This window comes from Spermophilus citellus, assembly GCF_964194105.1.
Source record: "Spermophilus citellus genome assembly, chromosome: 4".
NCBI lineage: Eukaryota > Metazoa > Chordata > Mammalia > Rodentia > Sciuridae > Spermophilus > Spermophilus citellus.
The window spans coordinates 183,434,380-184,427,862 of NC_138185.1; the positions used below are offsets into that span (position 1 = coordinate 183,434,380).

General features: G+C 36.6%; 2 protein-coding genes and 1 long non-coding RNA gene across 8 annotated transcripts; all 3 read right to left on the reverse strand.

Annotated features, from left to right (window-relative positions):
• Positions 1 to 66,001: 66,001 nt before the first annotated feature.
• On the reverse strand, positions 66,002 to 598,389 carry AKAP6 (A-kinase anchoring protein 6). Of its 3 annotated transcripts, none has more exons than XM_081290017.1 (15): positions 598,191 to 598,389; positions 585,344 to 585,555; positions 459,654 to 460,011; positions 353,561 to 353,812; positions 343,694 to 345,460; positions 305,944 to 306,066; positions 286,146 to 286,242; positions 284,867 to 285,033; positions 212,074 to 212,222; positions 195,212 to 195,332; positions 156,350 to 156,496; positions 153,024 to 153,248; positions 116,212 to 116,427; positions 74,215 to 77,632; positions 66,002 to 69,253 (listed from the first exon to the last, which is right to left on the reverse strand). In XM_081290017.1, the coding sequence occupies exons 3-14, from the start codon at positions 459,975 to 459,977 to the stop codon at positions 74,258 to 74,260; spliced, it is 6,963 nt and encodes a 2,320-aa protein (XP_081146143.1). In that variant the 5' UTR covers positions 459,978 to 460,011; positions 585,344 to 585,555; positions 598,191 to 598,389; the 3' UTR covers positions 66,002 to 69,253; positions 74,215 to 74,257. The 3 variants fall into 3 exon arrangements, with proteins under 3 accessions (XP_081146143.1, XP_081146144.1, XP_081146145.1); XM_081290018.1 differs by having other exon boundaries at positions 284,867 to 285,030; positions 598,191 to 598,387; XM_081290019.1 differs by lacking the exons at positions 459,654 to 460,011; positions 585,344 to 585,555; positions 598,191 to 598,389 and adding an exon at positions 361,861 to 361,941.
• A 132,602-nt stretch (positions 598,390 to 730,991) lies between these two features.
• On the reverse strand, positions 730,992 to 804,477 carry ARHGAP5 (Rho GTPase activating protein 5). 4 transcript variants are annotated; one of them, XM_081290022.1, is made up of 7 exons: positions 804,414 to 804,477; positions 785,969 to 789,851; positions 764,817 to 764,964; positions 742,641 to 742,718; positions 739,273 to 739,404; positions 737,516 to 737,621; positions 730,992 to 733,673 (listed from the first exon to the last, which is right to left on the reverse strand). In XM_081290022.1, exons 2-7 carry the CDS (start codon positions 789,686 to 789,688, stop codon positions 733,346 to 733,348), a joined length of 4,512 nt encoding a protein of 1,503 aa, XP_081146148.1. In that variant the 5' UTR covers positions 789,689 to 789,851; positions 804,414 to 804,477; the 3' UTR covers positions 730,992 to 733,345. The 4 variants fall into 4 exon arrangements, with proteins under 4 accessions (XP_081146148.1, XP_081146147.1, XP_081146149.1 ...); XM_081290021.1 differs by lacking the exon at positions 804,414 to 804,477 and adding an exon at positions 804,258 to 804,398; XM_081290023.1 differs by lacking the exon at positions 804,414 to 804,477 and adding an exon at positions 803,880 to 804,200 and having other exon boundaries at positions 764,817 to 764,961.
• Positions 804,478 to 830,849: 26,372 nt separating this feature from the next.
• LOC308648536 lies at positions 830,850 to 950,077 on the reverse strand. The gene is made up of 3 exons (XR_014021850.1): positions 949,946 to 950,077; positions 831,497 to 831,900; positions 830,850 to 831,011 (listed from the first exon to the last, which is right to left on the reverse strand). It is a non-coding gene; the product is annotated as an uncharacterized lncRNA (long non-coding RNA).
• Between the last annotated feature and the right edge of the window lie 43,406 nt (positions 950,078 to 993,483).

The following is a 993,483-nucleotide window of genomic DNA, read 5'->3' on the forward strand; positions in this document are numbered from 1 at the left end:
TGGTATGAATGCCAGGCTCACCATCAAATTGGAAGCTCCTCTGATGAAGACCTGTTGCAAGATATGAAGAGGGCAAAGAAAACAACAGTTTACTTTTTTTAACAAAGGTAAAAGGTAGAATTAGAAAGGGTTCCTGAAGGGTTGAGGCTGTAGCTCAGTGGTAGAGTGCTTGCCTAGCATGTGTGAGGCATTGGGTTCAAACCTCACTGTGACAAAAAATAAATAAAAATAAAATAAAGGCATTATGTCCCTCTACAACAAAAAATAAATAAATTTTTTAAAAAGGGCTCCTGAAGGTGGATTTTTGTCACCTAGCCTGTTCACCACAAAGCTATGGCTTGCACTATAATTTTGAGAAATGAGACTAAGTGAAAGTTTCTGGGGTTGCTGATGTACTTGAATGAGGTCCTCGTGAACAACTGCCATGAGCTAAGCTGGAGGAAAGTTCAAATAATTTTGAAGCAGGTGGGCAAGGTAAGCTTTCAGCCCCAAACCTTCATTTCATCAAGTTATTTAGTTGGTTATCATGACTGAAATTGAATGCTAAGGTGAAGATAATGCAAGAGGTTTTAGGGAGGAGGGAGAAGCTAGTAATGTCTACAACAGAGAAAAGAAAGGAAGCAAGTTTTGGTGAAGATAGCCTCTAAAACAGGATGTAGATCTGAGATTTATGGAAAGAAAGCAGGGAGGAAGCAGAACTGGACAGGGAGAGTTGCAAACTGTGGCACAGTTTAATTGTGCACTTAAGAATTCTGTATTGGGTAGAAGTGGCCAGCCTGGTTGTCCTACCATGCTCAGCCATTGCTTGAGGACCGTCAGGGAGGAGTGTGGCTTTAGTTCAAAAGTTGTAGCACACTTGGAAGGTACTGCCACTGGAGATGGTCAGGTTTCTGCATCCTTCACAGCTGAACAGGAAACCTATACAGCGTTCCTCCATGGTGGACACAGACCACACTGTGCCATGGAATCCACTTCTCCAGGATTCCAGGGACTGCCTGCCTGTACCTAAGAAGAATGACAGCTTTTCTTGCAGCTCAGCTGATATTCTGTATTTCCACTCTCCACTTTACTTGTTCCCATTTATCCTTTCTACTGGTCTTGGTGGCTTTTCCAAAAGTATAAAATTCTCTGCAGCAGATGGCTTAGTCTTATTTCAAAACCCTAGGGATCTATACTGAGATACTTCAATAGGGGTTTGCCATAAACTCCAGGGCCTCACATGTGCAAGGCAAGCGCTCTACCACTGAGCCACAACCCCAGCCCTGCCATTATATCTTTTACAACCAGTGACATCACAGAACAAAAATCATAGTTCTGCCTGGTCATTTGGTTGAAGCAGCAGCAGACCTGCTTACACATGCAGTCTGGTCCTTGCCCCTGGTGTTTGGATTGCAGCAGCATTCCTAGGGATAGACCAAAAGAAACTTGCCAGGAATCGTACAGGTGGTCCAAATCTCTTAGGACTATACTATGGCAGAGACAACAGAGCCCTCGGGCAAAAATGTGAATATAAATTGTTGCCCATACCATACAGATGTGGACTCTTTCTGTCTCCCTTGCTTGCTTAGAATAGAAAGTAACACATTTGCTAAATCAAAGGTACATATCATGTACCTGAATTCCTTGCCAAATAAGTCCTATATTCCAAGAGATTATCTCTAAGTCTGTCATCTGGTCCTGTGTTCTGGCCCTCTTTGTCAAATACTCTAAAATCCCAATCCTAGGGGTACTTTCCCAGCTTCTGCTAGTAGATTCTGGCCAACCATTGTAGCTTTCTTTAGCATCAGGCCCAGCACAGGTTGGTTAATGCCATCACCATGGAAGCCAGAAGTGGTAGAGTTAAATAAATCCTGAGGGGAAGAAGTCCCTGCAGTATTCTTCTGCATGGAGAGATTTCTAGCTTTCAACAGGGATGGGTGGGTTCCCTACATATTCTGTGAAAGTCCAGAGGAGCCCAAATCTTTAGGTATACCCACTCAGACTCTCAGAACAGTTTTCTTGATTTTTCCAATGAGTGTTCTAACCATCAGACCCATGTCCACTGGGCATTCCATTCATCATCCAAAGCTCTGTATTTCTAAGTCCTGAGAATGGTTTTTGGCTTTTTCTCCTTTCCCACTGCAGAAGATAAAGACTGTTTTTTAAGCTGCCAAAGAGGCCCCCGGGGCTTAGCACTTAGTTTTCAGTTTACTAACTCCCCTTAGCTTTTCATTATCCTTCTGCAGGATTCTAAATCAAGCTAATAACAGCAAGCCAAATTCACTGTCCTTGTGTGCATTGTTTACCACCCATCTCTGACTCAGCACTTTTCAAAGTCTTGAGTAACTGTAGCAACCAGGGTGATCTCCTCCATTACAGCATCAAATTAGGCCACCTCCTTTGAAAGTTTTAGCAATGGAGTCACCCCCTTGTGCCAGAATCTACATCTGTTCTGTTTACCACCCACAATGGGTTCCTCATTGCCAGATGAATGCTGAATGATCCAAGCCTTAAAGCCCGTCTTCTTGTCAGATTGGGTCCTGGTAGGCAGACACTCAGAGTTAGGAATGTGCACAATTAGAGGGGAGGGTTAGTACCTGTGAAAGATAAAGGGCAAGGCAGCAGGACTGAACAAGAAAGGCTTTCAGATTGAGATGTGGATCTGAGAGTCTGAATGGAAAGTGGGAGAAGGCAAATTAGGAAAGCACAACTACTCTGCAAACCCAGTAGAGTCCTGACCAACTCAGTGGGAATCTTCGAGTCCAAGATTGCCCATAGAGAAGTCCAGCACTGGGCAAAATGGACCAGGCCCTAGAATTCCACCATGTCAGTCACTGGGAGGTAGCTATGTGGAAAGCAGGTGCCTTGACTCAAGTGCTATGATCCTGAAATCACTATAGCTGGAACCTGGCTACTAGCCACTTGTAATATGAATATTGCACTTCCATAGCTGACCTTCACAGATTTTTCCCGTGAACATATAATTATTTCTTCTCATTTCAAAACCCAGTAATAGCTTTGCTAGGAGATACAGAGATGAGTAAATGTGGTTTGGAATTTTCAAGAAGCTGGAAGATAGGGGGGAAACCATTCATGTCACAAAGGAGTGACCCAAAGTACAAAGGTGCCAGAGCCATCCATTTGCCTTGTATTGGAAACAGAAATTCTGTTTTCTTTTGGGGAGCAGCCCCTTTGAGTTCACATGGAAACGCCTCCCTGTGTTCACTCATCCCATTCAGCTCCTAGAGAGGGGGTAACTCAGACCTGGCCACTCAAGGCTTGTGTTGGAAATACTGTGTGCTCTTTTACCTGCTGGTGTTGCTTGTGAGGATGAGGTAAGCCTGGAGTTACCAGAGAACACCACGTGCGTGGACAGAGCCTGCCTGAGACTGCAGCCAAGTCACAGGGAAGTAGAGCTGAGGGAAAGAACTTGAGAAACTGGATTTTGATGACACCTTTGGAGCCCTTGGAGCCCGCCAGACTTCAAAATCTAGGTCTACAACTTTCAGTTATGTGAGCAAATAAAGTGTCATTTTGACTTTAGGCTATTTAGGATCAGTTTACTGTCAACTCTTGATACAAAACTGGTAGAGGAAAGGCTGAGTCTAGAACAGTCATATGTTTTAAGGCACACTTCTCTACAACAGCACCCCAAAGAAGCACCATTGAATACTGGAATTTGCCTTCAGTCCAGCCTGTCCCTCTAAAAGAGTCCATGAAGGTTGACTCTTCTAAAGTCACAAGCCACTTGATAAAGCACATTTTGTTAAGTCTGTGGGTTTAGGCCACAGTTGTTTTCACTGTGATACTATGTGTCCCTCGAAAACAAGATGAAGATTACATGCTGTTTAAATTCACAGAACTCAGAGAAACTGAAAAAAAATTAATTTATAAACAATAGCAGTCAGCTAATGCTAATTTAGTATTTAATGCCAGTAATCCTGGATAATGTGGCTATTGAAGAATAGTTACTAACGTGGGCTTCTTACTATAATTTAGCATTACTTAAGAACAAAATCAAAATATGCACTTTTGAACAAAGTGTGGAAAAAGTCTAATCCTTATTAATTTTTCTTTTTGTGACTAGCCTGAAAATGTTCCTTCCTTTTGTTCAGCACCTTTTAATTCTTTATAACTTATTCTGGAATGTCGTGAGAGGAAAATAGTTTCAGAAAATTAAAATTAACTTTTTCTAATGCATTGTTATTTACTTCACCATTGCAAAGAACTTCAAAGCGACTTTTTGCCTTGAGACTTGTTTTTATGATGTATTCTTATGGCACCTTTTTTTTTTTAATTAGCCTTTTTAGATTTTAAAGGTTAGTTAAAACAAAACCAAATTCTTAAATGATGGCTGTGTCCACATAGAATACCTAAAGAAAGAGATGAAGATTTTTACATTTAAGAGTAATTAATTTTTTAAAAATATTTTTTGGATTTTTTAAGAAAAGGGCTTATGAACCATTTGGGGACTTTATATTTAAGGGAATATTTATTTGAGGGCTTTGATTTGTTTTACATAAACATTATATTCTTAAAATTAGTCCTAATTTTAAAATTGGATTTTTTTCCCATACCATGTTTTTGGGTATTTTCCAGAAATTTCTAAAAGCAACATTATGATCAATCCCATTCTCATCATCCCATAATTAGTTTAGTAGCTCAGTTTTACAGACCAAATTTGAAAAGAAGCAATGAAGAGAATTCATACCTTTGTCCACGTAACATTTGGCAGTTCTGGACTTTTACTTTTTTTTTTTTTTTTGGTAGTAGAAATTGAACCCAGGGGTGCTTAACCACTGAGCTTCATCCTCAGCCCTTTTTAAATATATATTTTATTTATAGATAGGGTCTCACTCAGTTGCTTAGGATCTCACTAAGTTGCCAAGACTGACTTTGAACTTATGATCCTCCTGCCTTAGCCTCCCAAGACACTGGGATTACAGATGTGCATGATTGTGCCCAGCTTGGGCCTCTACTTTCTAAGATAAATTGTTTATAATCTTCAGTTCAAAACTTGTTGTTTATTCTCAGGGTGTCACAGGCAAATCTTCACATTCTTGACATCACAATTACAAAAAAAATGGTGTTTAGTATGTATAAAAAAGAACAGTCATTGCAAACATCTAGTTAAAAGATTAATGGCAAGAAAAACAAAGAAACAAAATTTGAGCATATGAATAAGGCAGGAGAGTAGTATTTTGGTATTTCACTACCAAGGAAAACCTGTTTTTGCCTCCTCAGTGTCAATGAATTCTTCTACACATTTGAGAAATATTCACTGAGCATTTATGTTTAGCACAGAGGAAATGGAGATGAAGTGACCCTATTCCAGCCCAGAGGAGTGTGAAGAAGTAGGGAAGACAGACAGACACATAAACAAATGACTATGGGAGAAACAGTGCAGTAGAACTTTGTGATGATTTATGTGAAAACAGAGATGAAAAGATGATATTACTTGGGCAAATCAAAGGGAAGCCAAAAGAAGCCTTTGTGAAGGAGATCAGTAGGATTGTAACAGTTGTAGAAGAATAGGGCATTCAAGGCCAGCATTTCCCAGTAGGTGTGTGGGAGTAGGTGCATCTCCTGCAGAGAATGGAGTTTTGTCAGAGAGCAAACAGGGTTTGTGGTGGAGCATGGAGGTGAAGAAGCAAAGCATAAAGAGCCACCGGAACTTATACTCATGTTGGCAGGGGAGGCAGGTCAGAATTTTAAGACCTTGAATTCAAAGTCATGAAGTTTGGGTTTATCTAATTGTATACAGAGAGCCATCAAAGGTCTTTTCATTTTAGCAAGATTGTGGTACAATCATCTCATGACATAGAAAGATAAAGTCTACCAGATGTGGATAGATTGGTGAGAAAAGAGACTAGAGCTATGAACCTCTTTAGAAAACTGTTCCAGGAGAAGGAATGGCGATGTGTACCTGAATAGCAGGAACAGCAGTGGAGTGAAGGAGACAGGAATGCCACTTGGATCAAAGTGTGGAGGTTGGTGGTGTTGACTGGGGGAAAAGATGAGGAATAGCTCGTTGATGAGAGCTGGAAAGGGGACAGGAAGGAAATGTTAGGTTTGGAACATGTCAGGTTCAGGTGCCTGTGGTTATCTGGGAATAACTGTCCATAATATGGATCCAGAGCTGCTCGGGAGTGTCCATCTGCTGAACCTGGCTATAGAACACCTTTAGCAGACAGAAGAAGACTCAAGTCTATGTTAGCGATAAACCACAGAAAGTTGCATTTTCATCTTAATGGTCTCCTGGGGGGGGCTACAGATGAATGAGAAAATATTTTTGAGTTCATGTATCTCTTATTTCACTGTTGTAGAATAGGAGTTCAGAGAAAGCAAGTGACTTAACTCATCCCCACAGCTGGTTGGTTGTAATACCCATAAGAGAATCCATATCTCCAGGTATCAGCTGTTGTGTGGGACAACTCTCAATACCTACTGGCAGGATTATAAACGGGTACAACCATGTTGGAAAATTGGTATCATCCAATAAATCCAAACACGTGTATACATTCCAATAGTCCAGTCTTTCCTCTATAATTCTCCATACACAAGAGAAAGACATACATCTATTAACTGAGAGTCATGCATGAGAATATTCATAGTAACACTATTCATACGACATCCTGCCAAGAGGGAATTTCCCCCAAACCCATCCACGATAAATTAATTAATTAATTAAGGCATATTCACCATAAAATGAGAATGAGTTGGGCATAGTAGTGCATACCTATAATCCCAGAAGCTTGGCAGGCTGAGGCAGGAGGATCACAAGTTCAAGGCCAGCCTCAGCAACTTAGTACAGTCCTAAGCAACTCAGCAAGGCCCTGTCTCAAAATAAAATATAAAGATATAAAGGGTTGTAGCTCAGTGATAGAACACATGCCTAGTATGTGTGAGGCACTGGGTTCAGTTCTCAGCATTGCATATAAATAAATAAAATACAGGTCCATTGACAACTAAAAAAAAAATAATAAAACATAAAAATAGGCTGAGTGTGGTTCAGTGGTTAAGCATCCCCGGATTCAACCTCTGGTACCAAAAAAAAAAAAAAAGTTATTTAAAAAATTTCATAATGTCTAACACATGTTTAGCATTGTCTCTGAGTAAAATTTATTTCTGTATATACTTACACATTTGCCTACACATTCTAAGCATCCATCTATTCTCCATAGCAGCATACCTATCTGATTAGTCAGTCCTCTCTATAATATAGATGGTTTGTTGTAAGGTGGAAACATCTGGGTTTTTCCTTGCTGGCTGTGACTGGCAATGTTTCCTACTGGATACTCAGGGCCTTGCACATGGAACTTTCTTGCTAAACATCAGCTAAGGGACAATGAAATATTTGTCCCTGAACATAAAATAATAATAATAATAATCAAGTAGGTTCTTGAATGAGTTGGCAAGTAAATCATTTTTTTTTAGAGTGAGAGAGAGGAGAGAGAGAGAGAGAGAGAGAATTTTTTAATATTTATTTCTTAGTTCTCGGCGGACACAACATCTTTGTTGGTATGTGGTGCTGAGGATCGAACCCGGGCCACATGCATGCCAGGCGAGCGCGCTACCGCTTGAGCCACATCCCCAGCCCCAGTAAATCATTTTTAAAAAAAGAGTTGATTTGAAAGTTTTATATATACCCAAGCTCTGATTCTCTTATATATTGTTTCATTTCCATCATAATCTATTATAATATAGAAAAATAATGTTGATTCTATTATAAATGGTACTTCCTAATTATTATCACGTGATAGAAGTGTGTCCTATGGATAGAGGGCTACCATGCTAAAAGTAACAGGTAGTTTTATCAATTAAAACATTGATGTAGAAAACCAATACTTAAAATTGTATTGTTTTAAAATGTACCATTGTCACAGGTTTAAAGACATGAAAACTTTTGGGGGAAAGTTGCCAAATTTTTTCACATAATGAATATTTGTCATGATGTTTAAAAAAAGACTCAAGTTTTAAATTTTTCTGTGATATTGAACATTATTTCAACTTTAGTTTGTATAAAATTAAAGGACTAAGATTAGAAACTATTATTTGTTAAGCTTGAAAGAATACTTAACATTTGTTAAATGAATTGAATATAATAGTCCCCAAATCTTCTAATTCTCTAGTCCATTTTCTTTGTCCAATTGAAAATAAAAACAATTCTAGATCTAAAATCCCATGATTAACTTCCCATACGACTTTGTATTTACAAACCATCTCCTTTTTTCTTGAGACAGTATCTTGCTATGTTGCCCGGGGTTGTCCTTGAACCCCTGGACTCAAGGAATTCTGCTGCCTGAACCTCCTTGAATAGAGTTTATATTAACCTTTTTTTTTTTTTTTTTTGGCAGGCTTAGGGTATGGCATACCAGGAATTCAACTCTGGAGCACTCAACCACTGAGACACATCCCCAGCCCTTTTTTGTATTTTATTTAGAGACAGGATCTTACTGAGTTGCTGAGCACCTGACCATTGCTGAGGTTGGCTTTTGAACTCACAAAAAAATTCTTCTGCTTCAGCCTCCTGAACCACTGGGCTTACAGGTGTGCGCCACTGAGCCTGGCCTTTTTCTTCCCTTAAGTAGTGTTTTCTGTCACACAGTGGTAGGGGGCTGATAATGGGTGTAACTTATTTTGGGAATCCTACTTCAGTGATGCTATTGTGAAATAAAGGCTTGAAACAAAAACAAAACAAAATAACAAAATGTTCCTGAAGGTCTTGGACAGTGAGGTGAGTAAGAGAAGGGGAGAAGACAGGAGGAGGCAGGGACGACACTGCGATGTCCTTCATAATCAGGAGCCGGTGGCGGTCGGTCACTAGAAGCAGGCCAGGAGCTGGGACTGCAGGTGTACCACCTTGCGGGCTATAAACTATCTCTAGGTAAGGGGACCCTTCCCAAATACACCAGTTCAAGTTTCTTGCGGGACTTAAATGATTTAATTACAACATGTTCAAAAGAGAGCAGACAATGGTGACAGAGGTATTTGCATAACAGCCCACTGAAAGGAAAACTAATGGGAGAAAGTCATGATGTGTGAATTATTTGCTTGAAAAGAGTTTTAATATGGTCCCTTCTCATTAGCCAAGTGGTTTCCTCATGAATGGGTATCACAGAAGTATTGAAGGACATATTCTGTTACTTAATTTTCCTTGTGTTTAGTGGCCAATGGAATGGTCGGGGTGGGGGGGGGCACATTTTCAACAACCTGGATTTATAGGTAACTAGACATGGCTTTATATTTATCTCAAAGAACTCTTTTGATCACCTGCCTATAAGTGGGATCCAGCTCCTGGTTAGTGAGGAGATTGCAGGGTTATCCCTATCTCCTCTCATCCTCTCCCCTTCTCTTCACCCGGCTCACTGCCAAGGGCTTCAGAAGCATTTTGTGTATCTGTTTGTTTTGTTTTATTTTTGTCTGAAGCCTTTATTTCACAACAGTATCACTGAATTAGGATTCCCAAAATAAGTAACACCCCTGCCGTTGTGTGATAGAAAACACCACTTAAAAGGTTAATGTAAAAATTATAGCTTTTACAAAAACAAACCACTAATTTTCAGTTTTAAAGGAAATGTGGAAGAGAAATGAAAGTCTTAGTTAATAGAAGATTGCAGTGTTAAAGAACAAAGTGAATAGTAGTTGAAAGTTGAAAGTCAAATCACCATCGGCACTAGAAAGCCATGGCAAAATAAAGGTTAAAAAAGGTGACAGATGTGCTGAGTAAAAAAACGATCTTAGAAACAAGCTTCCCTTGAATGTGAAATGGAAGAATCCAGAGTTGGGATTGCCAACTGTTTACAAAGAAAAGATTATTCAGAAGAACTACGTGACTTAAACAATAACAGCTTTCAGATTCTTCTGGGAAGATTGGTAGATAATATGAAATTTAAACTAACATTTGGACTTTGTCCATTTTGTGCACAGTGAAGACATTTTTGGCATGCTATTTAAAATATTTTCATATCAGTTTATCATTCCAAAATATAGTGAAAACACACTCTACAGTTACATTCTGTGGCATGAAAAAAAGTAATGTCAGAGGCAGAGGCCACATTACCTTATATAGAAATAAATAATTCCCTGTATCCAATTTACACTAATTTGCACCTTCTTATGCATGTAAGGTACAATTCCAAGAAATTCTTTGTCAGAGAAAAATCATCATGTAAACTTGGGCAAATTACTTAATCTCTTTAGTATAATTCAGTTCCTAGTCTAAAAAACAGAGACAATAGTAGTAAACATTTCCTTTAGTTAATGTGAGGATTGAATGGACTGATACCTACAGACCACTTAGGGCAGTCAAAAATAAAGAGGAATACACACACACACACACACACACACACACACATACACGAGATAATCCTTACTGTTTATAAAATAATTGTCTATTAAAACATTTGAAACTGCTAGAAAAAAAATGAATATGTGACAAAGACCATATGAGGACTGCAAAGACTAAAATATTTACAATCTGGCCCTTTACAGAAGTATTCACCAAGGTCTGCTCTAAATGGTAATCTTGACTACAATAGAGATGTTTATTCAGTGTAAGTGAATAATATAAATGGAATGTCAGCAATATTTAGATTTTCTCTGGGGCTACATAGCATTTACTAAGATTAAAAATTGATTATATAACTAAATTACGATTTCTTGTATAAGTTCAAATGTTACCAAAATATTTATCAAAGGAGAGCTTTCTAAAGTATCTCTGACATCTGATGCCAGGGAATTGTTAGTTAGGGTTTTTGTGCTTTGTTTTGAAGCTGGGCCTATGAACACAACCACCAGGAGCTAGCAGAGATGCATGGATACTTCAAGGGTCTTATTGTGAAATTAACCTTATTAAAGACTACAGTGATGCACAACTCCAGGGGGCACCAGTTACACCACGTTACATGAGAAGGAATTATGCCTTCTCATATAACAATATGAATCCCTCTGAGTTGTGCAAAAACAACTGTACCGACTTTAGTTCCTTTCTTAATTGGCACTAAGTTGGCAAATAAGGAAATAATTCAGATGATATATTTTTGTTTTAATAGACTATTTGACAATCTCAGCCTTGATATCTTCTTGTCAAGAAAGAGAAATATAGCTTGGATATTCACACGATAATTTGAGTACATTGAATAATTTTTTTCCGAAGATTTAAAGATCATTGACTGATGGAGGCCAGATGGTTGGAGGAGGCTGCCAACTGGATGGAGGAGGAGTGGTCTACTGTGAAACAATTACTTTGGCTGGGAAATTCAACATAGTTTTAATCTATGATCTAAGAGAGGACATAGAAGCTATGCTTATCAAATTTACATATGACATAAATTGGGAAGTTAGAGGATAGTAAATATAGTTTCAAGAAAAAAATTTAACACTGAACCAAAACTAAAAAAAAAACCACACACTAGAAATTGATCTTTAGCAATCAAGGAACTCTCTAAACCATGGCTTTCTCAATATGTATAATTCGTTGTTGAACCTAAATGTATTTTGGCTTCATAAGACTCAGGGAGTCTTAAAAAAGACTGAATAAGTATGATTATCCAGTAATTATAGTTATCCTTAAATATTTGACTCTTTTCTTTACTATGTAAGTTTAATACATTGTTTCCCAAAGATAAAATTGTGAGATAGAATTTAACTTATGTTTAAAAACAGATATGGTCCATAGATGTCTTTTATTTGACTGCCCTCCTCCATTGTGTGTCAGTGAACATTTGAATTAATTGCTTACACTGAAAATCCCCAAGATTTCATGAACATATCTGGATCTTTGGCTTCTCTGGAGTAACAGGAAGATCCACTGCACTGGCCCCTTTCTTGCACAATAGCTCTCATTCTCCTAAGGCCAGATCTGCACCCTCATGCCATCACATTCCTCTCCATTCCCTATAGTGGTTCTACCTGGTCTGATTACTAATTTATCTACATGTCCTGAACCTAGGCATTTGACTTAGTGTGACTCCTATAAAGTAAAATGATGAAGACATTTTGAATATATGGAATCTTTCTCCAAATGTGTTGGGTTGTTTTAAGAGGTGCTCAACTTCCCTCCCATCATGGAAGGAAGCATCCTTGAAAGTATATGATATGGGTATAGGCCTGACCAATGTTTTTCAAATTTCTTTTTAAAAGAAAGAGACGAGCAGTTTGCTTGCTCAATGTTTACTCTGATTCTTATACAGTCATAAATATAAAACCTGTGAGTTAAATTCTTATGTTTTTGTTCTGATTTAAATGAATTCCAAGCAAATATTTAAATTCCAAAATTATTGCTGTCAAACAGCTCTTTAAAGACTTTAAAATGTCTTTTCATATATTGAGTGTTTACGATGTGTAGACACAGGCTATATTTATGATATTTCATCATCTTTGTAGTTTGGACGAACATTTTGGCACTGGGCATAGCTGGAACCATAAATTTAGGGATGATTCCCATGGTCCAAAATTCCTATGAAGCTAGGTCATGCACAACCAACATTCAGAGAAGAAAAAGAAGATGATCCTAGTTATACCAGTTTATTCCACTGGTAAATTCGAGAGTCCTGGTTATATTTGAGATGCAGATGCACACATGTAGATTCCTTTTTCAAATGAGACACTCTGACCCACTGAAATGAAGTCAAAGGATATGTGTAGTACGTACTGAATGAGGGCCACCACTGTTTGGACAAAAAAAAAAAAAAAAGAGGGGGAGGGTATGTAAGATTAAGTCCTTGCTCCTTAGGAATGCACTCACTTGTTAAAGATAAGTCACTAACACAAGAGATAATTAAAAAATAATAAAAGTAGTACCTAGTCAAATATACCACAGACTACACATACAGTAGGCATTTGGAGAAGGGACAGAGGAGCACAAAACTGTGGCAATTTGTAGAGGATGAATAGAATGTCATTCAAAGAATAATCCAAAGGAGGGGAAAAGATACACAGAGTAACAGTTACAGCATGTGCTAAGAAACATACTCCTCCTACATCAGGCAGAAAGTGAAGCATGTGTGAGCAGGCATGTGAGAAGCCTGATCATGGAGGTACTGAATGGTGTTTAAGACTGGATCCTTGAGCATTCCTTTAATTATTGGTGAAAGGATAAAATGAAGTAATGAACATGACAGCATGCTGAAGGCCACTAAGAAGGCTGGAGCTCTGACTAAAGTGGAGTAGGAGAAAGACTCTGCCAAGAGGAGACAGAAAGGAAAACACGATTTATTTCTAACGATGAATGCTCTCTAGGTAGCCATAGGTTGGTGTAGTAAGATGATGACAAATCAAAGAAGTGCTGTTTCCAGTATGAGGAGCTGTGAGCATGCTGGTGTGCTGATGGAGATAGCTGAATAATGAGCTCACAGTAGAGCCTGTTGCATTTTGTTTGATATCATGTCTTTAAAGAGTAGAACTAGCCCTCCGAGGAGAAGGGCTCATTTTTCTTAAAGATGGAAGCCATGAAAGAGCTTAGATAAAGCTACAAATAGGTAGGTGGATGTAAGAGAAGTTGAGAGGGGCTTGTTTCTTAATGTAATTTTTTTTTTTCAGTGAAGGAGGAGGCAAGGACATCTACTACTGAGAGTGAATATATAAGACCAGGGAGAGAAGGGTAGGGAATGTGGAAAAGGCAGGCAAAGAATGCACTCATTTAGGGATTCAAAAATCTATAAATAAAATAAGGTTACTATTTAAGCAGAGATGAAAGAACATGGATTTGTAGCTGAGTCCAGCATCATGGTTTTGAGAATCTTTCTCAGCAATCTTTGATAATAATCAAATAATAATTTTTTAAAAAGCAAGTAGGCAGCAGGTGAAAGAGGCATAAGATTTTAGGGTGATATCTCATGCATGATTGACCTGCTAGTTCTTATCAAGGAGTCCAGCCTAGTGAAGGAAGTGAAGCAAATCCACTTGCCAGGATAAGGGCCAGGAAGAAGGGGAGCATTGGCAGACACCGTGGAACAAGAAGAGCCAAGGGGATGAGGAAGGAGACAGGTTGTGTACCAAGAGAAGAATAATACTAAATTCCTGCATTCCGAATTTTCAAGTGTGGGAAGCGCTGGGTGATTGTGTCACCACAGATGTGGCTGTGCTAGGGACAACTGACACGGAGTGAGGAAGATGAGATGAGATGTGAGGCCAAGAAAATAGAGGCTGAGCACAGGCTGTTGAGGAAGATGGAGGCTTTAGCGCCACCATCAATGAGAAGGTTGGAACAGCATCTTGGTGGCTGGAAACTGAGATGAGGGTGAGAGCAGTTTAAGGAGTTGTCATAGATTCCAGAAGAGGATTATTGACTGGGAAAAGTTAGGACAACAGTGGACCAGATGCAGCAGCGATCTAGGAATTAGTTGCCCCAGTATACAACACTTTGTGTGCCTCTCTTCAAATCATCTTGGGTGCCTCCTTATTGCTCGAGTTGCTTTAGCAAGCAGCTTCACACAAATGGAATCTGATACCATCGCAGCTTGACCACACAGCTCTTATCTTCTGCCCCAGGCTTTCCTGACCACGCAATGTGGCACTCCAACATGCAATCTAAACCTGGAGGGAGTTAACCCTGATTGGGATAGCACTAGACTGACCAGCGCTGGGGAACCGATGTTCCCTTCTTCCCTCCCTTGGGTAAATAATTCTGAGGTGCTTTCTATGAGGCTCTTTGGAGCACTCCAGATGTGTTGCTCTTCAGTTGTGCACAGCAGTAATGAGAGTGGTAGCAGAGCTTGGTACTGGCTTTCCCTTCTTCCTGGCTTTACTTCTCCCAATTCCCTACCCTATTCCCTGTGGTTGCTTCTTAAAATACACTACCTGAATGCAGGTGCTTGTTGTAGACCTGCTCTCTGGGAGGAACCTAAGACTCTTATCTGTGAGTGGGAGCCCCTGAGTAATAAGGAAAGATTTCATGATCAAGTGAAAGCCAGGTTTTAATTTAGTTGAAGAAGAAGAATCCTTGAAAAAGAGGAGTTTCTGACAAAACACAAATTTCAAAAGAATCCTCCTGGATTGGTGGCAGGTCATAGCAAGAGCAGGGCTGATAGAGATGAAAGCATAGGAGGAAAATGAGGAAGGTTAAATATGAATCATGTACATTAAGCCAGCTCCCGTTCCAGAAAATAAATATACTAATAAGCATGAGCGGCACGTTTTAGACAGTTGGATTTATTGCTGGAGCTTTGCGTTTGCCTTTATCTTCATTTGTTTTGCCCTGGGCAGAACATCAGACAGTCTAGCCTTGCTGTGTATTTCCTTTTCTTGCCAACATGCTGATGTCACCCTGTATCCAGCCCTTAACGTCACTTCAATTCACATTCATGTCTTTTGTCTTTTTCCTTGGTGTCTAATTTACTATAGTTTCATTGAACTTCCTTTTCTTTGAGTAGGACACATGGTCAACTCATATAAAATGTCAAGAAACCATATATATGCATCATAACAACATGGAGTTATGTCCTTCAGAGGAAAAATTGAAATATACATTTACATGTGATTAAATAATTTAAATAAATACCTGTGTATTTTTAAAGAGCACACAATTCTGACAGTACTAGATAGATGTTTCACATTCAACTGAACTTTGAATTGTTATTGCTGAGAAAGAATTTATATACGAGACACATTCAGTTTGGAATCATAGAAAACAGAGATCAAAAGAGAACATTCTTTTTTTTTATAATTTCTTTTTTTTATTGGTTGTTCAAAACATTACATAGTTCTTGATATATCATATTTCACACTTTGATTCAAGTGGGTTATGAACTCCCATTTTTACCCCGTATACAGATTGCAGAGTCACATCAGTTACACTTCCACTGATTTACATATTGACATACTCATGTCTGTTGTATTCTGCTGCCTTTCCTATCCTCTACTATCCCCCCTCCCCTCCCCTCCCCTCTTCTCTCTCTACCCCCTCTACTGTAATTCATTTCTCCCCCTTGTATTATTTTTCCCTTTCCCCTCACTTCCTCTTGTATATAATTTTGTATAACCCTAAGGGTCTCCTTCCATTTCCAAGCAATTTCCCTTCTCTCTCCCTGTCCCTCCCACCTCTCATCCCTGTTTAATGTTAGTCATCTTCTCATGCTCTTCTTCCCTACTCTGTTCTTAGTTACTCTCCTTATATCAAAGAAGACATTTGGCATTTGTTTTTTAGGGATTGGCTAGCTTCACTTAGCATAATCTGCTCTAATGCCATCCATTTCCCTCCAAATTCTATAATTTTGTCATTTTTTAATGCAGAGTAATACTCCATTGTGTATAAATGCCACATTTTTTTATCCATTCGTCTATTGAAGGGCATTAGGTTGCTTCCACAGTCTTCCTATTGTGAATTGTACTGCTATGAACATTGATGTAGCAGTGTCCCTGTAAGTCATTACCACCCCACTTCCTGTCAGTCATCTACACTACTGTTGCTCTTACTCAGCCTAATCTTAAATTCCCTTCACATATGGCCTCTTCAGTAATTATTCCACATGTAATATTACTGATAAAACTATTGCTGGTCACTGTAGGTCTGTTGCCCATGGCAATACTAGGCCTGATATTTCTCATGCAAAGTTTTGATTACTTAATTTCATCGCCCTCTTTTCTTACCTGTCCACATTTATGCACATCAGAGTCATCTTACTCTCACAGTTATCTTAATTAGTACACACAGCTTTTAGAATTCATTTTCTGTATCCAGGCTTTCTTCAATTATTTCTGCTGTTTGTTTTTAAATTCCTTTTACTTTACCTTTCACATCTCATTGATAAAGTTTTAGAAGATATTTTTTCTTAAATATAATTCGTCATCCAATCATCCTAGCTAGTGGTGTCTGCTTATGGATTTAAAAGCACAATTCAACAAAATGCAATCCCTAAACTCCAATAGACTTTAATCCATAGAAACAGTTTGGTTAGGCATCCTCCCTCCTCTCTTGAACATCTAAACTCTCCAAAAGCTACTTCATTGTAGTAGTATTAGTAATAAAGACTAAAATGTGTTTATGAAACATGTATCAGCAGATGCTTACTAAGCCCCATGTAAAATAAGCTAGTTTAGTGGTCTGTCACTGGGAGGTTGAAATCTTAAGATATTCTATCTATCTATCTATCTATCTATCTATCTATCTATCTATCCCCCCCCACACACACACACCTAGTTAAAAGAAAATTGTATTTTACTGGTATTATTTATATGAAAAGTGTAAGATAGTAGACATGGGCTGTTTTCTATGACCAACATATTGATTTTTTTCTTCCGAGGATGGAATCATCCCCACCCCATAGTTTATGGGACTTAGTTAGAACTGACCTGACCATATGTCTCCCAAGCCACACGAACACATGCTGACATACACTCTCACATACTCATTCATTTGGTGTTTGGCTGGGGGTGGAGGATAGACCTGACTCTGGCCTGGTCATTCAGAGTACTGTACCCATGGCCATGGAAATTGGTTTGGGGATGGGAATATGATACTATTCAGTCCAATGAGACTCAGTAATGGAATTTTTATAAGAGAGCATATCAACAGATAACTATTGGTTGCCATCTTGCCAACTATTAGAATTCCTAAAGGAAATGACTTGCTGGAAAACACTCCTAAAAGATGGAGAGAGAAATCAGGCCCTGGCAACATCCCTTGAAAGCTGGCCAACAGTCCTACTTTGAAACCAGGTCTACCTCTGTACTTTTCAGTTCTGAGAGTTTGTTATATATTTTAGCTTTTCTTGAAACAAGTTTGATTTAGGTTCCTATCATGCAGCTAAAAGAGTCCTTACTAATGTATGTAGTTTGCCAAATAACAAATTTGACCAGTCCGTTAGAGCAATCTTTTGCATGCCAGTGCTTCTCAAAGTGAGAGTTGCATAGTGATCTTTTCAGAATCACCCGGCATGCTTGAGAAATGTAGATTTTTCTGTAGTACCCCCCAAACTTCATCAGAATCTATAAAGGTGAGGCTCTCATGTTTGACAAGCTACCTCTGGTGATTTTATGCACGGGAAATTTTGAAAAACACTCCTGAAGTCATGACTTTAGATTATATCACCTCAGATCAAGCTGTTTTTTAAATCAAATTGACCCTTAGGTTCAGTCAAACAGCAATTCTTTTCAAATAATTGATCATCAGATTTTAAAATGTCAGCATTGATGTAGCTAGAAAACAGAGTAAACACTTCAGGGCATATGTGAAGGAACTGTAATGGGAACTGTGGTGTTTAAATGACTGTGGAGTTCCTATCACCTCTTACTGTAGTCTAAGTGGCATTGGAAGACAGAGCCTTCCACCAGGGACAAGGCTGGGCAACATTTGCAGGTAAAGAAGAAGGGATAAAGTAAGTTTACCTTGAAAAGGTGCAGAGTCAAGGCAGACCACGCTGAAGACGTGTGGCTATTGTACCTTTGTTCTTTCAGCTGTGGAATGAACTTTACACCTCTCCAATATGGTATTAATTTCCCACACTTGAATAATTCCTCATTTCCCAAAGAGCACGAGTACAAGGAAAATCCTTCATTTTCGAGGACCCGCTGGACTCCTTTACTTCTTTGGACCTTTTTAAATCCATTTAACTACAGATGTATTTAATTAGGTAAATCTTTGGACAGGACACCTTGCAATTCAAGGAATTCACTTCCCAGTCAGTTTCAGAGGAGATGGAGTTTGTGGAGCAAAAACATGAATCTGTCAACTGTTCAGTAGATAAATACATTGTAGTGTAAACTCAGTTAAAAAAAAAAAAAGGAAATACATAGTAATACACTTAACCAGACTGATGAATCTATAAAACATTAGGCTAAGTGAAATAATTAAAACACAGTAGGGTACATACCATGTGACTTCTGCATGCAACTCTAAAACGGCAAACACACAAGGGACAGTAGATCAGCAGTTGCTTGGAGCTGTGAAGCAGGAGACGGCTTCTGCTACACAGGGGCACAGGAAGCTTTTCAGGATGATGGAATCATTCTATATCTTGATTGTGGGGAAGGTTATAGGACTTTATATAATCATCAAAGCTTATCAAATTGTATATCTCAAGTGGCTGAATTTTTTTGTATGTGAATCATACCTCAGTAAAACTATTATTGAACAGAGAAGTTTAGATGGAGTGGAAACAGATTTTACCAGAGCAGGAAAACTAAGACACACACACACAAAAACAGTTTGAGAGAGGGATGGGTTGAGGTCTAGGGACAGTGTGGGGCCTGAGGATGCAGGCAGGTCTCAGCAAAGGGAGTAAGTACCCTGTGGTCCAAACTGGAAACTCTGGTTTGGGCTGTGACCTTCCTCACTCTGTCCTGTCTGCTGTTGCCTGAACAAAGTGCACAGAGCTAAAACAGGGTCCAAGTTCTACCTGAAGAATGAGGCCTTTGGAGACTGAAACACGGAGAACTAGGCTGGAATAGAAGGAAATGACACAGAGTGACCACCCCCCCCCCCAGGGCGGGCAGCTGTGGCATGCAGCTAGGAGATGTCTTGGGAAGGAGAGGATACTCTCTAGTCTAATGGATATTTATCTAGAGGCCAATGACCTTGTGTGGTAGGTTAGTGCCCTTGGAATTATTCTAAAGATGTCAACAGGTTATTTGCTCTAGAAACTAAGTTCCAAGTCACTCCCAGGTAACAAAGTGCAGGATGCTAGTAAACATGCATTGAGTTAGAAAGTCATTCTCTGGGGGGAAAAAGCTTTGTAAAAGAGAAAAAATCGCTTCAGAAAAATAGAGAGCATTTAACAAGCAAGCTTGATTACAGCTGTTTTACCTTCCAGTGAGAATGGAAGGATTTTTTTTTTTTTTTTTTTTGAGAGTGCTTTCCCATAAATATCCTGTCCACATGCTGAGAGAACAAATGAGAATGGTAGAATTCGGTCCGTTTTGTGAACCCCTTAAAAATAAGAGGACGCCCCCATCAGCAGTGTTTTATGAGCAAGAGGATGCCTTTGTGCTGCCAAATGGGATAAGGTTTTATTTAAACCCTAATTTTCTCTTTCACTCGTTTGCTGTCATAAACCAAATGAAATTTGGCTTTTAAAAAAAGTGGTAACTCATGTGAAGAAACAATTAGAGGGATTATTAAAAATCCATAAATTATATTAAATTTATAAAAAGCTCTTAGTGCCAATAAATAAGTCATGTCCTTATCTAGACACATTCAAACTGGGCATCCATAAAAAAAAAAAAAAGCACAAGGAAATGAAAAGTTCAAATGGAAGAAGAATCACTAGATGAATTACTTCATCCTAAATGTTGCAATTGGCTTCTTTTACAGGAACAATTTTTTTTCCAGAGGTGATAAACGCAGAACCTCATCAATCTAGCTCTTTACCCTTGGCGGATACTTGTCTTTCTATATGCATTTTTTTTTTCTCTTTGGCTCCAGACACAAAACAGAGTATCATTGTGATCCAGGATTTGTTTGAAGAGATTTCATCTGGAAAGAAGTCAAGCAGGGCACTAGCAGGGGAGCTTTTACAGATTATGACCTGTAATCTGGTTAATACTCTGAAACACAAAGATCCGAATGTGGGGATAAGGTTACTTCATGTGGCCATGTGCCTCACCTCCCCCATCCCCTAGGAAGTCATCCCAGAGAGCTGAGAAGGACCCGGCTTGTGCATGCTGGCAGGCTAAAGGGGAAGATAATATAGCTATAATGCATATATTCCAAATCTAGCACAGGATAATTACCCAATAACAGTACTCACTTATTCTGCTATTATTGCCAAAGGAGTCAATTTAGGATTTATATCTATGATCCTTGGTAAAGAGAGGGTATAGGGGTTGAGTATAAGTGAGGCTTTATTTCTACTCCAATATTTAGGCTAATCCCTAAAATTTTACTTTTTTACTAAAAGGTTGTAAAAAACCAATGTTTAACTTTACATATTCATTTGCAGACCAGTAAATTTTAATTCATCCTCTTTTAGAAACCATCTGCTGAAAGTAAATCTTCATAGAATCTAAGTTAAATTGTGAATATACTTAAACACAAAGAAGTTTCTAGAAGATATGAAATGATATATTTTCTCTACCCAAAATAAAAGATTAAAGTTTATTTTCCTATTTGAATGTTTTTTTTTTAGGTTGTGTTTTTTTAATGGCCACTTAAAGTCCCGAGACATTATTTCTGTTTGAAAAATAATAACTGCTTTTGTGCAGATTAGTTTTCCAACACATCCATGTGCATACCCATGCCTGTGAGCAGAAGGCTTAGGCATCTCAGTGGTGAGTCCCCAAGTAATAAATACTATACTTAAGAACAATTTATATGCAGAACAAGTTATCAGAGGAAGCAAACCCCAAGCCCCTAGTTCCTATGGGCATCATCTCTTTGTTCCCAGTAATATATGGGGAGCAACTCATTTAAAGGAATACTTTAGCTTGCAAACATAATAACAGAGACACTGACCCTTGATACTATCTATCCACCTGCTCTTTGAAGGAGTCGTTGACTTTGAATCTGTTCCCTCTCATACTGATCCATCAAGGCAGAGAGAAGTGTGAGAAGTTTGTTGCTATTGTAATTGTATTACAGTTCTTGATTTACTATGAGTGAAGATTTTGCAGACTAATTGGGGTACTGAGTTGCATTTCTAACAATATTTCCCAAGAAAAAGTAAATTCCAACAAATTTCAGACATTTGATTAATATATTAACTCTTAGAAATAATCCACTCATAAATCAGGAGCTTCTGGGATGATTTTTGTGAGATTGACTATTTGCCATTTGGGTTGAGAAACTGAAGTTAGGCTAAGTGACTTCCACAAAAGTTTCAGAGAACAAAAAGGATGAGATGTACCCAGACACATATCCTATACAAATCTGTATTCATCTCATTCATCCTACAGACTTTTTTTTTTTTTGGTTGTTGTTCATATATAAAATTACTTGTCAAAAAATAAATGAGCCAATCTTTGTTTCAAGTGAAATTTTAAATATGAACATTAAAAAAAAATCCTTTTGGGTAGTGAAATCAGTAGATTTAACTCTTAATCCTTTCATGGCTCCACAGAAAGGGAGGGAAAGTTCTAATATTCCTTTTATATCTCATGGTGTTCAAATAAACCTCTTCTTAAAAACTGTTTTGCATGTTTTGTACTTAAAAATTAGAGAAGAAAAAGCAAATGGAAACAGGGCGTTTCAATCTGATGACAAATGGGTGACTCTGGCACTCAGGAAGTTTCTTTGCCCTATTTTCTTCTGTAGATCCTGCTCCTCAATGCATTTTCACATGGAAAATTTTTAAAATAGATTTATTTTAGTAGGGAAACAACAGAACAAAATTTAAGATACCATTAATATAGTTCGGGGACAGAGCAAAGTGTTAATGCAGAAGGAGCATACATTAGAGAACATGTGACCTTTCTCAGGATGAACTTCCCACATAAATCCTCTCCTTCCTCTGGAGGTGGCAAGACAAATACCTACACTGTCAAACTCAGAAGGCTTTTGATATGGGGCCTGGGACAAGTGGTACAGTTTTTAATACCATTTTCCTCATTTGTAAAATGAGGATAATGATATCTTCTTGCTCTTTAATACTATGAAAACTAAGAATTAAAAATTTAAAAGTAGCCCCAGTTTCACAGAGATACACTGAAAAAATCAGACTTTAAATTTGAAGATCACTAGGCCATTTGGTTGTGACTTTTAAATGCCTGAGGAGGGGAGAATTAATTCTTTTGAATATCCAAAGCTTTTATTCCCCACCCCTTTTAATCAACAAGCTTATTAAGTTGGACTATTTATAGCATACTCAGAAGCCCACCATATATTTCCACATACATTATTTCATCTGATGTCCACAGGAGGTCTTTGAAGTAGTAGTGATTTTCCTTCCTTCCTTCCTTCCTTCCTTCCTTCCTTCCTTCCTTCCTTCCTTCCTTCCTTCCTTTTTCTTTTTTTTTTCCCCCATGAGGAAACCAGAGGAGAAGCTAATGACTCACCTGAGCCTCATGACCTGGAAGCAACAGGGGTCCGCCTTGAACCTATGTCTGCTGGGTCAAACTGTCATGGAGCCTGTGCAGGCTCCAGGCAGGCACAGCCAGCTCCTCATCAGGGAGAAGGCTTTGCTTTTCTTTATCCCTTTCATTTTCAGAGCTGCACTAAAACCCACCAGAATAATGGGATGAATTCTCAGAAAGGGACACATATATGGGCCCATCTCAAGTAGAATGCAGATTCAATACAGACAGCTGCAGAGTTTCATATAGTTCAACGAAGAAATGCTAATCATTAGTCCTGTACTTTATTTGTTCCAATTTTGTTTCCTCTAACAATCAAATGGGGGATGGGATCAGGAGGGAGTGAACAAGAGAGAAATGCCAGTAATCATGGTGAGTAACAGTCTTAGGGGTAAAGTGACAGCTCAAGGCTTTATTGTTGTCATAAAAGTGGTGCAGTTTTAGGGCTTTAAGATGAGCAAATCTCTGGGGTCTATGCCCACTGTGGTTCTAATAGCATTAGAAAGGGTGAGTTGGTATAAACAATAACAAGATTTATGTTAGTGCAAACTGCTGACTATTGACTCTGATTTTGAAGAGAGGAGAAAAGAGAAAGTGAAACTAGACCAAATTCCTGTTATGTCCCTATTTATGGGAAAGTGAGAAACTTGACCAGTTCTAGTAGACATCAACAATGGGAAGGCAAGCAACTGATTCTGTGCCTTAAGATTAGTCAATAGAAATCAAATGGAATAGAGACAACAAAAAAAGCTGTGGTGTGGCTGTTTGGAACTGAAGATTCCTAATAGCAAAGAGGAGCTGACCAAGTGGTCAGACTGGGATAATTGTATACTCAGAAAAACAAAGATTTTGAAATCCTACTTTGTGAAACAGAACATCTAACCTGAAGTGTTCACCTGTAGAAAAGGAAACTCAAAACACCCTTTTATTCATAACTTGTCTCTCAGTTGGAAGCAAAAGACCTAAATTTAACTGGATGTGAATTTAAGTCATATTAATATATGAGGGAGGTCACCTACCACCTTTTCCCACTTAGTCAATAAAAAGGACCCTGAGCTGATTCTTCTCTTTTCCATTTATTATCAGTGAGAAGAGATACTTTTCTACTCTGAGGAAACTTCCCGTTGGCTTTGTGATTATTATTGAGCTACCGCAAACATCTTGGTTTCACCAGTTTATATTAACAATTTCATTAACTTAGCTATGTATTTTCAGCAACCAAGAAATCTTCCTAATTATACTCTTTTATATGGGAAGTCCAGCTTCTTAAAAACCACTACGCGATTACAAAAACAAACATATAGTAAAGGAGTCTTCAGCCACAGGAGGGAATTTAACCAAAGTACCATTGATCTTAATAAAAAGAAAATCAAGCTTAAAATAGAGAATTGAATACTTTGAGCACAAGATCTGCTCCCATAATCTAGGAATTTTATGACCTCCCTAAAGGAAAGAGTATGTGGTCTGTTAAATCTGATCATAAAATATCTCCTTGAGGCCTTAAAATGTAATGTGTTGGATGTTCAATCCATCCAGTATGGGCCAATTGTGAAGCTAAGATGTCAGCCACCTGTTCCCAAACAGTCTTCTGGTGTTATTGCCAGTCTATAGCCTTCAGGAAAAGGGTGGAAACTATAAAGCTGAGAAATAGTACAATTATTTGGATAGAAATATACTTTCATTATATAGTAATTAAGTATACTTGAATCTCATATCTATGTGCCTACTTTTCTATATGATACCTAAAAGAACAAAGATTGAACTCTTAGGTGGTTCCTGATGAAGCATATATTAGTTAAGAAGCAGCATTTTCTTTTTGTTTTGCATATTAGCACATTGCATGACTTTATATAAGAATTTATTAATGTAGCAAATAAAAATTAAGTCAACATGATCTTTTCTTAAAGAACACATGGGGTGAAAACTTTTTAAAAATTTGGTAATCTTAGACAAGTTCAGTGCAGTTAAACCCAGCAATTTGGGGGTGATCTTGTGGCTAAAGCAAAAAAAAAATCACAATATTAGAGTGCTATTTTTATATTTACTTGTACAGCTATGTAAATTAAGTAATTCATCTTAATTTTTTATTGCCTTTGAGATGCATTAGAATCAAGTAGTCAGCAATTATTTCTGTCTCAGAAGGAAAAAATCATTACCCTAGGTAAGCCACTGATTCATTACTGAGAGTTCATCCCCACCAAAGAACACTTTGGTAGGCCAATTCTAGGGATGCATTTTGTAAAAAGATAAACTCGATGGCTTTGGATTAGGAGCTCATGCTCGAGAAATAGAATAATAGCAAGTTGGTAGCTTTTGAGTAAGATAATGAGCCATCCTATGCCACTTGGAAAGCTGGGATGCTCTGGCAGAGAACTCTCTGACATATGCAGTGTCACACTGAACAAAGCAGTGTTTCAATACATGAGTCTTGTGAGAACAGAGACCAATAACCAGAGGGCACTTTGGCTTATTTCTTTGCAAATATATTTTTTTTAAAATACATAGTAGAAACCAGGAACCTAATCTTGAGGCCCTTATGATGGGGAGGGCATGATAGGGGTTGAAGGAGGTGAGTATACTTAGAATTTCATAAGTCAAGTCACTTATAAAGGTATATGAAGTAGAGAACAAGTTCACAAAAACCCAGAAACTGATGATTTGCAGAAAAGACACACTCTCTAAAGCAATTGAACAAGGAGAAAAAGGGCAAGAAAGAGATACTTCATAAAGCCAGGCCTAAACTAATGCTTTTTGCCCTACACCTTCACATTTACACTTAACCTAAAAAGATTAAAATATCATAATAATTCTGAGATTTCTGGCTCTCAAGATTTCCATTATGACACATCAATAAAGCAAGGCAAGGTGACTGAGGAAGAACGGCCGGCTTTCATTTCCTGCTCATTTGAAGGTCACTTTTGGAGATAAAGATTATATTTTTGCAGAACCAGAGGATACACGAACATTTCTAGAAACTTGTAACATCAGATGTTCTGAACGAGCAAAGGAAAATGAATGATCCTATTAAGATACTTCTGACCATAAATCAGAGGTGTTAAGCTCTGACTGGCTAACTTCAGCTTCCCATTTGACTCATTTGAAAATGGAACTGATGTGAATATAGATTGGGGAAAGATGCTCAGTACCATTAGAGGTGGCTCATAAGCTACTACTCACGAATCTCAGATTGAAATACAATGTGCCTAGCACCCAGGGACAAATATTTGCATCCTTTCATTGTTAAGTGACTCTGTACAAGCAGCAGAAAAATGGGTGTCATGCTTGTAATACAAAAGAACTGCTTGTGTTAAAACGCACAGGCTCTCAGGGAGGAGTGGTGAGCAATTTACTAATGACTGACACTTGGAAAGGGTGATTTTGTTTTCAAGCTCACCCCTCTCCTATTTGCAAAAGCATCTATTTCTTGACATGTGCTGGTGTTACAAACCCCTTTCTCTAACATTTTTAGTGATATTTTGCTTCAACCCTTTAATGGAGCAACCTTTTAACAAAGAGGATATGGATCCCTTTTCTGCTATTTTTCTGAGTTCTTAGTTTCTAGGAACTTTCCCCAGGCAAAATGATGAAGTTCTGCAACTCACCCGTGGGCAAGTGATTTAACCCTTCAGAGTCTCTGCTTTTTCATCGGCAAAATGAATCTAAAATAATTCTCATCCCACAGAGTAGCTCTGAGGCATCGAATTGGATTTGTTAAAGTATATAAAAAAAAATCTGGCCCCAAATAGTAGCTAACAAATGTTATCTACTAAAAGGGTGCTATAGGTAAAGATAAACCTCGACAACAAAAATCTCTAAAATTAAGTGATGCAAGTGAATCTTTTTCAGTACTTAAAACGTTGAATGCATTAACCTTCTATTTTCTAGTACTCCATACAGTGGCATATGATAGATAATTATGTTTGCCTTGTGACTATGGCTTTAAATGACTTCTATCATTGCAAATAGATCAATGGTCAATTGAAGGGGGAAAAACATCAAAATGGCTTAAGAAATATTGTCAGCAAGCATCTGAGATTGAGGCAAGTGTTAGGGAGCTTGGTGGATGCCTGAACTGCCTCTCTTCTGCACTGGGTGTGGTCACCATGCACCATGTGCCATTTATCAACATGACTCAGAGGAGAACATTACAAACAGCTGTTTAAGGATTGCATCAATATCACTTACTCTCAAATGTGAACTAGTGACACATATACTGTTTCTGCAAAGAAAAGAGACACCCAAGTCATGATCTTTAAAAGAAGCAAATTACTATCTTATATATTCTAGCATAACTCACGGCCATTACAATAGGGAAATCACTCCTCACTAGGACTCCTAAAGCTCAGGAAATAATGCCAAGAATTAACAAATGGGTTGACATCAAATTAAAAAGCTTCTGCACAGGAAAAGAAACAAGAATGTAAGAGGAAACCTATAGAATGGAGATTTTATTTACTAGTTATTCTTCTGACAGAGGATTAATATCCAGAATATATAAAGTACCCACCAAAAAACCTTGAAATAACCCAATTAATAAATGGGCAAATGAACTAAACAAACACTTCTCCAAAGAAGAAATAAGAAATGAGCAAGAAATATATGAAAAAGTGGGGCTGGTGCTGCAGCAGTGGTAGAGCACTTGCCTAGCATGTGTGAAGCACTGGGTTCGATCCTTAGCACCACATAAAAATAAATAAAATAAAGGCATTCTATCCATCTACATCTATAAAAAAGTATGTTTTTAAAAGAGATATATGAAAAAGTGTTCAATACCTTTAGAAATTATAGAAATGCAAATCAAAACAACACTGAGATTTTTTATCTCACTCCAGTTGGAACAGCAGCCATTAAGAATACAATCAATAAAAAGTTCTGGGGTCAATGTGAGGGAAAAGGAACACTTTCACACTGCTTCTGAGATTGTAAATTAGTACAAACACTATAGAATCAGTATGGAAATCCCTCAAAATACTAAGATGGAACTACCATATGACCCAGATATACCACTCCTTGATATTTATCCTAAATAATAAAGTCATCATGGCTAGGGTTGTAGCTCAATGGTAGAGTGCTTGCCTAGGATGGATGAGGCCCTGGGTTCCATCTTCAGCACCACATAAAAACAAATAAACAACAACAAACAAATAAATAAAATAAAAGTTAAATTCTTTTTAAAAAAGAATTAAGTCATCATACTATAGTTTGATGCATGCATAAACATGCATACCCATGTTTATAGCAACACAATTAATTTTCAATAGCCAAACCATGAGAGGTATCCATCAACAGATAAATGGACAAAGGAAATGTGATATATAAACACAATTGATTTTTATTCAGTCTTAAAGAATAAAATATGTCAGAAAATCAAGGGCTGTATGTTTCTTCTCATATATGGAAGCTAGAGAGGAAAAAGGAAAATAAGTGGTGGTGGGGGGAAATTTCATGAAAATAGAAGGGAGACCATCGAGGAAAGGAACCAAGGGAAGGGAGGAGAGGAAGGGAGGGGAAAATATTGGGGAACAACATTGACCAAATTATATTGTCATATCGGGGTCACGGGCATGTGTGAAAATGTAACAACAAATCCCACTATTACATATAATTATAATACACCAATAAAAATATTAAAAAAAAGAATTTTGGAAAATGAAAAAAAGCCAATTACAGAATTCATATATGAAGGGAATTTTATGGCTAATTATATTTTTTTTAAAATCCTGGGGCTGGGGTTATGGCTCAGCAGTAGAGTGCTCGCCTCACAGGTACAAGGCCCTGGGTTCGATCCTCAAAACCACATAAAAATAAATAAATAAATAAAGTTATTGTGTCCAATTACAGCTACAAAAAAATAAATAAATATTTTTTAAAAATCCTAAGAAAGCGCCTGCTTTCTGGTGCCATGTTCTGAGTAGCTTTCCTCTACTCTGCCCTTCCACCTTGATGTTCTGCCTCACCTTGGGCCAGAGCAACAGAGTTGGTCATCTATGGACTGAAACCTCTGAAATGTGAGCACAAAATGAACTTTTTCTTTTCTATAGTTGTTCTTGTCGAGTCTTTAGGTCATGATAGTGAAAAAGCTGACTAAAACAGAAATTGGCACAGACAAGTGGAGTCCTTGCTATGCTGTGGTTCAGAAGCTTTGGGAGCATTTTGGAATTTGGGGGAGGAATTTTAAAAGTTTAAACATACAATCTGGGAAAGCTTTAGAATGGAGTAGAGCTTAATGGTTGATTCTCCAGGGAGTTCAAAAGAGCAAAATCCCCTAGGACAGTAAATACTGGGCTCATAAGGTTTCAGAGGAAGAAGAGTTTTGCAAACTGGACTAGAGACCATTCATGCGACATTCTGGCAAAGAAGTTGTCTACATTTTCCCCATGTTCTGAGACTTTGAGAGGCTGAATTTAGAGGCCATGTACTAATTAATCTGGTGGAAGAAACTGAGGCAGCACAGCAGTCAGGTGGTACATGGGTATGCCTGGCAGCTTTTAGCCAATTTTATTGTGATAATCAGGAGCAGAAAGCAAAGTAGAAAGATTTGGAAAACTTGGAGTTTGGCCAGAAAAGTGCTAATGAAACTGTGGTTACACAAAGTATGGTTGTTAAAGATATCACAGCCATTAGATATTACTTTGAACAGAGACAATAGGAAAGATGACTCAAGTTCATCTCAAGAATTGGCAAAACCACACCCATTTAGGCTCAAAGGGTGTAAAAGTAAAAAATCTCTTTGAGAAGAGAATGGGAACACTCTGCTTGCACAGGAGGACCTAGAAAGTTGTTTTACTACGCTCAACTGCCCAGGTACTCAGAGGCTCCCTAGAGGCTTGGCTACTGCTTAAGATGGTGGCAGACTTTGGCATCAACCATAAGTTGCTGGTTCTGCAGGGATGCAGGATGCTGAAGTTGGGGTCATGGATGCTTCCACAAAGATTTCAAAAGAAGGCCTGGGAGGCCAGGCAAAGTGTAGCAGGATCAGAGTTCCTGTGGGTTGCCCCTGAGAGAGCTATATATGAAGTAGTGAGAAGGAAAGCTAGAGTGGAGACCCCTAAGGTTAAGAGATACCAGTATCATGGAACATCTGCCAAGGAAAGCTGCAGGAATTGAGCAGAAACAAGTCGAGAGAGAAGCCTCATGGGCTGTAACCAGCAAGGCCATGGCAGCAAAACTACACAAATCCCTTGAAGAGAACATTACATGTGCTCCAGGGAGCCACAGGACTTGTTGGCCCAGGTGGCTTTCAGTCTTGTTTGATCCCATCCCTTCTTTCTGTGCCACTATCTCTCCCTTGTAAAATGGAAATGCTTATTCTGTGCCTTTATATATTTTGATATATGTAACTTGCTTTTTGCTTTTTATATAAGGGGAAAATATCTAAGGATTTGTCTTGAGTCTCAGAGGAACTCTGGACTTGGACTTTTGGATAATGCTGGAATGCTTGAACCATTAAGACTATGGGGACCCTTGAAAATTGATACATGTATTTTGTATTGTGAGATGGGCATGAGGTTTTGTGGTCCAGGGACAGAATGTTAGGGTTTAGATATGAGGTGTCCCCCAAAAGCTCATATGTGAGAAAATGCATGAAAGTTCAGGAGTGAAATGATTTGTTTAATCTAATTGGTACATTAATCCATTGACAGAGATTAATTAGGTGGCAACTGAAGGCAGGTAGAGTTTGACTGGAAGAGGCAGTCACTAGGGGTATGCCTTTGGGGTTTATATTTTGTCTCTGGTGAATGGAACACACACATACAAACACACACATATTCATTCTCTCTCTCTCTCTCTCTCTCTCTCTCTCGTTGCCATGTCCTAAGCTGCTTTCCTCCTTCTCCTGTGATGTTCTGCATCATCTTGGGGCCAGAGTGATGGGGACAGCTGATTATAGATTGAGACCTCTGAAAAAGTGGGCACAAAACTTTTCCTCCAAAAAAAAAAAAAAAAAACCTCCCCAAGCCAGACACACACACACACACCCCTAAGAAAAAGGATCTAGGCAGTTTCTTAAACTGCAAGTAGTTGAGAAATAAAACTAAATGTTTTTCCATACTTAAATTTTGAATTATAAACTATAGTCTTTTAATGCTAACACATAAACAAAGAAGAAAAATTACTATAGTTTTTTAATAAAGGATTTTTGACAAGTCTATAAAATTCTAAAAGAAACACTTCAGATTAAGCAAGACCTCATTGAAAATCCACAGTGAGTATGCACTGAGTTTTTTTTTTTTAGTAAATAAATGATCAAAACATTATGTTATAGAATCCAGAATCTCTGTTTCTATCTCCCAAGAAATTCCTTGAGAGGATACTCTAATTATGTTTTGACATGGTTTTTGGTGCTTGTAGGGATGACTTTTGCACCTCAGTACAAATATTATAGTTTGTAAGACTTTGAGAGTTATTTGTCTCTTTGTTCAGGGGCATCCCAAGATTTTCTTTCTCTCTTTTCACAATACTAGGTTTCCTTCATTCAGGGTGGAAAATTAAACTAACAAAATTATCAAATATTTCTCATAAATTCTGAAACTGTACACAAATATAACTTGGTATAGGTATTAAAAATCACAAAATGTTTTAAAGCTAGCCTTCCTAACTTACCATGTATGCAAATATTTTCAGAGTTTTCCAAAGTTTATTTTAAAAAAAATGGAAGAAGAGAGTATTATTTCTTATCTTTATCATGTTCACATACTCCAAGTACAACGTTTACAGTTTCCCACATTCATCTATTCATTTAAGTGTTTATTCCACAATATTCTCTACCCTGTGGGCTTTAGCATCTAGTATGGGAAAGAGACATTAAGAAAAATGTCCTATAAGATGAATAATTATGAACCATGATAAGTTTACTTTTAAAAATGGATTGGGAGCTATAAAAACATAGAACAAGAAAACTGATCTAATGGTGGATCAGGGGAGACTTCCCTGAGGTGGAAATTGGACTGAGGTGTGATTACTGCTGGTCAAATGCTGCTTCATCCACTTAGTTCTCAAGATTGTGAAGAATTATTCTATTTGAAGTGAGTAGAAAGAAGTCTAGTGTAGCTGGAGACTTTGGAGCAATATTTCCCAATGCTGGTGGAATACGGGGAACTCTAAAAGAATCCAGGGGCCTGAGACTCCTCCCCAGAAAGTCAGATATGCTCATTATTCAAGAGTCTGGAATTTTTTGAATGTTCCCTTGTTAATTCTAATGTGTAGCAAAAATTGAAAATTAGTGCTGGGGAGTTAGGGTAATGTAGTGGAAGAGTGTATTGGAGGGAAGTGGCACATGTGATGATCAGAAAGCAGAGGGACACTAACCCCAGCTAACCAAATATATTCCCCAAAGGCACACCCCCCCCCCCCCCCCGTTGTCCCACCTCTTCCATCCACACCTGACCCACCTTCAGTTGTCACTCAGTTAATCCCTATCGGGAGATTAATTCACTGATTGGGTTAAGGCTTTTATAACCCAACCGTGTCACCTATGAATGTTCTTGCATCATTTCACACATGAGCTTTTAGGGGCACCTCACATACAAACTATATCAGGTACCTCAGGGGCCCATGTGCTCTTGGCCCCCAACCCGTGACACTATTGGAAGGTGGTGGTACTTTAAGAGGCAGAGACCACTGGAAGGTGTTTTTGTGATTGGGGCAGGTCCTTGAAGGGGATATTTGTATCTTCACCCCTTCCTCTTTCTCGCTTGTGTTCTGGCCACAAAGTAAGTGGTTTTGCACATGCTGCTGCCATGATGTGCTACTTTGCATGTGTCCTTTCAGTTCTATAATTTTTTTGTTGCTTCAAGTGTTTGAAGCTCACTAATGAGCTACTCGTATGTTTGTGTTATTAATATCTCCATTTATTACTGATAATATCCCTGTTCTGAAATCAATTTCTTTGATATCAATAAATATTCCAGATTTCTTGTTTTGTTTTTTCATATTATTTTTATCTCTTTTAATCTTTTCTTCAACATTTGAAGTGATTTTTTTTGTAGATGCCAATTAGTTTAGTCTTGTTTTATCATTCAGTGTGAAAAATTAATGCCTTTTAATTTCTTGTTCAGACCATTTATACTTAATGATTATTGATATTATGGTTTTAAATGTTTCATCTTGTACTTATTTTCTACTTGTCTGATCGCATCTCTTGGCATCTATCTTCTTATGGGCCTTAGGCCTCTGAAAGCCTGCAACAATAACTTTACTTTGTGATTTTTGTTTGTTTGTTTGTTTTTTCTGTTTTTGGTCCATAAAGATATTTATTTGCATATTGGAAGGTTGTATCACTCAATGGGTTTTTCTATATTTAAATGTTTTAAATCTTTTAATATTTTCTGTTTCATTGTTGTATATTTGCAGCTTATAATAAACTGCAAAATGCTAACTCAGAGTAGCATCTTGGTAGGAAGTACTCTGATTTGATTTCTGTGTGGAGAATGATTAGAAGGGAGAAAAGATAGCTCAAGAGAAAGCAGAAGAACAGAAAGAAGGCTATTGCGATAGTCAAACTAAGAGGCGATAGTGGCTTGGAGCAGGGAGGTGTTCTAGTTATTTATTATGACTTAACATCTTTCCTATATGTAGTGGGAAAAACAACAATTTTATTTTGTTCACAGATTCAAGTCAGAGCTTCGAAAAGGGCACATGGAGGGGAGTTTTGCTTCTGCTGCCCCATGTCTAGGATCTCATTCAGGAAAACTCAAATGACTGCGGTGGAGGAATGGTGGAGGAATGGCTGGGGGCAGAAGGAATTTGGAGCTTTCCCGTTCACATGTCCCCTGCCTGCCCTCAGGTGATTCAAAACCTGGCTCAGCTAGGGCTGTCCACTGGAACTACATATAACTATACACAGCTTGGTGTCCTCACAGCACAAAGGCCTCAGTAGTGTTGTGTTGTTCACATAGCCACGTGGGGCTCCGAGGACAAGTGTTCTGTGACCTAGGCAGAAGCTGCAGTATCTCTGACAACCCAGCCTCTAAGTCACATAGCATCACTTCTGAATTTTGTTTGTGAAGCAGTTATAAGCCCCTCAGATTCCAGGGAGGAGATAGATTTCCCTCCTCAGGATAATACCATTTACATTTGTGCATATACACCTACATGCCATATTTGTGCTCCCAGTGTCTGAGCTAAAATGTCTATTGTGTGCCAAAATATTTTAGGTTGATGAATTGCCCTATATTAAAAAGTAATATAATTTGAAATTTTGATGGGAAAGCAGATCCAGATATTCAAATTTGCAGGGAGGACAGTTTTTCATTGAAATATATAAAGAAGCTTTTATAAAATACCAAAATATGGTCTTTTCTCTTGAACAGAAGTGCCACAATAAAGGATATAAACACACTTGAAAAATATGTAACTTGTCTACTTATTTCTACATTAGAACATGTGCTATGTGCTTAATTATTAAATGTGTGCTATGTGCCCTGTCCTGAGTTGAGTTTTCACACTGAGGTTTATTGATATCAATTCCCACCCACAGGGATCTTGGAGTCTGGTAGGGAAGATCAACATGCAAAACATCAATATCCCAAAGGAGAGCTGTTGTAAGGAGACACATACTATGTGCTGTGCAGGTGTAAGACACTCATACACTCCAAAGGACTGTGCCATCATGCCTGACAGGATGAGCAGTGGTTTCCCCAGGAAACCAGCAGGTGCTACAGGCAAGGGAAGAGCTACAGGTGAAAAGGAAAGATTAGGAAGGTGTGTGAGAGGCACGTTCAGAGAAGTACAGGGGTTCTTTCTGTGTAAAGTCAGATTTAGACAGCTTTTCCAGTCTACAGAGGTAAGACCAAGTTGTTCCTGACAGATTATGGTATTATGATACCCTTCTGGTACTTTATTCTGAAGACACCAAGGAGGCTAGTCCCACCTCTTGTTCTGATAGTTAAGGATTGGAAGGAATCAGACCCTGCAGTTATTCAGAGAAGGGTTTTAAAACCAGTTTACAGGATTTTTTTTTTTTTTTTTACTAAATGTTGGACTTTAAAAACAAAACAAAACAAAACTTTCAAGTGAGAGTATCAGATCCAGGTTTACTCTTGTCAACCACATTTAACAAAAGTATTTCTAGAGACAATGCAGAAATTGTGCTTAGTATCAGTCAAACATTGCTATAGCTTCATCGAGTGACTAGAAGTTTTAATTGTAAATTTTGAAGAAGCACCTAATATCTTATAATTTGGCTTTCCTTAACATCTGCTAAATATGTTAGATTGCATATAAGTCAAATTTACATATGTTACTAATATATAAACAATGTTAGGAGAGCTTCAAGAAACATGTATTTGAGGTCTCTTTTAGAAATGATGAGAAAAGTAAATTGTGCTGGAGGTACACACTAAAGAACTTGGTGTGTTCAGGAAACACCATTTTTATTCATTAGAGGAGGAGCTATTGAAGACCTTATTCTTACAAATAATCCTAAATTCAAAAGGGAAATTTCAGTTTTACTCAGTGTCTTAAATCCATTTGGGTTTCTGTAACAAAATGCCAGAAACTGGGAAGTTTATAAACAATAAAAATATATTTCTCACAATTCTGGAGGCTGGGCAGTCTAAAATGGAGGCAGCAGCAGCTTCAGTGGCTGGCAGGAGCTCTCTGGTTCCCTGAAGGCGTCCTCCATCCTCCCAACTTCCGGCTGAAGGACTCCCACAGGCCTCTCTCATAGAGGCACTAATCCCACTGGGGAGGGCTTTGCCCTCAGGACCTAATCACCCTGCAAGGCCCCACCTGGTAACACTTTTGCGTGGGCAGCTAGGATTTTAACATAGGGATTTGTCGGGGAGTCAAAAACATAGACATAGCACTCACTCGGTGTTATTTTTGAAAAAGCAACAATGACAATTTGATCCAGATTTGATTAATACTTTTCTTCTCATCAGCAAAAAAAGAAAGATGATGATCTGAATTTTTCTGTAAGTCAGATTCCGTTTTCTGAAGTTGAGGCTGCACGGCTTTCTGAGAGAAACATCCTTTTCCACACGGAACATTCATCAGTGTCATGTTTCGCAGTCATCACTCTGAGTTTCTGTAAAGTTTCAGAAATCTCCCTTTTTTCCTATCCAAGCAGCATAAATAACATGGATGGTGTTTCCACTGTGAAATGACCTGGTGGTAATGGGGCTAATTTCCCCTTACAGGTCTAACTGATTCTCAGGCAATGCCACCCAAAGACTTTCATGTCCACATCCAGGAACAGAAAGACTGGAGGGAGGTTTCCAGGATGGCTTTGGTGGCCTTCCTGGCAGCCGAACACAGCAAAAGTGGTATTGAAAGGGTGGAGGTTCTGGGATTTTGTCAGTGTCTATGATAAACAATAGTTTCAAAGCATCCAAAATTGTCAAAAGTTCTTATTATCAGCTACAAGTTAGCATTTTGAGATGAGTGAGGCATACGTCCTTTGGAAGACTATGTTTTTTGAGCTTGTTTGTAGCAAGATCTATCCTAGATGGTAGTAGGTTCAGAGCTGACGCTACCTGGGTACCATGCCTACATTTGCTCTTTTAAATCCAGATTTGAGGGTGTTCCAGACATTAGGCCCAACAGTAGCTATATTGTTACGAGTCTAGCACCTGATCTTTGGGTAAATTTCCCTATTCAGATGTTAGTTTTCCTCTAGAAACTCCAGATTAGTTTTAATAAAAACTCTAGAAAGAAAATAGAAAGATGAGGCCCAATCTCTCCTTTATTGACTATTTTAAGTTCTTAATGAAGAACAAGCTATGAGGTTCCCAGATGAAAATCTAAGAAGTGTGATTTTAGGCAGATAGTAGGCAGGGACAGGTGGGGTTGCTGAGGGTAAAGTGAGCTCATTGGAGAGTGAGAATGAGAACTTAAAACAGAATGAAAACTTGAAACACTCAAAAAGTTTTTAGGAGATTTGTTTCAGGCAGCAAGGGGAAACCCCAAGAAAGATGGATATATAGGCTTTGAATCAGATTGATTTAGTCTGGTTTTATCATGTGGAGCTCATTTGTAAAGTCCATCAAGTGGTGCTAATTAATAGTCAATTGTGGGTTAGTTCAAGTTGAGCCTTGAAACCTTTGGAAGGCAGCCTCCAAGGTGGCCCCCTAGGATCCTGGCGTCCTAGGAATCATGTCTTCGCAGTCTCTTCCCACGTTGAATCATAGCTGGTCTATGACCAATAGAATATAGCAGAGGTGACTCTGTGTGACTTCCTAGACTAGGTCACAAAGGACAATGAGGTTTCTACCTTGATCTCTTAGATCATTCTTTCTAGAATAAGCTAGGAGGATGTCATGGACATACTGGAGCACCCCTGTGGAGAGACACAGGTGAAGAGAAACTGAGGCCTCCCACCAGTAGCCAGCACCCACTGTCAGCCATGTGCGTGAGCCCCCTTCAGAAGTGGATCCTCCAGTCTCAGCAAAGTCTTCAGAAGACAGCTATTCAATCAGTGTCTAAAAGAACCTCTTTGGAAACCCTGAAGCACAACTACCAGTGAAGCCAGAATTAGACAGGCAGATAGGCAAGGGCAGGATCCAGAGAAGGGAGGAATTGAAATGTTAGTTCCTTCAGAGCGCTTCCTCCACTCTTATCCAGGTAACTTGTCCAGGCTCCATCCTATCGCTAAAGTAATCTGTCCCAGGAATTGCCCCTCCCTACAGGGAGTTATAAAAGTTGTTAATTAATATGTCTTGCGCTGCTCCCTCTGGCCCTTCCCCCTCCATCTGCTTCTCACCTTTTGGCCACCCCACCTGACATCTCCTGGAAGCCAGCAGGAAAACAAAGGTAGCGCAGGACATACAAACACCCTCACTTCTTAGGATACCAGGACACCAGCTATGGCCTCCTTCTCCCTCCTGGGAGAAGTCTTTGTTACCCCTTTTTAAATGAAACCCTGCTTTATATGTTTGCTTCTCTAATGTTATACTTCAGCATGTGAGGGAGCAGAACTCATCACTGCTAATGGGCGGTATCACCACGACACCAAAGGGATCCTGAATTACTGATTCACCAAAACAATCAACAAATTTCATGGTTGTTCTAAGACATTCAGTTTTATAGTAATTTGTTATAGAACAATAGTTGCTGAGCTTCATTTTCCTACTTTCCATCTAATTTCTACAGGACACTCTAGATGCCTCAAAGGTACCTAAACTTGGAAGCTAAGCCCCCCTCAGGGATTGTCTCCCTGTGCACAGTGGGTTGCTCAGGAAGTCTCTTCCTTGACTCTCTTTTTTGCCTCCCCAGAGGGTAGGTTGGCCAATTGATTGCATTCTGGCCTGTGGAATGTGGAAGGTGGTGTGACTTCAAACCTACCCCATGAAACTTCTAATATGTGCCCTCCCACGCTCTTGTCCAATTCTGTCTGAATGTAACCTCTGAAGCTGTGTGTTAAAGATGGCATTTCCACTGGGCCCATGTCCCTGAAAGATGTGTGGAGCAATGTGAACTGTCATGTAAGCAAGAAATGACTGCACAGAAGCCACTAAGCTTTGGGATCCATTGGTCAAGTAAAGCCAGCTAATTCTAATCTACTCAGTGAATCCCATATTCCAGATTCTTTCTGGAATCTTTCCCTGGGTTCATCTCAGTGCTAAAACAAAACAACCCAAAAAATCTTTCCTATAAATATCTACTATTTCTTTGAAGATAAGTTCTTCCATAAATCTAAACAAATCTAATGTGCTCAACAGATGGGTCTGGATTAAGATTTGAGCCCTATATAATAGTATTTTGCAATTTAACAAGATCTGGTGGCAGATACACATTTAAAAAGCAATGCCAAAGAATTTCAGGCACTTCAGCAAGCTCCTGAGATAGATTTTAGGGGACAGAATGGTTTTGAGTGACTTCAATCATAGCACCAGGGAAACTTCCTGCCCTTGTAGGATGTTGAAACTGTGAGAAATAGAAAGTCCAGTGGTCCATTTTCAGAATATAGTATTTAGTCTTAAATGTAAAATTTAAATACAAGAAAGGCAGCTAGAGGGGAAAGCAGAATGGAAAGTTACAAGCAGTTAACACTGAGATGTAAAAATTCACAGCCCCTTGCCAAACAGGGGAGAGGGAAGGGAGAGGGAGGGCAGAAAGAGGGGAGGGGGAGGGGAGAGGGAGGGGCCTGACCAACTACATACTTGCCCAAAGGGGCCTTCCTGCCACAACAGAACAAAGGGGTGGGAACAACTAAAGGACTATTTCTTTAAATAATCACAGGAGAAAGTAAACCTAGGAGGATGTTGGGGAAGATTGTGTAACCCATGGTACTTGGCCAAGGAAGAACTACAGGAGGGACCTTGCATCTAGGAGACAAAATGCTGACTGTAAACATTCTGTGTGGCCTGCTCCCCAGACATCCAATCTTGTAAGATGGTCAGTAAAGCTTTGCTTTTTGCTATGCCTTGTGTCTCTGAATCCACACCTTGGGTTTGGACAGGTGAATGTGTTTTTAGCAGTCCTGAATTGTAATCTGACTGACCCCGGATAGAAGAGGTTTATCTGGAAGTTTGGTGTGACACCACACCCTAAAGGGTTTGCACTTCCAGAGCCTAGTCTTTGGCCTCGTTTCTCATATATAGTTATGAATGAGCATTAAAAAAAAATTTAGTTGTAGATGGACACAATGCTTTATTTTGTTTGTTTATTTTTATGTGGTGCTGGGGATCGAACCCAGGGCCTCCCACATGCTAGGCAAATGCTCCACCACTGAGCCACAACCCCAGCCCATGACTGAGCATTTTTATCCTCAAATGTTTTCCATGTCCCTTAGACACCATCAAGAGAAGAGGCCAAATATCGTGATCTGAGGCTTTGTCACACACTAAGATATTAAGGGAGGTTTCTGTAGTTCTTGAAGAAAGACATCTTAGGTTTTTTTTTGTGTGTGTATGTGTGTGTGTTTAGATTGCTGTTGCACATTAAATACACTACATTTACACATATACACATATATACGTGTGTGTTTGTATATATATATATATATATATATATATATATATACACAAACACACATATATACGTGTGTGTGTTTGTATATATATATATATATACAAACACACATATATATTAATGAATGGAAATGAAAGAGAAAGGAAGGAAGAAATAAAACTTCCACACAGTGTTGGCTATCCCTGAAAGGTCATGCCAGCTGAGAAAAATTATACCAGAATTTTACCTTGCTGCTTTCCCCTCATGGCATCTACATATTTCCCACGGCTTCTCTGACCATAGAGGAGTGACTGGAGAATATGTCACACTCTAGCTTATTAACTTTTGCAAGTGACAACAGAGCAGAGTAAGAATGTCTTTAGGTCAATTATAATATGAAAACATTTCTCCAACAGTGGTGTCTTAGCCTGTGTCCCCCAGAAAGTAGGGTCTGGGGCAAAAATCCTATGTACAATTCCTTTCTCAAGAAGCGCAATCCCGCTGGGCATGGTGGCACATGCCTGTAATCCCAGCCGCTCGGGAAGCTGAGGCAGGAGGATGGTGAGTTCAAAGCCAGCCTCAGCAAAAGTGAGGCGCTAAGCAAGTCAGTGAGACCCTGTCTCTAAATAAAATACAAAATAGGGCTGGGATGTGGCTCAGAGGTTGAGTGCCTCAGAGTTCAATACCCAGTACCAAAAATGAGCAAAAAACAAACCAAAACAAAGTTCAATCCCTGGGAAGCAGAGGCGAGGAACAAGCGGCGTGAAGCAGGGTAGATGGGAGAAGGCTTGATCCAGGGGTTTCATCACCCATTGGCCAAAGATTTTTCCCATAAGGTGTCAACTCCTTTAAATTCCCAGGTTGTAGTTGGGTGGGAACATAGGTGGGGACAGGGTACTATAGATTCATTTGTGTTTTCCATAATGTATTTAAATGGAATCAAAGTATAAGTGGGTTTTGGGGGGGGGGGGCGGTTGTACTGAGGATTGAACTCCAGGTGCCTTTTACCATTCAGCTGCATCCCCAGGCCTTTTAATTTTTAATTTTTTAAAATTTTGAGACAGGGTTCCTTTAAGTTGCTGAGGCTGGTCTCCAATTTGTGTTCCTCCTGCCTCAGCCTCCCAAGTCTCAGAGATTACAGGCAAGTGCCAAGGCTCCCTCCTGGCAGTCTATGCTTTCTTGTTTGCTTCTTCACCTGCCCCCCAACTCAGAATAATTATTTAAGTCCCCTGTATTGTTGCATGTATTAGTATTTGTCATGGAAACCCCTAAGGTAGCTTCCAATAGGTCCTGCCCTTTTCTAACCTCCAACGTGACTTGCTTCAAATCAACAGAATGTGGCAAAGGTGGTAGGATGCCAGGCTGCTACTTATTTCACTTTTTCCTTGCTGTTGGATTTAGATTGTTAATTCACCTAGAATTTATTTTGAATTATGATGTGAAATGAGGTTCTATAATTTAAAATAGCTCATAAGTAGTCCTAACAAATTTGATTTCATTTCCTTATCATTTTACGGTACCAGTTTTATCATATATTAGATTCTTAAATCTAGAACAGATTCTGGATGAGGTAGGACTAAAACTGAAAACCAATGAGTGAAAAAAATCACAAAGAATATATAATGAGGAAAAATCAAAAGATAAAAGATGGGGCTGGGGTTGTGGCTCAGTGGTAGAGCGCTTGCCTAGCCTGTGTGAGGCCCTGGGTGGGATCCCCAGCACTACATAAAAATACATACATAAATAAATTAAAGGTCCATTGACAACTAAAAAAAATTTAAAAAGATAAAAAGAAATTAATGGTGAAGTTTTGGCATCATGGAAATGGGGAAAGATTTGTTTACTGATTATAAACTTCTTATAGTAGTCCATGTAAAGAAATTTACAAAAACAAAGAGATTGAAGAAAACACAATAAATAGAAAGATACCTTGTGTTCACGGATTAGAAAAATTAAATTGTTAAAATGTCCAGATTATGCAAGGCAATCTGTAGATTCAATGCAATCTCTAAAAAAAATTCTAACAGTATTCTTCACAGAAATAACAAAAACAATCCTAACATTCATATGGAACCACAAAAGACTCCAAATAGCCAAAGAAATTGGGAGAAAAGAAAAAAGCTTGAGGCATCACACTAATTTCAAAAAATACCTTAATATACAAAGTTGTAGTAGTCAAAGCAGTATGTACTGCCATAAAGACAGACACACAGACCAATGGAACAGAGAGCCCAGAAATAAATCCACACGTTCCTGGTTGACTGATCTTCAACAAGTGCCAAGGCAAACAAGAGGGAAAGAACAGTGGCTTCAGTAAGTGCTGCTGGGAAGCTGGATTGGCACACCAAGAAAGAAACCGGACTCATCCCCACCACAGCTAATAATCAACTTAACATGGATTAACACTGAAACATAAGACTGGAAACTGTAAAACTACTAGAAGAAAAACATAGGGAGAAAGCTTCTTGCATTGGTCTGAGCAATTATTTTTTGGATATGATCCCCAAAACACAGGTGACTAAAGCAAAAATAGACATGGGATTGCAGCACACTAAGGAGCTTCTTGGAAGCAAAGAGAACAATCAACAGAGAGAAGAGACAACATACAGGAAGGAAGAAAATATTTTGAAGCCATCAATTTGATAAGGAGCTAAGATCCAAACTATGTTGATTTAAAAACAAAACCATGGGCTGGGGATGTGGCTCAAGCGGTAGCACACTCGCCTGGCATGCGTGCCGCCCGGGTTCGATCCTCAGCACCACATACCAACAAAGATGTTGTGTCCGCCGAGAACTAAAAAATAAATATTAAAAATTCTCTCTCTCTCTCTCTCTCTCTCTCTCTCACTCTCTCTTTAAAAAAATAAAAAAATAAAAAAATAAAAACAAAACCAAAACCAAAAAAAAAAAAAACCTTCAACTCAATAGCAATAAAATGAAATGACTAGATTTAAATGTAGGCAAAGGGTCTGTATAAATATTTATTGAAAGAAGACATACAAATGGCCAACATATACATGAAAAAATACTCAATGACAAATAGCAGGCTTTGTCTGAATGTGAAGTCCCAAACTAAAAATTTATTTTAAATATTTTTTTAGTTGTAGTTGGACACAATACATTTATTTTATTTATTTAATTTTATGTTGTGCTGAGAATCGAACCCAGCACCTCACATGTGCCAGGCAAGTGCTCTACCACTGAGCCACAACCCCAGCCCCCCAAACTAAAATTTAATATACCCTCACTATTGCCTCCAGCAACAAAATCCTTCCATCAGTATCCTAATCACACTGGCTTTGCCTTCTATTTCAAGTTTCCTGTGTTCTTTCTTTGGGATCCTTTCCCCCGAGGATAAGGACTTGTCTGTCTTGTTTAGTAAGCTGACCCCCAAACCCAGAAAAATACCTGGCACATCATGAGTGTCCAATTAATGCTAGCTGAGTAGATGGGTATGTGGATTGATGGATGAATGCTACTGTGGTAAGGGCAGGAAATGATGGTGGCTTGAACTTTTGCCAAAGAAAGGGGAGAAAGTAGGATTTATTTATTTTGCATATAGAATCACTAGGACTTAGTGAAAGGATTGAAAATGGGACGTGAAGGAACATTATTAACCACAGTTGACTCCCAGAATTCTGGCTGGAGGAACCTGTATATCTTCACAAGTGTTTAGTGTTTAGCATCCAGGCTAACACATAGTAGGTGTCCCCTAAATGGTTGTTAAGTTAGTGATTGATCTGACCTTAAACTTTAATACATTAAAAGTATTAAAAGCTATGAAACTGAGAAGTACCTGTATGTATTCTGGCTCCCCTTTTCCCAAATCTGCCCACCCTCATGACCCTTGATGCTCACATTCTGTTCTGGGTGGCTGAGCTATGGAGGCAGAGGCTGCCCAGTGGCCACATGCTGTACCTTGCTGGCCTGGGGAGAGACACAGGAGTGTGATTGCCATTGCTCATTGAACCTGTGTTTTCAACCAGTTGCTATAAAGGTAAGCAGTTTGCAGTTTCTCACCCTCTTCCCTGGAGAACAATGAAGAACACTGATTTGGAAAAAAAAATGTGGCAAATTTTCAGATTAATTATTGGAACAGTATCTGAACCATGAAAAATTCAGTTTCCGAATGAGGATTAAAAAAGAGCATACAGCACTAATTGTCATAGAGTCCTTGCTACATTTTATGTATTTTTCATTTTGTAAAAGCAGTGATTCATTTAAAAGAAAAATTTGAACGGCAATTTCAGCAAAAAGTTAAATTAATACAGACACTAGCTCAGACTCGACATGAGTGATGCTGGCAGGTTACGTGCAGCTCTTATTCCCAGGGACAGCACCCATAGCAAGGCCACCTCTGGATTTCCTTGCTCCTAAAGCCGTTTGTTAGAATGTGAACCCTGATGTGTCCTTGCCCCTGAAATTCATTACGTGGGCTTCAAAGGCCTGCTGACCCTCCAATTAACCAAGTTTCCTTGCCTGATTTCTTAAGAAAGGGACAAAGATATTTGAATGCAGCAGTATCTTGCACAATATGGAGTCTTGATCATTTTTCCTTTCTCAATGATTTTACAAATAATGATGTGGAGAGTGGAGAGAAGAAAACCACTACAGCATGTAGCCACCAATCATCTCTTATTGTTTTCAAAGAATGGGCATGTGTCATTCTACACTTTGGGTCAAAAGAAATTTTTAAAAACCCGCTAGAGTCAAATGCACTCATATGTAGAAAAGTTTCATTTTTAGAATTAACACAATCATGCTATCTTTTCCTAACTGGCCCTGTCACATCAAGTCTGCATTGCCTGCCATGATTTCGGAATGCCATGGGCCTGATATCCTTTCCCTGCTCCTCTATGGCCCCCGCACTCTTTGGTTCTATAAACTCCAGGTGGCTGGCAGGACAGGGAAGGTAAGTGAGGCATTGGAAGAGAGGGCCTTGACTTTAAACATTGGCTCAGCCTCGTCATCACTGTTGGACAGGAAAATGACCATCTTCATCTGCAGAATGGGCTTATGATTAACTAACTCACAAGGTGAGTGTCCGAGATGGTACCTGTGTTAGCGAAAGTATGTATGAAGCCCCTGCTGTGAATGAGTGATCCTAGTTGTCAGGAACCTAAATCCTCAAGCACCCTGATTTGCTGATTTTTCAGTGGAACTATTTTTCCTTGAGTTCTGCATTGTGAAATTCTCTCTTATGTTCCATTTATTACACACTTGTTTCTCATTTATAAGTTCATAAGTGTGAGACACAAGCTCACCTGCCCAAGCCCAAAGAATGGACTAAGAGATACAAGGTTCACCAAAAAAGTGAAGCTTTACTATAATGATGGTCTTGCAAGATCCAGTGCCTGGTGTTCAGGGACCCCCAGTTCCGGCACAACCAGTGTTTTATCCCCTAGAGTGCAAGATCCCTCTCCCAGTTCCTCACTGGCTGACTACTATGGGGTGCCCAATCTTCCAGAACCTCACCTAGGTTTTACTGTCTCCTATCAGCTTATTTACAACCTTTAGTTGTCCCCACCTTCCTTTGTTCTCTTGTGGCCAGACAGTCCCCTTGGATGGTACATATAGTTTATCTCTGTTGGTCAGGTCAGATCCCTTCCTTCTCACCTCCTGTTTATCGGGGGGCAGTGGATTTTTGCATTCTGGTGTTAACTGCTTGTAACTTTTCATTCTGCTCTCCCTTCCAGCTGCCTTTCCAACATCCCAAGTCATTTTATATTTCAAGCTAAATACTGTATTTTGAAAATGGACCATAGAACTTTGTATTTCTCAGAATAAGTATGAACTGTAGTCTATGATTTTCAGATCAAACAGCTCTGGAAATCTCCCTGCCTCTTAGAAGACTATGTCAAATTGCCTTTTGGTATAAAAAAAAATTCCAGGCATGCTTTATTTAAATATGTAAATGCATATTTTAGTATTAGCATAAATTTATTGAGTACTAATATGGTGTTAGCACTAGAAGACCAAGATAAAGACCACTAGGAATCTGTATCCTAATAGTTGATATAGCAGTGGGCAAAGTATTCCAAACAAATACTCTAATAAACTTGTTCATAATTTAGATGTGGAATATTCAGCTTATTATCTCTATTGTGGGAGGCCATAAAATATCTGAGGAGTCACAGAAAAAGAAAAGTGTATTTAGTAAAAACTCCACTTTATGTAAGTTTAGAACTTCCTGGACAGTATAATATATACCATTTTTATGTACAGCACCCAAAACAGTTGGATCCTCAGTTATTTCTAGAAATAAAAGTCCCATTTTTACCTGTGACTCAGTTTTCATGGTCTCTGAACTTTGAAGTCATAATTAATTTTTGTAATCACAAATATTCTGAGAAGACATTACAGCCTGTGCCTGGTTCTCTGTGGGAGTTCTGAGACAGAGCATTTGTCAACCAGGAACTTCAACTAGGATCTCCAGCCCCTTTTCCATCAAAAGTTCTAATGCTTTCGCCTAGTGAACTTTCAGCCAGAGCTACTGTCAACAGAAACAGAAAAAGAATGCCAGGACCCAAGGCCTTTCAACACAACCGCTGCAGCAGGGAGAATTTAGGAATGCAGAGATAGAAGGCTAGGCCACAGCCAGGAGCATGTAGGAAGCCTGTTCTTCAAGCAAGTTATACAGCTACAGAGGGGAGCCAGAATGTCTGCAAGGTCCACTCACAACCTTACAACAGGAAGAGTCCCAGCATGCTCTGTGAGTGTCATTAAAAGCCCACTGAGGCAAGTGACCTTAGAATACTATCCTGAAAATCCCCAGAAACAGTTATGCAATTAATAATAATTAAGGGCCTACTGTGTGCAAAAGCTCTAGACATAATCTCACATTTTGCATGACCTTGGTTCCACTTTTATTCTCCTCAAGAGATTCCACCAGAAAATCTTCTTGTTAGGCAGAGAAAAGTGCTCTGTTTGTCATTTCTGTACTGAAGAGCTTCCATCAACCTTGAATTATAGGAAAAGTCTCCTGTACTCAGCTATTGTTTGCATCATCATCATCATCATTATTCCAGGCTCCTGAAAGGGAGCCGAGCGTGCTTCTTTTAATGCCAACTGTGATTTGCATGTTCATAGAAGGTTTGAAGTTTCAGAAATTAAATGTCGGGGTGTAAAATTTTCTTGAAGGAAGAAAGTATGATTGCATCAAACTTTCAAAGTACAATCAAAGTCTAAAGGAAATATAATTATTATTGTCGGTTTATCACCTCAAACATGTTGTTGTAAATGTCATTATATCAGATGAGTTTGGTAACAGGTTTTCCATTTTGCACTTTATTTGACAAGGTGATTCATTGTTTAGTGCAGTTTAAGATGTCAGTCCTTCTGGAAGGAATTGAGCTGAGCTGATGTGCATAAGAACATTCTTCCATCAAAGTATATGATTAAAGAAGGGTTAGACTCCTGAAATATTGTTTCCAAACTTGCTTTGAATAAGAGTGGTTTCTTTGTGGAGATATAATTTATCACAGTTTGTTCCATCTGGGAAAGTGTGCAAAGACTCGACACGCTGTCTGGGGGTACTTTGTGCAGCTTTAAGCCTGGGTGAGAGAATCCTACTTTGGATAAATTCCTCTATCGTGGGAGCCTATCGAGTAATTGCAGTTGTGCTTTTTGTTTTGTTTCAAATAAAGTATCTCACAATGAACAAGGAGAGCAGAGAAAACTGCTTTCCCCACCTTTTGTTGCACACCATATGTTGGATTACTGTGTGTTGTGTGTGTTGGTCATCCAGTACTAAACACTTCCCAACAAAGCACCCGGCTTTTGGGTCCTGGAAGGAAGCCAGGGCCTTCTTTTTGCCATGTTGATGATGCCATGACCATTTCCTTTTTCTCTTTGTTAATTTTTTGTATTGAAATTTTAAATAAGAATATAGATCTTGGTAATGAAGACTCCTTTTATTTTAGTTGTCAATGGACCTTTATTTTATTTATTTATATGCAGTGCTGAGAACCGAACCCAGTGCCTCACACATGCCAGGCAAGTGTGCAACCACTGAGCCTCAGCCCTAGCCCTGTAGACTACTTTTTAAATATACGTACTTACAAAATGCCAGGAAATGGGATAACTCGTGGATTACCTCTCACATTCAAAGCAATCTTGTAAATTATTTGCATCTGCACTCTAAAATGAGGGAGCCGAGGCTCTGAAATGCTTACTGGTTTGCCTAAGACATGCTGACCACAATGGCAGAGCTGAAATTCCAAGTGAGGCTCTGTGACTCCAATACCAGAGCTCTTTTCTTTCCCGTGGTTGGTATGTGTCTCCACAACACATGAACTTACCCTCTTTTTTTATAAGCAGTTTGGCCTGTAGATTTTACTGCTGTCCTAGATGATACCTGTCGTATATACATAGTAACTTTTAAAATTCTATTTGATATCTGACTGTTGTTAATGTCTTATGTTAGGTGATATGGTGCACAACACATTCAAGCTATAAAATTCTTTTCTTCCTTTCACCCCAGTGGAATATATGCTGATTTCAACAAAGGTTAAAATGTCCCAGGCCTTTTACAGGGAAATTAGTTGTAAAGGAACTCCCTAATATCTTCCAAGTGGCATTTAAAAATTTTGGCCAAGTAGAGGTTGTCACATGAAAAAAAATTCTGTACTTAAATTGAACAGTCTTTTTTTTTTTTATGAGAGATGCAATGACCAGTATTTGAGAATATAAAATAATAGTGAAGTATTTATGCAGTTGCCATTAAAAAATGACAAGTTTGTCAGAGCTAAATAATGTCTTCTTGTGATGAAAGCAGACGTAGGCTTGATACTTATGTGGGATCAAGGCTAAGATCTTGTCAAGCCCCCTCAGTCCAGGGTAATTTGCAGGACTCTCCATCCTGTTGTGGCCCTCAGCTTGAAGTAGGAGTCCACACACTAGATTTGAATATACTTAAAATCTCAAGCATTCCAAACTAGGCGAAGAGTTTGTCATTTCTGTTACTGTACAAGAAATTTTGAAACTTGTGATTTGTATGTGTGTCTGAACATAGGGTTTAAGAATTATTATTGTTATTGGTTTTCAACAAATAAAACCATCTCTGACTAAGAGGGCTTGTTTTCATTTCTTTGAAATTTTTAAAATATAAATCTGTATGCACATAGTATCTACCTACACATACTTACCAACAAATGCACACCTTATGGTTTTAAATTTCTTAACAGAATTGAAATAGCCATAAAACAGTCCATAAATAACTTATTGCTCAGCCAATAATAGAGGATTGTATCATGGTTTAGATCTTGGTCTCTGGTGCCTAGCTTCAGATCCAGTTTTAACCCCATTATTTCTTACCCCTTAGGCAAGTTTTGAAATATCTGTTCCTCAGTTTCCCCATTTTCAAGTAGTACCTAATTCATAGGCTTATCTGAATTCATATGTATAAAGCACCTAGAAGAGTGTTTGGACACACAATAACCACTATCTATTAAACTGCTGGTTTAATAAATGAAGTTTTTTCTAGAAGCAATATGCTCACAATAAATTATGAAAAAATATGTTTAGGAGCATATTTTGAGAAGCATTAACTCTTTTTTGTAATTTTACTTGGTTCTTCTGAGGAGATGGTTGATAACATTTGAAGATAAAAAGTCCCTCTTAAAGTGAACTGGCATCTACACTAGGGTAACTACAGGAAAAACCAGAATTCTGTACACAGTGCAAGTCAGCGGGACCATTATTATTCTGTTCTCAGTAGGTGATAGTGATCAGAGACTCAATCTGCTTGAATCTAAGACTGGCCTTGGATAAGTTAGTAAATATCTCTGATGAGACTCAAATCAGATAACATTTGTTAAACACTATTAACCCAATAAGAGCGATGATCTATATTGATATTGATAATTTTGTTATTCAAGTCTTTGCTCATTTAATTTTCTCATCTCCTTATTAAGAATAAATGGAAGTGGTATCAATTGATTCCACTTATGTTGGAAAAATACATGAAAACAATGGTGACCTATGGTAAGAACTGAGGAAGCCCCTGCGTTCACATCGGTGGTAGCCAGGTTGTTGTAGCATGATTTGTCAGGTTTTGATTTGCTGTATTCTAAAAATATGTAGAGAAATCACCCTAAGTTTGTAGGGCTTGGGGCTGAGGACCCCCAGCGAATTTGTTTGCCCTCAGGTAGCAACTCCCCTGGTAGCTGGTGCCAGGGACCTCTGTTGTCAGCACTGGTGGGAGCGATAGCCGGGGGTTCTGCGCTGCTAGTCCCATGTCACTCCTGATTCCCTGGGTCTGGCTATCGTGCTCGGTTGGCTTTTACCTCTGTGAGTTCAGGTGGGCCGACTAGTTATTTCAGCGGGATCATTAGTGCTGAGTCACGAGAAGCAGGCGAACTGGAGCTAGAATGCAGCCAATCCGGGCTCGGTGTGTTCTGAGGGGCAGACTGTTCGCCCGGGATCCCCTTCATCTCAACAGTGCCTAGTGGTCCTGAGCGAGCAGTATTTTGACAGTTTACTTCTCCCTATGCCCACGCAGCTGAAGGGGTTAGAGACTTGATCTCTCCGCGTCCGCCGCCATGTTGGATCACTTAGATTTTAAATTGTCACTCATCTTATCAGCTGTTCCATTTTACTCAGCAGCTCACTCGCGTGGTGAAGAGTCTGCTCTAAGGTGCTCTGTGGGAAGCGGCGGCAGCAAAAACAATTCTAAGCAGGAAGTGTGAATCAGGTGGTATGGCAATACCAGATTTCAAACTATATTACAGAGCAATAGTAATAAAAACAGCATGGTACTGGTACCAAAACAGGCGGGTGGACCAATGGTACAGAATAGAGGACACAGAGACTAATCCACAAAGCTACAACTATCTTATATTTGATAAAGGGGCTAAAAACATGCAATGGAGGAAGGATAGCATCTTCAACAAATGGTGTTGGGAAAACTGGAAATCCATATGCAACAAAATGAAACTGAATCCCCTCCTCTCGCCATGCACAAAAGTCAACTCAAAGTGGATCAAGGAGCTAGATATCAAATCAGAGACTCTCCATCTGATAGAAGAAAAAGTCGGTTCCAATCTACATATTGTGGGGTCCGGCTCCAAATTCCTTAATAGGACGCCCATAGCACAAGAGTTAATAACAAGAATCAACAAATGGGACTTACTTAAACTGAAAAGTTTTTTCTCAGCAAGAGAAACAATAAGAGAGGTAAATAGGGAGCCTACATCCTGGGAACAAATTTTTACTCCTCACACTTCAGATAGAGCCCTAATATCCAGAGTATACAAAGAACTCAAAAAATTAAACAATAAGAAAACAAATAACCCAATCAACAAATGGGCCAAGGACATGAACAAACACTTCACAGAGGAGGACATACAATCAATCAACAAGTACATGAAAAAATGCTCACCATCTCTAGCAGTCAAGGAAATGCAAATCAAAACCACCCTAAGATACCACCTCACCCCAGTAAGATTGGCAGCCATGATGAAGTCAAACAACAATGTGTGCTGGCGAGGATGTGGGGAAAAGGGTACTCTTGTACACTGCTGGTGGGACTGCAAATTGGTGCAGCCAACTTGGAAAGCAGTATGGAGATTCCTGGGAAAGCTGGGAATGGAACCACCATTTGACCCAGCTTCCCTGAAGAACTTAAAAGAGCACACTACAGGGATACTGCCACATCGATGTTCATAGCAGCACAATTCACAATTGCTAGACTGTGGAATCAACCCAGATGCCCTTCAATAGATGAATGGATAAAAAAAAAATGTGGCATCTATACACCATGGAGTATTACGCAGCACTAAAAAATGACAAAATCATGGAATTTGCAGGGAAATGGATGGCACTAGAGCAGATTATGCTCAGTGAAGCTAGCCAATCCCTAAAAAACAAATACCAAATGTCTTCTTTGATATAATGAGAGCACTAAGAACAGAGCAGGGAGGAAGAGCAGGAAGAAAAGATTAAGATTAAACAGAGACATGAGGTAGGAGGGAAAGGGAGAAAAAAGGGAAATTGCATGGAAATGGAAGGAGACCCTCATTGTTATACAAAATTACATATAAGAGGTTGTGAGGGGAATGGGATAACAAACATGGAGGGAAATGAATTACAGTAGATGGGGTAGAGAGAGAAGATGGGAGGGATGGGGAGGGGGGATAGTAGAGGATAGGAAAGGTAGCAGAATACAACAGTCACTAATATGGCAGTATGTAAAAATGTGGATGTGTAACCGATGTGATTCTGCAATCTGTATTTGGGGTAAAAATGGGAGTTCATAACCCACTTGATTCTAATGTTTGAAATATGATATGTCAAGAGCTTTGTAATGTTGTGAACAACCAATAAAAAAAAGAGAGAAATCACAGTGAATTTAGAAACCCTAAAAATAAAATAAAATATTAAAAAATAGGAAAACAGTCCTGAGGAAAAGGATTTGTATTATTTACATGAGACCAACAAGTGATTAGCTCAAAGCTTCTTCAAAAGATAGTTTTCATGAGAATGTTGACTTTCATCTATGAGAAGATAAAGGAGCTGATTTTAGATAGTAGACAGCAAGTCAGATGACATAAGGACTTCTGTTTGTGAGTGAGTTCCCACAGCAGGACATTTCTCAACAGATAAGGTGCGATCACCACCTCTAGAAATATTTAAACAAAGGATAAGCAACGACTGTCCATGATGGTTAGTGTGATTAAATCTTATTTCTGGGCATAAAAATGACCTGATAATCACTTTCGACTCCAAGGTTCTATTTTTTACACCATTGACCAGAGCTTCCTCATTAAGTTCTACAGTATACCAGAGTACAGAGCTGAGGTTGGACCCTTAGATCCCACCATGGACTCCACAGTCAGCAAGAGCAACCTCCTCCTCCATTCTCTCCAGGGGGAGTGTGAACTGTGAAGTAAAAATCTAGGGAATTATTCACTTGGTTGTGTAATGTACTGAAAAAGAGATGGTATCTAAATTAAAAAAAAAAAAAAACATGTTATGGATCAATTCTGGAGGCCCAGAGCAACTCCTTGATACATATGTGGGAGCCAGACGGATTTGAGAAAATTAAGGAACTTACAGCTTTCATTATTCAGTCTAGTGAGGTATTCTTTGGATTTTACCCCCAAAAGAATACTACAGAAATTCAAAAGAAACATTGCAATGACTTGGTCATTGGTAACAAGGTCTTTTGCAATAGGATTCCAAATTTCCTTAGCGAGAAAGTCTAAACAACCTTTTAAATTAAAGGACATAGATCACATTCATCTTGTTCTTGAATTTTCATCTCTTTCTTCTGTGTCTCCAAACTATTTAGTTATGAATTTTATATTTGATCACAACCAAAGAAGGAACTATTAAACCATTTATTCAATCATCCCACATTCATTCTTTTAAATAGTAAATATTCAGAAAATGCATATACTGTTTAAAGCTTTGGTAGATCCAGTAAAACATAAAGCTAATTCAACCTATAAGATATATGCAAAAATCACTATAATGCCAAAGCATATATAAGAAGAGACATAAGGATAGGTTAAGAAAATAAATTTTGGAAAATTGGGAGATGAGAAATCAGCATGCAGCATATATTTCTAAATACAAAATGTAGCCTCTCAGGAGCATTTTAAGAGGTTTAATGGAAAAGTCTTATTGATTTATTATTGGTCATTAAATCCATAAAGAGGACTAAGTGTATGATTTCAACATAGATTTGAGGTTTATATTTCTTTCTTGAGCCATTACTGTTGGCCAACATGGCACAAATTAACATGGATAGGAAAGGCCGCCTTCTTGACAGATGAAATGCCTATTTTAAATGGCACAAAACAGGGCTGCATCCCAACTGCACTTCTTTTAATTTTATAACTGAACAAATTGGTTGTCATCTGGTGACCTGGCCTCCGTGGGACAAGCACCTCTCATGTGTCGAATTGCATTACTATCTGGTTGCAGAGTTGCTTTGACAAGAAAGCCAACCTGTTGGCCAACTTCTGTCAGGAAAAGCTGTAACTATTAGTTCTACTAAAACCGAAATGATCCGTTTTGGCCGGTATGCTTTGGTGTCCAGAGAGATATCAAACTAGTCTGCTTAGCTGGCCATATTTAGTTTCTAGTGGGTCACAGTTTATGACTTATGTGGTTAATCCTTGGGATGTAGTTGATCTCCAAATTAAACACTGTACAGGAATCCTGATAAGGATCTTCTGTGGTCAGCAAAGACCTTTATATTTATATTTCTTATTCTCAGATAAATTCTTTATCACAAGAAAACATCTTTGTCATCTATTCATAAGATTTTTTTAAAATCAGCAATGTAGACCATCTTTAAGTACAACTGGACAGTAATCTCAATTTTGAATCGTCTATTCTTTTTCTGTCAAAAGCCTAACCAAGACTGTATGGGAGCCACCAGTCACTCATCTTTAAGTTCTCCCAAATACAACTATATCATGTCCTCAGTTGTTATGTATGTTTATTATAAGAAATAATTCTATGTGGACTTCTTTTTTGTTTAAGATTTAAATAATATCTGTTATGCCCTTCAGTGGTCTGTAAATAAAGAACTATAAGGCAGACGTTACTTCCTTTATTAGAAAATATTCTCTTTGATCATGTTTTCTTTACCTAGATTGCTAAGCTTAGAGTGAATTTTTATATTTGCTTGGTTTCAGAATTTTTCCTTGGTCTGAATTTTCATATAGTTATTCCTTTTACCATTTTATTTCTTGCCTCATGTGTCTCTTATTATATCAATAACTTCCAAACTTTAATTGTGATTTTTTTGTTGTTGTAAGCTGTGTCACAGCATACATCACTTTTGGAAGAGGGGAGTCAATAAACACACATGAAAAATATAATCTCTTCAACATGGATCGAGTACCAGATCAGGTACTGCCTTGAGAAATGTCTCAGAAGGCCTGGCCAATGCAAAATAATAACCTCGGATATTTGTTCCACAGATTTGTACCTTCTACTCCAAATCTATTGAATCAAAATCAAGGCGGAGACAGGAGTCTTTATTTTCACTGGTTCCTCAAATGAGTCTTGTGCAAAATAGACCATGCACCATTGACCTAGCATAATTCTCTAGTTGATCCATATGTGTGACTATATCTCCCCAAGTTTGTAAGCTGCCCTGAGAAGGATGGGCCCTATGTTACACCAGCATTATCTGCAGCTCCATCAGAGCATAAATTTAGATATTCATAAAGGACTCCATTGGATATGGTATCAAAGAGTCTGAAAAATTATTGGCTGAGGCAAAGTAGTAAGCACTGGGAGTGACCCCAAAATGAATAGAGAGGAAATTATTGCTTTGGGCCATGTGTGAGTCTTGGGAGTCCTGGCATCAGATGTCAGTGGGAACAGAAGGTACTTATGCAGAATTTCAAATTGTGAGGAAGTGTTATAGTTTATATGGTGTCCTCCAAAAGCTCATGTGTGAAACAATGCAAGAAGTTTTGGAGAAATGATTGGGTCACAGCCTTAATCTAATCAGTGAATTAATCCCTGATGAAATTAACTGAGTGGTACCTGGAGGCAACGTAGGGTGTGGTTGGAGGAAATGGTTCATTGGGGGAGTAGCTATGGGGTATATATTTGCATCTGGTGAGTGGAGACCCTTCTCTTTCTGCTTCCTGATCACCATGTGAGCCACTTCCCTCTGCCATACTCTTTTGCCATGTTGTTCTGTCTCACCTCGAGCCCCTAGGAGTGCAGCTGACTGTGTATGGACTGAGGCTTCTGAAACCATGAGCCCTCAAATAAACTTTTCCTCCTATACAATTGTTCTGGTTAGATATTTTAGTTACATCAGCTATTTAGCTAAAACAGGAAGGGGCGACCAGTGCCTTTTCAATCACATTTGGAAGATGAGAGAAACAGAGGGAGATATCAGAGATACCCCAAATTTGAATCTTGAACAAATGGGGAAAAAACATTAATGCCATTATCTGAGATAGGATATGGTATAAAAGAGTGTGAAAAAATTATATATTTGGCTTCAGAGTATGAGGGCCTGAGGAAAGTGCCAGTTGGAAGGACGGTTGGATAAAAGGACTTATACCAAGACTCACCAACAAAAGTCAAGCTTTAGAGACAAAGTGTTGGAAAAATGACATACCTAGAAGTGAGTTGAAATTTTGGGAGTAAAGAAATAACTTGGGAACTGTAGAGTGAAAAGACAGGAAAGCTTTGAAGGCAACCTGAAAGAAGACGTGCAGTAGAGAGGGGAGGAGGAAGCCGGGTGTGTTAAAAGGTAGGAGTGAAAAGAGAATTTCAGATTTCAGAAATCAGAAGAAAAGTGACTTTTAAGAAGAGTGTCAACCACCCAAAGCTTTTTTTTGCTACCTGGTAGGATTCAAACATCCTAAAGAATTATAGTTGTGCAATTTCAATAGAGTAGAAGGGGCAGAGAAAAGATGACCGAGAAAGAATGAATGGGAGGGACACAGCTACTATAAAGCTTGTGAGAAGTCTGATAAGGAAGAATAGTGATGTGATGGGGAAGGAGAGTGAGGGCATTTGGTGCCACTTGAAAAAGGAGGAAAATGTGTCTCTTGCTGAGGGTGCACCTATTCCCACGTGAGTGCTGATGTGACTTGGCCAGTTGAAGACTGAGTGGATTTCACCCTAAATGACTAACCCAGCAGGGAGTTTTTGTGCATTGAGCAAAAGAGAAACTTTTAATTATTTATTTATTTGTTCATTAATTTTTCATTTTTTTTTCTGTACCAGGGACTGAACTTTAGGGGTGCTCTACCACCGAGCTACATACCCAGCCCTTTTTTCATTTTTTATTTTGATTCAGGGTCTTGGTAAATTGCCAAAACTGACCTTGAACTTGTGATCCTCCTGCCTCAGCCTTCAGAGTTGCTGGGATAACAGGCGTGCACCACTATCTCTGGTTGAGAGAAAGGTTTTTCATGACAATAAATACTTAAGCACATTTCTAGGCCTAGGAAATTTTTCTAGTTGTTGAAACAGGTGAGGTGGCAAGAAATGTATGTATTTAAGAGACAAGAGAATAAGGAAAATCAAACAGAAGCATGAAAAGCTGGATTCAAAACACAGTTGCCCTTAGACAATGAGCAGAGCAGAAATGGCCACTTATGCCAACACCTTACCTGAAATTTTTTTTCTCATGTCATTAATTCTTTTGTATAATACAGGCATGTAATGGAATCTAAATCTCCTTTTGTAGTTTTGAAAGAACCTCAAAAGTTATTTCAGTGAGTGTCATATAGTTAAAAAAAAGACTGGAGAAAATCTCTATGAACTAATTTGCAGTGATTTCTAGGGATATTAAATTTTAAAAATCAAAGGCAAAAGATACACAAAGTATGATAACTGTTGGGCTAGAAAGAAGAGAAGATAAGAAAATATCTATATATATGCTTCTTATTACAGAGAGAAACTGGGAGAATAAGCCAGAAGACAGTGGATTTGCATACTTCCAAGAGCTGAAAGGAAAAGGGATGAGAAGGAAGGAGAAGGAAGTGATCAGTTTCGGGGTATATTTTTTTGAATGGTTTCAACTTGGAAAGCAGGTTAATTATTCTACAGGTTAGAAAAATGAAATTAGGCCAATAAGAAAGGAAAGGAAGAAAAAATAGACTAAATTGAAAAGAACTGAAATAAATGAACTTATTTTTAACTATTTTGAATGAATGACATAACTGTATTGAAGGGAAGAAATATTGAAGGGAAGAGAGGAAGGGAGGGGGGAGGAAGTACAAAACAAATTCATGTAAGGAATCACGTTGAAACAGTTTAAGCACACACTTCAGTACTGAGCTGGGTGGGACATGTGGGAAAGGGAGGATGGGCTAGGGAAAAATTACAAATGCATCCTGAGCTCTTTTATGTTAGGTTGTTTATTGTAATGCTTCTAATACAATTCTAATACCATTTTAAATGTATTTTATTTAACAAATGAGTAAAGAGGTTGATATTGTCAGTGTCCAGGATTTTCATGGTGGAAGAAGAGAAATACAAATACAGAATTAAAAAAGAATCCTAAGAGAATGGTTTGAAATCAGATACTGATATAAAGTCTTGATTTCTAAAATAAGGTATGTGCAGGTATAGTCACATTTGTGTGTGTGTATGAATGTGCCTTTGTGAATATATACTTGTGTGTATGTACGTATACATGTATGGGTACAAACATTTCCTTGCTCTGTTGACTGAAAGGGTCCAAAAGCAAACACCTCAGTAGCAATAAGTATATCTAGCACTCAGATCTTGTTCTTTAATCCTCAAAGAATCAAGGCTTCTCAGAGAAGTGGCTGATCCAAGGGCTGGGATATGGAGCTTCGAGTATAGCTCAGCACTTGCCTTGCCTGAGAGGCCCTGTATTTGATCCCCAGCAACACACACACACACACACACACACACACACACACACATTTGCTCAAGGGCTGGAACCACATAAGTGTAAGAGAAGACTAGAATACTTTTTATATTAAAAAGTAAGGAGTTGCTTAAAAGATGTTAAAAGAATAGTAGAGCCAGATTGAAGAGGGCTCCCACTGGCTCCAATTGGGACAACTTGAGCAAATTAAATAAGAAGAGCCATGTATTATAAACAATTGGGGACAAAAGGAATTCATGAGTTCAGGTCTAAGGTAAACAGTTAGGGATGGAGGGGAGGATCTTATTTACTGTGAAATAACACCGATGACCAACCGATTATATGAAAAGAATGTTAAAGTTAGAAAATAATGCCAGGCATGGTGGCGCACGCCTGTAATCCCAGTGCCCTGGGAGGCTGAGACAGGAGGATCACAAGTGCAAAGCCAGCCTCAGCAAAAGTGAGGCACTAAGCAACTCAGTAAGACCCTGTCTCTAAATGAAATATAAAATAGGTCTGGGCATGTGATTCAGTAGTCGAATATCCCTGAATTAAAAAAAAAAAAAAATCCCCAGTACTCCCCCACCAAAAAAATTAGAAAATAATAATTTTACAACCATCTTGGTAAAGATTAATTAGATAAGAATTATCAAAGGATAGCCAAGCACTGCACATGCCTATAATCTCAGTGACTTGGGTGGCTGGCAAGTTCAAAGTCAGTCTCAGCAATTTAGTGAGGCCCCAAGCAACTTAGTGAGACTCTTTCTCAAAATAAAACAGGCTGGGGATGTGGGTCAGTGGTTAAACACCCCTAGGTTCAATTCCTGCTCCCCAAATATATATATCGATAAATGCTAAAGAGAAAATTTTGAAGAGAGGCAGAATATTTGCATAATTTTAAAGTGCTTTTTCCATAAAGTGACTAAAATTAACATCTGTAGTAGGAGACCTATGGACATTGTGTTTCTCCCGATAAGGTATATACCCTGAGAAAGAATATCAACTATGTGACTTTTCTATTGAGAATGCATAATTTCAATCTAATCACAAGGAACAAATTGGAAAAACACAAAATAAGGAACAATTTATTTAAAAAGGTGAGGCTTATTCTTCAAAATTATAAATGTCAAAAAAAGACAAATAAAAAGCTGGGAAAATAGTTCCAGATTTTTAAGGAAGCCCAACGAGATGTGATACCTAAATTCAATACCTAAATCATATACTGAAGGAAAAAAAATGCTACAAAATATAACAGGAAAAATGACAAAACTGGAAAGATAAATTAGAAAAAGACATTGTATCTTATAATATATGGACATTTATGAAGTTGATAACTGTAATTATGGTTATGTAAGAGAATATAGCTATTTCCCCATTAGGAAACATACAATGTAGTAATTTGGGATAAAAGACCATGATGTATGTGACTCGCTTTCAACTAATTCAGAGAAATAAAAACCAAATAGAGAGAGAGAAAGGGGGGGGGGGAGAGGGGAAGCATATGGGATGAAATAGTAATAATCAGTGAATCCAGCTTTATTTTTATATTATCCCACAAATCTGAAATTATTTTTAAATGTGAAAAAATGGTCACCAGTTGTTACTCTAAATGTCTATAGTTGCTGTGTGGCCAGTGGTAAAATCCAACAAACGTAGTCTAGGAAAACCTCTTGAAGATAATGAAAAATTTTGAGGTAAAATGTTTTGCAAACTGAGACCTCAGTATTTACTCTTAAATCTAGAATACCCTGGAGGAGAATAGGCCCATGTAAAGAAAAATCACATATAGGATCCTAGAAATCATAGCAAAACTCACGTTTTTATCTCATTAAATTGAAATTAATTGATATTTTATAGGATTGTCTCCCCTACTACCTTTTTCAGAAATGAAATAAAACACATGGATGGGAAGTCACATATTTTAAAGCATTCCTCAAGCAAAATGTAATGATAAAATGTATGTTCCCACTAGAACATTAATCTCGTCCTTCATAATTAACTATTGCATTTTTCTTTCATCAGGCTCTGACCTTTAAGGTGTTCCTGTTGTGTGTGTTTTTAATGCCTAACTTTTCTGGAAAATGTGCAGAGGTCATAATGAGGCATAATTATATACAGTATATAATTTTCTTTGGCCTTTTTCAAGTGCTAATTTAGCTATCATTTCTTCCTATAGAATTTTTATAAGAACTACTTTTTAAAATGAAAATTCTTTCCTTAGTTTTGGCATTAGTTATATATTCAATAAGTATTTAATACAGATAGGAAACTTAACAACATATATATGAATGTTAAGTGAATACTGTATGATAAATTCTTATTTATCTGGATGGAAAATAAACTTTAAAATTAGCCCTTTCCTTCTGCATACACTGGTTAATAAGAAGGGTCTGTTTTTAATCATTCTGAATCAATCAGAACTTGTATCTTTTTTTAAAAAAAAAATACCATTAAAGCTTGTTTCACTCTTATATAAAATACCTCAACTTGTAAATGAATAATAATTTTACTTTTAAAAGGTATTTAAAATATAGGGGCTGGAGTTGTGGCTCAGTGGTAGAGCCCTCACCTGGCATGTGTGAGATCCTGGAGTTGATCCTCAGCACCACATAAAAATAAATAAATAAAATAAAGGCATTGTGCCCAACTACAACTAAAAAATAAATATATTTTTTTAAAAAAAAGATATTTAAAAATATACTTTGCTTGGAAAGACATCATTTGGTATATTAGAAGAGAATATCTAGAAATTTATAATGCTGATAGAAGTATTTAGAAGAGGCAAATTGTGAACATGCAAAAATGGAATTGTTTTTTGAAAGTTAAGAAGTTTTTACTTTATGAAACCTTGCCATTAAGCATCATTAGTCATTTGACATCAGCAGGGATGAGAGCATAAATATGAAGACTGATTTGATATTTACACCATTCTAATAACAAGATAAATTTCGCCAACTTGGTTTTGTATTTTAAAAGACACTTTAAAATAAATGAAACATATTTGCAAGCAAGCAAACCACACAGAAGGAATTATTATTTGTTTTGAATTTCTGACTTAGTGTAAGTAACTTGATCAACTAATAGAACCAGACTAATTCTATAAACCTCTGAGTATATTTTATAAACCAGTGGATAGGGAATATTAGGATTTAAAGAGGATCTTAAGCATTTTTATGTTCCTAATGCCTTCAATCATTTTAAGTCCTTGAATAAATTTTGCTGAATAATACTTTCTTTCTGTAATGTTCCATTTGTTTATAGGGTTTGGATTTTTTTTTTTTTAGTGGTAAGTTAAGTGTACATAAAGACACAGTATATTTATTATGTCATGCATTTATAAATTTGTATTAAATTAACAAAGACCACTATTATATGTCCTCATGATAGGAGAAAATTCCAAATTTCACTCTGGAGATTCTGCCAAACTTTCCCACATAAAATGAAATAAAGAAGGGCAAAACAACAATGGCACAATCTATAAAGTTCATAAGCATGACAGCTTAAATGGTAGAAACACAAGGATTTTGTCTACACCTGGAAAATCTTGATGTTCTGACTCCATAGTTAACAAGGGCAAAGTTACCTAGGCCAGATCATTGGGACTGGCCATTTTTCCATTGTAAATGAGGAGAAACTCTATGGCATTTTACATTTGCATTTTGAATTCACTTTTTTTTTTTTTTTCTGAAGAACATACTCACCAGAAAACTTTGAGTGTTTTGTAGTTGAAGATCATCTGGGTCTGTCTATACAGGAGTTGTATGAAGTTGATCCTGTTGTTCTTTGGGAGCCTTTTCTCATATTTTGGGGTACCTCATTTCAAGCAAGAAAGTGTAAAATTCAGATTCAGTGGTTCTCAAACATGATGTTTAACATTTGTAACCAAAATAATAAAATGCTAAAGTGTTTTGGGTTTTTTTTTTTTTTTTTTTTTTTTTTGTACTAGGGATTGAACTCAGAAGCACTCGACCACTGAGCCACATCCCCAGCCCTATTTTGTATTTTATTTAAAGACAGGGTCTCACTGAGTTGCTTAGGGCCTTGCTTTTGCTGGGACTGACTTTGAACCCGTGATCCTCCTGCCTCAGCCTCCCAAACTGCTGGGATTACAGGCATGTGCCACCATGCCTGGCCAGAAGAATTCACTTTTTTGTTGTTGTTGTTTAAGTATGAATTAGATGGGCTTCAAAGTTACCCTTAGTGCAATGTCATTCCAATCCTCTACATTGATACCCTCCTTGAGCAGGAGAGAGGGAAGCTAAGATTGTTCATACAGGAAATTTCTTATTTATACTTGACAAAAGCCTGGAAATGTCTCTCCTATGTCTGTATCTCACAGAAATTCATATGTTGAAACCTAATCCCCACTGTGGGTGATGAAGTCATGAGGGGGGCTCTCATGAATGCTATTAGCACCCGTATAAGACACCTGCGGGGGCTTGTTCATCAATGCCCTTCAACCATGAGAGCACATAGCAAGTTGGCATCAACCAGAGAACTGCCCTCACCAGACACTAAATCTTCTGTTGATTTGATCTTGGACTTCTCAGCTTTCACACTTTAACATATACATTTGCTTTGTTTAAAAATTGCCTAAAGTTTTTTTGTTATAATAGCCCAAATGTATTTAACACAAGTCTCACACATGTGAACACCTCCCAAGTTTTGTGTACTGTGATGGAAAAGAACCTGATAAAGTTGCATTATGCAACTGATTTGCTTCAAAACACAAGGACAAATAAAATCTGCATAATTTCTGCTATGGTGAGAGTCCATTAATCAAGGGTCAGAATAGTCCCAAAGTATTGGTCAAAAATGCCTTTGGTAAAGAAACCTATTGTGGACCTGACCAGCACAAATCACTATTATTTTATTCTGGACACACAAATATGTGGCAAGTCTCAAATTAAAAGATTATTATCATATGGAAGGTATGTGGTTGTTTTTAAAGAGGGAGCTAAAGCCTTAATATGGCTAGGTATGCAGCAGTGAGGGGGGCAGTGCTGTCACAGGTAAACCAAGAGAAAAGCAAAAAAGGATCATTTCCATTGAAGATCTTTTATCCAACAAGAATTTCCACCTAGGGGCATAGCAAGGTCGGTGTTGAATACTTATTTCCTTGGTACATTTAGATTTGTATTTATGACCAGCAGTCAGGAAATGAAGGTATATCATATACAATCTTTCGATCATTTTACTTTTTAGGGAGTTGAAAAATAAAACTTAAAAAGTTGACTGTGAAATGGCCTGGTTTAATTCCTTGGCCTGCCTTAGGAGAGCATTCAGAGAAAAGATTCCAATTTTTGCTGTACTGACATGAACTTAGGTTGTATCAATTTTTCTGATGGTTTTGATTGAGCTAATTAGTATCTAATTGACTAACCCACCAAAACAATCAGTTACAGGAGCTGGGAGTGTGGCTCAGTGGTAGAGCACTTACCTAGCATATGTGAGGCACTGGGTTTGATCCTCAGATCCACATAAAAATAAATAAAATAAAGGTATTGTGTCCATCTATAATTTTAAAAAATGGTTATAGTTAAGGAACTAAATTTAAATCTTTAAACTATGCATGGGGAGAGATCTTTAGTTTATGAAACAAGGCATACTATTTTTCTAAAGTAATAGGAACTAAGAATGCAATAAAATCTAGAAAAGAAAAAAAATTATTCCAGTTCTTCTATGTTATATTGACTTTATAAATAGAAATCTATCTAACTTTAAGAAAATGGTGTCAGAAATTAGAACAATACGTACCAGGTCAGAAAACTTTCTACAGTGAGCCAGACAGTAAATATTTTAGGCTTTACAGACATATAGTTTTTTGTTGCAACTACATAATGCTGTAGTTACAGTGTAAAAGCAGCCCTATGTAAACTAATGGGTGACCTTGTTCCAATAAAACTTTAGACATCAAAATGTGTATTCCTTTTTATTTCTGCATGCCATGAAATATACTTTTGAGTTTTTAACCACTTAAAAATGTAAGAATCATTCTTAGTTCACATGTCAAAGAAAAATAGGCAGGGGACTAGGAGACTGGGTGTGGTGGCATACATGTATAATCCCAGTGACTGAGGCAGGAGGATTGAAAGTTTTGAATCAGTCTTGGTAATTTAGAGAGACCCTGTCTCAAATAAAAAATAAAAGGGCTGGGATGTAGCTCAGTGGCAGAGTGCCCCCGGGTTCAATACTCAGTACAAACAAAACAAAACAATACTAGTAAACTAGATTTGGCCTTTGGGCCTAAGTTTTCTGATCCTTGCCTGGGACTAACAGAGCATGAGTTGTAACAATAAACTGTGAACTTTGAGACACATCAAGAATGTCAGTGTTTATTCACTCCAATTACAGAGTTGAACACATCATCACCTAGGTACCATACTTGACATAAAAGTTCATCCTGAGGGGCTGGGGATATAGCTCAGTTGGTAGAGTGCTTACCTTGCATGCACACAGGCCCTGGGCTCAATCCTCAGCACCAAAAAAAAAAAAAAAAAAAAAAAAAAATCATCCTGAGTTTAATAAAGAGGTTCCATGCAAATTGTGCATCATTCCATAAAACTGGCGTGGACTCTTCAATAATGTCAATTTTATGAAAGATAAAAGAATAAAATTTGAGACTAAGTTGTTTAATATTAAGAAGACACAAAACCTTTAATATGTGATCTGTTTTGGAGCCTGGATTAAAACAACTGAAAATGAATATTATTTGGGCATTTGGAGAAATTTCAATATGGATTATCAGACAATATTATTGTATCAATATTATATTTCTTGAGTGTGAAGATAAAATTGTAGACTTGTAGAAAATTGCCCTTGTTCTCATATGATATATGTTGAAGTCTTCACAGATTTGTGTGTGTGTGTGTGCGCGCGCAGAGAAAGAGAAAGGAGGTAAATACTACTACCAAATAGTAACAATAAATGAACCTGAGTGATGAGTGTGCAAATGTCACTGTAATAGTCTTTCAACTTTTCTATAGGTTTGAAATTATTCAAGATTAAAAACTGGAAAAATTAAAATAGGAAAAAAGAGATAAAGCAGTAAATTTAGTTGGTTCAAATGATATCTGTAATAGAAAAATCATGATACTTGAAAAAATCACTTATTCTTTAAAATTCCAAGATAATTCCAATTTCATTTGGACATTAAAGCCATTTTACTTGTAAGAAATAGCTGGGTCATTTCATTCTGTATTGATATTTTCACCTACTTTGTTCCAAGAAATTATAGAACAGATAAGACCTAAACTGGATGAGACAAACATAACAAAGTCATCAAACTTAGGTTAGCTCTAAATTTAGACTGTTTTCTTGTTGTTGTCTAAAATGCATATTTACTCAGGATCCAGAAATCTGAAAAACACTTTCTTTTCTATAATTAAGACCACTGTACTTCTTCTAAAAGTCAGATCTAAATGGTTTTGTATACTACTTTGCTCATCAGATTTTTGAAAATGTAAAAAAAAAAAAAAAACCAAAAAAAAACTTGATGAGAAACAAAGTAAATGGGGTCATCATTTAATTTGGAGAAAAGTCATAATCATTTCACTCAAGGATATGAAAGTCTCTTTCAAAAGAAAGTCTGTAAACCCTTTGGAGATGGAGACCATGTGTTAGTTACCTTTGTGTACCTGCTGCCAAACACAGTGCCTCATAAAAGTAGCCATTTGAAGCGTGTGGGTTGAATGACTGAATGACTAAATGGATGAATAAGTGGAAGAGGACCCTGTTTTATATGGATACAGGGACCCTGTTTTATATGGATACAGGTTGTGTTTGTTCAATGTAAAGAAAAGATTCAAGATGACTCCAGCACTGGACTGGGCCACTGAAGGAAATAGTGGATTCTTATTTATTCACTTATTTGTTTATTTATTGAAATTTACAATAATAGAATAAACATATATCTTGAATATATTTTTAGAGAAAACTTAGCACTTAAATGTTCAGATAGTTTTCTACATGTATGATGATGAAGACAGTTCCTTGATTTCAAGGATTCTGTCTGTTAACATTCAGTCAGGTTGAAATAAATCTGAAAATCATGACATATGAAGGGCAGTTGGAGGAATAGTGGTTGGGAGAGAATGAGTAACTGGCCTCAATTATGTTCAGGGTTGCCATGAGAAATAGGGAGCAGATACTCTAAGCTGCCCCAGGACCAGTAAGCAAAATTAAAGACAGGGCAGGGGGGAATGTACACACTTTAGCAACCAAAGAAAGAACATTCTAACAAAGAGACATACCCATCCCTAAAACAGTTTGCCTTAACAGATAACAAACCACTGTCCCTGGAAGATATACAGGCAGAATTTGTGTGGCTGTTTTTAAGGGTAACTGGGGAGACAGCATCTATGCAGGATGTAAAATTGAGGCTCCTCCATCTCTTCCAACCAGAAAAGGCATTGTTCAATAAGCCTAAAAGTCAATCTAAAAATTTGGTGTTAATACTAAACAGATGATCAGTAAATACTTTGAACAACTCAAGGTCTTTTATGAGCATGTAAATAGAACACCATGGTCAATTCATTCTTTGAAGGTTTTATCAATAGATGCAGACTTGACATTAGTTACTACCCAGGAAAAATTTAGGTTTTCTCAGAATGTAAAATAATACCATATTCCAACAGAGGTCCAAAATACTCGTAGGTATTTCAAAGACTCTAGGATTTGTTCTTTCTCTCCATCCCAGGCCACTATCCCTGTGTACTCTATCATGTCTCAAATCTAGCTTATTTACTATAGCTGCCTCCTAACTAGACAATCATCTCTAATCTCTTTCCTCTGTAATCCTTTTGAATATAGCAACTAGATGTCTGCCTAACACCTCTTTGGAACAAATGACTACCTATTCAAAAGCCTACAATGATTCACTCAGAATTATGTATGGAAAAGATTAAAAGTGGACATAAAATACAAATATTTATTGAAGTGGGAGAATTACAAATAAGTAGTGTTCTTGGTGCAGTGCTAATAAAGTTCTGATTATAAATAAAATCAGGTGAAATCCAAAGGATCTACAAGGTTTCCTTACCTCCTAGGATATTTCACACAAAAGCTCCGATTTAACTTTTTAGAAGACCCTTCATTAAATCCTCCCAATAGGCCTTTTCTTCTATTATCCTTGCAATAAAGCTCCACTATTTTCTTGTCTTTCTGCTCTCTCTTTATCCTGTTTCTTCCTCTGTGTCCCTCATTGCTACATCTTCACTTGTGCCTCTTTCACTATTTGCTCTCTTCCTCACCTCCAGGACAACTACTGAATGTTGTCTGGATGTTCACTTTGTCTCTACCCTAGGTAAGCTTCCTCAGGGCAGGGCCTAGTCTGTTTGTTCATAGTTGCATTCCCTGAATCTAGAATAGTGCCTTGCAGATAAAAGGTATTAATGGATTATGTGTTAAATGAATGATTGTCATTTCTGTGACTACATGAACCCATAACATTTTTCCCTTCCTGAAATATGATATAAATTGATTATATATTGTGTGATTTTATATTGCATTATACCTTTTTCTAGTTGTGTACATGTTTTAATGTAGTTCTCTCAAAATGAAGCGATATGTCATCCATGTTTCCTAATTTGATATTCCAATTTAAGAAAATTTTATTGAATACCTACTGTGTGTCAGGCACTTTAGTAGGAATTATTAAATAAATTAAAAACTGCATTTAACAAGCATTAGTAAAGGCCAAATGGAATACTTCTCTGCTGATTTCTTTTACACAAAATAAATATACCTGAAATCTATAGTTTAAATAAAAATAATAGTCAAATTTTCTATACTTTTCTGCCATCTTTCTATCAAATCCACTTGAAAGAATTATTTAAAATAAATTAGACATACAAGATATCCTGAAATCCAACATTAAACCATTAATGATATGTGGAAATAAAATTAGTATACATTTTTATTGGTTTAGGGGAACTGGCCTTTCATCATTTTTTGTTTCAAGCTCTTTATAGTGGCCAGAAAGATTTTGAAAATTGTGTAGGTTTCATGTCTAGTCTGTAATTCAAGTAATTTTATGCCTTCTATGCAATCTGGATGTTTTGGAAGCTGCTACATGTTATATTTTTCAGAACCAGATGAAACAATTTGGTAAAGAACACAGGTAGAAGAGATCACTAATTTTCCTTTTCCCCCAATAAACTATTTTTATTATGCCAATTTTAATTACCATGCAATCTAATGGATTTAAGGCTTATATTTTCCACATCACTAGACATCACAAACATGAAAGCATTTTATACTGTCATTATACATCAATGTTTGTACTTGGTTATACATATATACAGAAATTATTCACACATCTTAACCTTGCTATTTCCTCCTTTCAAACTAACATAATTTTACCATGAAAGCAGCTTTTAAATAAATGGTATAAGAAATACAGCAAGGCACACTTTTTTAAAAAAAAACATTTTTTTCTCATTACCACCTCAAGAAGCATAAAAAACAAAAATGTTGTACATAATTGAATAGTAGAGTATCACCAGTTTGTAATATACAACACTGTTATAGCTGTGTCTTGAAGTGCTGCATAGATTATTATTAAAATGAAATAAATAGAATGGTGCTTTTAAAAATTACTTAATTTTGACCAATGTTTCTTCTCTATGCTACAATCAAATCAAATTTTGATGTTTTGGGTAAACCTGTTTCAATAAACATAGGCATCATATCATTAAAAAAAAATCCAGATTGAAACATGAAATTGGTCAAGTACTGGCAGGGATGTCATTCCAGACGGTGAATTTAATGGACCATCAATTTGGTGAACTGCAGAACTTCAAAGAGTGGATAGAGAGGGAAGGAGGCAAACAGAAAAGTCTCACTGGAGAGAGAGGGTTGGTAGAGGTAGCTTGGGACAGGAATCCATGGGAGAACAAGCAGCTTTGCTGAACTTCAAAGACGATCACCTAAAGAGAACCAGTGCACACATCCAGATCACAAGGCTCATGTGGACAAACTGCATTCAGAAGAAAGATTCATCTTGGGAAAGTCAATGTGACAAAAGGCAGTGACAACATGATGGAACCAGAGATCAGCCCAAGGCAGGAGGATGAGGCCAGCCCTGAGTTGCAGCCAGACTATCTACAAGAAAGAAGAAAGTGACAAGAGAAGGTTTCAGAAATGTTTTTCATTTGCAAAACAAAGCCCTTTGAGGAATCACTGAAGGTTGCCATTTGGGGACTACCCGATAATGCTCTGAAATAAAATAATGATTTTAACAGCCCAAGGTTCACATTACTTATAAAAAAACACTTTGATATAGATGTGAGAAATGCATTTGTTTTTAAAAAATGACATGATTAAGAAAACTCAAGTTTGACCTTTTTTCTGGATCATCCACTCTTTTGCAGGTGAACTCAGTTTTAAATACTCATGATTGCTTCAAATCTGTATGAAAATGTGAGGCAGCAGTTACTAAGTGATTCAGCAAAGTATTACCAATGATTTGGAGACTGAGAGCATGGGCTCTCGGGTTTAACCCTTCCTTCAGTGACTTTATGTGTGATATTGAACAATGTCAATATTATATAGAGGTGAAATATTTATAACATTGTGATAATCCTAAATGTTTTAGCCTCTTGTCTATAAAAGGCTAAAATTAGGATTTCTAACTCAAATATAACACATTTAATTTAAGATACTAACAGCATTGTAGAAATGAAACCGATTCAATTATTTTTGTACATCTGATGGCTGATGCAAATTTGTTCTAACAGATTGGAACAGATCAAATGTGAGGAACATCGAAATTCCAGGTTTAGGTGGTAACAGGATGCAGTTACTTTAGGTCTACTTTAGGTCCTTGGACCAGCTCTAAAATAAAGCAGGCTTTTGCTTGTCTGAGTTTAAACTAAGTTCTAAAGTCTGATATTAGTTGTTTACTGCCCCTCTAAAACTAACATGCTCATTCTCTGTCTTGTTCTTGCCTTCTATTTTCTACGATCTTGAAACTTTTATGAGAGCCAGAAAAACTTTTAACAAAAAAGTGGTTTGGCTGAAGCCACAGGAAGTTGGGGACAGATAAAAAGTTAACAGGAACAGGGAAGACAAACAGACAGGAACAGATGGGACAGGATTTGGTGCAGTAAAATAATCAGTAACTCAAGCAAGCACAGTACATTGTTCAAACGCTGAGGACATGACTCATCTGAAATTGGCTACTGAGTAGGGAATCCTTAGGTGAGGCAAATCTCGTCTTACTAAAAGCTGGCATTTAAATTCTTTCTGGATAATCAATTCTTTCAAGTTGGCCTACTTGGAAACAGACCAAACTGGCTAAGGCACAAATTTGGTGTGTGTGTGTGTGTGTGTGTGTGTGTGTGTGTGTGTGAGAGAGAGAGAGAGAGAGAGAGAGAGAGAGAGAGAGAAAGAGAGAGAGAAAGGCTATGTCAAATAAAATCTTTGTTATTTACCATGGCAGGGCTAGTTATTCAGAAGTTCTAGGTAATTGAAAATCATATCCAGCAGAACCTTGATTTATTAAAGCGATTTTAAAGGTAAATCTGATAAGATTATACTTATATTGTCTAGTGAAAAAGTAATACACAATCCCCAAAGACAGTTTCTTAAACTGTTTGACCAGCTTTGGGAAATATCAAACACTTAGCGTCAACCCAATTAAAAGAATGAGAATCTGTGCTGTGTACATTAGGAATGTTTGCTCTTACAGCTTTCTCAGTTTTTAAAAACTGAGCAACAGCATTTTTAACTGTATATATAAGCTGAGTATGCATAACTACAAATAATTTCCTAAAATCTAAAATCTATAAGCTACCAAGTATCACATTTACAGACCAATAAAGTAGAAAAGACAATAAAACTAAAAGTGCTAAAGGAATATACGTATTGTAAGTAAATACAGCTCCCTGCCCCATCTTCAAAACACATGCGTGCACAAAAACACACAGGCATACACAGATGTACACATACAAAATCCCTAAACCACCAGAACCAAAAAGAAAAAAAAGTACATACTGGCTGCATGAGATGAGTTAAATTTTTATACCACAGGGTTTATCCAGCCTGAAGTTTAGGGTTAAACCATTCATCAAAGATCAGAGGCTTATGATGAGGATTATGAAGAAATAACTGTCAGAATACAGCAAAAAGATTAGTGCAAAGTACATCTCTTAGGCAGGTCCTAGGAGGCACTCTAGACATACATTATGTGCTTTCCTCCAAATTAGGCAGAAAGAGCTGGATCTATCCAGTTACCTTGCCTTTGATGTGATTTGCTGTAACTGACCTCTCTATTTTTATAGAAACATGACACATAAATGAAAATAGTGAAAAGCACAGCAGTGTGCCTGGAAATCAGTGCAAATGTACACTGTTAGATCACGTTAAAGCTTCTCAAACAGTTTCAGTGGGTTTTTAATTAGAACACAGTAAATAAAAACCTTTTCAAAGATTTTTGGAAAAAAAAAATTGTGTTTCTGTTACAGACTGTATTCTAAGTTGTATCTCTTCTGGATGGAATTATAACCATTTATTTCTGATCATTTCATCAGAATTTATTTTTTTTTACTTTAAATCAAAATTTATACCTGGGGAGAAAAACCCAGCAAATTGAATTTAGTTAATTTTAGAGTCTAGAAAGAAAGAGTACCCAAAGTGGTGATTTTCAAATGGCTTTAAAAAACAGAGTTTTTTCTCTTGCTTTTTTGAATCTTATAGAAAGAACAATAACAACAAAAAAAGCTCCTATAGTCATGAAACCTCATATTTCTCAAATATCTTCATTATGTATTCCTCACATTAAATTCTGAAAGCTGGTCAGTATTTTCAGATTAAATAATGTGTCCTGGTTGACAGCACTTTAACAACATATGAATATTGACATCCAAGTACCTAATGCTAATGATGGGAAAAATTCGGGCCTCCAGATGTTTTGTCCACATGAACTAAAAACACCAACACCTGAATAGGACCAGTAAACTGAGCTATTCAAATTGCTCTAGACTGATAACAAGTCACTTGGGGGCGATGTAAGTTCTGCAGAAGTAAAATTTGGCTGCTTCTGCTTGTGCCCAAGATAGGGCCATTGTGGGGGCTCAACAAAATATTGCTGACTGGCAGGTAGGCAGACTGGCAGATATCTGTTCCTGCTTCGTATGTGTGAGGACTACACAGATCCATCAGCACATTCACTTTCCTCAAGCCTAGAGATGGAGCAGCTCATCATTTACATTTCATTTCAATTCTATGTCTATGTAAGGCAGAGAAGAAACTCCCAGAGGATTGAAAAGGGAGTGAGTGTCCCAGAGGCTTCTCCAGTGCCAGTTTCTCCTGCTCTGGATCTCAGCATGACTGGTGACTCAAGGGTCACAGTCACATGATGTCATGCTCAGAGTGGTGTTGCTTTCAAGCCTTTATCCCCATTTAGCAAACAAAAATCAGCCAGGCTCTACCAACCCTTCTGCAAGGTTGGCAGAACCCACAGTACAATCGGTTTTAATAGAACTTGTTTTGAAGCCACTTATAGAATTGCAGTTACTCTCCCTTAATGGTCAGTTTTACTGCATACGGATAGAGAATGTGATTATAGGGTGGACACGACTTGCAGAAAATACATTTCTCTCCCCTATCTTTGTTCTCGCTTGCAGCCAATTGTAAATAGAGTCTGAAATACAGAAAATTAGTTGAGCTATATTAGTAAGTAGGATGCTTTTCTTCAGTTTTGCATATTGAGTTTATTTTTAGGGTATATATATGGTATAGATTCCCCCCTCTCTCCCCATTTCTAGCAGCTCTACACAGAATCACACATTTTAATGAGCTTAGGGCACAGGTGTTGCAGGAAAAAAAAATAATGATGTTTGCCATTCATCTTTCAAATTAAATAATGTGTTTTTAAATAGTAACTTTTTTCATAATACATTATGGGAACAACATTTATCTGTCACATTTTAAAAGATGTATTTGTAATAAATGTAAATTACTTTTAGAAAATCAGTAATTAGGCTCATCAAAAAATAAACAATCTGCCACAAAAAAGATAATCTTTAGCATAGTTAAGTATAATAACTGTTATTTGAATAAGTTAACAAATTAGGGTAGATTGCTTCTGTAATTCATTTCCTATAGCACGAGTTTAGGTTACAGCATTAGGCTTCTGGAGTAGGGGGTGGAGATGGCATTAGGCACTCATACTTTGGTGAAATATGACTCTCACATTTGAAAATTTTCTTCTTTAAACTTGATTGAGAAAGCATATTCATCATTGGGGCTTCGAAATGGGAAATAACAGAATCTTTGTGTCACTTTTAGAGATACATCATCATCTCAGAATTATCAATCAATAGCTGTCTTATTAAATATGAAGAGTGGAATGACTTTCTTAAAAAAATTTGATGGAAATCAGCCTGTCACCTTCAGGCAAAATTCAAAAATTCTGTTTTTATCAAGACGCCATTAACTTGTCACGTATTCTCTCTGCATTTGCTTTCTGTGCCTATTCTCAATCTGTGTGTGGATAAATAAGAGCCTCTTCTTTAACATCAACGTCCTCTCCTGTTTGAATTCGCAGACACGGCCATGATTAGAAGCTGTGACAGCACAGCCTTCTACTAGGGAAGCAAATGTGATGATAGCTCCATTAGAGGGAAGCATAAGAGGGAGGCCCCAGGTAGGAGCTTCAGCCCTTAGCCTGCTCACTGCCTAAGTTCAGTCACTGGAGGGAAGCGGCAGCTGTGAACAGGGAGTCCAAGTTGGGGGGTGATACATTTTGATGATGGGGTATAACTGAAATTTGGATAACTTTTTTTGAGGTCCTAAACTGCTCAGCTACTTCCTCAAATTTTGTATTTTTCTTGCCAGAAAGATGGAATAAAGATAATGTCACTAAAAATGTCAAATCTTCACTATTCTCCCCCTTTTTCTTCAGTTACTTTCATTGTTGGAATTATTCCTTGTCCCTAACTGCCTCATTCAGATAAATATCTGCCATGACTGGTCATTCTGACTAGCCTTTTCTTCTATTACGATTTGTTGTTGCCCACTCATATTTTAAACATATAAATGGAACGAGGACTGATACATACCTTTCTATGAGATGATTTTCATGCTCGGGGAGGGCACTACATTCTATCTATGCATATTTGTATGTCGTTCTTCATGAAAGTTTAGAAGATTTTCTCTGCAGGTTAGGGCCTTGGGGCTGGGATGCAATGCAGTCTTGTCTTTGGGCTTATTCACCTTCAAGGACAGGTCTTGAACTTTAGATTTGGCTGAAGCAGCATCACGTTCTGGCATTCCGGACTCACCTGGTTTTCCTGAACTCTCCTTTTTACCACCTAGCCTTGAAGGACTAATCGCTGAGCTTTCTGCATAGCCAGTGGATGTTTGGGGAAAATCACATACTTCCTTTCCAGAGTCGGCTCCTTTCTGCTGGGGAAGACTTGAAAAAGCCACTGTGTCTGCATCAGCCACGAAGGGAGAAACATCACTGAACTCAGAACAGCTTGCTGTTGTTTGTACTGGCACCGCAGCTTCACTGGGAACTGCAGATTCATTCGGAGAAGGACTAGAGAAATAGGGCTCCTCTCCTTCAGGGTCATCCTCAACACAGGCCTCAAAGAAGCATTCGATGTCCTCTTTGTCATCTAAGCCAGAGTCGATAGCATCTAGTGGCAATGGAGTGTTGCTCTTCTCTTCTACGTAATTGGTGACCTCCCCACAATCACTGTCATGAGATGAAAGAGACAAGTAGGAATAAAAGTCCCCTTTTCTCAGCTGGATGGGCCGGTGAGAATGTTCTAACACCTTCTCCTTGATTTGAGTTAATGAAGTGGGAGCAGCCTCCTCGTTTTCAGGTTGAGATTTACTTTTTAGGGCAGTGGAAGCCATGTCAATGATTTCCTTAACAAAGTCATGTACTGAACAATCTTCAGCATCTTTCTGATGGAAAACATCTGGCTCACAGTGGCAACAGGAAGTGTTGTCGCTGATAGAGGCATTTTCCTTTGTTTCATTTTGTTCAAGTGCTAGGCAACAACTAGCAGATTTTCCAGCCTCACTTGGTGCATCATTAGATGAAGATTCCAGTACATCACAGTCTTGTCTGTCGTTAACTCTGGTTTCTGAAGCCAGTTCTGGGCAAGACTTCTCAAGGGGAATGCAATCAGCAGCTTGATTTTCAAAATGGTGGCGATTTGGACATTTCTTTGGAGGGTGTCTGCCATTTGGGGGAACAAATTCTTTTCTACCAATATCTGAATCCTCTGAACCATCCACAAATGCTTTACACTTACAGTGCTCACTTTCTGAAGACTTTTTCCCATCTGAACCAAGATTTTCTGGTTCCTTTGAAGTCCCATTCACTTCATCCTTTTGCCTTTCTGGAGTACTTTCAATATTGCCATTTTCCATGTCAGCCACATACGGATCTTTACTAACTTTGAAAATATTTTTCTTATTTTCACCCTTTGTCCCTAACTCATGTGTATGAGATGAATTCTTAGCATTTCCATTATTTTCAGGGAGACATTTTATGGAGCCATTTAGAAGGGCCTCAATGTTTAGGGTATCAGAGGGATTAGTTGTTTCACCTCTGCTTACATCTTTACTGCCCTTTATATCATCACTGAGATTGCACCGTTTCTTATCTTTTGTCAAGGAAAATTTTGGCCTAATCCAGGTCTGCAATTCATTCTTTATATAATCCAGCCCTGACATCAGGTTGCATTCTTCATAAATTTCATCATCTGTGGCAATACTGGAGTCATCATCTTCATCTTTGATGCACAGTTCTTCTTCAGTCAAGGTGAGTGTAGAGCTGGAGAGGAGATCACTGTCATCTTCATCGTCAGTGCAAGCAGAGGTACAAGAAACGTTAACGATCATGCTGACATTCACGTCGCTTTCATCAGCCACAGAATGATTCAGGCGCTTCCTGAAGGATGCATTTGATTCCGGGATCTTGTTCTTGTGTAACACAATATCCTCTGAGCAAAGAGAGACTTCATCACTGCTACTAAGTTCTGTAAGAGATGCCGCTGAGTCTTCATTGATAGAAGATGCTATGTCTAATGACATCTGGCCAGCAAAGGACATCTTTTGGGAACTGCTCTGGAGAGTGATATCAGAAACGCTTCGTTTTATCTTTTGCTCTGAGGGACTCTGAATATTCTCCAAACGATTCAGGAGATCTAATGTCCTTTTACTTAGTTCACCAACTGAGCCACTGCTCACACTTAGGTCCCCAGAGCTGTGACAGCTAAAAAGATCTTCATTGCTTTTATAGGATGTCAACCAACTTTCTAAAGAAGTGCTTCTCTGGAGGCTGTCACTACCATTTTTAAAGATGCCCAATCCAAATAAATCACCCCCTGGAGAAAGGGACTCAATAGATGAACTACGAGATAAAAGGGAGAGCTGTTTGGCATTCTGAATGCCAGTAAATGTCTTCTCTATATCGCCACTTTTATATGAATTACGACCCATTTCATGGGGTGCACTTGCCAAAATCCTTTCATGGGGAGGTGCATCTGGTTGCAACTCTGAAGCTTGATGTTTAGATTTGCAGGATTTTTTATCAAAATAAAAACCACGAAGAAGGGGATCCTCCACATGTGCCTTTTCACTTTGTGATTGTTTCATTATCATTGGTAATTTGAGTTTTGAGCCTTGGAGGTACGAGTAATCATAAAATGTAAACACATCATGTTTTCCTTGTAATTCTTCTCCCAAACAATCAGGGGTATGTTTGGTAACACTGTTTAAGTCTCCAACTTTTCCATTTACACAACTCACTGGTGAAACGGATGAGTGAGAGCTATTTGGGAGCTTATTGCATTCCTCCTCATCTTTAAATTTTTGCTTTAACATGTTAACTGCGTCTCCCACTTGTGTGTCCAGATGTTCGGTTTCAGGGTTACTTGGGGACCTATCTCCCACATTGAGCAAGTACATTTCAGAGTTGGTAGTCACTTCAGTGTCTCCTTCACTGACGATTCCACTCTCACTGCCAGAATTCTGGCTCATGTCTCCACTGTGGCATGGGCAGGGCTTCATCAAGTTGGAACTACCTAAAAGATCTGGCAAAGATTTGGTAGATGAAAATGAAGAGTCTTTACTGAGACTCTTAGTTAAAATACTAGGCTGAGTCATGCCAGTAAACTTTGGATTGTTTTTTAGAAATGGTATGTGGCTGTCATCATAGAGTTCAACATTGTGGAGGCTATATACTTGGTAAATGTGTGGGCTGGGGGGTGCAGTGATATTTGAGGCATACTGAGATCCCCCATGGTCTCCTGCCTCCTCCTCATAACCAGGGTCCTCACTACTTGTCTCTTCAAGCTTCGATGAAGGCATGACAGATTGGGGTTCTTGATCAAGGTCATTTGATTCTTCATTTAAACTAATTAACTTGTTGCTTATATCTGTTTCATCCCATTCCAAAGCATCTTCACTCATTCCGTTTAGGTCCATCAAGCCAGGATCAATCACATTCAAAGTCTCCTGTGTAGGAAGAGAGGGAGAAAAAAGAAGAATTAGGGAATATAAATAGGAAGATTTTACCCATTTGAAATCTCTTGGAAGAGTCAAAAAACTGCCTGAAGCATGGATTTGAAAGATAGCAAAACTATCACCTCTGCTTCTCTCTGGAATAACATCCCCAAATTACTGAAATAGGTTTTTCTATCAATAGTAATTTGTCACTGAAGGCAATAACATATATTAAAATGTTAAGATTATTAGAGTCAAATTGTAATTTATGGAATTAATCATTTCCTATTGATTCTTCTACATTTTAAATCTTGGATTAAGTGAAGATAAAACTGTCAGGTAGATGAAAGTAAAAAGAGCACAGTCTATGATATCTGCTCAGGTACATTCACCCTCATATTATTTTAGTTTCCAAGCCCAAAGTGGGATACCTGCAGTCACACATGGCAAATTCCCTTTACCTCTATTTCTGGGTTCTCTACTTGACGTGGTTTTTGCCTACAGAGCTAGTTATAGCCACCATAGAGGTCCATTTATGGACCTGAGGCTTTTGACTGTCCATCCCTTTCCCTTCCTTCCCTTTCAGGGCTATATGCCTCTTTAGAACTTGGCACTGCTCCCAATCAGACCCAAGGTGAACAACAATAACTGGTTTCCTCACACGTTTCCATGAACCCTAAGTGTTCTAGGGAAGCTCCTTGATCACAGTTTTCTCAGTCCCTCTTTCTTCAGTCTGTCTTTATGGCGGAGATTCCACTTCTGTCCTTGTTCTGATCTCACTATGGTCAGTCCTGACCTCTATTTCTTATAGGCAAGACTTTCCCCTTCCTGCCCATTTTCAGCCCCAGAATAATAACCTCTGAAGACTTTCTTGACTCCCAAGGATGCAGAAGCCCAGATCTCCTTACCCTGCTCTCTGTCACCCCATTTGGGATAAATTTTGATCTTCCCTTGAACTTCTTGGTTTTGCCCCTTCTTAGGTAGAACTTGATGCATTCTGGGATACAGTAGCTGGACAGGCTCCTGGATCTTGATCAGATTCCTTCACCATCTTTACTTGCTATCCAGCTCTCTGGATATGCTAGAGCCAAGAAGGATGATAGATGTGTACTACAGGCCCTGATAGGCTCACCCACAGAACAAAACACAAAATGAACTTAGCACTTTAGTCTCTGCTCATGCTGGGTAGCCAGGCAAATGAGCTTGGCTCTAGAACTAGCAGACTAGTTGAAGGGCTAATTTTGCTGCTTACCAGCAGTGTGATTTTGGGCAAGTTACTTAACCTTTATGAGCACGTCTCATTCCCTGTAAAATGGACATAGGATCATCTATCTTTTAAATGAGTGTTAAGTGAGCTAACGATTGTGGAGTCAGTCAACATTAGATAGCTAAAATTCTTAATAAATGGAGAATGCAGAATTGCTCTAGACTGGCCTTGAGTCAAGTCATAAAGTGTTCTCCCTGCCTCCTCATTCTCTGATTCTTACCATTCCTTCCAATTTGTTATTAAAACCACAAAGAATTCATGCATAATAGAGAGAGGTGTCATGCCTGTAACAGACCAGCATTTTTGCATTACCAGTCAGAATTATTTTAACTGTCTGATTAAAAAATAGGCCATGATGCTTTTATTCCTCAGTTAGTGGGAAGAAAGCTTCACCTGCAGCACATTAGCAGAATTTTCCTGAGCCCTTAACCCTTCCTGAAACTGTTGGAGGATACCACACAAACACATTAAGTATAAATACCTATTAGCACTTTATTATACTGGATATGTAGGAGATTGTCTGTATAGCACGCTTAAGTTTAAAGGAGTCCAGTTACAAAGTAAACATTATAAGGGATATTTAAAAAATTTCGAACAGAAATGTTTCCTGCTGCCAGTGTTACAGCAGTTAATCTAGTACACTGGCAGTCATCATAGTCACTTACATGTGGAGTACATTCACTGTGATAAATTTTTATTAGAATTCCTGTTTATTCTTTGCTTGATGATAAAGGGAAGTACTAATGACCAGTTTGCATGGCTAATGAATGTTAAAATCTTCAGTTGTAGGAACAATCAATCAGTCTAATCAAATAGTATATTAATTTCAAATACCTTAGCTGACACTGTACTCTGATAGAGCTAATAAATAATTGAACTAGTCTTTCAAAGGAGCTCTCTTTGTAACTCTCAGTTGACTTTAAAGTTTAGCAGCAAAGATTTTCATGAGGGTCCCAAATCTTAGGGCTCATGTAGATATACAGGGATCATGCCATCCGGATGTGTTGGGAGTAGAACCTAAGTGTTGCCTGCAACTCAGACTGGTGTTCCATGACACAGTCACGTTCAAATGCTGCCTTTATGGCTTTAGAAATTCAAGCCTAAGAAAGTACAAAACTGGGGCTGGGGATGTGGCTCAAGCGGTAGCGCGCTCGCCTGGCGTGCGTGCGGCCCGGGTTCGATCCTCAGCACCACATACCAACAAAGATGTTGTGTCCGCCGAGAACTAAAAAATAAATATTAAAAATTCTCTCTCTCTCTCTCTCTCTCTCTCTCTCTCTCTAAAAAAAACAAAAAGAGAGAAAGTACAAAACTTATAGCAGCACCTGAAGGAACAAATCTTTTGCTCAATAAAATAGCTGGAGTGAAAAATTTGCATATAATGTAATTTTTTCCCCTTAACTCTCTTGTCCTATAAACCTCTTAATTTCTTGTGATTTCTAACATTTTTTGGTAAGTCAATTCCAGGGAATATGTGACAGGATCCATTAGGAAATGAGTCATATTAGACTTTGAATTTTTTCCATATTAAAGAAGTGCTACTTACTCTGCTCTCTCTCACTCCCTTCTTGTTTTGTATTAAATTCTGTCAGCCTTTTTTAGTAAAATCTCCATTTCCTCAGGATTTAATTTAAACCATAAAACATAGCCCTGGGGTAAGAAAGTGGGAAAAATTTCCAAGAGGAAGGACACTGGGATATTTATATAGCTAAGAAATTTGCCTTTAGAAAAACAAATGCATATACAGAGATGTAACTGATGGGATGATGGGAAATTATTTGGTCAAATGCTGTCTTTGATGATAGCCCAATACACACAATAATGCTCAAACTAAGTAAGCATCTGCTTCATTGTTGTTTCCCTAGACAAAATGCTTAGAACTTTTTTTTTATTCTTCTTCTTCTTCTTCTTCTTTTTTTTTTTTTTTGCAGTACTAGGGATTTATCCCAGAGGCACTTATCACTGAGCTACAGTCCCCGCCCGTCTTATTTTATTTTTAATTTTAGACATGGTCTTGCTAAGTTGCTGAGGCTGGCCTCAAACTTGCAATCCTCCTGCCTCAGCTTCCCAAGAACCTGGTAAAGAGGTATGAGTCTGGTAGAAGGGGCATGAGTCCCCATGCCTAGCTCTTGCTTGGTACTTTTTAGAAAAGGTACTAATGATACTGTCTGTGATTAAGTGATGAGTCCAAATGGAGTTGGATTAAAAATCTGAATATCTGAATGAAGTCAAAAGAAGGTGATTAGTAAATGAAATTCCACTGGAATTAATTGTGCAACTCAAATTGAGCAATACATATACTACTTATGGTAACTTTGAAATGATAGTATAGAACTCTATTTTTAGAGTTCTATACTCTATTAAGAAAAATAATAGAGGAATTATTGGGAATAATAATCATTAATATTATTAATAATATCATGAATAATAAATTATAAACTCTAAATTAATTCATGCAAGGATCTGTCATTTATAAACTTGCTTTAGATACAGAATTTTGTTTAAAACCAGGGTATTATATAAATAATCACACACACACACACACACAATTCTGCAGATATGTTCAAGAAATAAATAAAATTAATTGGTGCTATTTATTATTTTTATTCTTGAAAGCAGGTTATTTCTAGAAATACAATGTATATCAAGAAAGGAACCAAAAGTGGCTAGAGAAATGATAACAATGATGATGATGATGAAAGAACCAAGATTCCAGTTGAAGTAAGTGATATACATCTGAATTGGCATCCTCTATAGCTTTATGGCTTTAATTGAGTTATATATTCAAGGATTTCGTTTTCAAGAATTTCTTAAAATTTTAGGTTTAAGGGTTGGTGTTTATAAGAAATAAGAAACATAACCTACAGAGTGGTAATGAAGAAACCTGACATTCTATAAAACAACAACCAACAGATCTGATACAGCAACCTCTGGATGTCTTCGATTTCCTTTAAAAAGTAGTGCCTCTTGAAAGACTTTTCCTAAAAAAAATCTCAAGAAGATTAGGCTGAACTGAATATTTTAGTAAAACTTCTGGTACTGGGAGTAGGCAAAATCTTTAGGAGGTCTTGTGATTTGTATCGTCCCATTTATTCCAGATTCAGGATATTTTGTTCAGCTTTTTCACTGCTGTGACCAAAAGACCTGACAAAAACAACAAAGATGAAGGAAAATTTATCTGGGTTTCACAGTGTCAGAGGTCCCAGTCCATAGATGGCTGACTCCTTGCTCTAGGCTAAAAGTGAGGCAGAACATCATGACCAAAGGGCGTGGCAGAGGGAAGCAGCAGAGGACATAATCATCAGAAAGCAAAGAACTCCACTCACCAGGGACAAATCATAACCCCCAAAGGCACACCCCCGGGACCCAAGACCTCCAGCCCTCCCCACTGTTGATGTGAATTCACACCATCCCATTAATTCACACCAATGGATCAACATACTGATTAGGTTAAAGCTGCCATAATCCAATCATTTTACCTCTAAACTTTCTTGCATTGTCTTATGCACAAACTTTTGGGGGACACCTCTTATCTAAGCCATAACACAGGATTTAATGAGCAGTACTACAAAATCTGGTAGGGGGTATTTATCTGTAGAAAAGAGGAATATGAAAAAAAAAGCAAAATTAACTATAACTAATAAAGATATACTTGCTTACTCTATGGTGAAAAGCAGAATACATGGAGATTTGATGCACAATGGAGAAAATCATATAAAGATCAGATTGAGGAAATCAATCTAAATGAGAAAAATTCCCAAATTCATGTATTTACTCTGCTTTTTTTTTTTTAATTCTGCAATATTCTTTTTAACCCCTACCCCAAACCAATACCTAAAGTGTCTGAGCATTGGATGCATAATTAGTTTCCTAAATTGGATTTTACCAAACAAAATCACAAACAACAATCATAAACAGCTAGTCCTCAGAAAGACAGCTTTTAAAAGAATCCTGAATGTGTCATATTCTGTCTCTTATTGAGCGGAGAATGGACTCAGAGTTAGCAAGAAAAATACTGAAGGGGAAAAAAAGCAAAATGTTCACTCTTTATCAGCCACTTTGGGGTTGGATGTAGAAACTAAAACAAATCTGGGTTTGAATTCTGAGTCCCCTTACCCCATGTTAACTGTGGACAAGTTAATGAACTGATATAAACCTAATTTCAGCACAGTGTGTCTATTTTACAGACTATTAGGAGCTTTAAATAAGGAAATATAAAATCCCATAGGGTGGGCCTGGCACACAGTAGGGGCATAATGACTCACAGCTATCCTGTGTTGAAACATCCTATATTTCCTGTGTTGAACTGAGAGGAAGATAGCATGGTTGAATGGTTAAAAATCATAACCGTTTTTGTATCAAGACATGTGGTTTGGTTGACTAATCTCTTTGGTACAACCACATGCATGGGATTCAATAAAATAAATATTAATTAGGTCCTTTACACACACTGTGCTATACTTGGGGGTGGGGTCTGCTTTTGTCTTGCATGCCCTAATTGGTTTATCCTACAGGAATAACCAAGCCAGAAAGGCACCAGCCCAACTCTCAGTAAGGCCCATAGCTCAAGGACTTTCTATTTCCTGAAAATAATCTTTTTTTAAAAAAGGCAGGTCTATTGTCTGTGAAATTCTATCACAACTGACACATTAGAGCAATCAAATACTGCTCACTATCTATCAGATTGACAATAATGTTAAAGTAACTTGTCTCAGCTCAGAAAATGCTTTGAAAGTCTATCTCACACTAATGATCAAAAACTGTTCTAGTGAATGCTCTTTTTCAATAACAAAGCTGATCAGAAACTCAAAACAGACAAGTAAAATCCAAAGTCATCTCACAAATCTTACTAAAATGAGTACTGACATAGACATATTTCCTAGTCTTGACTACATAGATAATTCTGAAATAGTTGAAAATGAAAAATCCATTAGATGTTGTTCTAATGGTAAAAATTGCCTTTCTTCTCAGTAGGGACTAGGGACAAAGAGAGTTCAATGATGGAAAGCAGGGGTTTTCTTTCCATAAATAAACTTCACAGGGGCAGGGGCTTTTGTCTTCTCTCCCTTATAACCCTAGTACCTAAAACAGTGCCTGAGATAAAGCAGGTTGTCAAAATTTTTTTTTACTAAGTGAACTGAAGGAAGACTTGCCCAGGGTCTCATGAATTGTTGAAGGGAGCTGAGGAAAGCTCCTGAAGTTAAACTGTGCTGTGCTGAGGGATATCTGACTTTTAAGCTGGTGCTCTCTCTCAGTTATAAAATTTAAAGAGCTCGGTTATAAATTCTAAGAGCCTTGAAAACTTGCTCAGTGAAAGACGCAACATCATACACAGTCATCCCTCAGTGTCCATGGAATATTTGTTCCAGGATATCCACATCCTCAAGATAACAAAACCAGTGGTTTCTTACATAAAATGGTACAATATTTTTATATAATTGATCGTATACTCCAGAAAACTTTTTAAATATTCTAATACTTTAAGTAATACCTTAATACATATCATTGTTACATTGTGTTATTTAGGAAATAATTACAAGGAAAAAATCTGCCCATGTTCAGTACAGATGTAATTTTTTTCAATTTTTTTTTTTTGTTTTTTTTTTTTGTTTTTGGCACTGGGGATTGAACCCAGGGGCACTCAACCACTGAGCCACATTTTTAGCCCTTTTTTGTATTTTATTTAGAAAAAATAAAATACATTTTAATTTTATTTAGAGACAGGGTCTCTCTGAGTTCCTAGGGCCTTGCTAAGTTGCTGAAGCTGGCTTTGAACTCAAGATCCTCATACCTCGGGCGCTAAGCCTCTGGGATTACAGGTTTATGCCACTGTGCCTGGCTCTTTCAAATATTTCTTATGGATGGTTGGTTGACTCTATAGATGGATATGAAGGGTTAACTGTATTGCCTGATTGCATTTATAACCAGATCTGGTAAATAATCTGAAATAGTTAATTTCAGAAAATAACCAGAAAAGATAAATCCATAGGGACAAAATGAAGATAGGTGGTTGCAAGGGGCTGTCAGGAGGAATGGGAAGTGACTACTTAATAGGTATGTGGTTTCCTTTTGGGATATTGACAATATTTTCCAGGTGGTAGTGAGATAGGAATTTGGAGAAACAGAAAAAGACAGACTGAGTCTTAAAAGAGAAGCACCCACGAACTGTTGGCATGCAAAACAAGCATTGCTGAGCAAAAAGACCTGCTTCCTTGACCCACGCCCTTGCCAGCAAAAAGTAACACATAGGCAATGTGTAAGTGCTGGAGAAACTGGAGTAACTCTGTGCTGACTCCTCTAGTCCAGCCCCTGGTTATTGTCCTTCTATAATCATTAACACTCCAGACTAAGGGGTTGCTGTCTCTCTATCTCGGGATGGTCTGCATTCTCCCTTAGATGTATATTTTTTACTTCACCCCAGAAGACATCTCTCCCTTGAGAAAGCCTGCATTCTCCCTTGAATGTGTGTCTGCTTTCCTCAATAAATCTGTGTGTCTGACTAGCTCATGCTGAAATCCTTTTCCATTCCTTATGCCAAGGATCCCACTTGTTCTGAGCTGAGGTCCCCCTCTCAGGAACTCCTCTGGCAGTGGGTACAATGTTGTGAATGTACCAAACCCACTGAATTACTTAAAGTTATTAATTTTGTGGGAATTAAAGAACTACTGAATTAAAAAAAAATCATTTGTAACCTTAGAGATGGCTGGTCCTAGATGTTGGCACCCGAGGAAATGAGTATAGAAGTATTAGAGAGCAGCCCGAAGGAGTTCAGGACCCATGGCAAAATTGCAATTAAGACTGGCAGCATGTGCCTACCAAGGTTGTTTACCACCTTTCTTGTCCTCTAGCACCAGTCTTGGAAGGAGAATGGAAATATAGAAACATGAAGGTCACAGATGTATTGGAAACTCTTCAATACATTCTGTCAATTATTCTAATACCTTTTCCTTCAACACCAGGCACAGTAGCCCATTCAAACTATATTTATTTAACAATCAACTCCTCACAAAAATGCTGTTTTATACTCTTGATTTGATTTTGTTTGTGAAAAACAGGTTGCTGAGAGCTTTAATGTTCTATAAGTAGAGGGATCCTCAGGCTATAGGAAGGAATTTCACAGAAGAAAGCAGAATACACAAAATATAAACACTTTTTCTTCCTTTCCTATAACTTCAGTTTCATTGAAGGGTCTGCCCTAGTGAAGCACTATTTTGATTAAGAAGCTATGGTATAATAAGAAATATATTTGGACTTTGGTCTTTACCCAAGTTTCCTACACAGAGCTCTTAAAACCCTTGGAATTTACTGATAGGAATGTCTTTTGTTATTCACAAAGAGCCACTTTTGATTACACCGGAGTTTATGCTAATGAGGTAATTTAGGTAGGGCCCCTAGGTAGCCTCACAGGCTGGGGCTGGCCACCAGAAAGACCAAGTGATTAGAGGGCTGGAACTTTCAGCTCCACTTACAGGGTCTCTAGAGAGAAGGATTGGGCTGGATATGAAAAACCTTCAAAAAATTCTTGAAGAATGAAATTTGATGAGCTTTCAGGTTGCTGAACTCCTAGAGGTGTTGGAAGGGTGGTACACCTGAGGAGGCAAAACTTTAATCCCCTCACCCTGAGCACCTTCTCCATCTGGTGATTCCTGTGTTGTATCTTTTCATAATAATTTGTAAATGTAAATAAAGCCTTGCCCTAAGCTTTGTGAGCCATTTTAGCAAATTATTGAGCCCAAGGAGGAATGGTAGGGATTAAAAGTCCTACCAGAAGCAGAGAATGGTAAGATTGGCATCTGAGGTGGGGGAAGTCTTGTAGGACTGAGCCCTTTACCTTGAGGGATCTGACACTGACTCCACCTAGATAATTTGAGAACTGGGTTACATGGTAGGACATCTGGCTGGTATGCAGGAAGTAGAGAGTTGCTCAGTATGGAGAAAACCTATACATTTGCTCTCAGAAATGTGTGTAGGGAAACAGTGTTTTTTGGTTTTTTGTTGTTGTTGTTGTTTTTGTTGTTGTTTTTTTTTTGTTGTTTTTGTTTTTTAAAGAGAGAGAGAGAGGAGAGAGAGAGAGAGAATTTTCCAACATTTATTTTCTAGTTCTCGGCGGACACAACATCTTTGTTTGTATGTGGTGCTGAGGATCGAACCCGGGCCGCACGCATGCCAGGCGAGCGCGCTACCGCTTGAGCCACATCCCCAGCCCTGTTGTTGTTGTTTTTTAAAGAAGCAATCTATTGAGTAATATAATAAGTGGACTGGGGTTGTGGCTCAGCTGTAGAGCACTCGCTTAGCATGTGTGAGGCCCTGGGTTTGATCCTCAGCACCACATATAAATAAATAAAATAAACATATAAAAATAATGAGTGTCAATAAGTTAATGACATTTAGATACTTCATAGTCGCTAAACAATTCTTAGAAACTTTGCTTTGGTGTTGGTGGTATTAAAGCTAGGTGACAGCAAATGACCAAGTTTTCTCTTAAGCTAATTGTTGTATAAATCATTTTCTCCCTTCCTCTCCCCCCACGGCCTGCCTCTATATGTGTGTCTGTATATATATATATATATATATATATTTTTTTTTTTCCTTTTTCTTTTTTCTTTGAGTTAGGGTCTCACTATGGTCCTCTTTTGCCCACATTAGGCTCAAGGGATCCCTTTGCCTTAATCTCCCAAGCAGCTGGGACTACAAGTACAGGCATGCAACATGTACCCAGTTCACATTATTCATATTCCTTAAACACATGCTGTAGGAAAAAGTTTTTTTCCATCTCTGAATGCTTTACTAGAAAAACAATTTACTTCCACTGGCAAATAATTATTTTATCTTGACTATTGTTTTATATGTAAACAACTAAAATTTTTATTATCTTCAGAACAGCCTAACTAGGAAAACTGTTGTTTCCTTTTTTCAGTCACTATTCTGTGGAATTTTCCTCCTGAATTTCAAGAAGTTCCTAAATTTTTAGTTATATAAAAATAATTTTTTATTAAAATTTAGGAAGAAGTTTTTACACAAAAGGAACTTCTCTTTCTGACCTCTACAGTACTATGCAGAACTGAAACATATAAAAAAAAAAAGTTCAAAAGAAAAAATAAACCTCAATGAGGTTGTAAAAAGCCCAACTGCAATAAAATGGTATTTTCTTCTCTCCACCACAGGGTAAATCTATCTGGGTGACAATGACAGACCTACATGCCAGTTGCATGATTTCCCCCTCTAATGGTAACATCTAGCTTCAGTTTTCTAGATTTGTTCTAGCTTTTTGGTGTTTGCTTTCTAACTGTCAGGAATTGAGATAACATTTGAGTTTTGTGCCACTGGATGTAGTTTTCATACCTCTGCCTTAGGGAGATGTATACTCTTCTTGTTCCTTTATGACAGTGATTTTACATTAATAAAAACGTACATTTCCCTCAATATAAGGAACTGAACCCAGGGCCTTGCAAATGCTAGGCAAGCACTACCACTGAGATACATTTAAAAATACTTTTAAAATACATTTTAAAATTGTATTTTGAGACATGGTCTCGTTAAGTTGCCCCATGCTGGCCTTGAATCCTCCTGCCTCAGTTCTTTATGGGTAATTGGGATTATAGGTATGTAACACCGTGCCTGGCAACACCTACAGGTTTTTTTTGTTTTTTGTTTTTTTTTAATTTTTAGTTGTAGATGGACACAATGACTTTGTTTTATTTACTTTTTATGTGGTGCCAAGAATCTAACCCAGTGCCTCACATGTGCTAGGCAAGTGCTCTACCACTGAGCCACAACCCCCGCCCCCATATCTTCAGTTTTTAAAACCTAAAAAACATTGGTAGTAAAGAGGAGATGAGGAATCATATAAACAAGTGAATTTTTCTAACACATGGGCTTTTCTTTGAGATAGAATTAAGGTCTCAACTTTCAATCTGTTTTGTAAGAACATAAAATTCACGTTATAATCCTCAGGTAGCCTCAGGTACAACAAGAGTATTGTCAACATGCCAAGGTCTGCTTGAAAAGCACACATCAAATAACAGAGCTCACCCATGTCCAGGATCCATGCCCTTTACAAAGTACCCACTGGAGTTCCCCTTAAACTGCAGTTTTGCTTTCTGTGGTTTCAGTTACTCAAGGTCAACTGTGGTCTGAAAGTATTAAATGGAAAATTCCAGAAAGATAATTCATAGGACTTGAATTGCATACCTTCATGAGTAGCAATGAAATCTTGCTTTGCTTTGCCCCATTCTGCCTTGGACATGATTCATCTATTTGTCTAGTGTATCTATTCTGCATATGCTTACTCTCCTAATTACTTAGAAGACATCCCCATTATCAGATCTACTGCTATGGTATGGCAGTGTTGTGTTCAAGTAATCCTTATTTTACTGAAGAACAGCCCACAGCATAAGAGCAGTGATGATGACAATTTGAATTTACCAAAGGAAAGCCAAAAAATACTTAAAGTGAAAAGCTGAAAGTTTTCAATGTAACATGGAAAGAAAAAAAATAGATGGTGATGTTGCTGAGATTTACAGTAAGAATGAATCTTCTGTGAAATTGTAAAGAAGTAAAAAGAAGTTTGTGCTACTTTTGCTTTCAAACCTCAAACTTCATTGAGTGACAAATTGCTTAGTAAAGATGGAAAAGATACTAGGGGTGGGCTGGGGGTCTTAGAATATATTCTCAGGAGATGACAGGAGAATTTTATATCTATTCATTCTCAAGGATTACATACATCAAGAACCAACATTGTATCATTATGGCTTTTAATTGTTAACTCCTCTCAGATAAACAAGGTGTGGTTTTTGCTGTTGTTTTTAAATTTTAAGTCTTATGATTACAACTCATCATTCAGACAAAACAAAAAGAATAAAGTGTTGACTAACTTGGATTAGGAAATTATGAGTGACCCTAAATGGCATGCACTGGATTGGTATTTTTGTTGTTGTTGTTGATCTTTCTCATGCCAATCACTATGCTTTTCTCACATTTATCATCTGATTCGCCCAAGTTTATCTGATTAATAGGCAGGTCAGCTATGATTCATTTTCTTGAGATGGTTTAACCCTTTATTTTATTTCATTTGATTTATATCACTGTTTGAATAGCCTCTCATAAAGATAACTGCTTTTAGACTCAGAGGGGAACTAAAGAGTCTCAGAATTGCTGGGATACCTCCCTTGAGCTGTCACTGCTCCCATCACAAAAATGACTAGAGAGTTTACAAGCTACAACTGATGCTTAGAAGGTTGCCTGAAATTTCAGGATGAATTTTGCTAGGAGGTAATAAATGTTTTTGAAGTAGGTTTCCACAAGATTTTTCCTATCCTAGAATCCTTAGACATATTGAAAATGTAGAATCCTGGGGGATTTTCTTTTTGAGATCTCATGGGAAAATACTAAGTATTCTAAAATGCCATTAAATTAAAACTTCATCTTGACTGGAATAGAAACTCTGATCCTGGGCTCTCATGGAGACTCTTGTTAGTTTTAAATGTCAGGACCTTAATTCAAATTGTAACCCAAATCATAGATTTCTAAATAAAAGAAATGTAAATCTCAACCTAAAGAAAAATGATATCAAAATGTAAGTTCATTTTGTAAATTAAAAAAAAGAAAACATTAGAAGTTCATGGTTACTTTAATCCTTTAAAACCCTTTGTAATGTAAAAATTAGCTCAAAATAATGATGAACTCTAAACTCTTTGGATATGGGTCCTTAAATTGGCAACTAAGAGAATATGCTCAATTTATAGGGCAGAGAGGCAAGACACTGAGCAGCCAGGGAAGCTAATTACCTGGGCCAAACCTGAATTTACTACCCTAGACACTTCACAATGGTAGCATTTGTGACTGATATCTCTGCTTTGTTTGCATTCAGTGCAGTGTAACATACTTTGTACTATGTAAGGTTTTTTTTTTTTCCCTTCTTCTTCTTCTTAATAAATAGAAAGTAATCAGGGAAATAGACTACTAGACGACCTCTACCTCTTACCAACCAACAATATTTTTTTAAAGGCCTCTCTGTAAGACATTCTCTGGTAAATAAATGTCTTTGCTGCTCTTAGGGAGCACAAGGATCCTCCGATAAATAGAGATCCCTTATGTTTACCTTCAGATAGTTTCCATATTAAGCTGACAAAGGCTTTATTTTTTTTCTTCAAATATTAAAGACCCCCCCACACCAAATTAATCATTTTCCTTCATTATTTAGTAAAGTATTTGATGAGCTGTGACTCCATAAACTTTAGGAACTCATTTATTATGTTGCCTGATCAGACCTTGCATTTATTTACACAGTGTACCCATAAAACCCAGCTTTCATTAGTGCTGGGGAGGAACAGTCCTGCTTCCTTTGCTGGGGAAGGTGAAGCTGGAGAAGATAATTAACCATGAAACAATAAGGAGGCTTGCTGGGTAAGCAGTAGTGTGAAAACAGTTACTCCTCACAAAAGAGGGGAAATTAGCTTGCTGGATAAAAAAGGAAGTGTCAGATTGAAGACTGAAAGGCCTGCCAACAGAAGTAGATAGCTCTATGCATCATTAATGAAATTTTTTAACACTTAAACGCCACAGCTGTCCACATTTAAATGCATGTAAATGCCATGTGTTTCCAGAGATTAATATGCATGTTAAAATATTTTTTTCTTCCTTAAACTTCTAGATGTTGTCTCTGTTTCATTTCACCTACTTTCTTTCTAAGAATAAAAATGTACCAGCTTTCTCAGCATTGTGTCCTCATTTCCAAAGCCCACGTACATGATACATCCTGGAGATGGGCAGCATGCTCATTATATTTTAACAAACACATTATTTTACATTCATAATACTGATATTTTAGTAAACAGAAAGTTTGTTTTGATTTTGCTGCTTCACAGAGTGAAGACTTATGATGTGCGTTTCCTTTCAAAACTTCCTCCTGGAGCATTAGTGTTCCCTGAAGCAGCCCCATTTTGGCAGAAATTCAGTTCTGTGCAGTGCCAAAAGAAATAGAATAAACAAACACTGCTCCATGCAGCTGGTGAGATAATTTACATATTACTGCACACCAAACATGAAGACCTGAATATGGATTAGAGCTACGGTGATGACACAAATGTCATATAGATAAAGAGAAACAAAATCCAACACATCATTGTTTATTTTACCACTGCTACTGTATGAATGCTGCCCAGAAAGGAAAAAAAAAAAAAAAAAAGAGAGAGAGAGAGAGAGAGAGAGAGAGAGAGAGGGAATTGCTTTTTGAAAATTGGAATCCTTTCCGTATTTGAAGTGGAGTTCTTTCAGACAGTAATACAAGAAAAGAAAGAAGCAAAAAGGCATAGGTTATTTTGGATCCCTGAATCTTCCCACTTTTGCCTTGTCAGTTAAAGCAATTTTAAAGTGCATAAATTTGGATGAGAAGGGCCAGGGATAACTGGCCATAGTTATCACACAGGGATAACTTTTAAAATACAAAGATACCTGAATTCCTATCTAGCCCCTTCTCCACCCTTGATAATTTCATTTGAACATTGAGCTCTTTGAGAATGAGGTTCTTGGTTAGGGGGTTGGAATAGACAGTGTAGGTCCATTAAAGTTCCTTGAGGAGATGCCATTCAGTGGGCAGGACCTACCTAGAGTTCTCAGCTAACATGTCTTCTCTCCTCATTCCTGCACATGCAGGTTACACAAAACAGTTGACCCTTCCTGACCTCAGCTAGATACAGATACAGGGAAGAAGGGACACCTCTCTGGGTACTTACTGGGGATGAAAAGAGCATATAAAGAGATAAGAAAGTTAACACGTAATGATGATGGTGATAGGGTGGAGAATAAAGAGAAAGTTCTCCACCAAATTATTTTAGCCCCCACCAAATTAAAAATTCTTTATCCCAGATAAGACAATTTGATGTTTTACATTCAGAACTACTTTTGAAGTTGGATTGTTTTAAAAGCCTTTAGCCCTTTAGTCTTTAGGAGTGATTGTCATGAGTACTCCTGATTAACTGTGAAAACAAAGAAAAATTAAGGCCATGTGGGTGAATCTAATTAACTGAATATCACTAAATTTTAATAATCAAGGAATTTTCTCTAAAATTTAGGGGAAAAAAACATTGGAGAAGAATTTAGAGAGTAGGTGCTATTTTACAGGTGAAGAAGAGACTACTTTTTTCTATAGTATTTGAAAAGTCACTCTGATTTGGACATTGAAAATGGTCTCTGTTTCTACAGCTCAACCTCAAAGAATGGAATTATATTGCAGCAAGAAAACATAGATGAGATACACAAGAAGGATTTGCTATTTAAAAGTCAATTAAACCTTCTCATTGATTATCATGAAACATTTTGAAACTCTATCTAGGGACTTAAAAAAAAAATAGAAGGAACAATAATGTGTTCAATATAATCCTACATATCACTTCCAAACCAGACTTCCTAAAATAAATTCGTTCATTATATTACTTCTCTTGTTAAACCAAACCAAACTTCACCCCACCCATCCACCCCGCCCATACATACACAAAACTTTCAGTGTATCTCTTATCTTAATTATCTGGGCTGGCTTTTAAGGCATTCCATAAATTGGTCAAATAAAATGACTGAAATTCAATTCATAGTGCTCCCCTGAAGCTCACCGACAGTATAGCAACTGCCTCATGAATGGTCCCTTTTCTTTTTGTCACTATGCCTTTGTTCATAGTAGGCATTCAATAAATATTTTTGAATGAATGAATGTGGTTTCTAATAGCCCTCACCCAAATTTCTTAAAAGTCAGTCATAGATTCCTCTTAAGATTTTTTGGTTACAGGGTCTTCAGAGGTCTTTGTCTCATTTGATTTGACAATGTGATAGAACTACATAATTTAGCACTTTCATTGGTTTATTTGTTCAGTAAATATTCACTGAATACTTAGTACATGCCCAAGCACTGAACATATACAAAGACGAATCAAGCACATCTCATCTCTAAAGGATATTGCAGTTTTGTTATTAGCTTTGAAATTTGTGCCATCGCTTTCATCCCAGACAGATTTTGGCACACTTACTGTCTCATCTATGTTAGTATTATCTTACTATCATAGCCTGTGAATTCCTTGAGAGTGAAGATAATGTCTAGTATTATGTCTTTGCAGGCAAATCCTAGAATGATACTGAGTAATTAGCAGGTACTCATGGGACATTTTTTGATTATTTGCCTATAGGTTTAGTTTCTTCTAATCCATAACTCAATGGAATCATACAAAAAGTGATCTATGAAAATAAAAGAATACAAAAACCAATACATACTTGCAGAATCAGCAATGATACATTGATGGTATTATGGTCATGGGAAGAATATTTAATCTATTTTAAAATAGTTTCAGTTTTTCAGATCCTGGACCTATGGACTTACCTGTACTATTTTAAATTGCTACTTTCTTCTATGTAAAAATTACCTTATCAATTTTGATATTTTAGTTTAAGCCCCCGAATGACTGAAACATAGTGTATTTCCTTTGATAGTCACTAAATGCTGTCGTTTATATAATAAGAAATGATAAACATAATTCAAAGGAAACAACTGACCTAAATATTAGACCTGAATAAAAAAAAAATCAGCAGTAAATTTGATCTTCCTACAACAGGGTAAGAAAATTATTTGACCCCATGGCATTTTCACTTAAATGTTTTCAATCAAAATTTAAATGTGACTATTGCTTCATGATCAGCAGGTTGATACTGAGGTTTAATACCTCTTATTTCTGGACCAGTGCTTCCCAACATTTTTCAAGTCATGACACATAGGAAATGCTAATAGACTTGCACACTGAGAAGAAAGGAAGAGAGTTCATTGCAGAAGGCCATGAGACTGGACTCCTTCTAGTTCCTCTGCCTCACCTAAGGGTGTCAATATCTTAGCCCATGTCTAACTAACTCAAGGGACATGACTGGGCAGTTCTGCACAAGATAACTATACTTAGAGGTTTCTTTGGTAAAAGTATGGATATATGAGAAGGTGTAGAGGTAGATCAACAAAGACTAAATGATATAAAAAGAAAAATTAAGAAAATAGAAGACCAAAGAAAGTTATTATGGGCTTTTCCAACAACCTCATTTATTCAATAAATATGTATTCAGAAAATTTATGTATTCAACACATTTACTGACTACTAGGTACCAAGTGAAAACAGATAAGGTTTACTCTTAGGATCTACTGAATCAGAGTATAATCTGACAGGATATTGAAGGTAGATCTGAGTTATTCTAGGATGTCAGGAAAAGTTTACCTGAGGCAATGCCTTTTGATTTGATTTCTGAAGGATAATAAGAATTTTCTGGGAGGGAACTCAGAATATGGATGAATGGTGAATGCAGAAGGAATGAGGCTCTAAGGCAGGAAGAGGCATGACATTTGAAGGCCTCACAGCAAACAGAGGGTCTGGCCTGCAGAAAAATGGGAAATGTGCCTGGAAATAAACCCCAAGGAATCAAGCAAGGTGAGATAATCAATTTGTGCCATCTCTTTCATCCCAGTATTTTTAAAAGATTGTAGAGTATTTTTAAAAGATTGTAGAGACCTCAGGGTAGAGAACACACTGGAGAAGGGCAAGAGTTGGTGTGAAGAAAGCAACTGCAGTGGTACAAGTAAGAATATGCATAATAACATTTATTGAATACTTTTTTGGGCTAGGAAATATCCTAAACACGTTTCACATATTAAATAATTTATAAGAGACTCAGCTTGGACTAAGGTGGTGATAATGTACTTTTGGAGAAAAACTGATTTAAGAGCTCTTCATAAAGTAAAATCAACCAGACCTAATGATGAGCTGGATGGAACGATACTGATTAAAGAGTCAAGGATGACCAATGTGCTTTGGTTTAACAAAACTGAAGAAATTTTAGTATATTTCCTTGAGATTCAGAATACTAGAAAAGGATCAGTTTGTCAAGGAAGATTAGTAGTTTCTTTTGAACACAATGAGCTTGAACTGTCTTGGGGAGTTCTCAGGAGAGCTGTACTGCTATATATATATATATATATATGCCTGGAGTTCTTGAAGCTATGGGTGGGGTGAGAGAGCCTAGAGAGAAAGAATGAGATGAAAAGAGCGTCCAGAGTGGAAGGCTAAGTAGAAGGTGATGAATAAAGAAAGACAACAGATCACTGTGAACAAGAGTAGTCAGAGAGACAGAGAACTGGGAGGAGGAGGTATCTGAGCTGAACTCTAAGGGTTAGGCAGGAGCTTCAGAGCTATTTTCCCATAGGAATTTTTTAAACCTAGAAGCATGTAAAGAAGATAATAAAAGGCATTCTTAATAACCCCTGGAAATATTTTATTTACTCCCTACAGGTTTACACATTTTATAAAATCATGACTAAAATTATGCATATATTATATGATCAGCATTGCATAAATGTCCTGTTTTTTTACTGTATGTTGAATCCAATTTTTTAATTCATAAAATATTTCTGACAGCCATGATAGTAATGATTTTAAATATTCTTCAAAATTTTCTTATAATGCATATTGTTAGAAATTCATATTTTTTCCCTAACTTTATAGGGGTTTAAAAATAAAATAAAGTAGGCATTTTCACATGAATAGCTCATATTATTTGCTGAGGACAAATTTAAGAAAGACAGATATTAGGCCAAAGATTGGGAATACTTTCCAGGATACTGATAAATAGCTATACCAGTTTTATACCAGTTTTCAATCCACTCACCTCTCTAACACTGGAATTTGTCATTAAGTTTCCTTCTTTTAGATGGATTAAAAAATAGCAACTCACAAACTATGTTACTTTTTATTTCTTCCATTACTAGTTATAGTACATATTTATTCATAGTTTAGTAACCATTTATATTTATTACTTTGTACATCACTGGGTCATATCTTTTGTCCATTTTTTTCTTCTATTTAGAATTAACTGGATAGATGAGCTATTGTTGGTGGAAAAGCTTTATACTTCAGAGTAAGATCAGTCTATGGAGGTTTGAGAGTTTATGAATTTGACTTACAAGCAAAACAGAACTATAACATATTCTTTGATGAGTGGGATAAAATAATTAAAATAGTGCTTCAGTCATTTGAGCCAGATAGTTGTGTGCAGAGTAGACCGGAAGAAGTACTTGGAGATAAACATACTAGCATTTAGCCTAGCCATCAGGTGATTCTGACAAAGGGAAAGAAAGTCTAACTGTTGTGAATATCCAGAATACTCATCATATGAAAGGGCCACTTTTTAGTGAAAAAGCCTTTATTACAGCCCTATCCCACCTGAGGAAAGACATTTCTTTGACTTCAATCCCTCTAGTCTTCCTGTCTTAACAAAACAGGTGGCAAACTAAGAGATACTTTTGAAGATGTCTTCCCCATTCCTTATCATCACACCAACAGTGCTTCAGTATAATAGTGTATAAGAGCTGAAAGAGATAAAAGATATTGAGCAAAAGTTCTTAGGAAACCCCAAAGACAATAAAAGAGACAAAAACAAAAAAAAAGGAAAAGAAATTTGAAGCTCAGCATAAAATAATCATATTTAGAGTGAACATGAAATACAGCTTGATTCATACGCAGATTAATATAAAACTCACTTGAGGCCTATTTATCTCATTTTCTTTTGCCTGGTTTCTATTACCTGATCATCATGCCTAGTTTTTAACAACAACAACAAAGTTTCTACACATGCTAAAAGGCAAGGAAAAAAAATCCAAAAAACCATAATCTAAAGAGATAAAGTAAGCATCAGAACCAGATTCAATATGACATAGATTTTGAAACTATCAGAAAGTTTTAAGTAGATGATTAATATATTAAGAACTCTAATAGTGAAAGTAGAGAACATTTTAAAATGGATGGGTAAAGTAAACAGAGATATGGAACCTTTAAGAATAAATAAAAAAGGAAATGCTAAAAATAAAAATCAAGGTTAAAGAAGCAAAGAATGTCTATAATGGGCTCATCAGTGAATCTGAAGAAAGGTCAATAAAAATTCCTAATAAATGCAAAAAGAAACAAAGTGATAAAAATAAGTAAAACATCTAATAAATGTGGGACAATTTCAAAAGGTATAACATGTGTAATTAGAATACCAGAAAGAGAAGAAACAGTGGGTCCAAAGAATTATTTGAAGTGAAATGGTCAAGAATATTCCAAAATTAATGTCAGACATCAAATCACACAGCCAGGAAGCAGGATAAATACCCAAAAATCTATACCTAGGCATATTATATACAAACTGCAGAAAATCAAAACAGAGAAAATTTTATGTCTTAGAGCAAAATTTAGAGGATAAAAATTACAAGGGACTTTTCATCAGAAAACATGCAAAGCAAGGAGAGATTAGGTGAAATATTTTATCAGAAGAAAAATCTACTAACTTATAATTCTATATTCAACATTATACTTCAGAAATGAGACAGAAATAAAAATTTCTTTTAGACAAACAAAAAGTAGGGGAATTCACTCCCAGCAGTACTGCCTGGCAAGAAATATTAAAAGTTATTTAGGGAGAAGGAAATGATACAGGTTAGAAACTTACATCCATATAAAGGTAAAGTGTTGAAAAAGAAACATATCAAAGTAAAATAAAATATTTTATTTTTCTTTTTTGGAGGGTACAGGGGATTGAACTCAGGGGCACTCAAATACTAATCCATATCTCCAGCCCTTTTTTGTATCTTATTTAGAGGCAAGGTTTCACTGAGTTGTTTAGTGACTTGCTTTTGTTGAAGCTGGCTTTGAACTTGTGATCCTCGTGCCTCAGCCTCCCAAGCCACTAGTATATCAGGCATGTGCCACTAAGCCTGGATCATTTTTCTTATTCTTAATTGACTTAAAGGGTAACTTTGTTTAAAGTAATAATAGTAACAATATATTAGGTAGTTATACTATATGAAATTTTTTTAATATACTAAATTAAATGAATGATAGCAATAACATAAAGTCTGGGAAAGAGGAATTGAGAATATTCTGTTTTAAATAGCTTTCTCTTTAAGTGTGAAGTAGTATAATAGCATTTCTAAGGTAGACTTGAATTAGTTTAAAACACATATTGCAAATTCAAAGGCAACTTGAGATTTTTTTAAAAAGATATATAATTGGTATGTTAAAAGAAGAAACAAAAATGAAGTCATACATGCTCAGTTAAAATCAAAGAAAGAAGAAAAAGGAGAAAAAGAAAGATCAAATACAATGAATAGAAAATAGTTACAAATATGACAGGTATTAGTCCAACTATATTAATAAAATGTAAACTTTAAATATAAATGGTTTAAATAATTCAATTAAAACATAAAGTTTCTTAAAGTAGATTCAAAAACAAGGCTCAACTATATGTTATCTACAGAAACTCACTTTAAAACAAAGATTCAGTCAAGAAATTAAAAAGATAGAGAAAGATATATAATGCTAACCCTAATCTAAAGAAAGCTGGGGTAGTTATATTAATTTCAGAAAAAGCAGATTCAAAGCAAGGAAAAATCAAGAAAAAAAAAATAGGGATTTACACAATATTAAAGAGGTCAGTTCTTATTGACATACACTTCTGACATGTATACACCTAACAACAAAACATCAAAACATGTGAGGCAAATATTGATAGAAAAACTGAAAGGAGAAATGGAAAATCCATTGTAGCTATCTATTTCAATGTCCCTCTTTCAGTAAATGATAGATCAAGCAGGCCCCAAATTTGTAAGAATATAGTTGACCTGAAGAGCACTATCAATCAACATGATCTAATTGACACTTACAGAATACTTCACCCAACAACAGCAGAATATACATTCCTTCTCAGGCTTGCAACAAACATTGAAAACACATCACAATTGTGGCCATAAACACACCTTAACAAGCTTAAAAGAATAGAAATTATGCAGTGTATGTTCTTGGACCATAATGGAATTAAAACTAGAAATGACAGAAAGATAGTTGGGATATCCCCAAATATCTAAATAACACATAACTTAAAGAAGAAGTCTCGAGAGAAATTTAAAGATGTTTTAAACTAAATAAAACTTAAAATACAATTTATTAAGGTTGGTGGGATTCAGTGAAAGTAGTGCTTAGAGAGAGAGGAAAGCATTAATTTATATAATTAAAAATAAATACTAGGAGATTAAAAAAATCGTTAATCTAACCTGCCATTTAGGAAATTAAGAAGAACAATTTAAGACTAAATCAAGCAGTAGAAAAAATAAAATAAAATAAAATAAAAATTAGAGCAGAAATCAATGAAATGGAAAACAAGAGAGTAACAGAGAAAAATCAACTAATTAACCAGTACCAAGAGAGAAGTGTCCAGGATTAATTCAACTGGTTTAGCTTAGGTCCATTCTTGCTGAAAAGGATAAAGATGAGGATGGATGGTCAGGTCAACCACTGAACCCATCACTTAAGATAGAAATTCATCATTTAGTCACTTCTCTATCATTTGTTCATGCATTTATTATTAAATATTAACTGCCTGCTAGACCCAGGTAATATATTATATCTAGATAATTACAAAGATAGGTAGGTCTTTGGTTGCTACAACATAAATAATAATAGCAGCTAACATTTATTGACTATCTGATAGCAGCTATTTAAAGAACTTTTTACACAGTAATTATTTAAACCTTATATAATCTACGTGATAGGTAGTATTGTTATCTCTATCTTCCATATGAAGAAATGAGGCTAGAAACATTAAATAATTTGCCATGGTCACACAGCTACTAAGTAGGAGAGTGTGACCAAGCTCTTAGTGACCATATTCTATTGCAGTCGTCATGGAAATTTCCTTGAAAAATCTTCTCTATTTACTGGAAATCCTCACATTAGGAATATCTTGTATTTGTCATCAAGCACTTCAACTGTAATTTAAACTCATTTCTTCCTTTTTTGGCTATGGTAAGTAGAAGGAGTAGGGAGGACTTGTAGATCTCATATAATTTACTGTAAGGTATTTGAAGAACAGCAATAAGGGATTTATAAAGGAAAAACAAAATTATTGAAAACTACTGTTAAAAGAGCTTTTTGGTATTGAAGCTTGGCTAGAAATCCTCTAAAGAAGAGAGCTGTTTTTGACATGTATAAAGATTTTTTTTTAACAACCATCTCTCTTGTAAGTAATTAAGTACAAGTAATTACATAATTACTTGATTATGTAGCAGCACTAAAATTTTACAGGAGGTTTTTCACTTAAACTCTCGCCTTATAAAAATAATTGCCACAGTCAAAATTATTTTCTAAATGCAGTAATTCTTTCTGCTTCTAATTTTTTGAGGGGGGTGATGGTGGAATCTAGGTCTATTTTTGTTTAGCAAACCGAGCCAGAGAAATGTGTAATTTAATAATGTGTCACTGTGTTCAGACAGTGACTTAAAAACTTAAAATGAATCCTCAAGTTATGATGGTAAGAAACTAGATGGGGAATGAAATTTATAAGCCAGGGTTGCATACTAGAGGATTTCTTCAGTCATAAATTTCTAAAATCAACAGTTAGATTAGGATGAGAATTCTATTACCTTAGCCAAAAAAATAACATTTAGAATATTTAGTTTTTCAAAATATCGGCACGTTATAAGATTGAGAGAGAGGAGAGGTATTAGATATAAAGGAAACTCACAAAACATCACTTTGAGTAATCTTTGCTTATAAGCAAGAGGCTTGGGTAACATAATGTGTGGGGTTCCCCCTCCTTTTATTTCATTCTTTCTTTCTTTCCTTTTTTAAAGTGAGCTGTCTCATCATTGCAAATTTTCTCAAGTTCTTAGAACTCTAATTAAAATGTGGTAATTGGTTATGTTACCTCAATTACCATGATGCATGGACATTGATGCAAAGTGACACCAATTGAATCCCTTGGGTGTTTTACCCTGGGGCCATCCCATTTATCCTGGCCTTATTATTTTCAATTATGTGGCTAGATGGGTTGCATACTTTCAAGGCCAATAAATGTGTAAGGTTTTTCTGGACACAAGGTTCTGTTTTCAATGCAGACCTCTGGAGTGTCAAGCAAAAAGGAAAAAAAAAATGGGAAGAAAAAAATCCTAAAACCCTAAATTCGCTAAGGTTCAAAGGCATGATTGCCAAAATAAAGGTATTCCAAATAAATCCAGACTATATCTGTTTAAAATAGTTGTTTAAAAAGCAAGAATGATTTATTCACTACTCCTCCTAACAAAATAGTGGTGGACCACTCAGAGTCCTCATGAAACTTAAAAGGGTGAGGATACAGATTCAAAAATTTTCTTCATCATCAGATAAAGGTTTAAGTCTCTAATAGAGCTAAGCAGAGAGGTGCAGCATACTTTTCAGATGTATATTATGAGAAATCTGTCCTCACGAAAGTAAGATGCTATGGTTTAGATATAAATTTTATAAATTGCATCTCAGTAAACTCATGTGATAGACAATGTAGGAATGTTCAGAAATAAAATGATTATATTAAGAGAGCTGTAATCTAATGGGTGGCCATTTGATGGATTAATAATTTGAATGTTTATTTGGTGGTAACTCTAGGCAGATGAGGCAAGGCTGGAGGAAGTAGGTCACTGGGAGTATAGCTTTGGGATTTAGATTTTGTCCTTTGCATTCATATTCATTCTCCACCCCCAACCCCCACCTCAGCTTCCTAGGTGCCATGAACTAAGCAGCTTTCCTCTGCAAAGCCCTTCTGCCATGATGTTCTGCCTCATTTCTGACTGAGTAATGGAGTCAGCTGACCATGGACTGAACCTCTGAAACTTTGAACCTCAAATAAACTCTTCCTCCTCAAAGTTGTTCCTGTCAGGTATTTGATCACAGCAATGGAAAGCTGGCTAACACATAAAAGTACTGTGAAATGATTATTCAGTATTCTGAATAAATTATTTTCTACTGGGGACACTAATGGAATTTGTGGGAAAATTTGTCTGTTTATAGGCTTGTTCCACTCATTTTTTTTTTTTAAAGAGAGAGTGAGAGAGGGGAGAGAGAGAGAGAGAGAGAGAGAGAGAGAGAGAGAGAGAGAGAGAATTTTTTTTTGTATTTCTTTTTATTTATTTATTTTTTAAAAATACACAACTATGGAATGCATCACAATTCTTATTACACATATAGAGCACAATTTTTCATATATTTGTGTATAAAGTATGTTCATGCCAATTCATGTCTTTATACATGTACTTTGGGGTTTTTTTGCATTATAATTCTTATTACACATATATACCATGATTTTTCATATCTCTGTTTGTATATAAAGTAGGTTGACACCCAATTCGAGTCTTCATACATGTACTTTGGATAATGATGTCCATCACATTCCACCATACTTGCTAATCCCCTGTTCCCTCCCTTAACCTCCCACCCCTCTGCCCTATCTAGAATTCATCTATTCTTTCCATGTTCTCCCTCCCCACCCGACTATGAGTCAGCCTCCTTATATCAGAGAAAACATTCAGCATTTGTTTTTTGGGGATTGGCTAACTTCACTTAGCATTATCTTCTCCAACACCATCCATTTACCTGCAAATGCCATTATTTTATTCTCTCTTTTTTTTAAAATTATTTTATTGTTGGTTGTTCAAAACATTACATAGTTCTTAATATACCATATTTCACAGATTGATTCAAGTGGGTTATGAACTCCCATTTTTACCCCGTATACAGATTGCTGTGTCACATCAGTTACATTTCCATTGATTTACAAATTGCCTTTCTAGTGACTGATGTATTCTGCTGTCTATCCCATTCTCCACTGTCCCCTCTCCCCTCCTCTCCCCTCCCCTCCCCTTCTCTCTCTCCATCCCCTCTACTATAAATCGTTTCTTCCACTTATATAATTTTTCTCCTACTCCTCCTTTCCTCTTATATGTAATTGTGTATAACCCTGAGGCTCACCTTCCAATTCCATGCAATTTCCCTTAACTCTCACTTTCCCTCCCGCCTATCATCCCTGTTTAATGTTATTCTTCTTCTCCAGCTCTTCGTCTCTACCCTGTCCTTGGTTACTCCCCTTATATCAAAGAAGACATTTGACATTTGTTTTTTAAGGATTGGCTAGCTTCACTTAGCATAATCTGCTCTAATGCCATCCATTTCCCTCCAAATTCTATGATTTTGTCATTTCTTATTGCAGAGTAATACTCCATTGTGTATAAATGCCACATTTTTTAATCCATTCATCTATTGAAGGGCTTCTAGGTTGGTTCCACAATCTTGCTATCGTGAATTGTGCTGCTATGAACATCGATATAGCAGTGTCCCTGTAGCATGCTCTTGTTAGGTCTTTAGGGAATAGACCTAGAAGGGGAATAGCTGAGTCAAATGGTGGTTCCATTCCCAGCTTTCCAAGAAAAGACCCAGAATAGCAAAAACAATGCTAAGCAGGAAGTGTGAATCAGGCGGTATAGCGATACCAGACTTCAAACTATACTACAGAGCAATAGTAACAAAAACAGCATGGTACTGGTACCAAAACAGGCGAGTGGACCAATGGTACAGAATAGAAGACACAGTAACCAATCCGCAAAACTACAACTATCTTATATTTGATAAAGGGGCTAAAAGCATGCAATGGAGGAAGGATAGCATCTTCAACAAATGGTGCTGGGAAAACTGAAAATCCATTTGCATCAAAATGAAACTGAATCCCTTTCTCTCGCCATGCACAAAAGTTAACTCAAAATGGATCAAGGAGCTCGATATTAAATCAGAGACATGGCGTCTGATAGAAGAAAAAGTCGGCTATGATCTACATACTGTGGGGTCAGGCCCCAAATTCCTCAATAGGACACCCATAGCGCAAGAGTTAACAACCAGAATCAACAAATGGGACTTACTCAAACTAAAAAGTTTTCTCTCAACAAAAGAAACAATAAGAGAGATAAACAGGGAGCCTACATCCTGGGAACAAATCTTTACCCCACACACTTCAGATAGAGCCCTAATATCCAGAGTATACAAAGAACTCAAAAAATTAGATAATAAGATAACAAATAACCCAATCAACAAATGGGCCAAGGACCTGAACAGACACTTCTCAGAGGAGGACATACAATCAATCAACAAGTACATGAAAAAATGCTCAACATCGCTAGCAGTCAGAGAAATGCAAATCAAAACCACCCTAAGATACCATCTCACTCCAGTAAGATTGGCAGCCATTAAGAAGTCCAACAAGAACAAGTGCTGGCGAGGATGCGGGGAAATGGGTACACTTGTTCATTGTTGGTGGGACTGCAAAATGGTGCAGCCAATTTGGAAAGCAGTATGGAGATTTCTCAGAATTTTTTAATATTTATTTATTTTTTTTTTTAGTTTTTGGCGGACACAACATCTTTCTTTGTATGTGGTACTGAGGATCGAACCCGGGCCGCACGCATGCCAGGTGAGCACGCTACCGCTTGAGCCACAACCCCAGCCCCTTGTTTCACTCATTTTTGTTATCTCCTCAGACCTACCCATTCAATGTCAGTGATATCCTCAGTGGTTATGAATACCCTTTGTACATTCTCCTCAAATATGTAGGAAAAAATTATGGCATTATCTGGGAACACCACCAATAAATATAATGTGAAACTTTCTCAAACCAGTTTAATTTTATGAGAATAATCCTGTGCCTTCACCAGCTTTTTTTTTTTTTTTAATTTTCAGATTGCAGAAAACTAAAAGAAAATTTGTCATTTGCCTATCTCCAAATAGGTAGAGCACTGAATTGGGAAAATTGTGAAAGAAAGAAGGTATACTTACAAAGATCTTCTAAACCTGGCAGAGCTGGAATTATTTATGGCAGAACCCCAGGCTATTCCCAGTCAATACCCAAAGAGCCTTATGTTCGCAACACTTTGAATGTACTTTTTCAACTGAGCCTCATCCATATTTTAACTGATAGATAATTTTTTCCTTCATTTTTGTCTTTGTATTCAAGACAGTTCTAAAAGCAAATTCAAGAGAGTTTTACCTAGAATTCATTCTATTATTTAAAAAATACTTTTGAAATAAAAAATATTGAATGATGATATATAAAGACCTTATTTAAAGCATTTCATCCATAAAAAACATTTTAAAATCTAAACTTTACTAATAACTTATTCAAACTTTTTATTTGAAGTTTAAGTTTTAATTTCAATTCTTTAAAAACAAAAACAAAAAACCAACACTTTCCTTCTAGCTTTACTTTTAACTCAATGATTTCTCTTTGTTTGGTTTGAAACTTTTCCAAACAATATCCAAACTTAATTCCATCCATGAATGTCTTCTGATGAATCCAACCATTTATATAAGAACTGATGGATGAATGTGGAGGGGAGTAGTGGCTGTATTTTCAAATGATGTTCCCTGAGTACTGTCTAGCCCTAGTCTTCAGACAACATGCATGAATTCTTAGAACTGATCAACTAATAGAAAATAACCTATTAACAGAAATTACTGTGCTATCATTTCATTACATAATTCTTCTTGAGTTCAATTAAAAAAGAAAACTCAGGTAGTTTCTAATAAAAAAGGAAAAATAATAGTAGAAGTCAGTATCACAGAATATAATAACCAACCAAAGAAGTCTTAGGTAGAAGAAGGTCAAGGAATGTTATCAATAAATCTTTAAGAAAAAAAAAATAAATAAATCTTTAAGAGAAAAAAGGGCTTGAAGTTCTAGAATAGATATACCTGGATCCAGGTATATTTATTATAGTATAACTAGTACTAGCAGTATGACCAGGGTAATTTATTTAATCTTTCATCAGCAGTTGTAAAGAAAATTAAGTAAGAAAAGTGGTCATAGTGACTAGGATATGTTATATGCCTAATAATATTCACAACACAACAGCCCTATTCCCTTGGTGATGACACTTGCAATATACTACCTGGCTTTTTACAGGGATCCTTGCTAAAATATTTTTAAAAAACCAAAATTAGTATAAAAATAGAAAAATACTGAGAAACATATTTTCTCACACTGTATGACACCCTCCTGTGTTAGCAATGTTGTGGGTTCCCCTGAGGGAATTAGTCTATACTAGACTGAACCTGTCCAGAGAGAGAGAGGTTTATTGAGATGACATTTGAAACAATAAATTTGATTTGTGGTATATACAAATCACTGCTGTAAAACTGGTCTTACTACAAATCCCACGAATGTCAGGAGTTTCTGTGAAGCATGTGTGTATTTAATAACTAAGAAGCCCCATGTAGTTAGAGGAAATGCTTAAATAAGTGTCAGTGAGTTATCAGTGATCATCCAGCACACATAACAGACCAAATCCTCTCTTATTTTCTCTAGCATTTTGAAAGAGAAAATGTAGTTCTCTTTCTTGATGTTCTTACAAGAACTTACTGATTTTCCTTGAACATTTAGATATAGGTTAATTTTGGGTAGCTAAAAATTCTTTATATATCAAATGGCAATAAAGGAATTTAATCCATAATTTCCTAAACTATATGGAAAAGTGGAATCATCTAATTTCCAAATCCAGTTGGCTTAATTTGTATTTATAAAAAGTTTTGTTCATTTATTTAGTTTAAAGGTAGTTGCTGGGTATCTTAATGGCAAAACACTTGCCTAGCGTGTGAAAACCCTGGGTTCTGTCCCTAGAAAGGCAAAACAAAACAAAATCAAACCTGAAGACTTCATCTTAGAGAGGAAGTTTAGTATATTCATTTAAAACTGGAATTCCTAGGTTCAAATCCCAAATCAATTACAAACTAACAGATAACTTTGGACAAGTTACTGACTTTTTTTTTTTTTTTTGCCTCAATTTTTTCTTGTGCAAAATTGAAAGGATAAAAATAGTATACATATTTTGTGGTATTTTAAGAATGTTAAGTGACTCAGCATATCAGTTACTTAAAACAGTGCCTGATACACATCAAATGCTATGTGAGAGCTATAGTTACTGTGTTTGGCTTTTCAGGAAAAGAATTCCCATTTTCATTGATTTACTCTAAGGCAAGGATACCCACTGCCAGGTTTCAAGGTAGTCAATCAATCCCTTTGTAATTGATATTCTGAATATGCTCATGTAAAATTCTGAATGTGTTCATGTGTTTTTAAAACAGCTTTATTAGGGTATAATCTGTATAAAATAAACTACATATATAAGATATACAATTTTGTTTTGATAATATGAACACAGTCATGAAAATTGTACCCTATGATTCATTTCTAATTTTTTAAAACATTTTACATGAAGGTCAAAGCTCACAACTTGAGAATATAGATACTCAGTTGTTCCAGGATCATTTATCATTTTCTCCATGAATTGCCTTTGCACCTTTGTAAAAAACCAATTGATCACTTGTGCTTATTTTCTGGAATATCCGTTCTGTTCCATTGATTTATTTGTTGACTTTGGCACCAAGGCCACACTCTTGAATATTGTAGTTAATTGTAAGTCTTGATATTAGGAGGTGTAAGTCCTCTAACTTTACTGATCTGTATCAAAAGTGTTTTGGCTATTCTAGGTTCACTGTATTTCCAGATGAATTTTATATTCAGCTTACAAATTTCTGCCCCCCAAAATCGTCAGAATTTCTATTGGGATTTCATTGACTATATAGATAAATTTGGTGAGAAGTGATCTCTTATTGATGTCTTCTGATTCATCAATACTTTTAGATTATCATTAATTGAATTATCATTTAATTTCTTCCAACAATATTTTGTTGCATTTTTCTACACATTTCTTTGGTTAGATGTATCTCTAAGCATTTCATAGTTTTGCTGCTATTGTAAATAGTATTGTTTTCAATTTCAGCTTCTGATTTTTCATCAAGTAGTACATAGAATAAAACTAATATTCATATATCAGTGTAAAGTTGATGGAAATGGTAAAAATATATGTCCTTGTTTTGTTCCTGAAAACACTCAGTCTTTTAATTCTTAGGTTTCTGAGAGACTATATGAGGAAGGATATAGATTTTTGTCAAGTGCTTTTGCAGCTCACATTAGGATAATTACATGATTTTCATTTCTAAGTCTCTAAATATAGCAAGTTACATTTTTTCACACTTATATATTGTTAATTTCATGTGATAAAATTTTAAGAATCTTTTTATTTATATTAATTAGGAATTTCAGTCAGTCTTTAGTATTCTTGTATTGTCTTTGTCTGGTTTATGGTATGTAGGTAATATTTGCCCAAAGAATGAGAATGGAAAATATTTCTTCTTTCCAGTTTTCTGGAAGACTTTGCATAACATTAGTATTTCTTCCCTTAAACATTTGGTATAATCCATCTAAAGGGCCATCTGTCCCTGGAGTTTTCTTTATGGAAGATTTTAAACTAATAGTTCAATTTATTTAGTAGTTACAAAGTTATTCATAATATTCCCTTTATATTCTTTAAATATTAGTAGAAACTGCAGTGATGCCTGTTTCTTATTCCCAATGTTGATAATTTGTTTCTTCTCTCTTTTTCCCCTTAATCAGTCTGACTGGAGGATTATCAATTATATTAATCTTGTTTTTAAAATACAACTTTTCATTTTGATTTTTTCCTTTATTGATTTTCTATTTTATATTTCAGTGATTTCTGTTCAGATCCTTTTTATTTCCTTTCTTCTACTTTGAGTTAAATTTGTTTTTCCTTTTGTAGTTTTGAAAGATTAAAGCTAAGATCAATGTTTTGATGGCATTCCACATCAAAATGTATGTGCCTGGGGCTGGGGATGTGGCTTAAGCAGTAATGTGCTCGCCTGACATGCGTGGGGCACTGGGTTCGATCCTCAGCACCACATAAAAATAAAAGATGTTGTGTCCACCGAAAACTAAAAAATAAATATTAAAAAATTCTCTCTCTCTCTTTAAAAAAAAATGTATGTGCTTTTTCTATTTCTATTCAGTTAAAAATACAGTTGGTACACCATAGCCATGGGTTTGGAATCAACTGCATATCAAACATACTGAAAAAAACTGCAACTGCAGACTTTTTTTATTGTCATCATTCCCTAAATGATACAGAATAAGAATATTTATATACATTTGCATTGTGTTAAGTATTACAAGTAATCTAGAGATGGTTTAAAATATTTAGGAGGATGTGCATGGGTTATATGCAAATACTATGCTATTTTAAATATTTTTAAATTTATTTTTAATTGACACATAATAATGTACTTCCATACTATTTCATATGAGGGTTTTGACCATCTTCAGAGTTATAGGATTGGGGGTCCTGGAAACAACTCTCTACCCTACCAATGAGGGTGACTTCATAATTTACCTTTCAAAATTTTGACCACTGTACTATATAAGTGTGTTATTTATTTCCCATATATTTGAGAACTTTTCATACATATTTTATTATTTATTTCTAAACTAATTCTATTATGGTTAAAGAACATACTTTGAGGTTATAAGTTCTTTTAAATTTAAGACTTGTTCCTTGACGCAGAAGAGTCAGTTTTGGTGCATGTTCTGTGTGCACTTAAAAAGAACGTTTATTTTGCTGTTGTGGGATGACGTGTCTTATTAATTAACTTTTTAATTTTTATTTTACATATTTAAGATGTGCAAAATGATATTTTGATATGCATATACATAATGAAGTGATTAATACAATCAAGCAAATTTATATATCCATCATTTTATATAGTTACCTTTCTTTGTGCACATAGGGAGGAGAGTACCTAAAATCTATCCTCTTAATAAACTTCTAGTATATAATAGAATATCATTAAGTACAGTCTTCATGTTATACACTGAATCTCTGGATTATTCATTCTACTATAACTCATACTTGGTATTTGACCCACAACTTCCATTTCCCTTCTTCCCCCATCCCAACCCCTGATAACCAACTTTCTATTCTGTTTCTACATTTTGTTTTAAGATCCCCTGTATAAGTGCAATCATATAGTAATATTCTTTCCATGTCCTCCAGGATTCTCCATGGTATTGTAAATGGCAGAATCCCCTTTTTTAAACGCTGAATATTACACTCACAATTTCTTTTTCCATTCATCCATCAATGGATACTGTCACTTTTTTCACTATCTTGGCTATGGTAAACAATGATGCAATGGACAGGGGAATACAGATGTCTTAATGAGGTAGTGACTTAATTTCTTTTGTATATAAATCAGAAGAGGTATTGCTAGATCACATAGTAACTGTATTTTCTTAATAAACTTCTAGTATATAATACAATATCATTAAATATAGTCTTCATGTTATACACTAAATCTCTAGATTATTCATTCTACCATAACTGAAACTTGGTATTTGACCCACAATTAGGAACTTCCCACAGTGGCTGCACCGATCTATTTTCCCACCAATGGTAAACAGGTTCCCTTTTTCCATATCATCACCAACACTTGTTAGCTACCTTTTGGATAAAAAGACTTAGTTGAAGTGTTTTAATTAGGTCAAGTTGGTTTATAACATTATCCAAATCTTTTATGTTTTTACTGATTTTCTGATCTATCAATTACTGGGAAATGGTATTGGAATCTCTGCCCTAATTTGTATCTTTTTCCTGTCTCTACTCAGGTGTATTAGCTTTTGCATGGTGCATTTGTAAGGTCTGTTTTAGATGTTTAATAATGTCATATTCTCTTGATTAACTGGAACTTTTCACATTAATAAATGTTATTTATACCTTATGATGTACTTTGCTCTGAAATCTGTTTATTATTAATATAGTCACTCTGACTCTATTTCAATTAGTATAAGCTTAGCATATTTTTTCATCCCTTTTTTAAAAATCTATTTTGTCTTTATGTTTAATATGGGCAACATATAGTTAAATCTTAAGTTTTTTTTTCTTGATCTAATAAATTACTTTCTTTGGGCTTTTAGTTCATTGTACATTTCTGTTTAATAGGACTATTGCTATAGCATTTAAATCTTTCATCTTGTGCAAATATACGTGTGTGTGTGTGTGTGTGTGTGTGTGTGTATTGCTTGTTACGTCATCATTGTTTTTTCTTTAACTCGGGATTGAACCTAAGGGCACTTAACCACTGAGCCCAGCCCTAGCCCCCCTTTTAAAAAATATTTTATTTACTGACAGGGTCTCACTGAGTTGGTAAACCCTCACTAAGTTGCTGAGGCTGGCTTTGAATTTACAATCCTCCTGCCTCAGCCTCCCGAGCTGCTGGGATTACAGGCATGAGCTGCAGCATCTGACATTACATCTGTTCTTTATTTTCTTTTTCCTCCTCTTTCCTGGATTGAGATTTTTTACAAAATGATTTACTTAATTTCCTTTGACTACTTTTTATAGTTTTTTATTATAGTTTTAAAGGGCTATAGTGTTCTTTTTATCTTATCACAGTCTACTTTTTAAGGATATTATACCACATCACATAGAATAAAAGCCATACAAAGCTCAGTACCATTTCTTGCTTCCTGACCTTTGTGATATTGTTGTCATATATTTTATTCCTAAATGCTATAAATCCTATAATTAACTGTTATTATCTTGATTTCAACAGCCTATTACTATTTAAAGAGATCTAAATAACATGATTTGATTTTTTTTCTCACTAATCCACATGCTTACCATTTCCATTGTTCTTTATTCCTTTGTGCATATCCAGGTTTCCATCAGATATCATTTTTTATTTTTATTTTTTGTTTGCTTAAGGACTTCCCTTAAAAAGTCTCATAATATGAATTTGGTGTGATGAGTACTTTAAGCTTTTAATATTTAAATACTCTTTTTTCCTTCTTTTTTGAATGATATTTTCTATGTGTGTTTAATCCTGGGTTAAGTTATTTCCTTCTAATATTTTAAAGATGATGCTCCTGCACTTACATAATTTCTGATAAGAAGTCTGCTATTCTGCTTCTTCTTATTCTGTAAGTAATGGATATTTTTTTTTCTTCTGGATGCTTTTAAGATATTCTCTTTATCTCTGGTTTTAATCAACTTGATTATAATGCCTTCTGATGTATTTTCTAAATGTTTATTGTGCTTAAAGTTTGTTGAGGTTCTTGGATTTGTGAATTTATAGTTTTCATCAAATTTGGAAATTCTGGCCACTTTTTCTTCAAAAATTATTTTTCTCTTCCTCCTTTGTCTTAGAGATGCTAACTGTACACATATTTGACTAAAGTTTTCTCACAGCTCACTAATGCTGTTTTTTTGTTTCTTTTTGGATAGTTTCTATTGCTATATTTTTAGGCTTATGAATTATTTCTTCTGGAATCCTGGGTATTTTGTTTGCTTGTTTATTTTGTACTGGGAATTGAACTCAGGAGCCCTCTACCACTGAGCTACATCCCAAGCCTTTTTACTTTTTATTTTGAGACAGGGTCTCATTACGTTGCTGAGGCTAGACTCAAACTTGCAATCCTCCTGACCTAGCCTTTTAAAAAAATTTTTTTTTGGTTGTAGATGGACAAAATACCTATATTTTATTTATTTATTTTTATGTGGTGATGAGGACCAAACCCAGTGCCTCACACGTGCTAGGCGAGTGTTCTACCACTGAGCCAAAAACCCAGCCCTTGCCTCAGTCTTTCAAGTAGTTATTATAGGTGTGTACCCCTCCATGGACTCCAGTGTATTTTTTAATTTAAGCAATTGTAGTTTTAATCCTTATTTTAGGTAGGTATCTTCAATGTTTTTAGCTATGATGCTTAATATTTATTTAGTATTTAGTATTTAGTCTAATTTTCTAGCATCTTAAATACATGGAACCAAAGTATGACTTTTAATGTTCTTATCTACTAGTTCTATCATTTCTGAATCCATTTATTTTGATGGATATTTTTCTCTTCATCAGCTGAATTTTCCTATTTTTGTTTGCATGCCTGGTAGCATTTGATCAGATGCCAGATATTAAATTTTATGTTGTTGGATACTGCATATTTGTACTGCTATAAATATTCTTGAGCTTTGTCCTGGGATATGATTAAGTTTTTTTAAAAAAATGTTTGATCCTTTCTAGTCTTGCTTTTGGGAAAGACCACAGCAGTATTTAGTCTAATTTTACTCAATTATTGAAGCAAAATCCTCCTTAATACTCTATCACATGCTCTGTGACTTTCTTATGACTGAAAGGAAAGAGAAGTATTCCTGGCTTTGTAGAAGCTTTGAAGAACAATCCATAGATTGTTCTTTCTAATCCTTTCTGGTGGCTACTTCTGCTAAAGACTCAAGAGGATCCATTCTGTAAATATTTATCAAACACCTAGTATGTGCAAGGAAATCACAGGCCCTGAATATAGGAAACAGAAGTTGGTATCAGTCCTCTCCATTCTTCTGTCCCTTTTTTTGAGTTACCTTCAACCACCATTTTTTTTTTTAAGCACAGAAGAACTTATGTACTATCTTCACTAACCAAATAATATACATATTCAGCAAGGGGGAGTCTTTTTCTGCAACTTGTATCTACCTCTACATAGTAGCCTGAGTCTCTAAGAAGTAGCTCCCATTTCTCAAAGCTAAAACTTGCCTATACTGTAGAAGTAGGATAAAAATACCTACATTTAACAACCAATAAAAAAAAAATACCTACATTTGGTCTGGAGAAATCTGGTCTGGCATCCCTTATTATATGATTTCAAAACAGTACTTAAAGGAAACCAGTTTGTGTCTTTAAACCAGTTTGAATGCTTCCTAATGTTAGAACTTTCCCTACTGCAGCTAGATTTTGCCCAAACTTCTTTCACCAATATCAAACTTACAGGCTTCAAAGTTCAGAAAAAAAAAATGGTAACCTCTTGCCCTTCCATATACTCTCAAATAGGAAAAAAAAAAATAAAGAAAAAGAAAAACATGTCAGTTAAATAGCTTCACAGCAAACAGGTCATTTCAAAAAAAGACATCCAATTATGTAGACTCTGATTACTGGTAATAATTTGGAAGTCTTAAGAAATTTAACAATTTCAGCTCAAAACAATTAAACAGAATTATTGAAGAGAAAATCACCCTTAGACTCAACATGGCTTCAGATGCAAAAGATCAAGAAGGTTTACTGATTCTGTGTCCTTCTGTTTAGAGTCCCTAATGCTAAACATCTGAAACTTAATATCAAAGCAAATACTGCTTTGTTAAAATTAGGATGCATAGGAAGAAGATATTTTTCAATGACAATATTTTTTTTTTAAGAGAGAGTGAGAGAGGGGAGAGAGAGAGAGAGAGAGAGAGAGAGAGAGAGAGAGAGAGAGAGAGAGAGAGAGAGAGAGAGAATTTTTAATATTTATTTTTTAGTTCTCGGCGGACACAACATCTTTGTTGGTATGTGGTGCTGAGGATCGAACCCGGGTCGCACGCATGCAAGGCGAGCGCGCTACCGCTTGAGCCACATCCCCAGCCCCGACAATATTTTTATATTTGATTTTTCAGTTTTGAATCCTGAACTTTCCAAAGACATAGAACTGAAAATATAAACATATAAGGAAAACTTTCCTATGTACATATATGTATATATTTTTGTTTATATAAGTCAAATATGAGAGTTGGCCCTTCAACTAATAGCCATTGATTTTGAGGGCATTTGGGGAATACAATCTTTTTATCAATAAATTCTTTCTCATAAGAATAAGGCTTTCTGGACAATACATTTTGTATTATAGTAAAGCAACTTCTAGTCTTCTCTATTTCCTTCATCTAGCAACAGCTTGAACCTGTACTCAATTTGGAAAATCCTTAAAAGGAATGACTATCCCCATCGTGATCATGACATTAAAACTTGCCAGTTCTCAGCAATTTAACTCTATCAGAACAAGCTCCAAGTAGAAACAGTGGGGGAAATTCATGTACAAGTAGATGGTATTAACTCATATGATATAAGGGAAAGGTAAACAATATACATTATTTCACTGCATTATCTGCCACGCATATAGGTTGCTCCATAGACTGAGAATGTTAAGCCACCTCCTAGCAAAATACTCATGGGCCGTGTTGGAGTGGTGGCTCAGCAGTAGAGCATGTGCAAGGACCTGGGTTTGATCCTCAGCACCACATAAAAAAAAAATAAATAAATAAAGGTATTGTGTTCAGCTACAACTAAAAAATAAATGTACTCATGGGGCATTTTACAATTAATGAATATCTTTGGTGAAGGAATGATTGAAAGAATTCAAGGCTTAGGTGGTAAGGTAAAGTGAAATCTCCATTTGATTTTTTAAAAAGAAAAAGACAATGAGGTGAGCAGTTTGACCATTTGGAGTGCCTGCACTCTGTGTCCTATTATAAACTAAAATAAAGGGGGAAAAGGGCAATGAGATACCCTAAAAGGCATCTCAGTAAGACAAGTAACTCTTGTGTTATGACAAATGGAGTTTCACTAGTGGGTAGCGACACCTTTAGTTAGCAAAATCACTTGTAAGACAAATACATTTTCCAAGCTCTGGGAAAATTATTTTTTGTCTGAAACAAAAACAAAACAAGGGACAATTACACACACAAAAAAAAAAAAAAAAAAGAAAAGAAAAATTCACTCACAGATTCCTTTCCCATCTTCTTTTGTAGTCGAGTTTGCCACTGGACGGCTTGCATAACAATGGCTTCCCATCTTCTTTCAAGATTTACAATGATTAGCTGCATGGGCTGGTGGTCTGCGTTCAGATTGCAGGTCTCACGGTCATCCAGTAGATGCTGGCATAATCGAAGAATGGAGGCCACCCCTCGACGTCTCTGCTTTATTTCACGACAGAGGGACTGCAACACAGAATTGTTACAATCTATGAACTGAACGGTTATAGGGCGGAGTTCCCTAAAACATGAAACATTCCCTTCCACCATTATTTTGAATTGTAATTATATGCTAGTTACAAACAACAGGACAAGAAGAAGGGCCCTGAGGTCTCTATAGATAGCTAACTAATGCTAGAGAAATTAGCTTCATTCCTTTTTCACTTATTTCTTCCCTTTTTCACTTATTTCTACCTTTAAAATGTAGGTTCCCACCTTGAAACCTAGGTAGTTAACAATTTCTAATCTAATGAAATAAATCATTTAGGGCATATGAATGCTAAACAGATTGACATGCTTTTTCAAGGTCAAAGAAACACAAAAAATTGAAATATACTCCAAAATAAAATGGAATTTTTCCAAATTTATTTCTAGATTCTTTGAAAAGAACAAGTTCAGTTTTTTACTGTCTGAGAATGAATTGAATAAGGTTGCAAAGAATTTTTATATATAAAAGCTATTATCTGAAAAAAAAGATAAGCAGTATTTCTCTTCCAAAGCTTGATTAACAAAGCAATAATGTTCTGAAAACAGAAATTAAGATACTGGATTATTACTGCACTATTTGTTAGTTGCTGTGTTTCTTTTAATAGACATCACACTATTTAAGAAGGATATGCATGCATCAAAATAGCATTTTGCCCCCAGAAGCATTTGTATTACTGCAGTGACCCTAAGCTGAACAATTCAAGCAAAATAGTGGGTACACATGTCTAAAAATATTATATCCTTTCTTTGCCTACGGATAGTGTGTAAGTGATATTCTAATTCAAAGCCTTCAGGAGAAATGATGATTATATCCACAAACATCACTGAATTACTAATCTCCCTCTACTGCCACAATTGGACTGTTCTAACAGTTAACAGATTGCTTATTAATCAACAAGGGTAAACAAGACAATGCAATTTCATTTAGTGTGAGAGTTTTAATGCCTGAAAGTATTTGTGCTTAAAATGTTAATCTAGATAAGGCTTCATTAGAAGAAGTCTTAAAATGATTAAGTGCAGTTCATTGAAATGTGCATGGAGTAGGGGTAGTAGATCAGCAGGTGGACATTTCATACAGATGTTCCACTTATTGATATAATGCATGCTATAGCCATTTAAATGACCGTAACTCAGTAATAGCTGGAATTCTATTATTTCTTTAATGAGAGAACCCTGTACCTTTAATATTTCTGAATTTTAAATAAGGTGAATGACAAATTCCCAAACCTCTATTTATGGCAAAATATGACTAGGAATTTTATTATTCAATTTATACCAGTGCAGCAGTTTCAGTTTTGTTTCCTGGGCTTACCCTTATTTATTTTCCTAGGGTTCATTACTATTTTCCTATATAGCTCCTGATACAACAACCAGGTCTGACAAATTTCTTTACTGATACTATTCATTAGTTCATTGCTGATTGAGGGGAACTCCTAGATATTCAAGGATAAAACTTGAGAGCCCTTTAAAGCAACAAGAATTGTTTCCATCTCCTCCTCCAATTCTGCCAGCTGTCCTTTCTTGATCCACATGCATATTCTCTCTCTCTCTCTCTTTGACACATACACAGACACACACACACCACACACACACACACACACACACACACACCCCTACACATCCTATACACTCTTACTCAACAACAACTGTTGAGCAGTCCAAACTACAAAGTCCACTGAATACTTGTCAATTTTTGGCCCAATACTGAATGGTTCAACATAATATTATCACCAATTGAAACTGGTTCAAATGCTTCCTAAGGAAATGCACACTAAGAATTCTGTTTTTTGGGGGGCTAGGATTGTGGCTCAGCGGTAGAGCGCTGGTCTAGCACGTGTGAGGCCCTGGGTTCAATTTTCAGCACCACATAAAATAAATAAATAAAATAAAGGTATTGTGTCAACTACTTCTAAAAAACAAATGTTTTTAAAAAAGGAATTTTGTTTTTTGTTTTGTGGTTAATTTATTAAAAGAAAGGGCTACAAAAACCAAAAGATGATTTGTGTCATAGTCCTAGATTTTTAAAACCACTGTTTGAAGTTACACTAGAATAGTAATTACATTTCTCAAGTAAACAAAAAGTCCCCAAGTTCTTAGTCTAAGGAAAATTTGCAATTAATGGCACTAAAGGTATGTATGGATGACTCCATAATAAGTAAGGCACAGTCCATACAAGATAGTATCTGCAAAATGCCCTTATGGGCTTCATTCACCCTCACAGGTATTTTCAAAGCTCTAAAACAGGACTCCTGAGGTTGGTATGGGAAATTTTTATAAATATCATTGGCCATATTTTTTGTAAGTGTCTATAATATATCTAATATCTAAATATCCAGAAAAGCTTCACCCCCTTATCTTAATGCACATGAATTAAGATGAAATGGTGGTTTAAAAATGTAAAAGCAGTTACTATTGATATTCACTACCTGATTTTTCAACCTTCACAATTCTACATTTTTCTTACTTTAAATATCTAAAGGGCTTAGTCTACATTCTGGATTAATAATTTATTCTATATGTACACTCTTCAAAAGGAGAGGAAAATTGAGAATTTTACATGGCAAACATTTCAGTACTTTTTTAAAATAGGAGATATATCTGGTAAAATAACATTCTTCTACATAAATGTGTTTCCATGACAACATTAAAATATACATATTTATTTATAATCACAAACACATACTAAATAAAATCAGTGGATCTGCTGGCAACATTTCTCAGAATCAGTAGTTTACATTATTTCCATGATAAACTATGCACAGAGAAATGATAAATATAACTACATAGGAATAAATGATTATTATGACTATTTTTGTCTTATATTTCAGAGAACTGTACTTTTAAATAGAAACCCAAGCCAGGCAATCTAAGTAAGGCACAGAAATATGACAAACTTATCCTTACCTCTCTCTTCTCTGCTACACTGACCTCCTCAAATATGTACTGTACCTTCAATGCTAGGTACTCATTCAGGAATGAAGGTTTCAAAAATGAACAAGCTACTGCTGCTCCTTTCCTCAAGGAGCTGAAAGTCTACTGGAAGTTAACTATACAGATAAGTATAACCATACAAATGAGTATAAAACAAAGAGGGAAGGAAGTCTGTGCAGGTTAATATTGGAGAAACTAATGAAATCTTCAAGGAAATGGTGGAAACCAGAAAATCCAAGATAAAAGATGGGTGATAGTAGTTACAGGGATAGAAGACCTAGAGACATGTGAATGTGGCAAACAAGTCTGAACTAGTACCTTTGGGTGTTTAATAGTTGGGGAAAATGAGAACGAAATGGATGAAAAGGGAGTTATAGCATAGAGAAGTTTGGAATGCCTTCCATTATTACTAATTTTTAAGCATTTTCCTTAATATCTAATGAGGTCATGGCTGGTTCCTGTGCATGGTCATATTGCCCTCCTGGAGAAGTATAAGACAAGAAGAGGTACAGGAAATTCAAAAGAAAGAGAAGCATAACTAATATCAATATGTCAAAGAAAAGTATTCCAAATGCTTTAATATTTAGTTGTCATTTGGTAATTTTTTGGCAATTTCTTCCTGCAAGGCTACCTTTGTTAGTATAGAGGATTGTCTCAGAAACCCAATTGTTAGAGTGCAGTTTGATGTGCCACTTTTAAATTTCTTTTCTTTTTTTAAAATATTTTTTTAGTTGTAGATGGACACTATATATATATATATATATATATATATATATATATATATATATATATATAATTTTTTTTTAATGTGGTGCTGAGGATCAAACCCAGTACCTATCACATGCCAGACGACTGCACCACCACTGAGCCACAACCCCAGCCCCCCACCACACTTTTAAATTTCTAATGACCAATTATATTTACTTCTGTTTCTACTAATTTTCATCATGTTTCCAAAAAGGCAGATTTGCTATAAAAATGAGAAGCATTAAAAAAAAAATAAAAATTCTTATGTTTGTTTTTCCTTTACAAAGAACAGATTTACAACACTCTAAACATTTTTCCCCCCTTGGGGAGGGATCATATTATGAAAGAGTTGCTAACAGGGAAAAGATTTTTGTTTTACATCTATAGGCTGTCAATTTGGTTTCTAATTCACCAATGGCAATTTACAAGGGTTTTGTTTTGGTTTACCTCCTGACATCCCTGGTCAACTTTCCAAATGTTGAAATCATTCATATACTGAACCAAATAGACAAAATCATTTCTGGCACTGGCTTCAGTATGATGTCATTGAAGGTAAGACTTTCAATGCTGCTACTTTATTCTTCACAATATCTCAAATGTATGGCAAATGCTAATGTTTTACATAGAAATATTACATTTACTTGTATGTACATGTACTTGATATTGAACAAATGCCATCTACTTCATATGATGATGTAAACAAACTTACAATAAAAATATTACTATAAGTAGATGAAGAACTGTTAAAATATTACACATACATAAATAAAATGTGAGAACCAAATAGAGGAAAGAGAGATTAAGAGAAAAACAATATTTCAAAAACACCAAAACTTGGGGGGGGGGGTTGTGGTTCAGTGGTACAACAATTACCTTGCACATGTGAGGTACTAAGTACAATCCTCAGTACCTCAGTACTAAGTATAGTACCTCAGTACACACAAAAATAAATAAATAAAAATACTGTGTCCATCTACAACTGAAAATATTTTTTAAAACACCAAAACTCAATATATGTTAAAAACAAATTCTAAGAAATTTGTCTCCAATATCATAATTTTATTCAACATTAATTTAATATTATTAGATAGGTCAATATAAACAAAGTAATAGAACTTCAGATAATCTGAAAATTGAAACAGAAACTATGAAGCAATTCCATTTATAAAGGCAAATATTACTTCTAGATTGATCACTTATTTACCAATACCTATTTTTTAAATTCATTCTTTCTAGATATACATGGCAATAGAGTGTGTTTTGACATATTACACATACATAGAATAAGTATGACTTGTTCCAATTAGGATGATTTTGGTTGTATATGATGTGGAATTACTTTGGTCATGTGTTAATATATAAGGATAGGAAAGATATGTCCAATTCATTCTACTGTCTTTTCTATTCCCATCCTCCCTCCCTTCCCTTCATTCCCCTTTTTTATGATATGAGCAGTTGCTTTCTCTTTGTCTGCTACCTGTAGCCAGATTTTCTAGAGGAGAGGTCCTCAGAGTCTTATTCCCAGGTCCCAGGGGTATTAGCATCACCCAGGAATTGTTAGAACTGCAAATTCTCTGGGGCCATACCATATCTTCTGAATCAGGAACTTTGGGATGAGGCCCAGTGAGGTACAGTTTAACAAGTACTACATGTGATTTCACTGCATGCCAAAATTTGAGAAGACAAGTCTACAGGGAATAGAGAAATTAGTTTTCAGATCTTGTCAAGTAGATTTTTTACAAGTATAAACAGAAGGTATAAATTCTGATTCTAAAATCAAACTGGTAGCCAAGAGTCGAAGGACAATGATAATTAGTGATCACTCTTTTTCTTATTGTCATCAAATGACCAAAATATAAATAAATGAATGAATCAGTGCAATAGTTTGGATCTTGAATGTTCCCCCAGATACTTCTGGGAGGTGGTGGAGCCTTTAGGAAGTGGGCCTAGTGGGAGGTCTTTAGGTCATTTGGGGAATGCCCCTGAAGGGAATTGTGGGACTTTTCCTAGTTGTCTCTTTGCTTCCTGTCTAGAAGGTTTGTGGTTTCGCTCCACCACTCACTAGCACCCTGGTGTGCTGCCTCCTTACAGGTCCAAAACAATGGGCCAACCTGTCATGGACTAGAAATTCCAAAACTGAGTCAAAACAAACCTCTCTTAAGTTGGTTATCTCATGTATATAACTTGTTGTGTCAAAAAGCTAACTAATATAATCAGTGAATAGATCTTTTCATCCAACCTTATCTTTATGTTATTAATATTTTCTTGATGATATCCAAAAATTTCAGTGAAATTATAATTGAACCTGTGTTAAATTGTTTGCAACCAATATTTGGAGCTTCTACTCCTATTTTTACCAAATGTCATTTACTAGTTAATGCCTCTAATAATACGACATTGTGCTAAATTAAATAGAAGCCCTGCTAACAGAACGTTTACACAATAAAACAGAATGATGAAGATTCCTAGGAAAGTAAAAGAGATCAGGTGCATATAATGTTGATACCTGCAGTCATGGTCCAATAAGAATATAGAACAAGTGGGGAAAATGAGAGGCTATACTGGTACCCTATGCAATTTCAGAAGATGCTTTTGACTGGTTGATTCCAGATCATTATTTGGGGGGGCAAGGTTAGCAATAGTCATATGCAGGATATTTCTTATAGCAATAAGCATTTTTTGAGTATAAATTATTTGCCATACACTGTACTTTTCATTACAGGATTAACGTTAGTGGATGAGAGGTATATAATAAGAAGTATTACCTGTTCTTAAGATCTTATAATCTGACTGGAAAGAGAACATGCTGATTCCTTAGCGTGAGATAAATAAATGCAAAGCAAAGGTTATTGATAAAACAACTCATCAGGTTGAAATAGGTTTAAAATAAGGTAAGGGAGGGGAAAATTATTTGTGAATAGTATGACCATGATCCAAGTTTAAGGTGCAACTGATATATATACTATATTATGGCAATTTACTTAGAGAATAAGAAAGTCCATTACTAGCTGCAGTATATAGATTAGGATTCACAGAATTAAAACTAGGCTTGGAAGATGCTGAAGATTGGAAAGGAGGAGGGAAGCAAATATAGGCATTACAGATTAGAGTATGCACAGAAGAAAAGGTCAAGAAATCTTAATTTTTGTAACATTTTAACATGGAAGTTCAAGTGGGTATGATGATAATCATTGTTAAATCATTCATTCATTCATCTAAATGTACTTATTGAGTGCCTCCTACATGCCAGGCACTGTTCTCAGTGATAGGAATATAGCAGTGTGCAAGGTACACAAGATTTCTTATTCATAAAACTTACATTTTCATGTATGCAGGTGAGAGAAGCTAGAAATAAAACATAAATAAATATTTTAAAATATCAGATAGTGTCAAGAGCTATAAAATAAATTGGGTGATACAATAGAAGTAGATGGGAAGTTACTTTAGACTGGGTCTTCAATAAAGCTTCTCTGAAGAGGTAACATACAATAACAAGTTCAGATGGAGAAACAAAATGTGACCTACTGTTCTGATGCTGTAATAGTTTAGATAAAATAATGTTTATAAAGTAAAAGCTAATATATTTCATTAAAGTCTTATTTTAAAATTAAATATAGAGTGCTATGATTAAAATTTAATGCTTATCAATAAAATAAATTAAGTTTAAATATTATTAGTGCAATTAAGTCAAGAAACAATAGTCTTTATTTAAAAATGGTTCTGGGACAACTGGATATCCACATGTAAAGGAATGAATTGGACCCCGACTTTGTACCACATGTAAAACTAATTCAAGATGAATCATAGACCAAAATATGAGAGCTAGAACTATAAAAATCTTAGAAGAAAACAGAGGAGTAGGTGTTCATTACCTTGAGTTAGTCAATGTTTTCCCAGAATGACAGGAAAAGTAGAAATGACTTTTGACTTCTTAGATAAAATACCAAAGTACAAGCAATTTTTGGACTTCTTAAAACTTCTACATTTCAAATGACTCCATCAAAAAAGTGAAAGGACAACTCACAAAATGGAAAGAGATTTTTCAACATTACATACCTGATTAAAGATTTATATCCAAAATATATTTAAAAATTCTTACAATAAAAGTAGTCTTTTAAATGACCAAAGTATTTCAGTAGACATTTCTTTAAAGACATAAAATGGCCAATAAACACATAAAAAGATACTCAACATCATTAGCCATCAGTAAAATGCAAATATAAAATAACTTGATAGCACTATGTTTCTACTAAGTTGTCTAAAATTAAAAAAAAAATAATAAGTGTTGATCATACTAGAGAATTTGGAACTCACATACATTGCAGATGGAATTGTAAAATGGTGTAGTTACTTTAGAAAACAGTATGACATTTTGTCCAAAATTTGAACACAGACTTACTCTATGATCCAGCAACTTTACTCCTAGGTAAGTATTCATGAGAACTGAAAACACTTGATCACATAAAAGTCTGTACAAAAATATTTATAATAGCATTATTCATAATAGCTCAAAAGTATAAACAATCCAAACATCCATCAATCAATGGGTGAATAAACAAAACATAGCATATTCATATAACAAAATATTATTTGACAATAAAAAGGCATGAAATATCAATACATACTACAACATGGATAGACCTTGCGAACATTATGGTAAGTGAAAAAAGCTACACACAAAAGGTCATATAATACCTGTCTTTATTTATATGAAATGTCCAAAACAGGATAATGGATAGAAACAAAGTAGAACAGTGGTTACCAAGGGCTTCAGTAAAGGTAAAATAGGGAGTAACTGTTAATGGGTAAAGAGTTTCTTGTAGAGGTGGTGAAAATGTTTTGAAATCAGATTCTGTAGTATGTGAATCATACTTCAACAAAATTGTTAATTTGAAAAAAGTTCTATTTCTTCATCAATCATGTAACTGATTTTATAATCAGAAAACTTATTATTCTCCTAGGGTATTATGTATGCTTGTGTTACTAGTGATACCAGTCATCATGGTTCTGACACCATGGGTTAGTGCAAGGATTAATAGACTTACAAATATAAACTTAGAGCTTTTCTCCCGCTTTTTCAACTTCTCTTCCAGACCCAGTCTTCTTTGTGAACTTTTGTATTTGTTTTATGTTATTTGTAGAAGTAGAACAGCTATATTAAGAATTGCACTTCATTATTATATAGTAGAATATCTACTTTTCATGTTATTCTAGGAAAATGCTGTCTAACTCAAAGTAATGAACACTTCTCTGTTTTCTTCTAAGATTTTTATAGTTCTAGCTCTCACATTTTGGTCTATGATTCATCTTGAGTTTGTTTTACAGGTGGCACAAAGTTAGGGTCCAATTCATTCCTTTATATCTGGATATCCAGTTGTCCCAGCATCATTTCTTGTAAAGACTATTCTTTCCTGACTTGATTATACCAAGTAATGATTATAAAATCCATTGGGATAGAATCATTAATACAAACCTACATATCTTAGTCAAATGGTCAGACATTCTCCTATATGACAATAATATATTGCATTTTTTAATATAGCTGTCCTACTTCTAGAATTATAATGAAACATACACAGAAAAAATACACAAAGAAGACTGGGTCTGGAAGAGTAGTTGAAACAAATGTGGAAAATGAAGAATGTTAATTAAATGAAATTATTTCAGTGAAGAATTTCATACATAATCATTTACATCTTATAAAACTGTACTCTATTGCATTATTGGTGTCAGTACAAAAATGGGAGACCTGACATATTGGATGTACTTCATGTACTTTACCAAAGATTACAAATTGATTACACCTATCTGAACCAATACAAGACAAAAACAATGCTATCTTCAACTATTTCATCAAGGCTTGCTTGAAAGCAAAAGCCAACAACCATTGAAATTTATCAATTTCTATAGTATTATTCTTAATAGAATTTTCCTAGTTATTTTCACTAAGCCCCGATATTAATGATTAACATATTTTTGTATATGTGTGCCATGAATTTTTAGGTACTTGTATGTATTTACTCATTTAATCTCCACAACAACACATGCACACACATATGCTCACGTGCACACACACATACACACACACACACACACACACACACACACATATATAGAAAGGGGAACAAAGGGATTATGATTTAGTTTACAAATGAGGAAATGACGATGAGGGGAAGTTAAATAACTGATCAGAAGTAAAGCAACTAATAAACAGCAAGGCAGGATTTTTAACACAGGAAGCCCAAATTCAAAGCTGATTCATAAAAACTGATACACAGTTTTCTTTTCATAAGAAATATGAAGAACTTGTAAGATGTCTACATTTTCAGACTAACTGGATCCTGACTTCAACTATATGTGGATACAGTCATAAAGTTATTGTTCCCAAGAAAGCCAACAACCTCTTCTTGTAAACCTTTCAGAAATCCAATCTTCTAAACGGTACTCTAGGTCTTCAAATACACAAGAATTAGTAATACGCACAATACTTAAATCCAGGGTGGCTACGAAAGCATGGATGGAAAAAAATATAAATCATTAATTAAATAAGCATGTATGGTATACCTATTATAATGGGTACAATTCAAAGTGCTTAAGATACATCAGTGTACAAAACAGGCAAAAATCTTCTTTCAAGGGCCTAATATTCTAATAGATAGAGGAAGTATTATCTCTTGAGAAAGGTATAAATTATAGGAATAATAAAGGAGAGATTAAACAAAGGTAGAAAGTGTTCATTAGGCAAATGATTAACATTTCTAGCAATGGGTCAGCAGCTCTTTTGGTCCTGAGAACACCATTCTCAAGTAAATTATGTGCTTAACTATATGTAGTGTATAAAGTGTTGAAATAAGAATTTCCACCCTAGAATTGTGAAGAAGTAATTATTCAAAACAGACAAAAAACTCATATTTCAAATTAAGTATGAATGATGACTTGTATATATTTTTTTTAAAAAATGGCAAATGACATCTGGGTATTTTAACTGATTCCAACCTTGAAAAACAATGTCAGCCAATACAGAGATACAGTTCAGTTGCAAACTCTGGGACTTAATCTATATTGAAGCTAAATATTCTATAAGCATGCAGTGAAGTGCAAAAAATAGCAATTGAAAAATGACATGATTAAATGGCACGACATGCAATCATTTGCTCTCAATTATATCAATGTATCTTCTTCATTTCTAGGAGTCAGGCAGAAATATTGTTTTTTAAATGCCTCTATTAAATTGTTCACCAATAATAAAATAGATGAGAGTCCTAATAAGCTCATTTACATAACATATATCATACAGTACAAAACTATTCTCTCCAAACAGTTTTGCTCATAGATTTGTCTCCTGGTTGTCATGAGTCTTTGCTACATTAGCAGATTTTAAAAGCATAATACTGCCTTCAGGACCATTTGTAGAAAAATGTTTATGAAACTTTTCTAGTTAACCCTTGGCAGGATCCTTATTGCTAATTATGGAAAAAGTATTGATATAATATCTTGGCTGTCACATTCTATTATGGTGATGGTAGAAGCAGAATCTAGGTCTGACATTTTGGAAATATCATCTAATTGCAAGTCAGAAACAGAGAATGACAGTTTTAAGTAGATTATAACTTCTTTCAAAATAGCAAACTGGTTTGCTTAATATAAAAGCTAGATTTTAAAAATAGTATTAAAGCTTCCTGAATTGGTTCACCAAGCACATCTCTATCAGTTCATTGGAAAAGAGCTGGGTTGTGTGTCAAAACAGTTTGAAACTGTACATGACAGTATAAGTCCAGATTCAAGCACTGAATTATTTCTTATAACCATTTAGAATCAAAATATTTCCAGTGAATATTTTTATTTTTAAGAAAAATCACTTACCCTCTGTTCATTCACCTTGTCAGCAGAAAAGAAAAGGTCAAATACAGTGCAGTCACCTTCCAGGACTCTGAAAAACCAGTCCTTTGACCTAGAAAAATATTCTACTTCTTCTTGCAATCTAGTATACTCACCAATCAATCTGAATCACTAAAGGTCACCAGGAATATTAATTAATACTGTAAATTCTTGGAGACCCTTCAATAAGTGATGTCATCCAGGGAAAGATAATTATTATTTTATAAATATTCATGTTTATGTTTAATAGCATGTATTTTCATCTGATAGAAAAATATGTAGTAAATTTTCATATGGTGTGACACTACATCATGTATAACCGTAGAAATGTAAAATTGTGTACAATGAATCAAAATGCATTCTGCTGTCATATATGCTTAATTAAAACTATGTATATAGTAATTTACTGTATACATACATGTATATAAGGGAGCATTTCTACAACTTTTAGCTTTTTTTTTTTGGTTTAGGATAATATAAATATACAAGAAGCATTCTAAAAATGCAGATCCCGTGTTATTTCTTGAAAACTGTTGTTTTATCCCTATGTGGCACTCTTTAATTTCTTTGTTATTTTCTCTATACTAGGTTAAGTACTTTTAAATATGTTTGTTTTTAAGAATCAAACTCAGTGGCTGTGTGCTTAGTTCATATTCACATGTAATTAGTAATATGTTATATACTTCCTTTTCTAAATTAAAAACACTATTAAAATTCCAGACATACAAAACAATATGAAGATTAAGTTACTCTAAAGAAAACTGTAATAGCTTACAGATTGCTTGTATCATTACTAAAATGCTGGTACCTATTATGGAGTCTCCCTGGAATAAAGAATGTACTTTTGGCAATAATCTTTTAAAAACATGTCCATTATGTTAAGATGCTAAACTAGTCTGCAATTTCAAAAAGGTAACTTTTAGCAACAAGGGGAAAAGGGTGCTGGATTTAAATGCAACTTAGCCATTATACTACAAAATACTTTTTTAAAAACTCCCACAATCACTCTTTTCATAAGCAAATAAGATATTAATTGTAATTTATTTTCATCTATTATATTTACAATACCCACTGAGGTTTCCTCTCATTGATTCCATGGGAATCATTTCAAAGTAATTCTTAGGAATGGATAAAGATGATTTCTTTCCTCTAGATTATCTGTTGGTCCCAGCTACCTGAAATCACCTTTGTTTTTAGTGGATCTTAAGTATTCACTGGCCAGAACAAAGGATATCCAGGACAGACTGGAGGAAAGGAAAGAAAGAATTCTGTATGACAACATACAGTGCACTACGGTACCCATTTTATAAAATTTATAAGAAAGGGCTTATCCTAATGACCATATCTGGAGAATGAAATAGCATAAGAAGGAAAACTAGAGAATATAGGAGCCAGGGTGAACCAAGAGGAATTTCCAAGGATAAGGTGAAACACACAGCCAACCTGACTCATGACGAAAAATAGACTAACTAATTTCATGAGTTGCTCCACCATACTGCATGGTGTTTTTTTCACTCTCATCTGCCTATAGTTGGCTATACTTCACCACACTCCTCTTATCAAGTCCTGTGTTTCTAGACTTGTCTCTGGCTTCTTTTTATTTCCTATGAATACACTCCTAAACTCATCACAAAGCTCAGTCTTACTTGAAGCAGAAGAGTTAAGAACTAATATTTTAGAGAAGTATTCCTATGATTCTAGAACCATACAGATGGAAAAATGGGCTTCAGAAACTCTAGGAATATATAAAGAATATGGGAAGAGAGTCAGACTTTGGGAATACAATTTCTAAAGAGGAGGAAAATGATGCCAGGGAGAAAAAGTCAACATTCAGAAAAAAAAATCCTTTCTTTAGTAGTCATTTAATACTCCTGATCTAGAAGGAGCAGAGGCTTAGACAGCTTTATAAACTTTATACTCTTCATTTTATTTTCATAGCATGTAAAATAAATAGGATGACTTCTTGTGAGTTTGGACCACTGGGGATTTGTTTCTTAGCCCTTTCCTTTGCATTTGCAGTGGAAGCCAGAGCATCTTGCCTTCTTTTCACAGTCTTTCAGTATTCCCCCGGATGTAGTAATACTAACCAGACTCTACTATGTTAGGTAGAAAAGAGATGGTGACTAAATATTAGTCAACTGGTAAATTGCTAGAATGATTATTTAGCTTAAAGCAACATTTGTGAAAAAGAAATGTAAGAACTTCATTCTTCATCTCATAGCTAAAACCAAGTGGAGGTCCAGGAACATTTTCTTAAATAAAGCCAATTCTCCTCCTCTTCTGGGAAGAGATACCACATCTCCTGCCTGTTGTTTCCCCATCCCCTCGAAAAAACTGAATACTTGGGGGATAGTTCTTTTGTTCAACCTATGTAACATTTTGTCAGCAAGACAGACGATGTAAGCTAATCACACAGGTGTTTCAGTTTATATTTGAGAAGCAACTTGGAATAAGAAACTACAATTTAGGATATTCTCTTAGTTTGGCAATAACTAGTTGTGTGATAGCAAGTAAATGATATAACTTCTTTGTTTCCTTAGAATCCTCTTTTTAAAATTCAATGATCCTTTGGCCTCTAACATCTTCTGGCATCAAATACTGCATAACCTTCTACTAGTTCAGGAAAAATATCATATTGTGGTCTGAGATGGACTTTTTTTTTCTTCTTGATACTGAGGATTGAACTTGGGGCACTCTACCACTGACCTACATCTTCGGCCCCTTTTATATGTTATTTTGAGACAGGGTAATCTACTACCTCAGTCTTCTAAGTAGTTGGGATTAAAGGTGTATGCCACCACTCCCATCCTGAAATGGACTTTAAAAAAATTATAAAATAAAATTCAAATACCTCTAGAATAAGTTACAAGGTGACTCTCATCTTTTCTTATGAACTTCTAGGGTGTGTCAGAATATTAATTTCATTTTTATGTCTTTGTCATTTTAATTTATTTTCCATTTTGCTGACTTTAACTGTGGTCACCTGCTTTAACTGGATAAGTATGAGTTGCAGTCATCTCAATGAAACAACCTTGCTTGGTTTCAGATTCTACTCATGTCATGGTTATGTTCTAACATCTTCAAAGTCTCACCAAATAACTTTATAGTGAGAATCATACAAGGAAGTGAAGCAAGCACACATGACTGAAAATTTAACTTCCATTGCTGTGTCAGTAAAATTTTGAAGTCTGTTGCACCTGAATTTTATTGAAGATGAAGACGTCATAACTGAATAGATACTCACTGCTGGTCTTGATGGTGGTCTTTACTGACAGATAAAGGAATGAATGAACTATCCCTCCAATTCCTAAAAGTCATTTCTCCTGGTCATTTTTAGAAAAGGAGGATGGCAGAAGGGGAAAGAGGAACTTGACTGGGCTTCTCAAAGGAGCTTTCAATATAAGACCTGTCAGTCTCATTTTACATTTATCCACAGGGCATTAAATTTAAAAAAGAAAGAAAAATCTCCTTGGGGAAGAGAATGTGGTATTCTAAATGTACAGTGTATAATTTAGGATTTAATCAACAGTTTAGAGCATCAGTGAAATTCAGAGAGATAAGTTAGGCTATTTTTTTTTCCAGATGGGAATAATGATTTATGCCTCCACCCTATCTTAGAGAGGTTTTGGGAGGATTAATGAGCTAATGTCTGTAAAGCTCTTTAAGCTCCTCATATGGAGGTGCAACATAAACACAAGGTGAAAAATGATAGCAAACTCTATACTCAATTGAGTTCCCAAGGGTAAAGCCCCTGGAAATGAGAAGCTGTTGCAGGTCAAAATGGTAAATACGTGAGTTCCAATGCCAGAGGAGCAGTGGTTTGTTGTCATATATATTTTTAAATCTGTTTAAAATAGTCCTTAGTAGTCATAATAAAGCATTTCAACATTTCCTTCTTATCACAGTATTCCTCATGATGATCATTTTTATTTCTATTTGTCAAATGAGACAAGATTATTATCTATATTTTACAGGGAAAATTGGAATTTGGAAATTGCAAAGACATCAGTGACAATCCTGCACAAGAAATCACTGGCTTGGTAACATTGGATTGTGGCTTTGATTGGGATTCCGAAGATGCAGGCTGCCATCTGGCTCTGCTTGTTTTGTCCTGGGTGAGTCATTTAATTTATCAGACACCTAGTTTCTTTCTCTTTCAAATAAGGAGGCTGAGCTAGTTAGATGATCTCAGGTTTCATTCAAGATGAAATTCTACAACCTGCTTTGTACTTTAGTATCTAGTAATGTCAAGGCATTGTCTAAATATTATGAAGGACAAGCAAAAATTTTTTTGATAGGATACATAATCTGTTGATAGGATACATAGATGCATATTTTTGCATGCCTGAATGAAATAAATAAGCATACAAACAATACAGGAATTTCTTTAATTACTTACCTCCAGCACTCCACACATACACATAGTGTTCCGTTCCTTGCCCCAATTTCACTTCAGATTTCAATTTAGAAGTCACTTACTCTAGGAATTTCCTCATCTCTCCCCATGAGAATATATATGATGTCCCTCCCCAAGAATGTTCTATATATATATTCACTCCTGTCAAATCACATGCTGCATCCTGTGTTCTACTTTAGATTGTGTGTTTCTTGGAAGTCATCTATGAATGGTTCACCACAGTATCCTTGGTACCCAGAATGATGCTTGAAAAATGTGTTTGCCTTAAAAAAAAAAAAAAGGTGTCAAATAAGTGAAAAATATCTCTACCCACATTCCCAGAATAATCGAACTGGTTCTTCCTTCTAAACACCAAAATCCCTTCATCCTTATACACCTTCTATTAGTTTTAATGCCTCTGTTGAATATTCTCCTTTCATTCACAGGGAAGTGGAGGTGAAATAGAGGCAATAGCTATCATTCCAGGGAGAGAGGGGTTCTTTGTTGAATGAGACCCAGGAGGGTCTCCTCCCTCTTCCACACTCATATCAGCAAAACAGTTACCAAGTCCTGCCATCTCTAACCCTGAGGCCTCTTTTACATCTAGCCCCCATGAAAGGATGGCAGCAAGATGGTAAAACAGGGAATTTCCAGTGCTTGTCTTCTTACAGACCTTCACAAGAGCTACAAAAAACAGGTGAGCGATTACGGCACCTGGGCATTGCAAAGAAATAAGACATTGAAGAGGGGAGTGAGGTTTCAATTTCACCTTTCCAGCATTACTCCTCCCCCAAATCTAGGCAGGACATCACAGAGAGATACTGTCTATTAAGGAGGAGAGTAAAACAAGCTGCTGACTATCTGAGACTCCAGTGTCAGGCCAGGTCCCAGTATCCCCACAGGTTCTGCCACACTAGCCTCTGTAGTCCCAGCATACAGATGTTACTAATGGATCCAAATAACAGACTGACACCTCTCACCCCAATCTCCAGGTCAGCACCTAAGGCCCCAGTTTTGTCTAGCCCTAGGCCAGTCCCTGTGACCCTAGGATTTAGGCCAACACACTTCAGAAGACCAAAGGTCCAAGTCCATGCCAGTAGACCATAACTCCGGAGCAACCCCCATGAACTCAGCCTCCAGGCCCATTCTAGCACTGGGATGACTGGTGTGGCCCTGGATTCTAGACCAGACTTAGAGAACCAGTCTCTAGGCTGGCCTCCCATGGATCAAGGTTCCAGGTCAGCACACATAGTCCTGGGCTAGAATCTGCTGACCCATACTCCAGACAAGCCCTCTGGATACAGACTCTAGGCTGATGCTAATGGCCTTAGGTTCCAGTGGACCCAGGTTCCAGATACTCCCTAGCAGAATCAGGGTCCAGGTCTGCCCCTGTATACTCCATCACTGCTCTGGCTGCTACATACTCTGGCTCCAGAACTACCTCTATGAACCCAAGTTATAGGCCAGCTCTAGGAACAAGTTCTCCCCATAGATTCAAGCACTGGGAAAGCCCCTACACGTAGTCTCAAGACCTGTGGAACACCAGGCTCACCTCAGTGGACCCAGTTTCAGGCCTGACTTTATCTCATATATCCATGCTCTAGGTCAGCCCGCCCATGGATCCTACCAGATGTCCAACTCAGGAATCTTAAGGCCAACTGACAGGTAAAGGACTTCTACTGATGAAGTCAGTCTGTAGAGATGAATAGGTGCCTATTTCTTCAAATGTATAGGCACCAATGCATGACCACAAGGATAATCAAGAAAACATGAATGACACTACCAAATGGACAAAATAAAACATGGGTAACTGATCCTAAATAGTGGAGAGTTGTGAGTAGCCTGGCAAAGAATTCAAAATAACCATCTTAAATAAATTTGGTGAATGTAAAAGGCCACAGAGAGACAACTAACAAATATAGAGAATATACAAATCAAACAAGAGTTCAAAAAAGAGATATAATAAAGAATCAAGCAGAACAAAACTCAATTCTAAGTAGAGCAAAGACTTAGACACTAGAACAGAGAACCTGTGCCTAATAGAAGCAAAAATAGTCCCAAATCTCCACCATGTTGGCTTAGAAACTGACTCCCTTAACAAGACACCTAAAGCACAAGAAGTAAAATCAAAAATCAGTAAATGGGATGGAATCAAACTAAAAATCTTCTTCAAAGCAAAGGAAACAATCAATTATGTGAAAACAGAGTCTAGAGAATGGGACAAAATTTTTACCACATGTACCTCAGATAGAGCATTAATCTGAGCATTAATACATCTACGATATATAAAGAAATCAAAAAAACTTAACACCAAAAAACCCCAAATAACCCAATCAATAAATGGGCAAAGGAACTGAACAGACACTTTATAGAAGAAATACAATTGATCAACAAATATATGAAAAAATGTTCAACATCTCTATCAGTTACAGAAATGCAAATAAAAACTACACTGAGATTCCATCTCACTTCAATCAGAATGGCAATTATCAAGAATTCAAGCAACAATAAATGTTGGCAAGCATGTGGGGAAAAGGTACACTCACACCTTGCTGGTGGCACTGAAAATTGGTGCAACTGTTCTGGAAAGCAGTATGGAGATTCCCCTCAGAAAACTAGGAATGGAACCACATTTTGGCCCAGTTATCCGACTCCTCAGTTTATACCCAAAGGACTTAAAATCAGCTTACAACAGTGATGCAGCCACATCAATGTTTATAGCAACTTAATTCACAATAGCTAAACTATGGAACCAACCTAGGTACTCTTCAACAGATGAATGGATAAAGAAAACGTGGTAAATATACACAACAGACTATTTATTACTCATCCTTAAAGAAGAATAAAATTATGGCATTTGCAGGCAAATGGATGGAGCTTGAGAATATCATACTAAGTGAAATAAGCAAATCCCAAAGACTCAAAGTCTGAATGTTTCCTCTGATATGTGGATGCTAATTCACAATAAGGGGGTGGAGCTAGGGAAAAATAGAGGTACTTTGATTAGACAGAGGGACTGAAGGGAGGGGAGAGGGTATGGAGGTAGAAAGATAGAAGAATGAATCAGACATCATTACCTTGTGTGCCTATATGATTACATGACCAGTGTAATTACACCATGTATAACCAGAAGAAAGAGAAGTTATACTCCATATGTATATAGTGTGTCAAAATGCATTATGATGTAATGGGTAACTAATTACAACAAATAAAAAGATAAAAGAATCAAGTAGATATTATGGAGCTAAAGAACACCAGAACTGTGCTGAAAATTTCTACAGAATGCTTCATTAGCAGATTTGATCAAACAGAAAAAAAAATCGATGAGATCAAAGATTGATTATTTGAGAATTACCTAATCAAAGACATAAAAAGAAAAGAGAAAGGAAAAAAATGAAGAAAATCTATAGAATTATGGTAATCATCAAGTGAACTAATATAAACATATAAATCTCAGAAGAAGCAGAGGAAGGGGAAGACATTTATCTAAAGAAATGATTACATAAAAATCCCCAAATCTAGCAGCTGGGGTTGTGACTCAGTGATAGAGCACTTCCCTAGTTTGTGTGAGGTACTGGGTTCAAGTCTCAGCACCACATAAAAAATAAATAAAATAAATGCACTGTGTCCACCTACAATTAAAAAAAAATCTCCAAATCTGGAAAGGGTCATAAACATCCAAATCCATGAATCCCAAAGAACCCCTAAGACACAGAAAGTATCAAAAGTCAGAGAATTTTTGAAAGCAGCAAGAAAAAAGCCACTTATCACATGAATCAAACTATCAGCAGAATTCTCTTGTAGAAAAAACTTTGCTGTCAGAAGAAAATGGAGAGATATATTGAATGTCTCAAAAGGAAAAAAGAAAAAAATTAGACAAAAAGGAGCTTTCAATCAAGAATACTATATATGGTAAGAATTTCCTTCAAAAATAAAGGAAAGATAAGAATTTTCCTAGAACAAAAGCTGTAGGAGTTCATCATCACTAGACCTACCTTACATGAAATGCTAAAAGGAATTCTTCAAGTAAAAATGAAAGGATGCTAACAAAGGGAAAACATATGAAAGTATAAACTTCTTTGTAAAGAATATAGTCCAATTCGGAATATCCTACTGCTATAGTGATGCATAAATCACTAAAGTGTTAATAATACTATAATAGTTTGATAATAGATGATATTTAAAAGATATAAGTTGTGACATTAATAACAAAATATGGGAGGAGAAGTTAAAATGTACTGTTTTTTATGCAACCAAAGTTGTTATCAGCTTAAAAATAGATTGTTATGTTTTATACAGCTTCATGGTAATCATGAAGGAAAAAAAGCCTACAGTAGACACATAAAAGAGAAAGAGAAAGTAATCAATGCATACCACTACAAAAAAGTAATCAAATCACAAAGGAAGACAGTAAGAGACAAAGGATCAAAGAAATTACAAACCAGTAAAAATTTAAAAAAAAATTGCTTAGTAAGCCCTTACCTATGAATCATTACTTTAAATGTAAATGGATCAAATTATCCAATCAAAAGATAAAGAATAACTGAATGGGTTCAGAAAAACAAATCCAACTATTTGTTGTCCAAAGAGAACTCACTTTGGCTTTAAAGACACACAAAAGCTGGAAATGAAGGGATGGAAAAATATAGTCCATGCAAATACTAACCAGAAGGGAGCAAGTGTGGCTATATTTATTTCAAACAAAATAGACTAAGTAAAAAAACTGCTACAAGAGACAAAGATTATTTATAACGATGGTAAATACATCAAGAGTACATAATAATTGTAAGTACCTAAATATATAAAGTAAATATTAACAGAAATGAAAGATAAAATAGCAATACAATAATAGTTGCAGGGGCTGGGGTTGTAACTCAGAGCACTCATCTACCATGCATGGGACACTGGGTTCAATCCTCAGCACCACATAAGAGCAAAATAAAGATATTGTGTCCACCTACAACTAGAAAATTTAAAAAAGAAATGATAGTTGCAGACTTTAATACTTCCACTTTTAACAATGGATTGATCATCCCAGACAGAAAATCAATCCATGGACTTAAACAACATTATAAGCCAAATGGATCTAATAGACATATCCAGGAAATTCTACTCAAGAGCAACAGCATACACATTTTTTTCAAGCACACAGAAAAATTCTCCAGGACAGATCATATGTTAGACCACAAAACAAATATCAACAAATTCCAGAAGATTGGACTTATATAAAATGTTTCTTTTTAACATAATTTTATGAAAAATAGAGATCAATAACAGGAAGAAAAGTGGAAAACTCATAAATATGTGGAAATTAACACACTCCTGAACGACTAGTGGGTCAAGGAAAAAAATCAAATGAGAAATTTAAAAAAAACATAAAAAATGAAAGTGGAAAGACAATATACCATAACTTGTGAGATGCAGCCAAAATAATTCTAATAGAGATGTTTATAAACACCTACAACACCTACATTAAGAAGAAAGATCTCAAGTAAGTCATCTAATTTTGTACTTTAAGTAATAAGGAAAAAAACTAACTAAATCTTAAGTCATCAAAAAAAGAAAGAAAGAGAGAGAAAGAAAGAAAGAAAGAAAGAAAGAAAGAAAGAAAGAAAGAAAGAAAGAAAGAAAGAAAGAAAGAAAGAAAAAAAACCAGGGCAGAAATAAATGAAATAGACACTAGAAAAACAATACAAAGGATCAATGACACTAAGTTGGTTTTTCAAAAAGATTTTAAAAATTGACAAATATTTAGCTGGAGTAAGAAAAAAACATCTGAATAAGATGAAAAAAGGGGATATCACAACTGTCATTGCAAAAATACAAAGGATTATAAGAAACTACTTGAACAATTATATGCCAAAAATTGGATAACCTGGAAAAAATGGATAAATTCCTGAGACATACAACATACCAATACTGAATCATAAAGAAGAAAAGAAAATCTGAACAGAATAATAGAGATAGAGTCAATATTCAAAATATGGAGATAGAGTCAATATTCAAAAACCTCCCCAAAAGAAAAGAAGAATCTTTTCATGCTTGCATTATACTAAACATTCAATGGATGAAATCCAATAATTCTGAAACTCTTCTAAAGAACTGGAGAGGAGAAAACACTTCCAAACTTACTTATGAGATCAGAATTATTCTCATACCAAAAAGCCAGACAGGGGCACTATAAGAAAACTATAAGCCAATATCCCTGATAAATGTAGATATAAAAATCCTCAACAAAATACTATAAAACTAAATTCAATAACACATTAAAGGGATCATACACTGTGATAAAAAGGAATTTATCCCTGGGATATAAGAATAGCTCAACATATGCAAATCAGTAAATGTTACAGAATCAAGGATAATGGTGATACCACATGGCCATCTCAGAAGAAGCAGAAAAAACATTTGACAAGATTCACCATCCTTTCATAATAAGAAATCTCAATAAATTATGTATATATGGACTGACTGGTTTTCAAAATAATAAAGGCCATATATGATAAGCCCACAGCTAACATCATATTCAACTTCCCCAAAAAGCATGAATAAGTTCAAGATGCCCTCTCGCCACTTCTCCTTGACAAAGAAATTAGCAGGAAAAAGATATAAAAAGGCATATTAACTAGAAAGGAAGAGATTAAAATATCTAAATTTGAGAATGACAAAAACCCTATATACAAAACCCCCAACTCTACTAAAGAAATGTTGGAAGTAATAAATGAATCCAGAAAAGTGCAAGATACAAAGACCACCAAGTAAAATCAATGAACTATTCAAAAGGGAAATCAATAAACAATTCCATTTATAACAACATTTAAAAAAAAACTTAAAGAATAAATTAAACAAAAATGAAAGATCTGTATATAGAAAACAATCAAACATTGATGAAAGAAACTGAAGACATACAAAAAATGGAAACGTACCCCATTTTTATGGATTAGAAGTAATATTATTAAGTGTCCATAGTACCCAAAAGAATCTACAATTTCAAAAAAATTCCTATAAATTTTCTAAAGGCATTTTTTTCACATAAGTAGAACAAAAATCCAAAAATTATATGAAACTTCAAAAGACTTCCATATTGCCAAAGCAATCTTGGGCAAAAAGAACAAAGCTGGAGGCATCACAACCTGATTAAAAAATAAACACTACATATCTAGGCTGGGTGTGGTGGCATATACCTATAATCCCAGAAAATTTCGAGGTTGAGGGTGGGGGATCACAAATTGAGCACAGCCTGGGGAACCAATCTAAAAATAAAAAATTAAAAGGCCTGGTGATATAGTTCAGTGATAGAGTGCCCCAGGTCCACAAGCAATCAATCAAACATAAGTTAATCGACAAATTTTTAAAAAAGAAAGAAAATAAACACTACAAAACTATGGTAATTACAACATCATGATACTGGCATAAATGCATGCATATAGTCCAATGGAACAGTAAAGAAAATCCAGAAATAAATCCAAATGTTCATGGTGAGTTGGTTTTTGACAAGTGTGGCAAGAACATACCATGGGGAAAAATAGTTCTGATTTAAGAAAAAATGGATAGCCATATGCAGAATGAAATGATCCCTTTTCTTATCCTATATGCAAAAATAACTCAAAGTAGATTATAGACTTAAACGTAAAACCTGAAACTGAAGAACCACTAGAGCAAAATAGGGGACAAGCTTCTTTACATAAGTCTGGACAATAATTTTTTGCCTATCATTTCCAAAAGCATAAGAAACAAAATAAACAAAGAAAAAAAAGACAAATGGGATCACATGACAAAAAACTGCACAGCGAAAGGAACAACTGAGAGAATACCTAAAGAATAGAAGGAAATACTTGTGTACCATACATCTGATAAGGGGTTAATATCCAAAGTATATAATGAATTCAACTCAATGACAAGAAAACAAATAACATAATTAAAAAATGGCAAGGAACGTGAATAGATTTTCCCAAAAGAAGACAAACACACGGCCAAAATATATATGAAAAAATGCTCAATATCACAAATCATCAGGAAAATACAAATCAAAGCCATGATGAGGTAACAAGTGTTGGCAAGGACATGGAGAAAAGGGAACATCTGTACATTATTGATGGGAATAGAAATCAGTATACCATTATGAAAAACAGTATGACAATTCCTCAAAAATTAAAAAGAATGACTATATGATCCAGCAGTCCTGCTTTGGGGTATACATTCTAATAAAATAAAATCAGCACATCAAACAGGTATCTATGTTCCCATGGTTAGTGCAACATTATTTACAATAATGATAGACAATCAATCTAATGGATAGATGGATGAATAGATAAAGAAAAAGTGGTAAATATATACATACAACAGAATACTATTTAGTCTTTAAAAATAAGGAAATCCTGCCATTTATAACAATACAAACAAATCTGTAAGACATCATACCAAGAGAAATAAGCTAGGCACAGAAACAAACAAACAAAAATTACTGTAGGAGCTCAGTTACACTAGAGTCTGAAAAAGACAAACTTAGAGAAGCAAAGAATAGAATTATGGTTGTTAGGGGCTGGGAAAAGGGATCAATCAATTTTTAAAAAAGAAAGAAAAGAAACACTACAAAGCTACAGTAATTACAATATCATGGTACTGGCATAAATGCATGCATATCATCCAGTGGAACAGTAAAGAAAAAACAGAAATAAATCCATATAGATTGGTTAAAGGCTATAGAGTTTCAGTTTTAAAGATGAAAAATGATAACTATGTGAGATGATGAATGTTGGTTTGACTTAGTCACATTATAATATATGCATATATTAAAATATCACATTGAACACAATAAATATATACAATTCTTATTTTTCAGTTAAACTTTAATAAAGATGGGTGGGGGAGTAATCCTGCCTCCTCCTCCCTACTATAATTGAACTATTTCAAGCCTCCACAATATAGTGTCACTTAAATTACAGAATAATAACTTCCTAATGGGTCTTTCCCTTTAAAGGATTGGCACAGGCTCTTTAAGCCTACTCTCTTGCTTAGGAATACTGAAGATATCCCTAATTAATGAGCAAACTGTAGGTTCCTTGTCCTGCATTCAGTCTCACCCAATTCTGCAGTTGGTTACAATATGCATCAGTATCAATATATAATATGTATAAGTATCAGTATACTCCATGAATATGGTCTATACTTTCTTATCCCTGAATTTCAAACTAAAGAAAATCTACATCTTCCGTTTCTTGTCTTAGACTGAGATATTTGTACAGGGGACAATTTGTATAATCTCAAAGAGGAATTATTTTTTAAAAAAATATTTATTTTTAAATTTTTAGGTGGGTACAATATTTTTATTTTATGTGGTTCTGAGGATCGAACCCAGTGCCCCACAGGTGCTAGGCGAGCATTCTACCACTTGTGCCACAACCCCAGCCCCAAGAGGACCTATTTTAATACTCAGTCCTGAATAACAAAAACTCTTAAGAATAAGTAAATGTGGGTACATATTCAAAGGAGATGGAATCTTTATACCAAAAGGATACTTTCCATTCCCATGTTTATTAAGCAGCAGTATTCACAATAGCTAAAATATGTAATCAATCTAATTGCCCTTCAGTGGATCAATGGATAAGGAAAATTTAGTATAGTCATACAATGGAACATTATTCAGTCATTAAAAAAGAATGAAATCCTGTCATTTGCAGCATCATGGATGGAACTGGAAGTCATTATGTTACCTGAAGGGATTCAGACACAGAAAGACAAAGACTACATGCATTTACTCATTTGTGGAAACTAGGAAGCCAATCTTGGAGAAGAATGGGATGGAACAGTAGTCACTAAAGACTAGAAAGGGGAGGGTGTTAGGGGAATGGAAGAAAGTTCAATAAGGGGCACCAAAACACAAAGTATAGTAATTGCTTCTGGATCTTTTTTAGCCCAGTAGGATAACTATTGGTTAAAAAAAAAATACATGGTATATTTTTAAATGACTAGAAAAGTATGAAATTCCCAACACATAAAAATAAATAATGGTTGAAGTGATTACCCTGATTTATTACTCTAATTTGATTATTACACATTGTATACATGTATTGAATTACCACAAAATACCCCTAAAAGATGTATAATTATGTCTCAATAAATACTATATGCTTTAAAGAAAAAAATAAGTAGAAAAAAATGAAACAAACATATCAACAAAAGTAGTTGAAAAGGGGGCCCAATTTGAAGACTCACAGCAATAGACCCATTTTTAAATGAATTGATGCAGAAAAAAAAAAACCTTCGAAAAAATTTTTAAAAAACCTTTTAGTTGTAGATGGACAAAATACCTTTATTTTACTTATTTATTTTTATGTGGTACTTCACATGTGCTAGCCAAGCACTCTACCACTGAGCTGTACCCCCAGCCCCAGAAAACCTTAGAAAACTTTACTTCATTTCTTGAAATTATGCGCAAGAATATCACATTCATGGCACTAAGGGCACTTTTGTAGATGAAACAATTAAGATCAGTAAAGACTATATAAAGACAAAAATAATTAAAAATTGAAATTGGGGGGCTGGAGTTGTAGCTCAGCAGTAGAGCACTTGCCTCATACATATGAGGCACTGGGTTCCATTCCTAGCACCACATATAAATAAGCAAATAAAATAAAGGTCCATCAACAACTAAAAAAAAAAAAAAAAAGAAAGAAAATTGAAATTAGGATGGGGGTATAGCTTAATGGTAGAACTTTGCCAAACATGTGTAAGGCCCTGGGTTCAATCCCCAATTCAGAGAAGAAAAGGAAAACAAAGAAAGGGAAACAAATAACAATTTCAATAAAAACTTCAATAAAAACTTTAAAATCATCAAGTTGCAAAAGCAAAAAAGAAACTTGAGGATTCTACAAGAACTCCCTAAAATAGTGAAAATAAAAATAGTTTTTTTTAAAGTGGAAGCAATATGTAGAGCATAGGACTTTCAAAAAGAGCAATCAAATATATGAAAAAGTTGTGATAATCAAAGAATGTATGATAATCTGAAGATGTATTTCAGTTTTCAAAACCCATTACGAGTTGCCATGTTACTAGCAACAACAACAACAAAAAAAACAGTTCTATACAAATGAAAAATAAAATGTACCTTGACTATAAATCTCAAAAAAAATCAATTATCAGGTTTTGTTTTGTTTTGTTTTTGGTAGGAGGGATTGAACCCATGTGTCTTAAACACTGAGCCACACCCTCAAACTTTTTTATGTTTTATTTACAGCAGAGTCTTGCTGAGTTGTGTAGGGCTTCTCTAAGTTGCTGAGGCTAGCTATTAACTTACAATCCTCCTGCCTTAGGCTCCCAAACTGCTGGGATTGTAGGCATGTGCCACTGTATTCGGCCCATTATCAGTTTTGAAGCCATAAAATTTTACTTCCTCTAGCAAAATTTTATATTTAATAAGCTATTATATGTACAGTAAAGTAAAATACATTTTCAGATATGAAAGGGTTTGGAAAATATAGTGGAAATGTACTAAGAATGCACACATACACACACACATATATATAATATATAATACATACACATATATAATATTACATATATATATGTATGTGTATATATATATATATAATTTTTTTTTTTTTAAGTACAGGGGATTGAGCCCAGGGGCCTCCAACTTGCAATCCTCTTGCCTTAGTCTCCTAAGTAGTTGGGATTACAGGTGTGAGCCACCATACCCAGCAGAATAAAAAATATTTTAATGGAAAATCATGGTATTAAAAAAACTGAAATTGAGCAATGAAAAATACTTTTATGAAGAATCAACTCTGAATTACTTTTATTTTATTTTATTTTTATTTATTTATTTTTTTAGTTTTTGGCGGACACAACATCTTTGTTGGTATGTGGTGCTGAGGATCGAACCGGGGCCGCAAGCATGCCAGGCGAGCCTGCTACCGCTTGAGCCACATCCCCAGCCCCATGAATTACTTTTAATATTCTTATAAAACATGTGAATGTTAAAAAATTCTTGAGCAAGAAAAGTACATAATTGTATTAGTAAAATAACAATACTAGCCAACAATTAAATCCAAAATTATTTCAGAAAATGGAGAAAGAGGGCAAAAGTTACAGAAAGAAAACCAAGTTCAATTTTTCATTTTAAAAGGGGATTCAGTAAGTGGCTGATTTATTCTTTTTTTAAAAAAAAAGAGAGAGAGAGAATTTTTTTTTTAAAGAGAGAGTGAGAGAGGAGAGAGAGAGAGAGAGGAGAGAGAGATTTTTTTTTAATATTTATTTTTTAGTTCTCGGCGGACACAACATCTTTGTTGGTATGTGGTGCTGAGGATCGAACCCGGGCCGCACGCATGCCAGGCGAGCGCGCTACCGCTTGAGCCACATCCCCAGCCCAGAGAGAAAATTTTTTAATATTTATTTTTTAGTTTTTGGTGGACACAACATCTTTATTTTATTTTTATGTGGTGCTGAGGATCGAACCCAGTGCCCCGCGCATGCCAGGCGAGTGCGTTACCATAACTTGAGCCACATCCCCAGCCCGCTGATTCATTCTTTATGTTATAAATAAGGCAAAAATTTTAAACAAGACTTCCAATTCCCTAGATTGAAAATGAACAAAACAAAACTCCTTATAGCAAAATATTTTTAAAAACCGCAGTGTAATCTCCCTGTGTTGCTAACATCCAAGCCTAGTGCCTTTTGCATGGTAGGTATCCAGTAAATATTTATTAAATGAATAAATGAGTGAATTCGAAGAGATAAGATCTTCTAATCTTAATGAATAAAAAAAGTATAAATGGGCTCAATCTTATTAAATGATACAAACTTTTAGATTTGATTATAATACAATTTACAAGAAAATCACCTAAAATAATGATGGCGAAAATCTATAACAAAAGGACAGGCAAGGATACTCTGATAAATTTTATGAAGGACTTCAAGTCACCTAAGAAAAAAGAAAGTAATAGTGGCCTAGGGTTTCTCCTTAGTTTTGTTAGATTTAAATCCTTTGACTCTTTAGCCTGTCATTGATTTTAAAAAAGAACTTTCTGTCTCCCATTTTTTACAGATTTGTACATTGCTTGTCATCATGGCAACTGGCTGTTTATTGGAGTATTTCGTTGTATTTAAAAAATGACTCAATCAAACAAGTTCTTACTGATTTATAAACCATTAAAATATATTCATGCTATCTGTGGTGCCATGCAGACTGGAATTCATAACTAGGAAGACTTTCTTTTTCCATTTTAGGCTAGCATCTGTATTCAAATATATTATAATGTTGGAAAGGAAATGGGTATAAAAAGAAAACTTGCTACCATGGTGCCCAAGGCAACAACATTGCAACTTTGGTTCAAAAGATACTTTTTCTCCTTTTGAAGCATCATTTTCAATGAAGTAAACATGGATGCTGGGATACAGAATTGGCTGGATCCAATAGAAATTTGTGCCAAACTAAAAGTATTGTTTAGAGGAATCAAATGGCATCTATAATCGAATAAATCTACCAATGGACAAAGATGGCTATTACCAAAACCAGAATGTGAGAATCAGAGGGAATCTAGAAACAAAACCAAAATTAACAAATAAAAATTTACAAATAAAGAAGACTAGGCAGAGGTAAATTATTTGCCAGAGATTACACAATTGAAAGTCCTAGACTATAATATTATCAACTAACAGAACCTGTTGAAAGTACTCAATAAGTACTATCAACTGATCAATTATAAATACATGATGCTGAAAAGTCACAGAAGCTGACTGATAATTCAATATGAGCATGAAAAATTAGTCTTGTTTGTCTCTTTAATTGAAGATTAAATGTGTGTGTGTGTGTGTGTGTGTGTGTGTGTGTGTGTGTGTGTAGAGCAATGATCTTGGAGACATATGAAGATGTAAAAATAGTTTACAAAAGGTTAGAGAGACAGAAGGTGGGGAAGAAAATGGGCTCCACTTTAAAATGGTTTGCCACCTTACTCAAAATCTGAAAAGTAGCCCCAAATGTGGAGAATTGCCCTTTATTTGAGATCTGGTTTTCTGTACCTAATAAAGAGCTGTCCCTTCCACAAGTCAAAGTGCAATCTTGAGAAGTGTACTAACTACCTCCTTTTTCCCTCTAGTCTTCAGAGAGAAAACAATTCTCTTGTGGTTTTACCTAGATAGCAATAGGTCAATGATCCAATTAATAGATAATTCAGTTCCTATAAATTATATAACTCACCTAACGTAATTGAAACTCCAAGGGATTTGCTGTATCTATTTACTACAACTCTTCCATATTAAACATAAATGCCTAAAAAACATGTATGAGTTCATGCTTTAGTAATTATAATGATGGCAGCTAAAATATATTGAGCTCTTACTAGGCAGGCCCTATTTAAAAAAGTTTTCATATATATTATCACATTTAACACTTACAACTACTCTTTAAGGTATTTTATTATGTTTATTGTTGAGATATAAAATCTGGGGCTTTAAGAAAGAAAAAAGGCAGAGCCAGCATAACCTAAGCATTCTGGGAACCCACATGCTTAAACCTCTACACTGTGGTGGATCAGATTCACTGCTCCAGTCCTATATTTGCTAAAGCAGAGAACACGGGAACAACTTTGCAATTCTGTTCTAATTTTGTCCTTATCTGAGTTTATTAAAAAGAAAATTACACTGAAGTCATGTTAAGAGATCACTTAAGAATAGAAACATTCATCACTCTGGTTTCTGAGCCATTGTCTGATTTTTAAGGCAATGAAGAAAGAATATGTGAGTTCTCCTTTTCTTATTTCTAGATTAGAATGGCAGTCTTTGACTTCCATAAATCTGGCTTATCCAATAACAACAATACAAATGATGCACATAAATTGAGCACACACTTGTATCTTTGTATTTTTGCATCTTCAAATTAGGGCAGAACTACCCACTTCAAAGGAATATCATTCAGCATCTTTTCCTCACAGAAGGTGTGATTAGAAAGGATTTGGCCTTTATTCCATTTTCTTTTACGTTAGAAAACTGCTCTGGAACTGCCTATAAAAATTTCCTTTGGGTCTTTCCACCACCCTCAGGCAGTAACATGAATAGGATTTATTTAAATATAACATTGAATTTCAACCTTAACCCAGCCAATTTTTTTAGAAGTCAGTTCTGGATTATATCCAATTATTTCCAAGGATATATTAGGTGACAATTTTTTTTTATGTGTGGGGGTGGAAATCTGATAAGAGTTTTTTTTAAATGAATATACATAGTTTTCTTTTGATTAGCATGTATGGTTAGTAAAATAGTTTCTTAAAATTTATCTAAGACCTATATAAAGGAAAATCATCTAATGTCTGTTAATTTTGAGTGTTTTACATGCTTTGGTTATAACCAGATTACATTACAGTAATTCTTTGTTTGCAGCTTTGCTAATAGCATCATTAAAAATTTTGTAATGTCTCCAGGATAGAGTAGCATAGGTAATTCAGGCACCTGTAAGAACCATGGCTACTTTTCTCATGTATCAAAATTTCCAAAGTATTCTCTCCTGTCTTTCAATCTAATCTACTTTAAAATGTAAATTTTGGTGCTACGTGAAGTGGAATTATTTATTATGCCAATGAGATAGGTTATAGTGGATATGGGAAATTTTCCCTAAATATCATAATTACCTTGGCCTTGTTTTTATTTTTACAAATTATGCATTGAGATTTTAGGAAATATTTCTTAAAGCATGGACTGTGGTTAGGGGTTTAATTTCTCTATTTTACAAAATTATGTTAGTGGTATTTCTTTGTAAAGTAATTACTTGGTAATACTGTACATTTCATAGTCAATGTGAATCCTTTTCAAGGCTCTACTCTGTAAATTTGATTTAAAAGATTTATAACATTGACTCAATGACTTCCTTTAGCCAGCTGTCAAGTATTCAGAAATGGGAAGGAACAATGGAGTATGTTACCAGCTAATGTATTTTTTTCTTTCCAGAAATAGAACTTTGACCAAGGGAATATCACGTTTACAAAAGTAGTGATCAATTGTGGAATGATTTATAGGTCTGGATATTAGTTCTATCATCTACTGACTGTATGAGGTTGAGCAACTTACTTCAATTTCCCTTCTTCAGTTTTTACTCTGTAAGTAGGAGATAATAATACCACCTGCCTCAGGATGGTGATGAGGATTAAACAAACAAATACAGGTAAAACATTTAGAAACTGTGCCTCATACCTTAAGAGCACTCAGTCAGTATTTGTTGTGGTTACAGTTACTAAAAGAATGCTTCATCTTCCTACTGCAATTCTAGTGTAGTCTCCATTTTTAAAAGGAGGTACAGATAGCAGCCATTTACCCATTTATAATAAATTTTGTAATCTAGAACAGGGTCAGGAAACTATGGCCTGTGGGTCAAACCTACCCACTGCCTGCTTTTAAAATAGTTTTATAAATTAACTTCATTGAATACGGCTATATCTACTCATGTGCATATTGTCTGTAGCTGCTTTTGCATTAAGATGGCAGAGTTGAGTAACTGCAATGGAGATCATATTATATGGTCTTTCATGGAAAATGTTTGTCAACTCCTGGTTTAGAATAAAACAAAGTTTTAGTGTTTCTTTGAAAGGTCATCAAATGACAGAGTGGGAGATTATTTGAATTTATACCAGAATGCCATTTTTTTCACTCTCTGTTTTTAGTTGTCATGTGGATTCAAACAAGTTCCATTTATTTTCCACAATTCAAGCTCTTCATTCATAAAAACATGTAAATACACATAAGAGAAGGAGATCATAATTTTTAACTTATATAATTATGGTACATGTTAAGTATAACAACATGGAAAAGAGTATATGGTCAAATTTAAATTTCGAAGCAAATCTGGGGCATTAATCACTGACAGGGTTACCAAATCTATCCCACTCATTCACCTTCTTCATGACAGGATCTTATGACAGGTCTAAACTTGCCTTTCTCAGGCTGGTTCTGGGTCCAGGCTAGCACTGTGGACTTTTGCAGTTATAGTGACAGATAATTTTGTCCCAATTTAGAGCCTTTAGAATAATGAGTTTGGTTTTGGGATGCAAGGACACATGATTAAGTAATTATATTCTTTTCTCTCCGAAGGGTCATCATTAAAAAGCAGTGATTTCTAGCCAATGGCATTGAAGCTGCTCACACACAGCTCTACAGTGCCCTTTGCCAGCTGGCCTCATTATATCCTGCTCTCCTGCATTTTGTTGTCATCGTGTTCACTTCTTGCCAATTTTGCATTTCTGTCCCAGGGCTTCACACCTTTATGTTTCTCCTCCGTTGCTGGGCTTCAACTCTTTTTTTTTTGGATAGAATTTTCTCGTGTCTAATTCCACATGTACCATACTTACTGCTTTAATGAAAAAGGAAACGATCCACAGTTGCTTTTCCTTTTCCAAAAACTTAAGATCCTGATCTTTAGTCCTATCCCAGATCAAGCTATGAATATGAAATGCAGTTCTGTCTACAATGTGAAGGGCTTTCCTTTTGGTCTGAAGCACTCTCTTTCCTGTTCTTCTGGATAGTGCACTGTGATTTGTCTATCATTGCTCTCAGAGTCATATAAAGGAATTCAGTTGTCTTAAAAGCCTGAGGTTTTTAGATGGAGAACCACAAAGTTAAAGCTTATGGATAATGTCTGCCCTCTTCTGTGTGACCAATGACGGAAAGAAATGTGGGAACCCACAGGAAGAGTCAGAGCACAGCAGTTTTCAAACATAAAGGTTCTATAACAACTCTCATATTTGAATTATTTTATCACTGAGAAAGGCAGAGGGTATCTGCTTTTTGGATTTATGGCAAATAAAAAGTTTTCATTCTGTATATGCTTGTTACCAATTATGATTTTGACAGGTTATAGACATATTACATTGTTATTATTTATTATACATATTTGGTTTCACTCTTTCAATGAATGTGGTAAGACAGAGAACACTTGATTAATCATATACAAAGAAAAGTAACTAGAAATATTTAAAATTCTCACTATAAAAGACATTTATAAACATGTATAAATTTTTCTTTAAAAACAAGAAAATGCTATGCTAGACCCCTTTAACTATCTGATCAAACTCCTCAACCTCAACTTTAGAAAGGAAATAGAGCTTTAAGGTTATAAAGAAAAATCATCAGTATTTTTAGGGCTTTATCACCTCAAAAAGTTTGAAAAGTTTCGATTTAAAAAATTACAGAAAAAAGAAGTTTGCACTGACATAGAATAAAAATTCAAGCCCAAACCACAACTATCTTCCCAACCCCCAAATATCTTCAGTAGCTAAAGCTAATTTGCTACTCTGGCCAAACTGCTAAAGGCAGTGACTGATAAATCTGCCATAAAGAAACAATGAAACCTAGTTCTGTTCCAGTTTTCTCTCTGAGTCATCTGATATAGAAGGATACTCAGTGAATATCAATAAATACTAATTTTGCATAGTGGTTCAGAAAATGGACTTTAGAGTCTTATTACTGGACTTAAAATGCCAATTCTATCATGCATTAAAGGTGACCCTGGGTACAGAAGACTTAGCCTTCCTGTGCCTTTGTTGCATATGAAAAATCAGGATCTAAATAGCAGTCCTATGTTGCTATTAGGATTAAATGAGATACATGTATCATACTCAACAACATGAATAAATATTGGCATTATTTAGTAAATGAAAAAATTCTGAAAGACAATTTATAGCAAGACTATCTTTTTAGAAATTGAAAAATAACTGAAATAAAAATACACTTTCCTATAAAAGGGAAGGAAGAGAATAATCAATATGGGGTTCAGAATTACGATAAACTTAGGGGAAGAAAGCAGTGGATGGAATGGGGATGAAGAACCATATGATTATGTATACATTATTTTTAAAGTCCTAACTTTTTAGAATAGGAGATTCTCTGTGATAATTGTATTATTTTAAAATAGCTAAATAAAGTGAGATATAAAAGCAGTTTAATGAATAATGACACTGAAAACAAGAATGCTCCACGGTAAAAATACATGTCTTTGAAGAAGAGAATAGAATGGCAAAACCATGTGATGGTCTCTACTGTAGTTTAGAAATAAAACATCTATGATTATTTTCAGTTACAAAAATGCACTTGGTAAATAATGAATTAGGTGTAGTGACTATTCCCCTAGTGGCTAGAGAGTGGTAGTGCAACTTTAGCAAAAGAGTAGAATGCCCCCCACCTCCACCTATCTCCTTCTCTCTTTGCTTCTGAAGTTCTTTCAAATTTTTACTGGGACCTCACTAAAAATAATGTTGTCACTATACAAAGTCAAAGTATAAAGCTAATGTCCTGTGGAAAAAAACGACAAAATTAATGTGGAGCCTTTCATGCTTCTACCTATAGTAATAGCAAGTAACAGCAAATGGTCTATATGTAAAACATAAAACATAAGTAGATAGGTTGATCAATAATGGTCGGAACAAACTTCTTGTTGTGTACAATTATTATATAACACTTTTGGGTGGGAAAAGTAAAAAGTGACAAATTGTGTGGGTACTAATAGGTTTTAGACTATAAAACCCACTTGTCTTGTGAAGATGTTTTCACTTTTCAGTTTGATCTTGTCAACTAAACAGCAGAAGAGGAGGTTTCCAACCAAGACAACATATAAATGTGTAATGTAGACAATTTATTGGGAAATATTGTGGCCTTACTTTGAGAGTGCCTCCTCTTGGGTTCCACCATGAAGCAAGATGAGCCTGCCTATATGGCAAAAGGAAGGTGAACCACAGGGGACTAAATTCTCTAACAGATTGCTGGGTGGGGTGAGATGAATAAAACCTGATCCTGGAAGGTTTTGAGAAGAAACGGTTGCTTGGTCCCAAGAAGTTCTTTGTTTCTTAGCTGTCCTGTTTCTCTTAATACCTTTCACACTAGAAAGTTTCTTGCCACAAAATTCAAATTCTACAACCCCAAAGCCTCAGGCTGATACCAGCCAGAACACAAATAATTACAACCTTTTCAGGAGGGTTCAAGCAGTATGAACAAGCTAGGACTATATGATTAAACATTCAAATGTTAAACTGCTTTTGAATAGATACTGTGTAAAGAATAGAAACAAACCAGGGGAAATGCTTCTCCATGGACATGAACATGAAAACAGCTGTGTTGCTAAGGAAAGTATTATCCTACAATAGAATATACTATAATGTAGGAACCTCTTTTACTTTATTTCTGCCCTCCATAGTTGACTCTTCCATATGTAAAAATTATGTTTCTTTTTGTCAGCATTAATGGCCTTAAATTAAATCAGGTGCTTTGATCAGACCAATTTATAAAACTATTTTTAGTCAAGTTATTTATAGAACGTTTAGGTCTACCTTTCAAAGTCCCTAAGTAATCTTTGGGTGTTTGCTGATCTGCTTTTAATTTACCAGAGTCTTCCCTCAATAGGAAATGCATAAAACACACAAGTAGCAGAGACTTTTCTACAATGTGTATTTGATATGCTTGATGTTCATCTTTATACGCATATAGACATTAGCATATAAGAAATGTGGAAGGCATCTATAAATTCAAGAAAACATTTAAGCAAACAGTGATCCATAGATACATGGGCATAATACTTTATGTAGTTGATAAATATTTCATCTCTACCATAAAGAAAGCTTTTTATCAACTTTGATTGTTTTTTTATTACCTTAAAGTATTGCAGTTGTTTCTCAGCATTCATTGTTCCTTCCTTTTCTTGTCTCAGGCAGGAATTGAAGATGAAAAGCTCTGTATCTCTTAGCCACCCTTTCAGTTCTTTGATCCTGACCTCCAGCTGCCTTACCAGGCTTCCGCTTTCAGGAGAAAGCAGGTCACGTGAACCCGACCCACTGTGCCCTGCCATTGTGTCCTGGATCTTCTCTCCTAGGGTTTTCTAATGTATCAGATTCAAAAACAAAAACAAAACAAAACAAAACAAACATCAACAACAAAAACAAAATCATGTATTAGCTCAGGTGCAAAAAAAAAAAAAAAAAAATCATTAACAAGAGCTACATTGAAGTGTCCAGTAGTACCTTCCACCTCACTACTGATAATTAGTTTAGGCCAGCTTGCTATCCTATTTGGGATTCAAATTCTCAGACAGTGTGCATTTTTCTGACTGCCAGTGGATGCTTAAGAAAACCTCATCCACTTATACCTTCCTTTTTAACAGAAAGGAGATTTAGTCCAAAACTTCACTATGGTCATAATATAAATTCATTTGAATATTCATGACAAGAATTTATAGTAAAAAGTTCTCTACATATCCTGTTCAAGAGATAGAAGTCAGAGTTTAATCAATATATGAAAGAGGCCAAGAGTAGATTGTGCAGAGAATTAAGTTCCTTCTTTTGTTTTGTGAAGTACAATTTCCCAAACAATATGACAGAGGACATTTAAAAAGAAGTAGACTCCTTGGTGCTGATGTTGATTTTTACTTGACTGGGAAATTGTTCAACCCCACAATTCTTCCCATTTAGCATTTTGCATGCTAGATGCTGTACTGTATGTGTTAAAATAATGCCCAACTCACTCTGCTAGAAGCCTACTTAGATTAACAACTATGACATGAAGGTGCCTTGGAACTGGTTCTCTTTTCTTTCTTTCTTTCTCCCTCCTTTGGTGGAAAGCACTCTCTTTGTAGAATTAATAGGATTTAATCAATAATGATAAATTAAACCTACAAAAGTAGCTTTAAAACACAAATAAAATTAAATCAACAAATATTCATCGGCTGTGTAGTGTTCTGTAAATAGTATTTTTAGGAGATTGTAACAGAAAAATAGTCTTTCTTGGCAACACCCTTATATTTTCATGGTGCAAATATTGATAATTTGAAGACCCTCAGTGGAATCCAGATTTAGCTATTGTTTTTATGCTGTAACAAAAGTAGCAGCAGGAGGTGAAATCAATGCCCTTGGAGGGTAGGGTCACAAAAAAGAATTTATTGCCACTTTTTTGTTCTGGAACAGTTTGCAATCATAAATTCTTCATAAACAGAATACTTCAGAGAATGGTCCGTCTTCATAAATATACGACAGAGGACATCAATTTCATTTAATTCACAATTTGTGTCAGCACAGCAGATGCCAATGCCTGCCTTGATAGGGTTGTTTAATATGCAATTGAGACAGAGTAATATGCAGCACAGGGGACAAAATTTCACAGATTAAACTGTACGCACCACTGACATTTCATTCTAATGTATTTCCATTCCACACTGTTCACCTTAGATGAAAGTAATATTAAAAACCATATCCCTCTATTTTACTATTGTTAGAAGTTAAAATCCTTGTCTTTAATTTTTTTCATGCCAATTAAAATGTAATCAAGCCAATTAAAAGAGTATGCCTGGGTAGTGTTAGTGTAGCACAGGTTTTGTATTATAAAATCTTTCCTTCATTCTACTCTTCCCCTCAAATCACTGCAAAATGGTGTATTGTATTTGAATGATATTTTTATCAAAAATCACAACCATTTTAAGGCATCTGATCCATAAAAGATAGTTGAACAATCTTTTTTTTTTCTCTTCAATATGATGCTGATTTAAAATTTTTGTGGTGGAAGCAATATAAACGACATACTCTGAACAGTTTTCTAAAAAATGTTAGTTATGTATCAAATTAGCAAAAGATATATTAAAATGCAATGTCAACAGACTATCAGTTTATTGATGAAGCAAATAAAGTTGCTGTTGTTATCTATTTAATAAACAACCTTTTAAAATGTCATATAGACTAACCGAATTTCTCATGTCTGAGATCAGTGAATCCTATAAAATTTAGTAGGTTCTGACTTACATCACCATAAGTGGAAGACATTAATTACTATTAAAAGGCAATGTAACAATAGATTAGAGTAAGAACTTTTAACATTTTAAGTTACTTCGCACAACTGCAGAGTGTAGAGAATTTAGATGAGAACCAAGGACTTAAAGTTGCAGTTTTTTAATCACCTAGATTAAGCCTGACATAAACTCAACACTGGCATTTCTCCAAGTCATCAAGGTACATGGAATGCTTCTAATTCAAAATATTTTTGGAGTATTATTTCTTCAAAAATAATTTTAAAGAGGCAGAAAAACGGAAGGCATGAAAAATTAGCCTCCATAACTGACACCACCCATACTTAGCTGTTCAAATTAATCATTTAGGTAATTGACAAATTTAGCTTACCCTTGATTTGAAGTGAAGGCAATTTAGGGGAGAAGCTGATGGAAAAAATACAGGTTTACTTCTCTCTCTGCTGTCTTCCAACAAAAGGACAGCACTGTCTCCTGCACAGTGCCACCCTGGTCTCTGGGTAACAGAATCTCGAGATTACCTTTTTGCCAGATTCTTGCATCTCAGTTTTTGGCTGAGACCCAGCCCATCATTGCGTGAAATGAATTACATGAAACTTTTTTCTTTTCTTTTCTTTTCTTTTTTTTTTTTTTTTTGCTTTTGTTAAAAGTGAGCTGGAAATTGAGGCACAAAACAGAGGCTGATTTAATTCTGCATTTCAGATTTGGGTCAAATTTGCATCTTTGTTTTGGTGCTTTAGTGGGACTTGAAAGCTGTAGTGACAACTCCACTTTTCATCTTAAGGGTACAGTAAATAGTTAAACAGTAGATGTCTCTAACATGTACCTTCAGAATAAATTCTATTAACATTCACTCAAGCATGACAGTCAGTGTATATCAGATATACTGTATTATAGTTGACTTGGTGCATACCCATAATACATGGCATATTTTACTTACTTTTTATGTATTAAAGAACCAAAATTATTAAAATCTGAGAGGAGACAAGCTCAGAATTTAAAAAAAAAAATCAACGGAAGAGGAAAAGCAGTGTTTTCCACATAATAGCATGAATAGCTTGTTTGAAATGTAGGTAGTGAATTGAAAGAGAGAGATATTTGTGCCTCAAATTAGAAATCAGACAGATAGAGTACTCCACTACACAAAAAATGTACACATAACCTACAAACAGTAATAAAAATGCAAATACCCCAAGCAGTTCCCATTTTTCATTAATTGAATCCACTTTTTCAAGGAGATCATTTGGTAGTAAAACGCCACCTTTCTTCAAAGCTTCAACCTTACTAAGCAGCTCCGTCTTTTTCAGGTGCCTGATGGACATTTCCACACTATATCGCTAAAATGAAAAGAAAGAAAGAGATATCATTAGGGAGAGAGGTGTTCTTAGAAAAATCTTTTGAGCAAAGTATGTAATACTTATGGGTGTGAAAGTTTTTATTTCCAATACAATTTGTAAGGATAATGAACTTAAACTAAGTACCTTGAGTGGTTGAGGAATATTGCTAGAAACAGTTAAAATATATATTATGCACATATACACAAATATCTAATTTATGTATTGAGTTGACAAAGATTTATGTCTTTTTAAATCAAGTTTATATATGCATTTGATCTTTAATTGAAAGCATACCAAACGGGAAAATATCCAGTCTTGTAGGATTTAACATTACAGTTAATTTTGATCAATATTTGGCTCCAGAGGGCTGCCTGTCTCATGTGTCCCCAAAATAAGTCTCAGTGGTTTAAATAAAATTATCAATGAAAATTATGTGACTTCTTTCTTATAAGTTGCCTGAGTTCTCAATTAACATTCTGTTTCCATTTTTCTTTTACTTAAAATCTCTATGTGGGCTTAGGGAAGAGGTTCAAATAGAGAGGAAAAAGATCAATGTTTGAGGAATAATTACAAACTATACCTCTTTATTGGTCATTGTAAAGTGTTTCCAAAAATTACAGTTGATTACAGAATCCTCTTCCTCAATATACTCCATATTCTACAAACTGTGAAGTGATCTCTCTTAAAAGATGTTTTGAGGGAAATAATGTAAGAGCTATTTAATGTGACAGTTACTATAGTGATTCTCTTGAAATAACTATACTTGTATAACTTCATAGTTAGAAAGTCTTATGGATAGCTATAAATAACTATGGCTATATTTTTAAAATATATATGTAAAAATACCTTGGAGTAGAAAAATTATATTCTCTTTAAAATATTAAACATACTTTACATTTTTAGAATATTTTAAAAATATAATGGCAATTCCAAAACTTCTTTCTTTGAAACACCAAAGTTATGTCACTGAGTTCCATGGTAGCACTACTCTTTTTCCCCAATTGAGCAAGTTTGCCCTAAGGTAAGCACCCTTATCAGATCTAATATGAAACATTTTTGTCTGGGCAAAGTAGCATTAATCAGTGAGTTCAAAACATACCCAAGCACTTGGGTAATTTTATTTACCTTGGAAACATGATATTATATAAAATCCTAAACTAAAATACAATTGGAAGCAGCTTAAAGGAAAAGAGGGTATGAAATTACTGTTTCAGTTAATAGATTTTCAGCATTTGCGTGCATATGTTTGCATACTTTTAGTTTCATATTTTAATCTTTCATTTATACTAAACATGCACATCATTTGTATTATGTAAACTTCTCCAAATGTTAGTCATTTGTGGATCACAGAACAAAATGTTTTAAATGAGGTGATTTAAAGCATTTCATATTATTAATGAATGTTGATCAGGATGTCAGAGTATCCAAAATTACATGAATATGCATAGTGAAGAAAATCAAGGGTTGCTTTAGAGCGCTTTCAGAATTTGGCCTGTGATACATGGGAAACCCTGATTGCATTTTGTAATGACAGGCAATTACCAGGACCACGTTACTTTAATACAGAAAACATACTGTCCACTCGAGTTTTGGGGACTCAATACTCAATAAGTATTCTAGAAACCCAGATAGCGATTTATTTGTCAGAATGATAACCGAAGAAGAGGCCAATATGCTTTATGTAATCAGATTCCCATGTAAAGATTTACATAACTAATTTGGTAAGACCTTGACATAATGTTGGGGGAACCAGTATTTCAGGGAGGCAGAAAAGTCCTGTTCAAATCTTTTACTTATGCCACAAGTATTAATTGACAGAGGGAGTCCTCTGGCTATGACACCTGGCAGTGGCCTCTACCATTTATCATTTTTACTTGTGACAACTCATTTCTCTTTAGCCCAACTCTGTATACCTCCTACACAGCAAATTTGTCAAGAAAGAAAACAGTTTAGATGTATCCCACAAAAATCATATTTTTATAGTAATAAAAATATAAAACGCAAGTAATTGCCAGATGCAGTGAAACATGCCTATAATCCCAGCTCCTTGGGAGGCTGAAGTGGGAGGATCACAAGTTTAAGGCCATTGTATTGTTAATTGGACATTGTATTACATTGGCCATGTATTGTTAATTGGACATAGATTACATTATCTTTAATATAAATCATAATACAAATATTAAAAATGAACTGCAAATTCCCTAATAGGGAAATTTAGAGAGGCCCTGTCTCCAAATAAAAAAGGGCCAGGGATGTATCTAAGTGGTAGAGTACCCTGGTTCAATCCCCAGTACCAGAAAAAAAAAGTAATTAATTTGAAATGGGTTATAAGTAGTTACATCAGTATCTTCTAAAATGATTATTATATTTAAAAAATATTATCTTTATGTATGCTCTTGTCCCTATGTAGCCTACTACATAAATAGCCCGATGAAAGAGATAATAGATGGACAATGTCTTCAAACTATAAAATCTAAAAGAATCTAGCTAATGGTTAGATATATTGGTATATGTATAAAAGAATTTCATGTAATTTAAGGTGAAAATATTTATATTTTTAATTTATGAAGCACTCTAAATATTGGATTTGATAAGATTTAGGGTCTTAAGCTGTATGTGTAATAATACCAGGAGGGTTATATTTTTGTTGACGATAGTATGTTTTTATTCTTCTCTACCATCTTTTCAGAAGCATTAGAGGGGGAGCAATGACAGCCAGCTCTATCTGTTCTCAGTCATGATATCAAGTAGGGCTACTTTATCCTGTGGTGGAAAGATAATTTAATCTTCATATTCATTCCACCCACAGCAGTAAGTGAGCAGAGGCTGCCCCATTGTGTCCTGTAGTCTGGGGATGTTATGATATAGACTACTCTTCAATAGCCAAAAATGAGATTAGCAAAGTTAAAGTCAGATGGCTTTTCTTGAGTGCTAAGGTAAATAAGCATCCAGTATTTAATTTCCCCATAGCACCTGCTGTGGGCCTCTCTGTCTAGTCAAAAATAAAATATACTCTATTGAAAGGGCATATTTACATTATTAAGTGTATTTGCTTGGCCAATTCAATTTTGACTAATGAATCCTCCTAATAGATTTGTGAATGATCTAAATTAAAGACACAGGACACTACTATCCTAAATGCTAATCCAGTATATATAACTATAAAAAAATTTTTTAAAGAGTTAAAAAATAACCAGAAATAGTATTTCACTGTCCTAGCTATGAATTAAAGAAGTTTTTAGGAAATTCTTACTGAAGAGTTTCCTTTTTACAGGCACAAATGATAAACTGAATTATAAAACAAAGCCAGCAAAAACAGGGATTTCTGAAATAAACATACTTAGAAATGCATGCAGACTTGATTGAGATAACTTTTTTGACAGTTATGCTAAAGGCTTTTTTTCCCCCCCTCTAAAACCTTTTTTTTTTTTTTTTTTTTTGTTAAAAATCACACCGAAAATTCTGCCCAAATGGAGACTGGAACAATGCCTTGAAACAGTGTTAATTGTCACCATGGAAACCAGAAGAATAAGCCATTTTGAAACTGGTATAGAAGGCACACATTGAGCAACTCAAGCATTTTTCTGCCTCCCTCAATGTTAAAGAACAAGATGCCTTGTCACTGTGAGGTCAGAGAAAGAAAGCATCATGAAAGGGTTGTAGATGCTCACTGTCTAGTAAATAAAAAAATAAAAAATAAACTATATACAGCTAATGTATAAGACTCTACCAGTGAATCTTTTTGAAATAGAAAGATCATCAAAAGATGGCCAGGATTGGGGGATGGCTCCCACCTAAGCAAAACTTCAGGGCTATATTATGTGAACCTTGCCCCCAAAGCTCCCTGGGAATTCTGCTGTTGTAATAAAACTTCAGAAGAGGAAAGAAAAAAGGCAGCATGATGGAATTCAAAATAATGCTCTAAAAGCACACAGAGAGATTAAGACATCCATTGTAAGACTTTTGTATGGTGCTTCTGTTGGTTATGCTGAAAAGAGACCAGACATTGCTGAGCAGAGAGTGAAGCTCTGGTTACAAGAAACACAAGAATTAAACCAAATCATTTTCTTGATTATTAGAATAGGACTGTCAAATTCTGTGTCATCAGGGTTCGAGTATTTATATCATGTAATATATTACTTTTAACTGGCTTCATGTGACTTTATATTAGAAGAGTTAAAACAAGAAAAATGATCTATAAAAATATCAAATTTGAATATCTTTCCTGGTGCAATTTAACACTTCAAATACCTGAATGTTTGGCATGATCACCTTTCCCATATACACATGATAGGCAGATAGATGGAGAAAATACACTGAGAAAATAAAATATCTTAGTCTACTGACAAGACAGCACATGCACAGAACATATGAAACACAAAACTACTGGCAAAATTATGGGTGAAATGTGCATTTTTTTGCACAAAAATGCAAGGATGTGTCTATGACTCTCACATTGTGTTCTCTGGCTAGTGTTTGCCCTTCTCATTGGAGGCTTCATGGTGGCCCCTCAGCAAGTCCATGCCTAATGCCATTCAGTGATGAACAAAGAGTCTTTTTATATGAAAGTCCAGGGTCCACAGCTCAGCTGTACTGCTAGAGGCCAGTGTTGCCTTTGCAGCAGCTCTTGTGCTGCCTCCTTTTTCTGAAGACCAATGTCCAGCATCTCACAAAGCATGTGATGCTTCACAACGAGTCAGGATCACCAACACTTGGGGAAGATGTTCAAAATTGAAGAAGAGGGTTCAGGCCAAGACAAATAATAGTTGTCATTTCTTACAAACGACTTGTATTTTACCATTAGCATTTATGGCAAATAATTGCACAGAGAAATTATAAAGACTCCTACAATTGTCCTTGTAAATTAATAATAGGCTTTCTTGATTGGGATAAATTTGCTGCTGAACCTTTGGAAAAATTAAAAAGTGCAATGTCATTTAAAATTGCCAGAACTCGCACAGCAAATTACATCTGAGGTTAAGAATTGAGTTTCCCCCCCTCTTCTAGCTTATTCCATTTGCATGATCTGGAAATCACATTACATTGGCCATGTATTGTTAATTGGACATAGATTGCATTATCTTTAATATAAATCAAACTACAAATATTAAAATGAATTGCAAATTCCCTAATAGAAGATCATAAAACAATCTTTTTAAAAGTATCTCCCATTAATAATTTAATTCTAATTATATCACTCAGGAAACTTAAGTAGGAGATCTGGCAACTTATTTCTCCAATCATTTCTTTTACATAACAAATATCTAAGCCTTTTAAAATAAATATAGCTGGAGGAAAATTTTTCATTATAAAATAAAAATAAAAGCACAAGCCTGAAAACTTTTAATGTCAATTTCATGTAAAGTACTACATAAGAACAGCAAGCCTGCCTATCTCTTCCCTTACCAGCACATGTCAAGGATGAGAAAAAACACATCCTATATAGGAAAGATTCATGAAGTTTAAGAAATATTGTGATTATACCCTCTAAAATTACAAAATTGATCATTATTATTCTATTTATTTTTTAAAAAGCTTCTTTAGCCCCTTAGATATTTCCAGAAATTTGATATCTTTCTGAAGCCTCTGCATGGCCTTTAATGAGTTTATATTAAATATTTAATACTGTTTAGGGCATATCCACTACTACCAAAAACAGTTATATTCCCAGCAGTCCCACTGTTTCAGGCAGAGGACTTGATTGATCCTCCTAGCCTGAATTGAGTAGAATGAAAAGAAGCAGTTGGAAAATAGCTGCAATCATTTAATGCAGATGACCTCTGACAGCCTCGCAGCTCTTCTATCTGAACAGAAATTTGCATGGGGTCTCTGTGCAGAGGAACAATGTAACCTAAATGGTAGACAATCTTTATTCTAATGAAGTGGGTGTCAAGGTCAATGTAAAACTGCAATGATAAATGGTCCACCACTAGGCAAGAGAAGTTGCATAGGCATTGTAGTGCTTTCACGTTAATTGAAGACTGAAATGCACTGCGTGAAAAGCACAAGCCTCTCTTTTCACCATAATGTGTTAACGTGCCAGTGCTGAAATGATTTCTTCAAGATGTTTGCCTGTTGACATGTATCTTATTGCAAAAATAACACAAATGTAGAATTATGGCCAAAATGGACATTTTTAGAATTTTGCATTTTCCTGGTACAGAATCACAAAAATTAATTAAAGTGTCCCCCAAACAACATCCTGACACCTAATGTAATTCCTTTGATCCCTTTTTCTTTTCTTTTTCTATTTAGACCTATCTTTAATTAGTTTCAACCAAGCAACCTTTTATAGAACCTTCATTGGGTACTTTCATGCTGAGCTAACTGTAAAAGAGGACAGAAGAGAATCATTTAAATATTATTTTTCTCCCTCAGTTTTCAGCTTAGTCTGCAGTTAAGATCTTCAGGTGTTGTTTGTTTTAAATGAAAATACAATGAAAAGCCCATGGTTTGTAAAAGAAAATAACTATTTTCTACCGAGGAAACTAGAAAACCATAATCTGGTCACTTGACATTGACAAAATGACTGTACAGCAATAATTACACCATTTCTTCAGTTGATCTAGCAATTTTGTGGCATTCAATATTTTTCAGCCCATAAAAATAAGGATAGTAAGCTGCTTTTAAAAAATCCTGATCTACTTAAGCCTGTAAAGGGGACACTGTTTGCTAATACACTCATTAGCAGCCAAGCACTTTAACTTCATCAATTAAACAGGAAATGGAGTTGCACCATTAGTTTCACAATTTGCTAAAATACTGATAAGAGCATATTACTAACCATTTGAGAAACATTTCCAGGCTCAACTCATAATAGGTTATAACTGAATGCATTTTTATGGTTGCCTTTTTTTTTTTCTGATTCCGGTAAACTCTGTGATATTCCAACAATTAGCTTCTTAACTCCAAATAGATTTTAATAATACAATTACAGTTTTACTAGTCAAGAATGTAGTCTGCAGTCTTGGCACCTAGAAGGTTATTAGTATACATTTGTGTAAAATAAATGATATTGCTAGTTTGTAACTCTGATGTAAAAACAAACTGTCTCAAATAGAAATCAACAATTACTGAAATGGTAATTCAGAGGGAAAAAAATCATACCATGAAGGAGGATAGTGAAAAAGAAAAAAAAAAGTTACTGATGAAACTGTTTAAAAAACTGTACAGCTTCATCTGTGTGTGATTTGTCAGGTCTGAAGCTTTGACGTGCCCAAGGGGCAGACCCCAGCGGGGAGTAGGCTGCCGAGCTAAATAGCTGTGAAAGAAGTCTTAATGTAGGATGGAATTCAAACTAACCTTGACATGACCTCGGGAAAAATATGCAAAAAGTAAAATGAATGCTCTCTGCAAGATACATCCTAATTTTGTGGTGGAGCTGGTTAGTTTTACAAACATATCTGAGACCTTAAAAAGAAAAACAGAAAGCTAGTAAAAGAAGAAAACTTTAGAATTCAGGCAAAAAAAAAAAAAAATGTAAGCAAGCATGATGTGTTACTGTGAAGGCATGTGAACCGTTTGGAAGGAATCCAAATAAAAACCCACACTGAACAATATTGTTGTCAGCCTGTCTATTCAGAAAAATTGTTTTTTTTTTTTAAAGGTTGAATATAAATGACACAAAGCCAAGATTACATCACTGCATTACAAAGTCTGTTGTGGCTTTTAGCTGAACAAGCCCAATGGATCTATTGGTTTAGGACAGTAATTCAGTAAGGAGGTTTTAATGTGTTTTTTTTTTCCCCAGAGTCAATAAAAATAGTGGAATTTGAGGAAGAAACATCCATGTGCTTTGTAGTCTATTTCTTGCTTTTGATCTGTATTCTATAAGCAAAACTCCAGTTTTCATTGATGCATTTAGTCCTGATTTGACTCTATTATAAATTTTGCCTGTTTTGAAGTGATCAGCTTAGTAGGAAGGCATTTGCTTTAGTTCCCTGGACAAGAACTGGCTAACTCACTGGATATATGGAAATTTTAATTGAGTGTCAACTTGTGTAGAAATTCAATCCTATTACCTTCTCAATGCAATTTTGTAGCAATACCAGTTATTTACTACACTACTAACCAGATTTTAAACATAATTAAGTTGCTAGCAACATAAACCCAAAATCTAATGACTTAAATCCCTATAGCAAGGATATGAATTCATGGATCAGGTGTATGTACTTCCATTAGATTTCATAAGCATAAAGTGAGCAGAGGGATGCAATACCTTAAAAGCTTAAAAGTGCAGGGATTTTTGCTGAAAACCTGTTGAACAACCATAAGTAAAGATCACTGTTTAATGATATGTTATGCTATAACAGGTCTCTTCTTTGGTCCAGTCTTATTCAGTATCTTAGATAAGGAAAACATGCATGCAGTATGTTGATCAAATTGACAGATTATACTAATCTCATTGATTAATAAAGAGTAATAAATAATTTAGATCATAAACTCAATTATCTATAGGTACTTATATGCTAATAAACTGGTTTTCTGGAAGAAGAAAAAAGAAAGACAATGTCCTAATCTGTAGTGTTTGCCAATTTCCCTGGTATAAATACTCCCACAATGGCAAGTTCCAAGAAAGCAGTGGTTGTTACTACTAGCAAAATCCAACACACTACTACCCAGCAGGTAATGTAAAAGAGATGAGTGGGGTAAGCCTAAGTCCTTTTCTGTTGAGAGCTGCCACATAGGAGCTGAGCGCCCCCTAGCTTCAAGTGATGGAAACGTGGAGACTGGCTTCCCTGCGTGCGGAAATACCTAGCTCCACATCTCTGCTGAGCAGAGGAGCAAAGCTTTGGGAGTGGACATTACCCAATGGAGTGGGCTGCCTTCTTGTTCCTTTGTAATACTACCCCTTACCTTTTGTGGATAGAAGGTTCCATCAAACATCCCCTTGTGTGCCCCCTATAAAAGTAAAGAATTCGAGTGGTTCACTCTCTTTTTCCAACGGAACCCCAAGGTCGAGAGTCGTCACTGGAACCCTAATAAAAAAGGTATTTTCTGTCTGTCCATGTAATTATTTTGTTGCAACCCAGATTCTCCTGGGATGACCCTGAATGATTTGGTTGTGTATCATGACACTCTTCCCTCATCATATTCTCACTATTGCTTAGTATCACGGAAAAGGAGAACTACTTTCTCTATTGAAGAAAAAACAGTGCATAAATGTGATTATTATTGATATTTGATGTAATGACAAGAGATATAAGTGGGGAGAGTGATCTGTGGTGGATAGGAGAACATACACTCCATCTAAAAGGACAAATGTTATTCAGTTATGCCAATTATTATCACATGAGATTATAGCTTCAATGTGGTTTCAGTATGACTAGGTGTGTTTTTTAAGTTAAGCCAAAATACAACTTTTTATGTGAAATCTGTTTATATTTTGCATTAAAACTTCTTAAAATTATACAAGCCAAACTATGCCTCTGACTTGGATGTGAATCCATAGGCAAATACTTCATATTGTCTATGTCAGATGATAATAGTAGACTCTAAAGGGAACAAAAGATGATGGCATAATAAATTAAATCTAAGAAGGAGAAATGGCAAATGTCAAGCCTTACAGAATTAATAACCACCCTCAACCCATCCTTCCCTCACCAAAAAGATAAACATGTAACAACTACATAAAGGACACAGGTAATTAGGCTTCAATTGCCTTTAGGTTCACTATGAATCAATAAACAATGGAAAGTATATGTAAAAAGGGGGGGGGCTAAATTGAGACAAATACAAGGTCAAGATGATGCATTAAATGTCCAAAGGAAGCCCCTTATGCAATGGGAAAGCTATTGAAGAAGCTAGATCTATTCAGACAGAAGACATGTTAGCTGGCTGAATATTTAGAGGACTTTCACATAAAAAATATTAATTTGTTCCATTTGGTCTTAAGAGATTGGACTAGGGATCAAAGGCCAAAGCATGAGTAAGAACACAGCATGGGAGAGACAGTGAGTTCCCATTCACCAGAGGTATGCAGGCAGAGACCAGAAGTATACTTGGCTGAGATATTTTATGGAATAATAAGGCACTGAATGAGAACTGGCTGGAAAATGGAGTCTAAAGTTCCTCTCTGTTTTAGAAAGTTGAGCTTCTTTGGGTTCATATCTACTAGATCAACCACAGCAATCATTTTATTTGATGTAGAAGAAATGTCAAGATCAAAACCCACCAAATAAAGATGTCACTTGTTTGAACAAGATGCAGATATAAGATTCTAATGCAGGAAACCTGGGAGAAAACAATGGTGCAATGGATAGAACCACATAAAATGTAAACTATACAATTTAAGCCCAAGATATAGAGAACCAAAATAAAGGGCAAGGTTAACTAAAAATTCTGAAACAATTTTCAATATATCATACTTTACTGGAGCATTTAATTGGATTTGAGGTATTTAATGAAAAATTTCAAGTTCTTTTATTTGATAAATATATAATAGGAGCCTTCTACTATAGAACTTAGGAAGTTAGATCCTTATTTCAGCAAGGTCCTTCCTGAGATTTTTTTCAAAGACATACTCTTCCAAATGCCATTCTCAAAAATTTCCTTCCACCAATATAGACCTTTCTCCAACAGATATCTAATAAATGCATTATAACCATTGATACCAGCAGCATGGGCATAATGGACTTTCTCTTCCAGGCTATGAAACTTTGTGGTTGTGCTACGCTACATTCCAAATCTATACTTCTTGATAAGTTTTCTGTGCATTCCAATGCACTTCAGTGATGATGTAGCTCATTGCCATAATACATCATGACTGCTCTAATTATGGTTTTATTATGATGCACCATATCAGAGCTGTTAGAATGTCTTGTCAGCACATAGTGAGAATAGTTATGCAATTACATAATATCTGTTAGAGTATGCAACTTAGGGTGGAAAAAAAGACATGGGGAGTAGAAATAAATGTAATAAAAATCAGTTTTCTCCTTTTAAAAAGGTTCCAATTTGGGGCTGGGATTATAGCTCAGTGGGAGAGCACTTGCCTGGCACATGTAAGGCACTGGGTTCAATACTCAGCACCACATAAAAAACAAACAAACAAACAAATAAATAAATAAAAATGTATTGTGTCCATCTACAACTGAAAAAACATATTTTTAAAAAGTTTCCAATTTAAAATAGCATCCTGTGTTTTCTATCCCCCTCTCTAAACAAATACCTCCAGACACATTTATTTTTGTTTCTTTGGGAACTATATAATTTAATGAGTCTCTGAAATCAAGCAAAATAAGAATTAAAATGGAAAATTCTAGACTTTAGCTATTCTCTATATGTAGTAAAAGAATTTAGCTAGTACATGCTATCAGAAATCCAGAAATTTAAGAGTAGTAAATTAAAGTTCAGCAAAGGTTTATCATTATCAAACTTCAACACTGCATTCTGTATTCACTGCATTGACCTCCTGTGTAGACATTACACTTCTTGCTTCATCCACTAAGACTTGACTGACTAGCCAAATTTTATTAAATAAACTATGAGGATAAAATGAGATAAAGTACTGATAACTTTATTTCCTTCCCTAAACTCTGACTATAAATATTCCCTTGACTTTAGTCTATCTGCCAAAAATCTACCCAAATATAAAAACAGAAATCTTGTTATTTGTCTTATAAATTTGAAGAATGAACTCTCAAAGCATGAAGGCCATGTCTTCTTTGGCTGACCATGAAGTATTCCGAATATTTGAGGGTTTCAGAAAACACTAATCCAATCAATGGTTTCTCAAACTAAGTAATACATGACTGCTATTTGTTTTAACATACAATCACAGGAGAATTTATATATCAAAGCTAACCCATATCTTTATAGCTGAATTATAGGCCTGTTCAATGCAAGTATTTATAATGGAAATGCTGATGAAGCCTAAACTATGGATGGGAACATTGTGCAGCAGCAGCCATTTCAAATATAGATATATTTTTAGCATTAGGAGGCACCAAGTTTGTTTAAATCTGGATTTTTTTTTTCTACAATTGCAAGTAATGTTAATAGCACACTGTAAATGTTAAGGCTAAGTGTGCAATGTCAAAATAGATTGGATCTCTCTGAAAATTGGAAATTCAGGCTTTTCAAACATAATCCAGATGTTTGGCTTTTATTCAGATTTCAAGAAAGAGGGAACTAATATGATATAAAATTCATACATGCATATTTCATTAGTGCCTTTTGTATCGCTGAATTAAACATTCTGAAACGTGCTTTTCCCAAATCATGCAGAGTTTTAAACCAAAGCAGTTGCCAAGATGTTGTGCACCTCAAAAAGAATGCCAAAAAGGCCAAATTAATTTCATAAGGAAAAGACTCTATATTTCTTATGCTGACTTTGTTGATAATGTTTCCTCAGAGAGAATATCTTGCTTTCTCTTTAAGAAAAGAGAGAAAAATCAGAACACTGCACCCATCGTAGTTCATCAAAAATATATTGCTGCAGAATATAGTGACTTTCAAAATCTATGTGAACCAGTGGCCTGAATGAAGGCTGGAAGTTCATATTTTCATCATCAAACACTATATTTTCAAGTTTATCACAAATGGGTATTCCCCAGGGACTAAGGACACCAGCAATGAGAAGCTGTACTGGGAATTCACCACATGATGGTAGGTGTTAAGACACTGCTGATTAAAGCTTTTCTAGGGTTCCTGCTCCCAAAATACAAAAGTCATCATACCCTTCACATTGTAACTTTGTGTGTGTGTGTGTGTGTGTGTGTGTGTGTGTGTGTTTTAGCTTTTCAAAGGTTTTCCCATCTATAATCCATTCCTCCCACCCATTTTTCCCCCCTGGTGCTAGAGATGGAATCCAGGGCCTCATGCATGCTAGACAAATGCTCTTGTCTACATCTCTAGCCCTTCTCATCTGTAATTCTAATAGATCCATTATGTCGTGGAGTTTTAGTGGTCATTGCCCAATCCCTGCATAAATATTTGATGTTTTAGGTAACTTTTTGAGGGTATCTTTGGTGCCTTCATTTTAGATGAGGACAAATATGGTTCAGAATTAGATTATAAAACACTGCAACAACAGGACTCTGTAAGGTCAAGAACCATGTATTATTCACCCCTTACCTACTCTAACTCTGAGCACTATGGCATAGATGTAGAAGACAGATGGAAAATATTTATTCATTTGAATTTCTCCCCAAAGAGTAGTCAGGTGGACTTATATCAGCTGTTGCAACATATATGCCAGGCATAGTGTCAGCACACAGAAATGAGGAGAGTATGATTGCCCTATCTTTGAACTTTATTGTCTACAAAAACTTATTTGATAAAACATCCAATACAGAAATATTCTCAATTTTCAGATACAAACTAAGAACAAACTTAATTGCTTCCCATAGCCAGGAATGGTTAACATGCACATGAAAAGCTTTTATAAAATGCATGGCAGAAAAGAGAAAGGTGACAGCAATTCACCTTAAATCTTTAAAAATTTAAGGGCACCTTTTATGAGGTAGTGTTTTCTTATAGAAAGAATATTTAATCAGGAATGCAAAAGTCTAGGTCTAATTTCCAGTTCAACGCCAGTTTGCTATAGACTTTCAAATCTTCTGATCTAGTTCCCTTTTTGTTTCTTCTGGGTGTCTGTTCATATTTGCCCTGAAGAGATTTTAAGAAAATAAATTTGAGAGACTTCAGGTTTTAAGCTTTACATGCTATTATTTCAGCCTCAGAAAGCTTGTTTGTCATTGCAATGGATTTTTTTTTCTCTTAAGGGAAGCTTATGATGAAAGTCAGTAATATAACTTCCATCTTATGATTAAAAATTGTACATAGAAGCTAGGTGACTCACCCAAAGTCAGTAAGATAGTGCTAAAACACAGAAATACAATTTCAGAGGGAATTTCATCTTAGTTTGCTAGGTCATATTATTGCTCTTGAAAAGGTATCTTTAGATCTCAGTCCAGAATCTAATAAAATTGGTAGACCCTAGGAATATAATGTACATATAGGGTCAAGAATGTCATTCAAAATTATTTTGGAGTGGCCAAACACAGTTAAGAACCCCAACATTGTGGCCTCCATGGCCAGATTCATTTTGGCATAGGTTCAGCCTCTAAAACTTCATACATTTTGAATAGCATGAGGCTGTTTCTAAAAGGGCAAACAGAAGAGTTCTCACTGATAGTCATGCCTGTCACTCAGAATAAAAATGGCTCACAGCTTAAAGAAGTTCTAGGGTATAGGTGGGAATTTCTTAGTATATATTAAGACCCAAAGCAGCAAATCTTGATTATGATAATCATGTTGAGCACATTTCCAGCTATGTAAGGGAATCTGCCATAACATTCAAGAAAATTTGTTAGAACAGTTCTACCAAAGACAAGAAGAATGTGTATATGTGTGCACATGTGTGTGTGTGTATGAGTGTGTGTCCAATCACAAGAGACAGAGTGATAAAAGTAAGGAGGAGGAAGAAGTGAAGATTTGGAGAACAAAATAAAGAAGATGCACAGACAATGAAGAGAAAGTAGCAAGTGAGGAAAGTTAGAAACGTTTAGTCAGAGGAACCATTACCGGTCTACAGAGAATAAGTCATAAAAATTACATAAAAATAAATAGCATTGTAAAAACAGAAAGAATCACAGCTAAAAAGAAGGTCTTCAGTGAATGACTTCCCTGAAATAAATGGATGAAAACATATAATATATTGTCTTAAAATATAAGGGCTAAAAAAATTCATCAAAAGGAGACTGGAGCTGGGCCTGGTGGTACGTGCCTATAGGAGGGTATAGCAGAAAAATCACCAGTTTGAGGCCAGAGTGGGCAATGTAGTAAGACTCTATCTCAAAAATAAAATAAAAAGGGATGTGAATGTGGATCAGTGGTAGAGTGTTTGCTAGCTTGTAAGAGGTACTGAGTTCAATCTCTAGCACTGAGAGGACCCCCCCCCCCCGCCCACACACACACACACACACACACACACACACACACACACACGGCGGGGGGGGGTTGATTGGAAATAAAAAAAAAACAGAAGCACAAAGATGTGGTCATTTAAAACAACCTACAGCCACAATAAAAGATAACTATTCAAGAAATAGGTACTAAAACTTGTGACATCAAGGATTTTCCTCAGTACCGTTGAGAGGAAACCCCTCCATCAAGTTCCATCAATCCTGTATTGTTTTTCCTGCCTTTGTTCCCTTGGTGGCTTGCCACATAATCCAAGGGAAGTCATATTATATTTCCATAGTAATTCCATCTGCAAAACAGGAACAAAACCATACTTGCCATTTATCAACCATAGATATTTTAAGAATCATTATGTTTGTAAAAAATTTCATGTCTACGTGAAGTGCACCACTAAGAAAAAGTCTTCAGTTTTAGTACACCTGACTTTTGTAATAAGATTTGTTGGGCTGTTACTCATTTGCAAGTAAAACCAATTTCTCATTGGTTTTCATTTTTCTATCTTACAATACTGTGTTCTAATTATTGTCTGGCCACATTAGAGAGTAAAATAAATCACATCCAAGTGGAGTCACTGGAAAGGTAGACATTATATAAATGTTCAATTCCCATCTTCTAGAAAATACAAAGTTTTACTCTCTCTCTTTTTATTTTTACCCTTAATGAAGAAAGGAGAGAACATATTGATATCACCTAGTAATAGTACTTCTTAAAAGCTACACAGAGATAACCACTCACTTCTAAAACTGCAGTGGCAGGAAAGGACCATGCCCATCATTTTAATTTGTCAGTCAACAAGACTGACAATAAATAAATAAATACCTAGATACATATTATACATGTTTAAATTTTGCTTGCCTTGCTTACCAGTTATGCCTTCACAATGCCTTAGTTGCTCACCTAGGGATAATATTAATACTTCATAAGGCTGCTATCCTTGATGAGCTAATATATGCAAAGATCTTAGAACAATGCCTGTTACATAATAAGCATCACATACAGGGCTGGGGTTGTAGCTGAGTGGTAGAGCGCTTGCCTAGCACGTGTGAAACACTGGGTTCGATCCTTAGCACCACATAAAAATAAATAAAATAAAGGTATTATGTCCATAAAAAAATAAGCATCACATACAAACATTGGTTCAAACTTGATCCAAATGTTGCATGCTAAGAAAATATGACTTTGGCATTATTTTTCTCATCTCTTTTATGGCACAAGTTTGTATAACTATCTTCACTGAATGAAACACTGAATTTGGGAACCAATAATCAATAGAATGAAAAAAGACATTGAACATTACAATTTGTCACTGGTTTTATTCTTTTCTCTTGTGTGTCTTACTGGTTTTGGTAAAGTCCCAGGACTATGTCAAACTAATTTCCAGATCTAAGGTTTTCTTCTGATATTGCATTCTTCTGCAAAATGCCTACCTCTATTTTACCTATGTATTTCACTTCTATCCAACAAGGTCCAATTCATGTCTCATTGCTTACATAGAGACTTTCTTAATAAGATTAGCACTTAATTTTTATACATGCAAATATGTGTCTTTACTATTAGTTCATGTTATTTTCTAAATGGATTATAATAAATCACTTAAAGAAGAGGATAATCTTTTTATTTGGTTTTCTTTCCATAGCATACTCCATACAATATCTAACAAATTTTTACTGCTGCATCATCATATGGTTACCAATGAGACAATGACATTTTCTACTCTTTAAATATGGAAATATTAAACTGAAATTCATAATATATGTATTAGTACACATGAACCTAGAGTAATTTTCAATATATAGATACAGATAGATCAAATAAAGGAATGAAGGTAAGAAATGTTTTTGTGCTTAGGCATACAAAAATTGATGCAAATTATACAAATTATTTTTTGGGTTTGATACCAATTAATGCAGTTTGTAAAGGAGAAAAACTTGCAATCAATTTTTTCCCAAGCAAATAAGACCCTTCAATCATACAGCTCTCCAGAGAAGTAGCTCCAGTAGGGAATTGGGGATTAGAGTGACTGCCTGTCACTAGTCTCCCAGGGTAGACTTTTAATTCAAATGTGAACCTATTTTTTTTACAGCTTTATTGAAATACAATTCAGATATCATAAAATTCCTCCACATTAAATGTACAACACAATGGTTTTTAGTTCACAGAGTTGTGCAACCATCACCACAATCAATTTTAGAACATTTTCATCATCCCCCAAAAGAAATCCCATAATCATTTCTAGTCTTTCCCAATTTATTTCCTCCTTCCACACTCATCCTCCCTCACCCAACCCCCTCAATTACTTACCTACTTTCTTTCTCTATATATTAGCCTATTCTGAACATTAAAAAATTCATCCTAACTACATATATATATATGTGTGTGTGTGTGTGTGTGTGTGTGTGTGTGTGTGTGTGTATTATATCCTTTGACCAACATTAAACCATAGCACCCTCCCCTCTAATAACTTAAGTCTCTAATAACCACCATTCTATTCTCTACTTCTATGAGATCAACTGTTTAAGATTCCACATATGAGTGAGATCATGTGGTATTTGTGTTTCTGTGTCTAGCTTATTTCACTTCATATCATATTCTTCAGGTTCATTTATTATCCTGTTGCAAATTATAAATTTTTGTTCTTTTATGGCTCAATAGTATTCCACTGCACTGGAATGCTACTGTATGCATTGAAAAAATATATATATTCTCTATCTTCTTTATCTATTCATCTGTTAATGGGCACTCAGAATAATTAGGTAAGAGGAAGAAATAAAAGCATCTAATTCGGAAAGGAGGAAGATAAAAATTGTCCCTATTTGCAGATAGCATGATCTTATATAGAGAAAATCCCTAAGATTCTACCAAAATTAAAATTATAGAATACAAAATCAACACATAAAAATCAGTAGCATTTCTATATATTAATGGCAACTAAAAAAAGAAATAAAGAAAACAACACCATTTACAATGGCTACAAAAAATAAGATACTTAGAAATACATTTAACCAAGGAGGTAAAAAATCTCTACACTGAAAATGTTAACATCAGTGAAAGAAACTGAAGAATGAACACATGAACACTCTCTCTCTCTCTCTCTCTCTCTCTCTCTCTCTCATGAAAGATACCCCACTTTCATGGATTGGAAAAGTAAATATTATTAAAATGTCTATAGTATCTCAAACAATATACAAATTCAATTCAATCCCTATCAAAATACCAATGACATTCTTCACAGAAAAAGAAAAAAACCCCATAAATTTATATGAAAACATAGAAGACCACGTACGGCAAAAACTATCTGAAACAAAAAGAACAAAGGGAGAGGTATCACACTACATGTTTTTAAAATATACTATAAAGCTATAGTAAGCCAAAACAGCACAGTATTAATATAAAAGAAGAGCCACAGACTAATGGAACAGAATAGACAGCCCAGAAATAAACTCACATGTTTACAGCCAAATGATTTTTTGATAAACCATGGGGAAAGGACAGTCTCTTCAGTAAATGGTTCTGAGAAACTGGATATCTATGTACATGATTAAGAACCTTATCTCTTACCATATTTAAAAATAACTCAAAATGGATTAAAGACTTAAGATCTAACACTATAAAACTACTAGAAAACATAGGAGATACTTTTTTTTCAGGGGGAGGAGCATTACTGGGGATTGAATCCAGGGCCTTGTGAATGCTAGGCAGTCATTCTACCACTGAGCTACATCCCTAGCCCTAAGACAAGCATTTTTGGCATTAGTCTGGGCAATGATTTTTAGGTATGACCTTACATGCAAAAACAATAAAAGCACAAATAGATAACTGGATTTTATCAAGCTACAAAAGCTTCTGCATAGCAAAGAAAAAAATCAACAGAGTGATGAGACAATCTACAGAATGAGAGAAAAATCTGCATGCTACACTTCTGACAAGAGGTTAATATAAAAAATATGTAAGAAACCCAAACAGCTCCATAGCAAAAATATAAAAATCTTGATTGTAAAACAGGCAAGAATCCTGAATAGACATTTCTTAAAAGAAGATATAAAAGTGAACAAAATGCATATGAAAAAAAAGTTTAATATCTCTAAGCATCAGAGAAATCCAAATCAAAAACACAATGAAATCACTTCACTCTAGTTAGAATGGCCATTATAAAAAAGACAAAAGATAAGTGTTGGCAAGAATGTGGAGAACAAGGAATCTTCACACACTGTTGGTGGAAATGTGAATAAATACAGATTGGAAAAAAAAGTATGGTGGCTCCTCGAAAAATTAAAAAGAATATTGCCAGATGAATGGATAAAAAAAGTGACATCTATACACAATGGAGTATTATGCAGCACTAAGAAATGACAAAATCATAGAATTTGCAGGGAAATGGATGGCATTAGAGCAGATTATGCTAAGTGAAGCTAGCCAAGCCCTAAAAAACAAATGCCAAATGTCTTCTTTGATATAAAGAGAGCAACTAAGAACAGAACAGGAAGGAAGAGCATGAGGAAAAGACTAACAGTAAACAAAGACGAATGGGGGGAGAGAAAGGGAGAGAGAAGGGAAAGCATTTGGAAATGGTAGGAGACCTTCAATGATACACAAAATTATAAGAGGTTATGAGGGGCAAGGGGGAGGGGGGAAAAGGGGAGAGAATTGAACAACAGCAGAGGAGGTAGAGAGGGAAGATGGGAGGGGAGGGGAGGGGGGATAGTAGGGGATAGGAAAGGTAGCAGAATACAACAGTCACTAATATGCCATTTGCTAGGAACCACAAGCAAATATACGATGTATGGCACCTTTGGTTGTAAAGTGACGCCAGCTAGCCACTGAGATGATTATGTTAAGATTTACATTCATATGGAAATTGGACTCCCGCTGTTCACCTTGGCCTGCTACCGGACTCATGTTACGGGACTCATGGAGAGTTCCCATTGGTTGGGGAAGGATAGTAGGAGGGAATTCCGGGGGAGGTCCGGGGGGACCCCCGGTTCCGGGGAACGCGCGGTTCCGGTGGAGGCCCGCGTGGGAGGACCGGGTTTTGCTTGCCAGCGCCTACAGAGTATTGGCGGCTTTTTCAAAATAAAGTTTTGTTCCTGCTTGAGTGGCTCGTGATTCTGTGCCCAGCCAAGACTGCGGCACCATTATGTAATAATGTGAGTATGTAACAGTTGTGATTCTGCAATCTGTATTTGGGGTAAAAATGGGAGTTCAAAACCCAATTGAGTCTAATGTATGAAAGATGATATATCATGAGCTCTGTAATGTTTTGAACAATCAATAAAAAAAAAAAGAAAAAGAAAATTGCCATGTGATCCATCAATCCCACTACTGGGTATATTCAAAGGAAATGAAATCAGTATGTTGAAGAGATTATTTGCACTTTCATGTTTAGTAAGCACTATTCACCATAGCTAAAAAAAGGGAAATACTTAAGTAAGCCTGTTCTTTACCAAAATGCTTTAAGAAGTACTTAGATCCTTTCCTCATAAATAGTTAAATTATTTTAGCTGTATTCACTATGACATTCAATGTAACAATTCAGATATAACCTAGTGATGTACGTACTGCAACAGAAGTAGAAGGTAAGAACACTTAGCTCCTCTAATATGTGTATCATCGGTAAAGAGAGACCCTAAACACCATATCACTGAATACCCCTTTTCTGTTCTCAAAAACCTAGCCAAGTTAAGGCAACAATGACAGCAAGCTTGGGCTAGAAAGTCCAGATCCATATTATGTTGAAAGACACTGGCTTTCTCTTATGCACACTGGGAACAAAGGTAGGGGTTATCTATGGATGGCTACTTTATTGCATGTACACCAGGACAGTTGCTCCTTAACATGCTGGTCATACAAGCAAACAAAGCAAGCTAATGCTGATGATGTCACTGATTCTGCAGCCTAGCCCCTTCTGAGTGGGGACAGGGGTGGAAAAGATACATGTGGAAAGGATACATGTCACTTGTTGGGCCAGCAGCCATGGTACAAAATACTGTGTGGGAGACAAGGCACTTACAAAGCACCATGAGTGACAGAGGTGCTATCTGCCCAACCTATAGTCATGGAACTCTTGGAGCAGTCACTGATTTCTTATAAGTTTCCCCTAATAAATCTTGTGTTTCCCATGCTGACTCTAGACACTTTCATTGGCTTTCCTGCAACCAACCCTCCTGCCCTGGCACAACAGGGCTGTGGATGTGACAATATGAAATGACCAGTTTTCAGTGGAAATATAGATAAATATATCTGTTCTATTCTGTGAGAAAAAAATGAGGAGTATTTGTTAAATTTGCCTATAGGAAAAAGGTAGAGAAATTAAAGAGTGTGGAAAATCAAACATTAAAGAAAAAGCTAAATTTCTATGACACATTTAGGAAAAGACACATTGTACAGGATCCAATTGAATAGTTATCTACCACTGAATAAAAGTAAAACATAAAGAAAAGTATCTAAGATGCTTCAGAAAAAAATATGTATGATACTACCTGAAATGAACAAAAAACAGTGTGGCATTTAAAAATTATACTTGTTATGGTAGTTTAAAAAATATTATATTTATCCCTAAGTTTGTAGTATTTGAAATTGTGCTCCTAAAATGCTGATTTTGCCAGATTGCTAATAGGTAAATTAAAGCAATTTTTGGTAGTTTTCAGGAAAGAGAGAATGCTGAAATTGAGAGGACCTTAAAGCCACTCATTCCATCCTCCCCATTTCACATATGAAGAAAATGAGACCTGATAAGATAGTCATTGTCCAAAGGAATCTTGCATTCTTCTCCAGCGCTTTATCACATGGCTTCTCTACACTGGTCTTTAGCAAAGCTTAAAAATAAACTTGAAGAAACTTCAAAAGGAGATCTATAGAATAAAATATAAACTGGGCACGGCACGGAGATGAGGTCCATCCATTCCCTTCAAGAGTGATAACCAAGATTCTTTTTTAAAAAAACTTCTTTGGTGTATGTGTATGTGTGAGTACACATTTAAATATATTTTTATTTTTACTGTTTTAATGGTTTCCAGCTCTGATAGATAATGTATTTTCTAAAAATTGTCAGTGTGAATTTATTTTTGTTTCAGGACCAAATATGAAATGTATGGTTCATAAATCGATTTCAGAACAGACGAGAGCCACCAATGAAGATCTATAATAACATAGTGACAGCGAAACTTGCAAGAAGTGTATCAGATCCACTTTCTATTTTCTTTGGGTCCCACAAGCACAACAGAGTATAGGAGGCCACCTGGTGGTGAAATGAAACAATTAACCATTTACTATTACATTGAAAATCAAGAAAACAAGGAGAGTTTTAGTTGTTACAAAAGGAAAATTAGAACCCTAGGCAAAAGAATGATAGTCAACAGGTATTGCTGAAATATGGCAGACAGAAAAATAATTGGAAAATCATTCAAGTCTGAAGAATCATGTATATTGCTAAAGTGTTGCCATAGTAGTTATTATTTATATGTAGGGATTAGTAAACTTTTTCTGTGAAGTTCCAGGTAATAAATAATTTAGGTATGTTGGCCACATGATTATTGTTCAAACTACAGTTCTGTCATCGTACTGTAAAAGCAGCCATAACTACATAAATGAATGTGTGTATTTAGAATGTGTGTTTCTAAATAAAACTTTATTTAAAAAATAGGCTGTGGGCTGGATTTGACCTGCAGGGTATGGTGTATCAATGACTGATTTTATATTAAGTACTGAGCACATGCAATTTACCAAACACCAGGTGAATCCCTTATATACATTACCTCACTGAATTTTTTTTTGGGGGGTAGGGGGGTGCCAGGATTCAACTCAGGGGCACTTGACCACTGAGCCATATCCCCAACCCTATTTTTATTTTATTTAGAGATAGGGTCTCACTGAGTTGATTAGAACCTCGCTTTTGTTGAGGTTGGTTTGGAACTCATGATCCTCCTGCCTCAGCCTCCCGAAGTGCTGGGATTGCAAGTGTGTGCCACCGAACCCGGCTACCTCACTGAGTCTTAACAACAACCTCTCAAGGTGAGTATCATCAAACTTTCTAGGTTTGAAAACTGAAGGCTAAAATGTTTTTTAAAAATTGGTGGAAAATGTACTCAGCTCTTTCTGCCTTAGAAATGCTTCACGTAGCTCCATGACCATTTTATTCTGAGATTGAACACACTTGTTCTGACCCTCCTTCTCATTTATTTTATAGAGAGGCTGTTTTCAGTGTCCCTCGATGGTGACTTTGCTCCTGTGTTTTCACCTCATGTTCCCTTGAAATGCTGTTTGTCTCTAACCAACTCTTTCTCTATCACTTCTTTTATGTTTAAAAACTTTATGTCAGTTTTCATAACAACAGATGTAAGCAAGCATGAGAAAGAGACAAAAGCAATGTATTAAAAATAGATAGCCACATATACAACAATAAGCCAAAGAAACTGTCATACAGTGTGTGCTCCAAATGGAAACGGAGCCAAAAACGTGAGATTCACTCTTACATAAATTATGTATTATGCATCTACTGGGAGAAGAAGCAGCTCTGTTCCTAAGTGAAAGAGGATTTGGGGGAGGTTCATTTTATGTCATTTTTGAAGTCTTTTAAAAAAATATATACATGATAAGTCAAAGCATCTCAAACCACATTCCTCTTCCAAACCATCCATGAACTCCATTATTAGCTGCTAATGTGAGAAAGCTGAAAAATCTGATAGAGGAATCTATAGAACTTGTTAAAGTTCCTCAAATATACGGATTAACCAGCAGTCTCTCAATGTTACCATATTTTCTCCTACAAAAGAAGATGGAAGCAGTTTCCCTTAGATGGAGTGTAGACAAAATTGAAATGACTTAAAGACTTTTTTTTAACTTGAAAAAAATAATATAAAATCATGAGAAATGTGACTACATCTAAAAAAGAGAGAAGAGGGTTAATTACAGAGCATGGATTCTGGCTGACTTGACAATTAAATCTAACAACAGAGGGGATATACACTAGATATAAGAAGACATTCAGGGCAAGGAGAGTTGTTAAACATTTTAATGGGAGGTTGTGGAATTCCCTCTGGAAAGATTTTTTAGTGGAGGACAAATTTTCTCCTATCTGGAATGGATAAAAAAAAAAGACCAATCCTTGAAAGGAAGGAAATGAAATGAAGGTGCTTTGGAGGTCACTTATAGTTCTGAAACTCCACTGAAATTCTTATTTTCCACAGAACTAAGTAACTGCACAAAACCTCTAAGAAATTTGGAATATTCAAGAGAAAAGAATCAGTAATCAGGTAATTCAATTCAGAAAGTATTTACTGAGTGCCAAATATTACCTGTTTCTGGGGGTGGGGGGATGTTCACCCTAGTAGGGCACAGGTCTGAACAGCAGTGTGGACAATGGACAGGGAACACAATTATTTCCCTCAGTTAAAACTCTAAAACAAACAAACAAAAACCTTTTGTGCTCCAATCAGGTTTCTGGAACTATTTCCTAAACTTGTGAGCTCAAAACTCCCACAAGTGCTGGCTGTCACATGAGATTTCTGGCATTACTCATGGTATCCCTGGATCTTTTTATAAACAGAAAAGGCTTCTGACAGTGTTTCCATACTTTATTTCTTTTTCTAACCCAAACTTGGACGGATGGAGCTTTGTGAAACTATCATCAAAACATGGATTACAAAACGCTAGCCAAATTTGAATTCTTCTGCTATATTTTAACGTTGTAGAAAAAAGATTTCAATTAGCTCAACTCGACAGATTCATTTATACTTCAACTTTTAGTGAATATGAGGATTTTTTTTGCTCATGGTCTATAAGACAATCAGTGTTTCACAAAATGGGTCTTTAGAACAACCAGGCAGATGACAGTAAAAAGAGAAAAACAAAATCCTACAGACAGGAATGTTTTTCATGTATGTTTTTAAATCTCAGGGTGTCCTAGCTGACGAAAGCTGAGGAGGAAGGACAAAGTTCAGTGGGAAGACAGTAAGCCCTAAATGATGTCAAGGTAGACACATACAGGGCCAAGGAATGAATTCATTATAAATCTTTGTGAAATTCTAATTTTACATGGTGTGTCTTTTAATCTAATCTTAATTGATTAAAATAATGAAAATTCAGAACTGTTAAGTAAAAAATATAAATATACATATATATGGATTCCTTTAAAAATTTTTGAATAGTACAAACGTTTAAAGTTTTTATTAGTTGTTGATGCATCTTTATTTGTTTAGTTATATATGGTGCTGAGAATTGAACCCAGTGCCTCACACATGCTAGGCACTAAGCACTCTCCCACTGAGTTATAGCCTAAGCCCAAGTATTAACATTTTTATAAAAGAAAATGTGAAAGTTTTAAAAGCATGTTTCAGCCCTCTCTTGGCATTATAGCAGTGAAGTTTAGTTTTTAAGTTTTCACATTCTGAATTAGCTAAGCTTTGGAAAGGTGAATTATTCTTTTAAACTCTACACCACACACACACCATGATGAACCTGGATTAAAGAGTTAGCCCAAGTCCAAGTTCCTTATTGTATTTCTTACTCTCTCTGTGACTACATTTTTAGAAACACACATTCACCTCAAGTCAAGTCTAATTTTCTGCAATGGATATGCCAATAAGCTGTCCTGTACAAGAAGAAATTGTGTTGGTATACCTACAGTTTCTAATGACTATTCATGTTCACCTATATTCATTGTTTGATTTTTAGGTCTCACATTTGCATGGGGCATGTTATCCTCATATCTATAAATAATCATACTGGTATGTGTCTAAATAATCAAGAATATATCAGAGGATGTTATCATTTGAGAGGTCAGAGATTATTCATAGAATGATCATAATCAGTTGGACATTCTTGTACCATTTGTCTCACATAAGGGGCATATTTGTCCTTCCCTTTGCCTCTGCTTCTTCCTATTGTTCTCTCTTTCTCCTCAATATCTGCCTGGCCAAATCTGAGTGCTCTGAGTATTAAGAACTGTCCTTACTGTACTTGTTTTTTTTCAAGAAGAAAGATTTTTGTTTTTATTTTATTATATATATTATGAAAGGCCATAAAGTTTTACACTCAATTACCATAGAAAGAAAGTAGGATTATTTTCCTGAAAAGCAATAAAATTATAGTAAAGTTCTAATTAATAGAGTTTAATTATAATAATTAAATTTTTAGTGAATGGGGTTTTATATAATATAATCCTCAAAATATACTGAGTTTTTATTGTGCCAGGCAGTGTGGTGGGAACTAGATCTATATCAATAAACTATAAAGACACAAGCCTTCCCACCTTGGAAAGTGGAATCTAACAAAAATTGTAAACATTCATTTTCAAACTTGGTCAACAAAGTCCAAATCTATCATCATTATTTAAAAAACTGATTTTAATTAATAACAAAGTACTCACAGCTTAATTATCCTCAAGGAGGGCTTTCTCACAGAGGCACTTCTGAGTATAGAAAGGGGTACTATTATTGTAATGAAGGTAGCAAAATCTAATATGCCAAAATTTATAGCATAGAAATGCTCCAGACTGAAACTTGGCATACATGAAATAATTTTGCATAGTTATTTATATATGCATGATTTAAATGTCTTGGGACTACCAGCATATCTGATGCAAGGAATCTGGCTTCATCCACATTCAATTCTGATGAAAGATTTTGTAAAATTAAACGCACACATTTACATGTATGTGTACACATGTAAATGCATGTGCAAAAACATATTCATGTGTGTACTTTCACAAATTTCTGTTTTTAGTGGCTAACATGACAAAGGGAATATCACAAATCATAAATTTTCTTATACGAATGTCTACAAGCATATGGAATCTAAGTTAGAAAAACAACTGAAATAGTAAATTCAGACGGGTTTCAGGAGTGTATAGATATCCTTCTGGAGAAAAAATCTCTCTGTACAAGAAAGTTTAGAGGAAAATTGAAATCAACTCCCAAACAATAAAGGTATTAGCCTAGCTGGCTCTTTCCTAACTTGGGAAAAAGAAATATGTATGTGTATATATGTGTTTTGTGTCTTATGTAAATGAATTAAGGTTCAGCAGGAATACTACTCCTTCCTTCTTAGCTTACCCCAGTGTGCCTCATTAGGGATAGAGTGTCACAGAAGTGCCTAGTTTAAGAATGTATGAGCTTGACAAATGCCCACATTATTAAAAATATGCTTGTTTCTGAGAACTAAAATTGCTTCCTTGACAGGAGTGAAAATGGTTTTTTCTGCAAATGATATTCCTATAGAGTATCTCTCCATGGGGACTCTTCTTCAGTAACTTCTTTGGCAATAACTGGATCCATGAGGTTGAATCCTCCTAGGGCAATGCTGCCTTTAATGCATCTCCAAAAGAGCATATATTTTCAGCCTTAGCTTTCCTGAATCTGACAGAATATAGGAGGCCCCTGTGAGGCTCAACATAGTAAGGCTCCCTAGGGTGTTGAGGTGCTTATGAAAGTTCGGTGGCTTTCACAAAACAGCCTGATGATTGGCTAAAGAGCCAACACAAGTCCATCATGTTTCTTTGCAGATGTACTCTCTAAAATTTAGGAGCCTCTTCTATCTATCCAAGCACAAAAAGCGCATGTAGAGGGAGGAAAAAAATGTTCTTGCAAAAATTCTACCTGTTAGAGAAGAGGATATGAGGCAACAATGAGTAGGTAAGCATCATGTGAGAGAAAGGAAATGGGCATTAGAGCTAACCAGATTGAGTTCCAATTTGGACTTATTTACTTAGTTCTTGTGGCAGTAATTGGTACAGTTCAATAAATATTTCTAGCTATCAGCCTTTCAGACACATGGCATTTATTTACCACTTTGAAGTTGGTTAGAGCCATGTGATTCATTCTGGTCAATGATGTTGGGTATGTTGCAGTTTGGATCTGGACCATCCCCCAAAGGCTTACATGTTTAAGACTTCCTCTCCAATGCAGCAACGTCCAGAAGTGGGACTTTGGGGAAGTCATTGAATCATGAGGGCTCGAATCAGTGGAATAATTCATTGCTAGGTTTATAATTGATGACATTATTGGGAGGAAGTGTGAACTAAAAGACATGGGGCCTACTTGATGGAAGTAGCACTGGGGCCATTCCCTAAAAGGTTACATGTAGTCCCCAGTCCCTCCCCAAATGCCCAGCTCTCTCTTTCCCAGCCACCATGAAGGTGAGTAGCTTTGCTCCCTCATGCTCTTCTACCACAGTACACTGCCTCACTATAGAATCCAAAATCATTATGAGCCCAGACACAATGGAGTCAGCTGACTATAGACTGAAAGCTCTAAAACAATTAACCAAAATAAATCTTTCCTTGAGTTATTTTTCTTAGGTATTTTTTCACAGAGATGAAAAGCTGATCAACTTAGGTGGAAGTGACTTGGGTCTCCTCCAGGTGGAAGGATTAATGGCCAGAATGAGACCCCCCCAGAAATCCTTTTACTCTTTGCCACAGTGAAGGAATATTTAAGAAGGTGGCTACTGTGTAAGTCTAAGTAGTGAAGTGAAGACAATGCCAAGATGAACCAAGAGTCAACTTATGATGGACACGTAGAGAAATAAATCTTTGTGGCTTTAAGCTTCTGAGATTTTTTTTTTTTAAAGCTCAGCATACCCTAGACCAATATGACTAAAAAACTAATTCTGTGTCTTTCAGGCTATCCACTTAACCTCTGTATTTTAGGATCAGAATCTATAAACTAGGGGAAATAATCTAGGATCATTGCAAGCATTAACTAAAATAACGAGAATACAGATTATAAGATTTGACCAATGTTAGTTTCTTTTTCTTTCCATCTTACTTCCACGCCAGAGAACACAAACACACTCGCTCACATACGTACACATGAACACATTTATATTTTTATCAAATGGTAGAAAAGATATCTGTTCTTAGTTCTTTTCCTGGATTTCTCTCAGTCTACTACCTTCCTTTCCCATGCTCTTCCATTTAAGTTAGATGTTAAGATTGGTATTTCATTCAATTATTGCTCTCCAACATTCCTCCATAAACTATCAGCATCTAGTAGAGAGTATTCTTTTCTACCTCAAACAAATGACTCTTAAAGACAGGATTAAAGGCAGTATGGACATTTAGAAATGGAGAGAGTTGGATTGAGGTATTTCTAACACTCCAAAAATGATGTCCCTTGGACACCAAAACCTATAAATCTACTTCCCTCTATAGACATGGTTGTAAGGTAAGGACAGAAGAGATAAGGTGAATGAGTTTATATGTGAAAGCATTGTGGTTGAGCTTATCTCCTCAGTGTTTACCCCCTATTCCAAACAGGTAGCAGAACTTCTGAAATAATGAAAACATTATCAAGGTGGCTTTTCTAGCCCTACCTTCTTTCCTTCTTTTTTCTTTCTCTTTTTCCTCTTTTTTTTTGAGAGAGAGAGAGAGAGAGAGAGAGAGAGAGAGAGAATCTGTTTTTTAATATTTATTTTTTTTTTAGCTCTCGGTGGAAAAAACATCCTCCATTCTATCTTTATGTGGTGCTGAGGACCGAACCTAGCGCCCCACGCATGCCAGGTGAGCGCGCCACCGCTTGAGCCACATCCCAGCCCCTAGTCCTACCTTCTTTTTACTTCAGGAAAATACATGCATGGAATTCTAATAACTTGTAAAACTAGAATAATAAAGACAAAAGACTTGGATTCAGTAGCATATATATCTAATATATTTCCTTGTGGTTATGGTTACAATAATCAATGTCTTCCTAATGTAATTACATGGAACATTAATCCTAGTGTTTATCCTTCTTATATAAAGACTCCTTTGTCAATGAGGATACTTGGTTTTCATCTTTAAACTTTTGTACCATTCTCTTTTTTAAAACAAAATAAATAAAACCCAATTCATATCATAGTAGTCTATGAAGTTTAATCACATGTCATATTTTTCCCAGCTTCAAACCAAATAAGCCTAAATATAAACATAATCACTAAAGATAAGTAATTCAAAAATAGGAAATACTAATAAGTAGGTGGGAGACATTTCTATTAAGTTATTAACCAGAAATATATACACAGCATTGAGTAGTTCAAGATCCAAACACAGCAGTGAACCAAGTGCTCTTTCTTATTGGGAATTTAAATGTTCCTCTAATCATCCTTTACAAATCAGAAAGAAATCTACAAATATCTGAGTCTAAAGCCAAAGCTCTCATCTTAATGAAGGAAGGAGCACTGTATTATGCCAATTTTATTAAGTAAAATTTTTTGAAAAGTTAAAGATGTAATTTTTTTGGTAATTTAATCCAAAATTTTATTAGTGAACTCTTAACGATTATTCCTGATTGCAATTAATAAAATTTCCATAGCAGGTCAACTCATTTAAGTGCAATCTGTAATCATTTGGACTTTAACATGATGGTTATTACTTATTACCCTGAAACCAAGCAGCACAATGAGATATTGATTACTTTTAACCTTTAGATCCAAGGATTCAAGAAAGGTCAGAGGAGGGGAACACTCTACTTCTCTCAGCTGGTAAATGGATAGCCTTCAGGAGAATTCAAATGATTCCCATTGGCCAGGTAGACCCAAGATTAGTTTATTTTCTGGGCTGACAGGAAATGATGAGACTTTTTAAATAGCAGCACATATTTAGTGAAATATTACATTTATATAACAAAGGGCCTCACATGTGCTTTACAATTCTGCAAGTCTCAGGCTGTGAGCCCTTTACCAAGTTTCGTTGGAGGCAGCATCTTTGTTGGAATGAGATATTAAACACAGTACCTTTTATTAGAATGAACTCATTTCATCAGACTTAAGCTCTCTTGGTAGGTTCCCAAAGGTTGAATACAATTATTGGTAACTGTTGGTCACTTGCATGTCTTTTGGTTTCCCTTTTCCATGATAGCATTTAGAGGTATTTTTCACTTTTGTGCTACTGAAAAGCAAGGAGTTCTAGGCAGGGTCCCGTAGAATCACAGGCAAGAGAAATATAACTGTTATGTGTTAGATTAATTTGCAGAACACTTGGCATTATTATTGCCAAGTCGTCAAATTGTTCCAAGTTGTTCCGGAAGGTTGTTATTAATAGTATGTTTTCTGAGGAAAGTTCTGTCTACTTTTGGAACTGCATTTCTGTTGCCAAGGAAACTCCTTTAAGCAGAGTTTTCTAGGAGCACACTGCTGCTTTTGTTTGCCAGTGTCCTATTCATATCATCTAAGTAAGCATTTTACATGCACTAGCCTTCAGTCCCAAATGTTGAAGTTTTAGGCCATTCAAGTTGCTTTTTCAAACACAGCTAAATGCCTGTTATGATTTCCCTCTCTCCCTTCCTCCTAGCTTCTCACTCTCCTCCCTTCATCCAAACACCCTTTCTGTCCCCACCTTCTGCCCACTCTCCCTCCAACATGACCAACTCTTACTATTCAAGGTTTATTTTTTTAAACAGTTGCATTAAAGCAGATAGTTTTCATAGTTTGATACATTAACTTTAATTTGAATAATAATTCCATAGGTTGTAGCATTAGTCCTTCAAGTGTTAATTATCTTTTCACTCTAAAATTAATGTAGTCATTTCCTACTGACTCCCCTTCCCCATTTATTGAAGTGCTGAGGAAAACATGTCATTGAGTCCTGAGCCAGCCCTGTTGTTGTGATTAAGCTGGTCACATGGCCCATCTCTGCCAAAAGGAGGGCCCTGAGAAAAGGTGACAAAGACAGTGATTTCCTGTCAGCAAAGAGTACGACAGGGCTGTCTAGAAGTGATGCAAATGAGGGAACTTTCCCCACGGCTTGTTTGATCCACTCCAGGCCAGAGCCGGGCCAGGCCAGGGAGAGAGGGAGCAGCACAATGCTGCAGAGGCCAGCTCAGAGAGCCAACGCACCTTCCGGACAGTAGCTCACCCACTAGAGACAAAAACTGCTGGCGGGGCTTCCCTTCCTTGCCCCTCCATACACAGAGCCAACTATTTCTTGGCATCCTATTCTCTTAGCATCTTTTTTTTTCTCCCTTCTTTTTCAAAAAGTGATTCAAATAGGAATTATAAGATCCAGCATGAACGGCATTTCATGTGACATTCAGAAACCACATTCATCTACCTTTTCTTTTCCTAAACAAACATTGCAGGATGTTTTACCCTCTCTCACACTAAAAAGAAAAGGAAAAGATAAATATATTCAAGTGTTCATACCATTGATTCATCAAAGCTCAAATTAGCATAACAGTTAATCTAAGGACTTTTGAACTTTAATAAAAATGGAACAACAAATTCATTTCTAGATAGTAGTAGAGAGAGCCTAAGTTTTTCCATTCTGATCACTTAAAATATGACTAGATAATGTTATTTGAAATATTATAATTATTATAAGCATATTCTTATCTTAATGGAGTTTTAATCTAACATACAATTAGGCTATACAATTAATTTACTGGGAAAGAGGTAAAAATTATCATTAAGTTCTTGCGCTTGATATATCTAGCACACTTTTACCTGGACTGCTTCAATAACTAATAATTTGTTTAATTTTGAAAAATCAAGGTAGAAATGTAAAACTTGGTGCTGAAATTCCAATATAAGACCTAATTAACAGAATTTAATTTGTGATGCATATTTCTATTCTATATACTAATATATGAAAAAAACCTAAAGTTAATAGATTTTTTTTTAAGGCTGGCTACTATGACCTGGACTATATAAAGCAGATACCATTGCATTTTTAGAAGTTAAAGTTCTGTCACAAAGGTATCAAGACACATCTGAAATTATTTAGATCAACTCAGACCAGAACAAAATGAAAGCAATCCATTCCAGAGGGTTGAAATTTGTGAATTTATAAAATATAGGCATAGCATGATTAATCTGATTTCTATAATCAGTTCATAGCTATGACAACATCATTTTGGCATCAATAGTGATAAAATAAGAAGTCAATGATATCCATTTATCTTCTTTTTTACTCTATATTTCTTATTCTTCAAAATATCTAATCGTATTCCATACACATTTCTTTTAAAAGTAATGATGTTTGCCTTTAACACATACCCAAATTCTCTAGAGTAATATATTCCTCTACTCCTTTAAAATTTATCCTTTCCTCTGATAACTATTTCTTTCTAAGCCAATTTTTCTTTCGCTGCTTAGTTTTTAAAATTTGTATTTTTTTTAGTATTTTCTTACCTATTTGTCTATCCACCTGCTATTTTAATTCATTTCTGTGCTCTTTTCTGTTTGATTAACTCTGAATTAACTGATTTTAACTGCCCCCCCAATGCTTATAGTTCCCTCTCACTTTTCTAATATTCTCTTCTTTTCCAACATACAATGTTGACATCCTGTCTTAAATAATTCCACCTGCTCAAACTATCATTGAAAGGAGCCAACTTTTGGTGTGAGTTGTACTCAAAGTCTCTGAATATTACCTGGCAATGGAGACAGAAAAATATTTAGTTCATGTGCTAGAAGTATTATGGTTACACATTTACCTGTAAGAACTATTCTGCTTAAAATTTGCCTGTTATATTATTCTAAGCTATATAAAAAGCCTACAAATATTTTCATATCTAAATTTCAAAATAAAGTTAATTTTCTCAAAGGAAGTTATTATGCTTTTTTTCTCACAGAAAAAGTAAACTGTGTAACTGAGCACATTTCCCCCTTTGCTTTCATCATGAGGAAACTCAAACTTTAAGATCATCTTTATGGGCCAAATAAGGCCTTACAGTCTATATGTAGACATATCAACTCTTCTCACAGAAATAGCCTTTCATCTCTATATTTTCCCTAGTTCTGATTTGTTTGTTTGTTTGTTTTAGAAGGGGTCTTACTATGTTACCCAGGCTGCTCCTGAACACTTGGGCTCAAGCGATCCTCCTGTCTCAGCTGAGACTATGGGCATGCACCACTAGCTATATTCTTGAAATATATTTATTATTTTCATGTGGATTCCTAATCTCAAATTCATAGCAAGGTAAAAATATATTTAATATGTTTAATAACCATTGTATTATGCAAAGTGAATGGTCCCTTTCCTTTTACACATAGGACATGTTTGTATACTACTTATATCTATGGAGGAACACACAGAAAACTTTCATTTTTCCCATAAAATGCAGAACCATATAAGTAACTAACCTTAAAATTAAATGTACAATTTTCAGTATAAGTTTCCTGCAATCATAAAGGTCTTAGTTGAAGTGGATACTTATTTCATACTATTTTTAAGCTTTAACTCCTTGGAAATCATATAATCTAATATTTTATTGTTTAAGGAACAGGTAAGGAATTCATTCAATAACCAAATATATAAATGTGTTGTTGTAATGAGCTTCATACCATCTGAAAACAATTATTGTTTGATTAGAACAATAATTACCAGGAATCAACTTCTTAATTTGGCCCCTGAAATTAACTTTTGGACTCTGGAATCCCCTACCAACCCAGGATCACTAGGAGCTCTGCAATTTATGCTCTGTAGGTAGCAGAGAACTGGCAGTACTACTCTGTGCATAGGTAAGGATCCCCTGAGAAGGCACGTTCTTAAAACACTACAAAGCCAGCTGTGATTGCCAGGGACCACATATATCACTGACAGCAGCCAGAAGCAGCCTGAGATACAATTCTCCGATCATTGATACTTCCAGGTCACTCAGTCTATAAAATTTATAGGATGGAGGAGGAGGTGATTGAGCTTCCCTGAGTCCAAGAATAATGCTACCTTTGATCTGTAGAAATGAAAAAATTGAGCTTTTCCTTTGCAAGTGGGTTTTAAATATTTCTCCATTAATAGTTAATGCACACACAGACTAGCAGAGTGACAGCTCCCTGTGATTATGAATTCTGGCTTCGTAACTCTAGTCCAAATAGGAGCTGAACTTTCAAAATCACAGTGGTTACTTTTGACAAATTAAATTGTCCTACTTAGGAAGGTAGAAAGAATGACGAGAAAGAAAGTGAGAGAGTGGGAGCAAATTCTCCTTGGATGTGATCCACAGACTGAGGAAGGAAGAAATGAGAAAGGACGATGTTTATATTTTCTAGGATGATGATACTGCCAAAGTTTATTAGAAAATTGGTACAGAAGGTTACTATTCAGATATAGAGTAAGACAGAGAGGGGGTAGGGAAGATGTTGGTAGTATAGTTCAACGTCTCCAAATTAGGAAGAAAATATATTTAAAAGAATGATTAATTTTTAATAAGAATTAGGTTGCTCTCAAAACCCTGTAGTTTAAAATTAATTAGGAAAAAGGTCTTAAACATCTAAAGATCTGAAAATAACAAGAAATGGTTTAAAGAGAATATGCTCTATACAGCTCAACGTAGTATTAAGATTTCTAAATATTATTTTTCTCTATGAGTTTCTGTGTATTTTGCAGGCTTTGGGCAGGCAACAAGTGCTTTACTTAGGAGGTCTGCTGAATGGATAGTCTGGGATATTTATCTGTAGTTCCATATCTAGGAGTTAAGGCCATTTGATTTTCTAGCAGAGACAAGAATATAAAAATAGATAGTCAAGAAAATAATACACAATGCCAAAAATAGCGAATAAGCTTTACTTTCTGTGACCAGTAGAAAAATTAGATTTTTTTTTTTAACATGACGTTTCTAAATGTATACCTTGGGGGATCAACTTGGGACTGTACACATACATAGACATGGGTCAAGACATAAGGATCAGTGCCAGAAAAGGAGTTGGATGATGAAATACAGTAACCCAGGAAGAGCACAAAGGTTCCAATGCAGTAAGAGCAGGAATGATGATTCAGTCCTAGCTCATAGTTTCCTGAAGATTTTTCCATCGTTTGCTCAGCTGAAAATCTCCCTTAAAAGTTTCACCATCATTCTTTCATTTATATCAGGTATCAGCAGCTTCATTTCTAATTATAAATTATTTTTTTCCTTTTCATGCTGGGGATTGAACACAGGGCCTTAACTCATGTCAGACAAGTGCTCTGCCATTTAGCTACATCTCTAATCCCTTAATTTTTTTTAATTCAACAACTATTAGCTCAGTATCAACTATATAGAGTTCATATGTATAGAATACAAGTGCAAGGCATTTGTGTTGGTGTTAAAAAGTATTTTATGAAGTGAAGATGATATAAATAGGTTAGGATGAACTGGGAAATGCTGTGAAATGGGTTTGGGTCCTGTTGAGTTGTGACAATGACTGGGAAACATGACTAGAAAATGTTCTGTAGTACAAGGGATGGTACCACAAACTGATAAAAAGTTGCCTTAAACATCAATGATGTTGGGGCTAGGGTTGTGGCTCAGTGGTAGAGTGCTCGCCTAGTGTGGGTGAGGCACTAAGTTCAAACCTCAGCACCACAAAAAATAAATAAATAAAAATAAAGGCATTATGTCCACCTACAACTGAAAAAAAAACTTAAAAAAAATCAATCATGCTCTTTCTTTTAAAATAACTTCTTTTTTGAAAAAAATAGTTGTAATGGACATAATAACTTCATTTTTATCTATCTATCTATCTAATGCTGAAGATAGAACCCAGTGCCTCAGATGTGTTAGGCAAGCGCTCTATCCCTTAGCCACAAACCCAGCTCCTCAATGATGCTCTTAATAATAAATGTTGATCAAACATTTATATATTTGGAGGCCAACAAATATGATGATTAAAGATAGTTAAGGCAGTCTCAAATGGTATTTAAAACCTAGGAAGGCCTGGAGACCAATTGAGAAGCTTTACTCTTCAGGGGTCTCTTTGATCAATAGGCTACAAATTCCCCTCCCCCAAGTCATCAGTTTAGCTGATTCCTGGAAAAGCAGATTTAAACAGAGGAATGGGATATTGAAAATGTTGACCTAACCTGGGAATCCCTGGAGATTCTTTGGGAAGAACTGAAATTAATTCTCTTCAATCAGTTTTTCTAATTCAGGAGGTGCCCTACGTTCTATATGAGTCCTTAGTCAATATCCTCAGGATTGCTTTGGAGGTTTCCAAACCTCTGGAATATTTTCTGGGCTCTCATAGAGAAAGATAGTACAGACTTGTAGTATCTGCCCTTGGTTTCTAACTCAATCTTTGATTTTGCTTATAACTCAAAGAAAAGTTAGTGCTGGTCTATGTTGAGCACCTCAAAGCAGAACGATGGTGACAGGACATGAGTCACAAATGAAAAAAACATAGTATAGAAACTCTCTGGAAACATACTATACCCCAGAAGCACTGAGTGGGTGGAATAATGACCTTCAACGTGGTAGAATAGGAATTCTCAGGCAAAGCACTTACAAGGAAACCACAAGAAAAAGAAGACTGCACTTTTTGTTCAGTGATTTCCTATTAATTGTGATGTAAATTATATGAATGTGATTTTGACAAAGAATAGCACTGTTTCTGAAAAAATAGTAGCATTGTGCAAAATACAAAATGCATCAAGAAGAAAAGAAATGTTATTTGGCATCATGAGTGCAATAATTTCTGAGACAATGGCTTAGGAATAAAATATTTTTCTATCACTAAATTAATATATATTTATAAGCATTTTATATGTAATTCCTGATCCTGACATGAAATGTGAAATTACCTAGCTTTACTCTACCAATATGTTATGCCAGAAGATGCATTGGATAGCTTTGTTATTAATGTGGACAGTTATCCATACAGGACACAGCTAACAGTCAACAAACTTAATCAATGTTGGACAGAATTCTTTAGAGAGTTAAGTGTCCCCATGTGCTGAGTCCTTGGGGAGCTTATATCTTCTCTTAACTAAGGTGATTCCCAAGGGACACTAATTAAAGTCAACCAGACTCTTGAGAAGTATAAATATCTCTATTTAGAAGAGGCACACATTAAAATATATTATTAAAGAAAGGTAACTTAGAATACTAAAACTGGAGAAGGAAGAAGACAACTTTTATTTGACCTTGAATGTACTTCTTATTCTATAAGAAAATTTGAAAAGCTAGAGGGTAGTTGTTTCTTGTCATTATACTGTTGCTGATTCTGTGGTTAGTTATTAATTTTATTTTTTATGATTCACAATCTGCTCTTTGAAATATGCCATATGCTCAAAGCAATTCAAGGATGACAACTGTCAGAATTACTCCAATAAAAATTGCCTAAATGAGGAAGATTTACTGCAGTCTGATATTTCAGTGGAAAGTCCCTCTTCTCTCTCTGACAGCTTTTTCAGGCACTGTGAATCTTGCAACCATTTTTTCAGTCAAAATCACTGTGGTTGTTTTGTACGAACTTCTAAGACTATTTAAATTGAACTGGTAAGACATATTAGGCTAAGGGTGAATTAGCAGACACAGAAACAATATAGATAGTTATCAGATGGATTGCCTGCAATCGATATGTGGGTTCTAAACCAGTTTTCTTAAATCACATGAAAATGTATTGACTTAATATGACCATGTCTTCTCTATGTATCACTAATGAACATTAAATTGGATGAGCTCCATACTATGTCAATAACAAGCCAAACTGAAGGCAGATTTCTTTTTTCTCAGGAAAGATCTGAGAGGTGGAAAGAATCCACCTGAGTGCTCCAATCAAAATACATTTTGTTAAATGTTACCAGTCCATTTATCCTTTGTTTTGTTTTAGTCTATTTATTAATGCAGTTTCATTTATTGCTATTCATCTTGAAGATAAATCTTTGTCCTTCCATAGAATTACACCAAATAGAATGTGATAAAGGGAACTTTCTTGCAATTATGATGTCGGTGCAGCCTGTCAGCACACAAGGGATGGAAATGAGTTTGGGGACAGGGACGGGAATTCTAATAGACACCATGATACATACAATGAACGCAAAGATATCCTGTGAGAGAGAGAGACTTGTCAGGCTAATCAGATCTTCCACAGCAAGGTAAAGGCAGGAAGGGTAGCTCTAACCTTGTAAAGATGCTGCTGCTGCTCCTCTGACATCATCAGGTCGTGGCTGTCCATCACGAGGGACTCCATGTCAATCAGCCAATCCCAGAGCTCCTGATATTCTGAATCAAAGTCCAGGAGCCTGAAGATAAGGCACAAAATGTATTATGCATAAATACAGTGTAGTTGTTAAAATCTCATATTAGAATAATATATTCTTGAAAAATCATGATGTTCCTAGGTGATACCTATAAAAAAGAGAAGGGAAAAATTCTGTGTGGTTACACAGTGGACAAAATAGGAACTCAAGGCTGTACCACTGACACCTCTAGATTCGAAAACGAAACATGTAATTCCAATGCTCATACCTGAGACATGTCATGGTTATTTCCATCTTTCTGAAGGTTTGTAGCACATGAACAAAATGACCATGACCATGTCCTTGAAAAAGAATATTGCCATTTAACAGACTGAGAAACAGAGGATCAGTGATTTGTTGACAGTTTCATGGTCCAGAAATTTGGGTAAGAACAGCACCTTCAAAATTTGAAACACTTTCCCATCTACTAGATTTTCCATAGATAATGCATCTCAATAAATTTATGATTAAGAATATTGACTTATATTTCTACAGTGATAATAAGATATTATCAGATCCCAAATGTTTATTTCACTGGAAAATGACTCAATCACTTATCTGTCCTTCTGCTGTCTATCTGCCTATCTCTGCAAATATATATCCTATACTTATTGTCATGGATGAGTAGCCAGCATTTCAACTTAACACTCAGAGATAGGCTTGAGTGACTCTAGTAAGCCAGTGAGAACCAGTGGCAGATCCAGTATTAGACAGGTGTTCCCCACAGACATGTAGGAAACAAAGGTAAGGACAGGAAGTCAAAACAATGAATCTTTGAATAGCCAGCAATCATTAAAATTCAAAGGAGGATCACTATGGTTTTCAACAAAATAAATCACTAGAATAAGGAGCTTAACAGGATTAATGTGATTCTCTATTGAAAGCCTGGTGAATAAGTAAAGCTCAGATTCTTCTAAAACACTGTGATCAGAAAATGAAAATTCAGGATGAAAAACTATGACTTTTTCTACCCCCACCCCAAATCATCCTCCTAAAAGAAGTACTACAGTTTTATCAAACAGTAACTGAGCAAAACGCTATTGGTACTAATGCAGCAGGAGCCTCAGGTAGGAATTTGGATTTATCAGTTGAATATTGAACAACTACCTTGTTCCTTTCTCTATATATATTAGACTACTTTATAAAAAATGACTCTCCACTTCTAATAACTTATAGTTTAGCCTTAATAGATCTGTCAAGAAATTAAGATGTGCCTGGTGATAGGGAAACTGGATCTGGAACTGTCTATTGTATTTTAATTACTTTACCATCAAATAAAGATCCTTAGCCAGGAACACAAGCACCCAAGGAAAGGGTAGCTAACATATCGAATTGATCCATAAGTGTTTATTAAATGCCAATGCTAGGTATAGATAATGTTGTCATAACCTTTATTAAGGCTATGGTAGCCTAGAGCAATGTTTTTCAGACTTAAATATGTACAACTGAGAATCTTACTGAAATGAAGGTACTGATTCTGTAGTTGGGGGTGGGGAAAGCTTGTGATTTTGTGTTTCTAACAAGTGTTGGCAATGTTGTTGGCCCAGAGAACAACCACACTTTGAGTAGCAAGGACTTCTAGTATCCAAGTGAAATCTGAACTAGTTCTCTGTTTCAAAATACTACAACAGCAGCAGCAGCAGCAGCAACAACAAAACCAATCACTATAATGTGGCAAATAAACCACCAGTCTTTCTTTATTAGTGCTGTGACTAATAAGGAGTGACTAATAAGCATTTGCTGACACAACAGGTTTAACCATTTAGAAATGCCTCCTGAATTATGGTCACCATTTCTCTTGCTTTTCACCTTCCCATATTTGAACCATAAAGACACGGGAAAAGTGAAATGGCACCCACAAAATTAGAAAAGTATGATCAGGAGGAATATTAAAAGTAAAGGGAAAAGCTCACTCTTTTTAATTCAGTGGACTTGGAGAATAAGAAGGCAATGAAGGCAGGAGGAACAGGTACTCTAATGTGTATCCTCTCCTCTTTGATGAAGATTTAGAGGGGAAAGCCAAAAGCACAAAAATGTCAGCTGCACTTCCTAGTAGGAACTCTAGGGTGAGATTACTCTATAGGATGTCCTTACAATAAAGTGGAGTAGAGATGTTATAGTTAGAGCATGGAAAGCATTTTGGTTAGGACTACCTTTGCCACTGAGAAACTAATGTGACTCCATTTTTTGAGAAATCAGTCTCTACCTCAGAGCAAAGCCTGTCCAAGGAAGGGGGCGTGACCCTGGTCCTTGGAAAAACCCACAGAGCACTCCTGGGCACATAGCCACCCTGCTGAGTTGTTTGTCTGTAAATAACAGGAGAGGTCTGTGGCACTAGGTGTCCCTGACTCAGTTAGGCTAGGTGAGGACCCATAGCAACTTCCAATCATCATGAGACAGGGAAAATACCTGGAATGCCAGATGATCCCCAAGTAGTTTATGGTGGTTGATAACATGTTGGGAAACCATGTAGTTTAGCAGGTACACCCCTCATGGCCTAAACCAATCAGTTCAAACGAATCCCCCTCTTGTACTAACCAATCACCCTACCCAACTTGTTCCCGCCAGTGAATGTGCTAATCAATGTTAAGAGTTGTTGTTTGACTTTCCTGTGGTATGGAATGATTTGCTGTGTGATGTTGTGACGCATAGAGTACCCCCCCAAAACCTATAAAATCTCACTGAACAAAGGACCGCTGTGTCAGGAACGGTTGTGAGTCCAGGCTTGAGTTTGCAATAAAGACTCTTGTGTGATTGCATTGGATTCGGCCCCTGGAGATCTATTGGGGTCCCACGAATCTGGCATAATACCACCATTCTCTGATTCCCCCAAGGAAAGACTCCAAGATTCCTAAAAGTTCACCTGGTAAAATTGTCAGAGGCATTGCCATGGCAGCAAAAGCACAAAAACCAAGGACAATCAGGTAGTCCTTTGTAGCTAGACCTCAAGAGAGCTGGGAGGGCCAGTGAGGGCTGAGATGTAGCTTGGTCAGGAAAAGATTCTACTGGGGCCTAACTGAGCAAGAGATAACAAAAACTGGTCCAGCCATAGCCCTCTACCTTATATGCCCGCATAAGACCCATTTCAACAAATCCATTAGCCTGTACCCAAGCACAGTGTTAAACTAGGGGATCTGAAAGTACCCCAGAATCACAAAGTCATATGAACACCTATTTGCTCAGATATCATCTTGAAGAAAAGAATGAAGAGGAACAGGAAATCTGAAAAATTGAGCATTATCTCAAGAAATTGTTCCTTAGAGAGATTATTCTCTACAGAGAATGATAATTAATTAGAGAAGTAATCATGTGTTTAAGAGCCTGAACTCTGAACTTTATATTATTGTTGTAGGGATTAAACCCAGGGATGCTTTACCACTTAACTATATTCCCAGCCCCTTTTATTATTACTCTTATTTGTTTTGAGACAGTGTCTTGCTAAGTTGCTCAGGGCCTCCCTAAATTACTGAAGCTGGCCTCAAACTTAAGATCCTCCTGCCTCAGCCATCCAAGATGTTAGGATTACAGGCATACACCACCATGCTTAGGCTCAACTCCAATCTTAAAGCAAGTTTTTGTTTTTTCTTGCTTTCCCAGGAATATAAGATGTATCACTAAAATTATCAATCAGCAAGAGAACATAAAGAAGCTCATTTTCTTTTTGTATGTTTATAGTAGAGAAGAAAACTTTGATCGTGACTAAGTAAGTCAAAGGCAAGGGACAAATTTATTATCTTTGCACCTGCAGTGTCCAGCATAGCACCTGGTGATTATGATGAATTAATGTAGATGATGAAATAAAAAACTTTCAGTAGGGCAAGGATGACTTAAAAGAGCAGTGAGTGATGGAGACAATATTATCTCATTCTCCAAATCTAGTGCCAAAGCAATCAGAGCAACATGCATAGACTTTCACTCATTCTGTAGGTGAGATTTTATGTTCAGTATATGGTAATGGCACATATGCTTACTTAAAATAATTATAAGTAGTGGATACTCAAATTAATTAGTTGCCTTTCATTCTACACGAAAGTTAAAGGAGATTTATGAATAAGATAATTATTAATGAATAAATTTCAAATAAATGAAAAGTATATGCAGGATAATAAAATACTCTGAACCATGGAAATTTTTTCCACAGGCTCTTTACCATGCCTTCATATATATTGAGCTGCTCCTTTCTATTTTTCTCCTTATTGAGGACCTGAGAACAAAAGACATTTCTTTCAGATGAATGCACCAAGAGTTCTCAGACAGCCTACACTTGATCCAGCAAGCAGTGAATGAGCCTAATACAGATACTCACCATTTTTCTAGTCTAGTCTGTTTTCATCCTAGCTAAAAATACTCAGGTTTGATATTTAATGTGCTAGATACAGTAAATACTTTGGTACCATATTTTGGTTTATCAGTGTAGAATCAACAGCAATATTCCAAATAACAAATTACAAAGTTCTGATATAAGAAGATAAAAACTCTTTTAAAAATAATTTGCTCCTGATAATCTTGGCTATGTGTTAATTTGAAAATTTGGAAAAGGCCTGATATTTTTTTGAAGATCAAGTATTTAACTTTGTGGCAAATTAGAAGTAAATTACTAAATTTCTTTGTTGATTTTTGTGAAAGCTTCTGAAATGGCCACAATTTTATATGCACATTATTTAAAAAAACTGCTCAAGTAAGGAAGCAGATAACTTTCCTATTTCTGCAAAGGTAATATGTTTTTCAAGTGATTTTATAAAATACAATGCCTTCTAGAAAAGTGCTAGCTACTTACTATACAAGTAAATAGAAAAGATCATAGATGAGTGAACTTTATTTTGTTTTTGTTTGTTTGTTTTGGTACAGGAGATTGAACCTAGGGGCACTTATCCACTGAACCTTAATATTTTATTTAGAGACAGGGTCTCACTAAGTTGTATAGGGCCTCGATAAGTTGCTGAGGCTGGCTTTGAACTCACAATCCTCTTGCCTCAGCCTCCTGAGCCACTGGGATTATAGGCATGCACCATTGTTTCCACCCAGATGAACGAATTTATCAAGGGTACTATATAACTAGTTAGAAGCTTGCTATCACATCAAAGAATACACCTATTCTATCAGCTGAATTCAGAACCAGATTCTGCTCTTGAATTTCTAGTGACAAATGCCCTAGGTCCCTCTTTTTAGAAGGAAGAGAGGCAACTGACATTGTGGCAAGTAGCTGGGAATCTTAGGGGATGTGAGGGTATAAATTACTCTTTTAGAATGACTGTCCTCATAAAACATACTTTGTAATTGTGTTTGGGTTTATTACATCAAGTCAAACACTATCATGTGATCTCTGACTTTCAAAGGTCTGAAAGCATACCTTTTAGGTATTCTTCAAATATGTTACATTCTTTACAAAAGTGGTAAATTCAAATATACTCTCATAGAGAGTATTCATAAAGTGGATATGAAAGCAAACACACCACCAAACTTGTATTCTTTTTGATACATTTCCTTAAAATTACCATATACCTGATCTTAACTAGGTTTACAGTAAAAGAGAAAGGTTTTGTTTGTTTGTTTGTTATGGTAATGGGAATTGAACCCAAGGCTTCATTCATGCTAGGAAAGTCCTTGGCCACTGAGCTACATCTGCAGCCCAAGATTTAGACATTCCATTGGAGGTATAATATCCTCATTTTAGAAAATTTAAAAGCTTAATCATGAGGAGAAAAACATATTCTAACTCAAAGTCAGTTTTTGTTAGAAAAATAAAGAATTTTCAATGTTTTAATGTTATAGTCAAGACTATGGAGCAATAGATGTGCAATATTTTCTTTAGTGTTTGTAAGTTTGGGCATAACTAGTATGGATGATTGCCAAGTATTTCCTAGCATATTGCCCACCATTCTACCATGCTACTTCAAGGTTAAAAAAGATTCTAGGGCTTCTCATCAAAGAAACAAAATAGTAAAAAGGTCATTTAGTATCATTTTCTAAGATTGGATGGCAATATATTATTTGTGAGGCTGGCACAATTAAGAATAACTCTTCTTCTAAACCCTGGTGGGAGTTATGTTTGACTAGCTAAGTATTTGAATACATAAATGCATTCAGCCTTTGGTATTTAAAGTGAGCATCATTAACTCAACATTTCAACTTAAACTTTGCTTAAACGATAAAGTTTCACCCAAGTGAAATCAATGGGAGGTGTGTGTGAATATATGAGGTTTCAGCTTGGCCCACTGAGGAATTTTGATTAAAACAGACAACCAAATTAAGAAATCATCAAAATAGAGCAATTATTGGTTGAAGAAAAGATAACACTAAAAAAGTCCTCACAATTTTCCTACCTCAGGCTGAGTATGTACACACACATACACACACACAAATTTAAATATCCATCTTTTATATGCTTAATGGTTCATTTCACACTAACACATCTAAAAACATCAGGCTGGTTCCTGAAATACCACCTTGCCTATACTGGGAGTTCTATTAAATGATTCAATTTTCCTAGCTTCTTTAGCATATTGATTCTTTCCCCAAATATTCACTAAGTATTCACTGTTCACATTATTTGAGCAGGGAAGTTTGCCTCTGGTTTTCAAAAAAGAAACCAAAGAGAGTGGTAAAAAAAATTCTTGCAAAAATATAGTTTAAGTGTTTTCCTGAAGTAAAATGCTAATAATAGATCAGAATTTCCCATCATCCTCTACTTCATGTGGGATGTAAGCAAGAAGAGAGATATATAACAGTGGCACCTAGCCCAATCATAATATCATTAAAGAATAAAATTTAGCTTTCCAGACATGGAATCTGATATGCGCAGTTGCATGCAGAATCTCTTTCCACTCTAAACATATTAAAGTGTGGACACTAATTTACTATTTTGAATGAAAATTCATGAGCAACTTCCTCATGAGAAAAGCAGCCTGCCTTTGCCATTAATAAATAAAAAGGAATATGGAGTTCTTTCCAGCAGTAATTTTCTCAATTTTCATATATACCCATGTACATGTGAAAATGTCGAAGAAAATCATGCCTACAAACTTGCTAATAACTGGCCCTACTTTTTCATGGACCGTCTGTCCACAAACACCTATAATTGAAATAAAATGCATAAAGTACCAAAATAATCCATAAAATTCTAACCAACAGGATTATTCATAAAATTAAAAATAGATTTCTGGGTATACTTTGAGGATTCTGTTAGGCTGTCAGGAAATCAAACCCTTTTCCAAATTTTCAGATAATACACTGGACTAAGTTCTAATCCAAAGAACTAAGAAACATTCTGAAAAACGTTAGAATCAATACTTGAGCAAAGAATTGAGGGACCTGCATTTCAGAAGACAAAACAAGAGTTAACTTTAAAAAGTGAGAGATAAGCTGTCTTACATCATCTTCTATCTGTGTGTTAAAGGGACACAAGATCCAGACCTTCTCCTGGCACACTGGTATGGGTTAGGCAACTCATCCTTTTGTAAAATAGGTCTTTCTGGGCTAAAGAAACAAATAAAATCTCATCAGTAGAAATGGGTCAAGTAGTACATTTAAACCCATTGGATTCATCTATCTGGGTCCAACTGATTTTCAAAGACTTCATAGGTGACAGAGAATGTTTACTCTTTGTGTTACAGAATAAACAAATAAACTGAAACTAACTGTTTGCCCAATCTCTAATAAAAGCCTGGTAGCAGAAGTCATATGAAGCATTCTCAACACAATGTTGTCTCCTTCACTGGGGCTGACCCCACCCAGAGAGTCCAATGCTGAGACTGAAAGGCTTAGTTACTTACAGAACTGCTTTTACTGAATTATGCTTAGTAGTCCTACATCAAAAAACTGCTTTGGGGATTTGGTTTCTCTTATAGAGATATAGTATCACAAATACCCATCCTCTCCTTAAAGAACAAGATAAATTCCTCTAGGTCTCAGTGGGATAAAATTTGTGCTTTACCTAATGTATATTATTTTTAATTTTAATACTCTTAAGAATTTGATGATGAATGAGATTTTATTATTTTCTTTTGGGTGTGAAAAGCTTAGCACCAAATCATGGCCTTCTTGAGGCCATGCATAGAATATATTTTACTTTGGGGCTGGGTATGTAGCTCAGTGGTGAAGTGCTTGCCCAGCATGTATAACACCCTGGGTTTGATCCCCAGCACCACACACACACAAATTTACTTTTGCCTAAATTACTTCAGTCAAACATTTATTCTGTTTTATTGTCAATATTTTTGTAAGTTGACTCAAATCCTTTGTGGAAGGAGATGGAGGAACAAATAGGGAAATAAATGTTAAAGAACGGAGTTAAACTCTGCACACTAAATCTTGGCAGATTAAGTTTATCCTAGGTGTCTTCTTATTGTCATTCTCTACCTCTTCAAAGGGTTCCATCAACTCTCAGAAATTTGTACAGAAACCCATCATTGTTATATACACTTATATAGTTTATATATATATACACATATATTTTATTTATACATTATTATTATTTGACATCACTATCAACTTTGAGGTCTCACTTCCCCAGAAAGCAGTCTTCTGCCTCTCTGGCTTGCCCTTTGTTGGCTCCTGGTATTAGATCACTAAAGTGGAAGACTATCTAGGTCTACAGTTATTTTAATAAATTTTTCCACTAAAACAGTATAAAATCGGGGCTGGAGTTATAGCTCAGTGATAGAGTGCTTGCTGGTATATATGAGGTACTGGGTTCGATACTCAACAAAACATAAAAATAAATAAATAATCAAATGTATGAAATATGATATGTCAAGAGCTTTGTAATGTTTTGAAACTAATAATAATAAATAAATAAATAAATAAGATAAATATGTTGTGTCCATCTATAACCTAAAAACAAAATTTAAAATAGAATATAATATCATAACCCCGAATTATTTCTACTGATCACATTTTGTTTGTTCCTTTGAGCCTGGAAAGACCTATTTTAATAATCACACAGTAATCAAAATATCAGTTATTTGGGAAGTAGCCCTGTACTTTTTGCTCCACTTTTGTTTTATTTCCTTCCTTCCTTCCTTCGTTTCTTTTCTGAGTCAGGGGTCTCATTATGTTGTCCAGTCTGGTCTTGAATTCTGGGGCTCAAGTGATTTTTGAGCTTGCCTCAGTTTCCTAGGTACATACCACCAAGTCTGCCTACCTTTTGCTCCTTTTGACTATATGCTGCATTGTGATCTTGCTATTTAACAATAGCAGAGGTATAGGAAAAAGGGCCTGAACTGAACACTGATCAACTAGATGTTCATTAGAATAAGATAGGGCAAGAGTTGGGAGAAGGAAGTAGAAATACAGGATGGAAATGTTTACTTAAGTTGTCTGGTGACTTAGGTATCTTATTGGCACATGTAGGAGACAGAACATCATTTATATGGCTGGTGTGTACCCCAAAGAAAACATTTTATATAACAATGTTCCAAAAATACCCATGGAGCAGATATTCAGAATGGTCAGTGTATGCATGTTAGAGAGAGAGTGAGCAAGAGAAAAAGAGACTATGAGTGAGCATGAATGTTCATCCAGTTATCCAGAGATGCTTATGGCCTGTTGCTCAAATGAAAATCAGAAAGATCACAGGGCAGCAGTGAAATCCAAGGTGATTACATCCCTTCTCAGGTGGTAAAAGTTACTTGATGTATCTTATTGCTCAATTAATTTAGAGAAACAAAGTTGGTCTTTAATCAAGCAATATTTTAAATTCTGATTTATTTACTTTCACTTGTCAATATCATTTCTCTTTGGGGATGTTTTATATACATTTGTGTATGTGTGTGCTTTTACACCAATCCAGAGGTACATCTTTTCCTAAAGAAAAATATATTCATCTAGTCTGCCAAACTTTTAGCCTTTTATCTATTTAAAGTTCCTTTCATTCAGACTATTACACTACGAAATAAGCAATATATTATATACTGTTTGGATATGGAAATTTATGCTAAAACCTTGCATGTTAAGGGGTGACTTACTCCCATATTTTTAGATATAAGATATAAACCTCATCTATATCTTCCCAAATTCCTATAGACATTGACTGACTTCCTCCACTGCCAGAGAAAGCCTTGCATGTGGCTGATGAGACTGAGGTATCTTATAGAATTTCTCCCCCTTGGGGGATCCCTCCTGATCTTAGGATGCAGAGTTAGGCATTATCTCCATACCTCTATGTCAACAACATCAAATTATTATCGCGATTCTTGACATACACGCGCTATGCATTTACTCTCATGACAGAAATCCTCACCCTCCTGCTCCCTCTTCTTTTTTTTTTTTTATTGTTGGTCGTTCAAAACATTACAAAGTTCTTAATATATCATATTTCACAATTTGATTCAAGTGGGTTATGAACTCCCATTTTTACCCCGTATACTGATTTGCTGTATCACATCAGTTACACTTCCATTGATTTACATATTGCCATTCTAGTGACTGATGTATTCTGCTGTTTATCCTATTCTCTACTATCCCCCTTCCCCTCCCCTCCCCTCCCCTTTTCTCTCTCTACCCCCTCTACTGTAAATCATTTCTTCACTTGTATTATTTTTCTCTTACCCCTCCTTTCCTCTTATATGTAATTGTGTATGACCCTGAGGCTCACCTTCCAATTCCATGCGATTTCCCTTCTCTCTCCCTTTCCCTCCCACCTATCATCCCTGTTTAATGTTAATCTTCTTCTCAAGCTCTTCGTCCCTACCCTGTCCTTGGTTACTCCCCTTATATCAAAGAAGTCATTTGGCATTTGTTTTTTAAGAATTGGCTAGCTTCGCTTAGCATAATCTGCTCTAATGCCATCCATTTCCCTCCAAATTTTTCAACTTGAAAAGAACATAGACAGCTCAGCAAGTCTGCTAAGAAACCATGAACAGAACATCCAAGAAATATGGGATAACATTAAAAGACCAAACCTCTCCCTCTTCTAATGGTTAAAATCTAGGCATCTTTTAAGACAGCTCCGTTGTTCCCTCCTCACTTGTCTCCATGACCCACTTGAGACAGGCTGGATTAAATAGTCCTCCCCTTCTCAGTACCCCTATAACACTCTATATATTGAATTTTGTACATTGTTATACAAGGCTGTGTGTTTGTGTGTGTGTGTGTGTGTGTGTGTGTGTGTGTGTGTGTGTGAGAGAGAGAGAGAGAGAGAGAGAGAGAGAGAGAGAGAGAGAGAGAGAAAGAAAGGTAGGGGTAGGTAGGGAGGGAGAGACACTACACTGAGGATATGAGGACTGTGGAGATTAAGTCTTATGTATCTTTTTCATTCCTAGCATCTCTATTAATCCCCAAACTAAAAATCTCAATGTTCCAAGCACTGTTTTTCAAATTTCAGCATCAGAATCACCTACTGTTAGTCTCTATGTCCAGATTTTGCAATTCAGTAGGTCTGGAGTGGAACCCAGAAATAGGATTTCTAATGAATTCCTAGTAGATGCTGATGCTTCTGGTATAGAGATCATGCTTTGAAAACTACCAGAGCGGGTTCTCAACCAGTGGTGAACATTACACATAATCACTATCATCCACTCCCACCTACTAAATTAGAATTTTCAGTAGGGTGGAAAGGCACACTTTTTCCTCCTCCCTTCCTCCCTTTATCTTTCTCCCTCTTTCTCTCTGTACTCTTTCCAGCCTGCCTTCCTTTCTCTCTCTCTCTCTCTCTCTCTCTCTCTCTCTCTCTCTCTCTCTCTCTCTCTCTCTCTCCTCCTTCTCTCCCCTCTCCTTCCTTTCTTCCTGGCTTAAAACCTTCACAGATGATCATCATTATGAATCATAAGCTCAAAATTTAACTCCAGGATCTGGACTTTATCTTCTTCCAAAGCCTTATTTTTCACACCTCCTCCAACTTTCTACCCTGCTTTCTAATCCTATGACACAGCAGGCAATTGAATGATTCCAGACCTTTGCTCCCTCTTTCTTGGCCCCATAGCAGTTTCAGTTATTAATTCATGCATACATTCATGAACCCATGCACATTCTGAGCACCTAGCATGTGTCAGGCACAGATGCAGGGAATAATGTAGCAGGGAATACAATGGATGCAGCTGTGCCTCACAGAGTCCATCTCATTTGTTCTAAGCCCCAGGAGCACCCCTGCGTCCCCTTCTTTCTTACTGCACAGGTAAATACTGACTTAATGTTACACTCTCTTGTAGACTGAAAATGCCATGAAGGCAGGAACTTTGTCTGTCTTTGTGGGTGATCAATAAGCCTATTTCAGATTAAATTGAAAAGCTCTTCCTCTAACATAGTTCTTCTAGATCATTTCCAGAGCCTTCTCTCCCTGCTGTCTGGTCTGACCTGCTCCCCCCCAACACAGTCTGAATTGAGCTCTGCCTCAAAGAGCCTGTGCCCTAACTCACACAGACTCAACACTTAAAATCTTTATTCTATTTTGTTTACAGATTTTTCTCCTCCTACCAAACTGAGCTTCTCAAAGTTTGGAGCCATTTCTTTTTGCCTTATTAATCTTTGCACTTTCATATAGAACCTAGCATATAAAGGGAACTTACGAATGTTTGCCAAACTCATGTATGCATTCATGTTGTTTCTTCTGGGGGGGTTATTTTGTTTGCTTTTTTCCTTTCCTTTTTATTGGTGCATTATAATTGCACATAATAGTGAGATTCATGGTTACATATTCATATATGCACATAATATAAAAATAGAGTTTGGCCAATTTCATTCTCCACTAAATTTGTTTGTTTGAGACAGGGTCTCACTATGTTGCACCAAATAGCCTTGAACTCCTGGGCTCAAGTCATCCTCCTGCTTCAGCCTCCTAAGTAGTTGGAACTGGATATGTGTGCCATTTTGTCTTGACTTATACCTGCTTTGCATTGTTTTGTACAAAATTCCTTGTAGTTTTCATAAAACATAAACATCTTCTTAAGATGTTTTCATCTCTCTATAGTTGGAAGATACCCTAACTCAAATTTCATAGGTTGGAATATACACAACACAGAATTTAGAGTAAAATGTTTGTCAAGGATATAATTGAAATCCTCAGAGAGAGGGCAAAGTGCAACTTTTTGGAATAGCTTTTGCATTCTTGACACAAAGTTGAATTGAGGACTTAGCTCCACTTTAAGCCTTCTATCCTGGATAAGTGAGGCACCCAGACTTTTTACTTTTTAGGCCTCTAACTTATTAAACTAATAAGATGCTACACATGATCTTAGCCAAAAGGCCGAGATGCAATAGGCCTCTAACTTTGACATGGAACAAAAGACATGGTTTTTTAATATAAACTAAGTCTTGACAACAAGTAAGAGGCTACTTAAACGAATTAAATAACACCTTTGAAATTCATTACAAAATGAAATCAGACAACTTCTTGATAGGACCAGGTGTCTGAAAAAGAGATGGTTATGCTCTACAAAATACAAAGAATATAACTGTTCTTAATAAATTATGTTCAAAGCATTCTGTTATGTGCAAGTAGGCCCTCAATGAATATTTATTGGATGAAAGACACAAAACAATTAAATCGAAAAGTACTGGCTTCTATTACTATTGAGAATCACCAGAGTCACACATTGCAGGTCCTCCAGGAGCCATGGTTCCACTCCCTGATTCTGGAGCCAGTGCTAAGTGTCTCCACAGGTAAACATAGCCTATTATTAGAAGTCATTCAGCTCTACATGTGTTCAGGGAGATCGTCCTGCCACACATATACATGACTGCTAATCATACAATTCATAACTGAATATAAGCTGATATGTCACCTTAATACACATCTTTTCATCAAGCTGGAGAAGTTATAAATTCATTTCTACATGATATTATGATTATAACATTTTTGCAGAAATTTAAGATCACTATTTTATGTAGCAACTGAGTCTTCCTTGAAGTAGTATTAGATATTTTTCAATTACACTATAGTACATGTAATTTAGCATGCATGTAGGCATATACGAATTTTACTACCAAATTCATTTTCTCTGCAGTATATTTGATATCTGTATATGTAATGGACATCCTGGAAAGCCACATTATTCCCACAAATACTTACTGGAAACAATGCTCATTCTATGTAACAAAAGGAAGGGTTAATGAAATTTATGTATCATTGGAGCAGATAATTTTACAAAGCTATATTCTTAAGGCTTCAGAATGAATGATTTGACTGTGGGAGCAGAGTCTTAGGGGCAGGATACCCCAGATAACCTCACCCACATGCATTTCTCAAACAATGCTTTTCTTAGTAAACAGAAAATAGAAAGGAGTATATGGTTTTTGTCCTTATTATTAAGTATCTGGCTTTTCTTCAGTGCACTCTTAAATTTCTGCACAATGCACAGTCTTCAGCACCCCAAGGAGCATAAACAAAGGATATCAGGCAAGTTCACCTACTCCCACTTCACAGAACAATGCTTGTTGTTAACTAAGCAATTCCCAGGGCAGATTTATGATTCATGGAGCCCAGAGTAAGTACTCAGGTTGGGTACTTGGAATCTGGGGTCAGAAGCATGTGGTGCTGCTCAGTCCCCGGGGCTTTTAAAAAACATGAAAATGTGACCTAAAGTTTATGCCTGCATGTACACCAGAGACTATTTAGGCATTTAGAGAAATTAAAGCACATAAAGATCTATTTTATTGTTTATTGTTCATGCTCCAAGATTTAACCTTTTCTTTCTTACTGCTGCTATGGTTTTTCTCTGGTGAATAAGTGTCTACTGAATAAATAAGAAGAATCAATTATATATATTACATGTCTTATAAAAAATAGACTGATAAAACAACAAATTACATAGGTAATTACATAGGTAATTAAATACATAGGTAATTAAATTACATAGGTAATTAAATATGAAAATTTAAAAAATTTGTCTGAATTTCATAAACAAATTTATGATTATGATTTAATAGGATCAAATTCTGTTTTTATAAGACAAAATTTGTAATCTGTATACTTAATTTAACCCAAATTTCGTATGAGTACTGTAGCTCCAGTCAGAAGTGAAGTGCATAAAAAGGCTTCTTTTTTCCCAGCCTGGTTAGAGTTACATTCTGTTATAGTTTGGATGTGATATGTCCCCCAAAACTTCATGTGTAAGACAATGCATGAGCATTCAGAGGTGAAATGATTGGATTATTATAGCCTTAACCCCATCAGTGAATTAATCTTCTGATGGGGATTAATTGAAGGTGGGTAGGGTGTGGCTGGAGGAAGTGGACATTGGGGCATGCCTTTGGTATATATTTTGTATCTGGCAAGTGGAGAGTGAGTCAGTCTCTCTCTCTCTCTCTCTCTCTCTCTCTCTCTCTCTCTCTCTGATCATAATGTGAGCTGCTTCCCTTTACCATACTCACTCATCTGCTATGATGTTCTGCCTCACTGAAACTGAAACTGTGAGCCCCAAAATAAACTTTTCCTCCTTAAAATTGTTCTGGTCAGGTCTTTTGATCACAGCAGTGAAAAAAACTGACTAAAACATATCCCACAGTTTTATGTCATGATACAAATATTTAAAGTAGTTCTTTTTTTTTGTACCAGGGTACCAAAAAACCACTGAGTCAAATCTCTAGCCAGTGGTTTGTTTTTGTTTCTGTTTTGAGACATGGTCTCCCTAAGTTGCTTGAGGCTTCACTAAGTTACTAAGTTGCTGAGGCTGGGTTTGAACTTAAGATCCTCCTGCCTCAGCCTCCCAAGCTGCTGGGACTAAAGTGGCTTAAGAGAATCTTTTCTACCCCTTGTTTCTGGCTCAGGTATAAAAGAGAAATTGGCTACTATTTCCATTTTTATGAATATGATTTTATCAAGCCATTAAAACTTTAAAATAATTAAATTTCATCACTACTCTTTCACTCTTTAATAATCACCCATTAAATATTAAAGTTGAGCCAGAAAAGATAATATAAGAATATACATATACACAGTATATAACAATGTTTTTATAACTTTAAAGAAACTTAGAGGGGCTGGGGATGTGGCTCAAGCGGTAGCGCGCTCGCCTGGCGTGCGTGCAGCCCGGGTTCGATCCTCAGCACCACATACAAACAAAGATGTTGTGTCTGCTGAGAACTAAGAAAAAATAAATATTAAAAAAATTTCTCTCTCTCTCTGTCCCCCTCTCTCTCACTCTCTCTAAAAAAAAAAAAGAAAGAAACTTAGAAATGTTTGAATACATGACTTAATTGTTGAATTGCATGGGTAGTTAGTACTATATAACACAGCCTTATGTCTCAGGCTGAATAAAATTCTTGATGGGTCAATGAAGGTGTTGGGTCCCTTCACATACCATAGACAATTCAAATGCTAGTCTACAATTCCAGTTAATTTTCTGTGAGGCTAAGTGGCTATTCCATAGTCATTAAATAATTATTAACTATGTTATTGAGGAAAATTATGTCCTACCAAGTTCCCAATAAAATTATGGTGTTTAAAGTTTCCATAAATAGACTTTAACATAAACCATGAAGCTTCAAAAGGGGGAAAATACAACAAGAAAAAAAAAACTATAAAGAAGAGAGATCAATACTATTCACACAATGTTTTTTCAAAATACTCATAAAATTGCTTTTTACAAAATAATGACAAAGTTAAGAAGTTCTGGGTTAAATGACAGAGTCTGATAAAATCCACAGCCTTCAATTCTGACATGAAGGGAAAAGAACATAAATGCCTGGTCTACTGAGCTTTCCCTTGTCTGTTAGCTAGGGAAGAAATGCCTGCCTAACACCTACTAGTGCAAGGTCAACGAAAAAGTAGATTAGTGAGAATAAAACAACAAAAAGAACAGTCCCCTACCCATTGCTTCCTACTGAATGAACTTTTGACATATCAGCAAACTCTTCTTTTCTCTTGCTGCTGCTGGTATACTGTTCGCTGTACAGCTTGAGGGACATCTGCTCAACAGCATCTCTTTGTGCTTCCAGGTAGCATAGCTGAACCTCAGCCTGGAGAGAGAAACAAAGAGGAATGGATGCTTTAATCCAGAAGGAATGCATTTCAAGTGAGGTGTAACAACTCAAAAAATGGGAATTGTTCACATCATTATATGCTCCTTTTGGGGTTGGATTTAATGGGATCAACTGGGCATATTACAGGATTATATATTAGAGCTGAATCTTGTAAGTTCTTCTTTAAATTTTGACCCAAATAAATGAACTCTTGGAAGACTCAGTAAATATCACAAAATATCCCTGAGATCATAATACTGTATGATAAAACTTTACATAAAATATCTGTAAAATTTTTTAATAATGATCTTGTTCACATTTTCATATATAATTTTTTTTTTTTTAAATTTCCCCCTCCAACCCAGACACTGGGAGATTACACACACACACACACACACACACACACACAATATATATATATATATATATATACATATATATATACATATATATATATATATATATATATATATATATATATATAAATTTTCTTCCATAGAAATAAAAAAGAGAAAGAGAATAATTTTTAAAAGTCCAGTATTAATTATAGTACCTCTCCAATGGTGAAAATAGGCTTCCTTTATTACTTTTTTTCCCTTTTGATTCTCTGTATTGTCTTAATAATTTTAACTCAAAGGAATAGTAATTTTGGTTACATGCAGGTTTGGATTATTAAATCTTTCATAGTTACTTGGGCTTCCTGTAAAGAAGAGGTAGTAAGTTCACTATGCTGTTTTCTATCAAACCAATGCATTCAAAAGAATGCTGAATAATATTTGGCATGTAAATGTATTAAATAGATGCTTTATTTATTGCAGCTGTTATAATCCCTGTGGCTTTAGGGTTCCCTAGAATGCCAGATGAGATGGAGAATGAAGCCTCCTCAGGGGCAAACTTGTCCATGGTAAAGAGGAAGGGACAATACTGAGTTCATGTACACCATGGACCAAAGCACTCTTATTTTTCTTTTAGTGTGATTTACTAAATCCAAGCACATCCACTGACATTTCTAATAAACCTTAAGACTTCTATTTTTATTAATAGTCTCCTAAGAAAAACAGTTGTGGGTCAGCTGTTGAATAGTCACCAGAATTCTACAAAATGTAAGAAAAGTCAAGGAAGACATGACCTCTTCTTAGTCTCCAGAGCCAACCAAAACCTTTTATCTGGTCTATAGTTTTACAGAATAGACTAAGGAGAAAAAATGTTATACAATGGTGGCTGCTTAAAAGGCTGAATAAGAATTCTGTGAAGAAAAATGGTTATCTTGTAAGAAGTAAGGTCTCAAACTGTTCTAGAATTTCTGTTTTTTTTCCCCAAACAGCTAATTATGAGTGCTCTCCATTGCTGAGGAAGAACTTAAAGAAACAATGTTAAATATTATAGTTACACAGTTAAAGTTTCATACAGTAGTTCAAAACTAATTTGTATATTGGTTCATGTGAACTTTTCTTGCTTAGACCAATTGGCTTGAATAAGAATAGAGACATCTGGATTAAGAATTATGTCTTAACACTATAAACAAAGTATAATGTTACATGGAGTATATCCAGTTGGGAATAGGAGGTGTGGCTAGTGAAAAGGACAAAGGAAATGCTAAATCCAGTGTTATTTTGCAACTTTATTAATGACGTGGAAGAGGAGTATGCAGAATGTTAATGGCATATATAGAAGAGTGCCAGCTAAGAGGTTCGCAAATACCACGGGACCTGGAAGAATTACACCTACTGATCTAGGAATATATTTTTAAAGATAAAACAACATAAAGAGTCAATAATTAGAAAAACAATATAGTTTTTTTTTAAAAAAAGCATACAAGTTTTTTATGTGACAAATAATAGAGATAACAAACAATTTAAAAACAGTACTCTTCCCAAGTGTTGTCCCCTCCCTTCCACTGCAAAGCTGTAGGCACAATAAGATCATCCTATACTAAGTATTCCACGGGAAACTCTATTACAATAATGCATCTGTGCCATTAGAGGCATGTTTGGTATGTAGATGTTTCTGATATTTTTTAATTATCCTAAGTAACATGCTAGACCATGGCTTGATCTCACGTATGTGTGCCACAGGTCACTAAAAGGATCAAAAATAGGGAAACAATGCAGACTCATTGTCACTATGGAAAATAATCAGTGGTCATCCCTTTGTGATCCTTGGTCATTTTTGTGTACAAAGTAAAACACCTTTCACATGACAGGCATATATGAAAAGGAGTTTAGAGAACAAAGCTGAGAACAACTCCAAAGATAGTTACTTAACAAAAACGACTGAAATGTCGTAATCTAAGACTTTTATTGCAGAATATTTCACAGGCATTTGGTATAGAAACTTCAGTGCACTAACAAGGAGATGAATTACATGGCCCAGGTCTTTCCTATCTATCTCTATTTCTATTCCTGCTCTCAGTGATTCATTCTTAAATGTGCTGATAAAAATAGAACCACAGTAGTTCCTTTTGCTAAGGTTGAATGGCTTTTCTAGCCTAAATCTCTCTGCAGACTGTTTTAAATTTTTCTCATACCATATCTTAGTCTAAAGATGTATTTTAAAAGAAATATTTCAAAAAATACAGTTCTCAAAATACAACAACAATTTCCCTATTAAAAGAATTTTATTATCATCTATGATAATAGTGGATACTTTAAAAAGTAATTATATTTTTACATATGGAAACAATCTGTTTAATATTAATGACATATAATCAATAATATTTGGCAACTTAATAATTAAAGAAATAAAAAATAGAACAAGACTCTGTGCATCTACCTCATTTCTAGGCTGCTGAGAGGCCTATGGTGCCTTGCACTGGAGTAAGAACAGGATGAGTAGATGAGCTAGATTTGTGTCTTTTATTTTGAAGCATTGAGTGGGACAATCAGAGAAAGATGTTCAGCAAGTATGCTTAAATATTAGAACCAAAATACAAACCTAGAGGCAGCAGATGAAATTAGATAAAGTGAGAATTTCATGGAGAGAGAGAGTATGATGAGACGAGAAAAAGGATCAGATCTCACATCACCCTATTCTAGGCCTGCATTACCCATTGCCTGACCCAATACAATAGATTCTCAATTGTTCTACATCTCTCCTTCTCCACCACCCCCAATTTCATTTTAGGTGTTGTTCATTGATTGATCTTTTTGTATCACAACTGATGTTACTGGTTGTGTCGGAGCTTGATTCTGGAACTCTTTCCTTTATATCCTCTTTTATTCCTTTTATTGCTATGGATACAGTAATGCCTTCTAATTTTGACCTCTGAACTCCACATTAAAATGTCCTACCAATTATGTGCCATCACTACTTGGATTACTTTAGAATTTACTGTTCAAAAAAGAACTCTTCATTCTCATCTTTACTACCCACCCCAGATCTTTTCATACTTTCCATTTAATTAAATGGTATCATCTATTGCTCAGATCAGAAACGTAACTTGACTCTTCCTCTTGCCTCTTCCTCTTCATTAACACAAGTTACTCCATGAGTTGTTGATTCGTCTTCTAAAATGTCTCTCCAGTCTGTCTTTCCAATCTGCACTGCTGCCAGCCTAGTACAAGCCTTTATTATCTCTCACCTGCAGTATAATTATCTTCTAACAAACACGTATCTCCTCTCTTGATCACTCCTACCCTTCTGCTCTCCTCCCAATTAATTTCCTAAAAGTTAGTGTGGTTAGTAAAGGCTTGATAGAAGTGGTATTTGTACCAGAACTGAGATAATGGGTATGACTTTGTCAGAAGAAGAATCAGTTAGTTTCTTTATCCCCACGCCTGGGGATTGAACCCAGGAGCACTCTACCACTGAGCTACATTCCCAGCCCTTTTTATTTTTTATTTTGAGACAGGGACTCACTAAATTGCCAAAGCTGCTCGTGAACTTATGATCCTCCTGTCTTAGTCTCCCAAGTTCCTGGGTTATAAGTGCAGACAGATACCTTTATAGGCAGACTAACTCCTTTTTATAAGGGCCTAAAGTCAAGAAGGGATATAACCTGCTTAGAGAATAGAGAACAGAGCTTTGGGGCATTTAAATGAAGAAAATAAAATAGAAAATGATAGACTGTGGAGAAAGTCAGGTTAGGGAATTTAGATACTGAGGAAATGCCACCAAAGTTGTCAATGTTTCTGTGATAGCCTTAATCTTCCCTCATCTCTCTTCTTCTGTCTTGACAAAATAGTCATCCAATGAATTAGAACAAATATGCTTACATAGCTCCTGTCACTTGTATTTTGAGAACAGCACAGTGAGAAGGGAATTATCTGTTCCCATGAGGCTGGAAATCCAGCCTTCCAAACATAGGGAATACCTGAAAGATTCCCATGACTAATACCTCCAGTAAACCTTTAACATATATACTGAATTATGTCCCTTTACCTCCAAATTCATACATTGAAGCCCTAAGCCCCAATGTGTCTATATTTCAATATAGGATCTTGAGGTAATTAAAGCTAAATGAGGTCTCTTGGGTAGGACCCTAATCCAATTGTACTGGTGTCCTCATAAGAAGAGGAGACACATATGAGGTCATGTGATACTTTGAGAAGATGGTCATCTACAAGCCAAGGAAAGAGGCCTTACCAGAAATAACACTTACAGACACCTTAATCTTGGACTTTCAACCTTCAGAACTGTGAGATACAAATTTCTTTTATTTAACCATCCTATCTATTGTATTTTGTTGTGGCAAACCAATAAAGTTAGACACGTGGCTTTTCATCGAAGGTTTAATACAATTGCTTTGCTACTTATCATTAGTAGCATGTTTTCCCCCTTTATTTTGTATGCACCTAGTGCCTAAGTCACAAGAGGTACCCCTCTTTGAATTTAGACTACAAATTAATAATTTAATCAGGATACAAGACACAGAGTTCTAAAATATTTTGTTTAAATTTGGCTTGGTATGTGGTGACTTAAATTCAATGATCTTCTTTGGGGCCTGAATAATGACTCAACTATAAACTTCCCTCTGATCTTGTGTGTCTGACTAATAAACAAAATAGCCCATAGTACATGGAGTCATTTTGGGGGTAGAAAAATTTTAGTCAATTTAATAATCTTCAAGGATTATACATACAATCACTATCATAAACATATTTAGTCATATGCCTTAAACTTGTTCTTAAAAAGTACTAATTTAGTTAAGAAACATCACTGATTTCCTTACACTCTATGTTCTACCATCCTTTTTGTGTTATTATATATCCTGGAAATATTAAAATTAATTTCACTCTTTCTTAATTCATATCATTGCAGAGCTTCCTGCTCTCTCTCATACTAAACTTTATAGGTTACCATCAAATTCACCCAGCTACCTGCATCCAGGTCCAGATCCTCTACTTTCCCTTCTGTTTCTGTGGAAGTTGTCCATTTTTCTACTAAAGTTAATCGCTCCATTTGCACCAGACTCCCTCAAAAATGATCATCAATGAAAATCATCTTTTTCTCCTGAATCAAATTTTATCCTCTATTGTATTATTCATATTAACACATTATCTTTCCCACTACCCCAAAACTGTAGCTTTTACTATAGTTTAAAAAAAGAAAAAATAATTCCTAAATATCAATTGACACTGATCTGTTCTCCCCATTTCTCTATTCTCCATTGTGGCAAAACCACTATGCATTGTCTGTACTTGCTGATTCCAGTTTCTCTCTTATCTTCCACATCCTCCAATCAGGTTTTTGCTCATATTCCCTATGTACTGATCTTTCCTCAGTCCTCTACCCATTATCACCTGCTCCAACAGGGCTTGTGGGCACACTCTTAAGGGCATTTGCTCTTGTTTGCCTAATAGCTCAGTGTCTCACCTTCTTTGGGTCTGCTGAAATGTCATCTTGTCATCAAGGTCTTCCCTGACCTACAACCTAAAACTGCAACTTACTCCCACCCCTAGCAATGCCTATCCTCCTTTCTATAATTTTACCACATGTAGCCAGATATATTATTTATTTTGTGTTGTTCATCCTGCTCCAGTGGATTGGAAGGTCCATGAGGGCAGACTCTTCTGTTTACATGTTTACTTCTGTATCCCTAACACCCTTCATGACCCATGTATTCTATACACATTGACTCAAATTTTAATGAGTTTGAATAACTTCAATGGATTAAAATGTATAAAGAAATAAAAGTTTGAAGGTTGTAGCCTCAGCTGATATTTTAAATTGTTGGCTCTGTTCTCCCTCAGGAGACAATTGTTTCTTTGGCAGAAAAGAAAATGATTGAGATATATAACTTGTTTACTATTCTCTAGAAAAAAAGAAAAAGGATAAAAGAAAACCTCTAAGTTATGAGTCATGTGGGCATTTGGAGGCAATATCAACAATGCCACAGTTTGTATGTGGAAGACTGTGTATCAGCTTAGGAAAAATCATGAGGATTCTTTAATAGGATGGGGATAAACTCTATTTTTCTAGCAATAGTTTTATTATTTGGGGGATATTTTCCTACTTCTACTACTCGGTCTTTTTAAACCCTCGGTGCAGTATAGCTAAGCATACACCTTTTCCTTTACTTCTTTAAAAAAATATTTACCATGCCTCCCTTCCTTCCCCTCAGTAGTATTCCTCCTACCCACTGGCCCAGATTGCTTCCTTTTTCTAAAAACACTATCAGGTCTCAAGACCTCCACAGGTCTTGCCAAGAACTTCCAGGGTTGATTAGAATCTGCACTTGGAAATATTTACTCTTTTCTTTGACAGAATTCCTCATACTCATTCTAGGCTTTAGATTTCTCACCTTTGCAGCATTTTTACCTAAGATCTGTTTAAGTTTTTTATATTTTTGCTTTTCTTTGTCATTGTTGGCAGTTCATAATTTCCTAAAATAACTCACCTTTGGGACGGAATTCAAAGTGCATTTCCTTTGTTCAGAAACAAGCTTTCTATGAAAATCAACTCACATATCCATGATTAACTATATTCTGGTTAAATATAAATAGCATTTGTCATCACAATGAATAAGAATCTCATGTCATGTCATTCTTCCAGCCTAAATGCACAACTGGGTAGAATGTCAAAACTTCTTTCTGCATAGTCAGAACAGGGAGTCATAGGTTTAAAGAAGTAACTTTTTTTTTTTTTTTTTTTTGGAGTAAGGTGGTTAAGGGCCTTCATTTATTCATTCAACAAATACATCTTGTGTATCTTATATGTAAGACACTGTACAAGATAGAAACATGGGTCAGGCACAGTATCTATCCTCAGGGATAATATAATCTAGAATCACAGAAAAATTAATGGTATGTAAAGGGAGTTCAAATATTCATTCAAGAATAAGGCTAATATTACCATTAAAAATGTTGCCAAAAAACAATTAGTAAATTTGTTAAATGTTCTTTTTATTATTGGGTAAGAGAATTATAAAAGTCTTAAAAATGTATTTCCCTTGTTAAAAATTAAATACACACACACATATATATTTAACAAGGACTTTCAAAACTATTTTAATATTGTTAGTCATTAAAGACTATTGCATATACTAATCTTTGTACATCAGTATAGAAATATATAACCATAGTGGTAACTTCAGAAAACCTAGCTTTAGATCATCAAGATTTATTATAACTCTCATGTCTATATGTAATAGATAACTCTTTTAAGTTGGAACATTATATTTGTACGTATAAAAGATCTTAATTTTTATTGACTTGTTTGCAAATCATTAAAAACATTCACTATAATGTTTAGGAAATTCAATTTTAAAACTACATCCTTAATGATATTTATTAAATGGTAAGCATTTAAACAAAGTGGAGAAATTAACAGCAATACTATTTTCATTATGCCTTATATATTTGTGTGTAAAGAAAAATGTTCTCTTCCTCTAGTTTAATGACAGATGTTTACTAAAAATACAACAACAAAAATACCTCCATCTGACAAACATGAAAAACAAGCATATCACACAATTGCATTTGTGAATTGTGAAGTGTTTCATCCATCACTCCCTCTATTTTGATAATGCAAGTAGTTAAACTCATTAAAAATTCAGCATTTTATGTCATGAGCCAGGGTGGGAAGGAAGTGTGATTACACTGTGTGGACTGGAGGGGATGATTAGAATTTTCAACGTCTCTCCATTACTGTTTCCTTTGCAAATCTCTGCACCACGAAGCAGGCATCAGGTCTGTATTTATATTCTATGGCACTATTCTTATTCTCATCTTCAAATTCCACTAAGGAAAAATCCTTATTTACTTTCTGGCAGAAACTAAAAATTAAAAATGTATATTGTGAAGATACAATCATAGTTTCTTTTGCCCTGCAGGACTGGCATTTCCTTCCCAAGAACAACTATGCTGGCAAATGCTACTATTAACTCTATAACTATGACATGCACTCCAGTTTCTTTGAAATTCTATAAAATAGTTACCCTTAGATGGTGATGGAAAAGGAGGAATGAAGCAGGAACAACAAGAATTATTTTACATACTAATAATAACAATTTAGTTATCAAAACAGAACTGAACAAGTGTGCCTTTATACTGTTCTTTTAAAAATTTAGCCTCCTAGGGTTCTAATAATCAGGGCCTATGGTTCAGGAATGCATGGTAGCACTCAGGCTCAGTGCCTATATCCTCATTTCAAAGAGAATCATTCAAACCGACATCTACCCTGTCAAGAATCTCGACTTTGAGCTGCTAATGTAGAATAAAAATCAATATAAATTTTGATCATTTGATGAATATTTACTTCTTTCTTTAGTGTTTGGGGATTTAGAATTGAAAAGTGCTGAATCAAGTCATTTTATTTTTTTGTGTTTGTGCCAACACCAATTTACTACCCTCCAGAAAGTTCCTGAACAAGATGTCTCAGGTGGCACGCATGTTGGTTTTTCCTGTCAATCATAACAGTATGTCACTAGGGAACCATAATCATTTCACTTTCATATTCTTAGTGTTCCAAAGAGGAATATTTTGATTACTTCCCTGGAAAAGGTAAACTTTCTCATTTAGACACACTATTGTAAGGCTAGATATCTGTTGTTTTTGGCATTCAGTTATGCCTAAATGGATGCTATTAAAAGTCAAACACTTCATTTTAGGCTCTAAGGGTCATGCACAATAAATAGAATTTACAAATGGGTTTCTCTATAAGCAAAATTCAGTATCACTCCCAAGACAAAGAGCTTTTGTAGAAGCTGCCATCTTTCTCTATGCATTTTCTAAAAGGTAACAAAATATCAACTGACTGCTCTAATCAGCAGAAAGGCTTCACAACAGAAGACTTTACATTTTTATTATACATGAAAAGAAAATACACTGCAAATGACATTAAGAAAGCTTCGCAATTAAAATGTGATTCCAGTGTGAGACTAGTTACATTAGTAGAACAGCATGCCACCATTTTTACTATGATACTTTGGGGTGTGTGTGTGTGTGTGTGTGTGTGTGTGTGTATGTAAAACAAAAGCTTAAAAGCTGACTACCATTCTTACAGAATGTTTCCATAGTGATTTTTAAAATAATGGTCTATCCCAATCTAACAAAGACTAAATTATTTGCAAGCACCAAAGAGGTAAACTACTCTCATTTTTTAAAAATCTCATATGATATAGTGGCAGAAGACTCAATACTAAGGAGGCATTTTTGTTGGTTTCCAATAAATTAAATAAAAATGGCAGCAGCTGCCTTTCCCAAGGATGATATAGCCCTGGACAATCACTAGATATTATGTAGACAGATGTTTTAAATAAAATAAAGTATTTAGATTGCTAGATACCTTGCTCGATATGAAGGCAATTATAGGATGTCTTTGTTAAATTACATTTTTCATTTTTGTGAGGAGAAAAAAGAACTGTCCTGGAAACAGTACCAACAGGAAATGATCCTATATCTAAAACAGCTGGAGACTGTAACTAATATAAATTTACTTGAAAATAAAAATGCTGTGTGCCTCTGGAGACATGAAGTAACATGCCATAAAAACAGATGAGACTATAGAAGTATTTAAAAGGGAGAAAATACATTTTATCTAGATATTAATCTGAGATGTGATCCACTGATAAATGAGAAATATTCGATGATGAAGAAAAGAGAAAATCAGAAGAGTCATTTTAAAAACTACAACAAAATTTTATTTAAAGCTATATTTGTATTTGAATTTGTATTTTATTTAAAGCTATATTTGATGTTACAAGAAATCTTTGTTTTTCATATATTGGTTATCAATCAATTTACTAAAGTCATAATAATAACGTAAAGGCTGATACTGTGCTTGGAAAATTCTAATGGAAGCAGAGAAGATTTACTATGAGTAAATTAAGGACCCTAAATTTTGGACAAAATATTATAGTAATTCTCAAAGCTATATATAATAGCTTTAAACACAAAGACTTCCCACTACTTTCGGCCATCTCCCAGATTCTGACTCTTGTTAGTTGTTGAATTAGAAAGACGTCTGATACACTAATTCATACTAAATAATCATAGACATTAATATTGTAACATGGATTACTTCTAATTGAACAAATTTTAATATTCTTTACTTAAAAATTGAGACGCATTAACCTACATGATAATTTTAAGAAAAGCTGTGGCTAGAAATCTACTTGCACAGGCGTGGTAGGGAGAACCTGGGTAAGCACACCCAAGTCTTAGGTGTCCACCTTTTTCATTTCTCATCTATGCCTAAGACTCATCTTGGTCCAGCCCTTGGGGTCTTGGTCCAGTGGGGTCTGGGCCTCCAAGAGGAGGACACTATGTGAAACTGGGATTTTTCAGGGGGCTTAAATTCCCATAGTCAGGGAAGATCCCAAAGCCTCAGAGGTTGCTATATATGTGTGTATATATATATATATATATATATATATATATATATATATATATATGTGTGTGTGTGTGTGTGTGTGTGTGTGTGTGTATGTGTGTGTGTGTGAGAGATAAACAGTTACCACAATACTGCCCTCAAAACCCAAAATGTAATGTTCTTAAACCAGAGCTTGATTTAAAGTTCTTTTGTAAGTTGATGTTGCTATAATAACCTCAAAAGTAAACCTCCAAAGCATAAACTAAAACTGGAAACAAATCCAATAATTCTTCCTACTTTCTATAAGTTCATCATTTTTTTTCTTTTATTGGTTATTTTTAGTTATATATGACAGCAGAATCCATTTTGACATAATTATAAAAGCATAGAATATATCTTATTCTAATCCTGACCCAGTACTTCTCTTTCCCCTTTGTTTTCTCCACCCCCTGTGTCCTACTCAGCTTTTTCACTGCTGTGACTTAAAAACCTGACCAGAATAACTGGGGGCTCATAGTTTCAGAGGTCTCAGACCATAGACAGTAGGCACCATTCCTCAGGGGTCAAGGTGAGGCTGACCATCATAGCAAAGAAGTGTGGTAGAGGAAAGCATCTCACATGATGATCACAAAATAGAGAGACACAGAGAGAGATCTCTACTTACCAGATACAAATATATACCCCAAAGTCATGCCTCGCAATACCCTACCTTCTCCAACTACACCCCACCTGCCTTCAGTTATCACTCAATTAATCCCATCAGTTGATTAATTCACTGATTTTGTTAAGGTTCTCATAACCCAATCATTTCCCCTCTGAACCCTCTCACATTGTCTCATACATGAGACAATGGGGGGGACACCTCACATCTAAGCCGTAACATCCTACTCCCTTCCCTTTTTTGATCTTTCTTCCATATACCCATAGGTTTTTTTTTTTTAAATTCTTTTCTGTGGATGTACACGATGGTGAGATTCACTGTAGTGCATTTATATATGTATATAAGAAAGTTATGTCAGATTCATTCCACTATCTTTCCTTTTCCTATCTCCATTCCTTTCCTTCATTTTCCTTTGTCTAATCCATTTTCCTTTGTCTAATTCTATTCTTCTCCCCCATTCCATAGGGGGGAGAAATGTGGTTTTGAGGATTGGCTTATTTCACTTAGCATGATAGTCTCCAGATCCATCCATTTACCAGCAAATGTCATAAAGTTTTCTTCTTATGGCTGAATAATACACCATTGTGTATATATACCACATTTGCTTTACCCATTTACCTGTTGAAGGGTACCTAGGCTGGCTCTACAGCTTAGCTATGGTGAATTGTGCTGCTATAAACATTGATGTGACTGTATCATTGTAATATGCTGATTTTAAATCCTCCCAATTATATACACCCAGGAGAAGAATAACTGGGTCAAATGATGGTTTCATTACCAAGTTTTCTGAGGAATCTCTATACTGCTTTCCAGAGTAATTGTACCAGTTTGCAGTCCCACCAACAATGTACAAGTGTACCCTTTCCCCACATCCTTACCAACACTTGTTTCTTGTATTCTTGATAATTGCCATTCTGAGATGAAATCTCAATGTAGTTTTAATTTGCATTTCTTTAATTGCTAGAGATGTTGAACATTTTTTCATATATTTGTTGACCATTTGTATTTCTTCTTTTAGAAGTATCTGTTTAGTTCCATAAATATAGTTATCTAATAATAGACAAAGATGCTAAAAACATACATTGGAGAAAAGATAGTCTCTTCAACAAATGGTCCTGAGAAAACTAGGAATCATATATAGTAAAATGACATTTAACCCCTATCTCTCACCCTGCACAAAACTCAACACAAAAGTAAATTAAAGACCTAGGAATTAGAGCAAAACCCCTGCACCTCCTAGAAGAAAATGTAGGCCCAACACTCCAACATGTTGGCTCAGGAACAAACTTCCTTAACAAGACACCTTATGTGCAAGAAGTAAAATCAAAAGTCAATAAATGGGAAGGAATCAAATTGAGAAGCTTTTTAACAGCAAAGGAAACAATATGTGAAGGGGAGCCTATGGAATGGGAGAAAATCTTTGCCACCTGCCCCTCAGATTGGGCATTCATTTTCAGGAGATACAAAGAACTCAAAAGACTTAACACCACAACTAAATATCTCAATCAATAAATAAGCAAGGGAACTGAACAGATACTTCTCAAAAGAAGAAATATGAATGGTTATCAAATATTAATAGGAACTACTGGGGTTATTTTCCAGTAATCCTGTAACAAAGCATGTACACACACACACACACACACACACACACACACACACCTACAACAGTGATTTCTATGCAGTGTATCATCTTTATAACTATACAGATTGATTATCACTGCTGTTTACTGTTTGTAAAGCATGATGTGTTGCTTATTTTTTCTTGAATTTTCTTACTAGCTCCATGTTATCCCATCTGGAGGAGACTAAGAAAAAAATACACATTTTTCCTCCCTTTTTGATGGCTTAGTTCCTATCTCTCAGGCATACTGATATAAGGAACATGTTAAAATTTTATATACTCCATTTTTGGGGTCTAGCTTTACTTTAGGGTCAAACTGAAAAGATAAATATTGCCATCTCCTAAGCCAAAAGATTAGTTGTGAAAAGGTTCCTAAATATTGCTCCATCCAAAGGAGTCAAATTTCAATGATTATTTTCTTTCTGCCATTATGTAGTAAGTAATATCTGATAGATATTGAATGTTATGCTTAAAATTTATTTTAAGTGAAAGATTGGACCTCAATCTTTTAACAAGTATGTTACCCACATATCATTCCTTGGCTTGGGTCTCCAGAAAACTGCCTTATGCATCACTCCACCCTCCTCCTGAGCTGCTCTTACTCTTGCCCACATACTCTAGCTATACTCAGCTTCTTTCAATTTCAGTTCCTTTATGAATCTAACTCCTTCCTACTGGTACGTGCCATTTCTTTCTCTCTTTTTTACATGGCTAACACCTTCATATTTTTAAGTCTCACTTTAAATGTTACTTCCATGATTATCTTACCTAAGGTAGGTCTTTTCTCTCTCTGATCTTTATTTCTTTTCTTCTTAATATTTATTACAACTTAAAATTATGTTTATTTGAATGAGTAACTTTTGTTTGCATGCTTGATTGTTTTAAATCCATATCTCACTGAAATGTAAATTCTACAAGAACAGGGACCACATCTTTTTTCTTCATAATTGTATCCCCAATGCCTAGAAAATTGTGTGTTGAATGAATCAATGAGTTGTTGAGTAAAAATCCATGAGCAATGTTGATAGTTCTCAGATTAGAAGAGTAATGACCTTGGTACAAGCAAAGATCCATGCTGGGCATGATAGCACATGCCTGTAATCCCAGTGGCTTGAGAGGCTGAGTAGGATGATGCCAAGTTCAAAGCCAGCTTCAGCAGCTTGGTGAGGCCCTAAGCAACTTAGAGAGACCCTGTGTCAAAATAAAAAATTTAAAAAGGGCTAGAGATGAGGTTCAGTGGCTTAAAACCTGGGTTAAAACCTGGTACCAAAAAACCTGGTACCAAGGAAGGAAGGAAGGAAGGAAGGAAGAGCAGGAAGAAAAGATTAACATTAAATAGAGACATGAGATGGGAGGGAAGGGGAGAGAAAAGGGAAATTGCATGGAAATGAAGGGAGACCCTCATTGCTATACAAAATTACATATAAGAGGTTGTGAGAGGAATGGGAAAATAAACAAGGAGAGAAATGAATTACAGTAGATGGGGTATAGAGAGAAGATGTGAGGGAAGGGGAGGGGGGATAATAGGGGATAGGAAAGGTAGCAGAATCTATTACTAATAGGGCATTATGTAAAATTGTGGATGTGTAACCGACGTGGTTCTGCAATCTGCATTTGGGGTAAAAATTGGGAGTTCATAACCCACTTCAGTCTAATGTATGAAATATGATATGTCAAGAGCTTTGTAATGTTGTGAACAACCAATAAAAAAATAAATAAAATAAAAATAAAAAATAAAAACCACTGCCCAAATGAAAAAAAATAAATAAAGACATAGTCTCTAAGAAAAAAAAAACAAAAGAAAGAAAGAAAGAAAGAAAGAAAGAAACAAAGAAACAAAGAAAGAAAGAAAGAAAAGCAGAGATCCTTGGCCAATACTGAAAACACCTTGGGTTGCTAATCTGAGAGACAAGTATGCATGACATAGAGCATCAAAAAGAAAGGGTTGCTTTGACCAAAGTCTCCTGAGATTCCTTCCCCTTAATAAATGGGTTGGGATTATCTAAAATTTGCAAAGGAAAATCCTGGAGGCTATTAGTCTTCTGTGTAACACATGTTAATTTAAAGTGATGATGTTTAATTTTAGTGGTCTCTATGAAACTTTAACTGTGGATATAAAAGAGCCAGCTGAACTAAGACATGGAGAAAATATATCAGATTCAGAGCATAGTAGGAAACAGAATTCACAACGTCATAGTAGAGAATAATGGTTGAACAACACATAAAATGGTTGAACAGGACAGAAAAGCTCAAATCACAAAGGAAACAAGAGAAAATGAAAATGCTTAATAAGTGGTCAGATTCCATAAGCTGATTCTCAGAGACTCCAAAACATACCTAATTCAGCTATCAATTATCAAAGGGGAGAGGATGCAGCAATTTACTTCTTGAAGTACCAATAATTTTTCTTTGAATCTCACTTTTTTCATTTGGAATGTGAGTCTGAGATATTTCATATCCCTAAACAGAATCTGTTCTATGCATGACTGTTAAAATATAAACATTGATTACAATGCAATCATACTTGCAAGTATTATGGGGGCTGGTTTTTGTTACTCAGAATGTTTTTAAACCCAAAATTATTTTGGAGTTCCAGTTTCTGATTTTAAAGCTTATGCTCTCCACTACCTTCATGACAGAATAGCTATTTCTTGCAATTCTTTATTTTTTGGTAGGGGAGAGGGTGCCAGGAATTGAATCCAGGGGTACTTCACCACTGACCTACACTCCCAGTCCTTTTTTTTTTTTTAATTTTGAGGCAGTTTAACTAAATTGCTGAAGCTGGCCTTAAACTTGTGATCCTCCTGACTTAGTCTCCTAAGTAGCTGGGATTCTAAGAGTGCATCATTATACCCAGCTATTTCTTGCATTTCTCCATATGACAGATTTTAGTAGCTTGTCTCACCTTACACATATGTTAAATTAAGTTTAGAAGCTAGATAACTAAAGTTCCAGTAAGTGTATCAAAAACAAGAGTAAGGAACCTTAGAATGAGCATGAGAACATGAGAAGTCTCTTTTCAGTATGACCTCCTAGGCCTTGATTTTCAGTAGCATTTTGGTTGTTTAGGTCATTTTGGTTTTCTGCTGTAGCTTATATAATTAAAATTGACCATGTAAGAAATCCATGGAGGTATAACTTTACCATAATTTTCAGAAGAACCAAGAAGAAAGGCATGTTATGCTTGATAGACAGATATCTGGTAAGAATGGAATTTTCCATAGTTATGGGAAGTTGAAACAACTCTTATAATGAAGCAACATTTAAACTTTTTGTGATTTTCTGTGAAACAAATCATAGGAGTGGCTAGTGCCTTGTCCATGAGCTTTTTCAGCATTCAACCCACTAGCTGTATGACCAAATTTCTCCTTATGATGGCTCACATGAGGAAAGGCCTTTATATGAGGCTTCCCATAGCACATTTTTAGTCAAAACATTGTTATGATTTTTAAAATGAAAAAATGACAATCAAGAACAAAAGTGGTTACCAATTAGTGGTTACCATTTTCTTCAGAATAAAATTGAATGTCATACCATAGTAATTAAATGGATTTCATGATTGGATCCTAGTTCACTCCCATGACTTCCTTTTCTGACAAATGGCAAAATCCACCTATACTCACGTTAGCCTAAACTGTGTCCTCCCGTGTACACAAGTTTTTCCATCTCTGCTTTTCAAACTTTTCTTTATTTCTGCAACTCCACATTCCACATACTCCTTTAGGCTTAAGACCCACCCCCACCCCCCGCCACACCTAAATTTCCTGGATACATGAAACATATCTAGCATAAAATATATCTCATTCTACTAGTAGATATTCAGCTCACCCAAGTGGGAGATGAGCCAGATTTATTTTGATGTTATCCACAGGTTTTTGACACTTAGTTTCTGACACTCAATAATTGGGAGCTAAATGGATAAATGACTGAGGCAAAGAGAGAGGCTGGTAGGTACAACCTATTTCTATTTAAGAAGAGCGGAAGATACCATTTTAAAAAGTCTTTTAAAAATTTGGGGCAGGAAAACATTTTGTAACTTCCAAAGAAATAATTGATTATAGCAAGAATCATCAATGGATTCGAAAATCCTAGGGAACTAAATATTCACATGATGTCCAAACAATGCCCCACAGGTTATCTGTTAATTACAAAGAAAATCTCATCTATATAAAGAAGGTATTGGACTGTCACCACTTTAGCATCACAAACAGTGGAAAGCCTGACATGAAGGGATGCCATTTGAAGTGTATTTGTCAAAAATATTTAATCTGAATCTGAGAAAACCTCCAGACCAAATTTCCAGTTTAGAGAAAATAGGGGATAGAGATAAAAACTATGAGATACCATGAGGAACAGACAAATCTAGAACACAAAACATCTGGTATGACGACGATTCACTTGGCTTCTTCAAATTACCCCCCCCCAAAAAAAATTAAAAATAAAAATAAAAATGTATGAAAAAAAGAAAATGAAGAATCAAATAAAACTGGTCCTTTTTACAAAAAAAAAAAAAAGACTGTTGGAACTTCAATTTGAATGAAGTTCTGAGACAGAAAAAAGTACCAGATTAAAAGGACAGCAGTGAGAAATCCTTTTGTACTCACGCTAAATGCACTGCTGTCTTCAATCTGCAACTTCACAGATTTAGAACCAGCCCTAAGAGAAAACTATATTCTCCAAAAAATAATAAATATCATACTACTGCTAGTCATTTTTCCACACTTATAATGAACGTCTCTGCCATTTCATAGAACATTTAAAGAGAACTATAAACTTTTATATTTTACATAATTAGATATTTATATTTTATAGTTCCATCTCAAATAATCTATTATTCTATGAAATAAGTATCAATTTGTGTTCTGAAACAATATGCAAATTAACAGATTAATTGGATGTAAGTTCACTATCTATCACCTAGAGCAGCTCACTACTGGGTATTTAGATACATGCTTAAATTTTGAGAGTAATGTTTTGCTTGATCAGGAATCACTTGCTAATAAAGTACTGATACTTTTGATAAGAAATTATATTTTATGGCTTATGATTTCATGTATATTATCTTATTTGATAATCATAGCAACCAGTAGATCAGGTATTACTATCCCCACTAAATAGAGGCGGAAGCCAAAGATCAAATAAATTAGTTTTTCCAAAGTCATATAGCTAATGAGAAGAACAGCCAGGAGTTTCTGGCTCCAAGTTCATGGCCAAGACTACTAACCATCCAGCAGTTCTGAAACAATGGCTTCCAATTTCCAGTCAGTCCCTGCAGTTGCCAGTACAAAGACAATTAAAACAGCTGACATCTGGAATCTACTATATCAAGTCTACTGTATAAGGTACACAATTCAGTTACTTTTTGCAAGGCTCAGTACACAGTATGATTTAAACATGTATCTAGATACCCAGTAGTGAGGGAATCATTCAAATCTCCTTGACCCTGATGGCTTCAGAAATGCACTGATTCTGCCCCTTTGGTGGCTGTGCACCACCACTGTGTGCTCCTTGTCCATACACCCTGATTACCTTTCCCTATTACGGATCACACCACTATCCCTCTTTCCTGTGGAAAGGAATGAAATCTTACTGAGAGGATCATTTTTCTGGTCATTTCTTAGTGCTGACTCCCAATTAGGCACATGATTTATTACCATTATCATGAGTTAGAGATTCATAGGGGGATTATAGTAACTTAGAAATTTAGGGCTGGGGTTGCAGCACATGCTAAGCTTTTTTTCATTCTGCTTTCCTGCTATTCATTTCTGGAGACACTATGCCCTTCCTCCTCTGACCTCCTTTCTGTTCATTTGCCAACATTTTTTTAGAATTGCCTTTCCAGGGCTTTCATGCATGTGCCATTCTGACTGAATAAGCTCCTGCTAACCCATTTCCTCTCCAATCTCTGGCTCCTTACTGTCTTGTTCCCCTCCCCTTCTTCTGTAGTTGGATTCCACCTGGCCCTCTGATCAAAGCAACCTGTTTTTCTAAACAGGACATCTGGACCCTCGTTGGTTGGAAACTGAGAAGGTGAGACTCTGCTTAATGGTAAACTCTTTTCTTTGTTTACCTTTTCTTTCTTTGAGCCTGGTCCCCCCCAAAAAAGGACAAATACTAAGACAAAAAAAAAAAAAAGAAGAAGTGGGGGTTGAAAGGATTTGTCTGGTAATCTGGGAAATAATCTTCCCTAGTCAAAAAATGGGCAGCAGTCTATTTTGTCTTTCCAAATTCCACATATCAGTTCCTTAGAAGTTCTGTCCTCATGGTTCCTTTATTCTGTAGAAAATTAAAAGCTCCCCAAATAAAATTTTATTCTATAGTAAGACTTCAAAGACGAGTAGTTATGAAAAATTAAGTGATCCTTGTGAGCAATGAGACACACATAGTCAAAGACAAATGGCTGTAGTAAGGAAGAGGAGGGGGACAAGGAGAAGGAGAAGCAGCAATACAGAGCCAGAGATAGCCAAAAAGCCTTTTTTATATTTCATCCAGGTTCCAGAAAAGCCATGGATAGTAAATTAAGATAGGGGAATGGTGAAGTGAGTTATTAAATAATCCACCTCCCTTACCCCAGTTTAATTAGTTTCCAATATTCTCTACAAATGCATAACTTTTCTATATGCCCTCAAAATCCCATATTTTATATATTATTCATAATTTGGTATTGAAATAAATATCTTCACAAGGTAGATTACAGGTCCATATATGCCTTACAGACTCCTTTAGAAAGTCTGCTCTTACTTAGAACTTGGGGAAAAGCAAATTAATGTTCTATAAGCTATTCACCAGACTCTAAAGTCACTTCTTTTCAGAATTCCCTCAAATCCCTGAACTAGAATTTATTGCTCTGGCCAACTCATTTCTCCCATCAACCAAAACATCAAAATTTCTTTCCAGGATTTCCAGTAATTGCCTTACAATTAGGCACAGCCCAGCATACCCATTAGGTTGTCACTTCCTACCAGATGTTTTCCAGCTGTTCTCAATGTCTTTCTGCTAATGCTCTGCCATCTGCCACCTTAATGGTGGCACAATGGGGAATGGATGCTTTGGTGACTTTGCTTTTTGAGTTGTAAAGACTTGGCCCATTGCCTCATCCTAGGGAAGACTGATATGCACATTTGTTACATTTCTCCAGCTAGTTATTATATTTATTTTCACCAACTTACTAACCAGTATCAAGCCAGTTATACATGAAATATGTGGGTGTTCACTATCATATCTAAATCTGCATTGCTCTTCATTAATGAACATTTTTATTTCATTTCTGTCTATCACATGTTCTTCCACAAGGATAACAATTAACAGCTTTTATTATACCTTTAAATATATATATTTAACTTGCCAGTTATATCTTACATATTAAGATTTTATGTTTATTTTATATTTTCTACAGCTTAAAGGAGATAAATCTTGGCCCTCTGAGATCAATGGTCAGTTATCAAAGTCTGCTAAGACATAACAGTTACTGATGTTTATTCCTAGGGAATCATAATTCAGTTTGTAATCTATTTGTATATACTTATTGGGAAGATTATTGCTCCCTTCAATTATTTAGAGTAATGGAAATTATTTTCCTGAAACCAAGATTACACTAGATGTCAGAAAGGTTAGCACCATTAGCTCATAATCCCTTCCACAGACCCAATGGGAATGGTTATTATTGGGACTTGAGCAAATGCAAGAGTAAATTCAGAAGAACTGATATGCATACTAATTGCAATGTACCTGTCTTCAGTCATCTGTTTAATTATATAAATATATACATTTTTGTGGTGCTGAGGATAAAATCCAGGTACTCATGCCTGCTGGGCAAGCACTCTATCAATAAATTATATTCCCAGCCCATTTAATTATTTTAAGATTCGAGTCCTCATCACATGATAACCCCATGTGTTATTTTCCAAAATAGCATAAGCTTCTATGGCTCTTAAGTGAATACCTTATTTAAAGTATTTGTGCTTATAGTTACAAGCCAGATTTCTAAATTTGCTTGTAGGTCAGATTATAAATATGGGGCTCAAATAGAATGTTAACATCATTCATACACTTGTTTTCTGGTCTCAAAACATTGACTTATCTTGAATAAATACCCTCCTCCCTTTCAGTTCATATTTAACTGAAATTAACAAAAATATCAATCATATTGACAATGTAATAAATTTCAAAAAGCAGCTTCATGCTTTACTTAAAGCAGCCATATATGTAGCATCAATGCAATAGTCATGTTCTAAACGTTTACTCTTTCCCACTTTAGTCAGTAAATATATTTAGTTGTATTACAAATATTTAAAGAGTGGTTTTAACTTATAAAACCTGTTAATATCATATCAAATATGCTGGTCCTTATAAGGAATGAAGACAACAAGGAACTTTCAGTTAGCAAAGAATATAAACTCTTAACAACTAACTATAATACAAAGCAGAATGGTATAAAAAAACTAAGAGTGATATAATGATATAATGAGGCATTAATAATTAGTTACTGAATATACCCTGGAAAAGATAATGTTTTAATTTGATTTTGATGTATTAACAGAATTTTGACCAGTAGACAAGAAAGAAATACAGTTAAGTTAAAAAAAATAAGTCTTTAAAAGTGAACCTACCAAACTCCACTGTACTTCATATAATCACTGCTATTTTGCACCCCTAAGAGTGTTATTTAAGTTTTCAATGCAGTTAATTGAAACCCTACTAGATGCAAATCAAAAGTTTCAGCCTTAATTGAGATATTTTGAAAATTGAACCCATTGCTTCAGGCAGGTGCTACATGAGATTCCATTAATATAGGTAATTAACATTAGCCTCTGCTTTAATTAACATGCACACTTTAATTAGCAAAGCATTAACCAACATTAAAAAATCTGATCTTCATGCATCACAAAAAACTGCAAAGTTATGACTACTATGTTATTTTTCTCCAAGGTTGTAAATCACAAAACAGCAATCACTTTTGAAGTACACTCCAAATTTAAAATATTAAACAGGAAGACATATACACTATGAGTAAAAACTCTATCAACACGAAAAAGAACCCTCTTTAGAAAATATAGAATCAATGACTTTCAAATTTTAAACATTAATTACATTATAATCTTTCAGTGATCATTTGGAAGGCAGAAGACTGATTTGAAATATCCCCAGAGTCTGTCACCATCCTTGTATATATATAATAAACAAATGACTATACCAGAGTACAATTACTGATGTGACCATCTACCTCCTAACCTCTTCTCATAGATTTGTAAGTTGATTCGTTGTTTTAAGCTGTTACATTGGAACAATTTGTTTCCAGGGACTTCAAAGAGGTTTGGGCTTCTCTCTTGGTCCTAAGGCTTGCCATTTCACCACAGCCACCAAAGGATCAGCATGAGTCAGCATCTTTACCCTTCACTATGCTCTCCTTGTAAGCTGACAAATTGGAAAATGAATGCTTCCTGGATTTTCAAAGCCATCCTCCAAGCTGTTACAGTGAATTTCTTGGCTCTTTTCCCCATGGCAAATCAGAGCCTGGGCTCCCAAGAGACCATGCAGAAGTTTGGTGTTCTTTCTGGATTGGCACTGAGGACTGTGCTCTGGAAACAGGTGCAAAGGCACCTCTCAATTTTGTTTAAATTAACTCAAGGAACCTTTATCAAATTCTCCCCCTATTCTGTAGATTATATTATGACAAAATATGTTGGATTGTCATAGATCCGTATTACCCATGTTCTGCTCATTATATTTACTTGGGCTTTCACTCAAGAAAGGTACAAACAGAAGAGACAGAGAGAAGCATTTCTAAGAAGCACAGAATCCTGATTTATGAATGTGCAACAAACCCTCACAAATACCCCTCTCAGTTTTACATTCTTGGGGCCTTCCTTAGAGAAGTTCATTCAACAGCATCAAACACTGAGTCACTTGCTTAACTGCTTATAAATATTTAAGACAATTACCAATGAGTGAGAATTCATTCTCCATTACATTGATATCTTTCCCCTCATTCTAGAGAAATATTCTTTCAGAAAGTAGTCCTTAGATCATAACTTCAGAATAGGCTGATTTGATGAAATGCATATTCTCAGGCCTGGTTAGGATTGAATGAATCTGTTTCTGAGAGTGGGTCCAGTTTACTCAGCACTTCCAGGTGATGATTACTTAGAATAAATCTGTAGAACAACTGGGAGAGTGAAGCTATAGTCTCCTATTTACCATGCCATTGGAAATGCTTATAAAAAAATGAGCAAATATTCTGTATCTAATCTTACAACTCCCTTATAGCTTAATATAGGAAAAGAAAATAGGTTTTGTTGGGAGAAAGCTTTTACTAACCTTTGGTAATGAACAAAATTTGTTAGATAATAAAAATCATGTAAAACAGAAATATTTACATTTACTTTTAATAAACTTTTATAGTCATCTCTCTTGTAAAGGTTGCTTCATAAATACATTTTAAGCAGTTTTCAAACGCATTTCTTAAAAAGTTCTGTTGGTAGAGTAATCTGCTTTTAACACTCTTACTTTGCCAACAGTATCATGTTTCATGTCAACTAACTCCTTATGATTTTCACAGAAATATCTGAAAGAGAGGTGTTTATCTTGAGAGGAAACAGATTTAGCTTAAGAGAGTGAGATTTAACATACATTTACATTCTTTAGATTTCTGATTATATTCCATGTGACATGATCACCATAAATCTGGCACAATACAGTGAAACTCACCTAGCTAAACAAAAAATGTTAGATTAGCCAAAATGACTTTCCCCAGTCTGACCCCAATTTCCTTTTAAATCTTATCTTTCATTACTTTTCACACAACCTCCTTTCCAAGTAATTTGTCTCTTCATTACTGGCTCCCAAATAATAGCACTTCCTACCCCGAATCCTTTTTCTAGAAAAGGTAATTAATTTATTTTTATTTGTACATCATAATTATATATAATAGTGGAATTCATTATGCCATGTTATACATGGACATAAATTTGTCCTGCATAAAATGCCACCTCTCTTTAGTGAAACCAAAATGTCCTATAAGGGCCAATGCAAACATCTCTTTCATCTCCCAAATTCTAACTCTTTTGTTTCTATTCATCCAATATGGACCATTGACCACCTTGCTTTAGTAGAGATCTGTTGGCTCAAGTAAGTTATAGCTTCTTAACTGAATCTTGAATTCTTAGAATTAAGGCATCTCCCACAGTGGTTAGGACCCTGACTCAAACATCAGAGTTACTTGAAAACTCAATGTTAACATTTTAAAATATTTACATAGACATTTAATAAATTGTTCAAATATACTATAGGGTTTAGGCCTTAGTATGTTTTACATTCTTCCCCTACAATATAGTGGAGAAATCAGATACAATTTCATGCAGTTCACAGTAGTCACCAAAGAAGAAGAATAATACAATGTTAATGACTAGGTATGTAGGGCCTTTGTATCTTAACTCAAAATCTAATCTTTTGTTGATATAAAAATTTCCACCACAGTCAACAGTTTCTTAATCTGCTGCATATTCAATCTTTCCCTGATGGTTAATATTTCTATTTCAATAATTTCACCTGTTCGTATTTTATTCCCATTTGATGATTTTTCTGAATTCAATTGCTCAATTGAGATTTCCTCATCAAAATAGTTTATCAACCCAAAATTATATGCTAAACAAGATTAAAGTTGCAAATATTACACAGATTATTTTGTAAATTTATATAAATCCTTAGAACATGAGTCTTTGTATCCTTTATATATTGCATATAAATAGTTCTTCATACTATTTCTAATTATGTATAAGGTATCTTTATAAAAGACTACTGGTATGGCATAGCTCATTCTAATTAATCCACAGAATTATGCATTTTGTTTATTTAATTGGTTTGTTTCATTTGTGATTGGGTTCTCAATACACTTCCTCACAGAGAAGAAAATTCTCATTTTAGTCAATGCCATTTTATTCTATGACAGAAGAACCCCTAGGGTATTCCTTAGGGTATGGGAAATAAGCTATAGGTCTGTGTCAGAAAAACAGACCTAGAATGTCAGTGGTACAGTCTTCAGAGCCCAACTCATGTGAAACTGGAGTTTGTAATGGCTTCACAAAACTCCCCCAGCCAGTTGTAAATGACATACCAATATTAAATTGGGCATGACATTTTTTGAAAGAGGAAATTATACAGCAGATATATAGCTGCTAAAAATTATGGGCATTTTATAGGGCAAAGTCTCATTTTTAATAAAGATCTGAAATAATGACTTTAAGTTTGAGCAATTAGTAAGAGTTTAAGGTACAATGGTTTCAAATTAGACTGTGCACATGGCAGAAGAACCCAAATGGCCCAAGACATGCGTCTTCTGATTTGCTACTGTGAGTCTGCATAGGTTTTTTTATAGGCAGAAACCTGGAAATTACTACTCATTCAACTTACATGAATGTGAAATGATAGAATTCAATTATTCTGTTTTTCCGTTTTACATATCAATTCATGAGCATAAATAAAAATGAGGCAATATTTTGTTTCCTTTAGTTTTGCTATCAAAAAAACCAGAGAAATCAAATGAACATATTCAAACCTGTTACTTAATAGCTATCAATTTTATTATGCTCTTCAAGGTAAGTATTACTATTCCCATTTTATAGATAAGGATATTGATCCATAAATTTTACTTATTGGTTAAAAGGGAAAAAAGGACAAAATGGCCAAATATGGTAACTAAACTTTCATTGGTAGAATACTTAAATTGAGGCCTAACGTGTCAATTAGCACAGCAATCTCCCCTGCTGTAAATATCATGACATGCAAAGTTGAGTGGGAGTAAATCAATGTTGGATTTAAAAGCTTTAGGGATATGCATTCAGAAAGAGGAAGTGGAGAAAAATATTAAGTGAGGAGAAAAAGGGAAGAGCTAAGAGAATAGCAGTACATTTATTGCTTGAACGGAGTATAAAGTCTTCTTGATTAGAAATAAAAAATAATTTGGTGTTGTAACTGGCAGAGTCTTTAAAGGAAATTCAAAGTACCTTTGATTTGATACAACATGTATGGTTATAATGTCTGGTATTTCCTTTTAAGAAATTGAGCTTTTATAAAGATCAGAAAGGCATACAAATGCTTCAAAATAATACAGTTCCCTGATTCTGGGTTTCTAAAAAGAAGGAAGGAAAATCAGGCAAGAGGCAGGTGGAGTAATATAGACATAAACAGATAAAGGCCTAGGTTCCTATACCACCTATGGAAATAGAAAAGCATGATTCCAAGAGACCTTGACAAGGAAGACTCAACTGGACTTGGAGGTTGATAGTTACCATTTTGGAAACAAGAGAGAGAAGAACAGTGAAAATCACTTTCAGTCTCTATTGCTGGCACACATTGGTAGGGTAATAGGAAAAGTAGAAAAGCAAAAAGAGATAAAGTTAGTTATTATGGAAAGGTATTATGCCAAGAGCATGTAAAACTGGGAATCTTGAGGCAGGCATGGTGGCATACACCTGAAATCCCACCTCCTTGGAAGCCTGAGGCAGGAGGATCACAAGTTTGAGGCATGGCTGGGCAACTTAGTGAGAACCTTTTTCAAAATAAAAAGAACTGGAAAGGAAGCTCAGTGGTAGGGTGCCTCTGGATTCAATCCCTAGTATAGGAAAAATTAACCAATCAACCAAATAGACAAACAAAAAGTTGGAAATCTCCTACAGGCAACTGAAGATGGAACCATACTGTGCAAAGTAAACAGAGATTAAACTGAAGATATAGATCTGGGCATCATTGCTGATGACGGTGGTTAAAATCACCCCAAAATAAGATTCCTAAGAGAGTAGGTATATGTGAAGAAGAACAGGTCATCCAGAATTCCTCATCAAAGGGTGGCAAGAAAATGAGCATTCAATAAAAAATGAATTTAAGATGTGAGTGGACCGAAAGAAAATTACAGTGATTTGTTAATAATCTCTGTAGGAAATAAATCTTTCACAATACACATTAGTAAAATTGACCCTTGCTATGGTTTTAATGATGGTGACTCTTCCTAAATTCATGTTGAAACTTAATCATTAATGCAACAGTATGAAGAGGAATGGCCTTGGGGACGTTATTACATCATTAGCTCAACATCCTTCTACCAGCCTGAGGTTGAAGGCAGTGCACTCTTGCTCTTCCATTCCTTCAGGTTAGGATGCCACATTCATCTCCTCTAGAGGATGCAACAACAAGTGCTTTCTTGAAAGAGGAGGTTGTACCCTCACTACACACAAAACCTGCTGGTGTCTTCTCAGTTTCTAGAATTGTGAGAAATAAATGTCTGTTCTATATAAATGACCAGTCTTGGGTACTTTGTTACAACCTTACCTAGTATAGTCTATCTGAAACAATTAGATACTTCACAGTTATCTATGATAACAAAGAGCCATTTAAATTTTTTTGGAAGAGAAGAAATCATTAAACATAGGATCCTTGGCTGCTGTGACACATATAATAAGTGTGGGCACCTTGTTTAAAAATTTGAAAGTAGCTAGGAATGTGGCGGAGTGAGCAAAGCAGACACTGCATGGTTTGTAAGTATGGGCTACTGGACACTCAAGGAACCATTAAAATATATATTTAAGGGCAAAGAGGGATTATTGAACAAATTCCTATGACTGGTCAGCATGAAGAGCACCAAATAAATTATAAAAGTACTGAGATCCTTTATGTCCAGGTAGGAGTATCCTCTAGTAGTTTTCCTATCCTAATCAAAAGTGGAATAGTTAGTTATCATGGATAATTTTCTTCCTTGTATGTCTCACCTTACGGCATGAAAAAAGAAACTTTTATAATCTTCTTAGGTTCAGTCACAGGATAATATTCATAAAAATATAAAATATAGGAAAGAGTTCTTAGAACTATTTACCCTAAACCAACCTTCCAAATAAATTTTCTTATTTTCTCAAAGTATTAGAAATTTATGCATAGTCTAGGTGAATGTAAAACACCAATATCATGGGGGAACTCTGGTCTATTGAAACATGTTTAAGCTGGAAATTGATTTACTTTTCTTTTTTAAGGTTATCTGGGCTTTTGCAAATTAATTGTTTAGCATTTAGAAGCTAAGATAAGTCATTGTTGTATCTTTAAAATATAAACTACTGTAAAGTATATTAAGCTTCTTGTACAGTACCCAGCTAAGGTCACTTAGGATAAAGTACCACAGAACAAACTAGATATACTTATTTGCATTACATACTACTTTAACATTTAGGAAGCTTAATTTTAAAAAGAAAGAACAAGACCCTTAAACAGGTTATCTTTTTTGCCTCTGAAATTTATAGCTATAAGACAAGCTTAATACTACAAAATTAAAATAAAATTCTAAACCCTAGATAATGAATTCAGCATTTATGTTGGAGAAAGAAAAAACAAAAGCCTTTCTCAGGCTCTATTTTTAAAAGTGCTCTATATAAAATATGTGCTGTGTGTGCTGCTTAGACAAACCCAGTGTTGCTATCAAAGATAAGGAACTTGATAACATATTCTTTGTAACTTCTCTTCATTTGTTAAACCAACTTAAAACAATTTACCAAGCCAATTTGCAAACCCAGTTTACTGACCAAGCAGCTATTATTTTTTATATGATTCTTATGAAATGAAGGTCACTTCAAACAGGGACTACATAAAATTACCCATAAACTACTAAAAGTGATTTGCTTACTATTGCATATTTCTTCCATTTTTGTACCCTAAAACTTATACTTTATTGATTTATATCTATAAAAATAAGTAACTATGACATCAATAGTAAGAAAAAAGCAAAAATCTTTAAATTTATGAGATAAACACAAAAATAAAAAATAAAATTACATTGAAATCTATTGTAACCTTTCATTTCATGCCTTAGAAACATAAAGAAATTTCTAGAAATTCAATGAAAACTTTGCAGCACTATTAAATGTAAAATAAGTTTTAACATGCATTTCTCCTGCCAATTGGCATACATAATAGAAAAATGGGAGAGAATAGGTTAAACAGTCTAAAAGGATTTTAACCTTAAATTTGACAGAAGTTAAATGGCTGTGACATTGGGTTCTTCTGCTTTATTCCAGCTAGTAATCCACCCTCAAAGTTCCTGTCAGGTAAATGACCTTGTATTTCATTAACTGATAATTAAATGGATTTATTCCACTAACGGTTTTAATTAAAATGCTAGAAATATTGATTACCCCTCTCATCCTTATTCCCCCAGATGAAAAAAAGGTTTTAGGAATGTTTATTTAGAGAAGACAGAGAATTAAATTAGATTGAATCTCTATGAGACCCGAAGACTGGTTCTTTCATTTCTGCTGCTCAAGCAGAAAAAGGTTTCAATTTTTTGATGTTTGATTAATTATTTTGAAATCCATTTATGCTTACCTTGGTGTTTAATTAAAAATGTCATTTTTAGCATAATTAAATTGGCTATCTGTGGAAGACTAACTTCAAACTTATATTTTAAAAATTCGATGCCTTTTTTTTGGTAAAAGAAACTTTTTAGTTATTTGCTTTTTCAGTAGAGGTGCTGCCTCATGAATGAAAAACTAAGGAGAGCAGGAGCTTAATTGGATTTCCTACATTTGAATATTAGACCACATATGCTTATGACTAGTCTAAGTTTATTTGGCTGTACTCTTTAATCCATTAGTAATTCATTCATTCTAACAAACACAGAGAATGCTCTTCCAAATGTGTTGGATTTCATAGTGTTTACACTGACAAAATGTACCTCATAAAAATTGTCTCCAGCATGCCTGGATGCCTTTCTACAGCACTGATTCAAAGAAGTTAAGATACAGTTTCTACTGTCAGTCCTGTCAAAGCACATCCAGGCAATTGGAAACCATTTTCACTAAACATCAGACCTGATAATGACATAGTGGGAAGAGTAATAAACAGAAAAAGAAGACCCAATCATTCTTGCTTAAGGTGCTCTACCAAAGGGATGCCACCATATAGGCTCACCAAAAAGGCAATTCTAAAAATGATCACCATTATTATTTACAAAACAGTGCTAAAATAGTAATTTCCACATAGGCAAAACGTCATTCATGATTAAAGCTACAACATGAGAGGTAATTAATGGAAATCAAATTTCATAAGAATACATATTTTGATGTAATTTTAAAAACAAAGCAGGTTCAAATCAACATATTTTTCTGAAATGCTTCTTTGAAAGATGATTCCTTCTAAATTCTCCTTTAGTTAAGTTTGGGTTTTAATGCATAGTTCTGACCTGCTAAATTCACAGAGATGAAACACACACAATTCTCATGCTTATGTCTACTGAGGCCCTAAGAACTAATAATGGTCATTTGCATTATTTTAAATGGAAAGATAATAAAGGGAGAAATACTGATCCAAAGACTCCAGATGAATTCTTACTTTGGTACAATTCCATATCTCATAACTTGTCTTCTTTATAGTTAATACTGTATCTTTTAAGGGTACACCTACATATTTTCTCTTGTGGTATAGAAAGGCAGTATAATCAATCTGATAATATAATATTTTGAATTCTTCAATGAATTTCAGAAACGGTTCTGAAAATGTTTGTGCTCTGAAGAGTGGAATTGTGGTAGCTCAGTGCTCCGTAAATATGAAGCCCTGAGCTTCAAGTGCTCAAGTTATATGGTGTCAAACATCTACTGGCTACATTTTAGCAGTCTAACATCAATATTGTAGCTTTTTTTTCAAAGACTGTTATAAATCATTGGTGCAATTTCATTCTATCTTACTATCTGAAGAAAATCTTGGTCAAGGCTTTTGCCAGAGAGTGCATTCAAAAACTAAGAAAACTATTCAATCTTTCTAATAAAAGATAAGGAGGAAGAGCTGAACCTTTCCATTTGTAAAAATAGGACTAAAAAAGTGAAAGAAAGTCGAATTCTAAGATTCCATCATTCTTACCAGTAAAAGGAAACCTATATGGTCATATACCTCAGTTTTCTTATCTACCAAATGGGAACAATAATAACTAAGGAGAGGATTGTTCTATTCTGAAAGCTCTGCCATCTGCAGAAGTGAAGACCAATGAACACCATTTGCAAAATAACTGCATCAGAGGTTTGAATTTAAAGACTCATAAATAAGGGATGTTGGCTTAAAACTTATTATACCTGAAAAATGTCACATTTCATTTTCATAACAATAGAAGCAGGGTTTATCATAATGCCTACCATTTCTGGTATTTAAACAACAACACTTGTCAAGATTACTGATAGTTCTATCACATACACTTACTTTCTTGACTATTGTTTTGAGAGATAGTGACATGGTATTTCCTTAGATATATATGGAAATATTTTCAAGACAATAGGGTTTTAGTGTCTTTCCTATGAACTTTAAGAAAGTAGCCAAGATGAAAAACTTCATTATTAACACTGATATATGACTTACTTTAACCTGTCTACATACAAAAGTAATGCTGTTAACAATTGCGACTTTCTTCAAGTATGCTATGAATCACTGTATTCCTTTTCCCCTTTTTCATGCACCATTGCCACTATCTTACCTTCAGCAGTTTTGCTAGATTTCAATGAAGATGGAACTAGAGGGCACACATTAGAATTTTATATCAGTTCAAGAAGGGGAGAAAAGAAAGACATATGAAGCCAGAATGACAGTCATTGAAGGTTCCCTAGGGAAGATAACACATGTTTTTGTCTCTCACCTGCTAGGCATGCTAAATCAGTGCAATGATAAGCTAATTTATGAAATATATTTCATCAAAATATGGACATCTTTACTGTTGCTAGTTCAGCCATTGAAATTTTCTAAAATAATAGCAACCTAATTTTTAAATGTATGAGACTTGAATTGTCTGATATAATGCTTGAATGCTTGTAGTAGATCATATATGTAACTTAATATTTCTAACTAAAATAATTGTTACCAGGTTGTTGCTTGGCCGAAACTCAGAATCTTTATGCATGCCTCTTTAAAACTTGTATTATCAATTTTAAATACCAGTATTTTCATTCCACTGTCAAAGTGATTGAGTTTTGGGAGATATATATACACATACACATACAAACATACATACACACATACATACATGTATATACATAAAAGATACGTATATCTTTTATGTGTTCTCAGATGCACAGTGGCCATTTAATTGTTTAAATGATCTTTTACAATGCTTTACTACTCAAATGTCCAAACTTTGCTTTTTACTTGTCTTTCTTACACCTAGCCTTTACCCAAATTTCTTACAAATGACTTTAATGAGGTTATCAGGCAATCACAACTAGAAGAGTGGCCCTACAGATGTTATAGATAACTCCAGAGGTATGTGCTTCCATGCTTCCAGGTGGACACCATTAAAATACAATGCCATCATGGTAGCCCTTGAAACCAGTCCTGTTTCATTAGCAATAGAGCAGATAGTTTTTTATATAATCAATGCCTTCTCCAAGGAATGGCAAATTAAATGTGGATCAAATTAAAAGCATCTAAGCATAAAATTAGACTCAAAACAAGAATTTTCCATTAAAAGTGCTATTCAGCCTTGTGTGATATTTTTCAATGACTTTTCCTTGCCATGCTCTGATCTTCCTGCCAGGTTTCCAAGAATTATGTATGAACAGTGTCTGACTCTTACCATCTACCTGCTCCTCTTGCCAGACTCACTTGAATTCAACATAGATAGCCCTGTTTGAGACTTGGAAACTCATCATCACAGGACTGAGTTCCCCTGTTATCCATACTAGATGGTGCCACAAAGAAACATACAAGATAGGAGGAGGCCAGTTATAAAAGAGAGACTGTCTGTTTACCCACAAATATATTGGCAATCAGCAATGATGAGAAAGGAAACGCTGCAAACATTACTGATCGCTTAATGGCATTTAAATAAAATATTCAAGTTAGAAAATTTCCTCAGTGCTACCTTGCTCTTTTAAGTGTTCTCCTTTTAGAATGAAATAGCTTTCCTTAAATATTATGTATACAAATAAATAATTTGTATAAATAGGTTATTTATTTAAAAACCTAATTTTCCTGTGCACAGAGTCAAATTTAAGTTGTCTAGCCTTTTTGACATTAGGTTACTGCCAAAAGTAAACACTCTTTTTATTTATTTAGCTGGATAATAGCATCATTCTAAGCTTTGTGCAGATGCAGATTTTATGGCAAAGATGATAAAAGATACAGGTTTGTTACAGAAATAAATTCATAACTGGAAGCTTACTGGTTTGTAACTTTTGTGCTTGATCAATTGATTAAAATAAACATACCTGTTAATCTGTGAATGACCAGAAGCACCATGGTAGTTTTTTTTTTGATGATGTTGTTTTTTTTTTTTTTTTTTAGAAAAGAGGAACCCTCTGTTTACAAAGACAGAAGGAAATTTGGGGAGGTAATCAAAAGGATAACTGCTGAGAATTTTGGGCATGAAACTGAGGCATTAAGTAAACAGGCAAAAAAATAAATTATATATGTAGGGAAACATGGATGCTCCTTTTTGTGAGGGTTGTTGATGAAGAAGAATAGAGAAAAGAGAATAGAGGCAGAGAGAAACAGAGAGGCTAACATTTTGATCCTCAAAATAGAATACAGAACTAAAGCAATCCAAGGCCTTATTATACAGAGTTTTATAGCAAACTCAAAAAGACTATTGAGTGCTCAAAAGCTTTTTTTTTTCTAAAAACAAACAAACAAACAAACTTCCTAGGCCAGTAGAACTCTTGGGTACATCCCAGAAACAAAACCCCTGGACAGTATTTACAGAGAGATCAAATAAATGTTCAAGAAACCAGAGATATGTTAAAGTTTCTTTGCTCTACGTTCACCAGATACAACTCAGCCAGGTTAGAAATTACTGACAGCTTTACTTTCTAATGTTAGGTCTGGAAACACTTGATGGGAGGAAGAAATAACCTTCATAGAAAGAGCCATTTCTCTGCACATTATTTCACAACCTTTGGAGTTGCAACTTCAAATCACCAGAGCAACCCCAACTCCATCTGGATTTAAGATCTCTGTGGTCATTGGACTTCTAATGCCTCTGCATCATTCTGTAGCAAATGAAAGATCACCAGATTAAATGGGACCATTTAAAGTCAAATGATCTGCTAGTAATGGTCTAAACCAGAAAACATCTCATCCTCAGGGGCGTACAAGTGAGTAGCTTTACCTAAGTCAAAATGATGTGCTCTGTATATACGTGTACAACCATGAATGTCTTAGGATTCATTAATATTTCAGTGCATCAGGTGAATATTTCTATGAGAAAAGAGAGAAAGAGGCAAATAACTGCAGTCGGCATTATGTTTAAGATATGGACTAAATACTAACTGAAGATGAAGAACTAAGTATTTTTAATTCCTATTTCAGATGGCTTTGCTCTGAGCAGAGAATCAACACTAAGAACCAAGTTTATTATAGTTCAAGTGTCCATTTAGATAAAGGACATGTCTTTTATCTTTGTGTTTCTCCATGATGACACAAAGTTAACAGAGAAAAATCTGTAATTCCTCTTCAATAGCTCAACTGTTTTAAAAAAAAGGAACTATTCATGAATCAGGAGAGAGAAATAAAAAGAAAGGGAAAGGAGAAGAAAGGAGAACAATAATACAGGAAGAAAATGAAGGAGGAAAGCAAAGAGAGAGAGAAAGGGGGGAAAAGGAGTGGGGGAGGAAGGGAATAGGAAATACTTTTCTCAGCATAATATCCATTCTGGTAGATGGGTTTCACCATTTTCTCCTACTTGACATTTTCAGGACTAAAAGATTTCAAACATGTATTGGGACAACACAATGGCAAGAAAGTCCCTTTTAAGAGACTCAGAGCATTAATCTTTCTTATTACATTTGTTTCCTAAGAGTTATATTGACATGTACAGATTTGGTCTAGTTGTCCTAGTAAGTCTCGATTTATCCTCTTATACTGTCATGAAAACTTTATCCTAATGAAAAAATTCTAATACTATGTGGAATTTAGTTTGTACTTGTATTGCCAATTTCCTCGTCATATGGTATTCCCATGACACAGTATTAACACTGATATACTTTAACTGTGCTTCCTGTATAACTTTATAAACACAAAGGCATATGCATTTTTAATGGGATTTACCTGAGTAATGCTAATGGGAAACCACACATGTAAATCCTCATGCATCAAAATGAAAATATATCTCTGCATGTTCTCAAATAAGGTTTCTTGGGGGTTCATTTAATGTTTATAAGAAATTCATTCATATTTGTAACCAATTCTAACCATTTGAAGGTCACAGCATTTGCTGTATTTCTAAAATACATCCTATGAGGTGAATAAATGGAATAGACTATGTTCAAATTTGCTGCTCTCCTCTGAGCCCATTTAAAAATTAGATGCCTAATTTTAAGGAGATTTACCCCCTATTTAAAAACAACTTTGTGAAAGAAAAGAAGTATATACCACTGCCAAGTATATGTAAGTTCAAAAGTTTTTCTATTGCCTGAAATAGAGACGCGAGAAATTACATTAAAGTTTTAAACAGAAACATAAGTTTTCAGCCGATGTAGATCAAAATCTATTAGAGATAAAATTGTTTTGACAAAAACTGTGTAAATACAATGCCACTGGCTGCAAGCCTATTATTGAATGCAAGTGGAAAATAAGAATAGCACTCCTGAAGGGGCATTGCTAAAGTGACACAAAATAAACACAACCATTTCGGTATAATTTTTCACATTAATTATGTTCTCTTATCGTAGATGTATAACTAGCCAAGTATAACAACAATAACAAGATAGCACTGAAGTTATTTTGCAAACAGGAAAAAGCAAATAAAATAATACTGATATGCTAGTTATTAGATTACTAGCCTTTTATCTTGTGAAATAGCTTCCTTGAACAAAAAGACTATATTAATCATTTCTGTTCTTCCAAGTAAATGATATTGCATTTCTGAAAAAAAAATGTTAACCATATTTTCCCTTAAAGATACCTTCATTTATTTGCTGATTTGCCATCCCCAAATCTTTTGCTACTAAGAACATTTTCAAAGACAATACCTGGCAAGTAGTGTTCTACTAAGAACATAGGCTGGCGCACGTTCTCTCCCTCTGTCTCTGTTTCTCTCCGTCCCCCACCCCAGGTTAAAATTCAATTCCCTAAAAACATGTTTGCCATTTTCCTTAAATGGGACCCTTATATTGGTAATTTATATATATTTTTTAAATCAAGGAACTACCCACAAAAATTCATCATTTTTTAGTCTTCTCAAGTAAGCTGCCCTTTTCTCACGTTTTAATTGCAGCTCTTAATTACTTCTCACTCAGTGGACTCCAGGGACCATACTGAATTCAACCAATCTCCACTGGTAGTCTTCAATATTTGTCCATTACTCTTAAAAACAAGTCCAAAGCTGAAAGCTAATAGATTTGGTAAACATAAGTCTTCCAGTTTTTACTTAGAAGACAATAAGACATTCTCTTTGTCTGGAAGGTCCTAGCTTTCTGATTTTCTTTTTTTTTTTTAATTGTACATTATTGAACATTCTGCTTCCATTTACATAATTTATCTTCTTCTCTTGCATTCAGATCTACCCTTCTGTACATGAAGCATGCTAGATTAAATCAAATACATACCTGATTACCCATTACTGTAACAGATAGGGTGGTATTTTTCTTAACTAGTCCCAAAACATTATTTTCAGAGAAAAAAAAAATCAAAAGAACTTTCCAGGGAGTAAAAGAGTAGTTATCTGTTTCTTTTACACTACCATTAAAAATATTATCTGCTGTGGACCTTGAAGAAATATAAGAATTCTCTGGGTACTATATCCAATACCAGTAGTTTATGGAAACATGCCACCAAAAAAGTCAAGACAGGGAAACGGCTCGGCATGGCGGCACACACCTGTAATTCCAGGGACTTGGGAGGCTAAGACAGGAGGATTGCAAGTCTGAGGTCAGCTTCAGCAACTTAACGAGGCCCTAAGCAACTTAGTGAGGTCCTAAGCAACTTAGTGAGACACTATCTCAAAATAAAATTTAAAAAGGACTAGGGATATAGCTCACTGATAAAGTGCTCCTGGGTTAATTCCCCAGTACCAACAAAACAAAACAAAACAAAAAAGGTGGGGTGGGGGTGGGGAATGGCAGCAGCTAATGATCCTTCCTAATTCACCATCTGTGTTTACATACTTTTGTTGTACATTTTTGGTTTGCATATTTCTGTAATAGAGTCCCACATCATTGCTACATAGATTCTAAAAAGTAGAATTTCTGTGTCATTTGTGAATCATATTCTTTGAAGCTTAGCATTCATAAGGTTTTACAATCGTGATCTCTTTGGGGAATAATAGTTATTAGAATATACTACCAAATATGAGGCTGTTAATTAATTGAGGGTTACCTGTGAGCACAAATAAGAGTGCCCTGATCTCCACAATGTGAGGCACATTGAATAAGAGACTTATTGTGAAGACTAGAACAGATGTTTATGTGTTTATATTTGATTTTTGTAGACATTTATGAATTGTTAGAAAAGAAATGGTTTCTTTTCATCACCTTAGATTAACTATGAGGAGAATAAAGAAGACATGTTGAGGAGAAAATTGGGAGGTCATGGATCCTAAAAAGAAATAAGAGAACTCAGTCCTCTCTAGGGCCTAAATCAAAGCTCTGGAGTGATTTTAAAATGTTTTAAAAATGTTTTTTAAAAGTGATTTAATATAGTGAGTTGAGATACATTACATTAGATATAATTAGACCTAGACAGGAAAGGTGGTTCTGAGAAGCTAATGAAATATCATTAAGGTTGAATATAAGATTGTTGATTAGGATAAAGCTAATCCTGATTAGGATAAACAAGATGGGAGCTAGAGATCTTATTTTTCCTCTTATTTATTTATTTATTTTATAAGTGAAGAAGAAGGGTGCTATCTTGCTTTAAGTGGAAAGAAAAAATAAAGAATATTATCACTTTTATATTCTGTTAAAATATTCTATCACAATAATGTTTTTTTCCACTTTATTTTTTGGAAAGGCATTTGCCTTGAGATGTATCTCTATTAAGGTAAAAGATATGAATAAAAATTGAATTTACCTGCCGTATATTTTGCCTTCACAGCAAAGAACTGCAAGGCCCCAAGCAGTCTGGCTGCTCCTTCTCCTCAGTCTTGCTCCACGCTATTGCACTCCTTGTATTCTGTATTTCAGCATCACTATCAATCTCTGGTCTTACAATCACCAATGCTACCTCATCCTGAAAAAGATTTTCAGCCACACCCCCCACCACTACCCAAGCTCCCACCCTACCTATTTAAAGATTACTCATTGTATAGATTTTGCTCCTTCTATTTTGCTCCTTTGATAAACTCTTTCCAACTTCTCTGACTACATCAAGCCAACTAAAAGTTTTAACACTCTGGAATTCCCCCTTATGGTATTTTTCACAGGCGCAATTTTATTTTTATTTTTGAAAATATTTAGTTTTGCTCAATATTCCTCAAGCCTCTTATGACGACAAGTCATGTCTAGTTTTGCTCACTACTGATTCCCCAAAAGTGTGGTGCAGTTCCTAGAACATGGGAGGTACTCAATAAACATTTGACAACTGAAGGAGTCAATGAACAAATAAACATATAAATGATTTTCAGTTTTTATTGGAATGATTCTGCTGCATAGACACAATTAATCATTAGTTCTAGTCTTGAGATAATGATGGATGCATTATCCTCTCTATAAAAATTTGATATATACTTGAAAACTTCTCCAATAGCAAGTGTCTCTATACTTTAAGTACATATCACAATGATTAAACAGAAATTATAAATTCATGTGCACTCATAAAAAATCAACCAAGATATTTCTTTATCAACTACAGTTCTTTAATAATCTTCATGGCTTATTCTTTAGTGTCAATGGATCATAATATTAATGTGAACCATTCAATAGCAATAGTATTTAAATATACTATGGATTGCATGTATGTCAGTTATCCCTTTTGATGGAAGAAAACCAAAGTAAATTCTATACATATCACGTAGATTTGAAATTTAGGGAGCATTGTTGGCATATCAGCACCAAAATTCCCACTAAGACACAAAAATTTGTAATACATTTCATATTAGCTAATTGCTCTTTCTTCCATAAGATTATTTATTCCCTGATTTTAGTTCATGATTTACAGTGGCATTATAATTATCTGTACTGTCAATTCTGTTTCCTTATCTGTAACAACCTTAGGAACAGGAATGAAGTTCTGTTCATTGTTTATCATCTCTGACACTTCACTCTACCAAGAACCAAGCACAATGCTTTGGTAGTTAAAACTTAATAAATAAATGTGTGTTAAATAAAGGGATCAGGGGAAATAAAGTATGAGAGGGAAGTAGAATAGAAAAAAGGAAACATATAAAATCTTCCGATTTATGACATTATGTTGATCAGACCTGGCCATTATATAGTATCAACATTTTGAAGCATTTCTTCCCAAAACCAACATTTTTTAAAGGTTTCATCACAATATGCAGTCATACACTGATTAGATCTTCATTTCTTTTCACTCTGTCTCTCAATTTTCTGGCTGAAATGCTAATGATACACAGTGAAATAGGCAAAATGTTGGATATGAGAGAGAAAAAGAAACAAAATGGAGTTGAACATGTCATGTGTCCATTAGGTCACAGGTAGCTGATACTTTCCAGTGCCTCTGCCTATGCCAGATTGGAAGTTTGGGACCATTAATTTTACCATGCCTCTCTTATCCTTGTCATTATTCACCACTGCTCAAAAGAAAGACCCCATTTTCTGTGTTTCTTATTCTCATCCCAATACTTTCCCAGAAAATCTTCCCCTTGACATTCCCACTTGCCCTTTCCTTAGAAGGAGAGGTTGCTCATTCTTCCCCTCTCCACGCACCATAATGTACACAAGAGAGTCAGTCTTTGTGTTCCTATAGCTTTTGCCAAACAATTGCTCCTTTATTCTATTTTTAAAATATGTTCCTTAAGATTCATCCTACGTCTCTCTGTGTGGCTCATCCTCATGTTACCCACACCCAACAAATTGGTGAAGGATTATGGCTCCTGGCTCAGGATCTTTGTCTCTCCCATTCCCATTCTGCTTTAAACAATTCCCATGTATGTGAGGATGACTCTTTCCATATTCCAGTTACTTGACTTCCTCAATCCCAATGGCCTACACAATTCTGCAACCCATTCCCATATTCATATTCTTGCCATGGATAGAACATCAACTCCCATGTTCCACATTTGGACCACAAATTCTGATTCTCCCATGTGTGAACACTCTATCGCTTTCTGATTTTCAATGCATTGACTCTTTACAGACACATCCTAAGCAATTCTAATTTCTGCCCATGTATAAGTTCTCTTCTGCTCTCCTTTTTTTTTCCAACTTAGATCTCAGGGTTCACTGTACCACTCTCTTGCCAGTACTTTGTAACTTCTGACACAACTGAATATAGGCTTATGTTACAAACAAATGTGCCCAAATGAAAACAAGAAGAAAGCCTGTATCAAATATCTCCCTTTAGTTATTATCTTGTTTTATTCCTTTCTTCACGGTCACATACCTTGTTAGTCTGTCTTTTCTACAATTCTTCACTCTGAATTTTATTTTTGAATCCACTACAGTCTTGTTTTTGCCTTTCAGAATCGATCCCTTCTCCACAATGATCTATCTCAAAATACACTGCTATTTGTCCATTATCTCTTCTGAAGCCTATAGTTGCCTATGTTCTTCTCTTCCCATGAGTTACCAAGTTCTGCTGATGTATTATGACATAGCATAAACCAACATTTACTGAACTTATTCTAAGTGTCAGGCCCCATCTTAAGTGCTTTACATTTAATCCTCACAACAACCCTATGGGGTATATAGTAAAGTACTACAATTGTTACATTTCACAGATAAGGAAATTATAACTAGAGGTGATAAGCTAAGTCAAGATCTTCATACATCCTTGACATCCCTGGATCTATCCTCTCTCTATTCCCACACTGAGCGTGCTGAGGTTCTATCCTCTTACTGCTTTCTATGACTCCATTTCATGTCTCCCATAATCTTCTCCATTTCTGACAAAGTTCCCTCTAAATTGCACAACTGCTCACATCACTTCCCTGCTAAATACCTTCACAGGTGCCCCTCAGCTAACAGACTAATTTCAGTGGTTACACTTATTACCTAAGTCCATTCATAATCTGCTCCTTGCTTGCCTCCTGGTCTCATCTTGGGCCATTGCTTTCTTTCCCTATACTCAGTGGAATTAATTATTATTCCCAGAGAATGTCACTCCAAGGCTAATGCCTGAAGTACACTTTTTTAATTATTTATTTTTTAAATTGTAGTTGGACACAATACCTTTATTTCATGTATTTATTTTTATGTGGGGCTGAGGATTGAACCCAGGGCCTCACACATGCAAGGCGAGTGCTCTATCACTGATCCACAACCCCAGCCCCTGAAGTACACTTTTAAGTGACTAATTTTTACTTATTCTTTAAAACTCAGGTGCAGTCCAGTCTGTCCAGAAAGCCATAGTGTTCCCTGGTGTAGACACCCTTCTCCACCATTGTGAGTTACTGCACTGCTCTCCCAGCACAGAGTTATGTGTCATTAACTCACACTCCACTACGAATTCCTATAGGGCTAGCAGGACTGTGGCTTTCTCAACTTTAATGGCCAGTGCCTGCCAATATACAGGAATTCAAATATTTACTTCTCAATCTTTTTCCTAATTCAGCCATCTTGATTTTAATTCATACATTAAGAGTATTTTTCAAAATTTATAATCCTTCTAAAGAAATTTAAAAAATCATTTTCAAGTATAACAAATGATGTTTTGATAAGCCAACATTCCTAATGAACTGAGTAAAACAGACACCATTTGTTTGTTTTGAATGGCAAGTCATTTGCTTGCCAGCAATTACATTGTATGTTTGTAGATATTTTTGCACATATACCATTTGCAGCATTTCAAAATCTGTTATTTTTCAAGTTACATAGGTTTTGTCTACTAGAGATTAGGACACTTTTATTTTAAATAATTTTGAAAGTAAGTGAAAAACATTTCTGGGCATAATACAAAGTCCTTACAAATACTAGTCTATAAAACAACTCAGAGAGGAGACCACTATTTGCATGTAAATCAGTAAGCTTAATGGTGGATTTCAGGTCTCTTGAGAACTATCTAACATAAAGCAACGAATAAATTGAATGGTGGTGCATTGCTTTCACAAAAGCTAATAAACACGGTTTTATAACACCCTATTCTTTGAAATAATCTCCTCTCCTACCATTATTTGGCTTAACATATATTTCTACACCTTTCACATATGAAAATCACATTTTAAAAATTAGGTATTATAATTAATCATTAAATTTCAACATTCTTTAGAATGTGCTAAGTAAAATACTTCCATTGAACACAATAATTTTCCCGTAAAATACTTCACATTCTTTTCCCCCACTATAATGATTAATACCTTGACATGTACACTGACTTTTTATCAGTGTTCTTCAATCAGTTTTTGTTATACCCCATTCATTTAATATAGCTACAACACCACTAGCTTCTAGTTCCAAGACAGCTTCCTAGTCACATCTAAATTAATAAGGTTCTCTGTTGAGGGTAGTACTTTCTGAAATTACTTTCAATTTAATAATTACAGATGAATTAGTGATGTGATTGAGTCATATGATCCTTTTTATTTTTTGTGAATGATACAAATTCAAATTAAAATGGACCATAAAATATCCATACAGAACCCCAGTTACTTATTTTGTACACATATATACATTTTCTTCTGAAGCAAGAATTCATATATACATTCATATATACATTTTCTTCTGAAGCAAGAATTCTTATTCTGACCATGACTTATACAGCAATTTCCATAATTCCTTGTTTTTCACAGTTGTATAGCATTGGCAAGCTGCTTTCCAAACCCCCATTTCCTCACAAAATAAATTGACTCCCAGAGATTCCTGGAAAGGATATAACTTTATTTTCTAATTTGAAAATAATTAGTAAAGTATTCAGCAGTGAGTCTCAAATAATGTAAGACAGCTTGACCTTGGCAGAACATACTTCATTTAGCTAGGAATAATCTTCTCTCTCAAAACTCTCCTGATTAAACTGTGGTAATACTGTGGTCACTCTTGAGCTTTACACTGAAAACTAAATTTAATGTCTGGATCTCTCTTCCTTTTGCTTTGAATATTTGACATGTTTTTATCTTAACACCAAACTTATTGTTATAGGATTCCTTCAATTTGGAGGTGCATTTGAAAAGAAAACTGAATGACATGGAGATCAACCATTTCCAGAGAGGTCTATAACTAATACTCTATTAAAACTGTGAACATTTCTATACTGATTATCCCTTCTCCTCTAGTCCCATCCAGGCAAAAAAGAAAAAGTAACTGCTCTCAAAATGAATAACCTCAACAAAGGAATTATTATCAATTAGATTGGACAGCTATCATGTCCTCAGAATAGAAGAGGACACAGAAAAGGTTTAACTCGTAGTTTAATTGTCTTCTAGAAGATTAGAACCAGAAATGAGAACCTAGTTTACTCAAATAATAATGAGCACTGAAAAAGATGTAGTCGAAGACTTCATAGAGAAAGTACGCTTTGAACTCAAACCTGAAGTTTGGTTAGAACTTCAAGTTTGAAAGCAACAGCATAAGGCCAGTTAATATTGAGCATTTACTCTGTGACAGGTACCATACTAAGCATTTTACATGCCTACTATTACTTATTATTGTGGCCTTACAAACTGAGTACTCTTATTATCCCCATTTTGCCTTGAGGAAGTTGCTGCTTCCGTAGTTTCAGAAACTTGTCCAAGGTTCTCCAGCTAGTCTGTAGTGAAACTAAAGTCCAATCCTAGACTGTCTGAATCCAGAAGCCACTCTCAACTATTATACTAGAATGTATATTATACAACTGTTATACTAAAATGTATTTGTACAGGTTGTGAAACAGTGAGGGAGCTAGCCCAACTAGTGATAGAAGTTTTGTTTGACATACGAATTAAAGAATTAGCTGTATTGGAAATAGAAAAATTTCAAATTTAAAATAAAGAGTCATGGAAAATTTGTGAACAAGAGAGCAATGCTGGAGGAAGATTGGGGAGACAAGCAGAACTGAAGAGTTCTTTGATGAGTTTGGAAAAATACTTGATCAAGCTTTTGGTAATTGCATTTGGTAAGCTCTGCTGCGGTAACAACACCCAAATGTCAGAGGCTTATGCAAACAAGTGTTTGCTTCCTATTGATGTTACAAGCCCATTGAGGATGGTTTGTGAGTGATTCATGGTTTTTCCCAATTTGTTATCTTCATTCTTGCATTGAAACTGAAGGAGAAGCTCCTATTTGGACATGCTATTCTTGTGGCAGAGGGAAAAGAACCAGATCACTGGAGAAGACATGCAATGATTCTTAAAGCATCTGCTGACTTACCATTATCCAAAGAAAATCACACAGCCAAACTCTATGTTGACAGTGCTAGGGTGCATCCTCCTCCATGGAGGCCTGCAGATCACACAGTAATAGGCAGGGTGTATAATCCTTTTACAGGAAAGAGAGTGAATCGTGGGAACAATAATGTACTCTACCAGAGAAAGCCTGTGCTCTTTGCAGATGCTGTCACGATTCATTAAAGCAACAGAGCGAAATGAGTAAACTTCATGGAGGAGGTGAAATCTCTTGTTCTCCCTAGATAGAGGGCTCTGTCCTAAGAAGAACAACTGTTGCTCTGTTTCCATGCTTTCTGATGTAAAAATCTAATGCTGCATGATTTTGTCATGCTGCACTTGAAATCTGTCAAAGATTGAAATGTAAATCAAAGACAGTTTATATGAATTGATGGAAAGGATATGAACCCTTTACACTGTTTCATTGCAATTACAATGAAATTAAATTAGAAAAAGTAAACACAGAAAGGACCCAGTTAACATATATTTATGCCTTCTTTTTTCTTATCCTAAGTGGCATTATGTTTAGGATGATTTTACCTGTTGCTTCTTTGTGACTGTTGACCTCATAAACAATTCCAGTCCCATATAAAATATATGCAATACAAATGAGTAATAGTTAAGAATTAACCAAGTATATTTTGGTGCTAACAAGTCTCTCCCAAATATACAAATGATTAAATCAAGTAAAAATCATATAAGGACATTCTTAGAATAAGTCATTTCTAAGCCTTTTGGGGAATTTTATTAAACATAAAACTAAAGTCTGAATTTATCTTCATGCTGTCTGTTTGGCTTTCTTGCTTAAGCATCTGGCCCCCACTGGTCATTTATAGCTTCCAACATCTTTCCAAAGGGTCACTCTTTCTCTGGTCCAAAGCGTGGCTTTCTCTTCCCCTTGTACCCCCCATCAAGTTCTCCTTTTTGAATTCTTAGACATACTATAGATGTAGCTCCTTGCAAATTTATCATTTTATCAGAGCATAACTTTTGCTGATACCAGTACATTCCCATTAAAGATCAATTTTACCTGATATTCAATTAGAAAATGATTTGTCTCAGACTGAAGTTTTAGCTCAGTGGTAGAACGATTACCTAGCACGTGTGAGGCACTGGGTTTAATCCTCAGAACCACATAAAAAGAAATAAAGGTATAAATAAAATAAAGGTATTGTGTCCTTCTACAATAAAAACTTTTAAAAAACTAAAATGGTTTGTCTCTTTCCTTTCTTGAAGTTATACCAAATCTTTACAGGGGAAGCCCAAGTTTTTCCAGAACCTAAATCTTCAAAGTCCAAAGAACACAATGTATGGAGATATGTGATAGATATCAAATATTTGTAGAATTAATAGACAAATATATAAATAAATTAACTACTCTAGAAGGTAAGTTTCTCCTGTATAGAAAAGCTCCTAAACTTTTATTTAAAGATACTTAAAGATAATTTCATATATATTTTTTATACAAGACATTTGATAAATATTATTTGTTTACCTGGGCAAGGAGGGAAAAGTTTGATGGTTCATAGCAAAACAGATTCCCTAATCACATTATTACTTCCTGTTATCCATCAGTTTTTTTTAAAGAAATGTTTATAACCCTGGGGAGAAATAAATATAAACTGAAAATCCTAAAATTAGGAAGAGAAAGTTGTCTCCTAAAATGCCTTTTTCTAAAAACTTAGAATCCTCTTAGAATGTCACCAAGATTTAAAAAGGTTTCCTTTTGTGTTGTAATGATCTACTAAACATATTATGCTTATAAAAGAACACTAACAACTCATAGCATAACCATATCCACAGTATATTGTATTTGCTTTCTAAAGACCTTTACCTAAATTGACAATCAAAACGTTGCTGTAAATTTTTAAATCATTTTAAACATCTTAATCATGTGACAACTTCAACAGCTTATTTTAAGGCTACTTTTGACAGAGGAACTCAAAGAGTCTTCTGACTTCCATCTTACTGGTAAAATGTGCAGTGCTGGGTTCAATCTCAGCAACAAATTTTGAAGCACTGGAAAAATATGAATAGAATCCCATTCCCTTATGCTGCAATCCCTATTCTCAGGAGATCAATAAATGTATTTTTCCTAGTTTCATATAACTACACAACTATAGTATATAGCAAGTCTGTTTTGGTACATTTGTAAGACCTATTTAAAATCTAACCAAGCACAACATTTTTAAAAAAAATCATAAACTTGGGGCTGGGGTTGTGGCTGAGCAGTAGGGTGCTCGCCTAGCATGGACAGGGACCTGGGTTCGATCCTTAGCACCATATAAAAATAAATAAATAAAGATATTGTGTTGTCCAACTACAACTAAAACATAAATGTTTAAAAAAATCATAAACTATTCAATCATGAAATTATAAACTATCCAAGGAGGCATTCTAAAAAGTGGAAAACTGGTAAATATAAGACCTGTCATTATAACATCATGAGTTTATTTGCATAAGCACAGAAGTGGTGCTAATCTTAATCTTATACACAAATAATTGTGCTCAAAAGATAAATTTCTAAAATTATAATGGTAAACAGTAGATGGAACATTCAGCTACAATGTAAGATCTTAGTAAAATAAATATAAGAACAGACCTTCCAAACAAAATGAAATTTTTTTTTTGGAAAATGAGATATAGAAAGCATATTTCTTAACAGAAAACAAAAAATGTAAAATATCTTGGTATATTTCAAATTTTTCTATATAATTTTTGAATTTTAAAAACTGTGCTTAAAGTATTAGCAGTAGAAAAAAAGAATAGAAGGAAATACACATCAGAATATTAGAGTCCTTGTCATTCAATGTTAAGACAGTTGTGACTTTTAAATTTATTTCTATACTTCCCAGGTTTTCTTCAGTAATCATCTATTATTATTAATATCAGCAAGAATAATAAATTAATTTATAATATTAAGAGAACTAACCAACTCCTTAGTATCAGGAAAGGGTTACACTGTTAAACTGACTTTAAACATGCTATGTAGAAGGGCCTACCTTTTACCTCAGATTTTAGCAAACACTAGAGACTCACATATCAGGTAATAATTTCATTTATATTAGAGTTATTGCTTATTTCTAAGTCCTAGCAAGTGATTGCTTTGATGGGAATATTTTCTCTCTGGTCCAAAAGTATCTTGCCTTTTATCCCTGAACTACTGCAAAAAAATTATTACAAAAATGTCTTGGAAAATAAAATCAATGCTGCTACCCAACTCCATTGCATTAACAGGTTTTTCATCAAATTCTACAAGTAATGCATTATATTGCTTTTTTCCACAATAGCAACATGAGGTAATTTCCATTATACTGCTTTTATAGTTGAAAAAATATCTTTCATTTTCTAAATATTGAACAATATGCTAAGCTCTTATACTCTCATCTAGGACCTAATTTCTAATTTAAATTTAAAGATCATTTGAAGTAAATTAAATGGGCCTATGAAACAAGATCTTCTCAAAGCCCAAGTTTAAATGAGATGAGATCTTTGATAGAAAATTTTTGCACATTAAACTGTGACAACTTTAGATAATGGGGACAGGAAGAGACAGTTGAGGACTGCAGCCTCAGTTTGCAACTGTTCGGCTTATTAGAATAATACATTTCCAGGAATTACACAGAAATGATCATATGAACTTAGCTATTGGGAAGCAGTTACATCAAGGTAATTTTAAACTAATACTTCGGTTATTAGTTAGTGAATTATTGGAGAGTATTATCATTCTTACAAAAGACACTATTTTAAGTCACACTCAAGTACTGAGTTATGCTCAAAAAACTGGGTTCTAGTTTTTCTGGTTCTCTGTCAGATGAATGCTTATATGCAACTGTCTGCCCTGAAACATGTTATGTATATATATATATATATATATATATATATATATATATATATATACATACATACACACACACACACCCCACACACGTGTGTTTATACACACACACACACACACACACACACACACACACACACACAGTCTTATTAGAAATAAAGCCTGGGATTGTCCTCTCACATTATAAAAGAGGTCCAATTTACAACTTGGCATCCAGAGATGTGGGACTAATTTAAGTGTATATTTCTACAGGTTCTTGAGTTTAAAAATACATATTTATTCTAAATAGTTGCCTTTTTTCTTTCCTTTTCTTTTTTTTTCCTCTTTTCTTTCTTTTTCTGAAACTAGCACTTTGGCAAATCACATTGTTGTACTGTGTTTTGATGCATGATGTTTTCATGGTAATGCCACATGTATAAATGAAAAAATGCTGGCTATCTCCCAAAAATGTAAAATAGTTAAAATACTTTTTCAAAGGAAAAGAGCCATTATCAATATTTTTAACAATTTTTTTTTTTTGCTATAAATGGCAGTCAACCAACTTAATACCAAATCTCCACAGAGTTTATGATTCCAAAGAAACAAAAGAGTCTTAGATATGGGCAATTTTGTTTATGAAATTTTTCACTACCCAAACTCCTTCTTGGCTCAAAAAACAAAATTATGAATCTTGAAATTTCTTCTATTTTTTAGAGAAGTAATGGTAGAAAATTCCCTCTACAAACCACATATTCTTCTCACTTCTCTTGAGATTTGAACTGCAGGTGGCTGGATGTTTTTATTTAGAAAACAGTCCATTTATAAATCATGGATGGCAAAGACCTGACATTAACTTTCATTTCTGATGGTTTAATTTAAATGTTTTTAATAAAGTGCTTTTGTTGTATTATGTCTTCTCACAGATACTGATAACCCTGATAGAAATGGTGTCACACAGATGTATTGAATTCTCAAGAGAGATAAGCTTCCTTAAAATTTAGTGAAAAATAAAACAAACTCCTTTTTTTTTTGTTTTTTAATTTTCTATTCCCATTTATTTGGAGAGGAAGGAAGAAACGACTGTGGGGGGAGAGGAGGGGGATGGGAGATGTATACCTTATCTAAAAGAGTGGCAAATGCTTTTAAACCTTGCCATATAAATGAGTCTCTTTAAATTTTTTTTAATTAAAGCAAAAAATCACCACCTTATTTTTGCTCCTTTCTTCTTCTTCTTCTCTTAATATTTTCTTCTTTTTCTTTTATATTTTAACGTGGTCCAAGTTAAAATATTTCTTGGAATCATTCACCCAGCCGTAATTCTAATAGAAGTCTTCAGAGTTTGTGTCTAATAACAGCTCTGTGGAGGCCCCTGAAATTCTAATAAAGACCCATCAACCTATCAGAAGAACATGTAATTTTATGTTCATTACTTCCTGGTGCCCGACTATAGAATTTGGATGGTTGCACCTCAATTAAAAGTTGAATTGAAGTTAATATCATTTAAATAAAAACTTCAATAAAAAGTTAAGGTTCTATTCTTAATAGCATTAATACCCTTTAATGACCGCTATGGTCATTACCACCAGATAACTGACCTCCTTGACCCTTTCCTCACTGAGAAACCTGGCAACACAGACAATTATTTAGCAATAATGAACACTCTATGGGAGATGATTGTGTAACCAAGTACCTTGACTTACCATTCTGTTGCCTCCATTATTCAAAAAATGTTGCATTTTTCCATTATAGGTTTTTCTATTTTAAAAAAGAAAGCTGCCCAGGCTTCAAACTCACACTCTCCCTTTGGCCTGCAAAAGTTCACCTTATAATTGGCAAAAACTTTAGATATAATTAAAATGGTGTAAATTAGGTGAGTCTACTATTCTTGAGCTGTGACTGATGCCTGTTAAAGAACTTAACCTTTACCATTAGAGACCACTCTAAAGAAGAAAAAAAGAAGGCATAAAAAAGAAGTTAAAGGTGGCTTTCCAGGTCCCTTTCTAACTAGGCTTTGTGATTGGTGTTAAACTTAGCAGTATGAGAGACTTAGCAGTATGAGAGACAAAAAGAAGAAAAGTCCAAACAGGTGATTTTTAACAGGAGAAACTTCACAAATCCTTTGAGACCTTAATTCCTGTTTTCCCTTCCTGGAGAACGTTATTATTGGAGGTAGTGCCAAAAAGAAATGGAAGGACATTAGCCCAATTTTTTGCTAAAATAATGACTTAGTAGACTCAGCTCCTGAGAACTCTGAGAAATCTTATTCCATAATATAAGCTAATAGAGGCACTGTTTAAGGAAAAACAATAAACTTCTTGCTATGCTCTATAATTTTATATCTTCATAAGCATATCAAGCTAATATAAATCATTCTAATTTTTGGGGCAACTCCAACTCACAATCTAGAAAAGTGAAATAATACCAAATATTGATTAATAACTAATTCTCTGACAATTCAAACTGGACTACAATTGAAGTTAAGCAATGCTTATATATTGAGATACCCCTAGCTCAGAGTTCATTTATTTTGTTTCTATGCTTTTCATATTGAGTTTTTACTTCAGTAGGAAATTATTCAAAGACTGAAGGCAAGATAATCTTTGATTCCTCTGAGGACAGATACAAGATGAACTGAGCATTTGATAGAACTTTCAGATGTAAGCAAAAGAATTTATTAAAAAGGATTTTGCACTAACATAATTTGTTGCTCTGAGGAGATTATATGATCTCTATTTCTATAAGTCTGTCAGATAAGTTCAGGTTTATATCCACATCCATAAAGCCTGAACAAAAGCAGAGAAACTGAGTTGATATCAGTCTAATAGTTCAATGTTTCCCAGTTACTTCAAACCTAAAAAAATAAATAACAAAAAAAATCATTCATTCTCCACCAATAAAACAGTACCTATTATATACTGTGCAAGGCATTGGTAAGAAAGCAAAAATGAAAGTGGTATGGTTCCTGCCCTTAAGGAGTTTATAATCCACAAGACCAAATGAAATATGTGAGAAATCACACAGAAGCAACATACTAAAGGAATACAACCAATGTGATTAGTTTTGTCTAAGGGTGAGTTAGGAAGAACTGAATGGACAATGCAATATTTGAGCTGGATTTTGAAAAAATATAAGATGAAAAGACTGAAAATGGAACAGAGCACCCACTGTGAGGGAAAAGTACAAGTGCTAGCTTGGACCTATAGGCAAATGTGAAGCAGGAGAAGCATTGAGGAATCCATGGACTGAGGTTTAGACAGGGCAATAGAACTAAGAGCCAATAAGCCTGGAGAGGTAACTTGATGATGAATCAAGAAATATTTTGAATACTTTGTTAAGGAGTATAGGTTTATTCATTGGCAAGGTTTTTGAACAAGAGTTTGATGTGATCCAACATGTACTTTAGGAATATGACAACAGAAATAGAGATCAGTATATAGAAGTTGAAGCTAAGAGTCAATTAGAAGTCAGTGATATTATTTGGCCCTGGAACTCTGTACAGGAAAGATTACTGGGGTCAGGTGAATTCTGCCAACATTAATTATCATATTATAGTGAACACACCAGGATACCATTAGAAGTTCACTTGTTAAATAAAAATTGTTTACATTATCTGTGGGAAATTACATTTCTAAGTAAGTCTTCAGTCCTTACCCAGAAACTGGAATGATGAGGCCTGGATCAAGTTTAGCAGTGGGTATTAAAAAGGCCATGAGACAAAAACATATGTGTGGCTCTACCAGATGCTACTGGTTCCACTGATTTGTAAATAAAATCATCCTTGAACCAAGCTAGGGAAGCAAACCAAGTTAAACACACAGTTTACTGCTGCAATGGGCTTCCCATTTAGTCCCTATTGGTCTCTGCATATATTAAACAAAAGCCAAGCCAAAGCTGAGTCATCAAAGTAGTACCAAGAATGACCCTGGAAGACTGAAATACCATTCCTTTGGTCAAAATGGTGCTTAACTAATATATTTCCAGCAGATGCCAAGAGCAGGAAGAGTCATGTTCTACATGTATCACCACATGAGACCTGGGGCATGACCACAGGTGAGATTTTCATAGACCAAAAAGAAAAACTGTCAAGCAAACATTTTTGCCATTCTTGAAAGAAAATGGAGCAAGAAGGATTTTTTTTTATTTGTATAAAATATATTGTTCTTCCAGGCTGCAGTGAAATAGTTTCTATTTAATTGCACAGAAATCCTAAGAAGGTTACAGCAGTGAAACATTAAAATTCTAAGGGCAACTAATAACATTAAAACTTTATAGCCCCAGATAGAATAATTTAGACAAAAACAACATGAACATATGTTTTGTGTAATAATAACAAACATTTATAGCTGTCAAGAGAGAAAAACACAGGTTTATGCACACCTTAATGGTGTGCATGGGTGAGCATGAGTATATTTAAAACATAATATATTACAAAAATGACAGCATGCATGGCTCTTCTGGGTACTATGTTAAATCAATGAATAAATTACCAAAAGTGAGCTGTGGCTGTTTGGATGTGTAATTGAGCTTAACGTATGTAGTGTTATTTCAAAAGAAACTGTTCAAGGAGTTTCGAGCCCAATCCACTCTGCATCTATCCTAGGCAGTTTACAAATAGCAATAAATGAAACTGTTTCACAGTAGGAAGGAAGTTTAGTTATACACATTACTTAAATTGAGGAAAAGTTAATTTTAATATGCTTTGCAGGAATTGAAAACAAACTTATAATAATTTGCTTATGTTCACCAAACTGGAAATTGAAATGTTAATATTTGAATTTAAATTTATTTTAATTATTCACTGTATGACTCAAGAAAATCACTAGAAATTATCTGTTTAACTTAAAACAAATACATACACAAACCCTTCATAAATATGTTTATTATTCTACTTGTTTTAATTACACAATCTGAATTCCACACTTTAAAAAAATATTAGGACTACAGAATAAGAAATAAATTTTAAGCATGTTTGTGCCAACAAGTTAATGGCAATTGGTAATAACTGTGCTGTAGACAAAGCCATTAATGTGATTTTTTAGGATAAAAAATAACTTCTAGTAATTTTCTTTCTAGTTATAAGGTTGTTTGTCTTACTTAGTATTCTACCAGTTTTATGAAACAAAGAAAGAGGTATATTTTCTTACTTTTCCCTGCCTAATTTTTCCTGGCCTTAATTGTCTTATGTTTTCTGCTTTATGTAGAATGCTATGATCATTTTACATAGGAAATTTGAAATAAAATCATAAAAATTAAGTCCTGAAGCTTTTGAATTACAGATCTTGCCAGGCAGCTAAAAGAGCTACTCAACAAGTGTAATCTCTTTTTAGGAGACTGCAACTTTAAGCAATTTAAAATGTTATGATGGGCTTAGGTAACAACCATGCTGACTCCTTATTTTTCATTTCTTTTCTGTTAATAGGGTCATTATATCATGGCAGATGCAGGAATGTCATATATTGTATGAAAAGGAGACTATTTTTCTTGAACAGCATATTTTTATCTGTTCTATTAGTCCTGTGCTTTGTCATCATTTATGACCATCTAATACAACAAGTATCTTCCAATGCTGTCTGCAATTGTATAAGGCCCTGAACTCATAAATCCAAAGGCTTGCTTTTCATTCTGCACTAGATGAATAGATTCTTACTAACATTGAAAGTAACAAAAATCAAGGGGGAGGGGGGGAAAAGGGGAGAGAACTGAACAACAGCAGAGGAGGTAGAGAGGGAAGATGGGAGGGGAGGGGAGGGGAGGGGAGGGGGGATAGTAGGGGATAGGAAAGGTAGCAGAATACAACAGTCACTAATATGCCATTATGTAATAATGTGAGTATGTAACAGTTGTGATTCTGCAATCTGTATTTGGGGTAAAAATGGGAGTTCAAAACCCAATTGAGTCTAATGTATGAAAGATGATATATCATCAGCTCCATAATGTTTTGAACAATCAATAAAAAAAAAAGAAAGTAACAAAAATAAGTTTGTACTTATCAAGATCTTTTTAATCCAAAATAACAATACAATTAGATAGAAGGTCATTTCTCAGCATTTTTAGCACTACTTTTACTCATGTTGTCACTGTTAATTCACTTTTCCACTCTACTCTCTTCTCCCCAAATTTTGCACAAACCAACCAATTTACTGACTCTGCCAAACAATAATCCTACAGGGGTTCCATGCTTTTATGAGCAGATGATGATTAACACAGTTGGAGCAGTCAGATGCAGACAGTGGAGCCCACTTACAGGCTCGGTGTTTCTTAGATCAAGATATGGAAATTCATAAGACAGGAAACACTGCTTTAAACACTGGGAGTTTTAAGGCCTAGCCATTATATGCTGAAATGGGTAAAGCTACTTGGAAAAGCTTTCTTCTTTCACCCTCTTTTTAGTCTACTCTGTCTGCAACATAAGTCACTGGTCTTTGTCTATAGCAGCTGACCCCACAGAGGCATCACTGGTTATTAAGCAACAAGCCTCAAATATTTTACAGAAAGAATTTACTGAAGCTTCTATGAACAAGGCCATAAGAACCAGAGACTGTCCCTGTCTACACTTATTTTAGGTGACCTATTTCCTTTCCTGATTTAAACTGAGTCCTACAGAATTAGCAGGCAAGGAGTAGGGGTTTGTGGGAAATGGAAAGAGACCAGCAGCTAAGTCAATATTAAATCAACTAGACAACTACCATGTTTCAGATGTTACCCTATGAATATCAGAGCTAACAAAAATAAATAATAAACTCATTGTCATATAAGAAGTTTACTGTAGATCTCAAAACTCATGCCAATAGTCTTAACATAAAAGACTCTTGACAAACTATCACCATAATAATATCGAATAATAATAATGAAAGCAAACATTCAAATTATACCCTATACCTCTTAAATCTCCAGGTGTAGCCACCTTAGGATATAATGCTGAAGCTTAAAAAACATGAAGATGTCACACACTGAATCTGTGGACCAGCACAGAAGAAGGAACTCTGGGAGTCACAGATTGGTGTGCATATGGTACAGCCTGTTCTAGGATTGATATTTTTGGCTTCCTAGCTACTCTCACTACTACTACCACCACTGGTACCACCGGAGGTCCTTCCTTGAGGTATTTGACTCTGAATATTGATGCCTCAGGGTGGTAGTCTCCAGGTTCTACTTCTGGTTTTCCTTTTTACATTCTTTCCCTCTGCCTCCTGTTGTGGATTGTTTTTGCTTCAGACTGTATTTTTGGTTCACAAACCCACTTTTTCCCTAGATGCTGTGATTCTCCTTCATTCCATGACCCACTCAAAGCCCTCACTGTAGCTCAGATCATTGTCCCAGCTTGCTACCCAACTCTGCATGAAAACAGGGAGGCAGACTCCCACCCTGACAGTAATTATAGGAGTTTTGGAATGTTCCAAACATCTCTGATCATCTTAGCAATCATGTATGAATTAGTCAACCAACTTTGATATTTTCTTATATATCATCTAATCTCTTCAACACTTCTGTGAGGGAGGGATATAGCATTATCATTCCTGGATGATGAGACAGGTAAATAGAAGGGATTCTCTGATTTATTTATCCCTTGGATCAGCACATTCCATTTCCTTATAGCTTATGGATATACAGACTTTATTTTAAACTTTCAATTTTCTGGTTCCAAAATTATGATTATTTGTCTCTATCATTAATTCTACTCTTCAAAATTCCTCCCTAGTGAAAACAACTGATAGTAGGAGTCTTAAAAAATATTAAATTAAAAAAAATATCTACAAAACATTCCAGTCACAACATTATTACTACTGTAATAATATATTTTTATTTCAGATTTGTAAAATATTAGCTTACCAAGTCAACATACCTTTTTCTTATCATCAGAATTATTTAAAGATACTAAAGACAGATATTAAAATTAGAACGTACTAGGTAACTAAAATGAAATAGTAGAAACTAAATAGTTGTACAGTGTGGTATGTTCTTTCCAGCACCAACTTTTGATACATTTATTAAAATTGATATAACTCTCACACACATTCTATTAAGGAATGCTAATTTTACAGGGATTATAGGAAACACAAACACAAAAGGAGATATGCTTTATTGAAATTTATTATTCTCACTGGGAACTCAATAACAATTATTTAAATGAAAAATTAAGTGTTTAAAAATTATAGTAGTAGTACAACTGCCACACTTATCATTGATTCATAACTGGTATGCCTAGGATGTCAGCAAGCTAATTAACTTATAAATAATTCCATTTAAAATGTTTTAAAAAGCCAGATTTCCAAGTCTGGACACATTAGGCTGCTTTGTTTTACTTTTTATTTTTAACTGTGAAATGTAAAGTTATAGAATATTTTGCACTAAAAACACTTCACTTTAGTTTTATAAAACTGGACTGTATTCTACCATATCAATTAAATTTAATCAATTATATCATTTTAATTCCACATAACCTCAGAGAGAATGGATCAGCTTATAAAACTCATACAAATACTAAAGAACTATAAAGGAAAGCCACATACCTTAAGGGTTTTGATTTCTGGTGTGAATTTTTTGTTCATCCAAAAAGTATTTTTTTAAGAACAGTCTCTGAGGGATATAGTATGCTGAGCATTGCAGTATACAGGAAAATGAACAAGAAATAGCTCCCTACCTTCAGAGAGCATGAAACCTGAAAAATATCTTTAATATAAAATTCAAAAAGAGAATGTTATATTTCTATAATTGAGGTATAAATGCTAAAAGAACATTGAAAAATCAAGTTATTTTTATATAGACAGGTGCTGGGTGGGAGACAGCTAGTATATTCCATGGTAATGGAGATTAAATAGGGATAGAAGGGCAAAGACATGGGGAGCTGAATGAGAAGAGCATAGAAAAAAAAAAGACAAACTTGGGAAACCAGGAGTGATTCCATGTGGCTACAGAAAGGGGGAAAAAGAGGTTTTAAAAACCAGTTTAGAAGAGTAGGAAATTTAAACTGAAAAGCTTTGTAGAGTTTGAGGACAGAGAAACAAAGAAGGTCTAGAGAATAGTAAGCAAGAGACATAGCTCTCAGGTTCTGACTCAACTGACAAATTCTACCGTGGTTTGTTTTATATGTAGGAACTATGAGTAAGATTTGGTTTGAAAAAAATGATTACTGAAAACCACCAACCATGATCAAATGTTTTATTTGCAGATTGGGAATCTAAGGCTGAGCAACCATTTGTTTTGATAACCAAGAAGTAAAAATTGATGAGAATTACTTCAGTTGAATGTGGCCAAAGGCACCATTAGCAATGAATTAGAAGAGGTTTAAAACAAAGTAATGGTTTAGCAGTGGCAAAAAAATACTAAAAAACTATTTTGAGATGGAATAAGAAGAGAAATATACAAATTGTATAATATTCAGTAGTCTATAATGTTTTTATTAAGACAGTGAATTTGTTGTTTATTACATCCCCCAAACTAACAGAAAGTTTACAAAAGAAGAAAATTTTTTAAAAAATGTTGAAGGAAGGGTACCTCCAGAGTTTGTTAATTCAGCTATTCAATAACAGAAAAAACCATCATTCCCTCTATCATCTTTGGCATATAAGCATGGATTCTCAAGCTAGCTTCATTCATAGAGACAAAATGGATAAGGCAGCTCAGCTTCCTGTCCCTTTAAAAGTATCCAGAGTTTGAAAGGGAATCCTTTCTTATTGTTTGTCTCTTTGTATAAGAAAGAAAATCTTTCCAAAGTCTCACAAAGATTTCTCTTCGTATCTCACTGGCCAGAAGTGCACTGACTATGCCTAAACCAATCATTAATGCGGCAAAGAAGCTCTTATAGTTGCCTATGGACTAGTCATGATTCACACACTCCCTGGCTGAGGAATAGGATCCATTGCACCTGAATAAGAGCATATGAAAAAAGGTGGCTATGTAGACAAAATAAATGGTTCTGTCAGAAAAAGGAAGAGAAAAATAGCTATTGGGTAGGCAGTCCACAATGCCTGCTATATTAAGTTTAATACACATTATTTGATGCCACTGTTGATGGTTATATCATTAGTGCAACATCAGCAACCCATTTCCCTCTTATGAGGAGAAGTGTGCCTATACTTCCTTATATCCAATCTTACCATTTATGGGAAGAAAGAACTATTGATTGCCTTGGAAAAGTACACAAAACAAGAGCTTCTATTTTGAGGCATTCATTGACAGAAGGCTGTGTGAGAGAACAACTGCTTAAAATTCACAATTTCTAAAGAGATTCTATCTTCAAGTTCTTTTACCTGATTTCCCTTTTGTGTATTATCCAATGGAGAATAGTTGTTAAGCTTTTTATGTACAACTGAGACTAAAAGAAGCTACAGATAACGACAGAAGATGCTATTTGTCAAAGGTCTAAAGGAGGAATACAACTAAAAACTACTACACAATTGGGTAAAATATAAAAGTAATTACAAAGGAAGAAAAACACTCAAATTTACCTTTACTCAGAGATATCTTTGTTCATATCTTGGTCTCCTTCTCCTGTATCACACAATTAATAATTCTTAACTTTTAACCCAAAAAAGGGGGCTATTTTCAATTACAGAATAACAGTAATACTTACAAAGTTTTCACCTATTAGGAAATGACATGATTTCATTTCCTTCTAAAATGCAACAAAAATTAATAGTAGCACTATTCAATGACAATTTGAAAAATACATTTTCTTCAGTAATATTAGTATAATTTACTTGACAGAAAAAAGCATTATGATATAACTTCATAATGAGAATGAGTAGTGGAACCCAGAAAGCTGTTTTTTTAAATATATATCTTTTAGAATAGTTTGTCCAGAGGAAGGAGAATGTGTTATAATAAAAGAAAAATCAGGGCTGGAGTTGCAGCTCAGTGGCAGAGTGCTTGCCTAGCATGTGTAAGGCACTGAGTTCGATTCTCAGCACCACATATAAATAAATAAAAAGCAGGTCCATTCATGATGTTTTATCTTATATAAATAACGATATAACTCCATCTTATTCTCTTTCTTTCTATGCTTCTCTCTTACTTCATTTGCCTCTTGATTTTTATTGTACACAAAATAATATTTAATTGAAAACCTCTAAAAGAGCCATTTAACCTAAATGGCAACTAGAAAAAAAAAAAGAAGAAGAAGAAGAATTAGAGTAAAGGCCCTTGATAAGTGTACATACAACAGGCCAGGTTCTAGAATGTCCAAAGTCTTCAGTAATGGGGAAAGTTCCACCACATGAAGCTGGCTGGCATTACATTATAACAGTCATTATTAGGGATACTACTGGGTCTGTTTAGCATCAGAGTCATGAGTTTATATCATGCTATTGTTAGTTTACTTTCAAATAGAAGAGAAATGAATACTTTGGGGATGAGGGGCTGGAAATATAAAAAGAGATGAGACAAAGAAGAGTTTTTAAAAATTCTTTATAATTAAAAAGGCATGGCCCTCAAGTTATGAGTGAACTTCAGAAGGTTCAGATAAAGGCTGCAAGTTTAAATATGCTGATGAAACTTAATTCCTTTCTGGGTCTCATAACTAGACCAAAATTTCCCATTAGAAATGAATGGTTTTATCAGTTTTAGCTAGATGGATCTACAAAGTGAAATTCAGTATTCCTCTCAGAAATATAATGATAGTCTGAGTATATACATGAGATATTAAAGCAAAGACAACAGAGAAATAAATTCAACCAAACTGGTTTGAAAAGAAAATGCAAGAGTGTTTGTTTTTGTGTATGTTTTATAGAGACCCTATTCCAGAGAAGCGATCCAGGTCATTTTACAGAGCAGAGCTCTCCAACTTTGTATTTCTTATAAAGGTCTAGGAGGATATAAACTATGCTATGTTAGCTAAACCTCATTCATCATTTACTAGAAGGATGTGTATGTACACAGATTACAGTGGACCAAATATAATATGTCAGAGATTAGACTTTGTTAGACATTTAAATAGTGGTATGATCTAGTTCTGCCCTTTGAATTTATGTCAATTTAGAGACCTTTACCTTCTCAGGTTCAATCTCACCTAATCTTGTTAGAGAGCTTTAAAGCAAAGACTACAAATCTCATCAACCAGTGAGCTGGCCAGCGACATATTAGATGCTTTTAGTTTTTTTTCAAAGTCACTCAGAAGTATATCTTCTCAGAAAGCCCCTTCAAACAAAGACTTAAACACCCCTGACAACCTGTTAAAACAATCAACCAACTAGATTTACCTTGAGGAAGTTTAATAATAATAATAATAATAATAATAATAATACCACCAATATCAATTTTATAGTATAAATTACTAGTTATTTGGGGGAAAATAGGTTAAATGGCTCTTTTAGAGGTTTTCAATTAAATATTATTTTGTGTACAATAAAAATCAAGAGGCAAAAGAAGTAAGAGAGAAGCATAAAAGAAAGAGAATAAGATGGAGTTATATCGTTATTTATATAAGATAAAACATCATGAAAGATGAGAAGATGATATGAGGTTCTATCTTTAGCTCTAAAATGAACACTGTATTAATCAAATCAAATAAAATATATTTCAAGATGAAATAATGTGTAAAGTAAGTAAAAATGAAGATGTTTAGAATATAGTTGCTATCAACAGCAATCTGTATACGGGGTAAAAATGGGAGTTCATAACCCACTTGAATCAATCTGTGAAATATGGTATATTAAGAACTATGTAATGTTTTGAACAACCAACAATAAAATTTAAAAAAAAAAGTAATTTGCAGTCATGAAGAGTGTAATCACCTTAAAAGTTAACTACAAAGATATGCATGGAATTTCAAGACAAAAACAGAAATGTTATCATGAGATTGTGTGTTATTAATCAGCAAATGCATGGTATTAACAATTAATAAATGCAGTTTAGAATAGGTAGATATTATAGGAAGTCTTTTTTTGAGAGGGCAGAATGAATCCTACTATTCTCTCCAGTCCCTTCTTACCCTCTACCTTCCTCTATTGGAATAATTTTTCCAGTGACTAATCACTTCATTTGAAGTCCCTTGACTTCCTTCCATCTTTACTGAGCTTATCACTAACATTCCTTCTTTCTTTAACTCAGAAGCTATATTCCCTTCTAGAAACTTACATTTCCACTTGATTCACTTCCTCTCTATCATCTAAATCATTGTACAGTGGCCTCCCTTATCCATGGTGGCTATATTCCAAACCTCCAGTCAGTAGATACCTAAAACCATAGATCGTACAAAACCCTACATATTCCTCTTTTTCCTATACACATATACTTATGATAAAGTTTAATTTATAAATTAAGTACAATAAGAGATTAACTAATAATAGGGGTTGGGGTACAGCTCAGTGGTAAAGCATTGTCATGTGTGAGGCCCTGGGTTTAATCCCTAGTACTGCAACAAATAAATAATAAAATAGGATAACTATAACAACATACTATAATAAATTTCTATGAATATTGTCTCTCAAAATATTTTATTGTACTTCAGTCAACTTTCTTCCTGTGATGACGTGAAATGATACCTAAACCACTTTACAGCTTCTCTTTGGCAGGTCTGAATTGCCAGTATCACTACTCTTGTGCTTTAAGGCTATTATTAAGTAAAATAAGGGTTGCTTGAACATAAGCACTGTAATACCATGACAGTCAATCTGATAGCAGAGATGGCTACTTCATAACTAATGGGCCAGTATAGTATACAGCATAGATATGCTGGACAAGAGGGTGATTCATGTTCTGGCTGGGACAGAGAAAGATAGTTAGAGATTTCACCACGCTACTTAGAATAGTGTACAATTAAAAACTTATGAATTGTTTGTTTCTAGATTTTTTTCATAGAACATTTTTCAACCACTGTTGACTATAGGTAACTGAAATCATGGAAAATGATATTAGGGCTAAAGGGTACTATTAGTGATCCTCTTTCTTGTTCTTCTTTAAACTGTCACCTTCAATTGACCTTATTTTACTATTTTGTTCTTCAGTTTGACCTACATTGCTACTGGCTGCCAGCATTCTGGACTGCAGGGGCTTAGAGTTTCACTGTTGAGCATGTTGATTCTTACTTAATCCCTAATTTCAGTATGTCATCCTTGTTCTCAGTTGCCCTAGGCATTCCTCAGGATTCTATTGTTTCCTCTGCTTTATTTTCATACAATAGTATCTTACTTGTCAATATCAACTTCCAAAGCTATAGACATTATTATTTCAATTTGGATTGCCAAACTTACATTCTTAGTGTTGATTACTCCAAACTTCAGACTTGCATTTTCAACAGTTATATATGACCACATAGATGATTTTTAGGGCTATCCTATTTCCAAATCATTGTTATCAAACTACTTGTACTTTGGAATAACCTGGGGGGTGGGTAACAGAAACATTTATGCTCAGGTTATATGCCTACATATTCTTATTAATTGGGCATCAAGGTGGCTGTACTAAATGAGTTAATTATCTTCCTCTTCAAAACTGTTCCTTATCAAAAATGTGTTCAACCTCAGTTAATGTTATTTTAACTTATCATGTTCAATTCCCTAAAGTCACTGTTAACTCCTCTCATCTCTCCATCCCCTAAATGCCAAATTCTATTAATTCTTCTTCCATAATATTGCTCTTATTTGTTTCTTTATATTATTATAGCAACTGCTATAAATCAGCTGCCTTTAGTCATTGTACTAGTTTCCTAATTCATTTTTATGACTTTTGATTCTTCCTATTTCATCCTACCTTTTCCATCTGTTTTCTGTGGCCAAACTGAATCATTAAAAACATGGTACACTAGTAAAAACAACTCTTCAACCTGGTGTTCAAAGCTGTATGGAATATTGCTCAAAGTTTTTCTGGCTTTATCCTCAGTGATGTCCTCTCCCTTCCCATAAGCACATGAACATTCTATGCTCCAAAAAGCCAAATTTTTCACTGCTCTCCATTTTATGATGCCCCTTGTGTTTTCTCTTTTCCATACTTTTGACCATGCTATATCTTCTGCCTGGAATGTTCTCCCTCTAATATCTTTCTAGTACCATTTAACTGAATATTGGAGACCTCTGCAAAATCCATCTTCTCATAGGGTAAAAGCCTTCTCAGAGCAAATCAGATTGAAATAATTAATGTTCCCTCCCCAAATTTCCATATCTCCTCTACTTCTTATTATAGTATCTGTCACATATTATATACATGTGTATAATTTAGGATTACATACATGCAATAAAAGTGAAGTTAGCCAACCCCCCAAAAACAAATGCTGAATGTTTTCTCTGATATAAGGAGGCTGACTCATAGTAGGGTAGGGAGGGGGAGCATGGGAGAAATAGATGAATTCTAGATAGGGAAGAGGGGTGGGAGGGAAAGGGAGGGAGCAAGGGATTAGCAAGGGTGATGGAATGTGATAGACATCATTATCCAAAGTACATGTATGAAGACACGAAAAAAAATATCTCTACTGTCAGGCAGTGTGAAAGGAGAGACATGTTGTCCTGTTCACAGTTATATCATTACAATGTAAAGACACATTCAATAATTATTAATTTTAAGGACAGATTAGAATAGTATAGACAGAATGAGAAAAGCAATTAGCAAAATTAAAGAGAAAAGGGAAAACACATTTGGAAGATGACAGATAAACTAGAAGAAATATAAAATGAAACACTGACGTGAATATTGACTAAGTTGGAATCACACAAGCTTAAGGGTTTTAGCCTTTAACCTGTCATAAATAGTTTCTTAGAAGACTGTCTCAATACACATGATTATGTAAGATGTTTGGAACCTAGGTTTTTTCATCAGAAAGGGGTGAATTTTAAGAGTTAGGACTGCTAGAATTCTTGGGACAAATGAATGAGACAAACCAGGTAAAACCTTAGCATGAAACTGTACCACAGTAAGTCTGCAGTAAATGCTAACCCCATTAATAAAATGTTACATAAACACACACACACACACACACACACACACACACACACACACAGCTTATATAATAATATCTAAGATGTCAAAGAAAAGCAAGTTTTTCTGGCTTTGATTTCCAGAGCTTGAGAAAGGAATGAATAAAAGGGAAGAGACCCATGAAAACACTAATGTCCATGAAATTCCTTGGGCAGCTTTTGGAATTAAGACCTCTAAATGACAAGTGAGGCAATGGTTTTTAGCCTCTACTACATTTCACTAGATACACATTTTCTTCTTTTATCTTTCTCCTCTGTTCTCCTTCTCACTTCTCTTTTTCATTGTTTAGCTTCTTCTTTAAGCCTCTTTTATCCTTCTCTCCTTTCTCACTCAGTGAAGTCCCTGACTTTGATTAGTCCTGAAGGGGAAATACTAAATGAGTATTGGTCTCTGCATCCTAGCTGAATATAAAGATGAGAAGCCATTGCCCCAACTCAATGTAAAATGGTCTAGAAGTCATAGTGAGGTGGGGTCTTGAGCTCTGTCCCAACAGGATTTCCCATCTATTTCCTGAGAAACATTAACCTTCAGTTAGCCACAATAAGGGATAAGACTGGGAATGTTATGGACCTGATGGAAAAGAGCACTCCAGTACATTGGAAAAATACCTGTCTTTGGTATGGTAGTATCATAAACACATAAATAGCCATCATCTTCCAAGTGAAATCTAAAGAGAAGGATAAAACAAAATGTGGACATCTCTATGCCTCTTGACTTCACTGGACAGAGGAGATATTCTGAGTGTGAGAATACTTAAACAATTGTTTGGAGTATTCAAGGTGCTGAGTTGAAGTACAGTTGCCATTTTAAAAGAAGTCCTAAGTGACTCAATAAACACAAGAGCCAGAGCAAAGTAATTCCTATAGCAGGCAAGGTTCTCCCTGGCTCAGCCTGGGGCCCCTGCCAGAAACAACACATTCCAATAAAAAGTGTAAATCACACAACAAGGTAATTGTTTCATGATTTCAAAGGATTAACTTATTAATTTTAAGGCATTTTTAGAAGATATTCTCATCTTGATATTTTTTGTGCTTAAATACTTATAGATTTTTTTTTAAGTTGACATCCACGGTAGATCAAAAATCCCTCTAATGTGCTGATTATGTTATCTTCAAAATAGAAAAGGTGGAATATAAAACATGAATTCTGTTAGTAAAAGATGGCTGCTTTGCAAAAATCTAAGTTTGTATCCAATACCATACATTTTTGTAATTCTATATTACAGAGTCAGAGATTAGACATCCTTAGACAAAATAAGAAAAAAATGAAACAACCTATATACCTCAATGACATTTCCCTTTGTTGATCAGAGTCACCAAAGAATTTCACTTCAGATTCTTGCTGAGCCAAATGATTCCAGTATCAAAGACACCAGCAATTGAAGTACAGTGTGGAAAAACAAGATAAGCTATGGTCTTATACACCATATAGACTATGATAAGGCTGACCACTAGCTATCCTTTGACCTACTATTTTTAATTTTTATGGGTATATCCACTCATACAGCTGATAACATACAAATTTAAGTACCTCAAAGATATTAGAGAAAATATTTTTTTACTTGATTCTATCACAAATTTAGTAACCATATTGATCTTCAAAGAAGTAATTCAGTTTTGTTTCTGTCTTTCAAAAAACACTTTTGAAGAATTCTGCCCTTCCTATAACAGCAACAAAAAAAGACTGTCAAAAATTCCACAGTGGAAGAAAGAGCTCTGCCTATGTACTGCAAATCAGGACTATGATTATATAGTTCAGTAGAAAAGGAACTGGATCAGATATGGGCTTTTAGGAAGAATTCTGAACAGAAGAGATGGAATTGGTAATGCATTTACTACTCATTTGCTTGCATCAAGAACTCCATTCCATTTCAATCTGCCAACATCCTAATTAAGATGATCTGAATCTTAGGTGATCTATTATTCTAGATCTAAGATAGCCCAAACTACGTTAGACAAGATGTTACACTGTGCGCTTACATTGAAATGATAAGGCCACTGAGCAGAAAAGCATGTCTTCTCTTGTGTCTGGCTCGGCACTGGACAAAGTCTCTGTCAGCACTCAATAAATAACAGGCAGGTCTTTGCCTATTGTCTTTCTCTCTACTAGTTTAGGCAAGATTTAATTTTATTAATTCATTTCAGATTATTTTTGACAACATATACCTGTACTTTTATTTATATGGGTGGGAGAGAAAAAAGTGTACCAAGTATATTTTTATGCACATGTGCATCAGTGTATGCAGAACTAACAACATATAAATGCAAATTCCCATTCAGTGTCTTAATACTGCTTGTGAAAAGCCTATATTAAAGACTATGCCCACTATATAAGCTCCTGAGCCAGCACAGAAAAGAACCTAGACTCTTCTTTAGGCTTCTTTTATCCTTCTCCCCCTTCTCAAAAAAATTATCAAAGCCTTGAAAACACTCAGGATCAAACTACTCTAGACAATAATGTCCACTTGAACTATTACTAGTGAGGCACCATCTAATATAGGGAAAGCATCTTGTAAATGTGCTCTCAAAATCAGCTCTTTTATAGCCCTTCATTTAAAAAAATGTACTCATAAAATATTAGCATAATGTATTAAGACAGTCACCCGGTAAACAAACATACAAAAATACGTGTTAATGCTAGACGTCCCTTCACTTGACATCTCAAAAAAGGTCAGGTTGTCAGTGATAAGCCCAAGTCAAAGGCCATGCAAATGCCCATTCTCCCCAATACCTAAAACTGTCATTTGTAGGTCTGAGCAAACATACTTAAAAAGTGTCTGTAAACTTACTCTCCTGCTATTGTTGAACAGATATCATTGATGACCTTCAGAGTCTGATATCCATTTCCAAAGGATGATGACTTCAATCTAAGAGCCTCAAAGAAGACAGATAAAATAAGCACAATCCTAGAGTTTAAAGCAGCTAACCCTCTGTCTCCTTTTACTAAGGAAATGAAGATGCTGGTTGGGACCCAGGATAGGTCACCCTTATAGTAGCTGTAAAGTTTTCTGAATTTATAATAAAATCTTCAAATATTCCTTGTTTTGGAAACTTATCTGTTTCCTTAAAACGGACAAAGGAACCATTGTTGCCTGCCTTCAGTGATGCAAAGTTTGATAAGTCATGTGGGGAAATCCTGGCCTGGATTCTAAGACATCTGTAAAGATGCATGCTTTACAGGAGAAAAGTAAAGACACAGGACAAGAACGTTTTTAAAGGAGGTTATGTGAAAAATCTGTAAATGCTTGCTTTTTTCAGGATTTTTGTTTCATGCCTTGAAAGGTCAAAAAATAATATAGCCTTTGCAGGACATTGGATATTCACTGTGTTTTGAAATCCCTCCAGCTATATACACCATTAAAAGATTTAACATACAGAAAGCCTAGTTTAAGGAGATAAACTTTTACCAATCTAGCTAAAATAAAATACATAATTATAAGCATATTTTCAATTTTAGGATGTGAGTACCGAAGCTCTATTTCTACAACTGTTAAATTCTGTTCTCTATTTCCATGTATAAAAGATCTCACAGTTCTGGGATAACACTTTTTTAAAAAATGAAATACAACAAATAAGGTATGCTGCCAAGTCCTGGGGGAGAAGTTTCCCAGAGTCTTTGAATTTCCTCCTATCCTCCTTCTTTACAAGATTTCTAAGACCAAGTCCTTTTCTGCAGTCTCTCAAACAAGGTAAAAAAGAAAAATACCCCCTAGATATATTCCTTAGATTTTCTATTATGCTTCTCAAGCTCCCAGTAGCTTCTGAAGTAAACCTAAGATGAATTCTGGAGTTATTTTTTATTATGTTTTAATTTCAGTTCCTCTTTTAGGTATAAGATGAAATAGATGATCATAACTGCTGTACTTAGAGATGCATTTCATGGCACAATTTGTACATGACCTGTGCAAGGTCACATCATGGAAAGGGGACTGATATTATGGATAAGAAGCCAAATCCTGATTTTAGTCTTAAAGAACTTCAATGTAAACTATTTAAATTTGCACTATTTGGTGTGATATGGGAAGAAAATTTTCTTTTTTAACAGTGTTTGTGTACATATACCTATATATTCAATATGGAAAGCTCACTCTGGCTTGGATTGTGTCAATTATTGTTTGAACCAACAATCATTAAGAATCTTTTTTTTTTTTTTTTTGGTCATGTTGTGAGGCTCAGTGCAGACTATGGCAAGCCAGCCTAATCATCTATGACACAGTCCTGGGTTCTGAACATAACATATATTTTTATACTTGCAGGTTTTATACAAGCTCTTCTTTTTGCCTACTATTTTCACCTTAGCAAAAACTCTTTCTACCCTTCAAAACATCAACTCCTCTGCAAATCTTTCCTCAATATCCTCAGAAAAGATTAATTATTTCTTTCTCTGTGTACTCACAGCCCTTTGTACCAGTTTTACCAGATATATTATAATTATTTGCTTACTTTCTCCATCACGAGAATATGAAGTCTTGCATAATACATTTCCCTTATTTAGGATTTACTATATGCCAGGTTCTGCTCTAAGTACATTAGGAATGTTACCTCTTTTCAATTTGAGTGATAATCCTTTGAGGTGAATATTATCATTACCTCTATTTTACAAATGAGGAACCTGAGACATAAAGAAGTAACTTCCCCAAGGACACCCAAATAGTAAATGCCAGTCATTGAACCCAGGCAGTTTGACTTCACAGTTTGAGCCTCTCTATCACTGACTGTGTTTGCCTCAGAGACTAAGAGAGGCAGTTCATAAACATTAAACAAAAGAATGATCATTCTGATTTTTCCATAGTTTCCTAAGCTTAAATTGAGAAATATATTTTTTTGTCTTAAATTGATTCTACATTCACCCTTGCATATGTATGTGTTTATTTAAACAGAGAAAATTTATCCCAGACTAGGAAAGAGAGAAGTAGTTGGGAGGTTTAAGGCCTAGAGTTCTGCTGGCTTTTGCATGTCAAAGTCTCAAAACTCTCAGTGCCTCCCTCAGGTTCCACATCCATAGATGCCTAGAAAAGCTTATTATCGAATCTGCTTTTAGCTACACTACATTGTGCAGATAATGTGACATTAAAATGCTTCAGAACAAAACTGCTATCAATAAGAAAAAATTATGTTATTCTTTGTAAACTGATATGACTCCAGGCATTTTCACTTTTGGAATGATTCAAATAAATTTCATATTATTGTGGTTGTTGTTTAAAGAAGTGGGGCGGGGCTGGGGATGTGGCTCAAGCGGTAGCAGGCTCGCCTGGCGTGCGTGCGGCCCGGGTTCGATCCTCAGCACCACATACAAACAAAGATGTTGTGTCCGCCGAGAACTAAGAAAAAATAAATATTAAAAATTCTCTCTCTCTCTCTCTCTCTCTCTCTCTCTGTCCCCCTCTCTCTCACTCTCTCTTTAAAAAAATAAATAAATAAAGAAGTGGGGCACCCAAATCATTAAAAACCAGATGTATTTATTTTCCCTCCTTATATTTGAGTTCATATCTTAATAAGTCTCCTGAGTTTAGTGTCACCTATTTACCCTTTAAAGCATATTAATATTTATATTTTACATGTATTCTTTTTTTCTGGTTTACAATAATTCTTGCCAAGTGTAGAGATTTGGAAAATTGAAAGATATTTAAAAATATATTTTAAAATATGTAACTGCATATTATAGGTCTCTTATGATCTATTTATTTATTTATTTATTTTTGTGTGCCAGGTATTGAACTCAGGGGCACTCAACCGCTGCCCTTTTTATTTTTTATTTTGAGACAAGGTCTCACTAAGTTGCTGAGACTGGCTTTGAACTTGTGATCCTCCTGCCTCAGCCTCCCAAGCTGTTGGTATTACAGGCATGTGTCACCACACCAGGTACTATCTTCCAATTTTTAAAAATTTCTTCTAAAACATTTTAATAACTATGTAAATCTTTCATTAGAATAATATATAGTATAAATTAAACATTCCCAGTTTTGAAAAAAGTTCAGCTGATACTAAACTGTTCATAATTATAAGTAACAATGCAACAAACCTTCTTTCTTTTTCATGTTGTGTGTAATTCTGCAGGAAAATGGCCTTCTTAAAGCCTATTTCAGTGGTTTTCTGGGAGCTTGTTGAAATGCAATTCATGGGCCCCTCTAGGAGGGTCTGATTTGGTCTGAGGAGGGGTGTGGCCAAGCAGTCACTCTTTTTGAGAAATGCTAACATCATCTCTATTGTGAAAATACTTTTCTCTAGGTTATATTCTTCATTCTCAATACCTCCCTATAAAATGAGTTGATTTAGAACTGTCTATTTCAAACTGACTCTGTTGATTGGGGTTCTCTATTGTCAAAAAGTGCTTTTATGAATTTAGGTGATTTTGCCATCTCAGGAGTTCCAGGTTGGCATATCCATCACCCTGCTCTCACTCGCCCCACTCCATTGGTCACTACATCCAGGAACAGGTTTTTATACACCTCAACTGGGTGTCATTTCCTTGATTTCTTCAAAACCCTCCTCTTACCTGATAACAAAACACCCAGCTTCCCCTAACTCCTCCTTCTGTAAACACACAGATGTCACTTCCTCAGAGAAGCCCTCTCTGATGCCCTGATCTAAATCACTTCTCCCACCCCAATCTCTTATCAAAGCATGTATTATGACATTAGAGTCTGTCTCTCCAACTTCACCGTAAGTTCCATGAGTTAGGCCCTGAGTCATCCCTAATGCCTGGCATCACAGTTGGCCTTAAGCAATACCAGTGAAAGGAAATGTGCTAGGTGCTAACAAACGTGGACTCTAGGACTAAAAGGTACAGATTCAAATCCTAGTCTTGCTATTTAGTAGCTATATGTCCTCTAGCAAATTGCTTAACCTCTTTGTACCTCCATTTTCTCCCCTGGGGATTATAGTAGAACTGTGTTATATAATTCTGTTGAGATGATGAAATAAGAGAATATAGAATATAAAATATTGTCTTGCACACAGAATGTACCTAATATAGGACAGCCCTTAAAGAATAAGTACTCAGTATCCTTTCTGTTAAATAAATAAAACACAACCAAGTTTTCAGCTGTATCCTTTTTCATCTTCCTTCTTCCCATTCCCATCCCCACAAAGCCAAAGCTTTGCACAATTTCTCCCTGTAGCCTGCTCCTTAAAATAACTCCAAGTTTGCTGAATACACTCTTCATTCCACGTTATTAGTTGCAGCTTTGATCCTATCATCACATCACTTCCTAAAGTATGTGCTCATGTGCCAAGCCACCTCTCTTCCTTCCTTCAAGTATTTCCTGAAATGTGACCTCCTCCATGGAGCCTTCTTAAAGTAAAACTGAGCTCATCATTCCATCCTCTGTTTCCAACAAATAAGCTAAAGGTTGTGGTTTGAGGTTCCAAAGCTGTAAATCGCCTGAGCTTTTCACTGGCTGCATGGGTCTCAGCATTGCAGGGCTGATTTTGGTTTTTCCTCTGTCTGCATTTAAGAATTTGAGTCTAATAGGGCAAAGTGCTTGTTTAACTTGGTCTGTATACATTTAGCACAATGCCAATCCACATGGATACTGAAGAACTGTGATTTGATAATCATTTACTTGCTTTGTCCATGCCAGGAAAAGAAACCAGGAACTCTTACATCTATTTCCCCCTTATTATGATATGTTTCAATATGAAGTCTCTTAGGAAACACAGATAACAAAAGTAAGGCAAAACTATAGAAAAATATCAAATGAATAAAATTATTTTCCACATTGTGAGTCCAAAGATATCATTAGAACAGTAGCACTCTGTACTGAAAGGTGTCTCATTTAAAGTTCAGTTGCATACGCTGCATGGGTTATTTTGTAAATATAAAATGGATAACCAAAACATGTCAATACTCATTTTTAAAATACTTGTTGTATTCGGTGCATGCACCATTATAGAGAACTTATACTCAGAGCAAAAAGATTTGTAGCAAAGCTTATGACCTTCTTCCCACTACAATGACCATCCCCTAATTAGGCAATGCATCTGATAGTCATTAACAGGAATGAGATAATGAATCACTTTCTCTCTTCTTTGTTAATTTGCTGTAACCAAGCGGCTAATGGATGTCAGAGCTGAGTGATTGCACTGATTATAGTGATTTATAGTTGCAACAAAACAATTTAAAACCATTCTGATTATTCATGTTAAAGATGCTTTATGTTTTGTTTACTAAATGTTTTATGTCCCCTTTTCTCCCACCCCTAAAGTACTGTCCCCCTCCTAACCTGCCACTTTTTACAAAAAGACCTCTTCCTGTAAAACTTGAAAGTTGTAGGCTTTTCCCCCTCCTTTTTTTCATTGTTTTAAACCAAGCCACTTCGTTTTGTTTATATATAGAGAGATAGATATATAAAGTTTACCCACTAGACACGAAAAGCCTTAGGGGTGGAAAGAAAACTTCAGTGGTGCATAGTTCAAAAGAAGACAGAAATGAGAGGAAATAAGGCAAACTTCAAGCCACTTACCTTGGGGCTTCCAGTCCCTTCCTCATCCTCCACAGACACATCAGTAGCCAGTATCTCTGCTTTGATGGTATCCAGAGCTCTGAGAATCCAGCTGTGTTGCCGTTTGATTTGCCTCTGCAACTCCTTCCATTGACTTGCAATCATCCGCAGCATGTCCTTCAGTCCTTCTCCAAAAAGAGAGGAAAGCACAAGTTGGGAATCTGATTAAATCTTTACCCATTATTTTTTTTTTGTAGTAAATTAGGTGGCTATTTCAAATGCTATACATGTTTTTAAATGACCTTGCCATCACCTGCCACATTAGCACTTGTCACTCAGAAAAGAGAGTGGCAATTTTTGAAACAATATATAAGGATAAAAAATAGAATAACCACATGCTTTGGAAACAGACTTAGATTCAGCTATTGACTGAAAAAAAAAGGCATGTGGAACAAAAATCACAATGCATAAAGATTATTAACACTATAGTTTCTCATTCAAATGAAAGGGCCTGTGTATCTGTGTAGGGGCATTATAATGATCAGAAAGATGTATTGAAATAGGTAAAGTTAATTCAATGAGAAATACAGTAAATGGGCCGGAAGTAACACAACAGTCTTTAACACATCCGATTAATGCTGTGCTTTTCCTATTTAGCTGTAGTAAGCTCAAAGAGCCAAACTGTAACTCATCCTGTCTTATGATCTTCTACTACCAGGATAAGTATAGCAAATGATGACAAAATGATTTTTTTATTTGTAATCTGTTCCTCTTAAACACATTAATACTGGGCTAAGAATTGGTTGAAGGCCCAAAATCCTGCTAATACAAAGACCAGCAAAGAACACAAAATGTTCATATGTGTGAATTGGCTGGGAAATAATCAGATACGTCTAGACTGCCTGCCTTATATCTGTAATGATATCTATAAGCACCCTAACGCATATGCATTGTAACTATATGTACAATTCTCATTCATTATCTTAATGTTATTTCCAGAGCACCTACATCAAAAAGCATGTCAATGTGAAGTTTTCAAGAATGTGATTTCAATTGAAGCTCAGGCGAACAGCAAGCCCAAAATAAAATGAACAGACCATTTGGAGGCAGTATTTCATCTTATAAGTATCACAGCATTGTATGCAGTATATGAAACATTTATAAATCTTGAAGGTCAATCTGATAATGTAAATATTAATAATACATAAGGAAGTGAATATATGCAGTAATTTACAGCAATGCTTCTTCATTCTTAATAGTCTGGAGACATAAAGACTTGCAATATTTCAGGAGGATTTACCTGCTTTGTGGGATGCAATAAGCTCAAGAAGTTGGTGTCCTTCCTCCTCCACAGCTTCCTTGAGAGCACAATGGCTGTCTACATTCAACTTGAAACTCTGCAAAGAAAAATATGAGCATCAAACACTGGAAAGACAGTTGCACATAAAACATCCATACAAAATTACTTGCTTATTTTTATCAAGAACCACACAGCCCAATTTACCCAATAGACAAACTAATTTGCAATACTAAAAGCTATTGATATTTGGGATCTGGGCTCAAAATGTTTCCATTAGATTAGCAGAGTGCATCTGTTTGGAAACAGCTGACAAATCTAGAAATTCATTAGGCTTTTATGAAAAGTCACATCCCGTAGGCTATATCAAGAAGTAGCAGTGTTCTATAAAATACACTGAATTTCTACTCACATATATGAGCTCTTTTCTTCATTTTTTTAAAGAAATGTTGGTGATAGACCTATTTATGAAACCATAAAAATTGGCAGCAGGAAATATATTAGACATGTGCGCATATATAAATTCATTAATACAGTAGGGTTTGATTCAGCTGTTCCTCAGATATTTCAAAACCACAGAACATGGAGGTGAATTTAGGTGCAAAACTGAGGAGTCAAATGCTTTTCAAATCTTTGCTTTTTAAAAAGTTTATTCTTTACAATATGACACTGCTTTATAAATAAATATATTAAGCACATCAGGGGCATTTTCCCTTCATTACAGTCATCTAAAAGACAGAAACTGCTCTCAAGAGTAATTTCTTGCAGGAAGGCTTCCTTAATGCCTCTGCAGAGTTAATTATTCCTTTTTTATCTGCTCCTGATACCTGCTTCTATTGTAGAATTTATCATACAATATATGGGTTTATTTCTATCTTTGTCTACCAAATTATAAGTAACATGAAAATTGCCACTTTCACATATATCTCCATTCCTGTCACATACAAGGTGTTTGATAGTTGTTTGCAAGCATAGTAAACATCTGTTGAACTTGATCAATAATACTCTCTAAAGAGGAAGGTTTATACTTAAATATTAAGGGCTGGGGATGTAGCTCAGTGGTACAGTGCTTGTCCAGCATGTTTGAAGCCCTGGGTTCGATCCCCAGCACTACAAAAAAAATAAATAAATAAAATATTTTAAGAAACAAAAATGGATTGCCAAATATTTCTCTACCTCTGGAATGGTCATAAAACATTTCAGCCACAGGAAGTTCAAGAGAGTATAATCACAGTAACCAATTTGTTGAATCAACGATTAGTCTTCAGGGTGAAAATTCATTCCTTGACTTGACTAATTGGATCAAGCACAGATTTGAAATAACTGTGTGCCATATTTTGGCTTCTTCATGAGAGGGCTCCAAAATATACAACTGTTTAGTTCTCACAAACATTCATTGAATAACAGTGTATATACTGCATTGTACTTGGTATAAAGAATATTTGACAGAAGTTCAAAATGATCCAGTCCAGGTTGGAATGTTTCAGATTAAAGAGGTAAACAACCATAAGTTGTGAAATTAGGTATTCATCCAGTCATCACTTAGAAACCACCACTGTGACTGCTATGGACACTAGGCCAGGCAATAGAGATTTGAGTAGTATAAAGCATGACCTCAGGCATCAAAGGGCCACAGCAGGTGTTGCTAGGAGAACAAAGTGCAGCCTGAGTCAACTTGGATGCTTAATGGTGAGTTTGGGCTCTCCCTTTCACCATGGTGAAAAGGGTATTTTTAAAAAGTGCAGAAGAGGGGCTAGGGTTGTGGCTCAGTGGTAGAGTGCGAGTGCTTGCCTTGCATGTATGAGGCCATGGGTTCGATCCTTAGCACCACATATAGATAGATAGATAGATAGATAGATAGATAGATAGATAGATAGATAAATACATTGTGTCCATCTACAGCTAAAAAATTATTTTTTTAAAAAAGTGCAGAAGACAGAAAGAATGATCAAAAGAACCTGGAAATGAAGGATAGAGACATGCAGATCAGGCCTTGAAGTATAAAAATAAGAATTTTGACTAAAAAAATTCAAAAATTAAGAATCAACTTTCATCTGACTTTCTGTTGTAAGATACAGTGATATATCAGCCAAATATGACAAAAAGTAACAATATTAACTTTACCAAAAGGGTATTCACCATTCCTTGTATTGGTCTTTCAGCTGCCAGCATTTGAATGAATAAAATAAAATAAGTCAATGTATAGGAAGCCTAGTGTTTCTGGTCAATGTAAATAATATTATATCTGTGAAAAATTAAATATTTATTATTATATAGTCAAAACATGGCTGTATTACTTCTTGACACTGCCATGAAAATCATCAATGCTATAGCAATGCCATGAAGAATAAATAATGTGTATGTTGCAGAAAGAAAGAACAGGGAAAATAGAAATACCTAAGATCAACTGAAAAGCACCAGAGTTTAGGGGGGGAACCTATTCTAGAAATTTCTTCATAACTTTAAAGTTGGCTTAATGCTCTCTATAATTCACTGTTTACTTACAACAGATTTGTGTTGAATGATTGGTGAGCATGAGCTTTTTGAAGGGGTATGTCAAGCCTATGTCATAGAGCAAAAGAGAACCTTAGGACCTCTAAGCAGACTGGATAATTCGATATAATTGAAGCCAAAAGTATAGAACAGACACAGCTAGATCTGGCTGTGTTTCAAGATGATGTGGAAGCATTTGATTAGGAAATTGGAAAAGATGAGATATTCATTATTAGGAAAAAGAGAGTCTGATAAGCTTGACGTGGTATAAAAAAACCATCTAACATAACTATTACCCAAATGGTACAATATTGCTTGATTTTTCAGGTGCACCATTAACTATTAATATAAACTAAGGAATTCACAATAGGCCTCTGAGAAAGCAGCCAAGTAGATACATTAACAAAATTGTCAATGAAATTTCTGGCTGCTAAAGGATTCTGTAATAAGCTCTCATATTTTGCCCCTACCTCTTCCTTAGAGAAGGAAGCGGAGATAAACATGCTTTCTTTTCCTAAATTTGATATTTGGACACATTTCCATTCTTGGGTTACTAACACATTTCCTCAGAAACGACATATGGTGTATATTCTTTCTGCAACATCTATACCACTCCCTGAAAATGTGGGGCATTCTCTGGAGACTTGATTTACGGTAAGAACATTGCCACAGGCAGGTACCATGGTCCTATGTCACTGATTATATGAAATTCCATAAATATGAGTAATCTGGGTCCTAGGGGACACCAAATCTTTTTCAGTGTCTTTAAAGCAGCATGTAACTGAATGACTAGAAGAGAAAAACTAGAAAACTAGAAAAATTCAATGACAGAAACAAATATTAGATTATCCAAAAGATGATACATTGGAGGTTAACCAATGGGCATTTACATCACTATAATTTCTGGCATGACCAGCTTATATAGATCTTGGATGTACTACTTCTTGGCAGGAGCCACATTCAGGTATGCCCACTGATTATACTTTGTAGGGTCTCCTACAAAGCAGATAAAATAACACATCTAATCCTATTACATGCATTTTTTTTCTTTTTTGTAACCAGGGATTAAACTCAGGAGTACTGAACCACTGAGCCACATCCCCAGCTCTATTTTTGTATTTTATTAGACACAGGGTCTTGCTGAGTTGTGTAGGGCCTCACTAATTTGCTGAGGCTGGTTTTGAACTCAGAATCCTCCTGCCTCAGCCTCCCAAACCGCTGAGATTACAGGCATGTTCCACAGCACAGAGCTTACGTTCATATTTCAGAATGGCACTGTTTGATGGGAATGTGATGGTCACACAGACATGAATTAAAACTAAGGGTATGTACACCTTAATGGAAATGAAACAATAACAAAACACAAAGAATAGTTACTTATGAAGAATCATAAGAATAGACATGGATTTTCTGGAAATGGTAGGAATAATCACAAAGGTTTAAACGTCCTATCTAAGTGGTCCCATCTTAGCAACATCACATCATAAACACAGACTTTCAATTCCCCTATGGAATACTGTTAATATCTGCCAGATCCAGAGTTCTACAGGTCTTGTAATGATTGTGAACAGAGAAGACAGGAAGACAGACTGAGTCTTTCCTGACCTAATTTTATATTTTTAAGGCAGATATTCACACAATAAATATTTATTGAGCAGCCTCTGTCAGGTCTACAGATATAAAAGTTAGCAATAATAAAGATAATAAAGTTGGTAATCCTGGTCTTCAAGCAGCTTACAGTCTAGTCTAGTGGGGAAGAGATTAGCACAAGTATCTTTTATACAACCCAGCACAGAATAAATGTGTAATTAGGATTTGGTGTATAATATAGACTGATGGAGTCTTAAGCAAACTGAACAATAATGTGCCTTGTTCGATGAGATTTGAGTGTGTGTGTTTGTTTTTAATTTAAGGATTATGCCAGTCAAGAAAAAACAAGACTGTGGGCTGCATTCCATATGAGAATGATAAGTGATAGGTATCATAGGGGTCCATGCTGGGGTCCAGATTTAGCAGAGCTTGGCAGGAGCTTGTAAAGAATAAACTGATTTGTACCTAGATCTGGGGACACCCTTTGGTATAGCATGAAGTAGGGAAGCAGGGAGGCAGGAGAGACAGCAGCTGTAGCTACAAAGGACTTGCCTTCTAGAACCATGGAAAAATATGGCAGTGACGTGAGAGAGTGACCAATGCAGATCTATGATCCAAAAAGATCTTTCTGGCTGTTGCATAGAGACTTGATTTTAAAAAGGCAAACTGAAGACAAGAAGGCCATTTAGGAGGCTGCTGTGATAATACAGGCCAGATGTATCTGCATGATCATTTTTATAATTAAAAAAAGATATGCCTTTTTTTTTAAATGAATGGAAGAATGAAAAAATGAAGAAAATCTTCTGTCTTTTTAAGTTTTACTCAGTGCGTGAGAACAGTGTGTGCCAGAATTTAGTTCTTTGGCTGTTCTGATGATAAATACCAGAGGTTATTAGTCAGGAGTCTCCAAATGTGAAAGACATATTGAACTGATGAACTTTTACTCCCACTGTCATTTTAAAGAGATGGTATATATGCTGATGAATAAGACACTTGATGACACTTTTTCTTCACACAAAAGATTTCCGCTACCCTAAGAAAATGAAAACATGTCTTTTTTTACAAGGGCAGGGGGAAGAATGTATGTCCAGTCAGAAAAGGCAAGGCTTGAAAAGCCACCTGCTACCTTCCTCAGGCCATCTCTGCCCTGCTCTACTTTGAGCTGTGCCCAGCACAACTCTACATTTTCAGATAGGCTCCTGGTAGGAAAGGAGCCACGATCATGATGCAGAGGCTGACAGTTTTTCTCCTCCACCCCATAATGCCATCCATGGAAAATGATCAACTGTCCTGGTCCTCAAAACATAAAATACACCTGCAAAATGCCATGTGTACCAATAACTGGACAATTTCTGTGAGTAAATACTTATTTAAGAACCTTCTGAAAACTTAACACAACATTATATAGCCATTAAAATGAAGAATGGCAAATGTGTAGAACATGCTACAAGCAAAAAATGAAAATTCAAGACTATATTAACAGCCGGATGCTATAGTGCATGTCTCTAATCCCAGCCATAGGAGGCCAAGGCAGGAGGACTGCAAGTTCCAGGTCAGCCTCAGCAACTCAGTAAGATCATGTCTCTAAATGAAATATAGATATAGTTTAGTGATAAAACATCCCCGCATTTAATCTCCCCAATATTAAAAAAAGTATCAACAATTCTAGCTATCTAAGTAATCTCAGTTCATGGAAAAAGATCCATAAACATATAGAATCTTGACATCCTTTGTTCAAGAGCAGACTTAGAGTTATCATGATCTGATCTTACAGAGCCAGATCTAAGTGCTTTACTTTTCTGAAATATGAAATGGAAACATTACTGACTTCTAGTTATTGTGAGAATTAGAGATAATGAATGTGAAGTATTGAAACCGTGCATGGCAATGAATAAGGCTTAAAAAACTCATTATAAAAATTAATTCATTTTCCCTGTTTTTCAAATGTTCTAGGTAGTAGTTGATACTTTATGTCCTGTATTTTTGAGGCCCTCTAAAGTGCCCAAGGACAAATACCAGGTCTCATTTGCTTTCTTTTCCATCCAACACAGGCCTGCTCACAGGAGATACCCCAAACATAAATGCCATTATCTGAGACATGAGGAAGCACATGCCCAGGCTGAGAAGCCAATGATCTGGGTCTTCCTTTCCCTCTAAAGTGTGTCCTTGGACAAGTCATTTAACCCCCTGGGCTACTTATCTATAATCCAGGCATTTGGACTCAATATTTTCTAGTACTTGGATGTTTTGATTTTTATCTTCTTAAATCTAGGTAGTTTAAGATAGGCAACTTGAGAGAATTTTTATTTATTTTAATCCAGAGAATTTTCAAAGAGGGAAGAATCACAAAGGCCATCTAACCACTCATCTACCCCAGGGCAGCTCCATCCCTTAACCATCCCAGGCAGATGTGTCCCCTTCTATTTTTAACCATCTCCAGGGAAGTATCTTCTAACTTTTCATTGTGGATCTACAGCACTTCTTCTCAGGATTTTAAAATCTCTGTGAAGTGCAGCATGAGTTTCCTTCTTCTTCAGATTCTATTGCCAAATCATCTCTCCAGTATAGGGACTGGAAATCAAAAGCACTGAGAGAATATGCCAACAAGATCTGCATGTCCAATCAATCACCAAGCCCAGCCAATTTGTTTCTCCATCCTAACCTCTCCATATTGACCAACAGTGCCTTAGACTCATCAACATTCCTTATCAGGGGGACTATGACAGCCCCAATGATGGTCCCCTCAAAACTACACTCATTCCTTATTTTTTGCATGCCTATGGAGATCCAGACACTGTAGAAAGCTTGAAGGCTATGACTGTGGACAAGATAAACGTGGTCCCTGCCCTCGCAGAGTTCACAGTCTAGTGAGTAAGTGGGGGAGGGGTCAAAGAAATGGAATTGTAGTCAGTTGTGTCAAGGGAGTTTTGAAATGAGTTGTGTGCAGGTGACAAGCAAGGACCCTGGAGTTAAGACAGGCTGGATTCAAATCCTGGCTCTTCCATCATCACCATGTAACTCTGGGCAACCTATATATAATTATATTTTTCTATCCATGAAGAGGAGAAATTGTTACCTCCTTCATGGAGTTGATGAAAATGCACTGATATGTGTAGAACAGAGCCTGACACATTGTAGAAGCACAATAACTGTTCTTATTCACAAAATGATCTGTCTGCCAAACAAATCTGATAAAGACTCTCCTCTTAAGACTCTCCAGTGATTTTCCAAGGCTATGGAACAAAGTCCAGGCCCCTAGCATCATCAAAGGGCCCTTGAGGTTCCTCACCAGGTCAGTTCTGCACACCCAACCTGCCTTGCAATGTTCCTAAACTGCTTGAAGTTTCCATCTCACATAAGCTGAGTTGTTCCTCCAAGATTCTTTTCATGCTACACTTCTGTCTGACAAACCCTTCCCTGTCCTTCATGTCTTTTAAAACTCATCTCAGATGTCACCCTTTAGGAAGTTGTCCCTGACAGTCTTTTACTCTACCAACTTCCCTTCCTGTGACATCCATAGTACCTATGTAGAGCTCAAACCTCCAAGTACTAGGTTGTATTCAAGTTATTGATAGATACATCTACTTCCCACATTTGAGTTTCTTGAAAATAGAACTTTGTTTTCACTCACTTTTGGTAGGTATCCTCAGTGCCGAGGACAGTGCCTGACACATAGCATACAGCTAACAAATGGGCAGGGGAGTTAATACATGTAGATTTGTACCAAAACGTTCCACATAATTTTCAAACAGCCTACAGCATTTTGGGAGATATTGGTGCAATCATTCTTCACTTAGAAGTGGTTGATAAATGTCCCCAAATTTTACTCATTGAACACCATGTAAATGAGCTGTCATGTTCCTTCGCTTACAAAATTACTTGCCAATTACACTTAGATGATCCCAGCGTTAATTGCCATGTAAACTATACCCTGGCTGAGATAGCCCAAATCATCAATTTAACTTTACCCACTCATCATATGGTACTTACCACATAATTAAATAAATGGTCAGCCACTGCCACAATTGTGTATTTCCCCAATGAAGTGAAGTGGCTACATTTGTCATTGATTTATCAGTTATGACAATCTGTAACACACCTCCAGGTACAATCTTAAAAGCTTAAAAAAATTCAAAGAACTCTGTATGTTTGAAAAAGAAGTTCCAAATTTTTGATTAAAAAGATACACATCATAAAATCTCTGTTTTTCTTTAAAACAAAGACACAAAGATATAAAAAACAAAACTTACTCATTATTTCTGGGAAATAATTCTTTCTTCCTGAAATCTCAGATAATAAAAATTATTCCAGGCATTTGAAGTGAATTTAGCTCTTTGAGCAACTTGTAATTTATTTCAAATAGTTGATTTTATGTGTGAAAAGTAGATGCATCTTACTGAGGCTGACATTCTTTTCTGATAGACTGGCTAATATCTTATGTAAGATTTAGATAGATGAGAGAGATACTGAATGCTGATGGTGGCTCTGAGTGACGGAATTTTCATCTGCTTCTCTGGATGCCGCCTCCACACCTGACACAGGTAATCACATTGACTTCTCAGCATGGCCACATTAGGCCAAATGAATTCGCAAACAGAGGTTCTGTCTAAAGGGACCATTTGACTTCCAGAACATACTGCTCAGAGGCCTTGATTGAAAAGGAGGTCAATGCTGGCCCAAATATCTCTCTACCCCCTGAGGTGGAATAATTGATGTGCAGCAGCCCCTACAGATGTGGAGTCACCAGGGTGATGGATGGATATAAGTATATTATTCACATGTACATCTGCTAATATACAGGTCCCAGTGCAAACACCAGGACTTAAGAATATTATGCGGATTTAGGACAATCCCTGAAGGACTCTAGTTCTATTAAAATTTTGTTTGGCAGCCTGGGGCAGATCTATTCCAACTCCCACAAGCTTCATGCATCTGAGAGGGAGAACCAAACCACTTTAAAAATAAATTTAATAACTTTTGTAATGTCAAGTCATTAACATCCTGTCTAGTCATATAGTCTTCATATTTTGAAACATTAACCTGTGGAATTGTATTAACCCTTGTAATATCTGTATTAATGTTGTGTGTGTGTATTGTTTTTTTATTAATTAAAGAGGATTAATTACATCGAAAAAAATTGAAGAAAAAATTCCCATTTTTTCTCTATAGGTGTTTTTCTTTTTTATTTATCAGTGCATTATAATTATATATAATAGTAGTATTCCTTATGCCATATTCATACATATACATAACATAATTTGATCAGACTTATTCCCCAGTACTTCCCCTTCCCTCCCCTCTTCCTTCCCCCATCCACCTGCTCTGCTCTACTGATCTCCCTCCTATTATTATTATTATTATTATTATTGAATTATATTTGTGATTCATTGTAGTATATTCATACATGGACCCAGCATAATATGGCAGGTTTCATTTCCCACTATTTTTCCATGCCCTCCTTTCTTCCCTCCCTCTTGATCCCCTTTTATAGGTATTTTTCTTGTCACAGCTACCAGACAGTATCCAGAAAGCCCAGTGATCAAATCACTTTGGTTTGTAAATGTTAGAGAAAATAACTTACAGATATACTTGGTTATCATTTTATGGTTTATAACATTAGTTAGAATTTGCTGCTGTTGTGGTTATAATGTTGCTTTTACAAGTGTTCATTCATTCATTTTAGCATTTTTTTTAGTATCTACTATGTATGAGCAAGTCTGGGTGTCAGAGGAGAACCAAAGACACATAAACTGTCCCTCAAGTCATGACAGCTACAAGAGAACAGTTGAGGGGTGAGTGGGGAGGTGGGGAGGATTTCAACTTCTCTAAGAATACCTGAGCTTCTCATATATTCTCAGGTATCCAAGGAAGAGTATACAACTTCCTAAAGTGAAAAAATAAAAGTAAAAAGCATCTTCACATTCAACATGTTCATTTGATCTTCACAACAACCCTAAGTAAATATGACAGGCATTTTTTCTGGCTAATGTAAAGATCTGAGATTTCTACTTATTTACCAGGTAAATTATTTTAAGATTTTAAAATTCCAGGTAACACAGTGGATAACCAGGATCTGAGCATGGGATACACAGGATGAAAGATAGAAGGTGACTGTACCTAGCTCATGTGACTTTCTTGTCCAGACACAACATTCTCTGGCCTGTGCACGAACACCTAGTATAAGGCTCATCTACAAACTTTTTCTTCAAGGCTTAATATACCATTGCCCTAATTAGGAAGTGTTTAATAAATATAGTATTTCCCTGGCATCTAGTTAAAAAGTCATCACTCCAGGAACTCAGGAGGCTGACGCAAGAGGATTTCAAATTTGAGGCCACCCTCAACAACTCAGTGAGAACCTCAACAGCTTAGTGAGATCCTGTCTCAAAATAAAAAATAAAAAGGTCTGAGGATGTAGCTCAGCAGTAAAGTGCCCCTGGGTTTAATCCCCAGTGCAAAACAAAGTCATTAATTCCTTTAAAAAAAAACATAAAGCTATATATCAGTAAACTGTTTGGGCACCAATAATTTTCAAACAATTAAAACTGCGGATGTTATGGCCCAACAGTCCTTAAACTCAGGTAGAAAATATATTTCTGAGGTGCTTTAAGCAGTACAGGGATCCTTTTTAAAAGAAATGGAAAAATAATACTATTTGTCTCCTAGATTACAGAATTGATTATATGAGCAAAGGTATGTGGTCCAGGACTTTCACATGTCCAAAAAGAGCCTCCTACCACACCTACTCCCCACTTCTCCCACCACATCAGTCTCAAAATGCATGCATGCTATAAATTCCTGACAGACCCTTCTATCGCTATCCACCAAAGCTAATAACTCAAGGCTGTGGGTTCAGCATTTCAAATTCCCTAAAGAAAAGTAATATTGCTGTTCCCTACAAAACTCTCACTCACCTTAAACTCATGGGAATCAAGGAGGACAGGCAAATGGAACTTCACTAACTTTTTTTTTGTGGTGCTAGGGATTGAACCCAGGGCCTTGTGCATGTGAGGCAAGCATTCTACCAACTGAACTATATCCCCAGCCTAGCAAATGGAACTTTAAAGGTCCTGTGATCTCACCAGCCTGCTCATGGAGGCTGAGGGAGGTGGAAGGCAGGTTGGCCATACAACTCTGACTTTTGAAGTCTGACTGCCTTACAGTAGCCGAGTAGCACCATGCATATGGCTACCGCTGTTCTTACGAAGCTCAACTTGCTTAGGCCATGCTTGTCTATCATCTCATCAGGGAAAGGGAGGTGGGAGAGGTGGGCACCAGGAAGTGGAAAAAAGAAAACTGTATCATCTCTTAACTTCAAGCAATGAAACATGAAGCAAAGGTGAAGACAGAAGGATACACAAAAGAAAACAGCCTCAAGTATTTTTGAAAGTTTTCTTATATGGCTAAAAACTCTGTGAGAAGTATTATTTTTTTTGTTAATGATACACATGAAAATTATTTAATCATAAATGTAATATAAATATTTATATTGGATGACAAATGTGTACAAATATTTTTACTGAGAATTTTGTTAGCCAAGCTTTTTTTTTTTTTAATAAATACTCAGGGTAATGACACAATAAGGAAAAATTGTCAAAAGCTTCATGGATACAAAAATAATGGATTTTTGTGCTACTTTGCCACCCTGTGGCAACCAACTCAAATTGCAGGTATTAATCCTAAAATGAACAGAGAGGTGTGCTTTTACAAGTCCAGCCCTGTAAACATGGACCAAAACACATACACATACAAATGTGGATCCTACTCACTTTTAAGGACATGGAGTAATAGTTGTCTACAAAGTGTGACAGACTCTCATTGCATGGAGTCCCTGAGTTGTTGCTATAGACAGACACTAACAGGATCAAGAGCAGACTCTCAAATGGTGTAAAAATAATATGGATGTTCACGGAGTATTACTTGCAAAGTCATAAATAAGTAGGAAGCTTAAATTCCCATCATTGTAGGAAAGAATAACACAATAAGTTAATTAACACAACGATTAATTAAGAATTAATAACAACACAATAAAATACTAAAGAACTTCTAAAACATACAGATCATCATATTCTTATGGAAGGATATTTGAGATATTCTTAGGTTCAGAAAGCAAACTGTTGAATAGTACATCTAAAATAAATTTTTAAATCCTTGAAATGTATGCTTTTACATAAAAAGTTTCAAAATTGTTTACATTCGCTACCCAGGGGAGGGTAAAGCTTTTTACTTCTAATTTTATGCTCTTTTATATGGTTTTATTTTTTGTGTGTTTTTAGTGAGTAAAATGTAATGTTTTTCTTTAACTAGAATCAAATAATTGCAGTAGTTTTATGAAAGAAAAAGTTTTCTCCACCTTAAACACATTCCCCTTTGTACTCACTGTACTCTAAGGATATCTGCCCCTTCTTTTCCATGAAAATACTATTGGTAATGTTCACACCACCTGGTTTCACACACTCACTCCCTAGAACTGCTCTTGAGCCTCAGTCCCACTCCACACCCACTGCAGCTCTCAGCGACGACTATATTCTTATCTACATACAAATCTTACCCAAACTAATGTCCAACGCAGGGCAGTGGGCCTTAGCAGCTTTGCAGGAGATAAGGGCAAATGGAATACATGTTGGTCATGATATTTCTCACCAGATAAGAGTGGCCTCAAAAAGAGAGCTGTTGACTTGTCTGATTTGTCCCCTTCTCTAATTTGTCCCTGTTTCCCTATTCTCACTTTCCTCACCTAACATTGGCTCACATGCTGTCCACATTTCCTACCGCTCAATCATTCTTTAATCTACTCATTCAAGTATAGCCACCCTGATCGTAAGCTTGTTTCTTCCACACGTAAGTAAGAAAACTCTCCTGCTCTTTCCAGGACTGGAATACAAGTGTGAGTGTGCTTTTGCCAAGGGTAGAAACCTGTTACATGTTTATCAGACTGGCTTTTTAGATCTATCTAACCCTGGATTCCTCAAACTGTTAAGCTACCTGTGTTCTTTTAGAACAGAACCACTATACTATGTCTTTTTAAAATATTTCTATTCACATTATAGACAGTTGATTAATTAGTATTAATATTTTAAAAGCTCCTGTAAATATGGAAACAAAAAACCAAAGACCAAACAGACAAATGGGCTCATAAAATGAGCAGATAGTCTTCAAAAAGGAAATGCATGTGACTCCTAAAAAATATGAAGAGATACTCACCTCTATTTAAAACATAAGAAATACACACTGTTTAAAATTCAATAAGATGCCATTTGTAACTATCATGGTACCTAAGTTCAACCAATACTTCGGATAGCAAGAATGTGCAGCAACAAACATTCTCATGCAATGCTGAGTACAAACTCCTGTAATCTCTATCACAGAGTTTAGCAAAACATGAAAAATTTAAATGTGCATAATATTTTTATTAATTTTTTATTTATATATGATAGAAGAATGCATTATAATTCATATTTTACATAGAGCACAAATTTTTCGTATCTCTGGTTGTATACAAGGTATATTCACACCAATTCCTATCTTCATACATGTACTTTGGATAATGATGTCCATCACATTCCACATAATTTCTAATCCCATGCCCCCTCCCCTCCCCTCCCACCCCTCTGCCCTATCTAGAGTTTGTCTATTCCTCCCATGCTCCCCTCCCTACCCCACTATGAATCAGCCTCCTTATATCAGAGAAAATATTCAGCATTTGGTTTTTTGGGATTGGTTAACTTCACTTAGCTTTTCTAACTCCATTTTCCTGCAAATGCCAGGGTTTTATTCTATTTTATTGCTGAGTAATATTCCATTATATATATATATATATATATATATATATATATATAATGTTTCTAAAATTTTTTTATTTCATCATCACTAGCAATTAGATAAATGCAAATCAAAACAACTCTAAGATTTCATCTCACTCTAGTCAGAATGGAAGCTATTATGAAGACAAACAACAATAAGTGTTGGCAAGGATGTGGGGGAAAAGGTACACTCACACACTGCTGGTAGGACTGCAAATTGGTGCAGCCAACCCGGAAAGCAGTATGGAGATTCCTTGGAAAATTGGGAATGGAACCACCATTTGACCCAGCTATCCCTCTCTTCAGTCTATAGCCAAAGGACTTAAAAACAGCACACTACAGGGACACAGCCACATCAATGTTTTTAGTAGCACAACTCACAATAGTTAAACTGTAGAACCAACCTAGATGCCCTTCAATAGATGAATGGATATGTGCATAATGTTTTATCCTGAAATTTCACATGTATAGTATTCTAAGGGTATATGTATACTATGTAAGATGATGAATTTCAAAGCATATGCACTAAAGCATCATTTGTAATAGGAAAAAAGATTACAAAAACAACCTAAATTTCCAGCATAAAAGATTGCTTAAATAAGTTATGACATATTCATAAAAGGGAATACTGTACAGCCATTCAAAAGGAGATAGTTCTATGTTTACGGAGTTTTCACTACTGCTAATGTTAACTGAGGGAACAAAGAACATATATGCATTTATTTTTAAATACTTGGAATAACTTTGAAATGATATAAAGAAATAAGGAGTAGTGGTTGCTTCAAGGGAGAATTGGTACCTGAGAGAACATGGTTAAGGGGGAGACTGACCTTCAACATCTTACTGCTTTGCTTTATTTACTTTTTGAATTCTATTGCCATATCTATACACAGTCAGTCAAAAAACATTTTTAAAACTGAAAACTGTCTACCTGTACTATTACATCAAATACTATACTCAAATCCATTTTCTATCATGTCCATAATTATTCTCTTTTAAGCCCTGTATTTCACCTAGTTAATTATGCCAAGCTGATTTTACTCCCATAGCATTTATGGTTGATTCATGTCACTCTCCTGTTTTACAATAAAACAGACCTTCAGTGAGTCCCTATTTCCTCCAGAGAAAAACTCAATCTGTGAAAAAGTCATTCAAACTCCTTTACCATCAGCCCCAACCTGCAAGATTCTAACCTAGCCTAGGTCACACCAGATGGCTCAACACACCTACCTTATCTAGCCTATAAAATTTCCTCCCATTTTCTCTCCTCCTGTCTCTACCTACCAAAATTATACATGTCCTTTGAGGTCTACATCAAATTACTCTTTGAATCTTCTCTATTCCCAGGAATAACAAATAAAAAATTTCCTCCATATTCCTAAGAGTGCTTCATTTATCCTACAAAAAGTCCTGAACAGAATATTATATTAGCAATTAAAGTGTCTATAAATGACTACATACGATCTATGATTTCCTGCCTTAGGTTAAAAATCCCTGAAAGAAAGAAACTAAGTTCATTTACCATGTATTCCTAACAACTAAATAACTTCCTGGCAATCACAGTTGCTTGAAATAGATAAACTGGAATTCATAGTCACCATTTCCTTCCACTTTTCTAATTCATCAAACTCCATTAATAATGTGGTTTCTCTAAGACTAATTCTATGTGGTTGATTAAGGTTTGCCTATTAAAACATATGCTGCCTATAAAAATTTATTCCCCAAGTTTAAGAGGGGCCCTGTGGTTGTTTTTTTTTTTTTTTTTCCTAAATCTTGGCACAACTGTCTGGTGTTGATTTGACTTCACTTTATCTCACCAGACACTCTGATTGGCTCTAGGTAAGTGAATTTTTGATTTGTTTTCCAGGGACTGATTGCATATGCTCTAGTGGTCATTGGGTGAGCAAGGCATGTGTGAAAACAATTTGGGAGATCAGAAGTATCAATTCAGGAGCAAATGGATATGAAATGGAAGCTCTAGAGAGGTGATTGCTGGCCTGATCTGCTGCTTTGCTCTTAAGCACTCTAATTCTGAAGATCCTCTTAAAAGATAAAAATTAATAAACTCTCTTAAGAGAAAAAAAATCTAAAGAGCTTGCCAAGAGCTATTTATGATGTGTATTTACTATGCTTTTATTTATTATAGTTCTGCTCAAATGTGATCAATCAAAAAGATTGTGGGGAAAACAGCTTAAACATCCATCAGCATGTGAATAGATGAACCATTGTACATCCATGTAATGGACTACTACTCAGCAATAAAAAGGAATGCAACTGACAAGGGAAACACAACATATCTCAAAATAAGTATGCTGAACGAAGGAAACCAGACCTCTTCCCCCAAAAAAGAATGCATATGTTTGTTTCACTCACATAAAATTCTAGAAAATACAAATCCAATAGTGATATAAAGCAGATCAGTGATTGCTGAGTAATGGAAAGGGAAGGAAAGAGGAATTACAAAGAGTCATGAAGAATCTTTTGTGGGTGTATTAGTGTGTTCATTACCTTGATTATAGTAATGATTTCATGGGCATATATGATTTGCAGGTTGTCAAAACATAATATCGTATACTTAAAAGTATACCATTTATGACAATTGTACCTCCATAAAGCTGTTTTTAAAAGTAGTAGAAAGACAGAGGTGAGGGAAGAAACAGAGAACTGAGTCTATTCAAGAATAGACCAATATAATGCTATTTTAGAAGTGATTTTCAAAGAAGGATTGTTCGATACCCCCCAAAATACACTTCCAAAATGACATTTTCTTGAAATGTCATTTTCTAAGAAGATAGGAATTACAGTTTTGAAAGGAGCAGCCAGGTTTCAAGCAGAAGATTAATTATCATGGAAAATCATTGATGTATAATTGCAATTTCACAGTATTTCTTACTGTTAAAATAAAGCTCCTTCATATCTTTCATAAAAGTATTATAAAGCTTTAATTGATTTGTGTTGGTGAAAACCCTTGGTTACCATCATGGAAAATAATTGAATCAAATATCAAAATATAAATGTACAACTTTTGTTATGATTTTTATATTTGTTTTTCTTTACAATTAATATTACAGGGTGCCAGCTATTATACTAGGGTAGATTCTCACTCTATGGGATTGTGTCTCTTTTCATTTAATGTTAAGTTATAGAATCTATAAAGTCATTTAAATAAACGTGTAGCTATCTCTACTATTGGATAACCTTGCAAATACTACTTACCCACTTGTTAGAAGCAAAAGTCATTTACATAGGATGTAAGGAATATAAATCTCTAGACTTACTTATATATTTGCTTTTAAGGGAAGGTAAACTTTCTTTGCCTTCTCTTTGAGAATAACAATATTAATTCAGCATGACAGCAAGAATATGCAATAAAAATATAAATGACAATAATGGTCAGAAGGACAATATAGACACACAGAGACAGAAAAACTTAGTCTGTTTGAAGGATTTTTGAGCCACAGGCTATGTCTAGAGTAATGAACAGCATGAACAGTAACTATTAATGATTCCTTTTTTTTTTTTTTTTGCAGTTCTGGGGATCAAACCCAGAGGCTGGTGTATGCTAGGCGGGTGCTCTACCACTGAGACACATCCTAGCCCATGACTGTCCTTAAGTGTCACTTAGTAGCAATCCATACACTCTAGGGCTTTAGCAACTGTCAGGCATTGTTATTCATAATTTCAAAAGTGAAATTTGTGATTGTGACTTAATATCCAGTGGTCATAGTCTCTTACTATTTGAAAAGCCAAGGTAGAGAAGATATTCCTAAATTGTCTCCATTCCCACCAACATAATCAGAAATGATCAAGGAGAAAACTCGTCAAAGAAAGTGTTCAATCATTAGGCAGAAACAAGGCTATTCTGAAGAGAACTATCTTAAGAAGGACCTTCTGCTATGTTTCTCCAGTATAGAGATCCATAGCAAAGTAAATAATGATTTTCACGTTTTGGATGAGAATGTCATTATGAGGCAGATACAGATGCCTATAACTCACCTTAAAACATGCTGCAATTTAAAAGGATAGATAGAATAACAGTAGTCACTAGGCATGTGGCAATTTAAATTCAAATGTAGTTAACTAAAATTAAAAATTCATTTCCTCAGGTGCACTAGTCACATTTCAAGCTCACAGCAGACACATGTAGCTAGAGGTACCTGTACAGGACAGTGCAATATAAAATAATCCCTCATCACAGACAATTCTAGTGGACAGCTTTGGGATAGACAGAGACAGAGTCTAACACAAGGATACCAAATAAGGATCTCTGGAGTACTGGAGTTGAGAATGGGAGCACACACTGGTTTAAAGGGGTGTATCACTCAACTCCTAAAGCAGAAGGAGATCTTGGCTCAGCCTCTCCTAGCCCGGCTTTCAATAAGTAACCTAGAGTTAAAGTGCTCTTTATGCCCCCATGCCCTCTGGGACCTCAAAAACTAAATGTGTGTTTTCCATAAAATATTAAATCAAGAAAATTAAGACAGCACACTTAATGTGAAATAAAGTTCATATACTCCTGTTTAAACACAGATTAGAATTTCTGTCAGAACAATGCCAGTGAAAAGTTGACATTCTAATTAATACAATTTACATTATAAAGCACTGAATATCTTTATCTTGCTATTATGAAATGCCCTCTTTTTTAAAAAAAAAAATTGGAACTGTACTCAACAGGGAATTGAATACTAAGGGCACTATTTAAAAATACATGTACAAGAGGGGCAGCTGGGGTCACTGGCATTTTTACACACCATCAACTCAGGTCTCCAAAAAGGGAAGCAATATGCTCGTCCTCTGCCACACATTTTGTCATTTTTATCATCCGTACAGCTATCTGCATGCAGCAAGAGGATTTTGAGGCTTTCTTGCAACAATATAAACATGCTGCAAAACACAAACACATAAACACTAAGACATTTTCTTTCTCTTGCTCTCCTCTCTTTTCTCCCTCTCACAGTCTCTCCCTTCTGTCTCCCACTTAACATCACAGACAGCAGTTCTGCAGCCCTGTGAACACACACATATGTAGGACTCCCACACGGTGTTCACCCGATCCAAATTCTGAGTTTGTAAGAGGGGCAGAAAATCAACCCCACAGTTGGGTACCCAAGGATTCGTGTTCATTGCCTTTGTCAATTTTATGCTATCAGTGAGGGGAATGAAGATGAGACCCTTAAAGCTTGGATTTTCATTTCCTGTGACAATGTGCTTTTTCTTCATGCTTTATCACTCTCTACTACTTGGTTTCCGCCCCTTCATAATTGATATCGGCCATTTGAAGCATTCAGTAAAAACCTCATGAGGTTCATCAAATGTCCCCCAGTCTATAATTCTTGCTTTTAACATACTCAGAAACATATTCATCCAAGTGTATTTCACTTCTCCTCCATGGTTTTCTCTGTGCACAGGGACGGGTATAATGGCAGTTGTATTAATTATCTGCTGAAAAATCCACATAGCAGCAAAAATGATGGAGATCATTGTTTTAAATATTTTATTAAAATAACCCAGTGTAGAACAGATAAAGTAGACCCTCTTGATAATGAGAGGCTCATTAATTTTACAAGAATTCTAGAAAGCTTAGAATGGTCATCAAAATTGTCTTTCATTAATCTATTTTTTTTTTAAAGAGGAAAACCTTTGTCACTTGAGAGAGCAAGGCACTAGTAAAATTTTCTAAGGTATTTTTAAATAGTTATTTACCCTTCTGGAAAAAAAAAATTTAAATTCTAAATTTCATAATATTACTTGAAACACCTATAAATCTTCAGCTTTTGTAGTTTACCCCATTAGAATTTGGTTTCACTAGCATGTAATGACTATTGGTAACTAAAACTGATGTTTTAAATAGACAAACAAGCGGCACATTAACGTCCTTCAATTACTGATAATAAGAGCAATACAATCTTGCCTACCAAGTGTGTCTCCAGGTACAGTTTGAGGCCATCCGTCTCTGCTTTAGGGGGAGTCCAATTCTCAGTGGTTTCCATGGCTTCATTTAACCAATGAATAAATTCATCCAGCTTGTTGACAAACCCCTTATGAGAGAAAATAAAAGGGCAAAAAGAAAAAGAAAGGCATATTAGTCAGTTATTTTTTAAGCCAAACTTAAAAATTCCAAACTTCACCGTGATGAAAGTGATACCACTTCACACACACACACACCCTAGCGCCATTTTTGCTGTGATGAGATTTCTACTATTCCTGGCCTTGAAATCTCTCCAAATAGGAAAACAAAAACGAATTTTTAAAACATGTTCTTTTCATTTCCCCCTCCCCCTTAGGAACACTTTCCTGAAGAATCTGGATTGGATTGTGGGGTATCACTGCATAGGTGACCTCAAAACATCAAAACATTTTTGGTATCTGTCAAGTATCACCTTGCCAAAAAGTCAGATCAGATGTTTTAGGAAAGCCCACTGACTTTAGGTGATAAAAGCATTCTTGTAAGGATGGTGTTCTTTACTCAGAGGCCTATGGAGTTGAGTTGCCTATGCTGAACTAGAAATATATTCTGAAATCACATAAGCACTTGGACAAGCTCTATCTGAGGTCCAAAGGTCTGGCTGAGCCTTGGTGCTAAGAAAAATGGAAGAGAAGAAGAGTAAGGCCGATGAACAAACACAACCACCTGACTCTGGGTATGTCTGGACATAAATATTCTTGTCTAGCAAGCACAAATCACAATAATCTTGCAATTTTTCAGATAGTGGCTATAAAATTTTATTGACCATTTAAAAGAACACATCTGTAGAAACGAAAAATATTTTGAAGAAATGAAAGACCAGCTACAAACCTAAGCAAAGGCATGGGGCTTAGCGTCTGCTTTCCATGTCTAGGTAAACAGCACCACCTGGAGGTCATAATGAGCAAGGGCAGGCTGCCACACTTTTAAGCTTGGGATGCTATTTCCCCATTAAACTAACTCCTTCAGGTTTGCCTTTTTATTAATTTTGACTAATATCTTTAATGCATAACTGGGCTATCCTGAAACCAAAGTGAGAAGAGCGAAAATTCATTTTCTTTTATCATGCCTCTGAGAAGCTATGTTTTGCTGTTTAGCATTCTACTAGATAATTCTTTAAGGTCCATAATCCTTTAATTTGGGCAATTGATTTGTCTCAAAAGAATTATTAGAAAAAGAAATATGGGATCAGGGAGGGTTATAAATATAAAGGCAGAAAAATAACACTTAGAAACATTCCTATCTATTAGAGGACAAAGCAGAGATGTGGACAGAGGCCCAAGGAATCAGATCATACCGTCTTGTCCACAGTTTCATACTGTCAACCTAAATGGAGCTCAGTATTTTACCACATGGGGTAGAATGTCATGTATTTTCCCCATATTCTATAAATGCTAGCAAAAGCTTTCTATATTGAAATGTCCCTACTGTGTCAAGACTCAGAGGACACAGGTGACACATTACTAAGATTTCACAAATGAAAGGGTTTTTAAAGTGTTTTAAAAATCTATCCTAATCAGGTAGTTTGGTAAAGCCAATAAGAAATATCATATTAGAAACAGTTTAATCAGAAACTGTGACCTAGACAATTGCAATTGGATGATTTTGCATGAGGTAGTTCAATGCATCAATCCTGGCCTCCAAACCGAAACTAATGATATTAATGAGGCTTCCTTTAAATATTATTCAGAAGAGTTTCTTTTAGATGAGGTAAAAGCGTACTACAGAGAACATTTCATGAATTTCACAACTACATTCCCTTACAAAATATATTTCTAATGACCCACAAAATCAACATTTTTCTAGTTTCTTCATATTACAAGTTTTTCTAAATGCTAGTAATCTATGCCAAATAATTCATTTTGTCCTTTCTCATATATTTTAGATACCAGTTTTTCAGCTTCTTCTCCTTTCCTGCATTTTCATAAATTTAAGAGTTGCTTTGTTTTTCATTTCCTCCCCAATACTTGACTCTTAATGTAGAAGTTACACATATCCACATTCAGTCTTCTCAAGAGAGCTTTCCACCTGTTCAGCATGATATTCCCCAAACTCCTTTTTCTGATAGACTACTTAGGACTTAGAATATTTCACAAATTCATATCTGACTTGATGATTACCATGAAGCCCTTCAGATGTTTACATTAAGTTTATGAAAAGTAGAGACAGAGACTATTAAAATTCAAGTCTTAACTCTTGATACTCTCATAATGGAATTTTCATAAAAAAATCGAGAACCTTTGTTGAACAGATGGGCTTACAGAAATATTACCATCTATAGAAGTTTATCAGCAAAGCAGATGGTTGATGATTGTGAGGTGAAAATAGTATTTTATAGTACTTACAGTATTGGCCACATTTTTACTATTGAATTTGGACTTGAGTTGCTATATCTGTGTAAACAATTGGTTTTAGCGAAAAATTAAGTCAGGAAGTCAATTATTTTGGAAAGGACTGATTAAATCCAAGAAGACAAATAGTAAGAGATAGTTTGTAAAATATAAGCAGTAATAGACTATTAATTACTTTATTTCTCTCTGAAAAACAAATTAATGAGAAAGTACCTAAATGGATATAGGTGCCTCATTATAAAAGGTTATTCTTAGCCAAGGATTATTAAACAATGTGTATCATATCTCCTAAAAGAACCATGATTACATAGGTAGCTGCAATTTTTGAGGTGCGTATTAGGCAAAATGCATGGGAACTGAGAGAACTTTTATGGATCATCTCTCTGTAGCCCAGCTTAACAGAAAAACTGTTTGTTTGTCTGGTGTCAAAGAAACAAGGCCCTTTAAAGGCTCCTCTCTGGATTTTTTTTTTAAATTATATTCTCATTTGTACCAATTTTTATTTGTTGCACTTTTCCTCTTTTCTTGTCCATACTCAGTTTTATCAGTCACAATAGAAACCTGAAAAATTCCAGTGTTCCTGCCTAATAATAATAATAATAATAATAATAATAATAATAATAATAATAAACTAAGTATATCTCCCTCTTGAGGAGATCTAAGTTTTCTACTTCCTCTCCTGCTTCTATGTGTAAGTTTCAAGAATATACAGAAACCATGAAAGCAAGTGAAACTGGAGTCCATTCAATTCTTGCTATCTTTGTCAATTCTTCTCCACCTCTCTCAGCCCCTACCACGTATTCTGTGTAGAGTGTCTGTGGGTTATCCCTATATCATGGGGCTCTCTTCCTTAGAAAGATCAAGGAAGTAACTCTTGATACATATACCAGGTGGGTATGCAAAAGTATTCACATTTAAACACATACAACACATGTTTGATGCTCATTTTCATAAGTTCTGCTTAAATCTTGGTGGTATGAATGTAGGAAAATGAGTCTGACTTAAATAGCAACATAGGAAAATAGAGAAAATATTTTAAAAATTATTTTTGAATACCATTTAAAATCTAGTACAATAAGTACTGATCATTTATTCATTCCACTAACAAATATTTATCAAGTGCCTAGTATGTGCAAAGCACACTCCTAGAGTGTAAAAATAAATACCATTGTGGGAAAATTTTCAGCAGACAATAAAGCATGTGTAAACACTGACCTACCAAATTCAAGTAATTTTAATCATTAATAAAAATAGATTTACAATAAATAAGAACAGGGACACACTCTTGGACCTTTTGAAACATATCCTATGTCATGGTTTGAACAGGAGTTTTCTCTCAAAGGTTCCTGTGGATGCAGAAATAGAGGGAAAATGACTGGATTGTGAGAGCTGTCATCTAGTCAGTCCATTCTAGTTTGAATGGACTGGGTGGTAACTGTGGACAGGTAGGACAGGACTGGAGGAGATGATTCAGTGGGTGTACCCTTGGAGGGTGCATCTTCCTTGCGGCTCCTTCTCTTCCTCTCTGCTTCCTGACCCTGCCATGAACTCAGCAGCTTTCCTCTACTAGGCCCTTCCCCTGTGGTATGCTGCCTCACCTCAGGCCCAAACCCAAAGAGTCAGAACTCTATGGACTGAGACCTCTGAAACCATGAACCCCAAATAAACTTTTCCTTCTCTAAGTTGCTCTTGTCAGGTATTTTTGGTCACAGCAATAAAAATGCTGACTAAAACAGTCTATATCAGAATCCTATCTGTATCTAAATTTGTTCCTGTGGTTAATATTGATCTATCTGGTGTTTCTCTAAGACTCAGAGTTCATACTTACTTACCTGGAGAATCAAAGATGACTATAAGAATCAGACTTTCGTCATGACAGTTCTGTGCTGCCAACTGCACTACATAAAAAGCACATTTTATGCATATTCAACTTATTGCCACAAGCTGAATCACAAACTTTTGAAAGTCCACATTTCAGTCTTCATTATTCAAACTTCTAGTCATGTAGTTGGTCACTCTCTTTCCCATCATTTTCTACCACCAAATTCCTACTTTCCCTCTCTGCCCCTTCTTCCATTGCCTTTCTCTGCCTTTCTCACAAGCTGTCCAGGGTCATATGGAAGGTGATACAATCCAGAGGCCCAAGTGCTCCCCACCCTCTCATGGTATAATTGCTTCCTTCTGGGTAGATCCCTTAGCACATTCATATCTGATACAGGCTCTGAGAGTCCATAACCTCATGACTGGGGCTAAACAAGGACTCCAACTCCAAAAGAAATCTCAGTCATTAAACTTGGAAGAAAATGGAACTACAGCAGGTTCTCACCAGTTGGCAGCACAGATCCTACTTTCAAATCATTTGTATTTTCGAAGTTCTATCATAAGATTTTTTTTCAACTTACTTTTAAACTTTCTAAAGCATCAATCTCTTTAAAGACTAAGAAGCAGTGAAAGTGCATGCAAACATATACTTATTGGTTTGTAAAAAAACATAATTTGCTAGTCCTTAGCTAACTGACACACATTTGAAGTGGAAAACAAGATATTTTCCCTTCATTGTGGAGTCAAAGCCTAGGGATTTTTTTTTTATATGACATGACTTTTAGGCCAAAATAAAATTGAAAATGCTCTAAAAAAAGAAAAAGGAAGTATACAGCAGGAAGTCGATACTGTGCAGTCAAAAAACTCCAGGAGGTGGTGCTGAGTATAGTCATTTACAGATGAGGAAACTAAGGGTCAAAGGTGAGTGACCTCTCCTCTGGCAGAAGCAGGATTTGAACCTGGATCTTAATCCAAAGTCTGTTCCTTCCTCAGTAACACACTGCCAGCTTAAAAACAGCTCTTCCAGAGACACAGTTTCAGAGCCAGGTGAAGAACCTGCATTTCTTCCCAACCCAACATCCTGGAACTGAAACAGAATCCTCCAGGTTCTATGCCCTTCTTCTTTCACATTCACTTTTTTTCCCCCTGAAAAGGATTTGTGATGAGGATAAATGCATAAAAAGATGCAAGTAAATATCACTGTAAAGTTGATTTCCTGACATAAAAAAAATTAAGTGAAAAATTTAAGGGAAGTATATTCTTGAATGAGCCCATTCCACTCATGCCTCAACTATGGCTGAGTGTGGCTCACAGAAGAGATGGTCCTTGGTTATCAAGGGGCAGTTTAGCCACCCCCATAAACTGCTAGTTTTCTTTTGTTGTTTGTTTGTATGTGTATGTGAACATGTGGCATTCCACCCTCAGAAGAATTTACATTTCTTTTTTTCTTCTTTTTAGTACTGGGGATTAAACTCAGGGGCACTAGACTACTGAGCCATGTCCCCAGCCCTGTTTTGTATTTTATTTAAAGACAGGGTTTCACTGAGATGTTTAGTGTCTCACTTTTGCTGAAGCTGGCTTTGAACTTGAGATCCTCCTACTTCAGCTTCCTGAGCCACCGGGATTACAGGCATGCGCCACCGGACCCATCAGGATTCATGTTTATTGATGGACAGAGAAATCAGGTGTGATGTCTGATCCAGTTTAAATCAAATTAGCTCCTCTCAGTGAGTGGCATGCTGATGAACATCAAAAAAAGTAAACTAGGGATCCAAGATGGCAGGCCAGAGGGAGGCAGTATTCTGTGTCGCTCAGTGACCTGGGACTCATGTAGTGAAAATACTGCTTCTCTGCTAGCAATATTCTTGCTCCAGGGCAGAAATCACGTCCCAGGTGGCCCAGGGCTCCAGTCCTCAACTTCAGAGTAGGTCTCCCAAGTACTCGCTCAGGCAGGACTACTGGGTACCCAAGTGAGACCATCAGTGGCAGCAGCACCCGCACAGAACTTTTAGCTACCCACACTAGAGAAATCACAGATGCTGCTCCCATGTAGGACACCCTGGAGCTTCCCATAAGTAGGAAATCTTGCCACCACTCCCCATCTACCAATGTAGGGCTCCCTTGGTGGCCGCCTTCATGGGACTCTGCAGCAGCGGAGATAGTCCCTTACATGCAGTAGCCTGCCTGCACCCGAGAACCTCACACAGGCTCTGAAGTCAACTGATAGCCACACACTGCAAGGCACAGAGCTCATCTCTGAACTCATCGTCCAATACCATCGCTCCTGGCTCCCCCTGCCCAACTTAATACCCCACCACTGAAAGCAGGTGCCTCCATCTTGGGTCACCTTCATCACCATCTTCAGTGGGGGCAACTCCAAGTTTGGAACTGTGGCTGGCCAGGTACCCAGTTTCTAACTACCACTTTCTCCAGCAGCCACTAACCCCACACAGTGATACCCTGGTTACTTTCACCAGCCTGAGGGTGGACATACCAACTAACAATAGATGACCCCACCTATTAGATGAGAAGGGAAGCAGGAAAGACACTGATCTCCTACCAACACAATACCTGTTTCTTCCTTCAAGATTTTTTTTCCTCTCCCTCTCTATTTTCCTGCCCTCACATCCCCAACATGTGAAACCAAGTACTATGCATGAATTAGGATTTTGAGGACTGACATGTCTGAATAGTATATTACAGTTGTGTTGAATATATTTTTTCTTTTTTCCCCACCAGTTTCTACAATTTTAACATTTTTTATTTTTCTTAATATATATGTGTCTTCGTTTTATGTACTCTACTGTCTTCCCACCTACTTGTCTACCCCAAATTATTTCCTCTCCCTTCTCCTGTTACTAATCTTCCTCTTTAGATTTCTCTTTCATACTTCCTAAGTTATAATAACTCTACATTGTCACCTTCTACCTCCTCATCATATCATCCTACTCCTCACTCCAGGTTCTTTGTCCACCATTAGAAATTGTAACCCTTTTACAAACCTACTGAGTATATTGTAGATAATAATTGAATTTATCATTTCTGTACATTGTGACCAAACTGTAAACATTTTAATAGCAAAAATTTGTTTTTTTAGGGTGGATATTGTTATATTGGGAGCTGCTAACATTGTCCTTCGCCTCAAAGGAGAGGTATTGGATCCCTACAGGGACACTATAAGGCTATAGGGTAAAAACAGTTACATAAGTCATATGGTTTCCCCAAATTGAATCAGGATGATATACACAATTTAAACAGATCAATTTCAAGTGATGAAATAGAAGATGCCATCAAAAGCCTACCACCAACCAAGAAAAACCCCAGGTGGATACACAGCCAAGTTCTACAAGACCTTTAAAGAAGAACTAAAACCAATATTCTTCAATTTATTTCAGGAAATAAAAAAAGAGGGAGCACTTCCAAATTCATTCTATGAAGCCAATGTCACCCTGATTCCAAAACCAGGCAAAGACACGTCAAAGAAAGAAAACTTCAGACCAATATCTCTAATGAACATAGATGCAAATGTTCTCAATAAAATTCTGGCAAATCGAATACAAAAACATATCAAAAAGATAGTGTACCATGATCAAGTGGGATTCATTCCAGGGATGCAAAGTTGGTTCAACATATGGAAATCAATAAATGTAATTCATCACATCAGTTGACTTAAAGATAAGAACCATATGACCATCTCAATAGATGCAGAAAAAGCATTCGACAAAATACAGCATCCCTTCATGTTCAAAACATTAGAAAACCTAGGGATAACAGGAACATATCTCAACATTGTAAAAGCTATCTATGCTAAGCCTCAGACCAACATCATTCTCAATGGATAAAAATTGAAGGCATTCTCATTAAAAACTTGAACAAGACAGAGATGCCCTCTTTCACCACTTCTATTTAACATAGTTCTTGAAACACTGGCCAGAGAAATTAGACAGACAAAAGAAATTAAAGGGATACACATAGGAAAAGAAGAATTCAAATTAGTACTATTTGCTGACAATATGATTCTATACTTAGAAGACCTAAAAAATTCCACCAGCAAATTTCTAGAACTAGTAAATTGATTCATCAAAGTAGCAGGATATAAAATCAACACCCATAAATCAAAGGCATTTCTGTATACAAGGAAAACTACCCCATTTATAATAGCCTCAAAAAAAATACTTGGGAATCAGCCTAACAAAAGAGGTGAAAGACCTCTACAACGAAAACTACAAAACACTAAAAAAAGAAATTAAAGAAGACCTTAGAATATGGAAAGATCTCCCTTGTTCTTGGATAGGCAGAATTAATATTGTGAAAATGACCATTCTACCAAAAGCATTATACATATTTAATGCAATTCAATCAAAATCCCAATGACATTCCTCATAGAAATAGAAAAAGCAATCATGAAATTCATCTGGAAAAATAAGAGACCCAGAATAGCTAAAGCTAGAGCAATCTTTAGCAAGAACAGTGAAGCAAGAAGCATCACTATACCAAACCTTAAACTATACTACAGAGTGACAGTATCAAAAACAGCATGGTATTGGCACCAAAATAGACCTGTAGACCAATGGTACAGAACACAGGACACAGAGACAAACCCACAGTCTCTTCAACAAATGGTGCTGGGAAAACTGGAAATTCATATACAATAAAATGAAATTAAACCCCTATCTCTCACAATGCACAAAACTCAACTCATAGTGGATCAAGGACCTAGGAATTAAACCAGAGACCCTACATCTAATAGAAGAAAAAGTAGGCCCAAATCTCCATCATATCAGATTAGGCACCTACTTCCTTAATAAGACTCTTATAGTGTAAGATTTAAGATCAAGAATTAATAAGTGGGATGGATTCAAACTAAAAAGTTTCTTCTCAGCAAAAGAAACAATCAATGAAGTGAATAGAGAGTCTACATCTTGGGAGCAAATTTTTACCGCTTGCACATCAGAGCACTAATCTCTAGGGTATATAAAAACTCAAAAAGTATATATATAAAAAAAAACCCAATCAATAAATGGGCCAAGAAACTGAACTGACATTTCTCAGTAGAGGATATATAATCAGTCAACAAATATATGAAAAAATGTTCAATCTTTCTAGCTAGAGAAATGCAAATCAAAACAACTCTAAGATTTCATCTCACTCCAGTCAGAATGGAAGCTATTAAAAATACAAACAACAATGAGTATTGGCAAGGATGTAGTGGAAAAAGGCACACTCATACATTGCTGGTGGGACTGCAAATTGGTGCAGCCAATATAGAAAGAAGTATGGAGATTCCTTGGAAAACTGGGAATGGAACCACCTTTTGACCCAGCTATCCCAATACTCGGTATATACCCAAAGGACTTAAAAACAGCATACTACAGAAACACAGCCACATCAATGTTTATAGTAGCACAATTCACAATAGCTAAACTGTGGAACCAACCTAGATACCCTTCAGTAGATGAATGGATAAAGAAAATGTTGTATATATACACGAAGAATACTACTCAGCAAAAATAGAGACAAATCATGGCATTTGCAGGTAAATGGATGGAGTCGGAGAATATAATGCTAAGTGAAGTTAGCCAATCCCAAAAAACCAAATGCTGAATGTGTTCTCTGATAAAAGGAAGCTGATTCATAGTGGGGTTGGGAGGAGGAGCAAGGGAGAATTTGACAAACTCTAGATAGGGCAAAGGGGTGGGAGGGGAAGGGGGAGGGTATGAGGGTAGGATAGATGGTGGAATGAGATGGACATCATTCCATAAGTACATGTATAAAGACAGGAATGGTCTGAATATACTTTGTATCAACCAGAGATATGAACAATTGTGCTCTATATGTATAATATTAACTGTAATTCATTCATTCTGCTCTCATATATAAGAAATTAGAATTAAAAAAGTAAACTATTTTCACTCTATGAAAAAAACTGATCATCCTCTGCTATTAAAATGTATTTACATCTTTCTTAGTATTCCAAGATTAAAATATTAGTGAATGTCCTTGTCCAGATAATTCTAGCTGAAACAATAAGTATTCACTATGTGCCAGGACCTGTTTAAGTATTTTATATACAATATATTATTGAAGTCTCACAATGACCATGTAAGATAGATACTGTTATCACTTCCATTTTGCAGATGAGAAAACTGAGGCAAGAACTGCCCACTGTCCTGTGGCTAGAAGGTGGTAGATTCAACCTCAATTCAGAGAGTGCCACTGGCACTACATGAAATCATGAAAAGCCAACTGATCTTTCAGCTTTTATATATCCTAGAAGAAATTAGAAGATACAAACTATTCAAATGAAGATTGTGAGTGGGCAGAAGGGGACGTCTTTAAAAGTAAAAGAAAAAAAATAAAATAACAATGCTCATCATGAACCAGTAAGGATAATGTTAAGAGGGCAGTTGTTAGAGTCAGACAAAATTGAATTTTATTTTAGGAGTAAACAAAATGAGTTATTTAATCTCCAGACCTCAGTTTCTTCATTTATAAGATACAATAATATTCACCTTGAGGTTACATGAGAAAAATATATTGAAGCCTGATGTAAAACAAGGGCTTGATAAATGATTTTTAAAAATCATTCCTAATAAGTTCTAGTTTGATATTCTATTGCACTCAAAAAAATGTTTGATTGTTTACTAAGTCCAGCACTGTGGTAGATGCTGAAGAAAAGATGGATGAGAGAAGTCCCTATGTGACTAGAACCTAAGGAGTACCAACAAGAACTCTAGGGATTCAGAAGTGTGTTAGTCTATCTGTTGCTGTGACAAAAATACCTGAGAAAAGGAACTTAAAAAGAAAAAGATTTATTTGGGTTCACAGTTTCAGAGGCTTCAGTCCATGGTCACATGGCCCCATCACTTAGGCCTGTAGCAAGGCAGAATATCATGGGTTGGATGTGGAGTATGGTGGAACAAAGCTATTCACTTCATGGTGGCCAGGAAGTAGAAAGAAAGAGAGGGGCCACAGACAAAATATACCCTTCAAGGACACAACCCAATGACCTAACTAGGCCTACCTCCTAAAACTTCTACCACTTCCCAATAACCCATTAAACTATGAATCTATAAATGGATTGATTATTCATGAGATCAGAATCCTCATAATCTGATCACCTTTCAAAGTTCCACCTCTGGACACTGCTATGTTGGGGACCAAGCCTTTGATACATGAGCTTTTGGGAGACATTTAAGATTTAAAGGATAACAGAGAAGGAGTAATAGTTTTTGCCTCACATCATCAATCAGAAAATAAGAAGAGGATAGCATCTGAACAGTAAGAATTTTATTGCCTCCCTACTCCCCCAGTGGGTCTGGAAGTGATCATAGTTCCTTATTAATAGCCACAAGTTTAAAAATAATCTGATAAGTTTCCTAAACAGGCCATATTCTTTGGAGCAAGTCTTTAGATTAGCAACAGGGTACCACTGAGTAATAGCTAAAGGATATCATACTCACTGCTTTATTTAAGCACTGAAAACTGGTCAATTAGAACTCCGTTTAGAAGCGACATTATGTCTTGAGATTTGTTACGTATACCTAACAACATATATATTTAATCTTGCATTTTGCACATAATTATTATATGCAGAATTCCAATAAGAAACGTCTAATTTAAATTTGCATACAACAGCACTCAAATGCATTTTGCCTTTTCCTAACCACCTATCTAAGTACTTAATATGCTCCCAAGACCCAGAGGCTCAAAATGAAGTGCTAAGGAGTTAAAAGTAGTGCTCTGGATCCTATCACCTTATTCATTTACCTATCTTCCTGCCTATAAAATCCCACCCCAATGTGGTGTGTCCTTTTAGAACAAAGACTGAAGAGAAGGGGAAGTGGTTTCAGGTAGTGTTAACTCTGATGTCACAAAAACTCAAATACTGAAATGCCTTATTAAATATTTAGCTTCTTTTCTAAAGGTTGAATGGGATGGCTTTAGAATATAAAAATATTCCTCATGTAATTCTTCCAGAATAAAGGTAAAAAGGCTATAAGCAGGAAATAGCAAGAAAGGCAGAGTTCAAGCTTTGGAACACCAGATCATATTCTCTCTCTAACCAGACTTACTTTCATGAGGTCCACAGAGAAAAAACAAAGGACAGTCACATCCTCTGCTGTCTAAGCTTCTGTGAGAACCCTAGCCCCTGTCACACAACTCAACCACTCCTGTCACAGCCCCGGTTTAGGTCATTCCTTCTGTACTTTGACCTCTCCCTTTTCTGTCCACCTTTCCTTTCTTTCTCAGCTTCTGTTTCTCTTTTGCCTTTTTCTTCTCCCCTTCTCCTAGCCCTCTCCCAACCAGGTTATTCAGTCCACTTTTTCCTTCTCCTCGGTTTCTCTCATCTCTCTCCCTGATCTTTTTTCTTACAGCTCAAAGTCTCCCCGCCCAACCCCACCTTTTGGGTCTAATCAATCATTTTCAATAAACAACATTTCCCAACATGTCTGTGAAGTTTTAATGAGAAGGGCTGGCTCCTCCACACTGAAGTTCACAGCTGAACATGCTGTTATAATCCTGGGTTTAGATTAGCTCTAACTACTTTCCTGATAGGTAAGACAAATCAAGTATCTAGAATAGGAATGTACATGGCTAGATGGGAGTGCATGTAGAATACTAAGGTTATTCAAAGGATTATATGTGATGTTGAGTTACTGTTTATCCAAATTTTCTCTAGGAAGCATACCATTCTTTAATAATGACAAAGTTGTTTTTTTTTTTAAGTTGAAATTCCATGTGCAAAGATTATTATACTGAATGAATAAGAAAATGCTACAGCCAACTTCCTCTCAGAGAAGGCCAGGGCAGCAAGTCAGTAAAGAGTACTAATTCTGCCAGTACAATATCAGGAGAGTAAAGACAGAAAATAGGAAAGGAGAAATGAGATGAATGTCCAATCTTCAAAAGATCCTTAGACTCTCTCTAGTTCAAAGCGTCCCGCCATCCCATTTTACAGGTGAGGAAAATGAGGCTCATAAAGGTTTTGTGCTTGGCTGATAACACATAACCCACAGGAAGCAGAGCCAGAAGAAGTTAGGTTTTGTGTTCTCAACTATCAAACTCTAATTTTGCATCTTAAAGCTTTCATAGTCATCTTTTAGACAAGATTGAAGTTTAAAAAAAATGGCGGGGGGTGGGGGGAGCAGAAGTAGGATTAACAAAATTCTAGAATACTGTTTAGTAAATTTATATACTATCAAGATTGAGTAGCTCTAGGCCAACTGAAGTAAGGATTAAATTGCCTTTTTTGTTCAAACTTCATATGTATGCACAAATATGCACACATGTGAATTAGTTCCTTTGTTTAAAAAAGTGTTTGAGACTTTACTATGAATAAGAAATTGTATTAGAGCCTATGCCTCACTTATTAATGACCCAGATTCTTAAAGAGTTTAGTGCAATGGTAGATATAAAATGTGATATGTATGACAATGTCGATCAATGCTTCTCAGACTTTCAGTCTCAAGACGCCTTTGAATTATTAAGAATTATTGAAGACTCAAAGAACTTTTGTTTTCTTTGAGTTATGTCTATCAATTTTCATTTTAGAAATTTTTAAAAATACATTAATTTTAAAATGATGATAATTTATTATGTGTTAAATAAGGTATTATTATGAAAAGTAACTATGCTTTTACAAAATAATGGAAAGAATGGCAGTTAGCTGTATGTAAATTCTGTGACCGTCTGGCTCAATAGAAGACAACTGATTTCCATTGTTAATTCTGCATTTAATCTATTACAACATCACATATCATGCAGCCTTTGGAAAATTCCACTGTAAACAGAATGAGAATAAAAAGGCAAAAAAACACTTTAGTATTAATATGAAAATAGCTTTAACCTTGTGGACCCTTTAAAAGGGTCTTTGAAGTCCCTGAGACGCCTGGACCACACTCAGAACCTCTGATCTAGATAATCCCAAGTGCTCAGGGGCCATTGGAAAGGCATTAAACTTAGCATTGAAGCATCCAGGGGAGCTTCGTGGAGGAAACTGCAACCAAGCTGATCCCTGGCAGATAAGTCTCAGTAATTCAGAAAAAGAACAAAGAGGACTGGGAGGAACAGAGAAGAACATTCCCAGCAAATAAAGCCCAAGAGAGAACAAACAGTTTGTTCTGAGAACTCTTAGCTTGAGCATGGCTAACACTCTGCAGGTGAACAGGAAAGCAATGAAAACTTAGGTTGGAGAAACTGGCCAAGAGCCAGGCCATATTTGACATGTTCTGGAGTTTGGACATCATGCTGAAGACAATGGGAAGCTGCTGAAATTTTGAAGCAGGGGAATGAGAGAATTTGATTGCCATCTTTGAATACTCACTCTGGCTGCAGTACAAAGAAGAAATTTCCAGTTGTAAGGCTGGGAGCAAAGAAGCCAATTAAAAGGCTGTTATAGCATTCTATGAAGAACTTCATGAGACTAGAGTAGTGCAGCATCAGTGGATGTGGAGAGAATATGCCAAGATACAGAGAGTGCTTGAGAGGAGAATGGACAAGACCAGTTGAATAGGATATATGAGAAAGATGTTAGAACCTGAGATGACTTTCAACATTCCCAGAAAGAAGGAATAAGAAGTTCAGAAGGAGGAATTATCTGAAGGAAAATCATGAACATGATATTAGATATCATGAATTTGGTTTTGTGATTCACTAAAAGCATCCAATGAGGTGGCTGATAATATGAGCCAGTAACTCACGAGCAGGACTTAGAGAAGGCAACAATAGCAGGGCACTGGAGACATGGATGCACTCATCTTCCTCTACCCCAGCCCCTCTCTCCATTGTCTGTCTCTGTTCTGGCTGTGTCTCAAAATCAGTTGTGAAATTTTTAAACATAAAGTTAATTCAGAGAAGAGAAATCTCTTCAAAGACTATCAGGGCTACAAAGATAAAGAGACAACACTAGGAATATTTTAGTGTTGATGTTGGAGGGTGGGGAGTTCTTGCAGCTCCTTTGCGACAAGCTTGCAATATCTGGTAAACCTGGAGATGGGATGTTGTAATAGGAAGTGTTCTGGACTGGAGAGACAGGTTTCAGTTGTAAAATGAAGGTATTGAGCTATTGTTTTTTCATGTCTTTCTGATTGTTAACATGTATGGTTCTTGCATATATAACCTCCTTCAAAGTCAGAGATGTTCAGATGATTTACCTTCTTCCTTCTAGTTAGACAAGTGACTGATCTTTTAGGTCTTCCTTATACCCTCTCAGTGTCTTCTAATCTGCTCACCCTATATATCCTTTATGATCCACTCAAATGCTCCCTCCAACAAACCATCTCAATTTCTGCTACTTTTGAAGTACATTTTCTTTTTTTTTTATTGTTGGTTGTTCAAAACATTACATAGTTCTTGACATATCATATTTCACATTTTGATTCAAATGGGTTATGAACTCCCATTTTTACCCCATATACAGATTGCAGAATCACATCAGTTACACTTCCATTGATTTACATATTGCCATACTAGAGTCCGTTGTATTCTGCTGCCTTTCCTATCCTCTACTATCCCCCCTCCCTTCCCCTCCCCTCCCCTCTTCTCTCTCTACCCCCTCTACTGTAATTCATTTCTCCCCCTTGTATTATTTTTCCCTTTCCCCTCACTTCCTCTTGTATGTAATTTTGTATAACCATGAGGGTCTCCTTCCATTTCCATGAAATTTCCCTTCCCTCTCGCTTTCCCTCCCACCTCTCATCCCTGTTTAATGTTAATCTTCTTCTCATGCTCTTCGTCCCTACTCTGTTCTTAGTTACTCTCCTTATATCAAAGAAGACATTTGGCATTTGTTTTTTAGGGATTGGCTGGCTTCACTTAGCATAATCTGCTCTAATGCCATCCATTTCCCTCCAAATTCTATGATTTTGTCATTTTTTAATGCAGAGTAATACTCCATTGTGTATAGATCCCACATTTTTTTTATCCATTCATCTATTGAATGGCATCTAGGTTGGTTCCACAGTCTTGCTATTGTGAATTGTGCTGCTATGAACATCGATGTAGCAGTGTCCCTGTAGCATGCTGTTTTTAGGTCTTTAGGGAATAGACCGAGAAGGAGAATAGCTGGGTCAAATGGTGGTTCCATTCCCAGCTTTCCAAGAAATCTCCATACTGCTTTCCAAATTGGCTGCACCAATTTGCAGTCCCACCAACAGTGAGCAAGTGTACCCTTTTCCCCACATCCTCGCCAGCACTTGTTGTTGTTTGACTTCCTAATGGCTGCCAATCTTACTGGAGTGAGATGGTATTTTAGGGTGGTTTTGATTTGCATTTCTCTGACTGCTAGCGATGCTGAGCATTTTTTCATGTACTTGTTGATTGATAGTATGTCCTCCTCTGAGAATTGTCTGTTCAGGTCCTTGGCCCATCTGTTGATTGGGTTATTTGTTATCTTATTGTCTAATTTTTTGAGTTCTTTGTATACTCTGGATATTAGGGCTCTATCTGAAGTGTGAGGAGTAAAGATTTGTTCCCAGGACGTAGGCTCCCTATTTACCTCTCTTATTGTTTCTTTTGCTGAGAAAAAACTTTTTAGTTTGAGTAAGTCCCATTTGTTGATTCTAGTTATTAACTCTTGTGCTATGGGTGTCCTATTGAGGAATTTGAGGCCCGAGCCCACAGTATGTAGATCGTAGCCAACTTTTTCTTCTATCAGACGCTGTGTCTCTGATTTGATATCAAGCTCCTTGATCCATTTTGTGCATGGCGAGAGAAAGGGATTCAGTTTCATTTTGATGCATATGGATTTCCAATTTTCCCAGCACCATTTGTTGAAGATGCTATCCTTCCTCCATTGCATGCTTTTAGCCCCTTTATCAAATATAAGATAGTTGTAGTTTTGTGGATTGGTTTCTGTGTTCTCTATTCTGTACCATTGGTCCACCCGCCTGTTTTGGTACCAGTACCATGCTGTTTTTGTTACTATTGCTCTGTAGTATAGTTTGAAGTCTGGTATTGCTATACCGCCTGATTCACACTTCCTGCTTAGCATTGTTTTTGCTATTCTGGGTCTTTTGTTTTTCCATATGAATTTCATGATTGCTCTATCTATTTCTACAAGAAATGCTGTTGGGATTTTGATTGGCATTGCATTGAACTTATAGAGAACTTTTGGTAATATCGCCATTTTGATGATGTTAGTTCTGCCTATCCATGAACAGGGTATATTCTTCCATCTTCTAAGATCTTCTTCTATTTCTCTCTTTAGGGTTCTGTAGTTTTCATTGTATAAGTCTTTCACCTCTTTTGTTAGGTTGATTCCCAAGTATTTTATTTTTTTTTTGAGGATATTGTGAATGGAGTGTTTGTCCTCTTTTCCATTGCAGAGGATTTGTCGCTGATATACAGGAATGCCTTTGATTTATGCGTGTTGATTTTATATCCTGCCACTTTGCTAAATTCATTTATTAGCTCTAATAGTTTCTTTGTAGACCCTTTTGGGTCTGCTGGGTATAGAATCATGTCATCTACAAATAGTCATAATTTAAGTTCTTCTTTTCCTATTTTTATGCCTTTAATTTCTTTCGTCTGTCTAATTGCTCTGGCCAGTGTTTCGAGAACTATGTTGAACAGAAGTGGTGAGAGAGGGCATCCCTGTCTTGTTCCAGATTTTAGAGGGAATGCCTTCAATTTTTCTCCATTCAGAATGATGCTAGCCTGAGGCTTAGCATAGATTGCTTTTACAATGTTGAGGTATGATCCTGTTATCCCTAGTTTTTCGAGAGTTTTGAACATAAAGGGATGCTGTACTTTGTCAAATGCTTTTTTTGCATCTATCGAGATGATCATATGGTTCTTAATTTTAAGTCTATTGATGTGGTGAATAACATTTATTGATTTCCGTATATTGAACCAGCCTTGCATCCCAGGGATGAATCCTACTTGATCATGATGCACAATTTTTTTGATATGTTTTGAATCCGATTCGCCAGAATTTTATTGAGGATTTTTGCATCTAGGTTCATTAGAGATATTGGTCTGTAGTTTTCTTTCTTTGAAGTGTCTTTGTCTGGTTTAGGAATCGGGTGATGTTGGCCTCGTAGAATGAATTTGGAAGTTCTCCCTCTTTTTCTATTTCCTGAAATAACTTGAAAAGTATTGGTATTAGTTCCTCTTTAAAGGTTTTGTAAAACTGCTGTATACCCATCCGGTCCTGGGCTTTTCTTAGTTGGTAGTCTTTTGATGGTTTCTTCTATTTCTTCAATTGATATTGGTCTGTTTAGGTTGTCTATATCCTCCTGACTCAATCTGGGCAGATCATATGACTTAAGAAATTTATCGATGCCTTCACTATCTTCTATTTTATTGGAGTATAAGGATTCAAAATAATTTCTGATTATCTTCTGTATTTCTGAAGTGTCTGTTGTGATGTTGCCTTTTTCATCCCGTATGCTAGTAATTTGAGTTCTCTCTCTTCTTCTCTTTGTTAGCATGGCTAAGGGTCTGTCGATTTTATTTATTTTTTCAAAGAACCAACTTTTAGTTTTATCAATTTTTTCAATTGTTTCTTTTGTTTTGATTTCATTAATTTCAGCTCTGATTTTAATTATTTCTTGCCTTCTATTTCTTTTGCTGTTGTTTTGCTCTTGTTTTTCTAGGATTTTGAGATGAAGTATGAGATCATTTATTTGTTGTTTTTTTCTTTTTTTAAGGAATGAACTCCAAGCAATGAATTTTCCTCTTAGAACTGCTTTCAATGTGTCCCATAGATTCCGATATGTTGTGTCTGTGTTTTCATTTATCTCTAAGAATTTTTTAATTTCCTCCTTGATGTCTTCTATAACCCATTGATCATTCAGTAACCTATTGTTCATTCTCCAAGTGATGCATGATTTTTCCTTCCTTCTTTTATCGTTCATTTTCAGTTTCATTCCATTATGATCAGATAAGATGCATGGTATTATCTCTACTCCTTTATATTGTCTAAGAGTTGCCCTGTGACATAATATATGATCTATTTTTGAGAAGGATCCATGTGCTGCTGAGAAAAAAGTGTAACTGCTTGATGTTGGGTGGTATATTCTATACATGTCAATTAAGTCTAGATTATTAATTGTGTTATTGAGTTCTATAGTTTCCTTATTCAACTTTTGTTTGGAAGATCTGTCCAGTGGTGAGAGAGGTATGTTGAAGTCTCCCATGATTATTGTATGGTGGTCTATTAGACTCTTGAACTTGAGAAGAGTTTGCTTGATGAACATAGCTGCACCATTGTTTGGGGCATATATATTTATGATTGTTATGTCTTGTTGGTGTATGGTTCCCTTGAGCAGTATGTAGTGTCCCTCTTTATCCCTTTTGATTAACTTTGGCTTGAAATCTATTTTATTTGATATGAGTATGGACACTCCTGCTTGTTTCCGAAGTCCATATGAGTGATATGATTTTTCCCAACCTTTCACCTTCAGTCTATGTATATCTTTTCCTATCAAATGCGTCTCCTGTAGGCAGCATATTGTTGGGTCTTGTTTTGTGATCCATTCTACTAGCCTGTGTCTCTTAATTGGTGAGTTTAAGCCATTAACATTTAGGGTTATTATTGAGATATGGTTTGTTCTTCCAGCCATATTTGTTTATTTATGTTACTAAACATGGTTTGTTTTCCTCTTTGATTATTTTCCCCCCTTTACTGTCCTACCTCCCACTGTTGGTTTTCATTGTTGTTTTCCATTTCCTCTTCCTGAAATGTTTTGCCAAGGATTTTTTGAAGAGATGGTTTTCTAGCTGTAAATTCTTTTAACTTTTGTTTATCGTGGAAGGTTTTAATTTCATCTTCCATCCTGAAGCTTAATTTCACTGGATACACAATTCTTGGTTGGAACCCATTTTCTTTCAGAGTTTGAAATATGTTATTCCAGGATCTTCTAGCTTTCAGAGTCTGTTTTGAAAGATCAGCTGTTATCCTGATTGGTTTACCCCTAAATGTAATCTGCTTCCTTTCTCTTGTAGCTTTTAAAATTCTCTCCTTATTCTGTATGCTGGGCATCTTCATTATAATGTGTCTAGGTGTGGATCTCTTATGATTTTGCACATTCGGCATCCTGTAGGCTTCTAGGATTTGGGATTCTGTCTCATTCTTCAAGTCTGGGAAGTTTTCTCGTATTATTTCATTGAATAGATTGCTCATTCCTTTGGTTTGGACCTCTATACCTTCCTGTATCCCAATGACTCTTAAGTTTGGTCTCTTTATGTTGTCCCATATTTCTTGAATGTTCTGCTCATGGTTCCTTAACAGTCTTGCTGAGCTGTATATGTTCTTTTCAAGTTGAAATACTTTGTCTTCATTGTCTGATGTTCTATCTTCTAAGTGTTCTACTCTGCTGGTAGTATTCTCAATTGAGTTTTTAAGTTGGTTTATTGCTTCCTGCATTTCTAGGATTTCTGTTTGTTTGTTTTTCATTACCTCTGTCTCCCTGTACAGTTGATCTTTTGCTTCTTGGATTTTTTTATGTAATTCATTGTTGAAGTGATCTTTCATTGACTGATTTTGCTGTCTAATGTCTTCCTTGAGACTCCAGATCATCTGAAGCGTGTATATCCTGAATTCTTTATCTGACATTCCATCTGCTGCAGCTATTACCTCTTCTAAAGTTGAGTTGACCTGCATTGGTTGTGGCCCTTTCTTTCCTTGTCATTTCATACTGCTCGCGTTTCTTTCTGCTTGGTGAAACTGTTGTTTTTTTGAAATTTTCCCCCTATATATTTATATTACTCTTGTATAGTTGAAAAGTCTCCCTTGCAGGGCGGGCAGCAGCTGTGCTCCTCCTCCAGTTGGTGTGACATGTCTACCACGCCTGCGGACCCCTGGGACTGTTCTGCCGGTCAGTCGCAGGTCTGCCTACCTTGCAGGCGCGGGCGGTGGCTCAGCTCTGCCCTTACACCAATTGGGGTGACGTGTCTACCACGCCGGGGGGTCGCTGGGCCTGTTCCGGGCGCGGGAGGCGGCTCTGCTCTGCCCCTATTCCAATTGGTATGACGTGTCTACCACTCCGGCGGGTCGCTGGGCCTGTTCCGGGCGTGGGTGGCGGCTCTGCTCTACCCCTACTCCAATTGGTGTGACATAACTACCACGCCGGCGGGCCACTGGGCCTGTTCAGGGTGCGGGCAGAGGCTCTGCTCTGCCCCTACTCCAATTGGGGTGGCATGACTACCACGCCGGCGGGCCTCTGGGCCTGTCCCGGGCGCGGGCGGCGGCTCTCCTCTGCCCCTCCTCCAATTGGTGTTACATGTCTACCATGCCTGCGGACCGCTGGGCGTGTTGTGCCGGTCGGTCGCAGGTCTGCCTACCTTGTGGGCGCGGGTGGCGGCTCTGCTCTGCCCCTTCTCCAATTGGGGTGACGTGACTACCACGCCCGCGGGTCGTTGGGTCTGTTCTGGATGCGGGCGGCGGCTCTGCTCTGCCCCTACTCCAATTGGTGTGACGTGTCTACCACACCGGCAGGCCACTGGGCCTGTCCCGCCGGTTGGTCGCAGGTCTGCCTACCTTGCGGGCTCGGGCGGTGGCTCTGCTCGGCCCCTACTGCAGTTGGGGTGAAGTGATACCACGCCGGCGGGTCGCTAGGCCTGTTCCGGGCACGGGCGGCGGCTCTGCTCTGCCCCTACTCCAATTGGTGTGACGTGTCTACCACGCCAGCTGGGCCTGTCCCGCTGGTCGGTCGCAGGTCTGCCTCCCTTGCAGGCTCGGGCGGCAGCTCTGCTCGGCCCCCACTGCAGTTGGGGTGAAGCGATACCACGCCGGTGGGTCACTAGGCCCACTCTGGGCGCGGGTGGCGACCCTGCTCTGCCCCTACTCCCATTGGTGTGACGTGTCTACCACGCTGGCAGGCCGCTGGGCCCATTCCGCTGATCAGCCAGTGGTCTGCCTACCTTGCGGGCTCGGGCGGCAGCTCTGCTCAGCCCCCACCGCAGTTGGGGTGAAGTGATACCACGCCGGCGGGTTGCTGGGGCTGTTCTGGATGCGGGCTGCAACTCTGCTCTGCCCCTCTGGCCCCCACAGCACTCAGCAGGATCCGGACCGAGAAGCAGTCTCCGCGGGTTCCTCAGCCCTGGGTCAGAGCAGCTCCGGGAGCCAGAACTCGGCCGCTCTGGGCTCCATGCATGCTCTGATAGGAGCAGGCTCCAAGAAGCAGCCTCCGCGGGCTCCTTAGCCCTGGGCCAGAGCAGTTCCAGGAACCAGAATTCGGCCACCCCGGGCTCCGTGTATGTTCTGATAGGAGCAGGCCCCAAGAAGCAGTTTCCACGGGTTCTTTAGCACTGCACCTGAGTAATTTGTCTGCAAGACGCAGGCGAATGGCAGCCTGAAATTACCTGTTCTATGGTTGAATGAGCTGCGATCAGTTGAAAACAGGGATGATGACGTCAACTCTCCAAGATGGTGGCCGCTGGCTTCCTCTGTGGTCTGACCGGTGGAGAACCGAACTGGACCGCTTCCTTCCCCCATCTCAAACCCAGAATTCAGCACTGTGTACAGTGGTTGCACAGCTGGCAGGAGCCCACAGAATCCGCAGCGCTGTATCTTTGTGTTGCTATCTCTTGCTTCCCAGCGCGTGCCGCAGATTCTAGCCACGGGGCGATTTGCTGAATAAGTGGTGTGACCCTCGGTGCGGACAAATCGCTCACGTTTGAGCCCCTGTAGCTGATCCTCGTGCGATGAAAATCCTTCCACTAGGTTTTGGAGCACCCCAGTTTTGCTAGAAATTCCTAACAAGATAGTTTTTAGCTGTTCTAACTCATCATTCTTCCGAACAGTGACGCGGTACACGGGAGTGATGCACTCCCTTCACCGCCATCTTCCCCCTCTCTCTGAAGTACATTTTCTTAATCTCTCCATACTTATCAGTCAGTAGTTTCAGGGACAGTTCTAAATCTATTAGAGGTCTTTCCCTTTTCCTCACATAATATACTATGACCCTCCCTCTGGTTAAAATTAGCTATGGGAATGATTATTTGTAAGCATGTAATTATAAATGAATATTTCAAATATGTGTAAATACAAATTATATATAAGTATGCATTATTTATAAGGTTATGTGTGACAATATTATAAATAAGAATATTGTTTGTATTTGGCTGAACTTACATTCATAGCATAAATTCCCCTACATAAACTTCCTAAGATGTCATAGCAGTGCACCAACTAAAATTATTAAGCCAATTAGAGAAGAATTATCTCTAGTATAATACAAGAATCATCGGTCAAGGCTGGAGGCTCAGAGTTTAACAAAGAAGAGGGCACAGGAACCTCCAGAGGAGGCCATTACGGGTCCCAAGAAGGGGAAAGGGTGACCTTGACCATTGTGGATAGGGTTATTTAGAAGTCTGAGGGAGTTGACTGAAGGTGAGAGGAAAAACAGGGTGGGGGCATTTTTATCTCAAAATACCCCAATCATCTATATACAGCAGCTGCTAAAACTGGACGCCTCCTTTCCCACAGCAGCAATCACCACCATAAGAGCTAACATTTATCAAATGGTTATTAAATGCCTGGTACTATTCTATGTTCTTTATACATTTTAATACATTTAGTCATCACAACTCTATGTGATAGATAAGGCTTTTTAAACACTGTTTTGCAGAAGATGAAACCAGAACACAGAGAGGTCAAGTCACTTTCTCAAAATAACACAGGTGATAAGCCCAACAGAGGTGGATGAGCTAGGCCTTGGTTTAGACAATATGGTTCCATAGCCCACATTCTTTGCCACCCTGCTTCCCAACCATCCAGCACCAAAGAAGCTTCCTCACCCATTAATATACATTGCTCTAGAATTCTCTTCCTAGGGAATTATTTTTTCTTTTCTGAATATTCCTTTTCTGAATATTCATCTTTTTGGTACCTTGAACAAGTGTCTTTCTTGGAGTCCTTTCCAGACATATTTCCCCAGTATAAAAGTGTGTCAGAGAAAAAAGTAGGTCCTGCATCCCATTAAGATCCTGCTTAATAATTGTCTCTTAAATACGATGGCATGCAGGCAACAGCATGAAACTTGAGATGTAGTGAGGATAAGATAAAATAGCTTTAGTGAAACTTTATTTTGGAATAGTAGTCTTCTCTAAACTATAGAAAATAAAAAACTAAACTATTGTTATTGAACTTGTCATCTTTGTTTTGGGGCTTAAGGAAAAAAAAAAAGAATACTAGATTGCCAATTGTGACATATACTTGCGCCTCTGCCTGCCTGCCCGATCCCCACCCCCACACACATACATTCATAGAATGTAGTTCTAAGTTCTCAGGGGGGAAAAAAAACCAAAAACCAGAATTTCAGAGTACCACCTATAAGTGATACCTTTGCTGTGTGATTTTCTTAAAGTTTTAAAAAGATAAAATACTAATAATTTCCTTTATTCCTAGATAAAGCATGAAGGCCAGTGGTAAAGCCGGTAGCTTCCTAAGAAGGAAAATACGAAGCCTTATCAACCTGAAGAATGTAAGGCATGGGGGCCTGAGTTCACAGGCAGCACTTTTCCTGGATAAAGTTGCTTATTCACCATTCACCATGCAAAAATCCGGACCAGTCATCTTTAGATAGTAAGATCAGCCTCAGACATGGTCTGACATCATGAATGCCCTTGACAGAGAACCCACATTCTTGGAATGTATTTCCCCATGTTGTCTGAATATAGGACAAGCAGCAGTGCTGATGGGTAATTTTATAACATCAAAACGCCAAATCCACCAAGATGAATGTTTCCAATCTGCTTCATTTAACTGAATTTAACTTGCCATAAATTCAGACTAATCCATGTCTAATTCTTACTGGGTTACTCACTTGTTTACTGTCACCATTGGTCCTGATCTTTTGGTATCTTATAAACCCTAACCAGGCCCCAAATTCCTCTAGCATGTCTGGTTCTTGTCATATTACAGTACTAAGAATGCAGCATGAATAGTTTCATACCTCTAGGCTCGTTAATGTCTCAACCTCACATTTGCTTACCATTAAGAATCTTCTAAGGGTAATTCATGCAGAATTCCACGGAACATAAAGCTATCCATGTTGTAGTGATATAGTCCAATGAATATTTTATAGAAAAATCACTGCTTTTGTTAATTATTCCTCATACTCAGTCTCACATAAAAGTTCAGAATTAAGAAGTATTTATTGATCAAGCAATGTGATTCCTTTATTGTTTATTACTTAAAACTGAGGCTTGAAAGACTGTTCCAAGGCTACAATGATACTTAGGGGCAGAATTAAGGTTCTTACTCTAGTTCTTTTCATTATAATTGATGCTAGTTCCCTAGATTCATAGAAAAAGTCATAATGACGATAAAACTAAAATTTATGTAAATTTTAAAGTCTACAATGAGCCTTTGCTCTTTGTAATTTCACATAATTGGTGTAATGACATAACAAACATAAATAAAATTTTAAAAACTATAAGGCTTATCTAGTAAACTTTAAGTGACTTATTCATTTTTTCATAATTAAGCCCCAAATTCCTATCTTCAAGTCCTATACCCTTAGATAAGTTAAAAACTTTGTTCCTCATTGGTAAAATGTAGACATAACATGTCTGCATCAAGGAGGGATTTTTTTGAAAAGTCAATGTGATAGAGTATTAAATAAATAAACTCCTTAGCATTTTGTCTAATGCATTGAAAGTAGAAAATAAGATTTTCTTTTGCCAAGATTTCCTTTTGGTTTTTCATTATATTTCCAATACATCCCACCAGGAATAACAAGTTATGGCCTTAAGCTTAAAGATAAATAATAATTCACCAATTTCCTAAGAATTATTTTATTTTAATTTAAAAACGTAGGACTGAGCTTATCCCTTTTTGAGATTTTCATCACCATAGAACTGTTTGTTATCAAATGCAATTAGGCACTGTTATCACCTTGAAACAATATGTTATTGAGTCATAGCCCTTCTACGCTAAGAACATCACAAAGAATTTGATATTTTCATTGTGATATTTAAAACTGCACACAAAGAAGCAGACTATCTTGCCCATAAATTTCAGGGCAAAAACCAGATGCAGTGATCAGATACAGCCTCACGGTGGAGCTAAATCATCACTGATAAAGCCTTCTAGACCCAGTGAAGGCTTTGTAGAAACAAAACTGACAATGGAATGAAAAGAAGGCTTTGCTGCGTCAACCAAGAAGGCATTGCTTTGGATCCCTGTGGTTCTTTTCAACCAACCTTGAGCAATGACTTGACATACTCAGAAAAATCTATTAGCAATGTTAATTCACAATATTTTTTCCTGGCATTGCAACAAACAAAAGATACACAAAACATTTTTTTAAATTATTCTTAAAAAGAATTTTATAGGCTTGTCTTTAAAAATGTTATGCTGACTTAGAATTCTCAACTTGGATTTGGGCCACAGAATTTGCATGTAAGATAACATTTACCTTTCCCCCAGTTACTGTGTATCTTCATTTCATGTGTCCCTTGGAACATTTCATCTCCCAGCCCCCAAATTTTAACTTGAAATCTCAATTCTTTAGACTTTCTTCCATTCTCTTATTTTAAAACAGGCACAAATTTTTATTAATTTATCTAACACCTCTTTATTCAGTCTGCTTCCAGAAGCACAGTTCAGACCCTTTTACCACACAGTCCGGACTATAGCAATAACCTTCAAAATTAGACTTAAAGGACTAGCTCCCAACCTTGACTGCACAATGCAATTGCCTGAAGAGCACATTTAATTGCCCTGGGGTGGAGCCAGAGGCTGAGACTTTTTTAAAAGCTCTCTGGTGATGATAATAAGCAGCCACAGTTGAGAACCACTGCTTAGAGGTGCATCCAGCCAGCATACCATGACCAGATTAACCTTCTTAAACTATCAACTCTTTAAACTAAAACTTTTATGTAGCTTCCTATTAAAGGTTGCAAATTAGTGACTTAAAGGTCAAATGTACTCTATAGGTGTGTTTTGTTAGGCCTGTTTAAAATTGTTCAGACTCAACATTTAAAAATTGGGAGATGTCACATAAAACCCAGATTTTCTAGTTCTTTTTAAAAAGCTGCAAGATCTTGCCAAATAGGCCCACAATCCTGTGCAACTTTCATCTGAAGCTGAGCAGTGGCTGCCCTTTAGGCATGTCAAACATCATCCAATTGATTCGGTCCATTGCTTCCCTTTTACCTCTGGTTATATAATTTTTATCATCTGCCTGGCCTTTTAGAGTCCTTTTAGTTTGTAATCCTGGTCTAGAAGATAAACTTCTAACTCAATGACACATTCACTCACTCATTCACTTATATACTCACTCAGGAATTCATGAGATAATTATTTTGTGGCTTTGCTATGCAAATACTTGGAATTCAAAGACCCTATTTTGGCCCAATTCTTTCTAGCTTTATATTCCCCTTCCTTTTAACAAACTTTATTCTAATCAGAAGTTAGTTTAAGAGACATTCTCCTCCCAATATTCATAACCTAGTGGTTCATTCTAAAACTCCTTTGCAGTTAGGTGATGACATATGACAATGCCTGGCCAATAGGATGTCAGTAAAAATGAAGTTGTATGAAACTTCCATGTTATAACTGCAGAGAAGAAGTTGGCTCCCCTCTATTCCTCCTTCTCATGAGCTGGAATGCAGAATGGTATAGTGAGCATCAGGGAAAAGAAACCTGGATCTCTAGTTGTCATCTGTCTTCTCTGGACTGTCTGTCTCTTGTTAAGTGAGAAAGAGACTTCTATCTTTACTGCACTTTGGGTTTTTGTGGTGTTTTTTTTTTTTTTAATTTTTAATAGAAGCTTAGTTTGCTCTCTAAAACACAGAATCTCTTTTACTACTTCCTGAACATACCTTGTTTATTTTTGCCCTCAACCTTAGTCTGTGTCAAAGCTTATATCACTCATATTCCTTCTCCTCATCTCTGCTATATAAATTCTACTCATTATTCAAGGCCCAGCTCAAGTACTCCCTCTTCAATGAGGCTTGCTCTAGCTACACTTGTTTTCCTTCCTCTGTTCTATCTCATATGACTTTCCCTTGGCATTTATCAAACATTATCTTATGTAAGAACATAGAAACTTGAATTATGTTGCCATATCTACAAGCTCCAAGCCCAGAATCTAAAACAAAATTTCTGGTTATGCACAGTTGAAATAAAAAGAGTATTTAGAGTCCTACAGTATTCTACTTTTGCTGAATGATCATCCACATTGTCAATTCACGTTCAATCTAGGATCCTTCAGGAATCTCGAATCTTCTGATTATAATTACAAAGTTGAGTCTGGTCAATATTTTATGAATGTAGCTTTTTACCTGATATTTAATCTGGATTCCAGTTTTCTATCTTTTATCTAATCAACTCCTTGACTTTCTGGATCCTTATTTCTAAGTTTGAATGGTGTTAGAGAGCCAACTCCTATTGTTCTCATATTGAGAATCTGAAAGTATCTAGGACAACATTAGAGGGATAAGGAAGAAGATATTCTCAGGGGAAATTTGTGAAAGAAATTGAAAGCTAAGTCCAGAAGAAGAATAAAGAAAAAAGAATGGGAGAGAAGATGTGAAGATTCAAAATGCTTCCAATCCAATAGGGTGCTCATAAGAGATCATTATCTACACCTAAGAGAACTGCCACTCCACTCACATAAGAAAAACTAGTATGTAGTTGGTATAAGGGAAATATCAAGCAAATGAGAATTGAATCTATTGCAAAACTTACCAGTAAATTTCTCTGTGAGTGAATAAAGATAAAATTGTGTTTCAAATAGGACTTATTCAAATCTCCAGGCAAGTAAATAATGTCCATACAGGACTTTTAAAAATGAGCAACCCTCAGTATTTTTTTTTAGGAGATAAAGTCCAGAAGATGACTTAGCTCTAACCTTGAAGCTGTGCCCTATCCCATAAGAAAGCCCAGGGTGAGTCCTCAAAAACAGAAGAAGTAACCATAACCACACTGAGATATAATAAAAGAGAACACAAAAGCTCCAGACTATAAAACTATTAGGAGAAAAATTTCATGCTGTTAGATTTAGCAGTGATTTCTTGGATATGGAAACAAAAGCAAAAATAAACAAATAAGACTACATTTAATCTAAAATATTTTATGTATCAAAGGACACAATCAATAGAGCAAAAGGAAACTTACAGAATGGAAGAAAATATCTGCAAATCATGCACATGTGTGCACATATATACATATTATGATTTTTATTAAAATTATAAAAATTTTATGATTTTATGTTCTCCTATTTCTTTATTATTCTTCTGGACTGAATTTTCAGTTTCTTTCACATACACACATATGTATGATTTGCACATCATATATATATGAACAAAGTGTTAACATTTAAACTCTATAATGAACTCCTATAACTCAATAACAAAAAAATCAAACAACTCTATTAAAAAATGGGCAAAAGACGAGAATAAAATGATATGCAAATTTCTCCAAAAGATGATATACAAATTGCCAACAAGTATATTAAAAGATGCTCAAATCAGAGAAATACAAATCAAAATCACAATTAAATATCATGTCATATCCATTAGAATGGCTAATATAAACAAAAATACCAAGCTGGGAGTGAAGGCACATGCCTATAGTGCTAGCTATTCAGGAGGCTGAGACAGGAAGTTTCCTTGAGTCCAAGAGTTTGAGGACAGCCTGGGCAACATAGGGAGACTCTGTCTCAAAAAACAAAATAAGACCAAACAAAAATTAAAAACATAAAGTAACAAATAGTTAAAGTATGTGAAGAAATCCTTGTGGGCCTTTTTTTTTTTTTTTTTTTTTTTTTTGGTACTGGGTATTGAACCCAGGGGCACTTAACCACTGAGCCAAATCCCCACCCCTTTTGTATTTTATTTAGATACAGGGTCTCACTAAGTTGCTTAGGACCCCACTAGGTTGCTGAGGCTGGCTTTGAACTTGCCATCCTCCTGCCCCAGCCTCCCAAGTCACTGTGATTATAAGCAGGCACCACCATGCTCAGTCCCTGTGTACTCTCTTAATGGAATTGTAAAATGGTGCAACCATGATGTAAAACAGATGTTTCTCAAAAAATTAACAGTAGATTATCATATGACCCAGCAATTCTATTTCTGGGTACATACTCCAAAGAAATGAAAGGAGGATCTCAAGGAGATACGTGCGTATAAATGTTTGTTGCAGCCTGTTTTCACAGTGATAGACAAGAGATAAAAGCACCCCAAATATCTATCAACATATAAATGGATAAAAATTAAAATGTGGTATACACATACAAAGAAATATTATTCAGCCTTAAAAAGAAGGAAACCCTGTTATATATCATACCCAATAGGGATGAAACTTGAGGACATCATGCTAAGTGAAACAAACCAGTCACAAAAAGACAAATACTGTCTTGATTCCACTTCAAGACACTTAGAGCAATCAAAATCATACAGACAAAAGTAGAATGATTAATACTAGGGACAAAATAGAAAGGGTTTTGTTTAAGGGAACAGAATTTCGGATTTGCAGCATGAAAAAGTTCTGAGGATCTATTTTATAACAATATGAATATACTTAACACTACAGAAATTTATGCTTAAAATTGTTACGATGGTAAATTTTATGCTATGTGGGCTTTATTTTTACCACAATAAAGAAGAAAAAAGGAAGGAAAGGAAAGAAAACAAAACTCAGGACAGCATATTTTTATTATGACTTCCACCTTCATTTTAATGTCATTATAAAATCAAAATGAAGATAGAAAGACAGCTTAGGTTCTGCCTGGACCCATTTTACGATAGGGAAAGAAATGTAAAAATCAGTGCCAAGTGAAATCTCATACAAAACCTCCTCTTCATTGATGTTACACTGGGTCCACCAGTTTCCAGCTTTATCTCTAGGCAGGAGCAATGGTGGCAACCTTGGTGCCACTACTACAAAATCAGAAAAAGACTTGATTACACAGTCCAGTTACAAAGAGTAAGCATTCAGCTGAGTACTGGCTGCACTGAATCCAAAATAATTTGTGTGCAATGACATCCCCAGCTGGCAGCAAAGATGTTTTCAGAATTGGGTTGTAGATGTTTCTAGGACAAAATGCAACAACAGCTGAGTCACTGGGCGATAGCTTGAGATGCCATAAGCTGGATGTGAAGATATTTACATCTCTGTGGAGAAATGAGTTCAGCTATGCCATGCACCTAGCAATGATACCAATGATTTCAATCTAATAGAGTCCTATTTCCAGGACAAGTTTTGAGAATTTAGTGTGAGCAGGAAGACCACGATGGAAGAAGTAGATCTTGCACTATATCCCAAAGGACAGACCTGAAATGCTTCACTGAGGTATACTTCCTGGCACTGCACTCTGCCAGCCCTCCTGGGAATCATATAGCTATTAACCTAGCATCAATAATTTCCTACTTTGTCCAAGTGGCTACTTATCAGGCAGTTGATTTCTATTCGTGTCATGAAGAAGAATCCACACTGTTCCTTTACTCAATCTAGAGGTGGTCTATGGGTTTTATAAATAAATTTTATCTGCATATATGATTATTGTCTAAATTCCCTGGCATTTGAATTTATCTGTAGGAGAAAACCAAGTCACTTTTGGCATCTCAGTTGGAATCCCAGCCCTCACACTTAGCAGCTGTGTGGCAAGTAATTTGCATTCAAACCTCAGATTCTTCATCTATGAAATAGGGTCAATAACAGATCTTCCATAGGGTTGTTGTCTAAATTAATTAAAATAATCTACTCAGAATCTGTACATAAAAGATGCTGACCAGAAATTATTTCCTCTTCTTCTGCTTTAATCAAGAGCAGGGGTCAGTGGTTATTCTTTAGTCTTTGCAGGCCACACAGTTCCTGTCACAACTACTCAAATCTGTCATCACAGGGCAAAAGCATGCATTGATGATGAGCACAACTGTGTTCCAATAAAACATTATTTTAGAAAGCAGGCAGTATGCTAGATCTGGCCCACAGTCTATAGTTTGCTAACCCCTATTACTGATAACATCTATGTCTAGATATCACACTAAGTTCATTTTTCACCGTTCTGTTAGATTTCATCTGTTCCAGATATGTCCTGCTCTCCTTTCTCCTCATTGCTTTTGTTCTATTCCTTAACTGTATCAGGACAGATGAGTCTAGTTCAATGGCTTGCCTCTTCTTTTTTCACTTTTATGTATTGAGAAACTCCCATTGGTACTAAAACCCAAGATGCTCAATTAACTTATCCACACCACAGGTTCTGAGTAAATCAGCCACCATTGAACAAAATCCCCTCAATCCTCACACAGAAATCAGAAAATGGACCTTTCCTTGGAAACTGACAGTTTACAGAGGAGCTTTCATTTGTGGGGAAGGAAAGGCTGCAACTTATTTCCTGGTTTTAAAATTTTTGATTCACAAATATGTTTACATTTGCTTGTATGTGTATAAACTTCTTAAAGGACATAAGAATAAAAACAGCAATTAATACCTATGGCGGGGTCAGAACTCAAGAAGGAGGATAGGGATGAGAAATAGATTTACTGGATATCTTTTAATGTCTATGTTTTTAAATTACGTGAATACATTATCGGTTCAAATTTTTAATTTCCTAATGAATAAAGAATACATACTTAAAATAAATATTTCAAATTAATGAAACCAACCGATGAAAGACACAAACATGAGAGATAGGAGGTGATAGGAAACTGTTAGGTACCTAAGACACTAGTCACCAACCCCAGCTATTATCCTAGGGAATTCTACCACAGTCCCCAAATGTCCCACTTTGTTAGTGGGATTTTATGTACCTTCTGCCTTTTGCTCTGATGACTCAGAGAAGACAGGGTGGAACATTTAGGGAGTGGCAAGAGGAAAATATGTACCACTCTCCTTTTGATAGAGTAGAACCAGAAGAAGGATATATTCAGTATTTTTTTTTATGTCGGGCTATAATCCTTCCCATGTGTTCCATACGCTCTCCTTTCTAGTCTCAGTGTGTACCCACCTATACACTCCAGCCATTTTGAACTTTTTTGCTACTTCTTAGTTTAACTTCTACCCTCACTCTCCATTAAGTTAATTTTTCTTTAAGGTCCTCATGGACACTTTCAAACAAATCTAAAGGCTATTGTATTTTTCTCCCTTAGTCCTTATTCTTTTTGATCTCCCTTTTGAAAGGAACAATGCTGATGTCCACCTTATTGAATATCTCTTTCTCCTATTTACTTAAACACTGGAGGATCTACTGTATCCTTTCCTGATCCTCACAAATGAGCTTCTTCCTTATCTTGCCTCATCAGTGGGCTACAACTTGAATCTCTGTCTTTTTCTTTTTCTCTATTTATCCTCATTCTTTTACATAATTCACCTATTCTCAAATATTTAACTAGTAGGGAGAATAAAGTAGATGGGGGCCCAAGGCATGGCTCTGTGCTTCGTTAGCTGTGCTACTTAAGAAAAGCAATTTCATTTATCTTAACTCAGTTTCCTCCACTCCAAGATGGATTTTTTTCATTCATTCAACAGTCTCCACTGACTGCTTACTATATGCCAGACACTACATGAAATTCACTAGCAAAATAAACTGTTAATATCCCTGCCATTATGGAGCTCCCATTCTAATAGGGGGACATGAAACAAATGCAATAAAAATACCACATAAGAAATGACATAAAAGAAAAAAAATGTGATAAGAGATTTAAAAAGCGGGGTTATATACCTTTTTTAAATAATAGGTGCTGGGAGTGTGGCTCTGTGGTAGAGTGTTAGTGTCACATGTGAGGCCCTGACTTCAATCCCCAGTCCCCAGAATCACAAAAGAAAGGCAGTCAGGCAGGTAGGAGGGGTGGGGAAGGGGAAGAGAAGTAGGGAGGGGAGAGGATGGGAGAAGGAAGTTGCGGTGGGGGAGGTCAGATGGTCAGGTTTCTCTGAGAAAGTAATTTCTGATCAAAGACTCAGAAGAGATGGAGGAATCAGAAATTAGGGCATCTAATGAAAGACTATAGTCAGGGGAAACTGATATCTCTACACTAGGTACCACCACAACTATACCATAAAGAAGCATGCCCAGAATTTTCTAGGAACAACAGAAGCCAGTGGAAATGGAGTGAAATGGGGAAAAGCAGTTGGAAATAAGGTCAAAGAGGAAATTAGGAGACCACTCCGTGTAGGACCTCTAAGTGCACTGGTAGAAGTTGCTGCATTTTAAGCGGAGAATGACATCATCCGATTTATATCCATGTTGGGATTAGACTGAAGGAGGAATAGAATAGAAGCAAAGAGACCAGCTAGGAGGTTTCCACAGTAATCTAGGCAAGAGGAGAGACTGACTACTAGGACCAGAGTAGGAAAACCAGAAGGAGAGAGAAGTGGTCAATTTAGGATTTTTTTAAAACCTTGGGGACTGAATTAAAGCAAGATATAATCCATGATTTTATAAATCATGTCCACCTTATTAAATATCTCTTTCTCCTATTTTATAGTTATGTCAAAATGTATTCTATTGTCAGTATAACTAAAAAGATCCAATAAAAATAAAATAAAATAAAAACCTACTTTTTCAGGATTATTAAAAGAATCCTACGATAGAATTATCATAGGCAATTCTATTATAGGACTGAGATGTTAAGTAATATTGTCTCTTAAATTCTGCAAGAAGAATAAGTTCTCGGGGCTGGGGATGTGGCTCAAGCGGTAGCGGCGCTCGCCTGGCATGCGTGCTGCCCGGGTTCGATCCTCAGCACCACATACAAACAAAGATGTTGTGTCCGCCGAAAACTAAAAAATAAATATTAAAAAAAGATTAAGTTCTCTAGGTCACTATTGGGAAGAGACCAAAGCTAGCGTGTGATATTCAAGTTCAGTTGGCTAGGGGTTGGCAGCTACCGTCACTACTTCAGCAATGAGTGAGCGAAGGGAGGTTGAGCTGAGGAAGGAACTTAATCTTATTGCCTTCCTTTACCTCATATCCCAACCAGTATAGTATTTATGATTACCTACAGACACTTCTTCTTAAAGGCTTTACCATATACTCACCTTATATACACAGTTTTTAAAAAGTATCTATCCCATCCCTTCCTTAAACTAGCTACCAATCTAAATATTTCCATTTATCAGTCCCCAGATGCTGAAAACTTAGCTTTCATTTTTGTAGAACTATAGATTCAGAGCATGCTACCATTGGAAGTTGATAGCACAGCCATCACTTGGTTAAAACATCTCTTTTTATAAAAGAAGAAACAAAGCTCAGAAAGAAGTATGACTATCTGGGGCCACCCCAGGCTTTAATGACTAGACAAGGCCTGGAACCAGTTTTCTAGATCCTGTTTACTTCCTTGACAATGCCTCCTTATTCAGTCTATATCACATCAGTCCCTGCGTTTTTCCACCTCAGGCTGATATCTCCACACCACAAGAGCTACCAGGCACCACCATTATTGCCAATTAAACCTTCCAGAAAAATCATTGGAGGTCATGGCCTACACTGCTTTAGTATGCTGGCTTTGGCTTCAAATACTAACTTTGCACCTAATAGTTGTGAGGACTTGAGCAAGTTTCCTAACATATGCTGCCTTAGTTTCTTCATATGAAAAATTCCTATATTCTACAACTTAAATAGAATGAGACATGTAAATATCCAGTACAAGCAAACACAAAATAAGGGATCAAAAAGCACTATTTGTTATGGCTTGTATTACCACTCTCATTCCCTTTCAGAGAAGTTGTTGATGCCTGGTAAACAAATTCTAACTGCCTTAGTGCAACCTTCAGGGTCTTGCTACAACCAGGTCTATTCCAGGTATGGAAACTTTTGTTGTTCTCTAATCACAGACCTTCCAATTGGGACAGCTGTCTTTGCACTCCCACATCCATTCTCATTCCCATTCTGATTTCTGCATTTTAGCTTATGCTGTTCCTCCCTGACATGCTTAATTTCCTTTTTCTTATCTGTCTAAATCTTGAATATCCTTCAAAGCCCCATACAAGGTGTAGCGCTGTATAAGAATACTCCAGGAAAATTCTAGCTCCACTGACATTACTTCTCTTCCATACTACATTGTTTACACTTAGTACATATTAACCACTTCTTTATGGAGAGGCATGACAGCATTTAGTCAATGGTGTGGGATCTACAGAAGACTTCCTCAGTCTCCTCATCCATAAAATGGGGTTAATATTAGAATTGTTGTGATGAGTAGATACATAAATATATGATTTGTATTAATTAGTATTATGTTATGATTATTGTATATTTATGTTAATTCTTCCCTCTTTTAAGAACCTGCTTTTACTCCCAGTTATTCTGTCCATACGTATGACTCTTTACCCAGGCTCTAGCATAACACTGGTCTCAGAATAGTGTTCAACAATGAATGAATGTGAAAAACTGGGAATAGCAGCCACAAATCAACCATTGGGTTTTACTAATCTTCTCTATCAAATATAGATGGCTCCTAAACACTGTTATCCTATAATTTTATAATTGACTGGTGAAGGAGAAACTCTAACCTCTTTCAGGGAGGCAACCTGATGCAATAGAAGAAAACTGGACGGAGACTCAGAAGACATGGTTTATGTCTCAGTTTCCAAGCAAAAGGTTCAGTGTGTCTGTCTGGCTATCTATCTGTCCAACTATTTCAGCTTAGGGAAAACAACTTGCGCTTACTATTTTCATCAATATAAAGGGAGAATACTCTGGCATTACCTGCCTGCTTCACATAACAGCTGAGAAGGTCAAGTAAAAAACTCTTCTGGAAGAGCTTTATACACAGTAAAATGCTATACAAATGATATAAGGCATACTTATTTATGTCACTGAACAAGAAACCATAAGAACGATCAAATTGAATGAATTTATTTCCAGTAAAATTCTGGAGAAAGGGCTATTGCCACAATAATCAGAGTGAATCTTTCTGGCTCAGCTGTCTCTTAAAAAAATCAACTCAAAACTTGAATCATGGAGCTCAGCCTTGAGAATTTTGATAAGCCTATCCTCAAAGATTTTATCACATCTAACAATTCATTCAAAAAGTACAGATTTACCCAAAATATCAGTTCCCCAGATGGCAGGGTCATAAAACCAAAGGTCTCACCAAGGATGGAGAATAAAGAAAAACAAAGATTCCTGATAAATTACAACTGTGTGGTCTATTTCAACAGAAAATTACTAGAGATGGGGAAGCTATTCTGGGGTCAGAACAAATTTATCAAAAAGCACTTAAGATAACTGGAATATTCTATTCATATATTCCTGAGATACTTATATATATATATATATATATATATATATATATATATATATATATATATAGCTATTGTTTTATTTTATTTTGTTATATCCAGGGAGTCTATCATTCATCAGGAACCCTGTTAAGTTTGAGCAATATCAATAGAGAATTCTATACCAGGCAGGGACTCATCAAGCCAACACATTGACAAGGGCAGTTCCAAGTGATATAAATGTCACAATGTAGTGATCATTGTGCCTTTTTCTTTCTTTCTTTCTTTGGGGAACTGGTTATCAAAAGCAGTAATACACTTGATAGTGAATTGGGGCGAAATTGACTTTTTCCCAGCATTACTTCTAAAAAGCGGGTAAGAAATCATTCAGATTAAGACCACCTTACCTCTATTTTTTCCCATATGGCTTCATAGTTGTCTTGGTGTTGAATATCTTGCATTAGTTTCTGAATTAAAGCTGATTTTGTGGTGGAATGGCTCTCATTTTTCTCAGAGGATGAAGCTGTCTCTGATTTCTCATCAATTAATTTTTTCATGCCAGAAAGAGGCATGCACAGCTCCTCATCAGAAAGAATGTCACTCAGTGGCCCAGATTCAATGCTTTCCCCGAGGGAAGAGGCTATGTCACTGGATGAGCTGGGAGACACTCTGCCTAGCCTTGTGTGTTTTTTCTTGACATGGTATGTTGGGTACATCTCAGAATCTGAATTCATTTCAGACAGTTCCCAGTCATCAATATTCTGAATGATTTCTCCTCTGGGTTTCTGAGGCAGAAGTTTTGTTAGCTTTTCCAGCTTCAAAGCTAACACTTCCGTCTGCTTAAGGTGAGAGGGTAGTGCTAGATATTCATCAGAGCCATACCAGGCCTCCACAACCTGACCATTCCTGGTAACATGACTTGGGGAGAAGGAGCAATCTTTTTTACTTTCATGTTTTTTAAGAAGGGATACTGGAGACAAAGTATTGTCTGAACCAACAGAAGATTCACTGCTCTGAGTAAAAGGTGGTGAACTGGATATTTCTGACGGCACTGACAATTTGGCATTTTGACTTCTCTGACTGCACGGCTCAACAGAGGATGTGGAAGCAGAATCTGTTTCTGGCCCTTCTATGGCCTTGGAAGTACAAGAAGGCATTCCATTCAGCACTACTGAGCTCCTCATAGTTTCAGTTTGCTTGCCTGAACCAGTGGCCTGTTTCGGTATTCCACTTGGAGGCACCTCTTCTGAGGTCTTGGGTGGTTTTTTAAGTCGAAGTTTCTCTTTGTGGCAGTCATTAAGCCTTCCCAGACTGGAAGAGATTTCTTTAATGTGACTTTTGACTATGTTTTCAAGATTCCCAACCCCCACCTTGTACAAGCACTCATAGGACTGGCTGGCAGCAGAAGGGCTGTTGGGGTAGGAAGACTGTAACACCAGGCAAAGCTTCGATCTGTCAGGAGGGTCCACCAACGAAGGGGTGCTTCTACTCATCTCAGGCTTCAGATCAACCATCTTCTTCTTGCCGTCACTGCCTTTTAGATCATTCTTTAAAATTTCTTCTTTAAGGAAAAGCCCTCTTTTTGGCAATGTGGGCTGTGTGGGAGAGTCCTCATTATAATTAAAGCAGTCTCTGATGGATCGCTTGGGGGTTGCATTCTCACAAGGAGGAGGCTGTTGGTTCTTTGTGCCAAGATGGGAGGAGGAACTGCATTCCTGCTTCCCAGTCTCAGAAGGTGACTGAACAGCATTTGTCAGAGCTTCCCCTGAAGATGGCATACCCGATGTTAAGCCTGGTTGCTCTTCGATTGCACAAGCGCTGTTTTCCTCCCGTCCACCTTTGTCCTCTGCTGAGAGAGATAACTGAGACATCTCCTCACTGACTGCTTCACTGCAGCTGGAAGGGACAGGGTCAGCAGCCACCGTGAGTAACCCAACACTTCGGATAAGCTCAGGGAATTCCTTTTCCATCTCACTATAGCTCCAAGAGTCAAAAGGTTTGGTTTTGACCTGGCTAGAGGTCATGTCACCCAGGCCACTGAGCAAATCCTCACTTGGACTGTAGTCAGATAGCTCAAATGCAGTAATACCACAATCCAGAGACAAGTAATTCTGAGAACATTTGATAGTTAACTGTCCTGAGTCATCCACTTCCGTTAGAGAATCAAGTCGGCCCTGAAACAGAGAATGGTAATGGTTTCAGTAAATTCAACATGAGTCATACTCCACTGCTGTTCAAATGAAATCTCAGCACAGGCTGCTATTAAGCTCAGAAATGTATCAGTCTTGACTGCTTCTGTTTTGACATACAAAAAGGCCTACTAATCAATTACCTCACTGAATTCATAGATCATATCCTGTTCTTAAATATTTGAAGACTTTTATTTCATCTAGAACATAGAGCCATAAGAGAAATGGTCAAGGTCAAGCCCAAAATATCCATTCTTATCTAATTTTCTATTTAAAACTAGTATATTAATCCTTTAATATGCATTCATAAGTAAAGCCTTAAGTAATAAAATTTCTGAGAACAAAATAATGTAAGAGTAAAATCCCTCTGAGTATGTGTTTTGTTTTTTGTTATTGCACCAATACCTACCACAATGGTTAGGTCATAGTAGATGCTCAGTAAGTATTTTAAAGTGAAGTAATTAATTATATTAAACCAATCATATTAAATATATATTCACAAATCATAAAAAGGTAAACTATTGACATTTCAAATACATAACATAAATAGTTCATGACCAGTTTCTGTTTGGTCCCATGTTTTCAAAGGTATACACAGTTACTCCTGGAGAAAATTAATGAATGTCAAAACGTTATCATCTTACCCCCATCTCCTCCCTCTGCATGCATTTCTCCCTCTCTCCCTAAATCCACCAGTGTATGTTAGATCCTAAATTCCCACTTCCCTTGTTTATAATTCCAGGTAGGCTCATCAATTTGAAACTCCTCCATGCTAGCCAGGCATGGTAATACATACCTGCATTCCCAGCAACTTGGGAGGCTGAGGCAAGAAGATTGCAAGTTCAAAGTCAGCCTCAGCAACTTAAGGCTCAAAAAAACTTAAAGAGAATCTTTCTCAAAATAAAAAATAAAAAAGGGCTAAGGATGCAACTCAATGGTTAAAGAGCCCCTGAATTCAATCTTCAGCACCAAAAATAAAGAAAAGAAACCTCTCCACGCTATAAAATACAAGTGTTTCAAGTATTTACTTCAACTGTGTGATTAAAGTTTTTGTCTCATTGCTAATATAGTTTTTTTTTCTTTCTTTTTTCTGTGGTTCTGGGGACTGAACTCAGGCCTTGTGCTTGTATGTAAGCGCTGTACCACTAAGCTACAACCCCAACCTCACTAATGCACTTTCTCAGATCACACAGCAAATAGGGAGATTTCTGATTGATGATTTGGGGCAAATGGACCCCTGAAATCCTAATTTGCTTATCATGCTAAGGGACTGTTTGGTCTAATCAAGCCCTTTAGGAAATAAAGGAAGGAAATAGAAAAGTGAAAGTTTATTTTATTCCTGGACCTCTGTTCTGCTGGAGGAATAACTGGGATGAGCCCACTGAAGCCTGATCCTACATGGTTTCTGGGCCCTCACTCCCTTTCAATCAGGTATCCCGAGACTTGGCCTTGTCAGGATCTTATGTGGGTTTTATTGTTCATTTGCTTGTTTGGGGTTGGGAATGCTCTCTCCCTTCAGACTTTCACTTGCCTTTATCTTCCACTCCTTTCACTCTTAATTCATATCTGGATAATTCAAATAATAATAACAGAAACTTTTAACTTTTTGAAGCCTCAGTTTCCTCATCCATAAATTGGGATGGTTGATTCCTATTATCACCTTTTCACTTAATCCTTAGAACTTTTCTCTGGGCTCTGTACTATTCTTCTGTTTACAAAAGACCCTGGGTCAAAAGAAGGTACAAAAGGAGCCCATGGAGGCTGTCTGACCTAAAGTCCAAGTTCTGAGCATTGGAAATTACTTTAAGCTGACATGTCCCCTCTTCTAATTTGTTTTCCACACTGCCACCAATTTTAATCTTTATGAATTGCAAAATTGCTACTGTTATTTCTCTGCTTAAAATTCTTTAGTAGCTTCCTCTTGCTGTTCAGTTAAAAATCCTAACCCTTCCAAGGTCAGGCATGAAGAAGCCTCTTTCATGCCACTTTCCCTTCCACAACTGTACCCAGTCACATTATCCTCCTTATAGTCGGAACATATCATGTTTCCTCCTGTATCAGGGCCTTTGCTTATGTTATTTCATATCTGGAAAGCTTCCCACCTACACCTCTTAACTCTGATTCTCATTCATCCCCAAGAGTTTAGCTCAGGTTTTTACTGAGCTAAGTAAAAACCATCACTTAAGTCAGAATCTTTTATTGTAAGCTCTCAAATCTATACCATTATCCCTTCAAGAATTTATCTCAATGTAAATAAATACTATTGTGATTACTTGACTCATTTGTTTCACACATAGTTTGTAAACACTGTGAGAGTGTAAATAACACAGAAAATAGTTGACTGACCAGTGTACCCACAGCATTTAGCAAGAGATCTGTAGAGAGTGAGCACTCAAAGACACCTCTGTTGAATGAGTGAATGATGACATTTTGGGGACATTTCTCTATTCATTCATGTAACTTATTCCTCTGATTATGTACTTCTAATTGACTCAAATGATTAAAAAACTCAAGCTTCAGGGTCAAATTCTTGCCCTAGCACTAATTAGCTATGCAACTGAAGGTCAGTAGTTTGATGTTGCTAAGCTTTGTTTCCTTCATCTGAAAAAGGAAATGGTAAGCCATATCACAGGGATGTTGAGAGTCTTAAAGGAGATATATGGGTAAGTGCTCAATGAGTGTTCACTGTTATTGCTCTTATTATTATTTTTAGTAATAAAATATGATGAGAAGGAAGCTTTCTTCAAGATGAGAGTTACCTCTAATGCCAAATTATACTGCACAAAGAAAGAAATCAGTTTCAGCTGTCAATCTCAACAATAATTATCTAAATGGAATTGTGTGACTTTTGAGGTTCATACCTGGACTAGGTTCTTTAAATAACAAAGTCAAAAGCAAAAAATACCAAGGAATGAGTTAGCTAACAAATGTCACATTTTTGTGCAATTTTAAAGAGAGTAACAGTGAGGTTCGCAATTTAAAACAGGTTGCACTTTTTTTTTTAATCTTTTATTTTGGTTGTTCATTACTCAGAAGTTACTCTTTTACAGAAATACTGTTGTAAGTAATGGTCAAGTCCAAAAATTATGCCATAAGACCTAGTCCAATTATCAATTAGTTACAAAATAATTGCAAAATTATTTTCTGTCATTTCTATCATAGTTATTGCACTGCAGTACTTATATGAAGTTAAAGAGGCACTAAAGAAAAGTGTTTATATGATGAGTAGAGAAAAGAAACTCAAAGTTTCTTTGAAAGTTCAGGTAACAATTAGACCACTGCAAGTATCAGCCACCAGCCTTTGGACAAACAGGGAACACCATGGCCTTAGGAGTATATTTAGTTCCCATTTTGGTGGTCACAGCACCTTAAGACCAGGGACACTGTCTTGAATGATAGGTGCTCAATAAATGATGTTAGATGAATATAGTGAATATATATGTTAGATGAATATATAACTTTATCTCAGAGAATACAGCATGACTGCCTTTCTTAAATCTTCAGGGATCTCTGGTTTAAAAAATAAAATACATGCAAAAGTACTCAATGTTCCAAAGGTGCCCTCTCTGATTCTGTTCCCAGCAAGGCCAACTATCTAAACTAGTTGAATCACTTTAGGATAATTATTTTTTTATTCATACTGTAATTTGTTAATGTGAAAAAAAATTTGGGGGGATTAGTAGGGGAGCAACCAAAAACAGCCCTGTCTTTCACCATACAATTTTAAGAAAAGAACGTTCTTTACAGTTCTTCACAGCAGATGAACACTGAGTTTCATTATTTAAAATATTTTTTAGTAGTACTAATACTTTTAGCCCTATTGCTTCCTCTTTACTACCTTCCCAGATAGTTTTCTAATGCATGTAATAGTCTCAAATAGGCATCGGCTCAGGGGATGAGTGCATGCTGTTTTACTGTCTTTTTAATTTCAGAAACATCATGTTTAATTATTAGTGCAGACACCTATGTCAGAACTGCCTTGCAATGACTCCACTCAAATATACCTCCATTTAATATGCTATGAAGCAGCTTTTCAGAAGGTTATATTTTATAAATGTGGTAATTTCTTCACTTTATTACAGGCCACAATCTTATCTTAGATATTAAGAAAGCTCCCCACCACCATTTTCTAATAATTTGAAGCAAGAAATTTTGCTTTGTTCCTTACACATAATTAAGTTAACTTAAGTCTTGTTCCAAATACTTTTAGAGCCTTCTTTTTTGAATGCTATACTGTATTTTTCCACTAAGTGAACATGAAATTTAATGTCCATAATTTAGAAGATCTCCCTATTAACATGCCCCAAGAGTACATCAGTCTCCATTGCTACTTAAGGTCATTTTTATGCCTAATCTAGTGTTCCTCCTGAGAAGAGAATAAGAAATGGAATTCTATTTTTTGAAGTATAGGTATAGTAAAAAAAAATTATATCTCTCTGTCCCCTAACTCCTTTAATCTAACTACATAGTGTTTGTTGTTTTAATTCCTAACACATAAATTCATGGACCTTTTATTAAAGTGCCACACACCCCCAGAGTCCTCAGACCCAATGGACTAAACTCAATCATATTCCTTTCTGTTCTACTGTTAGGAGTCCATGATTCTAAATGTATTCCAGAGAGCAGCAGTATAATAGGGAAATGTGAGGTAAAGTTCCATTTCTAATGGGCAAAGGAAAAAGTACACAAAGCATTTCAATATTTTTATTTATACTACACTAATGATTTTTAAGAATGTCCATTTTCTACAGGCTGAAATTATGTATCAAAGAATCTCTGTGATTAATTCATAGTTCACCAACCTAAAGTGATACCTCCCCGTTCCACACCTCAAGTGGTGATTATCTGTATTATTTCATTCAATTTATAAAACATTTATATACAGTGATACAAACTATATTCTGTGGAAGACAGATGAATATAATCCAGTATTAATCCTTATACAGTTCAAAATCTAACACAAACTTTGTCTTCTTATAAATTGGTTCATAATAAGTACTAGTGGAAGAATACACAAAATGCTATGCTGTGAGTACTCTGGAAGGACCAATGTATCCCCATGGAGAAGGAAGTATCATTTAGGCGAGGTACTTACTACATCATCTGTACATAGCCTTCATCAATGTTTGATATTGTGTTAATATTAATTATTGTTATAGTTTAGATATACAGTGTCCCCCCCCCAAAGTTCATGAGCTACCATGTTCACAAGTGAAATGATTAGATTATGAGCACTGTAACCTCATTGGTGGATTAATCCATCAAGTAGATTAAACATTGAGAGGACTACTGTACTGGGTGGTAAACTGCAAGGAGGTGAAGCGTGGCTGGAGGAAGTAGGTCACTGGGAGTATGTTCCTGAGGATTACATCTTGTCCACCTGGCTCCTTGCTCCCTCTCTGCTTCCTGACTGCCATGAGCTAAGCAGCTTTCTCTGCTGCACCCTTCAACCATGACATTCTGCCTCACCTCAGGGCAAGAGCAAAAGTGTTGGCCATTCACAGATGGAACCCCTGAAACCCTGAACCCAAAATAAACTTTGGTATTTTAGACACAACTTATCACTAGGTATGTAACGTTAGCTTTCTCAACTTGGTCCTCTCATACGTAAGATGGATGCAATAACACCCGTAAAAATGAGGATAATAACACCCACCCTGCCTACCTTCCAGAACAGTATGAGGAGCAAACAAAATTAGGAAGATGATTACTAATATGTTATTCATCTTTAATGCCTAATGTGTTATACATAGCAGAAATTCAATACAAATTTAGAAAAAGTAGAAAAGAAAGAAGGAAGAGAGGGAAGAAATAATTGCTATTGAAATAGAAATCAGTTAAAAACTGGTTTGGTTTTATTTAATTATTCCTAGATTCATTTCCTTAAACATTTGCTTCACCTCTCTTAAATTCAGTTTCTACATCTATAAAATGAAACAATTTTAATACCACTTACCTTCCTTACTAGATTAAAAAAATACTAGGTGATTATCACAGTGTCTAAAATATAAAAATTTCAGTGCCATACAGTTTTTATACAATTTTGAGTTTTACTTTAGTTTTCGTTCATTTGTTTGGTTTGCCAATTTGTTTACTATATATGGTTAATTCCATACTTATTTATTTATTTATTAATATTTATTTTTTAGTTGTATTTTGGACACAGAACCTTTATTTTATTTATTTATTTTATGTGGTGCTGAGGATTGAACCCAGGGCTTCGCACCTGCTAGGCGAGCGCTCTATCCCTGGGCCACAACCCCAGCCTAATTCCATATTTAAATAAAGAATAAAACATATTTTGCTTTTTCAAGAAACAAAAGAGTTAGAACTTGCCACTTTCTAGAATTTCAATTCTCTCTTCAATGTGGCTCTGAATTTCAGCTAACTTCTCAAAATAGAAAAGTGAATACTCCTTCACTGGAAAGATACCTACTATTCTAGTTTATCAGAGTTTTGTTATGTTTTGTTGTGTTTTGCCATTTCTCTCTTCAATCTACAAATCTTTCACAGATGAATTTATTCTGATAAAGCTGGGAATTTTATCCAAATCCCCTTCCTGTTTTCCACAATCCTAGTATGCTGGTAAAAACAAAACTAAGCAGTCATTTGATTCTCATAAAGTCACACACAAAACACGCAACACAAATAGAATAAAAATCCAGTTTCAGGAAGGATGATCATGGAAGTATAGCTTCAATTCATAGAAAATATTCACAAAGCAGATGACTGAAAATCCACTGTTTCTCTGCTCCTCACACAACATATTCTTACAACTCTGCAATAATAAAGACTGATCCCAAGTAAAAACTAAACTGCTTCAAATCCAATCCACAAGTAATTGTTGAGTTCATATTGTGAGAACCATTATGGATGTATCATGACACAGCTATGAAAACAGCATTCAGAACCATTAGCCTGAATGGCTTTTCATAGTGTGTGTGTGTGTGTGTGTGTGTTACTGAATTTTGAACCCAAGGCCTCACACATGCTAGGCAAGTGTTCTACCACTGAGCTATATCCCTAACCCTTTTTATTTTTATTTGAGACAGAGTCTCAATAAGTTGCCAAGGTTGGTCTTGAACATGCAATCTTCCTGCCTCAGCCTCCCAATTAATGGAAGTGTCAATTTTATTTGAGAATGGTAGAATTCACTTGGATTCAAATTTACAGTATCCCTGATGAAATAATTCATCAGTAATTTTAAAAAAACTGTTTAAAGTCCTATTAACATAAGCAAGAAAAATAAATTAGCTCTGTAACATTCTAATGTTCATTTGATTCACTACATCCAGAATAATTTTTCTAAAGCATGAATCTAATCATGGCAATTCCCTAAACAAACACTTCTTTTGTCCTCAAAATAAGGGTTAATTCACTTATTATGGTTCTAATAGCTGTTTATCTTCATGACTAACCTCTGCTTACTTACTGGGACAAATCCTGCATCCTTTTCCCTCTAGTTTTTTTGCTCCAGTCTTATCTGTCTATAAGCCTGTCACTCTCTCTTACCTCTAAGCCTCTGATCTCACCATTCCTTCTGTCTAGAACACATTCTACCCCATTCACCTATCTAATTTTGCCTCTCCTTCAAGTTTCAGGTTAGATCTACTTTTTCTGAAAAACTCCTTCCTCTCTGAATTAGGTGTTCCTTTCTCCATCCTCCAATTAAATCTTTTAAACTTACCACAGCTGGTCCTTAATATATGTTTACTTCTCTCCATTCTCCATTATAGTCAAAGTTCCTTAAAGGTAAAGACTATGTTTTGATCACTATTATATTCTTGACACCTAGCACCTTGAATAGTAAGTGCTCAATAAGTAAGCATTAAATATTTGAAGAGGAACAAGAAGTCAGGTTAGTACCAAAAATTATGGATAGGATTTGTGTAAACTACCAGATGTGAGTTAACTCTGACCTAAAGCCTCATTCACATTAGAAGTGTCCTAGCTTTTGTTCACTACACCTAGATTCAAAGTCCAACTTAGGAACTGCTTATTTATCTACAAAGAATTCCTACCTGAAAACATCCTCAAATGGTCACACTTGACAAGGCATTACTTCTCTTCAAGGAAAACACTCACCTCTTTTGTCTCTTCAGAGAAAGCCTGCAGGATGTCTGTCTGCCTGGTGTAGTTGCCATTGGCATCCTGCAGTCCTTGCAGAATGCGCTCTCTCAGAACCAGCACGGAGACCCGGAGCTGATGCCAAAGGAGCTGCACTGCGTGGATGTCCACAATCACATTGACAGAGTAAGACAGCAGCTTTAGGGAGAACTCTGTTTCAAGGAGGGCATGGATTTGCTCAACATGGTCAGAAATATCTTCACAAATGTCCTGTAGCAAAGAAAAGCAAAATATGTGAGAAGTTTCCCCCATCCTGGGGTGAAAGGGGTGTGGGGCTGGGGAGTTCACTCTTTTACCTGACACCAATTATCAGGGTCAATGGTAGCACATGAATAACTGGTCTTTGTTTTAGTTCAGATATATGGTCATAGGCCATACTCTTGTGTACTGGGTCTTCATACATACAGGTAAGTTGATCTTTCTCTAAACTGCAATATTGCTGTTCTTTAAGTTTAGACAAGGTGGGGGGGTTCACTTCACCAATCCACTCTCTGTTCTCTTTTATAAAGTTTGTTTGGGGTTCTGGAAGGGAACCAACAGCTGTTCTATTTTCTGTATAGAGCTCATAATATTTCAGGATAGAAACCTCATTCAGACATCCAGCAGGAATAAAGGTGTGGTAGAATGTGTGCTTCATAGGGACTCCGGCCCTTCTCAGTACCTGCTTATTTATCTACAAAGAATTCCTCCCCTACATCTCTATATTGACAACATTCTCCAAAGGTCACATTTGACAAGGCAAGTTCTCAGTGAACTTTGAGGTCTTCAGTGCAAGAGGCAATTGTCACTTTCCCCCAAGGACACTATTCACTATTTAAATTCACAATGAATATTTAAATTTCCAACCTATACTTTGCAAACAGAAATCCCTTTTAAGCAACAAAGCCAAACAAAATCCCAAAGATGAAAAAAAGACAAAATACATTTTTTTTCAGACCTAGACATTTTAAACAAAAACACTACTAAATCAAGGTTTCAATCTCCTTCACACATACTATTAGGTAGACAGATTTGATATCTGACATGTCACTTGCTCTTACAAGTTCCCAAATTTCCATTGTGCTGTCAGAGGCCAGAAGCATGAAATGAGTGGCATCAACAGAAACATTTACTTGGGCAATTTAAGAGACCATTAAGTATCAAAATGATGTTGGTGTCAGCTAAAAGTGCTCAGTTACACGTTTTTAGTTGTGCATCAGTGATTTTTTAAAATTAGGCTTTTAGTTATGATTTTTGTTAAGGCTAAAATTGTGTGATAGCAGTTAAGTTCTGAGACCTACCATCAGTGTCAAAACTGTCTTTCTATGCTAGAAACATGCCTTTCTGATCTTGCGTAATTCAGTAATTATTTTAGAGAAAAACTTTCAAAACTCCTCTGCATTCCACTGGAGAATGCATCTAGTTCACATTTTCCTCTCTCCATACTAAGCATACCATTATTTGAGGTAATTTCGATATTCACACTGATGAATCAATCAATGCCCTAGCACCGGATTGCCTTTACTTCACAACTTCCAGGACCTTCATGCCATAGGCTCTACTCTGGGCCTTGTCATCTACCATGTAACAACATCAGAAGGTCTCCTATGTCACCTATGTCTTTGTCCAACTTTTTTACTCCTGACTCTTCTAGCGCACCCAGGCTACCAGCCCCTCCACCCCTTTGCTCCATATGTGACCCCCTCCAAGTAGAGTATCTATGGGGATCACTTCAGTCACTCTCTTGGCAGTGTTTTCAACTTCCTCACCCTCTTGATTTCATAACTCAGATTTGTTAGCCTCTTTCTTTTGGGTCTCACTTTGATCCTACAAATGCAAAATACTTGACATACTTAGGAAAGAAAAAGGCTTGGGTGACCTTTATACCACCTGCTCAAAATAGCCAAACAGGCATTTCTCACCTCCCCACTCACATCCCCCAATACAAAAGGTTATATATAGCTTTGGCACCATGAAAATTTCATGCCAAAACACTTGCCATCTGTTCCTCTTGATTCAGCTTCTTCATAAAGGATATATTAATGCAGTGAGAGCCAGGTCATGGGTCAAGATTGCCAGGCAACAATTCAGGGGAAACAATCTATAAGACATTATTGTGCCAGTTAATTTAGGTTCCTGCACCTGACTCCTCATAAAAGAGAGGTAAATTGGCTCAATTCTCACAGAATCAGATGAAACCTTAGGGGAAAGAAATTCTCTCCCCCAAGAATCAACTTCCCTCCATTGAGTACTTTGGCAATATACTCATGCAGTCTCTGTTGAAGTTTTTGAAACTAAATAATACATAGTTTATTAATATATAATTTTTGTATTATTTAGTGCAACTTTCTGGAGTCTATTAACTTAATTATTTTTATGCCCTCTACTCTTCCACCAATTGTCTGGTTTGACAACAAGTACAAGAACACACAAACTGTAAAATAATAATTACAGGTGTGTGTGTGGGGGGGGGGACTTTGTTTTGAACTTTTAGTGGGAAATTTGTTTAAAGTAGGTAACTGAGCACTTCTGACCTGTATACTTTTTAAATAACAGAAAAATGTGTTTTTGCTTCCCCTCTATAAAATGTTGAATGACTGTTTATGGAAAAATTAGTCCAAACTATCTAATGTTTAGCCCTTTAACAATTACCAATTTGTTGTATATTCATATGAAAGAAACTGAAGATTATGGACTTTCTGTTTATTTTTATTCAGTCAGGTAACCAGGTATTAAAGACTTTCAAAAACAATATGCTGAATGGCTGCCTCTCAGCAGGAATGGTTTGCAAATTAAAGGCTCTAAGAGACTCAACCTGTTGGAGGCCTTGCAAGCTCTCCATTATTAAGGTGAAGTAGAAGCATGAGGGTGGGAGTAGAGGGGGGTTAGACTAGCCTAACTTATGCATGTGAGGAATGATGGTGTTCAGACTCAACTGCACATGTGCCTTGAGCAAAAGCAACCTGAAACTGGCTCTGTTCACATGGCTAAAGTTCTCAATGTATTACAGATTTGCATATACTGTAGTGCAACACAGTGGAAAGTAAATAGTAATTTCAGAACAGAGCTAGTTTTTTAGGAATATAGAAAAAAATAGTCCCTTCATAACTAGAAATTTATATATCTACCTACCTATGTATCTATCTATTCACTTTAAAGACCCATACACAAAATATTTTTCCCATCTACTTACTAAGAGAATTAACAGGAAATAAAACCTTACGTTCCACAATTAGAAATTTTAAAACTTAATAAGGCAATGACTGGTTAGGCTGACACAGTAAGTAAAATTCACAGTGAAGTGTAATCACCCAAGAAATGTGAATGTTTTATTTCGAATCCTTTTCTGTTTGGATAGAGAAAAGGGTGGTAGTAGGAGGTAGAAAACTGAATCTATATAAGTTCAAGAGAGGGATGAAGATGGTGAAGACTGTATGAGTTGTAGACACGGAACCATATCCAGCTTTGATAGAAGAGATGGTTAGGTCTACCAGGACATCTTCTATAAGTCAGGTTATTTTTGGAAACTCACCTTTCATAGTATGAAATTATCCCATATCTCTTGCTCACACATAATTTTTGCTCATGTTCCTATCAGTTTCAGCCTCTCTAGCCAATGTCATCTCTGCCAGACTGTTCTCTGATTTCTAGACTCCTCTTCTCAAGTTATATTTGGAAAGTATATCTCTCCTGGGACAATCATATCCTGGAAAAAAATCCACCAGTTCAAGCCTTCTCTCACTCTCAAGACCCCAGATTCAGACTTTTACCTTTAAGGTAGCTTCTACTCATTGTAAGCAAGGTCCATGAACAGAGAACTGAAGGACTTTGAGAATAAGAGGGTAGAAGAAAGGCAGAATCAGAAAGAGATGGCCAAAGATCTCAAGACAAACTGTGTTAACCTTTAGAAACTTGCTTGGAGATGGACGTTTTCTGGTATTGTTATCAGCAAATGAAAGTTACTATATCGAACTTCTTCAGAATATTATTAAATAATAGGATGCTTCCTCCCTATAATTTATAAAGATTTCATCATCAAAAGGAGGCAGCTTCATTCCCAGAGGATTTGTTTATTTCTGTATGTGAATCTTCTCTCTAACTAGAAGACTGTTTCCCTATGTTCTCTTTTATAATAATTAATGGCTGCCCATTAGTTGGTCACTCTTTTAGTCAGTTTTCCATCACCATGACAAAATACTTGAAATAAACAATGTATAAGTAAGAAAGATTTACTTTGGCTCATAGTTTCAGAGGTTTCATTCCATGGTCCCTTGGTCCCATTGCAACACGTATATCATGGCAGCAATTACACATGGTAGAGTAAGACTATTCACCTCATGGTATCTGAGAATCAAAGAGAGAAGAAGGGGCGGGGTCCCAACATCACCTTGTAGGGCACACCCCCAATGACCTAATTTCCTTCCACCAGGCTCCACCTCCTAAGGGTTCTACCACCTCCCAACAGTGTCACAGGCTGATAACCAAGACTTCAGCTTATAGGCCTGTGGGGGACATTTAAGATATAAATCATAACAGTCACTCAAGAATTGTGATGATATTGCTCTCCCTTTGACAGACTAACAATGAACAAAAAATTACTTTTGGTAGATAAAATTATTTAGATTTCTTGTCTTTTTTCCTTGCCTTGTGTTTGTTTTTATTGTTTTGTTTTGTTTTTATTTGTTTGTTTGTTTGTTTTGTTTTGTTTGTATTAGGGATTGAAAACCAGGGCCTTGGGCAAGATAGGTAGGTGCTCTCCCACCAAGCTACATCCTCAGTCCTAGGTTTATTTTTCCAAAACACGAATTAACCATTGCTTTAGCTACTTGAAATCTCCTTAATTCCTACATTGATTTCGTTCCCTCCTTATCCTTTCCTGAAGAAAATTAAAAAAAAAAAAGTTCTCCAGCAAGTTCACTTAAATGATTATATTAACAGATGTCTCTAAAAATAACAAATTTTGTTTTTAAATTGAAGATGGTTTTTAAATGTTTTTAAACAACTTTTTAAAATAGATACTCAAATTTTCCATAGCTCAACCCATACTTATTAAGAACAGAAGAAAATGTCATTAGAAATTAATTACCTCACTGAATATATTGAACATGCACTAATCAATATGCTAGGAATACAAGGTGAAATAATACCTAGGTCTGCCCTTCCAGAGTTCCCTGCCTGGTATGGGCATGTCAGCAGAAGTTACAGTCAAGAAGATAAATGTTCATTAAGAGTACACAGACAAGGACAAAATGCCCATGAGAGCATGGGAAAAAGACGCAAAAATACTTTTTAAAGAAAGTAAAGTTTAGATCTTGAAGAAGACAACTAGGAAAATACGGCGGAGAAGAGCATTCCAAGGAGCAGTAAGTGTCTCTGTTAACTATGAACCTGTGGTTTGGCAGTGATCTCTTGGACATGGAACTAAACACAGAATTCACAGAGGAAAAAAACTGAACTTTATAAAAATTTAAAACTTCTTTTCTATGAAAGAAATTTTTTAAAATGAGATAGGTTATAGCTGGGCATGGTGGCATACATATGTAAACCCATAGGTTCAGGAGGCTGAGGCAGGAGGATTGTGAATTCAAGCCTAGCCTCAGCAACTCTGAGGTGCTAAGCAACTCAGTGAGACCCTGTCTCTAAATAAAATACAAAATAGGGCTAGAGATGTGACTCAGTGGCCAAGTGCCCTGAATTTAATCCTGGGTACCAAAAAAAAAAATGGAGGGGGGGCTACAGATTGGGAAAAATATTTGCAAATCAAATATTCAACAAAGAACTTATATCCAGAATATAGAAAGAATTCTCAAAATTCAACAGTAAGAAAACAACTAATCCATTTTAAAAGAGGCACAAAATTTGAACAAGCATTTTACCAACATGGATACAGTATTAAGCATGTGACTAAAATGTTTAGCCTTGTTAGCCATTATGGAAATGCAAATTAAAGCTACAATGAGATGCCAGTATGCATCTTATTAGAAGGCCTAGAATGAAAATTTACTGACAGTACCAAATGCTAAAGAGTTCCAGAGCAACTAAACTCTCCTACACTGATGATATAGGAACACAAACTGGTATAATCACTCTGGAAAAGAGTTTAGCTATTTCTTAGAGTTAAACATACAATTACATATAAACCAGAAAGCCCACTCCTGAGTGTTTATTGTAGGTAAATAAAAATTTATATACACACAAAAATAAAAAAGCTCCATTAATAACTGCCAAAACATAAATATCCTTCAATGGATAAATGGATCAACAAACAATAGTAAATCTATGTATACAATATGCAGCAATAGAAAAAAAGAACAACTGACACATGCACCAATTTGGGTAAACCTCAAAGCATTATACTAACTGAAAGAAGCCAGTCTCAAAAGATTATACATTGTCAGGGCTGGGGTTGTGGCTCAGTGGCAGAGCATTTGCCTAGCACATGTGAGGCGCCTAGCATATGTAGGCACTGGGTTGGAAACTCTGCACCACATAAGAATAAATAAGTGAAACAAAGTTATTGTGTCCATCTACAATTACAAAAAAAATTAAAAACATGTTATACATTATATAATTCAATTTATATGGTATTCTCATCTCATCTAGGGATGAATAATAGATGAATGGCTGCCAAGGATTGGGTATGAGGAGGATATGACAATAAACTGATAGCACTGAGAGACTGGGGGATGTGGAGTGACAATACTCCTCTATATCCTGACTATGGAGGTAATGATAAAAATCTCCACATGGACTAAAATTTGCAGAATTGTACACCAAAAAAGAAAGTCAGTTCTGCTCTACAATAATGTTACAAATAAGAGTGTTCATGCTCTCAATAAAATGCATATAGAAATTCACTTAGGGGTATATATTCCCTTTAAATTCTTGGAAATTACAAAAAGCACAACTTTTAAGGTCATGGCACTGTGACCATCAGCATTAATTCTATATGATAATTCTCTACAGCTTCCACATTCATTTCTGGCAAGTATAGAAGAAAACAAGGCTAATCTGGAGCCCATCTAAAAGTGAATTAAAGGGACATAATTTTTAAATATATAACAATTACTTTAAAAGCCCTGTTTTCACCAAGTTGGGACAGAAATGAGGATACCCTTCTATGACTGTGCTAATTGCTTACTGTTAGTAATTATAATGTGACTCCTCAACTCCTGTTAACTATCCCTGGGAGGGCATCTTTTCTCTGTCTCATCATAAGCCCCCCACCCAGCCACTCATACCCATTCTCAACCATTCCAAAACATTTAGGTTTCCCTGTGAAGTTATAAGTGCACATAGATAAACATTCTGTCCAAGTGCCCCAAATTGCCAATCTCTAGGACTCCATATACAGAACCTGCCCTCGCAGCAACTTCCTCACCCAGATACTGAAGCAACAGTTGGCATCCATGTCCCCAAAACACAGCCCTTCCCATTTCTCTTTGTCTCTTGCTTCCCCACATGCAATACTGAGAAGCAGGAAACAAAGTGAAATTATGTCATTTGTAGGAAAATCATATGTGGAAGACAGAGAAGAAAATGGAAAAGAAAGGTGGAGGCAGATCTCACGAATATCAAAGGGGGATCCTTAGAGGAAAGGGACCAAGGAGTGAAAGATGGGAGAGGAAAAAGGAAAGTGCTGGGGAGTGATATTAGACAAATTATATTATTATATTGTGCACATGTTGAACAAATCACATCATTGTGTGTTGTGAGCCATCCATGGGCTGTGTATGGACTGTTGTGCATTGCAGCCTAATTGAATATGGAAATCTGGTATCTGGGAACTTCCAGTGGACATTTCCTCTGGTTGACTGCCCAGAGACATTGTGAGCCCTATTCAAGCTCTGCCCCAGGTCCCACACAACACTGACCATGGGTGACCTGTTATAGCTGCACAGCCCCTCTGAGATGGGTGTGACCTGCCAAGATGCTAATCACTCTATTGACTGCAAGAAGTCATGAAGCAAGACTCTGCCCTTGAAACCTTATCCCTGTCTTTGATGTACCCCTTTAAAGAAACCATGGGAGCCATTTTCTAATTGTCTAGCTCCAGCTCCCCTGTGGACTGGACCTATCAGGGGCTCCTTCTTTAAAATTATCCTTTCTGACTTTGTCTCTTGTTCTTTACTAATTATTCTAGACTTTAATTTCTCAGGAGGCTTATCCCTCCCAGCAGGCAAGAATTCCCTGGTGAGGTGCTGGCCACCACACGATAGTTATGTTCAATTATAATGCACTAATAAAAACTGTGGGGGAAAAGTGATTGTACCCTTTACCTCCAATTTGTTTCTCCACAGGAACAAGTGGCAGGCATTTCTCCATTCATTTACCATCCCGAATAAAGTTTCTCTATCTCTTCCCCTAAAAATAATTTCATTATTTCTTTCAAAACATTCTTGACTTACATTTGTGTAACTTTAGGAACTATTCAGACACTTTTCCTAAAACAAAAGTAAGCTGAAGCCTACTATGTATTTATTTATCTGGTACTGGGGATTGAACCCAAGGGAGCTTAACCACTGCCACACACCCTGTCTTTTTCTTTCTTTCTTTCTCCTTCCTTCCTTCCTTCCTTCCTTCCTTCCTTCCTTCCTTCCTTCCTTCTTTCTTTCTTTCTCTCTCTTTTCTCTCTTCTTCTTCTTCTTCTTCTTCTTCTTCTTCTTCTCCTCCTCCTCCTCCTCCTCCTCCTCCTCCTCCTCCTCTCTCTCTCTCTCACTCTCTCTCTCACTCTCTCTCTCTCTTTAATTTTGAGACAGGGCCTCACTAAGTCTCTGTGACTGGCTTTGAACTCATGATCATCCTGCCTTACCTTCCTGAGTCACTGGAATTACAGGCATGTGCCACCACACCCAGCTGAACCCTACTTTTAAAGAAAAATTCTCCTTACTCACACTTCTTTTTCTTGTCAGAGTTTCAAAAATCCTGGACCTTTATTTTATCCAGAACATTCCATTCCACTTAGAATTGAAAGTTTTCATGTTTTATAGTCAGTAAGCAAAAGAGAAGTAAATATATGTACATATTTTGGGTTTACTACAAAATGCCATGTCATCATTTCTGCTCATGTTATTATCAGTTGTAGAAATTAATGATAAAAGTATCTTTACCCATATGCATACCATATGTGTACACACTCTTAGAAAAATCTGGGAGCATATTTTTACCTAATATATGTACTTTATAGTTTAAAATTCAGATCACGAGAACAACATAGTTACATGTATAAAACTTTTTTTCCCATGTTTTAATTGGTACATTATAGTTGTACATGATGGTGGGATTTTTTTTATTACATATTTGTACATTCACACAATATAACAATATCATTTGGCCAATAAACTTTCAAGTAAGTCATTTCAGCTAAAACTTGAAACTTTATTAAAAAAATCTACTTCCTTTTGTAGAGTATAACATTATTTTCAATTGACTATAAAAACTGTGTTTTCTCCAAAAACAAACCAACAGATGTTCTATGACAAGGTATTTTTATTTTCTAAAAAGTAAACTTCCCCTTTTCCATATAGTAGCAGTAAAGGAGTTGATAAAAAATAACTATTAAAAAAATACCATGTAGCTAACATCAGAGTTAACAGTGAGAAACTAGAAGCTTTCCTACTAATATAAAAATTAAGGTAAGAATGCCCCTCTCATCAGTTTTTCTCAATATCATATCATACTGGAAGTCCTACGTGTTACCCCCCCCACCAAAAAAAAAAGGAGAAGAAGAGGAAATAAAAGGTTTGCAGATTGGAAAGAAAGAAATAAAACCATCTTGTTCACAGATAACATGATCACCTATGTAGAAAATCTGAAATAATTGACAAAAAAAAAACCCTCTTGGAACTAATAAGTAATTATAGCAAGGTTGTAGGATATACAAGTTAATATGTAAAAGTCAACTGATGTAAAGCTTAATTCAATCAATAATCCAACAAGTTATTTCTTGGACATTCAACAAACTTATTCTAAAGTTTATACAAAAAGACAAAAATCCAAATAACTAACATAATACTGTACTGAAGAGAAATTCCTCTCACTTTGGTAGTAAGACTGATACTATTCAACTTCAATTTTTCAATAAATGGTGCTGGAACAATTGGATATCCACAGGAAGGAAAAGAAAAAAGAAAAAGAATCTAGATGCAGATCTTTCTTCCTTCCCCAAAATGAATCATAGATCTAAGTACAAAACCTATGAAATCCTTGGAGACACCATAGAAGAAAATCTGGATCACCTTGAATTGGCAAACTATTTAGCTAAAATATCAAAAGCATAATATTTAAAATGAAAAAATGATAAAATAAATTTAATTAAAATTAAAATTCTCTATTCTGCTAAATATACCATCAAGAGAATGAAAAGACAAGCCACAGACTTGGAGAAAATACTTACAAAAGATTCATCTGATAAAAGATCATTTTCCAAAATATACAAGTACTCTTAAACCTCAACAATAAGAGAACAACCAATTTAAAAATGAGCCCACATTAACAAAAGCAATCTACAAATTCAATGCAACCTCCGTCGAAATATTAATGACTTTCTTCACAGAACTAGAAAAAAGTCCTAAAACTCATATGGAAGAATAAAAGACCAAGAATAACCAAAGCAACTCTGAGAAAAAAGCACAATGCTGGAGGCATCACAATACTCAATTTCAAATAATACTACAGAGCTATAGTAACAAAAACTGCATGGTACTGCCATAAAAGCAGACATGTTAAACCTAGTGAAATAGTGTGTGTGACCAAAATACCTAAAAAAGAAAAACTTAGAAAAAATGTTTATTCTGGGCTCAAGTTTTCAGAGATTTAGTCCATGGTTAGCCAACTCCATTGCCATGGGCCTGAGGTGAGGCAGAACATCATGCAAAAGGGCACGGCAGAGGAAAGTTGTTCATTTCATGGCAGTCAGAAAGCAGAGATCAAGAAAGCAGGGACAATATATAGTCCAAGGGAATTCCCCCGGTGACCTGCTTCCTCCAGCAACATCTCACCTTCCTACAGTTACCACCCAGTAATCCATTCAGTTGATGAGGTTATAACTCTCACAATATAATCTTTATGCCTCTGAACATTCATGCTTTCAAAACATGAGCTTTGTGGGGGACATTTCTAGATCCAAACCATAACAGATAGATTACAAAGAGACAAATCCATACAGATACAGTCATCTGACCTTTGACAAAGGTGCCAAAAACAGATTGGAGAAAAGAGACAGCCTTTTAAACAAACAGTTCTGGAAAAAGTGAATATCCATATGTAGAAGAATAAACCTAGATCCCTATATATCCCCCTACAGAAAATTCAATTCAAAATGGATCAAAGACCTAGGAATTAGACCCAAAACTTTGCATGTACTAGAAGAAAACAGGATGACAATCCAAAATGTAGCTACAGGCAACAGCTTCTTCAATGGGATTCCTAAAGTTCAGCAAATAATGCCAAAAAATAATAATTGGGATCATACCAAATTTAAAAGCTTCTGCCCAGAAAAAAAAAAAAAAGAATTTGGAGAGTGAAGAGAGAGTCTACAGAATGGGAAAAAATCTTTACAAGCTACTCTTCTGACAGAGGACTAATATCCAGAATATATAAAAAGCTCAAAAAAAATTGATAAATGGGCAAAAGAACTAAACAGACATTTCTCAAAAGAAGAAATACAAATGGCCAAAAATATATATAAAAAATGTTCAACATCTTTAGCAATCAGAGAAATGCAAATCAAAACTACACTGAGATTTCAACTCACTCCAATTACAATGGCAATAATTAAAAATACAAACAATAATATATGCTAGAAAGGATTCAGGAGAAAAGTAACAGTTATACATTGCTGGTGATATTGTTAATTACTACAACTACTGCAGAAATCAAAAGGAGGTTCCTCGAGGACTAGGAACAGAACCACCATATGACCCAGCTCTCCCACTCCTTGATACATATCCAAAAGAACTAAAGTCCACATAGTATGCAATACATGTATACCCATGTCTATAGCAGTGCAATTCATAATAGCAAAGTTATGGATCCAGCCTAGATGTCCATCAACAGATGAATGAATAAAGAAATATAGTATATGTACACAATGAAATTTTACTCTACCATTAAAAATGAAATTATATCATTTTCAGGAAAATAGATGGACATGGACAGCATCATGTTAAATGAAATAAACCAGACTTTGAAATTCAAGGGTCACATGTTTTCTCTCATGAGCTTTGTAGGGAACATTTTTAGATCCAAACCCTAACAGATTACAAGGGACAAATCCACACAGATACAGTCATCTGACCCTTGACAAAGGTGCCAAAAACAGACTGGAGAAAAGGGACAGCCTTTGAGGCTAGGAATGAAAAGGGAATCTCATCAAAGTAGAGGGAAGACCAGTAGAATAAAGGAAAGGGATCAGGGGAGGGAAGAGGAAAGGGCAAGAGAGGTACAATGGAATGAAATTGATATAATTATGTTATGTGCATGTAAAAATATGTCACAATTAATCCTACCATTATTTATAATATACCAATAGATTTTTTAAAAAGAAAATAAAAATTAAAACAATAGAAATGAACTTGTCAGGCTCAGTGGTGCAAATCTGTAATACAGTGCCTTGGGAGGCTGAGGCAGAAGGATTGCAAGTTCAAGGCTAGCCTTGACAACTTAGCAAGACATGGTCTCAAAATAAAGGATAAAAAGTGTTGGGGATGTAGCTGAGTGATTGAGTGCTTGCCTAGCAGTGCAAGGCCCTGAATTCAATCCCCAGTTTAAAAAAAAATGCCAAAAATTTTAACAGCTACCTCACTAAAGAAGGTATACAGATGACAAGTAAGCATATGAAAAGATGCTCAGATCATATGTCATTAGGGAAATGAAAATTAAAAGAATGATGCAATATCATTATATATACCTTTTGAATGGCCGAAATCCAGAACACTGAAACCATCAGATGCTGGTAAAGGAATAACAGGAAATCTCATTCATTGCTGATGGGAATGCAAAATGGTAGAGCCACTTTGGAAGACAGTTTGGTGGTTTTATTACAAAGCTATACATACATTCTTACCATACAACCCAGAAATTATGCTCCTTGGTTTTTACCCAAAGAATTCCAAAACTTATGTGTATGCGAAAACCAGAACATAGATGTTTATAGCAGCTTCACTCATAACTGCCAAAACTTGGAAGCCACCGATATGTTTTTAAATAGATGAATGAATAAATAAATCATGGTGCATCCAGATAAGGGATATTATTCAGTGCTAAAAAAAGTACTGTCAATCCATGAAATATGTAAATGCTTATTACTGAGTGAAAGAAGCCAATCTGAAAAGGGTATATACTATAGGATTCCACCTACATGACCTTATAGAAAAGGCAAAACTATTAGGGCAGTAAAAAGAGCAGTGTTTTCCAGAGGTTTGGGGTGAGGAAGGAAGGAAGGGTAGAATAGGTAAGCCAAAGAGGAGTTTATTTCAGTGAAACTATCTTGTAAACCATAAAGGTAGATATATTATAACATTATACTTTTGTCAAAATGCATAGAATGAGTGAACCTAATATTAACTATGAATTCTGGATAATAATGATATGTTGGTATAGGCTCATCAGTTGTAACAAATGAACTCTGGTGGCTTATGTTGATAATGGGGTATCCTATGTTGGGGCACGGAGTACTCAAAATATTTCTGTCTGGTTCTCATTTTGCTGTGAACCTAACACTACTCTATAATAATGATCAAGTCCTTCATACCTCAACATTGTAAAAGCAATCTATGATAAGCCACAGGCCAGCATCATTCTGAATGGAGAAAAATTGAAGTCATTCCCTCTAAAATCTGGAACAAGACAGGGTTGCCCTCTCTCACCATTCTGTTCAACATAGTCCTTGAAACACTGGCCAGAGCAATTAGACAGACGAAAGAAATTAAAGGCATAAAAATAGGAAAAGAAGAACTTAAATTATCACTATTTGCAGATGACATAATTCTATACCTAGCAGACCCAAAAGGGTCTACAAAGAAACTATTAGAGCTAATAAATGAATTCAGCAAAGTGGCAGGATATAAAATCAACACGCATAAATCAAATGCATTCCTGTATATCAGTGACAAATCCTCTGAAATGGAAATGAGGACAACTACTTCATTCACAATATCCCCCCAAAAAATAAAATACTTGGGAATCAACCTAACAAAAGAGGTGAAAGACTTATACAATGAAAACTACAGAACCCTAAAGAGAGATATAGAAGAAGATCTTAGAAGATGGAAAAATATACCCTGTTCATGGATAGGCAGAACTAACATCATCAAAATGGCGATATTACCAAAAGTTCTCTATAAGTTCAATGCAATGCCAATCAAAATCCCAACAGCATTTCTTGTAGAAATAGATAAAGCAATCATGAAATTCATATGGAAAAATAAAAGACCCAGAATAGCAAAAACAATGCTAAGCAGGAAGTGTGAATCAGGGGGTATAGCGATACCAGACTTCAAACTATACTACAGAGCAATAGTAACAAAAACAGCATGGTACTGGTACCAAAACAGGCGGGTGGACCAATGGCACAGAATAGAGGACACAGTAACCACTCCACAAAACTACAACTATCTTATATTTGATAAAGGGGCTAAAAGCATGCAATGGAGGAAGGATAGCATCTTCAACAAATGGTGCTGGGAAAACTGGAAATCCATTTGCATCAAAATGAAACTGAATCCCTTTCTCTCGCTATGCACAAAAGTTAACTCAAAATGGATCAAGGAGCTGGATATTACATCAGAGACACAGCGTCTAATAGAAGAAAAAGTTGGCTATGATCTACAAAGTGTGGGGTCGGGCTCCAAATTCCTCAATAGGACACCCATAGCGCAAGAGTTAACAACTAGAATCAACAAATGGGACTTACTCAAACTAAAAAGTTTTTTCTCAGCAAAAGAAACAATAAGAGAGGTAAACAGGGAGCCTACATCCTGGGAACAAATCTTTACTCCTCACACTTCAGATAGAGCCCTAATATCCAGAGTATACAAAGAACTCAAAAAATTAGACAATAAGATAACAAATAACCCAATCAACAGATGGGCCAAGGACCTGAACAGACACTTCTCAGAGGAGGACATACAATCAATCAACAAGTACATGAAAAAATGCTCAGCATCGCTAGCAGTCAGAGAAATGCAAATCAAAACCACCCTAAGATACCATCTCACTCCAGTAAGATTGGCAGCCATTATGAAGTCCAACAACAACAAGTGCTGGCGAGGATGTGGGGAAAAGGGTACACTTGTTCATTGTTGGTGGGACTGCAAATTGGTGCAGCCAATTTGGAAAGCAGTATGGAGATTTCTTGGAAATCTGGGAATGGAACCACCATTTGACCCAGCTATTCCCCTTCTTGGTCTATTCCCTAAAGACCTAATAAGAGCATGCTACAGGGACACTGCTACATCGATGTTCATAGCAGCACAATTCACGATAGCAAGATTGTGGAACCAACCTAGATGCCCTTCAATAGATGAATGGATAAAAAAATGTGGCATTTATACACAATGGAGTATTACTCTGCATTAAAAAATGACAAAATCATAGAATTTGGAGGGAAATGGATGGCATTAGAGCAGATTATGCTAAGTGAAGCTAGCCAATCCTTAAAAAACAAATGCCAAATGACTTCTTTGATATAAGGGGAGTAACCAAGGACAGGGTAGGGACGAAGAGCTTGAGAAGAAGATCAACATTAAACAGGGATGAGAGGTGGGAGGGAAAGGGAGAGAGAAGGGAAATTGCATGGAAATGGAAGGTGATCCTCAGGGTTATACAAAATTACATATAAGAGGAAAGGAGGGGTAAGAGAAGAATAATACAAGTGGAAGAAATGATTTACAGTAGAGGGGGTAGAGAGAGAAGAGGAGAGGGGAGGGGAGGGGAGGGGAGGGGGGATAGTAGAGAATAGGATAGACAGCAGAATACATCAGACACTAGAATAGCAATATGTAAATCAATGGAAGTATAACTGATGTGATAAAGCAATCTGTATACAGGGTAAAAATGGGAGTTCATAACCCACTTGAATCAAACTGTGAAATATGATATATTAAGAACTATGTAATGATTTGAACGACCAAGAATAAAAAAAATAATGATCAAGTCCTAAAAAACACAAATCAGATCACCCCTTTTTTTCTTTCCTCTAACAAATACACTTTTTTAATGGAACTACATTTTTTCTTCTACTTCATTCTTCTAGATGTAGTGGCTATAACAGACAATAGTAGGAAGAGTGGTGAGTTTTATGATCGTTAGTACTTCTCTTAAAAGTTTGAATAAATCTGTAACAGTAATTCTTTTTTACTGCTAAAATCATGTGAATGGGATAATTTATGCAGAAATGATTTTGTTGTTATAATTAATTACACTCATCCATCTCCCTGACTAGACTATGCATTCCTACTGGTAGGAAATGTGTCCTGTCTTTGCATCTATAATGCCACATAACTAGGATACTGCCACACATTGGGCAATGTTCAAAGGATGTTTGCAGAATTGAATTCAGTTGTACAAAATATATTTCACAAATCAAGAGGAAAGCAATAGTGGTTCTGATTCCTCTTTAAAATATATCCACACTTATCAGCACATGGTCAATAAATGTAATTGACATTGATTGAATCATCTCCTATTTTGATTATGAGAAGTGTATAAAAGCATGCAGATTTGGAAGAGTTGGAAAGAGGTAGAAAGAGGAGGATGAAGATACTGAATACATTAGCAGTCTTCATACTTCACCTTCATGCCGCAGAAAATCTTCTTTGCCTTCAACTAAGGAAGGACCATTTAGAAGCAATGGCAGACCAGGACTGGAGGTGTGGCTCGGTGGTACAGAGCTTACCTAGTATTTATAAGGCCCTCTGTCTGATCTCCAGCACCAATTAAAGGAAAGGAAAAAAAAAAGTAATGGTAGGTCAAACCTGATCTATCCAGATGTGAACTGTACTGCTTTCCATGATTTGAAAAGGTTTTGCTTAAAGTTGTTATTTAAAAGCTTTGTAAGATTAATTGGTTTAACTATGACTTTAAATCTCAAATCCCAAATTCTGACTTATTTGTGTGTGTGTGGCGGGGGTGGGGTGGGGTGGGGGGAGGACTAAGCAAAATGTTCAGAGGAAAACTGACCATCACTATGGAGAGATTGTTTTACAACTTCATCACTCATTTACATTCACTGTTCTATATGACTTTACTAAATATAGGTTCAAAACCCGAGTTTCAGCCAGGTGCAGTGATATATGCCTATAATCCCAGCTACTTGGTAGGCAGAAGCAGGAAGATTCCAAGTTTGAAGCTAGCCTAGACAATACAGCAAGACTCCAACTCAAAGAATAATAAAAAATCTGAGTTACTTCATGAATAAAAGTCATAGCTATGGCCTTGACTCTCAAAGGTTTATCTGGAAATTCTCAGAAGATTTGTACTTTTCCCAAGACATAGTTATAGAACTGATGCTTTGGTAGTGCCTCAGACAGAAATCAAGAGAGAAGTCAGTGGTGTTTTTTATATAGCAATGTGCTTGTTTATCATGCAAATTCCTAGGTGCCTCCTTTTGATGGTAGCTGGGACCAAACAAATAACCTACATTTTCTTAAGCATGTGGTGGTTTTCTATGCACAACACAATGAAAAATACAGAGACAGAAATGGGTCATCTATCTAGGCTGACTGGCACAGAAACAGGAACTAGAGCAAGCCTGCAGTTACTATTATAAGGCCCTAGGCAAGCTGAAAGGTAACACTACTAACATTACACAGGTGTATCAAAGGTATAATTTACATTTTTCATGTACCAGAAAATAATTTCCACAACTTTATTTATCCAATGCTGAGAGTGTTATGATAATCTCTAGAGCAGAGTCAGGGTTTTGGGTTTTTCTAACATGCCTCTTTTTTCTCTCACAGTTTTATTACAGAATGAAACCGATACAGAATACCACAAAAAAATATAGAAAGAGCCATACTCACTTAACAATGGAGATACGTTCTGAAAAATGTGTCACCAGACAATTTCATTATTGTGCAAACATCCCAAAGTGTACTTGCATAAACCTAGGTGCCAATCATTGGATGTGGCCTGATGCAATGAAGTCATGTGATAAACACAAGTTGTATGAGGCTGCTGCTAGTGTAACACAGCATACTGTTTCACAGTGAACTTTTTTTAATAAATAGGAATATACTTTAATGAGTAATAGTTTAGTAAATACAGAAACTAATAACAATCATTTATTATCAAGTATAGCGAATTATATATAATTGCCTAGTATTAATACTTATTAATTAATACATAATTGTCTAGTATCAAATATTTATTTGTATAAGTATTTATAATTGTCTGTGATATACTTTTTTAAAATATTTTTTAGTTGTCAATAGACCTTTATTTTATTTGTTTATATGTGGTGCTGAAAATCGATCCCAAGGCCTCACACATGCTAGGCAAGTGCTCTACCGCTGAGCCACAACCCCAGCCCCTGTCTGTGCTCTACTTTTTTTTACTGGCAGTGCAGAAGGTTTGTTCACACCAGCATTACCATAAAATGAAATGTGTTACACTATGATACTAGAACAGTTATAGCATCATGAGGTAATAGGAATTTTTCAGATCCATTATATTTAATCTTATGGATTAAATATTATGCAGCCAACTGTTAACTGAAATGTTTTTTTGTTGTACATAACTTTATTTATCTATCCCTATATATGTGACATAATAAATTGTATATGGCAAACACTCTTAGAACAAACCACCCAGCTCAAAATTTAGAACTTGGACAGCCATCTCAGAAGTACTTCCACGGGTCCTCTCCCCATCACAGACCCTGCATCCCATCAACAGTGACCACTGTCCTGACTTGCACAGCAATCACTCCCTTGCATCTCTTTCTGGTTTTAGCACTCAAGTATACACACCCGGATACAGTTTTTAACTTGATACATATTTTAAGTCTCTTGTAATCTGAAGGTTCCATTTGAATTCCTTTCTTTCATATAATTTATTGGTTAAAGAACCTGGAATGTTAGACCTGCAAGTTCCCCACGATTTGGATTTGTTGATTGAAGCCACATGAAGCAATCCATCATGTTGGTTCCTCTGTCCTCTTTATTTCCTACAAATTGACAGCCAAATACTGAGGACAAATTAGTGTAAGTTCAATTTTTTTGACAAAACTGTATGTACTATTGTGTTTTCTCATCAACGCACTTAATTTTGATTTTTTTTGTGCTCTTTTTTGAAAGTTGATGATATCAACTATTTTGGTAGTTGATGCTCAGTGTATAGACCTGTTAATGCATTAGGGTTTATAAGAGGTTGATATTCTCATGTTTTATTTATTAGTTGGAATAACTATCAGAAAATGATTCTCTTTATCAACTATTTTAATACATTGGTACAATTCATTAATGAGAATTGAAAATATAGCTACCAAAAACCTTTTTCATATCTCTGAAAATTCTTGTAAAATTACTGCTATTTCCTGCCATTAGTAGATTAAACACTAGACTGGGAATCAGAAGACCTAAATTTCCTGACTCGGAGACACTGAAAGGTATCACTCTGGCTCCTGCAGGTCACCCTGCTCTAGGCGCTGAATAACAGAGCAGATCCATATCACCAGATTGAGAAGGAAAGAATTATGGTTCATTCAGAATTAGGGCCGAGACCATCATATAACCAAAGATAACCAAAAAGACTGTTTAAGACATTAACCACCCCAGGGTTAATGTCTTAAACAGTCTTTTTGGTTATCTTTTCCTCAGTTACCCTGGTGTGTTCTCCACCCTCCAACTCTCCCCCAATCAGCAACACAAACACATATATTCCTTTCAGTCTTGTTTTCATCTGCCTATATACCACCCACTACTCTTTCCTCTTTATAATCATTTAAGAATTTACCTTCTAAAATATTTATCAATATCTAATACCAATTTTGATTTATCATATCTAAGCTAGAAAATTTCTAACTCTTTTGAAAGACTCTCTGAATCATTTCTAGGTTTAAAGAGCTCTATAGTTCATTTATAAATGCTTTCTCTTTTTCATAAATACTTTTTATATGAGGAGAAAGAAGTTAAAGAGATCCAGGTTCTATTTGAGATTTCACTGCTGATTCATGGTGTGACCTTGGTTAGGTCAACCTCTTTCTTAGATGTACTTTTCATATATTTAGATCACTAAGTCCATGGCACAGCATCTAAGGATGTGTTTCTATCATCCTCCCCCGTATAAACATCCGCAGCATCTAGCTGGGCTGTTGATTTGTATTTAAACACCTACAACATGCCCGTTGAGAGTTAATATTACAGACACAAGTTTTTAAGTCTCACATCTGAGAGTCTAGACCAGGGGACCAGGGAATGAAACCTATGGGAATAGAATCCTATGAAGAGCCAATTTTAGAGGACATGGTTAGGACCTTGTAAGTGAGATAACAACCAATTCAGATTCTGAAGCCAATGTCACCCTTTCATGTAGGAAAGATGGAAATGTAAGTCTCAACTGACCTTCTGGAAACTTCCCATTGCCTCAATAATTTCATTTGACTCAATAATTTCATTTCTGAGAATTTCTCCTTAGGCAATAATAGATTTAGTAACTGAAATGTTATCACAGAGTTGTTCATAATGGTGAAAATTATAACAACCACAAGATCTAACGAGGAGATGGGTTTAACATGATGTTTTATTCCATATGATGAGAAAATACAGAGGCTAGAAATGATGTGACAAAATATATTTAATGGCATCAGAAGATGTTCAAGATATATATATGCATATATATATACAGATATATATATATATTTTTTTAATTGTCAATGTATTTTATTTTGTTTATTTATATGCAGTGCTAAGAATTGAACCCAGTGCCTTACTCATGCTAGGCAAGCATTCTACCACTGAGCCACAATCCCAGCCCTCAAGATATATTTTTAACTGAGAAAAAGTTATAAGAGTTCTATAAAAAATAAAAACGAGTTCTATAAAAAAATGTAGCTATGTACACTCAGAAAGAATTTTAAAAGATGTCAAAGCTGTTCATAGTATTTTCTCTAGGTGGCAGCATTACAAATGATTTTCATCATACTATTTTATTATACTATTTTAAAACACAAATCTGTATGTTTTAAACTTTCACCACTGGAAATTTGTTTCTTTTGTGAGAAATAAAAAATAAATAAAAGTTAAACAACTAAGGAGTAAAGTTATTTCCAAGGCAGAACAACAGTCAAAGAATGCAGGTCAAACTATGCATAATAATAATATGAACTACAATATCAAGGTAGCCGAAGCATACCAATGCCAAATCAACAGAATACTTAGAGTCCCAGCATTCTCTTTGTATAAGGAGAAACCTGTTACTTCATTCATAGTTATCTTCTTTTCATTCTCTTAAGTTTCTATGTCAGGTGGCCAAGTGTTATTTATCAGTCAGGTATCAACAGATAAATAATACTTCACTAACGCTGATTATTAAGACTTCTGTTGACTTTTATTGCTTTCCCCCCCTTTAAATTTAGCAAGATTGAGATAGATAGAGATAAAAGAACAGAAGTGAGAGTGGGAATGTAAACATTACCCATCCCCTCTCCCTTTTAATTTGATCCATCGGTTTGTCCTACAGCACAGCAGAATAGGTCACCAAACCTCCTCTGTGTTTTCATACAAACCCACAAGGGAGGAGATGTTTTTGAAGGCAGGTTTCACCACTTGACAAAGCCAGACCTTGCACTTCAGGATTGACCCTGACACCCTGTGATTCAGAATCTCCTACTTTCTGCCTTTGGGTAATTACTGGGAGAGTGAAGACATCTGAAGACTTTGTGTTCTTTTGGAGGCATACTTTACATGACTAAAATTCCAATCTTTCACAATTTCTTATGAATTATTGGAATATATAACTTTTATAATTAATATATATAAATGTATGTTTATTTTCATTAGTCCAAATAATTTGTACTGGTAGATATTTGTTCCCCTCACCCAGGAGAATCAATATGAGCAAAATCTAGAACATTTTCTGAAAAAATTAATGCTGAGCATCAAAGCCCAAATTAAAATGCAGAATTCAGCTTATATCTTAGTTAAGAAAATCTATTTTGATATTTTGCCTGCTGCATGCTCAACTGACTCTCCATTTTAGAACTACTCTTAGGAAAGCCCTAGACACACAAAATAAGATAAAAGTTATTGAATTCCAATAATGTGGTTTTAAATCTACCCTCATTGCCCTTTTCCAGAGGTTCCTCTGGGAAATAAAAATGGATCAAAATAATATATCTGACCAAGAAATGCACCAACCATCCATTATTAATAGCTCAATGACATACCAAAATGGAGGAGGAAAGGTCCATTCAAATAATCCTATAGCACTGATTCAATCTCCTCAAGACAATGTACTTTACTTTTGAAATCAGCTATCAGTTAAGAAACAAATTCAATTCCAACAGACTCTTCAAACTTCCAGATTACTTGTATCTATAAAGTCTATTTTAACTCATTGCTTATTTAAATTGACCACAAACTTAGTGAGGAAGAATTTTCTTCTCTCCGATTACACACCCAGGGTTCTATTCCTATCAAACAATAAGCAGAGTTTCAGAAAGCATACAAAAGGAAAAGCAAGACCAATAAATGAGCTCTGAGCAAGAACAAACACCAACTAAACCTCAACTCATTCCTTTCGACATTTAATCCATGATTAACAAATTCTTCCTTATAGCACCCTAAATCTTATGTCTATCCCACACCTACTTAACTGCAGACAGAAACCATTCTGTGAAATGCCTAGCAAAAATCCAGATGTACACAGTATATTAATAAATAAAGTACATAATTAAAGAAAAAAAGGGACAATCAAGCTGGAGATACAGAAAACATAAGAAAAGACTACACGAGAGATTTACTAGGATGAGACAACTTATAGTATTTCTCTATGATTTAGGCTTTACCTAAATTCCAAAAAAAAAAAAAAGGCAGTTTGCAGGTGACTTACAAACAGTAGAATGTACTATTCATGTTTATAAAAAAATATACAGGCAGGAGAGAAAAATGAGCAAGACACGTGTTGTTCAGCTTTATGCTGTGACCAAATACCTGACAGGAACAACTTAAGAGGAGGGAAAGTTTATTTTGGCTCCCAGTTTCAGAGTCCATGGCCAGCTGACTCCATTGATCTGGGCCAAGGTAAGGCAGCACATCATGGTAGAAGGAGGATATGATGGAGTATGATGGGGGGAAGCTGTTCAGGATATGGCAGCTGGAAAGCAGAGAGAGGGAAGGGAGAAGAGACCACAGGGAAAATGCACCCTTCAAGGATACGCACCCCCGGGAATCCACCTCCTTCAGCCATGTCCTACCTGCTTACAGTTTCTACCCAGCCTATTCGAACTAGGATGAATTGATGAGGTTACAGCTCTCACAATTTAATCATTTTACCACCTAACAGTCCTGCACTGACACAGGAATTTTATGGGGACACCTCATAGCCACAACATAACAACATTTAAAATGAGATAGTTACTGCAAGTGAGCACTTAGTTTAGCTCTGTGAAAGAAGGAAAAAATGTGTGGCCAAAAGTAGATGGCTGAAGACAGTGAACTAGTATGGGAAATTAGAGACATAAAGGGATTACTAACAGTTAAGACAAGAGGGTAGCAGCAGATGATTTCTGCAACAGAATGAAATAAAGGAAGATCTGGAACACCTAAGCAGAGATCTTGCTTCTTTAGAATTTTCATGGCATCTTTCTAACAATTTAGACTCTGGGAGGCAAAGCCAAGGTTTGACAGAGAAAGCTAGGTGAATAGAGGTCTACTCTGGAAAGGGCTGATCTCAATAATCAGAAAGAAAACACTAACAACATGGAAATTTATCCCCCCCCAAAAAAAAATGTATCTCTGAAGCTAACAAAATGTGAACTCTGTAATTAAGTTTTGTCCTTGCTGCTTGTCCACCTGCTCACAGTCTATGGAAGATCTGTGCTCACACAATGTCAAGATAGTTCTCACACTCCAAACAGAGGTAAAAGGTATGTGTAGAATGATTTTGTCCAGAGGGACTTCTTTTCCTCTTTTCTCCCTTGAGTTAGTAAAAGGTCAAGATCTATCAGTGACCCCAGGAGAACCTCTGTGCTAACCTGCCCCTGGGGTTTCATTACGAAGCTCCAAAAAGTGAGAATTATGTTGGCTAGCTTGACTCCAGTGATTTCCCTCACTGGAGCTAGAACTGACTTGTAAAATAAATGAAGCTTTCTCGAAATAAACAAACATTCTGTTATTATATGGTAAGGGCCAAGAGGCCATTTGATGTTGAGGGGGGAAAAAAGTAATTAAGCATTTCATTATGATAGCATTTGTTCTCTACAGAGCAAATAGGCCTATCTACATGGAAAATACTGGTACAGATGAGTCTAAGATCTATAAATAGGCAATATAAGTGGTGGAACAAAAGCTGAGAAACATCATGTGAGTAAAAAGCAAAAAAAAAAAGTACACAAAGAAAATATACCAATATATCTCTGGGGAATAGGAACTGTAGGTGATTTTTTGCTTCATATGTATCTGTTTGTTTATATATTATAATTTATTATAAGAAATAAAATAATTTGGTGGGTTTTGTGGATTGTCTGCTTGTTTTTCAGCATATATACAAAGATCCAGCATTTTAAAAATACGAGGTGATGATGAATGCATTAAAGCAGAGACACTATTAGTAGTGTCTTCTCACAGGAAAAGAGCTAGGAAGGGGAAAATAAAACAAAGGTAAAAGCACTGGGATCCCCGTTAGTGAATTTGCCCACAAAACTACTATCACCAAGTCTTTTCCCATGAACTCACTCCCAAACTCCCTTTTAATGTAGCCAGAATACATTTTGTTTTTCAAACTGTGGGAGGTCAGCTGCTTGGAGGGGCAGCAGCCACGGCTTATGGAATGATAGAGATTTCCGGGAGAGGCAACTTCAACAGAAATAAAAAAGTGTCAAGTAACATACAGGGAATGTAAATAGACACCAGGGCTGGAACGACTGGCTCCTTAGAAGGACTATAAACAGCCAACAGAATCCCAGTCTCATCAGCAAGACTCTATTTGCTTTGGAGCCAGAACTAATTGAGTTCTGACCACTCTGGACACCAAAGGACAGGCAGTGCCCTGACCTACCCCAAGCAATAGAGTGGTGTCCTGGAGCCACCTCTTTAGTTGCATAAGACCTGGACAAAACACAGGACAGGACAGTGTCATTTTAATCGCATCCTCTACTCCACTTGTACAGTCAAGGATGACTGGGAACAAACTTACACATAGCATCAATGGCCAATGGGAGGATTTTTAAAAACATGAAAAAAATTGTATTTCCACAGAAATAACATGAGTTCATTGAAAAAAAAAACAGAAAAGACTAAATATTAATTATGGATCATATCTATCATTTTTTCTTTTTTACCACTTATCCTTAGACCCCCAAACAATGCCTGGCACCCAGTGGACACTCAATAAAACAATTACTGAATGAAGAGCACCTATATAAATCACCAATAACTGTATTCTCCATATAAAATGGTCCACAATTTTCTAGATTATGTTCTATATTGTGTTGTTTTTTACTTGATGGCATAATATGAATATTTTTCATGTCAATTAATGTTTCATTATTCTTTATGACTGCCAAATATTCCATTTTATGAACATACAACATTTATGTAGCCAGTTCTTTGTAGCTGGACATTGGACTATGCTTCTCTTAAAGGCACAAACACCCTATTCATCATTCGCCAAATTTCCTTTAATTAGAATACAAGTTCTCCAGAATAGAGGCCTCTCTGTTTTGCTTATCACTGGATCCCCAGGAATCTAGTGTAGTTTTTAATCAATAAATAATGAATAAACAATTATTCTAGTATCTGCCACTTCTTTTAATTTCTATTTTTAATTTCCTTGCTCCCATTTGAGTGACTAGCCTAGCTTCCAAGCTGGTTTTATTCCTCTGGTATGTTTCATTCCCTTTCCCAAGGCACTCATCCTTTTTGAGTTTAATACCAACAACTGCCTCTTTCATTATGTGATCTCCCTTCACCTTCATTATGTGATTCCCCTGTTCAGAACAAACTTAAAGGTTCCACAGTGTTAGGATGGATCCAAAAGTCCTTATTCTAACATATCAAAGACTACCATAAAAGAACCACAAGATACCTTTAAAGATTTTTTTTTTTTTTTCAGTCTGAAAGCATCATTTTGTATCTCAGGTAACTGAAGCTTAGAATGCTCAATGACTTGCAAGGACACAGGTTGGCTTGTAATGGAACCCAGGTCTCTGGGTTTGCAGGCCACAGCTTATACCTTCAGACCCCACTGGCTCCCTCCCAGTCTCCCCTGCTAACTTCACTTCCTACCCAGATCCTCTTTTCAGAGAAGATGGTTTTCATGCTATTCCTGAAATAAGCCTGACTCATTCTGGCTCTTGCATTTTGCTCATGGTATCACCATTGCTTGAACTGCCCTCCCATCCCACCTCTATGCCCAATCAAATCTTTTTTCAAGGCCTGATTCAAGCCCTGTTTCCCTAACTATGTCTGGCCTCAGCTACACTGAATTCTTTGTTCTTTACTCCTACAGCACATGCCCCAGTCATTCCAGCACTTAATTACACCTTGTTTCTCAATGGTGAATATATCACAGCTGAGTGAAATAGCCTGCTGTGGGTGTAAGGAGGAAAAGAAGGGCAGGAATGGGAAAAAAAAAAAAAACCTGCTATAATGTGCTTAGCCAGCCAGATACGTTCTAATGCTGGAATACACCACTTAACAAGCACAGGCACCCAGGTGTTGCACCTCGATGTTTCATCACCCTTGCTTATTTTAAATGTAAAACTTAATTTGAGTCTAATATTTCTAGTTTGCTTGTTATAAAGCTTTCCACTTAAGAGCAAGATTATTTTTTTCACTTTGAGGTAATGGATGGTAAAGTCTTTCAGAGGAAGAATTGTGCCTTAATTATCTTAGTATTTACAACAGTGCCTTATACAAATGTTAGACTACAAATTCTGGAACAAGCCTGATTACTTTTCTATAAATAATTCTACAAATGCTATGATTCCCTAACTGTTTCATTGAAAAATGATAAGCCATTATTGGACTGACAGATGATACCTACATAACTATGCCAAAAAAAGATGGTCAAGAATTTTACATCATAACTGTGCTAACACAAACCTCTAATATATTTAATTTACTTTATGCTAGTTACCACTGTCTCCCCCTATTATATAATTTGGGGATGTACTAGTTTTTAGGCATGCACCTAGACATTTTTTTTCCTTTTTCTTGAGATTTTTCTAAGAAGTGCCTGTGTGTGCATGGGTGTGTATTATTATATATACATACACCAAAAAAGAGATGGACATTTTCTTTAGGATAAAAGAATTAAAATAGGATATGCATATAAAATACAGTTAATAAGTCATAATGTCATAAAACACTATCTATTATTGATATATTGGTACACAGGTTTGGTTTTAAATATACTTTTGTGTATTTCTGAATCAGGGCTGGGTAACTAATCCATTCAGAGATTTACTGATGCATGAATAAACTATTTGTTCCAATTGGCAAATAAGTCTATTATATTTATATAACATAACAAAGACCAGATTTTAGAACCATAAAATGACTTAAATTCTGGGCTGAAGAGGCAGTAGACAGATTATGTGGATATGGTTGGGGCTAAGATATTTACCATAGTCTCCATGATTTCTTATTCCCAATGACAGAAAAAAATGGAACTATAACTTTTGTTTTATAATGTACAAAGCTGAGTCAGTGTTCTTAGAATAGTTCTACCAAGTATATGATCCAACCCTATCCACCAAGATCTTACAACATTCATTCAAATGACTGACATGACAGAGGAGCTACATTAATGTTATGCATCCAAAAATAGTTTTCCTTCAAAGTTGTCATACTGTGGAGTTATCTTTTTTTAAAAAAAAAATACAGTTAAAATAAAAATTCCTGGAATTATACTTTAGAAACTGCTTTCAAAGCAAGTTCACAAGTCACATAATAAAATGAATATTCTGTCTTCATATTTATTTCTTGGTTTTGACCAAAGATTAATACCCAGCTTCATAACTCTGTTTATGATGATAAGAGATGTGTAAAACAGAAACCCCCTTCAGTACCCAAAACTGAACCCTAAATAAGTTTTGCCTGTTTTAAAAAAAAATCAGATGACAAAAATTGAAAATTAGGCATCACAGAGAACTTTCAAAGTATTCAGAAATCACTATAGATATTAAAAAATGAATTCTCAAACTAATACTGAGTATGTTAACAACTAGGATTACAAACGGGCCTACATTTATTTGCTAAAAATTCCTCATGGACTGATTAACTAAATGGAATCATTTGTATTAATATATGCCTTTCAAAAAATACATAAATATATATTATGCACACAATATGTAACATAACACTCAGTAAAATACTTTTTAGGGCTGAGGTTGTGTCTCAGTAGAGCACTTTTCCCGCACATCTGAGGCCTTGGGTTCGATCCTAAGCACCACATAAAAAAATAAATAAATAAAGGTATTGTGTCCATCTACAACTAAAAATATTTTTAAAAAAATACTTTTAAAATAATTGCTCATAAAGAGAGGATCAGTACTACTGATTCTCCCATTTGCCTCAGGCTCTAAAATGTCTTGGCACAACATTGTTTATTGATCCTGCCTTTATTTAAAATTTTGATATTTTGTTCATAATGGATTTATCTACACTCATTTTTCAAAAAAAAAATGCAGGGGAACTACTGGGAAATGAAGTAGAGCAAATTATATTTCATGCTTGTATGATTATGTCAAAATGAATTCCAATATTATGTATAACTATAATACACTAATAAAAATTATAATATTATTTATCTTGATTACTAGGTTTGTTATTTTTTTAAAGAGAGAGAGAGAATATTTATTTTTTAGTTATCAGCGGATACAAAATCTTTGTTTGTATGTGGTGCTGAGGATCGAACCCAGGCTGCAAACATGCCAGGCGAGCATGCTATTGCTTGAGCCACATCCCCAGCCCAGATTACTAGATTTTTTTGTCTGTCACCTCTTACATCGGGTGCTTATGGTAAATACCTCACTTTTCTCACCCTAGTCCCAGCCTTGCCTTGGCCAACTCACTGGTTCAGGAAGGTAAGAGACATGTAAAACAGAAACCCTCTTGCCTAGTCCACCCTTCACTAGATACTACCAGCCAACCAGCAGACACGTGACCTAGATCAATGCTTATTGTAACATGCCACTAAATTGTGCTTTTTCTTTTTTTTTATTTGTTTTAATTAGTTACACATGACAGTACAATGACCTTGACATATCATACATAAATTGTGCTTTTTCATACTGTAAGAGTCAAGTGATAGAGTAAAATGACAATTATAGATAGGTACGAATTAAGTATTTTGAGTACATGAACTCTGAATTATGATTATATTATTCGAAGTTCATAGCTTATCTGGGAAAGTTAACTAAGGATAATAATAGATTTTATATTATTGATTTTTTCCACAGCCAGGATTCCTCTCTGTGAAAGTATTATACCTACTCCTCCTATTGATATCACAACTTAGCCACATGAGTTATTGTAGCCAAGGAAATGTGAGCTGAAATGAAGAAGATGGAATTTTAAAAGTCATCAAATGGCTCTGCCATGACTTCTTTCTTCTTGATTTCAGAAGACTAGCACATCCCTGATGGAGCCATTCCCTTAGTATAATCCCAGATGATAAGGACATGGAATAGAGCTGAGTATCACCCCGTGATGGACATGTTACATAAATGACAAATACACCTTGTTGTTAGTCATAAGGATAGGGAGTCATTTGTTGCCACAAAATAACTTAATGAAAACTTACAGAGCCAGAGTAGTAACAATTGGCAAAGAGAAGGTAAGTCTACCACTATTCAAAGATTATACAACTATATGATTGGGAAAACTCAAGAACTGACTTAAAAATTTCAACAATCAAAAAATGCAATCAGACAGTGAAGTAAGAAATAATATTTACAAACCAATAGCAATATATACAAATTACAAGCTCTTAGGAACAGGAACTAAATACTCCATTAACAATATAGTATCAATAAAGATAAAATGGCTTTAATAAATCTAAAATGCAAATATTCTACTTTAAAATACTACTGAGGAAGATAATTAAAATGAAATGGAAACACAGGTTCTTATATAGAAAAGCTCCATATCTTTAAAATAGCAGCCTTTCCTAAGTCATTTTATAAATGGAATGTGATTTCTAATTCAAATAACAATAGGCTTGCCTTTTTTGTGGGATTAGGGGTTGTAACATAGGAAAGGAGAATAATCTGATTTTAACATTAAAACAGACAATCAGGAATAGCTAGAGAAAATGGGAAAAGAAGGTCAGTGAGGGAAGACTAGTCTAGCCATTATTAAAATATAAAGCTTTAGTAATCAAAACTGTGTAACGCTAACAAATAAGGCAGACAAGACAATTGAAAAGAATAAGTCTAAAAGAAGATACAAATAGGGGCTGGGGCTAGGGCTCAGTGGTAGAGCACTTGCCTCATGCATATGAGGCACTGGGTTCGATCCTCACCACCACATAAAAATAAATAAATAAAGATATTGTGTTCATCTACAATTAAAAAAAATATTTTAAAAAAGAAGATGCATATATACTTGGTTATTTGAGTACATGATAAAGGAGACATCTCAAATAAGTAGGAGGAAATATAACAATGAGATAAATATGTGGAAAAAATTAAGGTGGATTTAATTATACACTTTGATAAATTCCAAACAGACCAAAGGTTCAAATAAAAAAAATGTAAATATTACTAGAAAAAATATGCAGAATCTTGAAGTGGGGGAAGTCCTTCTTGATTCAAATTCCAGTCATTAAAAAAAGATATTTGACCTATGATGGAAACTAATGGCAAAAGTACTGAAAATAAACACTTCTTAAGCATTCCTGGTTGGAGAGTAAGTTAGTACAACAACTGTGGAAAGCAATTTGGCCATTTTTATGAAATTATAAATGTATATGTACACTGAATAGTGATCTACTTCTGAAAATTGATGTCACCAATATATTTACACTTTTTGTGAAGTTACTTAAATTACAGACTATTTATGGCAATGCATGGATATTTTTGAAATATCCAAAGATTGGAAACAGACTAAATGTCCACTAATATGATACTAAATAAAATGATACATTTATTCTGTAGAATACTGATGATGATGAAAAGTCTCCTTATATTCTGACATAGAAAGATCTTCATGATATTGTTAAGTTTACAAAAGCAAGACATGAAACAGTGTGTATAGTATAAAATAGGAGAAAACTAAGAATACATATTAATATGTGCTTAGAAATGAATATTTCTAGAAGGATGTACAAGAATTCTTATTTAAGAATGAGCACCTACCTAAATGGAGTAGAGAAGGGAAAAACTAGTAGAAAAGCCAACACTCTGAACTGGAGGATAGAAGGGGAACCTTAAATTGTATATATTTTTGTATTTTAATGTTTTCATCCTATAAATATATTTCATGTTCAAAAATATTAGACGATAACACAAACTTCAAAACCAAATTTCTGTGGGTAATTTAAAGTTAAAGGGCACTTGTCTAATTACACTGTAGTAAAACTTCTCCCAGATGGTCACTTGTGCTATGATCAGTAGTCCACAGCCTTCCATCACTCTTTACCACTAGTCTGCTTTGAATAGCATCTCATTTCTCCATCTAAAATATCCCTTTCCATCTACAAAATAAAGCAGCTTATCCAAGCACTTCAATTCAACAATTTCACCATTAAGAACATTTTCATTACTATTTTTCTAAGCACTTTTAAAAAGCTAAAAACTTCAATTGAACAGACTGCTCATTATAACATAAAGTGCAATTTATACATTGATTGAAATGGCTTGATGAGGACCTTAATAATTCTTTGCTTTGAATGAGGAGTTTCAGTATGCAGAAGGAAAAGGCCCACTCAAAATGATAATGTGGTGCTCAGAATAGTACTATTAGTTGAACCATCTAGTAATAAAGCATATTGCTTCATTATGCTGGGTTGCTTGTCATTTTCTAAAACAGCAGTAAGTAATAAGGTACTGTCATTAAGTGAGAACTGATGAGATAAAAATATTGATGACATCAGGTTTACTGCAAGCACTACATCCTCATGGACAAAGTTAGAGGGGAGGCCAACAGAGAAATAAAGAAAAGATAAGGCAGGGCAGTCAGATGGAAGAAATATCACTCTAGGAAGTAAAGATCTGCATTCTACTTATATTTTCCCCTTAACTAGCCTATCACTTAATGTTCTTTGGCTCAGTTTTCTGATTTATAAAATGTGCTAATAATAATAATGTATCTGCTGTGGTACAGACACCACTGCAAGTGCTCAACAAATCTATTTCTTTTTCCTCCTGTGATGAAGCTAATCTACACTTTCCAGGTGTCTCAGGCAGGTAGGCAAGGTCATAACTGAGAACTGGCCAGTGAATGTGGGTGGAAGTAACAGGCTTTGGTGCCAGACCTAATCCCTAAGACACTTTTGGAGATCCTCCATGCACTCACTCTTTTCCTTGTCTGCTGGCTAGATTCACAGGATTCAGAGAATGTGAGGTCCTAGAAATATGAGCCTCTAAATCTGCACGCTCCAACATGGTAGCAACTGAAATGCAGTTAGTCCAAATTGAGATATACATAAGTATAAAAATACACACTATATTTCAGAGACTGTGTAAAAAAAGGAACTTAAAATGGCTTAATAATAATTTCTATACTGATTACATGTTGAATTGGGTTAAAAAATATTTTATTAAACTCACCTGTTTAACTTTTCTTAATGTGGCTACTAGAAAATTTAATCCTTATGTTATTCACATACATGGTTTGTCGTTTATTTTTTTTTTAATTTTTATTGGATAGCACTTCTAGGGGATGGCAGAAGCCTCAGTCTCTGAATGACCATATAGAGCAGAGTTCTCCCAAATACTGTGACACAGACCAAAATGTACTTGGAAGAGAAAAGCTCAGGGCTCAATCTTTGTTCCTTCAGGAGTCCATTTTAAAGTTCCCTATATGCGTACCTGCCCCAGATAAGATAAAGGAAAAAGGAATTTGTTCACCCTAAATCAGGATAAAGGGGATGGAGGAAGAGTATGTCATGACATGATGGCTACAATTATCATATGTTTAGACTATAGACGCATTACAAAACTGGCAAAGAAAAAGAAAAAAGGTTAGGTAGTATTAAGTACAGCTGTGAATACTGAGCCTTCCTGATGAAGACTCCCCCCCTCCCGTGCAGTAATTAATACTCAAGTACAGAACTATTCAGGGAAGATTCATGCATACTTAAGTCTTCACCATTCCAACTACTACCTGTGCTGGCAACACTATACCAATTCTGGGTATATAGCCTGCTTGGATGCATGGATGCAATTTTAACCATTCACTCCTGTGCATCCCATATGGTAAATGTGCCATTCATTCAACCAAGGACGCAGGTTAAGAATGTTCAGTGTCATAACAATACAAGAATAAGAAATGGTAACTGACTTCAATATAAATATATTTCCTACTACCCTTGTAATAAGAATCCTTCAGATGCATTGTAATATTTGTTTTCAAACAAATACTAATAATATTCTAGAGTAAATACTTCATAATGATCTGTCAAATGAAAAGGTCATGGGATGTGTGTGGGTACCTATTTCTCCATTAAATCATTCAAGTCTTTTGTTGGCAAGATCACTGGGAAGAATAATCTGTTTATATTTCCTGTTGAAAATTTCATGGATCAAGCTAATGAAGCATGTTAGCTAGTTTTCCTTCCCTTTTCTCATCTCCCTTTTCTTTAAAGTAAAAGATCTAGTATAAGCTAAGTTAAACATAAAGATACTGGCGGGGAAAAAGAAACAAAATCTAAGTCTCAAGTATTTCTGGATATATAAATTACAATTAAACTCATAGATGATAGCTAAATATAGATGCATTGTTTTAGTTCACACAAATACCAATTCTTATTTAAAAGCTCTAGTTTTAAATCAGGTACACATATGCTTTTAAAAATAAGTATTTGGAAGATTGAATACTAATCAACTGCAATTGTGACAATTTTAAAAGTTAAAAATCATATATCATGCTGGGTGTGGTGGTGCACAACTGTAATCCTAGCAGCTCAGGAGACTGAGGCAGGAGGATTATGAGTTCAAAGCTTCAGCAACTTCATGAGGTCCTCAGCAATTCAGCAAGACCCTAACTCTAAATATAATATAAAAAAGTAAGGTTAGGGACATGGCTTAGCGGTTAAGCACCTCTAGGTTCAATCCCCAGTACCAAAAAATAAAACATATCACGAATATTGTGTTTAATCTCTTTTTAAAGATTAATGCTTTAACAATTAAACATGCAATGTATACTACTTACAGTAATATTTACTTTTAAAATATAAAGTAACAAACTGTTTTAATGATAAACTTGATAAGTCATGTAATACCTCAATATCATATATTAATAATGATATTTATTTAACATTATTAATACTTTGTAAAAAATATTATTCAAGTTTTTTTCAGACCATTTGTATCAATGCTTTTTAAAAATATATATATTTTTAGTTGATGGACACAATACCTTTATTTTGTTTAGTTTTTTTATGTGGTGCTGGGAATTGAACCCAGTATCTCACGCATGCTAGGCAAGCACTCTACCACTTAAGCCACAACCCCAGCCTTGTATCAGTGCTTCTATTATTTACCACATTCACCTTCTGAACAGGTCAAATTATAATCTCAAAGAACTATATAAAACTTCAATCAAATCAAGTAAAATGCAAATTTAGTTATCCAAAAAATGAAGCAAAGGCTGGGGATATAGCTCAGTGGTACAGCATTTGCGCAGCTTGCACAAGGCCTTGGGTTCAATCTCCAGCACCCAAAACAAACAAACAAATTGAAGCATGAAACAACTTTCTTAATTTAAAAATGTTATCCCTAAATGAGTGAATAAAAATTAAAATTCCATCTCTTTCTCTTTTTTCATTGTTGCATTCATTTTTATTTTCTCATGTGTTTTCAACTTTTGTTCTATATAATATGGCTTGCATAGATAGAATTTTATAAATCATAAAAATTACATCACAATTATAAAGTGAACAAAATGTGTAACTCTCACTCTCCTAAAGAACTATTCACTGCTGATAGCCAACATCCTGGCATGTGCCTTTTTGCCTATAGAAGAAGACCAAGCCTATTACTTTATGGTACTCACTTCCTGGTTTCTTTCTTGTTTTTTTTTTTTCCTCTCTTCCCCAGTCCCTCTCAAAAATTTATAGCACTAAATGCCTATATTTTTAAAAATGAAGGTAGGTCTCAAATCAATGGCTCAAGTTTCATCATTGGACGTTAGAAAAAATAAAAGCACTGAGAAACCCTAAACTATGATGTAAATTTGGTCAGTACAAGCAATGAACCTTCTCAAATATACCCCAACTTCTGAATTTCAATCAGCCATTAAGGACATATGTGCATGGATACTAGATCTGATAAACACTGGAGGCAGCACTTGGCAGAAATTTTTTTTTTAAGGAGTTAAGAATCAAAAGAAGGATATAACACACACATAGGATCAACTTACAGGAAACAACTCTTGATTCTATTTTTACCTAGAGAGTTCTCATACTTTATGAGACTATCTGACCCTTGCCACTACTATTGTCAGGAGATTAAGGTTAACCTTAATATGAGTTAGTGTCCATTAAACGATTAGGTTGAGCTACTCAAGACTGCTACTTTTACAGGTCTCAAACTGTTAAGTATTGGCAACTTCATATCATTCAAGCTAATAATTCCAGAGACTTCAATAGTACAATACGTTTCAAGAATAATAGCACATCATTTCAAGTTTATTAAATTGACATAATAATACATAATTTCAACTTTCATTTTTTTAATTTCTTGAGTTCATTATCTTTGTCTCCAGAAAATCTTTCTCCACCAAAGGTATAATTTAATATTTAATATGTTTAATAGGCCACTTTTAAATCCCACCACACAGATGTCCTCCTAGGGATCCCTGAAGGGCTTTATGTGGTCACATGCATATGTGTGTATAGGTATATGTACATATCTAAATGCACATATACATATATATTACTTGATAATGAAAAGGCAATTTTTGTTCCTGAGAAGTTTATACAAAGTTATACAATATCAGTAAATCTCAATTTAAGAATCTGATAGACAAAAAGTGTCATTAAAGCACAAATTAATTTAACACAGACTCAGCTCCTCAATCACTCCAATTATATTTTATACATATTTTTTAGGAATATGTCTATCACTTTATATGAGGTATATTTTATAAATTTTAACAACTGTTGGATTAAATAACTCAGATGGAAGTTTCAAAGTATAATATGCAGCATTTATGTACTTATTTTACACTCCAGATACTTAGGAGCCAAACTAAATTTGACACTTTATAATGTAGGTCAATTTTGGAATAAGAAGAGCAACAAAACTTTTATGTTATTTACACTGATGTGGACACAATCAGGAGCTTAAAGGAGGCTACTTGGAAAAGATTAGTGCCGATTTTCATCTTAATCTAAAAACAAAATTTAGACCCTAAAATAGTTTAAAATATACAAAAACCATATGTTCTAAAATCTAAGAAGCTTTACATTTTCTTCTATTGTTCCTCACAAATATAAAAGCCTGTCTTTGGGAAATAGAATAAGGGAAGTAAAACAGAAAAGAGGAAGGTAAAATTTAAGGAGGCATTTTATCAAATGCTGGATAATCACACTTTGTGTGAACTCCCTCGGTTTCCCTTATGCCTTAGAATTTGACTGCCCTTGAGTAACAAAAATATGAAGACTTTCATTGCATATTGTCTAGTTAGTGAGTGAAACAGTGCCCAGCAATATAGGCATGCTCTGTGCAGACGAGACACTTGAGACTTGCATGCCCTGCTCTGGAATTGAACAGTTTAATGGCCTTTATCTGTCTTATAAATAATTCCACATAAACAACAGCCTACCTGAACTGCACAGCAAGAAGAGGTCCCAAATGCAGTGGGGTCTTAAATAGGCTGCTGCAATTTCATGTCTCTCAGGCAAGCCATCCGCTTCTGTCGGTTACTCCACCACCACCACCCAACAGGTTGAAAGCAGGGTAGAGAAAGCCCAGATCTTGTAACTTAAGTCGATTTGGTTTTTAACCAGTTGTTGCTGGTTAACCAGCTTTACAAAGAAAAAAGCTAAAACACAGCACATGACTTTTTTTCCATATCTGACCACTTAAGAACTTTGGGCCTATTTAGAGGCTTGTTATGAACTATAACTACAGTAAGGTTTCAAATGCTCTGTCACTCAGCTCCCAGACTGCTAACTGGAATTTCATTCCACATGTGCCCCTCACAATTAGCAGGGTTATTTTAGGCACTGACCTAAGTTCTCAGAGAATGTAAGCTGACGGCAAAGGGGTGTCTAATGTGTCAGTTGCTTAGTTACGATAGAAAGCTTATATGTGAAACTTAAAATCCAAGTAGTGATTCTTCTATGTCCTACTGCATGAGTTTTTACTTTAACTGAGGATAAATACTGAAGTTATACATCTATCTTTAAATACCCACAGAGCTTAGATCCATCATGGATAAACACAGAACAGTTACAACTGTTAGTGCACATATTATAAGTGCAAACAGAATTCAGGAGAGGCATGCAAGTGACTTGGACAGCTGTTTGATAAAACAATTTAAAATTCTGACTGGCAGTATCCAGTCACATAGTGCATTGTGCCACGGAAAGTCTTAGTAAAAGTAAACTAACTGTCCAGAATCTTATCAAGATTGTTCATTCCCTTCTAGGCTTTTATAAAGAAAGGTATAAATTAAAAAAACCTCTAAATATTTTTCATAATTAGGAAAGTTAGTTCCCTTCTACAGTTTGACACTTACCTAGTACGGCATGCTATTTATAATAAAGTACTCCACCTACTGGTTAAGATGACTGCCTTATAGATAAATATCTTAGAAAAGAAATGAACAAAAGTGAAACAATGGAAGGAAACCGCATTATGCCACCTTACCATCGAGTCCATCCATGCCAGCTCTGAGCAGTCTACTCCCACAGGCAACCTGGACACATTGACAAATCTTCCAACTTCCTCATTAACATCCTCCTCATAGTTTCCACAAAAGTCAGAACTCCAGGACAGAATGTGAATTCCCCCAAGGGGACAAACATAAATTAGACATAAGGCTGGATTTGTGAGAACTACTTGTAGAAAGAATCAGTCATCCTCTTCCCAAAGACATTTAAATCAAAATATGAATAAATCTGTTGGGAATTATTAGCCACGTTATCCCAAAAGAGAGAGTACAAAAACATTCAAAATCTGAAAGTAACTTCTCCTTCCTTGGCTGCTATTCTATCAAACTTCTTCATTCACCTACTCTAGAAGTATCATGACTCCTCCTGGTTGGCTTAATGCTTTTTCCTTGATGTTGCCAGGCTGCCTCTGCCTGACATCTTAATGATCTCTTTACCTTCTTCCTCACCTGGAAACAGGCCTCTTATCAACAGGCAATTGATAGGCCAGGTTAATTTTTGCAAGGCTTGTTTAAAACAGCACTATCCTTAGCAGATGTAAATGAGTGTTTGCTAAATGAATGGATTCTGCATGTCACAGAATCACTGGAGCATATGTGGCCTGCTTCTGAGTTCAACAAGCTACTCCCACCCAACTCCCTGTCAGTTCAGGGTGACCAGCAACTCTGAAATAGCACAATGGATGGTATGTAGATTTATTATAAAACAAAATTATGAAATTCAATAAATATCTTTTGAAGGAGCAAACAAATGAACCAACTTCATGTCAAAGTTTTAGTAAGAGTGTGACTTACAGCCCATTCCCCACTCCAATCTTACACCAGACCTGCTCTAGTCAGTCCTGATGATAAATAAGAATCTATCTTCCCTGAACCAAAAACTTTCATCATTTGCTCAAAATGCAGCTACTTTTCTTCTCTACCACCCAAGCTCGCTGAAATTCTCCAAATTGAAATTCTCCAAGCTGAAATTCTTCCATTTGTGATGATAAAATGGAAAGACAAGTCAAAGCCAACCCACAATGTATATTAATCACATATTGTAATGGCCTCAACCAAAGGGACTTTAACAAACTTCAAATTCTATGAATATCTTTCAAGAATTAAAACAACAATAACAACAACAACAACAAAACCCTTTATATTCCTGAGTAGAGGTAAAAGTATTTGAACCACTAGAATATCTCCTAGGAGCTATTATTAAATCATTTTTTTTCTTTATTTGATAACGTAACCAGGAGCAAATTTTCTTTACTCTTTTAAAATGGAGAGAAAGAGATGACCCCAGTCCTGTGGTCATGATCATTTATATCCCAGCAGAAAAAAAAAAAGGAACATGTAATTCACAAGGTCCTATTTTTAATTCTCATTTAAATAGCTGTCAGCTCTTGCCAGAACAAAACAAGAAAGATGACAAAACCAAGACAAGATTTTCTGACCACAACCAAGTATTAACATTAGTCTGGAGAGCTATGCATATTTAAAAAGTTACACATCCTTCAGAGAATTTAATAAACATCCAAACAAAATTTTCTCTAATTCTGCCACACAAAAAATGTGTATACACATTAAGTATCCTTTATCCAAAATTGCTTGGGGCCAGGAATGTTTTATATTTCAGATTCTTTTTAATTTTTGGAATATTTTCATATATACAATGTGATATCTAATCATGAAATTAATTTGTTTCCTGTACACCTTGTACATGTAGCCCAAAAGTAATTTTACATAATATTTTTGGTATATCTGTATTTTGACTACAATTAGTCACATGAGGTCAGATATAGAATTTTCTTTTTTTTTATTCTAATTCAGTACATATGACAGCAGAATGCAATTCAATTCATAGTACACAGATAGAGCACAATTTTTCATATCTCTTGGTTGTACACAAAGTGGAGTCACACCATTCGTGTCTTCATACATGTGCTTAGGGTAATGATGTCCATCTCATTCCACCATCTTTCCTATCCCCATACTCCCTACCTTCCCACACCTCTCCTTTGCCCTATCTAAAGTTAGTCTATTCCTCCCATACTCCCTACCCACTATCCCCACTGTGAATCAGCCTCCTTATATCAGAGAAAAAATTTGGCATTTGTTTTTTTTGGGGGGATTGACTTACTTCCCTTAACATTAAATTCTCCAACTGCATCCATTTACCTGCAAATGCCATGATTTTATTCTCTTTTAATGCTAAGTAATTTTTCATTGTGTATATATACCACATTTTCTTTACCCATTCATCTACTGAAGGGCATCTAGATTGGTTCCACAGTTTAGCTATTGTGAATTGTGCTGCTATAAACACTGATATGGCTGCATCCCTGTAGTATGCTGTTTTTAAGCCATGTGGGTATAAACTGAGGAGTGAAATAGCTGGGTCAAATGGTGGATCCATTCCCAGTTTTCCAAGATATTTCCATAATGCTTTCCATACTGGTTGCACCAATTTTCAGACCCATCAGCAATGTATGAGTGTGCTTTTTTCCCCCATATCCTTGCCAACACTTATTGTTGTTTGTATTCTTAATAGCTACCATTCTGACTGGAACGACTAGTTTTGATTTGCATTTCTCTAATTGATACAGATGTTGAGCAATTTTTCATATATTTGTTGATTGATTGTATATCATCTTTTGAGAAATCTCATCTGTTCAGTTCCTTGGCCCATTTATTGATTGGCTTATTTTTTTGGTGTTAAAGATTTTTGAGTTCTTTATATATCCTAGAGATATGTGCTCTGATGTGTGTGTGTGTGTGTGTGTGTGTGTGTGTGTGGTAAAAATTTGCTACCTTGTGACATCATATTGGCCTCAGAAAGTTTCAGATTTTGGAGCATTTTAAAATTTGAATTTCCAACTTAGTGGTGTGTGTGTGTGTGTGTGTGTGTGTGTGTGTCCCCAAATAGATATTTGACAGAGTTAGCTATAAGCAGAATACCTTCTGATTCCTATAAGGAAAATCTATTTCTTTAATGGCTTTCCTTGTGAAATATATTTATTCATTTAAGTACAAATAAGTTTGTTCAATACACATTATATATCAAGCCCTGTGCTCAGCTTTCAAAATTTTTTAAATGAAATGGACATTGTCCTAATCCTCAAGAAACTTAGACTCTAAAGGGACATAAACATAAATAAATAATTATTATGTAGTTTAAGAAGCACAGTGATATCTGCAGAGGGTATCATGAAAACAGAAAGAAGAAGAGGAACCCCAAACCCAGAATAAGACAGAGAAGCCAGTCAGAGGTGGGGTGGCAAAGAGGAATTCCAAAAACTAAGAGAGGTGAGCAAGTATTTAAGAAGTAAAAGTATCATACAAGAAGACCTGGCAGCAGCAGAGTAAGAGGCACTTTCATTGAGGGTGATGAAAATACCTCAGTATTAGGAGCTTCACAGGCAAGAATAGGAATGAGCAAGATATGGCACTGATGAATCAAATAATCCCTCACACTTCAGGATAGCTCAGAAGAAGGAATGTCTAGGATCACTGCCTACAGTGCATCTTAATCCTAAGGGATTTCTGCCAGCCGTTTAACTGTGGAATACTTCAATTAAGTCATGACTTAGCTTCCCATTAAAGTCATGAATCAACACAGATAAAAGAACTGATATTGAATATTACTTTCTCTATAATACTGATGTTAGTATAAACACAAACTTCATTTTTAAAAGCACACACAATACATTTTAAGGCAATGATTCAGAGTCATAAAGTCATTTGGTTTGGAAATCTGGATCTACTTCCTCTTATTGAAGAAGAGGAAACTAAGGTCTAGAAAGGTCATCATTTGCTCCAGTCATATGATAGAAAGGGACAGCCCCTGTACAAGGCAGAAGTCTTTGAGTATCCTACAGCACAAATTGCCTGCCTTCAGTATCTGCTGCATGGGCATATACATTTGTGTGTGTGTGTGTTTGTGTGTGTGTGTGTGTGTGTAATTTTATCCTATGGGTTAAAGAAGGGTGCAGTTGGATTTTAAGTACAGTACTGAAAGCTTGGGTAAGATTTCTATTTTAGAAGGATCTTTCCTTCTTTTGATAAAGGATTGTTTTAGGGTTCTTTTAAATAACTCAGACAAAAACCTAAGCAAAGACAGTAGGAGTAGAAAGGAGTGAAAAATTAGAAAAATATTAGGGAGACAATAATAAATATAATCAGGAGACTAACTGGACATAGTAGGAGAATAAGTAGAGAAATTGAGAGGGTAACTCCTCATTTTGTATCATGAGTAACAAGTAACTGAGATAGATGCATATAAAGCATTTAAGAAGATGTATATAAAGCACTTAGGGAGAAAGGAGACTCTTCCTAGCATTTGAGATGAGCATAAATAGCCTGAGATCAATGGAGTGATGGATGCCACAGTCAGATCACTTTCACATTCTTGGGATATTATATGGCTTTCTTGGTATTTGAGGTATCTTGTGATGCCTTTGTTCCTCCTAGAGACATAGACATAAAATTAAAATCAATGTTCCCTGACAATAATACGGCACTTTAACAATATCTTAATTTGTCATTTTATAACATTTCTTGGTTTTCATTTCTGGTTACAGCAGACTAGCTTATGTAGGCCACTAAGGATAATTAGATAAGCTGAACCAAAGAGAGAGAGAAAGAGAGAGAGAGAGAGAGAGAGAGAGAGAGAGAGAGAGAGAGAATGAATGAATCAGTTTATCCAGATATGGTGTTGCATACCATCTATAATACTAGCAACTCAGGAGCCTGAGGCATGAGGATTGCAGGTTTAAGGCCAGCCTCAAGTCCCTAAGCAACTTGGTGGGTAGCTCAGTGGTAAAGTGCCCCTGGATTCAATCCCTAGTGCAAAAAAAAAAAAAAATCAGTTTGAAGGCATCAGAGAGTTTCCAATGTAGCAGAAACTTGAGAGTTTAAGATCACATGAAGAACAGAAATACAGAGAGGTAAGCTATTTGATACTATTTTCCCTCTCAAGTGCTTTACAGATTTGTAAGCAAAGCTAGAGTTTTTTTTTTTTATTGTTGGTCGTTCAAAACATTACATAGTTCTTAATATATCATATTTCACAGTTTGATTCAAGTGGGTTATTTTAAAAGTTACACAGAACTTATAACAGGCTTCAGTACTGGAAAAATGAAAACTTGAGCTTAGAACTCACCAAGAAGGAGGAAACTGGGTAAGATTCCAGGCTTTCAGAGAGGACCTCTAAAGGTCTACACCAGGAGGACAGAAGTAAGCTAGAAATAGACCATTCTTCACAAAAGAAATCCAGCAATACATTAAAAAAAGATAATGCATCATGACTAAGTTGGATTGACTCATACTGGGAAACCAAGTTTGGTTTAATGTTTGAAAAATAATTTTTCAAAAAATCATATGAAAATCTCAATACATTCAGAAAAAAAACTGATAAAAAGGCAACATTCAGGGATAAATCTCATAAATATTTTAAGCAAAAAAAGCCAGATACAAAACAAATATACCTTGTATTATTGTATTTACTTGAAGCACCAAAACAGGTAGATCACACGATGTATTTAAAGATATGGGCAATAAATCTGTATATCAAAGAAATGATCATAAAGTCAGAAAGTTGGTTTCTTCTGAAGTGACAGAGGGGATGTGATCATACAGGAGTATACAAGGTGTTTATATGTTCCTAGAAAAGTTTGATTTTGTTTTTTATTTTAGGTAGGTGCTTATAGCTTCCCAAGATAATGAATACTTAAAATGGAATGAAAACTGAGACTGCATTTGGAAGAAGATTGGAAACCATAGGAGACAATTCTTCAAGGATTACTGCTATAAGGGAAACAAAGTAATTGGGTAGCTAGCAGGGGATGTACAAGTCAAGGAAGAGTTCCTTCTCTTTCGGGCTGGGAGATGTTACAGCTTGCTTATGTACTAAAGAATTTGCTCTTTTTATTTTCTTTGGAAGGATACATACAAAGTTGATAACATGACGGCCTCTGGAGAGGGGAACTGTGAGATAAGAAAACAAGGGAAGTGAGTTCTCAGTTTATCATTTACCATCTTTGGAATTTTGTATCTTTGAAGGTATTATCTAATCAATAAATAAAATCAAACAGAAAGGTAAATCTTTACATACTGATACAGAAAGAAATCCTAAAATATTACACAAGGTAAGAAAATAGGCTACATAATAATAATCAATATACTTTTAAAATTACATAAATATGAAAGTAGACATAGTGGCCCACACCTGTAGTCCCAGCTACATAGGAGGCTAAGGTGGGAGAATCATTTGAGACCAGGAGTTCAAGTCCAGCCTGGGAAAAATAGCAACACTCCCTGACTCAGAAAAATTATATAAATATGAATGTAAATATGGACTGAAATCCTAAAAGAGTATATACCAAGTAGTCAACAGTTTTTTTTCTACAAAGTAGAAAAAAATCACTTATCTATTATTTGATTTTTTACAACAATCATATATCAGGAAATATATATAAACATTTTAAAGTATCTTTACCATACACAAGTCTATAAATATGAACGAATTACCTATGGTTGAAGCAACTAGGAAAACAACTAGATACTTTTCTGTGCCAGTAGCAGCTGCAGGCTTGGGTAGGCAGTATTTGGGGTTGAGAGAGATAAGAAAAATCAGACCCAGGCTAATCAAATGTATTGAATTCCAACTCCTGAGGTTATGTCTTTAATCAGCTTTACCTATCAAATGTGCCTATCTCAGTGACATCTAAATTCAAACAATGATAAATGAAAACATATTTTTAAAAAATCTTTGGGATTTACAAGTCTTTTGGCTCCACTCTAGTTTATACTAAATCACAAAACTGTTTTCTTCCTTCAGATTAGCTATATGAGTCACTTTACATAAATGTCTACAAATCATGGAAAGAAATACAACATCAGAAAGCATGACTATGACTTTCCACACTGACTAAGGCACATATTTTTAAGAAAAAAAAAGCTCTTTGGATTCTGCATCTAGTACTACTGTTTCAAACATAAGGCTTCAAGGCTTAACATAGATCTTTCACTAATGCATGACTTCACTTAAGAGCATTTATTCTTCATATCAATTGTGATTTCTCTTTTCCTTTCAACTCTGATCCACAATTTCTCTACTTGGAGCTATGACTTTTTCACCCAACTCTGGAGCTCAACTGCTTCTTTTTCTAAATATCTAATATAGTACCCAATATTTCTCTCTTAGTCAAGAAGCTCCCTATCATTTGTTTGAATTAGGGAGCATTTAGTCAGACACCTCAAAGAAAAAGTATTAAGAGACACAAACCTCAACTCCAAGGTTCAATTCCCTTGCATTTACAGAAATATTTATGTTTTCTCCTCTCATAACCCAAGGCAATCTGTAAATCTAAAACAGTCCTCACAGGTCCTAAACCATCACTACACCAGTATGAGAAAGGTACAGAACTCTAAAACGTGTCAGTCCACTTGGGCTATTAAAACAAAATGACATAAATTGGGTAGCTTTGAAACAACAGAAATGAATTTCTTACAGCTCTGAAAACTGTTCAGATGGCTGGTTAAAATCCCCACTGCCTTGATGAATAATACATGGCCTCTGTTGAGATAGCCAATCCATACTAGTCTCCTTATCAGTTACTTGGCCACACTCTTATTCTCTCCCAAATGGGTTTTCTCAGTTTTCCAATATAGATACTCTGAGAATTTTTCAAAAAAGTTCTGCTTTCCTTATGATTAAAAATTCCATCTTTAAGTCATTCTCTTTCCCTGAATTTTTTTTTATAAAGCAATCAAAAGAAATCACTTAGGTATTCTTTACCAAGACTGGGTCTTTCTCAGCTCTCTTCCTCTCTTGAGACCTAACTAGAATTACTCTTTTTAGTCCATTTATGACATGTATATACCTCAAAATTATTTAAGCCTGTTCATTTATTTCAGCCTATTCATATATTTCAGCCTGTTCATTACCTGGTTCCAAGTCACTTTTACATTGTTAGCTGTTATAGCAGCATCCCTTCTTGGTTCCAATTTTGTGTAGTCCTTTGGGCAGCTGTTTTTTTATAAACTAGATAGTCTATGTTCTGGAGACTAGGAAATCTAAGATCAAGAGGCTAGGAGATATGGTATCTAGTGAGGGTCTTCTTACTCATAGATGGCACCTTCTTGCTGTGTGCTCACAAAGTAGAAGAGGCAAGGAGTCTTTCTTGGGCACTAATTCCATTCATAAGGGCCATGTCCTCATGACCTAATTACCTCCCGAAGACCCTACCTCCTAACACCATCATCTTAGTATTTAGGATGTCAACATATAAATTTGAAGGGCACACAATCATTCAGACCATAGCAAAATCCCTTTGTAATTAATTAGTTTATTAGAGATTTCCTAAGCATAAGAGTTGTAAGAAAGTAAATTTAGGGGCTCATCTACATAACACAAGAAAAAGTTAAGGATAGAATGTTAAGTTAAAGAAACAATGTATAAAATTGTGATGTATTCTGAGTTCAGTTTTTGTATACATTTAGATAAAAACTAGAAAGAATAAAAATATATATTGGCAACATTATCTCTAGGGGGCCATAGATAATTATTTTATAAGAATATATTATTCATATACTCAGAAGAAACACTAGAAAAGTTATTTAAAGGCAATTTACTCAAGATTAACAATCAACTGAGGTGAGAACTTGCTGTTTACTTGATATAAGCCACATGTTCCTAAGTCTAAACCCCAAAAATCAATGGAATCCTTCTCCCCATATGCCTAGGATTCTTTCACCATGTCAAATTTTCATGGAAATAGGAATGGGCAGATCCTCTTCCTCTCCTCCCAGTATATTTTACTCCCAGTATATGTTCTCTTTGACTTGAGACTAGCTCCTTTCTTCTGCATTCTTATTTTATTCTGAGTAAAGAATTAACTGTAGAAATTAGGAATTCATGACCATTACACCAAGGAATTTTTTCCATTTGCTGTCCAATCCAGTCATTCTCTTTGACTCTATGTGTAACAATCTTCTATCCATCCCTATATTTTTCTTAAAAGAGATATAGTTATCTTTCTCTATATCTAATTATCACAATGTAGTTTATGTGTTCTAGGCCCTTCCCATAAAATCTGCCTGGATTTTACTCATCTTCTTTCCTAATTGGCACCTTGAACAGACCTGAATTTCAGATTAAATCTAGTTATCCACATGCTGATCATCTGTTTCTTGTATCAAATTACTTTTTTTGTGTGTTTTCTGATAGCAGATATGTCCTTTGATGGCTTTTCCTCCTGAGGACTTTCAGTCCATTTTTTAATCTTTGTCACCTACAAGATGTTAGTTTAACTGTTGCTGCTTCACATCTTGACTCCAATTGGTGTTTGGAATTTTCCTTCTCACTCCTCATTTACTTTATCATTCAGTCATCTGTTTAACAGAAGGCTGGTTGTCTCCCTGATATCTATTCTATAGTTACACAGATTTGAGCATGATGTCTTCCTGACACATTTGATGGCAATCACAAAATGACTTGGCTCACAGGCTTACTCTTGTATGTGTGTGTGACATATATTGGCAATGACATTCACTGATATTGCTCTTAATCACTGAAAAAGAAAATTTAGGAAGCTGGGTGCAATGGTGCCCACCTATAGTCTCAACTACTCAGGAGGCTGAAGCAGAAGAATCACTTAAGTCCAGGGTTTGGGGACCAACCTGGGTAACATAGCAAGACCCTATCTCTTTAGAAAAAGAAGAGGAGAAAGGAAAAAAAAAGAAAATCCAAAACTTCACACATGGCAATGCTCAGCATATGACTTTGCTCTGAGTCTCAAAGAGTTTGCTTTTAGCCTTTAGGGTTGATACCCATGAGCTCTGTCAAGCTCTGTGGATGATTTACCATGGAGGGTAAACCCCTAGCCATGCCATGCCTATTTACAGAGAATCTAAGACTCTCTCACTAGACAACCTATATTTATATAGTGCTTTCTATGGCCAGGCATTGTTCTAAGCATTTAATAGATACTAGGTAATTTAATGCTCATTGCAGTCCTATGAAGTAGATGCTATTATTACAACCTTCATTTTACAGCAGAGAAAAATGAAGCACAGGCATTTGGACTCCAAGAATCAATTCACTTAACCACCACTCTAAACTGCCTCTCAGTTATAGCAAGATCTCTATAAATACAAGTGTTTTGTTATTGAAAAGATATGGCTAAATCTTATTTGGGGGACCAAAGTAATAAACATGACACAGGACATTTTTGAAAGTTTGTGATAAAACACTAATTTGGAATTGTGGCACTAATTTCATTTGCCAAGTCAGACACGAACACACATATGGAAGTCAAGTTGCTTTAGAACTGAGCTTCAACCCACCTGCCTGAGCCACTGCTTGGGAGAATTGCAAGCCCAACCCTCAGCTTCTCTCTTCAGCTGCTTCTACTTATGAATATTTCTTTTCTCTTTTTCTCTCAGTTATTTTTAAGTCTGTATTATAGAAAGATCCTCAACTTGGGGCCCAGTGTATAAGGGTTTTAATCTTTATCTGACACAAGTAAAATATAGTTAGATAAAATTTATAAATGAGAAAAAAAGGATAAAATCCAGTAGGAGACTTCATACATTTCTTTTCAAATTCTTTTAGTTGTAGATGAACACATTACCTTTATTCATTTTTTTTTGTTGTTGTGCTGAGGGTTGAACCCAGTGCTTCATACATGCTAGGCAAGTGCTCCACCACTGAGGTACAACCCCAGCCCTCCTACAATACATTTCTAAGAATAAATCACAACTTAAACCTCCTTCAGTCCCCATTTTGTTGTGTGCTCATCTGAGTAGGATGACTTCAGAGGCTCCTGAATTACAGTTTCTATGTATTTCTCCCCAGGTCTCTCAGTATTACCTAAGGAATTTATTCTATAGATCCATTTTTTGCCTTTGTCTTCTGTTTTTAACTCTTAAAAACTAATCACTATGAGAATGTTAAGCACTGAGGCGTGTCTGGGTATGGAGAGTTTAGAAATCAAAGACACTGCCTGGCTAAACTGTAAGGTGCACTGTACAATATCCTTGTCCAGGAAAGAAATCGCATCTCTCTGGCAGCATGCAGAGGACAGAGGAAGAAACCATTTTGCAGCCATGGTATTGGGACTGAAAACCAAGGGAGCCAATTTCTGGCAGGCCTGAGTCTGTCCCAAAAACCAAGCCTGCCAAACCCAAGCTGCACAAGAGGAAATGTGCCTATGTGAACAAAAGAAAATCAAGCATGGAGAGAGGTTTACACAGGGTAATATTGGTTGTAGAAACCCATCCAGCTTCCCCCTACTCCTCCAATCCAGCTGCTTATAGGACCAGCCAGGAGAGAACCACCTGACCAGGAATTCAAAAGAACAAGGCAGCAGATATTGAGTTTGGAGACTGAACCTGAGACCAGTAATCCCGGGGTCTGCAGGCAACATAGTAGGCTAAAAATTGATTCCTACACCACACAAGCGAAACCCAAAGGAGATCCCTAGGGACCAGTCTTCCAGCATGGACTGACAATTGCTGGGCCTAAGGAGGTACTCTGATTTAAAATCTCCAGACCAATTGGCATTAATCAAAGAGCTTTGAGCACACCAAAGGCTAAACCCAGCCTCCAGGATTAACCCTCTCACTTTAGCAACCCCATCCTGAGAGTAGAGCAAGCATCACACTCCACATCTAACACTGTGGAGAAGGGAAGCTAAAAGTCTTTTTTTTTTTTAGTTGTTGATGTACCTTCATTTTATTTGGTGCTAAGAATTGAACCCTGCCTCACACATGTGAGTCAAGCATTCTACCACTGAGCTACAAACCCAGCCTGCTGAAAATCTTTTGACCTCCAATGGAAACAATTCAACTTTTCATCGAGATCTTTTTTTTTCTTTTCTCTTTTCCACCATTCTTTTTCACATTTCCACCATTTTTTGAAACTGACTGTTTTTTCATCGATCAGTTTATTGAGGACAAGGATGTCTGATTAGTACATTTCAGTTTAGTTTTGGTTTGTATACTTTTATCTTTACTTTTTTCAATTAAAAAAATTTTACTTTATACATTTATTTTTCTCTCACTCATGTTTCCCTTGATTCTCTTTCTCTCTTTTCTCCTACTAACAGCCATCCTGTATTGTTCCTTCTTTCACTGTTCTTTTAATTTTTCACTTTTTTTTCCTATTTTCCCTACTTCTTCCTCATAATCATCATATCCTACATCACTTTTGTTTGTTCCTTGTCCACGATTTGAAATTGTAAACCCTTTTGCAAACTTAATGTTTTGATTGTAAGCAATAACTGAACATATCCTTTCTAATTATTGCAACAAAACTGTAGATGTTTTAGCAGGAGCTATTTGGTTTAATGCTGTATAATGTTTGCATTGGTTGCTGTTCTTATTTGTCTCCCCCTCACTAGCAAGGTACTGGAAACCTTCAGGGGAAACTATAAGTCTACAGTGTAGAAACTGTACTGCTTCAGACCCATACTACTGGATGGGTAGACACACAAACAACATGAAAAAAAAAAACACAGGAAAAAAAAGTCACCCCTAAGAAACCAAGATGTTCCAATAGTAGAATCCATTGACACCACAGTGAAAAAAATGTCAGAGAAGGAGTTTAGAATGTAGTTAAACTGATCCATGACGTAAAGGACAAAAGACAGAAGGTGAAAGATCAATTCAATAAAGAGATAGAGATTCTAGGAAAATATCAAGCGGAAATCCTTTAAATGAAGGAATCAATAACCAAATTAAAAATTCAATGAAAAGCATGACCAACAGAGTAGACCACTTGGAAGACAGAGTTCAAGACAATAAAGACAAAATATATAATCTTGAAAATAAAGTTGACCATGGAGAAAAGATGTTAAGAGAACTTAAAAGAAATATAGGATAACATGAAAAGACCACATTTAAGATTTATCAGGATAGATGAAGCCAAGGAGATACAAACCAAAGAAATCTTTTCAACGAAATTATATCAGAAAATTTCCAAAATCTAAAGAATAAAATGTAAAATCAAATACAGGAGGCTTACAGGACCCCAAATATACAAAATTACAACATACCCACACCAAGACATATTATTATGAAAATGCCTAAAATACAGAATAAGGATAGATTTTAAAGGCAGTCAAAGAAAAACATCAGAATGCATTTAGAGGGAAACCAATCCAGATCTCAGCAGATTTCTCAACCCAGCTGCTCAAAGCTAGGACGTCTTAGAATAATATATACCAAGCTCTGAAAGAAAATGAAAGCCATCCAAGAACACTATACCAAGCAAAATTAAGCTTCAGATTTAATGATGAAATAAAAACCATTCGTGATAAACAAAAGTTAAAAGAATTCACAACTAGAAAGCCTTCACTAAAGAACATTCTCAGCAAAATATTTCATGAAGATGAAATAAAAAATAAAAGTAAAAACCAGCAAAGGGAGGAACTACACTAAAGGAATAGTCAATCAAAGGAGAAACTATATTCACATTAAAACCCAGAAATAAACCAAAATGACTGGGAAAACAAATCATATCTCAATAATAACTTTGAATATAAATGGCCTAAACTTGTCAATAAAAAGACATATACTGGAGGAATGGATTAAAAAACAAGACCTAACAATATGCTGTCTCCAAGGGACTCACCTCATAGGCAAAGACATCCACAGACTAAGGGTGAGAGAATGGGAAAAAACATATCACTCACATGGATTTTACAAACAGCAGGGGTTTCTATCCTCATATCAGATAAAGTAGACTTCAAACCAAAGTTAGAAGGGACAAAGAAGGACATTACATATTGCTTAAAGGATTTCCACATCAACAAAATATAAAAATTGTAAATATTTATCTCCCAAACAACAGAGCATCTGCATACATCAAACACACCCTTCTCAATTTCAGGAATCAAATAGATCACAACACAATAATACTGGGTGACTTTAACACCTCTCTCAGCACTGGGTAGATCCTCCAAACAAAAACTAAACAAAAAAACTATTGAACTAAATAATACAATAAATAATTTACACTTAACAGACATAGAGTATTTCATCCATCAATGATTAAATACACTTTCATCTCTGTAGCACATGGATTCTTCTCTAAACTATACCATACATTAGGCCACAAAGCAACTCTTAGCAAACACAAAAAAACAGAGATAATTCCTTGCATTTGAACAGATCATAGTAGAATGAAATTAGAAATCAACAATAAAATATATATATATAAAAACAGAAGCGACTCTAACACCTGGAGACTAAATAAAATGCTATTGAATGACCAATGGATAGCAGAAGAAATCAAGGATAAAAAAATCTATTAACATTGTCCTTCCCCCGAAAGGAAAGGTTTTGGAATTCTACATGAGCACTACAAATCTATAGGGTAAACAATAACACCCTGGACCCACAAAGCAAACAAACAAACAAACAAACAAAAAACTTAGAGGTAAAGGAGAATAGCAACACAACATATTAAAATCTCTAGGACACTATGAAGGCAGTTTGAGTTCATTTATTAAAAGAATAGAAAATTGCCAAATAAATAACCTAACATTACATCTCAAAGCCCTAGAAAAAGAAGAACAAATCAACAACAAAAGCAGAAGACAGGAAATAATTTAAATCAGAGATGAAATCAATGAGATTAAAACAAAAGAAACAATTTTAAAAATTGGTTCTTTGAAGAAAATCAATAAAATAGATAAACCCTTAGCTATGCTAATGAAGAGAAGGAGAGAGAAATCTCAAAGTGTTAAAATTCGTGATGAAAACAGAAACATCACAACGGACACTACTGAAATACAGACAATAATTTAAAACTATTTTGAAAATTTATATTCTAATAAAAAAGAAAATCTTGAAGATATTAATAAATTTCTAGAGACATATGACCTATCCAAACTGAATCAGGAGTACATACACATTTTTTTCTTTTCCCCTCTCCCCAGCTGCAGTAGTCCACCACAGTAGCTGCCCAACTCAAAACAACTCTCAGTCAGGACTGATGTGCAGTGCGACCAGGGCACCGCCCATGGGAGCGCTGAGGAGAGCAGTCCCTCTATTGGGAACTGCTAAGGGAGAGGGAAATAGGACAAAAGTTTGGAGACTAACAGAGAGACCAGGAACTGGGAAATCTTCAGGTAAGATAGGGAGAGAGGACCGGGCGCTCAAGTCATATGAGTGGATCCAAAAAGAGACCCTTGAGATGCAGTCTCCCTGTGGGGACTGGCGGGTGCCACTCCTCAGTTCCAGGTGCCCTGTACCAGGATTAGCCTTCCCACCCTGGTTACCTTCGCCATCCTAAGGGCAGAGACACCAGCTAACAACAGACAACCCCATCTATTGGATGAGAAGGAAAGCAGAAAAGATACGGATCTCTAAAACTAGCAATAATCCTGGTTTCTTCCTTCAATAATTTTTTTTCTTTTTTCTTCTCCCCCTCTATCCTCCTTACCTCACATCCCCAACATATGTAAAACCAAGAACTTTGCATGAATTAGGATTTTGAGGACTGGGATACCTGAATAATATAATATAGAGGTGCTGTACATGCCCTTTTTTTCTTCTTTTATTTTTTCCCCTCCAATTTTTACTATTTTAACATCCTTTATTGTTCTAAATACATATGTGTGTTTGTTTTATGTACTCTACTGGAACTCCCTCATACCTGTCTGCCCAAAACTACTTCTTATATATTCTCTTGCTACTAACTCTCTCCATAAGATTTCTCTTTCACACTTACTAAGATATCTTAACTCTATATACTCATATCCTATCTCCTCAGCATATCATCCTAAGCCTCACCCCTAGGTCATTATCCACCATCAGAAATTGTAAATCCTTTGACAAACCTACTGATTACATTATAGATAATAATCAATTCCAACATTTCTATACATTGTGACCAAACTGTAAACATCTTAATAGCAACAAATTGTTCATAAATGGCATATTGTTAATATTGGGATCCATTAACATTATCCTTACCCCCAAAGGAAAGGTTTTGGAACTCTACAGGAACACTACAATCTATAGGGTAAAAACAATAACACCCAGGACCCACAGAGAAAGAAGGGAAGACACACAAGTAATATGAAAAGATAAGGGAAGAAAGTGCCCTGCAAAAATCAAGATACCACATTATTGGAATCCATGGCCAGCATAGCAGAAGAAATTACAGAGAAGGAGTTCAGGATGTACATGATTAAAATGCTCTGTGAACTGAAGGAAGATATAATACAGCAAATACAGGCAGCAAAAGATCATTTCAACAAGGAGCTACATAAACCAATACAGGAAGCAAAAGATTACCTCAACAGGGAGATAGAGTTTCTTTAAAACAAACAAACAAACAAACAGAAATCCTTGAAATTAAAGAAACAATAAACCAAATTAAAAGTTTAATTTAAAGCATCACCAACAGAGTACACCACTTGGAAGATAGGACATCAGACAATGAAGACAAAATATATAATCTTGAAAAGAACATAGACCACACAGTGATAATGGTAAGCAACTGTGAGCAGAACATTCAAGAAATATGGGATAGCATAACAAGATCAAATTTAAGACTTATTGGGATAGATGAAGACACAGAGTTCCAAACCAAAGGAATGAATGATCTATTCAATGAAATAATATCAAAAAACTTTCCAAACATGAAAAATGAATTGGAAAACCAAATTCAAGAAACATACTATAGGACGCCGAGTGTACAAAATCACAACTGATCCACGCCAAGGCACATTATAATGAAAATGCCCAACATACAGAATAAGGAGAGAATATTAAAAGCCATGAGAGAAAGGAATCTGATTACATATAGGGGAAAACCAATTAGGATAATAGCAGATTTTTCAACCCAGACCCTGAACGCTAGAAGATCCTGGAACAACATATATCAAGCTCTGAAAGAAAATGAGTGCCAACCAAGAATCTTATATCCAGCAAATTAAGCTTTAGATTTGATGATGAAACAAAAACTTTCCAAGATAAACAAAAAAAGTTAAAAGAATTTAGACCTACAAAACCGGTACTACAAATCATCCTTGGCAAAATATTCCATGAAGAGGAAATGAAAAAAAAATGAAAATCAGCCAAGGAAGATAGTACCCTAAAGGAAAAACTAATCAAAGAAGAAAAGCAAGTCAAGTTAAATAACAAAAATATGGCTGGGAATACAAACCATGTCTCAATAATAACCCTGAATGTTAATGGCCTAAACTCACCAATCAAAGGACTTAGGCTAGCAGATTGGATTAAACAAAAAGACCAGACCATATGCTGCCTCCAAGAGACTTATCTGATAGGAAAAGACATACACAAACTGAAGATGAAAGTTTGGAAAAAATCATACCACTCACATGGATTGTGGAAGCAAGCAGGGGTTTCTATACTTATATCAAATAAAGTAGACTTCAAGCCAAAGTTAATCAAAATGGAATCATACACCAACAAGACATACAATTATAAATATATATGCCCCCAAACAATGGAGGAGCTATGTTCATCAAACAAATTTTTCTCAAGTTCAAGAGTCAAATTGGCCACGACACAATCATCTTGGGTGACTTTAACACACCTCTCTCACCACTGGACAAGTTGAATAAAGAAACTATAGATCTCAATAATACAATCAATAAATTTGACTTAACTGACATATATAGAATATTTCATCCAATATCAAGTGAATACATTTTCTTCTCAGCAACACATGGATCCTTCTCTAAAATAGACCATATAATATGCCACAAAGCAACTCTTAGCAAATACAAAAAAGTAGAGATACTACCCTGCATTTTATTAGATCATAAAGGAATGAAATTAGAAATAAATGACAAAATAAAAATAAAAATATCTCTAATACCTGGAAACTAAACAATATGCTACTAAATGAACAATGGGTTGCAAAAGACATCAAGGAGGAGATTAAAAAATTCTTAGAGGTAAATTAGAACGTAGATACAACATACTGAAATCTCTGGGACACTGTGAAAGCAGTACTAAGAGGAAAGTTCATTGCATGGAGTTCATTCCTTAAAAGAAGAAAACGTCAACAAATAAATGACTTAACACTACATATCAAAGCCCTAGAAAAAGAAGAACAAATTAACACCAAAAGCAGTAGAAGGCAGGAAATAATTAAAATTAGAGATGAAATCAAAAGAAAAGAAACAATTGAAAAAATTGACAAAATAAAAAGTTGGTTCTTTTCAAAAATAAATAAAATTGACAGACTCTTAGCTACATTAATGAAGAGAAGGAGAGAGAAACTCAGATTACTAACATACATGATAAAAAAGGAAATATCACAACAGACACTACAGAAATACAGAGGATAATTAGAAATTACTTTGAAATCTTGTACTCCAATAAAATGAAGATATTGAAGGCATCGACAAATTTCTTAAGTCATATGATTTTCCCAAATTGAATCAGGATGATATACACAATTTAAATAGACCAATATCAAGCAATGAAATAGAAGACACCATCAGAAGCCTAACCAACCAAGAAAAGCCAGGACTGAATGGATACACAGCAGTGTTCTACAAGACCTTTAAAGAAGAACTAATACCAATACTCTTCAATTTATTTCAGGATATAGAAAAAGAGGGAGTGCTTCCAAACTCATTCTATGAGGCCAAAACCAAAATCACCCTGATTTCAAAACCAGGCAAAGACACATCAAAGAAAGAAAACTTCAGACCAATATCTCTAATGAATATAGATGCAAAAATTCTCAATAAAATTCTGCTAAATCGAATACAAAAACATATCAAAAAGATAGTGCATCACAATAGAGTGGGATTCATCTCAGAGATGCAAGGTTGGTTCAGTATACAGAAATCAATATATGTAATTCATCACAACAATAGACTCAAAGATTAGAATCATATGATCATCTCAATAGATGCAAAAAAAAGGCATCTGACAAAAGACAGCACCCTTTCTTCTTCAAAATACTAGAAAAATTAGGGATAACAGGAACATATCTCAACACCATAAAGGCTATCTATGCTAAGCCCCAGGCCAACATCATCCTAAATGGATAAAAATTGAAAGCATTCCCTCTAAAAATTGGAACAAGACAGGGATGCCCTCTTTCACCACTTCTATTTAACACAGTTCTTGAAACACTGGCCAGAGATATTAAACAGACAAAATAAATTAAAGGGATACAGATAGGAAAAGAACTCAAATTAGTACTATTTGCCAACAATATGATTCTATACCTAGAAGACCCAAAAAATTCCACCAGCAAACTTCTAGAACTAATAAATGAATTCATCAATGTAGCAGGATATAAAATTAACACCCATAAATCAAAGGCATTTCTGTATATCAGTGACAAATCCTCTGAAAGGGAAATGAGGAAAACCACCCAATTTTCAATAGTCTCAAAAAAAAAAATACTTGGGAATCAACTTAATAAAAGAGGTGAAGGATCTATGCAATGAAAACTACAGAACCCTAAAGGAAGAAATCAAAGACCTTAGAAGATGGAAAGATCTATCTTGCTCTTGGATAGGTAGAATTAATATTATCAAAATGACCATACTACTGAAAGCACTATACAGATTTAATGCAATTCCAATAAAAATCTCAATGGCATTCCTCACAGAAATAACAAAAGCAATCATGAAATTCATCTGGAAAAATAAGAGACCCAGAATAGCTAAAGCAATCTGTAGCAAGAAGAGTGAAGTAAGTGGCATCACTATACCAGACCTTAAACTATACTACAGAGTAATAGTAACAAAAACAGCATGGTATTGGCACCAATTAGACAGGTAGACCAATGGTACAGAATAGAGGACATAGAAAATATCCAAAAAAAATTACAATTATCTTATGTTAGACAAAGGTGCCAAAAACATATATTGGAGAAAGATAGCATCTTCAACAAATGGTGCTGGAAAAACTGGAAATCCATATGCAACAAAAAGAAATTAAACCCCTATCTCTCACCCTGAACAAAACTCAACTCAAAGTGGATCAAGGACCTAAGTATTAGACCAGAGACCCTATGCCTAATAGAATTAAAAGTAGGCCCAAATCTACATATGTCAGCTTAGGAACTGACTTTCTTAATAAGACTCCTAAAGCACGAGAAGTAAAATCAAGAATCAAAAAATGGAATGGAATCCAACTAAAAAGCTTCTTCACAGCAAAAAAACAATAAAAAAATGAAGATAGAGCCTACAGAATAGGAGAAAATCTTTGCCACCTGCACCTTAGATAGAGCATTAATCTCCAGGATATATAGAGAACCCCAAGAAAATAACAGCAAATAAATAAATAACCCAATCACAAATGGACAAAGAAACTGAGCAGACACTTCATTGAAGAAGAAATATGATCAATCAACAAATATATGAAAAAATATTCAATGTCTTTAGCAGTTGGAGAAATGCAAATCAAAATTGCACTGAGATTTCATCTCACTCTAATCAGAATGGCAATGTTCAAGACTACAATCAACAATAAATGTTGGTGAGCATGTGGGGGGAAAGGTTCATTCATACATTGCTGACAGGACTGCAAATTGGGGCAACTACTCTGCACTATGGAGTGCAGTATGGAGATTACTCAGAAAACTTGGAATAGAACCACCATTTGACCCAATTATCCCACTCCTCAGCATATAGCCAAAGAATTTAAAATCAGCACACTATAGTGATACAGCCACATCAATGTTATAACAACTCAATTCACAATAGCTAAACTATGGAACCAACCTAGTGCTCTTCAACAAATGAATGGATGAATAAAATGTGATATATATACCTGGTGGAATATTACTCAGTCATAAAAAAGAAGGATATTATGGCATTTGCTGGTAAATAATGAAACTGGAGAAGATAATGCTAAATGAAATAAATCAATCCCCCAAAACCAAAGGCCAAATGTTCTCTCTGATATGTGGACACTAACTCACAATAAGGTGGGGGTGGGTTAGGAAAGAATAGAAGTACTTTGGATTAGAGAAAGGGGAAATGTAGGAAAGGGAAGGGGAATGAGAATAGGGGAGATAGTAGAATTAATCAGACATTAATTTCCTATATGCATATGACCAATGTAATTCCACATCATGTACAATCAGAAGAATGGGAAGTTATACTCTAAATATGTGTAATATGTCAAAATACATTCTACTGTCATATATAGCTAATAAGAACAAATAAAAAATTATTTTCAAAAATATATAGAATATGGTAAGAACTCAGTATTTATTTAATTTATATTGTATAAGATCCTAAAAAATATACCATAGAAATGTAATTAAGAATAACACATTAAACATTTGTTTCTGCATAGAAGTAGGAAAGTTTAAAGGCACTAAATAAATAATGTGCAAGTACTGCTAGTTAAAAGAAGCTTAAAACAATCTTATGGATATTCAAAAGAGATGAAAATTATTTTTATCTGCAGATTCTGATTATCAAATTAAGATACTAGAGTGCAGGTGAACATATTGGTTATATACAAGCAGAAGGTAATTTGCTTGTTCCTCCCCATTCAGAAAATTCACAAGATTCTTCTTTCAAAATTTTGCTCTTCATATAGCTATCACTACACACCTTTTCAGTCCTTCAAAACACTGTGCCCAGGACTGGGGTTGTATCTCAGGGGCAGAGTGTTTGCTTAGGATGCCTGAGGCACTGGGTTGAATCCTCAGTACCACATAACAATGAAACAATAAAATAAAGGCATTCTGTCCATCTACAAAAAAAACTACAAAAAAAATAGAAAAAAAAACCACTGTGCCCAAATGGCACCTTCAAAATAAGAACTGACAACAAAAACAGTCACCAAAAACGATTGGAGGGATGCCTGAAACAGTTGCATTTGATATGAAGGCAGAATGGTATAGTAATCAAGAAAGCAGTCTTTACAGACAGTCTGAAAGTCAATCTTAGCATTACTATTAACAACCAGGGGTCCTTGGGACAAAAACTTCACCTCTATGCCTCAGTTCCCTCATTTTTTAAGGGATTTAGAATTAAAATTCATATGACAGAGGATGAAAATGTGATGGTGTATGCAAGCACCCATCATATAGTAAGTATTAAGTAAAGATTCACTGTGACTATTATATATTTATAAGCTACGGAGTGAAAATATGAGGAACTACACTGAGATGTCCATTCCTTTGTATAATCTCCATTAGGCTATAGCTCCATGTGTTCATTTACAGAGAGAAAAATTAAAGAAATATACTTCCTATGTCTCAAATGAAAATATAAAATTAAGAATGAATGTTTAGCAAGCACTGTTGTTATGGTTTGGATATGAAATGTTCCCCAAAAGCTCATGTGTAAGACAGTGCACAAATGTTCCGAGGCAAAATCATTCAATTATGAGAGATATAACCTATTATTCTATTTGATTAATAATTTAAATGCATTATGGATAGTAACCATAGGACAGTAGGGCATGGCTGGAGAAAGTAGGTCATTGGGGGCGTGCCCTTGGAGATTATATTACCCCTGGCTCCTTGCACTCAAGCTCTCTTTGCTTCCTGGCTGTCATGAACTAAGCAGCTTTCCTCTGCCTGCCCTTTCACCATGATATTCACCAGCCAGCCCCACCTGGAATTTAGTTTGGTTACAAATGAGTTGTCAGTTTGTTTGCCTTGATGCCCTTCTTCTCTCCTCAGAGAATTCTAAGTAAGGAGAGTCCTCATAATCATTCAACTTTTTTAAATTTTTAATCAGAGAACTTATTTGTATAGAAGTTGAACCATGTGCAATTACCTATACTCAACTTCTTCTGACCTATTAAAACAGCAATTTCACGTGGTTCAGCTTCATTTACTATTAATTGGACGAATGCAATCTTGAGGGAGTTGGGGAAGCAAGAAGTAGATGGGCGAGAAGAAATTTATTTCTTGTCAATGAATTTTTACTTCACTTTCTCAAAGTTGTTGTGTCATAAAATCAAACACTTTTTGAAGAACTAGAACTACTTTATGTGGAAGGAATTAAATTCTCTTAACAGTGACAAAAAAAGATAAGGACGATCATGCTGATAGCAGCAGATCCATGATCCATCTGCACAAGAAGGTATCAAAGAAGCATAACCTCTCACCCAGCATCAAAGCTACATATGTGGTGGATGAACAAGTTATTCTGAAAAACAAGACTAGGCAATTACCTACCATGTAAAAGCACTAGATTCTCAGTCCCCTCTCCTGTAATTTACACCCCTTCAAATGAATCTTGTTCAGGCAGGTTTACTAAACAGTTGCAAAATGCTTGGATTATGAACTTTCAAGAATGCAAAGAGTAAGCAGCTCACCCCATTAATTAGACAGTTTCAAGCTCCTCTTTCCCATCCATCTCTCTTCGTTTCTCCTTTTCTGCTTTGAATTTTCATTATAGTGTGACATTTGATTCATTCTGAGAGCACAAACTCTAATTTTCTGGCTTTCCTAACTAGATGGCCTCTTCACCAGCCCCATGGAAGAGGCAAAATAACTTGTTATCAATGATGTCACTTGGCTTCCACTTTTAATTTTCTAATTTCCACATGTGCCATTCCATTATTACTGGTTGTTCACACACCCTGGAAACATTGTGAGCAGCCCAAGAAGCACATTTTTGGCACATCACTGCCTCCAAGGATCATCTCTCATTTTGTTCTATCTTCACCCCTGGTCCCTGTCACCACTGCCCACAAAAAAAAAAAAAAAGTATAATTCTAAACTGTCATCCATGTTATTCCAGATGTTTCAAAACTCCAATTAAAAAATTGTAGATTAATCTCAGAGAAAATAAATGCAGAACATAAAAACTATTTTCCACATTGCTGTTCCAACATTCCACAGGGATTTATATTTAGGCAAATACATGTGTTTGAGGGAGCTTGTGGACTCAACTTTAATCATTCTGAGAAATAGTCTAACCAGTTTAAACTGGATTTTTGCTCTTTGTAACCCATATGGCATTCCAAACATTTCTAAACATTAGGATTACATCATTCTCTCCCTTTAATACAGACAGCTATTATATTCCATTTTCACGACCTTTAAATTCCCAGTATCAAATTGCCCAGCTGCTATTTCAATCTCTCTCAGTTGCTAAGAGATGGAGATGGTAGCAGACCAGACTAATTTTCTTGAACATCGAATTGCAAGTTGACATAAGAGAGAACTAAATTCAGCCAAAGCACAATGAGCCCAACAGTTGGCAGCCAAACTATGTGTCTTTTCACAGCTGCAGGAGACAGTTGGTTCAGAGAACCTTGTTGCCATCTCCCTGCCAACATCACAGCCATGTTTTAATACATTCTCCACAATACCTCTCAGCAAAGAGAGGCATTGCCATTTGCATTACAGGGATCAGTCTGCTATACTGCTATAACAATACCTCTTCTAGAATTAACTTCCATAGCTAAAGGCCACAGTATTTTTCTTTCTGGGCAAAGCCCTTCTTAATAACAACAACACTTCTAGTTATAATAATAACAACAACACTTATAGTTATTGTTGTAGGCAACACTTGTACTCTTCCTCCCACCTATTCAGCTTTCTGATCCAAGAACTTATTCTCCCAACTGCCAGGAGTGTTGCCTGCTTACTCAGCTAAGACCCTTCCTGGGAACTGCTCTCAGCTGTCTGATTCAAGGTCATACCCTTCCTTGGGAGCTTTATACATCTAACACCTGTTCAATGATGAACACATAAAAAAAAAGTGGTGAGAATATATAGCCTGGGAGAATGGGAGAGCCACCAGTTTCTGGTACAAGTGACTGGGGTCTGTACCAATGCTACACTACACTGCAAAGTTCTGCCTCTGTTTGATTTGACTTCCCCACTTGTCAGAGGTACTTTCCCCCATAGTTCACTCTAATAAACCTCTAGCATGCAGAGTTCAGAGCCTTGAAATGAGCTTCCTGGGGACCCAACTTATGGCAAAGAGTAAATTCTTAAACCTCTCATTTCTTTTATGGAAAAATCTACAAGGCTTTCACATAGTAAAGAAATCCCATAAGGACTATTTTTCTTGATTTACTCATAACTGTGCTAGCATAAGTCATAACCCAGAATTCTTACACACTGAAATATGTTTCCTACACAAGAGTCCAGTAACACAGGACTCACAGTATCATTCTTAGCCAAACTCCAGTCAGGGAGCAATGTCAACAGAGTTCCTATTAAATGAAGGGAAATGAGACAGACAATAAACTATAAAGGCAGTATGTATCCCAGATAAAGGTGAGGTTTCAATTAACACTAATTATGCAAAGAAGACATTAGCTGTGGCCCTAGAAGGGGGATTCACAAATCTATCTACCCAAACTGGGTGAGAAAATGTTAAGAGTTAACAATAATAATTGAATAAAGGTAGAATACACTCAGGAGACAAGGGATGAACTGGGTCATGAAACTAAGCCCCAGCTAACAGCCATGGATGTGGATCCCACTGAAAAGGAAGGCTTAAACTAAGGAAGGTTCATCATGGTAACCTATAGTTTAGGAAGTAAATCTGAGATCTTGTGTTCTGGTCCATTGCCTTTCTATACCTGTTCAGAAATGGATCAAAGTACTGGTCATTGATCAAATATGACTTTGGCTTTCTTTAGTTGTGTGTCTATTAAACACTAAAACAATGTAGAAATATAAAAATGACATAAGTCCAACCCATGCACTAAATTTAGTAGTAAATTTTATGATTATGGAGATAATCTTCATTTATTATTTAAAATTTGCAAAATGTTTTAAAGAATCAGAAATATCATATTGCCTTGAAGTTTTAATTTGAAATCTTTAATAGTTAATAGATATTAGCCATGAATTTAGCAAATAAGAATTTGATTAAGTGTATTATCTAAAACAACCTAGTTTATCGTGGCTATAAATTTGACTTATTATATTTTCAAACTTGCCTAAATTCATAGAAATATTTGTTTTAACTGTTTCTAAGTCCATCCTACTATGCATCTAAGATCCTTGAGATCATTAGGTGATTAAATAGCTTAAGAATTTAAATTTGGGATGATATTAATGTGTCAAGTTTATGAACTAACTTAACATGAATCAAAAAACAAATGTCTAGCGCTGGGGAAGTGGCTCAAGTAGTAGTGAGCAGCTCGCCTGGCATGCGCGGGGTGCTGGGTTCAATCCTCAGCACCACATAAAAAAAAATAAAGATGTTGTGTCTACCGAAAACTAAAAAATAAATACTAAAAAATTCTCTCTCTCTCTCTCTCTCTCTCTCTCTCTCTTTAAAAAAAATGTCTGGAACTTCTCTTATTCTCATAATGAACTTACTAAATTTGCAAACAGAAGAAAGAGAAGGTAAGATAAAATTAAGATCTAAGATGAATCAAACTTTAAAATTTCCAACTTTAATAAGTTCTTTCCTAAAATCTAAGTGTTTATTTCCACTTCAATTGTCAGGAACTATTAAGCTTTACCTCCTACTATCAGTTCAAACCATGATTCTTCCTCAGTAGACCTAAATAATTTTGCTAGTGTTTTCATGCCCTGAAATTTCACAGTTGGCAATTTCCCTCAGCTACCCTAAATGATTCCCTGACTGTATTTCCCCAGAGATGAAGCTGCTAGATCTGGTAGGAAAGGACTGCCTCCTTTGTTCTGTTGGTGATGTGTCTCAACAATAGTGATAAGATTTTTATGAAATAAGCCATGAGTCAGAAAGTAAAATTTTTCTAAGAGTGAAGTATTGTAAATCCAAAATTCATTAATGAAAGTCCTTAATCATGTTCTGATTAATGTTCAATTTTGTGGGGTTTAGGGAGGAGAAGTGTTTAAAAAAAATCTCTAAGACAGTGCTTCTCAACATTTAATGTGCGTCTGAGTCACCTGGGGATTTTGTTAAAATGCAGGTTGATTCACATTCCTAAGAGTTCTCAGATGTTGCCATGGATAATACCTTGGGTATAAAAGCTCTAAATGTCAGTACCCAAGTTGATGCTTTGTGGCTTCTTTTAGTTGTGAAATTCTTAAATTTGGAGGTGGAAGATAGGGAGTGATGTTATATAAGTGCCAACCCTGGACCTAATGACATTTTATATTACCAATTACATTAAGATTAATTGATTATTTGCCACTTAAAAATGTGTTTGTTGAAAAGCAACTGAAGTTAAAGCAAATTAGTAATTTCCAACATTCACAGGCTATTTTGTTAGGAAATAAAGAGACATTAGACCTGAAGAGTGATAAAATATGTCAGATATGGATGTCAATATATGTCAACTCTGATCATTAGGAATTTAAGATGTTATTCTTATTTTGGAACTAAATCTAATGTAATCTATATTTCATGACTTAGAAACATCTCTGAGCAGCACTTCTTTGGCTGCCAGGCCAAGGAGATAATATACTTAGATATCTGTTTTTCTCAGCCTGCAAAGCAAGGCAACCTAAGAAAGCTGTAGAATGCTAGTTTCTTTATGAACACTAGATGGTGCTACAATACAAATAAATAGCAGCCAATTCCTTCCCTTGCAGGATTCAATTAATGATTTAATCAAGTACCAAATCTTGACCCCCCCCCCTTTTTTTTAACAGATAAAGATCTAAACTGTCTTGAATTTATACAACAGATTAATGGACATGTTTTTAAAGTTTATTACTACAGAACACTGGTGATCTACTGATAGTTTAATATATCACATAACTTTGTTTTGTAAATGAACATTTGTATGCATGTGTATCTAATTCTTCTTAGATTACTTGGAAAACATAAGTGGTCACAAAGCTTGATATTCAATGACATATAAAGAAGTTTGTGAAAATTTCCTCCCTTGGAGATTAAGAGCAATACAAAACCCCTCCACTGCTTTCACAGGCCTACTTCAAAGCAAGTTGATGAACTTTACTAGACAAGCTTAGAAATTATTTCCTGGCACAAGATCTCATGGCAGGACACAAAGCACTTCCCCAAAGCTGCACTAGTTCTCACAATAAACCCCATGAGTCAGGGAGAAGTAACAAAACAAGAGGAGTCAGAAACATCTCATTAATACCTCTACCAGTAGCTTCGCCATAAAGTTCAAAACAATCTGATTTACACACTTGTACTAATCAGAGAATAATTTGGACTAAACCTGCCTATTGCTTGTGTCTTATTAAGAATGATACAGGAAAAATGCTCCAAGATCAGTAACCTAGAAATAATGATGTTGATAAAGGTGACAGAATTGTCAGAGCAAAGGGGGCAACTCCAGTTAGAACAAAGGACATTTGGGGACTGGCAAGTCTTTAGAGTTGTGTTGATGGAGGGACTTTCATCAGGAGAAAACGACAAAAGGATATAGAGGGTATAGAGTAGGAAGGCAACAAAAATAAACCAAAAATAAAAACCTGCTTTGCAGTTTTCCCTTAAGTCATGGTAGCATTGATGTATGACCCAGCAGAGAACCTCTATATACTGGATCTAAGTAAAAGAACCTACAAGTGTAACTTTCTACAACTATAGGGTGTATATGCACAGAGATCTAAACTTGAGTTAACAGGATTCCTGCCCTAAAGGAGCTCTTAATCTAATGTTTCTGTGCTTCACTGACAGATGGGCTAACATTCACTACATGAAGGGCAAGGCATTGTTTCGTAAGGCTTTGGTGTATTCATTTCCTAGATAGAAAGCAAGGCGTGTAGGGGGTGAAAACTACAAATCTCAAAAGGTATAAGGTAAGGTGACACTGTTGGGGGGGGGGGGAAAGAAACCCTAGCTTTTATTTTATTTCTTCACTGATGTCTTCAGTAAATACTAATAGAATACCTACTGTGATCAAGGTACCAGCATTTCAATAATTTTTAAATAGAAAAAGCATGTGTCTTCCTAGATTCTGAGTACTATTGTCTAGGTTACTATTCTAAGACCACCTTGTGAGAGCTTCGTTTTCTGAATTCAATTCTTTGAAAGGGGGTGATCATAGAGTGAGGATGAGGGAGAAGGAATAACATCTATAGCACAGCCAAGAAGAGCTGTAACCAGCAGTCGAAAAGTCACTCAATAAATTGGGCAAGACTAGGGAGAAAAGGGAACAGAGATAAAGGGAGGGAAAGGTTTTTTAAAAAATATATATATATAAAATAAAGGCAAATAAAACCTGGAAATTTTAATATGTGATGATAAAAGAATAGAGAGGTGAACCCTGAAGGTAAGCTAAAGAAGACTAGAGATCTCATTAAAAAGTAAAAAGTGTGATTGACATTGTAGGAATCTCAGAGTAACTACTTTGGATTCTGACATCGCCCACCCACACCAAAGATCAGAGCACTGGAAGAGTTATTCAAACAACCAGGCACAAGAAACCATTTATGACTTTAAGATAGCATGGCTTAGATAAGCAGATCCAAGATACAGTATTAGATGGTAGGGTAAGTAAGATTCCTGATTCTGACACTATAGTTACATGTCCTGGAGCAAATTATCACCTCAGAATATGTTTCCTGTCCATGAGAGTGATACAGGTTTTTGAAATATCTTATATAAATGTTATTCTATTTTTTAAGACATTTTAATGGAAAATTTCAAACATACAAAAGCAAAGACAACAGGATAATGAACTTTTTAAGTATGTATTACCCGGAATTAATAGTTATCAACCTGGCCAATCTTTTTTCATCTGTTCCCATCCACAGCACCTGATCTCAAATTATACTGAAACAAATTCTAAATATGCTGTCATTTCATCTAAATAATGTTTCATTATGTATTGCTAAAAGACAAGGACTCTTTAAACACAACCACAGTAATATTATTATACTTCTATAAAGTTAATTCCTTAACAATATCAAATATCCAATTGCTGCCCATATTTCCTCAATTGTCATATGTGTGTGTGTATATATATATACACACACACACACACACACACATATAAAAGGAAGAAAAGGGAACAGAGATAAAGGGAGGGATAAAGATATATATGTATATGTATGCATATATAGATCTTATTTTTCACCTTATATTTTGAATCATGATCCAAGCAAGAGCCACATATTGATTGGTTAATCTTATGGTCTCTTTTAATTTTGTCTCTTATTGTCTGTTTTAATCTATACAATTTCCTGAATTAATTCTCATTTCTGTTCTGAAATTTTTATTAAGAAATAGGGTTGTGGGGGCTGGGGATGTGGCTCAAGCGGTAGCCCGCTCGCCTGGCATGCGTGCGGCCCGGGTTCGATCCTCAGCACCACATACCAACAAAGATGTTGTGTCCGCCGAGAACTAAGAAATAAATATTAAAAAAAAATCTCTCTCTCTCTCTCTCTCCTCTCTCACTCTCTCTTTAAAAAAAAAAAGAAATAGGGTTGTTTTCCCTATAGTTTCACACAGTTTGGGTTTCTGCTGAATACAACACCATTATATTATTTAACAGAGTCCCTTCTCTTCTGTTTCCAGGAAACTGACAAATCCAAATACTTTTCAGGTGTTCTTTTCTTTATGTTGGCAATACTAATTCATGTATGTGGCATTATATGGTTTTGTCAAGAGTTGCATAGGGCTGTCTTTATTTTTGTGATTTTATTAACAGATGATAATCACTGCCAGCAGCACTTTTATGGATGTTTCTATAGTAATTCTGATCATTATCTATAGTAATTCTGATCATATACGATCCAGAAGATTCCTCAATAACCAATCATGGAAACAATATACCCTGATTTCTTGCAAGTTTGTCTGTGGTCTTTACACTTTACATTGTATTTAGTTGATTCTTTAGCTCCTATTTTCTTTTCCTGAGACTCTTACATATATTACTCCATTATCTTCTTGCCAAAAGAAAAAAAAAACAGCTAACAAAAAGTTATGGTGACAATACTATCATCTTTGCTTTATTTGTGACTAGGAGTTTAGGCTGGATGACCATAGACTTTTTTTGCTGTTGTTTTACTAATTTTTTTCCTTTATATAGTCCAGAGGTTTTTAGTTTTCCTCATAAGTGTAGTACTTTTCCAATGTGTAATTTTAAATCACTTGAAATTTATCTCAGGAAAGTTTTTGTGATGTATAAATGTTAATATTATTTCTAGAATACTGTTTTGCTTTCCTTTCTTGGGGAATCCTATTATGCACATGTTAAATATCTGCCTGTACTGATTTTCTCAAAAATTTTTTTCTCTTATTTTTTATGAGATACAGTTAACATACAATAGAATTCATCCTTTAAAGCATGCAGTTTGGCAAGGATTGGCAAATGTACACAGTATATGACAAGATAGAGACCATTTCTATCACTCCCAAATGTTCTCTCATGTCTCTTTGCAGTCAGTTGCCTCCCCTCAACCACACATGCATATTTCCAACTCTAACAACACTAATCTGTCCCTATATTTTGCCTTTTTAGCATGTCATTTAAATATAATCACACGGTATGTAGTTTGTCTTTGCTTTTGAGATTTATTCATGTTGTTGCATATGTAATTAGTTCATTATTTCTACTGATTAGTAGTATTAATTTATGGATAACTTTTTTATTATTATAAATATTAACATATTAATTGTACAAAGTAATTGTATTCACTCTGATATTTCCAAACATACACACAATCAGCTGAATTAATTGTTTCCATTCACCCTTCTTCTACGCTTGCCTCCTTCCCCAACCCTTCCCTTGGCACTGTTCCCATTCTCTAGGAATCTCCTTTTACTTTAGGGTTCTCATTTTTGTTGTTCTTGTTGTTTAGTTTCCACATATGAGAGAGAACATGTAATACTTGTCTTTTTATAGCTAGCTTATTTCTCTTAATATGATGTCCTCCTGACCCAACCATTTTGTGCAAATGACAGGCTTTCATTTTTCTTTAGTGTTGAATAACAGCGCATTGTGTGTGTGTGTGTGTGTGTATGTATATATATATATATATATATATATATATATATATACACCATATTTTCTTTATCCACCCATCTATTGACAGGCACCTATGTTGATTCCATATCTTGGCTAATGTGAATACTGCTGCAATAAATAGAGACATGCAGGTATCTTTTTGAATGATGGCGTCATTTCCTTTGGATAAAAACTCAGGAGTGGGATAGCTGCTGGATCGTATGGCAGTTCTAGTTTTAGGTTTTTGAGAAAACTCCTTACCATTCTCCATTATGGCTGTACTAACTTACATTCCCACCAACAGTGTATAAGTGTTCCTTTTTCTCCACATAATTACTAGTATTTTTGGAGAAGTCTTTTGATAATAGCCATTCTAACTGGGGTGAGATGGTATTTCATTATAGTTTTTTCATTTCCCAGAGGGCTAATGATATTGAACATTCTTTCATTATTTATTCCTATTTTTATTTCTTCTTTTGAGAATTGTCTTTTCAGATCATTTGCCCATTTTTAACCAGATTACCTTTTTGTTGTTAAGTTTTCTGAGTTCTTTATATATTCTGTCAGATGAACAGTTAGCAAATGTTTGCTCCTATACTGTTGTGAATAGGTAGTCCCTTTGTTCTTCAGAAGCCTTTTAATTTATTCATTTGTCAAGTTTAGCTTTTGTTTCCCATGCTTTGTGGAGTCCTACCTAGAAAATCATTGCTTGTACCAATACCTTGAAATACTTCTCTTATATTTTCCTGTAGTAGTTTCAGGTTTTATATTAAGGTTTTTGATCCACTTTGAGTTGACTTTTGAGAATGTGCATATCCAGTTTTCTCGGCACCATGTGTTAAAGAGGCTATCCCAGGCTGGGGTTGTGGCTCAGTGGTAGAGCACTTAACTGGCACTTGTGAGCCCCTGATTTGATCCTCAGCACTACATAAACATAAATAAAGTAAATATATTGTGTCAATCTACAACTAAAGAAAAAGATATTTTAAAAAAAAGAAGAGGAGGGGGCTGTCCTTTCCCCAGTGAATATTTTTGGCTCCTTTTCAAGAATCTCATAGCTGTAGATGCATGCATTTATTTCTGGAATCTCTGTTGGGTTCCACTGGTCTATATGCTAGTACCATGCTGTTTTGGTTACTATGGCTCTCTATAGTAAGTCTTTAAATCAGGTATCATGATACCTCCCTTTTCTGTTTTACTCAAGATTCTTTGATTATTTGGGGTCTTTTGGGCTTACATATAAATTTTAGGATTATTTTTTCCAGTTCTATAAAGAATATCATTGGTATTTTGACATTTTAACAATGTTAATTCTCTAATCCATGAACATAGGCGGTCTTTCCATCTTCTAGTGTTTTCTCCAATTTTTTTCTTCAGTGGTTTGTCATTTTCATTACACTTTCTTAGTTAAGTTTATTCCTAGGTATTAAATTTTATTTTGTGGCTACTGTGAATGGGATTTATTTCATGATTTCTTTATCAGCAAGTTCACCATGTATAGAAAAGCTACTGATTTTTGTATGTTGTATCTTGCTACTTTACTGAATTTGTTTATTATAGTTTCTAATAGTTTTTCAGTGGAGCTTTTAGTTTTTATATAGAGAGAATCATACCATCTGCAAACAGGGATAACTTGCTTTCTTCCTTTCCTATTTGTATACCTTTTATTTCTCTTATCTAAGTACTCAAAAATTTCTAGTACTATATTAAATACCAGCAATGAGAATGCATTCCCTTGTCTTGTTTCTGATATTAGAGGAAATGCTTTCAGTTTTTCCCCATTCAGTATGATGTTGGCCCTAAGTTTGTCATATGTAGCCTTTACTATGTTGAAGTATTATCCTTCTATACCTAATTTGCTCAGGGATTTTATCATGAAAAGATACTGAATTTTAGGAAATGCTTTTTCTGCATCAGTTTGAGATGATATGATTTTTATTCTTCATTCTATTTATGTGATATATTATGTTTACTGATTTGCATATGTTGAACCAATCTTGCATCATCCCTGAAATGAAATCAACTATCATGGTGTATAATCTTTTTGATATGCCATCTGAATTTGATTTGCTAGATTTTGTTGAGGATTTCTGCATCAATTTTCATTAGGGACACTGGTCTATAGTTTCCTTGTTATGTTGTGATTTTGTTAAGTTTTGGTAACTGGGTAATGCTATCCTCATAAAATGAGTCTGGAAGGGCTCTAGCCCTTTCAATTCTATAGGATAGTTTGAAAAGCATTTCTGTTAGTTCTTCTTTAAAAGTTTAGTAAAATTCAACACTAAAGTCATCTGATTCTGACCTTTTTCTTTATTGGGAAACTTCTTATTACCAATTCAATCTCATTACTTGCTATTGGTCCTGTTGGTTTTTTTTTTTTTTTTTCAGATCTTCTTGGTTCAATTTTGGCAAGTTTTACATGTCCAAAAGTTTTTTAATTTTCTCTAGATATTTCCAATCTGTTAGCATATTATTATTCAAAATAATCCCTAATGGTCCTTTAAATTTCTGTAGTATCCATTGTAATGTCTCCATTTTCATCTCTAATTTTATTGATGTGAGTCTTATCTTTCTTAGTCTCTAAAAATTGTCATTATTGTTTACCTTTTCAAAGAAACAAGTCTGTTATGATGATCCTTTGTATTGATCTTTTAGACTCTATTTCTCCTCTGATTTTTATTAAGGCTTTCCTTCTATTAATTTGGGATATCATATGTTCTTGCTTTACTGATACCTTAAGATGCATTATTAGATTTTTTTTTATTTTAATGTAGGCACTCATTACTGTAAACTTCCTTCTTAGTACTGCTTTGCTGTATCCTAGAGGTTTGGGTATGTTATGCTTCCATTTTCAATTGTTTCAAGGAATTTTTTAATTTCCTTTCTGATTTCCTCAATGACCCACTCTTCCTTCAAAAAGGTATTCTTCAGTCTCTGTGTGTTTGTATAATTTCTAAAGTTTCTCTTGCTGCTGACTTCTAGTTTCATACCACTGTGATCAGAAAAGATATGATATACATCCAGTGTACAGTGGAGTTGGCATTTTAAATTGGCTATTTAATTAGCAAAATTCTATATGATTAGTGACTTGAAAAATGTAAAATAAAAGATATGAAATATGATTTAACTTTTTAAAAAATTTGTTTAAACTTGTTTTGTGGCCAATATATGGTCTGTTCTAGAGAAACTTGCATGTATGGATGAAAAGAATTGTATATTCTGCAGTGTTTGATGGAATATTCTATAATTGTCTATCAAGTCCATACGACCTATAGTGCAGTTTAACTCCAATGTTTCTGTTTGTCGGGGTTGGGGGGAGGTCTGGTCAATCAATCCCTTAGTAAGAATAGGGTAGTAAAAGCCCCCCCCTATAATTGTATTAGAACCTATCTCTTCCTTTAGGTCTAATGATGTTTGTTTTTAAAATTGGGTGCTCCATTATTAGGTACTGTGCACACCTGGATGGGGTGAGGGCTTTTATACCCCTACTTTTTAAAGTTATAGTACCTTCCAGGGATCAAGCTCAAGTGGGTTGCTGCTGGAGCCAGGAAAATTTTTTTTCACCCCCTCATTTTTCTCATTTCTCAGGAGCAAGGGAAAGAGGATTGTGAAACTCTGCAGGTACCAGACAAAAATTTCTCTCCAGAATTTATTAGGCTGTATGCCTTGGGAGAGAGATGGATTCCCTACAGCACTGCTCAAAACTGACCCCACCATACTCCTGTGTGTGGGTAGTGGTAGTATCTTAGAGATCTTCTGCCTCTTGGAGACAGGTGCTAAGAGAGGAATAGTAGGAACTGCGGGGTCAACCAGGATTCCAAGCAAACAACATGCAGCTGGCTGTACCCCTAGTCCCAGAGGACAGATTTCCCAACCCACTGGTTATTTTCAGGGCTGTGGACAGCACCCTCTTTACCCCTCCACATCATCATGTCCATGGCCCACTGTGAACCATTCTCGGGGGGGGTTATGTCAGATTCTTTCCACAAACTAAATCTGGCTCTGGCTCAAGAAATAGTCAACCACTGAGCCAGTGCATTGGAATATCTGTAGGGGGTCCCAGAAATTGGAATATGCAGGGGTTTCTGACCCCTTGAGCAGTCCAAATTCAAACAATAGTCCCCTTCTCAAGATGGCTCCTGGCTCTAGCATTCTGGGGGTTCACTGCAAGATTAAGTGAATTCATTTTCCAAAGCCATACTACTATGTAGGTTTCAAGCCTTTACCTATTTTAGGCTATAAGCCTACAAGGCCTGTGAAACATAATAGTTATGACTGCCAGTATCTACACTGATAGTTTGCTAGGACTTTCTCTTCTACCTTTACACTTGGGGAAGGGAGACTCTCCCTCTCTCTGCTATGGAAACAGGGAGGCAGGTGATGGGCTATTTTCTCTTGCCATGCTTCTCATCCAGGTCTCTGGATTTTACAAAGTTTCCATATTTCTACTGTTGAATTCCAGAGTTTTCCCATGGTCACTCACCTCAATATGCAATTATTTACCTATTGCTTTGCTGCTCCTTTGTGGAGGATCAGGTGAGTGCTAGGTCCCTCCATTCATCCATCTTGCCTGCCAGAAATTTTGTCTTTTCACAAGCTGGTGGGTATTTGGACTGTTTTCAGCTTGGGACTGTTATGAATAAGTCTTTGGTACTATGGATATTCTATTTTGCTTAAAGTATTATCTGTTATGTTTATGTGTCCTTGTGTTCTTTCCTTCTAGCATAGTCTTCTTTCCTGAAATTATTTTTCCTTTTATTTCTAATTCTTTCTTGAGTTTTTCACCTCTTTTTAAAAATCTCCCTTTTCTTCAATGATCACTTTTGTGTTTTTCTAATTCTGAATCATGTTATTTCACAGCTTCTATTGTTTTCTTAATTACTTTTGACTGACTCAATTGGAAATATAACCTTTTCATGTGTTGGAGGGTATACCTTTCTGGCATGCTTTCATTATCTATAAAGATGTTATTCTGCTCTTTATTCTCTCTTTTTTAAAAACGATGACTTAGTGGGTTAATAAACTTTTTCTGTTACTCATTTTTTAAATTTTTTTTTAGTTATAGTTGGGCACAATACCTTTATTTCATTTGTTTATTTTTATGTGGTGTTGAGGATCGAACCCAGTGTCTCGCACATGCTAGGTGAGTTAGGTGAGTGCTCTACCGCTGAGCCACAACCCCAGCCCCTGTTACTCATTTTTTTCACCACTGTTGTGATTAATAATAGTTATTTTAAGGGCATCTGAAGTTACAGATGACAGCAATAAACTTCCTTAGAAAAGAAAATTCAAAATTAATAGTAGCATCCGCAACATACACAATTGTACATATTCTGACATCTGTAGAAAGTAGACAATATTATTACGTGAATATTATTACATGAATTTTATCAGTATTTATACTTACATTACTGGGGAAGAAATTAATACACAAAAATAAAAAATCTTCTTCCAAGTTTATGGTAAGACAACATTATAACTCCACGTTCCAAATTATCAGATTATATATTAAAAAGGATACATTGGAACATGCTGAGGGCCATTACCAAGTAGAAATGACGCATCGAAATTTCCTTGCCTGCGTACCCCATGTTAATTTCGCTGTTGACCTTGCATGTGTATTTGAGAAAGGTGACCCTGCTCAACGACCAGGGTGGATCCAGGATTAGGGTGTGTCCTGCAGTTTGAGGAAGTATCCCGGTCCTTGGGTTAAGGGCGTTCCCAGTTTAAGACCTTGGATTTTAGGGAAGTTCGATGTTGAGGATTATTGCTGCTGGAATTAGGGCATTCCTGCTGCCTGAGCTCCCATTGAGTTCTCGTTCTCGTGAGATTCAGAGAGCATTTTGGGAAAGAAAGCCTCGTGGAGGAGGTGAATTGGGTGGCAGCAGAACTGGGATTGCCCCAGAACGTGTGTGGAGGCCGGTGTGAGTTCGGGAATAAAGAATTGCTGTTTGAATCTACAAAGCTGTGTGGTGGCTCGTGATTCTGTGCCCAGCCAAGACTGCGGCAGGAACAGTCTTGAAGAACTGTCTTTCCCAAGTAGATTTTTCACTGCTTTAAAAAAAATAAAGAAAAAGAAAATTTGAATGTAATGACCACTGATACTATTTTAAAATGGTAAAAGAATTGCCATCCAGAGCAAGTTAATTTTCTTTTATATACTTACATGTGTTTTCTAAGGCTTTTCATTCAGACTAACTTGCTATGAAACAGGCAAATGGAAAAAGATGTGATTGTAATCATCAGAGAATATCTGTAGCAAAACTGATGGAATCCCTAAATGTTAAAAAAATCCCTAAGTGTATTGCTAAACCGATGACCAAGTCAGCCTTGCCAAGTTGAGGAAAAAAGGTCTAAGGCAATTGAACAGAAAAGTTTAAATTCTCTATTTTGGCATTATATGAGTCACAATTATTTAATTAATGCCTCTGAACAGAGATAAAAATGCCAGCAGGAACATTTCAGAAAGTTCATGTTTATGACGTACATGAAAAGCATGTGGTCCAGAGACCAGGCCCTGCCTGCACAGCTTCACCAGGCGCCTGAACTCTATCAGGATGTTCCAGCAGCACACAGGGAAGAATTTCCAGTGCGTTCATCACACAAGTATCTTTCTGTTTGGTTTCACCCTGTCATCTAGCACTGTGTTGAAGTCCTGAGGTTGATCCGAGATTAACAAGAAGCTTGAGATTTTTTTGAGTTTCGCCTACTCCAACACATTGCTGAGTATGGTGAGGAAGGGAACACTCTTGGCATATTTGCTGTATTGAGAACTCTCAGGCATCCAAGGCAAGTTCCTGATTCTGAGCTGCCTCTACTCCATCAGAGCCATCTGAGAGCCAAACAGTGAAGCAGATAAAATAGGAGTCAGAGCCACACACACGCAACCCCAGCTATACAAGAAGCTGAAGCAGAAGAATAACAAGTTCACAGCCAGCCTAGCAATTTAGGAAGCCCCATTTCATTATAAAATTTTTTAAAAGAGCTGGGGATGCAACTCAGTGGTAGAACACTTTCCTAGCATACACAAGACCCTGGGTTCAAGACCCTGGGTTCAATCCCCAACTACCATTCACACACACAAGAATAGGGGTCAGAATCATCATGACCTTACCTGATACTACTAAAAATGCCTATTATCAGAGGAACTTCATGCCCTTCCACTCCCAAAACTTAATCAAAACCTACCCCTTCTATATCAGATTTCCTCAGACTTTACTCAAGTATATGTTAAGGCCCCTATTAAGTAGATTAATTCAGTAGTTCTCAAACCTTGTCTTCAGTAAGAAATCTCTTTTGTTAGCTTCCCCGTTAGATCCAATTCTTTTCCACAATAAGCCCCATGCATGGAAAGATTGTGCCTGTTGGACAAACTGTATTTATTCAGAAATGATTAATTTATTTTTCCATTTAATCAATGACAGAAATAACTGCTGCTTTGAGCTCCCTGACGAGGATAAGAAGTGTTAGTTACCTCATGCACTTAATATAATTCCAGACAGAAGACAAGAAAAAAAATGTTAATCCATGAAGCCATACTGGATTGATTTAAAGTTCACATTAAGCAAAATTATTTGTTTCAATTTGAGGGTATAATTCATTTTAAAACACTTGCTATCAGTTACAGATTTTGTTACTTCATAATAAAACAAAAATATCTTGTAGATTTAATTTCTGAAGTTACTCCTTTAGTGATTTATTTAAATAGTACTATAACTTCTTCATGTTTTTTGTGAAAAAAAGGAGAAGAATTTTAGTTTATACTTTGTATTCTTTTTAAAGTTGAAATTGAGGGGCTGGGGATGTGGCTCAAGCGGTAGCGCGCTCGCCTGGCATGCGTGCGGCCCGGGTTCGATCCTCAGCACCACATACCAACAAAGATGTTGTGTCCGCCGAAAACTAAAAAATAAAAATATTAAAAAATTCTCTCTCTCTCTCTCCTCTCTCAATCTCTCTTTAAAAAAAAAAAAGTTGAAATTGAAACTACATTTTTCTGTGACATAAAGATAAAATGTAAAAACATTTTCATCATTTTGAAAAATTGGCCAAGTTAAATATGATGGCACTAATGTCATTCATAACTTTAATGATCAGCTTTAAAATTAAATCATGGTGAATGTTGCTTTTCATGTAAAGCACTATGATGATATAATATTTAGAAGATTTCCATGGATCATATTGGCATAAGCACTATTATTATTTTTACTTTATAACTAAATGTACTCCTGCATTTATCAAATATTAACCATATCTACTTTTCTAAAATACATATATATTTGCCCTTTTCTACATATGTACCTTCACCACTAAAAAAAGAGCAGAAACAAAAAACAAAACAAACATCTTCAACTCTTTAAAAAAATATTGCCAGGTAAAGGTTATAACATAATCCCTTCCTCAGGAGAACAAAGGGAAGAAGGAGGGAAGGAAAAAGGGGAAGTACTGGGGAATGAATTGGAGCAAATTATGTTATATGATTGCATGAGTCTGTCACAATGAACCCCAATATTGTGTATAATCTTAATGCTGTAATAAAAACATAAAAAAATCCTTTCCTCTTTCCATAGTCTAATGAAAGTAGCTACTCCAGAGTCAATCACCTTCCACCGCCAACCCATTTTTTATGTAGACAAATGGACAGCCAGTAAATTCAATCATCAGTTTAGGATTTATACTTCATATACTTGTAAAGTAGGTTTAAGGCAGGTTATAAGTGTTATGTAATTTTAAAATAGGGCAGAACTGATAAAAACAGATCAGAGTACATCTAAAAGAGATAAAGGGGACAAGGACTACAGGATTTACCATATTTTCCCCCTATCATGACCATCACAAAGTAAAAAATTTGTGATGTGAACCAATTTTGCTTTAAAAAGAAAAGGAGAGGGCTGGGGATGTGTTTCAGTGGTAGAGTGCTTGACTAGCATGCACTAGACCCTAGGTTTAATCCCCAGCACTGCCAAAAATAAAATTATTTTTCAAAGGGAAAGAGAGCAAGTACATTTAATTTTAAATTAATTTTTAAGGAAAATTTTCAGGATTTTGAGCAAGCCAAATGGGACATACACTAAGATAGTGTTCCAGTAATTCTCACATCTACATCATCACACTACCTAATAGTCGAATGTACCAGAAAAAAAAAAACTATAATTATGTGCCTTTTAACTATATAGCAAAAGAGAAATATGAAATAGAGTAACTTTTCAAATGCCTAAAATTTTATATTATCTGAATCTTTTTTACCTTATGTAAAAAAATCAAGCTTTCACTCTAATTTATCTTCCTCTTGGTCTGCTAAAGCAAACCCCATTAGTCCTTGCATTGTGTTACTTCCTTTTCTACTGTTTTATAGTTGAAAAATTCAACAAGTGCAAGACCAAGTGTTGCCACGCAAAGACGTCAGATACAGCCATATGAGAAGCTGTGATCTATCCAGAAACCTTGCAAGTCTGTGATTTCCTGTAGAAGGAACAAGCATTCTCCCTTGGTTGCATTGTGACTTCAGAAGGTCTGCTCTTTCTGAATTTAAGAGCTTTGCTGCGGGCTGGGGATGTGGCTCAAGCGGTAGCGCGCTTGCCTGGCATGCATGCAGCCCGGGTTCGATCCTCAGCACCACATACAAACAAAGATGTTGTGTCCACCGAAAACTAAAAAATAAATATTAAAATTCTTAAAAAAAAAGAGCTTTGCTGCTTCTTAGAAGATCTAAATACTAAGTAAATACATAAATGCAGCAATCTTAGTTTCCTAAGATATTCATTGCTAACAGCTACTAGGCTTTTTTTTTTTTTTTTTCTTGTCCAGGAAAGAGAGAGAGGGGGATCCTGAGGTGGGTAGAGACACTCAGGGTGTTGCATGCTCAGAGAGTATTAGGAAGACTTAGTCATCTAATTGAGTTCACAGGCTGATTGAAATCGCCTGCATAATTTGTGGCTGTCTACACTCACGATTTATCACATCAATTCATATTAAAATTCAGAGATTAACTGAAGACCAGAGACTCTCAAAGCATCACCAAAAATTTGTTTCCAAAGAATGCTGGCTAAAATCAATACCATTCATGAGAAACAGATTTAATTTGCAATTTGGCCTAAAGACTCAGTTTGAAAAATTGTATTATAATTCCAAGTGATTAATAAAAGTTTGGCAGCCTGACTTCAATAGCCCAGTTAGGCTTTACAAGCATTTATTTCAAGAATGAACTAGACAAATATTAGTTATCAAACCAGTTATGTCACTGGCTTAACTTTCATCTGAGAGGTAATAAAAGTCCTGCCACCTCCTGACTGCATCTTTCATAGATGTGGGATGGATGTAAAGGAAAAGACAGAGGACAAGGGTCAGAAGGCTAGAGTTTAACTGATTCTGCCACTTGTTAATAATGTCAGTTTTCTGGGCCTCTGTTTTCTTATTTATAGAAAGAACAGCAGAGTTTAATAATCTCTCATCCCATTCTCTCTCATTCTAACATTAAAATAAAAATTTTCTCACTTCTCTAAATGCCCTTGTATGGAAAACTCTACCTCCATATTAACCTTCATATACCTACAATAATAAATGATATTTCTGAGGTTAGGACTAGCAGGCTCTCTCCCATGAGGAAGTCTATGTGCTCACTTCCACCACAATCACCATTCCTCCTTTTGGATTAAACCAGGTCACAGAAGATTCAAGTTCCCTGATTGATCCTTACAACTACCAGACAGTTTAAAATCTGAATGCCATACATGACAGCATTTTCCTTTTATTTTTTAAAACACTCACATGTTACTTCATTTGTAGCTCACAAGGCACTGGTAAGGCAGGTGATAGGTATTGTTATTTGTATTTGAATAGAAAAATTCAATGAGACTTAACAAGGTCCAATGACTTGATACAGTAATATGAATATATTCTCACAATAAACCAAGAGAATGTTTATTGATACAGTCTCTGGGGGACAGCTTAGCAGTATGTATCAAAATATCCTAACATGTAAAATATACAATTCCAATTTTAAATATTTTAGACAAGTATACAAAGATGAATACTCAAAGATAATAATCACAACTGCTTTTATAATAGGAAAAAAATAGAAATAACCTATATGTCTGTCAATAAATAAAAGATTAGAAAAATTAATTAAGGAATACTCAAGCAGTAGAATGTTATGCATAATGAACAATGACAGGATAGAACTCTAATTAATAAAAATATGCTACAACTTGTCTTTAAGTTACAGAAAAGGGGTGGGGGAAAGAAAGTTAAAACATCATCAATTCTATCCAATAAAACTCTCTAAAATTTTAAAAATGATCTTCTGTGTTATTTAATACAGGTGCCATTAATTATATGTAAAATGTGATTAGTATGACCAAAAATGAATATTTTATTTTTATTTTTTTTAATTGATTTAAATTTAAATAGCCACAATTAGCCAATGGCTACCATATTGGAAGGTACGGTAGACATAGTTATTTTATGTGTTATAGTATAATCAGAAAAAAACATAAAATCGATGTAAACAACAACAAAGTTTACCAACCTGTGTCTAAGAGAACAGCCAGAAGATAAAAGAAGAAATTAGTCAACAACAATTTTACCTAAGGAACTGTTATGCCTTCAGTGTGAGGCCCCAGTACATATTTTATACATGTGGTTTCCATACGTGGGCATGACTGTGCTAATTTGGAAAGTTTCCTAAATACCAGTTCACACACTAGCAAATAAGTAGCTTTATGCCAAGAAAGCTGTATCCTTTGTGCTGTCTCTGCAGAAGAGACCAAAAATAAAGGGTGATAAATGGAATTAAGCAGAAAATAAAAGCTGAAGTACTGAAAGCAGGATCATATTTTTTGAAAGGCTAATGAATTATTGAACTCATTGAATGGATTTATAGTAATTAAGAAGCTCATGTTTCCTACTAGCAATTTTTTATTATATCAAAATGTAATGAAGCTGCCAGGCGCAGTGGCACACGCTTGTAGTCCCAGCAGCTTGGGAGTCTGAAGCAGGAGGATCATGAGTTCAAAGCCAGCCTCAGCAAAAGCAAGGTGCTAAATAAGCAACTCATGAGACCCTGTCTCTAAATTATAAAATAGGGCTGGGAATGTGACTCAGTGGTAGAGTGCCCCTGAGTTCAATCCCTGGTATCCCCCCACCCTCAAAAAAAATATAATGAAACAACAAAATATATTATTTTCTCATATACCAGACAATGTAAAGTTGATTCCTTGGAAATCATACAAACCAGCTAAAGAATGATTTGATTTTTAGACCTGTGCAAACCAGGAGGGATGTTTGTTCACGGGGGTTTCCAAATTCTAAACTGTCTGCAAATATAAAACAGTATTTCCCCAAGTCAATAATTTTTTTCACTATAAGATTATTAGATAAAATCACATTGATATTTACAAAAATAAATAAATTAATGAATTTTAAAAAAGATTATTAGATAGATGAAACATAATAATAAAACCACCTTCCCCATTTGTGTTTTTTCCTCAGAATTTGGTTATTAATAACAAGATAAATATTAGGGCGGAGATGTAGCTCAGTGGTAGAGTGCTTGCCTAGCATGTGTGAGGCATTGAGTTAAATTTCTACCACCAAAAACAAACAAAACAAAAAATAAGATATAGTATACATATCCATATGAAAGCCTTTTTTCTACATTTAAAATTTAAAGAGCCTTTCTTAAAGAATGAATTGGCCCAAACTGTATCATTCTTAACAATATGACTATAATTAACCAAAGTCCTGAATTAATTAGATCCCCTCATTCCACTTTTTTAGAAAAAACTTTCAGTGTAAATCAATCTCTCTCTCTCTTTCTCTCTCTCTCTCTCTCTCTGTATATATAGATAAAGATATATATATATATATAATTATTTTTTTGGTACCAGGGATTGAACTCAGGGGCATTCTACCACTGAGTCACATCCCCAGCCCTATGTTTTGTAATTTATTTAGAGACAGGGTCTCACTGAGTTGCTTAGTGCCTCACAGTTGCTAAGGCTGGCTTTGAAGTCACAATTCTCCTGTCTCAGCCTCCCAAACTGCTGGGATTACAGGTGTGTGCCACTGCACCCAGCTTCAGTGTAAATTTCTTAATACATCAAATCTATATTACTCTATTATGTGAAAATTATGTTCCAAGAGATAACTTTAAAAACAGCAGTATTGCTGGGCACAGCGGCACACACGTAACGCCAGTGGTTTGGGAGGATGATGCAGGAGGATTGCAAATTCAAAGCCAGCCTCAGCAAAGGCACTAAGCAACTCAGTGAGATCCTGTCTCTAAATAAAATACAAAATAGGGCTGGGGATGTGGCTTAGTGGTAAAATACAAAATAGGGTTGTGATGTGGCTTAGTGGCCAAGTACTGCTGAGTTCAATCCCCAGTACCTGCCATCCCCCCAAAACCAACAGTATTATTAATTCTGAAAAAGATTTAGATATATTCAGTACTATGCACATGAAATTTGGGGAAGAATAATAATAAAAGTGAAAATTTTAGCAAGTTTATTTTTCATTTTGTTTTGTTAACTACAATTTTCAAACAAAATATGTGCTGCTCTTTGTAAGTCTTATTAATTAAGACTATTTATATTGTGCTTTAATGGCTAAAAGCAAATTATAGAAGACTGTATTTTGATTGGAAGTACGTATAGTTACCACAAATCTAACACACACACACACACACACACACACACTCACACACACAAACACACACACACACACACACACACACCAGTTCATCTGAATATCATAATCACAAAGGCAACAAGCAGTATTTGGACTGTGAAATAATCATAATTACTAATATTCATGTAGCATCTGAGATTTACATAGCTCTTCTAAAGAATGATTTAGTTGATTTTTACAACAGCTTTTAGAGGTAGATATTTATAGCCAAGTAAATTGAAGCTCACAAAAAATTAGTGAATTGCTTAGTCTCTTAACTGTTAATACATAACAGAGACAGGATCACAACCACAACCACAATTTCTAAATCCCAGGGCCTTTCCACTTGGCCTCACTTTTGGCTCTGGTCAGCAGGAAGGGAGACTGCAGGATGATAACTGACACTGATTGAAGAACTCTGTTTTCAGTATTTTAAAATGGTTGATAGTAACGAGACAGCTATCTTTGCCCAAAATGTGATTATGAAATCTCTGAGGTAGCTTGAACTAAATGAGCCACCATCCAAAAAGCAGGCTAGGATATTTCACTATGCCATTATAAACTCTAGAAAACAGACACTGCCCAGTTTTAAGAATACCTTCAATTGTTATACAGCTACAATCTTATGCTTGGGATCTAGTTTAAATTAGTAGTCCTCACACCATATGACCCAAGGTAAAAACTGGCAGCTCATTGGTGAACTCTCTTTCAGAATCCTTTTCCTTTCACCTTACCTTTTGTGAGACTCTTTCTTCCATCAAAAGCATCTGGTATTCAGTCTTGATGTGACTGTAAGCTAATGTATTACTTATCCTAGTAACATTTATTTTTAATGCCATATCTCTAATTATAGAAAGATAGACTTTGTAGAGGTTAAGGGAAATTCAGACATTAAAGAGATTAGGAATTAAATATTTTAGGTTAAGAATCTGTCCTGCAATACCTTCTACCTACAAATGGAGGCTTCCCCATGGCTACTGATGTTCACGGAAGTAGCAAAACCTAATGCAAAGGATCCAGATAGCTATTTTCTACTAAATGTACAACTGTGAAATTAGGTATGCATTTGGGGGGATCGGGGTTTACTGGGAATTGAACTCAGGGACACTTGACCAATGAGCCACAACTCCAGCCCTATTTTGTATTTTATTTAGAGACAGGGTCTCACTGAGTTGCTTAACACTTCACCACTGCTGAGGCTGGCTTTGAATTCAAGATCCTCCTGTCTCAGCCTCCCGTGCCACTGGGTTTAAAGGCATACAATGCCAAGCCTGGTAGTATGCATTTTAAATCTCTCTTCCTCTACCCATTTTGAAATCAGTTAAAAGGCAGTATGATGCAGTATTCTAGGTGTTAACTTGGAGTCCCCCACCCCATGAACAGATTTAAAAGGGTCTCTTGAAATATTAATATAAATATAAATATATATAATTACCATGCCTGTGCATATGTCTTGAGAAGATCGTTTTATAGTTTTTGTCACGTTCTCAAAGAAATTACTAAACTGAAAAGGATTACCATAGACTAAGATAGACCTGGTTTTTATTCTTAGCTTTATCACTTTCTAGCTGTATGAGCTTAGCAAGTCAATTAACCTCTCTGTGCCTCAAGTCCTTTACCAGAAAACTAGATATTATTACAAAGATTAACTGAGATTCTGCGTGCAAAGCACTTTAAGGGAAAGCAAGGCACAAGTAATTGCTGGGTAGCTAATTAGTATTATCACTAAAAGGGTAAAGGACTTGAGAAACTTTAAGAAGAAAGGGTCCTCTTGCAATGCAGAAAGAGGAGATTGGGGGTCAAGGTCACAAAATTAGCAAAATCTACAGTTTGATTAGGGTGTGTCTAGTTATTTTCAAAAAACATTAGGTGTAGAAAGTGCCCTGTAACATCCTCATTTTGCTAATGAGGAAGCTGAGATTCAGACATGGATAGCACTGCCACATCATACTTTGGTAACAGAACTTAGATGGCAGATTTTTGTTCTAGTTCAGGCAGTTGAAAACAAAAAGAAGCTGCCACTAAGGTACTGCTACTATCCAACTACAAGCAAAAACCCCTCATTTTACCTGATTCATACACATTTTTTTCCTCCCTTGAAAGATGACCTTTGGTCCTGAGCATCATTAATCAAGATGTCAGTGGATTTCGCTTCCAGTTCTTCCTCCTTTGCTTTCCTTACAGAAAAAGCAGTGTACATGGGTAGATTTATAACAGATTTTAAAATGTCAGTGAATTTGTTTTAACCTTTGAAACCAGGACTCCCACTGTAGGCTGTTGAGAGAGCCATGAGTGAGTACATTTTCATACCATCTCTCAGGCAGAGAATGGATGTAAATTAATATTAAAGCTGCCAACTAATCCAGGATTGAGTTAGGTTCATAATTCTATTTTCTCTCAGATATGAATATGCAATACAGTGGAAATTATAAGAATTTAACTGACAGGACTTTCAGAGGCTCTAAGATATACTTTGGTTTCTACCTTTGGTTTATATTAACTGGAATCTAGGGCTAGAGATGTAGCTCAGTGGTAGAGTGTTGTCCTATCAAGTGTGAGGCCCTGTGTTGGATCCCCAGCATCACAAAAAAGATACAAAACAAAAACAAAGGAATACCTAGAGTGTGCTGTCTAAGATGAAATTTAATAAAGGTTAATCAACACTTATTTTTTTAAAATGTCAAATTTTGCTGAGTTAATACCAGCAAAATTCTGCTTGTTTCTGCCAATCCCTAACCCTAAAACTACTGTGAATTTTACAATGCTTATGTATACATTTTATTGTTTCTCTGAAAAACTATGGGAAGTTATGCTTCCCTGGCATACTAATCCCTCTTAGAGCAGAAAGGAAATTTTAAAATGATAATATGAGGACTCAGTCATTCAGTTGACCAAATAAGTATTTGTAGTTTTATAAAGATAAATAGAACTTGCCTTTAAAAAGCTTTTAGATTATTTGAGCATATCAGAAAATAATATATGAAAAAAAATAGAGTGCAACCTTATTGTTAACTTATGGAACAAATAAGTAGGTACTCTGAGTAGTGTGGATGGAGTAGGCTGGCAGGCTTTTCAGTAGAAAGAATAATTGTAAGCTAGACCTTAGATCACTGGTTTGAAGTCAGATGTGCAGGAGTATACTTGTGAGTCTACAATTCATGCTGTGATGGTTAGCTGGAGTCAGGATATAAGGAAAGAGAAATAATCATCTAAATTGTTTTCCATTTGAAATAAAAACTGGGGGCCTATCTTTAGCTACTACATCTACAGAATTATCAATGAAAGTCCACAAGCAAAAGAATTTAAGTTTGATGAGGAATAAAACATACCACACTGGCTTTTTTAAAATAAAAGCAAAACCGTAAAATTCTATTAAATAAATACATAATGTTTATGAAGCCTTGTGCTTTAATGTAAGCTTCAATAAATTTGTTCTGGAAACTTGCCACACATTTATGGACCTGCATTTTAAAAGATGTATTGAATTTTAGGATAACTACATTACATGGTTGTGAAATATTTATTCTTATTTATGATCTTGTGACAGACAAAACTAAAGTTGTGTGTAGATATGTAGCAAATGCTAAGCCTAATGGTTTTGAAAACCTAAAACAAACAACGATAACAAAACAGATGCCTGCCAGCTCTGAGAAAAATATTCGCCATTTTAAACATATTTTTATATATCTACAACTTAATTTATGAAAGTTTAAAAAAAGATTATTTTAAAAAATATAGACACCTCAAGTTTATAACTAAACAAGCAGCAGAAAGAAAGGAAAACATGTAATCATATATCATCCACACTGAATTTAGATTTATTTTTATTTATTTAGCTTATTACTTATTGACAAGGCCACAGTCCAACAGATTTGTATATCTAAGGGTGAACTTTCAGAATTAACACATTTACATGAACCAAGGAAATTACTAAGTCCATGTGGATGTTTAACAAATAGTTTTTGCCATGAAAATTAGGTATCCAGTTATAAAAATCCTACATTTATCAGTATGAAACATCGTACAGAAAAACTCAAATAAACTATAACACCTCATCATCTTTGAATGTCTTCTTATAGTATCCATTCTTCAATGACAGTATAATTTACCTCTAAATGTTCACCGAAGTAATATTGTTGAAATTGAATAACAGAACTTTTGAGGTGAGGACTCCCCCAGGCAAGTATACCCCTTAAGTGTCATGTATAGTGTCCATGATGTTCTGTCCTAGGATAAACAAAATGAAAATATGTCCAGTCATGGTGGTGCACACCTGCTAACCCCAGTGGCTCAGAAGACTGAGGCAGGAATATCACAAGTTCATGACCAACCTGGGCAACTTATTGAGGCCCTCAGCAACTTAGCAAAAACCTGTCTCCAAAAATAAAAAGGAATGGGGATGTGGCTCAGTAGTAAAGCACCTCTGAGTTCAATCCCCCATACCCCTCACCCCCTTGCAAAAAAAAAGAATAGATGTCCATTTTCAGATTTCCAGTACAAGTGTGGGAACAAATGCTCAGAATATCTATTAATTATTCACAAGTCTAAATATGCTGATTTGCTTTCAATCAACAAAATGATACAAGAAAATGTGTTTTATCATGATTTTTTTCTTCTATCCTTATTTCAAAGTCTTACCAAGTGTCACCAGAGATACACAGCTATAGAATAGAAAAAAATAGATTCCTTATAAGAGCTGGTGAATAAGTCTCTCAAATTGAATACTGTGTCCATGACTATGTCACAGTAAATACCATAGGAAAATATGGGGAAAGCTCACAGAAAACCTCAGCAGGTTAGCCTGCAAGATGGTTTCACCATCATTTTAGCTGACTTTCAGAAGGTTGTGTGAGAATTTTGCTAGGCAGAGAAGTTTGGGGTAAAAAGTGAGATGATTTCCTAGGAAGAGGAAACCATGTTCCAAGGCATAAATATCTGAAAAGGCCTGGATTGTTGAAGGTACAGGAAGAGAAATATCAAGAAAAGGAACAGTAGGTCAGCTGGGTCTAGAATTTGAAGGAACTCAGACCTTGCCCAAGCATTTGAACTTCATATGGGAGGGGAGCTAGAAGCTAAGATAGATAAACATTGTGGTTAAAATATTTTTAAAAACAACACTTCACTCCATTACTCTAGGATGAGGACATAGATACATACACAAAGGAAGTGGTCTCCTATATGATATTATTTGAACGACCCAAGAGTAGTCTTGGTGAGAGTTTCTCTCCCCATCATGTTACTCACTAATGCCTGACTCTCACCATTACAAAGATGGATTCCTTTAGTCAGTGTGATATTAAGTCCCTTTGCAGAGGTAAAAGTTTGAGCTACTGCCATTATTGACACTATTGTTTGACTCACTGTATAATCTTTTGATAGAAATTAGGTTTCTAGATAGGGGGAAGAAAGCAAAAAGCATTGTAGACCTACATAATTTGTCTAATGCCAGTTTCCCTTTTTGTAAACTAATTCTCCTATGGATCATATACTATTCCTCCTTTCTTTGAAGAAGAGAAAATTGCTTTTCCTATTGTATTTCATATATTACTTTCCCATTTAAGCATGTATTTGGCCAGTCTACCTTATTCAAATAATAAAGAAAATTTTGGTACATTAGAGTATTGCAGAATAACAGAAGTGGCTTACATCAAAAAGCTCACTAATAACAGAACACTGTTAAAATGTGAACAGAAGAGATATTTCTATTCTATTTCCTTTTATTTTATTCACATTTATTAAAAAAAATAACCCTTAAGCCCTAACACAAAGCAACAACAGATATATCAGTTCAGTTTGAGCTTGATGAGGGAAAATTAAACCTTAGAAAATTAGTCACCTCTGACAATTCTGAGCACTCTCTAGATTACCATCAGTATCTGGTCTGATGGACTTTTTCTTGCTTCCTACGTTTACCACCCAAGTCCAGCCACTCTGTATCTCTTGTTGAATAGTCTCATAGCATTCTCATATCTCTCTCCTTTCCATATTATCCTACACAGCCCTATAAACTCATCCTAAGATATAGGTCTTTAAATTTTTTTAAAATTTGTTCTAATTAGTTATACATGAAAGTAGAATGCATTTTGACATATTGTACACAAATGAAAACATAGGTTTTGATGGCATTTTATCTTAGTAGATAACTTTATGTGTCAAGCTCAGACTCCTCGGGGGCATTTTAAGTTTTTATGGTTCTTCCAAATATGTTTCCACCAAGCACAGCAGTATTTTCCTCCTATAATTGCTTAGCTATAGATAAGGAAAAGCCCCTTCTGTCTTTCATATTCAGAGCACTTTGTGCTCAGGCAATCTCGGCCGCCTATATAAAGTGAACACAAAAGGCTATGCAGGTGAAGACTGCGTGACTTCAAAGATACTATTCATATGTAACCTGTGCAATCCCAGGTAGGCAGCCCTGTGCCTGGACCTCTCATAAGACAATTTCTACTTCAATGAGTTCTTTGAGAATAATTAAAGGAGAAAGGAATATAGTTTAAAATCTTGCTTGGGTTGTTCTTTTGTCTTTAAAAATTTTAAGAGAATAACATAAGATAGTACATCTAAAACATACAGACTAGTATCTGGAATGCACTTATGCCCCTTTTTTTCCCCTTTTGTTTTACTGACTTTGTGAGGTCACTTGAAAAACTGAGGAAATTCAAATTAGTAATTTAGGATATTTTGCTTCTAAAAAGGCATCTTTGAAGCCCTGGCTATCTTACTGGAAGAGGAAAGGAAGAATGAATGGAACAAACAAGATGTTTCCTCTGCTCATAAACGTTCTTGAGATTCCTCAAAAAACTAGGAATAGAACCACTAAATGACCCAGCTATCCCACTCCTTGGTATTTATCCAAAAGAACTAAAATCAGCATACTACAGCAATACAGCCACATCGATATTTTATAAGCAGCACAATGATAAGAACCAAATTATGGAACCAGCCCAGATGCCCATCAATAAATGAGTAGATTTTTTAAAAATGTACTATATATACACAATGGAGTTTTACTTAACAATAAAAAAGAATGAAATTATGGCACTTATCTATAAATAGATGGAAATGGAGAACATTATGCTAAGTGAAATAAGCCAGACTCAGAAAATCAAGGGTCAAATGCTTCTCTCATGTGCAGAAGTTAGAGAAAAATTAAAAAAAAAATGGGACGGGGGTGATATCTTAAGATATGGGGAAGATCAGTGGAGGAGAAGAAGGGGATCTACATGGAAGGAATAGGGAAGAGAAAGGGGAGGAAATGTAGAATGAATTTAATAAAATCAAGCTATGTGAATATAAAGGTATACCACAGGGAATTCCACCTCTATGAACATGTAGAAATCACCAATCAAAAATAAAGAGGTAAATGAGCAAAAGGAAAATCAGTAGAGCAGAGGAAGTAGAATAGAGGAAGGGATGAGGTGAGGGAAAGTACGGGGAAATAGGGTCTGAAATGGAGTATACCAAATTCCATGCGTGTATGATTTTGTTAAAATAAATCCAAAACTATGTATAACCATAATGTTCTAATAAAAAAAATGACCAAAAAAAATCTCTAAGTGGGTGTCAGCTTTGGCTATGCATTAGAATCACCTAGGGTTGGAGTGGGGTCCTATAAAAACTGATACTCAGGTCCAACCCAGATTCTGATAGCTAGTCTAGAACATGGCCTGGCAATGTTGTTGTTGTTGTTGTTGTTTTTAAGCTTCCAAGGAGATTCTCCTATGGATAAGAATCATGGACTCTACACATGTCCTACCTGGAAACCAATTGATTTGTTAATATTTCTAGTTAAACATGCTCATTTCATGTTCTACCCATTTCCCTCTTAGTATACTAGTAATTCATACCTTAGAAGCATTTTAATTAGATCAGATTTTTCTGCCTTTTGAGGTGTCAAATTTTGAAGGAGGCAATATAGCAGCAAACAATGAAGAAAGGGAAATAAGCTATAACAGTAGTACTCAAAGGAACTCCAGAACTTCATTTATGTTCCTACTTCAAACTGCTCCCTTTCCTACTTGTGATGAATTAAAATACATAGAAATTGTATATTCTTCTTAATTTAAAAACAATAAGCCCCCTACCTTCATGCCCATTCATCTTAACTATTTAGTATAAGAAAACCAGAACTATTATCTTTTACTCCATAGGCACCTGAATTTCTCACACCTATGAGTGTGAGGAGTGGTACAAAAAATGTGATTTGACTTACTGACCTTCTGACACTCTGAAGTGATCACTTACTCACCTTCTGACACTCAATTTCCTCATCTCTTAACTGTAGATTGTTGTGTGATTAAATAAGAGATTTTAATCAACAGTCTTGATACATATTAGACATTTTACAAATGTTACTGAACCAAAATCTCCTTAGGTAAGAAAAAGGTTAACTCATATCCTATCTCTGGTGGTTGCCCCTACAAAAAATTCTCCCCTTGAGACCACAAAAGCAGATGGCTACTGTTGCTCAAAGTTAGTTCATGCTGATACTATTAAGGAAAGCATTATCTTTTTCTAAAATCTGTTTTATAGTTTATTTCAAATTATGCAATCTGTGATAATACTCATTTTCCAAGCTACTTTTGCTAATTAAAAATTACACAGCTATACAATCTGGTAGAAGTATTGAGCAATTGGCAATTAATGCTCCCATTCAGAACCCTACATTATGGATAAGGTTTATATATACCCAAAGATCTTCCATAATAATATGTGTCAGAAACCACCAAAGTTAATTTTTCCATGTTATGCTTTCCCGGTCTTAACAAAGAATATTTATATGCAGTACAAAAAAAAGGTGCTAAGTTTAAGATTTAGCTCATTTCCCCAAATCAGATGAAAATATATTAATCATTCAACAGTCAAAAAATATCCATTTAGTACTTAGCCTATTTTATAGCACTGGATGTACAAGGAGGGAGAGATAATTAATAATTAACTAGGACAGATTTTTTTCACATAATTATATCTTCTAAATATCTAAAATTAGCCTTTTAAACATCAAACATCTTTATATTTCAACCATTTTTATTGGTCAATGATACCAAATATTATTATACAATCCAGTCACTAATCATAGGGAAAACTTTTCCACTAATAAATATCTTAATGAAACCACATTCCCAAGATACTTAACAACTAGTATCAGCTTCTCTAAGAAGAGAGTCCCTAAGGAAAACCACTGTCAGTCTGTTAAGGCTGCTGTAACAATATACCTTAGACTGAATAATTTATTAATAGTAAACATTTATTTCTCATAGTTCTAGAAGCTGAGAAGTCTAGGATCCAGGCACCAGAAGAATTGGTTTTGCTCTCTGCTTGCAAGATGGTACCTTCTTGCTGTGTCCTCATATGGCAAAAAGGTAGAACAGCTTTCTCACACCCTTTTTATAAAGTCACTAACCTCATTCATGAGGGTGGAACTCTCATAATTAACCACCTCTTAAAGGCTCTATGTCTTCATATCATCACTTTATGAGTTAAGACTTCAACATATAAATTTGCAGCAGTGGGAGGGGATGCATTCAGACCAGAGTACACATCACCCAAAAACGAGTATAGCCACAAATCTGAGCTATAATTAAAATTTTTAATCTTCATATCTACCAACAATCAGCTTCATCTTTTAATTTCCTGAGGTTTGGGATATAACTTTAAGGTTGCCAATTTAAGGGCATTTCATATAAGTTTTGGTCCCATATAAGAGCAAAAACTAGTAAGGTTGCACTAAAAAGCACCAGATTACATTTACTTGCATAATATTTTCCAGCTTTGGAGTATATATCAAAGTTATGGAGGAAAGTTGAGAATGATCTAAAACAGTAACTATCAAACTGCTCTGACCTTGACTCAGGAAAAGATGTAAATTTACATCATGAACAAGCATATAATATATATATAATTAAGACCAAGGTCTACAAAATAGTTCTTGTCTTACTTCATGTGATTCTATTCTACTTCATTGTTTTAGCTCTTTAATTCACTAAACTTATTTTACAACCTGCTAATGGTGGAGACCTACTTCTTGAAAAGTAGTGGTCTAAGGAACAGAAAGGAAAATATCTGTTCTTCTCAGAAAACAAAGGTACTTCTTCCACTAATCTTATTTAAGACATAGTATTCAAAGATGGTATAACTGGAATGCTTCAGGTTTTAACATATGATCATGTTAATGTTAAGATCAGAATTCTACAAGCACCCAAATATTGATGTCAGAAGTTTAGTTCTACTCAGAATTCCCTTCATCAAGAATTTTTGAGAATTCCAGAGTGTTTTCAATGTGCCCAAGAGCCAACCCTGGCTTTTTCTCACTGTCACACCAGCAGATCCTGGACTCCATAGCTATCACCTCTGTGCCACCACTGCCATATCAGGCACAGCTCTCTTGTTATGCTCTAGCAATGAGGAGAGCGGGGGAGAATGCTCTTTACCACTGTTCCTGCCAAACAAAGAGCAAGAGCCTCAGCCACTGGGAAGTCATCCATGTCGTGCCCATAGCTGCTTCTTCTTCTTGTTAATTACCCACACTACCAAGGTGCCTGCTCAGGATGGATTATAGAGCTGGAAACACACTGTATCACAAATCACCACTACTCTTTCTCCCCCACACTGGAGCAGACTCTTTGTCCCATGGTGACAGTGAATCCTCTCATAGGAACTTCACCATCCCTAGATTTCTATCATCTTTAGTCCATCAGGCACATCTGTCCATCAGTCCATCAGGTACAAATCCCAGCAATGGAGAGGATTCAAGCCTTTCTCCCAGCAGGCCCTCCAAACCCTATGTGAGTCACTGGGTATCAGTGTGACAGGCACGTCTCAGTCTAGGTATAGCCCATTTAAAACACCTTGTAAACACAGGCTCTGAACTTTGAAAATCAGGCCAAAATCAGAGTTACAGACTTGAATCATATGTGGAGGTGGTTTAGAATTGAGTTTATCTTAAGTCAATTTTAGGTAAATGATTAGAGCTAAGTCACTTCCAGATTTCTGTTTGTTAGCCAACTACATCATTTAATTTATGCCAGCCACTCTAAGCTTTATCTCCTTATTGTTATCATGTTTCCAGGAATATAAATAACATTCTAAGAAGACTAAAAGTAGGCAGAGATTCATACTTGCCTGTTTAGACCCCAAACACATTCACACGGGTCAAAGGTCTTCATTAAAATCTGGTCTGGTTTTCATGTATAGCATAGCTTCTGAAGCCAGAGAGGAGGGTCAGAGTTTCTAAAAATCGTTCAGCTGCTTTCCCATACTTCTTACTAAAGAATATTTGGAAGCTATGAAGCAAAATATGTGTACTGCATTTTCAATTTTAAAAATAATGGAAAGAAAGTATTTAGTATACTTCATTGTTTCTATTTTTTAAAGCTAAGGATAGATGATTTTGTTAACTCTCAATAACAATCACTCCCCATGGGAACGTTATAATAGTGTATGTTTGCAGTTCAACCTAGAGATTATAGTAAAATGCCTCCTAAGAACTTGGAAATAAGGGAGGTAATAGTGTTCTCTGAGGAATAAATTTTAAGAGCAACCCAATGACCACAAGATAAATAGTTGCATTTAAAGAAAAAGAGTGGTTCTCAATCTAGAAGAACCGAAAGTACATTTATTGACCAAAACCATGACCAAAGAGTCAGAAATGAGCGATAAAGGGAGCCAGGCATAGCTACCTACAGAAAGAATAGACACTCCCAGGCAGATTTCCCAGGCAAGATCTCCAAGACTTCAGAACCATTCACAAACCCTCCCTGATGGAAAAGTAATGTACCAAACATACTTTGGCCTTGATTCATTTAATGCCTTTGTCCAGATTCACTCTTCACTGAGCAGCCTTCCTTCTGTGACTTGCAGTGCAAGCCTGCCTATGGGGGGAAAGGCACTGACCATAAAGACTTGGACTCACCTATCTACCATAGGTATGAATTAGACTAGCACCAAATGCCTAACCCTGTCCTACAGAAGAGAGATACAGTAGAGAATTAGATATTTGAGGAAGGGAACATAAACAAGTAAACAAATAAATGGGATGGTTCCATCTGTGAAAAGAAATATCAACAAAATAAATAAATAAAGCTAAGTAATAGACTAGACAAAGACTTGGAGCAGGGTTGGATGTTTTAAGAGTAGGAATAAGGAAAAGCTTGAGAAAGTGACATTTAATTTAGGACCATTGGCAGAGTTACTCCTGTGCATGTTCTAAAACCATTTTTTCCAACCAAGTTTTACTTTTAAAGTAATATACTGAATAATGGTAGAGAAGACTATGTTTAAAAAAGAGTGGCAGTGTGATATATAGAGATAAGGTGGACACTGTGTGTATATGTATGTGTGTGTGTGTGTGTGTGTGTGTGTGTGTGTGTGTGTGTGTTTCACCAAACATAGCACAGGCTCCACTTCTTATTCCAAACTCTTGCTCAATCCTCTCCCAGACTTGTGTCTACAGAGGTTAGAACTTGACTGTGCCTCTTACTGATAGTCTGATGAGGATCCAAAATCTGTCATGCAATAATGGGGGAAGAGTTTCTAGGAAGAAGGAAAATTTTGTGAGACAAGAACTAGCCTAACATTTCTTTAGAACTTCCAATGCCTCTGTAGTTTTATAAACAAGGTGGAAGGTAAGAAGAGCCATGGCTAGAGAAGAATGCAGTGCAGAGTCACAGGCAAAGATCTTAAGTCTTATTTTAAATCCAATAGGAAGCAAAGTGATCTGGTTTACATTTAAAAAAAAAATCCCATTGGTTTCTAAGTAGAGAATAAAATGGAAGGGGGTAAAGGTGAAAAGTGAGAGCAAGATTAGTTAGGAAGCTTTTGAGCAACCCAAGGAAACAGTGATATGGATTGACCAGGCAACAGTAGGCTGAGCAGAAGTAAATTACTTTAGGGCATGTTTGGGGGAGATATTCTCTTGTTGATAAACACACATGTAGGGCAGATACTTGTGCTTTGGTTTGGTACAAAGTGGTGCCTTTTGCTGAAAGAAGGAATATTAAGAGCTCTCTGATGGGCACATCCAGTTTGAGATGTCCACCAAGACACAGTGAAGATGTCAGTTAGACAGCTGGAGCTCCTAAAATTGGGAAAACATTGGAATGGATATACATTTAGAAATTATCTATACCTAGATGGCATTTAAAACCATAGGCATTTCCATCTCATGGTGGTTATCTTTCACTGTAAATGAATAGATTGAGTAACTGACTAAAGTAAAGTGAGCTTAGTGGGACACCACATAGCAGATGGTTGGCCTTGCCCAAGCTGCACCTCGACAGACATCTATCTCTATTGAGAGGTACTTCTACAAGAAATTCCACATATAAAACACTGTGCCAAGTTCCCCTGTAGTCTTATGAATCAACATGGAAATCTGAAAAAGTGACATATATTTTAAACATTTTTTGAAAAATTCATCAAAGTACTAAATTTGATTAAATAAAGACATATTACACAAATAAAGGGGAAATGAACTAAACATGTTCAGAGATAAAACCAAACTCTTTGTATAGACCATTTTAGAGGCCATACACACTGACCAGAACTTGCTGACTCTAGGTTCAATGTGAAGGGGCTCTATTAAATAAAATATTTGAGAACATTATAGAGAATGTTGAGTGTTTATGAAAAAAGCACCCAAAAAAGTAATGATAGAAATTATAGGAGCCCCCCTCCCATCAGCAGCCAAAACGAAACCTGTCTAGCCAGCGCTGGGGGAGGGGCAAGCAGAAAAAAACAAAATGATAGAGTGCTGGGGATCTCAATAGGCAATTGTGCAACCCCGGAGATCCGGGCTGACTGATCCCCGCAGCCTGCCCCGCGGCTACAGAAGGCGGGACGCCGCAGAGAAGCAATTAATTAGCAAGCAGGGAGGAAAGTGGCTGCCATTCGGTGGAACCCCGCCGGCCAAGCCCGCACTGACCCCCGGGCTGAGTACGGGATTTCAGACGGGGAAGGAAGCGATACAGTCCCGTCCCCCACAACAGAAACTCCACCAAGGCAATCAGCAGCCACCATCTTGGAGAGCTGAAGTATCCACCGCCACTCTCCGACAGACTGCAACAATAAAACAGGTCTGTGTCACTCAGCCCATCCCCCATACATCGGGGAATCCGCATAAAACCTCTCCGAGGCTTTCTGGGGGAGGGAGTATCAGAGTGAGCCCGCATAAAGACTAGGGGAAAACTAGAGACACCTGACCTTCAACTCCCCCTCCCATCAGCAGCCAAAACGAAACCTGTCTAGCCAGCGCTGGGGGAGGGGCAAGCAGAAAAAATCAAAACGATAGAGTGCCAGGGATCCCAATAGCCAATTGTGCGACCCCGGGGATCTGGGCTGACTGATTCGCCCGGCCTTCCCCGCGGCTACAGAAGGCGGGGCGCCGCAGAGAAGTGATTAATTAGCAAGCAGGGAGAAAAATGGCTGCAATTCTGTGGAATCCTGCCGGATGAGCCCGCACTGACCCCCGGGCTGAGTGCGGGATTTCAGAGGGGGAAGGAAGCGGTACAGTTCTATCCCCCACAACGGAAACAAAACAATAGAGTGCCGGGGTTCCCAATAGACACCCTCCACACCCAACAAACGGCAGGTCAAGAATACAGTTTGAACTGCCGAGAGCCATCACTCAGGGGAAATCTGGTCTAGCAGGAGAAACCAAGACTAGCAGGAGAAACTAGGAGACTAGAGGCCAGGCCCTTGCAACTGGGCGGCTGGAAACCACAGGCCCGTCAGCGACAGTTAGCCCACTGCCCGCGTAACTGGGCGGTAGGAGAACACCCGCCGGCCGACTACGGACCACTGGACTGGGTGCCTAGAGATCGCCCGCCCACCGGCGACAGCCGGCCCGCTGCCCGCGCGACTGGGCAGCCGGAGTCCACTCCCCCGCCGAGACTGATCACCCGCCCGCTGCCTGAGATACTGGGCAGCTGGAGATGGCCCGCCTGCCTCGACGGGGAGCTGAAACCAAACAGAGACAGTCCGGTCACACTGCCCCATTAGGACACCCCAGCAGGGAGCCTGGGGCCCACCATAGCAGAGTAGTGACGTCACTGGAGCTCAGCCGTCGGAATTCCTTCCCAGCAGAATCCACGTTAGCAGGCACAGTTTAACAACACAAAGAAGAAACAACAGAGTAATACAGAACCAAAACAAATCTATAGAAGAAAGCAGAAACACGGCAATCAAATAGAGCTAGAAAGTAACGTGGACAACATGAGAAAACAAGGGAAAAAAGGAGTACAAACAATGGAGGACAACTTAATTCTACAGGAGGACATAGAAACATCAGAAGCAGGGATAGGGAAAGAACTCAAGGCATACCTAACTCGAATGGAAAGGAATATTAGAGAAGACATGAGACAGCAAGTCCAAGCAATAAAAGTATATTTTGAAAATGAATTAAACCAACAAATTCAAGTGGCAAAGAACGAGCTCTACCAGGAGATAGAGATCTTAAAAAAATCAAACAATAATGCTAGAATTGCAGGAAAATATAAACCAAATTAAAAACTCAAACGAGAATATTACAAACAGACTTGATCAAGTAGAAGTCAGAACATCAGATAATGAAGACAAGGTTTATCAACTTGAAAAGAATATAGTCAACACAGAAAAGATGCTTAAATCCCACGAGCAATCTATTCAAGAGATATGGGATGTCATAAAAAAACCAAATTTGAGGGTCATCGGGATAGAAGAAGGCACAGAGACTCAAACCAAAGGAATGGACAGCATATTAAATGAAATAATTCTAGAAAAATTCCCAGAGATGAAAGATGAAATGGATTGCCAAATCCTGGAAGCCTACAGGACCCCAAACATTCAAAACCATAATAGACCAACTCCAAGACATATAATTATGAAGATAGCCAACGTACAGAACAAGGAGAGAATATTAAAAGCTACGAGAGAAAGGAGGCAGATTACATTCAGGGGTAAACCAATTAGGTTAACGACTAATTTCTCATCACAGACTTTGAAAGCGAGAAGATCCTGGAACAATGTATTTCACACGCTGAAAAATAATGGATTCCAACCAAGAATACTGTATCCAGCAAAATTAAGCTTCAGATTTGACAATGAAATTAAAATCTTTCACGATAAACAAAAGCTAAAAGAATTCGCAGCAAGAAAACCAGCACTGCAAAGCATTTTGAGCAAAATACTACAAGAAGAGGAATTGAAAATAGTGCCCAAAACTAACAGCAGGAGGTATCTCAGTAAAGGGGGAGGAAAATAACCAAAAAAGTAAAACCAGCCAAACTAAAATAAATAAATAAAGAAGCATGACTGGAAGTACAAATAATATCTCAATTGTAACTTTAAATGTTAATGGCCTAAACTCACCAATCAAGAGACATAGGCTAGTAACCTGGATTAAAAAAATAAATCCAACAATATGCTGCCTTCAAGAGACTCATATGATAGGAAAAGACATACACAGGCTGAAGGTAAAAGGTTGAGAAAAATCATACCACTCACATGGCCCTCAGAAGCAAGCAGGAGTGGCCATACTCATATCGAATAAAATCAACTTTAAACCTAAGTTAATCAAGAAGGATAAAGAAGGACACTATATACTGTTAAAAGGAACCATCCACCAACAAGACATAACAATTATCAATTTGTATGCACCAAACAATGGAGCTGCAACATTCATAAAACAAACTCTCCTCAAGTTCAAGAGTCAAATAGACCACAACACAATAATTATGGGTGACTTCAACACACTGCTCTCGCCATTAGACAGATCCTCTAGACAAAAACTGAATAAAGAAACTATAGAACTCAATAGCACAATCAATAACCTAGACTTAACCGACATATATAGAATATATCAACCATCATCAAGTGGATACACGTTCTTCTCAGCAGCATATGGATCCTACTCAAAGATAGACCATATATTATGCCACAAGGCAACTCTTAGTAAGTATAAAGGCGTGGAGATAATACCATGCACCATATCTGATCACAATGGAATGAAATTGGAAATCAATGATAAAAGAAGGAAGGAAAAATCCTACATCACATGGAAAATGAACAATATGTTACTGAATGATCAATGGGTTACAGAAGGCATAAAGGAGGAGATGAAAAAATTCTTAGAGACAAATGATAATACAGACACAACATACCGGAATCTATGGGACACAATGAAAGCAGTTTTAAGAGGGAAATTCATTTCTTGGAGTTCTTTCCTCAAAAAAAGAAAAAAAACGACAAATAAATGAACTCACACTACACCTCAAAAACCTAGAAAAGGAAGAGCAAAACAACAGCAAATGTAGTAGAAGACAAGAAATAATTAAAATTAGAGCAGAAATCAATGAAATTGAAACAAAAAAAACCATTGAAAAAATTGATAAAACTAAAAGGTGGTTCTTTGAAAAAATAAATAAGATAGACAGGCCCTTAGCCATGCTAACGAAGAGAAGAAGAGAGAGAACTCAAATTACCAACATACGGGATGAAAAAGGCAATATCACAACAGATACTACAGAAATACAGAAGATAATTAGAAAGTATTTCGAAACCCTATATTCCAATAAAATAGAAGATAGTAAAGATATCGATAAATTTCTTAAGGCATATGATCTGCCCAGATTGAGAAAGGAAGACACACACAATTTAAACAGACCAATAACAAAGGAAGAAATAGAAGAAGCTATCAAAAGATTACCAACCAAGAAAAGCCCTGGACCGGATGGGTATACAGTGGAGTTCTACAAAACCTTCAAAGAAGAATTAATACCAATACTTTTCAAGCTATTTCAAGAAATAGAAAAAGAAGGAGCTCTTCCAAATTCATTCTATGAGGCCAACATCATTCTGATCCCAAAACCAGACAAAGACATTTCAAAGAAAGAAAACTACAGACCAATATCTCTAATGAACTTGGATGCAAAAATTCTCAATAAAATTCTGGCGAATCGAATACAAAAACATATCAAAAAACTTGTGCACCATGATCAACTAGGATTCATCCCTGGGATGCAAGGATTGTTCAATATACGGAAATCAATAAATGCTATTCACCACATCAATAGACTTAAAGACAAGAACCATATGATCATCTCGATAGATGCAGAAAAAGCATTTGACAAAGTACAGCATCCCTTTATGTTCAAAACACTAGAAAAACTAGGGATAACAGGAACTTACCTCAACATTGTAAAAGCTATATATGCTAAACCTCAGGCTAGCATCATCCTAAACGGAGAAAAAATGAAGGCATTCCCTCTAAAATCTGGAACAAGACAGGGATGCCCTCTATCACCACTTCTATTCAATTTAGTTCTTGAAACACTAGCCAGAACAATTAGACAGACAAAAGAAATTAAAGGCATAAAAAGAGGAAAAGAAGAACTTAAATTATCACTATTTGCGGATGACATGATAATATATTTAACAGATCCCAAAGGGTCTAAAAAAAACTGCTAGAGTTAATAAATGAATTCAGCAAAGTGGCAGGATATAAAATCAACATGCATAAATCAAAGGCATTCCTGTATATCAGCAACAAAACTTCTGAAATGGTAATGAGGAAAACGACTCCATTCACAATATCCTCAAAGAAAATAAAATACTTGGGAATCAACCTAACAAAAGAGGTGAAAGACTTATACAATGAAAACTACAGAACCCTAAAGAGAGAGAGAGAGAAGAAGATCTCAGAAGATGGAAAAATGTACCCTGTTCATGGATAGGCAGAACTAACATCATCAAAATGGCGATATTACCCAAAGTTCTCTACAGGTTTAATGTGATGCCAATCAAAATCCCAATGGCATTTCTTGTAGAAATAGACAAAGCAATCATGAAATTCATATGGAAAAACAAAAGACCCAAAATAGCAAAAGCAATTCTAAGAAGGAAATGTGAATCTGGAGGTATAGCGATACCAGAGTTCAAACTGTACTACAAAGCAATAGTAACAAAAACAGCATGGTATTGGTACCAAAACAGGCAGGTGGACCAATGGTACAGAATAGAAGACACAGAGACTAATCCACAAAGTTACAACTATCTTATATTTGATAAAGGGGCTAAAAACATGCAATGGAGGAAGGATAGCATCTTCAACAAATGGTGCTGGGAAAATTGGAAATCTATATGCAACAAAATGAAATTGAATCCCTTTCTCTCGCCATCCACAAAAGTTAACTCAAAATGGATCAAGGAACTTGATATTAAATCAGAGACATGGCGTTTGATAGAAGAAAAAGTTGGCTCCGATCTACATATAGTGGGGTTGGGCTCCAAATTCCTTAATAGGACGCCCATAGCCCAAGAGTTAATAACAAGAATAAACAAATGGGACTTACTTAAACTAAAAAGTTTTTTCTCAGCAAGGGAAACAATAAAAGAGGTAAATAGAGAGCCTACATCCTGGGAACAAATTTTTACCCCTCACACCTCAGACAGAGCCCTAATATCCAGAATGTACAAAGAACTCAAAAAATTAAACAATAAGATAGCAAATAACCCAATCAACAAATGGGCCAAGGACCTGAACAGACAATTCTCAGAGGAGGACATACAATCAACCAACAAGTACATGAAAAAATGCTCACCATCTCTAGCAATCAGAGAAATGCAAATCAAAACCACCCTAAGATACCATCTCACTCCAGTAAGATTGGCAGCCATTATGAAGTCAAACAACAATAAGTGTTGGCGGGGATGTGGGGAAAAGGGTACACTTGTACACTGCTGGTGGGACTGCAAAATGGTGAGGCCAATTTGGAAAGCAGTATGGAGATTCCTGGGAAAGCTGGGAATGGATCCACCATTTGACCCAGCTATCGCCCTTCTCGGACTATTCCCTGAGGACCTTAAAAGAGCGCACTATAGGGATACGGCCACATCAATGATTATAGCGACACAATTCACAATAGCTAGACTGTGGAACCAACCTAGATGCCCTTCAATAGATGAATGGATAAAAAAATGTGGCATCTATACACAATGGAGTATTATGCAGCACTAAGAAATGACAAAATCATAGAATTTGCAGGGAAATGGATGGCATTAGAGCAGATTATGCTAAGTGAAGCTAGCCAAGCCCTAAAAAACAAATGCCAAATGTCTTCTTTGATATAAAGAGAGCAAATAAGAACAGAACAGGAAGGAAGAGCTTGAGGAAAAGACTAACAGTAAACAAAGACGAATGGGGGGAGAGAAAGGGAGAGAGAAGGGAAAGCATATGGAAATGGTAGGAGACTTTCAATGATACACAAAATTATAAGAGGTTATGAGGGGCAAGGGGGAGGGGGGAAAAAGGGGGAGAGAATTGAACAACAGCAGAGGAGATAGAGAGGGAAGATGGGAGGGGAGGGGAGGGGAGGGGGGATAGTAGGGGATAGAAATGGTAGCAGAATACAACAGTTACTAATATGCCATTATGTAATAATGTGAGTATGTAACAGTTGTGATTCTGCAATCTGTATTTGGGGTAAAAATGGGAGTTCAAAACCCAATTGAGTCTAATGTATGAAAGATGATATATCATGAGCTCTGTAATGTTTTGAACAATCAATAAAAAAAAGAAATTATAGGATGAAATGAAGGTAAGATATCTCAATTCATCACCTTAACAGCTACTGTTTAACTACATAGAATTATTATGTTGACTTCATATCCTGTAACTCCCTTCTTAGAAGGGGAGACAGACCATCCCAAGGAATAGAGCTTATAGGCACAGGTAAGAGATGATGACAAGTAGTTACAAAGAGAAAAAGAGAAATCACCCTATAGGTTCATTACTCAAACACCAAATATAACCACACATTAATTGTACAAAAACTTCACATTTTTATTTAGAATTAAAATCTAAATTTTTACTTTTACATTACTGGCTTAATTAAATAAAGTTAATTGACATGTCGATATGTTTAAAATTCCTTAACATTGTTTTTAGTTAGGTCTTCTAAAAATATTTCCATTTTGCCCCATTCTTTTTTATCATTTACTACCTTTTTTGTGTAAATCTGAAGGATTCTGAAGGTAATAACTGCTTTCATTACAATCCCAAACCTGAATCTATTTATGAGAGTCATACATTAGTGGACAGGGCAAAGCAAAGTCCCCTAATTTCTATTTTATTCAAACCCCAAGGAGTTGGAGTGTTGTTCCTCTGATTAAATTAATGTTTCTGGAACTGTATCACATCACTCCCTGTCTCCACAGCATGGAATTTGCATTCTCTTGAGGCTGGTTCCTAATCTTCTGTTACCCTGTTTTGCATTCTTCCCAAGAACCTATAGAAAGAAGGAAACCCTAGGCCTTCTCAACCTGGGAGAAGCCCAGCCATTTGTGACATTCTGGCTCCTCTGTTCTCTTTTTCCCCTTCCCCTTTCCTCCCCTAGAATTTGTTGACTTAGCCTGGGAGGCTGAACCAGATCTTCTCTAAGCACTGAGGTGTGTACTTTCTCTTTACTGCCTATCTTTCTTCTCTGATGGCTACATCCTGTAAGTTATGTAAGTGTTAAGATCCAAGAATCTGTTTAGCCTTCTCTTTCAGGTCATTTAGGACAAACCTGGGTAGGTAAAAGAATTTTCCTTGGGATTCCATATAACTGGCTAGAAATTAACATAGGAGTTTACAAACCTAATTGGATATAAACCTAACTTGTTTTGCTGGTCATTGACCTAAGCATGCATTTCCCTCAATGACCTGAGAGAAAGGAGAGGGTACATCAGGGCCAGAATTCACAGTACATGTTTTAGGGGCCCTAGGCCAAAAACTCTATCACTAGCCCTTTTTAATAGCACCTCCAATTCATTTCCGCCAAGAGTCAAGCTTTCATAAGGGCTCTAGAAGCCACAGACATTTTTTAAATGTCTGAGCTTTAGATGAGTTGTTACAAAAGAACCTTTGTTCTACATGATGCATTGTACCTGGAGGAAAGACTTTATTCTAAAAAGAGAACACTGCCCTTCCCCACCAGGCCAGAATCCATTGTTTGCCACAAAGACAGCATCAGCTTCAATAGCAAATAATAACCACATGCATATACTCACAATCAGATCAGCTTGATGCTCAACCTGTGAGTCTTTAATTTATCTTTTGTAATCATTTAAAAATAATTTTATTCTTTGTAACTGATTTCTATGGCATTATACTAACATCCCTTGTTTTCCCTACTTCTCTGTTGTAGTCCCAAAGGCCAGTTTTATTGGAGATAATTGGCATACAAAGTAAAATCAGAAAAGAACTAATTCTGTCCACACCTACCTTCAAGAATAATGGTTTCAACCCTGTTACTCTATTTTTCTTCCTGGACGTTTCCTCAGTGGGGAATACAGAACTCAAGATCCACATGTCATAGCCTTTGTCAGCCTTCTGTCCTGAGAGAATCTAAGCCAAAAATCAGCCTTACCTTTAGTTGAACTAGGTGCACATCCACATGCTTGCTGTCTGAGTCCTGCTGGACTGAATAGGTTAGGTCCCGGACCCTCTCTGAGGTCATCCGGAGCCAGGTCTCAATTTCAGGTAAATGGAGGACAATCTTCCAGTCAGCCCCTGTGTGGAGTGGAGGTGGCTTTTCATACTGCTGTTCAGAATCTAGGTCCTTTGTTGCCTCTTCTCCCTCACCCTGCTCCACAGTGGGTGTCATGTTGATGGCCATGGGTGAAGCATCAGTAGCCATAGGATCCAGGTCCTGTGACCTCAGGGGGGAAAGTGTCACGCTCATGGTTAACATGGAGAAGTCTAAACCTTACTTCTTTCCAAAACAGCTGAAAGGCAAGAGGAAAGAAGAAAGCAAGAGTCAGACGAGATTGCCAAATAAAGAAATGGTACTTCACAGAAGAAACAGGATTTCTAAATTAAGCCAGATTTCTAAATTAAGAAACCATTGCTCATAACAAAAACAGAAAGAAGTACTTTGATTTTCTACATAGTAGCCCCAAGACTCAGCATGTAATAAGAACACAACATCACAGTGACATTGTCTACCGGAATATCCATTCTCCCCTCATTCCTTAGTAACACTGATCTTTTAGCTGTGAATATTTCGGCCTACAATTTAAAACTGCATTCCCTATCTCCTTTGCAGGCAGGTGTGTCCATGTGGCTAAGTTCTGCCCAATGAGCAGTAAGTAGAATTACTATATAGGAATTCTGGAACAGCTGCTTAAAGGGAGCTGACTCAATTAGGAGGGTCCCCCTTTCTGCCCTTCTGCTTTGCCCTTTGATTCCAGCGGGTACTATGGACTTGATGGCTGGAGCTCCAGCTGCCAGCTCAGACCCAGAGACAATTTTGAGTATATCCAGTGGAAGATGATGGAGCACAGAAATAAGAACAAGGGTCCTATAGGAAAATAAGGAGCTACTAGGTACTATGACTTCAGTCTTTGACTTTTTTTATGTGAGAGAGAAAAGCAAACTTCTATCTTAAGTCATGATTATTTGGGGCTTTCCTACTATGAGCATCTAAACTATTCTGATTATAACCAACATATTTCAAGTACATGGATAACTAGAGAGGGAATATTTTCTCATTACCAAAAACATTATGGTGACTTCAAATACTGTTAGATATTTGTTAGATAAATAGATATCATGAGAAATTCTAAGCTTTTACTTTTCTAAATAAAAGTTATAAATGATGGATTATATTAATTAGCATTCAAAGTAGATTACATTAATATTTGGTTATATTGAATTTTTAGAGGTGCTGGAATTTCAAGAGTAATAAATTGCTCTAAAATGTATAACAGTAAAATATTAGTCAAATAGGTGAAAATAACAAATATAAGTGATAAAAAAGTAAGCTTTTTTTTAGGATATAGGTTTTTTTTTTTAGTCTAGGAGCAGCCTCTTCCTCTCAAGGAAACAGATTCCTCTTTTACAGGTTTTCTTCTGATCATACACATTGAAGCTACTTTATACCTTCATGCTTATAAAGATGAAAAGTGACTGACCAAAAGATCAGAGATTTAATGTGATTGTCAGAAAGTAGCTCGTATTTCTCTATATTCTTAATATTCACTTAGTAACAAAATAAAAATTATTTTTACCTACAAAAATGGTCAGGGGAGAGGGCAGAAATCAAGACAGCTCCTAATTTGACCAGGAACATGCAACTTTCCACACAGAAATGTGCACAGGGAATAAAAAAACATGTAGAACTGACAAAGGCCTTAAGAATAAGTTATTCATATGACATACTATTTCAGAATTCTTTCAGCACTACAGTGTAATCCCCATCCCTAATTTCTTGGGCATCTAACTTTTGAATTAAATGAGAAGGATATTTGCAGGTGAAGTTTTGAAAGCAAAATTATTTGCAAAAGCAAAATATAAGTCATAGAGTAGGTTTATCACGTTGGTGCCTGCTTTAGAGAAGGGCTTTAGGCTACTACTCAACAGCTTTCTCTCCCTGATTGCAAGAGGGAGAAATCCACACTCCAAATTTTTAACCATGTTTGTATTCAGTTTTTAAAATAATAATAATACTAGAGCTGGGGTTGTGGCTCAGTGACAGCTCACCTAGCATGTGTGAGGCCCTAGGTTCTATTCTCAGCACCTCATAAAAATAAATAAATAAAATAAAGGTATTGTGTCCAACTACAACTAAAAAATAAACTTTTAAGAAATAATAATAATAATACTAAACTTAGCTATTTAAAAACCCCAATTAGAAGGTAACAAAATTTCACCAGGAATGACAAAATTCCATGAAGAGTAAGCTACTTTACCATTTCTTAATAAACCATACTTCGGCTTCAGACAGGCTCTTATTCTGATTTACCAAAACACCTTTAAATTATTAATTGATTCACTGCCCTCTGTGGGGTCAGGTTAGAACCACATCCTAGAGAGGGAATCTGATACACAAAGGTTAATAAAGGTTTCTAGTTCAAGGACATAGAACTGATTACAAATGAAGAACACATTCATATCCCAATGGTTCCCTCTCCTAAAAATTTAGATCCATTCAAGGAGATAACTAAATGCCAGGGTGGTATTCAATAAATTGCTCCAGCTATGCCCACATTGACCATTTGCCCCAACTCCTGCCCAAGAGCCCTGCATAACTGTGTCCTTCTGTTTTCTCTAAAATTCCTAAGTCAAGGCAGGGCCTTTTCTGGGATGCACATCCTACTCTAAACTAAAGAACATACCAAAGAATTAGTTCACTGCAATTTATGACTCAACTTACAACGTCTTTATATCAGGCTATGTACCAAGTAAGCACGATGCAGTTTTTTGTAGTTTAGAAAAAAACCTCCGTATTTCTGGACCTCAGTTTCCTGGTCTGTAAAATGAAAAAAAAAATTAAACTGGATGAACAGTAAGATTTCTTCTGGCCTAAGAATACATGACTGCTTATAATTATTAATTCAGAGATTTCAAAGCTCTTGGAAGCTTCCTACCTTAACTGAGAGCTGTGTAGCTACTAAAGAATGACCCTCCATTTTACCAACACACACAAACAGCATCAACAGATTTGTTCTACTTAACAGAAAAAAAAAATTGTCATGATAAAATATTGTATAAATTACTATTTGTATATTAGGTGTTACTGATTCTTCCCAAAGCAACAAACATGGGAGATTCTCCCCCATAGGAACTTGCTACTCCTTAGACTAACAATATAGATGTGGTTAGAGAGAGAGAAGAAATAGGATAAAATTATTAAACAAAAACTTGACATAAAAAATGCACATAAATTACAATTGAGAAAGAGGCAAGGAAACCTGGAATTCAAATTGCCAAAGCAAAATTTTCCTCCATGTATAGTTTCAACCTGGATATGATATTTCCCCAAATAACTGCTCAGACTCTAAAGAAGGGAATTTTTATAATCCTGAGAAGTAAAGCAAATCAGTGTTTAACTCAAGTTTCATTTCAACTTTTGTCTATTACTTTCCTTCACATATACTTTCACAACTGAGAAAGAAATGCCTTAGGTGTAAAAATAGCCTAGCAAGCCTGAGAAAGCAACATAAAATGGATTAATTATCCATTTTCTTTAGAAGGCATTTACTATAAATATTTAATTTTCAATTCTAGCAGTTCACATTTAAATGTAGCACCCATGAATAACCATAGTCTACCTGATTTTCACAAAATCACATTTGATTTGAAATATAAATTTATAATTCAAGGAAAAATGCTTTAAATTTTGGAGATTATAGTAACAATCTTTGTGTATATTTTTTCTGCCCCTATCAGGAATATTCAAGCTTGCTTTCAAACCATCAAATTAATCATTCTATTTAAATACAAACAAATAGTAGGAAATTCAGCACAAGTCTATACTTTTAAATGCTGTTAAGTATTGTGCTCTTCTTCTACAAGTCATCTTATAAAGGAAAAGATTCCCTTCTAGTCATAGAGAAATTGAAAGAAAATAAGACCACTAGAGGGCTGGGGATGTGGCTCAAGAGGTAGCACGCTCGCCTGGCATGCGTGCCACCCAGGTTCGATCCTCAGCACCACATACAAACAAAGATGTTGTGTCCGCTGAGAACTAAAAAATAAATATTAAAAAAAAAAATTCTCTCTCTCTCTCTAAAAAAAAAAAAAAAAAAAAAAAGACCACTAGACAAAAACTTCTGATGATACAAAGGGAAGCATTAGGCCAAGTGCACAGAGGTACCTACCAAATTATAATTCTGACTCCAAGATGATGTCAGAGGAGTGACTGGCCAGCTTTTTGGAAACCAATGGCCTCCCATTCCCTCCTCCTTATCAAATGCTTATCTGTGGTCACCTTTCCAGCATTAAGAGATAATACCACCTTTAGCCCAGCTATTGTTAAAAATAACATCCATCAAATCCTTTCCTGCCACAAATCTAGTGAAGAAGCAATATTTAAAGTGGAAAACCTGAAAGCATAACAATTTTAAAGCTTTTTTACTTCTTAGTTTGTGGAGGATATTTCCCACCTTACTCTATTAATCATCCTACCGCAACAGAAGAAAATACACTATGAATTGCTTAATAACAAGAACTTTTTCTGCTATCTCTTTGACATTAGCCAAGTTGAAAGCCTGACATTAGTAGAGTTCATTTGACTTGATGTATTTAAATCAGGATAGTGTTCTTTAACCAAATCAGAAGGGAAAAAATTCTAGCTACATAGTCATCAAAACTACCCATCTCTTTCTCCTTTCCCCTGTTAATTTTCTCTCCAAATGAAGGGGGCAGAGAAGTCAATATCTGGAGTATATGCTACTCATTGTAAATGCTTTTGTCCCTAAGATCCCCTCAGGATTAAGCATCTGGCTACTCCTCTCCACCCTCTGGCTCTCTTCTTAAGCCCAAACAAGATAAGGTTAGCATCAGGGCTGCTCCATGCCAATAGGCACCATTTCATATGCTCTCAGTGACCTAAATCTTTTGCTCTGAGAGGGCTATTACACAGCTATTTGGAAGCTAATGTATAAGCTCCAGGACTGCAATTATAGGCAGGCCTTTTGCAAACAAGTGATGATAAGTGAGCTGAGACAAAGAAGATGATTGCCAAAACAAGAATAACTACAGAAAAGAGTGTTTTGGTGGACTGAGCACATCCAGTCAGCTCAGAAGAACCAAGACTGTAATCTAAAAAATAAATAAATAAAATTAAAAATAAAAAAAGAAAAATTTTAAAGCAGGATAAATAGTTAACATGACCAGCTGATAAAGCCAATCTGAACTAATTAGATTCAGGTTATTTATTTTCTCAAGAAGAAACCGAGGAAGATGGCGGCCAAGGGAGTGCAGCACACCAGTACGCTGCGCCACTGTGCGGGAGAAACATGAGGTGAAATGGCTGAAGGCTACCTTGGTGGGAATCCCCAGTGAAATTGAGGTGCTCCAGAATCTAGAGGTCAGAATTCCAGCGCGCGGGATTCGGCTGCAGGGGCTTGGTCGCAGGCGATTTCTCCGAACGGAGGGAAGCAGTACTTGGTCGGCGGACCGCCCCGTGGATGGAGTCTGGGACGCGCCCGAGTTAATTAGCCGCGAGTTACCAGAGAGGGATTACAGCGAAGCGGATTCTGCAGGCTCCTGCCAGTGGCACACTGGCCGCGCTGAGTGCTGAATTCCAGCTTTGAAATACAGGAGAGAATCGGTCCAGTTCGATTCCCGACACCGGTCGGAACACGGAGGAGGACTGCAGCCGCCATCATGGAGAGCTGATGCAATCATCCCTGTTTTCTACTGATCTCGGCTCATTCAACTACAGAACAGGTGATTCCAGGCTGGTAGTTGCCTGCGTCGCGCAGACAGATCGCTCAGGCTCGGGATTGGAAACTCTGAGGAGAATACTCTTCAGGCCTCACCCCTGGCAAGGCAAGGCGGGCGCCGGGCTTTGAGCGGCCAGATTCTAGTTCCCCGGGTTGCTTTGGCCCAGGGCGGGAGATCCTTCTTGGCCCGGGGCTAGGGAACCCGCGGCGACTGTGTCTTTGACCCTGCCCCTGTCTGAGCGTACACTGAGCTGGGAGAGGTTGGAGCTGCCAGGCTCGGGCTCCCGGGGCTGCCTGAGCCTGAGGCTGGGGTACCTCTGTGGAGCCTGCTCCGAGCAGAGTGTGGCAGGGATCGGAGAGGCTGGGTTCTGGCTGCTTGAGCCCAGGGCCACGGAGCCTGCAGAGACCGCGAGCTGAGGCCAGCCACAAGTGAAACTTGCGACGAGGGGCAGCGGGACTCTGTCTCCTGGAACAGTTTTGACCCGGAGCTGGGGAGCCCGCGGGAAGTGCGTCTTAGACTCTGCTCCCAAGGGAGCCTGCACCGAGCAGGGAGAGTTTGGTGCGGCCAGGTTTGGGCACCGAGCAGGGAGAGTCTGGTGCGGCCAGGCTTGGGCTCCCGGGGCGGGTTTGGCCTGGGATTGGGGAACCCGAGGCGGTAGCCCTGAGGAGCCTGCTCCTAGCAGAAAGTGGCGGGGATCGGAGAGACCGGCTCCTGGCTCCCGAAGCGGCTCTGGCTCAGGGTTGGGGATCCTACAGGGACTGCTTCTTGGTCCGGGCCCTGCTGGGTGCTGCGGGGGCCTGGAGGGCAGAGTGGAGCTGCCTCCTGTGCCCAGAGCAGGCTAAGGGTCCCACCGGTGTGGTATCGCGACACCCCAACTGCAGCTGGGGCCGAGGAGAGTAGCCACCCACGCCTGGAACAGGACCAGCGACCCGACGGCAGGGTAGCCAAGTCAACCCACTTGGAGTGGAGGCCGTGAAGAGCTGCCGTCTGACCCTGCAAGGTAGGCAGTCCTGCGTCCCACTGGCAGGTCAGGCTCGGCAGCCGGCCAGTGTGGTGGACAAGTAGCATCGAGGCAGTCACGTCACACTGGTTGGAGTGGGGGTTGAACAGAGCCGCCGCCAGCGTCCGGAAGGAGCCCAGAGACCCGTTGGAGAGGCAGTTAGGTACCCCCACTGGGAATGGGGGTTGAGCAGAACTGCCGCCCAGGCCCGCAGGGTGGGCAGATCTGAGACCCACCTGCGGAACAGGCTTGGAGGCCGACCAGCGTGGTAGACACGTCACATCAATTGGAGTAGGGGTGGAGAAGAGCTGCTGCCCACGTCCGGATCAGGACCAACGATCCGAGGACGTGGTAGGAACGTCACCGCAATTGGAGTGGGGGCAGAGTAGAGCAGCCACCCGTGCCCGCAGGGCGGGCAGACCTACGACCAACCAGCGTAGTGGATAGATCACCCTGATTAGAGGAGGATCACAGCCACTACCCGCCCTACAAGAGAGATATCCCAAATATACAAGAGCAACATAAATAAACAGGGGGAAAAATTCAAAAACACAACAGTTTCACGAAGCAGAAAGAAACGCAAGCAACATGAAAAGACAAGGAAAGAAAGGACCACAAGCAATGCAGGTCAACTCAACTCTAGAAGAGGTAATAGCTGCAACAGATGGAATGTCAGATAAAGAGTTCAGGATATACATGCTTCAGATGATCTGGAGTCTCAAGGAAGACATGAGACAGCAAAATCAGACAATGAAAGATCACTTTGACAAGGAACTACAGAAACAAATCCAGGAAGTAAAAGATCAATTTCACAGGGAGTTAGAAGTAATAAAAAACAAACAAATAGAAATCCTAGAAATGCAGGAAGCAATAAACCAACTTAAAACCTCAATTGACAATACTACCAGCAGAATAGATCACTTAGAAGATAGAACATCAGACAATGAAGACAAAGTATTTCAACTTGAGAAGAACATAGACAGTTCAGCAAGACTGCTAAGAAACCATGAGCAGAACATCCAAGAGATATGGGATAACATTAAAAGACCAAACTTAAGAGTCATTGGGATACAGGAGGGCACAGAGCTCCAAACCAGAGGAATGAACAATCTATTCAATGAAATAATACGAGAAAACTTCCCAGACTTGAAGAATGAAACAGAATCCCATATCCTAGAAGCCTACAGGACGCCAAAAGTGCAAAATCATAAGAGATCCACACCTAGACACATTATAATGAAGATGCCCAACATACAGAATAAGGAGAGAATTTTAAAAGCTACAAGAGAAAGAAAGCAGATTACATTTAGGGGCAAACCAATCAGGATAACAGCTGATCTCTCAACACAGACTCTGAAAGCTAGAAGATCCTGGAATAACATTTTTCAAACACTGAAAGAAAATGGGCTCCAACCAAGAATCGTGTATCCGGCGAAATTAAGCTTCAGGATGGAAGATGAAATTAAAACCTTTCACGATAAACAAAAGTTAAAAGAATTCGCAGCTAGAAAACCATCTCTTCAAAAAATCCTTGGCAAAACATTACAGGAAGAGGAAACTGAAAATAACATTGAAAACCATCAGTGGGAGGTAGGACAGTAAAGGGGGGAAAGTAACCAAAGAGGAAAACTAATCAGGTTTAGTAACATAAATAAACAAATATGACTGGAGGAACAAACCAAATCTCAATAATAACCCTAAATGTTAATGGCTTAAACTCACCAATTAAGAGACACAGGCTAGTCGAATGGATCACAAAACAAGATCCAACAATATGTTGCCTACAGGAGACGCATTTGATAGGAAAAGATATACATAGACTGAAGGTGAAAGGATGGGAAAAATCATTCCACTCATATGGACTGCGGAAACAAGCAGGAGTGTCCATACTCATATCAAACAAAATAGATTTCAAGCCAAAGTTAATCAAAAAGGATAAAGAGGGACACTGCACACTGCTCAAGGGAACCATACACCAACAAGACATAACAATCATAAATATATATGCCCCAAACAATGGTGCAGCTACGTTCATCAAGCAAACTCTTCTCAAGTACAAGAGTCTAATAGACCACCATACAATAATCATGGGAGACTTCAACACACCTCTCTCACCACTGGACAGATCTTCCAAACAAAAGTTAAATAAGGAAACTATAGAACTCAACAACACAATTAACAACCTAGACTTAATTGACATATATAGAATATACCACCCAACATCAAGTAGGTACACATTTTTCTCAGCAGCACATGGATCCTTCACAAAAATAGATCATATATTATGTCACAGGACAACTCTTAGACAATATAAAGGAGTAGAAATAATACCATGCATCCTATCTGATCATAATGGAATGAAACTGAAAATCAACGATAAAAGAAGGAAGGAAAAATCATGCATCACGTGGAGAATGAACAATAGGTTACTGAATGATCAATGGGTCATAGAAGACATCAAGGAGGAAATTAAAAAATTCTTAGAGATAAATGAAAACACTGACACAACATATCGGAATCTATGGGACACATTGAAAGCAGTTTTAAGAGGAAAATTCATTGCTTGGAGCGCATTCCTTAAAAAAAGAAAAAACCAACAAATAAACGATCTCATATATCATCTCAAAATCCTAGAAAAAGAAGAGCAAAATAACAGCAAAAGAAGTAGAAGGCAAGAAATAATTAAAATCAGAGCTGAAATTAATGAAATTGAAACAAAAGAAACAATTGAAAAAATTGACAAAACCAAAAGTTGGTTCTTTGAAAAAATAAATAAAATTGACAGACCCTTAGCCATGCTAACAAAGAGAAGAAGAGATTGAACCCAAATTACTAGCATACGGGATGAAAAAGGCAATATCACAACAGACACTTCAGAAATACAGAAGATAATCAGAAATTACTTTGAATCCTTATACTCCAATAAAATAGAAGATAGTGAAGGCATCGATAAATTTCTTAAGTCATATGATCTGCCCAGATTGAGTCAGGAAGATATAGACAACCTAAACAGACCAATAACAATAGAGGAAATAGAAGAAACCATCAAAAGACTACCAACTAAGAAAAGCCCAGGACCGGATGGGTATACAGCAGAATTTTACAAAACCTTTAAAGAGGAACTAACACCAATACTTTTCAAGTTATTTCAGGAAATAGAAAAAGAGGGAGAACTTCCAAATACATTCTACGAGGCCAACATCACCCTGATTCCTAAACCAGACAAAGACACTTCAAAGAAAGAAAACTACAGACCAATTTCTCTAATGAACCTAGATGCAAAAATCCTCAATAAAATTCTGGCGAATCGGATTCAAAAACATATCAAAAAAATTATACACCATGATCAAGTAGGATTCATCCCTGGGATGCAAGGCTGGTTCAATATACGGAAATCAATAAATGTTATTCACCACATCAATAGACTTAAAAATAAGAACCATATGATCATCTCGATAGATGCAGAAAAGGCATTCGACAAAGTACAGCATCCCTTTATGTTCAAAACTCTAGAAAAATTAGGGATAACAGGATCATACCTCAACATTGTTAAAGCAATCTATGATAAGCCACAGGCCAGCATCATTCTGAATGGAGAAAAATTGAAGGCATCCCCTCTAAGATCTGGTACAAGACAGGGATGCCCTCTCTCACCACTTCTGTTCAACATAGTCCTCGAAACACTGGCCAGAGCAATTAGACAGACGAAAGAAATTAAAGGCATAAAAATAGGAAAAGAAGAACTTAAACACTATTTGCAGACGATATGATTCTATACCTAACAGACCCAAAAGGGTCTACAAAGAAACTATTAGAGTTAATAAATGAATTCAGCAAAGTGGCAGGATATAAAATCAACACGCATAAATCAAATGCATTCCTGTATATCAGCGACAAATCCTCTGAAACGGAAATGAGGACAACTACTCCATTCACAATATCCCCCCAAAAAATAAAATACCTGGGAATCAACCTAACAAAAGAGGTGAAAGACCTATACAATGAAAACTACAGAACCCTAAAAAGAGACATAGAAGAAGACCTCAGAAGATGGAAAAATATACCCTGCTCATGGATAGGCAGAACTAACATCATCAAAATGGCGATATTACCAAAAGTTCTCTATAAGTTCAATGCTATCCCAATCAAAATCCCAACAGCATTTCTTGTAGAAATAGATAAAACAATCAGGAAATTCATATGGAATAATAAAAGACCCAGAATAGCAAAAACAATGCTAAGCAAGAAGTGTGAATCAGGCGGTATAGCGATACCAGACTTCAAACTATACTACAGAGCAATAGTAACAAAAACAGCATGGTACTGGTACCAAAACAGGCGAGTGGACCAATGGTACAGAATAGAAGACACAGTAACCAATCCGCAAAACTACAACTATCTTATATTTGATAAAGGGGCTAAAAGCATGCAATGGAGGAAGGATAGCATCTTCAACAAATGGTGCTGGGAAAACTGGAAATCCATTTGCATCAAAATGAAACTGAATCCCTTTGTCTCGCCATGCACAAAAGTTAACTCAAAATGGATCAAGGAGCTCGATATTAAATCAGAGACACGGCGTCTGATAGAAGAAAAAGTCGGCTATGATCTACATACTGTGGGGTCAGGCCCCAAATTCCTCAATAGGACACCCATAGCGCAAGAGTTAACAACCAGAATCAACAAATGGGACTTACTCAAACTAAAAAGTTTTCTCTCAACAAAAGAAACAATAAGAGAGATAAACAGGGAGCCTACATCCTGGGAACAAATCTTTACCCCACACACTTCAGATAGAGCCCTAATATCCAGAGTATACAAAGAACTCAAAAAATTAGATAATAAGATAACAAATAACCCAATCAACAAATGGGCCAAGGACCTGAACAAGACACTTCTCAGAGGAGGACATACAATCAATCAACAAGTACATGAAAAAATGCTCAACATCGCTAGCAGTCAGAGAAATGCAAATCAAAACCACCCTAAGATACCATCTCACTCCAGTAAGATTGGCAGCCATTAAGAAGTCCAACAACAACAAGTGCTGGCGAGGATGCGGGGAAATGGGTACACTTGTTCATTGTTGGTGGGACTGCAAAATGGTGCAGCCAATTTGGAAAGCAGTATGGAGATTTCTTGGAAAGCTGGGAATGGAACCACCATTTGACCCAGCTATTCCCCTTCTTGGTCTATTCCCTAAAGACCTAACAAGAGCATGCTACAGGGACACTGCTATATCGATGTTCATAGCAGCACAATTCACGATAGCAAGATTGTGGAACCAACCTAGAAGCCCTTCAATAGATGAATGGATTAAAAAATGTGGCATTTATACACAATGGAGTATTACTCTGCAATAAGAAATGACAAAATCATAGAATTTGGAGGGAAATGGATGGCATTAGAGCAGATTATGCTAAGTGAAGCTAGCCAATCCTTAAAAAACAAATGTCAAATGTCTGCTTTGATATAAGGGGAGTAACCAAGGACAGGGTAGAGACGAAGAGCTGGAGAAGAAGAATAACATTAAACAGGGATGATAGGCGGGAGGGAAAGTGAGAGTTAAGGGAAATTGCATGGCATTGGAAGGTGAGCCTCAGGGTTATACACAATTACATGTAAGAGGAAAGGAGGAGTAGGAGGAAAATTATAGAAGTGGAAGAAACGATTTATAGTAGAGGGGATGGAGAGAGAGAAGGGGAGGGGAGGGGAGGGGAGGGGTGAGGGGACAGTGGAGAATGGGATAGACAGCAGAATACATCAGTCACTAGAAAGGCAATTTGTAAATCAATGGAAATGTAACTGATGTGACACAGCAATCTGTATACGGGGTAAAAATGGGAGTTCATAACACACTCGAATCAATCTGTGAAATATGGTATATTAAGAACTATGTAATGTTTTGAACAACCAACAATAAAATAATTAAAAAAAAAAAAGAAAAAAAAAAAAAAGAAGAAACCGTTTCTTCCAAGCAAAAACATCATCATGTGCACAGTGTGAGAGGAAGTCTTGCCATAATGTAAATCAACCTTAAGCCCAAATACTTAATATTTCTAGGTCCTGCTTACTCCTTAAAACACAAACAAGGAACTAATGCATAATTTTGGCCAAATTAACAAATTGGCTTTGCTACTTAGCACATTACAGAACAGAGGTAGAGGAAATTATGTTAGACATCACTATGTATCCTTATCCTCTCACCCCCTTCATGTTTTTCTTTTGTATTCTCATAACCACTCTTCAGAGAATCAATTAATAAACATTTTAGAAAGAAAAAAAATTCCTCTGGATTGTTTCAATTTTTGTCTAATGTTAGTTCTCATGGTTTGATTGCACTGAGGAAATATAAATTAATTCAAGAGGTATATTCTATATTTGAGTCCACAATACCAGAATTGGACTTTGTAAAGAAAACACAAAAACAAGTTTAATAAATTGCTTAATTAAATGTCCCTGCCTACCCAGATGAATGAGGATCTAATTCATCACCTAGTCTTAAATCTTGCTGTCTGCCTATCTCCCTGACTCTTATAAAGAGTCAAGAAACTTTAGATGGCTTTAAGTTCTTAAATAGGAAAGTAGAATAGTTGTTGCCAAATATAAAGTTAAATTTGAATTTAGAAAAGAAAGAGAGAGTGGCTTTTGTAAAATGTTCCTAAGGAAATTTCCACAATAGCTGTCTGATACCTCTTCCTTTGCCTTCTCCCTGTCACAACCCCATGTCCTCCAGCACTCACCTAGAATAACAGTGAATTCACTACAGTAAGTCCTGATCAGTGTCACTTTCTAATCCTCCTGTAATAACAGGCCAGCCTGCAAGCAGATATCAGTAAGAAGGAGAACTTCAAGCACGTGCAAGGGTGCAAGAAAGCATGTTAACAGGGAAGCCTGAACAGATTTCTACAATTTCTTCTTGGTATTATTCTCTCTCTTTCTCTCTCTCTCCCTCCCCCACCCTTCGATATTTCCTTTGTGTACAGCTCCATCCCCAGGCAGATGGCTGATTACATTCTGCTAATCACTTAGAGACCATGCACCCTCTCCAGGTTCTCCCTCCAATCATCAGATAATTCCCTTTCCCAGAGCATGGAATCTTCTGTCAGCCATACCACACATCATAAATCATTTTCCTTCCTTGACTCCTCCTCCCACCCCTTTCCCTGATTATACAGATCATCTCTTGTGGCAAGGCTACCCAGATTGTCAAGGCTAGTCTTCACGCTCTCCATGTTTTCTTTCTTCCACTACTGAAATCAGTTCCAGTCACACAAAGATTCATTTGGCTACTTCAGGCAGTCAGCCACATGGATGCCCCTGGTCATCAACCATGTGGACATGAATGCAATGAACATTAATGAGTGTTTATCTCCCTCACATCTCACCTTTAAGCATTAGGCATCCGATTTTCTATTGTTCAAGAAAATGTCCTGAGAAGGACTGGATTTGTAAAGTACTAATATGTAATCTGTACCATTGTTACTTTTATCAATGCTATTAATTCAAAGAACATGAGATAATTACTTCAAATCAAATGTCTTTACTGAGAATGAACTAAACGCAAAGCATTATAATGAATCCTATAATCCCCTCCCCCCTCCGTCTGTGCATGCACACACACACACACACATTCACCAATATCTACTGCCAGGCAGGCTGTAGTCAATATATGGGAGGCAAGATCAAAACCAAGTGAGACCCCAGTAGAATGGTATTAATTGTGGGTGGAGGAAAGATAAGTGGAAACATCTAGAGAAGGGAAAATTTGAAATAGGTTTGTAAAAATGGGTCTGATTTCAATAGGCAGAGATAGAAGGAAGATGATAAAGGAATTCTAGGAGAGGAAATGCATGAACAAAGAAACCTCAACATCATGAAGTTGGAGAAATTAGCAAATCCTTGTGTTGAGAACACTGGGAACTTGATGCTGCCCAGAAATAGATAAAGCTGGAAGGTAAGTCACAGCCACATTATAAGAGAATTTTGAATGCTATGATATGGAGTTTGGAATGAATCCAAGGGAAGTAGGAATTCTAAAATGACTGTTTAGAGAAAGAAATCAGATTACCGTTGTATTCTAGAATGAAACAGAATAGTAGACACGTGCAGTCTTATTTATCAAGAAAATAAAATGAGAAATCAGAATTGAGAGGATCAACATTCCCTTTTCTAGACAAAGACTTCATTAACATGAAATGTTGCCTTAAAAATCTTTCTATCCCAGAGAGTGAGAGATTGAGAGACACAGACTGAGAGAGACAGAAAGAGAAGTTACAAGTCTGACTTTTAGATCAGAGTGATAAAGGAGTTCTCTGCTATGTCCTACCTACTCCATTAAATATAAATAAAATTCTCCATTTTTAGTTCTCATTAACCCTACTCACAATCCTAGCTTCAGAATTTGAAGTGGAAAATTTTTAAGGATTATTTTATACAATGCTTTTTTTGGTCTAAAATGACTTTTTTACATTAATTTTAAAGTAATATATATTAATTCCAACATTGTAAAAATAGATAACAGTGAAGATAGAAGATCCCTATCTCCATATTCTTAACCCTAGTCAACAAGTGATAAGAGGCTATTTTGTTTTTCTTTTGTGTTCTCCATATGTGACATTGAAAGGAAATAAGTTCTAAAAGAAGAGCCATTTTAAAGATTCTGAAGCCTAAATTAATTAGTTATCTCTATTAATGCAACAATATTGCAGTATTTGCTAACACAGAATTATTGCCCAGGTATTAATAAGTATAATACAAAAAGTTGCTACAGAAAATAAATTGAGAGAGTGATGGCAACTTCTGGGTAGAGATAGCCAACTGAATACACACATGTAGTTTTGCTTCCTCCAACTGAATACACACATGTAGTTTTGCTTCCTCCAAAAATCCCTCTAATACTACTTAAAAGGATTTTCTAGTAAGCATAAACACTCAAGAATAGGAGGCAAATAATATTTTAGAAGCCAGAAATTAGATGAACAAGTGATAAATGACTTAGTTAACTTGCGAAAAGTAAATCCTAAGCCAGCAATTAGGGGACAAAGAACCAATCTGATTTTTACTTCAAAATCCCTAAATTATTTTGAAATTCATGGAACCAGATATATCTGGAAGGAGGAGGCATGAAAGAATTAACTTTCCTAAAAGGAAATATGGACTTTGTCCTACCTCCTGGGCGGTAACCTCTTTAGAAGTTAGAAATTTCTGACTGATAGGAATATCTTTGCTGTTTGTGGTGGGCTCTCTAGATCACACCTCAAAATTTATGCTAATGAGCTGACTCAGGAATGAGGGCAAGCCAGTCAGAAAGCCCAACCATGTGATTAAAGTTTGGGGTCTTTGGGAAACTGTGTAAACAATGATCCAATCAATTGTGCCTATGTAATTAAGCCCCCACCCCCAAAAAACTATGGGCACTGAAAGCTCAATTGACAACACTCCACATGTTATATCACATGTTAATGACAGAAAATAATGCATCCCTGAAAGTTGGAAGCTTAGTACCCAATCCCAGATTCTGGGAAATGGGCTTTGGGATAGAGGTTAAAGACATACAAAACACCACAAATTAGAGTGTACTGAATCTCTCAACAGCAACACTGGAAGTCTGAAGACAATTGTTTTGGCTAAGAAGGAAAAGAATTCTAGTCTATATCTCTATAGATGCTTCTCCAAAGAAGATATACAAAAGGCCAAGTACATGAAAAATGTTCAATCTTACTCTTCACCAGGGAAATGCAAATCAAAATCACAATGAGATATCCACTCACCCCAATTGTAGTAGCTGTCATCATAAAGACAAAAAATAACAAATGCTGATGAGGATCTGGAGAAAGGGAACACTCATACACCGCTGGTGGGAATGTAAATTAGTATAGTCATTATGGAAAATAGTAGGGAGATTTCTCTAGAAACTAAAAATACAACTATCACATGATCCAGAAATTCAACTACTGGATATATACTCAAAGACAATGAAATCACTATACCAAAAAGATACCTTCACTCCCATGTTCATTGCAGTACTCTTCACAATAGCTAAAATATGGAATCAACCTAGATGCCATTCAATGAATGAATTTATCAATAAAATGTGTATATGCCATACACAATGGAATATTATTCAATCATAAAAAGAATGAGATCCTATCATTTGCAGACATGTGAATAATATAGGAGGTCATTATGCCAAGTGAAATAAGCCAGACACAGAAAGACAAATACCACATGTTTCTACTCATTTGTGGAAACTAATATATCAATCTCATGGAAGAATGAAATGGAATAGTGTCACTAGAGATTGAGAAGGGCAGAAATAAAATATGGTAACCATTGGTTGAAATAATCTATGATATACTTCATAACTAGAAGAGTATGAAATTCCTAACTCATAAAATTGATTAGTGTTTGAAAGATGGAAATGCTTACTGCCTTGATCTGATTACTATACACTGTAAACATATTGAATTATCGTAACATATTCCATAAAAATGGACAAATATTAAGTCTCAAAGCTATAAATCACACTTAATATTCTTAATAATATAAACACTAGATGTTGCTATATCCCAAATCACTACATAATTTTTACAAAGATAGGCAGGAAATCAAGAAAGGCAAACCAAGCATCAAAAAAAGAAAAAATCTAGACTAGAACAGCAAGAATAATGTAAATTAATAAATAATCAATGTGACGGTAGAATAAATTTGAGGGGTTTCAAGACTTGAGCCCTGGGGCACTTAATCCATCTCCACCTTCCACTCCCACCACCATCACCCTTTTTTAAAATTTTGAGATAAGGTCTTACTATGTTGTTTAGGGCCTTGCTAAATTGCTGAGGCTATCCTTGAACTTGCTATCCTCCTGTTTTAGCCTCCTGCATTTTGGGGATTAAAACAAGTATATGCCATCCTACCTGGCTAGAATATTTTTAAAACACATACACACACACACACACACATATACACAAACACACACACACACACACATCAACTTCTGCCTACTTTTAAGAGACATCGGAGGCTACATTCTGTGAAAATGAAGGAGTAAACCAAAAAAAAGAAAATCACAGGAATTCTAGCCCCCAAGCATGATGACGAAGGGAAATTCCAGGATGGCAGCTATGCACCAGGGAAGCCAGGCTTCCTGTCCCTACTAGACCAGGTCAGAAGGCTCATGGTAAGACTGCTTCAAGCAGATAACACTGAGAGAAAACCTGATGTAAACAAATGTCCTAGAAGAAATTTATGCAACTGGTAGAAAATCAGGGGTCAAATTGGAGATGAATTCACAGAAAAACCAAATAAATAATAATAAACTCTAGCGACAAAAGTTTGTACAAAAATAGAAAAATTGGTTCTTCTCAGTAGGCTCTACAAATCATCTGTTTATAATTTTTCAACTAATACATAACAATCATAATATTATGATACAGTTATTGCTCTGTGCGGTTTAGCTATAAATTACACTTACATATTCTTAATAATTAAACACTAAACGTTGCTATATCCCAAATCACTACATAATTTTACAAGAATAGTGAGAGACAGGAATTTTTTGTGTGTACTCAAGCAAGTGCATATGTGCCCCTACAGGAGAATAACAAAGCCAGGCGTGGGACATATCTGTAATCCCAGCTGCTCAGGAGGCTGAGGAAGGAGGATTGCAAGTTCAAGGCCAGCGTTGGCTGTGGAAAGCCATCCGTGAACTGTGCATGAACTAAAACAATGTTGGTACCATAAGTCAGGAAACGCTGGTAATGGGAACTCCCAGCAGCAACACCTGGTTAATGTGGCTTCCTACCTAGCTCCATCACTAGCTCAGCACAGCATGGGAGATGGGGTGACCCATTGGAGCCATACAGCCTTTTGAAGATGGGTGTGGCTTGCCAAAATGTCAATCAACTTGTTTAGCGCAAGACCCCAGCCACACTGAGAAGCAAGCACCCAGGACTCCTCCCACTGAAACCTTATCCCTGCCTTTGATGTACTTCTCCTTAAATAATTGGGGCCCCTTTTCAGTGTTCAACTCCCATCAGGACTGGAAAACCCATCAGACACTCCCTTTCTATCCAATTTCTGGCTCTGTCTTTAATTCTCACTAATTATTTCAGACTTTTTATTTCTCAGGCAGTTCATACCTTCTGGGCAGGAACCTACCCTGGCAGTATTCTGGTCACCCTGCAATACTTGGCAACTTACCAAGACCCTGTCTCAAAGTAAAAAGGGCTGGGAATGTAACTCAGTAGTAAAAGCACCCCTGGGTTCAATTCCCAGTACCAGGAAAGAGAGGGAGAGGGAGAAAGAGAGAAAGAGAAATAGGGTAGGGTAACAAGCTAAATAAATTCCCATTTTTCATAGGGAAAATTCAAAAGATAAAACTATGGAAAAAATACAGCATGCTTGGGAAATAGTCCTGCCATCCTATTGTTTCAAGATGGAGGTACTCACCAAAAATGTCAGCCAAAAGATGACACCAGATTGCCTCTGGAGCTGGGGAGAAAAGGGGCTGGAAATGGAAAAGAAAAGGGCTATTGTTTGTCTCAAGGAACTGAAGCACTACTCACCTCTTAACTATTTGTCTGCAAGCATAAAACTCAAAAATATCTAGATTAAACACTGAAAGCTTTTTTATTATAGAACACAGTTTTAACATTCTTGAGTGTCACTGAGTTGTTTCTATATGGGACATGGAATATAGGAAACATTATTTCTCAAACTTGTTTGACTCTGAAAATAATAATTATATATATTTGCCTTTTGCTTTCTGATAGAGAATGTCACAAGACTGGGTGGGGTACAACTTAAGTGATGCTAAATTTAACATGCTAAGTTCAAATTTGTGCCTATGTACTCCTAAAACATTTTTCTTTTTCTTTTTCTTTTTGGTATCAGGGATTGATCGTGGGGGCTCTAAACCAATGTCTCCAGCCCTTTTTATTTTTTATTTAGAGACAGGATCTAAGTTGCTTAGGGCCTTGCTAAGTTGTGGAAGCTGGCTTTGAACTTGTGATCCTCCTGCCTCAACCTTCCAAGTCACTGGGATTTCAGGTATATAACACTATGCCTGATTAAAACATCATATTTTAAAATGCAAAATGCTTACTGTGATTCACTTCAATAATAAAGTTTTGTTTGTTTCACTCAAATAATCCCTTTAAGAAAGAAATGTTTTCTACAAACTAAACCTGATCCCACATGACTAAGTGAGCAAGTCAAAGGTAAGCTTATTTTAGTATTTGTCCAAGTAGATACATTGTGGAATAAATAACTTATTTTTTAAGACAACTGGATCAGGCTGCGATATCAAATAATAAATTAAGTCATACCTTTCAACTAATACTAATTTGTTTTTTACTATTCATGCTATAATGTGAGAACATATTTAATAACTATCTATATTGTCATTTTTTCATAAATAGGAGATGTTATTTTAGAGTTGATAAACTCTCATAAAAACCAGGATTTTTAAAAGCATTATTCCTATTCACTATTATTTCCTACTCAATCTAACTTCCCAAACTTGCAAAACAATTTTCTTTAAAAGATTCTAATTTCAAATTAAAAAAAAATACTAATGGGAGATGGCAAGAGCTGTTAATATCCAAAGGTCTATGATTCTTCCTCATAGTTTTCTTTATTAGAGAAAGAAAAATGAAAGTCTACTACCATATCTACCTTTCAAGAAAATATTTCACTAAGATAAAACCTATTCATTTTAAAAATTTTGAAATGGTTTTGCTTAAAATGCATCAACTTTATAAAAAATTCAAGTATTTCAGCTCAATTAGCCATCTAAATTGAAAGTGAGTATCTGATTAAATATGACTTGCTCTAAAATTAACTGGTGTTTTGAGAAACTAATCCCTAGAACAAATAAGTTATATATCATAGACCTTCAAAAAAATCAAATACATATTTTCTAGTAAAAAAGTAGATAATACAAGGTAATAAATATTTTTGCTTATATATTCTAGTAGACAACAAAAAATAAGAAGCATGGACTAGCTTAGCAAAAATTCACCTTCATTGAATTTTTGTTTCTAAAAAATAAATTATTTATTCTCTTGCTTAATAAAATAAACAGCAATAATAGGAACTACTAAGTAAGAGCTAATGACTTAAATGTCTCCAAAAAGAAGAAGGAGGAGGAGGAGGAGGAGGAGGAGAAGGAGGAGGAGGAGGAAGAGGAGGAGGAGGAGGAGGAGGAGGAGGAGGATCTTTCAATAATCCTAGAAAATTAGTTGTAGATTGAATTTTACCAGATGCTTTGCCAGCTCTTAAATTCATAGAAAGTAGAAAAAAGATTTTAGCTTTTAAATTTAGGAATCTCTCTAAATCACAGGGGTACAGAGGGCAAAATGCTGAATGCCAGAACAGCCTAACTCATACTGTCTCTCTCTGCTTTAAGAGGGGTATGGCCTTAACTAAAAGCAAAAATCCTTCAGTCATTTGATTTGATCACTTACCACTAACCAAAGTCTAGCTGCAATGAAGAAGAAAAGGAGCAGCAGTCTCCAAGAGAGGTTATGATTTCTGGGTTTTTCACTTCTTTCCTTCCCTAGGTAGACTTCACTTTCCAAGCACATGAGCATTTGGCTGCCATCCAAGAGTGATTCAGATGCCTGAAAGTTGACTGTGCCCTAAATTTTTTCTTTTAATTTTTCTTATCTTTCTCTTTGTTAACAACAGTTTCTCATAATTGATATGACACTTAGAAACAACTTGTCCTTCCAATGGGCTCTAGATATCATCTATTTATAATTTTTCAATTAATGTACCACAGTCATAGCTATCATATGACACAGCTACTTGTGATCTTAGTCATTTGCAGCCAAATACAAAAGAACCGCAAATTCTGCTTGTCATAGCTTCTATTCGATGTGCTCTTTGCCCTGATACTATAATTGTCAATAATTCTGTATGATTCAGACATGAATTTGAATACCCAAAGTCCTTTGATTGGATTTCCTAGAGAAGAAATGGCATTTCATGTGCCTGAAAATGAATAACCTAGAATATTTCATTAGTATTCAGCGGACTGCAATTTTTTTATTAGTTTTCGGCAGACACAACATCTTTGTTTGTATGTGGTGCTGAGGATCGAACCCAGGCCACATGCATGCCAGGTGAGCGCACTACCGCTTGAGCCACATCCCCAGCCCAGCTGACTGCATTTTTAAAAATAAAAGTGTTTGAGATGACCTTTAATTAAGTTGAAATCTATAAGGTAAGAGTTTTGTTTTTGAACATTATTTAAAACAGAAACAGCTGGAAGACTAGTTTTACTTTGCTTCAATGTGAAAAATGACATGAAATTTTTAAACAAAACTAATCCAGGCAAATTTATACAAAGGCCGAGGAATATATCAGCAGGCGGTTGAATGCACACTATAATTTAAGGGGGAAAATGGTGTTTAGTGAGCAGCTCACTTTATTTGGCACCTATCCCTCATGCTCTGGCAAACAAGCAAGTCATCAATTGTTCATCCCTCACCCTCCAGGAAGAACTGGCAGCTTCCATGTGTATCATTTCTCAATTGATCTGTAAAGGGAAATAGGTTAGAGAAAAACTGATCTTGATCCTATAGAGTAAGTCTGTACTGTTAAACCAAGCTTTTCAATTTTTTAAAAAAGTTACCTGCCCTATCACTTAACTGGTTTCTAACAACAAGGTTTATATTTAACCTTGTTAAAATATGACAAGATTTTTGTATATTTAAATGTAACAAGCTTTATTTTATAACAGGATCTCAGTGTTCAGACAAGTTTACAACAAAATTTAGAATATTTTTATGAAGGTAGAACACTTTAAGTTCAGACTATGAAGCAGTCACTTGAATTAAATAACACTGCTTTTCATTCACAAAATAATCAGAAAAATAGACAAATTTGACTTCATGAAAATGTTAAAATTTTGTGCATCAAAGAACAATATCAACAGTAAAAAGGCAACCCACAAAATGGGAGAAAATATGTGCATATCATATATCTTAAGAGAGTATATTTAGAATATGGCAAGAAACACACGAAAAGAGGCTCAACGTCATTCATCATTAGGGAAATACTAATCAAAACTAGAACACATCACCTCATGCCCGATTAACATTACCATCATATACAATAAATAAAAACAAGTGTTGACAAGGATGTGAAAGTGTTAGAAGTTTTGTGTACTCTTAGTAAAAATATAAAATAGAATAGCCCAATGGAAAATAGCAGCTCCTCAAAAAATTAAAAATAGAATCACCAGTCAAAAAAACAAAAAGAAAATCCCAGAGGGAAAAAATCCACTTCTGGATATATAATCAAAAGGACTGAAGATAGTGTTGCAAAGAGAAATCTATATATCCATGTTTAAGAGCAGCATTATTACAATAGTTAAAACATGGAAGCAACCCAAGTATCCATCAATTGATAAATGGATAAGCAAAATACAATGGAATATTGTTCAACTTTCAAATGGAAGGAAATTCTGACATGCTACACTTGAGTGAACTAATTGAAATAAGCCAATCACAAAGAGAAAATACTATGTGACTATACTTAGATGAGTCACTTAGAATAGTCAAAACCATCAAGATAGACCACAGAATACAGATTTTCAGATTCACAGCAGAAGGTGAAATTAGGAGTCATTGCTTAATGAGTATAGAGGTTCAGTTTTACAAGATGAAATGAGTTATAGAGACAAATCATGGTGATACTTATATAATATTATGAATGTCTTGAATACCACTGAACTACACATTTAAAAATGGTTAAGATGTTAAATTTTGTGTTATATGTATTTCACCACAATGAAAAGAATTGGGGAAAAAAAGGACTGATAAGTTAAAAGAAAGAAAGAAACAATGTTGTAAGCAATGAAAGTATTATGGGTAGATCAAAATATTTGTAGGTCTAAAATTTATCAGCTAAATTAACATAAGTCTCAAATTGATAGATGAATTGATTTTTAAAGACAAGTCAATATACAACCTAAAAATAAAAGTAATCAAAAGTCTTAAGTAACAAAAGTAATTCCCAAATACTTATGGGTATCTGCTCACTTAAAGCACTAGTAAAGGCGGATACACCCCCATACAAACCTTAGAAAAGGTGTTTGCATTGTCTACAATAACATTGTAGGATGAGATCATCAACAGTTTATAGAGGGTCTTCTATATTTATGCAGTTATTATATCTCCCAAAGAATTTGTAACCAGGAAGATTTAGCTCTTCTTATTTTTTAATTCTTTTCCAGTATCACCAGTGACATCTGTGTCCATGAACTACTTAAGAAGAAAAATATCCAAGATCTCATTCTCATTCAATCTATTACCTCTATTTAAAACTGAACCTATAGAAGTTGTGAGTGTTGTTCAGAGGTTGAGTGCTTGTCTAGCATGCACAAAGCCATGGGATCAATCCCCAGCACCAAAAACAAAAAAACAAACAAACAAACCTGAATCTGGGAAATTAAAGTGTGTGTGTGTGTGTGTGTGTGTGTGTGTGTGTGTGTGTGTCTGTGTGTGTGTGTGATTACTTGCACTTCAAACTAAACATGAATCCAAATTCAGTTATATGAATAAAGACATGTTTAACTCAGTGAGTACATTAGCCTGATATGCTACTCAAGGTCATTCATTCCCTAGGATAAAACTAATTAGAAATCTGAACTGCCCAGTTGGATCATTTTCCCTTTTTAACTTGTCTATAAAGTGGGAGGGCTTCAAATTTTTCTCAATGCTTTGTGTTATCTTAATAAACACTGTCTAGATAATAAGGATAATATATAATAACATATATTCAAGATGAAAATATCTACTCTGGGATATTCAACTCAGCCTTTTCCCATCAAAATGCAAAGAGAGCAATTCATTCATCTGCAAAATTTAATAATTTGAACTCTGAAAACCAGCAAAACAAAATGTTCTGACCAAGAAGAGATAGCAATTAGAATGTGAATATAGGTGTATTCAGAGTATCATTTCCCAAAATATGGTCCACGTAATATTGGTTCTGTTAGGTAAGAGTTTAGGGATGTCAGGATGGCAGAGGCAGGTTAAAAGAAAAATGCTGCTGGAGGACAAGAAAGGGGGATTAGTTGCCATGTATGTCCCTGTTCATCCTAAGTCTCATTACCATAACAATTCCTGCCACTTAACACCTATAACAACCCCTGCCACAGATTTGGTATTCTAAAATAACCAATAGGACAGTATTCTAATTAGATATTCTAAAGTAGCCAGGGGTGGGGGGAAATTGGACAATAGTTTAATCAGGTATCATAAGATAACCAATGGGAGCAAGTGGGGTAAGGTCTTCAGTCAGGTCCATGCAGAGAGGAGAACATTTCACATCTCATCAGATCAATAAGAATTCCCAGACATTGGGGCCTTGAGCCTCTCTCTCTCTCTTGCTTGGTCCACTCTGCTTTAATTTATGGAGTGCTACTTTCACCTTAACCTCCAAAAAATTTGTGTTTCACCTGTTACTGCTATGTATCTTGCTCAATTCTTTGGGACAACTGGACATCCCCAAAATAACAGTCCGGTATTGGCTAAAACAGAAACTAGTACCAAGAAATGAGGTCATTGATATGACTAACATGACCATGTGGTGCAAAAGGTTTTGTAGCTTTTTGGAATATGTGGGAGAGATTTTTAAAAGCTTAGAGATACATGCTGGAAAAACTTTAGAATGTTATAAGGAGATGCTGGTGGGAGCTCAAAGACCAGAATGCTGATAGAACTGGTAGATAGTAAAGACTTGGCTCATGAAGTTTCAAAGGAGAAGGAGGTTGCTATTAGAAATTGGACTAGAGGCTATTCATATTATCCTTACTATCATTAATATCCTTATTAACATTCATGTTATCCTTATTATCTAGACTGTGTTTATCAAGATAACATAAATTCAGGCCATTTTAGCTAAGAAGTTGTCTACATCTTGCCCACATCCTGAGACTTTCCATGAGGTTAAATCTAAAGGTGATGAACTTCTTACAAGAAATTTCTGGTATAGCATTTGGGCAATGGCATGGCTATTTTTGGTGGGTCTTAGCCAAGTGTACTGTGATAATCAGGAGCAAAAAGATTTGAAAAACTTGCAATTAGGCTAGAAAACTGTGAGTAAAACTGGGGCTAAGGACTTAAAGAAATTACAGCCACTAAAGAGATGTTGCTAAAGTACTTTACCCAGAAACAACAGGAAGGATGACTTGAGGGTATCTCAAAATTGGCAAGACCACACCCATCTCAGACTCACGGGTGTAAAAGTAAAATTTCCTTTGAGATGAGACCATGGGGCACTCTATTTGCACAGGGGAGTCTAGGAAGTTATTTAACCATGTTCAGCCACCCGGCTTCAGAAGCCAAGGTCCAAGGAGGGTTGGCTCCTGCTCAGTATGGCAGCAGACCTTGGCATCAACCACATGGAACTAGTTCTGCATGACTGTAGGAAGTTGGACTTAGTTGGTCATGAAGGCTTCCACTGAGATTTCAAAGGAAGGCCTGGGAAGCCAGACAAAGTGGAGCAGGGTTAGAGTCCCTACAGGCTGTCCCTGAAAGCACAGTGAATGGAGAGGTACAAAGGAAGCCTAAGCTGCAATGAAGACCCTGAGGTTAAGAGATGCCAGCACCATGGGACATCTGATAAAGAAAGCTGCAGGAATTGGGCAGACACAAGCTGAGAGACAGGCCATGTGGGCTACAACCAGCAAGGCCATGGGGTGGAGCTACACAAGCCCTTTGGAGAGAATATCAGGATGCTATGTGCCCCAGACGCTGGATGTAGAGCAATAGAACTTAATAGCCCAGCTGGGTTTCAGTCCCATCCCTTCATTCCATGCCCTATTTCTCCCCTGTGGAGAGGAAATGTTTGCTCTGTGCAAGTAATACTGTGTATATGTAACTTCCTTTTGATTTCTACAGGGGCTCACACTGAGTTTGCCTTGAGTCTCAGAGACTTTGGACTTAGACATTTGGGCAATGCTGAAACTGGTAAGACTATAGGGACTCTTAAAAATGGACTAAGTGCATTTTGCATTATGAGATGAGAATAAACTTTGGGAGGCCAGAGACAGAATGTTAGGGTTTGGATATGAGGTATCCCCCCAAAACTCCTGTGTGAGACAATGCAAAAAAGTTCAGAGGTGAAATGATTGGGAAATGAGAGCCTTAACCTAATCAGTTCATTAAACCATTCAAATGGATTAACTGGATGGTTACCATAGGTAGACAGCATATGGCTGGAAGAAGTAGATCACTGGGAGTATGCCTCTAGGGTATACATTTTGTCCCTGATGAGCAGAGTTCACTCTTTTTCTGCTTCCTGATTGTCAGGTCCTGAGCTGACTTCTTCTTCCATCACACCCTTCCACCATGATGTTCTGCCTCACCCTGGGTCCACAGCAATGGAATCAATCATCCATGGGCTGAGACCTCTGAAACCAGGAGCCAAACAAACCTTTCCTCTTTTAAAATTGATCTTGTCAAGGTCTTTTGGTCACTGCAGTAAAAAAGCTAATGAAATCAACTAATAAGAAAATGTTTAGAACTTGTTACATCTAGGAAACAACTTACACACACACCCTACTGGAGATATGAAGCTCACATTAGTTCCCAGGAGTCTTCACAAAGAATCTTGTTAATTTGGCATAATTAAGTATTATACAGTATCTTTTGGTGATGAGGAGAATAGATATCAAAAAGAGACAATTTAAAACAGTATATCCATAGATAAGTACCTCTAGACAGCCTCCACAGTAGAAATCCAGAATACATTATATAAAATGGCACTTTATGAGACAGTTGTGTTTGCAAAAAACCTTCAAACTCTACGTTAAGTTAAAAGCAAAATGTTAACACCTACTCTGGCCCACCATACCATCTTTTTTCTTTAACCAAAGGTATTCGTATTTGTTAAGAATACGAATAACACCAGGTCAGAGCAAGTTGGTGATACCATCATCCACGTCATATGTCATTGAAGGTCTACTGTACATGTGGGCATGTTGATTCATTTAAAGGAGGTTGTTTCCTGGTGACTATTAGATGTTCCTTTAGAGCATTCAGCAATGAATTTTTAGTTTTACTTCCTAAATACTCAATAGAACCAAAGGAAGGTGAGTAGTAATTTTCTCTTGGCTATGATATCTGTTTAAGTGAGGTTCCTCCATTTTCATCTCCCAGACATAACCTTACCCCCCCCCCAAAAAAAATGCCTTTCATAGTTGATAATATGAAAGAAAATGGTATTGTGTCAGTATTACATACAAGATTAGGAAGTACGTCACATTATCTTGAAAACATCATCTAACTTAATTTATTTCCAAAAAATACAAAGATAATAAACTTCTTAAAAGCAAGGATTTGTCTGAGACACAGCATTTCACTCAGACTCTTCTGCACAGCAGGCATATTATAAACATGTACTGAATATATGAATGAGTCAGTGGGTCCTTGAGTGTATGAGTGATTCAATCAGTGAAGACATAAAAATTCAACAAATCCTATGTATAAGTAGTCCAAGAGTCAGTTGTATGCCACATATTAGATAAATGGGTATGAAATAGTTAAAGAGAAAAATAATCCAGAGAGGTTAAATGTAACTACTACTGGGAAATGATTTTGTTTTTAGGAACAGGGTAAAACTTTTGAGACAGCATTAAATCTAGACCCTACCTCACCCAAAAAAAGAAAAAAAAAACAAGATATTCAATAAATCCTTCTTACTTACATGTGGATGTGGGTGTGGGTGGGTGGGTGTATATTTAAAGCCATTTCCTATATGTATTAACAGAAAACATCTTAGAGAAGAAAAATTATTTTTATACTTCTGGTAAAGAAATAATGTCAAATGCTCTCATTAGCTTTTGTTTCCTCCCAAAACCCATTTAAAAATCACTAAAGGAATTACAAACAAAGACAGTAAGAAAGGCAATAACAGCAAGGAAATTTTAGAAACCAGAAAATAAGTTGGCAAGGAATAACTGATTAAAGCAAACTGTGTAGTCTAAATCCTAAACTGGCAATGGGAAAAATGAAAATCAACCTCATTTACAGGTAGAGCTCCCAAATGCCATTAACTGATAATATCTTGTTACCCTGGAAATGGGAGGAAAGTGGGTCTAAAAATAGAATAATCTCCTGGAAGCCAATTTAAAAAGCAGCTAAAACCCCAGATTCTCTCTATTAGGAATAAGTCTCTCCCTGGAAAGAGTAAAATAGAGAGTCTCTTGACTAGGACACCAAACACAATTGAAGGTGGGGGCACATTGCCCTAAACTGGAGAATTAGGTCAATATATGCTTATTAAATGTTTAGATCCCATATTCTTCTTCCTTTTAGCTCCCAGAATGCTGTCATCATGGCCTTGACCCTCCAGGCAGGAGGCTGAAATCTGATCAGATCTAAAGGAAAGATCTAAAGATATTGATGGAGAAAGATGTTCCATCAATAAACATCATATATCCCCCTGTAACAGAATTTCTCAACCTTGATACTATTGACATTTGGAGCCAGATAATTCTTTGTTATGGGGAGCTGTCTTGTGCATTACAGAATTTTTAGCAGTCTTTGTAGTCTCTTCGCTCTAGATACAAAAGCAGTACTCCCCACAGCTCTAGTTATGATAGAAGTATCTGTAGATATTGCCAAATGTTCCCTGGCAGGCAAAAATCCTCCCAGTTGAGAACTTCTTCTTTATATTGAGGCTCCTTCTTGACAAGCCCCTCCCACATATCCAGTTTCAACTCAGCTTCTTAGCTACTAATTGATACTAACTTTAGCTATGCCTGAGTAAATGTATTCTGGTAATTTATGCTTAAACTATTTAACCACTTAGGAAACATATGTAGTTTAGTTTTTTTCAACTAAATTTTATTCTTTATAGGACCTAAATATTTTTTAATTTTGTAAAAAAAAAAAAGAACATCATTCTGAAGTTAAACTATTGCAAAAAAAATTAAAAAGCAAAAACAGGAGTATGGATGTAGCTCAGAGATAGATCACTTGCTTAATTAGCACAGTGAGACCCTGAGTTCAAACCCTACTATAGGGAAAATAAAAAGATAGAAACAAACAAAAATAATTGTTAGCTTGGTCAATTTATGGGGAATTAATTGGAGATTACTGTAAAATTCTAAATAGTTTGCTCTTCCTCACTTAAGAAACATTTGTTTTATTAATAACAATCATGATCTTAAAATAGCTCATCAAAATTAGACACAGTGGTACATGACTGTAATCACAGCCATGTAAGGCTGAGATTGGTGGAAGAGGATCACAAGTTCAAGGTTAGGCTCAAACTTTTTCAGATTGTGTTGTGTGTGCATCAATATATCATAATAAACCCCACCATTATGTTTAATTATAATTTACTAATGTACCAATTAAGAAAAAGGGCTGGGAATATAGCTCAATGGTTATAGAAATCTGGGTTCAATACCCAGTACCACAAAAACAAACAACAAGTCATATATGAACATGAAAACTAAGCCCTGTGGCTCTCCTGGGATGCCTCTGAGATTCTGGTCTTTAAGAAATGAATATCTGACATCAGTTTGAAAATGTGGAATTTGTTTTACCTTTTATAATGTTTACTAGTTTTAATGTCAATTTCAAATTAGAGGAGAAAAACTTGGTCGTTAATCTGTATCAATATACAAAGTACATTTTGCATGTAAGAAAACATCTTTTCAGGAAAATTAGACAATTTCAGAGTAGAAAGGTACCTCAGAAGCCATCTTTCAACCTTCCACCCAAGGAAAGAATTTCTGATATGGTAAAGCTAATTTTTTGAAGAAGGTACTTCAGTTGTGATCACTTAGAAAGGTGCCTAGAACTATGTGTTATTTAAAAAAAAAAAAAACTTATCCATTGGTATAATGGAGGAGAAAGTGGTTTTCTCTCTAATCATTCAGTTTCAATTCAATAATTTGGGGCTTTGTTTTTACCTATGCAGTTAGTTTTACAGCCTCTAAGAAATTCTAACACCCAAACAACACCAAGAAATAAAGAACTAAATGAACTTTCTGAGACATCTGACACAGCATCCATGTCTCAAAAAAACTTCGTATCTGTACCAACCCCCTTTAAACATATCCTAGTCATCTAGGAAGGGCATCTTTATATAAGATTGAGTATAGGAAACTAATCTTGATTGGTTATAGCAAATAATCATCCCACATGCAGCCTTTGACCAGCATCTGCCTATTCATGGATATGAGCGAGTCTACCCTCACCAATATCCATTCACCAAACTGCAATCCTCATTCCCACTCTAAGGCCATAAGAGTAAAGGTATAAAGATCTCTTCCTCCCCTACATAGACATACTCAGAGATATTTTTAAACTACAGCAAAGTAATTAATAGCCTTGATTATAATAACAAACTAAAGTCAGGTCAGACTTGTATAGAGCAAAAAGCCTGCCTCCAAGCCTAAAACAGTCAGAAGGTACTCTTTCACCATTCTTGTGATTATGCCATAAATATTTCAAGCTTGTTCAGAGTCGCAGGCATGAGTCCATTATAAAAGGGACAGGAAAAGGGGAAAAGAGAACTCTCTCAAGGAAGAAAGTGGGTCCTCTTAGGAGAAGGATGGTGTGTATCCCTCTTACCCTCCAGTTTTATTGGGGGTCTCAGGGATATTTCCAGGGAGTTCTACTCAGGCCTGTCTCTTGACTTTTTGATCAATAGCAGGATTGCATCAAATTTTAAGTCCCTTACTGTGCATGTTAAAGGTGAAAGGCAACTCTAGATCACTTTGACCCATGCTGTCCGGTTCTAATTGGAACTTGTTCTTACAGATTTTATGGATAAGAGGAATTATCCTTATCTCCCAGAGTTTGGGGATCTGTTTTTTATGAGTATCAAGAAAGTCCTCCCACTCCTACCCCTCAGGATAAGTCAAGTTCTCCTTATCTGCAGGGAGGAGCCTTTCAGACATGCATTTCTCCTTCAGATAACAGGTTACTTTCTGGGGAATGTAATATATCCTCCTGACTTAAGCCTGGCAGGACTGCAGGTAAATTGCTTTTTAAAAGAAAGCATGTTGGGGTCAACACAGTAGGCCCAGTTTATAAGATTATCCCCTTACCCTCATGTTCCCACTGCTCACATCTGTTTGTTACCTATCAACACTCAAATTATTTCTATTTTTAGGAGAAACTCCACAGCAGATGACCTAGTTTTCATTCTTGAGTTTACAGAGACTCTTTATCCATCCAATGAAAACTAAATGAGCTTCTAATAGTTAAAACAATCAGCCAAAACTTTCCTGTCTTTCATTCTATAAACACTGAAAACATTTTAGTATAAATATTATTGCTAGTCTGAGGCCTATTCCTTTCTTTTTAATAATTTTTAAGTCTCTAGCCCAATCCAAGTCAATCATTTCAAAGTTTAATTTGAAAATGATACAATGATTACTTTTACAAGATAATGTAGCATTTGAAGGCTCATTAAAATTTTTATTGTATCACTCAAAAGACCTTGGTTATTCTCCCCTGCTTTCCTGTTCATTTTCACTTGCATAATCTGGCTCCTAGCCAGCCAGTCTTGGAGGAGATCCTGTTCAGTCACCCACTCGCCACCCCTAACCATGGGGTGCCAAACAATAATTTTTCTCATGCTATGACAGCTCCTGTCTTAGAAGTTTTTCCTGCTTCCTCTGTTTTACAATGTTAGGTAGTTACAAGGCCAATAATTTGTGCAGGTAAAAAGAGGATTCTGACATCCCCTAGAAAAGTGCCTAATCTTTTGTTACTTTTCTGCATATTATCCAACAGTAAATACTATCTGAAGTCCAGAAAGGAGGTCATTGTGGGTGTTTCTGATGCCTCAGTTCCTAATTGGCATTAAGACTAAATGTTGGGGGCCAGGATTATGGCTCAGTGGTAGAGCGCTTGCCTGACATATGTGAGGCACTGGGTTGATTCTTAGTACCACATATAAGTAAATGAATAAAATAAAGGTCTATCAACAACTAAAAAAAAAAACAAAACTAAATGTTGGGCTGGGGTTGTGGCTCAGTGGTAGAGTGCTTGCTAAGCACATGTGAGGCACTGGGTTCATCCTTAATACCACATAAAAATAAACAAAATAAAGATGTGCTGTCCATCTACAACTACAAATTTTTTTTTTCAAAAACTGAATATTTTATCCAGATCAGCATACTTATCCTTTTTTCCTCCAGGACATAGTATCTCCCGATGTAGAATCCTTGGGGATTTTTTTTTTTGTCTTGATTTTTGTTATGTTGTGTATATGTGTGTATAAAGATTCACAATCAGAGTTAAGCTCTACATGCCATTGCTCTGAGGTTACCTGGTACTGTTTTAAAAAACTATTAAATCTAAGACTGTGGATTTCCCTAAAACCCACTAGAAACTAGAATAAGAATAAGAGAAAGATCAGAAAAAATAATAAAGGAAAACGCATAGAAAAAGAGAATCTTAAACCACCACACCAGCATGCACTATCAGTTTTAGGAGTCCTACAAACATACCAGCATCTCTGCCCAGGTGCCTTTTGGGACCTAGGCAGGTAGACTCAGCCTCTGCCCTCATCTTCACTTTTTCTATAGAGAATTAGGCTCCTTTCTGTGCCCGTTGGGAATCTCCTCAGACACAGCTAAGTTTCAAAACTGATGCTTCCTGGGCCTTAGAACAGAGGGGGCTAAGTGGTTTGTCTAATTCTCTGAACATAAACTTGGCAAGAGATTCTTAAGTTACTAAGCAACTAGACATCTGACATGAAGCCTTTTAACAATCTTTCCATAGATTACCAAAAGTTCCCAGAACAAATTCATGTCTGGTCCAGTGAAGAAAAAAAAGGAAACAAAGGTAGCCAAAAAGGGAGCAAGGAGAAGGAAGCCAAGAGTGTGAAAAGAACCATAATGTCCTTGTGACATGTGGAAGGAAGAAAAAGAGGAAGGCACATAAATGGAGGCACTGGCGAGTGGTGGAAGCACCCAGCGAAAAGAGTATAAATAGAGGATGGTACAAATGACTCCAGAAAAGCATTTGCTACAAGATCTAGGAAGCAATCTTTCAGGAAAAAGAAAAAAAATTCTAAGGTTTTCATTCATTATATAGAAGTACTGGTCCTTCTTCTACTTTATTACACTCATTCCCAATCAAGCAGTGAACCTCAAGTACATGGCTTATCACAAATTCTTTAAGGATAAGAGGCTAACAGGATTCTCTCATGAAGACAGACAAGGAGTACCTGGGCAAGTTCTCCATTCATAACACAATACCCTGGGCAAGCCCCTCCAGATTCATACTCTACCCACTCAGTGGCCCTGGTGCTGACAATGAGATTAATTATTTGTGAAGAACTTTTAAACAATAGTAAATGAACCAAAAGTCAACCTGCTTTTCATTAATGCCATGGCTAAAAGTCTAAAACTGAGAATTATTTCAGTTTTACCAATATGTAGGCCTCAAGTTCTCTCTCTAAATTTACTTTCTTAAAAACATTGTATACAACATGAAAGTTATTTCAGACAACTTCTAGTTACAGTGGCTATCCTGACAAACAAAAGACTCAGGGACAGGGCATCCTTCCCAAGATAAGTTTCTAGCCCTCAGAATCATATTTTGCTTCAGGAGGACTTCCCTGAGAGTAGTACATATTTGTTTAAACAGTAGTTTAGAAACAGTGATTGTCATGAGAAAGAACCAAAATCAGAGTTCTGTACGTCATTCTGTGTGACTACTAGGAATTTTATTTTATTTTTTATTTTTTGGTACTAGAGGTTAAGTCCAGGGGTGCTTAACCACTGAGCCACATCTCCAGCCCTTTTTATTTTTAAATAGGATCTTGCTCAGATGCTTAGAGCCTTGCTTAGCTGCTGAGGCTGGCCTCGAACTTGCCTCAGCCTTCCAAGTTGTATTGTGTGATTAGAAGCATGCACCACTCTGCCTAGCCAGGAATTTTAAATTCTTGTTTAAAATTTAAAACAGTGAAACAGAGTGTAAGCCAAAAAAGTAATATTTTTTATTTAGAAAATGCAAATTTTAGATCATACATGAAATACTTCACTGAATTTAAATAATTTCAACATTGTAATTTAATCTTCTAAATTTGTTCATTGTATTTGTTGTAAACCTTAGAGATGAGTCCAGGAAACCATTATTATGACTGAAAATAATTTTATCCTATATGAGCATGAGGAGAAGGGTTAAAAAAACGGGTTAAAAAAGGTGGAAAAAAGGCTTAATACATATATTTATATTTATTAAGCCTAATTTTCATCACAACTCTTCATTATCATGGATCATGGAACTGAAACGGCTGCAATTAGTTGTTTCATTAAAATTTTACAGTTCAGGAAAGAGTGGGGAACTGTCACAAGATGTACACTTACTTGGTTAAGGAACCTGCTGCAGCACAACCTCTAAAAACCACCTCCCCTTCTCAAATACTTATCAGTCAGTTCATAAAAATAAAACTTGACAAATTGCCTTATTTAACACGACGCCTCCCCTGACAAAAATCACTCCTCTCAAGATTGGGAACTAAGAACATACCAGTCGTATCAGCTCTACAAATTAAATGTATACATTCAGGGATTAATCAAAACCATTGATCATTTTAAAAGGGATAATCTTAAAGCTAACTGAAGGCCTGACTTTAATCTATCAAAAATCTCAGTATTTTACTTTTTCCTTTTACATGTTAACCATGACTTCAATGATGACTAATAAATACACTTAAAAAACAATTAGAATAAATAATTTTTATTGCCAATTTTTTAATTAATTTTTTGTTTATATATGACAGCGGAATGCATTACAATTCTTATTACACATATAGAGCACAATTTTTCATATCTCTGGTTGTATACAAAGTATATTCACACCAATTCATGTCTTCATACATGTACTTTGGATAATAATGTCTATCACATTCCACCATCATTTCTAACCCCATGCCCCCTCTCTCCCCCCCCACCCCTCTGCCCTATCTAGAGTTTGTCTAATCCTCCCATTCTCCCCTTCCCTACCCCACTATGAATCAGCCTCCTTGTATCAGAGAAAACATTTGGCATTTGGCTTTTGGGGATTGGATAACTTCACCTAGCATTATCTTCTCTAATTCCATCCATTTACCTACAAATGCCATGATTTTATCCTCTTTTATTGCTGAGTAATAGTCCATTGTGTATATAGGCCACATTTTTTTATCCATTCATCTATTGAAGGGCATCTAGATTGGTTTAGCTATTGTGAATTGTGCTGCTATAAACATTGATATGGCTGTGTCCCTGTAGTATACTGTTTTTAAGTCCTTCGGGTATAGACCGAGGAAAGGAATATCTGGGTCAAATGGTGGTTCCATTCCCAATTTTCCAAGAAATCTCCATACTGCTTTCCATATTGGCTGTACCAATTTGCAGTCCCATCAGGAATGTATGAGTGTGCCTTTTTCCCCACATCCTTGCCAACACTCATTGTTGTTTGTCTTCATAATAGCTGCCATTCTGATTGGAGTAAGATGAAATCTTAGAGTAGTTTTGATTTCCATTTATCTAATTGCTAGCAATGATGAACATTTTTTCATATATTTGTTGATTGATTGCATATCATCTTCTGAGAAGTGTCTGTTCAGGTCCTTGGCCCATTGATTGATTGGGTTACTTGTTTTTATTTGGTGTTTAGCTTTTTGAGTTCTTTATATACCCTAGAGATTTGATGTGTGAGGGATAAAGATTTGCTCCTAAGATGAAGGCTCTCTATTCACCTCACAGATTGTTTCTTTTGCTGAGAAGAAACTTTTTTGTTTGAGTTCATCCCATTTACTGATTCTTGATTTTAATTCTTGTGCCAAAGGAGTCTTATTAAGGAAGTTGGGGCCTAATCCCACATGATGGAGATTAGGGCCTACTTTTTCTTCTATTAGATGCAGAGTCTCTGGTTTTATTCCTAGGTCCTTGATCCATTTTGAGTTGAGTTTTGTGCATGGTGAGAGATAGGGGTTTAATTTCCTTTTGTTGCAAATGAATTTCCAGTTTTCCCAGCACCATTTGTTGAAGAGGCTATCTTTTCTACAATGCATGTTTTTGGCGCCTTTGTCTAATATAAGATAATTGTAATTTTGTGGGTTAGTCTCTGTGTCCTCTATTCTATCCCATTGGCCTACCAGTCTGTTTTGGTGCCAATACCATGCTGGTTTTGTTACTATTGCTCTGAAGCATAGTTCAAGGTCTGGTATAGTGATGCCACCTCCTTCATTCTTCCTGGTAAGGATTGCTTTAACTCTCTGGGTCTCTTATTTTTCCAGATGAATTCCATGATTGCTTTTTCTATTTCTATGAGGAATGTTATTGGGATTTTGATCGGAATTGCATTATATATGTATATTGCTTTTGTTAGTATGGTCATTTTGATAATATTAATTCTGCCTATCCAATACACAAAATACATTTTGTGATGAAAAAGTAACATTCATTGAAATTCAAAGATTCTTTATTCTCTGAACTTATATTTAAAATGATTTAAATACTTTTTTAAATATTTTTTATTGGTTGTTCAAAACATTACAAAGCTCATGATATATCATCTTTCATACATTTGACTCAATTGGGTTATGAACTCCCATTTTTACCCCAAATACAAATTGCAGAATCACATCGGTTACACACTCACATTTTTACATAATGGCATATTAGTGACTGTTGTATTCTGCTACCTTTCCTATCCCCTACTATCCCCCTCCCCTCCCATCCCATCTTCCCTCTCTACCTGATCTGCTGTTGTTCAACTCTCTCCCTTGTTTCCCCCCGCCCTTTCCCCTCACATCCTCTTCTATGTAATTTTGTGTAACATTGAGGGTCTCCTACCATTTCCATATGCTTTCCCTTCTCTCTCCCTTTCTCTCCCCCCACTCGTCTTTGTTTAATGTTAATCTTTTCCTCATGCTCTTCCTCCCTGTTCTGTTCTTAGTTGCTCTCTTTATATCAAAGAAGACATTTGGCATTTGTTTTTTAAGGATTCGCTAGTTTAGCTTAGCATAATCTGCTCTAATGCCATCCATTTCCCTGCAAATTCTATGATTTTGTCATTTTTTATTGCTGCGTAGTACTCCATTGTGTATAGATGCCACATTTTTTTTATCCATTCATCTATTGAAGGGCATCCGGGTTGGTTCCACAGTCTAGCTATTGTGAATTGTGCCGCTATGATCATTGATGTGGCAGTATCCCTATAGTACGCTCTTTTAAGATCCTCAGGGAATAGTCTGAGGAGGGCGATAGCTGGGTCAAATGGTGGATCCATTCCCACCTTTTCCAGGTATCTCCATACTGCTTTCCAAATTGGCCTTACCAATTTGCAGTCCCACCAGCAGTGTACAAGAGTACCCTTTTCCCCACATCCTCGCCAACACTTGTTGTTGTTTGACTTCATAATGGCTGCCAATCTTACTGGAGTGAGATGGTATCTTAGGGTGGTTTTGATTTGCATTTCTCTGACTGCTAGAGATGGTGAACATTTTTTCTTGTACTTGTTGATTGATTGTACGTCCTCCTCTGTGAAGTATCTGTTCAGGTCCGTGGCCCATTTGTTGATTGGGTTATTTATTATCTTATTGTTCAATTTTTTGAGTTCTTTCTATATTCTGGATATTAGGGCTCTATCTGAAGTGTGAGGGGTAAAAATTTGTTCCCAGGATGTAGGCTCTCTAATCACCTTTTATTTATTCTTCTTATTAACTCTTGGGCTATGGGCATCCTATTAAGGAATTTGGAGCCCGACACCACAGTATGTAGATCATAGCCAACTTTTTCTTCTATCAGACGCAGTGTCTCTGATTTGATATCTAGCTCCTTGATCCATTTTGAATTAACTTTTTTTTTATTGGTTGTTCACAACATTACAAAGCTCTTGACATATCATATTTCATACATTAGAATCAAGTGGGTTATGAACTCCCATTTTTACCCCAAATACAGATTGCAGAATCACATCGGTTACACATCACATTTTTACATACTGCCATATTAGTGACTGTTGTATTCTGCTACCTTTCCTATCCTCTACTATCCCCCCTCCCCTCCCCTCCCATCTTCTCTCTCTACCCCATCTACTGTAATTCATTTCCCTCCATGTTTGTTATCCCATTCCCCTCATAACCTCTTATATGTAATTTTGTATAACAATGAGGGTCTCCCTCCATTTCCATGTGATTTCCCTTTTTTTCTCCCTTTCCCTCCCACCTCATGTCTCTGTTTAATGTTAATCTTTTCTTCCTGCCCTTCCTCCCTGTTCTGTTCTTAGTTGCTCTCATTATATCAAAGAAGACATTTGGTATTTGTTTTTTAGGGATTGGCTAGCTTCACTAAGCATAATCTGCTCTAGTGCCATCCATTTCCCTGCAAATTCCGTGATTTTGTCATTTTTTAGTGCTGTGTAATACTCCATGGTGTATAAATGCCACATTTTTTTATCCATTCATCTATTGAAGGGCATCTGGGTTGATTCCACAGTCTGGCAATTGTGAATTGTGCTGCTATGAACATCGATGTGGCAGTATCCCTGTAGTGTGCTCTTTTAAGATCTTCAGGAAATAGTCAGAGAAGGGCAATAGCTGGGTCAAACGGTGGTTCCATTCCCAGCTGTCCCAGGAATCTCCATACTGCTTTCCAAATTGGCCACACCCGTTTGCAGTCCCACCAGCAGTGTACAAGAGTACACTTTTCCCCACATCCTCGCCAGCACTCATTGTTGTTTGACTTCATCATGGCTGCCAATCTTACTGGGGTGAGGTGGTATCTTAGGGTGGTTTTGATTTGCATTTCCTTGACTGCTAGAGATGGTGAGCATTTTTTCATGTACTTGTTGATTGATTGTATATCCTCCTCTGTGAAGTGTTTGTACATGTCCTTGGCCCATTTGTTGATTGGGTTATTTGTTTTCTTATTGTCTAATTTTTTGAGTTCTTTGTATACTCTGGATATTAGGGCTCTATCTGAAGTGTGAGGAGTAAAAATTTGTTCCCAGGATGTAGGCTCCCTATTTACCTCTCTTATTGTTTCTCTTGCTGAGAAAAAACTTTTCAGTTTAAGAAAGTCCCATTTGTTGATTCTTGTTATTAACTCTTGTGCTATGGGTGTCCTATTAAGGAATTTTGAGCCCGACCCCACAATATGTAGATCGGAGCCAACTTTTTCTTCTATCAGACAGAGAGTCTCTGATTTGATATCTAGCTCCTTGATCCACTTTGAGTTGACTTTTGTGCATGGTGAGAGGAGGGGATTCAGTTTCATTTTGTTGCATATGGATTTCCAGTTTTCCCAACACCATTTGTTGAAGATGCTATCCTTCCTCCATTGCATGTTTTTAGCTCCTTTATCAAATATAAGATAGTTGTAGCTTTGTGGGTTAGTCTCTGTGTCCTCTATTCTGTACCATTGGTCCACCCGCCTGTTCTGGTACAAGTACCATGCTGTTTTTATTACTATTGCTCTGTAATATAGTTTGAAATCTGGTATCGCTATACCACCTGATTCACGCTTCCTGCTTAGAATTGTTTTTGCTATTCTGGGTCTTTTATTTTTCCATATGAATTTCATGATTGCTTTATCTATTTCTACAGGAAATGCCATTGGGATTTTGATTGGCATTGCATTAAACCTATAGAGAACTTTTGGTAATATCGCCATTTTGATGATGTTAGTTCTGCCTATCCATGAACAAGGTATATTTTTCCATCTTCTAAGATCCTCTTCTATTTCTCTCTTTAGGGTTCTGTAGTTTTCATTGTATAGGTCTTTCACCTCTTTTGTTAGGTTGATTCCCAAGTATTTTATTTTTTTTGAGGATATTGTGAATGGAGTGTTTTTCCTCATTTCCATTTCAGAAGTTTTGTCGCTGATATACAGAAATGCCTTTGATTTATGTGTGTTGATTTTATACCCTGCCACTTTGCTGAATTCATTTATTAGTTCTAGTAGTTTTTTTGTAGACCCTTTTGGGTCTTCTAGGTATAGAATCATGTCATCCGCAAATAGTGATAATTTAAGTTCTTCTTTTCCTATTTTTATGCCTTTAATTTCTTTCGTCTAATTGCTCTGGCCAGTGTTTCAAGAACTATATTGAATAGAAGTGGTGATAGGGGACCTCCCTGTCTTGTTCCAGATTTTAGAGGGAATGCCTTCAATTTTTCTCCATTCAGAATGATGCTAGCCTGAGGCATGGCATAGATAGCTTTTACAATGTCGAGGTAAGTTCCTGTTATCCCTATTTTTTCTAATGTTTTGAACATAAAGGGATGCTGTACTTTGTCAAATGCTTTTTCTGCGTCTATCGAGATGATCATATGGTTCTTATCTTTAAGCCTATTGATGTGGTGAATAACATTTATTGATTTCCGTATATTGAACCAGCCTTGCATCCCAGGAATGAATCCTACTTGATCATGGTGCACAAGTTTTCTGATATGTTTTTGTATTCGATTCGCCAGAATTTTATTGAGAATTTTTGCATCTAGGTTCATTAGAGATATTGGTCTGTAGTTTTCTTTCTTTGAGGTGTCTTTGTCTGGTTTCAGAATCAGGGTGATGTTGGCCTCATAGAATGAATTTGGAAGAGCTCCCTCTTTTCCTATTTCCTGAAATAACTTGAAAAGTATTGGTATTAATTCTTCTTTAAAGGTTTTGTAGAACTCCGCTGTATACCCATCCGGTCCTGGGCTTTTCTTGGTTGGAAGTTTTTTGATTGCTTCTTCTATTTCATCTATTGATATTGGTCTATTTAAGTTGTGAGTTTCCTCCTGACTCAGTCTGGGCAAATGATATGACTTAAGGAATTTATCGATGTCTTCACTTTCTTCTATTTTATTAGAATATAGGTTTTCAAAATAATTTCTAATTGTTTTCTGTATTTCTGAAGCATCTGTTGTAATATTGCCTTTTTCATCCCGTATGTTAGTGATTTGAGTTCTCTCTCTTCTTCTCTTCGTTAGTATGGCTAGGGGTCTGTCGATCTTATTTGTTTTTTCAAAGAACCAACTTTTTGTTTTGTTAATTTTTTCAATAGTTTCTTTTGTTTCAATTTCATTGATTTCTGCTCTGATTTTAATTAGCTCTTGCCTTCTGCTACATTTGCTATTGTTTTGCTCTTCCTTTTCTAGGGCTTTGAGATGAAGTGTGAGCTCATTTATTTGTTGGTTTTTCCTTTTTTTGAGGAATGACCTCCAGGCGATGAATTTCCCTCTTAAAACTGCTTTCATTGTGTCCCATAGATTCCGATATGTTGTGTCTGTATTTTCATTTATCTCTAAGAATTTTTTGATTTCCTCCTTTATGTCTTCTGTAACCCATTGATCATTCAGTAACGTATTGTTCATTGTCCATGTGTCTATTTCTACAAGAAATGCCGTTGGGATTTTAATTGGCATTGCATTAAACCTGTAGAGAACTTTGGGTAATATCGCCATTTTGATGATGTTAGTTCTGCCTATCCATGAACAGGGTACATTTTTCCATCTTCTGAGATCTTCTTCTATCTCTCCCTTTAGGGTTCTGTAGTTTTCATTGTATAAATATTTCACCTCTTTTGTTAGGTTGATTCCCAAGTATCTTATTTTCTTTGAGGATATTGTGAATGGAGTGGTTTTCCTTATTTCCATTTCAGAGGTTTTGTTGCTGATATACAGGAATGCCTTTGATTTATGCATGTTGATTTTATAACCTGCCACTTTGTTGAATTCATTTATTAACTCTAGCAGCTTCTTTGTAGACTCTTTTGGGTTTGTTAAGTATATTATCATGTTATCCGTAAATAGCGATAATTTAATTTCTTCTTTTCCTATTTTTATGCCTTTAATTTCTTTTGTCTGTCTAATTGCTCTGGCTAGTACTTCGAGAACTAAATTGAATAGAAGTGGTGATAGAGGAGATCCCTGTCTTGTTCCAGATTTTAGAGGGAATGCCTTCAGTTTTTCTCCGTTTAGGATGATGCTAGCCTGAGGTTTAGCATATATAGCTTTTACAATGTTGAGGTAAGTTCCTGTTATCCCTAGTTTTTCTAGTGTTTTGAACATAAAGGGATGCTGTACTTTGTCAAATGCTTTTTCTGCATCTATCGAGATGATCATATGGTTCTTGTCTTTAAGTCTATTGATGTGGTGAATAGTATTTATTGATTTCTGTATATTGAACCAGCCTTGCATGTGTCTGTATTGTCATTTGTCTCTATGAATTTTTTTATCTCCTCCTTTATGTCTTCTGTAACCCATTGATCATTCAGTAACATATTGTTCATTTTCCATGTGATGTAGGATTTTTCCTTCATTCTTTTATCATTGATTTCCAGTTAAATTCCATTATGATCAGATATGGTGCATGGTATTATCTCCACACCTTTATATTTACTAAGAGTTGCCCTATGGCATAATATATGGTCTATCTTTGAGTAGGATCCATGTGCTGCTGAGAAGAATGTGTATCCACTTGATGATGGTTGATATATTCTATATATGTGTTGGCTATCTTCATAATTATATGTCTTAGAGTTGGTCTATTATGGTTTTGAATGTTTGGGGTCCTGTAGGCTTCCAGGATTTGGCAATCCATTCCATCTTTCATCTCTGGGAAGTTTTCTAGAATTATTTCATTTAATAGGTTGTCCATTCCTTTGGTTTGATTCTCTATGCCTTCTTCTATCCCGATGACTCTCAAATTTGGTTTTTTTATGACCTCCCATATTTCTGGAATAGATTGCTCATGGGATTTAAGCATCTTTTCTGTATTGACTATATTCTTTTCAAGTTGATAAACTTTGTCTTCATTATCTGATGTTCTGACTTCTACTTGATCTAGTCTATTTGTAATATTCTCGTTTGAGTTCTTAATTTTGTTTATAGTTTCCTGCATTTCTAGGATTACTGTTTGATTTTTTTAAGATCTCTATCTCCTGGTAAAGCTCATTCTTTGCCATTTGAATTTGTTTGTTTAATTCATTTTCAAAATATACTTTTATTGCTTGGACTTGCTGTCTCATGTCTTCTCTAATATTCCTTTCCATCTGAGTTAGGTATGCCTTGAGTTCTTTCCGTATCCCTGTTTCTGATGCTTCTAGTTCCTCCTGTAGAATTAAGTTGTCCTGCATTGTTTGTACTCCTTTTTTCCCTTGTTTTTTCATGATGTTCACGCTACTTTCCAGCTCTATTTGATTGCTGTGTTTCTGCTCTCTTCTATAAATTTGTTTTGGTTTTTTATATCTCTGTTGTCTCTCCTTTTTGTTGGTAGACTTGCTAAAGTGGATTCTGCTGGGAAGGAATTCCGACGGCCGAGCTCCAGTGACGTCACCTCTCTGCTATGGCGGGCCCCAGACTCCTTACCGGGGTGTCCGAATGGAGGGGTGGGACTAGACTATCTCTGGTTGGTTTCAGCTTCCGGACGCCGGCGGCCGGGCGGTCTCCAGCCACCCAGTCACGCTGGCAGCCCGAGGTGTACTGGTCGCCAGCGGGCATGCGGTCTCCAGCTGCCCAGTCGCAGCGGCAACAGGCCAGCTGTCGCTGGTGGGCGGGCGATCTCTAGCTGCCCAATCGCAGGGGCAATGGGCCGGCTGTTGCTGGTGGGTGGGCAATCTGCAGCCACCCAGTCGCGCGGGTGGATTTTCGCCAGGAGGCGTGTGTTCTCCTGCCGCGAGGGCCTGGCCTCTAGTCCCCTGGTTTCTCTTGCTAGTCCTGGTTTATCCTGCTAGACCAGATTTCCCCTGAGTGATGCCTCTCGGCAGTTCAAACTGTACTCTGGGCCTGCCGTTTGTTGGGCGTGGACGGTGGCTATTGAGAACCCCCCCCCCCGCACTCTATTGTTTTGATTTTTTCTGCTTGCCCCTCCCCCCGCGCTGGCAATACAGGTTTTGTTTTCCCCATGATGGGAGGGGGAGTTGAAGGTCGGGTGTCTCTAGTTTTCCCCGAGTCTTTATGCAGGCTTGCTCTGATAATCCCTCCCCCGGAGAGCCTAGGAGAGATTTTATGCGAATTCCCCACTGTATGGGAGATGAGCTGAGTAACCCGCATCTGTTTTATTGTTGCAATCTGTCGAAGAGTGGCGGTGGTTACTTCAGCTCTCCAAGATGGTGGCCGCTGGTTTCCTTGGCGGAGTTTCTGTTGTGGGGGATAGAACTGTACCGTTTCCTTCCCCATCTGAAATCCAGAACTCAGCCCGGGGCTCCGTGAGTGCTCAGGCGGCAGGATTCCACAGAATCTGCAGCAATCTCCCTGCTTGCTGGTCGCTTCTCGGTGGCTCCCCACCATCTGTAGCCAAGGGGCGGGCCATGCGGATCAGTCAGTCCGGATCTCCGGTCGCACAGTTGACTCGTGTATGAGACTCAATTACCGGACCTCGGTGATGGAAATCCTTCCTCTAGGTTTCGGTGCACCCCCATTTTGCTGTAAGTTCCTAACAAGATAGTTTTTTGTCATTCTAACTTGTTATTCACCTGCGCAGTGGCGCGGTACACGGGGTGTGATGCACTCTATTCGCGGCCATCTTGGGGATCCCCTGATTTAAATACTTTTATAGTGTGACAACTTGATCTCAGAGTTCCACACAAATGCAAGTAAGAAAACAAGAATTATACCTAGCAAGAGTAAAATCACTTAATTTCTGCAAAACAAATTTATCAATCTACCTGACCTCAATATGATTATACAAAAGAGAACTCAATGATTAAAAGGGCTGCAGAAATATACTGACCATGGCTAATCTAATTGATAAAAATGAGAGCTAGTGTTGAACAACAAAAAAAAGCAATAGCAATAATAATAGCTGACACTTATATCATGGTTACTATATGTGCAAGGCACTAATTAAATGTTTTTCATGCATTGACTTATTTTATCCTCAGAACAATGCCAGAAGTTAGATCACTCTTACTATTCCCATTTTACAGATGAAGAAACTGATACTGGGAGAGTATACGTAATTTGCCCAATTCACACAGCTAGTAAGTTATGAAGCTGTGATATAAGCACAGGTCATCTGATCTGTGCCCATACATCTAATGCTATGATATATCATCTCTATGGGAACACAGTACTTTAAATAGTGTGCAATTAAAAACATATAATAGCAGCACATGAATTCCATTTAATTTTCTTTTCTCTTTCGGGAACAACTAAACATGAGAACCTGAGGTATCCCAAGAGAACTCTTACTGCCACAACATTTGTGAGGTCATGATAGCAGCACCAAGGCCTTGGGACCTCATACTGTCAGGAAGAAAAGACAAACTATTTCAGTAATTGTCATCAGTCGTGATGAAATCAAGAATCCATCTGTGATTCTGTTGACAGTTATGGTCTTTCTCACAAGAAAATGTCAAGAGAAATTGGTTAGATTGAAGAGAGGTAGGAAAAGACTGTTGATATTAGAAAATAATAGAATTCTTCATTTTGATACCTGAATCTGTGGAGTGAAAAAATTTAATTTTATAAAACAATGCTTCCAGCTATAATTATTAAGAATCTCACCTTCCTGCCAGATAGTGTGCTTGTTCACACACCAGTATTAACTTTCACCTCAGTACAGCCATCTGTAGGGAAGGTATCACATAACTGGAAGCCCTTGGTCATCCCTCTCAGAAGCCAACTAGAATGTATGTTGCACTGTTAACCATGATAAGGATACCCGTCAATAGAAATTTACTTGAGGCTCATAACTCATTTCCTCATAGCCAGCAGAGTTAACAATAGAAATTTATTTTGATTCCAACATGGCTTTGTATTTCATTAGCAATCCCATGAGTTTCTAACCCTTTTCATTCAACTGTCAACAGTCCTTGATGTTATAAATAAAGAAGCTGTCCAAACTGGGATTAAAAAGAACAAGGAGGAAAAATCAGTTCCCTTTCTCAGACTCCATGTGGAGGAGCTGAGCTGGTTTAACTCCCTAGGGAGCACCCTTTATTTTCTTTACAATCCTGGTCATGATTGGGATTCTGGCATTTGCATTATGCAGCCTTGATTCCTGCTACAATTCTTTCCAGTAAAAATACAACACAAAAGAATAGGGCATATTTGAAATTCTAGTAGAATCAATGTTAATTTGATTGAGGAATTCTAAAAGTTAAAATTAAAATCTGAAGGGAAGCAGATTAAGTTACCAATCAGTTAGGGTTGCCAGAGAACAAAAATGTATAAAAATAGAATGAGGAAGAAGACATCCAGTAAAACTGTCATGCATTCAACCAGAAATGGATCCCATAATCGCACATGTGCAAATGAGATGCAGTTTGGAGCGGTTGCCTCCTTTCAAAGTTTAAGATTCACAATCTTAAAGTGTTACAGCATATTCCCAAAGGACTAGGTGAGATTGGGGGTGGGGATGAGGTAAAGTGAAAAAGAAAGTATCACAGAAATTAGAAATTTAATAAAATAAATGAAAGCAAAGTTTGAAATGAACTCAAAGACTTTGGTACTCTATAGCTGGGGGTGGAGCAGGGAACAAGATTCAGTGTAGTGATATGATGGATGCATTACTTAGAATACTTTGGGCTGCAAATAACCAGAAAACCCTGACTTGAATTGTATTTAATTTTTTCTATTTATATAGTATCCTACAAAAAGAAATAACACAAGTAGGGCAGAACCTAGGCAAGGAGGAGTTATCAGGATTCCAGCTCCATTCTGGAATTCTCTTAATTTTTCACTCTATGCAGGCAAGATGTCTGTGGTATTTCTACCACATGTCATGTCTTGACAATGTCCAGAGGAAAATCACAACCACCTATTCCTGCATTTCTCTTTCAGAATTGAGGTAACCTTTCCTGAAAGCCCCAGAAGACTTTCCTTTATAACTATTCTGGCAGATTTAGATTAGAGTCCTAATTGTATACTAATCACCAATGAGAAGGAAAGAATTGCCATGACTGATTGTCAAATGTGGTCCCTAGACCATTAGCAACTGAGAATAATATTGAAGAACCAACTTTAAACTTACTGAATGAGAATCACCAGAGTTGGAAAACAATGACTTGTGCTTTAATAAGAATTCTAAACAATCTAGATGCACTTAAGTTTGTGAACCATTGGTTTAGAATAGAACAAATATAATGTTAGGTTCTTAACCACAATGGCCAGTCTACTTGTCAAAGAATTAGCAATTAGGAGAGGCCATAGCCATTAAGATGACCAAAGAGTCAACACATTCAACTAGGATTTTTAAATGCTTCTTTCTTTTTCTTTTTTGTTTTGTTGTTGTTGTTGTTTTTGCTAAAAGCAGACTACATATCCTGAAATATTCTTGCTACCAAACACCTAAAAATGCCGCATAGAATATAACCAGTAATCTTTTAAAATACATCACCAAACTCTTGGTAATTAAACTCCCAAAAGCCAAAAGAAAGAGAAATCTTCAAAACAGGTACTAAAATTTCTGTTACTCTCATCTGGAGGTCATTGCCAATCTCAGGATCAAAGCGTGTATGTGTAAATGAACACAGGTAGCCACAAAGTAAGATGATAGATCTAAGATTTTTATGTTGAGCTAAGACCCTTGAAGATTATACCTCTGAAAACAGGTGAGCTAGAATAAAAATCCACTCACAGAAGGAGGCAACAAGGAACCTTCTGTATCATGTTCTGATTTCAGAGAAAAAAAAATTCCCCTGAGAATGTGTAACCAGGGGCCCTTTTATGGGTTTGAGACAGGATTTACACTACCTACAAGGGTGGATAAACCCCAAGCAGAGCAATTAACATAAACACAGTTCCCAGATTTCATCCCTGAGGTCCTAGCTGAAGAAAATATAAAGCTATTAGTAAAGACATATCCTCAACTCAAGTCACACAGGATTCTCACAGATAACAAAAGCTTATGACTCCAAATCACAAAACTCCCAAGGAAACACATCGCCTTAATCAAGTCAGCAAAACAAAATAAACAAAGTCCAACATTTAAGAATGTGTCATACTAAACTCAAAATTATGCTTAACTGAGTCTGCTGTGACTCTAAATAAGGAGTATTTACTTTATTTCAAATGACTTGTACAAATATAAGTGGGGGGATGTAGTGTTCAGAGTGCTATCAATTTGCATCAAATCAAAATTTGATTCTACTGCTGGAGGAAAACTACTATAAAGGCCTACACTTTGATAATCATCGTATATTTACCTATTCAGAGACTGCCTCATCCTTTCTACTGGCTAGACCCAATAGAAGCCTGAAACCGTGGGAGAGGCCTGAGTAAAGTATGGATGGCTGGAAAGCACAAGAATGTGTCAAACCATGCCCATCAAATTTGATGTTTCTATCTCAATCCATTCCTGGCTAAGGGAAGTGCCACTCCTTCAGATTCTTCTCTGCATTCCCAACACATGTGAATCATTTGGCAAAACCTAATGCCAAAAGAAATGCAAAGGTGATTTAAAGCCAAGAAGCCCCTGACTGAGGATGAACAAATACCAGGTTTAAAAACAGAGGGCTGGAGCAAGCAGGTCCTCCAGGCCAAGGAGATGGCCTCCCATTTGCTGAATTCCTTTCATCCCTGGTCAGGCAGAGCCTCACTGCATTTGGGACCACTGCTGCTGCTTAAGAAGAAAGCATAGAAATACTCCTGACTCTTGCACAAACACTATGTTTCTTATTTAAGAAATAGTTATTTGTCTAATGAGCTATATAAAGGGATAGGAGATTTTCTTCTCTTAAAAAGTAATAGTCTGTGATTTATCTGAAACACAGGCAGTCTCCTTGATTATCAACTTGGAGTTGATATATTTATAGAAGGAGTAAATACTTGAAGGCAAATTAACTTTGCCCAATAATAGAACACAAGTATTTACTGTATTTTGTGCTTGGTATGAAAAACAGAAAGTGACAAACATTGACAGTTTTTCTATTCAGAAGCCCAAGACTACAAAGAGGAGACCTTAGAGGCTCCATTTTCCTAAAAGGAAAAGTTGTTGGAGTTTCTTAACAACTAAGTTATCTCTTATTTATATAATTATCATCCTGGGCTAGCTTTAGCATTCCTGTATTGAACTTAACCTTGCCTTCAAATATTCAACTACAAGAGTTTGGCAGAAAGCCCCTTGCTTCAAGCTAGTTAGCCAAATGTTACTGAGTACCCATAGTATGCTTAGGGCTATGTGTTAAATCCTATGGAGAACAAAGATATTCAAGTCAAAGCTCTTCACCTCACGAAATATACGGTTCATTTAAGAAGAAAATATAAAGTAAGTCTGATAACTTGTTTCATCATGTGGTTTTATCTGCCCAATAGGCTTTGAAGAATTTAGAGCTCCTCCGGTGAACAGTGAGAGCTCATTTTTTGATAACCGCGTGTCTATCCTGGTATGCAAAGCAGCTTGGAATACTTGGAAGTTTAAGTTTGTGGTTCTCAAAGTATGGTCCCTAGATTGGCAGCATTTCTACTTCTGAGGAATTAGTTATTAATTAAATTCCCAGGCCCCACCCTGAGCCATTGAATTGGAAGCTCTAAGACTGAGCCCCAGGAATTTGTTTTAACAAGTTAGTTCTTTGGGGAATTCTAAAAGTATGAGAAGCAGTGGTCTAAGGAGACAATTGTTTTACTCCCCTACCTGCCAAATTATCTTTCTCTCTTCCTAATTTCCATTTTCCACCTATTCAAAATTAGAGAAAGTTTTTTTAAAAAACAAGTTAGTACATTTTGTGCTGCAACTTACAGCAGACACATTTATCAAATAAACTTAACAATGAGAACATATTATTGGCATAAGGGCAGGTTCCATAATCAACCTAATCTAATACCTCTCCCTTGGTTTCTCTGGAAATCTATTAATTCTGCCCTCTTCTGAGGTTTAGCCTTGCCCTCAGGCTGCCAGCAAGCAGCATCCGCCTTCAGTCTCACACCTACACTTAAAAGCCTTTAGAGGAAAAGAGAGGTTTCAGTTCTTGAAACTCTTCCAAGAATGAGGCATTAACTTTCCCAGAAATCCCTTGAACACCTTTCCTCTTTTGTTCCTGGCCCAAATTGTAGCACATATTCATTTCTGTTTTGTTTGCTTTTATTGGTGCATTATACTTATATAAAATTGTTGCATTCATTTGAAATAATAATACATACTAGAGTTTAATTTACTCTATTTCAATCCCCAGTGCACACGTTTCCCTCCCCGTCTCCCTCCCCTATTCCTCTTTCTCTATTACATTGATATTCCTTTAGCTCCTTTATACATAAAGCACCAATTAAAAAATAAATATAGCCAGGAGTGAAGGTGTACACCTGTAATCCTAGCAGCTCCAGAGGCTGAGGCAGGAGAATGGCCAGTTCAGAGCAGCCTCAGCAAAAGTGAGGTGCTAAGCAACTCAGTGAGATCCTGTCTCTAAATAAAATACAAAATAGGGCTCAGGATATGGCTCAGTGATCAAGTGCCCCTGAGTTCAATGCCCCTAAATAAATAAATAAATAGAAAGATATAATTCACTATGGTATAATTTTTTCTACACATAGTATAATTTTGTCAACTTCATTCCACATTCCAGTACCCCCCCCCCAAAAAAAATAAATAAATATAAGGATATAATTCACTATGGTATACTTACTTATACCCGCACATAGTATAATTTGGCCAAATTCATTCTGCATTTTCTCCCCTGTCCTGTCCCTCCTCTCTCTTTCCCAATCTCCTACTCTACTGATCTTCCCTGATATCCACCACTGCCCTTTTGTCCCCCTTACTTTGCTCTAACTTCCACACATGAGAGAAAATATTAGACCCTTAATTTTCTGAGTCTGGCTTATTTCACTTAGTATGATATTCTCCACTTCCACCCACTACTGGCAAATGCCATCCATACTTTCTTTCTTCTTTATGGTAATGAGTAAAACTCCATTGTGTGTGTGTGTGTTTGTGTGTGTGTGTGTGTGTAAAAGGAAAATGAAAGTATGAGTTTCTGGACAATCCTTAGAAATCTACAGTACAAAATGTAAAAGATAACATAGCATTGCATCTGCATAACAAATAAGGGGAACAGTCCCAGGGCAGGATGCTCCACTTACACATATTCAATGACCATATCTACCTCTTATGAAATATGCTGAAAGTTATTTGCTAACTAATAACAAAGTACTAGAATATGCAAAAAAATTACCACTTAATAAATTAAATAGGTTCAAGATTATCACTATAATCCTGTTACTATCAATTGTAGTTTCATGTGCTTTAAAGGGTGGAAGAAAAAGGGAATGGGGTTACAGTGAGCCTGCTGGGATGGATGGATATATATATATATATATATATATATATATATATATATATCCAATATATATTTAATATATCCCTGGATTTCCCATTATTGTATATTATGAATATGAACAAAATCTGTTTTCAGTGCTTGGAAGAAAAGTTTAGAAGGGCAAGTCTAAGGATTAATATAATGTTACCACTTAATTCCTGAAGTTAATTCCTAACTTGTAATAACCAAGGCCCCTGGAAAACAAACCAAGGTAGCCATGACTTCTCCAGAATCTACTCTATAACAAATGCTGCTAATTAGCAGACACAATTTTTTGCACTCACAATTTGTTTTGCTAAACAATTTTTCAAAGACTGGCATTTTTACTTCTTTTCCTTTAGTTTATAAGAATGATAAATTTAGTCTTCAATATAAAAGTAAATCCATATATACAGGTTGGGAACTAGTTCTCCAACTAAATGCTAGAACAAAAATTAAGATAAAACTACGTTTCAATTGACTAGAGAATAAACCAAACGTTACCCAAGCAAAAACAGACATGCGTCACAAATATGGCAAAGCCACATTCAGGGGTAATGGTAAATGTGTCTTATTTGTGTGTATTCAGGTACAGAGAAAAGAAAGGAAAAGAAGAAGAACTATCATTTAATGTGAATATAAATTTCTCCCAACATTGGGTGACCTTGATTGCTCTTTGGTCTGTTTGCTATGGTGCATCAGTGACCCCACATTTTCTAAGTTCCAACACTTTACTCTTCTTGAGACTCTTGATTCCAATGTTCCATCTGAACCTATAGAAGTACAAGACATATTCTATACAGTCATAGTCTACTGCATTCCGTGGTCCCAGACATATTCTATACAGTCTCAGTCTACTGCATCTCATGATCCCAGTTTTGGATCCTTATTTCCCTATTGTTATAACACGTTTACAATGCTTCTTTGGAATCCTGAATCTTTGTAAGTATAAAACATTTGCCTCCAACAAGTAGAATATATCCCTTACATATTAACACTCAACACATCATGGATTCTTTGAAAACTTTATTAATGATGATAGTAGAAAATGACCTTAAAAGAAGAGCATCAAAAAACCTCTCCCTGAAAGACCACTACTAAATGGCTTTTGATTTTGTATATTATTTAAGTCTTACTTTAATGAATGTTATAGTACTAGTTGTCAATTTCATATTTTAGAAAGCAGAATTTAGACACTCTGTTAAGTGTAATCATTTAATGTGACCTAGATGTCCTACAGTACATGAATGGATAAAGAAAATGTGGTATATATACACAATGGAGTATTATTCAACATTAAAAGAGAATAAAATCATGGCATTTGTAGGTAAGTAGATGGAGATGGAGAATATAATTCTAAGAGAAGTTAGTCAATCCCAAAAAACCAAATGCAGAATGTTTTCTCTGATGCTGATTCACAATGTGGTTGGGGCGAGCATGGGAGGATTAGATAAACTCTAGATAGGGCAAAGGGGAGGGAGGGGGCATGGGGATAGAAAAGAAGTAGAATGAGATATGGACATCATTACCCTGAGTATATGCATGAAGACACAAATGGTGTGACTCTACTTTGTGTACACTCAGAGATATGAAAAATTGTGCTCTATATGTGTAATATGAATTGTAATGCATCCTGCTGTGATATATAACTAATTAATTTTTTTTTTAATTTGGCTTTCCATTTTAATTTACAGAGGAGTTGCAAAATAGTACAAGAAAGTCCAGTACACTTGTCACCTTACTTCCCCAAATGTTAATATTTTATAGTTATCAAAATGAGGAAATAAATGTTGATATAATATTATGAACTAATCCATAAATCTTATTCAAATTTTGCCAATTGGCCATCTAATGCCCTTTTTCTGGTCTAGGGTTCATTCACATTCATTCAGTGCACTTATTTTTCATGTCTCCTTAGACTTCTCAAACCTAGGACAATACTTCAGTCTTTGTCTTTTATGACCATGACAATTTTGAAGAGTACTGGCCAGTTATTTTGTATAATGGCCCTGATGTTTGCTCATTATTAATTTCAAGTTATGAACTTCTAACAAGAATATCACAAGAATGATACTGTACTTTTCTTAGTGAATAATATCAACATATGTATGATGCCAATATATCTTATTGCTGATGATGTTAACTTGTATCACTTAGTTAAAGGGTATCTGTAGGTTGTTTTACTATAAGGCTACAATTTTTCACTTTGAAATTAGCATTTTGTGGAGAGATACTTTGATACTATGCAAATAACGTTTGTTCCTGATTTTAGCATCAATTGATGATTCTGGCCTAAAATAATTATCATAATATTTGGCAAACAGTGATTTCTTTCTATTTTCATATCTTTCCATATTTACTAATTAGAATTCTGCTGAGATTTTCTTTCTCCCCGTTTATTTGTTAATTTTAATGAATAAACTCAAGTATATTTATTTTATTCTACAAATTATAATCCATTACTACCATTATTTATTTAGTTGCTCAAACTGTTTTCAATTTGGCCAGAAGTAGCTCCTTCAACTTGGCTCCTAGGCATTCGTGGTATGTCCCAATCATTTCTTGAGCACAGCCTTATTTTCTGTCATAATAAGATGCTCTTAAGTTCATCTTACACTTTCTCTGTCTCAGTCCTGGAATCAGCATTTCTCTGAGGAGCTTAGGTTCTTTTTATTTGCAAAGGTATTTTGAAACCAAGATCTGAGCTGGTAATGTTCACTGGGTTTTCACTACTTCTACACCCTCTCAGTGGACAGAACTAGGAAATATCTATTATTCTAAATCATGCATGTGTGAACATATATATCTATTTTTATATTCATGTGTGTCTATATTAAAAACCAAGTTTATACTGATCAACCTCTAATACCAGTCAATCAAAGGGATCATCCTGGCGAAACTTCTCTCCTTTGTACTTCCATTCTCTCTCAGACTAGGTTTTCTATACCTACAATATATTCACTTATTTGCTTTAGGATATACATAAAATCATTTTAAAACTTCTAACCCACCCCTGTGGAAAACAAGCTATAACCTAATAAACATTATTTGTGTGCAGTCCTTTTAGTCTTTTTCCTTATATATTATATAATATACATTAAATATATATTACAATAAAAATAAAACAACAAAAAATACCCAAAAGAAGTAGAAAGGCTAGAAACATTAACATGTTGTAAAAAGCAAGAGGAAAGATATGAATGACAACTCAGCTTCCACAAAATTATTTTGTGGTGTGATGATCATTAACATAGATAACACAGTTTTAGTTCATACCATACTTTTATCTCTTCAAAATTATTTTTTTGTGTGTTTCTAGACTTGCATTTTTAACTACTTTTTTCATCAGTGATACTCCCCAGTTGCCCTTTTAGACATGTTTTGAAAACTCCCCTCATAAAATTTTAATACCTCTGTGTGTGTGTATGTGTGTGTGTGTGTATGTGTGTACTGTATTGTATGTATATCTGTGCTTTATATACAAAGAGTCATGTATTTTTGGTCCTCCAAGAATAAATTTTCACCTACTTGGGAAGATATTAAGAATGCAGGTTCAAGATACTCTTTATGATGCCATTTTCTGTTTAAAAGTTTTCCATTTCCAAAAGGAAAATGAAAAGATACGAGAAATAACCAAATGAATGTCAAACTAATGAACAACAACTAAAAGAAAAATTAGAAGGAAAAAATAGGTAATAAATGAAAATAAGAAATAAAGTATAATTCAAGTATAAAGCAAGAAAACATATTTTGTGTATTAATCCACAACATTTGGAAATGGCTATGTGGTAAAGTTGTCTTTGTCAATGCTGAACTTCATATTTAACTATTAAAGAAAATTTAGTTTCACCAAACTATAGCTATACTTTCCAAGGGCAGAAAATGACTTTGAATCAGATTTATCTCTGTCACCTTAGCCTTAAGAAATTTTTCATTAAAAATTTTTTCTTAGGTTGTATAACTGGACCTAAAGAAATTAATCTGATAATAATACTGTTGTCTGTTTTCATATAAACATTTTTGTATTTGAACAAAGCTTATCAATGCTGAAAGTAATCTGAGAATGAATGACTCACTTTTCAAGAGGAAGAATGTTGGGGATTTTTTTTTATCACTATGAAATGAGAAAATTAGGAGATTCCCCTTGGCATTACCCTTGCTACAGAAAGAAGAAACTATGGGAAATTCAGGATCATTATTTCCCAATAAAGTGGGGAACAATACTGGGTCTTTCTATTCCTAATGACCCAATCTTCCCAGAAACAAATGGTGGAGAAGAACTGTGAAATTGAAAAAACAGAATTGGAATAGAGAGAGGGAACCAATGTACACAGTATGCCAAGTAATTTCATAGGTTAATATGTTTATTTCTCAAAACTACACTATGTTGTGATATTTCATGTCATTTTAAGAGATGAGGAATATTCCCTGGAAAGGTAATCTAATTTCTCTCAGGGCCACATGATGCAATGTGGATTTAGATTCAGATCTACTTCCAAAATTAATATCCTTGTTCCATCATGGGTCTAAAACTTTGCTATAGATGCCGACTGTCCTTCCTTACTTTTTCATGACACTTCTTCCTATGTTTTTCTCATTATTTTCTCCATAAGGTTCTACAACCAAAACCAGCATGTCTTCATATTCCCTTAACCACCTCCTTTTTCCTTCTTTAGTCAGTGCCTCACTGGCACTGGCTTGCTCCTCCACTTTAAAATTTCATGGAATACTTGAAGGCTCAGGTCTTACTTGAAAGTCTTCTGGAGAAGTATTAGGAACACATGCCTGCTGAATGCCCTACTTCTCATTGTCAAGAGCTAGCCAGAACAGTAACCCCTTGCATTAAACAGCTAGGCAGTTTTCCTTGGTTCATTTCCCTTTTAGTCTCAATCCTCATCACCTCATTTTGCACTTTCATGTAAAATACCCGAATTCTTGACTTGGGCTCTGTTTTCTAGATAAACTAAGTGTATACTTATATGAAGCTTGATAATATTTAAGATTTTTATGCAGAGCTTCATTGGATTTTTACAAAATTGAAGTCTGCTACATATACTTTGTTTTGGAGTGGTTTTAGGTCCACTGCAAAACTGAACAAAAAGTACAGAGATTTCCCATATATTACCTCCCGCATCATATGTACAACCTGCCCTGATATCCAAATCCCATACTAGAGCAGAACATTTATTATAATCAACAAACCTATGTTGTCACATCATTATACTCAAAGTCCATATTTTATATGAGGGGTTCACTTTTGGCATTGTACACTCTATGGGTTTTGCAAATATATAAGTAACATGTATCCACCATTTTAGTATCACACATTTTCCCTGACCTATAAGTATTCAGTGTTCTGCCTATTCCTCCCTCCCTTTCTCCTAACTCCTGGCAGCCAATGATCCTTTTTTAATTTAATTTTTATTCTAATTTGTTATATATGACAGCAGAATGCATTACAATTCATATTACACATATAGAGCACAATTTTTCATATATTTGGTTGTATGCAAGGTATATTCACATCATTAGTGTCTTCATACATGTATTTAGGATAATCATGATTATCCATCTCATTCCACCATCTTAAAACCTTCCATGATAAATAAAAGTTAAAAGAATTTATAGCTAGAAAACCTGCACTACAGAACATCCTTGGCAAAATACTCTATGAAGAGGAAATGAAAAACAATGAAAATCAGCAGAGGGAAGGAAAAACTAATCAAAGGAGAGACAAAGTCAAGTTAAATAAAAAAATAAACAAAAAAACAAAAGTGGCTGAGAATAGAAATCATGTCTCAATAATAACCCTGGATGTTAATGGCCTAAATTTACCAATCAAAAGACATAGGCTAGCTGATCGGATCAAAAAAAAAAAAAAAAAAAAAAAAGACCCAACAATATTCTGCCTCCAAGAGACTCATCTAATAGGAAAAGACATACTGAAGGTGAAAGATTGGGAAAAATCATACCAATCACATGGACTGTGAAAGCAAGCAGGAGTTTCCATCTTGTATCAAATAATAGTAGACTTTAAGCTAAAGTTAATCAAAAGGGATAAAGAAGGACATTTCATATTGCTTAAGGGAACCAATGATCCTTTTACTGTTCCTGAAGTTTTGCCTTTTCCTAAACATTATATAGTTAGAATCATACAGTATGTGGCCTTTTTTCAAATTGGATTTTTTTCATTTAGTAATGTACATTTAGGGTTCCTCATATCTTTTCATGGCTTAATATCTCAATTCTTTTAGCACTGAATAATACTCCACTATCTGGATGTACCAGAGTTTATTCATCAGTTCACCTATTGGTAGACATCTTGGTTGGCTCCAGGTTTGGGCAATTATGAATAAAACTCCTATGAATATCTGTGTGTTTTTGTATGGACATAAGCTTTCAATCATTTGAGGTAAATACCAAAGAGTGCTACTGCTAGATTATACAAAAACATGTTTAGTATGTAAGAAAACTGCTCAAGTGTCTTCATAAGTGGCTGCACCATTTTTCATTCCTACTAGCAATGAATGAGACTTTTTGGTGCTCCATATCTTCACCAGCATTTGAGGTTGTTAATGTTTTGAGTTTTGGTGATTCTAATTGGCATGTTGTGCTGTCTTACTGTTATACAGGTCAAGTGTCCCTTATCTGAAATGTTTGGGACAGAAGTGTTTTGTATTTTGTGGTTTTTTTTTAAATTTTTGAATACTTGTATATACATAATGGGATATCTCAGTGATGGGACCCAAGTTTAAACATAAAACGCATTTATGTTCCATATACATGTTATGCAGATAGCCAATACATATACTTACACATGTACTTGGAATTATACAGTATGTGGACTTTTCTAATTGGCTTCTTTTACTTAGTAATGTACATTTCAGTGTACATGTAATTTCATACAATATTTTTAGTGCATCTACGTTTTGAATGCAAACTGTCACATAAGGTCAGGTATGGAATTTTCTACTTGTGAAATCACATTGATATACAAAAAGTTTCAGATTTTATAGTATTTAAGATTTAACATTTTCAAATTAAGGAGGCCTGACCTATATTAATTTGCATTTCCCTGATGATATATGATATGAAGTATCTTTTCTTTTTGAAATATCTTTTCATTGTGATTATTTGTGTATCTTTTGGCGAATTGTCAATCCATGTCTTCTGTTCATTTTTAAAACCAGGTTGTTCATTTTCTTATTGTTGAGTTTTAAGTGTTTTTTGGACATGTGAAATAAGTCCATTTTTAGATATGTCCTTTGCCAATATTTCTCCTAGTCTATGGCTTATCTTTTTTCTCCTGACAGTGTCTTTTGCAGAGCAGAAAACTGTTAATTTTAATGATGTCCATCTATCACTTGTTTCTTTCATAGATTATGCCTTTGGTATTATATCTTTAAAAATCATTGTTATACCCAAGGTCATCTAGGTTTTCTATAAATTGTCTTCTAAAAGTTTTATAGTTTTGTGTTTCACATTTCAGTCAATGATCCACTTGGAGTTAATTTCAGTGAAGGGTGTAAGATCTACATTTTGACTCTTTTTTTTTTCATAGAGATTGTTTCAGTACCATTTGTTGAAAATATATATATATATTTGAATATAATACTTTGTCAAAGATTGATTAATTACAATTAGGTCAAACTATTTCTGACCCTTATATTGTTCCATTAATCTCTGTTTGTTCTTTCAACAATACCACACTGATTTGATTCTATACCTATATAGTAAGTCTTCAAGTTGGGAAGCGTTAGTCCTAGGACTTTGTTCATCTTCTTCAATATTATGTTAGCTATTCTGGGTTGTGTACCTCCATATGAATTTTAGAAACAGTTTTTCAATATCTATAAAGTAACTTCTTAGGATTTTGAATGAGATTAAATTGAAACTATATGTCAAGTTGTAAAGAACTGGTATCTACACAATATTATCTTCCTATTTATAAGCATTGAATATCTCTCCATTTATTTAGTTCTTTTATTTCTTTATCAGAGTTTTATAGTTTTTCCTCATATAAATCTAACATTTCCTTCTTTCCTTTTCTTCTTTCTTCTTTTTTTTTTGATGCTAATGCAACTGGCACTGTGCTTTTAATTTCAAATTCCACTCATGTGTTTCTAGCATATAAGAAAAGGGCTAACTTTTGTATATTAACCTGTATCCTGAAACTTTGTTATTATTATTTCTAGTAGTTTTGGATTTTTTATATGGACAATCATGTTATCTGCACATATATATGGTTTTATTTTTTCCTTCCCAATCTTTTATCTCCTTTTCTTCCCTAGGATTCTAGCACAATGTAGAAAAACAATGGTAGAAGGGGACATCCTTGACTTGTTTCAGATTTAGCAGGAAATAAAATATCAGTTGTAGATTTTTTGTAGTTGTTCTTTATTAAATTTAGGAATCTACCTTCTGTTACAGATTGCTGAATTTGTATTGGATTCTGTCAACTGCTTTTTCTGAATTTATTGATATGACCATGTGATTTTTCTTTTTTGATGTTGTAATGACGTACATTAATTAATTTTGGAATAGTAAATCAGCCTTACATAGCTGAAATAAATACCATTTGGTCACAGTGAACAATTGTCTTTATATATTGGATTTAATATGTTACTATTCTATTGTATTTAATTTTGGTATAAAAACATACTTTTCTACTCTTAAAATGTGATTACTACATTCAAAAATAATGAAGGAAATGGAAAAGAGAAATACCATCCAAAATCCTACCTTCCAAGAAAATCAATGTTATTATTTTCCTGTATATCCTTCTAGTATTTTTTGTTTGTTTTATATAATTTCTAATAATAACTATAATAACAGTGATAAAATATCTATATTTGGTTCAGAAACTAATATACACCACAAGACATACAAACGATAGTTAAACAACAATAACATGTAGGTAGTTAAAAGTGTTCTTAGAATACTAACTATGCTTTTTCTATTCTAGTTTATTGTTAAACCAAAAAAGAAGACAATAGGGGCTGGGGCTGGGGCTCAGTGGTAATGCACTTGTCTGGCATGTGTGAGGCACTGGGTCCAATTCTCAGCACCGCATGTAAATAAAAAAAAATCTATCAACATCCAAAAAAAATTTTTAAAAAAGAAGATAATATGTCAGATAGCCTATTTTCTATCTGTCATTTGTTTTTATACACTAGGAATATCTTAATATTATGATTCAACTTTTATCTCTAATTTTTTATATAATAAAAAAAGGAAACAGCTGAGTCACATTCTAAAGATAGTAATTTTCATGGATCTTGTGAATCTCTTAAAACTGATTTTGATTCATTGTCAAAGTTACTTCATGCTCTAGAATATAATATTGCATTCTGCCAGTATGATTGGTCTTATTTCCAGACCATTATTGCAGATTAAAAAACAGATTCACATAACAAATCAAGAAGTGAACAGGAAAACCATCTGCTATTCTTGTTTCTTAGTTAACACACTCAACACAAAACATATTTCTAAATGAATGTTTTTTATGTATACTCACATATATCATCTGTAGCAATGCATTAACGTCACATTTGAGAAGAGAAATCTTTTTAGGAAATTAGTTTTACTTTCCACAATTTATCAGCTTCATTAACATAATGGAACATGAGGCAATCATTTTAAAGGCTAGTAACAATCTACACCCTCCTATATGGAAAGGATATCCATGACATATTGTTGAGTTAAATATTCAGATAACAGGGAATTTCCTCTTCTGACAATAAAGGATTAGCTAGAGGGCTGGGGCTGTAGCTCAGTGCCTCAGTGAGGCACTGGATTGGATCCTCAGCACCACATACAAATAAACAAATAAAATAAAGGCATTCTGTCCATTTACAACTACAAAAAAAATTTTTTAAGGGATTAGCTAGGTCCAGAATTCTTCTGCCACTTTGTAACAGTTAATTTGAATTGTCAACCTGATTGGACTAAGAGATACCTATGATTAAGAGGCTTCTGGGTGTGTCAATGAAGGTGTGTCTAGAAATGATTGGCATGTGGGATAGCTAACAGAAGTGGAGACCCTCTCTAAGTGTGGGCAGCACCATCCAATAGGATGATGGCTTGGATGGAATAAAAGTTAGTAGAACAATGGGCTGGGGCTGTAGCTGTGTGGTAGAGCACTTGCCTAGCATGTGTGAGGCACTGGGTTCAAACCTCAGCACCATGTAAAAATAATAATAATTAATTAAATAAATAAAGGTATTGTGTCCATCTACAACTAAAACTAAATTTTAAAAAATAAGTTGGAAGAACAAGGAAGCAACAGCAGATGCAAGCTCCATTCTTCTTGAATGGATTCTTTTTTTTTTTTTTAAAGAGAGAGGTGAGAGAGAAACAGGGAGAATTTTTAATATTTATTTTTTAGTTTTCGGCGGACACAACATCTTTGTTTGTATGTGGTGCTGAGGATCGAACCTGGGCCGCACGCATGCCAGGCGAGCGCGCTACCGCTTGAGCCACATCCCTAGCCCTTGAATGGATTCTTGATTGCTACTGCAATCCTCTGATAATATAGGACTCTCACTTCTTCACTCTTCCAAAGCGGACTCTGTCAGTGATTCTCCAGGAATTTTCTAGAAGCCTTTGGTCTCCAATTAGGGTAGCACCATTGATCCCTCTTTTTCTGGGGCATCAGCCTCTTGGACTGCACAGCTACTGATTCTTCCAGCTCTCCAATCTGTAGACTGCTGTTGTGGATTATCCAGCTTCTGGTCACATAAACCAACCTAATAAATCCCTTTTTTATAATCATACTTCCTGTTGATTCTGTTCCTCTGGAGAACCCTAACTAATACACATTATATACAAAAGGAAAACTGGATAAAGTGTATAAGCAACTGTTTTCAGCAGGGCTGCAACTGTGATGAAATAAGAAAGGTGCTGGATTGCAAAATTTAAGGGAGTATTCCTCTTTAAGGCTGACCTTGCATTCGAATGACCTTTAAGATGGATCCTTTCTTAAATTTGTACCCTTGGTGCCTCTCCTCATCTTGATCTCAGTTTTGGTCTTTACCTACCAGACCAGACAGCAGCATGACTGATTTCCGAGAAAGGGAAAATAAATCAGATCAACCAAGAAGAGGAGGGAGGGGGAAGAGAAGGAGGAAAAAGAGGAAGAAGAAGAAGAAGGGAAGGAGGAGGAGAGAAAAGTAGAGGGGAGATGAGAGGAGGGGAGCGAAGGGGAGAGGAGAGGAGAGATGAGGAAGAGAGACATACAAGATTTTTTTCTAGATGCAAATTCCAGATCATAGTGCAAGGAGGGGAAACCCACAGAAAATTCATGGTCTCATTGAATTGAGTAGACAGAAACTAGAGTCTAACATATGCATATTTGAAATCCCCAAAAAAAGGGGATCAGAGAAAAAAATGGAAAATTTTAGAAATATTTAGAAAAAAAATCCTATTTCTTATGGAAAACATTCCTGGAAAGTCAAGATAATCAATGAAATCCAAGGAAGATAAACAAGAAAATCACATAAAGGCACATAATCAAATCACTGAAAACCCATGCTAAAGAATACATTTATAGGGGCTGGGGCTGTAGCTCAGTGGCAGAGTGCTTGCCTAACATGTGTAAGGCACTGGGTTCAAGTCTAACCACCACATAAAATAAATAAGTAAAGGTACTGTGTCCATCTACAACTAAAAAAAGAATTAAAAAACAACAAAAAAGAATAGATTTATAGCCAGGTGCAGTGATGCACGCCTGTAATCCCAGAAGCTCTGGAAGCTGAGGCAGGAGGATGGCAAGTTCAAAGCCAGCCTCAGCCTCAGTGAGGTGCTAAGCAACTCAGTGAGACCCTTTCTCTAAATAAAACACAAAATAGGACTGGGGGTGTGGCTCAGTGGTTGGATGCCCCTGAGTTCAATCCCTGGTACCCCCAAAATAAAATAAAAAGAATACATTCATAAGCAGTGCTGGAGGGAGAATAAAGAATAAATAATACATGATCACAGATTTCTTGTCAGACACTAATGCAAAACAGAAGTAAACACAATGGCAATTTTAATATACAAAAATAATAATACTGAGAATTCCATATCCCGTGAAAATACCTTTCAAAAACAATTATTTTTTAGACAAATAAAGCTAAGAAAATTTATCACTTATAAAAAATGTAAAAGGAAGTTACTTAAGCAGAAGTTAAATAATACATAATAGAAATATAGTTCTATTATGGCATGAAGAGCATTAAAAATGGCAATTGTAAAGATATATAGATGTCCCTCAAGATCCATGAGGGATTGTTTCCATAATACCCCCACCCCTACAGAAACAAAATATCAAGTCCCTTATATAAAATGGTATAATATTTTCATAGAACCTATTTATATCTTACTGTATATTTTAAATAATCCTAGATTACTTATAATATCTAATACAATGTCATTATATTATTTAGGGAATAGTGACAAGAAAAAATGTATGTACATTTTTAGTATAGATGCAATTTATTCCCAAATATTTACAATCTGCAGTTGATTGAATCTGTGATACTGAGCCTACAGATACAGAAGGCCTAAAGTATATGAATACATGTTTCTCCCATTAAAAATGACTTTAAGATGCAAGAAGTAAAATCAAGAATCAACAAATGGGGGGTCTGGGGCTGTGGCTCAGTGGCAGAGCGCTTGCCTAGCATGTGTGAGGCACTGGGATTGATCCTTAACACCACATAAAAATATAAAATAATCATTTAAAAAAGAAGAATCAATAAATGGAGCTGAGATAGGAGGCTCACAAGTTCAAAGACAGCTTCAGCAATGGCAAGATGCTAAGCAACTCAATGAGACTGTGTCTCTAAATAAAATAAAAAATAGAGCTGGGGATGTGGCTCAGTGGTCAAGTGTCCTGGGTTCAATTCCTGGAACCAAAAAAAAATCTATAAATGGGATTATATCAAACTAAAAAGCTTCTTCACAGCAAAGGAAGCGATTGAGAACATGAAGAGAGAGAATGGGAGAAAATCTTTACCACACACAACTCAGATATAGCATTAATCTCCAAGATATATAAAGAACTCAAAAACTTAACACCAATATAACAAATAACCCTATCAATAAGTAGGCAAAGGAACTTAACAGACATTTCATGGAAGAAAAATACCAATGATCAACAAATATATGAAAAAATGTTCAATATCTCTAGCAGTTAGAGAAATGCAAATTAAAACTACACTGAGATTTGATCTTACTCTAGTCACAATGACAATTATCAAGAATAGAAGCAACAATAAATGTTGGAAGAGTGTGGAAGAAAAGATATGCTCATACATTGCTGGTGGGACTGCAAATTGGTGTAACCCCTCTGGGAAGAAGTATGGAGATTCCTCAGAAATTTGGAATTGAACCACCATTTGACCCAGTTATCCCACTCCTCAGTATATACCCAAAGGACTTAAAATAAGCACAGTATAGTGACATAGTGAGATCAATGTTTATAGCAGCTCAATTCACCAAAGCTAAGCTATGGAATCAACCTAGGTGCCTTTCAATAGATGAATGGATAAAGAAAATGTGGTACATATACATAATGGAATATTACTCAGCCATAAAGAATGAAATTATGGCATTTGCCAGTATATGGATAGAATTGGAGCCTATCATATTAAGTGAAATAGCCAATCCCAAAAAAACCAAAGGTTGAATGCTCTTTCCGATGTGCAGATGGTGACTCACAATAGGCAGGGGGGGAGTGAGGAGTGGATGTTCACCAGATTGGACAGGGGGAGTGGGAGGAAGGAAAGAATGGGAATGGGAAAGACAGTAGAATGAATTAAACATAACTTTTCTATGTTCATATATGAATACATGACCAGTGTTACTCCATATCATGTATAATCACAAGAATGGAAAGTTATACTCCATGTATGTATGGTATGTCAAAATATATTCTACTGTCATGTATAACTAATAAGAATAAATTTTTTGTAAATGACTTTAAGATAAAATTAACTATTTAAAGAAAAATATTAACAATTTGTTGTAGGATTAACAACATATATAGAAATAAAATATATGACAACAATAGCACAAAGACCAGGAGGAAAGAAATTGAAGATTGTTAAATTCTTACATTATACATGAAGTGGTATAGTAATATTTGAAGATAAACTGTATTTTGTAAACCTTAGAGAAATAAAGTTATACAGCAAATACAGAAAGATAGATTATATAAAATAATACTCAACACTAACTTAAGTGTACTAAAATAAAATAATACTAAATACTCAAACCAAAAGAAATCAGGAAAAGAAAAGAGAACAAAGAATAAACAGAAAATAAATGAAAAAATATTTATTTAAATAAATTTAAATCTAACCATTTCAATAATTACTTTAAACATAAACTGGTTAAATATTCCAATTAAAAAGCAGAGATTATTAGTATTGGAAAACCCATGGTCTGTCTATAAGAAACTTACTTTCAATATAAAGTCACAGATTAACAGTAAAAGAATGAAAATAAAGATATATAACATAAGAAACCTAGAGTCTACACCCATTTCTGTAAGACGCCGCACCACACTACGAATGGAGGACACCACACGACACAAATCACCGGAGAGGTTTCGCTTTATTACAAAAGGCTGTGGGTTTATATAGATCTAAGGAGAGGTGGCAGGGCTGAGGTAGATAATGGGTCAGCCGTTTATTGTCAAGCTCTTCCATATGTCAGTTCCAGAGCCCAAGAAGTTAATTCTTATTGGGGCTAAGGTTTCCTACCCGCAGGATTTGAACATTGGTGCCAGCGGGAACGTTTCACGCCAGTGAAAGAAAAAAGAGGAGAAAGAGGGTCGTTAGACACCATGGTGGGGTTTTTCTCTGGGGTGCTGCTGCCGTTTTATATCTTTCCCAACAATTTCAAACAAATAGACTTCAGTACAAAGAAAAGAACTATACCAAGAGGCAAAAGGGACATGATAATGATAACAGAGTCAATTCATCAGGAGGATATAATAATCAAATAGAATTTCAAGCTCTTGACAGATTTTCAAAAAATAAGAAGTGAAAACTGATGGGACCAAATGCAAAAATCCCTTCTTTTGTAAAGAATCTTTTCAAATCTTTTGCCCATTTTCATTGGGTTGTTTTCATATCACTGAATTATAAGAGTTCTTTATATTTGTCAAAATTCATTGAAGTATATATTTAAAATGAGCAATTTATTAGCATAAATTATACTTGAATTCAGTTGATTGATAAAAGTAAAGCTTAAAAAAGAAAAAGTAAAAGATTAATTTGTCACCTGCCTATTAGATATTTGGATTCAATTAAAGTGTCAAATTTTAATTGAAAAGAGACTACAAAACAAAATGTATAGTATGATTATATTTGCATAAAAATACTGTTTGCATATGTTTTTTATAAATACACATAACCCTAATGGCCAGGAGGAAATATGTATATGAGTTGGCTTCATGACTGAAATGTGAGTAAATCTTTCTTTGTGAACCATACTTTTGTTGCCGTCAATCAATGGCAATACCTATTATAAGTTCTTTGTGAGCTGCTGCTCTACAAATAGTCTTGAATACCTTCTACTTATCTGCATACAGCTGGCAGGCAAAGGGCAAAGAGCAGACTGGAGAGTCAATATGATAAATCTCAGACATCTCCAGAATTTTCTTTCTCTGCACTTCCTTCTCAAACAACCTCACCAAGACGCCTTATGCTCTCCAGGTCTTTAATTTTCCCAGTCAGACAAAAGATGTAAATGATATCAGCCGTGTCCACTCATCATTCCTTTGGTTAGAAGATTCAGTATTCATTGTCACTCCCATCAGAAACTAAAGTCAGTGATTTATTCCTGGAAGAAGACAGTATCTTTTCTCACCAGATTCCTCTTGCAGGATTTAGACCCCAGGCTGCTCCATCACAGGCTTCCTGCTGCAGACACGTCATCCTCTCCTTACTTAACCTCAAACGCAATTGCAACCAATCCTTTTTTTCTTTTTTTCTGGATTCTCTCAGCTATTGTCAGTTTTCTGACATTTGATATATTCACATGTTTCCAGGGTATAGTACAAAGCACATGAAATACAAGTCCAAAGAATTGTGTCTAATCCCTGCATTGCCTCTGACTAGCTGGTAACCTCTAGTAAAGTCTCTTAACATCCCTGTGCTTCAGTTTCTGCTTCTGGGAAAGGGAAAAACTAAACTGGGATGTTTTCTAGCTCTTAAGCTAGAATCTTAAAGATTTTCTGCTCTTGAGTTATATTCTGGAAGACAGCCAAATCCTCCTATGATATATCTTAAAGTCTGACATATATATTTCTATTTATAAACATGTAGTTAAAAAGTATTGTCTTAATTTTTAGGGATATTGTTGAATAATGGGGTTAATTTCTAAATTATTAACCTAATCCAGTAGAAAGTGAAATCTCCTTTTAAATCTTTTCCCTACTCTCAGACATTCTTTTTCTTTGTCATCTCCCCCTGCGCTCTCATGTGCTCTCCCTTTCTTCTTCTCCCTCTCTCTTCTCCCCATTCCTCATCTTGCCCTCTCCTCACACTGCTGTTTCTTTTGACCTCTTCTTTCTTCTCTCTCCTTCTATTTTTACTCATTTACAGAAGGCTGCTGAGGGCCATTACCAAGTAGGAAATTTCCTTGCCAGCGTACCCCATGTTAATTTCGCTGTTGACATTGCATGTTAGATGACCCTGCCCAAGGACGAGGGTGGATCCAGGATTAGGGTGTATCCTGCAGTTTGAGGAAGTATCCCAGTCCTTGGATTTAGGGCGTTCCCAGTTTAAGACCTTGGATTTTAGGGAAGTTCGATGTTGAGGATTATTGCTGCTGGAATTAGGGCGTTCCTGCTGCCTGAGCTCTCATTGAGTTCTCGTGAGATTCAGAGAGCATTTTTGGGAAAAAAGCCTCGTGGAGTAGGTGATTTGGGTGGCAGCAGAACTGGGATTGCCCCAGAACGTGTGTGGAGGCCGGTGTGAGTTCGGGAATAAAGAATTGCTGTTTGAATCTACAAAGCTGTGTGGTGGCTCGTGATTCTGTGCCCAGCCAAGACATTGGCATTTGGTGGCCCGTACGGGGAGCATCTGAAGAGAAGGTAAGTGAAATTGCTTGCCCCTGAGGAAGGTGAGAGAATGGGTGACCATTTCAAAAAACAATGTGTTCTTGTTTTGATTTATTTTGTTTTTATTTCAAGTTGCCTGTTCTTAGAACTTTCTCAGGCAAACTGGGGAAAATGGCTGACTCAAGGTTTGAAGTTGTTCACCTCCGAGGAAGAGAAATTGCTAGAGGAAGGAGGCACCCCAGTAAGACCAAGAACAGTTAGGACATATGTTGATAAAATACAAAAATGTAGCCCATGGCTTTTTAAAGACGAGTTATTAAGTCTATCAATGGGACCATCATGGTATCCTGTAGAAGGATTTTTCTTCAACAAGAAAGAGATGCCTAGTTCTGTTTACTATACTTGTCTAAGATCTTGGTTTTTACAGACATCTGATTAATTTACAAAGCTAACGTGTTAAAATATCAACCACCAAATATGAAATCAAGTACTCTTTACTTATTAAGTTCCATAAGGTAATATATTTAAACATTATGTGTGTTTTCATAAATTGGTAAATGGAAAAAAGTTTAATATTGCTTTGGTCTGTGTCTTTGCTGAAACAAGGTTACTAAGTCTTAAGATTCTATCATGTGTAGTTTGTATACAAAGAGTATAAGAAGTTTCAGTTGGGTTTCAATTACAATATTATAGTACCTTAAAAAACATGAAAGTATTTCATCTTATTAAAGTGGAGTAATTTGCCTAAATTCAAAAATTTTATAAGGGTTGTTTCAGAATGTGAATTTATAAAAAGGGTTAATGGTTGAAAAAGATATAAAAGGATTCAAGATGTGGAAATATATTTTAATATAAAAGGTTAAAGGAAAAAGAAATGTTTTTAGATGAGATAATCTCTGTGTGGTAAAGTAAAAAGTTGTAAAATGCCATTTAAAAAGATTTTGAGGAAACTAGACTTAATTTAAAAGCTTGAGAATGGAAGAAAGAAGAGAAAGATATTTGTACATGGCAGATTGAGACAAAGCTTCTTAATGGAAAAAAAAAAAAGCCTTTGGTTGAAGGGCAGCCATGTAAACTAACATTAAGTGATTTAAACAGAATCGAAGCCTCGTTTAAAAGAGTAAAGCTGTAGGTGGTGAAAAAGTACATTTAAAAGTACAGTATAGATGATAATTAGAAGGCTTTAAAAGGTTAAATTGAAGGTGGTCGAGATACCTTCATGGCAGAAAAAAAGATTGCTTTACTCATGAAACTATTAAAATGTACTTATTAAACCAGAAAGAGGGAGATGAGATAATCTTTGTGGTAAAGTAAAAAGTTGTAAAATGTCTAAATAAGTTGCAAAAGGCTTTAAAAGGTTAAATTGAAGGTGGTTAAGATGCCTTCATGATGGATGGAAAAAAAACCATGAAAATGGGAAGATAATAAGATAAAAGATATTTAGATAAAGAAGATTAAAAATTTGAAGTGAAAAACTTTAAAAACAGAAGTACAGAAAGGTAAAAAAGAGAGAAGAGGTAGAAAGATAAAAAAGATATAGGAAGATAAAAAAGATGTAGAAAGACAAGAATTTTAAACCCACAAAATAGGAAACAAAAGAAAACTAGGAGAGAAAAAAGCAACTAAGGGTAAATATAAAAACCTTAGAAGAAAACTAGAAGATAGAAATAAGGTTGAAAATGTCAAGTAAAGGTATTTCAGATAGAAAATGCAAGAGGCTAAGACAACTATGGTTTAAAACCACATCAAAAAATTAAAAGGACTAAAGTAATTGTAAAAACTAAGGCAGAATGCTTTTGAAAGACTTAAATTTAAAAGGATCTTATAGGGGTATATATCCCCCAAAGATAAAATAACCCTTTTTACTCTAAACTTTTTAAATTTGGATTCATCAGGACTTAGTGCTGCGGAAAGACATATGTATCCGAAAAATGTACATAAGCCTAAGGTACTTTGGAAAGATGTTCTAACAGGACAATGGAAAGGTCCTGATCCAGTTATTGTCTGGAATCGGGGTTCCGTCTGTGTTTTTCCGCAGGGAGAACAGCAGCCGATTTGGATTCCAGAGAGATTAACTAAAGCAATTTCTACAGAAAAAGAAGATGATTTGACTCAAATCCATAACAGCTGATATCCAGAGCTCCAGCTTGGCTATTCTTACATCTGCGACAGTGATTAACCATGGTGCTTTTTTCAATATCTATTTTATTATTGCATTTTTCCCACATCGTAAAGTTCTATTTTATTTTTGAGCTCATACAAACCTAGGTTAATGTTTTTCTGATCAGTTTTATTTTTTGACTGTATTTTATTTTTTGACTGTGGAGTTTTTAAACATTGCAATGGAGATTTCACCTAGGTAAAACTACAAGGCCTTTATTGTCTTATGTGTTGTATGTTATGTGTGCACATTTCTGTTTTGTGTTGTATGTCTGTATGTGTGTATGTCCATATTTCATATATAAGGAGCGCTCATGAAAAAATGGATCCGAATTTTTTTTTTTATTCACGTGATTTAAATGCTTTAATTTTAATTAGGTAAACAGCTGTTAAGGATTGTTTTTAAAGGTGGTTAACAGATCTGTTTGCTTACTAATTTAAATTAGGTAAACAGCTGTTAAGGATTGTTTTTTAGGAGGTTAACAGATCTGTTTGTTTACTTTCACCTTTCCTTTTCATTATATTTAATAATTCTGTTCAGGATAATGTCTCTTTAGCATCATTGCCAGAATTCCCATCTCCATCCAAGTGCCGGTGAAGACTAAGATAAAACCAAACTACAGCTTCTATGATAGCCATCACAGTAACTGTATAAACTGATGCATCAATGAATATAACTCAACAAGTTATGCTCAATCAAGGACTCGATTTACTTTGGGAGGAAATGGACATATTGATAGACTCCTCCAATTTGAACTGCCTGCAGAACTTGCCTGGACTATATATCAGTTGCATGCATTGTGAAATATCATCTGATGCAGCGAATTGTGGTACTGCTGGCATATCTTTGCTGATGGTGTCACCAGTGATGCAATTTCCTTGCCAGCGCACCCCATGTTAATTGTGGTAATGCTGGCATATCTTTGCTGATGGTGTCACCAGTGACGCAATTTTTCCAAAGGAGCCGTCAATTGGCTTGGTGTCGTGGCATTTCTGTATCCTCCTCCCTTCTACTAGTGATGGTCTAAAATTTGGGGGCCAACAGAGGTGAGGCAAGAATCTCACCCCCCCACTGGCACCAAGGATATTTGGGGGCCAACAGAGGTGAGGCAAGAAACCTCACCCCCCCACTGGTGCATAGGCCTTTCCACAAGCTTGGCTGAATGCTGGACCGGTAGTCAGTGACGGGTTGATCTGATTGCAGTGGATTCAACCTAAGACAGGAGGCTGACGCCTAAAGGTCAGTTTTCCCATGACGGGTAAGAACCATATGTTGAATTGGACAACCTACCAGGCACGGTCCTTAAGCCACATTGCTTGTTGTTTAATTAATCAGAAGGGGGGAGATGCTGAGGGCCATTACCAAGTAGGAAATTTCCTTGCCAGCGTACCCCATGTTAATTTCGCTGTTGACATTGCATGTTAGGTGACCCTGCCCAAGGACGAGGGTGGATCCAGGATTAGGGTGTATCCTGCAGTTTGAGGAAGTATCCCAGTCCTTGGATTTAGGGCGTTCCCAGTTTAAGACCTTGGATTTTAGGGAAGTTCGATGTTGAGGATTATTGCTGCTGGAATTAGGGCGTTCCTGCTGCCTGAGCTCTCATTGAGTTCTCGTGAGATTCAGAGAGCATTTTTGGGAAAAAAGCCTCGTGGAGTAGGTGATTTGGGTGGCAGCAGAACTGGGATTGCCCCAGAACGTGTGTGGAGGCCGGTGTGAGTTCGGGAATAAAGAATTGCTGTTTGAATCTACAAAGCTGTGTGGTGGCTCGTGATTCTGTGCCCAGCCAAGACTGCAGCAGAAGGCATAATTAAAGCAGAACATAAGACAATCAGAAAGCTAGTAAAACTACTGAGCTATATTTGAGAATAAAATTTATGACAAAGTCATTTGTACACAAATACTAATTTATTCTGATTTAGCTCACCCAAAAAATGGGTGGAAAAGCTATCCAACTACCAGTGAGTTCCATAATATCAAAGTAAACACTTGCTGGCTTTGGCCCAGTGATATTATACATAGGTTCAGGGACTTCTGTGGAGAAGCTTTACGCCACTGAGTAGTTGCTTTCTTCCCAATCAGAGTCCAAGTGGACCATACAGCTGCTTTCTCTACTACTCCATGGTTGCAAACAATCCAAAGTACATGCTTTGGAGGAAAGCATTCCTCTTCTCTCAGTTGGCTGATATTCACATATTTGTACAGAAGCATGTAGGTACAGAGATATTTAGAGCAAGAGTATGAACTTTCAGCTATTGCTGCTAAAGACACTAAGTTTTTCCAGGTTGATAATAAAAGTCTGGTACAAGGGAAATAAGTTCTTCAAGGCAGAAAAAGAAAAGCTGAAGACTAGGATATCAGAAAAGATCTGAATAATACAAGAACAGATATACTTCATTCAGCAAAGGAGTTTTGTGACTTTCTTATCAGGAAGCACTAGAAATTGAATATGAGATGATGTGTGTTATTGCCTGTTGCTTTACGTTAACATTTAGCTATTGTAGATCCTTCACACTTAATCCCTCAGTTGCTTTAATAAAGTTCACAGTCAAGCACCTGGTCATGTGTCACTTAGAAGAGACATCTAGGTCCTAGCAAACAACTATAGATTCAATAGACAATAGTACCAAAAAAAAAAGTCCCTTATACATCAGTGCCTAAACAAAATTTAGTCCTTTTGGGTATAGAACATGCTATTTTAATAGCAAAAGACCATCTCATGGAAGTTGAGAGTTAATATAGTGGTTATCAGAGGCTGGGACAGTAGGGAGGTAAATAAAAGGGAGTAGAAAAGTTGACTAGTGGGTACAAAATTATAGTTAAGTAAATTCTGGTGTCTTATTGCACAGTAGGGTGACTACAGATAAGGATAACACTCTGCATATCTTCAAAAGCCAAAAAAAATTATTATAAATGTCTGATATAAAGAAATGATAAATGTTTAATGAGATAGATATGTTTACTCTGATTTTAACATTATGCAATATACACATGTATTGAAATAGCGCATAGTACCTCATAAATAGGTATAAGTTTATGGGTCAATGAAAGTAATTAAATACTTTTTAAAAAACACAGAGCTACTAGTTTCAAGTAAAAAAATAATAATCTTAATAAACTTCATTCAAACCAGTGCCATCAAAAAATAAAGGAGAAGAATGTCTTTTTATGGCCATAGGACTTGAACTCTGGGACTTCAAAGGTTGAATCAAAGTAAATATTTAAATAAAGGCTTTCAACCTTACATAATGGCTACTGCTTTTTCCCCTCAGAAAATGTTTCTTAGGCCCACACATTCTTTCCAGGGTGTTATGAGGCTACAGGGATCTTACTGTAGGTGAAATTAAAGCAAGACTATTGATAGTATCATGACAGGTAAATTACTGGGAAAGTCTAGAGCTATTTATCATTTCAAACTTGCTTCTTGCAGAGCTCCCTAAGGTCAAACAAATCAAAGCATAGGAGATTCATAAAACCCCCATAAATTCCATAAGCATCCATTACCATAAGTGGAATCAGTTTTTGCAACTGTGGGTTTCATCATAAGCATCATCCATGCTCCTTTACCCATCCTAACTCACTGCATTTCAACCCTTCCTCACTCCAGCAACAGAAGAACAAAATGTTTTCAGAGTTCATGTTCACTTGGCACTTTGCCAATAACAATCATGCTCCCTAAAACTAAAACAAAGTAACAATAATGTGGACTTTGTTCTCCCCTTTTCAAGCAGCCCATTGAAGGGTGGAGCCCTTATTATCACAAAACAGGCAAAACTAGTTCCTCAGGCAGCACACCAGCCTGGAGCCGGAAAACTGAGGTTCTTTATCATGCATTTTCACCTTAAATAATTTCATAATAATTTCATCTAAAACAATGAATACAATTTAGGTCCCTTCTATTATTAAAATTCTATGGTTCTGTGACTTCTTGTAGAGAGCCATTATCAGCTAGTCTTTGCCTCTCTATTCCCCATATCACTAAGCAACAGTAATAAAACATGAGGTGACAACTTTAGAATCTCCCAGCTTTTACTCCCTACTCCCCCATGAGAATTCTTCTAATGAATTAAAAATATCCTGAATACTTTATAAATTAGGGCAGTACAAGACACAAAATGTGTACCCTAGAGATTCTTCCTATTGCTCTGGTATGATGAGAATTAACCTAGGAGAGAAAGAAAGCACTCTTCCCCTATTCTAGCAAGAAGAGAAAACAATGACCAAAGATTAGTCTTGGGCCTGTAGTCTGATTTCACTAATTAAGGGATTTCGTTCCTTCCTAGCATTCTCCAAACCTCAGCCTTTGGTTAGGAGGCATTAACTCCTAATCAAGTGTTTCTAATTTCAGCACTGAATACCACATGATTTCCTGATCATGAACTAGCCCTCAACAGCCTGATCACTTCTAAAGAAGAAAACATGGTCTGAGGGAGGAGTGTGGAATAGGAGATATAAAATAGAAGATATATAATGGTGGAATGAGATGCTGCATTTCATTTTCTCAAGGTAAAAGTCTCATTTTGAAAAATCACGCATGAAAATCCTTTGGGAAATTCTTCGCCTCTCAATAACATTGTTTTCCTATATGGGTAAAATAGATGATGATCATCTATTTAACCATATTTGGTTAAGCAATACATGAATGAACTGGCTTGCACTCAGGACCATGTTTAAATACCAGAATCACTTTTACCTCAAAGAGATATTCCTGAATGGGAGGCTCAAAGGAGCTGAGATCAACTAAGAAAAATCAAAATCATACCTCCTATCCCTAGGAGTTCTTAGGGTCAGTACAGGCTTATTGTATGAAGTAGTATGTGAAATTTAAATTTCTTTCCAAATGGTCCTGGTTGAATTCATCTGTATCAAATGTCACATGATATAACTCCACCATAATGTCACCAGGCAAGGATAATGGATTTTCTGGGACTGGTCAATTTTAGATATGCTGCTTCAGTCTAAACTAAATCATTCTAGAAAATAATTTATTCCCTTGAAAGATAATTTAATTACATTTTCAAACTAGAATAGAAAGTAACATAGTACCTTTAGTTACACACAGTCCTGCCTTGTTTCCCCAGTAAAGAGCACCAATCTATTCCTGAAGCAAGTATGTGATAGGATATTATTTTTGACAAATAAATATTCTTTTAAAGTTTATTTAAGACCATTGATGTTTTTGCATACTTAAATAACATTTTGCTGGTACTTGAAGTAGTTTCATCTTTAGCCTCTCATTATTTTTTCGCTGAAAAACAAACAAACAAAAATAACCCTGAAATCTGTCCCCCTGAGTAGAATCTCAAAATTCTACCTGTAATTCTAGAATGAAGCATGATCTTTTAAAAAAAAAAATGTTTGGGTTTGTTGTTGTTCTTTTTGGAGGGGTTCTTTTTAAAGTGGGGGTGTAGGTTCTGGTTGCTCTCAGGAAGTTCAGAGCTGGTGTGGAGAGTGAAGCCAGTGAAGATACCAAAAACATGCAGGTGGTGGCAGCAGCACCCTTTGTCACTCCAGCCCAGCTGTCACCTCTTTCCTTTTCCAGGCAACCAGATCCAGATCCTGGCAATGGTCCCTCTTACCTGGGTTTCCTCCAATTGGTAGGGTTTCTCTTCCATGAATAACAAAGCTACCACACACTTCCGCACCCTCCAACACAGGTAGTGAAACCCAGCAAGCATGTATCAAGGGCCTGCACTGGACACACTATTCTAATAGGCACTTAAATCCTGCCAAACTTTCCTTCTGAGATCAGAAAATGAGGATGGGGCATAGAGAACATTGTGTCATGAGTCTTAAGACACTCAACACATTTTCTAAATTTAAGTACTTAATAATAGCATTTATTGAGTACTTCAAATGTGCTGGGTTTCATACTAAACTTTTCATGTAGTTCATTTAATCTTCACTCTAGCCTGTGAAGTAGGAATAATTATTGTTAGGAAATTAGGCCACAAGTGAGTATGCAACCTGCCCAAAGCTCACACAGCAACTACATGGTAGGACCAAGATGTGAGCCTGTCATGTCTGATTTTAAAGCTGGTACAGAGATGTCCTCCTCTCAGAGCCTTCCTCTGAAACCATACACTCAGACACAGGGGGTGACTCCAGGCAGAATTCCAGAGGCAAATTCCCAGAAGATGGCTTAGTTGGCAAGAGGATTGAAGAGCACTGATATCAGCAGAGAAGTAAAGGAATGGAAATAGTAGCAAAAAAGCAAAAGAGGACACTGTGATGCAGCTCAGTGGTAGAGTGCCCCACAAGCATAAGCAGTGCCCTGGGGTCAATCCTCAGCACCATGAGGTCGGGAAAGGGGAGCCAGGGAAGGAAGAAAATGAATATTTGCTGAGAATCTGCTGAGTGACTCACAATTTTATAAGTATGTACTACTAATTCCCCTTTTCACAGATAAGGATAAATAACACAACCAAGGTAAGCTAGGACTCCACTGAGCTAGACATAAACAGATAGAAATTTTCATTCTTTTGGGCAAAGAGAAGAGAAGAGATGAGATCACACAGTGAGTGGGACCCTGAACCTGGAGCAAGTGGGGTTTTGAAAGCAGAGACCAGGAGAAAGACTGATTCAAAACTAAAAGAAGAATCTGAGGGGGCTTAGGTAGACATGCCTTTGGAGGATGATTTGAGTCAGATGACATGAAATTAGAAGAAAGGGAGGGACAATGAAGCAAAGTCCAAAAACAGAATATTTATGAGAAAATCAGGGAGTGACCACAGAAGCAAAAGATGCTGGCCTCTTCTTTGGGATTGATCTCCCCTCCCAGCCTTTCCCTTTAACACAAGCTTTATATTGTCTCTTTATTCCCCCACTACTCTGCCTCCAGATTATAGTCTCTCCCCACTTTAATGGCCCAAACATGGAACCAAAAAATACTTTCCTTCTATGTATTTATTAAATAAAGTCAGATGCTCCTACTAAATTTTTAAATTACCTATATAAATTATTTTCTCTCTCCACCACTTTCCAGAAACATGAATAAAATTAGGATCAAGTTTCTCTTCAAAAGGAAGGTCTTATTGATATTTTCTATAGTGCTTAAAAAGTTTCTTGTTCCTATCATAGATTAGGTACTCTGAATTCATGTTTCTCCCACTGGACTATCATTTTCTAAATTAAGACTTTGGGAATTTGTTTGATTGATTTATAAGGCCTGATAAAAAGTCTTTTTAAAGAGGGTCTTAACTGAAATTTCTTCAGCAATTGTCAAAAGTGAAAACCTTGAAGTAGAAGTCTTCTCTCCACACCTGACTTCAGTGGTTTTAATGAGAGGGAGCTGCTTTTCTTGTGTAACAAGGACTCTAGCAGTAGGTAATTTTGAAGATGGTAGAAGAGTTTAGGAACATCACTAAAGACCAGCACTTTCCTTTTCTTCTGCTAAGCCACCCTCAGTATGCAAGAACTGTTATTCCTTATGAAAGGCAAAAAATTAATATCTTTCCTATCTATATGCCTCCTGAAAGGAAAATCTATTTAAACATTTTATTATAGTTTGAACCATCTACTTTAATAATATAAAACACAATTTAAATCCCAAATATAAGCAAAAAAGACCTCTCAAAATCTTCACTCATCCATTCATTCACCAAATATTTAATGATTTGTAACCAACCAATCTGAGTTAAGTGTTAGGATAGAAATTGAAGCAGAAATAACACTGGACTGGACTAGTAGCTCAGTGGTAGAGTGCTTGCCTGGCATCTGTGAGGCCCTGGGTTCGATCCTCAGCACTGCTTATAAATAAATAAAGATCCGTTGACAACTTGAAAAAAATATTTAAAAAGAAAGAAAGAACTATAAAGTACACTCTCCAGGTGCTTTCATTCTGGTGTGGGGGATTCATAAACACAGGCCATTATAGATTACCTGGCCAAATACTAATAGGAAAAAAACAGAGTGTGAAGAACCCAGAGAAGTGACAAATGACAACCTGAAGACATGGGGAAGTGTTTCATGGAAGAGACAGTCCCCTCAGTCTTCAAGGATACACAAACATTTGCCAAGTACATTTCTAATGACAGAATGAAAAAGGAGTTCGAATGTCAGATCAAATTATAAGAGGTTTTAGATACTCCATGGAGACTAAAAGGGGGTTCTTATGTCTGAGCAAAAAGGCTTCAAATTTTAGGAAGACAACAGTGTGCAGACAAGTTTGCACCGAAAACCAGAGAGGAGGCAGCTGTAGTCATCCCTAAGATGTGATAAGAAGTTAGATGAAGCAAGGGGCCAGGAAGAGTGGAGAAGATGGACAGATCATGAATTTCTAAGGCAGATGTGACAGGGTTTAATACATGACTATAAGTGACAAGGAGGAAGTATCAAGGGCAATTAACAAATTTTTCAGTTTAGATGGAAGCTAGAAAGAAGGTGATGCCACTCACAGACACTGAAAATAAAGTTCTTGGCCTGATCTCTGAGCAGTTTTAAAGTGACATTTGAATTTGACATTCTGAGAGGCATCTGGATCAAGATCCAATCTGAGATGCAGAGCTCAAGCCTGCCATCAAAGTTTACATGTCAAACACTGATGGAGGCATCCTCTGCTCTTCCAAGGGTATGACATCATGAGAGTAGATAAAAGGGGAAAGGAAAAGAATCAGGAAGCCCAAGGAGAGGAGGGATCGGAAGTAAGGAACAGGGCAAGATGAGAACAAGAAAGGGGAAATGACAGAAGGGACAGTTTTTGTATCTTATATCAAAGTAAAGATATATAGATATTAGATCTTAGGCTTCCTGCCCTACTTCAGGCAACTCTGGGAAAAAAAAAAAAAAAGAGAGAGGGCAGAGCAGAAACAAAGACCCTGTATCCTAGAAGACAACTGACAGCAGCAAAAGAAGGTGGGCAAAGTGAAAAATAATTAACTTCCTACTTTGTTCCAAATTATTTAAGAGATTTTAAAAAGAAGCAGTACAGTCTGAAGTAATTTCATACAGATGAATTATTAGTTTCAGATATCTGGAAAATTCACTTAAGTGAAACAATGTTTGTGAGCTTGTCAAGATCAAATAATTGTTATAAATATGATTTTTCCCCAACCATTTGAGACAAAAAAAAATACTATTCTAAAAATAAGTTACTGATTTTGGTCATTTTAAAAGCATACTACTAGGAAATGAATCAGACTACTATAAAAGTCACTTTGGTGTGGAGCCTAATAGATCAAGCACAGGAGAGCAATCAATAAATATTATTTTCTGGTGATGATTAGGCCAGTCCCTCTTCCCCAGCAGGCACCCAATCCTCTGCCACTTCCCTCTCTTCCAGGCATGAGCTCCCACTGACTTCAAAGGAAACTTTAAAAATGGATTAAAGCAAAGATCATATATTGACTTCAAAGAAAGCGCTGAACACACAGAAGATATTTCATGGAGGAGGAGACAGAGATAGAAATTTTGTTCCCTTACTTCATGCTTGATGAATACCATCAACATTCCCTGTGAATTCAGCCAAAAGTACATTTCTTCCTTTTGCAACACATTCCATTATGATGACATCATAATAGTTGTTCATTCCTGAAAAAAATCTAATATTTGCTCTAAATATTTCAGTATTTTTACATTGATGCTAAATATTAGGTTTTTTCCTGATATGATATGGTGTCCATGACAATAAATTCTGTCAGATCATGCAAAATATTGTCATTTTAATTGCATATTATAATGTCATTTGGAAAATAATGATAATTATTCTTGATATCACAATGTTCTTTTATTATACACATCCAGAACTAATTTTCAGGACTCTTTATACAAAATGCAAATAATTTAATATAATGCATATAGAAATGTCTAACATGCTTGTTACCGCTCTGTGTGATGATTATCAATTAGCATCACTACCCCTTCAGCATATGCAAATCCAGATAATTTATTCCTTATGACACTCTGAAAATAAGAAAGTATATTCCAAGTATAGTTGACCTTCTTCATAAAAACTTCAGACTCACTCTAAAACAATAATTATGATTAATCAGAGGCTTTTAAATTTAAGTATGTAAGCTAATAAAACTCCTACAGAGCCCTCTAAATTCATAAGAATTCTGGTGTTCTGATCCAGAGTAGGACATCCAGCTAACAGATAGACAAACTTGAACATAGGTAGTAAGGTTGATGTCTGTGTATGAGGATAGCAGCCATTTTTATCTAAAAGCTCAGGCCTTTTCAGGATTTCCATGTTCCTGTGACTGCCTGGATTCATGGCTGGCCCCTCTCTCTCAACACAACTCACCCTGACTTCTTTCTTTTCTTCTTTCTTTCCCTGTTCTTTCTTTCTTTCTCTCTCTCTCTCTCTCTCTCTCTCTCTCTCACACACACACACACACACACACACACACACACGCACTTCTATATGACCCATGGGAATTATGAACCAAATGAGAAGAGTGTAAGAGGAAGTCAGTGAAGACTTTCTTTTTTCCCCATGGGGAAAATAGAACATAGTTGAATTTGTTATACATTCAAAGGAGAGAAAGATCAGATACAATATCACATATGATTAAATTCCATATAGGAACTCGCAAGTGAAATACTGAAATCAGTAGGGCTTCTGCCTATAATAAGACAAACTAAGCAAAATAATAATAATAATTGCATCAAACCAGTAAGAAAGTTTTAAAGTGTATAGGCATAAATGAAATCCAAGTCTGACTTTAAATTATAAGACAAGAATCACTCATGATGTTTCTAAGCCCTAGTGGTATATGCAGTCAGGACAGAAATAACCAAAATGTTGCCTTCCACAGTTTACTCAACAACTGAACTGAGAAGTAAACAGCTCAAATGAAAACAAAAACTAAAAACATATAGTCTTTTTATTTTCTAATAACCTGGTTTGTGTCTAAATTTACATCTACATTTTGAACCAGATACATTCTTTTTTTAATATTTATTTTTTAGTTATAGGTGGACACAATATCTTTATTTTACTTTTATGTGGTGCTGAGGATAGAACTCAGTGACTCACTGATGCTAGGTGAGTGCTCTACCACTGAGCCACAGCCACAGCCCCAGATACATTCTTTCAATAAAGAACTTATTTAAAAGAAAAAGCACTAACTTCCTATTTTTTGTACATTTTATTCATTCATATAACAGACACACACCAATTAACTCTATGAAAGGTGCTTCACAAGGTCCTATGTAAGAAGTCAAAATGAAACAGACATGGACTCCATTTTCCTGAGACCACAGGAGGAGTACAGAGCATGAATAACAATACTGCAAAGGAGAATGTATTCTATGGCCACCAGGAATAAGATACAGATAAAATTTTTTGTATTCCACTTAAAACCAACCAAGAAAAAATAAAGTCCAATTTCACTTAGAATGTTTTATAATACTATCCCTGAGAAAGGTTTATAAATTTTCTAGATAGGGGTCTTCTAGGAAGAAGCAGTGGTCTCCAAGACTGAATAAGTTCAAATAAGTTTGGGAAGCATTTGATAGACCAAGTTAGAATAGGGTCTTTATTGAGGGCTTCCCTACTTTTCATGAGCTAATGTAAGTTAGAAATTCTAAGAGAAAAATAGATTTGGCAGCATTTCCTGTACTCATTTGACCCCAAACACTTGTTGGTTTTCTTTTCTTTCTCTCTCTCTTTTTTTTTTTTTTTTTCCCCACAGAGCATGTCATGGAACTACCAAAACTCTGGTAAGGTTTGAGTTTATGCCGAAAGAAAAGAAGCATTTAAAATTGACCGTCTTGAGTAAGTTAATAATAATAATAATAATAATAATAATAATAATAATAATAATAATGGCAGAAAGATAGGCTAAAATTAGTATTGAAGGAAATGTTCTCTCCTGGAAACATCTTTCTTTCCTCAACCACTATGATGAGGAAAATTTGAACAAATTGATTCAAAAACTGACTTTACCACTTACTAATTGCAAGACCTTCAGCAAATTACTATTGTTTCCATATTTTCTCATTTATAAAATAGCGTTCTTAGGAGGATTCATTAAGCCTATGAATATAAAACTACTTGTGAGGACTGACAATATCTATTGCTTGATCTCCTGGTTTTCCTTTCTAGACTTCTGAATATTCTTCTCTGCCTCCCTTTATGGCTCAGCATTTCTTTAGGTTCCTTAAATGACATCTTTCATTAGAATCATTCTTTTAACTCCCTTTTCCTACTTACTCAAAACTCTCCTTGAGTGATAATAATTCATTTTTCCTGGACTAATATGTGTTTTTATGATAAAAAAAATATCCAAAATCCATTCTAGATTTTAAATATATACAGTCTATTATCATCATTTATAGTCACTCTGAAGTATAACACCAGAACTTCTTTCTTCTAACTTTAACTTATTAACCATTAATCAACCTTTCCTTTATCTCACTCCTCTCTTTTTCCAGCCCCTGGTAGTGGGGAGGGGGGCTGAACAGGAGCTGAGCACATCCCCTTAGCCTTGAGTAATGGGGGTGTGGAACTGTCATCACATGCAGTGAGGCAGGTGGGCCTCACCTTTCCTTGGGCAAGAAAGTGCAGCTCAGAGTGGAGAGTGGGCATCACCTATTAGGACTGGGCTACACCCCAGTGTTTGCTGTAACACAATCCCTTGCCTTATTTGGATGGAATTTTCTATGGAATGTCTTTCCCCTAAATAAAAACAGGGGTTCAGGTACACTTGCTTTCTTGCCTCTTGCCTCCCTTGCTCCCCTTGCCTTCCACCATGGAGCTGTTGTCTCAGAGCTGTCCTTGAACCCTGAAAAAGGTATTTCTATGTTTGTGTAGTCTTTTCATTGCCAGCCCAATTCACATAGAGTGACCCTGACTCCATCGCCCGCGCAGGATGTGGGTGATAGGTAATCACCACTCTACTCTCAACTTCTGAGATCAACTGTCTTAGATTCCACATGAGTGAGATCATGAGAAACTCATCTTTCTATGACTGACTTATTTCACTTAACCTAATGACCTCCAGTTCCATTCATGTTGTCACAAATGACAGGATTTGATCCTTTTTCTAACTGAAGAGTATTCTAAATGTGTATATGTACCACCTTACCCATTCATCAGTTGATAGACACAGGTTATTTTCCTGTCTTGGCTATTGTAAATAGTGTTGCAATAAACACAGGAGTGTAGATGTCTCTTTGACAAACAGATTTCATTTCCTTTGGCTATACACCTAGTAGTGGGATTGCTGGATTATACAGCAGTCCTATTTTTAATTTTTTGAGGAATCTCCATACTGTTTTCCACAATGGTTGTACTAATTTACATTCATACCAACAATGGGCAAAGGTTTCCTTTTCTCTATATTTTGCCACATTTATCTTCATTTTTTTACAGTATTTTTATTCTATTTTTAATTAACATGTATTAATCACATGTATTAATGAGAATCAGTGTGGATATTTCAACACATACACACAATGCACTAGTAAAATCCAGCCCCCCTTTATCCACTTTCCTCCCACCCACTACCCTCTTTTGTTTTCTGGATAGTAGTCCTCCTAACTAGAGGAAAGCGGAATATTACTGTGGTTTTGATTTACATTTCCCTGATAATTAATCATGTTGTACTTTTTTCACATACATCTTGTCCATGCATATGTCTTGCTTGAGAAATGTCTATTAGATTTATAGCTCATTTTTTAAATCAAATTATTTGGATTTTTTTGTTTTGTGGGGGGTTTGATAACCTTATCAGATGTATAGTTTGCAAATGTTTTCTCCCTTTCTGTATATTATCTCTTAACTTTGCTTATTATTTCCTTTGTGATGCAAAAGATTTTGGTTATTGTTTTGGGTTTTGTTTTGTCACTTGGGATTGAATCCAGAGGCACTTTAGCATTGAGCTACATTCCCAGCCCTTTTATTTTTTATATTGAGACAGTGTCTCACTAGGTTGCTCAAATCCTGCTAAATTGCTGAGGCTGGTCTCAAACTTGTGAGCCTCCTGCCTTAAACTCCCGAATTGTTGGGATAACAGGTATACAACACTTCTCACTATGAAAAAGTTTTACTTTGATATCATCCCACTTGTCTATTTTTGCTTTTGTTTCCTGTGCTCTAAAGGTCTTATCCCCAAAATCCTTGTCCATTCCAATGTTTTGAAGCTATACTGTGATATTTCTTAAATATAAAATTGATTATCTGGGGCTGGGGTTGTGGCTTAGTGGTAGAACACTTGCCTTGAATGTGTGAGGCGCTGGGTTTGATTCTCAGCACCATATATAAATTAAAAATAAAGGTTTGTCAACAACTAAAATGAATAAAATAAATAAAATTTTCAAAAAAATTATCTTATTCTCATACTTCTATAAAGATTGTAGTTTTACATCAAGCACCTTAATTAATAAATTAGTTAATAATACTTATGCTGAAATATTTAGAAATGCACTGAAATCTGTAATTTGTTTTGTAATATATAAATAATAAAGTCTCCATAGGTTACTAAAGGGATGGACAGATACATGATTAAACAAGTCTAGCACATTTTTAAGAGTGCAGTCTAGAAAGTAGTCATACACAAGCTCTTTGTATAATTCTTAAAATTGGTTACTATTATGGTTTGGATATGAAGTGTCCCCCCAAAAGCTCATGTATTAGGTAATGCAGGAACTATTAGAAATGGTTATATTATGAGAATTATAACCTAATCAGTGGATTACTCCACTTGACAGATTAATAATCTGAATGAATTACTGGGTGATAACTAGGCAAGAGTGGTGGGGCTGGAGGAAGTAGGTCACTGGGGTCATGCCCTCAAAGACTATATGTTGTCCTTGGCTCCACATACAAGCATGTTCTATCTCTATTTCTATCTCTCTCTTTCCTTCCTAGCTGCTATAAGATTAGCCATTTTCATCCATCATGATGTTCTGCCCCACTTGGGCCCAGAGCAATGGAGTCAGCCAACCATCCACTGAACCTCAGAAACCATAAGCCCAGAATAAACATTTCCTCCTCTAGGATGTTCTTCCTTGTCAAGTACAAAGCAGTACAGAGACAAAAAGCTTATTAACATATAAAATGATACCACAAGTGGGGTCATTGCTGGAACTAACCTGACCACGTGGTTCAGAAGCCTTTGAAACTGGTTTGTAGGAGGGTCTGGAAAAGTTTGGAGATACAGGCTAGAGAAGCCTTAGAATGTTATAAACAGGACTTAGATGATTCTGGTGGGCTCTCAGAAGACCAGAATCCTGCAGGAATGTGGGAAGTAAAGACTGTGCTCATGAGGATTCAGAGGGAAACAAGGACTCTTTTGGAAATCAGATTAGAGGCCATTCATGTTACATTTTGACAAAGAACTTGTCTACAATTTTTTTCAGAGGGAAACAAGGACTCTATTGGGAATCAGATTAGAGTCCATTCATATTACATTTTGTCAAAGAACTTGTCTACATTTTGTCCATATCCTGAGACTTTTCGTGAGGCTGAAATTTAGAGGTGATGAACTAATTAATCTGGCAAAAGAAATATCAAGGTAGAACGGTATTCAGGTAATGGCATGAATATTACTGGCAGCTTTTAGCCAAGTTGACTGTGATAATCAGAAGCAGAAAGCAGATCAGAAAGATTTTTAAAACTTGCAGTTTGGCCAGAAAAGTACATGTAAAGTCGAAGCCAAGAAAGGTGTGGTTATTGAAGAGATTACTGCACTAAGTAGTGTGCACAGAGTCAATAGGAAAGATGCTTTGAGGGCATCTCAGGAATCAGCAAGACTACACCAATTGAAGACTCAGGGTTTAAAAGTGAAAACTCATTTCCAAGACTGGGAGAGCTCTCCTTGCACATGGGTGCTACAAAGTCGTTTCCCAGGATTTTTTTTTATTTTATTTTTTAACCATGCTCAGCTGCCTAAGTACTCAAAGGCTGCTGCAGCCATGGTCCTGGGAGGCCCAATTACTTCTCCAGCTTATGGGCCTCAGTGTTGTCCACATGGTGCTGGTTTTGCAGGGATACAGGACATGGAAGTTAGAGAATCATGGAGTCTTCCATCAAGGTTTTGAAAGAAGGCCTGGGAGACTAGGCAAAGGTGTAGCAGAGTTGGAATGCCTGCAGGATTCCCCCAAGTCTGTACCCTATGTTTTGGCCAAATGGAATGAATCAACATATTCTTTTTTTTTTTTTTTAAGAGAGAGAGAGAGAGAGAGAGAGAGAGAGAGAGAGAGAGAGAGAGAATTTTAATGTTTATTTCTTTTAGTATTTGGCGGACACAACATCTTTGTTTGTATGTGGTGCTGAGGATTGAACCCGGGCCACACTCATGCCAGGCGAGCGCGCTACCGCTTGAGCCACATCCCCAGCCCGAATCAACATATTCTAATGCCTTATAGACTCTTCTTTGGCCAAGGCTTTGTCATCCTTTTATCTTTTCCTGGAAGACTCCTCCATTATTTCTCTAACTGATGAATGTCTAATAATTCTTAACAGCAGTAGCATCTTCTTTGAGATGACTCCCTGGACAATGTTAATTGAGATATACTCTCATTCTCTCCTACCCACCACCCCCTCTCCTGTGTCTCTCACAGCACTTTCTGTGGCTGTGGCTGGTGCTTATGGGTTTCTCTCACTGGTACTAGCTGCTCTTTGATGAACTATGTCTTCCAATTTTGTATACACAGTATCTAGCATAAATCCTAACACATTCTAGGCTTTTAATACATGTTTCTGAATTAAACTGAACATGAGATTAAGAAGTATGCTATTTTTATGCAAAGTATTACATTGCTCTCTCTGGACCTTTTTACTTTACTCAGTGGAAATCTGTTTTATGTTCCGTATGTCAGGTGTTCTCACTATCCCTCATCTTTAACCAGGATAAGTATGATGCCAGCATGTAACACTATTGTATTTTAATACAAATGGGTTTCATATATTTCAAATCTTTTTTCTGTAATCAAGACTTTTACATCAGCATGTGAGGAGAAGCTTACTTACAACAAGTGAACACTGCTCTATTTGCATAAAAAATAGCATCCTTCTTAGTGTGTTGTTCAGTTTAATTCATAAACATGTATTAAAAGCCTAGAATGTGCTAGGGATTATGCTAAAAATGATCTTATACAAAAAAGAAAAAAAGAACTGGAAACATCAGACTCTGAGACATTGAAAAATCTCTCTGAATTTCTACCTGTTTGCTTCTAATTTCATCTTTCCCTAAATTTCACAGCAACAACTAGAAATAATGCATCAACTTTTTAGTTCACTTCCACCTAATAATCTCAGCATTCTCATAAGAAATTGCCTCCATACACAGCCAAACTCCCTTGCAGGGTCTCTCTCTCTTCTCTCTCTCTCTCTCTCTCTCTCTCTCTCTCTCTCTCTCTCTCTCTCTCTCTCTCTCTCCTGTTTGTGTGTGTGGGGGAGAGGTATGGGTATGTGTGTGGGGGCGTGGGTGTCTTATCTTTCTCACTTTCCCTGTCACTCTTGATCTCTCTCTTTTACCATACTCACAGGCACATGCAAACCTACATAGAAGGAAAATAAAAAGAAACAGGGAAAGAAAAAGGACCAGTGAGGATGAAGAGAGGACTAATCTGTATATCTTGCAGATAAAGGAATTGTCCTTCAAATCTGGTTAGTGACATGCATAAAGAACATTAACATAATACTCAAAGCTAGAATATCCTTCTGCCTCTTTCTGATTTCTTATCAGCTCATCCTTCAATAATTTCACCTATTTCATGAAGCTTTCCTTGTCTTTCAACCCACCATGACCTTTCCTTCTACTAAAGTTCAATAGCACTAATTTTTATATAATCACTTTAATATTTCAATAAACAAAAATAGGAATATTCATATGTACATTTTATTTATTTATATTTTTTCATAAAAGATTTATGTTGAATTTTTACATATGTAAGTTATGTCTCTCTAAAATCCATATAAATTCATTAAGGATAGGGGTAATGGCTCATTTGCCTTACTGATGATAACTCTTATGTCACAGAAAATAAGACAAAAACTTATTTTTAGGGCTTAGTTAAGATTCATGTTTCTAGATTTCTCCTGTCTTAGTTTAATAAATATCACTCTAACCCTAACATTACTGTTTAAACTATCAAATGGCTTCCCTCAAAATAAATCAAACAGTAAATTTAAACAAGATGATTCTCTGATTTAGTTTTGCACTTTCAGGAATCCATTAAAATTAAAACTAGGAGTCAGCAAGAATCACTCCTCCTCCTCTTCCACAAGGAAAGAAGATACACAAAGAAGGAGGCAGATCCTGCCAGTACTAAAATCTTCCCAATTCTTCGCATACCAGCAACTCTAGAAAATGCAAACCCCAAACAAATCTCTAACCACTTTCTCATTTGTTTACAATTTGATAGCTTTATAAGAGTAATATGTTTTAGCCTTAAGAGAACTACCCAACCCTCTATTGTTTGATTTCCAGTGAAATCAAAAGATTTATTTTATGCAAGTCACTCATTCCTTCCATTTTACAGTATTCACAGAGTCCCCGGTTTCCTCCCTGATCATTCAATAAGCCATTTATAGCTAAGCCTTCAGACTGCACAATTAAAGACACTGCAGGTCTCTGCTAATGGCCACATGAGGGGGGAAAAATAGTCCTAGTTTGCAAGGAGTCAAACTCAGTCATTATTTGGGTTCACATCTAGTAATTAAGCACTTAATTATCACTTTGCATACCTAGCATTCAGTAATCACTTTTATAAGCACTCCTCATAAGAACTTAGAATATCAAATCAATACTACCATCTTTATAAGATGCAAACTGACGGTGGTAAGGGACCAAAAAAGTCTCTTTTCTGTGTGAAGGTGATGCCACTCCCTTGAGGACAAACACCAAGTTGTACCAAGTTGTAGTTTGTTCTGCTTTGTCCACGGTTTTTCTGTATTTTACTAAGACCCCTCTTGAAGGATGGCAGATGTTTCAGAAACTCTGATCCTATCCTGCAAGTACCATGCATCATATGTTCCATGGCCAAAGTGGAACAAACTATACTGGCTTAGAAATCATCATCATATAAGTTGCTTTAGGAGTTTATGATTTAAAGGGAATTGACTTTCTAAAACAATCATGGAGAACAACAACAAAAATACTTATATTTGAAGCAAGTCAACCACTGAAGAAATAAACCCAATGCTTAAAATGGATTGCTCTCTTCCTCATCTTTCTAGGAAAGGATTTTTTAATCCAATTTAATAAACATACCATGCATTGACTACCAGGCAAAACTTCAAAGGAAAGGGAACAGTAGTCCTAGGATCAAAAGAATGCCTGTTGTTGAATAAATCATATCAGGCTAACTACCTGCCACTTCTTTGTTTCTAACCAGGTTTACTGGACCAAAAGTTCAGAAAATGACTTATGTATCTAACTGGAATTCATCAAGAATTTTGACTAAGTTGGTTGTGATGTGTACAAGATAAAAGGACAATGGGGAATAATGAACAGATACAGTGAAATTATAGTTACTAGTTTCTGTGTCCTTATCAGTCCAAAAGGAAAATTTTGGTGCCTATTTTGGACAGAAGGCTTCCTCTCTCACAGTATTTCTCAGAACCATCCACTTACCGCTACCTCACTGTACATCTTGGTAACAGTCCTGGCTACCTTTCACTTAGGTCCCTAAAATGCCGATCTTCATCCCAATCTGCTTCCCTCCAGACTTTTCCCTACATTTTAAAAGGGTGTCCAACTTTCTAACATTGACCAGTTTATGTGCTGTCCCATTCTCAAAAGTGCCCCCAATACTTGAAATTATACGCCTTTCTTTAAAGCATGACTCTAACCATATCACTCCCCTACTTAACCCTTTTGTTACTTCCCCTTCCCTTAAGAGTAAAGCCCAAATTTATTTGGGATAGCATTTGAACTTTTTGTTGTCCACTACACTGAGTTCCATGAGAGCAGAGTTGTGCAAAGAACCATTCCCAGCACATAGTAGTAGGTGCTCAAACGTATGTGCTGAATAATCTGCTTTTAAGGGGCCCACAGTTGAGTGGGCCTACCTCTCCAACTTCATCTTTGCCTTCTCTTATCCACAAATTAATCTTCAATCATAATATATTTTGTTCAGCTCCTTTCTCACATATAGTCTTTTACATATGTCCTTCCTTTGACCCGGTATATTTCCCATTCCCCACTCCAGCCTCATCTCTCTAATTTCTTAATTCCTGTAGTGTCCATCCTAAAAATCACTTTCCCTGGAAGGCTTTCCCTAACCTTTTGACTAGAAAATATCCTCCATGTGTGTACTCACACCACCTTACCTTCTCCAAGGCTAATTAATGCTCATTATACTTTACAGTTCATCATTTTTGGTAATCTCTCTTTCTCTTTGCCAGTCTATTCATTCTGTTACATCATTTGTACATATTCTCAGTACCCAGTCACCTAGTACAATGTCTATCACTGGAGAGGCACTAAATAACACCTGAACTGAAACTAAGCTAATGTGATCTTAAAAGCAGGATATAAAGGGCTGGAGATATAACTCAGTTGGTAGAGTGTTTACCTCTCATGCCCAAGGACCTGGGTTCAATCCCCAGCACCACACACACACACACACACACACACACACACAAAAAAAAGCAGGATATAAAGAAGAAATGCAATGACAGTCCTACCTTACGTTGTAATAGATTATGTTCATTTCTGGGTACTAAGTGTTAATGGTATGCTTACTCAGAGAAAAGTAATCATGGGAATTAACCAACTGCAAAACAGAAAATAAGATAGTTCAGCCTAGGAAAGAGAAAAAAAGAGGGAGGGAGAAGATGAAAACTGCCTTCAATTTTCTAGAAAAAAAATATTAAACATGATTTGTAGGGCCCTGGTAGACCCAATGAAGGAAATTAGAAGGTATAATTTGGGGATTTTTAATAGTTAAAGGTTCCTGAAAATAAAAGTGTTGCCTGTGAAGTACTAAGTTTCTTGTATCCAGAGGCATTCACAACAGGTCAAATTGTAAATGTGATAGGGATGTGAACTTGGACTTGACTATTTTTGGTAGTAAACAGCAGACAGAAAACACAGTAACAATTATAGTAGTTAAGTAGCTTGGTCAGATTGAAAATAAAGTCCAAAAATGGTCCCAGTGCATATCTCATTGAGTTAGCTGAGTTCCATCCCTGTCCCCATTCTACAATTCTATGAAGGAAATGGGAATGAATGAAGTATAACAAAACAAGAGGCTCAATGAGCAGGATACTAAAGGTGATACAGTCCCTGAGGAGAAAATTTAAATTGTTAAAATGTGGTTGACATCAATACATTCCTGTTTTAAAACACATAAAAAAAAATATTGGAATCCATAGTCAACTTTCAATAAAAAAACAAAGAAAAAGAAATATCTGTTCACTTTAATTCCAGATGATAAAAAAGATACAATTTTCTTTCAAACTAAATAATATACAATAATACTTATATTTACAAACTTAAATTCTGATCAATTAATAATTTAAAAACAAACAAGCAAAGAGACAGAATTGAAAAACAATTCCATGAGTGTAAACACTTCTGACTGCTTCCTGTTCTTAACCCACACTTCAAATGACACTAGTGTAGAAGTAACTGTCTTATTGGGTCTGTGATATGACTTCAGGCAACAAATTAATGACTCTGATCTATGCTTTGTAGGCTCTGGAATTTTATTGATTTAGTAGGACAGGAAAGAAATTCTCAGCTGCCAAATCTGAAGAGGTGTTTGGGCCTCTCTCATTCAGTGAAAACTTTCCTAGGGAAATAAGACCACTGTTCCCAGGAGAGCTTCCAAAAGACCTTCTGAATAATTCATGGTCTCAATTGGAATAGACCACTGCAAGCAATTTTATAATGCTCTTATGCTTGACTACAATGCAGGCCCCTTTCAAGAACATATTCTGGAACTTCACTAAAAGAGAGGTTAAACTGATTTATAAAGCATCCTAGAGAATGTGCTAGAACTTCTTTCTCCTCAGTTTCCCCTAAACTGTGCTATAACCCTGCAGAAATCTTTCTCCTGGAGAATGAACCTGAGATTTGAAAATCTCAGTTTTCATAATTAACATTTGACTAACCAGACTAAACATAAACGAAAATGTTTTTTACAGTTTTGATAACCATACCACCTTTTACAGTGAATCCCCAACACACACACACACACACACACACACACACACACACACACACACACCATTTTCCAATATAAAGAAAGGTTTCACTTTCTAGTTAGAAAAAGAGAACACAGCAAGAGATAAAATATGCAATGCCACTTAAAGTCAACATTCTAAAATTTAGGGGTTTTAGTTTTAAGGACAGATTTTTTGCTTTTTTGATTTTTCTAAAAACATTGAACTGAAGCCAGAGAGTATTTGCCAAGGATCACAGAACCCCTCACTCACAGTCACTGTCAGCCACTGAGTGGTAAAGAATTAGGCTATCAGTGCTCAGTCTGATAACTCATCTGAAGGAAACTCTGACCCCAGAAGGGCCTGCCCCACAAAGAATTAACTCCTGAGGGGCTAGGGATGCAGCTCAGTGGTACAGTGCTTATCTAACATGCCTGAAGCTCAAGGTTCACACACCAGCAACACACACACACACACACACACACACACACACACACACACACACACAATTAACTCCTGGGGATCAATAGCATCAAGTTTAGTTGAAGTGCCATATTTTAAGGGAAGGAAGACTCATTATAAAGTAAAATAATGAAATCTGGCAATCAGGCATTAGGCCACTTCAACTGAACAGGAAGAAGCCAGATCAGAGTAGTTGTTAATGGAGAGGCTACAAACAAGGAAGGCAGGAGAGATAGGAAATAGTGGTCAAGGGAGGCTAGAATCAATGGGTTGCTGTTTGATGTATATGGTTTTCCTTATATATTTGTTTATTTTAGTGGAAGGGATGTTAACAATACTTATAACCTAAGGAACAGGGTGCATGAAGAGAAAGAGAGGTTGGAAGATACAGGCAGTAGTAGAAAAGGATTCTGCCAGTGGGCAAGAAATCCAGGAAGTGGGAGAGGAGTGAATTAACTGAAGACTGGGCAGAGACACCTCTCCTCACAGCAGGGGTGGGGGGAGTAAATAGTGAGTACAAATGACCATAAGCAAAACAGAGCAGGAAGCTGAGGCAGTCTTACCTAATGATGAAATTTTTTGGTGAAATAGGGAGCATGGCCTTCCTCTGTGAAGTGAGAAAGTCGAGTATTGGGGTAGCATCTAAGGTAAAAGTTTGGACGGGCTATTTAGAGGACAAGGAAAAGGCTGATTAGTAGGGACCAGGCTATTTAGAGGACAGGGAAAAAGACCCAGAGGCCTCCTGACAGTTGACATGGGTACAAGTACCTCAAAAGAAGCACCTACAGAAGATCACAAGAGAGACTGGGGCCCCTGAGGGGCAAGGTCAGCTGGAAGAGGCTGCCTAGAGGTAAGAATAAATTGCAATTGGTAGCCAAGAGGATTAACTGAACCATATAAGGCATATTTTATATAGTCAGTCCAAAAGGAAGACAGGAGTCCTGGAGTTGTCCTTTTATCAGGACATCCTTGAAGACAGGTGACCTTTGAAGCACTCTACAAAAGGAAAAAATCCTAGGTCCCAGCATAAAGCAGCAGTATGGAAATGCCTTCTGAGCTGCAGATAACTCCTGTCTAGAGAATCTCTTTCCCTATTCATCTATGAATTCATCATTAGATAAGTAACTTTACCACCCACAGATGACTCATTTGACCCAGGTACTACAATACTGTGTTTTAAAAATCAAGGGAGAGATAAGAGCAACCCCAGAAGCAATTATAGACTTTCATGGCAGAGTCCACACCTGAAGCAGACTCATATGTCAGGCAGCGAGGAAGTCCAGGTGGGACCAGATGTGAACAGACCTTGGCCCAATATGCAAATGAGACATGGTATTCCCTTTGAGTGTCAGCTTCTTTGTATGTAAAAAGAATGTTCTACTAGTCTTTATAATTCCATCATTAACTCTTCTTATAAATTAAATGCCTGATTCCAGAGCTCTGGTGATCTAAATCTACCAGTTTACAACAAATAAAACCAAAACATTCTGAGCGGGGACCCTGTTTATGTTGTCAACTATCACCTAGAAAAGTAGTCTTCCCATCAATTATGGGAAATGATTCAAAAATCCCCCTCCTCGGTTTTTCTTTGGATTGAAAATTTTATCTCCTTTCCCTTAAAACAGCTATACTTAAGCACAGGAAGAGAGGGAACTGGGGATAGAAAATGGGTAGTATTGAAGTAGAGAGGGATGATAAGATCTAACGGAATAAAAGGTTGGAAAAAAACACTTCTAATGTAAAATATCCAAATAAATTATAGCTATTTACCCTAAACAAAGGGATAAGTAGTTACTTATCTACTTAATCCCACTTCCTCCTCAACAGATAGGGTAAGAGAGTTGTGAAGGGGCAATGCTATTAGAGCTATAAGCCTAACAATAGTTGAGGAGTCCACTCTGCTCTTGCCCAGCCATAGGCTTCAATACAGTCAGATTTTCCAAGGGCTCTGGTTGTGGTAAAATGTAAGTGAAGAATATTATAGAAATTGTAGATCTATATCTAGAAAAATTCCAGAGAGAGTACCAAACTGAACTGCTACCCAAAATCTGCTACCTCCTTTCTCACACCTTCCTTTTCCTGCTCTACTGTTAAAAGAAACAATCTAGATTCATTGTCTGTATGTCCCATCCCAGAGTACAGCAGCTTCCTATCACACTCCTCCTATTTCTGTTTCTCCTAACACTCAGACTGGGAATACAGTGCTTAGCAAGGACCCAGTCCCTGCCCTTCATTGTGCTTACAATCTAATGGGGGAAACCAGCTATTTTCTTTGCAATCCATCCTCTTTCTTGCCTATGCAAATGTAATTCCCTCTCTGTGGAAAGCCCACAGCCCTCTTGTCTCCTAGCAACTACCTATTCACCTCAATGGAGGCTCAGATGGTACCTCCTCTGTGAAACCTTTCCTCTACTCCTCCAGGTAGACATAAATGCTTGCCCTGTGTTTCCTTAAAACTTAGTAGACAATCAACCTGTTAATTGTAAGGGTTTTATTTTTTGATTGGTTTATTTTTGTGAATCTTCCTACTAAGGTAGTAAATTCTATGATAAAGGTAAATGTGAGGTTTTTTTACCCTCACAGTTTCAGTGCCCAAAAGATTACTGTACAGCAAACTAACCAATATGTTATTTAATCCATATCCCAGATAATAATATTTCATCCTCTTATCTTATCCAACTACAAACATGAAGGTCATCTTTAATTCACTCTTTTCTCTTTTCCCCATCCCATCATAGTCTTGATATATACCTTTGAAATACTGACTTTCTTTTCTGCTCTCCAACCTCACTGTCAGAGCCTCATATCAGTTCTTGTTTCTTCTCACTTTGGCTATATTTTAGTCAGATTTTTTTGCTGCTGTGACCAAAAGACCTGACAAGAACAATTTTAGAGGAGGAAAAATTTATTTGGTGCTCACGGTTTCAGAGTTCTCAGTTCATAAATGGTGTAAAGGTTAATTTGAATTGTCAACTTGATTGGATTAAGAGATCCCTACGATTAAGAGGCTTCTGGGTGTCTCAGTGAATGTTTCTAGAAATGACTGGTATATGGGAACTGAAGTGAAGCACAGACCTTAAGCATGGGTAGCACCGTCCAATAAGTTGAACGCTTGGATGGAACAAAAGTTGGAAGAACAAGGACGCGGCAATAGCTGCAAGCTGGATTCTTTTTGCATGGGTTCTTGATTGCCTGAGGACATCAGACTCCAGCTCCTTTACTTTTCCGGAGCAAACTCTGCCCAGTGACTCTCCAGAGAGTTTTCAGGCCATTAGTCCCAGACTGGGCCTGCATCATTGATCCCTCTTGTTCTGAGGCTTCAGCTTCTTGGACTGCACAACTACTAGTTCCTCCAGGTCCCAGCCTACAGACGGCAATTGTGGGACTATCCCAGCTTCTGGTTGTATAAGCCCATCTAATAAATCCCCTTTGTATGATCACATATTCTGCTGGTTCTGTTCCTCTAGAGAACCCTGAATAATACCAATGGACAACTCTATTCCTCTGGGTCCAAGGTGAGGAAGAATACCATGGCAGAAGGGCTTGGCAGAGGAAAGCAGCTCAGAACATTGCACCAGGGAGCAGAGCGTTCATTCATCACTAGGGATAAATATTATATACCCCAAAGGCATGCCCCTAGTGACCTCTGTCCACACCTTACCTGCCTAGTTACCACCCAGTTAATCCCTATCAGGAGACTAATGCACTGATTCGGTTAAATCTCTCACAATCCAATCATTTTACCTCTAAATTTTCTTGTATTTTCTCACACATGAGCTTTTGGGGGACACCTCATATCTAAACCATAACAGTCTATAACAATAACCTGCTCACCATTTCCAGTCTTCTCACCACAGACTGATTTTTCAAGTTGTTGGAAAAGTGATTTTCTAAAAACTGTTCTTCTAATTGTGTAATTTTCATATTCATTAGGATAAAACTTAACTTAGCGTGGCTCCAATTCACATCTCCAGTCCCATGTCCTACTTTCCCTCTATAACTTGCCTGCCCCCACCAGCCTTTTTGCACTTTACATTGTTGTTGGTTTTGCTTATTTTTTCATGCATTGCATAATCTTTTTCCACTTTTTTATAGGTGCATTATAGTTGTATATAATGATGGAATGTGTTGTTACATATTCATACGTGCACACAATATAACGATATTATTTGGCTACTATTATACCCCAACACTTCCCCGCTCCCATCCCCTTATCCATTTCCTCTATTGCTCTCCCTTTGATTTTCATTAAATTCCCCACCACCACCACCACTTTTATTTTCCTCTCTAACTTCCATGAGAGGAAACATACAACCTTTAACCTTCTGAGTTTGGCTTATTTTGCTTAACATAATGGCCTCAAGTTCTTCATTTTCCTGCAAATTACATAATTTCTTTTTTCTTTATAGCTCAATAAAACTTTATTGTGTATATATAACATGTTTTTTATCTACTCATTTATTAATGGACACCTATGCTGGTTCAATAGTTTAGCAATTGTGAATTGTACTGCTATAAATATGGGTATGCATGTATCACTATAGTATGGTGATTTTAGTTCTTTAGGATAAATACCAGGGAGTGGTGTAGCTAGGGCATATGGTGGTTCCATTTCCTAGTATTTTGAGGAATATCCATATTGATTTCCATAGTGGTTATACTAATTTATAATCCCCCAAAAGTATTAAAATGTGCCCTTTTCTCCCCATCCTCTACAGCATTTATTATTGTTTGTATTCTTGATGACTGCCATTCTGAATGGTGTGAGATGAAATCTCAATGTAGTTTTGATTTGCATTTCCCTAACTGCTAATGATATTGAACATTTTTTCATAGATTTTTGGGCCATTTGTATTTCTTCTTTTGAGAACTATCTGTTTAATTCATTTGTCTTTTCTTAATTGAGTTATTTGGTTTTGGGGTGTTAAGTTTTTTGGAGTTTTCTATATTGTAGATATTAATCCTTTGACAGAAGAGTAGCTGTCAGGAGCCATCATCCATGGGCTACACATGGGTCACCATACATGGAAGCCAAGGGGATAGACATCTGGTGTCTGGGAATGACCAGTGAACATTTTCTCTAGTCAATTGCCCAGGGAAAAATGTAGATTTTTATCCTGCTCTGCAGTGGCCCACACAGCACCTGAGATGGGTGTGACCTGCCAAGATGTCAATCAACCTGCTGATTGCAAGACATCAGGAAGCAAGACTCTGCCCTTGAAACCTTATTCCTGCCTTTAATGTACCCCCTTAAAGAGACCACAGGAGCCATCCTTTCTTTGTTCCAGAACCCATGTGGATTAGATCTATTGCCTTTTGTAAATATATTTATGAATATTTGTGTTTTGTCATTCACTAATTATTTGAGATTTTAAGTATTAGGGTAGCTTAGATTCTCCTGGGCAGGAAGAAGAACCTCCCAGTGAGACACTAGCCATTAACCACGATTAGTAGCTAGCAAAGATTTTCTCCCATTCTGGAGGTTCTCTCTTCACATTCTTATTTCCTTTGCTGAATGCACTTTATATCTGACATTAACAGGTATATGCCATATTTGTTCATGCTTCAATGCCTTTGCACATGCTATTTGCCTTATCTTAAACACCAATACCATTAGTGTGTGTCCTCTCATCTCCAAACACACATGCACACACACACGTACACACACATGCTTGCATACACATACCTTCTCCTGAAAAATTCTTATGTAGGATAGGAGCCTAGCTCAACTTCTGAGTTTTTTCCAGGGTTGGGCAGAATTTATTTATTTCTTTCAGAACACTCTATCCATATTACTTTGTTTTAATGCACTGAATTTAAATTATGTCTACATAGCTTTTTTCCTTACAATACAAAACTCATTGGTGCCCACAACGTATCTTATTCATCTTTGTAATTCACGTATGCCATGTAGTACTGACATAAAAGAGATTCTTACTGAGAGTTTTCAGCACTGTTGAAGATGACTGTAGAGTATGCATGCTGGAAATATTCAAAACAGAAAGACATTTAACCTGAATGCTGGGGCACTTACGGGTCCACAGGCAGAAGGACACACTAGATAATCCCTCTAGAATTGTCTCAGATCTAGCAAAATTCTCATAGCTTTTATTGAGTACCCACAATAAACCAAGCAATGTGCTACGTAATTTTTTTTAATTTATTCATTTCTCACAATGACACTATGAGGTTGTCAAATTATTTCCATTTCAGTGCTGAAGGAAAGGAGGCTCAGAGAAAAGACTTGCCCAATTTCAGCACTGAGCCAGCAAGCTCCCTACTGACAAGCAATTCAACAGCAAGCCTGCACAACAGGAAGGAGCTTTTTTTTAAGCACTGAAGCACAGCAACATTCTACTGACCCTCAGTGAATGGGAAAGAGCAATCAGTTGATAATAAATGAATGTATAGAAATCAAGTGGTTTTTCCTGTAGCCTAAGTGAACTCTGTTCCCTGTTGAAATTAAGCCTTATAACTATAAGGTAAATTTAACAAAAGCCCATAAGAATCTGATCCTTATCACAAATGTTAGGTGGGGAAATAACCCCTGAAGGAAGGAAAAAAGATTTCAGAGGCAATGATGAAAATTCTAATTAGTTTCTCACATCACACTTTATTCAGCAGAATCCAAAACAAAATCTAGGTGGCCTTCCTATAATGACCCAATGATTCATTTGTTACTGTGCCTTGAAATAGACGCCAACTTGGCTGGCTGCTGCCTCCTTTCCAGTGCTGGCCTCACTGACCTCCTGGCCTATGTTTGTCATGAGCCCCCTGGCCTCACTGCCCTCATCCTCTACCATTTATAACAGAGTTTGATCTCAATTCTTTAACTCCGCCAGGCTCTTCCCCTGTCAGATCATAGCTCACACTGTGTTCTCAGTGTATTATGATTTTACCCAGATTCTCAAAAATATACATTCAATAGTCAAAACTGGAACAATTTAAGCAATGTAATAAATAAATATGGTATTGAATGATAGTAAAAAATAACCGTGAGTCTAAACTGATATAAATAAATGATTGGATAAGTAAATAAAGCAGGAAAAGTAGCAGATAATCATTACAGGGAAAAAATCAAATTAATAAATGTAGAAGAATGAGGAAAATTAAAAATCATCATTATAACACCACAGTAGTAACTGCTATAGGCAAAATCTATTGATTAATGCTGTAATCAGTGGATAAAATTTTTAAAAAAGAAGATATATGCATAGCCTCAAAATATCTCCCACTTAAAATAGCATAGGGATACACTCTATTATCTAGTTAATGTTGAAGAAACTTTGGTACTTTGCAACTTTCTAGAAATTTCATCTTTATCATTAAACTTATTGGTATAAAATTTAAATATTTATTTATATATTTATTTATTTTCCCCCACCTCCAGATTTACCATTAACTGTGGTACTTTTAATATATGCCCAAAGAGTCTGACAGACCTCCTTCTAAGAGATGGTACTCAATTTCTCTCCCATTAAGTATGGCTGAACTTGCTTCTAAAGAATATAGCATGGAAGAGGAAAAATAGTAAAAATAGTAACCTTATTAGCAAACACCACTTGAGCATGTGATCAAGGTTAAAATAACCAGTAATTATTTGTGTGGATGTTTTGAGCCTTCTGATATGATGTGATAAGAAAGGCACATCACTGTTATGGTATTCACCCCAAACTCTGTAACCTCAGACTATGAGAAGGAAACAGTGGACTCAAATTTAGAAACATTTTGAAAAATATCTGACTTCTAAACTTCAAAAGTATCAAGGTCATAGAACACCAGGAAAAAAAACAAAGAAATAGTCATAAACAGGAGGAGACTAAGGCATATGACAACTAAATGCAATGTAGAATCCTAGATTGTATATTGGAACAGAAAGGGGGCATTAATGGAGGACCTTAGAAAATCTGAAAAGGTCTATAGTTTAGTTAATAGTAATGTACCAATGTTAATTTCTTAGCTTTGAAAAATATACCATTGTTATGTCATAAAAGGAAGCCAGGTGAAAATATACACAGGACAATTTTTACCTTTGCAACTCCTTTGTAAAAAATTATTTCAAAATTTAAAAAAAATTCTTAGAGTATACCTTTTTTTTTCCTGCTTCTTATGTATATTTTATATATATATATATATATATATATATATATATATATTTTTTTTTTTTTTTTAATGAGGATATTTCCTTGCAAAATAGGGAAGAGCAGAAAAATGTTCCTTCTAAAAACCAGCTTCTTGTGAAAAGGCTCTTCTCAGTGAGACGAATTGCTCCTTTTTTAAAAAATATTTTTTAGATGTTGATGGATCTTTATTTTATTCATTTATGTATATGTAGTGCTGAGGACCAAACCCAGTGCCTCACACATGCGAGGCAATTGCTCTACCACTGAGCCACAACCCCAGGCCCTGAGGTGAATTGCTTTTTATACTGCACTCCTTCAAGATTTTGTCTGTTCAGACAACACTCCACCGTAGCATTCAGTTTATCCTACTTCATTTTATATTAGGTATGTGTTTTGTTTTGTTTTGTTTTTTTGCCGCTCTACAGAAGCAAGGATCCTTTAATTCCCAACCAAGCCTTAGAATCCAATGAGTGCCAGCTGAGTTATTGTTATGGAAGGAAGCCTGCATCCATCTAAGGCCAGTTCCTGAGCCAACCCTAGCTTTGGGTTCAGCCTGCCAGCTGCTGTTTCTCTAAACTTCTGCACCTGGGACCTCAAAATATAATATAATACCAGAGCTCAAGGCCAATCAGTCCCAGGGTGAGTCATTCAAATCTTTACTATCACTGGTCACCGCAAAAAAAAAAAAAAAAAAAAATATATATATATATATATATATATATATATATATATAGCCTTATGTGATAATTGATCCTTAATGAACTTCTCATGCTATCCCACATCTTTTTAACTATTTCACATCCCATAGTTTTCCTTCCTTTCCACTAACCCCAACAGAACCTCTACTCAGAATGTTCAATCCAACCCCCCAATTTTACTGGAATCTCCTGTAATGACAATCCTCTTGAGAGGTTAAAAACCAGAACATACTTGGAATAAATTGCTCTGGCTCAATACATACCACCCTCCAACCCCTCAACACATAGTTCAGAGACTAAACACAGAAGGAAAAAAAAGGAAACAAAGAATATCCAAATTCTTTTAGGTCAAAAAATTTGTTGTTTATGAGAAAACAAGCAATGGTTCATTTTTAACCAGAGAACAAAGAGTTTTCTGGCATCCTATATTGAGCATCAAGTCCAGGATTTGCACAAGAAGAGGAATTTCAATTTCTGGACCAAGAAAATTTAAAAAGTAGCAAAGATCATATTTTGGCCACAATTTTTGATGCTTTACTGTGGTCCTAAAATTTGTACTTGGAAATCTGTCCCAGAGTTTTAGAAGAAGGAGCAGAGAGCTGAAGATGTTCCTTTTGTGGTGCCATAACTAAAGCACTTGGTGTTTCAGATTCCTTAAGGCTATAGTTTTCAAACCAGATAAGCAAAAGCCTAGACATAGTGCTCTTTGATGCCCCCCCCACTTCATTTCTGTAGGAGACAATGGTCTAGATGTGGCTCCAGGGTTACTTGGATATGCTGAGTTAGCTTCTTCTCCCTATCAGTAAAGTGCAATATTTTTTGTTTTTCATCTTGACCATCTTTTGAATAATAAGTAACTGGGAGCAAAACCACACACAAGGAGAGAATACTAAATAGAATTCCATGGCTAAGGCTGCCATATATGCCATAATGCAGGCTATGCATTATACAAAATCATTACTTCAAAGGAGGTATCCTTTGCATCAAAGATACCATATATCTGCATATTTATTAGTGTGGTTTTCCAAACAATGACAGAAAGACACCCTATTCTAATAAAACCATTCTGTTATGACAATTTCCTACAGATGAATTAAAGTGTTTTGAGTAAGGGATGTCTTTTTCTATTTCCCATAAAAGTGTTATATGGGCTAGTAGCAGCCATGATTTAATTGGATGTTATAAGACAGTTTCCCATGCAGTAATTCTACCTCTAAATTCTTAAACATCAGTCCACAGTAAAGGCCCACAAATATTTCTGAGTTTTGGGGGTTTTCTCTAAGAGTTTCCACTTACAGTAAATCTAACCTCAACTCAGATAAACATTTATAGATATGTGAGAAAAGAACAATATCACACATAATAATAATACATCTAGCTAAAACAATATCTTAAAACAGATATGGTTGGCTGGGATTTTATATACAGAAACTTATACCAGTTTTAAATTTCAAAAAAAATCTACAATTTCATCTTTTCTGCACTACAACAGTTACTTGACCCAGTTTCTCCACCAGAGAAGTCCAATTATGTTACACAGTGAGACTAAGATTTTGTCCTAAATTTATAATGGAAGAGATTCATTAATTTGCTCTCATCCTCTCAAATAAATTTACTCTCTGTGTGAGTCACATAATAGTTATTTCTTAAGTAACAATAAATATGTCAACAAATATTTCTTGGGAACAAGGGCTATATGGCAAGAACCTATATTCTGCTAGGAGCTAGAAATATATTATGAGAATAAAATAGAGTCTTTTTCATCAAGAGAATTATACCTTAATAGAAAAGAGAAATATATAAATACATAGTGGTAATTCAGTGTAATATGAACTTAACCAGAGGCATATGTTAGGTTCAAGCATAAAAAGAAAGGAGGAGTCATCAACTGTATGAGAGACACATGTGAGTTATCATAGACACTTTCCTAGGATAAGGCACTTGGGCCTAGTCTTGATAGATGAGTAAGAATTGGTAGGTGGGCAAGGTTAGGCATACAACAGACTGTGTAAAGAGTTTATGGGCATAAAAAAATCAAGGGACATTCAGGAAGTTCCAAATATATGTATAAGGTTAAAGCAAGTTGTGCCAGCAAAACACAGAGACAGAACAGAGGATGGAGAGAGGAATATGGTAAGAGACAGAAGCCATGGCATCTCCTATGGAGGTTTTGATAACTTGAAAAGAACTTTCAATTTCAACCTGTTGGCAAGGAGGAGTCATTGAAAGATCTTATCTAAGGAAATTATATGCTCAAATTTGGAACATGCCAGCTTTTTTAGATGATCCTTCTGGCAGCAGTGTGGAGGATGAATGGAAGAAAACAATACTGGAACTTAATCACAGAACAGGAAAGAGATGAGAAACCCTTGGGAAGAAGGAAAGGTGTAAAAGTAAATTCAGGTATAGACATGTTGATGAGGAGCTGCCGATGGGTCATACAGCAGAAGATCTCTGAACATAGAAATCCTTGCTGAAAATAAATCTTGAGTCTTCAGGATTTGGATAGTAGCAGTAAGCATAGGCATAGATGAGAACCCCTAGACAGGGCTCAATCAGGGATTCTTCAACTGAGTCCTTGGACTTCTAAGAGTTCTGCAGATAGAATTCAGGGAGTATGAGAACTTCAATAAGAGAAAATTACAATCTGTTTTCACTAAGTGAAATTTCCCTCAATTACCTTCAATTATAAATAAAGGCAATAAGTACCAGAAGTATTAACAGTATCTGTGATTAAATCACAATACCTATAATCACCAATAGAAACCTCAGACATTTTTAAATCCGCTTCAGTTATTAAAGATATCTTGAAATTACTGCTTCAAAATTATGGTGGTGATTAGACCCACCATTAGATATTATTATTTCGTGGGCTAATTTAAAAACCCTCATATTACTGTATCACAATATTTAGAGATATTTTGACAACTGCATTTTTTAATTTTTTTTTTTTGTAGTTGTATATGGACAGCAGGTCTGTATTTTATTTGCTTATTTCCATGTGGTGCTTAGGATCGAACCCAGTGCCTCAGCTATGCTAGGCAAATGCTCCGCCACTGAGCTACAGCCCCAGCCCTTGACAATTGCATTTTAATATAATTACTTTCCTTTACATTTCTGTGCATTTTATTCAATGCATTCGAAACATTGTCCAGAGAAGTAATCAATGGGTCTTCCTCTCATGCCAAAGGGTCTGTGGCACATTTAAGAACCCCTGGGTTAGTATAAGAACAAAACCAAGGGAGGAAGCCTGGGAAACATTTTAAAGGAGTGGGTTTTGGGGCAGGGTGGGACTAAGAATTATCAGGTAGAAATGTAATAGAAGAACCAGGACAGTGCATCACTGCAGGATTTATAAGAACAGAAAGTTGCAAGGACAAGTGATCAGCAGTGTTAGGAAACATATTATAAAAGGACTAAAATATTTCCCTTTAATTTACCAATTAAAGGGCTGGGGTTGTGGCTCAATGAGAGCACTCGCCTAGCACATACAAGGCCCTGGGTTTGATCCTCAGCACCACATAAAAATAAATAAAGGTATTGTGTCCAACCAACTACACTAAAAAATAAATATTTTTTTAAATTTATCAATTAAAGACTTGTATCAGAGTTCTTTTACTGTAAGCCATAGAACCAACTCTGTGACGTAAGCAAAAAGAAATGTTTTGAAGGAATATGAGGTAGATCACAGATTCCAAGGGGAAAAACTGAAGAATTAGTCTATGAAAAAGACAGGAAAGCAGAGACTGTTCAGGGAGATTTGAGTAGCAAGAAGGAAAAACTCACCATTTGTCATTCCCGCAGTATGCTGGCTTGACCTGACTTGGGGTCTTGTGTCTACTTCTGGGCTGGGAGAAAGCTGGGCACCTGAACTGAAGTTACATCAAGATTCATGGAGAATGGCAGCTCCCTGAGATGGTACACTGTCACCAGGAGGGTAAGGATGCTAGGTAATTAAAGCACATGTCCACTTCAGGGGTATCTTACTGGCAAGTTTGGTAACAGCACAGAATCTAGGGGTTTTGTTGTTGAGACAGGGCTTTTGCTAAGTTACTGAGGCTGTCATCAAATTGGATCCTCCTCCCTCAGCCTCCTGTATCACTGGGATTACAGTTGTGAGCCAAGCCTGGATTCCAGGTTGTTTTTGTCAAGGGGCTGCCCAGAGTGAAGCAGAATATCCCACTCTGCCAAAAAGAAGTTGGCTGAGAGAAAAGATGCATGGAGTAACAATAAGGAAGAAAGGCAGAATCAAGGGAGAGGTTTTGGTTCTATTGTTTCTAACCTAGAAGATATTTGAGTATATTAATAGATAGAGAAAGGAGCCAAAGTAATAAGAAAAGTTTAAGATCTAGATAAACCCTAGAAGATGCATTGGCTCTGAGCAGAGAGAAGTTACTATTGCCACTTCCTACATCAGGTATTTATTAGGCCAGAAACCATGCTACACAGACTTCACCTGCATTATCTTTTAATACTAAAAAAATCTAATTATAATCATCCTCCATTTCACAGAGTAAGGAATTAAAAATAGCAAGTTTAAAGTAAATTGTCCAAGGTCACATAGCCACAGGGCAAAGCAGAGAGCAGGCACATTTCTTTCTAACTCCAAATCAGCCTCTTTCCATAAAATCCAGAAAAAGGAGTCTAAGAGAGATGCCCCAGTTTGTCAATTTGTACCAGGGAGGTAGGACATAGAAAGGATTTTTGTCACTTAGCTTCACTTTTCTCCACAAGGAATTGCCAGCCATTGGTTGAAAAATAGAAATCTGGAAATGGCACAGCAAGGCTGACCAATGAAAGATTATTACAATCCAGGCAAAGAATGGGAGAGAACTGGCTATGATAGGAAAAAAGGTCTGAGGAGCATGCTGACATCCCTGTCCACACACAGAGATGCACAAACACATACAGTCTTTCAAGACTGCACAGTATCCAATGTTCACAGCTGTGTAACTTTACAGCTTCTACAGCAAGGCTACCCACTCAGGGTGGGTAGACCTACACTCAAATTCCAGCTCTGTCAGTGTTGTGCAGAAAGGTGAATTTTTTTAAATATATAATTATTTAAACTAGTTATTTCTTTGGCTCTGAGTTCAAATAATCAGAGTTTCCAATTCTCATCATTACTGAGCCAGCAGTAAAGTAATGCCTTTAAAAAATTGTGTGTTTGCAATGGGTGTGTACATCCATACATATATTCAATTTCTATCACCAACAACTTTAGCTAGCATCCATCTACAAAGTTTAAATATGGTCAACAATTGACTTCTTTCCTACTTATATTTTTCTAAATGAAAAATAAGTTTTAGTCTTCATTTTTTAAAATCCATAATTACCATGTAATATTTTTAGATCACATGTTTTTATAATGTAACAAAAATTCAGAAATGCCTAGAAGATTTTTTAGACTAGAAGAAGAAAGAAAGGAAAAAATGTTTAATATCTATAAAGAGTACAGTCAAAAGGCTTAAAGTATAGACTTGTTTAATACCTTTGGGGAAGTAATACTCTCTCACAAATATTTTTTAAAAATCACCTGGAGAACTGAGGATGTGACTCAGTGATACAGTGCTTGCCTGGTATGCATGAGGCCCTGGGTTCAGTTCCCAGCACTGAAAAAAATAATAATAATTGCCTGGAAAATCATTACAATCTATCTCAAAACCAAGTTTATGATTAGTGCTCAGTTGACAAAAATATAAGTCACAGAACGGAATAAAAAGAAAGATTATATACTTTTAAAGCATGTACCTATAGAACATAGAAGTTATCTGGGAAGATTCATGCCAAATTGTTGAACTATTTACCTGTGAGATTGGAATGGTGTAGACTTGGGAGTTCCCACTCAGGGAAGAAGGGAATTTTAAATTTTCTTTGGTATTCTGCTTTTTTAATATAAGCTTATATTGCTTTTTAAACTTAAAACTACTAATGTGTGTGTGTGTATGTACTTGTGTTCATTCATTCATGTAATAAACTTTTTTATTTTGGAATAATTTTAAATTTCCAAAAAAGTTGCAGAGATAGTACAGAAAATTCCCATAATACTCTTCACTATGTTTCATCTATTGGTAAAACATCATGTTACCAAAGTATGTGCGTAAAAACCATAAAACTGATCTTGGCACATTATATTAATTAAATCCACACTTTATTTGGATTACCAGTTTTTCCATTAATGCTTTCTTGCTGCCCCAAGACCCAAAATTATCATGGGAGAACCCCATGAAAATATATAGTAAAACATTTTAAAATGGATTTAGTTAACCTCTCTCCTTAGTCTCCTCAACAATAGCTTCTTAGGCTTTTCTTATTTTTCATGACCATGAAGATTTGAGGAATATAAGCTAGGTATCAGGTAGAAGAACATCCTTCAGCTGAATTTGCCTGCTATTTTTCTCATGATTAGAATGTGGTTATAGATTTGGAGGAAGAATATCTTCAGTATGAAGCACCTATCTCATCACATTATATAAGGGGTATAGGATATTCACTACCATCATTGGTGATATTAATCTTCACCACTTGCTTAAGGTCATGTTTGCCATGCTTCTCCATTATGAAGTTATTATTTATTCCTTTCCATACTCTGTTCTTTGAAAGCAAGTCATTAAGTCTAGTCTACCCTCAGGGGGAGGTAAACTTTTCCTCCTAAAGATGGGAGTATTTATGTACACAATTTGGAATTCTTCAGTAAATATTTGTCTCAGCCGGTGCAGTGGTGCACACCTATGTAATCCCAGCAGTTCAAGAAACTAAGGCAGGAGGATCCAGAGTTCAAAGCCAGCCTCAGCAACTTAGCAAGACCCTAAGCAACTCAGAGAGACCCTGTTTCTAAATAAAATATAAAAAAGGGCTGGGATGTGGTTCATTGGTTAAGCACCTTTGGGTTCAATCCCTGGTTAAAAAAAAAAAGTACCAAGATTTGTCTCTTCTACCCTATTTATTTATTTATTCAATCACTTATTTTTAATAGTATGTACTCATGCACTATTTATTTTATACTTTAAGTTATAACTCAATGCTACATTATTCATTAGATTTGGGCAGTTGAAGCTTTTTCAGCTTTGCTCTTGTCCCCCACTGAAGTGCCTATTCTTTTTATTTTTAAATACTCCCTTACTTTCTCAAATTGTATGATGCTCTTGCTTGCCTTGAACTTCTCCCTGCCCTGGCCCTAGAATAAACCACTTTGCACTCAAAGCCTTGATTCTTTTATTGAAGAATGGCATGCAAAAACCAAGTTCTGGCTAGTCTGTTCCTTCAACTACCTTTTAATAAGTTTGTTGTCGATTTGAGTTAGCGTGTATGAAGCACTCTCAACATAGAGCCTAAGACATAGGAGCACTCAATAAAAGGAAAAAGACATCATTCCTGTTATGGATATTAGTCAACTTTTTATTGCTGTGACCAAAATACCTGGCAAGAATAACTTAGAGGAAGAAATATTTTGGCTCATCATTTCAGAGGATTCAGTTCATGGCCAGCAGACTCCAAGGCAGAAACATCATGGTGGAAAGGGTGTGGTGGGGGGGAAAGTTACTCAGCTCATGGCAGCCAGAAAACAGAATGAGGGCCAAGAGTTGGAGAGAAGATAACCCTTGACCTATTTTCTACAACTAGGTCCCATCTCCCAATAGTCCATCAAGTTAATGGATTAATTGATTTGATGGACTAATGAGATCAGAGCCCTGATAAAGTGAAACTCTTTAAAAAGTTCATCATGTACTTTTTCTGGTGGCACAAAACAACATACCAAGAGTCTTTCACCAAAAAGGTAGTTGTTCATTGTTTCAGCAACTATCTTGGCAACATCCTCAGACTCAAATTCCACAAAGGCATAGCTTCTTCTATCTTCAGTCCTTTTACTTCTGGACCGACTGAATCTTGTAATAGCGCCAAACTGGTAAAAATATGCTTTGATTTGGGTTTAATAAAATGCTGGATGCAGGTGCAGTTTTTGTGGGGTTTTTTTGTTGTTGTTGTTGTTGTTTTGTTTTGTTTTTGTTTTTTTTTCTGGGTTATGCACTGGTGAACCTCCTCTATGTCCTTCTGAAACTGGACATCTTCCTGCAGGTTCAGAATTGGCCCCGATGGCTGAACCAGTGAATGCCACCCTGCTAAAAGCTCCCAAATCTGTATAAAATGTTTTGTGCCTGTTTTGCTAATGAATGCTAATCTGCTACATATTTCTATGCGTGGCAAAATTTGATCTGAGACTTGTATTCATTAAACTTGGTACCAAGGTTATAGAAGAGTAACTATTACTACCTCAGATTTCTTGGGTGGCTGCTATGATTTTCAGAAAGAATCTGAAAATTGGGTGTGATAAAAATGGCTTAAGGAATTTTTCAATTTCTATCCTTCATACCCCATAGAGTTATTGAGAAGTCATATTTGAAGCTCCCTATGTATTTTGTGCCCTAAGAGTAGGTTTATTGCCCCTGTGTCTGCTTATATATTCAGTCTGTATGAGAAATACATGAAGTTAACCATATAGAGCATTTCAATATTTGAGTGTACAATAGACTATACACACTGAATCTGTTAGAGAAGTAATGCACATTTTAAAATATGAAATTTCCCTTTACAATATTATGAGTTTTAGCTATGATTTTTATTATTCATTAGGTCCCCAAATTTTTCCTATGGAAACATTTTCCTCAAATTAGAAAGGAAACATGGGAAATATAAAACTAGATATAGAAATATTCTTTTTACATAGCCATTTCATGAAAAACCCTTCTGATTCCTATCCAAGCTTCCCTGAGCCTTCTCCTAAATATTTACTCTCTACACCATCATTCTCCTTATATACATTCCTCTTTCTTTCTTCCTTTTTATTTTTTTTTTTTTTTTGTGTGTATGTGTGTGTATTAGGGATTGTATGTTGTGTTACTAGGAATTTAACCCAGGGACACTCTATCGCTGAATCACAGCCACTTCAGCCTGCCTTTATTTTTGTTTTGAGACAGGGTCTCAAAATTGCCAAGGTTGGTCTTGAACTTATGCTCCTCCCACCTTAGCCTCCTGAATAGCTGGGATTATAGGTATGTGCCACTGCACCCAGCTTCCTTACATTTATTCTTATGATGTGCTAGTTTAATGTGGTTGGCTCTTGTATTCAGGAATATTCTGTACCCCACCAACTGAAACCATAGTCATTCCTCCAGGTTCAGGTCAAATTTACCTTCTGTTTAGACCTGGAACCCTGACTGAATTAATTGATCCCTCATCTACTACTCCATAGTACTTTGTACTTACTGGAAATGATTAGATAGTTTTATAATTTCTCTGACTTCCCCACTAATTGATCAGCTTTGTATATCCTGCACAATTGTGGTCACTGTGTAAGTATTCAATGAATGCATGCTGAATTTGATTGGTGTACATGCAGGACACTGCACACAATCCCCCGTCTTATATTTTCCCACTTGTATAGACAGCTCCCAGAACAATTTATCCAGAATAATGACAATAGTGTGTGGGTAAATCTTGGGGCATTGCCTTTGAAGACAGGCTTGATAACAGGCTCTGGGAACAGATTCCAGACATCTATGAGCAATAGAAAGGACCCAGAACACAGGGAGAGTAGGCCAAATTACACTTTTCCAAGTTTTCAGGGGCCAGCTATGAATAATATTATTCCATATTTCTTGAGGAATTACAATAACAGCCAGAGTTGCCTTCATCAGCAGTGTTTCTAATTACTTAGAGCAAAAATGTGATATAACATTGAAGTATAAATAAGTAGTAAATCATGATGAAAATCATTATTACTTTAAGAATTCAAGAAAGCTTATAACCACAGAGAGTTGGAGGAATGAGCAAAAGCTTAAAAAGGACCTGGGGTTTGGATAGGGTATGTAGCAAGAGCCAAGCTGACAGGCAGAACTACTGCTAGTCTTCTAAATTCATGTAAAGTTGTTATGTGATATGATTGTTCCTGTACAATTCAGGGAAAAGCAGGAGAACTGGACTAGATGCTAGCACAAGATTTATTTGACCACTTATATACCACAGGTCTGAAAGTAGAATAAAAATTCTCCTAAAATGAGAGCCAGGTAAAGAGATAGACCACTATCATAAGTAACCCAGTTTCCACTGACCACACCTGAGCATTTCCTGTATCCCAGAAATTGTACTAGGTGCTTCACACACCTTATTTCGAAGCCTCATAATACTTGATAAGGTAGGTACTATAAAGATAAGCAGGGCCCAGAAAGGTTAGGCAATATTCCCTACATACAGAGCTAGTAGATGATGGGACTAAGGTTTGAACTCAGAATATCTAACTAACCACAAGCCTAAGCTCACCAATATCCCACCTGTCTTCCTGTGAGAATCAGTCCTCTGAATCTCTCAGGGGAAAAAATGTTGCTGTTTAAACATTGTTGCGAATAGTAATGCCAGCATTGTGGGCTTCAGAGTTAAAAATGGCTCTAGTCTTCAGAATTAATTCAGAAGACAAATAAGAATCATGCCCACAAAAAAGAAACACATTATGGTGCTAAAGTCAAGAGTAAGTAATCCCCCAAGTCAGGATGTAGTAACTTAACATATCAGTGTTGAGAACTCTCTGATCAGATTAGCTTTTATTTAAAATTTTAAATAATAACAAACTTTCTGTGTTGAACAACAGGTCTTATTTAGTAGAGTCCCCATCCAGTACACTAACTTTGTATTTTCTCCCCCTCTTCACCACAGTGCACCAGCCACACTGGCTTCTGAGGTTGTCCTGGACACAGACTTTAAGGTGGAAACGGTTTAGAGATCAGCTAAAAAGATACTGGGGATTTCCATGAGAGAACTGTCTACTCATATCAGATCTATGGTTTAGAAAAAGGGAAGTCAGGAGGTGGAGGAACATGACCTAACCTGTCACACAATAAAAAATTATATGGACTGATCCTAAGTTCATTTTCACCAAATCCCAAAAACTTAGAAACAAGACAAAACTTGGCAATTCAACATATCTTGAGAGGGCTGAAGATGACTTCCTGTCTCTACCTTGAAGGATAGGATTGAAGACAATGCTTCATTCCAGATAGGGAGTTCAGAAAGGAACAGGTTTAGAATGGAGAAGAGGATGATATTATTTGAGTTGTGCAGAGTAAAGGTGTCTAGAAGATTCAGGAGGAAACATAAGAAAGCAGAAGCATGTAAGTTTGAATCTCAAGAAAAATAATCAGAACCTAGAAATCCAAATTTAAAAGTTATCAACACTTTTCTTCTCTATAGGAATAGCCATCAAAAAATATAGAGCAGCTAGAGAAAAGGAAGAAAGTAGAAGATTTGTCTCTTCCTATCTGGGACTAGACTGATAATCCCATGAAAGTAATTTTAGACTAAATAAAACACTAAACTTGATTAGTGGTCAGCATTAAACATATAGAACACTTGTGAACATTCAACTTCAAAAATTAATTTTAGTTCAAAGAATTTTACAGAAAAAAAAATGTAAAGTCTATTTGTTATCACATAAAAACTTAACTGTTTGTGGTTTTCTTAATAGATGTTTGTTATTGTTTCTCTCAAAAAAAATGAAAAATAAGAAGAGGAAGAGTTGAAGTAAATTTGCAGATGCCAGACAAATTATGGGAATTATAGTCCCAGAAATAGTTACTTGAGGATGACATGAAAGACAATTTTCTTATTCTCCCCAAAATTGTCCTTTGGAAATCTTGTTGAAATCATATCAGCTCTAGTAGCTATAACTCCAAGTCACATTACTGGAAGGACACCTCAGGAATCTGCCCCTTCTCATAACTATTTTCTTCTAATCTATAAAGGTACAATTACTTGTTTTAATAGCTAAACATTTAAATATTGATAATTGAAGAGCACTATGCTAGTAACAGCATCATGATTATTTATTGAGTTCCAAGCACATGTTGGGCACCATTCTGGGAGCCATGGCCATTCTCAGTAAGCTTACAAGGAAAGCATTATCAAATCCATTTTACAAATGAGGACTCTAAACTCAGCAAAGTAAACAACTTGCCCAGGGTCACATGTCGGTAGCAACAAAGCAGAATTCAATCCTATATCTGTTTTTTTTTTTTTTTGTTTTTTTTTAACCAATGCCCTTGAATACTCTGCAGTACTTTACTTGGTATTTAGAGAAGGACTTTCATCATTGAGCTATAAAAATTGTAAAGACTAACACTGGTATGACAATAAACAAATTATTTGATTAAGTGACATGAAACTGCTGATATCTGGCCATCTTTGACCACAAAAATATAAATTCCATAAGGTTCAACCTAATAAAAGTGCATTCAACCATATTTTATGTGAATGTCTGGAGCAATGGGGTGAATTTCTAAAGAGATTCCACATCCAACAGAAGAGACTCAAATATTTCATCCAGTGCACTAACTGAAGAGTGCATATTGTAGCTTTTAAAAAAAAGGAAGAAAAAATAAAAATGCATGAATTTGCAAGACAAGGAAACTAGAAAAAAAAAGTGTTGTGAAAGACTTGAAAGTTTAAGTGAACCTTATGTGTTGATTTTAGATTGACCACCAAGAACTCTATGAAATTCAAACTAATGAAACACAAGTATTAAATAAAAATGGTATAGAAACCCTATTTTCTAAGTTTTTGTTCCCAAAATTCATGTTGAAATCCTAATTCCTACAATGATGGTACTAGGAGGTGGGGTCCTTGGAGGTTATCAGAACATGGGAGCATAACCCTCATGAATGGAATAAGTGCCCATATGAGGGAGGACCAAGAGAGATCCCTCCCTATCCCTTCCACCATGCAAAGACAGTTAAAAGGTCTGACCTGTCATTCAAAATGTAGACACTTAACAGACACTAAATCTGTAGCACATTGATCTTGGACTTTCTATCCTCCAAAACTGAGAAGTTAATTTCTGTGGTTTATAAACTACCCAATTTTTAGTGGTTTTTGTAGTGGCCTAAATAGAACAGGACAATAAATTTAAATGTTTTCATCTACACGAAGGCACTAAGCAGGTTTAAAATATTCTTTGGAAAATCTTTTTTGAAAATCACAAGGCTAAATAAATGAATGATTTGGAGAACCTATGTAAATGAGGTATAAAATATCCTTGTGTCCTGCAACTGGCTATGCCATGTATTGTAGATATAAGAAAATTCTCATGAGGCATAATTTTTATCATGTAGCATGATGAGGTTGATAAAAGTAAATGTATTGAACACATTTTAAGATCATAACAGTGTGTTTTAAAATTTAATGGCATTATATTTTCTTATTCAGTCTACTAAAATATAACCAAAGTACTGCCTTATCCTAGGATGTTTTTCTAATTGCTTTTGGGTATTGTTTGTCTTCTTAAAGAGGAAGGCAACTTAAAAATAGCATGTTGTCAAAATGGTTTGAATTTCAAGAAAAAATAATCTCACACCTCTTCCTGAGAAAGAAATACTCAGTTCACAAGCATGACATTTTAGAATGCCTTTGGTACAAAATTCAGCTGTAGACATATCCACTGCTAAAAGAGTTTGCTGGTTATTTAAAATAAATAGCAGAAATCAGTTATATTCATTATTCTCTTCATATATGAGGCTTCATATTCTGGCCGAACAACTGTTTTATTGTGTTCCTCTGTTTTGCTTTATTTCTCATTAGAGCATTTTTAATAGTAACAGGGAAGGGCTGACTACAATGGTTTATCCTTCTCCCTATTGGGTGCTTTAAATGAAATTTCTTTGAAAATCTACCAGTCCATTGACCTAAGACTTATTGCTAAGAATTTAAAGATTAAAAAAATAAATAACTTTGTTCCTAAAGGAGATTCAAATTCATTAATGAGAGGAAGAAAGAGACAACCACCAATAGAAGAATCAATATATCTTTCAAATGACCTGCAAAACCTAGCTCCCTCACAGAAACTCTGCAGAGGACATCAGTACTACCCAGACAATATTCTTGCTCTCAGTGGAAGAATTCAGAATAATCAGATGGAACATAATGCCCTCACCGTCAGCCACAAGGGCCTCTTGACATACTATTTGAAATAGCAAGAATCACTCATGGGTGTTTAGCACCTTGAGAAGGACCACTGCGAAAGAGAATTAATTTTCTATATATTGAATATGATCATATTACTTCTTTGTAGGGTTAAGTGGATTCATTTATTCTCATAACAAATATTTATTGAGCACATATCATATGCAAGGCACATATCATATTCTAGGAGCTAAGAAAATATCTATGAACAAAACACAAAAAATTCTGCCCTTGTGCAGCTTACATTATACTAGGATGAAGAAAACAATAAATAGGTAAAATGTGTGATAAATAAATGGTGATAAATGTGATGGAGAAACATTAAACAGGGAAAGAAAATTAAATAAGATAATATATGTGCTGGCACAGTATAAGCATTTATACTTTTAAATTTATACTTCATACAATTAAATTTATACTTTATACATTTAAAATACTAAAGCACTTTTCTCTCTGCTAACAAATGCTCTAAAAATTATTTGCTTGCTTTCAGGATTGGGTTGGAAAAATTGCATTTTTTCTTGGAGAAGTAATAATTTTATCACACTACTTGTGAGTAGGTAAAATAATAACAATTTTCATTCATCAAATGCCCTCTTTGATCCAATAACTTCATTTCATCCTATAAAATGGATACTCTCCCTATTATATGTTTGGGAAAAATAAGACTCCAAGAACTTAAGATCACAGATTTAATAATTAAAGAACTAAGAAGCAGAGGTAGATACACCTAGCTTCAAAATCCTACTAGGCTGTTTTCATCCAGCTTATAGATAAAAAGTATCAGGAGAGAATTATTCAAGAAGGGAATCATGACTATTGCTCACAAGGCACTACCCATTCCCTGCCTAACTTCCCTACCTATAAATCTCCTGCCCACAGAATAGCAGTCTATATACATATGTGTAAATTGTTAGGTTTTAGTATTCCAAAACTCAAAATGGACACGTCTCATTCGGTATAAGCTATTGAAAAAAAATCACTTTAGATTTGGTAATGTGGCATGTTCATCTCCAGTTGAGGTTCTCTTTTATTTTTGAAAAGGAACACTTTTGTTTTCTCATCAAGTTTGTTGACAGCACTCAACTTACTTCTTGTTTGCGTATTTTAGCATATACAATATTTAGACAAGGATGGTGTTAAGATCTAAGAACCAGAGAAAAACATTGTGCCAGAGATCATAATTTCTATGATATTTTAAAAAATATCCATGATATTTTTAAAAAATTATTTAAAAAAGTAAAATTAAACATGGATTTATTCACTTTCATGACAAATAAACCAAATAATATTAACCAGAACAAAGAACAAAAGAGAAAACTCTCAAAGCAAAAAATAACTGGTGAAATATGTCTCTTCATAAGCTGATTATATCATTTTTTCCTTGGTCCTCTGCTTCTCAATCTATTCCTTTTCAGTTTAACTAGTCAAACTTCAAATGTTTAAAAATCTTATTATTAATTATTTATTTTTAAATTAGTGTCTTAATTCACCAATCTGATTCTTCATTAATCCTCAGAGCAATGACATCTGTTTTTGTGATCATTTTTATTTTTACCTCTGTTTTTATATTTGTCTCTATTCAATCAGCTGCCACTCTGAGGCATGTGTTTCCCTATAGTATTCAAGAAGCTGCATGTCACTCCCTGCCAATGCTGAAGAAATGTGCTTTGCTCTGGCTTCTTGCTGTGCTGCTTACCTTCTCATTACTGCCCCCCTTATTTTTATTTATTTTTAATTAAAAGTGAAATTTAACAATAGCACCAAGAGATTTTTTTCTTAAACTACACTTGCACACCTGTTTTCAATTTTGGATCACATTTTCTACCACATGTGGCCCTGCTACTTCAGTCATTTCCAGTTGCTACCCATATAGACTACCTACAAGGCTAACTAATGTGAGTTTTAAAGGGTCATTCCCTTTTAATTCACACAAACGTGAAAACCAGATTGAATACAGGGCAACATTTGAATTAACCATTAAAAACTAAATGCAAGTGAATTACTTCACATGGAGCATATCAGAGGAGATGCAATGTCATTTAGCTTTAGATGGGCTATTTTTATGGTAATGTAATGGGAATTAAGAGTAGCACAGAGAGGAGAGCCTTAGGAGGTGGGATTCTTGCAGGAAGAACTATGGTGGGATCAAAACTGTTCCAAAAGGTGACAGTGACAATAGGTAGGATAGAAACAAACTACAAGCACTAAGGATTAGGAAAGCTGAGAGTGGGCCAGCAAAGATAATGAGTTATTAGAAACACATTGAAATCAAAAAGTTAAAGAGAACAGAAAGTTATAGGCAACCACAGATATGCCTTAAGCTCCATCTCAGGGTATATCCAGAACAATAGAAGAATTAATCAGGATCATTAACAAGCAGAACCCAGATAACATAGTGTTAAATCTGTGACAAGCTCTCCAAGTAATGTACATGTGTGTCCCTAGGGTTGTCCTTATTTATAAAGTGTTTTGTTTTTCTCCTTAGCATATGATCTTGCACAGAGATTTGATGCTTTTGTTGATTGTTAACTACTGGTGAAATTATCTGAAATAGCTGGTTTTATGGCTTGTACAATGGCAAATGTGGTGAGCATGAGAATCGTTAAAGGACAAAGAGTAAGTGTTCTTGGGGCTTATTCCCTGCAAAAAACTCCAGACTTCCAAGCAGTGACAAGTACCCCTTATGGATTTGTCAGATTCCTGTTTATTGACATAGTCAAAAGAAGAAGAAAAGGTTACCTTTTACCCTTTTCCTGTACAACAAAAACCATCCTTCATATTAATTCTCTAACAACTCTCGAAAATCTCTGGACTAATAGAGTAAGGCAGCCACTTCTCACTGTGATATGATGGGTAAGAATGCTTCACTTACCATGGCCCAGGAGCCAGTCATTGGCATCTCATAATTATAAATGGTGGATCTGGAATTTAGAACATTAGCATAACTGAAACTGCCTTGCTGGAGAAAGATTCATTATAAATATTGACTATGATTCCCTTCTTATTTTTTTAAAAAAAGCAAACTCTTCTGTAGTAATATAAGCACAAATTATGGGTCCCCAGCCTCCTGGAGAGAGAGAATTGGGTTGAGGGAAGGACAGTACTAAAAAAATACCCAGAATAAATATGCTATGTAATTTAAATGAGAGTTAAACAAAGAAGGTGATGATAAAAGTAATCAAATAGTAAACAAAGGGCAAGAAAATTAATATAAACATTGAACCAATACATGGTTAATTAGCTTGCTTGGCAAAGAAGATTTGATTTCTCCCCTGAAAGCAATAGTGGTGACAAATAAGCCTGATCAACCAAATATCTTCAGGTATAATGTAATATGTCCCCCTCTGGCTATAAAAGAAATGTCATTGGATCACTGTGCACACTGCTGAATTACCAAGGGGCAAGGATGCAGGTGGTATTTTGCTCTGGGTTGTTTTAACAATGATGGTCCCTTATATTTTAAGCTCCACAATTTCTGTTTGAATATTTCCAGATCTGGGAGTTGAGGAAGCCTCAAACTCAAAATACATACAGGACTCAGGCAATAGGGGATGCAAAAGGACCATATAGAACAAGCCACATAATTTACAGAGTCCTGTGTAAAATGAAAATGCAGAGCCTCTTATTCAAAAATTATTAAGAATTTAAAGATGGTAACAGCAAAGCATTAAACCACACATAAATGCTTGTAGGTGTAGAGCCCTATGCAACTACACAGGTAGCACATCCATGAAGCCTCCCTGCCCTAGACCCATACAAAACAAGCTCTAGGTCTGGTTCAGTTCATGCATTAGCCAGTTTGAGATCATGTTCTAAAGTTCCATACTCTCTCCTTTGTTTCCTTTATGGCTCAAGTACATAGTACATAGCAAGAGGGCTGGAAGAGTTTAGAAACTTTCCCTTGTCCCCTTTGTGGCACAAGCACATAGCAAGATGGCTGAAGGAGTCTAGAAAATGCCTTATGGCTGAAGAGCAAAGAAAAACATAGCTGGTGGCTTACAAGGGAAACAAGTCTCTCCTTTATCATCACCAAGTATTAAAACCAACTCAAGGATTCCGATAGTAACAGGTATGTACTAACAGGTATATACTAACAGAGGAAAAAATCTTCTGCCTTATTAATTCAAAATACCTGAAAGTCTGTTAGTATGGACAAAGTCCTATAAAAATGTGATGTTTCTTTGAAAAGCCTTCTCACTCACAAGCTGTCTACAAAGCTGGGTATTTGCAATTGCCATCAAAGAAGGAGGAATAACCAATCTGCAAGTGATTTTTTTTCCCTACATGGGCATACCAAGCTGAACATACTCTATCTGTATGAATATGTACCTTAAAAAGTCATGTAAATACATCATAGTACATTAGTTAAAATGATTATTTAAAGAGTGGTTCCCATTTGAAGTGATGTTTATAAGGTATGCTAGGATAAATGCACAGGTTAGATGGACCTTGTGTGGTACACACTTTTACTAGCATGTTAGCTAGAATGCTTGATTTAGAGGGCTCTCTAGGAAAGTAGCTTTTAAAAAGGTGAGAAATGGCTTTCATTAAAATTTTCTAAATTTCTCCTTAATTGTCTGTAACATGCATTTCATCTTATTACATATCAGTTTTGTCAAGTGAGACAGACATACACTTTTTGAATGATTGCAATTATATTTCTCAAAATAGCTTAAACAAAAAAAATCACTAATTGCCATATTGGCCATATCTACACCCAGTAAGCTTCTAACCCAACTCAAGCAGGAATAAAATTTATTATTCAACACAGCAAAAACCATATAGAACCATATATGTATATGCACCTCTACATATTTGTGGAGATAATGGATTTATCTACTAGCACATGGAATAGAAGTGAATAGAAATACATTGCAGAATCACACAGGAAAATATTCTAATACAGATTTATTTGTTTATTTTTGTCCCTCCCTACAGAATGTAGTTGGGGAAAGGATTTGTATATGTCATATGTATTGCTGTGTTCCTTAACAATGCCTGGACATAGAATACTCCATATTTGTTGAATTGAATCATAGAATTTAAAAAATGACTTTCACTGATTCTAGGATTGGAAATAGAAGGGCATCAGAGATATGTAGTAGAATCACCAACTTCCCTAAATTCCATTATTTTATTCCCTAATTGGTACCTAATTCCTACAGTCACTGTGCCTGGAAGCTCTCTTGCTTTCTGTCAGTCTCTCATTCTTGTACCTCATGCAGGCATGAGCTTTAGCCTCCTTGGGACATGCTAGGATAGAGGTTAACTTCTTCCCAGAACTTACAAGAGGCTAATAAGCCCTGTGGAATAATATTTCTAAGTATTCACCATTCTGAAATCAATATCAATGTGCTGTCAGTATGTGCATTAACCCCACACTCAAACAAAGAACTGCAGAACTGCCCTTAGAGCCCAGTAATGACACTGGGTGTGGATAGCTGGGGATGGGCAAGATGATGCAGAGATGACTGTATCATCTATCCTCAAACACAAGACTTCCAGGATGTTGCACAAGACTGTCATTCCTGTACTTGGTCAGAAGACAGCTTTTGGTTTCAGCCACTAACACATTCAGAAAAAAAAAGAAGTCTCTTTTTATGTTTTTTACTTAAGAGATAGATTCAGATCACACCTTCACACCTTCCATGCTGTGAGAGAAGTTTGTTTCTCTTCCTTGCCTGGTATTGCCAGAGAATGCAAATGTCTTAAAGTTAGCAGAGCCACTACATATGTAGCTGATAGAACAGGAACAACAAACTTGAATCATTAATGACTCAGGTCTAAGACATGCTTTTTAGTGACACTCCATCACGCCCACACTCATTTATGTAGCTTTTTCCACATACAGGTCCTGCTAAAAAGATATGTCAAGAAAGAGTCATGGCAAAAGGTCTGTGCATTGATTCTGCATTACTTAAATCTCTAGGATAAGAGTAAATATTCACATTTGACCAAGATTCACACTCATCCTTACAGTAAAATAGATCTTCATGTAGTAAATGAGATTTTGTTCTACATGTGAAATCTGATTTTCCAATTAGAATGAGGAAGGGTGGGGTATATATAATACAGTGTTGATGACTAATCTGTATGGTATGTACAGTTAAGATGTCATAAAACTGGGATGACTGTGAGTAAGCATGTGGGATGCAGAGCCAGATTACATTGGTTTAGAATCCTGACCCAATCACTTATTAACTATGTGACTTTAGCCAAGTTCATAACCTAAGAATCCGTTTCTGCAAAATGTAAATAATAGAACCTAATCCTATAAAGTAAGATTATTACTCTGTACGTCATAATGTCATTATAAGGACTAAATAAGATACATACAGGGCTGGGGTTGTGGCTCATCAGTAAAGCACTTGCCTAGCATGTGCGAAGCCCTGGGTTCAAGGACAGCACCACATAAAAATAAATAAATAAATTATTGTGTCCAACTACAACTAAAAAATAAATATTAAAAAAAGATACATACAAAGCTTAGTCCCATAACCGATACATAATAATAACTGAATAAACGATAGCTGTGGTTGGTTAATATGATTATTAATTTTATCATTTCTACCATGGCCTAGCTATCAGCAAAGAATTAACTTCTTTGAAAATTAACTTCTTTGAAACTTTGTAATTCAGTATGAAAACCATAGCTGTAAGTATGGTGTAAATTAGCTTCTTGTAAGGTTTACATGATCTATACAATAAATACAGTCTTATTTTTCAGTTTTTACTATGAAACAAAATTCTCTAAATTCTAGAAAATTTCAGTGAGACACCAATAAAGGCAACCAGAGAAATCTCTCCCCTTACTCAAATGGGTGCATACGTGTACACACACACACACACACACACACAGCATCTACCCCTTGGGGATATATTAAAACTACAGCAACTGAAATAGACTTAGCCAGTAATTAAGACACACAGCTAATCAGAGAACAGCACAGGCTGTAAGAAGAAACAGAAGACCTGGATGACAGCTCTCATTACCAGGGCTTTGTTCTCCTAGAGCAAAAGAACACATAAGCATAAAGTTGAAGAACTATTAACTGTATTTTGAATACTTGTGGGGGTTAGGAGAATCATGGGCTTGTCTGAACTGGGAGGATATTCCACTAGATAACTGCGTCAGCCCACACCCACCCTCAAAGCATGACTTCACTTTTTCTAACACTGCCCTAAAGAAATCTGGCCTCTGTGACTTCCAGTAATTGTATAAATCACCGATGATGAAGCAACTGAGAGTACTGTTAGACAAAAGAGACAAGAATTAAACAAATAGAAAACTCATTAAAATTCTGCCTTTGGTTATTTTTTACTCCTAGCAATTCATGTTACCAAACAAGTCTTTCTTCATTGCTTTTCATTGGAAGTAATACTTTAGAAGAATTCTAATGGGCAAGGAGTGATTTTCTCCAGACTTGTAATCCAGTCACTAGATATACTTTCCCTTCCCCCATCACCATCTAACACTCCTCCCTGTCACCTTAGAGCTGCCGACTTAGCTGTGTTCACACCCAGCAGTCCCAACAGAGCTTTCTGTTCACATTATGCGACATAAAACGGCAGGCAGTGATCAATTCATACTCCTAAGTGCTTGCGATAAAGCCAGGCTGAGCTGACCTCTCCTATCTCACATAGCTGCATGTCGGCCATATAAGCTTAAAAAAACAGAGTAGCATGTGTGTGATGTGGTATAAACAAACTAATTAAAATCTGAGCTCTTTCACTCAGGCTAGTGCCTAATGGGACCAATATGCTCAACTCTTGAGAAAAAAAAAAAAAAAACAACCTCCAAGCTGGCTAGAGGTATTGCTTTTCCTGCTTCCTGTGATATATTTGTTTTAGGCTCAATAAATAGGCTAAAAGAAAAGGAACTCAAGGGTTGCCATTCTTTCCTGTGAGACTTTTCAAATAAATACTGTCAACTCGGCAGCACAGAATCACAAGACCACTCCCTGATTCTAAGTGGACATATTGATCAATTGAACTGACATGTGCCTCCTCCTTTCTCTCCCCAGTAGCAATCATTTGCACTAGGGAAATCCATTTCATTTCCCAAAACAAAAGGCAACACATTACACCTTACTGACAGTGTTAGGCTCTATTTTTTAGGGGAAAAAATGATGCAAATGATGATGATGATGATGAAGATACCTAAAGACTGAGCTAAGAGTTGAGATGAAAAAGATACATAACATGTTTATCTAGAGTTTCAGAATTGAGTCAGGGTTATGATTGAGTCCAAGGATCTAAACACCTTGCAATCACTGAGGATTCTAATATTTATTCATCATACCAAATTTTGGTTAAAGTTAAGCAAGAGATAGCAACACCACTGTCACTTCCAGAGGCTCTCTCAGGGTTACCGTTGACTGCAACTGCCGCAGAGAAGAGACTTGTTCCTTTCTCAGTTACAAGTCAGCCTGAAAAGAACTCCAGCTATTTTAGAGACTAGCTAGAGACAGAAAAATATTGTGGCAGTCTTTCAACTAACTATGGAGGTCGTGAATTGAAGAACCACCACATAAATCAAAAGGCTTAAATAATTCCATTTTGTTTAAGTCTTTATGCTTTTAATAAATTCTTTCCAGAATATGCAAGAAATTCCCTTTCACATCAGGGTATCAAATGCTTATTCAGCATTCGTTCCTTACCATGAAGAAACTGAAACCCAACCGAGGTAAATACTGAATTCCATACTAAAAATCAATAACTATTTCATTAATCACAAGAACAAACAGGGGACCAATTAGCTCTGCACCATAAAAAAAGAAATATATATCCTTACAATGTTTAAATACTGTAAACTACTCATTTTAGAGCTTATCCATGGCTTTTCAATAGAAAATCATCATGTTTATAAAAAAATTCTATAAGAACACTAAAAATAACATACAGAGATGGAGCAAGAATAATTCTTTATATTTTGATTCTTGTGTGACTCTTACAGGCCTTTGTCTTAACCCGGCAGCCTGAAAAACAGATTTAGGCAAAACAACCCTTCTTTCCCCAGTCCATTTTAAGCAGAAAACATCCCCCAATCTCTGCCTTAGCAGACACCGACTAGCCAACAAAACAGCCGTGCAATTAAGGTCCAGACATTTAACACTCACCATCTCCTGCTCCCACCGTCTTCTTTTGATGTTTATGGCACATCTGTAGGATGCAATACTAGGAGATGCCTTGTTTGACCTGCTGCATGATGCTGTGACATCAGTTCAGATGATGCAGCTCATTATGGGAAAGACTGCTGTTGCTATGGCAACTGGGATGTGCTAGGAATCCTTGCTGCATTTCCAGTGGAGCCTCAGACAATACGGAAGCCCTGTAGAAACAGACAATATGCAAAATTTAGACCAAAGGAAGAGGATTCCTCATTGGACTAAAATTCATAAGTTTAATAGGGATTTCCCTAAAAGCACTTTGGAAAAAATTAAAATTACCTCCCCTTTGTTGTTATACATTTAGAAAAAAGATGAGAGAGGAATATAGATTTAGTATACAGCAAATAAAAATTCAAATGCATAATGATTCTCTATAAGAAAATTTGATCAAAAAATTACAAGATAATTTTTCCTCTCTGAATAGTAGCATTATGATAACTTTTTAACAATTACTAAAAAGATTTTTTGCTTCTGTCAAAGACCAAAAGAAAAAAGCAGAGAGAAGAAAAATACTTAAAAACCAAATATAAATAGCTGACCAAGTATTTCTACTTCTAAAGTAAACAGACTTTAATTCTCAAAACACAGGCAAACTATTGGCCAACTAAGTCTGCCCCCTGGACACCAACCTACAGAACATCCTTATGTATAGTTACTCAGCACTCATCTAAACCTAAACGCTGAACAGCAGTGCAAGGAGGTTTGGATTCTGGGAGTGGGGGGGGGGGGTACCACAGCACCCTCAATTTCTAGGGGCTATTCCTTTGACCTACAAAGAACTCTTCCTACTCATGGCCAAAATGCAAGAATCCTTTCTGGAACTAAATCTGTTGGTTGGAACAAGTGGCAGACCTGCTAGAAATGTCCTAAATCATTGGCATTCCAAATATTGAAGTCTGTTTTTTTTTTCTTTGAGGCAATAAGACAGCCTACCACATAGATTATTCACACCCCTCCCCCATAGAAGCTGGAACTGTGTGAAAGCCACATTTCACTAAGACACAGTGCATTATTTCTCCAGTTGGTAAAAGAAAAGCAAACATTTTTTTTTCCAGTCCTGAGCAGAAATAAACATCATATGGCAACAACTGGAGAAAGGAGACTTGGACAGAGCAGACCATCTCTTGCATATTTAATACTTGCAGGCCACTGGTAAAGACAGAATCAAGTTGACCTATATCCACTCTATATTCACAACTCTGAGGAAAAACAACATTCTAAAATCCCAAAATATAATGAAACAATTATGCTATAATACTTGAAATTTTAAACAGAACTGTAGATCAACAGCATGGAGGGGGGTGTGGAGTACAGAAGAAATTCAGGCAGTGTCTCTGTAAATAAGAGCTGATAAAATGCCTGAGAGGTGCCAAGATCCTAGCAGGGTGCACCATCAGCCTTGCTTAGAGCAACCATGCTCTGCGTGGGAAGCCAGGATTGATCTTGCCTCACCTAATGAAGAACTAGGAGACCAAGAGAAAGAAGTGAGCAGCCTGCTCAAGCCACCTATGCTCTCAACAGCAAGACAGAGCCTGACTCCCTGCTTTTATCTCAGATCACATGCCACACACACCAAGGAAGATTAAGAGGAGCCACTCCAGTGCAAAGAGCACTGACCTGGGATTCAGTAAATCCACACATGATGCTAGTTCCTCCAAAAGCATCTTATGACTTTGGGCCAATCAATAAACCTCTCTGGGCCTCAGGAGTTTCATCTACAGAGATGAAAAATTTACCCTGAATGGTTTTCAGGGGTTCTATTAGTAGCAGAACTTTTTCTTTTAATGATCATACAGATCAAAGCTGAACTGCCATGGATATAAGAAGGCCAGAGCCAAGATTGGTGGACCCTTTTCACTCCCACTCCCTAAGCTTGTCTGCTATAAACTGGCCCCTACCAGTATCTATGAAGAACACATCAGCCTCTGGAGAAGATGGAGTAAAAGCCATTTAGAACAAGATTAGACTTTCCAGAACTAAAATCCCATGATTCTATAGAGAAGAAAGGGCAGATTGGGACCAGGTGTTTCACGTTTGAATATGGCTTCACAGGATGAGAAGAATCTTGTTAGTCCCCTTTGCCAGCATCAAGTAATTTATTTGGTGGGGAAGAATAGATAGCTCATCAAATCTGAGACCAGGTCAGACTTTTAACAACCTGAACTAGATGAATAGCTGGCCCACAGATTAGCCTGAATTGGCTTTTTTTTTTTTTAAGCCCTTTTTAGCAGACGGAAGTCATGAGTGTTTCCTTGCTTTGTGAATGGGTGTTTGGTGGTTCACTTTGTACTTCCCAATGGCCTTTCTGCTCCTACAATCCCAGCTCCAGGGGTTTTTTAGGATTGCATTCAATAATGTATATAATAATATTTGATAAGCCACAAGCATCATAAAAATGACAGACCTTGCTAGTATCATCATTAACAGCACACTAACTTTATTAGTGAAGGCTCTTTAGTCCTCAGAATCTGGACTATGGGATAAAAACAAGGAAATCACCTTCAAAGTCTACATAGTTACAGAAGGGAGCCTACCACTCAACTTTCTCTTCATGTGAAGTCAGAAAAAGGTAACTGGTGGGGAATCCTCCCAGAGGACAATGCTAGAACCACAGGTAACTGTGAACAGATGAGTTTCTCCTGGAGAACAGAATCAAGGTAAGATCAGTAAATCCAAGCAGGGAGCTTCATGCCTGAGTGACTCAAAGGATTTCATAATCGATGTGAGAAATCCTTAAAAATAATTTAAAATGGAATATAGACAGCTGACCAAATGACTCTCAACCTAATAAACAGGCTTTAAATAAATAGGCTTTAAAACCCATGAGACATATGTCTCCCAATCTCCTCAATGGAGATAATTCTTTTTTTAATACCATCAAAAAATCCTGGACTTAAGCTAAATGTAGAGACTAAATATCATATTAAGTAGCTCATTTAGTATGTATGTTCTTTGAAGAGGGAAAGGGAGCAAAGAGACATTGGAGGTCAGCAGGATAACTTATGGAGAGTACCAGGAGTGTTCAACAAGCCCCATTTCTCTGGCTCCTAGGCACACTTAGAAGTTATTTTTACCAATGGAATGGGAGTAGATCTGAAGTAATTTTCAAAGACAGTCAAGAGCAAGTATGCCTTCTTATTTCCCTCTGCTGTTAGCTGTATGCAAGAATCCAGTGGAAATCTGAAGCCCTGAAATGGACCCAACTTTGAATACAGCCTGGGTCCCTAAATGACTATATGGGGCGGAGTCATTTTCTCCAAACCATCTACTAACACACACTGAGCTATAATACGTGAGAAATAAACCTTTATTATCTTAAGATATTGGGATTTGGGGCTAGTTTATTATGGATAAATAGTCTGTTTATAGATAAAGTGACTAGAATTTAATATAACAAAAATATTTAATAAAACATTAAACACTATTTAATAAAATATATTATTTATTAGTTATTAAATATATAATATAAATATATTAGTTATTAATAATACTAAACTTAATGTTAAATTTGTTATATATTATGTTATATATTTATTAACTGATAATGTTAAAAACAGGTTTCTCTCAGGATTTTAAGTTTGAGGCCAGCCTTGGTAATTTAGCAAGACCCTAAACCCAAAACAAAAATAAAAAGGGCTGGACATATAACTCAATGATAAAGCACTCCTATATTCAATCCCCAGTACTGAAAAAAAAGGGGGGGTGTATCCTTTATTGCAGACTTTCTCAGAAACTATAATCTTCTGATATGTACTAAGACTCCTTCATAGGAAGAAATATGGTACACAAGTGCTTTCTTAATTTATTTAACCCTAGAATCCTTTTTTTTTTTTTTTTTTTTTGTGGACTAAAGTTCCATCAGCCATTGAACCACAGCATAAGAAACTTGACAATGAACACAATGGGTTAGAAATCCCCTGGGTTCCCAATTTAGCCTGGGGGGCTACAGAAAAGGGAAAAAATTAAACTTATCTCCATTACAATTCAGTTGGCCTCCAATTATTCTCTGCCATACAGAACTGACAACACAGAACTTTCATGTTACCATGGGTAACTACATTTATACAAATGTTTCCCCCAACCATTTATTTTCCCTAATTTATAAGTAAGAGTTACATCACAGTTTCTCATGATTTCAGAAGCAAACGAGTTTTGTTTTCCAAATCAGTAGCTCATAATGTAAAAGTATTTATATTTTAGGATCTTAAAAAATCTTAAAGCCATTCCTGAAAATGCATCAGGTCCATGTATATATATTAGATGTAGATGGACACAATGCCTTTATTTTATTTACTTATTTTTATGTGGTGCTGAGAATCAAACCCAGGGCCTCACCCATGCTAGGCGAGTGCTCTACCGCTGAGCCACAGTCCTAGCCCCAGGTCTACATTTCTTAATAAATGATTTCATAGGTAAGCCCCAAAATTACCCTGACTAAATAATTTTATTAGTCAGATTTTGAAATCTGAGCAGATGTTATTGATTACAGGTGACCATCTATATAATCGTTTTAGGGACTCTGACTATCCTGGGATTTCACCTTATACTACAACCTTACCATCTTTGGAATTAATTGAGCAATTAGGGAAAGAAGATAAGAGATAACACAGGGAAGAGTTTTATGGACGTACTAGTCATTTTACCCACACTCCACTGGTTAGAATTCAAGCAAATGGCCTTACCTACTGTAAGCGGCTGGGAAACAAAGTCTATCTTTGTTTTCTCCAGGGAGAAAAGGAAACAAGCATAATGCACAGTTCTTTAGTCTCTGCTACATCATAAGATCAGGAATCTTATCCTTGTTTTAGGCTGTAATTTATATATGTGTCTGCAGTACCTTCAGTGGGTCTAAAGCTCAACTAAACATTTAGGGGCACAAGACTATTTTAGTCAACATTTGACAGCAGCCTACTCAGTTTGCCAGCAGAGCAGCATCAGTTATGCCTCTTATTAAGCATTCTTGCAGCAATCTATGCAACAATCCAGTGTCCATGAACTATTATATCTGGCCTCTAGGTGACAGCTGAAGAACAATGAGACAAGAACACACTAGGCAAAGTCAAGAGTGCCCAGCCTTTAAAACCTCATTCCTTACAAAGAGACAATATCTTTGTAACAACTCCACAGGATCCTCAGGAGAGACATGCCCAATTATAAGAGTCACTGAAATCAGAGAAGACCAACACCATGACTTCCTTTTAGGATTCATAGTTATGTTAATCCAACTACTAGGGAAGGCTTATACCTCATCACCTACTTCAGATGTAGCCAGGGAATACAGTGGATGGTCCAGTGTTATGACAGAATAGACAAGCCACCCCCTTGGAAGAGCAGAGTTAGAACCAGTCCAGGTAGTAATTCCCCTGTTCTAACGTAGGCATTTTTACTAACCATGGGTCATTTTTATCCTAAGCAATGCTGCCTAGCAACATAGTTGACATTTTACTACTTTCAGGTTTCCAGAAAAACAAAGCTATAGAGTTAACCAAAGGTCAAATTCTCATGCAGAAGGAGAAAGGATTAAACGAATCCTCTACCAAAAGTACCCAATTCTGGCTTTAAAACTAACCTTCATTCACAAAATAAACAAGTATTCAGACACTTTACCACAAACCTATATGGTCATAAGTCTATTCTAATTGAGGATGCTGCTTCAATCAGTATATTTTATATACTACCTGAGAATATCTAGAGGCCAAAAATATTTGGACACTAAACTACAGTGGACATTTGTGTTTCTTATAATTGTAGAATGTTCTACATCCCTTCTGCTTTCCATCAGTAACCATGCAAAAGCAGAAATTGTTTCCTAAAGATTTTTTAATCATTGACAACCAGAATAGAACTTGAAGCAATAGGATAAAAACTCAGTTATCACTGTTATCTGATGCTTAGATTTATTATTTCCTCTTAGACATTACTTCTTTCACATTCTAATTTATGATGCTTTGGGTGAAAATCCAATCAAGATAATAGAGTATGTGACCCAGTCTTGGGCCAATCAGTTTATTGCATTTCCTGATTCACAGAAGTTCATTCAAAGATGGGTATGGGATCCCATTGAGCCAATACGATGAAATGAGGTATTTTATTGGATATCAATTTTGGCGACTAGTTTTAAATGTGAAAGGACATCAAATCTAAAGCTGTGTACCTATTTTGCACCATGAAAACCATCTAAGAATCAAGCCACACATGAAGGACAGCAGAGCAGAATTGAGGGATAAGAAACAGTTTTAGTGACACTACTTGAACCAGAAATCAGTGTAGTCTAGCTTTATCAGTTATGAGCCAAACAGTCCCCATTTCTGCTTAAGCCAGTATGGGCTGAGGTTTCAGTCATAGTAAACAGAAACCTGATTCACAAGGCCATCTGAGAAACTGCTTAATATATCCATAGGCATTATTATCATGTTTCCTGGGGAAGGAGAAAGGAAAACTCAGGACCCTGAGCAATTCACAAGCCTTAGAGATAAGACCCCTTTCAAAGGACTGGTATTAGGACCAGAAGAGGCAAGAACTCTTCCCAAGGGAGATGCAAGGCATTATCCATCTTTTCTCCTGGACATTCCTAAATTTGTAAAGTGAACATCTGCCTCAGTTAGAGTAAGCTCCATTTCTTTGTCATCTTTCAGGTAAAATTTTCATCAGTAAAATCCAAAAAGTCTCAACAAGTCCAGGAAGAGCATATACTTCCTGAATGAACACTAGATTTGCAGGCTGAGGGGCCCTTGGGTGATTTTTGCCCACGAAACATGCTCTAACAAGTTCAGAGATTTCCTGGTCATCCTTCTGAAATTGAAATTGTTCTGTTACCTGACTTTATGGAGCCAGCGTTATCTGCTGCTTTGTTTTGATTCAAACACATTCAACAGGGAGCCAAATGGCTTGAATGTTCTAATGGAAGCAAACAAAACTGCTTCATATAGGGCAAGGAACAACACATGAAGCAAAGGTTAGATGCTATTTAAACTATGCACTGGTATTTCTGGGCTTTCCTGTTTTACCATTTGATTTTTTCATATGTCTTAATCTTGACTATTCACACAGGGCATACAACCTTTTTTTTTTTTTTTTTTGATGTCTGCTGCTTTATTTTATTTTTAATACCTCTATTTTTTTTTATTTTTATGTGGTGCTGAGGATTGAACCCAGTGCCTCACACATGCTAGGCAAGCACTCTACCACTGAGCTACAACCACAGGCCAGTATACAACTTTTGATTTCTCCATAACCTTTAGTACATTTCTAGGCATAAGTAATTTTAAAATAAGTTTTTCTTAATTCTTAATTTCTTTTTTTAAAGAAAAGTACCATTATTTCTATTCCAGGCAAAGACAAATTTACTAGCAGTTTTTTTCTTTATCACCCCAGGGTTTGAAATATTAAAAAGATTTCTTAAGGCTTACATGTGTAAATTTTTATCCCTTTCTTTGCTGCCTAAAATACTAAAAAGTAATTCGCTTCAAAAAAGATCTGACCTTAAATGACAAAGGAAATCAGCAAGAAAACATACTGTGTCATCAGAGTCTCCATTGGCAGGAGATGATAGAAATGGTGATCATGGTTACTGTTTTTAAGTTATTTACATCAGAGTTTTGTAACACAGGATTTTTCAGCCCACATGGTCTTTAATCTAAACTCCATCTCTTACCTGAGAAGAATTATTAATGAACTAGTCAACTCTTGTTTATAAATATTCTTCCAGTATGAACATAATATAAAATGGGGATTTCTAAGATAACTTGGAAGAAGTTAAAGTTGTTCCTTCTTCTGTGGAAAAGAAATTATATCATACCTTCATAGGTAAAATTTGTTCAGTTAACTAATACATTAAATGATTCATTCATTATAAGGAAGTCACATGCAGCTCTCATAAAAGAGGCTTGTTTCAGGGTAGAAACATTTTCTTCAATGAATAATCCAATAATGCACTCTTAAAAAAGAGTGTCATATGCCATTGACAAAAATGTTTTTACATTCACTAGGGTACCATGAAACAAACAAGAGAATTGAAATCCTATGTCCTAGCTGAGCCTTATGTTCTACTACCCGGGTGTGTATCTGTCATGAAAACAACTTGAAGCTTCTCCAAGGAAAGAATTTTATCAGGGCCGAGGCTAGGGCTCAGCGATAGTGCACTTGCCTGGCATGTGTGAAGCACTGGGTTTGATTCTCAGCACTGCATATAAATAAAGGTCTATTAACAATAAAAAATAAAATACTAGGGGCTGGGGATGTGGCTCAAGCGGTGGCGCGCTCGCCTGGCATGCGTGCGGCCCGGGTTCGATCCTCAGCACCACATACCAACAGGGATGTTGTGTCCGCCGAGAACTAAAAAATAAATATTAAAAATTCTCTCACTCTCTCTCCTCTCTCACTCTCTCTTTAAAATAAAATAAAATAAAATAAAATACTAAAAAAAAAGAATTTTATCTTCTAGAGCAGAGAACAAAATAGGTGTGTAACAAATACTTGTTGGGTACCTTGCTTATTAGTAAATGCTACTTTACCTGAGTTTGTCAAACTCAAAAGACTTAATCCTTCCCATTCTCCAACCCTACTCAGCCAAACACATGTAATCAAAAACATCAAATTACCAAACATGAATATATGTGCATATAAATACACAGAGAGAAAGTTTTAAAACTAGATGAGAATGAATGTTTCACATAACACTTTTCTTTCCCTCTTACTTTGGTAATGATAACATTTGACTCTTAAATTGCTAATTTACTAATAGAGTTAACATTCTATCATTTACTTTTATCAATTAAAAACATTTCACAATAATATAAAATAATACTTCATAGAATTCTTTTGAAAAGGATAACACAGACACAAACTTAGAAGTAAACATAAATTATCATATGTATAAATGTTACAAAAAGAAGATATGCATTGAAATATGGCAAAAAGAACAAAATCAGGTAATAAAACTGTTATTTTTACCCAATTCTATGTTTATAGTGCTTATGCAGCTCTTGTATGGAATTTGGCCAGAGAGAACCTTTTTCCTAACCAAGATTAAAGGACACTCCAGAGCCTGTTTTATTGGCACACTGGCCCAGGGCTTAACATCTTAAAACACCCAAGAAGTATGGCCTAACTTTAGAGTAAACACTGTGGCTGGTCAACGCTATAATAATGTGTGGTTCAGGTTTTAAATTGTTAGTGGTATGCTGTACAATACCACTAATCTACTACAACAATTAAAACAGAAGGAAAAAACGTGACCCAAAGGTGAAAATGAGCCAATACTGTTTTTATATGTAGGATTTCAAGTGTTGGTTTTTAAGCAGGCAAACATCAATGCCTATCCCACCCCAGGCAAGGGGACAATCTGAGCCTGAGTGAAATGCTGCTTCTGAGGTTGTGTAAGGTTCCCATGCACTGAAAGATTTGAGAGTCAGCTTTGGAGTCCTCTTCTTCAAAAGAAGCCAGCCTTATGGGCAACTAGTGGTGGGATTTAAGGAGAAACCAAGTCCTTCCCTCTGTTATTTCCCTCACAAATCTGATCTGATTCCTAAATTAACTTAGAATTCAATCCACTCAGTTGGAAGCTAATGAATATTTTTTTGGAGGAAAGGATAACTGCCAGCCATCCACAACCACTGATAACTACAAAGCAGTGCAGCTGTGGGAAAGGCACTAACTAGACAAGTGGAAAGATAATCAGGTCCAACGCTAACTAGCCATAGGAAACTAAAAAATCTGAATGACTTGCCAGTTTCCTATGGCTAGTTAGTGTTGGACCTGATTAATCTCTAAGTTGGTCTATTTTCCTCATTTTTTAGTTTATCTATAAGTTATCTTAAATATATACTCTCATCTTAAATTACTAAAGAAGCATGTATACAGAATCAGTAGAAGAACAAGGCATTCAAATATTTTAATCAAATGTGAGTTGCTTTTTGAGAAATGAAGAAAGAACAAATGAGATAAAAATTCTAATAATTATTATTATAGTAGTAACTATACAACAGGCACTTTCCGGGTATTATTAATTCATTTAATCCTTATGTAATCCTAGGAGAAAAATATTGATCCTCATTTTGCAGATAAGAAACAGAGCTTCTAGAGTTGCCAAGAATTTACTGCTATTAAACAGCAGAATCAGGATTTGAACCCAACCATGAGCCAACAGAGCCTATTCTCTAAACCTCCAAGATAATGCATAATCCCCAAAATGCATTTACCTCTAGAACACAGATCCTTCTTTATTAACACACCAATCCAGTCCTCACTACCTTTATTCCCCAGCAATGATCCAGAATTTAGCCATCAATGAAAGAAGAGGCAGGGTTCATTCTGATAATCCATAAAATATTAGCCATGTACACAGCATAGAGTAAAGACTGCCTTAAAGAACTTTCAGTAAACACTCACATTTTAGAGGTCAGCAAATGGGAAAAAAAATCTTGCCTAAGGAAACTTTGTTGGTACAATTTAACACTGGCGGACGTATTAAATTTTCAATATTTTTTTTATCACAGCAATAGGCAGATCTCAGAAATATTAAGCTACTAGCCCAATTCCCACCAAGATTTTATTTCTCCATTATAACACCATTGCTGCTCAAGGGTCAAAGACAATGCTGCTGATCAAAGTGAACATGGTTACACAAAGTATACAGCATCATGAGTGAACAAAGAAGGCTCATATCAACAATTGTTAGGACTGGTCACCCTAGTGTAATTTTCAGGCTATGGGCCTGTGCAGAAAGACCCAAATCACCAGTTGAAAGACAACCCAAGTTGAACCTGGGTACCTTGAAGAAAATGACAAAGAAGTTTGGGAGACTGACCAGAGTGCAGCCAAGAAAATAAACTTAAAACACTGAATTTGCTGAGCCAGTTTATAAAGATAGTAATTCAACTGTTGCTCCACGAGGGAAACAGAGCACCAGGCTGGGAATTGGAAGCCTTGAGTTTCAGTCTCAGTACCTAGCACTAAGAGTCATTCATATTCTCTATTCGTGCTTCAGGTTTTTTTCATGATACATGCCCTTCCATTTGTAGATACTATTGTGGGTACTGACATAACAAAGGAAATTCATTTTTCAAATTTAAAGACTACAGTCCTGTCTAGTGAAAATGCTGTAGGTTTTAGAGCCCAATAGACATAGGTTTAAATTCCAGCTCTGCTGTAAACTAGCTATGCAATCAAAGGCAAGTCACTTGCCACCTCTGGATCTTGTTTCCTCATCCATTGAAAAGGTACAATAAGACTTGTCTCTGAGGATTGTCAAGCTATCTAAATGAGCTAACTATGGTAAGCATCTAACACATAGTGATGCTATACAACTGAAAATTATTGTGCCTGGTTTCTAGCCATTTCTCAGGTTAATCTTATGTAGACTATAAACATCTTGAAGGCTTGGATAATTGATTTTTTAAATCTTACAGCATCTAGCATAAAAATGAAATTATGAGTGGTGACTAGTAGGAACAGAAGGAGCAGTATTAGCTACATCAGAATCCACAGCAGCAGCAGCAGCAATAATCATGGTTATAGCAGTAGTTAACAGTAACAACAATATCAGTAGTAATAGTAGTAGGGCAATAAGAATAATAGTAGTAATCATTGTAATACTATCATAGACTGTTCTTTCCTATACAATGGATTATCTATCCCCACACCAAGAAGATAAAGTCTTACATGCAAATAGGCACTTATCTATAGATAGTGAATCAATAAGAAATCAAGCAAACCCTGAAAGCTGAGAAAATTCAAATGCTTATGGATATGTTTCTCCACACTGGTCTAGTAAGTTGTCATCCATACTGGTATCAGACATAGTATCTCTATGTCAGTGTTAAATATATAAGATGCTGCCAGGCACCACCACACTTGTAATCTCAGTGGCTCGGGAGGCTGAGGCAGGAGGATCTCAAGTTCAAAGCCAGCCTCAGCAAAAGCAAGGTGCTAAGCAACTCAGTGAGACCCTGTCTCTAATTAAAATACAAAATAGGTCTGGGAATGTGGCTCAGTGATTGAGTGCCCCTGACTTCAATCCCTGGTACTCCCCCCAAAAAATGCTAATAGAAGAAACTGGTAGAATTATAAACGGAGTGGTGAATTTAATTCACTCAATACTTGAAGAGAAAACACTCATGGGCACTTGTGTGCTCTCAAACTTCTTCCTTCTCTGACTTTCAAAATCCCCAAATCTTAACAGGCTATACTCTTCCAGGTTCAAAATCACTTTTCAGGTATCAGGAAAAGAGCAGATAGATGCAAATCACCAGCTGAAGGACAGGCCCAGTTTGATTTTGAGTACCTCTGGGAAAATGACAGAGAATTGGGAGACTAACCAGAGTAAAGCCAACAATATAAACTTAAAATACTGGATGGATTCCTTTACCTGTCCTCAAAAGTAAATTTTCCTCCTGTGGGAAAGATTTTAATCACTGTTTGAGAAAATAACCAAAAGCATGCAATGCATGCACTGGAACACCCTTTTTTTAATTCATGGCTTCCCATGGGGAAAATGAAGGAGAATGTTTACTTAATAATATATACATAGGTATATGCTTAAAAAGAAAAAAATTATAGAGTCAGACTCTGACCATAGCCATATATATAAAGAAACATTCTTCCAAAATGAGCAATTCCAAAGGGGAAAATATATTTCCTAATTAGCAAATATAAGAAGAAAGATGCTAGCACACTTGTATACAAGACTCAGTACAGTCAAAGAATGCATCACACCAAAAGGACAACACACTATTAAATAAACATCCTATTGAAATAACTCAAAGACTTAAAATATATCAGGAAGAGAACCACTTACCACTACTGTATAGCATTTTTTATTACCATGAGGATGAGGGACAGTAATCTGTCCTTTGAGAACAAACAAAACAGAAACCCTGTTTTCTGTACAGGCCTGATGAGCTCTCCATAACCCAGCACCTTCCTCCTTCTTCAGCAATAGGAAACCAGAGGTCACAAAGAAGGCTCCATTTGGCTGAACCCCAAGAAGGGGAGTAGTTTTTCTCTAAGCTCTTTAAGCTCTGAGGAATAGAAAGCTTGAATTCTCTCTGACTCTGCAGTAGACACACATGAACAGTGATCTTGGTAGCAGTACTGGAAGAAAGTGTCCTCAGCAAAATCTATCATCTTTATCTCATCATCAGGTCCCCAAGGACCTGAGCTCACAGGTCTTAAAACTTCCTGTGACCCACCCAAGAACGGATTTCCTGATTCTAGGTTCCTAATCTTGCCAAGTTCAGTATTTGTCAACAGTAGGCCTCTACTGAGTAATGGAAAAATACAAAATCTGGTGGTATCAAATATGTGAGTACTGGTAACTACCCATCAACTTTTAGACTGTGAGCTAGGATGAAGATATAAGTACAGTGATCTGCAGTAACAGTTTTGTAACATGATTATCTCACAGACACCTCTTTCTTCATTGGTGGCAAAGACTCCTTCATTTCTTTTTGATCCCAGAGGCAGGCAGTAGCAGAGAAAAGATAATGGGGTAATCTAGCAGAAACTGAGATGATACTGGGATTGAGAAGGAGCAAAACTAGGCTCCAACCCCATTATGAACACATACTAATTATTTTAACAGTAAGATTTGAAGTTACTTATCAGCTTGGGCTGGAACAAAGTGCTCTTCCCTTAAAATGGACCTAGTTGGCAACCCACCAAACATTTTGTAAACTTGAAAACATTATATGTAATAACTGCAATCTACACTACTATTACCAAAAAGATAATATCAAGAATCAAAAATTTGGGAATTATGTTTTACTCTATGTTTCTTGTTTTTAAGCTGTTAGTGGTTTAGATTTCTTCATTGAACTTTGGAACATTTATTAATCATGTTAAACATTCTCCACAGAAATTTTAAACCAATCATTGAATGGAAAGGATGGGGGAAAGCACTTTAAAATGTGCCTTTCCCTTCAGAGACATTATTTTCTGTTCCTAAAGAGAACACTTACCACACAGCCCGAAGTATGTACATTTGGATGGCCTTACTAATATTCAAGACAATTCTAAACATAAGCAGTCAATTCTTTTTAATTACAGCTATATGACCTAAAGGGCTTTCAAAACAAATACAGACTATGCTCCAAATATTATTCCCATTTCCACCCATCATATACACAGAAAATATTTCTGGCAGCTTTAGTATAGTGTTTTTGTCCTTCATTCCAGCCATGAGTGGTTTAGAGATACAGTGATCCAGCTTTGAAGGTTAAAATACCATACTATGTGATTCAGTACCAGTCCAAGGCACTGCAAAGCATTATAAGTTCTGGCCACTTCTAAAATTATCTACTACCTGATGGGTAAAATTTGAAGGGGGAGATGATAGAAGGAATCTACCATTTAAGTACTGGAAACAATTCTCTTCTTGCAGATAGCAGTACAGGGAGGGACTTGAGTTCTCCTTGGGATAAGCAGAGCCTTTATTTGAGGGTGGGGGCGGGGGAGAGTGGAAACTTTGGTTATACCTACTAATTTCTCTTGGGAAAAAAATGTGAAATAACCTAAATGCAAATGGAATATTACTCAGCAATAAAAGAGAATTAAATCATGGCATTTTCAGGTAAATGGATGCATTTGAAGAATATAATGCAAAGTGAAGTTAGCCAATCCAAAAAAAAACAAATGCTGAATGTTTTCTCTGATATAAGGAGGCTGATTCATAGTGGGGTTTGGAGGGGGAGCAAAGGAGGATTAGATGAACTCTAGATAGGGCAAAGGGATGAGAGGGAAAGGGAGGAGGCATGGGGGTAGGAAAGGCGGTGGAATGAGTTAGACATCATTAACCTAAGTACATGTATAAAGACAGAAATGGTGTGAATATACTTTGTACACAACCAGAAATATGAAAAATTGTGCTCTATATGTGTAATATGAACTATAATGCATTCTGCTCTCATATATAACAAATTAGAATAAAAAATATAAGCACTCTGTTTGATAGAGAAGATTTTCACTTTGGCTTGTGCTTAAGTGATCATTAGAGACTTTTTTTGTTGTTGTTCTTTTGTTTTAGAAGGGAGCTGTGCACTCAGGATAAGTTTCCCCTAAAAGGACCAGAAATTTACAATCCTTGATGAGACAGAGACTTGAATAAAAAATAAGGATTCAGAAAACCCACCTTAGACTGGAAGAAGAGAAACTTTCTCTTTCTGGGTCTTCTAGCAGGCATGCTTAGATTCTTAGGAACAGACATGCTCAGAGCACTCAAGGGTATTGTCACCACTACCACATAAAATTATGCCAAAAAGTAAGCAGCTAAATACTAGAAAAGTCCCTAAAGGTACTCAAAGTTGTGTAGTCTAAAGGTAATCACAATGCTATGGACTGAACTGTGCCCCTACCATTATTAAAGCCCTAACCCACAATGTGACTACATTTGGAAATAGGTCCTATAAAGTGACAATTAAGGCTAAATTAGGTTATATGGGTGGGGTCCTAAACTGATAGGATTAATGTTTTTATAAGAAGAAACACCAGAGAGCTCCCTAAATTTCTTTCTGCTAATGTGAGGGTCACAAAAGGCGACCATCTGCAAGCCAGGAAGAGGACCCTCACCAGATACTGAATAGGCCAACACAGTGATCTTGGACTTCCCAGCTTCTAGACCTGTGAAAAAACAAATTTCTGTTGTTTAAGCTATCCAGTTTATGGTATTTTGTTGTAGCAGCCTGAGAAGATTAAGACACATACCTAATAAATATTTCAAGGTATCTTTTGTGTTATATTTTGTATTATATTTTTATTATATTTTGTATTATATTAGCCAATCCCAAAAAACCAAATGCCGAATGTTTTCTCTGATATAAGGAGGCTGATTCGTAGTGGGGTTGGGAGGGGGAGCATGGGAATATTAGACGAACTCTACCTTAAATATTCTCATTAAACCTAACAATATAGCAGATCTTTCAAGTATTTGAATACCCAGTATGCTCTAGGTGCTACACTATGCAAGGGTAATCAATGATGAATAAGATAGTCATGGTCTCTACCCTTATGAGAAGTCTAGAGTGAAAGATATTAAACAAATAATTATACAAATAATTCATGGCAACTGTGACAGTTGCTACCAATGAGAAGTATACCCTACACATTTAAGAGCATATGTCAATCTCCCCCATACTCTATAAAATTAAGGGAAGATCCTCTCCCTGTGTCGCACAATAAAAAAGAAGATAAGGCCAGTATGGTAGTGGGTGTATTCATGGCTCAAGGGAGATCAGAAATCCCACCACATGATGCAAAGAGCATGCACCAGCACAGCAGCTTGATAAGGAGACTGGTACACTATACTATAAGCCTTAGAGGGTCAGAAACTCTCTCATTTTTATTTACTGCTACATCCCCAGAACCTAGCATCCTTAGCACACAGTACACACTTCGTAAATATTTCTTTGAGGAATGAATGAACATGAATGACAGGATCATGGGGGAAATAAGTGATAGGTAATCTAAGGGCACTACCTATACTTCACTAAATAAAAACACAAAGCTCCTGTAAAAAGATTATAAAAAGGAAGTAATATCATATTCAAATTCCCAAGGCTATTCTAGTAATATTAGACTGAAGATTTGTTTGGGGAGCCACATAAGAAATGCTCTGTAATAAACACCTGTTATTTCTATCCAATAGCCATTTCCACACTTTCTAAGGGATTCAAAGTTTCCTTTGGGAAAGAGGATCCAAAATTTCATTTGGAAAACAACCCTCCACCACTCTCTAGTCATGTGGTTTCCATGGAACCAGATCCAACATTAGCTTACAGAGGGGTCCCTGACTGGTTTAAAATAACAGTACATCCCATCCCTGTAGCTATGCTAATCTGATTAGTTCCAGAATAGCACTTAACCCAATCACACCCATGAAAACTTGTTTACTCTTTCTCTGGAATTGTTAGTGCAAGGATAATACCACAACGTGAGCTAGTAAATCTGACAGCCAGATGAAGCAAATAGAGGGACAGATCCAAGTGATCATATTTGACACTGGATCAACTATTGATCCATTGGATTATATTGGAAGCTCAGCCTTCTTGTGGACTTTTATATAAACCAATAAATTATCATCTTGCCTAAGGCACTTTGAGCTACTTTTTTTAGCACTTGCAATCCAGAGAATCCTAGCAGATACATTCTCTGTTTGCCCTATCCTCTCTTCCAGATTGAAACAGGCTGGGTTATAGAGACAGTAGGTCCCTCACATTAGATCTCTTAGCAAGGGCTGTTGGGATTTATCTGGCATGTCTCCATGGCCATCCTGCCAGCAATGAATATCCTAGGGAAGGATCCCTATTCTCTTATAATTAAGGACTCTGTCTTCCCTGCAACTGTTTCCTATGGCAAGAAGGCAAATAAATGCCCAATATGAGATAACTGGGGAAATCCCTGGACTTGAAACTCAGAATATTATTGTAATAACCAGTTTCAGTTATTTCCCTTTCTATCTCCCCCATTTCAGTATCCATCCTAGCCACCCAAACCAAGAAAGGGGAAACTTGGGGGCCCAGTAGAATTACAGAGACAAGAAGGATAGTTCCTAAAGGTGAAAAGGCACTTTCAAGTCTTCATATACTTCCTGGGAACCCAAAACTAAATATCCATGGCCCTTTCCTTCAGTACTCCATCACTAATATCTAGCATATATCTTTATCCTTATCATCACAGGATTCTATGGGCTGAACTGTATCCTACTGAAATTTATATGTTGAAGCCCTAGCCCAAAACATAAGTATATCTGGAGATAGGGCCAATGAGGAGGTGGTGAAGTTAAGTGCTGTCCTAGGGGCAGGCCCCTAATCCAATCAGACAGGGTTTTTTTTTTTAAAATAAATGACAGCAGAATGCATTACAATTCTTATTACACATATACAGCACAATTTTTTCACATCTCTGGTTATATATAAAATATGTTGACACCAATTTGTGTCTTCATACATGTACTTTGGATAATGATGTCCATCCCATTCCACCATCCTTGCTAATCCCCTGCCCCCTCTCTTTCCCTCCCACCCTCAGGGAGAGATTCTAGGAAAGACCATGTGAGGACTCAGGGAGAAGGTAACTGTTCACAAGCCAGTAGGAGAGTCTTCACCAGAAACCAAATCAGTTTGAATCTTAATTGTGAACTATTAACCTCCATAACTGTGACAAAACAGATTTCTGTTGTTTAAGCCACCTAGTCTATGGAATCTTTATAGGGCAACATGAGTTAACTAATTACACAAGAGGTTATAGTTACTTAGAGCCAATTAAAGAAAACCATGTGATAAGATTTCCAAAGAGCCAAATGCAATCTCAACCTGCATTGAGAAATAAATAAGTATGATTGATGGACAATAGTAGTCATGTTTTACTCTATCACATGTAGAAAGAGACAATCAATGACCTAACCAGAATGATGAGTCCCCACAGACAGAAACTGGAATTGCTGGCTTGGAAAAGAGGAGATAGTAGGCTGTCATGTTGAAGACAGAATTAAGCTTATTCTGAGTACATCAAAAACTAGAAGATTGGGGCTGGGGATGTGGCTTAAGCGGTAGCGCACTCGCCTGGCATGCACGGGGTGCTGGGTCCGATCCTTAGCACCACATAAAAAATAAATAAATAAATATGTTGTATCCACCGAAAACTAAAAAATAAATATTAAAAAATTCTCTCTCTCTCTTTAAAACAAATAGAAGATCAATGAATAAGGAAAAGGTAAAGCCAGCTTCAGCTTAACATTAGAATGTTATCACAAAGAGTTCTGCCCAGTAATTAAAAGGGTTGCTTCATTGAACCAATGAGCAATTGTTGCTAAAGACAGAGAAGCAGAGGCTGTATAAGAAACTCAGAATATCAAGTAATTCCCACTGTGGGTCTATAACACTTCTATTTTTTCTTCCAACTTTATGATCCTATGAAATCTATGACAAATAGCACAGTAATTAAGAACTAGACTACTAGTTTCAAATGCCAGCCCTGTCCCTTACAAGCTATGTGACTGGGAGCAAGTTACTTAACATCTCTTTGTCTCAGTTTTCTCATCTGTAAAACTAGGACACTTCAGAGTTTTTTCTTCATCTTATGGTAAAGTTTAATGAGTTAATATATGTAAAGAAACTTCTAGTAACCAAGCCCCTGGCTTATGATAAGCCCTTAGAAGTGCTAACTATTGTTATTAATAAATGAATGAAAACTTTGTGCTCAGTCACATCACAACTAAAATAGAACATCAAAATATACATATGAACCTGGCCCTCAAGATTAATACATGAAAACAAGAGCAAACAATGATAGCTACCAATTTTTGACTTCCCATTACAAAATGAACACTTTACATACATCATGTATAATCTTCCAGTAATCAGAAAAATAGATACTACTGTTCCCATTTAAGATGAAAGAAACAAAAAATTACAAAATTAAGTAATTTGAAGCTAGTTATAAAGTAATGATGAAGATTCAAATCCACCTCTGTCAGGTTCTTTCCATTCTACTATCTACTTCAAAACTCGGTTGTCAGGCTCAATTTGTAGCTAAGTGATAGAGCATTTGCCTAGCATGTGTGAAGTACTGGGTTCAAATCTCAGCACTGCATATAAATAAGCAAAATAAAGGTCCATTGACAATTTAAAAAAATTAAAAACAAAAAAAAACTTGGTTGTCCCTTTTTGTTACTAATTTTACCCTTGACACACAGTCTGAGATAAAAAGTATTATGTGGGAGTTTAATATACAGGCTCTAGAGTCAGACAACTTAGGGTCAAATGGGAACTCTGACATTACATAAGTTACTTAACTCACATCTCAGCTCCTTCACACTATAAAAAGAATGATAACTTTATGTGTATCAAAGGATCTCGAGAGGATTAAGTGAGCTAATACACAGAAAATACCTAAATCCAAAAACCTAATGAGGTGGTTAGCTATTATTCTCATCCCATTTATGGATAAAGAAACTAAGGCAAATCGTTAAAAAAAAAAAAAACTAGACCACAATTCAGGTTTCTTAGCCATTTTTCCACTAGCTCATATACAGTCATGCATCACTTAATCATGGGGGTATGTTCTGAGAAATGCCTCATCAGGTGATTTGATTGTGCATATATCACAGAATATACTTACATAAACCTAGATGGCATAGCCTACAAAGCTAGGCTATAGCATACATATAAGTGTATTACATCCCTATCTTGTCACTCCTAGGACCATGATGAACAAAGCAACAGAAGTTTAAGTTCAACACAAATGAAAATGATGCAATCAAGAAACAAAGCCAACACAAAATATATGAGGTTGTTGCTGGGGTAGCCTAGCATACTGTTTTACAGTAATTTTTTTTTAATAAGTAGAAGTAGTGAACTCTGAAATACAAATTAAAAAGTATAGTACAGCAAACCTATAAACTAGTAACAGAGTCATTCATAATCAAGTACTGTGTAGTGTGCTTAACTGCATGTGCTATACTTTCATACTACTGGTTTTTTTTTTAATTGTTGGTCGTTCAAAACATTACATAGTTCTTAATATATCATATTTCACAGATTGATTCAAGTGGGTTATGAACTCCCATTTTTACCCCGTACACAGATTGCTGTATCACATCAGTTACACTTCCATTGATTTACATATTGCCATTCTAGTGTCTGATGTATTCTGCTGTCTATCCTGTTCTCTACTATCCCCCCTCCCCTCCCCTCCCCTCCCCTCCCCATTTCTCTCTCTACCCCCTCTACTGTAAATCATTTCTTCCACTTCATACTACTGGTTTGAACCAGCATCATCACAAACATGTGATGCACTAGGACGTGACAACTACAATATCACTAAGCAATAGAAAATCTTCAGCTCCTTTATAATTTATGAGACCTTTATCATTCATGTGGTCTCTCACTGACCAATATATTATTATGTAGCATACTACTACAGTGGTGCTAACAGGACATATCGGGGTTTCTCTTTCAAAATTAAAGACTATATATCATATTTCTACAAACCTGAATATTATTAATGCTGGGGCCTTAGTCATAATAATTTTATTCCCGCCACCTCCACAAAATTCAAATATCTAATATGCTTTAATATTAATGCTTTAATCCCTAACCATCACAAATTAGGTCTCTATCTCTCTTCTCCTCATTCGTACAGTATCATTCAATATAAAAAAATACTTTCTGGCCCTGTGGTCCAGTAACAGCCTCCACAGTGATATACTTACAGGCCTCAGCCCCTTGCTTCTGCCCACTACAAATCCGGGTATGTGGATGCTATGTAAAAGCTATTTGCTTCACATCTGGCTTCCATTTTTCAAACCAAATGGTAATGTCTTCACTTTGTGACCCTTCAAATCACCCCTGCTGGACTTCTGAACAAACCCACTATGGGCAAGCACTTCCTCCTAGTGAAACTCTTTGCCAACCCAACACCAATTATTGCTTGTTTTTTTTTTTTGGGGGGGGGGTTCCCCATATTATAGCCCCTGATGATGTCAAAGTAAACTTCACTCTGTTGTTGTGGCTTGTGGACCAAAATAACAGTCCTTGAATTAAAAATTTTTAATAAGAGGCAATTGTGGGGCTGGGGATGTGGCTCAAGCGGTAGCGCGCTCGCCTGGCATGCGTGCGGCCCGGGTTCGATCCTCAGCACCACATACCAACAAAGATGTTGTGTCCGCCGAGAACTAAAAAATAAATATTAAAAATTCTCTCTCTCTCTCTCTCTCTCTCTCTCTCTCTCTCTCTCTCTCTCTCTCTCTCTTCTCTCACTCTCTCTTAAAAAAAAAAAAAGAGGCAATTGTGCATTAACAGTGGTATTCCTTCCTTCCTTCCTCCCCTCCCCTCCCCCGCTCTCTTGAATTAGACCTCTAATCCACAATTTCACATGAACAATGGAGTTTGAACTAGCCTGGGGATCCCAATTCCATGCCAAATCTTGCTCCCCCATATGGCAGAAAGGGCTGTTGCCATGGGACAGATGCTGAGATGTAGCTCAATCCTGTATGAAACACTTACTGCCCAGAGGGTGTCACCTCCAAGATGTTCAGGGCTCCATCTCTCCCTCTCTGCCTGCCTATTAGGCTTAGAAACAGGCATGCAGCATAATCACCCTGCCTCTCCCAGATCCCTAAGGACAGCCCCCTCCTCAGGGTGGAACGTCTGTCATATGGCTACCAGGCATCTGGTTTTAAGCAGATTTTTGCTGAAGGGTGAAATGGTGCCAATATTGTACTATTTTCCTTCCCTGTGGACATTCTTCAGAGTAAATGAGAGTAGATTAGCCCATTAAGGATCTGAGTCTCACTTGGCTAAAATGAATTATTTGGATCCAGAGTCTTAAACTTCATATATTAGAGATTTTTTTCAGTGTTAAAGTGTTGGGGAACTTGAGTTGTATTTCAGATTTTATGTCCTTGTTATGCCCTCTAGAAAGAGAGACAGACAGACACATACACAATTTTTCACCTATAGATGGTTTCAATTTTTTTCTTATAATTTCTCCATATCCTTGCTAGTGATGTGGAAAGCATTTTGTACTTCAAAATTCAGGCTGATGAATGACAAGGCTTTGGGCTAAACTAGAAATGGTAGAACAATACTAGGGTCAAAAAGGCCATCTTCTCCCTCAGCACCAGAAAAGGCTGGAATTGAAGAACTAGAAAGGCAGACAGATTCCGGCTACCAGACAAAAGCAATAAATGGATAAGAATGACATTATTCAATAATATTGAGACAAGAAAGAAGAAAGGGATAGAGGGAAACCAAAAGAATGTTGATACATGAAAGGGGAAGAAGATATAAACATCAATTAAGCATCTGCTCTGAATCAAAATCTTATGATTTTATATATGTACAATCCTCAGGAAGACCCTGTAGGAGAGATAGTACCCAGTTTTTATGGATAAGTAACTTGCCTGGCATTATCTAATAGCTACAAAGTATGATATAAGACCTAAATTCTATTTTTTTCAATCAAAACCTCACTATTCCAAATATATCTCTCTGTCTCTCTCAAATCGAAATGACTATGTACATGTACATGCTCAATCACTAAAAAATGAATGTTAACTACTGGATACATAAATGCTAACATTAGAGAAAGCTGTGTGGAAGGTATATGGAAACTCTGCATTTTCTTTGCAACCCTTCTATAAGTCTAAAATTATTTAAAAACAAAGTTTTAAAAATAAATATAACTCCATTTCACAGGGCACACATAATTCAGACAAAGAGTTGGTATCAATCTATGGATTAAGAGCCCAGTGACTCAGGGATCAGTAAACAGACTTAATATGATTTACTCACTGTCCTTTTAACCTCAGATGCTAATGCCCAAAATATTTCTTCTCACTAAAATGAAATAAATACTTTAAAAATTGCTGTCAATCTTAAGAAGTTTCTCAACTAAACTTGCTATGTTGCTAACTTAGACACAGTATTAAAAACTGCAACTATTCACAGAGCAACATGTGTATACTCCTTTGGAACATATGCACAGGAATTTCATTCATATTACAAGCAACTAAATACAGTTAAAAATGTTAGACTTTTCAGGTGATGCTATAGTTTGAAAGTGTATGTCCCTTTAAAAAACCTTATGTTGGAATCTAAGACCCAATGTGATAGTATGAAGAGGTGTGGCCAAGGGAAGAACAGATGAGTGGAGCTAAGTCATTGTGATAACAGTTTTTACTTTCTGTGATACTTTCCGTGAGTTCTTCCAACTGAGATCCCGTAGATACCACGGCTTCTATACTTGTGAGGTCTTATTTTTCTGCTATTTAGTGAACTATACAATATTCAATAAACTTCCTTATTTTTTCCTTAGAAAAATTTAGTCTATTTCTATCTCTATCAAACTTAGAGGATAAGAACATCCTATCTGGAAGGCATCTTAGAAATGATTTAATAACAATTTCCCTTTATCCCTGCTACTATATTAAAATTGAACAGAGTTACTTTAATTTGTGTTTGGTCTTGCTACATGGAAAGTCAATTTTTTTGTCCTTGAGACTAACAGCACTCTAATATAAATAGTCTCTGAGGGCTTCCCCATAAATATTCTACAAGATATTGCTATTCCAAATTAAAAAGGAGGGTCATATCTTCAAGAGTTATTGATGCCATGAACTAGCTCTCTTTTTAAATGGAGACCTAACCAATATAGAATATTAATACTTCTACAGTATTTTCCATTACTGAAATGAATTTCAAACTACAGAAAGTACCTCTGAATCACTATTGTAGTGATTCCCTCAAATTTCAGTGGCTTGGGGCTGTGGTTGTGGCTCAGCGGTAGAGTGCTCACCTAGCATATGTGAGGCACTGGGTTCGATCCTCAGTACCACATAAAAAATAAACAAATAAAATAAAGGTATTGTGCCCAACTATAACTAATTTTTTTTTTAATTTCAGTGGCTTAGCACACTATTTCTTAGTCCAATTGGACTATTTCTTAGTCCAATGAGGGTCATCCAAGTGACTTGCTCCACAAGTTATTCAGCACCCCAGTTCTTCTATCTGGTAACTGTGATCTCCTTTGTCTTTCAATTTCTCCATTCAGTTGACAAATGAATAGTAGAGCTTGTCCATGGGAAGCTTCTACGGAAAGGTCTAGAAAAGGAGCACATCACTCCCTCTACATTCTATTGATCATACTTAGTTGCAAGGTCACACCTGGAAATAATATGCAATAGCAAGTACAAGAGAGGCCAAGAAATTAAGTCTAGCTGTGTGCCCAGAAAGGAAAAATATCAGTGAGTTCCAGTGGGTTCTGACAGACACCAAAAAAATTCCCTGACTTATTAAAAAAGGCTCCAGAGGAGTCTGAGAGCAATTTCTATGGTGTAGTTTATCCCTACTGAAACATAGAGATTGACCTATCAAGTTAGCTGCACATAGATATTTTTTTAAAATACTTGGTTTCACAATATCACAGGAAAACACTAAAATTTTCTAAATACTCCAGATATGCAAAATTTGTTTCTTATTAAATAATCAAAGCAAAAAGCCTACCAGGATGCAAAGAAAGTTGATTAATTAGGCCTTATAAGGAAATAAGCTTGCTGGGTCTCTTTTGATGCCCATATAATCATTACCAATAAAAGTGGTGGGTAGAGGGTCAGAACAATAGGAGCAAATGTAGTAGTCAGGAAATGACTAAAGTAAATTCCATGCTCCAAGTGTTGTAATAGGACTTGAGTTCTGGAGTTAAGGAACAGAAAGAAATCTTTGAGCAGAACTTCCTATCTTCTGCTGAACACTGAATGTCCCTCTTCTGTTTCCATTGTCATATGTGATGTCACTACATCAGAATCTAATCCAGGTGTTCCTTATGTGATAAACTGCTGTGATTCATCCAGCTCTGCCATCTTTAAATTAATAGAACCTACATTCTCAGTCTCATGTCCTTCCTTGGGCTTCTCCTGGACCCACAGTGAGTGAAAGAATGCTACACAATGTGTCCTGGGTTCACAGGAAAAAGAAGCAAAGAACAGTTTTTTCTTTGCTTCTAAGGATCGAACCCAGGCCTTGAGGATGTTAGGTAAGTACTCTATCACCGAACTTCATCCTCATCCCTTTATTTTATTTTGAGACAAAATCAACTAAGTTCCCAGACTGGCCTCAAATTTGTGACACTCCTGCCTGATCCTTCAGAGTAGCTGGGATTACAGGCATGTGCCGTCATACCAGCTAAGAGCAGTTCTCTTTTATAATCTCAATACCTAAGGATATAGAGTCCAGTTGCCAGGGGGAACACGATGCTTCTCACCCAAATAAGGCTTTTGGCTCTGGTCATTTCTAAGATCTCAGTCTGGGATTTAAGGCCCCACAGTCTGAGTTTCTCCCTCCTGGCACACTCCACCCAGAATAATAAAGCCTCTCAGTTCCTGGTGTTTCCTAATGATTATCTGAAGCACAATGGCTTGGGAAGAGAGGGAGGGGGAGACCACGGGAGCATGGGCTGAGCCAGCAGGCATGCTTGGGAGGCAGTCAGCAGGCTGGGCTGGCAGCCCCTCAGAGCCTGCTGTTTTCCACCAGGGGTTTTCACTGACCAGATCAGAGTGACACTAGAGAAGGCAGCAGCTGTGGCTAGAGTCAACACCCCCAACTCCTTAGCTAATGAACTGGAAGAATCCAGAGGGAGCCAGGGAAAAATGAGTCCCCTGGGGCATGGAGAGAGGCCTCTCCTTCCATGAATTTTCCATTTTAAATTAGACTTGATGGTTTGGTTAGGATAAAACTTTTTAGATAAAATATACCAAGAAGGGATATCCAACACCTACTTCATCAGGAAAAAGAAGCAAAGAGCAGTTTTCTCTTTGCTTCTGGGGATCAAACCCAGGCCTTGAGGATTCTAGGCAAGTACTGTATCACTGAACTTTATCCACATCCCTTTATTTTATTTTGAGACAGGGTTAACTAAGTTCATCATCTCTCTCAAAATTTTAGACCCTATACTACCTCTCACTTGAGTCTCACTTATTTTGATGAAGCCAAGAGGGAAGGTACAGAGTATTTTTAAAATTTATTCTTTCTTCATTTAAAAAAATGATAATTATTAAAAATTGAAACAGTTCTGAAATACATGTCAGAGAAAAAAATGTGTCCCATAAATCTACTGTCCCATGGGATATCAATTAAATGTTTTATTTAGCTTTTGTTTTATATACAAAGGTCCTTTATGTGGTATTTGTACATATATGTAAATATTTAAGACAAAAATTTGATATTATATACTCTTGCAACTTGCTCTTGTCCAGTTATTATACTTACTTATAGATCTATCTTATTCACTTTAACAGAGTTTCATTCTAAGTGTATGCTTTTATTTAATCAATCTTAGAGTGACAAGTATCACTGAATACTTTTCAAAATATTTTAGTAGAATAAACTGATAGAAGGACTGCTAGATAAAAGGATATATAATAGGGTGTGCATATATATGGGTTCTATTTTAATAGACATTGCTAAGTTGTAATATTTTAATTTTTGTTAACTATAAATATACATCCAAAACAAATCTAAGACAAGTTATTTGAGTGTTTAGGCCATGAAATAAAGCCATCAGAAAATTTCCTGCCTAGATGAGTTAACTGTTCAGAATCTACACATGTGGCTATGGAAAGAGTTGGTATGATCATAAGCAGATAATCTACTCAAAATAGACAAAGCCATAACATTTATGTCAATGTAAAAATTACTTGCACAATTTTACATTCAATCTCTGATCCTGGAAATTATTCACAATTCTATATTACCTCCTTTGAATGTTAAAAAAAAACTGCCTCTTCATGTTTCTATTAAAAACTCAGTTCTAGGTACTTTGGAAATTAGAAATGGAACAGCATCTATAAGAAAAGAAGATATATCAAGTGCTACAGTGCTCACAGTATGAAAAGTAGGGAGTGAGGAAGCTCCACAGCCTAACAAGCCTCTCTCTCCCCACCTCCCTCTCTCAGATACTAGGATTGGATGCAGGGGCACTCTACCACTAAGCTGCATACCCAATCCTTTTTATTTTTATATTAAGAGAGAGTCTCACTAAGTTGCCCAGGCTGGGAAACTTGTTTGAAAAATACACATATGAATTAATTTTTCCTTATATATATACTACTGCTATCCACACATCAAAAAAAATTTAGCTAAAATTTTTAAAATTATTAACAGTTGATTTCATGAAAGCTCTATGTAATTGAAGGTAAAATAAAAAGTGAAAAAGAAAACTTTGAAGATCAGATAGACTTTGATTTTGAATAATTTGAGAAGTCTGCAATTTTCACTTTTAAATTAGAAATATGATGCAAAGAGTTAAGTCACTTCTTGGAGTTAATATAAGAATTGCATGAGAATGCTGATAACCACAGTTTTTTGCAGTAACTAAGTTTAATATGGGGATTAATACAGAGAAGGATATTTTGAATACCATCAACAGACACCAATACTAGCAGAAAATGCTAATAGCTTTTACACATAAATACACACACACACACACACACACACATATATTCACTTTTCAAATAATTCTTCTGAAGAAAAAGTACTGTCTTACCACCTTGCCCTATTAATGTAGAATATTACATCTTTTTAGAGAAACCAATGATAACTTTAATCAATCAATAGGTAACAAGGATAAAAATGGAAGATGGAAAATTAAAAAAATAATAGCAAAACACTAAATCAGAATCACAATTAGCAATCACACATAAATATTTTTATATAAAACATGTAAGCAAGAACAATTAATTATCTGTTGAGAGAAGAATTCTATAAATGTATATTAGATTAAACTTTTTCATTGTTTTGTCAGATTTATTTTTTTTAATTTTTAACTTTTTTTATTGGTTGTTCAAAACATTACATAATTATTGACATATCATATTTCATACATTTGATTCAAGTGGGTTATGAACTCCCATTTTTACCCCGTATACAGATTGCTGAATCACATTGGTTAAACATCCACTGGTTTTGTCAAATTTAAATGTGCTTCTGTGTGGGTGTTTCTAACATAATATTTGAGAGGTTTATGTTAAATCTTCAAATCATATCAATTTGTCCTTGAATTTAATAAATTTTAGCATGTATATTTTGAGAATATTTTGTCAGATGAATAATCATTTAAAATTCTGGTATTGTTCATGTATATTTATACTTTGCCAATATATAGTTATCCCCTATCAGTAAATGTAATGTCTTTGAGCCAACACTGTAACACCAATATTATACCTACATATACTATCCAGCACAAAATTATAAATATTGAAAACATAATTAATAGGCTGGACGTCAAACTATAAATATATAAAAGTGAATTAATGACTTGAAAAGTAATATAAACTGAATAAATTACTCAGGGATCACAAATGAGTAAAATGAAAATTATGTAATAATAATTTAAAAATTAGAAGATATTCAGAATTACATAAGAAGGTTCAACATGATTCTAATCAGAATATTTGGTCTCTTTAAGGAAGGCTAATGAGAAGACAACAGTATAGGACTGTGGCATTATGGCAGGGTCCTTTACAAAGAGTACCTCCTGATCTCCTGTTCAGTTGAGGCAATCTATAATTAATACTGACTCATTATTGACAGCTAGATGAAAATTTGAGGTACCACATTATGATTCTTCAAGTCAGGTCTCCATTCACCAACACAAAGGTTTTTAGTTTGTTTTGTTTGCTGGAACCTGAGCAAGATTCAATCAACTCTAAAGAAAGAGAAAGGGCAATAAAAATTTGCATGTGTTCTGTCCATCCTTGATGGAGCCTACTCTTGTTCTCCTGCTCTTTGCATTTTACAGCCATCTTTCTTTTCCTAATTCTACTGTGTCCACAAGTTTAAGCATCAGACCTGAAGATGACAGCCTTCCAGAGACTGCTTAATCAGATCCCACAATTACATAAAGTTAAATTGCTGTAACAAATCCCCTCATGTATATATGTGTATTTTATATACATTGTGTATGTTTACTTATGTGTAGATGTGTATATGTATATATATAAAGTAACTTTTTACAAGGATGTAACCTTATGTTATAGAGACATATAGATATACACATAATTTTTCTGATAGAACCCTGATTGATATAATACCCTTATACTTAAACTATTATTATTTTTTCCCCTTTCATTTCTCCAGATGTCTCAAACTTCTTTGCCCTTCTCAACATGGAGGTTGGGGGCAAAAATAATTAAATGAGAAACAACTCCCTCTCTCTCCTTCAGCTTACAAAGTCAAAATTAGTGGCCAAGGGGCTAAAGTTATAGCTCAGTGGAAGAGCGCTTGCCTAGCATGTGTGATGCACTAGGCTTAATTCTCAGCACCACATAAAAATAAATAAAATTAAAGGTATTGTGTCCATCTACAACTAAAAAAAAATATTTTTTAATTAGTGGCCAAAATCATGATGACATTTCAGGATAAGGTATACCAAAAGCCATTTTCTATCCCTTCCCTCTTATCAGAAATCCAGTATGATTCACATGTTAGAGACCCCCTTGCCTTATGAGAGAGTGGGTCTAGGGGATAGATTTCCCTTCCTCCTTCCTTTTTTATATTTTAATTAACACACAGTAATTATACATATTTTTGGACTACAATGTAACATTTCAATACATATATACAATGTGAAATATTATTGGCATATCTGTCACCTCAGCCTTTTATCATTGTTGACAACATTGAAAATCCTCTCTACAGTTATTGTGAATATGCCATTTATTCTTGTCAACCATAGTTATCCTACTGTGCAAGAGGACATCAGAAGTTATTCCTTCTATCCAACTGCACCTTTGTACCTGTTAACCAGTCTCCCTCCTTCCCTCACATCCTCCCTAGGCTCTGGTATCCACTATTCTATTTTCTAATTTTTGGATATCAAGTTTTTAGCTTCCACATAGAAGTAAGAATAAAGTGTTTGCTTTTCTGCACCTGAATTACTTAACATAATGTCCTCCAATTCGATCCATGTGCTGCAAATGACAAAATTTTATTCTTTGTTTGACTAAATAATATTTAACTACATACATGTAACACATTTTCTTTACTCATTCATCTGTCTATGGACATCTAGGTTGATTCCATTTCTTGACTATTGTGAATGATGCCACAATAAACATGTAAATGCAGAGGCATCTTTGACATACTGATTTCAGTTCCTTTCGCTATATACCCAGATTGCTGGATCATATGGTAAAATACTGTCTCTAGTTTTTTGAAAAATTTCCTTTTATTTTACAGGGGACAAGTCTTAATTATCCCAAGTCAATCATTTATTTATTTATTTGTGATTGGGTTAGCAATGGGCATGTCATAAAATTCTGGCAAGTAAAATAATGGTAAGAGATCTTAAGGAAAAAAATTCCTCCTTCATTAAAGAGGACATGAAGAAAATATAGCCCCCTTTTTAGTCATTAGATGTTGCTGAGTAAGAAGATGGTATTGGAGTTACTACAGTACTTAAATTAGACAATTTGTCCTTGTCCTAATCCTCAGAGCATGTGAGCATGTTAGGTTACATAGCAAAGGGAAATTAATTTGCCAATAGAATTAAAATTGCTAATTATTTGACCTTAAAATAGAGAGACTATCCTGGTTTATCTAGGGATAAATCAATATAATCACAAGGTTCTTAAAAACAAAAACGGGAAGCAGAAGAGGAGAGTGAGAGGGAGATGGACTATGGAAGAAAGGCGGAGAGAGAGGCAACATTGCTGACTTTAAAGATGGAGAAAAGGGCCACAAATAGAGAAGTGCGGGTAGTAATTTTATAAAGTGTGACTCTGTCCCCTGATATAACCAGGAATGAGCATGAAACATAAGCTAGACCAAACAGGGTTCATTTGCCAATATTTGAAATGAAACAGTTAAGAATGAAGTGACAGAGACAGATTGGCTTAGTGTTTTGAGAAGCCTCATTCAGTTACAAAAAGTTTTGAGACCTACAGGCTGGCCATCTTCCACTTGCGATGTAGGGCAAAGGGGCACAGGAAACAGGTCTATAGAAAGAATGAAGCAGCCATGAAAAGGGACAGCAATGAAAGCATCAGGATGGTGTGCCATCCCTGATGCTAGGTTCTCTGGAAGCCTGACTATATTCTAGCTCAGTATTACTTGAGGCACCCCTGTATCTTGAAAACTACTTTCTCCTTAACTAATTTTAACTGGAGCCTGTTACTTTCCACCAAAAACAACAACAACAACAAAAAGTAGTGCACACCCATCGTAGCTTCGTAATGTGTCAATATGGCCATGGTGAACTGTTTCTCAGAATTCCTTTTCCTATATAATTCTGAAGAGGGTTGGACACAGAATGATTCCTATGGGAGAGTTAATAGCAGAAATGATGCAGCAGCCCATTTGTTGCTCACACGTGCTGCTGCTTATTTCTGCTGGTTCACCTCATTGTTTTAAAGCAGCAACTGGGCCTACAACTTGCTCTACTTTCCCTTGGCTCTTTCTTCAGCTGTTCCAATTCCTGGGTCAGGTATGTGTGTTTAGCTGGGAGATGAAGATTTATAAATGTTACTTTTATTATTTCATCTTATACATACTAAGCCCATCATCCCATCATATTGATTACCTGCCATTCTGAACTTTAACTCCTAAGCTGTTACAGCTCCAGCCTGACCTCTGGCTGTCTTCCTCCATACCCTTCTTATTAATAATCCTGGGGACCTTCCATTTTCTTTAAATCTATTAAAAGCACTGGGCAAGAACAGAATAAGACCTAATATATTAATGTACTACGCTACCCCTTCCTTATTCAAACAAGTGTTTCTTATGATAGCAGCAGCTCAAAGGAATTATTTTTGCAGACATGCAAATTTCAATTGCCAGTTCAGGCTTGAAGGCAAGAAGAAGCCCCAAGATAAGTGACCATCTATTCTGACTACTCTTACAGTGGGCCTTGGTTACCACACTAGGAAGCAGGAAGCTCCAGATTCTCCCATAGACATGGCAAATATTCTTTACCCTTTTCTGTTCTCACAAATGTAAAATCATGAAGTCAGGGAAAATATCTGACTTGTTCCCAGACTCATCTCCCACATATCCCATTTGCCTGGCACAAGTAGGTACTCAATAATATTTGTTGTTCTTTGCTGCATAAGCTTGTACAAAGGCCACTTTGACTCAAGAAATCCCAGCCAATCCTGAAAAACTGCAGCATAAACACCACACAGCAAGTCCACAGCAGCAGACACATTCCTGCCACTGGCTGATAACAACACTTGGGTAAAACAGGGAAGAAAGGAAAAATGATTATTCCTTATCAAATCCATAGTTCCAATTTAAAACTACAGACTAGTCAGACATAGTATTATTCTTTTAAAATTAAAATGCACCACCTGAAAAAAATGTGTGTAGAATGTTGTTTATCTAAGAAAAGAGGAGATATGAAATAGACAAATATATAAATAATATATTAAAAAACAGAAAATGGCTATCTATAGGAGAAAAGGAGTAAAGTAGAGAGGACAAGGATAGAAGCTAGGCTTCTTTGCATATACTTTGTTTTTTTCATATGACTAGACTCCTATAAATATATCATTATAAAATAGAATTAATCCCTTTAGGCTGAGTCCATACTTAAAAAAGTATATGCTGCTGGGCATATGGGTATACACCTGCAATCCCAGCTACTTGGGAGTCTAAGGCAGGAGGATCATTTGACCCAAAATCTTGAGATCAGCCTAGACAACACAGTGAAATCCCATCTCAAGGAGAAAAAAAGAAGCTATATGCTGTATGATTCTATATTGTAGGAAAAAGACAAACTACAGAGACCAAAAAAAAAACAAACTAGATTCATTTCCAGGGACTGGAGGGTAGAGGGAGAGGCTTACTACAAAGTGGCTCAGGGCAATTTGGAGGGTGATACATATCTTATATCATGATTTGGGTGGAGGTTTATGCATTGGTCAAAACTGGTAAAACTATACAATAAAAATAATTAATTTTATAGCACGTAAATTATATTCTGATTTTTTAAAGTATAAAAATAATGCCCAAAGCCAGGCAAGGTGGCACACACCTGTCATCCCAGTGGCTTGGGATGCTAAGGCAGGAGGATTTTGAGTTCAAGGCCAGCCTCAGCAAAGGCAAGGCACTGAGCAACTCAGTGAGACCCTGTCTCTAAATAAAATACAAATAGGCTAGAGATGTGGCTCAGTGTTTGAGTGCCCCTGAGTTCAATCCCCAGTACCCCACCCACAAAAAATCCCCCAGCCAGGAGTGGTGGTGCATGCCTGTAATCCTGGTGGCTCAGGAGGTTGAGGCAGGAGGATCCTGAGTTCAAAGTCATCCTCAGCAAAAGCGAGGCACCAAGCAACTCAGGGTGACCCTGTCTCTAAATAAAATGCAAAATAGGGCTGGGAATGTGGTTCAGCAGTAAAATGCCCCTGAATTCAATCCTTAGTACCCAAAAAATAATGATATTAATGTTTTAAAGAAAATGAATCTAAATGTATATCCAGTTGGTGGCATAACCACCTGAAACAAGTTACTCTACGTGACTTTAAAACACCATAATGTGTTTGCTCATTCTTCTTGGAATATTTATATAAAGAACTGAAAACAATTTTACATTTTTTAAACTAGTCATACTGTTAGTAGTTTCATTAGTAATATTACCCTCAAACTACTGTGTTGTCTAGCATGGAATGATGAAAATAAATAATTATGTTAGTGTTAAAAACATATTTTGATATAGAAGAAAGGAAAGATAGATCAATGAGATGAAGTAAAAAAAAACTTGTGGGATTTAAACTAGAAGCATCATTAGGCATTCATAGTGTATTTTAGCTTTAAAAAGTTTTCTATGCCACGCATAGTGGCCCACACCTGTAATCTCAGCTACTTGGGAGGCTAGGACAAAGAGGATTGCAAGTTCAAGGACTGCCTAGGCAACATAGAGATACCCTGTCTTTAAAAAAAAAAACATTTTTTTAACTATATGTCTACTGAAAAAACTAGAAATAATGGCTAAAAACAGAAGAAATACACATCCATAGCACCCAGTTAGTGTTTTCTCTGAAATACTTCAGAAATTCTTAGAGACATGGCAGGTTCAGGTCTGGAGCAGGAAAAGTAAACAATGAGCTTGTGAAGTCATCAAACACTACTAAAGTAGAACCCTGGAGCCAACTTGAATGTTTCAAATGGCCAAATATGGAAAAATTTAGGCTCCAGTAATGCTTATGCCTCCAATCAATTAGAACACATCTCATGTGTTTAAATGTACAAATTCATAATGATACCCAAAAAAAAATTGGGTCATCACAAGAGCATGGTGGGGAACCATTTGGTTTTTTTTAAAGCTGGTCAATAATATGTCATGAGCTTTGTAATGTTTTGAACATCCAATAAAAATTTTTTTAAACAAATAAAGCTGGTCAATAAGGCAAAAGAATCAAGCACCTCTCCTGCCTTTCCTTTATGAACTTGTTTTAGTCAGCTTTTTCATTGCTATGACTAAAGGACCTGACCAATTATACAGGAGGAAGAGTTTATTTGAGGGTTCATAGTTTCAGAGGTCTTAAAAAGCTGGTTCCATACCTCAGGGCTCAAGATGAGGCTGAACAACATGGTGGTGGTGTAGGGAAGCAGTTCACATCAGGAAAGAGAGAGACTCCACTCTCCAGATACAAATATATACTCAAAGTCATGCCTTAATTCCCACCTCCTCCAGCCACACCCCACCACTTCAGTTACCACTCAGTTAATCCCTATCAGGGGATTAAATCACTGATTGGGTTAAGACTCTTACAACCCAATCATTTCTCCTTTGAACCTTCTTGCATTGTGTCACACATGAGTTTTGGGGGGACACCTCACATCTAAACTATAACAGAACTGTACCTCATGTAACCCTAGTAAGAGTTGAGAGAAAGTTCTCCTTTAGATGGAAATAATTCAGCTAATATGAAATTAGGGACAGTCAAGCATTCTTCAACAACCATAACATATTTAAGAATAAATTCTGTAAAGAAAAAAAAAGACAAAGAGCATGATAACATGAGCAGATAGGTCTTTTGGTCATGTTTTGATTAATAATTAATAGCATTATACTAAATAAAAACTTTTGATCCCAAGAACTAGTTTTCAATAAAATAAGGTCAGAATGTGTAGACAACTCCTAAATCTAACTGACAAAAAGGAGGGAGTAAAAGGAGAAGGTGAGTAGTTGGATCAGTGTACTTAGGTGCTTTGAGACAATTCTTTCTTATTAAAGTCGAAGCTAAGAGATCTGATACTAGACTAGCTCTTTATGGAAAGGATACACCACCAAAATCCTCAATTTGAATATAGAAGAGAATTCCAAAAGCATCATTTAATGTCTTTGTGTTCTAAAATGAAGAAAAATTTTTTAATTAAATATTTTGTGAAGCCTAAGAGATTAACTAGAAGATAAGTTGCATAATTCAGGTAAATTAATGGAACAAAAACAAACAATCCAAGACCTCAGATTCTGGTGTCTTGAACACAGTGCTTAAATAAGTGGGCCTCTGTAACAAAACTATAGAGTAAACCAGCCATCTATTACCCCCAAAGAGGACGAAAACTTTGGAAAATCATGGTCTTCAGAAGTGATTGATTATATACACTTAAAGAAAAACTAGAAAACAGGTTTTAATAAAATGAACCTATTAAGGTTCAGAGAAGAGGAGATGTGGGGCCATCTTCCCAGAATAAGAGGAGAAATCTCTAACATTATGTCTTGAAATCACTCTTCCAAAAAACCCAGGACAATTCAGAAAGAGGAAGGTTTTGTATCTTCCATGATTAAAACAAAAATGTTAGAGGAGAATGAGATAAAATTAAAGTATAGAAACATCCAGAAATATGAAATAAGAAAGTTTCAAAGCAAAAAAAAAATATATATATATATTTCTTATGAATAGAATATGGACAGAACAGCTCTTTGAAAGCCATTGAAAAAAAATTTCAAATACAGAAAAGTCAATGAGACCAAAGTATTTCAAAAAGAGGTAGGTTAATTGTATTTCAGAGGGAAGGAAAAAAAAGCTAACATAGAATGATGTCTTTGAAGAGAAAACTAAAGAGGATGTGGGGAGAAAAGCAGGGAATAGGGGAATAATCTGGGAATAAAGTTGATTTACTCAAGAAAATGGAGAGTTTTAGGGCTTATTAAAAGTTAGTTAGATTGTATGTCCTCCTCTGAGAAGTGTCTGTTGAGGTCCTTGGCCCATTTGTTAATTGGGTTATTTGTTATCTTATTATTTAATTTTTTGAGTTCTTTGTACATTCTGGATATTAGGGCTCTATCAGAGGTGTGGGGGGTAAAGATTTGTTCCCAGGATGTAGGCTCTCTATTTACCTCTTTTATTGTTTCTCTTGCTGAGAAAAAACTTTTTAGTTTAAGTAAGTCCCATTTGTTTATTCTGGTTGTTAACTCTTGGGCTATGGGTGTCCTATTAAGGAATTTGGAGCCCGACCCCACAATTTGTAGATGGTAGCCAACTTTTTCTTCTATCAGACGCAGTGTCTCTGATTTGATATCTAGCTCCCTGATCCATTTTGAGTTAATTTTTGTGGATGGCGAGAGAAAGGGATTCAATTTCATTTTGTTGCATATGGATTTCCAATTTTCCCAGCACCATTTGTTGAAGATGCTATCCTTCCTCCATTGCATGCTTTTAGCCCCTTTATCAAATATAAGATAGTTGTAACTTTGTGGATTAGTCTCTGTGTCTTCTATTCTGTACCATTGGTCCACCCGCCTGTTTTGGTACCAGTACCATGCTGTTTTTGTTACTATTGCTTTGTAGTACAGTTTGACCTCTGGTATCGCTATACCTCCAGATTCACACTTCCTGCTTAGAATTGCTTTTGTTATTCTGGGTCTTTTGTTTTTCCATATGAATTTCATGATTGCTTTGTCTATTTCTACAAGAAATGCCGTTGGTATTTTGATTGGCATCGCATTAAACCTATAGAGAACTTTGGGTAATATCGCCATTTTGATGATGTTAGTTCTGCCTATCCATGAACAGGGTACATTTTTCCATCTTCTGAGATCTTCTTCTATCTCTCTCTTTAGGGTTCTGTAGTTTTCATTGTATAAATCTTTCAAACAAGTTCATGAAAAAATGCTCACCATCTCTAGCAATCAGAGAAATGCAAATCAAAACCACCCTAAGATACCATCTCACTCCAGTAAGATTGGCAGCCATTATGAAGTCAAACAACAACAAGTGTTGGCGGGGATGTGGGGAAAAAGGTACACTTGTACACTGCTGGTGGGGCTGCAAAATGGTGAGGCCAATTTGGAAAGCAGTATGGAGATTCCTGGGAAAGCTGGGAATGGAACCACCATTTGACCCAGCTATTGCACTTCTCGGACTATTCCCTGAGGATCTTAAAAGAGCGCACTATAGGGATACGGCTGCATCAATGATTATAGCGGCACAATTCACAATAGCTAGACTGTGGAACCAACCTAGATGCCCTTCAATAGATGAATGGATAAAGAAAATGTGGCATCTATACACAATGGAATATTATGCAGCACTAAGAAATGACAAAATCATAGAATTTGCAGGGAAATGGATGGCATTAGAGCAGATTATGCTAAGTGAAGCTAGCCAAGCCCTAAAAAACAAATGCCAAATGTCTGCTTTGATATAAAGAGAACAACTAAGAACAGAACAGGAAGGAAGAGCATGTGGAAAAGACTACAGATAACAAAGACGAATGGGGGGAGAGAAACGGAGAGAGAAGGGAAAGCATATGGAAATGGTAGGAGACCTTCAAGGATACATAAAATTACAAGAGGCTATGAGGGGCAAGGGGGAGGGAAAAAAAAGGGAGAGAATTGAACAACAGCAGGGGAGATAGAGAGGGAAGATGGGAGGGGAGGGGAGGGGAGGGGTGATAGTAGGGGTTAGGAAAGGTAGCAGAATACAACAGACACTAATATGGCATTATGTAAAAATGTGAATATGTAACAGATGTGATTCTGCAATCTATATTTGGGGTGAAAATGGGAGTTCAAAACACAATTTGAGTCTAATGTATGAAAGATGATATATCATGAGCTATGTAATGCTTTAAATAATCAATAAAAAATTTTAAAAAAAAAATCAATATCTGAATTACATGCACTTTTCATAAACATACAATTTTCCCACAAAGAACAGCATTTGAAATAAAAACTGATCTAAAAGTTTAAAAAAAAAAAAAAGTTAGTTAGAACATAGAAAATAAAGGTGGAAATGTTACAAAATGATAAGACAAGGAAATGTCTCAGGAAGAAAAGGTTTTGAGAAATTATTATAGATGAAAGAGGAAAACATCAATGAAAAGTACATTAAGAAAGAACTTAACTGATCTTTGAGGGGAAAGAAGAAATAAGTGAAAACAGAGAAACTAATACATTAAAACAAGTAATAATTGTCAACTGGAGATGGAAATATTGGTATTTTTCTCAAACCTCAAACTTAAACAATTTCTGGATTTTTTGTCAATTAAGTACAAGTTTTTCAAGAATTTCAGCCAATTTACACTGCTGCTTGTTTCCTTTGCTGTGAAGAATCTCTCTAGTCTGTAGTCTCACTTGCAAAAGGACTAACACTACATGATTCCACTTATGTGAGTTATCCAAAATGGTCAAACAGAAAGTGCAATGGTGGCTGCCAGGACCTGCGGGGAAGGAACGGGGTTTGCCGTTCAACAGATATAATATATGTTACACAAGATGAGTCAGTTCTGGAAATCTGCTGTACAACATTATGCTTACAATTAATAATATTGTAATTGTGCACTTCACATTTTGTTAAGAGGGTAGATCTTATGTTGTATTCTTACCACAATCAAAAAGAATAACAATAACATTTAGCCTGAGGGAATATTAATTATAAACTATTTCCCTCAAAGTCACTGTAACTATGTCTGCACCGCTCAGGGGGGATCTGAGAACTGTGATCTCCAAAAAATAGAGAGACTACTCATATTAATAATCTGGATGAGTATATAGCAGGCACTCAACAAACAATGGATAAATAAGAAAATAGAAAAATATATATGCACCCAAAACACTCCTTTTTCCTTTAGACATCAGTCAAGGCTTCTAAGTCATATAAAAGAATAGCAAGAATTTTTTATCAATTAAAAACAAACAATTCAATTAGACAAAAATGCAAAGCTTCCCAGACACTGGATCCACATTTTAAAGTATTATCTCTGCTGACAGATTTAAAAGGTTTCAGAATTTAAAATCTGGCTATTATTGAGAAGAACAACAAACACCTATTTTCTTACCTAAGACAATGAATAGGTTTATCACTGAAATTATTTTTATCTTTCACTGAACTCACCAGCCTTAGTTGAATCCTATTTAAGAGGCTACTTCTGCATAATGTTGCCAGTAGCACCTTTTATTCACAAGTTTTCAAGAAATTGGCCTGGTAGTAATTAAGATTAGTCAGCAGCTTGCATAATGAGTATAATTTTTGATTAATAGAAATCTCTGCATTTTAAAAATAGGTTAATCATTACATTCCAAATAATGACATCCTTTTCATCTGAAATCTATACTCTCTGGTTAGATACAGGGTAGGTGTGGGAAGATTTTAATTCTAAATGTGATCTCTAAAATAGGCTTCAGCTTCACCTCAAAGAACGCCTGGTTGAACTACATGAAGATAAATCTACCTGGCCATGTTATCACTCAAAGAACCCATTGCCTTACCCCTACTTTATAAAAAAAGGGGATTGACAAAAAGATAATCTATGATATGCATTTACCTGCCTCCAGTCATAAGACTCGGAGTCCTTGAAAACACAAAGCAAACATGTTGCCTCTTTGATCCTGTGCCTAATGTAAGATTTTTTTTTATTTAACTTAGGTAAATGACTTCTCGGTATGAGATCCAAACCAGATATTAAAATGTGGGGTGGGGTATTTGTCATGCTACCAGGCTGAATGTTTAATATTCTATTCAGCTATCTAACTTGGAAAGCCATTTTTTTGCCCAACAAACATTAATTATCTTCTTGAACTAGGCATTGTTACATTGCTTGGAATGTTAGATAATAAAATAAAAATTTCTTGACCCTATTGCCTACACTCTAGTGGAGGAAGATAGACCATAAGAAATAAGTATAATAATTTATATCCAATGTTAAATAATAAGTGCTATGAAAAACAGAAAAAATATAGCAAGTTAAAGGAAATCAGGTTACAATGGGAAATTATTGATATTAAATAGGGTAGTCAGGGTATATTTCCTTAAAAAGATAACATCTGAACTAAGACTTGGAAAAGTGAATGAATGATAAGGACGTGATTCAATGGTAAAGCACTTGCTTCACATGCATGAAGCCATGGGTTCAATCCCCAGCACCACCAAGTGGTTAGCTGGTAGTCTCCAAGGGGTACACTTGCAGGTTCTGAGGTAGCATTCATACCAAGTCCATGAACTCCCTGGACTACTCCCAGCCAATGACTAAGCACAGCGGGGGCCCTCAAGGAGCTTGTTCCTATCAAGGCAGAGTGTCTCTGAAGGCAGTCTTTGCTCTGGTATCTGCTTGCTGGAATTTTCCCAGAGTTGTAATGAATCTGAGCTCCTTCCTACACTTTCCTCCTTTCTTCCTTCTGTCTTTTCACAGGTAATCAACCAACAAAGCCATCCAAAGACTCTCTTGTGGCTTCATCATCCTATGAAGGCATATCATCCTACGCCTTCTCTCTCTCCCCTTTATCCTTTATAGGAGATCCCCTCTGTGGATTTACCCTTGCACTTTGGATAACATCTGGGCATCCATATCTGGAGAATAAACTTTCATAATTAGTAGTCTGAGAAAGCAGGTAGTAAGGTGGGATTTTTGGACTGAATCACCCACTACTTAACTGGACAAGAGGATCCCACCCAAGTGGATTATAAGTCACAGACTGTCCCTGGCACAAGGTGGGGGTCCAGCTGCCAAAGATTTTACTAGTAGTGATGAGGGAACACATCCCATTGAAGGGAATGAATGTCCTTATCAATTAGACTCAGGCATTTGAATGCTAAAGGCAAAGAAGCACAAAAGGAGAGTGGCCTTAGCTGACTATTACTAAGGTGTGATATCCTGTAGAAGAATAACTAACAACCCAAAAGCAGTTAGTAACAATTAAAGTTTTAGTATAACAATCCAAAAGCCTTTTGATGGCTTTTAAAGAGGTTTGTATCTCCCACAATGGTGTTCAATAGTCCCTGAGCTTGCTCCATAAATATTTAAATGCTTAGCTGAGGCAGGTATATACAAAAGTCCTAGTTGGAAAAAGCTGGAACCCAAGTGTAGCATCTGGAGGTCAATGCCTCTGATGATTGTAACTCTATAGATTCCTCAGAATCCTCAGAGCCTGCAAAAGTAGTTCACTACTTCTCGATAAAAGCTAGCTTATCCTCCATGCAGTAAGACTCTACAGAATACTCTACAACACAAAGCAACACATGCCACCTTCAGGAGCTGCCCCACCTTGTCCCCTGGCATAAACTCCAGCACAACCTGTGGTGACATGTTAGGACTGATAAGGGAGGGAAAAGATTACACCCCAAAGGAACAGCAAGAATCAATCAGCATGTTCCAACAGGATCCAGGGCAAGGCCTCTGTGGCTGGATTTTGAGGGTGGGTGATAAAGGGGAAATGAACATAAGACTTATAAGCAAGCATGCATTGACTTCAGGACACTCTTTGGGGACATGGGCTTTAATGGTCTGGCAAGGACCCCAGAAAGGGAAAACCTTATCACTAGTGTGGCACACAGAAGCCTGGAGAAAGCTAGAACCTATGCTCAACAAAGCAAACATACTTGAGTACTGATATGTGGTAGAGGAAGAGATAAAGAAGCTGAGAGAAATAGGCATACTGGAATGGATGCCTTATGTGATGCCAAATGACTCACGAGAGGATTCTATTTCATAGGAGGGCCATGAAGAATTTGCTGGTAGGAGAGGAGCTAGCACACTTAAGAACGTCAGTAGTGACAGTACTTTTTGACTGCCACTCCAGAGCCTAGGGCAGGAAAGGCAGTCACAAAGTTTGGTTTGTTTATAGCAATAAGGGTGATGAAGCCCCAAAGCAATAGAGAACAGATGGCAACACAGAAGCCAAAGGGCCAGAATCACTGCAATAACAGGCAAGGCTAGAAAGGTAACCAGCTGGTCAGAGACCTGAAGGGAGCTATCAGAAGACTAGTAACAAAAAAATATCCACCGTGTAAATGGACAGATAGTTGTGAGCATAAGTGTGAATATTTTTATGTCCCATGTTCATTCTCACCAGAAAAAAAAATTCATCATAGAATAGGCATTGGATAGTCAAAAAACAAACTGATGCATCCAGTTGTCATGAATTAGCCTTTGTCATCAACCCCTGGCCCCCAGGAACAAACAAGATGGAGACTTATTCCTGGGACCAGCACCATGAATTCCACATACCAAGCCCAATCTAGCTACTTCCATCTCTGAATTTCCAACTTCAGAAACTGTTACTAGGCATCATAAATGGCACTATTCCTTGAGGAGTTCAAGTAGCCACCTGCATCCCCTCCACTCTGGGAAGGCCAATAATTTATTCTCATAAGAGTAGACACCTATTATGGATAAGGGTTTCTCTTTACTATTTGAAGATCCTCAACCAGCACCACTCTACAAAGATCATAGTATGCCTATTTTATAGACAAAGCATAGTATCTGACCAGAGAAACCACTTTGCCATGAAGGAGATGTGTCCACAACTATGGAATGCATTGGTCATATCAAAACCGCACCATCCAGAAGCCACTAGACTGATAGAGAACTGAAATATCTTGTTGAAGGCATAAAGTACCAGCTTTGAAGTAATTATCTATAAGGATGAGGTACCATTCTTCAAGATACAATATACAAATTGAATCTATGTCATGTTGTGTTCCAATAGGAAAAATTCTAAGGCTGGGACCCAAAGGGTGAAAGCAGGAGTGACCTCACTTAACCATCACTTTCAATGACCTACCTGGGGTCTCTATGTTTCCCATCCTCATTACTATGGGCTCTGTAGGTTTAGAAACATCTGCTAACAAATTTTGATCTTTTAACTTTTACATTAGGGTTAAAAGAAAATGACGTACCATTACAGTGTTACATAAACCTGTGTATGTCTATGTATTTACACTCACAGTGAGATCTATGATTTTGTGTGCTCTGTGTTGCATGTTTTTATTCCAATTTGAAGAACTTCCATTAGCACTTCTTAAGGCATGTCTAGTGGTGGCAGACTCCTTTAGTTTTTGTTTGTCTGGAAAAGGCTTTAATCTCTTCCTCTAAAGGATAAGCTTGTCAGGTAATGGTATGCTAGAATGGCAAGGATTTTACTCTCAGTACTTTTGAATACATCATCCCACTCTCTTCTGGCATGCAAGGTTTCTATTGAAAAATCCAGGGCTGCGACACGGTGGAATCCCGCCAGCCAAGCCTGCACTGACCCCTGGGCTGAGTTCGGGATTTCAGACGGGGAAGGAAGCGGTACAGTCCCATCCCCCACAAGGGAAACAAAATAATAGAGTGCCGGGGTTCCCAATAGCCACCCTCCACACCCAACAAACAGCAGGCCCAGAGTACAGTTTGAACTGCCGAGAACCATCACTCAGGGGAAATCTGGTCTAGCAGGAGAAACCAAGACTAGCAGGAGAAACCAGGGGACTAGAGGCAAGGCCCTCACGACTGGGTGGCTGGAAACTGCAGGCCCGCCGGCGACAGTTCACCCACTGCCCGCGTAACTGGGCGGTAGGAGAACGCCCGCCCGCTGGCGACTGATCACCTGCCCACGGCCTGTGATACTGGGCGGCTGGAGACCGCCCGCCTGCCGCGACCGGGAGCTGAAACCAAACAGAGACAGTCCAGTCACACCCCCCCATTAGGACACCCCGGCAAGGAGACGGGCCCGTCATAGCAGAGTAGTGTCGTCACTGGAGCTCGGACGTCGGAATTCCTTCCCAGCGGAATCCATGTTAGCAGGCATAGTTTAACAACACAAAGGAGAGACATCAGAGTAATACAGAACCAAAACAAATCTATAGAAGAGAGCAGAAACACGACAATCAAATAGAGCTGGAAAGTAACGTGGACAACATGATAAAACAAGGGAAAAAAGGATAACAAACAATGCAAGACAACTTAATTCTACAGGAGGACATAGAAACATCAGAAGCAGGGATAGGGAAAGAACTCAAGGCATACCTAACTTGAATGGAAAGGAATATTAGAGAAGACATGAGATAGCAAGTCCAAGAAATAAAAGTATATTTTGAAAATGAATTAAACAAACAAATTCAAATGGCAAAGAACGAGCTCTACCAGGAGATAGAGATCTTAAAAAAAAATCAAACATTAATCCTAGAATTGCAGGAAACTATAAACCAAATTAAAAACTCAAACGAGAATATTACAAATAGACTTGATCAAGTAGAAGTCAGAACATCAGATAATGAAGACAAGGTTTATCAACTTGAAAAGAATATAGTCAACACAGAAAAGATGCTTAAATCCCACGAGCAATCTATTCAAGAGATATGGGATGTCATAAAAAAACCAAATTTGAGAGTCATAGGGATAGAAGAAGGCACAGAGATTCAAACCAAAGGAATGGACAGCATATTAAATGAAATAATTCTAGAAAACTTCCCAGAGATGAAAGATGGAATGGATTGCCAAATCCTGGAAGCCTACAGGACCCCAAACATTCAAAATCATAATAGACCAACTCCAAGACATATAATTATGAAGATAGCCAACGTACAGAACAAGGAGAGAATATTAAAAGCTACGAGAGAAAGGAGGCAGATTACATTCAGGGGTAAACCAATTAGGTTAACGACCGATTTCTCATCACAGACTTTGAAAGCGAGAAGATCCTGGAATAATGTATTTCAAACGCTGAAAAATAATGGATTCCAACCAAGAATACTGTATCCAGCAAAACTGAGCTTCAAATTTGACAATGAAATTAAAATCTTTCACGATAAACAAAAGCTAAAAGAATTCGCAGCAAGAAAACCAGCTCTGCAAAGCATTTTGAGCAAAATACTACAAGAAGAGGAATTGAAAAATAGTGCCCAAATGCTGGCTCGGATTCCCCCTGGCCCCCGGGGCTTGGTGCTGGCCCTGGTTTCTTGTGTGCACGCCAAAGAGGCCAACTCCCAAGGCCTTGAAAGATTTGTGGTGTCTGTTTCCATATTATTCAGCCTATAACGGTTATGTGGGAACGTCCTGACCTGCTTGGGTCTGATAAGGTTCCTGGTTGAAGGCTTAGTATGAGTCGACAAGGACCACCTGCCCCCCTCCGTCCTTGCTTCCGCCTACCAGTAACTTTCCATTCTGTCTGAAAGAAATATATAAGTATGAGCTGAGATAATAAAGACAGATTCCCCCTGGATGAAGGACCTCGGACTCCTGTGTCTTTTTTAATCTCGACGTCTCCCGCCGGACTCGGTCCCATTCGCCGGACGCGGCAATTGGAGGTCCACACCGAGACCGGAAAGCGGAGGTAAGCGGACGGGACTACGGGACTCACCTTCCATAAGAGAAGGGGGAGAATTGGAGACCTTCCATAAGAGAAGGGGAAAAGAGACCTTCCATAAGAGAAGGGGAAAAGAAGTGCACACCATGGGTAATTCAGCAGCTAAAGTTCGTCTGGCCAACGAACTCAGAGAGCTGTTGAACACACAAGGAACAGGAACAAAAACAAAAACTGCAACAGAATTCGTTGAAGTTATTGCCCAGGCATGTCCTTGGTTTCTGACAGGGGGATTTCTTAATAACAGTGATTGGGATCAAGTCAGATGTGATTTACAAAGATTGTTGAGGGATCAAGGTCCGGAAAGTATTCCAATTGCCACTTTCTCTTTATGGAGACTGGTTAAAGATGCCTTTTTAACTGATAAAGTGAAGATTAAGGAACAGCTTGCTGAATGCGAACAGGCCCTTAATCAGGTCCAGGAAGAGCAAATGGCAGAGTCCTTATCCCTTTCCCATTATTCTTTCATATCTCCTTCTTCATTCTTAGATCCACCCTAGCTGCTCTCAACCCTGCCTTCTCATCTTCCCCCTCCCTAATAGGCCCACAAAAAAGTCTTAACTGACCTTCTCCAGAATATTCACCATGGCTTATTTTAGGACTTTCAACAAAAGAATCTCTACAAAAAAGTTAAATGTAGATAAATTTCCTATTTTCATGTTGCCCTGTTTTATTTGGCTACTGTCTGAAAAGATCAGCACTCCAGGCGCTAGACACTCCCTTACTAGTTTTTCACAAAAATATGTAAACAAGGCCTCTGGCCTTGAGCTGGACTTCACAGTGCTGAGTACATTTCTAAGATAAGGGAGTTACTAACTGGGCTCCATGGTAACAGCTGGCAAGAGGATGAACTGGAAAGGGAGATAGAGAAACTAGAGGGTCGAATGAAGAAGTCAAGATTTAAAGCACCTATGGCCCCGATCCCTGTTGCGCTCCCTCCTTATAACCCCGATTGGGACGAGGACAACCCCAAAAGGCGGGGGGGGGGGGAATGTTCAGTGGCAGCCTAAGATAGCCCAAACTTTTCCAGTAATTGAAAACCTGGATGCCGATGGACAGCCGGCCAAAGTGCATGTTTCTTTAGCCTTTAAAGATATTAAACAACTAAAGGAGGCAATTACTAATTACAGACTCCATGCCCCCTTTACATTGACTCTCTTCGAGTCTTTCTCTGCCAATCAGCTGACACCTAGTGACTGGCAACAGCTTTGTAGGGCTGTGTTGTCCAGAGGGGATTTTTTGTTGTGAAAAAGTGAAAATCAAGAGAGGTGTCGCGAGCTAGCCCGAGTCAATCAGGACGCCGGCTTCCCACGGCGTAACCTTGAAATGTTAACAGGCTCGGGACAATATGCTATCATAAATCAGCAAATTGATTATGACCCTGGGGTCTATGCTCAGATAGCTACAGCAGCCGTTCAGGCTTGGAAGGCTCTACCTATTTCAAATGCTGAAACAAAAATTTTAAAAATTGCTCAAGGACTCTCTGAGCCTTATTTTGACTTCATAGCCCGATTGATGCAGATAGAAGGAAAAATATTCCCTAATTTGGAACAAGTCATGCCAGTCATTAAGCAATTGGCTCTTGAAAATACAAATTCCTATTGCCAAAATGCTATTAAATCTACCAGAGTAAAAGGTGTTAATGACATGATTCGAGCTTGTAAGGATATTGATGGAGCTCATATTACCGGACAAGTTTTAGCTGCTGCCCTCAAAATGGGATTGTCAGGGTTTAATGGTAAAGGGGCCCAACCCAAAAGCTGCTCCCGATGTGGGAAAGAGGGACATATTAAATAAAATTGTCCCGAGGGGGATAGACGGGGTCAAGAAGGCATGCCTGGCCCCTGGCCCCGATGTGGCAAGGGGAATCATTGGAGCAGCGAGTGTCGTTCCAAGTTTGATGCTCAGGGACGCCCACTGCAGCCGGGAAACGGGAACAGGGGCCCGCCCCGGCCCGGAAGGCAGAGTGTACGGGGCGATCCAGAGACAGAACAAGCTGCTACCGCAGTAAGATCTTGGCCAGGCAGGAAAAAATGCAGACAAAATCAAACAAAATGCAATCGGCTAGGAAAACTTAGGGAACTTTTGCCCCGAAAATGGGCAGCGGACTCCATGTTGTTTGCATCACCATGGTAACCATGGGGTGCCTGGCTGGAAGAGTGGCTTCCTGGTCCCACTTTCCACACTTTTGGGGCTACTGATTGGTTCTTCCACAGTCACTCAGACAGGACTTCTAGTCCCGCCTTCCAGCCACTAACCTGTACTGCTGTGTTTCAGATTTCTACCGAAGCTGCTCAGAGCCTGTATTTTTAAAAGATGCCTACCTATAAATGCTAACGAAAAATATCTTTTTCAGACAAAATTTAATTCTACAGGTTTCTATGTTACAGTCCTAAATTTAAGCTAGTTCTAAGTTAAATAACCTGACTTTTTCTTTATAGTTGTGTTACTAAATAATGTTCTATTGATGAGAGATATCAAATATGCTTCTTTATATTTTACTTTTAATTTTGGAGGTCATGAGGATGCATTTGCTCGCCACAGGAACAAGCCGGCAAAGTTCCTGTGATGACCAAAAAATCCTTATTTTCATTGCTAACTATAAAAATAAAAATGTATACTCAAGGATCTTATTTCAGTACATCAAGTGACGTCACACAGAAGAGTGCACTCCTAATTAAAAATAAATTAAAATGGATCCAAATATTTTAAGACCACGTGGTTACATAAAGTTAATACAATTATAAGTTAAGTTCTTATTCTTAATATATATTTTTTAGATATTTAAATAACCTATATTTGTTAATCTATAAATTAATTAGCACATGCCTAATTGATTAGTTAATATATATTTGCCTAATTGTTTTTCTTCAACAGGAAACCCATAATTTATGTTTTATATTTACATTTATCAAGATACTCTGCCTTTTCAGTTACAGATATTTGAGATAAGTGTGTTTACTATAAATTTGCTTTTAAGTGAAAATACAATCAAGTAATTTCTAATTCTCAAGGTTACTGTTTAAACTTACAAGATGATAAATTATTATAATTATTTCTACAAAATATCTAAGGGTTTTAACTATATTTTCATTGATATTTCTTATTAAAGTATAATAATTTGTTTATAGATCCTAAGGTTTTCAGAAATTGTTCCAAAGTATATTTTTTTTTAAGAAAAAGATGCTTCAACAAAAAAAAAGCACACATGGATCCCAAAAAGAAGAAAGAAATCATCTTTGGGTAAAACAAGGTCTTTATATTCATTTTCCAAAAAAAAAAAAAAAAGGGGGAGAGAGATTTTTATATTGTTATCTAAACAGATGATGTAAAAAGTTAGAACAATTAAAAAAGAGATTTATATATACTAAACTGACTATAATTAATTTAAGGGTATTTCAGGTTATTTTCCTAATTTAACTATACTAATGTGAGCAAAAATTTTGTCCATATTCTGATATGATAAACACCTATTAAAATGTAAGTTTATTTCTTTAAAGAAAGATCCTTATTGCCTAATAATTCTTACTGTTTAAGATAAAGATTAATTTTGGTAAATAAATTCACATTGTTGATTAAACATTAAGTATATTGAACTACTAACTTAAACCCCTGTATGACCTTTTGAGAGGAGACCCCTCACCCACCTCCATGTGAAAACCTACTCCAAAAGCCTTGAAGGCACTCAGGTTGATAAAAACAGCCCCACAAAAGATGCAGGTTACCCAGATAGATTACTCTATACCCCTATCATTTGTAGTTCTGCCATCTAAAATAACTCCTACTGGAGTGTTTTGGCAAGCAGGCCCTATTTATTGGGTCCATTTACCTGCTTCTAACTCTCAGGTAATAACTCCCTTTTATGAACTAGTAATAAATCTGATTTGGAAAGCCAAATATTTGGGTGATACATTGTTTGGAAAGACTTTTGACATTCTCATTCAACCCTATACCCAGGATATGATTTTAAAATTGCAACAAGAACATGATCTTTGGTGTCTTTTTCTTTGTAATTTCAAAGATAAAATTGATAATCACTTTCCCCGACATAAACTTCTAGAAGGCCTTAAAAAATGTCCTATTATTTTTCCAAAAATTATTAAAGGGGAGCCTATCCCGGGAGCTCAGACTGTTTATACAGATGGAGCAAAAGAGGGGTTTGCTGTTGTTTTTGATGGATCTCAAGTAACTCGACACCCAGTACCTAAACTATCTGCCCAAAGATCAGAAGTTGAGACTTTAATTATGGCCCTTAAACTATACAATTCCATCCCACTTAATGTGTACACTGATAGTCTCTATGTTGCTAATTTAGCCTCATTTATTGAAACAGCCCCTTATATTGGCAGACAATCTACTATCATGAAACAATTACAAACGGTTCAGCTCCTTGTTTGGGCTAGACGAGATCCTTTATTCATTGGACATATCCGAGGACATTCAGAGCTTCCTGGGCCTCTGGCGGAAGGCAATGCTAAAGCAGATGCCGCCACTCACAATATGGGACAGCTTTTCGGTCTCCTCCTTATAGTCGCTGTAGGCCCTTGCCTTGTCAAGAGATTGACACAATTTATTAAAGACCAAATTAACATTCTGACTTCTAAGCCAATACAGGTCCATTATCAACGCCTACAAACCGAGGATGATTTTGCTGAAGTTTGTCTCCGACCGATTCGAAGATGATTTTTCTATAATAATCCCTGTTTCATGCCTTCCTCCTTTCACCGTCTTTCTTCTTTATTTTACTATTCCTCTCCTCTGACTCTATGCCTTGTCGAACCGGAACCAATTAGAGACCCAATAATGACTGGCTGGATCGCTACCACTTAATGCCTTGGCAACAATGAGCTGATCTTGTAGTACCCAGAGACGGGCACTTTCACGCTTACACTGCAACCTAAGACAGGGGAATGGGGCCTCCCCAGAGACGGGTAAGCACTGTAAGGGGAGTGAACGACCTAAGACAGGGGCTACTTGATTCCCTTTGACGTGCAACAAACAAAAGAGGGGGAACTGCTGGCTCGGATTCCCCCTGGCCCCTGGGGCTTGGTGCCGGCCCTGGTTTCTTGTGTGCACGCCAAAGAGGCCAGCTCCCAAGGCCTTGAAAGATTTGTGGTGTCTGTTTCCATATTATTCAGCCTATAACGGTTATGTGGGAACGTCCTGACCTGCTTGGGTCTGATAAGGTTCCTGGTTGAAGGCTTAGTATGAGTCGATAAGGACCACCTGCCCCCCTCCGTCCTTGCTTCCGCCTACCAGTAACTTTCCATTCTGTCTGAAAGAAATATATAAGTATGAGCTGAGATAATAAAGACAGATTCCCCCTGGATGAAGGACCTCGGACTCCTGTGTCTTTTTTAATCCCGACGTCTCCCGCCGGACTCGGTCCCATTCGCCGGACGCGGCACCCAAAACTAACAGCAGGAGGTATCTCAGTAAAGGGGGAGGAAAATAACCAAAAAGTAAAACTAGACAAACTAAAATAAATAAATAAAGAAGCATGACTGGAAGTACAAATCATATCTCAATTGTAACCTTAAATGTTAATGGCCTAAACTCACCAATCAAGAGACATAGGCTAGTAACCTGGATCAAAAAACAAATCCAACAATATGCTGCCTTCAGGAGACTCATATGATAGGAAAAGACATACACAGGCCGAAGGTAAAAGGTTGGGAAAAATCATACCACTCACATGGCCCTCAGAAGCAAGCAGGAGTGGCCATACTCATATCGAATAAAATCAACTTCAAACCTAAGTTAATCAAGAAGGATAAAGAAGGACACTATATACTGTTAAAAGGAACCATCCACCAACAAGACATAACAATCATAAATTTGTATGCACCAAACAATGGAGCTGCAACATTCATAAAACAAACTCTCCTCAAGTTCAAGAGTCAAATAGACCACAACACAATAATTATGGGTGACTTCAACACACCGCTCTCGCCATTAGACAGATCCTCTAGACAAAAACTGAATAAAGAAACTATAGAACTCAACAGCACAATCAATAACCTAGACTTAACCGACATATATAGAATATATCAACCATCATCAAGTGGATACACGTTCTTCTCAGCAGCACATGGATCCTACTCAAAGATAGACCATATATTATGCCATAAGGCAACTCTTAGTAAATATAAAGGCGTGGAGATAATACCATGCACCATATCTGATCATAATGGAATGAAATTGGAAATCAATGATAAAAGAAGGAAGAAAAAATCCTACATCACATGGAAAATGAACAATATGTTATTGAATGATCAATGGGTTATAGAAGACATAAAGGAGGAGATGAAAAAATTCTTAGAGACAAATGATAATACAGACACAACATACCGGAATCTATGGGACACAATGAAAGCAGTTTTAAGAGGGAAATTCATTTCTTGGAGTTCTTTTCTCAAAAAAAGAAAAAACCGACAAATAAATGAACTCACACTACACTTCAAAAACCTAGAAAAGGAAGAGCAAAACAACAGCAAATGTAGTAGAAGACAAGAAATAATTAAAATTAGAGCAGAAATCAACAAAATTGAAACAAAAGAAACCATTGAAAAATTGATAAAACTAAAAGTTGGTTCTTTGAAAAAATAAATAAGATAGACAAGCCCTTAGCCATGCTAACGAAAAGAAGAAGAGAGAGAACTCAAATTACTAACATACGGGATGAAAAAGGCAATATCACAACAGACACTACAGAAATACAGAAGATAATTAGAAAGTATTTTGAAACCCTATTTTCCAATAAAATAGAAGATAGTGAAGATATCGATAAATTTCTTAAGGCATATGACTTGCCCAGATTGAGACAGGAAGACACACACAATTTAAACAGATCAATAACAAAGGAAGAAATAGAAGAAGCCATCAAAAGACTACCAACCAAGAAAAGCCCTGGACCGGATGGGTATACAGCGGAGTTCTACAAAACCTTCAAAGAAGAATTAATACCAATACTTTTCAAGCTATTTCAAGAAATAGAAAAAGAAGGAGCTCTTCCAAATTCATTCTACTAGGCCAACATCACTTTGATCCCAAAACCAGACAAAGATACTTCAAAGAAAGAAAACTACAGACCAATATCTCTAATGAACTTGGATGCAAAAATTCTCAATAAAATTCTGGCGAATCGAATACAAAAACATATCAGAAAACTTGTGCACCATGATCAAGTAGGATTCATTCCTGGGATGCAAGGCTGGTTCAATATACGGAAATCAACAAATGCTATTCACCACATCAATAGACTTAAAGACAAGAATCATATGATCATCTCGATAGATGCAGAAAAAGCATTTGACAAAGTACAGCATCCCTTTATGTTCAAAACACTAGAAAAACTAGGGATAACAGGAACTTACCTCAACATTGTAAAAGCTATATATGCTAAACCTCAGGCTAGCATCATCCTAAACGGAGAAAAACTGAAGGCATTCCCTCTAAAATCTGGAACAAGACAGGGATGCCCTCTATCACCACTTCTATTCAATTTAGTTCTCGAAGTACTAGCCAGAGCAATTAGACAGACAAAAGAAATTAAAGGCATAAAAATAGGAAAAGCAGAAATTAAATTATCGCTATTTGCGGATGACATGATAATATACTTAACAGACCCAAAAGGGTCTACAAAGAAGCTGCTAGAGTTAATAAATGAATTCAGCAAAGTGGCAGGTTATAAAATCAACACGCATAAATCAAAGGCATTCCTGTATATCAGCAACAAAACCTCTGAAATGGAAATAAGGAAAACCACTCCATTCACAATATCCTCAAAGAAAATAAGATACTTGGGAATCAACCTAACAAAAGAGGTGAAAGATTTATACAATGAAAACTACAGAACCCTAAAGAGAGAGATAGAAGAAGATCTCAGAAGATGGAAAAATGTACCCTGTTCATGGATAGGCAGAACTAGCATCATCAAAATGGCGATATTACCCAAAGTTCTCTACAGGTTTAATGCGATGCCAATCAAAATCCCAACAGCATTTCTTGTAGAAATAGACAAAGCAATCATGAAATTCATATGGAAAAACAAAAGACCCAGAATAGCAAAAGCAATTCTAAGCAGGAAGTGTGAATCTGGAGGTATAGCGATACCAGAGGTCAAACTGTACTACAAAGCAATAGTAACAAAAACAGCATCGTACTGGTACCAAAACAGGCAGGTGGACCAATGGTACAGAATAGAGGACACAGAGACTAATCCACAAAGTTACAACTATCTTATATTTGATAAAGGGGCTAAAAGCATGCAATGGAGGAAGGATAGCATCTTCAACAAATGGTGCTGGGAAAATTGGAAATCCATATGCAACAAAATGAAATTGAATCCCTTTCTCTCGCCATGCACAAAAGTTAACTCAAAATGGATCAAGGAGCTAGATATCAAATCAGAGACACTGCGTCTGATAGAAGAAAAAGTTGGCTACGATCTACATATTGTGGGGTTGGGCTCCAAATTCCTTAATAGGACACCCATAGCCCAAGAGTTAATAAAAAGAATAAACAAATGGGACTTACTTAAACTAAAAAGTTTTTTCTCAGCAAGAGAAACAATAAAAGAGGTAAATAGAGAGCCTACATCCTGGGAACAATTTTTTACCCCCCACACCTCAGATAGAGCCCTAATATCCAGAATGTACAAAGAACTCAAAAAATTAAACAATAAGATAACAAATAACCCAATCAACAAATGGGCCAAGGACCTGAACAGACACTTCTCAGAAGAGGACATACAATCAATCAACAAGTACATGAAAAAATGCTCACCATCTCTAGCAATCAGAGAAATGCAAATCAAAACCACCCTAAGATACCATCTCACTCCAGTAAGATTGGCAGCCATTATGAAGTCAAACAACAATAAGTGTTGGCAAGGATGTGGGGAAAAGGGTACACTTGTACACTGCTGGTGGGACTGCAAAATGGTGAGGCCAATTTGGAAAGCAGTATGGAGATTCCTGGGAAAGCTGGGAATGGATCCACCATTTGACCCAGCTATCGCCCTTCTCGGACTATTCCCTGAGGACCTTAAAAGAGCGCACTATAGGGATACGGCTGCATCAATGATTATAGCGGCACAATTCACAATAGCTAGACTGTGGAACCAACCTAGATGCCCCTCAATAGATGAATGGATAAAAAAATGTGGCATCTATACACAATGGAGTATTATGCAGCACTAAGAAATGACAAAATCATAGAATTTGCAGGGAAATGGATGGCATTAGAGCAGATTATGCTAAGTGAAGCTAGCCAAGCCCTAAAAAACAAATGACAAATGTCTGCTTTGATATAAAGAGAGCAACTAAGAACAGAACAGGAAGGAAGAGCATGAGGAAAAGACTACAGTAAACAAAGACGAATGGGGGGAGAGAAAGGGAGAGAGAAGGGAAAGCATATGGAAATGGTAGGAGACCTTCAATGATACATAAAATTATAAGAGGTTATGAGGGGCAAGGGGGAGGGAAAAAAAGGGAGAGAATTGAACAACAGCAGGGGAGGTAGAGAGGGAAGTTGGGAGGGGAGGGGAGGGGAGGGGGGATAGTAGGGGATAGGAAAGGTAGCAGAATACAACAGTCACTAATATGGCATTATGTAAAAATGTGAATATGTAACAGATGTGATTCTACAATCTGTATTTGTGGTGAAAATGGGAGTTCAAAACCCAATTTGAGTCAAATGTATGAAAGATGATATATCATGAGCTATGTAATGTTTTAAATAATCAATAAAAAAAAAGAAAAATCCAATGATATTAAGACTCTGTAGGGATTCCCTTGTATTATGATAAGTTGCTTTTCTCTTGCTGCTTTTAAAATTCTTGGTCCTTGACTTTAAATTGCAATAGACTGAACATCAAGAAATTTTTGCCAAGACTCATTATTATCTTGGCAAAAATTTCTTGATGTTCAGTCTATTGCAATTTAAGCATCATGGATCTAGATGTCCATTTCCCTCCCCTGTCTGGGCAGTTTTCTCTATTTCTTAAGTTAAACTTTCTTCCCCTTTCTTTTTCTTTACTCCTTCTGAAACTCCCATAATGCACATATCATTTTGCTTGTTGTTGTCCCATAAGTAGGCTTTCTTTATTCATTTATCTTTGTTCCTATGGCTAATTTCAAGTCATTTGTCATTAAATTCACTGATTCTTTCTTCTGTTTGATAGAGCATGCTGTTAAAGCTCTCTACTAAATGTTTCAGTTCACTCATTATATTCTTCACTCCATAATTTCACTTCTTATATTGTGTTCCTGGTTTGTTCAGTTGTCTGTGTTCTCCTGTAGCTCACTAACCTTCTCTAAGATGATTATTAAAAACTTTTGTCAGATAACTTATAGAATTTCCATTTCTTTGGGGTCAGTTGCTAGAAAGTTATATTCCTTTGGTGTTGTCAATTTTCCTTTATTTTTTCATTTTTCTTGTAGTCTTGCTTTGATGCAAACACATTTGAGGGAACAATCAGCTCTTCTAGACTTTATGGACTATTTTAAATGGGGAAAGATCTTCTCCTATGAGTGGTACAGGACATTAGTTCAGTGGGGTGTCACAATTTCAGCTTGTAGAAGCTATATTGCTATCATCTCTTGGAGTTCCATTAACTGATATCAATATTAACTAAGAATCTAAGTGTCCTTTACAGCAGCCCAAGTTCCTAGTGTCTTCCTTTTCTATCCTCTACAGTAGGGTGGGAGAGTCATGGCCAAAACAATCCCTCTTGGCACCAGATCCGGGATCTGGAGTACAGGCATGCACAAATGACTGTAGCTTTGAAATCCAGTGCACAAGTAGCACCAATATATGAGGCACAGGAACTTGTAGAAAAAATTATGAATTGAGGGTTTAGAGCACAAATGTACATACTTAAGCAGTCGTGCTGGTATTGTGGACATGGGCACTCATGGAACAGCTGCAGAGTCAAGGAGTGGAGCACAAGCACATGCAAAACAATGGACTCTAGGGTCCATATGTGCATATGGACACCAGAGGCAGGGTGGTAGCTCAGTCTGAGTGTTGCAGTGATGTCTCCTTCTCTGGGAGATTAGTAGAAGGAGTGATAACTACTGAGGTCCTTGGTGGTAAAAAATTCTAAAGGGCAGGCCATGGGAGACCACAGTAGCACTCAACATGAGGCTGATACTAAGAGCCATTGCCCTTTTCTTTGTTCCTAACCATCTTCAGATGTCTCAGCTATGCAGATCTCAGTGATTTGGGTTGGGTTAAACCAAAGAAGGTCTTTTGGTCAGTACCTTGAAAGGCTGGGGAAGCTTGTTGTGAACCCTGCTGTCCTTTTATCCATGAAGGGAACTTGTGGGATGGGAACTTCTCACTTGGCACTGAACTGTGCTGGTCTACGGGACGGGATCATTCAGGTAATGAAACTGTTGTTCCTTCCCTTTTTGTGCAGTTATTCTTTTTTTCCTCCTTTTTTTTTTTTTTTTTTTTTGCCCCACTGTGCTGCTGTAACTTCTTAATTGGACTAGTAGGCTCTCACTGAGGCATTTTCACTCATAAATATCTAGCTATATAATTGCTATTGCTGTGAAGAGGAAAAAAGCTAGGATCTAGTCCACCATTCTACCATTGTTCTGACATCATTCTCTATTCTCCCAGTAAATCTCTTATAGTTCTAATTCCATCTTGGCATCCATTCCCAGAAGATCTGAATTGACATAGGAAGGTAAATAAAAAATTCAATTTTGGATATGGTAATTTTGAAATATCTATTAGATATCTAAGCAGAGCTATGAAGTTAGATGTACAAGTAGATTTAGAAATAAAATTTGAGACAGACATGGTGGAATGTGTCTGTAATCCCCAGGTACTCGAGAGACTGAGATAGAAGAGCTGCTTGAATTCATTAGTCTGAGGCCAGCTTAGGCCACATAGTGACACCTTGTCTCAAGAAAAGAAAACAGGGGGCTGGTGTTGTGGCTCAGTGATAAGAGTGCTCGCCTAGCATGTGTGAAGCAATGAGTTCAATCCACAGCACTGCATAAAAATAAGTAAATAAAATAAAGGTAATGGTGTCCATCTACATCTTTAAAAAGAAAGAAAATAAATCAAAATAGGTAAAATTTGGGCTAGACATATAAATTTAGAATCCATTTGAAGTATTTGAAGACACAAGACTAGATGAGATCACAAAGGAAGTGAATGTAGATAAAGAGGTCCTTAGGATTGACTCCTAGAGTACACACCAATTTAAGTATCCAAAAAGAACAAAAATAATCAGCAGTAGTGACCACAAAGATTAACAAATAAAGTAGGAGAAATCTAAGAATGTTTTATCCTGGAAGCCAAGTAAAAAAGTATATCAAGGAGAACGGAGGAATGAAACATAAAATGCAGCTAATAGGTCAAATTAGGTAGCAAAAAAGGAGTGACAGTTAGGTTTAATAAACTAGAAGTTGCTTATGATCTTGACAAGGAGCAGTTTTAGTGGTGTTAGTGGTAGGGAGGATGGAAAACCTGAATGCAGATTTAAGAAAGAATGAAGGAAGAGGAAGCACAGACTACCAAGTATAAACAACATTTCCATGGAGTACTGCTACTAATGGGGAAGCAGGAAAATGGAGTGATTTCTGGAAGGGAAAGTGATTTGTTAAAAAAAGGATTTGTTAAAGGTAAGAGACAAGTTTGTGTGCTGATGGAAATGCCCTAGTGGAGAGATGAAAACTGATGATGTAGGGAAGAGAGATGAATTTCTGGAGCCCTGTTCTTGACTAGATGAAAGATGATATAATCCAACACAGAAGTTCAAGAATCAACATTTAACAGAAGCATGGATAGTTCCTCTGTAATAACAGAAGGGAACACAGAGTTCATGGATATTGATGATGGTAAGTGCATGACAGAGGACATGAGAATCTGTGGATACCCTTACTTATTGCTCCAATGCTCTCAGTGAAATAGGAAATAATGACATGAAATAAAAATGAGAGGGGAGAGCTGACAGTTTGAAAAGGAGATGTGAATAGTTATTTTATCAAGACTATATTAAGATGTGCTGGGCGTAATGCTAGGCGCAGCACTCCTATAATCCCAGCAGCTCAGGAGACTGATGCAGGAGGATAGCGAGTTCAAAGCCAGCCTCAGCAAAAGCAAGGTGCTAAACAACTTAGTGAGACCCTGTCTCTAAAAAAATACAAAAAATAAGGCTGGGATGTGGCTCAGTGGTCAAGTGTTCATGATTTCAATCCTAGTGTGTGTGTGTGTGTATAGATATAGATATCTATATATATATGTATGTGTGTGTGTGTGTGTGTGTATATATATACATATATGTGTATATATATATATATATATATATATATATAGAGAGAGAGAGAGAGAGAGAGAGAGAGAACAGTAGATAATAGGCAAAGTTATCTTAACTTCCTCTGTATATCTCCTTAAACTCTCTTGCCTGTGAGGAACTATTTTATATAAATATTCAGTGGAACTAGATTATTCACATAATACTATCTAAGGTCCCATTCTGTGGACTCTACCAAAGCCAACCCTAGAAACCATTGATGTAGCTGATCTCAATTCTTCTGGAATGAGAGTTTACTGGGAGACTTATACATGACTACTGCCAAAAAGGTCCCTCTTTTCCTGCCCTTCCCTTTCTTTGGATAACACATAAGTGACAGTGACAACAGCTGACCTTAGGATGTCCTGAGGTAGGTATGTATGTACATGTGTGTGTGCAAGCATGATATAAGTGTGTGTCTGTGTGTGTTTATATCAATGCCTAATTACAAAAGTCCCACCATTCTCCACTTACACTCTTACATCTGGCTCAGTTCACTAATGTCATCTGCATGGCCTATGAAGATAAAGTCACAACACTTCCTTCAAGGAACAGAAAAGGGAGATAAGAAGAAATAACATATACATAAAAATATCCATATATTTGATAACTTATTGTGACTTTTATATAACTCTAGTGTAAACTACCTACTCCACAGAAGTATATGTATATGTATATGTATATGGCACAGTCATACATTATCATGCTTGATCCTTTTCTATCCTCCAAATTCAGTTTCAACCTGATTTGTTCACTCCTGGCAGTTTTCTTTGCCATCATATACACCTGTGAAATGTAGAGGCTCTCCTCATTTTCCTTCCTCAATTCAAGACAGGCAAGATATCACCAACTTCAATTTCTCATGATTGGATGAGGTATGCAATGCAAAAATCACATTTGATGTCCCTTATGCATCTATCTGGCTCCAACACTATTTTATAATATGTTTAGAGCATGAAAAGATTATCCTCTGGTTTACATATATGCTGCTTACAAAACTGCCAAGTTTCTTAAACTGCCTTCCTTAGGGCTGTTTCCTGTAAAAGTCCCAATTTAGCAAGAGATCAAAAGAACCACCTGCTGCCAGAGGCCAGGGCTGAGTTGGTGATGATTCACAGCTTGTCTAACTCTTTTACATTTGCCAGATGTGAGTGACACCACCCTCTCTTTGGAAATAGAAAACATAGCACTATAATGAACATCTAAGACCAGACATTTAAAATAATGGGTTTTTGCTATAATGAATGTTATGTTAAAAATCATGTTCTTAATACACAGAAGCTAAGATAAAAGGTCAGTTTTTCTGTAATGAATTAGAAAGTGAGTAGATGCTTATTGACTGTGATAGGGAGAAAGAAGCCACCATTCTAACCACACCCTTCCCCCTACTAGAATTCTGAAAGCATTTATGATATTTTGTTTTGGTAAGTAGCTGAGATATTTGACTTTTTGAGGCACAGGAGAAATCAGAGTTAAACCTCACTAGTCCACAGAACTAAGAAATGGGAAAGCTTAAATGTCTTTATTACTTCTAAAAACCAGACACTTAAGACACCTTCCCTTCAAGTAAATTTTGTACCACAGGGTCCATAATATGTTCTACAAAATTATTCCTTCTAGAAAATTCATAATCAACCAAGTAATAATAGAAAGCTACTAGGATTCAAAAACAGCCAGTCCAAAAAGCACCCCCTTTTTAGAATAAGCTTCATACCCAAATATTATTTTATTTGTAGATGTCTCTGGTCTCAAAGAGAAGGGACAGGTTCTAAAGATAAATGAGTTGAAAGCTGGGCAGTCTGGATGGCATTCCCTGAGATGCCATTCACTTGGCATCCAGTACATTCAGATTTTTAGTCTGAAAGGGACAGCTGTTGGTTTTTAAGTCCTTAAGTGGAGTTTCAATTTCCTGGAATGCTAAGGGAGGAGAGTTCAGGCCAACCCAGCCTGTCTTCTGAAAAACAGCCAAACTCTAGTGACAAGCTGATTTAGGAAGCCAAAAGTTTTATTTTTGAACTTTTGTGAGAAAAAGTTGAAACTCTATCCAAGTTAACAGAGAAGGAAAGAGATCAGGATGGGAATAAAGCCTAAGAGATGACACGTGCCTATACACTGGATAGGCATGGCCATTTGGAGGCCTCCTGCTTTCCTGCCTAGCCTTCAGCAATTACCAAGCTGCTGTTCACTAAGACTTCTGAGAGTATATTCATAAACTGTGTCTCTATCATGTTATTTTAAAATCTCTTAGAGAGGGTGACAGATGACTCTGAGCTAGAGAACAGGACCTTGTGACCTTTCTAGAACTCTTCCTTGGGAGATATAAATTAATTTCTTGCTTTTCTCAATGCTATACACGGAGGAGGGTAGCCAGGTTAGGATCTTGGTAAGTTCATCTGGCCTATGGAAAATTGTTTTCTCTATAGCATATTACTGGAAAATATGTATAGCATAATTGTTTCAAATACAGGCCATGAAATCAAAGCTGGGTCAGTTCCCAGTCTTGCCACTTAGTAGCAATGTAAATTCCAGCAAGTTTTTAAATCTCTGGAAGCTTCATCTGAAAACAAAACAAGAACAAAATTATTTAAAAAAAAAAAGAAAGAAAACACGAATTATATCTACCCCCCCCACACACACACACACACTAATGGAATACTACATGTAAAGTGTCAGCATATAGTAAGTTGTTGACATCTGTGTGGTCATTATTACCAATACAATAATGGATTGAAGAAAAGAGAGACAGGAAAGTGATTCCTCATTTGTAACTGTTTCCCAAGTTTTAAAATAGAGGCATGATTACTCATTTACCTTACTAGATATTTGGATAGCATTAGTAAATCCAATTGGGAAAGATACAAGACAGTGTCAATAACAGAAAGGTATGACCTTGATATATGTCTTCTAATTCTCTTACTACATATAATTCACATTTCTGTTACTGTTGAATCACCCATGAAGATTTTTAGATGCAGTTGTTGTTGAAATCTTATAAGCTCTTTAGGGCAAGAATTTTTTTTAAATATTTTTTAGTTGTAGATGGACACACAATATCTTTGTTTATTAATTTATTTTTTATGTGGTGCTGAGGTTCAAACCCAGTGCCTCACACCTGCAAGGCAAGCGCTCTACCACTGAGTCACATCCCCAGCCCAGGGCAAGAAAAATTTTTTAAGAAAAAGAAAATGAAAACTGGGAGATCCAACATGGCCGCCGGCGAGGAAGCAGCGATTCCAATGTCTCCACATTAACGGGAATCAGAAAGACCCATTGGAACAGCTGCAGTCTACCTACTGAGGAACTTCTAGCAAAATTCCGTTAAGAGGGGACCAGCCGGGAATTGGTAGCTTTATTAGAAGTGTCAGTTTGTCCCAGACAAGTGGATCTTGGCCGGCCACACGGGCGCAGAGGTCCAGTCCCACAGCCACCAGCAGCTTCTGCAAGCGGCCGGCGGCCCGAGCGGCGCGGCCCGCCTGAACCGGCAGACGGCACCCACCATCCCGGCCCTCCCAGGAGGCCCCGCTCTCACTCAGCGAACGGCCACCCCGCCCGCCCAGATCTTAGCCACGCGGCCGCAGCTGCCCAGCTCTACAGGCAGCCCCCAGCAGGCAGGCGCAGCAAGAAGTGTCCCCGCCTGGCCCAGCAGACAGCCTGTGCCCTCCCGGCTCTACTAACAGCCCCGCCCACCCGGCGAACGGCTCCCCCCCAGACAAAAGTTGAATAAGGAAACTATAGAACTCAATAACACAATTAACAACCTAGACTTAATTGACATATATAGAATATACCACCCAACATCAAGCAGTTACACTTTTTTCTCAGCAGCACATGGATCCTTCTCAAAAATAGATCATATATTATGTCACAGGGCAACTCTTAGACAATATAAAGGAGTAGAGATAATACCACGCATCTTATCTGACCATAATGGAATGAAACTGAAAATCAACGATAAAAGAAGGAAGGAAAAATCATGCATCACTTGGAGAATGAACAATAGGTTACTGAATGATCAATGGGTTATAGAAGACATCAAGGAGGAAATTAAAAAATTCTTAGAGATAAATGAAAACACAGACACAACATATTGGAATCTATGGGACACACTGAAAGCAGTTCTAAGAGGAAAATTCACTGCATGGAGTTCATTCCTTAAAAAAAGAAAAAAACCAACAAATAAATGATCTCATACTTCATCTCAAAATCCTAGAAAAAGAAGAGCAAAACAACAGCAAAAGAAGTAGAAGGCAAGAAATAATTAAAATCAGAGCTGAAATTAATGAAATCGAAACAAAAGAAACAATTGAAAAAATTGATAAAACTAAAAGTTGGTTCTTTGAAAAAATAAATATGATCGACAGACCCTTAGCCATGCTAACAAAGAGAAGAAGAGAGAGAACTCAAATTACTAGCATACAGGATGAAAAAGGCAATATCACAAAAGACACTTCAGAAATACAGAAGATAATCAGAAATTATTTTGAATCCTTATACTCCAATAAAATAGAAGATAGTGAAGGCATCGATAAATTTTTTAAGTCATATGATCTGCCCAGATTGAGACAGGAGGATATAGACGACCTAAACAGACCAATATCAATTGAGGAAATAGAAGAAAACATCAAAAGATTACCAACTAAGAAAAGCCCAGGACCGGATGGGTATACAGCAGAGTTTTACAAAACCTTTAAAGAGGAACTAATACCAATACTTTTCAAGCTATTTCAGGAAATAGAAAAAGAGGGAGAACTTCCAAATTCATTCTACGAGGCCAACATCACCCTGATTCCTAAACCAGACAAAGACACTTCAAAGAAAGAAAACTACAGACCTATATCTCTAATGAACCTAGACGCAAAAACCCTCAATAAAATTCTGGTGAATCGGATACAAAATCATATCAAAAAAATTGTACACCATGATCAAGTAGGATTCATCCCTGGGATGCAAGGCTGGTTCAATATATGGAAATCAATAAATGTTATTCACCACATCAATAGACTTAAAAATAAGAACCATATGATCATCTCGATAGATGCGGAAAAAGCATTCGACAAAGTACAGCATCCCTTTATGTTCAAAACTCTCAAAAAAATAGGGATAACAGGAACATACCTCAACATTGTAAAAGCAATCTATGCTAAGCCTCAGGCTAGCATCATTCTGAATGGAGAAAAATTGAAGGCATTCCCTCTAAAATCTGGAACAAGACAGGGATGCCCTCTCTCACCACTTCTGTTCAACATAGTTCTCGAAACACTGGCCAGAGCAATTAGACAGATGAAAGAAATTAAAGGCATAAAAATAGGAAAAGAAGAACTTAAATTATCACTATTTGCAGATGACATGATTCTATACCTAGCAGACCCAAAAGGGTCTACAAAGAAACTATTAGAGCTAATAAATGAATTCAGCAAAGTGGCAGGATATAAAATCAACATGCATAAATCAAAGGCATTCCTGTATATCAGCGACAAATCCTCTGCAATGGAAATGAGGACAACCACTCCATTCACAATATCCTCAAAAATAATAAAATACTTGGGAATCAACCTAACAAAAGAGGTAAAAGACTTATACAATGAAAACTACAGAACCCTAAAGAGAGAAATTGAAGAAGATCTTAGAAGATGGAAAAATATACCCTGTTCATGGATAGACAGAACTAACATCATCAAAATGGCGATATTACCAAAAGTTCTCTATAGGTTTAATGCAATGCCAATCAAAATCCCAATGGCATTTCTTGTAGAAATAGAGAAAGCAATCATGAAATTCATATGGAAAAATAAAAGACCCAGAATAGCAAAAACAATGCTAAGCAGGAAGTGTGAATCAGGTGGTATAGCGATACCAGACTTCAAACTATACTACAGAGCAATAGTAACAAAAACAGCATGGTACTGGTACCAAAACAGGCAGGTGGACCAATGGTACAGAATAGAGGACACAGAAACCAACCCACAAAACTACAACTTTCTTATATTTGATAAAGGGGCTAAAAGCATGCAATGGAGGAAGGATAGCATCTTCAACAAATGGTGCTGGGAAAACTGGAAATCCATATGCAACAAAATGAAACTGAATCCCTTTCTCTCGCCATGCACAAAAGTTAACTCAAAATGGATCAAGGAGCTTGATATCAAATCAGAGACAAGGCATCTGATAGAAGAAAAAGTTGGCTACGACCTACATACTGTGGGGTCAGGCTCCAAATTCCTCAATAGGACACCCATAGCACAAGAGTTAATATCTAGAATCAACAAATGGGACTTGCTCAAACTAAAATGTTTTTTCTCAGCAAAAGAAACAATAAGAGAGGTAAACAGGGAGCCTACATCATGGGAACAAATCTTTACTCCTCACACTTCAGATAGAGCCCTAATATCCAGAGTATATAAAGAACTCAAAAAATTAGACAATAAGATCACAAATAACCCAATCAACAAATGGGCCAAGGACCTAAACAGACACTTCTCAGAGGAGGACATACAATCAATCAACAAGTACATGAAAAAATGCTCACCATCTCTAGCAGTCAGAGAAATGCAAATCAAAACCACCCTAAGATATCATCTCACTCCAGTAAGATTGGCAGCCATTATGAAGTCAAACAACAACAAGTGCTGGCAAGGATGTGGGGAAAAGGGTACTCTTGTACATTGTTGGTGGGACTGCAAATTGGTGCAGCCAATTTGGAAAGCAGTATGGAGATTTCTTGGAAAGCTGGGAATGGAACCACCATTTGACCCAGCTATTCCCCTTCTGGGTCTATTCCCTAAAGACCTAAAAACAGCATGCTACAGGGACACTGCTACATCGATGTTCATAGCAGCACAATTCACAATAGCAAGACTGTGGAAGCAACCTAGATGCCCTTCAATAGACGAATGGATAAAAATAAAATTGTGGCATTTATACACAATGGAGTATTACTCTGCATTAAAAAATGACAAAATTATAGAATTTGGAGGGAAATGGATGGCATTACAGCAGATTATGCTAAGTGAAGCTAGCCAATCCCTAAAAAACAAATGCCAAATGTCTTCTTTGATATAAGGAGAGTAACTAAGAACAGAGTAGGGAAGAAGAGCATGAGAAGATGACTAACATTAAACAGGGATGAGAGATGGGAGGGAAAGGGAGAGAGAAGGGAAATTGCTTGGAAATGGAAGGAGACCCTCAGGGTTATACAAAATTACATACAAGAGGAAGTGAGGGGAAAGGGAAAAATAATACAAGGGGGAGAAATGAATTACAGTAGAGGGGGTAGAGAGAGAAGAGGGGAGGGGAGAGGAGGGGAGGGGGGATAGTAGAGGATAGGAAAGGCAGCAGAATACAACAGACATGAGTATGTCAATACGTAAATCAGTGGAAGTGTAACTGATGTGATTCTGCAATCTGTATACGGGGTAAAAATGGGAGTTCATAACCCACTTGAATCAAAGTGTGAAATATGATATATCAAGAACTATATAATGTTTTGAACAACCAATAAAAAAATAAAAAATAAAAAAAATTTAAAAAAAAGAAAATGAAAACCAAAGTTTCCACATGACAAGAGTTTCTGGTTACCATCAATGAAAGAGAATTAAATTACCCAATATTATCAAATATAAGAACTTTTTTCCTATCTTGAGAATAAAAACACCTCATTTTCTTACCAAAGTTCTGATTCAAAAGCTAACAAACCTACAGTGTTTTGTTTTTGTTGAAAAAAAAATCTTTCTACAGTTTATTGCCTTTCCTTGATAATAATATACACAAAGTCCTAAATATTTACCAGATGATACAGATCTGCCAGTATTTTTAGCCAAGTTTCAAAGTTCTGTGAAATCAGTTCTTGGACATATTCCTAAAGATTTGGCCCATGGAAATTAACTGGGAAGGATTTTTCCACCTTCTTCACATGGCTTTAGGTCACCACCTCTTTGTGTATCTGTAAGAAACCCACATCCTGCAATCGTGAATAGCCTTGCTTGCTCAGAAGCTGCTGTTATTGATAGATAAATATACAAAAATTTAATTCTTTGGGAACATCTATATCCAATAAAGACACCACATGCTCTGGCTTCAGTACAAACTTATTTTCCCAGCCTCCACCTACTCAGATCACAACTATCTTTAACTAAATATCTTCTCAAAAGTAAATTTCAATTCAAGTTCCTTACACTAACAATTCTCAATTCAAGTTCCATAAAGCCAACCACCAAACTTGTCCCAATCAGATTTTTTCTTTAATCTTTATAATTTTGTTTGAATTAAGGCTTTAAAAACTGGGGGAAAAATCACCCTTCTGTAATTATACCCCTTAATAAAGAAATCAGTTTCATTACTTCAGTTACTAAAATGTTTTTTAAATAATCATAAAAATTAAAATGTCATATAACCATTTTAAAATCTTTCAAAAGTATTTTACATCTTTGAGAAATTTCAAGAAACAGGGAAGCTGGGCCTCCACATCCTGTCCCAGTTGCCTTGAAGGTCTAGCTGCCAAAAATCTTAAGTCTGTCTCATGGGAGTCCCACATACACATCCAGCCAGGAAGGTCACATTCCATCCAGAACTCCAGAAGAAGAAAATGATCCAAAGGGGTGTGAAACCAGGCCAAGCATTTACTACAGACCAAAATTCATCTATACAGCAGCGACCCAGTTAGTGAGGAAACATTATCCTCATTCCATCACACTATTATTTTTGTGTTTCTATGTGGGTCACATTACAGAAAAATCCATGGAGAATTTGCCAGCGAAAATATGAAAGTTACAACTGAGGATTGTTGACCCCACTTTTTTGCTCAAGTTGCCAAATGAAAGGAAAGGTGAGACCACAGGGAGTAGCAAACTGCATTTGCCCAGATTTTAGGATTTCATAGACAGGAAAATATTTTAAAAGAATTAAGGAACTGATTTATAGTTGCTAACTTTTTCTTTGGACAAGCAAATATGTGGTTTTAATGATTACTCTTATCTATTAGCATCTTTTTGTAAAAGGGAATTTTAACATTAAGAAGTAGGAAGACTATAATGTCAGAAAGAAAAAGGACTTTCCTTTCCTAAATAGGTCAGTTGGTCCTCTCATCCTGACATCACAATGAAGATAGCCACCTTGCACCCTACTTTAGACTTAATGTTTTATTTTCTTTTGTTTTCACTTTAAACAAGTGAAAAGTAATTCAGGTTAATCCCAGTCAACATACTGGCTATCCAGAAAAATGGGGCCAGAGGATGGTATAAGAGGCAGGCTCCCAAAGCAGCCTAGACCTGAGGTGGGTGACCAGGATCAGCAGGTTGGAAAAGAAATCCCTGTGGTATAACTCTAGCTGCCAGTTATGGAGATCCAAAAGAAAACCAAGGGTACCAAAGCATTTTATAAACTTTGCTATTCTCTGCCCATCCCTGGGAAAGAGATAGTGGGGCAAAGAATACATACCCTCCTCCACTTTGCTAGTCAGCTTTCCAAGCTTAGTGATCCTTTTCCAGCAGGTGGCAGAACACACACATAAACAACTCCAAATCCACCCAAGGTTTTTTTTTGTTTTTTTTTTTTTTTTCTCTCAGTTGGTCCTTTCTTTAAAAGTCAGTGAGGGCTAGGGGTTGTACTTTAGTTAATAGAGCATGTGCTTAGCATGCACGTATAATACCCTGGGTTCAATTCCCAGAATTCAAGAAAAAAAAATCAGACATGTATAGAAAGAAATTTTGCAAATTAACAAAACAAACACCCACCCACATTCCATCCTGAAATCCTGTTTACACAATACTTTAGTCTTCACAGAGAGGCAGAAACTCTACAAAAACTCTGCAAAGAGTACCACAAAGTAAAAAAAAAAAAAAAATCCTAGCCAATAAATGCAAATGCCAGGACCAACATCTTCTTGCTGTTGGAGAACTAGCAAATAATTCTCACATTAAAAAAATTTAAAAAACCAAATCTAAACCTAATCATTCTTCATTAATCTTCTTTACATACCCTATAAAGATATAGACATGAATTGTCTTTTCTAAAGAAGTCCATGGACTTTACATTGCCTCTTTCCAAGGAAATAATTAATGTAGTATCCAAAGATATACAATGGGTCAAAAGAACAACCAAGAACACCAGTCACATGTCTTTATACTAGAATATATCTTCACAAAAGCAAATTTATATTTCAAACTGAAAAAGTATTTCCTAAAATATACTCTAATTGGATATTTCAGGTACAATAGTAAGTAGGTCACTTGCTTTCGAGGATTCAAGAATATCAGTCTACAATGTCTGTTTCTTTCCTGAACAGGAAAGGTAAAGGGGAAATACTACAAACAAGGAAATCAACATCACACAGCTCCTAAAGCAACCTCAACCTGACCTTGGGGGGTCAAGTCAATAATTGTGAGCTTTGTAGATAATTTCAAAAACTAATTTGACCCACAAAAGTAATTCCCCCCAAATCTGCAAAAACCATTACTTACATTACTACCAACCGTCCCTTTCAGGTAATTTCTAATCAGAAATTAAATTCAAGCATAAATGCCCTAGAAACATCTTTTAAACAGCCTAAATTTGATTATCAAATCATGTTCCTTCTCTATGCTTATCTTCTTTTTTCTCAGTGTCCAATCTGGTCCTATCTCTACCCCCAAACAATTATCTAGGGTCCCAGGGGTACCTTATGCTTGGCACCTTCTTGAATGGTATATGCCACATGAAATAGAATGGCAGATATAGAAGGAATCTGACAGGAATGAATAAAGCTATTTCTAAAGATAAGGGAAACATGGCTGTGAGAAACAAACTCCCTCAAGGCCACAGCTTGCCAGTTGCAATGTTATGAATCCACCTCACAGTGTCCCCATTCCTCTAGGTCATGTCAGTTTTTTTTCATTTTCACAAGACAAAAAGTTTGAGGCCCAAATAACTGGGTTCATCATCAGTTCTTTAATGAACAAGGGATTTAGGTTTAAAAATTTCAAGAAAGACAGAGCAATAGGTACTTTTCTTGTCTTCAAATCACATTGTTCCTATAAATAACTCATTTTTAAAACATAAACATCAAGGTCTGAACTGATCCTTGGCAATGATAACAAATGTAAGCTCCACAAGGGCAGTGACTCTTGTTTTATTCACATTTGCTTTCTTCTTCCTTCTCTCTATTGTCCATCTTTATCCCCCTTTTGTTCCCTGTTAGTGTTAATGTCTGGTTCCTTTAAACAAAATTGTGTTACCAGGTGGATATCTATTATTTATACTTTAGTAGCCTTTAAATCTGGAATATCATGTTTTAAAAAAACAGCAACCAAACAAGGCATTGGCCCCCACCCCACTGTAGGCCTCCAGTCCCAGTCAGCAGTGGAAGATCTTTGTGGTGAGGCCCATATCCATCCTCCTTTCTATGCACAAGGCCAAGCTTTGAATACTTTGGAAAAATGGCAAACTGGTCACAGGAACAGCTCCCTCCCTAATAACCCCTGGATTCCCTCCTATGGCTCTGCTTAGCCTTCACATTTTTGTAAAGTAATCTAAAACCTTACCTTTTTGCTGCATTTATCTTCCTTTCACAGCTGTCAAAGCCTGGAAGACATCCTGATATTGCATATTTAGACTCAACTATACTGTTTAACAAATGCCAAACTGCCTGTTTCCCACACCCTGCTCTGTGAAGCCAGCACCCCTCCTTACTGAGTCAATCAGGAGCCCATTCTCACCCTCTAACACGCTAGGGGGTGCTGTTGCCATTTCCAGATACAATTAGCTTCTAAACAGAAAAGGGAAGCAAAAGTCTCATGGTCCTGGAAGACATTTCTAGGTGGGCCTCTCCCTGCACAAGCCCTCTGCACAGATCCTCAGCATCAAAGAACCCTACACTTTACCAAATCACACAATTTCAGGATGAAGCTCACAAACAGTGTAATAAAAAGAGAAGGATAAACATCACCATGATAATGGTTTTATTATAAGACTGATTTAGGTACATGAGCATACACAATCATCATTATGATGACTGCCCAATGTGAATAATTAATCCTTATTTGACACCAGAGAAATTCTGTTTAAACAACCAAGTGGCAAACACTATCAGGCAGAATTAGACATATCAAATGCAAAAAGAACAGCCGGAAAACACTCAAGCTTATTCTTCCTTTCACAATCATCTTTCCTGGTATGTGGTGTCTAAGGCTTGAGAAATGAAAGGTTTATATACAAACAAATGAACATCAGCCTCTGTCAGCTTTTAGCTGGGCTACTGCACAAAGCTTACAAGCTGCCTGAGAAGCCTACTGGCTTCAGTTAACTCTGCTTGAATGGCTGGTGAGCCAGCATGGCAGGGAAAGGTCTATTACACATCAAAAGGCCTTTTCAGATTTCAAAACAAGTCATTCATGATAGTATTTTTGCTGAGTTTGTGAATTTTTTAAGATAACTTTTTTAAATGTGCATTTAAAAAAAGTTCACTGAATGAGACTCTTACCTAACATTAAACATTCCCACACAGAGAAGAACGGATCTGCACCAAGGAAAATAATTCTGGTATTAATCCAAGAAAAAACAATCCTGTTCACCCTCCACCCCCAAGCTAGTGTTTCACACTCTTTGTTGGTATGATTTGGATACTCCTCACAAATGCTAATGTGCAACAATTCACTAATGCTAATGATTAAACTCTCTTTGAGTCTGAAGGCAACCTAACAGATCCAGAAATCTGAAGAATCCCAAAGTAGTTCAAGGGGTATTCAGCTGCAGATGCATTCTAGAACAAATCTTACACAGAGTGGTGCCCTTTTTTGCCATGGACTCCATCCCTAGGAAGGACAGAATCCCAGATGTAAATATATCATACTTTCAGATGAAACTCGAGAAATATCCAGTGCGAGCACTCTTTTACTTCAACTATTCGATGCACTCTTATTACTTCAACTACTTGATTGGCATTTTCCCACAAAGCGCTAAAGATAAGAATGAATATACTATGCTTAAAAGAACAGATAACAGAAAAGTAACTCTTAACATAATGTCTGCCCTCACATTCCCAAAAGGTACACTCCATCAGTTACCAAGTCTGACTTCTGCAGTTATATAACTAGGACCCAGGGAGCAAATCAGGAGGGGGAGATTGGGAAATGTACTGTGACATGTAGTTGGAAAAGCTTTCTGAAAAAAGGTACTCAGAATAGCCCCCCTAGAAGCTCAATCAACCTCATGAGGAAACTCACTGAAATTAACTCATACCAAAGAGAGTACACAATACCAATATATGGCTTAAGTTCCTGACTAAAGGTAGGTGAGCATTTCCAGTCCTATAACCCTGAAGTTCTACTTTTGAAATGAAAAAATACAAAAACAAAGCCCTGTAGCTATTTTTGTCCAGAAACCTTCATATGCAAAATGCTAAGTCCTCAGAGAGGGGCAGAAAGCAAGTTTTAATTTAACATTATCAGTTACATTTTTAAAATTTTTTACAGTTATTCATGTGATTTCCTAATTCAAACAGAAAAAAATGAAAAGAGCTGTTTCTTTTTTATTTATTAATTTATTCTAATTAGTTATATATGACAGCAGAATGCATTTTGATTCACTGTACACAATTGCAGGCACATCATATGTGCAGTCTACATGTGCCTAGAGTAATGATGTTTATCTCATTTCACCATCTTTCTCCTCCCATATCCCTTCCTTTTGCCTCCCTCCTCTTTGCCCAATCACAGTTCCTCCATTTTTCCTGCTTCTTTAATACATTAAGCAGTGAGTCTTAACTAAGATTGCCCCTCAAATTCACCTAAAAAGATTAAAATATCCTGTCCTGACTACTCAGTGGATTGTCACCTTTATTGGCTTGGGAGTAGGATCTGAAGTGAGATCAGTACTTTTTAAAAAGTCCTCAGGTGTACAGCCAGGTTGGGTACAATTGAATTGGTGTATCCAGGCCAACCACCTGAACATAACTGCCTTCTTCAAAGTTTCTCACATCTGAATTTTATTGTGCAAAATGAAGTTAATAATGGTCCTCTCTCCTGGGTAGCAAAGATAAGACTATGATCATAAAGAACTTTGAGGAAATGAAAAAAAGGAAGTGGTTACTGATATCTTGATATTTGAAACCAATTTTTGGCACTGATGACAATAAGACCACAAAATTTTTGTAAAATAATATCACAAATACACAGCAAGTCTGTACTTCTGAGGTAGAAATATATTACATCTCCTAACCAAAAAATTGATTGCATTGCAAAATTTAACATTAAGTTCAAACAAAGAAGCAGTAATGGGCAGAGAGAAGAAAGGGATATGAGAATCTTTAAAAATGAAAGGTCTAAACACAGATCCAGATGATAGTAAAGGAGAGGTTTAAGTCACCAGTCCTGTTGTTTAAACTCAGCAAAAAGTCCCCTTAGGAAAGAAGCCATTAAAGCCAAGACTTGCAAGCCTTCCCACACCTCCCTGCAAGCCTGATGGACCTACTGGTTTCTAAGTCAAACCATCCCCTCAAATCTCTCTGCCCTGAACAGTGGAAAGTAGTCAGTCCTTCACTGCTGACAGAGGTTAGAAGGGGACATACATCCCTAGAGCCTATAACAACATTCAGGGCCAAATCAGATCTTGGCAGTGAGAATCAAGGTGGGAACCACAGAAATCAAGACTCTCTAAATCCCAATGTAGCTTCAGAAGAAGAGTGGCAACTCTCAGATAAACAAGCTCTGTTCTGGCAAATTTCAACTTCTTTGAGACCAAAATTCATATACCCACTTAGCCAGCAGAGGATGGAGAATTTCCACTTATCCACACCTGCAACATCACCATGACAGTAACTCAGTTGGCAGACAAATCATGAGAAATACCTTACATAATGAGAGATATGAAGAAGGGTGACATGCATGGACCTGTGTTGGAATTTCACAGAAACAAAAGTTTCTAGCTACTTCCAAATGTATTTTTAATGACCTAATTTGGTCAGGACTTTGGTGATAAGCTTAGCAACCAGCACAAAGTAACTTCCCCATCCATCCTTTCCCTCAGTGTACTCATAACCTCTCTGATTTGAGTCTTCTCACCCCTTTCCAGTCAGGGTAAGTTATACCTCAACAATTCTTCATGAAGTCACTGTCAAACTCTTACTCCTGGGACACTAAAACAGGCTTTGGTAGCCATCAGTTACCAAACACATACAATGTTTGAAGCACCAATTTCAATTTCACCTTCACAACAATTGTTAAAGCAGGCATATTATCTCTATTTTACAGAGAAGGAAACTGGAGCATAGTGAAATTGAATACTTTCAGTTTAAGGTCACAGGATTAAGTACCCAGTACAGCAGGCTTTGAACTAAGGTTTGTTTGATCTTAAGCTCATACTCCTTAAAATAAGAATGATGGGTTCTTAATACAGCACCACAAGCCAGGCTCTGGTCTAAACACTCTTTAAATACTATTTATTTACTCTTCACAAAAATCCTAGGAGAGAGGTACTATTTTTACCACTGTTATTATAAAAATGAAAAAATCTGAGGAACAGAGAGGTCCAGCAACTCTGTCAGAGTTGCCAAGCTCTTAATGGGCAGCATGAGGGTTCAAACTCAGGCTGGTTTAAGCATCCATTGAGGCTTTAACCACTGCATTTATAGCCTCCCCCCTTCTCTGTGTATCTTAGTTCTTTCTAAATTCATTCATTCAAATATTGCTTAGGCTCCTACTTGTGCATCTAATATCATACCAGCTATTGAAGAAAAATAACCAGTATTTGAGGGGTCCCTGCCCTCAGAGATCAATGACCTAAATGGGCAAAATCAGTGAATCAATATAATAAGGCAGTTATAAGAATGTGAGGCCACGTAATATGTACTGGAACACCAGGAAGACTCAAGAACTGAGACAGATAGGAGGACCTCACCGAGTGTAAAAGGTGAGTTCCAGGTAAGGAGAATGACGTGCAAGCAAATGTAAGCAAAGGAAAGGAATGGAGATGCCAGAATCTGCACTGCTTTTTTATATGTATTATCTCACTTGATCTTCCTACAGTCCTGTGAGGCATTATCATTTAACAGATAAAGGAAATGAGGTACACAAAGTCCAGCAATTTATCCAAGGTCACACAACAGCCAAGTTATAGAGTTAGGTTTTTCAGGTTTGTCTGACTCAGACACTCTTTCCCTAATTCTGAAGCCTTTTCACACATGTAAATCCAAACTGACTAGGACAGGGTATCCAGCAAGCACTGGCAAAGCCAGACAGAATCAAACCATTTTCATTTCTAGACCCCTTAGAAACAATTAGGGTCCATCGTCATCCTCCCATCCCCAAAAGGATATATGCAATTTCAACTTAGCAGCCTCTTCCCATTAAGTTCCCACTGCAAACAAGATTGCTCTCTGCAGACTGACACATTGTGACTTGGCTTTTCCAGATATAGAGCCACACTCAAGCCAGATGAACTTACTAGGAAAGGTACCAGTTTGTGGGGACACAGGAAGAAAAAAGGATCCCCTGATTCAGACCCCTTTGTCAGAGAGGAAAACAGGTTCAAAGAGGGTAGTCCGTCAAGGTTATTTATTTCCTCACCTCATCCCCCAAACTTTTGAGCTCCATAAAAGTACTTTGGCAAGCAGAGATCTGAAATTTCTGCAACAGCTTGGAGAAGAGGTAACTAAGGATCTGCCTTCCCACAGAATCTGTCTTTAGATTCCAGTGCTGGTAAGACTAAAAAGAGCAAATCTGTTTTCTCAGCAAGGTTCAAGCTTGACTCAAATTTTGTGTTATTAGGAAAGAGGTGGGAGTGGTGGGGCATCCAAATGTGATTCATCAGCTATTAATCAGCAACCTGGGGAGTGGGATGTTTTGGGAAAGTGCACCTTCTTGAGACCTTGGATCCACTTTCTTCCCACTTCAGGGAAAGCAGGCCCTGATTTACAGCACCCACTTGCAGCCTCTTATAGCATGGTTTTTTCAGCACCCACTGCTTGTAACAGGGATGAATATAGATGTCGTGATGTTTCTGCCACTCCACCCTTAGGTGGCTTTCTAAACAAGCTTGAAATAGTCGACCTAATCACCCAAAGAAGAGTCTTCTGGTAAAAAGTAAAAGCAGCCGCCATTATTTCATTGTCAGAATATTCAAAATGTATATCAAGGTCATTACTCACCAAACTTTCCCTCTGGTAATAAATAATACTCACTGCTCTTTCTAAGGCCAAAAGACTGTGTGCTACCTTCCATAATATTTCCTATCACTCTCCAGTTCCATTTTCACCAATCATCCCACATTAGACCATAGCCAAAAGACATAACTTTTTTAAAAATGCACTTACTTTAATGTCCTCAGAGTATTCATAGGTCAATTTCCCTGCTGGCTACTATTAGTGTAGTTGTACAGTGTATAAAGAGGATTTCTTCTCATTCTCTTTAGCAATAGGTAAAATCCTCAGAGGAACCAGAACCCAGATGTGTTTAAATAAAATACAACAATAACTTTGAGCTATGTAATTCATAAGTACTGGCTGGATATGCTTTCTTATTCTTTTTTTTTTCCTATTCTAAAACAATTGGTCATAAGTAATTTGAAAAATTTAGATACCTAGAGATTAGATAACAAAGGTGAGGAAGCTAGAACGTTGTCCCATCTTCAAATTCTCTCTTCCCCAAGCACACCTCTCTGATCACTTATGGTTAGGTTTCTTTATATGACACTCTCCCTTAATCAAGCCCTTAAATATTGGTATTCCCCTCAAAAATTCATCTATTTCAATACGTACATCATAAATATTCACATCTATATTTCATTTGATAAGCTCTCTTCAGAACTTCAGACCCATTCATTCAATTGCCAACTACACATTCATAGGATGTCCCATAAGCTTCTCAAACTTAGAGAACTTAACTCATCACCTCTATCACCTCCCACACCTTTTTCTTTTTTTATATTCCCTTTTTGATGGCACCACTTTCTATCACTGTCTTTACTCTGTGAAGTCTTTACCCAAGGTCCCTTATATGCAACCAACACAGAAAACTGTCAATTCCCTCTGAAATCCATCTACTTTTCTCCATTCTCATTGCCTAATATAGTCCAAAATCATCATTTCCCAAAAATGACATAACAGTCTCCCAACTGATTCCTTTGTCCTTACTCAAGCTCTTTCAATCCATTGTTTAAATTGCACCCAGTGATATTTCTAATGTGTATATCTAAATCTAAGCATATCATACCCTCACTAAAAATCCTCCTGTAGCTCCACTGTGCAAATGCTCTGACTAAAGAGACTTTGTTTAACTCAGTCTCTATTGATACCTCTCCAACCTCGTCTTTCACCAGAAGTCCTTCATGTTCCATGCTTCAGCCACTATGAATCTCTCAGATTCTCACACCTGCTTGTTCTTCTCTTGCCTCTTGGCCTTCTTAGGATTACAGAATTTAGAAAAGTGGGGCTAAAAAAACACCAGGGCAACTTTATGCTTACCTTCAGAAAACTCAATCCAACTTATTATTTATTGAGTGTCCACTATGAGTAAAACACAAATTTGGTAGCAGCAAAGACATTTAATGAGTAAGATATAATTCATGCCTATGGAGTCTCATTGTTTTGCTTTACTTAAACCTGAGTTCAAAAGTTCAAGTTCCTAAAAATAGTTCAAGCCACAGCCACACTAAGAAACCTGAAACTACTGGCATATGCCCACCTACAGTTCTACTGGGTATTTCATCCCCTTCTCTGCCAATCCAAAGCCTATATTTCTCCTCCAAACCTCTACTCTTCAAGGAAGCTTTCCACCATAGCCTCACCAGTTTGCACCTGGTTTAGAAAACTTTAAGTTTCTGTTGGCTTTCTTAGCTGTGCTTGATGTACTATAATTGGAGCCAATGGCCAGAGATTCCCAGGAACCAGAAATCCTGTATGAATTAGCTATGTTGCATCAATCAGGACGGCAGAGAGTGTTTAATTTCAAAATTGTGGAGACCAGTAAGGGAGACAGAGAGAAGGGCTATCCAGAAAAAAAAATTATTATCCAGCATTTCTAGACTGTTCCTTCTCTCTCTCTCTCTCTCTCTCTCTCTCTCTCTCTCTCTCTCTCTCTCTCTCACACACACACACACACACACACACACACACAGCAAATCAACGGAACTAGGCAAAGAATAACTCTCTGGAATCCAAAGACTATATCCTTGTCTTCACTGATTCAGAAATGATCTTGATAATGGAGACACTGATCTTGGTAGGTTTTTCCTCCTTTTTGGTAGGTAGATAATTAGAAGGCTTAGTGTTATTATCATTACAAGAGGCATCCCTTTGCTAGCATGGTGGCGCACACCTATAATCCGAGTGGCTTGGGAGGCTGAGACAGGAGGATCCCAAGTTCAAAGCCATCCTCAGCAATGGCAAGGCACTGAGACTGTCTCTAAATAAAATACAAAAGAGGGCTGAGGATATGGCTCCGTGGTAGAGCGCCCCTGAGTTCAATCCTCAGTACCCACCCCCGCCAAAAAAACCATCCTCTCTGGGTAGACAAATGATGAACAGATCCTGACCATCTCACGGCATCAGAGGGCAGGAGCACATACTTGGTGACTGGAGATGGATTTAATTTAAGAACACTGCATGCTCACACCTAGCTGGCCTAAATGACGTCTTTTTGCCTACTATCAATTCATGGCTTTCCGTACATAAGTGGTAGATACTATCTGCAGTTTCTCACCACCAAAACCCTGAACAAGAGGGGCTCTACTTTCTAGAGGAAGTGGATATAATACATTTTTGTACACTTCTAAACTTGGAAACTCATCTGAAGTTCCTTAATGCCTGAACTTTCTTTATCTGCACATTGTGGCCAATCCTCACACTACTACTCTTCCAATAGTAAAGTATAAATTTGGGTTATTGTCAAATGCAACACAAACACAATTCATGGAAAACCATTTTACCAAGAGGTAGTTATGAAGCATAATATCCCTGGATGACCAGAAGTCTGACAACTGCTATTAGAAGCAACATGAAAGATTAAAATCTTTTGTTGGGCAAAGGGGTGGGAGGAATAGGGAAGGGACATGGGAGCAGGAAAGATGGTGGAATTAGATGGTATTACCCTAGGCACATATATGACTGCACATAGGGTGCGATGCTACACCGTGTACAACCAGAGAAATGAAAAGTTGTGCTCCAATTGTGCACAATGAATCAAAATGCATTCTGCTGTCATATATATGTAATTAAAATGAAGTAATTAATAATTTTTTAAAAAAAGAAAGATTCAAGTAGGACAGAGAACATTGTGCAGCTAAATCATTCAGAACAGGATACAGATAAACAAGTGCCCATTTTCTCTGTCCTTAATCACTTTGGTTGTTTAGGCTTGATTGATTCTTGGCCAGTTCAAGATGAGAAACATACTAGATTAATTTGGTTAAGGAGCCAACTGAGGATTCTAGACACACCTTTTAAGGTAAGCCCTATTCCCTAGTTTAGCTGAATGTTTCTAGAACTAAGATAACCTTTCTTTTCATCCACTTGCAAAGTGGGTGTGTATGTTAAGTCACAATAGCAGTAAGCAGAAAAGTGAAAAGACTCAATGTTGCATCAATCCCATTTATCTGCATGGTTGAAGAAGAGAATATTCTGCAACTAGGGTAGCAAAATCTCCCTGTAGAACTGGAGACAGGGTGACTGCTATATTTTTCACACCTTTGGCATGGCCTTATTACTCAAAGGACATTTGAGTAATAATACTCAAATGTCATGCTGCATTTCAACTAAGAACTTTTCAGTGAGTCTTTCAGTATAGAGCAAGCAACAAATAAGGAAACTATGGATTTATAGTCCAAAGATACTGAGTCTAGAAACCATTACAAATTATCTTCTCTTTGGAAAAAAATGTATTGAACACCAGGGTGAGGGATGGTTTGAAGATGACATAAACACAAAAACCCTCTCCAAAGAACCTTAAAAGGAGGGGGGGAATAGACACCAACATGAATAAATAAAATAAAAGAGGGAAAGAGTCCAAGATATGGGATTATGACTGCTGAAAGAGAACCAAATTTAGAACTTGCCACACCATCAATACCTTTTAAATGTTTTTCATTCTTCCAGAATAAAACCTTATCATACCTGCCAAGGACAGAAACTACAATAAACAGAAATATGTGTCTTGGGGAAGATTGTCTATACTCTTCTTCTATTTTCTAGACAGAATCCCTAAGACCTTTTAAAATTGAATTTTTTAACTTTATGAATTTTTTATTTGTTCTAATTAGTTTTACATGACAGTAGTTATACATGGCCTATGGTTTTTGGTGATTAATGGGCTTCGCTGAGCATGATATGTACCACATTTTCATTATCCATTCATCTATTGAGGGGCACCTAGGTTGGTTCCATAGTTTAGCTATTGTGAATTGAGCTGCTATAAACATTGACATGACCAGTAGAGTATGCTGATTTTAAGTCCTTTTGGTATAAACCAAGGAGTGGGATAGCTGGGTCAAATGGTGGTTCCATTCCAAGTTTTCTGAGGAATTTCCATACTGCTTTCCAGATTGGTTGCACCAATTTGCAGTCCCACCAGCAATGTATGAGTGTACCTTTCCCCTCACATCCTCACCAACATTTATTGTTGCCTGTATTCTTGATGATTGCCCTTCTGACTGGAGCAAGATGAATTGGTTTTGAAGTATAAAAATGATTTGGTTATTAAGACAATAAACTATCCAATATATCAAAAGGATCAGAAAAGTCCACTGAGGCAAAATCATGATCCATACACTGGTAGAATCATACCTGGATTCTATAGCAAGGCTCAGAGGGAAACAGACCTTACTGATTCAAAGGCATGCCATCATAACTGATAAGTCCCTATCAGTATTTCACACCCTGGAGAAAGAGTAGCTGTGGTCCTAGCAGAAAGGTCTGGGAAACCAACTCAGACCTCCTGAGTATACATTAAAAAAAATAGGAGACTTTGCTGATGAAAGAAGTTGATCATTTGAGAAAGTAACAGGATACTGAAAATCCTCCATCAGATCCACTTCAGCTTGATTGCAAATCTTGATTCCACGCTTATTTCTGAAATAAATCAAACATATAAAGAAAAATAAAGTATTAGGAAAAAAACATAGTTTATGCTACATGGGGGATAGAGAATGAGACAAAATGTAACAAATGGCATGGGGAAGGGCAAAGAGTTTAATAAGATTTACTACAGGATTAGGCATTCATTTGGTTAAAAGCAGACTATGCAGGACAGAAGCAGAAGGAAATCACACTGCTTTGACTCATCGTGTTTCAGGGTATGCAGCCACCATTGTGTAGACAGGACCAGGTAGAGCCATGTACACACAAGTCCTAGTAAGAGGCATCACAATTGGTGAAGTGAACTGTGAAGGTTATACCTTGCTCTTTAGTGTTATTAAAGTCTAGGTCAAAAAGACAGTAGAATGAATTGGACATAACTTTCCTATGTTCATATATGAATACATGACCAGTGTAACTCCACATCATGTACAACCACAATAATGGGAAGTTATACTCTGTCTATATATGTCAAAATACACTCTGCTGTCATGTATATCTAAAAAGAACAAATATAAAAATTATAAAAAATAGATAAAATCTAGAAAAAGGAAAGAACAGCTCATCTGGTACAAAAAGAGAAGGGGTCAGTTTTATATCCTCAGCATCTAATATAATAACAGGCACATTAGTGCTTAATAACTGTGATTTGAATGAGTTAAGGTATAATCTCTTACTTATATCTAAGAGGTTCAGAAGGATACATAGGTTTAGTCCAGATTTGCCTGACAGTCCCATAACTTTGTATCAGCATAAGGCATAATGTCATTTGCATTTGCAAATGGTTATCAATGTAGATAGTAAATTGAATTTTACTTTAGTTTTATCATCAAAATGAATGGCCTTCTATTGATTAGATTATCATAGAGACATATGGGGAACTGTATTTTTTCCATCAAGTTACTCCTTATAGAGCCTATCTTAGATAAACTTTGGAAAGTCCTTTTCTCTCTGGTCTCCCTTTGTTTTTCCTCCCTCGTGTCTTCATCATTTCTTCTATCCCAGTCTTTTCCCCCAAGTGTCCTGGCATTATTCTTGGAGTAGGGGAATACAAATCAACTTTGAAGTCCTCAGAGTCTTAGAGAATACCAACTATAACACTGCTTTTCCTGACTCTAATAATATTTGCCATCTTTCATAGGATAGCTTTAATACACTATTGTTCTGACAGTTCCATCTTTTTCTCTGACTTATCAAAAAAAAAACCCTTCCAAGAATGAGTGATAATGAAGAGAAGGAAGCAAGGGAGAAAGAAAATCCTATCTTGCCTCAAATGAATAAATGAACAAATAGGGAGGTTCTACATGTGGGTAAGGAGATATACTTTTAGCCATTTGGATTTTTTTCTTATTTACCAGAAAGGAAGGACTAAATTACATGCTTGGTTTTTATGTAAGCAGACTGATTTATTCCTGGGACTTATATCTATTTCCATTTATTTAGCTTATAGTTTATACCAGCAGGGTTCAAGAACAAACCCTATTTTGTTCAAGACAAATCATCACTCACTCCAGGAAGCCCAAAGCCATCATAAAAATAAAAGGAAACAGGAAGAGAAAGGAAAGATAGTATTGGTTTGGGCTTTGGTATCTTTTATATTTTAATTTTTATGTAAAACTTTTCAACTCAGATGAGTGGGAGTTTGTTTTCTGGTGTGTAAACCTGTGAGCTTTAGTATCACTTTTTGTATCACTATTAATAAGGAAAGTAAAAGTAGATCTAGATCTCTTCCTTGGTAAAAAGTAAGGAAGAGACTCATTTGACCCTAGCAGATGCAAGACTGAATTAGAAATCTTAAAATAAATAAATAAATAAATTTAACCCCACATAGCATGATATAGACTCTGAAGACATGGATTGGAATCCCACCCACTCTTGTCTCTTCCTATCTGTGTTGACTTAGGCAAAACCCTTAAAGCCTCAGTTTCTTATTTGCACACTCAGGGGTTTGTTTGCTGTGACTTTATCCATCACTGATTATTTGATCAAGGAGAATTTCTTTCCCCTATCAGCCTGTCAGGGAAGATGGTCCTCTCTTATCGCCTATGCCCACATCCCACTAATTATCTTCAAAAGAAGCACATGGGATTGTGATGCACTCTCACAGCCCATCATAGTGATTTCTGGTAACAAAAACTGTCTCTGCTCACCATGCTTGGCTATACACCTGACTAGGAACTCTCAGCACAACAAAATACCTCCGATCAAAGGATTCATTTTCAGCTAGAAAAAGAGTTTGAATAATCAAGTTTGCTACAAAGTAGCCATTTCAGGTCTGTTACTGAGAAATCAATTGTTCAGCTTTCTGAGACTCTCTCCAGTATATATTCAATGGGTTCAATCCTTCCTTCTCCTTGGCAAGGAATGTTACTTCATTATACTTGCCTAGAAAAGTTCAAGATTTCCTTACTTGCTACTGACACTCCGATTCAAATCTGAGACATATTTGTTTGTTTAAAAGAGCCTAAGCAAAGCACATGTATTTATTTTCCATTTATGAGTAAAGGTCTTGCAGGATCTTGTCAACCTGGTTTAAAAATGGTAGTCACAATTTGTTAGAATCATGTTCTTTTGAGATGGAAACACCTTTAACATAGTCAGGCCCAGTAATTTTAAACATCATTTAGATATTTCCCAAAATCACCCTTATAATACTACCCCCCATGGAATGAAATAGATGATGCATGTGAAGTACACCAAACACAGCACATTTAAGAACTCTATTTTTCCCCCCAGTGGATAGGAAAGATGTCTTAGAGAAGGGAGACTGGAGAAGCTCTTTTGATGATGTTAGAGGACTACTGGGATCAGGTGGTAAAACGGTAGGAGTGAAAAGAAGGAATGGATTCCTAAGTAGGTAGAAAAATTGAAACAAACGAATATGGAAGAAACCATGTGTACAATGTGGGAAAGTTCTCCAGATCTGGCTTCTCAGCATCCCAAACGACCACACTCATGAAAACCTTATTTGCTGGTGTTTCTCAAGTTCCACTCCCATTATAGCATCTGTAATCTATCTATAAACTTCCTCCTACTGCTTCCTATATGCAGCAGTCATAAGAAACATACCCTCTGCTCTCTAGTTCTTGTGTAATTCCTACATCTCCCCCATGGTATCAAATGGAATTCATATAACTGCATTTGATTTCTGTGATCTGAGCAGAAACAGGCATCTGAGGTTCTGTTTTATAAGTAATTTAGTAAATTCCATGTTATCCAGGCCCATGCTCACCTTGTTCTCTAGGAAATTAATTTAATGCTATTCTGTATTCAAGGGTCCATATTTGACATTTTCCTTATGACAATCATGGAAGTCATATATAGACTTTCAAATCCTCTCAGTAATGAGCTGAAAACAGTTTCCTACATGAGGACTATTGTGCTCCAAACATCAAGGCTGCCCCACCCTCATTGCTGGTAAACTCTATTTAGACTAACAAAATGTCCCAAAAGAGAAGTTCATCAAAAGCTTCCATAATTCTAAATATTAGGCTTGCTAGACTAACTCTTCCCTTCCCAACTACAAGACAAATTCCCCATGATCCTTGAATCCCATCTCTGGTTCCTGAAAGCTGACCACAGACATTCTTGATCTTCCGACTCAAACCATAACAAGGAACCCTTGGACTGATTAAATTTGTTCCCTTTTCCTTTATTTTCTTTCTCTAGCTTTCTCTGTCCTCCTAATTACAAATAAGCCTCTCCTTCCCTCATATATCCTAAACTTCCCTGAAGGAATTTTCTGTCAAGTTCCGGCAATTAGAAAAAGTAGCAAGAATTATGAAGATCAGTGCAAAAACAAAAATGCATTTGGTTCCAGAAACCACATGCTTTATCTTAGCCAGTAGTGCAGAAGGGTCTCCTGAGAAGGAATCAGGCTATAATATTACTCAATACTGAGGTTTAAGTAAGCACTGCAAGGTGATATTCACCATGACTTTCCTTATACTAGAGCCTGGATTTCCAGCAATTTCTTCCCTGGGGCTAATTTCTTTTAGTTTTATGGCCAGCAGAAGTTGCTGCACAACTGTGCAGGAGAGAGGCAGGAATTAGAACCAAGTCCAAAGTATCATTGTCACTACACACAAGAAGCTGGCTAATGTAGGGAATAAAAACTGGGAGTTGATCTGGCCACTTGGCAGCTGTAGGGTGTCATTAGCTGGAGAGAATGTCTGAGTTATAATTAAGCTAAAAGAGGAAGCTGGCACCTCACCTGCCAGTTCTCTGTGCACTGAAATAAAAAAGGAAGTCCAGCCTCTGATGCTTCTTCCAGCAGCCAGTAGGTTGGCATGACAACTTGGTGCTAGTCTCTAACCCTGTCTTCACTATAACCCAGTGGGAAAGTATCCACAGTATAGAATTCAATAACCTGGAAAGAGATTGTAGATGTGTTCTTGTTTGGCTTCCCCAGTCTAACTGATGTCTTTGTGTAAGTTAGAGGGCCCTCACTCTGAATGGACTCAGAACCATGGGTACAAAGGTTAGGTGAAACACAGGCTAGATTTCAGGCCCCACAGGTCCCTGTGCTTAGGAACTATGTACGACACACATTCATACTGACTACCCTATTCCATAGCTCAGGAACAAAAAAATAACTTAGGTTGAAGGCAGAGTGCTGGAAAAAAAAACAGTAGCTATCATGCCTGGTCACCAAAAGCTGCCCCTCTGTGCACTACAGTGCAAGTCCATGCCAGGCAAGCAGAGAACAGAGAGTTTGAAGGAATAGGGGTAGAGGGAATATGATGGCCCTGCCAGAACTCATACATGCCAGCCATATCCTAATCACACTGTGGCACAGCTACTGAAATTCAACACACTCCTATCACCAGTCTCTAAATAGAATTATTAAGAACAAGTCAGGCTTGCTTGCTCTGGTCATATTTTGGGATCCAATAGTGACATGAGGTGTGAATAATGGGCAGAGCAGCACAGTTACCAATTAAGGAATCAAAAAGAAAGGGAAAGCTCTCATATCAGGATGGATTAGTTCTTGAAAGAAGAGGAATGAAATCACATTCCTCCCAGCAAAGCACCAAAAAAAAGTAATAGATAAAATGTCAAAATAGGCTCAAAAGCAAGATAATAATCTCCTTAGACCCAACAAATTTCAGCTTTTGTGGATTCATGGGAATCCTACACATAATGGGGGCTCTGAAGCAGGTTCATTGTGGAAAATCAGGACTAGACCAGGGTCCCCCATGGCAGAAGAGCTACTTACTGCTGCTGCCTGAGGTTGAATCTCTTGTGAACTGCAAACTAGGGATACAGGAGGAAACTGACCTGATCAATCAAGATGACCTGACAGAGCCCTTAGTAAACTGCTCACAAATGCAAAAACTGGGCCTGTAATGTATTCCGTTTCACAGATGACAGGAGTCCGCACAACCTATATAATATTCAACTCTGATGTGTAGCTCCTGGGGGCTTGAAGTAGAGACAACCATTCAAAGAGATAAGTGAAGAGAGAGAATCAAGGAAGAAAAGTAAGCAATAAATGTCAGCTGATATTACAAACATAATGGAAATAGTAATCTAAAAAGGGTGTATGTATTTTCAGGATCCTCACAGAGGTACAGAAAGGAATAATATTCATTTAAAAAGTGAAACAAAAACAGGCACAAATGAAATTAGAGGAGGTGGATGCAAGATATAATAAAAGAAAAATACAGAAACTGAAAACTTAATAACAGATAAGAGAGCACCTCTAGTCTATATACACTTAAAGAAAGAATAGGAAATTGAAAAATTATGCTGAGCACATATTTCTGAGAAGGAAAAAAATTACAAAAGTTCAAAGACACAGAGACTTTATTGAGAAGCTTCAAAATACACCTAAATCAGTTCCATAATAACAAAGAGTGAATGGAAGAGAAGCAATATTCAAAGGGTCTGTACCTAATAATTTTCAAGAATTGAAGAAATATGAGTACACAGTTTGAAAATGCATTCTGAGAGGCAAGATGAATCAATAAAGATAAATCCACAACCCCAGTGTGTTGTCAAACTACAGAACATTGCAAAAGCTACTGGAGAGAAAAGACAGATTCCTACAAAGGAATGACAATTAGACTGACAAGAGATTTATCACCAGCAACAATTAATTTCAAAAGAAAGTGAAGCAGTATTAAGAGGAATTCAGGGGCACAGAGAGCACTGAGTCTCAAAAGGGAAATGCCCATGAACCCTTGGAATGCAAAACAGACCACTTGCAAGCAGCCTAGCTGCAGTCCTTGCCTGAGGCTTGCTGACTGGTTGATGAAAAAGCAAAAACAATCTGAAAAACTAAGGAGGATTAAAACATGGGAAGGCAATGCTCAAGTGTCAGGAAACTACTGGTGACAGACTGTATAACGCTGCCCTGAGTCCACCTCTACTCCAGCCCCCAGCTTCTCTATAAATATTAGAACCCCAGCCTAAAATGGCATGACCTCCTCCCTCACTCCTTCCCCTTTCTCCCTTTCTCCCTGTCACTTCCCTGAGTTCCCCTACACTCCCATTACTGAGTGTGTACTGTCCCTTTATAATAAATCTCTTGTTCTGCTACTCATACCTGATTTACATCCTAAAATTCTTTTTTTCTGCAATGTGGCTAAAAACCAGGAAGGTCTGAGTAGAGCTCTAGGAGGAGACCTCCTTGGACCTCCATGTCATGACAGGATCTTCCACATACCAGAGAAAATTATTATCCACTCTGAATTCTATACCCAACTATTCAGGTATAAGAAGTGAAAATTTACCATTCACAAATTCTCATGGGAAAAAAAAAAACTAAAGAATGTACTTTAGCAAGAAAGAATTCAGAGGGCAATAAGCAAAGAAATTAGAAAAGAATAATAGTAGTATATTTAATTCTTAACTATGAAAATAATTTTTTGTGACTTTTAAAATAAACCTTTGAAATAAAAACCCTAGATAGTAATAAGAAAATGTATAAAGCAGTGGTTTGGGGAGAAGAAGAATAATCAAGAAATTCTTATCTACAGAAGAGAAATGCTGACTAAACATAGTCTTTATAGAAATTTCAAAAATTAAGTATATGTTAGAATTTTGAGAACAACCTCTAAAACAAATAAAATACATCACATATATTCCACGCCAACAAAACAAATAAAAAGAAATAGGGGGAAAACGTCAATCCCAGGAAATACCATACAGAGAAGGGAGGAACAGCAAAAAATTGGGTGGCTGGGACAGAAGTATCCAGATGTCTGCCAAAGGTCTGTGTTATTCCACACAGTGAAAGACTGTTGTTAGGAAGTGGCTGCCATACCAAAAACTACATTTCCCAGGCCCCTCGTGATTCTAGGTGGGATGGTATGTCTAGTTCTCATAAAAAAAAAAAAGTGCTGCTATAAATGTTGATGTGGCTGTGTCACTGAAGCATGATGGGTTTTTTAAAAATATTTTTATTTTATTTATTTTTATGTGGTGCTGAGGGTCGAACCCAGGGCCTCACACATGGTAGGCAAGTGCTCTACCTCTGAGTGACAATCCCAGCCCTGTAGAGTGATGTTTTTAAGTTCTTTGGGTATAAACTGAGGAGTGGGAGAGCTGGGTCAAACAGTGGTTCCATTCCAAGTTTCCAGAGAGGTTGCACCAATTTGAAGTCCCACCAGCAATGTAAGAGTGTGCCCTTTCCCCCACATCCTTGCCAACATTTACTGTTGCTTGTATTCTTACTAACTGCCATTCTGACTGGAGTGAGATGAACTCTTAAAGTAGTTTGATTTGTATTTCTCTAATTGCTAAGGATGTTGAACATTTTTTCATATATTTGTTGATTCATTGTATATCTTCTTGTGAGAAATGTCTGTTCAGTTCCTTAGCCCATTTATTGACTGGGTTATTTATTTTTTTAGTGTTAAGTTTTTTGAGTTCTTTATATATCCTGGAGATTATAGCAGCACAATTCACAAAGCTAAATTGTGGAACCAACCTATCTTTCAATAGATGAATGGATAAATAAACTATGGTATATATACACAATAGAATATTACTCAGCATTAAAAGGGAACAAAATCATGACATTTGTAGGTAAATGGATGGAGGTGAAAAATATCATGCTAAGTGAGGTAAGCCAATCCCCCAAAAAACAAAGTCCTAATGTTTTTTTTTTTTTTTTTTTTTTTTCGTAAGTAGATGTGAGTGGGGCCGGGGGCAGGGAGCATGGGAGGTATGGAGCAACTTTGGATAGGGCAAAGGGGCTGGAGGAGAAGGGAGGGGGCATGGGAGAAGGAAAGATGGTGGAATGAGATGGATATCATTTCCCTAGGTACATGTATGAAGACATAAATGTGACTGGCTCTACTTTGTGTACAATGAGAGAAACAAAAAAATTGTGCTCCATTTGTATACTATGAAATGAAATGCATTCTACTGTCATGTATAACAAATTAGAACAAATAAATTATTTTAAAAATAATTTAAAAATTTAATTTAAAATAATTAAATAAATAATTTTTAAAATAATTAAAAATGTGTAAAAGTGATATAAATGACTTCTAAGTTGATATGGCTAAAAAGCACATATGCCTTCTTCACTCTTGGAACGTAAATATTAGGTGTGGCAGAGCCACTAGATGGAAGTAGCTTGTGTTCCTGAATGGCTACAGGGAGCAAATAATCCCTGCTATGCCATTGATGGTTTTTACATGATAAAATATACAATCATGCACTGCATAATGACATTTAAGTCCATGACAGACCACGTATACAATGGTGGTCCCTATGATTAAATCTCTCTAGTGACAATTCAGCTATCTTAGTTTGTGTGAGTATACTTGCACAATGACTAAATTGCTATCTCAAAACATGTCCCTTTCATTAAGTGATGCATGACTGCATACATCTCTGTGCTGAGGTCTCCAGAATCATCTATAATCTCAGCCAGCATTGCCCTAAGTAATGTAGATGGTAAGTAGAAAACACAAAATGAGGGGCTGGGGTTGTGGCTCTACCTCTGAGTACTCACCTACCATGCGTGAAGCACCAGGTCCATCCTCAGCACCACATTAAAATAAAATAAAAATATTGTGTCCATTTGTAACTAAAAAATAAGTATTAAAAAACACAAAATGAAATGATAGAAAGAAGTCCAAATATTGTCAATCACAAAAATGTAAATAGATTAAGCATGGTTGGTAGGCCAAATACAGCCCTGCCCATTCACCTACATATGGTCTATAGCTGCTTTTGAAAGTTGAAACAGAGACTGTATGACACATAAAAGCAAATGTATTTACTACCTGGCCCTTTACAAAAAAAGATCACCAGCCCCAAGACTAAACACACATTAAAATGCAATAAGAGACTGGGTCAATTTTTAAGACCCAAATAATGCTATTTATGAGAAATATAACTTTGAAAAATCACATCAAAGGTTTAAAAACAAAGATATAAAAATATGCCAAGCATGCTGGGCACTGTGGCCGCATGCCTGCAATCCCAGTGGCTGGGGAGGCTGAGGTAGAAGGATCACCAGTTCAAAACAAGCCTCAGCAATTTAGCAAGGCCCTAAGCAACTCAGTGAGACTCTGTCTCAAAATAAAATACATAAAAGGTTGAGGATATGGCTCAGTAGTTAAGTGCCCCTCAGTTCAATCCCTGGTACTGAAAAAAAAAAAAAGCCAAGCAAATATTAACCAAAAGAAAACATAGTTAGTAATATTAATATCTGACATTATAAAAGCAAATACAACTATATTAATAAGCATAAAGGGATACACTTCATAAAAAATAAATATCTCAAGACAATGTTACAATACAGAACTTGCAAATATTTTATTATATAAAGCAAAAGTGATTAAATCACAATGAAAACTTTTTTTAGAATCATCTATCAGGTAATTTCTATCAGGGGATTAATTCACTGATTGGGTTATGTCTCTCAGAACCAATCATTCCTCCTCTGAACCTTCTTGCAATCAAAACTTGAATGGGTTATGCTTTTAGAATCACATAAGGAACTTAAATAATACATACACTGGCTACCTTAACCAGAGAGGAGAAAAAGAAGAGAATCTTTAAGATCAACTAATTCAGTATACCTCTGTTACTCTCAGAAAGAAGACAATATTAAGGGTATTATGCTAGTGTTTGTTTCATGCTTTTATAATAAAATATCTGAGACTAGGTAACTTAAAGGGAATAAAAATTTATTTTCTCACATTTCTGGAGCCTAGAAAATATCTGATTGTGGCACTGGTAGAGGAAGTTGTTTAGTGAGAGTGAGGGTGCTCCTACAATGGCACTTTGAACGCTGCATCCTCTGAAGGGTGTCCTCATATGACAGAAGGCAGAAAGGCAAAAAGAGAAATCCCTCCATCAAGCCCTTTCAAAAAACACTTAATTCCATTCATGAGCAGAGGAGCCCTCCTGACCTGACCTCTTAAACTTCTGACCTCTTAATATCATCTCACTGATCATTAAACTTAAACATCTGAATTTTGGACAGTACATGGTCACACTTATAGGCAGCAGACAGACATGAGCAGTGGAAACATAAGATTAATCTAGTTCTACAGATTGGGCCTTCTGTGCTGACTGCCACTTTTTTTTAAGCAATTTATCTGAGGCCACTCTGACCCTGTCCTGATTTAAGTCAGTAGGGTATACTATATTCCTCAGCAAACAACCTGTTATCTGCAGGAGAAATGCAGGCTCAAAGACCCCTCCCTGCTGATAAAAAGAAAACAAGTTACCCTGAAGAGGGGACTTTTGTGACCTTTATATAAACCTGACTCCATGACTGGGGGAGATGAGATAATTAGAAGCAAAGTTCCAATTAGAACCAGTCTGTGTGGGCCAAGGTAACAGGTTGCCTTGGATCTTTAGCATATCATTATAATAATAAAATTTCCCTTCCGTGAGATAAGACTATGCACAATGGAAATCTGAAAGTCTGATGCAATCCTATCATTCAAAAGGTGGATCTGGGCAGGACTCTTTAGAAACTTCCCTGGGACCCCCAATAAAATTGGAGGGCTGGGGCTGTAGCTCAGTGGTGGAGCACTTGCCTAACACATGTGCAGCACTGAGTTCGATCCTCAACACCACATATAAATAAATACATAAACAAATAAATAAATAAATAAAAGTATTGTGTCACATACAACTAACAAAAATATTAAAAATAAAAAAAGCTGTAGGGCAGTAGGGATGTACTGTCCCTTTCCTCTCTCCCTCTCTCCCTTTTTCCCTTTTTCTTTCTCTTCTAATAAGCTTCTGTCTGCTACTACGTACAATTTGCATGAAAATTTTCAGGCATGTTTAAAAGAGCCAATGGTTGCAGACCATGCCACTAACCTCCTCAAATGGTCCCTTCTATTCTGAGGGAAGATTGTGCTCTCTCAAAAAAAAACCTAGCAGCTATGGTGAAAAAAGTTTGAATGAAAAGTGAAAGCCTTTCTTGAAGTGTTAGATAGCAGTCAACTTGGATGATAAGTGCTCTCTGAAAATAAATATATGCTAAGAAATTAACATATAAGTATACATGTTGATTTATCAATTACTTAAACCAATTCCAACATGGGCTAATCCATGGCTACCAGAGATACTGAAGGACTAGAACAAAGGACTACAGCAAAACATCTGTTTTAATAGTGACCAGATATCTCTCCTCAATTTCTGGATAATTGATTCTAAATTTCATGACTTGTCAAAGTTTTGTCTTTAGTAGTTTCAGATTAATTAAATAAGAAGTGCTCAACACAGGAAATATTTTTAAAGTTGTTGAAATCGACCTATATTATCAACTTAAAATTTTGGCCATCCAACTTTAGGGAAATTTTGCCAACAGACACAGTATTAAAAGGTTCTCCATTTCCTTTTTAAAAAGTTCAAGGTCAAAATTCATTGAGCAGGAGAAATTAAATTTAACCTAAAAAAAAGCAGCCAAGGAGAAGTTTAACTTTGATAAAATAGAAAAATACAAATCCTCCTCCAATCAAGTCTATTTGATTTCCTTTCTAACCCTCACCTATAGAAAGAAATTTATAATAATGTAGCCCATACAGCAAAAGTTATTCTTTACAAATAAGTTCTATGTCATTAAAGTCTGCAACAACTATATTTTTAGACTCAAAGGCAAGATAAATAAATTATGTCTAAATAATGGACAGCAGGAAATATTTTAGAGCCATGAGGAACACAGCTGTTAGAAAAAAAAATCTAATTTGGGTGACAGAGAATTAGTGATGTTTACTTCTGATGCGGGAGACAGAATCACAAGTATTTCCTGAGAAGGTGAGCATTATGGGTTTATGCAAATGATAGTCAACTATGTGCAAAAGGGAGTCAAGCAGGAAAAAAGAAGCTAGAATTTCTAGTCATCTAGACTTTCTGGAGTCAAGGTATATGGTCATGAGAGTGGCAGGGGGGGTCAGAAGACCATGAGAATGAGATATAAAGTAACTGAAGACTAAGGTGAATGAGCCAACTGGACTTAGTGAATAACTGGGTAAGAAAGAAAAAGGAGCTAGGGATATAGCTCAATTGGATGCATGCATAAGGCCCTGGGTTCAATCCCCAGCACCACACAAAAAAAAAGTCATTTTGGGGGCTGGGGTTGTGGCTCAATGGTAAAGTGCTTGCCGCTCATGTGCGACACCCTGGGTTCCATCCTTAGCACCACATAAAAATAAATAAGTGATATAAAAGTATTGTGTCCAACTACAACTAACAAATAAATATTTAAAAAAAGAAAAAGGAGAGGGAAGGAGAAAGAAGAATAAATAGAGGAAAACAACAATGCATTTGTAAAACTTTGGTTTAGGTATTACATAGGGAAGAGAAACACTTATTTATAAAAGGTTAATTTTAGGTGCCTTGAATGTGAGATAAAGCGGGTAGGGGTAAAAATCCAGGCCAGCAGCTAGAGAACACAATGATTCTCAAAAGGTAGCCTACAGAACTGTGAATCAAAATCCTTTGGGTGCCTATTAAAATAGAGATTCTAGGGCTCTTTCCAGATCTACTAAATTACAATCTTCAGGGGTAGAGAGGAAAGAATGGGAGTTTAGAGAAGAGAAGAACTGAGCAAAATGGAGTATATTACCTACTTAACCAGAAATGTAGATATGCACACTGTATAGACCAAATCCTGAGCAGCTAAGCTTACCTAGAGTTATTGAAAAGGAATAAAGATCCAAACATTAAAGCTTGAGGGTCTCAACAGTTATGGGTCATGGACAAAGAGTAGCCAATGAAAGACACAGAAAAAAAAAAGGAATTTACAAACTTAGCCTAAACCAGAATTATACATTATCACAAGGATAGGGGAGTTTCTAGCAGAAACACATGCTTAAATATTGTTTTGTTTTGTTTCTCCCTCTAAAGTTCTGGATGATTGCATTGACAGCTTTACAGTTGACCAAGAATACAAGTGTGACCAATCTTCCTTGAATTATTCCATGAAATTGAAAGGGAAAGAACACTCCCCAATACATTCTATGAAGCCACTGTGACCCTTAAGCCAAAACCAGACAAAGACACATCAAGGAAAAAAATCTATAGACCAATATCTCTGATGAACACAGATGCAAAAATCCTTAATAAAACATTAGGAAAATACATTCAAAAATTCATCCAAGAAAATAGTACACCATGATCAAGTGGTGTTTCATCCCAAGGATACAGGGTTGCAAATAAATAAATGTAATTCACCACATACATAGAATTAAGGACTAGAGTCATATAATTCTCTCAATAGATGCAGAAAAAACCTTTGATAAAATCTAGCACATATTCATATCAAAAACACTGAAGAAACTAGGGGTAGAAGGAACTTACCTCAACATTATAAAGTATATATGAGACAAACTCACATAAATGCTATATATGACAAACCACAAAATATTGAACAGAGAAACACTGAAATAATTTCCTCTAAAGTCAGGAATAAGACAAGGATGTCCATTCTCATCACTCCTATTTGATATAGTCCTTGAAACTCTAGCCAGGCCAATCAGGCAAGAGAAGGAAATTAAAGGGATACAAATGGGCAAGGAAGAAGTCAAATTACCTTTTTGCAAATCATCTATACAAAGGACTCCCCCCACCAAAAAAAAAAAACAACAAAAAACAACTCCACCAGAAGACTTCTAGAGCTGACAAATAAATTTAGCAAAGTAGCAGGATACAAGAACAATATTCACAAATCAATAAGTTTCTAATGGTGATTCTGCAGAAAAAGAAATCAGGAAAACTATCCCATTCAGAAAAACCTTCAAAAATAAAAGAGAGAATTAATCTAACCAAGGAAGTGAAAGAACTCTATGATGAAAACTATAGAACACTGAAGAAAGAAATTGAAGACCTTAGACGATAGAAAGACATCCCATGTTTTGGATAAGCAGATAATATTGTCAAAATGGCCATACTAGCCAGGCACAGTGGCACATGCCTGTAATCCTACTGGCTCGGGAGGCTGAAACAGGAGGATGGGAAGTTCAAAGCCAGCCTCAGCAAGAGTAAGGTGGTGAGCAGTGAGACCCTATATCTAAATAAAATACAGAATAGGACTGGGGATGTGGCTCAGTGTTTGAGTGCCCCTGAGTTCAATCCCCAGTACAAAAAAAAAAAAAAGCCATATTACCAAAAGTGTTATACAGATTCAATGCAATTCCCATCAAAATACCAATGACATTCTTCACAGAAATAGAAAAAATAGTCCTAAAATTTATTTGGAAAAATAAAAGACTCTGGAGAGCCAAAGCAATCTTAAGCAAGAAGACTAATGCTGGAGGCATCACAATACCTGATCTCAAATTATAGTACAGAGCTATAGTAGCAAAAACAGCATGGTATTGTCATCAAAATAGACATGAAGACCAATGGAACAGAACTAGAAGACCCAGAGACAAACCCACATAGTCATCTGATACTTGAGAAAGGTACCAAAAATATACGTTAGAGAAAAGATAGCATTTTTTTTAACAAATTCTGGGAAAACTCAATATCCATATGTAGAAAAATGAAACTAGATCCCTATCTTTCAATCTGTACAAAAGTCAAATCAAAGTGTATTAAAGACTTAAGAATTAGACCAAAAACTTTGCAACTGCTAGAAGAAATCATAAGGTCAATACTCCAACATATTGGCACAGGTACTGACTTAAGACCCTGAAAGTACAAGAAATAAAACCAAGAATCAGTCCACCCAGCAAAGGAAGACATAAAGAGCATAAAGAGAGAGAGTCCATAAAATGGGAGAAAATCTGATTCCTCTGGCAGGGGATTAATATCTAGAATATATAAAGGACTCAAAAAGCTTAACAACAAAAAACAACTCACCCAAGTAATAAATGGGCAAAGGAACTAAACAGACATTTCTCAAAAGAAGAAACACAAATGGCTAACAAGGAAATGAAAAAATGTTCAACATCCCTAACAATCAAGGAAAAGCAAATCAAAACTACACAGAGATTTCATCTCATTTTAGTCAGAATGGCAACTATCAAGTGTGGGGAGCCATTCTGACACGTGATTGGGTGACTCCCGTTAAGGGCCTGAGGCACTCTGGCTGTGTCGGAGTTATCCCGACCCTTTCCTGATGAGAGAGCCCATCCGTGTGGGGGTGTGCGTAACCACTGACCCTGGAGACCCAATCACTGACCCTGACCTTGGAGTACAGCCCCCCCTCAACCTTCATTGGATGGAATTCTCCCCTGAATCTCTTGTTTCCCCCAAATAAAAGGCTGATCCCCGGCGTGTTCGCTCTCTCTCTCTCCTGCTAGCCCAGAGTAATCCTCGCTGCCCTGCTGAGCGGCTGGAGGCAGGGAAACAGGGAGACCGAGCCGTCTCGGACCTAGCATTAAAATAAGGTACTGTCTGTGTGTTTTATTTTGATCTCTTCTAACTAACTGAATGCCAGAACCTCATTAATGAAACCACTGCGCAGGCCGCGTGGTAGAATTGGCGCCCAACGTGGGGCATTCTGAATTAGTTAGATTGAGTGGGAGCGCGCGCTAAAAAGATTAAGGGAAAGAAATAAAGAGAAAGGAAGATAAGGAAATAGAAATAAAGAAATAAAGAGGAAAGTAAGAAATAAAGAATAAAGAAAAGAAAGAGGTGACATTTGGGTCACAAAAGTAATAAAGAGGATAAAGAAAATAAAAAATAAGATAAGAGAAAGGAAAAAATGACATTTGAGTCACAAAAGTACCAGGAAATATTGAAGGAAAGAGACGTTAATTTACTTAAAATGGGAAATTCTACTTCTTCGGATAAGGAAATGTATCTAACTATTTTAGACAGTATAATTAATCAGAAAGGAAAACAGATAAAGAAAACTCAGTTATTGCAATTCTTAAAGATTGTAGGTGAATATTGTCCTTGGTTTTGTGACCAAGAGTCTCCAAATTTACTTACTTGGGAGAAATTAGGAAGAAAGTTACAGAGAGTTTGTCTTTCTACTGAAATACCTGGAGGCATAGAGAATATACAGAAAACTTGGACGGCCCTAGAAATTTGTCTCTTTGAATACATGGACCAGAGTCCGTGGCCACCAGAAGAGCTTCTGAGAGGTATTCAAAGAGCCATTAGGTCTATTCAAATGGAAAATCAGCCTGAAGCTAAGTTAATTTCCTTTCCTTTGAGCCGTTTTAAAACAAAAGCGCTAGGAGCTAAAACAAAGGTTAGAAATGTGCAAGCTAGCCCGCAGACAGATTATACAGAACAGCATGATAAAGAAGAAGCATCTCTAATCTTGGAGAGCCCTCCAGAAGTGGTAACCAATCTTCCTGGAGAGGAAAATACAAAGGAAACTCCTAGCGGGGCTCAGGTTTCTTCTCAGCCACGTGAGTTAGAAACCCAAATTCCAAATGGCGATAGTACAGAGTCTGATAGCAGCTCGCAGTCTGAGGAAGAAGAATTAAACATAGAAACTCAGGACTTAGAGAGAAATTTTAATAGATTGCATTTAGCACCACCTGCCCAAGCCTTTAAAATTCAGCCGATACCTGCTAGAAGAACCAAATTTAACAGGTGTGCTAAATTAAAGATGACTTTTCTTACCCCAGTTCAGCAAGGTATTAAGAAGGCTCAAGAAATGGGGGAGGATACTACTGGTTTTCACCTCTTTCCAGTTTTTGAGCAAACTGATGAGCAAAATCAGAGAGTTAGAATTCATGCTGTAATTCCATTTAAAACTATCAAGGAATTAAAAAATGCATGTGAAACGTACGGCCCAAATTCGCCTTTTGTTCAGAGTCTGATAGAAAATATCTGCTCACAACCCCTTCCTCCTAGTGACTGGGTTTTTTTAGCCAGATCTTGTTTGAGCGGGGGAAATTACTTACTTTGGAAAACTTACTGGACTGATTTTTGTAATGAACAGGCAGAAAGAAACAGAAGACAGGGCATAGAAACGCCAGTAACGATGTTTTTAGGGACTGAAGATTTTGCTGATTTAGAAAGACAGTTAAATTATGATTTTGTAGTGTACAATCAAATAACTGATTGTGCAAAACGTGCCTGGAGGCAAATTGTCCCCAAGGACCAGTCCAATTTAGTTCTTACCAAAATCAGACAAGGTGCCAGTGAGACTTATTCAGATTTCGTAGCCCGACTATATCAGGCTGCGAACAGGTCCATCGGAGACCCAGGAGCTAGCGAATTTATTGTTAGACAATTGGCTTTTGAGAACGCAAACAAAATTTGCCAAGATGTTCTCCGCCCCCATCGTAAGAAAGGAACAATTTCTGAATATATTCGCTTGTGTTCTGACTTAGATTCCACTCAGTTGCAAACGGTAGCCTTAGCAACAGTATTAAAGGAAACTTTGGGGCCACAAAATTCAGTTCAGAAGTCCCGCAGCAAGTGTTACGTTTGCGGAAAACCCGGTCATTTCGCCTACGAATGTCGCCAACGCAAATTTAGGTTTAGGGCTCCATCTACTGACGATAATAGATATTGCAGGACTCGGCGCCATGTGGTTGATTCGGGTGGCGCGGATGAGCCCGCCTTCTCGCCACAAGTATTTCCTCCTAGCGAGGGGACAAAAAACTTCCGTTCGGCCCCTCCCCGGGCCCAGAAACAATATGGGGAGACGTCGCACAGTGTGACGTCACTAGCGGCGCCGACCAGGACAGTCCGCGATTTTTACCGGAACAGAGACATGGATCACAGACAGTTTTCTTAGGACCTTCAGAGACAGTTGAATTAGATCCTGAAACGGGACCAACACAAATCCCTACTGGGATTTTCAGGCCACTTCCTGAAAATACTGTAGGTTTAATTTTGGGGCGTAATAATTTAAAGGGAGCTATTGAAATAATACCTGGTGTGATAGATTCAGAATTTAAAGGGCAATTATATGTTACTGTAAGATCCAATTATGCCCTAAAACTCACCCCAAAAGATATTTTTGCTCAATTAATATTATTGCCTTGTGTCTCAGAAAGGCACCTGCCGGCAGATTCAGTTTCTAAACCGCCGGACAGAGTATATTGGTCCCAGTTAGTGCGACAAGAACGCCCTTTATTAAAACTTAGAATTAATAATAAAAATTTCCTAGGAATAATTGACACAGGGGCTAATAGTTCAATATTGTCCAGCCGATTTTGGCCCAGGCAATGGCCTCTGCATACAGCCTCAGCTAATCTAGAAGGAATAGGAAAAATTTCACAGCCTGCTCAAAGTGCCAACTATCTCCGTTGGGAAGATTCTGATGGGAACAGTGGAATATTTAAGCCTTATGTGTTAGAGTCTTTACCAGCTAATCTATGGGGAAGAGATATACTAGCCAAAATGGGACTGCTACTAGTCACCCCAAATTCTATAAGGTCAGTTAAAGAAATTAATCAGAGGTATTTTCCTGGAGATGATAGGGAAAACTTTCAGGAAGAATATCTGTTTACAAGCCAGTCTACACGACAAGGATTAGTAAATACTTCAGGACAAAATTTTTATTAGGGGCACTGAGTACTTCCCCGATCCTTAAAACAGCTGAAAAAATTACATGGCTCACAAAAGAGCCTATTTGGATTTCTCAGTGGCCCATCTCAGGGGAAAAACTTAAAATAATTCATAGATTAGTTGAGGAACAACTTCAAGCTGGTCATATTGAACCAACCCTTAGCCCTTGGAATACACCTATTTTTGTTATTAAGAAAAAGTCAGGAAATTGGAGATTATTACAGGATTTAAGGGCAATAAACCAGGCAATTCGGCCTATGGGATCATTACAGCCAGGACTTCCCTCCCCCACAGCCATTCCTTTAGATTACAGCTTGATGGTAATAGATTTAAAAGACTGTTTTTTCTCTATAAGGTTACATCCTGAAGATTGTGAAAAATTTGCTTTCACTGTCCCAGCAGTTAATTTTAAGGAACCTGTTAAAAGATACTGCTGGAAAGTCCTTCCTCAGGGAATGCGTAATAGCCCTACCCTGTGTCAAAAATATGTTGATCAGACAATAGATCCCATTAGAAATAGCTTCCCTGATACATACATTATTCATTTTATGGATGATATATTATTGGCCCATGCTAATTCAGAAGTACTTTCAGAAATTTTTACTCAGTTAGAGACCTCACTTACAACATTGGGTTTAAGTATAGCTCCTCAAAAAATTCAAAAGGTATCTCCTTTTCAATATCTAGGTCAGATAATTCAAGGGAGTACAATCCGTCCTCAAAATCTTCAGATAAGAGTTAAGGAGTTACGTACCCTTAATGATTTTCAAAAACTATTAGGAGATATTAACTGGCTAAGACCATCCTTAAAGTTAACTACTTCTGAGTTAAGTCCTTTATTTCAGATATTACAAGGAAATCCTTCTCCAACCTCTCCACGTCAACTAACTTTGGAGGCCAAAGCAGCCTTAAGGAAAGTGAAAATTACAATTAAAAATGCACAACTTACTAGAATAGATCCTAAAGAAATAATATATTTATTAATATTTCCAACTGAACATACCCCAACAGGAGCCATATGACAAAAATTAGGAGTTATTAAATGGATTTACTTATCTCATTCCCCTCAAAAGACATTAACACTTTTTCATGATTCTACAGCTCAATTAGTGATTAAGGGTAGAACTAGGATTTTACAATTAATTGGATCTGAGCCTGATATCATAATTATTCCATTTTCTGTTCAACAGACTAATTGGCTTTTTCAAACTTCTAGTTCATGACAGATAGCTTTTACAGATTTCCCTGGCCAGATAGATAGCCATTATCCTCGTGATAAGATTGTACAATTTGCATCATTAACATCACTTATTTTTCCAAAGATTGTACTTTCCCATCCAATAGAGGGAGCTTTATCGGTGTTCACAGATGGTTCCAGCTCTGGTAAGGCAGGTTTCTTCAGCCGTGTTCATACAGAGGTAATACAAACTTCTTATACTTCAGCTCAAAGGGCAGAACTTCAAGCCCTGATTTTGGCCTTAGATTATTTTTCAAATGAGCCTATTAATATCTATTCTGACAGCTTATATGCAGTCAGAGTTACCAAAAATATTAAAACCTCAGTTATTGGGTTTACTTCATCACAGGAGTTATTTAAATTATTTCATAATTTACAAAAGACAGTGCTAATGAGGAAGTACCCATATTTTATTGGACATATCCGAGCACATTCTAGCCTCCCTGGACCTTTGGTTGCAGGTAATGATAATATTGATAAATTAGTAGCTTTTTGTCAACAAATGTCTTCATATGACTGTGCCCTAGCTTCCCATTCCTTACATCATCAAAATACTTCTAGCTTACGTAAAAAATTTAGTATTACCAGAGAACAGGCTCGTCAGATTGTAAGCCAATGCCCTAAGTGTGTTATTTACACTCCATCTCTGCCATCAGGGGTAAATCCCCGTGGATTAAAACCAAATCAAATATGACAAATGGATGTAACTCATATTCCTCAATTTGGTAAGCAATGTTATGTACATGTCATAGTGGACACTTATTCTAGATTTATTTTTGCCACAGCACGTACTAAGGAAAATACTCAACATGTAATTTCTCATTGCTTAGCAGCTTTTTCTGTTTTAGGGTGTCCTATGCAGATTAAAACAGATAATGCTCCAACTTATGTAAACTCTGCTTTTCAACAATTTTGCCAAGAGTTTCAAATTAATCATAAAACAGAAATTCCTTATAACCCCCAAGGTCAAGCCATTGTAGAACGAGCTCATTTATCTATTAAACTTCAATTACAAAAATTAAAAAGGGGGAATAAGATAATGACTCCCCAAAATAGCCTTAATCATGCCTTATTTGTTTTAAATTTTTTAAACTGTGACACAGAAGGTCACACTGCTGCTGAGAGGCAAATGTCTCCCTCGGTGACAGGCCCTTTAGGCAGAGTTCTGTGGAAAGATTTACAGACTGGTCAGTGGAAGGGCCCAGATCCGGTAATATCATGGGGCCGAGGGCATGCTTGTATTTTTCCAGAAGGTGCTTTTCGTCCTATCTGGGTGCCTGAACGTGCTATCAGACATGGAGGAGATAGAACCCAGACTCAAGCGACTGAGGATAGACACGGAGGAGCCACAACCCAGAAGGAGGAGATATCGGAAAAAGATGAAGAAAGACCAGATTGAACCAGCCGAGAAGCTGATTTCATGGAAAGATGTGAAGAAATTGACAACCCAGGCTTCCCAAATACTTCGACGCCTAGGAAAGAACAGGACACCAGTCTTGATGGTAGCGACAGTAATTGCCCTACTGGGCTGTCAGGTAAAAGGGAATCAAATAGACACTTATTGGACATATTTCCCAGATCCACCCCTGGTACACCCAGCTGTGTGGACTGGAGAATCTATTCCAGTATTTACTAATGACTCATTCATGATGGGAGGATTTACAGATACTCATATTACTCCCAGTCATGTGACTAGATTTAATTATTCTGGCTACAGTGCCCAATTACCTTTATGTTGGTCACATGATAAACATGCTGGCTGTCTAAAAGTATCATTTGAAGAAAAGACAGCGATTGGTAAACCTAGACTGACAAATAATTCTATTTATGGAGACTTAAAACCTAATACTAGATCAGTAATTAAGATGGGACTTTCCCATAACAAGCCAGTCATTTCTGCAAAACCTCCACCGGTACCCCACTGTCCAAATAGTTCTACAATTGAAATTGGCACCTTTCCAAAATGGATGGATTGTGTAAATACCTTTCCTGTACAACATAAGGTGTCTAAAGCTAGTGGGTATATTTTAGACTGGTCTCCAAAAATTAATAAGAGACAATTACGAAGAAATTCTGCTATGATACCTGCAGGATTTGTTAGTAATATTTTGACTTATAGTGAAGGAGGCATTCAAAGAGATATTTGGCGTTTAATTGCTGCCTCAGAGTATTTACATTTTTCAGACAAACCTTTACCAAAATTTGTCGGCAAGAACTGTAAAGAGGGATCTTGCTATGGCCTAAGAGCCTGTGTCCAATCTCCTTATGTTTTAATTATTGGAAATGTAAAAGTTAGATGGATAGATGATAGATATTTTGTTACTTGTAATAAGTGCAACCTAACCAATTGTATTTCTAGGTATAATGGAGGAAAAGGAGTGCTGATACTTCATCAGCCCTCTTTTGTTTTATTACCTGCTAATATTTCAGAGCCATGGTATGCTGATGCTGGTTTACAAGTTTTACAGCAAATTCATGCCCAGCTAACAAGACCTAAACGTGCTATTAGAGTCATAATTGTTGGTGTCTTAGCACTGGTCTCATTTATTGCCTCAACCGTCTCTGCATCTCTGACATTGTCTCAAAATATTCAGCATACAAAATTTCTTAATAATTTAGCTCAAAATACTTCCAAGGCTCTGCGTAATCAAGTAAATATTGATGAAAAGATTGAGACTAAGTTAAACGCCTTAGAGGCGACTGTTATTAACATTGGTAATGAACTTTCAGCCTTAAAATTTAAGGAAAGGCTTAAATGCCATGCTAATTATAAGTATGTATGCGTTACAGCTGCCAAGTACAATGCTTCTCTCTGGGATTGGGAGAAGGTTAAAAACCATTTATTAGGTATTTGGCAAAATAGTAATAATAGCTTGGATATTCTGGAACTTCATCACCATATCCAAGACATTCAAAATAATAGAGCTGATTTTTCAGATCCTTCTTCTTTGGCTAACCAAATATTGAAGGAGTTAAATGGATTCAACCCTGGAAATATTCTTAAACACTCCGCTTGGTACATTATTGGATTATTCTCTTTGCTGTTAATTCTCTTTTGTATTGTAACTATAGGATGGCGAGTCCTCCAATCAAGAATCCGGGGACTCCAGAGAGTGAACCGCCGCCTCATTGTTAAGAATAAAAAGGGGGAATATGTGGGGAGCCATTCTGACACGTGATTGGGTGACTCCCGTTAAGGGCCTGAGGCACTCTGGCTGTGTCGGAGTTATCCCGACCCTTTCCTGATGAGAGAGCCCATCCGTGTGGGGGTGTGCGTAACCACTGACCCTGGAGACCCAATCACTGACCCTGACCTTGGAGTACAGCCCCCCCTCAACCTTCATTGGATGGAATTCTCCCCTGAATCTCTTGTTTCCCCCAAATAAAAGGCTGATCCCCGGCGTGTTCGCTCTCTCTCTCTCCTGCTAGCCCAGAGTAATCCTCGCTGCCCTGCTGAGCGGCTGGAGGCAGGGAAACAGGGAGACCGAGCCGTCTCGGACCTAGCATTAAAATAAGGTACTGTCTGTGTGTTTTATTTTGATCTCTTCTAACTAACTGAATGCCAGAACCTCATTAATGAAACCACTGCGCAGGCCGCGTGGTAGAATCAAGAATACAAATAAGAATAAATACTGGCAAGGATGTAGGGAAAAAGGTATACTCTCATTGTTGATGGGACAGCAAATTAATACAACCACTCTGGAAAGTAGTATACAAATTCCTCAGAAAACCAGAATGGAACTACCATATGATCCAGTTATCCCACTCCTCATTATTTATTCAAAAGAATTAAACTCAGTATATTATAGTGATTAAGCCACATCAATGTTTATAGCAGTGCATCTCACAATAGCCAAGCTGTGGAACCAGCCCAGGTGCCCATCAAGAGATAAATGGATTAAGAAAATATGGTATAAGGCTGGGGCTGTAGCTCAGTGGTAGAGCACTAGCCTTCCACGTGTGAAGCACGGGTTCAATCCTCAGCAACACATAAAAATAAATAAAGATATTGTGTCTAAATACAACTAAAAAAAGGAATTTTTAAAAAGGAAATATGGTATATATTCACACAATGAAGTTTTACTCAGCCATAAAGAAGAATGAAATTATGGCATTTTCCAGTCAATGGATGCAACTGGAGAACATTACAAAATAAGCCAGACTCAGAAAATCAAGGATCAAATGTTTCCTTTCGTAAGCAGAAGCTAGGGAAAACTAAGGAGGAAAAAAGGCAAGGAGGTTGGATATTATAAAGACAGAGGGAAGATCAACTGAGTAGGAGGAAGAAGGAGGGACAGGAAAGGAGAGGAAATGCAGAATAAATTTGACAAAATTATGCTATGTCCATGTATAAGTATACCACAGTGAATTACACCTATGTATATCTATAAAGCACCATTTAAAATATATAAATGAATGGAAGGTAGACCAGTAGACTAGAAGAAGGGAGAAAGGGAGATGGAGAAGGGGAGGGAAAGGGGAGTACTGGGGACTAAAATGGAATAAATTAAATTTCATGCATAATTATGTCAAAATGAACACAAGTGTTATGTAAAATTATAATGCACCAACAAAATCAAAAAAGAAAAAAGAATAAAAGAATACAGCCTGAGCCTGTTGATATTCACAATAACAAAGGCCAATAGGCCAACAGTAAGTACAAGTAATAAGGCATTTAAGTCTTACCCAAAGTGATAGTGAATCTTCTCTAATTTTCACCATGTACTTAAGAAGGATGACCCAAGAGCTGGGGTTGTGGCTCAGAGGTAGAGCGCTGGCCTAGAATGCATGAGGCACTGGGTTCAATCCTCAGCACCACATAAAGTAAATATAAAGACATTGTACCCACCTATAAGTAAAAACTAAATATTTAAAAAAAAAGAAGGATGACCCAAATGTACATAACTTTTGGGTTTAAAAAATGATTAAGAAATATTTATACAGGCCTGTGCATTAAGATCCTGTTAATATTTTATTTTTTGCTGTGCTGGGGATCAAACCCAGGGCCTTCTACACCAGGCTAGTATTCTATCACTGAGCCACACCCCCAGGCAAGATACTTTTAATATTTAATTAATTTGTAAGATCAAAAAAACTAAGTTATATTAACTACTATTTTCTCATTTACTACTATCTTTCTAAGATGAATGATTTCTTTTTCTTAGTCCAACAGTTTTGATATTAGATTCTCCCAATGTAGTTTGATTTTCAGTACAGCAGACCCTCTTTTCCTTGTGGGATATGTTCTAAGATCCCAGTGGATGCCTGAAACTGCAGAAAGTACCAAACCTTACATATGCTATCTTGTTTTCCTACACATACATACCTATGATAAAGTTTAATATAAAAATTCAAGACAGATATTAATAGCTAACAATAAAGTTATGTGAATATACACTGTAATAAAAGTAATATAATCTTTTTTTAATAAAAGCTTTTTGTAGGTGTAGAGGAACATAATGCCTTTATTTTATTTGTTTATTTTTGTGTAGTGCAGAGGATCAAACCCAGTGCCTCACACATGTTAGGCAAGCACCCTGCCACTGAGCTACAGCCCCAGCCCAAAAGTAATGTAATCTTAATCTCTTTGAAGATCTTATTGTACTGAACCCTTGTTGATTACAGGTAACTACAACCATGGGAATAAAACCATGGGTAAGTCTTTAAAAAAATGATTAAGAAAATATTTAAACAGATGCCTAATATTTTTAAGTTTGGGGAAAAAAAATGTGGTTGGTCCCAAGTGAGCTTTTCCTAAAGTCACACTGCTTCCTTTCTAGTGATGTTTTTAAACAAATATAGTTTCCAAGGTAATAGCTAGCAGCTGTAGGCAGGTGCTCTTTGGGATATAGTGAAGGTCTCTGAAGCTAACACCCAAATGCTTTTCTTGAAGTGAGTAAAACAATAAAAATAAAAACCCAATCAATGTAAGCCATACAGATGAAAAAATTTCTCACTGCAACAACAGCAATTTATACACCTGCCATGCTTTACAATGCACAAGGCACTCTCCCAAGCATTTCTCACAGATGCTCTCACAAATAATAATTATTATCCCTATTTTACCAGAGGATATGAGTTGTCCAAGGGCTGGAGCTGGGATTTGAACTCCCACCATTGGATCCAAATATCTTTCCATGACACCCTATACTGTCCCTGAAGTAAAGGGGGATAGTAAAACACCATGTTCCTTAATGTCCCCTTTCTCCTTCCAAAAACCTAACCAAGTTATGGGAACAATGAGAGCAAGCCTAGACTAGAAAGTCCAGACGCACATTATCTTGAAGGAGTCTGGTTTTCTCTTATGCACACTAGGAACTAGAGCAAATTAGTGTTATCTGTAGAAAGCTATTTTCTATGTGTGTGTCAGGACAGTTGCTACTTGGGATGCTGGTCATATGAGCAAATTAGTTAATTAGCAAGCTAATGCTGATTACATCACTGCTTTTGCAGCCTAACATATAAAACCTCTCTCTGAATGGGGACAGGCACAGAACAGAGAGCACTCTGAAAAGGAGAGGTATCACTTGTCCAGCTGGCCACCACTGGACCAAACACTGTGAGGGAAAAGGAGGCACTGCTTGGCAAAACACGGTGAGGGACAGAGATTCTTTCTGTCAGCATGTCACCACTGAATTCTCCTAGGAGCAGCCGCCGATCTTTTTTAAGTGTTCCCCTAATAAACCATATGTCTCCCACGCTGCCTCTGAACACTTTCTTTGTCCTCTCTGCAATCTATCCCACTTCCCTGGCACAACCAGGCTATGGACGAGATTCACCCGAAACATAAATTAATTAAAAAGGGATATTTTTGGGCTGGGGATGTGGCTCAAGCAGTAGCGTGCTTGCCTGGCATGCGTGCGGCCCGGGTTCGATTCTCAGCACCACATACAAACAAAGATGTCGTGTCCGCCGATAACTAAAAAGTAAATATTAAAATTTTTAAAAAAAGGGATATTTTCTTTCTTTAGAAATAAATCAAAGAGAGAGTTTGTCTGATCAGTGTTTTGTATCCAGTCAACATTATCAAATACTACAATGGAGGCAGCCTTAGTTTTTTTAATGGACTTGAAGTTTAAAATTTCCTGGGAAACAAAAACTTTTTGCTGTTTAAACCAGCAAAAGTGGTGAGAGAAATGAAACCACCGGATAAGGAGACATGAAAAACAAATGCTTTTTGCAGCTGGGGTCTTGGCATTAGAAACTAACTCCTACTTGCCTTATGATCCAGGAATATATAGAGTCACTCCTAGAAGCAGTAAGAATGGAACACAGAAGTAGTCATCTTATACCAGGATCCTAAGGAAAGAGAAACTTTAGACTCATAATATGGGCCCCGGGTAAGGGATCAGGGCCTGAGCGTTTGTCATTCAGATGCACTGTTATGGAATGATTCAGGAACAAATCTCAGCTGGTATAGAGGTGGCTAAGATAAAAAGAGAAAATTAAAATAATGGATTATCCAACATCTTCCTGAGACCCTAAGAACCTAAGGCAACACTTTTTTCTTTTTCTTTTTTTTTTTTTTTTGAACAGACAGTAGGTAGACTGAGCAAAGGGAGGTAGACAAAAGAAAATTCCAGCTCCACTCCTGAGTGGCACCCAACTGGCTATTACCATCACCTAGGAACTATACTTTATATCCAGTTTTCCCCATATTCGTTCCCTCCTAATCTGGGGAAAACTGGATACAGCCAGCCTGAGAGACTACAGCATGAATTTAAGGACTCAAGTATATAGTCCTTGGGTGATCCCAGTTCACCGTGGTATCATTTACATTATGCTATGCATGCAAGGGGTGGGGCTGGGGGGTTGCTTAAGTTGTTCCAACATAGGAAAATTGACGCAAGTGAACCAAACCTAGGTGAAAACAAATGCAACCACCTCGAAATGAATAACTCAGGAGAAAGGATGAAAAAGATCTCAAATAGGCCATAAAAGCCCACAAAGCAGAAGATACCAGGCTGCTCCCTCTCTTGATATGGCTAGCTCTACATTCTTTGGAGTGTACTTTCATTTCTGTAAATAAAACCCTTTGTGCTTACTTACTCTGTGTTCCTTGACTAAAATCTTTCTTCCTGAAAGACTAGAACCCAGGAAATTTCACCCAGTAACAGTACTGGTTTTTCTATAGAGCAACATGAAAGCACACAGGGATACAAAAGTTATTTCTGAAATGACTCACATGTGAGCATAGGCCATCTTAAAGTGGAGTAAGTAAGGTAAAGTCATAAAAATATTATGTTGTATGGCCTTCCTACACATTAATTCACTCAGAAAGTACTAAGGAGACTTTGTGACATCATTGTAGGTAGATGAGATAAAAGCAGTGAAGAACAAAGATGAAGTCTTGCTCCTCAGAAAATTTATTCTAGGGGGAGAAGACAGAAAATGAGTGAACAAATAAATATATATGTGGTGTATGCAGCTGCTGCAGAACAAAGTGAACAAAGTAAAGCAGAATAAAAAGAACGTGAATTCGCAAAAAATAAGTTGTATTTCTGTTTGAGGTGCTTTTTTAGATCATCAAAATTCATTTGATTAATCTTAGTAGTTGTGATTGTTGAGAAATGTTTCATAATGATAACAGGATCGATTCATCAAGAAGACATAGCAACCCTAAATATCAGAGATTCCAAATGCAGCAAAAATTGTCAAAACTAAAACGTCAGGGGCTAGGGTTGTGGCTCAGCAGCAGAGCACTTGCCTCAAATATGTGAGGCACTGGGTGTTGTGGGAAGACGGCTCAGAAAACACACCAACTCCAAATTTGAAATAATTTGAAGGATTTTTATTTTACCTATTTTACCAATTATACCTGGCCAGCGGGTGAATCTAACAGAGTCCAAGTGGCTCTCTGAAAGAACAGCAATTTTCTGGCCTGTGTCTTGGGAATTTAAGGAGAAAAACCACCACGGCTCAGGGACTTTTCTTAGTGTCCTGCAAGCAAGCCAATCACAGAAGCTAAAACAGCAGTTAGCAGAGCAACTCAGACAACTGCATCTGGGGTTTAAGCAGGTGTTAGACAATCATATCCTGAGTTGCATACATTTTGTGGGGTAAAAAGTACAGAAAACAATATTTTTTTTTAATTTAGCAGAAAACAGCTTTCATTTTATTTTCTCAGAAATGGGTCCTGCAGCTGTCTCTTCACAGGAGCAAAAACAGAAAAACTAAGGTGGAATCTAGAATAGCTGAGATGGAGTCCCTACAGCCATACCTGTTTGCTCTTATAGCCATAGTGACTCTCTTACTGCTGCTCCAGCAAGGAGGGAACTAGTACAAGTGATCAGGTAGTTTTACCATAGCAATTGCTTTACACAACCAGTATTAATCTATAACCTATACCTATAGCTTATACTCTTATTGACTTTATAGATTAGTCCACACCACAACATGGGTTTGATTCTCAACACCACATAAAAATAAAAAAAACAAAATGAAGGTATTAAAAAAATTGTCTTTCCACAATTACAGCTGAAGATCTCAAAAGTCCTCTCAAGAATTAATAGAAATACAAAAAATCAGTAAGAATTTGCATGATTTGAATGTTATCAACTAACCTGACCTATGAACATTTATATAATGGTTGAGCAATCAAATGCATATTTTCTTCCTGAACATGTGGAACATTCACTAAGGCATAATATATTCTAGACCATAAAACAAGTCACAGTAAATTTTAAGTAATTGAAAGCATACCATAAGAGAATTAAACTTGAAAATGTATATAAAGATAAATGGAAATATTTGAAACTATAAACAAACATCTAAACAACCCATGTGACAAAGAAAAAATGAAAGTAAATATTTTTAACCAAATGAATATATTAGCACAGCACATTAAAATTTAAATGGCTAAAGAAGTGCCTAAAAATAAAATCACATATATATTATACTAGAAAAGGAGAAAAGTCTAAAGTTAACCATCTAAACTTCTACCATGAGAAACTAGAAACAAAAGAGCAAATTAAATCTAAAGTAAATGGAAGGAAACAATAAAGAACATAAATCAATAACTAGAAAATGAACAATAAAAAAGAAATTAAAATCTGTCTTTTTAAAATATGGTAAAATTCATAAAAATTTCAGCCAGAGAGAACAAGAAGCAAAGCCAGGTGTGATGGCACACACCTGTAATCCCAGCAGCTCAGGAGGCTGAGGCAAGAGGATTACAAGTTCAAGGCCAGCCTCAGCAACAACGAGGCAACTCAGTGAGACCCTGTCTCTAAATAAAATACATAAAAGGGCAAGGGATGTGGCTCAGTGGACCAGTGCCCTTGAGTTCAATCCCTGGTACCTAAAAAAAAAAAAAAAAAAAAAAAAAAAAGAACAAGAAACAAGTACAAATTACCAACATTAGGAATGAAAAAAGAGAGATCTTATTATAGATGCTAGAGAAATTTCTTTAAAAGTAATATAGGGGGGCTGGGGTTGTAGCGCTTGCCTAGCATGCGTGATGCACTGGGTTTGACTCAGCACCACATAAAAATAAATAAATTAAATAAAGGTATTATTATTAATATTTTAAAAGTAATATGGGGCAGGGGCAGAGCGTTTGCCTAGCACTTGTGATACACTGGGTTCAATCTTTAACACCAGACCACATAAAAATAAACAAGTTAAAAAAGACAGATCACAAAATCAATAAAGAAGAATATTTAAATTAAAAAAACAGAGAATCAGCCAAATTCTATTGTCATTTGGAAGTCAAGATAAATATGTCTAGGCTTTAAGCAGCTTATAGTTGTGTATGCTTCTATGATGAAAAGTATGCCTGGTTTTCTTAGATGAATGCAATGGACAACTGAGTGGAAATCCTCCAAACTTTTATAATTAAAGAGAAAAAGGAAAATCAAACCTCATATGGATTTTTAAAAGAACAAGTATTAAAAGTTTGATTTAATATATTAATCCATGAGTATACAAATGGAGCAAAACTAGCTTCTTGCATAATGGTAGAGAGAGCAACTGAACTTCTACTGATCAAGATAGAATTTGCAAGTCTATAAACAAGAATTATTTTTTGCATTACTATCACCTATCTACAGTTTACAGAGTTGTAAAATAGCTTTCACAGAATTGGAATTAGCTACTGGATTCCATACAATAAACGTGTGCCCACCCAGGCACAAGTTTTTCCCCCTAAGGGACACCTCCCCTCTAAGACAAGAAGGGAACAGGGTGAGTATTTACATAGGTAAATTTGTAGTGATTACAAGAAATCACTACAGTCTTTCTCCCTCATTCTGTGAAAAAGAACATGAGGTTATCTGCTACAAATTAAGGGAACTGATTACATTCAAAGGGCTTGAATGCACAAAAAATATTTCACAACAGCCTCAGGTGAGTGACTCTATTTCATTAAAAGTAGATGTTAGCTCGGGGTTGTGGCTCAGTGGTAGAGTACTTGCCTAGCATGTGTGAGGCACTATGTTTGATCCTCAGCACCACATAAAAATAAATAAATAATATAAAGGTACTGTGTCCATCTACAACTAAAAAAAAAATTTTTTAAGTAGATGATAGAACACAAATAGTTCATCTGAAAGATATACTAGATCATTCTTTGAATAACTGAAATGGGCCGATATTCTGGAAGCAATAGGTGAAGGATATGGAAAATGACAACCCCCAGGACAGGAAAATGACAACCCCCTAAAACTGTCTGACATGAAGGAAGATGCAGGAGGAAGGGAATCATTAATCATCTCCCAGTAAATCCTTTCCCAGTAATAATGGGTCCCGAAGAAAAGAAAGAAAGCAATATTTCATCCCTTCCTGAGTTCATTCACCAAAAGCAAACATTCATCCCTTCCCAACCACAATGGATCCTTTTTTTTTTTTTTTTTTTTTTTGCTACCAGGGATTGAACTCAGAGGCACTCAAACACTGAGCCATATTCCCAGCCCTATTTTGTATTTTATTTAGCGACAGGATCTCACTGAGTTGCTTAGCACCTTGCTGTTGCTGAGACTGGCTTTGAACCCATGATCCTCCGGTCTCAGCCTCCCAAACTGCTGAGATTACAGGCATGCGAAAATAATGCTGGGCCCTGGACTTTAATCCTTTCCCATTGCCAAAGAGTCCTGAAAGGAGAAAAGCAAATACTGTAGCTCTGGGAAACGATGAATCACAGAGAAAGAGAATAAGCAGTGAATACCGAGTTCTGAGCTTTTCCCAGTGACAATGAGTTTCGGACTTTTTACACCTCTTTCTGACTACACAAATCTACACATTCTGATTCAGTCTCCAATGATTAAATCATCCTCATTGTAAATTATGAAACTCAAACACCTTCCTACCCAGAAAATGAGCCCCTCCAATGCCTGATTTGACTCCCCTGCAGAATAAAGGAAAGCTCACTGATCTGTTTGAGGTCTGCTTTCGTCCCAGTTATTTGTGTTTCCATAATGGCGCCAAAACCATGTTGGTTATTTTTGCTTACAGTAGGTTCTGGGAATCTATCATTAGACAAGTTTGAGAAATACTGCCATAGCATATTTTATTTAGTTTATGGGGCTAACTACTAGAGCTCTGAAGAAATAAAACCCAGACTGATGAGTTTTTAAAGCTCCTTATAGTTATTTCCAGGTGGGACATTAAGAAGGAGTCCTGGGGAGCCACTGAGTGCATTATTAGGAGGGAGAGCTATGACCATAAAAGGAAGGGAGTAATAAAACAAGTGGCAGGGTAGAGAATTCAAGATTAGCTTCCCCTGATGGACAGTTTCTGAAGAAAAAGAAAGGAGAAGAGGGAAGAAAGGCTGCTGACAAACCAAAAGAACAAGATGGACTTTCTATTTATCAGTGTGTGCTGTCCTGTTGTTGACAAATGAGAACTCAAATGTGACTGTAAAATCTCAGGCAGGAAAGTCTTTTTTCTTTTCTCTGTAATTGTTGCAAACCTTATGACTTAGTATCACCATGAGTGATGCAGCAGAAACAGCAAACGAAGTTGGCCTCTGATGGTAAAACCAGGGCCAGTACTGCCCAGGGATACCATTGCACTTATCTTCACCTCAGTTTTCTTCTCTGAAAAATGAGACACATCTCTTGGATCTAAAATGTCCTGATTATAAGCATTATAATAGTTTTTATTATCTACTCAGAAATGGTAGTTGTTTTATTCTACTGTAAATATAAATAGTTGGAATTATTATTAATAGACTACATCTTCCAGAATATAAAAATAAAGCTTTTTTATTTAAAAAAATGTGATAAACTGAGGAAAATCAATGTCTCCTAAAATCAATTTAGCAATTGAGATTTATCCTTCTCAAATGAGTCAAATCTTAAGATACAAAAGATAAATATTTAACTAAAAAGTCTTTTACCTCAGTTTCCTATATAACTTCCAAGAGATATGATAAAGAACATTATTTTCATCTAAGAAAGTAATTGAACATTCTTAGTGATAAGAGCAAGAATTAATTTTGTCAAAATGAAAATATGAGATCTTAAATATTTCTGAGTAATATCATAAGCCAATAGGATATATATATATTAGTTATAGATGGACACATTACCTTTGTTTTATTTGTTTATTTTTCTGTGGTGCCAGAGATCAAACCCAGCGCCTCACACATGCTAGGCACTCTACCACTAAGCCACAAGCCCAGCCCACCAATAGTGTTTTAATATTGCAAATGTGTAATGTGAAGATATCAGTATAATAATAAAGGCATAAGGTGATCTGGATAAACATGTTCAGTTAGTGATGCATAAAATGTAATGGGGGAGGTATACCAAAGGAAAGAAGAAACAGGATGAAAAGGCCATAGGGGAGGACAAGGGTTTGAAAAAAGACAATTTTTAACAAAAATGAGAGAACAGAGTAAGGAAATCCAAGATGTTTAAACTTGAATACCCCTGGCACACTGCCCTACTAAATGATGTGTAATGTAAGTGCAGAAAATATCCAAAAAAGAAACACAGCCTACATTCAAACAGAGATGAGTGCAGATGAAAAGCAAAGCTATTTCTGTTTATCCACTTGATTGGACAGGAAGACAGTATAACTAAAGTATAATAGTGCAGGAGAGGTGTGGCCTAAGCCCTCAGGACCAGCATTAAAAGACTACAGAAGAGACCTCAGCAGTGAGGAGACAGACAACTTCAACCTAGCCCAAGTAAGAAAGGAAATTTGTTAGCTAGAAAACCTGCATTATGGAAAGCACCTGTTAATAGGTGACCCAATGATCCGGAGACTCAACATGAACAATCTATTTTAATCTCTTTTCAAGGTCATATTCTCTCAGGTGTCTTCCGTGGAGTACAGAACTTTGCCACCAAAGACCTTGTGGTTACATCTTTGTAACTCATGAGCCTAGGATTCAACACAAACCCTTTACCTGGGCAATGTTCATCGCTGTATTCTAAAACCACTAAGTGAAAGATTTCATGAGTATGTTATAATGGAGGGATCCGGCTGTTGATACCACCAGAACTCACTGGTGAGGGTTGCACGTCACTAACACTATTTCATGCTCCCTGCTGAGATGCAATAGCCAGTACATATCCTATCAGTATCCTGTATATGCAAATATAAATAATTTAGCAGGAATCTGACTTTATACTTAACTATATATTTTCAAGAAACATTGCAAACAACATCCTTAAAAAAATGGACCAAATTAAAGGCATTTCACAGGGCAAATATCCCGTTTTCTCAATAAATCAATGGCATGAAGAAAAACAGAATGGAGACCATTAGTAGAAAACAGACCTAACAGTCATAGCAACCAAATCTTGTTTGAGTCCTTATGAAAATTCAATCATGAAGTGGCATCTTTCGAAATAAATAAAAAATTTAACATGGATTGAATATTAGCTAATATTAAGAAATTACCTTAATTTTTGTGGTGAAATGACCTGCTATAAATGTGGGCAACCCACAAACCACTATCTCAGCTCAGCGTCCCCTGACTGGACATCCCGTTTCCCGCTCCCTCGGCTTTCTACAGCCAGGAGCGTGCATTCCCAGCATGCCTCGCAGGCGGAGCGCTGCGGCCGAAACTCTCAGGCCCCTGCCGAGGTGCAACCTGGAGGCCACCGGCCCAAAGTGCCACGGGCGCTCATTTGCATGAAACCCGACAGGTAAACTCAGCAGGTCCCAAAAATCACTGCCAGGCGCGGCCTAGCGACGCGAACACCAGAAGTGCGGATCTGGTGAAGTGGTTCCGTTACATCAAACTTTCCTAAACGTCCCAGGGTGGATGAGCTGAGAATAGGTCACCCTAAGTAAGAGGAGTGAGAGCCCGCCGTACTTTATATAGACTGTGTGCAGAGTGGAGAGCGTGCTCGCTTCGGCAGCACATATACTAAAATTGGAACGATACAGAGAAGATTAGCATGGCCCCTGCGCAAGGATGACACGCAAATTCGTGAAGCGTTCCATATTTTGTGCCAACACAAAATACAACCTCACTATTTTATATGAGAAAATAGACTCAAGATACAGTGGATAACACCCAATATTGAAATGTAACTTTCATACAAAAATATTCCTGTAATTGATCTATGAAGAGAGAATAAAAAGGAATTACATTTGAAAAGTTGTGTGTGAATATGTCCTTAGTCTCAAACATGTGAAAATGTCAGTGTGCTTCTCCCTTTCATTTAACTTAAAAGTCAGAAATTGAGTTATGCTTTGTCTACCTAACAGCACAAATTCCAGAGGCCCAGATAGTTTGGCTTTTTTGTTTGTTTGTTTGTTATTCACTTAGGAGATACCTGACATGCGAATTGCTGGATGGATTCTTACTAAATCATTGCTAAATTATGAGTCCTTCAAAAGGAAGCAACATTATTTATTTCTTGAGTGATATCCACCCTCTTTCTTAGTCTGTGAAGCCGCACAAAAGCAAAGGTTATTACCAAGGTCTGGTATTGTCCGGATGAGCTCACTGTTGGCCGGTGCCTTGGATTGATTGAGGAGCTCCAGGACCAATAAAGTTTGGCTAAAATCAGCAAGTTCATTAGGATCTGTTTTTACTAGTCTCTTTTTGTATAAAAAGGGCCGTCAGAAAGGTCGGTTCACACGTATCTGGCGGATTCTGTTATAAGAAATCTGGTTTAAAGTTCACTGCTTAATTCAGAAGCAGAATCGGATAAATGGAAAATAATATTCAGGTGCAGTCAGAAGGATTATTTTCAGTAATAGTGACGTGAATAGGATGCTGTATCCATAGTAGGTTGCTTGGGCCCAAACACAGAGCAGGAGAACCAGACAGCAAGGAACATGTAACTTCTTTTATCCTCACGGTCGTCTAATTTGGGAACTGCACAAAATATGGAACGCTTCACGAATTTGCGTGTCATCCTTGCGCAGGGGCCATGCTAATCTTCTCTGTATCGTTCCAATTTTAGTATATGTGCTGCCGAAGCGAGCACGCTCTCCACTCTGCACACAGTCTATATAAAGTACGGCGGGCTCTCATTCCTCTTACTTAGGGTGACCTATTCTCAGCTCATCCACCCTGGGACGTTTAGGAAAGTTTGATGTAACGGAACCACTTCACCAGATCCGCACTTCTGGTGTTCGCGTCGCTAGGCCGCGCCTGGCAGTGATTTTTGGGACCTGCTGAGTTTACCTGTCGGGTTACATGCAAATGAGCGCCCGTGGCACTTCGGGTAAGTGGCCTCCTGGCTGCACCCAGGCTTGGGGCAGAGAGTTTTCGGACCTTAGCTCTCGGCCCGCGGGGCATGCTGGGAATTCACGCGGCGCGCGGGCTGTCTCTCAGAAGTCTTTCTGCGAGCTTGGGAATCCTTGGCCTGCTAGTCCCTGAATCGTACAAGGGTCCTACTAGAAAAACTTGGAACCCTTCCCAATATTTCACCGTGAAGTAGGGGCCTTACGCCAGAAGGCTTTGAAGTTCGCCCAGAGCGATTCCTCTGGGTGATCCCTCCCAACGACTCAGTCCTGTAACTGTCCACACCACACTCCGAGTTGCCTGGGACTCTGCGTGCATCAACAATAGTGTCTCGGACATTTATCCGCAGTACGCAGGCTCCGGACCCGGAGCGGAAGAACTTGGACGGGTGACCACGCCCCTCCTCTCCCAGTCCCCTCCCTCAGGTAACTCAAGGCTGTGTCCAAAGCTGCGCAGGCGCAGTGGACTCCCGAGCGGAGAAACGCTGACCAGGGCCGCGCCTCTTCACAGGTGTCTTGACCCAGAGCCGATTGCAGGTGCCAGGCTGCCTAAGATTCGCACTACTGAAGGACTGGCTGAAGCCTGAGAGCTTGTTTTGAGTACTTAACACCGTCCACTTGCAGAATCATCTGTGCACTTCCTTATACTGCACTCTGCCCCTATTACGATACAAACTGCAAGACAAACCTATATGCAAGAAATGTTCCATTATTGTCAAACATTCCGATTTTTAATTATAGCAAAATTTGTGCTGTTCGAGTCATAGCCTTACGCGTTGTGAAATGAAGTCCACAGGTTAAAGCCTCTGGTATTGATATGGTTACGGTATTCCACATATGGAAGTAAGTGAAGGCCTCGAATTGAAATGGCATCATTAATAAGGAATATGGCATGTTAGTATAATAACTGGAGTTTTATTTTTTTCTCCTTCCTGTTATTGCACCCTCACCCTCAACTGTAATACAATATTTTTTGTAATAAAAACCTACTAAACGTCAGTAATTTCGAGGAATTTCCTGACACCCTATTTTCTGATGTGCAAAAAGAAAATAGTGAGAAATCATATAAGAATTCTAGTATTGCTAAGACAAAAACCAAGAAGGGAATAGAAAGCCCACAGGGATTATTGCTAATCCTACCTTTCTTTTTGTTTATGATTGTAATTATTTTCTCTCACAGCTTTTTAAAAGTAATTAAAAACTATATTCATTCTCCACTCAAAAAATGACATGCCTGTTGAGTTAAATTTTCCAATTACAAATAAAATATGCTTTGATATATTTCTTCTAATGGCCTGTCTTTCCAATATGTTATTTCTGACTTCAAAGCTAGTAAGAAATAGTAAATTGATGTTCAGTTTTATAGTTTGAAGAAATATATCAAAATTCTTTCATCTTTCTTTCTTAAAAACTTAACATTTATTGAATGATACATGCTTAAAGACATCTATAGTCGGAAAGCTGGTCGGAGTTAACAGGGTCACCAACTTGATGTCTCTACACGTTTTAAGTTCTTTCTGAGTCAGGCTACACTCCAGGATGATTATTTATAAACCTTTTATTGAAGGAGAAGGAGAAGGAGAAGGAGAAGGAGGAGGGGGGGGAGAAGAAGAAGAAGAGGGGGAGGGGAGGGGAGGGGGAGGGGACGGACGGGGAGGAATTTGAAAGAAATGTTTACCAAATATCAAATATATACAGAAAAAAAATGGAAGGTTTGCAGCACAACAAATTTATTGAGATGAAAAATCTTTATATATAAAGTGGTTTTAAAGTATCAAATGTGTACAGAAATAGTAAGAAAACATAATTTATAGTCATGGCACTATTGAACAATGTAATGTTAAAAAAAACTAGAATAGAGGGAATGGGGTTTTGGTTCAGTAGTAGAGCGCTCACCTAGCATGTATGAGGCTCTGGGTTTGAGCCTCAGCACCACACATAAAAAAATAAATAAGTAAATAAAAGAAAGGTATTGTGTCCATCTACAATTAAAAAAGAAATCTTAAAAAAAACTAGAATAGAATTTCTCACAGGTGATTTTTATGACCCCCTTTAAAAAAAAGAAGTTCTCCCTTGGACTTCCAGTGTTATTTCAGTGACCTATTATTTAGATAAATCTAAACTGGGCATAAACTCCTCATTCTTTCAGCTGTTATACAACTCTAAAACCAAAACCATATTTACAAATTAAATACAAAAGTAGAGATCAACAAATTCAAACAACATTAATTTATTGCAGCAGAAGATGTGTTTGGCTTTAACAAAATCACCACTATTGGGTTTGCTAGTAGAAGGATGTAGCCTCAGGCACAGCACACAATAATGGCATCTGAGAATCTATGAAAAATGGTAATTTAAGAAAATCAGCCCTCCTCCTTAACACTGACCCCCCCAAAAAAAGTTTTTGTTTTTGTTCTTATTTTTTTATTTTAGCCTGAGTTCATAAACTGTTGAAGGCAAAGAAGGAAAAAGGCTTCTCAATTTGGCCATTATTCCAACAACTGTTGGCAAGAGAGAAAAGGATTGACTGACAGAGTCTGTGTACTCAGAAATTCCCTCTTATTCCCAAAACAAGGCAAACAGTTTCCTAGAGTGAAACCAATCTGACACAGGTATCACATGGCTTGGGTATTTTCAGATAGGCTCAGCATCACATCTGCTATGAATGAAGCTTGTGAATGCAGAAATTCACACAGGAGGTTAGAATATACTGAAAACTACTCATTTGCAACATTTCAAAATTAATCATAAATTAAAGTTTATTATTATTGCTGCTATTGTGTTTTCAATTTGGAATGTTCAAATATTAAATCTTTATTTGTTCAGCATGACCTGAAAGCTTTTGGCTTTTGCTTGGTGTAGATACATTACTTGCATTATTCGTCTATCTCCATTCATTTCTTTTTTTTTATTGATTATTTAAAACATTACATAGCTCATGATATATCATCTTTCATACATTTGACTCAAATTGGGTTTTGAACTCCCATTTTCACCCCAAATACAGATTGCAGAATCACATCTGTTACATATTCACATTTTTACAAAATACCATATTAGTGACTGTTGTATTCTGCTACCTTTCCTATCCCCTACTATCCCCCCTCCTCTCCCCTCCCCTCTCATCTTCCCTCTCTACCTCCTCTGCTGTTATTCAATTCTCTCCCTTTTTTCCCTCCCCCTTGCCCCTTATAACCTCTTATAATTTTATGTATCATTGAAGGTCTCCTACCATTTCCATATGCTTTCCCTTCTCTCTCCCTTTCTCTCCCCCCATTCGTCTTTGTTTACTGTAGTCTTTTCCTCATGCTCTTCCTTCCTGTTCTGTTCTTAGTTGCTCTCTTTATATCAAAGCAGACATTTGGCATTTGTTTTTTAGGGCTTGGCTAGCTTCGCTTAGCATAATCTGCTCTAATGCCATCCATTTCCCTGCAAATTCTATGATTTTGTCATTTCTTAGTGCTGCATAATACTCCATTGTGTATAGATTCCATTCATTTCTTAATAGATCCTGCAAAGTTCTACATTTACTCAGTTGCATATCATTTTCATGATGCCAAATCATGGTACTGATTTATTAAAAAACATAAGAAACTAAAGTCTTATCATTGAATGTTATTCACATGTATATTAACACTAGAAAAAAGAAGACAAATAATTTATCCTGAGTATAGTGGCAGGCACTTGACATTGTTGTCATTTAGATAACAGAACATACCAAACCTGACAGCCACCAGTTAAAAACACTGTCGAACTGATGGTCCATTAGCTCAATACGATGATATAACAAATGTAAATGCAGATTCATACTGCAATTTTATAGCAATACTTCGTTTTAATGTGAATATCTAGATGTTTTACACTCTACTTATTTTAATATTTTGAGATTATCCCAATAAAAACCATTTCTTAAAAATAACCTGTAGGGGGGCTGGGTTTGTGGCTCAGTAGAGCGCTCACCTAGCATGCACGAGGCACTGGGTTTGATCCTCAGCACCACATAAATGTAAAATAAAGATATTGTGTCCACCTAAAACTTAAGAATAAATGATTTTTTAAAAAATAACCATGTAGGATTCTCTTTAACCTCTACAAATTCTAGATCCTAGTTTGAGAAACACTGTATGGGCTGATATAGACAAATCTAATTTCTGGTGTTTGTGTAGCTTTATGTGTTTTATTTCCTGGAGAGAATAACTTAAGAATTAGACATGGGGCTGGGGATGTGGCTCAAGCGGTAGCGTGCTTGCCTCGCATGCGTGCGGCCCGGGTTCGATCCTCAGCACCACATACCAACAAAGATGTTGTGTCCGCCGAGAACTAAAAAATAAATAAATAAATTCTCTCTCTCTCTCTCTCTCTCTCTCTCTCTCTCTCCCCCCCTTTCCTCTCTCTTTAAAAAAAAAAAGAATTAGACATGGAAAAGGGGGGTAGTAATATTTATTGAGCACCAACTGCTAAACAGTCATTTTACAAACAAGATTGTATTTAATATTTGCAGTAACTATCCTGCGTCAGAACTACCCATTCTACAGCTGAGGAAAGTGATGCTCTAAAGAATTATGCCTAGCTGGGCTTGGTGGCACACACCCGTAATCCCAGTGACTCTGGAGGCTGAGACAGGAAATTGCAAATTTTAGCCCAGTCTGGACAACCTAGCAAGATCTTATCTCAAAATAAAAAAAATAAAAAGGGCTGGGGATGTAGCTCAGTCGTAGAGCACCCTGGCTTCAATCCCAAGCACTACAAAATAATAATAATAATAATAATAATAATAATAATAATAATAATAATAATAATAATAAAAGAATTATGTGTCTTGCTTAAACTCATAATGGTAATAAGCAGGTTACAAAAAAAACATTTGAACTCCAAGTCTTCAGAATCCAAATCGCATGCTTCCATAATTCTGTGATATAATTTAACATTAGAGATATCCAAATATATATATATGGAGAGAGAGAGAGAGAGAGAGAGAGAGAGAGAGAGAGAGCCAGAAAAATCTTTATGAACTGTTTTGAAATTCCTAGGCAATCAATACATAGAACATAAAAATTTCAGCCAGGTCTTTTTTTTTTTTTTTTTAAGAGAGAGTGAGAGAGAGAGAGAGAGAGAGAGAGAGAGAGAGAGAGAGAGAGAATTTTTAATATTTATTTTTTAGTTCTCGGCGGACACAACATCTTTGTTGGTATGTGGTGCTGAGGATCGAACCTGGGCCGCACGCATGCCAGGCGAGCCCGCTACCGCTTGAGCCACATCCCCAGCCCTCAGCCAGGTCTTGTTCTGTTTCTAGATTATGAAGGAAAAAAATCAATCTCAAACTAGCTTTCTTCTTTCTCTCAAAAAGTGTTTCATGGTTACCTTCTTTAGACTTATGATGTTTACACATGAAATGAAATGTAATATAATTGTCATAGAGGTAAAAAAAAAAAGGAAAAACTGCAGCCATATAAAACAGTAATGAAATGATCAAAATGAGGTCGTCTGTGCCTATGTTGTTCTCCAATAATACAAGTGATTCAGAATTGCCTAGTGTTTTGTTTTTTGAATGCATGTTTTATCACACAAGATCAGCTTTCTACTTTAGGCAATAAACTTTGGTTCTAATCAATTATCTTTCATTGTAGCATCCCAGTATAGCTATAGTTTATTTGTATTTCTTAGAGCTCCTAAAAGGGTTGGTAAAACTCAATTGTCTTTCAAGTGCACAAAAAAATAATTTGAGACATAGATTCTAAAAGAAAGCATAGGAAAGCATTTTTGCAACCTCAAGGTTAACAAAGATTTCTAAGTCAGGATCCAGAAAGCAGACACCATTAAAATTTTGATAAATTGCACTTCATCAAAACTTAAAACGCTGCTCAACCAGACATCCTTTAAAAAGTAATAGAGAAGACACATGCTGGCAGGAAATAATCATAATCAAATATCAGAAATTTATATAAGGAATAAATTAGGAACCAAGCACATTGGCACACACCTTAATGCCAGTGGCTCGGGAGGTTGAGGCAAGAGGATCAGGAATTCAAAGCCAGCCTCGGCAATTTAGTGAGGCCCTAAGCAATTCAGTGGGACTCTGTCTCTAAATGAAATATTAAAAAGGGCTGGGAATGTGGCTCATTGATAAAGTTCCCCTGGGTTTAATCTCCGGTATGGAAGAAAAAAAAAAAAAAAGAAGAAGAAGAAATCAGGAACCAATCATTAAAGAACAACTCAGAGAAAATATTATCAAAAGTCTTGAAAAGACATTTCACAAAAAGATGTTTAGCATCATTAACCATCAGAAAACTTGAAGTTACTACACAGTGAATACCATTTCACACCTACTAAAATGGCAAAATTAAAATGACTAACAATACCAAAGTGTAAGTATGTGAAGAAACTACAACTCTCACACATTGCTGGTAGGTGGTACATGTTTTGGAGAATTGTTTGGCATATTTTTAAAAACATACACTTACATTGTGACCCAGCAATTTTACTCCGACATATTTTTCCAAGAGAAATTAAGACATGCATAAAGATTCATGTAAGAAAGTTTAAAATAATTTTATTTTTAAACATTTTTTAATTTTAATTTTTATTTTTGGAAGTGGTTGGAAACAATATCTTTATTTTATTTATTTATTTTTATGTGGTGTTGAGGATCGAACCCAGGGCTTTGCATGTGCTAGATGAGCGCTCTACTGCTGAGCCACAATCCCAGTCCCTAAAATAATTTTATTTATAATTGCCCCAAACTGGAAACAATCCAAATGTGCATCAACAGGAGAATTAATAAATTGTGGCGTATTAATAGAATCCAAGCAACTCCTGAGGCTGATGCAGAAGGATCACACAAGTTCAAGGTCAGCTTCAACAACTTGAGGCTGATGCAGAAGGATCACAAGTTCAAGGTCAGCTTCAACAACTTGGTGAGGCACTAAGCAATTTAGCAACACTCCGTCTCCAAATTTTAAAAAAAAAGATTAAAAAAAGGTTTGGGGATGTAGCTTAGTGGTAAAAGCAGCCCTCAGTTCTATCCCAGTACCAAACAACAACGGAATATTACTGAGCAATAAAAGAAATACACTACTGATGTGCACAATAACATGGATGAATTTCACAGACATATTGCACAAAAGAAGTAAACATGAAAGAGCATGTGTTGTATGATTCCATTTATATAAATTCATGATCAAGCAAAGCTAATCCAATAGTCATAGAAATCAGAACAGCAGTGCTTAGAGAGGAGAATAGAAATGCAGACTTGACTAGAAAATGGTAAGAGAATTTTCTGGAATGATTTAAAGTTCTATGTTTTGGATAGTGTGTAGGTTATGTGTGGGTGTATTCATTTATCAAAACATATCAACTATACACTTGAGATTTGTGTGTCACCATTATAAATTATATTGCAATTAAAAACATGCTTACTGAAAAGAAGGAAGCATCTGAAATAAGAGAACTATTGCTTAAGTCTAAAGCCAGTGGGTTTGCTGTTTATCCACTGTGCCATGGTTTCTGGAACTTTGTACTCTATCTGTAACTTTTCACTAGACATGTATTAATCCCATCTGATAACAAGGCACTTAGTAAAGCTGGAGGCTTCAGTCTAGTCAAGGTGAGAAAAAAAATATATATATATATATGAACTTCTGAAGTAATTTTTTAAATGTTTTTCAATTTATATTACTCTGCACAACCAGACATTCTTTAAAAGTAATAGGCAAGACACATACTGGGAGGAAATAATCATAATCAAATATCAGAAACTTGTATAATGAATAAATCAGGAGCTAGGCACGGTGGCATACACCTGTAATTCCAGTGGCTCGGGAGGCTGAGACAGGAGGATCATGAATTCAAAGCCAGCCTCAGGTGCTCAGTATTTATTGAGCACCTATTATGTGCCAAGCAATATTCAAGATACCAGAGATACAGCAATGATCAAGACGCTACACCCCTTGCCTCACAGAGTTTCATCTGAATGCAGAAAAGACAGAGAAGGAAAAGGTATGCAAACAGAGACTATTTCCAGTAGTGACAAATATGATAAAGAAAATTAAATATATAAAAAAATGAAATATTTGGCCACATTTTACTCATTTCTGAGAAAGGGTATGCGAATCACATATTTGCATGTCAAATTACATTATATTTATCTCCACTATGGTTTTAAAAATCAATTCTCAAAAATTTTTGTTCTCACTGTATGACAAAAACATAGTTTCAAAACATAGGAATATATATATTTCATCAAGCCACATCTATGTACATTTTATTTTTTTACACACTCTGTCATCAAAAGAACAGATTAACTGTTTTACCAAATCATTACACACAAATAAAGAGCACGTGGACTATGTTTAATCCGTTTTGTCTCAGCTTCCTATAGGTGTCCTGTATTATGGGACACTGGGTCATAATGGGTTAATCTTGTAGCATCTCCTCTACATCACACGATTCACATGGAGAGAAACCTGTGCAGATTGCCAGCTGAGTCTATATTTATGATCATTTGCCTTGTGAAATAAGGATGACAATGGTGATGTTAGCTCTTCAGAAACCCTGGAACAGGTATTCAAATAAAGGTAAGCAATTAAATTGAGAAGGACAGTTGGGGCCACACAGTCACCTGAACAAAAAGGAAATTTAAAAGCAAAACCAACATTTATGTTAAGACGTAATAAGGGGGTGAGGGAAGAATAAAAGTTTATTGTATTAGACAAAGGGGAAGGAAGAGAAGGAGAGAGGATGGGAATAGGAAAGACAGTAGAGTGAGTCAGACATAACTTTCCTATGTTCGTATGTGAATACACAACCAGTATAACTCCACATCATGTACAACTGCAAGAATGGGATCCTAATTAGAATACGTTTTACTCTATAAATGTATAATATGTCAAAATACACTCTACTCTCATGGATATCTAAAAAGAACTAAAAACTGCTAGTTCTTAATCTCACAGCATGGAGGGAAGGACTGGAGAGAAGGGGACTAGTTAGAATAATATTTTGATAATCCAAACTTGGAATAGGAGAGCAAGGACCAAGAAAACAGAAAAAGAAGGAGGCTAACCAAGCAAAAAAGATTTGACAAGACATGTTGATTGATTCTAGAGGACAGAAGGAGAGGGAACTAGAAAGCTCTAGATGGTGCGGATAAAGACTCTTGACAAAGGGGAGCTGTTTTCTGTGGATGGAGGTAGATCAAAGCAAGAGGTACCCTATTTTTTTTGAATGTTAAATTATCCTGTGTTATTCATTATCTTGCAAATAAAAATTTTAATTTATTTAAAAAACCATCATTAATACAGATAGCAGTATTAATGAGAATAAAAGTGGAGCGTTATATTTTATACAGTGAGACTGAGTTGGGTTTTCTTTTTTTCTATTTCAAAATATGCTGAGAGGTTTGGTATCCGTGAATAATAAAACTCCGGTGGGGCTGTAGCTCAGTGGTAGAGCCTCGCACGTGTGAAGGTCATTCTTCAGCACCACACAAAAATAAATAAAGATATTATATCCAACTACAACTAAAAAATATTTTCAAAAATAATAAAACTCAATTACTGGGCTGGGATTGTGGCTCAGCGGTAGAGCGCCCGCCTAGCAGGGGCGCGACCGGTCCCATTCTCAGCACGGCATTAAAAAAAAAAAAAAAAAAAAAAAAGGCATTGTGTTGTGTCCATATAAAAAAAAAAAAAAAAAAAGATATCCTCTCTCCCCCACCCCTCTCTTAAAAAACAAACAAACTCAATTACTTGTATCTTTTAAAGGCAGACTTTGAGGCTGATGGCAGAGACAGGAAAATACCATCTCTTCCAGCTGAAAAATGTCTCACTCTAGACTAATAATTTCAAATCACCACTGGATGGTACAGATGTTTTAAGTCATCATAAAATGTTTTATCCTTCTTATCAGTCTGAGACTCAGGATCAACAAGGAATCCCTTTTCTATAAACCACATGGCTCCTAATCTATGGGATTTTAGAAACACTTTGGGGCAGAACATATCTGGATTTGAATCTCAACTGTGCCACTTACTAGGGTGATCCTGGGGTTGTCCTCTGTTTTTTGAACTGATAAAACCTTCGTCATAACATTATCCACATGAACATTTTGTATTTTCTATTTACCTTCTTCATACTTTCAGACAATTCTCTACTCATCTGGTTCTCCTACCTGGAAATATGAGATCAGGGGCCAGAGTTACTTGTCCTTTGGTTTCCTGAAGGTCTTTGCACACAGTAGGCATTTAATAAATTTTTACCAAAAGGAAAAATGGTATACATCATTAGAACTTTTTATTGGAAGTATTAGGCAAAGACAGCATCAATTACTCACCCTTCCCTGTGCTCAATTTATAATGTCCTACATGAGATGAATATTCACCAGCTTTGAGCAGCCCACTACTGTTGCTTTAGAACATAACTATTTTTGAACAAGTTCCTCAATTTGGACATTTTTTTTCTGGGTTCTAAACTGTGAATGTATGATCTCTGGGTATAATTTGTCCATGTTCCGAGTTAGAGGCAGCAATGAATAATGTTTTCATTATCTGTAAATTAAATTAAATTCACACTATTGAGGAGTCAAAGTATCTGTTTACTAGAATAAATATCCTTTATCCTTCATTTAAATGTTTTTAAGCTGGGCGCAGTGGCATACACCTGAAATCCCAATGGCTTTGAAGGCTCAGACAGGATGATTGCAAGTTCAAGGCCAGTTTTAGCAACTTAGTGAGGCCTTAAGCAACTTAGTGAGAGCCTGTCTGAAAATAAGTAAGTAAGTAAATAAATAAATAAATAAAGGGTTCGGGATGTGGCTCAGTGGTAGAACACCCCTCGGTTCAATCCCTGGTACCCCCCCCAAAAAAAAAGAATTAAAAAATGATGAACAACTTTGTGTCAATAAATTGGAAAACTTAAAAGAAACAAATTCACAGAAAAAAATTACCAGTCATATCAGATTAATAAGATTAGAGAATGGTATCTACTGAAAATTCACTTAAGAATTTTCAGGCGCAAACCAAAAAGGGAAAGTCTCTACGATCCTCCCCAGATTGTTTGAATATGTCCTGTCCAGAAAAGGGAGGACTAACTGAATTCTCAAGTTTCGTGCTAAGTTCTAATGATAGACTGAAAGTCAATTTAAATATTATCTGAGGTGGGAGTGAGAGAGAAAGAACAAAGCATCAGCACTCAGGTCAAGCATGGGAGGCCAGACAAGTCATGGAATTACTGTAAAGGTCACACTGAGAGAATACCCCCACTGCTCCTTTTCATTATTTTGTGCAATCTCGGAAATTCAAAAGTCTTGAATTTAGAGTTGAACTCTTCCTAATTTGATCAAAACTGGAAGAATATCGACTTTGCAGGTTTATCTGCCATTTCCTGTTGCAGTAAGGATACACAGTATTATGAACTTCTTCTTCATGTAACTGCATTTCTACTACTTCTGCCCAATCAACAACAAATAATTAATAAGTGGATGAAATTGTGCAAGAATATGGGCTTTGAATTCAGTGGAACCAGGATTCAAATATACCATGTATTTTGTACAGTGGTATAAGATTTAGTAATTATTAGAATTACTAAGCCCAATACAGAAAACCTGTATGTAGGTGCTCCATAATAAGTCTAGGCACAGCTCCTTCAGAATATTGGTGGAGATAGCATGTTTCTAAATGGATCTAACTCATATTGATGAAAATGCTTCTCCTAGGGTCTGGCTTGGGAAGCTCAACCATTATATAAATGTTCATAGGTCAGGTTAGTTGATAACATTCAAATCATGCAAATTCTTACTGATTTTTTGTATTTCTATTAATTTGTATTTCTATTAATTCTTGAGAGGACTTATTACTGAGTTCTGAAGTCACCTGCTGAGGAGAACTGCAACTATCATTAGTTGATTATAAACAATGCTAAAAATATAGAGACAATGTCAGGGATCATCATATATAGTAAGGGGAAGTATTTTTTGGAAAACTTTTGTGTCTATGTTATATGTGAGTGTGTATGTGTGTATACACACAGGCATGGTGTCAAAAGTACTCCTTACTCTGGGTCTTGATCAAAATGAGAATAAAAGCAGCTCCATGTTAGCTGAGAAAAAGGTTTCCCAGTATGTGGGCCCGGGGGTCTAATTCTAATGGTTCTAAAATATGAGATCCCACAACAAATGCTTCACACACATAGCCCTTATACAGTAGGCAGTTGCCAGAGCTCAAGTTTGTATGTCAATTTTGGGGGCTCAGAGTATATCATATAAGACTTATTAAGCCAGTCCACTAAAGTCTTTCTTTTTGTATTCATTTATTTTTTTGTTCTTTTTTAGTTATGCATAACAGTAGAATGTGACTTGATATATCATACATACATGGAGTATTACTTCCCATTCTTCGGGTTGTACATGATATGAAGTTAAACACTGGTCATGTATCCATGTGTGAACTTAGAAAAGTTATGTCTGATTCATTCTACTGTCTTTCCCATTCCCATTCCCCCTCTATTCCCCCCATTCTCCCCTCTCGGATCCAGTGAACCTCCACTCCCCCCCCCACATCCCCACCTATAGTGAATCAGCATCTGTATATCAGAGAGAACATTCAGCCTTTGGTTTTTTGGAATTGGCTTATTTCACTTAACATGATAGCTATCCATTCACCAGCAAATGCCACAATTTCATTCTTCTTTCAGGCTAATATTCCATTGTGTATATGTACCACATTTTCTTTGTCCATTCATCTACTGAAGGGCATCTAGGTTGGTTCCACAGCTTAGCTATCATGAATTGAGCTGCTATGAACATTGATGTGGCTGCATCACTATAGTATGCTGATTTTAAGTTCTTTAGGTATATGCTGAGGAGTGGGATAACTGGGTCAAATGGTGTTTCCATTCCAAGATTTCTGAGGAATTTCTATACTGCTTTCCAGAGTGGTTGTGCCAATTTGCAGTCCTACCAGCAATGTATGAGTGTACCTTTCCCCCACATCCTTGCCAAGATCTATTGTTGGTTGTCTTTTTGATAAGTGCCATTCTGACTGGAGTGAGATGAAATCTCAATGTAGTCTGAATTTGCATTTCTGTAATTGCTAGAAATGTTGAACATTTTTTCATATATTTGTTGATTGATCATATTTCTTTTGTGAAGTGTCTGTTAAGTTCCTTTGCCCATTTATTAATTGGCTTATTTTTTGAAGTTTTTTGAGTTCTTTATATATCCTAGAGATTAATGCTGTATCTGAGGTGCAGGTGACAAATATTTTCTCCCATTCTGTAGATTCTCATTTCATGTTATTGTTTCCTTTGCTGTGAAGAAGCTTTTTAGATTGGCTCGGGCTATAGCTCAGTGGTAGAGCACCTGCCTTGAACATGTGAGGCAGTGGGTTCAATCCTCAGCACCACATAAAAATAAATATATTGTGTCCATCTACAACTAATTTTTTTTTAAAAAGAAGCTTTTTAGAGTGAAGTCAAGGACTGGCCATAGAGATATCTTGCTGGATGCTGGGCCATCCCATTCTGGAAAATTGTAATGGGATTGTAAAATAGTGATCTAAAGTAAAATTTATTCTACTAATATATTTTTAACTTGGACAGTGTGTTAAGAAATTTTGATTTAAACATTAATAGTTTTTCAAAGACTAAAGATTCTACACACACACACACACACACACACACACACACACAAAGAAGCTTTTTAGTTTGATAAAATCCCATTTATTGATTCTTGATTTTATTTATCGAGCTTTAGGAGTCTTCTTGTTAAGGTCCTAAGCTGACATAATGGAGAATTTGGCCTACTTTTTCTTCTAGTAGGTGCAGCGTCTCTGGTCTAATGCCTAGGTCCTTGATCCACTTTGAAATGAGTTTTGTGCAAGGTGAGAGGGGTTCAATTTCATTCTGCTACGTATGGATTTCTAGTCTTCCTAGCACCATTTGTTGCAGAGGCTATCTTTTCTCCAATGTATGTTTATGGTACCTTTGTCTAGTATGGGATAACTTTATTTATGTGGGTTTGTCTTCATGTCTTCTATTCTGTACCATTGATCTTCATGTGTATTTTGGTACCAATACCATGCCATTTTTGTTACTATAGCTCTGTGATCTGTAGTATAATTTAAGATCTGGAATTGTGATGCCTTTTGTTTCACTTTTCTTGCTAAGGATTTTTTTTTTTTTTGGCTATTCTGGGCATCTTATTTTTCCAAATGAATTTCATGACTGTTTTTTCCATTTCTATGGAGAATGTCATTAGAATTTTAATAGAAATTGCATTAAATCTGTATAAGTACTTTTGGTAGTATGACTATTTTGACAATATTAATTCTGCCTATCCAAGAATATGGGAGACTCTTTCCATCCTCTAAGGTCTTCTTAAATTTCTTTCCCACTAAAGTCTCTTTAACCTCTAATGTACTCTTACAGAAATACTAAACACCCCAAGAACCACACATAAAAATACACTATATGGACAATGCAATAATTTTCCATTTATGAAGTAAGAGGCTCAATAACCTCATGATGACTTTAGTTAAAACAGTCACATCTCACGCTAAGCCTCAGGCTAATATCATTCTAAATGGAGAAAAATTGAAGGCATTCCCTCTAAAAACTGGAACAAAATAGGGATGCCCTCTTTCAACACTTCTATTCAACTCAGTTCTTGAAACACTGGCCAGAACAATTAGACGAAAGAGTGATATGTATAGAAAAAGAAGAACTTAAATTAGCACTATTTGCTGACAATGATTCTATACCTAGAAGACCCAGAAAACTCCACCAGAAAACTTCTAGAACTAGTAAATGAATTCAGCAAAGTAGCAGGATATAAAATAAACACCTATAAATCAAAGGCATTTCTGTATATCAGTGACAAAGCCTCTGAGAAGGAAATGAGGAAGACTACCCCATTCACAATAAAATAACCCTCCCCAAAATAAGATACTTTGGAATCAACGAAAGAGGTGAAAGGTCTATACAATAAAAACTGCAGAACCCTAAAGAGAGAAATTAAAGAAGACCTTAGAAGATGGAAAGATCTTTTGACAATATTAATTCTTGGATAGGCAGAATTAACATTATCAAAATGACCACACTACCAAAAGCACTTTATAGACTTAATGCAATTTGGATAAAAATCCCAATGACATTCCTCATAGAAATAGCAAAAGCAATCATAAAATTCATCTGGAAAAATAAGGAGACCCAGAATAGCTAAAGCAATCCTTAGCAGGAAGAGCGAAGCAGGTGGCATCACTATAGCAGACCTCAAACTATACTACAGAACAATAGTAACAAAAACAGCATGGTATTGGCACCAAAACAGACTGGTAGACCAATGGTACAGAATAGAGGATACAGAGGCTAATCCACAAAATTACAATTATCTTATATTAGACAAAGGTGCCAAAAACATACACTGGAGAAAAGATAGCATCGTCAACAAATGGTGCTGGAAAAACTGGAAATCCATATGCAACAAAAATAAATTAAACCCATATCTTTTCCCATGCACAAAACTTAATTCAAAATGGATCAAGGACCTAGGAATTAAACCAGAGACTCCGTGTCTAACAGAAGAAAAAGTAGGCCCTAATCTTCATCATGTGGGATTAGGCCCCAACTCCTATAGTGCAAGAATTAAAATCAAGAATCAATAAATGCAATGAAATCAAACTAAAAGTTTTTTCTCAGCAAAAGAAACAATCTGTGAGGTGAACAGAAAGCCTACATCCTGAGAGCAAATCTTTATCCCTCACACATCAGATAGAGCACTAATCTCTGCGGTATATAAAGAACAAAAAGCTAAGCACTGAAAAAACAACCCAATCAACAAATGGGCCAAGAACCTGAACAGGATATACAATCAATCAACAAATATATGAAAAAATGCTCATCATCTCTAGCAATCAAGAGAAATGCAAATCAAAACTACTCTAAGATATCATCTCACTCCAGTAAGAATGGTAACTATTATGAAGACAAACAATAAGTGTTGGTGAGGATGTGGGGAAAAAGGCACACTCATACATTGCTGGTGGGACTGCAAATTGGTGCAGCCAATCTGGAAAGCAGTATGGAGATTCCTAGGAAATCTGGGAATGGAACCTCCATTTGACCCAGCTATCCCTCTCCTCAGACTATACCCATAGGATTTAAAAACAGCATACTACTTCTTTGATATAAGGGGGAGCAACTCAAAACAGAGCAGGGAGGAAGAGCATGAGAAGAAGATTACCATCAAACAGGGACAAGGGGTGGGAGGGAATGGGAGAGATAAGGGGAATTGCACGGAAGATGGAAGGAGACCCGCATTGTTATACAAAAATACATATAAGAGGATGTGAGGCGAAGGGGAGAAAAAAAGAGAGAGAGAAATGAGTTACGGTAGATGGGGTAGAGAGAGGGGAAGGGAGGGGGGATAGGAAGGGGATAGAAAGGGCAGCAGAATACAACAGACACATGGCAGTATGTATAAACGTGGCTGTATAACCAATGTGATCCTGCAATCTGTACAGTGGGAATAATAAGAATTCATACCCCATTTGAAACAAATGTATGATATATGTCAAGATCAATGTAATGTTTTGAGCAACTAATAAATTTCTGATGTTTAAAAAATATATAAATAATTCTAAACTGTGAATTAGTTGTAAAGAAATCAAATAAAGATTTAATTTATTTGGTGATGAGAAAAAAGAAACAGCATACTACAGGGACACAGCCACATCAATGTTTATAGCAGCACAATTCACAATAGCTAAACTGTGGAACCAACCTAGATGCCCTTCAGTGGATGAATGGACAAAGAAAATGTGGTACATATACACAATGGAATATTACTCAGCAATAAAAGAGAATAAAATCATGGCATTTGCAGGTAAATGGATGACACTGGAGAAGATAATGCTAAGTGAAGTTAGCAAATCCCCCCAAAAACAAATGCTGAATGCTTTCTCTGATATAAGGAGGCTGACTCATAGTAGGGTAGGGAGGGGGAACATGGGAGGAATAGATGAATTCTAGACAGGGAAGAGGGGAGGGAGGGAAAGGGAGGAGGCAGGGGATTAGCAAGGATGGTGGAATATGATGGACATCATTATCCAAAGTACATGTATGAAGACACGAATTGGATGTCAACCTACTATACAGAGAGAGACATGAAAAACTGTGGTCTTGATGTGTAATAATAAGAATTGTAGTGCAAAAAAAAGTACATGTATAAAGACATGGATTGGCGTGAACATACTTTATATACAGAGATATGAAAAATTGTGCTCTATATGTGTAATAACAATTGTAATGCATTCTGTTGTCCTGTATTTAAAATAATAATATCAATAAAAAAATGAAAAAAAAAACCCAGTCACATCTCTGGACTCAGATGACTCTGGAGTGAAATAAGAAGGATATTTAAGGATCTTCTCACGCCATACATGATGTTTTCAAAATCACCTTTTACTATTTAGCCTTTCTCATCACAATAGAAGAGGGAGTGTGGGTAGAGGGACAAAAACTATTGCATTAGCTGTGAGCCACTTCCTACATCCACTCTCATTAATTAGTTCTCTTTACTTTTTGCTCTCCCAGAAAAATCTTGAGCTTTCTTATGACCAAGATAAAATATATTTCTGACTCAAAAAAACATTTAGTCATAATATTTTAAAATACATTTGGATATTAATACTTTTAAATTTTATGTTATCTGACTAGTTATTCTAGACTGATAAAATTAAAGTGCCAGGTATCAAGATTTGAAATGTTCTGTTAGCAAGAAATTGGTAAGGCTAGAAAGGAAAGATAAAATCAAAGATGATTAAGGAATATCTGCCAAGTCTTTAGTCTGGCTGGTGTTTCCTATTAGAAAGCAGATGGCTGTAGAGAGATAGAATGCCTTGTGGTTTACTTAAGATTGATGAGAATTTCCTATGAAGTCCACTCCTAAAATAAAGCTGAGCTAAAGCTGCAGTCCATTTTTTGTTTATTCTCCCACAGAGCCTCAATTATAAAATGAGTTTAGATATTATTTTCCTTTTCTATCATCTTGTCATAAGGGACCTTCCTATACAACCCATGTTAGTTTGGACCTCTGGGAAGCAGACACCTAGATGGAGTTGGAGATACAAGATATTTATTGGGAGTAATCCTGTGAAAGATACAGAAGTAATGTAAGTAGGCAGGGAAAATCTGTAAGGCCATTAATTCCTGCATAGTGTGAATCATGATATAACCAGTAGATTCCCATGGTCATGGACCCACACCTATACTTCTTTTACTGAATGCTATAATATGTGAGAATTCATGCCTATTGATGGACCAGGTACTTTGTAAGTCTCCAGTCAGTGGTAGTTTTCCTGAGGTTCTGGGGATAGAAAAAGGCAAACTCGTACTTGAAACTGATGTTCGTTCTTCTAAGAATGAACTGCTCATCTTTCCAGGGAAGAGTGGGCCAAAGCTAATCAAAATGTCAGAAAGTGTTTGATTGGTCTCCACAAGGAACAGTACCATATTGGAAGGCTCAGGTTTGGTCTCTTGTTAGCACATTGGAAATTCAGAATAGTTGAATTAGCCTGAATCAGTAGTCAGATCAGCCTTGTTAAGTGAAAATTCATCACTGCTCTAGTGACCACTCTACTCATGAGTTCATCATGCCACCAAGGTGCCTGATGACAAAGCCTAACTAATGTCAACTGAGTCATCTGATCTATTTGGTCAGTGCCTTGTTTGTGACTGATACTTTTCTGGTGGGCATTATTAAATAAGTGAAAAAAAAAGTCCTGCTTCCTGTTCATTCCTATAAGCCCCTTTCAGAGATCTCCTTATCTCTGATTTTTTAGTCTTTTTCTCTTCCAGGCCCTCACCAGCCAGCCAGGCTATTCATTACAATAGATAAGTCAAGAAAATGTTCACCTCAGGCTTTCTCCTTCTACATAAAGTAGTGATCAGGACAACTACTCATAGTTCCACCCGTTGGAAATTTTCTCTCTCAACACTGTCTTTTGAGATCAACCCAGGGACTGTTTTGAATGCTTTTATTGATAATAAACCAGGTACAGTCACAAAAGAAACAGCAGAGGCTCAGGAAGACAAAGTTCATTCTATTCACAGGTTCTAGAGACAGAAGACAGAATATCCCACACAGATATGATTTTGTTCCCTGGGGGGCATTTGGCGGTTTGGATCCATTTTTTAAATTTCTGACTGGAGAAGAAATACTGCTATTGGTATTAACTTGGGTAGAGGCTTAGGACGACGCTAAACATCCCATCCTTCAATGCACAAGATGTCCCCTTACATGAAAAAATATCTGGTTACAAATGCTAATAGTGCGAAGATTGAGAAACCTGCTGCAGAATGTGTTGCCTTCAAAGTCTGAAGAGGCCTACATACCAGATGCTGTGCAGTATAAGACAAAAGATGCAGCATATTTTAAATGATTTGTTCTTAGGTGCTTACAAATTTAGGAGGTAATTTAAAATTTAGAATTGTTCTTTTTCTGAATTGAACCCTTTATTATAATTAATTGTTCTCTATCTCTACTGATGTTTTTGCCTTACATCTGGCTCTGTGTAATAGTATGGCAACACCAGCTATTAACATTTATATTTGATCTTTTAAGTGCTTTTGTTTACCTATTGACATAACCAACATTTCCTTATTCTGTGATTTGTCAAAATTAAGAAAACTTAATTTTCCTCATAATACTTTGCTAAATACAAGTGTTTAAAATGTCTGCATTTCTATTTGAATGAGATTGCCCTACAATTATATGCTTGTTGAACCTTCTTATCAAGATTATGCTAGTTTCATAAAATCAGTTTCCTTTTTTAGTTTGCTGAGAACTTACTCTAGAAGATCTCTATTATCCTTTCCTTAAAATTCAATAAATCCTTACAAATTACAAATAACTGAATATCAATATATTTGAGTTTGAAAAAAACCTTTTCCTCCCAAAGCACAATCTTTTTGATAAACCTTTCTCTTTTATTCTCTGTATTTTTAGTTCTTGAGGTTTTATTCTATTTTTTTTTTTTTTTTTTTTGTGATGCTGAGGGTTGAACCCAGGGCACCTTGTGATGCTAACCATGACTCTACCACTAAGCTAAACTTTCAGCCCCATTTCATTCTATTTCCTTCTGATGGGTCTTTCAGACCCATGAATTCTATCTTTAGCTGTGACTAATCAGTTATAAACCCAACCAATGAGTTTAATATAGATTTTTAAGTTGAATGGCAAACGCATAAAAATTGTACATATACACGGGGTACCATGTGATGTTTCTATATACATATATATATATATATATATATATATATATATATATATACATTGTTATGTTTAAAACATTTATAATTTTTAACAGTTAAAATATTTTCTTCTAGCTTTTTGAAATAAACAGTAAAATATTGTTATCTATAGTCACTCTACTGTGCAATAGTACACCATTACTTCTTTTAAAAATAATTTTAAGTTATAGATGGACACAATACCTTTATTTATTTATCTTTATGTGGTGCTGAGGATCAAACCCAGGGCCTCACATATGCTAGGCGAGCACTATACCACTGAGTCACAACCCCAACTCCACAACATCCAACTCTTAGTACCTATTGATATACCCCTTCCTATTCACCTCTCCCTTCAACTCTCTTCATCCTCTGGTAACAATTCTACTCTGAATTTCTGTGAATAATATTTTTAGATCCATCAGATCATGCAGTACTTACTTGTCTTTCTGTGTCTGGCTTCTCACTTGACATAATGATCTCTAGTTCCATCCATGTTGTCCTAAATGTCAGAATTTGTTTTTTATGGAAATACTGAAGAATATTCCAATGTGCTTATGTACCACTTTTTCTTTATCCATTCATCAGTTGATAGACACTTAGAATCTATTTCCATTTCTTGGCTATTGTAAATACTGCTTCAATAAACATAGAAGTGCAGACATCTCTTTTGACAAACTGACTTCATCATTTAGGATGTATACCCAGTAGTGGGTTTGCTGGATTACATGGCAAGCTATATTTTTGAGGATACTTTATACATTTTCCACAACTGTTGTATTAATTCACATTCTCACCAACAATGTGCAAGGGTTCCTATACATCCTCACCAACACTTGTGTCTTGATAATAGTCATTCTTATTGCAGTTAAGTGATACCTCATTGAGGTTATGATTTGCATGTCCATGATTAGTGATGTTTAACATTTTTTTTTCATAGGGTTGTTGGCCATTTGTATGTCCTTTTGAGAAATATCTAATTAGGTGTATTACTCTCTTAAAAATGTTTTTTGAGTTCCATGTATATTCTAAATATTAATCCTTTATGAGGCTTCCTTTGCCGAGTTTTTAGTTACTCTATGTTTGGCCCTACCATTCCATTTGGTACTTTCTAGTTACCTGGTAAACTCTTCATCTTGTCTCCTAGGTTAGGTAAACATAATTAAAAACCTGTGGTTCTGTCAATTGTAGTTTTAGTTGTTTTGCGTCCACACATGCCTTGTTACTTTGTGGTAGACATCTAATTTATAAAACTGCAGTTAATACTTGGAAGGCCTTGAACTCCAATTCCTGTCCACCTTTATCTGCAGGAAGCCATCAGAAGTATTTAAGTATTTATTCATCTTCTTGGATACTTGCTACAGGAATCTCTCTACAAAAACTTCAAAGAAGTTGCTCCCATAGACAAGTTCACCTAGGTTTCTGATGTCCTTCAAATTGATTTTTGAAACAATTTTGTTCACTTTCTAAATGCCCTCAATTGGGAAGTTGGTTCAAATCATCTTAACATTACAGCAGAAAGCCCTTCCTGTTGAAACTGTACAAGAACGCTTCTGAAAGATAAAGGTACATGAAAAGGGTATAGACAACAGGTAACATTTACAAGTAATCAAATTTGGCTTTTAAAAAATTTCACTTATGTTCACATAAAATGCTTGCATGCACAGATACATACCAATAATGGCATAATGTATAATCTTGGTATGATGATTAGTATATCCTATGCAAGAATATAAGTAACAGCAACTGGGATCACTGGAAGTCATCTTGGAAGGGGGCTTTAATTCTATAATAAAGTTTGATCTGTGGTTAACAGTCTTTCTACATTTTGTATATAAGATTTCTCTTCTCCATGAAATTTTGGTATATGAATTCCTACTTTTGGGTTAAGGCTTTTCCATAGTCACTCCATTTGTATGTTTGGTGTGCATTCTTTTGATACCAGTTTACCTTAACATGTTCATAGGTCTCTCCAATATGAACATAAATGGATATGAGGCAAATAATCCTTTGGTGACCATCTCCCCAAATATTTCTCCATTGATTGCAGATATTGAGGTGTGACTTTAAGAATTTCCCGATTACATTTTCTCCATTTGAATTCTCTGACATCCAGTAAAACTGAAGTCCTGCTCTCACAAATTATTTCTCTCCTATAAGATTCTCCAAAGGAACCTAAACTGTCTCAGTGTGGTCTAAATATTGGAGAAATCATTCATGAATTGACTATCATGTCTTTTGGACTCATTATGGTTCCACAATTTTTATATTTTTTATGTTAATTACATGTCACTTCATTAATCTATGCTACAACTTACTGAAATATTTACCTGGTAGTCATTAATATAGCATATGGAAATGCAATTACTAACCTCAAATACCTTAGTCATCCTTTAGAACAGAAATAAAGCTGTGAAAACAATTTAGTACTGAAGTACATATCCATCTATCTTCTTTTAGATGCCTTGTTTCAATAATTTAGTTAAGTTTTTTACAAACACTCCACATAGCTTTTTTTAACTTAGTACTTACACCCAAGAGATAATTTACTTTGGAAAAAAAGTGGTAGGAATAGAGAATATCATTCCTTGTAAAATTTTACTCCAATCTGTATTATTTTGAATTAATCTATCATTATTCCACAGATTAAAAATTAGAGAATTTAGTTATTACTAATAATCAATGCCAGGGATCAGTCAAGCATAGTTTGTGGGCCAAACTCAATTTTATTGGAACACATTCATGCTCATTCACTTCTGTATTGTTTATGGCTAATGGCAAAACTACAACAGCAGAGCTGAATAGTTCCATAATGATTGTATGATTTGCAAAGTATAATATACTTACTGTCCTTTCCCAGAACAAGTTTGCTAACTCCTGATCTATACCACAAAAATAATACTTAAAATGGACTTTACTGGGTGAAACAGATTTTCATTTGTATTTTAAAAGTACATTGCTACTAATAGTTTTGCTCACTTCAAATACTATAATACCAAAACATTCACAACTATGTCTAATTACCAACAAATGTAAAACCTAGAAATGAAATTTCCAAGAAGTAAATCTGAGAAGATATCTAAAGACTATATTCTCTCAAATAATTAGTTTATAACTATTATGTTTTAAGATAGCTTTTTAAACAAATGGTGCTAGGAAAACTGGATATCCATATGTAGAAGAATGAAACTAGACTCCTGTCTCTCACCCTACACAAAAGTCAAATCAAACTTTATCAAAGACTTAGGAATTAGGTCATATACTTTGCAACTGTTAAAAAAACATAGGATCAAAACTCCATCATATTCATGCAGGAACTGACTTCCTTAACAAGACCGCTAAGGCTCAAGAAGGAAAACCAGGAATCAGTAAGTAGGATGGCATCAAATTAGAAAGCTATGCACAGCATGAGGAAGTGTCTGCAGAAATGGGAAAAAAAAATCTCTGCTAGCTACTCTTTTGATAGGGGATTAATGTCCATAAGAACTCAAAAAGGTTACCACCCAAAAAACAAATAACCCAATCAATAAATGGGCAAAGTAACTAAATAGACACTTCTCAAAAGAAACACAAATGGCCAAATACATGAAAAAATGTTTAACATCTAAATGCAGGTCAAAACTACACTGTTTCATATCACTCTAGTCAGAAAAGAATTATCAATGCAAATAATAAAAACTGGCAAGAATGTGGGAGGAAAAATCACACATATACATTGTTAGGGGAATTCCAAATTAGTGTAATTACTCTGGAAAGCAGTGTGAAGAGTCCTCAAAAAACTGGAAATGGAAATCAGACAGACCCAGCTTATTCCACTCCTTGGTATTTATCCAAAAGAATTAAAATCAGCATGCTACAGAGATATACCCACAATGTTTATAGCAGCACAATTCACAACAGCCAAATTATGACACCAGCCCAGGTGACCATCAATAAATGAATGGATTAAAAAATGAAGTATATATACAAAATAGAGTTTTACTTAGCCATAAAAAAGAATGGAATTAAGGCATTTGCTGGTAAACAGATGAAACTAGAAAAACCATGCTAAGTGAAAAAAGAATCAGAAAATCAAGGGTTCAATATTTTCACTCATGTGGAAAGCTAGAGCAAAATGAGAGTAGGGTGGGATCAGATATCATAAAGACATACGGATGATTAGTGAAGGAGACTGAGAGAAGAGAGAGGAAGGAGAGATGGGCGAGGGGAGAAAATACAGAATGAATTCAACAAAATTCATTATGTGCATGTATAAGTATACCACAATGAATTCACCCTTTATGTAGATTGATAAAGCACCAACAAAAAACAAACAAGTGAAAGGATGAAGAGCAGAGGAAAAATTGAGGAAGGGAGGGAGGGAGAATTGGGAAATGTAGTAGAACCAGGGACTGAAATGGAATAAAGCAAATCCATGAATGGATGATTTTGTTTAAAATGAACAACTACTATGTGTAACTATAATGCACTAATAAATAAAAAAAAATCACCTCATCTATACACTTAAAAATGAGTTCTATACGTATGACTGTGCTTGTTTCTGATTTCACTTATTATATGGAATTAAATATTATAATAATTCTGCTTCTTTAAACACATGAATTGAGGAAAATAAAACAAATAAAATAGAATACCAAGAATCTGGAGTAAAAGGAAACTAAGAGCCACACATGGAAAGTTGGTAAAATATTTTCAGAACTTACGGCAAGACGTGGAAAACACTAAACAGGACAAAACATTCACAATTCAAGGACACAAGACAAAATTATCTAATGAAGAATACAGACACAATTAAAACTAATTTGGGTGAATAGTGAAGTAATAAACAAAAGGTCCATTGCTAAACCTACATCATTCATACTGATATAAAACAATATAGAAATAAGTTTGAAAAAAGTTAAAACTGAAAGTTTAAACTAAATATCTGGCAAACTATCAGGACTGAAGGACCATTATTAAATTGCTCAAAATAACTTTCCAGTTGAGAGAATAAAATCAAAACAGAAAGTCTACACTGTGGGAATAAATCAAGTAAAAATGTTTCAAGTAAAAATTCTTAAATAGCTACTTACAAAGTGCATATATTGCAGGTCTTAATACTCCTAATTACAGGTAAATATGACAAACCATAACTGTCAGGATTATATTAATTTTAAGGGTAATATATTTATTAATAAAATGTTTTATTGACTATTGACTGGCTTTTCAAAAATCACCCCCACTGCCTTCAAAATTTCCACAGAACACTAACCTTATAACTTTTAATTAAGTTGTGAACAATATTAGATGTCATTGCTCTTCCTATCTTCTTCCTCCTGACAAAAATAAAAATACCATGTTTATATGTAAGTGAACTGAATCATGCATGTAGAATAATGATGAGGTTCAAATGAATGGTGAAGATTCTCAAAGTTCACTAGTTAGACTTGAACTACTTTATAAAGACTAAAAGACTAGTACTTGGATCATATCAAATGACAAGATGTTGGAATATGAGGTATTAATGCTTATAATCTTTTCAAGTATAAAACAATGCTACCATAAGAAAATGATTTTAAAGAGTAGCTTCTTCCCTTATTCAAACTTAGCAAATTTTATTTTCAGATATAATCACCCAAAAGGCTAAGAATTTCAAGAATTTAAATACAATAAAAAACTAAACATGTCCCAAATGTACTGAAACAAGAAAGAAGTTATGCAGCCTAAGAATTAAACTGCTTAACTAAAACAATTAAATTCAAGATAAATACAAAGATTCAAGTCAAACAGACCTCAACAGATCCATAGAATCTGACATTATACACTATTAGGTTTGGCTTAATATTTCCAAACCACGAAAACAAAAATATTGTTATCCTTCAATTTTAACATCTCTGCCATAACTAGGATACACTTCAAAATATTTCCAGTGGCTCAAGGAAGTCTAGCCACAGCTCAAAATTCAGGTAACATTTGAATTTTAGAAATCTATACATAATCTCATTTCCCTGACCATTTTTAAAATCCAATTTTCATCTGTATACATGAATTTTAGATCTCCTTTTATGATACAGGGGAAGTGCAGTAATACATCTTCCTAATAAAAATTTCATATTAATGTCAATTTATTTTTCATATTTTACTTGAAAAAATTAGTTGATTTTTACCAACAAAATGGTAAAAATAGAGGCAACTATAACTTAGAATTACACAGCTTCTTAATGTTTTATTTATAGCACTCTTTGTACATCAGAAGCTTCACTGATACTTAATTTACTGCAGCATCCTCTGGGTGAAGCACAAAATTACATTAATTATAAACAAAGAAACAAACCACTTTGACTTTTTAAAATTATATATATATTTATATCCAGTTGACAAATAGCATCACAATTATACTGTATAAAAAACTAAAATTCACCATGGAAGCTAAGGCCTAAGTTCTTATTCCAATCAATCCCTTTTTATCTAAGAGATATTAGAAATTAGATTCCAGTACCTCAAAACAAACAAACAAACAAAAAAACAAAACAAAACAAAAGGTCTACATTATTTACATTTGGTATGGAAAATAAAAGCTGCTTTTTGGCTAAGTTAGATTGCTGTTACCTACAGTATTTACATTGTAAATGTTAAGGGGGAAAGAGTACTACTAAATACCATTTCAAACAGAAATATGTTATGTGTCTGGAATTTTGTTCTAAAATTATTTGTATATTCTAATAAGTATCTGTGAATAGTACCTGACTTCTAAAAAATCTACTGAAAGTTTGAAATAGAGTACCACTATGCTTCTTTATATTGCTAATCTAGATACTGTTAAATCCAATATTGTATTAACTGTTAAGCATTGAACTTTAAATGAAACAATGGCAACATGTGCAGATGGAATTTTATTTCATATTTTAAAATATAATGCCTTAATATTTACCCATAATAATGAGACTATCTACTATTCTTTAAATCCTTTAAGAAGTCTCATATATGATACGTCCCTAAACAGTGAAATCTTCTAGTAACTTACCAGAAGAAAGGTTAATTTGTTATTTTGTCTTTAGAATTATTTTGCTAATATTTAAAAACATATCTAAACCCTTGGCAAAAACAAACACAATCAATTCAGTGTAACAGACTGAGCTTTAAACCGTACTTTAATTTTCAAAAACTGTAACCTACTGGTTGATTGAACCAAATGTAGAATATTTAAAATGACTCACTATGAAGTGAGTCAAATCAACAATAGAAATGCATAGAAAAGTAGAGATAAGATTTGGGAAAGGTGTAAGGGAGTTCATATGAAAAATGGTAAATGCTAATTTTAATAACAAAAATGATACTAAATGCAGATGAATGTTAAATTAACACAGTATAAAAGAGAATAGCTTAAATAAACTGGGATTCACATATTACAATAGCAAAGTTATGACAGAATGGACCAGACACGAACAGTTCTGAAAATTCTTTTCGGCCTACTTCCAATAGAAATAGTCAGGCTTTTTTCCTGTACATAGTTTGATGCTTTGTCTATACCATATATAGTAGAAAAATAAATTCTTTAGCAACCTAGAAACAGTTTATAAAACTCTTAAAGTTTAATTTTCTTTGCCAGACATGCCAATGTTAAACTGACAGCTATAAATTAAAGCTATATAGACAATAGGTATAAGTAATATAGAACAAGTTAAGAATACTACATTTACCGGATTTTTTTTTTAAAAATTACTGTACTTTCTTAATTCCTGTGTGCTTTGCAATAGGAATAATAGGGACTTTGTTTTCTTAGAAAAGATAATAACATGTAAGAGTATAACACAAATAAGATAATTTATAATATACATGTACTTCAACAGCAGCCTGGTTCATGTCAACATCTTGGTTCTGAAGTTAAAATTGGAAGTACAATGCCTAGGACATAACAGTTAGGAAAGAATATTTTAGAAAAAATGGAGCAAATCAAACTCTTAGGAGCCTTGAATCTCAAAATCATCTATTTACTACCATACATGTAAGATAACCTTAAAATTGCAGTATGGATGAAGATTACAACATTGACCAAAAAAAATTTATTCTTTACTACATAAAATATGATGTAGCAATGAAATACAAACCATTTCCTTTTTTCAGAAAAAAAAATGGCATGGCTTGATAATTAAAGAATTTTGAATAAAGCCTAACAAAATTTACCTGTGCCATCTATTCCAAATTTTTTTTCCATAATTTAGTGCTCTGGTTGTATCTTCACTAACAAAATATTTAACCCCAAAAGCAGCAGTGATTTATAGCAACTCTGGTACCAACATGAAAGGAAAAAATTGGTTTAAAAAATGGTGCACAAGCCATTTTGGATTTTAGTACAACACATCACAGAAAAGAATATGAATACAAGTTTGTAATTTTATATACACACACTCCAAGGAGTCTGTCAGTACCCAAAGTATTTTTATTGCTATATTAGCAATGGATTTTTTGGATATGTTTCTAAGGGCCACATAAAAATAGATTCAAGGAACAGATTAAATTGAAGTCCTAGATTAAAATGTTTGGTTTAAAGAATTTTCTACAACAAATTTCATGTTTATGAAAAGTTATATAACCTTATATGAAAATGTCATGAAGTATTTCTCTACACTATACTAAATGTATTCCCCAAGAGGGAAAAATTAAAATATCTAAAATATATTAGATTAAGATTACAAGACCATCATAGATCTTTTGAACATGCATCTGTTTACAGAATTAACCGTATACAAAATGTTTATTTCATTATGGACCATAAAGAAATGAGTTGGTGACAACTATCCTTTGCACAACATTATCAACTCACTTTAGCCACAAACATGTCCTTGGTATGTTCATAAAAGAAATAGGTTCATTTATCCCTCATCAAATCATCCACAGGTTTACTCAGAATTAATGATGAAGGTGTAGAAATGTGAAATATGCTGTATAATTTTTCTTTCTTTTAAACAACATCCCAAGCATGGCATTAAGTAGCCTGAAATTAAGAAATACTTAACTGGGCTTTTAGTTATCTATGCAGACTGCTAGAATGTAAATTAAGTTGTCCAAATTATCACATCAAATAACAAAACCAGCCATAAAGCAGGCTGAAAAGCATTATATGTTTCATATATGTGAGTTTTTAAATCAATTAATTTCTATAGAAAAATTTTATTCACAATATAATGTGACAGAAATTGCCACAGGAATGATATACTGATTGCAATAAGGTTGCATGCAGCAGTAGCTTTGTATTTTATAGCTATTTTTGTTTATAAAAATTAAACCTCTCCAGTCATGCTTACCACATGGTCTTAGATTTGTAATGTAAGTGAATGAGGAATACCATACAGTTCAGAGAGAAAATGTCTCATCATTTTGAATGTGAATTATCTGTACGAAACATATTCTACTGAACCCTGAAACATGCATGTGTAAATCGATTTGCTTTTTTTCAAATTTCACGCTGTCTGCAATCACTTTTTATTTATATAATACCAAGAGGATCCGTCTGTAATTGTGGTTGTATCAGCTGAGGTTGCAATGGTGGTGGTAACTGAAGGGGTACCATTGATTCAACCAACTGTCCTGGATTTGAAGGTGGTGGAGGAGCCACAGTGTTCCCAGTATCTACAATTTCTCCATTGTAAAAGAAAAACTGACACTGTTGAATAAATGTTTCAACAACAGATTGATGGATCTTAGTGGTAGACAGAAACTCTCGATTTTCAAAATCAGGTCTCATCAGGGTTGGCCAAAAACAGATGGATAAGTTGTCTGCTGTCATTAGGTTGATTTTATTTTGCTGACTAACCCTGAAATTATGAAAGGAAAAAACAGAAATCAGAATTCACGACAATTACAGAATCCTAGAGCTAGAAACTATCTCATATTAGTGTTACCTTTTATCCTAACATTGAATTTATGTATCTTTCTTCTTATTCAACTACATTTTGAAAAAGGAAACGAAAATAAAAATCCATATTGTGAGAATGTCAGACAGTCTTTTTAAAAAGTTGTGCCTTGGAAGCCTTCTTAATTTGTGTACATATGTTGGGAAACCCTAAATTCATAAGACAATTATGAGATTAAAAACAAACAAAACCCCACACATTCTTAAACTATTATGAGATTAAAAAATAACCAGGATATGCCATCTCTTTCAACTAGTTTTAGAAATTTTTTTTTAATATAACCCAACCAAGAATATTTTGAACTTTCAAAACACTTATTTTTTTGCATTCCATAAAACAACCTTTCTTGGGGAAAAGTTGGAGGGTGGAGGGGCACTGAGGATTGAACTCTGGAGTGCTGAGGATATCACTGAGTTATATCCCTAGCCCTTTTTAAAAAATTGTTTTTTTGAGACAGGGCCTCACTAAGTTGCTGAGGCTGGCCTCAAATTTATAATCCTCTTGCCTCAGACTTCTGAGTGGCTGGAATGAGGAAGGTGTGCGCCACTATACCTAGCTTCATAAAGCAATCTTTTAAATCCTTTAGTATATTGTTAGAAACATCATCTGAAAGACAACATTCAGTTCATGACACATTCTACCTTAAATTTCGTATGTGATTTAATAATAATTTACAAATGATCATATTCAATATTAAGTCAATGGCATATAGTCCTTTAAATTTGGAGGCAAGCACTTCTATTATCTTTAATAAGCAAAAAATTTAAGAGGCAAATCTTGGGATAGAACTCAAAATTATTCAACTGGGAAAGATCTTTGGAGTTAATCTAACTTTCCTAATTCATACATAAGAGTCCAGAAGCATGTAGGGCAGGAGGAAAATCTTAAATATGAAAATAAAAAATTCCTAAGATCTAAACCAAAAGAAACCCCAAAACAAAAGTTGTGCATCTGAGATAAAATATGTGGTCAAATTATATATATACTATAGATTATATATACATATATATCCCTCTTACCATGGTAAAACTCATTAGTATTTGTTAAAAGAGTCTTAAAATCAACCTTTTGTTAAAAGATGGTAGATCTAACATAACCCTTTCCTTACAGTACTGTACTCTTCAAAACAGGAAACTGCTAAGTATACTACAATACTATGTATGTTGGTATGATAGATTTGTGGAGAATGTTATAAAAATAACATGGTATTTTTATGTAATAGGAAAGTGCTAGATTTGCTATTTTAGGTACCACTTTTTAGGAACAAGAGAGGCAGCCATGTCAAGATGTAATGACAAACTAGATACAAATTGATACTTTTATATCAATTTAACTAATTGCTATTAGTTAAAATACAGCAGAGCTTAGATTACCTATCTGGGAAAAGGAAGGGTGATGCAACTGAAGAAGTTAGAACCACCTAGTGTTACAAGGTTTAGATTTGCTCCTAAGAAAATAAAAATGCTATTTAATCATAAGGGATCTTTACAGAAAGATGTTTTAGAAAGATCTTTCTGGCATTGGGAGAAAGGAAAAATTAGTAAGGAAAGATGGCAGAGAAAGAGCTCAACTATAACTATGCTATAAGTCCCTACGTAAGAAATGTTAACTAAAGTAGTGGCAAAGGAAAGCAAATGGGGAAAAAAAATAGAAAAATCTCATCTGACACTTAGTGGATGTGGAGAGTCAAAGAGAATATAGCCAAACAATAATTCTGCAGATTAATTTTTGTAACTTTTCAATCATCTCCTACCCATTTATTTTCTCCTTTACTAGAATGTAAGCTCCATGAAATATATAGCTATTTTATTTTGTTCACCAATGTCCCTAGCACTTTGACAGTACCTGGTACAAAGAAGGCCTTATCCAATTATAGTCTAGTTGAACATTCATTTTAAAAATTTAAGTCTGATTGTGTTATTTCTCTGTTCTACTCTCTGGTGGATCTCCATTATCATTCAAGTTAAGAGAGAATGCATTCATGCAATGCTTCTTTTATAAAGGAAGAGAGGCCTTTTCATTTCTTTTCTTAAAAGAAGAAAAAAATCAGCTAAACTCAATATGGTACTTAGATACAGGGTCTTGTTAAGTTGCTCGGGCTGACCTGAAACTTGCGATCCTCCTGCCTCAGGCTTCTGAGCTGCTAGGATTACATTTGATGTATTCATCTCTGTACCCAGCATTCTCTAATCTTTTAATTGAAGTTGTATTTTCATTTCAGTAAAATAGTATATATTCATAAAATATTCCTATACTTCATGTTAGTTAGGTAAAGTCTGCTACAGTATCCATTTACACTGTTATCATTCTGCCAGCCTCTCCTTACAGTACTGTACTCTTCAAAACAGGAAACTGCTAAGTAATACTACAATACTATGTATGTTGGTATGAGAGATTTGTGGAGAGGGTTATAAGAAATGTTAATATAATTTGGTACTACACATTGATAGCAATAATAAACTTTAAACTTCTTTTAAGAAGTACAGAGTAAAATACACTTTGTATAGACCTTGATATTATTTAGTTAAAAAAAAAAAAAAAAAAACCCAAACTCTGCAGTTACTGACTAATTGCAGTGCTAAGGATCAAACCCAGGGCTTCACACATGCTAGGCAAATGCTCTACCATTGACCTACACTCCTAGCCCTGCAGTTAATAAAAATACCAGTAGAAAACACCATGAAGAGTAAACACAGCTATTAGTATAAAAACTAACAATCCCATTCAGTCCTCAGAACTTTGTGAAATGTTATTTTTCTCACTTTACAGTTGAGAAAATCAAGACTTAGCAAGAAAAAGTAATTTCCCCCAAGGTCACAGAACCAGATATATTTCACACTGATGTCCATTTGATTCTACAGATTAAGCTTTTAACTATTAACACATTATTACCTTTTAGTTAATGAATGCTTTTTGAGAATATCATCTTTTCAGAAAAAAGCAAAAGCTTGAAGCTATGATAAATGTTAATATTTAGGCAGAGAAATGTAAGGATTAGTGCCCGGCATTTCAAGTAACAGGATAAGTTGTGATAAAATTTCACTGTGTGGGTGAGTGCAGTGGTACATGCCTGTAATCACAGCAGATCAGGAGGATCTCAAGTTCAAAGCCAGCTTCAGCAACTTAGTGAGGCCCTAAGCAACTTAGTAAGACCCTGTCCCTGTCTCAAAATTTAAAAAAAATAACAAAAAGGGCTAAGGATGTGGCTCAGTAGTTAAGGGCCCCTGGGTTCAATCCCCAGTACACAAGAAAAGAACCACCGTATGGAATATTTAAAATAAGAAAGATATAAAACACCAATACAGTACAGAAGAAGCAACAAATCAAACCATTTAAGAATTAGATTCTGGGCATAAAATGTGTCACTTATTAGTTATATGATTTGGAGAATATAATTTCCTTCTTTAAGCCTCAATTTTTCCAAATCCAAATAGGATGATTTGATTACTTATATGAGGGTCATTTTACAAATAAAATCATGATTTATCCAAACTACAAAAGAATAAGCAGGATAAAAAGAAAATACACTGATCATACTTGGTTTTTATGTTATTATATCATGTACAAAAATAACCATATAGTTTTAGAGATAAATAGGAAAATATAAATTAGACAACCATTATAGAAAAACCAATCATGTTTAGTTTGCATTCCTTTAATGAAATTTACAGTTATCCAATTTATAAAGTTTACATTTTTTAAATGGATAGTGAATTTTATTTGCAAAAACAAAGCAAAAATACCTGTTTAGATGTGTTATTACATATCTGAATACATCATAGTTTACAGGATGAAATTTCTTAACAATTTCTTTCAAGGCATGAAGACGTTCTGCTTTTTCTGGGATTTCTGTAAGGGTAGTAAAAATTTTGTGTGAAACCCACATACTTAAAAAAAAACAATTAAGAATGTGTTTGAAACATATTAGGATAGGTAAACAACAACAAAAAGTAATTAAGAATCTGCTAAACTATCTAAATTTAGAAATTAATTCGACTGACATTATCTATACTGCAATAGCCTTCTTATAAGTCAAGCTATTCATCAAAGATCAAAGTGACTCAGCACTGATAATATAGGAAATGGTATATTAGCAATTTACCCAGGCAATTTATATAATTAGATACTGATTTAAAATTTACTAATTCCTTATAAATCTTCTGGCCTCTTAAAATTAATGCTACAGATAGTAAGTAAATATTTCAGGCTTTGTGGGTACAACTATTCAAAGTCGCAGGAGAAGCACAAAAGCAGTAATAAATGATATAACAAATGAATGTTGGCTATCTTCCAATAAACTTTTGAAATTTGAATTATGCATAACTTTAACATGTGATAAGATTTTCTTTTTCTTTTGCTGTAATATTCTGAAAATGGCCCCCGGGTCATAGTTGTCTATACACACTTACTCATAATCTACTTATTAAAAATTGTCATAGGCAGTATAAGCATTTTAAGATAATTACTCTTCAAAAAATATGTAAATTATAAAATAGGGTAACTGAAATGTGGTCCTGTGAAAACTGAGAGATAGATTGCTTTCCTGTTCTTTCATTTTCGAGGCCATTGTGCATGCTATATCATCATATCTAACAAATACTAACAAATTCTCATGTGTCACATTTTACCTCTGATCCAGCTCTTGAAAATGTCCTTAAGTAGGAAAGTTATGGTCAAGAAATAAGAAGATTTAAGCTATCAGCTGAACCCCTTTCTTAGTTTACAAGCTACACATGTGATCATGTATAGGGCAACTATATTTTTTGAGAATATACCAAAATGGTTTTTAATTCCTTAAAAAAAGTTTTAATATAATCAAAACTATAATGAAGTAGTAAAAGAACTTGAAAACTACTAATAAAAAGAAAATGTTAAAAAGAAATATAAAGACAAATTTAGTTGTTAATGTAAATCAAGCAGTAGGTTACTTGATGCCCAAAATGATGCCTCATTTTCCAGATAAGCGAGTATCTGCTTACTGGAAACATCTGAATGATTGATATCAAAGTAGGAATTAAATATCTCATGTTTCTGCCTTACCTTTTCCAAAAACTTAATATATGAAGCCAAAGTTAATTTCCTTCATTTAAAAAAATGTTTAAATGTGTGTAGATTCTACACAGGTTAAGATTTTACTGAAGTACATTACATATCCATTCATTTGAAGTATTTAATATTGTTATAGTGCTTCTGGAGTTTGAATTAAAAATATAAATCACAATAGCATTTAAGTCATCTGGGAGGCTAACTAAAACTGAATATTCTTGGGGGCCACCCCTGGGGATCCCGATTTTATTTCAGTTTAGAGGAAAACATCTTTAAGAAACAGAGTTCTAGTAAGATGAATTTTTATAGCTATATGAGTGTATGACTTGATTTTTTAATATTTAGCAATCAATACCTGAAAACTGACATCAGCAACTTTCTCCCAAAAGGGTGTGTGTGTGTGTGTGTGTGTGTGTGTGTGTGTGTGTGTGTGTAGGTAGAAATTTATACTTACTTGCTGCTTCCAATAGCTCTGGATGAAGAGAATATGGAATTAAAGGATCTGGAAGATCTGCAAAAAAAGCTTTAAGAGCTCCAGCTACAGCATTTACTGTTACTTCCATTGAGACTAGATTGATATTATGATCTATAAAACAAAAATTAAAATTTTAACTGATTATAGAATAAGCTAAAAAGATACTTTTAGATCAGAAGATATTAAAACTTCTTATTAGCCACTTTTCTTTAGAGACTGAAAAACTGTATAGATAAGGGAAAAGAGAACCAAGCAAGAAGCACTTTCTGTTAACAATAAAAAATGCTGCTAGGTTTATTATATTGAAGAACTTTACTAATCCTTAGAGGAATTATGTAAATAAATTATAATTTGTATTTTTTAACTTGTTGTTTTGTAAGGTTAATTATGTAACAAGTTTTTAAAATGAGAAAATATAGAACAGCCAAAAAGAAAATAATTACCCCCATCACCTAGAAACAATAATTGCTTATGCTTTTAGTCATGTTCCCTTTCAGCTCTTTTCTGCTCATTAAGAACAAACAAACAAACAACAGCCTAAACATCTGTCCATTTTATATTTGATTTCATTTTTTTTGTTTATTTTTTTTATTGGTTGTTCACAACATTACAAAGCTCTTGACATATTTCATACATTAAATTGAAGTGGGTTATGAACCCCCAATTTTACCCCAAATGCAGATTGCAGAATCACGTCGGTTACACATCCACAATTTTACATAATGCCCTATTAGTAACTGTTGTATTCTGTATTTTTAAAACATTACTAAAGGTTATTAAAATTTCATGCAACTTTTTAAAACATTTTGTTTTCTCTGGGTAACATTTAATTTTCATATAATTTCAAATCTGCACAAGTTTTCAGAATAGTTCTAAGAAATCAAACATATCCTTAACCCAGAATCTCTTAACTTAGAATCTCCAACTGTTAACATTTTGCTCTACATAAACAACTTTAATGTCTACAAAATATTCCCCACATTGATCAACTTACGTGATATTTTTATTACTGAGCATTTTATTTTATTGAAAAATATTAAAAGATGCTCTACTAAATACTTTCATGTATAAAAACTTACTTCCTTAGGCTACATTCATTGGGTAATAATAGCTACCCAATGAACACACAGAAAATTCTTCACACGCATTATTTTCATGCTCACTCTTGACACCTACACTAGAGATGAGGAAACCGAAATTTAGAAAGATTAACTTTAATAGAGCACAAAAATAGTAAGTGGTAAGACTAGAAAACAAAACCATGAAATTAAATCTAAGAGACTTGGTATTAACTACTAGCCTGCCTTCATTATTAGAAATGAAATTTTACCAATTTGATATTATAAAGTCTAAACAGGTTCTCCATAATATTTTTTTTAAATGGAATAATATATATAATAATCTTTGGCAAATCATGTATTTTTTGTACACATACATGCCACTCAACAACTGATATCTTGCAATTTTAACAAACAAATTATTTTACATGGCTATTAAGTATTCTACACTTACAGACACACCAGTGGTTCCCCCATTCCTTTTTTTTTTTTTTTTTTTTAAAGTACCAGGGATTGAACCTAGTGCCTCACACATACTAGACCAAATGCTCTGAGCTATATCCCAACCTATAGTTGCCCAGGCTGGCCTCAAACTGGCTATTCTTCTGATTAAACACTGGGGATTGTAGACATGTACCATCACTCCTTGTACCCTACCATTTTTCTTTTTAATTACAAAACATGCTGCAACAAATGCCCTGGTATGTTTGTACAAAAGCTTCTGTAACGTCAGCTGCTAAATGTAGAATTTCTCTAGTAAAGCTACCTGCTTTTTAATAGATATTCACAATTTTCCCTTAAAAGGCACCCACAATCAATAGTGCACTTGATACTTGATTGCCCACACTATATCAAACAGTCTTCCACTCTGATAATATAAACTTTCAATAATTTTTTTCTTTTATCATTGATAGAAGCTAAGCATATATTCAAGTATTTACTGGTGACTTTCTTCTGATATAAATTGTTTCACCTAGCATTGATATTCCAACACCATCATTAAGATTATACTTTGTCTTCGGGTTTTACATTTTTTATTTTGCTTGTGGTGCTGGGGATTAAAGAGTGGTTCTCTACCATTAAGAAGCATCCCTATTCATTCATTATTTTGAGACAGGGTCTCCTTAAGTTGCCAAGGCTGGTCTCCAACTTGCATGCAGTCCTCCTGCCTCAGCAGACCCTGAGGAGTTGGAATTACAGGCATTTTCCACTGTGACCAACTTTATGTTTTATCTATATTCTCATAGAGAATTTTTATATTTTAAGTAGTTCAGTCTATATTATATTACTTTGGTTCATTCTTTCTAGTTTTTACATGAAGTTTAGGAACTTCCCTAATCCAATACTATTAAAAATATTCATTCATGGTCCCCCTAGTACTTTTGGCTTTCATTTAAATTTTATATATATATATATATATATATATATATATATACACAAAATTTACTTATGAAGATGAAGGGTATTTAGCTTTATTTTTATTCTTAATGGTAAATATCAAGGACACCCCCCTCCAACAACATTTACATTGGATTATCTCTGATATAAAGATGCTAATCTATCATAAGTCAACTTATTGCCTTTCCAATTCTGGTGATGGATTTATAAAGTTCAGTCATACACTCTTATTTGTGATAGCTTACTGAATTAAGAATATAAAATATGGAAAGAATATGAAATATTGAAAGAAACTGAGAGTAGCTTCGCCATAAAATATCAATCTTGCCCCCCAAATTTATTTTGAACTATTCTCTGTATTCTTAGAATATGACATAGTCTCGCATTATTACCAGAACAAAACCTATAAATTCTACTTCTTTATTCCATTGGCCCTATAACAGACTATTTCAATACTGAGGGCCTTCTTTTTCAGTACCTCCTTTCTTATAGCTCTTTATATGTATATAAATACTGTATTTTCTTGATCTACTACTGTATTTTCTTGATCTACTTACTGCTTATTGTTTTCAATCTTTCTTCTCCTTCAAATGTATTTTAAAAGTTTTTTTTAATCTCCAACTGCCTGATTCCCTACTAGTCAGTACTTTAATAAACAAAAGGTTCTAAAATAATAATTTTCTTGCTAGTGTAAAAAACAGACTTTTGCCTGCTCTCCTGTACCTTTATTATAGCATCTATTCTATTTAATACTTCTAATCCCGCTTTGAAACTCCCTCCTCTAAATATTCATTTCCTTAAGAAGTTTTCAAATAAAAAATCTTCCCACCATGAAACGCCAATAAGGAAAATAATAAACAATAATTTTATTGTACACAATTATCTTCCTACCTTGATCAAACTGCTTTTGAATGTTGTCTTGATCAGTTTTGTTACCACTAACACGGTACAGTCCTTCAGTACATAACCCTAAAAGAATAAAGAAATATACATGTTTTCAGAAACACATAAGAATATACTTAATCTTATGTACTTAGTGACTTACCAAAACATGATGATAAATATTTTTAAGAATAAAATATTTTGGGCTGGGGCTCAGCAGTTGCACAGCATGTGTGAGGCATTGCATTTGATTCTCAGCACCACATGTAAACAAATAAAGGTCCATTGACAACTAATAAAAAAAAAAAAGTATATGTGCTGCCGAAGCGAGCACAAAAAAAACAACTTCAAAAAAAAATATTTTGAGCATTTTAAGTTTTTTTTTTTTGAGAGAGAGAGAGAGAGAGAGAGAGAATTTTTTAATATTTATTTTTTAGTTTTTCAGCAGACACAACATCTTTGTTTGTATGTGGTGCTGAGGATTGAACCCGGGCCGCACGCATGTCACGTGAGTGTGCTACCACTTGAGCCACATCCCCACTGCATTTTAAGTTTTTAATGAACTGATTTCTATTCGAAATCATTCAATACGTCCATTTCTGAACAAAATCAGTACACAAAAAACTTTTCTCTACTCTTCCCAGTAATTGCAGCTTAAAACCCTGAAAACAGTATGTTTGAAAAAAAAAAAAAAAAAAAAAGGATTCTTGCTGGGTGCAGAGGCACACACATAATCCCAACAACTCCGGTGGCTGAGGCAGAAGGATCGCAAATTCAAAGCCAGCCTCAGAAACTTAGAAAGGCCCTAAGCAATTTAGAGACCCGGTCTCAAATTTAAAAAAAGACTGGAGATAAAGTTCAGTGATAAAGTTCCTCTGGGTTCAATCCTCAGTACCAAAAAACAAACAAACAAAAAATAACCCTCTTATAGTGGAGCAAAGGTGGAGTGACTTATGATCAGAACTTACAGGAAGTTTCTACATTTTCTTTTCTTTTGGCAGGGTGGCCAAAGGGGCACTCAATCACTGAGCCACATCCCCAGCCCTTTTTTATATTTTATTTAGAGACAGGGTCTCACTGAGTTGCTTAGCACCTCACTTTTTCTGAGGATGGTTTGGAACTCATGATCCTTCTGCCTCAGCCTCCCAAGCTGCTGAGATTACATATGTGTGCCACTGCACCTGGATGCATTTTCTTTATGCCTCTTATAAGCCTTGGACAGGGCAACAGAGAGGCCAATAGCCCAGAAACACCAATGAGTACCAACAACAAACATCCTATCCAAAACTAAACAACAATAATAGAACAAAAAGCCACCAACAAGAAAAGCTTGTTCTCTTTTTTGATCTGGAAAGGTACAGGATAGCAAGACAAATATATTTTTGACATTAATGGATTCCATACTCAAGCCAAACAGCATGAAATGATTCTCTTTACCCTTATCAATCAGTGGGAAAGCCTACTGGGAAGATTACAGACTTTCACCCTTGATCATTCATAACAAGGAGTTCTTTATCTTCTCTCAGTGTCAGTAGAGGATGAATGGAGAGCCTAAACTTCTACTAATACCCAGAGGTCATAGATACCCTATCTTCCCAAATGTGGTACTAATCAATGGATGCAAAGTGGGGACTTGGAAATTTTCAACAACACCTGGCAGGGAGGCCCCCTCTCCTGCTAGTTCTGCTAAAACACAAGATTTAAATAAGATCCAAAGTCCCACAATATCCAAAATGGCCAGAATATAATAATAATAATACAAAAATTACTTATCATACCCAAACCCAAGAAAAATTTCTATTATTCTATTATTATCTGACATGGATTTTAGGGTAAGCATTATAAAAATACTTGAATGAGGAATTATGAACACACTGGAAACATGAAAAAAAAAAGTTTCAGTAACGAAACAGAAAATTCAAAGAACTAAATGGCAAGTTTAGAACAAAGATATTAACAGAAAAAAAAAACTCACTGAATGGGCTTAATAAATAGCAGGAGAGAAATGACAATGAAAAGAATAAATGAACTCGAAGATTAATCAGTACAGATTACCACTCTAAGTAACAGGAAGAAATAAGACTAAGAAAAATGAAAAGACTTCAGGAATGGGTGGAACAACAAATAATCTAGCATTTGTCAATGGCCAAAAGTATGAATATAAAAAGGAAAGTGAGAATTAAAATGTACTTTGTAGTGTTGTATCAAAATTGGAGATATCAGCATAAACTCAGTTTTTAATATAGATAAGAGATACAGATCTAAAGTATGCAAATACATATACATTACTATGGTTTTGCTCAAGGCTATCCAGGAAAAAATACTTACACATTGGAATAAAGGGCCTGAAGCCTTAAACTTAACTGTCAACATATGTGTATACAGAAGAGAAGCAATGGAACAAAATAAAAATATATGGGAACTTCTTATGTTAGCATTACAACTTTTCTATGAGCACAAAATTAGAGAAAGTAAGTTACAAAAAAATGTCGCTCAGCTTTATACTTAGTTCTTATGTGAGAACTGCTAGAAATTTAAACAATTTTATTAGTTTCAAACTGGGCAGTTCATTGATTCATTTATAAAAGAAAGAAAAATTGGGCTGGTGATATGGCTCAGTTGGTAAAGTGCTTGCCTTGCATGCACAAGGCCCTAGGTTCAATCCCCGGCACCATCCCCGCAAAAAAAAGAAATAAAAATATGCTTATTTTTAACATACTTAGCTAATTATAGATAGAATAATGGCCCGTATTGTGTGTCATCTTTTCTAGGCATAATATGCAGTTAGTCGATCAAACATTAATTAGATTTGGACATAAAGGTCTTTTATTGTGATCAACATTAAAAATCAGTTGAGATCATCACCAATAATATGGGTAAGACTGACTTAATCAATTAAAAAGCATTAAAAACGGAACTAAGGTTTCCTTGAGGAAGAACTTCAGCTATGGATAAGAGTATTAGTTCTTGCTTAAGAGTTTCCAGCCTGCATTTCCTGACCACTCATCTTCTGATTTTGGACTTACCTAACCAACATTGCATAATCACTTAAGCCAATTTCTTACAAAAGTGTCTCATGTTATCTCCTACTGATTATATCTCTAACAATTAAAAGAAAAAGAACAAGAAAAAAATGGCTAATATTTTTATATCTTTCTGTTTCAGGCATTCTAATACCATACAGGAAATATTTTCTTTTAAGAACATATAATTTCCCCAATGTCTATTGACTTAATGCCTAGCTCTTTTAAGGTCTAGTTCCAACACATTGTTTTCCTTCTACTCTTTCATTTACATAACCTAAGTACTACCCCCAAACAACCTATAACTTTATTCTCTAGATAAAAATGTCTTGCCTTTGTGAATAAATTCTTTTATGAAGTTAATTCTTACTATTCCAAGTCTTCAGAACCCAGTTAACACATCCACCTCATTGACATGTTTCCTAATGCCAACTAGAAGCTATTTTTTCTTCCTTATATTCTGATAGCACTTTATTTACAACCCTTTACTACTTAGAACTTTCTGGATTGTATTATAATAGAACATTCTTCTACTCAGCAGTAAAGTATTAAAAGGAACAGCAGTATCCTTTTCAGAGTCCTCTGGTTCATTCACAGAGCAGTGGTTTTCAGCTGGGTGACATATCATACCTCAGGAAATACTTGGTGATGCCTAGAGATATTTTTGGTTGTCAAAACTGGAGGAGGGAGATACTATCATCTAGTAGTTAGAGGGCAGGGATGTTGCTAAACATCCCAGAAGGCACAAGACAAGCTCAAATGACACAGAATTAAATGGCCCCAAATACCAATAATGTCAACTTGAAGAATTTCTTACATTGTGATAAATAATTAGCAGTATTTGTTAAATAAATAGTATAAGGTATTTAATCTCCATGTTAAAATCTTGCTTTCTATACACTTATAAAACTAAGTGGTTTGAAAAAACAAAAAAATACCAAATTATTTAGATATGAACTACTCAAGTTTTACTTGGACTTAAATCACCCAAAGTTTCTATCCTGGACAGCTAATCAATAAGGGGATCAACAATCTATCCCAATATACCAAAATTAAACATAAAAAATTTGAAAATTTATATTACCTTTAACCAAATATCACTGTAAAAATTCATTTGGAAAGGTCATTAACTAAGCTCATATGTACTCTACAGTATTAGAGATAACTAAAGATTTAAAATAGTTCTATTTGAGTTGCTTACAGATATAAAACTAGGGTTTCACTGCCTATTTCAGGTTGAAATATAACAGATGGAGTAGAAACAAGATGTGTCAATAATTCATATACTAATAGACTAATACGTTCTTGGGGGGTAGCACCATCAGAAGTGGTAAAGGAAATTCCTAAGCCCAGTCCCTTCACAAAAATGATTTGTGAGTGGCCAAAAGATTCATAATTATCTTTTGCAGAACTCTAGAATTTAGTTAAAATAACCCAACAATCAGAGGAAGTCTTGGTGAAGAATGAAGTTTTAAAATTACCCATTTATCATCTTCCATACCCCAGAATAGTAACAACTATGAGTAGAGCATAGGCTGTTAAGTGCCAGAGGGAACAAGAAGGATCTTATTCAGAAAGAACTTTGGTTGTGAATTTTAACGTGTCTGGTGGCCTCAAGAGTAAAAGGACTTGCCTTTGTTTCAACCACAAGACTTAGAAAGTATTTTCATTTTTTTGGCTCCAGGCATTTAAAGAAACTATCAAAACATTAAACTAATGGAACACAGACTTCAGTGGCAACAAATAACAAAGAATTCAGACTTTACAACAGGAATTTTGAGAAGCTGCTGAACAAGCAAACAACCAACAAACAGCAAATAAATAAATAAATAAAAATAAAACAGTGAAGGGGAAAATCTGATTTCCAGAGCTGCCATATTATAAGGTTCAAAACAACTTATTTTTACCAAAAATTAGGAGGCATGCAAAGTATTGTCCATTGCAAGGAAAAAGAAGAAATTAATAAAATGTCCATTTGGAAGCCCAACCATTACACTTACTAGACAAAGAATTTAAATTAATTGTTTTAAAAAATTCACAAAGGACTAAAGGAAACCCAGAGAACAATGATTCAATGAATAGAGAACATCAATAAATTTACAAATTATTAAAAAAAAATTAAAAGTCCCCAAAAAGAAATTCTGGAGCTAAAAAGTACAATAAATGAAATGAAAAAGTCACTACAGAGATTCAACAGCATATTTGAGCAGGCAGAAGAAAGAATTAAAGATTGGTTAATTGTGAGATAATACATCTAAGAAGCAAAAAGAGAAAAGAATGAAGATACGGGAGAGAAAAGGCTGTCATACAAGCATTCTTGAGTAATATTACGAGTCTATTTCTGGAAACAATAGAGGTCAGAAGGCAATGGAAGGATATATTTGAGATGCTAAAACAAAAGATACCTATCAAAAATTCTTCTACTACTTGGAAAAACTTCAAAAATGATAGAGAAATTAATACATTTTCAGAGAAAAAAAAATTGAGAGTTCATCACTAGTAGAAAGGAATGCCCTAAACTGAAATGGAGTAGCAGTAATTTCAATCTTATACCAATAAATAAATAAATAAATAGGTAAAGAAAGATAAACACACAAGCCAGTAATATTATTTTATTTTTGATTTATAACTCTCTCTTTGTTGTGATATGATGTGAATGACAAATGTAAAAAATGACAATTACAAATGTGTGTTAACAAGTACACAACGTATAAAGATATAACTTGTGAAAATAATATTAAGGGGCCAAAGAGAGCTACAAAGGAACAGGAGTTCTGTACACTCTTGTAACTCAAGTGAGTTTAATTATAACAATCATTATAAAGTTAAAATATTAATTCTAATCCCCAAGGTTATGATTAAGAAACTAAACTGTCTTTACTAAGATGAGATTGGTAAAATAGAAAAATGATTCATATTTTCAGTCTACAAGATATTTGGTATAGAATCAAAGCCATCAATATGTTGGATATAAAAGTTCGAAAGGCTTGGAGTAATGGCATGTGCCTGTAGTCCTGCGTACCTGGGAGGCTGAGGCAGGAGGACTGCTTAGGCCAGTGTTTGAAGCCAGCCAGCCTGACAACATACCAAAATGACACAGTAAATGAATGGGAAATATATTCCATGCAAATAATAACAAAATGACAACTGGGATGGCTATCCTAGTATCACAAAAAGTAGACTTTAAGACAAAAACTGACACAGAATGACATTATACCTTAACAGAAGGAATCCAAGAAGATATTAATTATAAACATGCATAGCTAGTGAGTGTTCTGTATTATGTGAAGCAAAAATTAACCGAAGTTCAACTTAATAGTACACTGCAGTAATGAATTAAAAAAAAAAAAAACCTGGCGTCAAAGATCACCAAAGAAATGGAACACTTGTATAACACAAAAATCAGACTAGAACAAACAGAAAAATGCAACCAGCAACCGTACAATATGCATTCTCTTCAAGTATACAGGAAACATTCTTAGGACAAAGGACACGTTAAGTCACAAATCAAGTCTAAATAAACTTAAAAGGACTGAAATGATACAGAGTATGTTCTTTGATCACAAAGAAATGAAATTATAAATCAGTAACAAAAAAATCCACAAACGTGGAAATTAACACTGTCTAAAAGAGCCTACAGATCAAAGAGATTACAAATGAAATTAGAAAACACTTTTCAAGCCACCCTTAATTTTTAGAAGACTATTCTACTAAACAAAAGCTGCAGTACCATGTAAATATATTTCAAAAGGAAAGCAGCTATTCAACAAAGGCCCTTATCAAGCATTTTTAAAATAGTCACACAATAAATACTATTCAAATGAAAGAAGCCAAGAGGAAAAAATAAAATACCCTTGAGATGAATAAAAAGGAAAACCTATGGAATGAGGCAATAGCAGTGTTCAGAGAGAAACTCTGTAGCTGTGAACATTGACATTAAAAACATCTCAGGCTGGAGATGTAGCTCAGTAGAATGTGTGCTTGGCATGTACACTGCCCTGTGTTCAATCCCCAGCACCACAATACAGACTGCAAAAACTTGACTTTACAATTAATTTTAAGGAACTAAAAAAAGAGAGCAAGATAAACACTAAGCTAGCAAAATGAAGGAGTATAAATCAGAATGGAGATAAACAAAATACAAAGCAGAAAAAACAACAGAATCAACAACTCCAAAAATTGATTCTTAGAGGAAAAAGATGGTGTGTGTGTGTGTGTGTGTGTGTCCGCATGTGCGGGGGGACTCCTATTACTAAAATCAGAAATGAAAATAGGGATATTACTACTGAAAATACAGAAGTGAAAAGGTTAAAAAGAGTACTATGAACCACTGTATGTCAATAAATTAGATAAACTAAACAAAATAGGCAAATTCTCGGAAACATACAAATCACCAAAACTGGCTCAAGAAGAAATAGAAAAGCACAACTAACCCACAAATAGAAATAATAAGATTCATCCAGTGATAAAAAATTAAAACAAAGCAAAGCTCAGAACCACATGGCTTCACTGATAAATTATACTGAACCCTTAAAAGAACTACCAATAAAAATTGATCTCAAATTATTAAAAAAAGAAAGAAAGAAATGCTTTCTAACTCATGTTAACAAGTCAATATTACCCTAATACAAAAGCCAGATTAAAAAAAACACTGGAGAAGAAAACTATAGGGTATTATTCTCTACAAGTATAAATACAAAACTGTTCAACAAAATACTAGTAAAACAAATCAAGCAACATATTATCATGATTATACATCATAATCAAGTAGGATTTATCCAAGGAAAGCAAATTCAACTTTGGGAAATCAGTTAATGTAATAGACCACATTAATGGAATAAAGGGAAAAGACTACATGATCATCTCAATTAGTAGACAAAAAATGTGATACAATGTAATATCCTTCTATGATAAAAATATTTAGATTAGGAACGAAGGGATCTTTTTCAACATGATAAAAGCTGTTTATGAAAGATCCACAGCTAGCATCACATTCATGTCAACTGTAGTAAAATATGGTGATAGAATAAAAAACAGTAGATCAAGAATAGGACAAATATGTCCATTTTGCTGTTTCCATGAAACATTACACTGGAGTTCTCACCCAAAGAACTGGGTAGGAAAATAAATGAAGGACATTTATCTTATAAAGGAATAAAGTAAAAATGATTCCTATTTGCACATGATATGACTTGCGTAAGGAAATTCTAAAGAATCCACAAAAATATAGTACGGTTAATTCAAGAATTCAGCAAAGTTGCAGGATATAAGAAATACAAAAATCAGTTGTATTCTTATACATTATCAGGACAATAACCCCAGTTACAACAGCACCCAAAATAACAAATACTGAGGGATAAATTTGACCAAGAAGGTATAAAACTTGTATACTGAAAACTACAAAACAGTATTAAGACAATTAAAGAAGACCTAAATAAATAAAAGACACCCTGCATTTTGTGGATGAGAAGTGGTAATACTACCCAAACCAATCCATAGATTCAATGCAATCTCTAACAAAATCCAACTGTTTTTTTGCAGAAAAACAAAAGCAGATCCTCATATTCATTGAACTGCAGGGAATCCTTTGGCCAAAGGAACTTTGGGCGGGTGGGGGACCCAATTTGGTGAACTCCACATTCTTATGATTTCAAAACTTACTACAGGTTGAACATCCCCAATCTATATGCTAACACCTGGAGTTTTGGGGGCACTGACAATGCTACAAGTGGAAAATTCCACATCTGACCTCACATGATGGGCTATAGTTAAAATATAGGGACACTAAAAACATTTGTATATAAACAAATGAATGTTAGACGTAGGGGTCCATTCCCAAGATATCTCATCCTATATATGCAAATATGCCAAAATATAAAAAATTCAAAATTCAAAACACCCCTGGGTCTTAAGGATTTTGCATAAGAGATGCTCAACCAGGACCAGCAAAAACCTAACACACATAGATCAGGGGAATACAACTGTGAGTCCACACATCTATGGCCAATTATTTTTAATAACAGTGTCAAGATCACTTAATTAGGAACAGATAATCTTTTCAACAGATGGTACTCAGACAGCTGGATATCTACATACAAAAAAAATAAATTTAGATCCTTATCTCACTATAAAAAAATCATCTGAATGTAAGTGCTTAATACCATAAAAACAGATAAAGGGCATACAGTGATAAATCTTAATGATTTTGAATTTGGCAAACATTCTTACACATGATACTACAGTATGATCAATAAAATTTAAAAAATACATATTTTTTAGTTGTAAATGGACATAATACCTTTATTTTATTTATCTATTTATTTATTTATTTTTATGTGGTGTTGAGGATTGAACCCAGTGTCTCACATGTACTTTACCACTAAGTCACAACCCCAACACAACATTTAAAACTTTTATCAAAGGACATTATTAAAGACAAACCATGGTACATGCCTGTAATCCCAGTTACTCAGAAGGCTGAAGCAGAATATCAAGTTTGAGATCTGCATGAGAAACTAAAACTCCATCTCGAAACAAGATAAAAAAGACTGGGTATTACCTAGAGATAGAACACTTACAAGAAGTTCAATCCCTAGTACTATCAAAATGGCAAAAAAAAAAAAAAAAGAAAGAAAGAAAGAAAGAGCGAGCCTATAGATTCAAAGAAAATGTTTGCAAATCATTTATCTAATTAGGGCCTAGTACCCAGAATCTATAAGAACTCTTACAACTCCACAGGAAAAAAGACAACTCAATTTATAAAGGGCAAAAGACTTAAAGATCTTCAACATCACCAGTTATCATAAAAATGCAAATCAAAAACACAAAGAAGTATCACTTCACATTAAGGATAGTTATAATTAAAAAAAGGAAAATAGCAAATGTTGGTTGGTAAGGACACAAAGAAACTAGAACCCTCTTATTACACTGCTGACAGAAATGTAAAATAGTACAGCTGTTGTGGAAAATAGTTTGGTAGTTCCTAAAAAAACTAAACATAGAATTACCATATAACCCAGCAATTCCACTCCTAGACATATGCCCTAAAGAATTCAAAACAGGTACTCAAATAAACTTATATGAAAATACTCATGCAGCACTATTCACAATAGCCAAAAAGTAGAAATAACTCAAATATCCACCTGTGGATATATATGGATAAACTAAATGTGGCATAGTTATAAAATATTACTTAGCTAGAGAAAGCAATAACATAATGATACCTGATATAATAAAAACGAATCTCAAAAGTGTTAAGCTAAATAAAAGCGCCCATCATAAAGGGTTCTCTTTTGTGATTCTGGTATATGAATACCCAGAATAGGCATATCTGCCAAGTCAGAAAGGAGACTGGTAATTATTAGGGCTGTGAGAGTTTTGACCGAATTGTGGGTTCATAATTTCTTTTTGGGGTAATTTCCTTTTGGATCTAAATAGAGGTGATTATTAAACATTATAAATGTACTAAATGTCACTTAATTATATACTTCACAATTTGAGTATATTTTAATTTTATGTTATGTGACTCTTCCCTCAAAAATTTTCAAGTCCACCAGGGGGACAAACACAAGAATTATAAATTGAAGGGAGACTCTACTGAATTAACTTTACACTCTTATTGCTTAATATAAATTTAAAGACCAAAGAGTGAAGTATATGGGTAAATAGTAACCTTAAGTAAAAATTGCATTTCAAGAGGGCTGGGGATGTGGCTCAAGTGGTAGCGGGCTCGCCTAGCATGCGTGAGGCACTGGGCTCGATTCTCAGCACCACGTAAAAATAAAATAAGGATATTGTGTCCACAAAAAAAATCCCCAAAAAACAAAAAACAAAGAAACATGCCAAATTCAAAGTGCATTTAAACAAAGTAACAGATATTCTGCATTAATCAATTAGCAAAATTAAATAATTGTTTTATTATTTGAGAATATAAAATGAAGAACTAGCCAGTCAACATGGTAATTATGTCATGGTACTCAACTGAATTCTCCCTCTGGAAATCTAAAACTGATCAAGTATGCCTGGTTAGGTTCAGTATGTGGTTAGAACTCAGACCTTGTGAACAGCTGAGTCTAGAGACAGAAAAAATGACACAGAGAAATAGAGTAGCATACTGCCAGGTTCTAATTCACCAGATTAGTTGCTTTTGTTTTAGGCTTATATCACCCTTTGTTCCAGTTAAATGCATTTTTTGGACTTGGGTTTTGTTGATGTGCAACCACAATAATTTAAATAAATAAAACCTCAAGTTCTTGGCTATAAGTTAGGTATTGTCTTTCTATACACCCAACAGTTTTAAGTAGGAGACTATAAGTTGTAGGAAGGCAACTTGATTGAAAAGAATACAATGTAATAGTCCTCAATGTGGTAACGATTCTGTAAAAAACGATGTAAGACAAAAACTGCTAAGAAAGGGCAAGAATTAGCAATTAATGATATGTGGACACAATGAGTGAAAAAGTCAGACTAATGAGATACCAAAGCCTAGGCAACTAGAAAATGAAATTGGCATTTTGAGAAAAAAGGAGAACTAAGAAAGGAACTGGTTTGGGGGAAGGCAAATTGTACTTTAATCTTAGGTTCTGAAACATCACACTTAACTAAACCATTCAGTAGGAAGTTTGAAATACAGCAAAACCTGAGATAAAAGAAAAGATCTGGGAGGTATTCTCGTAAAATGTGATGGCCCCAGCAACAAAGAAAAATAAACCAGATATGTATAAATGACAAACACTAAATGAAATGACTATAAATTATTGAAACTATTTAGAAGATGTACCTAAATGACAAGTGAAATAAGTCAATCCCACAAAACCAAAGGGTGAATATTTTCTCTAATATGCAAATGCTAATTTACAATAAGGGGGGGGGGGTCCACTGGGGGGGGGGGAGAGCAGTATTACCTTAGATTAGGTAGAGAGAAGTGATGGGAGGGGAGGGGATATGGGAATAGGAAAGATAATAGAATGAAACAGACATTATTAATATATGTATATATGTGACTACATGACCAATATGATTCTGCAACATGTACAATCAGAAAAATGATAAATTATATCTCAGATATATATGACATATCAACTTGCATAAATGTATTCTACTGTCATGTATAACTAATTAAAACAAATTAAAAAAAATAAATGTTTAGTATGGGCTGGGGTTGTGGCTCAATGGTAGAGCACTTGCCTTGAATGTTGTTGAGGCACTGGGTTTGATTGTCAGCACAGCATATAAATGAAAAATAAAGGTCCATCAACAACTAAAACAAATAATTAAAAAAAAAAAGAAATTTGAGTATGTAGAGGCATACTACATGTTTTTATTTGAAATAGGATTTAATGTTTCTTTTCTTTTTGGGGGTAATAGGGGTTGAACCCAGGGGCACTCAACCACTGAGCCACATCCCCAGCCTTATTTTGACAGGGCTGAGGCTGGCTTTGAACTTGCAATCCTGCCTCAGGCTCCTGAACTGCTTGGATTAAAGGTGTGAACCACCACACCCTGGAGGATTTAATGTTTCTTAAATGCTGTTATTAGAATATGCATGTGTGATACAAGACATAATTGTCCCTGCACATATAGTTCAATACATAGCCATTTTGAGTGTTAAAACAATGGCTGAAGTTAATATACTCATGCTGTTTTCAGTGATCTAATGGAACTTCACATCAAACTGAATGAAGTGAGATTTTCACATGTTAAAAAGCTGACAGAGATGAAGTGACATCAACAGAACTAGAACTTTTAGCACTGGCACTGGACATTTCAGGCACAAAGCCACTTCAGGAATAATAAACACTAAAGGTAATATTTCCTCTTTTCAATTTACCAAAACAATGTGTTTTTTTTGGGGGGGTGGGGTGGGGGTGTGGGAAGACATGCAAATTATTATAACCTTAGCTTACTGAACTATAACATGTCACTACTTTTTAGTCACTAAACTTTAATCACTGAGACATAATAATAGTTTTCTGATACTTCATTGTTAATTTCATTACATGATTAAAATTTCAAATATTAATTATTTCAAATAAATATTATGTGCATCATTTCATTCCATCTTTGAAATAATGCACTAGTAGACTTATTAAAGATAAGGAGGCAAGTTTTAAAAAGTGAAGTGGCTTCCTTAAGGTCACAGGGTAAACAAGCTGAGGTCAGTCTGTCCCATTTAATACATAATATAAACTTTTGAAATGCCTCTCATTTGTTTTATGTGCTAAATGTTTCCCTCTCTCTGCAAGACTACTATTATTGGAAGTAGCTCTAAAAATTTTAAGTTTAGAAATTTTTCTCAGAAAATACGAATACAAATAAATAAAGACATATATAAAAGGGTAACTGCCAAGAATATTGAATGTTTGGAGACTTATGCCCAGAATTAGGAAGTTACTGAATAAGTTATAATTTTCAGTATGTTATAATATGACATACAGCTATTAAAAGTAATTCCAAAAATTGATACCTACTTGCATAGAAGAAAATTACTTATGTATTAAAAATATTACAAAAACAGTAAGCCTAGTTTTCCCTTAAAAAAAAAAAAAAAAGCTATGCATGTTTAAACATGTATTCTACACTGGGTAAATTTATAAGGAAAAAAAATCACTTATAAAATCACAGGTGATTTTTAGTTCTACTCCTTATGGACTCATCTGTATTTCTATTGTGTTAAAATAAAACAGTAGTAGCCGCTTTTCTTAAAAACTTCTGGTTATCAAAGATCACCTGTAAGATGTGTATGGGCTAGAATCCAACTGGGTGATTTCAGGTAAGTTATATAATTTCTCTGAGCTTCTGTTTCATTCCTTGGTAAAATGGTTGTAACTACACATATACTGTATTTCACCACAAAACTGTTGCAGATTTTATGACAAATGTTAAAGTGGGATGCAACCATTATGTGAAGTTTGATTAAACAAATTGTGCTAGCATTATTTTAAAATCAATTAGTGAACTGGCTTTAGTAAAAGATCAGGATGCATGTAATACTCATGTTAAAATTGAAAAATCCAAACTGACACAAATCATTTCCTTGTGATAGTTAAAAGAATATTTTTCTTCTGGAAAAACAACTCATTAGTTGTTACTGATTTGTGCATTAAGGCTGAAATATTTATTACCCTTGAGGAAATTTACTACAGTGTTGTGAAGTATGGATTTAGAAAATTTAATCTTCTGTATCTGAAGATTCTGTGTAGCTATCATTGGTTCATCACATGATGTGCCATCCTCGGTACCATTCTATAAGATGTATTTATTATTAGTACTGAAGCGCTCTACACAAAACATGAAAGTTGGCTTTCAGAAATGTACTGACAATTGCGTGTGTGCTGAGAATTCTAGGCTCACAGCTCCAGAGAAGACAAATCCAAACAGATATGCCACTGTTGCAAACATTGCTGCTGTGTTTACCTTTTATACAATGTAAAGAACAGAATTCTACCATGTGACAATTATAGGATGAGAGGTATACATCAATTTTTGGACTGAAAAACAATGCAATGGTTATGTGGTAATGATGATTATGCAGTGAAATACAGTATTCTGCCCAGGTATAAAAGTAAAAAAAAAATTCTTTTTTAGCTCACTAAAGGTTTAATGTGTAAATAACAAGCTTTCAGTAAAACTTTGATTATTACATTTTCAAAATAAGTATTCCACGTGGAGGAGTAAATGGGTAAAGACTAGTGCTTCTTCAGCCTTTCACTACATTCCTTCTCCTGTATGAATTTCAACATTAAAAAAAAAAAAATGGTGGGGATTGTGGCTCAGTGGTAAAGCACTTGCCCAGCCTGTCGGAGGCACTGGGTTTGATTCTCAGCATCTCATAAAATAAATGAATAAAAAAAAAGCCCATCAACAACTAAAAATACATATAAAACTTTTTTTTTAAAAGGTGGTCTAGATGTACATCATCTGTCAACTACAAAAATGGTAATTTCAAATGAATCCATCTAACTTTAAGCAAAGCATGAAATAGATTCTGCCTAAGCCTTTTTCTCTTACAACCACTGAGCATCTTGAGCTCTGTATAACTTTTATCACCCAGTGTTATTACAATACATAAAACCATTCAAAACCCCTGCTTTTATAACACTATAACTTAATGGTTAATCTAATGCAAATTACTCAGTTGACATGAAATCATGAATAAGTCTCTGTAGCACAAATGCATTAGCCAGTCTTTCATTACTATAGTGAGACATTTAAAGCATCTTAACTTTACAAAGAGGTTTATATGGATCAAAGTTTAGGAGGTTCAATGATATGGTGCCTGCCTCAGTTCCTGGCTATATCACTTGAAGGCAGAAACATATTTGGGAACAGTCCTCACATTACCAGACAGGAAGTCAGAGAGAGCTGGGTCAAGCCAGGCTCAGGCATTTATAATAACCCTCTCTAGAAAATTTCTTAATCTCTTTTGAGGGTATATATAGGCCTGATCTCTGAAAGGTCCACACCACCTCTCAATACTGAAATACAAAGGACCAAGCTTCCAATACAGGGATCTTTGGGGGTGGGGGGGTCAACGGCAACACTTAAGCAACAAATGATAGCATTCTCTTAACTTTTCCAATGATCATGCATTCTTTCTATTTGCAGGGAAAAAAAACAATAACGGTAATTTTAGTTTGGCAAATAAAGAGAAAAATTATCAGTGTGTAATGTCACAAGGATATCCTATTATTAAAATTTCTTTATTCATTTTAAAAAGCATTTATTCAGAACTAATTATGTGCCAGACACTGTCTTAGGAGCTTGGGCTCTCTATACACATGAAGATTAAATTCTAGTGGCTGTGGGTAAAACACAAAAAGTTTTAGTTTTTTTTTTTTTTTTTTTTTTTTGATACCTGGCATTGCATCCAGGGGTGCTAACCACTGAGCCACACCCCCAGCCCTTTTTTATTTTGAGATAGGGTCCCAACTAAGTTGCTTAGGCCCTCGCTAGGTTGCTAACGCTGCCTTTGAACTTGTGATCCTCCTGCCTCAGCCTCTAGAGTCACTGGGATTACAGGTGTGCGCCACCATGCCCAGCAAGCTTTACCTTTTTGACCAGTTATTATGACCAGCTACTTCAAGAAACGAGTTCTTGGTAACAGATAAAAGAAAGTTTCAAAGTCAGAAACCACAAAAGGCAAAATTAATATACCATAAAACCTTAAGGAATTTGTTGCTAGATATAAGCTTACTAAAAGAATCTTAAGAAATGCTTTAAGGCCTAATTTATAATTCTTTTGTGTTAGAGCAAGAAAAAAAATCACCTAATTATCTCAATTGCCACATACACACACACACACACACACACACAATCATTTAACACTCTTTCATCATAAAAACAAGTCAAACAAAAAAAAAATCACTCGACAATCAAGGAATAAAAGAATATTCTAGGTTTAAGAGTACCCCCCCCCCCAAAATATGTTCAAGTCTTAGTCTCCAATATCTCAACAGGGTAACTTTATTTTGAAAATAGGGTTCTTACTGATATAATTATATAAAGATAAGATCACACTGTGGCATAGGGTAGGTCCTTAACCCAGTGTGTTGGTGTCCACATAACAACACAGACACACATAGGGAAAATACCAAAGGCAGAGATTGGAAAGATACAGATTTCTATCTTTCAGAACAGTCAGAGTAATTTTCTGTTGTTTTAAGCTTCCCAGTTTGGGGGCTTTGCTATGGCAGCCCCCAAAACAAACAGGACGGAACTTCCTCAACATTATAAGGAGCAATTATGAAAACCCCACAACTAATATTCTCAATGGTGAAAGAATGAAAGCTTTCTCCTAAGAAAAGAAATAAAAGATGCTTGTTTTCACAACTGGTATTCACCACTGCACTGGAAATTCAGCTAGAGCAATTGAAACAAGACAAAGAAATAGAAGGTTTTCAGATATGAAAGTAGTAAAGCTATTCCCTAATCCAGAGAACAAAAAAAAAAATACAAATATATGTATGTATATATAAATACAAACACAAGAAATTCCAAAGAATATGCACACACAAAAGCGCTTAATAGAGTTAATAAAATAATTTAACAAGATTGCAGTATACAGGATCAACATACAAACAATTGCACATACCAGCATATACACTTCTAAAACTAATGCCATTTACAATATCATCCCCTAAAATATCCAAGAGTAAATTTATCAAAAGCAAGACTTGTACACTGGAAACTATAAAATAGGATTAAACAAATTAAAGAAGACATAAATAAATGGAGATATCAAGCATTCATGGACTAAAATGACAATACTAAAAAATAATCTAGAGATTAAATGCAATCACTATGAAAAGAGACAGGATGGCTTGAATTCTCTCTTTTCCATCACACTACGATGTGGAGACACTCAAGTCTTCATACATTTGCTAGGGGAATGTAAAATGGTACATATAAGTGGAAAATAGTTTGTCCTCAGAAATTTAAACACAGAATTACCAGGAATCCAAAGAATTGAAAATGGGCACTTAATAGATGTATATGAAGCTTTACAGCAGAACTACTCAACAGCCAAAAGGTATACATAACCTAATATCTACCAGATGATGAATGAATAGATATAATATATATCCATACAGTGATACATGCTATAATACAGATTAATCTTAAAAACATTATGTTAAATGAAAAAAAGAGACAAAAAGTCATGTTATATGATTCCATTTATATGCTATATCCAGAATATGTAAATCCACTGAAACATAAAGCAGATTGGTAAACTGAAGAAAGGGGGTAATAAGAAGTAACTCTTTGTGGGTTTAAACTTTTCTTTGGGGGTGATAAAAATGTTCTGGGACCAAAAGAGGTGGTGGTCAAACAACATTGTGAGTGTATTACATGCCACTGAGCTATACACATTAAAATGGTTCATCTTTTACACATATAATTTCACCTTAATAAAAAGTAACGTGGCCTGGAGTTGTAGGTCATTGGTAGAGGCACTGGGTTTGATTCTCAGCACTGCATATAAACAAAGGTCTACTGACAACTAAAAAAAATTATATATAAAAAAAAAGTAATGTAACAAAATCATCATCAAGTCATTTAATACTAACAACCATGCTTTTTCCTTAATAACTTTTTTCTCTTTTTTTGCAGGGGTGGGGGGTGGACAGGGGGATCAGGAATTGAACTCAGGAGCATTCAACCACTGAGCCACATCTGCAGCCCTATTTTGTTATTTTATTTAGATGCAGGGTCTTGTTGAGTTGCTTAACACCTCTCAGTTGCTGAGGCTGGCTTTGAACTGTGATCCTCATACCTCAGCCTCCCAAACTGCTGGGATTACAGGCGTGCGCCACCATACCGGGCTAATTATTTCTCTCTTTTGTGTAGTTTGGCAACTTTCCTTCTCATTTTAAATATTGACCTTGAAGCCCAGGAACAAAAAAGCTACATTAAGATCTTATATACTCAAAATTACCAAAACAGTATCTAAGGACCAAAACATTTTCCAGAGCTTCATAGCCACACATATATAACTAAATTTTGGTCTTTTATAGGGATTTTCCACAGGCACTTTAAGATTTAACATGGGGCTGGGGATGTGGCTCAAGCGGTAGCGCGCTCGCCTGGCGTGCGTGCTGCCCGGGTTCGATCCTCAGCACCACATACAAACAAAGATGTTGTGTCCGCCGAGAACTAAGAAAAAATAAATATTAAAATTCTCTCTCTCTCTCTCTGTCCCCCTCTCTCTCAATCTCTCTTAAAAAAAAAAAAAATTTAACATGTCCAAGATATGGATCCATCATGAACTGTTAAATCTGCTTTTCATATTTCAACTTCCATTTTCATTAACAGAGTACTACCTAACATGGTAATCTGAGAGGCATTTTAAAGTCCTCTTCCAACCCCACAACTGTCTGTCTTATTTACTTAAAGATGCCTATTGTTCCCTTTCTTTTGTATTTCTTCCATACTACCCCTTTTTGTCCTCTTTACACTTGATGCTATACAAATTGCCCTCCCACAGTAAAGAACTAAAATTTTAAAAACACAGTTTTTCTAGCACTTAACAGGCATTTTAATATTATGATTCATAAAGAAAAATGAGTCAAGCTAACAACGCTGGAGAATATTTAGGTGGTTGTGAAGGCATGTGGAATAGTTTATCAAAACTGAGGAGAAAGAGACACAAGTTCAGAAAAGCCGAGAAGGCTACATTTGTAGGGCAGAGTACCAAACAGGCAAACGTACACAGATAAAGAGTCTTAGATACGTGCAGAGTCCCTGGTGTCTTTGGATACTGCACAGGTACAAGTGGAAAGTTTCTGAGGCCAGGGCTGAAATTATTCTCAAAATATCTTTTAATATATAGGGCTGTGGGTCAAATCCTCTTCTTGCTTTTCCGTAGACCTACATAAGTACCAGAATAGAAGCTGCTTTGAATCCTTCACATTTTAGCAATTGAATCCAGCAATATATAAGAAGAATAAAAACACTATGACAAAGTGGTGTTTATCTCAGGAATGCACCAGTAATTTAACATTAGAAAATCAATTAATCTAATTCACCATATAAACAGAGTAAAAAAATTCCAAAGATCATCTCAAAAGACACCGGAAAATTGTGTGACCCATTTGGGAGAAAAACTTTCAGCGAACTAGGAACATTAGAATACTTTCTTGACCTAATAAAAAGCATAGGAGAAAAGTAATAGGGTTGGGGTATATTTCAGTGGTAGAGCACTTGCCCAGCAGGTCCAAGGTCCTGGATTCCATCCCCAGGACCACAGAGGAGGAAAAAAAAAGGTCCCCAGTGAATGCTGTACTTAAAATCATGAAAGACCAGAAATATATTGTATGTTAATATATCAATGAAACTTTTTTTTTTTTTTTTTTTTGGTACTGGGGACTGAACCCAGGGATGCTTTCCAACGGAGCTACATTACCAGCTCTTTTTTATCTTTTATTTTAAGACAAGATTTCACTAAGTTTCTGAGGCTGGCTTCGAATCTGCAATTGTCCTGCTTTAGCCTCCCGAGTTGCTGGGATTACAGGCATGCACCTAGCAATAAAACTGACTTTTTAAATCTACCATTAATATTTTCAAAGTTGTTCAAAAAGTTTAGTCTTTTAAACAAGAGAGCTGATTATAACAAGAAACTTGTCATTTGTTACTATATCTAAGAATCTATAAACAGCAAAATGCAATTTTAAAATAATGGGTGTCTGCAATATATTTCTATTACTGCATGCTGAACCTTAAATATAAGAAGACCGTGCAACAGTCCATACCAAGAGCTGTATGGTGAACTCTTAAGCAACTGGAATTTAAAACCACTAATTAAAAAAAAAAATCAATCACTATACTAAAATAACAGCAATAGAAGAATTAGCTTTAATTTTTTATTCTATTCTTATGGTACCTAAGTATAGATTACTAGTTAGTAACTTGAACTAATTCAAGTGTATTAAGAATTAGACTACAGGGTTGGGAATATAGCTCAGTGGTACAGCACTTGCCTAGCGTGCCTGAGGCCCTGGGTTCAATTCCCAGTGCCGACAAAAAAAAAAAAAGGAAAGAAAGAAAGAAAGAAAAAATTGGGTAGGAACCGCATTTTACCCTTGCACTTGAAATTTAGTCATTTTGTTCAAATCACTCAGCTACTTTGAAAGTATTCAAGAAATGAGATTTTTAAAAATTATAATAATAAATGCTAACCCATCATTTTATTATATTTCAACCATTAAAGGAAAGTATTTTATAATTGCTCAGTCACATCTGTAAGTAAGGAATTATATTACAAGAAAAAATGAGAACTGTTTAAAGCAGGAAGGTAATATTGTTAAGAATCTGTATTTCTTCTATGTTAAAAATGAACAGAAACATAGACAAGAAATTTGCTTGAAATACACTTCTCAATTTGTTCAGAGAAAAAGTAAATAGTTAAGAGCATATCCCATGTAGGTTCTATAAACTAACCCTTTTTTTTTTTTTTTTTTTTTTTGGAGGCGGGTGGCGGTACCAGGGATTGAACTCAAGGATATTCAACCACTGAGCCACATCCCCAGCTCTATTTTGTATTTTTATTTAGAGACAGGGTCTTGCTGAGTTGCTGAGTACCTCACTTTTGCTGAAGCTGGCTTTGAACTCAATCCTCCTGCCTTAGCCTCCCAAGCTGCTGGGATTACAGGCATGTGCCACCTCTCCCAGCTATACTAACCCTTCTTAATTGAAGGAAGACTATAATACTAGCAGGTGACAGTTTAACCACCCACATGTCACACCCTTATTAAAACTTAGAAGCACCATTCCTCAATAGAGACAATACAATATGTATAGAACTTAGGTGACAATCAGACCAAAAGGATAAGATGCACATATGAACAAAAGTAAGCATGCTTATTTATATTCAACATTGTTGTGCTTTTTTAAAAAAATGGTTATATATCAAAAGAGATCATTAAGTACAGCTGAACTACCTTAGCTCATGTTTTCAAACCATTAAAACCTCTAGTCCATTCAATCAGTAAGGTTCCATGGTTAACTTGTGTTCATTTTAAATATACTGTAACACAACAACCTTCTGCTACCCTACCTCTTGACTTGTGCAGCTCAATTTCTTTTTTAGTTTACATTAGGCAAAATAAATAAGAACAAGCTTATTTTTTAAAAAGTAAGAATAATTATACATTTCTTGAAAATACCACTCAAACCATATAAATCACATCAAACTAGATCTGCTGAATAAACTGGAACATCATAATAAGTTGCCTTTCATACATCTATAACTATGCCTGTTTTAAAAGAAAATAATCCACATGTAAGATAGGTAACAAATACTATTAGATTTTAAAATATTGGAAACTTCCAAATCACTGATTCAAGTAATAATGATCTGTTGATAATAACCAAGTTATTCTAAATTTCAAAGTACTATAAAGTTTAACGCTTTAGCATCAATTTAGCCATTTATTAGGTTCAAGAGAAGTCCAACAAAAGCATTACTGGTCAACAAAATTCCTTCCAAATATCAAGTGGTTATATTAAGAGTTAATACTCAAGACAAATAAGACTCAACCCTAATAATGAGAACTATGATCCTCTTCCAAAATTTAGCTTAAACAAGTCACAAACATTTGATAAACTGTTGGGGTAGCACAAGTGAAAATTTAAATCAAATCTTGTTTTGATATTTCTATCCTACCTGTATCTTCAATAAATTCCACACATTTTTCAACAAACAGTGGTATGGGCTTCTCAGCTGTAACCAGATCCTGGAGGGGCATCCCAAAGTAATTACTTTCCCAATTTCTACGCGTTGGTGGATTGAAGTTCTTAGTTTTCTTTTTCTGCTATAAGAAAACATATTTGAGTTAAAACTATTAAAAATTAATCTCCCTCAAAATATTAGTATCAAGCAATATAAACACAGTTTGGATAAAAGAAAATATTTACAAGCCATATCCAATTGAAATGTCCATGAAAACTGGACACATTACATTCTACTAAGAGCAGCAACCTGATCAATGGAGGCAAAAAAGTGAATAGGGAAAAAAATTAGCTGACTAGAAGAAAATGTTCTCTTTGGAAAATAACATAAGACTAGATAGGGAGAGATGAGAAAGATTAGATAGTAAAAGACAGGGAAGATCATTTTTCAATGCCAATATAGGGGACAAACTAGAAATACACAGAGTAGGGTTTTGTAAAAATCTGTATTTCTAAGAATAATTTATTGATTACTGATTATATAATGAGGCTATATATTTGCACCAAGATTTTAGTCTATTTTCCCCACATTTGTCCAATCCACTGTGACTTAAATATTAAGACAGTTTTCAGAAGAAATTTGTAAAATATTTTCAATACAGTAAAAACCAAAACAAAAAAAAAATTTTTTTCAGAATTTAACTTTTATCTAACCATTAGAAAAACATGGATTATTAACCAGGAATGTTCATCTCAAAACCCAAGGATGAATTGTCTGGAATCAATGTTGGGGAGATTCTGATTCAGTCTTTTTTGAGTAGGGTATAGCAAGCATCTTCAAAGATGATTATGTTATGCATATCCAATTGAGAATCTCTAAAGTACAGGAAGAAAAAGTTTTCAGAAATTCAAAGAGCTTATTAAGAGCACTTTTACTAACAGCCCTGATTTCTTTTTCAGTATAACTATCTAAAAATTTTTATTTTCTCTAGTATAAATCACAAATCTATTCATATTGCTCATATCACTACTGGCTTACAAACAGAACAACAACAACAAAAAATTCCTTCTATTTTAACCTAAAGAATGGTCTACCTTAGGACTTTTGCATGGCTGTTTCTTTTATCTTTTGAATGAGGCCTACACTGATCACCCGATTAAAAATCACAAACTGCAATCCTACTGCTTGTCTTCCCCAGTACTTCCAATCCTTCTTATCCTAATTCTTCTCTCCTCAACATTATAAAATTTATTCATGCATCATCTTTGTTTCAGGGGTATGAGGAAGGAAACAAAGATGATGCATGAAATTTCTGCTACAATAGAGACTCTACATATGGGCAGAGATTTTGATTTGCTCATCAACATATCCCAAAGATCAAGAATACAGTCTATAGGGGCTGGGGATGTGGCTCAAGCGGTAGCACGCTCGCCTGGCATGCGTGCGGCCCGGGTTCGATTCTCAGCACCACATACAAAGATGTTGTGTCCGCCGATAACTAAAAAAAAAAAAAAATATTAAAATTCTCTCTCTTTCTCTCTCTCCCTCTCTCACTCTCTCTTAAAAAAAAAAGAATACAGTCTATAAAAGGAAATAATACAAATGGTCCTAAAAATCCAATGAGGTCTCATATTGAAGAAGACCTTAGAAGATAGAAAGATCTCCCATGTTCTTGGATAGGCAAAATTAAATATTGTCAAAATGGACATACTACCAAAAGTGCTAAACAGATTTAATGCAATTCCTATTAAAATCCCAACGACATTCTTCATAGAAATAGAAAAAGCAGTCATGAAACTCATTTGGAAAAATAAGAGACATAGAATAGCCAAAGCAATCCTTAGCAAGAAAAGTGAAGCAGGAGGCATCACAATACCAAACCTTAAATTATATTACAGAACTCTAGTAACAAAAACAGCATACTACTGGCACCAAAACAGACATGAAGACCAGATACAGAATAGAAGACATGGAGATAAACCCACATAAATACAATTATCTCATACTAGACAAAGGTACCATAAAGATACATTGGAGAAAATATAGCCTCTTCAAAAATGGTGCTGAGAAAACTAGAAATCCATATGTAGCAGAATGAAATTGAACCCATCTCTCATCCTGTACAAAACTCAAAGTCAAAATGAATCAAGGACCTACACATTAGACCAGAGACCCTGCACCTACTAGAAGAAAAAGCAGGCCCAAATTCTCCATTATGTCAGCTTAAGAACTTAATTCCTCAACAAGATTCCTAAAGCTCAAGAAATAAAAATCAAGAGTCAATAAATGGGATTGTATCAAACTAAAAAACTTCTTCACAGCAAAAGAACATGAAGAGAAAATCTTTGCCACCTGTACCTCAGAGCATTAATCTCTAGGCCGTATAAAGAACTCAAAAAAATCTAACACCAAAAAAAAAAAAAAAAAAAAAAAAAGGTACACTCATACATTGCTGGTGGGATTGCAAACTGGTGCAACTAATCTGGAAAGTAGTGTGGAGATTCCTCAGAAAACTTGGAATGGAACCATAAGGTATTCAAATCAGCATACTACAGTGATACAGTCATATCAATGTTTATTACGGCTCAATTCACAACAGTTAAGCTGTGCAACTAACCTAGGTTATCCTTCAACAGAAGAATGGATAAAGAAAATGTGGTATCTATTCACAATGAAATATTACTCAGCCATAAAGAATGAAATTATGGCATTTGCTGGTAAATGGAGAGAACTGGGAGGCTAGGTGAAAAAAACCAATCCCCCCAACACAAAGGCCAAATGTTCTCTCTGATATGCAAATGTTAACACACAATGGGGGTGGTGTGTAGAATAGAAGTTCACTGGCTCAGACAAAGGGGAATGAAGGGAAGAAAGGAGGGATGGGAATAGGAAAAAAAGTAGAATGAATTGGACATAACTTTCTGATGTTCAAATATGATTACATGACCAGTGTACATGTACAACCACAAGAAGGGGAAGTTATACTCAATGTATGTATGTCAATACATTCTACTGTCATGTATATCTAAAAAGAACAAAAATGAATAAATCTCCCCCCATATTTTAGGTCTCTTCTAAAATAATGAGCTTTGTTTATAGTTTGAGTAATCTTACCATATACAAGGAAAGATAAACAGAAGTGAATTATCAAATTAAGAGATATATTGTGCTACATTCAGTAAGCCTCAAAGAATATTAAAGGTTCCAGACAAGATGAAAAAAACAACAGTGGGGAAAAGTAACAGGAAAGATAGCCTCAGAGTTCTCAGGAAAAGTACAAGTCACAGGATTCACCTATAGGAATGCTCATGGGAAAAAAATGTGTCAAGAATTCTTTACCTAGCCAATATATATGTCATTCAGGTGTGCATAACCACCAGCTGTAAATTTTTTAAAAAATTTTCAAATATGCAATAATCAAATTTAAATTATAGCATGCATAAACTCCTTCTTGAAAGATCATAAAGAACACACAATGAAGAAATCAATAAAAAAGAACTTATATTGGAGAATGTTGCTATGAAAACCATATGAACACTATACAATGAAACAAAACTAATTCTAAGTAATAATATAATCAATAATTTTCCAGGTAGCATTACAAAATATAAAAATTATTTGTAAGAGGTCAAAACCAAATTCTCAACCTACCCCAAAAGAGGAATGGGTGGGATATAAGAGATAAAGTAATTATAGTAGTGCATGACAGGTTATCAGAATACACTGGTAGGTTGAGCAAGAATAATAAACTGAAATAGGTTTGTAATATTTAAAGAAAAAATAAGTAAACCATAAATTAATAGCACCTTCATTTTTCTTATCTTTTCTCTGATGGCAAAGAAAAATTGAAAATAAGGAAAAGGCTAACTGACATTTATAAAAACAAGTGTAAATAGAATAAGATCAGCTATATAAATAAAATTCTAAGACTTGGTATAAAACTAAACCAACTAACCATATGCCATTTAAACCAAAGGACTTAAATTTTTAAGTTAAAAATGACAGGCAATTGAACAAGGTACGTACAGAAGGACTGTACATAATGTACTCAATATGATATGGTCTACAAATTATCAACCCACAGCCAATCATACCTAATGAGAAAAAGCTGAAAATCTTTCCTCTAAGATCAGGTACAAGAAAAGGTGTTCATTCTCACCATTCTTATTCAACACAGTACCCAAAGTTTTAGCCAGAACCATTAGAAAAGAGAAAGAAATAAGACATACAGATAGGAAGAAAATCAAATTATTCCTGTTTGTAGATGATACAATTCTCTCTATATAGAAAAACCTAAAGACTCCACCAAAATACTATTAGAACTAATAAATTCAGTAAGGTAGCAGGATACACAACCAATGTACACAAATCAGCTGCTTTTCTATACACCATAACAAATTTGCTAAGAAAGAAATCATGAACATCATCCCATGCACAATAGTTACAAAACAATAACAACAAAACCACCTACGGATAAACAACCAAATTAGTAAAAGACCTCTACAATGAAAATTATCAAACACTGATGAAAAAGAAACTGAAGAAGGCACAAAAAGCTGGTAAGACATCCCATATTCATGGATCAAGATAAATATTACTCAAATGTCCATACTATCCAAAGAGATTTACAGAGTCAATGCAATCCCCATCAAAATACCAGTGACATTCTTCAGAAACAAAAGAAACAATACTAAAATTCACACAAAACCACTTCACCTGAATAGCTGAAGCAACTTGGGCAAAAGAAAGAAGCTAGAGGGACCACAAAACCTGATTTCAAAATAGCGTGGTACTGGCATAAAAACAGACAAATGAAACTGAAGTGATATCAGAAATAAACCCAAATGACTGACTACAGACAACTGATTCTTGACAAAGGTGCCAAAAACATTCATTGGAGAAACATACATTGGACAGCCTCTTATATATGGTGGGAAAACTAACACAATTAGGTTATTCATAAATATCACACGATTCCACATGCACAAGAAACTGAAACTTGACCCCTATATCTCACCCTGTACAAAAATCAACTCAAGACAGATCAAAGACCTAAATATAAGCCTGGACATTCTGGAAAGTAAATGAAGAAGCACTTTAAGATATTGATGTGGCAACAATTTTCTGCACAGGACCCTAAAAGTACAAGGAAAAAAAAAAAGTAAAAATTGGCAACAGGAATTACATCAAACTAAAAGGTTTCTGCATAGCATAGCAAAGGGAGAAAAATCAACAGAGTGAAGGAACAACTTACAGAATGGAAGAAAATATTTGCCAACTCTGTATCTCACAGAGGGTTAAAATTCAATCTGTAAAGTTAGATTGAGGGAACAGTGTATGGTTAGGGTTAAGAACCTGTTTGATTTGGGTTAGGAATCACTCTGCTGGATGAAGAATGGTATTGGGAACCTGCGATATTTATAATAATATATAGGTGAAATATATGTATGAAAACAGAAATCCAAGTAAGATTTGAAGGCCAGAAGGGCATTGGGCCCTTGATTGGGATACTTAGCTTTGAATGACTTTCTGCACAGATGTCTCAGATAAATCGATATACAATGGCATAGGACCTTGTACCTTGGATGATTGAATGTAGAAGAGAACATCCAGACAACAACTGAATTAAAACAACCAAATTATCTGGATACTTCTCAAAAGAAGAAATATAAACAGCCAGTGGTAGAGCCCTTGCCTAATACTGGGTTCAATCCTTTGCACCACACAAAGTTTTTTACATCTTTACATTTGTTTACATTTCTCTTAACTGGTGCCATTTATGATTGCATGCGTTAAGTTTTAATATATTAAAAAAATAGATTTATTTAAAAAAATTATCCACAAATTCTGACTTCTCTTTCTAAAAGGAAAGAAATGGGAAATCATACTTCCCTCCAACAGCTACCTATTTGAATTTTCTCTCATCACTATATACTCTGGTCCCTCTGTCATATCCCAGCATACAATGCAATCAAAGAAACCCAGGTAACCACAAGAACTACCTAACCTCTCCCTTCCTAATGTTCTAAAACCACATTTCATTATGTTACTGCCATAACCAACTTTCGTATAGTTCTACCATGTTTTCCCACCTGTAACAACCACATTATAATTATAAAATCTACTGCCCCTTCCATCATCTAAATCGTGCTTTTTCTCTTTTATTTCTTTGGGGCTACTCCTACTTTTCATACTTTTTTTTCTTTTAGCATCAATTTGTCCCAACATACAAATACTCTTTAATCTTCAAAACCCTACTCCAATACCACATTGCCTTCTAATCACTGCCTCAATTTTTGCTCCTTCACACACACACACACACACACACACACACACAAAACAACTTGAATGTCATTTAAATCTTCATTTTTCACATCTTACTCTTCAATTTACTTTCATCTGGCTTTTCATACCATCTCATTAAACTGACTGTGAAGATCAGATACTTCCACACTATGAAATTAAAAAAAAAAATCCCTCCATCCTTATTTTCCTCCTTAAGTACTTGTTCTTTTGGCTTCCAGAGTACTCATCTTTACTAGTTTCTCTCTTTTCAGTCTCATCTGCCAAAAACTTCCTTTTTCTAGCCAAATTCGATTCTGAGCTCTCCTTTCTTCTCTAGCTATCTCCCCTTGGATGAATTTATCTAATCGCGCATAAATTCTTTTTTGTCCTCATAACTTTTCCTCTGAGTACCAGTTTCACACATTTAATTTTTTAGACTAATTCCACTTGGATATCAATAGGTATATTTAAAACATAAAACACACAAAATAGATGTCTTAACTCCCCCCCATCTGAGATCTCTCACCTCTAGATTTTATTATTTAATAAATCCACTCAGTTGCTCAAAACATAAATCAAAATACTATCTAGAATCTGGTCACTTTTCTGTTTCTTGGTACTTGAACAAGAAATAATATAGATACTTAGTAAACACTGACAAGAAGCAAACAAAACTGTGAACAAGAACTGAAGGCAAGGTGCAGTGGTACAGTTCTGTAATCCTAGTGGCTTCAGAGGCTGAGACTGGAGGATCACAAGTTCAAAGCCAGCCTCAGCAAAAGTGAGGTGCTAAGAAACTATGAGACCTTATGTCTACATAAAATACAAAACAGGGCTGGGGATGTGGCTCAGTGGTCGAGTGCCCCTGAGTTCAATCCCTGGTACCATTAAAAAAAAAAAAAAGAACCTGAAGAATCTTTACCATGTAAAATTTCTGTGCTGTTCCTTTATTTACCAGTTTACAGAAACCATTTCATTTCCCTAATGCTTCATTCCTATGAAAGGCACTAGACAGCTATGCCTAAACTTACATATCTTAACTGAAAAGAGATTCATACAAAAGAATGATTACTTGTCATAAAGTTATGGTAAGAAATAAGCAGCTAGCTCTACGTAAATTCATTTGGATATAATGAAAGATGCTTTCAACAGTGTATAAACTGAGAAATATAACCTGCTAGGTTACTGTGAAGGATACAAAAGCCAGTAGAATTTAATATACTCAAGAAAAATACTATCTATTATGAAGAGTAAAACACCCCATTACCAGTCATTTAACAGCACATATAAAATGGTATGTTTTTTTTGTTGTTGTTGTTGTTGTTTATTTTTATGTGGTGCTGAGGATCAAACCCAGGGCCTCATATGAGCGAGGCAAGTGCTCTACCACTACAACCTCAGCCCCCATCAAAATGGTATGTTAAGTATCAAAATAACTAGAGGTAAGGCTTAAACCTAGATTTTTAAAAATTTTATTATTATTTTTTAAAAATATAAACCTAAACTTTAAAATATGGGCTGGGGATATAGCTCAGTACGTAGAGTGCTTGCCTCACATGCATAAGGCCTGGGTTCAATCCCCAGCACCACAAAAAAAAAAAAAAAAAAAAAAAAAGTAAACCTCATATAAGAAATAAAGCTAGGGGGCTGGGGATGTGGCTCAAGCGGTAGCACGCTCGCCTGGCATGCGTGCGGCCCGGGTTCGATCCTCAGCACCACATACCAACAAAGATGTTGTGTCCGCCGAGAACTAAAAAATAAATGTTAAAAATTCTCTCTCTCTCTCCTCTCTCACTCTCTCTTTAAAAAAAAAAAAAAAAGAAAAGAAATAAAGCTAGGGACATTTTAGGAATTTAGAAAGGAGTCTGTAAGTCTAGGCTCTGTAAGTGATTTATTCACTTAAATATTTGGGTGCCTATTAACTAGTACCTATCATATCAGAAAAAGGACTAGAAACTACCATTTATATACTGCTCACCATCAGGCACAAGTTAAGGCTATGTACACAATCTCACTCTTCATATCAGATCTGAGACAGGGCTTCTATTTTACATCTATTTGGGTATTCCTGGAATTTAAAAAATGCACACAATGGAGGCAGAAAGGTAGACAAGGGCTATACTGCAACAGCTTTAGGTAAAGAATCTGAAATTTACACAGAGGTTACAAATATATTTTGTACAGCAAGTGACAAGGTATTACTGTATAATCACTATCCCTTACAAAGTAACATAAGGAGTTGTTTGAATTAATGTTGAATGTAACAGAGAAACTCAATTAAAAAGTTATTGCACCACAAATATTGGTGAGGATGTGGAGAAACTAGATACATCATACATTGCTAGTAGGAATTTAAAATGGTACATCTTACTCTGGAAAACACAAGAGTTTCTCATGAGACTAAATATGAAATTACCATATGACCCAGCAACTGCATTCTTAAGCATTTATCCCAGAGACATGAAAACTTATTTTCATATAAAAATCTACTCTCAAATGTTCATAGCAACTTTATTCATGATTGTTAAAATCTGAAGATAACTTGATGTACTTCAACAGGTTAAAAAACTGATATATTTATACCATGAAATATTATTCAACAATAGAAAGGAATAGTTGATACATGCAATGACTTGACTGAATCTTAAGGGAATTATACTGAATGAAAAAAAGTCAAGTCTAGAAAGTTACACACTATATGATCCCATTTATATAGCATTCTTGAAAGGACAAAATTATAAGCCAGGTGTGGTGCTACATGCCTATAATTCCAGCTATGTGGGATACTGAGGCAAATTAATCTCAAATCCCAAGCCAGCCTGAGAAACTTAGACCCTGTCATCAAAAAAAAAAAAAAAAAAAAGTGGGGTGGGGTGGGGTAAGGGAGTAGGAAGCTAAGGATGCAGCTCTGGTGGAGTGCCCTTGGGCTTAATTCCCAGTACCGGGGTGGAGTTGGGGGTGGTGGCAGGGGCAAAAAATGACAAAATTATAGAAATAGAAAACAGATTAGTTGCTGCCAGATTAGGTCAGGGGTGGGGGAATGGGTAAGGAGGAGGTTATGGTTATAAAAGGATAACACAAAGGATATTTATGGTGATGAAGGCAGGACATACACAAAGGAGTACAAGTGCAACTGAGGAACTTAAGATATGGACTGTATTAATGTCAATATGCTGGTTGTGGGCTGGGGATGTGGCTCAAGCGGTAGCACGCTTGCCTGGCCTGCGTGCGGCCCGGGTTCGATCCTCAGCACCACATACAAAGATGTTGTGTCCACCGAAAAGTGAAAAATAAATATTTTTTTAAAAATATGCTGGTTGTGATATTGTACTAGTTTTCCAAACTGTTATACCATTGTGAGAAAGCAGGAAAATGGTACACTCGATCTCTATTATTTCTTACAATGGTATGTGACTCTACAATTACTTAAAAATAAAAGGCTTATTTAGGAAATTTAAAAAACCACTGTAATAATCCAGATAAAAAGTAATGACAACCTCAACTAAAACTGTGACAACTTTTTATAGCTGAGTAAAAAGTCAAGTATTATAAATAGCAATAGCATGTATCTCTGGTTTTATAGTACCACTTTCCTAAAAGTGCATTCTTACTTCTTACTCAGTCATGGTAAAGACAGGGAAGTAAAAACTATGACCGATGAGGAAAAAAATGCTTTTCCTACTGAACAAGTACAAACATGACATGAATGATTGACTTCTAAAAACTCACAGCAATTTCTTTAATGACCAGCTACTACACCAAGGTTTCTCAACTTCAGCATTATTGACATTTTGGGCTACACGATGTTCTGTTGTGAAAAGTGGCCTGTGAATCTTACAATGTATAGCAGCACCCTCCCAAACCCAGTTGTGACAACCAAAATGTCTCCAGACATGACCATATGCTCACTAGAGGGCAATATTGACCCTGGTTGAGAACCACTGAGTTCTTAAGGACCAAGGGCTGGGGTTGTGGCTCAGTGGAGTCAATCCTCAGCACCATATTAAAAATAAATAAATACAATAAAGGTATTGTGTCCATCTACAACTAAAATATACACACAAACACACACTTTTTTTTTTAAAGGATCAAGAATTCAAGCTGGGAAAATGGATACAGATGTATTTCTGAGTAAGTCTGAGAAACTTAAAAAAAATCCATACATGACTCAAGGTTGGGAAACACCACTGTACACAAAGATGAATGACAATCTCAACTGCTCTCAAAATGTTTACAATGTAGGGAAAAAACCACAAAAATTTGTGTACTGTATATAAAGCAATTATGTTAGGTGGGGAAGAAGAAATATTAAACTATAGAATAACATCAGTTTCAAGAAATTCAAGCGAATGGGTAGACTTCTACCCTGCTTCCCCAAATTTATGTTTTCATGTATATTCAAAAGAACGTAAGTTTTATATTATACCTCACATTTCATTCTTAGAACCACTGTTGTTCCCTTTGCTTCCCATTTCATCATTAAGTACTCTTTGTTACTTTAATGGTTGGAATTCAGAGCATTAGCAAAGAAAGAAGAAAATTTTCATTGTATCTTCCTTTCCCACACATCTTATAATGAGGTCTTAAACTGGGGTCCACAGGTCTTTAGAAGTATGTGAAACTCTTAAAACTTCAGTAAAATTTTGTGCATGATCATTTTTCCAGGGAAAATACTCAAATCTTTCCTTGGATTTTCAAACGCTAAAAACAAACTTCCAAAAGTTCACAATTATTTTGTACAAAGTATGCAAGGTGTACCTCTTATATGAACAGTTACATATAGTCATGAAAACCTCTTTGTTACACACCCATAATTTGTTCTAAGGACTGGAAACATCAAAAATTACTATTTTTAAAAAGCAATCCTCACCACGCACTATGGCACACGGCTATAATCCCAGCAGCTCCTGGAGGCTAACACAGGAGGATCTTGAGTTCAAAGTCGGCCTCAGCAACTTAGCGAGGCACTTGCACTTAGCAACTCAGCAAGACCCTATCTCTAAATATAAAAAAGGGCTGGGGATGTGGCTCAGCGGTTGAGCACCCCTGGGTTCAATCCTCAGTATTAAAAAAGCAATCCTCCTTCCCACTGGGCTTTCTCTTCTTTAAAAATCACAGATTAAACCTTATTTACTTGAGTACTCCTTGACAACATTGGTGAGATGACAGGAAAACATTATAGAGGTAGAAATCATAAAATTGAATCTACTGCAAAAACAAAACAAAAAGAAAACTCTTCTAAGGATTGAGTAGAACAATTTGTAGTATACCAAATTTGAAGTTTATAAAATTGGCAATCCTATAAATTTACCTATAAAGACTATAGAACACAACATTCTGTTATGGGAGTTAAACGCTTCTTTGACAAACATTAACTATGTTCCTAATAATCAATAATCCACTGCAAAAATAAGTAAATTATTCTCAATAAAATACATGAATCTGAAATATACTTTTAAAATTAAACAGCTAATTATATTTTAAATATTTGAAAAGCAACAAACCATGATCAAATGGATAGCACAGAACAAATTCAAAGAAATAGCAAACAGCAGACTGTTAAAATACTGGGAGGAATCCCTAAATTTATATATCATAAGTTAGTGAGGCCAGCACCAGAAATGCTACTAAAGAAATCAATTTTAGCTTTACAGAAACATCATAGATCTAGGTAATGATCAGAAATAGAGCAATTTAGCCAATTAGTAAGAATGCAACAGAAATATTTATTACAAAAAGTCTCAGTGAATGTTTTTCAGATAAAACAGATACGAGGAAAAGCAGTTTGGATAAACCTTGTGGAAAATATATTTAAATTTCAAAAAAAATCAATTTTGCTAGGCTGAATTCCTTGACAGCAGAGCCAATGACTAAGTTATCCCTCTATTAGCTTCTAACAATATTCAGGCACAGCAGGTATTCAATAAAATGCTTATTAATCAAAATAACAATTTCCTTAAGTGAAAATAACATAATTATTAAGCAGATTCTTTTATTACCAGTTTTCTACAAAAACAAGGCCATATATATTTATACTGACTTCAACTAATCACAGCATAACATACATCACAGCACAACAACATCTCCCTAGGTTAGGGAGATGAACTATAAACAGTTTATAAATTTTGTCCATAGTGGATACCACGGTTTTCATCTTTTAGAATTTTGCCCAATTTAGAGGAAAGCTAGCTTCACCCAGAGCTCATGGGATAAAGAGGCTCAGAACTAAATTCAGTAGTGAATTCTATTACTCTGGTCAGAAAAAACTGACTAGGAGTAGACACAGACCCAATTCAAGACAGCAAAGATGCTAATTGAAGGGCTTGGACTAGAAAAGATGCTAACTGCTAGCTTTCTCATTCTTCTAAACATACTTCCTGCTGGGAATGGTGATGTGTGCTACTCAGAATGCAGAGGCAGGAGGACTCCAAGTTTGAGGCCAGCCTGGGTAACTAAGCACAACTCTGTCTCAAAAAAAAAAAAAAAAAAAAATTGTGCTGGGAATGTAGCTCAGTGGTATAGTGTTCACCTAGTATATCCAAGGCAATGGTTTCAATTCCCAGTATTACAAAAAATTAAAAGTAAAAAACAAACAAAAAACCCACAACCACCCCAAAACTTTCTATACAAAGATGACCCTCTCTTCTTAATGCTGTGTCCAAAAGGTAATAATGTACATAACTGACATATTTTATCAACTGCCAATAAAACCTAAGCAAGAAATACCCAGAAAATAATTTTTAAAAAATTTTGAAACTTTCAAGCATCAAGACTTTGTTAAAGAATCCTTGCTCAGGGGCTGGGATTGTGTCTCAGTGGCAGAGTGCTTGCCTCGAACACATGAGGCAGTGAGTTTAATCCTCAGCACCACATAGAAATAAACAAATAAAATAAAGGTATTGTGTCCATCTACAACTAAGAAAAATTAAAATTAAAATATGTATTTCTTGCTTATAAAACAAAATGCAAGTCTAACCCACCAGACCTGTAAATATTTTTCTACTGTCTCTTAACATCCAATTCATATGTAGCCTTAATTAAATTTACCTCAAAAACCTGATGTATCTCAGATGTGAACACCGATAGTCAACCTCTGGTTAAGGATATACACTAAATCCCAAACTACATTTTCCCTACAACTTATGCATTTTCATAGAGTTCAATACAGACATGTTTTCATATACTTCATTAACTTTATACCTGGAATGAACCAAGTTAGAAATCAACTAAAATGGTGGTTACCACTGTTTGGTTAGTGGTATTTATTTTTTAAAAAGTGTTTTACTTGATAACGACTGTAAGGTTCTAGAGTTCAGAAGTCAAATAAGTCTGAAAATTTACTACATTCTAAAGCATCTACTATATTAATGGCATTGCAAGTTGCTATTTGCTATTATCAAATTAACATCTTCTAACCAAATACATACACATTAATGTTTACCTGTTCAAGTCCTATTTTCATATAACCCCACCCCAAAAGGCTTCAAACCCTGGTTTCAGCAGTAGCAATCTTGTAAGCCTGATAGTACATTTAGATAAGAAGGGCACAGTAAAATGCAGAGAAAAGAAAGGGCTGGAAAGTATATTTGAGTACAAAATAATATTTGGTAAGTGTTAATATAAATAAGAGGATGAAAAGAGCTAAGACCTGGAAGACAAGAAAGCAACTTAAAAAGAAGTTACAAATGAAATATCATTACAAGACTTACACAAATGCACCATAAAATTCAATAAGCATTTTACCATTTACTCTTGCTGAACCAAATTGACAACAATGAAGCAGATACTGAAAAAAAAAAAATCAGCTTGAACACAGGTATACTTCCCTCCTTCACTGAACACAGAGTTAAAAACTGGCAATTTTATTAATGACTCAAATTTTCTCAGTTTCATTGTCTTAAAACATGGCTTTTCAAATATTAGGTTATGAAAACAATCCAGTAGATTCCAGCTAGCACTTCTTTTTTCACTGTAATAGACCAGAGAATCAAAGTATGGTACAGCAATTGAGCACAGTGGTGCATGTCTATAATACTAGCACCCAGGGAGGCTGAGCCAGAGGGGGCGGGGATTACAAGTTTGAGGCCAGTCTCAGCAACTTAGTAAGATCCAAGAGCCTGTCTCAAAAAATAAAGAGAGATGGAGATGTAGCTCAGTGGTAAAGTGTCCCTGGGTTCAATTACCAGTATAAAAAAGAAAAAAAAAAGTATATAGTGAAACTAGGTATTGTATTGCCATTTCAATTACAGAGATATATTTAGGTAATACGCCATGATTTTTAAAAAATTCTCACTGCTTGTGTCTTATAGGTTAAATATAAAATATTTACTATAATTTTATAAATATAAAACTATAGGGTTAAATTTTTATTTAAGGTTTTGTTCCCATAACTAACACTAAACTCATTTGGAGAATTAAAAAGATAGCTAAGTATAAACCTTTTTCTGATTCTAAACGGATGAGCCCATTAATGACTCCCTTGATGCCATTAATACCCAGAAGTTACAGATCAAGGAATCTGAGTGAAGATTCCTAACTCCTAGACTTTGGCTCCCATCTTAAAGAATGAAGGCAAAGAAAATGATCCTTTCTGTGGTAGGGGAAAAAGAAAAACTTCAAAGATGTGCATAAGCTCAATTAAAAATTATAGGAGTATTTAATTTTGAAATGTGTCAGAGATTAATTCAGAAAATGGGACAAAAGATTGTTTTGAAATACAGTACACTGGGATACTTCAGGCCTGATACTACTTTTGAGCAGTATGATATGCCAGGCACTTGAAATACCTAGTTCTAGTTCCTACCACAACACCAAGGAAAGTACTCTAAGACCTAATTTACAGCTGAGGAACCAGCTACAGAAGGGTCAGGGTTAGTAGTTTTTGTCTTTTTTTGTGGGGCTACAGATTAAACCAATGACCTCACAAATGCTAGGTAAATGCTCTACCACTCAGACACACCCACAGTGATTTATTCTTACAGTCTGCTTAATTAAGGATCATCTCAGTTATTTGTTGTTTGGCTATTCAATACTAGCAGTTCTTCAGAGACCTATGTTAGGCAATCTTCTATATTCACTCCCGAAGAGATTTCATCTATTTCCATCTCTATTTCATTGTCTCCTAAATATGTATCTCTAATTCAGATCTCTCCTGAGAGCTCTTAACTACCTACTCAACATATCCATTGAACTCTATAACCAAAGTCATAATTCCCACTTCCCAATCCAAAACCTGGCAAATTTCTAATGGTCTATTATTGGATTTCAAAAATTAAGAATCAAAAACATAAATTAAGGATCTATAAAGCCTAACTATAAGGTTAAATTTTTATTTAAAATTTTTGTTCAGTCATGAATAAAACAGACATGTATTTTTCTTTTTTCTTTTTAGTTGTAGTTGGACACAATATCTCCATTTATTTATTTATTTTTATGTGGTGCTGAGGATTGAATCCATGCCTCACACATGCCAGACAAGTGCTCTACCACTGAGCCACAGCTCTCTAGCCCTGTATTTTTCTTTTTTTAAAAGTACTTTTTTAGTTGTAGAGGGGCACAGTATCTTTATTTTTATTTATTTATTTTTATGTGGTTCTGAGGATCGAACCCAGGACCTCATGCATGCAAGGCAAGTGCTCTACCACTGAGCTACAACCCCAGTCCCTATTTTCCTTCTCTTATATCATTCTTGTCTGGTTATAAAATTAAGGATAAGCCAGGTGAGGTGGCACACACCCATAATCCCAGAGACTCTGTAGGCTGAGGAAAGAGGATCACAAATTTGAGGCCAGCCTCAGAACCTTAGCCAGATCCCGTCTTTAATAAAACAAAACAAAAAAACAGAAAAGGGCAGGGGGCATACCAGCTCAGTGGTAGAGAACTCCTGGATTCAATACCCAATACTGTTAAAATAAAAAGTAAATAAGATAAATAAAACGGATGACTTAAGAGAATGAACTGAAAAATGTCTTCTGTTTTCTGGAACAATTTTTTAACAATGGAATGACCTGTTCCTCAAAAATCTTCTGTAATTTTTATTTTATTTTTAAAGTTTATTTTATCTGGGCCAGATATTTCCTTAGTGGGAAAATTTAACTGCTATTTCATATATTTTTATTAAAAGCTTTCTTATTTAGGTAAATTGTATTTCTTTTAGGAGTTTATTTTGCCCAACTTCCAATTGTGCTGGCATAAAATTATAGTACTCTATTATCTTTCTAATCTGATCTATCTCTAGTTTTGTCCTTTTTATTCTCAGTGTTTATGCATTCTCTTTTCTCATACATCTTACCAGGTTTGTCTACTTTTCTAGTCTTTTCAAAGAATCAACTTTTAGCTTTGGTCATTTCTCAAGTAGTCTCTACTCTTATCATTTTATAACTCAATGGTCCCTACCTGTCCTTTAACATGACTATCTGATACAAAATCTTTTTCCTTAGTATAACCTGAATTCCAACACAGCTGACCTTATGGCTCAGGCTCTGCTTAACCAATTTCAGCTCTAAATTAGCTTTTCAGTTTAGCAAAAAACCCTTTTAAATGTAATGTTATTCCAGAATTCCATGACTAGGACATCTTCCTTATACTTTGCCTTATACTTATGCCTCTGTACAAGTGATTTTCCCCACCTAAAATATCTTTTATCTTTTTAGAAGCCAACAAAAATATTTGTAACTGATAATTTATACTGTTTTCATCAAGTTTTGTAAAACTACCACCACACACTACTGGTCTCTTTCCATCCTATGTTCCCATAAAATATTTACATTTGGATTACATTATCACAGAATAATATATTTTTTTAGGGGTGGGGCAAGTACTATGGATTGAACTCGGGGCTTCACACATGCTAGGCAAGAACTCTACAAGCCTTTTAAAAATTTATCTTGAGACAGATCTTGCTAAGTTGCCCTGGATGTCCCCAAATTTACAATCATCCTGCCTCAACCTCCCAAATAGCTGGAATTACAGGCATATGCCACCATGCCTGTCTACGTAAGTAATTTTTATTCAATTTTACGATGTCCCAGGCACTATTTGAAATAAATATTAACTTATTTCTCATAGTAAGTATGATTATTCCCTAGTAAGTATGATTATTTCCATTTTCCCAGATGGACATACACAGAAGTTATATAGTTATGTAGCTAGTAAGTAGCTGAACCTGGATTCAAATCCCTTAAGTCTGTCTCTAGACCATGTGTTCTTGACCAACGAACTATGCTTCTTTCAATTGTTCTAATAATATTCTCCTAACCCTGGCCAAACCAAGGTTTATAGGGTCCCAGGCTACCATATTTCACCTCTTTAAGGGATACAAGTTTTCAAATTCTTGAGAAAGAAGCAACTTTGATGATTTAATATTTAATTTTTAATACAAAAACAATTTTTAGGCAAAACTAAGATGTACAGTCGTGCTCCAGTCATTCTGTAATGACTGAATATAATGGAAAAATGCCATGGATAGTTATATAAATGGCCCTTTATAAGAAGTGTCTTAGACATTTCACTATGGATAAATAAAAGCACAAAACTATAATTTTGGCATAAAACTTTATCTATGATGTTGCATTATAACCTATGTTTATCTTCTTGAGATCTGTGGTCCAGAAACCAATTTTTTTTTTTTTTAGAGAGAGAATTTTTTTTTTTTAATATTTATTTTTTAGTTCTCGGCGGACACAACATCTTTGTTGGTATGTGGTACTGAGGATCGAACCCAGGCCACACGCATGCCAGGGGAGCGCGCTACCACTTGAGCCACATCCCCAGCCCCAGAAACCAAATGTTTATGACACCGGATTTAACATTACTTTAAGACCTAAAAGTTTTGAGGCATGTCATTTTAGTGTTAAGAGTTCAAACATAGGGGCTGGGGTTGTTGCTCAGTAATAGAGCACTTGCCTGACACGTGTGAGGCACTGGGTTAGATCCTCAGCACCACGTAAAAATAAATAAATACAATTTAAAAAGTTGTCTATCTGCAACTAAAAAATATTTTTTAAAAAGAGTTCAAACTTAAATAAAAAGCATGAATCTACTACTTAAAGCAATGTTATAAGTGTAAGGCAATTCTGGGAAAAAAAAAAAAACACTACAAAACAGCTAAGACTGAATATAATCAACTGAACACTGATTAAAAGTCTGAGTTAAGACCCAGTCACTATTTCACTGCAAGTGAGGAAAAGCCTGACACCAATTAAGGAGAGGTACTAAGCAAATAATTTCAAAATACTAGATTCAGTGAATGTAAGATGCTAGTGATTGTTAGCAGCACTATTATTTTATTTCTCTCTAAAAAAGAATAAAAATAAAACCTGCACCATTTAAATTGTGATATGCTATCAACTGTTGGACATGTCCAGATTTCAAAAATGAGAAGAAAAAAAAAAACCTGGATTTTAGAACAAATGAAATATAGTTTAAATCACTATTTAAAATAGTGATTTAAATATAATCAGGTATGAGGAGACCGAATTCAATTCAAGGCATACTAACATTCAATTCAAATAACATCATTAATTAAAGAGAATTAAGGACTGTGCTAAACATTCTAGAACATAAAGCTGGCACATTTTCCTCCTCAAGGTGCTCAAGAGTTGAGAAATTTAACACTCCTAAGAACTGTAGTAATAATAAATTTCAATCTGAAATATTCAGGCATTTTGAATGTAGTAATTTGATTCAACTGTATATTTATTCTAAAAAAAACACTCGTTTATGCAAACTGGCCAATACAAAAATAAATAAATAAAAAAGTAAGACTTGGAAATCTAACCAACCAGTTTTGATAAATTTGCTAAATGGAAAATTATGTAATGACTACAAGTATAATCTGAAAGACTACACAGCACTATGGAAAAGTATAATTGTACTACTGCTATTAAACAGAACAGTTCTGTCTTAGGGGGATATGATGAAGAATTTTATGGCAAGGAGTCTAGTATCTCCAATTTAATCTTAAAAGGGCTCAGAACAAAAACATACAAACTAATATATATACTGTTCAAGCAAGTGGAACTAAACGTAAACAACTGATAAATATGTGTAACGGCTGTACAAAAACCTTACTATTCCTGCAACTACTACCCTAGTGGAAACTATATCAAAATAATAAGTTACCAAAACATTTAGATTTGTGAACAAAAATGGAAAACACACACACATAAAAAGCAATTTAAAAATGGAAAAGACTGTGGATACTTTATTTTTGTTAATAAGTATCAAGTAGTTTTCATAATATAGGCTGTGTTCCTTGGGGCCAGGAATGTTTTGGATTTCCAATATTTTCCCATTTTGTAATATTTGCATGTACATAATTTTCCCATTTTGTAGTATTTGCATGTACATGTAATATTTGTGGATGACACACAAGTCTAAAACCAAATTCATTTGTTCCATATACACCTTACAATATAGTTTTAAGGTAATTTTATACAATGTTTTTAGTGCATTTGCATTTTGGGGGGGAGCTGCATAATAAATTTTATTTTATTGGTAGATAAATAATTATACATAACAGTAGGACGTACATGTACATAATTTGATCAATCTCATTCCCCAATACCTTCTCTTCACCCTTTATCCCCAGATTTGTTCTGACTGATACCCATCATAAGAGGTCAGGTGTGGAATTTTCCACGTGTGGTATCATATTGGGGCTCAAAATGTTTCAGAGTCGGGGGAAGGGGAATGGGAAAGACAGTAGAATGATTCTGACAAAACTTTCCTATGTTCATATATGAATATATAACCAGTGTAATTCCATATCACATACAACCACAAAAATGGAAGTTGTACTCCATGTATACATGTCAAAATATATTCTACTGTCATGTATAACTAAAAATTAAAAAAAAATTTTTAAAGTATGTGCTATATGAGTTTATAGTTGAAAGAAATTTTGATATTGGAGAGAGGAGTGATTACTTAAATGTCCACAAAGAGAGTATGCAGTATCAATATTTATATATTAAAGTCTTTCTGAAATTTTAATATTTGATTTGGAGTTTGAATAAACACCTTTAAACAAAAAAAAGTATGAGTCTCATTTAAAAAGTTTACATGCTTAGTGAAAAGAATAATGATAAAAGAAACACTGTTGCTTAAATTTAGAAAATAAAATGCAGTCTATCCAACTATAATGGGGAATTACCATATGCAGGAAAACTATCTAGAGTAAACTTAATCAAAATATTCATACCTTTAATTGAGCCAAATAACAATCACCTGTATTGATAATTTATATGACTATGGAATTAACTGATGGAGAAACTTTCAATACATTGAAATACCACTTTAACAGAAACATTTAATATATGTATGTTTAGGTTTCTCATGCTTCATAACATCAGATCAATTAACCATCTATTGAAAATATAAAAGATGAAAACTTGCTATTTGGTCCAAATTCTACAAGTCAAATTTAAGAAATCCCTCTGCATGTTTTCAGGCAGTATAGCACTATACACAAAGAAGCTTCCTGGAAAAGTTAATACATTTCCAAGACTATAAACTGTTGCATTTTAAACCTATATTGATATCCCTGAGTAAAATAAATGAATCAAATTAATATCACAAAACTCGTTGTTAGAAAGGAAAAACACAAACAGGATTACAAATAGAAAAAAAGAAATCACTCCATATCTGGGTTTCTGTTGAAAGAATAAAGCCACCTAGAATTTTTATGCTGAAGGAGATGAAGTCAAAATTCTAATTAAGCACAAAAAAGAACAAATTTGCCCCCACAAAATACTGAGAAAATAAGCTATTAATTATAGTTACTGAATGAATAAATCTTAAATTGATACTGATATCAAATCTATTATCTTAAAACAAACATCTTTATAAACATCACTTACCTTTTTATCTTCTTTTACTTTGTGGGTTTTCTTCTTCATCTTCTTTTCATCGACCTCCTGGTCAGAAGTGATTGCAGGATTATCAATACCACCTTTCCAAGTTTCAACAGGAGAAAGAAGTGGATCTTCTTCACTTCCACGATGTCTTCCTTTTCTTTTTGTTTTTGAAGTAGTGAAAGCCTCATCATCACTTGCATCTGAATGTGTTCTTCTATAATATGACTTGGCTTTACTAAACAAGGTTTTAGATTTATATTTATATTTAGAAGGCCTCCGTTCCCCATGACCTTTTGAGGTTCTATCAGAAAATCCATTTTCTTCATCTCCTTGTGTGTTATTTACAAATGAGTTTCGAATTTTAATAATTCGATTCTGACTATCATCTGGGACAACATAAATCTCATCAGAATAGCCCTTCTGTTTGAAAATTGTGTCAATGGGTTCTGCGTAGTTATCTGAAGAATCCATATCTTCAGGATGTGCCAAAGGCACCCGGGAGGTCTGTTTTCTTGGATTTTTACCAATACCAGCTTCAATTGTTTTTAAGAGGTTTGGATCCAATTTTTTCACATTTGTCTTAGGTACAACTGGTTTAGGTTTAATAGGTGGAGGCACTTTATGGTTGCGTTCATGATCGTGACAGTTTGGAGTGCTATGAACAGGGTATTCATTTCCTTCCAAATCTAACCTGTATCTGGAACGGTCACTAGGTGTTGGAAGCAACTGTACATCATCCCCAATTGGACTATAAGGAGGTGGTGCTTCTGTATCATCATCTGAATCAGGGTAGTTGTTATAAGGAAAACAATCTCTGGGAGATGGTAGAAAAACATCTTCACTTTGATGTGTTGACTCCCTTGTACTATCAGACAAGTAAGAATTTTCTATCATATTTTTTTTCTCTAGAACATCACTAAAAAACAGAGTAAAGACCTCAGTTTGCCGATGATACTGAGACAAAGAATACAATGCTGTAAATTTAGCAGTGATCTCAGTTGCAATGTGTTCTCCTTCAGTCATTAACTCCTTGATAGCCTCATTTTCAAAAAAATCTGCTTGGCTGTCAGTAACTGCCACCAGTTGTACAGGAATGGTATCTTGAACTTCTGATAGAAATGCTCGAAGCATTCCCATTGATGCTTTCCGTTTAGCAGAGTAAACTAATATATACCCATGAACCAGTTCATCCTTCCTTACTCCAATTGAAGAGTGATATGACAATATTGTGATCTGTATTCGCCTCCTTTTTTCACCGATAATTTTATCAAGCATTAAGGAATTATTTTGTCCAGCTTGAGCAGCACTGCAAGAATGAGAATCAAGGAATGGTGAAAGAATAAGATCCACACTAAATGGATCACCACACATGGCACACATGACAATTCTCAAGTCAGCTTCTGATACATCCTTATTGGTGGGAACTGGGCTCACCACATCTAAATTGTGTTTAACTGATTCCAGTACTCCTCTTAGAGCTTGCTTTATTTGGGTTTCATTAAATTTACGAGGATATGTACCTGTAGGCACATCTACAAAAGGACACTGTAATTTGTTTGCCAATTGCTGCCCCTGGTGCCTGAGAATGGGAAGGTTCTTGCTAATGGAATCTCTCTGATTAGCCAGAATTAATGTAAATGGAAGATTAGCCATATATTTATCTTTTCTGATCTGGGAAGCTTCAGTTCTTATTTTTCCAATAAATTCCCCAATAAAACTCAGTGACTCAATGGAATTAAATACACAGAAGCACCCATGTGGTTTAAAGGCAGCAGTCCATAATTGACTCAAAATATAAGGCGATTTGGCATCAACTGGCCGAAGATCAAGTTCATAAATTTTTCCATCTAAGGCATATTCATCATCAGTGGACTGTGTCCTTATCTCATTTGCTAATTCTTGGGCAAGTCCATCTTTCCCTAAAATGAAAAGGTTAACTTTATCTATATTGGTACTATCATGATATAACCGTGAGCGGCCATGATCCAACTGCAAAAGACTACTAGCAAGTAACTGTTCCACTTTAATGTCTGTACAATTTTGGCCACTAAGGCATGTTTCTTTAGTGGGATGATAAACAAATCCGATATGCTTAAGTAGAAGAGATTCCCTATCAGGTGCAAGTTTCTGTAAAGCTTTATATCTAGGTTCTTCACTCAGAACTGTATGAATTTCACTCATTTTATCTGAACTTGGTGTTGCGTTAAGATCTAAATCATAAAAAAGTTCAGAATGCTCAAAAAGCATTTCCTGAAACTCTTCTTTGGCTTTTTCAACTATCTCTCGCTGATGCCTACCATATACCTCCTTACTATCAGTCTCAGTGATATATTTGAAGGCTTCATCCTCCATAACAAAGCACATAACTTCCTCCCATGGCTGTCCAGGTGAAATGAAATGAATTTTTTCCAAAGTCTTTTTGAATTTTTCCTTCATTTCTACTCTCCTTTTCTCTGATATTAGATGCTGTACATGGTTCTGGTAGACTTTTTCAGCTTCTAAAGTGCCTAGGAGGTCAAATGGGATTCGTCTATCATTAATTTTGTCTATATGGTCAGTTTCATCCCAAGGTGTTTTTTCTAGCACCACAAAACATAACTGGAAATCTGCTCTCTTCTCCATTAACTTCAAAGCTTCTGACCAGTTCATATGTTCAATCTCTTCTAGATTTGGCAAAAGAGTGTTAAAAGCTCTTGGTAAGGTACTTATATATTCTTCTCTCCTTTTTCTTATATGTTCCTGTTTAAGTTGTTCTATGTGTTTTGAGAATGTATTTCTGGCCTTTCTTGTTCCCTCTAAGTTGATGTACTCTTCATAATCAGGATGATTTTTTAATTTGTTACTAACAGTTTTCCAAGTTGCATGATAATCTCTCACAGTCTGCACAAGTTTTTCAAACTTATCTGTTGCTGTGACAACAAGTTGTCTCTGTGTTTTATAAGCATCCAGATAGGGAATAATTTTAGGCTTGCCACGAGTTTTATCCAACATTTGTACTAGTGCAGTGAAACATGTCTCAATGTTGACATTAAATCGTGCTGATGTTTCTACTACAAGAAGGTTCTTTTTGTTTGAAGCAAATGCCTGAACTTCTCTAAGATAATGATCCACGCATTCATCACATTTAGTTGCTGCTATTATTACAGGTTTTTTTGATTTTGACAGCTGGACATAAAGGTTGTTCACAAATTTAAGTTGATCATCAAATTTCCTATTGCATCCCTGACTTACATCAATGCACAATAAAAATCCATCTACATTGAGCTTCCCTTCAGGCATCTGCTTCTGCTCAAAGTCTTGCTCTAAGCCTAGTTGATCAGTGCAAATGTACATTAGTTTTTCCGCTGACTGCAATTTAGAGGCAGCTGCACGTTTTATATATGGTTGCAAATTCGTACTCCGATGAGGCAAGAAAGTCTGGTCATCAATGAACTCTGTTTGTTCAATGACATGAATTTTGCATTCTACTCCATCTTCACCATTTTGTGTTATGTCACCCCAGTATAAAAAGTGATCATTGTTTACTACTCGTCCTCCAAAGTCAATGGTGCTAAGCACAGAAGTATGCTCTGGATAATATTCATCTGCTTTTGAGCGTACAAATCTATTGCACAAACAAGACTTTCCAACTCCACAGTTACCTTTGTCTTTTTCAGTCCCAGAGAGTCCAACTACACTGATAGTATAGGATGGGGGACGAGGCTCTTTGTTTTTTGCCATCATAACCGTTTTCTCATGTCTCTACATTCATAGAGGTAACCATGTATACTTCTCATTCTGAAAATATCATCTCAAAATACAGGTCCCAAATTTCAGAATTGTATTTGGTTCTTTGTATTTCCCTCATTTCTGCGCAAAGGTCTTCAAGGTCATATGGATCATCTTCCTAGAAAGAGGGAGGAAAAGGACAAATCTTAATCATGAATTATTCAGACTGAATTACCATATTAAAGATGTTCATAAAAGCACTATGCAAGTTAATAATAATCCTAGTTATAAGGTTACATGTATTTTAAGATACCACAACATAAACAGTTGACTCGCTATTAAAAACGCAAAATGCTCTCAAATTTTAAGACAAACCTGACAATAAAATAATCAAATACAAAAACCTAACATATTTCACTCTAAAATGCCTACTAGCCAAATGTGCGCTTTGCCTCTAATTACTCTATGTGAATTTGAAAAAACTAGTCCTTTCCACTCCCTTAATTTTCCTGCCTTCTGCAAGATTATGTTGGTAATAACTAAAATGCATTGGTTATTTTAGCAACTCCTTTGTGACTTTTAAAAAATACCAAAAATCTTTCTGTTACAGATTTCCTCAAAATTTATTCCCAGGTCAGGGTTGTAGCTCAGTGATAGAGTGCTTGCCTAGCATGCAAGGCACTGGGTTCAATCCTCAGCACTATATAAAAAATGAATAAAAGTTCATATGAATTTAACAAGATTTCAGAATTGAAATTTTTCAGGAAGTTTCAACTTCTATGGAATCTATCAAATTTTATGCCCCAAATTAAGAATATTCAAATATTTAGTAGGGCACAATGGCACACACCTGTAATCCCAGGGGCTCAGGAGGCTGAGACAGGAGGATCTCAAATTTAAAGCTAGCCTCAGCAACTTAGGGAGGTCCTAAGCAACTCAGAGAGATCATGTCTCTAAATAAAATTGGCTGGGGATATGGCTCAGTGGTTAAGTGCCCCTGGGTTCAATCCCTGGTACCAACAAACAAACAAACAAACAAATATATAAAATACTGAAAGAAGGGAACTGAAATAAACGGAGAGGTGAGAGTATAGCTCAGTAGTATGAATTTCACCCCCAGCAAGAAAGAAAAAATTGAGGGAAGAAGGGAGAAACGGAAAAAAAAGAAAGGGAGGAGGGAGCAGGGGTTGTGGCTCAGTGGTAGAGTGCTCGCCTAGCATATATGAGGCACTGGGTTTGATCCTCAGCACCACATAAAAACAAAATAATGTGTACACCTAAAACTAAAAAAATACATAAATAAATAAATATTAAAAAAAAGAAAGAGGAGGTTGGTGGGTAATATAAATAACGACAGCAGTTAAGTAGATTGGTGCTTTTCAAACTCTTAAGATGGAAGAGATCTTTATTTTCATATGGATAAGTCCAATTGTAAAATAAATTTTTTTTAAAAACCAAGCATTTTAATTAGATTCAAGGTATATAAAATTATTGTCAAACTGTTTCTAAATGTTCTTGATTTCTGTATTTTCTTTCAGAGTAATCAATAGCTTTAAGACCATATTCTGAGTAGTACCAAGCTAAATAATTTTAAGATTATATATTTGAGACAATCTTTTAGAATTTTTAACATCAGACACATTAAGTATCCTTCCAAGAATTATGAAATTTAATTTTGGTTATATATTTACAAGTAAGCAATGAATCACTTTTAAAAATTAAGTTTTATTTGGAGAGTCTTCATATTCTTTTGAGGCTGAATTAAAAGCAATATGTCATTTCTACCACCTAAACTTTCACTAGATAGGAAAAAATATATTCAGTCATGTACATCAACATATATGAAAATTATTTACAATGCAGACCCCCCACACACAAATATAAAAAGAACACAAAATATTTTAAGGAAAGATTGTATTAGCTCTCCCCTTCCAAATTGCTGGTTTCTTCCCTGATCTCAATTGCAAGATAACATTTATTTTTATTATAGTGCACATTTGCTATACTAATGGTGAAACTGTCCTTATAATTTAAAGGCTTGACTAACATTTCTGGCAAAATTGTAATAATTTAAAAATAAAACTGAAGATTATTACATTTTATAAGTTAATTCTATCAGCCTCAATTAAATTTTAACAATCAGCCATCTGATAGTAAAACAAAATGTGTATTAGGTTCACTTCTGAATAAATATTACCATATGGCAGCAACACTTGAATTATATAATGAAATACAACTTTTTATTAAAGAAACATCTAAGATATAATTCAGAGACTATATCTAAAAAGAACTCAAAGATGTTTAAGACTGTCTCTTGCCTTCCAGTTTACAAGACAGACAGGTTAACAGAAAAATAACACCACTATGTGGTAAAGACTTGAAATATTAAAGAAATTTTTCAACTAAAATCTAATCCTTATCAAAACAGTAACATCTTTATTAATACTTCTTATATATTCTTACCTGAACACAATATAATTCTGGATACTTTTACTCATTAAAAGTTAAGACTCGGGGCTAAGGATGTAGTTCAGCTGCAGAGTGCTTGCCTAAGCTGTGCAAAGCCCTGGGTTCAATACTCAGCACCACCAAAAATAAGACTCACCTCTGGTCTTTTATAGCATAAATCCCAAAATACTGAAATATACTTTATTGCTTTAGAAAGCTAAGAGTAGAAATGAAAACACTCTACCATAAAATGTATTATTAAAGTTTCTGAGTTTCAAAAAGGGTTTTAAAATTATAAAAATGAAGATCAAGTGGAGACATGGAAATCTTTTTTTGTTGTTGATGGACAAACATCATTTATTTATTGATTGATTTGTGGTGCTGAGAATTAAACTCAGTGCCTCATACCTGCTAGGAAAGTGCTCTACCACTGAGCTACAACCCCAGCTCGAGACATTAACTCTTCACGCTGTCATTGGTCACTGAAAACTGGAAGGCTTTTTATCTAAGAGACAAACTCCTATTATATTGAAGTTAAATTTTAATACTAAGGCTTCAACTCATCCTAATTAACATGACAGTAGCAATCCACCAAACATGAACATTAAAGTTCAAATAAAAAATAAGTTAGTTTTCTGTTAGTTTTATGGTTTTCACACCAATTCACAACTATCTGTCAATTAGACACAGTGAACACCAAAGTCCTTAAAAAAAAAAAAAAAAAAAAAAAAAAAAAAAACAAACACTGCCAGACAAGCTGCTTGCTGGTATTTTGCAGTCAGTCCCAGAGCTTACGACATGAATTACCACACAGTAATTTTTATAAAAATTATGGTAGAAAAAATCCTTTCACCTAGAGTCAGGAAAGATGAATGTTGGGCAAATAGTTGCCTTTTCTTTTCAACTATGACTAGTGTCATCTTTGCCTAATTTACAGGTTTGACTCAGAAGATTTAGTTTGAAGTGTTTCAAAGTTAAAAAACGAAAGTTTGAGAAACCCTAGTCTAGAAAAAATTGTTGCTGCACTGACCTCAAAAGGATTTTGCTAGGTTTTTACTATGGTTAAGTGATATAATAAACTTTAAAGGATACAGTTAGATCTCATGAAGTTGGCCCTAAAAGGTTTATAAGAGAATTTCATTTCAGACATTGGGATAGTTATATTATTAATTATCCACTGGCTTCTAACATCAAAACTGTACTCCATTAACTAACCAAAGTAGTTTTATTTTTAATTTCAGTGCTAAGAATAAAAAAAATTCCCTTCTGTCTTTTATGTTCCCATTAATAAACCAATGACTACTATCTTCAACTGTATATAGGTTAAGATAAAAAAGTATCTTTCAAATATGATCACTTTTAGTATCCAACTGTGTCAACTATGCATATCTTCTTTTTTTGATGTAATTTTGCTTTTGTATACAGTACCTTGGTTTCATAACTTCTAACAGCATGTTTACTTTTACTGATGAAAAAAACCAAGACAAAAGTAGCAATGACCTACACGATACTATAATATTTGGTAGGATCAAAGCCTCTTCATGCCCAATCTTAGTACTGCTTTTAATAGTATACAGTCTTTCATTTTGCCTTTAAGATGACCTTAGAAACTTGTTTTATTTCAAGGAAATATTTCAATAATTATCTTAACAGAAATTAATGACAATGCATTATATACATGAAACTCTTATAATTATCTATCAAAATGAAGCCATTTCTACAATAGGCCATTCAAACATCACATGCTCCCTTTAATGCAATTTTACTGACATGTAGTGGCTTTCTGCAAATTAAAAGAAAAAAAAGTTACACAAGAACTCTCAAAGTGGAAAAAATATTTTTAATAATTCAGGACTTAAACCAAAACATTTTTAGAAAACAGAATAGTAGTTACCAGAGTTTTAGAAGGGTATGGGAAGAGGGATGAAAGGGATGGTTTATGGGTATAGGGGTATAGATAGGAGGAATAATGTCTAATGTTCTATGGCATACATAGAACATACAACCATAGATTATGGTTGACAATAGTGATTTCTTTTTTTTATTTATTTTTATTTTTTTATTGGTTGTTCAAAACATTACAAAGCTCTTGACATATCACGTTTCATACATCAGATTCAAGTTGGTTATAAACTCCCAATTTTACCCCATATACAGATTGCAGAATCACATCAGTTACACATCCACAGTTTTACATAATGCCCTATTAGTAACTGTTGTATTCTGCTACCTTTCCTATCCTCTACTATCCCCCCTCCCCTCCCCTCCCATCTTCTCTCTCTACCCCATCTACTGTAATTCATTTCTCTCCTTGTTTATTTTCCCATTCCCCTCACAACCTCTTATGTGAAATTTTGTATAACAATGAGGGTCTCCCTCCATTACCATGCAATTTCACTTTTCTCTCCCTTTCCCTCCCATCTAATGTATCTGTTTAATGTTGATCTTTTCTTCCTGCTCTTCCTCCCTGCTCTGTTCTTAGTTGTTCTCATTATATCAAAGAAGACATTTGGTATTTGTTTTTTAGGGATTGGCTAGCTTCACTAAGCATAATCTGCTCTAGTGCCATCCATTTCCCTGCAAATTCCATGACTTTGTCATTTTTTAGTGCTGCGTAATATTCCATGGTGTATAAATGCCACATTTTTTTTATCCATTCATCTATTGAAGGGCATCTGGGTTGGTTCCACAGTCTAGCAATTGTGAATTGTGCTGCTATGAACATCAAAGTGGCAGTATCCCTGTAGTACGCTCTTTTAAGGTCTTCAGGGAATAGTCCGACAATAGTGATTTCAAAATAGCTAGCAGAGATGATTTTAAAAGTTCCTGACACACAAAAAAAAAAAAGATACATAGCTGCAAAAAGAGATGTCAATCATCCTGATTTGATCATTCATTACACACTGCATACATGTATTGAAATGCTATGCTATACCCCATAGATACGATTACCATGTATCAATTAAAATATAAAATTAAATTTCAAAGAATTAGTTTAAAAAAATAAAACTGTTCTATGTCTTTTTACAAAACTGTCACATTCATTAATAAAAGGTGCAATTTAGCTAGGCGCAGTGATGTACACCTATAATCCCACAGGCTCGGAAGGCTGAGGCAGGTGGATATCAAGAGTTCAAAATCAGTCTTAGCAACTTAGCAAGAAACTTAGCAACTCAAGTGAGACCTGTCTCTAATAAAATATTTAAAAAGGGCTGGGGATGTTGCTCAGTAGTTAAGCAGCCCTGTGTTCAATCCTTAGTACCAAAATAAAATAAAGTAAAATAAAAAAGGTGCAATTTAAAAAAAGTATGCTTTTAAATTGCTATGCTATGTCAGGAAATTCCTATTGGCCCTATCTTCAAAATACATTCATAACTTACCTATTTCTGATAACTTTATTATTATAACCTCATCCTACCTTCCCTCATCTCTGGCCCAAGCTTACTTAAAAGTCTTTACTAGACTAATTTCCCTGATTCACTCCTATCTCCCCCTCCCCCCACAATCTATTTATATCCATGCAGTTGGAGTATTCCTTTTAAAACCTAAGTCAGAGTTTGCCATTATTCTGTCCAAAACTTTCCGGTGCTTTTTATTACCAAAAAAAAAAAAAAAAAAAAAAGTAAAAGCCTTATCTTTTCAATGACTTGCTACAAGATCCATCTTCTCCAACTCTTCTCCTACCTCTCTGGCGCACTCTTATTATATTCCCCATTCTCATTCTGCTCCAGTCACATTGAGGACCATAAAATGGTAAGGATGTTCCTATTTTTGCACTTACTTTTCCCAATACCTCCAAAGATAGTATACAACTTATTTATTATTTGTTATTAACTCTATCACTTTTCCCATTCAACTCCAGATTTAATGAAAGGGCTAGAAAGGCACAAATCTTTGTTCATTCCACTAATATATCCCAAGACTAGAAGAGTGCTTCCCATACAATGGTTACTTGACACACGAGTCTTAACACATACTAAAATTGAAAATACTAAAATTGAAAGCATCAAAATAAAGGCAAACTAAATCTATAGTTATGCATTAAGCCAGAATAATCACCTAATTTTTATATGCAACACTTATAAAACAAATTTTATAAGATGAAGGTAAATATATATATCCCAAACATAGTTAATTCAAAATATTGGCTAAAAAGTTTTTAAAATCATAGATATTATAGTAAATTACATGTTCAAGATCTAATTACATGAAATAAGTTTTATAATTACCTGCTTTATCTTAAGTCAAATATATATAGTATGTACTTCACAGTCTTAGACAAAGTTGTCCAAAACAGCTTAATTAAAAATAAGAAAAAAAGAAAACTACATACTAAGCAAGAATTAATGTAATACTAATGTATTACTTTTTTCATTGTTGTTAAAATTTCAGTAACAAATTTGCCAATGTTAGGATGAGCAAAAAGAAATGACACTTTAGCATGTGTAAGGTAATTAAGTAATCTAACAATATTTGTAGGAGAGTCAATCATATTCCATAATTTAGTTTACCACTGAATCAAGGTTCTATTATATAAACACACAACCTGTAAGTTTAAAGGAAACTTAAAGTCACCATTCCTATCAATTAGTCTTTAGACAAAACAATAATCAGGTTAACAAAGAAAGCCAATAAAAAATTTCAACAATTTATGTAGTGACTAAATAACCTGGAAATACTAGAAATTTTTTTCTTTTACCTTATCTCCAGCACCTAGAATGGTGCCTGGCATACAGTGAAAGCTCAATAAATATTTGATTAATAATAAATGACTATATATCCAGGTTTGGAACACTCAACTCTAAAAACACTAGACAATCCTGATGTTCCACTTGCAGGCACAATTAACAAATATCACACATGGCAGCATATTCTAATATTAAAAAGTCCAGGAGGCTGGAGTTGTGGCAGAGCGTTTGTCTAGCATGTGTGAAGCACTGGTTTCAATCCTCAGCATCACATAAAAATAAATAAATCAAATAAAGGTATTGTGTCCATCTACCACTAAATATATATATATATATATATAGAGGTGTGTGTTATATAAAGTCCAGTCTTTAAAAAAAAAAAAAACCTATAGTTTGATTATTAACACACATTAAACAGTGAGTCTCAAGATTCCACTTAAGTTCTTCTAAGGAGGATCCAAGCAGGTAGGACTCCATGAGCTTCCTACACCCTACTCAGAAAATGTAATTGTTGTTTTACCTTTTGACGTTTCAAGTTATTGTTTGGAAAAAGTTTCAATGCTGAAAATATCTGAAAACTAACAATCAAACGATTCCCAAACAGGTTAACCATGTACCCTATTATTTAATCTACATCCTCCTCTAATGTGTTGTTCCTTGGTATAAATTATTCCTAATTCTTCCCAGTCTACTTCCTTATTCTGTGGTGAAAATAGAAGAACCAAAGGTCATTTCATTTACATCAACCTAGAAAAACAATCTATAAGTATTTACTGTGCTTAGCTACTATCTGTTTAACCTTATGTCAAAGGTTTTGAAGGTTCAAAGGCATGTACAGGGAAGTATACGCTAAGCCAATATAGGTCTGAGTCCTTTTAAACTTCCCACTCAGAACAAAGCAATGGGGACAAAATTCAACCTTTGATATTGTAATGCTATACACAGAGGACTCATCATTCATAATGTAAACAACACTGAGTAAGTTTTAGCCACTTTAAAAAGATGAGAAATATATGCTGATGGGAACACTGAGAGGTCAAATAATCACAGGAAGAGGGGTACAGAATTAAAAACATGGGATTTAAAAAGAATGCGGGGCTGGGGATGTGGCTCAAGCGGTAGCGCGCTCGCCTGGCATGCGTGCGGCCCAGGTTCGATCTTCAGCAGCACATACCAACAAAGATGTTGTGTCCGCCGAGAACTAAAAAATAAATATTAAAAATTCTCTCTCTCTCTCCTCTCTCTCTAAAAAAAAATAAAAAGAATGCGGAGTTGAGGGTTGAAAAGTACTTTCCCTACTACATATTTTTAAGAATATTTAGAGTATCATAACTGAGGAGATAAAGGTAATGTGCTACACCTTGGAGTTGATAAATACAATAGGAATTTAAAGAAATGAAAGGTAAGTACAAACTGGAATTGATCAGGATTTTGATTTTTTCCTTTTTTCTTGTGAAGAGCCAGCCAAGCAGCAAACACTTAAGGTCTGCATACTATGCAGTGTTACACTACTTGACTATGCAGTCATAGTGTAAAAGTAGTCACTACTAAAATGAATGACTGTTGTCATATTACAATAAACCTTTATTCAGGAACACAGAAATTTTAATTTTATATAATGTTCACATAACAAAATAGTTTTTTCCACAACCATTTTAAAATGTAAAAAGTCATTATGCAAAAACAAGTAGCAGGGCAGATTTGGTTAAAACACTACAGTTTACAAACCCTGAAATAGATTAAAAAGTTTCAATGATGGGGCTGGGGTTGTAGCTTAGTGGTGGAATACCCGTCTTGCACAGAGGAGGGACTGGCTTCAATCCTCAGCACCAGCACCACATAAAAATAAATAAATAAAAATAAAGGTTATGTGTCCATCTACTACTAAAAATATTTTTTAAAAAGTTTCAGTGAATAGCCAGACATGGTGGTGTATATCTGTAATCCCAGTGACTCAGTAGGCTGAAGCAGGAGGATTCAGAGTTCAAAGCCAGACTCAGCAATTTAGAGAGAGCCTAAGCAACTCAGTGAGACCCTGTCTCTAATAAAATATAAAAAAGGACTGGGGATGTATCGGCTCAGTGGTTCAGAGTCCCTGGGTTTAATCCCTGGTACCAAAAAAAAAAAAAAAAAAAAAAAAATTCAGTGAATAGAAAGGATTTGAGTGAATCTTAGAAAATAGGCTGGATTTAGTTTAAAAATTAAAGTCATTCCAGGTGTGTGATTAGGATGGAGTGACTGAGCCATACTGGAAAGTAATTAGGTTGAAGATAAAATATGACTATCATCTTCAAGGGTAAATAGGACCTTGTAATAAGCATAGTCAAGAAGTAAAATACTGGATTTGGTGGGGCACAAAGCCCAAGACTACTGCTGGCTTGAAGTACCTGAACTATCATAATAGAACTGAAAAAGAGTAATGTAAGACACAGAACTTAGTGCCTGGCTACTAAATATAAGAAATAAAAGACAAATGAATCAGTGTTTCCTAATAACTGTTCAGTTTTAGCAACAAATGGTGATATCACCTAAGTTTCAGGCATTATTTCCAAAGACTAATTAAATTTTAGCAGTGAAATGAGGCAAGGTCAAGATGACTAACATAAACCGGGTATGGTGATGCATGTCTGTAACTGTAATCCCAGCCTTGGGAGGCTGAGACAGGAGGATCATGAGTTTAAAACCAGCCTTACCAACTTAGTGAGGACCTAAGCAACTGAGTAAGACCCTGTCTCAAAATAAAAAAAAGAAAAAATGGGCTGTGGATGTGACTCAATGTTAAAGTATCCCTGGGTGCAATCCCTAGTATGTACGTACACACGTACGTGTACACACACACACACACAAAGATGTAGAATGTAAACTTCAAGACTGTAAAACAAAGAAAATTATCCAAGAGACCATTTAATATTCTTTAAAGCATCTGAAAAGTTATACAGTCAAATAACAGGGAAGAATGGAACATAGTAGAGAAGAGTAGAAATCTGCATCTTTCAATTCCCCAGATTAACAGCAATATTAATTTTCTATTTGTTATCTAAAGTCAACAATAAAGACATCAAAAGAGGAATTATCATAGCACTGGAAAGAGATGTAGAGAAAAATGGACAATTTTCTATGTGACAATGTCTAACACAGCAACTAGAAAAGCAGTTACATGTATTTTTTCTTCACTACCCCATCTATTATCCTTGCATTAATACTTCCCTAAACCTTTCAATTTGGCTTATTAGGTACAAACTAATGCTCTTACATCTTTACCTTATATTTTCATCTCACTTGCCAATTTGTCCTTACTTCCTAGCACTTCTGGTCCCAACTGTCATTAAGGTACCTAAATGTGTATCCCACCACTACCCCAAATCTTTACCTACTTTTAAATACTGTCTCTTTTACCTATCTCCCTTTATAAACTAAATTTTAAATCAGTAATATACTTCCCTATATAGAGAGCTTCTATTCTGTACCGAACTGGCATTTAACACGTGGTCTCTTGATCTCACCATCAAAACTGTAAGCTCTAACGGGAGCTTTTAATGAAGTAATGTTATTCTTCTGTTATATCACTCAACAGTGCCTAGCTGCTCAATAAATAATGGTCTGGGATTATAAAAATAGGCTAAATCTAATCTGATACTTACCATTAACTCTTCATAAGAAAAAACAGGAATCTAACCAATTGACACATATTATTCATATTTTAACTATGAAGTTATATGTAACTTTCCCCCAATTAATTAGCTCTAATATAAGGAGTGAATCCTACAGGTGGCGTCAAAAATTGACAATCTGTTCCACTTCACTGAATATTCTCAGGCATTATAATCCACAGTGAGCCATCTAAAAACAGTGGGAAAAATTTTAAAAAGACTCCTTGCTTGTCACACATTCAAATTCCCTCTTGTAGTTAAAGCAGTGAAATTGGTGTTTAATTTCATTAAACAAAACAGGCCCTGATACAAATAGCAGTTCTCTTTTTTGCATCTTTTAGTATTGTTTACTCCTTTATAGTTTACTACCTCTCCAATTAAGGCTCAAGCTTGAGCTACACCTTAATTTATCTTAATTTCCTAGGGCGAGGCACATAGTAAGTGCTAAAGAAAATTAATCTGAATTAATGATAACAAATCTGGTTTTAATATTTTTTAACGTAAATAAACTTTTTAAAAAGTAATTCTTATATTTATGTAATAGATAAAAATAGAAGCTGCCTTGGTTTGGAAAGGTTGTTCCTAGAGGAAGTCTCCAGGCATTTGAGGAAAAAAAAAAAAAAGGGAACCAAGAAACAAATTTGAAAATCATTTAAAGTTCACACTTAAAATTCTTAGCATATTTTAAGTGTGAACATATACCTATTTTTCTTAATTTCTAATACTGTTTTTCCTAGTTGGATAAAATAACCCACCAAAGTCTACACATAAACAGATAAGAGCTTCATTACTCAAATTACCAAATGATGGATCCTTTATCAAATTTTCTCACAGTTCTTTTAGAAATCAAATTCTGCTGGTAAACTTTAAATGTATATTACAGACATCTTTCAGGAACCTAGTATTACTAAAACAGAACAATGCTTCTGGAGTCAATTATTTGCATCCCTTCTTGATGCACAAAGGAAAAAACAATGGAATCTTAAAGCCCAAATAGTACCTGTGGAACTTAAGTTGTGATAAAACTTATTCAGTAACTACTAAGAAAATCCCTATTATGCTATTTCATATTTAAGCTGTGAAAACCAAGGCAACACTTACCTTACATCCTAATGCTGAAAGTACGATCTTAATGAAAAATACTTTTTCTTCAATTAAAAAACTATTACTCTAAGCTGCACCATAACTTCAAATCCAAAAAAGGAAAGCAAATATTTTATTCACTAGAAAATCTGAACTTTCAAGGTCAAAACAATTCATTTTCTCCAAGAGTGTGTGTTTACTAAATCTACCTTTCAAACAAAAAGGGGGAAAGGAGGAGAGATGGTTTTCAAAACATTTAGGGTAAATACCTTATGACAGAATTAAGATATTAAATTAGTAACACATTTTTTGAGTTGCTAAAGTAGTTTAAATGGAGGGATACTAAAAAAAATTGATAAAGATAACAATTCTGTAACTATTCTTAGTATCAAAGTGTAATCAATCCCACTACCAATATCTCTTAATAATTCATATACAAAGATTTGTAAAGTAAGATGCTGATCTGGGTTAAAAAATGTAGCCTATGCAAAATTATCAAATCAACAATTACCTGTAATCTGTACTCTGATTCTGTTTTGAGTCAATCAGATCTATTACGCTATTTCTTGAAAGGCAAAATATTATGCATTCCAACCTTTCAATATTTTTAGTCATAAAGTGTTCCAATGCCTTTGCAAGTCTTTGGTGACCCAAACACTCTCTTCCTCTGCTCTATTTACCAGATTCTAGAAATGTGGGTCAATTACAAAAAAATAGATGAAAGAGCAAAAAAAAAAAAAAAAAAAAAAAAAAAAAAAAAAGAGAGAGAGAGAGAGAGAGAAAGTAATTTAAAATGGACGCAAAATTTGCTCTGGGAAAAAAAAGTGTAGTAGGTTACCTACACCGTTAGTGTGTATATTTAAAAATAGTGAATAAGAATACCATTTTATCATATTAAAGTACGAATAACTGGAATCTGCAGTAAAACATTTCCAAACACATTTTACTAGTCTGCTTTAAACCAAAATATCTTTCCTAATAGCTGCCATCTAGATGAAATTTTTGCTAGAAGTAATTTTAAATGTAGATTTAGAGAAATCTTCCAAAAAGTGAATGAGATCCTCATTACAAATAAACATTCCCTAAAATTCTGTTAGAACAGAACACTGGTTTGAGATTTAAGTGGAACCGGCAAACCTCCTCCCTCCCCCAACACCTGTAGAAGGCAGCACATGCAAAGGCTCGTTAATACAGAGGTATTCTACTGTTTTACATCCGAACATTTAAAAAATGTTGCCACTGCTTCCTATCTAAAAGGAAAAAGTAAATTATCGATGTTAATATGAATTTTAAAATGCGCGCACAAACCCAGGTGTATGGCTATTCTGGTGTAGATTTAAAGCATTTAAATTCCCATTTTCTAAGTATTGGTCCAAACTGCATTTCTATCATATGGTAAAAGTATAAGCGTCTTCCCTCCAACTTTCTTGGAATTTTACTAACCGTCTGAATAGTTTGCCCTTACTTGCGAACACCTTTCGGTCTCAGCTACACTCACAGCCTCCACCTCACTTGCATTTCTAATAACACTGTAGAGGGAGGGTGTGAGTGTGTATTTATGTGTGGATAAGTGCACGCGCGCTCCCGCGCAGCTCCCCACCCCCACCCCGATACTTTTCTTTAGTGGAAACAGGGAGAATCTAGAGGTTATTCTACCGAGAACTCAATAGCAAAGCCCCAACCTTACGAAGTCAACCGACTGGACTCCGTGTTTTCGTTGCGCAGTGCAACTTCTCACACCCTACCCCAAGCTGAAGCAGCAGAAGGGAATCTGAAGAGAACCCAGGGAGGAGTCGGGGAGATAAGGAAAAAGTGAAAGGGCCGATCCCTCTGAAAGGCGTTTAAGTTTGCAACCGAGATCTTGTTTCCGCGAATCTGCGCCCACCCCGCTCCCTCTCCCAGGTGGAACTCGTTAACAGCAGCAACCCAGCCAACAGACACCGCCACCTTCCTTCCCCACGTACCCTCCCAGACCAGGGCAAGTCAGGGCGGCAAGCGAGAGCGGACGCCTGGCGGGGCCGCCGCGATCCCGGGCCACCACCAGGCCTCCGCCGACCCCAGCCCCGTCACCTGTGGAGAAAGCGCCCCCTCCCCGGCCTCTCTGCCCTTCAAGCAGACCGTATCCCCGCCGCAGCAGCCGACCCCCGTCCGGCCTGCGAGAACCGAACGCGGCGCCGGGCTCCCCTCCGCGGCCGCGGGGCCCCAGCCCCCCGAACTGGTTACAACCGGCGGCTGCGACCGAGCGGGGCAGCAGGCGGCGGGAGGGTCCCTGTCCGGGAGGGGAGGGGAGGGGAGGGGACGGGCAGGCCCGAGGAGCTGGGGGTTGCAAGGTCCTACCTAACAACGTCGGTCTCCTCCGGCTCCTCCTCAACGGCAGCGGCCCCGGCGGTGGCGGCGGCAGCGACATTCCTGGGGAGCGCTCCTGCCGCCGCCGCCTCCTCCTTCACTCAGCTCGCCTCTCGCCCCCGGCGCGCTCACCGAGCGCCGCGTCCCTTCAGCCACCTCCTCCCGCCCTCCCCAATACACACGCCCCGAAACCCAGAGCCCTACGGCTCCCGCAGCCTGGTAACCCACCCGCCCTCCCTCCCAGCCACCAGTGGCGGCCCCGTTCCCTCCCCCCTTCCCCAGCGCCCGCCGCCGCGCCGGGCTCAGTAATGGCGGCCACTCGGGTTCCCTCGCGCTGACGGATCTCTCTCCCTCTCTCCCGAACTTTACCTCAGCATCTCTCCCGGCGCGCACCACCAGAACGCACGCGCGCGTGCACAGCCACACACCCGGCCGGGGGCGGAGCGGCGGCGCAGCCGGGACGGGAGACGCGGGCGCGCGCGCGCGCCCCCCGCCCCACAATCCCCCGCCCCCGCCGCCCCTCACCTCGCGACGCCTCCCGCGCCGCGCGCCCGGCTCGGCCCCGCCCCTGCCCCGTCTCCCGGGAGCCTGGGAAGGCGCGAGCGTTGGAGCCAGAGGGAGGGGAGCGAGCGCGCGGGGCGCGTCCTCGCCGCGTCCCTGCTCCCCCATTGGCTTCTGCCCCTCCCCCTTCTTCCTCCGCCTCTCCCATCCATTGGTTCCCTCTCCTACTCCATTCCTTCTCACCTTTTCCCTTCTACCCATTGGCGTGAGTATTTTCCCTTAGCTTTCCTCTTTCTCCGTGTTCTGCTCCTCCTCGGTCCCATCCTCCACGCTTTAGAAGCTGCATGCCGTGCGCTGTAGTCTCCGAACCTCCCCTGCTTTCTCCCTTTCCTTCGTTTCTGTTTCTGGCCATAACTCAGAACAAACCGCAATACTGAAAAGGAGCCTGATGTTGTGTTAGCCGTTGTAAAACATGGCATGGGCACTGAATGCTTCTCGATTAATCCCTCTATGGTCTCTGAGCATTAAAGAATGCAAAGGAGGAAAGTATGTGTCCAAGCTCGTTCGCAGGGGCATGTTCGCGTGTGTGCTTCTGGGTGTGCTGCCAGTTTTCAGCCTGGGGAATTGCTCGCCAATTTATAGACATCACCCTCCTAGGACCTGGTGCCACACTCACCCCAGAAACCAGAACTCCTCGAGGGCTAGAAGAGACCATTTCTCCTACACGGCACGGGGCGCAGGCCCTTGAACCAGTCCGTTCTTGTGGAAGTTGAGGAAGAGTGGGTTAATTTAGGATGCAAAAGACCCCAGCTCACACCACCAGCAGCCCAACTTTAAGAACTATCGATCACTTGGCTTTTATTATACTGCTTTAAATATATTCATTATTTTTTGAATACTGGTTTGGGGGTACACTGGATTTTCCATACAGTTTTCATCTGTGCATTGACATTGAATAGTAGAGGGAGAAAGAATGGTAAAAATTAATGCTTTCCTCTTACCAATAAAGAAACTGAGGTCCTGTGACTTTCCCAAGGTCATCAGACTCTGTCTTACACAGAGGTCTTGAAATACTTGTCAGTAGATAAAATAATGAGCAAAAACACTAATCTGCCCCAATTCGTTGTAAAGTTTAAAAGAAAAAAGTAATTTGGAGAGAATTTCTCTTTGGAGAAAGATTTATATCCTGCATTGAAGATTGTTTATCATCAGTAAAGTTAACATTAAAAAAAGTCTCTGAAATTCAAGTTATTCTTTATTTCTTGTGTTACATAAAATACTGAAGTTAGCCAAGGTTGCTTTTTAGTGTTATAATGGTGCAGCTGCTGCCAACCAGAGTACATTTACGGTCTGTCAGTAAAGAAAACAAAAACTGCCTGTTGGTAAAAATCTGTTAGAAAATATTTGTCAGTAAATCTGTCACAATATTCCAGCAGAAGTTCTGTTCGTTTGTTTCTTCCCCCTGCCCCACTACTCTCCATATTTCTCAAAGGTAAACTTATTAGCAGAAAAGGCATTTCTAATTTCTCTATGTGCCTCTTACTCCCTGTAATTCCTTATTCCAGCCACTCCTTTGCATCTGAATGTTACCAAGCAGATTTAAAACTGGTTAAGGTCTGTAGGTACTTCTTTCTTTCAGGTATAAATGATAAGCAAGGAAAAATACACTGGAAAAAACCTTCAATGAAAACACAGGGAGAAAGGGAAAAATAGAGAAGAAAATTGGGGAGAGGGAGGTCAAACCACCAAAATGTGCTACTAATCCCATTGGTATTCAACCACTTATATAGGAAAGTTAATGCATTAAAATGCATTTTTTTTTGTATTTTTGTACTGAAAGTCCATAAAATACATAAGCCAATTCAAAGTCATAACCTTATTTAATGTTAAGTACTATATAAGTGGCCACCCTAGAGACAATTTTTAAATTATTTCCTAAATAATTAGAAAATTTTTAACCATGAACGTATATTATTATAAACTGGAGCTAAATAAGTCAGGGTGTTTAAAAGGAACATTGAGACAAAAAAGATGTAGTTTTCAATTATAGGATTTTAGAAATTTAGGATTTTGTTTCTTATTAATAGTCTAAAACTACAAATAAACTACAATTTGTATTATTTTTATGTTACTTACTTTTTCCAAAAAATAAAGTTCACTGTTTTCTATACCAATAGAAATCTGAAAATGGGAATTGGGAGCCAAAAATCTGTGGTTGCTTATGTCTCTACAAATAATGGGGGGGGGGAGATAAATGTCATCTTTTAAAGTGTATCTGGAGTCACACCTCACAGCCACACCACACTTTAAAACATTACCCTCCCCACTCAAAAGGGAATATTTTGGGAAAAATAAGAAGTTTATTCTTTATACACATGCAAATATGGGGGAGAGATGGAATAAATATTACCAAGCCTTCTCATATCAGCTATTCTTCTTATCTAGAATAAAAAATTTAAGCACTTGTTCTGCTGTACTGGATAATTAAAATCACCCGAAGCTTTGTTCTTCGTTTACTTTGAAAAAATTGGCAGAATAAGATTTCAGTCAGGCAGTTTAGGTTTTTAATTTAAATATTCTTCTCCACAAATTTCTGCTTCTTCAACATATCCTAATAAAGTATTAAGATGCATGGTCTTTTTGGATCAAAAGAGGTGACAGTCATTTAAAAAATGTTATAATTCCAGCCTTTACCATCAGGAGTAACACAGCAATATTCAAATACATGAGTATGATGTGGCGTCCAAAGAACTTACCCTATAGAAGCGGCTACACCCCCTACTGGAAGTCTTTGATTACAACAACTTTGGCTTCTGTAGCCTCAAGAACACAAGAAGTCAAATATAGGACCTTTCCACTTATGACAAAATCCACCAATATTTTTGCCTGTCTGATACAAGACAGGCTTTTGGGGAACAAGCTATCTCAGAATGTCACCTTGATTACTAACAAAATACACAAAAAGTTGGATAATAAGGATGTAAGTAAATACTCAAAGCAGTTGTAAGATTATTTATTAATTTCCTACTGCTTTTCTCATTTCCATCCCCTACTCTATCTCCACCTCCTGCTTATAATTCTCTTCCTCCCTGTCTTGAACAGTTAGGACTACTCAGGTGGGGAGACAGGGTAAGATGAGGTGTTATTCTTGCAGGTAGGCAAATCATGATGTACCCAGAACCACAGCAGCCATTTGCTGAGTTAAGGTGCTTAAGGGCTTTCCTCAGATTTGTATTATGGCTACCAATAGTTTCAACATGGAAAAAAGGGTGATAATTATGTCTTGGCTGTTACAATAGGAAATATTTTGATATAAGTTAAGGTCATTATGAGTAAGGTCCTAGAACAGGAGGAAAGTAAGTAATGCATTGACCTTCCTGGCACTTTGTTCCACAGAACCTTGTTTTCTTGATTTTTCCAGAATTGTATTTTCAATCCCAAAGATGGTATCATGCTCATGCCACTCTGGTCCTAGGGCATAACTAAAATAGTGAAAGCAGCACTACATTTTAAAATAGTATTTTATGAAGATTATTTGTAATGCAGACTCTTCTTAAAGGAATAACAATTCATTCAGGTCCCACCAGCACAGATACTTTAATTAGACAAAAATCTTCAAGTTATTTCCTCTCACAAAAGGAGGTATTGTTGGGCCATCTGGACCCTCCATTGAGTTTTTATGAAAGATCACAGCTTGAATTTAATCAACCTCAATAAGGTTAACCCTATAAAGCTAAAAAATAATTGCAAGGGTTGCTAACTGAAGAATTTGAATTCTCTCTTTGATATTGTTACCACGGATATTTGTAAATCATTTCAATGGGAAACATCATCGTGTAATGATATTGTTACCACGGATATTTGTAAATCATTTCAATGGGAAACATCCTCGTGTATTGCTTGACTATTTAACCATATGAACATAATTTTGATTTTTTGTGAATTTATTCTCTCTCTGTTTTGACAAAATTTAGGTCGTGAGCCGCTCTACATAGGTATCACAAATATTAGGCTCTATACAGTGGCTAGAAGATTGTTAGTAGAAAACTCAACAAATGTTTGATAATACTATGAAACACTCTAGGTTTTATGGATTCCTGTGAATTTATTGCTAACAGAAGGATTTAAATTATGTTTTGAAGTAACAGCTTAGATAATCACTTTGGGAAAAAAAATCATTTAAAGAAATTGCCGAATTAGCCTGCGAAAGTTGAGTTAGATGTCCTTCCCCAAGTACAGCCCACATTCTCCACATAGCATCTGTCTAGTAGGTAAATATGAGTTTCTAGCAACAAATAACTCTGGGTCTGAAACATCAGGGAACATTTTTAAAAACTGATGCAGTGTAAGAGCTTCTGCAATCAACAATAAAGGTGGTTAATCACTCTGCAATTAAGCCTCTGTCAATTTTCCCTATTATTATAAACTATCGTGGATGGTAAATATTTGCCTTGCCAATCCATGCTTCTGCATTTCTTCAGAAAGTCAAAAATATCATGGCTATTTTTCTAGCTCAATAAATATATCCTTCTAAATCTTCTATACTTCTCAAATCACATGTGGTCTTTCTGATGACACAGCTTCTTTCATATACATCTATTAGTAAGGAATAATAATACTCATCTTCTCTCTCTAGCTAAGCTTCCCACTCCTCTTCTGCATAGCCCAGGACAGGACTCTGTCATTACTTCATTTGTTTTGAGCTCTAGTTCTTATAGCAATGGACATTCAATAATTATTTTTTATTCTTTTCCACATGAGTATTTACATTAGGAATTCTGAGATTTTTATAAATGTAATATAAAAATTTATAAAGAGCAACATGTATCTTATAATCCAAATCTTATAAAATTAAACATAAAAGGAAGCAAATACTTAAATAAATTAATATTTACTTAAGTATTTGTATTTAAGAAATTTATATTTATTGAGGTAGAAAAAAAACAGCCATAATATTTTATGTGGAAAAAAAAAAGTCAGGCTACAGAGCAATAAAGGCTGATTTTTGTAAAAAGAAAATGCTTAAAAACAAGACTTGAATTTTATTTTGGGTTTTGTTTACTGTTGTGATCTTTAGAAGTCATTGAATTTCCCTGAGCTGAAGTTTCCTCATCCACAAAATGTTCCCTTTACCACTCTAACATTTTCTTTTTTTAATTTTTAATTTATTTATTTTTAATGCGGTGATGAGGATTGAACCCAGGGACTCTCACATGAGAGGCAAGTGTTCTACCACTGAGCCACAACCCCACCCTCCACTCTAACATTCTTCTTTTTGATTTTATTTTCTAATTTTTTAATAATTAACATATTATTTTCTTATTCAACAAAAAATTGGGTTTTATTGGGGTTGAAAATTGAGGCAGACAGTGCATAAATCAAGATAAGGCAAACGTCTTAAAGCAACTAAACTGCCTACCATGTATATCTTTTCATTTTTCTCTTTTAGCCTTCCCTTTTCCCCTTTCTGTTTTTTCTCCTCTTACTCTTCCTTTAGATGTTTCTTCCTCCTTTTTTTTAAATTTATATTTTTCCTCTACTGATTCTCTATCTTTTCTTTCTTAAATATCTCTTAGGCCTTTTTTCTTTTTCCCTTCAGGTACTGGGGATTGAACCTAGGGGTGCTTTACCACTGAGCTATATCCCCAGCCCTATTTATTTTTATTTTCAGATAGGGTTTCACTAAATTGCCCAGTCTGGCCTGGAACTCTAGATTTTGCCTCAGCCTTTCAAGTAGCTGGGATTTCAGGCATGAACCACTGCACCAGACTATTGCACCTCTTACAGTCCAACCTGGGCATTGCTTAGTTCTGTTTGCAGCAACCTGATATCTGGAATGAAATAGTCTAAGGGCTAAGACTTAACTTTTGTGATCTTCAAAAACCATTGGATCTCCCTGAGCTGAAGTTTCCCTTGACCATAAAATTGTCCCTTTGCCACTGTAGCATCATTTAGTTGAAGTTATTTTGCAAGGTTGGCCCACACATCAAGCTTCCCTTTTTCCTGGTTTACACTTAATTAACACTGAGCACCACACCCAGGACAAAACTCTTAGCTTTAGCTTTCCTTTTGGTTTTGTCTGGGGTCCTTACTCCATCCCTCCCACAAAGATTAAAACAACAAAACAACATAACAACAAAGTTTCATCCTTATGAAACCAAGTAAATTTATGTTCATTCAAATCCCGCTCCTAAAATCTATTTCATTAGGTTTGAATTTTCAGACTTCCTGGAACAAACTTGTCCCCTTCATGTTATAAGATCACTGGCTCTGCACCTTCTTTGGCAAAAGATTGCCTTGTATGTTCTAAGCCTACAGTTCTTTAAACTCCCCAAATTTACTGATCACTTTGCCCCCTAAGCAGTACAACCTAGAACATCCAGTAGCCCATATTGGGTCTTAATAACTCTGTTTAATAACCTATTCAGGCCACGTATTTTCTCCCTACTGCCCATTTATGGTCAGTCTTGTTTCCATCCTTAGCTCCACATGACCACAAATCAACTTTCTTTCTTTAGAGAAAGATCTGTCCTATTCTGGACATTTCTTATTGATGGAATCATACAATATGTGATCTTAGGATCTGGCTTTTTTACTTAGCCGAATACTTCTGAGGTTCATACATGATTTAGCTTGCTTTGGCACTTTGCTCCATTTCACTGCTGAATAGCATTCCATTGTATGAATACACTTTTTTTTTTTTTTGTATTTTGTTTTATCCATCCATCAGTTAATTGACATTCAGATTGTTTCTATCTTTGGGCCATTATGGGTAATACTGCTACAAATAACCATGTATAAAAGTTTGTATGGACATAAGTTTTCATTTCTCCTGGCTAGATTCTTATTATATAGAATTGATAGATCATATAGTAAATTTATGTTTAAACTTATAAGAAAATATCAAACATTTTCCAAAGTGGCTGTATCATTTTATATTCCCATCAGCAATGTATGAGTGTTCTAGTTTTTCTACAATCTGGCCAACACTTATATTTTCTGCTTTATTATATCCATTCTAGTATGAATGAAGTGGTATTTTATTGTAGTTTGAATTTACATTTCCTTGTATGATAAATGGTGTTAGCTTATTTTTATGTGCATATATTTGGCCACTGGTATCTCATGTTCGATTATATGTCTTTTCAAATCTTTTGCCCATTTTTAAACTGGGTTTTTGCCTTATAATTGAGTTGAACCTCACTGGATATTAAGTTCTTAGGTTGAATTTTCTAAACAAATCCTTAAAACTTCTTAATGCACTGTTGACTTTATTTTAATATTTTTCCTGCAATACTTCCTAAGATTCATTTCCTTGCATTTTTGAAATATTTCTTTCCCTCAACTTGCATAAATTTTTAAAAGACTTTTCTTGAAGGAAAATACTCTTTTAGTTTATCTTAATTTAATCTACATTAGCAATATGTAGTTGTTTAGACTTTTTCTCTCTACTTTTTCTTGCTCAAACAGGATAGCTGAATGCCAGTTATGGGTATCATTATTATTATTGTTACTTTTTTAAAAGAAATAATATACTCATTTTATCAGAAAATCTGTGTAGACTATTAAACAGTGACCAATCTGTTCCCTGATCCACTTATTATTGTAATCTCCATCTCAATAACACGAGCCTTCAAGCAGGACTTTTGAGGCATATCTATCAAAAGTGAGAGAGACTACAACTAACCTTCTTCTTGGTGTCTAATTCACTTTCAGTTAGTAACTGTCTTTGAGAGTAAATGAACTCCTGTAATCCCAGCAGCTCAGGAAGCTGAAGCAGGAGGACTGAGAATTCAAAGGCAGCCTCAGCAATTTAATGAAGCCCTAAGCAACTCTCCAGACCCTGTGTCTAAGTAAAATATAAAAAAGGGCTGGGGATGTGGCTCAGAGGTTAGGTGCCCCTGAGTTCGATCCCTGGTACAAAAAAAAAAAAAAAAAAAAAAAAAAAAAAAATACATAGACATAAAAAATTAAGTTAACTCTTTTAAGGAGTACAATTTTAGAGTAGCTCAAAGTGATCTTTTCATTTGATATCTCAGGATATCACCATGCCTTTTAATATTTTGCTGTGCAAGGCAACTTCTTGGCCCCAAAGAAATCATGTGCCACAGTGATTTAGGGATTAGAAAGAAAGAGGTTACTGCAGTTTGGATACTCACTTCTGATTTACTATGTGTACATCCTCAGTGAGGCCTGCGGGTTCGTGTTACTGTGGTACATATCCCAAGTGTCATCCTAATTCTGATAAAAGAGGTCTGGCTTTGACAGTGTTCTGTATGTTTGCCTTGTAATGGAACAGGCTGCTGACAATTCTTAGAATTCACCTGAGGATAAAACTCTTAACCCTCCCCAATCATCCCATCAGTTAACTCACTATAATTCACTGCCACAGCCCATTGTTTGGATAAGCATTTTTAGCTAAATCACCAGAAATAATAGGTATTTGCAAATGTTTTCTGATCAGATACCATTATATACAACTGCAGCTTAGAACACCGGCCTATCAAACTCTCCTAAGACATAGTGAAGACTGTAAATTTCTAAGAGGGTGTGTCCTCATTCAAAAATGGATGGAGTCTTCATACAAAGGAGACACATTTTAGGAATACTGACAACCTAGAAAGTCAGGAACTCTCCATTAGTTAGAACATTGATCCGGATCTCAGTTTTAGTTTTTCATTTTGTTAAGAACTCTTATTGTTTAAAAGTGATATGTATTTCATATAAGCTACTTATAGGGTAATTATTTCTAGTTTACTCTACCTGAGATTTTATATATTCTGGAAATTCCATATGACCCCAATTTGTACAAATACAAAAATATTAATATGTATTTTAATAGCCTGAAGGAAATATACCAAAATATTAATATTAGCTATCTCTTGAGAAATTTTCTAAATATACATACATGTATATATATATATTTATTTTGTATATGTTATTATATAAATAATATATATTATTTATATACTAATATTTTAATTTATTACATATGATATATTAATTCATATATATTAGTTTTATACATTTTTGTATATATTCACCTTACATTCTCATATACACTTGTGTATGTGTGTGCATACTTTCTTAGAATTTAAAAAAGAAGGCATTTTTTAATCTGCACATGCTAATCATGTCTTTTCATTCAAAACATTCCTTAAAATTACACTGATTGGTACTATACAACACAAGCTTTAACTCTGAAGTAGACATTCTCTTTAGAGTAGTACTTTGAGACATTCTCTCATTTAATAACTATCAATTTGCACTCACTCTGTGCCAAAGACTGTGCTCAAGTTAGATATAGAAAAATGAAAGGCATAATTTGTGTCTACAACAAGATCATTTCCCCCCGCCAGGATTGAATCTTAACTACAAAGTAGGCCTATTGATTACATTTTTTAGTGACGAGCAAATAATTCTTTCAATTTCTGTCACATAATAATAGCTTCATCACTTGTAATTTCTCGCTTTAAATACAACAAGCATGATAAGATAGTCTTTTGGAGAGCAACAAATTTGAATGGATAACACTTTCTTCTTTATCAAACTGACCAACTAACTTGCTCAAACCACTTTTTTAAAGAATATTTTTATTAGTTGTTGATGGATCTTTTATTTATTTATTTATTTATTTATTTATTTATTTATATTCAGTGTTGAAAATTGAACCCTCACACATGCTATGCAAGTACTTTACCACTGATTTACCCAGATTGAGACAGGAGGATATAGACAACCTAAACAGACCAATATCAATTGAGGAAATAGAAGAAAACATCAAAAGATTACCAACTAAGAAAAGCCCAGGACCGGATGGGTATACAGCAGAGTTTTACAAAACCTTTAAAGAGGAACTAATACCAATACTTTTCAAGCTATTTCAGGAAATAGAAAAAGAGGGAGCTCTTCCAAATTCATTCTATGAGGCCAACATCACCCTGATCCCGAAACCAGACAAAGACACCTCAAAGAAAGAAAACTACAGACCAATACTCTAATGAACCTAGATACAAAAATCCTCAATAAAATTCTGGCGAATCGAATACAAAAACACATCAAAAAAATAGTGCACCATGATCAAGTAGGATTCATCCCTGGGATGCAAGGATGGTTCAACATACGGAAATCAATAAATGTTATTCACCGCATCAATAGACTTAAAGATAAGAACCATATGATCATCTCGATAGATGCAGAGAAAGCATTCGACAAAGTACAGCATGACTTTATGTTCAAAACATTAGAAAAACTAGGGATAACAGGAACTTACCTTGACATTGTAAAAGCTATCTATGCTAAGCCTCAGGCTAGCATCATTCTGAATGGACAAAAGTTGAAGGCATTCCCTCTAAAATCCGGAACAAGACAGGGATGCCCTCTATCTCCACTTCTATTCAACATAGTTCTCGAAACACTGGCCAGAGCAATTAGACAGACGAAAGAAATTAAAGGCATAAAAATTGGAAAAGAAGAACTTAAATTATCACTATTTGCAGATGACATGATTCTATACCTAGAAGACCCAAAAGGGTCTACAAAGAAACTACTAGAACTAATAAATGAATTCAGCAAAGTGGCAGGATATAAAATCAACACACATAAATCAAAGGCATTTCTGTATATCAGCAACAAAACTTCTGAAATGGAAATGAGGAAAAACACTCCATTCACAATATCCTCAAAAAAAATAAGATACTTGGGAATCAACCTAACAAAAGAGGTGAAAGATTTATACAATGAAAACTACAGAACCCTAAAGAGAGAAGTAGAAGAAGATCTTAGAAGATGGAAAAATATACCCTGTTCATGGATAGGCAGAACTAACATCATCAAAATGGCGATATTACCAAAAGTTCTCTATAGATTTAATGCAATGCCAATCAAAATCCCAACGGCATTTCTTGTAGAAATAGATAAAGCAATCATGAAATTCATATGGAAAAATAAAAGACCCAGAATAGCAAAAGCAATTCTAAGCAGAAAGAGTGAATCAGGCGGTATAGCGATACCAGATTTCAAACTATATTACAGAGCAATAGTGACAAAAACAGCATGGTACTGGTACCAAAACATGCGGGTGGACCAATGGTATAAAATAGAGGACACAGAGACTAACCCACAAAGTTACAACTATCTTATATTTGATAAAGGGGCTATAAGCATGCAATGGAGGAAGGATAGCATCTTCAACAAATGGTGTTGGGAAAACTGGAAATCCATATGCAACAAAATGAAACTGAATCCCTTTCTCTCGCCATGCACAAAAGTTAACTCAAAATGGATCAAGGAGCTTGATATCAAATCAGAAACTCTGCGTCTGATAGAAGATAAAGTTGGCTCCGATCTACAGATTGTGGGGTCGGGCTCCAAATTCCTTAATAGGACACCCATAGCACAAGAGTTAACAACTAGAATCAACAAATGGGACTTAATTAAACTTAAAAGTTTTTTTTCAGCAAAAGAAACAATAAGAGAGGTAAATAGGGAGCCTACATCCTGGGAACTAATTTTTACGCCTCACACTTCAGATAGAGCCCTAATATCCAGAGTATACAAAGAACTCAAAAAATTAGACAATAAGATAACAAATAACCCAATCAACAAATGGGCCAAGGACCTGAACAGACACTTCTCAGAGGAGGATATACAATCAATCAACAAGTACATGAAAAAATGCTCTCCATCTCTAGCAGTCAGAGAAATGCAAATCAAAACCACCCTAAGATACCATCTCACTCCAGTAAGATTGGCAGCCACTATGAATTCAAACAACAACAAGTGCTGGCGAGGATGTGGAGAAAAGGATACACTTGTACATTGCTGGTGGGACTGCAAATTGGTGCGGCCAATTTGGAAAGCAGTTTGGAGATTCCTGGGAAAGCTGGGAATGGAACCACCACTTGACCCGGCTATTGCCCTTCTCGGACTATTCCCTGAAGACCTTAAAAGAGCATGCTACAGGGACACTGCCACATCGATGTTCATAGCAGCACAATTCACAATAGCTAGACTGTGGAACCAACCCAGATGCCCTTCAATAGATGAATGGATAAAAAAAATGTGGCATCTATACACAATGGAGTACTATGCAGCAATAAAAAATGACAAAATCATAGAATTTTCAGGGAAATGGATGGCATTAGAGCAGATTATGCTTAGTGAAGCTAGCCAAACCCTAAAAAACAGATACCAAATGTCTTCTTTGATATAATGAGAGCAAGTATGAACAGAGCAGGGAGGAAGAGTAGGAAGAAAAGAGTAACATTAAACAGAGACTTGAGATGGGAGGGAAAGGGAGAGAAAAGGGAAATTGCATGGAAATGAAGGGAGACACTCATTGCTAAACAAAATTACATATAAGAGGTTGTGAGGGGAATGGGAAAATAAACAAAGAGAGAAATGAATTACAGTAGATGGGGTAGAGAGAGAAGATGGGAGGGGAGGGGAGGGGGGATAGTAGGGGATAGGAAAGGTAGCAGAATACAACAATTACTATTAGTGCATTATGTAAAATTGTGGATGTGTAACTGACGTGATTCTGCAATCTGCATTTGGGGTAAAATTGGGAGTTCATAACCCACTTCAATCTAATGTATGAAATATAATATGTCAAGAGCTTTGTAATGTTGTGAACAACCAACAAAAAAAATGTAAAAAAAAAAGAATATTTTTATTAGTTGTTGATGGATCTTTTATTTATTTATTTATTTATTTATTTATTTATTTATTTATTTATATTCAGTGTTGAAAATTGAACCCTCACACATGCTATGCAAGTACTTTACCACTGAGCCACAAACCCAGCCCCTCAAACCAGTTTTCTGATTAGGGTGTTTTCAAAGCCCACATTCTGAATGTCAGAGGTACTTTGCATCAACTGTGTTGTTTTTCTCTTCTATTGTCACATTTGTAGTCTTGTGGTTTTGGTTTTTTTGTAGTCTTCAGGTTAGGGCCCTACCACCAGATGACACAGGCCATTCTGAGACTGAGTGAAGTCTTGTTTTAACTGGCATACAACTGTTTTTGTTTGGGTTTCTGTGGAATTTAGCAGTCTGAATCTCATCCAAAATAAGGGCATTCCACAAATTCCATTTCAAAAAAGCCATCCCTCCCTCATATACTGTTTCCATTTCCTTCAATGTTACTAAACTTTTCACAGGACATTCCAAGGAATGTGATAAAGGGAGGTGTTTTAAGACAAGGGAGACAAAATTCTTACACAGCAAGTTTTCTTGGTGGTATTAATAGTAGTAGCAGCAGAAGCAAGTAGTCATAGTAGTTAAGAAAATAAAGTCATAATACAGTTAAATACTTAAAGCATTGACCCTTTTAAATAAATTCAGAGATTCCAGAATTAAAAACAATATTTGTACATATTAGATGATTCAATGCAAATAATATTTATAATCTTTTAGCAATATGTATTATTTCTAAAATTGTTTAAACAAGAACTACAATTTTCTGGGTGTCCAAATTGTTAGCCTAAAAATAAATCTTTTTTTTTTAATATTTATTTTTTTAGTTTTCGGCGGACACAACATCTTTGTTGGTATGTGGTGCTGTGGATCGAACCCGGGCCTCACGCATGCCAGGCGAGCGCGCCACCGCTTGAGCCACATCCCCAGCCCTAAAAATAAATCTTACTTTTTCTTTCAAATACAAAAATTGATTTGCACCCCAAGTATTTTTAATGCAAAGAGAAACTGAGGGACAGATTCTAGAGAGGAGGCCTTAAAAAAGATCTGGGTTTTTTTCTTGTTTCTTGAGAAATACAGCTAGTGGCAGCTCTCCATATATGGAGAGTCAGTCTATTTTGACATGCTGGTAAAACTCATGAAAGCTAATGGGGACAAGGAACATACATAAGGTAAGCATGGAACCTACTGAATATAATAGCAGAGAAAACACTAAGAACATTCTGACTATGAATTCCCCCTTGATTTGTTGAATGGTAATAAGGTTTGCATTTCAGCACCCTTGTCAAGGTTCTGGAGGGAAAACCTTGGCACATTCAAACCCTGCCTTTGTGCAGACTCGTGGTGGAATGTTTTGATCTAGTGATGTGCTGCTTTCTCTACATTGAGCACAATTTAGTACAAATACTTCTGAGTGCTCTGATTTTATGGGAAATACACACTATAAGAGTTGAAGTAACTTGGATTCTTTTGCTTGAGAAAAGGAAAACTATTTTTAAGCATATAAATGAGGCAATGAAGAATGAATAAAAGGAAATGAGCTTACACTGCCGTAGTTAAAAAGAAAGATGATGTCCTTACAGTGCTGATGTTTTAAAAATTCTGTAAGGTTTTGCAGGCTTCTGTAGAGGTTTTTAAAAATCAGAGAGATTAGTGATGTTGAACATTCATTTTCATGTACCTGTTGATTATTTATATGTCTTTTGAGAAATGTGTTATTAGCTCATTTGTCCATTTTTAAATAAGATTGCTTGTTTTTTTAATCACTGAATTCCATATGTATTTTGTATATTACCAGATATATAGTATGCAAATATCTCCCCCCATTCTGTAGGTTGTCTCTTGATTCTATTGTGTCCTTTGTTGTGCAGGAGTTGTTTAGTTTGCAATAATTCCATTTATATACTTTTGCCTTTTTTTTTCCCTCTGTGCTTTTGGAGTCTTGTTAAAAAAAAAAAATCCTTGCCCATTCCAACATCCTACAGCCTTTGTCCTACGTTTTCTTCTGGTAGTTTCATAGTTTATGGTCTTACATTTAAGTCTAATCTATTTTGAGTTGATTTATATATATATATATATATATATATATATATATATATATATATATATATATAAAGATAAAGGTCTAGTTTTATTCTTCTGTATGTGAATAACCAATTTTCCCAGCACTATTTATTGATAAGACTGTCCTTTCTCCCAGTACATGCGTTTAGCATCTCTGCTGAAAATCAGTTGGCTGTAGATTCATAGGTTTACTTCTAGACTCTGTATTCTATTCCACTAGTCTATGTGTGTGTCTGCCATGATGTTTTTTTAAAAATATATATCTATATATCTATCTCTATAAAAATAAATAAATAAATAAACAAAATAAATATTTATTTACTTTTATGTGAGGCTGAGGATCTAACCCAGTGCCTCACATGTGTGACACAAGCACTCTGCCACTGAGCCACAACCCCAGCCAATGCCATGCTGTTTTGATTATTATGGCTTTGTAGTATATTTTGAAGTCAGGTAGTGTAATGTTTCCTTCTTTCTTCTTTTTGCTTAAGATTACTTTAGATATTTGGGATTGTTTTTGTGGTTCCATATGAATTTTAAGGCAATGCAAAGTAAAATCACATTGAGATTCCACCTTGCACCTGTTAGACAAAAAGACAAAAAGTAAATGGTACTGGAAAGAGCATAGAGAAGGAGAATCTTTACACATTGTTGGTGAGAACGTAAATTAGTACAGCCTTAGGGAAAATAGTATGGAAGTTCCTTGAAAAACTGAAAAGAGAATGATCATAAGATCCAGGAGTCCCACTACTGAGTATAAATCCAAAGGAAATGAAATCAGCCTATTGATGAGACCTTCACATTTCCATGTTTACTGCAGCACCATTCACAACAGCCAAGAAATAGAAAAAAACCCTGAATGTCCATGTAAGGGTGAATGGATAAAGAAAATGTGAAACACATGCACATGCTAATGCACGTAGAATACTATTCAGGCATAAATAGTGCAATGTTGTCATTTAAAAAAATAATATGGACGTAAATGACATTATTATGTCAAGTGAAATAAGCCAGTCCAAGAAAGACAAATACATATAATCTAAAAAAGTTGATCTAATAGAAATTGAGAGTAGAATAATAGTTACCAGATGCTGGGGAAAATAAAGGAGAAGGAACAATGAGGAAAGATTGGTGAATGAATACTAAGATATATTCAGGAAAAATGATATTTCTACTGCATAGTCGTAGGATGACTATAGATAATAATATACTATTTAATTTCAAAAAAGCTGAATTTAATGTTTTCATCATAAAGAAATGACAAATATTTGATTGGGATATTATAAAATGTACCTACTTGTATCAAAACATCACATGGTACCCCAATATGTATGACTTTTATGTGCCAATTAAAATAAAAAACAGGCATGTTGCTGGTTAAGTCAGGATAAAAGACTAGACGGGTGTTCCCATGATACCTCTCTTGCCAAGTGAAAGATGCCAATAAAATAAAATGTTCCATGTGTTTTAATATGCCTATAAACTTGTTTTTTACTTGGTATGACCAGATGTAAACAATGCTCCAGTGGCATGCTGTACACACCGGGTCAGAGCACTTATCTATGATATTGTTTCATTGTGTTACTTGTCTGAGTTCTTAATCTCAGACTAACTTTTACATCAGCAATACTGGTCTTCTGTTCCCATAACTAATAACAACACTAAAAAATAAACGAAGGATTAAATCATTATCCCCTTCGTATTTGTGACATCTTGAATTATTCAAAGTGTTAATAAATAGTAGAAGGGATATTGTGCCATGGTTCCCCAAAGTTTCATATTCACTTCAAAGAATTTCAATGGTTTTCATATAATATTTTGACAAATATAAAATAGCAACAACAAAATACCACATATTTCATACTTAAGAATAAGTAGATTTTGTTAATACCAGTGGCATTTACTCACATTTGAAAAATTATACCCATAAAATATGGTATGTTAAGTATCTAGACAGTGTTTAGTATGTATATTTAAGGGTCCCAAGTAAAAGTCAGTATTCTCAGAGATTCGAATCCACATGTTGAAATTAACAACTGGAGCTCATCATTCCTGGATCTGTAGTAACTCCCTGAATACATGAGAAAAACATCTCTTTTTTTAAAGCTTAATTTTCTCATCTGCAAAATAAGGAGATTGGACTAGCTGATCTTTTAGAATGCTTTGAGCTCTAAAGCTTTGATTATATCAGGTCCTTTATTTAGCACCCATACACAGCTGGATTTAAATGTCATATGTGGACTTAAGTGTCAACATGTAGCAATATTAATATGCTTTCTGTGCTAGAGAAGTTGTTTTTATCAAAGATTTATCAGTATTCCTATACATTTATGTTTAGTGACTCCATGATAAATGTTCAACATGTCTACTTTTAATGCTTTCACTAGCATTTCATTTAGTCAATGTCTTAGTCCATTTGGGTTGCTATGACAAAAATTCCATAATCTGAGCAATTTATAGACAGAAACAGATGGAGTCTCTCCAAAGGAGTCTCTCCAAAGGATCCCATAGCAAGTAAGGTAGTGACAGAGTTCAGATTCGGGCTCTCATTAGGAGATGAATTCTGTAAAGCATACTCAAGGAATCTGTTTATGCTGTCTTCACAGCAATGAGTAAGTATTGAAATAATAACTGTAGATGATTTTCTTCTCCAAAATTATCACTTTCTTAATTACTGATGCCATTAAGTCAGTATTTGTCTAGTTTATGTTACTTGAGTATAACTGATTAAGATCATGATGCTGTTGTACCAGGTTTTTTATGCTTTTTAAATGTTGAATGGTACCTTAAAATATTAATTTAATATTAATACTATTATTGCTAATATAAATAATATTTGCAGGAAAAATTTTAGAGTTAATGAGTTAGTAAAATTCTAATAAGTGCTGTTCTTAGTAAATTTCAATAAATTATCATACTGTTTAATTTAAAACTATCCAGTCACGTTTAATGTTTATAGACCTATTTGATATGTTTACTTTTCTTCAGTAATATGATTCTAGATTTATTGTTAGTATTGATTTTAGTCTTTGACCATGTTTTTCCTAAAATGAGTTTTTATATAAAACTAATGTAACTTTATACACAATTATATAATATCAAAATTTCACACACACATCTCTTCTCATTTGGAACTCTCAGTGAATATTTTATGTGGCCATTGGAATATATTTTATTTTTCACTATACTATAGTTATATAGGAAACCTTTTTTTTTTTTCAATTCTAAAACACCGGGGGGTCTAGAAATGAAGAGATTTCTACTTCAAGAAAGAGGATAGCGAATGTTTTAAAAGCAAGTGAGCACCTAACATGCTGGGAAGAGTAGCTTTCTCTTTTTAGGAGCAATAGAGCTATTGTCCAGAATAAATCAGTACCAGTTTAACAAGGGTTTAGTATGTTTGTATTTCAACCACATATAAAAAAAATTATATTGAGTAAGAAACTAAGGAATCCTTTTAAGATGAGATAGGCATGATAAAGGTCCAGGGGGTTAGCAGTTAATGGAAAGGAGAGAAATGGGGTCTAAAACATGCGAAACTTAAACCAGAAAACATCCACAGAGCCAAGTGTACAGTATTGAGGCTTGTGTCACCTCAGCCCTTCCTTCTTTTCATCAGTGTCATTCCTGAGTGAAGTATGAGGATGGAACCACATTGTAGGCCTCCATGAGGGGTTAGTCCCCTTCAAAGTCACTCTTCTGTGTGGAGATTGATGCATTCACAGAAAACAACCCTCCATACCAGTGAAGCAGGCTTTGAATCCTGATTAAGCATTTTCAAATTCAAGGCTGTGAACAGTCTCTTCAAGAAGCATTCCCAGGATTGCTTGGCAGAGTCAGCAGAGGAGGAGCTTCCTAAAAATATACTGAGTAGGAAATGGTTCAGATACAAACTGGAAAGTGCTGCATGAGATAATTAGGGTCAGAAGTAACTAGTCAGAAACTCAGGGTATAAATAGGCTCTTGATTGGCCACTGGATGATGAAGAGGATACCAGATGGGATTCTAGACACAGACACAAATAAGAAGTTGAGACACGCTACTAGTTTTCAAGGTTAAAAGAAAAAAAATCAGAAATTAATTTCAGGGATGGGGCTGCAGCTCAATGGCACAGCGCTCACGTAGCATATGCAAGACCCTGTGTTCAATCCCCAGTACTGCTAAAAAAATTAGAAATTAATTTTATCTTTACATAATCACACAGGAAACAATTAAATGAAACAAGACAACCTGCTTGTTCAGAAATTAATTTCTATGCTAATCTTGAACCCTAAATTTTTGCTAATCCTGTTTCAGTTTAATGACTTTTACAAAAGTGCACACACTTAGCCATTTTTCCAAGTACCACTGTTTAGCAGTTTTCATAGCATACTAATATAGGCCTCATCATTCTTTTTTTTTGTAATTTTTTTTAGTTGTGTTGGATCTTTATTTTATGTATTTACATGTGGTACTGAGAATTGAACCCAATGCCTCACACATGCTAGGCAAGCACTCCACCATTGAGCTACAACTCCAGCGCTAGGCTTTATCATTCTTACACTCATCCTAACAAATAAGAAAGGGCAATCAAACCTGAATACAAATCACACACAAAATTTGGAATGTTTCTTGATACTAACCCTCACCGCCCCACTCAAAATTAAAATTTATACATCAGTTTGGCCAAGTCCAGTTGATCAGAGAACCCTGAAACAAACCTTTGGAATTGTTTCTATGGGCTGAGTGAGAATCCAGCAAATTACCAAATGGTGGATGGACAATTGCTGTCATGATGCCATTGTGTGATCAATGACCACTGAATCATGCAGTAGTCATTTTCCAAAGTAATGGTTAACTCCTTGTGTTATTCAGCTTTCTGTTGATGTGACAAAATATCTAAGAAAATCAGTTTATAAGGAGGAGATTCACTTTGGCTTATGGATTCAATCTGTGGTTGCTTAGCCTCATTACTTTGGGCCTCTGGTGGCACAGTACATCATGGCAGAGAACATGGCAAAGAGAAAGTCTGTCCTGGCAGCTAGGAATCAGAAGGGGGCAGGGAGGCTAGAATCCCAATATTTGCTTCAAGGGCACACCCACAATGAACTAACTCTCTTCCACTAGGCCCAACCTTCTGAAGTTTCACCACCTCTCAACAGTGCCATAAGCTGGTAACTGAGCCTTTGGGGGATCATTTAAAATCCAAACCATAATACCACTTACATAGTCACTTTGAAAAGAACAAGTAAAATGAGTATAACTTTAATGTGGACTCAGAAAGCAGCTAGGGACTTCTAAACCATCTTTATTCCTCTAGATTAAAATTACTTTTGACACCTAAGAAAGGAATAATTGGCTTATTTTGTCAGTTGTTCACTGACCCATTCATTTAGCCAACAGTCACTGAGTGCTGGATGTTGTGCTTGGTACTGGAGACATGTGTTGAATGTAGGAGACAAACAGAAAAACAATGCCAAGCTACAGTGATACTCATGAGAGACCAACACTGTCCCCTGGGAGTGGAGGTATACTGAAGAAGGCTTCCTCAAGGGGGTGATGGTGCTCAGAGTCTAAAGGATCAGAACGGGTTGTCATGATTAACAGGTAAGGGTCAAGAAATGGGCACTTGGGCCTGGGTGTGGGAGACTTTTATTTGAATTTTGATTTGATTTAATCTCATCTGTTTTCATCACCCATCATTATCTTCAAAATTAAAGGAAAAAAGAAAAAAAACTCATTGGGAATCATTTAGAAAGACAGATGACTGATGGTTACACTAGATTACAACTCAGAGTTTTATTGCTTTAAACCAGAGAAAAGAATTTGTGGTCTCCGAGTACCGATTTCCACTTTAAAAATTTCTGATTTTTGAAGCTATAGCATAAGCTTACCTATAAATGTGATAAAGAAGGTTAACTTTCATTTGTGACCACAGCAGACAGGATAGGTTTAGGGGGTGAGGGGGTACAGAGAGAATACATGAAAAGTACAAGAGGTATAGCTCATAATTTAAGCCATTGTCCAATAATTTTCCAAAACTCTACTGCCTTGGTTACTCAACCCCCTTTGAAAATTATTTGTAACTTCATATTTGAGAGGTTATAATATACTTTTATTTTTTTGAAATCTCCATGACCTTTTAATGATATAATGTAGAGAGGTATGGTAGTATATGCCTATAATCCCAGTGACTCAGGAGGCTGAGACAAGAGGATTGCAAGTTCAAGGTTACTCTGGCAATTTAGCAGACCAAGTCTCATAAAGAAAATTAAAAGGGTTAGGGATGTATCTCATGGTAGAGGGACCCTGAGTTCAATTACCAGTACTGAAAAAGTGTGTGTGGTGTGTGTGTGTGTGTGTGTGTATGTATGTGTGTGTGTGTGTGTGTATGTGTATGTGTGTGTGTGTGTGTGTGTATATATATATATATTCAAAATATGATCCAAGTTGGGTATGGTAGTGCATACCTATAATACTAGCAATTTGGAAGGTTGAGGCACAAGAATCAAAATTTCAAGGCCAGCTTCAGCAACTTTGTGAAACCCTGTCTCAAAAAATAAAAAGGACTAGGGATATAGCTCAGAGGTGAAGTGCTCCTGGGTTCAATCCCCAGTACCAAAAAAACAAAACATGATCAATGGGATTGTATCCTAAATTTCTCATTTTCAGCACTTAAAGATTCAATTAAAAATTTAGAATCCTTAGATGCCTCCCTTTCTCTAACACAAAGGAAATAATGGAAGCATTTGTTCCCCTTCCAAAACCAAAAAAAAAAAAAAAAAAACAACAACAACAAAATACCATATGGTAATAATGCATATTAAATTTAGCATCAATCATTTGGTGGGATTCAATAGAATCAGATTGTAATTGTCTAATCTACTGAGAAGGACTTTGTTTCATTTTTGCCTGTCCCTTCAAATCCATGTTATGGGATAATTTTTAAGTGAATATTTAATTTAAATCATTAAACTCCTTCAATGTGGCATATGATAGAATACATATAAAACTTAAACTAAATTTATCTTTAAAACAAATCTTGTTCTGAGGAAACCCCAAATATTTAGACATTATTAAACTTTGTGATTGAATTAACAAAATGGGCTTGATCACTCCTTTGTTTCCCTTCTGTTTGAGAAGCTTTTTTTTTAATATTTATTTTTTAGCTTTAGGTGGACACAATATCTTTATTTTATTTTTATGTGGTGCTGAGGATCGAACCCAGTGCCTCACGTATGCCAGGCGAGCGCGCTACTACTTGAGCCATATCCCCAGCCCGAGAAGCTTTTTTTTTTAATATTTATTTTTTAGTTGTAGTTGGACTCAATATCTTCATTTCTTTATTTTTATATGGTGCTGAGGATCGAACCCAGGGCCTTGCACATGCTACGCGAGTGCTCTTCTGCTAAGCCACAACCCCAGCCCAAGAAGCTTTTGCTCTTCATAATGACATCTCAATGTATGTGAAATGATCTACAAGACAGTAAGTGAAAAGTATGTTGATAAATAATATACATAGCTGGAGATTATATCTAGAAATGTGTACATATATTTTTAAATTTAATATACAGGAAAAGGTTTGGAAGGATGTAGCAGAACATGGATGGATTACAAAGAAATGAGATAGGGAACAGCAAAAGGGAATATGATACTTCGTTTTGTATTATGTAAATTTTTATGATTAAAACTTCACACACACACACACACAATCAGAATGCATCAAGGTTTTTTTTTTTTTTAAAGAGAGAGTGAGAGAGGAGAGAGAGAGAGAGAGAGAGAATTTTTAATATTTATTTTCTAGTTCTCGGCGGACACAACATCTTTGTTTGTATGTGGTGCTGAGGCTCGAACCCGGGCCGCACGCATGCCAGGCGAGCGCGCTACCGCTTGAGCCACATCCCCAGCCAGAATGTATCAATTGTTAACCAAGAGCAAAGAATAAGAATAACAACCAGAAGCCTAAAAGAAAAAGAAAGTTAGGGTCCAAAGCACACATTAAGGAAGGGGTACTTGAGAAGGCTGAAACTATCTTAGTACCAGCTGCTTCTTTTCCTGATATCAGATGAAATATTTTCAAACAGGGAATTATGTAACCCCAAAGCACAACATCTCTGATTTGTATACACTGTAACTTTACAGTATACAGATTGCATCATTTTGTACTATGTGTCAAACATGTCACTAAAAAGGCATCAAACATATGCATTTTACTTGTGATAAATCTTTTTGACTAGGTCACAGAACAAGTAGATTGCAGACAGCAAAGTTTTCTAAGTGCATAGAAGAGAACTGAAACATGGTGGCACTCCTCACATTTTGCAGAGATAAATGACACATGCCATCAAACTCACAGCCCCATCTCACATTTGCTACATTTTTGACAAGCAATTTTCATTCAGTAATGCTTGTTCATATATAGAGGCATAAAACAAAAAGGGTATATATCAGTTTTCATTCAAAACTATAAAGTAGTATTCAAATATGTTTTGTAATGCTATAATTTCTTAGAATTATTATGATAAAACATAAATAATTAAAATAACTTGAATGATATAGGGATTTTATCCATGATATTCAGCTTTTCCTAGTACTTAATACTTTCCTTTCTTCTCTCTCTCTCCTCCTTTCCTTTTCTTTTTTCCCCTACCCCACATGTCTGTCTGCCTGCCTTCCATAAATATGTATTAAATATCTATTATGTGTCAAGCAGTGTGCCGGGTGCCAGGAATCCAAAACCAAGCATGGCACAAATCCCTGCCTTGGATGAGCTTGCATTATAAGTGGAGTAAACCCATATGTAAACAAATGAACCTAAGTAAAACATGGTGTCATAAACAACATTCCAATGAGAAACAAAATAAAATTTAATGGGCATCTACTAAGCACTACATTACATTTTTTATGTATATTTTTCACTTAACCTTCACATTTAAACCTTCAACAAAGGCTCAGCATAGGTATTTTTATCTTCCTTTTGCAAAATAAAAATTTACTATGTAGGAAAAGGCTTGGAAGAATGCATAGCATGAATTTCAGAAAAAAATAGTTTTAAATTTTTTTCAAAGTGCTTAAGAAATAATCAGCAGAGCTATTAGGATGGTAAATTATAAACTAGGTTGGATGAACTGACTTAATACTTAAAACTCTTGGTATCAATTGCCAAAGCTCACTTTTAAATAGATGGAAAAAAGGAAGTTGATATAGTTCATTACAATGAAATACAATGTTTGTTTTTGATAATTGAGTTTTGAATTTCAAGTATAAGAAGAAAAATCTCATTTCAGTAACATTTAACTCAGAATAGAAAAGAATTGATAATTGGATAACTGAATTTCATTAAAACAAAAGTTTTGACATTACATATAGCATTTGGAGGACTCTAGAAATGCTACTGAATGACTTATCTGACCTCTGTTTTACCAGATTTTTAAAAATTCACAGCTCATATGCATTCTTAAAATTAGACATAATTTTTCTCCCCTTTTTTTGGGGAAGAGCAGTATTGGTATAATTTCTACAGCCAAGAAATATCTAGAGGCATTAAAGCCTTGTAATTTTTGCATGTTGTATCTTATAAGATTGGCAGGGGTTGGGGGGTCACTGACATTTTATAGCTGGTGAAACTGAAGCTCTATAAGTATTAACTAAAGGGTGACAGAAAGGATAGTTAATGAGCCTTCCTCATAAATACTGCATAGTTTAACATTTTCTCTTTGCTAATGAAGATGAAAGGTAGCTTTCCTTTCCTTCTTCCCTTTCAACAAACATATTAGATACCTATTGTGTTCTGGGCTTTGGGCTAGATAGTACAGATGCAAAACTGAAGTATCTTACAGATTAACAAAGACCTATAAGAGATTATTATAACGGAGATACTACTGAACACTTTCTACAGTTACCATGTTCCAAGTACTATACTATGTGCTTTATGTGGATTATCTCATTTAATACTTAAAACAACTCCATCAGGTAAGTACTAATATTGCCTTCATTTTTCAAATAAAGACAGCAATACAAGTTAAGTATTTGTCCAAGATCACACATCTAGAAATTGGCATTGTTGGTGTGTTTGTATTTTAATTATCACATAATGCTGTTATGATAGAGATGTAAACAAAGAATTATGGGAGCCAAAAAGACATAAAGGGGTGTGATTGACTTGGTTTCAGGCAATCCAGAGATATTTAAAAAAAATTTTTTTGTAGTTGTAGATGGACAGCATACTTTTATTTTATTTGTTTATTTTCATGTGGTGTTGAGGGTCGAGCCCAGTGCCTCATACATGCTAGCCAAGCACTCTGCTGCTGAACTACAGCCCCAATCCAGAGATGTTTCATAGAAAAGTTAATATTTGAGCTTTGCCTTGAAAGAAGAAATAGTGGATATTCATTGTGTGGAAAAGAGAGGAAGGCCATTCTAGGCTGACAACACACACACACACACAAAATGCACACACAAAAAAATGCACACACACACACGCGCGCACACACACACACAAAGGCATGGCAAAGTTGAAGAAACAATTCAGGATCAGCAAGAAAGGAGTCCCAGATCTAAAGCTAGATGAGGAAGTTTTGCATCCTTCAACAAGGAGCTTACACTTTGCTCTGTAGGCTGCAGAAAATTAAGAAACAAGTAGAGTAAATTGTGTGTGTGTGCATGTGTGCGTGTGTGTGTGTGTGTGTAAGATAATGCTTATGACAATGTAGAGAGCAGGCTGGTGTACAAAATCTACATGTAGCTACAACAGTCTAAAGAGAAAGAAGGGGCTGCCCTGAGACTCAAGTTTTGGAGATGTCCAGCTATCAGGCTGCCTATATTATGCAGGACGCTGAGAGGGTAAGACAGACCATGCTACAGGGAAGGAATTATGTTCATATCTCATGTATGTGTAATTACATACACATCTATACATACATGCAAAGATATATTATCTCAGTTGACCCTCAAAACATTTCTCAAAAGTTATATTTCTTTCTACTTTGCAGAGGAGAACCCTGATTGCTAAGGAAGTTATCCAAGGTCACATGGGTGATCACTAGCAGAGATGGAATTCAAACCATCCAAGTCTGTCTTCCTCCAAAGTCCATGGCCTTTCCACAGAAGACACACTCAAGGACGCTACAATCCATTCATTCCAGTTTGCTTTCACTGGATTTAAATAAAGTACCTTCAAGAGCCAAAATGTTAAAAGAGCAAACAGACATGATAAAATAAGGATCACAAAATAGATCTACAAAATCAGGGCTAGCTTTTTTTTTTTTTTTTAATGCTCTGTATTTCGCCTTTTATGGCATACTGCCATTTTCCTAAAGGAGAAATTTCTGGAGATGCATATGTACTTTGTATTTGTGATTTTGGAAACAACCCAGAAAACTGATCTGAATAAGAAAAATGTAGTATTAAGGTAAAAATTACACTTAGCTTTACTTAGCAACTTAACTCCCTGAATCCAGGTTATTACCAAAACAATTTTGAGCAGGCTTTATGCATTTACATGTATGCATTCACACACTCAAGCATGTACATGTACTATGTATACACATAGTTTTTATTTAGAGAAATCAGGTTAGGCTGCTGCCTTTAGGACCTGTCTGCAACATCACATTCCTTTGACTAAATGTCCTTGATACCATATTATATCAAGCTTCCTAATGCTGTGGCAATGTGCCATTATACTTTTATTATCATTCATTAACTTTTACAAATGGATTAGATAAGATAATCCACATGGTGCAAGTGCCATATAAATATTAGATGTTGCTGTTTCTGTTTTTATTATTCATCATCATTACTGTTATCATTATTTTCCAATCCAATCAGTCATCAGCATTTAGAAGGTCTAGCAGTAGTAGGAACTTCATATGCCTTCTTCTATCTGAAAAGGGAGTTTTCTTCAGATAATCAGATTTGCTAAACCAAGTCAGTCATTATCCCATAATTTCTCTTTTCTATTTTACCTTTCCTTCCTTCCTTCCTTCCTTCCTTCCTTCCTTCCTTCCTTCCTTCCTTCCTTCCTTCCTTCCTTCCTTCCTTCCTTCCTTTCTCTTTCAACAAACATCTTTTCACCCTAATGTCTAATTTATCCATTTATTCAACAAATTTTTATTAAACACCTCCTCCAAACCACACCTAGTACCAGGTGCAGTGAATGAAAAGACCTGCCCTCGATGAACTGCCATTCAAGTGAATTGGTCTTGCCACACATCTTAGGCAGACAGTCCATCAGGATCTAGGTCTGACAAAGGTGGAGTCAGGAAAAGAAAATACCAGACAGTTGCCACCTCTAACCTGTGCCCTCCTGTCAGAGTCTGGCTACACACCAAAAGAGTTAAGAAATATTTTCCCTCTTGCCACACTCACCTATGTGTGATATTTTGGGTTGTTACCACCTCCAGAGACTTGGAGACTCTCACTTCCTGTGATTGCCTTTATGACTCTCCTTTCCAACCAGTGTCAGGTGTCTGGGATATCAAGCTTTTCATGAGGAAAAATCCCAATCTGAAGAAACTGAGGGCATTTTACAGGACATCTGAGACTCCTGGTTATAGGCTCCACACAGACACCTTCTCCTTGGGTTTGAGCCCAAACTGAGGAGCTCTGCAGTGGAGGAATCCATCCACACCTGGTCTACCTCTGCTGAGCTAGAAACCAGTCAGCAGTGCCTGAAGGGCATGACCAGGGAGACAGTTTGACCTACTTCATACTTGGGTTCTTTCTCCATAGGATCTTAATGAGTTTCCTTAAACTGAATCTTCTTGGTTTTCCTAAAAAGTAGGAAAAGAAACATGATTCAAAATGAATCATTTAGAAATATCCTTTTTTCATACAATGTTGGTTAAAAACACTGCTTTTAAATTAGGGCATTTCAAGTGGATGGCCACTACTTATCCATTGCAAGAGCAGGAAAAGAGACTACCTAAAAAATAGGTAAATTAAACTCTCACAAAACTCAAAACTGCTATTTTGGCCTGTAATTCAGCCTCTTTCCCTGAAACCAAACCTTATGCTGGAAGTAATAACATAAGAGGAAAATGGATGTTTCGAGATGCATTTCTTATTTTCCCTTTCTTTTCCTACTGGAGGTGACTAATGAACAGTGAAATGGCCAAGAGGTAGGCAGGAAGCCACAGAGTATAGGAGGAAGATCAAAGAACAGAAATAATCTACAAATGGCAGCTAAGTCTGAAACAATGTAGAATTCAGTGCATTCTCACTTTACAAGGCAGGGTGAGAGGCCTGGCAATAATAGTTATGTTAGCTTAGGTAATGACAGTAATTAATAGTTGTATGCCTTTTACTATGCCAGGCCTAGTACCTCCCAGGTATTTAAAAAAAATATATATATATATATATATATATATATATATATATTTTTTTTTTATTTATTGTTATGTGGTGCTGAGGATGCTAGGCAAAGTGCTCTACTGCTGGGAGCCCCCCCTTCAGGTATTTTATATATTTTATATCCATTATCTCTCAGCAATCCTGCAAGGGTAGTCTTATACTTATTTTAAAGAAGAAAAATTGGAGGCTCAGAGAGTTAAGCAACTTGTCCAGAACCATATTGCAAGATGGTGGTGTCTGAATTGGAACTCAAACTCTTTGCCCTTCCTTTTCAACACAGGTCTCCTCTGTAAAACACCTCAGACATTACATATTTCTTCATAATACTATAATATTATGAAGAATATATTATAATTATAATATACTATGTATTACAGTATTATGCCAATTTAAAACATTTTAAATAATATTCCAATAAAACACACTGGCGTATGGAATGCAAGCCTTAGTATACATAAACATTACCTAGAGAGTTAACATCATTTTAACATCAGTACTGGGTCTTGAACTCAGGGGCACTTTAGCACTGAGCTAGATACAGCCTTTTAAATTATTTTTTGTTTTGAGGTGGGGTCTCTAAATTGTTAAGGCTGGCCTCAAACTTGTGATTCTCTTGAGTCACCAAGATTTCAGGTGTGTACCACTATACCCAGCAAGTCTATTTAAATTGCATATTCCTGGGTCTTGCCCCTGGATATTAAGGTTTATTAAGTCTGAGGAATGGTCCAGAAATTTAATATTTTTAAAAATATTTGTTTTTTCAGTGCTGGGGTTTGAACCTGGACAGAAATTTACTTTTTTAATAGGCATTGAAGTGATTAATATAAGTGATCACACTTTGAGAAATAATATCAGAGACCTTATCCCAAATTGTCATTTCTAAATTTGCCATTCCCTTGATTTTTTACTTACTTTAAGATATTTAGAGCTATGCCAGTGAGATAGTCAGGTATAGATAAAAAATCACAATACTTTTCGGAGAAATCTTGATTCTAGGTGAAATTTTATTGCTAACAATTTTGGAAAACAAATAATTTCTTTTAATTTTCTGAACTTTATTTCTTCTAATGCAAAATGGAGAGTTTCTAAAATCACACATTTATGATTTTAATGAGCTGGAGAAAGCCACATTTTAAAATGATAGTTTATAAAGCCTAAACATTTCAATGATAAAATGTATGAGCAGAGTCTAATTTCTTTACTAATTTCTAATATTAACTCAAGGTCTCCAAATGTCATGGGTTTGGGGGAAGGGAATGGGAATCCAAAGATGGAAACAGTTATGACTTCAGTTATATCAAGGTTATTCAGTTGTTTGCTTAGCAACCAATTGCTTTAATCAGTTAGTTGTATATGTAGCTAAGAATGTTTCAAGTATATTATAATATTTTAAATCTTAGAAATCACATTATTGTGCAGTCATTTACTCTAATTTTCATTAGCATCTTGAGGTTCAAAATTATTTTGAGTTTTTTTTTCTTTTAAGAAGTAGACATCCCCGAATTTACATTAACATGCTCCTAGATATTAAAAACAAGTTGAGAATTGCTGATTTACATCTCGAATAAAAATGCCCACGGTATGGCATACTGGATGATTAGTGTCCATGGAGACAAATTTAGTAAGTAAAATGAGTTGTACAAATGAAGTCACAATTTACAAATGGGAAGAAAGACCCCTTGCAGAAGAGCTTTGTGGTTCCAACTTTACAAGGAAAATCTTGAAGTGAACTTGTTGCACCTTCAGAAGACTGTTTACTTCCTTGAAATATTCCTCTTTGCTCTGTGACTTAGCAACACCTTCCTAGGAGGCACTAATTTGCTTGCTCAAACACACTAATCTAGCAGCAGAATTTGGCAAAAGAAACAATGAAAAGTTATATTATTATGTGGAAAATCTGAATCATCTAAAACAATTTACTCAATTAATTAACTAAGTTGAAAGGCACTACTTATTACAATGTTGAGGGAGACATTAATTTCATATTTAGATAGTGTGTAATATTTTCTCCAGCATCTTATAGTATAATTTAACAATTCTTATTTAAAGAGGAACTTTTCAACTCAATTGATGCTAGTTTATCCCCAAATCTTTCAATTATACCCCATTCCCAAATGTATCATATTAAGTAAACTCAATATATTCATAATCTTACATAACTTATATTGCATAGTAGAGTCACTTAGGGAAGTATACTGAGATTATTTTTGTATGTTTCATAAGAATAAATACATGTTTTCTATGCATTTACTAGCTATTTCCTTAGAAGATCTTGGAGAGTTCATAAATTGATTTTGACTTCCTTAGTTTATGATCTTGTAGCATCCAAGAAAGATAAAATGTTTTATGCTGCAGTCAAAGAGTTTAATATTGCTTCAGCCTATTTACTTGTATTGTAAGGTAAACTCAGAAGTTAAAATGAAAAATGTTACTTTTTTAGATCAATAATTCAATTTTTAAAATATTCTATACTGGGCTGGGGATGTGGCTCAAGCGGTAGCGCGCTCGCCTCGCATGCGTGCGGCCTGGGTTCGATCCTCAGCACCACATACCAACAAAGATGTTGTGTCTGCCGAGAACTAAAACAAATAAATATTAAAAAATTCTCTCTCTCTCTCTCTCCTCTCTCACTCTCTCTTTAAAAAAAAAATATTCTATACTAACCTTTAATAACATCTGTGAATTCTGTAACACAAAAAGCCAAATAATTGTTTTTTTTTCTGTTTTTTTTTTTTTTTAAATCCAGCTAATAACCTGTAATCTACACACAACTCAAACTGTGAACTTCAGAACTGAACTACTGATGAGCCATCAATGACCAAGTGGGCACCAGGCTATGTAGGTTCCAAGGCTCCTTCTGCCTTCTCACATTCCTGCATCTTCTGAAGTGAAAAAAACAGTTCTAAGAGACTGAAAAGGGCTGGTAGAACTAAGACCTTGCTCTACCAAGACAAAAGAGAAGAGTATGTTCAAAGCAGACCAGGGACTTCTATAATCATGACTTCAGAAGTTATGGCTTGGCCTGCAAATTTTACATTTACTTACCTAATTTCTGGGCCCACTTGTACAACTTTGGAAGATATCATCTTATCAATGCTGAGGGGAAAGAGAGAGAAGAAAATAGGTCCTTGTTGGAAATGTATCTATTTTGTAACTAAACGGTAAATAACTTTTTCTAGAATTGTTCTTTAGGTACTCAGAATTTTGGTAGACTAAATAATTCTGAATAATCATAATTCTAAGTAATTCTGGTGTCTGAGAGGCCAGAAGAAGAAATATCAAAGTAGATGAAAAGAATCATGAAAATGGCAGCTAATGTTTGACATGAATGATTTTGGCTAATCTTCATGGCAGTCCTTTGAGGTAGATATAATTATACATTCTATTTTTCAGATAAGGAAACTGAGGCTCCAAAAAATTAAGCAAATTACCCAAGGATTGGTAGTTGATAATGGCAGGATCAGAATTTAACCCAGGTAGCTGGGTTCCAGATCTGTCATATTTAAACAGCAGGATATGCCACGTTCCAGTAGTGAAGAATAAAAGGAAACTTCTCTTTTGCTTTGACAAGTCCAACTCTACAAAGGTAAGTTTATCTCTGCCTAACTGTCATTAGTTGTCAAGGAAATGAGACATTCCTATCTAAGGTAAGCCACATAAAACATTCAAATAAGATTTGAATAAACTCATGTTTTTATTTATACTATATTGTGCTGCACTAAAGGCAATTTATTACATGCAGTACTTCAGAAACCATACTATTTATTTTGTAATGTGATACCACCATAGAAGACATGCCCAACCTAATCTGTTATTTCTTTCAATAGAAGTTTTTCTAGCATTGAGGACATAAAGTTCAGAGGCAGGGAATTATGGTTCTTGTGAGCACATACCAAGTCCTAGAGCTCCTTGTAAAGGGTTTCGGAAGATGGGAGAACTCTCCATCTAGAATTTATAAGAAGAGGACCTAAGACAGACAGAATTCATGTCTCTTTGGGAAGATCTCACTGCCCTGATGTGCCTGGAAGAAACTTGCTGCCAACTATGAACTGAGAGCTTGTGGTGTTCCAGCAGAACCTTCTCCCTTATACCCCATCTCTCACCTTTAGGGACCAGTGTGTTTCTCAGCCTCAGTACAGATGCTAAGGAATTCCAGGAAGACTGTGTGATTCCTGAGATCTCATGGGAACAGCTAAATGGTACCCACTAGTTTCTTCCCTAACCTTTCTATTCTGAGTTGTGGTGTTCTGTGGGGTTCTGTGCATGCACATGGATCTCAAGCCTTTGGAAAGTGACAACGACCAACTTCTCTTTTAATCAACTTATTCAAAGCTTATGGTCAAAACCGACAAAGAAATTACTGGAAAATACTGGAAAGGCTAAGAAGGTTTTAGTAAGTTATGCAATGTATAAAACTACCTAGAAGTACAAGTACCTTTTCAAAAGGCAGCATTCTCATTTGTAATCACATTCTTATTGTCTAGACACAAGTTCACCCTGTATTTCATGAAACATTTTATTCTTTTCTTATCTGGCAATGGTTATTCTTGAACCTGTGGTCAGATTAGAAGGTTAGGCAGATGGTATTTTCAATTTAAATGGATTTTATGCCATTAAAAGGAATGTTTGCTCTGCCTAAGAAGAGTATTGACTATAAAAGTCACAGGCTCCTCCAGACCATTTCCTGTGGGATTTTCCCACCATCCTTCCAATTAGTCAGTCAAAGTGATGTTTCTCTAAACATGGTCATTTATTTTTCTCTGGAGGGTTGCCTTCTATCCTACCCAAGAAAGATGATCCTGGAAAATAAAGAAAGCTTTCTATCCCCCTCTTCCCAGTTCAATATTTATGATTAATTGCATCCCCTCAATGAATGACAAAAGAAAAAAAAAGCATTCAGTTTCCTTGTTCCTCTCACATAAAAAAGCATTTGTTGCAGTTTGAGTCCCAGCCAACTTCCATTGTTTAGACAATAATTAGTCAAATTATACCAATCACTAGCAATCATAACAGAAATTATATAATTGTAATTTAGACCAATGATCCTGGACTTATGAAAATAGAATATGGGGTATTTAATTGCACAATGTGGCACTACAATTCTATACCTATAAACTCAGGGTTTTTATATTAGTTGATTAATTTACAATGCCCTGGACTTAAACATTTCCAAAATTGACAAAAACTATGTTAAGTTGCACAAAATATCCAAGTAGCATTTTGTCTTTAAAAAGTTGATCCATTACTAATATAAAATAAGACTCTCATGTAAGTAATGACTTCAGATATTTCATAAATGTGAATGAACTTTGCTGCAAACATTTAAATTGAACAGTTTCAGGGGGTCTAATTTAAATTATTGAAGATGAAAACGAACCAACATCTTTTTTAATCAGAGAAATGCTGACTCTGTTCAATACCCACTTGTCAGTTGAATTCACCTTAAGAAACAGAATGAGTTGTGCATACAAAAACAAACCTCCAGTTGGATGCTTCACATCAACAGAACGATGAATAAAAGACTCTTCCAGCACAGTAGGCAAATTTCCCCTTTAATAAGCAGCCAGGAAAAAGCAATATTTCAATGTTTGCTTTCCTTCCTCTGAGGGAGAAGGTTTCACTATGACTTATTTTACTTCCTTTTTATTCTGTCCTATTTTCTTGGCTCTCAGAGTCAGCTCCAGTAGCAACATGACAATACCACTTTGCACTTGCCGAAAGCGCCTTTTCTCTAAAACTCTCAGCTGTAGTCTATGCGAGGAGAGTATAAAACAGGGGAAATGATGCAAACATTGAAGTTCATCCTCTTGTACAAACGTTTTGAGAGACCCAGAATAGTCTTAATTCAGGACTGGGAATAAGGGATACCCCTAAAAAACAAGAACAACAACAACAAAACTCCTCCAAAAATTCATGCTTAGTATCCTGGAGGCCTTTAGCAAAATTGACCATTATCTTGAGAGCTGCCTCACATGTAAAAGAAAGCTGTGCCACTTTCCTTTATGAGGATGTGAAGAGCAACTGGACTGCATTTTCTAAAATAAAACCTGGGGGAAAATCATATTCTTGGAATTCTAAAAATAAGTCTGAAGTGGTACCTAGAAAGTATCAATCTTGAAAGCATGTTTCTGGGATAGGGACACTCGTATTCCTAACTTTTAAGAAAATAAAAAGGCTTGTTTGTCCAGGGAAGAAATATCTCAAAATAAAAAGAAAAATATTTCAAAGTATAATTTTTCAAAAGATTGTTGATGCTCCATCTACATACCTATATATGGGTATATCTATATCTACACAGTATTTTTTTAATGGATGAAAGAGATTTCTTTACAAATATCAGAGTTTTCTGATGTTTATTTAAGGTTATACTCAAAGCAGAGATTTCAGACTTCCCAGACAGCTGGAGAGGGCCTGCATTTCAGAGATCTACTCTCTTTTCTTTGCTCTTAGCATTTATAATGACATTCAAAACTTAGAGCAGTTTTCTTTTCCCATTTTGTCAAAGATGTAAATAATTCATTTCAGAGTTTATTAGCTAATTAGAAGAGTTGGTTTGTGTGAGCTGGAACTTGCTTATCCCAGTTTTTGAATTTAAGGAACCTGAAACAAAATATGCATAGCTACCTATTCCCTTACTAAAAGAAAACTAGGGGGAAAAGTCTATTGAAGTAATCAGGAAGAAATGTTCTTATAAATATGTATTTCTTTTATATTTAAAATGATTACACACCGGTATATAGTACCATTATCCTGCTTTTTTCATTTAAAAAAATACACATACATGCAACTCAAATATTGTAACATAGAAAGAATAATATATCATGGCTGAGTGGGATTTCTGCTAGGAATGCAAGGCTGGTTAAATGCTGGAGAATCAATGTAATTCCTCATATCACCAGACTAAAGAAGGAAAATTATGTGATCATCTCAATATTCATATCAAAGCATTAAAAAAATTCTATAAGCCATTTGTGACACTTTGAGTCAACAAGAAGATAAAGGGAAATTTCTTTGCCTAATAAGGGGCATCTACAAAAAAACCCAACAGCTAGTATCACATTAAATGGTGAAAGAATTAATGCTTTTTTCCTAAGAACAGGAATAAGGTAAGGGTGAATGAATGCTAGAACCACTCCTTGTTTCTTTTTTTTTCTTTTCTTTTTTTTTCCTGTGTCCAAAAGACCTGACAAGAACAATTTTAGAGAAGGAAAAGTTGATTTGGGGCTCATGGTTTCAGAGGTCTCAGTCCATACATGGCTGACCCCATTGCTCTGGGCAATCATGGTAGAGAGGTATGGAGAAGAAAAGCAGCTCAGAACATGACAATCAGGAACCAGAGATAGAGAGACAAAATTCAGTTCACCAGGGACAAAACACATACCCCAAAAGCATGCCCCCAGAAACCCACCTCCTCCAGCCACAGTTTACCTACCTACAGTTACTACCCAGTTAATCCATTCAAGTGTATTAAGGCATTGATTACGTTAAGGCTCTCAGGAGCCAGTCATTTCACCTCTAAACTTTCTTGCATTATTTCTCATATGAGCTTTTGGGGGACACCTCATATCTAAACCATATCACTCCTATTCAACATAATACTAAAGGTTCAAGAGAACACAAACAGATGGAAAACAGAAATAAATGCATATAAACTGGAAATAAATTGCATTTTCTCTATTTGAAGATAAATGGACACGACTAAAGATGCCCAACAAGATTAGTTATTAGAAAAATTCAAATTAAAACTATCATGATAAACAACTACATTCCTATTAGAGTGGCTTAAAAAAAAAACACTGATCCTGCCAATGGCTGCTCAAGGTGTAGAGCAATGGAACCCTATACTTGATGATGGGAATATGAAGTGGTACAGCCACTCTGGAAAACAGTTGGGCATTTTTTTATAGTTAAACTTGTGCTTAACATATGATTCAGTATTCCCATTCTTATGTAGTTACTTAAGAGAAATGAAACCTTATTTCCACACAAAACCTTTCTGTGATTGTTTTAGGACTTTATTCATCATTGCTAAAAACCAGAAACAACTCAAATTTTCTTCAGCTGATGAATGGAAACAAATTATGATACATCTATGCAATGAAATATCACTCATTAGTAAAAAGATGAACTACTCATACCTGTGAAGATATGGATACATCTCACAAGCCTTATGCAAAGTGAAGGAAGCCAGACTCAGAAGGCTATGTGATTCTACTGAAATGACTTTCCAGAAAAGGCAAAATAATCAGAACAGAAAATAGATCATGGACACCAGGAACTGAGGATAGGAATAAGAGGAGGAATGACCCCAAGGGCAGTAAAAGGAATTTTGTGAGGTCAATGGAATCATTTTGTATCTTGACTGTTCTTGGTTACATGACAGTGAGTGTGTGTGTGTGTGTGTGTGTGTGTGTGTGTGTGTATGTATGTTTTAAAAGTCATAGAACAGCATCCCCAAAGTGTGAATTACTGTAGGCAAATAACAGTAAATTTAAGAAGTCAATTAGGACACACAGACACACACATAAAACCTTGAAGGATATGTACAAAATATTGATGGTGTTTATCTCTTGGATGCGGTATTGCAGATGATTTTGAGGGTCTTCCTTGTCCTTTTCTGAAATTTTAAACTGATGCCCAATCAACATGTTTTACTTTGTTTCTAGGGAGAAAATCAATTACATTCCTTCCATCTTTGAATGTGACCCTTCTGACCCAATTAAGACTGCAACAGCCTTTGGGAAGCCTCCTCAATTCTAGTCTCCTTCTTCTTCCCTTCTGTCCTTTATCCTTCATGATAGTTTCAACACACCAATCTTCAGTTCAAGAAGCACCATTGGTTGATTAATGTCTATTCAAGCTGGCCCTAATTTCTTTGTTGCATTTTGAATCTACTTCTGATAATACAATTAGGCAAAGATTTATTGAGTCCTTTTTACGCACCAAGCACTGCTAGGTGTTCTACATGCAATACCTTAGGTAATCCTAGCACAGCAGCCTTAAATTATATGTTTTTTTTCATTCTTGCTTTATAGATGTCCATGGTCACCAGAAAATAGACACAGAAGTTGGAAAATTCCAGAGAACAAATTCTTAACCAGTGCAGTAGAATGAGATGGCTAAGGAATGTGGTACCTGGAAAAAAGCTATCTGGGTTCTAAAGCTCAGCTCACTACTTCCTTGCTATGTGACCTTGGAGAAATTATACACTTTTCTAAGTTTGTTCCCTAAGAATAAAATAAGGATATAGTTTTAACTACTTCATCAGTTAGTTGTGAGAATTAAATTATATTAGAAAGGCAGAAAGAAAGTGCCTACTACATAATAATGTGTCCCCCCCCCCCAAAGCCCACCCCATGTCCAGTCTTCTTTTTTCTTTGGCTCTAGTAAGAACCTTCAGTGCTCATTTGAATGATCACCTAACTGTTTAGTAATAACATCACTTGTCTTTTGGTCATTGGTTTATTATTCTCTCAACCTAAACATTCTCTCCTCTCTTTCCCACCTTCTCTCTTACCCTAGCCAACATGGGTCAGCTCAAGCTCCCTGTATCCAAAATGACATTGCTTTATATGTCTCCTTATGGATGGTCACTACTAATTCTATCTTCATTAATGTTGTCTTCAATTAAAATGGAAATGCAACGAGGTAGTCAACAGCCTTGTGTGGTTATATAAACTTAAACTGATTAATTTTACATTCGCCACATTTGAAGTGCTCAAGTGACTGATGTCAACTGAATCAGTCAGCATTAATGTAGAGAATGTCCTTCACCATAGAAGGTTCTCTTAAAGAGTGCTAGTCTAAAATGTAAACTCCTGCAGGGCAAGGACTATTGATGAACCCAAAAGTGCATAATACAGGGATTACCTAGCAGGAGCTCTGTGGAGTACTTGGGTTGTGTTTTATTGATTCACATTTGATGGGAATACTAAAGTGGGCCTGATCTTTCAACCTAAGTTACAAAGTATTCATTGATTAAATTGATTTAACTTGAGTTTCTTTCAAAAGACCAAATTTCTAAAGATCCAGCCAATCTTCCTTTTATTTGTTTAGGTATTTTTTTTAGGGAAACAAAAGAATTATTCTGCCAGTGACTCCTTCATGTGCAATTTATACAGAAACTTAGATATGAGGCTGCCTATGTTAAAAACTCTTTTGCCAAATCTTACCTAAAATAATTCTCTAAATGAAGAGCTTGACAAATACTGCCTTGATAACCTGCAGCATTTCAATAAAAGTGAAATGCATACATTCATCTTATTTTAAAGGTGAAAAACTAAGGTCACATTTCAGTGCTACTGGATCCAGTTTTCTCAGACACCCGAGCCCCTATTTTCCCCTTACCAAATACCAGAATTCTAAATCATTCCCATACCCTTAGGACATTTTATGTTCACTAATGATGCCACTTATTCTGAGTGCCTACAATTTGTAAGCTCCCTGCAAAAGCAGCAAAAGCTGAGGCTGATGCACACTGCCCCGCCCCCACTGTGTATATATCTTTGCTCTACCCAGCTGAGTCACAGTCACAAAATAAAAGATTCAAAAAAATTAGACCAAGCTTTCACCATTCCACTAAAGCTGCTGCAGAAAAGTAGGTCATTAAGAAATAAGACATAAAATTAGCAAAACTGCATTTTCCCCCACTATATGCTAAGAGGTTTAACCAAAAGACACACACACATATGCACACACACTCCATATATCAGACAGGAGAGTGAACTGAGAAAGTGGCTTCAGGGATGCGTTGATTGAGATACTCAAGCAAGATGAATTGCTTTTTGATAATTAGATTTGGGGAAGTCTTTTTTTTTTTCCTTCTGTGACTCCATTGTTTTGTATCTTTCTATATTGTAAAAGAACTTTCTCTATGTGCTACTTCTCTTTGGGCTTATATCCAAGATACCATAGTGAATTTTTTTTTAAATGGTGCTGGGGATTGAACCCAAGGGTGCTCTACCACTGAGCTAAACCTGCAACTCTTTTTAATTTTATTTTAGAGGGTCTCACTAAGTTGTGTAGGCTGGACTAGAATTTGTGAACCTCTTGCCTTAGTCTCCTAAATCACTGGGATTATATATCTGTGTGCCACTGGCCTGGCTACAATAAGAACTCTTATAAAAAAAATTTTATAGGCTTATTTGCCAAATATTTTCAATATTAAAATGTTTCAGTTTTTCAACCAATCTATAATTAAGACTTCAAGAAGAAAGTTATTCCAGGGTACATATCATTAACATTCAAAAAGAATAAAAGGGGAGTAGATGTGAGTTTCAACACATGAAATTAGCAAAATGAACCTGATTTTATATTTTCAGTATTCCCTGATCACTCTTGGAATCATAGCATAAATAATTGGCCCCAATTATTAAAACTGAGAAATTTAACACGGCACAAGATTAAAGTGCATGCACACTGGGTTAACCTCACTTCTCATTCATTAACAATTATTAAAAATGCTTTCAGCTAGGCTTGCACTTTGAATTCAAGAGGATTTCTTAACTGACAGCAAATTTACAGCATTTCTTTATTGCAGCAAATTTGCTTGACTTTTGGTCTTTATGCTGACATTTTGATAAACTAGTACTTCAGTTCCATCGAGAAATAGCATGATAATAATCTATAGCAAATACTTACAAATTTAAAAAAAATAAAAGGAGTGGGAATAACCGGATATCATAGAACTCTCCAGCATCTTAAAATCAACAGTACCAACAGAAACTTATTAGCAGTCTCTCTGCTTTGGTCCACATGGAAATCTAATCCTCCCTGCATCCATCGTCTGGAAAGTGTGCTGAATCTTTTCATTAAAGAGTTCTGGATGGGGAGGGAGAATAAATAGATTCAGAGGGACATAGAGTGTGAAGAAAAGATACCAAGAGAGGAAACACACACACACACACACACACACACACACACACACACACACACACGGGGGTGGGGAGCAAGACAGATAACTTGGTTAGGGAGGCAGAGAAAGAAACAAAAACCTCTAATTTAGAGCTAGTTGGTGTTATGTTAGGAGTTGAGTATAATAATCTTGGAAAATCCAAGCAAGAGTAAAACAAAAGTGAACAGACTCAGCTGAAATTAACTACTCAATGGCCCAGTCACATTTTCCCTGACCTTTCAACCATGTTGCACTCAGTTCATGCTCCGGTCTCTCTTCTGAGCTCCAGCCAATCTTGCAGTTTTCACTCATACTGTTCCAGTTATGTCAGTCTCCAGAAAATGTAGAATCCTAAATTCATATTATCTAAGGTATTTGGATCCAGAAGTTATTTTTCATTTGAAACCCAACTGTTTGAGCTACTTATCCCCTGAAACCATTATATAGCACAGCTGCCCACATTGCTCAGATCCTGGCATTGCATAAATTACTACAGGAGATCATTGCCTCTGACACTTGCATTAGTCAAAGCATCCTCTTCACTGGTGAAGTAAGAGGTAGAGATGTTGTAAGATTGATTCTGGGGACTGACAATGGGAAGCAAGTCTGTGATTTGCTCTACATCTGGTGACATTGGCCTATTTTTTTTTAAATGAAGTAACTTTTTTATAGCTTTATTTTATTCATTTATTTTTTTATGTGGTGCTAAGCCTCACATGTGCTAGGCAAGCATTCTACCACTGAGCCACAACCCCAGATTGGCCTATTTGTTATACACAAAATATACTGGTGAACTTCATTTTCAAATGCACACCAATAACATGAACTATGTCAGTGGTTCACAAGCTTTAACATGCACCAGAATCATCTGGACAGAAGGGCTTGTTAGAATACACAAGTTGGGTCCTGCTTGGAGAGTTTTCAACTCAGTCAGTTTGGGGACCCCCATGAGAAACACTGATTTTAGCAATCTCAGGTAGATTAAGAAGGGAAGGCTATAGGGGAAAACTGATAGGTTAATACATGCAAAGAGGGAAGAAGATGCCTCCTCTAGACCAGGGTTTTTGAAACTTGAATGTGCCTATGAATGCAGATTCTGATTGACAGGCTTGGGATGGGCCCTAAGATTGTATGGTTCTAACAGTCTCTCAGGTTATAGTGTTGTTGATGCTGCTAACCTGGGAATCACAGTTTCAAGTCTCTATGTTAATCAGGGCAATGTTTCTCAAAGTATACTCTGAGAACCATCTATATTAAAATCCTAAAGTTGTTTGTGCAAGTGAGAGGGATTGTCATTAGGGCAAATTCCTAGGTCCACTCCTAGATATACTGTATCGGAAACTCTGGAGGTGGGACCCAGAGATCTCTCTCACAAGTAAGAGTTTCTGACATTCTTATCCAGATTGAGAACAATGGACTAGGGATTACAAGTGGATGTTTAAGGATCAGTATTTCTAGACACTGACTATGCGGGTTCCTAGCTATTTTCTTTCTCTTCTTCATTCTACTACCCATCTTTTGTCAACTGTTGATGACATCATCTGAAAAGGTAAAGAGGATCCTATAAGAGGAGGTGAAACTTGTAATGATCTATTTTGTTCTAAATTAGCAAAAACTCAGGGAAAGAAGTGGAAAATATAGGCCATATTTTTTTCCATAAACTTAAATTATCTCTGTCTTACCTATTCCATTCCTATAGACAATTGCAAATTGTTGTCTAGACTTCTTTTGTTAGCAGTAAGTGAAAAATGGTTTTGTGATGATTACTTAATATGTTGCTAAATCTAGAAGACAGAAACTGTCTGCCAGCAAGTGCCATATTGAAGTTTCCTAAACACTACAGAAAATAGAAATTATTTACAATTAGCACTCAACATTGGCAAACAAGTCATGCCATTAAAGATGTATTTGCATATGTTATATTAGGAGGCATGCAAATGTACATGCAAAACTAGGCAAAATTAATCATTTCTACCAATGATGAATACCCCATTTCTTAGTCTTACCATCCAATCACCCCTACCTTCCTTTTGAGCACAGATGTGTATTTCTAACCTCCTGGGATTCCAGCATTATGTCTTCACCCCATTTCTTGTGCTTACATGTATATTTCTTTTTCTTTTCTTTCTTCTTCTTCTCCTTTTTTTTGGGGCCTGGGCAACATCTCCAGCCCTTTTTAATATTTTATTTAGAGACAGGGTCTCACTAAGTTGCTTAGGGCCTCCCTAAGATGCTGAGGCTGGCTTTGAACTTGCGATTCTCCTGCCTCAGCATCCCAAGCCACAGAGATTACAGGCGTGTGCTCCTGTGCCCAGGTACTTTCATATATATATTTGAAGGACTGAAACAGTGAAAATGATTCCAAACTCTCATTAAATGACTATGAAAATACCCAGGAGTGGTGGCACATGCCTGTAATCCCAGCAGTTTGGAGGTTGAGGAGGAGGATCTCAATTCAAAGCCAGTTTCAGCATCTTAGCAAGGCCTTAAGCAACTTAGTGAGACCCTGTCTCAAAATAAAAAATAAGAAGGGCAGGTATATGGCTCAGTACTTAAGCACTACTGGGTTTAATACCCAGGACAAAAAAAATTATGAAAATAAAGTTTGATCAGCAGTGAATATGACCAGTTGTTTCTAATCCTTGTTCATATTATCAGAGCCATCCAGGGGAGCTTTACAAAAGTTCAGATTTCCCAACCACCTCAAGGTTCAGATTCAGTGGGTCTGGAGAGGCCAAGAAACTTACAACTTTCTAAAACACTTCAGGTGATTCAGATGATCTGAACACTATTGGCATACATAAAAGAGCTTTGTACAGAATCAGGAAATTTCAATAATATTGTCATTATTTTTGTTGTTAGTAATTGTGTTTATTAACATTAATTGAATTCTTCTTACATGTCAGACAGTTTACTAAGCACTTTTCATATATTATCACAACACCATCCATCCTCTGGACAAGGAAGCTAAGGGGAAGAAGTTAAGTAATTTGCCTAAAGCCATAGAGATTGTGGCAAAGCAGGAATTTGATTTTATCACTGAGCAGTAGGTAAGTCATTTAAGTAGTTTGAGTCATTTAAGTCACTAAGTTTTCTTGCTTGAAGATGAGGGGTGTTGGGCTAGACACTAGATTATATCTCAGATTCCTTCCAGCTTTGAAGTGTTCCTGTAGAATGGAATTGAACTGGAGGACAAGGGTTTTGGCCTTCTGAAACTCAACTGCACCTGTTACACTTTCTTGCCCTCCTTCTCATTTTAGGTTTAAACTGCCATTTTATCTATGGCACCTCATTTCCCAAAGAACAAAAACTCCTTTAAGATCAGCTGTAATTCCTCTCTCCAGCTCCCTCACCCAGCTCTGAGGCCAACTCCCGACTCTCTGGCCTCACCCCATTATTCCGTGTCCTTACTCCCCATGTTCTTTCTGTCCCAATGCTCTTGTCCCTCTGGGTTACTTGATGGGTTAATCCAGCCAACCCATATATCAACTCCTTTGTGAGGACAACACCTTTTTCCTGTTCAGAATTAATTTTTTAAAAGATATTGTTTTAATTTGAGTTATTGGTAGAGTGAACTTAAGTTCTCAGAAAACTTTAGTTTCAAATATTGTGTCAGTTTATCAGCATAAGCATGCCAAATGCTTGGCAGCCTTGACTGAGACAAGATGGCAATTGTATTTTGGTATATACCTTAAGAGGGGTATCAGTTGTTTCCTTTTGGTGAGGTTCTTGAGGACAGAGGAACCTACTTTATCTGAGGGTCCTTCCATCCATATCCATCCATTCAATGATCCACTCATCTATTTGCATATATGTCAAGTTATGTATTCCAAATTGAAGTTGACTATATTCAGCATGGAAGAGACTCCATTTAAAAAAAATTGATATTAACTTCTTTTAAATGAATCTCCGTTAGATAAATCTTTTGAAACCAGCTTCTATTCTACCCTTTGGCCCTGCTACCTTGGATAAAATGTTTCTTCTGAATAACTAACAAAGTCACAAAGGAATAGTAGCTATAGAAAATGAATGGAAGGACAAAAATGTTAAATTTGATTAGTGCAGGCTACTGGCATAATAAAAGAGACAAAGCTGACATTGTGCTTTTACGACACAATGATGAAGGCCAAGCTCTTCACCTGGACCTGTGCCCAGCACTGCCTTTCTACTAAGCCTGGAAAAGGAGTCAGAGAGCATGTAACCAATGTGACCTGTACAATTAAGTGAAGATAAACAAGGGCCACCAACAGGTCCCCCAGAGTCATCCAACTCACCATAGCATAGGGTGGTGGCATTCAGAGGGAAAATATATGGTAGGCTTCTAGAAGGGTTTTCTGTGCCCTCAAACACCAAGAGAACAACAAATGCAGGAAGGAGAATTTAAATCTGAATCCTCCTTTTACAAAGCATTGTTGCTTGGCAACTTGTGGCAGTTTTCAGTGACTTCCTAAGGTCTTCTTAAGCACCTCTCCTTTGTGCTCCTAGACCTCCATCCATTAACCATCACACTGTGGTTTCCTGTGATTGTATGCTAACTTGAAAATTCTCTCCTGATAGAGTATGCTTCACTTTGGTATTTTCAAGGCCTAGTAGAGACTCAATATATGTTTGATGAATTAATGAAGGAGAAAATTAGCCATCTGTACCTATCACAAGCAAATTTCTTCTAATGATCAAAGACGACTTTTACAATGAAAAGTGTTCTGTTTGTGTCATCCTAACAAAAAAGCAGGCTGTGTCTGACTAGAAGCAGGTTTTTCACCCTAGAGAAGTTTACATCTTCGCAGCAATTAGGCGGAAAGGATCAAAGCACTGGAGGCCTGGTTATACAACATCCCCTTTAAACCACAGAACACCAGATCTTTACTCTCCCAGTCATCAATAGAAGCAGTTCTAAATCTCGTTGCATTACACTAGGATAGGCAAATGTTTCTTTTGCTAGGGTTTCCCCTCTTCCTCCTGACTCTGTGTGAGTATCCAAAGAATTCCTGTAGAGATAGCAAATGGTCTCCCTGTTCCACATAAGGATCACAACTTTAACATTTATCTCCTCTTAACCAGGGCCTAGGAATCGTGAATCAATAATTTCAAAAACCAAATAAAATGGCCTGTGCTTCATACTGTGTTTTTTAATCCCACTGCACACATACCCTGCCATTTTCTTTTTGCAATCACCTGCAATTAGTTTTCCTACTTAAAAAGGAAGATGCATTTTCTTGATCATCTACATGAATATTGCATGATTACTTTGTATTTGATGAAACCTAGGTTACTGAAAAGTGTTTGGGCACAGATCACCATATTTTCTTATAGGGAGTCAAGAAACTAATTTTTTGAGACATGCATTAGGAAGTTTCAAAAATTAGCAAGTGCCAAAAATGTGGATCTCTCAACATTCTCCCAGTGACATCTCCAATGCATGTTGCCTTCTCTGTCTCGGTCAGAAGTCAAAGAAATGTGATTCTTACCTTAGCCCTATTAAAGAAGATGATATATTAAAAATAAACCATGCCATACAAATGTATGGGGAAATGTTCAACATCACTAATCATTAGGGAAATGCAAATCAAAACCACAATGAGTTATCACTCACTCTGGTAAGAATGGATATTATAAAAAATATAACAAGTGTTGATAATGATGTGGAACTCTTGCATATTGTTGGTGGCAATGTAAATATAGCCACTAAGGGAAAAATATAGAAAAATTCCTTAAAAAAATAAAAAATAGAACTACTGTATGTTCCAGCTATCTCACTACTGAGTATACACTGGAGGAAATGATATCATTATATCAAAGAGATATCTTTGCTCCCATCTAAATATAGCACTATTCCTAATAACCAAGTTTTGAAATAAAATAATTCCATTGATGGATGACTGAATAAAGAAAAGGTGGTGCACATATACATAATGGATTATTATTCAGCCATAAAAAAGAATGAAATTCTGTCATTTGTGGGAACATGGATGGAACTTGAAGCCATCATGTTAGGTGAACTAAGCTAGGCATAGAAAGACAAATACTAAATGTTCTCACTCATTTGTGGAAACTAAAAATATGATTTCATAAAGAAGAGAGTGTAATAGTGGCCATAGAGACTGGGAAGAATAGGGGGAAGGGAATATTGAGATAGTTAGATAATGGGTACCAAAATTTGTTAGATAGTAGGAATTAGTTCTGGTATTCTAAAGCATAGAAGGGTAATTATAGTCTACAGCAACTTATGATATATTTCAAAATAATTATAAAAAATGAGTCAGAAGTTTACAATGAAGTTTACATTTACAGAAATGATAAATGAGTGAAGAGATGGAAAAGCTAATTATCCTGACTTTATCATTAAACATTGTATATATGTATTGTGCCACAACATTATACTGCATAAATATTATGTATCAATTAAATATGTCTGTGAAAGAAATAGGAAAATTGACTACCAAAATCATTAATGCAATTTAAAGTTTGCAAAAAATGAAAAGGGATGTAATGACTATTGAAGAAAAAATTTAAAATTAAAAAAACCTACACAAGCTATGGTGAATAGTCAATATTTTGACTCTTTTACTCCTTTTTCAAATCCCATTCCTTTCCCTAATGCATCCCTAAAGAATATGAATCAGCTTAATGTCGATTAGTGGAGTGAAAGGAAAAATAATTGTGTGTATGTGAGATGTTGTCAATTTTCTGTGGAGATTACATACATTATAACTCAAGTTCTTTTTGGTTGGGAAGCTTTTTTAAAGTCAGATTAGATCTAGATTGAGTTTAAGAGGAGTCTTTCAATAGTTAAAAAAAAATAGCAAAGCATTTAAGAAAACTTTAACTACATACACATAGTTCAGACCTTCAAAGGATATTTTATTCTTTTTGACATTTAGCAATCATGGCCATTTCAATAGGCCATATGCAGAAAGTATAATTCTCCTTTCCTCACTTTATTATTTCTGATTATGATATCACAGACCAAAGGACCATCAAAATTGGGCCCTGGATTTTTCTTCAAAGGACTTCAACATAAAGGTCATGTTTTTAAAATCAGCTTATCATTGACAAGCCAGTCTTTTTTTTTTTTTTTTTTTACAGTACTAGGGATGGAACTCAGAGATGCTCTACCACTGATCTACAATCTAGCCCTTTTTATTTTTTATTTTAAGACTAGTTCTCACTAAGTTGTCCAGGCTGGGATGGAATTTGCGATCCATTTGCCTTAGGCTCCTGAGTTGCTAGGAGTACAGTCCTTCACCAGGATTCCTGGCTGGTAACTCTTTAGATTACGAAAGCTATAGGCACTTTTACAAACATAATTTACTTTTTATAGGGAAAATTTAATTACTATGGTAAGAAGAGAATAATAATGTAAGTCTACACCGAATTTTTGAGAGGCATAATTTTACAAGACATTATGTCTAGTAAAACCATCACCTCTCAATCATTCCAGTTCAGAGTCTCTGCTATGTATGTGAATGAAATCTTTTGCTGCTGTTTGTCTCATTAGAGTCAGAAGGTTCTTTCTCCAGAATATCTGGTGTATTGCTTCTCAAAGTGGTGTTCTGAAGACTATTAACCTTCAGGGTGGTGGAAGAGAAATAGAGCAGAATGGTTAAGACCATATTGGTTATGTGTGCAAGTTTTACATGGATCACAGTACGTAATGGGCCCAGGATCCTGGCTAGTCCAATTCTGTATGCACATGATCTCCAAAACATTTTTAAAGTAGATTTTAAGGCAGATATAGTCCAGCTCTGGCATTTCCACTTCTATGATTTAAGTAAGTTATCTTCTCTAATCCTCAGGCTCATTGTTTATAAAATAGGCATGATAAAAATAGTCCCTGTCTCACTAGTTGTGACAATAAGATGAGATGATGTGTGCCAACCAATTTTTATGTTCATGTATCTGTTTACTTGTTTATTGTCTATCTTCCCTCTACCCCACCTCAAGGTAAAAATCATGGACTTTTCCTTTTTCATCGAGATATCCCCATTGCTAGGAATAATGTGGCACACATAACAGAACTCAACAATTATTTTAATAAATGAATAGATAAAAATACACAAAATACATAATAATGTATGTATTAAATACAGCATGATGCCTTACCATGATGTGAAATAGTAAATTCTCAATGAAAATGAGCAAAAAAAAAAAAAACAACAGCCTAATTCTGTGAGATATTTCTCAAATAAAGGATCTGTGCAGTATGTATTATAGACTCTTAGATATCCTTCAAGGAAGAAATGTGTATAACTTTTTAAAAAATCTCTGTTTACAAATCTTATTTGGCCACAAACCCCCCTTTTCCAGCTATACTTGTTAATTAACATCTTGCTACATAAGTGTATCACCAAATACACTTTGGGAGATAATCAATTAGTCTCATGTCCCCATTTTATAGGCAAGAAAACTGAGGCCTGGATATTAAATGGTTTGCCTGTCACATGACCTACAGCAGCAATTCCAGAACTAGAGGCAAATGCCCCACCTCTCAAGCGTGCATCATTTCCCCAGGACTAGGTAAGCAGTGGTGTGTGGACAGTGATGTTGTACTTTGGCATTAGAAGGTATTGGATTTAAATTACACCTGTATTTTCTAGCATGGAGGTCTATATCAGACTCGACTGGTGGCCCACCTCATATCCTCCTCTTCCTGAATGGAATAAGGAAGTACAATGCCTGAGCACAGGATACAACTGGAACAGGCCCTTGTGAATGTGCAACCTGGAAGTGCAAGGGTCAGAACACCTCACAAGGCAACTCCTTGGCCAACGGGAGATGACAACAAATGGGTGAATACTTCCCCAACTCTGAGGTGCTTTCTAGCTCCTTTGAGGGTCCTGATGGGATCAGTCCTAGCTGTCTACGTCCACAACAGTCTACAACTGGGTGACAGCAAAAGCAGACTCTCCACATTCCCAGTTTTTCTCCTTTCCAGTCAGTCTGCCTTTTCCCAGGTGTGTTACTCTTTTGCTTACTATTGAAAACATCTGTGTCATCTCTTGTGAGCCCATTAAACAGGTGCTGTGTTTCACACCAAAGGTGGCTGCGATTCCACAGGCAAGAGGTGTGAAATAGGAAATGACTTCTAAATATAAGTTAGGCAAGAATGAGCCTCTAACAGATGAGAGAGGTGCTACTAAACTCAATGCTCCATTGGTTTTTTTTTTTTTCCTCCTCAAAGATTTGGGGAAGGCATGAGAACAATGTGTTTACAAACACACTCAGTGTTTATGACACCTTCTGGTTTTTCTGTTATGCTGAATAACAGAAAAGAGGAAAGAGGAAAGCTACTCTTGATGTGGGAAAACAGTGCCATCTGAGATAGTTCCCGCAATCCTTTAGCAACTCATTGGGTAACCTACTGGAGAGTTAGAGGTTCTAGCTGTACACCTGCTGTAATGCTCTCAGCCCCTGAGGCACAAAAGGGAGGCTGAGAGCATTACATCAGCCATATGAGACTCTGGAGACAAATAGATCTCCAAATCTCAGCTCATTTCTTGCTCATGTAACAATATAATACAGGTGCTTCTGGGCAGCAGTTTTCTTTCATGCCGAATTCAAAGAACATGGGTGTTCCCACACTTCTGTTCTGTGGTTCCCTGTGGCTTTGAGGTCACTGGCATTCAGCTAGCTGAAGAGAGCATGGAGAAAGCTCATAGGTGACGTGAAAACCAAAGCCCATACCCCACTGACAAAAGCTAGTCACCTGGCTCCCCCTGGAAGCAAGGAAGGTTGGGAAATGTATGACCATCTGGGCAGCAACTTTCCAGATACAACCATCTCCTATGGAAGGTGGGGCACAATGGAGGGAGCAGCCAGTCATCTCTGCCACAAAGGTACTAGTGTTAAGAATGCTGGGCTGGGGATGTGGCTCAAGCGGTAGCGCGCTCGCCTGGCATGCGTGTGGCCCGGGTTCGATCCTCAGCACCACATACCAACAAAAGATGTTGTGTCTGCCGAGAACTAAAAAATAAATATTAAAAATTCTCTCTCTCTCCTCTCTCACTCTCTCTTAAAAAAAAAAAAAAAAAAAAAAAAAAAAAAAAAGAATGCTACTCTAGGGCCCAGTGCACCTGGATTCAGACTCTGGTTTGCCACTCAACATCTGTATGAACTTGGACATGTGTCTTCACTTTTCTGAGCCCTTTTCCTTATTTTGAAATAGGGATAATCTATCTCATAGGATGGTCACAGGGTTTAAATGAGATCACATACATAACTGCTCTTGTCACAGTGCCTAGCACACAAAGAACACTCGATAAATGGTGAACCTTTTATGATTAAATTATAAACAATGCCATCCTCTCAATTGGTGAGAGGTGTTAGTTTTCTTTAGTTTGCAAGAAATGGCACACAGATTATCTCAGTTAATTAAATTAACTAATTTACTTCTTAAAAATACAAGGAAACAAGAAAGAGCAGGAAAAAAAATTGGAGCAGCATCTAATGCTCAGCATATTTCTTTCTGGCTGCTTCTGGATGGCATCTTTGCTTTTCTCAGTACCACCTGGTTTCTTGGTTGCTTGGCCACCGTGTTTTCTGTGAGTCTCTGTCTTGTACTCAGATACCCTAAGAGGATCTGGCTGATAAATAGATCTTACCCAGTAAAGATCACACATTATTGGCCAGAATCCAGAGTCTATCCACCATGTATAGTGGTGGATATTTTCTGCCTAGCATGAATCCTTGAGTCACTCAACTGTGACCATGATAGTGGAGGTATATCATACAAACATGGTGACCTGGTATAAGAAAAGTCTTCACACTTCCTCATTCAGAAAGGAATAGTGGTGGGAGACAGCAATCAGAGTATGAGGCATAGGGCCAGTCATTAAAATATCACTGGTGGAAATCTTCAAAGTTATTAACTGCCTTCAATTTATTCACATGGCTTTCTAAATTTTGTTATGAATGGATGCTTAAAGTAAAATGTGAAAAATCACTATTTCTTACTGGTATTCCTGGCTAAAGTTTGTTCACATGTAGCCTCTTTTATACTGCCATTAGAGTTCTTATCCTCATGTAAATCTGATAATTTTACTTTTTTGCTTCAAAATCTAAATTGGTTTCCTTCTACCTATAAAGCCCCAACTTCTTCGCCTGCTGCCCCTGATTCATTTTCCATCCTTTTCTTCATCACTCTTTCACCAATGCCTCACTACACTGGATTTTCTCTACTCTCTTTCACACTTTTGTGACCACATGTATTCGGTTTTCTGGTTGGAATGCCATTGCCTACATCACCACCTGGCAAATCCCATTTATTCTCAAAGGCCTAACTCAATTGTCATCTTCTCTGAGACGATTTCCCCAGATCTGTCTCTATGTCCCAGCAGTATTCCCCTATGCCAGATGGAAATCACCTGCCTCTTTGCCAAATTCCCAGAGAATGCAAGCATATATTCTTTGTGGTGTTTATTATTTTACATGGAAGCCATTCCAGAGTAATGGCTTCTCCAGGCACAGCTATGAGCCTCAAAGGCAGAGACCATCGTATTCATCTTTTATATTCCCAGGGCCCAAGAGAGCATCTGTCTCATTTAGCACCCAATAACCAAATTATTGGGATTCAAACCTCTGACACCATGAAGGAATCTGGGATATGGGACAGAACTCTCACTCTTTCTTCTGTGTGCATCTCCTTTGTGTGATCTTTACTTCTGAAGGGTCATTTCACAGTAGAACGTAATCTATTCCATAGAAGTGTGGAAGAGAAGTCTACATTGTCTATAAAGTATATGACATTGTTCTATTCTTATCCAAGTTTCAGGAAAAGTATACATTTTATAAGTCACGTGACTCTCAAATGTCTTCTTCTGCCTTTTCTCTTAATATCAGTGTCATCTTCCAGGAACAAGGATGCTGCTAAGGTACATTAACTGGAGATGTGGGCTGGAATGATGGAGGCCACATTTTTTCCATATGTAGACAAGTGACTCTTTTCAAGATGAAGAGAAAACTAACCTCTTATTACAAGGCCTCTTTTCTTCAAAGAGATACATACACTGTGAACTCTTTCAGAGCAGTTGGCATTTGGCAATGTGTATGTGTGGGGTTGGTATTGTTGTTGCAATGAGTAAGGAGGCCTTCTCAGGTTTAATGGGGTATTAAATACCTTTCAATATATGGGACAGTCATGCAAACTGAATATTATCCTATCTAACACATAGACTTCCAGTAGAGAACAATTGATTAAATTAAGCTCCCCAGTTGAAAATCATTGGGTTAAGTTATATACTTAAAATATTTGTTTTTCATTTTTTCTTCCTTTAGATGAGATGAGCACAAACCATAGGAATCCAAAAGGAAGCTCTTTCCTCCTTTTTAAGAAACTTTGATTCAAATAAATTTATGCTTTTTCTTGTGTGCAAAATATAGACTTATGACAAATTTCATGGAAACATGAGACTCTTTAAAAAAAATCAACAGAAGAAACGGTTAGTATGCCATCCTGCTCCTAAATATAAGAAAATAGCAGAGCAAACTGTCCCTTCCTTTGAAATGCATTTAATTTAATAAAATACCAAATTAAAGGTAGGACAGTCTCATCCCTATTACTAAATAACCTGCAGAGTGAAAACTGAGACATGCACAATTTCATTAACTTTCCATTCATAAAGCATAATGTAGGGAGAATGCCATTTCGACATCCAAATGAACAAGGCTATTTCCATGCCTTGAGAAAGTTTCCCTTATTAACATTATCTGTCAGCATGGATACAGGAAACTGTGGAGGAAAAAAAAAATCCCAGCCACATAAAGCATTTATCCTTTTAATGGACCATCTTTTGAATGAAGATATTTTCCTTTTCTTAAGAGTGTTTTATCTGCATTGTTAAATATTCTTAGCAGCAAGCATGTGGAAAAGCATGTCAGTTTGTGACTTAGTGATATTTATACAGTTTGGAGATTTTGTTAAATCCTGACTCAGAGTTTAACAAATGATAGAACTTTAGAACCTCAGAACTTCAAAGGCCCTAGAGAACACAGGCTTTAGAGATCAGGGCATCCCGTTCTCTATTTTTCAGATGAAAAACTGAGGCTCAGAGAGATCAGGGACAGTGGAGGTGATGAGCTCTGAGGACTGTCTACTTATAGACTGTCTTCAGTGTACCTTTAATTATTTCCTAATAGATAATGGCAATTCAAACTCTGCTCATTTTGTAGCAGTCTCTGACTGTGCTAATACAATGAGCTCCTGACCAAAAAAGAAAAAGCAAAACCAGAGCAAAATTCACACAATTTATAAAATGGCAAAACATAACCATCTAACATTTCAGAAACATGTCATATTTCATTAAGGTTTTGTATCGTATTCAAATAGTCATCCCAGAAGGATGTAGCACTTTTACTTCCCCAGAACAAGCCAAGCACATCCTTTCACGCTTACCTCTTCCTCCTTCTCCCCAGCATGTCATTTGCAAATGAATTGTACACCTAACATTTGCTTTGTGCAAGTGAATTTTAAAGCAGGAAACAGCACTGTATATTTTGGTATATTATAGCAATAGGCTTCAAGTTTAATGAGCTTTAGATCTAATGCAGCAATTGGGAAGTCTCTTCAACCTTGGAAAAATGAGATTCTACCTGAGATTATAAGCAGGTGCAATAACACTTGGAACGTGACCATGTCTCGTACCTGAGAGGCTTTTCGGGGAGTGTACGTAAAGCAAATTGCCTCTGTAATACTCTTGCTTCCTTTCCAGAGTTCTATTCTATGACCAATGACACTGGAACAAAATGTCCCCATCTGACAGGTATTGTAGCATTTCGGTAATTAGCTTAAAATGCAGTTGATTTGTTTTCCTGCTGCTTTTCCCAAGGCGACAAGAATCTGAAAGCTTGTTTTAAGCCATTCAATGAGCAGGAAGAGCCACACCTGTTGCATCTGATTTCCTCCCCATTAAGTCAGGATGAATAATTTAATAAGAACTGCTTTACCCACAGACACTCCAGTGACTGGTTGGAAGGTAAGGCTGTCGGGCTCTTGGCATCTTCACTATTTCTGACTAGTTTTGAGCAGAAGCTCAAAAGGTTTTTCCCCTCAATGGCAGTAAGCCAAGTAGCCCAGTGACCTTAGACTTTCACCTAAGCCTTTACTGTGTCAGGACCTTTCTCCTGTAACAAAGACCATTGTTTCTTTTGTAATGGTGGCAGACACTGTTGGCTGGTTAAACTGCCCTTCCCAGCCCCCACCCACCTTAAGGTAGAAATAGGCAGGTCGCTCTATTCCCCCCTGTAGCCAGGATGGTCATGTGACCCCAGTCTAACCAATAAAACATAAGGTGAAGTCTGCTGAGGGGTTGCTGGGAAACCTCTGCTTCCCTATTGATAGGTACTTTGACACCTCAAGGGCTACAGAGACTTTAAGTTCCAGTTCTACCATTTGTTTAGGTATTGCTGAGAAGTTACTTATGGTTCTTTGTGCTTTGGTTTTCCTTATCTGCTATAGAATTAAATGAATTGATATACAGAAAGAGTGCTTAAGATAGTAACTGACCTATGGTAAGTTCTAAAAAAAATTAGTTACCATTATAATTAATTAAGAAGGAAGGCATATGATGAACATTCTTTCTTCCTGCCTTTGGGGATGATTCTGTGAGGTCAAAATGCCTGGAGTTATGGCAACAATTTTGTTGCCATGAGGGGAAGGTTAAGGGAATTGCAAAGACTTTAATTCACTGTCTTTGGGTTGTGGAGATACTGGCCCTAACCCTGGTATTGCCTAGCTCAGGATTTTCTTAAGCAAACAATAGATATTCTTACAGTGGATTTTCTGTTACTACCTGCTGAACAATTCCATCTAATATCATCACTATTAAACTAAGACTTAAGCCTTGCAATCTCTACCTCCAGCTGCTTTGTTGGCTTTGCTCACCATGTATTGCTTCCTCCTCTGGTAGAGATGACATGCCCCCTCCTAACAGTCTGGGACTGATTTCCTTTAATCTTCTCTGGGAAAACTATTAAACAGACTGTGGGTCTGGTAACAGCCTTGTGTGTAGGAATCAGGGTTTACTAGAGGAGGAGTGTCCTTAAACCTTCCACTTTATCTGAACAGGATAGAACTACAGCAGGCTTTCCTCCACTCCTGTAGGGCTGGCAACAGCATGCAAACATCTGGATGGGCTACAGGGTCCTGATCTAGCAACCCAGAGGCTATGTTTAAGGTGGTTGTCAGGGGGTCTCAACCTCCAGGTGCCATAACACATTGGTTCTTCTGGGAATCCATGGCTGCCATGTGTTTGGGTGTGGAGGGAGAGAATGAGTGGCTCCCAAAGATCACATGTGCTCCTCTGACAAGATTATGGCAAAGCTGCCCACCTCTTCCCCAGTACGTTTATGTTTCTTGGGGTGAACTTTGTTCTCCATGTTTCTTTGTTTTCCACATCACTCCTAGGCAGACTGTTCAGGAAAATGTTGAGGACATAGTTTTATAGAATTACAGAAGAAGGAAGAGTCACAAAATTAGAAACTCTGGAACTCGCTCTTCTCCAGACAATTGGCTTCTTGCAAGGTGTCTTACATTTCTGTTTCTGTATTCTACTTTGCTGATAAGGCCCTGAGGATTTCTTTCAGTCTGTTCTTCACTGAAACCACTGTATGATTATAGTAAAAACAAGGCTAGTGAAAAGAGTAGTCACTGCATCGCCTACCTGGGTTTGGGAATTAAATCCAACTCAGGTCAGGAAGGAACCAAGAGACCCAGGTGCTGTCACCTATTATGGGATTTCAATGAAACTGTTTTCAATAGTTCCAGGACACTTGTAGATGATTTTTCTATCACATAAAATTTAGAATGAGATGAAAGTTTCTCTAGGGAAATTTGGAAGAAAGAAAAGCACATTCATCTGTTGTCTGAATTTGTTTTATTTTTTTTAAGGACATCAGTATACTTAGCTAAACACCCACACATGTAAGGATCAACACAATGCCATGGGCTACATTTTCAGAAGAGACTAGACCCTTCTGGAAGCAGACAGAAAAGCTTTAGGTCATTAGGGTGCTGGTTAATGAACTGTCCCCATTGCTTAGCACCCTATATCTTGCTAATCCAAGGAAATGCTTCCTTGAGGGAACAGTTTGACTCAACATGAATAATAGATATATTTCCACACACATCACTCTGAGATGTCCCAGGGTTGGACAGGGACCTGGATTTGTAAAACTGCCAGAACCAGAGCAATAGAGGAAGCTCTTTCATGGCTCCCCTCATACCCTGGCACACACACTCAGGGTAGCAGATACGCCTAAGCCCCCCTCTTCGGCTAAATGAGCCATTTTTTCCCAATGCTTCCTGAGTCCTTAATCCTTTTAAGGAAGCCAGAAAAAGAGGTCAGTACAACAATATTGAAAAGAAAAACCCTGGGTCTCTGGTAACCCAGAAAAGCAGAACATTTTTGAATTTTGGCTCTGACACAGAAAAGCCCTGTCTCTAAGTCCCTGCTCATGACAATTGCCTGGGGACTAGCTGGGAAAGTCTTCTGGCTGATATTAACTGCCATGATCACATACTCTGGGAGAAACACTTCAAAAGTACCCAGAGCCAGTTTGTGGGGAGAAAATAGGCCGAGTAGTTGACCATGCATTTAAGTTGAAATGAGAGGATATAGGTAAGAAGGCTTTAAAGTCTGTAAAGTCTTACTGTGTCAAGTCTTAGTGTATCAAGCCCCCAGCACCGAGTGCAGAAGATTCAGAAGACAGGCATCCTATGCTCCAAGAAAGACTCCAGGAGGAAGACAGGGTCATTCCATGTAAAATAACCAAACAATTTCTGGACTGAGTGACAGTAAGAAGAGCTATGCTCAGTCGGCATGAGATAGCACTGGGACTAAGGGAGTCAAGGGACACTTGGTGGTAAAGCTACAACCCCAATGGTGCCCTGTCAGGGACATCATGTACTAGAAAATGTTGAGATGGAGCGGCTTTCTTTATTCACAAAGGGTATCAGTGAGGGTCAGGAATGCAATCAGACAGCTTGTGTTGGTCTGACTCAAACTTTGTACTTAGTTCAAAGTATGATTTATGGCTTCAAACACTTTGGCCTACAAAGACTATGACATGGCAAAATGATTTCAGTATTTAAAATAGAAAGTAGCAGCTGGGCCTGGTGGCCTATGCCTATCTTAGTGACTGGAGACGGAGGCAGAGGGATCCCAAGTTTAAGTCCAGGTTGAGCAACTTAGGGAGACCCTGCCTCAAAATAAAAACTATAAAAAAACCGAAGATGCAGCTCAATGATTGAACCTTCCTAGGTACACTTCCTAGTACTGCAAAAATAACAAAACAAAACAGTAGAGAACTGGTTTTAACAGCATGTGGCTATGTAAGAACTAATGTTTGATGGCTCATTCTCACTAGATAGATGATAAGCCATAGCTTTGGTCACTTCCTTGCTAGAGAAGTAATAAGAGGAGGGACTAAATTCATTCCATCCATGTACTTTGCTTTGTCTTGATTCCCAAAATAATGAATGAGCTTTTAGGCAACAGTTGTTGAATTCTTCTTTGTTTTGTCCTGACATGCAGACTATTTAAGAGGAAAATAAAGTCAGGGAAGTATTTATAAGGAAGAGTGCTGATGTCTAAAATTGGATTTAAAAAAAATAGATTATTGGGCAGATGGAGAGATGGTTAGATATGTAGCTATGTGACAAAGCAAGTATAATAAAATATTAATGAAAAAATCTAGATGGCAGGTATAAGACTGTTCATGCAAAATTATTTTAACTTTCAGTATAATTATTAAAAAATGTTCACAATAATATGGTGGGAAAAAAATCAAATCAGAGATTTCTTTGTCTTACTATTTCTTTTAATAGTTAGAGATCATTATCTGAAAGAGCACAAGGAAAATAGCTTGGACTAAGTCCTAGATATAAATGAAGAGTGATAATTGTGTGTGTGTGTGTGACTTTTTAAAAGAAACCCTCAAATAATTTCTCTACTAGGCAACTATTGATGCCAGAAATTCCACTATTAAAAACATGGTCTTTAGGGGCTGGGGATGTGGCTCAAGCGGTAGCACGCTCGCCTTGCATGCGTGCCGGGTTCGATCCTCAGCACCACATACCAACAAAGATGTTGTGTCCGCCGAGAACTAAAAAATAAATATTAAAAATTCTCTCTCTCTCTCTCTCTCTCTCTCTCTCTCTCTCTCTCTCTCTCTCCTCTCTCACTCTCTCTTAAAAAAAAAAACATGGTCTTTAGAATTAAGGGGTTATTGTATAAAAACCTCTTGAGATTCTTGGATGACTACCAGATTAAATTCCATTAGTCATTAATATTCAACTGCAAATCAATTTAAGTGACCACTTCCAAATAATGTGCAGTTAAAAGGGTTAGAATACAGGAAAGGGAAGAGACCTTAGAGACCCTAAACACTGACCATCTTAGGGAGGCGTGGGAAGTATGGAAGACTATCTGGAGTGGCATTGAAGATCAACTCTCTTCTTCACAAGGTTATCCTGGGACAACACCAATCCTGAAATTCATGTTTGCCATGCATGAATTCTATACAAAGAATTTTTGAAAATGCAATGGGGGTGTCCTGTGGCACTTTAAAAAGCCTTTTAAACTGTCCTATCCCTCTCTTGATAGAATGACTTAAGCCCAGATCTCCTCCTCACAGGGAATCCTGGGTACCAGGGGTTGTGCATCCATGTTTAGGTTTAAAATTTGACTTATGTTACCTGTATGGAGGTGAATTTTTTTCATTTTTGTACATTTTGCTATTTTTTCTCTCTTCAAAGACATTCCTTTTCTCAGCTCAGTTTCTTTAGAAAGCAGGGCCTGAGGCAAGGTTTATGTATCACTCTTTTATTAGGGAATGTGCAGTAAGGACCAGGAGGGAGGACAAGGGATGTGAGACAGGAAAAAAGATAAAATCAATATAAGGAAGGGCACTGAGCTGGCTACCACAAAGTATAACTGATGTTTGATATCATAGGACCGTCTTCCATAAAGCCATGAAAACAATGTCTCAGGAATATTCCTCTAGGATAGAAAAAGGGAAGAATTTATCCCTTCCTTCCATGTTGCATTGGTTAAAGTTTCTCTCTATTGCCTTTATTCTCCCTCACAAGCAGGTTGTACATGTATGAGCATTGATGTGAATTTCTGTCTTGGTATGAAGCAGAGAAATACCAGAATACCCCAAAAATCAAAGGCTAGGGTGCTCATGCAGAGCAGGTCACTGCTGCAGCAGCTGGAATAAGACAAGCGAGGCTGAGAATATCTGAAGGGAACCAAATGTTGGTCATGCCTCTCTCCAGGTCTCCAGGGTATAGCAATCAGTAAGCATTTCCTCCCTTACTATGGACTTTTACTGGCTTGTAGGACTCTATCTGCATTACTCCCTCTCCACACCTCTCTCCCTGTAGGTGTTCTTGGGAATGCCAAGTGATGTCTCTGAGGCCTTTGCTCACTGTGACAACACCTCTGTGTGTGTCCTATTCCCAACAAGGCCAGCCTCTGCCCCTCCTGGCTGATAACCTGACACTGCTGATGGTCTGCTCTAGAGATAAAGCCTTGCCAATCCTTGGTCACTTAGCAAACTGCTACAGAGAAAGGAAATAGTGTCTCTCTTGTGCCATGTTCTGTTGGGGGAAAGGCCTTGTCTGGCAGTAGAGTTGCTTAGACTCTATAACTGGTGTTACAGAGTTTGGTGGCCCTGTTTTTCCAGCTTTATTTATTCTTCTCTCTAGGGCCAGCATACAACACCAAGGTAATTGGGCCAGGATGGGTTCAAATAATAGCCTCTGTGCTGAACCAAGGCTCATTACTCCTTTTGATCCTTAAGTCCTATTGCTAAGCCCAGCTTGCTGTGCCAGAATCTGTCTTCCCCTAAGGATAGATTTTCTTCCAGGGACTGTACGGCTCTTGCAGTTTTGTATTGGATATGTCTTTCTCCCTCAAATCTCTTTCCTCCAGTTTGCTAGAGGACTCAGTGCAAACTCTTTGTCTGGGAGGTTCCTGAAGACTCTGATAAACCCAAACTTGAGAGGGCTGAAGGTGCTGCTGCATTAATTCTTCCAACTAGTCATATCTGACCATCAGCTCTAGCCTAGACCTTAGGGCTCCTGAATCCTTAGAACTGAGAAAACATCTCTTACACACACACACACACACACACACTCTCTCTCTCTCTCTCTCTCTCTCTCTCTCTCTCTCTCTCTCTCAGGTTGGTGACTTTAAAGTTTAAGTTGGAAGGCATAACAAAACAAAACAAACAAACAAAAAAACTCCTGCTAAATGTTTACAAAGCTTATACCTACACATCCTGTTTTCCCATTGTGCCAACTTTGGTGATCACATCCTCATTCACTTTTAATGCCCCTAAGTTTAAAACATTGGGGTTGGGTAACACATGGAGACCAGGAAACCTGAAGTAGAAAAATGCTAACAGGAAAATATACAATAGATACCCTTCATTCCCAGGGCTCCAATCATCACCCAGTATCACCACCTTGTAGTACTGGACCTCAGTGGATAGTCCCAACACAAAGGGGATGCTGTTGCCCCTGAAAAGTTATAATGGATCTCAGACACTGTCTCTTCACACTTTGGATAGAAATTTCCCCTTTGCATTTCCATCATCTCCAAGAAAATAAAATTTTATGTCAGCTATGGTTCAAGTTAGTCAATACAAACCTGTCTGACCCAGTAGTAGAGAAAACATTTTATATGATGCTGCAGGTAGGCACAACCTGGACTATCTGCCTTCAGCTGAAATACTCATGTAAATGCTCACTTCAAAATACATGTGCAGGTCAGGCCCTGGGACAGATTCCAAGAATCTGCTAAATGTTGTTTTATTTTGTTGTCATTTTTTTGGTAGTTTCTTAATGCAGTAGTCTTGTTACTCTCTTCCTTTGGACAGCATTGTACATGTAGTTGGTATTAAACATGTTTATTAAATAACTAGATGAAAGAAATAATTGTAGAAATCATTACTTGAATTACATGCTATGAGCTGGGGATCTGTCCATTTAAAAAATAATAGAGCAATTTTAACTGTAAAAATTTTCAAAACACTTTTTGAAAGAGAATTTAAATTGAATTGATATATAACCCATTTGAATATTTGCCTAAACATTGACAAATATGATTAACACAGAGTCACAAATGCAACATGCAATGATAGGGAAAAAGTATGACTAGGATATAAGGATATAGACTTATTTGATATTTCATTTGTACATACTTTTATACTTTAATAAGTTAGAATATTAGAGCTGGAGGAAATCCGCCAAATATCAAAACTGAGGTCTGAAGAAATAAAATGACTTGCCCAAGGTCACATATTAGTTAATAGCAGATTCTGGACTATAGCCTGGATGTCCAATGCCCATTAGTCATTCTCCCCTCCACTTCTTGCTCAGTAATGAGGCTTTCTCCTGAGCTGTATTTTTGCTACCATGTCACATGAATGTCTCCCTCTTTAATTTTGAGATCCACTGTGCCAGAGGTGAGCTAGTCTCATTCCTTAAAAAAGACTGCTGAAAGCAGTATTTATATTACTAGATTTTGGTCATTTTCAAGCTTTAATGGCATTTGTAATGAATTGGTGGAAACACTGATGTCCAAAAAAATTCCAAGCCAGCTGCCACCTCTTCATTTCCCCTGCTATGCTAATCGGAACAAGGACAAATGACTGGTTAGAAATGCTCTGGGTTCTTCTCCTCTGCTCTCTGTCTTCACACAAAAATGCTCATGAACACATGTGTGTACACACACACACACACACACACACACACTCATACACAGAGTTTATTATCTATATTCAAAAGAGTGAAAAAGAAGCCTGAGAAGTTACCCAGTTTGTTCCCTTAGCTGTGACAACAAAGGAATCAGAAAACCCCCATTGCCCCTGGAGGCTCCCCAAAAGGCAGTGCAGATGGGGAAGGGCAAAAAGGTAATCCACTGCTACATTTTCTACACATATTATGTTGGGCTTTTGCTTAGAGCTGTTCCTGGGAGTCATGCCCCAACAGTCCCACCCTTCTGAATGAACACACCCAAGATGCGGCTGGGAGCTTTTAACAGGTAAAGTCTCTGGATTCATCACACCATCTTCTTATCAAGTAATCCTTCCTATCTCAATCCCTGGTAGTAAAGGGCATTCCTATAATTGCTCATTGATCGCTGCAAAGATGTAGAAAAGTAGGTAACTATCTTTGTATATAGTATGTCACTGTATCATCCTTGATCCTTAGTTTTCTCCAAGCTAAGTTATCCCAAGTGGGGATCTTCTAGCCTCTTGCTTGATCTAAAAGTCACTGCTTTGAAATTTATTGAACTGACTTTTATCGAAAGCTTCATATGGGTTGAACTCTTAGTAGCTAAAGATAACTACATGAACTCTGCCCTTGAGGAACTTAAGATCAAGTGAGAAAGATGATTTACTGATGATGCCAATGACGACGAGTATATTCCAGGCCCTTACTAACTCATTTAGTCCCCACATCAACTCTATTATTACTCATAAGAAACTGAGGCTGGGAGAGGTTAAGTGACTCTCTAAAAGTCACATAACTCATTAGTACAAAGCCATACTGACTTTCTTTAAAGACCACCATGCCAACCACTGAGAAAGCAGACAATTTCTGTAGAAGGTGGTATGAACTTAAGGAAGGTACATAAAATACCTGGGGAGTTCAGTGAAGTAACCACAGTCTGAGGAATTAGAAAAGTCTTCCTGGAGGGGATGACTCTGAACTCATGCCTCAGATCGGGGTGGGGCCTCTTATGCAGTCACAAGGCTGGTCACATCTCTGTCTCCCTGGACTTCTGTCAAGTCTCCACCCACTTCTCCTTCCTCCACATCTTTGTTGCATATGACCTTCTGAAATTGCCATTGGTCTTGGTATCAGGCTCCTATTCATAGGAGATTTTTCCTTATTCTTCTTCACCATGACCCCCAACTTGGATTGCTGAATTTCTACCATCTAAAGCAAGTAAAAGAATTGGTTGCTGCCTCCCTTTCACCATTAAGTGAACCCAGATGGCAGGCGAGGAGAATCAATGCATTGAATCCGGATATATCTGGGATGGAGTGACTCCATTACAAACTCATTGTGTCATACTTGAACAATATAAGGATTCTTTCCTTCTCTCAGAGAGCCCACAGCTGCAATATTTCTATGCTGTTTTGCAGACTCTTATCACAGTTTTAATGAAGTGTAGTTGGTTTGAAGTCAAGTCTGTCGGTTCTCATGAAAAGAATTAAATTTTCATCTTGTGCTGCATATTCAGCTCTAACATGGACTCAGGGCTCATTATTCAGAAAAACAGTAATTTATTTTCATCCCCAAATATTAATTGTGCTGCAGAATTTTCACCTGATGGGACGATGAGCTCATTATCAAGAAGGGTTTGCCCATAGGAAATGATTGATTACAATTATCTAGAAACTGGTGCTCAGAATTTGAAAGGGCTAAACACTGCAATGCTAAAGGGGACCTTGGCTGGAAAGAAGAAACTAATTATCATTCACAATCCGAGTGACATTCCCAGGCAAGCCAGTATGGATGTTAGGACATCTGCAAAATTTGTGAAAGTTTTCTGGCTGCACTTTTTATTTTTATTTTTGGGGCAATAATCATAGATTTTGAACATAAGGGTGGGGAATAAAATAAAGTCTTTTAGCCCATCCCCTGATTTTTCAATTAAGCTTATATGTCAGAAGGGTAAGACTATGTCTGTCTCTCAGTTTTAATAGTTTTAATAGTTTTAATCTAGGGGTCCTGCCAATAGTTTTAATCTAGGGGTCCTGGCACATAAGTAGCTGCTCAATAAACACTTGATGAGTGAATAAACAAAGGTGAGTGCCTGCTCTGGTCTCCTGACCCCCTCAGAAGTGATTTTCAAGAACACTTCTATTGCAGATTTCAAGAAGCAGTCTAATTTGTCTCACCATGGCTCTGAAAGGAGCAGAGAAACATGACTTAAGCTGCAAGAGAGAAAGAGGAAGGAAGGGAGGAGAAAAGGAAAGAAGGAAGAGAAGGAGGAAAGAAAGAAAAAGAGATGAAGGAAGGGAGTGCGAGCAATGGAGGAAGAGAGCTATCGAGATATCAGGAGATGGGCTGGGGTCGTAGCTCATTGGTAGAGCGCTTGTCTAGCACATATAAGGTGCTGGGTTCAATCCTCAGCACCACATAAAAAATAAATAAATAAGGGTATTGTGTCCATCTACAACTAAAAAAATTTTTTTAAAAGATATCAGAAGAAGACAGAACAGGAGAAAGCAAAAAGGGGTGTGGAGACTCAGGAGGGAGAGGGGAGAACATAAGAGGAAAGCAGGGTAGCAGGGAAGCCCGGCTGTGGGTACAGGACGGTGACTTGGGAAAGCTGGAGTCTAGTAAAGCAGTTAATGGTCTAATAGCAGCTTTAAATAGCTCTGGGTTAATCGAAAACAAGTGATCTGACCTGGTAGTCTCAATAAATGGGAAGCAGAAATAGTCTCTTGGGAAGAATCTGTCCCTGGTGGTTTAACAGACTGAATAAAAAGGTTTAAAAGCAGAAGGAAAGTAGGAAAGGAAAAGAAGGAAAAACCCTCTCAGCTTAAAAAAACAGACTTCCCAGAGCTGACAGCGACTGCACTTTCACTGTGATGAGAAAAGTTCTAGTTTCCAGAAGGTTCTTTCTAGAGAGAATCCCTCAAATAAATGCCATGCCCACAGGCCAGAGTGCTGGTTGTAGGTAAGCAAAGCCTGCTTCTGCCAGAAAGCAGAGCTGGCTTATTCAGATCACCGCTTTCCACACAAGCCAAAGTCAAGATGATGATTTTTGCCTACCCTGCTCATCAACTTAAAATGGTCATAATCAGCAAGTCCTTCATTATGTCTTACCTATAGTTCTCTAACTTTAACACAAGTTCCTTTATTCTTGTTCTTTCCAGCCTCAACACAGGAGATTAATTAGTGCCTATCTTCTGCACAGTACATTCCTTCAGACTCTTTACTCTTAGGTCATTCATTAGCCATCTCCCCGCAAGCAAGGATTTGAAAAATAACTAAACAGATAATGAGACCTATTCCCACTGCCTTTTCCTAACATATCTCGGCACACAGCATTATAGATCTGCCATGGGGAAGAGAATAACAATTAAACATTTTTAGATTAGGAATTAAGTGCATGTTTCTTTAAAAGCATTTAGCATAGATTATCACCCAAAACATTAACCACAAAATCTTCCAGACATTTTTATAAAACACATACAAGCAGGAACGATCCCCTCCAGATGGAGGAAAGAAAGTAGAAAGTGCTTTTCCCTAGCAGGTTATCAGCACAGTCAGGAAAAACCTCCCATGTCTGGACTTGAACTTTCTTGCCCTGCTTACAGTCCAAAATATCCTTAAGAAAGAATTCTCTCTTAAGAGAAACACAAGAGAAGTCCTGGAAAATCTAAGAGCCATATTCAGAAAGGAGAGCTTGTTTCTGGTCTTTGGGCCACTAGGATGCGAGTCAGGAAGAGACCCTAGACTTCCTGATTTACCCTCCCTTCACACCACCTGAAATTCTTTCTCCAGAAAAGACCCCGCAGGAAATACCAGTGCCAGTGAATTGCTTCATAATGACAGATTTCTCAAAAATTTCCATTAGGCATCAGCTGCTCTTTAAGTTAAACTAAAAAGAAAGGTCATCATCTTTCTTGATGCTTCAACGAGAGCATGGCTCAGAAGAACAAACAAGGAAGAGATGGCAGTAATCCCTACATTATTTTTTAATACCACACGTGGTACAGCAGGCCCCAGACAACAAGATCCAGGACTAAAGTGAGTCTATTTTCCTTAGGTAACTGTTTACCTTTGCACAGACTCCCTAATCTCCAGGCTATGCAGGTGCCTACAGAAAAGGCATTACATTCTATTCCCTCATACTAGATGAAAACTTGCCTGGCAAGACTGGCTTCCTCTGGGTCGGGGAAGCAGATGACCCACCCATGTCAGAATAGTAACTGTGGAGCTGGGAGTGTGGGAGTGTGGACAGAACTTGTCCTGAGTAGAAAAGGTGGTGGGGACTGGGGGACATGAAGAAGCCCTATCTCCAATGAAGATTCTCTCCCAGGCCCAATGGCATCTGGGAAATTCCATCATTAAGAGATTCCTTGCCTTGTGTCTCCTGGGAGAAGACAACAATTCACATGGTGAATCATTAACAAGCCAGTGGGAATTTGCTCAACAGATCACTCCCTCTGAAAGAGGGCTAGATGCAGCAGAATCCCCCAGGTGCCTGGGAGCTGCTAGTAGCTGGAAGAGTTGGAGGGTTTGCAGGCAGACTCTTCCATTAGCAATGTTCCCCAAGCCCCATCTAAGAGGATGCAAATGAGAGCTATAGAAGGAGTGAGAGCAGGCATCCCAGTTTTGCTCCTTGGTTGAGGTAGTCAATGGTTTTGAAGAATCCATGACTAATTTCTGCTCAGTGGCTATTGAGCCAGCATACCATTTATATGCACACTCAGAAGAGTGTTGCTCTCAGACAGGAGCCTTCATGATTTTGATCTGAAGCCCTAGGTTTTAAGATATACTATGGTCAGAAGAATAATTGACCAAAATCTTTAAAAAACCTCCATTCTCGGAATGGACTTTCTCTGTGTATAATATCAAGTTAGGTCAATATAATGTCAGTTTGGGTATCTTGGCAATTCTCTCTGAGGTTAAAGGCTTGGCTTAAAAAATTTTTAAAAAGGAAAGCTGATACTTGCCCTGTTACCTACTGGGTGAGAAGGAAATATTTGCTGTGCAAAGTGTTAAGGTAGCCCTGTCCACTCTGTCCTGAGCAGGCCACATGGGCTAGGAATCTCCTTTATACCTCACACTCCTGATAATAACAGTGTCCCATTGTCAACTTCCAAACACAGGGTGTGAACTCTTTTCTTGGTTTTGAGGCTGGAATTGCAGAGTGATCTCAAGTTTGATTGCTGAATTCTTGTTTTCTATGGATTTTGGTGAGCCAGCTGTCTCTGACAGCATTTTTCTCCACTGATCTCTACCCATAATGGTGTGCATTTTAAACTGAGGTAGGCCCGTCCTGGGTTACAAGGTCTCTTGCTTCATTTAAAAGAGCAAGTCATCCAGAACTCAGCCTATAGGCAAACTTCTGGGTGGGCAAGATTTTTCTTGAATGGGATATCCCCCAAGTGAAAATATATGTTCAACCACATGATGGACTGACAGCCTCCCAGATTTTACTGGGAGGCTCAAGTGACATTTCTAACTAGAGGAGAAGAGTAATGAAACGAGAAACACATTTATAATTCTTTTCCTCTGCAAACAGGTTTCTCAAGGATTTAGTCGATTATTTTTCTGGCCACAGCATGTCTTAAACAGATGTATTAACATTCTTCACTTGGAATAAGCTCTCCCCATATCAATTGCCGTGGGAAATTGGGTACCTTTCTGGGCCATTCAGGCAGGACCTCACTTGTGTCCGAATCAACTAGGTTAATTCAGAAATAGGCTAGATTTTTACCTGGATTTTTATTTCCATATTGTGTTTTACTATGAAGACATGGCTTTTTAGATGTAAGTGGAGTCTCACAAGTCTCTCTCACATGGATTTCTTAACCCAAAGTGGTCATATTATAAAGTTGAGAAAGGGTTAGATTTTTTTTTATTATTATTTTACTTTACTTTCTTCTCAGTTTCTACCCTTTTCTTGGAAAGATGGAAACTACATATCTTTTCTTTATGACCATTATTTCCATTCCAAAATGAAAAAGGAAGCTGGTGACTGACGGGTTTTGATCATCTCCACTTCAGAACCTTCCTTGTAGTTCTATGCAGAGAGGACCGAAGCTCTGTTGGCTCCATGAAAGACTGAGACAAGTGGGTTTCAATGATGCGTAGCTTTTCAATCTATTAAGGAGGTGGCCTTGTGGCTGTTTATCATACCAAAAAAAACCTGATAATTGGCAGGAACTCACATTCAAACGATACCAACACTCGGGCACAGGATGGAAAGGAGGAGCAGCAGTGGTGGCAGCGACAAAGCAATGCCTCAGACAATGGCTCCCCCACCCTGGCACAGGCAAGATGTTTCTGTCGGTGTCGCTACTCATTTCCATTATGTTCTGTTTCTCAAACCAGAACACACACAGTGCCCCTCTGGGAATATGTAGCCATGTGTCAGGTCCTGGCAGCCAAGGGATAAACAAGTCCATTTTCCTGCAATATGAGAATTTCCTCCAAGATTTGGGGGTCGGGATATATAAAGCAATATAATTGGTGATTTAAATATTTTCATATTTAAAAACAATTTATTATAGAGTGGGGTACTCTAACATATTTTTAAGAGAAAAGTGAGAGTGAAGAGTACAACCAGATTTTTCCAACTGCAGTGAGTATTCTGCCAAGTGTCGTACTTCCAGAGGGCTGCATTTCCTCGCTCCTGTCGGTGGGATGCAGAAACATTTGGGAAGCACGTCATGCTCTGCCTAATAAAGACTATCTGCCACCTTGGTGTCCTCAGGCTCTTCAGCGGCTGGGCACTGTTGGACAGGCCCGACCTGGGCTGCACGGGCTGGATGCATCATGCCTGGGCCAAAAGGAGCTATTCCACTCCTCCTGCTCTAAATAAATCCCCACTGTCTGCCTGTGGCCACTGCTTCTCACTTGACTGTGGTTATGAGGCCATTAGTAGAAACAAGAATCTGCTCTTTCCCCATCTGCATATTGGACAAGTCCCACTCTATTTAGCTTGTGAGGCTGATAAGAAGCCAGCACAATCTGCCCATTGACTGCTGGCCTTCTTTTCCAGTCCCAAGTACCAGAGTCTCCTGGCTTAGGCTCATTTTGCATGTCTCTAGCTGTCCCCAATTGAATGCTTTTCAGTCGCACCTGCATGGCACTTGTAAGAGAAGAGAAAGGGCTTCTTTTGAGCTCATTCAAACTCCTGGTCCTCACACTTGTTGCCCTCTTGTGTGTCTTGGGGATCTCTAATTTAAGACATAAACATGTTTAAAGAATGCTGTTCTCATGGCTCCACAATGCTCTGTTTATTTTGACCCATGCTCCTAGGAACATGGTGGGAACTTCCTTGTGCCTTCCCCATCCCCCAAAGGGAGGAGGCGAGGCAGTGCTGACAGGGCTCTTTCTCTTCCTTGTTCTTCATGACAATTGAGAGCAGCTATGCCTATGTCCAGGCCTTTGGAGAAAGTTCAGAATGGTCTCCTCTGGACTTAGCATCTTAAATATCTTTTGTAGATCTGGTTTTCTCTATGTTGATTTTAAAGTACAGAACCTTACTTGGGACATGAGTAGATGACTAATATATTCCCATGAGGGCTTAACACATTTGAAAATGATGATGATGACAGAATAGTAAATGCCCTGAGGAATTAGGAAGCTCAGATGCCAATTTATAATATAGTGAAGATTAAAAAGAATTACTGAGATAACTGTTGCTACTAGAATTCCTTTTGTGACAACATCTGCTATGCTCCCTGAGGATAAGGACTACACCTCTTTTACTCTACTTTGAAAACCCAATGCCTAGCTTAGCACCAAACACATAGTAGGTGTTCCATAAATATTTGTGAAAGAAAATGAATGCACACGTACACACACACACACACAAAAAAAAAAACCACATTGATGGGCCACTTAGATAGACCAAATATAATATCTGGAAAGACAAGGCAGAACCAAAGACAAGCAGGCAGCTAATGCATAAGAAAATGGGAGAAATTGGCCCTTAAACGAGTAAAAAAGGGAAGAGAAGGCTAACCAAAATTCAGGAGGCAGGAGCAGAGATATTTAAGCTTCAGGGGTGTCCTAAATTCAGTCTTAAGTTGTTTATGTTTCAAGGGTGTAAAATCCCTCCATCTCCCCTTTGTGTGTGCTATACACACAAAGGTCTCAAGTGAGGGCTTTTTGTTGCTTTACTTGCTTAGTGGGAAGCAGTGGTAGGTGCCAAGTTGCATTTGTGGGAAAGTACCAAATGAGCAAGGACTGCACACATGGATGGTGAGATTATCCATAAACTACTTCACTTGAAGCAGGAACCAAGAACCAGAGGTGCCACCCTCCCTTCCCCCTACTCCCAGTTCCAGGAAAGTTCAGTTAAGCCGGGCTTATACCCTGCACATGGGGGATGGGCTTCATCTGATCTCCTCTGACATCTAATCATGGAGAGAGACGACCTACTTCACCGGTGTCTGATATTGTTTAAGACTTGTTTTTTTTCTTTCATCCCATCCATTCACCTTCTATTCCATTCTTTATGATGTCTTGCATAATCTTTACTATCATGAAAAATGAGAGAAAGGTTCTGCTGAGAAAAGCCACAAAATGAGAAATATTTTAATTATTCCCATAACCTCTCAGAGACATTTGGGTCTTTTTTTTGTCTTTAAGACCCAGTTGGTGTAGTTAGAATGGCTTATGAAAAGTGCTTGTTATCTTGAATCCAAAATAATAATTAATTGGCATAAATAAACTTGATAAGAAATCATGATAAAATCTGAAACTCCAAATGAGTTTTGTTGAAGAACAAAATCTTTCAGGTCACTAAGGAAATTTGCTTTTCCCATCTCCAACCATCTCAAACCACCATGATGAATTACTGCAATTAAAACAATAACTTCTTCTCCATCACTGACTGTGATAATAGGTGTCTTTTATCATATCTCTTTATTTAAACTTTAAAAAATGAATTCAATTAAATTTAAACTTGTAGGAAACTTGGCTACCAAGGGACAGTTTGAGGTTAATGTTCTTTGAAATTATTTCAGGCTTTTCTCCAAATTCTTCAAAGATTTTTCCTACTACAATATCCTGGGGTAAAAAATGGGGAGAGCAGACCCTTGGCATTTGAGAATTTAACACTGGCATATTTACAATCTGCAATTTCTGCCATTTGTGAGTGACCTTGGAGTTCAATGAAGGAGAGGAATTTGTCATTTTGAACTTCATCTCAACATGGCTCTGTTGTTCTTTCCTGCCCTGGGATTCAATAACTTTCCAGAAGAAATGAACTCTCTTTCTCTATAAAGAAGGACCAATGAATTTATTGAATTTTTTTTTTAAAAAAAGATGGTTAATTCATGGTGTGCAGAAAGGCACAAGAAATAGACTTTTATTGGAAACATGGTTCTAGAAAAATGGATACCCAAAAATAAGGAGAAGCAAGCTTTTCAAATATCAAGAAGTTGTTGGTGCTGAGTGAAAGAAATGAAGATTCAGAAGGAATCATTTTTACTCCAAGTTCCTAGCTTACTTTAATAGAGAGGCATAGTATAGTTAAAGTGATATTATCCTCATATTCTGTTTCCTACTTACCCACTAGCCAGCTGTATGCATTTGGGGTAGTTACTTCACCTCTCTGCTGTTATCATCAAAATCATCATGGCAGGATTTCTTGAGTTCTTTCTATTTTAGGTACTAGATAATTTCATTTAATGCTTTAATAACCAGATTTGATAGACACTATTATATCCATAGAAGAAAATAATACCAGATAACAACAACTTGCATTTATCCAATGCTTATTGCTAGTTTGGATGTGGTTTGTCCCCACCAAAACTCATGTTGAAATTTGGCTGCCAATATAGTGGTGTGTGGAAGTGGGACCTTCATGGTGTCAGGGACTGAGTTCTCACTCTTGCATGACTGAGTGGGTTACTTTGAGAGTATATTGCTATAAAGTGAGCCTTGAACACTCCCTGACCCCCATCTCCACATGTGCTTACTCTTCTGCTTTTTCACCACTGTGTAATAACTCTAGATGAGGCTCTCACCAGAAGTGGTGCCCAATCTTGAACTTTTAAGTTTTCAGAACCATGAGTCAAGATAAACCTCTTTTCTTTATAAATTATCTGGACTCAGATAGAGCAACAGAAAATGGACTTATACACTTATGTTGGAGGATATTATGCCAAGTTCTTTACATGCATCATTTTATTTTATTTTATTTTATTTTTTATTGATTATTTATCGCATTACATAGTTCATGATATATCATCTTTCATACATTAGACTCAAATTGTGCTTTGAACTCCCATTTTCACCCCAAATACAGATTGCAGAATCACATCTGTTACATATTCGCATTTTTACATAATGGCATATTAGTGACTGTTGTATTCTGCTACCTTTCCTATCCCCTACTATCCCCCCTCCCCTCCCCTCCCCTCCCATCTTCCCTCTCTACCTCCCCTGCTGTTGTTCAATTCTCTCCCTTTTTTTTTTTCCCTCCCCCTTGCCCCTCATAACCTCTTATAATTTTATGTATCCTTGAAGGTCTCCTACCATTTCCATATGCTTTCCCTTCTCTCTCCGTTTCTCTCCCCCCATTCGTCTTTGTTTACTGTAGTCTTTTCCTCATGCTCTTTCTTCCTATTCTGTTCTTAGTTTTTCTCTTTATATCAAAGCAGACATTTGGCATTTGTTTTTTAGGGCTTGGCTAGCTTCGCTTAGCATAATCTGCTCTAATGCCATCCATTTCCCCGCAAATTCTATGATTTTGTCATTTCTTAGTGCTGCATAATACTCCATTGTGTATAGATGCCACGGATTGCAGTCGGGGAAGGAAGCCGGTAAGGCCCCGCCCCCCACAAGGGATACATGCATCATTTTATATAAGCCTCATAATAATGATCTAGGAAATGTTAAATCTATGTTTAACAGATACAGGAAGTTGAGGCTTACTTTTTCTAAGGTCATATGGCTAGTAAGTAGTAAAGGAGGATTTTGAATTAAAATTTCTGACTCTTGAGCTCTACATCTTAACCACTAGGCTTCACTGAGTATAAAAATAAACGAATCATACTGAAAAAATAGACATCTGTGCAGATATTGGGTTCCTTATATTTATATAAGCATCAACTGTTGGCGCTTTACCATCATTTAGTCATTACGTCACACAGATAGTATTTCCCGTCAATGGGGCCAGCCCTTTGAGTTATTTCCTCTATAATCATTTTCATGGAGCCAAATTCACATCACATGGCTTCCTATATGTGGCCAACAGCAAATATGGAGAGGACAGCTGGTCAAGGTTCAGGTGTTAGAAATACTGATTAAGAAACTGGTTTCATCACTGTGACATTAGGATTGAACCTGTGCTCTGGTCGACTTAGCACTGTACTTTATCCAAAGAAAGCAATCATCTTTTTCATATCCTATATAGTATCTGGAGAAATTTCATTTTTTGAACGGTGGCAGATAGATGGCAAAAATCTGGATTTCTAATTAAGAAAACTTTCTTTTTGTCTTTGGCTCACAAAAACAAAGGGGTAGACAATGGAAGTTCACTAGGATTTCTTTTCTTTTTTTTTTTTCTTGTGGTGCTGAGGGTCAAACCCAGAGCCTTGGGCATGAGGCAAGTGCTCTTACCACTGAGCTACATCCCCACCCTGGAAGGCAGATTTCTAATTTAGATTTTTCAAAACACACACACACACACACACACACACACACACACACACACAGCAACCAGTAACAGAACAGCAGAGACAAGAGTGACCAGTGATTTGCGTATCATAAAAATACAGTGGGAGATCTGATAAAATTCCATTTTCATGCATTTACTTTAAGGGATCACAGGTCAATGCCAAGACTTCTCATAGAAGACAAAGACACAAATACAATCTGTTAGATTGATTGTAAATCAGAGGAGCAGTTGTATCCAAATTATAGTTATTAACGTTATTTCTGTCTCTGGGGAAATGATAAATTATATTTGAGTCCATTACTTAGCAGAATTATTGTGCATTTAGGAACTTAATTTGGGGACAGTTTTTATTTTTCTTTGGAAGAGAAAAGACAGACACATCTTTTGGCTCAAGCATGACTATTTTGGGTTCCAGTCAGAGATCATCTCCTACGAGACTGGTCAAGTGTCACTCTTTTCCTCCATGGGTGGCGCAGATGAAAAGAGGAGCCATATGCAGGGAATGTGTTCTCAGCTTCATAATGATACCCTTCCTTTATCCAACATTCACTAAAAATAACATTTGAATGAAGGAATTGGGTCACCTGGTGACATTTTAGGTAGTAGCAGAAAATTAGGGGGAAAGGCCTTTATATTTTCATGAAGAGTTGCACTAGTTCAATGTGTTGGGTTTGTACAGGCATTTCCAAAGAAAGCTACAGAGATTCCTCATTTGAATCTCTTCAAAGCCCAGAGGAGAGGGCCACACTTCTAGGGCAACTTGGGAACTCCCTCTTCTAGGCAGGGGTGGAGGTAATGAAGACAACTTTGAAGTCTCCTTTCACGCCTGCAATTCTATATCTTTTCCCATCTGATTTACTGGCCCCAAGAAGTAAGCCAATCACTTCATCACTTTATCTCTTCTAATGCACTTGTTTCATTTTCTGAGCCCAGAAAGCACAAGCTGCAGATTATTTTAATTTTGTATGGCTGGAGTGAAATTTGGAGCCTTTGAAGATAGACAGCTATTACATTCTAATTTCTGATTCCAGGAGCTTTGGGATACTTGGCACATAGTAGAGTTCAATAAAGACTACTGAATGAATAACAACGATAATCTGAAATCTCTTACAACCTCTCTGATTTTTCTTCTACCACTTCGAGTCTCACTCACCCAGCTCAGCAACATGGGTCTCCTGACTGATTCGCAGACACATGAAGCATGACATTGTTTCCCCATAACCTTGCTGTATCATGTCATACAACAGCTCCAGCTCCGAGCTCAATGCTTCACCATCTCATCCGCTCTCTCCATCTCAACCAAGAGAGGAATCCAGCAATCTCAGATCATCTTTACAAGCCTAGCCAATACTTCCATCTCCAACTGCTCCACTGATGAGCTGATGCTCTCCCTGGGTCCACCCACCTGTGATGCGGAGAAGGCTACATGCTGTCAGCTCACCTTTAATAAAAGTTACTCACTCAAGGGGCAACTTCTAGAAGGCTCAGGCCATTGACCTCCCATATAGTACCCTCTTCCTTCTCCAAGGATGCTCTTTTATCTCCTGCATACCTCCTCAAAGGCAGTAGGAGGTTCATTGCACATTTTCACTTGTTTGATGTTTTTAATAATCAGTTTTACCCAAAAGTGCCTTCAAAATTATGTGGTTTGAAGATTTATAGTTCATGTGGAATCAAAAATCACATGAGCACTCTTTTTGTCTTGGGCATCATGGCAGATTCTGGAAGGAGTCTGACAAGTTCAGCTGGTATGGCAGGTCCTGCACATTCCTGGCTGAGAGGTCCTCACAAACCTAACTGACCAGAAATGCTGTATGCAGGGGCCTTGCTCCTCTGATCAGTTGTGAGGATTGCCTGGACTTGGCATAGGGCATACACTGAGACAGCTACATTCAAAGCAAAGAGACCAGCAGGAGACAATTATTTGGTCCAGCCCAGATGCTGGAAGCCAAAGCTCTTGAAAGATGTGTAATTAATCCTTTCTACATCCTCTTTAAGTCTCTTCTCAAGCCAAGGATTTGTTTTTCTTTCTGGTCTTGAGAGATTTTACAGTAGAGGACCCTGAGCTGAGCACAATGAGGGCCAGCATGGACGTTGGTCATGTTCTGGGAAGCTGTTGCCCTCAACCATCTATGGACAGCAAGCAGAAAGGAGAGAGGGGGGAATGACCCACCTGGAGGCCCATGAATACATTCTGCAGACCCGGGTCAGTCGCTGTGGCTCCCAGCAAGTGGCAAGTGATAGTTCCTGTGGGCCTCAGTTTCCTCTTCTCTAAATCTCAGAGTTATAGAATCAAAATCTAATTGACACACCATGTATAGAAAATTCCTGGGTTTTTAAGCTCATCAGGAAAGAGATTTTATTTTTTAGAAAAGGGGTCTACACCTATGGTCCATGGGCTAAACCTAGATCTCTGTTTTAAATGTTCTGTAGTGTTTGTACTTTTTAATGGTTGGAAACATGAAAATTATATGAAATTCAAATTCGTGCCTGTAATAAAGTTTTATTGGAACACAGCCATGCTCATTAATTTGTGTATTGTCTGTGACTGTTTTAGCACTACAGAGTAATTGTGACAGACACTATATGGTCCACAGAGCCAAAAACAATTTTTTTCTTGCCCTTTACAGACAACTGTTGCCAATTCCTGTTTTAGAGCCTAGAGAGTGAGTCAGACAAACCTTGGTTCAAATCATAGTCCATCTCTTACTAAGTGTGTCATCTGGGAAAGCTACTGAATTTTTCTAAGCCCCAGTTTCATCATCTGTAAAATAGAGTTAAAAACAGTCTTTATCTCAGACTGTTGGGAGGAACTGAACCAGATCATCAAGAAGCACCACGCAGAGATCCTGGCACAGTGCATCAATCAAAGCATGATTCCAAGACTCTCATCCTCAGCATCTGGCTCCATAATGGTGAAAAATAAGTGCTCCATGTATGTTGGCAGGATAAGTGACTAAACTGTGAAGTACAAATGTACTTTTATTTGATATATTACCCTGAAAATTCCTGGGACTGAGAGGTCAGCAAAAGAAATGGGAAGGACAAGCCTGAGCACGAGGGTGAGGCAGGACCAGGCAAAGTCAACCAGCCATAGAGTGATTCTGTTCCTGCTCAGCTGTCCCAGCTCTACAGGGTCAACGAAGTCACAGGCAGCTGTTACTGGACACTGAGATTTTTTTTTTCCTGCTTAGGTTTATCACTTCCTTATGAAGTCATTCATTCACTCACTCACCCACTCATCAAAAAAAAAAAATTTTTGGCTTTACCTTTAAAATATATTCAGGGAGCTGTGTAGGATGGCACATGACTGTAATCCTAGTGACTTGGGAGGCTGAGGCAGGAGGATTGTAGGTTTGAGGGCAGCCTCAGCAATTTAGGGAGGCCCTAAGCAACATAGCAAGACCATCTCTCAAAATTAAAAATAAAAAGGGCTGGGGCTAAAGCTCAGTGGTAGAGCACCCTGGGTTCAATCCTCAGTACCAAAACAAAAAAACAAAAAAAACAACAAAAAAAAAAACCCACCCCTTCTCTCTTCTTACCCTCTGTCGTTCCTACCTCTCTGAGGCACAGTGTCTTCTTTCATCTTTTTTTTTTTTTTTAATTATAACAGCATCCTAACTGAGCTGTCTTGCTTCTGCTCTGCTACTATAGTCTATTCTTAGTATAACAGCTAGAATTATCCTTTTAAAAGATTAGACCATGTCACAACTCTGCTCCAGCTGTCTAGTGGATGCCCATCACATGCAGAGTCAAAGCCTAAGTCCTTACAGTGGCCTGCCCATCACCTTTGACTCCCTCTCCTGTTACTCTCCTCTTTACTCACTCTGCTCTGGCTACAGACCCTCTGCTGTCCTTAAACGCACCAGGAAGCTCCTGTCTAAGGGCCTTTGTCCAGTCTGTCCTTCCCATCTGGATTTTCTTCCTCCACATATCCCTGTGGCTAACTCCCTCACCTCTTTCAACTCTCCTTAAATTTACTGCTCAATGACATCTACCTTGGTCTCCTGGTTAATTAATACTGTTTAAAATAACAACTGCAGAAGTTTTTGTCATTTTTTTATTCAGTGATAAATCCCAGGCATCCAGAACGGTGCCTGGTTGATACCCAATAAAAGTTTGTTGACTGACTCAGTTAATAATCTAATATTTTATAATCCAATAGTATCCTCCAGTTCTAGATTTTGTCTCTTTATTGAGTCTTCCAGGAAACTGACCACCTCCTGGAAGCCTCTGTGCCAGTATCTTAGGTGCTATAAAGAAATCTGTGGGGAAAACTGTATTTAATCTCAGAAAAATATGAGAAAGCCCAAACTGCATCTAACTCCCACTTCTGATCCAGGAGTGGCTGCAGTTCCTGCCCACTTAGGGTGGATGACCAGCGCTGGACTTTTCCAACTCTTTTTCTTTTACCCTAGTATCGTTGACACCATCTGGATAACTTGAGCAAAGGAGTGGGGACAGACATAAGAATCTAGCAGGAAAGGGAGTAGGAATTGTTGACATGAGTCAGGGGCAGAGTCTGTCTTGAGTTATCTCAGTTCCCTTGGTAAGGTGAGGTTGTATTATCACCTCTAGGGAGGAACAAAGGGAAATGAGAGAAGGCTAAGGCAATGTCCTCAGGTTCTGTTCTCTAAGCACTCCACGGGCATAGCTGTGCATTCATCCCAAGAAGGAGGCTGTCACTTACTCACTAGTATCCAGTTCCCAGTTGTCAGGGAGTGAGGAATCTTATCAATGTTAACAGAAAATGTCCCTGAGGCTCTACCACTCTGGCCTATGTTCCCTGAGAGATGGCTGTGGTCAGAGTCATCATAAAGTATAAGTACATGAGTCATAAATAATGGTGAATAACCACATTATAAATTTTACAAGGCTTGTTTTACTGAGATGAGATTTACACCTCAAGATACAGGCAATAAAGCCTCCCTCTACCCTTTAAGGCCTCAGAATACTTAGCAATAAACAAGGAAAGGAAATGGTGTGAAGAATTTATTGAGGAAAGTCCTTGATCAGACATAGCCCAGAGTATCCCTTGTGCTTCTCTCCTAAGTGATGTGTGGGCTCCTTTATTACCCATGTGTGTTCTTTTACTTCTCGTGTTAGGATCTAAAGGAAAGGAATGGAGGGCAAGAAAATTCTCAAGGGAGAGCTAGGTCCAGCCTCCACTCTCCACTGTGAGCTCTTTTCTAGAGCCTGCAGTTTTGTGGTAAAGCTTCAACTCTTCTCATGAATATGGAACTATACACTCATGTCCAGCAGGCACTAGTATTTTTTTCCCATCTATCGATTTTCTGAAGGTCCTTAAAAAAAAAAAAAAAGGAAGCCAAACTCTAGTTCCTCCTTGTGCCTACAGTCAGAATGTACAAAATTAAAGAAATGAAATCTTCGTGGTTTACCATGACCCCACAGGGAGTGCCGCCTTCACCCTGGGCCAAGGAGTCTATTTACAAAGCTGATTTAACATGAAAGTGAAATAGACTGAACGAGCTGTACCCCTCTGCCCTGATGAATATTTTCTGAGTGAAGTTTGACCAGCTCTGAAATTCTTCACAAATTCAAGAGGAAAGGCATTAGGCTTCTAAAAGGCCTGGATCAGGTTTCCATAGTAGCTTGGTTAGACAACAGACCTTTTTCCAAGAGTTATGCAGATCTTGTCAATAATGCTGGTACGAAAACAAGAAAGCCAACAATGGGGTCTTGTTCATTTTAAGCTGAGTCATGAAAATCGTGCACTAAAACCATCCTTGGAGAGAGACCTGATTGGTAAAACAACAGCCACTAAACTTGGAAGGAATTTTTGAAAGGAAATGTTACCCTCTGAATTTTGAAAGGCATTCAAAGCAATGAGAGATTTAAGAAAAATAATTGACACCGTACTTCTCAACCTCATAAAACATTTTTAAAACTAAACTCATTATCATAATTTATGGCAGGAACTAGTCCCTTATGTCTCAATGGACAGTCTGTCTGACATCATGGTCCCATTTATGTGATTCATTTTTTTAAAAGGCAGTCTTGCCAGACCATTAAGGAGTAAAACAATTATTTATGTTTTTTATAATAGTTGGTTGCCTTCTGGCCCCTAGTTTTTCTTTTTGTGGGGAACATTATATCATTCATGCAGTCTCCCCTGATATTTTGGACAACCCATGTCAGAAGACTTTCTGCATATCAACACAAACCATCCAAAACCTGCAAAATGAGGCCCTTATTTCATTGGGTGTTGCAAACTTAATACTCTTCCTGTCTGGTGTTGCTTACGGCCTCTGCCTTCTACTCCAGGATTCCCTCACAGCAAAGCAATTGTTCAAACTGACCTGGACTACCATTACACCAAATGTCACCATTTATCCCCCCAAATAGGAAAGCATTCGTTAAGGACAGAGCTGTTTTCACCGGTGCTCTCTCAAAGGGGACAGTGAGAAGGTTGAGGTGATACAGAATAAAAGATTAGAGAATTATTCCTTCTGAGATCCATCTTATCTCCATCTTCCTCCAAAGGAAAGTCGGATGCCATCTAAATCATAGCAAGGCTGGCTTTCATTTCTTCACCCCTCCCTCTCGCTTCTCAATCTTCTTTACAGTTAGAGAAAAAGCGGAAAATCACTTCTCTCTTTAGATTTCTTATTATAGCAACTATGGCTGGATGGATTTTTTATTCTCTGATATTTTTACCACAATGAAGAAATCAAATCCTCTTATGAATATGAGCTCATTAGTTCCCATAATAATACTCTGAGATGAAGTAAGGACTGAGATCTTTAATACTGACTCTTTACGGATGGGGGAAGTGAGACAAGGTACTGGGAAACCACAGAGGACTTAGCCAAGCTGAAACTAAAACATAGTGTTTTCTCATTGAGTGCTGTTGTGACCCTAAATGAGTCTACATCTCAATGGCACAAAAGGAACCTCTGAGGACCAGCCAGGATGACATGAAAATAAAAATAATTCCATGGAGTTTTAATACTGTCTCTTTAAGTTTTCACTGTTGCTCACTGCCTGAAGTATGACATAGACAGTCAAAAGAGAGTTAGACACAGCAGACTGGAACTTTGAGACTGCTCAAAGAACAAAATAGTTGACCTGTTTGCAAAGAAAGTAAATAGAGGAAAAACTGTCAATGACTAATGGAATCATAATGCAAAGTTTAAGTTAGTGGTTTAAAAATTGTATAATATGAACAGTTTAGTGAGCTTTTGAGGTATGCAAAAGCCACCCACACACTCATTCAAACACTTTTTCCTTTGATATGAACCTTAAGGTTTATTTCTTCCCTGAAGCCTTCTTTGCTTGCTTTACCCTGGAGTAAGTTTTATCTTGGTTGGACTCTGACAGCACCTGCAGCTAAACCATGGCTCTAGTTAGAGCGAATTTTGCTATACAGGGCATGGTGGGGGCTGAGGTGAGGAACAGCTCCTAAAACCATATCATTTAAAAAGGGAATTATTGAAATGATATTATAGATTATTATAGGGATTAATATTAAAAGCACAAAGAAGATTCAATGGGAAAATTGTCAGGTAGGATTCTATATTTTTTCCCAATGCCTCTGCAATATCTCTATTTTTCTGTGTGTATCTACTTTGAACTCTCTATAGATTATTCACCCATAATTCCTGCTCCTTCGTAGCCCACAACTTGGTCATGACTTTGGCTTGTTCCCATGCCCACTCTATTCCTCACTCTACTTGATTTTACTAGTTAAACATCTATTACCATCTGACTACAATCTCTGAGCTTCTGAATTCAGATTCTTGGAGGGGAATTTCACTGGCTAAGCCCTATGCACGGATTGGTTTTGGGTTAGGTGTCCAATCTTGGTCCAGCTCCTGTGACTCGGGTGTGGGGAAGGGATCCTATATGATGCAAATAGAAGGGGAACTTAAGCCAGGTTTGTCTCAGCTACTTGTTCCACTCAGTTTTAGCATATAATCACATTCTGCTTTGCCTTCATTTTTAATATGTTTTGTATATGTGACCTATCCTTCCTAGTATAGCAAAAGTACCTTGACAAGGGTCAAATGTTTTCTTTCATATGTGGAAGCTAGAGCAAAGTAAGGGAATGAAAGGGGGAAGGGTCGGGTCTCATGAGGAGAGAGGAAAATCAGTAGAAAAGAAGAAGGGGATCAAGGCGGAAGGAGGAAAGACAGGAAAGGGGAGAAATGTGGAATGAATTTAACAAAATTACACTATGTACACGTATAAATACATCACAGTGACTTCCACCTTTACATATATCTATAAACGACTAATTTAAAGTAAATAAATAGAAGGCAGACCAGTAGAGTAGAAGAAAGGGAACGGGGGTGGGGGGAGGGAGAAGGGGAGGGAAAGAGGAGGCAAATCAAATGGAGCAAATTAAACTCCGTGAATGTACATCTATGTCAAAATGAACCCAATTATCATGCATAAGTATAATGCACAAATAAAAGCATTTTTAAAAAAGTACCTTGACATTAGGGCTCTTATTTTCTTTATGCCTCTTTTAGAGCCTTGTACGTGGGTTATTGAGAATATTTTTTGAATCAATTTTATCCTTTTGTACACACCAAGTGCAAAATGTATCTACTTCTTAGCTATTGACGAATGAACTAATGGTATCACATTTCCAGTTGTGATATTTTTAAAAACATTCATTAAAGAAATAAGCATGGTTTTTATTAAAGAAGTTTGGTTTTCTTACTGCCAAGCATCACAAACAGGCCTTTGTTCTTTCTTTGTTTTTCTTTGTTCTATTTTTCAAAATAGTTTTCAGATGATATGTTTAGAGACTTTGCTTCCCTCCATAACTGAAACCTGACTTACCTTGGCATTGAAATAATCTGAAACAATGAGCAAAATATATGAGGCAACTGTTTTTAGGAAAGGAACAGGCAGCATGGGACTATCATTGTGGAGAAAAAGGAAGGATGAGGTAAGCCCACAATTGCCCCAGCTTTCTGCTGCAGATGTGCTCCTGCCATAGCATGGGGAGATGGAGCCAAAGCAGAGTGAATGGATGAGGCAGAGATTACAGTTCCATGCTGCTGAAACAGCTGGAATTTGTGACAGGAGATAGAGGAGTATCTATGTAGAGGGGAAGTCACTCAGTGAGGATTTACTATGGGTCCTTGGCAAGGGCTGAGATGTACTTTCCCAGGGCAAGTCTCTTTGAAGCTTAGCAAAAAAATTCATTGCTGCAGGGCTGTGAAGTACAGCGCTGATACCAGAGGTTGTACAGTGCTGGAAGGTATTGATGTTGTGGTCTAGAATCCAGAAAAATTGCCTCAGGAATAAGTTCCTAGTTTAGAAATAAGAACCTTAGGAGTAAGGACCACACCATATGGTAAAGCTTATCTAAATTCAAAACCAAAATCAAAATAGACCTTCCTTAACAAAACAAAACAAAACTGAACCTGACAGAATCAGAAAGGATTTAACCGCTGACAACAAAACTCAGCACTCTTTAAATTCTACGCTCATAACCCAGAATTCCTGTCATAAATCATGCATAATATCTAGGTTATAACAAAACTTTACCAGATATGCAAAGAAACATAAAATTCTGATGTACAATAAGGAAATAGAGAAAGAAAAAAAAATAGAAACAGAACCCAAGATGACCTAGTTGTTGGAATTATTAGGCAAGGACTTTCGAGTAGCTACTACAAATACATTCAAAGACTTAATTAAAAGACAGTCAAAATGTCTTTGAGATGTGGAATCTCAACAGAAAAATAGGAAATATAGAAAAAAGAATTAAATGGAAATTCTAGAAGTATAAGTGCAATATTTAAAATGAAAATTTTACTGGATGGGTTTTGTAATAGGTTAGAGACTTCAGATTACATGATAAATACACTTGAAGAAAAATAAACAAATTATACAATCTGAAAGTAAAATAGATTTTTGAAAAATGAACAAACCTCAGGGATCTATGGGACAATCATGAGTTCTAAGATACATATATTTGGTGTTCCATGTGGAATGGAGAGAAATATTGGAACAGAAGAAAATATTTGAAGAAATAGCATCCCTAATTCCTCCAAATTTGGTGAATAGCATCAAACTATAGATCCAGGAAACTCAGTAAAGTCCAAGTAGGATGAGTACAAAGAGAACTAAATCTTAGAACATCAAAGTCAAACTCTAAAAATCAAAGATAAGGAGACAATGAAAGCACACACTCAAAGATACATCATTGTCATGGACTGAATGTTTGTGTCCCCGGCAAAATTTATATGTTTAAATCTGATCCCCTATAGGATGGTGTTTGTAGGTGGGGTCTTTAGGAAGTAATTGGGTCATGAAGGTGGAACCCTAATGAATGAGATTAATGCCTGTATAAGAAGCAACAGAGCTAGCTCTCTTTCTTCTCACCAGGTGAGGATATGAGAAGCACCACTTGCAACTAAGAAGCAGGCCCTCACCAGATACCAGGTCTGTCAGGTCTTTTGATCATGGATTTCCCAGTCTCCAAAACTATTGTGTAAGCCACCTGTCTATGGTAATTGGTTATAACAGCCCATACTGGATAAGATAATTATGTGTAGGGAAATAATTATACATATGATTGCTAACTTCTTATCAGAGGTATCAGCTGCTGGTAGACAATGGAATGACATTAAAAAAAACTGGATAAAGAAAACACCATCAACTCAGAATTCTATATCAATGACCAGGGATGTAACTCAGTGGTAGAAAGGTTGCCCAGCATATATGAGACTGTGTGTTTAATGCCCAATCCTCTACCCGCCAAAGGAATCATATATTTTAAGCAAGAATATCTTTAATATATTTTATAAGTAAAAATTGAGAGAACCAGATACCGGCAGACTTGCACTAATAAGAAAGACTAAACCAAGTACTTTAGGATAGAGAGAAATGACACTGGATGGAAATCCAACTCTATGCAGAAAGGGGATGAAGAATACTGGTAATTATAAATATGTGGGTAAATTTTGAAATACCATCTTTGGCTTCTCCCCTTAGTTTATTTGAAAGGCTAAAGAATGTTTGAAGCAAAAAATATGTAATTTTGTCAAAAAGTTTATATCATAGGTAGATACAAAATGATATGGAAAGTATGGCATGAAGGATGAGGGATGAAAAGTGGAACTTTATTGTGGTAAGATTTTCATATTTCATATGAAGTGACACAAATTTTTCCAAAGAGATTGTGATGAATTAAGGATTCCTATTGTTCTTCCTGGAATAACTGCTAATCAAACATAAACAACACATATACACATATACATATAGCTAAACTGTCAACAGAATTAAAAGGTATCCTATTAACTTAAAAGAAGTTTAAGTTAATAGCATTAACTTAAATCTGCCTATAGGATTTCCCCCTCACACTTTAGGAAAAGAGAAACAGAGGAACAAAAACAAATGTAACAATTAGGAAATAAAACCAATGAGACGGTTGACTTAAGACTACTAATTATATTATATATGCTTAGACTAAATATTCCAATAAAAGGGGAGAGATTAAAAAGTGAGATTCAAATAAATACTATTCATAAGAGATCCACTTGAAATATAATGACAGAGATAGGCACAAAGTGAAAGGATGGAGAAAGATATACCATGTAAACAGAAAGCATAAGGAAGCCACTATGGTACACTAAAATCAGAGAAGGTAAGGAAATCAGAGAAGGACATTTCTTAAAGAGAAAAGTGCCAATTTGATCAGGAAGAAATAAGAGTCATAAATTTGTATTTATCTAATTACAGAGCTTCCAGATACATGAAGCCCTAACTAGCAGAACTAAAGGGAGGAGGAGTTTCAAGATGGTGGAAAAGAGAAAGTCGTTTTCATGGCTTCTCTGTGGAAGTCAGGTAGGAAGCTTCTCAGTAAGGTAGGTGAAAAAAGTGTGTGTGGGGGCGGGTTGAGGACTTAACTAGAATTTAATGCTGGACATTCAAAGCAGATGTGGGACTCAGGAGGTTGGATATAATAAAGTAAGGAAGAAATCCCCAGTATCAACATTGCTGCCACTGCCAGAGTAATCAATCATGGTGGTCCCTCTGTGAGAAAAGTGGAGGAATAAAGGAATTAAAGGAACCCACATTTTTAGGAGGCCTGAGGCATGTCTGGGTATGGAGAGATCAGAGTTCAAAGACACTGCCTGACAAAACTGAAAGGTATTTCTTTGTATGGGAAAGAAGCCACATCTCTCCCAGCTGCTTATGGAGGATAGAGGAAAAGAACCATTTTGCAGCCATGGCATGGGGACCAGCAGGTGAGGGAGTCATTTTCTGGCAAACTCGAGTTTGGCCCAAAATACAGATCTAGTAACCCATACTGAATGGTGTAAAGTATGCCTAAATTACCAGAAGAAAATCCAATGTGGAGAGGGGTTTCCACAGAGGAATGGTCATGGAAACCCACATGGCTCCCTCACTCACCAATCTGGCTACTTACATGACTGACTGGGAAAGGTGCACCTGACCAGGAATTTGAAAGGGTGGGGGCAGGATAGATTGAGTTTGGAGACTGAACCCAAGAGATAAGGAAATATGGGGTCTACAGGTGATGGAATTGGATCCTTCACTACATGAGCCCAGGGGAGATACCTGGGTGTAATTCTCCAGTGTGTGCTGGCAACTGCTGGGCCCTGGAGGTGTGCTGATTTAAAATATTCAGATGAATTGCCATTCAACAAAGGATCTGGAGCCTACCTAAGCCTAAACCCCACTTCCAGGAGTTCTGCCTATAGGATTTCCCCTCACCCTTCAATAACCCCAATCTGAAGGTAGAGTAGGCGTCTACTCGAGAGCACCCCACATAACACTGCTGGAGGAGGGAAGCTGAGAAACTTTTAAACACCAATGGAAACACTTCTTTAACTTTTCCTTAAGATCTTTTTAAATTTTTTTTCTTTTCTCTATTTAATTGTGTCCTGAATTGTTTGTGGACACTTATACACATTCATATTTTTCCCTAGCATTTTTAAAGCCAGTTGTTTTACACGGACCAGTATTTTGAGGACTAGGATGTTTGATTAGTATATTTCCATTTTGTTTATACTCTCTTATTTTAATTTTAAAAATTTTAGTTTTTATATTTTCTCTCTCACTTATCTGTTTCCCTTGATTCTCTTTCAATCTTTTTTTCTGTTATCAGCAAATCTCTATTGTTATTTCTTTCATTATTCCTTTAATTTTTTAGTTCTATTTTCTCTCTTCCTCCCTCATAATCATCACATCTTACATCACTTCTGTTCTCTCCCTGTCCACCATTTGAAATTGTAAACCCTTTTTCAAAGTTACTATTTCTACTGTGGGCTATAACTGATCACATCATTTCTGTTTATTGTGTCAATTAACATTGTAGATGTCATAGCAGGAACTATTGGGTTAATGCTCTATATTGTCTGCATTGGTTGTTGTTGTTATTTGTGCCCCCCTAAATAATTAATTACTGGAAACCTTCAGAGACACCAAAAGTCCACAGGATAGAAATTCTACTGCCTCATATCCATACTGTTAGATGGGTACACACACAAACAACATGAAAAAGCAAGAGAAAAAATTGTCCCAAACAAACCAAGGTACTTCAGAAATATCAGAGAAGTAGCTTAGAATGTACACAGTTAAACTGATCTGAGAGACAAAGGATTAGGTAAGGCATAAAATCAGAGAGAAAATTCAGGAAGTTAAAGATTACATCAATAAAGAGAGAGGGGCTGGGGATGTGGCTCAAGCGGTAGCGTGCTCACCTGGCATGCGTGTGGCCCGGGTTCGATCCTCAGCACCACATACCAACAAAGATGTTGTGTCCGCCGAGAACTAAAAAATAAAAATAAAATATTAAAAATTCTCTCTCTCTCTCTCTCACTCTCTCTTTAAAAAAAAAATTTAAAAAAATAAAGAGAGAGATTCTGAAAAAAAAATCAAGCAGAAATCCTTGAAATGAAGGAATCAATTATCCAAATTAAGAATTCAATGGAAAGCATCACCAACAAACTGGACCACTTGGAAGACAGTTTCAGGCAATGAAGACAAAATATGTAATCTTGAAAATAAAGTTGACCATAGAGAAAACATGCTAAAAGAACATAAATAGAACTTTCAAGAAATATGGGATAATATGAAACGATGAAATATAAGATTTATTGGGATAAATGAAAGCCCAGAGCTACAAACAAAAGGAATGTATAATCTTTTTAATGAAATAATATCAGAAAATTCCCCAAACCTAAATAATGAAATGGAAAATCAAATACAGGAGGCTTACAGGATATACAAAATTACAAAATATACAAAATTACAACAGATTCACACCAAGGCACATTATTACACAAATATCTAACATACAGAATAAGGATAGAATTTTAAAGGCTTCTGGAGAAAACAACAAGTCACATTGAGAGGAAAACCAATCCAGACCTTAGCTAATTTCTCAACCCAGACACTCAAACCTAGGTGGTCTTGGAATAATATATATATGAAGCTCTGAAAAAAAATGGATGCAAGCCAAGAATACTATACCCTGCAAAATTAAGCTTCAGAATTGATGATGAAATAAAACCTTCCATGATAAACAAAAATTAGAAGAACTTACAACTAGAAAACCTGCACTACAAAATGAAAACCAAAAAAAAAAAAAAAAAAATGAAATCCAGCAAAGGGAAGAACTACACTAGAAGAATAGTCAATCAAAGGAAAAACTAAATCAAATTAAAAACCAGAAATGAATTAAAATAACAGAGAATAAAAATCATTTCTCAATAATAACATTAAATGTAAATGACCAAAACTCAACAATCAAAAAACATAGATGGACAGATTGTATTAAAAAAATAAGACCCAATGAAGACAAGGCACTCACCTCCTACACAAAGACATCCAAGACAGAAGGTAAAAAGATAGGAAACTTTATCATTCACATGGATCTTGTAAACAAACAGGAGTTTCTATCTTCATATCAGATAAAGTAGACTTCAACTCAAAGTTAATCAGAAAGAACAAAGAAGTTCATTTCATACTGCTTAAGGGAATTACACATCAATAAGACATAACAATTGTAAATATTTATACCCAAACAATGGACCATCTACGTACCCTTCTCAATTTCAAGAATCAAATAGACCATAACACAATAATACTAGGTAACTTTAACATATCTTTCTCATTACTGGGTAGATCTTCCAAACAAAAACTAAATAAAGAAGTGATAGAACTAAAAAATTACAACTAACAATTTAGACTTCAAAGGCATATGTAGAATATTTCATCCATCAATGACCAAACACACTTTCTTCTCAACAGCACATGGATCCTTCTCTAAAATAGATAATTTCTTAGCCCATAAGCAACTTAGCAAATACAATAAAAAATAGAGATAATACATTGCATTCTATCAGATCATAATGGAATGAAATTAGGAATCAATGAAAAAATAAAAAACAGAAGCTATTCTAACACTTAGAGACTACATAATACATTATTGAATGACCAATGGATATCAGAAAAAAATCAGATGAAATAAAAAATACTCAGAGGTAAATGAGAATAGTGACACAACATATCAAAATCCTGGGACACTATGAAGGCAGTTCTAAGTTCATTGCATTGAGCTTATTCATTGAAAGGATAGAGAGCCACCAAATAACTAACCTAACTTTACATCTCAAAGCCTAGCAGAATAAATCAATACCAAAAGTAGTAGAAGACAGGAAATAATTAAAATCAGAGCCAAAATCAATGAAATTGAAACAAAACAAAATCCAAAAAAATAAACAAAACAAAAAGTTGGTTCTTTGAAAAAATAAATAAAATTGATAAACCTTTTTTGAAGTGAATGAAGAGAAAGAGAGAAAACTCAAATTACTAAAATTCATGATGAAAAATGAAATATCACCACAGACACTACTGAAATACAGAAGATAATCAGAAACTATTTTGAAAATTTATACTCAAAATAGAAAATCTTGAAGACATTAATACATTTCTAGAGACATATGAGCTACACAACTTGAATCAGGAGGACACAGAAAATTTAAATTGTTCAACTTCAAGCAATGAAAGTGAAGATGCCATCAAAAGCCTACCAAACACAGAAAAGCCCAGCACCAAACAGATTTTCAGCTGTGTTCTATCAGACCTTCAAACAAGAACTAACACCAGAATGAAATGGACATATCTCTTCTATGAATAAACAACCAGTATAACTCCATATCATGTTCAACCACAAGAATAGGATCATAATTAGAATAAATTATATTTAATGTATAATATGTCAAAATACATTCTGGCATTTTTATCTAAAAAGAACACATTAAAAAAAAAGAACTAACATCAATCCTCCTCACATTATTCCATGAAATAGAAAAGGAGGGAGTCCTTCCAAACTCATTCTATGAAATTAGTATCACCTGGATTCAGACAAAGACACATCAAAGAAAAAAACTTCAGACCAATATCCCTGATGAACTTGGATGCAAAAATTCTTAATAAAATACTGGCAAATCGCATACAAAATCATATTAAAAAGATAATGCACCGTGATCAAGTGGGTTTCATTTCAGGGATGCAAGGTTGACTCAACATACAGAAATCAATAAATGTCATCCATCACAGCAATAAATTTAAAGACAAGAATCATATGATTATCTCCATAGATACATAAAAAGCACTTGACAAAATACATCACCCCTTCCTGTTCAAAACACTAGAAAAACCAGGGTTAATAGGAACCTACCTCAACATTTTAAAAGCTATCTATGCTAAGCCCAAGGTCAACATCATTCTAAATGGAGAAAATTGAAAGCATTCCCTCTGAGAACGGGAACAAAACAAGGATGCCCTCTTTTACCACTTTTATTCAACATTGTCCTTGAAGTTCTAGCCAGAGCAATTAGAATAAAGAAATTAAAGGGATATGAATAGGAAAAGAAGAACTCAAACAATCCCTATTTGCCAACCATGTGAGTGTATATTTAGAAAAAAATTCCACCAGAATGTTCTAGAACTAGTACCTGAATTCAGCAAAGTAGCAGGATATAAAATTAATACCCATAAATCACATGTGTTCCTATGCATCGGTGATGAATCCACTGAAAGAGAAATTAGAAAAAAACTATCTCATTCACTGGAAATCAATCTAAAAAATGAGGTGAAAGACCTCTACAATGAAAACTACAGAACACTAAAGAAAGAAATTGAAGAAGACCTTAGAAGATGGAAGGATCTACCATATTCTTGGATAGACAGAATTAATATTGTCAAAATAGCCATACTACCAAAAGCATTATACAGAGTTGATGCAATTCATATTAAAATTACAGTGACATTCTTCAAAAAAATAGAAAAAGTAGTCATGAAATTCACTGGAAAAATAAGAGGTCCAGAATAGTGAGAGCAATCCTTAGCAAGAAAAGTGAAGTAGGAGGCATCACAATATCAGAACTTAAATTACACTATAAAGCAATAGTAACAGACATGGCATGGTATTGGCACCAAAAGAGACATGGAGAACAAAATGGAACAGAATGGAAGACATAGAGACAAACCCAAATTAATACAGATATCTCACACTAGATGAAGGTTCCATAAACATACATTAGAGGAAAGATAGCCTCTCCAACAAATGGTGCTGGGAAAACTGGAAATCCATATATAGCACAATAAATTGAATCCGTTTTTCTCACCCTGGACAAAACTCAACTCAAAGTGGATCAAGGACCTAGGCATTAGACCAGAGACCCTGTGCCTAAAAATGTAGGCCCAACTCTCCATCATATTGGCTTAGGAAACTAATTCCTTAACAAGACTCCTAAAAGCACAAGAAGTAAAATCAAGCATCAATAAATGGGATTGTATCAAACTAAAAAGCTTCTTCACAGCAAAGAAAACAATAACATGAAGCCTGCAGAATGGGAGAAAATCTACCACCTGCATCTCAGTTGGAGCATTAACCTCCAGGATACATAAAGAACACAAAGAAACTTAATGCCAAAACCACAAATAACCCAAAGGAACTGAACAGACACTTCACAAAAGAAATATAATTAGTCAACAAATATATGAAAAAATGTTCAACATCACTAGCAATTAGAGTAATAAGAATTAAAACTACACTGAGATTCCATCTCACTCCAATCGGAATGGCAATTATCAAGAATACAAGTGACAATAAATATTGTCGAGGATGTGGTAGAAAAAGTACACTCATATATTGCTGGTGTGACAATAACCACATTGGAAAGCAGTATGGAGATTCCTCAGAAAACTTGGATGGAAACACCATTTGACCCAGGTATTCCACTCCAAAGGACTTAAAATCAGCATACTATAGTGATACAACCACATCAATGTTTATAGCAGCTCAATTCACATAGCTAAGTTATGGAACCAGCCTAGATGCCCTTCAACAGGTGAATGGATTAAGAAAATATAGTAGATATGCACAACAGAATATTACTCAGCCATAAAGAAGAATGAAATTATGGCATTTGCAGGACTGGAGAATATCATGCAAAGTAAAATAAGCCAATCCCAAAAAATCAAACGCCAAATGCTCTCTCTGATGCAGATGTTAATACTCATTAATCGGGGGAGGGATGGATAGAAGTTCATTGGATTAGACAAAGGGGAATGAAGGAAAGGAAGAGGGAATGGGAATAGAATGAATTGGACATAACTTTCTTATGTTCGTATATGAATTCACAACTAGTGTTACTCCACATCATGTACAACCACAAAATGGATTTCTAATTAGAGTAAGTTATACTCTGTGTATGTATAATGTGTTAAAACACACTGTCATGTATATCTAAGAAGAACAAATGAAAAATGCAACAACAACAACAAGCAAAAAGAACTACAGGGAGAAATAATCAGTGGGAGGTTTCAACACCTTTCTCTCAGTAATTGATACAACAGTTAGACAAAGAAATCAAAAAAGGATAAAGAAAATAAGAGGACTATTAATCAACTTGACCCAACTGCCATTGATAAAACAGTACGCCAAGAACTGAAGATGAATATTTTCCTTAAGGAGCACAAGAGATGTTCACCAAGAAAGACCATAAAATAAGTATCAATGAATTCAAAAGATTGAAATCTTACAGAGAATGTTCTGGAACTACAATGAAATGAAATTGGAAACTTATAAAACTTATATGTATAATATACTCAAATATTTTTAAGTGAAACTACATACTTTTTTATATTTATTTTTTACCTTTAGGTGTACATGATATCTTTATTTTTTTTTATTTTTATGTGGTGCTGAGGGTCAAACTCAGTGCCTCATGCATCTTAGGTGAGCACTCTACCCCTGAGCCACAACCCCAGCCTGAAACTACATACTTTTGAACAATCCATAGGTCAAAGACATCACAAGGAAAATTAGAAAATATTTTATTTATTTATTTTTTTCCACAGGTTTAATGAGTTTAATAAGTTTACCCCTTTAGTTCCTATTTGCAGCACCCAATATTCCTTTGAAATACCAGTAAGACCCGGCAGTGACCAACAGTAAATTTCCACCTTCCAGAGTTGAAAAGTTCAGTTTCTCTGAGCATTTCTGTGTTACAGTGGCACTTGTCCAGAACTGGTACCTCCCCATAGCTGGGGAGCTTTAAATGTACCAGTGAAAAAAGTTTTTTCCCCTTCAAGGGGAAGGAAAAAAAAAAGATTACTCCTCAAAACCCAGCCAATCTGGCTGTGAGGTCTTTCATTCTGTCCCATCTCTTCAGGCTCTTTCTTTCTTTTTTTTTTTTTTTTTTTGCTTTGCTTCTTTTTCTTTTACTTTTTTGCAGTAGAGCAAGAGAGACCAAAACCTAACCTGAGATACAAGAAACAAGACAGTGATGGCTATAAAGGGAGTAAACAAGGAGCAACTGAGATACCCCTTTACCTCCCACATCCAATGTATGTGCTTCACAGAAAATCAACAAAAATAACAAACCCACAAAATACAACAACTAGAATTACAAAACCCATTCATCCAAGGTTGCTAGAAGGCAGGAAGGAGAGGTGGGAGGGTAAATGGCACAGGGAGAAAAACAAAGTATTTAAATCAGTCCAGGCACAGGGGCTGGCAAATGCTAGAAAATAGCTGCAGAAAAACCTGTGGTCCTTAAACTGAATGATGATGATATATAATGCAGCAGAATTTATGTGATTAAGCTAAAGCAATGCTTAGAAGGAAATTTATAGCCTTAAATTTAGCTAATTCTAGAAAATAAAAATAATTTAAATTCAAAGATCTGTTTTCATCTTCTACGGGTAAAAAAAATGAAAAATTAAATCCCATATAAGTTGAAACAAAGAAAAAAAGAAAGGAACAAAAATCAATAAAACTAAAAACAAAGTAACAATAAAGACCATAAAAAAGAGAAAGTTTAAGTAATTCACATTAAAAATGAAAGGTAGTATTCTGAAATTTTCACACTAATAAATTTGGCAATTTAGAAGTCTTGGAAAAGTTCCTTGGAAAAATTCAAAGTACCAAAACAAAAAAGAGAAAGAAAATCAGACTGACTTTATGTCTATTAAGGAAATTTCATTTATAATTAAAAAAAAATCTTTTCTACAACAGAAACTCTATGCCCAGTTTTTTTTTTTAATTTTTACAGTAAATTTTTTTAAACACTTATGGAAGAAATGTTACACCACCATGGACTTTGAAGATGCAGAGGTGGTGATTCCCATGGCATCACTACTCGACTTTTCTACTTGCTTGTGCAGAAATCGGATGGACACTCGATTATTATAAACTTAACCAGATGTAACTCCACTTGCAGCAACTGTTCCAGATATGTTTTCATTGCTTGAGCAAATTAGCAAACCCAGTAGCAACTACTGAGCTGGCAGATGCCTTTCTTTTTCTCCCTCCCTGTCAATGAGAACCACCAAAGCAGTTTGCTTCTAGTTGGTAAGGCCTGCAATACACCTTCACCATCTTATCTCAAAGGTATATCAATTTTCTAGCCCTATATCATAATTTAGTCCACAGATAATTTGATTGCTTTTCCCTTCTAGAAAATGTCACACCTGTCCATTACATTGATTGATGTCACTGTGCTGAGTGGGCCTAGTGAGCAGTAAGTAACAACTACTCTAGACTTAATGGGTAAGAAATTTTTGTGCCAGAAGGTAGGAAATAGATCTGGCAAAAATTTAGGCACCTCAGTGAAATTTCTAGGGGTGCAGAGTTTTGAAATATTGTTTCTTAGATGAAGGATAAGTTGTTACACTCAGCAGTAACTGCATCCAGATTGGCCCTGGTGAGTGGAAGTCCATGCTGCTGATTCCATGCATAACCTCCTTCCCTGCTGCCATGGCCACTTTGTCCATGGGCTTTTGGGGCAGTGGTAGGAGTGGCTGGGGAAAAAGATTGACCTGTATCCACAGAAAGGGTCATCCTGTTCATTTGTTAAGATCCTCTGCTGAAATCACCCTTTGGGGAGCATTCATATGGGACACAAAAAACACTTTCTTTGCCTGTTCAGAAAAGATTATCCATATTCCTCTTTCCCAGACTTCCTTGTCACCAATTTTCCATTCATGCTATTTCCCATTCCCGCCCATCAGGCCAAACCACTGGCATAGCCCTGAATCAGTATGAACTCATACCTCTTATTATTTCTCCTTCCAAGCAAAATAAACACTGAGAGGAATTCCCTTCACCACTGTTATTCAGGGTTGTCCCAGAGGGGGGCTATCATAATGCAGCTGCCCACATTCAGATGGTACCTGCATATGGTGCAGGACAATCTGTAAACGTGCTTTTTTTTTCTTCTTCAGACAACTAATTGTAGGGAACTCCCCATGAGGTCATAAAGTGGGTTGGCAGAGAGAAAGCAGAGTCACAGGAATCAAGGTTACAGGTATTTGGGCCAATTCTTCATATAACTTCATTGTGCGTTCAGAACCTGCTAAATCCCAGTCTCGTGTGTACCCCTTCCATTTGACAATACAATTATTTGGGATGATCAGCCAGCTACTTGGTGGCTAGTTGATTACTTAAACCACTTACACCACAGAAGGGGCAATGTTTTGTTCTTACTGGAATAAATCCTTAGTCCAGTTATAGGTTTGCTTACCTTGTATACAATGCTTCTGCCAAAACTACCATCCAAGGAGACTTACCAAATGCCTTATTCACTCTCATGATATTTCCAACAGTATTGCTTCTGACCAAGAAACTCACTTCACAGCAGGTGAAGTGTCAGTTAGGCTGTGGTCATGTAATTCATTGGTCTAAGTATGTTTCCTATCATCCTGAAGAGTGGTGGAATGATCTTATGAAAATTCTGTTACAGCACAAGCCAGGTGGCAATATCTTACAGATTGGGGCAGGGTCCTCCATGAGACTATATATGCTTTTACCTGGCATGTTCACCTTCTCCCACAGTAAGGACTCATGGGCTCAAAAATCAATGGATGGAAATGGGAATAGCCCAACTCACTATTACTTCTAGAGATCCATGAGTAAAACATTTACTACCCATTTCTGTGACTTTACACTTTGATGGTCCAGAGATCTTGGTTCTGAAGGCAGAAATGCTTCTACCAATAGATGAAAAAAAATGATTCCATTTAACTCGAAATATGACTGGTATCTTGTCAGTTTGTGTTCCTCATTGATCTGAGTCAATAAGGCAAAGAAGAAAATGAGGATGCTGGTTGGGGTTGTTGGATCTGATTATCAAGGGAAAATTGGACTGGTACCACCATGTAGGTAAGGTAGAGTATATATGAAATACAGGGTGTCTCTTAGAACTATCACTAAAAACCAAGTGAGTGGTGCTGAGTGTGGTAGTCCCAGCGATTCAGGAGGCTGTAGCACAAGGATTGAAAATTTAAGGTCAGTCTCAGCAGCTCAGTGAGACCCTGTCTCAGAATAAAAAACTAAAAAGGGCTAGGGATATAGCTTGGTGGTAAAACACCCCTGGGTTCAATCCCTGGTTTAAAAAAAAAAAAAGTGTTTGTATCCCTCTAACTTTCATATAATGAAGCCTGACTCTTTAATGTGATGGCATTTGGAGATGGGGCCTTTTTAAGGTAATTAGTTTATCAGAGTGGAGCCCTTATGGTATTGGTACCCTTATTAAGAAAGACACAAGAGAGACGAGCTCATACTGAACCATGTGAAGATACAGGCAGAAAGCATCCCACTGAGGAAGAAAGTCACTCAATAGTAACCAGATTGTCTGGCACCTTGATCCTGGACTTCCTAGACTCCAGAACTGTGAAAAATAAATTTCTATTGTTTAAGCCACCCAGTTTATGGTATTTTGTTTTAGCAGCCTGAGCTAAGATAACTACCATCTAAGATAACTACCGAGATTGAAGTCAGTGGAAAACTACAATTCAATCCAAGCAGTGCTGCTAATATCCTCATTCCTTCAGGAATAAGTCTGGGTCAGCTCACAGGCAAAGGCCATGACCAGCTGACATGCTTTCTGCAGGCAAAGGGAATATGGAAATTTTAGTGGAAGGAGGTAGTTATAAATACCATTGGTAACTACGTGACAAGTTGTAGAAATAAGATCTGTCAAGTGTTATATGTAGTTATTTCTTATTTTGTTATAAACATGTTATATATATAATAAATGTTAAATATTACATATACACACATAATATAACTTGGTAAATATAAAATATTTTTGTTTTCTTCCCTATCTTATCTCCAAATCATCTAATGTAGGATGTATTAATAATAGTTAATTTTATACCAAAATATTTGTTATAAGATACCAAGGAGAAGAGTGAACGTCACCCAAGGTCTTGCATCCTCTTCTGGAGAAAAAAATCTGCATATTTTTGGTAATAAACAGGATACTTGTATCATGTTGGACAGAAGTGTAATTTTGTTATTGTTTTTATTTTGGAGATTAAGTATAGTTTAAGGAGATAGATATGGGTGAAAGTTGACAAGGAGTAACTGGACTGGTCAGTTTTATGGGTCAACTCTATTCCATTAAACACTTATCTAGGAGTTATTCTAAAGGTATTTTGTAGATATGAGCAACACATACAACCAGTTGACTCTAAACAGATTATCCTCAATACAGATTAACCCAATGAGTTGAAAGATATTAAGAGCAAACAGGGCTGGGTTGTGGCTCAGTGGAAGTGTGCTTGCCTGACATGTGTGGGGCACTGGGTTTGATTCTCAGCTCCACATATGAATAAATAAAATAAAGGTCCATCAACAACTAAAAAGTAATTAAAAAGAAAGAGTAAACAGACTTATCCGAGGAAGAAAAAAATCTACCTGTGGTCTAAAGCTTCAGCTTCTGTCCAGTAGTTTCTGCCTGCCCTTCCTGGTGGCCTTCCCTACAAAATTTGGGTTTATCTAGCCAGTCCCCATGTTTGTAGAAGCCAGTTCTTTGCAATCTACATATTTATCTATCTAAACACACACACACACACACACACACACACACACACACACACACACACCCCTTAACTCTTTTATAAGATCAGAAACCCCTAAAACCAACACTTGACAAAACATAGAAGGAATGAAATTTACAGACCCACATCCTTCATGACTATAAACACAAAAATTTATAATGAAATCTTAGCAAATCAAATATAACAATGTAAAAAGAATAATATATCATGACCCAGTGGGGTTTATTCCACAATGAAATTTGGTGAAATATTTGAAAACTGATCACTGAAATTCATCATGTTAACAAAATAAAAGAGAAAAATTCACATCATCTCAATGGAAGAGCAGAGCATTTGACAAATTCTACATCCGTATGTGGTAAGAATTCTCAGTAAATAGGAACTGAAAGGAGACTTTACTGGGTATGATAAAGAACATCTATAAAAACCTATGGTAGCCAAAGGCACACAACTGTAATCCCAGCAACTTGGGAGGCCGAGGCAGGAGGATCACAAGTTTAGTGGCAGCCTGGGCAATTTAGCAAGGCCCTAAGCAGACTTACTGAGATCCTGTCTCAAGATAAAATTAAAAAAAAAAAGGACTGGGAATGTAGCTTAGCTCAGTGGGAAAGCAACCTGAATTCAATCTCCAGTACCCAAACAAAAACCCCATAGTAAACATCATACCTAGTACCAAAATATTGGCTGCTTTGCTTGTAAGGATGGGAACAAGGCAAGGATGCCCACCCTTATTATTTCCTTGAGCACAGAGGTTATAACCAGTGCAATAAAGCAAAATAAATAAATAGCATAAAAATCTGAAAGAAATGCTAGATGTGGTGGTGTATGCCTATAATCCCAGCAACTAGGAAAGTTGAGGCAGGAGGATCACAAATTCAAGGCAAGCTCTGGCAATTTAGCAAGATCCTATCTCAAAATAAAAAATAAAAAGGGCTGGGGATATATCTTTGTGGTCAAGCACCCCTAGGTTCAATCCCAAGTACCAAAAAAAAAAAAAAAAAAAGCTAGAGTAAAACTGTATTTATATATGGTAAGATTGCTTATGTTGAATCATAATTCTATTTAATAACTTTATGGTTTGGAGCTAATATCTAATATAAAAAGCTTACTGCCATTAACTATAAATGGTGATAGCAAATTATGTGCATGGAATGAAATAGCACACATATGTGTTTAACTCTGCATCAGCTCATGAAATCTTAGTGTTGGCAACCTCTCTATGCCTCTATTTCCTCATCTGTTAAACAGTGATAATATTTCTTACCTTATAGGACTTTATGAGAATTATAAGCAAAAGCATATACAGTGCTTAGATCATTGCCTGACATAAAATATGTGTCAATAAGTGTTAGTTAATTTTATAATCTAATTATATGTTCTCATATTTTTAAATTGTTCTCTGATAAGTCACCCTATTAGAAAGGACTTGAGTTCAATCTTCTGCAGGATATAGTAGATTTTCTCCAGAACCTTAAAGTAATTTGGGTAAATTTTTAAAAAGTTAATTTGATTCAATAACATTTATTTGATACTGCTGAACACCAATCACAGCTAGACACATTTATATGTTTTAATCTCCTTTAATCCTTAAATCAACTTGTGTTGTGATCTCTCTCCTTGGGCTCATTTTTATTGGAAACTGAGATACAGAAAGGTTAAATAATTTGCTTTTAAGTCCCATCGGTAATAATTGGTTGAGTTAAAATATCATTTCCAGGCCTCCAAGTGCAACCATTTCCACTGCTTCTTAGTCATGTGCAATATGAATAGCTCCTAACTAACCTTACCAGACTGTGTTTATTCTTTGTGTACAGATAAAATTAGTTAGTCAAGAGCATTTATTCTTAATGTCCAAATTAACACTGTAAGTGTGTGTCAAATGAATCCAAACTGTTGCTGGGGGGCAGGGAAGGAGAAAGTTCCTCTCCATTCCAAATGATTTGGATCAACACCAGCATTGATGCCCCAGCTTTCAAAACTCTATGCTATGCAAAAGAGAAATCAGAGCTTATAGTAAATGGAGTCTCACCAAACTCTATGCCCAATTCTTGCCAGGAAGAAAAAAAAATGAAGAAGCAGCTAAAAATGTTCCCCTTATTGGAGCCTGCACAAAGTCAGCCCGCATTACTTACTGCTACATGTTGGTCTAGAAGAAATGTTTCATTAACTACACTCTTGCTGTAGATTTTATCTAGTTACCATAGAAACTTTGGAGGAAAGCTTGTTTTTAACCCTTGGACTAGGTTTGCTACCCAGCTTTATAGCTCTATTTAAAGAGCCCCCTTGTTATTTTAAACTCTTCCCCTTCTGCTTGCCTGTTTTCCCCTCCTGTTAGACAGCTGGACAGAACCTGTTCATGACCTTCAAACTGCCACTTACTGTGATTTCCAAGGCACAATTCCTGCGGGTAGATGGCTATAGCCAACAGTGCTCATCTGTGTGTATCTGTGAGATAGGCTCTGGTTGCAACAGTTCTTTTCTTTTCTCTCTCTTTTATTTTTTTTTTAAGTTGAAGTTTCACTTCATCAAAAATAAAAATGAACTGTCTTGTTTCTATTGCCTCTGCCAAACAAGCTTCCCACCCAGCCCAAGTCTTTAAAGAAGGCATCACGAGCTCCCACCCAACTCCCCAGACAGCTTTCAAATTGGAAGTGTCTGGTTTCTAGATATCCTGAGTCCTCCTGTCTTCCCATCAGTCCCCTCCTCCCAGAGTTTCTAAATACACCATGAGGGCTGTGCTTGCCTGGACAGCTTTCCCTTCCCTGGGGGACATATGCATGAATTTCAGAGCAGTTTATAGCCAGTGGGTCCCAGAATGTGGACTCCTGCCGGTCTCCCTACTGGGCGACATTTTTCCAACACTGCCCCTTTGTTGTACTTGGTGCATATTTGGTGCATATGGAAATTCTCATCTGGTTGTAATTGATTTTGTTCTACAGGAGGGAGGTGGGTGTTGGACAGTGGGGTTGTATTTAGTGAGGTCAGTCAGGCCTGGCCTTACTCTGGGTTGAAGGGTATTTTGAAGACCAGATGTTAGACATTTTTGGAAGCTACAAAATGTAACCTGTAGGGAGTAGGAGGATTACTTCCAAGTTTTTCAAAAAAAATTTGTCATAGATGGAGATGTGGTCAAGGGCTGAGAACAATTTCACATAAACAACATGCAGCTCCTGCAAAGGCACATTCAGTCTCCCAGAGAGGAAGTTGAGATAGGGCCTCACTGTGTGCAGTTCACAAATGCTACTCCAGGGGGCTTAACCCCTCAAGGTGAAGATGAAAATTAGGTCGGATAACCTACCAAGGAGCTTGAAACGGCCAGGCGATTGCACATCTCAGGTGTGCTCCCACCTGGGGTAGCACTTGTTTTAGAGCTCCGGAGACCCAACCTCTGCAGCCTGATGACGCACACAAGCATGGGGAAGCCAGAGATCCACCGCAGCCTGTTCTGTTCCTGCAGTTACTAACCAACAACTGAGATAAGCCAGCTCATCAGGGAGACTCCCTGGAGATGAAAGAGTTTCCTGGTTGCCAAGATAGGCAGTGTCTCCTGGCCAGGCAGTCCAAAGGTGACCACTGTAGCCCAGTGTCTACATGTGGCTTTAGGCTTACAAAGTTCCAAGTAAGCCCTAAATATGGAAAGGAAGTGTTTTAATGCATTTCAGAGTTATTTGGAGCTACAAACTCCTCGTATGTCTTATTTCTAAATGCCTCTTGTGCCTCAGAAAAAGCCAGCACATAGTGATGCTAAACAAGTGTTTATTAATTGTGAATAGTTTTTTTCCCTTGCTATAGATCATAGAATTTCTTTAAAAAAAACTTTTTAAAAAGATTTATTGAGATATAGGGTTACCATAAAATTTACTTTTTTTTTCTTTTTGCAGTACTGTGGATTGAACCCAGGGGTACTCTACTACTGAGCTTCACCCCCAAGTCCTCTTTTTTAAAAAATATTTATTTTTTAGTTGTAGTTAGACATAATACCTTTATTTTACTTATGTATTTTTATATGGTGCTGAGGATTGAACCCAGGGCCTCGCACATGCTAGGCAAGCACTCTACTGCTGAGCCACAACCCCAGCCCCACTCTTATATTTTAAATTTTTAAATTTTAGCTAGGGTCTCCCTAGGTTGCCCAGGCTGTCCTGGAACCTGTAATCCTCTCACCTCATGTTCCCAAGTTGCTGGAATTATAGACATGTACCACTGTATCCAGCTCACCCTTTTGAACTATACAATTCAGTATGTAGCTCAGTGGTAGAGCATTTGCCTAGCATGCTCAAAGCCCTGGTATTGATCCCTAGCCCTGAAAAAAAAAAAAAGAGTAAAGTATACAATTCAGAATTCAGTGGTTTTCAATAGTCACAGGGTTGTGCAATTTACACTGCTAATTTTAGAACATTTTCATCACCCCCTTAATAAATACTCTGTAATCATTCTCCTTTCTCTCTTGTCCCTAGCTACTGCTAACCTGCTTTCTGACCACTGCATTCACAGTTTTATAGATTTCTATACAAGCACACAAAGCAAAATTTCTACCAGGGTCATGCTCTTCAGAAAGCATTCCTATGTTTTTCCTGGTTCTAGCTAATCCAGTCTCGTCCTTTCTATCACTTAAAAGAACAGATGGCTTAAGCCTTCTCCAGGCCAAGGCTATGTCTCTGAATTGCCAAACATGTTGATGAGCACTGAAATTCAGCCCAGAATCACAATGAAAGCAAATGTGAAATACCTGGACATGGCCAAAGTAATTCAGGCATTACCCCAAGCTCCAGCACCATTTAGCAACTGCATGGGCAACCATTTCTGGTGCAATGACTCTTAGCAGAACCAAATCTGGGCATGCCAGGTCAGTCATAGGAGGTCAGGCTTGGCCTGAGACAGAGGCAGTATTGAGGGAATTTGCTAAGTGCTGTTTTAGGATGAAGCCCCAAATTTGAAGCTTTAGCAAGTGAGGTTGTACTGGGAGTAGAAAGCCAAGTCCAAAGGTCTCAAGGGCAGACATGAGCTGGTTCAGAAGCCAGGGGGGGCAGCCAGGAACCCATGGAAGCTGCACAGGTGAACAGTATGGTTCTGAGAACTGCTGCCCACTCAGTCAGAAATAGTAGCCCAGATGAGAATCTTTAGCCTGGGAGGTAAAGCTTCATGGGATCTTTGACACCGAGAACTGAGACACATTGGTAGATAACAACCTGGAGGAGGTACTTCTTCCTTCAACAAATTAGCCTGTTTAGAAAATAAAAGTTGGTAGAAAAATGCTTCAGTTCCAAGAACATCATGGGGACTCCTTTAGAGGGAAGACATCCTGATGTGTCTATAGCAATCACTAACATGATTTTTCTGGGCCAGAATGTGAACTTCTTACAAGAAAAGTCCACATTGTTTTCATTTTTGGATCCCTAGTACTGAGAAGTGTCTGGCACAAATAGCCATTCAATAAAGCCTTATTTCCTAAGTGAATAAATTTCTAGTGCCTAATTCCAAGATTTTCCACAGAACTCAGTGGCAAAAAGAGTACTCTTCTCCAACTCACTGTATTAAGGAGGGCAATTCTAATGAAATGTAATGTGTATTTTAAAATATGCTACTCTTATCAGGGGGAAAAAAAAGGACTATACATCCAAGGGAAAATGTGTGAGCTGAATAAAGATTTTTAAAAACCACAGAAGACTTAATGTAAGGTCACAGAAGCAAGCTTTTAATGCAGGTGCAGAGATGGCAAACGCTGGGCATGCATGTTGACTCTCCCTTCTGTGCCCCTGGAGGACACTGCTAATTAAGGTAGGCTACTCTTTCCTGCTAAACCCAGGCATAACTTTAGACTCCTTGTCAACCTTATGTTCCTTATGGTTGTCACTGTGTGGTGGGTATTGATACATAGAATTTAACTTATTAGCCACCAATGAGTTAGAGTATAAGAATGACAGATTTGTGAAAGAGTATAAAATCATCTAAGAAAGATGAGAAGGGGGGCTGGGGTTGTGGCTCAGAGGTAGAGCGCTTGCCCAGCATGCGTGAGATTAGGTTCAATCCTCAGCACCACATAAAAACAAAATAAAAATACATTGTGTCCACCTATAACTGAAAAATAAATATTTAAAAAAATGAGAAGGGGATCTGGGAGGAGCACACTGGACTGGCTGAGATCTGCGTGTTGAGGGGTATGGGCAGAGCAGCTAACTCAAGAAATGATCCTGGGTCTGGATCTGGGGCCCAGTCAAGAAAAGGTCCCATTTTTCAAGAGCCCAAAGGAACTTAGGTAGCCAGAGCCTAGAAGTCAGATGACCTAATAAAGCCAGTTATCCAAAGCCTGAGTCTGGAGGAGTAGCCAGTTAACTGGAAGAGGAAGAAAGTAGCATTAATTCCTCACCCAGTTGCTGAGTAAATGGGTCTGCCCAGGAGACTTGTCTCACCTGTAAGTTGCTTGGACCCCAAGATCCTCTACCCATGCAGAAAATACTGGTGTAATACAATTCAACAGTACAAACTATACCTGCCCCTGTGTTGGGAAGGCAGGAGGCCTTGTTTTAGGAGTGAAGGGCCCTGCTGAGTTTCAGGAAAGTTGGTTTACAGGAGGACATTTCTCTTCCGTCTTCCCAGGAGCAGACGATAGAAGGTTATGGTCATGCACCACATAACAACTTTCCAGTCAATGACAGCATACACGATGGTGGTCTCATAATATTTTACCACCTAAGAACATCATAGCCATCTTAGTTTGTGGAAGAACACTCTATGATGTTCACACAACGACAAAAACATCTTAATGCATTTCTCAGAATGTATCCCTGTTGTTAAGTGACACCCAACTTTACCCCGAGTATAGCCTTTTATTTGGACTTTTGTGTAAAGCTGAAATGCTGGCACCTGTCTTCAGAGCATAGCTCAGTAGGACATGTGGTTCCAGTTTCTCTTTAGGTGGAGGAACTGAATGTCAGACAGACTACATGACAAGTTCCCCCCACACACAGTGAGACAGCCAGACCAGAAGGTAGGCTCTCCGCATTCAAGACTGCCTTTCCACTGAGCAGTGCTGACCTATCTTGGCCCCTCTGAATCTCCTGAAGCCTGATTCCCAACAGTGACCTCAAAGAATGGTCATCATGGCCCTGAAGAGAAGTGGGTAGGAACCACTATGTGTCCAACTTGAGTTTTCTAGGGCATTTTCCCTCTAAGAAGCTAGAAGTATTTTCTTGCCTTACAAGGGACTCAATAAATAAAACTTTTGATGTCGACAACATCCTTCTAATATATATGTCCAACCATACTGCAGAAGAGCAGTGCATGGTGACCCTATTCTTTCTCAAAGATGGTGTGGTAAAGGAGGGAAATCCTGGGCTTGAAGTTAGGAAGACCTCAGTTCCAGCTTCAGCACTTACAACCTGTGAAACCTTGGGTTCTTACTCTCACTGAGCAACTGGAAATTAGGGAGACTATAACTTATTTCTAAAGGACTGTCCTGAGGATTAACAGTATATGTAAGTAGCTTAATACATAAAACAGTCCATCAAGATAAATCCATTCTTCCTAGGCAAGGATGGAAGCTGGTGGCTTTGTTCTTAAAAAGTAGGCAACTCGGGAGAAGGCCAACAGCATAGAGACAATCCAGGACTCCTAGGTTTCCAGGTGTCCAGGTCCAAACCTCTCCTTCTTCTTGATCTCTCTGCAGTCTCAGACTGGAGATAGGGGTCGAGGTGGAAGAAGCACTCAGAAAGTGGGGTGGGCTTTCTGACCCCTAAGGTCCTGGCTCCTAAATAGAGGCAGTCGGTGGTGCCCTGCCTTCAGGGTTGCTTTGGGGTTCACTTCAACTGAGGCACAATGTGGAGAGAATTACAGTCATGTTGGGAGGTGACAAAAGCATGAAAGTCTGAGTGGCAGTGGGAATTAAGGAGGGACTAAGAGAGAGCCATAGTACAAGAGCAAAACTGTCCCTGGGGAATGCTTCCAGAGCGCACCTAAGCTGAGTGTTTCATGAATTCCCTTTCCAGCTTAGAAAGTACAGCGTATCTCAGAATCCCTGCCCAACCTCCTCCCCTTCCTCATGAGCTCTGGGCATCCTCCCTGCCCCCTCCACTCCGCCCCCAGCTGGCTCAGCTTCTGGCAGCTTCTTCAGCCAAGCCCTACAGCTCGCCAGGAGGTCAGCTTCAAAACCCAAATGCAATCGCAACAGTGAAGGCTGAGCAAACAGGCCCCAAAATGATGATGAAAAACTAAAGCAGGAAAGCAGGCAGGCTGTCCAGGAATGCCACCAGAATAATAATAAATCATGACAACCAGGCCCCAAGTTCTGCAGACCAGGAACTTAGCTTGGAGTGGTAGTGCCAGAGAAATGGTTACTCACCCCCTGGTACATTTTTGAAAAGCATCGCCTTTTATATCAACATGAAGGGTGCTAAGACCATGATGAAGAGCCATTGGAAGGAAGTAGGAAGGCAGAACCATGAGGCTTTAGAGGAAACAAAGACTATGTATTTAAAAAAATATATTTATTAGCAACCACCTGAGGAAGTGATGGTTCTCTTCCTTAGTCCAACTTCCCCTGTCACACGCCTGGACCTCAGCACAGCCTGCAGCACAGCCTGGGTCCTTAGTCCTGGAGGGACTCAAAGATTTGCAAGGTAGCAAGAGGACAACCACCCTTAAGCCACCTACCTGGAATATAAAACTGGTCCTGAGAGGAGAAGCAGGTCACTCCTGTGCTGGAGAAGGCTACTCTTGGGGAGTGCCAAGGTTGGCAGAGACATCTCTGGGGTAGGCAAGGGGAGTGGTCAGCAGACACACTTTCCAGATGTTCTCCCTTCTTACCAGCTATCAGAGCCATTGTTCCCAGTGAGCAGCCACTTGCAAGTTCAGGGATGTCTGCCTCTTAGGCTTTTAAGTATCTCTCCAGAGGAGGCCAGACTGCTACTTACTTCTTTGAAAGTGTTCCTGGTTTACCTTTCCTTCTCTTCACTCCTGGCCCTGGCCCAGGTCATGGCGTCTCATTCTTGGATAACTGCAACAGCTGCTATGTGGTGTTCACAGTGCAGATAGCTCCCTTTCCAGCTTTTCCTACCACAACCATAAGGCTTTCTCCCTAAACTGTTTTTTTTTTTTTAAACATAAAAATCCCTTATTCAAAGCTTTATATCAATGTCCTGTTACATAGTATTTGAAACCTAGACCTCTATGCCTGGCTTTCCAAATCTTCCACAATCTAGATCCAACATCTACAGCTCATGGAGAATCTGGATTCCCCAGCTCCAGCTCTTCCCAGTTCCCTCCTATTCAGGTTAGACTTGTCCCTACTTTCATTTCTTATTCCCTCCTCCTGTATTACCCTCCTCATTCTCCTTGCCTAATCAGATTCTACTCCTCCTTCAAGACCACCTGTGGTCTTAGTCACTCCCTGAAGCCTTGCCAGACTTCTTAGGCCTCCAGGTTGTGTCACTCCTCATCTGAATTTGGCACCTAGACATAGCTCTTGACAAATTTCTGATTGTTCCATTTGTCTAACTAGCATGCAGAGATTTGAAAGCAGGGTCACCCCCTTGTGTTCTTCAATGGCCTCCACAGAAACAAGACAGAGCATAGTTTTCACACACAAGAGGGTCACAATTCATACTCTGGTTTTATGAAGCCCAGGGTGACCTTGAATTATATTGAGATTTTGCATTCATATGATAAATGTCTGTTGAGTACCTGCTGTTCACCATGGTCTGTTCTGGTGATTCAAATGTGAAGAAGAAAGTCAAGGTCCTTGGCCTTAGGGAACTTACAGATAATGGGAAAGAGACAGTTAAGCAAGCAGCTCTAGTAGGGCTGACCTGATAGAAAAGGGACAGTGTACCATGGGAGAACATACTAAGGGCACTTAGCTTAGTCTTGGGAGATAATGGAAGGCTTCGCTGAGTTAGTCCTACTTTAAAACCTTGAGTTTGTTGGTTAGAGGAGTTAGGGAGAATGAGAGAAGAGTAACTTAAAATATCTGAAATTTAGTGTAGCTCCATTGCTTGATAGAAATGTCACTTTGGTTTTTATCCATTTACTTAAAAGACCTTTATGACATGAATAGTTATTAAATGATAATGTAACTGTCTATACCTATTAATCTATCTGTGCATCCATCTGTATATTCTCCATGAGGATCTCCAATGACTCCAAGATGTCTGTTGGGTGTTGATGTGTTGATGGGTGTTCACGGGCAGAACCCTCCTCCTATCCGTGGGTTTCACAAGCTCGGTTGCTATTCACAGCAATTCCTTTTCAACTGAAATGTGGGAATCATCTGACTGCCAAGCTATTATGGACAAAATGAAGAGGCTGCCTACGTACAAATCTGTATTCCCTTCCTATTACTGAGAGCCAAAGGGCCGAGGCCCATCCCAGCTGGGTTTTCACACGTGCAGATTAGCAGGGCGGTTTGTTCCCTGAATAGAAAGAAGGCAGGATTTCTACACCCATTTTTCTGAACTCGGAGTCACCGTCTGGATGTACTGGTGTTTTATTATGCTGCTTCGGGATTATTTATTTAATACTGTTTCATTAAATTTTAAAGAACACAAGCAGTTTTACAAATAAAACATGAAATGCCCGAGTGCAAAAAATGGATGGTTAAATTCAACAAATATTTTTAAGTTTCTGAAGGAACTGAAGTATGATGTCTGCGTGTTTATGCAGGAGAAGAGATCATCTTTTGTGACTAAAGATCCTTCTAGTCACGTTGAGGCCTGCGAATCCAGAGGCATGGTGCTGCCTAGCAAACTGGGCTCTCCTCTCATTTGTCAAAGTACCACAACCTTCCATTCCTGTTGAGCAAGTGGCTAGACTTCGGCATCTCATGCTAAGCATTCAGGGCACAGACATCAAACTCCTCTTTGTTTTCCATGGGGATGGCAAAAGGCTGTGAAACACACTCAAGTCCCCACAATTCTATTGACGGGTTTGGAAACAGGAAGGCCCTGGCTGCGATATTCAACCACATTAAATGACCAGCATTATCTAGAGCCCTGCAACATGAGTTAATTGTGCTTGCTGGGCTTTGACGCTGAGAACACTAGAGAAAGGCTGTGCGTAATTAGGAGCTGGCCTCATGAAAGGGCTTGGTTCACACCGCATGCCCAGTTTTTGTCCTCAGTAGAGGGTGCCAATCTGACAAAGGGTGAGCCCTGAGGGAGACATATTTATACAGAATTTTAAGGAGTCGTGGTTATCTTGTTACCTTCACTCTGGAGTGGGGAGGAGATTCCCAGTCAGAATGTAGGCCAGGACACTTGCCGGTGATAGAATCTCACAGAACTCTGCTGCTCTATTGTGCACAGCGAGCTGCAGGCTCCGACGCTGGGGGACAGAGACATGTTTCTCTAATAAATTCTTCCTGGTCCAATGTGTGAATTGTTTCCAGGTACTTAAATGACTCAATGACTTAATATTTTATTCTAAACCATGCTCTGCACAGGAAACAAGAGTAACATGATAAGGACTTTCAGAGTTGAGATATGCCTCATCCAGGTTGGTTTCAAACCCTTAGGTGGCACTGTGCAAATATTTCTTATAAATGTTAACAAATAACTCACTTTGTTCTTTAGAAAAACACAATCAGTCTTTTCAATGGCTTGAAAAAGACTTGAAATGAAGAGGGTATGGAGGTTTCCAGCACAATTCAGACATAAATCCAATCCCTGTGAATAGACGGCCTCCCACCCATATTGCCTGCTTTGATTTGCTGAACCCCAAGGTTTCCTTAATCCCTGAATCCTTTATCTTGTAATTTTTTTGAATAGTTAATAATCTGATCAAGTTAAAAAGCTCTCTTTCTTCTTCCTTCAGTCCTAGTGCGGTTGTGATTTCCAATAAAGCTGACTCTACTACTTACTGACCCACCTCAGAAGTTCGGTTCTGCCTGAGTCCTGCTCTGAGCAGGCCTGTTTGTGATTTAACCATGAGCAAACTCAGGACCTCAGCATTTAAAAGGAACCTGAAATTTGGCACATTGCGATTCAGCATTCTTCCCTAACAGTAACCTTGTCTCTATTTGAAATCCTTACTGCTTGATAAGAGACTATGGAGCAGTTGGCCATAACCAATTGCCACAATAGTCTCCCACTCTCACCCCAGTGGTTCTCCTTCTGCCATTCTATACCCCTAATGCAGGTGCAGCCCTTTCCATAAAGATTATATCTAGGGCTGGGGTGTAGAGCACTTGCTTAGCACATATGAGGCACTGGGTTCGATCCTCAGTACCACATAAAAATAAATAAAGGTGGGGCTAGGGATGTGGTTCAAACAGTAGCGCGCTTGCCTGGCATGCATGGAGCACTGGGTTCGATCCTCAGAACCACGTAAAAATAAAATAAAGATGTTGTGTTCACTGAAAACTAAAAAATAAATATTAAAAAATTCTCTCTCAAAAATAAATAAATAAATAATAAATAAAGGTATTGCATCCATCTACAACTAAAAATATTTTTTAAAAGATTATATCTAGTTGTTCATTGTCTTTTTGCACTGCTAAATTCTTGAAGGCAGGAGCCCTGTCTTATTCATCTTTGTACCTCTATTGTCCCTGACATGAACTGAAAAAAAAAAAAAATAGGCAATCCTTCCAACTTGCCACTTCAGCATCAATTCATCCCACTCCACCAGTCAACCAAACAAGTCTACTTAACTATTCTATAATTCAATCAACATTTCCCCAACTTGTCTGCAAAAATAATCATAAAAGAATCCATTGCAGTCTTCTAAAACCCAAATGTATTCCACTGAACTTTGGGCTTAATATTTCAATAAAAGATGGAAATGAACTTAATTTGGGATGCTTTGTTTTTAGTGACTGCTTGTTAGAACCTAGTAGATCAGAACCTACTAGAACATTTTTACAATTAAGAAAAAGAATATATATATATATATATATATATATATATATATATATATATATATATATGTTGTATTTGAACATAATACCTTTATTTTATTTATTTTTATGTGGTGCTGAGGATTAAACCCAGTGCCTCGCACATGCTAGGTAAGTGCTCTACTGCTGAGCCCCAGCCTAGCCCCGAACCTCTTTACATTTTAATAAGCTATTTGTTTGATAACCCATTCTGGAAATTTGCTGGTGGCTAATGCAGATTACCAGCCTGTACTTTCCATAATCCACTTTTGAAACTTAGGGTAACAGTTTCCCCCCTCTTATCTATGAATATTCATTCCTTGTTATCTTGTTCAAATATTGTTAAACATAATTCCTCAATCATATCTTTAAAAGATTTTTGTTCTCTGGGGTGTAATTTATCTGATTTTTGGGACTTGAATGCATTTCAAATAGCTATCCACTCTCATTATCCTCAACTGGGCTTCACCTCAACTTTTTTTTTTCTTTATAGTTGTAGAGGGACAGTATACCTTTATTTTATTTGTTTATTTTTATGTAGTGCTGAGGATTGAACCCAGTGCCTCACAAATGTTAGGCAAGCGATCTGCCACTGAGCTACAGCCCCAGCCCCATATCCCAGCTTTTTGGTGTATGTTCCCATTGATAAAGAGAAACAGAGTCAGTGAACTCTGCCCAGTGGGACAGCGGGACTCTGGAATATGGTGTGTGGTGGCAGCCTGGAGAACTGCTAGAGCATGCCTGCTAGGTAATGACAGAGATGTATTTATCATGATGTTAATGAAGACTAACCTTCAGATTCCTTCATTAATTTTGTATCCTTTTCCTTAAAATTGGCCTTACTAACTATATAATCTGGGTCTGAACTCTGAGTCTTATGTGAACTTGGATATTATGCCTCTACTGGAAGTATTCTCATAGGCATTGCAATGACCAGCCTATCAAAACAAAAAATGAAAATGTAGAGGTGTTTTATGGGCCAACCAGAAGGCTTTAAATACCCAGTGCTGATACCAACATTTCACCAGATGTTATGGTTTAGATATGAGGTGTTTCCCAAAAACTCATGTGTAAGACAATGCAAGAAAGTATAGAGGAGAATTGATTAGGTTATTACAGCCTTAACCTGATCAGTGCATTAATCCACTTGAATTGATTAACTTTAGGTAGGTAGGGTATGGCTACAGGAGATAGGTCCTAGAGCCATGTCTTTAGGGTATCTATTTTGTCCTTGGTGAGCTCTCTGCTTCTTGTTTGCCTTGTCCTGAGCTGCTTTCTTCTTCTGCCTTACCTTAGGCACAGAGTAATGGAACCAGCCAGCTACAGACTGAAACTTCTGAAACAGTGAGCACCAAATAAACTTTTCCTCCTCTAAAACTGTTCTTTTTTAAAAAAAAATGTTCTAATTAGTCATACATGACAGCCAAATGGATTTTGATTCATTATACACAAATGGAGCACAATTTTTCATTTCTCTGGTTGTACACAATGTAGAGTCAAAACATTAGTGCAATCATACATGTACCTAAGGTAATGATATCCATCTCATTCCACCATCTTTCCTATCCCCATGCCCCCTCCTGTAAAATTGTTCTTGTCAGGTATTTTGGAAAATAAACTGACTGAAACACTGGGATTAAGAAATACACTTAATCTCATTATTCTATTTTCTTACCCATAACATGGGGATAATCATCCTTATATTAGTCTTGACAGTCATTCATTGTTAACAACCTGCTTGATGTGAACTTCAATAAAGATAAATATATGTGTGTCTATGTGTGTGTGTGTGTGTAAACACTGAATGACTGTCAAGATATATACATATATATGGAGAGAGAGAGAGAGAGAGAGAGAGAGAGAGAGAGAGAGAGAGAGAGAGAGAGAGAATTCACCTGGCAAGAAGAGCATTTACTCTGTGAAGAAATTAATTTAATTAACTAATCCAGAATAAAGAAAATAAGATTTGCAGTCAGGAAAACTACTTTCTGAACACAAGCCAGGGAGCAGCAGAAGGTTGAGCACATCTTTAATCCCTGTGAGTCTTAGTTTCCTCATCTGGAAAACAGAGATTTGAATACCTCCTTACAAAGATGATGTGAAAATTGTACTAAGCTTTGTACATTTTGGAAGAGATTTATAGATGTTATTATCACCCTTAAATCACTAAAATTATGATTGACTTACAAAAATTTAATTTGCACAAAAATTTCTAAAGCAGACTACACATACTACTGGCAGTTATGCATAGCATGAGACAAAAAAATTGTGAATGACAATGCAAATATCAAATGCTATAAAGACAAATATCAATTTAAAAAATCAATAAAATGTCCAGCCTCAAAAGCAAACCCATCCAATTCACACCATGATTTTTACATTCTGCATAGTAGAAACACTTGCAATGTTGGGGGTTATACTGGGAATCAGGATCATTATTTTTGTTATCTGACCTCATACTATAAACATTCCTTCAGGGCCTTCTTTAATGTGCCCCAAAGTATGGGATATTTTATTGATTGTTTCTCCCCAGCTTAAACTAGACTCCTGAAGTGCTGACACCCGAGGCTCTGACTCCTCTTTCCCCATAACATCACAAGTTTCCAACTTGAGGATATCCCTCCATTCAGAGAAACAACCTTGCAGAGTGTCACAGGGTGCCTTTGAGATGCTTAAGCTCCTCTGTGGCAGAAGGAATTTTGTACCTCTTTGCATTCAGAGTTTGCCAGAAGACTCCAGAAGCTTTCAAGACTCTTACAGATTTCCAAGTACCCAGCTTGCAGGATTTATCTGTGGAATTGGAACACTATTGCTTGACTTTTCTTAGCTTTGTTGAGTAGCAATTTAAACACAGATTCCTCTCCTTACAATCTGCTGTTCTACAAGGAAGGCCCCATTTCACAAAGTTCCATGCATAGTGGAGCTTCTAGGCTCAATAGAGACAACTGCATTCATTATCACCAGCCCTGGCTTTCAATTCAGAAAGGAATCCTGTTTCAGTTCATTATCTCTCTTAGTTCTGGCTTCATCAGTCTTCATTAGGAAGTAACTTGCCTTTCTGCCAAGAGGCACTGAAGGTGAGTAGCACAGTTCCCCTGCTACATGTACTTGCAACCCACAGCCTCCTCCTAGCAGAATGCTTCCCCCTGCACACCCTATCTTCTGTGGTCTAGAAACCCATCTTCCCCATTCCATTCGTGCACTCCTGAAATCACCCTCTGACACTGAGCACTCTGGTACACTCTTTCTGTACTTCCCTTCTCCCCTTCATTCATACACATAATTTCCTTGGTGAGTTAGCTTATCAAATCTGTTCTCACCTCAAATAAAACCTTAGTCCTTCAAATGATCCAGACTGGGTGTTCCAGCCACCTTGCTCAGCCTCTCTCCCCTATTATCAGCCCATAGCTTTGAAAGAAAAGAAGGAAATCAAGAAATCCAGGTTAACTGTAGACAGAAGAGGGAAGAGTGAGGAAGAAAAAGCAATCTGTAGGGCATGAGTCTTAGGTCAGGACTTGGTGGGATTGTGGGAGGGGAGTACTGGACAGCAAATCTGGAATTTTCCAAGGAGCAAGGCTGCAAGTCTGTAGGTCTGAGACAGGTATTCAATTACCACGAAAAAAAAAAAAATAGTCCCACCAATCCTTAATTTCACACAAAAATCAAAAACGTAGAACTAAAATATGTTCGTGTTTGTGGTCTGGTAGGAGTTTTCTCTTACCTTTACTCTTATCATTTCTTTTCCTTTTCGAGTTTGCTAAAAGCAAAACAGACCTTGTTTAGCACAAGACACAGAGAAATTTTGCAAGAAGAAATAGTGTGTGCCTGTGAGAGCCGAAAGGCGTGTTTGTTTTGTAGACTCTCCACTGAAGCATCTAAAGCCTCCCCCAGCCCCAAACCAGAGAAATTGTACGCCACCCCCTACAGGCCAGAGTTGGGAACCTTCAGGGTTGGTCAGGCACCTGAAGGAGCAGGCCACCTCCTCTCCCTACTCCAGCCTCGCCAGCCTGAGCCGCACCTTCATGCCCAGCGCCAGCCCCTATTCTGTTGAAGGACCACCCCCAGGCCTGCACACACACTGCGAAAGTGACAGGAAATATCCCCTGGGGAGGGAAGGGGGAGGGCTTTAACAACCAACTGACTGTTGGGTTCCAGAGGTGTAAAGTACTCAGCTCCTCACCCACCCCCTCCTCAGAGATGACTCTCAGGTGTGGCCTCCTCCAGCTCCAAGAGTGCCTCTGTCGGCTTGCTTGCTACCACTCTATTTTCCTCTTCCCAGTTCCACTCTCTCCCCAGTCTTTTTTTCCCCCAGAAATGCTTCTTAACAGTTACTTCCACGTGATTCCTTATCTCAGAGGCAGCCTCTGGAGAACCCAATTTAAGACACCCTAGAATGGAGCTAAGAGGCTGTAAGGGAGGGACAGAAGAGAGAAGGGCTTGGTGTAGGAATGAAAGGAGACTTGGTGGGGAAATGAAGATGCATACTGTACCACCTTCCAGATCCCACGACTTCTCCATAATAAGGAGTGTGTGTGTGCGTGGGTATGTGTGCATGCACTCACATGTGGGTGTATGTTTTTCCCTTACTCTTTTGAGCAAAGGATTCACTACATGCTCTTGAGTTATTATAGACATAACTAAAGAGTTGCATGTTTTTTTTAATCCTAAAATGTATTTTCTTTATGCTTTCCTAACTTTGGTAACAACAAAATAGCTTTGACAGGAAATAAAATAAATGAAAACAGTTTAAAGAAAATGGCATTTTACAAGCCTCTAGCAAAGTAATTGTAGGCTATAAGACAGGAAGAAGAGGCAGGAGTGGAGAAGCACCTACTTTCTGGGCTCACATTTGGTCCTCCCACTCCTGAGTTTCAATAGCCAGCCCAGGTCCTGTGGAGGTTTTAGGGGTGCCACTGTTTTATCACTTTTATTCATTTAACCCATGCAGTGACTCTTTGAGTAAATATTATTACTATCTTTATTTTGCAGGTGAGGAAATTGAGGCACAGAGAGAATATAACAAAAATCTGCTTTTGCTACTTCATGTGATTATAAAATAGTTAGTATGTAAACATGTGGACACATATGTAGTGTTTTTCATTATGTTGTAATTATTGATGTCATATTACAGCTGCTTTCAGGACAATGGACCTATCCTTAGTGTTATGTTATATTTCCCTAGAGGTCATACAAAACAGAAAGGCTACATTCTGGGTCAGGGATGCCATATGAAATGTGATCACCTGGAATTTACAAGGTTCCTTTTGTCTGGTGGGAACCTCAATCTGAAATTGGCATTTCTCTCTCCTCTAGTAAGGAGCCATGTCTGGAGGACTAGCAAAGGGGCTCACCAAGATCTTGGGAGGAGGCCCAAGAGAAGGCCCAAGAAAGGAAGTAGAGAGATGTCTGTTGGCTCTGCCTTTAGGTGCTCTTATGGACTAAACTGATTTCTTCAAAACATGTTGAAATCCTTCCAGCAAAAGTGACCTTATTTGGAAATAGGGTCTTTGCAGATGATTAAGTTAAGATGAGTTCAACAGTGTGCACCCTAATCCAATATGACTGGTATCCTTATAAAAAGGTGACATTTCGACATAGAGATAGATATGCACAGAAGGAAGACAATATGAAGACACAAACAAAAAGTCATCTATGAGCCAAAGAATTCCTGAGGTTACCAGAAGTTTGGAGAATGGTATGGAACAAATTCTCCCTTAGAGTCCTTAGAAGGAAATAATCCTGCCAACACCCTGATTATGGTTTTCTAACCTCTAGAATTGAGACAATGAATTTCTATTGTTTAAGCCACACAGTATTTTGTTACATCAGCCCTAGCATACTAATACAGCCTCCCACTGATAAGCTGCCTCCACTCCCAGCACACCCACCCCCATAAGGGAGCAGAATATTCTTGTAACCTTCCCTCTGGGTCAAAGCCAGTGGAGAGGAGAGTGAGAAAGAGCTCTGAGCCAAGGACAATCAATCCATTTCTGGCCAGGAACCAGGGCTGGTGCAGCTTGGCTCAGAGAGATGACTCAGGACCATCACAGCCTCTCTCAAACAATAAAAAGTTGTAGTGTCTGGGGGGTGATTTGGAAGTTCATGTAGACCCTGGCACCTAGCTGCCATTTTGGACTATGTACAAAATGAATAAACAGAGGAAGCTGGTCAAAAGAATGCAAATAGAATGGAGAGAGGGAAATACTGGGGTGGTGTGGGGGGTTGGCAGTTGGGGGGTGGGAGCGCACCCAGAACAGCTGAGCCCAGGGTTGTCTTATTTCTGCCCTTCGTGACAGATTTCTCTGGTTTCCCACACATGCATATCCTTTAATAAATACCTCATCTTCTTTCCTCAGGTAATTTGACTATCCTTTTTATTGCACCCGAAGTGGTTAAAGATGACAGCTTAAAAAGGATACTCCAGTCTCTAGAGAATGATGCCCAGTAAATCAGTGACAGCATTTTACTTGGTTCAACTTCCCCTGTTTTTCTGTCTTAATCTGAGAAATCGCAGAGTTAGGTGAGTTAACAATGGTAAACACTGTTTTTCTAAAGCCCTAACATATCAGGCACAGCCCTGTGACAAAACCCCCAAAGAGGGAGAAAGGTGAGAACCGGGATAAGAAAATGGTTGGACTGGCGGGCTACAGTTGGGAGAAGCAGGCTTGAAGGGTCCTGTAGACCAGCCTAAACAGTTTGGCTTTTTCTGGGGGAAACCGATACATATTTTAGAAAGAGTAAAACATCAGCAGGGCGTGGAGTGAATTAGAAGGGAACTAGGGAGTGTAAGAATAAGAGGCTGTTGAAGGAAGCCAGCCATAGGGTGATGGTGGTTTGAGACTGGACCCTGGAGGCCAGAGGAGAGGAAAGAGTGAAGAGTAACACTGAGTGAACTTGGTGACGCTGGGCTCCCTAGAGAGGAGAGGGAGCAATGGAGGAGGACATGCTCTGCGGTGATTGGTCTACAGAGGCAAGCCCCTGAGGCTGGGGCCCAAGGCAGCTACTCTCCTAATCCTTTTCACTCCAAGGACCAGTTCCTGACATTTAAGAGACAGGCCCCCCTGGGTGGCCCCATTCCTAGGGCTGACAGTATTAGCCATTCCTGCCCCCCACCAGCAGGAAATCTCTTCAGGCTGCTGCCTGCTTGGAACCTCACACTGGAGCTCTGTGTTTACACATTCAAGAGAATCGAATCTCACATAATCATATATGTGACAAAGTCCTCAGCTATAAGCAACATTAATGAAGACAAATGAATGAGCCAAATGCTGCAGCCTGCACCCGGCTCCCAAGGCCCTGCCTTGCACGCAGGGGGCTGCTTGGTGGGGGGAGCTCATGTCTGCCTGCAGCTCTCCCCTGGCCTGATGGAGATGTATGTGATGCCCCCAAGGAGGGGTGGCTCAGCTACAGCCTCGACAGCCCTGCCAGGGGCAGGCAGTCACAGGGGGCTTTGAGAGAATTTAAAGAGGATTCTAAGAGCATGCTTACACAATTTTATGAAAGCTATCTTAAGGGTGATATGCATGCAGAGATTAGTTGCCTACATAGAGGCCTGATCGCATTAAATAAACAAGCTCTCTGCATCCTGGTGGTTACCGATTGGGAAAGTAGCTATTGGAATTTTAATTCCACCCAGTGAGTAACCACACCCTAAGAGCATCTTGGCTCTGAGCTAATAGCCTTTACCCCTTTAAGGGCGGTGGTATCATTCTTCTCATCTTTGTGACAGATGAGAAAATATTGAACTTTTGAGACTTTGACTCCAATCTCTCCTGAGGGGATCAGAGCCAGTAAAAACAGGCAGGCATTTATAAATCAAGTGGCATGAAACTGGAGCTGGTGAAGGCAGGCGCTGTGGTTCCTCCCCGCCCAGGCCCTGTGTGACAGGGACACGCACATCCATAAGCCCCGCCCCAACCGGCTGTTTTGAAGCTTAGAACCAGTTCAGACCACCCCCAGAAGTGGAAAGACAGAGTCCTAAGTGTTCCTGGTGAGAAGACATAAAAACTGTCCCACGATCAGGCAGATCTGCTTGTTGTGAAAGCATCCAGACCTGGCAGCAGGAAGAGTCCCACCATCATTTTGGCATTTGCTCCATGTAATTCAAGAGACCGCAGGAAGGACAAGCTGTCTCTCCCAAGGGATGTCTCCAATAGAGCAGTAGGGAAAAAAAGGCCCTTATCAGAATCTGAAATGAAACGTTCTCAGAAATTTCCTAACACGAATTAAACAAGGCGATAATATTAGGTTGAGACGAAGGGGTTTGAAACTAATTAATTAGTATAGAGATGGGATCAGCAGATGACAGTGAGACAATGGAATGAAAATTTGGCAAGTCCGTAAAAGGCCCTGGGTTCAGACAGTGAAATAACACTGGGCCTCATCCCCTGTGGAAGAAATTTCAAATGCTCAGTAAAAAGAAAGTAAGTTGGGTGACAAATCCACTGTTGCTAGCAATCTTCTTCAGGGAATTTTCTGTTAGTGACACTCAGATTGATTTTCCATTCCTGGAAGGAAGTGGAAGTGATCAGAAAACATAAATATCTTTTAATAAAGCCAGGCAGGCTGCTGGAAGGACACATGTATACAGGAGAAATAAGCAATAAAAATAACACACTTGGGAATACAAGTTTCCAGCATCAACACAGTTACTATGAGGCAATAAAATTGGGAAGAAAACAGTGGGAACATCCTCCCTCTGTTACTTGGCCAGCAGACTTGCCCTCTCAGTGGAGACAGGGGGAAACTCCCACTTAGCCCCAGGCTCATCTCTCAGCCTCCAATTTCCTCCTCACCTAAAACAAAGGGTTAGGCCAGAGGAACTCTAAGGTCTCTTCTGGCCTACAGATGCTACTGGTCATTATTATTCCAGCTCCCCCAAGAGATGGCCAGGGCTGCATTAGCCATCCTGAATCAGGGTTAGATCTGTCTTCTCTCATTCTTGTCATTTGATTGATCTCTCAAAACCTAATCAAATTGTACCACATTATTTTGTATTCACATGACACTATGCCAGCCACATGGTAGCTCAAAATGTGCACATCCCCCATGTTTCCTAGAGTGGCAAGAAACACTCAGTCTTCAGAGTTGGAGAGAACTGGGTTCAAATCCCTGCTGCACCACTAGCTGGTTGTGTGATGCGAGGCTAGTCACTTCCATGCAGCAGAACATTAGGCTGCCATTAGGAAGAATGAGAAGGCTCTGTAGGAATTCACATGGAAAGATGTCCACAATCTATTATTTAAAAGTAAGCTGTGGAGCACACCTGTAATTCCAGTAGCACTGGAGGCTGAGTGAGGAGAATCGAAAGCCTGAGGTCAGCCTCACAACTTAGTGAGATCCTGTCTCAATAAATAAAAAGGGCTGCGGATGTTGGCTCAATGGTAGAATCACTTGAGATCACTCCCCAGTACTGCAAAAATGTCAATCACAGACAATAGCCAAAAGACATAAGCCACCCACCTGTCTATTGATGGATAAAGAGATAAATTCTGATATATACATAGACTATTATTGAACTCTGAAGAAAGGAAATTCTGACACATCCCACAACATGGATGAAACCTGAAGACATTGTGCTAAGTGAAATAAACGAGTCACAAATACTGTATAATTCCACTTATGTGAGGTACCTACAGTAGACACATTCAGAGACAAACTGTAGAGGACAGGCAATGAGGAGGTAGTATGCAATGACTTCAATTCGTTTGGGAATAGGAAAACAGTTGTGGAGGTGGATAGTAGTGACGGTTTCACAACATTGAACTGTGTACTTAAAAATGATTAAAGTGTTTTATGTATGTTTTACCACATTTAAAAAAGTAAATGGAACATGAGGCCTCAAATTCTGACCCCAGCACTACCAAAAATAAAATAAAATAAAATAAAAATAAATGAAGAACAGGAAGAACAGGTCAGCTGTTCTCAAACTGTGGTCCCCAAAACAGCAGCATCACATCACCTGGGAGTTTGTTAGAAATACAGATTATCAAGTATCACCCAGAAACTGAATAAGAAACTGTGGGTGGGGTCTAGCATCCTGTTTTAACAAGCCTGTCCACATTATTCTGATGAATTTTAATGTTTCGGAATCGCTATCTCTGGGCACTATTTCTGAAACATTGCTGCATAGTAAAAATCACCTGGGGAGTTTTAAAAAATCCTGGTGGCAGTCCACACCCCAAGTAAATCAGAATCTTTAGGGGTGGAACCCAGGTATTTGTTCTTGGAAAAACTTCCTACTTGATTACAATGTGCAGCCTTGGTTAAGTCCCATCGTACAGGTAAAGGACTTGAGAATACCAGCGTACTTTTGCCCAGATCTCCAGGTTGGATAGGGAACAACTTCTTGTAGTCTATTCATCAGGAGGGAAGTAGGAGGAGGCAAACCCACTACCTGGAAGTCAGAAGAAAACTGGGACGCTCATATTCCCTGAGGCTTCAGGTATGTTAAAATGAACTGTTTAAATAGGATTTCAAACCCCTTGATATATTTCAGAAATTTACATTTAATAAACTAAAGTTTTTAGCATGTGCAAAATTTTAAACATACACGACAAGGCAACATAAACCATCCTATTTGCAAGATGACAGCAGGATTAATTTTTTAAATTCACAGACCTGCTATCAAAGTCAGGGATAAGTTTAAGGCTGATGATGATTTCCTTCTATAAGTCCTATTAGTGCATCTTGGGAGATAAATTTTAAAATATGATGTCTCTGTGAATGAGATCCCTGGATGCCCTCCTTTGCCATGCCTCTGGAACAGATCTAAGAGGACTCCTGGAAAGAGATTCTAATCATGGTCCCCAGAGCATCTGTGCATGGTTACGCCATGAAGGCAGCATCTGGGTGCCTTGCAGCAGCCTGCCCACGTGGGTCCCAGGCACATGGGAGGGAAGCCAGAGTGCTGTAGGTGTTCCCAAGCAGTGCCAACCTCCCCCACCCACACTGTCAGAACCTGTGCTGCTGCTAGCCATGCTCCTGGCCTCTGGCTCCCTCTCTGTCCTCAGACATGCTTGGCTGCCAGCAACAAGAAGTGAAGCAATGACAGCCACAAGATACCCTCTTTCACCTATTCAAGCAATCCCTCGAGTTTGATACATAGGTGTCAGGAGGAGAAGGAACTGGGGAGACATTTCCCTTGTGCAGCAACTACAGTACTGTGGGCTTATAAAAGCCCCAATTCTTCTGCCCCAGAGACTGAGCCGTCTCCTGGCTGAGGACTCCATTTATATTAAACTTTAGGAAGAAGAGAAAGCAATCCCAGGTTGAAGAACAATAACTGTTCAAGTAGCAGGTGAACCAGTGAGGAGCTGTAGTTGGTCCCAGCAGCACATGCTTCTTCTCTGGGAGGTGGACACAGAGAGACACAGATAAGGGGACACCAGCTGCATGCCTCAGAGGTCTCTTAGGAGGCCCAAGGCAAGGTCTGTGGTGGACAACCAAGGCAGGCAGCCTGGGCACCACATGACAAAGAGTGGGGGTGGGGAGCAGGCCAGGGAGAAATCAGCACAGAGAAAAACAGCTGCCCTTGCTCTCATCGGCTCTGAGTCAATGACTGCTTCCTGCATTTCTATTTCCTGGAGATACAACCCCAAACATCACACCATCCTCTCCCCAAAGGAACAAGGAAGGCTCCCAGGGAATAAGTGCCACACCCAGGTAGAGGTGGGTGAGACTGGGGTTCAAAGTCCAGGACCAGCCCTTACATTGGTCCCAGCAGCACCTGCACAGATATCATCATCCACTGTAAGCCCATGGTGTCTCCAGCCAGGGTAGGGGCTGATTCTTTTGTCTCAAATACCTCATTGTTGGGTCAGGAGGTCCGGAGTCTCTCCAGCCTATGGAAAATAAGAAGAGGAGGGGGCAAAGTCTGGGGGGTGAGGAAGGAAGAGGAAGGGCAAAGGGAACACATGGGCTACCCAGCCCACAGCCCCATGGTACCAGGGTGGTAAACACTTGGAAGGAGGCCAGCCGTCTGGCGCCTGAGTCTTCCCCAACTCCCCAGCCAAGATTCAGACCTGTACATTCTGGGCTCTTTCTGCCCCATTTCACCCAGGCTTTAAATTACCCAGGCTTGTGTCTGGGTTATTCTGTCCAAAACTTTCCTCTGAAATCTAGATTGCAATGCAAGGTATACATTTATTCTCAGAATCGGATTTCTGAGAACTACATGCCAGACAGTGTGGACTTAGCAGTCTGACTGCGTACTGTTTTAGTCAGCCCATCAGATGAATACACAACAATGCGCTCATCCCTCCAGCAGCGCACGCACGGGAGACAGTGATAGTCCAGGTAAATTAAAGAGAACCAGCTGGAGCCAGCCAGTCAAGGCAATTTAGGGCAAAAAAAAAAAAAAAAAAAAAATGGTGCAGCGAGGGTCTGAGATGGTTGGGGAATCAAGCCAGAGGTTGCTGAATTGCTCCTTCATTGGTTGTGCAACCACTGGTTCCAAAATCCACCCCTCAATTATGTAAGATGGAAGACCATTGAGGAAAGATAATGTGAGCCAAATCCCAGAGTCTTGGAACAAGCCAGTGACAGCAGCAGTAGCAACAATCATAATGCTTAACATTGTTCATGTGCTGTGTGCTGGACACAGTTCTCATGCTTTGAATAGATTTACTTGGGGAATCTATCTCTGGATGGAGATGAGGACCACCCTGGAGGACAGTCCCCTTCTCTCTGACACAGATCCATTTTTACTCTTTAACATTTTAACTTGAGTCTTGGCCAGCCATGGACCTGGGTCTCACTTCTGCTTATCACAAGGACAAAAACAGGCCTAAAAAGAGTTTGGAGTCCCTGACAGCTGCCATTAAGTGAGCCAGACTTAGGAGAAACATTGAAAGGTGTGGTCAGACAAGTCTCCAGGAGGCAAGGAATGTCTGCACCTTGCTGTTGTTCCTCTAGGGAGCACTTGGGGGTGGAGTAGGAGGGTCTCTCAGTTTGTGAAAACACAATATATGAAAAGCTTAAGTGGGGGCTGGGGTTGTGGCTCAGTGGTAGAATGCCTGCCTGGCATGTGTGAGGCACTAAGTGTGATTCTCAGCACCATATAGAAATACATTTTTTTAAAAAATTATGTGAAAATAATTCAGAAATTATTATTATCTTTATAAAACAACCTGCCCTGGATGCTTTTTTTGTAAAATATGATTGTAAAATTAGATTTAATGAACGCTCATCAAGCACACATGCATTGCATGGTATACATCTGTACAAGTGCTCTTAAAATGCTCATTAGAATAAGCCTTCTTTTTCCTAGAGGAATGTGTCCTGTGGGGAGGGAGGAAAAGAGGAAGTAAAAATAGCACTGTGCAGCTGCTGACTTCGTTGGCCACAAAGCTGAGCACAGGGTGCCCAGGGAACATCAGGAGCACCATCACATGTTCTCCTCACAGGAGACCATGGGGGAGGTGCATCATCCCAATTTACAGGTGAGGAAACCAAGACTCAGGAGGTCAGTTTATGTCCTCATTATCACACAGTCATTCAGAGAAGAGCTTGGTAGAGCTCAGGCTTGTCTGACCCCAAAAACTAGAACCACAAACAAGGCTCAAAGCAAGGTAAGGTCCTGATAGTGTTCAAAGTCATACCCCATGACCTCTAAATTGCAGATATGATTGCAGAATCCCACCATTTCCTTTCTTTTGGTCTCCTTATTTTCTCAGTCCAGTCAGGATGATTTTAATGCATCCCATACTGAGTCTACCTTCAGCTGCAGAGAGCCAATAGACACTTGGTGCTAGCCCAGCTGGTGGGGCCGTTAGTAGGTGTCACTTCTGGAACCATTTTCCAGCAAGCACAGCTTGATGAGAAAGACTCAAGTGCCTGTACTGGTCCAAATGGGCCATCCTACCAATTCTGCTGAGTCTGACCCACAGGCATCCTGGCCACAGAACCAGTCACATCACTGGCTCTCACACCAAGTCTGCCAGGATCATAACAGGAGGTTCTCCAGAAGATTCCTAAAGTTCCAATGAGTCAATCTCCTCCTAGATTCAGCAGTTGAATGAACCCATGCCAATTCTAGCCCTGGCATGTCTAACAAATGCAGCACTCAACCCAAGACGCTGAAATTGTTACCTCATGTTATAAAGGACCTGAAGCTGCAAGCAATTAGCACTGCATCTGTGAGACTAGGGAAAGACAACCAAAAGAACAGGGGCTTAAAATGACTATTTTGGTCTATATGGAAAATTGGTATGTTTTGTGCATGGTAAAATCCTTTCAGATATGTTTTTCAACCTTACATTTTTAAAATTGGGGTTTTAAATATTATTCCAGGAAAAGCAGCATGATTCCTTTAACATCAAAAAGAGAGCTGTAAGTACACTAAAAAGCTGTTGGAACCTTCAGTAAAGGAATTAACATCATGAATGAACCCAGGCATTAGTGCAAATTAATCAAACTGCATAAATTACAACTTTAATCAGTCATGGAATCTCAATCCTCGAAGGGACCTTGGAAATCATCTGTCCCAAGAGCAAGAATTATGGAAAATAAATGGGCAGGCGGGCAGAGGAAAAACCTTCTGACTAGAGAAATGAACAAAGAAACAAAGAGTCAGAGGCAGTGTGCACAGTGACTGAGAGCTCAGGGGTCTGCACAGATGGCCTGGGTTTGCAGCTCTGCTCTGCTTTTTGATGGTAGGGTGAGCCAGGCTGAGTTATTTGACCCTCCTAAGTGGCAGAGCACACCTCTAATAGGTAGGGTAACATGAGGTTAGTCTGAGTCTTAAGAAAGGGCTAAATATGGTGCCTGGGACATTAGAACCCAGTAAATAATAGCTGCAGGAAAAAAAGAACAGCACAAATAGAATCTAAGTGAGTCGGACTGACATATTATCTATCATCACGGTTGTTCTCTTTTATAAGTCCACAAAAGGGAAAAAAAGTGCAGTACACCTAAGCCCTCAGATTTCTGACCGCAAGAACAAGGCATAGTACCCATAGCCTTCTCTGGAATGGAAAATGAACTTTGTGGAAGGGAGCCATGTTCCAGATATAAATGAAGCCAGACCTGATACATGAGAGAAGGGGACCTGTAGAGTTGGTGAATCTCCTCTTATCACTTCTAAGGGTAAGAGCTGCCTCTAACAGGTCTTGATGCAAAGCTGTTCAAGGTTTAGAACTCTAGGCAAATTCCTGGCCCAAAGGGGTCAAAATGAGTGTCCACTGTGTTCTATTTTAGCCTGGAGGTAGAATCAGTGTCACACTAACAGTGACTGGGAAAAGTTAAGGTTAACAAATCAGACATAGCTCTAGTTTGTGTGCTTACATCTTGATATAAACCTAGCTTCACCTTATAATAACACTTACTAATTATGCTCAGGGAAGGAATGTGGAATAGCAGAAGAATTATAGGCTCTGGAATAGAACATATTCTGGAACTGTCCATTGCTCTTGTGAGATCTTTGGACAACCGACATAATCTCTTTGTCCTTCAGTTTTCTCATACGTTAAGATGCTATGAAGGGTCAGCACAATACCTGCCACCCAACTGGTACCTAAGAAGCATTCATTTCTTTTTCCCATTGTGTCTACATTTGTCATATCAATAAACAGCTCTATTTTTTTTAGTGGAAAAGGAGGATTATTCTTGCTTGACTCGGTATCCAACACTGATAGGAAGTTGAGCTGCTCAGACCAACACCAAGAAATTGACAGCACTATCCATTCAGCATCAACACACCTGAATCACAGACACAGTGTCTGCAAGGAAATTACCTCTGGAATTCTAATTTCCCAAAACGGAACCTACAGTAATAGAAGAGACAGTTGTATTTAGAGCAAGAGGCAAGGGCCTTATCCCATTTCTGCAACATGCTAGTTTTTTAGCCTTAGGCAAGCCACTTCGCATTTAACCTAAGCCTTTGGTTCCAAATCTATAAAAGGAGGGCTTTGACTAGACAACATCCAAAGTTGTTTCTCAAAATCCCATGTTTCTATAGTTTGATTCCTGCTGTTTCTTAAAATGTGTGACTATGTTCTACTCCAAAGTCACAGGCCCCTGTTCCATGTCTTTCACCTTCGTTCAAGCCATGATTTGTTCTCTGCGTTGGTGACTCCATATAAACAGCAATTACACAAACAGAACGTAAGTGAGCCAGGCTGCCAGCTGTCACTGCTGTGCCTTCTGCTCACTCTGGAGATCAGCTGAGGCTGCGTGAGCTGGGAATAAATGGATCTGCCATGAAGACAGGATTTTACTGTGAAAATGAGTTTTGTGATAAGTCTAAAGCAGCAAAAACACTCTGAAGACTGCTTTACACCTAAATGATGCCACATGAATTTAAAAAAAAAAAAAGCACAACCTTTGAAACTTCTTTGAGTTTTAGAATCCTGTGGCTGATAAAAATGTTACTAAATTCTCCAACTGAACCCCTCTACAGCCAGAAACATGTTTGGTCAGAATGCAAAATAAAATGGGGGCATGTGCCCATTGTAGCACCTATACTAAAATCAGTGAGGCCAGGGCTTTGTTTTTATAGAATGTTGATATCACACAGAACTAAGCATTTGATTCATCATATTAGACACTAAGCAGACTGGAAACTCATGGAAGGCAGAGATGATATCTAGCACAGTGCCTGGTATATGACAGGTACCTGCAAGGGCTTTGAAAACCAAATATAACATGTTGGGTGGCTTAAACAGAAATTCATCTTATAGAAAAAGAGTTTGTAGGCTTTAAGTCTGAGACCAAGATGGCAGACTGATTTCTTTGAGTTCTCTTTCCCTGACTTGTAGTTGACCATCTTCTCTTGTGTCTTCACATGGTCTTCTCTCTATATGCATCTGTCCATATCTCTTCTTCTTATAAGAATATCAGTTATCACAGAATTAGGGTCCATTCTAAGGATACCATTTTAACTAATTTCCCCTTTAAAGATCCTGTCTCCAAATATAGTCATCTCTTGAAATACTGTGGGGTAGGAGTTCAACATATTAATTGGGGAAGGGAGAACACAATTCAGCTTTTATTGAATAAGTGTTATATGAATAAGTGGAAGAAGTATGGGCAGATGAATAAATGGATGGATGGAGGAATGGATAGATGAACAACCAATTAATCAGCAAATGCTTGGTGAAATGAGTGAATTTCCACAATCACTTGTGGAAACTGGGTTTTGCTGTAGTACCATTACACAGGTTTTAAATTATGTATAATAATCGAGCCTTGTGAGACATCTAAAATTTTATTTAAAAATATTGCTCACCAAATATTATCACCAATTATTACTCACCAGCTTCTATCAGTTGACAAAAACCAGCCACACCTTGACTTACCAATGCCATTTCCCCCATCCTAATCATCCCCATCTTTAATGACTTCCTGTAGCTGTGAGGAGGTATTTTCCTACAACAAATAACTTTTAGCTCTCCCATGAATACCAATACACTTAGAACCTCCACATTAAGAAAACAGAAAAAGAATAGTTAGATCTCTTGGCTGATACTGTTTGTTTGCTTTTAACGGAAACTGGTCAGTACTTAGTTTCTTAGTTGTCTTTGCACTTTGATTCCATGCCACAAACTACAGAAATACTCCTATACATTTGTAGAGAAGAGGGAAAATATCCATGAGGGACCTCCTAAATCCCCCTTCTGATTCACCTGGTCACTTTAGGTGCTTATTGCATCCTTAATGACATAGAAGTTCACAAGCTAACTCTCTGTCACCAACGTTCTTTCTCTCTTTTCCTACATACCTATAGAATGAACTTGGACATGCATAAAACTACCAAGCTGGGTGTGCTCAGAGAAGTACCTGTGCTCCTTTGTCTTGCCCCATGGTGTCCTGAGTCATGCTGCTGGCTGTGAGTCTGACTCAGAACTCCCCTAGGGCCCTTTGTATCCTGTCACAATAGGAAGAGATGCTTGAGATTCTGCCCAGCTCTAATGAGTGAACTGTCTGTGGCACCTCTAGTGTGAGACTGATTCGTTAGTGTCAGGACCATGAGGGCGCTCATTCATTCATTCCTCACTTATCCATTCCCTACTGGAAATATAACATTATAGATAAACCAGAGCAGAAGTGTCCCTTGAAGCAAGTGTGGAAATTTTAAAAGTTCCATTATGATTTATACTATTTCTGTGATTAAAAATAATAGCAGAGAGATAAATGGATCGTGTGAGTTCTGTCTGTATAATAGGTGATTTAGATATTAATATTTAAAGACAATTTTATTGTGGTCCCTTGTCAATGACAATGATTAATTACACTGACTTTGACCTTTGGACAGACTGGCTACTGTAAACTTAGAATCAATCTCAGTGATTGTCCCTCTGCTGTCTTCCCCCGAGGCTCCCTGAGATGAGTATTTCCATGGATATCACTGGGAAAGATGGTATTTGATGTTACTTAAAGATGTTATTTGTTATTTTAGAAACATGTAGAATGGGCCTGTGAATTCCAGGCCCTGCTCATCTGCAAAGTTCTTTTCCTATTCCCATTCACCTAGACATTTGTGCCAGGAATTGATCAAATACATTTATGTGCTAAAAAACTTCTTGTCAGGGATTCAAACCAAGTGATTTCTGACCTCTGTCTGCTTCTCTTTTTAAAATGTGTTTTAACTGTCGTGTTTTTTAGACATATTTTTTTTTCGAGTAGGTAGCATGCAAATCAGAGTTGAAGAAAAACCTTCAAACCAGCACAATATTCCCAGAGCATGAAAAGCCCAAGGAGGAGGAGATGAAGGGGAGGCTGAGTCCCCTCAGGCCCACCAGTCCAAGAGCACCTGTCACTCCCACCTTCAGGCCCTGTTCTCTACAGGCTGGGATGATTGAAGAACCATCCAGGGTCGGTTAGCAGCCCCCATCTGTCAGAAGCAGAGCATCTAATTCACTCAAGCCTCGCTCTCCTGACAACTTCACATCACGGAAGGACAAGGATGCAGTGAAAAGAGCTGCTGTTTGAACTTGTTTTTGACCAATGAGGGAGAATCAATGGATGACAGAGAGGAAGTGACTGGCACGGGAGTGAAATACAGACCTTGTCATCATATGATTTGTAAGAGCTAGGAAAGGGAATATGAGCAGTTTGCGTTTCTGAGGCTTAAGGAAAGCAGAACTCCACATGTGCAAAGAAAAGAAGGAGATTCTGTGAACTACGTCTCAGAGAGCAGCATATTATGGAGGTTAAAGTCCATTCTCTGGGAGATAGACAGACCTGAGCCAGGCTTTGACTCTGCCCTTAAAGGTGCAAATGTCACCTCCCTGAATCTCAATTTCTTCATCTGTAATCATAAATAAGAACTATCTTATATATTGGTTGTGAGAATTAAATAAGATAATACATAACAAGCCCTGTCACAGTGCTTAAATCATAGTAAATACTCAATAAAAGTTAACTGTTCTTGTTATCATTTTTGCATGATTCCTACATGTAAGGCATGAGGTTAGATGCTTTTTGTTTCCAAAATCAGAGGCTTTCTTCTTTATTCAAGAAGAACTGAGGGCACACAATATTTAATTCTGACCATCCATTCATTCAAAATTCTACAGAGGAAGAAGAGAAGGAGCTATTCAAAGAAATTAGTTTAACTCCAATGAGTTTATATTTTACCAGGACACCTGTAAAGGCAGGAAGGAGGAATTTGCAGCCAAGAGCATTTAAAAAGGAGAGGCCTAAAAAGAAAATAAGTTTGGGGCTTGGGATGATGCCCACGTAGAACAACAAGAGCCATCGGGGTATGTTCAGAACAAGGAAAAGGACAAGAGAAGCTCTAGCCTCTTGCTTTGGGGCAGATGACACAGTTAAAACAGAATTACTCAGCTCCTACTCTGTTTTCATCTTCTCTATCAAGAATGAACTTGGAGCCAGAAAGAAGAGCAAAAACAGGGCCAATAGGAAATTACAGTCTGAGATAGTGCAGAGATAGGAGGGGAGCACCTGGCTGCTGCACTTGAGTCTCTAGGCTCAGATGAATGATATCTCAGCATGTCTGTACGTGGACCCAAATATTCACTGCAATAGAGATGGTAAAATAAAGCAAAACAAAATAAAAAGCCAGCGCTGGTATGCTAAAAACAAGAATCCATGAGTACAATATCTAATGTTATCTGGAAAAAAATGGCAATATGATAATATATGAAAGTTTATGAAGCATGGTGGAACTTCTCGTAACTCACAGAGGAACAAATGTCTCAATTTTTATCAGTAGAGACTTTTTGCCAAATTCTAGCACAGATAAAACACCCTGTATTGACCCAGAAAGATGAATGCGGGTCTGACAAATGTCTCATTATTCTCTAATGGGATTCCTCAGATGGTAACTTTATTCTGCAGACATAGTCTAGTTAGAAAATGGTAACAAATAAAGCTGCATAATCCCTTGGTGGAGATAGAAAAACACGTGCTCCATGGTAGTCCCATTAGGGGCACTCAGAGTGGCTCAGCTATAATGCTCAAAGAGGACTGGAGAACAGGTCTGCAGAGGGATTTTAATTGCAAATGACTTAGTCTTTAATACCTCACGATACAAGGGCAGTTGCGACTTGTATGACAAAAGAAGTTTGCTGACATCTGCTGGGAGAAAGATCAGGAGGCAGCTGGGAGGTGGTGGAGGGGCTGAGGCCCCAGGCTTCAGAAGCAGCCTGAACGAATCTTAGCTCTACCACTTACTAGTTGTGGTGTTAAAGAAACTATTTTATCTCTCTGACTCAATTTTCCACCAAGAAAATGGGGATGATAATCTAATTAGTGAGGTAGATCAAGTTAGTATTATAAAACATTTAGTATCTGATTACCAAAGTTGTTATAAATAGGATCCCAACCATCTCCGCACAGCTGAAATGATAGAATCTCATAAAATGAACGCTGTAAAGATATTTATATATCTTATATTACCTGAAAGGAATACAATCTAAAATTCTGGCCAACAGGGGATGGAATATTATAATTACTCAAATTGTTACAGGCAACAAAAGCAAATATAAATAGGTGGGACTGTGTCAAACTAAAAGGCTTCTGCCTAGCAGAGGAAAAGATCACCAAAACAAAGAAGTTAACTAAAAATTGGGAGAAAATATTTCCAAACCATATATTCTATAAGAGACTGATATCCAAAATAAAGGAACTCAAATAATTTAATAGCAAAACCAAATAACACCACCACAACCCAATTGAAAAATGAGGGAAGTTGTTAAAGAAGATATAAAAGTGGTCAATAGGTTTTAGTGCTGAACATCAATAATCATCAGGGAAATGCAAATCAAAGCCACCATGAGATATCCCCTGTTAGGATGACTTCTATTTAAAAAAAAAAAAAGGCAAGAGATAACCGGTGCTGGTAAGGGGTAGAGGAACAGGAACATTTGTGCAATCCTACATTGATGGAAATGGAGATTGGTACAGTTATTGGGAAACCAGTAGGTTCCTAAAGAAGTTTAAAATAGAACTAAATATGACACAGGAATCCCTCTTTTAGGTATACACCCAGATGAAGTCACTAGCTCATAAAGATTTCTGCATTCTCAAATTCGTTAGGGTATTAGTCACTAGCCCAAATATGGAAACAACTGACGTGTCCATCAACAGATGAGTGGAAGAAGAACTTGTGGCGTGTATTAGCACAACCCAGTATTCTTCAGCCTTAAAAAAAGAAACAGCTCTGCCATTTGTGACAACGTGGACTAAAACATTATAAGTGAAATAAACCAGATACTAAAAAATACTACATGACCTCACTTATATGTGGAATTTTTTTAAAAAATAAAAATTATATATATATACACACACACACACACACACACACACACATACACATACATAGAAATGGAGTAGAATGGTGCTTCCCAGGGAGCCTAGAGGAGGAAGAATGGGAAGATAAAGTTCAAAGCATACAAAAAGAAACTAAATAAATCAAAATAAAATCATGTTTCAGAAGACTATTTAATGTAGTGAAGAAAATGGATGAGAGTAAGGGAAAGGAGAATATGGAGACGGAGGTACTTTTTGGGGAAGGTATTTTCCAAGGAAATGGTTATTTTATCAGACTGAAATGAGGGATCTGGGCCTTGGAGTGCTGGGAAGAGCAAAGGCCCATGAGGCTGGAGCAGGTGAGCATGAGGGAGAGGGGCAGGCAGTGAGGCCTGACCAGCCGGCAGTGCAGGGCCCTGCAGGCCAGGGCAAGCTCTGGCTAGGGTTTTATTTTATGTGATATGGGAGGCTACGGAGGACTGTGAGCAGGAAAGAGTGATGATGTTAATTACGCTGGCCAATTTTTTTGGAGAATAGACCGTACAGAAGAATAGTCTGTAAGTATGGCAGCAGAGAAACTAATTTTAGGGAGTAGTAGTCTAGCAGTTTTGCAATAGTCTAAGAAAGAGAAGGTTGTGACTTAGGCTGGGAGAAAAAAAAAGCAGCAGACTCAATGTCTTTTGTTTGTTTGTTTTAAAGAGAGAGAGAGAATTTTAATATTTATTTATTTATTTTTTTTAGTTATCAGCGGACATAACATCTTTGTTGGTATGTGATGCTGAGGATCAAACCCAGGCGCACGCATGCCAGGTGAGCGCGCTACCACTTGAGCCACATCCCCAGCCCCGACTCAATGTCTTTTGAATAGGATAATCTTAATTTTATTAAAAAATGAAATACACAAACATATTAGAAAAATAAAAATGAATAATAGTGGTTATCTCTGGATCATGCTATTCGTGGTGACTTTAATTTCCTTCTTTGCACTCTTCTACATTTTTAAAATTTTTCACAACAAACATGAAGTCAAAGGAGAAAAGGATATTTTTTTCAGAAAAGAAGAAATGAAGGGCAGGCCAAGAAGTTGTGGAGCAGCAACAGCGTAAGTAAAGAGATGTCAAGGATTTGACTAATAGCAATTTCAACATCTGTTGACATTGTAAATGAGTAACTGAAAAGTAATGCCTCCTAAGACTTCAGGTAATAAGACATAGTGCCCAGTTCGAGGGAGGTGACTGTCTCTTTCCCTGTGCTTTAACCTGAGCCCACCTTGTGGAGCATGGGCCATTCTGGGTGTCCCATTTCAAGATCAAACTGAGCTGGAGAACAGTCAGGATTGGGAAGTGGCTTCAAACCACATATTGCAATCATGGGAATAGTCACCCCTTGCTGATTATGTGTCAGGCACTTTAAAAACATGGAGTGGTTAAAATGAGATGCTCATTTGAATAGGAGAACGGTGGCAAATGACCATTTTTCGGAGCACTTACAGAACCAGCGATCATCGCATTTTCATACTTTATTGCAACTAGTCCTTAACTATAGCACTCAGATAAGTATCATCTCTGTTCTTTAAAATCAAGTTAGGGAAACAGCAGTGCATCCATGTCATGGAGTCAGAGAGCCTAGATTCAAATCCTAGCTGCTACATGACTTCAGGAATACTCCTAAGCTTTCCCTACAAAAGATATGGTTGTTTTAAGATTAAATTAGATAACGCATTAGAGCTTCTAGAACAGTACTAGACATGTGGTAAGCTCAATAAGCATCAGCTATTATTGTCAAAAATGTGACTACTCACGCAATGAGTAAGTGGAGGAGCCAGTGAAGAAGAAAAGAATCCAGGGCCCCAGGGCAGTTACTTGTTGAGGGAAGAAGGAAGAGGCTCCTACTGACCTCCAGAAGTAGAACCTGACCCAGTGAACCTTAAGTGTAACAAGTGTCTGATAAGATGCAACCTGAAATTAGCTAGCTGGGTAAGGTCAGTCACTTTTCTACCCATAAGGATACAGATCTTCTTCATTCAGGAGAGTCATTAAGTGGCCACTCTTACTTAAGATGCTGTAAGATGTCTGTGCCCTATTGCCTGGAGGGGAGAGCTTAGCAGAACTCAGCGTGGCTTGAGGAAGCCTGACCCTCCAGTACAAGTGAGGCGTTATGCAGAGCTGGTCACTGGTGAATAGGAGGATTACAATCTCCCTGGTGGGTTAGGAAAGATCCCACAAGAAGCCCTTTGGAGAAAAGGACACCAGGAATTCCCAAGGGGAAATTCACCAAAAGAAAAGAGATAGTCTGGCCGTTGATCTTGGGTAACTAACGGTGGTGATGGTGGTGGTGGTGGTGGTGAGGGTGACTGGTTCCAACACAGCCCGTGGCTGAGACAGGAAATCCTTCTGGATGTGGATGTGTTTGAGAACAATGATTGAGCACGAGGAACTGAAATCTTGTCAAAGAGCTGTCATCTTGGAGCCTAAGCACTCAGTTCCATGAAGAGAACCCAGGTCAATAAAAGAATCCCTGGAAAGTAGGGAAAGACTGCCAGTCTGAGTAGAGCCTGTTTTCAGCATTATCCAGAGTGAGAAGCGGCAATATTGGCAGACCACTCTGACTCCTCTGTCCTTTTCTCTGTTTGAACTTGGTACTAGGACTGGCCCTCTGAACAAAAGAAAGATCAGGGTTTTGGCAATCTCAGTTGTTTAGAAAAGGTGAGAGGTGGTGGAGGCCTTAGGAGCATTTCACTTAAGTATTTCACTTGCTACTAATGTGAGTAGGACAATGTTCTGCAACTGATGGGGTGGGGGGAGATACATCTCTTATTTCCCCCTTCCCCCAAAGTGGTGGTTAAATGGGTTGTCTCAGTTGGATATGTTTTAATTCCTTGATTAAGCTCAATGCTAAGGATTTTATAAAAGTCAGAATTAATAATCACAGCTGCTAATATTTGTTCAGTGTTTACTATATGCCAGACTCTTTACATGCCTTACTTCATTTATTATCACAAAATCCCATGAATGTGAAAACAATTCAAGAGGCCATGGACAGACAGATACATGAATAAACAAAATATGGTATGCACATACAATGGAATATTACTCAATCTTAAAAAGGAAGGGAATTCTGACATTGGCTGCAACTTGGGTGGGTTTTGAAGACATTATGCTAAGTGAAATAAGTAAATACTTTATGGTTCCACTTATGTGAGGTACACAGAGTAGAGAAAATAAGAAATAGAAAGTAGAACGGTGGTTGCCAGGGGCTGGGGGGAGGTAGGAATGAGGAGTTAGTGTTTAATGGGTATAGAGTTTCAGTTATGCAAGATAAAAAGAATTGTAGAGAGAGATGCTGATAATGGTTATATATTTAAATTGATTAAGACAATACATTTAAAAATTGAGGAGAAAAAAATCCTCCTGAAGTAGGGACTATTTTATCACCATTTTCCAGGTAAGAAAACTGAGGCTGAGAGAAGCTAAAGTCTCTTGTTCAAGGTTGCACAGCCATACCTGGAACAAGAACTGGATGATATGGCTGCCTAGCCACAGAGCTTTTTCTTTCAATCTCTGCACACCTCTGACTCCCTGTACAGATGGAAAGGGAGATGCAATACCACTTGGGGATGCAGTTGATGGGATTAGTTTGATGGGCTGTCAAACCAGAACACATAGAAAGTTTCTCTCCATGCCACCCCACTGAAATTGTCCCGTTCCTTCCAACCTGAAATTTTTGTGCTTCAGTTAGCTGTACAGAATTGCTGTAAAAATGAGCTGTTTATCACGGGTGGAAAGCAGGTTTAGCAACTATTACTAAACCATATAAAGATAAACCACATATTGAGAGGCATTCTAAGGCTGCAGGTCAAATGTTACGACAATCTTTAAAGGTATAATATTTGCTCATTCAATAAATATTTGTTACGTGTCTTCTATATGTATGCATTGTTCTAGGTGCTTGGTATAGAGTAGGGCACTAAATGGACAAACATCCTCTACCTTGCCTCCCTATCCCTCTTGGAAGGGGGGCGTGAAAATAAACAGTGTACCTAATAACTCAATAAATGATGTATAGGACCTCAGAAGGCAATAAGTACTTGACCACAGCTGTGATTTTAAATTAGATCAGCAGGGGAGACTTCATGGAGAAGGTGACATCTAAGCAAAGACCTGGAAGAGGTGAGGCAGCCAGATCTGCAGGAAGAAAAAGTCAGGCAGAGGAACCAGCCCATGTGAAGGCCTGCGTCAAGAGCTGGAGTGGGAGGAGCTGCTGCAGGTAGGTGAGTGTGATTGGGGCAGGGTAAAGGTGCAGGTGAGGAATAGGTAGTGAGGTCCACAAAGTGAGGAAAGGGCCACTGGTTTTTCAGGTCACTGTGAAGACTGTGGCTTTACATAGAATGAGATGGGAATCCAGGGTAGGATTTTTAAGCAGACAAGTGACACTATCTAACTTACATTGGATAAATTAAAATGCACTGTATATAATACTATCTTCACTTGAAAATCTGCTTTATCACTGAGATCATTGCTCATGAGGAACTGCAGCTTATTCCTAAGTGAATATCAGCTCGAAGTGCAGAGAGCCCTGCAGGTCTTGTGATTGGAGTGGAAGGAGGCATTGGGGGAGTTGAATAAAAATAGTTGTGTCATTTAGTTCAAAGAGCCTCTGGGAGGAATAACTAATAACAATAGCTGTAAAGGTCACTGCAAATATTAAGAGCTATCAAATGCTAACTACTACTTAAAAATAAAAAGCCTGCCATTATTCTTTGGCCCAGGAGTCAGGACCTCTGGCAGCCTGCATGCCTCAGCCAGCCCAGCAAAGCTTTGGTGCCTTTAAAAGGCTTTTCCTTGAGTCTGTGTTATCTGAAGGCTGTATCTTCCATCTACAGCTCTGGTGGAAGGAACTGTTTACCATATGTACTCAGCAACAAAACACAAACCTGAGGGCAGGGGTTGATGAGCATTTGTTTTCTGATTTTTGTTGTTGTTGTTGTTGCTGTTGTTGTTTTAATCATTAGTTATTAAGCTGTGTTTATAAGAGTCTCCAAAAAGTATTGAATGTCTGAACCAACGACATGGATATACATGTAAAAAGCTCTTGCAATGAGTTGTTTACACTAAACCTTCAGGTCATGGAAATTTTGCTCCAGATTTGTTTGTGTGGGAATAGCACTGGAATACTGGCTTGTCGGTGCCAGCTTTGAAACTGACACAATGAATAGCTATTGTTCTGACAGAGTATCCGGCAGCTCCAGTCTGCATACACTGAAGACGACCTTCCTCTTTAGAAATAACTTCCAGTCATTTATATATAATTTTAATTGTTATTGGTGTACCCAGTGTTCTCAGGGGCTGGGGAGGAGGAAGCTGTATAAAGATATTTCAGTTCCTCTCCAAAAGGATTCTACAGCTTTTCTATTTTGGTAAGTCAGGTCACCAATATTACTGCATTCCTAGCATGAGATATGGTCAAAGAGATGCAAAATAAAGGGGGGAGAATGTACAAGGTGTTATTAACCAACCATTAAGTACCAGATTCTAAGCTTTGATATCATTTCATTTCACCATCTTAACCTAGTAAAAATAGATATTGTTCACCATTTTGCAGATGAGGAACTAAGATTTAGATATTAATTATATTACTTAATATATATCAGACCTGGGATTTGAACCTAATTCTGTTGATTCTAAATCCATGCTTTCCCACCACACAGACCTGCCCTGGAGAAGACTGTCATCTAATGGGTCACAAGACTTATATAGAAAAATCAATTGGAGAAAAACACAAGTGAAACATAATCAAATCAAAAACATAATTAAATCCTTAATTCTTGTAATGAGTGCAATTCTACAAACAAGTGCAGTGCCTACAAAGAGCAAGGCAAAAGTACTTGCAGGGACATTAATGGAGTAGAAATGACTAGAGGAAGTAAGAGTTTTCTATCAATGACACATACACCTCAGATGATCTGAGATGACAAAGAGGATAGCTTTAAGGTGGTGGGTTCAGGATGGCACTGCCCACCTCTTGGCATGCCCTGGACCCAATTCTGTCATTTCCCTGAAGTTCTACCGTCTGAACAATAATAGACTTGGGGTGAGGGATATTGAAAAGTCCTAAGCAACAAGTCTTAAGACATTAAAGAAAGTGAGAGTTAGAGGTCACAAAGACAGCTGTAGTACCCACAGATAACTATGAAAATAAAACTAAAAGATGATTTGTTACCTGCTGATGGAATCTTTGGCTTCTGGGATGGTGGCCCCATTTCTTCTTGTCCACTGATATCCACCCTGGGAATGGCGATTGTGTACATATTAAGCTATAATCTCTCAAATGCTATGCTCTGGCTTGTGGTTCTGAGCTGGACTCTGGCCCACAGACTCCCTAGCAGGCTCTGCCAAGGAGTGCTAGACAGAAAGCAAAGCTGGAGAAGGAAGAGGGGACCTCCTTTTTCCTGTTTGCTTTATAGTTGCTTCTCACTTGTCAGCACCTCCTGAATCTCACTTCTTCTTCATAGAAATGGCAGTTCATTTCAGCAGCAGTGGTGGATTCTACTTTGCAGTTTTTCTAATACTCACAGAACCAACCTCATAGTCTGTAGCCACCCCCCACCCCAAAGCTTTTAGGTTTTAATAATTCTGACTTCTTTCCATGTCCTTCTATCCTCAGGACTGGTAGCTGTTTCCCTCAGTTACTACTAACTACCATGACATTTAAATGTACTCTTTGTCTTCTCAGTTCTTCAACATCCCGTTAACAACTCCTTATATCAAGTTCTCCCCATTGAAATAACTGATGTGACTTCTGTCTCCGGGTTGATGATCATTTCATTGTTAATTTAAATTAAAATAAACGAGAAAGCTATTTAGTAAATGCTGAAGTGCCATAAAAATGTTTGGAATAAGAATATTTAATTCAGGGCTGGGGTTGTAGCTCAGCACCACATAAAAATAAATAAATAAAATAAAGGCATTGTGTCCAACTACACCTAAAAAAATAAATATTAAAAAAAGAATATTTAATTCATTCTCCCAAACCTACATGAGGCTGATGGCCCTAACATGTTAAACTATGTCCCTGACTGCATACAATCCAATTTCCTAGCACCAGTTCCTCCATGGCAGTCTCTGCTCGTTTTCCAGATCCACCCTCCTCAACCACGCCTTGTCCAAACCCACCATGCTGTTTTTTACCCTCCATTCTTTTGCCTAGGTAGTTTCCACTGCTTAGAATTTATCTGTTAAAGTCCAGCTCAGTTGTCACCTCTTCCAAGAAGTCTTTCCTGTACTACTAACAACTATACATACACTCCCTACTCTGTAACCCTTTTGCTGCTAAGTATAAATGTTCCTTCGTAGCTAAGCTAAGTAGCACACACTTGTAATCTCAGTGACTTGGGAGGAAGATGGCAAGTTCAAGGCCATCCTGGGCAACTTAGCAAGACACAATCTTAAAATAAAATCTTTAAAAGATAGTGCTGGGGATGTAGCTGAGTGGTAGAAAACCCCCGGGCTCAATTCCTAGAACCATCATAATTAAGGAATTTAAAAAATAAATGAATAAATTATATATATATATGTATATTCTCTGTCCTATCAGATCATAAGATTCCCAAGACCAAGGTAGACATCATAGCTTTTATTGCTTTAGCATTTGGTGCACTGCTAGGTGCTGGGCAGGTCTTTAATAAATGATTCATGACTTAGAATTACCTGGAATTTCTTCATTATCCAAATTTCTTGCTGCTCACTTGAGATATATAATTGAAAGGGAAATAAAACTTCAGTGTTCAGAGAATTTTAAGACTCATTTCTTTCCCTTTTCATTTGGATACACAAAGCTATTTGTATGCCTTTGCATTAGATTATATTCTTAGGAAGCAAGGACATTATAATTTCCTTAGTGCAGTGCCAAGAAGGGCTGACATCATTCCGAATGCAAAAGCTTCAGATGACAAAGAAGTAAAAATGGCTCTCTAGGACCTTGGCTAAAAGGAAAGTGGTCCCTCTGGCTATGGCAGGCCACTAGAGTGCTGAACAGTCCTATCTCTTTTTCTCTTCTCTTTAATTTTTTTTTAAGAGATGGGGATATAGCTCATTTGGTAGAGTGCTTGCTTCACATGTACAAGGCCCTGGGTTCAGTCCCCCTAGCACCACCACCAAAAAAACAAACAAAAAAGACTGGTCCTGAACTCTGGGCTCAAGGGATGCTTCTGCCTCAGGCTCCCAAGTAGCTGGGACTCCAGGTGTGTACCATTGTGCCTAGTTCTGAACAGTATTCTTGAAAGTCCTCTGAAGTCAAATAAGATCTCCTTTTGCAAGAAGTTAAGCAATTTATTTAAGTGGAATCTAGAACTCGGCTCTTTCTTGTTACCAACTGTGGAGATAAGCCTGTTACTCCTGGGAGTATAATCCAAGCATCCGAGTGTGGCCAGGGTCCCCCATGGATGAAGGAATTGGCAACATTCCCAAGTCAACTATATCATCAAGGCAACAGGATTTTTGCTGTCCCATATCTCAGGAGTCATTCCTCCATCTGCTGGCTGGCCACACATATGCTTCCCACTTTGTTGTTCCCTCAAACTGAAGCTGCCAAGGGAATGCATGTGACCACAGGAAACTGTGGGAACCTGGAGGCAAGTAGCGGGCAGCACAAACCCAACTCTGACCAAGGCCACTGTGTACTCCTCATGGTGGAGGTGGGGCTGGAAAAGAACAAGGGCAAAAGAGAAGCCCAGTTTCTTGTTGGCCTATAATCTCTCTCTTGATCTTTCAATATGTAGATAGTAAGCATCTGTTCTTTCATGAGGAAGGAACAAGAGTCAGTTTGGTCAGAAATAACTGTGACCTCTCTAAAACAGTGGGTTTTTTTAAGCCACAGATATGTGTTTTCACACTGTAGACATCACAAGGACTAACTGAATCACATGGAGAATAAATGATTATTCTGTTTTACTTCGGAGTAATTACATCTAGTTTCTGTAACCTTATTTTCAGGAATCTCTGCTGAGCAATTGTTCACTTTTTTTGTGTAAATGCAATTGATTGTGAAAAATCCACTTTAGAGATGTGGCTTTGGTTTGATATTAAGTCTAACATGGAGAAAGGAGATAGTTAACAGAACAAAACAAAATATGTTTCCTACTCTGAAGTGATAGATTTAAAGAAACCAAATCTTTAACTGATTCCTTCTTGTAAAGTGTAGAGCATTTCATGTGGGACTTGAACAATTTTGAGAAATTCTAGATGAGAAAGACAATTAGATGGTAGGCCAGGTGTTTTGCTTCCAGATCATTCTCCACCCTCTTTACTTTGAGCACTGTCCCAGGAGGCACAAGTCTATTGACTATCAATGGCTCTTGTTCTTTCAGGCTTCCCATTGGATTCTACCAATGGGAAACTTGAAGAGCTGGCCTTCTGTGAGTTGTACAGGGTTTGTTGGAACCCCTGCCTTCAGAGTTCCTTAGGTTGACTGTCTTTGACTGAGGGTCACTTCTATCAAGGCAGCCTTCTCTTTATTGGAGTCACCTTCCTCCTTCCACTAGGGCGCAGAGTGAAGGCAGGTTGCTGCTCCTAGCCCTAGGGTTACTGCCTGCCCCTGTGATTTCACTCCACCCACATCCACACATGCACATTTGTAAATAGTTCCCTCATCAACAGACACTTATCAGATTATCTTAATTTCAGGGTGCCACCTCTTTCCTGTTAGGTCACTGGGTAATGCTATACTGCTCCATATTAAGGGGATAGAAATATTCCAGTCTTTTATTGGAAGTCTGCTTTTCAGAAATTTGGTAATATGCTGAGGTGCTCTTCAAATGTTTAATATAATGCTCTAGCAGTGTTTTGGAGCCCCTGTTTTATCAGGTCCTGTTTTTAGTTGTTGTATTATAGAAAGGTCTAGAGGATTGCAAGAGGTGGGCTAGGGCAGGCAGAGCAGAGAGCACTTGGAGGTGTCAGAATTGTAGCTATTTCCCAACTAACATGGAAGGGGTTAGTGTTTTCATAGCTGGTGCATCTTAGCTGAATGTTAGCCCAAATAATGTGCCTACCTATTTATGTGCACCTTTAGGTTACCACAGAGTTCATTTCTATGGTTACTTAACATATTCTGAAGACAGAATTGCAGGCAAAACATTAGCGGGGAACAGATGTTGCCTTGTATGTATGATGAATGAGCAACAAATTTTGCATTCCCTTAACCCCACCCCAAATGAACCAAGAAAGAACCAATTTTAAGCCTCTGGCAGAATGGGTAGTGTATTGACAAGCTCGACATATGAACCAAATTTCAAAGGCTGCCCAGCACTACCAGGCGATTTTTAGAACTGTGACATTTGCATCAAAGATTGTGTCTGTGCTAAGCATTTTGCATCCCTTATGACAGTCCTTTTAATCCTGGACTTTGGTTTCTGAACTTATTTGTTTGAGCATATAAAATAAAGCACTCTTTGATCCTTAGCCACACACAACAAGTTTCTTGATTCTTTTAGAGCTTATCTTCTGTAATATAATTGGTTATTCCTCCTCTGAAACATGATTATTTCACATATTTTTATATTTCCTTCTGCTGCTTCTATGGTGACACCATTTACATATCTCAAGTGGTTAGTCATGAAAGGGGGGCCATATGTTTATAACACATACTATCTGGGTTTTTTAATCCTGTTAGTTTTAACCATGGACAATTAAATAAATTCCTCTTTTATTCACTGTGTTGCAATTGCTGAATAAATAAACTATCTTGCTAATAAAGCATCAGATTTAAGAAAATGATATAACTAATGATTTTGCCAGAATTTGAAAAGTGATCTTTAGCTATTCCTATAATAATAAAATGGTTGAATGTGAAAAAATTCCCATCCCCAAAGCTAGCTTTTCAAGAGGAGGACACAACAGGATTAGGACACAGACATGGAAAGTCTGCATATATGTATAAGAAGCTAAGGGTATAGGACAGATTAAGCTACAGAAGAAATCACAAATTATGTGGTGTTGTACATGAGCCAGGCATTTAGTATGAATGACAATGTCAGCTAGAATCTATAATTAATAAATTATACTTCTGTTTAGTCTCCTAGTCACAAGTCTAATTGGTTAAGGAGGATATCCTATCTTGATATGAAGATATGTTCTTCAAAGTTTATTTGTAAAGTGTGTTTTCTTGCTATAGCATACAAGATTTATGAAATCAAACATTTATTCCTACTAAAGAAAAATACTATGTCATAAGCCTTTAATTAAATGACCACCTCTAGAAACAGAAAGGTAAAAAGAAATACAATTAACTAATTGTGCCAATCATTTCTTCCTGAGGGCATCAGCCAGGTCTTCTAGAATTAATTAGAATAATATTAATAAAACAGAATTATCAAGCTCCATTTAGTACTTTTCCATCTTATGAAACATTTCCAGAAAAGATGGGTATGTGGTCCAGTTAAGTGAGCAAACAAATCTTTTCCACAGTTCTAAGAATACTTTGTCAAAATTCTCTGATAATTTTAGCAACCCTAGGGTCATTATTAGTCTCCCCTGCCAATATGTTCCAAAACATACCACACAAAAGACCCGAAGGCATGGAAATAAGAAGCAATCTTGGTTTCTTGTTGAAAGTTAGTTGTTCTGGGAATAAAATGTACTATTACCCAAACTCTAAGTGGGAAAACTCAATCAAACTGCAGTAAAAGTATAATGTGAAGCAGGCATAAAGTAAACCCTTCACTTCCAATGCTGCTGACAAGTGGCTGCTAACCACCCACAGAGACAATTACAGAAGCCCCCGCAATTCATTACCCCACTCAAGCAAATTCCCACTTACTACTGAGCAGCAGAAGCTATAAATTTTTCTCTAAATGTGCTGCCATAGCAAATCTATGACCAGAGCTGCCAACATTGCCTCAGCAACAGCGTTGGCTTCCCCATCTGACAGCACTGCAGCCCTGGGGCTGCCTTTCTAAAATAGCCTCAGGAGACTTTAAGAAGCAGACAACAACCAATTCAATATAAAGGCATCAAACCAATTTGTTTTCCAAGTTAAAAAAAAAAATACTACTGATCTCACAGTCTAAAAAAAAATGCAGAGACCGAGCCATCTGGAATCACAGTGTGGCCTGTTTATAATTACAACAGAAGATCTGGGAGGCGCAGAAGTCACAGGGACTTGTGAGGTCTTCTGCAGGACGGTCAACCCCACACTGGGATTGCTTCTGTGACATTTCTGGTAGATAAACCCACTGCCAGGGAGGCTTTCCTAAGATAGCCCATCACTGCTTAAATCAAAGTGACAACTGTTTATGTAAATCTAGAACCTCCATTCCTGTAACACACCTGTTATGATTTAGATATGAGGTATCCCCAAATCTCATATGTAATATAGTGCAGGAAAGTTCAAAGGTGAAATGATAGGGTAGAGAGCCTTAACCTAATCATCGCATTAATAGACTTGAGTGGATTAGTTGGGCGGTAACTATAGGCAACTAGGGTGTGGTTGGAGGAGGTGGGTCGCTGGGGTGTGGCTTTGGGGTTTATATTTTGTCCCTGGCAAGTGGAGCCCTCTCTTTTTCTCTGCTTCCTGCTTCCTTGTTGCCATGTCCTCCACTGCTTTCCTCTTCTCTACACTCTCCCACCATGATGTTCTGCCTCTCCTTGGCCATGTGTAGGGCATGATGTAACGTGGGGCATGTTGCATCAGAAAAGAGGAAACTTAACTTGCTGGCTGCTACCCACTTCCCAGTCCTGGGGCCACATGTGGCTAAGAGAGCACCTAGAGATTAGCCAGAAGGCATTGCCATGGGTTGTGATGAAGAATTGGATCACCTCTAGGATAGGCTCAGAATACTTCTGCCCTTACCAACAGCTCGGCTCCTGTCACCCATTACTGCCTGTAGGACGGGTGTAGATGCAAATTCTCCCCACCCTGCTGACCTTTACCCTGATTGGCTCCTGTACATTATATTAGCTGTGTATGTTTTCTCAATAAATGAGATCCTGCTTTGACTGTTCTCCCTGGCGCATCTGATTGTCCTCCTGCAAGGGAGGGCTGGGTGCGGGCAGCGTGCTCCCCCAATCTCTCCCGCAGGTCAGGAGGGAAGGGGGGGCTAAGAACCCCGACAGCCATGGAGTTGGCCATCTATGGACTGAGACTTCTGAAGCCATGAACACCAAATAAACTTTTTGTCCTCTAAAATTGGTCACAGCAACAAAATAGCTAAGACAACACCGATTCATACTCACTTTTTGGTGTTCTGAAGAAAAAGATGAAGGTGAGCCTTCCTCTCTCATACAGCTCTGCATGAAGTTGATGTTCACCAGGTTTTCCTTGAGTCTTCTCTCTTCAGTCCATGAACAAGTGCATATTAGCTTCCTGTATCTGGTTAAACACAGGGGATTAAAAAAATGAGCATAGTGCAATAGCAGACACACTTCATATATGAGAATCATCATTACATCTACAGTACGAAGTCCCTCAGAAACTGCTTTTTAAAAGTTTTTTTTTTTCTTTTTCCTATAGCAATATAAACTTTTGTCTCAACAAAGTCTTACAAGAAACCCAACTGAAAACTGCTCTGGTTAAGCGAGATGGGGAGCTCATAACCTCATCTGTCAGCTTCCATCTTTTCCCTTTGGAGCCCCCAGAACACCCCATGGAGCCCAGAGCCTTGTGTAACTCAGTGTAAAACCTCATTTTAGAACTTCAGGAGAGGGTGAAAGTAATCTGCTGGTTAGAGGTGGAGTGTTGGGAGTGAAGGAATAAAGAGCAGGTAGTGGAAAACCTCCCTAAGGTAAGTGGCCTTTAAGCTGATCTTGAAGGATGCATAGAATTGGGAAATCAGAGCAAAGCTAAGGAGCTGGCATTTTCATTAGCCCAGAAATCATGGTGTGAACCAAATCTGGAGAAGAAGACAGTGGGTGGAAGGAGGAAGAACTTGAATGCCATGCTGAGGAATGTTGAGAGCCACAGCCCAGTGGGAATGGCCCCTGGCATTTTTGCCAGAAGTAATGGTTGAGAGGCAAGCCATTAAGATGATGCTGGATCGATTCAATTGTATATTAGACCTTTACTGTCCGGTAATAGGATGGCTCTTGCTGTTGCGTTGGGCGCCAACTTCTTTGGAGTTCCCGTTGAGTTCTCGCTGGGTTCCGAGAGTGGATGCACGCACAGCCCGGGGGAGGGAGTTCCGGTTGGTGTGTGGTGTTCCTGAAGGACGCGTGGGTAGCGTTCAGGAGAGTTCCTGGGGAGTGTGTGTGGAGTGTGCTGGTGGAGTTCAGAAATAAAGTTTGTTCCTGCTTGAGTGGCTCGTGATTTGTGCCCAGCCAGACTGCGGCAGAGGAATCTGAAGTAAAGGAAAATCCATAGGAAGATTATTAGGCTGGGGAGTGAACACAGATTTATGTTTTAGAAAGATAAGTATGGTGGTGATATGGAGTTTATACCATAGAATGGAATGAAGTAATTGAAGTTAATAATGAAATGATGAGAGCTGCTGAAAGGGTATTTTCCAACTTCCTTCTAGCACTCCTTTTTGTGCACTAGGGATGCGACCACTGAGGACTGTATTTCCTAATCTCCTTGCAGCTCCATTTCCCCCAAGGACCTTACCTCTGTCAAACAGAAGCAATTGACCACCACAAGGGAGAGCCCACATGTGCCTGTAGCCATTGTTCATACTGATGAACATGATTGTGGAGGCTTTTGGGTTTTAGTGGCAATGGTGCCAATGTCTAGCCCCCAACTTCCTAGGCACCATGATGATGTGGGTCTTGGCAGAGGCAGTGTGAACCTCGAGTAAAGGATAGCAGTGGCACCTTCCTCATTTTCTGACTTTCTGATCATGCAAAGGCAGCAATCTCTTGGTAGACCAGTTCTGCATTGTTAATTTGGGAATCATTCCTGGAAACTCAGCCTACATTTCCTCTAACCCTTCCAATAATTTTATAGGAACCTAATCCTTTCCATTCCCAGCCTTTCTTAAAGCTAGCTGAACAGATTGTTAGCTGTAACTAATTCCTAACTGAATCAAAGGAATATTTAACACAGGCTGGAGGTAGTCAGGAAAGGATTCCAGGAGAAGATAATGCTTGGATGAATCTTAAAGGGGCAGTATAATTCAGACAAGCAGACAACCAGGAAAATACTTTCCAGGCAAAGCCAGGAAGGTGTGGAAGAGAGAGAACTATGTGTTCAGAGAACTACACAGGAGGATGCTACAAAGGAGGATGCTAGTAAGGCGAACATAGAAGGGCAGTCAGGGACATGTTCACGAGAGCCTTGTGTCAGTCTAAGCAATTTGAGTTTTATTCATAGGAGTAATTGGAAATTGTAAGCAAAGAAGTAATATAAGCATATTTGCATGCTAAAAAGACATCTCTGCAGAAATGTGAAGTATAGATTGGCACAGCTGGAGTGTAAACTGGGGAGATTTCATCAGAAGGGAATGCAATAATTCTGGCAAGAAATACTGAATATTATGAGATTAGCTAAGAGACAGGAGGAGTGGAGTGGTAGGGGAAGATTTTAGAATAAAGAATAATCTTGAGATTTTAACACCATCTACATACACATCTCTTACAGTGAATGTGCAGCCCTGTGGTTTAGACAGTCAGCTTTGGAACAGTACTGACTGTATTCAATTCTGGCTCTGCCACTTGGTGTGTGATCTCTAGTAAGATATCTCACATGGTGAAGATTAGTAAGCCATTCACAAAATTCTTATTTTCTTTTGAGGTATACAACTAGACTCTCTTTCCTAGCCTCTCCAGAGTTTAGGAGTGACCACAAGATTGAGTTCTGGCCACTGGAATGTGGGTGGAAACTAGGACTGGCTCATAAAAACTGTACAGGCCTCTGCTAACTCTGCCACCCTGGCTGCTGGCCTGATATGAAAACCCAGGGCAACCTGGGAAGCCACAAATTGAAGCACAAAGGCTTCTCTCAGTGCATGGAGTGAAAATCCCATCCCATGGTTGCTGCCAAAGCAATTTTACTTGAGTAAGAAGTAACCTTTACATGACTAAGAAATAATGTTTCTTTTTGTTAATCCAGCAAGATTAACCTAAAACCCTAATATTTTTAACTTCTCTAAACTTTAGTTACCTCTAGTACCTACCTTCATAATGCTGTTAAAAGAGGATTAGAAGAGAATCCATGAATGTGTAATACAACAACTGTAAAGTGTGTTAATGCATAGTGCCTGGCAAATGGTAAGTATGAAATAAAGGTTCGTCATTTATTATTCTATGAAACATTTTGTTAATTTCTCTTGTCTATTATGTTTGGCATAATAGAAAGCTCTTACCTACATTAAAATGCCTACTTCTTATGGTCTGAAATTCCACTCAACCTTTATGTAAATCAATGCTTTCTCTCTTTAGGAGTTCTTTTCCATATTTAATTATAAAAATCAACAAACTCATATGTTCATTACAAAAAAAAATCTATAACAACACGAAACTTATAAAGAACCAAATATTGATCATCTATAATCCTATCACCCAGAGGTAATCACTGCTAGCATTTTGGCATATGCCCTTCCAATTTTTTGATTATTGATATAGGTGTGCATATATGTATGTACATGTATATAACCCAAAAGGGAAAATACAAAACATATAGTTGCTTTTCTCACCTAACATTTTACCTTGAACAGGTTTCTATGTATTCCGAGATACTTTGATTATTTGATGTGTACATATGGGGGTATAACAACTCATTTAACTATTATATGGGTATGTAAGAATTTATCTAATTATTCCTCCATTGTAGAATATCTCTGTTACTTCTACCAGAAGGTAAAATTCTAGTACCAAGCCCCTGGCATATAATAATTTGCCCTTTTTGCCTTCATTTTCCTCTACTTGGGCTTCTTGAAAATAGAATTTTTAAAAATAAAATTCGAGCTCTCTTGATTATAAAAGAACTGATACGTATTTCATCAGGATTTATGTTTTATGGGTTCCTTTACTATTTATTTTTTCTTATCATTTTAAAAACAAAAATGCCCCTTTTTGGTCCACAGACCTTATCTCTGAAGCCTTTGTGCTAATGCATTTGTCAGATTGCTTTATGTGCAGAAAGGAAAAACAGGCTATATTTAAATCCTAAAAGATAGAGGTAAAAGGAATTCTGAGGGAAGAGAAGGTGGTGGAGAAGAACAGAATATGGAAGTGAAATTACAAATAAAATCTCTGCATACCTAAAATTTCCACATTAAGAGGAAGCCTCTGTTTTATTATCCTAACCATCCTTAGTAGATGAGCTATCTATGACATTTCTTCCTTTTAAGATCCATTAGTACAAAAATAATGTGAAACATTAAAAAACTGAGGTCTTGCTTGAGTTTTGCTGAGCATACAAGTGGCACCAACAAAAGTAAACAATGGCATCAATGAAACATAATCCTTACATTGGTCTCCACTTACCACCGACTGGCGTGGGTCAGTGCCTGTAGATAACTTAATCATGGTTGCCTCTGTATGTCTCAGGCACTGAATTAATGCCCACTTTTCAGAGTAAGGCGATACAGTGCCCCTCCACTACATGTATCTTGGGGAAAGTGGTTGGAACTGCACCAGAATGCAGGTCACACACAGCCTTCTTTGACAAATTCTACACATTACAATTTTATATTTCCATGGCTGGAGTGGAGCACATGAGTCTGTGACTTGTGCACATGGTGTCATTATCTAAAATAAATGCTCTTTCAGCTCATTTTCATTTACTTCTGAATTGTTACCTGGGTGAAGATCTAGGCACAGATATTTATTCCCTTCAGGCTTTCATCAAAGTGTAACATGAAAATGATGGACACATGTATGCCTTTCTAACTGTCCTGACACAATGGATGGTCACTTTCAATAATATTTTCTTCAAATAAAAAGAGTGACAATATGGGGTACAATTAAGGTCCCAGCAGGAAACAGATGGCATACTCAAATTAGGATAATTCATAGAGAGTTTAATGAAGGGACTGTTTACAGAGGTGTGAGCAGGGTGTAAGGAAATCACAAGCCATAGAATGATACCCCAAGGTTAGTAAACAACAGGGCAGTGACCAGGTCTCAGCCTTATGGGGTATTACCAGACCCAGAAAAGAATCATATGGAGAAGCTGTGTTGATCTACCTCCAAGAGAAGGGTGCAGCCGGCCCTGGGACCACCCTAGGGAATAAACACCCTGACCTCACACTCCTGTCTCCCCCATTTCCTGCTGGGATCTGCACTGATCTCCCAGTGGGGAGAGTGAGGGAGAGGAGGGGAGATGGAGAGTGGTTATGGGGAGACACATGGAAGCGAGCTGGCAAAGGGGGAAAGAATAAAGTTCACTTTGGATGTGTCAGATCTGAGAGGCCAATTAGACATCAAAAGGAAGTGTCAGGTAGGCAGTTGAATCTCTGGCCTGAGCTGGAGATGTGTGCTTGGAACTCAGCAGGTTTTGTAAAGCCATAAATCTGAAGATGATCACAAAGGGTATGAAGGGGAGAGATGAGGACCAAGAGCAGAGACCAGAGGATCTCTAAGCTACCAGGCTACAGAGAAGGGAAAGCTCTGGAATGAGGAACCTAAAGGTCAGGCCAGTGAAAAGCAGCACTGCACCAAAAGGAGGGAGGGGACACTGTGTCACTAGTGCACTCTGAGGAAAAATGTGACGTGGTGTCACACTATGAAACATGTCACAGCACATTGGGGTGGAGTCATGGGGGCCAAGCTTGACTTCAGTTTAAGTTAGGGAGAATGAGAACAGAGGAATGGAGACACCATGAGCAACTCTTTTGAGGAGTTCTTGTTTCAAAGAAGAGAAAGCAAATGGGAAGGAACAGCTGGTAGGGGAAGTAGAGTCAGAAAAAGGTTGACTTTCTTTTAGGAAGGGGCAAATAACATTATGGTTGTGTGAGGTGGAAATAATCCAGGGGAAGGAGCAAAAATGATACTGGAGTTAGTGTCCAGTATAGAGGGGTTAAAAAAAAAAGTGGGAGAGGAGAGAGAGGAGATTATGGCAACGAGGAGCACAGTTCCCTAGATTAGGGGAGAGCTGCCACTCAGCTCTAACCCACTGTTGCCAGGTCTTTGGTTTCTCAAGGGAAGCCAGAAATCGCCTTTTTTTTTTTTAAATCAAAAGCATAAAGCCTCCTGATATTTAAAGGTTGGCAACTAAGTTAGGAAATTGTTTTTAACTATGAAATCCAAACAAAACTCCTCTGCAGGCTGTCCATTGGCAATCTCCTACATGGCAAAATCTGACCCCTCTCATGGTTAACAGGTGTGGTCTCCTATTTGGGGGGATCTCTTGAAGGATGCTGGCTGTTTAATCTCTAAAATCTTTGAACTTGTAAGTGCCCTGTGGTGGTGCTTGGCTAGGGTGGTTAATGATACAGTCATTGTCCCTTTCATAAAGCACAGCGGAACTGAGGTTGCCAGAGTAGGCTGTACATCCTATACTTAAGTCCTCACAGTTAATACTTAGGCTTCACATGTGCCCTTTACCTCCTCCCGCCTCCTCCTCACTAAGGAAACTGACTATTATCTGCAGGCCAATGCAAATAAAGGTCACCAAGAGACACTTGCAGGCCAAACACCAAATGCTGGCATGCAGTAGAAGGGTTGATTGTTTGAAGGCTCCCAGCTAATAAAGGAAATGCCAATCAAAGGGGGCCTTCTGGCCTGGTCCAAACTCAAATGGAGCCCTAGCTGTCAGCAGGGGCCCCAAACAGGACAGTGCTAGGATTTTCAAGGATGTCCACCACCTGCACAGAAAAACTGCAGAGCCTGTTGACTTGACAGTCCTTCACTGACCTGGGGAAAACACCATGCCAGCCAGGCAGGGAGGAAGGAGTGCTGGCTGCCTTCTTCCTGAGGCAGAAGCAGGGAGGGAAGCCATCTTGGGGGGAATCTTCTGTATTTTTATACTTTTGAGACTGGTCTTTATAAAAGGGTTAATCCAGACCTCTTCAATTTTCCCCATGGAATGGTACAAGCATTACAAGAGCTCCCTCCGATCATAGTGCCGGTTTTCTCCAGTGATGTCCTGCCTTTGTCTGGAGTGTACTATCAGCCCCAGAAAAGTGACACTTTAAATGATTTCCTCCCATTAAAGAATAAACAATTTAAGCTCTAGGTGGGGGCAGAAACAGCTTTTGCTTCTGAAACTTTGTGCTCTCATTCACCCTTTGGTTCAGTTCTATGGAGAGTAATGTACCACATATTCATTCTTACGGCTAAACTCTAAGGCAGGTCTGTTCCCTTCCATCCTGCTAAAGGCTGCCTGGGGGAATAAGGGAGGGGGAAGGGGTCTTGAGCAGACCACCAAGAAGAGAGAGAGTTCTCCCTCAAAAACACCTCAGAGGCTGGGTTTGTTACAGAAGGGCAGAGCACATGCTTAGCATGGCTGAGGCATGGGGTTCAATCTCCACCATAAAACAAAGCAAAAATGCAAAAACAAACAAAAATCCCAACAAACTCCTTTCAAAGGTCTCCACCACAAAGGCTAAATTAATTCTCCCTTCTCTGAGTGAGAAGGAAATGGGGTGCAGGGGACATTTCTTTTTTTTTTTTTTATTTTATTATTTTTGTTAATTTATTTATTTTAATTAGGTATATAGGATAGTGAAATGCATTTTGATTCATTGTACAAATTTTAGCACAACTTTACATTTCTATGGTTGTACATGATGTAGCATCACACCATATGTCTGATCCACATGTATGTAGGGTAATGATGCCCATCTCATTTCACCATCTTTCCTACCCCCAGGTATCCTCCTCACCCCGCCCTCCCCTTTGCCCCATCAAAGTTCTTCCATTTTTCCCATGTTCCCCCTATTATGGATCAGCATCCACTTATCAGAGAGAACATTCGGCCTTTGGTTTTTGAGGATAGGCTTACTTCACTTAGCATGATATTCTTTAACTCCATCCATTTACCTGCAAATGCCATAATTTTATTCTCTTTTAATTCTGAGTAATATTCCATTGTGCATATAAACCACAGTTTCTTTATCCATTCATCTATTGAAGGGCATCTAGTTTACTTCCACAGTTTAGCTGTTGTGAATTGAGCTGCTATAAACACTGATGTGGCACATCGCTGTAGTGTGCTATTTTTAAGTCCTTTGGATATAAACCGAGGAGTGAGATAGCTGGGTCAAATGGTGGTTCCATTCCACGTTTTCTAAGGAATCTCCATACTGCTTTCCAGATTGGTTACACCAATTTGCAGTCCCACCAGCAATGTATAAGTATGTCTTTTCCCCCACATCCTCACCAACATTTATTGTTGTTGTATTCTTGATAACGGCCCTTCTGACTGGTGTGAGATAAAATCTTGGAGTATTTTGATTTCCCTTTCTCTAATTACTAGAGATGTTGAATATATATATATATATATATATATATATATATATATATATATATAGATCAAATGTATATCTTCTTCTGAGAAATGGCTGTTTAGCTCCTTAGCCCATTTATTGATTGGGTTGTTTGTTTTTTCATGTTAAATTTTTTGAGTGTTTTATATATCTTGGAGATTAGTGCTCTGAAATGTGTGTGGCAAAAATTTGTTCCCCAAATGTAGGCTTTCTCTTCACCTCACTGATTATTTCTTTTTTTTATTGATTATTTAAAGCATTACATAGCTCATGATATATCATCTTTCATACATTTGACTCAAATTGTGTTTTGAACTCCCATTTTCACCCCAAATACAGATTGCAGAATCACATCTGTTACATATTCACATTTTTACATAATGCCCTATTAGTGACTGTTGTATTCTGCTACCTTTCCTATCCCCTACTATCCCCCCTCCCCTCCCCTCCCCTCCCATCTTCCCTCTCTACCTCCCCTGCTGTTGTTCAATTCTCTCCCTTTTTTTTCCCTCCCCCTTGCCCCTCATAACCTCTTATAATTCTCTGTATCATTGAAGGTCTCCTACTATTTCCATGTGCTTTCCCTTCTCTCTCCGTTTCTCTCTCCCTGCTCTGAGTGAGAAGGAAATGGGGTGCAGGGGACATTTCTTAAGAGCGCCTTCTAGAGGAAGACTGAGAAGACAGCAGTAGTGGCAAGTGTAGTTTTTCAGTCTCTCCAAACACAAACATAAAAACAGAACAAGACAGCAAAAAGAAAAGCAAATGAACATCTTTTCGAACAAAATTAGACAAATTCCCCTAATTATAAGTGAGGGGAAACAAACACCAATACACAAAAGACCTGTATGGTAGCCCATCAGTACAGGAGGAAGAAGAGAGAAAACAGTGGGGACTCTGATTTATGAACCTGAGAACAAAAAGTGTGCAACACAGTCGGCAGGGACTCACTGGAAAATATGAAGGACTGACTTGAGAACAGCAGTTGAAACTGGAGGTGTCACGCTCTCAAGTAGCAAGTGAGCAGAGCAAAAGGCCTGCAATAAGAAGAACTGGAAAGGTCCCGGTGTACTCCCCAATCCCACTCATCTGCACTCCCTTCTAGGACAGAGCCCTGCTGGGAAGAAGCTGTTCAGAGCACAATCAAAATGGTGCAGAACAAAGAGGAAACAAAGTTCAGAACAAAGTGGGGGAGGGAAACAGGCCAAGATAGCTCAGAAAGCAACTGCCCATATATTTGAATACTACACAAAACAACAAAAGAAGGAGCTCAGTGAAGTAAGAGAAGCATTCGGAAGTTCAGAAAAGCTAATTTTGCTAAAAATGAGCTATAGAATTGTATCAAACTGAATACCAAATAAATACCAAAATATTTATCATAAGTTATAAGGAAAAAGAAAATAAGCACTTGAATAGCAAAGAAAGTATGTTAGGAAGGTATGCCTCAAAACAACAAATGTCAACTAATCCTTCAAAATGAGTTAAAAGACATTTAGAAAATATGAAAAAGAAAAACAAATCAAGGGCTGGGGTTGTGGCTCATTGGGAGAGCACTTGCCTAGCATTTGTGAGACACTGGGTTCTATCCTCAGCACCACATAAAAACAAATAAGTAAAATAAAGGTGTTGTGTCCATCTATAACTAAAAAAAAAATTTTAAGTACAAATCAAAATTAGAAAAATTCAGAAATGCAAAAGAAAAAAATCAGAAAAGCAAATATTTCAGGAATGATGAATGAACTAGAAGGAACATAAGAGTAAATATACACAATAAATAATGCCTTAACTGAAACAAAATGTGCAAAAGAAAAGCATTTTAAAACTAAAAAAAAAATTAAATAAAAAGAATTCAAGAGAAAATGAGAAAGATTAAGATACACAAAGGAGTTTGAATAAATTGATAACAAGCATCATTTGTAGGAAAAAAGCCACCAAAGTGGGGGAATAGAACAAATTCTAAAAACTATAATTCACAAAATATTTTTCTAAATTTTAAAACAAAAAGATTTTTGAAACTACATATTGAAAAACAAATACACCATGTTCCTGAAATTATCAACCCAGAATGACTAATACCAAGCCTCATTGTAGTAAAATAACTATGCTGTTAGCAAACAAACAAACAAAATCAGGAAGGGAGGAGAGGGGAAGATAATAGAGGGACACCTAAGAAAAAGAACAGGAGACTTAGAAGAGAATAAATTAGATAGTTGTTAGTTTTTTTCCACAGTTGCTTTCTGCCAGAAGGAAATGAAGTAATATATTTAAGATACTCAAAGAAAGAAAGAGCCAATAATTTTAAATCCAGGAAAACTCACTTTCACATATAAGAAGAATACACATTTTTAAAAATTTGTTATATATGACAGCAGAATACATTACAATTCATATTATACATATAGATCACAATTTTTCATATTTCTGGTTGTACACAAAATAGTCACACCATTCGTTCTTCATACATGTATTTAGGGTCATGATGTCCATCTCATTCCACTGTCTTTCTTACTCCTTTGCCCCCTCCCTTTCCCCCTCCCTCCCCTTTACCCTATCTAGAGTTCATCTAATCCTCCCATGCCGCCCCCCCCCCCAAACCACATTGTGAATCAGCATCCTTAAATCAGAGAAAACATTCGGCATTTGGTTTTTTTGGGATTGGCTAACTTCATTTAGCATTATAAGGAATAGACATATTTATCAACAGACTCAAGAGCCTCTCCTGAGGAATAAATAAGGAACAGAGTATCTTAGGGTGACACTGACATGAGGATTAGGTGGGCATTAAAAACACACTTGATCTGTGAACTAAGACTCCATGAGGGCTTGGCAACAATATACATAAAGTATAGCTATTGAAAAATGGGGCCGAAAGAGTAGATTCAAAATATATGCATGTATGTGTCTACACACATAAACATTTCACAGCTCTGTTCATGGAAGAGGTTTAGAAATAAACACTAATCTAATAACAAAGAGCATCCCTATATCAGATGTGGTATTAAAATACAAATTCTCATGAAAATACAAATTATATACATGGTAGATTCCAGGAGTGGCACAGGAAATACACAAGACAAGTCTAGGACATCTTGTCATAAAACAGCAAGGAAGCTATGAACAACACTCAGGTCATGTCTAAAGGACTTAGGAGTCACTTTGAAGAGGGTTTCTGCTAGTCATAGATATTAACAGTTTAAGCTACAGTGATGATAATAAATACAAAGTTTTGAAGCCTATTAAACACATTTAAATCCATGAATTCTTAAATGAGTTTTCAAAAAAGGATTGGTCATCTTTGAAGTATCAGGGGGGACTAGTTTATTATCTTAAGAATTAGTAAGTAAAGGGAAAGAATCAAGCATTTACCTACCCTTCTTTTGCTACATGAACCACTCCATCAATAAATCAGTAGTAAATTAAGTATCTCTTTATAAATATGTTCCAACTAATAAATGGGAAAGAAGTGACAGAATAGTACCATTTGCAACCCCAGTGAATTCATAGATATAGACATTAAACATCAAAGCTATTCCTGTCATAAAAAGAGAGAGAACCGCATGTTCACGTGCCTCCTATGATCTTGACAAATACCACCTAGAGTCTTGCAAAGGGAGTAATCATGGGTCTGATGCACTGTTTGCATCTAGTTGTGAAATAGTCAGGAAATACAGAGGATAGGGAACACGCTGCACTGCACCAAGAGACTGCAATCAGCAAAACCCAGACTTTGAGAAATTCTGAAGGCCAATGGCCTGGATTCTTTCACATAAAGTTTAAAGAAAAGAAAGGGATGGAGAGAAAATCTATAAAGTAAAAGAAACTTAGGGCTGAGGGTGTAGCTCAGTGATGGAGCACTTGCTACCATATGTAAGGCTTTGGGTTCAATCCCCAGAACCATCAGAGAGAGAGAGAGAGAGAGAGAGAGAGAGAGAGAGAGAGACTGAAAAGGCACAATAAATTTTAAATGTAAGACTAAACTATAATAGTGTTAATGATGCACATAGAATAACACTGTAAGCATGCACTAAAGTCATTGTGATAAAGTCAGAATATGGTTTCTTTTGTTGGGAAGAAGGGAATTGTGATTGGAATGGGATGCATGGAATGGGTGAAAAAGTTCTGTTCCTGGGCTGGGGATGTGGCTCAAGCGGTAACACGCTCACCTAGCATGTGCGGGGCGCTGGGTTTGATCCTCAGCACCACATAAAATAAAAAATAAAGATGTTGTATCCACCAAAAACTGAAAACTAAAAAAAAAAAGTTCTATTCCTTGACTGCACTATATTTCAAAAATGTTCACATTAGAATAATTCGTTGTGTCCTATAGTTGTTTTGTATTGTTTTTTTTTTTTAAGAGAGAGTGAGAGAGGAGAGAGAGAATTTTTAATATTTATTTTTTAGTTCTCGGCGGACACAACATCTTTGTTTGTATGTGGTGCTGAGGATCGAACCTGGGCCGCACGCATGCCAGGCGAGCGCGCTACCGCTTGAGCCACATCCCCAGCCCTTGTATTGTTTTCTATATCTGTGCTTTATTTTTTGATGAGGAGGAGGAGGAGAAGGAGGAGGAAGAGGATAAAGCTCCCTAAAGCTTTAAAAAGTATCACATAGACTGCTACTTAATAAAGTAGTACTTTGGCCAGTAGCTTGGTCAAATAGGCCTCTTGGAGAAGAGTTAACTTTTAAAGTTTGACACCTAGCAAATAATCAGTCAGAGCAGAGGCACCTCAATTTCCTTTAAAGACAACTAAAACATATAAACAGCACTGTAGAGACAAGGAATACAAGAAACTGTTCTATTTACTCATCAATCATGGGGAAAAGTAAATAATACACCTTTCCTGCACCATGGGTTAGGAGTTAGTGATTTTCTATAAGCAAATACTTATTTGCTTATCTTCTATAAGGATTAACAAGATGAAGGAAACCAGGTGTGGTGGTACATGCTTGTAATCCCAGCTACTTAGGACACTGAGGCAGGAGGATCGCAAGTTCAAGACCAGTGTGATCAACTTAGCCTGTCTCAAAATAAAGTAAAAAGGGTTGGGGACATACCTCAGTGGTAGAGCATTTGCCTAGATATGTAAGGTCATTGGTTGGCTCAATCCCCAGTGCTGGGGGTGGGGAGAAGGAAAGAGGAGAGCAGAGTCATCAAATTCAATAACAGGTTGGGCCTCTGAACTCCCACCTGAAAAGGACCTCCCACTTTTGTGGGAGGGAGCAGAATCTGGTGCAGGCTCAGGAGATGAAAGCAATTCTGCACCGAAGACAATGTTGTCTAACCAGGCAGCATGATGGCTTTCCCAGGATGATGGACCACCACCAGCACATTCTCACCTTGTAGGGAAGGAAAATCATTGAACCCTCCTGAGAAAACTATTAATTAATATCCTGGATAATTGCTATTTTTTTTAAAGAGAGAGTGAGAGAGGAGAGAGAGAGAGAGAGAGAGAGAGAGAGAGAGAGAGAGAGAGAGAGAGAATTTTTAATATTTATTTTTTAGTTCTCCGCGGACACAACATCTTTGTTGGTATGTGGTGCTGAGGATCGAACCCAGGTTGCACGCATGCCTGGCGAGCGCGCTACCGCTTGAGCCACATCCCCAGCCCCGATAATTGCTATTTTTATCTCAGGAGATATGCAAAAATAACTTTAACCGAGACAGGTCAGGAAAGCTCAAGCTAATTTTGCAGACACCTTTAAAAAGGGCTATAAGTGGATGAGGAATAGGGGGTATATGACCTCCTGGAAAAAACAACAGACCTTGTTCCAGCCCTCATTGTCAAATCCTCTTTCATCTAGGGTGGTCAGCTCAACTGAGTGTACTGTGCTATGGTTATCTAATTCTTGACAATTTTAATGGCTTTAAAATCTGTAAAAGGAAAACTTTTTATCCAACGAAACAGAGAATTTCTTATTACAAAAGTCTGTTAACCACCAGAATAGACTGCTAAGGAAAACTCTGCCACAAGAAACTAAAGATCCTTCTATGCAGAATCCAGAAGGTGTGGGAGCAGGGGAAGACAGGTCAAGCACATGCTGTGGGTATCTCCCAGGAGGTGATGATTGCACTGTCCCTTCACTGCCCAGGTGTGCTGGTCATCACAGGATGGCAGGAGAGTAAGATGATGGGAGTATACACGATTTAAGTTCAAACCCTGATCTTTGTCCCTTTCTAACTCTGTCCTTGAGCAATTTAATCCACCTTTCCTCATGTCCATGTCCTTTGGGGGGACCACCCATGAGCTATATTAAGCATCCTTTCTCAGCCTTGAGCCAAGCGGGTGTTGGTCTGGTACTGCACGCTGTTTGAGTTGCGTGATCCAGGTGGTCTCTACCTTCACCCAGCAAAGAAGTCCGCTTTCTCATAGCTCTGGACTTAGGCATTAAACAGTGGGGCTATGTCAGCCCACCCCCGTGCCTTATTTGGTGAAGAACATTCTATGGAAACTCCTTTGTTAATTTCCCTATAAAGGGATTCCTGGTGCTCACTCTCTCTTTCCAGAGTGAAGCTGACCCTTAAGGTCGCAGAGCCATCCTGCCCTTGGTTTAAAAAGTACTCTCTGTGTTGCGTGTTTTTTTGCTGATTTCTTAGCTTAATGTTGCAGCCAGCTCTTTTAAACCCAGGTCATCTCATATGCACGGATCGTGGTCGAGATGTCCTCACATGTAGAATGAAGGTGTAATCACATCTCTTCATTAGATTGTTGTAAAGGCTGAAGGTAATGAGGGATGCAACGGGCAATTTATCTGACATTTCACAAGAACGCACTAAATGAGATCCATTTCCATCATCATTATTAACCTCACCATTGCAATTGGAAGGAGTGTTTATTAAGCAACAAGATAACTAGACTAGTGGTTCTTAAAGTATAATTCCCAAACCAGCAACATCTGCTTCACTTGTGGACTTGCTAGAAATGCAAATATAGCCACACCCCCACCTTCTAGACCTACTAAATCAGAACCTCTGGGGTGGGACCTAGCAATCTGTGTTTTAAGGAGCCCTCCAGTGATTTCAGACATGTGAGTGTCTGAGACCACTGATACAGAACAATCATATGTTGAAGCTTCTTGGAAGCTTTAGAAGCCAGAGGCAAGCTTTATTTTTCCAGGAAGCCTTGCTAAAATTTTACTTTTTTTATTGTCTGAGAATAATGAACTTGAAATCTAGCCTTGATTCTATCAGTCATTGATGCTGAAAAGAATTCCTGTCTGGTGCCTCACTACCTTTTAAGTATATTGAGGGCAGAGATTGTGATTTGTCATCTAGGTGTCCCCCAGCATCTCACACATTGTCTGACAGGTGTAGACACTTGATAAATATTCATTGCCTGAACAATGAGTCAAAGTTAGAAGAAAGTCTGCAGATGATTATAGCATTCAATCATCAGATAAATTCACATCTAAGGAAATCTAATTTAGAATTTTGTTTAAATAATACTTTCTGGAACTTTGAAGACACTCATTTCTTGGGTTTAGTAAGCAACTTAAACATATTTTATTAAAAATCTGACTTCCAATTGAAATAGGAAAAAAAGATTAAGAGTGATTTTAAAACCTCAATAACTAAATCCCCAATGAAATTGAATTTGGGACAGTATTCAGTTATCCCTGAGGTTAAAGAGGAAACCAAAAGAAAACAAATGGGAATAAAGGATTTCAGTTATTTTTTTAGTTCCAATTCTGAGGTTAGAACCTAAAAATAGAGTGAAATGGCTTTCTTCCTCAATATATGCAGATATATATTACAGCAGAAACATAAATAATTATATCCCAAAGCATGACAAAATCCAGATTAATCAAAGGAAGTTAAGTAGACTAGACTAAAGATAATTTAGTTAGGCAAGGATATATGAAATTTGTGTTTGTTTTAAGAAGGTTTCAATTAATCCCTATATCTCATTAAACATGCATCCCTGTTCATTAGAGTTTAAAATATTTAGAAAGTACAAGTCATATTATTAATTTGAAGCGCCACATCTTCATAAAAAATGTATTTTCCTTTAAGAATTAGTGTATAAAAGTAACAACTGTAATTCCAGGAGGTATAAAAAAAATAAATGCAGTTTGTACTCATCCATACCTATAGATTATATAGAAAAGAATTAAAAGTAATAAAAAAGTTGAAGGCAGTAATGCCAGAATCAACCATATTTATTTTGCTTCTTTTATTTGACCATCTATCAGTGTAAACAGCCTTCCATGAAAACAAATTATTTCATCAATATTTTCAGGAAAACATATTTGGTTTAATTGTAAGATCTGTTGTCACCAACCTTGGAAGTTTGGTCTCCAGGCCCTGGAATACCATCTCTCTTGGAAAGTTGACTTGGCGAATGAATGAAGAACAGCACCTATGTGGAGCAGCTCCCATACGTTAGAGAGAAAAATAAAACTGGGTGACTGGCAATGATTCCTTGGTACACTTGAAATAATGCAGAGTTAACTAATGAATTAATAACGGTGTTAGATCCATCATTTTTACTTTTGGCTTAGGAATAACAAGAGACTTTCTGGCTCAGGAGCACCATGGCAATAATTTGTAAGTAGGCTGAGGAAGATAAGGGACATCCCAAAGAGCTTAATTTACTCTCAACGAAAACTTACTGACTCATTCCTTCATTCATTTCTCTTTAATTTGCTCTCAGTTATACCTTTAGATGTTCTTTAGATTTTAAAAGTAGGACAATTGATTTATCCACTTTTCTATGCCTTCTGTTGACTTTTTTTTTTTTTTAAAGAGAGAGTGAGGGGGGGGGAGAGAGAGAGAGAGAGAGTTTTTAATATTTATTTTTTTTTAGTTCTCGGCAGACACAACATCTTTGTTGGTATGTGGTGCTGAGGATCGAACCCGGCCGCACGCATGCCAGGTGAGCGCGCTACCGCTTGAGCCACATCCCCAGCCCCTGTTGACTCTTTTGATGACTGAAATCATCCTGTAAAACATTTAGAGGAATTCTGTTCACTTTCCAATCTTCCTGAAATTAATAAAAATAGTTCAAAAATTTTCCTCATTTTAAATTTCATCATGTCCTCACCCTTTTTTCCCCATTAAAATGGTTCTTGATACCATATAAAAGTGGTATTAATAACTCTGATAATAGAAAATATTGCAATATTTTTTGTTTTTTAAAAAGTCACCTTGTGCTGGGCATGGTGGCGCATGCCTGTAATCCCAGAAGCTTGGGAGGCTGAGGCAGGAGGAACATGAGTTCAATCTCAGCCTCAAAAGTGAGGCATTAGGCAACTCAGTGAGACCCTGTCTCTAAATCAAATACAAAATAGGGCTAGGGATGTGGCTCAGTGGTCGAGTGCCCCTGAGTTCAATTGCCAGTACAAAAGAAAAAAAAAAAGTTTTTACCTTATCTGCTGAACCTTTGAAACTAAGAAATTTTGTGTGTGCAAGAAAGAACAAAATGTCTCAGCCTCCACCAGCATGTCAATCGCTCTGAAAGCTCTGCCTCCTGGCTACACACAGAGTTATACACTATCACTCTGATAGGATAGAGGTTGTCAAGGCCTGTTTCAAATACTCAGCATTTAAATCACACATGTATGCACACACATGCACACCTGGCAGGTCCTATCATTAATTGATAATAGAGCCTTTGTGTGTGTGTGTGTGTGTGTGTGTGTGTGTGTGCTGGGGATTGAGTCCAGGGGCACTTTACCACTGAGCTACATTCCCAGCCCTTTTGTGTGTGTGTGGCAGGGGTGGGGGGTGCTGGGGATTTATCTCAGGGGCACTTGACCACTGAGCCACATCTCCAACCCTATTTTGTGTTTGATTTAGAGACAGGGTCTCACCAAGTTGCTTAGCACCTCAGTTTTGCTGAGGCTGGCTTTGAACTCGTGATCCTCCTGCCTCAGCCTCCAGAACCACTGGGATTACAAGTGTGTGCCACTGTGCCCACCTTTTCTGTTTGTTTGTTTGTTTTTCTTTTGAGACAGGGTCTCACTAAATTGCTGAGGCTTGCTGTGAACTTGGAATTTTCCTGCTTCAGTGTCCTGAGCTGGTGGGATTGCAGGCATGCACCACCACGCCCAGCTCATAAAACAGCCTTTTAAGAGTGGGCCTTTGTGTGGCAAATGAGCCAGGTTTTCAGGATAGAGACATGCTCAGGAGACATCTCAGCTCATGTCTTCTTCCATGCCTATTTCAGAGGCCAACCAATGTTGCAAATGGCAACTGATAATTCTAGGCCCCTTCAGATGCCTGTGGTATAGTTAGGTACTGTCCTTATTACTCTGTCTCCTCCTTGGCTCACATTTGATGGAGCGATGATTTTATATGCTTAGATTAACCAATGAATAAACAGAGGTTTTTTTGAAGAATGTTATTTGATAGTTCTGCAGAAAGTTGACTCATATAACACTTGACTCATGTAACAATACTTGTTAGTTTGTGATATTAGAGGTATTTTTCCTTCATTATTAGCTCCCCAGCTTCTGAGTCCACTTGGTTTGTGATGAGCTTCTGACCATTAATGGTTAAGCAAAGAGCAAGATCTTATATAAAGATGGTAATAGACTGCTGAAGCTGCCATGATTTGGGACTTACCTCTGATGTAGGTGCATGGTATCCCTGCTGGAACAAGGGTCTTTTCAGTTACATATAACAAATCCTTTCTTAGGGATTAGGTGATTAGCACAGTTCCTTTCATTTCTGTGACCTAGGAGATAAAAAATGAACACACATGATCTTAATGGAAGGGAATAAGGCTGTATGTTCTAGGCATAATAAAAACCATTCAAGCCAGGCATGATGGCACATGCCAGCAGCCAGGGAGGCTGAGGCAGGAGGTTTGTGAGCTCAAAGCCAGCCTCAGCAAAAAAAAAAAAAAAAAAAATGAGGTGCTAACCAACTCAGTGAGACCTTGTCTCTAAATAAAATACAAAATAGGGCTGGAGATATGGCTCAGTGGTCAAGTACCCTTGAGTTCAATCCCTGTTAACACTGTTTTTTAATAGGGCCCTGCAAAAAAACCATTCAAGTGGTGACAATGGTTACATATGTTCCTCAGAGTCCTGAGACTTAACATGGTCCAAACCACATAGCATCTTCTTAAAACACCTCTTCCAATTTCCATTTCTCCAAGACTGGTACCATTTGCTGAATCACATCTAGACACCATGTCCTAGGATCTCTAAATCCAATTTAGCTCCATTATCCTGAGTTGGTGGGTAAGATGTAGGAGTTGAAGGTGGACATTTAGGAGGTAAGGTGAGTTGAAAGATGAAATAGATGATTCTGGAGAGATCAGATGGATTCAGGATTCAGGTGGTAATGACCCCTGCCCTTCAAAGAGACCTCAGTAGTAATCATCAGAGTGTGTCAAGAAGTCTACTTGGAGATTTGTAATTGCTGCAGACAATGGATGGCTGCTGAGAGGCTAGTAATAAGACCTATAGGGTGTTGTGTTAGATATGGAGTCACTGAAGTCTATGGCAGTTCAGAACAGCTATGTTATCTAGCTGAGCCACAGATACAGAAACTGAATGCAGGTCTCCATCCTTGCTACCCTCTACTTTCCTGAGGAAAGCAGCCACCAGAACATATGATCCTGAGAAGTATGAAGGTCAAAGCCAACATGTTGAGATCACACTGAGTCCCTGGTTGAAGAGTTCAGGTGGACGATGGGACATAGAGCTGGGTGCAGTGTTGTGCACCTGTAGTCCCAGCTACTTGGGAGGCTGAGATCGGGGGTTGCTTGAGCCCAGGATTTGAGAACAGCTCGGGTAACATAGGGAGACCCTGTCTCAAGAAAGAAAGAGAGAAACAAGGCAGAAAATGGAAGGAACTCACCAGGAAAGTCAAAACTGAGAAGAAGCCGAGTTACTTGGAAAGGATTTTGAAGACAAGTAGTGTAAATGCCTACTGAACTTTTTTTTTTTAGTTGTAGTTGAACATAATACCTTTATTTTATTTATTTATTTTTATGTTGTGCTGAGGATTGAACCCAGTGCCTTGCATGTGCTAGGTGAGCCCTCCACTGCTAAGCCACAACCCCATCCCCTACGACGACTGGACTTTTTATCAGCTCCCAACATTCTCTCATGTGGGCAAGCCAAGATCATTCAAATGATTAGCACAGGGGCGAAGAGCAGCAGGACAAGCTGGTTCATGCCCAAGACCTTGATTGTCACTGTGCAATAACAAGTAAATTGATCTGGTGAGAGGGAGAGAGACAGAACTCTGAAGAATTGTGTGGGTCTGAAATAACCTTTCTGGGAATGGAGAGGAAGTTGATCAGGGACACAAAAACACTCCCCAACAAACCCTGTGATGCAGCTAAAACTGAAGATTACACATTTGTCGGAGCACCATTACACTTTGACTTATAGTTTTCTTTAGTATTGAATGGTTTCAGGAAAAGAGGAAAGAGATTGCAGTGTTAACAAGGAGAAACCTAAATAAACCTTCTAGCTTCACTTGCTCTGAATTGATCTAAAACCCATGAATTTGGGAATTCATGTGCATAGCTGAGCAGTGCATTACTAGTCTCCCACTAGCTTTGCTGTGGGTGGACACCTCTGACACATGAGTTATGATGAGAATGGTTGACTAGGTTACTCTTCAGTGATCCTAAGTCTGCTTTTGCTGAAAACACTGACTCTTCACTGGGGCCTACAGATGTCTGATGGGCGACTGGAATGGGATGAAAAGGTTTGACGTCTGTTTCCATGTTCTTCTTCTTCTTTTTTTTTTTTTTTTTTGAGAGAGAGAGAGAGAATCTCCAATATTCATTTTTTAGTTTTCGGCAGACACAACATCTTTGTTTGCATGTGGTGCTGAGGATCGAACCCGGGCTGCACGCATGCCAGGCAAGCGCGCTACCACTTGAGCCACATCCCCAGCCCTGTTTCCATGTTCTTATTGTTCTCCTTTGTTGCCTTGACTTTGGGGTTAGATTCTACTCAGTTCTATATGTAGACCTGTTGAACATTTGAGATGTGTTTAGTCCAAGGTGATAATATAGGGTTAAGTTGATCTAGAATTGCCTAGTCTTCCTCCCCACCAACCCTAAGGCTAAAGACACCTACCAGCCACCATGACCAGAAACCATGAAAGGAATAACAATAGGTTGTACCCAAGTTCCTGGAAGATCCCTGTCTATTCCCAGAAAAGACATAGTTAGCCTATCCTTCTACCTCATTATTTCCATCCTATATCTGCAACTCCTCAACCCCATGGAGTTGAGAAGCTGATTTGGGACCAAAACTCCCTCTTCTCCATTCTTTGTCCACCAAATACATACTTTCTTTCTTGATAACATTTGTCTGTTGAATGCCTCTTGGATTGATTTTTCAAGGGATTAAACCCCCCACCTGGGGCCAGTAACAGTAGGGGTGACACAAGCTTTGGCATTTACAAAGCAGAGGCAGTGGTTATACAATAAGGTAAGAGAGTGAGAGGGAAGTAAATGAAACCATCCACTGTGTAGGCCTAGGTTGAATAGAAAGATGCAATGGTTAATCTTATGTGTCAATGTGGCTGAAAACATTGCCCAGATACTTTTGGTAAACAAAATTCTTTAAGTTTTTGTGAGAGTGATTTTGGAGGAGATTAAATCAGTATATTTTGAGAAAAGTAGATGGCCTGCAATCATGTGGGGGGCCTTATTCAATCTATTGAAAGGCATAAATAGAAGACTGAATTCCCCCAACCAAGAAGGAATTCTGCCAACAGACCGCTTTCACACCTGAACCACAATAGGGGATCCTCCTTGAGTCTCTAACCTGTAGCCCCCAAATCCCTGCAGATCATAGACTGGCAGCCTCTGTAATCATTTGAGCCAATTCCTTAAAATAAAGCTCTTTCTAGATATACACGCAAGCTATTTATTGTGTTCTCAGGAGAACTCTGACTAATATAGAAGGTAAATCAGGACAGAGGGAAAGAACTGGGTGAAGGGACATCAAGGTATCAGAGCCCTGAACAGTAAGTTCAGTGAAGGAAACTCTGTCTGGGACTAAGAAGGATGGTAAGTCACTGCCTTCAGAGTGAGGAGAGTTTCAGGTTTTGTGCAGAGTGCATCTGAATAAGAACAGTCAAAGAATAAATGTAAATGTGGAACTGAGAGAACTTTGAGGCTTGGGAGCTGGATGGGCTTCATGTGCACAATGAAGGGGTGCCTTCCACCTGAGTGTGGGGCCTGGAATGGACAGAGGAGATGGTGAGCCAGCTTGTCAGTAGACAGGAACCACTGCCGGCTAAAATTCTCCAGTGCCCTTGAGCTCCTTTGCATAGCAGGAAGGTTCTTCCTGACTCAGCACTTTGCACCTTCCCTGTTCCATGACTCTGCTCAGCCCCAGCCCAGCCTGGCTTCAGCCACAGTGACCTTTTCTCAGGAGATCTGGAAGCCTACTATGCTCCCGGCCTGCAAGTCTTTGCATATCCCATTCTTCCTGGCTGGCATTCTGCTCCTGGCCCTACTCCTCTCTTTCCATACTGGAGATTTAAAATGAGGTCAAAAAGAATCCTCACTTTGACTACCAGTCCTAATAAACCAATGGCTATCTGGGCAATAGTCTCTTAAGGGGGTCAGGAAAATTTCTTCCTATACTCAGCGATGAGTTGAACTTTCAATGGAGCAAATTGTACTTTCCTATGGAACTGCAGATTCTACAAATAGTTTTAAAAGTTTCAGACTGCTCAATCTCAATCACATCCTAGGATTTGAGCTATCTTGGTTCAGTTCAGGTAGCATCAGATAATTGTATTAATTACTTGCAACGACTGAGCCCACAGTAGGTAGCAAGGTATGGGTTTGCCTCCAAGTTCTTCATTTTTTGCATATCAAAATGCCATCTTTCTGCCAAACTTCCAATTGCAATGTTTAGTGCAAATATATGCTATGCATTGATTTATCTTACTGTTCTTGATTTTCTCCCTACAGTCTCTCTTGAACTTAGTGCTTTATTTAAAAAGTGCTAAATAAAACATGAGTTGGTTTTAGCATTTAAAGCATGAGGTAGTGCGATAAATAGATAAGTGGACAGATGGTAATCAATTACACTTGATTCATGGCTTTCCACCTGATACCTGGATCAGAGACTCTGGCAATAAACTTTATGGAATCAGATTCCTGATTTCTTTTTTGGTCTGAGTAAATTTACCCCTGTGACTCATTTTTTCCCTCCATAAAAATTGTATGGAGGCGAGGAGTCGTGTTAAGAACAATTCCATTGCAAGTGGTTACCTTGCGTGTTACTCTTCTTCCCAACCATGGCCCTCAAGTTCTCCCTAGTGATACAGATGACATGACAGTACAGCTCCATCTACGACCAGTCTTTCACAAGTGACCCTTCTCTTTATAATTAAGCAAGCTGAAGCATACAGTGGAAGAAACAAAGTATGATTCCCTTCCTTCTTAAACTAACTACTCTCTTTCTTTAATAAACTTCTTTTTCACTGTGAAATTGAAAACACAGCTTTTTCCTGATGACCAGATGGCCCAGCAAATTTAATCACTTCAAGTACTCCACACTTCCTCTCCACTGCCCTCCATGGTGGGGAAATCAAGAGGCAAACTCCTCATTTCTCCCAGATGCCAGCCTCCTTGAAAACTTTCCCCAACACTATTATAAAAACCAGACATGCATGAGCAATGAAGTTGGAGAAACCAAATGTTACTTTAAGCTATAAAACAAAACCAAAAAATCTTTCAGAAGAGGGTCATAGTAAATAAATAACAGAAATAAGTCAAAATTATATTCCTGATTAATATTTAATTCAACAAGAATGACAATAGCTATGTGAATTAAAAGTTTCCTTCAAGTTCTTAATTACTCCTCCAGAAAGTAAAGCAAGGAAATTTGGATATAGATATTGTTGGACAAAATCTCAGCCACATCAATTAATATCCACTTAATACTGTGGACTTCACGATTCCTTAGTATATCCTTCTTAGACAGTCTAAGGCATATTGATTGAACTTTCCAAACTTGTTTCTTCCACCTTAAAAAAATGGATATAAAAACACAAGGAAAGAAATTCATGTTGGTAAGGTATTTTCAAGCCCAGATAAATTAACTACACAAAGAGGAAATTATTCCCATAATTGGATCTCCTGTATCATCAGGAAATCAATCCCCTCCTCCTTTCTCAAACCAATTTTGAAGTTAGTGACTAATGCTCTTGCTTACATGGGAAACAATAACTCCATTATTGCTTAAAATAATAGCCTGCAAGGATTGCTAGGAATTGTCAAGGAAAATTAGTTTGCTACAAGGATTTTTATTAACAGAGTTGTGAAGTGAAACCAGAACTGAAGGAGCAGCTCCTATTCTGCATTAGAAAATCATGTTCTTGGAAAATGTTCAAGCAAGCCAAACAGTGGTGTATGCCTGTAATCCCAGCAATTTGGAGGGCCGAGGCAGGAGGGTTGTAAGTTCAAGGCAGGCCTGGACAATTTAGCAAGATCCTGTCTCAAAATAAAACCCAAAAAATGACTAGAGATGTAGCTCAGGGGTAGAGTATGGCAATAAAACCATCATCCATAAATAAAGAAGGTTATACAGGTGGTGGCCTCAGGTCTTAGATGGTACACTTTCCCAGCCTTGAGATGTTTCATTTTATAACATGCAACTTGACTGGACTCCTGCAATCTATTCTTTCCCCAAAAGAACTGGTTACCACAAACCTACACTTTTGATAATTTGTTGTAAACTTTAATGAATCAGAAGCCTTAGGTGGATACAACAATATTGTTTATATGACAATTCCTCCCTAGGAAAGAACAGAAATCTTCCTGAGTCAACAGGGAAAAAAAAAAAAAAAACACTTGCTAATTCAAGACAGTACAAAAGTTCCTCATCATAAAGACATATAAACCAAGAAGGGGTTTTGATAGTTTTGTTTATTGGTGATTTCATACACACTATTTATATACCTGGTTCCTGCAGAGGTAGACTAAAGAACACTATCATTTCAAGCAACAGTCTGAATGCTAATGACACCAGGAAGAGCAACTCAGAAACACGTCTTGTGGCTCCTCCATAAGACACTGCAACCTGGACTTTGAACTAGAGGGTCGCAGAATATTTATATTTTCTAATCAGTTAGGGAAACATTTCCTTTGGTGCAAAGGAGTGATCATCACACAATATTTCATAGTAATTGTTCAGCAAGGAAAATAGTGTGCAATAGAAAAAAAAAATAAAAAGACTGCAGATCTTAGTCCTAAAATAAACTTTATGCAATCACAGGAAGCATTTAGATCCTTTTTTTTCCCCTCTCCTGCAGGAAAATGGAACTATCTCTGGGCCACAGGAAATAACTCAAGTTTTAGAAAATCCCTGTGGAATGAGAGAAAAAACTTCAAGTGGATTTCTGAGTCCCATAAATGATGACATAAAGGACCACAGTGTTCAGAGACCAAGGTACTCCAATAAGAAGTAATTGATTTGTAGTGGTGAGAGTGACAACTCCAACTAAGGTGCATGAAAATAGAGCACAGAGTCACTCATACAGCACTACATCAATTCGTCTGCACACAGCTAGCTCCTGGCTTCTTATTGGCAAAAAGAGCAAGAAGAGTAATGATGGCAAGAAAAGCTGAAGAAAGGGGAATGACAGGTGGGAAAGGAGAAAAACTGGACAGGACTCTGATATTGGAATACAGGCAGTTCACACAGAAATTAGTGGAAATATGGGCATGTCCATATTGATGGGACAACTTAAGTAAAAACCAACAACCCAATTCTATAAATAAGCAAAAATTCATTCTACAAAATACAGTAATTAGGTAGAAAAAGCAGTTTATAGCATGCCACTGTCTGACTGCAGCCCTCAAATTCTTATGGTGAAACCTAACCCCAAATGTGAGAGTTGGGGCCTTAAGATCTCCACAGCTCTACATTCAAGAGTGGGATTAGTGCCATCAGAAGAGGCTTCAAGGAGCTTGGTCTCATCTTCCTCTTTTGCCACATGAAGATGGAGACAGAAGACATCATCTTAAAAGCAAAAAGTAAGTCCTTACCAAGGACACATCTGCTAGTGTCTTGATCTGGGATATCCTAACTCCAGAACTTTAAGAAATTAATTTCTATTATTTTTAAATGTAAACCGGGCACAGTGGTGTGCACCTGTAGCCCAGCTACTGGAGAGGCTGAAGTGAGTGGATCACTTGAGCCCAGGTGTTAAAAGTTCAGCCTGGGCAACATAGCAGCATAGAAATCTAAACAACATGTTTACAACATAAACAAATAACCCAATCTATCTTTCTTTCCCTTAATTCCTTCCTTCCTTCCTTCCTTCCTCTCTCTTTTTTTACAGTAATCGCAAAGGACTGACATAGCAGTTTTATCAAATTTAATTATAGATGTCAAGAGAATAAATCCTTTAAAATCTAAGATACCCACAGCTCTGGCATTGCTTTGTAGGGCATAGTAGGAGGCAAACATTTTTATAATCCCCCAAAGACTTACCAGTAGTTTATGTAGAGCGAATCAGGAAGAATTTCAGTTTTTGTAGAGATTTCTCCTTTGTGGTATTAGTGCAAAAGGAGATTCCACAAGACCTTCTGGAGATCTATTCAGTGACAGTATTCGACTATGCCGCAGTCTGGCTGGGCACAATTCAGGAGCCACTTGTCAAAAGAAACTAACTTTATTTTTAGAACTACAAACGCCAAACAAAACAGCTCCTCAGGAAAAAAACCCTCAGAGCCCAACTGCCACCACCGGCTTCCCACAAGCCTCTCACCCCCACACAAACTTCACCACCTCCCACAATCCTCCTGCTCTTGAGGCTGATTGGCTGGGTGGTGTGGGCAGAGCCAAAGAAGTCCCCCAATGAGCAGCTCCGTGGAGGAGCCAATCAGCTAGATGTTGCTGGGGCTGCTGTGAGCCAATCATCAGCCCGCAGCTGGAAGTTTGCTGGCAGCTGGAAGTTTGCTGGGGCCCCTTTGGCTGTGGCTCTCAACACGACTACACTTTGAATTTAATAGGCCATTAATAATAAGCTAAGTTGCATTTAATAGATTGGAAATGTAGTTTTATATGACTTTTTAGACTCTTGGATTTTGGCAACAGTAATTAAGCAGACTGGACCACTTAATCATTTACATAATCAAAATATATATTTCCCTATGTTCTACTGTCTAGAGCCACTGCCATCATCCTTATCCAGGTCCTGCTCCCTCCTGGGTATATTCCTGTGATGGCATCCAACCATTTTCACTGCTTTTGTTACTGAATGACCTTCCCTTTCCCTGCCACCACCACCACCAACAACAACAACACCTAACTTCCTGCATAGGGCTGAACCAATCTTTCTAAAAATATAGCTTCTATAAGTTATGTCCAGAGTCAAGAACTTCACCATAAGAATTTTGAGGGATGCAGTCAGACAGGAGAATGCTATCAACTGTTTTTTCTACCTATCTTAACTTGTAAAGATAATGACACATGCAATGTAAATTGTAGCATTCCTCACACATTGCCTTATAACAATATAATCCAGTGATCATTCCATTTCAGAACACTCGTGCTGTTTCATGCTTTTTTAGTAGCTGTATTGTACTCCATGGTATGTATGCATGTTCTATAATTTCTCTAACAAGCCTCTGTTGAAGGGAATGGGCTTGAGTGAGAAGGAGGATGTATGTATTTCTCCACATCATATTACAAGGTTTTATTCTGTACAAACACACAAATGTAAAAATAAGTTAAATAGAACAATACCCATGATTCCCACTCAACCTCCTAACTTAAAAAAAAAACAACCTTAACATTTACCAATATCATACCTGCTCATTGAGCTCCTTTCCTGCCTCATGTTCCCGTCTCATACCCTAGAAGGAACCCTAAACCTGATTTTAATGTTTATCACTCTTTATGTTCTCTTTTTAATATTTTTAGTTGTGGATGGACACAATACCTTGATTTTATTTGTTTATTTTTTTATGTGGTGCTGAGGATGGAACCAAGTGCCTCACAAGTACTAGGCAAGTGCTCTACCACTGAGTCCCAAGCCCAGCCCCAATCCCATATGTTTTTAAGAAAATTTTATCCCATGTATATATAGAAAAGCCAGACATGTGTTGTCATTTACTAAACAGATATTTTAATGATACGCTGTAAATTATCTTCTGTAATGTGCACTTTTCTCACATTATGTTTCTAAGATTCATCCATTTTATAAAGTAGAACTGATGCATGATATTCTATTGTGTGACTGCAAAAATGGGGAATTTATTTATTCTTCTATAACCAGATGTCTTGGTCTGGTGAAGCTGTCATATAGACTGGGTAACTTATAAACAACAGAAATTAATTTCTCACAGTTCTGGAGGATGAGAAGTCCAAGGAAAAGGTGTCTCATACAGGTTTACTTCTGGTTCAGAGATGGCTGTCTTTTCACTATAACCTCACATGGTGTGAGGGAGAGACTAGGTAGCTCTCTGGGGTCTCTTTTATAAAGGTATTAAAAGCCAAGAAATACTCATGACTGAGTCACCTCCTCAAAGCCCCACCCTCCTGGCACTATCACCTTGGGGGTTAAGATTTCAACTTAGAAATTTGGGGACCTGTATTATAATTTTGTCACTATAATGAAATATCTAATGCCATACATATAAAGAACAAAAAGTTCACGTAACTCAGTTTGAGAAGTTCAAGGGCATGGCACCTCCATTGGCTCAGTTCTCAGCAGCATGACGTCTTGGCAGATAACAATGGTAGGAGTGTGCAAGGGATTACATCTTGAAACAGGACACAGGTGGTGTGGGGGGTGGCTTTTATAACAGCCCTCTTTTGAGACAGACAAGGATCTCTGGAGAACCACATTTGGAAGGCACATCTCCAATGACCTCCTATCAGGACCCACCACCTCCCAGTAGGGCTCCCCTGTGACCAAAACTTCAATCACAATGGATTCTTGGGGAACATTCAATCCACACCCAAAGATAGCAGGAGAGCACATTCAAACTGGTAGCAGACAGCTGGATTATTTGCAGATTTTTGCTACTTTGAGCAGTGCTGCTCTGAACATTCTTATACATGTCTCCTGGTGACATGTACAAGGAATTCTCTGGAAATACCAAGAAGCAGAGTAGTAAGCTGTATGACTACAATATTACAACAATGTTCCTAAAAATGGTTGTGCCACTTTACTGCCCCTGCCAGCAGTGTCCAAGACCCATCTCTTCTAACACTTTCTCAGGCCTCTCAACTTTTACAATCTAGTAGGTGTCAAACAGCATCTCATTGGTTTTAATTTGCCTTTTCCTGATCAGTACTGGGATTGAGCTTGTTCTGTTTATTGGTGACTCATGTTCTCTCTTCTGTGAAATGCCTGTTTGTCTCCACTGCTCAGTTTCCAATAACCTACCCTTATTGACTCGTAAGAGTTCTTGAATTATTCCCAACAACTAGTTCTCTGCTGGTTTTACGTGCTTCAAGCATCTTCCCTGTTGGTGGCTTATCTCACTTTCTACATGATGTCATTTACTAAACAGATATTTTAAATTGTAATATAGAGAAATTTATTCTTTTATGATTAGTGCCTTTTGTATCTTGTTTAAGAGCTTCTTCCTATGGTCATAAAAATCCAAAAATTTCCTCTAAGTTTTAAAAGTTATCCTTAAAAGTTGATTTTTTACATTGCACAAGGTAGGAATCTATTTTTTCTTACCTGAGTAATCAATTTTCCCATCCCAATTTTTCCAGTGATTTGGAATGCCCTAATTTTTTTTTCAGAGAGAGAGAGAGAGAGAGAGGGAATTTTTAAATATTTTTTTTTTTTAGTTTTTCAGTGGACACAATATCTTTGTTTGTATGTGGTGCTGAGGATCGAACCCGGGCTGCACGCACACCACGCGAACGCGCTACTGCTTGAGCCACATCCCCAGCCCTGGAATGCTCTACTTTTAAAAAATCATACATCAGTGCTCAAATGTTTAATGGACTATCTCAAGTCTATTTTTCCAATTTTCTATTCTTGTATCAAACTAAACTGTATTAATTACTATAGATTTATATAAGTCTTGATAGAGTGAGTTGCCCTATCTTGGAGCTCCTCAGCTATTCCTAGACCTTTGTTCTTCATGTAAATTTAAAAATCAGTTCGTGGGGCTCTTCAAAAAGGGAGAATTATGTTTCATGGGATGCCTTTTTGTACTTTTAAGTTTTTGTCTGGAAGACGTGCATCATATGTGTGTGTATGTATCTATTATATATATATGTAAATTATATATATATATATATATATATATATATATATATATATATATATATATATATAATTTTTTGGGCTGTTCTGGGGTTGAACCCAGGGTCTCACACATGCTAGGCAACTGTACTATCACTGAGTTAAATCTCCAGCCCTATGAAAAACATTTTTTTCAGAACTGCTTATTGTATCAAGGTCAAACAATATTTTATGTCACTCAAGGCTCTCTGTATTCTGATCCATCTCCCACCCTGTTACCTGTTTTACACATATGAAGCTACATCTCCAGTAGGCTGGTTTCTTCCTGGCTTTCTGCATGTATAATTTTCTCACCCTCATCATTTCTTGAACAAATTGTTTCCTCATATTCAACCACTTATTTATTTATTTATTTTTAGTTGTCAATGGATCTTTTTATTTATTTAAATGCGGTGCTGAGAATCAAACCCTGTGCTTCACACATGCTAGGCAAGTGCTCTACCACTGAGCTACAATCCCAGCCCTCAACCACTTATTCTTTATTCTTCAAGCCTGATTCCAGATCTTCTTTCCCTAATTCACTCCTTAAAAGAGCAAATGTACCATTAGACAGGTATAGACTCTTTTATTTTAAAATCCACTTAATTTGTGGTAGCTTAGTATCCTCAGTTAAAGTATGACTCCCCAACAGCAAGTGCAGGATGAAAAAGAGTTGAAGGAATATTCTTGATTGGTGTTCAATGTATTTTAGACTAACCATGATTGCCAACCTTTGGATCCAGTCACAATAAGGCCTTTTAGTTTTCCTATGCTGATTTTTTGTCGTGTACTTGATCTGGGTGAGCAACTATGCTTCGTGAGTTACGAGGGAAAGCCAACATCTAATGGAATTTATTTGCAAGTGGCTTTTACAACATAATTTGAAAATACCTTCATCAGCACAGACAGCTTAATAACATGATCTTATGGTGGTTTACAATGTATCTGTATAGTTCTCCATTTGAAGAGATGATAAAGAAACAACTGTGTGACCCATAATTAAATCTATTAGGCACAGTGTGAAAGATAATGTTTAAACAACAGTTTAGCAGCTGCGACACCCATACCCTTCAGTGGATTTTCATGGCTTGAAACATGTAGTTGAAAAGGATTTATTATTCCTTATTTCTCAATTTTTCAAAAATGAAAACCTTTATTGCTTGACATGTTTTTCTAAAAGAAAGCTGGTGTTACTCTAAAGGTCCAAACTAACCTGCAGTATAAAATTACCAAAGGCACAAAGTGTGAGATGAAACAAAAACTCCCAGCTATGGAACTTTAAATACGTAAAAGATTAAAAGGGATAAACAGCAGTAAAGTAGACACTGAAATATACAGACACTTTTTGTCTTCTTTTAATTAAAGAACTTTTTTTTTTTGGTATTAAAATCCTTCTTCTATTAACCAACTCTGTTGCTAATAACCTAACATTCAAGGGGAATGTTGGCAGTTAATACTTGGCAATTAATAAGTTGAAAGTGTGGCACATCTCTGTTTTATATAGGCCATCCAATTTCAGAGTTTCACAATTTCAGAGTTCTTTTAGGAACTTAAAACTGAAGATTGGATTTAAATGTTCGTTAAGTAAGAGTTTCTGATTAGGAAAGTGGTCAACAACTAAGTTCTAGTGTTATTATGCTCTTTGGAAACTTCAAGCCAAATTGTTTCAAAATAGTTTAAAATGTGATTAACAATTTGCTGCTCCAGATCACACAATAGGATGTGGCAAAGAAAGAAAAGAGAACAATCGAACTGATTATTATTCAGTTTTCAACCTGAACTCCAAATGTCAGTAGTTATACAAACTTACAAGCGAAAGGAAAAGAATGCTCATCTAGTTTTTCAATATGGTGTCTTTAGTAGAGAGAGAGACTTTGAAAAAGTAATTTAAAAATAATCTTATATGGCAATTGTGACATTTTAGGCATTTAAAAAAGGTTAGTGTCTTATAGAAATACTATTCTAAGACGGGCGCAGTGGCACATGCCTGTAATCCCAGTGGCTCTGGAGGCTGAGGCAAGAGGATAGCAAGTTCAAAGCCAGCCTCAGCAAAGGTGAGGCGCTAAGCACCTCAGTGAGACGCTGTCTCTAAATAAAATACAAAATAGAGCTGGGGATGTGGCTTAGTGGTCAAATGCCCCTGAGTTCAATCCCTGGTACCTACTCCCCCTCCCCCCCCCAAAAAAGAATAGACAAAATATTGTCCTGAAAGCATAATCCACTATCAGAAAGCAAATCATTAATGTGTCATTTTTTACAGATTTGTTGAAGTATAACTGGTGCATAATAAACTGCACATATTTAAAATGTACACTGACCAATGGTACCTGTGGAACCATTGCTAGGATCAAGTTAACAAACATTTCTGTAACTTCCAAAAGTTTCTTCATTTCCGTCTTAATCCATCCCTCTCTCCACAATCCTTCTCTCCCAGTACTCACCTCCCGGTGGTACTAATCACTTTGTCACATAATTGAATTCACATTCTGGACAACTGTATGTAACTGCAATTATGCTGGTTGTGTTATTTTTTGTGTATCTTTTTCATTTAGCATTATTATTTTAATACTTGGTTGTTACATCAATAATGCTTTCCATTTTATCACCAAGGGGTATTCTATTGTTTAGATATAACAAACTTTAGCCATTCACCTTTTGTTGCATATCTGAGTTATTTCCTGTTTTTGTATATTATAAACAAAGCTGCTAGGAACATGTACATGTAAGTCTTCATGGAGATGTATGTCTTGTTTCTCTTGGGTAAATATTGAGAAGGAGAATAGATTTTTGGAGAGTGAAACTTTAACTTTTAAAAATGTGCCAGATAGCACTCCAAAGTGGGACTCTCACCATCACTGTGTTAAGAGTTCCAGTAGATCCACATGGCCATAAACACTTGGTGTGGTCGATCTTTTTTTCTTTTGAAACGGGTCTTGCAAAGTTGCCTAGGTCGGCCTCAAATTTGCAGTCCTCCTACCTTAGCCTCCCAAGTACCTGGGATTATAGTCACATGCACTACTGCTCCTGGCCTGGTCAATCTTTTACTGTAGCCATTTTGGTGATTTAAATTTGCATTTCCCTGCTAATTAAAAATGTTGAGCATTTTTTATGTTATTTTTTAATGATATAATTTCTTTTGGTGAAATGTCTGTTCAAATCTTTTGCTCATTTTAAAATTGTGTTATCTTATTAATGGGTGTTAAGAGCTCCTTCTATATTTTAGATATAAATTCTTTGCTAGACATATGTCTTACAAATGTTTTCTGTCTATAAATTGCCTTTTAATTTTTTCTTAACTGTGCCTTTCAAACTGTTAATTTATCAGCTATTAGTGTTCTAGTTTTAGAGTGATTTTTGTGTCTTATTTAGGAATTTTTGCATAACTCAAGATCATTAAGATATTCCGAGAGGTTGGAGGGAAGATGGCGGCGGGAAGTGAGTAAGCCGCTCTGTGCTCCGCGCTGCTGCGTCTGAAAAGATGAGGTAAAGATCATTAAAGGAGATCTGTCGACAAAAACCCAGCACCGTGTTAAGAAAGGGGCCTAGGTGGAGTGAATCCGCCACGACTCCAGCCAAGGTGGAGGGAGTCCATCACGACTTCAGCGTGAGCAGTAAGGCTGCAGCCCCAGCTGCCCGGCTCCCTCGGCCCCTTCTCCTTCTCCTCTCCGCCTTTCCGCTTTGCTTCTCCCCAGCTGTCTCTCCTCCCAAGCTCAGTCCCTAAATCTAGATCTCAATTTCTTTCCCCCACCCCGCCCGCTCCCCCGTGTGTCCGGTACCTGGCCCACGCGGCCCCGAGGCGCTGCCTCCCCTCCCCCAGCCCGCACCCCCTCCCCGGGGGTCCCGAAGGCCACAGCTGAGCCGCCACCGCGCCCGCCGCCGCCGCCGCCGCCTCCCGCGGAGCACCATAGAGCAGACTCTTCACTGTGCAAGTGAGCTGCCGAGTTAAATGAAACAGCTGATAAGATGAGTGACAATTTAAAATCTAAGTGATCCAACATGGCGGCAGACGCGGAGAGATCAAGTCTCTAACCCCTTCAGCTGCGCGAGCATAGGGAGAAGTAAACTGTCAAAATACTGTTCGCTCAGGACCACTAGGCACTGTTGAGCTGAAGGGGATCCCGGGCGAACAGTCTGCCCCTCTCAGAACACACTGAGACCGGATTGGGCTGCATTGTAGTTCTGGTTCGCCTGCTTCTAGTGACTCAGCACTAATGATCCCGCTGAAATAACTAGTCGGCCCACCTGAACTCACAGAGGTAAAAGCCAACTGAGCATGATAGTCAGACCCAGGGTATCCCTCTGCTGACAACAGAGGTCCCTTGCACCAGCTACCAGGGGAGTTGCTACCTGAGGGCAAACAAATTCGCTGGGGGTCCTCAGCCCCAAGCCCTACAAACTTAGGGTCTGAGGGAGGCAAACAGAAAGGGTGTGCCCAGGCATCCATGGAAACAGGGCTCCCAGGAGCAGCAGACCCGGTGTGTAGCCAGTATTGTGGCGAGCTTCACAGGTGAGCGGGGCCTGGCTTGAGGAACCACAAGAGAAGGCCCTAGGCACTCAGGATTGGAGACCCGCACAGTCTGGGAAGAAGAGCTGAGGAACAGTGATTGGTTCCCACCCATCAAGAAGAGAAGCCTGGCCCAGTTCCCACCTACTGGAAGAGAAGTTAATTGAGCTCTATGACTGCATTTATTATTATTATTTTTTTTTCTAATGATTATTATTGGTATTTTTTAAAATTTTATTTTCACTTTTTGTTATTGATGTTGTTGCTCTTCAACTTTCTTATTAATGGTTTCAATTTTTTTAAATTCTTTTTATTCTACTATTATTACTATTATTTTTTAAACTTTAATTTCCATTTGTTTATTATCATTATAATTTTTTTTTGGTTTTAAATTTTTATTTTTTCGTTTTTTCTTTCTTTCTTTTCACTTTTTTTCTTTTGTCTCTTCATTTCTTTTGAATTTTCTTATTCCCCCTTTCTTGAATTCTACCTGCCTACACTCACTCTCTTTAGTGACTTCTTCCCTTCCCTTCTAATACCTCTCCTCCCAAGCATCAAATAAATTTATAAGAGTAAACAGTAACTCAGCAGTCAAACAGAACAAGAAGTATCATGAGCATAAAAAAGCAAGGAAGAAAAGGAGTACAAACAATGAAGGACAGCCTAAATATTCAGGAGGACCTGGAGTCATCAGAAAAATGGCCATATAAAGAACTCAAGGAACACCTTAGACAGATGGAAAGGAACCTTAAAGATCACATTGAAAATGAATTACATAAACAGATAAAAGAAGAAGTTAAGCATCTTTATCAGGAGATAGAGATTATAAAAAAAAATCAAACAATAATTCTAGAAGTGAAGGAAACGATAAACCAAATTAAAATCTCAATTGAGAGTATCACTAACAGAGTGGAGCAAGTAGAAGCCAGAACGTCAGATAATGAAGACAAAATATATCATCTTGAAAAGAGTCTAGCCAACTCAGATAGGCTGGTAAAAAATCACGAGAAAAACATCCAAGAGATTTGGGATAACTTAAAAAAACCAAACTTACGAGTCATTGGGATAGAGGAAGGCACAGAGATTCATGCCAAGGGAATGAGTAACTTGCTGAATGAAATAATTACAGAAAACTTTCCAGAAATAAAAAAGGAAACAGATATACAAATTGTAGATGCATACAGGTCACCGAGCACACAAAATCACAGTAGACAAACGTCAGGACACATTGTTATGAAGATATCCAATATACAGAACAAAGAGAAAATATTAAAAGCTACAAGAGAAAAGAGGCAGATTACATTTAGGGGTAAACCAATAAGGTTAACAATGGATTTTTCATCACAAACGCTGAAAGGGAGAAGATCTTGGAACAACGTATTTCAAACACTGAAAGACAATGGATGCCAACCAAGAATTCTGTATCCAGCAAAATTAAGCTTCAGATATGACAATGAAATAAAAATCTTTCATGATAAACAAAAGCTAAAAGAATTTGTAGCCAGAAAACCAGCATTGCAAAGAGTCTTGAGCAAAACTCTACACAAGGAAGAAATGAAAAACAATAACCAAAACCATCAGCGGGAAGTGCCTAGGTAAAGAGAGACGATGGGGGGAAAGCTAATCATGGAGAAACAAACTAAATTAGAAAAAAAAAGAGATAAATAATCAAACATGGCAGGAAGTACAAACCATATATCAATAGTAACTCTAAACGTTAATGGCTTAAACTCTCCAATAAAGCGACATAGGCTGGTAACATGAATTAAAAAAACAAATCCAACAATATGCTGCCTCCAGGAGACACATCTGATTGGAAAAGACATACACAGGCTCAAGGTGAAAGGTTGGGAAAAAATATACCACGCACACGGTCCTCATAAGCAAGCAGGGGTGGCCATTCTCATATCGAATAAAATCGACTTCAAGACTAAGTTAATCAAAAGGGATAAGGAAGGACATTATATACTGTTAAAAGGAACCATTCACCAACAAGACATAACAATTATCAATATTTATGCACCAAATAATGGCGCTGCGACATTCATAAAACAAACTCTCCTCAAGTTCAAGAATCAAATAGACCACAACACAATAATCATGGGTGACTTCAACACACCTCTCTCACCATTGGACAGATCCTCCAAACAAAAGTTGAATAAAGAAACTATTAACCTCAATATCACAATCAATAACCTAGACTTAACTGACATATATAGGATATATCAACCATTATCAAGTGGATATACTTTTTTCTCAGCAGCACATGGAACCTCCTCAAAAATAGATCATATATTATGCCATAGGGCAACCCTCAGTAAATATAAAGGGGTAGAGATAATACCATGCACTTTATCAGATCATAATGGAATGAAACTGGAAATCAATGATAAAAGAAGGAAGGAAAAGTCCTACATCACATGGACAATGAACAATACGTTACTGAATGATCAATGGGTTACAGAAGACATAAAGGAGGAAATCAAAACATTCTTAGAGACAAATGAAAATACAGACACAACATATAGGAATCTATGGGACACAATGAAAGCAGTTTTAAGAGGGAAATTCATCACCTGGAGGTCATTCCTCAAAAAAAAGAAAAACCAACAAATAAATGAGCTCACACTTCATCTCAAAGCCCTAGAAAAGGAAGAGCAAAACAATAGCAAATGTAGCAGAAGGCAAGAATTAATTAAAATCAGAGCAGAAATCAATGAAATTGAAACAAAAGAAACTATTGAAAAAATTAACAAAACAAAAAGTTGGTTCTTTGAAAAAATAAATAAGATCGACAGACCCCTAGCCATGCTAACGAAGAGAAGAAGAGAAAGAACTCAAATTACTAACATACGGGATGAAAAAGGCAATATTACAACAGACTCTTCAGAAATACAGAAGACAATTAGAAATTATTTTGAAAACCTATATTCCAATAAAATAGAAGATAGTGAAGACATCGATAAATTCCTTAAGTCATATGATTTGCCCAGACTGAGTCAGGAGGATACTCACAACTTAAACAGACCAATATCAATAGATGAAATAGAAGAAGCAATCAAAAGACTTCCAACCAAGAAAAGCCCAGGACCCGAGGGGTATACAGCGGAGTTTTACAAAACCTTTAAAGAAGAATTCATACCAATACTTTTCAAGTTATTTCAGGAAATAGAAAAAGAGGGAGCTCTGCCAAATTCATTCTATGAGGCCAACATCACCCTGATTCCGAAACAAAGACACCTCAAAGAAAGAAAACTACAGACCAATATCTCTGATGAACCTAGATGCAAAAATCCTCAATAAAATTCTGGCGAATCGGATACAAAGGCCCATCAAAAAAATTGTGCACCATGATCAAGTAGGATTCATCCCTGGGATGCAAGGATGGTTCAATATACAGAAATCAATAAATGTTATTCACCACATCAATAGACTTAAAGATAAGAACCATATGATCATCTCGATAGACGCAGAAAAAGCATTTGACAAAGTACAGCATCCCTTTATGTTCAAAACATTAGAAAAACTAGGGATAACAGGAACTTACCTCGACATTGTAAAAGCTATCTATGCTAAGCCTCAGGCTAGCATCATTCTGAATGGAGAAAAATTGAAGGCATTCCCTCTAAAATCTGGAACAAGATAGGGATGCCCCCTATCACCACTTCTATTCAATATAGTTCTCGAAACACTGGCCAGAGCAATTAGACGAAAGAAATTAAAGGCATAAAAATAGGAAGAGAAGAACTTAAATTATCACTATTTGCAGATGACATGATTCTATACCTAGAAGACCCAAAAGGGTCTACAAAGAAACTACTAGAACTAATAAATGAATTCAGCAAAGTGGCAGGATATAAAATCAACACGCATAAATCAAAGGCATTTCTGTATATCAGCGACAAAACTTCTGAAATGGAAATGAGGAAAAACACTCCATTCACAATATCCTCAAAAAAAAAAAAATACTTGGGAATCAACCTAACAAAAGAGGTGAAAGACCTATGAAAGACAATGAAAACTACAGAACCCTAAAGAGAGAAATAGAAGAGGATCTTAGAAGATGGAAAAATATACCTTGTTCATGGATAGGCAGAACTAACATCATCAAAATGGCGATATTACCAAAAGTTCTCTATAGGTTTAATGCAATGCCAATCAAAATCCCAATGGCATTTCTTGTAGAAATAGATAAAGCAATCGTGAAATTCATATGGAAAAATAAAAGACCCAGAATAGCCAAAACAATTCTAAGCAGGAAGTGTGAATCAGGTGGTATAGCGATACCAGATTTCAAATTATATTACAGAGCAATAGTAATAAAAACAGCATGGTACTGGTACCAGAACAGGCGGGTGGACCAATGGTACAGAATAGAGGACACAGAGACTAATCCACAAAGCTACAACTATCTTATATTTGATAAAGGGGCTAAAAGCATGCAATGGAGGAAGGATAGCATCTTCAACAAATGGTGTTGGGAAAACTGGAAATCCATATGCAACAAAATGAAACTGAATCCCCTCCTCTCGCCATGCACAAAAGTCAACTCAAAATGGATCAAGGAGCTTGATATCAAATCAGAAACTCTGCGTCTGATAGAAGAAAAAGTAGGCTCCAATCTACATATTGTGGGGTCGGGCTCAAAATTCCTTAATGGGACACCCATAGCACAAGAGTTAATAACAAGAATCAACAAATGGGACTTACTTAAACTTAAAAGTTTTTTCTCAGCAAGAGAAACAATAAGAGAGGTAAATAGGGAGCCTACATCCTGGGAACAATTTTTTACTCCTCACACTTCAGATAGAGCCCTAATATCCAGAGTATACAAAGAACTCAAAAAATTAGACAATAAGAAAACAAGTAACCCAATCAACAAATGGGCCAAGGACATGAACAAACACTTCACAGAGGAGGACATACAATCAATCAACAAGTACATGAAAAAATGCTCACCATCGCTAGCAGTCAGAGAAATGCAAATCAAAACCACCCTAAGATACCACCTCACCCCAGTAAGATTGGCAGCCATGATGAAGTCAAACAACAATGAGTGCTGGCGAGGATGTGGGGAAAAGGGTACTCATGTACATTGCTGGTGGGACTGCAAACGGGTGCGGCCAATTTGGAAAGCAGTATGGAGATTCCTGGGAAAGCTGGGAATGGAACCACCATTTGACCCAGCTATTGCCCTTCTCGGACTATTTCCTGAAGACCTTAAAAGAGCACACTACAGGGATACTGCCACATCGATGTTCATAGCAGCACAATTCACAATTGCTAGACTGTGGAATCAACCCAGATGCCCTTCAATAGATGAATGGATAAAAAAAATGTGGCATTTATACACCATGGAGTATTATGCAGCACTAAAAAATTACAAAATCATGGAATTTGCAGAGAAATGGATGGCACTGGAGCAGATTATGCTTAGTGAAGCTAGCCAATCCCTAAAAAACAAATACCAAATGTCTTCTTTGATATAATGAGAGCAACTAAGAACAGAACAGGGAGGAAGAGCAGGAAGAAAAGACTAACATTTAACAGAGTCATGAGGTGGGAGGGAAAGGGAGAAAAAAAGGGAAATCACATGGAAATGGAGGGAGCCCCTCATTATTATACAAAATTACATATAAGAGGTTATGGGGGGAATGGGATAACAAACATGGAGGGAAATGAATTACAGTAGATGGGGTAGAGAGAGAAGATGGGAGGGGAGGGGAAGGGGGATAGTAGAGGATAGGAAAGGTAGCAGAATACAACAGTCACTAATATGGCAGTATGTAAAAAGGTGATGTGCAACCGATGTGATTCTGCAATCTGTATTTGGGGTAAAAATGGGAGTTCATAACCCACTTGATTCTAATGTTCTAATGTATGAAATATGATATGTCAAGAGCTTTGTAATGTTGTGAACAACCAATAAAAATAAAGATATTCCCCTATATTTTTCCTTCTAGGATATTTATAGTTTTCATTTTTACATTTTAGGTACATAGGATTTAGTGTGTGTGTGTGTGTAAAGTGTTGCTGGGGATTGAACCAGGGCCTCTTATATGCTAAGCAGGCATTCTACCACTGAGCTACATCCTTCACCCCCACCTTTTGGGGGAGGGGTACCCAGGATTGAACTCAGTGGCACTCAACCAATGAGCCACATACCCAGCCCTATTTTGTATTTTATTTAGAGACAGAGTCTCACTAAGTTGCTTAGTGCCTTGCCATTGCTGAGGCTAGCTTTGAACTCGCAATACTCCTGCCTCAGCCTCCGTAGCCACTGGGATTACAAGAGTGGGCCACCATCCCCAGCCTACATCTCCTCCTTTGACTCATACAAGTGCAAGTAGCAAGGTGTAGGGAGAGGTTCACTTCTTTGCAAAAGATGTCTAACTGTTCAAGCACAATTGTGAAAAGATTCCATTCTCCACTGAGTTGCCTTGACACCATTGCTCTAAATAATGTCATCAAACTATGTAGTTTATGTCTTCATTCTCTAATCTATCTCACCATTCTATACTTCTATATTTGCACCAAGACCACATTGTATTAATTGCTTTACTCAAGCTTTATAATAAGTCTTGAAATCAGGTGATATAAGTCCCCAACTATAAATTTTTTTCTTCAAAAACTGTTCTGGCTATTCAGGGTCCTTTTTATTTACATATAATTTTTAGAGTCATCCATTTCAATAAAAATGTCTCCTAGGATTTTGGTGGGCCTGCATTGGATATAGTTCAATTTAGGCAGAACAGTTATCTTAACAATACTGAGTCTTTCGGATCATGAGCATGGTACCTCTCACCACTTACATGTTTTCTCTCATTATTGTTTTCTAGTTGTTTGCATATCAGATTTTTTATATCTTATTACATTTATATGTCAATATCTCATGGGTTTTTAGGGGGGTACTATTGTAAATTATACTTTTTAAAATTCAATTTCTAATTGTTCATCAGTATATAGAAATAAAATTGATTTTTGTACATTGACCTTGAGTACTTCAATCCCAATAAATTCACTTCTTAGTTCTAGTTGTCTTTTTGCATATTCTTTGCAATTTTTTCCATAGATAATGGAATCATCGGTGAACAGTTTTATTTCTTCCATTCTAATCTGTTTGCATGTGTTTCATTCTCTATTACATTGTGTAAGAGCTTCAGTCTGATATTGAATAAAAGTGGTGAATTTGGAGAGCTGTGCAAGGAGTCTTCACTATTAGCTATGATGTGAAATGTAGTTTCTTTCTTTCTTTTTTTGGGGGGTGGGGGTGGGGTGGGTAGGTACCATTTATTAGATTGAAAAATAACAATAAATTTTGTATATGCTTTGTGTATATCTCATGAGAGAGACATGGTTTTCCTTCTTTAGTCTTTTCTGCTTAGTTTCTTCTTTAATCTGCTTTTTTTTTGTGGAGGGGGAGGGAGAGGGTATCAGGAATTGAACTCAGGGGCACTCGACCACTGAGCCACATCCCCAGCCCTTTTTTTGTATTTTATTTAGAGACAGGGTCTCACTGAGTTGCTTCAGAGCCTTGTTTTTGTTGAGGGTGCCTTTAACTGTGATCCTCAGATTCAGCCTCCAGAGCTGCTGGGATTAGAGGAATGTGTCCCCACACCCAGCTAATCTGCTGTTGGCTTGGATTGCTTTTCAAATATTACATCAATCTTGAATTTGCAAAAAAAAAAAAAGTATGGTCATAACATTTTTGTATTTTAAATGTAATGCTGGATTTAATTAATTAAGATGTTGCTGAGAATTTTTGTCCCTGTTAATGAGAAATATTTGTAGTCTTCTTTTCCTTCCCTACCTGGGTCATGTTTTGAGTACCAGGTCAATTCCAGCTTTATCCAATGAGTTGGGAAGTGCTTCTTCCTCTTCTGTTTTCTGGGAAAGTTTGCATATAACGGGCATTATTTCTCCCTTTAGTGTTGGGTAGATGTTGCCACAGAATGCATCCAAGGCTGGAGATTTCTTTGTTAGTTCTTAATTACAAATTACATTTCTTTATGTGATTCATGACTATTCAGGTGATCTATTTCTTGAGTGAGATTTGATAGTTTCCTTCAAGGCATTTATTTCATCTAAGTTGTCAGTTTTATGCGCATAAAGTTGTTGGTAATGGTTCCTATTGTCCTTTTAATTGTACAATTAAATTGTAGTGATATTTCCTCTTTCATGTGGTGATTTATGTCTTCCTTCTTTTTCTCTTTTCTTAATGAGATTAGCTAGAGTTTGTCAGTTTTGTTCACCTTTACAAAATGCCAACTTTTGATTTCACTATTTCCTCCATTGATTTCTTCTCAACTTCATTGATTTTTTTTTCTTTCCTTTTCTTGCTTTGGGTTTAATTTTCTCTTCTCTATGTTCTAATGTGGAACATCACTGATACGTGATCTTTCTTCCTTTCTAAGGTATGTATTTAATGCTATAAATTTCCCTTTAAGATGCATTGCTTTAGCTGCATCCCATAAATTTTGATATGGTTTGTTTTCATTTCTATATAATTCCAAATATTTTATGATTTTCCTCTCTTCATTCTTGAACCATGGATAATATAGAATTGTTTCCTTTTTTCAATTTTTTAAATTGTAATTTGTTATATACGACAGCAGAATGTATTACAATTCATATTACACATATAGAGCACAATTTTTCATATCTCTTGTATACAAAGTATATTCACACCATTCATGTCTTCACACATGTA

What these genes read in the sequence shown, in the direction of transcription:
- AKAP6 (XM_081290017.1), bottom strand. Translation starts at nt 459,977, where the DNA reads ATGTTAACCATGAGCGTGACACTTTCCCCCCTGAGGTCACAGGACCTG. An exon ending in TATTGCATCCCACAAAGCAG is followed by an intron (nt 285,034 to 286,145) that starts GTAAATCCTCCT and finishes CTCTTTTTGGAG; the next exon opens with AAGGACTGAAGGACATGCTG. An exon ending in AACAACTGCAATACTTTAAG is followed by an intron (nt 116,428 to 153,023) that starts GTAATAAAAAAA and finishes TCTGTGTTGCAG; the next exon opens with TCCCTCTGTCGTGAAATAAA.
- ARHGAP5 (XM_081290022.1), bottom strand. Translation starts at nt 789,688, where the DNA reads ATGATGGCAAAAAACAAAGAGCCTCGTCCCCCATCCTATACTATCAGT. An exon ending in TCAAAAGCAGTTTGATCAAG is followed by an intron (nt 739,405 to 742,640) that starts GTAGGAAGATAA and finishes TTTGTTTTATAG; the next exon opens with ATCATAATATCAATCTAGTC. An exon ending in AGAGCTATTGGAAGCAGCAA is followed by an intron (nt 737,622 to 739,272) that starts GTAAGTATAAAT and finishes CTACCCTTACAG; the next exon opens with AAATCCCAGAAAAAGCAGAA.